This window comes from Giraffa tippelskirchi, chromosome 13 (genome assembly GCF_054371585.1).
Source record: "Giraffa tippelskirchi isolate mGirTip1 chromosome 13, T2T-mGirTip1v1.2.pri, whole genome shotgun sequence".
NCBI lineage: Eukaryota > Metazoa > Chordata > Mammalia > Artiodactyla > Giraffidae > Giraffa > Giraffa tippelskirchi.
In genome coordinates, this window is record NC_137287.1 from 16292848 (window position 1) to 17438563 (window position 1145716).

At 48.4% G+C, this 1145716-nt stretch overlaps 12 protein-coding genes, 4 long non-coding RNA genes and 2 other non-coding genes across 68 annotated transcripts; 12 read left to right on the top strand and 6 right to left on the bottom strand.

Annotated features, from left to right (window-relative positions):
- Positions 1–2014: 2014 nt before the first annotated feature.
- NFATC2IP (nuclear factor of activated T cells 2 interacting protein) lies at positions 2015–13866 on the top strand. Of its 6 annotated transcripts, none has more exons than XM_081553343.1 (8): positions 2015–2403; positions 4286–4367; positions 6988–7102; positions 8006–8086; positions 8194–8380; positions 9456–9600; positions 9721–9830; positions 11555–13866. In XM_081553343.1, exons 1-8 carry the CDS (start codon positions 2020–2022, stop codon positions 11711–11713), a joined length of 1263 nt encoding a protein of 420 aa, XP_081409469.1. In that variant the 5' UTR covers positions 2015–2019; the 3' UTR covers positions 11714–13866. The 6 variants fall into 6 exon arrangements, with proteins under 6 accessions (XP_081409469.1, XP_081409470.1, XP_081409471.1 ...); XM_081553344.1 differs by having other exon boundaries at positions 4286–4358; XM_081553345.1 differs by having other exon boundaries at positions 4286–4358; positions 9736–9830.
- A 4693-nt stretch (positions 13867–18559) lies between these two features.
- Positions 18560–28729, top strand: SPNS1 (SPNS lysolipid transporter 1, lysophospholipid). Of its 9 annotated transcripts, none has more exons than XM_081553351.1 (13): positions 18560–19512; positions 20426–20717; positions 20816–20881; positions 22566–22702; positions 23849–24000; positions 24092–24158; positions 24973–25118; positions 25740–25895; positions 26214–26403; positions 26759–26824; positions 27327–27425; positions 27939–28110; positions 28390–28729. In XM_081553351.1, exons 2-13 carry the CDS (start codon positions 20477–20479, stop codon positions 28482–28484), a joined length of 1587 nt encoding a protein of 528 aa, XP_081409477.1. In that variant the 5' UTR covers positions 18560–19512; positions 20426–20476; the 3' UTR covers positions 28485–28729. The 9 variants fall into 9 exon arrangements, with proteins under 9 accessions (XP_081409477.1, XP_081409479.1, XP_081409478.1 ...); XM_081553353.1 differs by having other exon boundaries at positions 19505–19704; XM_081553352.1 differs by having other exon boundaries at positions 19505–19583.
- A 545-nt stretch (positions 28730–29274) lies between these two features.
- On the top strand, positions 29275–34785 carry LAT (linker for activation of T cells). 7 transcript variants are annotated; one of them, XM_081553363.1, is made up of 12 exons: positions 29275–29693; positions 29811–29916; positions 30043–30077; positions 30333–30402; positions 30536–30600; positions 30692–30721; positions 30806–30869; positions 30944–31044; positions 32793–32855; positions 33087–33149; positions 33290–33364; positions 33548–34785. In XM_081553363.1, exons 1-11 carry the CDS (start codon positions 29591–29593, stop codon positions 33346–33348), a joined length of 759 nt encoding a protein of 252 aa, XP_081409489.1. In that variant the 5' UTR covers positions 29275–29590; the 3' UTR covers positions 33349–33364; positions 33548–34785. The 7 variants fall into 7 exon arrangements, with proteins under 7 accessions (XP_081409489.1, XP_081409490.1, XP_081409492.1 ...); XM_081553364.1 differs by having other exon boundaries at positions 30539–30600; XM_081553366.1 differs by having other exon boundaries at positions 29889–29916.
- A 33198-nt stretch (positions 34786–67983) lies between these two features.
- Positions 67984–122543, bottom strand: SBK1 (SH3 domain binding kinase 1). 3 transcript variants are annotated; one of them, XM_081553368.1, is made up of 4 exons: positions 121497–122543; positions 74198–74430; positions 72218–72420; positions 67984–71617 (listed from the first exon to the last, which is right to left on the bottom strand). In XM_081553368.1, exons 1-4 carry the CDS (start codon positions 121568–121570, stop codon positions 70784–70786), a joined length of 1344 nt encoding a protein of 447 aa, XP_081409494.1. In that variant the 5' UTR covers positions 121571–122543; the 3' UTR covers positions 67984–70783. The 3 variants fall into 3 exon arrangements, 2 of the variants coding, with proteins under 2 accessions (XP_081409494.1, XP_081409495.1); XM_081553369.1 differs by lacking the exon at positions 121497–122543 and adding an exon at positions 93346–94128; XR_014072319.1 differs by lacking the exons at positions 67984–71617; positions 72218–72420; positions 74198–74430; positions 121497–122543 and adding exons at positions 80720–81343; positions 81667–81784; positions 93346–94128.
- Positions 122544–163904: 41361 nt separating this feature from the next.
- XPO6 (exportin 6) lies at positions 163905–274592 on the top strand. 3 transcript variants are annotated; one of them, XM_081553370.1, is made up of 24 exons: positions 163905–164507; positions 200592–200682; positions 203680–203792; positions 204976–205173; positions 208596–208755; positions 210690–210767; positions 220475–220928; positions 224187–224313; positions 229064–229173; positions 237952–238060; positions 239525–239617; positions 240824–240893; positions 246956–247115; positions 250238–250330; positions 255349–255493; positions 257110–257256; positions 258176–258365; positions 264358–264513; positions 265483–265597; positions 265761–265932; positions 267325–267486; positions 270695–270793; positions 270929–271159; positions 273907–274592. In XM_081553370.1, the coding sequence occupies exons 1-24, from the start codon at positions 164505–164507 to the stop codon at positions 274006–274008; spliced, it is 3378 nt and encodes a 1125-aa protein (XP_081409496.1). In that variant the 5' UTR covers positions 163905–164504; the 3' UTR covers positions 274009–274592. The 3 variants fall into 3 exon arrangements, with proteins under 3 accessions (XP_081409496.1, XP_081409497.1, XP_081409498.1); XM_081553371.1 differs by having other exon boundaries at positions 270932–271159; XM_081553372.1 differs by having other exon boundaries at positions 239528–239617.
- A 29008-nt stretch (positions 274593–303600) lies between these two features.
- Positions 303601–550118, top strand: GSG1L (GSG1 like). 4 transcript variants are annotated; one of them, XM_081553373.1, is made up of 7 exons: positions 303601–304272; positions 388285–388332; positions 465738–465890; positions 506363–506474; positions 520990–521157; positions 534502–534572; positions 549544–550118. In XM_081553373.1, the coding sequence occupies exons 1-7, from the start codon at positions 303930–303932 to the stop codon at positions 549639–549641; spliced, it is 993 nt and encodes a 330-aa protein (XP_081409499.1). In that variant the 5' UTR covers positions 303601–303929; the 3' UTR covers positions 549642–550118. The 4 variants fall into 4 exon arrangements, with proteins under 4 accessions (XP_081409499.1, XP_081409501.1, XP_081409500.1 ...); XM_081553374.1 differs by lacking the exon at positions 303601–304272 and adding an exon at positions 331543–331809; XM_081553376.1 differs by lacking the exon at positions 303601–304272 and adding an exon at positions 351575–352365.
- Positions 550119–559412: 9294 nt separating this feature from the next.
- Positions 559413–790650, bottom strand: KATNIP (katanin interacting protein). 8 transcript variants are annotated; one of them, XM_081553379.1, is made up of 30 exons: positions 790568–790648; positions 778203–778287; positions 770316–770371; positions 730029–730105; positions 720356–720525; positions 718054–718151; positions 705595–705726; positions 700520–700648; positions 678634–678901; positions 670588–670719; positions 654874–655046; positions 653832–653891; positions 652263–652369; positions 650140–650242; positions 644899–645114; positions 631065–631202; positions 608182–609049; positions 592229–592954; positions 590994–591199; positions 588302–588380; positions 578381–578558; positions 572371–572536; positions 568915–569072; positions 567382–567446; positions 565748–565858; positions 564809–564948; positions 562843–562944; positions 562130–562290; positions 561899–561987; positions 559413–561346 (listed from the first exon to the last, which is right to left on the bottom strand). In XM_081553379.1, the coding sequence occupies exons 4-30, from the start codon at positions 730088–730090 to the stop codon at positions 561288–561290; spliced, it is 4896 nt and encodes a 1631-aa protein (XP_081409505.1). In that variant the 5' UTR covers positions 730091–730105; positions 770316–770371; positions 778203–778287; positions 790568–790648; the 3' UTR covers positions 559413–561287. The 8 variants fall into 8 exon arrangements, with proteins under 8 accessions (XP_081409505.1, XP_081409504.1, XP_081409503.1 ...); XM_081553378.1 differs by lacking the exon at positions 778203–778287 and having other exon boundaries at positions 790568–790650; XM_081553377.1 differs by lacking the exon at positions 778203–778287 and having other exon boundaries at positions 564809–564960; positions 790568–790650.
- Positions 614074–614146, top strand: TRNAG-UCC (transfer RNA glycine (anticodon UCC)). Its single transcript has one exon. It is a non-coding gene; the product is annotated as a tRNA-Gly (tRNA).
- TRNAG-UCC (transfer RNA glycine (anticodon UCC)) lies at positions 676767–676839 on the top strand. The gene has a single exon. It is a non-coding gene; the product is annotated as a tRNA-Gly (tRNA).
- Positions 741104–745782, top strand: LOC145531287 (uncharacterized). Its single transcript, XR_014072321.1, has 2 exons — positions 741104–741671; positions 744076–745782. It is a non-coding gene; the product is annotated as an uncharacterized LOC145531287 (long non-coding RNA).
- A 149-nt stretch (positions 790651–790799) lies between the features above and the next one.
- GTF3C1 (general transcription factor IIIC subunit 1) lies at positions 790800–867670 on the top strand. Of its 4 annotated transcripts, none has more exons than XR_014072323.1 (37): positions 790800–791076; positions 795382–795591; positions 798251–798427; positions 799153–799296; positions 803881–803977; positions 809691–809814; positions 823064–823216; positions 824787–824902; positions 825984–826299; positions 826864–827078; positions 830031–830167; positions 831265–831418; positions 833907–834010; positions 835058–835242; positions 836858–837103; positions 837346–837491; positions 838879–838976; positions 839460–839556; positions 839670–839847; positions 843192–843333; positions 843761–843896; positions 844618–844699; positions 844814–845002; positions 846719–846873; positions 848828–848970; positions 850564–850645; positions 852348–852460; positions 854316–854378; positions 855672–855765; positions 858130–858302; positions 859159–859446; positions 860094–860348; positions 861691–861971; positions 862732–863266; positions 863937–863988; positions 865474–865666; positions 866627–867670. XR_014072323.1 is itself a non-coding variant. In XM_081553385.1 (37 exons), the coding sequence occupies exons 1-37, from the start codon at positions 790856–790858 to the stop codon at positions 866831–866833; spliced, it is 6306 nt and encodes a 2101-aa protein (XP_081409511.1). In that variant the 5' UTR covers positions 790800–790855; the 3' UTR covers positions 866834–867670. The 4 variants fall into 4 exon arrangements, 3 of the variants coding, with proteins under 3 accessions (XP_081409511.1, XP_081409513.1, XP_081409512.1); XM_081553385.1 differs by having other exon boundaries at positions 860089–860348; XM_081553387.1 differs by having other exon boundaries at positions 860089–860348; positions 866699–867670.
- Positions 867671–877150: 9480 nt separating this feature from the next.
- Positions 877151–912822, bottom strand: IL21R (interleukin 21 receptor). 3 transcript variants are annotated; one of them, XM_081553390.1, is made up of 9 exons: positions 912545–912822; positions 892231–892294; positions 888775–888877; positions 885512–885711; positions 883130–883293; positions 881906–882083; positions 881370–881463; positions 880881–880965; positions 877151–878662 (listed from the first exon to the last, which is right to left on the bottom strand). In XM_081553390.1, exons 2-9 carry the CDS (start codon positions 892277–892279, stop codon positions 877928–877930), a joined length of 1608 nt encoding a protein of 535 aa, XP_081409516.1. In that variant the 5' UTR covers positions 892280–892294; positions 912545–912822; the 3' UTR covers positions 877151–877927. The 3 variants fall into 3 exon arrangements, with proteins under 3 accessions (XP_081409516.1, XP_081409515.1, XP_081409514.1); XM_081553389.1 differs by having other exon boundaries at positions 912347–912822; XM_081553388.1 differs by having other exon boundaries at positions 892231–892417; positions 912347–912822.
- Positions 912656–953849, top strand: LOC145531290 (uncharacterized). Of its 2 annotated transcripts, XR_014072325.1 has the most exons (8): positions 912656–912924; positions 914804–914956; positions 923595–923640; positions 927586–927803; positions 930738–930793; positions 932177–932283; positions 936125–936229; positions 938134–939219. It is a non-coding gene; the product is annotated as an uncharacterized LOC145531290 (long non-coding RNA). The 2 variants fall into 2 exon arrangements; XR_014072324.1 differs by lacking the exons at positions 912656–912924; positions 914804–914956; positions 927586–927803; positions 932177–932283 and adding exons at positions 921694–921907; positions 950552–950685; positions 951368–953849 and having other exon boundaries at positions 938134–938336.
- A 4661-nt stretch (positions 953850–958510) lies between these two features.
- Positions 958511–1008115, bottom strand: IL4R (interleukin 4 receptor). 4 transcript variants are annotated; one of them, XM_081553393.1, is made up of 10 exons: positions 1008081–1008115; positions 981722–981812; positions 979546–979684; positions 977599–977759; positions 975741–975892; positions 968932–969088; positions 965323–965422; positions 963166–963244; positions 962112–962161; positions 958511–961026 (listed from the first exon to the last, which is right to left on the bottom strand). In XM_081553393.1, the coding sequence occupies exons 2-10, from the start codon at positions 981792–981794 to the stop codon at positions 959505–959507; spliced, it is 2433 nt and encodes an 810-aa protein (XP_081409519.1). In that variant the 5' UTR covers positions 981795–981812; positions 1008081–1008115; the 3' UTR covers positions 958511–959504. The 4 variants fall into 4 exon arrangements, with proteins under 4 accessions (XP_081409519.1, XP_081409518.1, XP_081409520.1 ...); XM_081553392.1 differs by having other exon boundaries at positions 979546–979713; XM_081553394.1 differs by having other exon boundaries at positions 981722–981815.
- A 9073-nt stretch (positions 1008116–1017188) lies between these two features.
- On the top strand, positions 1017189–1035206 carry LOC145531295 (uncharacterized). The gene is made up of 3 exons (XR_014072330.1): positions 1017189–1017714; positions 1022334–1022526; positions 1034911–1035206. It is a non-coding gene; the product is annotated as an uncharacterized LOC145531295 (long non-coding RNA).
- Positions 1035207–1039115: 3909 nt separating this feature from the next.
- LOC145531294 (uncharacterized) lies at positions 1039116–1042008 on the bottom strand. The gene is made up of 3 exons (XR_014072329.1): positions 1041821–1042008; positions 1039963–1040167; positions 1039116–1039387 (listed from the first exon to the last, which is right to left on the bottom strand). It is a non-coding gene; the product is annotated as an uncharacterized LOC145531294 (long non-coding RNA).
- A 105-nt stretch (positions 1042009–1042113) lies between these two features.
- Positions 1042114–1079640, top strand: NSMCE1 (NSE1 component of SMC5/6 complex). Of its 8 annotated transcripts, none has more exons than XM_081553398.1 (8): positions 1042114–1042233; positions 1049278–1049424; positions 1070275–1070396; positions 1071416–1071493; positions 1072703–1072849; positions 1077685–1077801; positions 1078841–1078961; positions 1079425–1079640. In XM_081553398.1, the coding sequence occupies exons 2-8, from the start codon at positions 1049289–1049291 to the stop codon at positions 1079502–1079504; spliced, it is 801 nt and encodes a 266-aa protein (XP_081409524.1). In that variant the 5' UTR covers positions 1042114–1042233; positions 1049278–1049288; the 3' UTR covers positions 1079505–1079640. The 8 variants fall into 8 exon arrangements, with proteins under 8 accessions (XP_081409524.1, XP_081409525.1, XP_081409522.1 ...); XM_081553399.1 differs by having other exon boundaries at positions 1042114–1042154; positions 1071416–1071765; XM_081553396.1 differs by having other exon boundaries at positions 1042114–1042154.
- On the bottom strand, positions 1078143–1107147 carry KDM8 (lysine demethylase 8). 2 transcript variants are annotated; one of them, XR_014072327.1, is made up of 9 exons: positions 1107009–1107147; positions 1093146–1093641; positions 1091778–1091944; positions 1090603–1090735; positions 1088603–1088647; positions 1085167–1085316; positions 1084235–1084327; positions 1083403–1084160; positions 1078143–1082132 (listed from the first exon to the last, which is right to left on the bottom strand). XR_014072327.1 is itself a non-coding variant. In XM_081553395.1 (8 exons), the coding sequence occupies exons 2-8, from the start codon at positions 1093611–1093613 to the stop codon at positions 1083996–1083998; spliced, it is 1221 nt and encodes a 406-aa protein (XP_081409521.1). In that variant the 5' UTR covers positions 1093614–1093641; positions 1107009–1107147; the 3' UTR covers positions 1083195–1083995. The 2 variants fall into 2 exon arrangements, 1 of the variants encoding a protein (XP_081409521.1); XM_081553395.1 differs by lacking the exon at positions 1078143–1082132 and having other exon boundaries at positions 1083195–1084160.
- Positions 1107148–1145716: the final 38569 nt, after the last annotated feature.

Sequence of the window (1145716 nt, forward strand, 5' to 3'; positions counted from 1 at the left end):
CAGAAAACCATTTTATCATTAAATAAGCATTAAACAGAATGCGACGCACACCACAGGCAGTCCCCTAAGAGACTGATTGCAAAAGCCGAAAGAAATCTCACACTTTCATATAAGCCAAGCAGGTATAACCCATTATCCTCTTTTCAAGATAAATATTCAAAACCGTATCCTGTTTCCAAGATAAACAATGACTAGGCCTCAAGAAGGGGACTTGACTTCACCTTTAGACATACGTAGTAGGTCACCCCTTCTCGTGGCGACTGGCTTTTATCCAAGGGTGAAACAAGCTTCTAGCATCTTTCAGACGGTAGGTGGTTTTGCATATTGCAGGAGAGCTTCTACAAGTTAGGCTGTTAGTCTCCGGTTGGAGCTGGAGCTATTTCCCCTGACACTTGCCTTTCAAAAAGATGGCTCCAGAACTTATTTAGAGAACAGAAACAGACTCACAGAAGAAGAAAACAATTCATGGTTACCAAAGGGGAAAGGGTGGGGGGTGGGTTGGGATCAGTTAGGAGTTTGGGATTAGCAGATACAATTACTATATATAAAATAGATAAACAACAAAGTCCTATGTGTAGCACAGAGGACTATAGTCAGTATCTTGTAACAAACTATAAAGGAAAAGAATTTGAAAAAGAAAATATATATAAAACTGAATCATGGACTTCCCTGGTGGCACCGTGGATGAGTCTGCCTGCGTTAGCTGGGGACATGGGTTTGATTCCTGGTCTGGGAAGATTCCACATGCCACGGAACAATTAAGCCTGTGCACCACAAATACTGATCCCATGAAGCCCATGCCTAGAGTCTCTTCTCTACAACAAGAGATCACCCCAATGAGAAGCCTGGACACCACAACAAAGAGTAGCCGCCTGCTGCCCGCCACACATGCCCCCCCACTCCCCCACCGCAACTAAAGAAAGCCCACACAAAGGAAGACCCAGTCCAGCCAAAAAACAAATAAAATGTTGATGTAAAAAAAGCTAACCTTCAAAAAAAAAAGAAAAAAACAAAACCAAAACTGAATCACCCTGTTGCACATCAGAAACTAACACAATGTTTTAAATCAACTCTACTTCAATTAAAAAAAATATGGTTCCCAGGTCCTGGAGTTTCTGAGTTAGAACACACACACATACACACACACACACACACACAAACACCGTTAGAGTTCCTGAGTTAGAACATACACACACACACACACAGATTTATATACATTTTGAAAAGTTCCAAGAAAGAATTTTGAAAGAGTGAAGGGGGAGAAGTCATGATCCTTATTTTCAACAGGGAGAATTAAACCTCTTATTTTTCACTTGTGTTTGCCCTTCCAGGTTTTTTGTGAGGCGGGTGTTCTTAGGTGTTTATCGAGGGACAGTGTTGCAAGAGTGCATGTTGTGTTGATATGGCCCGTGTAGTGTCTGTCGGGACGTCCTGTGTGAGGAACGCTGTAGGAGGGAATTCGGAGAGTTGTATGGTGTTAAGTGTGGCTCCGGGTGTGTGTTGTGTGGATTCTGCACATGAGGAGGGGCGTATGCGAGGGGTCGGTCGGCGTGTAGTGTAACTCAGCCCACCACGCAGCTGGGGGAAAGGGGAAAGCGGATACCCATGAGATCCGCGGTGTCCAAGAGCTATTCCCAGCCCGATTTCCTCCACGCTAGCCTGAGGGTTTGCGGACTATAATTCCCAGGATGCCTCGCTCCTCCACCAACCAGGAAAAAGACTCCATTCAGTGGGCGGGTCTTGCAGAAGGCGGGTCAGGCCAATGGGTGAGCCGGACCGAATCGAAACCTACGACGATTGTGCCGAAGTTGATTGGAATCTTTGGCGCCTTGGTTTCAGTGGTGATTGCGTGATGGGCGGGTGCAGCTACCAGTGAAAAGGCTGAGAGGTGGAGCCAGAGGGCGTGGGCGGGGAGAGGTGTTGACTAGCAGGCGGTTCGCCCAATGAAGGGCGGAATCCGCTGGAGGGGGCCGGGCTAGTCGACCAGAAGCTGGCGACAGTGGAGACCCAGTGTGTGCCATGGCGGAGCCCGTGAGGGGACGGGGCCGTCCCAGAGGCAGCGACATCCGCCGAAGGGCTCGGGGATCCCGAGGCGGCCGGAGCCGACGTCCTGGCGCCCAGCGATCCCCAGCTCGACGCACCTTGGACTCGGTGCTCGTGGACTTGGTCAGCGACAGTGAGGAGGATGTCTTGGAGGTCGCAACCGCGCGCGGCGCTGCGGCCGCGGCCGAGGTCCCGCTCCCCGAATCCCCCGTGCTGGCCGCGTCCCGGGACGACAGCGACAGTGACAGCGAAGGAGCGGACGGAGAGCCTGGTGGAGCCCCTCGGGTCTTGGTCCGGCGGCGGCGGCGGCTGCTGCTGGATCCTGGGGAGGCACCGGCGGTTCCAGTGTACTCCGAGAAGGTGCAGCCGGGTTCCCGGGACGGTTAGCGCGGAGGGACTGGGTTTAGGAATGCTGAGGATAGGGTTCTAGGGTTGGTCTTGGGAGACGAAATGGAAGCAGGGGCTAGGGGCCTTGGAGGCAGAAAGATGCAAATTGGGGAGGCTGAAGGGATTTGGAGTGTGCTTGGAGTTTGGAATTCCCAGGAGCTGGAGTGTCGCGGGATATAGGGAGCCTAAGGAGTTGGAATCCCTGATGGTTAAGGGAAGAGCTGGAGGACCTAGGGCTGGGATTTGGGGCATGTTGGGTTTTTAGGCTGGGGCTCGATGCTAAAGATTCAGGAAGATGGGGACTGGGGTCTATGAAAATTCAGAGAGGACTGGGGACTCCAGGAGGCTGGAGTCCCCACGTGGTATGGTGAGCGAGGGGCCTGAAATTGCCAAGGATTCTAAGACAGCAGGATGGCTAGCTCCTTCGTAAGAAAGGGGAATGAAACTTGCATCCTTAGAGGGCATTAGGGAAAGGGTGCTCCTCATCAGAGTACTCCTGTATTTTTAAATTGAAGTGTAGTTGATGTACGATGTTGCATTAATTTCTGCTGTACAGCAAAGTGACTCACATATATGTTCAGTTCAGTTCAGTCACTCAGTCGTGTCTGACCCCATGAACTACAGCTCGCCAAGCCTCCCTGTCCATCACCAACTCCCGGAGTTTACTCAAACTCATGTCCATTGAGTCAGTGATGCCATCCAACCATCTCATCTTCTGTTGTCCCCTTCTCCTCCCTCCTTCAATCTTTCCCAGCATCAGGGTCTTTTCAAATGAGTCAGCTCTTTGCATCAGGTGGCCAAAGTATTGGAGTTTCAGCTTCAGCTTCCATCCTTCCAATGAATATTCAGGACTGATTTTCTTTAGGATGGACTGGTTGATCTCCTTACAGTCCAGGGGGCTCTCAAGAGTCTTCTCCAACACCACAGTTCAAAAGCATCAATTCTTCTGCACTCAGCTTTCTTTATAGTCCAACTCTCACATGCATACATGACTGCTGGAAGAACCATAGCCTTGACTAGATGGACCTTTGTTGGCAAAGTAATGTCTCTGCTTTTTAATATGCTGTGTAGGTTGGTCATAACTTTCCTTCCAAGGAGTAAGCATCTTTTAATTTCATGACTGTAATCACCATCTGCAGTGATTTTGGAGCCCAAAAAAATAAAGTCTGACACTGTTTCCACTGTTTCCCCATCTATTTGCCATGAAGTGATGGGACCAGATGCCATGATCTTAGTTTTCTGAACGTTGAGCTTTAAACCAACTTTTTCACTCTCCTCTTTCACTTTAATCAAGAGGCTCTTTAGTTCTTCTTCGTTTTCTGCCATAAGGGTGGTATTGTCTATATATCTGAGATTATGTATATATTCTTATATATATGTGTGTATATATATATATATAATTATATATAATTATGTATATATTCTTTTCCATTATGGTTTATCCTAGGACATTGACACTGTGCTGTACAGTAGGACCTTGTTGTCCATCCATTCTGTATGTAGTAGTTTGCATCTACTAACTCCAAACTCCCAGTCCATCTCCCACCCTCACCCCACCCCAGCTTCCCCCAACTCCCTGCTTGGCAACCACAAGTCTGTTCTCTAAGTTTCTGCTTCCTAGATGGGTTCATTTATGTCATATTTTAGATTCCACATACAAGTAACATCATATGGTAGAGTACTCCAATTTTGGATCCTGGGGAAGCTGAGCTCCTGAGTCCCTGTGGGAGAGTGGTAACGTCTACATCCTCAGGGCGGACTTGGGAGCTGGAGGAGACTGGGCGTGAGAAAATCGACCCCAGTTTTCTCTTTAGGTGGAGGGAGCATTTGGTACTGATCTACTTTTTCTTTGCAGGTGAAAAGCAGCCTCCACCTTATCCCAGATAACATGTCCCTCCTGAAATTATGTCCCCCAGAGGCCGAGGAAGGTAAGGAGGGCTTCTAGGGAGAGGTGTCCAGCGCTGGCCTCTCTGAGAAGACTTTCTGGAGTTTACATTCCTCCAGTTAGTTGTTTCCTAGGCTCAGGGAGGAGGACATGAGAGAGGTGACTTCTGCATCCTAGCCAGAAAAACCTCCAGTCCTGAAAGGAGCTGGCTTGTTAACCAGAAGGCACAGAAAGTCTTGTCCAGACACCCCTCCCCCAGCTCTAATAAGCATCAGAATGTGATAATTTTTTTTTTTTGCCACGCTGCGTGGCTTGTGGGATCTTAGTTTCCTGACCAGGAATTGAACCTGGACCCTCAGCAGTGAAAGCACTGGAGTCTTAGTCACTGGACCACCAGGGAAGTCTCTAATATACAGGTTTCCAAGTGTCATCCTTAGAGACTCTGATTGTGTGACCTTGGGAGCAGTGGAAGGGAGAAGTGTTGAGAATTTGTAACATCTTTTTACATCTGCAGCAAGTTTCCTGGGAACACTCTGAGCCAACAGGGTATTCTCTGAATCTTATCAGGGCTGTCCAGCCTTTGTCCTCCCGCAGTGACGTGATTTTTTTGCAAACTGCTCAAGGGCAGTGAATAGAAATCAGGTCTAATAGGGAAGAGATCCAGTGGGCAAATGCAGACCTTGGACTAAGGCTTTTGTGCCATGAGGGAGTATGGCAGGGCGATGAAGAGCTGATTTAGGAACCAGCTCTCCCCCTTAGTAGCTATGTGACCTTGGGCAAGTTAATCTTTTAAGGCTTCAATTTCCTCATCAGCCAAATGGGGATAAATAATGGACCTGTGTCAAAGGATTTTGGTGGGAATTAATTAAAGAGAATATATATTAATAGAAAGCCCTCCCCCCTTGGACTACATATATGGTTTACATATATGGTACTTGGAACCATATATGTATGTGAAAGTCGCTCAATCGTGTCCGACTCTTTGCGACCCCATGGACTATACAGTCCATGGAATTCTCTAGGCCAGAATATTGGAGTCGGTAGCTGTTCTCTTTTCCAGGGATCTTCCCAACCCAGGGATCGAACCCAGGTCTCCCGCATTGCAGGTGAATTCTTTACCTTGGGCTACATATATGGTTTACATATATGGTACCTGGAACAGAGAAGTACCAAGGCACCTCTGTCCTTGCCACTCAAAATGCAGGCCCCAAGGACTTTGCTGGCTGTCCAGGGATTTCACCTTCCAATGCTGGGGGTGCAGGCTGAATCCCTGATCTGGGAGCTAAGATCCCATATGCCCTACACAGAAAAACCGAAGCATAAAACAAACGATATTGTATCAAATTCAGTAAAGACTAAAAATGGTCCACATTAAAAACAATCCTTAAAAAAAAAAAATGTGGGCCCAGGAGTGTTGGGTATCTTCCAGGAGCTTGTTAGAAATGCAGAGTCTCAGGCCAATGGCAGCTCCTAGGACAGGGTTTCTCACCCTTGGTGCTACTGGCATTTGGACTGGATCCTTCTCTGTGTGGGGCTGTCCTGTGCCCTGCGGGGCGTGGAGCAGCATCCTGGCCTCCACCCAGTAGACGTCATCATCACCCTGAACCCCTTCCTCCCTTCGTTGTGACAGCCAAAATTGTCTCCAGACACGGCCATATGTCCCCCGGGAGGCAAAATTGCCTCTGGTTGAGAACCAATGATCTAGGACTTATTATCATTGTTTTGTATTCACAGTATTTATTTATAAAAATAAATAACGATGGTTAATGATGATCTGGTGGCAGGCAAATGGAAAAGAGCTTCTGTGGTCTAGAATAATACCTGGTTTGCTTTTCTAAGACATTTAAGTGAAGATGAGTGATTTAAAGAAACATATCAAGTAATACAGAGATATGGCAAAATATGACAATGACACTCACATGGATGACATCTGAGAAGCCTGGACTTAGAGGGCCTGTACTTAACCTCTTTCTAAAGAGAGATGCCCTACCCCCGACGCATCTCTTTGTGCCCACCAAATTGAGTAGGGGCAGAAAACAAGAGACATATTTGGGAAAAAAAAAAAAAATCATCCTTTGATAGCATTTGTTTTAATGTATGTTTCCTAACATATAATGGTTTGTACATGTATAGTAAGTAGTACATGTGTATTAAGTAAATACATGTTTTCCGGGTTGTGTGCTCAGTGTGTTTCACTTATGAGGTGCAGGTGATCAAAATGCGAAGAGCACACTTTCGTTGGGGTGAGCCACTTTCCGTTAGTCCACTCTTGCCACTGTGTCATGCACTAGTGCGAGGTGGGACGCTCACACATTAGGACACTTTCCTAATCCCATCTGTCAGATTCCAGTTCACCCTTCTCTCTAAAGCTCTCCCTTCCTTTTTTTTTTTTCCACATGCATGTGGGATCTTAATTCCCCAACCAGGGATCAAACCCATGTCCCCTGCATTGGAAGGCAGAGTCTTAACTGCACCACTGCAGTGCTGCTGGGAATGCACTCTAGGCTTTTCTCTTGATTCATGCCCCTGAACCCTTCCCCAGTGGTCATGTGTGTCCGGGGCCCCCTTAATCTCCTCCTTTTTCAGAACCTTCTGAAGCCCCTGGCTTGTCTCTCCTCTCCCACTGCCTTTTCTTGTCTAACCCTTTCCACTTTCTCCTCCTCTGTCCCCAGAGGCAGACGTGGAGGAGGCCAGCAGTCCCCACACTGTGGATTTCCCATGTCCCAGTTCTCCCTGGAAGAAGAAGCTGAGGAGTAAGGATGGAGAAGAGAAGAAAAGGATGTTACCGTGAGTGAGGCGAGAGCACTGGGGCCGTAGGAGCAGAACAGGAATCGGAAGGGTGGGCTGAGGCGGGCAGGACCCTTGGGTGCCTCTTGGAGGGGTAAGAAGTTTCCCAGAAGGCATCCTGAGGCTCGGATGAGGAACGAAACTCTTGGGAGAAGAGGTAAATCCCACTGGAGGATGACAGCAGACCCTCCAGACTGGCCAGGAAGTGGAGGGTTTCAGCTTTGTGTCTAAGAAGGTAGTGATGCAGAGCTGAAGGGTGTGGCTCTGGAGACTGCCCTGTGGTTCAGATCCTGTCTCTTGGGCATCCTCTCTCTGTTATTTGGCTGCAAGTGGTCTTCATTGCAGTGTACGGGCTTCTCTAGTTGTGGCATAAGGGCTTAGTTGCCTGTGGCATGTGGGATCGTAGTTCCCCAACCAGGGGTTGAGCTTGCGTCCCCTGTGTTAGAAGGCAGATTTTTAACCACTGGACCACCAGGGATTCCCTGGCCATATTTTTTGTGCTTTAGTTTCTTCTTCTGTAAAATGGAGATAATAGTGGTACTTGGGTCAGAATTTTAGGGTAAATGAAGAGTTAACCCTTAGTATATAGTAAATGTTTGGTGTCATTTGGATTTTATCAGCTATTCACCCGGGAAGCAACTTATCTTAAAAGTTAGGCATTCTCCTCCCTCATATTTGAGCCATAAAAGTATAAAAATCATGACTCAGGTTTTCCCTGTCCTCCTTCCCGCCCCCCGTCCCCTCTCCCTGTCCCGGTCTTCCAATAAGATGGATGTCACCAGAATTGCTCCCTCTTGATTCCCCTGGTCCCCCTCTGGTTCCCAGGGGCCCCCTGGAGGAGAGGTGTGGGTGGGGCTGGGGTCTCATCTCTTTCCCCATCCTGTCCCTCTCTTCTGTCTGCAGGGCTCAGGACACCTTGCCTTTGCCCTCACCTCTGCCACGGACCAAAAGCAAGAAGCATACTCAGGCACTCCGAAAGTTAAGGTACCAAGGGCAGGGGTAGGGGGGTGCTCTGCTCTGGGCTAGATTGGAGAAGGGGCAGTAGGGAGGGGGCCCACCCTGACTGACACACAGTCCTTTCTGCACCCCAGGGAGGTGAACAAGCGTCTCCAAGATCTTCGTTCCTGCCTGAGTCCCAAGCAATCCCAGGGCCAAGACCACCTGAGCCAAGACGATGAGGTGGTCCTAGTGGAGGAGCCCACTCTCCCAGAGCACCCTAGACTCTTTCCGCTCAAAATCCGGTGCCGAGCTGACCTGGTCAAGTTGCACATCAGAATGGTAAATGCTTGAAAGGTCTGGCAGCAGGGTCCCAGGAGCTGCCCATGGAGAGACTAGTGTCTTCCTTTGCCCATCCTGCTGTCTAGAGCTGCCCAGTGCGCTTTCAGCCCTCTGCGCCTTTGCACTCACTGTTCCGTTTGTCCAGATCTTTTCCTCCCTCTGCCCTCTCTTTCTGGCAAACTTCCCACCCATTCTTCAAGGCTCCACTAAAACATCCTAAGAAACTTTGCTTGGTAGGCCCTCCCCAGGGAGCATCCCTCCCTCCTTCCTTCCCTTGGACCCTGTACTTCTCTCCCACGCTTGCTCTTACTGCCTCGGACACCCAGGGGTCATTCGGTCATTCCAAGCTCCCCTAGCTTCCTGGTGAAGACTGCTATTATAGGGATGACCCCTATTCCAAAAGAAGAACAGAAATGACTATTTATTGAGTAGTAACAGTGCATCAGACAAGCAGCTAAGCCAGAACTTGCCAACTAGCAGCCCATGGCCTTATCAACAGTGCATCTTCTTTTTTTTTTTTCTGTCCATGCCATCTGGCATGCAAGATCTTAATTCCCCAACTAGGGACTGAACCTGTGCCCTCTGCATTGGGAGCGGGGAATCTTAATCACTGGACTGCCAGGGAAGTCCCATGCATCTTCTTTCGAGCTGTACGGTGATTTTAAAACCAAATAGTTCATTGCCAACCTTTGCAATGGGTGATTGGGTACTGAGGTCCAGATTTCTGGCTTCTCTTGAATAGGAAGATGCAGTACCTGGCCCATATTTCCACATGGTACCAATTAGCCAGAGCTTTGGAACAGCTGCCTGGGCTTAGATGGGGCATATCCGGTTCTGGTTGGCCACAACCCCCACCACTCCCTTTTTTTCCCTCCTAACTCATGGCTGCTTTGAGTCTTTGTGTCACTTGCCTGAACCCCTTATTGACATGATTTTATTTTGTGCCTTTCCAGGTAAATATGATGGAACTCACTGCTGAAGAATTTAGCGAGTAGTTAAGGCCAGAAATTGGGGGTGGGGGTGGGAAAGCAAGTCAAGGCAGGAAGGCCTCCTTTACTTTCTGTCCCCCTCCTAGTCGGAGCCCCTTCAGAGTGTGGTGGACCACATGGCCACCCACCTCGGGGTGTCCCCAAGCAGGATCCTCTTGCTGTTCGGAGAGACAGAGCTGTCCCCTACCGCCACCCCCAGGACCCTAAAGCTCGGCGTGGCTGACATCATTGGTGAGAGGAAGGAGGCCTGAGGAGGCTTTTGCCACAGGGAGGGGATGTGGGGAGAGGCCCACAGGGGGCCCGGCTTCCAACCCCCGCTTAGGCCTGGCTTCCCGATCCTGCCTGCCACAGACTGTGTGGTTCTAGCAAGTTCTCCGGAGGCCGCAGAAACGTCACAACTGCTCCAACTTCGGGTCCAGGGCAAAGAGAAGCACCAGACACTAGAAGTCTCGCTGCCTCACGTGAGTGGAGGAACCGGCTGTCCACGCCCCTTGCCCTGTGCTCTGCAGTCTCCCATCAGCGGGTGGAGGATGGAGTCCCTGCCCTCTGTGGTCTTGGGTCCCTGCCCATCCTAGAGAGTGTATAAAGTTCATTGTTCGGGTTCCCTCCCCCTTCTTCTGGGAAGCTGGCTCTGGTCTCCTAACTCCTCCTGGTTAAAGTGGAAATCACCCTTGAATAGTAACCAGTAAGACTGATCAAAAGTACCGTAGAAGTGGCAGTCCCTGTGCTAAAGCTAATTACTTCACATTCAGGATATTGTTGAAATTCACAGCAGTCTTGTATGAGAAAGCACTGTTGCTATCCTCATTTCACAGATACAGAAACCGACATCCGTAGAGGTGGAATAACTTGCTGTATTTGTTTCTGAGAGCTGCTGTAACAAACTACTACCAACTGGGTGGCTTAAAACAATAGAAATGTATTCTCTCCCAGTTCTGGAGGCTACAAGTTTGAAATCAAGTTGTTGGCAGGGTGTTGTCAGCAGGGTCATGCTCCCTCGGAGACTCTGGGTCCTTGCTTCCTCCTCCTTTCTGCTGGTGGCCAGCGGTCCTTGGCTTGCAGCTGCATCCTGCCTCTTTTGTCATAGGACGTTCTCCCTGTGTATCTCTGTGTGTGTCTGTTTTCCCTTCTTACAAGAACACTAGTCCTACTGCCTTAGTGCACACCGTAATCAACCATGACCTCATCTTTTTTTAAGAGGATTAAAAAAAAATTTTTTTAATGTGTATTTGTTTATTTAGCTGTACTGGGTCTTAGTTGTTGCAGCATGCAGGATCTTTAGTTGCAGCATGTAGGATCCAGTTCCCTGACCAGGGATTGAACCTGGGCCCCCTGCTTTGGGAGCATGGAGTCTTAGCAGCTGGACCACAGGGAAGTCCCAGCCTCATCTTATCTTGATCATTTCTTCCAATTGAGGTCACATGCACATTTCCCAAGGGTTAGGACCACATGGTATGTTTTTCAGGGGACACAGTCAACCCACTGTTATTGTTGTTCAGTCACTAAGTTGTGTCCCAGTCTTTGGGACCCCATGGACTGCAGCACACCAGACTTCCTTGTCCTTCACTATCTCCCAGAGTTTGCTCAAACTCATGTCCATTGAGTCAGTGATGCCATCCAACCATCTCATCCTCTGTTGCCTCCTTCTCCTCCTGCCCTGAATCTGTCCCAGCTTCAGGGTCTTTTCCAATGAGTTGGCTCTTCTCATCAGGTGGCCAAAGTATTAGAGCTTCAGCATCAGTCCTTCTAATGAATATTCAGGGTTGATTTCCTTTAGGATTGACCTTCTTGCTGTCCAAGGGACTCTCAAACCCATAGCACTTGGCTAAGGTTACACGTCTAGTTTAATAAGGGCGCCTGGCCCCCATCTTGGGTCATGCTCACTCCAGAGCCTGGCTGGCTTCCTCCTTGTGCTTCACGCCTCTGTTTTAGGTGAGGAGACCGGCTTTGGAGAATATATCTGATCCAGAGCCAACATCCCAGCCCTGGGCTCCGTGGCCCATCTCCCTAGAGAAAGGAACCAGCTGGCTGCTGGCTTCTTCGTCCACTTATGTCCCCCTCCGTGGGCTCCGACTTGACATGTTCCCTTGTCCTTCCTGTCCCAAGCTCTCTGTCTGTCTCTACAAGTTCTCCTCAGTCCCTCTTTTCAGATTCTTATATCCATGTTTTTTTCTTCTCTGCCCAGGATTCTCCTCTCAAGACCCTCATGTCCCGCTACGAGGAGGCTATGGGACTCTCCGGCCACAAGCTCTCCTTCTTCTTTGATGGGACGAAGCTTTCAGGCAAGGAGCTGCCAGCTGACCTGGGCATGGAATCTGGGGACCTCATCGAGGTCTGGGGCTGAAACCCCACTCTCTGTTTGGAGGCCCAGCCTGGACTTGGGGAGAACGGGCTGCCCCCTTTTGTCCCCATGAGGGCTTGCTAGCTGCAGCTGAGTTAGAACTCATCTTCAAGCTGAAGCAAAATCCAGAAGTGATCTTTGACTCCCTCTCCTTTGACCCCAGTTTGAAGCTGTTAGCTACCTGGTTAATTGTGTGATGGTCTTTGCTGCCTTAGGTGGACTGTGGCTCCATCCACAGGGTGTGCTGAATTTTACCGCCCTCTGGGACATGGAGAAGGTATCCCTCACCTTCACCCCTCCACCATCACTCTTTCTTTCACTGAAATGTCTCTTATATGAAACTTCTCATACTGAAAGAGTGAGTTGAAATTATTAAGGGTTGGGTAGGGGACTCCAGGCCTCGGATTTCTGCCACATCTAGGACCAGCCGTGGCCTCAGGGTCATCAGGGGATGGAGGTGAAGTTGACTTGAGGCACATACAAGGGTGTAGTTCCTCTGCCAGGCCAGAAACTAGACGATCAACCTCACAAATGCATTAACTTCACCAGAGGCAGACAGTGGGTTATTGTTTTGAAGAATACAGTAGATTCTCAGGCTTGGGTGTCTTCCTCACCCTAGGACCCTTTTGAGCCACGTTCCTGATGCACACATGTTGTTTGAGGCATAATTGAGCACCTTGAACCTTTTGGTTTTGATCTCAGGATCGCAGTCCACACAAGTCTTCTTTGGTTTTATGGCTTTTTCCCTTCACGCCATCCTCTCCTGTAAGCATCCATTCTAATGTGTTGATTCCATGTCTTTGAATATGAATGTTTCCTTGAACATGCTATGCTGTATGTGTGCATATACTTGGCCCACATGTAGTATAATGCTGTTCATCTTGTCCTGTTGCTTTTCTCACTCAACATGGGTTGCTTAGGCTACACACAGCTTTATTTCTTTGAGCTGCTCTAAGATATTCCATGGTGGGTGTTAAGTGCATTTTTTTTTTACACATTTGCCAAGTGGTAGACACCTGGGTTACCTGAAACTCCTCGGCTCATATGCAAGGCCATGTGAACATCTTTTTCTATGTCTCCTTCCATACTTTATGGAAAGTTCTCCAGCAGAGGTACCCAGGATGGGATTATGCATCCGACAGATTAATTTCTCTATTGCTTTTTTAGAATGGTCTTTGTCTCTCCCACTTAAAGCTTTTCCTATTTCTGCTCATCCCCACCAGCATGTAATATTGCCCAACTTTCTGACTTTTGCCAGTCTGTTGGGTGGAAAGTGGTGCCATGTTTTAATGTACATTCATCTAGTCACCAGTAATTTGAGGAATTCCTTCATTTTCCTGTCAGCCTTTCTGGTGCCCCTTTCTGTGAATTGCTAATTTATCTTTGTTCCTTTTCTCATGGGGGCTTCTTCCCTTTTTTTGTTTACTCTCAAAAGTTCCTCGTATATTCCTGGGAAGTTGCAAAAACTCTGAAGATGGCGCTTGTGTTTGTATAACCAGGGGTGTCCTTCACTGAATAGACATTCTTAATTTTAATGTAGGTGAATTAGCTATTTTGTTATATCATTTGTTGCTTTTTGATTTCTTATTTAAAAATAGTTAACAATACTTTGCAGTTTCTTCTGATAGTTTTATTAACTTGTCTTTCACATCTAGGCCACTAAATATTGGTCTGAAGTCCAGCCAGTACATGCTGGTATGTGTACTGGCTGGCATCTGCCCTGCGTGGTCAAATATTTGTTTTCATTGCTTGATGCCAGGCTGAAATGTTGAATATTACTTTTAAACTATTTAAAATTCACCTTTGTCAAAATAAAATAAAATAAAATTCACCTTTGACTATGGGATCCAAGTTTTAGTTTCACTGTATAATGAGCCAGTTTTCTCAGCGCCGTCTACTAATAAAGCCATGAAATTTTCACTGATACGATTTTGGCAAAAGCAAATCACTCTCTTTAAAAAGTTTTTGTTGTTGTTGTTGGAATGTAGCATTCCTTTGAACTTATAATGTGGGAAATAGAGAAAGAAAATTTTTAATATTTAAATAACTCATGATACGGTATAGCTCATTTTTTCAGATATGATATGTTATTAATAAGTCTGAATACCTTAAAATGATATGTTCAGTGTCAACAGAATAAATGGGAATACATTAAACTTGTGCCTATTTGAGGATTTCTGTCTCTGCCCCGCCATGTGACCCACCGCCCCCCATGAATCCCGTGGCTGAGACCATCAGTTGTCCCCTCACATCTGTTCTTCAGAAGACCTGATTTTTAGCAGAGCGCAGAGTGTTCAGAGTGAAGACAGTGCCTGCCAGCCTCCATCGTAGCCTAGTGTGGCCAAATGCCAATACAGGGGAATGGGGTTTGACTTCTAGGATCAGTCCTAAGTGGGCAGCGTGTGCCCTTCTCTTTGGCTTTTTTCAAGCTGCTGACTGGAGGTGGAGCATCCCTACGGACACACGGTGACCCTGGGGAAGGAAGCCACGCAGGGCAAGACAAGGAGAGAAGGCACCTGGGTCTCAACTTCCATACAGCCTCTTACCAGCCCCCCACCGCTGACCTCTGGATTTGGCAGGAAGGGGAACTTGCTGTCTTATTTAAATCACTGCTGTTGGATGGGAATTCTCTGGCAATCCAGTGGTTAGGACTCTGCACTTTCACTCCTGGAACCCGGGTTCGATCCCTGGTTGGGGAACTAAGATCCTGCAAGCCACGTGGCAAGACAAAAAAAATCCCTGCTTTTGGAGGATTTCTGTCATTTGTAACCAAACCCCATCCTAGCCCAAGGATGTTGCTATTGCAAGCAATGTTGTAGTGAGCCTGAGTGGGATTTCCTCAGGTTTATATCCAGGAATAGAATCACGGATCCTCAAATGTGCACCTACCCATTTTCACTTGAGTACAAGTGGCTGGACTTCTCTATGATAAATCCATTAGCAGGCACTAGAAGGTTCTAGTTTCTTCTTTTCTTTCTCGGCACTTCATCTAGGGAGGATTCAGGAAAGATTCCTCACTGTAAAAGGATTTGCAGTTCTTCTCTGATGAGAGTGATTATTCATCCTTCTAATCAAACAGATCGATCACCTGTCAGGACATCTCTCTAACACTCTCCCGATGAGAAACCTTCACAACTTGAAGCAGCCCTGATCTGGTACCACATACCAAGCTTGGCACTTTTCCTAATCACATTCATCCTCAGGGCAATCCTGGGAGGTAGGTGTGATACTTCCCACTTTATAGAACAGAAACAGAAGATTGGATGAAATAACCTGTCCCAGGCCACACAGCCATTGAATGCAGAGCAAGATGGAAAACGAGGTGGGCCTGTTGATGACTCAATTAAGGAGCTGTGTACTTTTCACCCTTCAGTGGGCACACAGATCAGGTGCGGAGCTTGTCATGATGGAGATGGGGGACCCACAGTTCCGGGGCAGGGCCGGAAATGCTGCATTTCTGCTTTTAAATTATTTATTTTTGGCTGTTCTGGATTTCCTTGCTGCATGCCGCCTTCTCTAGTTGTGGTGAGCGGGGGCTACTTTTTGTTTCAGTGCTTGGGCTTCTCATTGTGGTGGCTTCTCTTGTGGAGCCACGGGCTCTAGGCATGTGGGCTTAGTTGCCCTGCGGCATGTGGGATCTTCCTAGATCAGGGATTGAACCCATGTCCCCGGCATTGGCGGGCGTATTCTTAACCACTGGACCACCGGAGAGGTCCGATGCTGCGTGTCTAACGATGCTCCCAGATGCTGCCACACTGCTGAGTGGCAAGATGCCATTTTCCTTTTTTGCTATAGCTTCACATTTTTAAGGTGACCTGGTGGCTCAGACAGTTAAGAATCTTCCTACAATGCAGGAGACTTGGGTTCAATCCCTGAATCAGGAGGAGCCCCTGGAGAAGGGAATGGCAACCCACTCCAGTGTTCTTGCCTGGAAAATCCCATAGACAGAGGAGCCTGGCAGGCTGCAGTCCATGGGGTTGCAGAGAGTCAGACATGACTGAGTGACTAACACTTTACTTTCACAACTTTAAAGCTTCCCATGACCCCACCCTTCCCATTCCCTCCATAAAAACCCCCACAGGACTGGCCATGTTCTCTCCTGTGTGTCCCACCTTAGCCTGGACCAAGGATCTAGCTCAAAACTCCTGAGCTGTCCCTACTAGACTGTAAGTTCCTTCAAAAAGAAATACTGTATCTTGTTCTTCCCCAAAGATTCCCTAGCTCTGTGTCTGACACATAGTTGTTACCTAACAAATGTCTGTTGAATAAATAAATAAATCCTTCGTCTCAAAGAATCCCATTACCATCCATGAGCCCCAAACCTAAGTTTCACTCTTTTTTTTGGCTGTACTACACAGTATGTGGCATTTTAGTTCCTTTGGCTAGGGATTTAACCCAGCCCCCACTGCAGTGGAAGCATGGAGTCCTAGGAATTGTAACCACTGGACTGCCAAGGAATTCCCTAAGTTTTGCTTTTTTTTTTAAGATTTAAAAAAAATATATGGACCATTTAAAAAGTCTTTATATTGAATCTGATACAACATTGCTTCTATTTTATGTTTTGGTTTTTTGGCCACAAGGCATGTGGGATCTTAGCTCCCCGACCAGGGATTGAACCCCAACTCCCTGCATTGTAAAGTCTTAACCACCGGACTGCCAGCAAGTCCCTCTAAGTTTCATTCTTGATACCTCTTTCATGGAGCCACGCTCAGACTGTAAAGAATCTGCCTGCAATACAGGAGACCGGGTTTGATCCCAGGGTCAGGAAGATCCCCTGGAAAAGAGAATGGCTACCCACTGCAGTATTCTTGCCTGGAGAATTCCATGGACAGAGGAGCCTAGTGGGCTATATACAGACCACGGGGTCTCAAAGAGTCGGATACGACTGAGTGACTGACACACACACAAACCTCTTTCATCCCCATATCTTCTCCATCACCAAATCAACTGCCCCAAAGCAGTTCACTTCCCTGCCTCTATCCCATCCTGGTACAGGCCATCACAGCCTGCAGCCTAGTGCCATGGATTGCTGCACCTCTGAACCCTTCCCATCCAGCCAGAGTGATTTTCTCTAATGCAAATCTGACTTAAAATGAAGGAAATCCTTAAACATGGCCCAGGCCCTGCCCAGCCTGCTCCCTGCCTGCTCCGCAGCCAGTCTCCCACTCTCACTGCTCTCTACACTGCCCTTCTCTCAGATCCTTCTGTTCATTGTTCTGTTCTGCTTCCTGACTCCTCCCCAACAACCGAGGTTTTATTCAGGCGCTTACTGAGAAACTGCTTCAAAGAGGTAGGAGGCAAGGTCAATTTACATGTACATATTTTGGTCAGGAAATACAAGCTGTCAGCATACTTTTTGGTAAAAGATTACTGCCTGTCACAAAGAACAGATTTCTCAGGGACTTCCCTGGCGGTCCAGCAGTTGGGACTCCATGCTTCCACTGCAGGGGGCACAGGTTTGACCCCTGGTCAGGGAACTAAGATCCCGCCTGCCCCAAGATGTGGCCCCACACAAACAAAAGCAGAAAACAAGAACAACAAAAAACAAAGAACAGTTTTCTCGAATTAATGATTATAGTACTTTTCTATGTATGGGAAGATGCAACAATCAGGGTTCATTAAAATTCTTCTTGAAATGAGTATTAACTACCTAACAGCCTGTTTATTCAAATCACAGAGCATCCTATTATCCTTAATTTCCTCTGTCTGGAGCACAAAGTGCTTCATCTGATTATCAACTTAATCTCTTTGTCTGAAGCACCAAGTGCGCTGTCGGTCAGCGGCTGCAGCAGGTTAATCTTTGTAGGATGTTGAGCAAAATGCCTTTTTTTTTGTTTACTTTTTCCCGCTGCAGTAGGTCTTCGGAGTGGCCCACAGACTTTTCTCTAGTTGAGGCACACGCGGACTGCTCTAGTTTCGGAGCATGGGCTCTAGGCTTGAGGGCTGAAAAGTGAAATCAAAGTGTTTGTCCTTCAGTGGTATCTGATTCTCTGTAACCCCATGGACTGTAGCCCATCAGGCTCCTCTGTCCATGGGATTTTACAGGCAAAAATACTGGAATGGGTTGCCATTTCTTTCTCTAGGGGATCTTCCTGACTCAGGGATCGAACCTGGCTCTCACACATTACAGCCAGATTTTTTACTGTCTAAGCCACCAGGGAAGCCCAGGCATGAGGGTTAAGTGCTCTTATTTTGTTTGCAGAGCGCAAGGACCACTTCCTCAGAGAGGCTGTCAAACTTCCCTGACCAGGTCAAATGCCCCTGTTATCAGGTCCTTATAACACCATATGCCAGACTTCTTTTTTGTGACACTTGTCATAGATGAACTTTTTTTCCCCCAAAATTCCACATGTACTTATATTTCACAAACCACAATTTTGAGAACAAAAAGTTGGGCTCCAGTTGAAACCAATAGAGCTGTATGGATGTATTTATTTATCTGACCTTAAAGGAATTTTAATCCTGACATCCATAAAATTAAAAGACATCTGGGGGAACTCACTGGCAGTCCAGTGATTAGGACTCCTCGTTTCCACTGCAGGGCATGGGTTCAGCCTCTGGTAGGGGAACTAATACACCCCATGGCCAAAAATAAAATAAAACGTACCTGTACTTGGTGAAGAATCAAATATTTTTCCCATTTGCCAAAACCAATTAGCATCAAAATATTTGTCTTTATAACCAGAAAGTTTTATTTTCATTCATGTCCAATTTAATTTACATGCCTAAGCGTTTACTTATTTTAAATCTACAGTTCAATGAGTGTTAACTTCCTAGGTAGCTGAGTGGTAGAGAATCCACCTGCAATCCAGGAGACTCCAGTTCAATCCCTGGGTCAGGAAGATCCCCTGGAGAAGGAAATGGCAACCCACTCCAGTATTCTTGCCTGGGAAATCCCATGGACAGAGGAGCCTGGCTGGCTACGGTTCACGGGGTCACTAAAGAGTCGGACACAACTTAGCAACTAAACAACAACACTAGTTTTACTTAGAGTGTATGTTTATTAACTGGAGCTTGGCGATCGGGGTGAGCAGATGCTTAAGAACCAAGCTGTTTTGGTGCCAGGGCTCTGTTGTGTTCAAGCCCCCTTGGGGCTAGGAGTCTCCTTGTTCAGTCACTGAGCCGTGTCTGACACTTTTCAACCCCATGGACTGCAGCATGTCAGGCTTCCCTGTCCTTCACTATCTCCCTGAGTTTGCTCAAACTCATATCCATTGAGTTGATGATGCCATCCAACCGTCTCATCCTCTGTTGCCCCCTTTCCTCCTGCCCTCAATCTTTGCCAGGGTCTTTTCCAATGAGTTGGCTCTTTGCATCAGGTGGCCAAAGTATTGGAGCTTCAGCTTCAGCATCAGTCCTTCCAATGATCATTCAAGGTTGATTTCCTTTAGGATTGACTGCTTTTATCTCCTTGCTGTCCAAGGGACTCTCAAGAGTCTTCTCCAACACGAATTGGAAAGGAGTCAATGGTACCCTACTCCAGTCCTCTTGCCTGGAAAATCCCATGGATGGAGGAGCCTGGTAGGCTGCAGTCCATGGGGTCGCTGGGAGTCGGCACGACTGAGCGACTTCACTTTCACTTTTCACTTTCATGCCTTGGAGAAGAAAATGGCAACCCACTCCAGTACTCTTGCCTGGAGAATCCCAGGGACGAGGGAGCCTGGTGGGCGGCCGTCTCTGGGGTCGCACAGAGTCGGTCACGACTGAAGCGACTTAGCAGCAGCAGCAGCAGCAGCTCCTTAGCCCCTGCCTATTTCAAGTGAGACCATCTGAGGGCGCAAGGACCTTGGTCCCGCTGGGAGGTGAGGAAACACTGGCTCCAGAAGCCGCGGGTGGGGTCTGGGGACGCTTTCTTCAACATCCGCTGGTAAAGGTCAGGGGGTTACCGGTAGGGTTGGGGAACTGGAAAAGTAGGGATGGGGTCGCGCTGTTCACCATTCATTCATTCATCCAACACGTATGAAAGCCCCAACCTGGACATCGTGGGGGAGAGAGTAAGAGCTGTTTGTTGGCACGTCTAGAGTCCATGGGGTCGCAAAGAGTCGGACACGACTGAGCGACTGAACTGAAATGAGAGATGTTTACTATTTCCAGAACCTTTTAAGGCTCCATTATCTCGTTTGATCTCTTTCGATAAGAGGTCTGCCCAGTAGCGCTGCAGCTAAGGAAGCCAGAGATTCAGAGGGGGAGGCGCTGCACCAGGTCACCCAGACACCTTCAGGTCGCTGGTCACAGCGTGAACGCAGCCGGCGGAGGACCCCAGCGAGCGGCCAGGGTCACCTGACATGGGAGAGGCTGCGAGGCCGCAGGGGCGCGCGCGGCCTCCGTAGCCGCGTCGGGGGCTGGCCCGTCGGGCGTCTCCCGTCCCAGCCCCTGCTCCAGGGTCACATGACCGGCTCTTAGCCAACATGGCGGTGGCCGTGGTGCAGCACCCGGGCTGAGCGACCGCGACTGCAAGTGGGCTCCTACCTGGGGCGAGGGGTGGCTTCAACCGGGGAGCAGAGGATCACAAACTCTCCTCAACCCGTTCCTGTCTCCGATCTCACCCGAGTTCCACTGGCCCCCTCCGCGCGGTGTGTCCGCCGGCGCGGGGACGCATGATAGAGCCCGGCTGCCATCCCCCGGCTCTGTGCTTCGGGGCAAGCTCCTGTCGTGTGTACAGGCGCATCTCCCTCGCCTGGGTTCCCTCCTTTCTCCAGCCTCCTCCCCTCGCAGGTGGGATCGTCGGTGGGACCGTAGCGCGGGCGGGCGCGTCCCCCCGGGATCATGTCCGGGTCCGACACCGCGCCCTTCCTCAGCCAGGCGGATGACACGGACGACGGGCCGGCGCCCGGGACCCCAGGGTTGCCGGGGTCTATGGGGAACCCGAAGTCCGAGGATCCCGAGGTCCCGGACCAGGAAGGACTGCAGCGCATCACGGGCTTGTCTTCGGGCCGTTCGGCTCTTATAGTGGCTGTGCTGTGTTACATCAACCTCCTCAACTACATGGACCGCTTCACCGTGGCTGGTACTGACTTCTGGGAGAAAGTTAGAAGAGGGGAAGGGAGCGGGGTCCTGAAAGTGGGGCTGCCTCGGACGGCCCATCCTGAGTCTTCTCCTTCCCAGGCGTCCTTCCGGACATTGAGCAGTTCTTCGACATCGGAGACGGTAGCTCCGGCCTCATCCAGACCGGTAAGTGGAGGCTGGGCACACATAGTGGCTCTTCTTTCTGTCCTGCCCTCCTTGAGGCCACATGCTGGCCTGCCTGGGGCCTCATTTTTGGGAGGTACTGTGGCCAGAGCTAGGGGAGATGGCCTCGACTCTACCCTGAAGCTGTCCTGTTTGAATAGGACACCACATTTAAAGACATTTCAAGAGGGAGTCAGTTTAGTGTAATGGTATTCAGACCGACCTGGTTTAAACATCAGCTTTTCACTGAATGTAATGGTAGGTGAGGCCCTCAGTTTCTCTAAGCCTCACTTTCCTTGTGGGTGAGATAGAACTCATAATAACCAGACTCACCTCCTAGGGCTGATGTGAGGATTAAATGAGGTAATGCCGGTGAAGTGGATTGGGCAATGTCGGGAAATGGAAGGCACCCAGTAAATAGTGGCAGAAGAGGGAGGTATCTAGAAGGGGAAGAGGTGAGTGTTACTTGTTCAGAACTTTGGGGTTTATGGGAGAGGCAAAGCTAAGGCCAACTCCTCTTTACCTTCCTTCGCTCCTTCATTCATTTCTGAGCACCTACCTGTGCCAGGCCCTGGAGGGAATGCTGATAACATCCAAAGAGGACCTCTTGCTGTCATTGTCTTCTAATCCTTTTATCAGCCAAAGAATCTGGGTTATTATTTTATAAAGTAAGTAGGTAGTATTTTTATAAAGAAACTGAGGCTGTATTTTTTTAAAGAAAACATATTTTTGAAAGCTATACTTTTATAAAGAAACTGAGGCTTGGAGAAAAGTTAAGACTTGCCTAGGGTCATACAACGAGTTTGAGGCAGAAGAGTTTGAAACAAGTCTTGCAGTGTTCTTTGCTCCACTCCAGGCCACTAAGGAAATGGAGATATTTAAGCCAAAGTTGGATGGAATGAGAGTGGGATCACAGGTCCAGTTCTGCCCAGCTCCAAAGAGTTGTTGAGTTAGAGAAGAAACAGGTCTTTCTTGGCAACCTTGTTCACGTTTTCATTCAACACATGTTTGTTGGGCACCTGTTTTGTGCCAGGCATTGTGTTAAGGGATGGAAACACAGTCATGCCCAATACAGGCAAGGTCTTTTTCTTCCTGGAGCTAATGTTTTGCTGTGCATGAGGGGGCAATAGTCCCTAAACTAATAATGAGATAGTATTCTACAGGAATAACTGTTATGTCAAAGAAGACAGAGTAGATGAGATAGAGATTGGATATGTGGTGGTTGGGAAGGTTTCTGAGCTGAAGGTAAAGGAGCTGAGGTCTGTGAAGCTCAGGGGAGAGGAGAGATTGTTTGAGATGGAGAGGACAGCATCTCCATAGCCTTCAATACCAAAGCCTTAAGTTGGTATTGAACTTGGCAGTTGGGCCATTGGAGTTCAGAGTGGAAACGTGGATAAGCATGAGGTTGGAGAGGTAGGGAGGGGCTGGATCAGATAAGATTTCAGGCCAGGGTATGGAGGATAGGATAAGTCAGCTGGGCCATCCATTTTATAGTGGAAGATTTGAAAGACATTGCAGATGGGGCTGGACGACTACTCTCCCAACTCCAATCCATCCGCACCCCGGGAGGAAGCTGTGATGGTTTCAGGATTGGGAGTTATTCTACCCCTCTTCATACTCCCTGAGCTGGAGTGGAGGGTGGGGTGGGGGTACTGAGGCTGGGCTGTGACTCTCTGCTTCCCCCCAGTGTTCATCTCCAGTTACATGGTATTGGCACCTGTGTTTGGCTACCTGGGTGACAGGTACAATCGGAAGTATCTCATGTGCGGGGGCATTGCCTTCTGGTCTCTGGTGACACTGGGGTCGTCCTTCATCCCCAGAGAGGTGAGGTCCCATGCTGGCTCCTGCTTCCACCCCCCACCCCCACCCCCTGCCCCAGCCCTCCCATCAGTCTTTGCTGCTGCTCTTTGGAGTTACTGCAGACTGGGCCCAGGGAGCTTGTGTGCTTCCCTTTGTCCATACCATCTTTTATCCCTTGCCTGCCTGAGTCATCTGCCCACCCCATCCTCTCCCCTGTTCTTCCAGAACCTTCTTCTGTCCATCATCCCCTCTCTCCCTGGCCATTGACTCCTTCCACTGCATACCAAACACTCCCATTCCTCTGCCATGAGAAAGACCTTACCCAGACTGCCCTCTTTCTAGCCAGACTTCCCCGAAGGCTCCCTTACCCCAGCTCCAGTCTGGGTGATGGGGCAACCGGGCAAAGGCTCTGCTTTGCCTGTACTTCCTCTCCTCCCACTCCTGCCTTGAGCGCTGCTGGCTTACCTTCCCCCACCACTCCATTGCCAAAGTCAACAGGGCCCTCTCAGTTGCTAACTGTAGCTCCCAACTTCCTAGGCCTGTTCTCCCTTAATTTCCTGGGAGCTTCTGGCTCTGTTGACCCACTTCTTCCTTCCGGAAACTCTTCTGACTTCTCTGACTCCCCTCTTTTGGTTTTCGCCCTGCCTCCCTGGCTGTTGCTTCTTCACTGCTTTGAACGCTCCTCTCTCTGTTCTCATTCTCTGCCCTGGGAGTCTGTCTTCTCAGCCCCGGACACTACGTACTCTCCTTGAGTGATTATGCCTTGTCCTTAGCTTCTGGTGTCTTTGGCAGACAAATAAACCCCCACCTAAGATCATTATTCACTATTGGGGTGTCTGGGGTGGGTGGACGAGATAGAAATAAAGATTTATTTTGCACCAGTATAATGAATAGACCTTTTGTGGTCCAGTTCTCACAGTAGTTATGTGAACAAGTTGTTGTTATTATCCCCTTTTGCAGATAAGGAGACTGAGGCTCAGAGAGGTTAAGTTGCTTTTTCAAAGTCAGAGCTAGTAAGTAGTGGAGCCAGGATTCAAGCTCAGGTCTGTTTGCTTCTGAAACCCAGGCCTCTCCTGCCATCCCCGCCACCTCCCCAGAGTGGGCTGGTGAGATTGGCGGGGATGCTGGCCTCAGGGTGGGGTGCCACCTCCCCCATATCTCATTCCCCAGCGATTCTGGCTGCTCCTCCTGACCCGGGGCCTGGTGGGGGTTGGGGAGGCCAGTTACTCCACCATCGCGCCCACCCTCATCGCTGACCTCTTCGTGGCAGACCAGCGGAGTCGGATGCTCAGCATCTTCTACTTTGCCATCCCGGTGGGCAGGTGAGTGGACCTTGGGCCTGATAGGGAAGCAGGACGGCCTCCCCTGGGACGTGACTGACCAGCTGTCTCCTCCCCCACCCTCTTTCCCCAGTGGTTTGGGCTACATTGCAGGCTCCAAAGTGAAGGATGTGGCCGGAGACTGGCACTGGGCTCTGCGGGTGAGTTGGGTCACAGCCTGGGGGAAGGTCAGCAATGTGCTCACTGAATTCACCCTTTTTTACCTTCAGGCACCCCCCTTTTAAGGCATTGTTCACTCTGCTAAGCCTGCAGGAAGCCTAGCTGCCCTCACCATAAAGTCACATGCTAGATAAAACTCTGGGTTATAGAAGCCATTGTAGACTGTAAGCCCCCGAATGGGACTGTATTGGCTCCATAATGGAAAGTCCCAGGGTGAGCTTCAGGTAAAGCCGGATCCAGGACACCCACACTGTTCCAGGAATTTGGTCATCCTTTTCTCAGCTCTACTTTCCCCTGTGTTATCTTCATTCTCAAGCAAATGAAAGCTCCACATGTTTATCTTCCCATTTAGAAACTTTAACAGCCTGGATCCTTGAGCAGTAGTCCTGGATGGTATCTGATTAGATGAACGCAAGTCACATGCCTTCCACTGAATCAACCACCAAGGCCTGGGAGGTTAACGTGACTCTTGTTGGCCAAGTCTGGGTTTTAAGCCCCACCCTGTTTGAACCAAACGAGTTGAGAGAGATGTAAGGAGTGGTTTCCCAAAAGAAAGTTAGGGAAAGTCCGTTGTTGCCAAGGAGGGAACAGTTAGGCTTGCAGAAACGGGGGATCCATTGACAGTAATAGTCATCCCTCCCCTCAGTCACAGGTTCAACTTCCTTGAGCAAGCACTCACTGGTTGGTTGAGGTCTCGGGCCCTGAATTGCCTTTTTACACCCTTTATGTTCTCTCAATCCCCAGGGCTAAGTACCTCCCAGTCTGTTCCCTTCCTGAAGCCCACTCTTTCCCCAGGTGACGCCAGGTCTAGGAGTGTTGGCTGTTGTGCTGCTATTCCTGGTGGTACGGGAGCCACCAAGGGGAGCTGTGGAGCGCCACTCAGACTCACCACCCCTGAACCCTACCTCGTGGTGGGCAGATCTGAGGGCTCTGGCAAGAAAGTGAGTTTCAGTTCAGTCGCTCAGTCGTGTCTGACTCTTTGTGACCCCATGGACTGCAGCACGCCAGGCTTCCCTGTCCATCACCAATCCCTGGAGCTTGCTCAAGCTCATGTCCATCGAGTCGGTGATGCCATCCAATCATCTCATCCTCTGTCATCCCCTTCTCCTCCTGCCTTTAATCTTTCCCAGCATCAGGGTCTTTTCCAAGGAGTCAGTTCTTCGAATCAGGTGGCCAAAGTATTGGAGTTTCAACTTCAGCATCAGTCCTTCCAATGAATATTCAGGACTGATCACCTTTAGGATTGACTGGTTAGCTCTGAGCTTAGTTCCTTCCTAACCCAACATCTGAGGCCCCCAGGGAGGCCCTAGGGTCTGTTTTGAGATTTACATGGGTGTGGTCTTTGTTGTGTCCTGTCAGCTGACCCTACCCCGAGGCAAGGAATGCTGTCACCACGGCCCCTTTGTGGCAGCTGCTTGATTTACAGGCCCAGATCCTCAGAGCAGGGACAACCTTTACACCCAGTGGCCAGACAATTCAAATAAGCCAGAGAGGAAGAACAGAGATCTCTGACCCTGATACCTCAGTGGAGTCTTAACTTCCTCCCTCCTGATTATCTACAGTCCCAGTTTCATCCTGTCTTCCCTTGGTTTCACTGCTGTGGCCTTTGTCACGGGCTCCCTGGCTCTTTGGGCCCCTGCTTTCTTGCTGCGTTCCCGTGTGGTCTTGGGGGAGACCCCACCCTGCCTTCCTGGAGACTCCTGCCCTTCCTCTGACAGGTACTGGGATGGGAACTGGGTTGGGGGGCCCTACAGGTGGCAGGTGATGAAGTGGAAAGGGTCTGTGATTCAGACTCAGGCAAGGAGAGTCTGAATCCTGACTCCACAGCTACTTCCTCTCCCAGAGTCTCAGTTTCCTGGTCTGGGAGTAGGCACCTTCCTCTTGGAGCTTTGTGAACCATGGGGTGCTGTACCTGGATAGCCCTGGGTTGTGACCATGGCTGGGATGGACCATCTTTTTCTCTGGGCCTTGAGGGTGAGGCTAGGGGGCTTCACAGGCAGAAGGACTAGCCCACCCTTTCCCTCTCCCTCCCCTAGTCTCATCTTTGGACTCATCACCTGCCTCACCGGGGTCCTGGGTGTGGGCCTCGGTGTGGAGATCAGCCGCCACCTCCGCCGCTCCAACCCCCGGGCTGACCCGCTGGTTTGTGCTGCTGGCCTCCTGGGCTCTGCACCCTTCCTCTTCCTGTCCCTCGCCTGCGCCCGTGGCAGCATCGTGGCCACCTATGTGAGTAGCTAGCAGGTGTCTAGGGGAGTGGTCTGGGTCCAGGGTGGAGGGATGGTGCACTAGGGGGCAGGATTGGGGCCAGAGCCGACTCGAGTGAGAATGCCTGGGTTTACATCTCAGCTCTGGCCATTCTTAGCTGTGTGACATTGGGCAAGTGACTTAACCTCTCTGTGCTCAGTGTCAACTGCTGTAAAATGGGAATGATAGTAACACCTGTCTCCTGGGGGTTTTGTGAGGGTCAGAGGAATTAATAGAGGGGCCTGGTACCTGGTGAGCCCTCCACCAGGGGTTTGCTCATGTTATGGTGAGACCCACCCCATCGCCCCTCCTTCACCACCTACCTCCCATCCTCCAGATTTTCATTTTTATTGGAGAGACACTGTTGTCCATGAACTGGGCCATCGTGGCTGATATTCTGCTGGTAAGTAGGTGGCTGGCCCAAGGTTACCCCAGTGGCTGATGGGAGCGGGCGGTGGGTAGGAAACCTCAAGTGTGCTAAGTCACTTCAGTCGTGTCCGATTCTTTGCCACCCTATGGACACTGTACCCCTCCAGGCTACTCTGTCCATGGGATTCTCCAGGCAAGAATACTGGAGTGGGTTGCCATGCCCTCCTCCAGGGGATCTTCCTGACTCAGGGATTGAACTCATGTCTCTTATGTCTCCTGCATTGGCAGGCGGGTTCTTTACCACTTGCGCCACCTGGGGAGCCCCATAGGAAACCTCGCTTGTCTTGAATTGTGATGGTCACCCCTTTTTCAGAACCTAGCCCTGGACTGACTTCCAGTCCCAAGTGGGCCTGTAGTCTGGGCCTGCCCTGCCCTTCACCCCAGCCACACCTCTGAGTTGGGGTTCCCCTGACGTCAGCCTAGGCTGTGCCTCAGTCCTGTCCTTACCCTCTGCCTCCTGCTCCTCTCTCCCCCAGTACGTGGTGATCCCCACACGACGCTCCACTGCCGAAGCCTTCCAGATTGTACTGTCTCACCTGCTAGGTGATGCTGGGAGCCCGTACCTCATTGGTTCGGTGAGCAGGACCTCTTGGCCAGGCCTGGGGTGGGCTTTAGGGGACCCTACGTTCCTGGCACCAGCCAGTCGCCAGTGGCCTGAGCACAGGCCGAATTAGAGGGTCCAGTCCAAGTGAGGCATCCGAGTCCCTGTGCCAGGCACCCCTCACCTTGGAGCCTCAGCTCGGCTGGCAGGATTTTGTCTTGGTAGATTTCCACCGGTGAGGTCCTGGCTTAAGTTTTCTTCATTCTTCTGAAGTTTGGGGGCTTCCACTCCATGCCTCTTTCTCCTGACTTTTCTTTTTTTTTTTTTAAGATTTTTTTGATGAAAAAAAATTTCTGCAAAGTCTTTGTTGACTTTGTTACAATATTGCTTCTGTTTTATATTTTTGTTTGTTGGCTGTGAGGCATGCGGGATCTTAGCTCCCCAACCAGGGGTCAAGCCCGCGCCCCTGTGCTGGAAGGCCAAGTCTTAGCTACTGGACCACCAGGGAAGTCCCTCACCTGACTTTTCTTTCCTTGTCTCCCTGCAGATCTCTGACCGCCTCCGCCGGGACTGGCCCCCCTCCTTCTTGTCCGAGTTCCGGGCCCTGCAGTTCTCGCTCATGCTCTGCGCTTTCGTGGGGGCGCTCGGGGGCGCAGCCTTTCTGGGCACCGCCATCTTCATTGAGAGTGACCGCCGGCAGGCCCACCTGCACGTGCAGGGTCAGTTGGGCCTCCCCACTGTCCGTCCACAGCTCCCTGCCTAGCTTCATGATGCTGCCTGCTTGTCCATCTGTCTGCCCACCGAGCCCCGTATACCTGGCCACTCTCAGTCCTCAGCCCTCCCTTTCCTTGGCTTTGGGGCTGCCTGACCCATGAGCTCATGCCCTGCTGTGTGCCCAGCTCTGCTGTCCTGTCCATTTGCCACTGCTTGTTTGTCCCCTCCCTGGGCCTGTGTCTGTCTGTACATCCAGCCCTGGCTCTGATCCTCTTTCCCGGCAGGTCTGTTGCCTGAGACCGGGCCCACCGATGACCGGATCGTGGTGCCCCAGCGAGGACGCTCCACTCGGGTCCCTGTGTCCAGTGTGCTTATCTGAGGGATCACCGCTTGCTATCTGCAGACCTATCACAGCTGGCCCTGGGCCCACCTTGGGAGGTGCCCAGGGCCCACCTCCTCGGCTAGCCCATTTTCTGGGAGGGGCCTTGGGCTGTGTTCTAGCTCCCACACACTACATGGGTGGTCAAGTGGGGACATTGGGGGCTCGGGACGGGGGATCCCCTGCCACTGGAGCAGCCCCGGGGGCTCGGTGCTATTTGTAACTGAATAAAATTTGTAGCCAGACCCCAAGTGCCTGCTGGAGTCTCTCTGGGTTAGGGACCTCTGACCTCTGGATGGTGGGGAATGCCCCCTGTCTAGTCCCAGGGTCCCAGGGGCTGTCGGGTGACCCCGTGGGCCCTGGGGCAAAGCCCTGTCCTTTTGGGCCGGTGAGCATTGGGGTGGAGTGAGCTGGCTCTGTGTGACCGTGAGTCACGCCCGTGTCTCCCCTAGAGCCCGCCCTCCTTGGCAGGCTGGCCAGGGCGAGGTGGGGGTGGGCACACCCCGGGGCCCCTCAGAATTCCCGGTGTCAGAGCCTCCTTGCTGCCTCCGTGAGCCACGGCTGCGGAGGCCACGGTTGCTGGCCGTCCTGTAAGCATCTTTCCCTCCTCCCCCAATATGAGTTGCTCCTTGCCGGGGAGACCAGCTGACCCTTCTGGAGGGCTCAGGGTGGCTCCTGCGGCAGCCTCCTCCCCCTCCTCACTGGCTGGGTGGGGGTGGAAAGGGGGCGGGTGCAGCCGGCTGAGCCCCGATGATTTCCTGCCCTCACCCGGCGCTCACCACAGCTTCCTGCCACAGGCAGGCAGGCGCTGAGGAGAGGCGGGCGCAGAGCGAGGGGCAGGTAGGGCTGGGGCACAGGGTCTGTGTAGGGGTGGCTGGTGCCCCAGACTCCAGCCCAGGCCCTGGCCTGACCACCCTGGGGTCCAGGGCCTTCCAGAGCCAGCGCTGACGCCCGCTCAGCCCAGCGAGGGGAGGGGATCCAGAGACGGCCCCCCCACACACACCAGGCTCTCAGCCGGCCGCTGGTACCCTTCCCGGCCTGGCCCTCGCCCTGCTGCTGCTCTGTGTGGAGGGGTGTGCAGCGAGCGCTGGGCCTGGTCCAAGCAGATGGAGGCGGTCAGCCTGGGTGTCTACGTGCTGGGGCCCCTGCTGCTGCCTCTCTTGGCCGTGTTGCTGATGGCTCTGTGCGTGCGTTGCCGGGAGCTGCCAGGTGAGTGGGTGCCGGTGGGTTGACCAGATGCCCGGACACACTGCCAGGGATCCTTACTCCACTCTCTGATCTTTTCCTCCCTCTTTAACTGTCTGTAACTCTTCCTTGCACGTGGAGACGCTGAGAGCCCCATACTCCATCACCCTCTGCCCTCGTCACCCTCTTTTCCTGCCTCACGGGCCCTCTCTTCCCCAGGCTCATATGACACTGCCATCTCCGATAGGTGAGTCCGCCCTGTTGACCCCTTGTGACTCCCTCAATGCCTCATGTGGGGCTGGGCCCCTGGGGGACTGGGGTGGGGTCCAGGGCCTCTCCCAGCTGCTGACCCGAGCTGTGTCTCTCCTGCCAGTATGACCCCGAGTAGCATCGTGATCAAAGTGCCTCGTGAGTACATGAGTGTCCCCTCCCTTGGGTGCGGGGAGAGGGTCCCCTGGCCTGGGAGAGTGTGTGCCCTGTTCTGTTTCCCCCTGTGGCCGCCCACATGGCCTGAGCTGGTGGTGGGGAGGGAGATGGTGTCCCCCTGCCCAGGCCTCTCCAGGGCCCCAGGGGTGGCAGGGGTCAGTCTGCCCTTGGAGGCCTTGTCCAGGGTAGGGGCGTGAGCTGTGGAGTCATTCCTTCAGCTTGGTCCTGTGTCCTCAGCCACACTCGTCCCACGGCCATCCACCACTCCCTACCCGCTCCAGAGCCAGCCAGACCTGCTCCCCATCCCGTAAGTACCCCTCCTCCTGCCAGATCCCCCCTTTTACCCCCTCACCTCCTGGGATTGGGGACCTCTTTCCCTGTTGCAAGCCCTCTCCCCCTAGAGCCCCACCCCAGCATGACCTCTGACCTTTGATGCCCAGAAGGTCCCCGCAGCCCCTCGGAGGCTCCCACCGTATGGCATCGTCCCGGCAGGACTCAGATAGTGGTAAGCGTGGAGCGGGACCCACAGGGCTGGGGCCGCCGGGCAGAGGCCCCCTCCAAGCTGACTCAGTCTCCCTCTCACGCTCTCTCTGCAGCCAACAGCGTGGCCAGCTATGAGAATGAGGGTGCGACTGGGACCCCTGTGGCCCTGGCTGGGAGGCGGCTGAGGCCCGTCCTGGGCTCTGCTGACCCTGTGTCGTTACCCCCAGAGGCAGCCTGTGAGGACGCGGACGAAGATGACGATGAGGAAGACTATCACAACGAGGGCTACTTGTGAGTGGCCAGGCGGGAGGTGGGGGCCGAGGCCAGGGCTCCTCGCTCACTCACTCGACCCTTGACTCCTGCAGGGTGGTGCTTCCTGACAGGGTCCCGGCCACCAGCACTGGCAACGCCGTCTCACCGGCTCCTGCGTCCAGCAAACCTGGCCTCCGAGACAGCGCCTTCTCCAGTGAGTCGGCCGTCTGACCACTCCCTGCCCCTCCGTGCTGCGGCCCCTCGGGTCTTCCCTCTCCTCCTGGATCCTTGCGCCCCTCCATCTTCTCGCTTCTCTCTTTCTAGCCCTCCTGTCCTTCAGCTAGGGGACTTCCGGCTCCAGTCTTCTTTTCTCTCCTCTTCCCTCTTCGTCGTTTGCCTTTATTGTCTGCAAGATATCCTTGACTTTACTCTTCTTTTGACTCCGAGCTTTTATTTTGTCTTTCTTGTCCAAAAGCTCTTTCTTCATCTCTGAATATTCCTTTCTCATAGTCTCCTCTCTTGTTTCATGAAGGCGGTATCACCTTGCAAATCTCGAAGGATAGTGATGATCGGCTGTCTTTTTTGGGTTTCTTTGGAAAGTTTTCTTCTGCTTCCAGTGTTGTTTCAGTTTCCTTTGGGCTACTTTTCTCTCTTCGTTTTGGTTTCATCCTGCCTCTTGGAGGCTTTTATCAGTGTCTTGTGATCTTCAGTGTCCGTTACTCTTTTCCCTCTATGCTTGCTCTGTGCCATCATGTCCACACCCTGGCTTTATTTGCCATTCAGATCATCCCTAACTCATGGCCTCTCTCTTGAGCCCCAAACCATCTGTCCAAGTGCTTATTTTCATTCATTCATTCACTCACTCATGTTCATCCATCTGCTCACACAGTTCATCCATCATACCTATTGGATGCCCCTGAAATAATCACTGCTAATGAGATAGAGTCATGATTAAAGCAGCTCACATTACTGAGGGCCTAGTACATGCGCTACTAAGAGTTTTATGTGTATTTGTTGTCGTTGTCTAGTCACTAAGTCATGTCCGACTCTTTTGCAACCCTGTGGACTGTAGCCCGGCAGGCTCCTCTGTCCACGGGATTTCCCAGGCAAGAATCCTAGAGCGTGTTGCCATTTCCTTCTCTGGGGGATCTTCCCGACCAACTTATTAATATTAAACCTCACAATTTCCAGGGGCTTTTGAGCTACTCCTTCCCCTCCTGCCCCTCACTTGTCCCATCTGTACAATGATTTGTGTATTTAACAGAAGCTTGGCAGCACTTACTATATGACAGACCTTGTTTTATTTAACTCACCATTTTCACAACACCCCTTTGCGGTGGGTACCGTTCCTCACCCTATTTTATGAAACTGAGGGCTGGAGAGGTTAGGTAGATCATCTGAAGTTAGTTAATGCTGAGGCTGGACTTGAACCTGGGTAGTCTGGCTCTGAAACCTTCCTGTCTACAGCCTCATGGAGAAAATAAATCAACCCCTGAAAGAATAAGATGGCGTCGATGGCGCGAGGCACCAGGAAGGAATGAGGACAGGAGAGGGGGTCAGGGCAGGCCTGGCTGAGGAGGAGGAGCCAGTGGGGCTGATGACGCCCCTGACACGACCCAGCCTTGCGTGCTGTTTCCTTCTCCACACATGTCGCCACCCCCCCCCGCTCCCCCAGCCGCTCCCTGTGTCCCTGCTCCCCAGCCTGGGGGACATCCTGGGGTCTGTTACCTCTCCTCCCACAATTCTGTTTCCTCTGATCAGTTCTGGTGAAGTTGCCCAGCTTCTCTCCATGGCCATGGGCGTCACAGAGCCGGCCTCTCTGTACCACTCCGGGCTGATGGTGGGCGTGATCTCGGGGGGTCTGTGTGCAGGAGTCTCGGGCTGGTTATGTGGGAAGTCTTGGGTGTCTGCAGTTGGGGAGTCTGGATAACAGTGCCCGGGGCGCCCATGCTTTTCCTCTAGTGGAGTCGGGAGAAGATTACGTGAATGTTCCTGAGAGTGAGGAGAGTGCCGACGCGTCTCTGAGTGAGTGTAGGGGGGCCTCCTGGCACCCTCCTGGGGTTTGCCATCCCTCCCTCCCTCCCTCTTGCCCCCTACCCCACCCTTACTCTCTGCCATCCTGGGGTGGGTGTCTACAGCCCCCCGCGCCCCGTGGCTCCCTCGCCCTCCGCCTGGGTGTCCTCTCACTCTCTCATCCTCCGTGTGACCTGTCCCCCTTTGGGTGTGGCTGTCCCTCCTTCTGACCTGTCCCCACAGATGGGAGTCGGGAATACGTGAACGTGTCCCAGGAGCTGCAGCCCGGGGCGAAAACCAAGCCTGGTGCGTGTGTGTGTGTGTGTGTGTGTGTGTGTGTGTGTGTGTAGGGGGTGGGGGAGGTGGGGCAGACCCTGAGGGAGCCGCCTTGGAGATAGGGGTGGTTCGCTTTATGAGCTGAAGAGCAGCCTCCCCTTCGCTCACAGACACCCAGAATTCCCAGGAGGTGGAGGACGAAGAAGCTCCGGATTACGAGAATCTGTAGCTGAACTGAGGGCCTGGTGAGAGGCCTCGCCCGTCCCAGCCCTGCCCTGGGCCTGTGGGCCCTTGACCCTTCCCTCCCCTCCCCTTTCCACCCTCTCAGCCCTCTCTGTCTGACTCTGCGGACCCCCTCTGATCCCCACCGATGACCTCCCTCCTGACTCACTGCCCCTCCCTCTCTCCCTGTCCGCTTGCGTTTTCAGCGTGCGGCCGTGCCTGTTCTGGAACCAGCCTTGCCTGGGAGTGCTGAGCTGGGCGGCTGGCGGTGGCTCTGCGGGGCCCCACTTGGCACCCTGCCCCGGCTGCGGCCTGACAAAAGCCTGAGAATTTTCCCCCTAACTTATTGTCACTTTGGGGTCCCGTTTCTATGGCCCCCGAACTCTGCACCTTCTGACGCAGCCTGAGAATGAACCACCCTGGCCCCAGCCCTTCTCTGTCAGAGAATAAAGGCTGGTGCAGTCTGCAGTACTCTTGGCTTTGGCTGGCCAGTGGGTCGGAGTCAGGGTGAGGGTGGGCTGTGTCTGAAGGCTTGTGTGGTTGTGTGAATGCATGTGTGTTTCTGGATCTCCATTCTCACAGGCCCTTCATGCTCCCAAGGGTCCAGACCAGGTATGTGTGAGTGACTGCATGAAGCCTGGGACATGTCACCTTCTGAGTGAGGCAGTTTCTGACCCTGGCTGGCACTGCTGGGGCTTGGACATGTCTCCCCACGAGATAGTCCTTGGAAGTGGCAGGCGACGGCCGTGATGATGGGAGAAGGGGGTGTGGGGAAGCACTGGGTGGGTGTCTAGAGCAAGACCTTCCCCACTAGCTCCCAGTTTCTCTATCTTTAAAACAAAGGAGTTGACTCACTGACCTCAGAGGACCTTCTTAATTCTTAATTTTTGTGGTTCTTAATAAAACAGAACTTTAAAAAATTGTCTAAGTGACTGAAAATGTTAACAGGCATCACAGTCTTCTTCAGGCTTGGATGTACAAATGACTCTGGGGGTTTTGCTAAAATGCAGATTCAGATTCAGTCGATCTGGGATGGAGCCTGGATGGACTCTGCATTCCTAAGGAGCTCCCAACTGCTGATTCTACAACTGTTGTTCTGAGACCCCATTCTGAGTCACAGGGTCTGTTGTGACTGGCTTCCCTGCACGAGCATGTGACAACCTGGCCAGAGTGAGGCCCAGCGCTGGATGTGGGCGGGAAGCATCAGGAAGGAGAAGCTTTCTTGTTCATGGCAGTTGTGGAGCAGGGAGAACGTGGTCCTGGAGCCCCCCCCAGCTGGAGAGTCTCCCGAGAATGAAGCCAGCATGGAGGGGACAGACGGCCTGGAGGTGGGCAGGGCTGGCTTCCCTGTGGCGTCAGAATGCTTGGACTCAGTCGCAGCTGAAGCAAGACATCCCCTCCGACTGCCAGTTACTTGAGCCAATAAATGACCAGTTTCCTTCAACTGGCTTGATGGGGGGTTTCTGTTTCACACAACCCGAGTAGGCCTGAGTGAGATGCAGAGTCATTGGCGTCTGCAAAGCTGCGGGCTCCAAAGGTGATAGTCACAGCTCCTCTACGGCGCGCCTGTCGCATCTCCAGGCTTATTTTATCATCATCATGCCCCTGTTGTCAGTGAATGTGTCTATCCCGTATCCCCATTTTGCAGGTGAGAAAATGCAGGCTCAGAGAGGAAAAGTTGTTTGCCCAGAGGCACACAGCCAGAATGGCAAATCTAGGGTGAGATGTTTGCCTGTTGTCTCCAGAGTCATTGCTGGCAACACCTTTGCTCTGAGTGTTATACTAGCTGCCGGCTGCCCCAGGCGGGGACGTTGTGAGAGGCCCATTGTAAAAGTGGGGGAAGGAGGTCTGGGGAGGGGCTTGACAAGCTAGATGTCAACAGGTGGCATTAAGTCATTTTGTTTGGAGGTAGTTAAAAGGCAGAGGGAGACTTCCCTGGCGGGCCCCTGGTTAAGACTGGATTTCCACTGCAGGGGGCGTGGGTTTGATCCCTTGGTCTAGGGACTAAGATAACCACAAGCTGTTTGGGAACTAACATCCCACATGCCATGAGGCACAGCCAAATAAATAAATAGATAAAACAACCAAAACCTGAAATAATTCCAAATGCCGTTAAAGGGCAGAGACACCTTTCTCCCTGGGCTGAAGGACAGAAAGAGTTTACCAAAAGGTTATGTTGGTGCAGTCACCCTGAGGGTCATCTAGGAGCATCTGTCCAGCTGAAGACAGCATGTCCCCTTGGCTAGCAAATCCCTGGGTATAAACCTGGACAAACCAGCACATAGGCTAAGGGGGTGGGTCCCAGGGGCTCAGGGCAGATTGTAATGGCCGACAGTGGACACAGCAGATGCCGTCACTGGGGGAGTGGACGGTGGAGGTGCTGTCTAGTAAGATGGTGGAAGCCCACCAGCAGAGAAAACTGGATTGGAACAACATCTGTCAACTCCGATGAATATCACCAACAGGATGTGGAGTGGGCAAAGGAGAACAAGTTGTTTTATTTATATAAATTTAAAATTGAAACATGAAAGATCTGTATATGTTGTCCAGAGATACACGTATATGCAAAGATACCAAGACAGGCAAATGAGGGAATTCTCGGGTGGTCCAGTGGTTAAGGTTCCATACTTTCACTGCTATGGGCCTGGGTTCCATCCCTGGTCAGGGAACTAAGATCCCACAAGTTATTCAGCCCAGCCAAAAAATAAAAAGATAAGCAAAGAAATGAGGAATATCAAACTCAGAAGAGTGGTTACCTCAGGCCAGAGGGGAAGAGTGCCTGGGAAGGGGTTCAGGAAGGCCTCCATGATGTATAACGTCTCGTTTTTAAGCAAGGTTGGATACATAGGTGTACGATATGTGATTCTCTTAAGTGTCTGCATGTCTGAATGATTTTGTAATAAGAAAAGAGACCCAGGCTTAAGGGGGGAATGGATGGGGGCAGGAAAGTAGGGCAGCTTTAGGAGGCAGAGAACAGGAGGCTGAGAGGCGCCAGTCTGTCTGTGCCAAGTAGGTGAGTTGCATATGGTGCTCCAGGCCTTAGGCCCAGTGAAGGCAAGGCCCTGAGGTGGGATCAGTGAGGTGGCTACTGGATTCATCTACATGAGAAACGGCGGGCCAGCTGAAGAAGTGGCAGGGATAGTGGCGAGAGGAGGTAGAATAGGAAATGTTTGAGAGACAGAAACAAGGGACGTGGTGATGGGTTGGCCATGGGCTGTGAGACTCAGGGAAGTCCAAGGTGACTCTGGTCCTTGCCTTGCTGGATTGTGGGGGGCAGGGGGTGGGTGTTCCTGGAGGGACCGAGCAGCTTCCCATTAATGTTTCTTGAATCAGCAAGAGAATGTGGCTTTGCTTCCACCAATGGGTGAGCCAGGAAGAACAGACAGTCAAGGCCATGATGTCTGCAGTGCTGTGGCTAGGGTTCTTACTTCACACTGTGGGGGTGGTCAGGAGGTAGAGTCCTGAAAGCTGGGAAGCATAAATAAATTTTGTTTTTTCCTTTAACTGTTGTTGGAGGAAAGGTAGATTTAGTGATAAGTGAGAGAATGTTTTCTGGAATTGCTGGGGAGACAACTGGGTGCTTTTAAAGGCCTTTGGGGACTTTCCTGATGGTCCAGACTTCCCTGTTGACTAAGACTCCACGTTCCCAATGCAGAGAGCCTGGGTTTGATCCCTGGTCAGGGAACTAGATCCCACATGCCGCAACTAAGATTCCCCATGCGCAACTGGAAGACCCCGAGTGCTGCAACTAGAGATCCTTCATGCCGCAAGGAAGATTAAAGAGCCCACATGCTGCAGCTAAGATCCAGCACAGCCAAATAAATATAAAATAAATAAAATTAAAAGTCTTCAGGGAAGTCTGGACCATCAGGGAAATATATAAGATCCACTGGAGAAGGGAATGGCAACCCACTCCAGTATTCTTGCCTGGAGAATCCCATGAACAGAGGGGCCTGGCAGGCTACAGTCCATGGCGTTGCAGGAGTCGAACATGACTTAGTGACTAAACCACCACATCATAAAATTAAACATTAAAAAATAATAATAATAAATTAAAAGAAAAAAGGCCATCAGGGGGTAACAGCTCTCTTGATTTAGGGTCAGAAGCAGTCCTTGAGACAAGGGTCCCAGTGAAATAGTTTATTTGGGAGGTGGTCCCAAAAACAATGACAGGAAAGTGAGATAGGAAAGAGATGGCAGCCAATGAAGGGTGCATGAAAGAACCAGTTACCCCTGCAGGCAACAGCCCAGCGAGGAGAGGAGCGGGGGCAGGCTGGGAGCCTAGTGGAGTGGGTGGGTGTGAGCCATGCTGCCCGGGGAGGGAGCTGCAGTGTTTGACAACAACTCCCACTAGTTACCACTGAGAGCAGTTCCAGGAGGAGCCCGGGGCTGTTTATTCTCTAGAACTTCTGGCCTCCCACCCATGCAGACACAGTGGGCTCCAGGGGCCCCAGCAAGCCTGGAGCAGAGGAAGGCAGGTTCTGGCAGGCGTGTGGGCCACTGCACCCTGAAATAGTGAGGAGGTGCAGACCGACAAGGCATTGTCAGCGCCGGCTACAGGAACTTGGTCTGAGACTTCCCTGGTGGTCCAGTGGTTAAGAATCCACTTGCCGACACAGGGGACACAGGTTCGATCCCTGGTCCGGGAAGATCCCACATGCAGCAGAGTAACTAAGACCGAGTGCCACAACTATTGACTCTGTGCTCTAGAGTCCTGTGCTCTGCAACAAGAGAAGTCACTGCAATGAGAAGCCTGCTCACCTCAACTAGAGGGTAGCTCGACTCACTGCAACTAGAGAAAGCCTGCATGCAGCAATGAAGACCCAGTGTAGCCGTTAAAAAATAAAGAGTTGGGGCAGTCCCGTTTTTCTCAAAATGCACTGTGTAGCCCATGAATCCTGGGAGAAGCTTCTCAAGAAAGCATTCTGCCTTCAGAAGAGTTTGGGAAAAGCACCTTCTCTGAATCCTCTTGGCAGGGTCGGATGCACTTTGATGAGTTCCTGGCTCTGAGGGCTCCTGTGACTCTTTGTCTAACTTAGTACTCCCCAAATATATTTGACTTCAGAACTTTTAAAAAAATATTATTATTAGCATTTTGCTGGCCACGTTTTTAACGTCTATAGAAGACCTCTTTTGTTTTTCCTTGCCAGTATCCATGCCTTCTTCTTCCAATGATGCCACCTGGATTTGAAATGTCTATGTGGCTCAGGTGGGACTGAAGTGTTAGATGTGCCTATGACCCTGGACTCGCCAATCACTCATTATATCCCACCCCCTGGCCACAGTCATTGGTTTATAGAAAGGCACATGCCCCAATTTAGGCCAATCAGACACATTCCTGAGACTTTGGGTAGAACTAATAGGAAAGAGTTCCTATTAGTTTGTCCACTGGGAGTGTTAAGCCCATAAGACATAGACCTAGAGCATGTGCAGGCCTCCGCTTGGAAGGAGCCTGCCTGAGAATGAAGCCTCCAGAGAGGAAAGCAGAGTCAACAGAAATAAAAATAGAAAAATTGAGTCCTACAGCTATATAAACTCCCAGATCCAATGATCCATTGTGCCTGAAGACATTACTCCTTATGAGTCTATGTTTTTTTTTTTGGTTAGGCCAGTTTGAGACAGGCTTTCTTTCACTTGCCACAAAACGATTCCTAGTGGATAATCATGGCTCCTCTCATTTCCACCAAATCCCAGCCACAATCAGGCCAGCCTGTGCTGGTGATCAATGTGTGAAACTCACCTTTTTCTTTGCCTTCTAACTACCCCTCAGAGACACCTGGGTGCATACTTTATGGCTGGTAACCCATCTGTCCTGTGCCTATCTTCCTCCTCAACCCTGCAGGGAAATACTTCTGGCTTTTCCTTAACTTTTGCTTTACTTACTTGATATTATTAGTCTTAGAGCTGATGAGCAAGAATTCCAGAAAGAGAACCAAGTTTGGTGGCAAGAGCACTGGAATACAAGTGAGGAGATTGAAGTTTGAATCCTAACTCTGCCATGAGATTTTTGGGCTTTGGGAATCTTTGAGGAACTTAAGTTTTTGGGTTTTTTAAAAATTTTATTTATTCATCTGGTTGTGCCAGGTCTCAGTTGTGGCATGCAGGAATCTTTTTAGCTGTGATATGCAGAATTTTTAGTTGCAGCTGCTGCTGCTAAGTCACTTCAGTCGTGTCCGACTCTGTGCGCCCCCATAGACAGCAGCCCACCAGGCTCCGCTGTCCCTGGGATTCTCCAGGCAAGAACACTGGAGTGGGTTGCCATTTCCTTCTCCAATGCATGAAAGTGAAAAGTGAAAGCGAAGTCGCTCAGTTGTGTCTGACTCTTAGCGACACCATGGACTGCAGCCTACGAGGCTCCTCCCTCCATGGGATTTTCCAAGCAAGAGTACTGGAGTGGTTTGCCGTTGCCTTCTCAGTTAGTTGCAGCAGGTGGGATCTATTACCTGACCAGGGATCTAATCCAGGCCCCCTGCGATGGGAGTGAGGAATCTAAGCCACTGGACCACCAGGGAAGTCCTGAACTTAAGTTTTAAAACCTTCTCATTCTTGGGTCCCTAACCCCACAAGGTGTCCCTGAAAGTAAACGAATGGAATCCCTTGTTGCTGAGAAGGTTGGAGCTCAGGTATGGCTGGAGTCAGAGGCCTAAGTATCACCACCAACTTCTAGTTCCTCTTCATCTCTCCTTTCTCCACTGATTCTGTTTTCTCTCCCTTGTGGTCATGTGATGGTTTGAGCAGCTGCAGGAAATATGTCCTTCCAATTTCCAGCCTTGGGGGGCTGGTGGCAGGGTAGGGGAGGAGGGAAGGGATGTCCCAGCACCTCCAGCAAAAGCCGTAAACTTACTCTAATGACCTTAGCTTGGGTCACAAGACTCCCTGGTCTTCCCAGGTGGTGCTAGTGGTAAAGAACGTGCCTGTCAATGCAGGAGATATAAAAGACATGGGTGCAATCCCTGGGTTGGGAAGATTCCCCTAGAGAAGGAAATGGCAACCCACTCCAGTATTCTTGCCTGGAGAATCCCATGGACAGAGGAGCCTGGCAGGCTACAGTCCTTGGGATCTCAAAGAATCAGATATGACTGAAGCAACTTAGCTCACACATACAAGACTGCCTGAACCAATCACTGGCCAGGAGAATGCCATAAGCTGACTGATTTGGGCCTGGCTCCTATGCTCCGCTCTGAGGGAAATGGGGAAGGTGCCCAGAGAAAATTAGGGGCTATTGCTGGTAGAAGAGAAGATGACGGTTGGTACGCCATCTCACATTTGGGGTTCTCACATTTTTTTGAGAACCGCACTCATGATTTCACTGAGTCTCACAACACTTCTGTCTACAAGGTATAAGGAAGCCCCTCTTGTAGAGAAGAGAAATAGACTCAGGAAAGTGAAGTGATTTGCTTCAGGTCACACAGCAATCCCAAAGTTACTTATGGAAGCATGGCCTACTTTGGAAGGGAGGGAGGGAGGCCATTTTAGAAGTTCGTGTCTGAGCCACCAGTGAAGCCCCTAAAAGTTGGTGCAGAAGGTGAAAAGAGAGAGGCAAACCAAAGGAGAAATTCCACAGAGAGTAAATTCTGCTTGGCAGGACTTCCCTGGTGGTCTAGTGGTTAGCGGTGCACCTGCCAATGCAGGGGACATGGGTTCAATCCCTGGTCCAGGAAGATTCCACGTGCTGCAGAGCAACTAAGCCCAGGCCCCACAGCTACTGAGACCAAGTCCTGCAACTACTGAAGCCCATGTGCCTAGAGCCTGTGCTCTGCAACAAGAGAAGCCACCGTTATGAGAAGCCTGCGAACCGCAACAAAGAGTAGCCCCCGCTCGATGCAACTAGAGAAAACCTGCTCACAGCAAGGAATACCAGTGCAAACTAAATACATAAATAAAAGTAATTATAAAAATTATTGGCATAGGGACTTGTGCTAAAACTTTGGGGACTAAGGCTGTCTCTTTCTCTCCTGGGACCCCTCAACAGGGAGTATGTAGGCTAGGAGCTGCCTGGCGCCACCATGTGAAGGACACCTGCGAGGGAGAAGGCAGTACAGAGGTGAGCAGAGGCAGGTAGGGGGAAAAAGGCTTCTGAGACTGTGGGCTGAGGTCCTGGATCCATTCGTTCCTGAAACTGGCACCACCCATGGCTCAGTTACATGAGTTAATAAGCACCCCTCACTTGGCTCAGCTCCAGCTGGGTTTCTGTCATTTGCAAATGAAAGGGCCCTGACTCATCTAGACAGGATGCTGTGGATCATCGACCTTCAACTAGGCCCACCTGCAGGCACTGACATAGGCCACGCAAGATGCCACACATTTCACAAATGTTTGGTGGCTTCTGTGACTCTGAGTAAGTTCTGCTCATTATCACCCTTTTACAAATGAGGAAACTGAGGCTCAGAGAAGGCAAGTGGCCAGACCAAGCAGAGGATTGGCCGAGTGGTCCAAGCAACCCCTGTTCCCGAGTGCCTCTATCTGTACCCACCAAAGCCCCCCTCAGCCTCTCTGTCCACCTCTCCCTCAGCCGGTAGCCGAGGCCACTCAGAACTCACTCCCCTTGCAGGACTTCCAATGGGCTACTAGCTCTGGGGCTGTGAGCAGCTGGACCTGAGCTGAGTCCGTCTTCTCGAGGACACCTGTGCTACGTGAGCCTGAGCAGTGGATGCTTGGAGCATCTGTGGCCCTGTGGGGGCTGGGAGTCCTCTGAGCTCTGCGACAGAGGGGGACTTGGAGCCCTTCCTGCCTCCGGGCTAGGGGTCCCCGTCTGCTTCCTCGGGCGCCCTGGCGGGGGCTCTGAGCACTTCTCACCCTCTCCCACTGGCTCTCAGGCCCGCCTTGTCTTTCTGTTTCCGGGTCCCCCCCAACACCCTGCACCCCAGGCTCTGACTCCGGCCCCCTGTCTCCCTGTGCCACTTGCCACTTTCCACTTTTGCCCTCCCGTCTCCCCTCATCTCGGGTGCCTCTGGGTCCCTGTCGCATGTCTGATTCTCCGTCTCCGTCTCTGCGGGCCTCAATCTGCTTTTCTGTCTTGAAGCTATTCTCTCTCGTCTGTCTCTCTGCCCTGTCTCTCTCTCTCTCTCTGGTTCTCTGTCTCCCTCCTCCTCTCCCTGCCCCTCCCTCCCCACATCCTGAGTTGTCTTTGGGGAACCGGAAATTTGGGGGATCAGAGAGATACCAGGAGGCTCAACTGCTGCCGCCTAGAGATAAAGTGCGTGTGGGGGGCGCGGGCTGGATGGGGGATGGGGGATGGGGGAGCCCAGAATCCACCGCGTCTTCCTCCTGGCCCTGCTGTATGCAGAGACTGACAGGAATTATGTCACCCCTTCGGGGCTCAGCCCTACCCTCTGGGGACTGGGCCTGATGAACCCGCCTCCCTCTCAGGGTTCCTGTGAGAATTCAACCAAGTCTCCTGGCTGGAGCAAGGGCTTGGGGTTGGGGGGCGGGAAAATGGGGCTAATGAGGGGCAGAGGGAGGGTGCAGGGTGGGGTGAGGCTGGCTGGGGCTGGTGAGGGGCTGAGGGAAGGGGAGCTCCCAGATACTCTGAGCTCCTCCGTTCCCCTACCTGCTCCTCAGGGGTCCCACCTATAACGCGGTGGGCTTATCTATTTCACAGGGATTTCTCAGCCCTTCTTCTATAGCAGGTTTCCTATTCACAGCCTTAGTCCTCACAGCACCCGGAGGAAGTAGGTTCTGTTATTTATCCTATTCTAGTGAGGGGGAAACTGAGGCACAGAGAAGTTGAGTGACCTGCCCAAGGTCACTCTGAAGGAACCGTCGACGTGACAGGACTCTGGTTGAATTAGACTGGTCATTGCCAATGTCTAGGTGCACTGTATACGCACCTGTTTTAAACAGTGGCAGCATTGTCCTTGTTTAGTGGCTAAGTCATGTCCGACTCTTTTGCGACCCCATGGACTGTCGCTCGCCAGGCTCCTCTATCCATGGGATTTCCCAGGCAAGAATACTGGAGTGGGCTGCCATGCCCTCCTTCAGTAGAATCATTAACTCACCTTAAATCCTGGGGAAAGAGAGTAATTTTCTTCTCAATTCTAATTATGGTCATGGAGAAAGGCTCTTTGGGTGCTATTAATTACCCTTAGAATCTTGCTTTGTTCAGTCATGTCGTACTCTTTGCTACCCCATGGACTGTATCACGCTGGCTTCCCTGTTCTTTACTATATTCCAGAATTTGCTCAAACCCATGTCCACTGAGTTGATGATGCCATCCAACCTAGACACTTGCTAATCTTCCTTTTTGCAATGAGAGGAAGCCTCAAGCTCCATGCCCTGTGAAGACAGCTGGATAGAATTTAAACATTTTGATTTTGCTGGACTTGTTTTTTAGGGTTTCCTTTTGTTTGAGGAAATTAATACAAGTTTTCCATTTAGGAATATAACAAGTAGTTGCCTTTTAAATGAATTTGAGTTTTTTGTTTTGTTTTGTTTGGGCTGTGCTGTGCAACTTGTGGGACCTTAGTTCCCCAATCAGGGAATGAACCTGTACCCCTTGCAGTGGAGGCACGGAGTCCTAACCACTGGACCACCAGGGAAGTCCCTGAATTTAAATTTTAAAAGGAAGTCATTTTAAAGAAAAATGGGAAGACTGAGTCCAAGCAGTTCTGGATATAGTAAAGATCCTGAATGTGGGTTCAGAACTGAATTTTAGGAAACCCAGAGCCAGTCTGTTACTGAGAGCCCTTTACTTGCTCTGCCAACGTCCCTCCCAGCCTGGCGGCGCCCGAGGTTGCCTCTCCCAGACCACATAGCCAGTCAGTAACAGAGCTGAGATCCAAGCAGCCATCGAAGGGGCTGCAGGACTGATGATGGAAGCCCCGCAGCTTGGGAGATCCTCCAGATCCTGCAGAGTTCCTGACAACAAGCAACAGAAACCAAGGGAGACTCTTGGCTTCAAAGAGATGCACTAGACGGGGAGCCAGGCCCAGAGAATCGTGGGAGAGGGCTGAGCCGGGCTTGGAAAACCAGCAGGAAGTGAGGGGAAGGTCTGAGCACAAGAGGCTGTACTCAGACACTCCCAGCCCTGCCAGCAGGCCACTAGCTTGACCTTCAACTGTCCCTCCCAGGCCCCACACTCATGCCCAGGCTGCGGGGGTAGGTGAGGGAGAGGTTGCTCCCAATCCTGGAATTGGGTTCAGGGCCCTCCGCTGTCCCACCACTCATGGCTCCTACCCCGAAAGAAAGGGTCATGGGCTGTGGACTGCTTCTTCTTCCATGCCCACTGAGCCCGCAGTGGGGAGAGGTGTGCCTCACCTACAGGCCTAACTCCTGCTCTCCCCTGGCCTTACTTGGAGCTCCTTCTCTGCTCTGGGCCTCAGTACACCCAGCGACTGAGTGGGGGCGATGGGACCCATGCAGATCAGTGGTTTTTAAATTATCCCAAGGAACTAGTTCAGAGATTCGGCAGCCAGTGGATGTATTGGGGTAAATAGCAGACTGTGAGGGGTGTCTGTTGACCCAGTCTTTCTCTAAGACAAAATTATTGTTATAATTTACTTATTTTTGCCGGGTATTTTTGTTGTTGTTTTAAATTTATTTTTAACTGAAGGATAATGGTTTTACAATATATATTTTTACCATAAAATCTAATGATATATCTGAATTCCCAAATCAAGTTTATGCTGATTTTAAAAAAAGAGTTTATGCTGATAAAACGCTGCTTTTTCTCTGTTTCGTATACGTGGGCTTGCTGCCAGTACTTTAACCATTCACCTCCCCCTTGCTCTCTGAGTCAGTCACGCAGCCTTCCTGCCTCATCCTCCCCAAACAGGCCAGGCTCATTTCTGCCCCTGGGTCTTGGCACTTGCCCTTCCCTTCTGCCAGGAGCCCTTCTCCCATGTCCTCACATGGCTGCCTCCTTCCGTCATTCGGATCTTCAAGTAATCATGTCCCCCCTCAAAGTCACCCTGGATCCCATCATCCCCCTGGATTGGCTGAAAAGTCAATAACACTGATCTTTTTATGCATTTGGCATTTACCATTTGTCCCCTCTCTAGACTGTGAGCTACTTCATCTCTGTCACTCCAGGGCCTGACATAGATATTGGCACAGAATAAGTGCTCAATTAGTACTGTGCATGAATGGATTAAAAGGGAGCTTAAGGGCTTTCACTGGTGGTCCAGTGGTTAAGACTTCGTCTTCCCACATAGGAGGTGTGGCTTCAATCCTTGGTCAGGGAGCTAAGATCCCACATGCCTTGTGGCCAAAAACCCAAAATATAAAACAGAAGCAATATTATAGCAAATTCAATAAAGACAGACAGAGAGAGCCTCAGACAAGCATATGAGCCCCTAAGAGACAAGCTCCCCATGGCTCTTGCAGTCCTAATACATCCAGCCTCAGGGAAGCACTGTCTAAGGGAAGGATGGCAATCTGGTGACCCACTGCGGTGTTTAATTTTTTTTAAACTTGTGGTTAAAAAAAACAACAACAACACATGTAACAGAAGGTTCACCATCCTAACCATTTCTAGGTGTACAGTTGAGTAGTGTTAAGTAAATTCACATTGTTGTACAACAGGTCCCCTGAACATTTTCACCTTGCAAAACCGAAACTAGGCCCATCAAACAACTCCCCATTCCCATTCCCCCAGCCCCTGGCAACCACCAGTTTACTTTCTGTTTCTACGCATTTGACTTGAGCGAGCTCATATCAGTGGAGTCATACAGTATTTGTCCCTCTGTGATGGTCTTATTTTACTTAGCATAATGTCCTCGAGGTTCATCCATGTTGTAGCATGAGACATGATTTCCTTCCTTTTTTTTTTTTCCCAATAATTGTATTTATTTATTTTTGGCTGTGCTGGGTCTTGGTTGCTGCGAGGTCTTTTCTGTAGTTGTGGTGAGCAGGGTCTGCTCCTCCGTGTGGTGTTCGGGCTTCTCATTGCGGTGGCTCCTCTCGTTGCACAGCACAGGCTCTAGGGCACGTGAACTTCAGTAGTTGCAGCACGGGGGCTCAATAGTTGCAGCTCCCGGGCTCTAGAGCACAGGTTCAATAATTGGGCCTACAGGCTTAGTTGCTTGAGGCATGTGGGATCTTCCCAGACCAGGGATCAAATCCATGTCTCCTGTATTGGCAGGCGGATTCTTTACCCCCGAGCCACCACGGAAGCCCTTCATTTCCTTCCTTTTAAAGGCTGAATCATATTCCATTGTATGTATACACCACATTTTGCTTATCCATTCATCTGTTGATGGACACAGGTTGCTTCCCCCTCTTGGCTATTGTGAATTGATGGATCATATGCTAATTCTATTTTTAATTTTTTAAAGAACTGCCATATTGTTTTCCATAATGGCTGCACCATTTTGCATTCCTACCAACAGTGCACAAGGGTTCCAATTTCTCTACATCCTCCCCAACACTTATTATTATTATTTTTTGTTTGTTTGCTTTCTGGCTGTGCTATGTGGCTGGCAGGAACTTAGTTCCCCAACCAGGAATCGAACTGGGGCCCATGGGCAGTGAAAGTGCCAAGTCCTAACCACTTGGACTGCCAGGGAATTCCCTATTTTCTGATTTTTTAAAAAATCTTCTCTTCAGCAGCCATCTTAATAACTGTGAGCTGATATTTCATTGTGATTTTTCTGCATTCCCCTAATGATTAATGATGCGTATTGGCCATTTGTGTATCATCTTTGGAGAAATGTCTGTTTAAGACTTTGGTCCATTTTTAAAATCTGGCTATTTGTTTTTTTGTTGTGGAGTTGTGGGATTCTTTATATATTTTCTCCCATTCTGTAGGTTGCCTTTTCACTCTGTTGATTATGTCTTTTGAGACGCTGAAGCTTTTAAGTTTGATGTAATCCCTTTTATCTTTTTTTTGCTTTTGTTGCTGTGCTTTTGGTGTCATATTCAAGAATTCATTGCCAAATCTGATTCATGAAGCTTTTCCCCTATATTCTTTTTCCTAGGAGTTTTTACAGTGTTAGGTGTTTAATCCACTTCGAATTTATTTTTTTATACGGTATTATGTAAAGGCCCAACTTTATTCTAATTCTTAAAAGATTTGTATTTATTTATTTTTGGCTAGGCTGGATTTTCGCTGTGGTAGCTTCTCATTGTGGTGGCTTCTCTTGTTGCAGAGCATGCACTCTAGGCACATGGGTTTAGTTGCCCCTCGGCTTGTGGAATCTTCCTGGACCAGGGATCAAACCTGTGTCTCCTGGATTGGCAGGCATATTCTTAACCACTGGACCACCAGGGAAGTCCCCAGTTTTATTCTTTTGGATGTGGATATCCACCTTTCTAAATACCATTTGTCGAAAAGACTATCCATTTCCCATTGAATGGTCTTAACAACTTTGTTGAAAATCATTTGACCATATATGTGAGGACTTATTTTATTTCATTGGTCTATATGTCTGTCTTTATGGCGGTACCACACTGTTTTGATTACTGTAGCTTTGTAATAAATTTTGAAATCAGAAAGTATGAGTCTTCTAAATTCATTTTTTATCAAGATTGTTTTGGCTATTCAGGGTCCCTTGGGATTTCATATGAATTTTAGGGTGGATTTTTTTCTATTTAATTTTAAAAAATTAGTTGCTGGATTAGTTGGATCTACATTTGATTGAGACCTGACTATAGTAGCTTAGGCAAATAATAATCTAATTCTTTGTTCAAATTAGAGAAAGATACCCTATTCTCCAAGACTTTCTTCCGCTTGTTGAAAAAATTGTTGTGATTATGCTGATTTTGTTCAAACAAGACTTTCCACTATTGTAGTCTAGGAAATGGTCACACACACATATAAACCTGCCATGCCTACCATGTGAATGTGCCCTACTAGGTGAGTAGGCCTAGTCCAAGGAGGTGTGCCAGCTCCACAGTATTACCAAGGACCCAGATTCCTTCTGTATTTCTGTGTTACCATCCTCAGCTCTTAGCTCCATCCTCAGAGTCACAAGATGGCTGCCAGTGCTCACATCTGTGCTTCAGCAGGAAGAAGAAGAGCTGGGTGAGGCAAAATGGGCACCTCTCCCACCAGCTCAAAGCCCCCATCCCGGATTTTGTGTATCTCCACTCAGGGAGACCACAGCAGATTCTATTTCACTAGCCAATCCTAATGGCAAAGGAGGCCAGGAAATACTTTTTTTTCTTTTTTAATGTGATCATGTCGTGACTTCAAATCAGAGTTCTGTAACTAAGGAAGAAGCAAGTAATGTGAGTGTCACAGTGGGCTCTGCACTGTTGCCACCGTGAAGAACACAGGTAATTTCCATATGAAATTCAGTTCCAACTTCTAGAAGCATGACAGGTCTAGCAAGACTGGCTTTACGTTCCCGTGTGGCAATCACAGGCCAGAGTTGGGTAGAGCCTGCCCCGTTTTATTTTATTTTCAAAGTTTTAAAATAAAAATGTAATATTTTTTAAAAAATAAGTATTAGATACATATATATGTAGGGCTGAGTCCCTTCACTGTTCACCCGAAACTGTCACAACATTGTTAATCAGGTATACCCTAATACAAAATAAAAAGTTAAAAAAAATAAGTATTAGATTTCTGTGCTTCAAAATCCCAAAGGTACTAAAGGGTATATAGTGGAAAGTCTTCCCCTTTTACCCCCATACCCTGCCACTAAGTTCCTGACACAAGGCATGGTAGGTGTTATGTACCCAGAGATCTTTCACTCATATATAAGCAAATACGTGTATGTGCATATTATCCACCCATCCTTTTTTAAATAAAGGGTATAATTTTGTATGTTCTTTGTATGTTGCTTTTTTCATGCAACAGTGTATTAGAGATTGTTCTGTGCATATCCCCAAATTTTGCTCCTTCTTTGTGTTTTTTTTTAACAGATCCATAGTTTGTCACTATATGGATGTACTTTAGTTCTTTAGCGATAGCCACTTACATTGTTTCCAGTAATTTACTTTACACACATTGAGAGGCAATAATGATTTTATTCGTGGGAGTATCTCTGTATAACAAATCCCTAGAAGTGGAGTCATTTGATCAAAATGAACGAGCAAGTGTGATTTTGATAGATATTGCCAAATTCCCCTTTGGGGGAGGAGGGCAGTTGACACTCCCGCAAGCGGTATCCACAGCGCCTATCTCCCCACATCCTTGCCAACTCAGTGCGATAGAACTCTTTCATCTTCTGCCAGACTGTCAGTTAAAAATTGGCGTCTAACTGTAGTTGTAGTTTGCATTTCTCTTATTATAAGAAAAAGCTGAGCATCTTTTCATGTGTTTTAGAGTCATCTGTATACTCTTTTCTGTGACTTGTCCATTGCCAAATTTTTGAGTAGTCTTTCTTATTTATTTCTCAGAATATTTTACATATTGGGAAAAGACAGTCTTCATCTATGATATGAGGAGCAAACATGTTGTCCCGATTTGTTATTTCCCTTTTTTAAAAATAAAAACGTACAACATGTTGTGCTGTGCTGTGCTTAATCACTCAGTCGTGTCCGACTCTTTGGGACCCCATGGATTGTAGCCCACTAGGCTCATCTGTCCATGGGGATTCTCCAGGCAAGAATACTGGAGTGGGTTGCCATGCCCTTCTCAATGTATAAAATACATGGTGTTAAATCAGAAGTGTGCAGCTTGATGAACCTTCACAAAATGGACCACCTGTGTCCCCAGTTGTTTATGACATTTTATCATCATTTATCCTAGGCTTTGCCATGAGAAGTTTCTTATTGTTACACAGGTGAGTTTATCCACCTCTTATTTTGTGACCTCTAGGTTCTGTGTCATAGTAAGACCTTTCCTACACTGAGATAAAAACATTTTTTCTGACGATGTATTTTAGTATTGTTGCTGTTTTATTGTTTCCACTTAAATCTTGAATGTAATTCATGTTAGTGTAAGGTAGGAAGTATGGAGCAGTCTCAGAATTTTTTTTCCAGGTGGCTAAATCTTGTCCCCATGCCATTTATGAAATAATCTATTTTTTCTGTCTATGGATTATACATATAATCTGAAATTGTGCCATATCTTACACTAAATTCCCTGGATTTTTGGTCCACTTGTTAACATCTTTCTTTTCCTGGGCCATTTCAGTTGGTGATTTCTGATGTGGAGGTTTTTTGAGCACTTTTGTGCTGTGCGGTTTACACACAAGAGCCTTAAGCCCTGAGGATTACTGTGACCTCAGTGACCTCGAGTGAGTAACTTCATCCACCTGCCTCAGTTTGTTTCTTTCTTTTTTTTCCGACCATGCTGCACAGCTTACAGAATCTTAGTTCCTCGACCATGGGTTGAACTCAAACCATAGCAGTGGAAGTGCTGAGTCCTAACCACTGGACCACCAGGAATTCCCTCTGCCTCAGCTTCTTCCCAGACCCTGATGCTGGGAAAGATTGAAGGCAGGAGGAGAAGGGGATAAATCCACATCCCCTGCTTTGGAAGTGTGGGGTCTTAACCACTGGACCGCCAGGAAAGTCTCTATATTTTTTAAGGCCATTTTTAATCCTTCTTTCAGGTCTGTGATGTGGCAAGTATGTTGATCCTGTTGGGGATGAGAAAACTGAGACTTGGAGCCATGAAATGACTTTCGCGGGACCTTGCTGAGTGGCGGCACTGGTTCCGAAAGGGGGCTTGTCGGCTCCTGAGCCCCATGCACAGGGACCTGGCCGCCCCAAGCACTCAGATTTCTCCAAGTTCCCATGGGTGCGAGGGGCCCCTCTTCCTCCCTCTCCCCCAGCCCCAAGGCGGTGGCTGATCCTCAGAGAGGAAATGTCACTCGAGGCCCCAGCTGCAGGGGGTGGGATGAGGCTTCACCAGGCGGCTGCAGCACCAGCTCCTGTGTGAACCGACCTCGTGGGCTGAGGGGCTGGGAGCCTCAGCTGCTCAGCCCCTCCTCGAAGGGCTTGATCACCTCTGCGGGGAACCCAGCTCTCCGAGGAGGCAAGAGCTCGCTCTGGGCAACCCTGAAGTACTTGAAAGAGACCTTGGCTCACCACTCACCAGCTGTGTGACCTGGGGCGAGGCTGTGACTTCTCTGAGCCTCAGTGTCCTCATCTGTCAAATGGGCAGGTTGTAGGGAGACTCAAAGGGGAGGACATGTGCAGAGCAGGATGGTTTGCAGGGGTTGCAGGGGTTGATTTGTGGTGGCCTGCTCATGTGAGAAATCAAACAATGTGTTGTTTTCTACCACCCCCCACAAAGGCAGCTGGGAATGGAGACTGAGAGCCCAAACTGCCAGTTCAAAGGACTGTGCCAGGTGTGACCCAGAAGGGACCAGGGAGGGGAGGCCAAGTGGGAGAAAAGGATTTCTCCTTGCCAGTAAGTGAGGAAATGTATCCAATCCAGAAAGGGGATGGACAGGGAGAGTTTGAGGTGATGGGGAGCCTTGGAGGGGGTTCCTCCCTCCCTCTCCTGAGGGACCCGTCAAGGGGTGAGGATGGGGTGGAAAGAGGGCAGAAGGAAGGGAAGGAAAGGCAGAAAAAGAACCCCCCAAGGAGTTTGGGGTCTTTGAGGAAGAAGGAAACCAACAACCTTCTCAACTGGATTTGCTGGGCTGGGTCCTTCCAGACAAATCCAGTCCCTTCCCTCTGAGTTGTGCTGCCAGGTTTGGCAAATAAAAATATAATATTTTTGCCATACTGACACTAAAACATTATTGATTTTCTGAACTCTGAATTATTCAACTGAGTGTCCTCTATTTTATCCAACAAGTCTACCATGGGCTTGAAAGGAACGGGAGGGCATTTCTGGGGGGAGGGCATATCCCACGGCCTATGCCTAGAGAAAAGGCCTTCCAGAACTTTCTGCGGGGTCCCAGGGGGACCCAGAGGAAGCTGGGATGTCCAGCTGGGGTGCTTGCCAGCAGGGAGGCTCATGCTTCTTGGAGGTGATGTGACCGTGTAGCTGAGGGCTGGTACCAACCAGGCATCGAGCAGAGGGTTGAGAAGCCTCAGCAACAGTGAACCCGAAGAAGAAAGCCTTGAAGCTGTAGGGGAAACCACAGCGTTCCTGCTCATCCTCTCCCCGGGGCAGGTGGGAGGGGGTGGGGCAGAAGCACCAGCCAGGCCCCAGCTCAGTCCGACCAGTCCTCTCCCCCTGCTTCATCCGGCCTCCTACCCACCCCTCACTGGCCCTGTTGCCATGACCAGCCTAGAGGCAGGTGATGGGGGAAGAATCTTGTGACCACTCTCATAAAATGGCTGGGACTCAGTCTTCAGTGTGATTGAAAGTCACTAGTCTAGACTGGATTTCCCTGATCTCGATTGTGGTGTCAGACGTGATGCGGAGGGTGGGGCATGGGAGGGTGGGAAGGGTCCAAGTCAAGAAAATTAGGTCCAGAAAACAAAGTTATACTTTTTCTCCTCTGCTCCGGGAATTCTGTGATTTTTGCTCCTGCAGGGAGCGCCTGGCGTGGAGCAGGACACCCAGCCCCGGATCTGGGGTGGAGGGTCAGCTGGGAGCAGGGCCTTGAGGGTGATGGATCAACCAGGGTGTGGGGTGATGGATCAACCAGGGTGTGGTGTGAAGGAGTAAGGGGCCTGGGAAGTAAGGGCCTTGTGACCTAGACCTTGAGGTGGTGAGGGCAGGGAGTGAGAGGTGGCCAAATGTGGACCCTTGAAGAGGAAATAGCGGCTTATTTTTATTCCAACAACCCTCAAGCAGCATTGCTGTGGCCAGCCCTGCCTTAAGTGCTTTATAAATAGCCATTTGTTAATCCTGGTTGGAGCCCTTGGAGGTAGGACGACTGTTATCCCTACATGGCCGGTGGAGACACTGAGTAACTGAAAGGTTAACTTAAGTGACTTGCCTGAGGCCCAGAAAGAGATAGTCCCCCTCTCCTTGCAACATAAGCCCAGCCTGCCTGTTCAGGCAGCTCTGGGCCCCAGCATCTAACTGCAGTTCACCAACAGGGAGCTGGACCTCGGTCATTCATCCAATAATTCAGTAAGTGTTGAGATGGCCTCCAGGGAGGGCCCTGTGCTGTGTTCTGGAATTTCTGCTTTTCTTTTTTTTTTTTTCTTTTCTTTTTTTTTGAATTTCTGCTTTTCTAGTGCACTCGGCCCAGTGGGAGAGACAGACACAAACACAACCCAATGTCCACAAATCAGTGCCATAAAAATGAGCCCTCTGTAACGAACATTCACCGTGGGCCAGGCCCTGTCATCAAGCCAGTTACCCAGCTTATCTTTTCATCTTTGAACAACCCCTTGAGATGTTGTTGGCCCCATTTTGTAGATGAGTAAACTGAGACTTAGAGAGATTCAGTAATTTGCCTAAGGTCACAGCAATAACGTGACAAATTTGGGACTCACTAGGGGAATTTTAGAGTTCTATAAGGGCATATCCCAGAGGGCTTCCCAGAGGAGGTGCCCTGATCTTGAGATATACCAGAGAGGGAATTGGTCCAGTGGAGAGAAGGAGGCAGGTGATTCAAATAAAGGAAACCCCCTGCAAAGGCCTGGAGCCTGAGCCGCCTGGCATTGAGGGGAAGCTGCAGGCCATTCTCAGGGGCTCTGGCTGGTCTGAGCTTAAAGAACTGGATGAGGCCCCAGGGCAGGGACCCAGCCTTGCTGGGCCCTTGGGCAGTGTTGTTGCTGATACAGATCATGGAGGGGAGGGCCGGGGGAAGCCAGCAGGCCAAAGAGGCAGGATCTTATAGTGAGTCTGTGCCTGGACTCAGGCCACCAGCCGCCGGAGTTGGATTCCCTCCTGTGTCCTTGTCTGGCTCTGTGACCTTGGGCAAGACGCTTCCCCTCTCTGAGCCTCAGTTGCCTCATCTATCAAACAGGGACCATAGTACCTCATGGGCTTTTATGAAGACTAAATGTCTTCATGGATGCAAAGGGCTTGGAACAGAGCCTGGCTGAAGTCAGCACTCCAGAGGTGTCAGCTGTTAGGAACACTGAGGCTCCGTGTGCCTGGCAGGTTCACTGCTTTCACTTAAGTGGAAGGAAGAGAGGAGTGGTTATAGGGCCAGGTGCCCCCTGCCAGCCACCCTGCCCACCTCTCAGGCCCCGGCCTCACCAGCCCCACCACCGAGCCCCCACCACACTTGGGACCAGAACCCACTAGGGGTGGCCCTGGTGGCTCTGGCTGGGGAGGCTCCTGGCTGTCGGGGGAGGGGTGGGAACCAGAGACGTGGTGACTAAGACAGAACCCGAAATGCACTCCTCTCTGGGGGGGGTGGGGGGAGGGGGTGGCTTCTTTCACTCTGGCTCTGGGCGAGTGACTCATGCGGGGGCAGGTATGGGAGGTGCCAGGGCACAAGGGGTGATGCACGTGCCTCCCAAGAAGCTGGGGGTCCAGTGGGCTACGGAGGGCTGGAGTTTCTCCCAGATTCTGGGGTTTGGAGGCTGGATAGACCCTGTGACTGAGAGGCCTGGAGTTGGAAAGACCTAGGTTTGGATTTGGGCCGTTGCTTTGTAGCCGGGTGAACTTGGGTATGGGATTTCCCCTCTCTGTGCCTCAGTTTCCTCACCTGTAACATCACGCTAACTAAATCCACTTCCCAGCATTAAGCCCTTTCTGCCGTGCTTTTATTGGGGACTTCCCACCTAAGAGACCTGCAAAGGCTCCCTGGTCCCCACACAGCAAAGTGCAGACGGGGCACAAGTGCAGCTTTCTGTCAGGGGGAGCTTGGGACAAGGGGAAAAGGAAGAGGCACATTTTGGAACGTCTGCAGACATTCACAGCCTTTGTCTTAGTTAAACCTCACACACATCTATTTACAGCTCAGAAACCCACCGCCAAATGTGTGAATGCTGAACCTTGGAGACACCGATGAGTAACTTACAAATCTACCTGAACTTGGCTCTTGGGTCTTCGTTCTGTCTGCAAACTTAACATTTATGTTACATTCCCTTTTTCGTATGTGTAAAATTGTTTGTAAAGGCACCAGGCCCTGGTGATTTCAAAGATGAGTCATCAGACAGTTTAAATTGATGAAATTAAAGGTAATTTCAATGTTACTTAAACTATTCTAGGTCATAGAAAAAGATGGAAACTCTCCATTTTATTTTATGAAGAGAGCATGACATTAATATGAAAATCTGATAAACATAGTAAACCAGTAAACAGATTACAATAATAAAAACAGACAAAACACAAGCCAATAAATTGTAGACCAATCTCTCCATGATTTGGATGCAAATCTTATAAATAAAATACTAACAAGCAAAATAAAATTGTATATCAAAAGAATAACGTAATTTGAGCAGATAGAACTTTATTTCAGTAATGTAAGACAGGTTTAATATCAATAATTCAGTTGGTAAAGACTCTGCCTTCAGTGCAGGAGACCCCGGTTTGATTCCTGGGTCAGGAAGATCTGATGGAGAAGGAAAAGGCTAGCCACTCCAGTATTCTTGGGCTTCCCTTGTGGCTCAGATGGTAAAGAATCCGCCTGCGATGCGGGAGACCTGGGTTCAATCCCTGGGTTGGGAAGATCCCTGAAGAAGGGAAAGGCTACCCACTCCAGTATTCTGGCGTGGCGAATTTGGACATGACTGAGCCAATTGATCGATGTAATTCTTTACATTACATTAAAGGAAAGTAACAATGTGATCATATTAATTGATGTAGAAAAGTCAGTTGAAGAAATTCAATAGCTTCTTTAAAAAATTACTAAAAAAAAGAAATGAAAAGAAATAAACTACTTAAATATGATAAATTTCCTTTGTCAAACATTGACAGCAAACATCACTCTAAATACTAAAGCCATTCCCTTGAAATCAAAATAAAACAGTATTTTGGAGAGTCTATCAAATACACCAGGATTTTAAAAAGTGAAATGCTTTTTAAAGCATTTCCTCTTCCTGTGGAAGAGGCAATTCATTGTAAAAAATTATTGGTTGAAATAGAAAAAGGAAAATATTTCATTCACATTTATATTATCAGAGAATATATTTAAGAGGGAAAATGTAGGATCTCTATGAAGGAAAAAAAATGTCTTGAAGGCAAAATAAAGAGGCAACGTCAGAAAATAGGATGATTTATTTTTTTAGAGAAAATAGGGTTATTTAAAACATCAGAAAATATGAATGCTCCCACATGCAGCTCCCATTAAAATACAAATGGGGTCTTTTCAAAATTAGATAACATGATAACTTTAATATAGAAGTTCACATGGAACATGTCAAAATCTGCAACCAGAACAACTAAATAGACAACTCAGAAATGGATCCCATTATCTATAATAATCATTACAAAAGTGGAACTTCACATTAGTCAGAGAGGGCAGTTTATTTATTTTTAACTTTTTTTTTTTTGGCCCACACTGGTGGCCTGTGGGATCCTAATTCCCTGACCAGGGATCAGGAATCGAACCTGTGCTCCCTGCAGTAGCACCTCAGAGCCCTAACCACTGGACACCAGGGAAGTACCAGAAGAGGGCAGTTTACATAGTAGTAGGTTCCAGCACACTTGGCTATGTTTGGAAGAAATAAAGAAATAAAATTGAATCAGTATCTCCTCATATCATAGGCAAAAGTAAATTAGAGATGAATTAAAACCTTAATAATAGTCTTAGAAGAGGGACTTCCTTGGTGGTCCACTGGTTGAGAATCCTCCTGCCAATGCAGGGGAGATGAGTTTGAACCCCGGTCCTGGAAGATTCCACATGCTGTGGGGCAGGTAAGCCACAACTACTGGGGCCTGCGTGCCCCAGAGCCAGTGCTCTGAAACAAGAGAAGCCACTGCAATGAGAAAGCCGAGGACTGCAACTAGAGAGTAGCCTCGGCTTACCATAACTAGAGAAAGCCTGCGGGCAGCAACGAAGACTCAGTGTAGCCAGAAAAAAAGTCTTAGAGGAAAATTCAGGAAATTAGATTTACAATCTAGGGCTTGGGGGAAATTTTTTTTAAACCAAGTCAAAAAGCCCAGAGGCTGCCAAAAATCTTTAGATGATTCTATGTTAAAATTAGAGGGAAAGGTATGGGAAGATACCATCAGCAGAGTTAAAAGAATAATTAGGGACTTCCCTGACGGCTCCAGGGTAAAGAATCTGCCTGCCAATGCGGGAGACAGCGGTTTAATCCCTGATGCGGGAAGATTTCACATGCCTCAGAGCATCTAAGCCTGTGCACCCTAACTAGTGAACCCCAAGTGACCTAGAACCTGTGCTCTGCAACAAGAGAAACCACCACAATAAGCTTGCACACCGCAACTAGAGAGTAGGCCCCCACTCATCACAACTAGGGAAAAGCCTGAGCAGCAATGAAGACCCAGCACAGCCAAAAATAAATAAATAAAATTATTATTTTTTAAAAAGGGGCGATTTGTATTTGCAAAGATGGCCCAGGCTTGTTCCTCGCAGACAGTCCTTATAGGTAGACAGCAAATCCAAATGGCAAATCCATAAACTAAAAATGCTCAATCTCATAGGCAGCAGGGAAAGGCAAATTAAAGCTCCAATGAGCTGGCAATTTATACCCAGCAGGTAGGCAAAAATGAAAGAACTGGAGGGGTCTGGGGTTCATATATTGCTAATGGAAATGCAAACTGTTAACAGCTCTTTTAGAAAGCAATTTGGCAACACCCCATAACAATTTTTGCAAGATTTTTTTTTTTATGCACACTTTATTGAGCAACTGCAAAAGAACGTGCTCCACCAAAATAAGAGAGGAAATCAAGGAGGATAAACATAATTTAATATAGAAATAGGAGCTCCAACATAGAAAAGAGGGAAGGGACTCCTCTGGGAAATGCTGAGAGACAGACCCCAGGATGACATGGCAACAGGTTCAGAGAGTGGTCAGTCCACGTTGGAGCAGGGCGATGGGCTCCAGCAGAGATTTTCTTCAAGAAGATCCGATTTGTAAACCAGTTAATCCAACTGAACATCTTGAGAAACAACTTAAACAACTGGTGGAGAGTCTGGGGTTGAATTAACACATGCATATCTTTTTCTAAGCAAATGGGGGAGAAAGAAAGAAAATTACTAACACCAGGAAAACCAGAAGTGCAAAAAGGGAAGGTAATTGTAATTTACTACATGGCTCAGCACTGAGGAGAGTTTACATGTCTTAGCAACGTTGGCTGAGATTCTTGGATGGACAGATTAATCTCTTTCATCGAGTTTAGGAAGTTTGCAGCCACATTTTTTCCCCCTGCCCCAATATGTTTTTCTGTTTTTCAATTACTTGTTGGTTTGTTTTTGACCGCACAGGGTCTTTGCTGCTGCTCGCGGGTTTTCTCTAGTTGTGGTGCTCGGGCTTCTCATCCCAGTGGCTTCTCTTGTTGCGGAGCACAGGCTCCAGAGTGTGCGGGTTTCAGTAGTTTTGGCTCAGGGGCTTGCTTGCTCCACAGCATGTGGAATCTTCCCGCACCAGGGATCGAACCTGTGTCTCCTGCATTGGCAGGCAGGTTCTTTACCACTGGAATCACCAGGGAAGTCCCATTTGTATTTTTTGTCTGCATTTCATGGCATGTTAGTTCCCTGACCACAGATTGAATTGGCACTCTCAGAGGTGGATGCACCAGTCTTAACTGCTGGACCCCCAGGGAAGTCCCTGTGTTGTTATTATTATCTGTAAGTTATTATGAGGTTTTGTTTTCATGCAGCTTTGGGGAACCCAAACCCTAAACCCGATTTAGTTTTATTCATAATGATGAACACATGAGGTGTCTTCTGGTTTATAATTTGATAATTACGCTTTCCTGGTGCAGAATGGCAGCTCTCTGGGGCTGGCCATGAACCATTTTCTAGGTCATCCATTTTGCCAAGCCTCAAAAGGAAAACATCTTTTTTTAAAACTATAAATAAAAAAAAAATTAGATCATGTCACACCTTGCTTAAAACCTTCCAGGGCTTCCTCACGCACTCAGGATAGAATCCAAAGTCCTTAAATGACCCAGAAGGGCTGACAAGAGCATCCTCCACTCAATTAGGCAGCAGCCATCCCTTCTCCCCAGCTTTTTATTTTTCAAATGTTCAAACACAAAGGAACTGAAGGAATGGTATAACAATCACTCATCATCTGATTCAATAATTACCAATAATTGCTTTATTGCTTGGGCCATGTGTGTGTATTTTGCTAAAACATTTTAGTTGCAGGCAGCATGACATGTGTGCATGCTAAGTCGATTCAGTTGTGTCGGATTCTTTGCGACCCTATGGCTTGTAGCTCGCCAGTCTCCTCTGTCCATGGGATTCTTCAGGCAAGAATACTGGAGTGGGTTGCCATGCCCTCCTCCAGGGGATCTTTCCGACCCAGGGATCGAACCCAAGTCTCTTACATCCCCTTCGCTGGCAGGCAGGTTCTTCACCACTAATGTCACCTGGGAAGCCCAGAGCTCATGACATTTTACCCTTAAAGACCTCAGAATGAATCTGCTAAAAATAGGGACATCTTCCTTCACAGTCCCATGCCCTCATCATATCCAAGAAAATTAACAATAATCCTCAAATATCTTCTAATACTGAGTCCACATTCAAATGAACCCAGTTATTCCCCAAATGAGTTTATAGATGTTTATTTCCTAAATCAGGACCCAGCAAGATTTATATGTTGCATTTTTTTCAGTCTCTGGTAGTCTAGAACAGCTACACATGGTGAGGTTTGGGACCACAGCATCAGAGCACCTGGAACCTTCAGCTTCTTTGGCCCTGCTCCTGACCTCCTGTCTCCAAACTCTGGGGGTGGGCCTGGGAATCACCAGCCACGTGATTCTTATTCATGCACAAATTTTCGAATCACTGATAGACCAGCCCAACTTTTCTTCCCCCTGCTTCCTTGTCCTTCACCATCTCCCGGAGATTGCTCAAACTCGTGTCCATCGAGTCAGTGATGCCATCCAACCATCTTGTCCTCTGTTGTCCCCTTCTCCTCCTGCCTTCAATCTTTCCCAGCATCAAGGTCTTTTCAAGAGTCGGCTCTTCACATCAGGTGGCCCAAGTATTGGAGTGTAGGAATTTAGAACCAGAAAATTGGGAAGTACCCAGCCAGTTACCTTCACGATCATTTTTGGCCATTCCTCTCTGCTTTACTCTATCAGTTTCCTCCTTCTTGCTCTCTCTCTCCAGTCCTGAAGCAGAGAAATGTGGCTCCTTTCCTCTTGGGCATCTATTGCCCAGCCTCCCTTATGGTTTGTTGTTGTTTAGTCGTTCAGCCATGTCTGACTCTTTGCGACCCCATGGACTATAGCCCACCAGGCTCCTCTGTCCATGGAATTTTCCAGGCAAGAATACTGGAGTGAGTTGCCATTTCCTTCTCCAGGGGATCTTTAGGTGTGATCATATGACCAGTTCCAGCCAATGGGATGTGAGCGGAAGGCGTGTTCCACTTCCGGGACAAAGAGAGAGAATTTATCTTCTCTTTATATTGTTTGTCATCTCCCAACTGAGGCCCCAGGGGGGAGCAGAACCAGAGACAGAGGTTCTTAAATCACCACGAGGAAGACCAGCCTCAGACTGTTTGGTGAGGCAGTTATAATGTTTGTGATGTTAGCCACAGAGATTTAGAGTTTCATGTGTTACAGCATCAGTTTAACCAACACATTGACTGTTCCTGCTTCTCTAGGCTCAGATTAAACACAGCCGCCCCATGACTTCTACGCACTCATATTTTATTGATATACTGGAGCAGGTATTGATTGGCTTCTCAGTTTCAATTCTACACCTCTGGGAGAAAGACTCAAACTGGCCAAACTTGGGACAGTCTGAGACTACCCATAAAGTTACCAGCTATGGCACAAATATGGCAGTGGACCCCTCCATGCCAGTGGAGGGACAGGGCCATTCTTAAAGAAGATAACTATTTCAATACTTTCTAGTCCTTAAAAACACATATGTATGCAGATAAGGAGTAAAGAAAACTAGAGGGGGAAAGTCCCTGGTGATCCAGCAGTTAGGACTCTGTGCTTTCACTGGGTTTGATCCGTGATAGGGGAATTAGGATCCTGCAAGCCATGTGGCACAGCCTTAAGATAAAACTAAAAAAATATAAAATAAAAGATGGTTTCATTGCAATGGGAGAAGGTAAGAGACATTGAGCACCCGGGAGCAACCTCCCTTTCAAAGCCTCAGGGTCACACCTGGGCTCACAATGGGCTAATATCCCATTGACTGCAAGTCATATGCTTTGACCCCAGATTCAAGAGAATGGGCAGGTCTTCCTGCCTGTGGTTGGAGGGCACTGGGAAATAATCTGGCAAACGACATGGGTGGAGAGAAGGGTGAAGAAATGGAGCCAAAGGATACATTTCCCACACCCCACCTGAGTTCTCCTGGGAGAATACACGCTCTCAGCCAGTTCGTTGAGTGAGGTTTCACCTCCTGCTCAGGGATGGAGTAGCTGACAAGGCGTCAGCCAATCAGAGAACTGCATTGCCCTGGCTACTGGTGATTGGATCATCCATGATACAGGATCCATTCAGGATCAACCAAACACAATGCAAACAGAAGCCGGGACAAGACTGAGAGGAAGGGGACTCGCACTCTTTCCTGCTGAGATGATGCTGGTTGGGGGGACTGGCAGCCATCCTGTTAGGGGAAGCACACTGACTGAAACCGCCCACCCTGGCCAGGCCCTTTAGTAACCATTCGCATGAGTTGTTTTATGACAGGAGATCCTGGTAAGGAATAGGGAACTAATAAGCCACCACCGACCGGAAGAGTTCAGGAAAGGTCAAAAAGAGACACCGCGTGTCCGTCCACTTCCCAGAATCCTTCTCGCTAGCATCCATCTTGGCTGAGTGATGCGTGCGCCACCAGGAAAGACTGAATTAGAGTGATTGGCCAAAGACAACCCAGAAACTAATCCCATCACCAGACTGCGAGCCACGTGGCAGAGCTGTTCCCCTGGGTTCCCGTACCCTACTGCTCTCCACCCAGCTGCCCTTTCCCAATAAAATCGCTTGCTTTGTCAGCACATGTGTCTCCTCGGACAATTCATTTCCGAGTGTTTGACAAGAGCCCCGTTTGGGGCCCTGGAAGGGGTCCCCCTTCCTGCAACAATCCTACACCACCGGCAGAAAGGAAGAAGTCTGGGAATAAGTTGACACAGAGGGGGCCAAGCTGGTGGAGAGGGAAATCCATCGCGGTGTTGAAATTGAAGCCTTTGCATAAGCTGCCCCTGACTTGTGCTTCACTTTTACAAATCAGTTTCAAATCAGCCAGTCTGTGTTGGTTTATCTATTCCTGTTGCTACTACTTAGTAGCTTCAGTCGTGTCCAACTCTGTGGAACTCTATGGACTGTAGGCTGTGCCAGGATCCTCTGTCCGTGGGATTCTCCAGGCAAGCATACTGGAGTGGGTTGCCATGCCCTCCTCTAGGGGATCTTCCCAACCCAGGGATCAAACCCTGGTCTTCTGCACTGCAGGCAGATTCTTTACCACTAAGCCACCAGGGAAGCCCGGTTTATCTGTTATTCGGGATCAAATGGGTCCTGATGAACACTCAGGTAATCTCAGCCTGAGAAGTGAGAATCTAGACCCAGAAGGGCTCAGTGGCTTCTAGAGATCAATGTTACCTTGTTGATCAGCAGCTGCTGTGGGACAGGATCCCATAGATACTGGTGGTTTCAGGGGTCTTACAGATTAGGTTTCTCTACCTACCAGTCAGAGCTCCCTCTCTCTCTTTTTAAACTTATTTGGCTGCATTGGGTCTTAGTTGCAGCATGCCAACTTAGTTGCCCTGTGGCATATGGAATCTTCCCAGACCAAGGATGGAACCTGCGCCCCTTGCATTGCAAGGCGGGTTCTTTACCACTGGGCCCACAGGGAAGTCCAGTCAGAGCTCTTTTATTTGCAAGGGACAGACAATGAACTCAAATAGATTTGTGAGCATATGTTGGCTCATGTAACTGCAAAACTCATTTTGATCTAATTTCAGTCATGGAAGCATGCTAAGTTGCTTCAGTTGTATCCAAGTCTTTGCAACCCTATGGACCGCAGTGTGCCAGGCTCCTCCAATTGACTCTTTGTGAGCCTATGGACCGTAACCCTCCAGGCTTCTCTGTCTATGAGATTCTCTGGACAAGAATACTGGAGTGGGTTGCCATTTCCTCCTCCAGGGGATCTTCCCAACCCAGGATTGAACCTGCGTCTCTTATGTCTCCTGCATTGGCAGGCAGGTTCTTTACCACTAGTGCCACCTTGGAAGCCCATGGATCAGTCATGGATCCTTGTATTCAAATAATGTTATCAGAGTCCATCACCCCTTGTCTCAGCTCTGCTTCATTCACTCTGTGTCGGTTTCATGCTTAACCAGAATCTCCCCAAGTGGTGGCAATGATGGCCACCAGGCTTACATCTCACAGGTTACAGCTCTAATGAAAAGAGCGTACTTTCCCCCCTCATAGGTGTAGAGAAGGGCCAGGAGCTGCCTAAACCTAGTTATACAACCTGGGCTGTATAACCCAGTTCTGTAAACCTGAGCCAATCACCATGGCTGATGGGTAGGAAGATGCTGCTTGACCAGACCTGGGTCATGTGATCACCCCATGGAGCCGAGGGATGGAGATAGTCCCACCGGAACCACATGGATCAAGAACATGCAAAGGAAACTTGGATTACTGTCACCCAGAGAGGGGCGAATGGGTGCTGAACAGGAAATATCAGATGTTCACTAAGTCTCCTGTTATTCTTAGCATCCCATGGTCCTTATCACAGCTGTCATTAATTATAACCCTTAGTCCTCTACTTTCTGCAGTTGCCCCCACTTTCCTTTAACATCAGAATAAAATGCCGTGAGCCCCTCACCACATGCTAAGGATAACCACGCCCCTTCATGATCTTTCTGAGGATTCCCAACTTGGGGCTCACTGTCTCTCTTGTTTTTTTTTTTGGTTGAACCACCTGGGATGTGGGATTTTAGTTGCCTGACCAAGGACTGAACCCACATCCCCTGCAGTGGAAGCCCAAAGTCCTAGCCACTGGACCACCAGGGAAGTCCCAGGGCTCACTATCTCTTGAATTAGGCCATCCTAGCTTACTACTTTTTTTTCCTTAGCTTTATTGAGGTTTAATTGACAAAATAAAATCCTTATATTTAGGGTGTACAATGGGGCTTCCCAGGTGGCGCTAGTGGTGAAGAATCTGCTTGCCAATGCAGGAGATGCAGGAGATGTGGGTTCGATCCCTGAGTCGGGAAGATCCCCTGGAGGAGGAAATGGCAAACCCACTCTAGTATTCTTGCCTGGGAAATCCCATGGACAGAGGAGCCTGGAGATCTGCAGTCCATGGGGTCGCAAAGAGTCAGACACCATTGAGCATGCACACACGCCATGTAGGGTGTATAACTTGATGTTTTGATATTTGTGTATATTACAAAATGATCACCACCATCATTAGCTAATTAATATATCCTTAAACTTCCATAGTTCAAATTTTATGTGGTGAGAACACACGATATACCTTTGTGGCAAATGTCATGTATACAATACAGTATGTTAATTATACAGCCTACTCTGTGGCAGCCCCCAAAAGCTCCCAGCTTCTGAACCCACCATCCTCTTTCTGCCCTTTTGGTTCCACATGAAAACCCCTGAGTTCCTCCATTGCCCCAAAGCTCTGTTAACCCAAGGCTGGGTGATGAATATTCTCCTCCCCTCCACTTCTAGTAAATACCTCAAATTTACTTTTCTTACACCCACATTTCCACCCCAATCCAGGCACTAGATGGCTGGGTCAGGCTTGACATTTTTGAGACAGAGATGCTGTGTGGGGACTGTCTTCCTGAGTGATGTAAGTTGAGTAGGCATCCACTGTCTGGCAGGTAGGGTATACTGGGAGCTTTGAGGTTGCCTCTCCAGTGCTCCTTGTCTTGGCAGCCTTAGCTGTCACTGGCGAGGAGTGGGGAAATTTTGCCTGGGGTTCAAGGAGCACCTTGGGGGCAAAGGAACCAAAGAATAAAATCTCTTCTCTTCTGAAGGTCAGTGTCATAGGAAATCTTTTGAGGGACTAAGTTAGTCTAGACTGAAGACTATGGGCAGGAAAGGACACTAAATGCTCTGGAGAAGAAACTTTCCATGATCAAAAGGAGGTGGCTCGGGCTAAACAGAAGGATCCAAGGGATTCCAGGGGTTGGTTGGGTCCTGAAACAGTGTATGTGTTTATGGAAACCCTTCTTGTCAAGCCGCTTTGACCTGGCAGGATGATAACTTTTATCACCTGGAGGACGCCTGAGTTCAGCAGATACTGAGTGGCAGACAGAAGCAACAGCGCAGAAAACCAAGGCCCCCTAGTGGTAAGTCCTGGCATTCTCTGACACATTGTTCAGTAGCTAAGCTGTGTCCGACTCCTTGCAGCCCCATTAACTGCAGCACGCCAGGCTTGACACGCTGGGAGTTACAAAGCGGGGATCTTTGTACATTTGTAGATTTCCCCTCCATCCCCTTGTTGTTTGGTTGCCAAGTCGTGTCCAACTCTTTTGCAATCCCATGGACTGTAGCCTGCCAGGCTCCTCTGTCCATGGGATTTCCCAGACAAGAATACGGGAGTGGGTTGCCATTTCCTTCAGGGGATCTTCCCGATCCAGGGATAGAACCCATGTCTCCTGTATTAGCAGGCAGATTCTTTACCACTGATTCGCCAAAGTGTTCTGTAACATAGTAACGGGACTATTGCCCCCAGGTATCCACCCTTATCATTGCAGACAAATAGCAGACATTTTCAAAAAATTCTTGGATAGGAATCCTTCCCCATCTGATCTAGTGTGGGTGGATTTTTTTTTTTCCTCGCTCTCTCTCTTTTTTTAAAATTTGTTTTTATTTATTTATTTGGCTGTCAGGTCTTAGTTGTGGCATCTTAGTTGTGGGATCTTCCACCTTTTTTGCATCTTGTGGAATCTTTAGTTGTAGCATGCAAACTCTTTAGTTGTGGCATTTGGGATCTAGTTCTCCAACCAGGGACCGAACCCAGACCCCCTGCGTTGGGAGTGTGGAGTCTTAGCCACTGGACCACTAAAGAAGTCTTTTTTTCCACTTATTTCCCCCCTCTCTCTTTGACCTCCACGCCTCTCAATTTCATAGATAGTTTGGTAACCTATTTAACGCCTGTTTTTAGGAAGTAAGCTTCAGGAGATATGGATTGTATATCTTGTTTATTGCTGTATCCTTGGCCCCTAAAACAGTATTAGGCATTCATTCATTCAGTTGACAAATTCTTATGAAGTGTTGTGCGCCAGGCCCTGTACTAGGCATCAGGTGGGGGTGGGGAGGGGAGTAGCAGTTTGCCAAATACTAACTCTGCTCTTACGGAACTTATGTTCTAGTGGGGAGAGATGGAGAACAAACAATACCTGGTATCGGGAATGGTGGTGAGTGAAGCAGGGTGAGGAGCATCTGCTCCAGGAAGTGGACTCTGATCACTGACATTGGAGCAGGGCCCTGAAGGAGGGGAAAGGGGAGCTGCAGGGAGATTTGGGCGAGTCCAAGGCAAGGATACAAGCCCTGAGGGTAGAGTGTGCTTGGCTGACCTAGAGGCCAACAGGGCCTGAAGGCAGCACAGGAGTGGAGTAGGGAGTGGGACCTTTGAAGGCCACTGTTAAGGACTTCAGCTTTGATTTGGAGTGAATGGGGAGATTTTTCTGGGGCTTCCCAGGTGGCGCTGGTGGTAAAGAATCCCCTGCTAATGCAGGAGATGCAGGAGACACAGGTTGGATTCCTGGGTCAGGAAGATCCCTTGGAGGAGGGCACGGCAACCCACTCTAATATTCTTGCCTGGAGAATCCCATGGACAGAGGAGTCTGGTGGGCTGCCGTTCATGGAGTTGCAAAGAGTTGGACACGACTGAAGCGACTTAGCATGCATGCATGCAGGGAGCTTTTGTAGGCTTTCCAACAGAATGACAGGTGTCACCTATGCGCAGACTCATGCTGGCTGCTGTCCCGATAAGACCCTGAAGAGGCTCAGGAGAGGAATCTGAGAGTGAGTGAGGGGCACCAGGCAGATGAGGGGTGCCAACTTCCTTGCTGGCAGTGCACGCACTTAGATTCTGGGTAGAGCTGTGGCTGAAGGCAGAGCCAACATAACTGTTCTGTTGTCACGAGTAGGTAATTAATAAATATTTGCTGAGTGAATGTTGAATCATGAAACTCCGCACCGCCCGCCCGACTCCCCTGCTTTAGAACGTCCATTTGCCTGCTGCCTTGAGTCTCCAGCCTCAGCCAATCAGCTTTTTTGCACCCGCTGTGCCTGCCACCCAGACAACTCCCGAAGCCTCTGGTCTCTGTCTTCGGGGAGTTCCTGCTGCCTCCGAACTTGACCAGCTTCCCGGTTATGTAATTTCCCGGCCCCCAGCCTTCCACGTGGGTGATGTCTGCTGCATCGTTAGATCACTGGCTGCCCGAGGACGGGGCCCCATCTGTCCTGTTTACTGGCACATCCCCAGGCCCAGCTAGGAAGCCAGGTGCACAGATCGTGCCCGGTAAACATTTGTTGCTGGGCGGCTGGATAAGTCGCCTTACTCTGTTCCTCTGGGCTTTTTGGCCGCTATTTCCTGCCCAGTCTAAAGGGCTCCATGCTGAAGCTGGAGTCCAGTTCAGGGAACGCTCCCTACTTCTCCCCAACAGAACCCGGGTCCTTGTTCCTTTCATGCTCCATCATCCCTGGCTGGGGCCTCCTCTAGGTCACACAAGAGGTCACAGGAGGCCTGGGGTAGCTGCCTTTAGACTCTGCAGACCCCACCTTAAACCATGAGTTGTTTTCAGTTTCCAGAGTAATTCAGTGTACCTCCCTCTCTAGGCCCTATGTGAGACAAGACAAGACACCCAGTTGTAATTTTTCTAAACTTTTGTTTATTTTATAGCAATTGTCATGATTAGAGAAGTAAATAACACATTTAAAAACCTTCTCAGGGCCAAAGGATGCCAGATTATTTACAAACACACGGTGGAGGACGGTGGCAACATGAGGGTCTGGGGCTGAGGGGCTGGGATCCCACCCAGGCCCCAAGTCAGGCTGGAATGCTGACACCAGCCACCAGGAGGGTCCCACCGGCCACAGCGTGGGCCCGGGGAGCATTGGCAGCCTTAGGGCTCTGCTCAGCTGGCCTGGTGGCAGACCGCTCAGCTAACCTGTGGCCCTGCCTCCTGCCCAGGGGCTCACCACACCCCACAGGCCAGCTCCGAGGGGCCTCTGGGAAGCACCGAAGGACAGGGGGCAGTGTAGGGGGCGCGGGGCTGGAACAGAGGTCGGGGATGACCCGGCTGGCCCAGGGTGGGACAGAGACATGCGCGCATGTGCGCACACACAAACACCTGCACAGAGGAATCGCGAGGGTTTTCTTTTTTTTTCCTAAGTCTTCAGGTCTACGATGTGATTCATTTTTTTGCTATTTACTTGTTCTTTGACAGTGACGTAAACTGAGGTAAACATCTGTGACCATCACCTCTCCTAAGGGGCAAAGGGTCCCAGCCCCACCCCCAGCAGAGGTGGTGGTGGTGGTGGCGGCGGCGGCGAGGCCCCGACAGGGAGGGCGGGCGCAGAACCAGTTCCAGTCCTGCTTCCCTGTCGGCTGCCGCTGCCCCCTCTCTGTGCCTCTGAAAACAGGGGCTGGGCTACAGAACTACGGTCCCTTCCCAACTCTAACACTCTAGATACTACGACAAGGGAGACTCTCAAACAGGATCTTAACAGAGAGAGAGAGAGAGAAAGAGGGCGCACGCAAGGGGCGTCTACTTGGAATCTCGCTTCCGTGTTATTGCAGGAGAGACGGGATGTCGAGAGGCCTAAGGCAAAAGGAGAAGTTGCGGCTGGGAGAGGTGCCCAGATGGGCTCCAGGTGGGCTGGGGTGGGGGGCAGTGATGGGGAGGTGGGCCCTGCTCCAAGGCTTGGCTCTTGGTGGGAGGAAGGGGGGGTTTGCTACTTACCTGGCATGTGTTGGGCCCCCATGCCCCCCGGGGAGGTGGGTCTCTAGATGGGCGGGCACACTGAGGAGGGAGGGGGACCAGGCCCTGGGGCAACCGCACTGTAAACTGGACCCGGGCAGGGCGGGGGGACCTATAGCCCTTTTGCGTGGTGGGAATGAGGGTGAATGGAGAAGTGGGGGCTCCCGGCCAGAGGGTCCCCTCTGGTCAGCCTGGCCCACTAGGGAGCCCCCTCAAATGGCCGAGAACCCCAGGAGGGACCCTGGAAGGTGTGGCCCAGGACAGCGTGCGGGGTGCTGCCAGGCAGAGGGAGCAGCCTCTCCCGGGATGAGGTTATTGCGGGGTCCCAGGCCTCCATGGACAGAGCAGGAGTGGTGAGGGTGGGCTTTGTGAGGCTGGGCTCCTCTGGCCTCTTGGGCTGCCTTGGGGCCTGAACGGGCCTGCAGGTGCCTCCTTGCCGGGCTCCCTGAGGGGTGTGCTGAGCCGCAGGCCTGGGCGCCCTCTGGCAGCTGCCCGCTGAGAATCCTGGGGCGGAGTGACTGGGGTGTCTGGATGCAGCCACTGAACACACGAGGCTACACGCACACAGGTGCCTTCTGCGTGTGCTTACACTGCACACGTACCTGTTCACACACTCACCCCCTCCCATTTCCAGGGCCCCTTATTCTCACACCCACACCCCAGTACCAGAAACTTGGGAGACGTGGGGATGGAGTCAGCCCCAGGCTCAGATGTTGGACTCCAGCAGAAACCCGGGAGAAATTCCTGGCACAAAAAAACCTCGCCGCCTGCTCAAAGTCCAGGCCACTCAGTCTGGGCTGGGGCAGCGAGGATTGAGAGGATCTGAGCAAGGTTTCCCTGGCCTGGGGAAGGTGCCTGTGAGCAGAACGAGCTGGGCCACGCCGGGGCTCTGAACTCATTCCCTGGGCCTGGGGATGCAGGGGCATGAGGCCCCTGGCCACGGAGACCTTCAGTTGTCCAGAAATCCCCGTGGGGGGAGGGGGACGGCTGCGGCCTCTCTGGCTGTGTGTGGTCTTGGCCGGCCGCCCTCCTTTTGGGCTCTGTGTCCTCATCGTGGGGACTGGGTGGTGGGAGAGTCACTGGATTCTTGGGGCCTGTGTTTACACACACACACTGCTGCGACATCCAGACGTTTGCTACATTTTTGCATGGGGCATGGTCCCTCCCCTCTAACCCTCCCTGGAAAGGGGCCGGTCTCACATGAGCAACGGCCCTGCCCTCGGCTCACCGCCCTCCTCCCAGCCAGTGCCTAGACGCCCTAAGCCCCTTCTCGGCCCCAACACTTCAGTTCCTTTTCGTTCCCAGGGTGGGGGTGGGGGCAGGAAGGTGGGTAGGGGGGCAGGACCAGGGGTGGGGCTGCGGGATGATCTGCCAGGGGGGTGCAAAGGGCCCGGAGCAACTAGTTCAGGGTCCCAGGGTTCGAGGAGGTGTGGGGGAGTCTGCCGGCCAGCTCCCTTGCTCCTGGTGTCGGGGGTGGGGGGTGGGGGGCCTCTGAATCCTCGGGTCTGTGGGGCTGGGCTCCTTTGGTGGCATCTCACTGGCCCCCCGCAGGGCCGGGCGTCTGCCTCGCCTACCACTACTCCCTCCTGCCGCCGCGGGGGGCTGGCCGCTTCGGCCAGGGAGGCTCCCCGCGCCCCGGCCTGGCTGCTGCTCGGCGCCCGGGCCCCGAGGGCGGCGGGGGCGGCTCAGACGCAGATCTCGATGGCCGTGGCCAGCACCACCTGCCCTTTGCTCTTGTCCGGGCGGCCGTCGGTCCTGCCGGGAGGCCCCGGGGGGGCCAGCCCGGGCTCGGGCACGGGGACCGGCACGGGCACGGGGACCGGTACGGGTCCGGGCCCGACGGCGGGAGGCGCGGGCCGGGAGCCGCTGCCACTCTCGGTCAGCACGGTCCGCTTGAGCGGCCCGGGCGCCTCGAGGCGCAGCGGCCCGGCGGCCGGCGGGCGGTCCCCGGCGGGCTTGCGCGCGCGGTGAGAGGGCCGGCGCCGCAGCTCAGACGTGAGCTCGTGCTTGAGGAAGCGGAAGACCTCCTTGGCCGGCCCGCGGCGCTCGGGCTCCAGCGCCAGGAGCCGCTGGAACATGCGCAGCGCTGGCTCGGTGAAGCGGCGCCACTGCGACGGCAGCCCTGGCAGGCGGCCCCGCTGCCAGCGCACGAACTCCTCGAAGAAGGCGTCGGCGCCCGACGCCGCCTCCCACGGGAAGTTGCCGGTGAGCACGCAGAAGATGAGCACGCCAAAGGCCCACACATCCACGCCCGTGTCCACCGCGAAGCCGTCGGCGCGGCCCGCCTGGCATACCTCGGGCGCTGTGTACGGGATGGTGCCGCTCACCCGCTTCACGCGGCAGCCCACGCGGCGCGTCATGCCGAAGTCGGCCAGCTTTACGCGCCGGCACTCGCGGTCGAACAGCAGCACGTTCTCCGGCTTGATGTCGCGGTGCACCAGCTGCCGACCGTGCATGAAGTCCAGCGCCAGGCCCAGCTGCTGCACGCAGCGCTTCACGGTGTCCTCTGGGAGCCCCACCTGCGGCCGGAGGGGAGGGCTGGAGAGCGGCGCAGGGGCGCGGGCAGGTCCCACCCCGCCCTCTCCTTCCATCCCCGCCCCGCCCCACTCCGCCCCCTCCTTCCCATCCCCGCCCCCACCCCACCCCTCCTTCCCATCCCCGCCCCCCCGAACCGCCCCCTCCTTCCCATCCCCGCCCCCCCCGAACCGCCCCCTCCTTCCCATCCCCGCCCCGCCCTCTTTCCCATCCCTGCCTCCCCCCGCCCCCCACCGCCCCGGCTGGTCCTCCTCGCAGTGCGGTGGCTAAGTCACTTCACTTGTGTCTGACTCTTTGCAACTTTGTCCCTGGGATTCTCCAGGCAAGAATACTGGAGTGGGTTGCCACTCCCTTCTCCATCATCTTAGTGCCTCATCTGGCTAACCGTGGAGTGTCTGTTTCCCTTGCTAGGACCATAGCAGGACCTTTTGTTCACTGTGTATCCACAGCCCTCCAAACAGTGACTGATATACAGTAGGCGCCTAATAAATGATTTAAGCAAGCGAGTGGCCTAACTCCTCCTCAGCTCTCACACTCGGGGATCCAGAAGACCCTCTCCCCTCTCTCGGCCACCACCAAGGTACCTGAGGAGGAATAATGTCGAATAGGTCCCCGGCGGGCGCGTACTCTTGGGCGAAGACATAGCAGTCCTCGGTCTCAAACACGACGTCGAAGACCTTGATGATGAAGGGGCTGGAGGAGAGGCTGTTGGTAATGCTCACCTCCCGCAGGAAGTTCTTCAGCTTGGTTTTGCTCTTGTTCACAAACTTCAGCGCCATCTTCGTGCCTAGCCGGGCGACCGTGAGAGGTGAGGACCCCCCTCCCTGCGCCCCTGCACCTCACACAGCCGAGCCTGTCTGCGCAGCCTGTCCAGGCCACAGGGCACCACTCGACCGGAGCCCCAGTGGGCGGGCTGTCCTCCTCTCACAGGTAGGAAACTGAGGCCCAGAGAGGGGAAGGCCGTGCAGCAAGTCAGGGGTCAGCCTGGGTCCTCTCTGCCCCGCCTGCAGCCCTCCATGAGGCAGGCCTGATGCTTCCTCCACCCTCTCATTTTCCTCCTGACACACTGTGTACTTACCTATCCTGTCTGTCTGCCCCGGGTCAGAAGGCCCTTGAGCCCAGGAAACTGTCTTTTTTATTTTTTTTAAGATTTTTTTGTTGTGGACCATTTTTTCAAGTCTTTCATGAATTTGTTACATTACTGCTTCTGTTCCTTGGCTGTGAGGCATATGCGATCCCAGTTCCCTGACCAGGAATGGAACCCGTACTCCCCTGCACTGGAAGGTGAAGTCCCAACCACTGGACCACCAGGGGAAGTCCCAGGAACCTGTGTCTTGTTTGCTGTTGTATCTCCAGCACTCACAGAAGAGCCTGGTGCATGGCAGGTGCTCCAAAAACGTTTTGTTAAGCAGATGAATAAGTAAGAAGGCACTAGACACAGAAGTGAGGTCCTGCAAGGCACATGTCCCTGACTCTGAGCTTGAGTAGCCATCTGTACCCAGCTGGGTGCAGAGCTGTGTGACACATGTGTGTGTGTTCACAGAGCGCTTACACATTGCGGGTCCTGCCTTCTGCACTTCATGTTCACAACTCACTCTTTATAAAGACCCTATCAACTGGGCATTAATGCTCCTCTATTTTACAAAGGAGGAAACTGAGGCACAGAGAGGTTAAGTCACGTGCCCCAGGTCACACAGCAAGCAAGCAGCAAAGCTCAGGTGACCCCATGTCCAAGGCTCCTCCTGGCCCAGTCCCCTCTGAGTGCAGCTGTGGGCACCTATGCAGCCCTTGCCCCTGACTGGCTGATGGGCACTGCGGTGAGCCTACACCGTGGGGAAGGTGTCATGTTCAATGGTTAAGTGAGAAGGCCCTGGAGCTGATGACTGGGGGCTTATTTTAGTTCACATCTTCTGTAGCTGCGTGACCTGGGCTGAGTGACTGCATCTTTCTGGGTCTCAGTGTCCTCAGGATTCGAGGAATGGAGATGCCACATGGACCACACAGGGCCCTCTCCCACCTGTTGTTAAGCATGGTGCTCTGTTCTCGAGGACCCCAGTTCAGTTTGGTCCACCCTCCCAGGGGCAGCTATCACATACATGCTGGTCATCCCCCAAACACCACCGCCAGCCCTGACCTTTCCCCTGATTCCAGATGTCCCCGGGCACATCCCCTTGGCTGCCTCGAGGGCACTTTTGTTCATTTGCTCAGTGGTGCCTGACTCTTGGTGACCCCACGAACTGCAGCACTTCAGAATTCCCTGTCCTTCACCAACTCCCAAAATTTGCTCAAACTCATGTCCATTGAGTCGGTGATGCCATCCCACCACCTCATCCTCTTTGGCTGTCCTCAGGGTACTGTGGATGGCCCCAGAGCAGCCCACCCTCCAGTGCGGGCACTCTACCCAGAGATTCCTCCTTTGTCCCCTCCTTCCCGGGCCGCTTCACAACACCCTTTCTCCACAGGTACTGCAGACTCTGCTTCCCTGCTGGCCTCCTGGTCCCCACAGAGAGCCCCCGCCGCGTCTCCACTCCTGTCTTACAGCGGGCCACCCTGCGGACACTCACCTGTGCCCTTGTAGGCCACCAGGTCGACTTTCCCATAGGTGCCCTTGCCCAGCTCCCGGACGAGTTCGTAGTGCTTGGTGACGTCGCTCGCGGCCACTGTGCGGAGGGTCAGCGCCTGCATGTCTTCGGTGAGGAGGGGCACGCCAGCCCCCAGGCCGGGGGCGGTCCCTGGCCCGCAGCAGGGCAGGGAGTGGGGTGGCTCGGGCTCTGGGCAGCCCACGCTCATCTTCTCCCTGGTGTAGGGGTGGGGAGAGGGATGGAGTGTGACATCAGGCCCCTCCATCCCCCACCTCCTCCCTGTCCAGGGCCCTGGATCTCTGGGGCTGGGCCCGATACCAGGCCTAAGATGACCACAAGGGGGCGACAAGCATCTTTGCTGTGAATGGTTGGTTGTTTAGTTGCTAAGGTGTGTCCAAACTCAAAAGACCCCACGGACTTGTAGCCCACCAGGCTCCTCTGTCCATGGGATTCTCCAGGCAAGAATACCGGAGGGGGTTGCCATGGCCTCCACCAGGGGATCTTCCTGACTCAGGGTTCAAATCTGCGTCTCTTACGTCTCCAGCATTGGTAGGCGGGTTCTTTACCATTGAGTCACCTGGTTCAGTGGTAAAGAAGAATCACCTGGGAAGTCCCCCATTCTTTCCTCAAAGCTTCAGGGCCAGGCCTGAGCCAGTGTTCCCCGGGGACAAGGCCACTGCCCCACCGCTCTATACTTGGGTATCTTATGCTATCATCCAGATACAGTGTCAGGCAAGGCACATGTGTTTATGTCACACAAAGACACGCCACATACTGAGTTCACATGGGTGCTCCCATTCACAAGTATTGATCAGCACCTGCTGTTTGCCAGGTGCTGTTTGGAGCCCTGGGGACACAGCCCTGAACACACAGGGCTTAAGTTCAAGGTGGACAATGGACCTTGGACAATGGGCAATATACAGTGAGCCCACAAATTATATGTTGTGATAAAAGGTGACATGGGCTATAGAGAAAATAATGGGCAGGTGGGGCATGAGGGGAGGTGGTTCAGTCGCTCAGTCGTTTCGGCTCTTTGTGACCCCATGGACTGCAGCATGCCAGGCTCTGCTGTCCATGGGGTTTCTCAAGCTAGAATACTGGAGTGGGTTGCCATTTCCTTCTCCAGGGGATCTTCCCTACCCAGGGATGAAACCCAGGTGTCCTGCATTGCAGGCGGATTCTTCACCGACTGAGCCACCAGGGAAGCCATAACGGGGGGCAGAAGTCTCAGGCAAAACCCTGGCAGGGCGGCACAGGCTGGCCACATCCCTACCACGGCCTTATAATCCGTCCCCCGACCTCAGACGACCACACATAGCCCAGCTCAAGTACACAGCTGCAGCTGTAGCTCCTGGGTCCCCGCCCAGGCTCCTGGGATGCAAGGACAGAATGCCTCTTCTACCACGACCCATCTCCACATTCACCGCTGGTCCCCTTCTGTGTTCACACGGGCTGGGGGAGGGGGCTTCCTGGACACACCCACCCCTTCAGGAGTACTGAGTTTGCTTCCCGATGGTGTTGGGGGCGCAGAGAGCTGCAGTGGGGAGCGTTCAGGGGTGGGTGACAGCGAATGCTTATCTGGGGTCTGCATTTCTCATCCATCTAATGGGGGGAGGCTTAGACCAGGGAGCCGAGCATCCGGGAGCAAGTGTCCGTGTGTCCATGTCTGCCTGTGCGCCAGTGAGGGAGGCCGATGATGAACCCCCTCTGGGCTGAGCCTCAGCAGCTGTCCCCAGCTCCCTCCAGTCCCAGGTGGACCACCAGTGCTCTCGGTACCTACAGCCCGCCCCTCAGCCCCCACCCCTGCCCTTGCGGTTCAGAGTAAAGGCACAGACTTGGAGCCAGGCTGCCCAGTTGGAAGCCGGGCTCGATGACTTGCTAGCTGGATGTCCTTGCGCAAGTTACTTCCTCTCTTTGTACCTCGGTTTCCCCATCTTATAAAAAGAGTGCAATAGTATCTTTTCCTTGAGGGTTACAGGACGTAAAGTGGTAGGTCCCTGGTGCACAGTAAGTGCCTCCCAAGAGGCAGGTGTGGTTGGGTTCTCTTTCCAATGATGCTTGCTTGCTGAGCTGGGCTGTAGGCTGGGAGCTGGGGTTAGCCCAGCCCAGGAGCCTGGCGTCTCTACCCTGGCCCGGCGGCTCCCCTTCCAGGCCCAAACCTCTTCTCCTTCTCTGCTTTCCCCTTCCCCCTCGGCACGACCCAGCCTCCCACTTCACGCAGAGAAGAGGAACATCAGGAGGGAACTTCCTGCCTCCCACCCAGCCCCAAACGGAGCTCCATCTGCACATCCTCCCGGCTGGCTGCGGGGGGCGGGGGGGGGGCGGGCAGAGGGGGGTGCAGGGAGCCATCCTCCACTCCTCTGCTCTGGCTCCCGCCCCCTGCTCCTTCCTCGGTATCCTGCTCCCCCACACAGGCCCCTCCCTTCCATTCATGAAGTCCCATATGATGCCCTCCCCTCCCCTCGGAGCATATCCAGTGAGAACCTAGGACCCTCAGCCCCACTTCCTCCACCAGCGACAGTGTGTCGAACCCAGCCCTGCCTGGCATGGCCACCGAGTCTATGCAGTGCCTGCTCAGGGCAGGACAGCATTGGGCATCTCCCCGCTGCAGGGCTAAAGTAGAGTGACATCTCCCTATGACAGTCTCGGGGCTGGAAGGGGTCAGCTCTCTCGACCCTGGTCACATGTCCGCCCAATGCCTGGGTGGAGAGGACTCCGAGAGGGAACAGCCAGGTCATGGGCTCTGATGCAGCCTGGGGAGGGGGGTCAGGCTGTTCCTGTGGAGTGTGTGGGGCTCCCCCACCCCCACCCCCACCCCCACCCCGGGTGCTGATAAGTGCGCATCCTCTTCACCTGGAGCTCTTCCCCCCCTGCCCATCAAGAAGAGATCCTGAAAAAAAAAAAAAAAAGAAGAGACCCTGGGCTGCTCTGCTGACCTACTTCTGATGTGTGTGGACTCCCCAAGGCTGCCTCGTGTGTGCAGGTACCTGTGTGCACACGTGTGGCAATGTTCCCACTTTGGGCTTTGGTCCTGTCAGGTCCCTTTGGGGCTGTTTTCTGCATCCCCTGGGAGCTTGACTGGCAGCTGCAAGTTGCTAGAAGCCCTTCTTCCCTCCCCCAGGGACTGTGGGGTGCCTGCTTCTCTCTGCTGCTTTGGCCTCAAGAGTTGCCCTGGGCAGGCTCCGGGCTGGGTAGGGGGCACACCGGCTTCCTCATTCCCAGGCTCTGACCGCTGCCCAGCAATGCCGCTCATCAGCTCGAATGCGCCTCTCCAGCGCCTGCCACCATTCCTGCTGGCCTGCCCTCCCCGCCCCCTGCCCCTTATCTCATTATCCTCAGGTCCCACTCCTCCAGGAAGCCTTCCCTGCTGCCCCAGGTGTCAATTCCTGTCTCTGAGGGGCCCCAGGGTTCCGGCAGGGTCTGTATGCCTCTCTCTTAGGGTCCCTGTTGAATATCTTGGGTGGTCTCAGCTTTATCCTGTCAGTCCCCATCAACGGGCCAAGACTACCCTGGGGTCTAGTGCTACAAATCCAACTCTCCATGGTCCCTTCCCTTGGTTCTGAGGGTCCTGGTTGTGGGTCCTCCATTTCTTCCCCCCACTCACTTCTTCAACCTTCTTCTTCCTCCAGGCCTGTTCTCTGCAAGGTAAGGTGTCAGCAGGAAACAAGGGATTGACCTGCACCTGTCCCTGATTGATGCTGCCACGTCATCCCCCAGGTACGCTGCCTCTGACCCAGTTACTATGCACGTGACTTCAGAGGCGCAGTGGGGAAGCGATGGAAACGGCATGGGCCTTGGGGCTCAGCAGGTTTGGCCTTGATCCTAAGGTGTGCCACTTTTTAGCTGGGTGACCTTGAGTAAGTCACATCCCCTCTCTGGACCTCAGCTTCCTCATCCGTAAGATGAAGAAAACAACAGTAGTAATGGGTGGTGGCTGACACTTAAATGTACTCACTGCATGTCAGGCCCTGTTCAGAGGCTGACCTCATTTCTCATCTCGTTTTCACAATTCCAGGCGTGCATGCATGCTAAGTCCCTTCAGTCATGTCCGACTCTTTGTGACCCTGTGGACTGCAGCCTGCCAGGCTCCTTTGTCCATGGGATTCTCCAGGCAAGAATACCGGAGTGGGTTGCTATTTCCTCCTCCAAGGGATCTTCCTGACACAGGGACTGAACCTGTGTCTCTTACGACTCTTGCACTGGCAGGCAGGTTCTTTACCACTAGCACCACCTAGGAAGCCCACAATTCCATGAGGTAGCTGGAATTATCATTATTATTATTATTACTATATTTTTGGCTGCACTGCGCAGCTTGTGGGATCTTAGTTCCCTGACCAGGGATTGAACCTATGCCTCCTGCAGTGGAAGCATGAAGTCTTAATCTTTAGACCACCAGGGAAGTCTTCAAGGTAGGTATTATTAGTATCCCTATTTTAGGGGTGAAAAGCATGAAACACGGAGACTGTATAACTCACCCAAAGTCATCTCGCTAGTGCTGGCACTGGCTCCAAAGTTGGTCTTTTAACCACCTATATTTTTTTCCCAAGCCAGAATGTAGGAACATCACCTCCAGATTCCTCAGTATCCGAGTGGGGAAACGGAGGCCCAGAAGGGGGCACAGCCTCAGCCACGGATGCACATGCCCTCCTGCAGCGCCTGGGGCAAGTCGACTGAGGCCAGGCACTGGTCCGGGTGTGTTAACTCACTTAATTCTCACAACAGTCCCTGTGGCAGGTGTATGTGCGTGCTCAGTTGCTAAGTCATGTCTGACTCCTTGCGACCCCATGGACTGTAGCCCTCCAGGCTCCTCTGTCCATGGGATTTCCCAGGCAAGAATACTGGACTGGGTTACCGTTCCCTTCTCCAGGGGATCTTCCCGACTCAGGGGCTTGAACCATGCATCTCCTGCATTGGTAGGCGGGTTCGTTACCTCTGAGCCACTTGGGAAGCCAAGATATACCAGCTCCTTTTTTCAGGTGGAGCTGCTGCTGCTAAGTCACTTCAGTCGTGTCTGACTCTGTGCGACCCCATAGACAGCTTGAGCCCAAAGAGTGAAGTCAGACCTTTCCACCTCACTGGGTGGTTGACGGCATAGATGTCTGGTATCATGGGGAACTTGACCTTAAGGTATTTTACCTTCAGCATCATCACTTCCTCCAGTTGGAGGAGCAGCTGAGAACTTGGTGGCCGTGAACTTCCCAGCACCAGGTGTGGAGGCCCTGGCTGACCTCCGTTCACTCTGTGTAATTGGTACTGCATCCGTGCACACTCGAGGGCGTGCTGCCCCCAGGGACCCCCTGTGACCTGCACCTCCAGTATGTGTCCTCACTGACCCCAAGGGAGGCCCTCGATTCCCCATCTGTGGTGAAGGCAGGAGGGCCTCACCCAGTCTTCATGGCAGCGGTTGTGGCCCTGACCACAAAGGCTACGGCCCCGTGGGCTGGGTCTTCCGCCACAGGCTGGGAGGGCCACAGTGGTGGGGGAGTTTCCTAAGCAAGACCGAACTACCTACCACTTCCTGTTGGCAGGCGGCTCGAGCTGAGTCCCACCTTTGTGAAAACAATACCCAATGTGTAACCCAAGTCAGGTCTACATTGGGACAACCTTCCCCACCACACGTGCACACACACACACACACAGTGCCAGACTGGCAAAATTTCACTCACTGAGTCCTCATAAGTGCCCTGAGAAGGGGGCAAGATGCCTCCTACTTTTAAAAATCTGCTTAACTGAGGGGTAACTGGCATATCTAGGCTTCTCTGGTGGCTCAGCAGTAAATAATCCACCTGCCAATGCAGGACACACGGGTTTGATCCCCGGGTTGGGAAGATCCCCTGGAGAAGGAAATGGCAACCCATACCAGTATTCTTGCCTGGGGAATCCCACGGACAGAGAAGCCTGGTAGGCTGTAGTCCCTGGGGTCGCAAAGAGGCAGACATCACTTAGTGACTGAACAACGACAACAGCTGGCGTATCACAAAACTCCCCCATAGCAAGCGTACAATGCAATGATTTCAGTAAATGTACAGATGTGTACAACATTGCCTCCATCAAGTGATGCTGTCTACTTCACAGACGAAAAGTAGAGGCCGAAGAGGTTGATGACTTACTGTGGTTATGACAAAGATGGCCAACTACCCGTCAAAGCTTTGTGTTCCCTCTTCTGTGATACAGAGCTGTTCTGGAAGGTGGCGGTCAACAGGGAACTGCATCCCTCCCCTCCTTTGCATCCAGGTGTGGTCACCTGGTGTGGACACCTGTGGCTGGTTTTCCCCAGTGGCATGTGAACAGAAATGAAGTGTCACTTCTAGGCTGGGGCTTTTAAGAGTGGCTAATGTGTCTCTTTTCTTCTGTGGCGTGATGCAGAGGACCCCAAGACTCTAAAAGGCGGTGGTGGAACTAAAGATGGGAGGAACCTGGGTTCCCAGGTGCTGGAGGCCTCCTGCCGACCAGTATTATCTGCTCTGGTATTTTGTGAGCCAGAAGTAAAATGCTGTTCTGTTAGGCTGCTGACGTATACGAGATTTATTTGTTAGAGTAGCTGACATCACCCTGATTCAAGGGTTATGCTGCAGGTAAGCAAAAGAGCTGAGATACGAACCTCAGTGTTTGGACTCCTAGGATGTGGCCAGAGAAGGGAACCCAGATGGTGGTAACACTGGCAACTGAGCGACAAGAATTCAGTTACTGGATTAGGTGGAGGGTGACCAGCCTGTGACGGTAAGGGAATCTGCTCTTCTCCTGTCTTGTGGGAGAATAATCATCCTGGTAGATATTTACCGAGTGTTGATTGTAAGCTAGGTGGGAGGCAAACAGTGGATTAAATCATTTGATCCCAACAAGTCTGGGAGGTGGGTGCTACTATTCTTATCCCCATTTTACAGAAAGGGATACTGAGGCACAGATGGGTTGAGTAACTTGCCCCAGAGCTAACAAATAGCAGAGTGGGATTTGAACTCAGGCTATGAGGTTTTAGATCCCACGCTCTCAGGCGCTGTGTCCTGCAAGGCTCCTGTAGGCAGACAGCAACTCAAAAATGAGACAGTTCTCACAGTCTCACAGTCTCACAGCAGGGAGGAAGTGCGTTCTTCGTCGCTGGGAGCAGAGAAGCAGATACTGGAAGCCCATCTGTTGGGGGGGAATCGGTGGGGGGTGAGATTGGACCGAGTCAGCCAGCCCTCTCTTACTGTCACTCTGGGATTCTAAGATTCTGAGTCCCCATGCCAGGCCCCTTCCCTCAGGTCACTGGACCTATGCTCTGCCCTTAGCACAGGCAAACCCCAAGGGTGTCCTTACAAAGCCCTGGCCTGGAAGGATGCCATTAAACAGTGATTGTGCCTTGGGTGAGGGGTCCCTTCTCTGCGTCTGCACTATCACTTAAAGTCCCCGTGAAAAAGCAGCCATGATGTGGAATTTCAGGTAATGAATGGGGATGGGAGTTGGCCTCTCACCTGCTTCACTTTGCATCTGTGTCAAATGAGAGGCTGGGCTTCCCTGGTGGCTCAGTGGTGAAGAACCTGCCTGCCAATGCAGGTGACACGGGTTTGATCCCTGGATCAGGAAGGTCCCCTGGAGAAGGAAATGGTAACCCACTCCAGTATTCTTGCCTGGAAGACCCCATGGAAAGAGGAGCCTGGCAGGCTACAGCCCAGGTTTAGCAACTAAACAACAATAACACAAGCAAGAGGCTGTCACTTCATTCCTTCAGCCTGTGTGGCTGAGCCAGGTCTCCGCATCCCGCATTCTTCCCTAGCCTGTCTCCAGGTTTCTCCCCTCTAGTCCTCCCCACCTGTGGGGGCAGATAAATTGTCTCAAGGCCAGAGTTGACCTGATCCTTGCCTTGTTCGCGTTCTTGGTGGTTTCTTGTATCGGCCTATAGTGTTTTCTCCTGTTAAGCATCACTTTCCCTTTCTCTGGGGGATGGTTACCTCCTTCAGTCCACTGGTTCAGTAGGGCTGTCCCCACCCTGACTCTCAGCACAGACCTGATCCAGGACCAGCCAACCAGGGGATCCATCCCATCTGCCAGGTCACTCTGGCTGGTTCAGAGATGAACATGTGATCCAAGGTGACCCACTGAGATCTCACTTGAGGACTCTTGCTGAAGTTACGAGAACAGAGATACCTCTGACCCCTGGCCTACAAAGCTGGAGAACACAGGCCTGGAGCTGCTGTGGGCTGGCTTGGCCAGCATGAGGGTAGCCCGAGAAAGAAGCAACAAAGAGATAAGCAGCGCTGAAAGATGGAGAGATTTCTGATGACTCTGAGCACCTGGCTCCAGATATGCCTCAAGTCAGTCATACTCCTGAATGTTTGTTTCCTGAATCAATACATTTCCTTTTTGGCTTAAGCCAGTTTGAGTTGAATTTATGTAGCTTATAGCCTAAAGCCTCCAGACAAGCATATCTATTCAAGCCCAGGCACTGTGCTGGGTACTGGCACAGGGAGAGTAGGTTAGATAGAGGGTATGAGCCTACAAATCAAGGAGGCAAACCAAAGAAGGACTCAGATAATCATGAGGCCAGGAAGTCCATGATCAGTGTTCCGCCATTTCCAAGAAGGACACTGGCAGTGGGGATTAGGGTGCCTTCCTGGAGGAGGTGACACCTGAATGGGCCTTGAAGAGGATTGACAATCTAGCAAGAAACCTAAGAGCTCCTTGAGAGCAAGCCCCATGCCTTAATCATCTTGCTATTCCTAGCTCTTAGCCAGGGTGTGACAAATGCCGGGTGAATAATTCTTTACGTGTTTGGGAAGCTGTAACTTTTTATATCTGGGCTTTCCTGAATGTGACCCTGCAGGCACATAGCTATTCCCAGGGGTCTGCATGAGATATCATTAGCCCCATTTTTCAGGTGCAGAGACTGATGGCCAGAAGGGAGCAATAATTTGCTCAAAAATCACAGAGAGTCAGTGTCAGGGCTGGACTAGAAGCCAGGGCATCTGCAGGACAAGGTGCTATCTCCCTCTAGCATCCCCCAGCCCCGAACACAGCAGAGATGGGAGTGGCTGTGAGTGACGCTGGTCACTGTGAACAGAGGCTGGGGTGCCATGATCGGAATGCTGAATACAATGGAGAGGAAGTTGACAGCAACAAATAACACTTAAGGAACCCCTGTCCTGTGCTAAGTCCCTCATGTAAATGAACTCATCTAATCTATTATTCACTCCAGTTTACAGACAAGGAAACTGAGGCATAGAGCAAGTTGTCACTTGATCAAGACCATCTATTCAGTAAGTGGCGGGGCCAGGATTCCAATCTAGGCATTATCACTGCAGTGTCCAAATGCTTCACCACTATGCTTTACTGTCTCTAAAATGATACATTAATAATTAAAATGACTATTTTCTCAATTGCCAATGCTTTACATTGCTGCTGCCATTCAATCTTCACAGCAACCCCATTTTACAAATAAGGATCCTGAGGCTCACAAGGGTTAAGCAATTTGCCCAAGGTCACCTAGCTGGTAAGAGGCAGAGCTGGGAATTGAACCTTGAATGCTTCCTGCTCTGTCTCCCTTTTCCTATCCTTGATCTCCAGTTTGCAGCCCAGACCTCCCTCCAGCTCCATTGTCTTCAGCACCACAGGTGTGGACAGCACCCAGGCTGGCTGGCATTAAATGCAAGGCTAGGGGAGGTCCGAGGAGGCTGGGCAGCAGGACAGAGGAACTGCTGACAAACCAACCAAGGCCCCCAGGATATAAAAAGGTATGTCTGGATATAGGCTGTTGTTGTTTAGTTGCTAAGTCATGTTCAACTCTTTTGCAACCCCATGGACTGTAGCCCACCAGGCTCCTCTGTCCACGAGATTTCCTAGGCAAGAATATTGGAGTGGGTAGCCATTTCCTTCTCCAGGGGATCTCCCCGACCCAGGGATCGAACCCACGTCTCCTGCATTGCAGGTGGATTCTTTACCATTGAGTCACCTGGGAAGCCCATGGATATAGACACTGCCATTTATTTAACCAACTGATAGATGTTGATTATGTTCATTCAACCATTTGCTGCCACGAACAATGAGCAGCCTTGTACGTAAGTCCTGTGGCAGTGTGCAGGTGTGTCTGTAGGATCAATTCTAGAAGTGGGTTGCCAGGTTAAAGGATAAGTGCACCTGGGATTTCTATACAGAGCCCGATGTCCCCAACGGGGCTGTGCCACTGGTCCTCCCCAGTCATCAGGAGTGGGCTGTGGGACACAGCAGCTGCCACTAGCTTCCTGGCTCTCTCCCGGCCTCTATGTCACTTTGTTTAGTACATTATTTTGAAGTGAGGGGGGAAAGAAGAGTAAGTTCCTCATTTGCTTGTATTTGCATAAAGTAACTCTGGATGCAACCAGACACTAATGAAGGTGCTTGACCATCCTCAGCACTCACTCCCACTGTTCTGAGCCATCATCAGGGCTCAGCTACTGCTCCCTACCCCCCTCAACCTTTCCTTGACACAGCAGCCAGGGAACCCATCAAACCCCAATCAGACCACATTACTCCCCAGCTCATCACCCTCCAGGGGCTCCCATCTCAGTCCAAGTCCTTACAACAGCCCTTGATTTACCCCTGTGACCTGTCTTGTCCCTCCTGCTGCTCCAGACACACTGGTCTCCCTGCTGTTCCCTGAACATGACAGCTCCCCACCCGGGAGCTGTTCCCTCTGCCCCCAGACATCCACATGGCTCATTTCCTCCAACTTCTGTTCCAACAGCACCTTCTCAACTAGGGCTATCCTACTGCACTCCTCTTGTCCTGTTTTCCTTTCCCCGCCAGCAGAGCACAGCCCTGTCTAACATAACGTCTACTGTGGATGTCTCTCTTCCCCACGAGAATGTAAGCATCAGAAGGGCAGGGACTCTGTCAGGCTGGTCTCATTCACTGCTATATCCCCAGCTAGCACAGTGCTTGGCACATAGTAGGAAACTTAATAAATATTTGGTGAATGAATGAATGAACGTCTGGGGAAAGAAGTGGGAACTCAACGACCAGGGGCAGGGTGAGAATTAAATTTTCACTGGGTACAGTCCTGTTGGATCTGGGGGGTATAAGGAACCAGGCATGGTTAGGGGGCCAGACAATCCCAAGGGAGAGTATGAGGGGAGATTGTGCCCACTCATCCAGGCTCAGCACCCTGGGGTGGGTGTCCCCAGAGAGGGGCCTGGGGGGAAGGAATGGCCCAGCTTGGTTGCCCTGAATTACCACATGGAGCTGGCCCAGGCTCAGGAATGGGGGGGGGGAGCTGGGAACCCCCCTGACACTCACCCCTGAGGGGAGCCCTCCCCCTTCCACCCCCACAGCCAGGGCCCCAGTCTGGTTCTCTTCCACTTTACACCTTCTCAGAAGGGTGTCCCTGACCCTCCGGGTTTTTACCCCAGGGCAGAAATCAGTTCACATGTGGGCTCTCCTATCCACTGCAAGTGAGTCAAGGGGGCCAGTCCAGAGCTGGGTCCTCTCACCCCAAAAAGAGGCGTGTGAATTGCCTGGGAAAGCTCTGGCCTTTCCTTCTCATGCCCAGGGAGCTTTGTGCAGCCCCGCCCCCAAACCCTTCTCTGCACAAGTTTCCAATCTATGAAATGAGCTATTTCATAACCCTTCGTGGGTCACCAAAGTCTCAGTTCTCTTTCCCCTGAAAAATGTCCCCAGCCACCACCTACACATTTCTGCATACAATGTCAGGGCCCCGAGGAGGAGCCCGTAAGAGAGGCCAGGTAAGTCCTCTCCCTCTCCTTGGTCCTTTGACACAAATACAGACTCCACCAAACATTCCATTCTGGCTCAAAAGGATGAGGAGAATGTTCTCAGATCTTTTCATCTTCCCCTTGTGGTGCATGTTCTGGCTGTATCCCCTGCCTAAGCCTGACTAAGCCTCAGTTTGTCCATCAGTAAAATGGGATGAGAATGCCCATTTAACATGATGGGCTTCTGTGAGAATTAAAGGGGCACTTCCTACAGTGCTTGGCACAGAACAGATGCTTGGTAAGAATTTGCTGCACAGAGGGGACTGAGACCTTGGTTCCATCCTGGACCCTGAAGACACTGTACTGTCGAGTGTCTTGGTTTTCTAGGCTGGACTTGGGGGCCATACTGGCTCTACTAAATCTCACCCCTTGGACCTGCCTGAGCCAGGAGGGACCTTGGAGATCACGCAGCCCACCCCCACATTTCCGAGGTGAGGAGACTGAGAGGGAGAGTTGAGACTGACCCGAGATCAAGCAGCAGAAGCTGGAAACAACTTGCTTCCCCCTGCCCTCCCCACTGGGGGCAGCCTGGGGTTCCCTGTGCTGCCGGGTTCTGCTTCTGGCTCCAGCCTCTGCCTCAGCCTCCCGCCCAGCTGGTGCGGTCTGCCCTTTCCCCAGGGCATTGCCTTGGTGGATATTAATAGTCTGTGCTACGCCCGCCTGCAGCTGGTGCCCAGAGCTGGGATAGGCGCTCCAGCCAGGCCCTGGGGGGAGGTGGGAGCCCTGGGCCTCCTTGTTCCCAGCCTACCTGTGGCAGCCCCTATGGGTGCGGGAGGAGGCATGAGCCTTGCCGCTGGGTGTCGCGGGCAGCCTGGCCCTCAAGGCCCTTGGCTAGGTGGCCACCAGTGGAAGGGGGCGGTCACTGGGTGGGTGAGCAAGAGGCTCCCTGAAAAGCTGAGCCCTTCCTCAGCCCTCTCTGCGACCCCCTGCCCTGACCCCTAATGAGGGATGGAAGGGGAGATGCAGCCTAGCTTGGGAGCCTGGAGCCCAAATTCACCCCCCCCACCGGGTGGAACCAGGTCACCACCACGTCTAGCCATGAAGTCACTTGGGTAAGTCACTTGCTTTCTCTGTGCCTCCATTTCCTTGTCAGGAAATAGGGTTAATAGTGGTCTGGGTTAAAGTGTTATTAATAATAGCTGACATTTATGAACCACCTCAAGTACTTTAGACATATTGACTCATCCATACTTCACAACCATTTTAGGAGAAGCTGCTCTTGCTGTTCCCATTATATCCCTCACCGTACAGGAGACTTGAAGGGGCAACTAAGTGACGTGTCCAGTGGCACGCAGTTAGGGTGTGGCTTAGAGCTCTGCCTGGCTCCAGAACATTCGGTAGATGTTTGCTGAGCACCTACTATGTGCTTGAAGTTGGAATACATTCATGAACCAGATGAACAGCCCTGTCCTCAAGGACCTTACGTTCTCATTTGGAGTCAGACAATGATAAAGATAAGTAAGAGATGGAAGTCAGATAGTGGGATGTTCTAAACGAAAAAGCAGGGAGAGGCAAGGAAATGCCAGGGGTGGGGAATGGAACTGTAGAAGGACAGGGGACGAGGGGGTCAGGAAAGGCCCTACTGAGAAGGTTATAAGCATGTGGAGAACTGTGGGTCTGAGTCTTTTTTCTAATATTTATTTATTTGGCTGTGCTGGGTCTTAGTTGTGGCACACGGGATCTTTAGTTGCAGCCTGTGGGATCTAGTTCTCTGACCAGGGATCAAACCCAGGCCCCCTGCATTGGGAGCTTGGAATCTTAGCCACTGGACACCCAGGCAAGTCCTATGAAGACTGTGGATCTTGTAGGGGAAGAGTCCTCCCGGCAGAGGCGTGTGCTGTGCTTGGAGTGCTCAGGGAACTGTGAGGAGGCCGGCATGGCTTGAAGTGAGGGATAAGGGGCAAGGGCCAGGGGGAGGGTAGAGGTAAGGGGTGGGGGGCAGTGGACAGGGCCTCAGAGGCTGCAGTGAGGACCTGCCTTTCACTCCGAGTAAGATGCACGCTAGTCTCTGGACCTGAGCAAACCATTCCTGAAGCCAGCCTGTGTGCCAGGCCCCAAGAGGCCAAGAGACAGCAGGAACCCACCCTGCTGCACTCAGAGACCCCTCCAGGCCAGCAGCATCCCGCCACTGTCCTTGGAGGGGCCGAGAGAGGAAGGAATGGGGAGCCTTCCAGGCTTCCTTCGAAGATTCCTCAGTGCTGCAACTCTCAGCTGCTGTGGCCCCAGATGAGGTGTGAGGGCAGTATGTCCAGAAACACAGCCAGAGCTCAGGTTAGTTTCTCCCAGTTCCTTCTGTCTGGCCATACCCTGTGGGCTGTGTGTGAATGATGGAAGAATGGATAGAATCCTCTCTGAATCCTAGATATGGACGCTTGAGTAAAGACCTTCACCCCAATCCTCTTTTTTTTTCCACCTGTAAAATAGGGCTAACATTCCCTTTCTGCTTAGGGCTTCAGGGGGCTGATATTAACAGCAAAGCATAGAGGGTACTTGGTGCCATTTACAGCACTTTACACACCTTCATCACTGAATCTTCACTATGACGCTACAAGTCAGGGACTAGTCTCATCCCCTTTTTTTGGAGCTGAGGGATCTGAGGCACAGAGAGGCTAAGCACCTTGCCCAAGGTCACACAGCGGGTCGAGAAGTTGTGCTTTTGGCCACTAACCCCTGTTAACTGCGGTTCCACTGCACTTCCTGGAGACACGTAGGATCAGGGCTGGCAGGTACGCGAGCTCTCAGGGTGGGATGATCTGATCTGCCTTAGGACTGTGGGCCCCCAATTCGAGAGAGTAAGACACCTTCTTACTATGCTGCGGGGCCCATCAGATGAGAAGCTATCCTGAGGCAGGGATCAGTACAGCTTCTACAGGGCCTGATCAGGAGGAAGCTCTATCCTGTCCTCTATTCAGTTCCCATCCCTGCCCCTCAGGGTCATCCCAACACGCAGAGGCAGCTGGAACATTCTCTGCCTCTCCCAGGATTGGCTAAAGCCACAAGGAAGGGAGTCACAGTGGCTGGACCCACTCATCGCAGACCCCGCAGCAGGTGGCAGAAGACATAAGCAAATACTTAAGTAGCAGGTGCCACTAAAAGTGCTCGATCACGTAAACCTCCCCACACTCTAGGAAGGAGCTAGTACTATTCCCATTCTTCATCAGAAGAAACAGGATGGAGGAAACTGCCTCGTCCAAGGTCACACAGCTGGAGTGGGGTAGAGGCAGATCTGATGTTAATTTCACACGAACCTCTGGGAGTTCACGGGGCTGGGCTCAAATCCCCACATTGGGTTAACGAGGTGCTGTTCTCCATGCTATGGGAGAGGGGATGTCCAGAGACTGGCGTGGGACACTTGACACTGAAAAATGCTTCCCTGAACCCTGATATTACATGACTCCCTGCATGCGGGCCGAGCTGGGAGTCTGGACCTGTCCCCTCCCAGGCTGTGGCCAGGCTATATGGTGAGGGGAGGGGAGGATGCGGAGAAGAAGGACAGGAGAGGAGAGGTGCTCTGAAGGCCCCACTAGGCTTTATGCCACAGCTTTCTGAGACTGGAAGGGGGACCAAGGGAGTCGGGGAGGGAGGGGGAAGCCTGGAGCAGAACAGATCTGTTGAAGATGCTGGTCTGGCTCTGGCCAGAGGCCCATCTGTCTGGACAGGAAGTCTGGGGACACAAGCCTGGCAGGCACCTCACCTGGAAAGCAGCTCTGGGGAGGAAGAGGACCTCAGCTACAGCTAACATAGATCCCACCCCTCAGGCTTGACTCTCACCCTACCCCCACCCGTAGCAGGGGCACATCCTTAAGCACCACACAGAACTGCTTCTCAAACACCCACCTCCCCTTTCCTGAGGAGAGTACCAAAAGTCCTCTGGCTTCCCCAATAGGAAAAACCTCTGGCTTCCCCAATAGGAAAACCAAGAATAGTTTCTGAGCACGATTGGCTCCTATTGGAAAAGGCATTAGCAAGTGGATGAGTAACCCTTGGCGGTAATGCCACCTGGCAGATCCTGTCCAAGGCCCTTTTCATGCTTTAGCTCACTTAATCCCCCTGCTGACCCTGAGGTAAGTATTATCCTTGTTTTCCACGTAAGTAAAATGAAGCTCAGAGAGGTTAAGGGACTTGCCCAAGGTCACACAGCGGTGATTCAAACTCCAGAAGTCCAGAGCTCAACTACAGAGCTCTGCTGATTTCTTTGGCCTCGGGATGTTGTTGACCTTCATCCAGGAAGACGGCACACCCCCTTCCAGGGACATGCCCTGTGCCTGGGGCCCACTGCTGACTCCTGACCCCTGTGCAGCTACTTAGTATCACCCCTTGGTTTCCTTAATGTTTAGGGTCGGTTAATATTTTTGCATGACTTTGGCATTGAGGCCCCCCCACCTCTCCTGCCTGACCAAAACTTAAGAGCACTTTGGATTCAGTCCTAGAGAGTTAGAACAAGGAGGAAGATTACAGCTGACAGAACCTCTAGTCCAATTCCTCCCTGACACATGGGGAAACTGAGGCCTGGAGGGCTGTCCTCCCCCATGAGGCCTCAGCAAGACCTTGGTCTACAACCTGGGACTTTTGCTCCTGGGGCACGTGGGACAGTTAAAACAGGATTTTGCTGGCTGAATCCTTCTAGAAGAGAGGAAGGGGCATAAGATGGGGCCCAGAGTGTAAAGTGAGACCAGGGTGGAGATGCTTCTGGCTAGTGGAGGAATTCAGGCTCACTTCATGACTTGGCCTTAAAGACCTTGGAGAGCTGCTGTTCGGTGGTTGTTCTAACCTGGCCACGGGGGAGGCAGGGAAGACCTGAGTGCACAGATATACAGAGACAAAGGTCACCAACTGCGCAAACATTTTCTGGCCTCTACCTTAGGCCTGAAAAGCTAGATGCTACATGAGGGACCAGCAGGTCATGTAAATGAGTGAACAGGCCAGGTGGGGCCTGGGGCCAGCTAGAGGATGACGGCTGATCTAAAGGAGGTCATCATTCTTCGGCTCTGGTCTGGGCTTGTCACAGCATTTGATTTTTCAAGAGGACCCCCAAATCAATATTTGTATGTGACACTGCATGCTTGTTTAGCATTGGCAACAAACAGGAGAAAAACAGTTTGGATCAACAAAATGTGTCGAGAAGTTGTGTTTGACAACATGTACTGTACAATATGCTGGGCTCTGGGTTAGGCAAAGCCGATGCTGCGGGGAGTGGGGGACAGACCTGGTCCTGTCCCCTGGAGCTCGGAGTCTCAAGGTGGAGATACACTCTCACAGCCACCAACCATCACCCAGCCTAGCTCTGCTCTCCGTTCTGTGCCAGCCCAGGTCAGAGCAAAAGGGGAGGGTGGAGACAGAGAACTGCCAGTGAGCCATCCTGCAGTGGGGCTTTTCAGGTCGGGGGAACAATACATGGTGGAAGGAAGGAGCTGGGGGACACAGAGATGAGCCAGAAGTAGAGGATGGAGAGTGAGGAACGGGAGGTGATGCCGGGAGGTAGTTTCAGGTCACGCTGCAAAACGGCTCTGATAGCGCTCATTCCAGACTCAATGGGGAGCCATCGCAGGTGAGCCTGGAGGGGAGAGCTTACTCTCTGTCTCCCTCTGGCCTCTTGGTTTTCCCTAGTCACAGTGACTCAAATCTCCACTCATTTAGCCACTGACTCCACTTCTTTGCCGGTGGGCTGTCTGACAAGGCCCTGGGCTCTTGGGAACCCAGTGGGGGGAAAGGAACTCCTTTAGAGATGGAGAGGGCATACCTGGATACTTCTGTGGGCCCAGGTGCGATCCACATCCACCCCGCCGGCTGCAGAGTAAGTGGCTCACTGTCGTTTTCTCTGGGAGATGCCACATGCTTGCCCAAGGTCACCCAGTCTTCAGGGCAGTTGGCTCCCCCACAGCCTGAGCTGAGGCGGGGGGCTGTCTCAATTGCCCTTGAATTTGAAGGCGGAACCCCCAGGGGTCTGACCAGGAGCCCCTAAGCCTCTTTTCCCGATGGCCACATCCCACCCCTTAAGTCAACACCAGCAGTATGTAGGGGTGAGGGCACTTGGTGCTGGGAAGCGGGGAGAAGAGGAATCTGCTACCCAGGTTCAGGTGCTTCCTTCAGGTGTGGGATCAGAACTGACCAGACCCACCTCAACTGGTCCAACCAAGTACCGGCAAATTGAGAACAGCCCAGAGACGTGATGACAGGAAAGATCAGGAAAGGGGATGAAATGGGAAAAAGGACCTTGACTCCAGTACCTGGTATCTCACAGACACTAGCTAAAAGGTTTGTTCAATGAACCAGTGAACAAAGGAACTCCTGGTGGGGCTACCTGTACCCAGAGTCGTACCTTCTTCAGCATCACTGCTCGCCTGCAGAGGGCTGAGAGAGGAGGCTGGCGGAAACCCCAGTGGCTCCGAGTGTTCCCTTGCACCGTCCCGTCCCTTCTCAGGACCTCTGATCCAGAATTCCAGGATAAAACATCCCCTGGGCCTCTCATCCTCCCATGAGCTGCAGGGGCTGGGGTTCAGGACCTCACTGATGGCCGGGCGGGGATACTGCTTTGTACACCACCTGTAAAGCTGAAGCCGGAACCTAGAATGGTTCCTTGGTTGTCCAGGACACACTGACCCCACCTGAGGTTTGGCCCTGGGTGTCCCGGAGGTCAGGAGGACAAGGGAGAGCCTTGGTTTTGCTGCCCCTGGGGCAAATGGGGACAGAAAGGTGCCCTGACCTGAAATGGCTCCTTGATCCAGACTTCCTCCCCTCCCCAGAAACCAGAGCCTCACTTTAGAAAGGGCTTGTCCCCCCCCTTGTCCTGCAGGGAGCACAAAGTATGGCCTGGGTGAAGATCCCCACGCCCCCTGTAGTTGGGGGGGAGGGCAATGGGATCACAGAGAAAAGAAGGGGATCCCACTCATTCTCTCAAACACACCCCTTCCTTGACTTTCACAGACAAAGACACACACCCAAAGCCCCAGCCATCACCCTAGGGCCACCCACTGCAGGCCCCCTCACCTGTGGACACCCCAAATCGTCTCTTCCCAGGGGAGGACTTCACTTGAGAACTCAGCCTGGCCTTGGGGGGAGGGGTGTATATCCTCCAAGGACCAAGGGTCCCAACAGCTCCGGGCTCGCGATTTCGGGGGTGGACTCCCCACCCTCTTCTCCCTTCTTAGCAGCCGAAGGGTCTCTGCCACCACTCCCCCGCGGTCTGGGGAGCTGTGCCCGAACCCCAGGGCTAGAGTGGGGGGTGGGGGAAGGGAGAGGAGGAGGGGGCGGCTCCTCCAAGCGAGACACAAAGAGACGTCCTTCAGCCTCGGCTCCATGGCGACGCTGGGGAGGGGGCCGTGCGCACCCCATACTTCCTTCCCCACCTGCAGGGCTAGGGACCTCGGCGGCCACTCACCTGCTGCCCCTCACCTGGGCCCGGCTTACCTGAGCTGGGGCCGCGGGGACGCCGCGGCAGGGGGCCTGGGCGCCGTCTCGGTTTCCGTCGTCAGCCCGGCCCGGGGGGCTCAGGGCGCCACTATCATGGGCCGGGATGAGAAGGGGGCCGCGAGGGGCTCAATCGCCCCGGTCCTGGAGCTTTCAATGGGGGTCCCCGAAGCCTCTTGCTGGTGAGGGATAGCTCTTGCTGTCCTCGGGTCCCTAGATTTGGGGTTTCTGTGCGCTGGACTCGGGGGATCTAAGACCCCTGATCTAGGGGCGTTCTGAGCTGGATCTTCGTGTCTTGAGGTGTGGAGTTGTAATGGTCAGGATCTTGAGAAGGGGTCCCCACAATCCCGGACAGGGGGTCACTGCGTTCTAGGTCTTGTGGGGGCCCAGACTGAAGAGGGGGAGTCCGCGGAACCGCAGGGAGGTCGCTGTCTTCTGAATACGGAGGTAGTCTCCGCTTTCCCCGGGTGGGGAGTCGATCTCTGTTGGATCTGGGGGGCCACTTGCTTTCCTAAAGGTCTCTGGGTCCTGGGTGGGTGGGGGGATCCCCGCGCTCCCAGGCTGCGGGGGCTTGCTGAGTCCCGGCCACCGGCAGGAGCTGGGAGGAAGCCCCTCAGCCGCTGGGGGGCTCCGTCGCCGCCGCTACGAGCAGCCCGGCCCTGCGGTCCCGGACCCCGGCCTGGTCCGGGCTCCGGCTGCGGCTCTGGCTCGCGCTCCGCCTGGTGCTCGGGCCCCGGCCCCGGCGCCCGCCCGGGCAGCGCTCCATCGCGGCATCGCGGCTCCGCCCTCCGGCCTGCGCGCACCTGCCCGCCTAGCCCGCGGCTCCGCCCTCCGGCTCGCGCGCCACCGCCCGCCCCTTTGTCCGCCCCGCTTGGCGCGCGCCCTCGCGCACGCGCACTAACCCCGGCGCGCGCTCGCCCTCCCGCCGCGCCCTCCTGCCGCGCGCCGCGGGGCGCAGATTTTCCCCGCGCGGAGGGAGTGGCGCGCGGCGCCCCCACCCCGCCTTCCGGCCGCGCTGGGTCCTAGCGCCCGTGGGCTGCTTCTCTCTCCTCCCATCCCCGTCTTTTCTAGGTCAGAGCCCACAGGGGGCGAGAATGAGGTTAGAGAGGACTCGGGGGAGTCTGAGAGGGTCACCTGGACCAGCCTCTAGGCCCCTGCGAGACCAGACTCTCAGACTGTCCCAGTCTGTTCTTGTAGGGCGGAGCCTGTGTCTTTTTCAAGGAGGGAAACATCTAAACTCTGCAATCCGATATAAATTCATCAGTGCGTCCGTCCATCCATCCATCCATCCATCCATCCATCCATCCATCCATCCAAGCAGGACCTCAGAGAACTAACTCAGGAAAGCCTACTTAGGAAAAAGGTCGTAAACTGGGGCTTTCAGGGTCAAGTCAGCTCAGGTTGCGTTTTCAACCCCTATTGTAAACAGGCAGTAGCCAGTCATGAGATGCAGCTGGGATTCACCGAGTTCACCAGATAGAAGGGAGGGAAGGGGATTCCAGGCAGCAGCATGTGCAAAGGCACTACCCAGGTATGAAGGACCGCTGTCTGTTTGGTAACTGGAAGTTGATGACCTGGAAGGAAGTGGGGTGGATGAGGATGGAGAGGAGATGGGAACAGCTCACCCTCCAAGGCTCTATTTTGCTTTCTTTCTCAGCCTCATCCATGCAGCCTTGCCCACACTGTTTCCCTAAGGAGAAAACCCCTAATACCCCCAGCACGCTCTTTCCAACCATACCTCTACACAATTCTAGAGGCTTGAGTTAGTTCGTTTGTTTCTGGCTGTGCCACACAGCTTGTGGGATCTTAGTTCCCTGACCAGGGATTGAACCCTCCTAATCACTAGTCTGCCTGGGAATTCCCCATTTCTAGAAGTTTGAGAGCCATCGATTGCAAACTGACTAGGGTCAGGTGTAACAACATAGGGAATGGTGGAGATGAAGCAAACTGAAGTATCATGGGCCCTGTGTGGACAGATGATTTTTCAAGCAGGGAATCCATATTCTAAAATACAATTTTGGCCGCGCCACGCAACTTGTGGGATTTTAATTTCCCAACCAGGGATTGAACCCAGGCCCTCAGCAGTGGGAGTGTGGAGTCCTAACCACCGGACCACCAGGGAATTCCCCAATTGTCCAACTTTTAAATGTTTGAAACGAATTCCTCAAATTCAGAAATACTGAATGGGCCAAATGAAACATTGGTGTTTTAGTTGCTAAGTCGTGTCTGACTCTTTGCAACCCCATGGACTGTAGCCCACAGGGCTCCTCTGTCCGTGGGATTTCCCAGGCAAGAATACTGGAATGGATTGCCATTTCCATCTCCAGCGAATATTCCCGACCGAGGGATCGAACTCTGGGCTCCTGCATTGACAGGTGGGTTATTTACCACTGAGCCACCAGGGATGCTGGTAAATGAAACATTCTTTGGGACCAAATCTGGCCCAGGGCCATCAAACCTCTGCCGGGAAGAATATTGCCTTACTTCCTACCTTGTCTCCCTCTAGCCTCTATCGAAACTTTTAAAAAAGAATCCAAGTCTATGTGACCATCAGCTCCGTAAATTTCAAAGTAGATTGGGTTCAGTTCAGTTTAGTTCAGTCGCTCAGTCATGTCCGACTCTTTGCAACCCCATGAACTGCAGCACACCAGGCCTCCCTGTCCATCACCAACTCCCGGAGTCCACCCAAACCCATGTCCATTGAGTTGGTGACGCCATCCAACCATCTCATCCTCTGTCTCTCCCCTTTTTCTCCTGCCCTCAATCTTTCCCAGCATCAGGGTCTTTTCAAATGACTGGGTTAGTCCCCTACATAAAATTGCCGGTAACTTCCTGTTACCTCTGAAAATACTTTCGAATTGTGATGCTGAAGAAGACTCTTGAGAGTCCCTTGGACTTCGAGGAGGTCAAACCAGTCAACCCTAAAGGAAATCAACCTCGAATAATCATTGGAAGAACTGACGCTAAAGCTGAAGCTCCAATACTTTGGCAAAGAGACAATTCATTGGAAAAGACCCTGATGCTGGGAAAGATTGAGGGCAAAAGGAGAAGGGGGCAGCAGAGGATGAGATGATTAGAGAGCATCTCAGACTCAATGGACACGAGTTTGAGCAAACTCTGGGAGATAGTGAAGGACAGGGAAGCCTGGTGTTCTGCAATCCATGGGGTTGCAAAGAGTCAGACACGACTTAGCAATTATACAACAACCACCTCCGAAAAAGTCTAACATTATCCTGGCATTCAAAGCCCTTAGCCTTTCAGGTCTCCTACTTTTGCCTCTTCTCCATTCGGCCTTGACCTCAGCTGGTGTTCCTAGAACATCCTAGAACCCCTCTCTTTCTCTCTGTTTCCTCTGTCTGGAACATCTTCTCTTCCTTGTACTCCAAACAGCTTTCCTCCAAGCTACCTGCTCGGTGGGGATTTCCCTGGTGGTCCAGTGGTTAGGACTTCGAGCTCCCACTGCAGGGGCACTGATTCAATCCCTGGTCAGGGAACTAAGATGATCTCACAAGTTGAGTGGTTGGGGGGTGGGGGGATTGAAGATACCTCCTCTATGTCTGTCTGCCTTTCCTCTCTCCTCCCTGTCCTGCCAGCGTTTCAGATTTCATCCTGCTGCTGCTGCTGCTGCTAAGTCACTTCAGTCGTGTCCGACTCTGTGCGACCCCATAGACGACAGCCCACTAGGCTCTGCCATCTTAACTGTGTTCTAATCCTCTCCAAGTGAGGCCTTATTGCCCAAAACAAATGAATGGAGGGGTTTGAGTTACTCGGCAGCTCAGAGAGGGAGACTAGAGAGAGAGAAAGGGAGAAGTGAATATCTTCCTTAGTCTAACACCTGAGTCCCAGAACATTAGCTTTTAGAGAGAGAGTACTTCCTCTTTTTGCAGATGAGGAAACAGGCCTAGAGAGGGGCAGAGGTGGAATTGAAATGCTCCTAGCCATGGTTATCAAGGGTAGTGCTGTTCAAGGCTAAAAGCAGAAGCCTTCCCTGATTCTTCAACTGGGGATTTGATTCCTACCACTGTGATTAGTGGGCTTTCCAGGTGGTGCTAGTGGTAAAGAACCCACCTGCCAATGCAGGAGACGTAAGAGACATGGGTTTGATCCCTGGGTCAGGAAGATCCGCTGGAGTAGGAAATGGCAACCCTCTCCAGTATTCTTGCCTGCAAAATTCTATGGGCAGAGGAGTCTGGTAGGCTACAGTCTTTGGGGTCACAAAGAATTGGATGTGACTGAGTGCATGTGATTAGTAAGTTTGCCAAAATGCACTGTGGGTAATCAGCCTCCCCACCCCCCAGCTCTGCATGGTTGGAAGTCCTGGTCCCCAAAGGGGGCAAACTCTTACCAGGGGACACAGCATGGGTCTCATTAAAATTTAAGCAGCTATTGTTGCTGCCAGGACACTCTGAAAACTCTGTTCTGGGACCAGCAGGTAAGAAGAGGAGTCACTGTTTTGGTGGTAGACACCAACCTTGATTGTTTATTAGAAGTTACTAGAAGTACCCTGGTCAATTATTAAAATTGGCAATTCTAGTACCAATTAGGTAAAAGCAGGGCTGCTTTTACAAAGTGGGAGCAGGAAGATATACACGTGGAACCCAGTGAGCCATCAGAGTGATCTATTGGTTATGATAACCAAGAGTTTGGCTTTTTTAAAATTTTTTTGTAATTTTTATTTTTGGTTGTGCTGGGTTGCGGCACGTGGGCTTTCTCTAGGTGTGGTGCATGGGCTTCTCATTGCGGTGGCTTCTCTTGTTGCTGAACATGGGCTCTAAGGCACACAGGCTCAGTAGATGCAGCTAGCGGACTCCAGAGCATGGGCTCAGTCGTTGTGGCGCACGGACTTAGTTGCCCCGTGGCATGTGGGATCTTCCTGGACCAGGGATCAAACATGTGTCTGCTGCATTGCAGTGTGGATTCTTAACCACTGGACCACCAGAGAAGCCCCTAACCTGCCTGGGCTTCCCAGGTGGCGCTGGTGGTAAAGAACCCACCTGCCAATGCAGGAGATGTAAGAGACCTGGGTTCAATCCCTAGGTTGGGAAGATCCCCTGGAGGAGGGCATGGCAACCCACTCCAACATTCTTGCCTGGAGAATCCCATGGACAGAGGAAGCCTGGCCGGCTACAGTCCGTAGAGTCGGACATGACTGAAACGATTTTGCATGCAACCCAGAGTTGAGACCCTTCAGGACTGAAGGTCACACCACCAGGTAACAAGATCTTCTCAGGTGACAGTTGAGCGTGTGGATAATTGAGAATGGATGGGGGTGGGGGTGGGGGTGGGGGTGGGGGTGGGGGAGATGAGCACTACTTATGTCCTCAGGTCAAGGGCAGCAGAGGGGAGGGGAGCTGTAGTTCGTTCCACTATTTCCATCTTGAAAATTTCTGCTTGGAAAGAGAGGCTCACAGCACCCACGGAAGAGCCATGGGGCACAAGTGGTGGGACGCGGCAGTCCTGAAAACGCACCACCCGGAGCTCTGACTGCAGGGCTGCTGACTCTGGGGGCAGCAGCCGTGGAGTCTGCAGAGTCACACAGGAGGTGCCTTTGATCCCCTCCACCCCATCCCAGCCAATGACTGAGTGCGGCAGGGACTCTAAAACATCTAGTTCCTGGGGGACACCGGGCTTCTCTGATGGGCAACTTGAGATCAAGGACTCTCCATTGGCTTTGTGGGAACTTTCTTAACCTCGCACTGCAATCGAAGACTCTTCTATCCCCCCTTCATTCCTTCTTTCCCTTTGCCAAATATTGGCTCTCTTGCAGTCTGATGGTTCTCCCAGCCTCCTCTGGCTCCTTCTGTATGTTCCTTCTCATGCATTTCCCCCCGTCCCCAATACTGTAAGTCCCTTGCACATCTGACCCCATCTTGGCTCGCTTCTTGGAAGGCTGAACCAATACAGTATATCTGAAGAGAAGAACTAGAGCATCTGTTTGAATGCTGCAAACATTTTTTGACATTCAGAGACAATCCACTCTGGCCCGCTCACAGTTTTGTATCCACAGCAAATGCTGCCTTTGCAAGAGAGGGTCTTGATGGCTGCGGTTTTCATTTATTTATTTTATTTTTGGCTGCACTGGGTCTTTGTTGCGCTCAGGCCTTCTTTAGTTGAGGTGAGCGGGGGCTACTCTTCATTGCTGCATGGGGGCATCTCATTGCAGTAGCTTCTCTTATGGAGCACAGGCTCTAGGGCGTGCAGGTTTAGTGGCTTTGCAGCATCTTCCTGGATCAGGGATCAAACCAGTGTCCCCTGCATTTTGAGATGGATTCTTCACCGCTGGAGCACCAGGAAGTCTGATGGGGTTGATTTGAACACAAAGTAAAGCTTGACTGTGACCTCCATAGCAACATAGAAGAAACACTGGAAAGCAGAGATCTCCGTTTAGATTTCCTTGCCCATACCCTTCTCCAGTGCTGACATGTCCTCATTCTCCCGGGCTGTCACTTGCTGATCTTCTCGCAGGGAGGCAAGTGAAACCAGGAGCTTCAGGACTTCTGATGATTTATGCACTTTCCCATTGGCTGTATTTTATCAATGTGTCAGAAGTTCCTGTTACCATTGCGGGAAACAGAGAAATCGAAATAGAATCCTTGTCTTCTAGAAGGAGGAGGGTCTTTGAGGCTCAGATCATAAAGAATCTGCCTGCAGTGTGGGACACAATATCGTGTTCCAAACTGTATGTGTCTGGGTAACTCTACCAGCTGTACTGAAAGGGCTCTGTTGGGACACTGTCTTGGCCATATCGATCATCTCCATCAGTGGAACAATGATGGCCCTTGGGGATTTCCCCAGTGTAGTCTGTTCTGTGGTGCTCCTTATCACATCTGGCCCCAGTCGTGACAGGGACAGAACATTCCAGGTTTGTTGATCTGCATTACAATCGGCTTGGGCAGAGACAATCTCCTCTCCTGGATGGCCACCATCAAGTCCAGGACCTTGCTGGTGGCAACTGGCTCATGCAACATGATCAGGGACCCTGGTGGCATTGGTGGCTGAGTAGCTCAGAGCTGATCAGGCTTAGGATGCTGAAGACAACGGCATTTTAGGCAAAGGTCCAGAAGCTTCTGGGGCTTCCCTGGTGACTCAGTGGTAAAGCATCGGCTGCCAATGCAGGAGACACAGATTCAATCCCTGGTTCGGGAAGATCCCCTGGAGAAGCAAATGGCAACCAGTGTTCCAGTATTCTTGCCTGGGAAGTCCCACAGAGAGAGGAGCCTGGCGGGCTACAGTCCATGGGGTCTCACGGAGTCAGACACGACTTAGCGACTGAGCATGCGTGCACCAAAGCTGCTCACAGCCAGGAGTGGGAACATTTAGGGCCACTGGGAGACACAAGTCAGTTTGTAGCTGATAAGAAAACCGTGAATCCACCAGAATCCACAATGGATCAGAGAGAGGGCAGCGAGGCAGTCCAGGAAGTAGGGCAAGCTGGAGGCCATGGATCTTTGAATCTCACATTACCTTTTTGGAGAATATATTCTGAAGTGAGAAACACCGTGTTCAGCAACAGTCCTGACGGGCTCCGCACCTCCCTGGTGGAAATACAACTCTGTGATGGCGGTCAGCAGGATGCCAAGGACGATGGGAAGTACAGAGAGGAAGGAACCCGCTTTTTATGACATCGCAGAGCTGCTGAGTTGTACTTGGAGCTGCTTTGAAGGGAATTCTGTCCCTTGCAGCTGAAAGCATGCCAGCTGATTTGAGAAGACATCTGTGGTTGCCCCTTAGGGATGGAATCCAGGAAATGGGACTGGGGCTGAGGCAGATGATGGGAATTCACTTTTATCTGTTATGTTTTATTCTTTTTTTGATGAAAACATCTGACACAAATATGATAAAATGTTACCATTGATTCTAGTTATGGGTAGGCATGGGGTTACCCTTTTCTCTGTTTTCTTTTTTTTCAAAATAAAAATTACTAACTGGGAATGTTTTTAAATGGGATCTGGAAAAAAGAGAGGAAAGGGACTTCCCTGGGAGTCCAGTGGCTGGGACTCCAAGATCCCAATGCCGGGGGCCTGGGTTCAATCCCTGGTCAGGAAACTAGATCCCCCATGCTGCAACTAAAAATCCCACATTCTGCAGCTAAGACCTGGTGCAGCCAAATAAATGTTTTTTAAAAAAGAGAGAGAGAGAGAAAAAAAAAAGAGGAAAAAAATAACTTTTTCACTGGGTGATTCTGTTTTCTAAAGTCAGGTCTAAGAGCTATCTTAAATGATCTCATCTCTTGCTCTCTGAAGGCAGAAGAGAGTGACAGGATGAGATGGTTGGATGGCATCACCGATTCAATAGACATGAATTTGGGCAAACTCTGGGAGATGGTGAGGGACAGGGAAGCCTGGAGTACTATAGTCCATGGGGGTCGCGAAGAGTCAAAAACAACTTGGCAATTGAATAACAACAACTCGATCTCTGAGGATCATGGGAATGGGTAGTATCGAGTTGGCCAAGAAGTTCCTTCGGGTTACAGAAAAGCTCAAATGAACATCTTGGGCAACCCAATACATTCGGCTCCCGGGCCCCCGATACCTGTCCCTACTGCTCATGGGAGATCCGGACACTCAGGCCCCTCAGGGCTGGATGTGGCTGCTTCCCTGGAGGTTGTGACCTGAGGATCTGATAGGTCTTTGCCCCTCCCCTGTCACACTTACTGCAGGGGGACCAGGGAGCATCCTCGGAGCAGAGGCTACTCAGAGCCCATTCAATCTCTGCTCCTGCCTCAGGAACGTAGACATTCTGAAGGAAGCCACTGCGGTCTGGTACGCATCCCTGGGGGGCTGGCTTTGATGATGTCCTAATTTGGGTTTCCTAGAAACAGACCCTGAGCCAGGAATTTGAGATCAGTTGTTTTTTTTTTTTTGGCAGGTGATCCCAGGTAGCTGCTGCTGCTGCTGCTAAGTCGCCTCAGTTGTGTCCGACTCTGTGGGACCCCATAGATGGCAGCCCACCAGACTCCGCCGTCCCTGGGATTCTCCAGGCAAGAATACTGGAGTGGGTTGCCATTTCCTTCTCCAGTGCATGAAAGGGAAAAGTGAAAGTGAAGTTGCTCAGTTGTGCCCGATTCTTAGCGACCCCATGGACTGCAGCCTACCAGGCTCCTCTGGCCATGGGATTTTCCAGGCAAGAGTAGGAGTGGGGTGCCATTGCCTTCTCCGGATCCCAGGTAGAGGGGTAGAGAAAAGAGACAGGAAGGCAGTGACAAGTTACCACTGCGGGCAACTAGAGGTGATCACTGGAGAGCTCTCAGAGATAGTGTAGAACATGTATGGATGTACACTGAACATGTATGATATCCCAGCTCATGTCAGTCACTGGTGAGAGCTTCTGGGTGAGGGGTGCAGACTATGCTGTGGACATGGGCAAAGCAGACTGGAACAGAGAAGGTGCTCAGGAAGAGAGGCAAAGATGTGAGTGAGTAGAAGTTGGGAGGGGGCCCAAGGAGAGATGGGGTTTCCCACGTGGCGTAGTGGTAAAATCTGCCTGCCAATGCAGGAGACCTGGGTTCAATCCCTGGGTCGGGAAGATCCCCTGGAGAAGGAAATGGCAACCCACTCCAATATTCTTGCCTGGAAAATCCCATAGACAGAGAAGTTTGGCAGGCTACGCTCCATGGGGTCACAAAGAGTCAGATGCGACTAAGCATGAGCATGCATGCATTCCAAGGAGATACGGGCAGAGAAGGGACAATGTCTGCCACAAATAACCAGCACTTAGAACAGGGCCCTGAGGCTGGCTTGATGGCCACCTATTCTAACTGGAGTGAAATTCTGGTACCCAGTATCACCTATCCCTCATTTTTAGCAACAGAACCCCAATTTTCCTTTGGGGACTCACATTCCTTGACATACATTTCCCTCCTCACTAGGGGTTCTGAAGGTGGGGCTTACCTCTTCGGCTATTGGGGTGGGCTTGTGACCCCAGCTCCCATTAATTAGCATATGCCTGCCCCCTGGCCACAGTAATTGTTTCTGAGATAGGTCTGTGACCCACGCCAGGCTGATGTGCCAGAACTCACTATTGCACTGAAAGAGGGTGGGATGTCAGCCTGGAGTTGCTTCCACCAGGGAGAACCTCCCAGAGGAAGAAGCCAACATAGCAGAGAGCAGTCAAGAGATGGAGAGTGTCAGAAGCCACATGTGATCATTTGAGCCCCTGGATCCAGCCAAGCCTGAAGTCCCTGGACTTTTCAGTCTTGTAACCTGATAAAGTCCCTTTCATGCTGAAGTCAGTTGGAATTGGGTCTCTGTCACTTACACCCCCAAGCTCTTTACACTATGTATAAATGGGGGTTTCTAAAATGTTTAAGGATGCAGGTGTAAATGAAAGGTTCTCCCCTCTGTCTGCCATAATCACTGTTTGCCCAGCCTCCCAGGATGTCTGAGGAGATTCTCAGAGGGAGCTCAGTGTGTCCACAAGCAGGAGTTTGGAATCCTGGGAATTCCAGCTCCTGCCTCCTTAGGGTATCGTCCTTGGGGTCATGTGAGGAGCTGGGGGGTCAGAGCTGAGCACGCAGGTTGGGAGCCTGGGCTGCTATGTGGCCCCCCTCCCTCTAAGCAGGAACCTCTGGGTTCCTGCATGCATGCATGCATTCATACATTCACACTTATTCATTGGCACCTACTGCATAAAGGGGGCTTCCCTGATGGCTCAGGGGTAAAGAATCCACCTGCAATGTAGGAGACCCGGGTTCAGTCCCTGGGTTTGGAAGATCTCCTGGAGAAGGGAATGGCTACCCACTCCAGTATTCTTGCCTGGGAAATACCATGGACAGAGGAACTTGGTGGGCTACAGTCTCTGGGGTCGAAAAAGAGTCAGACTGAGTGACTAAATAACAGCAACAACTGTAAAAGGGTACCAGGATAAAAAGGTGGGCTAAACAGACAATCCTTGCTTTCAGGAGCTTCCAGTCTAGTGGGGGTTGGGGGTGGGAGTGGGAGTGGGGGGTGGGGATGGGAATCTCTATATTAATTACACCAATAAATGTCAGATTCTGAGCTAAGTAGGTAAAGGGCCACGCCAGTGTTCAGGGCCTCATCTTACTCCCTTCTGATCCTTGATGACTGCCCATCTCTCCCCTGGAGCCTGCTCAGCAGCTCAGACACACTTTTTCTCTTTCACACCTTCTGGATCTTGTACGCTTCAACCCCGGAAGTCCCACCTCAAGTCTAACCTGCATCCTGCCTGCTGCCTGCTCAGCCCACTTTCTTTGCTTTGGTCCCAGGGGGAGGTGAAGGCCATTGAGCATCTTTTCATGTCACCTCACTGCTCAGGGATGAGTCTCTAGACATTTATCAAGCATCGAGGGTGTGCCAGGTGCTTCCAGAAGGCTAGACCTTTCCCAGATGGAGAAACTGGGGCATGACTGTGGCAGTCCTGCGCTAACAAGGCCAGCCTCTCCCACCCCCTGGAGTAGGAATGGGACACCCTGTCCTGTGCCCTCCTTGCTACTTGTCCTCTTAACCTCTCCCAGGCCAAGGGTTTCACTAGATTGAGGACAGGAGGAGAAAGGGGTAACAGAGGACGAGATGGTTGGATGGCATCACCAATTCAATGGACATGAACTTGGGCAAACTCTGGGAGATAGTGAGGGACAGGGAGGCCTGGCATGCTGCAGTCCATGGGGTTGCAAAGAGTCAGACACGACTTGGCAACTGAACAACAACAACAACAACAACAGGCCAAGGGTACTTCCCAGTTGGCAGCCCCTGCTTGCAGTTCCCAGGCCCAGTCTACCACCTGCACCCCAGAGCCTGCCTGGAGGGGTCTCCCTGACCCCTGGGGATGGCCCCTTCTGCCTGTCCCCTCCCCTTCTCCAGCCCCTCCTACTTATTTAACAAACACAGATTTGGCCAGATTTGAAGCATTTTAAACATATGAACTCATTTAAACCTCATAATATACTTACTGTGTGGGTGAGCAATCATTTTGTATCCGAGATGCAGAGAGGGGAGAGGTTGCCGAGGCTGACCCATTAGCTGGGGCTCGAACCCAGGCCGGCTCTGGAGTCCAGGCCCCTAACCACCCGGCTGCCCAGACCCTCCAGCCTCCACCATCCTGGCCTCCTCTCACCTGATCCCGCTGATCTCACCTGCATCCTTCTCTCCACCCACCTCTCACTCCCAATTTCCAATCCTTTGCTCCTGGGCTGCAGCCCAGGGAGAGGCACTGGGCTGGTCCTACCAGAGGGAGGGACACTGGGTGGAGGCCTGAGTGCTGGGGGGGCCCAGCCCGCCCCTACCAGTTCCCGGTCCTGAGTGGATGAGAGGATGGGCTGTGCCAGGGCCCTCGAGGAGGTGGGCAGGGTTGCAGCAGGGAGGGGGAGCTGGGCGGAGCCAGGCCTGCAAGCCCTAATTAAGTCAGTTAATTAGGTGGGGGGGAGAAGCCTGTGGGAATTAGTGAGCTTGGCTAATTAAGTGGATCCGGGAGAATGGCTCCAATCCTAGTGGCTCCGGAGAGATGGGGGTTTAGGCAGGACACGGGGGGGGGGGTGGCAAAGTGCTGGGCACCTCCCCTTTTCACCAGATCTGCAGCCTCCACTGGGCTGAGGCCACTACTAAGGCCCGCAGTGACCATCAGGGTCTGCGGCCACCTCCTGAAATTACAGGCCATGTATGCTACTGATGCTTGGGTTGAAGTCCCCATCGAAAACCTGGTCCCCTGTCACCCATCCCTCAGGGGTTAAAGCGCTATCCCCTTTTTGAATATTTCGGGGATGGAGCCTGAAAATGAGCCCTGACCAGGGTCCTAGCAGAGCAGCCACGACAATCCCTGACCGGGAACGATGACTGCCACCCACATGTCCTCCAGGTTTCAGCTGGTGAAGCACTTGCTGTCACTGCCAGAGGGAAACCTGCCTGGTGCTCTCCCAGCTCACAGATGCGGCAACTGAGCCCGGAGAGGAAGGGGCGTGGCTTGTCCTCCGCCCATTGCTCACAGCGCAGGTGCCGGGGCAGGTGGTGGGCGGGGCGGGGGAAGCTCTCTGCTGGACCTGGGCCGGCCAATTGGGAGGCCAGCAGCTGGCCCGGGTGCCTGGGGGCATTCTCTTGTTGGGCACTATTTCCCTGTGATTGTGGGGCGTTGAGTAACAACAGCAACAGTGCCCATGGCTGGAGTACACACTGTGAGGTGTGTGTCCTTGACACAAGGGCCAGCTACAGAATGTGAGGCTTCTTGTCTAGAAAGCAGGAGAGAAGCTTTTCCTCCCAACCCAAGCCTCTCTCTCTGCCTGCCACAGTGTTCTATATTTGCTATTGAACATGGTGCTGCCTTGGGTATCAAGGATGCCTGGGGCCCCTTGATGCACACCCGACACGGAACCTTCCTGGTATCCAGGCTGCTGCCGGATCAAGCACATCAACCTTGACTGGCACGCAGGACTGTAGTTCTCTGACCAGGGATTGAACCTGTGCCCCCTGCAGTGGAAGCACAGAGTCTTAACCGCTGGACCGCCAGGGAAGTTTTGCATGTGCCACTGTTACTCAGACTTCACTTACAGTTCAAAGATGATATGATGAAGAATGGCAAGCTTCTGGGAATACCCTGGCAGTCCAGTGGTTAGGACTCTGTACTAACCTGAGGGCGTGGGTTTAATCCCTGGTTGGGGAAATAAGATCCCACAAGCTGCATGGCATAGACAGAAAAAGAAAAGAAAAAAATTCTAAGATACCAACCACAGAGCACTAGAGGCCAAGTTTGGGGCCCTGCATGATGCATATTGACTGTCTGCTTACTGGTATTGTTACTGCCCTCGTTTCACATATTTTTTCACTCATCCATTCAATTACCAAATATTATTAAGTGCCTCCTATATACCAGCCAACATTTGCAGTGAACAAAACACAAAAATCACTGCCCTCGTCCATTGTAGTGAGGGGAGAAGACAACAAACAGGATACGTGAATAAAGGATCATACTTCAAAGGATTAATGGAGGGAAGAAATAAAGCAGGGAGGTCCTCACAGAGAAGGTTCCTTTTGAGCAGAAACTTGAAGGAGGTGAGGGAGGAAGGGAGCCATGCAGAAATGGGGGCAGGCAGGCAGGTACAAGTGGGCCAGGCAGCGGGAAGAGCCAGTGCAAAGGCCCTGAGGCCAGAGTGTATGCTTGGGATGCTCAGGAACAACGAGGCTGATGGAGCCTGGGAGGAGATGAGAGGTGATGGGGACAGTTCATCCAGGGCCACTGTAAGCCTTTGCCTTTGACTCTGAGAGCAGTGGGAGTCCTTGGAGGGTGTTGAGCAGAGGAGGGAGGAGGTGGATTACAGATTTTAACAGGCTCCCTCTGGCTGCGCAAGAAGGGAAGTGAGGAGGCTCCGGTACCCAGCCAAGTGAAACAAGAGAACAAGGGACCAGGTAGTAGGAACAGAAGTGATGAGAAGTGACAGGATCTGCTGACAGATTGGACAGTGGGGTGGGGTGTGTGTGTGTGTGTGTGTGTGTGGTTTGCCCTCGGCCTCCGGACCGTGAAATTCCACCAACAGCTGAGGACACCAAGCAGCTTTCTGGCCCCTGGATTCCTTGCCCCTGAAGGTCTGCTCTCATTTCTGGGACCCTAACCCATCTACCTCTGCATTTTTGCCTGCCTGGGACCAGCGGCTGCAACATGGACAAGGTACATCCTGGAACTCTCAGGCACAGTTCTCCTTTCATGGAGTCACAGACTGAGACGCTGAGTCCCCAGGGAGGGACTGTGAATGGGGTGCATGACCTGAGTGGGGGACAGTGGTGAGCTGGAGAGCCTTAGCCCATCTGAGTGGTGGCTTCCCCTCCCCTGTGGCCCATTTCTGTCATATAGGAATGTGAACTCGGGTTTTCAGAGCTTCTAATTTTCCAGGAGAAGTTAGAAACCTGCATCCTAAGGAATACTGCTCTGATTTTTTAAACGTGTGCAAATCATTGATAAAAAAAAAAAGTCAAGCAGGCTAGACCCCCTCTGAGGGACCGAGGATAAGACAAGGGGGGCTGCTTCTGTGGGTCTTCTACACACCACGACCTCCACACCAGGGGCATCAGACAGCCTGGGAATGCAGACACATGAAGACACTGCTCCCCGAGGTGTGGCCTCGTAGGTCAGCTCTTGGCTGGTCTGGGCTGGATCCTGGAAGGACTGGGGTGGTTAGGATGGAACACCCCCTCTGAGCCCTTGAGGGGCACCAGACAGTGGCATTTCTCAAGGATGATATGGTTGCCAGGCAAGGGCAACTGCTGGTCCCCAGGGTGCCTGGAGGAGCAGAGGAAGGTCTGGGATCAGAAGGAGACCATGGCCAGGAATGAGCCACAGGATGAGGTCCGCTCCCAAACAAGAGAACCAGCAAGACTGAGCAGGAAAGGTAGGCGCCTAGGCTTGTCCCTGCCTTACAGGCCACCCTTAACCCTGCCTCTGCTCTGGAACATTCCAGAAGTTGACCTTTATTTCTCCCTCTGGATCTGGGCTGGGCAGGGCTGGGCTGGGCAGGGCTGGGCTGAGGGGCTGCAGGAGAGGCGGTGGCAGAACGTCCTGCACTGTCAGATCGGGTTAGCCATCGCCCAGTACGGCACAGCGCTTCACACGCCTGACCTCATTCATCCTCTGAACCGTCTCAGGTCAGAGTTACAGCTGTACGGAGGAGGAAACTGGGTCACAGAACGGTCGGGTAACTGGCTAAGGTCACACGGCCTAAAAGTAGCGGGACCTGGAGTTAAACCCAGGGGTATGTACCTGCAGAATCTGAACTTGGACATAAAATCGGTCAGAAAAAGACCGAAGCTTCACGGACGGACCGAACGAGCGGGGCCGTCCCGGCATGTGCGGGCGCGGCACTCCCTCTAGTGGCCGATCTGCCGCAGTGCACGACAGACGAGGGGCTCGCCGGCCGCCGGACTCGCTCCATCTCTGGGTCTCTGTCTGTCTCACACGCCTGCGAGCGCGCACGGGCGCGCACACACATTCAGTATCTCGTTCTCCAGGGGGAAGACCCCAACACCTCCATCTTCTCACCTGCCACACGCGGCCCCTAGCCGGCTTCCCCTTTCCCCTGGTCAGGCTCCATCAGTGATGCCAGCCCCAGGGAGCCTTCCGGTTACACCCCTGGGTCTCTTTCTCTCTGTCAGAACTGGGTCTCCTTGTCCACACCCGTAGTTCTCAAACTCTGCTGCACATTCTAGTCTGCCCGGGAGCTTTCGAAAGTCCTGAGCTTTCAAAAGCCACACCCAGAGCAAAGGAATCAGCCTCTTCTCTCACCATCACTAGACCTTCGGCGTTCAAACTTCAGATGGAGTTTGGAGATCTCAGGCAGTCTACAGCCTCTCGGTTCTCTGGCCTTTTCTGTCACCTTTAACCCTCTCTGCTCCCTTCCACCTCTGAGGCTCACATCCCGTACCTTGTAATTACTCCACACCCCACCCGCTCTGAGATCTCTGTTTTGATCACCTCCCTCTGTTTCCCCCTCCATCCTCTTCATCTGGTACCCATAAGCAACAGTTCTTTGACCCCATCGAGGCCACCAGTCCATGGCCCCCATCCCTTTCTCACCGCCCATCAGCCCCCTTCTGCCATGACGGTCCACCGTGCCCTGCTTGGGCTCTGCACACCATCACCATGGCTGCTCCCTGGCACCCGCACCCCCACCCCGCTGTGCCCAGCTTTCAGAACCTGCCTGGCAAAATGCCATCCATCACCTGCTTTCTACCTGCACCGCACAAGCCAGCACTGGTCTGAGGGTCCCCCACCCAGTAGAGAGTTTCCCTTCATGGTCTCCAAGGGGCACTCGCTGCCGCCCCACAACCCCAGTATGCCTGCCAGTGGCCCTTCCCCACTCTCTCCGAGCAGGCCTTCTCAAATTTTAATTTGCTTGTGCATCTCCTAGGGGTCTTGGTGAGGCCTGAGCTTCTGCATGTCTAACCAGCCCCCTGGGGGTGCTGATGCTGTTGGCCCGTGCACCCTTCTCTGAGCAGCAAGGTTCTCCCACCTTCTCCTCTCTTCTCAAACCATGGCTCCCATTTCACTGAGAATGCAGGTAGACCGGATGCAGTTATAGTGACTCCCTTTATCAAAGCACAAACCCACCCAGCCCCTCACTCCTCACTTCTTCCAGCAGCTTCAGTGGGGGTGGGGAGGCCCTTCTAAGGCCAACCCCTCCCTCCCTTGGGCCCTGGATTCTTCAGGACTCCCCTCCCCCACCCCCCTTTTCCAGAATCATCCCCCCAGCACCTGGGCTCTAGTGTTTCCTCCACCACATGTCTCCATCATTTCTATCAAGAAACACGGGCAGCCCCCACGCCCATTTCCCACTGCTTTAGGACAATCGTTTCCATTCTTTTAGCTGATTATTGGTCATTTTCATTCCTCTGTTTCCTGCGTAGCATGTTTTAGGTTATAGTTTTCATCTCCACTTCCCACTGGAAGATGAACACGGAGCTCTCCGATGTCCATTTCCTCCACTTCCTGTCTCCTGCCCTCCGGGTAATAATATCGATCATCATAATATTGATAAGATTGGTAGTGCTGGCGGGACTTCCTTGGTGGTCCAGTGGTTAAGAATCCACCTGCAAATGCAGAGGACACGGGTTTGACTCTTGGTCCAGGAAGACCTCACGTGCCGGAGGGCAATAAAGGCCGTGTGCCACAATGACTAAGCCCATGCCCTAAAGCCTGTGCACCACGGAGAAGCCACCATAATGAGAAGCCTGCACATGGCATCTAGAGAGGAGCCCACATTTGCCACAACTAGAGAAAGCCCTCATGTGGCAACAAAGACCCACTACAGCCAAAAAAAGAAGATTGATAGTGTTGGGGACTTCCCCGGTGGTTCAGTGGTTAGGGCTCCGTGCTTCCACTACAGGGGGCATGGGTTCAATCCCTGGTTGGGGAAATTTGCCACACAGCCGAAGGGGGAAAAAAAAAAGATTGGTAGTATTTACATAGTGTGGAAACACAACTTTCTGTGGAATACTATGATTTCTTTCCCCCTTTTTCCTTTTGATGATAGATTTTCTGTTTTAGTTTTAGATTTACAGAACAAGTGAGCACAAAGTACAGAGAGTTGTCGTGTATACCTCCCCCCTCTGCATTTTCCCCGATCATCAGCGTTTTGCATCAGTGTGGTAAGCGTGTTACAATTGATGAACCAGTGCTGCTAAACTAATATTAGCTAAAATCCATAGTTTACACGAGGGCTCCCTCTGTTGTACAGTCTGTGGGTTTTGACAGATGGATGGGGTCATGGACCCATTGTTACAGTATCGTACAGAATAGTTTCACTGCCCTAAAAATCCTCAGTGCTTCACCTACTCGTTCGCCCGTCCGCACCAGCCCCTGGCAACCGCTGATCTTTTTACTGTCTCTAGTGTTGACTTTTTCAGAATGTCATATAGTTGGAGGCACACAGCTCATAGCCTTTTCAGACTGGCTCCTTTCACCTTGCGGTGGTGGTGGTTTAGTTGCTGTGTCATGTCTGACGCTTTGCAACCCCATGGACTGTAGCTCCTCTGTCCATGGGATTTCCCAGGCAAGAATACTGACTGGATTGCCATTTCCTTCTCCAAGGGACCTTCCTGACCCAGGAATTGAACCCCCGTCTCCTGCATCGGCAGGTGGATTCTTTACCACCAAGCCACCAAGGAGGCCAGTTGGCTTCTTTCACTTAGCCATACACATTTAAGATTCTTGTATGTCTTTTTGTGGCTTCATGGCTCATTTTTATCACTGAATAATATTCCGTTGTGTGGGTATATCATAGTTTGTTCATCCATTCGCCTGTTGAAGGACATTTTAGATGCTCCCAAGTTTTCAGGCAATTATGAAAAAGAGCTGCTATAAACATCCATGTGCAGGGTTTTGTTCAGACATACGTTTTCAGCTCATTTGGGTGAGTACCAAGGAACGCTATTGTTGGATCATATGGGAAGACTATGTTTAGCTTTGTAAGAAACCGCCAGACTTTATCATTTTTGAGTTCCCACAGCAATGAACGAGAGTTCCTGTTGCTCCACATCCTCACCAGCGTTCGTAGCTGTCAATATTTTGGATGAGCATGTAGAGGTATCTCACTGTGGTTTTAATTTGCTATTTCCTGGTGACATCTCATGTTGAGCATCTTTTATAAACTTATTTGCTGTCTGTATATCATCTTTGGTCTAGTGACCATTCAGATCTTTTTTTCCTTCTTAAATGGGGCTGTTCATTCCCTTTCTTTCTTTCTTTCTTTTCTTTTTCTTACTTTATTTATTTCAGCTGCACTGGGTCTTCATTTTGGTGCGTGGGCTTCTCATTGCAGTGGCTTCTCTTGTTGCAGAGCACAGGCTCTAAGCTGCTTGGCCTTCAGTGGTTGCTGCACGTGGGCTGGGTAGTTGCGGTTCCTGGGCTCTAGAGCACAGGCTCAGTAGTTGTGGTGCATGGGCTTAGTTGCTCCCTGGCATGTGGGATCTTCCTGGACCAGGGATCGAACCCGTGTCTCCTTCATTGGCAGGTGGATTCACCACTAAGCCACCAGGGAATCCCTGTCCTAACTCTTTTAAATGTTTTCCATTTCTGCTATGATTTCCTTTAGGATTGACGAAAATAAGTCCATCCTAAAGGAAATCAGTCCTGAATTGGAAGGACTGATGCTGAAGCTGAAACTCCAGTACTCTGGCCACTTGATGGGAAGAACCAACTCATTGGAAAAGACCCTGATGCTGGGAAAGATTGAAGGCAGGAGGAGACAGGGATGACAGAAGGTGAGATGATTGGATGGCATCACCGACATGATGGACATGAGTTTGAGTAGGCCTTGGGAGTTGGTAATGGACAGGGAAGCCTGGCGTGCTGCAGTTCATGGGGTTGCAAAGAGTCGGACACGACTGAGTGACTGAACTGAACTGAACTCTGCTATGATATCCTTTTTTTTTAAATTGAAGTATAGTTGATTTACAATGTTGTGTTAATTTCTGCTGTACAGCAAATTTATTCAGTTATACATACATATATATGTACACATATCGGAGAAGGCAATGGCAACCCATTCCAGTACTCTTGCCTGGAAAATCCCATGGATGGAGGAGCCTGGTAGGCTGCGGTCCATGGGGTTGCGAAGAGGCGGACACGACTGAGCGACTTCACTTTCACTTTTCACTTTCATGCATTGGAGAAGGAAATGGCAACCCACCCCAGTGTTCTTGCCTGGAGAATCCCAGGGATGGGGGAGCCTAGTGGGCTGCCGTCTATGGGGTCGTACAGAATCGGACATGACTGAAACGACTTAGCAGCAGCAGCAGCAGCAACATATGTACATATATACATATATAATGCATATTCTTTTTCATTCTAACTCACCACAGGATATTGAAGATAGTTCCCTGTTCTGTAGAGTAGGACCTGTAGTTTATCCATTCTATGTATACTAGTTTGCATCTGCTAACCCTAAACTCCCATTGCTATAATATTCTTAAATTTTAAGAACTTTTTTGTTTTGTTCATCCTCGAAGGTTCGTTTTCTTTCAAAATAGCATCTAGTTTTCATTTCATAGTTACAATATATATTCCTAAATCTCTGAGTATAGTGGTAGTAGTTTTTTGGGGGGTGGTTCTCCAGGTGTCATTAGGGGTAAAGAACCGTCCTGCCAATGCAGGAGACATAAGAGACACAGGTACGATCCTTGGGTTGGGAGGATCCCTTGGAGGAGGGCGTGGCAACCCACTCCATTCACGACTGGAGAATTCCACCGACAGAGGAGCCTGGTGGGCTACAGTCCATAGGGTCTCACAGAGTCGGACATGACTGAAGCAACTTCGCATTCACGCAGGGAAAGAAGACTAAAACAGGAAATAAGAGACCAGCAAGAACAAAACACCCATCGCCAATATATTCAGAGACTGAAGGAAGTGAACCCTGCTGTGTCCTGCCGGGAGAGTTTGGACCAGATTTCACCGCGCTGGGAGCCGAGGGGGGAAGGACGTGCCAAGTGATGGGGGCAGGGGCAGGACACCCCACATTCAAGATGCAAATATTCAAATAATCCCTCCAGTAGAGCATAGAACTCCTCCTTATCCTCATGGTGCCCTGTTCTCCGGTTCACAGACCCTGTGTTTTATCCTCTCTGGGGAATAAGCCTTCAGTCTTTGTCAGGGTGGGGGAGGGGCAGCTGCCCCGCGGAGCTGAGCAGAGAAAGAAATCTGAGCATTAAAGCCCTTCTTAGACCAATCCTCCTGGTTTTGGCCCTAGCTTTACTCCCTCTTCCAGAGGTACTTAGCCCAATAACACGAGGGCCTTTGGAGGTTTTGTGGTGGAAACTATGGTGCTCCTTGTTGTTTTTTCTCGTGCCCAATGTAGGGTTCACTTGAGGTGCCGCGTCACTGGACTCTATATCCCTCACCATGTTCATCTGTTTTCTAGATTCCAACGTCGTGTTGCTCTTGTCTCCTTTTTCGCTGTATAAGTTCTTGCTGATTCATGCTGTGGGAGGCAGAATAATGCCCCACCTAATTCCATTAATGTCTATGTCGTCATCCCGAGAACCTGGGAGTATGTTACCTTAGGTGACAGAAAGAGGCTTTGCAGGTGTGATTAAGGTTAAGGACCTTGAGATGGGAAGATAATCCTGGCTTGTTCAGGTGAGCCCAAGATAATAGCATGCAGCATTAAAAGCAGAGAACCTTTCCCAGCTGTGGTCCAAGAAAGATGGTGAGAGAACAGGGCCACAGAGACGCTGCCTCGCTGGAAGGAGGGGCCCCTCTGGAAGGCGGCACTTTGGAAAAGATAAAGGGGTGGATTTTCCCTTGGAGCTTCCAGAAAGTTCTTCCAGAAAGAGCTCCCAAGAGCAGCCCTGTCAACATCTTGACTTTAGCCCAGGAAGACCTGTGTTGGACTTCTGACATATAGTCAGTAAGATAATCGATTTGGCTTTAAACAACTAAGTTTGCAGTAGTTTGTATTGGTGGCAACAAAAGACCTTAAAACCCACTTGCATGTGCAGAAAAGGGCCTCTTACACTGTCGGTGGGAATGTAATCGATGCAGCCACTATAGACAACAGTATGGAGGTTCCTTAAAAAGCTAAAAATAGAGTTGCCCTACAACCCTACACTCCCACTTCTGGGCCACATATCCAGAGAAAACCCTAGTTTGAAAAGATACATGAACCCCCAAAGTTCATAGAAGCACTATTTACAATAGGCAAGATGTGGAAACAATCTCGATGTCCACTGACAGACGAATGGATAACTAAGATGTGGTATATATGCACAGTGGGATAGTACTCAGCCGTAAAAATGAAATAATGCTATTTGCAGGAAAATGGCTAGATCTAGAGATTATTATACTAAATGAAGTAAGTCAGGCAAAGACACGTATCAGATGATATCACATGTGTGAAATCTATGATACAAATGAATATATTTCCAAAACAGAAACAGACTCACATAGAAAACAAACTTGTGGTTACCAAAGAGGAAAGGAGGGGGAAGGGATAAATTAGCAGTTTGGGATTAATTGATGCACATTACTATATATTAAATAGATAAGCAACAAGGTCCTGATGTATAGCACAGGGAACTATATTCCATATCTTCTAATACACCATAATGGAAAAGAAAAAAATAAAACCCACTCGTTTCTTTTTCATGGGGTTTCAGGACACAGAGAACTTAAATGTGTGTATTCAATCCACCATTTTTAACCAGAAGTCTCCACTCACCCCTGCTCCTGTCTCCACCCCGCCATGAATTGTAATTATCCAGGTCACTTTCGACTTCTGTGCTGCTAAATCTATTCTCCTTTTCCTTGGCTGTTCAGCATCTTTGAAGCCAGTTGTCCACCTCTCTCTCTGCCTTGAGACACTCGTCTCTTGGTTTCCATGACTACCCACGCTCCTGGTTTTCCTCCTCCTTTATTTCTCTTCCACTCTTGTTAGCGTCTCCTCCACGTGACCTCACATTTGTTGTGTTCCTCCGGGCTGCATCCTGGGGCCTCTCCTCGTCTCTCCACTGTGACCTCACGGCTTTCAAAGCCACCTTCATGCCAAAGTCTCTGATATCTCCTCGGTGGCCCACAGACTCTCACTTTGAGCTCCAGTCTCTTAGTACGAAGTCGTTTTTTGACATCTTCACTCGGGCGTCTCATGTGCTTCTAGGTTGAAAACCTCTGTGGCTGAATTCCTGAATTTCCCACTAAATATACCTCTTCCTGCCCTTGAGCCTTCCCCTCATCCACACATTTATCCAACCTAGAAACCTCAGATTCATCCTTGATTCCCTTCTTTTAACCCATCAGCAAATTCTTTCTCCTAAATATATCTAGAAAATATCTATTTCTCCCGTGTCCTAGGGCCACCTTGGTCCAGGCCAACACCACGGTCCCCCTCCATCACCACCATGACCTCCACACTGGTTTCTGCTGTCCGCTCTGGCCTGGCTGCCATGGATTCTCCCCAGAGGAGCCCAGGTGATCCCTTAAGATGTCAATCAACTTATACCGCTTCCCCCTACTTAAAAACCTCCGAAGCTTTTCCAGTAGCATTTTATACCAGAATAAAATCCATCCTCCTCTTGAAGGCCTGTAAGGCCTGTGTGATCCAGCCCATTCCCATCTCCCCTTGCCCGTGTCTCTCTCCCCATCACTTACCTGCTCTGACCATTCTGACCTGGTATTTTCTCTCATTCCCCAAACTCCAACCTGCCTCTGAGCCTTTGCACTCCCTATTCTCTATGCCAGGAATACTTCTCCCCCAACTCTGCTCGGCTCCTACTCTTTCTTGAGGTCTCAGATGAATTGTCCCTACCTCCCCTCCCCCTATGCCAAGTGGGTGTCTCCCTACCATGCCTCTGGTAATTTCCTTAACGGTGTCTTTCTTTTAAATATATATTTGTTTATTTATTTGACTGCATTGGGTCTTAGTTGAAGAACGCGGGATCTTCGTTGTGTCACGTGGGGTGTTTTTGTTGCAGTGCATGGACTTAGGAGTTGTGACACCCAAGCTTAGTTGCTAGGCGGCATGTGGGATCTAGTTCCCTGACCGGGGATTGAACCCATGTACCCTGCATTGCAAGGCGGATTCTTCATCACTGAACCACCAGGGAAGTCCCAACTGTGGGTTTTGAACGTGGATGATTGTATTTGTTTACTTGTGTTTTGCTGGACTCCCGCTTTGATAAAAGCTCAATGAGAGGGAATTCCCTGGTGGTCTGGTGGTTAAGACACCATGCTCCCATTGCGAGGGGCATGAATTCAATCCCTGATCAGGGAACTAATCCTGTGTGCTGCACTGCAGGGCCAAAGAAAAAAAAAAATTCCAATGAGAGGTGTTTTCTCTGTCCAATTTCTAGGGCTAGTCTACCGAGGGTGCTCAGTGAAGTCTGCAGAATTTCTGCACGAACACGCTGGGCACCTCTTCTGTGCCGAGTGCTTTCATGTATACCAAACATATCATCTTCACAACAGGACTACGTTTCCGAGTTTCTCTTGCAATTAGCTGCCCTGGCCACATAGCGTGGGCAGGAGTGAAGTAGGCCACTTGCAGCTTTGGTTTGGAAAACCCTTCCATGTGATCTCCACCCTTCTTCAGCTGCCCGTGGAAGCAGAGAATCCAGTGGATTCTAAAGCCCTGGGTGATGGCAGCATCACAGGTGGGCGGAGCCTGGGTCCCCAAAAGACTGAGTGGAGCAGAGTCTCCCCCCACCCCTGCCCAGCCCTCTCTGGACCTTGCATGAGCAGCCCAGGAGGTTCTGCCCTTTGAAGCGCATGTGGTTCCAGGGTGTCAGTGGAGCCTCACCTTAATCCCGCATCAGACATCAAATAGAGATGGCTTTTGTTGACAAGTTCTCATTAAATGCAGATGAGTTCTTGGTGGGGGAGGTTTCTCACTTCAGCCCCAAACAGAAACAGAGTTCACACCTCAATGACAGCACGTTGCACTGCAAGCCATTGTTTCAGTGTGTGTTCTCTGGCTCTTCCAGGGAAATGCCTGATTCGTGTTCATCTCTTTGGCCTCAGTTTCTAGTCCCTGGGAGGCCTTGGAGAATCTTTGTTGAATCCACAAATGAGGGAACTGGTCTCCCTACATCCCTTCTTGCTTCTCTGTCCCTAAAGGCACCCCAGCAGTTCTTCAATTTTACAGAGACTCAAAGAGAAGAAAGGACTTCCCCGTGATCCCAGAGAAGCAGGATGCTGCAGAATTAGCACGCCCTGGGGCAGCTAAACACGGCAGCAAATTGGGAGTGAAACCTGGCGCCTTCCAGGGGCTGGAGAAAGGCTGAGAGTGGTGGAGGTGGGGAGCAGGCTCCTCTAAACCCCCAAGGTGACCCCACCAAACCTCACTGCTCACTGCCCCTCCTCCAGTAGGAAAGAAACACTCCAGAACTCCTCCCCCCTCCACCGCCAACACTACCCACTAGCACTGCCTGGCTCCTGCAGCCTGGGCGTCCACATCACTCAGTATTTTTAGCTTCACCACCTGGCACCTGTGGTCACTGTCTTTGCCCAGGCTGGTGGTGTCCCCTCTCCAGATCTTAAAGGGCCAGCACCCACCAGCTGGAAAGGAGACAAGGTTCTGCCAATGCACACCATACTGCCACGATTAGACCTGGCAGGACATAGATTAGACCTGGACCTGATTAGACCATACTGCCAGGACAAGAGGCCGAGGGGCATGCCCTACAGGAGTCCCCAGAGTTGGAGGAGGAAGATGCGGGGAATGAGGGAAGAGGGCAGGATCTCATAGCTACCTGACCCTAGAGCCCATCCCCGTCTCATTCTGGGGTTTCCCAAATGTTGGTTTATTCAAGCTGCCCACCTGGTGGTGCTTATTGTTTAGTCACTCCGTCCTGTCTGACTCTCTGCGACCCCATGGACTGTAGCCCCACCGGGGTCCTCTGTCCAAGGGATTTCCCAGACAAGAAAACTGGAGTCGGTTGCTTTTTCTTTCTCCAGTGGATCTTCCCAACCCAGCGATCAAAACTGGGTCTCAATCAGGTGGCTTCTTTACCACTGAGCCACCAGGGAAGCCCCATCTGGTAGGGGGGGCTGGTTAAAATTACACATTCATCCCCTCTGAGATGTGAGGCTGCAAAGTCTCCAGGGCAGGGCCTGGGAGTGTGTATTTTTTAACAGTCAGTTCAGTGATTCTGATGTTCCATCTCCCCACATCACATCCATCCACCCATCCATCCATCCATCCATTCATTCAATCATTCAACAAGCATTTTGAGTTCTTATCATGAAAACAGTGATGCTCTCAGGAGTCCATTGTTTTGTTCAGGAAACATTTCCACACCTGTGGTCTCACTGAATCACCTAACTTGGTCCCGTTTAGCTTCAACGCCCTCCCCACGGCTTGCTCCATCACCTATAGATCAAGTCCTGGGCTTAGCAGTCAAGACCCCTGCAGACCCTGCCAGTCCCATGCCCGCCACGCCCACACAGCTTCTCTCTCTCTCACCAGGTCTTTGCTCTCTCTCCATCCCTGCTGCCTGGAATGGCCTTTCCTTAACTTCACTGCTAGACTCACAGACAAACGATCTTACTTATGATTGCTGGGGTTGGGGGAAGGATGGGGGGAAGGGATAGTTAGGGAGTTCAGGGAGGTCAGGTTCACACTGCTGTATTTAAAATGGATAATCAACAAGGACCTACTGTGTAGCACAGGGAACTCTGCTTGATGTTGTGTGGCAGCCTGGATGGGAAGGATGTTGGGGGAGAATGCATGCATGTGTATATATGGTTGAGTCCATTTGCTGTCCATCAGAAACTATTACAATTTTGTTAACTGGCTATACTCCAATACAAAATAAAAAATTTAAAAAAAACTTCACTCTGTACCTGGAAGAGGACCTTTCCTTTAAGATAGACCTGCAGGGGCTCCCAGGGTTCCTGTGGGCAGGGGTGTTCAGTCTCTACCTCTCACTCCCTGAGCGCAGTGCACTCATGTCCAACCAGTGCCCATCACTGCCAGACTGATCTGCGTGCTCAAGGTCTCTCCTAGCAGGCTGGACCCCAAGAGCGCTGGGGCCCTGGCGCTCTGAGTACTCAGTCACCGATGAATGATGAACTGACCACCATGCACAGAGTAGCCCACTTTCACAAATGAGAAGGCAGAGGCCCATGGAAGACAAATGACCCACCCAGGTCCACCAGTGAGATTCAGGGAGGAACCTGTCCCAGGCTGCAGGAGCCCATACCCCCGCCCTCCTGCTAGGGGCCCAGAGGCACACCTGGGATGGCACTGAGCTTGCCCTTCCCCCCTCCAGGGCAGTGCTGACTCAGGTGGTGATGGAGGCATGGGCGGGCTGGGCTGGACCATTGGGGACCCCTGTCTCCCCTACAGATGTTCCATCTATTCCTGGAGCCTGTGTCACAGCTTGGGAAATGCACTTGGCTGGAGCCTGGATTTCCCTGAAGGTAGGGGTGGGGAGAGGTGGCCAAAGAGACATGAACCCCCTACCCACCCAGGCCCAGTGCACCCCGCCCACCACCCTGAGTACATAGAACCCACACCCACTGCCACAAACATGTAAACACACACACAATCACACACGCTCACCCCCAAATACCCAGTCACCTAGACACACAAACCTTCCATTCCCACCCCCCTTTCTTTTATACAGACACACACCCACACATGCATGCGTACGCACATAAAGACATTTCCACTTATTAATTCATCAAAAACCTAACACTAAAAAGTGTCAGTGCAGTGTAGGGAGGAAAGGTGACTCTCAGCTCAGGATGGGGCAGGGGCTTCCTGGAGGGCTTCCTGGAGGAGGAGGTATGGCAGCTGTGCTTGGAAGGAGGGGAGGTAGGGGAAGGCAAGTCTGGGCAGGGTTTCACGGAGGGTGAATACAGGAGAGTAGAGCGAAGATGAGGTGGGTGGGGCTGATTTGATCTCACAGGCCTTGAATGTCCAGCTGAGTGTTGATTTCATTGTGTGGGAGCCAGGAGTCAAGGAGGACTCTGAGCAGAGGGGGCATGACCACAAGTGGAAAGGACAGGAGGGTCACAGTGGGGGCAGGATGGGAGAGATAGGGAGGAGGCTGTGGGGATACCCTGGAGAGAGATCTGGGAGTCTGACACAGGGAGGGGGCAGGGGCTGGTTAAGCAGTGGACTGACAGAGGAACTCGGACACAGGACCCCCGGTCCCCAAAGGGCCCCATCCCAAGCCCTGTGCCTTCACCTTGCCCACCCACTGCCCACCTCGGGCACTGACCTCTGCAGTGGGACCTCTTCCAGCAGCTCCTCCTCCTCCTCCCTGTGGAAACAGACGAAGCAGAAGGCTGGCATATCCTCCTTTCCACAGCGCAGGGGCCAGGCCGGAGGCAGCTCCAGGACGGGGCAGGGGTGGCCGGTGGCGGCCTCGACAGCATCGTCCCTTGCCTGGGCAGGGCTCCCCGAGCCAGCGTGCTCCAGGGTCAGTAGCCTGTTGGCCTCAGGACCCCGCGCCTGCGCTTGCCCACCTGCCACCTGTGCCTTTTCGCTCAGGTTACCCGTTGCCTCGGTGAGCGGGAGAGCCTGTGGCTCTGTCTGTTGGAATCGGCTGTCCTGACCCACGGACCTTCCAGCCCCAGGGCCGGGCCCTTGGAAGCAGCTCCCAGCCGCCTGGACTCAGAGGCAGCTGGCTGGTGGACAAAGGTCCAGCAGGGCCCCTCGCCGCCCCTGGTGGCGCCTGAGGCTCCTCGGCTGCCCGCTCTGCTGCAGCTGGTCAGAGGCACGACCCGGAGGACAAGCTCACAGATGCCCTGTCCATCTGTTCATCTGGCTGTCCGGCTGTCTGCTCCTTCCCAGCTGGCCAGCACAGGCAGTGGAGGTGGTTTCTCCAAGAAAGTTTGTTCTCCCCCGTGGGGTGGGTGGCATGGGTGGCCTCTGGGAGGGAGGGTCGGGACCTGAAGCTGGAAGGTGGGCGAGGACCAGATGAGGCTGGCACGGTGCCCACGCTGTCCACGAGAAAAGTTCTGGTCCCTGGACTCCTGGCTCCAGTGCCAGCTCGGACTGGAGCTCCCTGGGCTCAGGGCTCCTCCGGCTCCTCCAGCGGCGGCTGCTCTGGCACACCGGCTTGGCTGTGGGTATTAATAGCTCCACATTCACGCTGAGAAGCCGGGAGGTTAACTCCTTCCCTGCCGGAGCTGGGAGGCCAGTGGGCAGATGGCCACAGGGAACGGAGGGAAGGTGGCGCCTGAGATCTGCCCGTGCAAAAGCCTGGCCTGGCCCCCCCATCCCCCCGCGGGACCCTCCGATGCCACCTCCTGCCCGTGAGTGACTGTGCAGTGCTCGGCATCTGGATTTTGATCAGAATGCCCCGGCCACCTGACCGCACCACGTGCACCTCCAGGAAGCTGGATTAGATTGGGGGCTCAGGGCAGGGTCCCTGGCTTGGGCAGGACACTGAGTTCTAGGGAGCATCCCCAGGACTCCTTCATTTACACATCCCACTCCTGGGGCCCCTTGGCATTCTCTTAACAAGCAATTACCGTCGCCAAGTCTGGGGCCAGTTTTGTCACTGGCTTCCCGTGGGATCCCCCTCTTGATGAACCATACACAGCCCCAGAGATGGACTACATGCATGGTGTATTCTGCTGAAGAGTGTAAGGAGTGGATGGGAATGGAGGAATCTGAGTAGAGTTTGTTTGCTTGAAAAATGTTTATTGCAGGACCTCCCTGGTGGTCCAGTGGCTAGTCCAGAAGACTCCATGTTCCCAATGCTGGGGGCCCAGGTTCAGTTTCAGGTCAGGGAACTGAAACCAGACGCCACAACTAAGAGTTCACATGCTGTAACCCGTTGCAACCAAATAAAGAAATATTTTTAAAAAATGAAAGAAAATGCTTATTGAGCACTGGCTATGTGCCAGGCACTGTGCTGAGCATTGGACATACAGCAATAGAGACAGCAGACACCTCCTGTCCTGGTGGGCTTGCCTGTCACAGCTGGAAGCCACTGGGGCTGAAATTTGTATACCTGGTGGCCTGGCAGTGTGTGAATTAGGAAAGGCGCTTCCGCTGGGTAGGTGGAGCCTCTTCCACACCCCCCAACCCCTCTCCCCAGCACCCAGCTTGTAATGTGGATCACAAGGTAGCCTTTAGCCCCACTCACCTCCTCTGCAACTTACAACATGCACAGCCATTCATTGTGGCCCTGGAATCACCGATAAACAAAGGAAAAATTAATCAGCTTTGAAAAGGGTTATGAAAAAATAAAACAGGGAGAGGTGAGGGAGACTAACTGGGAGGTGGTTGGATAGGATGTTCAGGGCAGACCTCCCACGGGGGTGACACTGGAGCTGCGACCAGCAGGAAGAGGGGACAGCGGAATATCTGGAGGGAGAATAGGTCTGGAAGAGGGGTCAGCAGGTGCAAAGGCTCAGAGGCAAGAACTAGCTGGTATGTTTATGGAAGAAAGTGAGGAGCAGAGAAGGTCTTTAAGCTGAGTTTGAGCGTGAATAGTTTCCCCAGGGGCTCAAGAGGTGGGGCATCACCAGCAGAGAGGGCAGAGTTCCTGCAAAGACTCATGAAAGGATGCATGGGGCTTTCCTGGTGGTCCAGCGGTTGAGAATCGACCTGCCAGTGCCAGGGACATGGATTCGATCCCTGGTCTGGGAAGATCCCACATGCTGTGGAGCGATTAAGCTCCTGTGCCACGACTACCGAGCCTGTGTGCCGTAAGTGCTGAAGCCCACACTCCACAACGAGAGAAGCCACCACAATGAGAAGCCTGCTCGCTGCAACTAGAGAGTAACCTCCATCATCGCAACTAGAGAAAGTCCGTGTGCAGCAACGAAGACCCAGCCCACCCAAAAATAAATAAATAAATCTTTAAGGAAAAAAAAAGGTGGGGGGCAGGGATGCATGGTGCCTTACAAGGCAGGAAGAAGATGCAGGCACGGTCAGAGATGTAGGAGGTATTCATTCCCAAATTGCTTCTCCTGGGGCTCTGAGGAGGAAGGCTGGGTGGGAGGAGGATGGAAGTGGGAACCTGGGCCAGCCAAGGGGCTGAGGAGGTGCATGGGAGATGGAGCAGCTTAGAAGGAAACATCAGTTCAATGAACTGAATTCCGCTGGCTGGGAGGACAGATCTGGGTCTCCCTGGCCCAGAAAAGGTGGAGCTGGGGATACAGCCCCCACATACAGATGTTTAGGCTGCACACTCTGCACAGGGCACCCCTGCAGACGGTGAGGGGGGCCTGACATCCAGCCTTACCTCTTGCTCTGCCAAGCCTTGCACCTTTAAAACTGTGACCTCACTGCGGGAGGGCACCTTTTTCTCATTGGTCCACTCGAAAGGGTTCCTGTTTCTTATTGGTCAGCCTGAAGAGGGTCTTTTAAAAAGTTAGTCCAGGGATCTCCCTGGTGGTTCAATGGCTAAGACTTTGAGCCCCCAATGCAGGGGGCCAGGGTTCAATCCCTAGCCAGGAAACTAGACCCCATGTGCTGCAACTAAGAATTCCCGTGCCACAACTAAAGATCCTGCATTCCACAAAGAAGAATGAAGGTTCCCAGGTACTGCAACTAAGACACCATGGAACCAAATAAATAAATATTAAAAAAAAATAAAGATAAAAAAATCAGTCTACTTAGAGGGATCTCTTTTGAACTGGCCTGTTCAGAGGGCACACTTTCATCTAATTGGTTCACCCAGATGGGTGCCATTTTCCAACTGGTCAATTCAAGGGGAGTGAACTTTTTTTTGGATTTGCATAAAGGTACCCTATAGGCTGAACTGGGGGCGAGGATGACTAGAGTCCCCAGGTCCTAGTGTGGGCTCTGTTTACAGACCTGGGCCAATCACTGTCCCTCTCTATGGGACCATAGATCTATAGACTTAGCCAGAGGAATGAGCCCAGAAAGGGGCAGACTCCACCGAGATCACACAGTGACATACAACAGAGCTGGGCAGACCTGATTCTCCTCTCAGCACTCTGTCTTCCTAGGTCGCTTGCCTTGGAGACTTGATGTTTCTTTGAGACAGGAAATGAGAGGGGACAGGAGGACTAGTAGAGATTCATGGAGGAGGAGGAGAGGAAGGGAGGTCAGGCCAGACGAGGACTCCCGGGGGGTGGGAGTCATAAGGGGTCAGGTGCCCCAGGCCTCTGGGTGCCTCTTCCCCCTCCCCTGGGCCCCCTGGGGTTGTCATTTGTAGATGTTAATTATTCATGATGCTGGTGCTTTGCCTGGTTTTAATGCACTCTGATGGCCTTCTCTAGCTAATGGGGAAAATCAATAGGTTTTAATTCTCAGTGGCTGTGAAGCTCTGTCTGTCTCCTGTTTGGGTGGCTGGGTCTGGCTCTTGGGCTGACGGTGGGGGATGGAGGCTCAGACCCAGTTCTCAGGAGCCTGAGGCTCTGGGTCCCACCCCCTCTGACTCCAACCTAGAGAGAGAAGATTAGTCATCAGGCATCTCCAAACTGCCCCGGGGGTCCTGGGAAGAGTCTGAGCAATACATCCTCAGCCATTCAACCCCCCTCCAAGAGGGACTGCCCCGGCACCAGACTTATGGGCCAAAAATGTATCAGCAGGGCCAGCCCCACCAGCTCTGGGGGACTGGAGTCAGGCCTGCAACCCTTGGCACTTAGGGTCAGCCCCAGCCATCCTCCTGGGCTCAGGCTCCGCTCACAGAATTGTCTCAGGTGTGGGGGGAGTCTGGCCCAGGCCTCTGAAGAGACTTAAATGTAAGCTTCTGCTCTGGTTTCTAGATGCAGTTCTATATTCAGGCATGACAATTTTCTGATGAGGTTGATAACCAAGAACATTTATGGAACATTAAGAGCTTGTCCTATCTCAGATTACACCCTCCCCTGACCTCATGGGTTATCCCTGAGTCAGTGTCCTTTATGAATCCTGTCATTGTCTTGGGAGTGGAATATCTATCTTGCACTCCATTTGCATGTGTGTTAATTAGGCAAGTGGGTTTCCCAGACGGTGCTAGTAGTAAAGAACCCGCCTGCTAAAGCAGGATTCATAAGAGATGCAAGTCGGATCCCTGGGTCAGGAAGATCCGCTGGAGGAGGAAATGGCAACCCATTCCAGTATTCACGCCCCAAAATCCCATGGGCAGAGGAGCACGGCGGACTACAGTCCATGGGGGTCGCAAAGAGTCGGACACGATTGAGTGAGTCCACATACACATAAATATTTATGATACACCATTGTCTTCATTATGCTGTTTTTGGCATTTCTGACTGTTTCCAGGACACAGTGAGCCTCCAAAAAAGAAAGAGTCCTGGAACTTCCCTGGTGTTCCAGTGGTTAAGAATCTGCCTGCCAATGCAGGGGATACAGTTCAAGTCTCTGGTCGGGGAAGATCTCACGTGCTTCCGGGCAACTAAGCCTGTAAGCCGCAACTACTGAAGTCAGTGATCCACAACTAGAGTCTGTACACTGCAACGAAAGATCCCATGTGCTGCAGCTAAGACCTGACAAAGCCAAATAAATAAACATTTAAAAAAAGAAGAAGAAAAAAAAAAGAGGCTTGAGATGTGTCCACCTTGGAGAGGTCCTGCTTTCTTCTTTGAGAACCTAGGCCTTTTCTGATGGACTCTGGACCCACGGCTTGCTGGCTGGAAGCACTCAGACCATCTGCTGGGTTCCCAGCCTAGCACCCTGGCCTTTGGAAACCAGGAACCAGTGTGAACAGTGACTGTCAGGCCCACAACCTGTCCTGCCTACCCAGGCCCCTTGCCCCTTATTTTCCATTTGGACTCAGATATTCAGAAGGCAGAGTTCATTCTTCCCTTCAGTTCATGGCGGGGGCTTCCTTGGAGGCTCAGATGATAAAGTCTGCCTGCACTTCAGGAGACCCGCATCTGATCCGTGGGTGGGGAAGATCCCCTGGAGAAGGGAATGTCAACCCACTGCAGTATTCTTGCCTGCAGAATTCCATGGACACAGGAGCCTCATGGGCTACAGTCCATGGGGTTGCGAAGAGTCGGACACGACTGAGAGACCATCACTTTAATTTTCTATTTCCCTTTTCAGTTCATGCACATTGTTATTCTCAGTCTATGCAGATCCCTTCTCCCTTGTTTTGATTCGATTCTCATTCCTTTTCACCTCCAAGGATGGTAAGCAGGCAAAACCTGCTGGGGTTTATTCCAAACACCCACCTCATGGGATTGTGGGGAGAATGATATGAACCAGTCAAAAAAAGGCCTCCAATGACAGTGGCTCAAAAAAAAAATCTTCTGACAAATTAATTAAGAGCACATGCCAAAGTTTTACTTCATGTTTGCCATGAAGAAAGAGGCTTATGGCCAAGTTGATTCAAGGAGACCTTTCCCTTTCAGAGAAAAGAGACTGCTGAGATATTTGTTGTTTGATTAGAAACAAGGAAAAAGAGTGTCTGATATTAGGTCATCAGGTCCCTGAGTGACTGACAGCTGAGTAGATCAGTTCAGTTCAGTTCAGTCACTCAGTTGTGTCCGACTCTTTGTGATCCCATGAATTGCAGCATGCCAGGCCTCCCTGTCCATCACCAACTCCTGGAGTCTACCGAAACCGATGTCCATCGAGTCGGTGATCCCATCCAGCCATCTCATCCTCTGTCGTCCCCTTCTCCTCCTGCCCCTAATCCTTCCCAGCATCAGGGTCTTTTCCTATGAGTCAACTCTTTGTATGAGGTGGCCAAAGTATTGGAGTTTCAGCTTCAACATCAGTCCTTCCAATGAACACCAAGAACCGATCTCCTTTAGGATGGACTGGTTTTATCTCCTTGCAGTCCAAGGGACTCTCAAGAGTCTTCTCCAACACCACAGTTTAAAAGCATCAATTCTTCCGCTCTCAGCTTTCTTCACCGTCCAACTCTCACATGCATACATGACTACTGGAAAAACCATAGTCTTGACTAGACAGACCTTTGTCGGCAAAGTAATGTCTCTGCTTTTAAATATGCCATCTAGGTTCGTCATAACTTTCCTTCCAAGCAGTAAACGTCTTTTAATTTCATGGCTGCAATCACCATCTGCAGTGATTTTGGAGCCCAAAAAAATAAAGTCTAACACTGTTTCCACTGTTTCCCCATCTATTTCCCATGAAGTGATGGGACCAGATGCCATGATCTTAGTTTTCTGAATGTTGAGCTTTAAGCCAACTTTTTCACTCTCCTCTTTCACTTTCATCAAGAGGCTCTTTAGTTCTTCTTCGCTTTCTGCCATAAGGGTGGTGTCATCTGCACATCTGAGGTTATTGATATTTCTCCTGGCAATCTTGATTCCAGCTTGTGTTTCTTCCAGCCCAGCGTTTCTCATGATACTCTGCATAGAAGTTAAATAAGCAGGGTGACAATATACAGCCTTGACGTACTCCTTTTCCTATTTGGAACCAGTCTGTTGTTCCATGTCCAGTTCTAACTGTTGCTTCCTGACCTGCATACAGGTTTCTCAAGAGACAGGTCAGATGGTCTGGTATTCCCATCTCTTTCAGAACTTTCCACAGTTTATTGTGAACCACACAAAGGCTTTGGCATAGTCGATAAAGCAGAAATAGATGTTTTTCTGAAACTCTCTTGCTTTATCGATGATCCAGCGGATGTTGTCAATCTGATCTCTGGTTCCTCTGCCTGACTGACAGCTGAGTAGATAGGAAGCTCGTTTCCTAGAAGAGTTCTTACTCGAATTAAGGCTTATCTGAATATTGCTTTAGCATTTTGCCATGAATGCCAATGTTTCCTCAGAAGGGTCTTGAGAATTATATCACATGGAGAAAATTATATCTCAAACTCAGGTTTGGTCCAGGTTTTCTTAATTACAAGTGAATTTTGTTTCTCTTTAGCTAATAGTCTAGAGATAGGTGGTCCTCTAGGTTGAAGCTGGCTCATGGGCATCATGCTGAGTTTTTAGTCCTCAAGAAAGAGGAAAGATGGAGTGATGTAGAAGGGGCTTTCCTCACCTTCACTTGTATTTTGTCAGCAAGGAGTTGGTCCCTTAGCTGCAAGGATGACTGGGAAATTTACCCCCGAACCGCACAGCCATATGCATTTTCAAAAACTGGGGCAGGGATTGGATATTACAAAAAGAGAGAAGGGAGAATGGAATCCAGTTTGAAGTCAGGAAGGACTAGTTCATAGCTGAGGCGCTGAACCCTCCTCGCTGCTTTCTCCCATAAACTCTGTTGACCAGTCCACTTTTTGAAACTTTTTAAATGAAAAAATAGAAGGGGTAATCAGTCTATATTGGTCCAAGAGGACAAAGGTGCCAAGATGTAGATTGTGTAATATATGTTTGGATCTACTAAGAAGAGACTTTTAGTTTTGTCAAGAGGGTTTGAGTATGCATTAAAGAAGGTGAAATGGAAAAAATGAAGAAATTATTTACTCCAGGGAAAACAAAAAGTTGCACAAGAAAGGAAATGTAATCAAGGTATATTATGTGACTGAGCTGTGAATATTATCTATGAAAGTGAAAGTGTTAGTCACTTAGTCTTGTCTGACTTTGTGACCCCATGGACTTTAGCCTGCCAGGCTCCTCTGTCCATGGAATTCTCCAGGCGAGAATACTGGTGAGGTAGCCATTCCCTTCTCCAGGGGATCTTCCTGACCCAGGGATTGAACCTGGGTCCCCCAAGTTCCAGACAGACTCATTACCATCTGAACCACCAGGGAAGCCCATCTATAAAGAAATAGTAATGTAAATAACAAAACTATTTTAAACAAAAAGATACCTAACTGGAGGATGGGGATAGGATGCACATGTGTGGGGACAGGGGGAGAAGAGAATGAAATTTTCATTTTCCAAATTAGGAAGTAAGGTCAAAAACAAAATATCAAGAAATAGCTATATTAGCATGTTAGTTAGAAAAATGCTCAAAGAATGATCCATGGACAGGTAGCATCATCTGGGAGAGCTTGTTAGAAATGCAGAATCTTGGAACTCGCCTCAGACCTGCTGAATAAGAACCTGTATTTTAACAAAATCCCAGGTGATTCACATGCTCCTTAAAGTTTGAGAAACCCTGACTTAGAGAATGGAAAAAAAAAAAAAGAAAGAAAGAAAATGGCAACCAGAAGGGACAGCTGAAAGATTTGAATTCATCGTCTTTAGGAATAGACGTGGAATACAAGAAGGGTGGGGTAGGTGACAGCTAATTTTTGATATAAGCCCTGTAGCTCAAACTATGTGGAAGATTTACATTGCTGAACTAAGTACATCATGTGTGTGATTTAAAAGCCCCTAAATATCAAATGGTATACAAAAGTTTTCTCCCACTAGAGACCCCAGGCTGCCCTTTGCCTTGTCAACAGTTTCTAGAATATTCATTCAGGACATTTCTCTGCACATCCAACCTGCGTGTGTCTGGTCATCCTGTTTATTTCGTACAGATAAGAGCCCATGCAATGCATTGGTCTGCATCTTGCTATTTTTACTCAACGATACCTTGGAGGTCATTTCAAATAAGCACATATAGATCTGCTTAATTCATTTATAGGTTGCTTACAGGATACCTAACACTGTAATTTATTTAACTGCTCTCCTACTGATGGGAAATTAGGTTGTTTCCAGCCTTCTTCTGTTACAGACAGTGTTGCAATATAAGCATTTTGTAACTGCAAAAAGGGCACAGGCCCTGGATGTAAAATGCCTGGGACTGGAGACAGGCTGCTGCTAAAGCCAGTTATTTAACCTTTAATTTCTGTAGCTGTGAAATGGTGATAAAAATAAGACTGGGATTCCCTGGCTGTCTGGTTGTTAGAACTTCACCTTCCAGTGCAGAGGGTGCAGGTTTGATCACTGGTCTGGGAGCTAAGATCCTGCACGCCTCGTGGCCAAAAAAACAACAACCATGAAACAGAAGCAATATAGTCACAAATTCAATAAAACTTTTTAAATGGCCTACATAAAAAATATTTTAAAAATCTAAAAATAATACTTCTGAAAGTGGTTGGGAGGAATTCGGTCAACAGATATTTTTTGAGCACTTACTATGTGGCAGGCACTGTCCTAGACATGAAGGACTCAGTCATGATCAAAACAGATAAAGACCCCTGCCCTTGTGGAGCTTGCATTCTAGTGATAATAAACATATGAGATAAAGTAAGAAGCAAGATCAATTAATAAAATAAGCATGTAAAAAATAAGCATATAAGCAAATAATAAAAAGCAAATCAGCAAATGAAAAAATAAGCATATAAGAGATAATAAGCTTGTATTCTAGTGGTAATAAGCATATAAGAAAGATAATAAACAAGATCAATTAATAAAATATATGATAAAATGTCCTAGGGAAGTGGAACAAGGAAGAGGGATGAACAGGGAGGTTTGCAATTTTAGATAAGGTGGTCGGGAATGGCCTCACTAGTAAAGTGACACTTGAGTGACAGACCTGAAGGAAGTGAGCGGTGAGTTATGTTAATACTTGGGAGAAAACCATTCCAGAGAAAGGATCACTGATGAGAAACTCACTGCCTCCCAAGACGGATTCTGGAAATGGGAAGGGCCCCTGTGCCTTCTACCCATTAGTCCCCTGGGGACTCAAGCTAAAGAAATAAAATCCTTCCCCTCCGTACAGCAGCCCTTCCAGCAGATGCCAGCTAGAGAGCAGCTGCCTCATGCTCCTGTGTTGTCATGAGCTGTGCAATGAACTACCTTGGCACCAGCCACAGCTGAAGAAGCCTGGTGGCCTTAAAGATGGGACTGGATTCCTAGCTCTGCACAGTCAGTCCCTGGCAACAGTGGACTCTGCCTTCATGTCTGGGTTCTCCTTCCGGAGTGGTATGTGGTGGGGAGGAGGAACCAGAGAGTGGGAGGCAGGGGATGTTGTCTTTGGGTCAATATACTGGGTGGGCTCAGCTTTGCGGAGAAGTTTCGTGGGCTGGGTGAACTGCCTGCAGGTCTTAGCAAGGTGGGGGCTTCCCAGGTGGTGGTGCTGCTGCTGCTGCTAAGTCGCTTCAGTCGTGTCCGACTCTGTGCGACTCCATAGATGGCAGCCCACCAGGCTCCTCTGTCCCTGGGATTCTCCAGGCAAGAGTACTGGAGCAGGTGGTGCTAGTAGTAAAGAATCCGCCTGCCAATGCAGCTGATGCAAAAGACACAGTCTCAATCCCTGGGTTGGAAAGATCCCCTGGAGTAGGAAAGGGCAACCAGCTCCAGTAGCCTTGCCTGGGCAATCCCACGGACAGAGGATCCTGGCAGGCTACAGTTGCAAAGAATCGGACACACTGAGCGACTGAGCACTCAGCAAGGTGGGTCTTGGACCTGGGAGAGCAGCCCCCTTAGATCTTGATGATCTCTCCTCCTGAACCCAAGTAAGGTCAGTTTCATGATTTCTCCACAGACATCTTTGGGAAAGCAAGCTGATTACAAGAGTAAGAGGAGCTTGTTTAGAGGCAGCGATGGAGAACCAGGCTGCCGCTGAATTTTATGTTTATTTGTGATAACTTTGTAGGGAGGGATTGAGGAAATGGTGGGAGAGTTTAAGCCCCTCATTCACCGCTAATCATCACCATTGCCCCAGGGTCAGTGTGTGTCCTCAGTCCTTCAGTCCCGAAGTGTGCCTCTAGCGCCCCCTATGGGCAGAGTTTACCACAGCGCGCTCTACCCCGCAGAAAGGTGCTTGCAGAGAGAGCCTCAGTTCAGTTCAGTTCAGTTCAGTCCAGTCGTGTCTGACTCTTTGCGACCCCATGGACTGCAGCACGCCAGTCTTCCCTGTCCATCACCAACTCCCAGAGCTTACTCAAACTCATGTCCATCGAGTTAGTGATGCCATCCAACCATCTCATCCTCCGTCGTCCCCTTCTCCTTCCGCCTTCAATCTTTCCCAGCATCAGTGTCTTTTCAAATGAGTCAGTTCTTCACATCAGGTAGCCAAAGTATTGAAGTTTCAGTTGCAGCATCAGTCCTTCCAATGAGCCTCTGCCTCTGCAAATAACTTCCCAAGTAGCTCAGTGGTAAAGAACCCACCTGCCAATGCATGGCATGTAAGAAACACAGATTCGATCCCTGGGTCAGGAAGATCCCCTGGTGGAGTGTATGGCAACCCACTCCAGTATTCTTGCCTGCAGAATCTCATGGACAGAGGAGCCTGGCAGGCTACAGTCCATGGGGTCGCAAAGAGTTGGATACCACTGAAGGGACTTAGCACACACGCATCCTATGCATTACAAAGTCCAGGATAGCAGGGGTAGATTTGAGCTCAATGCCTGGTCCCTGGGACATTTCAAATTAGTGAAGAAAAGATGGTCTATTTAAAAAAACAAAAAAAAAAAGGTGGGCTTTTTGATAGTCTTTGAAAAATAGAAATCTGGGCCCTTACTCATTGGATAGCTCACTCGTTAAAGCATAGGAAACAACAGATGGATCAGAGATCTCAAAGTTAAAAATAAAGCTGTAAACGAATTAGAAAAAAATACGAATGAATTTAAAAAATAATCTCAATGGGAAAGTGTTTTTGGGGGTGAGAAACCAAGTTCAAAAATTATAAACCTGACTACCAAAAAAAAATTAAAATTTCTACATAGCAAAAACTACCACGGAACAAATAAACACAAATGGCCAACTATTTTTAAAGTGTAGTACAAATGACAAATAAAAGCTAGTGCCCTTAATAGAAAATTCGCTCTTGCAAATCAGAAACAAAGGACCATGGACCCAATAAGACCAAGAGCACAGTCTGTGAACTGGCAGTTTGAAAACCAAGAAAAAAGAAGCAGCCAATAAGTACATGGGGGAAGAGACTCAACTTCTCTCATCCCCGAAGGGTCTCTGTATTTCCTGTTCATTTACGTGGAACACTACTCTAGGTAGCAACATCGCTTTGCCACAGGGGCCCTCAGGTTTGTGTCACCATGCCACTGTATTGTCTAAGGACTGCAAATGACCAGCAGCCTGCATTTCACAGTATTTAAGCTGGGGAGGCCCCTGGAAGATCATCTCTGTGAAGTAAGGCCAACAGGGACCAGGCTGTGCCAGCGGGTTAAGGGTTTTGATTTGATCCTAAGAGTAAAGAGAGGCTAATGATAGGGACAAATTTGTGACTTGAAAAATTCCCTCTGGCTACTGGCGGCATGATGGGGGTGGGGAACCCGTGTGGGAGATGCTGTCGTGGTCCAGGCTAAAGGTGACAGTGGCCTGGAGTGGACTGGAAGAAGTGGATGAACGTGAAAGCTATGTTGAGGGTAAATCTCGGAGTGTGGTGAGGTTGGAGGACGAGGGGGACTTCTGGGCTCCTGGCTCATGTATCTAGACTGGCAGTTTTGCCAGTCACTGAAACAGGGAATGTGGAAAGAGAATTGGTAGGAGCGTCAGGTGGGCAAGCTTAGCCCTATAAGGCCCTGCGGGTGTGGGAAATATCCGGGTGGAACTGACGAACAGGAAGTTAGATGTGCAGAACCAAACCTCAAGTGTGGGTTTGACCAGATGGTGATTAAACTCAGGGAGTGAGTGACATCAAAGAGGGTTAGTGTGGAGTGAGAGGAAAAGAGGGGCTAGGACCCCGCCTCGGGGAACGCCCACGTTTAATTGCCACAGAGAAGGGGATGAGCCAGGAACGGGAATGAAGAAAGGGAAAACTGGTCACAGAAGTCAGCTTTTCAAGATGCAGGGAGGGAGGGTGAGTGTGAATGCTGCTGAAAGGCCAAGAGTGACGAAGACTGAGAAAAGGTCTCCTGGATTTAATGTCACTGGCAGAGGCAACCTCAGGGCTGGGATTCTCAGCCTCGGCGCTGTGGATGTTTGGCCTGGATAATTCCATGTTGTGGGGCTGTCCTGTGCCTTGGTGGGTGTTTAGCAGCAGCCCTGGCTAATGAGGTGGCAAATTTTTGAATTTCCTTTGCTACTCCTTTTTTTTGGGGGTGGGGGTGCTGCGCTGGGTCTTACTTGGAGTGTGCTGGATCTTTGATCTTCTCTGCAGCATGTGGGATCTTTAGTTGTGGCACGTGAGATCTAGTTTCCTGCCCGGGGATGGAACCTGGTCCCCTGCACTGGGATCTCGGAGTCTTAGCCACTGGACCACCAGGGAAGTCCCTTTGCCACTATCTGATAGGTGAGAAATAGCCTCTCAGTATGATTTTGCTGTACATTCCTCTTATTATGAGTGAACATGGCATCTTTTCATAGGTTGAGGGGAAATTTCTCTTTAGAGATTTTTTTTTTCACATTTTTACCCATTTTTCCTATTGATTCACTATTCTTTTTCTTACTGACTTTAGGAATTCTACAGATTAGGCAGAAAATCCCTGCATTTGTGATATGAGCTGCAATAATTTCCCTTAGGTATGTCATTTTTCTTTAAACTCTTCTGAGGCAAAAGAGACATAGGCCCCTGTGTATATTTCCTATAGGCTGTGCAAATTGGTACAATTCTTGTGATTGGTAATTTGTCATTGTCTATGAGAATTACAGATGCCTTGGCTGGGGGACAGAAGGATTGAGAGTTTGGGATTAGCAAATGCAAACTATTATATACAGGATGGCTTGCCTGGTGACCCAGGCGGTAAAGAATCTGCCTGCAGTGCAGGAGACCAGGGTTCGATCCCTGGGTTGGGAAGATCCCCTGGAGAAGGAAATGGCAACCCACTCCAGTATTATTGCCTGGAGAGTTCCTTGGACAGAGGAGCCTGGAGGGCTACAGTCCATGGGGTTGCAAGGAGTCAGACATGACTGAGCCGCTAACACTTTCACCTTCACATATATAAGATGGATTAAAAACAAGGTCCTACTGTGTAGTAGGGGCTTCCTTGGTGGCTCAGACAGTAAGAATATGCCTGTAATGCAGGAGACCAGGGTTCAACACCTGGTTTGGGAAGGTCCTCTGGAGAAGGGAAAGGCTACCCAGTCCAGTATTCTTGACTGGAGAATTCCACGGATGGAGGAGCCTGGCAGGCTACAGTCCATGAGGTCACAAAGAGTTGGACACGACTGAGCCACACACACACACACACACACACACACACACACACACACACACACACACACACACACACACACACACACACATTGTATGGCAGAGGCAACCACGTTCATTCTCCTGTGGTAAAGCATAATGGAAAATATTATGAAAGAGAATATACACACATATAACCGAATCATTTTGATGTACAGCAGAAATTAACACAACATTGTACATCAACTATAGTTCAATAAAATTTTAAAAATTACAAGTGCTTTTATCCTTTGGTTAAGAGTCTCACCTCTGAAAATTTATGCTATTGAGCAACTTGGCATGGATGAAAATATGTGTGTCTATGTGTGTGTGTTGGTTACTGTTTCTGTTGACCATTTTTCTTACAAGACTGGAAATAGCCCAAGAAGCCATCAATAAGGGGACTGATTCACTGCATAAGAATTTTTGATAAGAAATAGAAAGACTTATCAACCTTTTAGAAATTACAGCAAAGAAAGAATAAGATCATATGAAATTTGAAAAGATGAATATTATCATAGTTTTAAGCAACTTGAAGGTTGTTGGATTGAAATTATTAGTCCCTCATTCAAATAATAAACATTTTATGAATACTTGCTACAGAATTTTTAAAACGACTGAATCATTGCTATAAAAAAATGAAAGTTTCTATGTACTGTAGTGGAAAGATCGCTGGGATACACTGTTAAATGAAAAAAAAAGCAAGAGAAGAAAGAATATATTTAGAGTGCCATCTTTTGTGTAAGACATGAGGGAAATGAGAAATAAGAAAATATATTTTATTTACATTAAACAAAACACTGAAGGGAAATAGTAAAAAGTGATTACCACAAAAGGTTGGGACACAGGGAGGCTGGGGAATAGAAATGACAGATAGAAATTTATGGTTTTTTTAGCGTTTTTTTTTTTTTTAAAACAGTAAATCATTTACTCAAAACAATTAACGGGATGGATTTCACTTGAGAGAAAGTGTTGAAAATGTAGAAGAGAGGGGTTCTCAAAAAAGTAGAAGGGTTGGGGGACTTCTCTTGTGGTCCAGTGGCTAAGACACTGTACTCCCTATGCAGGGGGCCCTGGGCTTGATTCCTGGTCGGAGAACTAGACCCTGCATTCCGCAACTAAAGTTCCCGCATGCTGGAAGAAAGATGGAAGATCCCACGATCTGGAGCAGCCATATAAATAAATTAATTAAAATAAATTTTTAGAAAACGTCTAAAAAAAAAGAAGGTAGGAGGGTTGGGATTCAAGGCCCAGGTGTAAATGTAGGGGTTTGCCTCAGTTTCACCATCTGTACCATGAGTTAACCATGAAGAGCACTTAGCACTGAGTTTATTGAATGTAACTCTTGCTTCTTCTCTGAGGCCCTGAGTAGGCTGGCTGCAGATGCCAGGTGCGGGAAGAAACCTTGTCCATAACTCCTCCAAGTGCATCCTGGGAGGACAGTCGGCGGTCACTGCGGGGCCTGAGCCAGTCCCAAGCCTCACCGTGGGAGAGGGAGGGAGACCGTGTGTGAGGCCTGCAGCCGTCACTTCTCGAGTCCACCCACACCCTTCTCCAGCTCCACAAGCCCACGGTGGGGACAGATTGGCCCTAAATTTAGCTAAAAAGCAGCCCCATGGGAGCTTGAGAAGCAAAACGCACAACAGCAGACATCAGCAGGTTAAGACCCTTAAGAAAGGAGAAACCGAGGCTTCTCAAACAAAGAAATCGAGGCTCAGAAAGGGCAGGGGGCCCAATTATCCAGAGCTGCACAGCAGGGTAGGTCTGGCCCCTGCTAGCAAGTGTGTGTTCTGGAGTGCTGTCCTCCTTCCCCACTTCATATGTTGAGGTCCTAACCCCAGAACCTTAGAATGTCACTATGTCTCATGCACAGTGAGGCCAAAGTATCGGAGTTTGGAACAGAGAAAGGTTTATTGCAGGGCCGTGCAAGGAAACAAGTGGCTCGTGCTCATCGAGCCCCCAATTTCCTGAAGGTTTTCAGGAAAGCATCTTTATTTTTATTATCATTTTATTCATTTATTTATTTTGGCCTGGCTACTTGGCAGGTGGGATCTTAGTTCCCTGACCAGGGATCAAACCCATGCCCCCTGCAATGGAAGCACGGAGTCTCTTTTTTTTCCCCTTTAAAAAAATTATTTATTCTTAATTGGAGGATAATTACTTTATGATGTTGTGTTTGTTTCTGCCATTCATCAACATGAATCAGCCGTAAGCATACCCATGGCCCCTTCCTCTTGAACTTCCCTCCTACCTCCCATCCCTTTAGGCTGTCACAGAGCACCAGGCTTAGCTCCCTGGGCTCTACAGCAATTTCCCATTAGCTATCTATTGTACACATGGTAATGTATATATTTCAATGCTACTCTCAATTCGTCCCACCCTCTTTTTCCCCTGCTGTGTCCATAAGTCTGTTCTCTATGTCTGAGTCTTTATTCCTGCCCTGCAAATAGGTTCATCAGCATCATTTTTCTAGATTCCATATATATGTGTTAATATATGATATTTGTTTTTCTCTTTCTGACTTACTCCATTCTGTGTAATAAGCTCTAGTTTCATCCACTTCACTAGACCTGACTCAAATTTGCCCCTTTTTATGGTTGAGTAATATTCCACTGTATATATGTACCATAACTTCTTTATCCATTCATCTGTTGATGGACATCTAGGTTGCTTCCATGTCCTGGCTCTTGTACATAGTACTGCAATGAACATTGGGGTACATGTGTCTTTTTCAATTTTGGTTTTCTCAGGATATGTGCCTAGTAGTAGGATTGCTGGTTTTTAAAGAAATCTCTATACTCTTCTCCATAGTGGCTGTATCCATATACATTCCTACCAACTGTGCAAGAAGGTCCCCTTTTCTCCACATTCTATCCAGCGTTTATTGTTCATAGGGAAGCACAGAGTCTTAGTCACCAGACTGCCAGGGAAGTCCCAACAAAGCATTTTTAAAGGCAAGGTGAGGGAGGGATGTGGTTGGTTGTTGCAAACTTCTTGGTATTGGAATCCTTTGTTCTTGCAGTTGTCCACATAAGTCAACTCAAGGTGTTCCTGTAAATCTCTAAGGAGACAAATATTCTCTGTTCTACAACTTTTATGTCTGTATGAGTAGAAAAGTGTTATACTCTTAAAGGTCAGAGTGTTGAGAATGGGCTATTCTCTATATTTCAGGCTATAAGCAACATTCTTAACTGGAAGTAAAGGCAATAGAACACAAAGATTAAAGTAAAAGAAACGGGTCTAATAAGGAGTCAGATTTGTTCTTCCCTGTTACAACTATATTTGGAGGTGGTGTCTTTAGAGAGATAATTTAGGTAAAATGAGGTCATTAGAGTGGGCTAATCCAATGACTGGTGTCCTTACAAGAAGAGGAGATTAGGACAACACAGAGAGGGAAGACCAGGTAAAAACAGGGAGAAGACAGCTATTTATAAGCCAATGAGAGAGGCTTATCGACAATCCTAAATTTCTAGCCTATAGAACTGTGAGCAAATACATTTTGTTGTTTAAGCCACCTAGCCTATAGTACTTTGCTATGGTGCTTAACCAGACTAATATAGTTCATTTTCCATTCATGTCAAATAAGCCTGGAGTAGGGCAGTCCAAGATGGTATGGCCATGTCACAAAGACTCAGACTTCACTTTTACTCCCACCATCTATTTTCAAGGTCACCTCTTGGACCAAGATGGCTGCTGGGGCTGCCTTATTCCAGGCAGCATAAAGGAGGAAGGGATGGGTCCCCCCCTTTTAAGGCAACTTCCTGCAAGTCCCATGGAGCAGTTTTGATTACATCTTATTGGCTGTTGCTTAGTTACAGGATCATACCTTGCTGCAAGGGAGTTTGGGAAGTGTGCTAAAAGCCAGGGTTTTTTCATAAGGAACAAGGGGAAAATGAATGCTGGGGGAAGCAACCGCAGACCGTGAAACCTCAGTCTGTGTACTTACTCACGGGTACCTGAAGAACTTTCTTTGCATTTTCTGTATCTTAGCATAATTTCTATTGCAAGCCAGAATGGCACTTACATGTCACTGTGTGAATATGTCTAATTTCCTGGGTGGTTTTTGAAATGCCCAGCAACGGTGGAAGATATCTGTCCTGAAGTCCTCTGTCTATGTCGTTGTTAAGTCACTAGGTCGTGTCTGAATCTTTTGTGACCCCATGGACTGTAGCCCTCCAGACTCCTCTGTCCAAGGGATGTTCGAGGCAAGAATACTGGAGAGGGTTGCAATTTCCTTCTCCAGGGGACCTTCCTGACCCAGGGGTTGAACCAGTGTCTCCTGCACTGGCAGGTGGGTTCTTTACCATTGAGCCCCCAGGGAAGCCCTCTGTCCATGTCGGTGTGTCCAAACATCAGCTCTCAGGTATCTGCCACTGACTTGTCCAGGTTCTCTTGTTTCTGTCTGTGAGTTCTTCTGGCCTCTTCTGGGCCATCCTCAAGGCTCAGGGATCATTCTGTTGCTCCCATGCCTTCATTCTTTCCACCTGCCCTTGGGCTTCTCAAAATCTCTTTCTGGGGTCCTTTAGGAAGTAGAGTTCAGGGCCTCATCCTCAGAGACTTCCCAAACTCTCTTTTTTTCATTACCTCTCTTCTGCCTCTCTCTCTTTTGTCCCATACCTCAGGGGAATATTTCTGATCTGAGGTTGGCAAGCCTCTATGTTTCTCCAATTAGAACTTAAGCAACTGGGACACAAAAGCCAGATTCATGGCTATTTACTGCTTTTTTACCCGCTCACATTCCTCCGAGGTGACAAGCACAGGTTTTGACTTGATAGCAGGAAAGAAAAAAGAAAATATCAGGAGATAGAAAAAAAAACAAAACAAGTTAATATCCCCAAATATCCTGCCACATGTTCAGTAAACTTTCCTGTGGTTGACACTATTTGTCATTCCTCACTTCCTTCTCTCTTGCTGTTGCCACTGCACAATCTAGAAAAGCTAAATATTTTCTTTCCCAGCCTCTCTTGCAGTTGAAGGAAGTTGTATTTCTCAGTTCTCATCAATAAGATGGGAGCAGAAGGCTGCTTAAGGTTTACAGGAAGGATTTTACTTTATTAAAAAAAAAAAGGTGGGGGGCAGATGTGGCTGCCATTACCATCTCTTTCCCTCTGCTTCTTACTTAGAATGTGAACATAATACCTGGAGCTGCAGCAGCCATCTTACCACCATGAAGGCAAATCTAGGAGAATCAGAGATGCTGTGGAGCCATTGAGCAGCTGAGTCTACACAGCATCACTTATTTACTATTAAGCAAGAAAAATGCCTTTGTATATTGCTGCTGAAAGCACTTCTAATATATGTACTATCCCTTCCTTTAAGTTAGCACAAATGAGTTTCTCTTTGTTGTCACGGCTGGTCCCTAGGCTGTGACAGTGTCTTAAATTCTGGGCCATGCGGATACAAGAGAATTCCTAACCACCTTCCATCATGTTCAGCACAGACCCAGTCAGCAGTTCTGTCCTCTGGTGTTCCGCACACTAGGCTCTGTTTCAAAGTGAGTCACATGGGTAAGTTAATGCTGCTCAGCAGTAATGAGTGGAAAATCTTGGTTCTTCAAGTAGGCTGAAGGGTGGAGATAGTCCACCTACTACTGTCAACCTTGGGACCCACCACCCCTCCTTGGCCTTCTTTCTGGGAAACAGAGGGCCCATTCAGCGAGTATCTGAGGAAAATCCAAACATTTCTAATCGAGTCTTCTATAGGGTGTGTCATATGTCGGGCAGGTTCCTGACTGTTCCAGGGAGAGGTGCCAGCCTGAGGTCTGTCTCCCTTTACGAGAGGGCAAGTCCTTTTTCGAGCCCCTTCCTTCTGCACCCTTCCTCAACTGAAGTGATCAAGGCCTGAAAATAGAGGGATGACAGAGTACAGATATGGTCAGCATGTGAAGCCTGTGTACTATCTAGAACTTAAATCTGACTTCATCCAGCTCAAGAGTGGCCCAAGCCAAGCCAATCTAGAATAAGCCCTTGGACTCTTCCCAGAACAATTCAGGAGGAAAATCTTTCTTTCCTTTAGAATTATTCCTGAGAGGATAATAGTCTGGAGCAATCAGGGTCCACAACTAGAGGAGACCCTGGCCAAGTGCAAAGCAAAAGTGAAGTGATAGAAAGATAGTTGATGCTTTTGAATTGTGGTGCTGGAGAAGACTTTTTGATAGTCCCTTGGACAGCAAGGAGATCAAACCAGTCAATCCTAAAAGAAATCAACCTTGAGTATTCATTGGAAGGACTAATGCTGAAGCTGAAGCTCCAATACTTTGGCCACCTGATGCAAAGAGCTGAGTCATTGGAAGAGACCCTGGTGCTGGGAAAGATTGAGGGCAAGAGGAAAAGGGGGCAACAGAGGATGAGATGATTGGATGGCATCATCAACTCAATGGACATGAGTTTGAGCAAACTCCGGGAGATAGCGAAGGATAGGGAAGTCTGATGTATTGCAGTCCATGGGGTCACAAAGAGTTGGACATGGTTGAGCAATTGAACAACAAGAGAAACCAAGGATGTGGGAGGAGCCCCTGGATCAGGCTATGCCTGAAGGTCACCTACACCTAAACTTTTAAGAATATATGTGAATCAGAATACATCACTGTTTTCTTAAAGCCAGTTTGAATTGCTTTCTCTCATACAAACTAAAACCGTCTTGAGAATTTCAGCTCATGATGAACAGTGTGGCATGTAGGCAGCTAGGCTGAGACTTAAGGCCCACACTGTCTGCTGTCAGATCCATTGCAATGCAGTGATTGACCAGAGCCCGATTCCAAAGAGTCCCTGGGAGAATTTGTGAGCACATAGCTTCTCCTGATGTTTGAGCTCTGCTTTATCCCTGAGGATTCTCTAGACCATTGGTTCTAGCCCAAAGTGCATCCCTCAGCTCTCCACACTTATCTGTGCAGTGCATTTGGGTGCACTAAAGGGTGTACCGTTGCATTTTTTGCTACCTTGAATGAGTCTTTGAAAGTGAAAGTCACTCAGTTGTGTCAGACGTTTTGTGACCCCATGAACTATATAGTCCATGGCATTCTCCAGGCCAGAATACTGGAGTGGGTAGCCCTTCCTTCTCCAGGGAATCTTCCCGACCCACGAATCGAACCGGAGTCTCCTGCATTGCAGGCAGATTCTTTATCAACTGAGCTATCAAGGAAATTTCCAAGGAACTGGTCTTTAAATCTTGGCAAACTTGGGCTGCTCTTAGCTTTTCTCTTTTTATGTGAACTCCTCCAGGCCAGGCACTGGTTTAGACAGCTTAGGGCTCTGCACACAGATGGAACTTTTGGATGACAGAATGGAACAATGGAAGATACACTGGCTTTGAATCCTGGCTTTGCCACTTACTAGCTGGGTGACCTTCAGCCAGTTACTTAGCTATTCTGAGTCTTATCAGGGTTACTGTCAAGACTAAATAATATAAAATGTCATTCATTTGTTTCTTTATTCAATAAATACTTACTGAGTACACACTCTGTGTCAGGCATGGGGCCAGGGGCTAAAAATACAACGAGTGAGTGAATCAGTCAAGATATATTTTGAAAAATCTTTTTAAAAAATATTTATTTGTTGTTGTGTGTGAGCTTTCTCTAGTTGTGGCGAGCGGGGGACTACTCTCTAGTTGCAGTGCACAGGCTTCTCATTGCAGTGGCTTCTCTCGTTGCAGAACATGAGCCCTAGAGCACACAGTCTTCAGTAGTTGTGGCCTACAGGCTTAGTTGCCTTGCAACATGTGGAATCTTCCTGGACCAGGGATTGAACCCGCGTCCCCTGCATTGGCAGGTGGATTCTTAACCACTGGACCACCAGGAAGGTCCCAGTCAAGACATACTTTGTTTGGTAGTAAGCAATGGTGGCAAGCGCAGTTTCTTTGTTCACCCTGGCACACAGCTAGACTACATTTCTTAGTTTCTCTTGCAACTCGGTGAGGCCATATGACTAAGTTCTGGCCAATGGACTCTGGGTCAGAAGTGATACATGACACTTCCAGGTCTTTCTTCTAAAGTACCTCCAGTGGAATCCTCTACTTTCTATTTCTTTTTGCCTGCAGATGCAGAGGATCTGAAGGACTCCAAGTTCCTAAAGGTGGGTTGAATCCGCAAGATGAAAAAAGTCTGGGACCCTGAACGACTGTGTGAAATGGAGTCCTCCTGTCAAAGCACTGACCATGACATGAACATGTGATAAAGCTACGGAGATTTTATTTTATTTTTTGACTGCACTGTATGGCATGTGGGATCTTAGTTCCTTGAACAGGGATTGAATCTGCACCCCCTACAGTGGAAATGCAGAGTCTTAACCATTGGACACACCAAGGAAGTCCTGCTACTGAGATTTTAGATTATCTATTACAGCAGCATAGCCTACCCTCACATCCTCTGTGGCCAACTTAAGGAAAAATGAATTTCTTGGAAGGAAATGGGCTGCTGATGGAGTCAACAGGAAGCTTGGAGATGGGCAGTTCCAGAGGCTAGGAAGGGGAACTTGTTACATGAAGCGGGCACCGTATCTGAAGTCACAGTCCAGTCATTTCAATCTCTTTGTCCCGATATTCAAACTCCCAGGAAGAAGGCTCCTTCTGGCCTGTGTGTGTGTGTTCTTGTGTGTGATGTGTGTTCAGTTGCTAAGTTGTGTCCAGCTCTTTGCAATCCTATGGATTGTAGCTAACCAGGCTCCTCTCTCCATGGGACTTCCCAGGCAAGAATATTGGAGTGAGTTGCCATTTTCTCCTCCAGGGGATCTTTCCAACCCAGGGATCAAATTTGGGTCTCTTGTGGCTCCTTCATTGGCAGGCAGATTTTTTACCACTGAGCCACCTGAGAAGTCCATTTGGCCTACTTTTTACCATATGCCCCTTCCCTTTGCTAGAGGAGAGAAATCTTTTTTTAAACATTTTTAAATTTTTGGCTGTGCTGGGTCTTCACTGCTACGTACGGGCTTTCTCTGGTTGTGGTGAACAGTAGCTACTCTCTAGTTGCGGTGTATAGGCTTCTCATTGCAGAAACCTTTTTTGTTGTAGAGCATGGGCTCTTGGGCCCTTGGACTTCAATAGTTGCTCCTCGTGGGCTCAGTAGTTGTGGTGCATGGGTGGCATATGGAATTTTCCTGGACCAGGGATTGAACCCATGTCCCCTGCATTGGCAGGGGGATTCTTAACCCCTGGACTCACTAGGCCACCAGGGAAGTCCAGAAAATCTTTGATTTCAACCCCTATTAATTGTATTTGTTAACAAGCAAGGGCTCATGTATCCATGACACAGAAAGCCAAACTCTGACAGTGGGTGTTTGCAACAAAGTAAGGGTTTATTTGCAGGGTGTCAAGCAAGAAGAGGTGGCAAGAATACACAGAACTATACAAAAAAGATCTTAATGACCCAGGTAATCACGATGGTGTGATCAGTCACCTAGAGCCAGACATCCTGGAATGTGAAGTCAAGTGGGCCTTAGGAAGCATCACTACGAACAAAGCTAATGGAGGTAATGGAATTCCAGCTGAGCTATTTCAAATCCTAAAAGATGATGCTGTGAAAGTCCTGCACTCAATATGCCAGCAAATTTGGAAAACTCAGCAGTGCCACAGGACTGGAAAAGTTCAGTTTTCATTCCAATCCCAAAGAAAGGCAATGTTAAGGAATGTTCAAACTACACACAATTGTACTCATTTCACACCTTAGCAAAGAAATGCTCAAAATTCTCCAAGCCAGCCTTCAAAAATATGTGAACTGAGAACTTTCAGATGTGCATGCTGGATTTAGAAAAGACAGAGGCAACAGAGATCAAATTTCCAACATCTGTTGGAAAAGCAAGAGAATTCCAGAAAAACATCTACTTCTGCTTCATTGACTACGCTAAAGCCTTTGACTGTGTGGATCACAACAAACTGGAAAATTCTCAAGAGATAGGAATACCAGACCACCTTACCTGCCTTCTGAAAAACTTGTATGCAGGTCAAGAAGTAACAGTTAGAACCAGACATGGAACAACGGACTGGTTCCAAATTGGGAAAGAAGTATGTCAAGGCTGCATGTTATCACACTGCTTATTTAACTTATATGCAGAGTACATCATTTGAAATGCTGGGCTGGATGAAGAACAAGCTGGAATCAAGATTGCCAGGAGAAATATCAATAACCTCAGATATGCAGATGACAACACCCTTATGGAAGAAAATGAAGAAGAACTAAAGAGCCTCTTGATGAAGCTGAAAGAGGAGAGTGAAAATGCTGGCTTAAAACTCAACATTCAAAAAACAAAGGTCATGGCATCCGGTCCCATCACTTCATGGCAAATAGATGGGGAAACAATGGAAACAGTGAGAGACTTTATTTTCTTGGGCTCCAGAGTCACTGCAGATGGTGACTGCAGTCACGAAATTAAAAGATGCTTGCTCCTTGAAGAAAAGCTGTAATAAACCTAGAGAGAGTATTAAAAAGCAGATATGTTAGTTTCCTAACAAAGGTCCGTCTAGTCGAAACTCTGATTTTTCCAGTAGTCATGTATGGATGTGCGAGTTGGACCATAAGGAAAGCTGACTGCCGAAGAATTGATGCTTTTGAACTGTGGTGTTGGAGAAGACTCTTGAGAGTCCCTTGGACAGCAAGAAGATCCAACCAGTCAATCCTAAAGGAAATCAACCTTGAATATTCATTGGAAGGGCTGATGCTGAAGCTGAAGCTCCAATACTTTGGCCACCTGATGTGAAGAGCTGACTCATTAGAAAAGACTCTGATGCTGGGAATGACTGAGGGCAGGAGAAGAAGGGGTCAACAGAGGATGAGATGGTTGAATGGCACCACCAACTCAATGGATCTGAGTTTGAGCAAGCTCTGGGAGTTGGTGATGGACAGGGAAGTCTGGCATGCTGCAGCCCATGAGATCACAAAGAGTTGCACATGGCTGAGCAACTGAACTGAACTGACATTCCACAGAGTATGGGAAATCTTGGAAGGCAAGAGGCCTTAGGAGAAACACATTCCACAGAGTGCGGGCCATCTGAAAAGGCAAGAGAGGCCTAAACTTTTGTGTTTTGAGACAGTGAGATTTTGGGGGTGGTTTGTTACTGCAGCATAACCTGGCCTTTCCTGACTGATACACATAACCATGTGGGCAAAGATGAAGCCCCATTGGATCATATCTATCAGTATTCTGAGCCTTATGTAGTCCCCTGCCCTTGAACCTGGACTGACCGTGTGATTTCACTTCTGACCAATAAAATGAAGTAGAAGGGAGCATGACTTCCAAAGTTAGATCTTAGAAAGCCTACAGCTTTTTCCCAGGAATATTTCTCCAGGGCGAATCAGCCACTGTGTAAGAAGTCCAATTACCAAAGAAGGCCAAGCTGTAAGGAAGTTCTGGCGAGCCACATGGAAAGACAGTGGGAAGAAGGAGACTGTTGGATGACCAGCTCCCATCCATCACAGCTGGCCCAGCTGAGGGACAAGGCCATCTTGAAAGGTTGAGCCCAGTCAGAACTTGGGAAGACTTTAGGCCCAGCACCTCTCTGACTGCCACTCCAAGAAAGGCTCCAAATGATATCCAGCTAGGGCTGGTCAATCCACAGAATTGTGACAGATAATAATAAGTTGTCTTAAGTCATTTACATATTGGAGGACAACAGTACATACCCAGTACCTGCAACAGTCCGGAACCAGGACACTATAGCAAGGGTCTGCCCTTTAAGGGAGCCTGTAAGGAGCCATCACAGCTCCTTTCTTGTCAGACTATAAAAACCAGCTGACCATAACCCCAATCAACCACTGGGCAACACCTTGACAGGAGACCTGGCCCATTGTCTGTTGACTGTGTCCTTAAAAGACAGAGAGTGCCTGAGGCTCACATCTTGGAAGATCAAGACCATCTAACCTGGAGACATCCCAGGTCTCCCTCAGCTTCACTGAGCCCCAGGCAACCTTCAGATCAGAGCCCTCCAGCTCAAACCCAACCCCCGACCTTCACCATCAGCTACTTGCTGACATGGATTTCTCTTGGCCTGGCAAACTTTGAAAGAATGAAGCAGGGCATATATATTATTAATTTAAAAAAAAATTGTGAGGTTGCAATACCTTGATCCTGAGCAGTGTATGGAAGAGATACGTTTTTTTTTGTAAGAGATATTTTTATCTAAATTATTTCCCCGACAACATCTAAATTTAAGAAACCCATAAATAACTTGCTTTTTTAAATGGCAAACGAACATGAGGAGGGTGGTAAAAGACCGCAAATGATTCCAAAAATATGGTACTGACAAAAGAGGATGAGCCCTGGTCTGTAGACAGATGAGGACAAATTGGGTGCAAAACACCTCTATTTTATATGCAGATTAGACCTAATGGGGGAAAAATGTAAAATGCAGAAAACTGAAAGGACAAGTTATGGTAATTCCCTAGTGGTCCAGTGGTTGGGGCTCTGTGCTTTCACTGCCAAGGGAGTAGGTTTGATCCCTGGTTAGGGAACTAAGGGTCCACAAGCTGTATGGTGCTGTAGTCAAAATAATTATTTTTTTAAATAAAAAAGAAAGAAACTTATTATGAAGCAGATGCCAAAGAGGTGATAAATCTAGGGCTGTAATAAAGGAAGATATAACAAGAGAAATTAAGTGATGTAGCTATAATATAATCAAAGTCTTAAATACAAGTGTAACCAAGTGCTAGCTGTGTCTTTGTCCTCTGACTCCTGTGTGCTCTCCTTTTTTCCTTATATCAACCTGGATGCAAAACTCAAGACATCTTCAAATTTCCCCAGACAATTCACTCACACCAAAGCAAACAGGTCATGCAGGAGAAACATCTCACTAGATGGCATGATCCTGGCCACAGAGACAGTAAGGATCGTGCCCTCACTCCCGGCAGTCACTGTAACCAGTAAAACCAGCTCCCAAGTTTTGGTGGCGCTAGTGGTAAAGAACTCGCCTGCCAATACAGGTTGCGTAAGAGACGTGGTTTCGATCCCTGGGGTTGGGAAGAGCCCCTGGAGGAAGGCATGACAACCTAGTCCAGTATTCTTGCCTGGAGAATCCATGGACAGAGGAAGCTGGCAGGCTACAGTCTAGAGGGTTGAAAAAACATGACTGAAGTGACTTAGCACGCACAGGGACAGCACCATCCTCAAAAGAGCAACTGTGCACCAGAGCCACAAGGACCCATCTTTACTAAAGTTTTCATAAGGATTCAGAAGAGGGGACTTCATCACCCATCCCAATGCAAAACAACCTAAGACCTTCATTCATGCTTTCTGCTCTTTTTTTCTACAATCCTGCACCAGCAAAACTGCTACTGGATTATTTTTTCTTTAGCTCACCATCTCTCATAGTGCCTGGCAGTCTAGTTTATTTCTCTCCCACCAGAATTTCATTCCAAATCCCAAGCTTCTCTCCTTAGTATTACACAGATACGAGACATATCGCTGCCCTGGATGCTATCCCATGTTTGCATATCCATGCTCATCATTTGCTCAGCAAAGCAAAGGACCTTCACATCGAGAACCCATTATTCTTAAAAGGTGTTTTTTTTTGGGTGGGGGGGTGTTGTTTTTTGGCCACACCATCCAGCTGGCAGGGTCTAAGTTTCTCAATCAGGGATTAAACTGGGCCCTGGCAGTGAAAACACCCACTCCTAACCACTGGACCAATAGGGAATTCCCTAGAAGGTGGTTGAGCCACCATCACTGGTTATCTGAACACACCCTGAAATCTTACCACAAGTGCCGTGTCAGCTGTGTTTGCTCTGGAGCATTCTGACGAAGGCAGCTGTTTGCACCTTGTTACATAGGAAGAGCATCGAGGGTGCAGGACTGTCATTTTCTTCCTGTCCCTTGTTCTGATAACCTCAATATTGCTCAGAAGGTATCTTTCCTCTCCTCTCAGTGAAGTTTGGCTGGACTGATCCCACTCCTTGGTGTCATGTGACCCAAGGGATAAGCATGTGACCCTGGATAATATATTTTCCATTCTTTTAATAACAAAACCAATGCTGTAAAAAATAATCTTGTGCATCTATGTACGTAAGTGGACTGGAGTGTCTATAGACTAAATTCACCAAAGTAGAACTGCTGGGTCAAAAGCTGTTCTTGGTGGACTGTGTCAACTCACCCTCCAGAGTTGTGGACTCCTACCAGGATGCGTGCATGCTAAGTCACTTCAGTTGTGTCCAACTCTTTGCGACACTTTGGGCTATAACCCTCCAGGCTCCTCTGTCCATGGGATTCTCCAGGTAAGAATATTGGAGTGAGTTGCCATGCCTTCCTCCAGGGGACCTTCCTGACCCCACATCTCTTAAGTCTCTTGTGTTGTCAGGTGGGCTTTTTTACTACCAGCACCACCTGGGAAGCCCCCTACAAGCTACAGCGTATCTATTTCCACACAGATTGGCCAACAGGATATGTTGTCAGACTTCTGAATTTGGAGCCAAACTGGGAGGTGACATCGCAATTTTTTTGTGAACTATCAATTTATGTACTTTGTCCCTCTTTTCCTACTGAATTGTTGGACTCTTGTCTACATTTCTAAGAGCTCTTTTTTAATTAGGAGATGATTACCTATTTGTGACATTGACTTGCAGATATTTTCCCCAGATTGTCATTTGTCTCTTGACTTTGCTTATGGCTTTACTTTGCCAAGAAGTTTTAAATTTATTTTTTACAGTTGAATTAATCAATCTTTCATGGTTTCTAGATTTTGAATCATATTAGGTAGGGATGCTCCCATGCCAATGTTGAAAGGAATTTGCCCAGGCTTTCTTCAAGTACTTTTATAGCTTTAAAAAAAACAAACCAACAACAACAGGTTTGACCAACTTTGATCTACCTAGAGTTTATTTTGGTGTACAGCGTGAGGGTGAGGTATGAATCCATACCTTGCTTGAGAGAGGAGAAATCAAACCCAAACCAGGCACACACTAAGGTGACTTGGTTCCCAAAAAGAGGCCAGGCCAATTGCCAGGACCTGATATACAGAATGAAAAAAGTGCCCAGAACTGACCAAGGTTAGACTCCAGGACAGCTAGAGCCAACAACAGGTCCCAGTAGGAAGATGGCAAGGAGTGGGATCAGATGTCAAGTCCAAGGTCCCAGGCAGCAGAGGAACAAAGAGGCCAGGAGAAGGCCTGGGTAGCTGCCTCTGGCACTCCAGACAAAGACTGCATGTAGCATGATCCCTGGGAAAGCCTGTGACTCCAGGCCTCCCCAGCCTCATGGTCAACATTAGCTTGAACCGTACTAATCTGACACATGAAGAGAGGTGGGAGAGAGTCCTTGCCCTCAGTAAAGTCCTCCTTAGGGGCATCCACAGGGAATTCCCTGGAGGCCCAGCAGATAAGACTACAAGCTTCCACTGAAGGGGACCCAGGTTCGATCCCTGGTTAGGGAACTAAGATGCCAAATGCCTCCAGGTGCAGCAAAAAAATCAAGGGAGAGTCACAGTTGTCTGCCACTAGTTCTAATAAAGATTGGAAGCAGAATAAAGATCAAGGAACACTGATGGGGTCTCCTCTGGTGGTCCAGTGGCTAAGACTCTGTGCTCCCAATGCAGGGGACTGGGTTCAATCCTGGTCAGGGAACTAGATTCCACACACTGCAACTGAAGATTCTGCGTGCTGTACCTAAACATGGCAAAGCCAGATAAATAAATAAATATTGGGAAAAAAAAAAGGAACAGTGAGCAGTACATTTTGCCCAGGGGTGCTTCATGAAGGAAGTGATGGCATTTGAGCTGATAAAGAGTGATAAAGAATCTGCTTGCCAATGCAGGAGATGCAAGTTCGAGTCCTGTGTCAGGAAGATCCCCTGGAGGAGAAAATGGCAACCCACTCCAGTATTCTTGCCTGGAAAATCCGATGTACAGAGGAGCCTGGTGGGCTATAGTCCACGGAGTGGCAAAGAGTCAGACACAACTGAGCACATGCGCAGGCACATTAAAGAATTAGTGAGGTCTGACAGATGGGAGTTTTTTTTTTTTAATTGCAATAGCATTTATTATACAGATCATCTTAGGAAGAAGTGGCATCTTTATGCTGTTGACTTTTCCTTCAAGAAAAAGTTTGTCATTTCATGGCTTCAGTCTTTAGCATCATTCAGCAATATTTTAAAGTTTCCTTCATGGAGATTTTATCCATTTCTTAGTAAGTCTATTCTTAGGTCTACCTTTTGTGTTGCTATTGCAAATGGGGGTCACCACTTCCATTATATCTTTTAAGCAGTTGTGGTTGATATAAATAGGGAAGTTATTGATGTCCCTAGTTTAATTTTGGACCCAGCCAAGTAACATAAGACTTTTATTATTTGTTTTTTTCAACAGATTCACCTGGATTTTCCAGATATACAACTGTATCATCTATAAATCATGTTCATTTTACCTCCCTTTTTCTTTTCTAGAGATGACTGAAAAATCAAAGAGGGCATTCTTCCCGGTTTCAAATCCTACAAGTTTGGTAGTGAGGAAGACAAGAGAAATTCACATCTGTAGTACCGCATGGCCTTTACATACGTTCTTTCCTTTGCCACCACCTCTCCTTTTACATTGGAGAAGGAAATGGTAACCAAGTCCAGTATTCTTGGGCTTCCCAGATGGTGCTAGTGGTAAAGAATCCACCTGCCAATGCAGGAGATATAACAGATGCAGGTTTGATCCCTGGGCTGGGAAAATCCCCTGGAGGAGGGCATAGCAACCCACTCCAGTATTCTTGCCTGGAGAATCTCATGGACAGAGGAGCCTGGTGGACTACAGTCCATGGGGTTGCAAAGAGTCGGACACAACTGAAGCAACTTAGCACGTACACACCAATCCTCTTGTCTGGGAAATCCCATGGACAGAGAAGCCTGGTGGGCTACCGTCTATGGGGTTGGAAAGAGTTGGACACAACTTAGCAACTAAACAACAACCCTTTTACGTAGGAGATTGTGATTCCCATTGAGACAGGAGGGAAGGGGGTAGGGCCCAACTATTAAAAGAATAACATACTATGTTATGTTGAGGATAACACAAAAACTGGTTAGAACCAACTGGCTCCAAGATGGCAGAAGATTTGACTTCTAGTAGACCTTGAGCTTCACTATACACTTATTTTAATGCATTAAATGATATCAGCTTCCCTGGTAGCTCAGCTGGTAAAGAATCTGGCTGCAATGCAGGAGACCCCGGTTCAATTCCTGGGTCAGGAAGATCTGCTGGAGAAGGGAAGGGCTACCCACTCCAGTATTCTGGCCTGGAGAATTCCATGGAGTGTATAGTCTGTGGGGTCACAAAGAGTCGGACATGACTGTCACTTTCACTTTCACTAAATGACACAACCACAGGTGCCATGACAGTTCTGAGGCTAACCATAAAAGGCCAAAAAGTGGGTGGCAACCCAAAAATCTCTCTACATACCCTTGGCTTTCACTTTACTGTGTCTCATTCTTGATTTCTTTCCTGTGTGAAGCTATGGACTGTCATTTGGCAACTGGTCCCAGGGACTCCCCTGAGACCTGGGAAGTGACCATCCTCTCGCACTCCATTTTTTCTTGCAACACCATCACTCTTCAAGCCTGAGATTAAGTGTTGCTTCCTCTGGGAAACTCTCTCTGACCACATGGCCCAAGTCTAGCTGGCTTGTACTTCTCCATCATGGAGGTCACCCCAGTTCATTGTACTGCCCTGTGGAAGTATGTGATTAGCCTGGGCCTCCTCCAGGCTGGGATTCTTCAAGGGAAGAGAGTACTCATTTGAGGAGCCCTTGTTTTCAATTTACTGAACATTCATCTCAGTTTTCTTTTGACATTTTCTTCCTTTTACTGAATACGAAACTGAATTTCCCTAAAACTAAGTTCTGCTGAGTTTATGATTAATCTCTCTATCCAAAACTTTATTCCTTTCTTGTCCCACCCCTGTTCCCTTCAGAATTGAGGAATATCAAAGAAAAGGGGGGATTGAAGCCAAGCAGGACCCTGTGGGCCTTCTCAGGCACAAAAGTCCCTCTGTGACCTCCATTTCTTTCTTTTTCTTTTTTCTTTTTTTAATACTTTTATTCATTTATTTTCGGTTGTTCTGAGTCTTTGTTGCTGCACGGGCTTTTCTCTAGTTGTGGGAATCAGAAGCCACTCTCCAGTTGCAGTGTGCACAGGCCTCTCATTGCAGTGGCTTCTCTCATTGCAGAGCACAGCCTCTTAGGGTTCTCAGGCTTCAGTATCTGCAGTGCGTGGACTCTGTAGTTGCGGCTCCCAGGCTCTAGAGCACAGGTTCAACAGCTGTGGTGCACAGGCTTAGTAGCTCTGCAGCATGGGGGATCTTCCTGGATCAGGGATCGAAACTGTGTCCCCTGCATTTGGCAGGTAGATTCTTTACCACTGAACCACCAGGGAAGTCCCTCCCCCCTTTTTAATATAATTATTTACTTGGCTGCAAGTAAATAATTTGCAGGTCTTCGTTGTGGTTCTTTGCGGGATTTAGTTGCGGCACTTGGGATCTTCGATCTTCCCTGCGGCATGAGCACTCTTAGTTGCAGCTTGTGGGACCTAGTTTCTTGATCAAGGGTTGAACCCAGGTCCCCTGCATTATAAGGTGGATTTTTAACCATTGTACCACCAGGGAAGTCCCTCCATTTCTTGTTTGTAGGGGAAAAAAGGCTTCAGTCTCCAAGGCCTTCCCTGAATTTCAAAGAGCAGACTCAAGCAATCAGTGATTAGGACAAGAATCACAGGACTCCTAGTTCCTCCTAAAAGGAAATAGATAACAATTCGATGCATATCTTTGGGTTGTTCTGCAGAAACTAAGACCCCCCCACCCAGGTGGAGGATGGTGAGTTCAAGCTGCTTTACAACAGACCCCCTGCTGATTGGACCCAGAAGGTTGAGATTCCTGAAACATCACGCTGTTACCTCACCACCAACCAATCAGAAGAATGTCCACAAGCTGATGAGCATACTACGACACTCCCCTCAACACCATCTTTAAAAACTCTTGCCACTGAAACCACTGAAGAGTTTGGGTCTTCTGAGTATGAGCTACTCATTCTCCTTGCTTTGTTGTGCAGTCACTCAGTGCTGTCCGACTCTTTGCAACCCCATGAACTGCAGCACACCAGGCTTTCCTGCCCTTCACCATCTCCCAGAGCTTGCTCAAACTTATGTCCATCAGTCAGTGATGCCATCCAACCATCTCATCCTCTGTTGGGCCCTTCTCCTCCTGCCTTCAATCTTTCCCAGCATCAGGATCTTTTCTAATGAGTCAGTTCTTTGCATCAGGTGGCCAAAGTATTGGAGCTTCAGCTTCAGCATCAGTCCTTCCAATGAACATTCAGGACTGATTTCCTTTAGAATGGACTGGTTGGATCTCCTTGCAGTCCAAGGGACTCTAAAGAGTCTTCTCCAACTCCATAGTTCAAAAGCATCAATTCTTTCGTGTTCAGCTTTCTTTATAGTCCGACTGTCACATCCATACATGGAAAAACTGTAACTTTGACTAGACGGACCTTTGTTGGGAAAGTAATGTCTCTGCTTTTTAATACGCTGTCTGGGTTTATCATAGCTTTTCTTCCAAGGAGCAAGAGTCTTTTAATTTTGTGGCTGCAGTCACCATCTGATTCTGGAGCCCAAGAAAATAAAGCCTCTCACTGTTTCCATTGTTTCCCCATCTATTTGCCATGAAGTGATGGGACTGGATGCCAATGATCTCTGCTTTTTGAATGTTGAGTTTTAAACCAGCTTTTTCACTCTTCTCTTTCACTTTCAAGAGGCTCTTTAGTTCCTCTTCACTTTTCTGCCATAAGGGTGTTGTCATCTGCATATCTGAGGTTATTGATATTTCTTCCGCAATCTTGAGTCCAGCTTTTGCTTCATCCAGCCTGACATTTCACATGTTGTACTCTGCATATAAGTCAAATAAGCAGGGTGACAATATACAGCCTTGACGTACTCCTTTCCCGATTTGGAACCAGTCTGTTTTTCCATGTTCGGTTGTAACTCTTGCTTCTTGACCTGCATATAGATTCCTCAGGAGGCAGGTAAGGTGTCCTGGTATTCCCATCTCTTGAAGAATTTTCCAAAATTTGTTGTGATCCATACAGTCAAAGGCTTTGGTGTAGTCAATGAAGCAGAAGTAGATGTTTTTTTGGAATTCTCTTGCTTTTTCTATGATCCAGCGCATGTAGGCAATTTGATCTCTGGCTCCTCTGTCTTTCCTAAAACCAGCATGAACATCTGGAAGTTCTCAGTTCATGTACTATTAAAGCCTGGCTTGGAGAATTTTGAGCATTACTCTGCTAGCGTGTAGATGAGTACAATTGTGCATAGTTTGAACATTCTTTGCATTGCCCTTCCTTGGGATTGGAATGAAAACTGACCTTTTCCAGTCCTGTGGCCACTGCTGAGTTTTCCAAATTTGCTGGCATATTGAGTGCAGGACTTTCACAGCATCATCTTTCAGGATTTGAAATAGCTCAACTGGAATTCCATCACCTCCACTAGCTTTGTTCATAGTGATGCTTCCTAAGGCCCACTTGACTTCACATTCCAGAATGTCTGGCTCTAGGTGAGTGATCATACCATCGTGATTATCTGGGTCATGAAGATCTTTTTTGTATAGTTCTTCTGTGTATTCTTGCCACCTCTTCTTAATATCTTCTGCTTCTGTTAGGTCCATACCATTTCTGTCCTTTATTGTGCCCATCGTTGCATGAAATGTTCCCTTGGTATCTCTCATTTTCTTGAAGAGATCTCTAGTCTTTCCCATTCTATTGTTTTCCTCTATTTCTTTGTGGAATGTATTTCTCTCTAAATAAATCCATTTATTACCTATCACTTTGTCTGAAAACAAAATCAGCTCATTCTGCTGGTCTGGTGTGGGTCAGGAACGGGTTCTGTCCTGTGCAATCACTCCACTTCATGGTGCCACAATTTCAACATGGTGCCTCAGAGTTCACTATGGCAGGGAGAGCAGAATGGAAGGGAATCGCCCACGCGAGGAAATGCTCTGGCCCAGAAGTGACACGGGTCACTTCCACTCAGTCAACTGCAAGGAGTAGGGAAGTACAATCTGTCCTTGTACTTGGTAGAGAACAGGAGCAGACATGGCTGGACATTAGAGGTCTCTCTCCCATAATGCTGTACCCATGGATGATTCCTGTTGGATATTTTCAGGGGTTGTTACAACGAGGTAAAGCTGCAGACAATATTTCTCCAATATCATATTAATGATGGTTTATTAACTCCTTTTATTCAGGTGGCTCAGATGGTAAAGAATCTGCCTGCAATGCAGGAGACCCAGGTTTGATCCCTGGGTTGGAAAGATCCCCTGGAGAAGGGAAGGACAACACACTCTAGCGTTCTTGCCTGGAGAATTCCATGGACAGAGGAGCCTGGTGGTCTACAGTCCATGGAGTTGCAAAGAGTCAGACAGGACTGAGCAACTAACACTTTCACTTTCACTTTCTTTTACTCCACAGGAAGAGGATGCTCTGTGGGAGACATCTGCGTTTGGTCTTTGGGATGGATAGGAAAATGGAAAGGGGTGAGGAAAAGGTCATCCTAAAGATGGAACAACATGAGCATAGGTACAGAGACATGAAAGAGCCTACTATTTTCCTGGAGGCATGAGGATTTGAGGAAGAGGTGTTTGAAAGGAGGGCTGGAACTAGGATGGGAATAGTAATTGCTAACTAAAATGATTAAAAATCTTTAGGGACTTCCCTAGTGGTGCAGAGGTTAAGAATCTGCCTGCCAATGCAGGGGACATGGGTTCGATCCCTGTTCCGGGAAGGTCCCACATGTTACGGGGCAGCTAAGTCCGTGAGGTACAACTACTGAGTGCATACCCTAGAGCCCATATTCTGCCAACACAAAACAAAACAAAAACCCAACAACACAAAACTTTAAATTTTTAAATGCCAGGTTTTGTTCTAAACACTTCCTGGTACTCTGCTGGTTCTCTTCTATTCCCCTTCTCTGCCTAGCCCTGGGTCTAAGAGGTTGGCCTCTGTGAACAGTATCAGCAGCATCCCTTGGTCCCTAGCTTCTACTTGGATTTATGCAATGGGGAGTCCCAGCAGGAGAGAGGGGGAGGGAAGACAGTGAGGTCAGTGTGTTTATTCCACTGGCTTCTTCCCTGCAGGATCACCTTGGCTGGATGCTTACTTCAGCTGCTTTCACCCGATTCTCCCTCATCAGATTCTGGCAACCGTTCCTCCTCTTGCCCTGTTAGGCCTAGAGGTGCAAGTCGTCCTACTATTGTTAGACCTGGGGTAATGTATTACCCTTTGTAGGGTTTTCTTACCCGCCTTTGAATTACCCCCTTGTCAATTCTTCAAATCTAAATTAGGGTTTCCTGATAGGACCTGACTCATACAGGTACCTAACTGGCCAGGTAGGTACTGGTGTTATTCCCATTTCATGGATGAAGAAACTAAAGTACAGAGATTTTAAGTGACTTGCTCAAGGCCACACAGCTAGTAAAGGGCAGAGTAGAGACTCAGCCCAGAGAGTCTGGTTACAGTTTCAGACTGTCAAAGGCCTTGAGTGACGGGTTAAAGACAGTTTTCCTATAACCTATAGAGGGTGCCACACACTTACCCTTTTTTTCCCCTTCTTTCAAGTCCATACTAGTGTTACTGTTAACACACCTTTTGGGAAACTAACATGTTTCCTCATCTGCAAAATGGGAGAATTCTCCAGGTTCTAAGAGCCTGGCAGACTTGTGGTTGGGCTCAGAGAGAACTTGGCCATTCCCTTGAAAGAGACATTGTGGAGCTCGGGGTGGAGGATGTGACCAATGTCCAGCCAATCACAGCATCCTATTCACTCCTGGTTGGAATGATTGGTTCACAGTGAGCCAACAAAAGCCAATGGGATTATTTTCCTGGAACATTTGTAGGAGAGGCATACTCTCATTTCTACCAGGTTTCCATCTGGGAGAAGATAAAGCCTGGGTATGCAGGGCCCACCACATGGATCTTCAAGCAGAACCAAGAAATGGGGAAAAACAGTTCTCTAATATCATTTCAGACCCAGAATTCAGTTGTGTCTGAAATCCATGCAACCCGTTGGATCTCTCCTAGAAACAATACAGTCCCTTTTTTTTTTCATGTGATAGTTCCAACTCTAAGAGTCCCAATTTTGTCACTTGCAGTGGAAAGAGTCTTGTCACAGCAGAAGACAGCTTGGAGTTGGACAAGGAGCTGGGGATACTGCAGCATTCAGGTGAACTTCTATTCATCCCGGAAGACCCAACTGAAACGTTACCATTTTTGTTTAGCCTCCCAACTTCTTCTCCTGCTATTGCTAGAAGGCTTATGCACGTGTGTGTGCTCAGTCACTCAGTTGCTTAGCTGTGTTCTACTCTTTGCAACCCCGTGGACTGTAGCCTGCCAGACTCCTCTGTTCATGGGATTTTCCGCACAAGAATACTGGACTGGGTGACCATTTCCTACCCCAGGGATCTTCCTGACCCAGGAATCGCACTTGCATCTCCTGCGTTGGCAGGTGGATTCTTTGCCAGTGTGCCACCTGGGAAGCCCAGAAGGTTTGTACCTATCTCTATTATAGCATCTCTCACACTGTGGTGATTGTTTGGTGACTGTTTCCACTGTGAGGCAGTGAACAATTTGTCTGAATATTATTCATTTTGGAAATCTTCGGTTTTGCAAAAGGTCTGGCAGAAAGTTGATACCAACTGAATGTTGAACAAATAACTGAATGAATGAGACCAAGGCAGTAGCAATAGGAATGGGCAGAAGGAGATGGATAGGGGCCATCCCTGCAGTGCCAACAAAAGGTAACAGCAGCCTTAAATCTTTTTTTGGAATAGACACGCTTGAGATTAATATTAATAACAAAATGTTATTTAGTTGACTTGGACAAAATCCCTAGAGTAAAATTAATACTAGCTGTGATGTATTGTCTGCCTTATGTGCTAGATGTTTTGTGTACATTAAATTTAATCTTCACTCTAGCCTGGCAATGGAGGTATGATGGACATGGTGGTGATGCCAATAAATCCACTTTATTCTGGGGAATTGAACTCAGCCCCACGGGAGCCTTCTTTAAGTCAGTCATAGCAATTCCATCTTCCTCTACATGGCTAGTTCAGGGATGGGCAGACCTGGGTCGATTAGGACCAGAAGTATAAAACTTACTGCCATGAGATAAGACATGGGAAAATATGCTCTCTCTCTTTTTAAAATATTCATTTATTTGGCTGTGCTGGGTCTTAGTTGTTGGACGTGGGATCTTTAGTTGTGGCATATGGGATATAGTTCCTTGACCAGGGATTGAATCCTGGTCCCCTGCACTGAGTGCACAGAGTCAGCCCCTGGACCACTAGGGAAGTGCTCTCTCTTGCTGGATGTGAACAGGGAATTTTGTGGCCCTGGCTGGCTCTGGCTGCCATCTTGTGGACAAGGCTGATACACCTAGGATGGCAAAGCCAAGAAAATCCTAGATGAATGGATCCAGGGTGCCCATTACTCCCAGCCTGAAGCTGACTTATTTCTGGTTGTCCAGGTTTGCGAGTTATGTGAGCCAAAGGCATACGTCCGTTTTTTGGCCATGTGGCATGTGGGATCTTGGTTCCTTGACCAGGGATTGAACCCACATCCCCTGCACTGGAAGCACTGAGTCTTGACCACTGGACCTCCAGGGAAGTCCTGGCATACTTCTTATTGAGTGAGTTGACTTCCTGTTGTTTCATCTAATTACACAGTGAGAAAATTAAGACTTTGGTAGTCTCTTGCTCAATATACCTCAGCTAGTGATAAGAGTGATCTTCCCTGGTGGCTCAGACGGTTAAGCATCTGCCTACAATGAGGGTAGACCTGGGTTCAATCCCTGGGTTGGGAAGATCCCCTGGAGAAGGAAATGGCAACCCACTCCAGTACTCTTGCCTGGAAAATCCCATAGAGGGAGGAGCCTGGCAGGCTACAGTCCACGGGGTTGAAAAGAGTTGGACATGACTGAGCGACTTCACTTTCACTTTCAGTGATAAGAGCTGGGTTTCCCACTCCAAATCTCTCATTCTAAAGTCTTGGCTCATTTCACTACACTGAGCCAAGACAGGGCAAGCCACTTGGCATCCATCCTGATTCATCTGTTTATCTTCTGAGATGACTTCTCTTGTACATACAGTTTATACTACCTTGGAGATTCTGTCCCCTCACTTTGCCTAGCCAACTACAACACGTCATTCAGGCCACAGGTAAGTAAATGTCACTTTCTGACTGCCTCCCCATCCAAACCCCCAAGATTAGCTTAGATCCCTTGGCTATTAACCCTCAAATGGTTTGTATTTTTCTTCAATGCTCTTATTGCAATTATAAGTGATGACTCATTTGGTAATACTTTTAAAATAATTCATTTCTGTATTCCATAAGGGCCCAAGTGTGTCTGTTTTGCTCAGCACTGAATCCTCGGAACAGTGGTTGTCACTTAGTGAGCAACAATAAATATTTAATGAAAGAATAAATGAGAGCCGTTGCTTTCTGTGGCCATGAGTTATATCAGCAGTCCCCCAAGGGTGATCCCTGGACCTGGAGCATTAGTATCACCTGGGAACTTTTTAGAAATGTAATTTATGAGCTTCTACTGATTAGAAGCTCTGGGAGTGGGGAAGGGCAATCAGTGTTTTAACAGGCCCTCCAGGTGATTCTGGTTCATGCTGGAGTTTGAAGGCCACTACACAGATTTGGTCCATAATAACAATAATAAGGAAGCAAACAAAAGGAAAAAAAAGACTTCTTAACTTTCACATAGCAACAGGCAAATATCTGTTTCACCATAGTTCCTTACATACTTAGGGCTCAGAAATCCCAAAGAAGAGAGCTTGGGAGTAAACACTGGAGAGAGCTATGCTTCTGAGTATTGTACCGATTTTCCCTCAATATACATTGTACATATCACAACTGTCATCCACACAGGTGCTCCTGCAAATTACAGAGCTGTATGGTTAAAAACAGAAAAACATCTATTTCTGCTTTATTGACTATGCCAAAGCCTTTGACTGTGTGGATCACAATACACTGTGGAAAATTCTGAAAGAGATGGGAATACCAGATCACCTGACCTGTCTCTTGAGAAACCTGTATGCAGGTCAGGAAGCAACAGTTAGAACTGGACATGGAACAACAGACTGGTTCCAAATAGGAAAAGGAGTACGTCAAGGCTGTCTATTGTCACCCTGCTTATTTAACTTCTATGCAGAGTACATCATGAGCAACGCTGGGCTGGAAGAAACACAAGCTGGAATCAAGATTGCCAGGAGAAATATCAATAACCTCAGATATGCAGATGACACCACCCTTATGGCAGAAAGTGAAGAAGAACTAAAGGGCCTCTTGATGAAAGTGGAAGAGGAGAGTGAAAAAGTTGGCTTAAAACTCAACATTCAGAAAACTAAGATCATGGCATCTGGTCCCATCACTTCATGGGAAATAGATGGGGAAACAGTGTCAGACTTTATTTTTTTGGGCTCCAGAATCACTGCTGATGGTGATTGCAGCCATGAAATTACAAGACGCTTACTCCTTGGAAGGAAGGTTATGGCCAATCTATGTAGCATATTTAAAAGCAGAGATATTACTTTGTCAACAAAGGTCCATCTAGTCAAGGCTATGGTTTTTCCAGTGGTCGTGTATGGATGTGAGATTTGGATGGTGAAGAAAGCTGAGCACTGCAGAATCGATGCTTTTGAACTGTGGTGTTGGAGAAGACTCTTGAGAGTCCCTTGGACTGCAAGGAGATCCAACCAGTCCATCCTAAGGGAGATCAATCCTGGGTGTTCATTGGAAGGACTGATGTTGAAGCTGAAACTCCAAAACTTTGGCCACCTCATACGAAGAGGTGACTCATTGGAAAAGACCCTAATGCTGGGAAGGATTGGGGGCAGGAGGAGAAGGGGACGACAGAGGATGAGATGGTTGGATGGCATCACTGACTCGATGAACATGGGTTTGGGTAAACTCCGGGAGCTGGTGATGGACAGGGAGGCCTGGCGTGCTGCAATTCATGGGGTCGCAGAGAGTCGGACACGACTGAGCGACTGAACTGAACTGATGACTAGCAGCACCTCTGCTGCTGGGCATTGTTTTTTGCTTCTATTTCTTAAAGTCAGTACTTTCGCAAGTAACGTTGGCTGGAGGTTAAGAACAGGAACCGGAACCTACCACATCTTTGCCTTGTTAGAATCTCTACAGTTGCTGTTCCTTAACTTTGATCACGCTGCCGGCTATTGACTTTATCCTCAGGCTTGTTTATATTTCCATTCCTCCCTTCCATGTTCTATCTGGGGCCCCTGTGTGTTTGCTCACTCGTAACACTCACAACACTCCTCGTTTCTTACAATTAATTTATTCACTTGCTTGCTACTTGCTGCTTATCTGCCTCCTTGAGGTCAGGGACTATAGCGATCTTGTTTACTGTACTAGTCCTGGCATCCACAGCTGAGCCTGGTCCACAGCAGCTAAAATGTCTGTGGGCTGAATGGATGTAAATTCCACAAGGGCAGAGGCTGCGTGCCACCGACTTCTAGCCGGGTGCTGGGCAAATAGAAGGTGCTCCTTGAAGATGAGTAGAATGAATGAGCTCAGGAAATGAAAGAGAAACTGCCCCTTTACCAAGATGGCAGGGCCAGTTCCCTTTACCAACATGGCCGCTTGCCCGCGTGGACCGGCGGAGGACGGCGGGCGGGGGGCGGGGCCGGGTGGGGGCGGGGCCAGAGGGAGCCGTCAGGTGCGGCCCCGCCCCGCGCCCCCAGCCCCCGCCCGCTCGATTCCGGATTGGTCCGGTTCCAGCGCCGCAGCCCGGCGGCCGCGCCGTGGAGCCGCGCCGAGCGCTCGCCACTTCCGGCGCGTTGGGGCTGTTGGTCGGGGGCGGCCGCGCGGCGCTAGCGGGCAGCTCCGGGGCGGGCGCGCGCAGGGATGCTTCGGGGGGCGGCGGCAGCGGCTGTCTGGGCTGAGGCGGCAAGGATAGCGTGGGCTCCCGGGCCTTTCCCCTGAGTCGGCCGCTTGGACCGCGCCGCACAGGCCCCTTCAGCCTCCGCCCCTTCAGCCTCCGGGCCGGGCCCGCCGCCGCTTCTGAACGCGGGGGCCGGGGAGCCCCTGCCTGGGCCCGGAGCCTCCCCTCGGGGGTCGGGCCCGGGCGGGGGGCCCCGAGCCGCTGCCCTCCTCGTCAGCCCTCCAAGCCGCATTTCCTGCTTTTTTCAGTTTCTTTGGGGAGGGGCGGGTGGGTCTGGATGAATTGTTCCGGGGGTCCCCGATGAGGCGGGCCGGGGGGCCGCGCTCTTTTTAGAGGGTCCCCGCGAGGCCCGGGGGTGGGGAAGCCGTTGTCTGTGCATGGGCGGGGGACTTCCCGAGCCTGCCGGGACCATGACCTGAACTGTGCGAGCCGGACGTGTCCGAAGCCCGAGAGCCAGCTCACCTGAGCCGTCCCCTCCCCCGGCCAGCATGGTAAGTGGGGTCGGAGCCCCTTCCTTCCCGGGTGCCAGGTCTGAGCGGTGGGAGCGGGCCCGGGACTGCTGAGCCATCGCTTCTCCCTGGGGCGGGGAGAGGCGCGTGCCGAGTCCGGCAGTGACACATGCGTGCAGGGTTTGCAGCCGGGCTCCGAGCTCCCATCCCCCCCCATCCCCTCCTCCACTTCGCCTCCCGCCCCAGGGATGGTTCAGGACTGGAAGGGACTTGGACGCGGAGCAGACACAACCCTTGCATCTGTCGTTTGCCTCTCGTACATTGTAGCTCATCACGACAGTAGCTAACAATTCTGTGCCAAGTGATTGACATGTGTTGTTTAGTTAGCACACCAGCCCTGTGTTCTGAAGTAGGGAGATTGAGGCAGAGAGCAACTAAATATCCAGCTCAGGGTCACTCGTAAGTGACAGTGGCAAGGTTTGAACCTAGTTTGATTTAAGAGCTCCTAATAGAGCACACTTGACAGAGCTGGAGTGGATCTTGTTTGAGCCGGCTCAGTCGTGTCCGACTTTTTTGCGACTCCATGGACTGCAGCCCGTCAGGTTCCTCTATCCATGAGATTCTCCAGGCAAGAATACTGGAGTGAATTGCCATTTTGGTATAAGCTTACATACAGGGCAGCTGAGAGGGTTTGTGGTTTGCAGAGGTCACTTACCTAGATCATAGCAAAGTCAGGAACTGGACTCTGTTGACACTCACCCTGCCTGTCTTTCTGCTACATGCTCTGACCTTTGCCCTGGAGTGCCTGGAGATCGCTTCATCTTTCCAGATCTGGTTCAGAAGCCACCTCTTCTGAGGATAACATTCCACATTTTCCAGGCCCAGAGGCATTCTCAATACTCCCTGAGATTTGTGCACATCTGTTTTTAAGCAATTGTCTTGTTGGAGTGATTATTTTTGAGCCCTAGTGGTCCATTGCTGTGGACTCAGTTCCCTCAAAGGTGAAATTGTCAGAACTTTATCTTCACTGGCTCTTAGTAGGCCCACGGAAGGTGGTTGATCATCAAGTCTGTGTTTGAGCACCTCCAGTTATAGGGTGCCCATTTTATCTCTGTCACATTAGGGGTTTAGTAGAGAAAGGAGGCCATGATATTGTCTGTGATAATAGCTCTTCAGGCCAGTGTGGCTTTCTGAACATTGGAGTGTCCTGTGGGTGATGTGTTAGGTCTGGGGCAGAGAAAGGAGACCTTAGCTGTAGCCCTTGTCTTCATGGGGCTTATAACCAGTCAGATAAAACGCACCATTAATGCCAGGCAGCACTGTATAGTGTTGCCTATACCATGTGTAGGTAGGATGGATAGTGGCAGATCAGTTAAGCTTTTTGAGTCCCAGTGTCCTCAGCTGTAGAATGTGGAGACAGGAATTCCGTTAATGAACAAAGGTATGAAGTGTAACATTGAGTGAATGATGAAAGTAGTATTCAGTGGTCCTTCATTGATTCTTTCAATGAATTAAAAAAAAAATGGTGGTAAAATATAGGTAACATGAAATTTACCATTTTAACCTTTTATTTTTTTTCTTTATCTTATATGCATGAGTTTAGTTGCTGCGTAACATGTGGGGTCTTCCCGGACCAGGGATGGAACCAGTGTCTCCTGCATTGGCAGGTGGATTCTTTACCACTGAGCCACCAGGGAAACCCCATTTTAACCATTCTTAAGGATACAGTTCAGTCACGTTAAGTACATTCATCTTGTGTCCATCCCCAGAATTATTTTCATCTTGTAAAACTGAAACTATACCCATTAAACAAAAACTCCCATTCCCTTCTCTGTCCCCTAGTGACCACTCTTCTACTTGTCTCTCTGAATTTAACTGCTGTATAAACCCTCATATAAATGGAATCATACAGTTTTTGTTTTTTTGTGACAGGCTTATTTCACTTAGCATAACGTCTGCAAGGTTCATCTGTGTTGTAGCATCTGTCAGGATTTCCTTCCTTTTTAAGACTGAATAATATTCCATTGTGTGTGTGGCCCACATTTTGTTTATCTGTTCATCTGTTGATGGACACTTGAGTGTCTTCCACCTTTTGGCTGTTACTGTGAAAAATGCTGATGTGAACACGGGTGTACACATCCTTTAATGAATTTAAGTAGCCACTGTATGTGAGGCTCTAGCAAATGTCAGATAAACAAGACAGACAGGTACCTTCTCTCAGGTAGCTGACAACATTGCTTTAGAACATTTGGGCAGAATTTTACTGTTTATCGACTTAGCTGGCCACTGGCCAGGCACCCTTGTATTCAGGTTTCATTTTAATTGGCAGTTAGGAGAGCGTTATGAAAATAACCACCTTTGAGCAATTAATTGTAAAGTAGTTGACTTCATGAACGCCATTTACAATTTTTTTCTGAGATAAGTTTTGAGTCAAGTTTTTTGTAACCTTCCCCTCACTTATTTTAGCACACAGTGGGTGACCACAGCAAGTGTAAGGCCAATAGGACTGTCAAATCATGTCCTCTTTGCAGCACTGACACCAGGGGTTCGTCTCCTTAGGTGTCCCAGGTTCAGGGGTGTGGCTGGGGCAGACCTTGCCCCCGACTGTAAGGTAGCTGTTGCCTGGTTTGTGTCTCACTGGAGGGGAGGGATCACAGTTCTTTATTTGTTCCAGAAACTCTTTTCCATTTCGTACTGACTTAACATTTTTGCTTTAAAGAGCCTTGAAAGAGTTGGCAAATAAGTTAGGGCCTTTGTAATATCTTCTTTTTAAAATTTCAGTTCCCTAATAAGATGAAAATAGTGTAATATGATAGAACTACTCCAATACTTTAGCCACCTGATGCGAAGAGCTGACTCAATTGAAAAGACCCTGATGCTGGGGAAGATTGAGGGTGGGAGGAGAAGGGGACGACAGAAGATAAGATGGTTGGATGGCATCACCAACTCAATGGACATGAGTTTGGGTAAACTCTGGGAGTTGGTGATGGACAGGGAGGCCTGGTGTGCTGCGGTTCATGGGGTCGCAAAGAGTCGGACACGACTGAACGACTGAACTGAACCATTGATTAAGTACGCTAAGCTAGCTGTGTTTCATTTATTTGTTCCCTTTCAGTCATTCAGTATCAGTTACGCACACCAGCCCTGCTGGGTTGGTTACCATACTGCCATTACTACTAGAGGAGGAGGTGAACACACCTGGTGGAGGATACCTGTTTAGCAAGAGGTGGAGCTGGCATTTGGTCCCAAGCTGCCGTTCTCCAAAGCCTCGGCTCCTTGAGATACAGATGCTGCCTCGCATGGAAGATGTGTGGGAATGTCATCCAGCTATATTTTATTTGGTTCTGAGATAGTGATGTGGGCAAGGAACCATGGGGAACTTCCTTTAAAGTCTCCCTCTAGGAAGACGAGTTTTGACCTGCAAATTTAGAACTAGTTAAAGATTTGTAGGTTCAGCACGGAATACCTAGAATAGTGAGACTGTAACTACCTTTGATGAAATCATCATTTGGGGTTGAATTCCCATGAGTTCTCAAGTGATGTAACATCTCAGAGGTTCCCACCACTTCTCTGTAAAGTTCTTACTTAATGTCAAATTTGCTTATTATGGAAATTTTGTGCAAAATTGAACCCTTGCTTAAATCAGTGGGTTTTTTTTTTTTTTTAGTTGCCTGGAAGATTGCTTTGGTTACTAAGCCTTCTCATTTTTGAATGTCCCTCTTTGTGAACAGTCCCTGTAATGGAGGGGAACTCAGACCTTAAATTTGGCTCCTCACTTGGTGTGCCTTCCATTAGTTCAGCAGCTGTATTGCACTGTGCACTGCAGGACTAGAGGCGTGAAGAAGCTGTGGTGGTGGAGGGAGACCACAGGGCAAGATTCCATAGTACTCAGGTTCTCTGTGGCAGTCGTGGCCCAGAGGTTTTCTGGGAGACAGGTTAACTATCCAGAAATGACTTGAACAGCTTTTGAAAAAATGAGGAGATGATACGGTTCAAATGATAAAATGACCTACTAAACAGACCCCCAAAACACTATTAATGTGGTGTTGAGAAGTTATTCTGTACAACAGGCCAGAGCTTTGTAACGCCTCAGTTTATTCATATGTTTATTGACTTCCTGCGTCAAGCTTAAAATCCTAGGATCTGTGGATACATTATCATCATGCTGCTGCTGCTAAATCGCTTCAGTCGTGTCTGACTCGGTGCGACCCCATAGACCACCAGGCTCCTCTGTCCCTGGGATTCTCCAGGCAAGAATACTGGAGTGGATTGCCATTTCCTTCTCCAATGCATGAAAATGAAATGTGAAAGTGAAGTCGCTCAGTCATGTCCAACTCTTTGTGACCTGCATGGACTGCAGCCTGCCAGGCTTCTCTGGAGGTCCATGGAATTCTCCAGGCCAGAATACTGGAGTGGGTAGCTGTTGCCTTCTCCAGGGGATCTTCCCAACCCAGGGATTGAACCTAGGTCTCCTGCATTGCAGGTGGATTCTTTCCCGTCTGAGCCACTAGGGAAGCCCAGAATACTAGAGTAGCTATTCCCTTCTCCAGTGATCTTCCTGACCCAGGGATCAAACCTAGGTCTCCTGCATTGCAGGCAGATACTTGACTATCTGAGCCTTTCAAACAATGCCAGGAGGCATTGAACTATTTTTATTTCCCATTTTATAGATGAGAGCATTCAAGGCCCAGAATGGTTAGGCAGCTTCTCCAGGTCACACTACAACCAAGTGGTAGAACTGGCATTCAGAGCCTGGCAGTCTGGCTCAAGAGTCAGTGTTTTCAATTGCTACACTTTTACCCCAGGAAGGGTTATATTGCCCGTGACCTCTGGGAGTCAGTTTGGTGAGGAAATGGGACATATATTCTGGTAATTACGGAAGCTGTGTGATAAGGGTTAGCATAGTAAAACAATAGGGCTTCCCTGGTGGCTCAGATCGTAGAAAATCTGCCTGTAATGCAGGAGTCCCAGGTTCGATCCCTGGGTTGGGAAGATCCCCTGGAGAAGGGAATGGCAACCCACACCAATATTCTTGCCTACAGTCCATGGGGTTGCAAAGAGTTGGACACGACTGATTGACTAACACAGAGTAGAAGAATTCATTGGTACAGAGGTAGCACACCTGAGGGAGGTTAGCGGAGCAGAGGGGCCAGGGAAGCGTTCCCAGGAGAAATATTTGAGTCTTGAAGGATTCAGAAGAGTTGGACAAGGAAAAAAAGGGCCTTCTAATTGAAAATTTGCAGACAGGTACAAAGATTAGATATAGATCAATAGAGATAGTAGAAAGTAAGTGTGGAAGTAAGGGAAGGAATTAACATTTGTTGAGTGCTCAGGACTTTGTGGGCTCAGTAGTTGTGGTTCACGGGCTTAGTAGGGGCTCTGTGTGCATGTATGGACACGGTACACAAACATGCTATTTTTTCTCATCGTAAATACCTTTACTGCTACCTTCCTGGCCAGCTGCTGCTCCATTTCCTTGTTCCTCTGCAGCAGAACTCCAGGAAAGAGTGGTCTTTAATTCCTCACCTTCCTTCCATTCTCTCTTAAGCTTGCTTGTCAAGGTCCCGCCCCACAGTTGTTGAACATAGAGATTAGTCCTCATCTTACTCAATCTGTCAGTAGCATTGGACACATTGAATACTCCCTTCTCTGTTAAGTCTTTCTTCACCTGGCTTCCAGGACGCTAAAATGTGCTTCTGGTTCCCCCCTCATCTTATTGGATATTTCTTCCTCATCCCATGATCTTTGAACAGGTGGAGTGCTCTAAGCCTCAGGTCCCGTGAGCTCCCAGGCCGGACCTGTCTCCCCAGCTGCCTTTCTCACATACACAGCTGCCTACTTGACATGCAAGCTTGTTTGTCAGGCATGGCAAATGTTACCTGTCTAAAACTCCACTCCTGATCTTTGCCTTAATTCCTTTCCACCCACGGGCTTTCTCTGTCTCAGTTGGGGGCAGCTCCATCCATTTAATTGCTTGTGCCAAAAACTTGGAGTCATCCTTGACCTTTCTTTCTCTTCTGTCCCACATCTGGTCCATATCAGGAAGGCTGATTGTTTTCTACCTTTGAAATGTAGCCAGGATTTTCACTTCTTGTTCCCTCTACTGCTGTCTCTCTAGTTTAGGCCTTCAGCATCTCTTGCCTGCATTACTGCAGTTGTCGCCTAACTGTTCTCTTAGCTTCTGACCTTACACCTTTATAGACTGCTTTAACACAGTAGCCTCAGTGGTCCTTTGAAAAATCTAAGGCACTTGATGTCTTTGTTCTGTTTCCTTGGCTCCTCAGCTCACTTAGAGTGAAGGTCACAGAGGTGCACGTGGGCCACAGTGGCCCACGTGCACCTCCATGACCTACTGTGCCCTCCATATGCTGGCCGTGATTGCTCTCTGAACCCATCTCCTGCTCTTCCCTGCTTGGCTCACTCTGTTCAGCTACCCTGGCCTCCTTGCTGTCCTTGAGAAGCTCCAGATGTGTGCCTGCCCCCATCTGTTGTCTCTCCTTGGGCTGTGTTTTCCCCTAGATGTCTACAGAAGCAGTGTGAACTTCAAGCCTTCTCAAGAGTAATCTTCCCAGTGAGGCCAGTCCTTATTGAAAACTGTGATCTCATCTCAGGACTCCCATTCCTTCACTTCTTTTTTGTAGCATTAAAACATTTTACAAACTTAATGTTATTTATGAGGTCTATTTTTTGTTACCTCTTTCTGCCAAAATATTAACTTCCTGTAGCTTTGCTCTGTTCACTGATGTATCCCAGGAGTCTAGAACAATTCCTGCTGTAGTGGTGGTGGTGGTTTATTCCCTAAGTCATGTCCAACTCTGCGACCCTATGAACTGTAGCCTGCCAGGCTCTTCTGTCCTTGGGATTCTCCAGGCAAGAATACTGAAGTGGGTTGCCATTTCCTTCTCCAGGGGATCTTCCTGACCCAGGATTCGAACCTGGGTCTCTTGCATTGCAGGTGGATTCTTTACCTACTGAGCTACGAGGGAAATCCTAGACAGTTACGTTGTAGTTAGGAATGCTGTGGCAATCTTGTGTGTTCAAGGTTTTTAGAGAAGGAGAGTGAACAGAACTTGCAGAGAGGGGGCACTTCAGAAGAGAAGGGTGTAACTGGATGTGTAGTGTTAAGATAGCATCTATAATAGACTAGTTTGACAGTGGTGGAGATTTTTGTGAAGAAGCAGTTAGAAAGCTTATAAAAGCAGTTAAAGGCTGGGTAATGGAGGGCCTCCAGCCCTACCCTAGGGAGTTTGGCTTTGTTTTTTGGTTAATTTTTTCCTTGAAGGAACCTTGATTCATCTGCTGTGTGTAGGTTAGATTGGTGTAGTAGGAAACCAGGTAGAACACCTGTGTGGATATGACAAAGGCTTGTCCTTGGATTTGGAGTTAGGAGTGGAGAGGAAGAGTTGACCAAGAGAGTCATCACTTATAATGGAGGGGTTCCAGATGCAAGGGACAAAGAAAAGGGAGGAGCTCAAACTGATTTTGGAAGCCTCTAAACTGGCGATTGGGAATGGTGGGAAATTTTAATTAATTGGTGATTGGATTTGGTAGGGATGAAAGAGATGACAGAAAAAGAAACTGATAGGAAGATGACAGGAGATAGGCCACGTGCTGATAAAATAAGGGATTTGGCTCTGTCTGTAGATAGAGTCACTGCTGTGTGAGATGAAGGTAATTGTCTTTGAACAGGACAAGGATTGTAGGTGGTTGGGTTGTCAGTGTAAGTGTCCTGTGCAGTTACAAGGGAGATTAACTGCGCAGGCTGGGGTGCAGAAGGATGGAATTCTTGAATGTGTAGCTGTTACTTATTGCTTCTTTTTCCTCCTCCCTTTTTCTCTCCACCAGTGGTTTGTTCTGCAACCCATTGCAGACTGATTTGTCTTCACTACTTTTCAAGACCACTGTGTGCTGCATCCAGTATACAGTCATCCCTTGGTATCCATGGGGGTTGGTTCCCAGAGCCCCTGTGTATACCAAAACCCACAGATTCTCAATTGGTGTAGTACAGTGAATACATAAATAGCCTCTTTTCAGTTCTTATGCCATCTTTTGGCTGTTGGCAACCACTGGTCCCTTCCGGCCTCCTGCCCGCCCTCCCCCACGGCCCGCCCTGAAACACATTTTCTTGGTTCTCTTGGCTTCCATGATATAACTCTTGGTTCAGTCTCCCTTGATCTTCTTTCTTATGACTTCAGCTATGACCTGTGTACCAGTGAGAACTCAGTCACCCTCTCCTGCCTTGGATATCCACTGGAGTGTCCTGTAGACATCAAATTAAATGTGTTTTAACCAAACCCATCATCTTCCATTTAGGTTAGTGCCTCCTCCCCTATACCCTAATTCTCTTAGTGATCTTATTCAGTGGACACTCCAGTGATAAGGCTGAGTCATCTTTAACTTCCTCTTTGCCTTCAGTCCCCCACTTATAGACCTGTTGATGCTGTAGCTAACTTAGGTCTGACCTCAGCCTTACCCTCTATTCCCTCTGCCTTGGTGAGGCCACCATCATCTCTTGCTTTCATAGTTGGTGTCTTCACAGCTTCCAGATTCTTCCTCCACCAGTCCTTCTTCTTTCCGTGTTCCTGCCAGAGCTACCTCATGGACCTCAGATGTGGTCATGTCACTTGACCCCAAAGTATTCTGAACAGAGGGTACTCAGTGTTGTCAAAGACCAAGTTTTTATCATGACAGAGTAGTGGAAAGCACATGGGCCCTGGATTTTCACAATTTCTCTTACTTTTAGTCCTCTCAGTAAGGACGAAGATGATTTATTAAATGCTTACAGTGGTTCGGAATATCTTTTAAAGACTTCTCTAATATCTTACTACACTCTTTGAATATCTTTTAAACAAGACTTCTCCTGTTCTGTAGCCTCTGCAAGCCAGTTGTCATTCCCAGAACACCGAGTACACTTTCATACGTCTCTGCCTTTGTTCAGTGCTATTCCCTCTGCTTGAACATCCTTTTCTTCTTTTTGAGACCTTACTTAATATGAACATGACCCCCTTGAGGCTTTCCAGTCACTAGGTTAACATTTATCATCTTTGATTATAGTTAGTTTTTTTTTTACTTCTATTATTTTGATTTATTTGTTTTTATTATTTAAGAATTATAAGACTATATTCTTGTAGTAGGTGTCAAATCAGAAATTTGAAGAACAAAATGGGAACTTCCTCCATCCTTTCCCTGGCTTTCTCTCCCTTCCTCCCCGTCCAAGCCTGGGGGTGGGAAGGATTGATTCCTTCTCTTTATGATCCCATAGCAGAATGAGTCTCACTCCTCTTTACATTTCCAGTGCCCAGTAAGCATTTGGCAGATATTTAGGTAATTGAAGAAGTCAGGTGTGATGGGCATTCCCTGGTGGGGAGTTAGAGGAGGCGCTAACTCTGCTTTTGCTGCTGCAGGCTTGGGTTCAACCCTGGCCAGGGAGCTGAGATCCCACAAGCTGTGTGGTGGAGCCACCCCCCACCCCCAAAACAAAAGAAAAAAGGTATAAAAACAAATCCCAGAAGGTCAGTGTAGGCCCTTGAGGTTAGTAGATGATAGTAGCAGCATTCAAAGAGTGTGGTAAGATTGAACTCGAGTATAATTTTTCCAAAAGCCATGTATCCAGCAAGCTCAGGTAATTTTTCGGGCAGGTAAAGGTGAGGAGCAGGTGAGCAAAAGGAGTTGTCAGAACAAATGCTGTGTAGATGGTACACTTCCTATGAGGCCCCCAAAACTGATTGCTCCTGGGAGAACTTCTGGGGGACAAGTGGGAGTGGGGGTGGGGTGAGGTGAGGGCTGTGGATAGTGACTGAGGAAACCCACAAGGCAGAGAGAAATGAGGGAGGTGAGAGAGGCTGATGGGAAGGGAAGGAAGCTGGGGGTTAGAGGGAGAAAAAGGTCTGTGCCTGTTTCATAATTACACTCCGTGCTAGCTTTGTTTAGGGCCCTTGTATACTCAGACAGGACCTCATTTTGTCTCTTACAGGTGCCCTGCAAGGTAAGTGTGATTGTCTGTTTCCATTTTACAGTTGAGGAAGATGAGGACCCTGAGGCTCAGGGAGGGTAATGTAAGTACGCAGCTGGTCCAAAGTTACATAGCAAATTGATAGAGATGGGATGTAGACCCCAAATTCTAAATGCACAGCCCATGTTCTTTCTGGAGCACTAGGTTTCTTCTTAAGCCTGTGCACATTTACATAGGCATATTTACTTGAAATATAGCCCAAGTGGGTATATTGTCCCAGGAAAAACAGTACGTATAGTGATATAACCTTAAAACTTGCATAACTTACCTCTTATAATAGAAAGGGCAATATGGTAAAAGTTTGCTGATAACAAATAAGAGAAAAGATACTTCTGCTTATGCTCTAATGTGATAGAATAGAGAAAATGTGACTCCTGAGGGCAATGTGGTAGCTGGAGCATGTTACAGAACAACGTAAAGGAAGGTTCTTTGACTTCTTTATGTGTTTCAGTTCAGTTAAGCCAGTTAGGCTTAGCAAATGCAGTAGTTCATCTATATCAGAGCAGTCTGCTGCTCTTTTATATGAAGGTTATAATGAAAACGATTTTTGATCTCAGACTCCCTGGAAAGGTAAAGGTATTTTATGAGTTAAATGCAGTTGAGGTAGAGGGGAATCATCGGTTTTTCTTTCTCTCTGCCCTGTCTGGACCTGCAGGCAAGAATACTGGTGTGGGTTGCCATGCTGTCCTCCAGGGGATCTTCTCGATCCAGGGATTAAACCTGTGTTTCTTATGTCTCCTGCATTGGCAGGTGGCTTCTTTACCAGTAGCCCCACCACCTGGGAAGTGGCTAATCAAACTTGGGATAGGTCATTTTTTTTTTTTTTTAGAGTAACAACTGGGTAATTTTTATAAAAATTATGTATGCTCATTCAAAATCAAGCAGTATCAAAAGGTATAAAGAACATGGCAAAAAAAGAAATCTTCTAAGTCCTCCTACCCTGAACTATGATTAATAGTCCATATATCTTTGTTTATATCTATTTGTCTATAAGATAAGGAGGATAGATGCCTAAAATAAATACTTTTATTAAAAAGTATTTTATTTTATTTTTATTTTATTTTTTTATTTTTATTTTTTATTAAAAAAGTGATCATGCTGATTTTTAGGGTTATGCTTGTTTTAAAATAAAAATCATTTTACTATTGTTTGCATTTAAAACACATTTTTTGCAATATGTATATACTGACAGGAAGTTGCAAAATGAGTACAAGGCTTTCCATTGTACCCTTCACCCAGATTCCCCCAATGGTGACATTTTACATAGCTGTGTGCAATATCAAAACCAGGAAATTGACATTAGTACATGTCAATTATTGACTAGACTATAGACTTATTTCCCTTTTCACCATTTTTTAACCTGCATTTACGTGTATGTGTGTGGTTCTGTGCAGTTTATTCCATGTATTGATTCATGTAACTACCACCACAGTCAAGGTACAGAGCTGTTCCATCACCACTGAAGGTCTGACTCATTCCTAATATTTTTTCCCCCCTAATACCCTTTGTAGCATTCCTCCCTGTCTCCTGGCAACTAGTATACTATCTGTTCTCCATCTCTGTAGTTTTGTCATTTTGAGAGTGGTGTGAATGTAATCTGCAGGCTGTAACCTTTTGGTATTGATTTTTTTTTTCACTGAGCACAGTGCTCTTGAGGTCTCTCCATTTCATTTCAGTTTAATAGGAGAAAAAGAAACAAGTGAAACTGAAAAATGATTTGTTAATTTCAAACATATCTTTGCTTCAATAATTACTAGCTCTTGATAAATTTCAGTAGGTTAAGGAAAAAAGGTTATGGAAGTGGAAAACATTTCTGTGTAATGGAAAACATTACAAAGATGGCATTATTTTTAATAAATACGTTCTATGTTTCAGTTCTAGGCAGTGTCAGTGAACTTCATAACAGGAAAAATAAGAAGATGTGTAGTCTTTCCACTTTTTCCTCTTTACTCTTGTTATTTTACTTTGTCAGTGTCTTTGGAACATTTATAGTCTGTTCTATAACCATAATGCCCTCAGTGTTTAGTCTTAGTTTTATATTTTAAAGAATCCAAATGTCCCCCCACTAGTTCTTTTAACTATGGTCTTTCCATGTCTGAAATTTTTGATTCATTTCCCTGTAAGCTAGATTTTATTGTCACTCTTAAGAAATAGTGCCTTATTTGGTGATTTAAGAATGTCTCTCTGCCTTTATATATGAAGGACATCTTTGCTAGGTATAAAATTCTTGGAGTGAACTCTTTCCCTTAGATCTTGTAGACATTGTTCCACCATCTGGGATTGAATGTTTTCTTGAATCTTTTAATCTATTTAACATTGATGAGCTGATATATAATGTGTGTGTATACATATATATATATTTATATATAATTTTCTTTCCAAAAGAGTTTATGGTTGCTCTGTTCCCTGAATTACTCATTTTGAAAGTGTCTGTTGTCCTTATCCATAAATGACAGCTTGGCTGGGTATAATATTCATGGGTCATACATTTTTTTTTAGAATTCATTGGATATTTCTCCATTGTTCTCTTCCATTGAAGGTTCAGTTCAGTCCAGTTCAGTTGCTCAGTCATGTCCGACTCTTTGTGACCCCATGGACTGCAGCACTCCAGGCCTCCCTGTCCATCACCACCTCCCAGAGTTTACTCAAACTCATGTCCATTGAGTCGGTGTTGCCATCCAACTATCTCATCCTCTGTCGTCCCCTTCTCCTCCCGCCTTCAGTCTTTCCCAGCATCAGGGTCTTTTCAAATGAGTCAGCTCTTCGCATCAAGTGGCCAAAGTATTGGAGTTTCAGCTTCAACATCAGTCCTTGCAATGAATATTCAGGACTGATTTCCTTTAGGATGTACTGGTTGGATCTTCTTGCAGTCCAAGGGACTCTCAAGAGTCTTCTCCAACACCACAGTTCAAAAGCATCAATTCTTCAGCGCTCAGCTTTCTTTATAGTCCAACTCTCACATGCATACATGACTACTGGAAAAACCATAGCCTTGACTAGACGGACCTTTGTCGGCAAAGTAATGTCTCTGCTTTTTAATATGCTGTCTAGGTTGGTCATAACTTTCCTTCCATGGAGTAAGCGTCTTTTTATTTCATGGCTGCAATCACCATCTGCAGTGATTTTGGAGCCCCCAAAAATAAAGTCTGCCACTATTTCCACTGTTCCCCCACCTATTTGCCATGAAGTGATGGGACTGGATGCCATTATCTTAGTTTTCTGATTGTTGAGCTTTAAGCCAACTTTTTCACTCTCCTCTTTCACTTTCATCAAGAGACTCTTTAGTTCTTCTTCACTTCCTGCCATAAGGGTGGTGTCATCTGTATATCTGAGGTTATTGATATTTCTCCCGGCAGTCTAGATTCTAGCTTGTGCTTCCTCCAGCCCAGCATTTCTCATGATGTACTCTGCATATAAGTTCAGTAAGCAGGGTGATAATATAGAGCCTTGACGTACTCCTTTTCCTATTTGGAACCAGTCTGTTGTTCCATGTCCAATTCTAACTGTTGCTTCCTGACCTACATACAGATTTCTCAAGGGCAGGTCAGGTGGTCTGGTATTCCCATCTCTTTCAGAATTTTCCACAGTTTATTGTGATCCACACAGTCAGAGGCTTTGGCATTTGCCATTGAAGGTTGTTGTGTGGGAAAGCCTGGGTATCCTAATTCATGTAATGTCCCTCTCCCTTTACCTCAGTGAAAGAGAACTTGCCTTTTTTGCATGGTTGCTGGAAGAAATCTGTATTACTAAAGTTCAGTAACTCAATTAGGATATCTCTAGTGTACATCTGGAGAAGGCAGTGGCAGCCCATTCCAGTACTCTTGCCTGGAGAATCCCATGAACAGAGGAGCCTGGTAGGCTGCAATCCATGGGGCTGCACAGAGTCGAACACGACTGAAGTGACTTAGCAGCAGCAGCAGCAGCAGCAGCAGTGTAGATCATTCTTTTATGATTTTTCCTGGGAACATGGTATACCTACCTTCATGTTTATACCTAGTTTCCTAATGTTGGATACTTTAGATTTCTAGTGTGTTTTGCATAAGAACTACAGTAAACACATTAAATGTATCTTTATCCATTTTGTGAGATTGTTGGATAAGTTTCTAAAAGTGGAATTGTGGGACAAACAGTACATTTAAAAATTTTGGTATTTAGTGCTTTTTCTACAAAACAATTTTATCAGTTTATATTATCACTAGTGGGATTCTGGCTGACACCAATAAAACTTTTTAATGTGAAAGATGACAATGGCACTTCTGGAATTACATGTGTAGTCCTTTGGTTATGAGCGAAGTGGAACATCTTTGGATGTTTTATTTCCATGTGTTTTTTTTTCCTATTTCAGCTGACCATTCCTGACCTCTGTACATTTTTCTGTTGGGTCAGCCAACAGTGTTTTGAAAAATGTAATTTGGCTGACTAGTTTCAGAATGTTGATAAAATTAGGTTTGGAATAGCCTGCAAATTTGGTTAATTAATCTCATGCCACTAATTTTAGTTAGATTAAGAACACTGTAATTTCTTGTATACTGATATTGTGGATTTGAATAAAATGATTGTCTTGGGATAGGACTGTATAATCTGATAGTTTTGGTAATTTTCTGAACCATCATACATTTACCTTTTGTCTGATGATCTGTGTAGTTAAGTTGTGTATTCCTCCCCACTTGGTTTCAGGTTTATTTGTTATAACATAATGTAAGAACAGGTTTAATTGCAGGAAAGTGGTTCTATTGCCAGAAAGTTGCAGAACTCACCCTGGTGAATTATTTTTCTGGTAATCGTTTGTTGCTGGTCCTGTTAGTTTGGTGTATTAATTTAGAATGTTAAAGGATATATGAAGTAACTTCATAGGAGAGTTTATCAGTCACGCTTAGGGTTTCTCTGATTTTCTACTGAAATTCCTCTAATGGCAGAGAGCCTACACTTGCTTAAGAGAAGGCCCTGTCCTGGGGCTTTAGGTCAAAGCAGCTCTCTGCAAACCTGAAATTTCTTGGCAAATCTTGAACTGTACGTTAAATCTTTATTGTTTAGAAGTCAATAATATTGTTTAGATGTCAATATATATTTTTCTTTCTTCCTCTCTCCCTCTCTTTTCTTCTCTTTCCTCCCTCCCTGATCTTTACAAACAAAGATCCAGGCATATATATATATTTTAAAGTCTTTACTGAACTTGTTACAATTTTGCTTCTGTTCTATGTTTTGTTTTTTTGGCCACAAGGCATGTGGGTTCTTAGCTCCCCAACCAGGGATTGAACCTGTGCCTCCTGTATTGGAAGCTAGGAGTCTTAACCACTGGACTGCCAAGAAGTCCCAGGCACATATGTTCTCTTTGAGGAGCACTCTGTGTCCACCTTCACATTTTTCAGTTGGGGGTGACTGATACATGTCTCTAGAGCTCTGTGGTTAGACATACTTATTTGAGGAATGCTGAAAAATCACATCATGGTGTATCTATGAAGGAGACTTCTTATGAAGGGGAAAAACTTGAAGACTTGAAAAGACTCAAAGAAATATAAACCATCCCTCTTTACACCTTAAGAGTGAACAGAATGAAGGAGAACTTTGAGTAGACGGCTTTTATTGGCATACTCAGGAGACTCTTGGTATGTAATACTTGTGTTTTTGGTTATTTGTCAGTAACTTTCAAAGCCTTTGATAAATCATTTGTTATTTTAGAGAAATGTGACTTGCAGTGCCTTCAGGTATCTGGAACAAGTCTCTTGGCTCGCATGTAAGTGGGCATGTCTGATTGCCAAGCTCAGTACAGTCTGGGGGTTCTTTAGTCCTCAGGGTTATGACTTGAGAGTTATGAAAATCTTCATTACTTTATGAAAACTAATCCCCCAAAGAAATTCAACTGGTAGAACTGATGATGCAAATGAAACGATCTGAGGAAGTTAAAGTTCTTAGTTAGGATAGAGGAGTTATGGACAAATTAGAGTACAGTGTTAAAATTTGGTGTCTTGGATCCACTACACTCTAGTTGTGGAGAGAAAGGAAAGCCATTCGTAATACTAGGTGGATGCTGGGCCATGGCAAACATTGCTGATTAGAGAAAGTTGAAAAGACAGTTAACTTGTGATGTTAGTCTGTTCACCAGGATGTGTGTAATTTCTAATTCTTGACTGAAATGCAAAGTCAGGAGTGGGAGGAAGCACTGTTGGTGAATTTGGGGGCTCGCTTGCAACAGAGTTCCAAAATAATTGCAAATCAGCTGGCCTACAGCTATTGAATGTAAACATGGAAAAGGGTGACTAGAAATTATGTCTGTGTGTGTGCTCAGTCGCTCTTTGCGACCCCTTAGACTGTAGCCCGCCAGGCTCCTCTGTCCATGGAATTTTCCAGGCAAGAATATTGGAGTAGTTTGCTATTTCCTTCTCCAGGGGATCTTCCAGATCCAGGGATTGAACCTGTGTCTCTTGCATCTCCTGCATTATTGACGGGTGGATTCTTTACCACTGAGCCACCTGGGAAGCCCTGACTAGAAGTTATAGAAGGTTTTAACTTTTGGAAGAGGAAATGTGCATGGCAGCAAGTGATTACAATGCTGGGGAAAAAGTACAGAAATAGGCGGTGATGGTGATGTCTCCAAAGGCAGCTACTCTTGGAAAGGCTTTATTTAATTACTGTGGAAAAGAGCTTTATTATTGTCTAGGAAATTATTCCTCTATACTCTGCATCCTGTTTTTAGATAAAGAAATTTAATTATTATTATCAGTAGTAGTATTTTTTTGGCCATGTCATGTGGCATGGGACATCTTAGTTCCCCAGCCAGAGACTGAGCCTGTGTCCTTTGCAGTGGAAGCATGAAGTCTTAACCATTGGACTGCAATGAAGTCCCTAATTTTTATTTTTTTATTGAAGTGTAGTTAATTTATAATGTTGTGTTAGCTTCAGATATACAGCAAAGTAATTCAGCTTTATATATATGTATAATACATATGTGTATATAAATTATAGATTCTTTTTCAGATTCTTTTCCATTGTAGGTTACTATAAGATACTGAATATAGTTTCCTGTGCTATACAGTAGGCCCTTGTTGTTTATTTTATATATAGTAGTGTGTATCTGTTAATCCTAAATTTATCCTTCCCCCCTTTTCCTCTTTGATAACCATAAGCTTGTGTTCTATGTCTGTGAGTTTGTTTTATAAATAAATTTATTTGTATCATTTTTTTAGCTACTACATAAATGATACCATGATATTTGTCTTTCTCTGTCTGGCTTATTTGATGTACTGTGGTAATCTCTGGGTCCATCCATGTTGCTGCAAATGGCATTATTTCATTCTTTTTAATGGCTGAGTTGATGAGTATCGTGTGTCACTGGACATGTATGTTGCTTCCATGTCTTGGTTATTTTAAGTAGTGCTGCTTTGAACATTGGGATGCATATATCTTTTCTAATTAGAGGGTTTTTTTTTTTTTTTTTTTTTCTTTTCCGGATATATGCCCCAGAGCAGGATTGCTGGGTCATATGATAGTTCTATTTTTAGTATTTTTAAGGAACCTCCATACTGTTCTCTATAGTGGCTGCACCAATTTACATTTCCCACCAACAGTGTAGGAGGGTTTCCTTTCTCCATATCCTCTCCAGCATTTATTAAATTTAGACTTTTTGATGATGGCCATTCTGACCAGTGTGAGGTGGTACTGCATTATTGTTTTGATTTGCATTTAGAGAAAAAACAAATTAAGTGATCTATCACGGATTTATTTATTCAATGTAAGCATCTTGTTTTGAGATATTTTAGACTTGCAGAGGAGTTGCAAAAATAGTACAGGGAGTTCTTGTAGACTCTTCTTTCATAGGAATTTATTAAAGACAAAAACAGAGTCACAATAGCCCAGTCTTCCACGATTTATGGCCAGTAATTTAGCTCAGTTTCTGCACCTGCTTGCTTCTAGTACTGTTTGGCAGTTAAAGTTGGTGCTGATGTGATCACAAAGTCTTCTCCACCATTTTTTTTGTTTGTTTTTGCTTATTTTTTCCTGATTGTAAAAGTATTTTGAACTCTGTAGACGATTTGATAAGTATAAAATAGACAAGAAATTACCATCTGATTCAGCCTCTAATAACATTTTTCTTTCCTTCAGTGTGTTTTTCTATTTACTTTTTAAATACGGTTGAGATCACACTGTAAATGTACTTTTTTCTTCTGCCTTTTCCACTTAATATAGTATAAATAGTTTTCCAAATCATTAAATACTTCATAAATATTTACAATGGCTCTATAATATCACATTGCATGGATTCTTTGACAGTTAGATTGTCCATTTTTCACCATTATAAACAATATGTGATTAATGTTTTTGCTAAAAGCTTTTTCTGTGTTTCAGAAAATTGCCTTAGAATAGATTCCCAGAAGGGCCCAAAGGGTATAAAGGTTTTTTTTCTTTTTTTAAATAAATCTTTTATTTTAAAGGTATGTCATTAGACTTTTTCCACAAAGCTTATACCACTTTATTCTCCCACAAGCTATAGAAAAATACTCATCAGCATTGCGTAGCCTTCAGAAAAATTGTTATAGAATTAGTAGGTTTAAAAAATGGCTTTTTATTGTTCCTCAGTTTCTTTTTTTTCTTTACAGGAAAAGTTTTTACCAAGTTAGATTTTATTTTTGTTTGTTTATAGAAGACATCCCTTCTGCTTACTTTACTTACTATTTATCCTTTACTGTCATCTATTAGAAATGGTGCCTTAAGCATTTTTTCCTGTTGTCTTAAGTAGATTTTTATTATTACTTTTAATTGTGGTAAAGTACACATAACAGAAGGGCTTCCCCAGTGGCTCAGCAGTAAAGAATCTGCTTATAATGTGGGAGCCTCAGGAGACATGGATTTGATCGTTGGGTCGGGAAGATTCTCTGGAGGAGGGCATGGCAACCCACTCCAGTATTCTTGCCTGGAGAATCCCCATGGACAGAGGAACCTGGTGTGCTATAGTCCATAGGGTGGCAATGAGTTGGACACGACTGAAGTGACTTAGGACGGCATGGTACATATAACAGAAAGTTGACCATTTTGAAGTGTACAGTTTAGTGACATTAAAAGTATATTCACCATGTTATACAACTACCACCACTCTCTAGTTCTAGAGCTTTCTGTCTCTCCATTGGAAACCCTGTACCCAGGAACAGTCACTCCCCATTTCTCCCTCTTCCTAGGCCCTGACAACCACAGAGCTGCTTTCTGTCTCTATAGCTGTGCTTATTCTGTTGTCTCATATATATGGAGTCATATTCGACTTAAAAAATAGTCACAACCTAAAAGTTGAGAGTTATGTTTTATTTGGTGAAAACTTTTAGGACTTAAGCTTGGGAGAGAGCATCTCAAGTAATCCTGAGAGAACTGCTCCAAAGAGCTGAGGGGAGGAGTGAGTCAGGTTATATAGAAGTCTTAACAACAAAGGGCAGGTAGTCTGAACATCAAAGGATTACCGTTAATTAAAGAAAACCAATGGACATGAATTTGAGCAAACTCTGGGAGATAGTGAAGGACAGGGAAGCCTGGTGTGCTGCAATCCATGGGATTGCAAAGAGTCAGACATGACTTAGTGACTGAATAGCAAAGAAAATCTGATATCCCAAGTTAAGAAATTTAGCGATTTTTTTTTTCCTATGTATGGGAAGAGGCAGGAGTCTGGGCTCACTGAAATCATTCCTTTCACATGCATCTCAGCTATCCTGGGGCCAGTATCCTGTGTTTTCACATGCCGAGCTCTTGAGCTCACCAGAGGGAGTGGCTGCAGTCTGATGCCTGTTAGATCACAGGTACTCCTTTCCTTCCTGAGTGCCCTGAAGGGCTAGAATTGCTGATGACTGTGACATCCTTGTTTATTGACATGGCAGGAAATATTCCGGTTCTCACAGTATATGTGGCCTCTCAGTATCTTCTAAAGCAGAAAAAAAGATGAATTAGATTAAGTAAAATTCAAATTGAATCTATGTATTAATATTAGAGTTTGAAAATTGACAGTCCATCTGCTAAACAGTCTTAATCCAGCGTATTTAGTTGGTCAAGATTTTCCATCCCTAGTTTATGATTGTTGTTGGTGACAGAGGGTGACAGGCCTTGCGGGGAGGAGGGAACCTAAAATAAGGACAAAGATAGAGTATGGTGCTTGGAGAGTGAAAGCCAATGAAATGAAAGCACATTCCATGGCTGGGAATACATAGGAAGCCCTTCTTGAAGTTAACCTCTACAGCAGCATGATTTGAAGAACTTTAGGTAAGGTGCTTCCCTCTGTGTCATAAAAAAAAAAAAAGCAACAAAATAGCCTAAAAATAAGTTTGTGACAGTATCTAATACACAAGAACTCAGGAAATGGGTGAATTTTTGCCTAGAAGTAAGATTGGTATTGGGGACAGCAAGGAAAGACAGAGAGGGGCCAGGGGCATCTGTTTTTCATGTTTGAGCTCTTCGCTGGAAGTCCTGGGAAGTGGGGGAAGTTTTGTGTGTTTGGTTTTTCATTTTTCACATAGAAGTTTTTCCAAGGGCCTTCAGAGTTTGATCAGATACTCACTGAGATGGAATGCTTAGTGTAGATAGAGGATTGTATTTATGGACCCATATATAGCTTCCGTGGTAAATTCTTCTGTGGGCAAGTCAGTGTCTTGTTTTCATTAGTCAGCACGTTAATCACTTTCCCAGAGTGGGTGGGGTCAGTGTGAATCAGCAAAGCCAATGATCTGCACTTGGGTTAGAGATACCTCAGTCCCCCAAGTAGGCAGTGACCTCATTTTATTTCAGCATTGCTTATGATTAAGCAGTTAAGGACAGATTTTTGCAGCAAGTATTCAGAAAGGAGTGCATTTAGTGTTTAGTGATTTTAATACATTCCTAGATATCTGAAGACTAGTATAACCTCTTGTTTAACAACATGGGTTTGGGGCCCGAGTTTGAATCCTGGCTCTTGCACTTAACCACGTATATGACCTGGGACAAGTTAATTAATCCTTTTGGGCTTCTGTTTCCTCATCTGTACAGTGGGATTGTTATGAGGATTAAAGGAGTTGATGCCAGTTTATTAGGACACTCTGGGGAAGTGATTAACTTGTTGACGAATGAAAACAAGATACTAACTTGCCCACAGAAGAATTTACCACAGAAGCTACATATGGTTCCATAAATACACCAAGCACCAAGTTAGGACAGGGCTTCCCTGGTGGCTCAGTCGGTAAAGAAACTGCCTGCAATGTAGGAGACCCAGGTTCGATCCCTGGGTTGGGAAGATCTCCTGGAGAAGGGCATGGCAACCCACTCCAGCATTCTTGCCTGGAGAATCCCGTGGACAGAGGAGCCTGGTGGGCTGTAGTCCATGGGATGGCAAAGAGTTGGACACGACTGAGCAACTAACACATGTACAGTGCCTGGTACATACCAAGTGCTAAGTAAATGTTAGCTTTTTAAGTTATCACCATTGAGTAACTAGTTTACAGCTTCACTTAATATAAGATAAAGAATTAAAATAACTCCCGTGACAAGTGTTTATTAAGTGCCTGCTGTGTGCTTAGGTCTGAGAAGGCAATGGCAACCCGCTCCAGTACTCTTGTCTGGAAAATCCCGTGGGTGGAGGGGCCTGGTGGGCTGCAGTCCATGGGGTCGTGAAGAGTCGGACACGACTGAGCAACTTCACTTTCATGCGTTGGAGAAGAAAATGGCAACTCACTCCAGTGTTCTTGCCTGGAGAATCCCGGGGACGGAGGAGCCTGGTGGGCTGCCGTCTGTGGGGTCGCACAGAGTCGGACACGACTGAAGCGACTTAGCTGCAGCAGCAGTGTGCTTAGGTAGACCCTGGGAATAGAGATGAATTGGAAGTAGTCTCTGCCTATGCATTCCAGGCCACTGGAGGGACCTAGCAGGAAATTTCTTTTTTCTTTCGTTCTGTCTCTCTCTTTTTAAACAAGTGAACACGGTACAAAATTTAAATGATGCAATAGAGTGTACAGAGAAAAGTCGGCCTCTTTCTGTTCCCCTGCCCCCAGTACTCCATTCTCTTCTTTAGCAGCATCCATCATTACCAGTGTAAATGAGAGAGAGAGAGAGAGCATGTGCGCGTGTGTGTGTATATGTGTGTATTTTTCTCTTAGCCACTCTACCTCTGCTAGTGGCTAGCATACTCTACTTACTGGTATATTGTTTCACAGTTGCATAGTATTTCCATGATGTGGATGTACCTTATTTAACTAATCTTGCTTTGATGGAAATTTAGGTTGTTTCCAATCTTTTGTTTTATAAAGTGTTGATCTGAAGATCTTTCACACATAAACTTTGAAGTGGGGGGAACTGTTGAAAGTATACTTGCTGGATGAAGCTGTCTATGCATTTAAATTTTTGTAGATGTTGCTAAATCGTCTTCAGTTGTGGCGGTACTGGTTTTCAATCTCACCAGCATTGCATGCAAGTCAAAGAGGTCATTAGGAAGCCCACAAGCAATGACTGGCCCAGCCGGGGGAACTTCAGTAGGTTTCAAGGAGGTGGTGCCGTTTTTCAAGGAGTCTTGAAAAATGCATAGATAGGAGTTCTCTAGATAGAGAAGGTGGGAATGGCATCTGTGAAGACATGGATGTGTTATGTGGAGAAGCTGGGTCTAGCTGGGGCCCAGGATAGGTGAGGAAACTGGAGGAGGGAGTGTGGGCAGGGTGAAGTCCAAGGGGCAGGTCAAGTCCAGGTGATGGGGTGACTTGATCACCCGTGATGGTCAGTTAGCAAAGACCCTGGGTGGTGGTGAGAGGCTTCCAGTTGAAGGATACTTAGAGAATTTGTAAACCAGTCTTTTAGCAACCATTTATTACCTGAAGAAAACTTGCCAGACTTGGTGGAACCTGAATCAAAGCTGGAAGGGCTTTAATGCTAGGAGTTTTAGTGTGGTGGTTTTTTGGAGAGGTCCCGAATGCTGGATAGGCGTTTCAGTTCTCCTGTTCATCCCTGTTAATTCAGCAGTCTCTGATTGAGTCTGTATTATGTATTGGGATTCTGTGTAATATTATTTCCTTAAAAAACAAAAGCAAACCAAACAGCTTTTGCTGCTGCAATCATGGATTTGGTTCCAACCCATGTTGTCCCAAACACAAACAGAAGCCTGGAAGATGATGGCACCATTCTTAGATTCTTTGTTTGTAGCCCTGGTGAAGATGGTGGCATTCTTGGAATTTTTATGAGCATTTAGTTGACTCTTATTTGGAATTTTTGTTTCTTTGGTATCTTCCTTTTTTTTTTAAAGATTACTGACTCATCAATGAAATAAATAGTGAAATAGTTTTGCTCCTATATGGTTAAGGGTGCCGATGGATTTGTATGTTATGTCCTTGACTTCTCGTAACTACCTGGCTTTGGGGGAGACTGGTGTAAATCCATTTTGCAAGTGAAATACCTGAGGCTCAGAGAGATGAAGTCATTTGTTCAAGGTCATGCACCAAGTAAGTGGTGAAGTTAGAGGTCAGACACAGGTTAGAGGTCAGACACAGATCTGGAGAGCCCATACCCCTCGTGGTTATGCTGTGACAAACAACTCACTTTTAAGGCGTTCCCAGGATCGGGAGTATCCAGCCTTCCCAGTAACGGTGAAAGGGCGCACACAGGTGCAGAGGTGTGGAATTTCTACCCCTCGGCTTTGAGCTGTTGCCCATAGTGAGGAGCAGAGCTGAGAGGTGGGAATCAAAAGCAGCGCTTTCTCTTTCCCTCTCTTCCTCTCCTTACCCCAGTTGCGAACCGTGAAAAGGGCCATAATGTGCTCCTGTTTCCAGCTAGTTGTTCCTGTTACATGGGGATTGGAGGCTGGTGGAAAGCTGTTGAGTCATCCCTGCCTTACCCAGGGATGTGAGCAAGGCCAGGGTTCCTGGCAGGTCAGACAACTGGACAGGAGCTAAGTATCCACTTCCTTTCTCCTGTGTACCTCCCACCTCCACTTCCCCCACTCCCCCCAGCCCCCCCAAAAAACACCACTGGAACTGCCACTGTTCTGCCTTTGTAACCCAGTGAATCTTCAAAGGGCTAGAGGCACAGAATCATGTAGAGTTTCGACATTACCGTAGCTTTCCATATTGTAAAAGTTATAGCTTAAAAAAAAAAATCGCAGTATGAGTACCAAGCTGATTCTTGAAAGTAAAACTTACAAGACAGCTGAGTCGACTAGTAGTGCTGTGCGGAACCCAGCACCCAGGAGAGTCCCTGGCCGAGAGAGTTGCTCTTACCAGAGTGCATGGTGTCTTCTTTCCTGGTGGCTCGTGGTCATCTGTGGTGACGGGAGGAGCGTTTAGAGCCCCCAGCCAGGAAGCATCACTTCCTACCAAGCACACATCTCTGCTTGTGCAGCAGCATCACACTTCCTGAAGCATGCAGCACCCTCAGAGCTCCTCCGGCAACTGCTCTCATGGGCATTGTGATTTATGTTGTATGGGATACATCAGCACCCTTGGGTAGTTGGCAATGGTACTTTGAGAGCCTTAGAGTAATGTGACTGATCATAAATTAAGAATTACAGTATTAAGGTGGTGCACGGTGTATTGAGGAGGTCAAGCTGATGACAACTTAGGGGACTTTGTCTCTATAAAAGCAAATCCAAACGTGGAGGGTGGGCTGAGAATAATGTATAGTGAGAGAGGGATGACTGTATTAACTAACATTTACATAGTGCTTTATCATCAACTTCCCTGGTGGCTCAGACAGTAAAGAATCTGCCTGCATTGCAGGAGACCTGGGTTCGATCCGTGGGTTGGGGAGATCCTCTGGCAAAGGGAGGATTTCAGGATTCCAGTATTCCTGCCTGGAGAATTCCATGGACGGAGGAGCCTGGCGGGCAACAGTCCATGGGGTCTCAAAGAGTCGAACACAGCTGAGCAACTAACACTTTGCATTTTCCTTTCATCATCAACTGCATGACACACACCTGATTGCATTTAGTCCAAGGATGCTTGTCCAACAGCTTGCAGGATTTGCCCAAAGTCATGTAGGCTGTACTCTGGAGCGGGGGCTGCCTCTCACCTGGCATTTTCTCTGTGGCCGAGGACCTCTCAGTATCAGCACTGGCTCGCATGAAGCCTGTTCAGTCATTTCCCATGTAAAGAGCTCCTTTTCTGTGTCCCTTCATTCCTGCTTTGGTGCCCATTTGGGGGATTGTCGTCTGTACCCGAGGTGGGAGTTGTATTGGAGCACATTCTTCTGGGCTCTCTCTCTCTCCTCACGTTTTTTCCTTCCTACAGGAGAGATTGATCACTGATTTGTTTATAATGAATGCGTGGGGGGAGGGAGCCTAGCAACATGGCCCACATCTACCAGGTGCAAAGTCATTGCATCAAAACCACCCAGCTTTCAAACCTTTCACCTGCCTCCCCGCAGGAGAAGCTCATGTTGCTCTGTGTCCTGCCTTCCTGTCGTGGCTGGACCTGGGCAGGCTGGAGCAGTTCAGAATAGGAAGGAGGCTGCAGCTTTGCCCATCCTGAGGAGGACGTTAGACTTTGATCTGTACTTCGTCTCTTGAGATTATATATCAATGGATAGAACCAGGGTGAGGGAAAGGAAATGATTATATATCAATGGATAGAACTAGGGCGAGGGAAAGGAAGTGATTATGCTCTCCCAGATTCCAGCACTCTGTAATACAGCCTGGAGATACTTGCCAAAATTTCAAGCAAATGTTATTTTAACTCTTACTTAGAAAGCCAGTTCTGTTTCAGAGTAATTTAGGAGGAACATGGTATGGGTTTTACAGGAGACATGCTCTTAAACAGTTCAGGTGGTAACAACAATGAAATGAAATCGTTTACGTTTGAGCTGTAGTGGTAATTGTGATTCACGTTTGCTACCTGTTTTTACGGTGGTTCATCAACCCCTCACCCATCCACTTCCTGATTTCTTCAGAGGCAGGGTAACACCAGGTCATTCATCATCCCTACAGCCCTTGGAGCAGAACTCCTCTGCACTTCTTTAAGGGGTAGAGGAGCCATGGCTGGGAAGGGACTCTGGTGGCCCTGCCCAGTGACTTGACCAATAGCTGGCCGACTTTGGGCACGATTCTCTCTCTGAGCTTTATTTTCCTGATCTATAAAAGAAGGTTGACTTGCTGTTCTCGGGGGTTTATTTCTCTCTTAAGATTCCATGGTCCTGATTTAGGAATTCTTGGTAGCATGCCTTGTGTTAAAATGTGCTCAGTGAGTATCTTTTGAGTTTAATTGACTCCGCATGCAGATGTAAACATTCGTCCTGGAATATGTACCTGGGAAAGAGAAGCAGATGGGATTGTGAAGAGAGAGCCTAGTCTTGGCTGTATTACTCATTTATTTTAGACAGTTTCTTGCAGAATAACTATTTTTATCATTTGCTTTTTTGGCTGTCTAATTAAAGCCTTCTGACGAGAATATAAGTAAATAAGGATATAAATTGTATGTATTTTAGCTCCTAGTGGGGTGTGATTCTTGTCCAACCAGCAGATGCAAAATTTTTAATGTCTGACCTAGGTATTATCCTTTTTCAGAAACAGTGTGAGATAATAAATCTGGCATCTGAGAAAGTAAAATAATTTGTTCCCTTATTGTATTCTCTTCTCACTTTTTCTTTCCTCTTTGACCAGCTAACTTGGAGCAATGTGAAGCAAGATGGAGGGTACCAATCCAACAGATGAGATTTTAAGAAACTTTATTTGGAAAAATTTCAAACTGACAGAAATCTGGCAGAGAAAGAGTGGTACCAAGAACACGCTTAACACTCTTTCTACAAACTCACCTTTTGTTAACATTTTGCCGTGTTTGCTTTATTATTTGCACTTCCTCTCTATGTGTATCTATTATATATGTGTATATATGCATATGTATACGGAGAAGGCAATGGCACCGCACTCCAGTACTCTTGCTTGGAAAATCCCATGGACGGAGGAGCCTGGTAGGCTACAGTCCGTGGGGTCGCTAAGAGTCGGACACGACTGAAGCGACTTAGCAGCAGCAGCAGCATATGTATACATACACATGATATTTTCTGAATCATTTGAGAGTAAGTTGCCTATGTCATGGTCCATTGCCCCTATATAGTGTATTTCCTAATAGAAATATTCTCTTACATAACCATGGTGCAGCTGTCAACTTTAATTAATATAACATCGATTCAGTAGTTTTATCTGATCTACCATCTGTATTCCAATTTTGTCAGTTTGCCAAATTAAGTTATTTATAGCATTTTCTACCCCCCTCCAGTGCAGTATCTAGTCTAGAATCAGGTATGAGTTACTTGTGATGACTCCATAGTTTTCTTTAGATTTGCTGGACATTTTTGAAACCAGTGCACCTGTCCATTCGTAGCTAATTGGTGCCTCTTGTTTTTATAGCTTGTCCAGTAGTACAGGGATAAAGTTTCCCAACATAAAACACACTGTCTTCTGGGTACGAGATGTTTCCTCTAATTGGTCCCCGTGGGGACAGAATACACTGCTTTGACTTTCTCATGACCGTGGTGGGACCAGTTGGGCTTCCTGGCCCAGACGCTGGGCTGTCATACTGCTCCTCACTCCCAGTCCTCAGCTGTCAGCAGAGCCTTTTGTTCATGGAAGAAACAGAATCTGACTGAGCACTTTCTGCAGACCCAAGAAATACTGGGAGCGGGAGGGGGGATGTCTTGCCGTTGATCAACTTTATTGTAGATTTAGACTAAAGCAGAAAGGTGCCTTTTGATGGTTAGAAATATGTTTAGGTGTAGCTGCAGTATATGTTTTAATCAAATATTAAATATCTGCATGATGATATCATACAAAGTTAGGTCTGTAGTGACTCTCAAAGGGCAAATATCATTCAGATTTAAGCTGTAGGCGAGACAGCCAGGAGCCTTTGTAGGCACATATATAACTTCAGTAGTTAGTTGCAGACACATGTTCATAGAGTTGTGATAAGTACATCTGCCTGGGCTTTGTTTTCCCAGAACATGGTGTGGCTCTCCCTGTATTTCCATCAGTAGAAAATGTGTCCCCCACCCCCCACCCCTGCCCTGCAACTTTTCTATATTACTTAATTACTTCACTATGTATCTCTTGCCTCAGCATTCAACAACCGGAGTGTTAGACTTTGAAGATTCAACTGGTTTCATCAGTTTGCTTTTAGAGAAATAAAATGAGTTTTCTACTTCATCATGGTTTATTTAGTTTGTGTCTCAATCTGCAGACACTGTCCTTTAAAAAACAAAGAGCAGTGATGGGATGGGTGAGAAGTCTTGTTCTGCGCACCCTTCTCCTGCCTGGGTCTTCCCTGGTGTGCTTCCTGGCGTTGTGAACTGCCTGCAGGAAGGGATGGACGGATGGATGTCACGTTGATTTCCATTGTGTGTTATTTTAAGCTTGGTATTTCATCTCATATTTATATGCAAGCCTAAAGGCCAAGGAGATTTTCCCTCATCAGTTTTCTTTGCAGTGGTGAAGGGTGCAGGGAAGAATGTGAATTTTCTTTTGAGAGTTTAGACATCCATGGTAATCCTCTTAGCTTCCAGAGTTTACATGAGGTTGGATTAAATCTCTTATTAACACACCAGGTGTCTTTTGCACTTTGCATTTTTAACCTTGGTCAGCAGTTAGTATAGAATCACTTTTCTCCGAAACCTTTTTTAGATAGAAGCAACTAGAGTAGTAAAATGTTCTAGATCTGTTGTGGGAGTCTTTGAGCTCGGGCTCTGCTATATGCTCGCCCTCATATTTAGGTTTACTATCAAGAAGCATGAACCTGAGTACAGAAGGCTCATGTGATTCACCTCATTGAAGAATAGACAAAATGTAGCTCTTGGCAAAGGTGACAAAAAGCTTGATTAACAACCTTCTTTTAAAAAAAGTCATTTTTTTTTCCATTACCAATTTTATAAAAAGATTATGCTTTACAGAGGGGTATTCTAGAGGCAATTAGGTAAAACATTGCAGATTAATCAGGATTTGAGAAAACTGTCATCTAGATGTCTTGTCTTAGGAGACAAAGCACAATATTATCCATTGTCAGTCTCAGCGTTTTTAAGATAAATTATTAGTCTCCTGGTTTTCAGAACATAATCATTGAGTGCTTTTGAGCAAAAATCATTATGATCAGAGCTCTTCAAAGGGGGAAATTAAAGCACAGTCATATGTATCTTGAATTTGGAGGAATTACCATTATTTCTGAGAAATGAAAACTGATATCAACAGTCTACTTGTTCCTTTTACTCTCCTGAGTTTGGTCTGTAAGATACTTGAGTGCCAGTCCATACTGGCTTCCCTGTGGCTCAGATGGTAAAGAATCTGCCTGCAATGCGGGAAACCCAGATTCTGTCCCTGGGTTGAGAAGATCCCCTGGAGAAGGGAATGGCAACCCACTCCAGTATTCTTGCCTGGTGAATCCCACGGACAAAGGAGCCTGGCGGGCTACAGTCCACGGGTTTGCCAAGAGTCGGACATGACCGAGCGACTGTCACTACTACTCCTACCATACTGGCTGTTAACAGGAAATAGGAACATATTAGGCAGAATCTCTTTCCAGACAGTTTTATGTTCTCATTAGAGAAAGAGGCCTGATATCTATGAATTACTAACAGGTACAGATGTGACTTCACATTCTTACTTTATTCCTGGCATTATGTTTACTGTATGCTTTACACAGATTATTTTATTTAATCCTCACAACAATCCCATGGGTTAGGTTCTCTTATTATTCCCAGTTGTGCGTAAGAGGAGAAAGAGTGACAGGTTGAATAACTAGGCCGAGGTTGAGGTGTGCTCTCATTTGAACCCAAGGAACCCGACACCAGAGCTTGTGCTCTTTAATGGTGCCATTCTGCAGTGAGCAGAGAACAGTGCCATGGGCAAAATTCTGTGATACCGCTTACAAGGAAATACGGAAGATGAAAACAAGGGAGGGATCTGTACTGAAAACTTCGTAAGAAATTTCATGAAGGTTGAACTATGAATTGCAGTGTGTACGTGCTAAATTGCTTCAGTTTTGTCTGACCCTGTGCGACCCTATGGACTGTATCCTGTCATGCTCGTCTGTCCATGGGATTCTCCAGACTGGAGTGGGTTGCCGTACCCCTCTTCAGGGGATCTTCCTGACCCAGAGATCCTACTCGAGTCTTTTACATCTCCTGCATTGGCAGGTGAGTTCTTCACCACTAGCGCCACCTGACCAAGGAGCAAATGCAGGATGGGAATAGCTGTTTGTTCTGGAGACCATGAGTATTCAGACTGGAGTGATGGCTTCCTGTGGTGAGTAACAGTGAATCAGGCATAGGCACGCTTTGCTCCTAGTAAACGTGTCTGCATTCTTCAAATCCCAAAGTATTTTGTCATCTCTATGAAGCTTTCCCTGTGTCTCTCAGAGTTCTGTTTGGGCTCCTAAAGCTATTTATCCATATGTCACTACTGTAGGATATAAACCATCATATTCTGCTTTTTTTTCCCCAGTCTCTACCCTCCGCCACTGACCCCCCAGGCCATCTCCAGTTCTTGGAAGTCAAGGACAGTTTTTTGTATCTCAAGGACCTAATGCAGTATTCATTACTTAGTGAATATTGAGATTATTTGTTTCTTGAAGAGTTAACATCTCAGTTGGGCCAGATATAAAGTCTCTTGAAAGCTAGATTTAGGTTAACTGGGGCAGAAAATGGCTATTTAGAAGCATTTATCTGGTAGTGAAGTACAGATGGAATTGGAATTGGGAAAGCTGACATTAGGATGACTAGGTAAAAAGTTCCAGTAATCTAGGCAGGAGGGGATTAGGGCCTGGTAGAAGTGGTAGTGAGGGAAGAGTCAGAAGATTTCAAATTATGTGGACCTTCCTCGTCTCTCAAATTTTTTTTGGTAAGTTTTAGATGATTGTGAGTCTTGGTTGACTTAATAAATCAGTCAGTCATATAGGATAGCCTCTGAACTGCTAGACCATGAGCAGTGCCATAAATAAGCAGATAAAGTTAAGGCAGGCACAGTTGAAAGCTCCACTTGGCAGATTTTAACTCTTTCTGGGACACAAAAGATTTTTTTTAGATATGTACATAGGTCTCCACGAGTGTATTATGAGCCACATTTAATTCACCATCCTGTCTAAATTTGCTATTGAGGGAAGTCTAAGGGAAATACAGACTTATGGGATTGTAGTACTTTCTGTTGTCATCCTTGCAGCTTTGAGGAGAAATAGGTGATGATTCTTAGGAATCTAGGAGTCTCATGCTCAGACTTCACCTCTGGGTCCCCAAACTGCTCTTAATAATTGTGCTATTAGAGGAAAAAACAGTTTCTAAAATCAGAGTCTGCAGACACCAACCTGAATGTTAAAAATAAGTATTCAAGTTTCAAAACTTCTGTGTATGTACGTACAAAGTGCATAAAGCAGTCATCCTTGTGTAACTTTCAGATCAAGAAAATAGAATATTACCAGCATCCCAGAATCCCTCCTCCCCAAAGGCTAATAATTACTCTTCTGATTATAGGGCTTCCCAGGTGGCTCAGTGGTAAAGAACCCGCCTGCTAATGCAGGAAACACAAGAGACATGGGTTTGATCCCTGGGTCGGGAAGATCCCCTAGAGTAGGAAATGGCAACCCACTCCAGTATTCTTGCCTGGAAAATTCCACAGACAGCGAAGCCTGGCAGGCTGCAGTTGATGGGTCGCAAAGAGTCAGACACAACTGAGCATGCATGCATTCTGTAACACCATGGATTTGTTTTGCTCATTTTTAAAAGTTAGCATAAAACAAATAATGAAGGTTGGATGCTTCTTGGCTTCTTTCATTCAGCTTTGTGAAACTCACCTATGTTGTTGTATGAAGCAATATTCATTCATTCTTACTATTTTAACATCTTCCTGGTGAATAAATCACAACTTATCCATCCCACTGGTGGTGGACATTGGGTTCTTTGGACTCTTTGGATATTATGAATAGTGGTATTGTGAACATTTGTGTACATTTTTTGGGGTACAGATTTCTGTTGGATATATTGTCAAGTAGTAGAATTACAGGGTCATAAAGTATGCATGTGTTCTTTTTCCAAAATGGTTATACTGGTTTATAGTCCCACCAGCAGCATCTTCAGCAATACCTGTTACTGTCTTTTAAACTTTAGCCATTCTAGTAGATTTGTGGCATTATCTTGTTTTTAATTTACATTTCTATGATGACTAATGAGGTTGTTCTATGTATCAGCTTTTGGAGTGTCCTCTTTTATAACTATTAGCCTGTTGAAAAAAATTGAGTCATTTATCTTTTCCTTATTGATTTGTAGAAGTTATTTTACACTAAGTTCTCTGTTACCCATATTGGTGATATCTTTTCCCATTTTGTGGCTTTCTTTTACACTCTTCATGGTGCCATTTGTTGACTATTTCCATTTACCAATCTTTTTGTTTAGTGTTTTCAACAATTTTTTCGCTACCCCAGGGTCATGAGGATGATCTATATTTTCTAGAAGCTTTATTGTTTTACCTCTTACATTTTATATCTGCCATGTAACTGAAATTTTTTGTGTATGGAATGTGCCTCGCTTGGTTTTGAGCTGACTTTGTTTTTTTGTTCTGTAAGATCTGGGTCTTAAATCCTGTCCAGGATGGGAAGCAGTCAGGTGTGTCTGAATTCTGAATGTTCTTCGTCAGTTAATCAGTGCAGCGCTTAAATAGCCTTTGGGAGTTGAAACCTCTCTTCCTACCACATCGGGGCACTTGGTTTTGTTTTATTTCTTTGTCCTTTTATTACTTGAAAGTGTAGTCCCATGTACTTACTTACCACTAATTTCTTAACCCATCACTGTCTGAATTCTGGCTTCACCATCTGCTTAAAACAACTGGCAAGGGGTCCACTGGCCATCTTGCCAATTAGGGATAGTTCTCCAATATCCCTTCAACCATTTGCAGGTCTTGAATGTTATCTTTTATATCTCTGTTCTGATTGTGTGACCCTGGTAAAGTCTCAACCTCCTTTCTTTCCCCTCAAAATAGTTGTGTTTTGAAATCCAGTTAGAAAAGCCCCACTAAATTAAATATATTTGGGACAAAGCCCTTAGGGCATGAATCTCCAGTTTCAGAGGAGGCCTGACCACTTCTGTTGTTTTGCTTTGGTCTGCTTTCATTTGGTATCTGGGACTAAATAAAAATGATAGCAGCCATACTGTGAATTAGATAGCTCCTAGGAGTTTACCCAGCAGCTTAACATGGAGCGTTTCATTTGATCCTCTTAACACCCTGTGGGGTAGGTATTCCTTTTGCAGTTAGAGAAGTGATTGAAAATGCAAACAGCATGTTATTTGTTCTTGTTGAGAAATTCCTGGTGACGGCACTGGGTTATTAGGTTTTGGAGGTTTGATTTTTCATATAGCGACCATCATTTGATAAGAAGCACATCCTATGGTTTTGGTGGATGTTCATCTTTCCCCTTTCTGTGGGAATGTTAACTTCTTGGGTTGGAGCTATGAGGGTGGGTGTGCTGGGACTGGAGTGGAGATAGAGTTGGGTTCTCTGTGGAGGCAGAGACTTGGTTCAGCAGCCTTTGATATATGGCCAGTGATTGTCAAGTTCATGAACTTCTGCCTCAAGAACCCATCTGAAATAAACCTTGACAGTTGATTGCCTGAATGTGGTGAGTTCAAGTTTTTTCTAGTCTACGCTGGTGTGGTTCACTGTAAGAATAAGTTGTGGAGGGACTCCCTGGTGGTCCAGTGGTTAAGACTCCATGCTTCCACTGCAGGGGGCCCAGGTTTTATCCCTGGTAAAGACCCCACAAGCTGCGTGCTTCGGCCAAAAATTAAAGAATCAATCACTTGTGGAGCAGGTGCGACTTGAAGATGTGTCTTTAGTGTTTAGGAGCTTATTTTGGCTCCAGAAAACTATTGATTTATATTTTAGCTAAATAGCTGGCTTTAGTTCAAGAAATATATCTTGATTTATGGTTTTTTTTTTTTTTTTTTTTTTTTTGCCAAAAAGTTACTTTAACATAGCAGATTTTCCTTTGGTTCTTTCAAATCTTCTCACAAACTTGTAAAAACAGAAAATCATTTTTTCAGATAAAATGGTACACCAAGTTGATCTATGAAGCAGACCAATGCATTCTTCTATTTATATAAATTCATTTTGAAATTTGAATTTATAACACTTAGAAAATCTGTTAGTAAGAACAGTGAGGCCATTTTGATCACCACACACACACACACAAAAGGATTGCAGTCTTATTTTTGTCCCACATTCTGGTTATTTCTGCATTAAAAAATTGTGTAGTTTAGAATTAAGCAGCTTAACTTGCAATCCAATAATTTTTCTCGGTTGAGCTGATATATTGGTTTGAAAAAGGAATAGAGGGCATACTTATCGTAAAATTCAGACAAGAAAGTCCTTCAGATTCACAAGTGCTAGAACTGTTGAGCAGTAATTCGTCACTCCTCATGTCAGAGTTCAGCTGTCATTGCGTGGCTGTTACCATGACCACAGCATGGGAGGGACAGCTGTGCCTGGCACTGCTTGAACGTGACCCCCGTGTGCTGTGCGCTGTGCTTACATGTGCTGGTTGATGTCGATGGGCTGACGCAAGCCTGATTCAGCCCTTATAATTAGTACCAGCCCTAAGAAGTGCTGGTTCACCCACAGAAATGGCCCAAGTTCTTCGGTCTTCTCAAAAGCCAGTTACCAAGTGGAGGCTCCTGGTAACATTACAGTTTGATACATGACACATTTGAATGTGGAATCGTTTTAAAATGCAGTTTTTTAGACAAATACCTGTTTGTTTATTTGGCTGTGATGGGTCTTATTTGCGGCAGGCGGGATCTTCCATTGTGGCGCACAGACTATCTAGTTGTGATACAAGGGCTCTAGAGCCCACAGGCTCAGTAGTTGGCGACCCAGGGGCCGGCAGCAGAATCTTAGTTCCCTGACTAGGGATCAAACCTGTGTCCCCTGCATTGCAAGGTGTATTCTTTACCACTGGACCACCAGGGAAATTCCCTTAAAATGCAGTTTCAATGATCAGCTCTCACTCTGGGGGTAGTGGAGAGGATATGGGGAACGTGAGTGGAAAGGAGGAAATTAAGAGATGATTAAGAAATCAGAACTGCTGTAGTCTCCTGATCATCTCATGGTAGATTAATGCCAGTGAAGATTCACAAAAGGCCTGCCTGTGCTCACCTTGTCGTAGACTGGTTATGTGAGGAGCGTTGACTCAAGTTCATTGCTGCGCTTGATGTTCCCACCTTCAATAAGAGAAGAGGAAGTGGGTTTGGGGCTCCTCATGGAAAAGGGAGAGGAGGAGCCCTGGGGGAGCCTCCGGCCCCTCTCTTCTCATTCTCCACCGGGGTGGTTCAGCTGAGAGTATGGCTCTCTGCGGGTCTGTGATTGGGAGGTGCTCTTATTTTGAGTCCTTGCTCTGCTTGGCTCTTAGCTGCACCTTAATCTCTGTTGGCTGCTCATGTGAGATTGAGAGTTGAGGGAATGTTTGGCTGCTGAAATCCCTTCCAAAACCCCCAGAAATCCATGCAGCAGTTTGACTACCGGTTGTTCTGAGTCAGAATATGGCTAGTAGTCTCTGGTGGCTCATATTACGGTAAAGAATCCGCCTCCAATGCAGGAGACCCGGCTTTGAGCCCTGGGTCAGGAACATCCCCTGGAGAAGGGAATGGCTACCTACTCCAGTAGTCTTGCCTGGAGAATTTCATGGACAGAGGAACCTGGTTGGCTACAATCCATGGAGTCTCAAAGAGTTGGACACAACTGAGTGACTACCACTAACTAACGCTCTTCAGACATGGGGCAAATATATTGTTGACGGATAGTCTATAAAGCACCCTAACTTCTCTGAATCTCTTCACTCTACCTATTCAGTCTAAAATAAATCAGGGACTGTTAATTTGCTTTTAGTATGTTTCCAGAATTAAATTTTAAATTATTGCTCCCTTTTTCCGTAGCATAAATAATTGAAAATTAATTGCACAGTAGCATGAATATATACAGTATTCTAAAGCTTTGGGCACTGAGCCAAGTGGGAAATTCCCTGCAGTTTTTCTGGCTTATATCATGCATTTGAAGAATGTTGAACCAAGATGTTTTGAGGAAGTGAATTACTCTGACTGTTGAATGTGACCTGGAAGGAACTGAGGAGCAGTAGAACTGAAAATACAGTTGCTGATTTTTTTTCAAATTCCTTTGTTAGGCATCTGAAGAAGCCTCTCTCAGGGCATTGGAAAGTCTGATGACAGAGTTTTTCCATGACTGTACAACCAATGAAAGGAAACGTGAGATAGGTAAGTGAAGTGTTGAATTGTAAAGAGTCATTTATAATGAACAGACCCCAGCGGGGAGGAGGGATTTCGTACTCTCGACTGGTCAAGCCTGCATGTTTCCCTTTGAGTTCTGGCTTTTTTTTTTGCTCCAGTCCTACTGGTCAGTGACTGGTGGGGTCTACAAACCTAGCTGTAATGGATGTAGTCAGCAGAGCCCACTTTAATCCAGAGTGATGGATGTTCTTTCCTTTGGCCATCTGTGGAAACCCCTCTCCCTGCTTTGCTCTTAATTTCAGCAGTGTTGAACTTTTATAAGAAGTCTGTGACTTAATTAAAAAAAAACTCATAAACATTAAAACAATCATACTTTTGGTGTGTAGAAGTCGAGCTGAAATCTCATCTAGTGCCCAGAGATCCTTTAACAGGTGTTACCTCCAGTTCTTGCTTTTTCCTTATCGCCACTGTTATTTCTCTCCTTATGCAAGTTTTGTTGAACAGAAGCTTCAAACAACAGAGAGATGTAGGTATGATAACTTCAGGTCTTCTGGGAATCTCAGCACCTTCTAGAACCTGTTTCTGAATTTTATATTCATCTACATGTGCTATATTCATTAAAGCATGCTGTACATTAGAAGGGTATTCAAGTGTGAGATCTCTGCTTCAGAGACATGCTGTACTTTGGTCCTAGAGTAGTCTTTCTCTCTCCACGTCTTCACTTAACCCCTGAACTTGAAGATGAAAACTGATTTTCCTGATCCAAACCGGCAGGCTTGCCCCTGCATGTCTGGCTGCTCTGCACTGACCTTCATTGCTTTCACTTCCTTGGAGGCCTTTTTCTGTGTCTGCAGGACTCGGCAGAGCCATTTCTCTGGCGCATGTGGCTTCTCTTTAAGTTATGTTAGCCAGCTAAGTGGTATGGCTGATTTCTGCCTTTGGTCCAAAGCTTGATTAGGGTTTGGATTTTCAGGTGGCCAGTAAGTAAAGCTTTGGCTGCGGCATCCTTTGAGCATCACATCAGCTCCTGGGGGATGCACCTTCTTATCACTTTTAATTATAAACGTGATAGTCTCTTTTGGGCCTCCCCTGTATATGCCTTTCTTTTCTAAGGGAGTGTGCTATAGGGAACCAGAGCATTTATCAGTGGGGGATACTGACAGAAGCTGGGCCCAGTGGATGATCAGGCATCTGGCTCAGAAGACCTCCCTTGCTTGCTTCCCTAGGTTCTCTTATTACTCAGTTGTGTTGATGCAACTCCTGCTCCCAGAGTGAGCCCCTTATTAATTTTATGCTACCAAAGTGCCTTACAGTAAAAACATCGTTGGTGATTTTTACCAAAGGAGGTGAAGGATCTTTCCCTTAAATCAGTCTGTTAGATATTCCAACACAGATTTCTCTGTAGTCCTGTTTTTAGCTTATAATGGACATGCTTTTGTTTTTCTCTTAAATTTCACTTTGCAGTGCAAATGTTATTCATCTTCAGCGTTCATGCATTAAAAGTGGTATCGTTTTAGCATGTTTGTATTCTAATCTGATTTGAAAGTAGTTTTAAATAACCAGATGCTACAAATGTCTAATTTAAATGCTGGCTAAGGGGAATCCGGGGGCTCAGTAGCAGGCGTGCCTTAGTTCAGTTGTCTTTGTACCTAGTCTCTGTAGCTTTATTTGAGTGTGTGGGCTGGAACCACTTCTTGCTTCTTTTTTGATGTCTTAGAATAAATTACAGTCTTTCCACGCTAGGTGGGGGAAAGGAGGGACACCTTTTATTATAGGGGCCCCACCCATCCTCCACCAGAAATGTGTTATTAGTGCTTTAGTGACAGAGCTGATAGCAGGGAGCCTCCGGAGAGAGATTGGTCATTTTTAAAAGTGGAGAAGGCTGAAGCATCAAAGAAGAGCAGGGATTCGCTTGGGCTCAGACTCAGTTGAATTAGTGATAGAGTCTAGAACAGAGCTCAGAGCTCCTCATTTCCCGTCTCTGTTTGGACTTCACCTCTGGGGTACATGGAAGGTTTGCCTGATTATTATAAGAAGGCACCATCAGCTTGCTTCTCTGGGATTTGTAATGAGACTGCCCTGCTGCATTTAGCCTGAGTGGTGGGGCTCTGTCAAGAGCAGTGACTGTAGGATTAGGATGGGCTGCTGTGCTTGCTGCTTTTCCAGGGGCTTTCGAGAATCTCTCAGGGTCATTGCCCTTGTATTATTACCCACTTTGTGTTATATTTTATGACCCGCGCAGCATAAAATATGACTTAAGGGCAGCATGTCTGGAAGCACAGTGATAAGACTCTTAATACTGCTGTCTGTCCAGCAGCCTCAGGAGGAAGAAAACCATTTCCAAGTGATTTGAGGTAGACAGGGTTCCTGGAAACTCCCATGGTTGCTACTCTTAATTTACCGACTTTTTGGGTGGTGTTTTAAAATAAAACTGACTCACATGAAGGGAGTTAGCCATCTTGAATTCTCTTGCATTTTTTCCAATCCTGTATTTATAAGATTAGTCTTAATTTTTCTTTTCCTACTTTTCTAGCTGTCATTGTGTGCGTGTAATTGTATGTAAGAATAGTGTTTGTTGAGTGAGTGGCGTGGATATATCTATCTTATCTGTCTATTTGTATTTCTATCTAGATATATGTGTGTATAGCTATACCCCAGAGGAAGTAAGTTACCAATTAGCCATCATTTATAAGGTAAAAATGATATTCTTACAGCTGTTATCCACTCATTAGGTTAAGCACTTCAACAGTGAAAGTTTCTCTGCCTAAGAAAGTGTCCGTAGCTAGGTTATTTATTGGTATTTTAGACTCAGTGTTCATGGTCACCTTAGGGTCAGAAAAATATTGTATACTTTGTCCTTTCTATCTTGAAGAGTCAGCTGGATATTGTAGTTTTTTTTGTCTGTGTGTGTGTGTTATTGCGTCGTGTGGAGAGAGGCATTTAAAAAAATAATGAGACAACCCAGCCTTGTATTAATTTCATGTATTTTCATAGCTCTTTTTTGTTGCTGTTTAACTTTTCCAGAGGAACTTCTTAATAACTTTGCTCAGCAAATAGGAGCCTGGAGATTCTGCCTGTATTTTCTCTCCAGCACTAGGAATGACTATGTAATGATGTACAGTTTAACAGTTTTTGAGGTAAGTTGTCAGATACTTTTATACTATTCTGAAGAGTATTTTGTAGTCACATTGCCTTGTCCTTGGCACTGGGCTTCACGTTTGATGTGTACGTGGTTGGGAAATGGCAAGAAGCACAGGGGCTTCTTCCCACGTGCTGCCTTTGTCAGGATTCTCTCTCTTTGACACCAAAAGGTAAGATGGGGTAAGGTTGGGAGGTCTTTTGTGGTAACATATAATTTTCTCTTCCTTGTTATTATTCAAAAGAGATAATGAAAGAAAAGCAGTTTGGGAGGAGGGGTGTTACCCATTATACCATCGTTCCAACCACAGAAATCTTCATTTATGTCAACTCTCTTCCAATCATTGTCTTCCAGTGCACACTTAAAAAAAAAAATGTAATAATGAAATCATATTGTTCATGCCATGTTGCATTTGGTCCCTCCTTCCCTACACTTACCTTTATATAACATTCCTGTAAGTGGTTTTACCTTTATTCACCAAGCTGTTCTTCTTCCCCTACATTAAAGTTGTTTCTGTCATTATTTTTTAGTAGAGACAATAGTGTAATAGAAAGTTTTTATACTTTTTTGTTTCCCTTGTGGCTCAGCTGGTAAAGAATCTGCCTGCAATGCGGGAGACCTGGGTTCAGTCCCTGGGTTGGGAAGATCCCCTGGAGAAGGGAAAGACTACCCACTCCAGTACTCTGACCTAGAGAATGCCATGGACTGTGTAGTCCATGGGGTCACAAAGAGTCAGACATGACTGAGCGACTTTCACTTTTTTTTTGTTTCCATTAGACTATGTTGCCAGTTTTCCCAGAAATGAAGTTGTTGTATCACAGAATTTGAATATTTTATTATTCTCGTTGCCAGATTGCTCCAAACCTTAGTTTAAAAGCAGAGTTTCTTGTCTGAGGGAGATAGCTGCTGTTGGATGAAAGCCAGTTTGTTTTGTGTGTGGTTGTTGTTGTTTAGTCGCTAAGTCGTGTCTGACTCTTGCGGCCCCATGGAGTGTAGTCTGTCAGGTTCCTCTTTCCGTGGGATTTCCCAGGCAAGAATACTTGAGTACGTTGCCATTTTTGTCTCCAGGGGATCTTCCCGACCCAGGGATTGAACTTGCGTCTCCTGCATTGGCAGGTGGATTCTTTACCACTTAGCCACCAGTAGATTGTTAACTTAAAAGATGTGTGCTTGTTTTTCAGAATCTGATCAATAAAATGTGGCTTGGGGTCCCATCTCAGGATAAGATGGAAATCCGTAGCTGCCTGCCCAAACTCCTCTTGGCTCACCACAAAACCTTACCTTACTTCATCCGGAACAAGCTCTGTAAAGTGATCGTTGACATTGGCCGTCAAGATTGGCCCATGTTCTACCATGACTTTTTTACTAACATTTTACAGGTAAGGAGATACCTAGGGAAACTTGATCTTGCAAGTAATTTGTTTGTAGGAGTGATTCTTGTCTGTCTGGAAGAGGCATTTTAAGACTTTTTTAGACCTCCAGTGGTGAGGTCTCTGTGGGGTTGATTAGCTCATTCACTTAAGCTTTGCTCTCCAGATGGGTTGTACACTGGTGCGGTGGAGAAGGTGGGGGATGGGGAACCCCAATTGCTGTGCTAACCTCTTGTGAAATTTTGTCCAGCAAATATTGGAAGTCCTGTTAGGTGCCGCTCCAGGTGGTGGGTGCCAGGATGAAGTTACAGTTTAGTGGGAAGATTGCTGTGCAAATAATAATTACCCCACACTATGTTAATGACCGCAGTAGAGTCTAGTGCGGAGTGTGGTGGTGACACGGCATTTAGACTCACGGAACTGAGTGTTGAGTTTTCAGTGTTGCTGGTGATGTGAGTTGGTGAAGTGGTAGAGTGAGAGGCTGGGCTGATGGGCAGGGCCAGGGCAGGAAGGGCCTTGCTCTCGCAGGGGGCATCAGTATTTGAGTCACAGTCCTTTCTTGAGGACTGAGGAAAGTTTGGAAAAGGGAGACAATGTGGTCACAGTTTTATGCTGGAATGACAGCTCTAGCAACAGTGTGAACTCTGGATGGCAGAAGGGCAAGGTAGGAACGGAGGCTAGGAAGGCTGCTGCTGGAGACATGCAGTGAGCTGAGGGGCCTGAGCCAAGCTGGGGCCTGCCTGGTGAACCTTGGTGGGGAACGGAGGAGGCGGAATCAAGAGGCTTTGGGCAGGGACTGGGTTGTGGGGATGGGGTGAGGAGGAAGCTAGACTGCCTTTCAGATTCCTGGCTCAGATGGTAGATTTTCCAGGCCAGGGATGGAGGAGGAGGAAATGGGTTTGGATAGAAGATGGTGTGTTCAGTTTCGCAGAGAATGCATTTAAGATTTGTGTGTTGTTTCTGCGTCCATCAAGTGAGACATTAGGAAATGTGGATCTCGGTTCAGGATTTGGAAATCATCAGGGAATACTGCTGCTGCTGCTGCTGCTGCTAAGTCGCATCAGTCGTGTCCGACTGTGCGATCCCATAGACGGCAGCCCACCAGACTCCCCCATCCCTGGGATTCTCCAGGCAAGAACACTGGAATGAGTTGCCATTTCCTTCTCTAGTGCATGAAAGTGAAAAGTGAAAGTGAAGTTGCTCAGTTGTGTCCGACTATTAGCAGCGACCCCATGGACTGCAGCCTACCAGGCTCCTCTGTCCATGGGATTTTCCAGGCAAGAGTATTGGAGTGGGTCGCCAGTGCCTTCTCCCATCAGGGAATAGGTGGGACCTAAAAGCCAAGAGAGAGATGCTTTTGTTCTTTGACTCCTGTGATGAAGTTGGAAGTATTTTTATATTATTAAGGCAGTCTTGGGTGTGCAGGAAATGGGTATCATGTACAGATTATAGCAATAACAGTCTTTGAAAATTGATTATAGTCTCAGTGACTGCAGGTTCAGAATCTTCCAGAACAGTACCATTTTCTAATGTTTGGCTTCTCCGTATAAACCATTTGAATGATGCAGCAATTATAAAAAACAGCAACAGCATCCATCTTGCTTTTCTTAGATTACCTCTCAAAGTGGCACAGCAATTCTTCATTCAGTACTATTTCGTTTTGTATGGTGATTCATGTAGCTAGAGATTTATTGCATTGATATTGTAAAGGAAATTCATGTATCTATTAAAATTTTTTTCTGAGATCAGCATTTGTTTTATTTTTGGCTGCACTCAGTCTTTGTTGCTGCACGTAGGCTTTATCCGGTTGTGGTGAGTGGGGCCTGCTGTCTGGTTGACGATGTGTGGGCTTCTCATTGCAGTGGCTTCTCTTATTACTGAGCATGGGCTCTAGGGTGTTTGGGCTTCAGTAGTTGTGGCACACGGGCTTAGTTGCCCCACAGCATGTGGGAATCTTCCTGAAACAGGAATCGAACCTGTGTCCCCTGCATTGGCAGGCAGATTTTTAACCACTGGACCACTAGGAACGTCCAGATGCATGCATTTAGTAAACTATTTGTTGAATACCAGCCATGTATCAATACTAGTAACTAAGCACATGGGGGGATATAGTAGTGAACAAATACCCACCTTCGTGGAGTTTATAATCCCAAGGGGGAGATGTCAGTAAGCAATAAGCAAATAACTTCTTTCAGGTAGTTAATAAAAATATTGTGCAAAAACTACATCTTGGGTGAGGAGGAGGAAATACCAGGGGTATTTTAGAGGGGATGATCCTGAAAGCCTTTTCTGTGAAGCAGACATCTGAGCAGAAACCTGAGTGGAGGTGATGGAAGGAGCCATCTAGGCATCCAGGGAACAGGAACAGTGTTGTAGGCAGAGGGAATAATCGTGCAAAGGACCTGAGGAGGGCAGGAGGCAGGAGCCTGGAGTTGGGGGTTAGGAGGCGAGAGGCTTGCTGGCTCTCTGACACACTTGCCTTCTCTCCAAGTTGGAAAGAACTTGTGGTTACTCTCCATGTTCTCTAAGAGGGAGCCAGGAAGTCCGTGGAGATGGAAAGGACCAGGAAGGTGGGGATCTGAGTGGATCCCTTTGTGGGTTGGTCAGTGGTGTGTCTTGGTGTGAAGCAGCAATGGAATGTGAGGCAGACAGAGCTGAGTCCTGTTGGCCGCAGTGAGGATGACCCCTGGCTCGAGGCAGTGCCTGCGGGATCATTGCCTTCGATGAAGAACAGACATTTTTTGTCTGCCTGTGAGATTTAATTAATGATGATAAATGAGAATTTGGAAGAGCACTTTTAGGTCAGGTGCTAATGGAGATTCCAAAAGGGTAGCTGTCTTTCTCTCTTCCCCACCACATCCGTCTTCCCACCCTTCATAAATGACTCCTTTCACCTCTTGCAGTCCTCATGACTTCGAAACACCCCTTTGTGGAAGGGACACTGAACCAGGAGGTGGTGATTTTTGTCCCAAATCACCTTGACTTTAGCAACTCCTGCCACTTCTGTGAGCCTCCATTTCTTTCCTTGTAGGATGTGAGGATTGGACTAAGTGATCTTTAAAATTCTTTCCAGTTGTCTTATTCTCTGCTTATCCTTGCATGACAGCCAGTCAGTGGTATGAAAGCCATGTCAAGAACCATTGGTGCTCCATTGCTGACATTTCTGATAATGATGATAAAGTAAATCTTTTCTTCAGGTATGAGTAAACAAGATCAAACTGGTTCTGAAATCAACTTCACCATTATATGATCTTCTGATTAAACCATCTGAAAGGTTGTTTTTTTTTTTGGCTTAGTATCCACAGGGGTCCTAAAACCAGCCCCCTGTGGATACCGAGGAATGACTGTACTTCGCTGGTTTACCATTAGTCAGCCTTCTTTGTGCCTTAATTAGCCAGACAGTCTGCTCAGAGCTGACTTTTTCCTGGCAGTTGATCCAGTCCCCCGTGACAACTCCCCTCGGGCTGATCATGTTGAAGACAACTTCAGAAGAGTTGGCTTGTCCCCGTGAGGACCTCAGCGTGGCTCGGAAAGAGGAGCTGCGGAAGCTGCTGCTGGACCAGGTGCAGACGGTGCTTGGGCTGCTGACAGGTGAGCGGTCGGGTGGCGCCAGGAGGCAGAGTTCTGCCTGCAGACGCCTGAGCGCGGCCCTGGAGCCAGAGTTCTTGAGCTTTAGCTGTTACCGAGAGGGAGTGTGAAAACAGAAAGGATGTGATGCCGTAGTCCCAGCACCCAGCCCAGTGTCTGGCACGTGGGAGGAACTCAAAAAATGTTTATAATTTATTTTCCCTTTAAAGTCGCCCCGTATTTGAACCTGACTATAGCTGTGATTAATGAGATATAGACTGGGTCAAGGGAAGGTGATTAAAATACTGAAGACTGCATTCTAAGTAAGGCAGTTTAATACGTTATTAAATAAATAAAGTATTTAAGACGATTTGAATTTAAATCATGAGAAGTTGGAGGAGGACGATGTGAACGTTTCAAATACGGAGCAGGGAAGTGAGCCCAGGTGTGGAGTCGCAGCCCACCGCGCCAGGTTGGAGCCGTATATAGCGTTTGTTTTGTCGTTTGGTCTGTTGTACTAGAGCCTCGTGATGATGAGCAAAGAGTAACAACAAACAGAAAGCAAACTGCAGAATGAGAGAGGACGGCAGGAAGAGAGTGGATCCCCTGTGTCTTGAGGTCAGCAGGGCGAAGGCCGTGCCTGCTGAGCTACTGGGGAGCTGCGGGTTCTGAGACACCTGAGGCTCTGGGCCGTGCCAGGCTGTGAGGCCAAGCCACGTTGCTGGAGGAAATAGTGTAGGGAAGGGAAGGTTTTTATCTCCAGCTCTTTGACCCAGGCTGCTGCTTGGATATCTAGGAACTTTTTTTTTTTGGCATGTGTTGCAGAAGTGCTTAGCATGTGGTGGGCACTTAAAATTGGTTGTCAGAGTGCTTGATTAAAAAGTAAACTTGTCACTTGCCCCCCCCACCTCCCCACCCCCTCATCCTTCCCCAAATCTCTAGGAGGAAACCCAGACCTCAGAGCATTTATTCATTGAAAGCATATTTATTGACACCCGCAATTAGATGTTAAATTTCTAAAGTTAGGGACCATGTCTGATATCTGTGTCCTGCTTGTGTGGACATTAACATATTTTGAATCAAGATGTAATTCATGTATCATAAAATCTACCATTTTGAAGTGATTTTTAATAGAGTCACAAGGCTGCACTACTAGCACACTGTCTAGAACATTTTCGTCACCCCTAACCCCATTACCTCTCAATGGATTTTCCTATTTGGACTTTTCATAAAAATGGAATCATAGAATACATGATCTTTTATGTCTGGCTTCTTTTACTTAGCATGATAGGTTCAAAGTTTTCCACGTTGTAATATTAAATATTTTGAGAACAAAATATTTTTGAAAGCTTTTATGATCATGTTATGTACCAGGTTCTGTAAGGACATGCAAAGAGTGCTGAAACATAGTCCCTGCCCTCTTGTAATGTGTACTCTACTAGGGGAGAAAGATAATGCTTTAAGAGTTATGGTAGTCATGTTTTATGTGCAGGCAAAACTGAGCAGGGAAGACTTCCTGGAGGAGGTGACAACTGAGTGAAATTCTGACAGATAGCATTTAGTCTGGTGAAAGGTCAGGTTGGCTTGGAAGGAGGAGAGCAAGTCAGAGATTGAGAAGGAGGTCACATGAGGAAGGAACAACTAACAGTGCAGCGTGATGAAGCCTGTGCGTGGGGTGGAGGTGAAGCCAGATTTGGAGAGCAAAGGCCCATGCCGAGATTGCGTGGGATGGTACTTATGTCTGGTGAGGAACATGAGAACATTAGTGGCAGCTTTGTGGGAGAAAATGCATTGAGTTTGGAATATCCAAGTGGTGGTGTTCAGAAAAAGCAGTTGGAGAGAGAGATTTTTAAATACTGATGTTGCATCAAAGATATCAATACATCGTTTTTCTAAATCTGACTTTTATATGTTGGGTTTTATTTCTCTGTTCAACTCAGTTTCTTCTTTCTTGGTAGGTATCTTGGAGACTGTCTGGGACAAACACAGCGTGACTGCTGCCACCCCACCACCATCCCCGACCTCAGGAGAAAGCGGTATGGTCTGCAGCACACACGTGTTCCTCTTTTTAACTGCATTCGGGGGTCTCAGCAGGGTAACAAATGCTTATCTGTGCCGTATACAGATGCAGATTCTTCCTTAATCTATTTTTGGGCTCTCTGCCCTTGTCTTCTGAGTAACTGTCTTTCTTACTTCTTAGTTCCTTATAAGTACTTTCTAATATAATATTCTGAACAACATAGTTTGTTTTTCCTTGCCCATCAGGGAGATGGGACCTTCAGCTTAAGACTGCTGTCCCTCCTGGCTTTTTTTCCTCCCCTTTTACTTAAATTCCTTGGCTGTATTGTTCCTGCTAAGGTTGGTATGAACCTGTGGGCGTGACAGGTCTGCTTTGCAGGCCTGGAGAGGTCAGGTCATAGGAAGTGGATGGCAGCCTGAAGGAGCTGACATGAGCCTGTGAAGTGTTTTCTTCTCCATGGGCTCAGGGAAAAGTCATGTTGATCTGGATGGATTGGGGACCAGTGTGCACAGATCAGCACACCTTACTTCAGTTCAGATTCATTTGATAAAGCGTTGGACATATTTACAGTGCCCATTAAATAGTTTACTGGTGGCTTAGTATTGTCCCCAGTATTAATATCTGTTTCAAAAGTCAGAGTGCAGTTCACCTAAAAAGGCTCCTTTCAAGGATGGATGGAAAGAGGAAATTGTGTCTGAGCAGGAACTTTTGGTTTCTGAACGGCTTCTGTTTACACCAAGTGATCACAAACGCTTTTCGAGTCGAGTGCATCCTGTGAAGTGGCGCGCGCTTCTTCCTCTGCTGTAAAGGTTGATGTGGCTGGTGAGCAGTGTGTCCTCATCTTTCTCTTCTACCTCAAGGAAATAGGCTGTTGAAATTGGATAGCTCTGAGCTCCAGCGGTTTCATGTAGCCTGTTGTTAATATGTGGAAGTTGAAATTCTTGCAGTTACTGTAGAATTGAAAATATATTGAGGTTGAATTGAAAATGTAATTGAAGCTCTGAGGACTGCTCAGAGTTTACTAATTTATTCCAACTCTATTTATCATACCTGGATTAAAAACTGTTAGAGTCTTTTGTCATACTTCTTAGATAAAAACTGTTAACAGAGTTCTAGAGGATATTAGAAGCCTACAAGAAATTGAATTTTATTTTTATTTGGTGGCAAACCTTCATTTTCAAAGTGGATATCTGAGGTGACTTAGTAGATTTATATTTTGAAATATTAAATGATTAAAGAAATTGCAAAGATGCAGAGATTTGATTTTCTGAATACATACCTTGAAATCTCTTGCAATTTGGCTGATCTTAAAATTTGACCTTTTGGGAATTCCCTGGTAATCCAGTGGTTGGAACTCTGTGCTCTCACTGTGGAGGACCCAGGTTCAACCCCTGCTTGGGGAACTAAGATCCCATAAGCCTCGAGGTGCAGCAAAAAAAAAAAAATTTCATTTCAATAGTAATTTGCTAAAGTCAGTTCTTGAGATGGTTGAATACTAGCTTAGTGTCATGGTTAAGTGAACAGCAGCAGTTTACTTTAGTAAAACTTGTTTTTCTGAGATTGTTTTCCAATACCAAAAGCATGAGTTTTAGTTGACTTCTTTCAGGTACATGTTCTGAGCTAACTCAGTTTGTACTTTGATAGGCTTATTTCCTGGAGGTCAGGTTGGGGAATATTAGATAATACAAATAATAAATGCTTGCCTAGGTTTTGTTTATGAGGTTAGGTGAAATAAAATAAGAACTCGGTTAACATTTCCATATAAATAAAACCTTAAAATATGATGCATATTTTTTGAGAGTTGCCTCTTAGGCACTATTACAATTTTTGAAGTGTTGAATTTTAGTATTTGAGACAAAGTAGAATAATTGAGACTAGTGGGAGGATGGACCAAGGAGTTAAGTAAACTTTTAAGCTGGCACACTTCCTCTTCAAGAAAAAAAAAAGAATTACATGTTCACTTGTTAACTCTTTTTCTCTTTATGACAGTTGCAGGTGAAGTCATCAGGTCTTGCTTCACTGTTTGGGCAATGCTGATGATTTAATCAACTTCTGTTTTGTTCAACTGCCTTTGTGTCCTTAAGACACCCAGTTAAGTGGTAAAGCTTCTAGAAAATTCTTTAGCTCTCTTGACTGTCAGTTCAGTTTTATGGAGGAAATTCCTTCTGAGAAACTGTGGGGCCCAGTAAGTAGACCAGGTAATTCCTAAACACACTCTGTGAGCAGTCCTGCCAGACTCTCACTGCCCTGCCCAACTGCCCGGTCAGACTTGGCCCTGTGAGCTTTTGGTCTCTTTTTTCATATACTTTCTTTTAATATCATTTTCTGTCTGATCATTTTGAAAGAATAAAATCCAGGGGCTAGTCCCTGCAACAACTACTCTAACAGTCTGGAGGTAGAAAAAGTTTTGATGAGTATATGTAGTTAATTTCTCAGAATGCTGCTGCTGCTGCTAAGTCGCTTCAGTTGTGTCCGACTCTGTGTGACCCCATAGACGGCAGCCCACTAGGGTCCTCCGTCCTTGGGATTCTCCAGGCAAGAACACTGGAGTGAGTTGCCATTTCCTTCTCCAATGCATGAAAGTGAAAAGTGAAAGTGAAGTCGCTCAGTCGTGTCCGACTCTTAGCAGCGACCCCATGGACTGAAGCCTGCCAGGCTCCTCCATCCATGGGATTTTCCAGGCAAGAGTACTGGAGTGGGGTGCCATTGCCTTCTCCAAATTTCTCAGAATAGTTCCCCCAAATTGTTGGCTCATCTCCTGAACTCACCTCAGCAGGCCATAATCCTGTGAAGTCGATGGTGGTTTTATATCTCATTTACAGAAAAGGAAGCTGGGGTTCATGGTAGTGGTGGGGGGTAACTTTTAAGAGGTCACATCACCAGTGGAGGGTTGCAATGACGTGAACCATCATTCCAAGTTGAGGCGCACTGTCTCCTGAGTTTGCTGTCTCAGTCACTCTCAGCACTTCTGCCCACCTCCTCCTTCCCCGGTGGAGTCCTGGCTCTGACGCTTACTCAGTTTACCTTCTCTGCTCTTGGATGTCCTCGTAGAAGAGCGACTGTGCTCTGGGGAGTGAGGGAGGGGAGGTGGATGTGCCCCGTCTGCGCTCGTGCAGCCTCAGCCCTCTTCCTTAGTTACTCTCCTCTTGTCCTTGCTTCTTTTTGCTTGGAAAATGGGGGGGTGGGGGTGGGGAGGAAGTGGCCAAAATGGAATTACATAAATACTGTAGTTCTGAACTAGCTTTGATTGTTCTGTGGTAAAAATTAAGGGGCCGTATTGTCCTTGCCCACATAGTGTTTAGTTTTAAATACGTGCGTGCTAAGTTGCTTCAGTCATATCTGACTCTGTGCGACCCTATGGACTGTAGCCCGCCAGGCTCCTCTGTCCATGGGGATTCTCCAGGCAAGAATAATGGAGTGGGTTGCCATGCCCTCCTCCAGGGGATCTTCCTGACCCAGGGATTGAAGCCAGATCTCTCTTGTCTTCTGCATTGGCAGACAAGTTCTTTACCGCTGGAGCCACCTGGGAAGCCCAGTTTTAAATACAGACTTGTACATATACTGTCGATGGAAAGTTTTTAGGTAAAGGTGTCTTAGAGAGCCTGAATTGATTGCGATCGATTTACACCTTCCTGTTTTTTTCCCCCAAACTCTTTACAAGTTGCACGGGTTCATGCACTTGCATATCTTCTCACCTGTAGAAAAAATGGGACTTGGGATCACAACTCGTGTGATCTTGTTTCCTCTTCCCAAGCGTTCCTTGAAAAGAGTTCCTCCCCATTTTACTGGACTGAGGCTACAGTTAGGTCAGAGGTCCTCAGCTGGGGTGGTTTTACCCTGCAGGGAATATTTGGCATTGTGGAGAATTTTTTTTTTTTTTTTTTTTTCAAGAAAAAGAGCATTACTGGCATCTGGTGAGTGGAGGACAGGGATGCTGGTAAATATCCTACAACACATAGAACAACAAAGAATTAGCCAACCTCAGATGTGAGTAGTGCCGAGGCTGAGAAACACCTAGTAAAGGTAGAACAGAACAGAAAACATGTGGAATTTCAGTAAGGAAGTAAATGAAGAAACCAAGGAGATCTTTTCATAAAAGCCCATTTACAAGTGTTCCAACCATGTCTGAGGTACTCCCAAGTTAGTAAATGCCCCAGAGTAGCTCACATACTACTTTGGGCCTGGGTGCCTGTTGCTGCCGGGGCCTGGCCCATTTCAGGGATGATTAGGTCACTGACAAGTTTTTGTATAATGAAGGAGGTAGCTTGTTAAAGCTCTTAGCTTTGCTTTGGAAATGCTGCGGCATGAAGCAGGGTATCTGTTCTGTGGTGACTCCTACAATGGGACGCAAGTAACAGTTTTGTTAAAAACTCTTCTTTGATTTACTAAAATTCCCCTGAAGATTGAGAGTTGAGTAAAGTATTTTTATCGAGAAACAACATTAAAAGATACTTGTTTTGAGGGGGGAGAAAAATCAGAGATCATCCTATATCATTATCAGTAGCTTGTATGTACCTTTGCATAATCCTGTTCAGTCTTTGTCCTTGTGCTGCTATCTTTTCTATAGTGTCATGGTGGACACACACTATTTTACATATGACTTTAGATCTTCTATACTTTTCTATATTTGAACATTAGCTTTCTGACTGTTCATTTTTCCTGGCTGCATGATCTGTCCTGACCTGGCTTCTGGGAAGGAGCTTAGGCTTTGGGTATACTAAGACCCAAAGGCTTAGTTTTAGCTGCTGCTAAGTCGCTTCAGTCGTGTCCGACTCTGTGCGACCCCATAGACGGCAGCCCACCAGGCTCCGCCGTCCCTGGGATTCTCCAGGCAAGAACACTGGAGTGGGTTGCCGTTTCCTTCTCCAATGCATGAAAGTGAAAAGTGAAAGTGAAGTCGCTCAGTCGTGTCCGACCCTTAGCGACCCCATGGACTGAAGCCTGCCAGGCTCCTCCGTCCATGGGATTCTCCAGGCAAAAGAGTACTGGAGTGGGGTGCCATTGCCTTCTCCTAGTTTTAGCTAGACCCGAGTTTTAGTTTCAACTCTGCCTCTGACTAGCTGAGGAACATGGGGGAAATGCCTGATTTATCTGTGTTTTAGTTATTCTAAATTCCCCTGAAATCCCATTCTGGAAAAATTCTGAGCTGAAGAGTAGGGCTGCCTTTTGTGTTTTGAAAGCCAGAATTTATTTCTTTTCCAGAAGATTCAAGAGGCTTTAAAAAAGTCCCAGGGGCCCAAAGATATCTGGGTTTAATTTAAGATCATACTGAGGTGGTGTTGACTGGTTCCTCCATTGCTAAAGCCTCAGTTTGATCCTGGTTGATAAATGCCCTGATAATTTTAAGAGTTGGGTAATGGTGATTTCCTCTGACTTTGGCATCTTTTATAAAGGGCTGTTCCATGATCCATGTTCCATGATGAAAGAAGCAATACCAGAAATAGTCATTGATAGAGAGTAGGTTGTGTGACTCAGGTGGATAGCCACCACAGAAATCAAAATAATTAATCCAGTAACAAACTGAAACGTTTGCAGATTCTTCTTGAACATCCTCTGCATTATTCTCTGAAGCCAAGTCTTCTGATTATCAGCTTGGGTAGCTGAGATCACAGTGAGTCTCATCTGTTATCAGACACAGCTCTTTCAGAACAGAAACCAGCAAATACCTTTCAGGATAGACGCCAGGGGACAACTGTTTAATCTGGTTTTAACAATGGAAATTAAAGTCCTTATTAATAAATCACAAAAGCCTCATTTTAATGGCTGAGGAGATTGAGGCTGAGAAAGGTGAACTACTTTGTTCATATTAATCCAACATTAATATAAGGTGGCAGGTCTCAGTAGGTCTGGGGACCCCCGAAGGTCACCCCCAAACCCTTTCAGGGTCCCAAAGGTCAACCATGTGTTCATAAAAATTGCTAAGACGTGGTTTGTCATTTTTATTCTCACTCTCATGAGTACACTGAAAAACAAGTTCATTCAGATCCTACATTGCAGTTAACCTTTAAGAAATTGGTACTTTTCAAACTTTATTATTAGAATAGCTGCCATTATCTGAAAAGGCCACTAAAATATTTCATTCTCTTTCAGTTTTATTATCTGTAAAGCTGGGTTCTTTTCATGTATGTCAGTAAAACAACACAGTACAACAGATTGAGTACAGAAGCAGATGAGAGAATCTAGCTGTCTTCTTTCAAAAGTGTGTTAGTCACTCAGTTGTGTCTGACTCTTTGCGACCCCATGGACTGTAGCCTGCCAGGTTCCTCTGTCCATGGAATTCTCCAGTCAAGAATACTGGAATGGGTAGCCATTCCCTTCTCCAAGGGATCTTCTCCACTCAGGGTCAAACTCGTATCTCCTTTATTGCAGGCAGACTCTTGACTATCTGAATCACCAGGGAAGTGCCTTGTGTTCTTTTAAGCCATACAGTAAAGAGATTTCCAGAAATGTAAAAACAATGCTATTCTTCACATTAACGTTTTGTGGGGCAAAATACAATCTTTTTCGTTTAAAAATGTTATTTATGATAAAAGGTAAATAGGCTTAATTATTATTAAATGAATTAAATATTTGAAAAATTTCCAGTTTTAATTTCTAATGACAAATATCAATAGAAATAACCAATATAAACATGTTTTTGGTGTCTTCAATGATTTTTAAGAGTGTAAAGACTTCTAAGACTCCAAAATATGAAAACTGCTGCTAAGGTAAAAAAAATAAAGTGTAAAAATTTATCCAGTATTCCACCTTCCAGAAATAGCATCATTCCAGACCTCTCTTTCTACATAGATATAAAAGTAGAGTAAGCTGAATAAAGGGACAAAATGGCATCGTAACACATATTTTTATTTTTTAAAGAAAAGTTATTTATTTTTTGACTGCTGGGTCTTCATTGTTATGCTCGAACTTGGTCTAATTGTGGTGAGCAGGGGCTGCTCTCTAGTTGTGGTGCTCGGGCTTCTCATTCTCATGGCTTCTGTTGTTGTGGAGCACGGGCTCCAGGGTGCACAAGCTTCAGGAGTTGCGGCTCACGTACTTAGTTACTCTGCAGCATGTGGAATCTTCCTGGACCAGGGATGGAACCCTTGTCCCTTGCATTGGCAGGTGGATACTTAACCACTGGACCACCAGGAAAGTCCTATTTTTATTTTTTGATAAAGACTATTAAATTTTAGTTTTACTTGAATTTAACAGAAAGTACTAAATGGAAATAATTGCTGACCGTAAGATACTTTTTCCACAAGGAATATTAGTTTGTAAAAGATATCTCCAAGGATAAGAAAAAAAAGATTATGAAAACAAGTTCCTGACTACATGTTTTAATTTTAGTCCATATATTTTGAGACTTAATGCTTGCGAAAGATGAGAAAGTTAGCTAGCACAGCCTTCTATAATTCTTCCATTTGTTTAGCCTTGATTCTATATTTAATTCAGTACTTGCATTAGTCCCTTTGCCACAGCTTCTCCATTCTGTAATTCTTTATTTTTATTTATCTCTTTATTTACATGGTTTCTTTGTTCATTATCCTCCCTAAGAATTTGTGGGCAATATATTATTTGAATTTTTGCATGTTTGAAAAACTGTCACCTTCCTTTATACTCAAAGGAGACCTTTGGGCTTAAGTCATTCTTTGCCCCAGAACTTGTGACAGTGCACCAGTGTGTTTTGGCTTTGAACGTTGCTGTGAAGTCTAACTCCAGGGTGTTCTTTGTGAATGTGCTTTTGCTGCCTTCATTCCTTCTTTATTCCTAAAGTTTTTGTATTGATTACTCCTTATTTTTTTTCTTGGGGCAAAATAAGCCCTTTCATTTTATATAGTCTCATCTTTATTTCAGGAAAGAGTTCTTCTTGTTATAGTTACTGAATACTTGTCTTTTTTTGTGTCTTCTCTAAAATCATTTTTTAGCCAGCTCCCCACCCCCAATCGGAGAAGGCAATGGCACCCCACTCCAGTACTCTTGCCTGGAAAATCCCATGGACGGAGGAGCCTGGTAGGCTATAGTCCATGGGGTCACTAAGAGTCGGACACGACTGAGCGACTTCACTTGAACTTTTCCCTTTCATGCACTGGAGAAGGAAATGGCAACCCACTCCAGTATTCTTGCCTGGAGAATCCCAGGGACGGCGGAGCCTGGTGGGCTGCCGTCTGTAGGGTTGCACAGAGTCGGACACGACTGAAGCGACTTAGCAGCAGCAGCAGCCACCCCCAATTTCATTTTGTGTTATTTCCTTTAGTGTTTGGTTCAGTGCTCCTCAAAACTAATAAGCGAGCATAAGAATCACCTGGAGAGCTGGTACAGCACAGCTTCCTGACCCCCGCAGGTTCTACTTCAGTGGGAGTGGATGGTACCTGATCGTTGGTATCTTTGGCCAGCTCCCAGGTTATGTTGATGACCTTGACTAGACCAGTAGTTTCAAATTTTTGGTCCTCGGGCCTGTTTATTCTCTCTCTGTTTTTTAAATTGAGATATTTAATATAACTGACATGTAACACTGTTAATGTTAGTTTCAGGTGCATAACAATGGTTTATATATATTTTGCAGAATGATCACCACATTCTGATCTATCAACAGTGAATCTGTTAACACCCATTGCCACACATAGTTACGAATACTTTTCTTGGGGTGAAAACTTATTTTATACTCTCAGCAACATTCAAATATAGAATACAGATTGTAAACTATAGTCACCATACTGTACATCACATCCCTTCCCCAGGGCTTATTTATCTTACAGCTGAAAGTTTGTACCTTTTTATCACTCTCAGCCTATTTGACCCACCCTCAGCTCCTGTACTCTTAAGGATTATTGAGGTCCTCAAAGAGCTTTATGAGTTTTATCTGTTGATATCAAAACTGAGAAAATTTAGAAATATTCATTAATCCTTTTTTGGGAGGTGTCATTTTATTTCTCCTTATATATAAATGTATCTTGGTTTTATAGTGTATTGTTATGATAGTACTACTGTTATATCTGTGCACATTTTAGAACATTATAAGATTTTATGACGGCTCTCCATTGTGGCGCACAGGCTTTCTTTGGTTGCGGTGAGAGGGAGGTCGAGTCTCTGGTTGCCGTGCGTGAGCATTTCTTGTTGTGACACAAGGGCTTCTCTGGTTGTGGAGCATGGGCTCTAGAGTTCACGGGCTCAGCAGTTGTGACCCTCAGGTTCTCTGTTTGTGGTTATGTGGGCTTTCTCGGGGTATTTTAGTTTCCTGACCAGGGCTTGAACCCGTGTCCCCTGCATTCTTTTTTGATTGGAATATAGTCGATTTACATATTAATTCTTTTAAAAGTAACTGTACTGAACTCAGTACATATAAACAAATAATATATCTTAATGAAAAAATAACTTTCCAAAGCAATCAGAAATTTTTACTTAGAGTGGAGTTATTTTATAGTTTGTAAATCTCTAACACGTAGCTTAATGATAGACAGCTTTTGCTTTTTCTTGCTTGTGGAATGTAGCCTCTGGAGAGCTCTGTTTTACACTTGAGAGATAATAAAAGTGAGAGGGGAAAATAGCATTCTTTTAAAAATAGTTTGAATTTGTGAGCCCCCAAAGGGAGTTCCTGGGGACTCTTAGGAGTCCCCGGACCAAACTTTGAGAACTTCTGCTTTGTACTCATGCTTGGTTTTTTTGTTTTTTAAGGAGAATTCTTTCTTAAGTTGGTTTGTTAGAGATTTGATGGTGTGTATCTTAAAGGCTTTTGTGTTTCAGGTGACTTACTGAGTAACCTGTTGCAGAGTCCTAGTTCAGCCAAACTGTTGAATCAGCCAATCCCCATTCTTGATGCGGAGAGTGAGTATATCTGTTCCCTGGCCTTGGAGTGCCTGGCCCATCTCTTCAGTTGGATTCCTCTGTCTGCCAGCATCACTCCGTCCCTCCTTACCACCATCTTCCACTTTGCACGCTTTGGCTGTGACATCCGGGCCAGAAAGATGGCATCAGTTAACGGCAGCAGCCAGAACTGTGTGTTGGGTCAGGAGCGAGGCCGGCTGGGGGTCCTGGCCATGTCCTGCATCAATGAACTCATGTCCAAGAACTGTGTGCCTATGGAATTCGAGGAGTACTTACTGCGTATGTTCCAGCAGACTTTCTACCTCCTGCAGAAAATCACCAAGGATAACAATGCCCACACAGTGAAGAGCAGGCTAGAAGAACTCGATGAGAGGTAATGAAAACAGGTGTGGCTTCGGCTGTGCCCCAAGAACGGGCCTTGACTGTTGATCACGTTGTGCGACATAGTGTCCGTAATCCTCTTTGGTTTCAGAATCTGGGGCTCCTGGTGAGGAACGGAGAGGTAGGTGTGTACCAGTAAGTCTGAGCTTAGCCAGAAGTGCTCGGGTGGTTAAGGGAAATGAGTCGAGGAGGAAAAGCGATTGTGCATTGTACAGGTTGGTTGTCTTCTTTGCCCATCCATCTCCTGTCCTCCCTTTCTCCCTCGTCCGCCCTCTTCCTCACTCTTTGCCTGCAGGTCTGAGGTGGTGCAGGAGCGGGGACCGCTGCTCAGGCAGAGCCAAGCACAGGAGAGGAGGCCCGTGGAGGTACAGGAGTTACACTCGCCCTTCCTCGCTTGGTGTTGCTTGTTGGTTCTCGCTGTTTGACTTTTCCCAAATGAACGTCGTGCAGTGTATAGGCATGTTGTCACTATTGTAAGTTTTACACCGCTGGCAAGGTTTCCTCAGAAGAGAGGGGAGGTGTTCATGTGGGCAGACACCTGTGTTTCTTCGTTACTGTCCTCTTGAAAGCAGCCTCAAGTTACTTCGCCTGTCTTTGTTAAGGACTCAGATGACTCCACAGTGAGCTGAGGCGCAGTCCCATTGTCTATTTCCCTTACAGATGATGTCCTTTATGACTCTTACCGTGTTCATTAATGTGATGCTACTGCTGTGTAAAAACAAGGGAAGATTGGAAGCTTATATATTAAGAACATTATGTTGACTGTTCAGAAAGTTTCAAGCAGATAAATTGTATTGAATTAGTAAATATTTCTAGATTGCCTGGGAGCAAAAGTTGTTAGTATTTTAATCAATTTTCCTTGGCTTGTTTTTGTTAAACTATACAGAGTTAAGCCGTTTCTTTTTCCTTAGAGTAAGCAGTGGGATATAAAGTCAAGTGCTTAAAGTCAAGACGGTTCTAGTCCTTTTTAAATTTAGCAAGTTTGACGAGTTTTTCTAAAGTTGAAAAAAATTGGTATGTAAGATTATTTTGGTTTGATTCATTGTGAACAAGCTCTCTGTGAAATTTTCTTTGTATATTCACAAAGGAACTCATAATCTGATATGGTAATATGTGGGTTTATTTTGCATTATTTGATAATGGCTTTCTATTTGAATTCAAAAGTATCAGCTTTCAAACACAACTGTATATGCTTATATCCTTTCTAGCTTTGGTTAAGAAAGGCTGTATCTTCATATGATTGAAAAAACCCAACAGTTAACCTAGCAGCTTACACCAACCATCAAATAGATATCAGTTGTTTTGACTTTTACTTGTAGTCTGCCGTCTGTTATGGCTTACATTTGGGTGGTATAGAAATGTCATCATGGATGATGTATACTGATTTTGTCACATGTAACTTTTGTGCTCTTGGTTTTATATTTTAATCCTATGCTTCCTCTTGCCATGTGAAAGCTGAGAGGTGCCTGGAAGCAGAAAGGTGACATGAACAATACTGTGTGCTTGCTTCCTGGCTCTTGGGTCCCTTCTCCCTAATTCTAAACAGCTAAGTCCTTTCTCAGTTGTTTAGGAGCTACTTAACCCCAGGTTTCTTGCCTCTCTTCTGCTTTTTTTTCTAACTTTCTACTGCTCATTAGCACCTGTACCAGAAGGTGGGCAAGGGAAAGAAAATGAGGTGAAATAAAATCTGAATGTTAGCTGCCAAACAGTCTTGCCTGTATTCTTTTTAAAAATTGGGTTGGAAATGAAAATAAAATTGAGATTGTGTGTTACATGACCTACGACTTTTCCTTATTCTTTTATGGGTGGTAGGGAATTGAGTACATCTTCCTAAAGAGCGCAAAATGGTTGACAGCTTTGAATAACCATGTCAAAATGTAATAAGCAGAGCAAGGAATGAAGAGTTCCTGCTCTTGAATCTTAGTGATTGAAGGCCTTAGAGAGAAGTTCTTTTGTACTTTCCCATCTCTAAAGTTGATTGGTGCCTTACTGTTTTTTAAGTGTTTGGCCCCATGATTCTTATCAAACAAAGTAATTGTTTTTATTTTTTAAAGCTTCAGATAAACTTACCTGTGTGTGGAGGCCACACAGACAGATTGGTCACCCTTAGGTGCTAGGTCCCAGGAGCAATTTGGGATGTTTATTGATGGGCCAGTTTTGCTCTTCTCAGGACTAGTCTTCTTCCCCTTTATTATCTCATATATCTTTGCTTTAAACAAAAAAGCCATCTTTTTGCAGTTAGGAGTTTCAGAATTGCTTTTAGCCATCATATAATTTTTGACTAAGGCCGAGTTTACCTTTTTTTAATCAGTCTCTGAAATGTGATTTATGGAGGTACACCCATCTCATTTTCTAATCACCTTTTGGTATTGAGGGGCTTATAATGACAGTTTCTGAAATGTGAGAGTGATGATGTGCTGTGTATTTAATAACAGACATCTCTTATCCTTACAGCTGTGACCCACACTCCTCTGTGAAATGATTTTTGAATACAAATGAATTGGGAACTCCCTGTGATGTGAAAAGAAAGAGCACTGGATTGGGAGTGGATGGTGGTCCCATTCTTCCATGAGCTGGCTGAGTGACCTTGGGCCAGTCACTTTGTCTCTCTGGGCCTCATCTGTAAAATGAAGCATCGCTAAATTGTCCCTGAGTCTTGTCCAGCTCAAACAGCCCTCCTCCCTTACCTCTGAAATTTTTTAGAATGAATTGGGACGTGCTGTGTTTAATTAGCACCAGAGCCAGAGGGAGGGGAAAAACATGAACGTTGGGTTGCAAGCTTGACTAGGTCTTACCTAGATGCCGCGCCTTTTGTGTAGCCTTGTTTTGTTTTGGGGTTTTGAGCACATTCGTTTTAATATTTTGGCCTCCTAGCAAAGAAAACCAGCCCTCCAGACGAGCCACATTGAAATGACAGCCAATCCGCCCATCGACCTTTTTAGTACCATTTCCTTTCCCTCTAATTGGGTCATAACACTGAGTTAGCAAATATGAGGATGCTAGCTTATAAGATGCCTTAGTAGATGGTGTCTGAGGATTAAAGTTGCTTTTCTGCTATGTTTCAGGTGGTAATGGAATGAAGGGTTGCCTGACCTGTAGGTAATTGTTGCAGGCCTTTATATTTTTAACTGAAAATATGTTATAAATCTGTATAGTTTTGTACTGAAAGAAATTTGGATTGAATTGAATTCTCCTCAAAGGAGGTGACTGAGTTTCTCACTGTCGCCTTTTGTCTTCTTGTCTTCTCTAGCTACATCGAGAAGTTTACTGACTTTCTGCGGCTCTTTGTGAGCGTTCACCTAAGGAGAATCGAGTCCTACTCCCAGTTCCCTGTGGTGGAGTTTTTGACACTTTTGTTCAAGTACACATTTCATCAGGTAAAGCACTGGAATAGCCCACATCCATCCCTTTCCCACCCAAGAAGCCCACTGTGTTATTTTGGGGAGAAAGAATTTCTTTATTTTATTTTGTGAACATTTACATAGTGCTTACTATATGAAGATGAACACCTTTATCCTTCATAACAACCCTATGAGGTAGGTATTATTATCATCCCCATTTTACAGATAAACTGAGGCACAAAGAATAGCTTGCTGAGGGTCTTAGAGTTAGTAAGCAGTGTAGCCAGAATTTGAACCCATAGGGCCTTTAGCTGTAGTCTGTAGCTGTCACTAAGCCTTCCCACAAGGAGACGGTAGATAGTGCAGCTCTCAAGAGTTCAGTTTTGGTGGATCCAGTTGTTAACCCCATTCAGCAGTTGTTTTTTGAGTTCCTATTGTATTTCCTCTTAAGCCAAGTCCTTTCTTTTCATTAGAATTTACATTCTGGTGACCCAGTATTTTTTATTTCTGTATATATTTTAGCAACTTTATTGAGATAGAATTTACTTGCTGAGAAATTCACCCATTGTAATTGTACAATTCAGTGGTGTTCGGTAGATGTATAAATTTGGGCAGCCATCTTCACAGTGCAGTTTTAGACCTTTCAGTCATGCCCTTTCACTTGTGCTCATTTGCATGTCTTTTTTTTCCTTTTATATAATTGTTTTTATTTTTTTAAACTTTATTTTGTTTTGGGGTATAGACTATTAACAATGTTGTAATAGTTTCAGATGGACAGCATAGAGACTCAGTGATACATATATACGTATCCATTCTCCCCCAAACCGCCCTCCCATCCAGGCTGCCACGTAACATTGAGCAGAGTTACCTGTGCTGTACAGTAGGTCCTTGTTGCGTGTCCTTTTTAAAATAAGCTTTTTGGGGAGTTCCCTGGTGGTTAGGATTCTGGGCTTTCACTACCATGGCCTGGGTTCAATCTCTGGTCAGGGGAATTGAGGTTCTGCAAACCTCAAGGTGCAGACTGCCCCGCTCCCCTCCAAAGCTTTTTGTTGAAGGGTTACACACATAAAGAAAAGTGTGTAAATCATACGTGTACAGCTTCATGAGGTTTCCCAAAATGAACAAAGATTTCCCAGGTAACCACCACCAAGTCAAGAAATAGAACGTTACCAGAATCCCCAGAAATCCCCTCATGTCCTTCCCAAATCCTCCCCAGTACTGACTTCAGCAGCTCAGATTAGTTGTGCCTGTTTTAGAACTCCTCTAAATGGAAGCATACGATGTAGATTTGTTTGACTTTTTTCATTCAACATTATGCTTACGAACGTCATCTTTGTTGTGTGTGGCAGGAGTTTATTCTCACTGTTTTATAGGAAGTCATTAGAAAAGCCACGCCACTGCCGATTTGGGCTACTTCCAGTTTCTGGTGGTCATGAATCATGCAGTAAATGTTTTTGTGCCTGCCTTTGGTGACATGCATAACTCCTTCTGTTGGTGTGTACTAGGAATGGAACTGCTAGGTCAGGGAGGGCCTCTGATTTTATAAGCAGTCATTTTGTAACTTCATGAGGCTAGAGGAGAGGCAAGGGTGGAGGCCTGGAGGCCTGTGTGAATGTAATCGGGGATTTGGAAGGGCATGGGTGGAGGAGGAGGAGGTTAAGGAATTGATGAGATATCTGATAGAGGGGCCAGTGAGCGCAGAGCTAGGAGAAAGCCGGCTGAGCTCACCAGGGCTAAGAGGAGACAGAGAGGTGATGCTATATAGGAGGGTGAGGATATAGGAGAGAAATATCAGAAATGGGACAGCTTTGACGTTGATCTGGAGAAACTGGAAAGAGAATCAAGAGAAAAGGAAGGCTTTGATTGATACTTTAGAATAAGTGCAGTAGATGTGAGAGAGAAGGAACCAGTTCTGGGATCAGAAGGAAGGGGTTTATTTGGGAAAATAGAAGGAAATGTCGTATAGCTTTGCTCTCTATGTAAAATGGGATCTTTTTAAGATATATGTTATAGAAGAAAGCTTAAAAAATATTTTAAGTATGCATGTCTAATGACTACTTCTTCGGGTATTTAAGCTCGGGTTATTTCTAATAGGCCTCTGTCCTTGGACAAGTCTTTTAAATTTCTAAGGAGTTAGACTGCAGGGGGCATCTTTTTTTTTTTTTTAATTTTTGACTGAGCTGGGTCTTCCTTTCCGCACGAGGGCTTTCTCCACTTGCAGTGAGCGAGGGTTACTCTCTAGTTGCGTTGCGAGGGCTTCTCATTGCACAGCACGGGCTCTAGAGCCTGTGGGCTTAGTAGTTGTGGCTCATGGGCTAGTTACCTTGCGTCATGTGGAATCTTCCTGGACCGAGGATTGAACCTGTGTCCCCTGCATTGGCTGGTGGATTCTCAAACATAGAACCACCAGGGAAGTCCTCTAGTTCTCTTTTTGTTCCTTATCTTGTCGCTTTAGCAGGCGACTTTACTTCTGAGCCTTGGTTTCTTTAATCTGTAAAATGGAAAGAAGAAAAATATCTCTCCGTTTTCCAGGACTGTTGTGAAGGTCAAATAGACCAAATGCAAATGGAAACAGATTCCCTGGAGAAAAGAGTAGTGGTATCATTAGTTTCCTAAAGGCGCTTGCCAGGGTCTTTAGTGACTAACTGGCTCTGGAATTTGATGAGTAAATCTGAGTATGGGTACATTTTAGAAAGGAGTCTGTGAGGGCTCTGCAGAGTTGGCACCACAAGTGCGGTCAACCCATCCACCTTTATGACCTTAGCATTCTGTGCTCAGAGCAGTCGTCAAAGGCCAGATGGTGGGCAGCACAGGAGGCCTCACAGTGGGTCCTGTAGATATGGATGTGAACCATGGTGTTTCAGGTCCTGAAGAGGGTGTCCCTGCCCAACTTTTCTTCCAGCCTGAAGCCACATAGTAAATCCTCAATTCAAAGGCATGAGAAAGACGTGTGTACTTGTGAAGCACTTTGACATAGCCATTAGCTGTTGGCTTTTCTCAAAAGCCACATGCGTCTGATCAGTTATGTTTTTTGTTGAGGGAGCTGGTAGGTATTGCTTTTCAAATCAAGGAAGGGCGATTAGGTAAGCTCCTGGCAGGAAGCACAGCACACTACAGCCAGGACAAGACTACATCTCCTGGCTGCCAGTCGAATGCCTGTCCACTGGCTACCCATATTATTTCCACATGGCTTATTGTGTTTTTTTTTCCTGGCTTATTCTTCTGATTTATTTTGTGCTCTGAGGATGGCCCTGCCAGTGGTCCTGATTGAGCTGTTAGCAGTCTAGTTCCAGGGCTGCCCTGTGGGTTATGAGTGGAGTCTGCCACTTTAAAAAACAAAAGTTTACATATTTGGCTGTGTTGCGTCTTAGTTGTGGTGCATAGGCTCTCCATTGCGGCACATGGGCTTCTCTAGTTGTGTTGCACGGGCTCCAGAGTCCCCGGGCTTAGTTACCCCACAGTATCTGGGATCTTAGTTCCCTGCTGCTGCTGCTGCTGCTGCTGCTGCTGCTAAGTTGTTTCAGTCGTGTCCAAACCTTAGCGACCACATGGACTGCAGCCTACCAGGCTCCTCCGTCCATGGGATTTGCCAGGCAAGAATACTGGAATGGGTTGCCATTGCCTTCTCTGCTTAGTTCCCTGACCAGGGATCAAATCCAAGTCCCCTGCATTAGAAGGTGGATTCTTAAACACTGACCACCAGGGAAGTCCCTGCCACATTTTTTAAGTTTATAGCTTTTCTGTCTTAGACTCAGCCTGGGTATAGAACTCTCACTGTACACCACCACCATCGTCATAAGTTACCTCTTGGACAAATGCCATACCTGCCCATGTAAACGTCTGGATTTTCTTGGATCAGAAATGAAAGGAAGCTGATCTAAGAAGATAGTGGTATAATTTCTTGCCATATCTAATCCTGCTACCAATGATGTAGTTGAATGAAGTAATCACAAGTAAAACCAAAGAGTTCTTATAGGTAGCAAGAATTTGAGGGGATACATAAGGGGTTGTGGGGCAGATTTGCCACAGATGAAACTGAATATGTGTGAGGAGGACTAGATACTGGAGAAAAGAGTGCCTGGATTTTGCAAAACTCCTGAGAAAGTGCAGTGGTCCAGTTGCTAGGACCCTACGAAGACTTGTTCTCTTCTCACTTTGTCCTTATCAGAACTTGTGGCGAGAGGTTGCTGTTAGCCTGTTGGACACATCTACTCTGCAGATGAGCCAGAGCCTGTGGGTCAGACTTAACGAGCTCACTTTATCTGTCATGTAGGAAGACTGCAAGTGTTCCTTTCCTAAGGTTCAGATGGGTAAATTTGTCACTTAGAAGCCACTGAAACTTAGTTTTGGTTTTGTAATAGTACATAGTGGAAAGAGCATTGGCTGGGGGAGTAAAGAGACCTGCTCCTATCCCTGACGTTGAACGTATCTCTGGATCTCAGTTTCTTTTTCTCTGAAGCAAATTTGAAATGGAGGATCAGTGATAACTCTCCACATCACAGTCTCAGAGTTCAAGATAGGTGTTCTCTCGGCTTATTTTGTAAATTGGTTTGTTCTGCATAATAGCTCCTTAATGATATGTTCCATGGTACCCTTGTCTTGTTAGTTCAGCAGGGCCCAATCGTGAAGACCAAATAAAAGACACCAATTGTGGTTATTACCAAGAAGTCGAGGGAACCTAGGCTTATGGTTGTAGCGTTCTGGTGGAAGCAAACACTGGTGGGTGTGTTTCTAAGGAGTAGCTGCATTAAGTAATTTCATTGTCTGGATTTCTTTTGCACCATAGCCTACTCATGAAGGTTACTTCTCTTGTTTGGATATCTGGACGCTCTTTTTGGACTATCTGACAAGTAAAATTAAAAGCCGTCTGGGAGACAAGGAAGCAGTTCTCAACAGGTAAACCACAGAAACATTGATAACTAGAAATAGACATTTTGGTCAGTTTCTCTTGTGGCCTAAAGAGTCTGCCACGCAGTCAGACTGCTTTAGTGAAACTGAGTCACATTAGCTGTTTAGGTAGTAATGCCATTGAGCATTCTCTTCTCTTCCCCTTAGATACCTCATTTTTAAAAAACATTTTTCTGATTAAAAAAGTAATATGTATTTTTAGGTATGATAATGCTTTTGTGGCCCCTTCTCCCCCATGACCCTTACTTTAGAGATATAAGTTGAAGTATTTATTGGATGAAATGATACAACACCTGAGATTTGCTTTAAAATAATTCCCTGGGGCTAGTGGGGGAGGTGGGTTGACCATGTGTTGACAATTCATGTTGAACTTAGTTGATAGGAACTTGGAGTTCATTATATCCTCACTTCTTTTGTATGTGCTTGAAAATTTCCTAAATAATGAATACTTGTCAGGGAAAAAAGTATTTATTTTAAAAACTAGTAAAGATAGAAAAATATAAAGAAGATAAGTTTTCTATAATCCCACAATCCAGAGATAATTCGTTTTGTATGTCTTCTTATAGTTTAGAAACAGAAAATGGGGAAATGTTTTTTTCCCACGTTTTTCAAGCCCATTTTTCTTGTTTGCAGGCAGAAAGTATGTTTCCTGTACACTGTGATCCTTATATATCTAACTATATGAAGCTAATATATCTAGAGTGCTCAGCACATTACAAATGCTCAGTAAATAGTATCAGTGGTGGATGGTGGAGATAGTGAACACCCCTCTTCTAGAGAGTGCCAAATGGAGGTGGTGAGGAGAACTCCCATCTAGGGAGAGTTGGACTGAACCTCTTAAAACCTTTCCATTGCTGAGGTTTGAAGAGTTTTTAAAATTGTAAACGGTATTTGCATTCCAAGTTTAAGCATCTGCACTTTCATTCCCCAAACTATTTTTATGATTACAAAATAGCTTCCAGCTTGTTGTGGTGTCAAGTCACATGTGGTTCTGGGTAGTATATTTGTGTATCGGAAACCTTCTTACACAACAGTAGATCCTGTTTTTGGTGAACTTGCCAACTGTGAGTAATTGTGTTGTTGAATGAGATTCTTCAAAGCAAAGGCGCTTCCACCAGATTCTCTTTCTTGTATGCTGAGCAGTCACATCCTTTGCTTCTGGGACTGTGCCTGATTTTGCTATATTTAAGTGGTTAGATGGTCTTTCATATCGCTCAGACTTTTTGGAAGAATAAGCTGAGGAAATGATCAGCACGAAAATGCTTTTGAAAGCACAATACGAATGTGCTTTAGGTGAGGAGAATACGGTATTGTTCCACTGAGAATATAAATACTTGTGCTGATTATTGCACCAATAGAAGGAGCGGTGGTGCAGTTTAAATTCCTTTTCTGCTTCATGGTAGCAGTGTTACTTTTGGTCAAGTCATATGGTAATCACATTTCCTCTTGCAAAATGAGCATACTAATACCTCTCTTGCAGAATGGCTAGGATTTAAGGAAATTGTGTATATAAAATACCTGGCATAGTATCGATCACATGTTAGGCACTCAAGGGATGGTCTCAGTAATGACCACACAGTAATAAGTCAGAGAAGATGTTGCTGTCGTTTGGCTGAGGTGATGACTGTGGAGGTCAGTGACAGGACCCCTGGACAACAGAGACTCCTCAGTCCACTTGCAGATGTTGACCTGCCTGCCTGCCCAGGAGTCTGTCGTCATAGTTGTCAGCGGTCCTGGCTGACCACTTTAAACACCAGGGATTTTTCTCATTGATCATTTGATTATTATCCTAAATAAGGCTTTCTGATATTTCATGACTTAAAAAAAAATACACATATAACACTTTCATACTTTTAAAAAACAACCCAAATGTTCAAAGCTCGTCTGTGGTTTATGCCATTAAATGGTAACCATCGTCTGGGGGAACAGCTTTTCAGTCCGACACTCCCTAGTGGTCAAAGGTAGCAGACTACAAAGAAGGATGTACAAGGTAGTCTACTGCGTACTCAAAGAAAATAGTTGAACTCTGTTTTTCTTGTCACATCTTATGGAGCATAGTTATAGAAGTGCATACTCAAAAAATCTGAAGTGAAAGTTTTGAAAGTTTGGCCACCACGGCTCTAGGTTATTTTGGAGATCCCAATATATGAAGCAGCTCATAAAGAGCACTGGCTGCAGATAATCACTGCGTTGACTTTTAGTGAAGAGCTTGTCAATGCAATCAGATGTTTTTCAACTGATAAAAATATATCTGAAAGAAGTCAGGGGGCTTTTGTGACTTGAACCAGAATTTCAGAAGCAACTGGTCTTGCAGGAAGTAGTCAGATGTTTTCTTGGTGTCTTAAATGGGAGACGTAGGTGTGGTTAAGTCATAGAGACAGCATTCAGTTCCTGTCTCTTGTGGTTTTTAGGTTTTGCATCATTCCTGAGAACAAAGTGGTAGGCTTTGTAGGCTACAAATTTAGAAGCACAAATGTACATAGATTTATTTTTGGTCCTAGGGGTTTGGAAATTGGAGCTCCGCATGTTCCTTGCTCAGTGAGGATGCTCAAGAATTTCTTGTTCAGAGCTGGTGGGGACTTGGAGGACTTGAGTCCCGGTGTTAACAGATAAATGTTCTATAATGCACCCAGCTGAACTAATTGCTAATGGGATTCACTGTCTGGGTTTGCCATTTTGAATCAGTGGTGTCGGAAGACCTGAATTTCAGTCTCCTTTTCCCCTTTGTACTTTGGGAATGGTTGTGCCTACTTTACAAGTTGTTGAGCAAATTAAATGAACCAGTGTGTGTAAAGTACCTTGGCTGATAGTAGATGTTCAGTAAATAAGTATTAGTTCTCATCCTATGTCTCTCTCTAACTTCCTTCTCTGGGTAGAAACTTATTTTTACAGGAGGATGAGGAAACTTGAAGTGTGTTAAGCAACCTAAAGTGACCGAGTCATGTCCTGTGAACCCCTTTGTCATGACAGTACTGTCAAGTGCTGGCCACAGACCTGCCAGGGATTCCGGGTGACATTAGATTGGACTGTAAACAAATGTGGGTAGGCGTGAGAAAACTTGCTGCCCTTTTCTTGTGAGTGGGTTATTCTGCTTAGTAAAGAGGAATTGCCATTGTGACACACAGCATTTTGATACAGTTAGTAAAAGATATTAACTAGGTTTATGTCAGGGCTCCAGTAGTTTTCTAGCTCTTGCTACACGAAATTCATGCTGTTAACTGCCCCAGAGAGCAAGTGAATGGGGTCTTAGTTATTTCACTGAGTTGAAAAAGCTATCCAGGATTGTGCTCGGTGCTTTGTAGTTATCTGACTTGGAGGTTTGTTGATTTATTGCCTGCATGTTGATTCATCATACATTGACTAAGCACCTGCTGTGTAGTTGCCTTAACATAACATTTTATTTAACTCTCAGAAGAAGTTGGGGTGCTTTTGAAATCACATTTGTGGTTTGAGCCACACAGATCTGTAGGTTTATTTCCATTGTATATTTAAGCATTTAATGCTCTAAGTTTCCCTCTGAGCACTGCTTTAGCTTTATCTATCAAATTCTAATATGTTTTAGTTTCCTTTTTATTCAGTTTATTTTGTAATTTCCCTTGAGATTTCCTCTTTGGTGTTTAATTTCTAAATATTTGAGAATTTTCCCTGTGTCTTGCTGTTGTTTTCTAGTTTCTTATGATCTGCAAACATATTTTGTGTGATTTCAGTTCTTTTCAATTTGTCAGGATTTGTTTTATGACCTACTCTTCTTGGGGCTTATTCATTGTGCTTGAAAGAGTGTGTATTCTGCTGTTGTTGGGTGGAGTGTTCTTTATGTCAGATCAGGTTAGTTGATAGTGTTCTACATGTTGTCTTTTTTCAGTTTGTTCTATCAGTTACTGAGAGAGGGGTGAATTCTCCCAAGTAAAATTGTGGATTTGTCTATGTCTCCTTTCAGTTCTATCAGTTTTTGCTTCGTTTATTTTGAGACTCTGTTGTTAGTTTCTAGAGAAGGAAATGGCAACCCACTCCAGTATTTTTGCCTGGGAAATCCCATGGACAGAGGAGCTTGGTGTATTACAGTCCATGGGGTTGCAAAAAGTCAGACATGACTGAGCAGCTAAACAACAACAACTGTTAATTTCACACAAATTTAGTTTTCCCTTTCAGTGTATCTACTGAGTGTTTGACTATACTTAATGAGTTTTTTAAGTGGTTGCTCTGTATATTAAAATGCATATATATTTAACCTTTCGAGTTAACATATTACCACGTCAAGTGTGATCCAGAAGCCTCACCACTTTTTTGCTCTCTCTTCTTGTATTGAGGTTGCCGTGTATTTTACATCTTTGAACAGTGAAAATCCCATCAGACAGTGTTCTGTTTTTGCTTTCATCCAGCATTCATATTTTAAAGACCTTAAGAGAATCAACAGAGAAACAGTTGTTGTATTTACCCCGAGATCTGCCAGTTCTCTTGCTTTCCCTTCATTCTGAAGTTCCACGTTTCCTTCTGGTTTAAAATTAATTAATTGCTGCGCTGGGTCTTCGTTGCTTTCTCTAGTTGTGGTGATTGGGCGCTGCCCTTCGTTGCAGTGGCTTCTCTTGTTGCAGAGCAAAGGCACCAGAGCACGCAGAGTTCAGTAGTCATGGCTCGTGGGCTCAGGAGTTGTGGCTCGTAGGCTTGGTTGCTCCATGGCATGTGGGATCTTCTCAGACCAGGGATTGAACCCGTGTCCTCTGCATTTGCAGGCAGGTTCTTTTTTTAGAAAAACCTCTTAAAAAAAAATAACTTTATTTCTTTAGTTTTGTCTGTGTTGGGTCTTTGTTGCTGCGAGGGCTTTTCTCTAGTTGCGGCAAGCAGGGGCTACTCTCTAGTTGTGGTGCCTGAGCGTCTCCTTGCCGCGGCTTCTCTTGTCACAGAGCCTGGGCTCGGGAGCTTTCGGGCTTCATTAGTTATGGCATGTGGGCTCAGTAGTTGCGGTGCCTTGGGGCAGGCAGGTTCTTAGCCACTGGACTACCAGGGAAGCCCCCAGGTTTCTTTCTGATTATCGTTTACCTTTTAGATTAGCCAGCTCCGGTTGCCGTAATGAAATACCACTGACCGGGGTGGCTTAAACAATAGAAATTAATTTTCTCTTGTGTCTAGAGAATGGAAGTCATAGATGAGGGTGCTGGCAGATTTGCTTTCTGGTGCGGGCTCTCTTCCTGGCTTGCAGACGCTGCCTTCCCTCCACGACCTCACACAGCCTCTCTTCTGTGCTTGCATGGGGAGGAGGGGGAGCGTAAGCACACTCCACTCCCTCATGTCTCTTTCTCTTCATGTAATTAAGGCCTGCCCCACCCTTACGATCTCACTTGACTTTTATTACCTTTCATAGGCTTTATCCCCAAATACAGTCATACTGAGAGTTGGGGGCTTCAACATACGAATTTTGAGTGGACACAGTTCAGTCCAAAACGTCCTCCAGCTGAAGACTCTCATGGAGGATGCTTATAATGCTAAGTCGCTTCAGTCGTGTCCGACTCTGTGCGACCCCATAGACGGCAGCCCACCGGGCTCCCCCGTCCCTGGGATTCTCCAGGCAAGAATACTGGAGTGGGCTGCCATTTCCTTCTCCAATGCATGAAAGTGAAAAGTGTAAGTGAAGCCGCTCAGTCGTGTCCGACCCCTAGCGACCCCATAGACTGCAGCCTACTAGGCTCCTCCGTCCATGGGATTTTCCAGGCAAGAGTACTGGAGTGGGGTGCCATTGCCTTCTCCGTGATAATTCCAGCATCTGTGTCATCTGTGACAGTTTGCTGATTGTCTTTCCCTTGACAAGTGTTCAGTGTCTCCTCATTTTTTGTATGTCAACTACTTTAGAGCCCTGTATGTGTTTGTTCTACCAGCCTTAGGCATGACTTCCATCTCCACAGTCACTGTATGGTCAAAAATGGGTGCTGAATCTGTAGACATCACACCCGTGATTCAGGCAGCAGGAGTAAAGGGGAGAGGTTGGACAAAAGCAGCTTTTCCAGAGGCCCCACCAAATAACTTCTTTTAATATTTTCTTGACCACTCCTGTCTGCAGAGGAAGACTGGGAAATGTAGTCTTTCATTTGGCATCAGGGCCTCGTGTTCTCTTACTGGGGAAGAAGGGTGTTGGGTAGGCAAACGACAGATATAAGCTCTAGGCTTAAGTGTTTGAACTTAGCCTTTCTCTCAAGTCTACTGAAGTGGGATTTTGATTGTTTGCAACTTTTCCCACAGATGTTGCCTATTTTATTAGTGATTTTTCTCTGCCAGCTTTCTCCTCTGGGCTATCATGCTTAATTACTTATCTTGTCTAGCTTGTTAAGTTATTTGCAGATAATGAGGGACTCTCTGAGGGGTTGAGGCGGGGCGGTGTCTCTGTCTCTGATGAAGAAATGAGCTCCTGTGCCCACAGAGCTCTGAAATGTGACATTTCAGGAGGATTTTTAAGTAGTCTTTAGACCATATCTACAGTCTCAGTGCAGGGGTTGTAACTCTTAGACTGAATGAACTGTACTTGGTCTTGGTGTTGGATACCTTTTGGCTTTGGTTGTCTTGTTGTCCTGGCGCTCACCCATATAAGATTAGGTGATTGATAAGTTAGAGTCCTGTCAGGAAAACAGAAATTACACTTATTTATTTCAAGAATTCAATGTAGGAAATTGCTTAAACAAGTTTTAGAGGAGTGGAAAGCAAAAAGGGAACACTGAGACAACAGATGATAACTTCAAGAAGCAGTTTCATCCCTAGGGCGAGGGGTACAACGGAAAGGTGTCGGGGTCATTGACTATCAGAGAGATGGCCTCCGTGCAGCTAGAGGTCAGATTTCTGAGGGGAGGGAATCACCCAGTTGCAACAGCTCAGAAGAGGGGCCCCAGGGAACTGGGACTTATTCCTTTGAGGAGAGGTTGTGACCTGGCTCTTGTTGGCACCTCAGAGGGTGTGATGGGGCTGGCTTGGGGAGTGTGGAAGCTGGAAGCTGAAACCTATTATTACTGCTGTTACTGCCTGGGGACCATTGTTGGTGTGACACTGCCAGGACAGCAAGCCCACAGGAAGAATGGGGTCCCTTTGCCTTTCAGTTTTGCTCCAGTGTTTGATAGAGTCCAGCAAGCAGAGATGAAATATGCTGTGTGCAGTCTCAGTCCCAGCATCACAGAGTGTGGAGAGAGTACTGGCGCTGGGAGCTGAACCACCAGGGTGGGTGCTTTGCTCTGTGAGTGGGTCCAGCCTTGAACTTCCCGTAGAAACATTTCAGGAAATGCTTAAGGCAGACGTTTAGGCCACATGATTTGTTCTTGAAAATTAGTGGTTTGTTGGCTCTTGTGCTAGCAACTATTACATATAACTTTGGTGCTGAGTTAGATTCTTCTCACATGTGGAAAGTATCCAAGCCTCAGGCTCCAAATGTTTCTTTGAGAAATTATTTTTAGACAGATCAAAGGGTCAGGATTTCCCTAGACTTTTTCCATGTCTTCTTTTAGGCTTTAAGTGTTCTTAAAAGTTGACTAAAATTGAGGTTTTGGGGAATGGGTGGAGCAGGCTCAAAGCCTGTTGGTGGTTTATGTGTAGAGAGAAGAACATGAGGTGTTGAGTTAGGGAGCCCTGTGTTCAAACCAGTTAGCTTTGTGACCTTGGGCAGTTGGTTTAACTTCTGTTAACTATAATTTCCTCATCAGAAAAGTATCAGTAATACCACCTACCTCTCACAGTTGTTGACAGGATTGAATCATTGGGTTCCCAGGTGGTCTGGTACTTAGGATTCTGAGCTTTCACTACCATGGCCTGAGTTTAATTCCCGCTCAGGGAACTGAGATCCCACAAGCCATGTGGTGCAGCACCCCCCCACCCCCCAAATCAAATCATTGAGTTAATTGATATTTATATATAGTACTTATAATCCTCAGGGCAACCACTGAGGAAAAAAACTTTAAAATATATGGTAAAAGAAATGGCAAGGGAATTAAAATCAAAAATATCTATTTAACACAAAAGGAGGCAGTCTTAGTGGAAGTGAGGAATAAAAGATAAAACATAGAGAAAGCAAATAGCAAAATGGCAGAAGTAAGTCCTTCCTTATTGGTAATTACTTTAAATGTAAAGGCTTAACTTCTCTAGTTAAAAAGCAAAGATTGGCAGAATGGACTAAAAAAACATGATCTGACTACATGTTGTTTACCAGACTTGAATTTTTAAAGGCACAAATAGGTTTAAAGTAAAAATATAGGAAAAGATATTCCATGCCAACAATAACCAAAATAAAGCTAGGGTAACTACACTGTGTGTGGGGGTATTCTTAGTCACTCATTCGCCTCCAACTCTTTGTGACCCTTTGGGGTATAGTCCACCAGGCTCCTCTGTCTGTGGGATTTTTCAGGCAAGAATACTGGAGTGGGTTGCCATTGCTTCTTCCAGGTGATCCTCCCTACTCAGGGATTGAACCCATGTTCTGTGTCTCCTGCATTGTGGGTAGATTCTTTACCCACTGAGCTATACTAAGATTAGACAGAATAGACTTTTAAGACAAAAATTTCTACCAGAGACAAAGGATATTATACAAGAATATGCCTGGAAACAGTTGAATAAGTCACACCCCTGCTACTGTCTCACTGTCACAAACACTTGGCAAACCATAAACTAAGTTGTTTAGATGCTTCTTGTGTGTGGTAATCCAGCGTAGACACCATTCCCTTCAGAATGCAGGGGGCCTTTTTGAAATCCTAGGCTAAAAGCCTGCTTTCACCTGATGTTGCATTTCTCCCTGCCTCATAGGTACGAAGATGCCCTAGTCCTCTTGCTGACGGAGGTGTTGAATCGAATCCAGTTCAGATATAACCAGGCCCAGCTGGAGGAGTTGGATGATGAGACTCTGGACGACGATGTAAGCAGCACACCCTCGTTGGCCTTAATCCTTGTCATGCTGTGGTATGCATGGAAATGGAGACTTGGAACCCATAGCTCTTTGCTCTGGAGACTGTCTTTAAGCCAGAGCAGTCTTACAGTTTGAGTTACACACTTGAAATTTGTATTCTGCTGGTCGATTTGGGTTTATAAACTGTAAAAAAGTTTTATAGGCATTTACCTATATGGACTAGAGATGTAAGTAAGGAAACCATACGTACAGTGAAAAGGGGTTTAGTAAGAACTCGGCATCCCACCTATTTTTCCCTGCCTTGCATCCACACTCTGGGCAACAAATATAAGCTAGCTGGATACTGGTAGAGATAGTTAGAGATACTTAAATGATAAGGCTAGAATGAAAGGACATCTCTTTTGACTATATTTTATTAATATAAACTTATATCTCTTAAAATCAACCTTAAGTTTATTGACACTGGCGTGCCCCACATTGGTAAGAAAAATGTCTTAAGGATACAATTCCAGTGTTCCTTTTTCTTAACCACCAGGCATTTAAAATTTTTCAAGTCACTGTTATGGCTCTCAGAATAGCAACCACTGTGCTGTGGTTAAGACCTTGAGGGTAGCCATATCTGGGTTAGAAACAGCCTTGTGCTTGGAACCAGATGGCCTAGATTTGACTCTGTGCAGCCTTGAGTACGAAGAAGGTAGCAGTCTGGTCACTGACTATTCTCTGAGGTTTAATTTCCACATCTCCCAGGAGGGGAAGGATATGTCTGGACCGACCTGTGTTGACAGTTACTTAGGGCAGCACACATGGACATAGTGGCCGCGTGCCTGGTGGACAGTAGGTGCTTGGTAGCACTTGATAGACTTTAGCTTCACTTCCTGTTACCTGTTTGATATAAGCCAGTGCATCTCATAGTTTAGCCTGAATAAGAGTGACTGTGAGACAGCTTGTTAAGCAGACTTTGATTCAGGAAGAGGGTGTGGGGGGGGTCGGGGGAGAGCATGGCACAGTATTTGCATTTCTGACAACCCCCCACCCCGGAGATGCCGATGCTGCCTGTTCATCGACCATACTTTGTGTAGCCCTGGTGTGGCCGGTTATATAAGCTCAGGAACAGGCTGTCTCAGAAGGTAATGAATGACAGATTCCCATAGCTGGGATGACGGAAAGGGGACTTGAGTATTTATTTCACCAGTCACTTTTTAAAATCTCTTATTCCTATGACAGGGAGAAAAGTAGGTCATTCTGTGTGAATTGTTTATTTTTTGAGGAACCAGCTTCTTATGACATTAATTCATTGGATCAAAATTTTTTTTTTTTTAGCTTGGCCTTTTTAAAGTACCAAATAACCTGGTTTACTATTTCTTTACATACTTATGTCTGAGAGTGGGCTTGAGGTGGAGGGCAGGCTGGCAGGAAAGCTGATGAGCCTCTGCCGTTCTGGGAAGAGCTTATCCTTCTGTGTTTGCCCCACAGCAGCAGACAGAGTGGCAGCGGTACTTACGCCAGAGCTTGGAGGTAGTGGCCAAAGTGATGGAGCTCCTTCCCACACACGCCTTCTCAACACTGGTAACTCACCATTTGGAGGGGAACGAAGAGCCTAATTATTTCCCTGCATATAGCATGAGTAGTGAGGCTTTTGTGCTCACCAGTCTTATAAAATGTATGTATTTTAAACAGAGAATAATAATTACGATAACTGACCCTCGAATTTAATGTGTTTAACATTTCCTCCTGGTATTTTAAAATCAGCTTTGTAAAGTAATTAGCCTCCAACTAAAGTAAATAAATTTATAAAAAAAAAATAAGTAAAATCAGCTTTTGGAAGCTCTGTTTTCCTCTCCTAAACTCTTGGGTGTAATATAAATTTTACTGATGCCTTCATGCTTTCACCAGTGGCTTACAAGTGGCCAAGCCAAGTGGAAGATTTATTTATAAAAATTATACTGTTGGAAAGTTAGCCTTTGTAAAACCCTTGGCAGATTATTTGCTCAGCACTCTCTGTCTATGTTTATGTGAACACAGAATTCTTAGTCATAAGGACTGATTTCATTCACTAAGTGATGCTTGTTATTTAAAGGAATTTGGTTAAGTCCATTTCTCCTCTAAAGGCAGGATAATTTACTGGGGTCAGGTTTGTGTTGCACCGCCCAGCTGTGTCTTGTGTTCTCTTATGGAGAGTGCCATTTTATTTTGCCGTCTGCATTTCTTGGGGACCTGTCATATTAATGTCTTACTTTTATCTTAGTGGTGAGTTAGCAGCTTTAGGAGGAAAAGGTAGAGCTCTGATTATGAAGGTCCTGTCTGCTAAATGAGTAGGGCAAACTGACTCCAAATAATTTGGCTGTCTCTTCACTCTATCATGCACTTTAATAAGGCATAACTGCACTTTTTTTCAAGGGCAGGGTTTTCCTTGGACTTGAAGGGAGGTGGGTCCTGTCTCAGAGCTCTAGAAAGTATAGATCATTTGGGGTCTTGATATCCTCTTTTAAGGACATAATTGTCATAATAATCATAGTGCTTTGTTTAGAAAAGTATGGAACTAGTGCATTATTTTCTTTCTTATTCCAGATATTAACTGGTGGTTTTAATTGTAGAAGACTTCTCGGGGCTGAGAGGTGCTGAGGGGTGCCACCTCTTCTTAGCTGCGTGTAAAGGCTCCCAGAGAAAAGTTTTTTACCCTGCTCCTCCCACTACAGATACTTCTTTCAATGTTGAAATGCTGTTAAAATTTGCATTTATGTTTTTTTTAATCTTTTGTTTCTTTGTTTTCAGTTCCCAGTTCTTCAGGACAATTTGGAAGTTTATCTGGGGTTACAGCAGTTTATAGTTACTTCAGGGTCAGGTAAACTGTCTTTTATTTTCTAATTTAATATTCTGAAAAAACATCCTGCCCGGAGGACCTGGGAGCAGCTCTGCAGCAGACGACCTGGTGGAGCTGATCATGGGGATTGTCAGCTCTCCTGTGTCAGTGTTGGTGTTGTTTAGTCACTAAGTTGTGCCAGACTCTTTGTGACCCTGTGAACTACAGCTTGCCAGGCTCCCCTGTCCATGCGATTATCCTGGCAAGACTACTAAAGAGAGTTGCTATTTCCTTCTCCAGGGGATCTTCCCAACCCAGGGATCGAACCTGTGTCTTCTTTGTCTTCTGCCCTGGCAGGCAGGTGCTTTACTGCTACGCCAGCTGTAAGCCCTCCTGTGTCAGTGGCTCTGACTAGCCGTTTGGAAAGGCTTTGGCCTGCTGTCGGCAGATTTCACCAGTTGGGGGTTTAGGGTTAGCATTTTGGGATTATTTTGTTAATAATAATAATAGCTGCTGTTTGTACAAGAGGTATTGCATGCCAGGCACCATATTATTTGCTTTTGGTATTTAATTCTCTCAACTCTCCTGTGAGGTGTAAGTACTAATCACAGTTCTCTTGTTTTACAAAAGAGGAAATTCATAATCAGAGATGTTAGTTTACCCAGAGTCACATAGCTTGTTGGTGCTAGTCCCAGGAGGTTATACTAGGAAGTGATAAAAAGTTGAATTAGCCAAAATCTGATATTCATTCTGCCAGCCAAAAGCACCAGAAACATCGTTCTTACAAACACATTTGTGCTTCATACACAGACACACACAGACACACACGAACTTAATAAAGTGCTTGCAAACACACTTGTGCTACACATACCCACACATAGTTCTCCTTACAGGAGTTATCCCTGACCCTGGCCAACTGCCCCTGTCTTGTATAGCTCTGCTGCTTCAGCCTGGCACACAGTTGCCCAGGGTACAGCCCAGTGCCTGGATGAGCTTGTTATTTGTAGCAGAGCCTCCCCAAGAGGCTCTTTCCGAGGCTGCCCTTCTTGGTGGCCTGTGACTACTTGTTTCCATGACTAGATTAGCTTCTACCAATAAACAGTTCACTGGGCCCCAGGAGGCTGACAGACTTGGCATGCCCCAGCTCTAGACCCTGATCTGTGTAGATCAAGTAAGAACAGCTTCTGTAGAACTTTAAAAAGACTAGTTTTCAAAGCAAATGTGCCTGTATGATACGCCGTAAACATGAATGGAAGTCATTGGACTGTGTACAGATGCTGCAGATATTTCCAAAATCTATTCTTGGGAAAAAAAATCATACTGTAATGGTCTCTTCCCTCAGGGCTCTTGTTCAAATTAGAATATACTCAGGACCCTAAGGTGGCACAATGGTAAAGAATCCACCTGCCAGTGCAGGAGACACAAGTTTGATCCCTGGGTCGAGAAGATCCCCTGGAGGAAGAAATGGCAAGCCACTCCAGTATTCTTGCCTGAAAAATTCCGTGGACAGAGGACCCTGGTGGGCTACAGTCCGTAGTGTTGTAGAGAATTGGACTGAGCACACACACAGGATCCTAAAAAAGTTATTCTTGATCTTTAAAATTGAGCATGTGCTCTTTTCCCCCCAGAATAGATACCTAAAGTCAGTGTTAGTAGCTGACTTTTTAACATTATGCTGAGTCTGTCTTCAGGTGGCAATCTGCAGTGATTCCCAAGTACTTTTTCTGAGACTTATCTCATAATTTAGATTTTCTCATCCGAGAAGGATAATCTGATTGATTTTTCCCTAAATGAAGTATTGTAGGCCTGTTCTCATCACAGCCCATTTACTGGCAATTTCACAGTGCCCTTGGCTCTTCCAGGTCATTTCTAAACCTCATCCCAAGCACTGATCCTTGGGGCATATACTCAAGGGGCAGAACCTCTCAGGACAGGAGAAATACTTATTTCCTGTTTTAAAATGAGCTTTCTTATCCATGATGAAGCAAAAGCCAAGTTTCCAATGCAAAGGCTATTAAAAAATGGAAACTTTGAGTACGATTTGTTCTTTGGTTCCCATGGTCATTTACCCCTCACATAACCTTCATGCTATATTAGTCAGCCTTACTGCCTCTTACCAGAAACCACGTTCTTTTCCCCAGTGGGTTAGGGCTCATTCCTTTCATTTGCATTTACCTTCTCCTGGCCTGAATTCTGGAGTGATGGAAGTCTTTTTTTTTTTTTTTTTTCTGGCTACATTGTGAGGCAGGTGCAATCTTAACTCCCTGACCAGGATCGAGCCCAGGCCCCCTGCATTAGGAGCTCGGAGTCTTAGCCACTGGACCCCCAGGGAAGTTCCTGGGAGTCTTACTCTTTACTCAGCTTCTATTGATCCCCCTGCTTCCACTTACTTGGTAAAGTCCAAGGCAAAACATGCCGCCGCTGTGCTCACCAGCTGCTGTGCCTCCTCTACCCCGGCAGTCATCTCTGCCCTGGCGGGCTGTCTTTCCCACTGTTTGTGGTCTGTGTCATCCCCTCATCAGTCGTTGTGCTCCTGGTGCTGCGTTTGTGTCCTTGCACGTCCTGAAGGATCTGTCCCGTAGATGTTTGGCTTCTGCCACTCCTCACCAAGATCCTCCCTCATTGGGGCAATATTTCTGCTCCAAGCAATCCTGCTAACTTTTTTGTTTAGCCGTGCAGACTTCCCTGCCTAAGAGATTGCTTCGTCTATGATACAGACTTTTGGACTTAAATTCTTGGTTCTGCTTAGGTTCATTTATGACCTTGTTTGTTCTCTCAGAGTGAAATACCTTAAGTGCTGATTTTTATATTTTTATTGCCCAGTCCTCCCTGTCCCCCCCAAAAATACTGAATTTATTTTTTTAAGGTTTTTTTTTTTGATATAGACCATTTTTAGTCTTTATTGAATTTGTTACACAGCTGCTTCTGTTTTATGTTTTGGCTTTTTGTTTTTTTGGCCCCGATGCATGTGGGATCCTAGCTCCCTGATCCGGGATCGAACTGACACCCCCTGCTTTGGAAGGCAAAGTCTTAACCACTGACCCCTGAATTACCTTTAACACTAATATGTTTCTTTCCAGGGCAGTGACTTTCCAGTGAGCTGTTCTTTGTTTTTTTAAACTTTTTTTTTTTTGATGTGGACCATTTTAAAGTCGTTATTGAATTTATTACAATATTGCTTCTATTTTATATTTTGTTTTGTTTTGGAGGGGGGCTGTGAGGCATGTGGGATCTTAGTTCCCCAACCAGGGATCGAACCCACATCCCTTGTATTGGAAGGTGAAGTCCCAACCGCTGGACCACCAGGGAAGTCCCATGGGCTATTCTTTGGGTGTGGCTTAGGGGACATCTTATTTAGACAGCTGCAGGGTAACGTGGTTTATGGAAGATTGGACTTTGGTGTGGCCATGATATCTCCTGTCGTAGTGTCCTCACCTGCAGATTCCACTGTGCGGATGTTCTATGTTGTTGATGGGAGCAGGGAGGGAACTAAGTCTCAGCCAAGCAGAATGAAATGTGGATTGATCTGAGCAGCTTTTCACAGCGGGAATTCTGGCCTTCCCTCTCAGGTGACGATGTGGTTACCTTGCATGATTTTGTGGTGATAGTAGTGTGAGGTTTCCAGGCTGGGGGACAGGGCTAGAGACTGACTTGGGGGTACTTACTGCCTGTGCATTTGACTGCATTGCAGACACATCAGGAAAGAACCGACTGCCATTTTGATTGATTTGAACCTTGGATGGCACATATATGTTAAGTTGAACTATTTGAATTACTATGGTTCTGTTAGGTCAGAAATGGTCAAATATAGCAGCAAATTGATACGGTTCAAACCGATAGTTCAGAACACACACAGCAGTTCCAGGCTGTTTTTCATTCTAGGTACTGCTTTTTTATCAGAAAAATTAGGGCAGGTTTAAACGAGAGTGACGAGAATGGCCAGGATTCTGGAGAGGGGGTGGGCACAGAAAACAGAAGAGACCAGGCTGTATTTCAGCCAAGAGGAGATTTGCAAGAATGTGGCTCTCCTCTCCACATCTCCCCAAGACTGTCATATGTCAGCAGGCTTAAATTAAGCTTGTTTTTTGTTCTTCCCTCAAAGGGTGGAAGGGCTTCCTCAGCGACTCAGACAGTAAATTATCTACCTGTCATGCAGGAGACTCGGGTTTGATCCCTGGGTCAGAAAGATCCCCAGGAGAAGGGAATGACAACCCACTCCAGTATTCTTGCCTGGAGAATTTAATGGAGAGAGGTGCGACCAGGGGATGATAGGAGGAATTATCGGGGAGACCCCTGTGTTTCTGACCAAGTTATCCAAAGGTGGAAGACTCCCTCAGGAGGCATCGGGTGCTAGCATCCTATTGAGGGGTCCAGGAAGAGGCTCAGGGGGCAGTGCTGGGGAAAGCCATGTGCCAGATGTGTGCGTGGATGAGGGGAAGAGGGCCGGCCCTGTCAGGATGACTTTTAAGCGGTCTCATGACCATCCATGAGGGAAACCTGATTTAGGCTGGTGTTTTGGCTTGATTTTTAATAGAGAAACACAGGATTTTTCCCTTCATGCTGAAAACTAGTACAGTGAAGAAGTTGAAAACGAGTTACCAGGGTAGAGCTGGGTGGGTGATAAGGATGGTTGTGTACAGGGAGAGGGAGGGGCCACTGATGAGGAATCAGAACCCACCTTCTGACAGGTTTTAGTTTACCCCGGGCTTTGGTTACATAGCAGTGACTCTGAACATCCTTGACACTCAGAAGGTGTGTACTTGTGGTGCTTTTGTTAACTGGGAGAGGAGGGGACAGAGGACTGTTCCCCCTCACGTGACCACACGTGACCAGAACCACTTCTTGGTTCTGAGTGTTCTGTGGGCTCCTCTGGCTGGCAGTGTGGGGTGCTCACCCTCTTGCTCTGACCCTGGATGCTGGCCCACCCTCCTTAGCCACCCATCTAGTGGCTTTGGCAGGGCTGCCTGCAGGCTGAGAATCCTGCCGCTGGATGTTTGTATGCCAAGGCTCTGCTCTCCGTGGGGAGTGTTGCTGGGGGGCAGGTGATCGGGCAGGTCAGGGCCGCTTTGTCACTGGCGCTTTCCTCCACTTGTGTCTTCCTTTCGTCCTCTGGCTCCTTGGGGTGTGACCCACTGTCACAGTGCTCTGGCCACAGTGTCCCCCTTTCCAGGCTCCTGTCCTCCTTTTGGGGCTGTCACGGGCTCTGTTCCAGCCTCATCACTTGGAAATCCATGTAGGAGCTGAGGCGTTGAACTTGTTGACTCATCCCCCTGGCTGTTAGGTGTCAGCCTGCCTTCTTCCTCTCTACTGTGTTTCTGATCCATGTGTGTGTGCATGCTCAGTTGTGTCCGACTCTTTTTGACCCCCATGGACTGTAGCCCACAAGGCTCCTCTGTCCATGGGATTTCCCAGGCAAGAATACTGGAGTGGGTTGCTATTTCCTACTCTGGGGGAATCTTCCTAACCCAGGGATTGAACCCACGTCTCTGCATTGGCAGGTGGATTCTTTACCACTGAGCCATCAGGGAAGCCCCGTTACTTATCCATTGTTGTTGTTCAGTTGCTAAGTTGTGTTCGACTCTTTGCAACCCCATGAACTGCAGCACTCCAGGCTTCCCTTTTCTTTACTATCTCCTGGAGTTTGCTCAAATTCATGTCCACTGAGCCAGTGATGCCATCCAACCATCTTATCCTCTGTCACCTTCTTCTCCTCCTGTCTTCAATGTTTCCCAGCATCAGGATCTTTTCCAGTGAGTTGGCTCTTGGCATCAGGTGACCAAAGTATTGGAGCTTCAGCATCAGTCCTTGCAATGAGTATTCAGGGTTGATGTCCTTTAGAATTGACTGGTTTGCTCTCCTTACTGTCCAAGGGCCTCTCAGGAATCTTCTCCAATACCACAGTTTGAAAGCATCAATTCTTCGGCGCTCAGCCTTCTTTATGATCCAACTCTCACATCGTACATGACTACTGGAAAAACCAAACCTTTGACTAGACAGACCTTTCCCTTGAGAATCCCGTGAACCATATGAAAAGGCAGTTACCTGTAGTGGGAATTAGAGCATGTTCTTCCTGTTGAAAAACTACCTGAGGTGTTCTGTTCCAGGACCCAGGCTGAACATCACAGCGGAGAACGACTGCCGGCGCCTGCACTGTTCCCTGAGAGACCTGAGCTCCCTCCTGCAGGCCGTGGGCCGCCTGGCCGAGTACTTCATTGGGGACATGTTCGCCGCGCGCTTCAGCGACGCCCTCACAGTGGTGGAAAGGTGGGTGGGCAGTCACAGCATGGAACTCAACTTCCCTGCTTGTATGAGGGGCTGCGGTGGCCAGGCAGCTCTGCCCTGCGCGGGTGACTCGAGGCTCTGCTGCACACGGGGGTGTGGAGCAGTCACTGCCTTTCTCTGAACTTCATTCAGGTCCTGGTAAAATGGAGTGGACATAGTATCCTGTGGGGTTTATTGTGAGAATTATATGAGGTAAGGCACTGAGCCTGGGGCCTAGTATGTAGCACACGGTAAAGATAAGCTGTGATTTCATGGAAGAGCTTATATTTAAAGATAGGAGTAACCTCAAGAGAAATCAGGTGTGGTCATAAAGAGGCATTGAGACAGCCCTGTTAATAAAAGGACAAACAAGTAGGCAGTCTGCACTCTTGACTAGGCAGCCAGATGCCAGAGGGGTCTTTTTCTGATCCTGTTCGAGTGGGACTAGTTTTTGCAGTCCTCTTAGGGTCCTGAGGAGTTGAAGCTGGGCAGCCGCCAAGCCTGACTGAGGGGCGGATCCCCACCTTCCCTCTACTGAGCTCCCGTTACTACTTCTTCCTCGAGGGTCCCTCACAGGCTTTACGGCTGCATTTGTTGAGGATCATTTCCTACTACCAGTCCTCCCCCTCCCTTCTCATGAACTCAGGCACCTAAAACGTCATTTGCTGAAAATAAAAGGGACAGAATGTTCAGGTCATTTCATGGTAACCAGCAAGTAGATTAGATCAAAACCAGTTGGGTGTGGATCCAGCCCAAAGTTGAGATCCAGCCCAAAGTGGTGCTTTCACTGGCACAGTGGCTGTGTCATTGGTAACACACTAGGGGGAGCTAGGGCCCAAGCCTACTTAATTACGTGCCAGATTTTTCTTTGTTACTCTTCACTTAAAAGCAGACATGACTGAGAATTTTAAATAAATCTGAAAAGCCAGATTAATGTTAATAAGAAAAACAGTATACAGTAGTAGTAGATTTTAGAAAGTAATTTTGTCCATTTTCTTTCTATATTTTGAGGGACAGGTATTATCACGTTACCTGAGTAAACTGTGGCCCAGAGAGGGCGAGTGCCTTGCCTCAGACCACACAGTTTGTGAGAGGCTGCACATGGACTTTTACCAGTTTCTTGAGCCCAAATGCTGAGCTCTCTCCAACCACAGAGCTTCTACTTCAAGCTCTTTATCCTCTTCTTCCTATACTATGCCTGTTTCCTCTGATAGTAGAAATAGAACATGTCTTTCTGTCTGAAGTCTATATTTTTTGAATTTAAACTTAAGCCATGTATTGTATCCATCAGTCATTTTGGCTTCATAGGGAGGTGACTGTTCAGAGATTCTGGGTTGTTACTTTATAGATCCTTATGTATATACATCTTTCTGCATTGCTTAAGTTTTCAGGCTCAGGAGTTAAACACACTTGGCTCTTCTGTCTTCATTTAGAATAAAGTGTGAAAGAAGCCTCCTCCTTATGGCTACATGATCTTAATAGCCACTGTCATCAGTAGCGGTTTTACTTGTTAGTTACATAATAGTATCAAGACTGCTAAACATGGAAATATTAATAGACACATTTAGAAGTTCATTTTTAGTGTAGAGCAACGTTAAAGAATGCTGTTGAATGTAAGTGAATAGTATCAAGTCACAAGCTGTATGATTTCACTTCTATGAGGTATTTAGAGTTGTCAGAATCATAGAGACAGAAAGTCGGTGGTTGCCAGGGGTGGAGGGGTTGTGGAGAATTACTATTTAATGGATACAGAGTTTCAGTTTTCTAAGATGGAAAGAGTCATGGAGATAGATGATGGGGGTAGTTGCATGTTATGAATATATTTAACACCAATAAAATGTACACATATTGTATGAATGTGAAAAATGTAAAACAGTTTAAAGAATTAAACACCAGGCACTCATTGGTGTATTACTTATTGATGGTGACTTTTTTGATGCCTACTTATCACCACCACCACACCCCGCTTCCTAGAACTGCAGATTGAGAACCCTTGATTCTTTTACTCTTTTACTTAGTTCCTTGGCTTACTGGAAATACCTCTTTCTGACTGCTCCCCAACTCTGCATAACTTGTGACTCAAGCTCGTGGTTTTATAATAAAATCCTGCTTTCTGCCCCTATCAGAGAGGAATATTTTTCAGAATATGGACCCCATGTATCAGAGTCCCATGGATGCTCTTCAGAGGTGCACGTTTCCAGACCCTCTCAGAGCTGCAGTGTCTGTCTGTGGGGCAGCACCAGCAAGTTGTGTTATAACTAATTCCCCAGTTGATTCTTCCACTCAGTGAAGTTTGAGACCCTCTGCGCTGTTGGATTGAGGGAGCAAAACACATACCATCTTCCCTGGCATGCCCTGCAGACCTGAGTCCGGGGTTCCTTACAGAGCAGGCACAGAGAGAACTTAGCCAGGTCTCTAGGGTTTTTTGTTTTATTTTTAATGTTTACTCAGAAAGCAGTGTCTCTAATGGAAGAACAGTCTCCCATTTCCCAGTAGAGCTGGTTGTATTTAATGTTCATTTGTATGTAGTGAGTCCTTGGACAACCAGTGGGCTCAATAACTTGCTTCTTAAAGAATTGTGCTGAAAGTTAAAAATACCTTAATCTATTTTAGAAACTTTTGTGTCCCCCCTTTCCCAACCCCACCCCAGTGTTTTATCATGAACATTTCATATCTTCAGAAAGTTAAAAAATTGTATAGGTAATACCCATGTACCCATCACCTAGATTCTACAGTGAAATTTTGCTATATTTTCTTTATCATATGTCTATTTACCTGAAACATTTGCTTTTTTTCCATTTTTTAAAATTGTGGTAAAATACACATAAAATAACAGTTTCCATTCTAATCATGTTGTTGGATGTATTATGTTCTCTGTTGGATATTTATATTGTTTTCAAAAAGTTTGAGGCTGTTGGTAGTGCTTTAGTCTGTGTCTTAGTATATAAATCTTTATGCATATCTCAGATTACATCTGTGGGATAAAATTGAAAACCTGGTCTTGATTCTTTTTTGATTGGAAAAAAGCGTGTCCTCAAGGCCTTTGTTGATACCTTGTCCATTTTGTCTGCTTTAGTCCACAAACTGAGTGTGGCCTCATTTGTACAATTCTTCTTTGCCAACAGATTGGTCAAAGTCACTTTGTATGGATCTCAGATAAAATTGTACAACATTGAGACTGCTGTGCCATCAGTATTGAAGCCTGATCTCATTGATGTGTAAGTATAGTTAGATGTTTGTGTATTCTCAGAAAGACTTGTTCTCTGCCCCTAAATGGCTTTATAGATAAAAAGGGACTGTAGTGGCTGTCGTGAAAAGATGAAAAACTCCCGTCTCCAAACCTTGAAAGAGAGAAAGCTTGTTATATCTGGGGACTGGGTTGGCTGGAGTGAGTGGAATTCATCAGGCAGATGAGAGCTGGGAGCAGAGGGTAGGTATATGGAGTAGGCATTTCAGGAGGAAAGAACAGCACATGCCAAGACACAGAAGTGGTGCAGAGTCACACAGGTAGAGGTGTGGGGAGCAGCTGGTGTGGTGGGAGGCGAGGCTGGATAGTGAATGCCACGAGTCGTGTCCTGGAGACCAGTGACTGAAACTGTAGGGTACAGAAGAATTGCTTGGGGAACATATGCCCCTAGAGATTCTGACTATAGCGGAATGGTACAAGGCTTGGGTATTTGCATATTAAACAAGAACCCTAAGAGATTTTGAAGCTGGACACCCAGGGACCACACTGAGAAACATTATAGACAGTGGGAGGGCATTAGGAAAGTGGCTTGGGACGGGGTGAAGGAATGGGGACTGGAGATGGGGCCCTCTCCCAGAGATCACTCCCTGGAAGGCTTGCTCTGGGCTGGAGAGGCATTCTTCCAGAATGCCCTGTGCTAGCTTTTAAAAATAGTTTTATTGGAACACAGCCCTGCCCATTCATCTACATATTACCTATGGCTACTTTTGCACTGTAGTGGCAGAGTAGTTGAACACTTCTGAGTGAGAGTGGATGGCCTACAAAAACATAAATATTTATATTCTGACTTTTTTGCAGAAAAAGTCTCTGATCCATGTTCTAGAGCATTCTGGAGCGTCAAATTAGATGCATAGAAAAAGAGTCTCATTTACTATGGTGGTTTAAAAAAATTTTTTTGTTTTAACATTGCTCTCCTTTTTGAGAATTTAGAGAAAGCTTCTTCCAAGAAAGAGGCTAATTTGCTCATAAACACGCCTTGCACACAATTTTGGGAAATTTTGGCATTCCTTCCTTCAGGCTTAAGGAGCTGTATAAATGTAAACTACTGGCTGAAATTCTTAGACACTCCCTTTACAGGACAGACTGATGCCTTTCTCCTTACTTTTCGTACTTTTTGATCAATGGATTCTAAAGATAAAATACAAAATAACTGTTTTGTCCCTATGAATACCAAAACCCCCAAATTTATAGTTTCTTACTCTAAGGTATTTAGTACCTATTCTTACCTAACTTTTTAATTTGGAAAAGCTCAAATTTATAGAAAAGGGGGTAATAGAATGAAAACCTGTATACTGTACTATCAAACTCGATTCATCAGTGATAAATATTTTGCCACATCTGTTGTATTTGTTTGTTCTGTTTTTGCTTCTCTGTATACATATTTGCATGTGCATGCTCAGTGGCTCAGTTGTGTCTGACTCTTTTGCGACCCCATGGACTATAGTGTGCCAGGCTTCTCTGTCCATGGGATTTTTTCAGGCAAGAATACTAGAGTGGGTTGCTATTTCCTCCCCCAAGGGATCTTCCCAACCCAGGGATTGAACGTGCGTCTCCTGCACTGCAGACGGATTCTTTACCACTGAGCCATCAGGGAAGCCCCACACATGTGCACACACATGCATGATTTTTGTGTGAACTATTTGAAAATAAATTGCAGACAACACATCATTTCACCTTTATATCCTTCAGAGTTTATCTCCTAGGAACATTCTTCTGTATAACCATAATACATTATTAACACTCAAAAACTTCATAGATGCAGTAATGTCATCTCCTGTTTTTAAGCATATCTATATGTCTGTATATTCCAGTTTCCCTAATTGTCCCAGGAATGTCCTTTATACGTATATATCTATAGAGGTATATATTTTAGATCCAGGTTCTAACTAATGAATCTCATGATGTGTTTCTCTTATAGTCTAGACAAGTTAGTTGCCCAAATTGTGTGTTTGGGAGGGGTAGGGTGGGGAGAGAGACTTACTTTTTGGAGATTCACATCTAAATTTTTTTTTTTTTTTTAAGAAAAACTTAAAAATCTTGGTTTGTCTAGTTTTTGTCTGTATTAGATCAAGGTTAAACATTTTAGCAAGAATGTTATATATGTGATGGTGTGTCCTTCTTGCATCATGTCTAGAAGCCCTTGGAGGTCGGTTTGCCCTGGAATTATTGATACTAAGTTTGATTTTTAAATAGTGTCTGCCTCTATCCTTGCTTTTCCACTGAAAGGTCCTAGAAGCAGTGATACCACAGAAGCAGCGCTCCCTTTAGTATTCAGGCTCTTGGTTTCTGAGATACATTCTCCACCAAAAGGAATCAGAGCTCCTTGGAGAAATGCTACAGGTCTAGGGCAGGCTGACCCTGGAGAATCTTGCTGAGCCAGTTGGGAACGTTGGGAATGTATGAAAAGGACATGGGGGCCAGCTAGAAAGGATGCTTCCTGGTTAACTTGACAATGTGATCATCAAGAAAGAATAAGAATGACAAGGAGTTATAATATATTGAATATACAGCATCCATATGATTAGAAAAGAAGATCGGGGAGAGAAAGTTCTTTTTACAGAAGAATATAGCTAATGAAAAGAAAAAGTACTAGAAAAATCCCTCGTTTGCAATCACCAAGTTTTAAGAATGATTTAGGCATGGATTCTCCATGGGTATTTGTTGTGGAGGGTGTTACTTATTTATGGAGTCTCAAAGTATCACCCCACCCAAAAAATTACTTACTAATTTTTTCTTAAAAGGGAGAAATTACCCATTTATGTTTATTAGAAGGTCCAGTGTTTTGTAAGCTCTGGGACAACTGCCTCACTTTTTCAAAGATTAACTCTCTTTGGTGAATTGTGAGCTTTTATGATGTAAAAGAATACACAAAAGAACTGTACAGAAAAGATCTTCACTACCCAGATAATCATGGTGATGTGATCACTCACCTAGAGCCAGACATCCTGGAATGTGAAATCAAGTGGGCCTTGGGAAGCATCACTACAAACAAAGCTAGTGGAGGTGATGGAATTCCAGTTGAGGTATTGCAAATCCTAAAAGATGATGCTGTGAAAGTGCTGCACTCAATATGTCAGCAAATTTGGAAAACTCAGCAGTGGCCACAGGACTGGAAAAGGTCAGTTTTCATTCCATCCCTAAGAAGGGCAATGCCAAAGAATGCTTAAACTACCGCACAATTACACTCATCTCACATGCTAGTAAAGTAATGCTCAAAATTCTCCAAGCCAGGTTTCAACAGTCCAAGAACCGTGAACTTCCAGATGTTCAAGCTGGTTTCAGAAAAGGCAGAGGAACCAGATATCAAATTGCCAACATCTGTTGGATCATCAAAAAAGCAAGAGAGTTCCAGAAAAATATCTATTTCTGCTTTATTGACTAGGCCAAAGCCTTTGACTGTGTGGATCACAATAAACTGGAAAATCCTGAAAGAGATGGGAATACCAGACCACCTGACCTGCCTCTTGAGAAATCTGTATGCAGGTCAAAAAGCAACAGTTAGAACTGGACATGGAACAACAGACTGGTTCCAAATAGGAAAAGGAGTACGTCAAGGCTGTATATCGTCACCCTGCTTATTGAAATTCTATGCAGAGTACATCATGAGAAACGCTGGGCTGGATAAAGCACAAGCTGGAATCAAGATTGCTGGGAGAAATATCAATAACCTCAGATATGCAGATGACACCACCCTTATGGCAGAAAGTGAAGAAGAACTAAAGAGCTTCTTGATGAAAGTGAAAGAGGAGAGTGAAAAAGTTGGCTTAAAGCTCAACATTCAGAAAACTAAGATCATGGCATCCAGTCCCATCACTTCACGGCAAATAGATGGGGAAACAGTGGAAACAGTGGCTGACTTTATTCTTCTGGGCTCCAAAATCACTGCAGATGGTGACTGCAGCCATGAGATTAAAAGACGCTTACTTCTTGGCAGGAAAGTTATGACCAACCTAGACAGCATATTAAAAAAGCAGAGACATTACTTTGCCAACAAAGGTCCGTCTAGTTAAGGTTATGGTTTTTCCAGTAGTCACGTATGCGTGGGAGAGTTGGACTGTAAAGAAAGCTGAGCACCAAAGAATTGATGCTTTTGAACTGTGGTGTTGGAGAAGACTCTTGAGAGTCCCTTGGACTGCAAGGAGATCCAACCAGTCCATCCTAAAGGAGATCAGTCCTGAATGTTCATTGGAAGGACTGATGTTGAAGCTGAAACTGCAATACTTTGGCCACCTGATGCAAAGAGCTGACTCATTTGAAAAGACCCTGGTGCTGGGAAAGATTGAAGGCAGGAGAAGAAGAGGACGACAGAGGATGAGATGGCTGGATGGCATCTCATCGATGCCAGTGGACATGAGTTTGGGTAAACTCCAGGAGTTTGTGATAGACAAGGAGGCCTGGCGTGCTGCAGTCCATGGGGTCGCAAAGAGTCGGACACGACTGAATGACTGAACTTAACTGATGATGTATATTTTGTCGTGTGTATGGTGCAGTATAACATCGGCAGAAGCTGTAGTCTTTGCACCTTCAAGTCTCAGCCAGATACCATGTATGGTGTGATGGAAGCTTAAAGCTGAGAGTCTCATATCAAAGCTTATATCTAAAGCTCTAATTCCTGGTAGTTTTCTACGTCCTGGTCTGAAGTTAGGGATATAAAATGTTTACTATTTCCCAGTCTAACACGGTATCACTTGAATTCTTGGATTCTGGTTTAATTATTTACCATTCTCTCAGCTGACCCCGCGTGTGTCACAGAAAGATTGAATGAGATCTGATAGACATTTGCTAACTGCCTTCTGGGTTCCAGGCAGTGGTGGCAATATTTAGATGTTGGGTTTTAACTTTAGGAGCAAGGAGAAGGTTTCCAGCCTGTCATGCGTGTCATAGATTGGTACACGTGATGGGTGGAATTCTTTACTCCTGTGAAAGTAGGTTTAGTGCTGATGTATTCTGACCTTAACCTTTGACATCGCGTCTTCTCTCTGTTCACAGGCACGCTCAGTCCCTGGCTGCCCTGCAGGCGTACTCTCACTGGCTAGCCCAGTACTGCAGCGAGGCTCATCGGCAGAATACCCAGCAGTTCGTTTCGCTCATCTCCACCACCATGGATGCTGTCACACCTCTCATTACCACCAAGGTCTTGAAACAGCGAAGGCTGCATCTCTTCTCTAACTCCCTGTCTGTCCTCCTCTTCATATACCCATTTATAATGCCACGTAACATGAGACCTGGTTCTTACCACTGTGATACAACTATGTGCCCTTTCACGTTCCTTTTCAGTTCTAGTCCATATACATTCAAATATACCTATTTTTTCAGTTCTCTAAGTCTCCCACAAATACTTGCTCATTGTCTAAAAGTAAAATACTATTCAGATGTATAGGCTAAAAAATTATGGTACTCTTTTAATTCCTTCCTCCAAAACAATTTCCTTTCCAGGGTAAGCACTGTCAACCGTTTGTTGTATATCTTTCAGACTTTTTCTGGTTCTCATATACATAAGAAAACGTTTGTAGACAGCTGGAGATATATTAATATCTTCTTTTGTGTAACAGTGTGCCTTGGAGACCTTTACATGTGTCAGACAAATGTAGTGTGTAAAATTGACCAATGCTGTTCTGTAGTGGGGGTGTATGATAACTCTTCTGTTGATGGAAATTAGATCCTTGTATGTACATCCCTGTAGGATAGGTTCCTAGAAGTATAATTGCTGGGTCTAAGGTTCTATCCATGTAAAATTTGATAGAGTCTAAGCTGTCCTCTAAGGAAACCAATTTATATTACTAAAGCATATAGATACTTCTTTTCCTTTTTTCTTCTTCTTTTTCTGGTAGTTTTAATCATACATGGCATTCTGTACCACTATTAACAGAACAATGTGTTGTTTTCTGTAAATTTTTGTTGTGTTTATAATTGTAATTTGTAAATGAGTTATGATAATCCTATGAGGGGGTTGTTTCGGAATTCACCTATCCATTGCTGATCTTTTAAATTGTGTCCATTTGTTAACAATTCATTACAGATAGTTTTGAAATGTGTGTACTCATGACTGTAGCTTTATCCTTTTAGGTAATTTGCTTAGAGTAAGTGGGATTATAGGGTTCAAAGGTTAGGGATATTTTTTGGTTTTAGGAAATTATGTAATTTTTCTAAATTTTTCTACATACCACTGGCTTTTTGGTGTGCTGTTGGACTGCAGTCTTACTAGCATCTGGTCCTGTTTTCAAAGCATCTTAGCTTTTGCTAGATAATTTGAAAGGGAAGGAATGGTACTTAAACCAAGGGTTTGATTGGCCTGTTGAAGTGAAGGAAGTAGGCAAGCCTGGTGTGATTGATGGACTGCAGAATGGGGGGTTAAGGGAGATCTCTGCTTGACTAGAGTAAGAAGAGTCAGATGAACAATCCCCAGTTGTTTGAATGACATGCCAAGGAGTTTGCCATGTGGTTTAAATGCTGATGGGGAGCCACTGTGGATTCATGAGCTAAAAAGTGACTGGGTTCAAAGATTCTGGTGGCTGAGACCTAGAAAATTAGAGACGGTGATCTTGGCTTGAGGGCAGGAGCTATGGATGTGGCAGGGAAGAGGTAACCTTGTTACTGGGCATCATTATAGAAAAACTTCTTTGAGACAGAGTCTAGTTGATTTAATTGGGCATCAAGCCTCGTATTCAGCTCATGGCTACCTCATCAAGTTCTTCTAATACCAGTCTCACAGGAGATGACGTGAGCTGACATGTTTTCTTCCCTCCCCAGGTCCAAGACAAGTTGCTGCTATCTGCGTGCCACTTACTGGTCTCACTGGCCACCACTGTGCGACCTGTCTTTCTGATCAGCATCCCTGCAGTGCAGAAAGTATTCAACAGGATCACTGATTCCTCTGCCCAGCGACTTGTCGATAAGGTGAGGCCTCAGGGCTCCTCTGGGGTCCCCAGAGCCATGTGGCTTAGGCTCAGAGAGGCTGAGGAAGAAGAATCTAGCCTTTCGTCTTGTACTTAGAGCTTACAGGCCCTGCTAGCATACATGGATTTCTTACATGTATGACACTGATGCAGCCTCAGTGCTCTCTGGTTATGAGCTTCCTTCCCAACACGGTCAGCGTGCTGATTCATACATAAAAAGTTCCTCCCGACAGGCCTGGTGATTATGGTGCTTTGAGAGCTGGCAGTTTGGCTGGTGCTGGGAGAGTCCTCTTTGTATTCTTTGTGGTTTAAAACAGTCTGCTTTTATTGTTAAATATTTGTTTTCTTAGGGTTGAGACACTCCAGACAAGTATATTTTCCTAAAATCCTCTGGGAGGCTCAGGCTAGAAGTTGGAAACAATGAAATGGGGGGGGGGGTGTCGTAGGGGAATCAAAGCAGGTACTTAAAAGTACCTGGACTGTGAATGTGTTGCTTCTGACGTGTCCCCAAGGGCGCATTGAGTGTACGAGACTCCTGACAGCAGTGTTCTGAGTAGCTTCTTGACGGAGGATATCGGGAACGGGCAGCTGAGGGACAGGTTAGATTTAGCGTCGGTGATTTCTCCCCCTTTTAATGCTTCAAGTAACAAATTAGAGGGGAACTGCCAGCAGTAAGAGTGATGATTGAGGCTGGCCTTCAGATGTGCTGGGCCTAGATTTGGTGGTGTTTCTTCAGTTTTTCTCTCCTTCCTGGATTGTTCAAGTTGGACCCAAGTCCCAGGCCCAGGTTTTAAGAAAGGAGCCCAAGGCCTGAGCTCAGCGTGTACAGTCGGTGTCAAAGGTCATGTCAGGTGCAGCCGCTCTGCTGTCCACGTTGGTTGTAAACTTCTGCTGAATGGATACCCTCTGGTCTCTTCCAGGCTCAGGTGTTGGTGTGCCGAGCCCTTTCGAACATCCTGCTACTTCCGTGGCCAAACCTCCCAGAGAATGAGCAGCAGTGGCCCGTGCGCTCCATGAACCATGCCAGCCTCATCTCTGCGCTGTCCCGGGATTATCGCAATCTGAAGCCCAATGCTGTCACCCCACAGAGGAAGATGCCCCTGGATGACAGTAAGTGGCCCCAAGGCAGGGGCAGCCTGGGGAGATAGGTAGAGCTGGCATCATTCTTCCTTTGTAGCAGATGGGTTTTGCATCTTGGGCTCATGGGTGAATTCATCTGCCCACCATCACCCAGCTGCTCAGCCACAGAGTTGACTCAGGTAGAACCCTGCTTACCTGTGGAATTCAGTGATCACATCACATGGACCTGTTCTCTGAATGCAGGGTGGCCGTCTCTTATTTAAAATGTCAACAACAAGAAATACATCCATTTGAAGGCCCTATTTGATGATGCTTTCTGTGGGTAAAAACCCTTCAGTGATTATTGATCCATCTCAGGTACTCGTATAAGCAGTCGAAGCAGTAAGTTAAAAGTAATCCTTTTAAGTATTTTGTCATTGTTGTCAGCTTTAGTAATAGTCAATTATTTTACCAGCAAAAGCAAGTTTATTCAGGAATAGCCAGAGGAATTGTAATTCTCAGGTTATGAGGACTATGGCAGACCATAGGTAAATTCAAAGAGCTAGGAAGGGGCACTTGCTTTTATAGGGCAAAGGGAGGGGTTGAGAGGGTCTGTAATAACCAGAGTTCATTGAAAGAAGCTGGGAGTCCAAAATATGAAGGCTTCTCATTGGTTGGGCTGTTACAGTCTCTGATTAGCTGGATTGTCTTCAGGAAGAAGAGTAGTTTTTTTCTTCCTGCTGGATGAAGTGGGAAACTACCTGTTTGGAGTAATTGACAATGCATGGTAGGGCATAATAGCCTCCGACTCTTTGTGACCCCATGGACTGCAGCATGCCAGGCCTCCCTGTCCATCACCAACTCCCAGAGTTTACCTAAGCTTACGTCCATTGAGTCGATGATGCCATCCAACCATCTCAACCTCTGTCGTCCCCTTCTCCTCCTGCCCCTAATCCTTCCCAGCATCAGGGTCTTTTCAAATGAGTCAGCTCTTTGCATCAGGTGGCCAAAGTATTGGAGTTTCAGCTTCAGCATCAGTCCTTCCAGTGAACACTCAGGACTGATCTCCCTTAGGATGGACTGGTTGGATCTCCTTGCAGTCCAAGGGACTCTCAAGAGTCTTCTCCAACACTGTAGTTCAAAAGCATCAATTCTTTGGCGCTCAGCTTTCTTCACAGTCCAACTCCCATGTGCATACATGACTACTGGAAAAACCATAGCCTTGACTAGGTGGACCTCTGTTGGCAAAGTAATGTCTTTGCTTTTTAATATGCTATCTAGGTTGATCATAACTTTCCTGCCAAGGAGCAAGTGTCTTTTAATTTCATGGCTGCAGTCACCATCTGCAGTGATTTTGGAGCCCAGAAGAATAAAATCAGCCACTGTTTCCACTGTTTCCCCATCTATTTGCCGTGAAGTGATGGGGCCAGATGCCATGATCTTAGTTTTCTGAATGTTGAGCTTTAAGCCAACTTTTTCACTCTCCTCTTTCACTTTCATCAAGAAGCTCTTTAGTTCTTCTTCACTTTCTGCCATAAGGGTGGTGTCATCTGCATATCTGAGGTTATTGATATTTCTCCCAGCAATCTTGATTCCAGCTTGTGCTTTATCCAGCCCAGCGTTTCTCATGATGTACTCTACATATAAGTTCAATAAGCAGGGTGACAATATACAGCCTTGATGTACTCGTTTTCCTATTTGGAACCAGTCTGTTGTTCCATGTCCAGTTCTAACTGTTGCTTCCTGACCTGCATACAGGTTTCTCAAGAGGCAGGTCAGGTGGTCTTGGTATTCCCATCTCTTTCAGAATTTTCCACAGTTTATTGTGATCCACACTGTCAAAGGCTTTGGCATAGTCAAAGGCTTTTGGCATACTTTTGGAATGCAAAAGTAGGAAGTCAAGAAACACCTGGAGTAACAGGCAAATTTGGCTTGGGAGTACAGAATGAAGCAGGGTAGAAGGCTAATAGAGTTTTGCCAAGAGAACTCACTGGTCATAGCAAACACTGTCTTCCAACAACATAAGAGAAGACTCTATACATGGTCAACACTGGAATCAGATTGATTATATTCTTTGCAGCCAAAGATGGAGAAGCTCTATACAGTCAGCAAAAACAAGACCGGGAGCTGACTGTGGCTCAGATCATGAACTCCTTATTGCCAAATTCAGACTTAAATTGAAGAAAGTAGGGAAAACCACTAGACCATTCAGGTATGACCTAAATAAAATCCCTTATGATCATACAGTGGAAGTGACAAATAGATTTAAGGGACTAGATCTGATAGACAGAGTGCCTGATGAACTATGGGTGGAGGTTTGTGACATTGTACAGGAGACAGAAATCAAGACCATCTCCGAGAAAAAGAAATGCAAAAAAGCAAAATGGCTGTCTGAGGAGGCCTTACAAATAGCTGTGAAAAGAAGAGAAGTGAAAAGCAAAGGAGAAGAGGAAAGCCTTCTGTTGTAGTTAAGATTTATTATAATTCTGTTGTCTTCCCTTTCCTATTTGTAAATATATTTTATAGTTAAACAGCTGCATAAGAATGGCTGGCTTAATAAGGGCATACTGTGTGCTAGGCTCTTGCTTTGGTGATCTTATATCATCACCTCTCTGGCTATGCCAGCATCAACCTTCAAAGTCTGGTATTTGTCTAATCCTGGTTCTAAGTGTTTTACATTCAGTAATTCATTGAATTCTAATATCAGCTTTATGAGTTAGGTACTGTTAATTATCCTGCTTTTATCCATGAGGATATCAAGGTATGTGAAGATTAAGTAATCTGCGCAGGGATTACATACAGCTACTGTGGAATCATGTTTTAGAAAGTGTATTGGTCTTCTTTCCTCACTTTATCTTACATGTACTTACACCAGGTAGCATAGGCTAAGTTCATGCTGTGTGGTGACAGACAGCTCCCAAAGCTTAGTGGCCTAATGCAGCTCATAGTACATGTCCAGCTTGGTCAGGGGTTTGTGGGGGTCGTACTTGCTCTGCTCGCTCAGGGACCCAGGCTGGTGGTGGCTCTGTTGCGGTCTGTGCTTACCCTGGGAAGCGAGCTAGGTGAATCGTGTGGTGTTCCTGAAGCTTCCGCCTAGCCGCGATGCTTATTGTTTCCTCTCCCGTGTCATTGGCCAGAGCGAACGATTATAGGGTCAGGGCTTAACTCCAGAGGAGGGTGGGACGGCTGATGCCACCCCGTGAGGAAATACATGCTGAGCGTGATGAAAAACCATAGGTAACATTTGTTGAGTGTGTGCTGTGTCCCAGGCAGTGGGCTGAGAACTGTACGTACGTTATCTCATCTAGCTTTCCCCTTATTCTACAAGTGATGAATGAAGGCCTGGAAAGATTTCCAACTTTATACTTTGAGAAGTTTCCAAATCTACAGAATAGTTACAAGATTGAGAAAAGGAGTGACCATCTTATCTTTCACCAGCATTCACCAGTTGTTAGTATTTTGCCACACTTTTGTTCTCCCCAACCTCACACGCACTTTTTCTTTTTAACTGAGCCATTTAAAGGAAGTTGCTGACATCGACAGTTTATCCCTGAATACTCTGTTTTTGAGAACAAGATATCCTCTTATGTCACCAGAGCACTCCAGCTGAGGAACATTGTTGCAGTAATGTCTTTTAACATGTAGATCACATTTAAAGTTTCCCTAGTTGTTATCAAAATGTCCTTTTTGCTTTTTAAAAGGGTTATCTTCAAGAATCATGAGTTATATTTAGTTGTCACATCTCTTTAGTCTCTAGAAAAGAGAAATGTTTCTCATTTTTTTTTTTTTTTAAATGACATGGCATTTTAAAGCATACAGACCTGTTTTCTTGTGGAATGTCCCATACTCTTGTTTCTTCTGATTGTTTCCAGCAGTTTTGGGCAAGAGTACCACCTAGGTAGTGACTTGTATTTCTACTGCATTGCTTCTGTTTGTCTCATTATTGCGATGCTCAGTGTGGTCACCAGCTTCAGGCTGTGTCTGTCAGTCTCTCCACTGTAAAGGTAGCCCTCCCTGCTCTCCACCTCTACCCCGGGCCTGGCAGGCATAAGTTGCTCTGAATCATAGAGAAGGTGGTGGTGTTGGGAATCAGATTTGGGTCTGAATGGCTCCAGATCCATCGCTTATCATCACATGGTCCTTGTCTCCTCGAAAGCACTGTCTTTAATGGTTTTATATCATCGTATCCTGTGGAGTACCAATGTACATATTTCCTACTTTTGCATATTTAGTCCATTTTCCTATTATTGCCCAACTGAATGGAACTTTTAGTCTTCCACTTGCACATTTTTGCTAATAAGTCTTGGTTCTTGTAAGTTTCCTTACACAGCAGATTTTGGTCAGTCTCTTGACTCTGTCTGCTTTTCCCCCTGAGCTGCCTCCCCTGTGCCTGGTGTGTCCCTGGGGTGGTGTCTCCCCAGCACAGTTTTCTGGCTCAGTGAGTGCTGAGCCATGCTGGGAGTGAGCAGCTCCTTCAGGAGCGCTGGTGCCTTTCCTTTGGTTTCTGATGCCCAGGGACCAGCCTTTAGTGGACCAGGCCTGTGGGAGCCATTGTTCTCTTTCATGCCCAGTCCTGTGAGGGAGGTGGTGTCATCTCTACATTTTCAGATGAGGAAACCAAGATTCAGAATAAGCAGAGTCAGGAGCCAAAACTGGTTCCACCCACCTCTAAAGCCCAGATTCTTTCTGTTGTTCCCTTCCCTGAAGCTGCTGTGGTGCCCTGAGGCTGGTGGGCTCTGGGGGTCAGGACCACCCAATGAGCCCTGCCAGGTAGAGGCTGGCGCTCAGCCCAGCTCTGGTTCCTCTACTGGAGCTCCACCAGAGTCAAGTCTGCCAAATTCAGGCTGAGCTTGGGGGCGCTTCTTGAGGCAGCTGATGGGGAGAGAAACCCCACTGGAGTTGGGGAATGGTGACAGCTTCCCTGTGCTGAATCTGCTGATACACCAGGTGCTTTGCTGGAATCACTCTGAAGCTCATCTCTAATCCTCACAGCAGCCTCGCAGAGATGGGGGCTTTTGGCCAACCCTGGCTAGCCGAGGAGGATCCTCCCCCAGTGGAGCCGTGTGGACCATGTGCAGTTTATGTCCAGGCCCCCTCGCTCTGTGCTCTGAGATCCTGCCTGTTTGCTGGCCACACTGCCTCTGTTTCTCCTGTGAGCTGTCTGGAGTCATCAGTGAGCTCTTACCTCAGGGGAGTGTTAGAAGTATGTACTGTCAATAACATATAATAACAGTACAAAACATATATATAATCCAATATGCGTCCATACATGCGTGCTCAGTCGCTTCAGTCATGTCCAACTCTTTGCAACTCTGTGGACTGTAGCCCGCCAGGCTCCTCTGTTCATGGGATTGTCCAGGCAAGAATCCTGGAGTGGGTTGCCATGCCCTCCTCCAGGGGATCTCCTCAACCCAGGAATTGAACCCATGTCTCCTGCATCTCCCACATTGCAGGCAGGTTCTTTGCCACTAGTGCCACCTGGAAAGCCCCATAATGCAATATGATAACAGTAGTTATATATATTTTCAGCCCCAAGAGACCAAAGTTTGATCAGGCAGTTGATTAACACGGCAGCTGTAGGTGTGCTCAGCAGGTGCTTGTGTGGGTTATCAGGCTGGAGTCTTATCGGGAGGTGAAGGGGAGTGTTCGATCTGCATGTGTCCATTCCCGCCTGTGACCTTATGACCCTCACATCCTCACTAGTCTGTTCACCATCTTAAAGTTTCAGGTCCAAGACACCAAACTCAAGGAACATTGCATCTTCTCTGTGGACATGTTTCATGTGATAAGAGGCAGAATAGAGGCAAAAAACTGAACAGGCTGGCTGGCAGGCAGTTGGAGTCCTGACAGTAAAAAGGGAAAAAAAGAGAAAGAAGATACAGAGAGATCCAGAGAGAGATTGAGAACTCAGTCAAGAGAGGCTTCTGGGTGACTGTCCTTCGAAGAAAGACTTTTGCAGATTTCTTCCCCTTCTTGGTGTTCCCTCTTACTCTGCTTTTCTCCTCAGACAAGTCATAACTTGCAGTTCACTCTTGGTTTGCAGCCAAAGTGATCATCCACCAGACACTTGGTGTCTTAGAAGACATCGTGGAGAATATCTCTGGGGAATCCACCAAGTCCCGACAGATCTGCTATCAGTCGCTGCAGGAATCCGTTCAGGTCTCCCTGGCCCTCTTTCCAGCTTTCATCCATCAGTCAGGTAGGAGCTGGCTGCGGGCCCCCCTGCCGGGTGGTGCTGACAGGACCCAGGGTCCTGCCTAGCTCTGTAGGGCAGGCCGAGTCGGTCGGCGGCGCAGACTAGAGGTGCGGGCTGAGGGCGGTGACGTCATGAGATGCTGAGTCACTTGGGAACATATCTGTGGATGGGGTGTTATTCCAGGGCCGACATAGAACTTTTTCTGAGAGTTCCACTTATTTATTACGTGGCAGGGTGGGTTTTGCTGAGATGCTAACCCTCCCCGCACTCTGTCACCGTCGCTCAGAGAAGCTGTCTCTGGCTGTGCTGGCCTGGCTCTCCTGAGCATTGACCCATGGTCCTGTCAGTCTTGTGAGAGAAATATCAGGGCTTCTCAGTCAGCAGATCCACAGTAATTGCCCCCGAGTGTATGTGGTTGAAGCTAGAACATACTGTACAATGATTTTTGAGATCTGAAAGTGGAAGCCACACTAAATGTAACCGATATTTTTGGCAGTTAGTTCATTTAATGGCCCAGGGGCATGCAATCAGAAGTAGACCATTATCCGCTTTCAGCCACTTGACCCTGGACCCAACTGCAGAGAGAAGTGGCTGAAGCCCTCAGGTGCTGACCCAGTTCAGTAGTTGCATCTGCGAGCACAAGATGATCCAACCACAGTGAGCGCTCTGCACAGCGCTGGATGCTGGGCAGTGAGGGTGGCTTTGCAGTGAGGGTGGCTTCAAGATGACCTTCATTTCCTACCATGAACCATTGGGCGGAGTTGTCTGTGCCAGGGCTGTTTTCTCAGCATGTCCTCAATCATTTTCCACTTTCTATCATTGGCTGTGATGGTGCTGGCTAAATTTTTTCCAGCAGGAAGCCTTAGAGCGAGAGAGGATAGTGCAGATTGCAGGAAGAATTGCATCTAGCCAGGGGCTGCTCTTCATGCCTGTGTATGTGCCTCTGATCACTTGCTTTGTCCCTTTATTTAGATGTGACTGATGAAATGCTGAGCTTCTTCCTTACTCTGTTTCGAGGCCTTAGAGTCCAGATGGGCGTGCCTTTCACTGAGCAGATCATACAGACTTTCCTCAATATGTTTACCAGGTAACCGCTAACCCGCTCGCTATCCATGGTTTTCAAGCTCCACATGAGAAGTGGTGGGACCTGGCTGCTAAGCATGGGCCTTTTTGCTCCCTTTCTTCACTTGCCACATGTTGCTCCCAGAGAACCATTTCCTTGGCTATGGTGTGCTTTCTCTTGTCTTCAGAGAACAGTTGGCTGAGAGCATCCTCCACGAAGGCAGTACTGGCTGCCGGGTGGTCGAGAAGTTCCTGAAGATCCTGCAGGTGGTGGTCCAGGAGCCTGGCCAGGTGTTCAAGCCCTTCCTCCCCAGCATCATCGCCCTGTGCATGGAGCAGGTGTATCCCATCATTGCAGAGGTACGAGGGGCTGGATGGTCTCCCATGCTGCCTGTGACTGGGGAGGGAGTGAGATATTGAGGAACAGGTGTTGTGTTTTAAAGCGAATTTATTAGTTATTTTATTTTTCTCATAATATTTCTGAGAATGCTACTAGTTTGGTACACTGGTTGAGTTAATTAGAGCTAATCTAGTATAAGCATAGCAGGTTCATTGTCACGAGGTTGCTTGATTGGTAAGATCAGCCTCCCATGGGAAATAGTTTATAACTTTAGGTGAATATGTGGTTTTCTCCAGCAGATATAACAAACATTATAATAACAAAATTTTATAATACTTTCCTATTAAGAACTTTCATAATCTCAAGCATACAAAACAAGTTCCTAGAACCATTCGAGGTTTTCATCATTAGAAAGCTCTTTGTCCTTCTTAGAAAACAGCCACTGAGCATGACCAAATTCAGAATCAGTATATTTTTAACTGAAGTTTTCTGTGATAGTTTCATAAACAAGGGATAACTTTTCTAACTGCCCAAGCTAAGGCGTAAGTCAGTCCAGTTGCTTTGTGTCATTAAATGCATCTTGGCCCTCTGAAGATCCCTGTCATGGAAGCTGGTGCCCCCGGTCTTGATTTCAGTCAAAGCTGGATTAAATAGATCTGGGCCTTATAATGTTGACTTCTGCCAAGACACGTGGAATATGATCTTCTGGGACTTGGAGATTTTTGGATAAATTAGAAAATTATTGCTGAGCCTGCCTCCCTCTCCTCCCCCTGCCAGTGGAAGAGGAGACAGACTCAGAGAGCAGTTAGCACCAGAAGCTGCCTCCACTGTGAGGTGCCACCTCCACCTGGAGGGCCTCTCACGCTGCTTTTGGTGGTTTCTAAGTGCTTTTTAAACTCCTTTTCTATAGAGGACAGAACCTTTGTTAAGCCTTCTCATCTTTCTCTATCCTCAGAGGTTGCATAAGACCAACAGGTTAGCTGGGACACTTTTTTTTTTTAATTCTGGCAAAGGAACATGACAGATCAGATCAACTGCTTTCTAAACAGGAAATCCATAGTCCTAATTGTTTTTCCACTTAGAAGCCTGTTTTCCTAGCTTGAAAAGCTGTGAGTGCTTCCTTGTGAGGGCCCCTTGGCACTGACCCAGGCATTGTGTGTCTCGGCCTAAGGCCTAAGTGGTCCTCGTTTGAGCTGCAGGCCTATGGGGGGCTCAGTGGGATGAGAGCGAACTCTTTGTTTGAACTACTGGCCCACAGGGCGCTGGACGGGATGAGAGCCACGCAGAAGGGGGCATACTTCTGACTGTCAGCAGGCATCTCTCAGACCTCTCCCCTGTGCTGGGACCCGGGCCATGGGTGGCCCCTGAGCCTTGGGAAGGGAAGGTGCGAGGGTCTGTGTGTGTTTCCGCAGCGCCCCTCCCCTGATGTGAAGGCAGAGCTGTTTGAGCTCCTTTTCCGGACGCTCCATCACAACTGGAGGTACTTCTTCAAGTCCACCGTCCTGGCCAGTGTGCAGAGGGGCATGGCTGAGGAGCAGATGGAGAACCAACCACAGTTCAGTGCCATCATGCAGGTAACCTGGAGAGCTGGTGAGGCTGTGTGGGATCCACAAACAGGCAGGCCCCATTCCGGACGCCAGTGCATCTGTTGGCCGACTGTCCTTCGCTTTGCTTCTCCAGCTCACTGTCCCACTTCCTCTAATGTGGCCACTGCAGCGGGTGCCACAGAGTGGTGCTTTGAAGCCTCGCGGTCTTGGGTCTGAAGCTCAGCTCTCACTCTATTACCTGTGATGTTATTTAACTTCCTGGAGCCTCGGTCTCTCCATCTGTGAAGTAGGGCTAACGCTGCCTGATTCACGGCTTTGTTGTGGGTTACATGAGAGCATCCATGGCATTCTTGGCACCGGGAATGCTGGGTCCATGTCAGTTCCCTCTGCCTTACAGTGCAGTTAACCCACGTGTAAGGCGACTGCCTGCATCAGGTCCCCCTGGGCCTCCTCACCTGCAGCACTGTGGTAATTGATCTGTATTTTTCAAAGATAATTCTGGCTTGTGGCACGTTGGGAGAAGCACTGCCCTGGGAGTCAGTCTCCCTTTTCCATCAAGTGTGATGATTGTGAGCTCTGGGGGCTGAGCTGCTCCCTGACTGCTTTCAGGCACGCTTCTTGTTCTGCACTCAGCTGTATAACTTTTTTATTCTAAGCCTTGGACAAAGTAGAGGGTTATTTTTATTTTTGGGTTTTTTAGTGCTAGTTTTTCCTCACAGGGAAGCCAAAGGGGTTCTCCTGTTCTTTGGTTCAGCTCCCCTCCAACACACACACGCATGAGACACACTCCCTGTGTGGAAGAGCAATTGTTGCACCCATGGTCTCAGCAGTTATTTTGCTGTTCTTCTATCTCCGACACCCCATGGCCAGCCTGGGTTTGGAGTATTTAGATGCCTTCTCCCCTCCCCTCCTAACTCCTTGTTCAACTCCGTCCTTGCTATCAAGATGCTTTTGGTAAACAGATAGCTGGTTCTCCACTCAGGACTGTTAAAAGCCACTTTGGAAAACAGCTTCACAGTTTGGCAGTTTTTTACAAAGTTAAACATGTAGTTACTCCATGATCTAGCAATCTCACCTCTATAAATTTTTTACCTAAGGTAAATGAAGACATGTATTCCCACAGCCTGTACAGAGATGTTATAGCAGCTTTTTTCCTAATTGCCAGAAGCTGGAAACAATCCAAATATCCATCAGGCGGTGACTAGATAGACTGTTGACACCTGACCCTCAGCAGTGAAAAGGCACTGTTCTCATTGACGCAGCAATGCCGTGGCCTCCCAGTACATTCCACCCAGTGCAAAGAAACCAGCTCCAAAGGGTTGCTTTGGAAACACTCCCATCATATGACACATGTTTTGGAAAAAGCAAGTCTAGAGGAACAGAGAGTGAGCAGTGGTTGCCTAGGGGTAGGGGATAGGAAAGCCATGAAATGAAAAGACACTTGCTCCTTGGAAGGAAAGCTATGACAAATCTAGACAACGTATTAAGAGACATCACCCTGCTGACAAAGGTCTGTATAGTCAAAGCCATGATTTTTCCAGTAGTCATGTATGGATGCGAGAGTTAAACCATAAAGAAGGCTGAGCGCCAAAGAATTCATGCTTTTGAATTGTGGTCATGGAGAAGACTCTTGAGAGTCCCTTGGACTGCAGGGAGATCAAACCAGCCAGTCCTAAAGAAAATCAGTCCTGAATATTCATTGGAAGGACTGATGCTGAAGGTGAAGTTCCCAATACTTTGGCCACCTGATGTGAAGAGTCGACATGTTGGAAAAGACCTTGTTGCTGGGAAAGATTGAAGGCAAAAGGAGAAAGGGGGCAGCAGAGGAAAAGATGGTTAGATAGCATCACTGATTCAACGGACATGAATTTGCGCATACTCTGAGAGATTGTGGAGGACAGGGAAGCCTGGCGTGCTGCAGTCCCTGGGGTCGCAAAGAGTCAGACAACTTAGTGACTGAACAACAGCAACAGCAAGGGGGCAAGGACTGACCACAGAGGGGGCTTGAGGGGACTTTCTGAGGAGAGGAAGACTTTGTTATTGATCATCGTGGTGGTTAGATGCCTCTGTGTGTTGCTTAGAACCACATGATGGTGAACATCAAAGGGGTGAGTTTTACTCTGTTACACTTCAGTAAACATGATTTAAAAATAAAACCATTGGATGTCGTGAAGTTTTCATCACGGCACAAGGATTATAAGACCCCTTTCTTAGGAGCCCAGGGATAGAATGATGCAGTTGTTAACCGGCCTGTTGGGTGTGTCCTGCCCACCGATGGGTTTGCGTTTCATTGGCTTACCCTACTCCTCCTCAGTCAGACTTTTTTTTTTATAATTTTTATTTATTTATTGTTATTTTTGGCTGTGCTGGGTCTTCATTGCTGCGTGAGGGCTTTTCTCTAGTTGTGGCGAGCGGGGGCTACTCTCTAGCTGTGGTACCCAGGGTTCGCCTTGCCATGGCTTCTCTAACTGCGGAGCGCAGGCTCCAGGGCGTGCAGGCTTCAGTAGTTGTGATTCCCAGGCTCTCGAGTACAGGCTCAGTAGTTGTGGCCCACGGGCTCAGTCGCTCCGTGGCCTATGATCAGGGATTGAACCTATGTCTTATGCATTGGCCGGCGGATTCATTACCACTGGACCCCCAGGAAAGCCCCCTTCTCAGTCACTTCCTGTTGGAGCAGGGCTCTTTGTACTTGGAGTGGGGAGGGTGAACAAGTAACGGAATTCTACAGCCCAGATCCTGCAAAGCAGTTTAAAGATGAGCTATTGCTTAACCCCAAGGCAGAGGCAGCCGGTTGTGCAGGAGCTTCAAGGATTTGTGGTTTATAAGACCTGGGATGCCAAGGAGAGGGTGGCTTATGGGTGAGTGGTTGGCGTGAGCTGGGGGTGGGCAGCCTCTGGTGTCTGCTGCGATGGCTGAGGTATTTGCCTAGAGGTGTTAGCTTCTTCCTCCAAAGACAGACCCTGTGAAGGGGGTTAGAGGTTTATTACAAAAGGGTCAAAATGCAACCAAATAAGTGAGGCCCACTGGGGAGTTCTTGGGAGCTCAGACTACACAGGAGCATTCCACAGATCTGACCAGACGAGCCAGGAGAGCAAGGCAGTAGGCGCCCTCACCCTGGGTTGGCACGGGGAGCCATCAGTGAGTGTTGGGTCTCTGGGCATAGGGAGGTGCCCTGGAAGGGCTGGATCTAAGGGTGTGTAAAGGTCGCTAATACAACAGTGTTCTTATTTCCTAGGCTTTTGGACAGTCCTTTCTCCAGCCTGACATCCACCTATTTAAACAAAACCTCTTTTACTTGGAGACTCTCAACACCAAGCAGAAGCTATACCACAAGGTGAGTGCCCCACCACCTCTCAGATAAAGGTTTCATCATCAGGGGTCTCATGGGCCCAGGCCTAGTCCCCCCTCCTTGGGTCAGCGGCTGTGGAGGCTGCCAGCCTGTCGCTCACCCCGCTCTGTCTGTCTGTAGAAGATCTTCCGGAGTACCATGCTCTTCCAGTTTGTGAACGTGCTGCTCCAGGTCCTGGTGCACAGGTCCCACGACCTCCTGCAGGAGGACATCGGCATCGCCGTCTACAACATGGCCTCCGTGGACTTCGACGGCTTCTTCACGGCATTCCTCCCGGAGTTCCTCACCAGCTGTGATGGTGTGGATGCCAACCAGAAAAACGTGCTGGGGCGCAATTTCAAGATGGATCGGGTGAGGAGAGGGAGGCCTGGCTGAAGGGAGGAGGGCAGGTGTGGGCTCTCAGGCCTGGCGCCCATTCCGAGAGGCGGGGCAGGCTGCCTCGGGCGTGGTTGGTGTGCTCGGTGGCTCTGCTGTGGCTTGTGCAGCTCGTGGGGGACTTGGTGCTCTGACTGGACTGAGGGGCACGTGCTGTCCCCCAGGGGTGGCCTCTGTGGCGATATATTCTTTGTCTCTGCTGCTCAGCCCCCAACCCCTATTCTGGCCCCAGCCATCCACCTGGTTTGTCTCAGCCTCTTTGTACCCCGTCGAGCCACTTCTGAGTGGGGTCCAGCTCTTGTTTCCTCTGAGTCGTGAGCTAGTACAGCCCGAACTTGTGACAGACCGAGAAGATTGGTGCTTGGGAGGGAGCCCAGGGTTAGAGGTGGGGCCTTGGGCTCTTATCAGACGCCAGGCGCAGCAGGGCTGACCTGCTGCCGGGGCCTGGGAGGAGCCTCCTGGCGTTCACGGTCTTCCCCACGCTGTTCACCCGGAGGCGGTCAGGTGGGCTGGGCAGCCCCTCAGGTGGGAACTGGCGTGGTGAGGTCTCTGGAGTATGGGAAGCCATCCTTGCTGGTGTGTCTGGGTCCCATGGTGCCAGCCTCTTTTGCCCTGGGGCCTCCTTGGTGGGCCCTCACCTGCCCTCCTCCTTCCTGTTTCCCCTGTCAAGTCTTTGCTGCTTGCCTGCCAGGAAGCTCTTCCTGGACTTCTGTGTGTCCAATGATTTTTTGTCTTCTGCCTTCTCACACTTGATGCAATGACACCTGCTCCCTCTCCTACGTCCTCTTGGTATTGCTGACCTGACCCGTGTGCAACAGCCTGTCCACCTTCTTCTTCAGGGTCATGTGTTGCTCTTGCTGGAGGAACCTCCACATCCTTCTTGCTCGTCTCCTGTGTGATACGTGGCAAGATCATTCTTAGACTCAGCTACTGTTTTCTTTGTCTTGGAGTCTTTCTCTCCTTGGGATTGATCTTGTTTTCTTCTGAGCTTCTTGAAATTCACTTCAGCTAATTGGGTATTTCTGTCATCCTTGTCCTGGAGGCCCTAATGTTCAGTGATTGGTTTCTAATGGTGTCATTGTCAATCAACTTCTGGATTTAAAACAGTGGCTTTTAAATCTCAGTATGCATCAAGCACCTGGGGTGCTTTTGCAGCAGTACTCCTGTGTTCCACTCAAGAAATTTGAACTTGGCATACAGGAGCCATTGATTTTAAAAATATCCCTGGGTTTGTTTTCACGAGAATGAAGTAAGTAATCAGTGCCTTCATTCATCCATCCACCGTGTAGTTGAAACTGGCTGCGACTCAGGCCCTGTGCCAGGGCTTCCGGGAGCGCCGCTTGCCCTGCCTCCAAACATCTTGCTGGGAAGACGGGCAACAGCGCCCTCTGTGGACCTCGCTGAGCCAAGCACCTTATGTGCTTGGCTTCTTAAAAATAATTTATTTTTGGCTGGGCTGGGTCTTTGTTGCTGCTCGAGATTTTCTCTAGTTTGACAGAGTGGCAGCTACTCTCGAGTTGTGGTGCACAGGCTTCTCACTGTGGTGGCTCCTCTTGTTTTGGAGCACCAGCTCTACGACGCACAGGCTTCAGTAATCGTGGCTCGCTGGTTCACGAGCACAGGCTCAGTAGTTGTGGGACACGGGCTTAGTTGCTCCACTGCATGTGGGATCTTCCCGGATCAGGGATCCTGCATTGACAGGTGGATTCTTTCCCACTGAGCCACCAGGGAAGCTCTGTTCCTTGGCTTCTTTAAGCCTTCCAACAGCCTACTGTGAAGGGTGGGTAGGTCCTGTTGCCAACCCTGCTTCACAGGGGAGCCCAGGCTCAGAAAGGTAGATTCAAGAAGCAGGATCCAGAGCTGGGGGTTCTGGCTCCAAAACCTGTGCTCTGTCCATGGGCAGGGAGAGCCACGGACCTCCGAGAGCTCGGAGCAGAGGCGCTGACCCCCGCAGCTGAGGCCAGGACATAGGTCGTATCTGAGTTGCCTTTTTGGAAGAGGCAGGCTCTGAGAGGAGGGAGGTTAGCCAGGTGGCCTTGCAGGTGTGCACAGGCACTGTAGATGCCCCTCTGTGTGTGGACCTGCAATCCGGCGTTACTGATCCAATCCCAAAATGAAGAAGACAACCTCTGGTGGTCCCATAGTGGTCCATGGTTGACTTTGGGCTTCCCGTGAGGGGTTCTCTCTGTTTGCACTCTGTGGCTAGCAGGCTAGGTGTTGGGTGGCATGTAGGCCACTTCCGGTGTGTGACTCTTGATTGGCAGGGCCTGCCTGGAGCCCTGGTTGGAGAGGGTTCTGCAGAGGCGCCTGGCCGGCCATGGAGAAGGGGAGCCACGGCAGTGACTCCAGTCTGGATCCCCGCCCTTCCTGACTGTGTCACCCAGGACAGGTTTCCTAAGCTCTCTGTGCTTCACTTTCTTCCTCCTTCCAGTGATGCTGCTAACAATCTGTGTTGCAGGCTGGCCCTGAGGATTAAATGAGTTTGTCTCCGAATTGTTTGGGAACAGGGCCTGGCACATGGTGGGCACTAGGGCTGTGTCAGCCGTCGTTCTGTTTCTCCCGCTGTGCTTTTGCTGACGTGTGGGGCAAGATTGAGGACAGTTTCAAGACTGGTAGAGTGTTCGCAGAGCTCCGGAGCACCCCGTGGGGAAGCAGTGGCTGGGAGGCGTGGGTGGTTTGGGTGTCGGGTGGGTCCAGGCTGCAGCTGTGCCCCTGCCTTCCAGGACCTGCCCTCGTTCACCCAGAATGTGCACAGGCTTGTCAACGACCTGCGCTACTACAGACTCTGCAATGACAGCCTGCCCCCTGGCACCGTGAAGCTCTAGGTGCGGCCTGCTCACCGCCCGAGGGACCCTGACTCCTGCCGCTGCCCCTGCGCCACCTCCACCTGCGGCCCCTGCTGTCTCCTGACCGGCCTCGACGGCTCCTCCGATGCTGACAAGTCCTCCACGTGCCTCTCTTGCTGCCCACCCAGCAGAACCGGCTCTGGGGCATCCTGGCACCGGCTAAAGGGCACGGGGCATTTGGAGCAGGCAAGGGTCATGTGGTCAGGTACCAGGGCAGCACCGGGACACCCTATGGAGTGGTCCGTGCAGATCATGTGTGTCAGTCACCAGGAAGAAGCTCCAAGGACAGCTGTGACAGTGCCACCTTCTCACCATTCCACCTCCCCCTCCCGGCCCAGCCCGCTCTGGAGAGGCATGATGTTGGAACTATGTTGGCACTTCGTCAAGCCTCTCCTCCCTCCCCCTAAATTGCCTTGAAGTCTCTGCTTTTTGTCAGAGATTTGCAGACTCATGGGTTTTTTTTTTTTTTTTTTTAGTTCTTGTTTTCTCATCATTCCATTGTGATACTAAGAAACTAAGAAGCTTAATGAAAAAATAAAATGCTTATGTTGTTGTTATATAAACATTGGTTAGGAAGCTTCTTTTCCACTCAAAACTTTCTCAAAAGATAAAAAAAAGAAACAACACTTCCTCAGGGTCCAGCATCCAGGTGAAGGGTCCGGCCTGGCGGGGAGCAGGGCCATGAGGCGTCGGTGCCCTGAGAGAGCCCTTCCCAGGAGTGACTTCCATTCCACCCTCTTCTCTCTTAACCGTGAGAAGACTCGGGGTCCCCGTTTCTCATGTTCAGGGAGGGCTGGGGACTTGGTCCCACTGACGGTTTCCCTAGTGGTGGAGCTGGGTCTGGTCCGGGTGGTGCCCACCCCCTTGCTCATCGAGCCATGTCCACTCCCCCCCCCCCCAGGAAATGGGCCCCTCAGGGGACCAGGGCCTCACCCGAGAGTGGCAGGGAGGCGAGGGTCTCCTGATGGACTGTCTGAGAGTGGTGGTTGGAGAAGGGAGGGAGGGTAGAGCCATTCATGTGAGGGGCGAGGAGTGGGTGGGACTCAGGGCTCGCTGGTGTGTCAGGGAGCTGACACATGGGCAGAGATGGCACTTGTCCTGGGAGTTTCTGGGCTAATGGATCAGTGGCAACTCCTGCTTTAGGTGTGACGGGGAGTGGACTGACAGGACTGGGTTGCTTCTCATGAGGAACACCACGCCTGGCAGAAAGATGTATGCTCACCTGAAAGTGAGGGTGGGTCAGGGTCAGGGTCGTCGATAGAACTGGAGAGGAAGGGAGCTGGCTGATAGCTTCTACTTCCAGGGCCTTTCTTGATAAGAATCACTTTGGTGGGAGTGGGGCCCTGGGCCGGGTTTGAGCTGTGTGTGTGTGTGTATGTGTATGCACGCACCTGTGCACATGCCCCCTTGCTCTGTGTCAATCACAGCCTCCCAGCTGCAGCTAGCCCCACTTCTGAGTTCATAGAGGAGGGAACTGAACTTCAGTCACTCTCCTGCAGAAGGGAATTAGCATCCAATTATTCTCAGGCTATAAATACTACCTCACCTGCCTGCTCGGCAAGGCTGGGAGCGCTGTCTGTGCCGGCAATTATGAAAGGGCTTTTTGAGTGCCTGGAGATGGAGGGGGTGAGGGGATGGGTTTCGTCCCCTGTGAGCTCCACTCATGGAACACAAGGCAGGACCCGGGATGGTAGAAGAAAGGCCTTGAGCGGTGAGGTGGGCTGGGATGGAGGATTTTTATTCCTACACTGACGGGCACGGCCCCTCCTGTGTGGATTGTAGTGAGCTCCCGGGCCTTGGAGGTGGACAGGAGGCTGGATGACCTGCAGGAAGGCAACCTCCCCTCGGGGGAGGTCAGACAGAGCTCTGATCTGATGCCTCCTGACTGCAGTGTACCGCAAGGAAAGATCTCGCGTGCCACAACAAAGACCCGCTGCCACCAAATAAATATTTAAAAAATTATTTCTGTGAATTTTCTTTTCTATATATGAGCAGAAATGTACGATTTTCTCATTCCTCTCCTCCCCCTTTTTTAAATTGAGGTCCCATTGTTTTTGTAGTTTCCCTTTTAATTACTTAACGTGACCGTTTTCTTATGTTATTAAGTGTTAATCGCCCAGTTGTGTCCAACTCTTTGCAACCCTAGGTACTGTAGCCCACCAGGCTCCTCTATCCATGAAATTCTCAAGGTAAGAATAGTGTAGTGGGTTGCCATGCCCTCCTCCAGGGGGATCTTCCTGACCCAGGGATTGAACCTGGGTCTCATGCTTTGCAGGCAGATTCTTTACCGTCTGAGCCAGCAGGGAAGCCCCGTTATTAACTATTATACTGAGTGTTATTATGTATTATACTAAGTCATGATTTTAAACCTTATATGGTATTGTAATTGGAAAGAACAAATCTGACTCCATGTTTGAGCTGTTTCTTTTGCTTTAACCTTTGTATCCTGTTCCTTTTGCTTGGAGTTAAGAACATTGCCTATAGCCTAAAATATACGGGATAGGCCATTCTCAAGGCTCCAACCTTTGAGTATAACATTTTTCTATTCATATAGAGAGAAAAAGTTGTAGAACAGAGAATGACATTTGTTTTGTTGGAGGTTTACAGGAACATCTTGCCCTAACCTACGTGGACAGAAGATTGCTGCACCAAGAAGTTTGCGACAACCAGCAGCACCCCTCCCTCACCTGACCTTTAAAAATGCTTTTCTGAAATCCTTCAGGGAATTCAGGGTTTGGCGGGCATGAGCCTCCTGTCTCCTTGTGTGGCCCTGAAATAAACCTTTCTCTGGGCAAACTCTGACATGTTGCTATTGTTCGGTCTTACTGTGCGTAGGGCACATGAACCTGAGTTCAGTAATGGTATTCTTTCATATGGTAATAACCATGATTTGCTTACAGGTTTTTTGTTTTTTATTACAAATGATGCTGCAGTGAACATATATGTACATAAATCTTGGTGTGCTTGTGTGATTATTTCCATAGGTTCAGTCCTGAATGTGAAATTGCTGCATCAAATATTTTTGAGGCTTATGATAGGTATCAGTGGGGCCTGATTTCTATTTCAGGAGAAGGATGAAAGTTACAGACTAAAGAGCTGCAAAATGTCTGTGCTGTAAGACTCCAAGTGAGCCCCTGGTTTTGTGGATCTCAGGGCCTCTCAGCCCCCGGGGGTGCCTGACTGGTTAGTGGCAGCCTAAACAGGCCTACCCACTTCTGAGCCACATCATTGTCCCTGAGTGACACCTCTGCAAGGTGGCTGGGCCCCGGGAGAGAAGAATTTACAGTTCTAGTCCACTCCTTGGGCCTTGACAGGTGCTAGGCTGCAAGGGAAGGAAAGATTTGGAGACAGATAAGACACAGCCTGTGTCTGCAAGGAATTCACAGACCATTGAGAAAGGCAAAGAGATTATTGCAGAATGTGTACCAGACTTCCCTGGTGGTACAGTGGATAAGAATCCACCTGCCAGTGCAGGGGACGCGGGTTTGATCTCTGGTCCCGGAAGATTCCACTTGATGCAGAGCAAGTAAGCGAGTGCACTGCAACTCCTGAGCCTGCCAGCTGCAGCTACTGAAGCCTGCTCCCCTAGAGCCCATGCTCCACAAGAGGTGCCAACGTGGTGAGAGGCCTGAGCACCACAACGAAGTGGAGCCCCTGCTCACTGCAACTAGAGAAAGCCCACATGGCAACGAAGATCCAGCACAGCCGAAAAAAAGAACCTTAAGTGTTCAGGACTGTTGGGGGTGATGGGGGTGAGGAGTCTAGGAAATGGACAGAGGGTTGTAGAACTAGGGGATCAGGGGAGGCTTCGTTGCAGGTGGCAATCACCTGAGCAGGCTCTGACTTGGGGCGAGGGGTGGAGGAAAGGTGAAGACCCAGATGCGATAGCATCTTCAGGCTGGTGAGCAGGCTGGAGACATCATGAAGACTGCCACGAAGCTTTGGTGGACAGATGAGTGGGGTGACTAAAATCTTTCTTCCAAACCAGGATGTGTTGAGTAAGAAGAGACATTATCAACTGTAATTCTGGGACGACAGGTGTCAACTGGGGCTTCTGTTCTCCCTGGTCCTGGAAGAGAAAGTGTCTGGCCCTGGGAGGCTTGTTGCGCCATAGCAGAGCTTCCCTGATGGGTCAGATACAAAGAATCTGCCTGCGATGCAGGAGGTCTGGGTTCGATTCCTGGGTTGGGAAGATCCCGCAGAGAAGGGGATGGCAACCCACTCCAGTATTCTTGCCTGGGGAATCCCCACGGATAGAGGAGCCTGGTGGGCTCCAGTCCACGGAGTTGCAATGAGTAGGGCACAACTGAGTGACTGACACAAAGACAGATGACCCCCGACGTCTTTCCATTCAGCTTCAGGTGCAGCCTCCTGGCTCACCGGGAGTGATCGACTTTGAGCTGGTCCCGAGCACTGAGACAGAGGATGCGCAGTAGTGGATTCCACCGCAGCCAGCTGCAGTCTCACCGGTTTGGGTGGTCTCCCCACCAGCTCCGGGGGAAAGCAGGGGTCTTCCCTGACCCTCTGGACCGGAGCCAGCTGCCCGCCCCCAGGCCCTCCCCTCCTCAGGAGCTCTCCTGCCCGCCCCTTGACGCAGGCTTCCTGACTGGCCCCGCGCGCCTGTGTCCCCCACCAGAGTGAGGTCTCCTGGAAGGCTGGGGCGCGCCTGTGTCCCCAGTACTCTCCGTGTAGGGCCTGGCCTGGGGCGGGTGCCCCCAGAACACTGAGTGTGTGGGGATCTTTCCAGATTTATCCAAGTGGGTTTTTCCTCACAGGAGGAAGCTGGAGTCACACTGGGGTCTCTTCTGGCTAATTTTTAACGTTATGAAGCCGCATCCTTGGTGTCTGCTCAGAACTCCTGGCCTTGCTTTCAGACTCCTCAGGGAGAAGCACTCAAGTGAACAGCTCTTCAGTGAAGCATTTCTTCAGTTCAAGGACTCTCTTTTCCGCTCTCCCCTGTCTGCATCATTCGGAGACATCTTTTAAAAGCCACGTTAATTAACTGGCTCAGGCTCTTGAGGGGGGTGGTGGGTTTCCCCGCGGACCTGGGTTATGTGGTCCCCTGGGTCTAAGCCGAGAGCCTTGTGTGGTGCCGGTCTTGGGGGGCAAGGAGAGAAAGACTAATGACTTAAACACTTCCAGTAGCTCCAGTTTTTTATTATTTACTTGTTGGCTGCACCAGGTCTTAGTTGCAGGTTGTGGGATCTAGTTCCCTGACCAGGGATTGAACCCAGGCCTCCTGCATTGGGAATGTTGAGTCTTAGCCACTGGACCACAGGGGAAGTCCTACAGCTCCAGTTTTCCTTCTCTTTATTGTACAAATAATGCATGTTCCTTTCTGATAAAAAGAAGAAAATAAAAATCTCTTAAGGCATTATAATGATTTGGTGAGTGGCCTTCCAGACCTTTCCCTGTGTGTCTGTACATCCACACGTCTCTTTCAGAGTGAACCAGACAATGTTATGTGCATGGCACAGTTCGGGCCCCTTAGGCCTGTCTGCATATACACGCCCTTTGGTGGGTCACAGGCGCCTTAGAGAACCCAGCTGTCTTTGGCTGTTTCTGCCAAGAGATGACTGGGGCCGGTGAGAGAGAAGCAGCCCCTGGAACACTGTGAGAGGTAATCTGGGCCCTCATTTCTCTCGGACCCACATGAGTGTCTGGAGTTAACATGAGGCCTGAAACTGGAGGCTCGTCCAGAGGCGCGGCTCCTTCCGGAGAAGCCGTCAGATGCTGTTCACTCTTGGAGCCCGTGAGGAAGGCTTAACCTCCATTTTGCAGGGGTGGGGCCTGTGTTCCAGAGGCTGCCATCAGCCCACCCAGCCTCTCCCCACCAAGTGGATGACTCCTGAGCTGACGGGAATAGCTGCGACCTTGCTTCCAGCCTCTGAAGGACACTGGAGTAGAAGTGATTCAGGCTCCGGAGAAGGACGTGCACAGCATCTCCAACTTCCTCCTGCTGAGCCTGCCTGGGGAGGGGCTGGAACTCCGAGGAAGCTTTGAAAAAGTGAAAGTGTTAGTCACTCAGTCATGTCCGACTCTGCGACCCCATGGACTGTAGCCTGCCAGGCTCCTCTGTCCATGGGATTCTCCAGGCAAGAATATCAGAGTGAGTTGCCATTTCCTTCTCCAGGGGATCTTCCTGACCCAGGGATCGAACCTGGGTCTCCTGAATTGCAGGTAGATTCCTTACCATCTGAGCCACCAGCGGTTGTTCTGAGGGCTGTTATTACCTTACTGATTTGTGTTGTGCCATTTTCAAAAACGGTTCCCACCTGCCGCTGGAGACAGGCTGGTACTGCCTTCTAGATCCTGTCCAGGGCTTGCCCTCCAGAGGCACCCATCTCAGCCCCTTAGGATTCCTTTGCTTTTAGAGCAAATGGTTACAGAGGAGGGGATTGAGACTCAGAGAGGGGAGGTGACTTGCCCAAGGCCACACAGCAAGTCACTGGCAAAGCTGGGGTCCCATTTTAGGTCTGTGTGCTCCCCTGCCTGCGTTCTTTCTGCTGTGCCAGCGCTCATGGAGGCGCCCCACGCTGGGGAAGTGGCATGCCCAGGGGCCTGGAAGCTTCCATGCTCCTGTCAGTCATTCCTAAGCCCATATTCTTTTTTTTTTCGGCCACACTGCTTGGCATGTGGGATCTTAGTTCCCCGACCAGAGATCGCACCTGTGCCTCTTCTGTGGAAGTGTGGAGCCCTAAACAGTGGATCACCAGGAAATTCCTCCTAAGCTCATATTCCAATGAGCTGGACATTTGTCACTATTCCCCTTAAACCTGAAGGACACTGGGACCCGGAGGGGTTATGTGGCTTCCCCAAGGTCACACAGGCTTCCCAGGTGGCCCAGTGGTAAAGAACCCTCCTGCCTGTGCAGGAGACGCAGGAGACCTGGGTTCGATCCCTGGGTCAGGAAGATCCCCTGAAGGAGATAATGGTAACCCACGGATTCTTGCCTGGAGAATCCCATGGACAGAGGAACCTGGTGGGCCACAGTCCATGGGGTTGCAAAGAGCTGGACACAACTGAAGCGACTGAGCAGGCTTATAAGGTCACACAGCTGGCATGTGGCAGGGTGGGAAATCAGGTCTCCAGGATTCCGAATACTGTTCCCTAGCGGAGCTGCTGGGGCTGCCATGCTCTGTATTCTGCTTGCTGACAGGCCCCGGATGAGAGGCTTTGTGGGTGGGGCTGGGGGGTTTCCAGAGTCTGAGCTGGTCGTGGCAGAGAGCAGGAAGCTGTGAGTCTGGGTCCCTGGGGGCTCAGGTTCACCGTGTCTGCCGGGCCCCATCCCTCTCTGTCTTGTTTTCAGAGCCTGTGCGTGTGAGGAGCAGACCTGCTTCCTGATGCACAGCAGGCTTCACACCTGAGTTTGTTCTGCTTTCTCTGGTGGGTTTGAGAGTTGTTTGCAGAGTTCAGTTTGTATAGGTGACCCAGGTGGGATATACTTCTGGGAGGCCCATCACTGAGCACAAGGCTCCTTGGGGTTTTTCTGTGCATAGGGGTGTGGAGTCAAGCCACAGCTGTGTAGTTTTCCCTTAATAGGATGGCTTAATAGTGTCGCTCACTCACCAGTTCAGTCTGCCAGGCTGTCACCAGGCATTTACTGCAGATCTACACTGTGACCATTACTGGGTCGAGGACCCAGGCATGGAAAACCATGGGTCCTGCCCTCAACAAAGTGTACTGTATCCTTTTTTCTTTTTAAAAAACTTTTAATTTTATATTGGCACGTGTGCTCAGTTGTGTCCGGCTCTTTGCAACCCTAGGGACTGTAGCCCACCCAGCTCCTCTGTCCATGGACCCTAGAGTGGGATGCCATTTCCTCCTCCAGGGGATCTTCCTGACCCAGGGATTGAACCTGAGTCTCCTGTGTCTCCTCCACTGCAAGGAGATTCTTTACTGCTGAGCCATCAGGGAAGCTCTATTTTATATTGAAGTATAGCCAATTAACAATGTTGTGATAGCTTCAGGTACACTGCAGAACAACTGTGGATGTACATGTATCCATTCTCCTCCAAACTTCTCTCCCATCCAGGCTGCTTCATAACATTGAGCAGAGTTCCATGTGCTATACAGTAGGTCCCTGTTGGTTATGCATTTTAAATATAGCAGTGTTTACATGGCAGTCCCAAACTCTCTATCTCTTCCCCCATACTTCCCCTCTGGTAACCATATGTCCAGTTCTTTAAGTCTGTGAGTCTGTTTCTGTTTTGTAGTAAGTTCTTTTGTATCATTTCTTTTTAAATTCCACCTATAAGGGATATCATACATATTTATCTTTCTCTGTAACTTGCTTCACTCAGTATGACAGTCTTTAGGTCCATCCACGTTGCTGCAAATGCAAATTGTTCCATGTCCTTTATATCATCATAATTACTCATGAGAGAGAGAGTGTGTGTGTATGTGTGCATGCACATGTGTGTGTACACATGCGTACATGCACATGTGAGGGATGGTGGACAAAATGAACTCTGATGTGACTCAGGTGTCCACAAAATGTACCTGTTTCTAGAAATGATCTCATTTTATGCTGGAAAACTGGTGGCTGGAGAAAAATGTATTTTTTAAAAAATTGCCTATTAAACAGAAATTATTCTCTCCAGATTTAAAACAGGCTCTTCTGGATAAAATATTCAGTTAAAGTTCAAACTTTAGACAAATTTTGTGAGAGTTTCAAAAGGCACTTCTTCCCCCATGCAGGTGCAACTCCATACCAGGAGAGTGGAGGGTGGGCACAATTTCAACCCACACTTGCTCCCTGAGCCAGGCCTTGTTGGACAGTGAACAACCTGCACAGCTGTCCATGGTGAACTTGTCAAACTCCCCATTGAAACCTGTCTCAAGAGGTCTCCTTTCCCCCTCATCCTTCTTCTTTCTAAGATGGCTTTCAAGGGGAGGTGGCTTATGTGTTTTTATGAGGTTGGAGGAGGGACATCTAGCTCTTATTTTGGATTTTGAATCCTCAGACAAAAAGGGCACGAATATCCATCACTGACTCAATTCCGTGTCTTGGACTAAGTGTGTCTGTGTGCCACTCCCTGGCCTGTGACATCCGGCCTTAACTGTCCCCACCAGGACACAGCAGGTGAAATACTGAAGTTGTCACTGGTGTCTGAAGTCCCCATTTCCCTGTCTCTCCACCCAGGCCCTGTGGGTTGGGGCTTCCCCTCCCACCCTCAGCCACTCCTCCCCCTGACCAGGGTCCAACTCCCAACACTCTTCCAGAAAACTCTGGACAGGCCATGACAGTAGAAAAAGGAGTTGGTGACAAGAAGTGATGCCAGAGGGGGGTGGAGCCACAGCTCAGGCACAGACGGGTGTCAGTCCTGCTGGTCAGTCTTGGGCATCGTGCAGGCCGCTGGCCACATGAAGGCTCGACTCGTGTGGCTCCCGAGGGCTCTGCCGCTCGCTGGCTGGTCTTCAGTCCAGCAGTTTGGATGTGGTGACAGGTGACGGTCCCCTTCCCCAGCTTCATGCTCCATCTTTTCTCTTTCTGGCCCCTCCTGCCTCCAATCCAGCCTCCCGGGGACAGAGTTTGGGGTCAGCCATGGCCTTGCATCCTTGAGGGGGTCAGCAAGGAGAACTAAGAATATTTGATTTCCTAGGGAAGGGGGCGCTTCATGACTACGTCCAGAGAGTCTCACCTCTCAGTGCTGAGCAGCAGGTGAGAACAGGAGGCTTCCCACGGAACCCTAATCAGGCTTGGAGCTCCACCCCGGGGACCTAAACTCCAACCACTGGTCAGTCCTACCCTCTGCCTCTAAAATCTTGGTGTCCCCCACCACGCTCTGCCTCCTACTCCAGGAAGCAACTTGACTCTCTCCTAAACTGGAATCCTAGGAGGGCGCACATGATGGTGGCAAAAGCTGGGACAGGGAGGCTGGGATGCGAGCACTGCCTTCTATGCCAGGACATGGATTCCTAATGTGAGAATGGCCCCCAGACGCAAAGGCCCTTTAAAAGATGGTGGGAAGCTGCGTGTGTGACCTTCGGCCGCTAGATGGCCACACAGGTATTTCTGGATCCCTAGGACTCCTCCAGCTAAGGCTTCCCTGGTGGCTCAGTGGTAAAGAATCTGCCTGCCAATGCGAGAGACGGGGGTTTGATCCCTGGGTTGGGAAGATCCCTTGGAGGAGGAAACGGCAACCCACTCCAGTATTCTTGCCTGGAGAATCCCATGGACACAGGAGCCTGGCGGGCTATACAGTCCATGGGGACGCAAACAGTCTGACATGACTTTGCAACTAACGCAGAGAATCCCAGAGGATTCTTCCCGCTAGACCGACCCCACAGGCCCTCCCTTCAGGTGGGGGTGGGGGCAACAGTGTGTGTGGGGAGCTGGCCTGGACCTTCCTGGGGATCCCGACTTCTGTTTTCCCCTCCTAGTCCCAAGCCCCTCTGAAGGTGAGGACGTAGCCAGGGAGGTGGGTGTCTGGGAGCATGGTGGTGCTCAGAGTCCATCAGTTCTTGCCAAGACTTGAGAATCAGGTTCGGAAAGATCTGGAGTCAAGTTCACACGTTACTACTTCCTAAATGCAAGGCTAGATCTTAAACACTAGAAACAGTGTAAGACCAACTTCTCAGCCCCCAACCCCAAAGTAATTAAAAATAAAAATGTTAAGTCAATTACACCTCAATAAAACTGGGGATAAAAAAAATCTAAGTCGTAGAATTAGATTTAATATTGCAAGGTGATGTTACACCTGTCTGTGGGCTGATTTCTCTCTTGTGCTTCTGAGCACAAGTCAGTCAGCCCAGCTGTGTGACCTCGGGCAAGTCACTTAGGCTCTCTGGTCCTCAATCCTCAGCTGTAAAGGGGAATTAGTATGAGTTCCTCCCAGGGTTGTTGAAGGACCACACGAGATGATGGCTGTATCAGCTTCAAGCCTGGGTTGCAGTAGTTGCGGTAGAACAGTGGCCCTTTGGATTGTTACTGATACAGGCTCCTTTGGGCTGTTGGGGTGTGTAATCCATAGAGCATGAGGCCTGGCTTTGGCCAGTCAGTGTTGGTTGGGGAGATTGGGGGTTCAGCTGACTTGTTGTTGCTGTTCGGTCACTTAATTCATGTCTGATTCCTTGCAGCCCCATGGACTGCAGCATGCCAGGCTCCTCTGTCCTCCACTATCTCCTGGAGTTTGCTCAGGTTCATGTCCATTGAGTTGATGATGCTATCTAACTATCTCATCCTTTGCTGCCCCCTTCTCCTTTTGCCTTCAATCTTTCCCATCATCAAGGTCTTTTCCGGTGAGGTGGTTCTTCACATCAGGTGGCCAAAGTAGTGGAGCTTCAGCTTCAGCATCAGTCCTTTCAATGATTATCCAGGGTTGATGTCCTTTAGGATTCACTGGTTTGATCTCCTTGCAGTCCAAGGGACTGTCAAGAATCTTCTCCAACACCACAGTTTGAAAGCATTAGTTCTTTGGCACTCAGCCTTCTTTACGGTCCAATTCTCACATCCATTCATGGCTATAGGAAAAACCATAGCTTTGACTCTACGGACCTTTGTCGGCAAAGTGATGTCTCAGCTTTTTAAAATGCTGTCTAGGCTCAGCTGTTACTTGATTGTAAAGGATAGAGTCAGCCTGAGAAAAATGTCAGACACATGGGCCAGATGTAGATGTGAGGCAGGTGTCAGGAGAGGAGATAGTCCCGGGCTGGGCATCCCCTCAGGTCCCTCATGCATTCCCCAAACACTGGCCCCTGGGAGAGATGCATGGTTATTCTCACTTTTTTTGCCTTAAAAATTTTTATTTATTCATTTGGCTACACTGAGTCTTAGTTGCAGCATGCAGAATCTTTAGTTGCAGCATTCGAACTCTTAATTTCAGCCCATGGGATCTAGTTCTCTGACCAGGGATTGAACTCGGGCCTCCTGAATTGGGAGCTTGTTCTGCAGAGACTAAAACCCTCACCAGCTGTAAGAAGTTAACTGTACACTGTCTACAAGCATGTGTACTCCAGACCACTTGGAACCAGGAGGGTGATGATGCTGATTCCTGATGACCTCACCACCAACCAATCAGAAGAATGTCCATGAGCTGACCACATCCTGCTCCTCAAACACTCAGACTCCCCATAGCCTCCTCCAGAGCAGGACACAGGATCACAGTTTTGAGGGCGTTAGTCCTCTGCAGCCCCCTTTGTCTGGCAAAGCAATACAGCTATTTTTTTTCTACTTCATCTAAAACTCTGTCTTCCAAAACTCTGCACTTCTATTCAGCACTGGTGAATTGAGGCCGAATTTAGCAACAAAAGTGACGGCATGTCAGTTTTGACCTAGGCCTTCAGAGGCCTCACACTCACTTCCTTGTACCTCTGCCATTTTCATGAAAAGAGTAGGCCTGGACTGCCTTCCTGGCTCCGGGAGGAGGAGGAAGAACACGTAGAGAGGAGCTAAGACAAGCCCAGGTCACCAACACGAGTCAGCTGCTGACACCTGAGTGAGCCCGGCAAGCTCAGCAGAGCTGCCCTGCAGAGCCCAGCCTAGGTTACCCCCAGGCAGGTGGTCAGGCCGGGCTGGGATCAGCAGACCCCTCCCAACTCTCTGACATGACAGTGAGTTCGACTGGATCATGGAGTGGCCCAGATAACCCAGCTGAGACCAGCTGACCCCAGCCACCCCCTGGACATGTGAGTGGGCCCAGCGGAGATCAGCAGAGCTGTCCTGGCCAGCTCATTCTAGATCATCCAGCCACAGATGCCCCAGATGGCAACTGAGATTTTGTGGCTGTTTGTTACACGGTGTTATCTTGGCTCCCGGTTAACTGCTATACCAAACGCTCCTACCTTCGACCCTACAATGGAGGAGAAGGGCTGAAGATGAAGATGTGTTACGCACCTCTGAGGGCCCCCAGGAAGCTCTCTGCCCACGCTTCTCTTCCGTAGGGATGCTTGTCGAGCCTCCAGCTCAGCCAACATCCAGCTGGCAAACAAGATGCCCTTCCTTGCAGGCATCCCCAGTCTGTATATACAAGCCTCACGGAGCCTACGTCTATTTAGAATGTGGGACGCTTGACAGCTTTTGTCCTAGGCTTCGGATCTTAGCTGCTAAGCACGTACAAAACAGGAAAAAAAAAATCCCATGGGGTGGTCTGTTACCGGCATATTATCTGAATGACTGTCTGCAGCATCAGAGAGACTGCCCCCACTTTACAGATGAGGAAAGGGAGAACAGTGAAGGTCAAGGTTGTAAGTGATGGATCCCAGATCCAACACACGTGTCTGACATCAGAGCCCCTCCTCCTAGTCCTGCCACATCCCCAGGAAAAGAATCTCAGCCAGGTGGACGGAGCGAGGAGCCCTCTCCGGCTACCTCATGGAGTCTGGGCTGAGATGGGCCTGGGGCTCCTGGAAGAAGTTCTTCAGGGCTCCTCTCTAACTCCCCACCACTGCTCACCCAGAAGGGCAGCTGTTCTACTTGGGTCAGGTTCGAGGGTGAGGGTTGGGCTCCATTCGCCAGAGGCAGAGTGAGAAAGGACAGGGGTGGGTGCCTGTGGCTGTGTCTGCCTCTCCCCATCCCCCTGATTCTTCTTCATTTCTTTCTTTGACCAACATTCAGTGAGAATCTGCTACAGCCCAGGCTCTGTTCTAGGCCCACCGGACTCACCGGTGAGTCATAGCACCGGTCTTGCCCTCCTGTAGCTGGGATTCCAGTGGGAGACAGAACAGCTCATAAGTGAACAACAGTTGTAAATGACTTAACGTGGCCATTTGGGATCATGCAGAGAAATGGAGATGGCGCTGGGGCAGGGATGCATGCGCAGTCAAAGGGGGAACAGTTGTGGGGTGACTCACGGAGGAGCTGACCTGGAGCTGAGACCCAGAGAGACACTGGAGGGGTCTTCAGGCAGGAGAAGCAGCAATGCAAAGGCCCTGAGGCAGGAATCAGCTGGATGAGCTAGAGAACGGAAGGAAAGCCAATGTGGATGGAGTTTAGAGGGTGAGGGGCTGAAGTATTATGAGATGTTATTTGATTATTTAAGTCTGTACATCTACTATTCTGAAATGAATTTTAAATAGTAATTGAAAATCAACATCAGTACAAACCAGGGTCTTCCTTGGTGGTTAGGAGCCTGCCTGCCAATGTAGGCGACACGGGTTCGATCCCTGGCCTGGGAAGATCCCACATGCTGAGGAACAGCTAAGCCCATGCACCATAGCTGCTGAGCCCACGCGCCTAGAACCTGTGTTCTGCAACAAGAGAAGCCACTGCAGTGAGAAGCCAGTACACCACAACTAGAGAGTAGCCCCCACTCGCTGGAACTAGAGAACAATGAAGCAGCAGCAAAGACCCAGCAGAGCTAAAAATAAAAGTGAAAAAAGAAAACAAATGAACAAAAAACTTCATAATATACAAACCATTACTCCCCAAGCCCCAGCACAGCCCAAGTCAGAGCTGATGTCCTCCCCCAGTATGGTGGGGAGGAGGGTCTCAGTCTATCATTTCAGCAGCCCTTGCTGAGGCTTGTTTTCCCCCTGACCCCAAATTTGGGGCCCTGTAAACTCTCGGGCCCCTTGAACCTATCCCACATGGACAATGGCAGACAGGGTGCATCCTCTGGTGCTGGCCAGCCTGGCAATACTGCACAGGAGACACACACACGCGCACACACATCCGCTTTTGCCCCCTGGGGCTCTGATTGGGAAGGCTGTGTTCTGTGATAATTGCCCTCCTTTAAAGTCAAAGCAGAACACCCGCTGCCCGCTCCCGAGCTCCTCTGGAGCCTCTTGCTGTTGGAGAAAACACGTCTGCTCTGCAATCTGGGCAAGCCTGAACTCTGTGAAACCCAGCGTCCTCCCTTTGGTTCCTTCTGTTTACAGAAAGGCCCTGCAGATGGGCTGTGAGAGAACCGTCACCCTGGATCTCAGCTCTGCTGCCACCGGGCTAAGAGACCTCGCACGAGTCCCCTACCTTGGTTTACTCATGCACATGATCAGGGAGGGATGTCGACCATCAGAGCTCCAAATTAGGGCTGTGGGGGAATTGACTACGAGTGTGCACGTTAAGTGCATAGGTACACAGAATGACATGTGGGAGGACTGAGTCCTTCTTACTAGGTGGTGAGGGACCTACAGCTCACTAGCTTCTTGACAGGCGGTAACCAAGATGATGACCACTCCCCTCTGGCCGCCCAGGCGGTAACCAAGATGATGACCACTCCCCTCTGGCCGCCCGGTGACCCCTTGCTGCTCCTTTCACGCTCTGACATTCTTCATTCTGTCTCTTTCAGCCTCTGCATTGTTGTCTCCCCTCCCCAACCCCGTGTCTACATGGCTCACTTCCTTGGGGTCTCTGCTCAAGGGTATATAAACAGCCTCTTCTCTGTCTGCCTCACCTCCTTTACTCAAAGCTGCTCTTCATAGCTCTCATCAACATCGGACCTGTTACTTTTTTTTTGGTGGGGGCTGCTTATCATCAGTCTCTCTTTAAAAGAATGGAAGATTCTAGAAGGCAAAAAACCCCACTTGTAGTGGTTCAAAGATGATCCCTTCCATGTCTCAGAACTGGCAAATGTAACCTTATTTTATTGTACTTATTTTTTAAGTATTTATTTGTTTGGCTGTGCCGGGTCTTAGTTGCAGCACTTGGGATATTATAGTTTCGGCCTGAGGGATCTTCCATCTTCACTGGGGTGTGTGGGCTCGTTAGTTGCGCCATGCAAACTCTTAGTTGCAACATGTGGGATCTAGTTCCCTGATCAGGCATCCAACCCAGGGCCCTGGCCTTGGGAGCTTGGAATCTTCGCCACTGGCCCACCAGGGAAGCCCCAAGGCAACCTTTTTAAAAAAGAGATCTTTGTAGATATAATTGAGCATCTTGAGATGAGAACCCTGGATTATCCAGTGGGCCCTAAACCCAGTGATGAGTGTCTTTACAAGAGGGGAAGGCAGGAGGCAGGAAGAGACCAGAGGGAGGCAACAGAGGGGAAGGCAGGAGGCAGAAATTGGAGGGAGGCAACCAGGGCTTCCCAGGTGGCTCAGTGGGTAAAGAACCCGCCTGTCAATGCAGGAGACGCAGGAGAGCCTGGTTGTGATCCCTGGCTCAGGGAGATCCCCTGGAGGAGGAAATGGCAACCCACTGCAGTATTCTTGCCCGGAAAAATCCCATCCACAGAGGAGCCTAGTGGGCTATAGTCTGAGGGTCGCAAAGACTCAAACATGACTGGGCAAGCACACACAGACTGTCACAAGGAGTGTGTGGAGCCCCCAGAAGCTGGAACAGGCAAGGAAGGACACTCTCCTGGAGCCCCCAGAGGGAGCATGGCCCCACCGACAGCTTGACTTCAGAGGGAATCCATTTCTGTGGTTTTAAGCACCCCCAGCTTGTGGCTTTTGTTACACAGACCAGTGGGAAGAACGCTGTAGCGCCACTCCCCAGAGCAGGGCCTAGAACGGAGCAGAGCAGGGGCTGCAGGCTCTCCCTGGAAAGGGCTGGAGAGCAAACGTTTGAGGCTCCGTGGGTTACAAGAACCCAGCTCCACCCTGGAGCCTGACGGCAGCCACAGATAATATGGAAATGAATGGCTATGTTCCAGTACAACATTATTTGCGGACACTGAAATTTGCATTTCATGAGTTCCATGTGTCACAAAATAGGATTCTTATTCTGATTTTGTTTTGACCACTGAAAAATGTAAAAACCCTTCTTTGCTCATGGGCAGCAGGTGGAGGGCCGCGTTTGGCCTGTGGGCCACGGGTCTCTGCTCTCTGTGGCAGACGATCCATGGGGATTTGTTGAAGGATTCAGGGAATAGCAGATGCGGCAGCTGGTGCTCCAGTCAAAGAGCCCAGAGACAGAGATGAAACCGTTTGCAGACTGAGTGCCCGGAGGATGAAAATGGACTTGGATTCTGGGACCCTGTGAGCTGCTTAAAGCAGAGGCCTCACCCCAGTATCTTTAGCCACAGGGAAGAGTAAGTACATCTGAGGGCTCGTCAGGGCACTCAGATGCCTGGCTGGGGAGGTAGTTCTCAGGTCCTTATTGCCGGTCAGTGCCCTGGTGGCTGGAGCAATGGAGGATGCAGAGGGAGGCCACGACGGCTCCCTGCAAAGATCAGATGTTGAGCCGTGTGCTTAGTGACACTGAATCCTGGGCTGAAGACCTGCTGGAGCTCTGAGGACACGCTTGCATGCTAAGTCGCTTCAGTTGTATCCGACTCTTTGTGACCATATGGACTGTAGCCTGCCAGGCTCCTCTGTCCGTGGGATTCTCCAGGCAAGAATACTGAAGTGGGTTGCCTCCAGGGAATCTTCCTGACCCAGGGATCAAACCCGCATCTCTTATGTGCCCTGAATTGGCAGGTGGGTTCTTTACCACTAGCCCCACCTGGGAAGCCCAGCTCTGGGGACAGTGGAATTAAAACTAACCCAGTGGTGGCAAACTCTAGGGCCTGCTGGGTTTAGGCCAGGGATAGAAATGAGCACAAAGTAGAGCTGATGTGAGACAATAAGGAGTGGTGGGCACTGTGGCAAAGTGGGGATACTCTTCAGTCTAAAGTAGTTACTTACCTTCTAGCCAATCCTGTCACCTGGGAATATAGGCCCAGTGCTGCCAAGTGCTTTAGACTGTTTCTAAGAAGCTGGAGAATACAATTGTTTGCATGTAACCTCCTGATTTAAAACCTTGGCTCACATTAAAAAAAGAGGGGGGGCTTCCCTGGTGGCTCAGTGGTAAAGAATCCGCCTGCCAATGCAGGAATGCAGGAGACACGGGTTCAATCCCTGGTCTGAGAGGATCCCACATGCCTCGGGCAGCTAAGTCTATGTGCCACAACTACTGAGCCTGTGCTCTAGAGCCTTGGAGCCGCAACTACTGAAGCCCACTTGCCCTGAAGCCTGTGCTCTGCAACAAGAGAGGCCACATCAATGAGAGGCCTGCATATCGCAACTGGAGAGTAGTCCCCTTCCCACTCCCCGCAACTAGAGAAAAGCCTGTGCAGTACTGAACACCCAGCACAGCCAAAATAAATCAATAAGTATTAAAAAAAAAAGTCATGCCAGGAGTTTCCCACAGGTTAAGGGATATTGTTGTACCATCTTCAGGTTCAGAGGGGCTACGTTGCTTGACCAGCAACACAGAGCTTTGCAATGACCAGTCTGGGTGTGCTGCTGCTGCTTAGTCGCTTCAGTCATGTCTGACTCCATGTGACTCCATGGACTGCAGCCTGCCAGGCTCCTCTGTCCATGGGATTCTCTAGGCAAGAGTACAACAGTGGGTTGCCATGCCCTTCTCCAGCAGATCTTTCCAACCCAGGGATCAAACCCGGGTCTCCGGCATTGCAGGCAGAATTTTTTTTTACTGCTGAGCCACCAGGGAAGCTCAAATCTGGGTATGGGTGACCTCATAGTCTTCCACGTGGGGGCCCTGCATGGCCCCACTCCCTGGGTGGACTGGGGAGGGGCCCAGAGGATCTCTCTGGCTAGGAAGGCTGGGTCCCTGATGCCTTCAGTCAGAGGGGGCAGGAGGTGGGTGTTCAGGTTCCTGGATGGACAAAGCCACATGTGACCCTCCTTCCTGGCTGACAGAGAAGTGGCTGGGTACACACTCCCGTGCCCGATGGAAGGGGCTGTCACTCGTGTCTGTGAAAGAGGCAGCCCTTCTGGGAAGGAACTTGGAAAACTGGATGTGGCTGTTGTGCCTGCATTCTCAGGGGCCTGGAAAAGCATTTTGCATGCGATTAGCCGACTCACAGGCCCTGCTGCAAGGAACGCCCCCCTCCTGTCATCACCCTGTCACTTCATAATTCCATCTGGACTGGCGACGGCGAAACTGGAGAAGGATTTGCTCTTAATGAGTCTGCCCAGAATTGCCTTGTTTTCTTGACATTGACGGACTATATCCCTTAATAAAAGTTTCATGACTCAATTTAATGAGGGAGACATGTAATCCCAGCCCCTTCTGTCCTGATCGCAAAGATTATCCCCGGGTGTAGGTCCCAGGGACACGCCTGTGACTGACACAAGCGCTGTCTCTGGGAGCGTCGCCTGCTGCAATCACCAGGGCACCCCTGGGCATAAGAAGCCACCTACTCCCTGCCCTCTTGTGGTGGTCACTGGCCATTTTGATGCCCCGAATCCGTTCTCTTGTATCTGCCCTAATCAATTGTGGGGATTGTTTGTAGACCTACCAGCTCTTTGCAACTCACCCCTCCCATTAAGAGGCGGGGTGCCCTCCCTTTAGATCTGGGCAGAGATTCTTAGACCAATAGAATGCATGGAGGTGACTCCATGTGAGTGCACAGGGCAGAGCTTGGGGGGCCTTGCAGCTTCCATCTGTGCCTTCTAAGACCCCAAGATGCCACGGAAAACAGGAGCCCTGTCTAGCTGACTGGAGGAGAGGGCTCATGCGGAGAACGGGGCACCCTGAGCAGCACAGTACGGATTTCCAGGTGCACCAGTGAGCTCATCACTGGTTTTACAGCCCCAGTCGAGCCATCAGAATGGTGTAGCCCATGAATGCTGCCAGGAGAGAGAAACGTAGCTGTCTAGATTCCAACCCACAGAATCATGAAAAACAGTAATTGCTGCTGAGTGTTGCTAGTTTTTTCTGCAGCAATAGATAATTGTTGTAGCCACTTCTCTCTCTGTCTCAGTCATGATCTTTTGGGCAGGGACTGACCCCAGACACAGCTCCAGGGTTGGGTCCTCTCTTAAGCCACTTGGAGCCTCCCATTTTCCTTGTCTACAGTGAGACATCAGGAACCATTTGCTGGGGCTTCTGAGAAAGAGAAACTCCCTCACCATCTAAGGAAGAGCTGGTGTGGTGTGAGAATGTGAGATCAAAAATCAAGAAAGCAATTTTGTTGCCCAGGGAGGATCTGGAGCTTCTGGGAGACTTCCATGTGGAGCCATAGAATGGAGAGATGAAACTAACACTGTGGAAGGTAAACCAAAAGGGTGGAGAGGACCAAAGTTCTTGACATCTTTCAGCTGCTAGATCAAGCCACACCTGAAGCTAGACTCCCCCTTGGTTTTTCAGTGAGTGCCCTTTGAATGGCTTAAGCCAGCCCTAAATGACACATTTCCCTCCAAGGTGTGGCACAAGTACACCCAGGGGATGAGTCTATAAATTAAAAAAAAAGAAGTCAGGGCCTGTGTCCATCAGAAGTATGTTAACAAATGTGCATTAGAGCATTGCTTCTATTGAAAAACTAGAAATGACATAATTGCCAAACGATTTGTAGCTGTTGAGTCACTAAGTTGTGTCCGAATCTTTATGACCCCATGGACTCTAGCCCTCCAGGCTCTTCTCTCCACTGGATTTCCCAGGCAAGAATACTGGAGTGGGTTGCCATTTCCTTCTCCAGGGGATCTTCCCAACCCAGGGATCAAACCTGCATCTCCTGCACTGGCCAGTGGATTCTTTCCCACTGAGCCACCAGGGATGCCCCTGAGCCTGCTTACATACCACCGACACAGGGTCGGTGTTCTCAATATAGTGTTTATGATTTATGTTATTACTGCTAAGAACAAGACCTTTGCATAGAAGACTTCAGTGATACTTGGTTACGAGATGGGGAGGGATCCTGAGTATGACTTCAAGCAGCTGCTGAGCCTGGAAATGAGGCTCACGTGTTTCTTCTGTGAAAAAAACAAGCGCTCACATTCGCTGACCTCTGCTGGGGTGACACGTGACTGTGGACTATTTGTTTCACCCCGGAAACAAAGCACCTCATCTGCTCCTCCAAGAGGAAGGTAATTTTTAAACAATGTGAGAGAATGTAACTGCTTTTTTTTACATCTTTGGAAAGAGCATTTTGAAAGCAGATGTTCAGAAATGTTTCCATTGTTATGAGCTTTTATTGCCCCAAAGCAAAGTATGTTTCCCTTAGAAACTCTCCAAGTCTGCATACTTTAAGAACTTGCAAACTGAAGATTCCAATCAATTTCAAAAAAAGCTTCCCAAAAGAAAACTTTCAGGGAGTTTTGCATCCCATTTGTTAAAAATACATGAATGCTAATCTTCCGATTTTTCTGCAGGACTTAGTGATGGATATCTAGGAAGATGGAAGTAGATTACCCAGATTTCACCAAAAACGGCTCCCTATTTTGAGACTGCGACTAAATATGAATGTTGATATTTAGAAAGCACAGCCCATAAAGTGCTTCTTTCATTTGAATTTAGAAATCTTTGTATAAATCCAAATTAAAGCCCTGTTTTCAGCTCTAACAGCCAATCAATCAAGTATGGAAATAACCACATAGAACCAGACCTCTGAATCATGACAGCACAGTGTTAACCCATGCTTTTCAAAAAATTTAAAAAAGCATATGCTATTGCATTGCTCGCTATAAAAGTATATTATTAAGAATGTTTCATGAAGGCCAAAAGGTCTGCTATACTGTTAGTAAATAAAAATATTTCAATGCATTGGTTATTTACTCTTTATGTTCCCCCTTTAAAACTTTTTAGTTTTTAAAATATTTATTTTAATTTCATTTGTTTGTGCATTTATTTAACTGGTCTTAGCGGCAGCATGCGGGATCTTCAAACTTCACTGAGGCATGCGAGATCTTTAGTTGCAGCATGCAAACTCTTAGTTGCAACATGTGGGATCTAGTTCCCTGACCAGGAATTGAACTCAGGCTCCCTGTATTGGGAGCATGGAGACTTAGCCACTGGGCCATCAGGGAAGTCCCCTCTAGTTTTTGTGTATGCTTTAATATATTTGTAATGTATAATGTACTGCTTGTAATGTATTTGTGGATTCTTATGTGACTTATAAATATTTACACCCAGTTGGAGACCTCCGCTCTTAGTCACTAAGTCGAATTCCTGGGTGTCCGTCAGGTGTTGTCGGGGCAATTTTAGCTTCTTGGTGTGTGGATGGGGAGAGAGGCGGCTTTCCTCCTGGTTCGGGGAAGAAAAGCTGGCAGTCCCACTAGTATCCTCTAGGGGGCAGCAGAGGGAAGCAAAAAACAACTTGGGTTTAAAAAACAAAAGGACTCAAAAACTACCCAACCAAGCAGGGCTGGTTCCAGGAGACACTTCAAAACGCGTTTTCTCCCCAACCTTCCTTGTTGTCCCTCCTCAATATAGGGGTGAAACAAACCAGCTACAGCTCCTGAAGACTGGGAAAAATCCCACTGAGTGCTAGGAACAAGGAGGGGAGTCAGTGGGCTGTGGGGCTTTTACCCCCGATTCACCTGAAGACAACAGTCAGGCCCTGGACTCCCGCCTCTGTCTTGCTACTTCTTGAGCCTCAATTTCTCCAGCTGAGATCAAGAATTCCATGAGCTCAGGACTCCCCTGGCGGTCCCATGGTTAAGACTCTGAACTTTCACTGCAGGGGGCGCTGGTTCGATCCCTGCTTGGGAAACTAAGATCCCATATGCCATGTGGGCACAGCCAAAAAAAAAAAAAAAAGTGAGAATTCCAAAAGGGTTCAGTGATATCCCTTTGACCAAAGTGCCTGACATGCCCTTGGTCCTAAATAAATGTCCCCAGACTCTTTCTCCTGAGTGATTCATGCTCTGTCCCCTGAGAGATTCATGCTCTGTCCCCTGAGATCTTCCCTGGCTGGTCATCCAGAGGAGGTCACAGCTCATGGTTAGGACCAGTGTGAGGTCCTCCTGCCCTCCTCCCTCTTCTCTCCAGGCCTGACTCACTTCTCTCCTGCTCCAGACGTCAGAGCCGTGGCTGATTTGCTGGTCACCCTCTGGCTGTGGTTTCTGAGCACGCTTTTGAACAGATGCCCCTACCGTGCACGTGTGCCCTGGCCTTGTGCTCTGTGAATTCAGCCAGGGAACAAGTCTGGTCTCCTATCTCATTGCCAGAGCAGGAGTGGAGCACAATATGAGCCTCCTGACGCATCTCCAGGACCCCTCACCTCCCAGCCACTCACCCTGCTAGTCCCCTGGACGACCTTCTAGAAACACAGCCCTGCGTGTGTGGTGCTCCTGGCTCCACGGTCATCAGTGAGTCCTCATTGCTGGTGGGGTAAGATCTAAGCTCCTGGCTGATGTTCCACGCTGTGGCATAGGAGCTCTCTCCCACCCCCTGCACTCCAAGCCTCTTCTCTCTCTTCTGCTCCCTCAGTTTCCCCACCTGTCAAGTGGAGGCAGCTAGCCCCTTGAGTGCTCGGAGCTGGTAGCCTCCTCCCATGATGAGGATGCTCAGCACTGTTGTCCTCTGCCCGATCTTGTTTGCAAATGAGAAAGTTGAGGCTCTGAGAGGCAGGGGTGGCCCAGATGTGGGAGAGTGGGGATTAAAATGTATACCTTCCACTCTCAATCAGGGACATGTGCTAACCCAGCTCAACCGACCCTCCTCAGCGAGGCCCCTGGTTGCTTCCTCTTGCGTCCTGATTCCCCATCTGCAATTATTGAACTGATGAGTGGTTTGCTTGTTCGTGATTACCTTCTTTTCTAGATCATAAGCCCCATGAAGGCACAGACCTGGGTGGTCCAGTTTGCCAAAAGCCTGACACAGAGCCAGGGCCTGACAAATTCTTCTTGAATAGTTGTTGGAAGAGCTGAGACGATTTCAAAGAAACTCCAGTTAGTCACTGGCTAATGAAGTGGGTTCCTTTCTCCTCCAGAGAACCCACCCCCTGGGACTTCTTGGATTGTACTGAGCACCAGGGTCCCTCCTGCCCCTGGAAACACCGGCCCTGAACATCAGGCAGCCTCCTAAACACACTGGCAGTGCCAGGCCGGCTTTCACAGAAGCCCTGGAGAGGCATCTTAAGGAGGGAGTAAAGTGTGTATTAGGCTTAGATACCTCGGGAATCAATGTTTAAAAAAACCTCACCGGTAATTGGAAATTGGCTAATCCCTTGCTATCATGAGGAGGTCCTGGAGGCCAGGGATGCGCTGGTTTCTCAAGTTTTATTTTGAAGGCTTAGAAAACAGGAAGTGACTGAGGAGGTCCAGAAGCTGCTGAGAATCCCTGCAGCAGCTGACTCCAAGTGAAAAGCGAGATGCATTTGGGTCATGTCCCTTCAAAGCATATTCACGTTTCCTGAAAAGTATGAATTTCATTATTAATAGCAACGATTTTTCTGGTAAATTTTGTTGAATATAAAAAAAGGCACAATTCCCAACTGTAGGGCTTTGATGAGTTTGCATAAACCAATCCCCAGCCTCCCTCCCCACTTCCTGCTCCCCCAACCCTCCCCCTCCAACTCTGCCCCGCCCCAGGGCCTCTCCTAGCCACTAGGCCTCCTCCTGACAGTAACCATCACCTGACTTTTAGCACCATAGATGAGTGTTATCCAAAATGTCTGGAGCCTTGATTCCAGGTTCTCAAATTCAAATGCCCCCCAACAGGTATCCCTAAGATGGAAGGGCCTAGTGGGACTGTGGCCCGCGGGGACTTCCACTGTGGGGACATTTGCCAATGGTTTCCAGGCAAAAATGCAGGCCCGGTGTCAGCAGGTAATTTGATCTCACAAAAGAAGCTGGAAGTCTAGATTTTTATGTGAAATCATGATTACTGAATGTTGGCCACTCATGAAAATTTAACACCCTGTGGAGGCCAATTTCATCCAGGCCAAACAAAAGAAGCTCATGGGCCAAACCTGGCCTGCAGGCTGCTGGTGGAGGTGACCTTGAGGGACCTCCTCAGGGCCTGTTGGGGAGAGGAGTGCAAACACGGACATCATACCTCGGAGGAGGGGTGACAAGGGCCGGATGGTGGGCCAGGGAAGGCTCTGCGGTGTGTGGAGCGATGTGTGACCACACTTGGAAGAACACACAGGATAAGCACAGCAAGGGCATCCAGGCCGAGGGAGGGAGGTGGGTGGGGGCCTGGGGGCCTGTCTGAGCCCACGGGGCTCAGAGTGACGTGGGCCGGACGGGCCCAGGGCCTGAGATGCAGGCAGGGCCAGCCGCCTAGGACCTGCAAAGGCAAACTGGGGCATGTAGCCTCTGTCCTGGGGCTGGCAGAGGCACTGGGGAATTGCCTGGGAAATCCCATGGACAGAGGAGCCTGGCGGGCTGCAGTCCGTGGGGTCGCAGAGAGTCGGACATGACTGAGCGACTAAACAACAACGACCAGTGGTTAGGACTTGGTGCTCTCACTGCCGTGGGGCGGGTTCAATGCCTGGTCGGTGGTCCCAGGAGACAAGAGTCCTTGACTTTTGGCAATTTCTAAAGAGGAGAGAACAGGGGACTTCCCTGGTGGTCCAGTGGCTCAGACTCCATGCTCCCAATGCATGGGGCCTGGGTTCCATCCCTGATCAGGGAACTAGATGCTGCAACTAAGAGTTCTCATGCCACAACCAAAAATAATCCTGCATGCCACAACGACGATGGAAGATGCCACGTGCTGCAACTAAGACCTGGTGCAGCCAAACAAAAAAATAAAGAGGAGGGGACAGAGGTATGGGCCCACATTTCTGGCCTCGTAAACAAGCTCCACCCCCACCACGCCCAGACAAAGCCTCTCCTCCGCCAAACCTGAATCAGGCTCCTCTGAGCTCTCTTCTCAGCTAACAGGCCCTGACCTTGGGTCCTGTCCTTGGCCTGCCTAGGCCAGTTTTAGCAAGAATCCTACTGGCTCAGTTTAGCAAGAATCCCTCATCCTCGAAACCCGATCAAGTCCCTCATTCCCCACTCTGGAGCTCTTACTCTTCTTTAGCAGGAATCCTGTCAAGTCACTTTAGCTAGAATCCCTCCAGCCTTCAGGTTTCCTCCATCTGCTGACCCCCGCCCTCCTTGGCTCTAAATCCTCTATTGTTCTTGTATTCAGAGTTGAGCTTCATTTCTCTCTTGGGGCAAAACTCCTTTTGCGGGGGTCCCTGAATAAAGGCTGCTTTACTGCCTTATCAAGTGTCATGAATAATTTTTCTTTAACACCTGTCCACACTCAAGGTAATTCCAACTGCATCCCTATTTGAGGATAAATCCTGTCCAAGGTCCTTGCTCTTGAGTTTGGGTTTCAGGAAGGGTGTGTAGATCCAAGCAGCGGCTCCCTCCAGTGGCATCTTGTTCCATCTTCACTTTGAGTGCAAGTGTGTGTGTGTGTGTGTGTGTGTGTGTGTGTGTGTGTGGTCAGTCACATCTGATTCTTTGCGACCCTAAGGACTATAGCCAGCCAGGGTCCTCTGTCCATGGAATTTTTCAAGCAAGAATACTGGAATAGGTTGCCATTTCCTACTCTAGGGGATCTTCCTGATGCAGGGATCTAACCGGTGTCTCTTGCATCTCCTGCGTTGGCAGGCAGATTCTTTACCACCGTGACACCCGGGAAGCCCCCAGACTACTTTGAGTGCAAGGCCCAGGACAAAATCAGTGAAAACTCTGGAGCTTCCTTAAGCCCTGTGCCCAGCTTTTCCAACTTAGCTGCCCCATCTGCAGAATGCTGTTCTCCCAGGACCTCCTGCCAAATACCTCCCACCTCAGATCCTAGAGGATCTATTTTTTTAAAGTCTTTATTAAATTTGTTACAATATTTGTTCTGTTTTATAGCATTTTTTATTTTGGCTGCAAGGCATGTGGGATCTTATCCCCTCCACCAGGGATTGAACCCGCACCCCTGCACTGGAAAGTGAAGTCTTAACCACTGGCCCGCCAGGGAAGTCCCAGGATCTGCTTCTAAAATTGAAAAGATGCAGAGCCCTATTGTCACTGCCATAGTCTGGGCCACTGGCATTACTTGCCCGGTTTCACTCACTAGCCCCTAGCTGCTCCTTTCTTGACTTCTTTTTTTTTTTTAATTTTTTGCTTGGAAAGATTGAGGGCAGGAGGAGACGGGGACGACAGAGGATGAGATGGTTGGATGGCATCACCAACTCAATGGACATGGGTTTGGGTGGACTCTGGCAGTTGGTGATGGACAGGGAGGCCTGGCGTGCTGTGGTTCATGGGGTCACAAAGAGTCGGACACGACTGAGCGACTGAACTGATATTGATACTGATTTTTTTTTTTTTTGTCACATTGCAGGGCATTTCAGGATCTTAGTTCCTCAACCAAGGATCAGACCCTTGCCCCACTCTGTGTTGGGTGCACAGAGTCATAACCACTAGGCCACCAGGGAATTCTGCCTTCTTAATCGAGCATCCTGAGTGGTCCTGTTATACTCTGAGCAGACATCTCTCCTCTGCTCAGAACCTCCTCCGACACCCTCCCATCTCAGAGTAAATGCTGGAGTTCTTGTAACAGACTCCACACACCATGACCTGTCCCCTCCCCCCATTTCCTCTCTACTCTTCCCCCTGTTGCTCTCCCCCTGCCCACTCAGTTCCGACCATACTACTCTCTCAGTTAGCCCCTACCCCAGGGCCTTTGTACTGGCTGCTCCCTCTTCCTGGAACCTCTTTTCCTGGGATATCTCCATGGCCAGCTTCCACCTTCCTTCAAACTTTTGCTCCCAAGTCACCTCTCTTGAGATCCCCTTGCAGCCCTGATTTAAAGCCACAACCTGCTACCCTCACCTCTCTGCACCTCCCTGCCTGTTCTCCCAAGCTCATGACACCCGCTGACTCTCCAGTGTACTCATTAATGCCGTTCATGCTCTTTTCTCCTTGGTACTGAGCATCCAAATGGAAAAGTATCTTAGACGGAAATATCAACCCCTTCTGTGCTTCCTCTAGGCATATCTTAAGAGAGTGTGGTCTCTGAGACATATGTCACCTGGGCTCTCCTCGCTTTGGACAACCACGACAGGGTTCCCAGCCTCTAGGTCCCTGAGTCCTACACATACGCACACGTGCCACCATCTCAAGCCAACATCTGAGGGATTGGTTTTCAAATGTGTACAGATGCTCCTCTGATGAATATTGTACAGCCGTTTAAAAGTGCTACTAAATTCCTTTTAGCTGCTTGGCCGTGATTTATTTTCTCTGTCGACCAGTACTCTCAATGCCACCATTACTGAATGGAAGTCCTCCTTCTCAAAATAGTTGGGAACGCCTTGCCTAAGGCCAGAAAAGGGATCTAATAGACAAATCTGGGGACCCTTGGCCATCCTTCATACGGGTTCCTGCCAGGAACGTTGCCCACAATTACTCTCACCTACCCCCAGGCAGAGTAGCAGCAGCTGCCAGGGAGCAGGGGCTCACCCACCAGAGTGAGGCAATTCATAATCCGTTAACCTTGAATTCTGCAAGTCCTGCCACTCCACGAGCTGGGGCTTGTGAGAGCCGTTCTCAGCTTGGGAGGAATTCAAATGAGCTCTTGCAAGCAACATGCACCTCATTGTTGCACATTCCAGGCGTCTGGGCACCGTGTGCTGTACAGTGTGCCCGGGGTTCAGGGAACATGGTTATCTTAGAGCAGAGGTGAAGATGGAGTGCTCACAGTCAGACCATCCCACCTTGCACCAGAGATTCTGAGAAGGTCTGTGCAAATTTGATCTGATGATCTTGGTTCAGATGTTAATAATAATGTGTGCTAAGTTGCCCCAGTCATGTCCAACTCTTTGCGACCCCAAGGACTGTAGCCCGCCAGGTTCCTCTGTCCATGGGGATTCTCCAGGCAAGAATACTGGAGTGGGTTGCCAAGCCCTCCTCCAGGGGATCTTCCCCACCTAGGGATTGAACCCGTGTCTGCATTGGCAGGTGGGTTCTTTACCACTAGTGCCACCTGGGAAGTCTGCTAATAATACTGGCCAGCATTTACTGAGCACCTACTATATGCCAAGTGCTTTTTGCAGGCACCATCTCATCACAACAGCCCAATATTCCTCCCAGTTCCTCCCCCTACCAACTTTTTTTTTTATAGATATGGAAATAGAGAGGTTTAAGTAACTGGTTCAAAGCCCACAGGTGGTCAAGCTCCAGGGTTGCCTGACCCCCGAAGTCAGTATTCTTGATCTTTCTGTCCACCCTCAAACTTGAAGATTCTGGGTCGGCAGCCTCTGTGGGGGCACCCCTGTCTGATAACTGCAACAAATTCCTGTCTGGCATGGTATCTTCTTGGGTCATACTGCTAAGGATCTGGGCTGGGTGAGGATGGCCTGCGAGGGGAAGCTCCATTTCTATTTCTAACACTTGGGCACCTTGTGTGGCTCACTCCGGGCGGTTCCATGCCTTGATAGGGAGGCCAGGAGACTGCAGCTTCATTCTGCCAGGGGAGCCTGTCCTGTTGGTGCATACAGCCCAAATCTCCCTGGAAGAGAGACCCTCAGGGGAAGCACAAGCCCTTCAGATTATTGCCCAGCCCATCTGGTGAGGTACCCCTCCCGACAGGTCCTGCAACTCCAGAATCAGTAATGAAGCATCCTTCTCAGTGGGTCCAGCAGCTACCTTGGTGTGCGAAACCCTCAACTCTGCAGCTCAAACTCTTTGGGGCTCCTTCCCGGGGTTCCCTCTAGGGGCGAGGGTGCTGCTGGACCTTGTTCTTCGTGGGGACCCCAGCAGGCTGGCTCTTCTCTCCAGAGGGCGGGACTTCTCCGGTTCCTGCGCGAGATGACCCCTCCCGGCTGGTTCTGTGGCTTCACCTCCCTCTTTCTCCGAGAGCGCCTCTCTGGCACTCTTTTGCTTCTCAGACCCTCCACTCGGGTGCGGGTCTCTTTCCCCGGCGCCCCTGCTCTGCCGGGCAGCCCTCCGCCCGCGCCCGGCGAGGGGCGCCCCCTCTCTCCGTGAGGGCGGGAGCCAGAACAGTGTCTCCGGCCGCCTGCAGGTGTCTCCCCACGGAGGGGCGCGCGTCCCTGCGCCGTGGCCGCTGCCAGGCGCCCGCGGCTCCTCGCCGAGGTGCACTCGCGCTCCGGGCTCCGGGCGCGCCGGAGCTGCTCCGCCGCCGCCCGCCCCCCGCGCTCCCCCGCGCGCCCCCCGCGCGCCGCGCCCCCACCCCCGGGGTAGGGGGGCGGGTCATGGGCCCGCGCCGCGTCCGCCGCCGCCCATCGCAGGCGCCTGAGCCCCGGGGCGCGGCGGGCAGTGGCCGCTGACGCGGGGCGCCGGCTGCCAACTTCGCGCGCGGAGCTCCCCGGCGGCGCGGTCCAGGCGGCGCGGGCGGCATGAAGACGAGCCGCCGCGGCCGAGCGCTCCTGGCCGTGGCCCTGAACCTGCTGGCGTTGCTCTTCGCCACCACCGCCTTCCTCACCACGCACTGGTGCCAGGGCACGCAGCGGGTGCCCAAGCCGGGCTGCGGCCAGGGCGGGAGCGCCAACTGCCCCAACTCGGGCGCCAACGCCACGGCCAACGGCACCGCCGCCCCCGCCGTCCCCGCCGCCCCCGCCGCCGGGAACGGCCCCCCTGGCGGCGCGCTCTACAGCTGGGAGACGGGAGACGACCGCTTCCTCTTCAGGAATTTCCACACCGGCATCTGGTACTCGTGCGAGGAGGAGCTCGGCGGACTCGGTGAGTGAGCGGCGGCGCCCCGGGGCTCGGCTCCCGGCTCCCCCGGGGCTGCGCGCTCCCTCCTCGCGCCCGGGCTGGGGGCCCAGCGCCGCCGCCAGGACGCCGTGCCCCGCGCTCCGCAGGCTCGGCCGGCCCAGCGTTCGGGCGCGGGGAGCGCGGTGGGCAGGTCGCCGGATGGTGGTGGTGGTGGTGTCTATAGGATACTGGGCGTTCGGGACGCTCCGCCGTTTCAAGGTTCAAGCGGAGATCCTGCCCCTTCCGAGCGCCAGGAGCCTTTGGGGGGGTGGGGGATGTCGCCGCGCCTTGGGTAGGCGCGTCTCCGGGCCACCCGCCCCGGCTGCCGGTCGGTGGGGCGCGCGTTCCTTTCCGCGCCAGAACTCCTCTTCACGCTCGCCCCTTCCCCCTTTTCCCTTTGCGGGGCTCTGGCTACTCCCACCACCCCATCCCGTCCGGCCCAAGGTGGTGGTGGTGTTGCTGCAGGGACTGTTGCTATCAGCTGCCCCCTCCCACCGCAGATCCACAGAGCCCGGACCCCATCCCCAACCCGCGCTCATCGGCTCCCAGCCCCGGTTTGGGGAGTGAGGAGTGGCATTCCGGTTGGTGCCCCGCAAGGGGCAAGGAGCGCTCCGCGTCTGGCCCCCGACCCGGGAGAAGATGCAGCTGGAGGCAGAGAAGGCAGGCGGGAAAGCGGGACAGCTCGGCGAGGAGCCCATCAGAATTGAGGCGGGGGCTGGGGGGTTTTGGGGGGGAGGGGGTGACTTTTCAGAAGACAGATTCAACTGCGCCCTTGGCCTCGCACCCTTGCCTGTACCCGCAGGAGGCGGCCAGGGCCGGAATGAGGGTCCCCGAGGCAGGCAGCGAGGCGGGGGCAGGACCCCGGGGACAGCTGCCTGACAGCGGTGGTGCCACATGCTGGGAACGCTGGTCCACACCACCGGGGACCTCCCAGACGGTGGAGAGGATGTTGCTCCAAGTCCGCGTGTGGGGACCCTCTTGAGTGAGTTGACCTCTCTCCCCAAGGTTAAAACTCTCCATCTGTCGCCTAGCTCTCAGATGTCAACATGGGCTATGTGTGTAGTCACATGGAGACAGGAGTGGGCCACAAACCGCCAGTTTGCGCTGAGTTAGGCTTTGGCCTGACTGGTTGAAAGGGCAGAGGGAATAAGGTGTGAAATAAACCCAGGGAGGCTGCAGTCCCTGCAGGGAATGCCCTTCCCCATGTCTTCCCTGGCTGGCTCCTCCTCTGCTCCAGGGGGACTTCCTGGTAGGGTCCCCTGCAGAGAAGACTTCCCTGTCCCCCTTTGGAGGCAGAGTCTTCCCATCTTTGTATTGATATCTCATCGCCACTTTTATCTCCCCCATCACATTTGGCACAACCTGAAGTTTTCTGGGGGCATGCCTTTGGCCACCAGCTTCTTGTCTCCTGTCCCTGTAGGCTGGCACTCTATGAGGGCAGGGCCCTAGCCATCTTGTTCGTTGCCATGCCCAGTCTCTGGGTACTGTCTAGCGCATAGAAGGTCTTCAGTACCTATTTGCAGGAAAAATGTTGCATGAGGCCTCGGGGCCACGGACTGGAGGTTTCCTGGGGTGCTGCCTGTCTCTGGGGGTGGCCCTCTGAACTTTTATGGCACCACCTGCTTGATACTGGCTGTTTGCCAAAGACCATCTGAATAGGGTCCTGCCCTGACCAGTTTCACCCCATCAGACTTACTTCTGGCGTGCACTCAGGACATGAGTATTTTACTTTGGGATGTAATAATAATAATCAATTAACTTTAAAAGACATCTTGGCTAAAATTCCCTGCTTTCCACTCATCCCAGACCTCTCCCACAGAGGCCTCGGAATGCCTTATCCTGGAAAGGATCTGCACCCTTTTGGGGGTAGAGGTCCCCACACTTCACCTCTACCTCTCACCAAGTTTCTCCTCATGGAAACTCTCAGACCACCTGCGCCTTCCTTATGTACACACTTAGATCCAACACTGTGTCTGGCGGTGGAGTGGTCCTGTCTCTGCTCCGTGAAGTGCTAGGGTCTTCACTGGCCAGCTTAGCCTCCCAACTGTTGGAGGTGCCTCCAGGCCTCTTCCTGAAGTCATGCCCCAAACTGTTGCCGTTATTTCCCTGTGGCTCATCCGTCTGGCTCATTCAGGGCTTGACACAAGATGTTAAGGATTTTTTTGATTGGAGTATAGTTGCTTTACAGTGTTGTGTTAGCTTCTGCTGTACAACAAAGTGAATCAGCGATATGAATATACATATCCCCACACAGGATGTTTAAATTCTTTAAGCATTAAAGAATGTTAATTAAAAAAATTGAAAACAATGCTAGCTCACAATTATTGAGCCCTTGATGTGTACCAGGCATTGTGAAAACCTCTCACCTGCAAAATCTTGTTGAATACCCTTGCGCAGCAGGCACTTCTATGGGGCCCATTTTTCAGATGAGGAATTTGAAGTTAAGAGAGGTTCTTGTCTGGCCTCATACTTGATGAGGGGGCCTGAGTTGTCTTCCTGGGACAGAAAGGAATCCAGGTGAAGTGATCAGAGAATAGAACCGTGCAGTTGGGGGTCAGAGAAAGGGGCAGTTTTGGAGAGGGCTCAGCATAAGACCTTCACCTGCAGTTCTCTCTTAGTAAAAACGTGGATGGTTAGTTTGTTGGATAAATAAAACAAACCCACAGTTTTTCTCTTTCCTCTCGATCACTGTTGGTTAGCGATCGCCCCTCCCAGAAAATCACAATTTTCCTCCCTGGGAGCTTGGAAAATAGTTATCAGCCTGTCAGTGTTGGTGAGAAATTTGGGAGGTCTGAGCCAAACTTGGATGATTTTCCCAGCGGATCCTACAGTGCCCAGATCCTACCCCTCCACCGCCGTGGTACTGAAAGGGTGTCAGGAGGTACCTGGCCTCAAACTTTTGTTGCTATGACAACCTTCCTTCTGGGTTCTGCGACCATTTTAAAATTTCTTTCTACTTGGAGAGGGGAGGAAAAAAACACCCCCAACACGCCCCTCCCGCCCACCTCCCCAGGAACAAAATCCTACTCTCCTCGCAGAACGTGGCCAACCAACTTCCTTCCCTCCCACCATGAAACTACAGGAAAGGTTTTCTTCCTTTCTCTGCATTTTATGTTCACTCCAGTGAAAACACCAACCACGAAATCCTAACTTCTCCACGAGAGGCAGCTGTTAAATGTTCCTTCCTCTCAAACGCCTGTTTGGTAATTTCTTTCTGTGCTCGGGGTAAAACCTCTCCCCACTCTGGGCAGCCACAGGGAAATCTAATAAGCCCCTTTTCCCACACTAAAAAAAATCTACAGGGTTCACAAAGAAAACTGCAGCCTGTCCTAAACGGACACAATCTCCCCAGACCCGGCACAAAGGACGCTTTTCTCTTTCCTCTAAGAAGGAGCATCAGCCTCCTTCAACAGGCAGACAGGGAAGCGTGGCCTCGACACAGAATTACCCCAAGCCCTTCACGCAAATTGGATTTCTCTTCTGGCTGAGATGCTCCGAAGGCGCGGGTGGGTGCAGACGCAGGCCTTAGGGTGGGAGGGGCGGCAGAGAAAGGCTCGGAGGAGTGATGAGTGAAGGTCTGGAGGTGGGCGGGAGGGGGTGGCAGGAAGGAGGCTGCGCTGATGGGAGCGCAGGTTATGTTTGACTTCGTCTCGGGGAGTGTGTGTTTGAGCCTCAGGAGAATGGTGACTCCGGAGGATTGATGGGGTGGCCAGGTCTAGGGGGGGCTTGTGAGGATGTCTGGAGGGAAGTGGGACTGGGGTGGCCGGAGAGAGGGGAGAGATGATTCAGGGGAAGGAGGAACTGGACGTTTGGTGTCCTGACTCCAGACCCACTCTGTCCCCTGTCATGGGTGGAACAAGGTCCAGGAAGGATAGGTGCCTCGAGATGCCTCTTTTTATAGCAGTGTGGTTTGGGCAAGGGCTTCAGTTTGCTGGCCTGTAGAATGGGGTTTATGGGGATCAGAGCAACTAGCAGCTGCTCAAGGAGCAAGGATTCGGTGAAACAGTGAAGGGACATGCTGGGCACCTGTTGGGTGTGGGATGCCTGGTCACTTCTGTGCTGCCCCTTGTCTGAGCCACACTGTGTCTCTCCCATGGACTTCTGCACCTGTTCCACCATTGCCTCCATCCCTGTCCGTTCCTGTCCACTCTGCAACTGAGAAATCGTCGGATCCTGTCCCTCCTTTGCACAGGCCCCTCTGACAGTCCCCTTCTCACTTAGAATCAAAGCCACATGGTCCCCGAAGCTTGAAGCCCCGCATGAGGGTGGCTGTCAGCCCTTCCCTGGCTACAGGACTTCTCTGTCTCTGTGGGTCCTCTCCTTCCCACATTGGTTACTGACTTCTGCTGCACTGGCCCCCGACACCGGACACACTCGGCCTCAGGGCCTTTGCACTGGTCCTTCCTTCTGCCTGGAAGGCTCTTCCAGCAGATGGCCACAAAGACTGTTTCAGCAATTTTTTAAAAAAAATTTTATTTATTTGGCTGCACCGTTGCAGCATGTTGGATCTTTCAGTTGTGGTATGTGGGATCTAGGCTTGCCAGGTGGCGCTAGTGGTAAAGAGCCTGCCTGCCAATACAGGAGACATAAGAGACATGGGTTCAATCCCTGGGTCGGGAAGATCCCCTGGAGGAGGGCGGGGCAGCCCACTCCAGTATTCTTGCCTGGAGAATCCCCTGGACAGAGGAGCCGGGCAGGCTACAGTCCATGGGGTTGCAAAAAGTCAGACACGACTGAGTTATTAAGCACACACGCGTGTGGGATCTAGTTCTCTGACCAGGAATTGAACCCGGGTCCCCTGCTTCGGGAGCGTGGAGTCTTAGCCACTGGAGCACCAGGGAAGTTCCTGTTTCCGGAAGCTTCTTGAAATCAGCTCTCTCCCCGCACCTGATTCAACACTGATCTCCCCACACTTTTCCTGCTTGATTTCTAGCGCTTGCCACCGTCGACTTTTGCTTAATGTTCCTTGTTTGTTTCATGTGTGGTCCATGGGCTCCGTGCAGGTGGGGGCTGAGTTTATCTGGGTTCTTCGCACTGGTGTCCAGTGCTCAGGACGCTGGCAGGTAGTGGTGTTCCATCAGCATTTGTGGGATGGATGTCGGTTGTTATAACTGTTGTGTTCTGGGTGCAGTTCTCCACCAGGCTCCAAGTGAAGCAGGGGACTGGCTGGGAACCCCTCCCCTTCTGCTGAGGTTTCTGCTCCACCTGCCCCTCATTATGCACACCAGTGAGCGTGGGGTGGTACCCTTGCTGGGGAGGAGAAGCCCCCTGCTACCCCATGCCTTCTTGCTTCCCCTTCATTTCTGCAGAAACCCCAGCCCTTCTGTCTGCCCCTTACATTATGCTGCTCCATTTTCACACGTATAAGGAGGCCTGTGATGTCCCCAACCTGGAGCTTCCAGTGCTTGGGAATACATCAGTGTAATATTACACGGGCCAGGAGCAGCTGATGGGTGAAGAGCTGGACTTTGAAGGGGGTGGCTTGGGCCCCTGCACAAGTGTTACTTCCTTTGGTTCCCCTAAGAACCCTGTGAAGTGGGTGTCATGGTTATACCCCATTAGGAAACTGAGGCACAGAGAGGTAAAGTGATTGGTTCAAGGTCACACAGTTTCCAGGTGGCAGAGCTGTGATATACAGAAGGCTCCAGAGCCTGGCCCTTGTTTGCTGTGTTGTGCTGCGCCCCGTCCCCCCATCCCAGTTAATACAGGCTCCCCCGGCGCCTCCAAGAGGCCTCGTTGGGAAGAGCCCTGCACCAGGTGTCCTGAGTCCCAGGTTCAAGTCCAGCCTCCAGTGCCAACTTACAGAGGGACTTTAAACAAGTCACATATTCTCTCTGGCCTTGTCTTTCCTTGTGTGTAAAATGAGCGTTTCATTTTGTTTTTTGTCTGCATGGTGGAGGTGGCAGAGCACGCTGTGACCACAGGCCTTGTGCTCGCACTGTCCAGGCTCCAGCCCCTAAGCCACCACTCATGTGCTGTGTGACCTCTGGCACGGGCTTGCCCTCTCGGAACCTCAGTTTCCTTGGCTGGGACAAGAGGATGATGATATCTGCCTCACGATTGTGTCCTTGGAGTTCAGGTGGATAAAACACAGATGCTTGGTTGGTATACAGCAATCACTCAACAATGGAGCTTGTGGTCATCTGACCTTGTGTTAGAGGCTGAAGACACGTGACCCTCGGGTCAGATTTGAACTGTCCATTTTTTTAAAAATAGGTACATTTGGTTTATTTATGTATTTTTGGCTGCATGGCATGCAGGATCCCAACCAGGGATTGAACTCTTGCCCCTTGCAGTAGAAGTGCAGAGCCTTAACCACTGGACCACCAGGGAAAACCCTGTCCATCTGTTTTCTTGGCCCTGCAGTGTTTTCAGCATCTTTGAATAAGTTGCCAATGTTTGAAAATTGAGACACTTCACAGAAACATCCAGATTGATGGCTTTTCTCAAAAACTTGGCAGGTCCGTCAGCACTGGGCCAGGTTCCTATGGGGGTGGCAGTTGCCTCTTCCCGTAGCCCACCATCCCCCCCACCCCCGCCATCCGCCCTCCCCCATCCACCCCGGTCCCAAGCCTTGGGGTCCTCCTTGGTGCCTCATGTTTTCACATCCCATGTCTCATCCATGGGCAAATCCTGCCTGCTCTTCATTTAGAATCCAGCCCCCACCTGACCATGTCCTGACCAGCTCTGCCCTGGCACCTCTCCCTTGGACTAGGGCAGTCACCCCTCCCTGGGCTCCCTGCTCCTGCCCTTGGTCCCCACCCCCGTCTGTTCTCCATCCAGAGAATCCTGTTAAATCCGAGTCCCTTCTCTGTGCAGGGCCCTCCCGTGCATCCTGTCTTACTTGGTTACAGCCAGGCATCCTCCAAGCCCTGTGGACCCTTTGAAATCTCTCCCCACAATTGCTCTGCCCTGGCCACACCAGCCTCCTTGCTGGTCCTCCAACAGGCCAAGGCCCTCCTGCCTCAGGGCCTTTGCACTTGCTGTTCCTTTAATGTGGGAGCTGTTTTCCAGGTACCTGCCATGGTCCCTCCCTTCTTAGGCAGGGCTCTGCTCAGATGTCCTCTTCTCAGTGGACATGGTCCCAGACCATCTTCCCAGACCATGTGGTCTATATCAGTGACCTCACTACCTCCAAACACTTCCCCCCCCTCCTTATTCCCCCATCACTCTAATTATTGTCTTACCCTCTACATATCACTCATTTATCTCCTTCCTTCCTTTCAAAAAATTTTATTGGAGTATAGTTGATTTATAATGTTGTGTTAGTTTCAGGTGTACAGCAAAGTGAATCAGTTATACATGTAATATCTCCCCTCTTTTTTAAGATTCTTTTCCCATATAGGCCCTTACAAAGTATCGAGTAGGCTTGCCTGTGCTGTACAGTAGGTCCTTATTAGTTATCTATTTTATATATAGTAGTGTGCATATGTCCGTCCAGGGCTTCCCAGGTAGTGATAGTGGTAAAGAACCTGCCTGCCAGTGCAGGAGATGTAAGAGATAAGAGACGGGAGTTCAATTCTTGGATTGGGAAGATACCCTGGAGGAGGGCATGGCAACCAGTATTCTTGCCTGGAGAATCCCATGGACAGAGGAGCCTGGTGGGCTGCAGTCCATAGGGTCGCACAGAGTTGGATATGACTGAAGCAACTTAGCACGCACACATGCATATGTCCATCCCAACCTCTAAATTCATCTCTCCCTCTTTCCCCCTCCTTGATAATCATAAGTTTGTTTTCTACATCTGTGACTCTATTTCTGTTTTCATTTATCATGTCTCTCCCTTGCTCGGATGCTGTCTTCATGGGGGCAAGGCTTGGTGCATTTCACGTAATGCTGGCTTTGTGTGAGGGTTCGATGAATATGTGTTGAATGCACGCGGGGTTCTAGGACCTTCTCAGGACTTGTGTGTACAGCAGGAGGCCCCAGGTTCTGTGCCTGTCATTCCCTTGGACCTGTCAGATGTTCTTTCTTCCCTGTTCCCTCCCCTGTTCTGCTCCCGAGAGGAGGTATTTAGTGGGGTGCTGTAATGGGCTGAGGCGGTTCATGTGGTCATCCTCCCTGTTTAAATCCTGGGGCGAGACTTGGAACTGTCTTGTGCGGATACTGTGACCTCAGGCCTCTGTGTTGCCTGTGGGACCATCTGTGGTCCAGACAGAGCAGACTTGAGCCTACTTAAGGATAGGGTATCTTTCTTTCTTTTTTTTTTTTTAAGGAGGATGCTGCTGCCTACAAAATCCAGGCAAAGGCCTTGGAGGTCAGAGCCAGGACTGTCTGGGCTCCTGGAGGCCAGAGCTGATAATCCTCTTGCAGGTCCAGAGTCACCGACTAAAATCCTACTGAGGCCAGACTGGAAATCAAAGAGAGTAACACACAGGGAATGGAAGGGGCCAGTAGGGAACTGGGAGAGGCTGTCCCCCTAAAGGGGCAGCTACTGTTCAGCTCCAGTGCCTATTATTATTGGAGGAAGGGGGACCTTGTGGGACCAAAAGTTGTCCATTTTATCAGCCCTCCAAGAAATCTCTTGATGGTTGAAATTCAGCAATGAATTCAGTTAAAAATAAGAAGCGTGCTCTGCAGGACTGGGACCAACACTTATGAGGGGCGAGCAGACCCTGTCCCACCAGTTTGCAACTTCTAGGCCAGAGCCCTGCTGCTCATGTGATTGGAGTCCCAGCTCCTTGTTTCCATGGCTATCGGTTCACAGTCTCGAGAAAGAATCTGATTGGACGGCGTGGTGCCTGTGGCGGCCTTGATAGCTGGTCCCATCTACTCTGTCTGGGAGTGGGGAGTGTAGGATCTACACAAGCCCGTCCTGTGAATAGAGGAGAGCAGAGCTTCAAGCCAGGGGGATGGGTAGGGGCTTGGATGGACATCCCTAAAGGAGGTGACCCATTAGGCAGGACTCCAGGACTCACCATGTGAGAGACAAAATCACCTGAAATGGGCTTAAGAAAAAAAAAGAGGAATTTATGGTCGTTGTTGATAGAAAGTCTCCTAAGAAAAGTCCAGGTTGTGGCATGGCTGGATCACAGCGTAACTGGGAATTTCTCTTTCCAGCCCTTGGCTCTGCCTTCCTCTGGGTTAGCTTCATTCTCAAGTCCACTCTCCCCCTGTGGACATCCCCTAAAACTTTGGACTTACTTTCTGTACTTTCAGTAACTTCAGAGGCAAAAGAGATCATCCTCTCCATGGTTCCAAACAAAAGTCCCAGAGCTGGTTCTCATTGGATCCGCTTGGGACCGTGTCTCCATGTCCTTGAACTGATGGGCGTGGCCAGAGGGGTAGCTGGTATTGATTGACCACAGGAGATGAGGACAGGTTCCCCTCAACCACTTGAGGCCTGAGAGTGGAAGAGGGCTGTGCCAGTCAGCACTTGCCACAGTGATGCTGTGTAACAGCAGAACCTCGGGAGCAGACAGCTGTAAGCTCAGCTGTAAGCTCTGCAGGTCCACATTAGTTTGGGCCTAAATATTAGGTGACTCACACGTATGCTAGTTGCTGGCTATTTGCTTTGCTGACATCTCATTGGCCAAAGCAAATCATGCAGCTGAGCCTGGAGTCACTGTTGGGGGCACCACAGAGTTATAATGGCCAAGGGCATGGATATAGGTTGTTGCTGTTATTTAGTTGTTAAGTCATGTCCAACTCTTTGCAACCCTATGGACTGTAGCCCTCCAGGCTTCTCTAGCCATGGAATTTTCCAGGTAAGAATACTGGAGTGGGTTGCTATTTCCTTCTTCAGGGGAATCTTCCTGACCCAGAGATCGAATCCGAGTATCCTGCATTGGCAGGTGGGTTCTTTACCATCTGAGCCACCAGGGAAGCCCTCTATGGATACAGGAGAGAGTGAAGAATTGGAGCCATTAAAACAATCATTGGATTGACATATACACCCTGCTCTGTTTAAAATAAGTAACCAACAAGAACCTTGTGTTTTACAAAAAGGGAAAGAGGACAAGAGAATGATATAGATGAGATGACATTGGCCAGGTGTTGATAATTCTTGATGGTAGTCGATAGATTCATGGGGATTTATTACATTAGTCCTTCCACTTTTGTGTACGTTTGAAATTTTCCACAATAAAAAAGTTAAAACAATCACTGTATTGTAGGTGGTTCTTCAGAGTTGGGACTTATCCAACTAAGAGGGACTTCCCAGGTGGCTCAAGAGTAAAGAACCCACCTGCCAATGCAGGAGATGCGGGTTTGATCCCTGGGTCAGGGATCAGACGCGGGTTTGATCCCTCGATGCTGTGTTCTCCCACGATCTCCTCATAGCACGTACCACTCGCTGAAATGATTTTTTTTTTTGTTTTAAATTTCCCAGCACATTTATCACTTGTACCTCTCATCCTAAAGTGAGCAGCTCAGAGCAGACCAGAGACCGTGTTCAACATCTCACCATGGTATCCCCGGGCCAGAACGCAGTGGTTCTTAGGAAGTGGCAGAATCCCTTTGGATGGGAGAGCTGGTACCCAGGGTCTCCATGTCACAAGATGAGGGTCTTTCCATGGGATGTACATGTTACCTTGGAAATGCACAAAACCAAATTAAACCTCGAGGGCTGCCAGGAGGGTCAGTGCGAGCGCACGTGCACGCCTCTGTGTGTGTGTGTGTGTGTGTGTGTGTGTGAAGGGGTAGAAGGTGACAGGCAGGATCAGCCCAAGTGCAGAGGCCCTCTTGGCTGGTGCGGAGCGCCCCACAGCCCCCCAGGACTGTTCCAGGGTGGTGAAACCCAGGCCTCCAGGATTCCCCAGGTCACAGTCGGAGCAAGGGGATGCCCTGAGTGTCCTCATAGTGGAGGCCTGGGCAGATGCACAGGATCCCAAGGAAGATAGATGTGATCCCACACAGAGGATGGGGACACTGCTGGGGACAGAAGTTTAGAGCAGAGCGCGTGAAGTTTTCTTCTCCTGAGTTTTCAGAGGCAATGTGGGTCTCGGTTTCCCCATCTGACAAGTGGGGTAATTGTCCTGAGCTCCTGGTTTGGCTCCTTTCTGTGAATCTTGGTGGTTTAAATCTACTCCAATGGGGAGGCCAGAATCGCTGACAAAAATGAAGACAGCAGCGCTGACCTCTGTCAGTGGATTCCAGCTGGGTGGTGACTTGCCGAGGTGTGAAGGGTGTCCCGGCCCCAAACTGCCCATGCTGAGGCTGCCTCCTCATTGCTTCTGGACACTGGGCTGCAGGGTCCTCTCCCAGGGTCTGCCCCCTTGCTGCTGATGGACACCAGCCAGGGAATGTCCATGTTCCAGCTTCCGGAAGCAGAGCTGGAGCCTGGGGGAGGGGCAGGGGTGGGGAGGGGCCTTGTCCTGCATCCCAGCCTCCTAGGGAGTGGGTCAGAGATGGCAGATACACCCCGAATATGAGAGGGACCCAGGGCAAGGCTGCGATCAGACAGAGAAGCCAGGAAGGGAGGTAATGAAAAGAGACTGACAGAGACAGAGAAAGGGAGATACATACAAAGGGGACGAGGGTGGGAGAGGGGAGCGAGGCAGAGACGGGGAGACAGACAGAGGGATGCGCAGAGTCACAGACCAGGGACACACACACACAGATGGAGAGGCACAGAGAGAGGCAGAGTCAGCAATTAGGAGGGAAACAGAGAAACTGAAAGGGAGACCCCGAGAGAGAGAGAGAGAGAGAGACACACACACACACACACACACACACACACACACACACATACACAGGCAGGCCTGAGGAGCTGGGAGGAGAGGCAAGTAAAGGGAGCCTGAAATAGCCCGGGGGAAGCGGGAAGGTGCACATATGGCCCCTTTTTGCTGCTCTTTTCCAGGAGGGCTGAGTCCATGGGGGGAGGCGGCAGCTCTGCTAGGGGTGGGCTCGTGGGGCCTCAGCCCTTGGTGCCTTGGGCAGGTGAGGAAGGCGCGGCAGCCAGGCCAGACCCTTCCCTTCCCCAGACTCCCACCTCCTCTGCCCTCCATCCTGCCCCTGCTAGGGGGGAGTGGGTGGGCTTGGTGTTGTGCTGCTGGGGGGCTTCTGCCCATCGAGGCTCTCTAACCCCTCTCCAAACTGCCACAGGTTAATAATAATAAGGATGGTGGTGACTCACGTATGAGGAGAGTAATAAACACATCTTAGCAAAACTATGGTCTTTTTATTAGTCATTCGCAGCCCAAGTAAACTCAGTATGTGGGAGGCAGCTTCTCAGCGAGTCAACTGGATCTGTATCCTGGTGGCCGCTGGGACACACTTGTGGAGCCTCCCCTGCCCTCTGTCTTGTCTGTCTGCCCCCTCTTCTCTCTGGGCCTCTCTCCATCCTGCTTTCTCTGTCCCAGGGTCGAGCTCCGGAAGAACTGTCTTTTCCTGCCATCCTTGTCCCATGCGCTCAGCTGCCAGCTTTGTCCCCTGTTGGCCATGGTGGCTCAGATGGTAGAGTCCAACTCCAATGCAGGAGACGTGGGTTTGATCCCTGGGTCGGGAAGATCTCCTGGAGGAGGAAATGGTACCCTTCTCCAGTATTCTTGTCTGGAGAATCCCATGGACAGAGGAGCCTGGTGGGCTGCAGCACATGGGGTTGCAAAGAGTCGGACACGACTGAGCGACTAACACTTGCCTTGCCTAGCCTCAGGAGAAATCTGGGTGGTCCTGGGTGAGGAGCAGAGGGAGGAAGACCCTCCCCAGACACAGTCAGGGTTGGGGGTTGGACACGAGTCTCAGTGACTCCCCTCAGTTGAGACCTCTGCTCAGAGGTCTAACCTGCATCTCTAATGAACAAGTCCCCAACCCACCGTCTGTTCTTCTGCCGTCACTGGCTGGAGGAGGCTGGGTCACTCTGCCTTGACCATCTACAAGCCTGGGAAGGTTCGGACAACCCCAGGGGCTGTGTTCCATGTGTCTCCATCCTGGACTTGGGTAAGAGAGGCTCTTTCTCCGGGTTCTGTGGCTGTAGAAGCAGGAAAGGGGGACGAGTTTCTGCCCAGAAGTGGCTCATGCCATTTGGCTTGAGTTTCATTGGCCAAAGCAAGTCACATGGTCATAGCTAATCTCCTGGGGGCTGGAGCATGGTGGTCCTACCATGTGCCTACAAAGTGGAGCTTGGGAAGACTGGTGACAAGCATGATTGGATACCTCATCCTCACCTGCCCCCTCAGCTCCATCTCAACAAGCAATAAAGGACAGCATCATCTTTCCCAGGTGAAACCTTGAAGTTCTTTTTAACCCCTTCTCCCCCCTCTCTGTCTGCCTCTCACACATACATCACCATTCAGTCCATCAGCAGATACTGTTGGCTCCTTTTCAGAATACATCCAGGGACTTCTCTGGTGATCCAGTGGTTAAGAATCCGCCTTCCAATGCAGATGCAAGTTCTATTCCTGGTTGGGGAACTAAGATCCTACATGCTGTGGGGCAACAAAGCCCATGTGCCACAAGGGAGATTCCCATGTGCTGCAAGGAAAACTCCACATGTGTCAATTAAGACCCGATTCAGCCAAAAATAAATAGATAAATATTAACAAAAATAAAAGTACATCCAGAGTCCAACCATTTCTCCCCCTCTCCTCTGCCTGCCCTGGTCTGAGTGGCTTGAGTAGAGGAATGCATCTAATGTGTAGTAGGGTCTCAGGCCACTCACTGCTTCCACGTGTGTTCTTAACTGCATATGCCAGTCACATCTCTGTGACTTTTCTAGCCTGTCTTTTTTTTTAATTGAAGTATCGTTGATTTACAATGTTGTGTTAGTTTCTGGTGCACAGCAAAATGACTCAGTTATGTATACATATTCTTTTCCATTATAGGTTATTATAAGATATCGAATATCCTTCCCTGTGTTATACAGTAGGTCCTTGTTGCTTATCTATTTTATTTTTAAATCTCTTGTAGATTCAGATACTCACTGTCTTTAATGGAGGTTTTTTAATTGAAGTATAGTTGATTTATGAATACAATATCATGTTAGTTTCAGTTTCAGGTGTACAGCAGAGTTATACACACACACACACACACACACACACACACACACACATATATATCTTTTCCCTTATAGATTGTTACAAAACATTGAGTATGGTTTCCCGTGCTATATAGTAGGTCCTCCTTGTTGGTTATCTATTTTATATATAGTAGTGTGTGTCTGGGGGCTTCCCTGGTGGCTCAGTGGTAGAGAATCCCCCTGCAATGCAGGAGACATGAGTTCCATCCCTGGGTCGGGAAGATCCCCTGGAGAAGGGAAATGGCAACCCACTCCAGTATTCTTGCCTGGAGAATCCCGTGGACAGAGGAGCCTGGCAGGCTACCCTTTTCCATGGGGTTGCAAAAGAGTCGGACATGGCTTAATGACTAAGCAACAACAGTGTGTGTATGTGTTAATTCCAAACTTCTAATTTATCCCTCCCTGACTTTCCCCTTTGGTAAGTTAAGTTTGTTTTCTATGTCTGTGAGTCTGTTTTGTAAATAAGTTTGTTTGTGCCATATTTTAGATTCCACCTATAAGTGATATTACATGGTATTTGTCTTTCTCTCTCTGACTTACTTCACTTAGTATGATAATCTCTAGGTCCATTCATGTTGCTGCAAATGACATTATTTCATTCTTTTTTATGGCTGGTTAGTATTCCATTGTATATATGTACCACATCTTCTTTATCCATTCTTCTGTCAACGGATGTTTAGGTTGCTTGCTTCTCAAGCCCATTCTTCCTTCCCCCTCTGATTGTGCTGGAGTAGGTTTTTGAGACCGGCGGTCAGTCATCTTCCCATATATGACTGCCAACCCAGTTGTTCTGACACTTACTGGATAGTTATTTCCATCTTGAAAGATCTGTCTTCCTTTGCAATAAGAGATCATTTGGAATGATTATTTGGAAGCTATCCTCTTGTCTTCTTTGGTCTTCATTCATTCAGACATGTTTTTTGAGCACCTACTCTGTGCTGGGTCCTCTCCTCTGTACCAGGAATACTTGGTGAACTTGATGAATGAGGTCCCTGCTCACAAGGAGCTCACATTCCGGTGGAGAGAGAAAATAAATAAGCAGACATAAATTGATAATTTCATATGAAAAGCAAGTGAAAAGAAAGGTGAGTTGTGTCTGACTCTTTGCGACCCCATGGACTGTAGCCCACCAGGCTCCTCTGTCCATGGAATTCTCCAGGCAAGAATCCTGGAGTGGGTAAGCCATTCTTTTCTTCAGGGGATCTTCCTAACCCAGGGATTGAACCCAGGTCTCCTGGATCAGAGGCAGAGTCTTTACTGTCTGAGCCACCAGGGAAGCCCATAATTTCATATATTTTCAATCAATATAGACCTAAGTGCTATGAAGCAGAGTCATGAGGTAGCAGGTGAGGGTGGGGTTCTTGATTGGGTGGGGGAAACTTCTTTCAAGGGGTGACATTTGAACTGAGACCTGAATGACCAGCATAAGGTGGCCACACAGAGTTCTGGGTATGGGGGCAGTGTTCTAGGCAGAATAAGTTCATCCATTTCTACTTCTTGAGTCAGTTTTTAGAGAATTGTGTTTTCTCCTAAAATGTTTTATTCATCAAGAGATTCAAACTTACTTGCATAAAATTTAGCAAAGTATTTTCTTGTGATTAAAAGGAAAAGTCTCTCTTTAATTAGTTTCATCTTTACACTCCTAGTCCTATATATTTTTCCTCTTTCTCTTGATTTATCTTGCTGAAATCTGCTGAGGGTGATATGGGTCCTGGTGAAAATTGCTTTTCAGGCCCTCCAGAAAAGAGCAGACTGTCTTGAAATCTTTACATGGGATCTGTACTGAGATGTCACATTCTCAGGTTGAAGGCTCCTGTAATTTGTTCCTGATTCTTCTCTTGTTTTTGGTCCAGGTCTTACCAGCTAGGCTGTTTAATTGTGCCCCCCCCCTTTTTTAATAAAGAAGCCGTACTCTTGTATTTATACATTCAGTTTAAATTTCCTAATGCATCATTAATTTCTTTTGGCTTACTTTTGTGAGGATTGTTTTATTAGTGTTTTCAAGTATTTGAGTTGAAAATTTTGTTCCATAGTTTTAAAAACAAGAATGCATTTAGTGCTATGAGTTTGCCTATCAGCACCACTTTGCTCAAATCTTGTGAGCTTTTAAATGCACTGCTTTTTTCAGAATGGTTTTCTAAAAGTTCTGAAATGACAATTTTGTTTTCAGCAATTCTGAAATTTCAGTTTTGTTTTGTCGTTGAATTATTTGCTTGTTTATTTTGGTTGCACTGGGTCTTTGTTGTGGCTCACGGGCTTCTCTAGCTGTGGAGCATGGGCTCAGTTGCCTGCCCTGTGGCTGGGGGTTCTTAGTTTCCTGACCAGGTATTGAACTCATGTTCCTTACGTTGGAAGGCGGATTCTTTACTACTGGACCACCAGGGAAGTCCCTTTCATTGAATTTATCTTCAAGAATAATTTAGTGGAGCATTACAAATTTCCTGGTGCTTTGCCTTATTCACTTAAATTTTTTGTCATTAATTTTTAGCTTTACTGAATGTTGAAGGAGGTGGCCTGTAAAATTCTGCTTCGTACTTTTTTGGGAAAAATTATTTGATAAATTGAATGTTTTATTTAATTTCCCTGTGTGTAAGGTAAAGCAGCTTTATAGAATTTAGAATTTCAAGGATGATTTTGTTGTTTATTTCTCTTTGCTTTCTTGATCTGTCAAAAGCTAGATGCAGTAGGTCAAAGTCTTTCTCTTCAATAGAATTCTTTCCATTTTTACTTGTGTTTCTAATAGTTTTTGTTTTTATAAAGTTTGGTTCTTTGTTATTCATCACAAAAAGATCTGTGACAGTTATATTTTCATTGTGGAATTGTGGATTTTATCTTTTGTCAAGATAAAATGACTGTTTTCCCCTAGTGAATGCTTTTTGCTCTGGCTTCTACTGTTTCATATTTTAATATCACTATCCCAGCTTTCTTTTGTTTGTGTCCTCTTGATATCTTTCTAGCCTCTTTATTTTAACTTTTTTGTGTCTTTCTATTAGGTGCACATCTGGTAAGAGCAGCATAGTTAGATTCTGTCTTTTGGGACACCTGGGGGTCTTAACCAAATGATGTTTATCTCTGTAATCAGTACATTTGATTTCATGTCTCTCTTTTTGTAGAATGTTTCAATTCTTTATTCCTTTTTCTTTAAGCATTTTCTTTGTTTTTCCTTTTTGGTTTTGTTTCTATTTTCTTTGCTAATGACTTGAAAAGTATACACATTGCTGTTAATTCTGTTTTTAAAACTTAGATTTCTATTTCTCTAATAATTATGAAGAGCTGTTTGTAGTACATCTTCTGTGGTAGGATGAGATTGTATGCTAAATCACTTCCGTTGTGTCTGACTCTTTGTAGCCCTATGGAGTGTAGCCTGCCAGGCTCCTCTGTCTGTGGGATTCTCCAGGCAAGAATACTGGAGTGGGTTGACATGCCCTCCTCCAGGGGATCTTCCTGACCCAGGGATTAAATCTGTTTCTCTTATGTCTCCTGCATTGGAAGGCAGTTCTTTACCATGAGTGCCACCTGGGAAGCCAGTTGTTGTTTTTTTTTTGGCTGCCCCATGAAGCACGAGGGATCTTAGTTCCCTCACCAGGGACTGAACCTATACTCCCTGCAGTGGAAGCCCACTGGACCACTGGAGAAGTCCTAGGATGAGATTAGCGACTCTTGAATTTTGGTTTTTACTCATATTTGTAATAATGATTGCAACTTGATTTCTTGCATAACTGGTTTCAATACTAATTGTAAGTCCTTTTAGTTAATTTCCACCCCTACCCCATTTTATTCATGTCCTGGTTGACTTTGAACACTAGATATGATGGTGTATGTTCTGGCCACCAGCTGTGGGCTGGATCCCATGTTTGATGCTGAGATGCAGTGGAGATGCGGCCAGTGAGGTGGTTCCTGCTCTCCCGGAACTTCTAGTTGTGTGTATATGTGTTCACACATACCTCTGCTCATGTGTGAATGTGTGTGTATTAACAATACATGAAGCAGCAAACCCTTCTCCTTCCGAGGAGGGGCATTTAAGTGAGACTTGAAGAGTGAGAGGGAGCTAGCCCGGGGCAGGCAGAGGAAACAACAGTGCAAAGCCTTTGCAGAGGGACAGAGCTTGGCGAGTGGGAGGGATGGAGAGAAGATGGATGTGGCTGGAAGGTAGTGAGCTAGGGAGAGTGGTGTGGGGTGAAGTGGGGCAGGGAGCAGAGACAAGATCAGAGCTTTGCAGGATGGAGGACTGTGCTTTATCCTCAGTGCACGTTATCTGCTTCTTAGCTCTTGTTTAAGAATGGCTTGCTTTTCTTGCATTCAAAGCCATGACCTTTGGCTATGAATGACTCCACAGCTGGGTATAGAAGACACAGGTTTAAACCTTTCCCCTTAGTATCCTGTGGGCATCATGCCCATTCTGGCATCTGTCACTGAGGAAGAGATGCCTGAAGTCAGTCTAATTTTTTTCTTTTGTAGACAACTTGCTTTGTTTTCCCTTGATTCTTATATGATTTTTCCCATTCATCCTCAAAATAGAATTTCATCATGGAATAAATAAATCTCTTTTTAAATCGGCCAAGTACTTGTTGTTATCAGCTTAGGAAGGCTTGATTGTATTGTATTTTCAACTATTTCTACTATTCCATTTGTTCTGGACTCTTCTTCAGAAACACCCACCTCTTATTTATGGGATGTTTCCTGTCCCCTGACCTCTGTGGCTATTATTTTCTGTCATATAGGCTTAATGTTCCTTTTGGCATTCTCTGAACTTTCTGGATCTGTCTGATGTTAATTTGGGGTGTATCTATATATCCCAAATGAAATAAATATAACATAAATTATATATATATTTCAAATTCTTTGCCATTATGGTTTATTCTAAGATATTGAATATAGTCCCCTGTGCTATACAGTACTACCTTATTGTTTATCTATTTTTTATACATTAGTGCATATCTGCTAATCCCAAACGCCTAATTTATTCCTCCTCCTACTTTCCCCATTGGTAACCGTAAGTTAATTTTCTATGTCTGTGACTCTGTTTCTGTTCTGTAAATAAGTTCATTTGTATCATGTTTTAGATTCCACATATAGTGGTATGAGATGATATTTGTCTTTGTCTGGCTTATTTCCTTAATATGATAATCTCTAGGTCCATCCATGCTCCTGCAAATGGCATTATTTTATTCTTTTTATGGCTGAGTAATATTCCTTTATACGTATTTTAATTCCGTCTTATTTATCCATTCATCTGTCGATGGACATTTAGGTTGCTTCCTTGTCCTGGCTATTATAAATAGTGTTGCTATGAACATTGGGGTGCATGCATCTTTTCAGAGTAGAGTTTTCTCTGGATATATGCCCAGGGGTGCAATTGCTGGATCACATGTTAGCCATACTTAGTAATATTTTTCTTAATAGCTGGACATGATGTGCTGGGTAAAAGGAACTGCTGCCGATAGCCTTCAGTAATGTGATGGTGAGGTGTGGGGCAGGGCAAGTGTCCTGTGGTCTTGTGACTTAGGTCTCAGCCTTTTGGTGAGCCTGTGCCCCTGGGTTGTGAGTTTCCCATGTACTTCTCAGTCCTCTATACTATTAGGTGGCATAGGATCGCTGGAATTGGGTATTTCCCTTCCTCCAGGTTAGTAAGGCTCTGATAACACCCCAGCAGGTTAGACTCTGCTTCCCTGGTGGCTCAGATGGTAAAGAATCTGCCTGAAATGCAGGAGACCCAAGTTCAATTCCTGGGTTGGGAAGATGTCCTGGAAGAGGAAATGGCAACCCACTCTAGTATTCTTGCCTGGAAAATCCCATGGACAGAGGAGCCTGGCAGCTTACAGTCCATGGAGTTGCAAAGACTGAGCAACTAACACACAGGTTGGACTCTGGTTAACTAGTTTGTTCTGAGGGTAAATCTTGTTGAGAAGAATAGAATGCTCTGATGAACTTCATAATAATTCATTACCCCCTTTCCCTCCTGAAGCATGAGGGGGTTTTTCTCTGATATTCACTGTGAGGACCTGGTAGGCCTTTTGCAGGTAAAAATCACCGAAGTGTGAGAGCCCTGGATGACCGAGTCCCCCGCAGGAGTTTTCATTTCTCAGGCTTGTCCACACTGAGCCTCCAGCAGTTCATCGATTACAGTTCAGGATGCCTTCATCCGGCACTGGTTCCCACAGGGGTTTCTGCTGTGGGATGTTGTGTTTCTCTGAATCCACCTGAGCCTCCACCAATTTTGGGGACAGCCGTTTGCCTTGTGACCTCACTTCTACTGGAGCTCTAAAAAGAGCTATTGAGTTTTCAGTTTGTTTAGCTTTTTCTTTTACTTGTTCTTAGGATGAATTGGGGGCTTCCCAGGTGGCATTAGAGGTAAAGAACCCACTGGCCAATGAGGAGACATAAGAGACACGGGTTTGATCCCTGAGTTGGGAAGATTCCCTGGAGAAAGGCATGGCAACACATTCCAGTATTCTTGTTTAGATGATCCCATGGGCTTCCCTCATAGTTCAGTTGTTAAAGAATCCGCCTGCAATGCAGGAGACCCCGCTTCGATTCCTGGGTTGGGAAGATCTGCTGGAGAAGGGATAGGCTACCCGCTCTAGTATTCTGTCCTAGAGAATTACATAGACTGTATAGTCCATGGGGTCGCAAAGAGTCGGACGAGACTGAGTGACTTTCACTCACACACTCATGGACAGAGGAGCCTGGCAGACTACAGTTCTTAGGGTCACACAGAGTTGGACACAACTGAAACGATTTAGCACACACGCATGAAAGGTGAATTGGTGACTTCCAAGCCTCTCACCTGCCAGAAAGAAAACCAGAAATCCCGTCTGTTCTTTTGTATGCCAAAATAGTTTGGAAAGTTTATTTTCCACCTTTTGGTATCTCTGAATGCTCAGAATCATGGATTCTGGCCCTAAATCCTTTATGCCTTTCTACTCCAGTGATTGTGGTTAAATCGTGCTTGGGCAGCTCTGAAGGTGCCTTGGTCTAATCTGAGAGGTCCTCTTTCTTCCTCTTCCCTGTACTCCAGCCTGATTCTGCTGGGAGCTTTAGGATAGGAAATGTGGCGCTTCCATCAAAGCAAGAGATTCTAGGCCCCAGATTTTAAAAAAAATGTTTTTTTGGCCGTGCCGCATGGCACGTGGGATCTTAGTTCCCGGACCAGGGATTGAATTTGCACTCCTTGCATTGGAAGCTCAGAGCCTTAACCACTGGACCACCAGGGAAGTCCCACCAGGCCCTAGTTTTAACTCCAGCTCAGAGGAGCAGAAACACAAGAGGAGATTATCTCTGCTTCTTGAGCTGGGCTCCTGGTGTCCCTGACTCATCAGAGCATCTCCTCTTGGGCAATGGTGTGCGTTTCTGGAGGTAAACTGCCATGGTGCAATGTAGATTCCCTTTTCTGTGGGGTTGAGTCTGCCCTTCACTGCTTCAGATGTGTATTTGGACTCTGCTTTTGCATCTTTTGGGCTCAGACCGTAAAGAATCTGCCCACAGTGTGGGATACCTGCGTTTGACCCCTGGGTTGAGAAGATCCCCTGAAAAAGGGAGTGGCTACCCACTCCAGTATTTTTGCCTAGAGCATGCCATGGACCGACCGAGCGACTAACTCTTTGCATCTTTAGTTCCTTCAAGTCCTTCCTTTCACCTAGACTGCCTTCCTGGCGGCTCTTCTCAACTAAATCTGTTGTCTTATTCTCCAATCTGTTGAGTCTCAGTTATGGAGTTTATATTTTCTCAGGGACAGGAACAAATGCTTCCACGAATTATCTTAGAATAAGTGCATTTCAAAGATGTGCTTCTGTTCCTCTTTTTAGGTTGTAGAATGATCTCCAGTGCCCTATTCATGATTGTTTTCCTCATCTCTGGGTCTGGAAAGGTCTCTTCAGGCCTAATGTTTATTCCAAAATAGGATGTGTGGATTCTCTCTAATCTGCCTCATTTTTCACCCGGTGGCTGTTGTTAGATTCTTCCTCATGTATCTTAAGTGGTACAGAAGTCTGGCACTTATATCACTAAGCTGATTTCTTTTTTTTTTTTTTTCAAGGATTTGTTTACATTGTGTGACTCAGCTTGCTGGAGCTAGGACCTCCCTCTCTCCCTGCTGATGGTTTGATATGGAAAGGAGGAATGACCTTCTTGTTCTGTGTGGTACTTTCTAGTTATTGTTTTTGTTGTTGTTGTTGTTAATATTTATTTACTTGGCTCTGTTGGGTCTTAGCTGCGGCATGCAGGATCTTCGTTGTGGTGCGTGGGCTCAGTAGTTGTGGCTCCTAGGGTTAGTTGCTCTGAGGTGTGTAGAATCTTAGTTCCCTGACCAGGGATGGAACCCACGTCCCCTGCATTGGAAGGTGAATAGGATTCTTAACCACTGGACCACCAGGGAAGTCCCTTTTCTAGTTCTTTTCTTAACAGACATGGCTGATATAAAACTATGGCTCCCCCAGCATTCTTACATTTCTTCTTATCTTTGCCCCATTTTACTTCAACTCAAGATGCAATGCATTATTGCCCATCCTTTCTGACCCTTACCATGTGCCCTCACTGGGCATCATGGATACTGGGTGGATGGAGGCCAGGGACTGAACAGTCCTGGTCGTCTTAGAAAGCGGCTCCTGGGCTACAGAGGATGGGCACTGCCTCTCCCAGATCTAGTGATGTCACTGCACTAGGGCAGTGGAACCCCTTTGGTCTTCCTTCTTGGCTGCAAAGATAAGCCGATGAATGGAAATTCCTTCTTGGTCTGGCAGAGATCATTGACTATAGGCCCAATTGCTAGTCCCCTTGTAATACTCCACTGCTTCATGTGTCTCCCTGAGCATTTTGATTGAAAGATGGGTGTGTGCTGAGTCGCTTCTGTTGGGTCTGACTCTTTGCGACCTTATGGACTATAGCCCGCCAGCCTCCTCTGTCCATGGGATTCTCGAGGCAAAAACACTGGAGTGAGTTGCCATGTCCTCCTCCAGGGGATCTTCCTGACCCAGGGACCGAACCTGCATCTCTTACATCTCTTGCATTGTCAGGCAGGTTCTCTACCACTAACCCCAAGGGCAAGTCATACATCATACATCCCTGGTCTGCCACCAGTCTTTTTTTTTTTTTTAACATTTATGTATTTGGCTGAACTGGGTCTTGGTTGTAGAACACAGGATCTTTAGTTGCAGCATCTGGGATCTAGTTCCCTGACCAGGGATTGAACCCAGGCCCCCTGCATTGGGAGCATGGAGTCTTAGTGACTGGACCACCAGGGAAATCCATCTGCCACCTGTCTTAACCCAGAAGCCCTTCAACCTCTGTTGAGTGTAGGTGTTGATAAAGAGGAGGGGAGACCTCAATATCTTCTGGATTTACAACAAGAAGATATGAGTTGGGATTGTGGCCCCATTATCAATTCATTTACTCACTCATTCATTCCATGACCATTTATTAAGTTCTGGATTGTCGTTCAGTCTCTAAGGTGTGTCTGACTTTTTGTGACTGTACGGAGTGCAGCCTGCCAGGCTCCTCTGTCCTCCACTGTTTGCTCATATTCATGACCATTGAGTCGGTGATGCTATCTAACCATCTCATCCTCTGCTGTTCCCTTCTCCTTTTGCCTTCGGTGTTTCCCAGCATCAGGGTCTTTTCCAATGAGTTGGCTCTTTGCATCACGTGGCCAAAGTATCGGAGCTTCAGCTTCAGCATCTGTCCTCTGGATGTATGCTCATATTGCATCAGGTGCTTACCTAATAGGTACTAGAGGTAAAAGATGACTAGCATTGGGTCTTTGTCCTGTGAGGGATTCTTCCAGTACCAGCTCTGTGTGATCCTGAATAAATGACTCGGCTTAAAGGTCCCTCATTTTACCCATCAATAAAATGGCCACCCCCCAAACATCTGGAGGATTGTTGGAAGGTTGAGAGAACGCAGGCAAGACCTCTCCTATAGCACTCAGCAGAGGGGTATGTGCTCTTTAAAGTCCGAATAAACCACTTGAATAAACCACTTAGAAGGAGGATCTGGGATGGGGATGCTGTTGAGGAAAGAGAGTCTGGTTAGATCTTAACTGATTCCAAGAAATACCTGGGTAGCCAGTTGGCACTGTCCTGGCTGAATAGGGGCGGGGGGAGGTGAGAGGCCCTGGAGCTACCTGCAAACCCCTCACCTGCCTGAGTGCCCAAAGGGGACCCAGCTCAGTGGAGGGAAAGTTCTCAATTCTGGGGCTGTGAGACTATCTTCATCTCCTGGGTCATGCCCCGCTGAAAAGGGTCTCTTTGTAGGGTGCTGGAAGGGCATCTATCCCTGACGTTTTATTCATTCATTTATTAGAAAAAAACTGAAGTGCATGCCCTATGCTGAGTGCTGTGTGTATTTTGTTTTGTGTTTGTTTGGGTTTTTTGGAATCAACAAGGAGGATACAGGGACGAAAAAGACGAGGTCTCTACTCTTATGAACCTGTAGTTGTCTTTTGGGGGAGTGATAAGACAACAAATGAATAAATAAGATGGTTTCAGAGAGTGAAAATTACAATGAAAAGAAAAATATACAGAGTGAAGTAATTCAGAAAGAGAAAGACAAATACTGTATGTTAATGCATATATTTGGAAACTAGAAAGACAGCATTGGCGATCCTATATGCGGGGCAGCAAAGGAGACACAGATGTAAAGAACAGACTTTTGGATTCAGTGGGAGAAGGTGAGTGTGGGATGATTTGAGAGAACAACATTGAAACATGCACATTACCATGTGTAAAACAGATGACCAGTGCAAGTTTGATGCATGAAGCAGAGCTCTGGGACAATCCAGAGGGATGGGGTGGGGAGGGAGGTGGGAGGGGGTTCAGGATGAGGGAACACATGTGTATCTGTGGCTGATTCATGATGATGTATGTCAAAAACCACCACAATATTGTAAAGTAATTATTCTCTAATTAAAATAACTAAATTAATTAAAAAGATTAGTGATTGGATGGATGGTAACCAAGAAGCAGTTTAGTTCGAGTGGTCAGGGCAGGGAGGCCTCTCTGAGGAGGTGATGTTCTTCTTGAGATCTGAATGTCAAAAAGGAGCCTCGCAGTGAAGATCTGGGGAAAACAGAACAGGCAGAGAGAACAGCAAGTGCAAAGGCCCTGAGGTGGGAGCAAGGAACTGAAAAGAGGTGGATGTGGCTGGGGGGCTCCAGTTGAGAGGCAGTTCTGGCGGTCCACACAAGGTGGTAGATGGAGCTGGAGTGGGGGGCCTGGAGGAGGGGGTGTGGGTGTAGGAATTGTTTCACAGGAAGAACCATCAGGACTTGATGATGGGGCTCTAACAAAGGAAGGAGAAGAGTCAAGAATGAACCTTAGGTTTTTGGCCTGATGAACAGGTGGTGCCATTTACTGAGATGGAGGAAAAGGAGGGGGAACAAGTTTAGGGAGAAAATCAGGAATCTGGGGTTTTGGCATATTAAGGTCTAGATATTCCTGTTGGCATCTGACTTGCTGAGAACAAAGGACAGAAGTCCAAACTTCTGTGAGTGTGTGTGTGTGTGCGTGCATATGAGAGTGGATGTGTTCTGTTGAAGGCTTCTCAACCTTGATACTGTTGACATTTTGTTGGTTTGGTTTTTAATTAATGAATTAATTATTCAGCTGCACTGGGTCTTAGTTGGGACACACCCGATCTTCCATCTTTGTTGTGGTGTGTGGGATCTTTAGTTGTGGCATTTGAACTCTTGCTTGTGACATGTAGGACCTAGTTCCCTGACCAGGGATTGAACCCATGTTCCCTAAATTGCAAGGCAGATTCTTAGCCCCTGGACCACAGGGAAGTCCCTGACATTTTGTAGAGTGTTGAGAAACCTCATTGGCCTCTACCAACTAGGTACCAGTAGTACCCACTCCAGTGGGTGACAACCAAAATGTCTCTGGCATTGTCAAATGTCTCTCGGAGGCAAAAGCTTAGAAGATTTTGTTCTCCTGGTTGAGAACAAGTAGGACATCTTCCCAGGGACATTTACCACTGTCATAAGAAGAAATGAAAAATACGCAGCGCAAGTGCCAGCACCACCCCCTCCCTCACCCATGGTCAGCACCCTAATTGATCATATCACTTTGAAAAATAATTGATTTCTTTATTTATGGCTGCCCTGGGTCTTTGTTGCTTTCTCTAGTTGTGGCAAGCAGGGGCTACTCTCTAGCTGTGGTGCGCAGGCTTCTCATTGTGGTGGCTTCTCTTGTTGCAGAGCGCAGGCTCTAGATGTGCAGGCTCAGTAGTTGCAGGCATGTGGGATCTTCCTGGACCAGGAATTAAACCATATCCCCTGCTTTAGCGGGCAGATTATTTTTTTTGTTTGTTTGTTTTTCTGCTTTTTAAAAAATTTATTTATGTATTTTAATTGGAGGACAGTCACTTCACAACACTGTGGTGGTCCCTGCCACACATTGACATGAATCAGCCATGGCTGCACATGTGCTCCCCACCTTCCTGAACCCCCTCCCCCCTCCCTCCCCACCTCATCCCTCTGGGTTGTCCCAGAGCACCAGTTTTGAGTGCAGCAGACAGATTCTTAACCACTGGATCCCCAGGGAAATCCCCAATCACATTACTTTGTCCTACAAATCTCAGATACTACCTCAGAATCCTTAACACAGCAGACCAGTAACTCTTATCAATGACGGAGATTGGTAATGAGATGAAACCCATTTATTCTCCCTTGTTGTTGTTCAGTTGCTCAGTCTTGTCTGACCCTTTGTGACCCCATGGACTGCAGCACACCAGGCTTGTTCTTCACCATCTCCCAGAGTTTGCTCAAACTCTCTCCATTGAGTCGGTGATGCCATCCAACATCTCATCCTCTATTCTAGGGTTAAAAGAAAAAAAAAAAAAACCCAGAATGCTCTTTGAGGCCCTGATTTACAGTAAAATCCTAGACAGCAGCCTTTATCCATCTGTGCCTCAGTGTCCCTCCAGGTCAGATGAAAGCAATTCCACCTGCTTTCTATGGATCTGACAGAGCCTTAAGTGGGAGGATCAATGAGATAATCTTGGTAACTCAATGAGTTTTTGGAGGCGGGCAGAATGTTACAGAAATGTGCAGCAGGATCATTATCTCATGGGGTGCTGTGAAGGTGAACCTGTAAATAATTAGAAAACATTTAACTGTTATAAAGTGCCAGATTTAATAATGGGAATAATGAAAAAGGAAGGCTCTCAGAAGCGGGCAGGCAGGTTGGAAGGCCCTGCGGTTGGCTGTCTCAGGCTATCGCTGGGAGGAGGAGTGGCAACGCTTAAGCCTTCAGTAATCTGTGTGGTGTGTGATGTTTTGTTCAGGTTCCGCGTAACCATGGAGACAGACTCCGCCCCCCCGCCTTCTTTCCATGGAGCTGGTTCCACACTCCTGCACGTATGTACACCACACACACACACACACATGCACGCGCGCACACACACACACAGACACACACACACTCTGTCCTCCCTCTACCCCAGCTCCTTCTGGCTTGGGCAGAAGCGAGGAGTCAGAGGAGACCCTAGAAGGGGACGGCATTGTGGGATGTGGACCCCAGGGTTGTGGGTTCAAGTGCTGCTTCTGCCTGCTCCTGACTGTGTGATTGTGGGTAAGTGGCTCAGCCTCTGGGAGCCTCCGTTTCCTCATTTGTAAAATGAAGATAAAGTACTCCCTGCCTCCCCGCAGGGCTATGGGTGGGGGGCGTCAAACTCCATCTCCAGTGGGGGAGAACCCTGTGAACTCTCAAAAACTCTTAGAGTGTGCCCTCACTGGCTGTATTGTTAATGTGGATCTCAGGAATCCAGAATGACAGGGCTCCTTGATAAAAAAAAAAATCACAAACAAATGAACAAAGTCAACCAAACCGAGCCTGTGGTTCACGTTATCCTCTCACCAAAGATCTGTGCCTGGCCTCGCTGTGTTTTATTTATGTATTTAATAAGAGCCCTTGAGGACGAGATTACCCGAGAACTAGATCGTGACTCTGGCAGCCTGTGCTGGTGCCAGGCTGGGCAGCCTGCCTGGGCTCACATCTCACTTCTTGCCTTACTCGATGTGTAGCCACACGTTATTCAGCTTCTCTGTGCCTCAGCTCCTCGCTGTAAAGTGGGATAATAAGAGGACCTACCATAGCGTTGTTGTGAAGATTAAATGGATTGATATTTGTGAAGCTTTTAGGACCGTGTCTGGCAGCATAAGTGTTTGTTAAGTCAGTGAACTTAACGAGCCTGGTGCTTGATATCCACTTTCTGCAGAGCTTGGCAAAGCCATGGCAGGATGGGGGCGAAGCACATCACGTGTGTGTGTGTGTGTGAGTGTCTGGGCGTCCAGGCCAGAGTACCTGGGCGAGGGTGCGGGGTGTCTAGAGGGCGTGGTGAGGATCTGTCCTTGGTGCTGACACGGACACATTTAATCCACGACCTGCAAGAGGGATTGGGGGCATTCTGATCAAACATGTAGCCATCAGGCAGTAAGCGGGAGTGGGAATATAAAGTGCAGAGATATGGAGAGAGACTGGTGGTGCCTGCATCCCACTAGAAGAAATATTAGATGGAAAAACGTAATGTGGGGCACTCAGGTCCAGAGTGCAAATGACAGGATCTAATGGTCAAGTCCAGCAACACATGAGAGATTCAGCAAGGCACTGGTTAACTGTGTACTTGGTTTAAGAACAGTGCCTGGCTCATCATATATATATATTATTGTTATTGTTGCTGCTGCTATTGTTGTTACTGTTATTTTGTGCCAACAGTGAAAATGGCTTCCAAAACCCAGGGTGTGACTGTGGGCTGTTGTTGTTTAGTTGCCAAGTCGTGTCCAACTCTTTGCCACCCCATGGACTGCAACATGCCGGGCTTGTTTGCCCTTCACTATCTCCCGGAGTTTGCTCAAACTCATGTTCATTGAGTCATTGATGCCATCCAACCATCCTTTGTCGGACCTTGGGTTACATCACTTAAAACATCATATATGTAGCATGAGGGAGGTGTGGTCCCTCTCTGTCATAGTAGAGGCACACCCAAAGCATTTGGCATTTGAGGGACATTAATGAATGATCATGGGCCTTCTGGAGAGGAACCAGGAGGGTGATTTATTTATAGGGAAGTGGAGGCTGTGTTTTATTCATCTCTTAATGCCTTGCAGTTCTAAGAATTCAGGAAGATGCAAAGAGAAATTCTGCCCTCATGGAGTGCACACTCGTCTATGAGTTTAAACCAGACACATGACTCTCATATACAATGGGAAATGCAATTAAATACTGTGTGTGTGCATTTCAGCTCTGGGAAAAAGCATTTTAAGCTAAGGAAAGAGAAGAATGCAAGGAGGAGTGGCCTGGGGGCATCTGGGAGCTTTTCTGAAATGTGTCAAGGGCTTCTGTGATGAAGAGAGTCCTGACTTGTCCCAGGAGACCCCAGAGTCAGAGGGAGACTGTGTTGGCAAGAGCTTATGGAAGGAAGTTTCGCTCAGACCAGCCAGGGCTGCTTGGCTCCTGCCTTATAAGCCAACTCTGAAATGAGGACTTGAGGATTTGTGTGCCTGCAGTTTATTTGGGAGGGGGTTCCAAAAGTCCTGCTAAAGAGGGGGGCCATGAGACGGGGTGGGCAGGAAGCTGGCTCTCTGAATGTTCCAATGTAGAGCCTCGGTGAGAACTCTGGCGGACAATATGAGGCGTGGGGGCATCAAGCATTTTCCCACCAGCTGCCATGGGCCATTGGCTGGGGGCATCACTGACTTCCTCCCCACTCTGAGTGCTGGCTGAGCATGCTCTGGGGCTGGCGGAAGCAGAGGGTGTTGGGTGTTGAGGCACAAGGGTGGTATTTGGGAGCTGGCAGGGAGCCTTCTGTCTGGGGTTGGAAGTATGTCTGGATGACCGTTGGTTAGGAGCTGGGTCTGCCCTGCTCAGTGTGGACTCTTGAAGGTATTTGGTCCGTGTTTCCCACCTGAGAGATGCTGTCATCCCAGCTCATTATCCCACAGGTGACTGGGGGAGTTTGGAGGTGGGTGGAGATGGAGGAAGAATAACTTTCTAAGCTGTTTTTTTTGTTTGTTGTTTTTTCCCCAAACCACCCACTCCAGCTTCACTCTCAGGCTAAATCCAAACATGGGAACCCACTCCGATGCTCAGTTGTTGGTCAGAAGTGCTGGGTTTACTGACCCTAAGGACTCCTATACCAATTAAGGGTGTTTTCCCAAGGGAGTAGGGTCGGGTGGCCGTGAGGTAGCCCAGGGAACCAGGGGACCCGGGCTCTCTTCCCAGCTTTCTTGTTTATGAGCTGTGAGATTTCAGAAGGTCACCTCCCTTTGTATGGAAAGAGCTCAGATTTCCCATCTGAAAAATGAGGGTTGAATGAGGAAATATCTAATTCTAGAGCTGACATTTCCAGTCTCTGGAAAAAGCTTGAATAAGACATTAAAGCAATTTATTATTTGAGCTGCCGTTAAACTACAAAGACCCTGTGTGGAAATCGGGGCTATTATCATGGTGTGGCAAAGTGATTCCTAATATTTTATGAATTAATCGTGGCCCCATTAAAGCCCCCATGTGAGGGAGCACCCGTGTGCTATAAAACCAGACCTGTGTGTGTGCGGGGGGTGAGAGGATGATAAATAATTACTGTCGCTGAGACAGGCTACTGAAAAGCTCTCAATTGGGCTTCCCACGAGAAAAGGATTCCCACCTATTTTATTTAAATTTAAAAAGCACCATAAAAATCCATTTAATATACATCTTCTTTAAAAAATACAGCTGTAATTAGGGACTTCCCTGGTGGTCCAGTGGTTTAGAATCCACCTTCCAATGCAGGGGGCATGAATTCACTCCCTGGTTGGGGGACTATTGATAAGATCCCACGTGCTGCAGGGCAATTAAACCTTCGAGCCACAACTGCTGAGCTCGAGTGGCACAATGAAAGATCCTGCATGCCACACCTGAGACCTGGTGCAGCCAAGTAAATAGATAAATAAAGATTAAAAAATAACATTAAAAATATAGCTGTAATTGGGCCTTCTCCTGTGGCTCAGCGGTAAGGAATCCTCCTGCAATGCAGGAGCCGCAGGAGCCGCAGGTTCGATCCCTGGGTTGGGAAGATCCCCTGGAGGGGGAAATAGCTACCTACTCCAGTATTCTTGCCTGGAGAATCTCATGGACAGAGGAGCCTGGTGGGCTATGGTCCCTAGGGTCAAAAAGAGTCGGACACGACTGAAGCGACTGAGCACACACACACGGCTTCTTGACTCAGGGCGGGGGCGGGGGCTGCTACTGACATCCAGTAGGTTAGGGTCGTGCTGTGTGCTTAGTTGCTCAGTCACGTCTGACTCTTTGTGACTCCATGGACTGTAGCCCTCCAGGCTCCTCTGTCCATGGGATTTTCCAGGCAGAAATACTGGAGTGGGTTTCCATGCCCTCCCCCAGGGGTTGAGGTCAGGGATGCTGCTAAATGTTTTACAGCATGCAGGACCGTCCTAACCACTGAGAGTTTCCTACGCCCAGATGTCAACAGTGTGGAGGCTGGGGAACCCTGGCCTGGTATCACCCTGCTAAGGTCTCCTGGAGCCCGAACTCTGGTCTCTCATGGCCTTTGTTGCCACCCCAGTCCTGCATGGGCCTCCTCAGAGCCTCAGTTTCTGACCTCAAAGATCAGCAGGGAGCCGCATCTCTTGGGGTTTCAAGATGCACAGGGAAGAGAAGAGACAGCTCCGGCTCTGCCGGAAGGTTCCTCTCCAGTGAGCACTCCTACGTTCAAGGTGGAAATGGCTGGAGATGCTTGAACTCAATGGGAAACCTAGAAAGTCTTTTTTTTTCTGTTATTTTTAAATTATTTATTTGACTATGTCAGGTCTTAGTTGTAGTGTCTGTGATCTTCATCGTGTCTGGTGGAATCTTTTGATGGGGGCATGGACTCTCTACCCCTGGAGAAGGAAATGGCAACCCATTCCAGTATTCTTGCCTGGGAAATCCCATTGACAGAGGAGCCTGGCACAGTCCATGGGGTCACAAAAGAGTCGGATACGACTGAATGACTAAACAACAGCAGACTCTCTCGTTGTGGCGCATGGGCGTGGTTGCCCCGCTGCATGGGGGTCTTAGTTCCCTAACCAGAAATCAAACCTACATCATTCCCTGCATTTCAAGGCAGATTCCTAGCCGCTGGACCACCGGGGAGGTCCTAGCTTTTTTTCTTCATTTGGGTACCCAGCTGATTTTGGTTCTCCCCTAGATTAGGTAAAGCAGGAAAGTTCCTAAAATCCAAACTCAGGCTTAGAGCTGAGATCTTACCAGCAGTTTTTCATGTCGCACGCTCCCTGGAGAAAGTGATGAAAGCTGTGGGCCTTCTCTCTTCAGCAGTTTCCCGTTTTTCACGACCCTATTTTCCCTCCTTAGTATACTCCCTTAGAGTCTGCTTTTCCATTAATGATTGTCATAAACATTTCTCCACATTTCTGCAGGCTTAATAATGATCATTATTGAGCGCTTTATACTACTCCAACCTCTTCACAAAGCAGTATTTCCCGAGTCCTTCCTGTGTTGCTGGGCATGTATTTTATTTTTAGTTTTTGGATTGCTTGTAGTTTAACACCACAGTGATTATTTTCTTACATGAAACAGTTTTTGTTTGTGGAGTTATTTCCTTAGGACAATTTCCCAGGAGTATTTCTCCTCCTCTTACTCTTTCTCTCTTTTCTTTACCTTCTTTTCTTCCTTATTTTATTTGATTTAATCACACACTTTGGAATCATAATATATGCACATGATTTAAAATTCAAAGGCATTAAATAATGCACAGTAAAAAATCTCCCTGTTCCCAGCCACCCACTTCCTCTCCTAGGGGTGACCTCTGATATTACTTTTCAAGTATTTGTCTATATCCATTTCTTATAAATGGGGTCCGCACTCAGCACACCATTCTCCCTGTGGATGTGTGTGGGAGCAGATCTCCTCTGGATGGGAGGCGAAGCAGAGAGGGCCTCTCTAAGGAGGTGACATTTGAGTGGAAACCTAGAAGATGGTAAGAATGGAAGGAAGAGTGGTACAGGGTGATGGGGCAGCAGGTGTAAAGGCCTTCGGGTAGGAATGAACTGGTAGATTCGAAGCCCTCAAAGGAGGTCAGTAAGGCTGCTGCAGAAGGCAGATTGCTTGGGAGGGAACAGGTTATGCAGAGCCTTGTTGGCTGTGGTATAAAATTTGGACTTTATGCTAAATACACTGGGATGCCTTTGAGGGCTTTTAAGCAGAGAAGGGATATGATTTCCATTGAACAAAGGAGTGTTTTTGACTGATGAGTGGAGAATATTGGATGGAGGCAGGAATAAAAAGCTTAATAGGTGATGGGCCAGGTGAGAGATGCTGGTGACTTGGCCTCTGGGGAAGATGGAGACAATTGGATGGATTCAGGAGACAGCTTGAAGGTACAGCCAACAGGATCAGCTGACAAACTGAAAGTGGAGTGAGGGAAAGGAGGCACTGAGGACACCTCCTAGATTTTTGTTCTATTGATAAACGCATGGTTGTGTCCATTACTGAGATGGAGAAGACTGAAGTGGGAACAGATTTTTGTTTTCTGTTATTTATTATTAATTTATTTAGCAGGAGGAGAGGGAAGCTTGAGTTCAGACCGGCCAGGTTTAGTTTATTGTGTCTGTGTGACAACCCAGAGGCAATGTCAGTGTCAGGGGGGGCAGGGTAGGGATGATGGGGTAAGGATGGGAGATGTGGGGGAGGATGGGTTGAGGTTACCTAGGGAGCACTGAGTGCACACCTCAGTGTGTGAATCTATTTGTTTCACTCTAATTATACCAGCCTTGGTCTTCCCTGGTGGCTCAATGGTAAAGGATCCATCAGCAATGTAGGAGCTGCAAGAGATGTGGGTTCGATCCCTGGGTCGGGAAGATCGCCTGGAGGAGAGCACAGCAACCCACTCCAGTATTCTTGCCTGGAGAATCCCCATGGACAGAGGAGCCTGGCAGGCTACAGTCCATAGGGTCACAAAGAGTTGGACACAATTGAACTAACTTAACATGTGTGCGTACCAGCTCTGCATGTTGTCATTCATTTTTGTTATTGATTTTGTAACTTTCTAATTTTCCAAAGCAAACGTGGCCTGTAGTGAATTTAAAGACGTTGGTTGGCTGCTAGGATTTGGATTTTCGGAACTTTCCTGCTTGTCTCAGTGGCTTTACCTAATCCAGGTGAGAAACAAAGTCTGCCCAATACCCAAATTAAGAAAAAAAGACTTTCTGGGTTTCCCATTGAGTTCATGCGTCTCCAGCCATTTCCACCCTGAATGTCAGCAGTGCTCGCTGGAGAGGAACCTTCCGGTAAAGAGCTGGAGCTGTTTCTTCTCTTCCCCGTGCATCCTGAAAACCCAAGAGACTCCCTGCTGATCATGGCATCATGCCTTCTAGTCAATTTTTTCATTATAAATCCTAATTTTCTCTACTTCTAGATTATTTTCCTTTTCAGTGGGGTTGTAATTCTTGCCAAGGCTCAAAAAGTCCCAGGATGCATTTTTTTTTTTATCTCCTGTGATGTCAAAGCTCTCCTCAGAGAGGCTGCTCATAGAGACTCGTGTGTAGTTCACCTTCTGTGCTCTGCACATCCAGAAAGTGAGTTTCATATTTATGTTAACATTTACATGAAAGTGCAAGTCGCTCAGTTGTGTCCGACTCTTTGCGACCCCACGGACTGTAGCCCACCAGGCTCCTCTGTCCATGGAAGTCTCCAGGCCAGAATAGTGGAATGGGTAGCTGTTCCCTTCTCCAGGAGATCTTCCCAGTGCAGGGGTCGGACCCAGGTCTCCCGCATTGCAGGCGGATTCTTTACCGTCTGAGCCACCAGGGAATCCCATTTACATAAGGCAGCATTAACCGATTCATTGGACAGTTATTTATGGAGCACCATCCACGTACTGGAGTTAGAACTGTGCTTGTCTCTCAGATCACATCAGGTTGCCACAAAGAATCTGGGGTATAAAGGTAAGCAGGAAATTAAATTCACCCCTCTGGTCAAGCCTCTTATAAATGGACAAATGGACCCATCCATTTGGAACCTAGAGGGGCCTCATGCTCTTGGACACCCTGCTTTGGGAAAGTTAATGGGTAAACTCAAGTAATAATGTTCATATTAGCAAACAGTTACAGTTTGGCCTCTGTTCAGTTACCATAAAAGGCCAGGCTGACTCCCATCCCTCCCACCCCATCTCTTCCCCATGTCCTGAGTTCCTGGTATGGATGTTGGGATACACAGATGAATAAGGCAACTTGTTTGGTCACAAGTGACAGAATCTAACTCAAACTGGCTTAAGCAAAAAGACTTTGGGGAAAAAATCTTAAGCAACAATAACAAAAAGGTACAGCTTCAGGCTCAGGTAGATCCAGGTGCTCATTTGATGTCGACAGGGTAGGATTCAGCGTCTCTCCTTCTCTCCACTTCCTTTAGTCTCTCCTTCTGTTTCTGTTTTTTATTTTCTTCTCCATTTCAGAATTCTTCTTTCTTTTTTGTTGGATTTACTCTATGGTAGAGGCTTCCCAGGTGGCTCAGTGGTAAAGAATCCACCTGCCAATGCAGGAGACTCAGGAGATGCACGTTCAATCCCTGGATTGGGAAGATCCCCTGGAGGAGGGCATGGCAACCCACTCCAGTATTCTTGTCTGGAGAATCCCATGGACAGAGGAGCTTTGTGGGGTACAGTCCGTGGGGTCACAGAGAGTCGGACACAACTGAGAGACTGAGGACAGACTATGGTAGCCCCCAACAGCTCCATGTTTATATCCCCTCCAGTTTAGCACCAGTAAACCTCCAAGGTGGGGCTCATTAGCCAGGTTTGGTTCACGGGCAACCCTTTACCCTGCCATTGTGAAGAATGTAGCCCTGGTAGTCTAGCCTTGGGTCATCTGCTGCCAGAGTCAGCCCCAACACGATGTCACACACTGACGGTGGTGGTCCCCGAGGGAGAGTCAAGATGCTGCTACCAGAGTTGGGGGGCAAGGGTGCTGGGTGGGCAGAACCACCGACAAGCCCCTTGCTGCCTTGATCTCCAAAGAGCTTCTTCATGTCTCTGTGTCTTTTACAAGCACTCCCCTTCTGAAATGGCCCCCACCTGGTCCTCCTGGGAAATTCCTTCCTCCTCTCTCTTCAAGGTCGTGCAAGCCAGGCACCCTCCAACTGTGATCTGGTGTGCCTTGTTGTGCCCTGTTCTCTGTCCCCTTAGCTTGCAGAGATGTGAAAAGTCATTTCTCCATGCACGCTCAGTCATCGGTACCTGTTCACCAGTGGATGTGTGGTGTGCACGAGGAGGTCCCCAGTGGGGTGGACCAGGTGTTCAGCCAGCCGCTGTGAGACATCCACGGGTCTCCTGTGCATCCTTCAAACCTAACTAAATCAGTGCTGCTTTCCTGATGAGGTTTCCTTGGCCTCTGTAGGCCGGGTTAGTTGCTCCCTCTTTGCGCTCCCATCAGTGAGGTACTGAGTTAATGTGTTAGCTGCTTGGTAGTGTCTGATTCTTTGCGATCCCATAGACTGTAGCCCGCCACGCTCCTCTGTCCATGGAATTCTCCAGGCAAGAATACTGGAGCGGGGAACGATTCCCTTCTCTAGGGTATCTTCCCTACCCAGGGATTGAACCTGGGTCTCCTGCTTTGCAGGTAGATTCTTTACCGTCTGAGCCACCAGGGAAGCCAGAGTATTGTGAGGGGCTGGGAATTGGGCCGCGCCAGGTCACTACCTGCCTGTCCTACCTCTGGCTCGAGGAGGGCTTGAGAGACCAGTGGTGAGGCAGACAGACATAGAGACTAACCCATCATAGGCAGGTGGCCTAGAAGATGGGCCACTCCAAGTAACTGAGAATTCTGGTGAGAGGAGGCTGGAGCTCTTGGTCCCAACCACCCTGGAAAATTCGTTTGAGATAAATCAGTGCCCCTTAGTGCTGGACTGTGCTGAACTACATAGTAAATGCCTTTTCGGGGTCTTTCGCCTTGACTGGCCTCACCAGCAGGCTTCTGAACACAAACCTTCCTTTGTGTCGCTGTGGTTGATGTAGCTGGCATAGGAGATTGGGGAGAAGGCAGACTCTCAGAGGGCATATTCCAGAAGTTGTTTGAAGAGTATTATACACTTTAGGTAGCAACCAAGCGGTACCAGGACACTTGTGTGTGTCTGTTGGCCCTTTCGTGCCCATGCTGGAGACCAGTCATAGGGCTGCCTGTCGTGTTTTTAAAAAGTATGTTTTAATTTGAACATTTTTTCCCCACAACCCACATTCTCTGCCAAATTCTCCCTCAGGATAGCACAACACACACACACACACACACACACACACACACACACACACACACACACACACACACACACTCCTGTGGTTTGAGGGTTTTGGGTTTTGGGATCTAGTACCAGAGTAAGATTCTGACCTAGCCAAGAGTTGCATCCTAAAATTTCAATTTCATCACCCATCCATCCTCCACCCATTTATCCATCTGGTATACATCCGTCACCCATAAATATATCACCCACTCATCCACCATCCATCCATTCATCCAACCATCTCTCATCCATCTATTATATATCCATCATCCATCAATCCTTCATCCTTCCATCTATCCATCACCACGCGTGCATTCATCCATCCACAGTCCATCTATCCATCATCCATCCCTTCATTCCATCCATCCATGCCCCTGTACATCCACACATCCAGTTCTCCATTTATCCATCATCCATAATCCATCCATATAAGAAATATTTGTTGCTGCTCTGCTGTGCCAGTATTGCCTTAGGCAGTGGGCTGCGCACATGGGATCCCTGCCCTGAAAGAGAAAGAGACAGATGCAAAAACAAAGGTAATTCAAAAAGTTACAGGTGATTCCATCTCACCCTCGTATCAGCCCTTGACTTGTTGTGGGTGACTCCTACATGGAAATAATACACTTGTACTCCAAGAATAAACATGGCAGCGGTTCATGTTTATTCAGTTCCTTACACAGTGCTTTCTCACGTATGGCCTCATTTGTTTCTTAGGATCATTCTTGAGGGGTAGGTGTTTTTTTTCCTTTTAATTTTTCCTTATTTATTTTTGTGCTGGGTCTTGGCTGCTGTGCGCAGGCTTTTCTCTAGTTGTGGCGAGCAGAGGCTGCTCTTCATTGCAGTGCTCAGGCTTCTCGTTGCAGTGGCTTCTCTTGTTGCAGAGCGCGGGCTCTGGGCGCGCAGGCCCCAGTAGTTGCGTCTCTCAGGTTCAGGAATTGCAGCTTGTGGGCTCTAGAGCACAGGCTCAGTAGTTGTGGCACACAGGCTTAGTTGCCCTGAAACAGGTGGGATCTTGTCTAAGATCAGGCTGGGGTTCAAAGCCATGTCCTCTGCTTTGGGAGGCGGATTCTTATCCACTGTACCACCAGGGAAGTCCAGGGGTAGGCATTGTTATGCCTGTTTCTCAGATGACAAAACTGAGGCTCAGAGAAGGGAGGGACTGCCCACAGACCCTCAGCCCCGTACTCAGATCAGGGCCTTTGGCTCCTGATCACATGCTGTGAAGTGGGGTGCTTTCTGCAACTCCACTCACCGCAGGTCGAGAATCTGTCAACTAGCTGATGCAGGCTGGGTGACATCTGGTGGTCATGGAAGGCTGCTGGCCCCCCAGTGCCCTGCCATCCACCACCCTCTGAAACCTACCTGGGCTGCAAAGGAGAGCCTTGCAGACTGTGGGTCACCTCCGCAGGCTCCGAGAGCTTCTTGAAGCCAAGCCCTCCCCTCTCTAATCACTGCCTTTCTGGCTACCGGGAGCCATAGCAGCTCTAGAGAGAGGGAATTCCTGCCTCTGCCTGAGGCATAAAGCAGAGAGCTTAAGCACAGCGCCTATTAAGTCCCCTCTAGATACTGGGGTCGGCTTTGAGCCTTAGGCTGGCTCTCTCTGCACAAGTACTGGAGAGGCATTAAAGATACATTGGCACTGAGCAGGGGCTTTCTCCTTGGCATTAACAGAAGGACAGCAGGAGCATTGAAAAGGGAATCATTTCCTTTCTCTGAGAGTTAAAAGCTTGGGCTCCGAGGCAAAACTGCCTGGGATTTATAAACTTGGGCATACGATGAGTGCTAATACTTATTCACATTACTTTTCTCATGTCCCTGGACAGAGTTTAAAAGCCACAAACAGAATGATGTGGTGGTAAAGAGTTTATATTCTGGAATCCTATAGGCTGATGTCTCAGTCCTGGTTCTTTGTCACCTGTTACCTTCATCACTTTGCAGAATCAGGATGAGAATAATAAAAAAAAAAAGAGTTAACACCAGGGAGCGTTTGCTACGTGCCTGGCACTGTTGTAGGCAGTCCACATGTAATAACTCACTTGGCCTTCACAGCCTGGCGAGGTAGGGACAACGTCAGCCCCATTGAACACAAAAGTAAGCTGGGGCATCAGGAAGTGCATACCCTGCCTGAAGCCCCTAGCTGGTACTTGGTGAAGGTGGGACTCAAGTCCAGGCTGTCTGGCTCCTAAAGTTCCTCGTGGGCTTATTTGGAAAGATCACTGAGATATATATCAGCTGAATGCTTGGCATGTAATGTGCCAAGTCACTCAATCGTGTCCGACTTTCTGTGACTCCATGGACTGCAGTCTGCCAGGCTCCTCTGTCCATGGGATTTTCTGGGCAAGAATACTGGAGTGGGTTGCCATTTCTTTCTCCAGGGTATCTTCCTGACTCAGGGATTGAACCTGTGTCTCTTGCGTCTCCTGTATTGGCAGGTGGATTCTTTACCTCTGCGCCACCTGGGAAGCCCCCTGGCATATAATAGGGCAAAATAAATGGAGGTGATACTGTTGCTGATGGCACTGCTTAAGACTCTTTCCACTTCTTTTTTTTTTTTTTTAAATATCTTATTTATTTATTTGGCTGCCTTGAGTCTTGGTTGCAGCATGCAGGATCTTTTGTTGTGATGTGTGGGCTTAGTTGCTCTGTGGCATGTGGGATCTTAGTTCCTTAACCAGGGATCACACCAGCATCCCCTGCATTGCAAGGCAGATTTGTAATTGTTGAGCCACCAGGGAAGTTCCTAGACTCTTTCCACTCCTGATGTTGGAAACCTTACTATCTTAAGCAAAGATACTCTCGTTGTTCAGTTGCTAGGTAGTGTCCGATCCTTTGTGATCCCATGGACTGCAGCACACCAGGCTTCCCTGTCCTTCACTGTCTCCTGGAGTTTGCTCAGATTCATGTCTGTTGAGTCAGTGATGCTATCTAACCATCTCATCCTCTGCTGCTCTCTTCTCCTCTGGCCTTCAATCTTTCCTAGCTTCGGAGTCTTTTCCGATGAGTCGACTCTTTGCATCACGTGGCCAAAGTATTGGAGCTTCAGCTTCAGCATCAGTCCTTCCAATGAATATTCAGGGTTGATTTCCTTTAGGATTGACTGGTTTGATCTCCTTGCTGTTCAAGGGACTCAGGAGTCTTCTCTGGCACCACAATTTGAAAGCATCAGTTCATCAGTGCTCACCCCTCTTATGGTCCAACTCTGACATCCATACATGACTACTGGAAAAACTATAGCTTTGACTATACAAACCTTTGTCCACAAAGTGATGCAAAGACACTTACTTGCTCTTATAAGTGACAAAAGGCATCAGGGTCAATGGGACACAGGGACCCAAAAAAAAAAAAATCATAAAAGACTCTATACTGATTACATCCAATATGTTAGCCGCTAGCTATCTTTGACTATTAGATTGAAATGTAAATGAATTAAAATAAAATTTAAATTAAACCCCAAAGGAAGTGTGGACCTCAGTAACTCATTTGCACCAGCCACAGTCACGTGTGGGCAGCAGAGAACCTTTCCCTCATTGCTGTCATACTGGACTGTGCCTTTCTGTGGAGACTGGTGTGGCTACTTAGAAGCCCTGCCCTCACATCCTACCTGCTAAGCAACCCCAGAGAGGAGAACATCTTTCCTGATAGCTCTGGCAGAAAGGTCTCAGGGAAGAGCTCTCATTGGCGTCTTTATATCACATGTCCATTCCTGAGCCAATCATCGTGGCCTGGGAGGTGTCAATACAGTACAGTTGGCTGGCCTAATTCATCTGCCTACTTAGTGGTAAGGATGATTAGATCTGCTCATACCACAGGGAATATGTTTCCAAAATGGAGGAGAGAGGAGGCTGCAGAGTGAAAAATAACATACTCTGCTCAATGGCATTATTTGTTCAGTTTTTCATTTCCTCTCCATCATTCCACCCCAGTTGACTTCATAATGGTCACATGACTCGCATTGACCATCTATTTAGATGTGTTATGCAAGCATGTGCCTCTGCCCTCCTTTAGCTTCTGATCCTTGTCATGAGAACACAGCCCCAGACTGCAGCTCTTTCTTCTGCCTGGTCCTGCAGAGAGGGCCCAGTGCAGCCAAGCCCAGCAGAGCCCAGCTGAACCGACTTGAGCTGTGGCCAACCTGCTGCCCTTGTATAACAAGCACAAGAAAGCAGTGTTTGGTATTGAAAGCGGCTGAGATGTTAGGACTGTTCATCGCTGCAGCAAGAGCTGCCTCATATACACCCTGACCCTCTTCCCCCAGTCCCATCCAGCTTCCAGCTCTCATCCACTTTGGGATCTGAGGTCACACAATCGTGACAGCATCACACTCTGGTGAGGACCAAACTCTGGCCAGGGCAGAAGGGGCTCCTCTCCAGATTTCTCTTGAGCTTGCTGCCCTTCTTTTTTATAATTTTATGTATTTATTTTTGGCTGGGCTGGGTCTTTGTTGCTGCATGGGCTTTTCTCTAGTTGAGGCAAGCAGGGGCTACGCTCTAGTTGCAGTGTGCGAGCTTCTCTTTGCAGTGGCATCTCTTGTTGCAGAGCATAGGCTCTATGGCCGTGGGCTTCAGTCGTTGCGGCCCCGGGGCTCAGTTGTTGAGGCTCCTGGGCTCTAGAGCACAGACTCTGTAGTTGTGGCGTATGGGCTTAGTTGCTCCAAGACAGATGGGATCTTCCCAGGAGACCCCATGTCTCCTGCATTGGCAGGCAGATTCTTTACCACTGACCCACCAGGGAAGCCTGAGGTTGCTGCCTTTCAGTTGGTCAGAACCACTTAATAACCTCCTGCAGGGAGCCGGCGCTGCAAGATCTTAATGAAACTCAGTCCTTGCCCTCCAGGTGCTCATAGCTAGAGGGGGAGTGAAGGGCAAGCAAGTGATGAGGGTGCTCACAGCCAGAGGGAAGAGTGATGGGCAAGCAGTGACGAGGGTGCAGCAGGACCAGGGCTCTGGCAGACCCAGGTCCAGGATGACCTGGGAGCTCAGCTTGGTTGAACACCAGGCTGCCCTTGGGTCCAGAGCACCGTGTTTGTCTGATCAATTTCTTTAAAAAGGACCCTGGAATAGAAGTGCAGTCCTACAAGTGCAGGTGGTCTGGCAAGACTGGAGGCCTCTAGAGATTCTTCTTTCTGTAGCAAGAAGCATCCTTCCCCAGCTCGTTATCCTACACACATAGCCTGCCACGGCATGTCTCTGCCTTGGCTGTGGGTCACATTTTACTCTGTTGCAGCCCCTGGGGCTGTCAGAATGACAGGCCCGTCACACCCGACTGTCAGCCCTCTCCTGTCCTAACACACTGTTCTCTGACTTCAGACCTCGCTGGTCCTAATTATAAAAGGACAGGCCAGGATGGAGGGGGAGGTCCCTGCTCTTTCATAGAGTCCTAGAGGAAGGCTAGGCTCTCTCTCACTCGTTTATTCATTAACTTACCTGACAGAGAGAAAACCAATTATGTCCAGTTGTTGGGGTGGGTGGGTGGGTGGTTACAAGGATGTATAAGATGCAGTTAGTCCTTCTAGCCTGGGATGAGGGGGGTACAGGGATCTGGGGAGGGGAGCCAGGGAGTGGGCATTTGAGCTGGGTCTGAGAAGGGTGAGACTGACAAAGCAGAGAGCATTTTAGGCAGAAAGAAAAACACAGGCAAAGACCTGGAAGTTGTCCATGGGGATGGCCCTTTGGAGATGGGGCTCTGGTCCCCCCATGCCCTCCCCTCCTTGGAGCTCTCGTCTCTACGGAAGTGTGAAGCTGCACAGGGCATGGCAACTCGTTTTTCATTTGCACTTCCTGGAGTCCCAGCCTTTCCTACATGGGCTGCTGGGGGAACACGGCTCATTCCGCTCAGTCCTGCAAGGTTTGCTTTCAGGACCCGCTTGGGGACTTTCTCTTGGTCCTAGGAGAGGAGCTCTTGTCACAGCCACGGTCAGAAAGCCTGCACCCCCAATTGGGGAATCAGGTTGCCGTGATCCTAATGTTCCTATATATCGAGCACCTACTATGTGCCCAGCACTTTCAAGGCTGTTACAGTACATGCTGGGCTCTGGCAAATTTGAGAAAGCCTCCTGCTCGGGCATGGAGGGTGGGTGCAAATGTAACCCCACTCACAGCTTCAGGTAAATGGCCTTGTTTGTGCCCAACCTGAACAACTGTGCTTGGCAACCCCTGGGCCCTGTCTAGTTGATATCTCATTTAGTCCTCATAACAGTGCTGGAAGGTAGTATGTTCTCTTTCCACTCCTATTTTATAGTCAAGGAAGCTGAGTCTTCGAGAGCTTCAGGAACTTGTTTAAGGTCACCTAGCGGGCAAGTGTGGGAGTCGCTTCACACCCAGACATCTCTGACTGCAAGCCCTGTTTTCTCTGCCACACTTCACCGTCTCCTGCTACCAGCTGCTCAGGCCTCCCGTCTGGATGGGCTCTTAGTTGATTTTCCAATAATTCTCCCTTGCTGCTCTGGGGCCTGTTGTCATTCATTATTGCGTTTTGTAGCTTCAGATTGTTTTATTTTTTTACTCCCAGTGGCCTGTTGCTCGGGAGCAGCTGAGAACTGCTGAGAACCTCGCGCTCCCTTGCTCTAAATGCATAGTGTCAGATGCAAGTTTATCTAATTTACTATCAGAGTTGGCGGCAGCACCTTGTCAGTTCCATTTTGAACTCATTTCCTCTCCAGTGATTTCCATGCAGGTGGTGGTCTACCTGCCAGCCCCTGGGCCAGGTTCCACGTGCATCTCAGCTAGTTGTGACCTTGGGGACATTGGGTTGCCTTTAGCCTCTCGCTAGGGGATATCCATGGGCTTCTCGGGTGGCTCATTGGTAAAGAATTCACCTACCAAGCAGGAGATGTGGGTTTGAACCCTAGGTTGGGAAGATCCCCTGGAGGAGGAAATGGCAACCTACTCTAGTATTCTTGCCTGGGAAATCCCATGGACAGAAGAGCATGGTCCATGGGGTCGTAAAAGAGTTGGGCATGACTTAGCAACTAAACAACAATAGGGGGTATCCAATAGGGGGTATCCAAACATCTTGGCAAGAGCTTGGGTTTGGAGACAGAAGATCTGAATCCAAGTCCTTGTGTTGCTGCTTCTTGCTACGTGCATGCATGTGTTGTAAGTCGCTTCAGTCATGTCTGACTCTTTGTGACCCCATGGACTGCAGCCTGCCAGGCTCCTCTGTCCATGGGATTCTCCAGGCAGAATACTGGAGTGGGTTGCCATGCCCTCCTCCAGGGGATCTTCCCAACCCAGGGATCGAAACTTTGCTTCTTGTGTCTCCTGCATTGGCAGGCGGGTTCTTTACCACTAGCGCCACCTGGGAAGCCCTTGTTACGTTGTCTCAGGCAAAGTGCTTCAGTTGCCCGAGGCTCTGTTTCTTCATCTGCGAAATGGACAATTAGGAGGCAGTATTTTCCTTCCCCCAGATGGCTTCCAAATGGCGCACTTTGACAATATCATGAGTTGGTGAGGATGTAGGAATATGAGAATCCTTACCTGATGCTGGGGAGAGAGGAACCAGTATGTCTACAATGAACACTATTTTGGCAACGTTTACTAAAACTATCAGTGTTCAAAAAACAAAAACAAAAACAAAACGATAAAAAGAGGGGCTTCCCTGGCGATCCCGTGGTTAAGACTCTGTACTTTCACTGCTCGGGGCATGGGTTCCATCCCTGACCGGGGAACTAGGATGCCACAGGGTGTGGCCAAAAATAAAAAAACTATCAATGTTCATATCTTTGCCACAGCAATTCCAGCTGCTGGGGTCTTTCCTAAGAAAACACACATGTCCACAAAGATGCTCACTGCAGTCTTGTTCAAATTAGAAACAAACCAAATGTTCAACATTACAGGCTGACTAAGCGAATCTGAAATTCCCACTCTGTAGAATATACTGCTGCTGCTGCTGCTGCTAAGTCGCTTCAGTCGTGTCCAACTCTGTGCGACCCCATAGACGGCAGCCCATCAGGCTCCGCCGTCCCTGGGATTCTCCAGGCAAGAATACCGGAGTGGGTTGCCATTTCCTTCTCCAGTGCATGAAAGGGAAAAGTGAAAGTGAAGTCGCTCAGTCGTGTCCGACTCTTAGCGACCCCATGGACTGTAGCCTACCAGGCTCCTCCGTCCATGGGATTTTCCAGGCAAGAGTACTGGAGTGGGGTGCCATTGCCTTCTCCGGTAGAATATACTGTAGCTGTTAAAAAGAATGAAGTACATTTTCAGGTGACAAATGGATACACTTATAGGTGAGAGAACAGAATCAGTGTTTACCAAGATAGAATGAGAAATCTGCTATAAAACAGAAATACGGAACATGTATTTTCTTAAACTAGGCCTTTTAAAATTGTGAATTATATTTATAGGAAGGTACACAAAATGAAAATGCCCTGTTTAATGATTTATCACAAAGCCAACCTCATGGAACCACCTCAGAGGTAAATATAAAACAGTGCCACCCCCTTGAAACTACTCTGACACCTCTGCAATGACCCCCACCTTTACCCTGAGAAGTACTCATGGTTCTGGCATTTATGGTGGTCACTGCTTTGATTCACTTGACCACTTTGTGGCTTAAATCTACAACCCTAAACACTAGTAAAATTTTGCCCACGTTTTGTATTTACATTAAAGAAGTCACACAGTGTATTCTGTTGAGACTGATGTCCTGCCCAACATTATTTTGTGAGACTTAATCCCATAGTTTTCCTGCTATGCAGTTTTTTTTGGGAGGGGGATATAAGTATGAATGTAAATAAATGACTAGGAAGAAATAACTGGAAAGGTACCCACCAAACTGACGATGTCAGCTTGGGAGAGGGACCTGGGTGTAGGGATGGGAGTGTTCTAAGGAGATTTAGGGATCTTATCTTCTAATTGCATTTTTTTTAAAGGAGGAATGCATTGATGCATTACTTGGCTAATTACATTTTAATATAAAAAATAAAATGCAGAGAATATTACGTGTTTGCCCAAGTTGTTGGGAGAGTGTGAAATGAGTTCATATAGGTAACATTGGGAACACAGAATAGGCACTCAGCAAAAGGAAGATGGATACAGTTAAACACCAGCTGGATCCCTTTTGGAAGTGGCCAGAGGGACAGTACAGTGGAGTGGTTAGATGCATGGGCTCCAGATGGCCTAGTTCAAATTTTGGCTCCATTAGTTGCCAGTTGAGCAAATTATTTAACTTCTGTCTCCCTTTCTGAGTTTTTTGTTTTCGTTGTGCTGGGTCTTCGTTGGGGCATGCAGGCTTTCTCTAGGGGCACACAGCCTCTAGTGCAGGCTCAGTATTTGTGCTGCATGGGCTTAGTTGCTCCAAGGCATGTGGGGTCTTAGTTCCCCGACCTGGGATCAAACCCGAGCTCCCTGTATTGGAAGGTGGTTTCTTAACCACTGGACCACCAGGGGAGTACCACTGCTCCCTGAGTTTTACCACCTGTATTAGTTATCTAACATTGTGCATGTGTGAGTGCTCAGTCATTTCCGACTCTTTGCAACCCCATGGGCTGTAGCCTGTCAGGCTCCTCTGTTCATGGGATTTTTCCAGGCAAGAATACTGGAGTAGGTTGCCATTTCTTCGCCCAGGGGATCTTCCTGACCCCAGGACTGAACCCGCATTTCCTGCGTCTTTTGCATTGCAGGCGGGTTCTTTACCTGCTGAGCCGTCAGGGAAGCCCTAATTGCTGCCTAATAAATCACCTCCAAGACTTAGTGACTGAAAACAGTAATTGTGGGTTATCTCCCTTGGTTTCTCTGGGTCAGGAATCTGGTGGGTGATTCTGAGTTGGGACCTCTCATGAGACTGCAGGAGATGAGGGTTGAGACTGAAGTTATCTGAAGCTTCCCTGGAGCTGGAGGGCTGGCCTGCATTGTGGCTCCCTCTCTCGTTGCCAAGCTGGGACTGGCTAGTGGGTTCCTCTCCACATGCATCTCGCCACGGGGCTGCTTGAGAGTCCTCACAACATGGTGGTTGACTTCCCCCAGCGCACACAGTCCAGAAACCAAGTCAGAACTCACAGTGCCCTTTGTGACCTGGCCTGGAAGCCACACACTGTCACTTCTGAGGTATTCCATTAGTCATATGGCCTATCCCTGACTGATGTACACAGCCATGAAGAACAGGAGGTGAGGATCCCTAGGAGTCATGTAGGGGCTGGTACCACATCCTATTGAAATAGGGATAGGAAATGCAACCCATTCCAGTATTCTAGCCTGGAGAATCTCATTGAAAGAGGAACATGGTGGGCTACAGCCATTAGCATTGCTAAGACTTGGACACAACTTAGCAACTGAACAACAGCAACCAAACAAATATCCACCTCCTAGGGTTTGTGTGAGGACTGAGTGAATTAATCAGTGTAAAAGCACTTAGAACGGCGGTTGACGTGATAAGCTTCACACGAGCACTAGTTTTTATTTCAGAAATGTTGCCAAGTGCACCGTCTTTCATGAATTTTTTTTGCGGGCTTCGTTTTATTTCCTGATTTTGTAGCTGTAAGTTGGCACTCAGGTTTCCTGGAATGACACACCATGTCACAATAGTCAGGAAGAGCCGTGCTTTGGAGTAACCGCGAGAGCAGCGTTTGAGCCACTGCGCAGAGATGGCACCCTACATGGCCGTTTTGCATGTCGGCTTCACCGCGGGGACTGATGCTCAGCAAGATGGTAGGGCTGATTTTCATCTCTTTGGGAACAAGCCTGGAGTCTTTGACTTCAATCACTTACCACATCAATGCCCCAGAGCGAGTGAAGGCATTGATGTGAGAGTAGACTTGTTACTTTCACCGCAGAACAGGAAACTTGACCGTCTTCAGTGCTTTAGTTCAAGGATCCAAAACTCCAGTGTCTATAAGGCCGGATGGGTAACCCAAATTTTGGGAAGAGGACAAGGGTAAGAAGAACCATGGGAGCGTGATGATAAACGGTAGTCAACCCTTGGCTTCAGTGTTGGAGAAACAGTAGGGAGTGGTGGGGACGCGGCAAACAGGACAGCAGATGTCCTCTCTCAGGGTCACTGTCTTTCAAGTGCCAGGCAGTCATTGTTTGCAGGACTGTAGGCCAGCACGGCCTAAATTTCTACTCCCCCATCTCAGTCCTTGGCTGCCATGGCCCCACCACCACAGTGAACTGTTGGGCCCTCGAAGCTCAAGTTTTCAGCTGATTTGCAACCAGCGCATAAAGTGGCTGGTGGTCCGCCCCCCACCGCCCAACTAGCTTCTCCCTTTTCTGTAGGCTTTAGCACTGGGGTTGTCACTGTGACACACCAGAGCCCTAGCTGACCAGATCACGACAGCAGAAGGACTTGCTGACTTCCGTCATCTGATAGCGTCCATTGATTGACAAAGTGAGGTTTATCACTCTGTGTCGGATCATGAGCTGGGGGCTGGAGAGCCTTGGCTTTTCAGAGCATACTCCCTCTCCCTCCACCAGGCATCTCATGGAAGAAACAGACATGTCTCACCCATTCATTCTGGGGCTGTGTGGTACCCACTCCAGTTTCCACTGAGGCATGGGTTACTTGACAGATTTGAAGGCATCGATGGTGGAACAGATGTACTCCATGTGCCTAGAGGTGGAGGTGGATTGGGATAGGCATCATGGTTCCCTGCCCAGTGGGTAGTCCCTCTCCTTCCTTTTCTGTCTGATAGGGAGGATGAAAAGGGCAAACATTTTCCCAGCCTCCCTTGTGGCTTGTTTTTGTTTTCAGTCGTTCAGTCATGTCTGACTCTTTGCAACCCCATGAACTACGGCAGGCCAGATTTCCCTGTCCTTCACTGTCTACTGGAGTTTGCTCAAACTTATGTCCATTGAGTTGATGATGTCATCCAACCATCTCATCCTCTGTCCTGTGCCTGGCAGTGGTTAAATGATCCAGTTCTGGGGCCTCCCTGGTGGTCCAGAGGCTAAGACTCTGCGCTCCAAATGCAGGGCACCTGGGTTCAGACCCCGGTCAGGGAACTAGATCCCACATGCCACAACTAAGAGTTTGCATGCCACAACTAAAGATCCCACAAGCCTCAACTAAGACCCAGCATAGCCAAATAAATAAACAAATAATCAAAAAATAAAGATTAAAAAAAGTGACCCAGTTCTGGCCAGTGAGATATAAATGGAACTCAGCTGCGACTTTTTGGGAAACATTGTCCCCCTTGATGAAAAGCCTGTGAAGAAAGTCTTTCTCACTATCCTGGCGCCTTTCCTACTTCTGGAATTGGTTGGGTGAAGATGTGTTGTCCGGAGCTGTAGCAACCATTTTGTGCCTCTAAGAGAATGTCAAAGAAATGTATCACTGAACTTCTATATTAACCCTTATCCACTAGCCTTCTTGTTATGACAGATCTTTGAATGCCTGTATTATTTAGGCCACTGTTGGGGAGCTTTTGGTTTCTACTACAAGCTGCATTCCTAATACTATAAGGAGTGTTTGAGTATGTTATCTGAGGCTATGGAGAATTGGGTGCCCCTTAAATATCCTCAGGGTCTTGAATTTGCTTTATCCTACCTCTAGACCATTCTCTTCCTTTTCTTTTAACTTCTAAATCTAAAAAATTAACTTGTGAACTATATCACTTATGCAAAAGAGTGTTTGAAACTTAGGTGTATAGTCTAATGAATAATAATGAAATATTCATATACTCACCACCTAAGTATTAGAACATTACCAAATCTTAGACACTCCCAGTGTGTCCCTCTCCATCACACCCTATTTCTTCCCAAAGCCCACTACTATCTGTAAATCGATGCTGATCATTTTCTGTTGTTCTTTACAGTTTTATCACCCGTGTGTCCCCAAACATATGATGTTTAATGATGCCTGTCTTTGAATTCTGTATAATCGGAAGCACTTGGGATGCTTGCTGTTCTGTCGTCATTGCCAACAAGGTTGCTCTGGACATTCCTGTCTGTGTCTCAGGGGGCACATGGGCAAGAGTGACTCTGGGGCATATGCCTTTGAGTGGATTGCTGGGCCGTAGGAATGCACACGCTACCTTGGTTAAGTAATGCCAAGTGCTTTTCCAAAGTGTCTGTACCCATTTATACTCCCCTCGTAGTGACTGAATTCTTGTGTTGCCTACATCCTCATCAACATTTGGACCTAGATATGTTCTCTTCTGAATGACCCTGTGGTGAAGGACAGTGATCTCTGATCTTTAAAGGTGCTTTGCCTCATTTGCCATTAAATATCACCATTCATACTTCTTTTTTTCTGAATATTTGTTTACTTATTTGTCTGTGCTGGGTCTTAGTTGTGGCACAGAAGATCTTTGATCTTTGTTGCAGCATGTGGGATCTAATTCCCTGACCAGGAATCGAACCCAGGCCCCGTGCATTTGGGCCCCGTGCATTGGGAGCGCAGAGTCTTAGCCACTGGACCACCAGGGAAGTCCTGGCATTCATACTTCTTTAAATGATCACCCCAAGTGATTTTGGGGGACTTAAGGCCAATGCCTCACTCATGACTTTATCTCTGGGGCTTACTGATTTTAGAGTTCCCAGTAAGGGGAAAAACTGATTTGACATTCTCAGCCATCAAAACTGCCTCTGATTTGATTTGCCCACACATCAGCGGGAACTTCTCTTCAAGGTCAGCATCCAATTTCCCTCCCTCGGTTCTATGTATTTTGAATAATCAACTCTATAGGTGAAGGCAAATTCCAGGATTCTCAGGTGTGCCCGCTGCAGGGAGATGAGGAAGTGGGGTGGGCAAGAAGACTTGAAAGGATGCGAGGGAGCCCTCCCTGGCTCTAATTCCTGACTTGGACAGGTCCCCTACCTTCTCTGGGCTTCCGTGTTCTCTTCTATTAAAATGGGGATGTTAGGGGCTTCCTTGGTGGTTCAGTGGTTAAGAATCCTCGTTTCCACTGCAGGGAACGTGGGTTGGATCCCTGGTGGGGAGCTAAGATCCCTCAAGCCATTAACAACTGAGGGTGATAACATAGGGTTATTGTGGGGAGAGGAGGGGATATAACTTCTTTAGCACAATGTCAGCCTCTAGCAAGTGCTCAGTAAATGTTAGCAGCCACTATCGGTCATAGTTCTCATCCAGAGTGGTGCAGTGGGGTCGAGAAAAGTTACAGGTGTCCCTGCTCTCTTGCCGTAAAGGTGCTCCTATGAGACCTCATGATTAGACTTGTGCACTAATAAGAACAGGGCCGATGAGAAAAAAAGAGTTGGGATAGATGGTTGAAAAATCTTCCAGAGCACCACAAAATCAATACCAGTTCTAATAAACACTTGAGCACATATAGACTCTTGTCAGGATCTCCGGTCAGAGAACTAAGATCCCTCAAGCTGTGCGGCAAGGCCAAAAAAAAAAAAAGAAAAAAAAACCTCTTGTCTGCACGTGCTTAAGGGTGCCCAGCTACACACCCATCCACAAATTCCAACCTTAAACCCTGAGGCTCCAGCTGCTTCTTGAGAGAGAGGTCCTGGGGGGTGGTGGCTTTTCACCGGGACCATCTTGATTAACAAAGATATAATCGAAAGGATAGCCTTGGGCGTTAATCCACTGTTCCAGGAGAAGAGAGGTAGGCACGAATTTGTAGCTTCTTCATCTCAACTTGCCATGTCCCCAGATGGTTTAATCCTGTGACAGCACAGAAGTCCTTGGAGCCACTGATCCAGCCACTACTTACAGCCAAGGGAGGCAGAATTCCACTCTTTTTCTTCAATTCTTTAAATCCTGCTAAGGATATTTTTAAAACTGTGCTTGTTCCTGACTATTTAAAAATATTAGCGTGCTGAGGAAAACCACGTATGGGCACAATTTCCTTGTTATCCCAACATCCTTTCCCTATTTACCAATCATGGTTGAGGTGTGTTTGTTAAAGAAGTCTGCCTTAGAGCAGAAGAGACTGTCCTCAGAGAGTCTTTCCAACTCCGATGTTCTAGAACAGGGGATTGGCAAACTACAGCCCTGAGGTCAAATTGAACCCTCTGCCTGTTTTTATGTTTTGTCTTTTAATTTAAACGAAAATTTTAATTTTTAAAGATATTTACATATTTATATTTTTGGTTGCACTGGGTCTTTGTTGCTGTGAGTGGACTTTCTCTGGCTTCAGAGAGCAGGGGCTACTCTCTAATTGCGGTGCTTGGGCTTCTCGTTGTGGTGGCTTCTCTCATTTCGGAGCATGGGCTCTAGAGCGTGCAGGCTCAGTAGCTGTGGAGCATGGGCTTAGTTGCTCTGCAGCAGGTGGTATCTTCCTGGACCAGGGATCAAATACTTGTCCCCTGCCTTGGCAGGAGGATTCTTATCTCACTGTACCACCAGGGAAGTCCCAGAAAATTTTAATTTTTAATTACTACAAAAACATAAAATGTACCATATCAGTCATTTGTAATGTACCATTCCATAGTGGTAAGCATATCCACATTTTTGTGCCCACTGCCTGTTTTTGAAAATAAAGTTTTATTGGAACACGATCATGCTCATTTGTTTATGTATCTTATATGGCTGTTTTTTTGCTACATGATGAGAGTTGGGTAATTGTGACAGGGACAGGATGGCCCACAAAGCCTAAAGTATTTGCTCTCTGGCTATGGACAGAAATTGTTTTCTGACCTCTGTTCTAGAACTATGAGAATGGTCATCTTCCTAGGTCTATAGCCTCTTCTGGCTCTGAGGTCCCAGCCCTTTCTCAGAGGCCAGACTTAGTTGTGATAAGGGTCTGCTGCTGTAACAAAGAGGCTCTATATTGCAGTGGGTCCAAGTTCGTCATTGTCAGCTGGGCTGCCTCAGTTTCTCCTTGGTGGCTGAGGACAGATAAGATGTGAGGAGTCACTAGTTGAAGCAACTGGGATTCATCTGGCCACCTTTCATGTGGGTGGGCTTCCCCCACTGAGTCACTGTTCATCCTGTATCCCAGGAGACAGGGGACCCATCCTGCCACTGACAGGATGTTGCCCAGGCCTTCCTGGGTTAGCTGTGGCCAGGCCCTCTGAAGTACATTTCCTCACTCTTGGCCCAGGCAGAGAGGGCAAACTCCCTTCCTCTGAGACTTAAAAAAAATTTTTTTTTCCGCATGTGAGAGCTTAGTTCCATGACCAGGGATCGAACCTGTGCCCCCTGCATGGAAGCGCAGAGTCTTAACCATTGGACCGCCAGCGAAGCCCCCTTCTAAGATTCTTGTCTCTGGGAAACCCCTAAGCTCAGACTTGGCTAACTGGAAAGTTAAAGTGTTAGTTGCTCAGTGGTGTCTGACTCTTTGTGACCCTCATGGACTGTAGCCCACCAGGCTCCTCTGTCCACGGGATTCTCAAGACAAGAATATTGGAGTGGGTGGCCATGCCCTCCTCCAGGGGAATCTTCTGTATAGCAGTGGAATTGTGGATGCGTAACTGTACTTGTCTTCTTCTCGTGACAACAGAACTCAGGCATTGCTTCATGTCTGCACCTGGGGATCAGCCTCATTGTCTTTAATAGCTGTTTAGTAATCCCCCAATGGATATACATTTATTTATTTGGAATACAGACTTAAAACTTAATGCAAATACTGTCTTCCTCCAGGAAGTCTTCCTTGAGTCCTCCAGCCCAAGATGGCCACTTCCTGCTCCAAAGTCCTAGAACTCTGTCCCTTATTCACATGTTGTATCAGGGTAAGGTTATACTGCTGTAATAAAGGGTGTGTGCGTGTTGTGTCATGATCAGTTGCTCAGCTGTGTCTGACTCTTTTGCAACCCCATGGACGTAGCCCACCAGACTCCTCTATCCATGGGATTCTCCAGGCAAGAATACTGGAGTGGGTTGCCATTTCCTCCTCCAGAGGATTTTCCCGACACAGGGATTGAACCCACATCTCCTGCATTGGCAGGCAGATTCTTTACCACTGAGCCACCTGGGAAGCCCCATAACAGACCCCCTGCCCCTCATACTGAGGCTTATGGATCAGAGAGGCTGTTGTCTCTTTTCGGTGATAGTCTTGGTTAGTGGAGCTGCTACCCCTGCCTGTCATCTCAAGACCTTGGTTCCATCCAAGTCATCGCTCTGCCAACCCTTAGGGCAGCCTATTGTCTGCCTGGTTGAAACTGGGCCACCCAGGAAGTTGGGAAAGAGTGTGGGGAAGGTCTGCCTGGTGTCTTCATCCATGACGTGGAGTGCCGACTCACAAGCCATTGGCCAGAGCTTTGCATGGCTGTGCCCACTGCCCAGGGGGTCTAGGAGACTTCAGTACCAGGGAAGAAAGGAGACAGGTTTTGGTGGGCAATGGCTAGTCTTTACTGCAAGCCTTGACAGCTTAACCTCACATCTGGGGAGTCCCCTGTTCGTGCTTCCCGGCTTTGGGAGTGGCCAGGTGGAGGGCAGGATCCCGGACTGGTCCATCTCTGCATCTTTCTTCAGTCCCACGCAGCACCTGGTTTGTGGCTGGTGCTTGGCAAACGCCCAGCCAGTGTGTGGCTAATGTAGTTAGTCACTGAATTGGAGGCAGGTGGACTCTGAACAGAATCCCTCATTCATTTGGCAGATATCTGTGAATGTTTGCTGTGTGCCAAGCACTGATCTGGGCCCTGGAGACCCAAAGACATAAGCGCTCTGCTCGCAAGCATCATTACCGTTATCCTGTCAGGTTCCTGGTAAAGGACATTCTCTCCCTGCCTCAGGGCCTTTGTATACGCTGTTCCTGCTTCCTGAGACGGCCTTCCTTGCAGCTCTCCTCACCATCCCAGCCAGCCCATGCTTTCTGTCTCTTCATAAATATCATCTCCTCAAGGGAGCCTTCTCTGGCCTCCTCTCTCAGACTAGACTGGATTCCCTCTTTATCCACACATGGTACTTTTCCTTTATAAATTTTATCACAACTGCATTGAGGAAACTTTAAAAAATATCTATTTATTATTATTTTTAAAAATATATTTATTTTTTGCAAGTTTGTGAGGAAGACTTTATTATTACACCCATTTAATTTATTTTTCCTATGTTTATTTTTTAATGTTTACAACATTGTGTTGGTTTCTGCCATACAACAATGCATGCGTGCTAAGTCGCTTCAGTCATGGCTGACTCTCTGCAACCCTATGGATTGTAGCCCACCAGGCTCCTCTGTCCATGGGCTTCTCCAGGTGATAATACTGGAATGGGTTACCATGCCCTTCTCCAGGGGATCTTCCCAACCCAGGAATTGAACCCACGTCTCTCATGTCTCCTGCACTGGCAGGTGGGTTCTTTACGACTAGCGCCACCTGGGAAGCCCCAACAACAACTAGAATGAGCCATAATTATACATATATCCCCTCTCTCTTGAGCCTCCCTCCCCCCTTGCCCCCCCCCCATCCCCTCTAGGTCATCACAGAGCACCAGACTGGGCTCCTGGTGTTCTACAGCAACTTCTCACCAGCTATTCATTTTGTTGTATATGATGTTCTTTCAAGCCAATCCTCTCCCTGGGTTTGTAAGCTTCACAATGACAGGTGTGTTTCTGTATGCTCAGCACTTAGCGGGACACCTGGCAGATAGGTATTCTGTCTCTACTTATTACATGTTGCATCGGTTCACAGGCAGGGAAATTAAGGCTCAGAAGGGCTGAGGAACTAACCAGCCTCAGATCACACAGCTTGTGAGTTTGGGCACTGAGATTTCAGTCTGTCTGCCTCCGGAGCCCTGGCTTTCACAGCTTGATGCAATTAGAATGCCACATGATGTGCGCTATAATAGGGTATTAATAGGGTGTGTTTAAGGGGTGGTGGGAGGGCAGAGGAGGGCGTGACTGACTCAGCCTGGGGGAGCGGGTGGCTGCCTGGAGGAGGCGGTGACCTTGGAGACTTAGAAACTGTGGGTAGTTTGGAGTAGCTATAGCGACTGCGTCGGCGTGTCAAAGATGGAGCCAAATGCAAGGCGGGCTGTGGAGGCCCTGCTTGGGGGTCTCAGGGAGTTTGGACTTAGTTGAGTTGATGGGAACTCTCAGAGGTTCTTAAAGGAGCCACGTGAGACCACAGGGTCTGTTTAGAACATCACCTTAGGTCAGGGCGGCAAGCTGGCACTTGCTGGCTGATGGAGTTGGCTGGACTCACTTAGCATCCTACAGTGGAATCTGGGGCCAACTGTATTAGTTAGGATTTATATTAGTCTGACCGTGAAGCCAAACACCCTAAAATAGCAGTGGCTTACGTGTGATAGAAGCTTTTTCCCTCTCTCACATAAGAGTCTGAACTAGTCAGGCATCTCAGCTCCACACTGGGGACCCAGGATTCTTCTAGATAATCGCTGTGCCATCCTCAGCATACTGCCCTCTTCCACATGGTCCTAGATAGTTCACAGCCATGGCCAGGTTCTAGCCGCCAAAGGAGGAGAGGGGTTGGATACTGGGGCTGAATAAGAGTCTCTCTCACTTCAGACTGGGAAGACCAGGAGATTTCAGGGAAGCATCAGGGTTCAGTTCTTGGACAACAGGAAGAATCCAGCAGTGGTGGGTCACACCGGGCCACACAGATGTGAGTTGAGTAGCATCTTCCCTTTTGCATGGGACCAGCCAGCAAGTGGGCTCTCAGTTCTCCACAGTCCTGCCCACTCCCTTGTGTGCCCCTGACTCTGTTTGTTGGCATCAATCATCTTATACCTGCTCTTTCACTCATCTACATCTGAGTGGACCACCTGAGTGCTCCCTGAGGCATCTGAGTTCCTTGTCCTGGGAGTTGGCTCTCACCGGGGGTCCCCACGCAGGGGTGAGCGCTGGCAGCCCAGCCTGCCCTCAGAGGCTCCCAGACCTGCTTTCTCTTCCCAAAAAGGCCCGAGGCTGGCATATGCAGTGTCTTTTGGCCTGGGATACTGTGCAGAGTCCCTGTCAGAGGCAATTGTGGGCCATTAGGCTATGTATAGATTTTGCAGTCAAGGCCCTGTGGAAGCTCTAGATGATATTTTTTCCCCATTCCTGCTGGGGACCAGTTGCCAAGGAGTAATTTCCCGTGTTGGGATATTTGCTGCTATCCGTCCGTATCCATGATTCCTGACACCAGCACCTCCATAGCTGAGACTGTCAGGCAGAAGGGAGATAATGGGTCTCCTTTTAGGGGGCGAACATTGATGGAGACACTCAGCTGGAGCTGGAGGGCAGAGAAGCTTGTCTCTCAGGGGCTGGGGGACTCCTGGAAACCAAAGGCCCCTGTGGGCAGGAAAGGGCATTGCCACCTCAAGGTCAACTAGCAGTCCACAGTGTGGAAAAGGCTCTCCTGTACTAGTAGAGGTCTGGTCTCATTTGTTCTTGCAGAGCGCCAGCTCTCAGCTGGGACCTCTACACCCTTGGAGAACCAAGTCCATCTGGCACAGTTCCCCATAGAGCGTGTGGTTCTCTGGGCCCCCTGCATGTGCTCAGTCTCTTCAGTCGTGTCCAACTCTTTGCAACCCTGGAGCCTGTAGTCCTCCAGGCTCCTCTGTCCATGGGATTCTCCAAGCAAGAATACTAGAGTGGGTTGCCACTTCCTACTCCAGGGGATCTTCCCAACCTAGGAATTGAACCTGCGTCTCCTGCATTGCAGGCAGATTCTTTACCCACTGAGCCACCTGGGAAACCCCTCTGGGCCCCACTGCCTACTATTTCCAAGTTCCCAGAGGCCCCTTGTGCCTTCAGGGTCTGAGTTTCCTACAACTGACTCCCCTAATGAATGGGGTTAGCTTCAAGATGAGATGCTGTCCTTTCTTTGGTTTCCATGGTGACAAACCCCTCTTCATAAAGCCTTGGGGGACTTAGTTGACTTTACTGAAGATCCGTGGGAGGCTACATTGCACGGTGCAGAGCTTCTGGCATCTGATGGGCCCCCTCCTTCTACCCGGGTTTCCCGTGATGTGTCTGATGCCTCTCCTCCGAGGCCTTCCCAGTACAACCAGTGTGAGTATGTGTGACGGGACATCACCGTCTACTCCAGCGCTTGTCCAAACATTTTTCTCAACGAACTCATTTCTGTCCCCCTGAGGAATTCTGGTACTAACAGCCAAGACAAGATATTTTTTCCACCTGGTCATGCTGCTCATAGGTGTGATATGGGCTGAAGTAAGTTGTCACCCTCATATTACAGATGAGGAAACTGAGACTCAGAGAGGGACAGTGAATCTCTCAGGGTGACCCAGCTGGATGAGGTGTGCCCTGGGACTCAATTCTAGGCCCATTGACTCCCAAGTCCAGTGCCCTTTCTGGGGCATCTCTAACTTTTTGAAGCCTCTTTGCTGCACGGTGGTGCTGAGTTCACTTCCATCATGAAACTTGCTGGTATGACCAGAAAGTGAAAATGAAGTCACTCAGTCATGTCTGACTCTGCAACCCCATGGACTATAGCCTTCCAGGCTCCTCTGTACATGGGATTCTTCAGGCAAGAATACTGGAGTCGTTTGCCACTCACTTCTCCAGGGGATCTCCCCTACCCAAGGATCAAACCCAGGTCTCCTGCATTGCAGGCAGACTATTTACCGTCTGAGCCACCAGGGAATTCCTGGTATGACCGGAGATGAGGGTAATAGCAAAGTGTTCATTTATTCATTCAATCGATACATGAGCCCACACTCTGTGTCAGGAACTGTACTAGGGCATCGGTGGTGAATAAGACAGAGGGGACCCCTCTGCCCTCACAGAGCTCACGGTCTGTGAAGACCCATGATGAGTGCACACAGCACAGGAACAAAGGCATCTGTTCCCACAGTCAGGGTTGAGTACGCCAAGGCACATTCAGCAGGGTCAGGGGGCAGAGACGGAGTGCTCTCTTATTATGGGGGTCATGTCTTTGAGAGTGAGAGCCCCATGGATATCTGGAGGAAGAGAGCAAACAGGTTCAAAGGTCTGAGCCTGGATGGTGCTGGGGTGTGTGTGGGTTACAGCATGGAAGCCATGGGGTTTGGAGTACAGTGAGTGAGGGGGTAGGGGGGCAGCTGTGACAAATTGTCACAAGTGTAGAGGCTTAAAACAACATAGATTTTTTAATTTTACAATTGTGGAGTTTAGAAGTCCTGTACAAATTACCCACCTAAAATCAAGGTGTTGGAGGGCTGTTTTCTTTTCTGGAGGCTCTAGTGTAGACTGTATTTCTGCTTAGTTTAGTTGTTAGAAAATTTCAGTTCCTTAAGGTTGTAGGACTGAGGTGCCTGTGTTCTTGCTGGCTGTAAATTGCTAACTCTTGTCAGCCTCTATAGGTCATGATGTTCTTGGCTTGTGGCCCCTTTCTCCATCTTTAGAGACAGCAATGGTGATTGAGTCTTTTCACAGCAAGGAAAGATTCTCTGCCATTAAAGACTTGTGTGATTACATTGGGTCCACATGGATAATCCTGGATAATCTCTGCATCTCAAGATGTGCAGTTAATTACATCTGTAAAGTCCCCTTTGTTGTGGAAAGTAATATCCTTATAGGTTCTGAGGATTAAAGCATGGATATCTTTGGGGGCCATTATCCTGCTTACCAAACCAAATAATGAAAATAAAGATTGTAATGTGACTCACATTTATTAAGCATTTACTGCTTGCCAGGTTTTATGTTTAGAAGCTCACAAATCTTCAGAATGAAGGTAGATGAGAGAATGGAGGCACAGAGAGGTTATGGGTTGAATTGTGTCCTTCCAGAATTCATATGTTGATGTCCTAAACCCTCTAGTACCGCAGAATGTGACCTTAATTGGAGATAGAGTCTTACAGAGGTAATCAAGTTAAAATGAGGCCATTAAGGTGGGCCTTAATCTAACATGTTTGGTGTGCTTATAAAATGGGGAAGTTTGGAGATGCACGTGCTTACATGGAGAATGCCATGTGAACATGAAGATGGCCATCTACGAACCAAGGAGTGAGTCCTGGAACAGATTCTTCTCTCACAGCCTCAGAAGGAACCATTCTTGCCAACTCTTTGGTCCTGAACTTGATATTGATCTTGATCTTGATATTGCTTCCAGACTTGTGAGGCAATAGATTCCTGTTGTTTAAGCTGTCCAGTTATTGGTACCAACAAACTAATACAAGTGACTTGTCATTCGTTGTGGTGCCTGGATTTGAACCCAAGTGGGTCTCCCTCTTTGACTCCAGTGGGTTTTCTCCTTGTTTCTGTATCCATCTCTCTCTCCCTTTTGGTTTCTTTGGCTCTGATTACTCTGTCCTCGTCTTTCTCTCTTCTTTTTGTCACTCCCTGTCCCTCTGTCTCCTCAGTGCTCACCCACTTAATCTATCTCCCTCCTTCCCTCCCTGTCTCTTCCTGGCCCTGCAGACTGAGAGAGGACTGCTTCAGCTCCCCATCCCCCTTCAGCCACCGGTTCCTCCCAGAGCACCCCTCTGTAATTGCACTGCTGACTGATCAAGATCCAGACATGCCCGGGGCTCCAGGGTGCCCACACGGTCTCTGCTTGGGGCCCTGGTGGCAGCAGCACTCAGCTGATAATGGAGACACCTCCCTACGTGGGAGAGGAGGCACTGAGCCGCAGAGGAGCCAGGCTGAGTCCCCCATGTTCTGTGTGCTCCCAGTGGACCCTGTCCTTCCTCCTTGACCTGGCTGTGCACACAGGAGCCTCTGGTAGAGTCGCTGTCAGCCCCACTGGGCCTGGCTGGCACATGATACTGGCTGCGGGCCCCAGCAGCTGTTCTGATAGTCACCCTGACCCTGCTGCACTGACAGTTGTCTGCTCCTGATTTCTGGTTTCACGGTCTGCAGGGTAGCCTTTCTCCCTGCCAGACCCCAGCCTCAATCTTTCGGATTTGGCCTGTCCCCTCTGTTGCCCCTGCATCTGGAGTCCCCTGATGCTCTGAATGGGAAGCTCCCCACTTCCTAAGCCCCAGGGAACTCTGGTGGTCTGGCCAGCCCACAGTCTCCTGGAGAGTTGGGGGTCAGGACTGAGATGGAGACAGGCATGCAGGAAGTCAATGAAGGCTGCCTAGATAGAGTTCTGGGAAACGGCCAAGCAGAGGGCCCTTGGAGGTGTCTGCCCAGCCCCGCCCAGCCCCGCCCAGCCCCGCCCAGCTCTGCTCTCTGGGGGCTTCCCCACCTACAGTCGCAGCCACTGCCGGCAGCCATGTTTTCCTGGGTTGCCCCACCCTCCCAGGGCTGTGCTGATTGGCCACTAGGTTGGACAGGTGATCTGAGCTGGGCCAATCAGCTTAATTCACCTGGAATTTGGAGGACTGGTGAGGCCCTGTTGGGCTGGGTTCTGAGCAGGGGCTGGAGCACTTGAATTGGGCCTGTGGTCTGAGAAGCAGTGAGGGACTGCGATGAGAGACCTTGGAGCCAAGATGGCCAGAGAGAGGCTGCTCTGGTTCCCAATGGCTCTCGGATCCCTGTAGTCTCTGCATTTGGGTTCAGTAAGATACTCTAGTATTCTTCCAAGTTAACAGGCTTCCATGTTTAAGCTTGTGAGCTGGTTCAGTTGTTTGCAACTACGCAGCCTCCAGACAGAGCTTTTCAAAAATGCAAATCAGGTAACAGCACTCTTCTGCTTGGTTTCCTCCAGGACTTGCCAGAGCCCCAGCATAGCTCCTTACACCTGTCCCAGCCTGAAACCTGTAAGACACAGCCCTGCCCATCCTGCAGCTTCCTGTGCTGCTGTTCACTCAGGATCCTGTCGGCCCGGGGCCCTCCAGACTCTTGGTTGCTTCCCCAGCTCACCAACCACATTCCTGCCCCAGGACCTTTGCACTTGACGAGCTTCTCTTTGGGGTGCTTTACTCCTGAATCCTTACGTGGCTGGCTTGTCCTCATCGGGTTGCAGCTAGAATACTCTTTCATCAGAGAGGAGGCCCTGATCACTCTGTCAGAGATGTCTCACCCACCCATCACTCCATCCTGTTTTGTTGTAGTCGGAGTGTATACGAACATCTGTTATTTACTTATTTCTTCACTTATTTACTGTCTTCTCTGCTGGAATGAAAACTTCATGTCTTGTTCACTGTCAGCTCCTCAGTGCTTTGAATAGTGCCTGGCACATAGTAGGTGCTTAATGAAGATTTGTTGATTGAATGCAAAAAAAGGGCTGAGAGGTCACCTGGAACTTGGCTGGGTTTGCAGGGAGAGAGTAAAGGACCCTTCTCATTCTCACATAGGACCCCTCCTCTTGCCCACTGGCTACTCTTCCCAGTAGATGATGGGAAGTTCCCAAGTGGTGGGTGAAGACCAGGCTGCCAGGCTGCATGGAGGTGGTGAGCACAGCAGAGGTGGCCCAGCTGTGTCTGGACTGACCTTGGGTCCCTTACTGGGCTGATGTGCACGCTGTCCACTGAGCGGGTGTCTGTTCCTTCTCTTATGGGCCCTTGAGATGACCTCCTCTGGCAGGTCCCCTGTGTTTCCTAGAGTTCTTCAGTAGGGGACCATGGTTCAGATTTCTCAAGACTTGGGAGGGGGGACAGCTTGGCCTGGGGGAAGGGCCTTGTGTCAGGAAACAAGCTCTGTCTTGGGGCAGCTGGCAGCAGCGATTCTTTCACGTGAGGGTGAGTTGCCTTCCATCTGTCTCTCTCTGCTTTGTTTTTAAAAAATTCATTGTATTTATTAGATAAGCCATCACACAATGATCCCTCAACATATTTCATGCTGTAGAGAGCGAGAGCGCCTGCCATCAAGCTGCGCGCCGTAGCTGACAACAGGCTCACCGCTTACACCAGCACGCTTGCTGTTGTGAAGTGTGCTGATGTCACAGGCCGATGGGAGCAGCCCTGAGCATGGGAGATCCAGCCTGGTACTGGCCATAGCTCCCTTCTCCTTTCTGGAAAAATGGTTGTAAATGTCGAATTATCTGTGTGACTTGGGGAAGAGGCAGCATGAGCAGATGAGGCCAGTGTCTGAGTTGCCTCCTTGCCAAACAGAAATGGCTGATCAGGAACTGGACTTTCTTAAAATAATTAATTAATTTTTGGCTGCACTGGGTCTTCGTTGCCGCTTGAGGGCTTTCTCTAGTTGTGGCGAGCGCGGGCTACTGTTTGTTGCAGTGTGCAGGCTTCTCATTGCGGTGGCTTCTCTTGTTGTGCGGCATGGCTCCAGGTGCACGGGCTTCAGTGGTTGCAGCACGTGGGCTTCAGTAGCTGTGGCGCACAGGCTTAGTTGCCTCAAGGCATGTGGAATCTTCCTGGATCAGGGGTCGAACCTGTGTCCCCTGCGTTGGCAGGCGGATTCTTAACCACTGGACCACCAGGGAAGCCCCAGGAACTGGTCTTGAAGGATGGGAGTTTGGCAAACTCTCTTTTCCTTTCTTCCCTGCTGATGGAGGTGCTAACGAGCAGTGGCAGGTCCACAGAGAGGAGGGAAGCAAGAAGCCTGAGGAATCTACTCCCTGAATAATCAGCGCTGAATAATTGCGAATTGACTTGTAATTGCAGTTGTGTCAGCTGAGTTGCTGATGCTAAAAGACAAGGAACAGGCAGACAAGAATGATAGGGTCTGGAAAGAGGCTGCAGGATCTGGGATTGATGCTGGCAAAGCAACTCAGGCGAGTTAGGGGAAATCTTTTTTGTTGCAATTTTAAACTGCAAGGGCAGAGGGCTAATGCCATGGGGGAAGGTTACCAGAAGGAGGAGAGGAGAAGCATACAGGAAGGAGTGATGTTTCTTTGCAGACAGTAAACAACTGCCAAAGAAATGCCAGAAATGATACTTGGAGAACGTCTGTGGGAAGCTTAGAGAGCTGCTCGCCCTGAAAGAGTTATCGGTTTTGTTCAAGCGTCATCTGATGCTCGCTTAAAAAAATGCATTTTATTTCCCCTCTTGCAACAGTCTGGAGGGGAAAATCAAGCACATAATGTCTGCCTCGTGTCAGTATTCAGATGCTTATGAATAAACTGACACTGTAAGGGTAAGGGAACATGGTGGGTCCGGACCTGGCCAGCTCCTGATGTTCTCTTGTGTGGATTTATCCATTTGGGGGATTGTCCAGAGGAAGTGTCCATTCCAGGGTGGGATCCTTCCTGCCACTCAGCAGGGTCCCAGGCCTTTGTTCTCTGTGGTGGACTGTGAGCAGGCAGTGGCTAAGTGGGTGGTCTTGCAGGCAGATAGACCTGAGCTTGAATTGGTCTCCTGCTCACGCTAGCTGCAAGGCCTTGGGCCATATCTCCATTCCTCTGATCCTCTGTTTCTTCAACTGTAAGATGAGGCAGATAATGACTGTGGCGGTGACCTCTATGCTTATAGTATCCACGAGCTCCTCTGAATTTCCCAGCGTCCTTTGCAGTGGGATTGACCATGTGACTGATGTGGCCAGTGGGATATGAATGGAAGTGCTGCAAGTCCTTTCTGGGCCAAGGTGGGGAAGTGTCCTATGTGTTCTCTCCATACTTTCTCTCTCTTTCTTCCCATAGTGCAGCTGCGCCATGGAAGCAGCCTGGGTCCTTGAGTCACCTCATGGATGGAAGTCATGCAAGAGAGACAGCTGAGAAATAAGCCTTTCAGATTTTGAGATATTTGTAACAGCAGCTAGTATTCATTACCCAGATACAGTAGTGCTCCCCTGAGAGTTGTTGTGGAAAAATTAATGAGGGAGGCAGAGCTTATAAAAAGCTTAGCCAAGTGCCTGGAATATAGAAAAAGTTCAATCAACATTAGGTATGCTTATTAATTGATTTAGTTGGCAAATATTTATTGAGCTCCTGTCATATGCCAGGCACGTGGACTGACAATAATAATAGCATACATTGTAATAACAACAGACACATAAAAACATTTTGGATTGCAAATTATATAAATATAAATAAGTAAATATATGTATGTATATACATATATGCACATACATATATGTACTAAACATATATGTATATATATATACATAATATATGTATTTTATACGTATGTACTTGGGGCTTCCCAGGTGGCTCAGTGGCAAAGAATCTGCCTGCCAAGCAGGAGATATGGGTTCGATTTCTGAGTTGGGAAGATCCCCTGGAGAAGGAAGTGGCAACCCACTCTGGTATTCTTACCTGGGGAATCCCATGGACAGAGGAGCCTGGTGGGCTACAGTCCATGGGGTTGCACAGAGTTGGACATGACTTAGCAACTAAGCAGCAGCAGCGATATATATATATTTTCATGCCACAGTAAAATAGAAAGGATTAAGTCATTCATTTCTTCAATGTTTGCTCACCCTTCTGCGTATTGGACATCATGCTGAATGGTGGGGATGTGTGGTTGAATAACTTTCCACTCTTAAGTTGCTTGCTGGCATATATAGGCAAATAATTCGAATGCCAAGTGACAAGTGTCACATAGAGGGGTCTTTCCAGAGTGCTAGCTGTGTCCCTAATTCTGCTTGGGGGAATCAGGGAGGGCTTCACAGAGAAGGTGGCTATGGAGTTCAGTCTTGAAGGTTTGAGTAGGAGTCTGGCAGGTGAGAAAGAGCATTTCAGGCAGAGGGATGGATATATCATCATGAGGTCTTGAGTTTGATGAAATGTAATGAGTGCCTTGGCTGGAGTCCAAGGTATCCACGGTGGGCAGACAAGGCTGTCTCCCCAAGAGGTCCCCGTGAGAATCTCCATAACCCATGAATATGCTGCCTCAAATGGTGAAAGAGACTTTTTTCAGATGTGATTCAGTTAAGGATTTTGACTGGGGAGATTATCCTGAATGTTTCAGATGGGCCCAATCTAATCACATGAGTCCTTGAAAGAGGAGACCCTTTCCAGTTGTCATCAGAGAGGGAGCTGTGTCTATGGAAGGAGAGAGATTCAACATGGCTGACTTTGCAGATGGAGGAAGGGACCATGAGTCGAGGATTGTGGGCAGCCATGAGAAGCTCGAAAAGGCAAGGTTGGGGAATCGTCCACAGAGTCTCCTCGAAGACACATAGCCCTGCCAACGCCATGATTTTAGCCCAGTGGGACTCTTGTTGGAATTCTGACCTATAGAATTACAAGGTGAAATTTTGTATTGTTTAAAACTTTAAGTCTGTGGTAACTTGTTATAGCAGCATAGGGAACTAATACAGTGTCTGAAGGAGAAGACTGAGACCTCATTGGAGGGAAGAAGGGGCAGAAGGGGCTTCCTTGGTGGTCCAGTGGTTAAGACTGCACTTCCAATGCAGGGGGCAAAAGTTCAATCCCTGGTCAAGGAACTAAGATCCCACATGCCACGTGGCATGGCTAAAAGGAAAAAAAAAAAGGCAGATGAAATGCTTAGGTTTATTCTGTAAGAGGAATGAGGCTCAAACTTCAGTGGGGTAACCACTTTTTCGTGGAATATTGATATCCTGTGTTTCGTACTGATATCAATTAATATTAATATCCTAGTTAATATTCTGAGAGAGAAATAGCTGCTTTATTGGATGAGCATGCATTCATGCTAAGATGCTTCCGTCGTGTCCAACTCTTTGCAACCCTATGGACTGTAACCCACCAGGCTCCTCTCTCCATGGGATTCTCCAGGCAAGAATACTGGAGTGAGTTGCCATGCCCTCCTCCAGGGGATTTTCCCGATCCAGAGATAGAACCCGTGTCTCTTATGTCTCCTGTATTGGCAGGCGGGTTCTTTACCACTAGCACCATATGTGAGCTTTCCATAAATTGAATGTGTATTTCTGATTTACTTCATGGGAATTTAGATTACTTCTAGTCTTTTGTTATTAAAACAATGCTGCAATGAATTATCTTGACCTTCTGTTATTTTGCACACATGTGGGTATGTCTGTAGGAAGAATCCCAAGAAATGAAATTGTTGGGTCACAGAGAATATACATCTTTGGGAGTCTGCATTTTTAATAAGTGTCTGAGGACATGATGATTCTGATGAGAACTGAAATTAAGTGAGGGTTCCTGAATGGAATTTCAGATTGGGGCTCCATAAATATCCCCGTGACTGACAGTGTGGAGGCAGGGAGCCTGGGGGAGAGGCTGGACCTCAAGAGAAATGAATGTGTGTATGTGTGAGAGAGATAGAGACGTTTAGGACTGACCTGGCATGGGTAAGTATAAGTTGATTTTCTTCTTCTTTTGTTTTAAATCAACTTGGGAAATTCCTACAACACGAGAGGCTCTTTCTCAGTGACCCTGGGTCAGAGAGCCATGTTGGCGTTGCAGGGGACATGTGTTCACATGTGAGGACTGAATTCTAATCTCCCTTCTCGTCTGCCCAGGAATTTGACTCTAAGTAGATAGTTGCCCTTGTAATGGGAATGGGGTGAAGGAAGGAAAAAAACGTGTGCTTGTAGCCTTTAAACAAAGTGTTTCCAGTATTAGACTCCTGAGAAACATGAGGGGAACAACATTCCTACTGTTCTGACCTTCTGATTTTTTTTAAAAAAGTTATTTATTTATCTTTGTTTTCGGCTGTCCTGGGCCTTTGTTGCTGTGGGAGGGCTTTTCTCTAGTTGTGGTGCTCAGGCTTCTCATTGTGGTGCCTTCTCTTGTTGCAGAGCGTGGGCTCTAGAGCACTGGCTCAGTAGTTGTGGCTGCATGGACTTAGTTGCTGTGAGACCTGTGGGATCGTCCCAGACCAGGGATTGAACCTGTATTCCTTGCATCAGCAGGCAGATTCTTAATCACTGGACCACCATGGAAGTCCCTGACCTCCTGATTTTTGTATTGGTTTTACGTCCTTCCTTGGTGGCTCAGTACTGAAGAATTTGCCTGCCAATTCAGGAGACACAGGTTTGATCCTTGGGTTGGGGAGATCCTCTGGAGAAGGAATGGCAACCTACTCCAGTGTTCTTGCTGGGAAAAATCCCATGGACAGAGGAGCCTGGCGGGTTCCAGTCCATGGGGTCTCAAAAGAATTGGACACGACTTAGCAACTGAACAATGAGTTTTACAAGGTCAGGATTGCCCTACAACCTTTGGCTTGTGACCCTTAATATCTCCAATAGTTTCATCTTGTTTATGTGTTTTAGTTCAGTTCAGTCGCTCAGTCATGTCTGACTTTTTTTGCGACCCCATGGACTGCACCATGCCAGGCTTCCCTGTCCATCACCAGCTCCTGGAGCTTGCTTCAACTCATGTCCATCGAGTTGGTGATGCCATACAACCATCTCATTCTCTGTCTTTCCCTTCTCCTCCCACCTTCAATCTTTCCCAGCATCAGGGTCTTTTCCAATGAGTCAGTTCTTCCCATCAGGTGGCCAAAGTAGTTGAGCTTCAGCTTCAGCATCAGTCCTTCCAATGAATATTCACGGTTTATTTCTTTTAGGATTGACTGGTTTTATCTCCTTCAGTCCAAGGGACTCTCAAGAGTGTTTTCCAACACCACAGTTCAAAAGCATCATTTCTTCAGTGCTCAGCTTTCTTTGTGGTCCAACTCTCACATCCATACATGACTAATGGAAAAATCATAGCTTTGACTAGATGGACCTTTGTCGGCAAAGTAATGTCTCTGCTTTTTAATATGCTGTCTAGGTTGGCCATGGCTTTTCTTCCAAGGAGCAAGCGTCTTTTAATTTCATGGCTGCCGTCACCATCTGCAGTGATTTCGGCCCCCCCCAAAATAAAGTCTCTCATTGTTTCCATTGTTTCCCCGTCTATTTGCCATGAAGTGATGGGACCAGATGCCATGATCTTAGTTTTTTGAATGTTGAGTTTTAAGCCAACTTTTTCACTCTCCTCTTTCAATTTCATCAAGAGGCTCTTTAGTTCTTCTTCACTTTCTGCCATAAGGGTGTTGTCATCTGTGTATCTGAGGTTATTGGTATTTCTCCCGGCAATCTTGATTCCAGCTTTTGCTTCATCCAGCCCAGCATTTTGCATGATGTACTCTGCATATAAGTTCAATAAGCAGGGTGACAATATGCAGCCTTGATGTACTCCTTTCCCTATTTGGAACTAGTCTGTTGTTCCATGTCCAGTTCTAACTGTTGCTTTTTGACCTGCATACAGGTTTATTAAGAGGCAGGTCAGGTGGTCTGGTATTTCCATCTCTTGAAGAATTTTCCACAGTGCTTTCTTCGCCTTGCTGATTTTACTGTGACTTCTCCATTCTTGAGTTGACTTTGGTTCATCCCCGGGTGAGCTGAATTTCAGTGTCAACTAGCTTTTTCAAGAATGGTTCATGGACACTATATTCTCCAAGTGCCTTCCCATATGAGGACGTCTTTCCACTGCTTTTGTAGTTGAACATGCAGCTCACTTGCCATTTATCTTCCTGCTGCCTCCCCCGAGGAGAATCCCATGCCCCGGGTTCTGGTTCTTCCATTCATCCCTGAGGATGGGGTGGGTGCCAGCAATGCTTGGGCAGCCTGGTGGCCCCTGAGTACGGCAGGGGGGTGGGTACATGGTGGGAAGATCAGAGAGTGCCATAATTTGGAGTGAGGAACTTTGACTGCCAATTTCAGTCTAGCTGAATAGCAGATTAGTTCTCTTTTGTCCTGTGTTTGGGGGTATTTGTTACTCTAAAAATATCTGTGGCTGCTGTGTACAGCCATGCAGGCTGTACACTGCAGGACTCCAGGGAATCTCATCTGTATAAACTATCCTGTGGATGGTCCTCCCAGCATTGTGCAGGATGGGAGCCCTGCAAGCCCTGAGCTTGGAGTGGACCTAGAAGCATAGAATGCTTTTATCCCAGGGTTTTCCAGACTTCAGTTCTTCTTTTAACACCTTTTTGAATTTGTTCTTAGTCACATACTCCTGTTCTACTATGAATTTTTTTTTTATGCTCCATATTGGCTCACATTTTCCTTACATAAATGAATTTAAAAGGAGAGCTTTCAATTCCAATTGGAAATAGAAAGTCAGCATGGTTTGCCAAAAATAGAAGAAATACATACGCGCGTGTGTGTATGTGTATGCATACAAGAAAACAATGCAGTCAGATCTAACTGGGTATTTTTGCTGTTTCTCTCTTTTTAAAACAGAAGATTACAAGTGTTAGAGCCATGTTAAGGACAGGCTAGCACAAAACCAAATTTTTTTTTTTTCTGGAAGTAATCTTAAAGGGTTGGAAGGGAAAATCACTTCTCGTGATGTGACAGTGTAATTTAGCATCACATCTCCCATCATGAACCACCTGTGGGATGTGAGGCAGCATCGCCTGGTCTGATACCCCACTGGCTGCTTGAATCTCCTGGCAACATCTCCATGTGGGAATCCAACCTTTTCTTACATTCTCTCAGCTCTGGGAAGTCTGAGGGCTTTTTGGCTTGTTCGTTTTTGTTTGTTTGTTTTGTTTTGGCCGATCTTAGTTCCTTGACCAGGAATTGAACCATGGCCCCCTACAGCGGAAGTGCAGAGTCCTAACCACTGGACCACCAGGGTAACTTCTCACTACTGGGAAGTTTAATGCCACTGGGAGGGACTTTTCCAGTGGCTGGACTCTTCTTTGGTTGTGTTGGGTAGAGCTGCTCCTTGAGTCCACTGCGTTTAGCTCTGGTCCCTGGAGTCAAGCAGGAAAAAAAAAAAAAAAAATCAACTGCTTCCTACAAGTTCCATCCCTCCAAACATGATTAAAACCGAGGCCTCAGGGACTTCTCTGGCAGTCCAGCAGTTAGGACTCACTGCTCCCACTGCTCAGGGTGAAGGTTCTATCCGTGGTGGGGGAAATAAGATCCCCCAAGCAGTGCGGTGTGGCCAAATTAAAAAGGAAAAAGTGAGGCCTCTGGAATTAGATTCCCTGGGTGGGATCCTGGATCCAACCATTTACTGTCTTTGTGGGTTTGGGTAAGATACTTAACCTCGCTGGGCCTCAGTTTCTTCATCTGGTAAATGGGAACAGTAATAGTGTCTCCTTCTTATGGTTGTTATGAGAATTAGACAAAGTGGTGCTTGTGGAGATTTAGAACAGTGCCTGGCACCTAAGGCTCAGATGGTAAAGAGTCTGCCGGCAGGGCGGGAGACCTGGCTATCTTCCCTGGGTTGGGAAGATCCCCTGGAGAATGAAATAGCAACCCACTCCAGTATTCTTGCCTGGAAAATCCCATGAATGGAACCTGGCAGGCTACAGTCCATGGGGTCGCAGACGACTGAGCAACTTCACTTTTACTTTTGGCACCTAGTATGTGTTGAGGAAGGGTTGGCTACTGTTATTTTCTGTAGCCACAGAGAGTGAGGCCCCTGGCCTCTCATACCTTCTTCTGGGTTAGAAGACATAGGACTCCAGTTCCAGCTTCAGCTCAATATCTGCCTGATGACAAGGTCATAAACAAATCACGAGCCCTCCCTGGGCTTTGGTATCCATGTCTTGAAACTGAGGGTGGTGGGCTCCTTGGTCCCCAAGACCCTCCTCCCATCCCCAGCCAAGGTGGAGACTTCTGGGCTGAGGGAGCAGAGGAGAAAAATGGGGATATTAATACAAATGATTGTGGGCCATAATGTCCCTGTGTCAACCACAGGGCACCACAGGAAAACTATACATACTCTCTCCTTAATTTCCCTCTCAGAACATCGTTTTGAGGAGTGAGATAGAACAGAGAATGAAAGATATTCGATAGTATAAAACAAAAGGGCAGAAATAAGACTGAGGTATTGAGAAAAGCAGCTTTACTTTGCTTTAACCAAACCCAACATATGGGATGACATAAAAACACCACAATATTCTTTGTTTGTCAGGCTCCTTGAAAGAGGACAGTAATAATAATTGTGAACACTTGCTGAGTGCTTGTCATGCACCAGCTGTCTCGAATGTACATTTTCATTGGATCCTCAACTATGTATAAGGCAGTAACAGCTGCTATAACAAATAAGCCCCTGAGATGGCAGGGGCCTGACACAATAGCTCATGGAACACAGGTGATGCTGGTGGGTGGCAGCTCTCCTCCACACAGGGATTTGGGGATCTGGCAACTTCCATATTGTGCTTCCACCATTTCCTAGGGCCTTGGAGCCTTTTGCATCTGGGCTGAAGACGAAAGAAAAGGTATGCCTGTTTCATAAAAACCCACCTCAGGAAGTGCCATGCATCGCTTACACTCACATTTTGTAGGCAAGAACCAGTCACATGACCCCAGCAGGATGTAGGGGTGCTGGGAAATATTGTGCCTGGTGGGGCAGCCACTCTGTAGCAATAACTCCACACTATAGAAGGAGTGGAACATTTTTTGGATGGATAGCTAGCAGATTCTGTCACAGCTTATGTGGTGGAGATGACAATTACACCCATTTTACAGATGAGAAAACTAAGACCCAGAGAGTCTGGGCTGGGTCCCAGAGTTTGTAAGTGGCAGAGGCTCTATGAGTTCAAGTGTTTGTTGCTCAGTTGTGTCTGACTTTTTGCGACCCCAGGGACTGTAGCCCACCAGGCTCCTCTGTCCATGGAATTCTCCAGGCAAGGATACTGGAGTGGGTAGCTATTCCCTTCTCTAAGGGATCTTCCCAATCCAGGGATCGAACCCAGAGCTCCTGCACTGCAGGCAAATTCTTTACCATCTGAGCCACCAGGGAAGTCCTTGAGTTCATAGCTCTTGCATGTAACCACTGTGGTGTTCATCTGAAATAAGCAATTAGGTTCTTCTGGCTGTACAGTTCTTCAGAACAAATTCTTCCCTTCCATTTTTAATGGCCCCAGGTGCCCGAGAAAGGTGTGTCTGGGGGTCAGGGTGACGCACTTGTGATGCCAGGCAGGATTTTAGTTTCCAGTATTTCATCCACTTGGAGAAACGATTATCCCCAGAAAGTTGACCCATATTTTGAACTCCTGCCAGAAATCAAGGCCTGGTACCATCTGTAAGAGATAAATAAATCAAAATATCATCAGCAGATAAGTGTATGCCATCTGCTGCCCTGTCAGTTGAACTGGCAGAGGACTCCAGAGAATTCCAAGGAAGGGCTTGCCAAGGCTTTGCCGCCAGCGTGGAGAGCTAGAGGAGAAGCTTCACTTAGCATCTGCTGGCATGTTTCTTTACTTTCTGCTCCTGGTGCTGAACACCTTGAATCCAGCCCAGCGAAGGTGTGTGAATTTTCGCCCTTGCCAAACAGTTAAAATCGTTTCTCTTTGGCCACGTTTGTTGGGGGTCCAGGACTGTTTTCCTCTGCACTCCCAGCCAGTCAAAGACTCATACTATAGAGACAACTAGTGAGGCGCCCGCCCAGAGGTTGGGCTCCATGGAATCTGGGTCTCAGAACCAGAGGTAAACTCAGAACCAGCCGTGTTTGGGCATCTGGCCGGACTTCTTGAAATGTAACCCCATCTTGATGGATGCTGATTTTTCCTGGAGTCCTTTTGGAGGGCATCTAAGACTTCCCTTAGAAACAATAGATTTTTCTAGAACCTGCTTATTCACCTAGGGGCAGCACAGAGTTAGTGGCTAGATGCAGAGGATCTGTGATGGGCTATCTCCATTTGAATCCTGGCTCCACCTTCTGCTGTGTGACCTTAGACAAGTTACTCAGTCTGTCTGTGCCTCAGTTTCTTCATCTGTACAATAGGGGTGGTAGTTTGTAACACAGATTGGACCTGGCCCCTCACCCATGGGGCTCCCTCTAGATGCCCCCTCCCTACCCTGCAAGTCTCTGAAACCTCACCTTCACCATCAGATGGGACATGGAATTAAGTCACGATCCTCAGACCAGGATCTGGGGACCCAGCCAAGGACTCTGGGACCGCCCTCAGTGCCCCTTCCTCTTGCTGCTCATCTTCCCGCGGCCAAGCAGATCTGGTGCCTGCGTGTTCATACCGTGGGTGACTTGGCTGACCCTCAAGGCTCCTCATGCCTTCTGCCAGCCTTGGGCATCTGCCTCTCACCACTTCCCTGGATTGTGCTCGTGGCCCTGCCAGGCTCCTCCCACCTGCTTGGGCTGAGGCGGCACCATTACAGCCTCCTGCTTCTGGCTTGGGAAGACGTCCAGGCTCTCTCTTCTTCAGAGGAGCGCAGTGTGACTCTAACTTGGGATCCAGGGACTAAATCAAAAATAGCACTTATTTACGGAGCCAAGCATGGGGCAGGCATCTTCACACACTCCCTTCTGTTTTCATCCTTTGTGGCAAGCCTAGAGGGCAGATCGGAAAGGACTTTCATCTGGCAGCTAAGGAAAAGGCTCAGACCGGTGAAGCCACTTCTTGAGGTCACGGGGCCAGGAAGAGGCAGAGGAGGGATATGAACTCACGTCTCATGGCTTTGGAACCCAGACACCTCCGTTCACCTTTGCAGCAGGGCACCCTGGGAGCTGTGATGCATGACGGGGATGTGGGTGTCGATGCATCAAGCGGATCCCTCGCAGGTGTTGCCTGATTTAAATCCTAGCTGAAGACATCTTGTTTTATAGCTGTTACCTCGTTTAGCCCTTTAGCAACACCATGAGGCTGAAATCATCACCCTTTTCCTAGCCAAAAAACCCAACCAAATAAATGAAAACCATCGTTCCCCCAGAGTTCCCACAGCTGGCAGGGGGCAGAGCTGGGTTTTGAACTCCTGTGAAGTCAGAGCGCAGGCTTTTCACTGGGGAGCACAGCCTGCCTGGCCCCCACAGGTGCCTAGGGCACCCGCCTCCCCTGGCCTCCTCCACCATGAGCTTCTTTCTCAAGAAGATCAGACCTGGAGGAGGGACCTCAGGGTAAGATTCCTGGAATCATGCGTGTGTGGTGAGTCAGAGAGGAGGTGGCCCTGACCCACCGATTGTCTCTGGAGTGGATTCTTGGAAGACTCGTTTCTACTGTTTCTGCCGAGAACCTGTGCCAGGCACTCCCCTTGGTGGCAGGATCAGAGCACCAGCTGACAAACTGAAGAGGTTGTGTTGAGGGCAATTTCTGAGCCGCCCTCACCCTTAGCTCAGCCAGGTCCCACACACGGTGGGTCAGAAGGAGTCAGCAGCCAGAGCAGGTCAGGACCTCTTGGGTTGCGTGTTTTATTCCCGTAATGCTAAAAGTCAACAGCCCCAGTAGGATGACGCCACAGGGTTTAAGAAGAAATGACCTTTCATTTGTTTCTCTGAGCAAGGAAGCAAACCTTTCAAAGAGACATTTAGATACAAACCTCTGGGATTTGGTTCAAGATAACCCCACTAGTAGTCAAGTATAGTTGTGAGAGTTGGACCATAAAGAAGGCCAAGTGCCAAAGAGTTGATGCTTTTGAATTGTGGTGCTGGAGAAGACTCTTAAGAGTCCCTTGGACAGCAAGGAGATCAACCCAGTCAATCCTAAAGGAAATCAACCCTGAATATTCATTGGCAGGACTGATGCTGAAGCTGAAGCTCCACTACTTTGGCCACCTGATGTGAAGAGCCAACTCTGGAAAAGACCCTGATGCTGGGAAAGATTGAGGGCAGGAGGAGAAGGGGATGACAGAGGATGTGATGGTTGAATGGCATCATCAACTCAATGGACTTGAGTTTGAGCAAACTCCAGAACATAGTGAAGGACAGGGAGGCCTGGTGTGCTGCAGTCCATGGGGTTGCCCAGAGTTGGACACGACTTACCGATTGAACAACAACAACAACTCCACTAGTAGTGGGGGTGTTGGGTGCAGAGAGAAAAGACTGACCATGGAGTGACAATTTCCAAGCTGATGTGGGGACATGAGACTGCGATACTAGCCTCTCTGCTTTTGCAAAGGATAGGAACTCCCCATATTATGATGGTTAAAAAGTGTATTTCAGAGACAGTGTTGACTTGCTGGAGCCCAAACAAGCTAGTCTGGCTGTGGAATGCCCTGGGTCCCCGCCTCCTCTGTACAAGTCAGTCTCCTTCATGATGGAAAGTGCTTTGGAAAGATACAGACCTGGGTCCAGCTCCCAGTTCTCCTGCTCCCTGGCTGTGTAACCTTGGGTAGGTCACTTTGCCTGTGTGAGCCTCAGTTTCCTCATCTCTAAAGTGGGGATGAATACTGACTTCATACAGTTGTGATGTGTGCCAAGTTCTTAGCATGCTGCTTGCTCTGGACTCTTTTCGGGTCACTGGATCCTGGATCCTGGGCAACATGACAAACTCTAGCTTCTACCTGATGGTGGATAGATCTGCTATTGACAGCCCCACAGGGGCTAAGCTGTGCCGGAAGTAGAAGGGGACAGTGTCTTGGGAGGTGAAACACTGCGAATTCAGGGAGACATCCCTTAAGGGAGGGGCAGGTGGTTAATGGATAATACTTGATTCGTGGTGGGGGAGCCGGTGGACTTGAAGGCTGAGGATGGGTCAGATGTGGGGAAATGGAGGGAGAGAAGATGTTGAGATCGAGAGGTGGGAAAAGGGAGGTTATAAATCTGAACCACCAGGCAACAAGCAGCAGAAAAGGAGGGGAAATGTGGCCATCAAAAATGTCACCTCCAGGTTGATCTCCAGGCTCCAAGCCCTCTGTATCTCGGCAGCTGTGAGGCTGGGCATGCCTCTCAGATTGCCTCTTCCCTCTCAGGTGGGCCCTGGGATGCTCTAGAGCTCAGCTTCCAGTCTTACCTTAACCTGCAGGTATGTGGCCACCCCTGTAGGATTCTGTAGAGCCGCCCCCATATGGTGTAATCCTTGGAAAAGGCAGTTTGTGCAATGCTCTTCATCACTCATTCCATCACCATGTCATGTCTGGAGCACCTGTAACTGTACAGGTTATGAGGATACAGCAGCAAATGAGACACGTGGTCACGGAGCTTCCACTTGTCTCAGAGATGCTATTTGGGCACTGTTTATTTACTAATTTTAATTTTCATAGAGTTGATTTACAATGTTGTATTAATTTCTGCTGTACAGCAAGGTGATTTAGTTATACACACAGACACATATATATATGTACATTCTTTTTATATTCTTTTCCATTATGGTTTATCACAGGATGTTGAATATGGTTGTTTGTGCTGTACAGTGGAACCTTGCTGTTTATCCATTCTACATATAATAGCTCACATCTGCTAACCCCAACCTCCCACTCCATCCCTCCCCCAAACACCTGCCCCTGACACCGACCAGTTTGTTCTTTATGTCCATGAGTCTATTTCTGTTTCATAGATAGGTTCATCTGTGTCATATTTTAGATTCCATGTGTAAGTAATCTATGGTATTCGCCTTTCTTTCTGACTTACTTCACATAGGATGATAATCTCTAGTTGCATCCATGCTGCTGCAAATGGCATTATTTCATTCTTTTTTATGGCTGAGTGGTATCCATTGTATATATGCAAAACATCTTTATCCGTTCATCTGTCAACTGACATTGAGGTTGTTTCCATGCCTTGGCTAGTGCTGCTGTGATCATAGGAGTGTGTGTACCCTTCTGACTTAGTTTTGTTTGAATATATGCATCTGAATACTGTTCAGATGAGCTGGGAAACACCCTCTTTTTGTGCAAGGATTCTGAGCGCTCGATACATACACTTTAACATTAGATCAGCGGCTCCATGAGGGCGGGCACTTGCCTCCTGGTTCACTGCTGTGTCCCCAGCCCCTCGAGTGGTGCCTGACACATAGTAGGTGCTCAATAAATGTTCTCTGAGTATAATTGCATGAATATCAAACACTGGTATTGGGAACCAAAGAGAAGAATATTTTTTAGGGATCAAAATTAAGCCAAACATCCTCAAGTATCACTGCTGGTTGTGATTTGGATTCCTAGGATTGAGAGAGAGAGAGAGAGTGAAGGAGAGAGAGACAGAGAGGGGGAGCGATTTCATCTGCACTGTTGCATTGTTTCCAGAATGTTCCAGAATGTGGTCAAGCCCACAGCCCAGGCATATCTACGTGTATATATAACCCACGTAGAGGAAAAGTCCACATGCATTTCATAGAGAACCCAGACAATAAACACACAACCAAATGCATACACAAGATCATTTTAGATGGGGACTGTGGTAAGACTATGAAAGAGGGAAGCATGCAGGGTGAGGGCATGAAGGTGATGGCTAAGGAGGGGTGAGGGCCACCTTGGGTAGGGTGGCATACTGGTTGTTCGCTGTTCACCCCTCCACGTCTGTCCTCTGCCCCCTGTGCCCGGAGAGACTGCTCTACTCAGGTGCAGTGTCCCGACTCCTGCATCCTCTGGTTTCTCTTCAGTTCCAGCCAGCGGGAGGCATTGGCAGGAAATGAGAGGGCGGAAGGGGGAGAAAGCTGGGGTTGAGGCTTCCCTGGTGGTCCAGAATCTGCCTGCCAGTGCAGGAGACACGAGTTTGATCCCTGGTCCGGAAAGATCCCACATGCCGCAAGGCAACTAGGCCCGTGCACCACAACTACCAAAGCCCACTTGCTCTAGGGCCTGTGTTCTGCAGCAGGAGAAGCCACCGCAAGGAGAAGCCAGTGCACCGTAACCAAGAGTAGCCCCTGTTCGCCACAGCTAGAGAGAGCCTGAGGGCAGCAATGAAGAGCCAGTGCGGCCAAAACAATGAAGATAAATCCATTTTTAAAAAAGTTGGGGTGGTCCTCCTCCCCTGCCTCGTTCTCACCCTGTTGAGGTTTGACAGTGACCACATTCCTCTAAGGACTGTGTGGTCCCCAGATCAGCAGCATCCGCAGCCCCTGGGAATTTGTCAGAAATGCAGATTCTCAGGCCCTACCCCAGAATTTCTGGTCCTGATACTTGCTTCGGCGCGGCTAAGCTCCGAGGGGCGGGTCCTTCTCTGTGGCTTCACCTCTCTCAGACTCCTTTCCCTCCCCAGCCTCTTCAGGCTGGAGCTGAGGGCTCCCCACTGCTGCTGGTCCTTCACCCCTGTCCCCGTGTCTATGAATAGACCCTTCACTCAGCAGTCCGTGGCAAGCCCCTTCCAGGGTGCCATCTGTTTCCTGCTGGGACCCTGACTGGTCCAGATGGCCAGGATGTTAATTAATATTCCTTTAGACAGAGACTATACCCTCTAGGTTACGCAGTCCACCCAGGCTTCCCCAGTCATTGCTGGGTACTGAGATCTCATGAATTGGCTACCCTTGCATTGGGGCTGGGTTCCAAGTCCCATCCGTTGACCACGGACCTTGGAGCAAGAGGCAAGGATGAAGATCCTTGTGCTGGATGTTTCCCTTTGAGGCTATGGTGAGTCTGAGTCACTTCTTACCAGCGAAGTGCTTCCCATGAGTTTATTTCTCTGGTCCTCATGGGACTAAATATCCATTTTCTAGGTTAGTAAGAAATTCAGACTTCACATAATTCAGGTTCCCTCCCAGCCCTGGGGTGATGTGAAGCTTTCAGGACTTTTGGGAGAACCTCGGGTCTTCTTCTAGGAGAAGGAGGTCAGAGGGAATCAGAGGTGGAGGGAGTGATGGGCCAAAAGGCATCTTCAAGGGCGCACAAATGAGGCAGCTAGCAGGCAGTGTCCATGGGTTTGAGGGAAACAAAGGAAGGCGTGGGGCCAGAGGGGAACCCCTTTATCCCTGTAACTACCACTTGGCTGGACTCCTGCCTGCTGGGCGGTCCTTGCCGTGCCACCTGGTGTTGGCACTGACCCCTACGGATCCACCCTGTAATAAGCACTATAGAAACACTAGCATTCGTGATTGTCATTTTTCTAGATAGGGAAACTGAGGCACCAAAATGTTCATGTTGATGTTGCATGTCTAGTAAGTGATGGAGCCAGGCTGGAACCCAGGCGGGTCTGGCTCTATGGCCACATGCCACCAACTCCATGGTGGTGGGCCACAGGTCAGTCTTGTCTTTCCTCTCACGAAGTCCCATGTCTTCTCTGACCCCTGCGTGGAAGGTGACAATGATGACAGTCACCATCACCTAAACTCCTACTCTTTTTTCTTAAAAAAATATTTCATTTATGTATTTGTTTGGCTGTGCCAGGTCTTAGTTAACGTCATGTGGAATCTTTAGTTGCAGCACGTAGGATCTTTTTTAGTTGCAGCATGCAAAGTCTTGGTTATAGCACGTGGGATCTATTTCCCTGACCAGGGATCGAACCCGGGCCCCCTGCATTGGGAGCGTGGAGTCTTAGCCACTGGGCCACCAGGGAAGTCCCTAAGCTCTCACTCTGTTCCAGGCGTCCTAAGTTGTTTGCCCACGTTGAGTCTTTATAACACCCCTACAGGTCTGTGCCTGTTCTACAGATAGAAACTCAAGGTCCAGAAAGACTGGGAACTCATGTGACAGGAAGTGATGGAGTCAGGATTTGGGCCCAGCCCTACTGATTCCAGAGCTCAGGCCTTGGCCACCCTGCTCTCCTGCCCCATAAACACTGCTGCTTGAAGGAGTGTCCAGTGCAATAGCACCGACCGCCACTAAAATGACTTACTATTGCTTTTCTAATGCTGAAAATAGATATTTGTATTTAAAAATATATATTTAAAATAAGATATATTTATTTTTAAAATATATATAAAATAAATATGTATTTATTTTTCGCTGCGCTGGGTCTTCGTTAATGTGTGCTGGCTTTCTCTAGTTGTGGCCAGTGGGGGCTTTTCTTCTGTGTCGTATGCGGGCTTCTCATTGCTGTGGCTTCTCTTGTTTCAGAGCACAGGCTCCAGGACGTATAGGCTTCAGTTGTGGCTTAATTTCCCTGAGGCATGTGGAGTCTTCCTAGACCAGGGATTGAACCAATGTTCACTGCATTAGCAGGCAGATTCTTAACCACTGGACCACCAGGAAAGCTTCAAAAATAGATGTTTTTACAGATTAGAAGGTGAATCTTACCCTGGTTGTCTGACTAGAATCACCTGTGTGCTTTGAAAACCCACTGATGTTTAGGCCTCCTGCTGACAAATTAAATCAAAATCTCTGTGGGTGGGCTTCCCAGGACTGAGAAGCACTTACGCTGGGTAACCTTTAGGATCCTTCCTGGTAGCTCAATTGATAAAGACTCCGTCTGCAATGCAGAGTACATCATGCGAAATGACAGGCTGGATGAAGCACAAGCTGGAATCAAGATTGCCAGGAGAAATATCAATAACCTCAGATATGCAGATGACACCACCCTTATGGCAGAAAGTGAAGAAGAACTAAAGAGCCTCTTGATGAAAGTGAAAGAAGAGACTGAAAAAGTTGGCTTAAAACTCAACATTCAGAAAACTAAGATCATGGCATCCGGTCCCATCACCTCATGGCAAATAGATGGGGAAACAATGGGAACAGTGAGAGACTTCATTTTCTTGGGCTCTAAAATCACTGCAGATGGTGACTGCAGCCATGAAATTAAAAGACACTTGCTCCTTGGAAGAAAAACTATGATCAACCTAGACAGCATATTAAAAAGCAGAGACATTACTTTGCCAACAAAGGTCCGTCTAATCAAAGCTATGGTTTTTCCAGCAGTCATGTTTGGATGTGAGAGTTGGACTATAAAGAAAGCTGAGTGCTGAAGAATGATGCTTTTGAACTGTGGTATTCAAAAAGACTCTTGAGAGTCCCTTGGACTGCAAGGAGATCAAGCCAGTCAATCCTAAAGCAAATTGGTGCTGAATATTCATTGGAAGGACTGATGCTGAAGCTGAAGCTCCAATACTTTGGCCATCTGATGGGAAGAACTGACTCATTGGAAAAGACCCTGATGCTGGGAAAGATTGAAGGAAGGAGGAGAAGGGGACAACAGAGGATGAGATGGTTGGATGGCATCACTGACTCAATGGACATGAGTTTGAGCAAGCTCTGGGAGTTGGTAATGGACAGGGAGGCCTGGTGTACTGCAGTCCATGGGGTTGCAAAGAGTTGGACGCACCTGAGTGACTCAACTGAACCGAACTGAACTGCAATGCAGGAGACCTGATTTCAGTCCCTTGGTTGGGAAGATCCCCTGGAGAGGAAGATGGCAACCCACTCCAGTATTTCTTGCCTGGTTCAATCCCTGGTCTAGGAAGACCCCACATGCCTCGGGGAAATTAAGTCACAGTTGAAGCCTATGCGTCCTGGAGGCTGTGCTCTGAAACAAGATCCCATGGACAGAGGAGTCTGGTGGGCTGCAGTCCGTGGAGCTGCAAGAGTCAAACACAACTGAGAGACTAAACCACCATCATCACCAGCTTTCTGCTTCCGCGGTTCAAGGAAGGTATGCTGCCCTCTGGTGGCGGTAACAGGCCACAGCTCCATGATCTAATTGGCAAGCCTCAATGTGAACAGATAAGTGCGCTTGTCTTCAGTTTTATACCCAAACGAAATCCCTTGTTCCACATATAGACTTAATAATGATTGTAAAAAACATTAACGTTTTAAGAACTACTTCTAAAAGCAATTAGCCAATATGTTAGTTTGGTACCTTTCTCACAAATGGTTAGCTAACTTTTATCATGGAACTAAGGCTGTAGAACAAAAAAAAATCTCTTCTGAGTTTGGATTTTCGTCATTAGACTTGTTGACCATTGCTATATCCAGGCTTTCTTATATCATCACTATTATTTTTCCTTAAACCTCAGCTTTGCCCTGCACAGGCAGTGTGGGCCAATTTTGACCATCTCTGCTCAAATATCTTCTGTTTGGTATAGTCCACGTAGAGGAAATGGAAGCGTGAGAGTCATTTTATTTAGCCCCTAGAGGATTTTCCCCATGTACATGGAGCTATATTCTCGAGAGTTGCTTTCAGGACCCTGAAGCTCTGAAAATGAGAATAGATAGCTGGAAAAACTTTAGGGTGTGGAGTTTGGAGCCTATGGACCTGGGTTGAATGTGTCAGTTACTGTCTATGTGGTCTTGGGCAAGTTACTTCAGAGCCTCAGTTTGCTTGTCTCTAAAATAGGGATTCTCAGAACTACATTGCAGGCTGTTAAGGGGTTAAAGAGAAACCAAACATACTTTTACAATAAAACTACTCAAAAAATTAGGAATAGAAGAGAGTTCCGCCAATTGATAAAGAATATCTATGAAAGGAATATCTATGCGTGCGTGCTCCATCATGTCCGATTCTTTGTGAACTTTGTAGCCCGCCAAACTCCTCTGTCCATGGAATTGTATATAGTATATATACATTTTTGTATACAGTACATTATAAGAATCCACTAAAAACTACCAAAATAAATGAATTCAGCAAGATTTCCAGGTACGTGGTCAGAACAAAAGTCCATAAAATTATTTTAATTTCTTTTAGAATCAAAGAAAAGGAGAAAAATTTCGATACACTGAGTTGGGCGAAAAGTTCATTCCAGTGTTTCTGCAAGGTATTCTGGAAAAACCTGAACGAACTTTTTGGCCAACCCGAAATAATGTTAATGTATTAATCTTTAACCAGTGCATTTGTTAAAATATAATTTCTAATATAATTTTTTATTGAGGAAGAGACCCCAAAGGCAAAAGAGCCTAGGGTCCACAAAGTCTTTATGGGGCCCTTGCTGCTCGTATGAATTTGACGGTAAAAATTTTCCCTCTCTAGTTTTGAGAGGAAAAATATAATATAAAGAAAGTTTAAGGTGATGCATTCAAAATCCATGCATTCTTAGAGTGTTAGATGCTCAGTTGTGTCTGACTCTTTGTGACCCATGGACTGTGGCCTGCCGGGCTCCTCTGTCCATTGAATTCTCCAGGCAAGAATACCGGAGTAGGTTGCCATTCCCTTCTCCAGGGGTTCTTTCCTGACCCTGGGATTGAACCCAGGTCTCCTGCATTGCAAGCAGATTCTTAACCGTCTGAGCCACCAGGGAACCCTGGGAGGGGAGGAGGCAGGGATGCAGTGTGGATAGAGAGGCCAATGGAGGCCAGTCCTGGGTCCACGTGAAGGAATCGGGGCTTAATTTTGGGATGGTGTTTTGAGCAGGAGTGTGTGTTCTTGCGTGTGTGCCTGTGACATAATGTGTGGTGTGAAAATACCCCTCCAGCTGCAGTGTGGAGACTGGATCAGACAGAGGCCCAGGGAGCCCAGTGATGGCTTCTGCCCTCGTCCTGCTGGGTCTGGATGGGGTGGAGGCCGAGGAAAGGGCCACAGGGCTTTGAGGAGGTGAGAGCGACAAGGCTGGATGGATTATGCTGGGAGGTGACAGGAGGTGGCATCACAGCGGGGGCTGTCCGTTGAATTTGCATCTTTGCCATCCACATTCCTCAGGGCATTGGCCATCTGGGAATTAAGGTTAGAGAAAGAGGCTGCTCGGGTTAGACGTGCTTGGGCAGCAGCTCAGTCTGGGGCTCCTGGGATGGGGAGAGGTGAAATCCCGAAGCTCTCACTTCCTCTCATATTCTGAAAACCTTTCTTTTCTTTTTTCCCCCCAAAGGTGAAAAATGCCGCAGCTTCATTGACCTGGCCCCGGCTTCAGAGAAAGGTAGGTGTGGCCCAGCTTAGGTGTACCAGCCTCGTCCTCTGGGACACTTCCTGCAGCCCTGGGAGAGCCTTTCTGTTAGCACCCCTGGGTAGTGGCACCCCAGGAGGCCAGGATCCTGTTGCAAAGCTCTGAGTTCCTTGAGCGGTCAGAGCAGTGGGAGAGGCAGGTGGAGGGTCCTCATCTTGCCCCCTGCCACTCTCCCCACCCACAGTGAGTGTGTGGTCTTGAGAATCCTTCTACTTCTGTTACTTGTAGAGCATGCTGAGACTTTGGAGGAGGTAGGATGGGTGTGTAGAATTTGGGGTCAGGCAAGACAGCGCTGGGGGCATTGCCTCCCCGTGTAGGACTCGTCCTTGGAAGGGAGGGAAGCCAGATGTTCTGTTTCTGTCATCTCACAGGTGTGGGGAGGTCCAGCTTGATTGGACACTGGTTTTCAGAGAGGAACCATTGGTGTTCAGGGCTGGATATCAGAGATTCTGAGCCCAGTGACACTCTGATAGAATGATTGGGAGTGGGCTGCAGCTTATGTAGGGGGCAGAGTAGTCAGGATTACGTTTAGTTGAAAGTAAAGTGTTAAAGGCAATGGCAACCCACTCCAGTACTCTTGCCTGGAAAATCCCATGGACGGAGAAATCTGGTAGGCTGCAGTCCATGGGGTTTTAAGAGTCGGACACGACTGAGTGACTTCACTTTCACTTTTCACTTTCATGCCTTGGAGAAGGAAATGGCAACTCACTCCAGTGTTCTTGCCTGGAGAATCCCAGGGACAGGGGAGCCTGGTGGGCTGCGGTCTCTGGGGTCACACAGAGTCAGACACGACTGAAGTGACTTAGCAGTAGCAGCCTGAGATAAGAGACAGGTGAGGTCCAGCTGAGGAATTTACAATCAGCCCCCTGTTGACTGGTAAATAGCCAGTCTTAGCCTCTTGTAATAAGAGACTTCCCTGTAGCTCAAATGATAAAGAATCTGCCTGCAATGCAGGAGACCAGGGTTTGATCCCTGGGTCGGGAAGATCCTCTGGAGAAGGAAATGGCAACCCACTCCAGTGTTCTTGCCTGGAGAATCCCAGGATGGGGGAGCCTGGTGGGCTGCGGTCTATGGGGTTGCACAGAGTCGGACATGACTGAAGTGACTTGGCAGCAGCAACAGCAAAGTGTTAATAAGTATTAGTCGCTTAGTTGTTTCCAACTCTGTGACCCCATGGACTGAGCCCACCAGGCTCCTCTGTCCATGGGATTCTCCAGGCAAGAATACTGGAGTGGGTAGACATTCCCTTCTCCAGGGGAACTTTCCTGACCCAGGAATTGAACCCGGGTCTCCTGCATTGCAGGCAGATTCTTAACTGTCTAAGCCACCACGTGACCCCAAATAACTGGCTTCCGTGGAGAAATGTGTTTATAGCTTTTATAAAGATTTGAAATCCAGAGTGGATCTGCCCCATACAGTCCTCAGGATCCCAGCACTTGAGGGCCCTCTCCATCATCCTTTGTCCTCGTGGTCTAAGAGGGTGGTTAGAGCTCCAGCTGTCACATCTGTACTCCAGGCAACAGGATAGAGGAAGGGCAAGAAAGAACGGGCAAATCTTGCATGTCAACTGGGTTCCCAGTTGGCCCATGACATGGGCTCATTTCCTCTTTGCCAGAAGTTGATTATAGCTGCAAAGGAGTCAGGGAAATGAGGTTATAATCAGCAACCTTGGGCTCAGCTAAAAGTCAGGGGTTCTATCATTCTGGGGGGGGCAGGAGAATGGATACTGGAGGCTGTGCTGTCACAAGAACATAGGGCATGGCTGCCTCCCCACCTGCCTACCCCCCACCACCAAGGAGAACCCCTGCCAAGAGAGAACAGGTGTGCAGGTCCCTTTAGACAGCCTGGAGATTAGGAGAGGGCTCTGGCCCTGGGAGCTGGGATCGGGAAACAGGCAAGAGTTCGGTCCTATACACTGGAGTCCTATATCTGTATACATCCTATACAAATGTGGAGGGCCTTGGTAGGCACTGTTGTTGTTCAGTCACTAAGTCGTGTCTGACTCTTTTGTGACCCCGTGGACTGGAGCCCACCAGGCTCCTCTGTCCATGGGATTTCCCAGGCAAAAATGTTGGAGTGGGTTGCCATTTTCTCCTCCAGGGGATCTTCCTGACCCAGGGATTCAACCCACGTCTCCTGCATTGCAGGAGGATTCTTTACCACTGAGCCGCCAGGGAAGCCCTTGGCAAGCATGGGTCAGGGAAAATTAAGTCCAGGACATGTGGCCACTCACGCCCCCTGCTGGTGTGGCTGAGTTTGGGGTTTCCTTGCAGTGTCAGGAGGTTTAAGAGCCTGGAGGGCTGGGAGACTAACTCCTCCAAGGTGTTGGCAGAGGCAGGGTAGGCAAGGGGGTGCGTGCCATTGAGGCTGATGACATTCCTGTCTTGCACACACTGTCCCCTTGGAGAGCTCTGGCCAGGTGACAGCTGGTGAGACTGAGGGGCCTGTGACAGGGGGCCCACAGTGCCCTCAGGCCCAAGAAGAGGCTGGACTCCCTTGCTGAGCAAGCTTGTGGCCGTGGGGACTGCCTTCTCTATTTCCTTTGCTTCCCTCCCACACTCCGTACCAGCCCTTGTATTGCATCTTAGAAGTTGACACCTGCATGTGGCCATGCCTGAGGTTTTGGGCTGAGTGACTCAGACTGTGCTTCTCAAACTGAGATATTCAGAAAATACTATGAATACGGCTGCCAATAAATGACTGATATTTGATTGTTTGGATACCATGTGCTGGGCACTGGGCCATGCATGTTGAATGTATTAACTGAGAAGCCTCCCCACAACCTTGTGAAGAAGGGGCTGTCTTTCTCACCCCATGTGACAGATGAGGAAACTGAGGCTTAGAGACATTAAGCCGCTCACATCTCACATCTCATAAGGCAGGGGTCCCCACCCCCTGGGCCATGGATGGGTGCTGGTCTGTGATTAGGGACTGGGTCACAGCAGGAGGTGAGTGGCAGGTGAGTGAGCAAAGCATCATCTGTATTTATCACTGCTCCCCATCGCGCTCATTACTGCCTGAACTCCACCTTCTGTCAGATCAGCATCGGCATCATAAATGTAATGCACTTGAATCATCCAGAAACATCCCTCCCCCTGACCCTTGGTGTGTAGAAAAATTGTCTTCCACAAAATCACTTCCTGGTGCCAAAAAGGTTGGGGATTGTGTCATAAGGGGCCGAGTGCACACTCCACACCCCACCCTTGTACTGCATCTTAGAAGTTGATACCTGTAGGCAACCTCTATGATGCCCATCCCATAATCCCCAAGGCCTCGGCCTTTCTGGGTCATCTCTGCTCCAGATCTGACTTCCAGGAAGCATGACCCATGTGTTGCTGTGCAGTGGTTCAGTCATGTCTGACTCTTGGCGATCCCATGGACTGCAGCACACCAGGCTTCCCTGTCCTTCACCATCTCCTGGAGTTTGCTCAAATGCATGTCCACTGAGTTGGTGATGCCATCCAAGCATCTCATCCTTGGTCTCCCCCTTATCCTCCTGCCTTCAGTCTTTCCAGCATCAGGGTCTTTTCCAATGAATCGGCTCTTCGCATCAGGTGGCCGAAGTATTGGAGCTTCAGCTTCAGCATCAGTCCTTCCAGTGAATATTCAGGGTTGATTTCCTTTATGATTGACTGGTTTGATCTCCTTGCAGTCCGAGGGACTCTCAAGAGTCTACTCCTTGTGTGCACATGTAAATGTGTGTGCATGTTCGGTTGAGGGTGAGGGTGTACATGCATGGGCAGGTGCTTCCGTGAGAGTGTGCACATGGGTCTTGTGTGTGTGCCTGCGTGCACACTTGTGGGTGAGTGTGAGCAGGGAGGCAGGATGTGTGTGTGCACATAGGAGTGTGTGGATGTGTGTACATGGGCATATGTGTCCATGTACAGCAGCAGGTGGGTTTCTCGTGCCTCCTGCTGGGGGCATCAGATCTTTATTCCTGCTTCTTTTATGAGGACCCAGGGCCCTAGAGAAGTTGTTTGTGTTTACTAGCCTTGTGATTTTGCTTTCAGGGCTTGGCGGCCATGCTGAGGACCTTCTGTCTGTATATATGAAAGTGTTTATAAGGAGGCTGAGTGGGATGGTTTTGCAGACCAATTTTCACGGACTCGCTGCCTCTCAAGCACTTAAGGTCTCCCTCGGGGCCGGAGGGGTTTGGTTGTGGCAGCTCGGTGGCCAGTTCCCAAACCTGCTGGCCCCTCCCAGGGGCACCTGTAGGAGCATAGTGCTCCTTGACCCTCCGTGTGCTCACCGAGTCCTCACCATGTTGACTGTCAATTTCACAGATGAGGACCCTGAGCTGCAGAGAGGGAGGGATTGGTTCTGGGTCACAGCGATGTTGGAGCCCATGTGTGTTCTCTCCCTAAGCACACTCTTCTGCCAGACTGTGACTTCATCTGCTTCCCCTGTGACTTCCTGCCTGCTCTGCAAAATCCAATCATAATCATTAGTGTTAGGTGACACTAACAAGGACTGGCTTTCCTGCAGTGCTTGCCACGTGCCAGGCACTGTTCTGAGAACTTTACACCCATTGGCTCACTTAATCCCCATTTTACAGATGGAGAGACTGAGGTCTAGAGAGTTAATTGACTTGCCCAAGGTCACATAGTTAGGATGCTGGGATGTGAACCTGAGCCATCTGGCTCTTAAATGCCTGGTTCTTCTGCTGAAAAGCTAGGCCTTTCGAGCCTGTGTGTGTGTGTGTGTGTGTGTGTGTGTGTGTGTGTGTGTGGTTGAGACCCTTCTCAAACGGCCCTCATCTTTGCCATTTTCTCCAATACTCTCCTGTCTTTTCCTCCCCTACTCTCTCCCCCGGCAAAATATGTGTCTGTCATCAGTGTTTTTCCCATGGCATATTTTTGTTAGTTCTCCTGATCATTCTAGCTTTCTGCTTCACGTAGGAAATCACTTTCCATTTTAAACCAGCCTAAGGCACATCCACTTTTCATCTGGATTCCTGCCACAGTCTCTTAACGGGTTACATCTTCTTATTTTTGCCCCCTGTTTCACTGGTAGCCAGAATGATCTTTTGAAAGCATACATCATCTCATGTGGTTCCCTGTTTAAAACCCTCCTTTGGCTCCCATCTCGCTCAAAGGAAAACTCGGCATCCTCATCGTGGCCTGTGTGGTCTACGGGATCCGGCCCTGGACATACAGGAGCCCTTCTCCTGAGATCTCCCCCTGTTACCACACTTCAGTCTCCAATATCTTCTGTTGTTGCTATCCAGTCGCTAAGTCATGTCCGACTCTTTGTAACCCCATGGACTGCAGCACACCAGGCTTCCCTGTCCTTGACTGTCCATCAGCTTTCCCTCCATCTCCTATTGCTGACGATCCTTCAGCTCCAACATCTCCCACCTCTTCTCTCTCCTCCAGTCAATAGCTCTTCTTGCCTGCTCACTTGATTCCAGCCCGTGTGCCAGCTGTTGAACTGTACTTTTCAAGGTACTGTACTGTGAGATTAAACGTGCTTTATTTTCTGTGTTTGACTTTTTTGTATTATTTATGTGAAGAGTATTATAAACCTATTACAGTATAGTACTACATAGCTGCTTGTGTTAGTTGGGTACCTAGGCAAACTTTGTTGGACTTATGAACAAATTGAACTTAGGAATGTGCTTTCAGAATGAAACTCATTTGTATGTAGGGGACCTACTGTATACTTATATACCTGTATAAAATTGTAGATTGTTTTTTATATCAATACATAGAACTCGTCTTTTGGAACAACTGTGTAACAGCCCATCACATAGAAACAATTTATTTAATCAAGCCTCATAGCTGGACATTCAGATTACATCCCTAGTACTCTTTGAGAATCTTATATCATAGCTGAATAATAGCAACCTGTATACACATCTTTCTCCCTTACAAGAACGGAGCCCTCCAGGGCTCAGCCCAGTGCTGGAGCCCCACTGGCAGAGCAGAGTAATAGGTTCTCTGACAAAGATCTTCCCAGCAGGCCATGGGAGGCACAGGAGGAGAAATGAAAGATGCTTGAGCAGTTTATGAAGATGAAACGTGCAAATGCAGATAAAGCAACGTTTGTGTGTTGTGAACTTGATATTGAAAATGCAGAGGAAAAACTTCTCATGCTTCCTAATCTTCTGCTTCAAGCTTCCCTTATCTCTCCAAATCTCAGTCTCTTATTCCCTGGGGCCAGATTTTCCTACCCAATAATGTGACCAACTGGATAATCGTCATGCCTAGCATATTGGTCAGCAATAGCCACCATAATGCTGTATAACTAACCATCTCCAAACTTGGTGGCACTTGGCATTTATTTTTTTTTTGCTTGCATGTCTGGGATTGACTTAGGTTTAACTGATGTAGACTGTCTGAGTTCCAGGATGTAGACTGGGCTCAAGTCTGTTCCATGTATGTTCATTTTAGGGGCCAGGTTGTTGTTCAGTCGCTCAGTTGTGTCTGACTCTTTGCAACCCCATGGGCTGCAGCATTCCAGGCTTCCCTGTCCTTTACCATCTCCTGGAGCTTGCTCAAACTCATGTCCATTGAGTCAATGATGCCATCCAACCATCTTGTTCTCTGCTGTCCCCTTCTCCTCCCACCTTCAGTCTTCCCCAGCATCAGGATCTTTTCCAATGAGTTAACCCTTTGCATCAGGTGGGCTTCAGTCTCAGCCTAGGGGCCAGGCAGAGGGAACAAAGATGCAAGGCAACTAACTGCACAAGCACATTTAAAACCTTTGCTTGCATCCTATCTGCGAACATCCTATTGGCTAAAGCAAGTCATGTGGTTGCAAACACAACCACAAGAAATGCATGACTCAGGCGGAGGGGAGGATGGAGGGGGAATAAATATTTGCTGAATGATAGTCTAATCACCTGGGTCACCACACCTGGGTCTGACCACAAGCCTTAAGGATGACTGGCAACTGATTGTGCTGAAACTGGCCCAGCTGGATTTCTGGATGTATATGTGTAGGGGTGACTCATTTTTTAAAAATTTTATTTATTTTTATTTTTGGCTGTGCTGGGTCTTTGTTGCTTTGCATGGCCTGTTGCAGTGAGCAGAGGCTCCTCTCTAGTTTCGATGTGCGGGCTTCTCCTTGCGGTGACTTCTCTTGTCGCGGAGCCCAGGCTATAGGTGTGTAGATTCCAGAACTTGTGGCTCGCTGGGCCCGAGAGCTCCGACTCAGTAATTGTGGTGCATGGGCTTAGTTGCTCCACAGCGTGTGTTATCGTCCTGGACCAGGGGTGGATTCCATGTCCCATGCATTGGCAGGCAGAGCCACCAGGGAAATCCTGAGGGTGACTCATTAATTTGCTTATCAAGGTCTCCTCTGTTTATTGTCATCCCAAAGTGACTTATTTGTTTGTCCCAAAGTGCCCTAAATGCTTGGGGGGAGGTAACAGCTGTTCATTCCCCCACCAACCAGTCGAGCCACCCCTGTGTGCCAGTCATGTGCACACAGGGCTTCCAATTCAACACAGATTTTCTGAGCACCTACTATGATCCAGGCTGTGGGCTAGGCTTTGATCAGGGGAGTGTGGGGACGAATGAAGTGAAGGTCCCTGCGCTACAGGAGTGGGAGACAGCTATGTAAATGGCGATCAGGCATTGTGGAAGGGCTCCAGCTGAGGGACAAAGAGGACGCCACCTTCCAGTACAGAAGGCCGAGGACATGATGGTTGCCACCTTTGATCCTGCTGCAGGGGGTTGGGGTCCATGAGGATTCTGTCCTTTTCTTATATTAACGGCTCCCGCCCCTCAGTAGAGATCTATCCTGCCATTTGCCAAGGTGTGGTGTGGGGAAAGTTCCCAGCTCCTAAATCTGAGGTTGGAGCTCCCACTCAAAGGTGGGTGGGTTCTCACTGAGAATGAACGAATGAAGAATGAGTGAAGGAGGGAAGAAAGGAATTGAGCCTGTCGTGATTCATATTTGCCATCAAGGCTGCTCCAGTAACCACCCACTGTGATTCTTCAATGCCCATCCATACACACTGTGGAGTGCTGTGTAATCTATAACTGCTCCCAGCCGCATAGATGCTGGGCAAATGAAGCCAGATTCACAGGAACCCATTGTACATGATTCCATTTGTATAAAACTGGAAAATAGGCAAAACAGATCTCTGCTGTCAGAAGTCAGGACAGAGATCGTCCTTGAAGAGCAGGTGTGACTGAAAGGGAGCCCGTGGAGGGCTCTGGCAGCTGGTGAGGTTCTATTTCTTAATCTGGGTGCTAGTTACACAGATGTGTTCAGTTTATGAAAGTTCATCAAGCTGTACTTTTGTGATCAATGCTCTTTTCTGTATATGCAATACTTCCGTAAGAAGTCAAGCAAAAAATTCCCACACTGAATTCTAAATTATCTTCCTTAAAGTGAAAATCCAGCTCCATCAGCCTCCTGCTTAAAAGCCTTTCCCGGCTCACAGACATCCACCGTGTAACAGGACCTTTGTGTTCTGATGTATGCCTGTTCCTCTCCACCTCCTACAGTCCCTTATGTGGGTCTAGTACATTTCTCCCCAAACCCTCCATCATCTCCCATGCCTCTGTGCCTTTGCATATTCTCTTCCCTCTGCCAACCTGGCAAACTTCTGTGTGTCCTTTAAAACCCAGTTGAGACATGATCTCTTCTGAAGGTACTCAGGCTTCCTAGATGGCTCAGCTGGTAAAGAACCTGCCTGCCAATGCAGGAGACGCAAGAGACACAAGTTCGATCTCTGGGTCAGGAAGATCTCTTGGAGAAGGAAATGGCAACCTGCTCCAGTATTCTTGCCTGGAGAATCCTATGGGCGGAGGAACCTGGTGGGCTACAGTCCATGCGGTCACAAAGGGTCAGACATGACTGAGTGTGCGCACACACTCATGGGGCTCATCTTATTAGAACCCATCACTCTGCCTTGTGCTGATCTCCTCTGCCAGACTAGACACTCCCTGAGGACAGGCACTACATCTTCTCTAGACTTCTAGTGGCTCCTGTGCTGCAGATGGAGTTGGCACACTGCAAGAATTTAATAGAGGTTTGTTGAACGAAGGAAGAAAGGAAGGAAAGAAGGAAGGAAGGCACGAGGGCCATGTTCTAGACACTGGGTGTCCCGTCTGGTTTTGGAAACCTGGATCTCAACTCCGGAAGCCGTGGTCTCCTCCCTCCTGCCTCGGCTAAGTTGTGCTTTAAGGCATCTCTGTCTGCTCCCTACTTGTGTTTCCCAGAGAGCTGGGATTTCTGGCAGCCACCAGCTGGCAATTCCTGTGAAACAATCTCCAAAGCTTGTAAGTTTCATTTGTTTAATATTTCAGGGATGTGTAACCAGGTGGTGGCTCCGCGACCACAGTCCTGAGTCTTGTGTGAGTCATTTCTCACTTGAGTTCCTATAATTGTCTCTTGTTGGTTCCCTCAACCTCTCTGTTCTCCGTCTAAAATCGATTTACAATTCTACTGCTCACTTAATTTATTTAGTGCGTTTTATTGATTTATGCCATAGAACTGAAACGTGCATAGATCAGAACATGCTGAAGGGGAGGGAGAGAACTAGCTTCCACAGCTGCCCGGACTCTGACACTGGAGCTGCAAGCGGGTCACCTGCCGGCTGCAGCCTGAACAGAGTCGCTGGTGCATCCTGGTGCCTGTGCATTAATCCTGGGTGATCTTTTCACCCTGGCTATTTGGGGACCTCCCTGTGACCTTCACCTCTTAAAGATCCTGACTCTGTGAAGCCCTCTCTGGCCCCCAGATTCAGTTAGTTACACCAACTTTGGTCTCCTACCTTGCTTCAGTTGTGTCTGACTCTTTGCAACCTGATGGACCATAGCCCTCCAGGCTCCTCTGTCCATGGAATTTTCCAGGCAAGAATGTTGGAGTGGGTTGCCGTGCCCTCCTCCAGGGGATCTTTTTAACCCAGGGATCGAACCCGCGTCTCTTACGCGCTGGCAGGCAGGTTTTTACCACTAGTACTACCGTGGAGGCTCAGATGGTAGAGTCCTCCGGCAATGCAAGAGACCTGAGTTTGATCCCTGGGTTGGGAAGATCCCCTGGAGAAGGAAATGGCAACCCACTCCGGTATTCTTGCCTGGGAAATCCCATGGACGGAGGAGCCTGGCGGGCTACAGTCCATGGGGTCACATAGAGTTGGACACGACTTAATGATTCAACAACAACTGGGCTCCTCCAGAGCCTGACAAAATGGGAACTCTGGTTCTTTCATCCCAGTGAGTCGCACTTCAGGACACAAAGAGGCAGGAGACCAGCCCAAGTGGTTCACACGTCCGTTTTTCCCTCTCACCTGCCATTCCCAGCCAGCATGGAGCTAATTCTAGGAGCCCTCTGACTGCAAGTGGAAATCATTGTCTGTCTGAGTGGTCCTGCTGCTTCCATGGAGGTAGGAAAGGGATAGAATATTCCTATAGAAGGAGATCGTTGCCTGGCCATTCTCAACAAACTCACGACACAGACCACCTCACCTCGTACAATTTTGTCCTTGGAGGCAGGCTGCACCCTTGCTTTCAGGGAAGGGCTGTGGGGACCTTGTCCTCCTTGCCTCAGGCCAGCGGCAGCATCCCTTGGTGCCAGGCTGTATGCCAGGAGCTGGGACAGCGAGGAGAACCGCTCCCCCAGCTTCTGAACTCTAGGAGCTGTCTAGTGGGGTCGACACATAAAGAGGTAGAGAATAATCTGTGAATCAGGGATCCAGAGTGGGTGGCCAGAGGTCTGTGGAAGGAATGATGGCAGTCTGGGGAGGGTCCCGTGTAGGGAGGGTCCCATGTGGGGAGGGCCCTGGAGGATGAGTGGCATTCCTTCTACTGCATAAGGGGCACTACGGTGGGGGAGGATGTCATTCCTGCCAGAATGAATAGCCTGTGCCAAGATGTGAGACCCAGCATCCTTGTGCCAGGCATGTGGCAGATGTGCAATAGACATTCGCTGAATGACTGAAGAGTGGAAGGAAGGTAGAGCCCAGAGAGGTTAAGTGCCTTGCTCAAAGTCACACAGCAAATTTAGGTTAGAGTCAGACTCATCCTCCAGGCTCCTGAGGCCTTTTCATCAGGATCCTGCCCATCCTGCCGACCCCACCCATCCTTTCTCACCTCCCTTTCCTTCCCAGCCATGCCTCCAGCCTCATTTTCTCTAGCATCACACATGGTCCTCCCACCTCCTTCATTCTGCCACTTTATTTTGAAATTCTGGATTCCTCTAATTATGTGCTCTTATTAAAAGTTATTGAATCCCTGTGCCGGTGGAGGATTTCTCCTGGAGATCACAACATCCAATAATTGCTTTAGTTGCTCTAATTCCAATTATTCAAGATTATCTTTCCAGGTAATTAGGTGTCTGGGTAGTCTCGCCTGTTCACTCTCTCCGAAAGTGTCATATTAACCCCAAACGGTGACCAGCTTTCATGATTCATAATTGGAAACAGTTTCTCCTTGGTGAGAAGACTCTGTTAAGTGTAAACAGTGGTAATTTACATTTTGAAATGACTCCTTGGTCTTATCATACTTTGGTGTGAGAAATTAGCTCAGATGCTTAAATCCAGCCCTTTGCCCTTCTGAGCAGACGTTTCAGTAGCACTGGGGAAATAGGGCTTGCTGAATTGCATAGGGTTGGAGGAATTTGAAGGATGGCTCGCTCCTTTGCGCATCCCAGGAAAGTCTATCCATGAGCTGGTTCCTTCTAGATTTCTGCCTGGATGGGAGGTCTTGGGATGGTATTTGCAATAAGACTCTATTTGGTTCCAGCCTTGCATTCAAACAGGGTCTTCCCTTGATACAAATGATGAGTTCTTCAAATGAAGTTATACGGTCAAGGCTACCATCGACAGTTGTGTAGGTTACCCACTGTGCAACTCGGGGGGTCATGATTTGTCTATGTGAGTGGCATAGGATTGAGCAGTGCAAATCCTGTACAACTGTACACAGGAATCAGGGATACACAGACTATGTTAAAGAAGACAGCATTCAATATACAAGTCTATACCTGTACCTCATTGCCTGTGATAAGCAGGAGATATATAACCCTATTTTATCATGTTTCTTTTTAAATTGATATAATTTTACTGATACGATATACAAACAGTAAAATGCACAGGTTTTAAATGAACATTCAATGAGTTTCAAGAAATGCATGAAAGGCATGAATACATCCATGTAGCCCACATCCTTGCCAAAATATGCAACCAGGGCCAGCTTGGTGGACACATGACCTTATAGTCACATAGGGTTCCATGCATAGAAGGGCCCTCTATTTGGTTTAATGCTGCACAGTCACTGTCTTGAAATTATTAATAACTTTTGCAAGAGGCCCTGAATTCTTATTTTGCACTGCCTTCCCAACTTGGGCTGTATACTGCCCAATATATATATGTTATTATTCACTTATTGTTTTGCTTTGCATTGATTCACTTATAGAGTCAAATTATTTTCACCTCATCCTGAGCAGTGAGATCTGTCATTCATGGTTTTAGTGTGCCAGGGTATGTTTCTCCAAGATGCTTTAAAATAAATAATAATAATAATACCAAGAACTTATTTCTGTTTTGCTAACATGTCAGACCCCACTGATCCCCCAACAACTTGATGAGTTTGTGTTGTCTTTAAACTGGTTGGTGGGCGGGGAAACTGAGGCCCAGAGGGTTATCTCGCCCAAGGCCATATAGGTTGTGATGATGGAACTGGGTTGGAACCCGGACCAGTGGGTGGCAGAGTCCCTGTGCTTTTACAATTCCACTTGCTGCCTTGATGAGTATGTCTATGTGGTTAGTCACTCAGTTGTGTCTGACTCTTTGTGACCCTTTGGACTGTAGCCCATCAGGTTCTTCTGTTCATGGGCTTTATTTCAGGCAAGAATACTGGAGTGGGTCACCATTTCCTCCTTGAGGGGATCTTCCTGACCTAAGGATCAAACCTGTGTCTCCTGCATTGGCAAGTGGGTTCTTTACCCAGTGAGACATCAGGGAAGCTTCATTGATGTGAACTATTAAAATAGGAAAAGAATCCCTGTAACTAGGGAAGGACTAAAAGGTGACTCAGTGGTAAAGAATCTGCCTGCCAAGCAGGAGACGTGGGTTTGATGATGTGGATGGGCATGCTTCTCATCTTCTTTATGGTTCACTTTCTTCATCTGAAAAACGGGGATAAATAGTGTTCACTTTGTGGGGTTCTTCTGAGAACCAAATAGGACGATCCATGCCAGGGTCTGGTTCAATTAACGCCAGCTTGAATGACCGACCATTCCGTTGTATTTCCCCTGTCCGCTCACTTTGGCTCAGCCAGCTAGAAAGCTAACTTGAAATGAAACTCAGTTGGTGTTTCTCAACCAACCTTTGCCGAATCATGCACGGAATTCCACTCACCACTAAATACTTCCACATCTCGGTTCATTTAACTCTTTTGACAGCTCTTTGAGGAGTTGTGGTTATCTCTGATTTACACCCAGGGAAATGGATTCAGAGAAGTTGAGCTACTTGTCTGAGATCACACACCAAGGCGATGTATCCCATTCCTTTGCTGTCTCTGCCACACCTCACGGATCTTTCCACCCTGCTGGGGGCCTCCTGGCCCCTCTTCTGCTCCTCAAGCCCAGGAATTTCTTTGGTTGCCTTTGCTGTGTTTTGACCCAGTGAGGTGGCCCCATTGGCTCAGAGATGTCAGAGGCTGCGTGGAGCAGAGGGAAGTGGCAGCTGAGGGGACCCACAGTTGCTCCTGGCACCCTCTGCTCCTCACGCATCACATCTGCTGGCTCCTGCAGACTCGTCATTTGCAACCATCTGCCGGGCTCCCGGGAGGCGCAAAGTCTGGGATGTGACTTCCCCAAACACACTGCCTTTAGCCTGTGTGAGGAGCAGAGGGCTTTAAGTCCCTGAGAACTTACCTACACCTTGAACCCGCTAGAAGCGATGGGCTTAAGAGAGAAGCCCTTTCAGAAGAAGTGTCCTGAGAAGGCTAAAGCCCCCGCCCCTATTTGCTGCCCAGGAATTTGCTCCCCCAAGCCTGGCGTGGGTTCTAGAACCAGCCTGTCTCCCGTGGGTTCTGCTTCACTTAGGCATTTGCTTAAAATTTCATTTTGAGTTGAAAGAGTCCTGTGTCTCTTGGCAGGAGTGCCCTGGTCACCTCCTTGTCCAGAGGATCTCTGGCCTCGTGGGCTTCTGGCATTTAGCATGGGTTTTGCCAAAGGCAGGGAAAGCCCCGATGTGTGTGTGTGTGTGTGTGTGTGTGTGTTTGTGTGTGTGTGTGTGCGCGCGTGTGCACGCACGTGCACATTACAGAGACACAAGGAAGAAATGTGGTTTCTCCAAATTTGATGTCTCTCTCATTGGTTTCATTACACATGCCCCTTGCCTGGCCCATCTCTGGTGGAAAGGGAAGAGGCTGTTGATTTTATTCTTTAGTTTAAAAATTTTTTGTTTTGGGAGTAACAGCTTTATTGAGATATAATTCACTTACTGTACATTTGTCCCCTTAAAGTTTAATGGTTTTCAGTGTATTGACAAAGTTGTACAGTCATCACCACTATGAGTTATAGAATATTTTTTTTAAACATCTTATTATTATTTCTTGGCTGCACGGGGTCTTCATTGCATCACGTGGACTTCTCTAGTTGCAATGCAAGGGCTCAGTAGTTGTGGTGCATAGGCTTAATTGCCCTGCGGTATGTGGGATCTTAGTTCTCTGACCAGGGATCAAACCCTCATCTCCTGCACTGGAAGACAGAGACCACCAGGGAAGTCCTCGAATTGTAGAATATTTTCATCATCCCGAAAAGAAACACTGTTTCCCTTAGCCATCATCCCTCAATCCTCCAGACCCCACAGACATAGACCACCAATGATCTCCTTTCTGTAATTGTAGATTTGTCAATTCTGGACGTATACGAACAGAATCATATAATACAAGGATTTTCATGCCTGACTTCTTTCACTTAGCATAATGTTTTCAAGTTCATACATTTATTGGAGCACGTGTCATTGGAAATGTTAGTCACTCAGTTGTGTCTGACTCTTTGTGACCCCATGGACTATAGCCCACGAGGCTCCTCTGTCCATGGGATTTCCCAGGCAAGAATACTGGAGTGGGTTGCCATTCCCTTCTCCAGGGGATCTTCCCAATGCAGGGATTGAACCCAGGTCTCCTGCACTGCAGACAGATTCCTTACTGTCTGAGCCACCAGGGAAGCCCATATGTACCAGTACTTCATCTCTTTTTATTGCCAAATAATATTCCATTGTGTAGGTATTTATTTTTGGACCATTTTTAAAATTGGGAAATGTAGTACAATTCAGAAAAATATGTAAAATACAAACACATAGCTTAACAAATTGTTGTAAAGCAAAGACTTGATTACCACTGATGTCAAGAACATTGCCAGCATGCAGTGCGCCCTTCCCCAAGCACTACCAACTCCTGTCCCCAGAAGAGAGTGATCACTGCCTTGCTTAGCTGTACATCAACAGCTGGCAAGACATGGCCCACTAGTTGTTATGTAAATAAAGCAGCCATGCTCATTCCCTTATATATATATATCCTTGACTACTTTCATGTTATAATGGCAGAGTTGAATGGTTGTGACAGAAATGGTATGGCCTGAAAAGCATAAGATACATCCTTTCTGACTCTGTACAGAAAGAGTATCTGCTTCATAGATAACCACCTAGTATGCAAACCTAATCACAATAGAGTTGCTTGTTTTTGAACTTTCTATGTCAATATGATTATATGATGGATTTTTTTGAATGTATGGCTTCTTTTTTTTCTTTATTAAAAAATTAATTTATTTATTTTAATTGGAGGCTGATTACAACATTGTAGTGATTCATTATGCTGATCACTGTCTTAGTCTATTCAGGCTGCTAAAAACAACAGAAATTTATTTCTCATAACCTTGGAAGCTGGAAGTCCAAGGTCAAGGCGCTGGCAGGTTCAGTGTCTGGTGAAAAGCCACTTCCTGGTTCACAGACCCTTGTCTTCTTACTGTGTTCTTACTGGGCAGAAGGGATGGAAGCTCTTTGGGGTCTCTTTTGTAAGGTTACTAACCCCTTTCATGAGGCCGCCACCTTCCAGATCTAATCACCCCCAAATGCCACACCTCCAAGTACCATCACATTTGGAGTTAGAATTTCAACATGTGTATTTGGGGGGCAGCAGAACACATGTATCCAGTCTACAGCAATTGTGTAGCTGTGGTTTGTTCCTTTTTATTACTGTATAATATTCCACTGAATAACTCTATCATCTTCTGTTTGTTCATTTTGCGCTCAGTGGATATTTGGGACATTTTCAGTTTTATTATGAATAATGCTGTTGGTTCTTTTAAAATACTTTTTATTTATTTTATGTATTTTTGGCTGTGCTGGGTCTTGGTTTCTGGATGAGGGAGGGCTTACTCTAGTTTTGGCAAGAGGGAGCTATTCTTTGTTGCAGGACACAGGCCTCTCATTGTGGTGGCTTCTCTGTTGTGGAACACGGGCTCTAGGCATGTGGGCTCAGTAGCTATGGCACATGTGACAACTTTAGTTGCTCCACGGATGTGGGATCTTTCTGGACCAGGAATTGAACCCGTGTCCTCTGTATTGGCAAGTGGATTCTTAACCACTGGACCATGAGGGAAGTCCCTGTGCTGTTGATTCTTCAAATGTGGACCCCAGACCAGCAGCATCAGCATCACCTGGGAGCCTATTAGAACTGTAAATTCTCAAGCCCCACCCCAGACCTCCTGAACAAGAAACTTTGGGTCCAGGGCTGGCAAACTTTGTTTAACAAGCCCTCTAGGTAATTCTGATGCATTCTCCAGTTTGAGAATCTGGTGTAGTGTTTATCTGGACTCAGAATTGTTGGGTCAGCTTTGTGTATCTTTAATTGTACTAAGTAAGGCCATCTTGTTTTCCAGAGTGGGTGTACCAATTTGTACTCCTACTCACGTGGTATGAGAGTTCCCATTGTTCTATTCTCGACAGTACTTATCTTTTGTCATATTTTTAAAATTTGCCAAATGAATGATGAGAAATGGTATATTATTGTGGCTTTCAATTTGCATTTCTGCAGTTATTAACAGGATTGAGCATCTCCTCATGTTTATCGTGATTTGGATTTTCTCTTGCATAAAGTGCCTGTTCACATCATTTACCTATGCTTGTATTAGATGGTTTGTCTTTTACAAACTGCTTTATAAGGTGTTTTTTTTTAAGAAAGCATATTATAACCCTTTGTTACTTATAGGTATTACACATTCCTTTTCTTACTCTGGGGGCTTGCCGTTTCACGGATGTCTTTTGATGAATGGAGTTCTTATTTTGAAAATAGTGGTAAAACATCTATAACATAAAATTTACCATTTTAACCATTTTTAGCTGTACAGTTCAGTGGTATTAAATACATTCATCTTGTTATGCAACAATCACCACCATCCATCTCTATGATGTTTTTTCATCCTCCCAAACTGAAACTTGATGTCCATTAAACACTAATTCCCATTCCCTCTTCTCACCCATCATCATTCTACTTCCTGTTTCTGTGGATAAGACAGCTCTAGGTCCCTCATCTAAATGGACTAAGCAATATTTGTGCTTCTGTGCCTGCCTTAGGGCTTCCCAGGTGGCTCAGTTGTAAAGAACACACCTGCCAATAAAGGAGACTCAGGTTTTATCTCTGGATCAGAAAGATCCCCTAGAGAAGGAAATGGCAACCCACTCCAGTATTCTTGCCAGGGAAATCCCATGAACAGAGGAGCCTCGTAGGCTACAGTCCATGGAGTCTCAAAGAGTTGGACACGACTTAGTGACTGAGCGTGCACGCCTGTCTTATTTCGCTTAGCATAATGTCTTCAAGGCTCATCTGTGTACCTCGCTGTAGATGCATCAGAAACAAAATGTTCTGTCTGGTCTGGTATATATACTATACTTTGTTTATCCACTGGTTGATGGACATTTGAGTTATTTGTAACTTGTGGGCATTGTGAATAATACTGCTATGAATGTTGGTGTAAAAACATCCATTCAAATCTCGGTTTTCACTTCTTCCTCCCAGAAATGGACTTGCTGGATCATATGGTAATTCTGTGTTTAATTTTTTGAGGACCCATTGTACTCTTTTTCCAAAACAGAGGTACCATTTTATGTTCACAATGCACAAGGGTTCTAATTTCTCTGTGTCCTCACCAATGCTTGTTAGTTTCTGTTTTGACAGTAGCCATCTAATGATTGTGAGGTTGTATCTCATTGTGAATTTGATTTGCATTTTCCTAACGACTGATGATGGTGTGCATCTTCTTGTGCTTTTTGGCCCTTTGTACATCTCCGTTGGAAAATGTCTTTTCAGGTCCTTTGCTCCTTTGCTCATTTATGAATTGTGTTGTTTGTTTTTTGCTGTTGAGTTGTAGGAGTTCTGTATATATTCTGAATATCATTCTTTTTCAGGTACATGCTGTGCAAATATTTTCTCCTGTTTCGTGGGTAGGTTTTTCCACTCTGTTGATAATGTCCTCTGATACACAGAAGCTTTCAATTTTTATGAGGTCCAATTTGCTTGTTTTTTTCTTTTTGTTGCCTGTGTTTTTGTCGTTGCACCCAAGAGATTATTGCCAAATATTGGGTTGGCCAGAAAGTGTCTTTGGTTTTAAAGTAAAAATAAAAGACGCATTTTTCATTTTAACCAAGAACTTTATTGAACAATGTATTCACTGTTCTGTTCCACTACCTTCTGCCATTTTTCAGGCACCTTGGTAATTCCATCTTCCCCAAACTTTTTCTCCTTTTGAGCAAAGAACTCTTCCAGGTGCCTTTTACAGTCTTCCAGGGAATTGGAACTTTTTCCTTTAGTAGAATTTTATAAAGACCCAAATAAATGGAAATCTGAAGGTGCAATATCCGGTGGATAGGGGATATGAATCAGAACTTCCCAGCCAAGCTGTAACAGTCTTTGCCTGGTTATCAAAGAATCAAAGAAACACGCAGTCTTGCATTATCCTGCTGGAAGATTGTGGGCTTTCTGTTGACTAATTTTGGACATTTTCTGTCAAGTGCTTCTTTCAGTGGGTCTAATTGGGAGCAGTACTTGGTGGAATTAATCATTTGATTTTCTGGAAGGAGCTCATAATAGAGGACTCCCTTCCAATCCCACCATGTACACATCATCACCTTCTTTGAATGAAGACTGGCCTTTGGTGTAATTGGTGGTGATTCATTTCACTTGCCCTGCGATCTCTTCTGTTTGACGTTATTGTACAGTATCCACTTTTCATCATTGGTCACAATTTGTTTTAAAACTGGAATGTTTTCATTACATTTAAGTAGAGAATCGCATTGGAAATAGGGTCAAGAAGGTTTTCTTTTTTTTTTTTTTTGCTTAACTCATGTGGAACCCAAACATCAAAGTGATGAACATAACCGAGCTAGTGCAAATGATTTTCAGCTCTTGATTTGGATATTTGAGTATGTTAGCTGTCTCCTGTGTGGTATAACATTGAGTGTTCTCAATTAATGTCTCAATTTGATCGCTAACAACTTCAACTGGTCTACCCATCCATGGAGCATTGTCCAGTGAGAAATCTCCAGCATGAAACTTTGCAAACCACTTTTGACACTTTTGATCAGTCACAGCACATTCTTCATACATTGCACGTATCTTTGGTTTTGTACTTCGGTTGCATTTTTACCTTTCTTGAAATAAAGCGTAATAAACCAAAAGTGTTGCTTTTTCCTTTCCAGCTCCAATATTAAAATGGCTATACAAAAAGTCCCCAATTTTGATAAATTTTTTATAAATGTATACTGATATGATAGCTGTCACAATACAATCTAACAACCAATGAAGTTAAAGACCACAAAGTGCTTTTAAAGCCATCTTATGGATAAAACAATGAATGCTTTGGCCAACCCAGTACAATGTTGTGAAGTTTCTCCCTACGTTTCCTTTTAAGAGCACAAGCACATCCAAAACTTATTCATCTATCCACCCCTTCATCTATGCAGCCATCCATCCAGGAATTCTGATTCTCCAGACGCTTGCACATCACTTTTGGCTTCATGGAAAACACTCCAACGCTGTCCCAGGCTCATTTGTCCTTTGCAAACATTCATTTGCTCCTACTCTGTACTGGGTGCAGGAGAACTCTTGAGACTTGCTATTCTCCTTGTCTTCCTTGGGAGGTTGGATGATTCTCTGCTTTAAGATTTCCTAGTCTGTCATTCTCTCCCTGGCAGGATGGTGTATGTGTGTGCGTGTGTGTACACGTGTGTTGGGAGAAGTTGCCGGGGCCTCCTTCAGTGATCTACTCCAGCATCTATGCTTTCTTGCTTCTCTTGAATTAGTAACACTAGCTGCTGTAACAAAGAAATCTCCAAATCTTAGTTGCCTTCCGTGATAAGAGTTAGTTTTCTGCTATGGGAAGCGCTGTGCAGGTGGTCCCATGGCAGACCCCCTTCCTCATTCCCGTCCAGAGCTCCATGCTCCTTCCCCTGCAGGCGTCGGAGTCTTCTCCATCCAGCCAGCAACTGGGGAGAGAGGATGATGTGGGAGGTCCCCGTGGGCTGGGCTAGGCTGGGAGGTAGTTCCTTTCATTTCCACCCACATTCATTCGGCCAGAATTCAGTCTCATGGCTGTATTCAACCACAGAGGCTGTAGGGCAATGTAGTTTATCTGAGTGCCCACGAGGAAGAGGAAATGGGCTTTGGTGACACATGGAAGTCTCTGTCATACCTGTTATCTTTTCCCTTCTCTGTCCCCCAGGTCAAGGGGGACAATATTATTATTATTATTTAAAGCATTTCTTTTGAAAAATTATTTTATTCCTCTTATTGTTATTTATTTTTATTTTTTGGCTCTGCCGCCTGACATGTGGGATCTTAGCTCCCCAACCAGGGATCGGACCCATGCCCCCTGCATTGGAAGTGTGGGGTCTCAACCACTGGACCACCAGGGACGTCCCTGGGGAAGATTTATTAAGTGTGGGTTGTGGGGGAGAAGGGGCAGGAGAGGGGAGGGAGCCCAGACTTTCTTCTTTTCTTCTAAATACAATATTTACAGTTAAAACTGTGGCTTTTGAACTTAAACTGTGGCTTTTGTAGCTCAGAAGCCTTGCTCTTGTGTCCTGAGATCTGGGCCTGATTTCCCCTGGACGCCGTCCCCTGCAGCAGTGAATACAGCTGAAGAAGGAAGGGGGTTCAGGAAGGCTGTGGGAAACCTCAGCTAATGTCTCAAAATATCACTCAACTGTGACTGTCTCAAGAATCTGGCTGTGTGTCCACCACATTTTAGTTTGCAGATACTAGTGTTGCAGGAAGGCGGACCTCTTCCAAGGGCCAATGCTCGGAAATGAATTGTCCAAGGAGACACATGAGCTGACAGAGCAAGAGACTTCATTGGAAAGGGGCACCTGGGCGGAGGGCAGGAGGGTAAGGGGACCCAGGAGGATTGCTCTGCCATGTGGCCCGAAGTCGCAGGTTTTATGGTATTTGGGTTGGTTTCTTGGTTGTCTCTGGCCAATCATTCTGACTCTGGGTCCTTCCTGATGAGTTGCGCCTCACTCAACCAAGATGGATTCCAGTAAAGAGGATTCTGGGACATTGGTAGGACATATGGACTAGAGTCTCCTCTCTGCTTTTGACCTTTCCTGAATTCTTCTGGTTGGTGGTAGCTTCTTAGTTCCACATTTCTTACTAGTAAGAGTGAAAGTGTTAGTTGCTCAGTCATGTCTGACTCTTTGTGACTCCGTGGACTGTAGCTTGCCAGGCTCCTCTGTCCATGGAATTCTCCAGGCAAGAATACTGGAGTGGGTTGCCATTCCCTTCTCCAAGGGATCTTCCCAACCCAGGGACTGAACCCAGGTCTCCCTCATTGCAGGCAAATTCTTTACCATCTGAGCCACCAGCAAAACGGACCTCCTGTTTAAGATAACTCATGCCAGTGGCTACTATGGTGGGCGGTTTCAGTCAGTGGTTCCCCTAACACTAGTTTTTGGAATCAGAACACCCATTACCTGCTTTCAGGTGCCTGATTCCCCCCTGCACACCAACAAAGGGCTGCTGATCCCCAGGGGGGGTCCCTGCACCCTGGACTGTGTTCATTTGCCCTAGAGGCTGGAACAAATTCAGAAAGTACAGAACTTCACTTTCATTTGGGCTTCAGTCCTGCCTTTCCAGGCTCACTCTGCCCTTTTCACTTTAATTGATCCTCTTTCTTGCCACAGAAGTTGGAAACAAAGCAGGATTTGGGGAGTTCTGCTCATTTCCTGTTGTGCTTTGACATCAGACCATAGACTCTGAGCTGCTCATTTGTCTCTGCCTCATTGTTCATATTCCAAACAGAACAGCAGAGCCCTTTTCTGTTCTCATCTTCAGTTTTCACCAGCTCAGCCTCTGATGACAGGCACCTGTTCATTCTAACAGGATCCCGATGTCCTGCCTGCACAGCCTTTGTGACCTCCTTCTCCACTAGGGCATCTGCTCCCATCCTTGCCAGACTCCAGCCCATGTGTTGAGGTACATTTGCTTGATGGAAGTCTTCGGGAAGCATAGAGCTTGGACTCTTGGAAGCTTGGTGGTCATACAATGGCACCATGCCCTCTCGGGAGGCCATCTCCTTTGTTGATGGAGGTCTACCATGGGCAATCATCCATCCCTAGATTATTCTCCTAGTGAGACCTAAGCATTGACTCAGTGCTTCCTAAATCCTTGGCACCATTGTTGTACTGGGGACTGGTGAGAGGTTTTAGAGAAGAAGAAAGATTGGCTGCAAGAAGCAGAAGCCTGCTCTGACCAGCTTAACTACAAAGGAGGTTGTAACAAGACAACCCCACAGGGTCCAGAGAAGAGTTATTTGCAGACCAGTACTTAGAATGTGAGAAGGAAACTGATCACGGGTCTTACCTATATTCTTCTGCACATCTGTTTCTTTCGTTTCTTGTGGCCTCTCCAGCATGATAACCATAGGCCTACAGTAGTCTTCTGGCCTTTCATCAGTTAACTAAATCTCTAGGTCCCATTTTCAGAAACTCAAGGACAGAGAATCTGATTGGTCCAGTTTGAAGATGGGAACAACTCAGGTTGGATGAGCGGAAGCAGGGGGTGGGATCATCCAGGACAGCCCCAGGGTTGTGGTCAGTTTCATTAAGAAGGGGTGTGGTCACGGAGATGATTGACAGGGCTACTATGGCTGGAGGATGAGGAGTGAACCATTGTTTGGATTAGGAGAAAGAGGAGGGCTTTGAACAAGAGGAACCCAAGACCTGGGTTCAAATCCCAGCTCTGATTTGCATGTCAGGTGACCTTACCTCAGGTCCCTTATTTGTAAAGTGGGCAGGATCATCCCCGAGTAAGAGAATTACTTATGAGTATTACTTTCTGCCCTTAAGGCAGAAAGAGAAGAGGAACTGAAGAGCCTCTTGATGAAAGTGAAAGAGGAGAGTGAAAAAGTTGGCTTAAAACTCAACTTTCAAAAAATGAAGATCACGACATCCGGTCCCATCACCTCGTGGCAAATAGATGGAGAAACAATGGAAACAGTGACAGACTTCATTTTCTTGGGCTCCAAAATCACTACAGATGGAGACTGCAGCCATGAAATTAAAAGACGCTTGCTCCTTGGAAGAAAAGCTATGGCCAACCTAGACAGCATATTAAAAAGCAGAGACATTACTTTGCCAACAAAGGTCCATCTAGTCAAAGCTATGGTTTTTCCAGTAGTCATGTATGGATGTGAGAGTTGGACCATAAAGAAAGCTGAGCATCGAAGAATTGATGCTTTTGAACTGTGGTGTTGGAGAAGACTCTTGAGACTCCCTAAGCCTGCAAAGAGATCAAACCAGTCAATCCTAAAGGAAATAAACCCTGAATATTCATTGGAAGGACTGATGTTGAAGCTGAAACTCCAATACTTTGGCCACCTGATGCAAAGAACTTACTCATTGGCAAAGACCGTGATGCTGGGAAAGATTGAAGGCAGGAGGAGAAGGGGATGACGGAGGATGAGATGGTTGGATGGCATCGCCAACTCGATGGACATGAGTTTGAGCAAGCTCCGGGAGTTGGTGATGGACAGGGAAGCCTGGCATGCTGCAGTCCACGGGGTTGAAAAGAGTTGGACATGACAGAGCGATTGAACTGAACTGAAGAGTATTACAAATGTTAGCACCTCCTTTGCCCTTGTCTGGGTTGCAGTGGCACTGACCATGTGAAATGCTTAGTGTCCTCGCAGGCTGGGTGAAGATCTAATGGGGTCCTGAATGGGTGGGGTTAATCCGTGGGTCTTAGAGCTACATATGACGGTGCTAGGGGGAGAGATCAGATGATCAGGTAGGGGTTACTGAGCAGTACTCTCTCGATGAGTCTTGCAGGCTAAATGGTTAGGGCAGCAAAAGACATTTCAGCTGGAAGGATCGGCATGTAGAATTTTTTATTTTTGGCTGCACTGCGAGGCATGCAGAACTTCCCTGACCAGGGATCAACCTGTGCCCCCTGCAGTGGAAGCTTAGAATCTTAACCACTGGACTACCGGGGAAGTCTAGCATGTGCAAATTTCATATTTTAATTCTGAATTATTTGTTTATTTGTTTGCGCTGGGTCTTCACTGACACGCATGGGCTTTCTCTAGTTGCAGGGAGGGGGGCTACTCTCTAGTTTCGGAGCACAGGCTCTGGATGCATGGGCTTCAGTAGTTGTGGCACAGGGGCATAGTTGCCCCAAGGTGTGTGAAATCTTCCCAGACCAGGGATCAAACCCATGCCCCCTGGACTGGCAGATGAATTCTTATCCACTGGAAAGTCCGGCAGCATGTGCAAATTTGCGGAGAACAGATGCCCGTAGCCTGTTCTGTCTGCAGCAGCTAATGGCTCTAGCTGGACACCGATGGTTGGGGAGCAGTGAGGAGCCAGGCTAGAGGGGTCAGCAGGACTAGGTTGCCACAAGCCTCAAATGTCGTATCAAGATGCTTGGTCTTTATCCTGAAAGCCACCAGAGGGACAGCAATGGAACCAGCTGTGGCAGATCTGATCTGAACTCTGGAAACTGATTCACAGCTACTCCTAGGCAGAGGGGTGTCATTGGAAGCAGCAGCTCTCTGAACTCTGGGGGAGCTCGGGGAGGGTCTGAGAGGAGGTCTGTCTCAGCGAGAGCCTGACAAATTCAGGGTAGAAAGAGTTCCAAATCAGAGCCTGTGTCATGGACTCCAGGTGTCATTGGGAATAAAAGCCCAAGTAGAGCCCCGCCCCCGTAGCTGACTCTGAAGCCCTCCTTTCCTCCAATAGGTTGTAAAGAGCTGGGGAGGCGGGGCCAGGTATGCTTTCAGAGGACCTGTGGGCGGGGCCTATCTCAGCAGCCATCCTAGCTGCCCTTCCCAGGGCAGCAGAGCGCTGTTTGTAGATGGGAATGGGAGTCTCTTCCTGAGCCCTGTTTATACCAGCACTTCCCACATGGGCATCTTTCCAGCTTATGGTCTCACCTCAATGAGAGATGTCATCTCCTCGGAGAAGTCTTGTCTTGCCAGCTTGTCTGAAACGGACTCCCCCCATCTCTAATCGCTCTGATTTACCACTTCTGCAGATCCCTAAAATGATCTTGTCAGATGCCTTTACTGTTCTGTCTTCTTTCCAAAACACCTGAAGATCTGTGTGGGCGCAGCCTCGCCCGCCTCATTCGGCACCGAATCCCGGCACAGTGCTTGGCACCTAGCCTGAGCTGAGCCAATATCAGAGCTGCATTTTGGAGGCACTGCTGAGCCAGGCTCTGTGCACAGACCATCTCGCTGAATTCTCCCAACAGCCCCATAACATAGGGGCAATTCTTGTTCCCATTCTTCACATAGGAAAACTGAAGCTCAGAGAGGCTGTTCGCCCTGCTCACACTCACACAGCTGCAAAATGACAGCATCAGTGTTCAACCCTGGGGCTACCTGGACTCCAGAACCGGCTCTGTGGTGGTTGCCAGGTCATTTGTTCTGGGTTTCCTCTACTTGAGGCTCTCTTCCGAATCTAGTTTCCTTGAAAATGAAAGTCACAGCTCACCTAAGCCTTCCTTCCCTCTCTGCACCTCAAGGGCCTTCCTTCCTGAGGTTTATATAGAATTAAATAAGCTGGAGGTGGCTTCCCAGGTGGCTTAATAATAAAGAGTCCACCTGCCAATCCAAGAGATGCAGGAGATGTGGGTTAGATCCCTGGGTCGGGAAGATCTTCTGGAGAAGGGTGTGGCAACCTACTCCAGTCTTCTTGCCTGGAGAATCCCATGGACAGAGGAGCCTGGCAGGCTACAGTCCATGGACTCGCAAAGAGTTGGACACAACTGAGCAACTGAGCACACACACACACAAGCTGGAGGTGGACGGGCCCTTACAAACCACTGGTGACCCACTGGGCATGGAAGACTGCCCTGCCTCCTTGGCTGCCACTTACCTCCCCCTCTGCTGCCTCACTATTTCCTGTGGAGTTCTCATCAACATCCCTTTAGGACTGAAGTTGACAAATAAACTAGCTGCAACAGTGAGGAAGATTTAATTTAGTTCAACCCTGGCCTTTCTCCCTCCCTGCACTCATGCCAGTGGAAGGAGCACCGTGGGTGGGGCTCCAAATAGGGCTTTCACCTCCAGCAGGATCTGGCACCATGCAGGGCCAGCTCCCAGGGGACCTTGAACTTGTTTCTGAACCTCTCTGAGACCTGCCAGGTAAAGGTGGCAAAGACCCTCCCTCCAGGCACTTGAGTTCTGCATTCTGACAAAATTGTGTGAACCTTTCTTCTGGAAGGGAGGTTCTGGGGTTCTGAGAGTCAAAAAGATTTTTATCTTAGTCATTGGTTCAAGGGGTCTTTACTGGGCACCAACTGAGGACTCTCCCAAGGTTATTTTAGGTCCCTGCCCTCCTGGACTTGACTTTGGTGAGGAAGAAACTCAGGGGAAAAAATTAAGCTGATGTTACCACTCTGATCAAGGCCCTGACCATCAGCGGTCCATGCAAGTATCTAACTGATGGTTTGATTTCTCTTTCTCCCCCATTCCCTCCTCCCGTTCCTCTCTCTTCCATACTGGCAACCCTCCATTCTGTTTAAAGCGCTTATGTTTGTATATGTTCTTACAAATGTGTCACTTTCTGCATCCTTACATTTATATAAATAGTATGTGTATTACTATTTCTGCAATAAGGCTGTACTATAACAAATCACCCCCACCTCAATGGTTTATAAAAACCAGCTTTATTTTTCTTGCTCGTGGGTCTGAGGGTTGGGTGGGGTAACTGCTGTGGGTTCTGGGCTAATTGGGCTTGGTTCCTGGCTGTGCATTGGTTTCAGGTCTGTCCTGGGCTTGTCTTGTCGTGCTGGGGCCAGCATCTACCGAGAGGATATTCTCATGGCGATGGCAGAAATATAGGAGGGTTGAGAGGAATCTGTGATGCCAGACACAGAAAACAGACTTGTGGTTGCCAAGAGGAGGGGTGGAGGAGGGATGGATTGGGAGTTTGGGATTAGCATAGACAAACTGGTATATATAGGATGGATAAACAGCAAGGTCCTACTGTATAGCATGTGGAATTATATTCAATACCTTGTGACAAACCATAATAGAAAAGAATATGAAAAATTATATATATATAACTGAATCACTTTGCTGTATAGAAGAAAGTAACATAACATTGTAAATAAACTATACTTCAATAAAATTAAATAAATATCCCATTTGCAGATGCAAAACATCAAGAATAAAAAGAAAATTCCAAAAAAAAAGAAAGAAAAGGAAATCTGTGATGCCTCTTAAGTCTTGGCTGAAGAATGGTCCATGGTCACTTCTGCCTGTATTCTAGTGGACAAAACAAGTCACACAGCCAGGGCCAAAGTTAGCAGGGTGGGGAAGTGTGTTCTGCCCCAAAAGAAAGGGGTGTGAATGTTGGCCGAACAGTAATCCAGTCGATTGCAGTATACATTATAGATCTCACTTTGTTTCTTAAGTTTCCATTGAGTACCACGTGTTTAAGACCCATCCATGTGGCTGTGCGCACACCTATTCTAGTATCTGCCTGATACTCCACCTCGAGCATCTCCTCTGTGTGCTGTTTATTCTCTTAGAGATGGACACTAGGGTTGTTTGATCACAAATGATGCTGCAAAGAACATCCTCAGGTCTGTCTTCGTAAGGACCTAAGCGAGAATGTTCTTGAGGTATACACCCAGGAGCAGGGTTGCGGGGCATCAGGTAAGGTATACTTAATTTGCAAAATTGACACCAGCTGCCGCTGGAGGGTCCTACACTCCCTACGTTGGATCATCCGAACTCACATCCGGGTACCAGCCAGCTCTCTAAATGTTTACCTGTGTAATCAGTAGAAAGCATAAAGTCATGTCTCCGCTGCCTTAATTTGCATTTCTCTGATTAGTAATGTGTCTGAGTGTCTCTTCACGTGCCCCTCGGGTTTGAGTTTCCGCTTTTGGAAGCTGCCTCTTCATATCCTCTGTACTGTGTGGTTTCTACCAGGAGGGAAGGGACTGGGAAGGGGGCTGGGCTGGGCCCAGTGGCCTGCGGGCTACCTGCTTGGACACGTTGGGGAGGGCATCCATGTGGCTGAGTCCTCAGTGGACATGGGCAGGAGATTTCATCTGGAAACAAGTCCAGGCTCATCTGCTTTGTCCCAGTGGCATCCATTATTTTACCTTTATTAGCAGCTCTGAGACAGGAATCCTATTGTCCTTTGTTTGGCCCTGTGAAGAACCTGAATGAAGAAGCAGATGTCATCTTATTTGCTGTTTTAGAGTGACCGAGAGGCACCCCCAAACTTTTCTTTCTCAGGGTGCTGTGGAAATCACAAAAATAGCATTTTGGAACCATATCAACCATATCAGTTGAGGACCTACTGTGTGCAGGGGGGGCTGAAAGACAATGGTATCACCTGGGGATAATAGAAACTTGTAAGGACTGAACTCATTCATTCAATCAACAAACATTGCTTGAGCACCTACTGTGTGCTGGGCATATGCTAAGCTCTGGGAAACAGCAGTGAATAGACGGAAAACAATTCTATCTTCCTGCAGCTCACCTTCTAGTATGGAGTCAAACAAGAAATGGATCCTGTGGTGTGTTTAGGTGGTGTTAAGTGCTGAGATGGGAAATGGGGCAGGGTAGTTGCACTTGTAAATAGAGGAGGTCTGCAAAAGTCCAGTGTGGTGGGAGTAAATGGAGGAAGACATATTTTAATAAAGGCCCAAAGGGGATGAGGGGACCAACTGTGTGGTGTCAGCAAGGCATTACAAATAAGCACTAAGAGCAGCTCCTGACATCTAGGGATCTTGGGTACAAAATATAAGGAGACCCTCACTCTTGGAGGCATGCAAGTCCCAGCCCTGGTCAAGAGGTGCAGTGGGGCTCAAACGCTCATCTCTAACATGAAGCACAGGGCACCCAGTAAGTCACGTACATGTTGGGGTGGCCAGCTTTGCAGGGCTTGGCTACTGCTTCATCACAGAAGATCTTTTTCGGGATGTGATCTAGGCTGTAGGAGACCCACAAGAGCAGCAAAGAAAGAGAGCATGATGGAGGAGAGCAGAGAGATGGGACCCTGCCCACGCAGTCCTCATTCTCTCTGAGTTGGGTACCTTGGGCATGTGAGATGGAGTGTGGTCCACAGCCTCACCTCACCATGCTCACCATGGAACAGACAGACCAGTCCCAACTCCAACCATGAAGACTTAAAAATAGATACACAACAGAAACACAACTCAGGCAGGCTGAAGGGAAAAAGGAGACTTTGTTGCCCAAGTAACTTGAAAATCAACTGTCTAGCATGGCTGGATCCAGGACTCACACTACATCACTGGAATCTATCTTCTTTTCAGCTATTGGTTTTGCAGTTCCTCTGTTATGACTTTATTATAAGACCAGTTCTTTCCAGGAGGTGGCCCAGTGACTGCTGGAGGGTCCATACATAGCAACCCCGGAGGAAAGACAGCTTTTCTTTGTCAGCAGCACCCACAAACCCCCCAGGTTGCTTCTCTGTAGGATGACTTGAGCTTCTTGCCCTTTATGAATAAATCACTGTCACTAGGGAGATGGAAAACTCTGATTGGCCAGGTTTGGGTCATGTGACCACCCCTGGGGCCAGCGATGAGACTGTCCCAAACCACAGGACAAGGGTGGCGGAGGGATAAGGAAAACCAGTCAACTGTTAGCAGAAGAAAGGAGAAGGGACTGGGAGAATCCACTGGGATTTCATCCTCCATCACCTCCTCCAGGGAGCCATTTAACCCCTTGGGTAATGGTTCTCAAGTCTGGCTTCAGGTTAAAAACACCTGATTTTAAGAAATACAGGCCCCTTCCTCTTGAACAGGGTATACCTATGGCTGATTCATGTTGATGTTTGGCAGAAACCAACACAATACTGTAAAATAATTATCCTTCAATGACAAATAAGTAAATTTAATTATATATAAAAAAAGAAATACAGGTATCCGAGCCCCACCTGGACAGATTCAGGTCTGAGGTGGGACGCCAACATTATGATTTTTTAAATGCTTCTCTGTTAGCAAGAACTGAGAACCACTTTCCTGGGTCCCCACACCTTAATTCCCTCCATGTATTATCATTCTATGATTATTAAAGATTTTTCAGTCTCCCAGTTCAAAAGGAAGAAAGTTAAAAGGGACAGAAATCCATAACCAGACTCAAAACCTCTTAGCCAGTCTCTGGCTTGTATTAAATTGAGCATTGAGCTCCGGGCAGGTGTCCGGGTCTTCTAGGATGGTGGTCATCAATTTGAACCTCAGCTGAGTGTGGCTTCTGACGGGCTTCAAAGCCACTGAGGTTAATGTCGCACTGCCCAGGCTGAGGGCCACTCCGAGGACCCTGTGACCCAGGTCTTTATCATGCCCTCCACCACCAGCAGCCAGATGTCAGCAAGAAGCTCCAGGTCGGCTGAACAGAGTCCAATTAGACGCCTCTGCCTGGTGCGCCACGGACCTGACACACAGAACCCTGGCCTCTGTTTTGTTTTCTCTCCACTCACAAGGGCTTCATTTTCCTTAGAACCAGGCTCAGGGGGTGAAGAGGCTGGGAAAGAGCAAGTCAAACACTTAATCAGCTTCCCCTGAGGGGCGACAGCTTCACACTTGTTATTTTTTACCATGTTCTGAGGAGATGGGCAGAGTTGGATAAGAAGAAAGTTCTGGAATCATATGTTTGGGGTTGGAATCCACCCTCTGGGACTTGCTTCTCTCTGTGATTTTTTAAAATAATTTTATCTATTTATTTATTTTTGGCTGTGCTAGATCTTTGTTGCCAAGTAGGTTTTTCTCTAGTTTTGGAGAGCGGGGGCTACTCTCCAGTTGCAGCGCGTGGACCTCTCATTGCCATGGCTTCTCTTGTTGTGGTGCATGGGCTTAGTTGCTCTGAGGCATGTGGGATCTTCCCAAATCAGAGATCGAACCCATGTCTTCTGCCTTGGCAGGTGGATTCTCTACCACTGAGCCACCAGGGAAGCCACTCTTTTTGTGACTTGGATTCTGGCCTCTGAGCCTCAGTTTCCCCATCTGTCAAGTGGGGCTAATAGGGATTATTACCTGATAGCATTTTTTTGAGAATGAAACCGGATGGTGTACGTGAAGTCCTGGCACACACTGACGGCAATGGTGATCCTCACCCACAAAATAAGTATTGTTGAGTGCCTGCTTTCTTAGGAACTGTGAGGGGTGCTTGGGGAAACTTTCTTCCCCCATGGAGCTTATAGTTTAGTGGAGGAGACAAACATGAATAAGATGATGACTTGCCTATTGAGGAAATTATGATAAGGCACCGATTCTCCACTATGGCTGTCCTGGGGAGATTTCCCCTAGACTGGGAAGTCATAGAGGGTATTCTGAGGAGGTGTCTGGTGGGCTGAAGGATAGGTGTAAGCCAACTAAGATAGGAGCTTGGTGAGGGTGAAGGAGGGATAGAGTGTTGAAGGCTGGAGAGGAGCATGTGCAAAGGCCCTGTGGCATGAATGAAGTTGGCATTGGGAGGAGGTCTGCAAAAGGCCAGTGTGGTGGGAGCATGGAGCAGGTCAGTGTGAAGACATGGGAGGGGCAGACTGCACAGGGTCTTGAAGTCAGTCCATGGCGAGGAAACTTTCTTCCATCTGAGCAGTAAGGGAAGCCTTGGAAGGATTCTGGTGGGACAAATTAAAAGATGCTTGTTCCTTGGAAGAAAAGCTATGACAAATCTAGACCGCATATTAAAAAGCAGAGACATCTCTTTGTTGACAAAGGTCCATCTAGTCAAAGCTATGGTTTTTCCAGTAGTCCCTTACGGATGTGAGAGTTGGACCATAAAGAAGGCTGAGTGCTGAAGAACTGATGCTTTTGAACTGTGGTGTTAGAGAAGACTCTTGAGAGTCCTTTGGACAGCAAGGAGATCAAACCAGTCGATCCTAAAGGAAATCAACCCTGAATATTCACTGGAAGGACTGATGCTGAAGCTGAAACTCCAGTACTTTGGCTGCCTGATGTGAAGAACAGACTCCTTGGAAAAGACCGTGATGCTGGGAAAGATTGAGGGCAGGAAGAGAAGGAGGAGACAGAGGATGAGATGGTTGAATGGCATCATTGACTCAATGGACATGAGTTTGAGCAAGCTCTAGGAGTTGGTGATGGACAGGGAAGTCTGGTGTGCTTCAGTCCATGGGGTTGCAAAGAGTCAGACATGACTGAGCAACTGAGAGAGAGAGAGTGAAGGACAGGGAAGCCTGGTGTGCTGCAGTCCATGGGGTCCCAGAGTCAGACACGACTGAGCAAGTAAGTGACAAGGTCAGATTTGCCTTTTCCAAAGATCCCCTGACTGCCGTGTGGAGGGTGGACCGAAGGGAGGACAGAGCCATGGCCCAAGTACTGATGGCCTCTGCCTTAGCTCATAGTTGGCCCAATGGAGGATGCAGATGAATAGAAGATAAACTGATGAAATGCTTTGACAGGGAATCCCAGTGGAGAAGCAATGAGCTGGAAGTTGTGCCATCTGGGGTGATGACTGAGGAGTAAGAGGGTAGCCTAGAAGGTTGGCATCAGTGAAGAGCACACTGTGTACTCAGGTAATTATCTACCATTTGATGATCATGACAGTCCAGTGAGCTGGCTGTTCTTACTATCTTCCCTTTTCAGATGAGGAACTTGAGGCTCAGGAGGATTAAGAAAGATGTCAGAGACTGAGCCCAAACCCAATTGTTGTTGTTCAGTCGCTCAGTCATGTCCAACTCTTTGCGACCTCCTGATCGCAGCATGCCAGGCTTCCCTGTGTTTCCCTATCTCCTGCAGTTTGCTCAAACTCATGTTCATAGAGTCGGTGATGCCATCCAACCATCTCATCCTCTGTCACTCCCTTCTCCTCCTACCATCAATCTTTCCCAGCATCACATTCTTTTCCAATGAGTCAGTTCTTTACATCAGGTGGCCAAAGTATTGGAGCTTCAGCTTCAGCATGAGCCCTTCCAATGAGTATTCAGGGTTGATTTCCTTTAGGATCGACTGGTTTGATCTCCTTGCTGTGCAAGGGACTATGGTAACCTCCTAATACCTCTGTTTTCTAGCCTGGCACATAGCATGCACTTAATAAATGTTTGCGGATTCAGGAAGGAATGCAGGAAGGAACAAATAAATGGATAACTCCTCCCACACGCTATAAAACCAGACTGTGGTCAGGTGGTTGTGGAACCCTTCAGTGCTAGCTCCCCACACTTACAATCTAATGTCTAGGGCCTTTCCTTGGAGAAAATGGAACCGTAACTGTATTAATAGATTAGGTGTTGTCCTTCCTTTTCTCTATTTCCCATTTGTGATGCCCGTTTTATTGAAATCCAATTAGAAGACCCACTTCAATTAATGCAGGAGAACTTTCACGGAGGTTGCCTCTGGGATTTTAACAACACACACACCATTTCATTCAGCTAGTTTTTCCCTTTCCCCTCTGATGTTGGCATAAGTGCATTTTTGTTTGGATTTCCTGGGCTGCTCTGCATGTCACCATCTGAGGTATTGGCACGTAGCCTGGAAACCCAGGACTCTATGCAAGCTGGAGTTGGGGTCATATTCTTTATCTTTGCTTCTTTGCTGGCTTGGTTAATGATGCCATCATTCATTCTCATCACCCGCTGCCCCTTGGCCCCTGTCCTAACATGCAAGCACTGCTGGTTCTGTGGCTTCTACCTCCCTGGATGAGTGGACCCTCTCACCTCCCTCTCATGAGTGCTGCCCTGGGGGAACCTGTAGTATTACCCTTGTATGATTGTAGATTGTTCTCTACTGGTCTGCCTCCAGCCACCCCTCCCCTACTGTGCATTCTATATCTACACCCAGATTTTCCCCCTCAAAGTTCAGCTTTTCTGTGTCTCTTTTCTCAGAAACATTCAGTGACTTCCCATGACCCCCAAACTCTGAGTCCAGCAGGCTTCAGCTAGCATTTAAACATTTACTCCAATTTGGCCTCAATCCAGCCTTACATTCCACCCTTCTCACTTCTACCATCTGACATCCCAGCTTCCCTGGGACATTCATTCTTCCTGGAAAATGTCCCACAATTTATTGCACCTTGACTCTAGTCATGCTGGAATTTCAGCCAGAAATGTTGGCTCCTCCCACACTGTTGATATTTACATATCCTTCAAAGCCCATATCAAATGTCACCTCCTTTAAGCATTTTAATCCCGTTACTCAGACTTAATTGTTCCTTCAAGTTGGATGTAAGTGAAACTTACAAACAAGGAACAAAGCGTATACTGTTAGCTGTCTCCCCCATATCTGTCTGCCCTACTCTCTTCCTTCCGAAGGAATTTGTTCAGCTCTTCACATGTATCCACTCTTGGGGAATGTGACCCTGTATCCCAAGCCTTGGAATGAATCCAGTTGGTCTAAATTGACAAGGTGATCCCATCTATTTGGCAGTGATTGGCTTAGAAGTAGGTGTGTGAACCAGTTCTGCTGGGCGATTGTGGAAAGCTTTTCTTATTCTTAAGAAGGAAAAAAAGTCAGCCCCTTCTTCCATTTCAGCCTGGATCACTGCAGTCATATTATGATCATCAGGGTCAAAATTAGGACAATCCATCATCTGCAGATGGAAGAACACAACTATAGAAAGGATTCTGTGATGAGATTGTTGAGCTGTCAAATTAATCAACCCCAGAGATGCTTTCCTTCCAAGGTTTCTTTTATGTGAGCTAAGAAAAGCCCTTTTTGTTTAAGGCAGTTGAATCAGGGCTTCTTATTACTTGCATCCTAAAGCACCCTATCAGATATAAGGCCAATAGCTAAGTCAATCCAGGTCTCTTTGCTCTTCGGAATATTATACAGCCATTAAAAAGGAACTCTCAGGTTGTGTAGTCACATGAAACAGTGTTTATCACATTCTTTTTAAAATTTTATTTATTTAATTTTTGATTGTACTGGGTCTTCATTGCTGTGTGTGGGCTTTTTTGAGTTGTGGTGAGCGGGGCCTACCCTTAGTTGGGGTGTACAACTTTCTCATTGCAGTGGCTTCTCATTGCAGAGCACAGGCTCTAGCCACAGAGGCTCTGTAGTTGCAGTTCTTGGGCTCTAGAGCTTGGGTTCAGTAGTTGTGGCACATGGGCTTAGTTGCTCCATGGCATGTGTAATCTTCCTGGACCAGGGATTGAACCCATGTTTCTTTCATTGGCAGGCAGATTCTTATTCACTGTACCACCAGGGAAGTCCCTATCACATTCCTTATGCCCAAAACTCAACACAAAACTCTTAAGTCCAGCATGATGTAAAATGTATGCAAATGAAAAAAGATTAGAAGAAAATAATTTAAATGATGATAACTCTTAGGGTAGTAAATTTGTTCATTTCTACCTCCACTTCATGCTACCTTTAGTAATGTGTGTACAGATACACACACATACGTGTGCATGTGCACATGCTAAGTCGCTTCAGTCGTGTCTGACTCTTTGGGACCCTATGGACTTTAGCCTGCCAGACTCCTCTGTCCATTGGATTCTCTAGGCAAGAATACTGAAGTGGATTGCCATACTCTCCTCCAGGGGCTCTTCCAGACCCAGGGATTGAACCTGCATCTCTTATGTCTCCTGTATTGGCAGGTGGATTCTTTCCCACCTGGAAAGCCCCACATATACATATACATTATACTAAATATACTCTATAAAGGATAGTATATAGTGTACTGTAGTGATATATAATATTGTTTACAGAGTTCAATAAGTATATACAGTATATACTAAATACATAATGTACATAATGATATATTTATGTATTTCTGTATATATACATAGGTGTATATTCATATATATGTATAATCTTCCTCTTACAGATTAAATATTTTATAAATATAAATTTAGATTATATATTTTATTTTATATTTATAATAACAGGAAGGTACTGTTATTATTCCTATTTTACTTGGAGGAGATTGAGGCTCAGAGAGGTTAGGTAATTTGCATAAGGTCACAAAGCTGATATGGGGGGTAGCCAAGATCTGAACACAGGTAGCTGGGCTCCAGAATTTGTGCTCTTAGCCACCGTGGCACTCCTTCTGAATGTCCCTGGACAAATGGTTTCCATGATAGTATTTGCTGTTGGTCTTCTGGAACTTTCCTGTAGCATGCCATGTACCATGGATTTTGGAAGTCTTCCCCATTTGCCATAGGGTAGGGCATTGGCGAGTGTATCAGGAATGTGGAAGTGAGATGTAGTACTTATCCTGTGGGGTGTCTGGAGCCTCTTGGGGGCACAGGAACAGAGATGGGAGCTAAGCAAGAGCTGCCCAGATGGCTGTGGTGTGCTGAATGCCACACAGAGCCTGACCCTAGCCAGAGGCAGCATAATAAAGCTTGATGATCATGTCTAGCCCATCCCCCAGCACTAGGCTTCATTCAGGAAGTAAATACTGGTCCAGCTTGTCAAACCTATATATGCAAAGAGTATGCTTAAATGATTATATGTTGAATCAGTTGTGGAGAATGAGGGGGGATGAGGAGATTCAAGAGCATCAATATGGGATATCTCCATCTGTCTGTGTTTGGGGAGAAGGCTGGTGTGTAGGATTGAGTGCCATCCAGCCTTGGATTCTGAATTCTGGGGTAAATGGTGCTGGGGAGCTGTCCAGTGGGCAGTGCTGAAGGCTTGAGTCACAAGAGAAAGCAGAATGCAGAGTGAACAAAGGAAAGGAGCTAGAGAGTCACAGAGACTGGGAATCTAGGCCAGCATCTGCATCAGACAGTCCCATATTCCCCTAGAATTGATGGGTAATGTTAATTGGGTGCCAATATACTCTACATGTTAAGTAGTAAGTATATAAAATGTGTTTGGTTACAGGTATGTGAAGGAAAAAAGTATAGTGTTGGGAAATATTTTATCGGCATGTTTTGTCGGGAGAAATAGAATATATTGGATCAATGGAAATAGACAAATGTCTTGTGCAGCAAAATACTTGGAGACACAGGCATGATAAAGAGGGGAAAACTGCAGTTTTGACACTCTTGTGCCCAAGAGAGATGGGGGAACTAGAGTAATGTAAAGGAGAGAGAAATAAGTCATTTTCAGGGTGGAAAGGATGGTTGATGGATAAAGGAGATATGTACCGGCATGGTCACAGCAAGGGTAAATAAATGTAATGTTGATAAATTTGTTTTATATGTTCTGCTCATCAGCACAGCTGATTAGAGGACGTAGTGGATGGAGGGAAGGCAGAAGAGACTCTTCTGGTGGTCTTTACGGGGTTGGCTTGAGTAATTGGATACCATGACATTCTGATGCTTTGATTTCCCTTCCTGTCTTTTGCTGCTGCCAAAAAAAAAAAAGGGGGGGTGACAGGTATGATCAAGGCAAAGTCTTCATCTTAGGAGAGGGCTACAGTCTAAGACACATCACCAAAGCAGGATTCTGGAAAAGAAATCAAGACAGAAATCTGATTAAACACAGAGAAGAATCCAAGTGATCAAGCCAGTTTCTCAACTGGCAGGTAACTCACTTATATGAAGTGAAAGTCGCTCAATTGTGTCTGACTCTGTGACCTCATGGACTATACAGTCCATGGAATTCTCCAGGCCAGAATACTGGAGTGGGTAGCCTTTCCTTTCTCCAGGGGATCTTCCCGACCTAGGAATCAAACCCAGGTCTCCTGCATTGCAGGCGGATTCTTTACCAACTGAGCTGTCAGGGAAGCCCCCAATTATATGAACTAAGGCACAGTTGAGAAGGCTTGTGAAGGATGAATAGGAGTTTTGAAGGAAAGATGAGGGAGATAGAAATCTAAGTAGGGAGATTTTGCCTTGCTTGGGGAATAATGGGGAATTCATGTTGCTGGGGTTCATGGTGATTGTGTTGTGGGAGAGAAGGCTGGAAAAGTTAGCAGGAGTGAGAGTATAAAATAATATACCAGATGAAAGGCTATGGACTTTGTTTTTTTAAATTTTAATTGGTGTATAGCTGCTTTACAATATGTTAGTTTCTGCTTTATAGCAAAATGAATCAGTTATGTGTATACATATATCCTCTCTTTTTTAGATTTACTTCCCATTTAGGTCACCACAGATCACTGAGTAGAGTTCCCTGTGCTAAATAAACAGGTTCTCTTTAGTTATCTGTTTTCTATATAGTAGTGTATATATGTCAATCCCAATCTCCCAGTTCATTCCCCTTCCCACTTTGGGAACTATAAGCTTGTTCTCTACACCTGTGACTCTATTTCTGCTTTGCCAATAAGTTCATCTGTACCATTTTTCTAGATTCCACATATAAGTGTTATTATACTATATTTGCTTTTCTCTTTCTGACTTACTTCAGTCTGTAAGACAGTCTCTAGGTCCACCCACACCTCCGCAAGTGGCACTATTTAGTTTCTTTTTATGGCTGAATAATATTCCATTGTCTTCTTTATCTATTACTCTGTTAATGGACATTTAGGTTGCTTCCCTGTCCTGGCTATTGTAAATAGTGCTGCTATGAACACTGGGGGACATCATTCTTTTGAGTTATGGTTTTCTCTGGATATATGCCCAGGAGTGGGACTGCTGCATCATATGGTAGCTCTATTTTTAACTTTTTAAGGAATTTCCATTTTGAATTCCATACAAAATTGGAACAAAAATTTCCAATTGTTAAGGTTCTCCATAGTGAGCTAGGACTTCCCTGGTGGCTCAGTTGGTAACGCATCTGCCTGCAGTGTGGGAAACCTGGGTTCGATTCCTGGGTTGAGAAGATCCCTAGGAAGATCCCCTGGAGAAGGAAACGGCAACCCACTCCAGTATTCTGACCTGGAAAATTCCATGGACTATCCATGGGGTTGCAAAGAGTCAGACACGACTGAGCGACTTTAACTTCACTTCACTTCACTTCATAGTGTGCTAAGTCTCTTTAGTTGTGTCCGACTCTTTGCAACGCTTTTGGACTGTAGTCCAACAGACTCCTCTGTCCATGGGACTGTAACCCACCAGACTTCTCTGTTCCATTTCCTCCTCCACTGAATCTTCCCAACCCGGGGGTTGAACCAACATGTTCTGTGTCTCCTGCATCGCAGGGGGATTCTTTGCCTCTGAGCCATGGGCTATAGATTTTAAATAGTGGTGAGTGATATTCAAAGTCTTTTAATAACATTCAGGCACCAACGGAAGAACAGGTCCTAGCCAGGGTGCTGGGGCAAGTCTTGGAAGGGAAAACTAAGGGTCTTGGGGAGGGGCTGGGACAGTGTATATTGTAGGGGGATATATTGAGGGGCGGGGAGGTGGTGCTCCAGATAGCAACTACTTACCTGTATAAACATATTTGATATGAAAGTACTGCAGGACTTCCTTGGCAGTCCAGTGGTTAAGACTCCGCGTTTCCAGTGCAGGCAGCTTGGGTTTGGTCCCTGGTCGGGGAAGTGAGATCCCACCTGCTGCTCGATGCGGCCAAAAAAAAAAAAAAAAAGGATTTTAGTATTTGAGCCATCAGAATAGCTGTATATCAGCTGACCATCAGACCTGAGATGGGAGCAAGGGAATGATACAATTGGATGTATGCTTTGAAAAGTGGCTCTGGTCACAGCCAATGTTTGTTCACCAGGTATTAATAGATTGATGGGTTATAGAATTTTAGAATGGGTAGGGACCTGGGCTGATTTTTTTCCACGCAGTTTCCTTCTCAGACTGGGCCCAGCCAGAAATCACCTGCTTGCATCTGGCCCCTCACTCCCCGTGACTGAACGTATCCCCAGCTCCCCCACATCGTCTGCTCTTCGCCCCTGCAGCCTGAGCTGCCTCTGCCCGAGTTAGCTGTCTGCGCTCAGCCCTGTCTGGACACGCCTGCTGTGCTTTGCTCTTTTCTCCCCTCACCAGCAGGAGAACTGGCAGTCTTCTGGGATTTAATTACAGGTTCCCTGAGGGCTTTTCAGCCCTTCACAAGGCTCCTGCAGGCTGTTGCTGGGAGGGTGACAGGAGCGTGCAGTGGTGAACAGCGGCTCCCCGGCATGGTGGCTGTACCCAGTGGCCGACCCACACTCCTCGGGCTGCTCTGCATTTTCCTGAGCAAAACATGTCTCAGTCCCATTTTCCGAGATCTGTTCAAAAACAGGGAAAACACTTGCAGTGGGAGAGATGATAAAAGGGAGAAAGCCATGCAGCCAGGGCGGAGGACAGGAAGCACAGCCGTTCCCCCGGAGGTGGTACTCGCTTCCAAGGACTTCTGAAAACGCTTTAGATCTGTTAAATAATGACTTGGTAATTTTGCTCACTTTAATTAAGTCAGCCTGGTGTGCTGACAGATCAGGTCCAGGTGGGAATCTTTTTGGCCTTAGGCAGCCACGTGACAGTCCAAGAAAGTTGGTAGACTAGTGTCAGCAAATACACAGCAGGCATACCACTGTTCCCCACTCCTCTGCCCACGGCAGACATTGCTCACTGATCATAGCACCGCTAAGTCTGAATGTTACAGGGGCATGGATGCAAATGTTGGCTATTCAGGGCTTGGTGGGGGGGTATCTTAAAACATGAGAGATCTCTCTTCCCCTCTGTCTCCCTCTTTTTTGTTTTCTTCTGTGTGATCCTTTTCAAGTACAATGATAATGTAAGGCCTCAATAGCTCTCAAAGGAAAACATTCTGATCATGGCTTAAAATGTCCCTTCCCTCCCCCGACCCCCATCAAGATTCCCCGATATTTCCCCAGTGCATCCCTCTCTGAATAAACCATCTGCGTGGGGTAGGATGACCCTCATCTGGAGAGATGGCATAAACCCACTTATTCTGCACCGTTTGTTCTTGGTCCTGGAAAGTAAACATCTAAACATCCTGTCTCTCAGGTTCTTCCTTCCAGGTGAAAACCAAATGACATGGACTCCCCATTATCAACTAGAGTGTCTATGGAGCCTGTCCTCCCTTCCTTTGCTAGCATGCTTTAATTTCCCCATGGGCAACCACCTCTCCATCATTGTCAGTCTTTGTGGTCAGGGTGAGGCTGACTGTGCTCTCCAGGGATTCAGGATCCATGCCTGGCCAGTCAGTTTTCCATCTTCTTGGCTGCCACAGTGGGTTCTGGATGCTAATAGGCTAATGAGACTCAGGCTTGGGGTTTTTGCTGCACTCAGTGAAAAAGTGGTGATCTCCTTCTGTGGGATTTGTGGGCTAAGCTGGTGGGATATTAGTCTGGAGCTGCTGGTGAAGGTCTTTGTCTCCTCTCGGGGAAATCTCTCAAAGGCACTGAGCCGTGGCTGAGCTTGGCATGTTCTGAGGAACAAAAGGACAGGATGGCCAGAGCCTGGAGTGCGAAGGGAGATTTGTAGGAGATGAAATCAGAGAGGAAGGCAGGGACCACCTATGGAAAGCCTTGAACTCTATAGTATAGAATTTGGAGGGACTTCTCTGGTGGTCCAGGGGCTAAGACTCCATTCTCCCAATGTGAGGGGCCCAAGTGTGAGCCCTGGTCAGAGAACTAGATCCCATATACCACAACTAAAATGTCCTGTGCGCTGCAACTAAGACTCAGTGCAGCCAAATAAATAAACATTAAAAAAAAAAAAAAGAATTTGGAATTTATTCTAACAGCAGTGGGAAGCCATCCCCACTTTGAATATCTCCACACCCTCAAACTTTCTTTGCCCCTGACTCATCCCTCCATATGAGTCATCTTGGATATTACCAGGATTAATTAGAAATTGGAAGACTCGAGGTGTCCACAAGCTCGGCTGATGACTTGCTCAGTGAAGTGGGCCAGTCGCACCCTTCTCCGGACCTGTTTCCACTCTAGCTCATGATGGAAGTGGACTAGATGAAGGATAACAAAAAGATTCCATCTTTCATCCCTTCTCTGTTCACTTGGTAGTGTCTGCCTGGACAGCTGTGGGGAGAAGGACTGTGAGCACCTCCCAGGCTCTGCGGGAGAGTGCTGTGATCCATTAGCCATGTCTGCCGTGGGTAAAGAAAAAGGAGTGGTGAATCATTCATCTCAAGACCACACACTCCTGGAGGTGTCTCCTATGGCATTTTATGGGCCTTGAAATCTGACGTGTCAGCAGCTTGGAGCACTAGACCAAGAATAAAAATAGCTAGCAAGTTAGGAAAGTTACACAGAGTTTCCCAGTTTACAAAGAGTTTTCATGGCCATTTTCTCATGTGAGCTCAACCATCTATTATGTTTGGCTCACACCCAGCATCCCTTCTTCTGGTAACCATACTCTGGATTTTTTTCCTTGATACCAACCTCTTCCTGTGTTTCTTGGTACCAATCCCTTCCTGTGTTCAGGCTGTGTGCTTTGAGGCTAAGGATGGAGCATGAAACCCAGGCCTACACCATCATAGGTAGTCTCCTTTCATGGCAGTGGATCAAGAGATGGACCCATGGGACTTCCCTTGTGGTCCAGTGGTTAAGAATCTGCCTTCTAATGCAGGGGACATAGGTTTGATCCTGGTCAGAGAACTAAGATCTCACGTGACTTGGACAACTAAGCCCATATACCACAACTACTAAGCGCGTGCCACAACTGGAAAAGATCCCGGGTGTCACAGCTAAGACCCAATACAGTCAAATAAATAAATAAATATTTTTTAAAAAGACAGAGATAGACCCAGGACCACGCAGAGGTTAATGAGATATACTGAAATATCTGCTTCAACCTCTAGGGAAGGCTCCCATGCCCGTGGATTTGAGGGTGGGAGGATATAGGCCTAAGTGTGCTAGGCCTGTTCAGATGTCTTCAAGAGCTCCTTTTACACATCTTCTCAACTTGACATTCAGTGACACCACACTGGTAGCTCAAAATTAGCCACAGTGGAAGTCGTGGTTGTTGTTCAGTCGTCAAGTTGTGTCCGACTCTGTGACCCCATGGACTGCAGCATGCCAGGCTTCCCTGTCCTTCACTATCTCCTGCAGTTTGCTCAAACTCATGTCCATTGAATCAGTGATGCCATCCAACCATCTCATCTTGTGCCACCCTCTTCTCCTTCTACCTTCAATCTTTCCCAGCATCAGAGTCTTTTCCAATGAGTCAGCTCTTTGCATCAGGTGGCCAAAATATTGGAGCTTCAGCATCAGTCCTTCCAAAGAGTATTTAGGGTTGATTTCCTTTAAGATTGACTGGTTTGATCTCCTTGCTTACCAAAGGACTCTCAAGTGGAAGTATTTGCCACAAATCAGGGACCGTTTTTCCCTGAGAACTAACTTGCCAATACTCCACTGGCCTGACGGCCGCCAGCAGCTTTCTTGCTACTGCCAGGAGTCCAAGACCCAAGCCATAAAGTGGGAAGTGGAAGCATAAGATTGAGGACCAGGTCTGAAATCCAACTGTGCCTGAAGCTAGACCTGCCTTTATACTTTGCAGCTGATAAATGATTCTTCTGTTTAAGTCTATTGGGGTTTTATTTTCTATCTCTTTCAACTAAAAGAAGTTGTTACAAACTTGTATTTCAGTATGCAGAAAACAGATGGTTTAATACTTATCTCTTCAAAACTTTGTGAATAGTTCTGTACTGCCTTGGGTCAAGTTCTTACCCAGCACCCAAGAGTTCCCATAGTCTGGCTCCACTTTCTCTCAATTGGCTTCAGAAGATTAAGGCATCCTGTGTTCTAGGTTAATTGGACTTTTAAACTTCCTCAACCATATCCTCCTTCTCCACCTCTGTGCCTTTGCTCATTCCGTCCCATCTACCTGGAACACCTTCACTTTCTCTTCACATCTGCATTCGTGCCACTGTATAAGGTCCCAGGCTCCTCCAGATTTCACCTTTCCCTCTCTATGAGCACTTTCTAGATTTTAGTGTTCTTTTTAAAAATACATTAAAATTTTTATTTGTTTTTGGCTGTGTTGAGTCTTAGTTGCTGCATGTGGGATCTTCATTGCGGCATCAGTGGTTGTGGCGTGATGACTTAGTTGCCCCATGTGATGTGGAATCTTAGTTCCCTGATCAGGGATCAAACCCACATTGCCTGCATTGCAAGGCAGATTCTTAACCACTGGACCACAGGAAAAGTCCCTAGATTCTAGAGTTCTGATGCCGAGCCTCGATGCCTCTTCTGAACATGAACCCCTTGATGAGAGGTTCATCTTTGACTCCTTCCAAATACTTGTTATACTGCCCTGCACAAAATGAGCCAACAGTAAGTACTTGTTAAGCAGTCAACAAATCCATTCCCAGCTCATCAACCAGAGTGATCTGCAATGTAAATCAGATTAGCCTACAAATGGCAACCCACTCCAGTACCCTTGCTTGGAGAATTCCATGGACAGAGGAGCCTGGCAGGCTACAGTCCTTGGGATTGCAAAGAGTCGGACATGACTGTGCAACTAACTTTTTACTTTGCTTAAAACCCTTTGAGGTTCCAGGCATACCCGCCTTTCAGTTACAAGAACAAAACACTTAGCAAGAATTTTTCTCACCACAGAGCCTTTGCACTTGCTGTGTGTGGATTTCTCTTCATCCAGCTCTTCACTTAGTTGACGCCTTTTCATCACTTAGAACATAGCTCAAATGTCACCTCCTCATAGATATTTTCTCTGGACACTTCTAATGAATGTAACTCCTTAGACACTTATTTTGCTTTGAACAATTTTTTAATTAATAATTATGAATGCTTAAATAGGACTTATAATGTGCTATTCTAAGACCTTGAAAATATACTAACCTTATGGCCAACCTAGACAGCATATTAAAAAGCAGAGACATTACTTTGCCAACAAAGGTCGGTCTAGTCAAGGCTATGGTTTTTCCAGTGGTCATGTATGGATGTGAGAGTTGGACTATAAAGAAAGCTAAGCACCAAAGAATTGATGCTTTTGAACTGTGGTGTTGGAGAAGACTCTTGAGAGTCTCTTGGACTGCAAGGAGATCCAACCAGTCCATCCTAAAGGAGATCAGTCCTGGGTGTTCATTGGAAGGACTGATGTTGAAGCTGAAACTCCAATACTTTGGCCACCTGATGCGAAGAGCTGACTCATTGGAAAAGACCCTGATGCTGGGAAAGATTGAGGGCAGGAGGAGAAGGGGACGACAGAGGATGAGATGGCTGGATGGCATCACTGACTCGATGGACATGGGTTTGGGTGGACTCAGGGAGTTGGTGATGGATAGGGAGGCCTGGCGTGCTGCGGTTCATGGGGTTGCAAAGAGTCAGACATGACTGAGCGACTGAACTGAACTGAACTGAACCTTATTGTGGTAATCATTTCATAATATATGTATATATCAAAGGGCTTCTCAGGTGGCACTAGTGGTAAAGAACCTGCATGCTAATGCAGGAGACATAAGAGATGTGGGTTTGATCCCTGGATCGGGGAGATTCCTCTGGAGGAGGGCACAGCAACCCACTCCAGTATCCTTGCCTGGAGAATCCCATGGACAGAGGAGCCTCACAGGCTACAGTCCATGGGGTTGTAAAGAGTTGGACATGCACAGGTATATCAAATCATCACATTATATATCTTAAACTTACACAATGTTATAATGTCTATTATATCTCAGTAGCTTGAGAGGGAAAAAGAAGTATATTGACTCATTTAGTCTTCAACAGTTCCTAGTTAGAAATGCCATTATGGCCTCCATTTACTGATAAGAATGAGTGTCTTCAGCTAGGTCCCCTAGAAACACAGCCTGAGAAACAGATTCCGGTGCAGGAGGTATTTTCAGGAGAAGGGCAGTGAAGGAAGCATGATGCTGCTGAGAAGGCTTCAATCTGATCCCACGGGAAGCTTCTGTGCATAAATTGCACCATGTAACTGGTCCCATCTTCAGCCAAAGGGGAGGGCCTTTCCCCCTCATTGGCTGCCTTAAGAGTTAGGGAATGAACGTGATCTTCCAGGTGAGGTGGCTGTAATTGGGTCAAGGGCATCTGCAGAAGAGGGCAGTGTGAAGCCACATGAACATTTAGTGGTCCACATTTAGGGCAACCAGTGATATGGGACGAGCACAGGTAGCATTCACTACAAAGAACTTAAACGATTTGCCCAACGTCCTCACCTAGGAAGTGACAGAGTCAGGATTTGAACCCAGGCTGCCTGGCTCCAGAGTCTGTGCCCCCAGCCACTCTGCTCTGGCTGGCACTATCTGAAATGATCTCATTTACTTCTTTCTTTTTTAATTTTAAAATTTTAAAAATTTTATTTATTGGCTCTCCAGGTGGTGCAGTGATAATGAATCCACTTGTCAAGGCAGGAGATGCAGAGACGTGGGTTCAGTGTGCGGGCTGGGAAGATCCCCTGGAGTAGGAAATGGCAACCCACTCCGGCATTCTTGTCTGGAGAATCCCATGGACAGAGGAGCCTGGCAAGCTACAGTCCACAGGGTTGCAAAGAGTCGGACATGACTGAGCACACACACCCATAGTTTATTTACAGTATTGTGTTTGTTTCAGGTGTACAGCTTTAGATTCTTTTCCACTGTAGGTTATTACAAGATTCATTGACTTCTTGTTCAGTTGCTAAGTCGTGTCCGACTCCTTGCCACCCCATGGACTGCAGCAGGCCAGGCTTCCCTGTCCTTCACTGTCTCCTGTAATTTGCTCTAACTCTTGTCCATTGAGGAGACAATGCTAAAGCTTGTTTTTGTCAGTCTTCCCAAGAGAGCAGACTCATTGTTTTGAATGAAACAGCTACATTCCCAGCACCTTGATCAGTGCCTGGCACGTAGCGGGCGCACTCAGTAAATGTTGTTGGTGTGAATGGTGACTGGCGCAGCCCATGAGCCCAGGTAGTTAGTTGACTCTCCGATATGGTTTATTTGCTCATTACCCTGCCCTGTATGACCAATCTTTATTTGTGACCCCACAAGGCCTCCTGCTGTTCATGGATTTCTTTGCTTTCAAATATTTCTTTCCTTAACTGAAATAAGAGTCTGGCAAACACTCCCTGAATCACCAGACCTCCCTGGCAGCAGGCCATGTGTTCAGACCCCACCCCATCCCTCCCTCCCTCCTTCCTGTTTTTGAAACCAACTTGGTGTGTGCCTGTATGCATGTGTGTGTGCACATGTGCACGCACACACATCCTCTGGGGGAGAGAGAGTCGCCCTGTCACTCAGCTCCGTCTGTCTCAGCTTCAATCAATACCTGTGTGGTAGCAGCTCAGTTCTGTCTGTAGTCAAAAGCCATTTGCTTTTTTTTGTTTGCTGGTGGGTTCTCATCAAAGCCCATTTGCAATCATAGTCCTTCAATTATCACACAAATGGTATGCAAACAGTCATCACAGGGCTGCAAAGTTGAGCTGGAAAACTGCCTTCTGCCACTTTGCCCGGGTCCCTGCCAGATGCTGGTTATTTTCACTTAGGTGTGGATGTAGCCAGGGGCAATCTTCAGAAATTTAGTAGCTGGGGGCTTCCCCCATAGCTTAGCAGTAAAGAATCTGCCTGCAATGCAAGAGAAAAAACAGACAGGGGTTGGATCCCTGGGTTGGGAAGAGCCCCTGGAGGAGGATATGGCAACCCTCTCCAGTATTCTTGCCTGGAGAATCCCGTTTACAGAGAAGCCTGGCAGGCTACAGTCCATAGGGTCGCAAAGAGTTGGACTCGATTGAAGCAGCTTAGTAGAGCACATGAGCATGCAGCATGAGAGGCTGACCTATCAGCCTGATTATATCCTTTTACCTGTTTATATACTGTTTTTATTTTAAATGGATGGATTATATTTATTTACTTATCTATTTGTTTTTAATGTGTATTTACTTGGCCACTTCATGAAGCATGTGTGATCTTAGTTCCTTGACCAGAGATTGAGCCTTCACCCCCTGCACTGGAATCACAGAGTCTTAACCACTGGACCCTCAAGGAAGTCCCATATTATTATTTTTGTGCTAGGTGCTTCCAGAGCAGCATGTCCTTTAATCTTCCTAAAACATCTCTGAAAGGTATTAACTCCACTTTGTAGTGGAGGAAACTGAGGCTCTGAAAGATAGCCGTTTTTCCATTCTTTATGTTCATCACTCTTTAATAGCTACAGAATATTCCATCCAACGATGTACCAAGTTCATATAATGATTCTCCCACTGCCATCCCATTCATCTTTTTTCCAGTCTTTTTGCTGATATAAATAATGAAGCTGTGACAGTCTCTATATCATTCAGAATTCCTTGAAGAATCCATTTTGGATGACTATATAATATTTCATATTGACAATATTTCATATTGTCAACAAAAATGTGTGTACAAGGATACTAATCAAATCATTACTTATAATGGCAAAAATTGAATGTAATTAAGCCACACAGAAAAGAAATGCTTCTAAGATGATATTGAGTGAAAGCAGCAGGGTACAAAATTTTATAATCAGCATGCTCCTGGTTATGGAGTGGGGAGATGTACAGACGCATAGAAAAGGAAGGCAATATCTCCCAGTTTTCCTAATGGTTATTGCTGGGTGGTGACCTTATATGGAAAAGTGTTATTTTTTTCCCATGCTTCTATGTTTTTCAAAATCTTCACAATGAGCATATATCACGTTTAAATTTAAAAAAAAAAAAAGGAAAAACATTGAAAATAATTAGTGTGTGAGTTTGGCTCATTGCTCTAGCCTAGGGTTCAGCAAAAATGTTTTGAAAAGGGGCCAGATAGCAAATATGTGGATAGTGAGCATTGGCTTTGTGAGCCTACGGTCTCTGTTGCAGCTACTCACCTTTGTCATTGCAGTGTGAAAGCCACAGACAAGGCATGAACAAATGGACGTGGCTGTGTTCCAATAAAACTTTTTTTGTAAAAACAAGATATGGGCCAGACTTGGCCCACGGACCATAGTTTGCCAACCTCTGCTCTAACTTACCCTAATTATTGTCTTCCTTGTTTTTTAAAAATTAACTCATTAATATATTTATTCGGCACTGTTTTATTTATTTTTAACTGTGCTGGGTCTTTGTGGCTACGCGCGGGTTTTCCCTAGCTGCGATGAGCAGGGGTTACTCTCTAGTTGCAGTGCACATGCTTCTCATTGCCATGGCTTCCCTTGTTGCAGAGCACAGCCTCAAGGTGCAGCCTCTAGGTGCATGGGCTTCAGTAGCTGTGACACATAGATTCAGTAGTTGCGGCTCGCCAGCTCTACAGCATAGGCTCAGTAGTTGTGGCACGTGAGCTTAGCTGCTCCGTGGCCTGTGGGATCTTTCTGGATCAGGAATTGACTGAACCTGCGTCTCCTGCATTGGCAGGTGGATTCTTTAGCACTGAGCCACCAGGGAAGCCCTATTGTTTTCCTTATTAAAAATACCTGACTTTATTAAATGTTGGAATAGATACAAAAGACTATTTATGAAAATAAGTTCAAAGTACTAATAATGAAAATGCAATGAACATCCAATCACCAATTTCTTTTAAAAAATATTTATTTATTTGACTGCACTGGGTCTTAGTTGCAGCTCATGAGATCTTCTTAGTTGCGGCATGTGGGAGCTAGTTCCCTGACCAGGGATTGAAACCGGGTCACTTGAAGTTGGGAATGCGGAGTCTTAGCCACTGCACCACCAGGGAAGTCCTGTCCATCACCTACTTAACCAAAATTGCTGTTAGTGTTGAAGCCCTGGATGCCCTAAACCCAGGTCCCAGCTCCTTCCTTCAAAGAGAACCTATTTCCTGACTTCCCTATTTAACACTCACTTGCTTGTTCCTTTGCTCATAGTTTTACCACAAGTTGCTTTCTCAAGATACATTATATGGTTTTGCTTATTCTTCAGATCAGTTGAAGAGCTTCCCCGATGGCTCTGTGGTAGAGAATCCACCTGCAATTCAGGAGACTTAGGCGACACAAGTTTGACCCCTGAGTCAGGAAGATCCCCTGGAGGAGGAAATGGTATCCCACTCCAGTATTCTTGCCTGAAAAGTCCCATGGACAGAGGAGCCTGGCGGGCTAGGTCACAGCGAGCTGGACATGACTGAGTGACTGAGCACATACATACATAACAGTTCAATTGAATAATGGCATACGTGTTATTCTATCACTTGTTTACACTTTGTTGTTAAGATTCATCCGTGTTGATGTGTGTAGCCTAACCCGTTTTCCTAACCCATGGTGCATTCCATGGTGTAAACATACCATAATTAATTTATCTATTCTACCATTGATGGCCATTTGGTTGTTTCTAGGATTCCCACCCCCTTATTTCAAACTGTTTTGTGTTATGGTACATAAATTTGTCATAGAGGTTTTTTAAAATTAAAACAAATTTTATTTTTAATTGGAGGATAATTGCTTTACAATGTTGTGTTGGTTTCTGCCATACAACAAGGTGAATCAGCCATAAATCAGAGAGGTTTTTGCAAAGATTAAGTATGTTGAAATAAGTCAGCTAATTAGAATAGCACCAGTACTATAACAAATACTTTATAATATTAGCTGTTATTATTATCATCATTATTATTATTTATACCAAAGAAAAGCACTCTCTTGTCTTGGAGACCACAACATTTATCTTTGTCTCAAATATGGACAGGACGGGAGGGGCATGGAAAGGTGTACATCACTTAATTGCTTTGTGATCATGGGGAATTCATGTTGCTTCTCTGGACTTTGGTTTTCCTTTTTTAAAAATATTTATTTATTTACTTGGCTCTGGGTTGGGAAGATCCCCTGGAGGAGGGCATGGCAACCCACTCCAGTATTCTTGCCTGGAGAATCCCATGGACAGAGGAGCCTGATGGGCTACAGTCCATAGGGTTGCAAAGAGTCAGACATGACTGAAGTGACTCAGCACACACGCATGTCAGGTCTTAGTTGTGGCATGCAGGATCTTTAGTTGTGGCATGCAAACTCTTACTTGTGGCATGTGGGATCTAGTTCCCTGACCAGGGATTGAACCCGGGCCCCTTGCATTGGGAGTGTGGTGTCTTAGCCACTGGACCACCAGAGAAGTCCTTGCACCTTGGTTTTCTTGGCAATGAATGGGACTATTAATGTCCTCTTTATAAAATGAGCAGTGCCAGCTTATCTAGAGCTGGGTCATGGTGAGTTTTGGGTCACTTTATGTTTTCTATCTTTCCATTGTCCAGGCCATGGGCAGACAGTGGTGAACAAGGTGTGGGTCTTAACTTTGGGGCCCAAATATGTTCTTGCCTTGATGAGGAAGCCAGATAATTGCATTGTCCTGGCCCTGGGAGGTTGAGACCCCAGCCAGGCTTCCTGGGGGACTGGTTTCTCTCTCTCTCTTTTTTTTTTTTTAAATAATTGCACAGTTCTGCCCCATCGGGGGCCTTTTTTACACTCCTTTTTTACACATGATGTGATAAGCACCATGGTAACAATAACAACAGCTGGATGTACGGTGTACTTAAATTTGTGCTCCAGACACCATGCTCAGCCCTTCCTGTAGATTATCTATTAGGCTGGAGCTATTTTCATCAGCCCAATTTTCAGGTGAGGAAACTGAGGTTTAGAAAGGTGACAGGATGGGTCCAAAGCCCCCAGAGCTAGTGAGTGATGGCTTTAGGACTTGACCCACAGTATCTGACTCCAGTTTTTTTTCTTTTGGCTTTTCTGTGCAGTATTTGACTACTTCCAATTTGCCCTGATTCATGGACCTAACATTCCAAGTTCCTATGCAATATTGCTCTTTACAGCATCAAATCTTGCTTCTATCACCAGTCCCATTCACAACTGGGTGTTGTTTTTGCTTTGGCTTATTTAACTTATATGCAGAGTACATCATGAGAAACGCTGGGCTGGATGAAGCACAAGCTGGAATCAAGATTGCTGGGAGAAATATCAATAACCTCAGATATGCAGATGACACCACTCTTATGGCAGAAAGTGAAGAAGAACTAAAGAGCCTCTTGATGAAGGTGAAAGAGGAGAATGAAAAAGTTGGCTTAAAGCTCAACATTCAGAAAACTAAGATCATGGTATCTGGTCCCATCACTTCATGGCAGATAGATGGGGAAACAGTGGAAACAGTGGCTGACTCGATTTTTCTGGGCTCCAAAATCACTGTCGATGGTGACTGCAGCCATGAAATTAAAATATGCTTACTCCTTGGAAGGAAAGTTATGTCCAACTTAGACAGCATATTAAAAAGCAGAGACATTACTTTGCCAACAAAGGTCCATCTAGTCAAGGCTATGGTTTTTCCAGTGGTCATGTATGGATGTGAGAGTTGGACCATAGAGAAAGCTGAGCACTGAAGAATTGATGCTTTTGAACTGCTGTGCTGGAGAAGACCCTTGAGAGTCCCTTGGACTGCAAGGAGATCCAACCAGTCCATCCTAAAGGAGATCAGTCCTGGGTGTTCATTGGAAGGACTGATGTTGAAGCTGAAACTCCAATACTTTGGCCACCTGATGCAAAGAGCTGACTCATTGGAAAAGACTCTGATGCTGGGAAAGATTGAGGGCAGGAGGAGAAAGGGACAACAGAGGATGAGATGGTTGGATGGCATCACCGACTCGATAGACATGGGTTTGGGTGGACTCTGGGAGTTGGTGATGGACAGGGAGGCCTGGCGTGCTGCAATTCATGGGGTCGCAAAGAGTCGGACACGACTGAGCGACTGAACTGAACTGAACTATGTAGTATATGAGATCTTAGTTCCCTGACCAGGGGTTGAATCCAGCCCCCCTGCTTGGGAGCTTGGAGTCTTAACCACTGGACCATCCTGGAAGCCCTTGACTCCAGCCTGTTTTAACAGAGGAGTGTTGCAAGGGCACAAAGTAGTGAACTATCTTGTGGTGGGGTGGGAGGAGGAAGTTACTGAAGGCCTCCATTGAATGAGACACTTGACCTGAGTATATATATTCCTCCTTGTTCGCTGTGCTCCATGGCACGTGGGATCTTAGTTTCCTGACGAGGTATCAAACCCCTGCCCTCTCCAGAGGAAGCTCCATGTCTTAAGCACTGGACCACCAGGGAAGTCCCTTGAGCTGAGTATTGAAGGTTGTGTAGGAGCTGTAGATCAGAGTAGGGACGGGGAGGTTCGCCAGGCAGATGGAAGAGCCTTTGCAAAGGTTAAAGGTGTTTAGGAGAATTAGAAGATGTGTCAGTGATCTCTTGCTGCAGTAATGATATGTGAGTTATGTGTCATACGTATCAGTTGTCTCCTGTGGGTCATCATGTGGCAGTCATCTCTTGCCGCGGGCCCGACCTTGTGGCAATAATAGAGGTGCAAGCAGAAGGGCACCTATGTGGTTGCGTCTCATCCACTCAAACCCCATTGGTCAACGTGTCACGTGGTGAAGCCCAAAGTCCCCGGGGGTGGGGGGAGTGGGGCGGTAGTGCAGAGAACACAAACACAAGGAGGGGTGAGGAATTGGGGCCATGGCTGCAATCTGTCGCACTGGGAGTTTGGGGGACTGGAGGGCTGGGGTGTGGGGAAGCTGCAGACGAGGCAACAGAGGTCATTGGGAACAAGCTTGTGGAGAAGGACCGAAGGGGCCGACGGGAAATGGTGAGGAGGCTGCTGCAGCCAGAAGAAAAGACTTAGGCTTGGACCACGGCAACAGCAGTGGGGCTGGAGGAGATTGATTATACTACATTTGTCCTATAAAAACCAAGGCAGTCAGGCTGAGGTACTTGGTCTGTTACACAGATGTCACAGATGGCCCCGGGGATGTAATTGGCCTTGGCCTCTGCAGAAAGGTTAATTGCTTAGATCACATAGTCTGAAGCTTCTCGGACTGACGGAATGGCTCCCCAGTTAAAGACTTGGAGCTGCTGAGCGCTCTGTCTTCTCTGGTCACTTGACCAGGGCTGTGGAGGGGCGGAGAGACCAGAGGCTCTGCCCAAGGCTATGAGGAGCTCCTAGCCTGGAGGGACACTAGGCCAATAAGCAGACATTCCGTGGGCTGTGACAGGCATTCTCACTGGGCTGTTTTTGTTCTGGACAACTCAGTGCAACAGGCTTGAGCCAAAGGAGGAAGTTGCTGACTCAGGTAACCCAGTGGTGGAGTAGATCTTAGAAATGCACAGCTGGGTCCACTTCACTCTTAGGAGGTCACTTCTGTCAGCTCGTCGTTCCTGTGTCAGCTTTCTTCTCAGGTGGGTTATGTAATATCAGAGATGCCCCGGACAGTTCCAGGTTTCCATCTTCCTCAGTTTAGTAATCCACAAAACTACCACACAATTGCACTCATCTCACATGCTAGTAAAGTAATGCTCAAAATTCTCCAAGCCAGGCTTCAGCAATACGTGAACCGTGAACTTCCAGATGTTCAAGCTGGTTTTAGAAAAGGCAGAGGAACCAGAGATCAAATTGCCAATATCCGCTGGATCATCGAAAAAGCAAGAGAGTTCCAGAAAAACATCTATTTCTGCTTTATGGACTATGCCAAAGCCTTTGACTGTGTGGATCACAAGAAACTGTGGAAAATTCTGAAAGAGATGGGAATACCAGACCATCTGACCTGTCTCTTGAGAAACCTGTATGCAGGTCAGGAAGCAACAGTTAGAACTGGACATGGAACAACAGACTGGTTCCAAATAGGAAAAGGAGTCCGTCAAGGCTCTATATTGTCACCCTGCTTATTTAACTTATATGCAGAGTACATCATGAGAAACGCTGGGCTGGAAGAAACACAAGCTGGAATCAAGATTGCCGGGAAAAATATCAATAACCTCAGATATGCGGATGACACCTCCCTTCTGGCAGAAAGTGAAGAAGAACTAAAGAGCCTCTTGATGAAGGTGAAAGAGGAGAGTGAAAAAGTTGGCTTAAAGCTCAACGTTCAGAAAACTAAGATCATGGCATCTGGTCCCATCACTTCATGGGAAATAGATGGGGAAACAGTGGAAACAGTGTCAGACTTTATTTTGGGGGGCTCCAAAATCACTGCTGATGGTGACTGCAGCCATGAAATTAAAAGACGCTTACTCCTTGGAAGGAAGGTTATGGCCAACCTAGATAGCATATTTAAAAGCAGAGACATTACTTTGCCAACAAAAGTCCGTCTAGTCAAGGCTATGGTTTTTCCAGTGGTCATGTATGGATGTGAGAGTTGGACGGTGAAGAAAGCTGAGCGCCGAAGAATTGATGCTTTTGAACTGTGGTGTTGGAGAAGACTCTTGAGAGTCCCTTCGACTGCAAGGAGATCCAATCAATCCACCTCATGCGAAGGGTTGACTCATTGGAAAAGACCCTAATGCTGGGTAGGATTGGGGGCGGGAGGAGAAGGGGACGACAGAGAATGAGATGGTTGGATGGCATAACCAACTCGATGGACATGGGTTTGGGTAGACTCCGGGAGTTGGTGATGGACAGAGGCCTGGCGTGCTGCAATTCATGGGGTCGCAAAGAGTCGGACCCGACTGAGTGACTGAACTGAACTGAGTGCTAAAGCGGAACACCTCTTTCCCAAATGTTTCCGCAAAGCTGGGACCTGGTTCTGATTGGCTCAGCTTTGAGTCACGTGCCCATCCCTGAACCAGTCAACGTGGCTTGGGTCTCAGCCCCACCGGAACCGGAAGGGGTGGTCTGCCCCACCCATCACGGGGACTGGAGTCGGGAGCTGTGGTCCCTGGAAGGAAAAGCTGATTCTGTTCCCAAGAGGGATGTGGGAGAGGTGGTGGAAACTTGGGGGGGGGTAGTGTGGGGGATGGGGAAGGGGGGTGGAGTACCTACCAGGGTCCTCAAGTCATGTCTAGAGGAAGGGTCTTTAGGAACTGTTGAGTCCAGCTGCCTATTTCACTAGTGAGGAGATCAAAATGGGAAAGCTGCCAGGAAGATGAACAAGATGTCAGCGTGGGGAGGGTCTGGGTAGCAGAAGGTTGGATTAGTGGAAAGACTGGAACCTTTCTGGATCCTGTCTGAAAAGTTGACATGTGAGCTGAGACCTGAATGGAAAAAGGAGCCAGCCACATGAAGATAAGGGGGAAGAACATTCCAGAAGGAATATCTAGGTGCAGAGGGCCCGAGGCTGAAGCATACGTGGCTACACACCAACATCTCAACGTGTGGTCTCTCACACTCTGGGTTATCGGGAGTGAGGGCTGCAGAGGTCCCACGCTGGCTTTTCTATGCATTTCCTCAAAAGTGATCTATATTTCTGCTCAAAGCATGGTGGCCATAAGTCACCGAGCCCTTTCAGTCTGCAAAGGGGCTGGAACACAGGGGGGCCACATGGTTGTTGAGTTAGAAGTAAGTGTTCCTGCGAGAGAAACCCACTTGCCCTTACCATCTTCCCCCTGCAATTTTCCAGGCAAGAATACTGGAGTGGGTTGCCATTCCCTTCTCCAGGGGGTCTTCCTGACCCAGGGATCAAACCCAGGTCTCTTGCATTTCAGGCAGATTCTTTACCATCTGAGCCACCAGGGAAGCCACTTTCCCCCAGAATCTATTACTTGAAAAACCTTTGCTCAGTAGGCTTGTTAAAGGTGTTATTTCATGGATGTTTTCATTTAAATTTTACTACTAATGAGGTTGAATATATTTTCCCATACAATTTTAGCTACAGTTGTTTCTTCTTTTGTGAATTATCTGGAAACCTAACCTTTTGGGTCTCCTTAAAAAACCCTTAAAAAAAAAAAAAGCCTGAAACATGAGGCATTTGGAAGCTGTGATCTCATAGGCCCTGTCCAGCTTGCATATTCTCTTGGATTCTCTGATCTTTAAAAATACCAAAGGAAATGCCATTTATATTGGCAAAAGCTTTGTGGGTGCCTCCCAGATGAGAGAATAAACCCCTGAAGTTGGTGAGTTTAGGTATTTTTAGAAGCTTCTGCTAGAGTGTTAAAACCTGGGATCCTTTTGACCATGGTGGGTGTTAGGGGGAGGGAAGTTGCCAAAGAAAAGATGCTGTCTGGGTCCAGGGTAATAAAATAGACATTCCAAGTGCACGGGAGACTCAGGCAGAATCATACATTTCACCCCCCACCCCCGGCCAAGATGAATGCCCTACTCAGATAGAAGTGCTAGAATAACCTTTCACGCACCCTTGCAGATAAGCCTTAAAAGATCTCTGCCCACAAATATATGTTTTTTTCAATCTGATTCTGTGCATGCCTTAATGGGGCTGACAGGAACTTGACTAGCATCTTCTCCTTTGTGTGGTCTAGCCTACTGCATTGTAGGTGTTAAAGAAATGTCTGTTAAGGATCAGAAGTCCTGGGACTTCCCTGGTGGTCCAGTGGTTAAGAATCCACCTGCAGGGGACACAGACTCGATCCCTGGTCTGGGAAGATCCCACATGCCTCAGAGCAACTAAGCCCATGCACCGCAACTACTTAGCCTGTGCTCTACAGCCCATGAGCCGAAACTGCTGAAACCCACACGCCTACCCTGTGTGACCTTGTTTAATTCTTCCCTCTCTGGGGTGAATTTTTGCTATTTGAATAATGATGTGGAGAGCACTCAGTTATGATGGGGTTTTGAGTTCTGTGAAGGATTGCGCACTAGTGTCCTTAGGGTCCCACCACCGCTCAGCTGTGTGTGTGTGTGTGTGTGTGTGTGTGTGTGTGTGTGTTTAATTGGAATGTACTGGTTTTACAATGTTGTGTTAATTTCTGCTGTACAATGAAGTGAATCAGCTACATGTATATGTACATCCCCTCCCTTGTGGACCTCCCTCCCCCTGCCCCCGATCCTACCCATTTAGGTAATCACAGAGCACCAAGCTGAGTTCCCTATGCTTTAGAGCAGGTTCCCACTAGCTATCTATTTTACACATTTGTTATTGTTGTTTAGCCACTCAGTCGTGTCCAACTTTTTGCGACTCCATAGACTGCAGCACACCAGGCTTCGCCTGTCCTTCACTGTCTCCCGGAGTTTGCTCAAACTCATGTCCATTGAGTCAGTGATGCCATCCAGCCATCTTGTCCTCTGTCGTCCTTTTCTCCTCCTGCCCTCAATCTTTCCCAGCATCTGAGTCTTTTCCAATGAGTCAGCTCTTCGCATCAGGTGGCCAAAATATTGGAGCTTCAGCTTCAGCGTCAGCCCTTCCAATGAATATTCAGGGTTGATTTTCTTTAGGATTGACTGGTTCAACCTCTTTGCTGTCCAAGGGACTCTCAAGAGTCTTCTCCAGCACCACAGCTCAAAAGCATCAGTTCTTCTTGGTGCTCAGCCTTCTTTATGGTCCAACTCTCACATCCATACATGACTGCTGGAAAAATGGTAGTGTATATATGTCAATCCCAATCTCCCAATTTGTCCTACCCTCCCCTTTCCCCTCACTATGTCCACATGTCTGTTCTCTATGTCTGCATCTCTATCCCTGCCCTGGAAATAGGTTCATCTGTAGCATTTTTCTAGATTATGTATATGCATTGATGTACAGTATTTGTTTTCCTCCTTCTGACTTACTTCACTCTGCCTGACAGCTCGTGTGGTGTTTGGAAATATTAGAACTCGTTGCTGATGTTTTGGAGTGGGGAGATGTCACATTAAAAAAATCAGGATTTCTGGTTTCTTTTAAGAAGTTTGAGGATCTGGCAACCCTGGTCACAACAACCCATGGGTCTGCTGAGCCAGCCTCTCCTTTTACCTGTGGTGGGGCCCTCCAGGTGGTCACAGTTGCCATCCTGTTGCCCTGTTGTCTTCCTGACATGGAAGCAGGGTGTCAGTTCCATTTATTGTTGTGCTTGTGCCATTACTGAAGGAAGAAAGTAAGAGATTTCTTGTTCCCATGTTTTCTGTCAAAAGCGAGGGGGAAACATGTGCAAAGTCCCTGGGGTAGGAATGAGTTTTGTGCATTTGTGGGTGGAAAAGAGACTCAGGGAGGAAGGGAGATCAGGCCAGACAGATGGGCAGGGGCCAGATCATTTAGAATCCTTGAAGGAACTTGTATTTTATTTTGAGTGTGATGGGAAAACATTTGCACATGTGAGGGCTTGAGGAAGCAAGATTCCATTTACATTCTGGACTTTGTTGAATGGTGATAAATGCTAGAGAGAAAAATAAGGGGAATGGGATTGGGAGTATTAGGGAGGGGTGTGGGCAATTTTAAATAGTGGGATCAGGGAAGACACAACTAAAAAATAACATTTGGGAAAAACTTAGGGGAGGGGAAGGGGATCCAGGGGAAGGAAGAGGCAAATGCAAAGGCCCTGAGGCAGGTGTGTGCATGATGTACTTAAGGACCAGCAAGGATACCAGGGAAGCCTGATGTATTTAAGGACCAGCAAGGAAGGAATGACAGGGAAGCCTGGCGCATTGCAGTCCATGGGGTTGCAAAGAGTCGGACATGACTTAGCGACTGAACAACAACAAGGAACCCAGTATCACTAGAAGGAGATGAGGGAGAGAGGGTAGAGGTGAGGTCAGGAGATGTCAAGGAGTTAAAGGCTATTGTACTGCTGATCCTGAACAGGCGAGTGGATGCTGAGCCCACTGCAATGCCCTCTGCCAGTGGCTGGCTTCGTGGAGGACCAGAGAGGGTGTGTGTCTTGGCTTGGACCTCCTGGGGCCACGACTTACCAAATGAGAGCTTGAGGAGAAGGGTGGAGCTGCAGTCTGTCCACCAAGCCCTGGACGCCTGGCCTGCTCTGCAGGGGGCGGTGGCCTGCTCTGCAGGGGCGGTGCCCTGCTGGCTCATTCCAGCTCTGAGGCTCTTCTGTCTGTCCACAGCCCCCAGGATGGAGTCTCAGCAGCTGAAGTCCCCTCCCCATCTGTGCTACTAGTAGGCTCCGTCTGTGACCCTCTGCCAGCCATGGTGTTGGGGGAAATAAGGGTGGACAGAGTTGGGTGGGAGTTGGGTGGCCGCCTCCAGTACTTGTCCTCGTGGGGCACGTGTCAGATTAGCACAACCTGGAGTTGTCAAGGGTGAGCCTTGACAACTGGAGTTGTCAAGGGTGCCTGCCTTGGCCAAAGTTTCCACCCTTACCTTTTGAATCGTCATAATTCAGTGATGATCGTCACAATCGTGCCCCCACAGATCAGTGTAAACTCCAGGCTCACTCCTCCCTGCCCCCTCTGCGTGGTTCCAGCATGAACTTTTGGACATCAGGTCCCTGCTACCCTTGAGATAAAGTGGCCTCCTCTGCCCAACCCCAGCACTTCCCCCCTTGGCCTCTGTGGGCCAGCCACACCTGAGGTCCCCTGTGGTTCTGACTCCTGTTTCCCCAGGTCTGGCTTGCCCTTCCTGGTTCCCTCTCATCCTTGAAGTCCCATCACATGCAGTACTTCCTACAGAGACTCTTAGGACTCCCCAGTCTAGCCACAGCCTCTGCTTATAGGCTCATCGGTGGACCATCCGTGCCTTGCTGCTCTGGCTCTCATCTTTCTGGCATGTCCTGAGCGTGGCCTTTTATCATGACATTCCAGCCCATCACAGTGCCGGCACAGTTAGGAAATAAAAGACGACACTTGTTAGGCACTCAGTGTGTATCAGGCTTTGTTTCCACATAGGTCATTGAATCCCCACTGTAACCCTTGATGTGGGTGTCGGAGGCGTTCCATTTCACAGATGAGGAAACTGAGGCCCAACAGGATTTAAATAACTTGCCCCACATCATACAGCTGGTAAGTGGAGGAGGACTGAATCCACTCTGTCACGGCTCCCAAGAGCCTGTTCTTGTCCCCACCTTGTCCCTCCCCACTGAATGGGATGAATGACTTGGGTACTGACCCAGTTCAGATGAAAACCCCTCAAACTTTCCTTTCTCTCTCCCTCTGCATTGAAGCTTGAGCAAACCTCCCTCCAGGCCAGCCATTCTCATCATCAAAACCCACGGCGTCTGCACCGCCAGCCTCACTGATCTCTGGTGGCCTTGGCCTGCAAAGGCTTGGAGCGGGGCTTGGGTTCCCAGCCAAAGGTGGGCTGGGTCATGGCAGTGACAGCACCAGATCCTAGCCACTAGACCAGTGGTCAGTGACAAGGGCCTTGGTTCTTCAGGTTTGCAGAAAAGAATTTCCACAAAGGTGGAAACTAGTGAAACAAGTAAAGTATTTATTAGGAGGAAAAAGAGTACAGTGCTGTGGATGGACACATGGGTGGGCTCGGAGAGTCCCTGAATTGTGCCCACACAGCAGTTTAAATTACTTCCATAGGACATTTCTTCTGGTTTTCTTTAGGCCAATCATTTTGATTTGCCTGGTTCATGGTCCATATTGGTATAGCTCAGGTTTCTCCCATGTGTGTGCGTGCATCTCTCAGCCAAGATGGGTCCTACCAAAAAGGCGTCTGGGTAGAACATCCTTTGTGATGACTCCCCTTTGGCCTCCAAGGAGCCTTTTCTGTGCATGTGTGGTCAGGGAGGTCTCCTGACTTTGAGAATGAGAAATATGTGGTCTGTGCAGGGTCCAGCCTCCTCCCTTAATTGCCCTGCGATTCTTGTCTTGGAGTTTCAGTCACCAGAGGATGAATCTCCAATTGCTTTACCTTGGGTTGCGGGGTAGGGGGTGCCCAGGGCATCTGCCTCCTGCCTCATCACCGCCCACTAGTTTCCCAGTGCCTCAAGTCACATTCCCCTTGGCATCGGCCCCTCTGAAGAATCTGCTTCTCTCCCTGCAAATGTCACCAGAGGGGCTCAAATCTCCAAAGCCCGTGGCCTTTCCCTCATTTCTTGGTCCTCGTATTTTCCTGACCTTTGGGTGGCATTCACGGCAGTAGCTGCCTCATCCTTGAAGCAGTTTCTTCCCTTGGCTCCTTTGCTGCTGGCTGTCTCCTCTGTTTCCTCTTGGCTTATGTCCTTTCTTAATTATTTGTTTAACAACTTTTTGCTGAGCATCTCCTGGGTCAGGGCCAGATCTTGTTCTAGGAGATAGCACTGAATGGTCTGACAAAACCCTTGTCTGTGTGGAGTTTTCACTGTAGCTGGAGAACTGATCACATGTGTTGGCCAAGAGATAATGTTGCCATTTCAAATAATGAAAAAGAAAATAGGGTGAAGGATAGGAAGTGACTCTGTGTGTGTTGTGGGAGTGGCTCCTTTAGATGGGGTGGTCCAAGGCATCTCAGCCGGAAAGCAACTGAGCAAAGCCAGGGAATGAGCATTCTGGACAGAGATCTCAGCAAGTGAAAAGGCCCTGGGGTGGCTGGAGCATGGTGGGCGAGGAGGTGTCAAAGGATAGGCAGAGGCTTAACAATCTTGGTAGGGGGGAGTGGTCTTCAAAAGACAGGCAGGAAGTTGGGGCCTACTCCAAGTGCAATGAGAAATCTCCAGAAGGTTGCAACAAAGAGGACACTTCATGGTATTTGTATTTTTAAAAGACACTACTCAAAATATGGCCCATGTATCAGAATGACTCAATGGACATGAGTTGGAGCAAACTCTGAGAGATAGTGAAGGACAGGGAAGCCTGGTGTGTTGCAGTCCATGGGGTCACAAAGAGTCCGATTCTTTGACTTAGAGACTAAACAACAAACAAACAGAATGACCTGGGGTGATTTTCACAATGCAGAGCCCAGCCTTTTCCCCCATCTGCAGTATCAGCTTCCCTGGGGCCAGCATGGGAATTGCACTTTAACAAGCACTTACATACTTGAGAACAACTGCTTCAGGCAGACATTGTTAACCTGGAAATTCCCAAGGGGTCACTGGTCAGAATTCAGGGGATCCCAGAACTTGGGTGGCTGAATATCACATCTTTACTCTCCCTGCCCTCTAACTGGGACTTAGCATTTCCCTCCATGATATATGGTGTCCCAGCCCCACCTGGGACTTTGTTGCCGAGTGGAATCCCAGAGTTTTCATAACACATTGCAGGGAGTGCAGAGGTCTTGAAAATATCACTTTCTTCCTGGCTGCTTCAAAGTCGCAGAAGTTATTAGACTTGCACGTGATCTTATTATTTTGTGCATTAATAAAGAAGCTTGTAGGTTGATATTATACATTTGATTTTTTAAAATGTCTTGATAACTCCATTTTAGTATATTGGTTTCCTTTACAATCCTGTATGTTTGTCTTATGCATTTAAAAACATTGTTCAGGGAGAAATGTGAGGCTTCATCAGATGCCGTAGGGGTCCAATGCCCCAGAAAAGAGGCGGATCCCCTGCAGAGAGCCGGAAGGGGGCTCAGACAGAGCTGAGCATCACTCTTGACTACTCCCCTCGCCAATGCTGTGAGACCTTGGGCAAATCACTCTCCTTCTCTGTGCCTCAGTGTGCTCATTGGTAAGATGGAGCCTGTATCAGCTGTTTTGAATGCTTGTTGGAAGGGACCAGCCAGGCCACCCAGAGGTTATCGGGAGGTGCCCTTTCTTCCACTGACCTTGAGGCCAGCTGGGCTTGTCCTTCATGGGAAACTGGGCTGGATGGCCTTTAAATCCCAGATCTGTCATTTATTAGCTGTGATCCTGGGCTGGATAATTAACCTGTCCATGCCCAGTTTTCTCTTATCTGTAACTTGGTGATAATCATAACACCTAAGCCATTATAAGGTTGAAATGAATTTCTGTTTGCTAAGGGCCCAGCACAAGGCTTGACACTCCTTAGGTGATGTATATGCATGCATGTGAAGTCGTTCATTTGTGTCCAACTCTGCGACCCTATGGACCATAGCCCGCCAGGCTCCTCTGTCCATGGGATTCTCCAGGCAAGAATACTGGAGTGGGTTGCCATGCCCTCCTCCAGAGGATCTTCCCGACCCAGGGATAAAACCCATATCTCTTTTGTCTCCTGCATTGGCAGGTGGGTTCTTTACCACTAGTGCCACCTGAATAGGGTTGGCCAAAAATTTTGTTCAAATTTTTCTGTCATGTGGTATTGGCCGACCCAATAAACGTGATTGTCATTACTGGGTGTGTGTCTCACCCCTCAGGTTATTTTTTACTTATTTATTTTTTAAGACGTTAAACAGTTTATTTATTTTTGACTGTGCCGGGTCTTTGTTGCTGCGAGAGGGCTTTCTCTAGTTGCAGAGAACAGGGGCTACTCTCTAGCCACGGTGCATGGGCTTCTCATTGCAGTGGCTTCTCTTGTTGCGGAACACAGGTCGGATCAGTAGTTGTGTCGCATGGGCTTAGTTGCCCCGTGGCATGTAGGATCTTCTTGGACCAGGGACCGAACCTCTGTCTCCTGCATTGGCAGGTGGATCCTTAACCCACTGGGCCACTAGGAAGGTTCCACCCCTCAGGTTAAATTTGGGGTTTCCAGAGGGCTGGATCCAAATCTGTTCCCCTTTGGATTCCTCATAGTGCCTGATGCAGGGTCTGGGTTTGGGAAATTTGGTGCACAGACTGTGAGTTTTTCAGGTGAGTTTCAGGGAAGAGGAACACTGTAGGGGTCAGGATCAGGGAGGGCAAGTCAGAGTGCCCTGGATTCTGCAAGAGGACTACAAAGAGACTATAGGCAGAAGGCTAGAATGTGCTTCATTTTGGGATCCTGAGCAAATGTTGAATCCAGGTCACCCAGTTGTTAGTATCTCCCTAATACTGCTCAGCCTGGCTCTGTCAGGCTTGAGACAGGTGAATTTTTTCTTCTTTCCAAGTCTCAATGTTCTCATTTGTTAAATGGGGATAGTTGGCATGTATTGAGGCTTATCGTGAGCTGAACCTGGATTATGCCTCTTTATGTGTCTTATTGAATTCCCACAACCAACCACCCTCAGAGGCAGATGAGGGAACAGGCTCAGAGAGGTGGAGTAACTTGCCCAAGGTCACACAGCAGGTCAGTAGCAGAGAGGAGGTCTGTCTGCAGGCCATGCCCTTAGAATATAGAATAGAATAGAAAGTCACTCAGTCGTTTCCAACTCTTTGCAAATCCCATGGTTTATACAGTCCATGGAATTCTCCAGGCCAGAATACTGGAGTGGGTAGCCTTTCCCTTCTCCAGGGGATCTTCCCATCCCAGGGATCAAACCCAGGTCTCTTGCATTGCAAGCAGGTTCTTTACCAGCTGAGCCACAAGGGAAGCCCACTGCTAGCATCTCACAGCAGATAAGCCTTTCCTTCCCCCCACCCCTTGCAGGGAGGGACCCCATGGACCATAGCCCACCAGGTTCCTCTGTCCATGAAGTTTTTTCCAGGCAAGAATACTGGAGTGGGTTGCCATGCCTTTCTCCAGGGGATCTTCCCGACCCAGGGATTGAACCCACATCTCCTATGTCTCCTGCCTTGTAAGCCAATTCTTTACTGCTGAGCCATCTGGGAAGCCCTTGTTTTTCAAATGTTGGTATCTAATTCAAAATTTAAAAAAATACCACATGTAACAAGAGAGACAGAAAGACAGAATGACAGAGACAAAGATAAGGAACAACAAAAACAAACAAACCCAGGAAATAGAACAAAAGAATCTCAAAAACTTGTCTTCAGACTAGTTTGTGACTTCTCACCTACCTCATCCTACTTCCTTGGTCTGCAGAGCAACCCCATTTTAGAGATGGGAGAGGGGAGGTTCGCAGGGTGGGAGGACTTACCCAAGTGATGAGAGGCCACGGTGGAGTGGTGGCCAAAATTCAACCTTTGACTTCTAAGCGCTTCCCATCAAACTCTCCCTCCCAGCCTCCTCCCCAGGACCTGGCATGAGTGGGCCAGAGATTATTTTCAAGGCCATCTCCTGGATCCTAAAGAGAGAGGACAATCATCGTAGTCTGATGCTGAAGGCCAAGGTCACCATGACACATCTCAAATGCTCGGTGACTGTCCCCAGGTTCCAACAGAGCCATTTCTAAAGGGCATGTCTACCAGAGTCATTTCTAAATTGATGGGGACTGTAACCTTGCGGAACTCTGGGGACAATGAAACATTGTCAGAATCCATTCTACTGATCAACTGATTTATCCAGTTGTGAGCTCAGAGGAGGACAACTCATTTCTCTGGGCCCAGCTTGTCAGCTTGATACACCAACATTTACTGAGGACCTACAATGTGCCAGGAACTAGACCAGAAGGGTGGAGGTGTGGTTTGCAGACACAATCTTCCTTGCCCAGAATATGTGTGAGATTGGTAGTGTTGACTCCATTTTATGGCCAAAGAGACTGAGGCTCAGAGAGGTTAGGGAAGGGTCCAAGGTCAAATCCAGACCTGCTTAACTCCAAGTCCAGGCTCTCTCCATCTCAGCCAGGCCTTTAGCTACCCGGAAGCGACGGAGAAGCTTCCTTCTTTTCTGAGGTCTCTCTGAGGGCTGCAGTGGGGGCTGGGTAGTCAGGAGAGGCTTCTTGGAGGCGGTGTCTTGAGCTAAGAAAGAAGATATATTAGTTTCTCATTGCTGTTGCAACAAATCAAGCACAAACTCAATGACTTAAAATAACATGGATTTATTATCTTAAAGTTCTGGGGATCAGAATTTTGAAATGAGTCTCATGGGGCTAAAATCGAAGTGTCAGCATTCCTTTCTGGAGGCTCAAGGGAAGAACCTGTTTCCTTGCTTTTTCCAGTTTCTAGAGGCTGCCCACATTCCTTGACCAGTGGTCTCATATCTCTCCAACCTCTACTTCCATTGTCACATTTTGTGTTCCTCAGACCTTCCTGGTTCCCTCTTTTTTTTTTTTAAAAGTTATTTATTTTTGGCTGTACTGGCTCTTTGATGCTGTGCAGGCTTTTTTCTAGTTGTGATGACGGGTGGGGAACCTACTCTCTAGTTGTGGTGTGTAGGTTTCTATCGCGTGGCTTCTCTTGTTGCAGAGCACAGGCTCTAGGGTGTGCGGGCTTCAGGAGCTGTGGCTCACGGGCTTAGTTGCTTTAAGGCATGTGGGATCTTCCCTGACCAGGAGTGGAACCCGCGTCTCCTGCATTGGCAGGCAGACTCTTTACAACCGAGCCACCAGGGAAGCCTTGCCTCCCTCTTAAAAGGACTTTTTTGATTACATTGGGCTCATACAATTAATCCAGGATAATGTCACCATCTCAAGATCATAATCATGTCTACATTCCGAGCTGCCACTGCAGGGGGCACGGGTTCAATCCCTTGTTGGGGAACTAAGAGCCCACATGATGCACGGTGCAGCCCAAGGGTAGGGAGGTATCACGTCTGCAAAGTCCCTTTTGCTCTGTAAGGTAACATCTTCACAAGTTGTGGAGATTAGGATGTGAGTATCTTTGTGGCCATTATTCAGCTGACCCTAGAAGAGGACAGCACTCCAAGGGCCGGGGCCATGCTGGAGGCATGGGGACGATGAAGTGTTCAACAAGTAGCTGGTACTGAGGGTGGAGGTAGACAGGATTGCTTAGGATCTGCTGGTCAAGGATGAGGGTCCCATATGAAGACAGATACAACTTCATCCTCTAGAACAGCGCTCCTCACACTTGAACGTGCATTCAGGTCTGCTGGGGAGCTGGTTGAAATGTAGCTCTTGGTCTGCTTTGTGTAGAGAGGCTCTGTGCGTGCATGCATGTGTGCAAAGTTGGTTCAGTCCTGTCCATCTCTTTGCGACCCTATGGACTGTAGCCTGCCAGGCTCCTGTTCATGGGATTCTCTAGGCAAAAATACTGGAGTGGGTTGCTTTGCTCTCCTCCAGGGGATGGTCCCAACCCAGGGATTGAACCTACATCTCTTACATCTCCTGCATTGGCAGGTGGGTTCTTTACGCTCCAGAGAGGCTCTAGAAAAGGACAGTTCTGGAAAAGATGGTGACTGACATAGGAAACAGCCTCACCCAGGCCCTGTGTTTCCAGAGCAACACTCAGTTCAGTGTTTGAATGGCGTTCTGTTCCCAGGCGCTCTGTTACCCCACGTTTTTGCACATCCACAGGAGCAGCCACCTAGGGTCTCCACCATGCATGTCTGCTTGTGTGTGCGTGTTCAGCTGCTCAGTCGTGTCCGACTCTTTGTGACCCCATGGATGGTAGCCTGCCAGGCTCTTCTGTCCGTGGGATTTTCCAGGTGAGAATACTGGAGTGGGTTGTCATGCCCTCCTCCAGGGGATCTTCCCAACCCAGGGATCAAACCCGCATCTCTTGCAGCTCCTGCCTTGGCAGGCAAGTTCTTTACCACGGAGCCACCTGGGAAGCCCCCGGCCATGACCTCCAGTCAAAGTCTAAAAGGTTCTGTCTGACTCATGAAAAGAAGATTCCCAGTGTCATGCCCTCCAGCAACTCATCGGCCCTCTTTGGCCTTCATGGACAGGATGTGGGGCTGGGATAGACAAGAGGACTGTTGGAAATAGCATTCGGATCCATGTGCTTGGCTCAGATAAATCAATCTGGGCATATTTTTAGAGCTGACTGCCTTTCCTTTGAAACTCAGCACCCTCATGGTGGAGTGTCGTGGTGTTTGCTAGAAACCCCCATCCATGAGGGAGCTGGATAACTGCGAGTTTGATGTATATTTCACTCCTACATGTATTTATCAGGGAGGACCATACAGGGTCTCAAAATGTTGCATGACTGTGGAGTGACAGGGATAGACATGACCTTAGACGTCATTGTATGGGGCTGTAAACACGTCATTGTATGAGTGCTTGGAAGGAGCCATGAAGGGGTGAAGGGGGCTGGCTGGGGTCTGTGCTGACCCAGGAATACATGCCCTGTTGGGGGGAGCCATCCCAGCTCAGCCCCACAGTCATATGGGGGTGTGGGTCCTGCATTCTTGCATCCACCCATTTTGCAAACAAATCCGGAAATCTGGATTTTTTTCTGTGAAGTCTCCTATTTTTAAATGTTGATAATGAATTCAGATATTTTTAAAATACTGTGTGGGCCAAACAAGACAATTTTGTGGGCTGGCTTCGGCCTGTTGTAAGCTTGTTTGAGAAGCCACTTGTTTTACTGAGGAGGGAAACTGAGGCCCCTGGAGACACCAGGACTTCCCAGAGGTCCCATAGCATCGGGGCTGGAACTCGGGGCTGCAGAAGTGTGGTGCAGCCACCATTTCCAAGGAAGCCCATTTCCCCTAAAATCTCAATCCCTGTGCCTCTGATAGCATCCCTTCACTCCCCAAAGGTGCAACCTCACATAGCCTGGCAGGTGGAAGACCTGCCCCTACTCCAGTCTGCCCCCAGCCTGCTTTGTGACACGCACACATCCTGACTCTTTCCTGGGCTAATTTCTCATTTGCAGATGGAGAGCCAGGGGCCTGATGACCCTCAAAGCCCCTCACTACAGTTCTTCGAGGCCTCTGGCTTTCTCCTCCCAGCCCCCCATACATCCCTGCCTCTGAGCTTCCAATATTGACATTTCACAAACAGCAGCTGTCACCGAGCCGTTTCTAGCCTCAGAGGTCCCGAACCATGTCATTTACATGATTTAACTTGCTGGGTTTCAGGGGGTGTGTCACCGAGCCCGCAGCCAGCGGCCACTGCACCACGACTTAGTGATCTGACATCAAACTGATGGATTTGGGGGGGAAAAATGTTTCCTCTTAAAATGCCATTGTGTCTTGGGATTTCTTACGATTTTGCCAGAATCCCTCTCTGCCCTCCCCGCCTTCCCCGTGAGGGTTTTATTTGTCCTGTGGCTGAGATGCACTCGTTCCAGGCTGCCTACTCCTCGGCTCTACCCATATGAATAACAATGATGACAACGATAATAGTAACAGCGAATGCACGTAACTCTTGCTATGTGCCAGGCACTGCCCTTAGAACTTCACTCATCGATTGAATGGCTTTATCTTCACAACCATCCATAAGTGCGTTCTGGATCTATCCCCAATTTAAGCGAGAAAACAGATACCATGGGAGATGACACAGTCTCCCGGCTGATAACTGGCAGAGCAAGTGTCAACCTCGGTGGCCCGGCCCACGTCTGGCTCTTCACCCCTGTGCCTCCCTGCCTCTTGTAATTATTGTAATTGCCAATAATTATACTAATTAGGAAGTAATAGTAACACTTAGCTCTTGTGAACACTTTCCAAGTGTCAGGCTTGTGTGACTTCAAGATATTGTCTCATTGAACGCTGATGACAAGTGTATTATGGCCATTTTTTTCAATGGAGGAAACAGAGGCAAAGGGGTAAGGCCCCCCCCAGCCAAGGTCACCCATCCAAGACATGGTTCCCACCCGTGATTTCCCCTCTGTTAAAGGGCTGGCCCTGGAAACTGTCTTAGCAAGGGAGGGATTCCTGGGCGAAAGGGAAATCGTTCTTCCAAACCCATCAGATTCCATCAGTGGAGGGTCAGAGTTGGCCTCACGAAGATGTTTTTTAAAAAGGCAAAAAGTGCCCCTAAGAGGATTAGCTGTCACCCCGTGGGCCCCACACCTGATGAGAAATCATTTCATTGCTCCTGCCCTGGGAGGTCACCCATTCTCAGCTGTGAATCGAGCCATTAGCCGCAAGTTTCAGAGACTAGAAACAATCATCTCTGTGATTATTGAGCCTTTCCAGGCATCACCAAGGCTCCCTGCTGATCCTGCCCAGAGGCTCCCAGCCCACTGTCCTTCCCGGCTTCCTTTATTCACACGTGTGTACGGTGCGTTCCGTAGCACTAATTATAACAGTGGGCATTGATTTTAGACCAGACACTACGTGATGATTCCCAATTGTTTCATTATTCCCCTTCTACCTTCTCTCTGTTTGCCAGGCACCAACACCTACGGTCTAGCATTGACTCAGTTTTTCCCCCTAAAGTTGACTTGCTTTTTTCTCCACACGTTTGAAAGGGAACTGCAGACCAGTGATGTTCGTATGTGAATATGCATCAGCATCACCTGGAGAGCCCATTAAGACACAGATGGATTCCACTCTCCGAGTTTCCGGATCCAGGAAGGCCCAAGAATTTGCATCGCAGGTTCCCAAGCGTTGCGTTGCCGCTGCTGCTGGTCAGGAGTCCAGTCTGAGATCAGTGGCTTAGATCACTCCTCTAATTGGATCCCTTGCCATAAAAAATGATGTGCCGGGGAGCTCTCTGCAGGAAACAGAATCCCCTACATGGTTCAAATGAAGACTCTTGGATGAAAGAACTCATAGAGGCATGGGAAGGGTTCAGAGAATCTGAGGCACCGAAGGCTGACAACAGAGTGGAGTTGTTACCAGCCTTGGGCAGGAAGGAGAAAAGGGCAGAGCGGTGTTCTGGTGCCTGTAAGAATAGTAGCTGTGACAGCGGAGCTGTAGTCGTGGGCAGAAGAATGAAGTCACTGCCAGAAAAGTGAACAGAGACTGAGAGGGAGCAGGGCAGAAACATGCTGACCTCTCTCCTCCCGTGGTCCAGTTTCCAGCTAGTGCCTCCCATTGCTGACTCACAGGGCCAGGGAGCCTGGGATAATGTTCTAAGGAGTCAGTCCCCTGGGGCACAGAGCAGGGCAGAGAGGGGTGGGGAGCAGTGGCCTGTGGGGGAAGAGAGGATGGGGGAAATGGAGAGTTCCCAGCAGAGAAGGTAACTGTCAAAATGTTCTTCAGGTCTGCCTTGTTATGTTCAGCCACTCAGTCGTGTCTGACTCTTTGCGACCCCATGGACTGCAGCACGCCAGGCTTCCCTGTCCATCACCAACTCCCGGAGCTTGCTCAAATTCATGTCCATCGGGTCGGTGATACCATCCAAACATCTCATCCTCTGTCACTCCCCTTCTCCTCCTGCCTTCAGTCTTTCCCAGCATCAGGGTCTTTTCCAGTGAGTTGACTCTTCGCATCAGGTGGCCAAATTATTAGAGCTTTAGCTTTAGCATCAAGTCTGCCTAGGAACTGCTGAAGATCTGAGCATTGTTTCAAACAAAGTGTTAGGAAGGTATTAAGAACATATTGGCAACAAACAGAGACACTTGGTGGAACTGATAAAATTTTTAAAATAATGGAAAAATGAATAGTGTTTTCACTTAGATGCAGACAGTGTAATGTGCTTCTTCACACTTAACTCCATCTTTCCTCTGGTGGTATTACTGAGTCCAAGCTTGTGCATGCATGGAAGGCCAATAAATTGTGTTGTTGGGGCAAGGAATAACGACTTGATTCAGAAGGCTAGCAGACTGAGAAAATGGTGGGCTAGTGTCCCAAAGAACCATTTTTCCTGAGTTAGAATTCAGGCTTCTTTTATACTAAAAGGGGAGGGGTTGTGGTTAGTGTTGCAAACTTCTTGTGTAGGAATTCTTTGTTCTTGCAACTGTCCACCTAGTTCAGGACATAATATTCGTGTAAACCTCCAATGAGACAAATGTTATTCTCTGTTCTGCCACTTTTTAAAAATCTCTATATGAATGGGAAAGTGTCACACTTTTAAAGGTCAGAACCTTGAGAATGGGCCATCCTGTATATTTCAGGCTACAGGCAACATTCTTAACTTGTTGCAAAAGCAACAGAATACAACTAAGACTTGATGCAGCCAAATAAGTAAGTAAATAAAGTAAGTAAATAAACTGTTGTTGTTCAGTCACTAAGCTCTGATGACCAGGGCAAACCCTGGGGCAGAGGGGTGCTGGCAGGTGGCAGGTGCACTGAAAAGCCATGGGCAGGAATGGGTGGGTCATCCATAGTATGGCTGCACAGCCCCCTCCCCACCCTTCCACTTGAGTCTTGATGTTCTACTTTCCACCATTTTCTCTTTTGCTCTGCATGCTTTCTAGGGGGCATCCATCTCTTTAACAATCATGGCAAACACTGAGTGCCATGTCTTGCCGATGCTCCCACATCCCTGTCTGAGCTCCAGCTGCCTCGTGCACATCCTCACCAGAGGTCCTGCAGCAGCTGAAGATTCTGCACCTGTAGGCCTCAACTCACACCTTCCTGTCTTAGCATCTCCCATTCTCACTGCAGAGCAATGACTGACTGCTCAGATGCCTGAGCTAGAAACATGGCCCAGTTCTGGACTCCTCCCTCTCTTTGGCCATCGCCTCTATGGGTCAGCAGACCCCTGAGCCCACCCCTCCGGAGTTATCAAGCTCCCTACTTGTCCTCACCACCATCGCCCTGTCATTGTCATGGCCTGGACCACCAGCATCTCTTCATGGGTGCGTGTGTGCTAAGTCACTTCAGTCATTGCTGACTCTGCGTGACCCTATGGACTGTAGCCCACCAGGCTCCTCTGTCCATGGGATTCTCCAGGCAAGAATCCTGGAGTGGGTTGCCATGCCCTCCTCCAGGGTATCTTCCCAACCCAGGGAATGAACCCGAGGTCCTATATCTCCTGTATTGGCAGGTGGATTCTTTACCACTAGTGCCACTTTTCATGGAGCATGGCCAAAGCCTCCAGCAGATCTGCTAGTCAGGCCCCCTTCCAGAGTGAGCCTCCTGGCATGTCTTTTCCTTGTTGGGGCCTTTAGGACAACACCTGCCTCTGCGTCATGGATCAGGCCCATCTTTTTCACCCTGGTTCCCAGTGTTACCAACCAGGGTTCTTAACCTCCTTAATCAACAGAAATTGATAAGAGGCCAGACAGATAATTCAGGCCAGGCTTTATTGGGTGTGAGAACAAGCAACAGCTTCTCTTGCTCGCTCCCCCAGCAGGGTGGAGGGGAGAGGACAAGCTGTTTCCTTATAAGGAGTGACGGTAGGGGAGAGTCCAGGAATCTGGCCAGAGGGGTGGCTTGCCCATCCCTTTGATGGTGTTGTGTGTAGGGGTCATGAGCAGTACCTGCTCTTGCTCCCAGCTCTTTAGCGGTGGCAGTTGTTTTCTTAAAGAGTATTTTTTACTCTATATTTTACTTAGATATTTGTTGGCTGTGCTGGGTCTTCCTTGCTGCACACGGGCCTTCTTCAGTTGTGACAAGCAAGGGCTACTCTTTAGTTGTTGGTGCAAAGGCTTCTCATTGCAGTGGCTTCTCTTGTTGCGGACCGTGGGCTCCAGAGAGCCAGCTCAATAGTCGTGGTGCATGCTTGCTCTGAGGCATGTGGGATCTTTCCGGACCAGGGATCGAACCCTTGTCCACTGCATTTACAGGCAGATTCTTTACCACTGAGCCACCAGGGAAGCCCCGGGTTTTTGGTCTTTTTGTATCTTATTGTCCATAATTTGCCCCAACTGTGCAGGCACACAGTTATTTTTAGTCCCTTATAGTTTCTTTGCGTTTTTGTTGCTTGAAGAGAGTTTTGTCCAGGTGCAAGCATTGCAACAAAGGGTCCCAGGTCCCAGCCTGTCTCACCAGGATCCTTAAGACTCATCTACTTTTCCCTGTGACCTCCTTCCCCAGCACACCTCGTGGCTAGCTGGGCTCAGAATCATTGAGAATACCCTCCCCCACCACAATCCCACTCTGTGGCCCTCTTCCTGCAGGAATTCTTAGGGATGCTGGAGTGCATGTAGGTGAGAGCCATTGCCGGGGAACCCAACTTCCCCCATATGACTTCGAAGTGGCCACTCTCTCCTGCTAATGTATAACCTCCCTGCCCATGATGGTTTCTGGAGTCAGAGAGACCTGAGTTTGAACCCAGACTGATTATATCACTCACTACCCAGCTGTGTAGACCAGTGGCTTAATCCTTTGAAACCTCAGTTTGCTCATCTATAAAATGGGTGCTGCCTTGCTAAGCTGTCAGGAAGACTGGAGGAGATCATGCATGTGAATACTGGTGTCTGAAGCCAGAGTCCTGGAAGCAGATCCTGGGATGAGGATCCATGTGCAAGTCATCATTTATAAAGAAATACCCCAGGGGAGGGCTTTCCAGGTGGCACTAGTGGTAAAGAACCTACCTGCCAGTGCAGAAGACCTAAGAGATGTGGGTTCGATCCCTGGGTCAGGAAGATCCCCTGGAGGAGGGTGTGGCAGCCCACTCCAGTATTCTTGCCTGGAGAATCCCCTGGACAGAGGAGCCTGGTGGGCTACAGTCCATGGGGTCGCAAAAAGTAGGACACAACTGAAGCAACTTAGCATGCATGCACACCCCAGAGTGGGTGGTAAGGGAACTGGAGGGAGCAGAACGGGGAAGGGAGGAAGGCAAGCGAGGGGTTGATGTAAGGGCAGCTTCCACTTTGGCCCAGAGGGAATTTTGCAATGTGTGTCAGGTCCCAAAATTGCCTCTGCCAGAGCCACGGGGCGGGACCACCCAGATCAGCCTCTGGCTCATGACATTGCAGAGAGGAAAATGTAAGTTTCCAGGTACTTTCTGAATGAAGATGGGCAAAATGAAGTCCAAAGACTTCTTGAAGACAATCCTCCAAAAACAGAAAGACTGGAAAGAGGTGCAAGGACATTGGGTGGAACATTAACACCATCCTGTATGACTTGGCACCAGAAAGATGCCTAAAAACTCTTGGCCCTTAGTGCGGCATTGCTGCTACTATTAGCGTAACCTCAGCAATGATCCTGCTTCTTACTATAGTTACTAATTTCCTTGCCTTGGGTGGGCTGAAAATTTCAGACAGATGCTCTGAGCCCAGTGGGTAGACAGGAAAATAAATCTGGCAGAAAGAAGCAGCATAACCCCAGCTATGCATCTGAGATTCCAATGCCTGTTTCTCCGTGGTTAACTCACTCCTGGCACATCTCACTGGCCCACACCCATGCCATCTCCCATCCCATCTGAAAGAGCAGAGTTGGGCCTTGCTGGGAGGGGCAGGTGGTGGGGTACAGGCCTGGCCCCAGGCCCACGTGGGGCATCCGCTGGGGGAGCGGGGGCGATGCGGGGGAGTCGGCTGAGTCAGTGAGCCTCACAGTGGTGAGGGGCGGCCTCCACCCACCAGCAGTGCAACAGCAGCTGGAGGTAAAGGCTTCTGGGAGCGAGACCAGGCCTCCCTGTGGGCATTTGCCCCCTAGCAGGGCCCAGCTCGCCCTGCACCTCCTGCCTTCCGCCCCACTGCCTGATGGGCCCTGGGCCAGCAAAGGGCTTTGGAGGCTGCGGGTGTTCGGTGCCAGGGGGTGTTTTAACAATATCCAGGCTGCCAAGAGCACATTATTCTCACAGAAATCCAAGGGATTGCCCAAGAGAGGTGATATTTTTATAGCATAAAAAGAGAGAGAGAAAGAGAAAAGAAAAGTTCTTCAAAGCTCTGAAAGGCCCGTTGCATCAGGAATGATAGTGGATGTTTGAGAATCTGGGTCCTTCATCAGCCAATAGATAGGGGATCTGAAATTGCTGTTTGTTTGCTTCCTTCACTGGATGGTGTGTATCGGGTGTCCCTAGGACATTAACGTGGAGGGAACAGCTTGTGCAAAGGCAGAGAGGTAGGGAAGGACAGGTTTAACAGCTTGTGAGAAAAGAAAAGCTGAAGATCAGGACTGTTGATTGTAAGAGATGGGAATTCTACTTCTAACCAACTTAGGCAAAGGAAAAGAATTCTTGGTTCCTCTGACGGAAAGAACAAATGAATGGCAGCTTCAGACATGTCTGGATCTAGGGGCTCAAACAACGTCACAGGATATGATCTTCCTTTGTGTCTCTGTGCTGCCTTTCTCAGCCTTGGCTCTGCCCTCAGGGAGGCCCCTGTTACTCAATGCAGCCACTTCCATCCGTCCTGATCTCAAACTGAGTAGAAAAAAAGGAATTTTCTTTCCCAGTGGTTCCAGCAAAAGTCCTGTGTCTGACTCACTGAGCTGACTTGGGTCATATATCTGTCTCCTGCTGACCAGGTCTGGTCCATAGTCCTTTCTCAAAACCTATGGTTAGTGTGGCTTGGAAGGTAAATGGTTTCTAGAAAAAAAAATGGAGTGGGGTACAGCATAAATAAAAATGTAAGTGTCCCTTGAGGGCAACCATGATGTGTGTAAGAGCTGGGATGTTTATAGCTGCAGGCAGCAGAGACCACCACACTGGCCTGCTTAGCTATAGGGAAGCCCGGGGGGGTTGGTGGTTGGTGGTCGGGGTATCCCAATGAGCTTCCCTGGTGGCTCAGTGGTAAAGAATCTGCCTACAATGCAGGAGACAGATTCAGTCCCTGGGTTGGGAAGATCCCCTGGAGAAGGAAATGGCAACTCACTCCAGTATTCTTGCCTGGGAAATCCCATGGACAGAGGAGCCTGGCGGGCTACTGTCCATGGGGTCGCAAAGAGTCGGACATGACTTAGCGACTAAACAACAACAATGAGATCATCTTTCCATCTCTCTGCTCAGCAACGAGTATCACCCCTGAGGTGGCTCCCAGTGGCAGTCACTTTACAGATGAGAAGAGAAAGAGAGCCTCTTATCCAGTCACAGGATGGAATTTCTTCCCTCCAATCTGAATGGACCCACTTATGGTCCACATGCCTGCCTGGACCAGTAACCATCACCCCAAGAGTGCCATGATCTGACGGACTTCAGCTAGGGTTCCTGAGCCAGTCCTGGTGAGGAGGAAGGGTGGCCAGGATCTCCTTATCCAATTAGGACCCACCCTAGACCTGATGGTCTTCTCTAAAACAACTTGATCCCCCAACCTAAGAGCACGGGGTGGAGTGAACACAGGGAGAGTCCGCCCTGTGGGTCCTCATCTCACGACCTCCCTCCTCCTCTGCGCAGGGGTCCTGTGGCTGTCAGTGGTCTCCGAGGTACTCTACATCCTCCTGCTGGTGGTTGGCTTCAGCCTCATGTGTCTCGAGCTCTTCCACTCCAGCAATGTCATCGACGGGCTCAAGCTCAATGCCTTCGCGGCTGTCTTCACGGTGCTCTCAGGTAAGGCAGAGGGCCTTGGGCAGTGGGGGAAGAACTCACCAGAACCAACCCTGCACTCAGAGCAGAGGAAAATGCAGGGGGGTGGAGCCACCCTCGGGCTAAGACCTGATTGGCTCCCCCTGCCCCCGGGTGACTGTGGACCAATCACTTCTTTTCTCTGAGCCTCAGTGTTACAATTTGTAGAGTGGGATTTGTCTTCTTCCTTATTCTCTGAATCAGCACGTGTTTACTGATATCTTGTGTGCCAGGCTGGGTGCTGAGAGGTACCTGGGTTAGAGTAATGAATGGAAACAGACAGTTGCAGCTCTCAGTGAAGCTTAACATGTGTGGGACAGAGAGATGGTTAGCTGGAGATGTTTCCAGGAGATGAATGCCACATGACGAGGTGATGGGTGGAATGTGTGCACAAGGGAGAGGGAGGTGGTCATGAGAATGGCCAGATGGTGGTGTCCTGAAGGATGTGAAAGGGGAGCCTGTTGGGGGTGGCGGGCACTTTGATTATCTGCTTTAGCTTATTTGCCCTTGAGACATTCTTGGGGAGATGGCCAGCAGGAAGCCAAATGAACAAACCCTTCTGGAAGCTCAAGGGTGGGGGCGGGGTGAGCAGAGATCGTGGGCAAAGGTCAGGGATTTTGAAGGTTTTAGGAAGAATTGGATGGTTGGCAGTGGCAGCCCGACTCCAGGAACTGGAGACAGAAGACTTCAAGAAAAGGTCATTGGATTAGGTGGCTAGGTGCCCAGAATAGCTTCAGCAGATCCAGGTCATAAGGGGTTAAGCTGGGAGTTGGGCAGAAGGGAGTGAAAGGAGCCTGTAAACCATAACTTCAGGAGGCCTGACAGATAGAGCCGTGGCTTGGCTGTGTACGACAGCTGTTCCTCAAAAGCCAAATGTAAATTGAATTTCTATAAATCTAATCCTATTCTTCATGCACTGGAAGAACTCTCTGTTTAATGAAACCGAAACGATGAACCTTTAGGTAAGGGAAATAATCGGCCCCTAATTGAGGTATGTATGTATAACAGAAGGATCTCTCAAAGAATAGGGAGCAGAATTCAAGAAATTATAGCACGATCCATAGATCAAAACACGCGCATCGTCATTCCCAGGATGTGGGCAATCTAACCGAAATAGTAAAGGGAAGAACAGAAAATCAGAGTGAGCCTCACGGCACCGTGTTGATTTCGGCCCCCTGCTTACTCTGTTTTCAGCTATTCCAGATCGAGAGATAGTTTATTCTTTTTTTGCAGTTGTTAAATGCATTTATTATGCCTAAAATCAGTTTTCATTCATGGTTCTTTTTCTCTTTTAATGTTTTATTCATTTATTCAACTGCCGGCCTGCTGGGCTCCAGGGAAAGTACTAGGTTTGGGGGAATCAAAGAAAAAATGATTCCATTGTTGCCCTCCTGAAGTTTGTGATCTTGGAGAGATACAGACTCATTAAAAGATTATAACTTGGTGAACTGGGTGGGGTGAGTCCTGCGTGGTGGGGTGGGAGGGTAGGGGGTAGGGAAGTGGGGGGAACCTATGTTTGTCTGGGAGTGCAGATGGGTGGGGTGGGGAACGGGCAAGCAATCATTTGAGCTGAGACTTCGGAATAAACTTTAAGAGTTTGCTTGATAGACAGCTTGTGTGCGTGCATGCTGAGTGGTTTCAGTCGTGTCTGACTCTGTGACTCTCCGGACTGTAGCTCGCAAGGCTCCTCTGTCCATGGGATTCTACAGGCCAGAATACTGGAGTAGGTTGCAGTGCCCTCCTCCAGGAGATCTTCCTGACCCAGGGATCAAACCTGTGTCTCTTATGTCTCCTGCATTTTACCATCTGAGAAGCCCAATGGATAGCTTGGGGAGGGCATTCTAGGTGGAGAGAACAGCATAGGAAAAAGCCTAGTGAGTTGTCATATTCTGGCAACTTCATGTAGTTCAAAATGATGGGAGTGTGGAAAGTCAGATGAGGAGGAATGTTGAGAGATAAAGCTGGAGAGCCGGGTGAGGGTCTTGGTGCTTTGCAAAGGTCTGTAGAGTTTATCCTGCAGGCAGTAGGGAGCCATTGAAGAATCCAGAGCAAAGGGTGATACAGTCAGGTTTGCACTGGGGGATGAGGATTCAGGGTGCAGTACGGGCAGAGTGGGGCAAGAATGGAGGTGAGGAGGCCGGAGAGGAGGTGAGAAAGGCTGAGTCCCCAACCCTGTGCAGCCCCAGCGCCCTCCAGTGAGAAGTCAGCAGAGCTTGCACACTGATTAGGAGAGGTAAGCGGGAGTAGGTGACTGTGGAAAAACCGCGCCTCTAGGTCAGGGGTTCCTAGTGTGGAGTCCACAGACTTGAGGGTGTCCATGAACCTGGATGGGGGAGAAGTTGCATCTTTATTTCTCTTAACTTGTAACTGACATTTAGAATGTCTTTTAAATATGAAGGGAGGCAACACATCACAGTCGTGGGCAGCGCCTGTGATGTAGCCACCAATAGGAACCGCAGTTTTCATATCACGCTGTGGCTGTGCAGATATCTTGCAATGCAATCCTTCAAAAGAGCAATGCTTCTTAGAGCTTCCACTGAATCTTATCTAACATGGTAATGAAGGAGCACGTATATTATGATACAACACATGTGTTTGAGTATTTTGCTAATTGTGTTTCAATATAACTAGTTTCTTCTGTAATCTTGTTATTTTATTTTATGCAGCTAAAAACACTATTCTGGGGATGGGAGCCTAGGTTGAGATGACCAGACCCCTGATCTGGGCTGGCATTTGGCTGGGACAGAATAAGTAGTGGTACCACTGAGAAGGAGAAGGCAGGAAAAGAGCAGGTGGAAGAGATGATGGGTCCATTCTGAAGATGCTGGGTGTCAAAAGAAGAGGAGACATCAGCCCACATGTCCTACCAACCTCCCAGAATCCTCCTCGCTGGAATCCATCTTGGCTGAATGATGCCACCAGGAAGAACCTGAGCTAAAATGATTGACCAGAGACAACCCAGAAACTAATCCCGTCATAAGAAAACCTGTGACAGCGAGAGTCACGTGGCAGAGCATTCTCCAGAAGGTTCCTTTACCCTGTTGCTCTCCACCTGGACATCTCTTCCCAATAAAGTCTCTTGCTTTGTCAGCGCATGTGTCTCCTCGGACAATTCACTTCCGAGTGTTAGACACGAACCCACTCTTGGGCCCTGGAAGGGGTCCCCCTTCCTGCAACACTGCAAGATATCCAGCTCCTTTCTTTGTCAGTGGCTTTATCTCTCCTTTTCTTTCTCTCTACCAGGCATCGAAGAATCCCCTCCATTATCCCAAGCATCCAGCCCTCCCCTCAACCTGCTTACTCCAATCACATAACAAAAGCTGGTGGCCAGCCCCAGGCAACCGTCTCCAGTTCTACAAGCAGCCTCCTCATGGGGAAGCAAGTAGGGGGCTCTTGCCTCTAACTTGAAGAGCTTATCAAAGCTTTCACCCCTCAAAAATACCCCAGTTTCCTTTAGCAGGGAGTCCTACTGCGAAAGAAAATAAGATTGTCTTTGTAATTTCAGGCCAGGCTGAAACAGTGCCAGGCTCAGGGAGGTTAATTGATTTGCCCAAGGTCACATGGCTGGTCAGTTGTGGAGCTGGACTTAAACCCCACTCCCGCTGGCTTCAAAGCCCTCTGTTTGTTTCTCAGGATTGCACTGCAGGGGTGAACCCACGGGTGGGGAGGGAGAAGCCTTTTAAATCCTCAGAAAACAGTAACTGAGAAGGATGTAGCAGCCAGATCATGTGATAAGATGATGTGATAAGCAGGTGGCGGAGAGAAAGGAGTCTGTATTCATGTGTTCAGTCACTCAGTCGTGTCTGACTCGTTGCAACCCCATGGACTGCAGCATGCCAGGTTTCCCTGTCCTTCACTGTCCCCGAAGTTTGCTCAAGCTTATATCCACTGAGTCGGTGATGTCATCCAAACATCTCATCCTCTGTCCTCCTCTTCTCCTCCTTCCCTCAGTCTTTCCCAGCATCTGAGTCTTTTCCAATGAGTCAGCTCTTCGCATCAGGTGGCCAAAGTATTGGAGCTTTAACTTCAGCATCAGTCCTTCCAATGAACAGTCAAGGTTGATTTCCTTTAGGATTGACTGGTTTGATCTCCTTGCTGTGCAAGGAACTCTCAAGAGTTTTCTCCAGCACCACAGTTCAAAAGCAACAATTCTTTGGCGCTCAGCCTTCTTTATGGTCTAACTGGGAGAAGATAAACCTAGGAGAAACAGGAGACCAAGAGGGAGCCAAGCCCTGAATTACTTGACCTGGAGGAACCAGAAAGCTGGTTTTTCTGGAGTCCCTTGAGAATAAGTCATCTGGGGAAGGATGGGGAGGTGGGGGTGAGAGGCTTGGAGGAGGTGGGTGGGCTTCTGGTTTGCTTCTCTGGGAGGGAAGAAGTAGGCAAGCAGGATCAGGGAGAGTCCGTCGATTGAGTCCACGTGGGGAGAGGGCTGGGTTCTGATGCTGCCAAACCAGCTCACATTGAGGGGCACTCAGCCCCAAGGTCAGTGCTTCTAGGGCAAAGGAGAAGGAGGAGGTGAGGCGGCCCCTACTGGAACCAATTATTATAAATAATTGTTATAAAGAACCAGCGGGGGACTTCCCTGGTGGTCAAGTAGTTAAGACTTTGCCTTCCAATGCAGGGGACATAGGTTTGCTCCCTGGCCAGGGATCTAAAATCCCACATGCCATGCAGGGAGCTAAGCCCATGCACTTCAACTACTGAGCTCATGCCACAACTAGAGAGAAGCCCCCGAGATGGAACAAAAAGCCAGCGCACGGCAGCTAAGACATGATGCAGCCAAATAAATAAATATTCAAAAAAAAAAATCGGTGGGTTAGGGTTAATTGTAATAACCAATACCAACTGAGATGCCAGATTGCACCAGCACTGGGCTGACCTGCCGCATGTGTTAGCATCTTTATACCTCAGTGTCCTTGTGGGAGGGACTAACATTATGTCCATTCCACAGATGGGAAAACTGACTTGCCGGCAGTCACATAGCTAGTCCTTGGCTGAACCCAGAGCCTGCCACACAGAGTGCTTTGAGCAGGGCTGAGGACTTCAGATTGTCATTGATTCTTATTATTGTTAATATTCTTCCTAGCTGTCCCTGAATAAACTGAGGGGTAGATGGTGGCCCCAGGGGCCAGCCCTGTTGCAGTGAGGCTGGGGTGGAGGGATCTGGACTCTACAGCAAACCGAGAAGGAGTGGTGAGGCTGGGCCAGCAGGGCTGTGTTCCGATCCTCTGTTCCACAGGAGGGTGGTTGTACAGAGCAGGTCAGCCCCCAAGGGCTGGAGGCAGAGGCTGTGATTGTTGGTTCTCTGGTTCAGAGCCCGGAGCGCCCTGAGCTTCTAGGTACCCACAAAGTGCTTAAATTTTGACTGCTTTTAGACTCAGAAGGAAAAAATAGAATAATAATGAAGACATAAGAATGAATCTAGACTGGATTATATTTTTTATACCACTGCCATCATAAAATGTAATTTTTAATATTTATTTTATGGAGGAACAGGCCCTTGAAGGGAAAAGTGCCTGGGGCCCATCAAAGTCGTAATGTGGCCTTGAACTGGGCTATGGCTTTTCTCTGTCTCTCAGGATGGAGCAAGACTGATTCCAGATGGGGCGGGGTGGGGGCGGTACGGCTCCAGCTGCCAGGTCCCGCTGCCCACCCGGTCCTGTGATTTTAGCCAAGGTGCTGGGCAAGATGGAGCTTCCTTGGCTCCTGTCTCTTTTCCCGGTGGCCAGGGTTTTGTATCTTGGAGGGGATGTGAAAGCAGGCTAGAAGATGTCTCTTCTTCCCCAGTTCCTCTGAAAGATGAGAGGAATCTATTTAGGAAGGAAAGAAAGTCATTTGGAGAATTCCTACATGATCAGGCTAACAACGGTGGGCTTTCACTAAAACCTGCACCGGCATGAAGAGAAACATGTCCGTTTCCAGGAAATGATGAGACCTCGTGGAGAAGTCAGCAAGCGTCTATTTTGTTAAATATTGAGAAAAAGAAATTTTGCGACTAAACAAAAAATGACCAAGGATGAGGTAGCTCTTTGAATCCGGGAAACTAGAACCTTATCTTTTGTGTAATTTTGGCGTATTTGGTTTCATCATAAAGCGTATATTTCACTGCACAGTACATCACTATTAAGCGTGTGTTTAATTTCTTAACCTTCAACCATGTTTTAGAAATTATTTTGTGACATTATATACAAAACGTATGATTTGCAAATGGTTGTTTTAATTTTTTAAAACACAGAATATCTTAAATATGAAAGGGAATTGCATGGGGTATGACGGGAATGGGGATGTTTCAGTGCTTTTGTGACCAAAAAAAATACAGAGCTAGTGGACACTGGGGCTTCCCAGGTAGCTTAGCAGTAAAGAATCTGCCTGCAGCACAGGAGCTGCAGGAGATGTGGGTTCCATCCCTGGGTCAGGAAGATCCCCTGGAGGAGGGCTCAGCAACGCACTCTTCTTGCCGGGAGAATCCCAGGGACAGAGGAGTCTGGCGGGCTATAGTTCATGGGGTCGAAGAGTCGGACACAACTGAAGGGACTGAGCACGCACACACTGTAAACCACCGTCGTATCTTAGCATGAGTTTCCTGGGACAATAATTCCACTAACTATCCCACCTCTTAGGACTGTCCTAGAAGAATCCTCTGCCTATAACTCCCTCTGTTCCTTTCTTCTGCCCTGACCAGACTAGATCTCTTGCTCATGGCTGAGAGAGCAAGTACTTTTGTGTATTTTTGTGTCTAAAAATGCAGAGGCTCTAAGAGAAACGAGTGTTTCCATATTATTAAAAGTTTATTTTGCTTGTAAGTGACAAAAACCCAATCATATTAGCCGAAGGAAGAAAGGCAGGTGGGAGAAGGTGATTGAACTAGATTGATTTCATGTAAATTGAAGAGTACAGGGTGAGTAGGCTTCAGGCATGGCAGCATCCAGAAGATCATGTCATCAGGAATCTAGCTGTATCTCCAGACTCTGACTTCTTTTGGCTTCAGTCTCAGTCAAGCCCATCCTTATGGAGACAGGATGGTCACAAGTGGCTCCAAGCTTAGATAAGACTCCAGAAGCAGAGAGAGCTTCTTTCCACTACAAAACTCCAAGGGAGACTGTGATTGGGCTAACAAGGTTCATAGATTTATTCCTGAAACAGTCCTCATGCCGGAGGATGAAATACTCTGGTTAGCCAGATCTGGGTCTTTAGGCACACCTGTGGTGTGGGCTTGGCCAAGGACCAAGCAGGACTATTATGCAGTGGTGGACAAGTGGTTGCCCAAAGGCACTGGTTGATTGCAAATCCTAGTGGTTGGGAGTTGGTTGACTTGTCAAGTTGGGAGATTATCAGCAGTGGAGCTGAAGGACTCAGAGCCCCAGGAATGGTACAGGTCTTCATTTGAGTTCCTCTAGAGGAAACCCTAAGGTGAAGATATGCCTACAAGTAGTTTATTTGGGAGGTGATCCCAGGAAGTATGGTGGGACAGTGGATTTGTAAGACAAGAAGGTAGGAGGGCCAGTAAAGGAAGTATGGGTGGGTGGGTGACCTCTACGGGCAACTGGGATTCCCTCCTGTTGGGGACCCCCTGAGAGACTATGTAGGACAAGGGATGAGAAAGCAGTGGAATTTGTTCACCAGCTCCCATCCACCACTGGCTCTAAGTCACTCCTGAGTCAGTACCCCACCCCTTTCTCCCCTGAATTTCTAACCTTCTCCACCTAAGAAGGAAACTGTTTGAGGAAGGAGGTCACCAACACTCACAGGAGCTGCCAATCAGAGCTGCAGGTGACCTCTGGTGTTGGCCAGGGGAGTGGGGGTGAGGACAAACCAAGGCAAAGGGGAGTATACTGATATTAACTTGTGCCCTGCAGTGCAGTTCTGATGCTATTTGCCATCAGAAACCATGGTCCCCAGCAAGACTGCCCCACTGTGCAGATGCCAGCTGTCAGTTCAGGGAGTCTTTGGGCCACCCTCACCTCTGACCAGCTGACTTCAAATCGGTGTTCCCAAGACCCCTTTAGGTTTGGTTTTCGTTAGGACTACTCACAGAACTCAGCAGAGCACTAAGGGTTATGGCATTGTCATAAAGGATATGAATCTGGGACCTCCCTGGTGGTCCAGTGGTTGAGAATCCACCTGCCAACGCAGGGGACATGGGTTCGATCCCTGGTCCGAGAAGATTCCACGTACCGCAGGGCAACTAAAGCTGTGTGCTGCAGCTACTGAAACCCACTCACCCAAAAGCCCAGACTCTGCAACAAGAGAAGCCATTGAAATGAGAAACTTCATTGCATTGCAATGAGGAGTAGCCCCCATTCACCACAACTAGAGAAATCCTTCATGCAACAATGAAGACCTAGTGCAGCCAAAAATAAAATGAATTCATTAAAAATAAAATTAAAATGCATTAAAAAAAAAAAAAAAAAAAAGGACCAGCCAGGATCAGCCAAAGGAAGAGACACACAACGAAAGGTCCAGGAGGCTCCCTAAACTTTGTCCTCTAAAACTAACCTGGCTTGTGTGGTTCTTACCCCCTGAACCCAGGTGTGTGAGGAACACTGCAGCTCTTTCCTTTCTGGAAAAGAACTTCACTTTGATTCTATGCTCCTATCCTTCTGGGCTGGTAGAGGATTTATTGTCATATTTGAGGGGCTACTCTGTATTGGCTGTGCTACAATTGTCTGGTCTCATGCAGTGTCTGACAAAGTGTCTTTGTCATCATCATTTTCATCAAACAGCACAGACCCTGATCTGAAACCCTTGGGGCTAGAAGTGTCTCAGAATTTAGAACTTTTCAGATTTGAGGAGGTAAGGCAACACATAGACCATTCATTGCATAACACCCCATTAGGGGTTAGGGCCGTACTCTATAAGCAGAGATAGCAAAACCCATGAGTAGTCATGCTGGGGGGATAAATAAAGATGGTCAACAGCCTCATGTCCATTCGGGTCAGGTTTGACTGCTAAATGAGTTCAGGCCATTTCAGATTTTTGTGGCCAAATGAATTATGAAGAAGGTTTTGGATTTCAGAACTTCTGGGAATTTGCAGTTGCAGATGAGAAATTATGGTCTCAATATCTCCCTTGAATTGAGCACCTACTGTATGCTAGGCACCATTCTAAACCCATTTCTTCTGTTGAACTCTGTGATGGTAGGTGCTGTTATTATTCCCATTTCACAGCTGAGAAAACTGAGGTACAGATGTAGTAAGTGGCGGTTTTGGTTTCCAAGCCCATGTGCTTTACTATTATGTGGGTTCATGCAGGTTGCCACTGAGCATCTAGTGCTGTCCACAGGGTCCCTTCTGGCCCCCAGGGCTCTCTGTTGCTTGGGTCAGGAGGGAGATGGGAGAAGGGGGCTGGTGACCTCAGTGCCTGTGGTCTCATCACTCCTGATCGGAGGTCTCAAGTGCAGAGCCCACAGGGACCATGTAGGTGACATAAATGAGTCAAGCTGTCCAGATGTAACACAACAGTGGATGTGGGGACGATGGCAAACCTGGAAGTGCACACCCCCTCAGCACCCCAGTGTTGCCATGGAGGAAGATGCGTGGCATTCAATGAAAGCCAAAATCTGAGTTTTTTATGGAAAAATCGCCTGATTTTTAATTCAAAATGTTTTTTAAAACAGCTTTATTGGGATGGGATTTACATATCATAAAGGTCACCCTTGTAAGGTGTATAAAGCCTTTTAGTAACCACCATAGAATCCAATTTGAAAATCTTTTCATCACCCCCAAAAGAAACCCCACTGACAGTCACCCCTTATTTTCTACCAACCCCCACCCCAGCTCTAGGCAACTACTGATGTCCTTTCTTACTATCTCCATGGATTTGCCTGTTCTGGACATTTTGTATACCTGGGCTCACCCACTATGTGTCTTTTATAACCGACTTCTTTCACTTAGCGTGGTGTTTTCAGGGTTTATCCATGTCATAGGTTGTATCAACCCTGCATTCCTTTCTGCTGACGTTGTTCAGTTGCTCAGTCGTGTCCGACTCTTTGTGACCCCACGGACTGCAGCATGCCAGGCCTCCCTGTGCCTCACTGTTTCCCAGAGTTTGCCCAAGTTCATGTCCATCAGATCGATGATGCTATCCAACCATCTCATCCTCTGCCACCCACTTCTCCTTGTGCCTCAATCTTTCCCAGCATCAGTCTTTTCCAATGAATCGGCTGTTCACATTAGTTGGCTTCCTTTTTATTGCCAAATGATATTCCCTGGCACAGATACACCACATCTTATTTCTCTGTCTGCCAGTTGATAGACATGTATATGGCTTCCACTTTTTGGGTTGTATGAATAATGCTGCTATGAACATTCATGTCCAAGTGTTTGTGTGCACATACATTTTCCTAGAAGAGAAATTGTTGAGTTATCTTATTTAAATTTTTAATTCAAAATGTTTTAAACCATTGTGCCAGCCAACAAAGCATCACTGCAGACCCTCAGCCTCCTCTTCTGCCCTGCCACAGACCATACCACCTTTTTTTCCCCATGAGGGCTAGAAGATTGCTCTGTCCCCCACTCAGAGGTCCCTGTCCTAATCTCCTCGGTAAATTAAGGCTTTTAAGATGAAAGCCAGGAGGGAAGGATTTTGCAAATGGATTTTACTTCCCTCTTTGCCGCAAAACCTCTGGGACCAAGAAGTCCAGAGCCTCTTACCCCTTGAATGAAGCAAAAGGAAAAAGGAGAAAAATGCAGGGGAGAAAAACCATGAATTACCATCTAAAAATATTTCACCATGCCTATTTGCCAAGTCATCATTTTGCATGCTTAATGATTGACCTCAAGTTGATACTCATCAAATGTACAGCTCTCCTTGTGATGAAGTTTCATCTCCTTTAGAATTTTAAACCTAGAAGGATTTTTTTCTCACTTAGCCTGACTGGACCATTTTAGGGGATTTTTTTTAACAAAGTCTGTTTTTGTCATTTCTAGTTGGTATTTATCAAATGTTACTTTTGTAGAATAAGATCTAAACTCCTTCCTAAGACTGCAAAATATGACCTTTGCTGTCCTCTCTAACTTCATCTCCTACAACCCAGCCCCTCCTCACTGGTCCTCACATTCTCCAAGCTTGGTCTTGCCCAGGCCTATGGTCCCCTCCTTGGTGCTGCCTTCCCCACCCGCTCCTGGCTCATTTCCTTCCTCAGCCAGCTCTGCACTCAAATGTCATCTCCTTTAGGAGCTTTCACCGCCCCCGGCCCTGTCATTTCCACCCCCTCCTGCTTGTTTTTCTTAATGGCACATAATGCTTTTTGAGCAGCAACTAAAATGTGGCGGATACTCGATGAATATTCGTTGAGTGGATAAGTGAACTTATACTGTCTGCTAATTCATTTACATGTCTGCTCCCCTATCTCTCCTCCTCAGACCAGGTTTTCTCAACATTCTTTGCTGTATCATTCTTTTTTCTGTGGGTCTTTGTTGCTGTGTGGACTTTTCTCTAGTTGCAGTGATCGGGTACTATTCTCTAGTTGTGGTCTTCAGGCAGTGATCAGGGGCTATTCTCTAGTTTCAATGCTTGGGCTTCTCAGTGCGGTGGCTTCTTTTGTTGCTGAACACAGGCTCTAGAGCACAGGCTCAGGAGCTGTGGTGCACAGGCTTAGTTGCCCTGTGGCATGTGGAATCTTCCCGGACCAGGGATCAAACCCATGTCCTCCACATTGGCAGGCGGATTCTCAACCACTGGGCCACCAGGGAAGTCCACTGGATCATTCTTTATTGTGTGTGGGGGGAGAGGGGCTGTCTTGTGCATTATTGACCAGCAGCATCCCAAGCCTCTACCCTCCAGATGCCAGGAATACCGCCCCCCCGCCCCCCCCCAAAGTCATGACAACCAAAAATGTCTCCAGACATGGCCAAATGTTCCTTGGGAGGCAAAATCACACCTGATTGAGAACCACTGCTCTGGGTAATAGGTTCCCCAAGAGCCGTGAGTGTCTTCTTAAGTGCTGTATCCCCAGGGCCTGGCCCTCAGAGCATTCTCTTTGAATGTAGGCATGCCTTGCAGGAGGCAGCCCCTCACAGTGAAGTTATTGGTATTGGAGCTTTGGGGTCTGCACCTTTTCCCAGTAGGACCATCGAGGACTCTGGAACCACACAGACTGGATCAAACCACAGTCGGATCCTGTTGAAATGGTGTGGTCTGGCAAGTTACTTCCAGCTCTGAGTCCCTGTCTGCACCCGCATAAGATAGGTTTGGGTGATCAAATGAAATCACCCGACCATGCAGAGAGCCAGTGGAGAGGGTGGGCACACAGCCCGTTCTTGGTCTTGTTTGTCGAAAAGTTTGGGTGAGAACAGTGACAGTGGTGGGATCGGAGGGCTCTGCCCTTTCGAGGAGGCAACCATGTGTCCAGATGTGTCCAGGAGAGTCCCAGCATCATTGTTAACAGAGCCCACTTCACTCCCAGAAGCATCCTGGTTCTGTCGAGAAACCGTCTAAACTGTCTGCTCACCCAGTTTGGCTGGGCCGGGGTGTGGGGATGGGGGCTGGATCAGCTCTTGCCTTATTTTGTGAGTTTCTTCTTAAAAGAGTCCATATCATGGACTTCCTTTGTGGTCCAGTGGTTAAGATTCCACCTGGCAATGCAAGGGGAACGAGTTCGATCCCTGGTCGGGGAAACTGAGATCCCACATGCCTCAAAGCAACTGAGCCCACGAGCCACAACTAGAGAGTCCATACGCCACAACAAAAGATCCTGTTTTCTGCAACTGAGACCCGATGCAGCCAAAAAAAAGTCCATATCTTTCTCTCCTCTTTCCTAAGGCAGAAATCACCCACCCCCAAAGCCAGCCTTTCCTGCTGTCACTCCTTTTTTGAATTGTTCTTTTTCTTCTAGTCCAGTGCTTGGTCTATTTCTGCTCAGCTTCTCTCAGCTTGCTAGAACCATGGGACTTCTTTTTTTTTTGACTCTGAGTTGCTGACTTTCATTTGGGCTTTGTTTTTCTTGTGGTTGTCGTGGGCTCTTTTTAAAGAAAAGTTTGGCTGCGCTGGGTCTTCATTGTGGCATGCAAGCTCTTTGTTGCGGCGCCCGGGCTTTCTCTAGTTGAGGGGCTCGGGCTCTAGTGTGCGAGGACTCAGTAGTTGCCCCCCAGCCTGTGGGATCTTAGTTCCCCAATCAGGGATCAAACCCGTGTCTGCTGCATTGCAAGTTGGATTCTTAACCACTGGACCACCAGGGAAGTCCCCTTGTACATTTCTTTGCAACTTCCTGTGAATCTATAATTATATCAGAATAGGAAGTTTAAAAAAAAATTCCAGTAAGTGTTACGAGGTGGCTTAGAGATGATCTGGTTGGAAAGCTCACCTTTTTATGTCCCCTACACTGTGTGGTCTGCCTCACCTGTCGCCTTGTTCTCTCCAGTCTGAGGCAGGTCCCAGGAGATCAGGAGCAGAATTGGGACCATCCTGAGTCAGGAGCCCCATCAGAGCAGCCAGTGCCAAACACAGCAGGACAGGGAGGCCCAGATTGGGCAGTTCCTCTCTTCCCTGCTTTTGCTTGGGCTGTTTACCAGTCCAGGCTGCCTTTCTCCTTCCTCCCCACCTCCCCTTGTTCCCTCTTGGTGAACACATGCTCAACTTTCCTGGCCCAGCTCGAAGCTCACCTCCCCTTCCAAGCCTTTTCCCAAGCCCAGGTAAAACTGACCTCTTCTCTCCCTCTGGCTCCTTCCAAGGGTTGAAAATGTAAATGCTTTCAGTGACACGGAAGGAAATGTGGATGCGTGAGTGGGTGGGACTGTTACAAGACTGACAAAGGCAGCAGACTGGGAGATGATGGGCCCCACGGGTACCACGTAGCCCATGAGGCTTGGCCACCACCGGTCCTCACTGAACAGCACAGCTCTGATCAGCTCCAGCTGAGGGTCACCGAGGGGAAATGTGGACCCAGTCTTGCCAGAGTTTCTGATTTTTACAAGGGAAGCCAAAACTCCCAGATTTTTAATGGAAATCCTCCAGATTTTTAAATGTTGCCCCTCTCCAAAAAAAAATTCATCATTGTTTACAGCTCTAGCCAACTTCTGCTGATTGTGTTCAGTCCACAGCCTGCCAGTTTTTGATTGTGGATGTACGTATTTCTGTTTTCGTATTTGTAATCATGGATTTTCCTTCACTATTTATGTGGTCCTCCTCATTAGCGTTGGGAGAATGGCCATGCCATAGTCACAGCTGTATGCCCGGTGGCCGATCCAATGCTTTGCATATAGAGGATGCTTCATAAGTGTTAGTTGAATGAATGAGTTGGAGTGTTAGACGCAAGTCAGGGGCTCTCAGAGTGGTTGGAAGATTAAAGAAGGGCACTGGGACCTGTCAGCTGTGTTTTCAGTAGGTGAGGCCGAGGGGGCAGCCTGTGCTTGTTCTTGGCCTTGCCGAGACTGGTTGTGGTGATTAAAATTCTGCCACATCCTTTGCATGCTTTTGGAAGCGAGGGTTGGGGGTGTATGCAGGCCACTGGGTCTGTCATACAAATGAGCCTGGCCCCAGGCACAGAGCCAGGCACAAGTGGGCTTTGGCGGGGGGGGGGGGGGCGGATAGGAGGAAGGGAGAATTTTAATAAGTTTAATAAAAATTGGAAGTAAAACCCACGATCCTGGAACTGCCTGGTTCTAGCGGTTTTAACCTACTTATAGCGTGAGTGTAGAGATAGATGCCAGGTGCTCAGGGACCTGGTCTCTGGGGAAACCCAAGGGCGGCCAGGTATTGGCCCAGTGTAAGCTGGACTCTGAGGGGCGTGGTCAGGAAGTGTCACCCGGTCCTGGGGGCGTGGCTTTGGCGGAAATCAAATAGGTGGGCAGCGCAGCAGGAGATCCTCCAGGAAGCCTGTTATTCTACTCTCCCTCTGGTGGCCAGGACTGCAGCCAGCTGGGGCTGGACAGGCACAGGGTCTAGCCCTGGGGGAGAGCATTAGGTAGGGAAACTGAGGCCAAAGTCCTGCTGTAAGGAGAAGGTCACACTCTGGAGTCTCTTAGGCAGGGTGGGTGGGGGCTTAGTGGAGGGACTGGAGTTCTCCATTCACCAGGGGGAAGGGGACTCTGAGGGACTCCAGTCACAGCTCTTTGGTGGGGCCCACTAATCTGCACTGCCCATGACTGATCTACACAGGAGCCAGGCCCCTCTGCTCCCAGGAGTTTCCATTTTGTCACCAACGTGCCAGGCACTCTCTTGCTTAAAGGCAGGATTTGATCTGCCTGGTGGTTCCTGAATCCCTAGTACCTGGTTCAAAGTTGGCCTCCACAAATGCGTGTTGACCAGAGGAGTGTAACAGAAACCTGCCTGACAGTAACTCAAGGGGTTTTCTGTGTGTGGTGAGAGATGCTCTGGCGAGACATGGAAATCTTGGAAGCTGCATACTACAGAGGTGAAGTGATAAGACGTGTGGAGATCTGAAGAAGGAATGGTTCAGGTAGAGGGACAGCAAGGAACTTGATTGGCACATTCAAGGGACAACAAGGAAGCCAGAGTGTTTTGAGAGGAATGAAAGAGGGGAGGAGGGCAGGGGTAAGGTCAGGGAGGGAGATATAGATTTCCATTGTCATTCCTTAATCCATCAGCCCCCTGGATTGATGGTGGACTTTTAGGATGTTTTCCTAAAGGAAAACACTGCACTCCTCTGCAGTGAATAACCTTGTCCATGTATCTTTGCTCCCATGTGCAAATATGTCTGAGGGTAAATTCCTCGAAGTGGAATTACTGGGTCAAAAGGAAGGTGTGTTTTCGGTTTTGACAGCTGACCCTTCAGCTGGCTTCCTCTTAGGTCTTCCACACCCTTGACTTCCCTGGTCCCTGCCTGGGCCTGGTGTCGCATCCTGGCTGTTTCACGCTGAAGGGCTCTGCTGTTTCCCAGGCTCCCATCTTTCTTCCACCCTGCGCCCTTACCGCACAGCTCCAGGTGGCTGGGGAGTCTTAAGAGCCCCTTGGAGGACACTTCCCCTTGATGGAAATTCTCCACGCCTGGAGAACTCTTCTCACAAACGTGCTTTCCCCAGGAATGGGAAAAGAACTGATGGCTATTTTGAGACACGGAATTGAGTTTGTGCTTGCCCATTATCCATCTCTGGGAGGGGGGCCAGATGGAAGAACACCTGGCTGGGAAGGTGGCCCCCCTCGACCCCCATGCTTCCCCTCTGGATGAAGCTGAGTCACCTCTCACGACATCACAAGACCTGGGGGCTCTGAGACCCACCCAGTTGAAGACCAAAGAGTTAGCCAACATTTATCAAACACTTACTATGTGCTCTGTGCTCTTATGTATAATATGACTATAAATGGGAGGAGTGTCACTCCTCCCCTACCTATACCTTTCCTATGACTTCCTGCTGTGTTCTGAATGAAATCCCAACCTCTGCATCTCCCTGCACCCTTCACCAACTTGCTCTCAGGCTCCAGCCACACTGACTCCTTCTCCCTACTCCTGGGCCTTGGCAATTGCTGTTCTCTCTGCCTGGGATTCTTCCAGGCTTTTTCATGACCTTCTTAGCTTGAGGTTCTAGCTTGAAGTCACTTCCCAGAGAGGCTTTCCCTGATGATCTAATCTGAAGTAGCTTCCCCCAGGCACTCTGTCTCCTTCCTCAGTTTCTTTCTTGAAATCACGTGTTTAGTGTCTGTCTCCCCCACGTGCATGTCAGCTCCATGAGGACTGGGACTCTGTCTTGTTTGCCACTGGTTCCCTAAGACTTAGATCAGTATCTGGTGCATAATAGCTGCTCAAGGGATGTTGGTTGTATGAGTAGATGTGACTAGATATTTATCATCTCTGCTTTCCAGATGAAGAAATGGAGCCTCAGAGATGTTCAGTAATTTGCCCTTGGACACACAGCTGGGAAGTTGCAGAACTGAGATTCTGCCTGACTTCCAGCCAGTGGTCTCTCCCCTGCTGGATGGCCAAATGGACATTCTTGGCTGTCTTGAGATGACAGGCAGGTATCTGGCTGGTGTTTGAAACTTGAAGGCCAGCAATGTCCAGGTAGGTATGCCAGGGAGTCTGGGAAGACTGGAATGAGGGACTGCTGTCCCTTCATTCTCTTCTCTTTGAATAGAGCCAAGCCATCCACTGGCCATGTGATATTACAAGTCCTGGAAAGGCCTGGGGGCTCTGAGACCCACTGGGATGGAGCCCGCATAAGAGTCAACCAGCAGGCAAGATCTGGGTCACTACCCAGGGCCACGCCCCTGCCTCACATTTGCCCTGATCCTTCTGATCTAGGGTCTTCTGGAGTTCCATCCCCTGTAGCCTGAGGCTGCTTCTGATGGCTCTCAGTCCTGCCCCCTCCCCTAGCCAGATTTCTGCTTTTCTTGTCATCATGCTTAATCATAGCTCTTCTCTGAGGTTCAGGCTGCATGGGAGGTGCTGATGGTGTTATGTATCTGGAGAACCTGGCTCTTCAAGGGGGTGCATGGACAGTGCCCAGTACAGCCTCAACACGGTAGAACATGACAACATGGACCCACGGCTCATTCTCATAACTAGATGGGGAAACTGAGTCATAGACATTTAACAGAATTGCTCAGGGCACAAGGCCAGGAAGTGTTGGATGCAGGATTTAGACCTAGGCAAATCCTGGATTGTGTGGAGGCAAATTTGGATCCAGTGTGGACTCTAACTCTGGAGTCCACACTGTCCTGTCTCTCAGTATCTGAGGTGGTCTGCTAGTTGGGGAAAGAGCCCCAACCAGCAAAGGGGGAGGGCGGAGGTGGTCTAGTCTGGGATGCAGGGGTGGGGTGATGGGGATGATGTATTCCCAGTGGCCCTAGAGAATAATCAGCAGTTGGGATGGAACTTAGTACTTTGGTTGGGAAGGCCTCTGTTAGCCTGGGGGTAGGATGAGATGTAGGGGACACTCCTGGACTTGACTTGGGAAGGGAACCCATGCAGACCCCACCTCTTGGAGACCACAGGTCAGGAGAAGGGGAGCCAAGAGTGGATGTGGCTGCATGGCTCAGCCTTGCTAGGACAGGCAGGGGTCCTCTACAGTGGGGTACTACCTAGAACCGCCCTTCACTTGCTTGTGCCCTCCACAGCTCGCAGATGCAGATGAGCCCCCGTGGTCTGAGGACCATCCCCTGCCTCCCCAGTCCTAATCTCTGCTCTCAGCACTGGGGAGCCCTGGTGGGGGCACCTGCCTGAGTCCCAGACCTTCCTTGGAACAAAGGCTGGAAAACCTACTCCTGCCTGAGGAAGGAGCAGAAGAGAAAAACTTGGTCTTGAGCAGGGACGCCGGGTGGACGGGAGCAAAGGCAGTGATGCCCGGCCCTGCAGTGATGCTCGTGACACACCCTACCCTCCAGGAGCGCCCCCTGGGCCCAGACAATCCCAGCTGCTCACCTGAGGGAGCTCTCAGCAGCACTTGGAGGGGACCAGGGGGCAGCCCCTCAACGCCCAGCTCCAGGCTCGCTGCACTGCCCTATCCTGCTTTGCCTTCCCATCACCCTGGCCATGCATGGCCAGGTCCCAGTCTTGAAGGCTTCCTTCTTGGCTTCTGTCCCAGGACAGAGGTGGGCTCCATGGGATCTGCAGTCCATTGGCATCTGGGCCCCTCTGAGTCCTTCTGAGCCAAGTCAGGAAAGGGGCCTGAGGAGAGATTCCCTGAGCCAGCATCACTTATGAAGAAGGGGCTGCCAGTGCCCTGCCCCTACCTCCCTATAGCACATAAGCCCACCTCCCTGTAGTCACAGACGAGGCTCCCACCCTCCTGGCCTTCTGAACCAAGGAAAGTGGCTTCCTTCCACCTCAGAGCCTCTATGCTTGCCCTCATCTACCCCTGGGCCTGTCTTCCCCAAATCTTCAAAAATTTCAGGTCTCGATGAATACATGAGTCGCTGTGCTGCACACCTGAAACTATCACAACATTGTTAATTGGCTGTGCGTGCGTGTTCAATCACTCAGTCGTGTCCGACTTTTTGCGACCCCACGGACAGTAGCTGGCCAGACTCCTCTGTCCCTAGAAATTTCCAAGCAAGAATACTGGGGTGGGTTGCCATTTCCCACTGCAGGGGATCTTCCCGACCCAGGGATCTAACCCATGTCTTCTGCATTTCCTGAATTGGCAGGTGAATTCTTTACCACTGTGCCACTTGGGAAGCCCTAAGGTAATTGTCTATACTCGAATATAAAATACAAAATTTTTAAAAATTTCAGGTCTCAGCTTAAATGTCACTTTGTTAGACATGCCCACCCTGACTTCCTTGACTAGACTTACTACCGCATCACCCGTTACCCCTAGCGCCACCGGGGAAGCCCCTCCCAATCACCTTTTTTCTCATGCCCCCTCTTTACCGTCATAACATTTTCTAAACTCTGAATTTTGAATATGCTTCTATGTTTATTTTCTGTCTTCCTTCATGAAGCTATCAGCTCTGTGAGAGCAGGGATCATGCTTGTCTTTTAAAAAAAAAATTTTATTGGGGTATATTTGCTTTACCATGCTGTAGTTTCTACTATGCAGCAAAGTGAATCAGCTGTATGAATACACATATCCTCCCTTTTTTGGAGTTCCTTCCAATTTAGGTCACCACAGAGCACTGAGTAGAGTTCTCTGTGCTACACAGTAGGTTCTCATCAGTTATCTTATATATAGTAGTGTATATATGTCAATTCCAAACTCCCAATTCATTCCACCTCCCTTTTCTTCCCTTGATGTCCATGCCCTTGTTCTCTACTTCTGCGTTTCTATTTCTGCTTTGCAAAAAGATCATCTATATCATTTCTTTTAGATTCCACATATATGTATAATATAGGATATTTGTTTTTCTCTTTCTGACTTCCTTCACTCTGTATGACATACCCCTTTATATCCTGAGCCATGAAGAGAGCCTGGTACACAGTAAATGCTTAATAAATCTTTGTTGACTGAATGAATGAATGGAAGGGGCTGTGATGGAATGGGAAAACATCTAGATGGATTTGGGAAGACCTGGACTCACACTCCTTTCATGCTGTGTTACCCTGGATGAGGTGTCAGCAAGCCTAGCCTTCCTGGGATGAGGCAAGGATTACATGAGGTATGGGACAGCTGAGTGCTTTACACAGTGTAGAGTCCCCAGGGAAGGGAAGGGCTGTGTAGAGGTTTGGTTCTCTAGAGGTTTTGCAGGAAGGCATCTCCCTTTCCTAGCACGAAGGTGGCTTCCTGGGCAATGAGACTAAGTGGATGGTATCACAGCTTTGCTGTGGGGAAGTTGGAAGCTCAGAGCACTTAAGATCTCACTGGCCAGAAGAATCAGATTTGCATTTCATTTAATGCAACAGAGGGATGCAGGGGTAGCCCCGGGAGGAATGTTCTTGAGGCTGCTTATGATGGTCTCTGGTCACTCTGTGCTGAGGGGGAGGTGAAACCCCTGCACAGTGAATATTCCTGCTTGTGACTTGGGCACATGTAACTAGATATTCCTGGGGCAGTGAGAAAGTGAGTGAGAGAGAGAGACAACCAGACATAGAGTGAGAGTCAAGGGCAGAGACAGAAGGAAACAGAAAGAGGGAGATAGAGTCAGGTGCAGAAAGCGGAAAAAAAAAAAACCCTGGGACTTCCTTGGTGGTCCAGTAGTTAAGACTCCTTGCTTCCAGTGTAGGGGTGTGGGTTCAGTTCCTGCTCAGGCAGCTAAGATCCTGCATGCTGTGTGATACGGCCAAAAAAAAAAAAAAAGAAAGAGAAAGAGAAAAAAGCCAAAGGGAGGGGGTCTGCCTGGTGGCCCCTATGAGTTTGTGCCCCAGAAGGACAGTGAGATAGGACTGTCCAGTATGCTGGCCCTGCCCCCATTGCAGGGCCCCTAATGCCTCTCATGGGATTCCCTGGTGGCTCAGACAGTAAAGAATCTGCCTGCAATGCAGGAGACCCAGGTTTGATCCCTGGGTTGGGAAGATCCCCTGGAGGAAGGGCATGGCAACCCACTCCAGTACTCTTGCCTGGAGAATTTCATGGACAAGGGAGCCTGGCGGGCCAGAGTCCATGGGGTTGCAAAGAACTGGACACAACTGAAGCAACTTAACACACACATGTGGAATATTTAGTTGTGGCATGCGAAGTCTTAGTTGCAGCATGTGGGATCTAGTTCCCTGACCAGGGATCGAACCCAGGCCCCTTGCACTGGGAGCGCGGAGTCCTAGCCACAGGACCACCAGGGAAGTCCCTGACTCAGCATTTCTTACCCCTCAGGCCTGTTCATTCTTCCTCCATGACTATAGATAGCCACATCCACGGGCTGTTACTTAGCATTTTTTCTCCTCTAAATCACTCTTTTTGAAATTTAAATTTATTCAGAAAGGAAGCTTCCGATCACTATTGGGACTAAAAGTCAGTATCTTTTGCAATAAATAGAAAGGAACTGTAAAAATAAAAACATTACCAATTGTAAAGATGTTTATGTAGCATCTAAAATAGTGGTCTCATGCCAGGGGTAACTTGGCCCTCTCATACCCTCCCCAGACCCCCAGGGCCACTTGATAACATCCGGGGACATTTGGGATGGTCACGACTAGGGGAGGCGGGAGGTGACTGTTCCTGGCATCTAGTGGATAAACATCCTGCAGTGCACAGGGCTGCTCACCCCTCAGCAAAGGGTTATCTGGCCCTAGATACTAATGGTGCTGAGGCTAAGAACTCCTGATCTAAAATAAGCTTGAGCACCCCAGGGAGGTGTGCCCCATACTCGGGCAGCTCTGACCTGGTTAGTTGCGCCTCATCCTTCAGGCTCAGCTGGAACATCCACCCTGGAGATTCCTGCCCTGACTCCCAGGGCAGAGGACCCCAGCCATCAGCTCCTCTGGCCCCTGCCCTTCCCACCCCCCAACACTCTGATCCTTGGTGGTTGTTTTCTGCGTGTGTCTGTTTCCCCAGCTAGACCTTCAAGCAGGCAGGCTCCATGTCTGTCTCGTTTCTGTCTTTCTCCAGTCCCTAGCACAGTGCTGGTTTGGAGCAGGTGCTCAGTCGTTATGTGTGGAAGGAGGGAGGAGGGAAGGATGGAAGGAAGGACAGAAGGAAGGAAGAGAGAATGGAAGGAAAGAAAGGAAGAAGGGAGGAAACTTGGGCAAAAAAGTGTTGTGGCTTCTACTCCTGGATTCCCCACGGTCTGTCAGGCATGTAACCTCTCCTTGGCCCACATTTTTTCTCACTTGTGAGAGGGACCCCCTAAGAGGACTCTGCACCCATCAGAGAGATAGCAGGTGTAAAAAGTCCCTGGCAGAGGGAAAGTCCTCGGTAAAGGTTAGGGGCATCCACAGGTGGAAGGGGGACCCCTGGAGAGATGGGGGCTCATTCCCTCCTTCATTTATCTGCCATCATTGTCAAGAGTCCGTATCCCTCTTGTCCCAGGGTAATTTTTAATTACATCCGCTTTCATCCCATAGGTATCCTGGCTTGGGCAATCAATGACGTCATCCCTGTCACTGTCAGCCACTGTATCTAGTAGGTGGAGAGGTGAACAGGCTTGAGCAGGCTGTCCACCCTGGCTGTCTCCTCTGCCCTGTAATCTGCTCCTTGCTCCCACCTCTCTGGATCCTGCTCTAAGTGCCCAGGGATCTCTGGTTAGCAGCAGGGCCTGGAGGCTGCAGGAGGGACTGGCTGGGAGCCTCTGAGAAGGTCCCACATAGCAGATAGGGCCGGTAGCATCATGCCCAGGTGAAGCCAAATCCAGCCTCTGTCCCCTGACGCCAAATTAAATCTTGGAGACGGAGTTTTGGGTGAAGTAGTAAAAAACAGCTGCATTGCTTTGCCCGGCAAAGGGAGTCATAGGGGGCTGTGTGCCCTCAGAACTGTGTGTCCTGACCTGGAGGGGGGCTGTGAGGAGTCTGAGAGTGTTCAAGGAGCAGGGCGTGGTCAGCCTGTGGACATTCTTCTGATTGGTCGGTGGTGAGTTAAGTGGGAATCAGCATCATCAATCTTCTGGTTCCAACCTGTCTAGAGTCTATGTGCGTGTGGGCAATGTTCAGTCAATTTCTCCCACTTGGTGAGGGTTTCAGTATCTCCAGAACAATTCGAAGATATTGTCATGTGTATCCCTTGATCGGGGAGCAGGACCCTACCCCAAGGATGCACTGTATTTTTTCTTTAAATAATTAATTCTTTATTTTATTTTTGGTTGTGCTGGGTCTTTGTTGCTGCACGCGGATTTTCTCTAGTTGCCACAAGCAGGGGCTACTTTTTGTTGCAGTACCCGGGCTTCTCATTGCGATGACCTGTTGCAAAGCACAGGCTCTAGGACCACAGACTTCAGTAGTTGTAGCACGAAAACTCAGTAGTTGTGGCTTGTAGGCTCAGTAGTTGCAGCTCATGGGCTCTAGAGTGTTGGCTCAGAAGTTAGGGCGCACAGGCTTAGTTGCTTCACAGCATGTGGAATCTTCCCAGTCCAGGGATCAAACCCCTGTCTCCCACATTGGCAGGCAGACTCTTATCCACTGTACCCCCAGGGAAGTCCCTGCACTATTGTTTCTTGGCTTTTCCTCCCGCGTCTCCGCCTCTGTCCCTTCCCTAATTAGCAACTGTTTGAACCTGCCCCTGGGGACTCAGGAAAAGTATGAAGGGTGAATGAATTCTTTTCCTATAACAAAAAATGGGGGACACAGAAAGGCTTTCATGCTCAGGAGGCCCACAGGGTTCTGCTCTGTTTTGCAGAGTCAAGGCTATTTCCCACAGAGGCAGCCCAAGTCCAAGGCTTAGATGGAATGTCAAGACCACGTGCTGTGGTGTGTGGATTTCCAGGGTGGAGATATAACAAAAAATGGGGGACACAGAAAGGCTTTCTTGCTCAGGAGGCCCACAGGGTTCTGCTCTGTTTTGCAGAGTCAAGGCTATTTCCCACAGAGGCAGCCCAAGTCCAAGGCTTAGATGGAATGTCAAGACCATGAGCTGTGGTGTGTGGATTTCCAGGGTGGAGATGTGGGAGAAGGTGGGGAGGGGGCAGGACCATGACTTGGGCATGTGTACCTGTGAAGGGGGCCTCCCATCTCTGCCTGGATCTCTATGTGAAGTTCCCAGCGGGCTTTACTGAGTCCCCCACAAGCACAGGCCAGGGTACTTTCTCCTCTTCCTCCCACCATTATCCTCTCGGCCAGAGGGCCTGCCTTCCTTCTCGGGGGTCTTAGGAGCATCCAAGGCTGCCACAGTGGGGTTGTCCACGTGAAGAGTCATACGGGAGACAAGAGCTGGTACCCAGGCTGACAGCACTCATTCTGAATAGGATGTACTGGCCCTGTCTATGAGCACGTGGATCAACACCCAGGATGTCCCCTGTCCACTTAGATGGGCACAAGACCCTTTGCGGAGGCCAATTCACTCCCGTGTGCTCCTGGGGATGAAGTGGAGGCTGGGACCCTTGGGGCTGCCCTGCTCATGTCTGCATCATTGAATCCATTCTCTCCTGGTGAAGCTGTGGACCTCAGTGTGGTACTTGAACCCACATGTCCGGGACTCAAACCTGGCCAAAACCCATGGTCTTCTAACTGGGATGACAAACCTGCTTTCAGGACTTAACGAAGCTCAGGTTCTTGGTGTCTCATCGCAGAAAGAATTCAGCGAGAGACAAAGTGGTGCGTAAGAAGTGGGTTTATTTAGAGAGAAACACACTTTACAAACAGAGTGTGGGTCATCTTAGAAGGTGAGGATGGCCTTGAAATCTGGGGGGGTTAGTTTTTGGGCTGGGTAATTTCATAGGCTAATGAGTGGGAGGATTACTCCAACTATTTCAGGTAAGAGGTGGGGATTTCCAGGAGTTGCGCTACCACCCACTTTTTGACCTTTGTGGTCAGCCTTGGAACTATCATGGCACCTGTGGGTGTGTCCTTTAGCTTGCTGATGTGTTACAGTGAACATATACTGAGACTCAAGGTCTTGTGGAAGGTGACTTGTCTGCCGTCTTGGACCTATTTGGTTCTAATTGGTTTATGTCGTGTCCTTTAGCTCAGGGTTTCTCTGATAGCTCAGCTGGTAAAGAATCCACCTGCAATGCAGGAGACCCCAGTTTGATTCCTGGGTTGGAAAGATCTGCTGGAGAAGGGATAGGCTACCCACTCCAGTATTCTTGGGCTTCTGTGGTGGCTCAGCTGGTAAAGAATCTGCCTACAATGCAGGGAGACCTGGGTTCGAACCCTGGGTTGGGAAGATCCCCTGAAAAGGGAATGGTCTACCCACTCCAGTATTCTGGCCTGGAGAATTCCATGGACTCATAGTCCATAAGGTCACAAAGAGGCAGATATGACTGAGCAACTTTCACTTTCACTTTTCAGTTCAGTTCAGTAGCTCATTTGTGTGCTACTCTTTGCGACCCCATGGACTGCAGCACACTGGGCTTCCTGGTCCATCACCAGCTCTCGGAGCTTGTCATCCAATCATCTCATCCTCAGTCATCCCCTTCTCCTCCTGCCTTCAATCTTTCCCAGCATCAGGGTCTTTTCTAATGAGTCAATTCTTTGCATCAGGTGGCCAAAGTATTGGAGCTTTAGCTTCAACATCAGTCCTTCCAATGAATAGTCAGGGTTGATTTTCTTCAGGATGGACTGGTTTGATTTCCTTGCAGTCCAAGGGGCTCTCAAGAGTCTTCTCCAACACCACAGTTCAAAAGCATCAGTTCTTTGGCATTCTGCTTCCTTTATGGTCCAACTCTCACATCCATACATGGCTATTGGAAAAACCATAACTTTGACTAGGCAGACCTTTATTGGCAAAGTAATGTCTCTGCTTTTTAACATGCTGTCTAGGTTGGCTATAGCTTTTCTTCCAAGGAGCAAGCGTCTTTTAATTTCATGGCTGCAGTCACTATCTGCAGTGATTTTGGAGCCCAAGAAAATAAAGTCTGTCACTGTTTCTATTGTTTCCCCATCTATTTGCCATGAAGTGATGGGCCCAGTTGCCATGATCTTCGTTTTTTGAATGTTGAGTTTTAAGCCAGCTTTTTCACTCTCCTCTTTCAATTTCATCCAGAGGTTCTTTAGCTCTTCTTCGCTTTCTGCCATAAGGGTGGTGTCATTTGGGTATCTGAGGTTACTGATATTTCTCCTGGCAATCGTGATTCCAGCTTGTGCTTCATCCAGCCCAGGATTTTGTATGATGTACTCTGCATATAAGTTAAATAAACCGGGTGACAATATACAGCCTTTATGTACTCCTTTCCCCATTTGGAACCAGTCTGTTCCAAGACGTGTCCTTGGGCTGTATCATTCTTTCAAAGGTTGTGTCCTGCCAGTTTGTTTCCCTCCTGTTTCACTGGGATCCACTATCCTCTCTTCTTCCTCCTCCTCTTCTTCCCTCTTCCCCCAGGCAGACAACTTTACCTGGTCTCCAGGTGGAGGGGGGAGAAACTGGCTCTGCTTGGTCATATATGCTTCTAAACTTTTTCATGGAACACCTGCATGTAGGCTTTAGAAATCCCCAAAGCCAGGGGTTTGAGTCTTGTTTTCTCAGTGCTCTGTGACAGCCAAGGCCAAGGCGGTCTAATGTCTAGTTACCCAAATAAAGGAGGGTGTGGGGACATGTCCACTAATATAAAAAATAATCATCCACCACCAAATTGCCCTGGGTCACCAGGTGGGAAGAGCCAGCTCATTGGAAAAGACCCTGATGCTGGGAAAGATTGAGAGCAGGAGGAGAAGGGGACAACAGAGGATGAGATGGTTGGATGGCATCACCGATTCAATGGACATGAATCTCTGAGAGTAGCAAACTCTAGGAGATAGTGAAGGACAGGGAAGCCTGGCGTGCTGCAGTCCATGGGGTTGCAAAGAGTTGGACATGACTGAGCGCCTCAGCAACAGTAACAACAACCCCAAGATCCACCGGGGGCATGGCCGCGGGACTCATTCTAGACTCTCACCTGGGGGACAGGGGTGTCTGGGCCTACTGCAGGAAAGGCAACCCCTTCCAGGGCCCAAGAGTGGGCTCTTTTCTAACACTCAGAAATAGATTGTCCAAGGAGACAAGCATGCTGATTAAGCAAGAGACTGTATTGGGAAGAAGTGCTGGTGGAGAGCAGGAGGGTAAGGGAGTCCAGGAGAACTGCTCGGCCACGTGGCTCACCATCTTGGGTTTTATGGTGATGAGATTAGTTTCCGGGTTGTCTGTGGCCAGTCATTCTGACTCAAGGTCCTTCCTGGTGGTATGCACATCGCTTAGCCAAGGTGAATTCTGGTGAGGAGGATTCAGGGGTGACATGTGGACTGATATCTCCTCTCTCCTTTTGATCTTTCCCGGATTCTTTCAGTTGGTGGTGATTTGTTAGTTCTGTGTTCCTTGCCAGGATTTTCTGTCATAAAATAACTCAGGCAAATGGTTACTATAGTGCCTGGCTACCCTGGCCACAGGGTGGGTGGTTTCAGCCAGTGTTTTCCCTAACACCGTGACTCACCAAGAACTGGGGCGTGGCCTCTGAACTCATTCTAGACCTCCACCTCGGGGCTGGGCTGTCTGAGCCCATTCGTTCTCTTGGGGTTGGATGGGGGTAGCCAGGTGACAGAGGCTGGTGGGGATTCAGTAAACCTTACGTGTGTGCGTGCTAAGTTGCTTCAGTCATGTCCGACTCTGTGTGACCCTATGGACTGTAGCCTGCCAGGCTCCTCTGTCCATGGGATTCTGCAGGCAAGAAGACTGGAATGGGTTGCCATGCCCTCCTCCAGGTCATCTCCCCGACCAAGGGATTGAACCCACATCTCTTATGTCTCCTGCATTGGCAGGAGGGTTCTTTACCTTGATCCCTAGCGCCACCTTGATCCCTCCTTAAATGCCAGCTCTGATTTGGGCCACTTCACTTTAAAGGGCAAATAGAGAAATGGGCAGAATCCAAACAGGAGTGATGCTAATGACTCAGGGGGCCTAGAAGGAGACCACTGGAGCAAGGGCAAAATAATTGGAATGATCTAGTGCCAGATGACAGAGTTGAGGGGTGGCTAGGTAATTGCCAAGCTCTGGGAAGGTTCTTCTCAGGAAGATGCCAACCGGCTCACCCCCATCCCCCTTGTCCTTAGAGGGCAGAGCACGAAATTAGCTTAAATTGGCGCTGGAAAGATTTAGGTTATGTGTAAGGAGGAACTTTTTAAACCCTGAAATATGCTATCAAGAGAGGCTGCGGGTTCTCGGGAGAGTATCTAAAAATAGCCTGTTCTTTAAAAATAGAGCTGGGCAAGCTTTAAACATAGCATCAGCTTGGCTTCTCAGGGATGGTTTTAAGTGCAGGCATGCCCGGTATGAGGTCCTCCCGGGGCCAAAGGGCAGGAGAGAGAGTCAGTCTTTAGCCCCCGTCGGGGCAAATATCTGGATGTTTTAGATGTGCACAGTTAAGGGGTTTCTTTTTCTGTCTGCCTCACGGGTTGATTGATGTCAGAAATACCAACCCTTGGCCTCTCCAAGTTTTCTTTCCGTGGGAGTATGTTATAGGGCTGATGTTAATCGGGTCAGTCCCACCAGCTTCTCCCAGTCCGTTCCGTTTCCTGAGTCGGGGCTCTCCAGGGCCCGAGGCTTTGCTGGGACTCCGTCCATCTCCGCAGTGCCAGATGTGGCTCCTCCAGACACCTGCCCACCCCGCTCCCCTCTCAGTACCCTCCTCCTGGCCTCATCCTCTCACTGCAGCTGCCCCTCCAGGACCTCCCTGCCTGCCACCTTCTTGCCAATCTGTCCTCCATCGGTGGCAAGAGAGGGCTAGAGGGACAGGGTGGGCAGGGAGGTGGGAGGGGGCTTCAGGATAGGGGTGGAACACATGCATACCTATGGCCAATTCATGTTGATGTTTGGCAAAAACCATCACGATGTTGTAATTATCCTCCAATTAAATAAATTAACCTAAAAAAAAAAAGAAACAGAGAGAGAAAAAAAAAAGGCTGCCTGGTTCTCACCCTCAAACTTACAATTATGGAATTCTTGCCCATTGCTCTCAGGAGAAAGCCTGAACTCCCAGCATGGCTTCAAAACTTTCCACGCAGTGTCTTGTTTACCCCTGCAGCAACACTTTCTCCGCCCACACGCCCTGCCTAATGGCTCATTACGGCCCCACCGAGCCACGATGCCTGTGGGCTTGGCCAGAGCTGCTCCTACTGGTCTGGTCCACCCTCCCGCTTCTTCTCTGCTTGGATGTTACCCCCTGTAGAAGCCTTTCCTGACCCTCCAAACTTGGTCTCAGAGCCCCAGCTCAGGTTCCTGTAGGCCCCCAGCCTTCCCCCATTGACTGCCCTGCCGCACAATCATCCCATTTTCTCTCTCCTCCCTGCAAGCCTTGAAAGCCAGGTCACTGATTCCCCATCATATTTCCCCAGCTAGAAGGTGGCCTGGAACACGGCAGGTGCTCAATACATGCCCAGTGACTAATGAATCAAAATCAGGCTGCCCTTGCAGGGGTTTCCCTTTGCTACCTTCCTGCCCCACCTCATCTGATTTCAGCTTCCTCCAGGTCCCCAGCAGCCCCTCTGTCTTACATCTCTGACTTGATACGCCCAAGACATTGGCAAGTCCAGATCAGGGCCCACGTACACAGAATATTTGTTTAGACATGAACATTCCCCGAGTGTTCTGAGTAATAACTTGGACAGTGCCTTTAATGGTAAGTTCTATTAAAAATTAATTCATCAGCGGATCCCTCTGATAGCTCAATTAAATGGAGCATGCCACTAGCATCATACATCCAAACCCTATGAAAGAGAGGGAGGCTGGAGGCAAGAGGAGGTCTGGAAGTCAGCTGGACATCATTGCTCTGTATTCTTCCCCAGAGGAGGCATCATGGCTTGGCCCTCCTGTGTGTCCTCCAGACCCAGGAGGCACAACTCCATGTGGTCAGGCTGACTCCTATCCCTATCTGCTAACCATGGCCACATTGCGTAGCCTCACTTTAAATTCCTGAGCATAAGTGTCACACACAGGCAGCACTGCCCCGCTGGCCGCACTCACTGCCATGGTTTGTCTGCATTTCCCATGCTCCAGAAGGACCGTTTCACACCGTCTCCTGGTTCCTCAAACCTCCCCCCATCTGCTCTCTCGCTCTCGGCTGGTGGCCTGGCCTCCTGGGAGAGAGGGAGAAGCAGAGCCACCCCTGTCCTGGGACCTGCACCCACCTGCCGGCCTTCTCCTTCCCTCGTGCCAGGAGTCCCAGCTTCCTTCAAAAGCCAGCTCCAGGACTTCTTGGTGGAGCAATGGATAAGAATCCGCCTTGCAATGCAGGGGACACGGGTTCGATCCCTGGTCTGGGAAGAACCCACATGCCATGGAGCTAACCACTGGAGCCCACGAGCTCTAGGGCCCATGCTCTACAACAAGGGAAGCCACCACAATGAGAAGCCCGCACACCACACTCAACTAGGGAGTAGCCCCTGCTTGCTGCAACTAGAGAAAGCCTGCACGCAGCAAGGAAGACTCAGTGCCGTCAAAAATAAATAAATAAAATTGATTTTTAAAAGGCCAGCTTCTTTGTCTTCTAGAACCTTCTCTCTCCCTGGTTTCTATTGCTGTCTGGCTCATCTGTGCTCTCAGGCTCCCCCTGTCTACTTGGCGCACTCTGGGTAAAGGTGGGAACATCCTGTATCTCCCCTCTTCAGGAACGCTCCCTGAACTCCAGGCCCCCTCTGCTATCACCCCATCTTTTTGCTTCTCCATGCAGCGAGTTTGGACATCTTCTGTCTGGCTGTTTTCTTTCCTCTTCTCAGCCTGTTCCATGGAGCGTCTGCCTCTATGGCCTCCATGTTGGCAAATCCAGCAATCACTTCCGGGTCTTCATCTCTGACCTAACAAACTGCTTCCTCCTCCTCAGTGTGCATCCTTCTCCTGGCCTTGGCAGTGCTGCCTCTGGTTTTCAATGGCAACCCACTCCAGTACTCTTGCCTAGAAAATCCCATGGACAGACGGAAGAGCCTGGTTGGCTACAGTCCGTGGGGTTGCAAAGAGTCAGACACGACTGAGCAACTTCACTTTCTTTTCTTTCTTTCCCAGCCTCTGGTCCTCACTCTCCTCTGCTGGCCCTGCCTACCCTGCTCAGCACTGGACATTGGCCCCATTCTTAACATTTCTCTGCTCTCCCTACCATCTGCGCCCAGGTGGTCTCTTGTATGCCCATGTCCACATACCAGTGACACATGCATTTAAATCTCCAGCTGCTTCCCAGGCCTCAAACTTGTACACCCAACTGCTGGTATGATGTCTGAGCTTGGGTATAATACAGGCATTTCAAATTAACGTGGCCCAAGTGAGGTTTGACTCACCCAGGCATCTTCCTCCTGCCATCTTCTTCATTTTCATGATTGGCACCGTCATCCATCCAATCGCCCAAATCCAACCCCCATGGTCCTCCCAATCTCTGAGTAGCTCTGGCCCTCCACACCCAGCTCATCAGCAGGTCCTGAGTAATCCACCCTCAAAACCCACCCAGGAGCTGGCAGCAACTTTAGTTCAAGCAGCAAGAGCTGGGCCTGGGCTCCCTTCTCTACCCCCACTTCCTTCATCTGTCTTCACACTGCAACCAGAATGATCTAAAATGTAAATTAGGCCCCTGCTTCAACCCTCTACAATGATATCCCGGTGTACTTAGAAGAAAGCCAGACTCCCCACCGTGATCTACAATGTCCTAGTTCTTGCCTGCCTTCCTAACCCTCTTTAATTCCCCAAACCCCCTGTCCCTTTCCCACTCTGCTGCCGAAGGTCAGGCTCTGCTGCCTTCAAGCCTTTGCCCCAGCCAGTCACTCCCTGTGTCTGGAATGCTCTTCCCCAGATCTCTGTGTGGCTGCCTCCAGTTCCCCGCTCAAATCTCTGCTGATTTGAGTCACCTCCTGGGAGAGGCCCTCCCTGACCACCCACTTTGGAACGCCCTTGGCATTTGCCCTATTTTATTTCTCACTCTTCACTGTCTGACATTTTCTTGTTAATCAATGTGCTTGTTGTGTGGATCTCTCCACTAGAACCTGAGACCCTGAGAGCAGGGTTCCCCTCACCGCGTCCCCGGGAACCAAGCTTGGCATATGAAAAGCATGGATAAATATTCGATGACTGATTGAATGAATGAATAATAAATAAACAAACGATGAGTCTGACATTTGTTCATGTCTGTAGACAATGTGCTCTCCAGAGTTTTCAAATCTGGCCCTGTCCTAGCTTATCCCCGTATCCCAGACCCTAAACCTTTACACCAGCCAGCCCAGTTCCCCAAAGCACCTTGCACTCAGCATTGAACTGAATGACAATCTATTCATTTAGTAAACACATGTGGCACACTTACACTGTGCTGGGCCCTGGCTCGGTGCTGGGGAGTCCCTGGAGAGCAAAACAGACCTGGACCCTGGACTAGGGTACAGTCAAGGAGCCCACACAGCGAGTTCCAAGCACTTATTTGTTCATTCATGAAACACGCATATAGGGCTTATTATGAGCCAAGCACTATTCTAAGTGCTTGCTTTACTGTATAAACCACTTAATCCTCATACCAATCTGTGCAGGCATGCTCGGTCGCTCACTCGTGTCCGACTCTGCAACCCCACGGACTGTAGCCCACCAGGCTTCTCTGTCCCTGGGATTCTCCAGGCAAGAATACCGGAGTGGGTTGCCATTTCCTGTTCCAGAGGACTTCCCAACTCAGGGAAGTCTGAGTCTCCTGCATTGGCAGGCAGATTCTTTACCTCTGAGCCACTGAGGTAGTTGTTATTATCCCCTTATTACAGCTGAGGAAACTGAGGCACAGACAGGTGAGGTAATCAAGGTCACACAGCTGGCAAGAGACAGAGCTGGAAACCAGGCCCTCCCTCTCCCTTTGTTTTACTCCTGCTTTACTCTGGGTTCACTTCCTGACCTTCCGTGCGTGCTAAGTCCCCTCAGTCGTGTCCAACTCTTTGGGACCCTATGGACTGTAGCCCGCCAGGCTCCTCTGTCCATGGGGATTCTCCAGGCAAGAATACTGGAGTGGGTTGCCGTGCCCTCCTGCAGGGGATCTTCGCCACCCAGGGATCTGACTCTCCTGACCTGTCTCTTTATTCTGACTCCACACCAGCCCCTCTTGCCTTGACAACAGATTTCGGCTTCCTCGGTCTGACCAGCGGAGGGTGGGCTGGGTCACTGCATCTCTTTTTGTCTTGGGTTCCAGATGGCACAACACTCAGCCCAACTCTGAGCCCTCGGCCAGTGTTCCCCACTCCGTTGCTCTCCCAGGTCTCCCCGGGGACAGGGAGAAGCCATCCCTGCTTCACCAGCCTTGCTGTAAATCCCATTTATGGTGTCAGGAGTTGGGAGAAACCACAGGATGAGAGATTTACAGCTGTGAGTTTCCTGGTGTGGGCCCACGCCAGGAAGCAGCAGTTGCAGCACAGAAAGCCACGTTCATTTAGTTGCCGCTAATTTGTAGGAGGTGCCGTAACTCGACAGAAAGTCACTTTTTAACTCAGAATGAATTAGAAACAATTCCTTCTGCTGAAGATTCTTACAGCATATGTTGGTGGATTGCACTTCACAGAACAAACATGCTTCCTGAAACTTGATCGAGGGCCCAGTTTTTTAAGCAGGGTCTTTAGAATGCAATCAGAAAATCTCACCAACCTATCTTTGAATGATTTGTACGCTTCATTTATTGAATTTTCTTAAAGCATGGCCTTTCATATTTGGGAATAAATGGGATTCAATTGAGAAATCAATGCATTTCTAAAGTAACAATTTGGAAAATTGATTATTCTGTCAACAGGCTGGGTTCAGCTTCTGGATCTAGTTGGTAGTTTTTGTATTAAAATACTCTTGTGTCCCCACTGTCTTAGTGTATGGAGTAGTTGTTCTCATGAATATTTTCCTTCTTTAGTGGATGCTTTCTGACCTTGCCTATGTCTGCTACTATCCCCACTTTATAGATGAGAAAACCAAAGCATTGACAGGTCAGATAACTCAGAGAGCATCTGGACTGGCATGGTGAGGAAGAAACTGAAGAAATTACAACAGCTGAGGGTTTGGAGAGCAAGGTCCAGCCCTCAGAAAGAGACTGGGGCAGGGGGCAGGGTTGGGAAGGGGCTAAGGAATGAGCCCCACAGAGGGAGCAAGAATGTGTGTGTGTGTGCGCTATGTTGCTTCAGTCCTGCGTGACTCTTTGCGACCCTATGGACTGGAGTCTGCCAGGTTCCTCTGTGCATGGGATTCTCCAGGCAAGAATACTGGAGTGGGTTGCCATTTCCTACTCCAGGGAATCTTCCTGGCCCAGGGATCTAACCCATGTCTCCTGCCTTGGCAGGTGGATTCTTTACCATTAGCACCATCTGGGAAGCAAGGTTCTGGATAGGGTAGCACTTTTGGAGGGAGTGAGCAATGGGCCAGAAGGAACAGAGACCTGTCCTTCTAGCCAAAAGATTCCACCGGAAGTTATAGTGACTAAAACAGGGTGGCATTGACACAGGAACAAAGAAATTCATGGAACAGAATAATGAGTTAGGAGTAGACATGTCATGTGAGACTTGGAATATGGTACAAAATCATGATTTAAAATCAGTGGGGATATATGTCTATGCGCAGTTGACTCACTTTGCTGTACAGGAGAAACTAACACAATATTGTAAAGCAACTATACTCCAATGAAAGTTAATTTTTTTTTACAACTCAGAAATAAAATTATAAAATAAAATCAGTGGGGAAAGAACAGTTTGTTCTATAAGGGTTCAAAGCAATTCACTACTCATTAAAAAAAATAAAGTTATATCCTTATCTCACACCACTTACCAAGATAAAGTCCAGTTGAATCAACATAAAAATATAGAAGTATGTTAGAAAAATATAGGAGAGTGTTGATTTTCTTAAAGTAGAGACAGGAAGCAAAAACTGAACATCAAAAGACTGCTGACTTTGACTATAATAAATAATCAAAATAGATGACAAAAACAGCTTTATTCATAATTGTCAAAACTTGGAAGCAACTAAGAAGTCCTTCAATAAGTGAATGAGTAAATAGCCTGTGATACATCCATACAATGCAATATTATTCAGGAATAAAAGGAAAAGCGTAATCAAGCCAGGAAAGACATGAAGGAACCTTAAATCCATATTGATAAGTGAGAGAAGCCAATCAGAAAAGGATACATACTGTGTGATTCCAACTCTGTGATATTCTGAAAGCACCCAAGCTATGGAGACAGCGAAAAGATCACTGGTTGCCAGGGTTTAAGGAGGGAGGGATGACCAGGTGGAGCATAGGGGATTTTTAGGGTCATAACTATTGGACACAATAGTGAATACATGTCACTTTGCCTTTGTCAAAATCCATAGACTGTACAACACGGAGAGTGAACCCTAATGTAAACGATGGATTTAGTTAGTAATAATGTATCACCGGGGCTCTCCTGGTAGCTCAGCTGGTAAAGAATCTGCCTGCCATGCAGGAGACCCTGGTTCAGTTCCTGGGTCAGGAAGATATCCTGGAGAAGGGATAGGCTATCCACTCCAGCATTCTTGGGCTTCCCTGGTGGCTCAATCAGGAAAGAATCCACCGGCAATGCAGAAGACCTTGGTTCGATCCCTGGGTTGGGAAGTTCCCCTGGAGGAGGGCATGGCAACCCACTCCAGTATTCTTGCCTGGAGAATCCCCATGGACAGAGGAGCCTGGTAGGCTGCAGCCCATGGGGTCACAAAGAGTTGGACATGACTGAGCAACTAAGCACAACACAGCAATGTATCACTACTGTCTCACCAGTTGTAACAAACGTACACACTACAGAAAGGTGTTAATCATAGGAGAAACTGGCGGAAGAGAGGGGGGGATTTGGAACTCTGGAACTCTCTATTTTCTGATCCTTTTTCTGTAAACTTAAAACTGCTCTAAAAAGTAAAACCTATTAATTAAAAAAAGATGTGCTATACATGAGAAAAAAATGGTAAACTGTTTGGAGTCGATGTAACAAATAGAATTAGTATCCAGAAGACATAAAGAACTGCTGCTGCTGCTGCTGCTAAGTCGCTTCAGTCGTGTCCGACTCTGTGCGACCCCATAGATGGCAGCACACCAGGCTCCCCTGTCCCTGGGATTCTCCAGGCAAGAATACTGGAGTGAGTTGCCATTTCCTTCTCCAATGCATGAAAGTGAAAAGTGAAAGTGAAGATGCTCAGTCGTGTCCAACTCTTAGCGATCCCATGGACCGCAGCCTACCAGACTCCTCCATCCATGGGATTTTTCAGGAAAGAGTACTGGAGTGGGTTGCCATTGCCTTCTCCAAAGAACTTCTATCAATTGATAAAGAGAAAGATTTTTTTAAAAAAGGAAATTGACAAAGGATACAATCATAGAATAAGAATAAATGGTTAATAAATACATGAAAAATGCGCAAGCTTACTAGTAATGAGGGAAATGTAAAATTTAAAACAACGTTGAGGTGTCTTTTTTCACCTTGCCATGGATATGATTTGTAATGTTTTATAATATGAAGTATTGGTGAGGATTTGGGTGAGGACTCTCACAGCTGGCAGAAGTTCCACAAGGTTCTGCTTCTCAAGTGAGCAGTTCACTCACATTGATCAAAATTTAAAACATACACAGCATTTATGACCCGGCAATTCCTCTTGTTATTCACGCTGGAGAAATACTTGCTTGTCTGCACAAAGAGACTTGTAGAAGCATGTTCATTGCAGCATTGCTTAGAGAGCAAAAAAGCTGGAAATAAATAGTCTCAACTGATTGGATAAATAAAACATGATATATCATTATCAAGGAATCTTATGCATCGGTTCCAAAGAATAAGGGTATGTCTTATGTACTTTTTGGAAGTTCACCAAGAATTGTGTCAAGTAAAGAAAAATAAGAGGGAAGTCCCTGGTGGCCCAGTGGTTAGGAATACTGCCTGCCAGTGCAGAGAGCTCAGATTTCCATCGTGAACTGAGGTCTCACGTGCTTTGGGGCAGCTGAGCCCCTGCACCCCAGCTACTGAGCCCATGCTCTAGAGCCTGCAGACCTAAAACAACTGAGCCCATACACCGCAACTACTGAAGCCCGCGTACTCTAGAGCCTGTGCTCCTCAGCAGGAGGAACCACTGCAGAGAGAAGCCCGCACACCACAACTAAAGAGTAGCCCCCGCTTGCTGCAACTGGAGAAAGCCTGTACACAGCAACAAAGACCCAGCACAGCCAAAAATAAATAAGCAAACAAGCAAACAAAAAGAAAATATCCATATGGCTCAATCCTTGTTTCCTCCCAACAGACTGAGCCAAGGTAGAGGGGACCAGAGAGGTTTCTAGCCTACCTTTGCTGGGGCATGACTAAGTATGAGGTCTAAGCCTGGCAGAGACAGCCTGTGGCAGGCTGAGCCTTTAGGAGTCTTTGGGGGCCTCAGCACCTGTCACGATCACCCCCTCCCTAGATTTCCTGGCTCAAGTGAGCCTCACCAGCCCTGGAGAGTACCCCTTATCTGAGGCCAGAGGTCCATGAGAGGCTGGCCTCAGCCCAGAGATACGGGCAGCCAGCTCTGAGTCCTCTGTCTCCAGGGGGTCTGGGGTGAGGTGACTGGAAGGAGACAGGTGTGCTGGATCCTGCTGGCTCAGCCCCCAAGCCCCAGCCATGCACATCTTTTCTCTGCTCTGCTTTCAGTGGCATCACCTTGGTAGCTTGAAACTGACCACAGTGGGATTATTCACACCATGGAAACTGGCAAACACTACAAATCATAGCTTCTTTATTTTTCTGTCTTTAGAGAACCTATTGTTAAACCTTTACCTTCAGGGGACTTCCCTGGTGATCCAGTGGTTAAGACTCCATGCTTCCACTGCAGAGGGCACAGGTTTGATCCCTGATCAGGGAATTAAGACCCTGCATGCCAGGTGGCAAAAAAATATGTTTACCTTCACACAGTGGGAACACAGGATGTCCACCTTCACCCTCACTCCTGCCCTTAAGTCTGGTTTCAGGTCTCAGAGCCTCACTTCCTCTTTACTTCTGTCTTTTCTTATCTCTATTCCTCTCCTTATCTCCGTCTCTTCTCTTGTATCAGAGGGGAAAGGGTGACTGGGACAACAAGGGGAGGAGAGATACCTTCTCGGCAGCTTGGGAAGAGCCCTGGCTTTAAGGGCATTTGGATCTGGGCCCCAGTCACAAGTAAGCCATTTACTCTCTTTGTGACCTGGGACAGACTTGACCACACTGAGCTTCTGTTTTCTCATCTGTGAAATGGGAATAATCACATTCAGGGCTACTATATTAGAGGTGTGGTTTTGCTTTGACTTCAGGGAGTGACATGCACCTAGACTTTGATGTGAATGGAGCCCTATGGAATTGTGCAGTGGACAACCTGAACAATGGTACGTGGCCCACATCATCTTACTTAACTTCAGAGGGTTGTGAAAGATTATAATGGAGGTGAAAGATTCTAAAAAGCCTCTTGATGAAAGTGAAAGAGGAGCGCGAAAAAGTTGGCTTAAAGCTCAACATTCAGAAAACTAAGATCATGGCATCTGGTCCCATCACTTCATGGGAAATAGATGGGGAAACAGTGGAAACAGTGTCAGACTTTATTTTGGGGGGGGCTCCAAAATCACTGCAGATGGTGATTGCAGCCATGAAATTAAAAGATGCTTACTCCTTGGAAGGAAAGTTATGACCAACCTAGATAGCATATTAAAAAGCAGAGACATTACTTTGCCAACAAAGGTCCATCTAGTCAAGGCTATGGTTTTTCCAGTGGTCATGTATGGATGTGAGAGTTGAATTGTGAAGAGAGCTGAGCACCGAAGAATTGATGCTTTTGAAGTGTGGTGTTGGAGAAGACTCTTGAGAGTCCCTTGGACTGCAAGGAGATCCAACCAGTCCATCCTAAAGGAGATCAGTCCTGGGTGTTCATTGGAAGGACTGATGTTGAAGCTGAAACTCCAATACTTTGGCCACCTCATGCGAAGGGTTGACTCATTGAAAAAGACCCTGATGCTGGGAAGGATTAGGGGCAGGAGGAGAAGGGGATGACAGAGGATGAGATGGCTGGATGGCATCACCGACTCGATGGACATGAGTTTGGGTAAACTCCAGGAGTTGGTGATGGACAGGGAGGCCTGGCATGCTGCGATTCATGGGGTTGCGAAGAGTCGGACACGACTGAGCAACTGAACTGAATTGAACTGAACTGAAAGATTCTGACAAGTGCCTAGCACATAGTAGGTACACATGCATTATTGGTTTCCTTCCTTCCTCTTGTCATCTACCCCTTCCCTTCTCATCAATACTGTATCACTCCATCTTAAAATTAGGTCTGTGCCAGTTAGCCACACGCTGTGGCACCCACATGGCTCCGGATGCCATGGTCTACACAGTACAATGTCCCCTGGATTATAATAATCCTAGTAACTGTATCAATTGCATGCCTGCTAGGTAGCAGGCATGGAGGCTGCCTTGCTTCATTTCAGTCATTTTTCACCTAATCTGTCATAATCTTCATCTTAGGGTTGAAAGACTTGAGGCTCAGAGGAGTGAGGTACCTCACCCAGGGCCACATGGTAGCAAAAGATTCCCACTCAGATCCTTTGGAATCAAAATTCTCCCAGCCAGTGGGTTCTGAAATTTTTAACATGAGCCACAGAAAAACATTTCATAATTACAATCACTACACACACAGACACATGTGTATAGAACTGAAAGTTTCACAAAGCAATATTTACTCCTGCTACGTTTGATGGTATCAGATATTTCTATTCTATTCCAATAATTTTTTGAAATGCTGGTTGCAATCCATGAAGTTGATTTCAAAATCCACTTGTCTAGTGAATCAAGACCTGCAGTTTGATAAACATTGGTTAAGCAGTTTCTCCCAAATGACTTTCTAACATAGGTATCAGCAAACTCTGGCCCATGGGCTAAACCTGGCCCAACACTTGCTTTTGTAAATAAAGTTTTTTTGGCACACAGTCATGTTCATCCCTGGAGAAGGCAATGGCATCCCACTCCAGTACGCTCGCCTGGAAAATCCCATGGACGGAGGAGCCTGGTAGGCTGCAGCCCATGGGGTCGCTAAGAGTCGGATACGACTGAGCAACTTCACTTTCACTTTTCCCTTTCATGCACTGGAGAAGGAAATGGCAACCCACTCCAGTATTCTTGCCTGGAGAATCCTGGGGACGGTGGAGCCTGGTGGGCCACCATCTATGGGGTCGCACAGAGTCGGACACGACTGAAGCGACTTAGCAGCAGCAGCAGCAGCAGCATGTTCATCCCTTTGTGTACTGTTTGTGGCTCTGTTGTGCTGATACAGTAGAGTTGAATAGTTGCAATAGAGACCACATGGCCCCACCCACAGAGCCTAAAATATTGACTTATCTGGCCCCTAACAGAAAAACTGCCCATCTGGAAACAGACCTGACTCCGTGTCTCTCTTGCTTCAGTTTCTCCAGTGCTGCCCTTTGCCCTCTTGTTGAACTCAAATTTCTTGGTGGGCTTAGAAAACCACTTCCCTCTGATCTTCTGTGCTCTGGTCCCACTGGCTACCCGTCCCTGGGGGGTTCATGCTCTCCCCAGCACTAACAGGCCCATGGTGGGTAGACAAAGCCCCACCTTGCTTCCTGACACCTTGTCCTGTTCCCCCTAACAGGCCTCCTGGGAATGGTAGCCCACATGATGTACACACAGGTGTTCCAGGTCACCGTGAGCCTCGGCCCTGAAGACTGGAGACCCCATTCCTGGGACTACGGGTGGTCCTTCTGGTAAGTGGCTTTTGACTTTCAGACACCAGAGCCCTGAGGCGTGCTGGGACTTTAGTAGCTCAATTCAGTTAGGAAACAGAGGAAGGTGGGAGTGGGAGAGGGGAAGGGGGGGAAACTCAGAGTCCAAAGATGCTTTGTGATCCTAGAACTGAGGTTGGCAAACTCTAGTCTCTGGGCCAAATCCAGCCCATCACCTGTTTTTCTGCAACTAAGGATGATTTTTACATTTTTAAATGCTTGAACATGAATCAAGAGAAGAAGATTTTGTGAATTGTGAAAATTCTGGAACATTCAGATTTCAGTGTCCATAAATAAAGTTTTATTGGGACGTAGGCAGGCTCATCGTTTACATATTGTCTACAGCTGCTTGCAATCTAGAGTAGCAGAACTGAGCAGTTATGACAGAGGCTGAATGGCCCACTGAGCCTAAAATATTTACTATCTGGCCCTCTACGGAGACAGTTGGGCAGCCTCTGCCTTAGAGGCTGCTCCAGAAGTAGAGACAGCAGCTGTCAAGAGCCTAGTGAAGGGCGCTGGATGCAGGGAGCAGGGACCAGCACCTTAGAGCAGTGTAAGAAATAAAGGCAGACTCTGTCAGGATCGTTTGGCTTGGGAGTGATGGAATCCCAGGCTTAAGTAAACAAGAGGAGTGTATTAGTTCATGGAACTGAAAAGTCCAAGTGGGTCAGCTGTGGGGGGTGGGGGGAATGGATTGTAACAGAAAAACCCACCCACCTCAGTCTAGTCAATTAGGGGACACACTGGTTCCTGTAAATGGAAAGTGGAGCTTGGCATGGACTTCAGGGAACATTTGATCCAGAGTTGCTGATGTCATCAGAGCTGAGTTTTCTTCCTCTGTGGTCACCTGAGCATTGCTCACTCCCCATGTTGACTCTGTCCCTGGGTGGGCTTCGCTCCTGGTGCTGAGAAAGCTCCTCTGAGGCTGGTGCTCCTTCCTTCACATACAGGAGGAGAAAGGGCTCTTTCCCTAACATTCACTGATGTCCCCCCAACCCTCCCTCTGATGAGCTCAACTTAGGTCGTTTTCTCTCTTCTGAATCATCACCATGGCTGGGGGAATGTCATGAGGCTGATTGGCTCAGCTGGGTCATTCTTCCAGAACAAGGAATGAGTCCAACACTCCTAAATGGTGAGTGAGTGGAATAGATGTTAAGTGAGCTACCACAGTGTCTGCTTCAGGCACAGCTGGATCCAGGCGGTCAAGAGATTGATCAGGAACCCAGTCATTCTCTCCCCACTTCTGACCCCATTCTCTTTGTGTCAGCTTTATTCATAAGCAACTCTTTCCCAGGTGGTAGCAAATTTGGTCACCAAGCCCAGTTCTAGGCTTATGTGCTGTACTAAGTGACTTCAGTCGTGTACGACTCTTTGCGACACCATGGGGTGTAGCTTGCCAGGCTTCTCTGTCCATGGGATTCTCCAGGCAAAAATACTGGAGTGGGTTGCCTTGCCATCCTCCAGGGTATCTTCCCAACCCAGGGATCTCTTACCTTTCCTGCATGGACAGGCAGGCAGGCTAGTTCTTTACAACTAGCACCACCTGGGGAAAACTAGTTCTAGGCTTACATGTTACAAATGTAGCAATACCAGAAGAGAGACTGGGCCTCTTTCCAATATTGCCAGCCAAAATCCTGGATATAACTTTCATTGGATTAACTTAAGTCACCAGACCATACTGCAACCAATGATTTAGACGCTGAGGGGACTCAACTGTTCTAACTGGTCTGGCGTGAGTCACGTGGTGCAGTGAGTGGGGTTGCCCCATCCACACTGTTGGACAGATGGAGGAGAGATCCTCTAACGGGAAACTGGGGGTGGGGCATGAGTGGAGTGAGCTGTTATCAAAAGGAGGACTGTGCCCTGGAAAGACCAGTAACCATAGTCTGTTCCACAGGGTATCCGTGGTCCGGTTCTGGAGCTTAGGGGCCATTCATCCACTCAGGCATTTAACACATTAGCTAAGTGAGCACTTTTTCAGGGGCAGCTGGTGCTGGGGCTCCTAGCTACCGAGGGTACAGCAGTGGCTGAGACAGTGTTGTAACAGGAGTTCTAGACAAGTAGACACAGTATCCACTGAACCATCCTATGATGTGGGTGTTTGGGGGGAATCACAGGAAGCCATGGAAGAAGGGGTCCCTGACCCAGCTTCCCCTGGGGAGGGTCCTTGGGGAGAATCTGGTCAGACAAGCTGGTAGAGGAGGGAATAAGGTAGGTGCTGGACAGGGGGATGGCAGGTGCAAAGACTCGGCAGTGAGAGGGCATCTCTAGTAGAGATGGTCAGAATAGAGCAGAAAGAGCTATGATTAGGACCAGTGGGGACTCCTGCTGTATTTCTGCCCTTTCCCACTCTCTGCTTGGCCCGCCCCCTTAAAGCTAAAGGCCTGTGCCTTAAAGCCGAAGTCCCCAACCCCTGGGATCTAATGCCTGATGATCTGAGGTGGGGCTGATGTAATAATATTGGAAATAAAGTGCACAATAAATGTAATACACTTGAATCATCCCCAAACAATCCCCCTAATTCCCAGGTCCATGGAAAAATTGTCTTCCACAAAACCAGTCCCCGGTGCCAAGAAGGTTGGGGACTGCTGCCTTAAAGGGACCTTGACCGGCCAACACAGACCCCAGTACCTTTAAGTAGAACAGTCATAGGGAATCAGCAGTAAGGAACCTCACAACAGTGTGTGAGGCAGGTGGTTCATGGAGGGGAAACTGAGGCACAGGGAACTTAAGTAGCCTGTCCAAGGTAACCCAGCTTGTGAGCGGCAAAGCTGGGATTTGAACCCAGACAGTCTGGCTCTGCAGTCTACGGTCTCAACCTCTATATTCTGGAGTGTGTGTGTGTGTGTGTGTGTGTGTGTGTGTGTGTGTGTGTGTGAGCTCAGTCATGTCCAGCTGTTTGTGACCCCACAGACCTTAGCCCACCAGGTTTCTCGGTCCATGAGATTTATCAGGGAAGAATACTGGCGTGGGTTGCCATTCCCTTCTCCAGGGGATCTTCCCGACCCAGGGATGGGACCTGCAACTCTTGCATCTCCTGCATTGGCAAGCGGATTCTTTACCACTAGCGCCACCTGGAATATCAACAACCTCAGATACGCAGATGATACCACCCTAATGGAAGAAGGTGAAGAGGAGCTAAAGAGCCTTTTGAGGAAGGTGAAAGAGGAGAGTGAAAAAGCTGACTTAAATCACAACATTCAAAAAACTAAGATCATGGCATCCGGTTCCATCACTTCATGGCAAATAGATGGAGAAAAAAAAATGGAAACAGTGGCAGATTTTATTTTCTTGGGCTCCAAAATCATTATGGGTGGTGACTGCAGCCCTGAAATTAAAAGATGCTTGCTCTGGGGATGGGGTAATAGAGAGATCATGTGTGTTTAGCACATGACACACTTAAGTGCTCTGGAAACACTAGTTTTCCTAATATTACTGATACTGACATGAAATTTAACACTCACAATAACCCCCTGTTATATATGTAGACACTGAGACTCAGAAAAGTTGAGTCACTTGCCCAAGATTCAGAATCTCCTCCCCCCACGGGCCTCTCTTTTCAGCATCCGCTGGCCCTCCAACCTGGCGGGGAGCCCAGCCTGCTGTGTCGGCCACAGGAACCCTTCTTCCTCTGGAAGCCAGACCTCCTGCCCTGTTCCTCAGCTCCCCCTGGGCTGGCCTCCTGGGGGGCACCCAATTCCCATTTAACTTATTTAAGGCTGGGCCCCAGTGTGCGGCCCCTATTAGGGCTGATCCATTTCTCCTTGTCACTGAGGCCCACAAGATGGATCAGCCCCATTTTTCATCCCCTGCATCTGGGGCCTTGCCAGGGCCGTGCAGTGTCATCTCGCTTGTTTAATATGTGTGAGGCCATTTGTCAAAATTCTGCCCCTACCCCCCACCAGGGAGGAGGCCAGCTCCATGGGGAGACAGCGCCAGCCTCTGTCTCCTGGCCCAGCTGGGGTGGAATAACCCCTGGGCTTGTGGTCCGGCACTTCTGAGGAGCTCAACTGATCTTGGAGACCAGCTTTCGAGAGCCACACCTGCCCAGGAAGGTGAAGTTTCTGTGGCTGGGCGTCCACCAGCCTGGGTTCAGTCCTCACTTCGCTGGCTGGCGCTGGGAGCTTTAGCTCAGGCCGTCAGCGGGACTGGCTTCTTAGGCATGGTGGCGGGGTCCCTAGAGAGTGTCCCAAGAACAAATGTTCCCAGAGATTCAAATGGAAGCTGCAAGTGTATTTTCTGAGCCTGCCTCAGAAATCACTCAGTGTCACTTCTGCTGTGTTCTGGTCAAGAGCAAGGGATCAGGGCCAGAGGCAAGGAGAAAGGGCTGCACAAGGCATGAACCCCAGGAGGTGTGGCTTGGGGCAGGGGAGGGAGCATCTTTGGAGACTGCGTGAAATAACGCCCGTGAGGCATTAACACAGAGAAGGTGCTCAGTGCTGTTTTGTTATGAAAGGCAAGCGCCCCACCTTCCCCGAGTCTCAGCTTCTTCCTCTCTAGAGCAGGGATCATAGTACCGCGGGTCTAATGGCATCCTTGTAAGCACCAGGTGGCACCCCGCTCTCAGAGTGCTTATACACCAGAAGTGCTCTGTAAGTGGCAGTGATTATAAATGGTGATAATGACATGGGGGCCTTTGATAATGCCATGGTGGCTTTTTGAGAGGCATGTGATTCAGATGTCCAAGAGGATGGCATCTGGTGGGCACACGGGCAGCCTCTTGCACTCTGTTCTCCCCAGTCTCTCCAGACTTGGTTCCCAGGACTTTAGTGTTTCCTCGAGATCCAGCCCTGACTACACTCTCTCCTTACTCCCTGACTCCCCGACGCCCCCCACACACACACACTATGCAGAAGAATCCCATCCCTGCCCTGTGCCCCAGGCCCTCCAACTCTCCTGCCTGCTACTTTTTTTCAGCTCTTTGTCTTAACTCTCCGCAGGTTGTCCTGTGACAGTGCCAAGGCAAACCCCTGGGGACTGGGGTCGTGGGGACACAGGCAGCTGCTTGGCTTGGGGAGGGGGTGGATGAGGCCAAGGTCAGTCAGCACCTCCTTTGTACCCGGCATGGCGGGAGGCACTTTACAAACCCTGAGCTGTTCATTCCTGCCATTGACCCCCACTTGGAGGGGTTGCCATGCCCACCTGCGGGGTGAGGACACAAACTCAGGCAGGGCAAAGTCCAGGTCACATAGCTTCTGTGTGCTGTGTACATGCAGCCCAGAGCTGAACCCAGCCTGTAGATATTTTGTTTGACCTGCCACAGTGTTTTTTTTCTTTTAATTGCATTTATTTCTAACATTCAAATTCATAAGAATTTGACATAAAAATCCAGGTTTCTGGCTTCTCTTGACTATTGGAAGATATGTCCATGCCTAAGCTACATTGCCTCATGGCAGCAGGCAGCTTCAGCTGAGTAGAGGCTGCCCCTTTAGATGAATCACCTGCTGTCCACTTTACCCCAGTCCCCACTGCTCCCTATTGCCTTACCTTACCCACACCTTCCTTGTTCTGTCATCTGCCCGACCCTGCAGGAATTGGAGTGTGTGACCCTTACTTGGAATGTCAACATTTTCTGATGATGATGGGAGAATGGAAAGCTAGGATCACTTTCTACTTCTGTTTTGCGTTTGGTCAAAGTGGAGAGAGATGGGAAAAGGGCCCCTCCTACCCCAGCACACATAGTGAGACCTCAGCCCTGAAGCACTGACAGAATTCTTGACAGAATGAGAGTTGTGGAACCTACCATCATGGAGTTGTAGGTTACAAATGCTGGGTGCCCAAAGAGGTTAAGCAGTTTGTCCTGGGTCACACAGCGAAAGAGTGGCAGATTAGGCTAGGTCCCAGGAGGGTGGTGCCTCTCTGTCTGCTTCTGGGGTCCATCTGTGTGCCATGTGGCGGCCTCACTACTGTCTTCCTCTCTTCCTCTCCCCTCCTCTTCAATCTCCCTGATCCTGTGGAAATAGCAGTCTAGCCCTTTCCCTGTCTGGGGACCCCAGGCTGCCCTGCCTTCTCTGCATTTCAGCAGGTTGATCCCTTGCAGTGGGAGAGAGGGTTTCTGGAAGAGCCTTGGCTACAAAGAACCACTGCACTGGGTGCTTGCTGGTGTTACTGAGAGGCTGTGTTGGTCAGCAGAAAGCTCTCACTCTTACTTATATCCCCGAAGCAGGTGGCACTGGCCTTGTTTTCTGCAAGACCAGAGTGGGGAGAGAGCAGTGTGCTGCCCAAGGGTGCCCTGCTGCCATGGTGTGAACCGGCTGGGCCCCCAGAACCTGCCTTCATCATCTCTTGGTGTCTTCATTCACGGGCACCAAGGGTGGCCTAAATTAGGAGCACTTGTGCCTTGTCCTGCCCCACATGGTGACTCTGTGCCCATCTGGCCTGAAGGTGGGCAAGGACTGCCTTCCTCAGTGACCAGGTACAGTCTTTCCACTGAGCAGGGCCTGGGGGAGATTTCAAGGTGGCATCCAAGTGTCTCTGAATCCGCTCCCCTAGCATCCCTCCCATGACCCACCCATGTAGCTCCCAGAGGACAGAGAGTTCACTGACAGCCACCCACACCGCCCACCCCCATCAGTGTCACAGTGTCCACTCTGTCCTTGTCTCCAAAAACCAGGTCAACCACCCACGTACCTCACTGTACCAGTCCAGCCATGTAAGCTGCAAACCCCAGCAGGCGTTCCACTCTCGAGGTTTTCAGCTTGTGCCTAGTGTGTGGGCCTGGGAGCCTGGGGGTTTGGGCAATGGGGAAGTTGAAGACTCACAGATGCAGCCCTGAGCCTGTCACCCACATCAAAACCAGAACACAGACTTCTATGGTGGTCTAGTGGTTAAAAGTCAGACACGACTGAGTGACTTCCCTTTCACTTTTCTCTTTCATGCACTGGAGGAGGAAATGGCAACCCACTCCAGTACTCTTGCCTGGAGAATCCCAAGGACGGGGGAGCCTGGTGGGCTGCCATCTATGGGGTTGCACAGAGTCGGACACAACTGAAGCGACTTAGCAGCAGCAGTGGTTAAAAATCTGCCTGCCAATGCAGGGGACACAGATTTAACCCCTGGCTCGGGAAGATTGCACATGCCATGAAGCAACTATTGCCTGTGCTCCACATGCTACAACTACTGAAGCCCATGTGCCTAGAGCCTGTGCTCTGCAGCAAGAGAAACCACCGCAATGAGAAGTCCATGCACCACAATGAACAGTAACCCTGCTCACTGCAACTAGAGAAAGCCCATGCACAGCAACAAAGACCCAGTGCAGCCAAAAATAAATAAAATCAAAAGAAACAAAAAATCATCCTGTGGCTCTACCCTACCTGTGCCAAGTTTAGGTTTTGCCTTACTGGACTGTAATAAGGCACTTAACTGCATCCTCACATCCAGCTGGGCTGGTACCAGAGTAGAGAGCTGTGGCTTTCACCCTGCTTGACACTAATAAGCCCCATGCACTTCTGAGTGTCGATAGAGGTCACAGGGGGAGCCCGGACTCCCTCCCAATAGGCAATAATGAGGTGCCCCTCCCCATCCCTGCTGAGGTGGTGTCAGAGGAGAAGTAGTGGAGAGTCAGGGTTGTCACCACTGCTGGGGAGGGGGGGTGGGGTGATGAAGTCATTCCCTCCCCTGTGGTATCAAGTGGAGGCAAATTGGGGAGCCATAATGAGTCACTCCTGCCCTTCCCAACCAGAGTGGTATCTGCAGAGGCTTCAGGGGGTCAGAACTAATCACCCCTGCCCAGCAGTAACCAGGAAACTTTCCGCCTTGAATGTCAGTGGTGGCCCAGTGGGAAACCTGGACTTCTACTCCTACCTGGCAGTTACAAGGCAGTATTCCCTTTTCCTTTGTCAGAATGGTGTCAGAGGAAGTCAGCTAAAGCAGAAGGCTTAAACAAGATCCAGAGTTTCATAAAAAATACCCCAAAGCTCACGGTTACCACTAAAAATCACTGACCATATGAAAGCCTGGGAAAATCTCAACCTGAAAGTAAAAATATACTCCATAGATCCCAACACTGAGATAACAGAGGTGTTACAATTATCTGAGAAAGATTCTAAGATAATCATTATTAAAATGCTTCAGTAGGCACCCTTGAAACAAATGAAAAAAAAAAAATAGAAAGTCTTAGGAAAGATCTAGAAGATATAAAAAAGAAATGAGTGGAATTTTTGAACTCAAAAACACAATAACTGAAATAAAAAACTTAGTGGGTGGGCACAACGGTAGACTGGAGAAGACAGAGGAAAGAATCAGTGAACTTGAAGATAGAAGTTACCCAATGTGAACAACAGGGAAAACAGACTTTTTAAAAATGAGCAGAGCCTCAAGGATCTCTGGACTACAGCAGAAGATCTAACGTTGAACTGCCGAAAGGGAAGAGGCAAGAGTGTGCTGAAAAAGTATTCAGAGAAATAATGGCTGGAAAATTCTCCTATTTTGTAAAAGGTATAAACCTAAGAGTCAAACTGAGTGGATAGCCAAACAGGATAAACTCAAGATAAGTTTGTCTATGAACATCATAGATAAAATGTTTTTAAAAAAACTAAAGTCAAAGAAAAAAATATTGAAAGCAGCAAGAGTGACACAGTACCTTAACTGCGCTCTGATGTGTTCGACTCTTTGTGACCCCATGGACCACCAGGCTCCTCTGCCCATGGAATTTTCCAGGCAAGAACACTGGAGTGGAATGCCATTGTCTACTACAGGGGATCTTCCCAACCCAGGAATTGAACCTGTGCCTCTTATGTCTCCTGCATTGGCAGGTGGATTCTTTACCACTAGTGCTACCTGGGAAGCCCTCCTTAACTGTGTGTGCTCAGTTGCTTAAGTTGTGTCTGACTCTTTGTGATGCTATGGACTATAGCCTGCCAGGCTCCTCTGTCCGTGGGGATTCTCCAGGCAAGAGTACTGGAGTGGTTTGCCATGCCCTTCTCCAGGGGATCTTCCCAACCCAGGATTTGGATCCATGTCTTTTTACACCCCCTGAATTGGCAGGCAAGTTCTTTACCACTAGCATCACCTGGGAAGCCCTTAACTGTAGGGAAAACCAATTAAACAGGGGGTTTTGCATCAGAAACAATGGAGCTAGAAGGAAGTGATAGGATGTTTCAAGTGCTGAAAGAAAAAACCATCAATTTAGATTTCCGTTTCTAGCAAAAATATCCTTTAGGAAAGGCAAGGAGGAATCAAAACATTCTCGGAGGAAAACTAAGAAAAGTTGTTGGCAGACCTATCCTGAAAGAATGGCCAAAAAAAGTTCTCTAAATAGAAAAAAAAAAAATTTAAGAAGAAATCTTGGAACATTAGGAATAAAAGAACATTTTTACTTTTCCTCTTGAGTTTTCTGTCATGCATGATGATTGAAGCAAAAATTATAACATGGCCTGATATGGTTCTAAGTTACTCGGAGGAAATATTTAAGGCAATTATATTATTAATGGGAGAAGATTAAGGGGCATAAAGGGAAAACGACATGATCATATCAATCAATGCAGAAAATTTTTTGACAAAATTCAACATCCATTCATGATTTTTAAAAACTTGCAGAAAGCTAGGAATAGAGAGAAACTACTTCAACTTGATAAAGAGCATCTACAAACACCTACAGCTAGCATTATACTTAATGTTGAAAGATTGAATGCTTTCTCCCTAAGACTGTAAACACCACTGTTGCTCAGCATAGTGCTAGAAGTTCTTGCTAGTGCAGTAAGTCATGAAAAGTAAACAAAAGGCATAGAGAGTGAAAAGGAAGAAATAAACTACACCTATTTGCAGATGACATGATTGTCTATGCAGAAAAATCTAAGAAATATATGCCTCCCCAAAATGTCTAGACCTAATAAATGAGTTCAGTTTGGTGTCAGGATACAATATAAAAATAGAAAAAAATTATATTTCTGTAAGCTAGCAAAAACAGTTGGACAACAAAAGTGAAAAATGCAATACCATGTACGCTTCAAAAAGTGAAAGAGTCATAAAACATCTACAAGATTTGCATGCCAAAACCCACAAAATGCTAATGAAAGAAATCAAAGAAGATCTAAATAAATGGAGAGATATACCATGTTCGTGGTAAAGATGTTGATTCTCAAGTTGGCATAGAGGTTTGATGCAATTCCCATGAAAATCTCAGCAATATTTCATGTAGGTTTAGACAAGATTATTCTAAAATTTGTTAGGAAAGGCAAAAGAACTAGGAGGGCTAAAACAATTTTGAGAGAGAAGAATAAAGTGGGAGGAATCAGTCTACCCAATTTCAAGACTTACTATTTAGCTACAGTAACCAGACTGTGTAGTATTGGTGGTAGGATAGGCATACAGATCAATGGAACAAAATAAGGAACCCAGAAATAGACCCACACAAATATGGCCAACTGATATTTGACAAAGGTGTAAATCCATTCAGTGGAACAGGGAATAACTTTTTCAACAAATGGTACTGGAGCTATTTGATAGTCATAGGCCAAAAATAAATAAATAAATAAATAAATCTTTATCTAAACTCCTTACCTTATATAAAAAGTAACTCAAAATAGATCACGGCCCTCAATATAAAATGTAAAACTATAAAATTTTTAGAAAAAAACATGAGAAAAATCTTTGGGATTTAGACCTGGCAAAGAGTTTTTAGACTTGACATCAAAAGCATCAAAGGAAAAATTGATAAAATGGATTTCATCAAAATTAAACACTTTTCCTCTGTGAAAAATCTTGTTAAGAGGTTGAGAAGATAAGCTACATACTGAAAGAAACTTTTGGAAACCACGTATTTGACAAAGAACCAGCATCTAGGATATAGAAAAACACTCAAAACTCAACAGTAAATAACAACAACAAAACAATCCAATTAGAAAGTGGGCAAAAAAAAACGTGAACAGCCATTTTACCAAAGAGGACACACAGATGGGAAATAAGCAAATGAAAAGATGTTCAACACCATTAGCCATTAGGGAAATGCAAATGAAAGCCACAATGAGATATTTCTACATGTCTCTCAGAATAGCTAACATTAATAAATAGTGACAACACTGAAAGCTGGTAAGGGTGTGGAACAACTCATACATTGCTCTAGGAATTCTGTTCAGCAATATAAAAAAACAAATGCTTGATACACACAACTTGGATGAATCTCCAGAGAATTATGCTGAGCAAAAAAAGGCAATCCCAAACATACATATTGTATGGTTCCATGAATATAACATTCTTGAGTGGTTGCTGGAGGTTGGGAAGCATGTGGGTGTGGCTGTAAAAATGGCAACAGGAGGGATCACTGTGGTGATGGATGAAAACTTTTTGTATCTTGATTGTATCAATGTCAGTATCCTGCCTGATACTATATTTGTAAGGTATTACCATGGGTGGCTCAGATGGTAAAGAATCTGCCTGCAATGCAGGAGATGCAAGTTTGATCCCTGGGTTAGGACGATTCCCCTGGAGGAGGAAATGACAGCCCACTCCAATACTCTTGCCTGGAGAATCCCGTGGTCAGAGGAGCCTGGCAGGCTACAGGCCATGGAGCTGCAAAGAATTGGACATGACTGAGCAACTAACACTTTCACCTTTTTACTTTTGCCATTGGGGGAAACTGGGTAGAGTACACAGGGCTCTCTCTGAATTACTTCTTACAATTGCATGTGAATTTATAATGATCTCAAAATAAAACATTTAATTAAAAAGCAAGGAATAAAAAATAATAGATAAAAAGACACAAGAGAAGTACAGGGTGTTTTGAGGACCGTGGTGAGATTAAATAGGCATTATGTGATAGAACAGGGCTTCACTGATGGCTCAGTGGTAAAGAATTGCCTGCCATTTCAGGAGGCTGTGATTTGATCCCTGGGTCGGGAAGATTCCCTGGAGAAGGAAATGGCAACCCACTCCAGTATTCTTGCCTGAGAAATTCCACAGACAGAGGAATTGGGCAGGCTACAGTCCATGGGATCGCAAAAGAGTCGGACATGACTTAGTGACCAAATGACAACATGTGATATTAATAGAATTCAATGCTCCTCCTTGGTCAGGTCATCACAGTTGAGAGTTAGACCTGTTCAGTTAAGATCCTTGGTTGTAAAGACTAGAAAATTACTTCAAAAGGAACTTATGCAAAAGAAGGGAATTTATAGAAAGTAATTGTATAAGAACTTTTGTTGCCAATGACAGAAGCTCAATTCAAACTGGCTTGAGGGGGAAAAAAAAATCCAAAAAAGGAATTTGGGCTCCTACAATATAATTGCAAGTCCAGGAATAATGGCTTCAAAGATCTAGCTCCTTTTTGTGGCTCTGCTTCCTTCTGAGTCAGCTTCATCCTCAACCTGCGGGCTGGGGCCTTATGGGCTCCAGCAGCTCCTGACTCAAATCTCACCAGCATGATAGCACAGGAAAAAAGATGAACCCTGTTTTCCAATAGCATAAGCAAAAGTCCTGGGGTTGAGTCTCAATAGGTTGACTTGAGTATCCCAGGCTTGTCCCTGAATTACTGTGGCCAGAGGGAAGTGACACTCATTGGCCAAGCCTGGGTCATGCGGGCACCCCTGAAGGTTGGGGGTGAGCCCAGCCCCACACAAATTACATCGCCCCACCACAATCACATCGTGGTCCCTTTACAGAATGGGTGCTGGTCAGGCCAAACAGACATATACTCATGGAATCCCAGATATAGCCTGCTTCTTCATTCTCCATCCTCAAGCTCTGGGTGTCCATCACTCTAGTTGAAACAGACATCCCAGATCAGGCTGGAACTTTCAGATTCATTGCTCAGAAGAGAGAGTATCTGATCGGACCAATGTTGACCAGATGTTCAGCTCTCCTCCAATCATCTATGAACAGTAGGGTGCAGTTACTTACTGGGTCCTTTGATGGACAGGGTAGTTCTTAAAGGGGCCAGATGGATACTCCAAAGCTGCCTATTATAGATGCTCAGAGTTTCTGGAGGATCTAAATTAGTTCCTGATGAAAGAATAGGGCAATCTACTAAAGCAGGGGTCCCCAACTTCCCGGATCTAATGCTCGATGATCTGAGGTAGAGCTCATGTAATAATACAAATAAAGTGTACAATAAATGTAATGTTCTTGAATCATCTGCAGGTCATCCCCCCACCCCCAGTTGGTGGAAAAATTGTCTTCCACGAAACTTGTCCCTGGTGCCAAAAAGGTTGGGGACCGCTGTTAACTAAACAGTTTGGCGATAAGGGGTATATGATGATTGTGGGGGGTGGTCCCTGAGGAAAAAGACTGAATCCTCAGGTTCCCCCTTGTTTTCCTTCTGGGCACTCCAAGGCTGACAAGGAGAAGAGTGGTGGGTATGCGAGGTATGCAGTTCCCTAATCTGGGAACTGCACTGACCTTGAGGAAGGCAGGGGTAGTCATGTTGAGACACCCAGTGGGTGGCAGGCAAAAGGGGAGGCTGGAGGCCCTGAGACAGTGCAGGCTTGGAAGCAATAAAACTGAGCCCTTGATGTGGAGGAAATCAGTTATTAGGGAAGAGACTGGGAACTCGGGACTGGGAGACACACCAGGTGTACCTGGAGCAAGGAGGGTACCCCACTCCTTGTTCTGTATGTTACTGCATGGTCTTGATCAGAGGAATTGGGCAGGAAGCCATGTCTAGAATGGGCAGGGGGGCAGAGAAGACCAGCACCCTCGCCAGCTGACTCTCCTAGCTCCAGACTCCACCTCCTTTCTTTCCAGATGTAGATAGGACAGGTTCTCCGGCTCTGGTTGGCTCGACATCCACATCCGATGAACGCAGCCAAGAATCCCCAGCTGTGCACAGAGGGAAGTGTGAGCCGAAAGCCTTAATCTAACAGAGAAAGAACTTGGAAACCAAGACAGCTAGAATGGGTAGTCAGGATGTTGATAATAGTGATGTCAGTGATGGGGACAAACCTTTCTTGAGGGCCTACTATTTCCAGACCCTATTCTAAGATACTTTCAATGGATCCTCTCCTTTAATCCTTGCAACAACCCTGTGACCTGGTACTCTATGGGGTAGACAGGTGAAGCACCTTGGCCAAGGTCACTCATAAACAATGAGTAATTTAACTCTCTTGGGTAACCAGGTACCAGGAAACTGGCCCCCATCCACTTCCTCATCATTAGCTCCAACTAACCTCCTGATACCCCTCACTCTGGCACCCTACACTTTGTGGAATGCTTCCTACTGCCTCTTGTCTCCATGCCTTAGCACACGCTCTTCCATCTTCCTGGAATGCTGTTTCCCCAGCAAACTCTCACTCATCCTCCAAGACCCAGTGCAAGCGTGATTGTGTTCTGGTCACTTTCCCTGATGCCAACCTGTGGATGGAATGACTCTTGCCTCCCAAAACAACTCTGTTGTGTCTGTATCATAATATCCAGACAGTGCTGCCTCCCAAGCCAGACCAGGAGTGGGGACCAAGGCGTACTTCTCTCTGCGGCAGTCCCAATTCAGGTCTGGATGTCTGGTGGGTGTGGTTCTCTGTCCCCTGCCCACCCTGACTGTGGCATCTCTCTGCTCGTCTCTTGGCAGCCTGGCGTGGGGCTCCTTTACCTGCTGCATGGCAGCCTCTGTCACCACACTCAACTCCTACACCAAGACGGTCATTGAGTTCCGGCACAAGCGCAAGGTCTTTGAGCAGGGCTACCGGGAGGAGCCGACCTTCATAGACCCTGAGGCCATCAAGTACTTCCGGGAGAGGTCAGTGCACATGGGGTCACCTCTGGCCACCACCAGGAATCGGAAGCCCAAGACCCAGCCTCAGTGGCGACAGGGCTCCAGTTGAAACACTAGAGTGGTTGGACAGAAGTGTTCCAGTGGGTCATGGGGTGGAAGGGGCAGGCTGGGGGAGGCAGAGTTTGGACTCCACTGTGTTGAAATTTCTGGGGTATTTTAATGTTTTATGGGGCATGAGGTTGCCTTGGTCTGATGTGATCAGAGCCTGAGAAACTTCTTAAGAAGGGAATCAAGTTTGAGTGTTTGCCCTTTGGCTCCATGATTTTTGAAACCAAGGTAGGGTCACAGAGAGGCTGAACTAAGGTTTCCTTCTTGGGCTCTGTCACAGCACCGAGTGAAAAAAGGACTCAGCATTAGATTGGTGATGACTGCCAGAGGAGGAGGGCTCCTCAAAGTCACAGACCACATCTGATCACCTGAGTCCTTATAGACCAGCTGGGAACAGAGGAGGTGACAGTGAATGGTGGGTGGATGTATGGCTGGCTGGATGATTGGGTGGATGGATGATGGAAGGATATACAGATGTATGTATGTATGGATGGATGATTGGGTGGATATACAGATGTATGTATGTATGGGTGGATGGATGGATGTTGGATCAATGGTGGATGCTGGATGGTTGGATGGATGATGGATGAATGGATGCTGGATGGATGGATAATGGATGGATGGTTGATGGATGAGTTGAAGGACAGGCAAGTTGTTATCATATTTCCTTGGACCATCCTTTTAATAAACTGCCTGTACCCAAATCTTTATCATAGTCTGCTTCGGGGGTGCTGATTGGACATGCGCTAATGACTTTCAGTGGCAGGGAACAGAACATGTCTCAGGACCAATGACAGAGTCTGAGGAGGAACAGAGGGAGGGAGACTATGGAGCTGGGCAGCACTGAGGAGTCGGACTCTCCGTGGGGCACATGGAAGGGTTTCAAGCCAAGAAGTCTCATCCCCCATCTCATGGGGGATGGTGGGAGCCCCACAGGGACCACTCTCTGACTGCTACAGACCTCTTCATTTCTCCTTTGCCACCTGAGCCTCCTTTCTGTCTCTGAACACTGCAAGTTCATCCCCACCTCAGGGCCTTTGCACTTGCGGTGTCCCTGCCTGGACTCCTCACTGGCTGGCTCACTAAGGTCTCAGCTCAGATGTTACCTGCTCAGAGTGGCCTTCCTTAATCACTTAGTCTAAACTGCACACACACACCCACACACCCTGTCCTAGTCCTTCTTTATCCCATTGCTGTTTTTTCATAGCACCTACATAACCTGACATTATTCTATTTGTTTATTGGGAAGATCCCCTGGAGAAGGGAATGGCAACCCACTCCAGTATTCTTGCCTGGAGAATTCCATGGACAGAGGAGCCTGGCGGGGCTACAGTTCATGGGGTTGCAAAGAGTCAGACACAACTGAGTGACTCACACGTGCACATCGGTTTAATAGTTTGTAGACCATGAGGTCTGGAGGGTTTTGCTGTCTTCTTTCCCACTATATTCTGAGCACCAAGTAATGGACCAGGTACCTAACAGGTGCTCATTTAACATCTGGGGGTTAGTTTGATGTGTGTGTGTGTAATTGACTGACTTCTCTTTGGAGACCTCAGCCTGCCTGCCTGGTACTCTTTCAGCCCAAGCCCCACCATCATCAGGCAGATATAGCATCTTGTTCCTATATCAAAGTCCCAGGTCACGTGTCCAGGTGCAGGCCAATCGGTTGTGCCCAGGGAGCTCAGGACAGCTTGGCACACAGGCCCACCTTACACCTGGCTGTGGACAGAGTGCGTCCACTAGGAAGGTGGCGATGACTGGCAGAGCACGGGACTCATAGTAGATACTCAGGAAATGTTTACAGCAGCCACATAAGCAGCCTGGTGTTGAAAGTGGCCCCATTATCACTGCCTCTGCTGTCACCTCGGCTGTGGGAGAGCCCAGGGCATCCGTAGGTGCCCTCGTTTTGCTGAGGCGGAAGACAGGACCTCTATGCACCTCATCAACAAGAAGCTGCTGTTTGCTGGTCCCTCACAGCTCAGGCCCCAACGACGTGGGAGAAGATAAATGCTTCCCAGCATATGTGCAGAATATCACTTTACACGTTCATAACTTGAACATTATGCAGAGGTTCATCAAATTTTATTTCCCTTCCTCTCCAAGGAGAACATTTCAGCTTAGCTGGGCTGTTCACTTTTTTTTTTTTTGGTGTCTTCCCTACAAAGAGCTCAGAGCACACAGACAGATGTCTGCTCAGATCTGCAAGGGGCCCAGCTGCAGGGCTGAACTCCTGCATGGGCCAGAGTCCCTGAGACCAAAGCCAGGGACACGAGAGTAGAGATCCTTGACCCCACCTGCCCATGTTTCTGAATCCCTGGGCCACAAGGGGTGGCTGTGGGAAGAACAGGGGTTTGGGAGTCCCCTGACCTGAATTTTCCAGTTCTGTTGCCTGACTGCTGTGTGACTTGGGGTAAGTCACTGAGCCTCTCTGGGCTGGTTTCCTCTCACCCACGGTAGGAGAGCCCAGAGCTCTCAGCATCTCGGGAAGCTTCAAATTGGATGACTCAGGAAAGGTGGCTAGCACAGTGTGTGGCATAGGAGGGCATTTCATCTGTGGCTTCCTGTCCCTTCTGCTACTGACACAAAGTATAAAACTCGGTAATGATGAGCTTAGGACAGAGCCCAAGACAGTACAGTAGACGCTGGGCATCTAATAATCACGTAAATAACCACAGCAAACGGGTGGGTGAGGTGTCAGGTGGGCTGTGAATACAGAAGAGGGGCATGGGGTCAGACATGTCTGGGAGAGGGTGCAGGTTTTCTCAGATGATGCCCCCCACCCCTGCCATTGCTGCCATTGGGAGAGGAGCCCCTGACAGAGGACAAGATGGGACCCTGTGGGGGTTGTTGGGGCAGGAGGGCCTGGACCACTGCCCCCCACCACCATCACACCCCACCCCTGTCCTGTTGGAATTTTCTTTGCAGGAGCAGAGGTGTGATTGGGCAGATTCTGAACTGTTTTTCATAGTTTCTCAATATAGTGGTGTGTGGAAGAAAAGTATGGGTGTGTGTGCACGCGTGTGTGGAGGGGCCAGTGTGTCCCTGTGTGTTGGGCGTGTCAGGGAGGCTGAACCTGCATGCCCTGACTCTGAGCAGCCTATGCCAACTCTGAGAAACATCTGGGATTAAACCCTCCCAGCCTCACCCTGCCTGTCGTCCCCAAGGAGGGCGGCTTAATGGGGCCTCCCAGGGGAGGGGCGGAAGCTGCAGGGTGAAAAGTTAAATATTTGTAGATCGGAGCTTTCCTGAATGCTTGATGTTCAGATCTGGTTTAACAACATGGGAAGGAAATGAGACCCTGTTGGATTGGACTCCAGAGGAAATTCAACTGAGCAAATACTGCGCCTTCCTTGGGGAAGCTGCAGTGGGTGGGTTCAGTTCAGTTCAGTCGCTCAGTCGTGTCTGACCCCATGGACTGCAGCAGGCCAGGCTTCCCTGTCCATCACCAACTCCCGGAGCTTACTCTCACTCATGTCCATTGAGTCGGTGATGCCATCCAACCATCTCATCCTCTGTCATCCCCTTCTCCTCCCACCTTCAATCTTTCCCAGCATCAGGGTTTTTTCAAATGAGTCAGTTTTTCGCATCGGGTGGCCAAAATATTGGAATTTCAGTTTCAGCATCAGTCCTTCCGATGAATATTCAGGACTGATTTCCTTTAGGATGGACTGGTTGGATTTCCTTGTAGTCCAAGGGACTCAAGAGTGGATGGGTGGGAGCGAACAAAAGCCTGGAGCTTCAGGGAAGGCAGCTCCTCCCCACTGTCTCCACGCCGCCCCGCCCCGCCCCAGGATCAGATCTCCCAGTCATCCCCTTGCCCCTTGCTCTGAGACACGAGGCACCCATCCCAGTCTCTGATCTCACAAGTTCATCAGCTTTGTTTAACCGGTCTCCTCCCGCGCATGCGCAAACCGCAGGCGCAGGGCGCTTTCTTGGCTCTGGCTCTGTCCCTGACACCTGGAACCACAGGGGCTCAACAAGTTATTAACTCTCCGTAATAATTATATTGTTAATTATAGTGGTGCAGTTCCCCGTTCCCGCCCCCCCCCCCCCCGCCTCCCCGTTCGAGGGCCTTACCCGTATGCTCTCACTCGACCCTGTGGAAGACAGGAGGAAATAAACCCAGGCGGGAATAAACCCTGCAGTTTATTAGCTGAATCACTTCACTTCGGAGACCTCCAGCCTCTTCCGTCACCTGCCCGGCCGCCTGGCTCTGGTCTACGGAGCTCTAGCCAAACACCCTGGGTGCCGTGATGGGTTCTCCTGGAGGTGACTCCAGGTGGGGAGGTTGGCACCACCCTGGGGGAGGCAGAGGATAGAAAAGCCTTCACAGGTGGGGTCTCAAACCAAGTTTCTGTTTATTTTTATTACTTATTATTATTATTTAGCCTACTTGTGGGATCTTAGTTTCCGGACCAGGGGCTGAACCCAAGCCGCCTGCGTTGGAAGCACAGAGTCCCAACCGCTGGGTCACCAGGAAAGTCCCAAGCCAAGCGTTTAAAGTCACGGCCAGCACTCCTGGCCAGGCAGGTGGGGGGATGTGCTCCCAGGCAGAGGCAACAGTGTGAACAAGGGCCAGACGGGCAACAAACAAGGGTATTTAGGAAAATCTAAGCAATGTGGTGTGATTTGAGAGGGGGGAACTGCTGGGAGTCGGGCCTGGGTGACTCGTCTCTCTCACCCTCCTACAGTGTTTGGGGTGGGGCGCTGGCCCAGGGGCAGATTAGATGTTACTGGGGTGAGAAGGTGGCATGGGGACCCTTCCCAAACCTCCTTTCTGGGTGCCAGTCCTCATGGGACTCCCTCTTACTACCTGGGGAAGCAGGTGGACATAAATCATTTTTTACAGCAGAGAGCCACCCCCTCTTTACCCATCCCCGGGACCAGTGCAGAAAGGGCCACAAAGACCCCATTCCTCGCTGGCTCTGCTCTGGCTCCTGCACGCAGGGAAACTTTTTGAAGGGCTGGCTCCACCTCCTCACCTGCCACTCATAGCTCGACCCACTGCAAGCTGCTGCCCACCTCCGTCTCTGCAGAAACAGCTTCCAGCTGCCTGGAGAATGGGCGTACCCCCTTCCTCCCAAGCTCCCACCAGCCACTCTTCCAGGAGCTGGGTGCCCTCTCCCATCCCCTCCTCCCTGTTCCGTTAAATGATGATGCTCCCAAGGTCAGTTCTAGGCCCTCTTTTGACATTGGCCTTTGCGGTCACACATGCACCAGGACTTCTGAGTTCTTGGGCCCCTGCAGACCCCCGGCCCCATATCCAGCTGCCTCCTTGGTATTTCCACTCTGGATTCCCAAAGGCATCAAAAATCAACATGGTGGGACTTCCCTGGTGGTCCAGTGGTTAAGACTCCGCACTCCTGATACAGGGTGCACGGGTTCAGTCCCTGGTCGGGGAACTAAGATCCCACATGCTGCATGGCATTGCCAAAAAATGATAAACATGACCAGGTCCCATTTCAGATGGTCTCCCCCAAATTGGGTCCTGTTTCATGACCCTCTCCTTTCCTTCTCTATGTCCTGCCTGAGTAAGCGGACATCTGTGCACCTTAACCCTTTGTATCAGGACACCCCAAATCCAGTGCTTTCTCGTGTGGGTGGGTCACTTCTCTCCATCTCACTCCCGTCATCCTTGTTCACGGAGGCAGCTCTCACCTACTGGAGGGGGCTTTGCCCCTGGCATCTGTCTTCCCTCAGCAACCAAAGTCTCTTCTCTCTGCTGATGCGATCAGGGTGCCCCCACCCTCATCTGTCTGCTGAAACACCCCAGTGCCTCCCCACAGCCCCAGGAGAAAGGCCCAGCCCCTTGTGGTAACTTATAAGCCTCACCATGGACCAGCCCCCACCCCTCCCTGCTTAAAACTCCCCTCCCCTGGAAGTTCCCCAGACAGGTCATTCTTCTGCTTCTGTTGTAGCCTCAGGACAGCTGTCCTCTTCACTTGGGGTGCCCCCCTTCTTTGCCTTGTCGATTCTGGGCCTGCAGATCTTACTTCAAGTATCGACCTTTTTTTTCCCTATCTTTTGGCCATGCTAAAAGTGGTATTTTAGTTCCCTGACCAGGGATTGAACCTGCATCACCTGCATTGGAAGTATGGAATCCTAACCACTGGACCACCAGGGAAGTCCTTAAGCCTCCATTCTGAACTGGATGGAATCCCCCATCCATTTTCTTTCAGCACTGGCCACGTGTGCAAGCCCCGCAGGGTGGGGATGCAAGTCCACTCCCTTTTAGATTCCGGAATACGGGTTGGATGGAGAGGGTGACAGAGAGCAGAAAGGCAGGAGCCTCTGGGGCAGGTCACTAGCCAGTCTGTTGGCCAAGGTGACCTTCGCCCTCTGGGAGCTGCCACTGGATTTGCTTGCCCAACCTTTTCCCCCATTGCTGCTGCCATGCTGAACGGCACCCCACTCTGGTGCGCCCACCTCTGTGAATGCTCACCTGGTCTCTCTCGTTGTCCCCAAGGCTAAGCTGAGGAAGGGACTTTGGAGATAAGTCAGGTCTAGAGGTTTCCATGTTGTCAGGGGCCCTTGAAGCTCTTGAAGGCGGGGCTGGGGGTGGCAGGGGTGGGAGCTCCATTAATGTTAGTGATTGTTTTTCTGAGTAATAATTTGTAGCCCATGCAGTTCTGAAAATAATCTCAAGGTAGTAATATCTTAAGGTCTCTTTTTAAAACCCAGTTGCAGAGAAACGGGAGGTAAAACTGTCAACCGCACACAAAGATCAGGGGAGGGTGCTGGCACTGTGGATATTTATCTTCCCTGTATTTTCCGAATGTTCTGTATCATGAGCTTGCTTACAAAATGGCAAGAGAAAAAGAAAAAACGAGAGAGAGGCTCTTTATAAAAAATTCATTTATTTCCCCCTGTCTTGGAGTGGCACTTCTGATGGGATGTTATAGAATATTAATCTCCTATGCGTGGTCATTTATTTGCCAAATTTTCTTTTAATTTCATCCTTCATTCCATCATCAGTGCATCATTTAAAAATCATTGTGTTCTTTGTCCCTTGTGACTGTTTCTTAGCCATTTAACCTCTGAGACGTGTCCAATCACAGCTCCCTCTTCCCTGTCTTCTTCCACTCTCGCTGCTTGAATATTACTTCTCAGTAATGCCTCAGACTTTATTTTTTGGGGCTCCAGAATCACTGCTGATGGTGACTGCAGCCATGAAATTAAAAGACGCTTACTCCTTGGAAGGAAGGTTATGGCCAACCTAGATAGCATATTTAAAAGCAGAGACATTACTTTGCCAACAAAAGTCCGTATAGTCAAGGCTATGGTTTTTCCAGTGGTCATGTATGGATGTGAGAGTTGGATGGTGAAGAAAGCTGAGCACCGCAGAATTGATGCTTTTGAACTGTGGTGTTGGAGAAGACTCTTGAGAGTCCCTTGGACTGCAAGGAGATCCAATCAATCCATCCTAAAAGAGATCAATCTTGGATGTTCATTGGAAGGTCTGATGTTGAAGCTGAAACTCCAATACTTTGGCCACCTCATGCGAAGGGTTGACTCATTGGAAAAGACCCTAATTCTGGGTAGGATTGGGGGCGGGAGGAGAAGGGGATGACAGAGGATGAGATGGTTGGATGGCATCACCGACTCAATGTACATGGGTTTGGGTAGACTCCGGGAGTTGGTGATGGACAGAGAGGCCTGGCGTGCTGCAATTCATGGGGTCGCAAAGAGTCGGACACGACTGAGCGACTGAACTGAACTGAACTGAACTGAATGCCTCACACCTTATTTGTCTTTGTTGGGGTCCTTTGATGCCACTGTTTAGTCTCAAGAGGATCGAGATGCTCAGAAATTGGAGATGGTGCTATGGGAATTTCTGGGCTCTCCCAAGATTCACTTGATAACCAACCCTTCATGAAAGGAAAGTAAAAGGCACAGAGTGGTCCTTGAGATGGGAACAGTCTTGCAGAACAACTGCTTCCTGACCTCCACATTTTCTCCAAGTATCAGCCCAGTGGAGAGAAATGAGAGGTGGGAAGGCTCCGGGCACCCTCCTGCCCAACCATCACTACTGCCAGTTCTTTTGGTGATTCTCATTTGTATCTGGGACTCTGGGGAGGGCACGAGAGACCCGCACCCAGGCAACAACCTAGGACATGGAAGGAGGTTGAGCTGATGCTTCCAGGAGGCTCACAAGTTCCCAGAGCCCATGGTCTAATGCCTGGTTCCTCAGATGAGATCTGGAGCCCAACAGCATCATCCCCACCTGAGAACCTGTTAGAATTCAGACAGTTCCCACCCCAGACCTATGGAACCAGAATCTGCATTTTAAAAAGCTCCTCAAGTGATCTGTGGTTACTGACACATTTGGGGAATGTTGGGCTGGAGGACAGAGAGGATGCAACCCCGGTTATAGGTCAGAAGAGGCCCGTGGATAAAGAAGGGGTCTGCACCTCTGTGCTGCTCAAAGTATGGTCCCCAGACCCAGGCCCATTTGCAAACACATCCATGATAAAGCGAGAGAAACTGAGACATGTGTTTGGAAACTTTCATAGTGAGTTGACGTCGCTGGTGCACCCAAGCTTGCCTTTTCTCTGTGTGTGTGTGTTTTCATCTCATTCTCCAACAATTCATTTTTATTGTATTTTATTAAAAATTTGGTCCAAGGTAGGTTGAAAATTAAATTGTGGTGGGCGGGGGAGGGGGGAAACCTAGCCCTTTATCAGATGATTTGAGAAGCACAGCGCACAGACTGCCACCTTATACCAGGAGGTGACTGGAGATTTGGGAAATAAGCCAACCTGGGGCAGTGAGGAAGAGGCTGGCTTTGAGGATGACACAGAGAAGGCATGGCAGGTGGAGAGCGGGCTGGGAACTCTGTGCTAGGGAGGCTTGGGACTCTTGCCGCAGCAGAGGTAAGGCCTGGTGGACCCCTTGCCAGGATCCCAGCTGCTGTGGCCACACTTGTCCTTGGAATAAGATGTGTAGGTACCGGGAGTCTCCCTGCAGGACAAGACGTGGGTTCAAACTCTCAGATCCTTGAAGCCGCCCTGCTCCATCACTCGCCTGCATCCTTCTCTCCAAAGAGCAAATGCCCAGATTGCAGATCTTGTGGGTCATCAGAGCAGTGACCATGTAACAGGGTGGTCACACCCCTCACCACCCTTTTACACACCTACTGGCAGTCCTGGGAGGGCCCAAACTGGATGGTGCCTAGCCTTACTTTCCATGGGACCTCACAGCGCAGGTGTAGTCAGGGTGGGTCTGGTGGAGCTTCTCCTGCCAGCCAGGAATCTGCAGGGCACAACGGAAACACACTTGAGCTCCAGGGACCAATAAACCTGAGTTCAAATCCCTGCCCTGCCGTCAGCCCGCTGCCCCTTCTGAGCACTGCTTCACCCCCAGTGCACCCTACTGACCCTTCAAAGTGCTTATATAGATTCATGGGTCACCTCTCTCACTACCATCAAAAAACAAAACAAAACAAAACCTACCTTCAAAAAGCATGTACTATTTTCTGCAGAAAGTTGTACTTCAAATTAAAGAAGATAGTCATCTAGGGACATTTGAGTAGTTCCTTTTCTTTTAACGCAAAGCTCAGCCTTCCTGGATGAACCCAGTGGGCTGCTTGTAGCTGCAGCTTGCTCATGCTCACGCTTAGTTGCTAAGTTGTGTCCAACTCTTTTGGGACCCCGTGGACCCCCCAGGCTCCTCTGCCCATAGGATTCTCCAGGCAAGACTACTGGAGTGGGTAGCCACGCCCTCCTCCAGGGGATCTTCCAGACCCAGGGAAAAATCGAACCTGTGTCTCCTGCATTGTGCTTCTCCTCAATTCCTTGCCTCCCTACTTCCCCCTCCTTCCCTCCTCTTTAACGTTCCTTGGGATGCTTTTTGCCATCGCTGTGCTTGACCCCAACTACAAGTGGAAGAGAGAAACTCCATCCTTTTTCTGAGTTTAAAGTGTTTGCTGGGGGGGCCAATGATGAAACTGATTGAAAGTATGGCTACTCTGTTGTGACCCTCCCTCTATGTCGGGTCCTGGGCCCCATCCTCACAGCAGCCAGTGGGGCCGGGGTGGCTGTCCTTGTGGTCATTCCCACCACCACTGTTCTGCCCATGACCATGTAGAATAATCCAGAACACAGAGATTCAGAGCTTCCGGTGAACTGCCCGTTCATAGCAGAGCTGGACTCAGCCACGACCCCGCCTCCCTGCAGGGCCCAAGGCTCAGTCGTACCCAGAGCATCTCTTGTCCTCAGGGATTTCCTGCCAGGAAGCATGGGGTGTGGGCGGTGAAGGATCAGAGCTCTCGCCGTAACTGACATTGCTGGTACACCCAAGCTTGCCTTTTGTGTGTGTGCGAGTGTTTTCATTTCAATCTCCAGCAATTCATTTTTGTTGTGTTTTATTAAAACTTTAGTCCAAGGTAGATTGAAAATTAAGGGGGGAAAAGCCCAGCCCTTTATCAGATAGTTTGGTTGAGACCTCTCCGAGCTGTCCCTGTGGTTCCCAGCCCAGCAGGTGCATTCTGACTGGCAAGTTTTTTTCATGTTAACTACTGAACTCTGGACCTCTTAGCAGCAGGTTTGGGTGTCCAGGAAGTGGGGTACCATGCCAGGCACAGTGGTTCTCTCCTTAAACATCAGCTCCAAGACAGCTGCTGGGACCCTGCAGACCCGTTATTTTCATTGGCGAACCTGGTGGAGAGGGCCACATTTGTGCAAGGAACTAGCTCTTTCCAGAATAGCCTCACAACACGGAAGAAATCAGGCAGACCCGGGCTGGATCCCAGCTGCCTCTCTGAGAGGCCAGCATGTCCTGTGTCTTCCGGATGCAGCCCCAGCATCACTTCCTCCCATGAAGCCTCCGCTGGTCCCCACGCAAGTGGATCTCAACCCTGGTTGCACACTGCAATCACCGGGCAATTGAAAACTCCCCTGGTGATGTCAGGAGACCTCCACGTGGAGAACCACTGGCTAGACCAGAGGTTAACACACTACCTTCAAGAAGCTAGTACATAAGAACGTGAAAATGTAGTCACTCAGTTGTGTCTGCTTCTTTGCGATCCCATGGGCTGTAGCCTGCCAGACTCCTCTGTCCTTGGGATTTCCCAGGCAAGATTACTGAAGTGAATTGCCATTCCCTTCTCTAGGGTATCTTCCCGATCCAGGGATCGAACCCAGATCTCTTGCATTGCAACAGATTCTTTACTGTCTGAGCCACCAGGGAAGCCAGTAATTATCTGCTGAACAAAACAGCCCTTCATTTACATATTGTCTGCGGCTGCTTCCACCTACAAGGGTGTTTGAGTAGTTGTGACAGAAATCATCTGGCCTATGAAAGCTCATATATTTACCATCTAGACCTTTACAGAAGTTTGTCAGCCACTGAACTAGACAGTCAACCCATTCAACCTTTATAATGTCCTTCTCCCTTAAAACTTAGCATGTGAAGTTGTGATCATTGGTTCATATGTACAGCAGATGGGAGCATCTCAAGGGCTGGGATCTCTCCGAGTTGTCCCTGTGGTCCCCAGCACAACAGGTGCTTGCTAACTGGCACGTGTTCTCGTATGTTGACTATTGAACTCTGGGCTTCTTAGCAGCAAGATTTGGGTGTCCAGGAAGTAGGGTACCTGCTGGGCATGGTGGTTCTCTCCTGAAACATCAGCTCCAAGGTAACTAAAAGCAAAGTGAAGAACAGAGGGATGATGTCAAGACGCAGGGCCACAGACAAGGGCTTGGAGGTGACTGCAGTGTGCTCTAGGACATGCAGTAGTGGTTGGAATTGTTGCTACTTCAGGGAACTAGATTATATTTGTCTAAAGGTACTGCTCAGCGGTAAAGAATCTGCCTGCAATGCAGGAGACCTAGGAGATGTGGGTTCGATCCCTGGGTCAGAAGGCTCCCCTGGAGAAGGAAATGGCAAGCCACTCCAGTGTTCTTGCCTGAAAAATGCCGTGGACAGAGGAGCACGGTGGGCAACAGTCCAAGGGGTTGCAAAGAGTTGAACACAGTGCATGTGTGCATGCGCAGGTACACACGTGTGCACGCACACACACAGATAAAGGTACAGCGCATGTGGACTGGACCTTGTGGAGCTCTGGAATGTATTTGGGTTACACATGGGTGAGTGCCATGTGGCCATATGGACCTGCCCATTCTCTGGCTCTGTCTTCAGTGGGGTGGGGGTGAGGGTCTAGATCTGGAACCATGTTGGAGAGTCTGCAGTTGCCTCCAATCTGACCCTTGTCAGCCTCTGCTCTGTGCTTGTTGCCCCATCCCCTGCCGTGCCAGTCCCTCTGGAACTGCAGTGAACTTGGGATGCCAGAGGAGAAATTCTCACAGCTGTTGGTGGGAAAGAGAATTGTGGCAGACATCGGAAGACGAGGGCTTTGTTTCTATGTAGAAATATCTATGGGAGTTGTTTTAATTTAGTTGCGAAAAGGAACACAGCTAGTCAAAGTCTTTTGCCCACAAATCAGAAAATAGAGGTAAATTCAAAAAGAAGGTTTTCCAGGAGTGGGGAAAGATTAAAAAAATAAAAGGCTTCAGATTAATCCCCTTTATTCTCATTATCTGGGGTTAATCACCATTAACCTTTTGGTATATGTTCTGCCAAATAATGCTTTGTGCATTAGTATGTAATTAAAAATTTTTAATTAATTAATTTATTTATTTTTTACTGCACTAGGGCTTCATTGCTGCCTGAGGGCTTTCACTAGTTGCGGCAAGCAGGGGCTACTCTCTAGCTGCGGTGCACAGCTTCTCATTGTGGTGGATTCTCTTGTAGCGGAGCGTGGGCTCCAGAGCGCGGACTCCGTAGTCATGGTGCACAGACTTAGTTGCCCTGTGGCATATGGAATCTTTCTGGACCAGGAGTCCACCCTGTGTCTGCTGCATTGGCAGGCAGATTCTTAACCCCTGGGCCACCAAGGGAAGGCCTAGTGTGTAATTTTTCAAGCACGCTGCACACTTTCTTTTGTCATATACCATTTGAGTGTGATCGAACATCTTTTTTGGAGAGTGAGTAGGTTTGCATCCCTGTTCTGCCTCCAGTTTATCAGCTGGATGGCACCCGATCGGTCACGTCAACTTTCGATACCTCAGTTTCTTCATCAGTCAAACGGAAGAATGATGTCCATCTCACAGGACTGCGGGAAGGATCCCACGGGGCAATGGTGCCAAGTTGCTTTGCCACGTGTTCTCCATGGGGGGAGGGGCTACACTTTTCCAGGTCCTGGGTCTCTGCCAGCTCAGCCTGATCTTTCTGATGCCAGCTTTTGGCTTCTTTTCTTTCCAGGATGGAGAAGGGGGACAGGCACGAGGAGGAGGACTTTCGCTTGGATTGCCGCCACGAGAGATACCCCACCCGTAAGTGGCCTCGGCTGTAGGAGCCGGCACTGCGCATTCGTAGGCTGTCTGAGAAGAGAGGACCCTGGAGACGGGCCGGGCTGACCTCTCCCTGCACCCCTGCATTCTCCCCTAGACACACTCTGTAGAGGGCAAAACTGAGGCTGGGGGCAAGAAGAGCAAGTCTGCGTGCAGCAGCCACAGCCCCTGCAATGGGATCAGAATGCTAAGGAAGCAAGAGGGACACTTGGTGCCTTAAAGACAGGCAGGGAAGCCACAGCTCCATGCAGGCCAGGTTCGCCATGGGCCTGAAGGTACAGGAGCTCTGGGGTGGGACTAGCTCCCAAGATCTCTTTGAGCGGTGGATGCTCCCAGAAGCTCAGAAGGCTTCACTGTACAGGACAGAATCTAGAGCTCCTGTGCAGAAAACAAATGTCAGAAAGCAAAAGAGAGGCCAAAGGAGAGGAAGGCCTTGCTCCGGACAGAAGAGAAAGGAGCTGATACAAGATTAAAGGGGCAGAGTCTCATCTGAGCCTGCTGCTTGCCCACCGTGTGCTCCCTGCCCACCCCACTCTGTACTAAGGACTTTTTATGCCTGATCTCCTGTTCTTGCTGACCACCAACCCCGACAGCCGGGATTACTATCCACACTTTGCAGAAAGGAGGGCTCAGAGAGGCGGAGCCACTTGCCAAAGGTCACACAGCTTAGCTAGTCAGTGGCAGGGCTGTTAAAGCAGATGCTGTCAGTGTCCTGCTCATATGTCTCAGACCTGTTAGGAGACTACAGTGCCTCCCAGCTGCTCGTATCTGCATCTCTGTGCCTAGGGGCTTGCTCCACCTCCACCCACAGAAGGCAGGAAGTGCACAAGGAAGCTGGCACATAGGTACCCTGGCTCCCTCGCCCCTTGAGTAGGATCGCCTGGAGGTGTGTGATTTGCAGGATTACCCAAGTGTTACCAGTCTAGTGGGCTTCCAGGTGGCTCAGTGGTAAAGAATCCACCTACCAGTGCATGAAATGAAGGAGACACAAGTTCTGTGCCTGGCTTGGAAAGATCCCCTGAAGGGAGAAATGGCAACCTGCTCTTGCCTAGGAAATTGCATGGACAGAGGATCCTGGCCGGCTACAGTCCATGGGGGTCCCAAAGAGTCAGACACAACTGAGTGACTAACACACAGCACCATGTCTAGCAGCCACCTGGGTTGGCCGCCTTCCCTCCCTGGGCCATGCTCCCCCTCTGCCAAGTTTTGCTGCACCTCTGTAGTGTCTCCCCTTTGCTCTAATTCCTATCTCAGGGTCTGCTTCTGGGGAACCTGAACAAGATGGCAGAAATTTAAACTCAGGTCTGTCTGACCCCACTCTCTGCGATCCTAGTAACTGAGTGAGGAATGGCTCTGATGGGAGAAAGAAGACGGAGGCGGGTGAAGGGGCCTGGGAGGAGACCTAGTTGGGGAGGAGGAGAGGGTCTGGTCTCCATGCTGAAGGAAGAGGCTCCTGGGGGAGGCACCAGTCCAGGAAGATGATCAGAATGCTAACTGTTTGCCTGAGGAACTGGGGTGCATGGTGGGCACATATACTGTGGTTTCATGTCAGTTGTCAGGATGGGGGGCTTTCTGGAGGAAGAGGTCAGGAACCAGGGCATGGAGGTGGCTGGGAAGTATTATCTCCTCTGATAACAGAGGAGAGCAGGAAGCACATGCTAGGGATGGGCTGAGAGCCCTGGCATGTTCAGAGCCCCACCCCAGAGCACCACCAAGTCCCTGCTTGGACCTAGCATAGCCGCCCGCCCCCCCCCCCGCCCCCCGCCGCCAGGGGTGCCCTGAAGAGTTGGCAGGAAGCCCTGGGTGGAAAGAGGTCATGGGGCTTGTCTTGGGGGCAGCTGCGGAGACAGGAGGAGGAAAGGCCAGATTCCTGAGGCCTGAGGATGGAAGAAAGAGCTGAAGGAGTGTCTGGCCCTGAATGCGAGCCCTTGGATAGAGAGTAGGAATAGCCAGGTTCGGGGGAGCTGCAGAAGCCCTGCACCCCCAGCCCAGCCCTGGCACCCACTTCACCTCCCAAGCATCAGATGCATTCCCCGGGTCAACAGCCCATGGAGAATTCCATCTTTTGTGCCCCCAACAAATACTGAGCTGCTCAGGCCTTCCATATTGGTGCTAGAGATTCAACGAGGAGCCAAATCAGACAAAGCCCCTGCCTGTGAGGTCGGGAGTCTAGAGGAGAGAGAATCAAGTGAGATGTGAACTCAGAAACAAGCAAGACGGTCTCAAGTGCTAAGGAACATGATGATAAAGCGGGATCCAGGAGACCCCTTTAGAGCCACCTCTTTGAGGAGCGGCTGGAATGGGGACTTAAGGAGTGAGAAGGAGTCAGCCAAAGAGCCTTCCGGGCAGAGGGGCGGCAGGTGCCGAGTCCCCGGGGTAGGGACAGCCAGCCCTGGAGGCCTCGTGGCTGAGGTGGGGAGAGCGATGGGGAGGTGGGGATGGATGGTGGGCTGGGGAATGGGGCTGGGGGACCCAGGAGGTGGGACCACACAAAGGAGTTGGCTCTGCAGTGGGGAGCCCAGGGGCATTTTGAGCAAGGAAGAGACTTACCCAAGTTATTTATTTATTTAGTATTTATTTATTTATTTGTCTGCACTGTGTCTTATTGTGGCACATGGGATCTTAAGTTGTGGCATGCAGACTCTTAGTTGTGTCATGAGGGCTGTTAGTTGCAGCATGTAGAGTCTAGTTCCCTGACCAGGGATTGAACCCAGTCCCCATCCATTGGGAAACGAGGAGTCTGAGCTAGTGGGCCACCTGGGAAGTCCCTTACCCATGTTATTTATCTGTATCTACATTATCTTTATCTATACACATTTCTACCCATCCTCCTTCTATTCATCTGCACTGTGGGAAAAACGATGGGAGGGGAGGAAGAGAGAGACCAGGAGAACAGCTTAGATGCCTCGCCATCATCCCAGGAGTGATGGTGGCCTGACCTGCGGCAGCAGAGATAAAAGTGGGCGAATTCAAAAACATTTTGCTGGAAGAGTTGTCAGAGTGCTTGTTTGTGTTCCTCCAGAGCAGATGCAGAGATGAAGATTCAACAGCAAGTGGCTTACGTGGGGCATCCCAGAAAATGCAAATAGGCACCGGGCAGGCAGGCTCAGCAGGGAAAGGCAGATGGCAGGTGAAAGTCACCTTCCAAGTGGTCATCAGCGGAGCCTCCACTGGGGGACTCGGGGAGCCAGGGCACAGCACATGGTCTGAGTTATCCCCCCAGCCATGACAGTAACTCTCCGTGGGCATTGTGTGAGGGCTGCTGGAGTAGGGTGGGGTGGGTGCATGAATCTCCTGGGGTAGACTGGAGGAAGTCTGCACAGGAGGTGAGCAACATGCTTCACTTGGGGGGAGGGGGCGCCCACAACATCAGCTTGTCTGATTGGAGGTGAGGGATGGGCCAGGAATCTAGGATATGCTCAGAAGTTTCAAGTCAGCCATCAAGGGTCAGATGTCACCCACTGATGGAAATGGAGAGGACGAGTTTGAGGGGGATGCAATGCTTTGGCATCTGTGTCGAGTTTTAGAGGTGTGTAGGGTTGAGAACAGAGACGGTTGAAGCTGGGGGACTGCTGAGATGGTCTAGAATCGTGTAGGGTGGGGAGAGATGGAGAAGCCACGAGGTCCTAACACCCTGGGGCTCAAAGAGAACCATGGAAGGGCTTCTCTGGTGGTCCAGTGGTTAAAACTCTTCTGTTTCCTATGCAGAGGGCGTGGGTTTGATCCCTGGTCGGGGAACACCCAAGTGCTGCGTGATATGGCCGATTAATAAATAAATAAAATAAAATTACTGTAAAAAATTAAGGAACTTTTAAAAAGAGAAAGAGAAGCAGGGAAGCTGGTGGAGAAGGGACTGCAGCTCCCAGAGGTTTTCCAAACCCCAGCTTCTCGGGGAAGAAAGGAACCTTTGACCCCACAGTGCCTCTGCCAGGCATGCCTTTCATCAGGTAGCCAAGCTAGTGGGTTGGCTGTCTTTCCCCCAGGACCAGTGGAGGTACTGGGGACTCAGAGTTCAAACAGTGATGTAGAGAAAGACCCAGTCTGCTGTTGGAGCCGAGGGCAGGGGCAACAGAGCGCGGGCAGGATGCTGGCTGGAGGGCCCTGGTCAGTTTCATTGTCCTGAAGTGGGCTGTGTGTGGCCACGTGAAAGCCACTGATTCACTCACTAATTCAACAAATCTTTGCTAAAGATGCTTCTCTGGGCTGGGCGTCGCATGCTGGGCTCTGGAACATGGAGATGAAGAAGGCGAGTCTGGGCCCGGGAGCTCCCAAAGCACTGCTGTATTGTTGGCCAGAGCTACCATGGGGTCAGTGCAGCCACCAACAGAGGCCAGGCACCTCATCCTGCTGAGTGAGGGAGGGGTGGAGAAGAGGAAAGAGAGGGGTACTTAGTCTCTGGGTGGTCCAGCTTGGTTGAATTCTACAGCTATAATGATTATACCTGGACTTAATGAGGAAACAGCCAACCGGAAGAGCTCTGTCAGCCCCACCAGGTCTGATGACAACATCTCACCCTTGTGGATGCTCTGAGGACTTTACGTTGATCCTCTCCCTCTCATTTAACCCCAAACATATGTGAAAGTTGGACCATAAAGAAAGCTGAGCACTGAAGAATTGATGCTTTTGAACTGTAGTGTTGGAGAAGACTCTTGAGAGTCCCTTGGACTGCAAGGAGATCAAACCAGTCAATCCTAAAGATCCATTGGAAGGACTGATGCTGAAGCTGAAGCTCCAATACCTGGGCCACCTGATGCAAAGAACTGACTCATTGGAAAAGACCCTGATTCTGGGAAAGATTGAAGGCAGAAGGAGAAGGGGATGACAGGATGAGATGGTTGGATGGCATCACTGACTCAATGGACGTGAGTTTGGGCAAGTTCCGGGAGTTGGTGATAAATGCGGAAGCTGGGCGTGCTGCAGTCCATGGGGTTGCAAAGAGTCAGACACGCTGAGCGACTGAACTGAACTGAATTGATAGACCCATTTTACAAACGGGGAAAATGAGGCCCAGGGAGGTTATGGTTGTGCCGGGAAGTGGATGTGTGCCCAACCTGTCTGGTTCCAGAGCCCATACCCCAAGTCATCAGGGATGAGCTGCCACATGTCAGTCAGTGGCTCCACGTGTTGGGCATACTCCCTCTGTCGGACCCGGGCAGCCTTTGGGGGTTCGGGGCCCAGCCACAATGGACTGGGTCCTTACATGGGTCATGGGTTAGAGAGCGTCCTGCAACCATCATCCAGGGAAATGACACCATCTGCAGAATGTGGCCTCTTAGCTGCTGGTGGAGTTTGGGCCAAGAAAATGTTTTGGAAAAGTCTGGATGCGTTTTGCAATATTTCTGTGCTGAGCAACTGTTCAGATCTGGTGGTGGACTGACTCCCCGGCAGGAGGCATGGGGGAGAAGGAGTGCCAGGGAGCCCGCGTTTTTAAACACTTACTGAGTGCAGGTTTTGCTGAGCACTTCATAGCCGCTGGCACAGCCCTGGGAAGGAGGGGTGGTTGTTCTTATTGTGTAGGCAGCGAGACTGAGGCTCTGAGATGCGGATTGACTTTGTCGAGATCTCTGGTGAGATCTCTGGGCAGGATGGCTCGGCTTGGCGTGTAACTCTTTCCCTTTATCCTGGGAACCAGGCTATTCCTGCTCTGGTCCCCAAACTCCTCACATCATCTCTTCCCTCTCTCACCTCCCTCATTTGGCTCCAACCACCCTGGTCTTTCTCTTTCTTGAACAAGCAAAACTCATTCCCCACCACCACCCCAGGACCTTTGCACATGCTCTTCTCACCACCTGGAATGCTCTTCCTCTAAATCTTTACTTGGCTGGCTGTGTCTCCTCTTTAATCTCAGCTGGAAGACCACTTCCTCAGAGAAGCTCCCCTAACCTTTACTATCTTCCCCTGTCAACATCGTATCACTGTGTTTTCTTCACTGTGTCTGTACCTCTCTGAAATTATATTTACACACCTGATTTTGGTTTTGTTGCCTTTCTCTGCTGGGTTCCATGAGATTAGGCACCCTGTCTCTTCTTAATTAACAATTTATCACTAATTAATTAATATGACATTATATTAATTAATAATACAATAATGTGTGTGTGCTCAGCCGCTTCAGTTTTGTCCGACTCATTGTGGACACACAATGGACTGTAGCCCACCAGGCTCCTCTGTCCATGGTATCCTCAAGGCAAGAATACTGGAGTGGGTTGCCATGCTCTTCTCCAGGGTATCTTCCCAACCCAGGGATCAAACCTGTGTCTCTTGTGTCTCCTGCATTGCAGGAAGATTCTTTACCCACTGAGCCACCTGGGAAGCCCAATATATAATAATTTAATTAATTAATTTATCATTTATTTTTGGCTGCGCTGGGTCTTCGTTGCTGCGTGCAAGCTTTCTCTAGTTGTGGTGAGCAAGGGCTTCTCTCTAATTGCAGTGTGCAGGCTTCTCTTTGCGGTGGCTTCTCTTGTTGCAGAGCACAAACTCTAGCAGCATGGGCTTCGGTATTTGCAGCTTGAAGGCTCTAGAGCACAGGCTCAGTAGTTGTGCCACTTGGGCTTATTTGCCCCGAGGCATGTGGGATCTTCCCAGACCAGGGATCGAACCCATGTCCTCTGCATTGGCAGGTAGATTCTTAATCACTGGACCACCAGGGAAATCCTAGGCACCTTATCTTCTGTTTTATTCACACCTGTATCCTGAGAGCCTAGAATAGTGCATGGCACACAGTAGTTGCTCAATTACTGCTTTAAACTTCTCATTTTCTCACACTGTATCCCACTCGAGAACTCACTTTTATATAAACAGTTATGTGAACTTTTGCTTTTCTCAACTGTTCTAAAAGTTGCTATTTTTTTCTGGGGCTACTGTGATATAGATTCTGCCACTTTTTTTTTTTTCTTTCCTGAGCAAAGCGTTTGCCTTTGAAACCTACCTTTGGGGCTCTGCAGTGCCACCAGCTAGCTCAGGAGCTCCTCAGATGTGACATTTCATGGAGGCGATGCTGCCATATGGTCCAGGTGTTTGCATCTTCCTTTTAGGGGCAACTGAGGTTTGCAGCTGATTGCAGCTGTCAAGTTCAATGCCCAAGACAAGCTTCTGACTTTGCCAGGTGTGTCTGCGAGGCTGGGCTGGCTGAGAGGCTGTCACTTGCCAGGTACAGAGGTGGCTTCTGAGAGCTCTGTCTAGACGTGTCTCTGCTGCTGCTGCCCTCAGAATAGCAGAGGGAATTTCAAGGAAGACTTTTCTGGGCTCAGAGCAACTTGGCATTTTTATTAGACAAAATCAGATCCAATATAGTACTGCCTGAGTTGGCTTCCTTTATTAAAATGCAAACAGACAATATTTCTGAAACAAATATCAACGCCAGCTTGCTGGGCACACAGCTTGCAGATTTCTGAGACCCTGGCACTGGGGTAGAGAGAGCCAAGCCAACGTCAGCATCAGAATACCCTGGAAGTCTCCTTGAAACACGGATTTCCCGGTCCCACCCCAGAGTTTCCGGCTTCTTGGAACGCAGATTCCCGGGCCCCACTGGAGTTTCCAGCTGAGGAGGGTGGAGCCTGGAATCCTGCATTTCCAGGGCTGCTGCTTCTGCTGCTCCATGGACCAGATTCTGAGCAACACTTGGCCCCGGGCTGCTGCCAGGAGGGAGTCTTCATTTTGTTACCTGCTAGGCTTCCCTGGTGGCTCAGATGGTAAAGAATCTCTGCAGTACAGGAGACCCGTGTTCAATCCCTGGGTTGGGAAGATTCCCTGGAGCAGGAAATGGGAACCCACTCCAGTGTTCTTGCCTGGAGAATCCCATGGACAGAGGAGCCTGGCGGGCCACAGTTCACAGCATTGCAGAGTCAAACGTGACTGAAACGACTATCACTCATTCACTGGGCTATTCAGCAGCTTCTGGGTGGAAATTGCTGCTTCTAGGGTCACGTCTCTTCCCATCCATCCCCCAAAGACACAACTTGAATTATATCTTCTTCACCCCCTCCCAGCCCAAACCCTCCAATGAGAGCATCCTTGGTGGGGTGGGTGTCAGGTCTGTGCCGACTCCTTCTGGACATTCCCCCAGAAGCCTTCTCCCGCCACCCCATCCCTGCTTTAGCTTTCTTTCAGTCACTCATCACTCTCAGAATCCTTCTCTGCTAACTCTCTCCCTATTGGAATGGAAAGGTCAGGAGGACTGGGCCCTTGTCACCACATTCATGCCTGGCACAGACTTGGTCCTCAGGACCTTTCCAGTGAAGGGTCCAGCTCACTTCATCCTCCTAAGTTCCTTGGATTTCGAGCAACAATGTTATTTTTCTTGGCTCACAAGTCTGGGTGATTCCAAGCTCAAGTTGGGTCATTGTTCTTCTTTATGTCCATTTTTGCCCCCCTTAGCTTGGGGCAGGCCAGGAATCCACATCAGGTAAATCTGATGATGCGGAAGAAGCCCCAAGTACAGGAGGAACCCTGTACTCCCTGGGGGGGCTGCCGGGTCGCTTAGACCTGGCACCCAGCATCTTTGCAGTTGCAGCCCTCTGCTCCTCATCCCTCCAGCCCTGTGTGACGGGCTTTTCAGCCTTACAGACCATCTTGCCTTCCTCCGACCACCATTGCTATGTTTTTCACACCTCCAGAAAACCTCATTTACCTGCCAAGAACCTATTTCACACTCTGTTCCTTCTGCCTGAAATGACCTGCTCCCCGCCTCTGTTTGGCAAAAAACAAAACAAAACAAAACCTACCAGTGGAATTTTGAGCTTCATGGAACTTTCCAAGTCTAGCTTAGATGTCCAGGAGTAGCTAACAATCAACCCCCTCTCCAGTCCTGACAGAGGATGTGGTGTTCACCTCTGCATTTCCCTGTCCTGACATTTGAATAGATGAGGGAGAGGTTTACAGTGGTTACAAGCCCAGCCTCTAGAGTGAAGCTGCTTAGGTTCATATTCCAGGGGTCAAACCTCAAGGATATAACCTGTCTGGACCTGGGTTTCTTCATCTGTGTAATGGGCATAGTGATGGCACCTAACTTCCATTTCTGAGGATTACATGAGTCAATGAACAAAGGGCACAGTGAGTGGCTCCCTGGCACAGTGAGAACTGGAGGAATGTTTTCTCCTGTCATCTCTCTCTCTTTTTAAATTTATTTCTGGCTGCACTGGGTCTTCGTTGCTTCACTCGGGTTTTTCTCTATTTGTGGTGAGCAGGAGCTGCTTTCTAGTTGCGGTGTACAGGCTTCTCACTGCAGTGGCTTCTCTTGTTGCGAAGCACGGGCTCAGTAGCTGTGTGACATGGACGTAATTGCTCCTCAGCATGTGGGATCTTCCCAGACCAGGGATCAAACCTGTGTCCCCTGCCTTAGCAGGCAGATTCTTATCCACTGCACCACCAGGGCAGTCCTACTCTTGATATCTCTTCCCCCTCACTAGGCTGTGAACATTCAGAGGACAGATCTGCATCTCACTCCTGTCTGCAGATCCAGCACCCAGTGGGGAGGCTGAGACAGAGTAGGTGCTCAACAAATGAGGAAACGAAGGAATCAGTGGCTCTGGGGAGAGGTGGCAGGTCCCGTGGACTCAGCCTGATCCCAAGTGTGGAAAAGAGGTGAAGAGAATGTTCTGACCAGAAATGGTCAGTCTCCAGAAGCTAGACTCGAATGAAGAGAGGGATGGAATTCCATTTGATCTCCTAGGACAAGCCACCCCCAAAGCAGACCAGAAAACCCAGCCTTCCCCCCAGCAGGAATCCCACACAAACCTGCTCTTCTTCCCCAGTCCACCATCATTTATTCTTTCAACAGATCTATGCTCTCAGCACTGTGTGTGAAATTGTGCTAGGGACACGGTGATGAATAAAAGCAGAGCTAGTCTGTGTCCTCCTGTTGTATACAGCCTAGAAAAGGAAAATGGAAGGAAACAAGTGAACAGGTATTACCAAATAAGATAGAGTCTCAGAAGCGTCCTCGGGGTAGAGATTGACAGAGCAGGGTTGACTTGGAGAGGCAGTCAGGGTGGCTGGAAGGGTAGCCAAAGCCAGACAGCTCAGTGCCAACCTTGATTCACCTCCCCATCTCTCTCCCACATCCTATATCTGTCTGGAGGTAAGAGTTCCAGATTGAGCAGCCAGATAGGCTCTGGATATGACCCATGAGTCCTGGGGAGAGTAATTCAGCACCTTGGACAGCGGGTGGCACAGTCCATTTGACTCTTCTGTGTCAGGTGCGGCTCCTAGGGGTCAAGAATGCCAATACCAGACACCTCCCCACCCTCACTGATTCCTCTACCAGCTTCAGAGCACCTTGGACAAGTCACTTCCCCTCTGATTGTCCCCATTTCCCTATCTGCACATTGGTGATGCCATTCTTGGTCTCGAAGAGCCCTTCCAACCCAATGAATTTGTTTTGGAACAGTGATTGCAATTTCATACATTTCAACAGAGCTAAGAACTGATCTCTTGGGATCTCAGTGCCTTGGGGAATTTCGAGACAGTGATTCCCCACTGAGGGATTGAGATGTTAGGACTAGAAGAGACCAAATGTTAAAAAGTTCGTTTGATATCTCGACTAAAAAGACAAGATAAATCACAACTTCTGAGAACCTGCTATGGGTTGACTACTCTGCTATGCTGGGAGGTTCCAAGGGGATTTAAATCACAGTACTTGCTGCCAACCCTCTGGGTGAGGCCTTGGACAAATCTCTTCCCACCTATGGACCTTGGCCTGCTCATCTGTGAAGAAAGGTGGCTGAACCTCAACCCCCTCTATCCTGAGCATTTTGTTATTTTCACATCTCTCTGAGGTTGCATAATGGAGGGCTTCTAGCAGGGGGGCTTGCTGGGTCTGCTGATGCCTTTACAACTAATATCCATTTGCAGGCCCAGAGAGGTGAAGCCACTTGTCAAAAGTCACACAGCTTTAAAAAAAAAAAGTCGCTCAGCTTGTTACTGGCGGAGCCTGGATTTGAACCTTTGACGATTGGACTCCAAGTACAGTTCACCCCTGCCCCACAAGCCTGTACCCAAAGGAGGAGAGGCTTAGCGAAGAGCCTCTCAAATGTACCTAGAAAATGTCCATTTTCTCTGGGAAGATGGGAGGAGCCTAGGCCTCCAGTGCAGGGATCACGCCATCCTCCTCCTGAGTGGTTTCGTCATTTGTCAGCTCAGGACTTGCTCTGCAGGGTCCAGCCAGCTGCTGGGGGCTGCAGGCTCCAGGATGGAGCAGACTCAGTCCCCACCAGCACTGAGTCTCCCCAGGTTAGTGGCAGAGACCTTGACAACAGAAAGTGACAATCACGGGGAGAGAACAATGTGCAGCATGGTGTGTGGGTGCAGAGGTCCATGGAATGCTTTGCAGAGGAGGGAGCATTCGGGTGAGGAGCTGGAATCTCAACAGCTAGAGGACAGCAGGGAAGAGCACATGGCCCAGGGATCAGAATGTGCAAAGCCATGGAACAGGGTCAGGGGACAAAGACACAGGCCAGGAAGCAGTCAGAGGTTGGAAATGGCTCCTGCAGGCTGAGTCCAGCCTGAGAGATGCTGCTTGGCCCACAGGTAGTTTTACATGCTTTAAAAGCCTTGTGTGGGTGCATGCTAAGTCGCTTCAGTCGTGTTCGACTCTTTGCAACCCTGTGGACTGCAGCCAGCCAGGGTCCTCTGTCCGTGGAATTCTCCAGGCAAGAGTACTAGAGTGGGTTGCCATGCCCTCCTCCAGGGGATCTTCCCAACCCAGCGATTGAAACTATGACTCCTGTTGCAGGCAGATTCTTTACTACTGAGCCACCAGGGAAGCCCTTGAAAAGCCCTTTAAAATCATTTAGAAGCCAGGAGATTTGATTTCAAAATCCAGATTGTCAGTTTCTCTGAGCATTTTGGAAGATCAGAGCCCACATTCCTCAGGGCAACAGTTGGCCAGAGCTAAGGAAAGGCTGCTTCTGACCACTTCACCCAGTTATGTCATTGGCTTCAGCCCAGTAGACATTTGAAGGTAGGATTCCCTGATCTGTAGCATAAGGATTTTTTTCCCCCTGGCTGGTGACTGGCCCTAACGTAAAGGGACCCAGAGAAGGGAAGTGAGTGGGGAGTCGTGGTAGGCCGGTGGGGTACGTGGTGAGGACAGGGCTCCTCCCATTGTAAATGACTCTGGGCCCCAAACCTCTCCTGGGATCCAGGGAACAGGAAGCTTGATTTTTGTTTTGGCCTCACCGTGTGGCTTGCGGCCTGGGCAGTGAGGGTGCAGAGCCCTAACCATTGGACAGCCAGAGAATCCCCTGTATTTGATTTTTTATAAAATATTTATTTATTTACTTTTGGGTGCATCAGGTCTTAGTCGCAGCATGTGGGATCTTTTGGTTGCAGCTCTCAGGTTTCTCTTCAGTTGTGGCTCAGGCTCCAGGCTGCACGAGCTCTGTTGTTTACTTGCTCAGCTGTGTCCGACTCTTTGTGGCCCCATGGACTGTAGCCCGCCAGACTCCTCCAGGCAAGAATACTGGAGTCGGTTTCCATGCCTTCCTCCTAGGGATCTTCCCAACCCAGGGATCGAACCCTGGTCTCCTGCTTGCGGTGAGCGGGCTTAGTTGTCCTGCGGCAGATGGGATCTCAGTTCCTCGGGCAAGGAGAGAACCCACGTCCCCTGCACTGGAAGGCAAATTCTTTAAGACCACCAGGGAAGTCCTAGGAAGCCTGATTTTGACTCAAAGAAGGATAAGGATCATGGCCCCTCCTTTCCCTTAAAAACACATGATCACTTTCTCTCTGTTCCATCAAACTCTCCAAGGTTCTGCTAGTTGGCAACGGTAAGAGCAACTACAATCATTTCTAAATACTCATTTAGAAAAACAATCAAGCCTTTCTGTGCACCAAATATTTGCTTTTTGATTAAAAAAAAAATCCCAACACCTATATCTTGGCAGCAAGTACTTTCAAAGAATGCAACTGTTTCAGTGACTGGGGCCAAAACAAATGTTTTTCCTAAGGCCAAACGATTCCAGAGTGTTTGCCGAATGTTTGCCAAATGTTTCCCACCCCTTTTAAAAAATCTAGTAAAATTAACAAAGCACCAACATTAAAGAATATTAAAAACAGAAGAAAAGCCAAAGGGGGAAAAGATGACATGTGCATACTCCCCAGCATTGGCACAATCTTCCTCATCTTTACCTGTTCCCTTCCTGCCTTTGTTATAAGAAAGAATCTCCCAATAGTCAGATGGGGATGGAGGAAGAATAATGAGCTGCCCATCCTTGGAGGTGTGCAAGCAAGAATTCTTGGCTTCAGCAGGAATTCACACCTCAAGGGGCTTGCCCTGAGGGACGTCTGACCCTAAAAGATGAGAAGTTATCTGAGCAGAACACATTTAAAAAAAAAATGAAGTTTGGAATCGGGAAGAAATTAATTCAACCCAGCAGCACTGTAGCTGTGAATCCTAAGGCAGCTGCTTATGCTGGCTGAGCCTCAGTTTTCTCATCTGTAAAATGGGCTCAGGCTTTTGAGGACAGAACCTACCATGGTGTGTGGACTATAAGTGCTCTGTTGCTGTTAGTTTTCTTCCTCGTCCTTCACACCCATCCCACTCACCATTCCAGGCAGTCTCTCCTCCCCATGTTCCCCTTTGTTCTCATCTTTCTGGCTCCAAGGAGTCACCATGGGATGTTCTCCAGGAGTTGAGCCATCTCTTTCCTGGGCTAATGGTCTAATAGTGACAGGGCTGGTGGAGCACCATTCAGGGTGGGTGCCTTAAGAGAGGGAGACCCCTGAGGCCAGAGAGAGGATGTCTGGAGGGCTTCCTGTAGGAGGAGAGACTTGAGCTGGGCTTTGAGGGTTCAGTTTGATAGTAGGTACAAGGACATTTTAAGCAGGTCCCAATTTGGAGATGGAAATGGTCTGGCATGTTAGGAAGACAGAAAGGCGGTGCTTGGGTGAAGGCAGGGGAGCGAGCTTCCGAGAATCAAGAGAAACAGAAGAGTGAGCATGCACGTTGGATCAGATGAGCCTCCCAGCCCCTCCGCTTGCCCAGGCCATCAAAAGCAGAGGGCTGTGGTCATAGAGGCTGCCCCTGCCTTGGCCCAGGGAGCTGCTCAGTGCCGGCTTTGGGATGTCCACACACTTGCTTGCTGACCTGGGATCAAGTAAGGTCGGGGCTCTGGAGTCATCTACACTATTCTCCTTCTAACCCTCCCATAGCGCCTTGAGTACATTGGGAGCACACAGTGGACCCCAGGGAAGCCTGATGGGCTCGGCGGGGGGAGTGGTGGGAGACAGGGGAAGCCTTTGGGTGGGTGAAGGGTGAAAAGAGGGTGGGTGGATGGCTTGCATGGGGTGGGTGAAGAGAGGGCAGGTGGGTGTGCAGGGTTGGTGGTGGGGCAGTGGGCAATTGTTGGATGAGAATGTCTGTGAGTTAAGAGCTGGAGACTTGACGTGTGGGTGCGGATGTGTTGGCAGGTTGGGAAGCAGACAAGTAGATGGGTGAGGTGAAAAGTGGCTGGGTGGGTGGATGGGTGGGTGTTTTGGGTAATGGGTAGATGTGTGTGTGGGAAGCAGGGCTGGTGGGAGTGTTCTGGGCTGCTGTGAGGATGGATGGGATGTTGGTGGGTGTGTGCTGTGTTGACAAGTGGGAGATGCTTGACTGGGTTTTAAGGCTCGGGGAGTCATGGTGGGGATAGTGTGTGAGTGGAGTATGGTGGGGATAGTGTGTGAGTGGAGTGGTGGGTATATTGGTGGGTTGGTGAGTGGATGGCAGCGGGTGTTGGCAGGCGGATGGCTAGGTGTTGGTGGCCTGGTGGGCAGAGAGTGGGTGATGAGGGCATGGCAGAGACGGAGAGCTGGGTAAGAGGATGGAGAGATGGTGAATGTAACAGTGAGTGGGTGGAGAGTTGCGTGTGGGTGGACAGATGGCTGGATGGGGGGGTGGGAAGGGGCGGTGGGTAGATGGGGCACGGGTGGAGGAAGGCAGCCATCAGCACTGACCACCCTGTCCCCTTGGCAGGACACCAGCCACACGTGGGAGATTCCTGGCCCCGGAGCTCTGCACACGAGGCACCAGAGCTAAACCGCCAGTGCTGGGTCCTGGGGCACTGGGTGTGACCGTGAATAGCCTGGTTCCAGACCTCAGGCCATCATCAGCACCAGCCTCCTGCCGCAGGATCACTGGTCTGGCGCCTTTGGAACCTGGCCTGTGTACTGTGAACTCAGCCAGCCTGCGTGGGAGACACGTGGGCTGCCCTGCCCATGGCTGCCTGGGTCTCAGCGTCCTGGAAGTGGGGCCAGGGCGTCTGTGGGACTGCACAGGGCTGCACAGTACTACTTGGGGACAGCCACTCCTGACTCCTGCCGCCGTCATGTGCAGAGCCCTGCTGGGTGCAGCTGGGATGCTGAGAAGGACACGGACCTTGGCCACTAAAAGCCTGGGACCCACGAGCCAGCCAGGAGGTCTCAGAGGTCATCTGCGGGGGACAGGGAATGAGTGGGGCTTCCTGAACGAGGGGCTGCGGCCTTGGCCCCGCAGGAGGGGTCGCGCTGCAGGCACACAGCAGGGACTCAATAAATGCTTGTTGGATCTGTTTTCTTGCTGTGTGTGGAGGCCAGTTGCTCTCTGGGCTGTGGCTGCCCCCGCGTGGCCCCACCCTATCAGGTCTCTAAGGAGCCTGAAGATGAGACAGCCCTGAGTGTGCTGGTCAGGGTTAGATGCTGAAGTGTGGGTGGGTGGGAGGAAAGGGGGGTGGTCCTGTAGCTGAGGCTGGGTCTGGGGGGTGGGGTCAGGATGGAGCCAGGCTGGCAGGCTCTCTTGGATTGCAGAGGGTGGGGAGGTGGGGGCCAGGCAGGTAGGACACTGGAGAGGGTAGTAGACAGGCCCTCAAACTCAGGCCCTCAGCCACCCTGACCCCCATGGGGACCCTTTACCTTGTGTCTAGAGTCACATTTATATCAAATCTTAGGGCTTAGATGCCTGGAGAAACAGATTCCTATTATGAAGATGAGGGAACTTAGGGCCACAGAGATGAAGCATCTTGCCCAAGATCACAGAGCTAGCAAAAGCAGAGTTAAGGGTTTGAATTAGGACTCCTGACTCCAAGAGGCCTTGTCCCTTCCCAAAGGATTTCTAGAGATTTCCCTCAAGGAGAGAATGTTGTTCTTCATTCTTCCATAAACACATCATCCAACCAACCATTCATCCACCCACCCTTCATCCACCCATCTATCCATTCATCATCCATCCATCCATCCATAACCCATCCCTCCATCCATTCATCCATCTATCCATTTACCTATCCATTTGTCCATCCATTATCCACCCATCAGTGGTCATTCTTCCTTTTACCAGACATCTATCCATTATCCTTTCACATATCACCCATCCTCATTATTCAGCCATCCATCTGTGTATCCATCTACTCAATGATACAATTCCTTGTGCTCCTACTATGTGCCAAACGCTGTGGCAGGCACTTGAGATCGGATGCTAATCCAGAGATGGTGTCTGTCCTCGGAGAGCTCACAGGTGGGCAGGACATATAACTAGACAGGTGATGATAGAACAGTGTGCAGTGCTCTGGGACCAGGCAGCCTGGGTGCAGATTCCAGCTCCTCCACTTGAGATCGGGGGCAAGTTACCTGACCTCTCTGTGCCTCGCCCCCATGGGCACGTGGGGATCATCAGTACACCTACTTCTTAAAGTTCTTCTGAGGGTTAAAGGAGCTAATGTACATGAAGCCTTTAGAACAGAGCCTGGCACATAAATGCTCTGTCAGTGTTTGCTGTTTTCTCAATGAGGGGAAGTTGCGGGGGGTGGGGGGGAGGGGGATGCTGCGAAAGCCCGTAGGCAGCTCCTGCTTGTAGGAGGGAGTGGGGATCGTGGGAGGCTCCTTTGGGAAAATGACATTTAAGCTGAGATGTGATGTTGTCTAGATGTCAGGCAGGCAAGAGTGTAGAGGGAAGGAAAGTTGGGAACATCATAGGAACTTTGGGATAGTCTAGATGGCAGGTATGTGGAGAGAAATCAGGCAACAGAGATTAGTGGAGCCGGAGGGACTGAAGCCTCTTTAGGAAGGAGCCACAGGAGATGCCTTCAGGCAGAGCGGGAAGCACCCAGCTGAGCATCCCAGGAAGGTCTCCACAGCTCCGGGCAAAGAACAGAGGTGGGAGGACGGCTCCCCCACTTCCTCGTCCTCACCACACGTGAAGGGAGGGAAAAGGGTGAGCTGGTTCAGAATGGAGTTCCTGGGACAGCTCAGTGAGGGCAGATTCAGGAGGCAGGCAGGAGGGAAAATGAGCTAATGTGGGAGGATGGGAGGGGAAAATCAGTGATGACGCTCAGGTTAGGGGCTGGGGGGAGGTGGGGGCAGGTTCAGATGTCTTGAGTCTCAGGTGCCTGGGAGACACCTAGGTGGAGGTGTGTGCTTATTCATCCATTCATTCATGCATTTGTTAATCAAGTTAGTGATTCATTCATCTAGTAACTATTGCGGACCTACTGTGTGGGGCAGGACTTGGGTCTGGGAGAGAGACTGGGACCCAAATAAAAAGGCTTTGAGTATCAGGATGAGGAGGTCAGCTGGACAAGAAGAAACCACTGTAGCAGCTCCAGCTTCAGACTGGGCAGGGGCGTATCTGATGGGAATCTGGCCCTGAGTACCTTGGAGCTCTTTATTCTCTTCTAGGATCCTTTTGAAGTTGCCAAGTGGATCACAGAGGTCCGGGAGATGATTTTTTGTTGAAACATGGACAAAATTTTTATCTATTTTAATAGTTGTGTTTATGTAAATTGTGTATTAGGAAAAAAATGTATAACGGGCACACGAGTGCCGTGATTTCACAGACGTTATTGCTTAGGTTGAAGCCAAAATAGGCATTTAAGTTAAAAGGCAAAAAAGTTGGCTTAAAGAAAAATATTAAATAAATAATCGTGCAAGTGGTATGTGATGATGGAATGCGGACGCTTCAAGCAAGGGCCATTTTTACCCTCTGCTCAGGCCAGAGAGGGAAGGGGAGGACGGAGGAGGCTCATGGGACCACTCACTCAGGCTTCAAGTCCTTTGGGGTGCCTGCTGGGCAGGGGGAGAGAAGTAACTGTCACTCAGTCCCATGGAGGCTGCAGCAAGAAGGCTGCAGGTTAGACAAAAGGAAGCACTTCCAGGCAGGTCAGGTGAGCGATCCCAAGGGGTCCCTACTGGGAGTTACGGGAAGGGTTGTCTTCATGCCACGTTGCCTGCCTGCACCTGGGAGGGGGGAGGACCACCTGGTTTGAAAGCAGGGGTCCTGGGTGAGCACACAGAGGCCTGGATGGGGAGGCAAAGCCCCCTCCTCCCACTCCTGCAAACAGCTTTCTCTGCCCATCCCCTGCATTGAGCAGACCATCCCTCTGTCCACAGATAGAATGGCTGTTGGCCTTGGATGCTGACCTTGACTCCCATAGGCTGGCTTGACCCACAGCCCAGAGTAGCTCTTACACAGCCTGTTCTGCCCTGGACACCTGCCCTGGATACGCACCAGCCCTGGACCTGGGTCTGCACGTGCCCACCACCCTGAAATGGGGCCCTGTCCTATGTTTGCTCAGCTGCGTGTGTGCGTGCTAATTTGCTTCAGTCGTGTCCGACTCTGCGACTCTATGGACTGTGGCCCACCAGGTTCCTCTGTCCATGGAATTCCTCAGGCAAGAATACTGAAGTGGGTTGCCATGCCCTCCTCCAGGGGATCTTCCTGACCCAGGGATTGAACCCACATCTCATTGTGTCTCCTGCATTGGCAGGCAGATTCTTTACCACTAGTGCCACCTGAGAAGTCACCCTGGGCTATGTTCAGTCTCTCAGTGGCCAACTCATCACCCCCTTTCTCTTCAGGTGCCCTTGGGGCCCTGGTCCTTCCCCTGCCTGGGGGCTAACTGGCAGGTCCAGGCCGCTGGAGGTCACTGGGCTGACTGCCCTTTGGGGCTGGTGGCTGTGATGAGCCATCTTCCGTGCAGCCTCCACCAAAGCCCACCCATCCAGCCACACGCTCCCTCGGGTAATGGTAGCGTTGACTTGATTCATAGCCATTCATCCACCGGCAGCCAGGCCTGAGGACACATGTGCTGGGAAGCTCATCCCTGAGTGAAGCTGCTGCCACCAGGGTGCCAACTCCTCATTTGGGAGGAAGTGGGGACAGAGGAAAGCCCCCAGGGCTGAGGAGTTAGTTAGAATCATGAGACTATTGCTGACCTGTGTGGGTCTTCATTCGTCGAGAACTATTTGCCAAGGGGCTTCTGTGTGGCAAGTACTGAGTGGGCACTGGAGCTGCCATGGTAAGTCAGAAAGGCACCGATTCCATCCTTGTGGAGGGTATATTCCAGGGAGGAAACAGAGATGACTCCGATAATTCCAACAGCAAAAGTTATCAGTTCAGATTGTAAGTGCTGTGTAGGTGAACCACAGAAAGTCCGGATTTAAACTGCAGGGTTGAGGGTGGGCCTCTCAGAGGAAGGGCAGTGGCAGCAGGGACTGAGGGATGAGGAGGTGGTGAGATGTGGGGGCAGAAGTCAGAGCATGTGCAAAGGCCCTGGGGCTGACAGGAAGGCTGTGTGCCTGGGTGCAGCACTGGGGCAGGACACTGTGCCTGGAGCCCCAGGTGAGGGCATGAGGGTTGCTGTTGAGTGGGCATGTGGGGTCAGCTGGTGTGGGGCCTCATGGGTGATGGGAAGTTTGACCTTCACCTGAAGCCTGCAGAGAACCGCTGACAGGAGGGTTTTAAGAGGTGGACACATGGGCTTTTCATTTTGGGAAGTGCACCCAGGTCTGGGAGATGGGGTGAAGGGCTGAGGCAAGGTGACCAGAGAGGGGCTGCTGTGGGTCCTGGTGGGAGATGGGGAGGGAGTGACGGGGTGGGGAGCACCTGGACTGGACCGGCCTTTCTCTGAGCCTCCCTCCTGGGCTTTGATGCTATGCAGGCAGGGATGGTGTAGGCCACGCGGGACCTTGGTGAAAACCAGGGAAGACTGTTCTCCAAGCAGATGACTTAGAAAAGCCTCTGCCCCCAAGTCATGAGAGACGGGGCCCTGGAGCACACAGCCTGGGGGGCCTGGAGTTTCGCCCCCCTTGCCCCTCACCTGGGGGCTGTGGGCAATGAGCACATTACACCGCCCCGCCGGGGGACTGAAGACAACGACCATCAGTCACGAGGAAAAACCAATCTCTTCTGCGTGGAGATTTACTGCGTAGACAGACAGGAAATCACAACGCAAGACCTCTGCCCTGTGCCCACGTGGCCCAGCCCCCCCGTACCCTGGTAATTGCTTCTTGGGCCATAATTCATCTTGGACGGATGCTGTCTGAGCCTCGGCCTGCAGGGAGGCCGGAGGCTGGGGAATGGCCAGAGGCCTGGCAGGGGAGTGGGCAGTGGGAAGCAGCCAGGACTGCCCAGGACGTGGGGGAGGGAGGGGGCCCAGGGCTCTGGGGGAGCAGGAAGGGTCCTCTGCTTGGGATGAATTCCATGCCAGGAGGTCAAGACGGTGAGTCAGGGCACCAAGCCCCCTTCTATGAATGCTCCTGACCTTCCCTCCCCTGGAACTTCCAGGGTGGGTGGATGGGTGTCAGGTGGAGGGGTTCAGGCAGGGTGGATTAGAGAGAGGAGGTGAGAGAGGGGCTCCACAGGGCAAGAGCTGGCATGGGAGGGGAGACAGCATTCACTCTCTAAGGCCGGTGCCGTTCGTGGACCAACCAGCCCCGGCTGGGAGGTATCCGGGAAAATCAGGGGGGACACGCTGCCCTTTTGAGCAGCCTCCCATCTTAGCCCCCAGGCCACTCTTGCTGTGAAAGCCTCAGTTTGCACACCTGTAAGATGAAGGCCTTTTATACAGTTCTTGAGGTTCTCACGGCAAGTACACTGGGGTGGTTTGCCATTCCCTCCACCCATGTTGAAAAGCAGAGACATCACTCTGCCAACAAAGGTCTGTATGGTCAAGGCTATGGTCTTTCCAGTGGTCACGTATGGTTGTGAGAGCTGGACTGTAAAGAAGGCAGAGCGCCGAAGAATTGATGCCTTCACACTATGGTGCTGAGAAGACTCTTGAGAGTCCCTTGGACAGCAAAGAGATCAAGCCAGTCAATCTTAAGGGAGATCAACCCTGAATATTCACTGGAAGGACTGATGCTGAAGCTGAAGCTCCAGTATTTTGGTTATCTGACGCAAACAGATGGCTCATTGGAAAAGTCCCTGATGCTGGGAAAGATTGAGGGCAGAAGGAGAAGAGGGCGTGAGAGGATGACATGGCTGGACAGCATCACTGATGCAATGAACAAGAACCTGGGCAAACTCTGGGGGTTGGTGAGGAATAGGGAGGCCTGCCCTGCTGCTGTCCATGGGGTCGCAAAGAGTCAGACACGACTGGGCGACTGAACAAGAAGATGCGGGCCGTTGTGGAACTTGGCCAGTGTGCCCTGCCTCCCAGGAGATGCTCCTAAGGATGCCCAGAGTGACTCTGAGGAGCAGGCGCAGCGGGCACCCTGAGGCCTGGGTAAGGAAGCTGAGGAGGCACGGGCATAAGGTTGCTCACACAACTAGGAGGTGGTGGAGTCTGGACTTGAACCCTGGCTAGGCGGCCCCAGGTCGCTCTCCATCACCAACACGCTGGGAAATGGGTACCTGCAGCATGAGGTCTCAGTGTCTAACCGTGATACGCAGCTTCAGTGACGAACCCATAGAGCAGCCAGGTCAGGTGAGAGCTTGGTCTGTACTGACTGACATTTATTTGGCTTCACTGGGTCTTAGTCACCGCATTCTGGATCTTTAGCTGCAAAGTGTGGGCTCTTAGTTGCAACATGTGGAATCTAGTTCCTGACCAGGGATCGAACCCAGGCCCCTTGGATTGGGAGCGCAGTCTTAGCCACTGGGCCACCAGGGAAGTCCCTGTACTGACAGTTACGACTTTGGTTGTTATTATCACAGAAGATGACTTCTAAAGCCTGCCCCATTGTCAGGAGTGTGTGTGAGTGGAACCGTGTCCCAGAGGCTGGGAGCCAGGAAGTGGGGTCATGACTGCCACGTAGAGGTCCAGGGACATGCCTGATCGCCAGCCCCAAGCACCTAGGGACACACAGCCCGTTGGCAGAGGCCCCACTACCTCCCCCCGGCACCTGTCCTGGTCCTGTTGCCTGAGTGGACACCAGAAGCTCAAGTCCTTGGGCCCCACGAGAGCCCTCTGCGTGTGCAGGAGGGTGGGGCCCCATCCCTGCTGGGCCCTGCAGCACTGTCACCCCGTCCCCTCCTGCTCCTCCACGTAAGTGACCTGCCTCTGTCTCGAGGTGCCAACTCGGACGCCTGTAGGGCTGTGAAGCGCGAAGCGATGTGGGGAGGGCAGCAGGCGGAGCGCGAGACGACAGGGGCGGGCGGCGAGTGTGGTGACTGGGGAGCCACTGCCCGGGCTCGGGGCCAGCTCCGGCTTTTGGGACCATCTGGTAACGCAGGACCAGAGCTGCCACGGCTTCCAGTTTTTCCAGAGAAGCAAGGAATTGGCAGAGGCTGAGGGTGAGGCTGAGTGATGGTGGTGGTGGGGAAGGGGAGGTGCTGGAGCCTCGAGAAAGGGCCATGCTGCTCCAGGCGGGGTGGAGGGACTCTGGACATCTCAGCACATGTGCCTGAGTGTGGGGGCAGCGGCCACTGGTCTGGCTACAGAAACGGCCTTGGCAGGCTCTGGGGGACCCTCTGAGGTTGTGGTGCCAGTGCCGGAGCCAAAGGAATAGACAGACAGAAGCGGGTCCTTCCCACCGCGGGGCAGAGAAGGCGGGTCCCCAGGGGACGGAGGCCCGAGGGGGGGCTCCCCTGGGAGACTCTGCCCGCTCTTCCTTAACCCTCTTTGTCAGCTGTGGCCAAGATTCATTCCCTGCAGCCATGCCTGGGTGCCAACCAGCCCCCGCGCCCCTGACAGCTGCAGCTCGGGGCTGATTTACAGCCCTGTAACTTACAGGGCGGGGGTGGGACCCAGGGAATGGAAAGGGAAGCGGGATGTGAAGGGAGAGGAAGGCCTCTGCTCTCCAGGAAGACTGGGGGTGTGGGCTGCAGCTCCAGTCCGCTGAGGTCACTCCACCGACACCCCTGGGCAAGAGGGGCAGGGCCAGGAATAGTCCCCTCCCTCTCTTTACCTCCCTGGAACGGAAAGGATGACTCGGGGTGGGGAACCAGCCCTGGGCATTCATGGAGCCTTGCATCAGGGACTGCAGGCTTCCCTGGTGGCTCAGAAGGTAAAGAATCTGCCTGCAATGCAGGAGACCCAGGTTCAATCCCTGGGTTGGAAAGATCCCCTGGAGAAGGGGAGGGCAACCCACTCCAATCTTCTTGCCTGGAGAATCCCATGGACAGAGGAGCCTGGCGGGCTATACAGTCCTCAGGGTCTAAAAGAGTGGGACCCGACTGAGTGACTAACACTTTCACTGTCAGGTCAGGGACTTCAGGCTCCGGGGGGCCAGGAAGGAAGCGGGGGCCGATGTTCATGCTGAGCTGGGGTGGGAGCTGCGGTGGAGGACCTGCTACATAGGACCTGTAACTGCATTTACTTGGCTCACTCGATGTTAACTTAGAGCCAACATTTAAAAGTTAGATTTCACATTAAAAATAAATACAACACCTGGATTCCTGGCTTCTTTCAACCCCCCTGAAGATCTGGCATGGCAGGACCCTGGGCTCTGAGCTGCAGAAGGTGCCTGGGCTGTTCTGTTGACCAGGTCCTGCAAGGCCAGCTTTGCTCCCTGGTGTTGCTTGCCTGGGCCTTGAACAACAAGGACCCAGGCCCAGGGCTCTGGCTGGTGGTTGGAGAGGCTTAGAAGCTGGGATGCTCGGCCGGCCTCCCAGCCCACGGCTGGAATGCGGGGAAGGGTAGCTTGCATTCACAGTCTCCAGGGCTGGCCCAGAGACACAAGCCCCGGTAATACCAGGGTGCCTGGCAGGGCAGGGCCCCTCTGTCTTCACAGGAACTCACAGGGGAGCAGGGAGTGGGGTGGGCCCAGTAGAGGCCCAGCCATTACCCCTTCATGCCGGTGGGACAGAAGCTCTCTCCTCTCTGGCCGGTTTAATAGACAGAGGGAGGGTCTCCAGAGGGCCCCCTTACCCAGCCCACAATACAACTGCTGGCAACTGAGCTGCAGTCTAGACTCCTAGCCCTTCAACTGAACCTTTTTCCCACTTGAGGGCTGCTTTATCCAGACGCTGATACTCACCCCTAAAGGAAGCGGGGGTGTGGGGAACCGCAGGAGGAGCCAGCAATCAAGCATTTGGGGGCTGTGCTTTCAGGATCCACTCATGCTGAAGGGAAACCCCAAGGTCCAGGAAATTTCACCCCACCTCTCCCATGGATATCTTGGGATTTGTATATTGGCTAATAGCTCCCCAAGCTGTGTGTCTCAGGCAAGTTACTCAACCTCTCTGTGCCTTAGTTCCTGTATCTGTAAAAGGAGGATCATAATCATACCTACCCTCCAAGGTTGAACACGGGTGAAATGAGTCAGTTCTAGGCATATGAGCTAAGTCGCTTCAGTTGTGTCCGACTCTGTGACCCTATGGGCTGTAGCCCACCAGGCTCCTCAGTCCATGGGATTCTCCAGGCAAGAATGCTGGAGTGGGTTGCCGGGCCCTCCTCCAGGGGATCTTCCTGACCCAGGGATCGAACCTGAGTTCCTTACATCTCTTGCTTTGGCAGGCATGTTCTTTACCACTAGCGCCACCTGGGAATAATAGCCGCTGTAAACGGTATGGGTTTCTATTATCTGGCCAGGACCACGACCCCATTTGCAGGTGGGAAGAGGGAGCAGCCGGCCTCCAGTGGACTCAGTCCGTTCTTGGAGGCAGCACAGTCTCCCTCTTGTCTGACCCCAAATCTAGCGCATCAGACCATATTCTTAATAACATCTTTTATTGATCTTGCAAGAGAAAAAAATAGAAATTTATTTTAGACTTAATGCCTGTACAGCTTTTTTTCCCCTCCCCTCCTAACTTGCATGGTACATACAATTATTATAAATATCAACTGAGATCCTGGGAACAAGTGAGTATGATGCTCGTGTAATCTCCTAAACATATCTGACCTGTTACACATGCCTTGGGCAGGGATGGAAGGCTGGGCTCCCTTTAAAGCCAAGGTACTGGTTTTGGTCACTAAAAGTTGATCAATGCCCCACCCCCAGCCCCCGATTCCCCGTCAGCTCTCCTGGGAGTCCGGAGGCCCGAAGGTGGAGGCGCTTGCCACATCTGGGAGGGTGAGGTGAGCCTAGAAACTAGGGGCTTGGAAGCTACCGAAATTATGGATCTTCTCTGGGAGAAACATTTTCTTATCTTCACGTCGGGCCCCACGCTCCTAATGAAAAGCGCATTTGCATAGCTGTTCGGCTGAAGCTGCAAAGCTCATAAAGTATTTGCTGGGCTTTTGGTTGCATAGGAACCTACTTGGAGTACAGTACCGCGGTGGCAGCGGGGCCGGGCCGGGAGCCAGGAAAACAATGGATTAATATTTGGAACGAGAAATTACCCACCACTGGGAAACCAATGAGGTCCCTGATCCGAGCTTGTTACACAGATGAAAACAGATGTGATCTGGGCTTCACACGGCTGGTGGGGGCAAGGCACATGTCCAAATTGTCCAGAAGCTGCTGGGAGAGGGCAAAGGTGTGGGGGTCCCTGGGCAATAAGAACCTCACCACCTGGGGCCCAGGACGCAGGGGGACAAGAACGGATGGAAAGGGAGACGGCAAGCGAGACAAGACTGGATCAGACAGAGGGAGTCCGCCCCCCTCTAGGCTAGTTCAAGTGGCAGGGGGCGTGGCCTCTGGGGCCGAGGGTGGGGCTGTGGCACTGGTCTTCTGTCTCCCGGCCTGGCATCTAGAGGGCATCTGGATGGGCCCTCCTGGCCCTCTGGGGTAGGACGCTGCCTGCCTGTCCTGTCTGGGCCTGGCGGCACTGCAGGGACCGGGGCCTGCATGCTGGGTGCGGGTGGGGGGCTGACTCAGGGCGGCGGGTGCATTCAGCTCCCTCAGTTCCTCAGTTCCTGATCCCTTCTTGGGCTTGGCCAGAGGACAGAGACCCTGCATGACCAGGGACCCTCACAGGATCCCTCCTTCTCCACCGGGCCTGGGTGGGAACCCCCCGCTCTGGGATGAGTGAAGGGGTGGTAGCGGTCCAGGAAGGGTCCAGGGGAGAACCCCACCCTCTCGGCCAGCTCCTCCAGCCCCCAGATGAGGCAGGGACGTGGTGGGGGTGGGGGCCTCCGAAGGCAGGGCCCCACGCCTGTTGGTGTTGGTGTCTGAGGCCCGGTCTCCTCCACCCGGCTCAGCCATGCTCCGGGCCCGGGGGCGGCTGGCTGGGAGGCCTCCTCAGGCCACCTCACTGTGTCACCTCGAGTCAGGCAGAGCCCAGGGATCCCATGACAGGCCTGAGTGAACTTGGGCCCTGCTTTGCAGGATCTAATCCGAAAGTCACGGAGCCAGGAGCCCCTGGGCTCCCCGTGCTGACCCCAGGACTGCAGGCACCAGTGGAAGACCACACCACACCCCTTCTTCCTCCTGAACTCCTGTGTTTCCCAGGGCCATTCACCCCTTGAGTCCCTTCTCCCCAGCAGGTCTCTCTACACTGCAGCTCCCTTCCGTCCTCTGGGGTCTGGGGTCTGGGGTCTGGGCAGGCCCACACGAATGCCTCAGGGCTGGGGACGCAGGTGCTGCGTGGGGGCTGGTGACAGAGCCCCGTCCTGGCTGAGAGGACCAGCCCAGCTCCTTTGCCGGTCAGCACCGCCACCGTCTCGCTGTCTCCTTCTCGCTGATGCAGGTTTTGGGGCGTAAGGCTGTGGAGGGGGAGCACAAGAGGGAGCAGTGTTATCCAGCCTCCATCCCCAAGGGCTGCCCCCTGCCGTTGGGGTGAAACCCACACAGCCCGGGGTCTCAGCATTCAAGGCCCCTGAAGACCTGGCCTCCGTCCCCAGCAGCCTCCAGCTCGGAGCAGGCTCTGCCACACTGTTCCCTCTGCCTGCCCAGCCCTGTGCATCTTTTAGGATCCAGTTCAAGCATCCCCTCTCCAGGAAGCCTCGCCCTTCGCATCCTCTCCAGGTTTCCCACGGTCCAAGGCCACCCTCTTGATACAGCGCTTCTGCCCTTAATGGCCCTTTCCCCTCTGTACCCGCAAGACCTGGCTTCCAGGAAGCATACCACGTTACTCCCAGGGTTCTGACCCCATCACCCCTTCCACAGCTCCCTGGGCAGACTCCCGGGTGAAGAAGAGGGGGCTGAGGGCTGGCAGGGATGACAGACAGTGTCTGATTCTGCCAGCTCCTTTTCTGTTCCAACCAGACCCTGGAAGCAGGGTGGGAGGGGCTCTCTGAGCAGAGAGGGAAACTGACCCGGGTCAACCGCATTCTGCTTCCTCTTCGAGTTGGTAACGATTTGGTTTTCATTCATCATCTGCACGTCCTGGTCCTCTACCTGATTACTGCGGAGAGGGAGAAGTCAGAAGGTGCCTTCTGGCTCCAGAAGGCATGTCCCTGTCATCCTCTACCATTAAGGCTGGAGGGGGGAGATCGTAGGGGAGGGGAGGTCACAGGGCTGGCTCGGTGGTGGTGGTAGGGGCACACCTGATGGCGGTGTGCTTCTCCTGGTGACAGATGTCCGTGTCCTCGGTGAAGAGGATGGTGTGGTAGGGCACCATGGGCTCGCATGTGGGCAAGATGCCCCCAACCAGGTGGCCCACCATGGCCAGGATCCCGTTGTACACGAGCAAGTCATCCACCAGGAGCTGGACAGACAGAAGAGGGGCTGCAGTTCAGCATTGCCCTCCTCCTTCCCACGTGTGACCTCGAGTGAAGGGCATCACTGCCCAGAGGCTCGCCTACTGCATACCCAGCCTGTGTTGTGATTCAAATCTTCACAATGACCAGGAGAGGCACCTGGATCAGCCCCACGTTGCTGATGAGGATACTGAGGCTCCAAGGGCTCAAATCTTAAACCCGAGCTTGGAGGCAAACTCGGGTCTCTGGCCCCCAGGACCCCCCAGTCTCCCCACCTGAGTCACCTCCTGGGAGGAAGAATTCCCTGCACCACTATGACTCGAGAAGAAAAGATGAAAGAAAAGCCATGTTCTGTTTTTTCGGGGTGATGACTCAAATCACTCGGAGAAGGCTTTGAATTCACCGACGGATGGCATAGATCCCTGCCTCTGAGGACCCAGCATTTGTGTCTAAGGTTGCAGCTGACAGAAGTAAATCAAACTGTGACAAATGATAATTGCCAGCGGCCTAATTACCAACGAGCATAATTATCTCCCAAAACCCAGCTAATAAGTACTTACGCCAAACTCCTTCACCCCTCGATGCGGTGTTTTTGCGTAATTCCACAGTTTGATCATTGACACCGTGGTGGGCAGATCAAAAATCACATAAACCCGGTTCACCTGTCAGAGGGAAGAACTAATTCAAACAGGCATGTTTGGGAACAGAGGCACAGGGCTGGGCCGGGGGGTGCCAGGCGCGGGCCGGTGTCAGCCGGCTGGGCTGCTCCGGGGCCGCTGGGCGTGGGGTTCTCGCCGCCTCTCATCTCCCTGAAGCCCATCTTGAGTCAGGTCACGTGTGGCTGCGTTTGCAACAAACCGCTGAGCTGGCTGTTGAAGGGCCTGTTTTCTGGGCCTGGCGTGGCCCTCATTTAAATGCCCATGGAGAACTGGGGACACCCTTCCTTTTCCTGCAAGCCAGTCCCAGAAACACAGTCTGGGGCTCCTGGGGCCAAGCAGGATGGCCCCCAACTCCAGAGTCAAGAGGCATGCCCCCGCCCCCCCTCCAGCAATCAGCACAGCCTTGACCCCTGTTTGTCCTTTCCCTGAATCACAAATGAAAAGCGAGAAGCGTTGCCGACTGGCTGGGAAGGCGCTGCTGGTTAATTTCAGCAGAGATCTTTGAACCTCTGGTGATGGGTAGTGGGGAGCAGGGGGTGTCCCAATCAGTGGCAAAAATCAGCTTGTAAAGTGGGACCCAAGAGCCTCCCACCAGCTCCCCGCTTCCAACACAGACTCTCAAATATTGGGGGGGGGGCTTGCAAAATAGGATAAAGCGAATAGAATTCAGTGTTGGCCACAGGCTGCAGGCTTAGCTTTGACCCAGACCCTAGGTTTCAGCCCCAAGAGGACATAGGGGGATACGGGAAAGGTCAGCCTTCTCTGCTTGGACCATGGAAACAATCTAGATGAGGGGCCTCCAAGTGAGTGTCCACGGGACTCAACTGGATACAAATATTTGAGTCCAACTGAGAGAGGGACAGACGGGGAGACTGCCCCACACCCAAAGGTCTTTGTGTGAAAGAATGGCAAATGCCTGCTGGTCAAGGTCAAGATGGCCAAAGGCTGGACTGGCTAGGGGCCACCAGTTTGTAGACCCAGGTGTGAAGGCTGATAGATCTACTCATTTCCCGTCTGCAGCTGTGGGGCTGGGGCTGAGGGGTCGGCCTCTGCTCAAGGGAATCTGATGGAACATTGAAGGGGTGCTGCCCCTTCCTGTGAGGGTTTTGAGAGGAAAATGTACCCCTTGTCTTCCCTCCAGGGGTCACAGAGGTGGCCGCCCCAGCCCCTGCTGCACATCTACCCAGGCATCTGCGCCCGTGGCTGAGACGCTGGGGGATTGCGATCCGCCCCATCCCATCCCACATGGCCCCTTGCTTCCCTCGCTACCACCATCGACCAGGCCCAGATGAGCAAAGGCCCACCCCCAGGTTTGCCGGCAGGCCTTGGAACAAAAAGATGGGTGGGACCACTTGTAGAGTCTGTGATCTGGGAGACTGAGTCGTTGGGTTGGAAGAGCTTACCAGGCAGGTCTGAGGACAGAGAGAGGGCAAGGTGGGGGGTCAAGTACCCGGTGACATAAAAAAAGAGCAGAAATCAGGAATGTGGAGAGGCTGGGGCTGCAGGGAAAAGGAGAGTGAAGCAGAGACAGAAAAGAGAACTGGAGAGGGAGGCTCATAGGGTCCGAGGGTTGCCCATGCCCCCAGGCCTGCTGCTCTGAGCACCTGGCCTCAGAGGCCCACATGGCCCTTTATCTCCCTGGTGTCTGCTTACAATCAGCACCCCCAGAGCAAAGGGAAAGACCTCTGGCTGGGAAGATGTGTTAGCAAAGACACGAGCTTTCCTGGCAGCCCGCAGGCATTCTGACTTGTTTCGAGGTTAACTTGGCCTGGAAGGAAGATGTGTCGCTGAGACTGGGGACAGAAAGCGCCACACACACACCCCCGGCCCCCCATCCACCCCAGGGTGGGGAGCCTCCGGAACCCACCAGGCCGGGCAGGATGGGGGCCAGCCACATGTGTCTGCCGTCGCTGGTGTTGTTCACTTGGTCGATGAGCTTGTCAGGGGTCCGGACATCCCCACACACGCCCTCCAGGGAGTTGACGCTGTCGGGGAAGGCGGCGATATCTGAGGACGCCTCTAAGCTGTCATAACCCAAAGCAGAGTGTTTGGACCTGCGTACTGTGGGCCCCTCTTGCGGCCGCCAGCCCCTATCATGCCGACGGTGCGGCCTCGGGGGGACGCTGGGGTGGGCTGAGTCTCTGTCTGCTGCTCGGGACAGCTGGAGGAGTGTCAGCCAAATTAGACATGTTCTGGGGGTAGAGGAAGGCGAGGAGGCTGAGGGGAGTGGGGGTGAGAGTGGAGGGGTGGCTGGTTTCAAGGAAAGGAGAGGAAAGTATGCAGAGAGCAGGCTGGAAAACGTGGGTTACATGGAGCTGCTAGAGGCCCGAATAAAAGGGGTTGCTTCCCTAGTGACTCAGCTGGTAAAGAATCTGCCTGCAATGCAGGAGACCTGGGTTCAATCCCTAGGTTGGGAAGATCCCCTGGAGAAGGGAGAGGCTACCCACTGATATTCATAGGCTTCCCTGGTGGCTCAGCTGGTAAAGAATCCGCCTGCAAAGTGGGACACCTGGGTTTGATCCCTGAGTTGGGAAGATGCCCTGGAGGAGGGCATGGCAACCCACTCCAGTATTCTGGACTGGAGAATTCCATGGACAGAGGAGCTGTGCAGGCTACAGTCCATGGGGTCGCAAAGAGGCAGACACGCCTGAAGTGACTGAGCAGCAGCAGCCGTGGCATTTTTAATTTCCAGGTCTGGTCCCTACAGGGACATTTCCCTCTACATTCGAGGATTCTGCTCCTTCCCCAGGCCCTCCCGTGCTCCCTGCAGTCTGGCTGGAGCCCCCCTTCTGCCTAGAAAGGATACTGTTCTCTGACAGAGGGATTTTCTCTCCCCTTTCATCATATAGCTCCAGGCCGGTAAGACCGATGTAATAGGGGTCACCCCAGCTGGTCAGGAGCTGAAACTGGAAAATGACTGGAACATGTTATTAAGGAAAAAACAGGCTTAATTTTCTGGAGTACAGAGGGAAACAATTACAAAGATAACAGGGATATATATATGTGTACATTTTGGTTTATAGAGATGAATGAGAGAAAAAAATGATTTTTTTTCCTCTGAGACTGAAGTCAATCAAAATGTATGTGGCATGAAATTTTCTTTCATTTAAATGGCATATGAATGTGTGTATGTGTGTTTGAAGAATTTAGGAGCTTTCTCCAGGCCCTGGGAGACAGGACGATGGGCAGGGAGGGTGTCCTTCAGGGAGCTGGCAGGATGGAGAAGCATCTGTCACAAACTCAGTGTATAGGACTGAACAGTTGCCAGACCTCAAAAACCACTGCCTGCCTCAGTTTCCCTGGTTGTAAAATGACAAGAACAGAGTGCCTGTTCCCTCCTCCACCCATTTCAAGGGTGGAGGGCGTGAACGGCAAGGCGGGTTGTGGGAGTGTCACAGCTTTGGGGGGATGGGCTCTGCCAGGGTGATCCCCTCCTGTTGCCGACTGCATCCCATGTGGCAGCCCTCCTGCAGCCCTGCCCTCCACTGGCTCCCAGCATTCCCAGGAGCTGGTGGGCCAAGGAGCCTGAGAAGTGAGAGGGTGATCCCTGGGGTGGTTAAGTCAGAGGTGGTCCCCCTGGGAGAACAGGCAAGTGAGAATGTCAGGCTGTCTGTGCTCACTAACCTGACTCTGCCTCTTCCCAGCCATGTGAGCTGGCAAGTTACTTAACTGTTTTGTGCCTCAGTTTCCTCTGCTGTGAAATGGGGATGCTAGCAGTACCCACCTCACGGGGCTAACACAGCGGGTTCATACAGGCGACCCACTGCCAGCAGTGCTAGGCAGCAGAAAGATTCCAGCACATTTGAGCTATGACTCCTTCCCTTTACACCTCCTCCCTGTCTGGTTCCAAGGAGATCCCCCAGCCCCATCCCCCAGGTGGGTTCCCACTTCTCTGGCCCCTCCCAGCTACAGTCCTTGGTGCTGCCTTCTGAACCTCAGTCCAGCAGCGGGGTGGGGTCTGGAACTCATGTTGCCCCCCCAGCTCCAGAAGCATCAGTGTCCCTGAGGACCTGGGAGCCCTCCCATCCTCTCCGCAGTTTCCCCGCATGGGCTCCGCTGCTTTGGCTGCGGCCTGGCTGAGACCCAGTGCAGCAGCTAAAGCCCAGATCCTGCCCCAGGGCCAGCAAGGAGCTCCAAGGGCCTGGCCCTCTCCCTGGGTTCTGGGCGTGGCCCTGAGGGCCTGCGATGTATGATGTGTGGTGGCAGGAGGAGGAGTCCCTGGATGACTCAGCGGTAAAGAATCCTCCTGCCATGCAGGTGACCAGGAGACTTGGGTTCAGTCCCTGGGTGGGGAGGATGCCCTGGAGGAGGAAATGGCAACCGACTCCAGTATTCTTGCCTGGGAAATCCCATGGACAGAGGAGCCTGGTGGGCTACAGTCCATGGGGTCTCAAGAGTCAGACACGAGTGCGTAACTAAGCACCAACAGGAGGAGGATACAGCCGCAGGGCATCGGGGGCGCCTCGTAGTCCATGCTCGCCCGCTCCAGGCTCTTCGTGTCCAGCCTGCAAACACAGAAGCAGTGGATTGTAGTGGCCCGAGTCGCTGGTCAGTTACTCCCCGCAGGAGGCGGTGGGGGAGGGACAGACAAGCTTCTGCTCACAGGGAGTTCCCATCCACCGGGGGAGGCTCGTCTCCTTGGGTTTGACTCATAATCCTCACAACAGCCCTGGGAGCGGGGTACTCTCACGTCCCTGGAGCACAGGGAAGTGAAGTCACCTGCTCAAGGTCACACAGCTGGGAGGTGGCAGGAGTGGGATGTGACCCGAGGTCGTTTGGTTCCAGGGTCCACGCTCCGAACCACCCCACTCGACCTCAGTCCCTTCACGAACCAGGTTAAGTTCATGCTATGCTAAGAGATGAGACCCATGATGGACCGATGGATTGCGGTGCTGGGAGGGGGCAGGCTACCCCAGGCGGTGGTCAGGGACATGATGTCTGAGCTAAGGAGAAAGCAGACATGGGAAGAGTCAGAGCTGAGCCTTCCAAGAAGAATAGTACCCAGAGCAAAGGCTGGTGGGAAGGAGCTGGGCAGTTGGTGTTTGCCCCAAAAAGCAGCCAGTCTGGTATGGAGTGGGATAGGAGACAGGCAGGGAGAGGAGGCTGGGAGGTGCGGAGAGCCCTGAAGGCTTTGGCTTCGTGGATCCTGAGCAAGTGGCCTCACTAGCCTGGGTCTCAGTTCCCACATCTGTGAAATGGGCATAACAACCCCTGCTTCAAAGATGGTTGGAAGGATTATCTGAAGGATGAATACAAAGCATCTGGCTCAGAGCAGGCACACAGGAGGGAGCCTCTCTCCTCCCCCAGATTCCTCCCCGCGGGGCTTCTCTCCCTGGTCCACCGCCAGTGACTTCCTGCTCTGGCCTGCTTTCTTTAGTTTCAAGGGCAATGTTGTAATTAAGTGACTATTCCCAGTATCTGGCTCCAGGAGTGATGCCAGCTACAGTAGAGGGAAACTCATTTTGTTTCGAGAGCTTGGCCTCTGGTATTTGGACATCAGGGGGTTTAAATGAGTAAACTTAACGTGGCATTTACAAATTGTTAGGAACTTAAAGCAGCTGAGACTGGGGCCAAGCAATCCCCGTGAATCCATGAAACGTTAGGCTCCGTTTTCCACTCTGAATCTTTCTAAATCAGGAACACAGAAACAAGACAAGGAAGGCGCTCGATGAATCGGCCAGCAGGCGTTTCTGGAATCTAGGCAGCCTGGAGCCTCTTTTCCCAGCAGGAAGCCCAACAAAGCATTTAAAATCTCAAACACTCATGACTGTGAGAAACCCAAACATCCCCAGACAAGGTGGGTACATCCCCAGGCTTCCGGAGAGGCTTGGCTAAGCTTTAGAAAACTGGCTAAGTTGAAAAGCAATGTGTTTGATCATCACTTCAAAGCCCTTTAGGTACAGGCTTCAGAGCCTGATGCAAAGCCAGGGCCCATAGGCTGGGAAGGACCATTTGGGGAGCTGCTCCACTCACCTCTGGGCCGGCGGGGGCAACGGTCGGGCCTGCAGGTAGTCCACAAAGAGGATTTCTTGAGCAAAGTCAAAGTGGCAGTTGCCTGGTCCCTTCCGGATGAGGAAGCCCTCGGGAGGGGAGACGCACAGGCCATCCAGGGAGACGTGGACGATCTTGGCCTAGCAAATGAAAGAAACAACAAGGCTGAAGAGAAGGAGCCGGTATGAGGAGGGTGGTGAGCGCTGACGCAGCTGGAGGTCCTGGTAGCTGCCATTTACAACCGAGGGCCCTCACGGAGCCCCCCAGGCCTTCCTTCCAGACCAGACCCCATCTGGTCAGGGGGCTTCTTTCCAGTTGCCATCCCTACTCTGTGCCAGGCACTGGGCAGACAGTAGAGGAGCAGGTGGGTGAGGCCTCCACCACGGAGGACACATATAGACCTACTCTAGTCTACTCTGCTGCAGAGGCCAGGGGTAGTCAAGGGCATGGACTCAGCTGCTCTGGGATCCACCATGAGTAGCTGTGCAAGTTATTTGACCCCTCTGCCTCAATTTTCCTTATCTGTTAAATGGGCTCAATGAGGAGCTAACTTACATAAAGTCTCCAGAACAGAACAGTGCCTGGCACACAGTGGGCCAGTGTTTGCCTAGATCAATCGTTCTCCACTCCCCATTCATACCTCCTCTCCTTTCCTAGCCCTTTCTCTTGGGACAGAAGTGGGCCCCTTCCTGATTTTCCTTCTTGAGCCCTTGGCCCATCCTGTTAAGGGCATATACCCCATAGCTATGTCCTGGGTGGTTTCTGGGTCTCTCTTGATGGCAGACTCTGGCTGGATTATCTCTACATCCACCTTAGGGTCTGGCACACAGTAGGTGCTTACTGAGAGTTTGCTGAATTGATTGGATCTGGGCCAACATGTCCACCTAGTCTAGGCCAGATTTTGCCAGCCGAATGGCTGGGACCCACCATTCAATGTCAGAGCCTAACGGCAGGGTCTAAGATGGCTCACCTCTGTTCCCCTGGGCAGGGGTGATGATGGGTGAGCAGCGAAGGGGAATCGGGGCTCCTTTCATGGATAGCAGAACGGCCAGCTGCTGACCAAACTGATGGCATTTCATCCCTGGGAGACACAGAGAGGCTTCTCTGTGCAGAAAGAAAGGGGCCCTGTCCTGGGTCTCATGATTACAATGTACCCTGGGGCCCTTCATTCCTTTAGCATTTAGGGGGTCCCCCTAGTCAGTCAGGGCTTCCCTGGTAGCTCAGCTGGTAAGAATCTGCCTACAATGCAGGAGACCCCTGTTTGATTGCTGGGTTGGGAAGAGCCCCTGGAGAAGGGAAAGGCTACCCACTCCAGTATTCTGGCCTGGAGAATTCCATGCTGCATAGTCCATGAGGTCGCAAAGAGTCGGACACAACTGAGCGACTTTCACTGTCACTTCCTAGTCAGTCACAGGGTGCATACACCTAGAAGGTGTGGAGGGGCTAGCTCCAGGCACGGCTGGATGTGGCAACCCCAAAGCTGTCACTATACCTACACTCTGCTTTCCTCAAGGTTCCTGCCCAGGCCCCAGGGCTGGACCTGTGACCCAGGCCTGGCCAGATGGAGAATTGTCACCCCCTAGCCATGTGATTGGTTCAGAGAGATGAAACCTTGACTAGAACAATCGGCATGGCTCCTGGGGTTTTCCTGGCTTGCCTGGAAAGAGGAGTTCTCTCTTCTGCTGCACTTGGAGCGGGCAGGATGTAAGTCTAGCACTGCCAGGGTTTGCCCGGTGGAGAAAGTCACCTGAAGTGAAGCAGAGGCCTTTGTCCCTCTTCTAGAACCACCACCTCCTCCAGGAAGCATCCCTGACTTCTCCAGCCGCCCATTCATTCCCTCAGGGGGAGCTTTAATTATCACTTCCATCTTACAGTGAAGGAAGCTAGAGTTGAGAGAGGCCAAGCAATTTGCCCAAGGACACCCTGGAGGGGTGTGGAGCCCACCTCCCGGAGTGCCAGGCTTGGCTCTAACCTCATGCCAGGGGCCCGGAGCCAGGGTGCCCAGGAGCACCTTGTGGGGTAGGCATCTGAGACACACTTCCCCAGGAGGGGAGGGAGGGGGGCAGAGTTTCCATCACACTGTGGCCCGGATGCACCCTCTCAGATGGTGCCCACCCTCCCACAGTGGCCACTCGTCACTGGTACTGCAGCTGGTGGGGGCCACACCTGGGAAGAGGGGCCCCAGGCCCAGGGTTTCCAGGCAGTAAATCTAGCATCGTGGAAGCTCAACTGGATAGACAGATTCACTCCAGGGAAGGGCAAGGCCCAGAGGCACAAGTTGAGGCAGAAGAATGTTTTTTAACGCCAATATAGCTGACATTTTATACGCGCTTGACCTGAGAGCGTGCTTACAAAGACACCAGGGCAGCCAGCCTCCGGCGGGGGGTTTGTAAATTGCACGGTCAGGGGAGCCGATGCTCCTGAAGGAGGTGGGGGGGGCGGTGGAAGGGGGACTGCTCACTCCACTGTGATAAATCACCAGCCTCTTAAGGCCTTGGACATGGTGAGGAGCCCAGACCTGGGCTCAGAGCAGCCTCACAGGCCAGGTCCTGGCCTTGCCAACCTCTGTGGGGTAGAGGCGGCTGTCCCTCTCCTCTTCCTTTTACAGACAAGGAGACTGAGGTCCAGAGAAGGCAGGCCACGTGCCAAAGGTCACACAGCTGTTAAGGGTTGAGGGGCGGGGGAGGGACTCAGATGCAGAGCCTGGTGACTTTAGGGTCCTAACTGCATTGCCATGCTTTAGGTGACCTGGTCATCATCACGTCTATGTAGTGGGAGGGGACAAATGTCTCACAGCTCACGGGCACACCAGTCAGAAAAGCCCATGAAAGGGGGCACCTCCTGATAACTCTTTTCCACAAACCAACAGAGGCCCCTGCTTTTGCACACCCAGCGGGAGGAGAACACAGGGTGGAAATCAGAGTGTGGGCAACCAAGCCCGGCGCATGGAGATTGGGCCTCTAGCTGTGTGACCTTGGGTGAGTGCCTGGGCCTTTCTGAACCTCGGTTTTCAATATCCTGAAAGATGGGGGTAATAACATCTGCTTCCCAGAGGCGGGGATGTGGGTCCAGTGAAATGACAAAGGTGTGAGAAGCCCTCAGCCCAGGCCTGGTTCCCAAAGCTCTCAGGGAACAACAGGGCTGTGCAACCAGGCACTGTGCATGGGGCGGGGCTGGGCCCGCTGAGGACCCCTGAGTCCCCAGAGGACACGAGGCGCTGCAGTTCCCTGAGTCTGCCCTGGGCTCTTTGGCCTGCATTTGCTGTTTGCAGAAGAAGGAAACGGCAGCAGCTCTCTCGCTGCCCGGCGGTAACCTCCCCCAGCTCCATTTGGAAAGATCTGGAGGATTTATGCTCCTCTCCGGCAGCCACACCAGCCATTCATCAAGGCGCTGTTTCCCTGACAGTGGACCGCGCGCGGCCGCTGTTCCCCGGCTTACCCCTCGATAGGTGTCCTCGGGAGATTTATTGTAGTTCCAGAAGCGAAGGCCTGCGATGCTTTCGGCTCTGTCGAAGCGGATCGTGACCACGTGGTCCAGCCCCGGCGAGAAGGGGATCAGCCACATATGCTCATCCTCCATCGTGATGTTGGCTCCGTCAATTAACCTGCGCTCAGTGGGGAAGGCGGGGAGAGCTGAGGGCAGCCCGGTCGGCTGGGAGAACTCACAGCGTGGGGTCGGCACCCACTCCTCTCCCCACGACGATGGCCGCCCCTGCCTGGCTCGAGCCAGGCTGGATCAGGCTCATGAAGGGGAGGTGAAACTAATCAAAGCAACCATGAGGAGTCATCACTTATCTGTGAAGTTAGACAAAACAAGAAACTGGGGGAGACAACAGCCTGTGCTGTTAAAGGAATTCTCTGGTGGCTCAGACAGTAATGAATCTGCCTGCAATGTGGGAGACCCGGGTTGTATCCCTGGGTGGGGAAGATCCCCTGGAGAAGGAAATGGCAACCCACTCCAGTATTCTTGCCTGGGGAATCCCATGGACCAAGGAGCCTGGTGGGCAACAGGCCATGGGGTTGCAAAGAGTCAGAAACGACCAAGCGATTAACACTTAGATGCTGTTAAAGGTACAGTGAAGCGATCATCGAGGTTTTCAAAAAGGATGAGGGTGGGGAATGTATTATTTTTCAGCACTCTTTAACCCAGTAATCCCACTTCTAGAATTTTTCCCCCTAAGAAGTTTATTCAACATGTCAGAAAGCCATCTGTACCCAGATATTACTTACATTAGCAACAAACAAACCAACACTGAAAGATCTCAAAAGAGGGAAAGGTTCAGTAAATCTATACAATAGTTAAGATGATCATCATGAGGATAATGCAGTAAAGCAAAAAGGCAGGTTATGGGATGGCAGGAGCACTGGTTTAAATGTTGTAAAATGAGGACAAGGACCAAGAGAGATTACCAAAAATGAAAAATATATTTCTGTCAGAAGGGATGGGAAGTGACAATTTCTATTTCTCCAACTTTCTGTAAAATGCTGCATTGACTCTATGGTACATTTGGAAAGAACTCTATTCCTTCTTCCTTATGCTGGAAGAGAAAGATACTAAAGCACTAGGGAGAACTAGGCAGCTCCTGGCATGGGACAAGCACGAGAAGGGGCAGGTGCCTCTGGAGGGAGGTGGTCTGGCCTGTAGTCACATGGCCTGGGTAGCCCAGGGCAGCCTGCCCACCACTGGGCGGGAGCCCCCAGCACCCTCGTGTTCTTTTTTTAAAAGATAATTTTATTTTCGGCTGTGCTGAGTCTCCGTTCCTATGTGGGCTTTTCTCTCAGTTCGGAGAGCCGGGGCTCCTCTCTGGTTGCAGTGAGTGGGCTTCTCATTGCGGTGTCTTCTCTGGTTGCAGAGCACAGGCTCTAAGGGGTGCAGGCTTCAGTGGTTGTGGCCCCCGGGCTCTAGAGCACAGGCTTAGTAGCGGTGGCACACCAACTTTGTTGCTCCTCGGTATGTGGCATCTTCCCAGACCAGGGATCTAATCCGTGTACCCTGCATTGGCAGGTGGATTCTTTACCACTGAGCCACTGGGGAAGCCCCATCATGTTCCAAAAGAGCTCACCAGCTGCTCCATACTGCACTCCCACCCCAGCCAGTTTCTGGTTCTCCTGCCTCATCCTTCCTAATTCTGTCCAGCACGCCTCAGCCCTGACCCCAGCCCTGGTCTCACTTCCACTGAGAGGCCTGACCCTGGAGATAGGAGCCCACCTCTCAGCCTCTTGGGTGACCCCCTCCCCTCACTCTCCCATTTTCCAGGTGACTTTGAGGCTGCTGCCCCGGGAGGGGCTCAGGCTCCTGCCATGTTTCCTAGATCTAATTTATTATTATTAATTGTTTTAAGTCTTCACTGAATTTGTTACAATATTGCTTGTTTTATGTTTTGGTTTTTTGGTTGAGAGGCATGTGGGCTCTTAGATCCCCGACCAGGGATCGAATCCGTACCTCCTTCACTGAAGGTGAAGTCTTAACCACTGGACTGCCAGGGAAGTCCCTCCTAGATTTTAAAATAAACTGTGCTTTTTACATTTTAAAGTTTTGGACTTGGAATAAATCTTACAAGCAAAGTGTTCATCCAAGAAGGTAATGTTTCTTTTTTTTCTCTAAAAGGTTGTTATTAAATTGATGGATGGTGTGTCTTACAACTGCTGGCATCTTAGAACTGAGGAAATTCAGCAGTTTAACCCTGGGGTGTTTGTGGAATTAAGCTGGCTGAGGTCTACCACTAGAGAACCTTCTGTTTCCTTCCAAAAGCAATTACCTCCCTGTCCTAGAAATGGGGCCACCTCCAAAGAACTACTCCCCAATTCTGAGAGTGGAGAGAACTGTTGAAGCGTTTAGAGCTGACAGTGAAGGGAAGTCCCTAATAGACACCCTCAAGAATATCTAAATGGTACTTCCTAGCTCTGTCCACAAAAAAAGCCTAGAAACAAGGACTGACCCAGTAGCAATGAGCATCCCTAGTGGCTAGACTATGGTCTCTAAATACCATTTCCCGCTAGAAGGAGCCTGGGCTTCTAGGAGAAATGGCTGATCCCATACTGGGGGTAATACATGTACAGGAGGAACCTGGGATACCTTGTCATATCAGAAAGGAAGGCAGCTATGAGAGACTATTTTACAGAAGGATTCGGGAGCCCCCAGTGTCCAAAGACGGATCAATTTGAGCATCTACAGGATAAAAACTGCAGTCGACTGAAACCCTTCAGACACAGTAGATTTAAATCCAGAAGTTTATGGTAGTCAAAAGCAAACAAATGTCTTCAAGGATTCTAGAGAAACAATTTGCTCTTTTGAAAGCTGAAGAAATAAAGGGAAAGAATCATGCATCAAACTGTCTTTCCTGCTTGAATTGTACCTCAAAGTAACCAAGTAATTGAGGCAAATTTTCCCTTACTGACAAAAACAAAAAGAGTGATAGGATCTGTCTATCACCGTTTCACAACCCCTAAAAGAGCAATAGATCTAACCACTAAGTGTTGGCCAACAACACCACACAAAGCCTGACAACCAGATGTTCCATGAGTCTGAAGGAAATATGCAGTGACATACATGACCTGATAGTTATGTCTTGCCCTAATGGCCAAATCTCAATATGATCAGGCCTCTAGATCTAGTGAACAGAAATACAGGAGCTTGAGGAACAAGTTAAACAATACCATAGTGACACGGCCAGTAAAATCCAGACTCAACAGTGCAAAAACCCTGGTTTCTTCTACAGGTAATCTACTCAATATTTTGTAATAGCCTCTAACAGAAAAGAATTTAAAACAGAATATGAATACACATATATATATATATTTTATACACATATACATGCATATGTGTGTGTTAGTTGCTCTGTTGTGTCCGACCCTTTGCAACCCCATGGACTATAGCCCACCAGACTCCTCTGTCCATGGAATTCTCTAGGCAAGAATATTGGAGTGGGTAGCCATTCCTTTCTCCAGGGGATTTACCCAACCCAGGGATTAAACTCGGGTCTCCCGCATTGCAGGTGGACTTTTTATCATGTGAGCCACCAGGGAAGCCCACATATGCATAAATTTATATACATATATGTGTGTATATATGCATATATGTATATGCTTATACAGACGTCCCAGGTAGTGCTAGTGGTAAACAGTCCGCCTGCCAATGCAGGCTGGGTCAGGAAGATACCCTAGAGGAGGGCCTGGCAACCCACTCCAGTATTCTTGCCTGGAGAATCCCATGGACAGAGGAGCCAGGAGGGCTACAGTCCATAGAGTCATGCAAACTCGGACACAAGTGAAGTCACTTAGCACAACCCAGCACATATCCAAATATACACATATATATGCATATATTTACATATATATGTATATATATCTGGATCACTTTGCCATATACCACAAACTAACACAATATTGTAAATCAACTGTGTTTCAATAAAAATTTTAAAATATATTAAAAAAATAAATTTTAAAAATTAAAAATTTGTTTTTTACCTACGGCACTCAGCTTGCAGGATTTTAGTTCCCTAGCAACTAGGGATCAAACCCAGGCCCCCAGCAGTGGAAACATGGACTCCTAACCACTGGACCACTAGGGAATTCCCCAAAAAAGTTTTAAAGAGACACAGTAACCAATCACAATGTAGATACCATATCTGGATGTCAATTCAAGGAACAAACTGTTATAAAAGGGGGAAAAAAGATGGTCAGGGAAATAGAAAGATGCTGGATATTTAGTAATGTAAAGGAGTGCTCAGTAACTCAGTCATGTCCGACTCCTTGTGACCCCAAAGAGTCGCCCACCAGCCTCCTCTGTCCATGCGATTCTCTAGACAAGAATGCTGGAGTGGGTTGCCATTTTCTTCTCCAAATTTAAAGGAAGCACTGTTGATCATTTAGGTGGAATAATGATACTTGGATCAGGTTTAAGTCCTTATTGTTTAGAGATACATACTGAAATACCCAGAGATGAAATACTTTCAGACCTGGGATTTGCTGCAACACATAGTCTGGGCAGAGGGGAAGGAACTCGGTGGGTGTAGATGAACAAGCAAGGCCAGGCCAGCTATGAGCAGATCACTTTTACAGCTGGCAGCGGGGACCACAGGCTCCCAGTCTAAGTTTGCAAGAGTGTGACACACCAAAATGGCCCCTGATTAGGCAATGCAGCAGCCACGGTTAAGGAGCACCCTGGAGGAAAGCAGGTAGGAGGCTACCACTGATCCCACACACACTCTGGGCCAGGCAGTGGGTGCAGCTGTGACGTGGCAACACTCTTTCTGCCCAATAGCCAGATTACTGTCCCCATTCTACTGATAAGGAAACTGAGGCAGGAGAAGACAGTATAACTTTGTGGTTAAATGCATGGGTGTTGGTCTTCCACACACCTGTGTTCAAATCATGACTCTGCCACTCAGCTAATGTGGGTGACCTGTGAGGTAACTCTCTGTACCTCAGTTTCTCCATCTGTAGAGTGGGGGCCTCTTACGGCTGTTTGAGATTTAAATGAATGAATATCTATAACCTGCTTAGCATAGCCCAGTGTCTGACATTTAATAAATGCTCAAAAAATGGCAATTATAATTTCAGTTATTATTATGATGATGATGATTATTATTACTGGAGAAGTTAAGAAACTAGCTGGCAAGGGGCAGAGACAGGATTTGAATTCTCATCCCTCTGGCTTCCCTAGACTCTTCTTGTTCACACCTGCGGGCAGGGCCCAAGCCTGACAGCTGTCCTGACTCAGGGGTGCCTGAGCGCTGTGGATCAATGCTGTGTCCAGGCTTGTCCTCTTACTGACTTCACTCAACCTGGGCTTATGAAATTGGACAAATGTAGAGCAAAGTGCAGCTTCAGCCATCATCTCCAACCTCAGGGAGGGTAAAGTTTTCAGCCCCCGAGAGGTTGGGTCCCTCATGCCTAAACACAGAGCCAAAGGCTCACCAAGCAATTACTGTGTTCAAGGCCCCATGCTAAGCACCATGAAAGTGTAAAGTGAAAGTCACAAACACTCTTTGTGACTCCATGGACTGTAGCCCACCAGGTGCCTCTGCCCACGGGATTTTCCAGGCAAGTATACTGGAGTGGGTAGCCATTCCCTTCTCCAGGGGATCTTCCCACCTGAGGGATTGAACCCACATCTCCTGCACCTCCTGCATTGCGGGCAGATTCTTTACTGTCGGAGCCACCAGGGGCTTCAAGCACCATGAAGGAAACACAAAGCACAGCTGGGTCTGGAAGCAGGAGAGCCTGGCTTCCAATCCTGTCTACCTCTTCCAACTCTGTGGCCCTTTCCTGGGCCTCAGTTTCCCTTGACTATAAAATGGGCAGACTTCAGATCTTGGGGTGGCTGGAAGAAGGTTAATAGGGGACCCCAGGGGATGCCAGTTGATGGTTAAGTCTGAAATTTACGATGCACATCAGGTCCCCCAGCCCCTGCTGTCATGAGCCTTGTGCTTCTTACAGACACTCACTTGTCCAGGGTCCGGGAGTCATCCGTGTACTCAGGGAGGTCATTTAAGTCTCTGGGGGAGGCAGAGATCTGGTGCGGGTTGACGGGCAGTGCCTGGCCATCCTGGCCCACCACCTCCAGGCCGGTGAGCCCCAGGTAGTGCAGGTCACCCCAGGAGGCAGTGAAATTCAGCTGGAGGCCTGCAGCAGGAAGAGAAGTGTCCAGTGAGCACCAGAGATTCTGCAGGAGGTACCCAATCCTAAAGGAAATCAACTCTGAATATTCGCTGAAAGGACTGGTGCTGATGCTAAAGCTCCAATACTTTGGCCACCTGATGTGAAGAGCTGACTCATTGGAGAAGACCCTGATGCTTGGAAAGATTGAAGGTGAGAGGAGAAGGGAACGACAGAGGATGAGATGGCTAGATGGCATCACTGACTCATGGACATGAGTTTGAGTCAACTCCGGGAGATAGTGAAGGACAGGGAAGCCTGGTGTGCTGCTGTCCATGGAGTCGCAAAGCACTGGACACGACTGAGCGACTGAACAGACAACCCAAGATGGAGGTGGCAAGAGGACTGATTTCAGACTCCGTATTCTACCAGCTGGAAAACTCAGACTTGAATGAAAGGGCCTTCAGGGTAGGCTCTGCCTTTCTTCTGGGTAGCCCTTGGGCCTGGGTCACAGTTGATACTCAAGAAATGTCTGCAGGATGAATGGACCTGTGTGGTTTAACCCTGCACAAGCCTTAGGTCCTTTCTCCACTCATCAGTCACGTTGCCCACCCCATGATTAGCACTCTAGCATGGCTTCCCATGCTGCTCAACCAGCATCCTTGCCATCTAGATTCTGTCTACTTCTTTAATCTCATCTTGTACCCAGGATCCCTGGGGCCACCCAGATGGTCTTTCCATCCCTCATGTTCACAATGGTCTCTCTCACCACAGGGCCTTTGCACATGCTGTTTCCTCACTCCTGAACTCACAAGGCCTAGGCTAACTTGTGCCCATCCCTCAGATTCCAGCTTACTTTCTCAAAGAAGCCCTCCCAATTTCTCTGACCACATCAAGCCTCCATTCTCAGCCTGCCATGCCATTGTGAATGTCCCCTTCCATGCCCTGGTCACCATGGTGATCTTGGGACTGTTTGGTAAATTTCCATATGCCCTGTCAGATGGTGAGCTCCTTGAGGGTAGAAATCCCATCAGTTTTGTTAGATCATAGTGCCCCCAGAGCTGGGCACAGTACCTGCCATATAGTAGGAGCCCAGTACAGATGGAAAGATAAAACAAGTAAGTACATGGAGGTGGCTGCACCAGTAAGCCACAAGGTTGGAAATGGACACTTTATGCCACTATCACAAGGATTCACATGGATTCAAGGGAAAGGAAGTGATCCAAGGTGACACCCCCATTCTTTTGCCCTTGTTGTACCCCTGCTCCATTGGGGAGCATTTCTTAAAAAAATAATTATTTATCTGGCTGCGTCAGGTCTTGGTTGGAGCATGCAGGATCTTCATTGCATCATGTGGGGTCTTTCACTGCAGTACACAGACTCTAGCTGTGCCATGTGGGCTTAGCTGTTCCATGGCATGTGGGATCAAAACCAAGTCTCCTGCATTGCAGGGCACATTCTTAACCATTGGATCATCAGGGAGCATTTAGGAGTGAATTTCTGTGGTCCCAAGGCAAAACTTCCCAGGTGAGTCATTCATTTGCCCAGAAAGCTCAAAGCAAATGAATCTCTGTCTGATATCTGGCTGGAATTTCTCTTCCCTTAATGGTCTCCTATCAGCAGGACCAAGTCCAGTGACCAGTGACCTCTTCTTCTTTTTTTTTTTTTCTGCATCACAGTCTAATAAGTGTTCTCTTGGTGTTGTACACCTCATGGGTTTGGACAAGCATATAATGACATGCATCCAACATTACTGTATCATACAAAATAGTTTTGCTGCCCTAAAAGTCCCTCCCTTCCCATTAACCCCTAGCAATCACATTAATCTTACCACAGTTTATTTATCCCCTCATCTACAGAAAGTTAATTGGTTGCTTCCAAATTTTGACAGTTATAGAACAGAGCTGCTATAAACAACCAAGTGAAGATTACTGTGTGGTCGCAGTTTTCAACTCCTTTGGGTAAATACCAAGGACTGTGACTGCTAGACTGTATGGTTAAGAACATGCTGACTTTTGTAAGAAACTGCCAAACAGTCTTCCTAAGTGGCTATACCACTTTGCATTGCTACCAGCAACAAATGAGAGTTCCTGTTGCTCCACGTCTTTGCCAGCACTCGATATTGTCAATGTCCTTGATTTTGGTCATTCTAATAGATGTGTAGTTGTGATGTTGTTCTTCAGTCGCTAAGAAGTGTCTGATCGTTTGCGACCCCTGGGACTATAGCACACCAGGTTCCTCTGTCCCCTACTATCTCCTGGAGCTTCCTCAAATTCATGTCCATTGCATCAGCAATGCTTTCTAATCATCTCATCCTCTGCCACCCAGTCTCTTTTTGCCTTCAATCTTTCCCAGGGTCTGTCCCAGTGAGTCGGCTCTTAGCATCGGGTGGCCAAAGTATTGGAGCTTCAGCTCCAGCAACGGTCCTTCCAATGAATATACAGGGTTTGATTTCTTTAGAATTGACTGGTTTGATCTCCTTGCAGTCAAGGGACTCTCCAGCACAATTTGAAAGCATCAGTTCTTTGGTGCTCACCCTTCTTTATGGTTCAACTCTCACATCTGTATCGGACTATGGAAAAACCAGAGCTTTGACTATATGCACCTATGTTGGCAAAGCGAAGTCTCTGCTTTTTATTAATAATACTCTTTCTAGATTTGACATAGCTTTCCTTACAAGGAGCAGGCGCCTTTTACTTTCATGGTTGCAGTCACTGTCTGCAATGATTCTGGAGCCCAATAAAATAAAATCTGTCACTGCTCCACTTTTTCCCCTCCTATTTGCCATGAAGTGATGGGACCAGATACTATGATCTTCAAGCCAGTTTTTTCACTCTCCTCTTTCACCTTCATCAAGAGGCTCTTTAGTTCTTCACTTTCTGTCATTTAGAGTGGTATCATCTGCATATCTGAGATTGTTGATATTTCTCATGGCAATCTTGATTTCAGCTTGTGATTCATTCATTCTGGCTTTTCCTATGATATACTCTGCTGCTGCTGCTGCTAAGTCGCTTCAGTCGTGTCCGACTCTGTGAGACCCCATAGACGGCAGCCTACCAGGCTCCCCCATCCCTGGGATTCTCCAGGCAAGAACACTGGAGTGGGTTGCCATTTCCTTCTCCACAGTGACCTCTTCTACCCTTGGAGAATTGGGGGCCTACTTTAGAGCTCTTCTGGGTGGCTGTGTTCCAAAGAGTCACACTTGTTGCAACTGTTACAGAATGCCAGCACAGTAGCACTGGAAGAAGGAAGCCTGGATTCATGGCATTTCATGCACTTCAGCTCAGATGAGAAGGCAGAAGCTCAGGGAGGTTGAAGATATCTGTGTGGCCAGGAAGTGAGGCCAAAGCAGAAAACTTCCCTGGAGTGTGGCTTACTCTCTTGTCATTTCCAACATGTTTCATAACTCAGCCTTAGATCCCTCTGCTCTTCATGACGCCAAGGTAGCTCTGAGCATCTTGGGGGCCGATGAAACAGACGGGTGACAAGAGTCATTCTGGATGAATCATAGCCTCTAATAGCATCAGTAGCCTGCAATACAGCCACAAATTCCTCCCTCTGAGTCCTTGCCTCTATGTCACGTGATCTTGCTGCTTCTCTCATACAGAAGTGGAGTCTATTTCTCCGCTCTCTGAATCTGGGCCATGTGACTTGCTTTGGCCAATGGAACAGAAGCAAAAGAGAAACCAGCAGAAGCTGTAAAGTGTGTGTGCAGGGGGCTCTGGCCCATCTTTCTATATTTGGGAGTCTTGCCACGGGAAAGAGCCAGGGAGCCTCCCAATTGCCAGCTGTATAGTTGAAGCCATCCTAGGTTGTTCAGCTGCCAGTCCATCTGCCAGCTGACCAGACACAAGAGCAGGCCCCACAGAGGCCAGCTACGCTCAGATGTGAAGAAATGCCCAACGAAGCTATTGAATTATGATGAATCACGATTAATGGTGATTATGTTAGGCCACTAAATTGGGGGCTGGTTTGTTTAGCAGCAGAAGCTAACTGATACATTCCTTTTCATGGTGAGTCTATGTTCAATTATCCCCTCAGAGAAAGAGAAAGTGTTAGTTGCATCCAACTCTTTGTGACATCACAGGACTGTAGCCTGCTAGTTTCCTCTTTTCATGGAATTCTCCAGGCAAGAATACTAGAGTGGATAGCCATTACCTTCTCCAGGGGGTCTTCCCGACCCAGGGATGGAGTCTGGGTCTCCTGCAGGGGAGGCAGATTCTCTACCATCTGAGCCACCAGGGAAGCCCAGAGGCCTTGCCTAACCACCTCAACTCAAATAGCACCCTCCCCCATCACTCTTAAAACCCTTAGTTGTTGTTGTTCAGTTGCTAAGTCATATCCGACTCTTTGTGACCCCATGAACTGCAGCAAGCAAGGTTTCCCTGTCTTTCACTATCTCCTGGAGTTTGCTCAAACTCATGTCCATTGAGTCGGTGATGCCATCCAACCATTTCATCCTCTGTCACCTCCTTCTCCTCCTGCCCTCCATCTTTCCCATCATCGGAGTCTTTTTCCATTGGTGGCCAAAGTATTGGAGCTTCAGCTTCAGCATCAGTCCTTCCAATGAATATTCACTGTTCAATTGTCATCTCCTTAGAGAGACCCTGCCTAACCATGTGAGCTCAAATAGCACCCTCCCCCATCGCTCTCAAAACTCTTATTCTGCTTTATTGTCTGTCATCCAATGAGATGTTCTACATTGATTTGCTTATTTATTTTCATTGATTTGCTTATTATTTTGCTTATTTATTTTCATCAGTCTTTCCCACTTAGATGGAAGCTCCCTGAGGGCAGGAATTCTGTTGACAGTGTTCACTGTTTTATTCCCAGATCCTAGAACAGTACCTGAAAACAGATGGTCAGTTAAGGCTTTAAAAAAAAAAAAAGATTGATCGATTGAAGAATACATGTTTAGTAGATACCTGTAGGTAAATGAATCAAAATACAATCATTTGAGTTTCACCAAAATCACAGCCAATGGTAAACAAATACTTATTGCTACTAATGTAACAAGTGCTTTGCATACTGTTCATGGGGTTCCCATGAATATTCATTGGAAGGACGGATGCTGAATCTGAAGCTCCAATACTCTGGCCACCTGATGTGAAAAAACTGACTCCTTGGAAAAGACCCCGATGCTGGGAAGGATTGAAGGCAGGAGGAGAAGGGGACAATGGAGGATGAGATGATTGGATAGCATCACTGACTCGATGGACATAAGTTTGAGCAAGCTCCTGGAGTTGGTGACGGACAGGAAGCCTGGTGTGCTGCAGTCCGTGGGGTCTGAACAGCAACAGAACCAAGCCCTGTTCTTGGCACTGGAGATTCAGGGGTAAATATCAACACACAGCAAAATCTCTCTAGGAGCTTCCATTGCAGTGAAGACAGACAATGAACACATAATAACAACAGCAAAAATAAATCGGACAGTTCCACAGAGTGATGAATACCATGAAAAAAAAGTGAAAGGGATGGGATAGGGAGTGATTAGGCAGGGGTGGGGGGTAGTCACGGAGGACCTCTTGGTGGAGGTGACATTTAAGCTGAGACCTGGGTGATTAGAAGGAGGCCACCATCCTGTAGTATTTCTGGAAGAATGTTCTAGGCTGAGAGGACAGAAACAGTAAAGGCCCTGGAATGGGAACACATTTGATTTGTGGTTGGAACTAACTGACCGAGGGAGAAGGTGGAGGAAAATGAGATCAGAAGGGTAGGTGGGGGGCTAGATCACGTCAGGAGGTCTGGATTTTCTTCTCTTCAATGGGGAGCTAGGGAAGCTTAGATCCGGGAGCAGAGAGGTGACACAATCTGACCAGTGTCTTGGAAAGTGCACTGGGGTTGGACTCCATAAGGAGGCCAGGGAGGACGCTGTTGTGATCCCTGTGGCCAGGACAAGGTGGGCAGTGGTGAAAACGGGGCAAAGTGGACAGATTCAGGGTCTGTACTGGAGACAGCAATACCAGGACTCTCAATGGCCTGGATGGAATTGAGGGAAAGAGAAGATGTTCCTGACCCAAGGGACAGAGCGGCTGTAGGTACATTTCCTGAGATGGAGAAGGCCTGGAGGAGGAGGAGGAGGAAGCCAATTTAGATTAGGGGATCCCCGTGAGGGAGAAATGCCACCTCCCTCCCAAAACAAGCGGCAGTATCCCAGATTCTCCCAAGCCGCCCCTACTTTGTTTGCCTGGCAAGATGCACTGTTGTTCCATTGCTAAGTCATGCCCGACTCTGCGACTCCATGGACTGCAGCACACCGGGCTCCCCTGTCCTTCACTATTTCCCAGAGTTTGCTCAGATTCATGCCCATTGAGTTGGTGATGCTCTCTAACCATCTCATCCTCAGCCGCCCCCTTCTCCTCCTGAATCAGGGTATTTTCCGATGAGTCGGCTCTGAGATGCGCTGAGATACTATCTAATCTAGGGTTGCTGTGAAAGTGATTACTCTCCTCTTTGAGCTAATATCCATGTTCCATATTCATTTTCCTCTGGTGTATCAATTAGTATTTATATAAATGGAAATTAATTTTGTTATTTCTCTCCCATGTTTCAACTCTCTCCGCTCCTTTCCTATTCATCACTGCTGATATTTGCAAAACTTCTAAAATTAGTGTCATCTGCAAATTAGCAAGTCATATATCTCCTTTCAAAACATTAATAGGATTGGCCGTATTTACCAACCCCAACGCAACCTCCCTGGGTCACTTTATCAAAGCGTTCTTCATTTACACAGGCTGGGAGAGCACATTTAGGATTTGGGATACAGGGAGGAAAAAGGTAAAGGTTCAGAGAGGGCATCTTTGGAAATCACATGTCTCAAAGTGGGCAGAGGGTCCTTGGTTAGCAGGTTCTTCTGCCATCCTGCTGGGTAGAGACACAGAGAAATTACACTTTTCTTGCAGCAAAATGGTCTGGGAGCTCTACTCCAGGGCAAAACTCCCCAGGGCATTGAAATAACATTTCTGAGAAAGGTCAGAAGCCAGTTCAACAGGAAAAACATTTGCAGACAGCATCTTTGGGGGAAATCATCGGACGGAGGGGACACTGGATGCTTCCGGCCTTCCTTCCTTCCTCCTTCTTCTGGTTACGGCGCTCTAGCCTCCTCTGAAGCACCATCAGGCTCTAAAGATGGGCCTCTGACCCAGGCCAGGCCAATCCATGTTTTCCATCCCATTCATTCCCTTCCCACCAAGGTGAGCCACAGTGATTAGTTAAGCATGGGCATGTGAGCCAGGTGAGCGGACATTCCAGAAAGACTGTTGGACTTACTGGGAAACAAAATTTCTTTTACAGGGATTACAGGGTAGAGCTTCAGGGAGCTCCCATGTGGACAGAGTCTGAAAGGGAGACAGATAAGAGACCGAGAAATGGGGCAGAAAGACGGAGGGAAACACCAAGACTTGATGACATCATTTGCATACCTGGATCCAGCAGTGTGGGAAACTAGCAACCCCTGACCTTTTTAGTTACATGCACACGTGTGTGCTCAGTTATGTCCGATTCTTTGCGACCCCATGGACTGTAGCCTGCCAGGCTCCTCTGTCCATGCGATTCTTCAGGCAAGAATACTAGAGTGGGTTGTCATTTCCTTCTCCAGTGGATCTTCCTGACCCACAGATCGTCTCCTGCGCCTCCTGTACTCCAGGCAAATTCTTTATCACTGAGCCTCCGGGAAGCCCTTTTAGCTACATAAGCTAAGAAATTTCCTTTTTTGTTTAACTCAGTTTGAATTCAATTTCCCTTATCCCCAGCTCCCCACCCCGAATTCTGACCAACCTAGGGGAGTCCAGACTAAACCAGAAACGACTGCTGTCTCCCAATTTTGTGAGATGCTGACTCTTCCCAAAGATCTCTCTGGAGTGTATTGAGTGGTGAGGACCTGGATTGTGAATTCAGACAGACTCGGTCCAGTCCTTGACCTCATACTAGCTGTGTGACCCCGGGTGGCTTTCTCCATCTCTTGGAGCCTCAGTTTCCTAACCTCATCTGGAAAATGGGGAGAATAAGAGCCGAGAGTGAGATAAGGCAGGGAAAGCTTCAGCACAGGGCCTGGATGGGGGACGAAATCAAGCCTCAAACCGGGTCCTGGCCTACATTGGATTGGCTTTCAAATTGCTTGGTTGTCCCTAAGTCCCAAAGTAATTGAGAGAGAGTTCTGGGAAGTACGGGGCTGAGGATTCTTCCTCTTTTCTCAGAGGTGATTTGTGCTTGTGGAATGAGGGAGGGGAGCTGAATTCTCACTGGGCAACACGGGGATGGGAGGGGATCATAGCAAGGCCTTAAGAAGGGGGTGTGGAGGGCACTGTAGGACTCCCCCCAGATCCCACCTCCCACCCCCAGGGGTGACGCTCATCCCTCCAGGGGCTGAGAGTGTTGATGGCTCACACTCCTGACCCAGTCCCCACACTGTGACTACACTTGGCGTTACCCCTCCCCAGCCCGTAGCAGGTGACCTATTAACACAGGCTTGTAAAGGCCCAGCCCCCTTACTCAAGACAACTTCAAGGGGCCTTTGAGCTCCCTGCGGGGCTGGCAGAGGCCTTGGTGTGACTGCCCCGAGCAGCCCAGTTCTCTGTGCCCAGCCCTGCTTCCTGCCCTCCCCCAAGAGCACGCCCCAGTAAACTCCATCTCAGAGGCTGCTTCTTGGGAACCCAGACAGTGACAGTCGACGTCCTTTTAAAGGGCAGAGACGGAGAGCAAGGGCACACCAGGCGGGCATGGCCTGCACAGAAGCTTGGGGAGGCGGGGGCTCAGGAGATGGGGATGGGGAGGAGCAGAGCAAAGAGGCGGCTAAACTCTGACACCTTAAGGCTCCGTTCTGGAGATGATGGTGGGGAGGTGGGGAGGTGGGTGTGACGATGCCATGGCGCATCTCTTCCTCTCAGAAGATAACTGGAGGTGCATGGCGGGCACAGAGGGCAAGAAAGAGCAGGAGGGGAGGTGGCAGTAAGCAAGCTGGCAGGGCCTTGTGAACAGGGAACGGGAGGCAGAGACCACAGCCAGTGTGACCAGGGTCTGAGGGTCCCCTAGGACTCAGGCAGAGGTGGGGGACGTGTGCCGAGTCAGAGAGGACCTGGCCCGGGGGGCACATGGGCAGAGGGCAGAGAACAGACACAGTGAAACCCATTCGGGATCTGCCCGGAGACCACCAACCAGCAGCCGGCTGGGCAAACACATGTGTGTTATGTTTGGCTCATAGAGTATTTTTACAATATTGTAAAATTAGTCACCAACATTTAAAAATCTGGAGATTTCACGTAAAAATCCAGATTTTTGACTTTTTAGAAGAGTGGGCACCTGGGCCGGTACTCCTGATGCCCCGTCCCACCTGGAGCTGGAAGGATGCAGGCTTCCTCTGCTCCAGCATGTGCTCTGCAGCCCAGTCTGAAGGGGCAACTTGAACCCTGGACCGACAGATGCCCAGGTCTCTCCGGCTCTTACATCTTCTTGTTCTATAACTCTGGGGCTCCCACTGCAGCCTCCGGGGTCAGGGCTGCAGCTAAGACATCAGACGTCTGTGTGTGGCCCTCTGGGAGGGCACACTGCCAGGAGGACCGCTACTCTGAAGGGCTGCAGCCCTGCCAGGGCCAACGAGCCCAGTGCCAGCTGGTTTCAGCCCTGACTTGTCCCAGGGCCTGGTGTCTCTGAGCATGGTACAATCTCCTCCACTGTCCCGGGAAACCCTGTCCCAAGCAGCCATGACTCCCTCCCCACCCGCGACCCCCGAAGGTCCTCCTTCCTGCGACACTGCCCCAGGGGAGGGTACTCACAGATGCCATGGTAGACGCCTGGCTCTGGTGTGGTGACGTCAGGGACAGGGGGACTGGGGGGCAGCTCTGGCTCCAGGCCCTGCACACAGGGTGGGGGAGAAGCAGAGGGAAGGGGTGATTCTAGTGATACCCACGCAGCTGGCTGGCCATTCTTCCAGCTACTGCTGCCCACCTCGTGCCCCAGGTAAGTCCCAGTGTCTTTTCCGGTGTTTTGTTTTCTGCCTTGGTGGGAGCCCCGTAACTGGTAATACGGGTGGGCCCAGAAACCCTCTTGCATCTGATATCTTTGCCGGAACCTCTTACTCTTAGGGGAGGTGTTGGACACTAATCAGCTCAGGTGATCAGATTTTCTGGACCAAGGAAGGACTCTATCTAGTTTATCCAGCGGGCTGGAGGAAGGAGGGAGAGAGAGAGAGATCGGGAGGGAGGGACGGAGGGAAGAAGGAGAAAGAATTCAAACGTAGAGAATGGTTCTCAACTCTGGGGCCTGTGCATCTGCATTAAAAAAAAAATCTTTTGGCCGCTCCGCATGGCATGCGGGACCCTAGTTCCCCAACTAGGGATCAAACTCTTGCCTCCTGCATTGGCAGCATGGAGTCTTAACCACAGGGCCACCAGGGAAGTCCCCCTGTATCTGCATTTTTTAAACCTTCCCATGATTCCCATGGGCAGGCAGATAAAGAATCCCTGGTCTATAGACAGAATGGGCCACCACACCCTGCTGCTTGATCTCTGTGTAACTGTAAACTTTTCTCATTAGATCTCTGCACTGTAAATCAGGGTAGAAGTGCCTGTCCTTCACAGATGGGAAAGTGTTAGTTGCTCAGTCATTTCTGACTCTTTGCAACCCCATGGACTGTAGGCCACCAGGTTCCTCTGTCCATGGGATTCTCCAGGCAAGAATACTGGAGTGGGTAGCCATTCCCTTCTCCAGGAGATCTTCCTGACCCAGACAGGAAAGCTGAGATGCAAAGAGAGGTGAAGCCACTTGTTCGGATCTTAAGAGTTTTAGTGGGGATAGTGTTTGGGTACCTGATGACACCCTAATGACCCCTCAGTCCAGCCCCCTCAGGCCCCTGCCTGGCTCTGGGGAGGAACAGGAGGAAGGCTGTCTGCCAGAGGTTGTCCTCTAACGTTGAGCAGCCTCGGGCCACCAGGAACACTGCCGCCCTAAAGCCCACGTTCCTTCTCTTGCGTTCCCCAGCCCCCTGACCTCCCTGAGCCTTCTAGGACGCCCCCTGGTGGATGGACAGACCTGGACACCTAGCCGAGCCCCTGCTAGAGGTGTGACCCTGACGTGGCCTCCCAGAGCTTGCTGTCCTTATTGCCTAGGCAGAGAGAGTGATTCCGGACTTCACCATGTGGAAAATGGTGGGTGAGTGAAAGGCTTCGAGGCCATCTCTCAGCTGGAGGCCCAGGCAGCGAAGCCAGACCGCAGACATGTTCTGCGGCCCGCAGAAGGTTTGAAAATACTATGAATTGGTGGCCAACATTTTTTTTTACTGGGGAGGCTTTACATAATAATCCAGATTTCTGGCTTTCTTTGAAAGAATCAGGACAATCACTGGCAATGGGCTAGCTTGTCTGGTGAGGGGAGGACAGGAGTCTTTCCCCATCTTACGTGGTGCTCTGTGGGCCTCTGCAGGTTGCCACCTGTGAACACTGTGGGATCCACAAGCCGTATCACTGCTCCGTCTTGGTCGTGACCTTCCTGTAGCTGAAACCTTTTGTCCTTGGTTCCTGGTTGGTTGTTTCCACTCTTCTCCCCACCCTCTTTAACTATGTCCTCTTTCTCCTATGGCCTTGAGATCATCCCCGGAGACCCTGGCATCTCTTCACCCTGACCACTGGTCTTTGACTTGGGCTGACCCTTGTCCTGAAGGTCATCTTTCATTTTCGATAATTAGTCCATTAAAAGCACAGACTTGGGACTTCTCTGGTGGCCTAGTGTCTAGGACTCCGCACTCCCAATGCAGGGGGCCCGGGTTCGATCCCTGGTTGGGGAACTAGATCCCGCATGCAGCAACTAAGACCCAGTGTGGCCAAATAAACAAAATAAATAAATATTTGAAAAAAGAAAAGCACAGACTTGGTAGAGTCTTGCATTCAAGTTCTAGCCTTGTTACTCCCCCGCGGTGTGTCCTTGGATAGGTCCCTTAGCCTGTCTGAGCCTTGGTTTTCTCAATAGGATATTATTAATCATCTCTACTCCAAGGGCTGTGAGGAGGGTTGAACACCAAGCCAATGTCCACGACTGATCACGATATGTTCCCAAGAAGCGACTGCCAGGATCATCATTATTTTAATTCTCAAGTCCGCCTATTAAAAGCATTTGCAGCCCTTCCATCAAAAACAACAGTGAGTGATCAAAACGCAACCCAAAGCAAAAACTCCCCCAAGACTGCCAACCTCTAAATTACAGAGATGACACAGAACTGATTTCCCCAGCTTTGATTAAAATTTGAATACTTTCTTCACTTTGGTTTAAAAAAATAATAATAATTAGAGAATGAAATACGACACACAGCACAAAAAATGAAGCAGGAAAATGGGAAATGTCAAAACAGGGGCGCCAGCAGCTTACGGGACATCCATCTTCATTCCTCCTGCTCTACCCTGAGTCAGGAGCAGAAATCTATCTGGGGTGCCGTCCCTTCACCCCCCACGCTGCTCCCCTCGCCACCAGTCCTACCCGGTCGTCAGCCCACGAGCCGGCCTGGGTGTACGGCCTCTCTTCCCCCTGGCCGTCGGCAGTGCTGGGCCTCCTCAGCGCCTCCTCACTCTGCACGCTGCACAGGCTCTCCACGTCCAGGTCAAATGTCTCATCGGAGCAGAAGATGGCCTCGAGAATATCATCGTCGGTCGTGAACAAGATCGTGTCGCCAAAGTGCTCTGGAGCTGACCGGGGGACCGGGAAGATAGAAGAGTCAGCTCATCCCACATCGCAACGATGAGCAGATCGGGAACCTAAACCCATCAATCTTCGGGCTAGGAAAATCCCAACCCACTAACAGGTCTTGATTTGAATAACTGAGCCTTATTCCTTACATCTTTGCAAATGGAATTCACGGATTCCAAGAACCACATAGATCTAATGAAGGCACCTAATCTAAAGAGGGCGGCTTCCCTGGGGGCTCAGACAGTAAAGAATCTGCCTGCTATGCGGGAGACCCGGGTTCCATCCCTGGGTTGGGAAGATTCCCTGGAGAAGGGCATGGCAACCCACTCGAGTATTCTTGCCTGGAGAATCCCATGGACAGAGAAGCCTGGCGGGCTATGGTCCAGGGGGTCCTAAAGAGTCGGACACAGCTGAGCGCCTTAGCACAGACAATCTAATGAGGATCACTGTGATCTGTCATGAAATAAGGCACCAGTGAGGCACTGAAGCTGATCCTGCTGGTGCCCTACACGGATACTTTGCTGGTCCTTGTAGGGGGCTTTGCCTGGAAGGGTGTGGAAGCTACGTCCCCCAACCAGGGGAGCCTGGGGGTTCCAAAGCCCTGCTACTTTGCCATAAGGCAGGACAGATCCTGAAATGTACACTCCCGAGCGCCCCTTGGGATCAGGCTGAGGCTGGGCTTCCCCTGAAAAAGCTTCCTTCCTAGCTTCTCCCCTGACACTTCCACATCGTACACCCCTCCCTGCCCTACAGGTTCTCCTGAGAACACTCTCTCCATCAATCACCTAAGGAAGGATTCCCCTCATCAGACTCAGGCCCTAGGAAGCTGAGCAAGGCTGGTACCCAGAGGAGGCATCTCAGTAAGGCCAGCTCTTGCACACCCAGCTGCAAAAGGCAAGGAGAGGGCCAGGTCTAGGAAAGCAGAGGGATCTATCTGTCACTGGCTAGCCACTAAGTTTAGTTTCTCCTCAGACCCTCAGCGAGTAGAGGGTAGGGGCTTTGAGAACATTCTTACAGCCATACCGTACCTCCCGCCAGGGTTCCAGAGGCCTTGGCGATTTCTCCCTTAAAGATGTACTGCGCGTCTAACAGTATCGTGATGTCCTTCACGCCCCGGAAGGAATGGATCCGTGATTTATTGTAATTCCATATCCTGATCAGGGCGACCTGGCAAGGCTGTGCGAAGTCCATGGAGATGGAGTGGGACTTGCCCGGCGTGAAGGGGGCCAGCCAGACGTGCATGTCGTCCTGGGTCCTGTTCACCCCATCGATGAGGTTACTGACCACGCGGGGGTCTCTCCCGTAGGCTGGTAAGATATTGATGTCCGGGGGGTCGGCTTGAATGTTCTCGATTCTCACCGGCTCTCCCTTGGAACTGAATATTTCTATCCCGTTGAGGCCAACGTAGTGCCTGTCCCCCCACGTGGACTTGATGTCGATGACCAGGTGCTGTCCATAGGGCAGGACGGGGATTTTGAAGTCACCCCCGTCGTCTGTCTCCGGGGAGCCATGGTCCTGCCCTTTCATGGGCTCCGCCTTCTCCTCCTTCCAAGGGGGCGGCTGGTCACTCTGCCGGCTGCTTTTCTGCTGCTGTAGGAACTCGTCCAGGATGTCGCCCTGGAATTCCATGCTGGAGATGCGTCCCCGGTGGGAGCGGTCAAAGGCCGTGAGGGAGTCCCACGATTCCTGCGAGGTGTGTTCCTGCTCGCTGTGCCACCGGGGTCGTAGTGGCGTCCGGGTGGACCAGGCGTCTTCTGGAAGGAAGGACACAGGAGGGGTGAAACTCCATTAGTGGTGCATAAGGCAGTGGGGATCCTTAAACAGTGTCTCATCCGGTGGCTCTCAGCTAGGTGGGGGTCACCCTCAGGGGGATATTCTAGAAACCGTGAGTGTTTTTTTAAAAACCTTTCTATTTTTTTATTGGAGTATAGCCAATTTCCAGGTGGCACTAGTGGTAAAGAACCCGCTCATCCTTGCAGGAGACGTAAGAGATGAGGGTTCGATCTCTGGGTCAGGAAGATCCTCTGCAGGAGGGCATGGCAACCCACTCTAGCATTCTTGCCTAGAGAATCCCCATGGACAGAGGAGCCTGTACAGTCCATAAGAGTCGGACATGACTGAATTAACTTAGCATGGATGCATAGTCAATTAATATAGGCCCAGTGGTAAAGAATCCACCTGCAATGCAGGAGACACAAGTTTGGTCCCTGGGTCGGGAAGATCCCTTGGAGAAGGAAATGGCAAACCACTCCAGGATGCTTGCCTGGAAAATCCCATGGACAGAGGAACCTGGTAAGCTACTGTCCATGGGGTCACAAAGAGCTGGACACAACTTAGCAATTAAACAACAACACAGCCGATTAACACTGTTGTGATAGTTCCAAATGAACCCCAAAGGGACTCAGTCATACATATACACATATCCATTCTCCCCCAAACTCCCCTCCCATCCACATAACATTGAGGAGAGTTCATCGTTCTATACAGTAGGTCCTTGTTGGTGATCCATTTTAAATATAGCAGTGTGTACCTATTGACCCCAAATTCCCTATCTCTTCCCCCGATTCTTCACCAGTGGGTGGTGTGATGCTCTTGGCTGTCTCAGTGCCCACTGGCCCTGTTGATACTTGAAGGGCGGGGCCAGGGATGTGACCAGGAATGGTCCAGGCACAGAGTCTGGTCTCCTGTCTCAGGCACCATTCAGGCTGGCAAAAAAAACCCCAAAAACCTGTTTGTGGCCACCCGAGTCTGGAATCTTGTTGTTTTACAAAGAGACAAGTATTTTTCGATATACTTTGTATTTTCTAAAAATGCGACGACCATGCAAATCAAGGGAACACTCCTTGGTTGTCGGAGGACCTTTGCCGGAAGTCATCTCCACTTCAGAAACTCACCCGACCCAAAGTGATGCGGCTGCCTGCAGCGTCTGAGTTAGCAACCCCAGGGTCTGCTCTGCAGGCTGCCACAGCCATGTGACTCTAACGGGGTTTTTCAAAGACTGCCGAATGGCAGGTAGAAGGTTTGTGAAAGAATGTTACGTGGGGGGTCGGGGGGGGAGCCAGAGATGCCATTTCAGATGTGGCCTCTTGTGTGGGCAGCATGTCCCAACGTGTTCATATCATTTCTGGGTGGGGAGTAGGAAAGATTTGAACTTTCTTCTTTGACATCTTATCTTCTAAGTTCCCTATGTGTATTATTTTTATAATCAAAGACAAAATTCTATTAAAAAAGCCAGATGACTTAGGTATACTACAAGGTGGGGAATTTACTTCTACTTGTGATGAAATTGATTCCAAGAGCTGAATTTATGTCTGGAGCATGTGGAGAAGAGGGGCCTGGCCCTCAGGGGTGGCTCCGAAGGCCCTGCCCTCCTCCTTGTAGGATATTAAAGCCTGGGGTTGTGCATCCAGCAGTGGCCGGTCCCCCCAGCCAAGCCACGGCTAACTGACATCTAAGGGTGTCATTCTGGAAAAACAGCAGCTGACGACACCGGCATTCTGTTTTCTCTCCTTTCATCTCATCCTGTGCCCTGTACTCCATTTTCTGCCTGTCTCCTACGGGGCCTGACTCCATCAATTATCTCCTCTCTCCGGAATCTTCAATCACTCCTTCCCCACAGGCATCTCCCCTCTCTCTGCCTGCAGACATGCATAAATCTCTCCCACCTGAAAGAAAAAGGAAGCTGACCTGATCTTGTGGCTACCTCCAACTGCCGTCCTATTTTCTCCTTCCTTTCACTGCAGACACTGCATCCTCATGACCACCACCCTCTCTTTACCCCCTATAACCCAGCTCCTCTGCGCAGAGCTGTCGCTTTTTGCCAGCCCAAGCTTCACTTTTCCTTCTCGTTAGAACGAAAATCCCGATTTTTCTTTGGGTACCCCTTACTTTTAGGCCATGCAGCTTAGGTAAATGCTGACAGCATCTTTCCAAGCTGGGTTCATGAAACGAACTATGGGGAAGGAGAAGGCTCTCCTTAAATTGGTGTTGCTTCCTAGGAGGTACTAGTGGTAAAGAATGGGCCTGCCGATGCAGGAGACGTAAGAGACCCAGGTTCCATTCCTGGGTCGGGAAGGTCCCCTGGAGGAGTGCATGGCGACCCACTCCAGTATTCTTGCTCGGAGAATCCCATGGACAGAGGAGCCTGGTGGACTATAGTCAGGGGGGTCGCAAAGAGTCGGACGTGAATGAAGCGACTTAGCACGTGTGCACCCTGAGCTGGTAGGATGGTGAGATGGAGTGGTCAGTGGCCATTGGCTACATTGTGGGGATGGGAGAGCATGGCTGAGAATGAAGTGGGCGGATGTGAACTGAGAGCTGGAGAGTCCTGATGACAATTATATGATCCCCTGGATCCAGCCATGCCTGAAGTCAAACCCCTGGTGGTTTTCTGTCCCTTGCATCCATAAGAGTCTTATAATTCCCACCACCCCTCCACTGAAGCAACTTTATCCAAGTACAAAAGACTTCAAGCACACAATCTTTCTCCATCCTCTGTCCCTCCTTGACATCCCAGGCAAGGTGGGTCCCCCCTCCACCAGCTCAGGAGACATCTCTTCCTGGTTCTCCACTCTCCCCTGCCGAGAGCGCCTCTCTCTGTGTCACAGTGCCCTCCACTCCTCCCGGTACTCGAACTCCGGCTGCACCAGAAACCCTCAGCCCCATCCCGTCCTCCCCCAACACTCCCTTCATCCAGCTTCTGGCTCCCGTGCAGGCCCCGCTCACTGTCATAAGCCAAGTTCTGGCCCCTCTCCCTGGGGTACCAAGTTCCCATTCCCATGATCCCTTGGAACATTCAGACATGTCCATTCTGTCACTTCCAACTCCAGATATCTAAAGTGGAGTTGATCAAACCCTCTAACTGGCATTATCTCTACTATACTGGTGATTCAGATGGTAAAGAATCTGCCTGCAAAGTGGGAGACCTGGGTTCAATCCCTGGGTCTGGAAGATTCCCTGGAGAAGGAAAAGGCAACCCACTTGACTATTCTTGCCTGGAGAATTCCATGGACAGAGGAACCTGGCAGGCTACAGTCCATGGAGTCTCAAAGAGTTGGACATGAGTGGGCGACTAATGCTTCTCACTATGATACTGAGAATAAAGAAAATCTAACTCCTCACTGTGCCCCCAGGGCCTTGAGTGTGACTGCCCCCCACCTCAGCTGACTTCTCCAGCCTCACCTCCCACCCTTCTCTCCATGAGCATCCCACTCCAGCCGTGCCAGCCTTCCATTCCACACACACAAGTCTCTCCTGGCCTCAGAGCCTTTGCCCGCATGATGCCCTCTGCCAGGAATGCTCTTGCCCCAGAGGCCCACTACACCAACTCTTCTTGACACCCTCCTTCTGGAAGAGGCCTTCTCTGCCCTCTCCCCTGCTGCATCCCAGGGCCTGGCACAGAACCGGTGCCTGGATGTGCTCCTAAGTGTATGTCAGTAAAGGGATGGGGGATTGGCACCACTATCACGTCCCCCCCGCCCCCTGTGCTCAGGGCTGGAGGCCGAGGGACTTCCCCCTCCACCTGTCAGTCCTCCTGCACCTCCTCACCACCCTCCACTTCTCATCTGTCATTAACAAGACCCTAGGAGTCCCTCCCATCCTTGCCTCCAGGCGTGAGGCTTAACATCTGGCACAAGGAACTTCCCATATGGATCGCCACCACCTCAGTTTATTGTGATTTGATTTCCACTGACTGAAATGAATGGGCCGGGCTGGTCTTCAAGGGCACCGAAGGAGAAAGCACCAAAAGTCATGTGCGTCAGGGACTCAGCGTGCCTTTCTCTGCTGGGGTGTGCGAGAAAGGCAGGACTTGGCTTTCATCCTGTGTCTGCTTTCTGACCCACTCTCCCCTAGAGAGGTATGCTCTGGGTTTTAAAAGCGGAGAGGTGTAGGCTTCGCCCTGCACCTCTCAGATGTGACAGCAGGCTGGGGCCAAGTTTCCCTCTGTTTGCAGTAGGACAGGCGACTCGTTAGTCCTTGGGAGTCAGGCAACTGCTGGGATCAGTGCTTTGTCCTGTCCATCAACATTCCTCCCCACAGATCTGAATGGACAACAGAAAGCTACTGCTTTCATCTGCAGTCAACACGGTTTGGGAGGGACCAATATGAGATGACGGGACTGAAGGCTCAAAACCACTTGGTGGAGATTAATATGAACGGCAAAATGCTGAACTTCACTTTATAAAAACCACTGGCACCACCATGAAAGTGTTAGTTGCTCAGTCATGTCCGACTCTTTGCGACTGCAGGCAGCACAGCCCTCCAGTGTCCTTTGTCCAAGGGATTTTCCAGGCAAGAATATTGGAGTGGGTAGCCTTTCCCTTCTCCAGGGGATCTTCCCAACCCAGGGATCGAACCCAGGTCTCCCACATTGCACGTGGATTCTTTACCATCTCAGCCACTAGGGAAACCCTGAGGTAGGCACTAATTGCTACTAAAATGGGAAGTGAAAAAGCACATAGTGAGATGCAACAGAGCCACGTTTATTCTAGGTGAATAGCCATAGCTGATAGGACAAGAGGTGGGCACCTGACCCAAGCCAACCAATCAGCTTCTGCTGTGAGTCTTTGGAATTGAGGTTTCCCTTGTGGCTCAGCTGGTAAAGAAGCCACCTGCAATGCGGGAGACCTGGGTTCGATCCCTGGGTTGGGAAGATCCCCTGGAGAAAGGAAAGGCTACCCACTCCTGTATTCTGGCCTGGAGAATTCCATGGACTCTATAGTCCATAGGGTTGCAAATTGGACATGACTGAGCAAATTTCACTTCACTTCACTCATGTCAGAGAGAGAGACTGCAAGGCCACTTCCTGCTATTTTGCACAGAGCTGAGAAAACTGATCTCAGGAGGAACAGTGAGGGAAAATGGACCTGCAGAGAAGCAGAAGGAGGGCCCAGCAGCCCTGGAGAGTTGAGGAGAAGCATCCTTGGGGCCTGCTGGCTTTCTGGCTCCTCCTTTCAATCCCATGCGATGCTTCCTGTCTTTGCAGGGCCAGAGGCTTCTCAAATAACACCCCCTTACTGTTCAAACTGGACTGATGAGATTTCATTCACTGTAGCTAACTGAGCCCTGATAAAGACATTTCCAAAATGCAGATGTCGTTACAATGAGATACTTTGTTGGACAAAAGGATTTCCAGGCTCTGTCTTATGATGACCGCAGGATTCCAGCCCCAGAGAGGAACTTGGGCAGTCATTCACTCTGCAAGCACTGTTGGAGGGCTCGGCCCGCACCTTTCCTGGGGGCATGGCTGGGGGATTTGGCTTTATGTAATGAATAATTTAACATTTCTAAGCAACGCTCCTTTTTAGCATGACCAGCTTAATAAGCATGAAATCTCAAGAGCTCAGTTCTTAATGTGTGTTGAGCCACGCAGTGAAATGCCTGGAAGGAAATTAAAATGAGACAAAGTCTTCTGATTGTGGACAAGTTAGAAAAATGCCCATCACCTCATAACTCCCAGCAGTTCTCTCGGTCTGTTTACCAGGAAGGCTTGGAATCACCTAAGCCTTCTGGGTGCAGGTGGCTGATGACAGCAGGGCAAGCAGGGCCCTGTAGGGCAGTAGCATGAAGCATGGATGTTGGAGCCGGGCTGTGTGTGATGTTCAGTCGCTTCAGTCATGTCTGACTCTGTGCCTCATGGACCGTAGCCCGCCAGGCTCCTCTGTCCGTGGAATTTTTCCACCAAGAATACTGGAGTGGGTTGCCAGGCCCTCCTCCAGAGGATCTTCCTGACCCAGGGATTGAACCTGAGTCTCCTGAGTCTCCTGCATTGCAGGCAGGTTCTTGACCGCCAAGCCACTGCAAAACCCAGCAGGGCTGTCTGGGCTTAAATCCTGCTCCAACCCTTATTGGTTGTGTGACCTGGGGAAAATTACTTAAATCTCACTTTTTCTTTTCTTTTTACAATCATATGATTTGCAGGTGTAGTTCAATATCTGTATACACTAAAAAGTGATCACCACCATAAATCTAGCTCCCATCTGTTACCATAAAATTGACCTCCTTCATCCATTTCACTCACACTCCAATCACCTTCCACTCTGATAACCACTAGTCTGCTTTCCATGTCTGTGAATTTGTTTTTATTTTATTCTGTTTATTAGAGTCTACATATGAGTGAAGTCATCAGTATTTGTCTTTCTCTGTCTGACTTATTTCACTTAGCATAATACCCTCAAGGTCCACTCATGTACATTACATTGTACATGTATTATCCATGTATATCCATGTATATATGTACCATATCGTATCTTTCGTATTCATTCATCAACAGACACTTAGGTTTTTTTTCCCATATCTTGTCTCTTGTAAATAATGTTGCAATGAACATGGGAGTGCATATAGCTTTTCAAATTAGTGTTTTCATGTTCTTCAGACAAGTACCCAGAAGTGTCATAGCTGGGTCACATAGCAGTCTATTCTTAATATTTTAAGGACTCTCCATATTGTTTGCCATAGCGGCTATACCAATTTACATTCTCACCAACAGTGTACAAGAATTCCCTTTTCTCCACATCCTCTCCAACATTAGTTATCTCTTGTCTTGTTGATAGTAGCCATCCTAACAGGTATGAGGAGGTATCTCCTTGTGGTTTTGATTTGCAGTTCCCTGATAATTAGTGATACTGAACGTCTTTTCATGTACTTGTTGGTTATCTGTATGTCTTCTTTGGAAAAATGTCTATTTATGCCCTCTTCCCACTTTTAAATCTGTTTTTTGTTACTTTTGTTGTTGAGTTGTATGAGTCCTTTATATATTCTGGATATTAACCCCTTAAAACATTAGTTATAGCAATTTTTTTATAGAGTCTTTAGGGTTTTCTATTTCAATATGTAGTATCATGTCATCTGCAAATAGTGACAGTTTTTATTTCTTCTGTTCTGATTTGGATGATTTTTTTCTTTCTCTTGCCTAATTGCTATGGCTAGGACTTCCAATGTTGAATGAAAGCAGTGAGAATGTGCATCCTTGTCTTGTTCCTGATCTCTTAGAGAAAATGCTTTCAGCTTTTCACCATTGAGTATAATGTTAGCTGTGAGCTTTTCATATATGGTCTTTATTATGTTGAGGTATGTTCCCTCTCTAACAAACTTGTTGAGAATTTTTATCATAAGTAAATGCTGAATTTTGTCAAAAGCAATTTTTTTTACATCAACTGAGATAATCATATGATTTTTATCCTTCATTCTGTTGTATCACATTGATTGATTTGTGGACACTGAATCATCTTTGCATCCCTGGAATTCAGTTCAGTTCAGTTCAGTCACTCAGTAGTGTCTTACTTTTTGCAACCTCATGAACTGAGGCACACCAGGCTTCCCTGTCCATCTCCAACTCCCAGAGCTCACTCAAACTCATGTCCATCGAGTCGGTGATGCCATCCAACCGTCTCATCGTCTGTCACCCCCTTCTCCTCCTGCCTTCAATCTTGCCCAGAATCAGGGTCTTTTCTAATGAATCAGTTCTTCGAATCAAGTGGCCAAAGTATTGGAGTTTCAGCTTCACCATCAGTCCTTCCAATCAATACTCAGGACTGATTTCCTTTAGGATAATGGTTGGATCTCCTTGAGAGTCCAAGGGACTGTCAAGAGTCTTCTCCAACACCACAGTTCAAAAGCATCGATTCTTCAGCACTCAGCTTTCTGTATCTTTATCTCTCACATCCATACATGACTACTGGAAAAACTTTGATTAGACAGACCTTTGTTGGCAAAGTAATGTCTCTGCTTTTTAATATGTTGTCTAGGTTGGTTATAGCTTTTCTTCCAAGCAGCAAGTGTCTTTTAATTTCATGGCTGCAGTCACCATCTGCAGTGATTTTGGAGCCCCCCAAAATAAAGTCTGTCACTGTTTCCATTGTTTCCCCATCTATTTGCCATGAAGTGATGGGACCAGATGCCATGATCTTCATTTTCTGAATTTGGAGTTTTAAGCCAACTTTTTCACTCTCCTCTTTCACTTTCATCAAGAGGCTCTTTAGTTCTTCTTCACTTTCTGCCATAAGGGTGGTGTCATCTACATATCTGAGGTTATTGATATTTCTCCTGGCAATCTTGATTCCACCTTGTGTTTCATCCAGCCTGGCATTTTGCATGATATACTCTGCATATAAGTTAAATAAGCAGGGTGACAATATACAACCTTGACATACTCCTTTCCCTATTTGAAACCAGTCTGTTGTTCTATGTCCAGTTCTAACTGTTTCCTCTTGACTTGCACACAGATTTCTCAGGAGGCAGGTAAGGTGGTCTGGTATTCCCATCTCTTTAAGAATTTTCCACAGTTTGTTGTGATCCACAAAATCCCACTTAGTAATGGTGTGTGAGCCTTTTAATGTACTGTCAGATTAGGTTTGCTAATATTTTGTTGAGAATTTCTGCATGTATATTCATCAGTGATATTGGCCTGTAATTTTCTTCCTTTCTTCCTTCCTTTCTTTCTTTTGTGTTGTACTTGTCTAGTTTTGCTTTCAGGATAATACTGACTTCATAAAATATTTGGAAGTTTTCCCTCCTCTTCAATTTTTGAAAGTGTTTGAGAAGACTAGATATTAAATCTTCTTTGAATGTTTTATAGACTTCACCAGTGATGTTATCTGGTCCTGGGATTTTGTTTGTTGGAAGATTTTTGATTACTGTTTCAATCTCTTTACTAGTAATTGGTCTATTTACCTCTTCTATCTCTTCATGATTCAGTCTTAGAAGATTGTTTGTTTCTAGGAATTTGTTCATTTCTTCCAGGTTGTCCAATTTATGTGTATAATTGTTCACAGTAGTCTCTTATGATCTTTTGTATCTCTGTGGTATTAGTTGTAACATCTCTTTCATTTCTGATTTTATTTATTTGAGCGCTTTCTCTTTTTTTTTTTCTTGGTTAGTCTAGCTAAAGGTTTCCCAACTTCATTTATCTTTTCAAAGAATCAGCTCTTAGTTTCACTAATTTCTTTCTATTTTATTTTAGTCTCTACTCCATTTGTTTCTGTTCTGATCTTTCTTATTTCCTTCATCTACTAATTTTGGGCTTCATTTGTTCTCCTTTAGGTGTAACGTTAGGTTGTTTACTGGGGGTTTTTCTTATTTCTTGAGGCAAACCTGTGTTGCCATGAACTTCCCTCCTGGAACCACTTTTGCTATATCTCACAGATTTTGGTATGTCATATTTCTTTCTTCCTTTTTAAAATTCTATTTATTTATGTTGCTGTGCAAGGGTTTTCTCTAGTTGCAGTGTGCAGACTTCTCATTGCAGCAGCTTCTCTTGTTGCCAAGCATAGGCTCTAGGGAACATGCGCTCAGTAGCTGTGGCTTGAGGGCAGAGAGTGCAGGCTCAGTAGTTGCGGTGCACAGGCTAGTATGGGTCTGTTTGGGCTCATCTTATTCAGAGTTCTCTGGGCTTCCTGGATCTGGATGTCTGTTTCCTTCCCCGGGGAAGTTTTCAGCCACTTTTCCTTCAAATAATTTTTCATGCCCTTTCTCTTCCTCTGGGAGCCTATAATATGAATGTTATTCTTCTTGATGTTCCAAAGCTCCTTTAAAATATCTTTATTTTTTTAACATTCTTTTTTTCTTATGCTGCTCTGTCCCTGGGTGAGTTCTATTGCTTTGTCTTCCAGCCTGCTGATTTGTTCTTCTACCTCATCCAATATGCTATTGAACCCCTCTAGTGTATTTCATATATTTCTGCTTTATTGACTATGCTAAAGCCTTTGACTGTGTGGATCACAATAAACTGTGGAAAATTCTGAAAGAGATGGGAATACCAGACCATCTGACCTGTCTCTTGAGAAACCTGTATGCAGGTCAGGAAGCAACAGTTAGAACTGGACATGGAACAACAGACTGGTTCCAAATAGGAAAAGGAGTACGTCAAGGCTGTATATTGTCACCCTGCTTATTTAACTTATATGCAGAGTACATCATGAGAAACGCTGGGCTGGAAGAAACACAAGCTGGAATCAAGATTGCCGGGAGAAATATCAATAACCTCAGATATGCGGATGACACCACCCTTATGGCAGAAAGTGAAGAAGAACTAAAGAGCCTCTTGATGAAGGTGAAAGAGGAGAGTGAAAAAGTTGGCTTAATAAAGCTCAGCGTTCAGAAAACTAAGATCATGGCATCTGGTCCCATCACTTCATGGCAAATAGATGGGGAAACAGTGGAAACAGTGTCAGACTTTATTTTTTTGGGCTCCAGAATCACTGCTAATGGTGACTGCAGCCATGAAATTAAAAGATGCTTACTCCTTGGAAGGAAGGTTATGGCCAACCTAGATAGCATATTTAAAAGCAGAGACATTACTTTGCCAACAAAAGTCCGTATAGTCAAGGCTATGGTTTTTCCAGTGGTCATGTATGGATGTGAGAGTTGGATGGTGAAGAAAGCTGAGCGCCGAAGAATTGATGCTTTTGAGCTGTGGTGTTGGAGAAGACTCTTGAGAGTCCCTTGGACTGCAAGGAGATCCAATCAATCCATCCTAAAAGAGATCAATCCTGGGTGTTCATTGGAAGGTCTGATGTTGAAGCTGAAACTCCAATACTTTGGCCACCTCATGCGAAGGGTTGACTCATTGGAAAAGACCCTGATGCTGGGTAGGACTGGGGGCGGGAGGAGAAGGGGACGACAGAGGATGAGATGGTTGGATGGCATCACTGACTCGATGGACATGGGTTTGGGTGGACTCCGGGAGTTGGTGATGGACAGGGAGGCCTGGCGTGCTGCAATTCATGGGGTCGCAAAGAGTCGGACACGACTGAGTGACTGAACTGAACTGAGTGTATTTCACAGTTCAGCTATGATTTCTGTTTGATCATTTCTTACATTTTCTATCTCTTTGTTGAAGTTCTCACTGGGTTTGTCCATTCTGCTTCCAATTTCTGTGAGCATTGTCTGACCATTATTTTCAACTTTTTAGCAGGTAGATTACTATCTTTGTTTTGTTTAGTTCTTTTTTGGTAGCTTTGTCTTGTTCTTCGATAGGAATATATTCCTGTTTCCTAATTTTGACTAATTCTCAGTGTTTGTTTCTATATATTAGGTAAATCAGCTACCTCTCTTGGTCTTGAAGGAGTGGCCTTATGTAAGAGATACCCTGCAGGGCTCAGAAGTGCAGTTCTGCCTGGCAACCAGAGCCAGGTGCTCAAGGGGTGTCCCCTTGTGGGTTGCATGCACGCTGTTGTTGTGGCGGGGTCATGGGTACTGCTATGCACTGGGGGCAGGGCTAACCCCTGGAAAGACAGCAATGCTGGCCCGATGGCTGCTGGGTTCTAGTGGGCAGGGTTTATCACCTAGTCAGCTGTGAGGTGTGGGGGTGGGTAGGGTTCTAAGTGGGGTGTGCCTACTGGTGCTCAGACTAGAGGGGGAATTCCAAAATGACACCCACAGGCACTGGGATCGGCAGAGTAGCCTGAAATTGCAAAAATGGCTCCCTCCGGTTTCTCAGTTCCCAGGGAGCATCCAAAATCATTCCAGCAGATGCTTTGAGATTAGTACGTGGGTCCCCTTCACCTGTGGTCCATGCACTTTTTAACTTAGCGTTTTTGTGCTGGTTTTCAGGTTGAATGACTCTGTGAGTGAGCCCTTTAAAAGCTAGCTTTCCATTCTCTGCAGTTCTGTAGTTTGGGGTGTATTCTTCATTGGTTTTCAAAGCCAGATGTTTTGGAGGCTCATCTCTCATGTGCAGGATCCAAGAATTGGGGTGCCTAATGCTCAAATTCCTTAATCCCCAGAGAAAGTAACAGTACCTGTGTAATCCTCCCATCTGCAGACTGTCATGGTTGGGGTATGGTTTTTTCCTTAATGAGATCATCTCTCTGCCTCCCTTACCCACCTTGATGCTGTCCTTTTACCCTTTCCTGTGGAGACTTTGTTCATCCAGCTTTCAGGTCCTTTTCAGGGGGAATTATTTCACATGCAATTGTAGTTTTGTTGTGTCCATGGGAGGAAGTGCGTGGGATCTTCTTATGCCACCATTTTGAACCTTCCATCTTACCCTGCTTTCTTACCTCACATTTTCTTTTTTAAATTAATTAATTTATTTTTGGCTGCACTGGGTCTTCATTGTTGTGCATGGGCTTTCTCTAGTTAACAGCGAATGAGGGATGCTTGCTGGTTTCAGTGCACAGGCTTCTCGTTGCAGTGACTTCTCTTGTTGCGACTCGCAGGCTCTAGTAGTTTTGGTGCACAGGCTTAGCTTCCCTGCAACATGTGGAATCTTCCCAGAGCAGGGATCGAACCCATGTCCTCTGCATTGGCGGGTGGATTCTTAACCACTGGACCGCCAGGGAAATCCCCACATTTTCTTTATCTGTAAAATGCGGCTGGTATGAGAATTAAATGAGCCCGTTTGAGTAACATGCCCAGATGACAGCCTTGTTTACTGCAAACATGCCATGCACCTAGCCATTGTAATTCTTTCTTTTCATCATTCCTCCCATACACTGCAGGAGACCCACCATGAGTCAGGCACCCGGTCCCGGGATGTGCACATGCTAAGTCGTTTCAGTAGTGTCCAACTCTTTGTGACACCCTGGAGTAGAGCCCACCGAGCTCCTCTGTCCGTGTGATTCTCCAGGCAAGAATACCAGAGTGGATTGCCATGCCCTCCTCCAGGGGATCTTCTCGACCCAGGGATTTAACCCGGGTCTCATTATGCCTCCTGCATTGGCAGGTGGGTTCTTTACCATTAGTGCTACCTAGGAAGCCTGAGGTCCTGGGGATCCCAGCACAAATAAGACACGGCCCCTGCCCCCAAAGAGCTTCTTGGTCCTTTTCTTCCACTCTGCTCTCCTCCCTGATACACAGTCTCAGGGTTAAGTCTTGGCGGAGTGGGCAGCACAATCTGTAAGGCTGGGGAGTCAGAAACAGAAGCTCTGCCTGGGAGAAGGGAGCCATCTCTCACCATGGAAAGGCACTCAAGAGTCTGAGGGAACTGCTATGCCCTAAGTGACATCAAGGGTCTGAAAGAGACCACAAACTCTCCACATTTCTAAGTATAACTCAGGCTAAATGCAGACCTTTGGGGTCTGTCCACTAGACAAGAATAGTTCAGGTGCTAATGTAATTCACTAAAAATATATACATGGGCTTTGCATATCAATGGCACCCCACTCCAGTACTCTTGCCTGGAAACTCCCATGGACGGAGGAGCCTGGTAGGCTGCAGGCCATGGGGTCGCTAAGAGTCGGACACGACTGAGCGACTTCACTTTCACTTTTCACTTTCATGCACTGGAGAAGGAAATGGCAACCCACTCCAGTGTTCTTGCCTGGAGAATCCCAGGGACGGGGGAGCCTGTTGGGCTGCCGTCTATGGGGTCGCACAGAGTCGGACACGACTGAAGCGACTTAGCAGCATACCATCATCCCATGCTGCTGCTGCTGCATCACAGAGTGGGGATGCTGCTGCTGCTGCTGACAACAATAATAATAAACAGCAGCAGTGAACATCTGTTGGGTGTTCTTATGTGCCAGACTCAGTGCCAAATGCTGCCCATGTATGATCTCATTTGATCCTCCCAGCTTCTATCCCACCATGAGATGGGTATTATCTGCATCCTTCCAAATGAGGAAATGGAGGCTCAGAGGGATTTCAGAACTGGCCCACAGTTTGGGTTGGCAGTGGGGAACCAGGATAAACATTTGATTTCAGGGCTTGTGCTTCTGTGTGGTACAGAGTGGGTATAAATCCAGAGGATCTCGAGATGAACCCTGTCTCGGTAGGTCCAGGAGCTTTGTGGACAATAAAGGACGTAGAAGCTAGTGTTGAAATAATGGCCCCCACTTCTGGAGCACACTCCACATGCCAGGCTCTGATCACTATTTTGAAGCCACCATCTCATTCATTCCTTACAACACTGTCGGGGGAGGGCCAGTCATGTGGGTTCATTCCCATTTCACAAATGAAGATGCTGAGGCTCAGAAAGTGGAAGTGTTCAGCTCTACAGGACCCAGGCTAGAAGTCTCAGGTCTACAAGTAGCAGAGTCTGAATTCAAGTGGTTTGACTCGTGTTGCTCTGCTACATTCTGCCCTGGTAGCCAAATCTGAGTGCAAATACTCAGAAACCCAGACATTGCCATCTCCTTTCAGATCTTTTAGAGATAATCTACTGCAAAGTTCACAAAGCAGGTGAATCCTGCTAGCAGATGTGTATTTTTTTTTTTTTTTTGACCCACACGGTGGTTTAAAAATAATCTCCATCAGTGGTCAATGTTGAAAAATAAGAATATTCTACAATTTTGATTTCTCCCGATAAAAGGAAAAGGGAGATCTGGCCCAAGGGCCTTGTATTTCTTTTTCTTTTAATATTTATTTATTTGTCTGCCTTCAGTCTTAGTTGCATTATGTGGGATTGTTTGTTGCAGCACATGGGTTTAGTTGCTCTGTGTCATGTGGGATCTTAGTTCCCTGACCAGGAATCGAACCCATGTCCTTGCATGGCAAGGCGGATTCTCAACCACTGGACCACCAGGGAAGCCCCAAGCTTGTATTTCTGAATGCCAAAAAGCCCCCTTTAGATGGGTTTGTGCTCTCCAGTTTGCCACAGTCCTCACCACTCCCTATAGTACTTCCAACTCCCAGGCAAGAATCAATTGCTATTTATCATCACACTTGCATTATTTTCCTAACAGTACAGTTAGGAATAAAGTGAGGTAATTAGAGACCAAAAGTCTCTATCAGAGGTTAGACAACAGACTAGATTGGAAAAGCCATGGTCAGCAAGAAAAGTGGACAAAGGAAAGTATCTTGGAGCCAGTGACAAATATGCCTGTGAGTTTCACAGGCAAAGTATGCCTTGCCCACTTCACTCACTGCTACTACCCCTGTGGCCCCTGAGACAGGGAATCTGGGACCCTTGGTTGAGAAGAACCTTCTCGTTTTGCAGGTGGGGAAACTGAGGTCCAGGGAGCAATACAGCTTCATGCCAGTTAGTGGCCCTGGCTCCAGTGAGATAGACCCAGTGAGTCAGACGGATTCTGGAACTTACCTCTGCTGGCTGGCTGGCCGTCACCACGACTGAGGCTGAGGGCATCCTTCCTCAGGCCCCTCCTCCCGCTAGCACGCTGCTCCCTGTGGGGGAGCTGGTTAAAGATGTCAAAGTCATCGCCGTGTACTTTGGGGGTCGTCCTCTGAGCTCTCTCAGCGGTAATGACATTCCAGCTGCTCACCCGCCCTTGCTCACGTCGGGGGCCTTTATCCCTTGCCTCGGACCCTCCAGGCCCCTCACCGATGACGTCGTCTGATGGAAACTCATCTCTCCAGTCCAGCGGCTTCTCTGGACTCAGCCAGAGGGGTTTCAACTTCGGGCCTCCCGGCTTCCTGCCTTTCCCCGCGGGAGAAGGTTGTAACCAGGACGGGGTTTTCCCTGGTGGCTCAGAGACTTTTCTGCCCGTGAGGTTTTCCAGCTGTTGGAGCAGCGAGAGCTCCTGGTCAGAAGGAGGAGGGCACTCCACAGGGGGGGAGTGGGGAGGACCACTGGGCACGCAAACCGTCGAGGACGGGGCGGCTAAAATGCTGAGCTCCTCCTCTAACTGGGACAAACTGTCTTTCATGCCGTCGGGAGAATTCATCCTTCCACCAAATAAAGTTCCTTGTGAAGAAACCTTCACATCCTCTGCTGCTCCAGTTGGCTGCGAGTGACTGGCGTGGAGCTCCTCATCCCCCTCAGTGCTGGGCGTCTTGCGGACACCTCTGCTTTCTTCCGAGAGGGCAGCATCGCTCTTTTCCATCCTCTCATCTTGCAGCCCCACCAGGATGCTCTGCGGGGCCTCGCCACCTCCTTTGTCTAACTTGCCATCAAAGATGAGTTTTTTGTTGACATAAAGCTTCACGTTCTTAGCCCCGACGTCAAAGTCCTAAAAACACAAAATTTCACAAAATGAAGGTGCGTGGCATTGCACTGATGTATCGAGTTTTGAAAGCAGCCGATGAGGGACTTCCCTGGTGGTCCACTGTTTAAGAAGCTTCCTGCTAGGGCCGAGGTCATGGGTTTGATCCCCGATCTGGGAAGATTCCACGTATGGTGGGGCAACTAAGCCCATGTGCACAACGACTGAAGCCTGCCTGCCTAGAGCCTGTGCTCTGCATCAGGGGAAGCCACTGCAATGAGAAGCCCATGCACCACAACTAGAGAGTCACCCCCACTTGCCACAACTAGAGAAAGTCCACTGTGCATCAGTGAAAACCCAGTGAAGCCAAAAAAAGAAGTAGCAGATGAAAAAGAGAAATGTGGGATGCTAAAAATGTAAGCTGTCTGAGACCACAGCGCTAGGACTGTTAAATCAGGCTCTGTCTCATTTCAGCGCAAAGGGTTCCATACGCTATAAATCAAAGGCCTTTCACAAAGAGGCGCCTCCGTTGCCATCTTCGTCATCATTACCTCCTGCTGGGACACAGGTAATAGCCTGTTAATTGGTCTGCCTGCTTCCTGTCTCTTGCTCCTTCATCCTCAGCTTCACATTGCCACCAGAGTTAATTTCCTACAAGAGCAGATCTGGTTCCATCACATCCCTTTGTGAAATCCTTCATGTGTTTTTGCTGCCTATAGTCCCTTAAAGTATGGGTCCTGGGCCTCCTGTGCCAGAAAAGCTGGGCAGGCACATAAAATGCAGATGTCCTAGGTCCCAGGAGGGCTATATTTTGGGGGCTCTGAAAGCAGAGCCTGAGACAAGGATTTGAGAGCAGGTAGCTTATGGGCAGGTGCTCCTTTGAGGGAGAGTCAGGTAGGGAAGGTGAGAATGCAAAAAGGTTTTTGGGCTGGTCACTGCTGTGGGCAACTGGGGCTCCCTCCAGCTAGGACACTGTGAGGGACCTGCAGAAAAAATCTCAGAAATGTTCCTCCAAAGGTGGGGGGTTGGACATTTATCCACTGACCCCCTTCCCTGCGGTTGACTGCTGCTCCAGGCAGCATTGATGCCCCGCCATGTTCACAGGCTGAGCCCTCGGGTGGCTTTGGGAAAAGTACCCAAGCAGCAAGGCTGAGGACCTGGAGGCACTGGAGGTGGTGCCCAGTTGGCATTCCCAGGAACTGTCTCAACTCACTGTGGCCGCAATCAGAGGGGAGCCCAGAGGATGCAGTGTGGGCACTTCACTTGTGACGGATAATCCAGACGGTTTCTTTGCACACAGAAACTGAAGGATGCCAGGCACGTGAGATGAATTTAATCCCTGGTAAAGAACCCGCCTGCAGCACGGGAGACCTGGGTTTGATCCTGGGTTGGGAAGATCTCCTGGAGAAGGGAAAGGCTACCCACTCCAGTATTCTGGCCTGGAGAATTCCGTGGACTATAGTCCATGGGTCACAAATAGTCAGACACGACTGAGCAACTTTCACTTTCACTTTTAGCATGACACAAAGTGACCTTCACAACAGGGTCCCTGCCTGGTCTTCTCTCTCCCCCTCTCCTAGCACGTGTGCCCCATATCAAGCAACAACGCTTCACACTTAAAATCGAATCACACCTTCTACTATTGCCCTATTTGGTCATTCTTCTTTACACAAAAACAGTTTTAATAAACTGCTTTCTCGAGGAATGTAATACCTACCTCATACAGTAAACTGGACATATTTAAAGTGTACAACTTAATGGATAAAGAAGATGTGCTAGAAGTATATATATAATGGAATATTAGTCATAAAAAAGAATGCTGCTGCTGCTGCTAAGTCGCTTCAGTTGTGTTCGACTCTGTGCAACCCCATAAACGGCAGCCCACCAGGCTCCGCCATCCCTGGGATTCTCCAGGCAAGAACACTGGAGTGGGTTGCCATTTCCTTCTCCAATGCATGAAAGGGAAAAGTGAAAGTGAAGTCGCTCAGTCGTGTCTGACTCTTAGCGACCCCATAGACTGTAGCCTACCAGGCTCCTCCGTCCATGGGATTTTCCAGGCAAGAGTACTAGAGTGGGGTGCCATTGCAGTAATGCTATTTGTAGCAACATGGATGAACCTAGAGAATATTATACTAAGTGAAGCAAGACAGAGAAAGACAAATATCATATGATATCACTTACATCTAGAATCTAAAAAATAGACACACATGAACTTATTTGCAAAACAGAAACAGACCTACAGACATAGAAAACAAACTTACATTTACCAAATGGGAAAGGAGCGAAGGAAAGATAAATTAGGAGTTTGAGATAAGCAGATACATACAACTATATATAAGATAGATAACCAACAAGGATCTACTTAAAGCACAGAGGACTACATTCAATATTTTGTAATAACCTATAAGTGAAAAGAATCTGAAAAAGGGTATAAACATATAAAATCTTTTATGTATATATATGTATGAACCACTGTGATTTACACCTGAAACTAAAACAACACTGTAAATCAACCATACTTCAATTAAAAATAAATAGTAAAGCATACAACTTAGATAGCAAGGAGATCAAACCAGTCAATCCTAAAGGAAACCAACCCTGAATATTCATTGGAAGGACTGATGCTGAAGCTGACGCTCCAATACTTTAGCCACTTGATGTGAAGAGCTGACTCATTGGAAAAGCCCTGGATGCCGGGAAAGACTAAGGGCAGGAGGAGAAGGGGACGACAGAGGATGAGATGGTTGGATGGCTTCATCGACTCAATGGACATGAGTTTGGGCAAGATCCGGGGGATAATGAAGGACAGGGAAGCCTGAAGTGCTACAGTCCATGGGGTCACAAAGAGTCAGACACAACTGAGCAACTGAACAACAAATACAAAACTTGTTAAGTTTTAACGCATATACACCCATGAGCATTACCCGAAGTCTTCCTCATACCCCTTCGTAATCCCTCCTACCCCACCCCTAGGCAACCACCCACCAGCCTTCTGTCACTACAGATTAGTTTGCATTTTCTAGAATATTTATACAAAAGGAGTCAGCACTATGAACTCTATGGGGCCTGGGGGCCTGGCTTCTTTCCCCCAGCATAATATCTCTGAGATGATTCATCCATGTTGCCGACATGAAGAGTTTTATGCCTTCTTATTGCTGAGGAGCAGCCCATTCTGGGGTGCCCCACAGTCTGTCTGTCCATCCACCTTCACAACACACTCTGGGAGGCTGCACCTCCCTCTAGCTGGCCTTTGCCTCCTCTCCTTTATATGAACCCACCCTGCCAAGGGTGCCAGTAACTGGGATGATTCCTTGCTATCTGGATGATTCTGATTGATTCTTGTCCTGGTCTATCACTCATAGGGCCCTCCTTGCACTCTCTAGGGTGCCCTGGTTTGGACAACCAGTTTTAGGGTCCAGCAGGTGACCAGACGACTGGGAAGTTCTCAGTCCTTAGGCAGGTTATCCCCCTGCTTCCTGTTCTCACAGCAGCCCAGGCTCCCTGCTGCTCCTTGACTGTCAGGGTGGGTCCGGGCCCCCTGATTTTCCTGTGTTCTCTCACTAGGTGGTCCCACTCAGGCCCAAGGCCCTAAATTTCATCCTCGTGTTGGTGCCTCCCAACTATTTAATTTATTTTACTGGAGTAGAGTTGATTTACAATGTTGTATTAGTTTCAGGTGTACGGCAAAGTGATTCAGTTATATATATACATATATCTTTTCCAGATTCTTTTGCATTATGTTTTATTGCAAAATATTAAATATAGTTCTCTGTGTTATACAGTGGGTCCTTGTTATTTATCTATTTTATATATAGCAGTTTGTACCCGTTAATCCCAAACTCCTATTTCATCCTTTCCCACTCCCTTTCCCCTTTGGTAACTACAAGTTTGTTTTCTATGTTCAGGAGTCTGCTTCTGTTTGGTGAATAAATGCATTTGTATTACTTTTTAGATTCCACATAAGTGATACTGTATGATATTTGTCTTTCTCTTGACTTTACTTTGGGCTTCCCCAGTGACTCAGCAATAAAGAATCCGCCTGCACTACAGGAGACGTGGAGACACGGGTTCGATCCCTGAGTTGGGAAGATCCCTTGGAGGAGGAAATGGCAATCCACTCCAGTATTCTTGCCTGGAAAATCCCATGGACAGAGGAGCCTGGGGGCTACAGCCATGCGATTGCAAAAGAGTCAGACATGACTGAGTGAGTAAATCACAACAAAGGTTTCATTCACTTAGTATGATAATCTCTCAGTCCATCCATATTGTTGAAAATAGCATCATTCCATTCTTTTTTATGGCTGAGTAGTATTCCCTTGTGAGTGTGGTGGTTTAGTTGCTAAGTCGTGTCAGACTCCTGCGACCCCATGGACTGTAGCCTGTCAGGCTCCTCTGTCTATGGAATTCTTCAGGCAAGAACACTGGAGTGGGTTGCCATTGTGTGTGTGTGTTTGTATATATATGATATATATATATATATATTTTTCTTTTTTATCCAGTCCTCTGTCAATGGACATTTAGATTGCTTCCATGTCTTGGCTAATGTAAATAGTGCTGGTTGGACACTGGACTCCTGACTGTTCTAATCTCCAATCCTGGCCTCTCCATCTGGCCCCAGTGACCATGTGACTACTCCTCTTGCATATCTAACAAGCATCTCAACCTTAATGTGCCCCGAACAGAATGATCAGTCCACTTTTTCCAAACCTCATCTTTATCCATCTAAAAAATGGTTCCTTCATTCAACCAGCTGCCCCAAACCTAGGAGTCCTTGAGCCCTCTTGCTCTTTCACACACATATCCAATCTGTCAGAGGCCCCTATGGCTCCACCTCCCAAACCCCTCCCTAATCTGACCTCTTCTTCCCGAATGGCCACCGCCTCCTAGCCCAGAGATGGGGCCACCACCATCTCTCCCAGAGACAACAGCTGTAGCCTCCTAAGTGGTCTCTCTACTCTGCACTGTCACGCACCCGCCCCCAACCCACCCCAGCACACACATTTCATTTTCAGCAGCCAGTCCTTAAAAAGCAACTTAAATCACTAGGGAATTCCCTAGTGGTCCAGTGGTTAGGACTCTGCACTTCCACTGCAGGAGTCCCGGGTTCAATTCCTGGTCAGGGATCTAGGATTCCACACGCTGTGTGGTGTGTCCGGAAAACAGAACAAAACAGCAACGACAAAAACAAATCAGATGATGGCAGCCGCTGGTTAAAACCACCCCACACTTTCCTATCACTCTGAGAATAAATGCCAGCTCCCTTCAGGAGTCAACATAGCCTGTGTGATCTGGTCCCGTGATGACCTCTCTCTCCCTGTCCTTTCTCACTCCCAACACACCACTCCAATTGCTGTTCTGTGATTCTGCGGAGCTCAAGGCCACCTCAGGACCTGGGCAACTGCCTGGCACATTCTGCCCCAGAGACCTGCAAGGCTGGCTCCTCCTTGCCTTCAAACAGATGTCGCTGCTCTCCCTAAAGTAGCCTCCATCCCATCCAGTCCCCTTTCTAGCCCATGGTCCTGTTTTATTTCCTTCCTGTCTCTGACACGGTCTTGTTCATCAGCTTTCTAATTTATTTATTGTCTCCCCCACTCAAAGTTAGGGCTGCTCTGATGGCTCAAGTAGTAAAAAATCTGCCTGCAAGCCAGGAGACCCGGGTTTGATCCCTAGGTCAGGAAGATCCTTGCAGGAGGAAATGGCAACTCACTCCAGTATTCTTGCCTGGGAAATCCCATGGACAGAGGAGCCTGGTGGGAAACAGCCCATGGGGTTGCAAAGAGTTGGCCATGACTGAGCATGCCCACACACACACACTCAAACTTAAGCTCCAGGGGCTCCTCTGGTGGCTCAGTGGTAAAGAATCTGCCTGCCAATGCAGGAGACATGGGTTCAATCCCTGACCCAGAAGACCCCACATATCGTGGAGCAACTAAGCCCATACACCACAACTACTGGGTCTGTGCTTTAGAGCCCAAGAGCTGCAACTACTGAAGCCCAAGCACCCTAGAGCCCACTGACCACAACGACACAGGCCACCACAACTAGAAAGGAGCCCCTGCTTGCCACAACTGGAGAAAAGCCCTCGCCGCAATGAAGACCCACTGCAGCCACAATTAAAAAATAAATAAACAAGCTCTGAGACAGCAGAGGCGCTACCAATCTCATCTAAGGGCCCAGCAAGTACCTGGCACACAGTTTTTGCCCAGCGATCTTTTTGGAATTACAAATGAATCAACACAGCCACTTTTCTCTCCGGGTAGCATGCTCTCTAACAATCCTCAGAGAACAAACCTGATCAGAAAAATGGCAGCCCGTTGGTTTCAACCCCAGACCACGTTCCGTCTTGCTTTGGCTTCTGATCTACTCTTGGGATGCGAGATCGGAGACCCTCAGATGTGTCCATGTAGACTCATTTACCCCCTTTCGCCTTCCTGAAAGCTAGGCGGGGAAGCTCTAACTAAATTCCTAGCTCACTGAGCTATTGCTCCGAGGGTTTCCGGATGGGAACCGTCAAGCTCGTGTTAGACGACAGGAACCCAGCGGCTTCAATCGTCCAATTGCGGGATGGCAGGCTGCTATTTGCTGCCTGTCAGAAAAGTCGATTCTCAGAGCACCCTTTTACATGTTTATATGGATGTGTTCTCTGTTTAGCGGAGGCGCAGTGCAAGCACGTGCTGTGAATTAATCAGGAAATAGCTATTGGAGAAGGACAGCCCGGGCAGCTTCCAGTGACTAGTTCCGCAAAATTACCGCCGTGGAAACATCCGGAGAAGACACGCTCTCACTGAAAGAGGTGGGGGGAGGGGGTGGGGAGCATGCTTTTCAGTCCCACAGTCACAAGGTGGGGATCCTGAATCCCATCGGGAGGTGCTGGGTCTCCACAATGGGCTCGCTGACCATCTGCAAACTGTCTAGAGCCCCTTCTGATCTCAGCTCTCGCCAAGAAGCCTGGCTGAGGGACTTCCTTCGTGGTCCAAGGGTTAGGAATCCGCCTTGCAATGCATGGGACGTGGGTTCAATCCCTGGTTGGGGAGCTAAGCTCTCGCAGACCAAAACTAAGCCTGTGTGCTGCAGCTACTGAGCCTGACGGCCGCAACTAGGGAGCCTGTGGGCCACAATGAAAGATCCCATGTGAGGCAGTGAAGATCCTGCGTGTCACAGCTAAGACCCAAGGCAGCCAAATAAATAAATAAAATAAGCAGCCTGGCAGAGTGGGGATAGAGAGGGGGAAGCAGGCTGGGGCAGGGTTTGACCACCAGTGCTCACAAGACCGGACGGGTAGGAGAGAGAAGAAGGTTAGGTTTGAAACCAGAGGGGGTGGCGGGAATCCTGGGGAACTGAGAGGTTCATGCCCCCTGCCTGATGGTGTTTAAATCTGCCAAAGTTCCAACAGTCTCCAGACCAAACAAGTCATATCTGTAGGTGGATCTAGCCCAAGCAACACCAGGATCTAGTTCCAGATCCCACCAGGGTGGGATCCTGGGTGGGGAACAGCATCCGGGGATGCCAAGTGTGAAACGTGAAGGGCCACATGCACTGTCCCATGCTGTCCTTCAAACAACTCCCCAGGGTGGGCCTTAGGGCCCATCTGACAGATGAAGAAACTGAGGCTCACACAGCTGGTGGACAGAGAGCCACTCTTGCTGGCACCCCAATCTCCTACTGCCATTTCTCTCTGGGTCAGGGCAGACCTGGAGAAGGCCTCCGTGTCAGCTGTGCCTGCCTGGCCACTGGCAGAATCACCCGCTTTGGGTGGAACTCTGAGCTCCTATTTCTATTTTTCAATTAGCCCTCATGGACCAAGTGTCTCACACCCCCAACATGACTCCTTCTCACTCCCCAGAGGCAATCGATGTGGGTGCTGGATGGGGGAGGGGGACGGGGGGGCATGCCTACGCTCCTGTCCTTGCAGACCTTTCCTACGTATTTACATACATATCTATGCAACTGTCACAGCTTAAGCATGTGGTCAGAAGCCATCTGAGATACACTTCTGAGTTGTGGGGGAGACGGGGTTGAGATTTTGCAGGTCTGTACTCAGCATTCCCTCAGTGAAGTTCTGGATGAAGGGTGCCTTTGGGAATAAATCCAGGGGAAAATTCTCTTGCTGCTAAAGAACGAGTCTGCTTCCTCCTTCCAACCAGAAGGCTCTAGTCCTATTTCCTCCTTTGCCCTGGCTTCCAAGAACTCCAGGTGAAATTCCATCCTGCAGATGACCTTACCCTCAAGAATCACTTGTGTGTGTGTGTGTGTGTGTGTACTTGTTCCCTTGGTGCTCATATTTTCTTCCTCGTTTAACTAGAGTTATTGCTATGCCCTTTGTTGACGCCGCCTCACACCCCTTTTGCAATGCATTTTCAAACGGACACTGAAACTCTGTGGCTGGCACATGGTGGAGGAGAGCACTGCTGCTTGTCCAAAAAAGGGCTTTATCCTTCTCTCCAGCTGCCCAGAACCAATCACGTTGGGACTGTAATGCATTTGAACCCAACAATATCAATATCATTTTGATCTAAGTGATTGAATTGACCTGGTAAGGCCACGTTCCTCCTTGGCCCTGGGGTCGAATGACATGTCTCTTCCAATGAGCACACGAATTGCTCAGGGAAGATTGATGGCGGATCGGTTTCATCACGACAACAACCCTAGCAGAGGCGGGGGCTCTTGGGCTTACACACTCTATTTGCCTAGAGACTAATACCTGGCTCTAAGCACAGGCAACAAAGCCTGAAGGAAATCATTGCCAGGGAGGGTCCACTGCAGGGGTCCCCAGCCTCTGGGATCTAACGCCTGATGATCTGTGGTGGAGCTGATGTTAATAGAAATAAAGTGCACAATAAATGTAATGTATTTGAATCATCCTGAAACCTACCCCCATCCCCCGACCCCCTGTCCATGGAGAAATTGTCTTCCAGGAAACTGGTCCCTGATGCCAAAAAGGTTGGAGACTACGGTTTTAAGGCAAAGCCTTCATTGGTATGGGTGCACAACTGGAGTCAAACCAGCTGTGTGCCACTGAACCTCACTCGTGCACAGCCCGGGCAGCCCCCCAGCCTAGCTGTTCTGTCTCCTGCTTGGCGCCCACACTGGCCCCGATGCACAGGGAGAAGACGAGCTTCCATCCTTTACTGCTCTCTTTGCCCAGGAGTGCTGTGTCCTGAACAGGATGGGCCAAGGGGCTACGGGCTGATTGGGAGGCTTACTGGGGATGGAGGACTTTGGAGCGTGAGCTGCTGCTGCCCAGAGAGCCGTCATGCAAGCTTCAGGACCCGGCTCAGGAGCTGATCCCTCTAGGAAGCCCCCGGCCCTCCCCATCTGCCCCACCCACCTCCTCAGGTTGAGTCGAGGGTCCTCCTCTGGGCTCTCAGAGCTGAGTGTGCGCCGGGACCCCCGTGCCAACTACCTTGTGGCCCCATGTGCACACCTGTCCTCGCCCGGATGGAGGCCTTCAAGGATGGGGAAATGGGCCTATTCCTATCTATCTTAAGATCAGGCTCTGAGAACTAAATCTGCTCCCTCCTGGAGCACCTGAACTTGAATGCTTTATTGGAGATGAGATCTCAATGACCTTTCGTATATCCCTTGGGAGGAAGACTGATGAAAACCCTTCTTTGTGACACAGTAACTTGATGAAGATGGTGGGGCATGTGACATTTTACAAGCTACATATAACCTACTACATGCCAGGCTGGGAGCCAATGACTGATCCCCCCAACGTCACAGAGGAGGAAGGACGGGGATGAGATGTGACAGACAGGGTCACTAACTGGAGCCCCTACAGCTGATCCTGGGCTGGTTCGGCCCATAGAGCAGTTAAATGTTCGGTACCAGCTGATGATGTCTAAAAACTGAGAGCTTTCACATAACAATGTGCATTTTTGGCTTCCCTTAAAAATTTAAGGGCATCTGGCAGGACGGGGCCAGGGCAAGGATGGCTGCCCTAGGCAGGGCCTGGCTCACTGGGGACCACAGTGCCCCTGTATTGAAAGGCAGGGCCAGGTGGTGGGCACCAGACTGCCTAGGAGTCATGTGACCACCAACAAGTTGTTCTGCGCCTCAGTTTCCCCATCTGTAGGATAGAGCTGACCACCATAGTACCCATCTCACCACAGTGTGGAATAAATGAGCTGATATATGTAAAGTCCTTTGAATGCCACCTGGCACATAATACATGCTCAAGAAGCTGCCGTCATTGTCTCGTACCCAATCTACTGCCTGGACGGCTATACCTACTGACATTGGCTGCTCAGGGCTAGGGTGGCCAGAGACCCCCTGCTCCCCTAAGGCCGGATGCAGTGACCACCTGTTCCTGGCCCAGGTTGGCAGCAGGCATAGGAGAACCCCATTCACTCTTGGATGGGACCTAGAATTACTCTCGCTAACTTAGGTCAATACTTTTCGAGCTGGGATTAATAGATACATACTACTATATAAGGGCTTCCCTGATAGCTCCGTTGGTAAAGAATCCACCTGCAATGCAGGAGACCCTGGTTCGATTCCTGGGTTGGGAAGATCTGCTGGAGAAGGGATAGGCTATCCACTCCAATATTCTGGCCTGGAGAATTCCATGGACTGTATAGTCCAGGGGATCCCAAAGAGTCAAGACACGTCTTTCACTTTCACATAAAATAGATAACCAACAAGGACCTTCTGTTGGTTATGGGGAATGATACACAATATTTTGTAATAACCTTTAAGGGGGAAGAATGTGAAAAGGAATCTTTCTATCTATCTATCTATACGTGTGTGTGTGTGCATATATGTATGTATGTATCCATAAACATGTGTGTGTATTCAGTCACTCAGTCGTGTCCGACTCTTTGCAAACCCATGGACTCTAGCCCAACAGGCTCCTCTGTCCATGAAATTTTCCAGGCAAGAATACTGGAACGGGTTGCCATTTCCTACTCCAGAGGATCTTTAGGAGCCGGTGATCAAACCCGCGTCTCTTGTGTCTCCTGCATTGGCAGGCAGATTCTTTACCACTAGCGCCACTTGGGAAGCCCATCTATGTATACACACACATAACACACACACACACACACACACACACACATTAATATATTACTGAATCACTTTGCTGTACACCTGAAACAAACACAATATTGTGAATCAACTATATTTTAATTAAAAAAAAAAAGATTCCCCTTGATCTAGGCTCAGGCCCCAGCTGGCAATTCTTGCAATTTCATCCAACACAGCATGTACCACACAGGGGCCTTTCAGGATCCTGGCCTGTGTGACACACAAGAGATGAAAGCAGGGCTCCTCTCCTCGAGGAGTTCACAGAAGCCTGAATAATTAGGGGTCACAGACTCAAATGCTTACAGCACCACCAACATGGGAGGCACAGGAACTGGGGAACGCCCGCCTACAAGTCTAGCGGCTGCAGGAGTCACGGGCTCTGGCCGGTGGACACTACAGAGGGAATACCAGCAGCTCATCAGAAGCCAACTTTCCAACGTTGTCAAAAGTTTCACAAGCTGTGCAACGTGAGGGCCAAATGGGACACGCCCGCAGGATAGATTTGGCCTGGAGCACCTGTTTGTTTGGGGCACGGAAGGCTCAGGAAACTGACAGATACCCTAGAGAAGCAAGAAATCTGGTGCCCAGAAGGGGTGGCTGAGACCACCAGCAGGGGCCTGGGGCAGGCTAGGGGTGTGTGGGAGGCTGGTGGGTGAAGAGAGACTTAAGCAGAACCTTGAGGTTTCCAAAGACAGGGTTTGTAATAAAACTGGCTATGCATTCCAGGTGCTGGGCAGGGCAGGAGCAAAGTCACAGAGGAGACAAGAGTTCCCTGGGGACCAGAGGGGATGGACGTTCCATAAGTTTGGAAGCACCAGAGAGCCCGTTTGGGGGTCTGAGAAATCAATCCTGAAGATTCATTGGAAGGACTGATGCTGAAGCTGAAGCTCCAATCCTTTGGCCACCTGATGCGAAGAACTGACTCATTGGAAAAGACCCTGATAATGGGAAAGATTGAAGGCAGGAGGAGAAGGGGATGACAGAGGATGAGATGGTTGGATGGCATCACCAACTCAATGGACATGAGTTTGAAGCAAGCGCTGGGAGTTGATGATGGACAGGGAAGCCTGACATGCTGCAGTCCATAGGGTTGCAAAGAGTCAGAGACGACTGAGTGACTGAACTGAACTGAATTGATTCAAAGAACTTTGGGGACTTCCCTGGTGGTCCTGTGGGCTTCCCTGATAGCTCAGTTGGTAAAGAATTAGCCGGCAATGCAAGAGACCCCAGTTTGATTCCTGGGTCGGGAAGATCCCCTGGAAAAGGGATAGGCTACTCACTCCAGTATTCTTGGGGTTCCCTTGTGGCTCAACTGGTAAAGAATCCGCCTGCAATGTGGGAGACCTGGGTTCGATCCCTGAGTTTGAGAGGGAGAAGGGAAAGGCTACCCACTCCAGTACTGTGGTCTGGAGAATTCTGTGGACTGTATAGTCCATGGGGTTGCAAAGAATCGGATATGACTGAGGGACTTTCACTTTCACTGGTGGTCCTGTGGTTGACAGTCTGTCTTCCAAAGCAGGGGACGTGGGATCGATCCCTGGTCGGGGAACTAAGATCCCACATGCTGCAGGGCAACTAAGACTGCACACTACAACTGGAGAGTAGCCCAAGCGCCTCAACTCAGACCCAATGCAGCCAAATAAATAAATAATTTTTAACAAACACACAAAACCAAAGAATTTTGAAAACATAGTGTGAGCCAGCTGCAATCTGTGAGCTTTCTTTGGTCCAATGGGGCACAGCCTCTTCCCAGGATGTCCAGGGCAGCACGTGCTGGCCGGGGACTGTGGTCACTCCCCTGAGGCATTCTGCAGCAGCAAGGCCCTCAGCTCATACCCCGCCACTGTCCTGGCCCCACTGAACTATGGTTTGCAGGGGTCCCTCTGGGCCCACCTGCCTGGGCAAGAGCTCACGGGGGCAGACAGCATGTCTGATTCCTGGCCCCAGCACGTCTGAGTGTGGGGCAATTGATATGGCTCTGCCAATGAGACAGAGGGACCGAGCAGATGAGTGAGCCAAGTGGGAGATGGAGGAGATGGCAGGCAGCAGGGGAAGGAGGAGCTGGACTTGGAAGGAGGCAGGTTCAGGCAGTGGAAATGGCAGGACCTAGAGATGACTGGTAGGGAGAAGCATGGGGGATGTGGAGGATTCAAAGGTGGGAGTCAAGCACTGCTGCAGACAGCAAAAGGAAGCAGAGCCTGGAGCGGGGCTGAGGGGTCTGGGGTTGGGGATGCCAAGCTAGGGCTTCGCTGGGCAGAAATGCCAAAGAAAAGCATCTGGCAGCCAGGAGAGAAACTTGTTTCAGAAATTAAGCCTTGGGGTAGGTTTAGATTTGGGAGCTGATGAATATGTTCACCAGCAGGTGATTTCCATGTTCTTAGTGGAAAAGAAAAGGACCTAGTCTGGGTCTCATTTTCTACTTTCCCTAGTGATTTTTCCCTCCTTAGACAGCACCTCAATTTTTCACTGGGAATCCACCCTTCCCTTGACCTTACTTCATGTGGATAATGTGGGCCTTGCTCCAAGTCACAACCCAGGCCTGGCCGGTGGGCTGTAGACCTGGGGCTTTCTGCAAGGACTGCTGAAATCAGGAGCAATGTCAGTGGGGACCACCACTTGGAACCTGAGAATGATGCCAACATAGAGGAAGGAGATTCCTGATGGCATCATGTGAACTCCTGGATCCTGCCATGCCTGAAGGCAGCCAACTCATACTTTCCTGTAACATGGGCCAAAGAATGCTTTTTTATCCTTAAGCTGGATTTAATTGGGTTTTCTTGTCCTTTGTTACCAAAAGAATCCTGGCTGATAATACTAGTGTTGGGACTGAGAATTTTAATCAACAGATGCAGCTACTAACTCAGTCCTGGCCAAGGCAGGCAGGAGGGGGGAGAGGAGAGCTCTACCCACTAGGGGGTTTGGGGTTTGTCTTGCTGTCCTAGGCTGGCCCCTGCACGTGGGTGAGCAGCCCTCTCTGCTTAGACATCTGTCTGGTCCCAGATGCAGCTCATCCCCTGGTCTGTGCAGTACAGAGATACAAGCCTCAGCTTCTACCCCTGTTCTGCATCTGTGTTCTCATTCCTGCTGGGAGTACAGTGTGCCTCTGAATGCCAACCTTCTGGATGGAGCCTGAACACCTCGTGGGGCCCCTCTCTCAAGGTGGAATTCTCTGCTCACCTCTCCGTCCTCTGCTGGCTGGAGGCCTGCTTCAAACCTGAGCCTCCTGGACCTCTCAAGGTGACCATGCCTTACCTTCCCAAGCATGGACTCTGCACACAGACTTTAGAGACTGCAGCCCACCCACTGGACAGTACCCTCTAGCAATTGACAGTGGCCCAAATGAAGCCTGAGGTCAACACCTAAGGAAGGCTCTGGTGCATCTGGGTCAGTGCCCTTCTTCCCAGCCACCCTATTAAGATACCATCATGGTCCCCAAGGGCTTCCTAGGTGGCACTAGTGGCAAAGAACCCACCTGCCAATGCAGGAGACTTAAGAGACACAGGTTCAATCCCCGGGTCAGGAAGATTCTCTGGAGAAGGGCATGGCAACCTGCTCTCATATTCTTGTCTGAAGAATCTCACAGGCAGAGGAGTCTGGTGGGCTACAGTCCATGGGGTTGTAAAGAGTCAGACATGATGAAGTGACTTAGCATGCACACACACACATGCTCGCCAGGCTCGAGGGTGCACCTCTTGCCCAGACCCTAGCATGTGGTGGAGCTATCAGGCTACATTGACTCAGCTGCCCAAATGAAGTCACATCTTTGACTTCAAAGCCATTGTCATGTTTGGCCTTGGTTTGTATCCTGATCCAAACAAATCAACTGTTGGGATTTCCTTGATGTCCAGTGGTTAAGACTCCACTCTTCTACTGCCCTGGCGGCTCAGATGGTAAAGAATCCGCCTGCAATGCAGGAGACCTGGGTTCGATACTTGGGTCAGGAAGAATCCCCTAGAGAAGAGAACAGCTACCAACTCCAGTATTCTTGCCTGGAGAATTCCACAGACAGAGGAACCTGACAGGGTATAGTCCTTGGGGTTGCAAAGAGTCAGACACACCGGAGTGACTAAGACTCTTCCACTGCAGGGGCCGTGGGTTCGATCCCTTGTCAGGGAACTAAGATCATGCATGCCACATGGTGTGGCCAAACAAATTAACTATTAAAAATTAGGCAATTAGGGATATTTGAATGTGGACTGGGTACTGAAGCATAATAATGAATGATTGTCAGGTATGATAGCAGCATCGGGATGATATAAAAACAAACTTCTTATCTGTTAGAGATGCACGCAAAAAACTTATGAGTGAAATGATATGATACCTACAATTTCTTTTTAAATGTTAGGGGAAGAGATGAAACAAAAATGGCAGAATGTAGATAACTATTGAAGCTGGAGAAGGGTACATAGGTCGTTACTGAACTAATCTCTTCACTTGCATTCATTTGAAAATCCATCCCTATCCCACCATGAAAGGCCTTTCTGAAAATACAAATACTGCCCTGGGATGAATTGAGTCTACCCATGGGGCATTCCAGAAGCACTGGGACCCTCATCCAAGCCACCAAGCTAGACTGTGGAGGCCCCAAAGAGCCTCTTCTTGGGGCTCCCCCTTACCTCTGACCCCTTCTCCAAAAAGCAGCCAGAGTGATCTTTTAAATTCCTCAATCAGATTGTGTCCCCCTTTGCCCAAAACCCTCCCATAATGATACCAAGAGCTGATCTTTGGAGAGTTCACAAAGGCCAGGAATCATTATGAGCACTTCATATGTATTAACTGAACAATAATCATCCCCATTTTACAGATGAGGAAACTGAGTTAAAGAGGCACAGAGTAACACTCCCAAGGTCATACAGCTAGAAAGAGGAGGAGCCAGGGTTTGCCCCAGCTGAGCTGGCTCTGACCATCTCCCTATTCTGCCTTCAAACCAGTGAGGTCCACTGACCTGGTTCCCACCCATTCCTGGGACCTCCCCTTACACTCTCCTTTGTTCACCAGCTCAGCCTCTGCCTAAACTGGATATTCCTGCCTCAGAGCCTTTATTCTTGCTATGCCCCCTGCCAAGAATTCTCTTCTCACTTATGCTCCCATGGCTACGCCTTCTCAGCATTCAGGTCAGGGATGCCTTTGACCACCTGTCCAGTGCAGCCCTGCTTCATTCTCCCCTTGTCCCTCTTCGGTTGCCAGATGTTATCATCTTCAGAACACTTAGCATTACTGGAAATGACACTAGTCATTTATGCCCTTGTGTTTTGCTCCCTTCCTCATGAGAAGGGAGAGGACTGTATGAACAGGGTCTCGTCTACTTGTTCAACACGGCTTCCTGAGCACCAAGACTTGTGTGGTCCAACACATGGTCACCAACCACATGTGGACAATTACTTAATATTAAAATGAAATACATTGTAAAATGTTGGTCTGTCAGTTATAGGAGCCACAATTCAAGGTCTCAGTGGCCACCTGGGACTGAGAACTTGAATTCTTCTCACTGGGCAGGGCAGAGAGAACATGTTAATATCATCACAGAAAGTTCTATAGGGCAGTACTGGCCTGGTTGACCATGACAAGTCACAGAAACATACCACTGGGTAAATCTAACATTCACTCACTCATTCATTCATTCAAAAGCTACTTCATTAGCACCATTTCCATGTATAACATACACCACTGGGTCCTGCTTCACTTGCTGATGTGACCAGGCTGGAGGCAGAACCTGTGTAGTGATGCTGTTGGCAAAAATGGTGATGACCTGCCTGTTTTTACTCAAGGGTGGTGCCATGTAGCAGATTAATATGCTTGCTATTAATATAAAGGAAAACAGATGGACTGTGGGGAACAGCTGAAAGTCCACTTTTTGGATGAGTTATAACACCCTAGGAGAGACTATTGATTCTTTTCTCCTAGTAGATGTTGCTCTGCAGGGGAAGCCGTGCCGAGAAAAACCACAGGAAAACCCACAGATCCGATCTTCCTGTCCCACCTTGGCCCCTTACTCCTCACTAGTGGGGCCAGTCACTTAATCTGGGGAAGCATCACAAAATGTGACAAACCTATTATCACGTCCTCTTCCTGAGCCCAAGACAAACATTGATGATCAGTCACACACACTAATCAATCCTGGATGCACAGGAGGAAAGTTCCAGATCCTTCTTAACAGCATTCCAGGCAGCCATTCCCAAGTAGAGCTGGCAAAAGAAACGCCAGTCTATTTGCTCCCTGGGGTCTCTTTATTCTAAGTCCCAGCTTCACCTACAAGGTGGGGCCTGACTATGTCCACTTGTAGGATGGGTAGGAGGTTAATTGAGATGATGCATTTCATCATCAGGCATCAAATGTTTACGGAGTAGGCTTCCCTGGTGGCTCAGTGATAAAGAATCTGCATGTCAATGCAGGAGACACGGGTTCGATCCCTGATCCAGGAAGATCCCACATGCTGCAGAGTAACTAAGCCCCGTGCGCCACAACTACTGAGCCTGTGCTCTAAGAGCCCGGGAGCCGCAACTACTGAAACCCACGAGCCCCAGAGCCCGTGTTCCACATCAAGAGAAGCCACTGCGATGAGAAGCCTGTGCATCCCAACTAGAGAGTAGCCCCTGCTCACTGCAACTAGAGAAAACCTGCGCAGCAATGAGGATCCAGCAGAATCAAAAATAAATAAATAAAATAATTTAAGAAAAGATGTTTATGGATGCCAACTGGGGGCCTCACGCCTGCCTGATACACGCTGTGCTGGGTAAATGGCAGCCGTGATGAGTACCCACATCTGTGGGCTGCCCTGTGCGGCCGCGTGAACCAATGCTGGCTTCCGAGTCCTTACCCTGCCCGGAAGTCCTCTCCTCCGGGCCGGCTCCGAATCCCCGCATTACCTAACGAGGGTGAAGGAGCCCATCCAAGTTAGCAAGAGGATTAAATAGGCAGCAGACCTTCCAATAAGAGACTCCCATTCTTCCAGCACCTTCTTTTCTTATGCTCTAAATAAGGCTTGGTTGTATTAGTGCCTCGCATTGAACTTTGCTTCTTCGGATTCCCAGACACAAAACACCCGTCTTAACAAGCCGTGTCTACCGGGCTGAGCTGTATTTCCTATAAACTCTCATTTTATCTCCTCTAAAACACACAGTAATAGCATTCTCTGGAGAATATTAAATCAAACCAACCTGCAGCTGCATTTGTTTGCGCTTTCTGCCCCTGGAAAATGCTGGCAACAGATGGGTGTGCGTTACGTAAGTGGTGGCCCTGCAGGGGCCTGTGGTCCTGCACGCACTCCTCTGTGTCGGAACACCCTGCGTTTCTGATCCCCGCAGCCGGCCGTCCCCCAGAGCGCCCGCCACGGCACCCTGACGTCCTGGCCCTCTTTTCTATTCTCGGCACACAGGGAAGACCGAGTGCAGGTTAAAGAAGAAAGGCAGGCTGCGGCCAAAAGAGATGAAGCTTATCTCCTTTGTAATCCGGCACATAGAAATCCGCTTTTCTTGGCCTGAGCTGTATAGTCAATGACAGGGCCGAGCTACAGGGCACGGGCTTGGGCAGTTAGTGCTCTTTCATTACCCATTCCAGAAGATGCTGATGACCGCCTGCCAGGAAGTGCTGGATGGACTGGAGGACCCGGCCTGAGATGCTGGGAGCCTACTACTCGGGGCTGGAGCGCCATCCAGGGCCTGGAGGACAGCCCCCTACACACCCTGGGTCAAAGCTGGCCATGGGGGTGGGGAGGGGAGCCTGATATGCCCCCAGGAACCTCCTCACTTATTCTAGGGGTTTGGACTGTTTCTCAAATTTAAACTTTAGGCATTAAAACAAAAAAAACTCAAAAACCAGAAATCAGACATAGCTTTTTGTTACTTCACCGAGGAGTGTCGTGTGTCAACAGAGCTGGCTGGGACTGCGTCTGCTATGTTAGCATCTAGATCCCCAGAGCCTAGCAGATGTTTATCTGGGAGCTGGAGGGATGGCTCAGTGGTACAGAATCCACCTGGAGATGCGGGTTCCATCCCTGGATCGAGACGATCCCCTGGAGGAGGAAATGGCAACCCACTCCAATATTCTTGCCTGGAAAATCCCATAGACAGAGGAGCCTGCTGGGGCTAGTCCATGGGGTCACAAAGAGTCAGACACAACTGAAGCGACTGAGCACATGTGGAGGGATGGCTGGGTGAGCGGGTGGGTGGAGAATCAGCAGGAAGAGGTACGGGGGTGGGGGGAGAGGACGGGAAGGAGGGATGAGGCACAGGGTCTGCTGGTTGGCCTCTAACCTGCAGTATGACCTGGGGAAGGCATCCTAACCTCTTCTGCTCTAGGTCACTTGTCTGGATCTCAAGGAGGATGAGACAACTGCTTATGGGCTCTTAGGGGAATGAACTCATTCATTCATTAGATAGCCATGTTTTTCTACTTGGAATAGAACAGTGGTGAAGACTCAGGCCCTGCTCCCATGAGGCCCCCGGGGTGATGGGGGAGGCAGGTGTGTATCCTGATCTAGGGGTGATGGAACTAGTTCATGCGGTACAGAAGTGTACAAGGGTCGGGGGTCAGGTGAGCACCCTGGAGAAAGTGATGCCTGGGTCTTCCAGGAATATGAGGCATAGACAAGCATCTGGAGTTGAGTGAGACAGGAGGGGCCAGGGACTAAATTTGTACCTACAAGGGAGGAGGGTGGAGAGCCCTGAGAGCAGCTGGCACTCTGGAGGGAGGCATGAGCAAGGGGCGGGTGCTGAGAGAGAGGCAGGCCTGACCCACAGGGATTAGGGGGCCCTGATGTCACACTCAGAGGTCTGACCTGGATTCTCTGGATCAAGGGAAGCCTTTGAAGTTTGAGCATTGGAAGGACTGATGCTGAAGCTGAAGGTCCAATCCTTTGGCTACCTGATGCAAAGAACTGACTCCGTGGAAAAGACCCTGATGCTGGGAAAGAATGAAGGCAGGAGGAGAAGGGGACGACAGAGGATGAGATGGTTGGATGGCATTACCGACTAGATGGACATGAGTTTGAGTAGGCTCCAGGAGTTGGTGATGGACAGGGAAGCCTGGTGTGCTGCAGTCCATGGGGTCACAAAGAGTTGGACACAACTGAGTGACTGAACTGATTGAACTTGAGGGTTTGAAACCATAGTCATGATCAGACCTCCCAGAGGCTACTGGAGACAAACCAGAGGCCTAGGCCTGGGATCAGGGAGAGAGGATAGTACTTTTCCACACCTCTTTTTGCCCAAGCATCTCCCTCCACCTGGAGGTGCTTTCCCTTTTCTGCCTGGCTCAGGGCTTCTCTTCCCACTAGAGCTCAGGTGTGCTCTTCCCTGACCTCTTCCAGCTCGAGGTGGACACCCTCCTCCAGGCTCCAGAGGGTGCAATCTGGGAACAGCCAACTCTGGCACAAAGATGAATTTGGTTTGAACTACATGGTGGTTTCGTCTTCCCAGGTAGCACAGTGGTAAAGAATCTGCCTGCCAATGCAGGAGACTCAGATTTGATCCCTGGGTCGGGAAGATCCCCTGGAGAAGGAAATGCAACCCACTCCAGTATTCTTGCCTGGAAAATCCCATGGACAGAGGAGCCCGGTGGTCGCAAATAGTCGGACACGACTGAGCATGCATGGATATGGTAGTTTCAGAAGAATTTAAGTTAGCTACTGACATTTGCAAACAAAATAGCTCAACTCAGATTTCCAGCTCCCTGGGAATGTTCAGAAGATCTAGCAGCACTGGCTGGCATTGCTCCATAGCAAACATTAGTTAAGGCTGACAAATGGCCTGCCCTTTACCTGGGCCATGTGTTGGCCAGTCTGCTGCACTCCCTACCAGGCCCCAGTGTCTCCCTAACAAGACTGAGGCTGAGAATTGGTTCGCATTTAACATCTCGCTTGTACTATCGATTCTCTTATAGCCAATTATAAAGGAAAGTGGAATAGTTCATGCCCCCTTTTCTATCAAAAGAAGGGAAACCAAGTCCTGTCTCTCCTCACCGACTGAGTTCCCTGCAGAGTCCCTGAGGTTTCTACTTGAAACCCATGGCGCTCTGGGTTCAGCTTGATCAAGGCCTTCATCACACTGTCTCATCTGTCTACATCACTTGTCTGCCATCTCTTAGACAAGGGATACCCCAAGGCATAGACTGTGTCTTTACATCAGTGTCTGCAGAACTGATCATGAAACCTGATGGTACCTAGGATGTGCTCAAGAACCAGTATTGAATGAAGGAATGCAAATGAATACGTGGAAAATAGCTTAGAGAAAGCAAGAATAAGGACCTGGGTGTGGGTACTGGTATGAGGGTAGGAGGAAGGGGGGGGTTCTGAAATCAGAGAGGCCAAAGAGCATAGACATTAAGAGCCTGGCTGTTTGGAGTGGGGTCCACACACCAGGAGCACAGGTGCACCTTGGAACTGGCTGCATACGCAGAATCTTGGGCCCACCCTAGACTTGCTGGATTGCTGTTTTTTAGTCACTAAGTCATGTCCGACTCTTTGTGACCCCACGGACTGTAGCACGCCAGGCCTCCCTTTCCCTCACCATCTCTCGGACTTCGCCCAAGTTCATGTCCATTGAATCAGTGATGCCATCCAACCATCTCATTAGGACCTGTATTTAATCAAGATCCCAAGCGAGTCATTGTGGATTATGGTTTAAGAAGTGCTGGTGAAGCAAATGGGCCTGGAGTCCAATTGCAGGGGTTCAAATTCTCACTATGACACTCACTGGCTGTGTGACTTGGGCCACGTGACATAATCTCTCTATACGCCTGTTTCCTTATCTGTTAAAACGGAGCGTCAGTTCATGTTTCTCCAGTTCCCCCAGAGGGTGACCTGGTTCCACTTCCCCAACCTTCAGCAGAGGCTCTGCTCCTGGGGGCCTCTGACAGCGTGAAGTGAAAGTCCCCAGCAGATGCTTGCTACACCCAGGAGGAAGGGCAGTGGGGCCACTTGGTCCTCATTCTGCAGCTTGGGGAATGAATCCGGTTATGGAAAACGCTACCTGCTGCCATCAGTCAAATGCTCGGTGAGGAACTGGAGCCTGTTACTTACGCCGTCAGCCGTCCAGTAATTCCAAACCTTGATCTTGGTTAGACCAAAGTCACGCAGCTGTCCCGTGTTGCGGATAACAAAAAAGAGCTGGAGCGGCGGGTGGAAGGGGCACATCCACAGGGAAGGGTCTTTCTTGCCCTGAAATGGCAGCAAGAGAAGGACGTTGTTATGGTTAGCACTTTTCTGCCTTACCCCACAGTAATCTTCCCAGTTTTGGCTCAGTCTGTAAAGAATCTGCCTGCAATGCAGGAGACGTGGATTCAATCAGGAAGATCCCCTGGAGAAGGAAATGGCAACCCACTCCAATATTCTTGCCTGGGAAATCCCCTGGACAGAGGCACCTGGTGGGCTATAGTCCATGGGGTCACAAAAGAGTCTGGGACACTCTGAGCAACTAAACCACCACCACCACCCACAGTAAATGAGCAGTGACTACAGAAACCAGGGAAGGATAAGGGTGGGAAGCCAGCCGCCTCCTGTACATCATCCCGGGTGGGGTTTTAGATCTCACCCCATCTGGATCGCTCTTGGGAGCAGGTTACTGACCCTTGACCCCGGCAAAAAGCTGCCACAGGGGCCCCTCGGCCCTGCAAACCAGACTGAATTTAAATTGCAGCGGGCTTTATTTTAATCAACCTAATCGGCTTTGCGGGGAGAGAGACGGAGTGGGAAGGACGGGAAAAGAGCCACGACTTGCGCTTATTTGATTAACCTGGCAAACAGAGCCTTTGATTTTCTTTTGTAAAACCCTGTAGAATTTTAAAAATGTAAAAACAGAAAAGAAAGAACCTGGCTCATGCATCTGTTGGGACGGGGCCATGGCACTGAGCCTTGGGATATATTCTGTTCCCTTCAGGGTTTCCAAGCCTCGGGACCCCCCGTGTGCAGTTTCCGCCTGCCGGAGAAGCTGCCAAGGCCACTCTCAAGGCCAAAGAGGCAGAGGAGCAGGGCAGTCTTGCTGGCATTTTCATTTGCACCAACAAGATTTTGTATCATGAGCGCTTGGGACAGAGATGGAAAGGAGAAACGGATGGGGAGGGGACTTCTCTGCCTCCCCTTGTCTCTTTGGGCACCTCTTCTGCTCTCTGTCTGGACAAAACTCACAGCTGCTCCCCAACATCTCCACGCTGGCTCAGCCTCTGTGCCTTTGCACAGGCTGGGCTTCCGTGTGCAATACTCTCCTGCCCTGGGACTTCCCTGGTGGTCCAGTGGTTGATCTGCCTGCAGGGGACACGGGTTCTGTTCCTGGTCCGGGAAGATCCCATGTGCTGCGGAGCAACTAAGCCCATGTGCCACAACTAGAGAGTTGCATCTGCTCATTGCAACTAGAGAAAGCCTGTGCACAGCAACATTAAGACTCAGGGCAGCCAAAAATAAACAAATAGATTAAACACACACACACTCTTCTGTCCTTCTCACCCTGGGAAATTCAGCTCAAGTGTGTTGTCGCCCCCACGGTCACCTTTTCCCTTGACACAATCACTCCCCCATCTAGGTGTCCACGGTTCCTCAACACTCCTGTGGGTATCATTTACTCAGTGCCCCACGATTCCCTGTCTTCATGTCTATGTCACAACCCCGCTAACACACACACACACATACACACACTCATACTCAGCTTCAAGCTCTTCTCATTTGTTCCAGAACCTTTAGCTTTCAGCAAAGTTCCTTGGCACCTGGGAAATGACAACAAAAATCTCTGAATCAAATTTTTGGAACAACAGTCGAATAAAGAAATGACTGAATACATGAAATCCCGCTGCTAATATCTGTCCTCTCACGGAAACTTTATTTTTCTTTCTTTGGCTGTGCCGCAGGGCCTGTGGGATCTTAGTTCCCCAACCAAGGATTGAACCCACACCTCCTGCATTAGAAGTTCAGAGTCCTAACCACTGGACCACCAGGGAAATCCCTCACTGAAACTTTCGAGAAGAGACTGAAATGATCTGGCCAGCAGAGCTTTTTGTTTAGCTCACTAAGTGCTGTTATTGTTGTTGCTTTCTGAAAAAGGCAATTTGTTGCCAAAACTTACAGATGGAGAATATCTCCTGCTCCTCAGAGATAGATGTCTGGCTTGTCTATAGACTTAGAAGACATGGCAACACGGGGTTCCTGACAGCTGGAGCTGAGTACACTGTCCTGGTGACCAGGCCCCCAGTCCCCAGCACTTACTACTGTTCTACACTCACTTCACTTCCCTGGTTATGATTTTGCCCAGCCCCTTAAATGCAGACATTCAAGTTTAGGGTCCCTGTTTAGGGGCTAAACAACCAGAAATCCAAATAAGCAATGTGCATCTCTGACACTGGCTGAAGTTGCCCCTTTTATCTAGAATGAGCATCACCCTGTATTTGAGGACATCTCCATGGGCTCCCATCCTTAGGACCATGCTTGCTACTTGACAGAGCAGAGAAGGGGGGGACACTGGCCGCCTCGGGGGGTCTGCTGGCCCCCAGGAGACACGAGGCGCAGCCTCCAGCTGCACGGAGGACAGAGGTGGCTTGTCCCAGCGACAATGGTGCCTTTCAGGAGGGGGGACGCTGCTGAGATGAGTTCAAGGGCTTCTGACTTATTCTGGCAAGTTTCTCGAGCTCTGCGGGAACTTCTAGTGCTCTGGGCAGCTGCGAGGGGTCAGGACATCTCCAAACGCAGTGGGGATGTCTCATCCCTTCTCTGAGCCGGAGCCTAGAGTGGGTCGCTGAGGCTGCCTGACAATGGCAGAGACTAAAGGCTGACCCTTAGACGCCAGCGCGGGGACTGTAATTGATTTCCCATCACATTTCTGTCAGTGGGAGGGCTAAGCGGGAATTGTGCTGTTCAGAGTCAGAGAACATTAATCTGCAGGTAACTCTGAACCTCATTAGCCACCAGGCCTTCTGACTCTTCCTTTCCACTGACAGAGTCCCTGGAAGGAAGGCTGCTGGAAGCCCCTGACCCAAGGCTTGCTGGGCAAACCTCCAAGTGCCAGCCCAGCAGGCAGGGTGTCGGCTGCACCTGCCCATCGCAGGTTGTAATCAAGAGGGTCAAACAAGAATCAGGGCACCTGGGCACTGCTGCTGTTATTCCATTGGGTTCCCTCCAAGCCCTGGGAGGTGGGTAAGTCACTGAAGGAAGACCAGAGTCCATCAAAGATGTGGTTTGTCCAAGTGATGGAGGGAGAATTTTTTAATGTATTTATTTGTCTGTGTCAGGTCTTAGTTGAGGCAATCAGAATCTTTAGTTGTGGCGTGTGGGATCTAGTTCCCTGACCAGGGATTGAACCTGGGCCCCCTGCACTGGCAGTGTGGAGTCTTACCCAGTGAACCACCAGGGAAGTCCCTGGCGTGAGGATTCAAACTTAGGTTTTTCATTCATCCATTCAATCATTCTGTCTTGGTTTGGGTTCCCCCAGGGGCAGACCCTGAGGCAAGGATTCCAGTATAAGGAGTTGATTTAGACAGGGAAGGAAGAAGAAGCCGGTGTGTATCCATACTCCAGTTCCCATCATTGTATCCATACTCCAATTCCCAGCAGCGCAGGTTCAGGGCTGCTCCTGGGGGCTCCATTCCCCACTAGTTTGGACCTGCTGCAGGGGAAGCAAAGAGGGTCCTGGAGGCCAGAAAACACACCTTCCATAGGAGAGAGGTGTTTGCTGGCAGGTGGAAGAGCAGCCAGCAGGGACCACAGTAGGAGGGGTGAAGGACCAGGGGAGGTACCAGCAGCATCTGCTACCCACTTGCTCAACAAATCTTGAGTGCGGGGGATCCTGGCCCAGACGGTCCCAGCTCTGGGCGAGCAGAGGAGGCAAACAAGTCACATTGCCAAGGAAAAAAAAAATCAAGCAGGGCGGATACATTTGTTGAAGCAAATATGAGAGAATTAATGGCCACCGGAAGGACAGTTTTAGAATCGATGGTCAGAGAAGGCCTCTCTCAGGAGGTCACTTTCTAACTCCTAAGGAAGGTGCTGCTGTCTCCAACATTAACCTGACACAGATCCACACACCCTCAGAGTGATGCTGGAAGGCCCTCAGAAGTAGCCTCGCTTTAATAAGTTAGCATCTTAAAAGGAAACAAACTGGACTTCCCTGGTGGGGAACGTAGAGCCTATTATACAGAGTGAAGTAAGTCAGAAAGAGAAAGAGAAATTCTGTATATGAATGCACATAAACAGAATCTAAAAAGATGGTACCGAGGAATTTATTTGCAGGGCAGCAAAGGACAAAGAGACATAGAGAACAGACTTAACGGACACAGGGAGCGGGGAGGCGAGGGTGAGATGTATGGAGAGAGTACCATGGAAACTTACATTACCATGTGTAAAATAGACAGCTAACAGGAATTTGCTGTATGTCTCAGGAAACTCAAACAGGGGCTCTGTATCAACCTAGAGGGGTGGGATGGGGAAGGAGATGGGAGGGATGTTCAAGAGGGAGGGGATATATGTCTACCTATGGCTGATTCATGTTGAGGTTTGACAGAAAACAAAATTCTGTAAAGCAATTATCCTTCAATTAAAAAATAAATAAAATTTAAAAATACTACCCAGAAGACTCCAAATAAAATAAACAGGTTATTTGAAGGAAAAAAAAAAAGAATCCGCCTGCCAATGCAGGGGACACAGGTTCGATCCCTGGTCCGAGAAGAGCCCCCATGTGCGGGGCAACTAAGCCCACATGTCCTACAGCCCAAGCTCTGCCACAAGAGACACCACTGCAAGGAGGAGCCTGAGGGCCACAATTAGAGTGACCCCCGCCTGCCACAACTAGAGTGAGCCTGTGCAGCAACAAAGACCTAGCACAGCCAAAAATGAATAAATTTTTTAAAGAAAGGAATGAACTATTGATGCAACAATTTGGATGGGTGTCAATGGCATTATGTTGTTGTTGTTAGTTGCTCAGTCGTATCCGACTCTTTGCGACCCCATGGACTGCAGCCTGCCAGGCTCCTCTGTCCATGGGATTCTCCAGGCAAGAATACTGGAGTGGGCAGCCATTCCCTTCTCCAGGGGATCTTCCTGACCCAGGGATCGAACCCAGGTCTCCTGAATTGCAGGCAGATTCTTTATCGTCTGAGCCATCAGGGGAGCCCCAAGGGCATTATCCTGAGTGGGAAAAAGTCAGTCTCAGAAAGGTTACATACAGTATGATCCCATGTATATGGCATTTGCAGGGGGGCGGGGTTGCTGTGAAGCATGGCATGTGTGATCTTAGTTCCCCAACCAGGGACTGAACCCACATCCCCTGCACTGGAAGCACAGAATCTTAACCACGGGACTGCCAGGGAGGTCCCTATGACATTCTTGAAATGACAAAAGTTATAGAGAACAGATTGACGGCTGCCCGTGTTAGGGACAGGCAGGGGGTGGGATGGCTAGCAAGGGTCCCGTGAGGGAATTCCTTTGAGGTGATGGAACTCTTCTGTATCTTGCTGTGGTGGTGGTTACACGAATCTACACGTGACAAAATTGAAAAGAACATATACACACACACATGCACAAACAAGCGTATGAAGTTCTGGTCGTTATACTAATGTCAGTGTCCTAGTTTTGATGATGTACTGTGGTCACATAGGATGTTATCATTGGGGAAGCAAGACAAAGGCACGTGGGACCTCTCTACACTTTATTAAAAATTGAGGGATTGCTCTGGTGGTCCAGTGGCTAAGACTCCACGCTTCCACTGCAGGGGGTGCATGCTGCAGAGTGTGGCCAAAAGAAAAGGAGATAAAATTCACATATATAAAACCACCACTTTGAAGTGTACAAGTCAGTGGTTTTCTAGTATATTCATGACATTGTCCATCCATCACCATTATCTTTTCCAGCATACTTTTATTGCCCCTCAAAGAAACCCCGTACCCTTTAGCAGTCACTCCCCATTCCTACATTTCCCCTGTCCCTGGTACCCACTAGTCTACCTTTTGTCTCTATGGATTTGCCTAGTCTGGACATTTCATATAAATGCTGTCATACAATATATATGGTCTTTTATGTCCGACTTTTATCTTTCAGCATGATGCTGTCTAGTGATTCAGCATGATACTTTCTAGTTTATCCAAGTTTATTCAGGACTTTGCTCCTTTTTACGACCGAATAATATCCCATTGTATGGACAGACCACATCTTGTTTATCCGTGCATCATTTGATGGCCATCTGGGTTGTTTCCACCTTTTGGTCATTATGAATAACATTGCTATGAACATTTGTGTACAAGTTTTTGTGTGATATATGTTTTTAATTTTCTTGGGTATATACCTAGAAGTGGAAATGCTCGGTCACATGGTAACTGTACATTTAATTTTTTAAAAAGTATTTATTTATTTATTTGGCTGTGTTGGATCTTAGTTACAGCATGTGGGATCTAGTTCTCCTGACTAGGGATGGAACCCTAACCCCTGCACTGGGAGTGCAGAGTCTCAGCCACTGGACCACCAGGAAAGTCCCTACATTTAATGTTTTGAGGAACTGCAAAACTGTTTTGCACAATGGCTGTGCCATTTTCCTTTTACATTCCCAACAGCAAGGTATGATGATTCCAATTTTTCCATATGTTTACAACACTTGTCATTTCTGTTTTCTTTTTTTTTTTTAGGTATAGCATCCTAATGGGTATGAAGTATGTCTTTTTTTTTTAATTTTATTTATTTATTTATTAAATAAATTTATTTATTTTAGTTGGGGGCTAATTACTTTACAATATTGTAGTAGTTTTTGCCATACATTGACATGAATCAGCCATGGGTTTACATGTGTTCCCCTTCCTGGACCCCCCTCCCACCTCCCTCCCCATCCCATCCCTCTGGGTCAAGTATGTCTTTGTGGTTTTGCTTTGCATTTCCCAGAAGGCAATGGCACCCCACTCCAGTCCTCTTGCCTGGAAAATCCCATGGACGGAGGAGCCTGGTGGGCTGCAGTCCATGGGGTCACTAGGAGTCGGACACGACTGAGTGACTTCCCTTTCACTTTTCACTTTCATGCATTGGAGAAGGAAATGGCAACCCACTCCAGTGTTCTTGCCTGGAGAATCCCAGGGACGGGGGAGCCTGGTGGGCTGTTGTCTATGGGGTCACACAGAGTCGGACACGACTGAAGTGACTTAGCAGCAGCAGCAGCAGAAGCAATAACTAATGAGGGAAAGATTGAACGTAGGAGGAGAAGGGGACGGCAGAGGATGAGATGGTTGGATGGCATCACTGACTCGACGGACATGAGTTTGAACAAACTCCAGGAGTTGGTGATGGACAGGAAAGCCTGGCATGCTGAGTCCATGGGGTCGCAAAGAGTCGGACATGACTGAGTGACAGAACTGAACTGAATGACTAATGATGTTGAGCATCTTTTCATGTGCTTGTTGGCCATTTGTAAATCTTTTGAGAAATATCTATTCAAAGTACTTTGGCCTTTTTTCATTGGGCTGTTTGTCTTTTTGCTGTTGAGTCTGAGTTCTTTATATATTCTGGATACAAGGCTCTTCTCAGATACATGATCTGCGTACAGTTTCTCCCTTTTCTGTAGGTTGTCTTACTTTCTTGATAATGTTCTTCAAAGCAAAAATGCTTTAAAATTTTGATGAGGTCTAATCTGTTTTTTTCCTTTGTTGTTTATGCTTTGAGTGTCGACCCTAAAACTCCATTGAAAAATTCCAAGCTACGAAGATTTGTACCTATGTTTTCGTCAAAGAGTTTTATAGCCTTAAAACTATAAAAGTTTCAAGGTCTTTGATCCATTGAGTTAGCTTTTGTAGATGGTGCGAGGGAAGAGTCCAACTTATTTCTTTTGCATATGGAAGTCCAGTTGTCCTGATGCCATTTGTTGAAACAAAACTGTTTTTTCCTCATCGAATGGGATTGGCATCCTTGTTAAAGAACAATTGACAATAGATGTATGTATCTATTTCTGCAGTCTCAGTTGCATTCCATTGATCTGTATGTCTATACTTAAGCCAGAACCACAAAGTCTTAATTACTGTGACTTGGCAGTAAGTTTTGAAATTGGGAAGTATGAGTCTTCCAACTTTGTTTTTTCCCAACACTTTTGAGGTCTATTCTATATCCTTCAAACTTCCATAAACATTTTACCAGCTTGCCAATTTCCACCAAAAAAAAGAAGGCAGTTGGAATTTTGATAGGATTACACTGAATCTATAGATTATTTGGGAGCATTGCCAGATCAATAGTATTAAGTCTTCCAATCCGTGAACACAGATATATTTTCATCTTTCATTATTTGGGTCGTCTTTAAATTCTGTCATCAATATTTGATACTTTCCAATGTACAAGTCTTTCATTTCTTAGATGAAATTTATCCTTAAGTATTTTTTTCTTTTTGATGCTATTATACATAGAATTTTCTTAACTCCCTTTTTGGATAGTTCATCCCTAGTGTACAGAAATACAACTGATTTTTGTATATTGACCTTTTATCCTTTAAACTTGCTGAACTTGATTTTAGTTTTATCAGTAATTTTTGCAGATTCTTTAAGATTTTCTGGATCCTTTACGATTTTTAATAAGGTCATATCACCTGCATATATGGTTTATTTCCTTGTTTCCAACCTTTTCTAGCTTAACTTTCTTGAGTAGAATCTCCAGTACAGTGTTGAGTAGAAGTGGTGAAAGTAGGCATCCTTGACCCATTCCTGATCTTAGGGGTAAGCTTTTAGTCTTTCACTATTCAGTATGATGTTAGCCATGGATTTTCACAGATACTCTTTATCAGATTAAGGATCTTTCCTTCTGTTCTTGGTTTGTTGATGTGTTTATCATGAAAGAATGTTGAATTTTATAAAATGCCTCTTCTGTGTCTATTAAGACGCCACGTGATTATTTCCCCCTTTATTGTATTAATATGTCACAGTCAACCAACTGATTTTCATTTGTTGAAAGATTTGCATTCTTGGAATAAATTCCATTAGGTCTTGATACATAAATCTTTTTATACACTACTAGATTTGATTTGGTAATGTTTTATTGAGGATTTTTACATCTATATTCATAAGGGCTAAGACAGGTCTGTAGCTTTCTTCTGATGGCTTTGTCTGGTTCTGGTTTCAGGGTAATACTGGCCTTGGAAAATGAGTTGGGAAGTGGTCCCTCCTCTTTCATATTTTAGGACAGTGTGTGAAGGACTGGTGTTAATTCTTTAAATATTTGGTAAGATTCACTCGTGAAGCCATCTGGTCCTGGGCTTTTCTTCTTTCTTTTTTTATCGATTACTAATTCAGTCTCTTTTCTTGCTATAGGTCTAATCAGACTTTTTCTTCCTTCTTGAGTCAGTTTTGGTAATTCATGTCTTTTAGGAATCTGTCCATTTCATCTGGAATATCTAACTTGTTGGCATAAAATTGTTCATAACATTCCCACAATAAAAGGGAATAAAAAATTCCCTTCTATTTCTGTAAGTTTGGTAGTAATGGCCCCCTTTTCATTTCTGATTTTAGTGGTTTGAATATTCCCCCCTTTCTTCGCTCAATCGAGGTTTATTCATTTTATTGATTCTTTCAAAAAAAACAACTTTTGGCTTTGTCGTTCTCTTTTCTGCACTTTTTTTTTACAATTTTCTGTGAGACTATAATTATTTTTAAAAAACTTCAAAAATGTATTGCTTTATGTGCTGGGAATATAGTGTGAATAGGACAGACAAGAACTTACAGGTTGATGGGAGGAGTCAGATCACAAACAAATGAACAGGATTATTTTTTAGAGCTAGAAGTGCTCTGAAGAAAATGAGAAAGGCTGATTTTATAGAGACTGCAGTGGGGAGGGAACAGAACTCCAGTTTGTAGGGTCAGGGACGGTCTTACTGAGAAAGTGTTAGCTGGGCTGAAATCTGAGTGAGGAGAAATGAAGGAGCCACGTGAACATCTGGAGGAGGCATGCTCTGGGCAGAGGAGGCAGCAAGGGCTGAACCCAGAGGTGAGAATGAGCTTGGCAGATCAGAGGAGCAGAAGGGAGCCCTGTGGCTTCTGGAGCCTGGTGGGTGCAGCAGGCAGAGAGGAGCTGGAGGCGTGTTTACAGACAGCCTCCCAGGACACAGGGAGGCATCCCATTTCTCCCAGAAAGTCACAGCAGAGGTTTTAATCAGGGGAGGTGACATTTGTAAAAGCTCCCTTTGGGTACAGAGTGGAAAATGGAGTGGATGGAGCAAGGATGGAAGAAAGGAATGAGAGAGGCGGCCATTTAATGTTCCAATGAGAGGACTTGGGAGGAATCAATGGAAATGGAGAGAAGGGGCCAAGTCCAGACTCCGTGTTGGAGGCAGAATCAACAGGACGGGTTGATGTGCTTGAAGGGGAGGGGGGCGTGGGGCAATTAAGGAAGTGGTGAGCTTGGCAGCTGAGCAGACGAGAATGCCATTTTCTGAGCAAAGGGCTGCTGGAGGAGGAAGAGATGTGGCCCTGGGCAGGGGAATTGAAACTTAGGTTTTAGATTTCTGAGGTCCGAGACATGGAGTGGAAACAGACGTTCGAGTCAGGAACTCAGAGAAGCGGGCAGGGCTGGGTGTGTAAATTTGGAGTCATCTTGAAGCCGTGAGCCTGGGGGAGGCCGATGAGAGAGATGGGGCGGGCAGGGCAGGGAGGAGGGTTTGCACCAAACACGGGGCACTCACACCCACCACGTGTCACCCAATCACATCCATTGAAGTAACTTCTCTTTCAAACCCAGACTCGGCTTTTAGGCACCATCTGTTCAGCTTCCAGCTGAGCCCAGCCACTCCACAGCAGTGTGGCCTGGGGGAGTCACTCGTCTTCCCGGAGACTTGGTTTTCACGTTTACCAAATGGAGAGAGCCGTCCCAGAGTTCACGTGAAATTCAGTAAGGAACGTCCGAGGCCCAGTGAAATGGGATGGTTCTGAGAGGTGGTGTGCTCTGGTGGCCCCGAACCTGGCACACAGGATGACTATCAGAGAGACCCCAGACCGGAATGGCAGGAGGAATCCAGCCCACCCACAGCTGGGCCTGGAGATCCAGCAGCTTAGGGTGAGACAGCTGTCTCATGTCCCAGCCTCACGGCCCAAAATTAAAAAAACAAAAACAAACAAAAAAACTCCACCAAAATCGTGGGCTAAAGTCCTCATTGCTATGACAAGGCAAAGCTCGTCAGCCTCTGCTAAGCAGAGGAAAGGGGAGAGTAATCATCAGAATTGGTCCCCATCAAATCCAATGATGCTTTTTATCACCCCTGGTATGCTCTGTTCTGTACAGCAAACTTCCAAAATGCTGGTCACTGCCTTGTGCGCAAGGGGAACCAGAGAGGTTTGGCGAGGGCCAGTCCAAGCCCCAGCAGCACACACGGGAGTCCACAGACTTGAAGCAGGAAGAGCAGGGAATGCAAGGCCAGAGCATCCAAGTGGCTGTGACCCACGGGGTGAACCTGTTTCCTTCAAGGTCACATAGCTGCTGATCTTTAAGAGGGCTCAGACACCGCTCGGTCCAGCCCTGGGGACAGGCGGTGTTTCCTGGCTATCTCACATCTACACTGCCTTTCTTTCAGTAACAGCCATGAATTTCTTCAGGGAGGATATCCTCCCTGCCCCACTGGGGCATCTTAGTGGAACTGGCACCAAGGTCCCTGGGCCTCCTAGCCAGGTTGGTCCATCAGCTTTCGTCTCCTGGGACTGGATATCCCCAGCAGAAAGACAAACCGACAAACCATTTAAGGAACCAATCAACCAACAAACACGGCAGCCTCCCACCAAAAAAATGACCAAACTTCCTGTGTTCAGGCATCCCCGGCTGTTACCCAGAATCCCCAAGTTTCCCACGGGGCCTGTCTGATTCTGGCCTGAGTCTCAGTGAATACGCCAGCTACTCAAAAGGCTTGCAACACACTTCTTTTCAAAAATTTGCTAAAGCGAGCCAGACTCAGTTTCTCTTGCTGGCAAAATAAGAATCACACGGATTATCCAGGCGTCCCACTCCCATTCTACAGGAGGAGGAAAAAAACTGACTCTCAGAGAAGGCAGGTAAGATGCCCAAGGCCACAGAGTCAAGACCAGAACCTGGATATCTAGAACTGGGGATTTCAAAGCCCTCCTTTCTGGCTTCTTTTTCTTTAAATGGGAATAATCTTTGCTTCACAGAGGCGGCATTAGTGGTAAAGAACTCGCCTGCCAATGCAGGAGAAAAAAAGAGACATGGGTTCTCTTCTCTTCCCATGGGTCAGGAAGATCCTCTGGAGGAGGGCATGGCGACCCACTCCAGTATTCTTGCCTGGAGAATCCCATGGACAGAGGAGCCTGGCAGGTTACAGTCCATGGCATTGCAAAGAGTCAGACAAAACTGAAGCGACTTAGCACTCACTGTATTACTACTACTACGACTGGTAACAATGAAAACAGCAATAGCTGGTGTTTCAGAGCTCTTTCAGAGGCGTGGTGCCAAGTTCTTTATATTTACATTTGATCCTTACAATATTGTATCAAGGTAAGTGCCACTATGATCCCCATTTCACAGATGAGAAAACCAAAGTAGATGTTAGATGAGCTGCTGGTGGTCATGAAGCAGTAAGTGATTAAGCTTAGGGCCAGGCCTTTCTGCTTCTTGGGTCTGTGCACTGTTATGTTTAAATAAGATTATACATACGACATACTCAGTACTGTGCCTGGCACAAGGCAAGAACTACAACTGTGGCAACTGTTTTCATTTTCAATTCTTTTTAAAAAATTAATAATTTGGACCTCCCTGGTGGCACAGTGGATAAGAATTTGCCTGCTGATGCAGTGGGCACGGGTTTAATTCCTGGTCTGGGAGGATCGCACATCCCATGGGGCTAAGTAACCCCATGTACCACAACTACTGAGGCCGCGCTCTGGAGCCCATGCGCCGCAACTACTGAAGCCCAAGTGCCTAGAGCCTGCAGTCTGCAACAAGGGAAGCCACCGCAGAGAGAAGTCCATGTCCAGCAACCAAGAGTGGCCTCACTGGCCACAACTAGAGAAAGCCTGAGCGCAGCAACGAAGACTCAGCACAGCCCAAAATAAATAAATACATAAAATGTTTGAAAATAACTAATCATTTGTTCTTTGGAATAGAAAATATGTGTACAGGGCAGGAAATTTAAAAGGTACAAAAAAGCATCCAAGAGAAAGCCTTCCTATCACCCCTGTCCCTTGTTTGGCCCGTTCCATGACCCAGAGGCAACCTCTGGTCCTGTGTCCCAGGCCCCCCCAGAGGTCAAGGTGATGGACGCTGAAGCACAGAGTACAGTACGGACGTCGGTGTTGGGCAGTCTGCTCAGCTTAGCTCAGTCTCCTGTGTCCAGCTTGCAAGTGGCAGGAAGGGAAAATGTCAGAACTTTTCTGTCTTTAACTTTCCAATGTTTGAAAGAAAGCAACGTTCCGTGTTTCCTAGGTGCGTTCTCTGTGCCCGGAGTGGGTATGTGGGCCCTGGGCCAGGCTGCAGGGTGTGCATTTGCCCTCCTGCGCCTTCCAGCTCTGTGACCTTGACCAAGACAATGCCCTTGTCCAAGTCTCAGTTTTTTTGTCTACAGAACAAGGGCCTCAGTGACACTCCCCCTCCCCAGGTCCCATGTTTGGTGGTGATGACTGTGGTAAAACACAAAGGTAGATAAAGGGGGTGAATTGGCTCCTCTTTGTCCCCCAAACCCCCAAAGAAACCCCCACTGAGCAGGAATCTGGAAAAGTGCTCAGGGCGTGGGGGGGGTGGGTACCGTTTGGAGGCTCTGCCTGTACCTTATTCCCAGGCTCCTCCCCACTCTGCCCAAATGAATGGCTGAGACAATCACAACATCCTTCCCCCGCCCGCACCACACCCTCACCATGGACTTATCCTGGACAGAAAAAAATGCATTAAAGCACGAGGCCAAGGCTCACTCAGGATCGCGTCCACTTACAGCTAAGTTCCTGTTGACCAAGTGGCCCAGGTCCCCCGGCATGTCTGCGTTCCGGATATCCACGTCATGGGGTGACATGTAGAGCTTTGTGTTATTCAGGTCGAAGAACTCAACTTCCGTGAGGCCCACCCACGACGCGTTGCCCCAGTTGGACAGGATTTCCATGGTTACGTAGATGGCATCTTTGATCTCTTCTGCTTTCGGTCCGGATTTGTCCTTAACAAGAAGAAAGGTAATGACACAGGATGAAAACAGGACAGGTGGACTCCAGCTCGACCGCGAAATGACAAGGTATTTAGGCTCTCAGTGCCTCAGTTTCCCCATCTGTACAATGAGGATAAGAGAAGCACCCATTACAGATGGTTACCATGGAGATTTAATGAGTTCATATTTGTAAGGCATTTAAAACATAGTTACCGTGGGGATTCCCTGGCAGTCCAGTGGTTAGGACTCTGTTCTTTCCCTGCTGGGGCCCGCATTCCATCCTTAGTTCCTTAGTCAAGGAACTAAGATCCCACAAGCCATTCAGTATGGCCAAAAAAAAAAAAAAGTTATCAGTGAACCCTGGCACGTAGTATTTTCTGTACGAATCCACAAATAACAAAAAATGTTTAAAGGGACATCCCTCGTGGTCCAGTGGTTAAGAATCCACCTGCCAATGCAGGGGACACAGGTTTGATCACTGGTCTAGGAGGATCCCACATACGTTGCAACTAAACCTGTGCACCCCAACTACTGAGCCCGTGCTCTGCAACAAGAGAAATCACCACACACCGCAACTGGAGAATAGCCCCCACTCACCGCAGTTAGAGAAAGCCTGGGCGCAGCAAGGAAGACTCAGCACAGCCAAAAATAAATAAAATAAATAATAATAAAATAAAATTTAAAAAATGTTTAAAGGCATCAGATTCTTCCTGAATATGCACTTTTCTCACCAAGGGTTCATGTCCTGTTGGCATGTCACAACTTCTGCTGAACTGGGCAGATATCTGGCCTGGAGAATTGCATGGACTATATAGTCCATGGGGTTGAAAAAAGTCAGACACGACTGAGCAACTTTCACTTCACTAGGGACTAAATTGTGTCGCCCCCACCCCCCTGCAAATTCAGATACTGAAGCCCAAACCCTAATTGCTCAGAAGGGGATAGAGCCTAGAAAGAGGCAATTAAGACACAGTGAAGCTGTTAGGGTGGGACTAATCCATTTTGACTGACGTCCTTCCAAGAAGAGGACATTTGGACACCAAGAGAGACACCAGGGATGGGCAGGCACAGAGAAAAGGCCATGTGGGGACACAATGAGAAGGTGGCCATGTGCAAGCCAAGGACAGGCCTCAGAAGAAACCCTGCCTGCCAATACCTTGCTCTTGGATTGGTGAGAAAAGAAGTCTCAATTGTTTAAGCCCCCCAGACTATGGCATGTGGTTGCGGCAGCCTAGCAGACAGCCTAGGTAATACAGTAGATCAGGGGTCCCCAACTTCTGGGGCGAGGACTGGTACCACCTGTCAGATCAGCAGCAGCATTATAGATTAGAAAAAAAAAAAAAAAGCACACAATAAATGTAATATGCTTGAATCATCCCGAAACCATCCCCTCACCCCTGGTCCGTGGAAAAATTGTCTTTCACGAAGTCGATCCCTGGTGCCAAAAAGGCTGGGGACCACTGCAGGAGATAACACAGGATGCTGGACAGGTCAGTTGACATCCCTCTGCCTGGATGGGGGGAACCAGGAGATGACACCATCAATCTGACAATCCTATCCCGGAGATTAAGCGGGATACACGCGTGGCTCAGTGGGTAAAGAATCAGCCTGCAATGCAGGAGACACAGGAGATCCGGGTTCGACCCCTGGGTTGGGAAGATCCCCTGGAGGAGGGCATGGCATCCCACTCCAGGATTCTTGCCTGAAAAATCCCATGGACAGAGGAGCCTGGTGGGCTACAGTCCAAAGAGTCGCAAAGAGATGGACATGACTGAGTGACTAAGCACGTGTGTACAGTCCGAGAAGGCCCGGTCAGCAGTCCCAGCCTGTGTGCACTCTGTAAGTGGCCATTTCCGCCCATCTCTCTCCTCCATTGATTTTAATGCCCACCTCCTTCGCGGGCAAGCTGTCTGGTCTGGGAGGGCGTGAACACCATCAATCAATGGCCACACCGCGGAATGGCTTCCTGAAGCCCCTTGTTGCCCCGACCGCAGGGCTGGTCGCCACGGATCAGCCGCTCAGAAAATGGTGCCTTTCCCGCACGCACATGCCCTCTCTTAATTAGCACTGTAATCTGCGACGGTCCTGTGAGCAGGAAGCTGAGCAAATGAACAGCAACTGTTCCCTACTTATTTTTTTAATTAATAGCCAGCGAGACGTGCTAGTGCTCTCAGCGTGCGTTTGGATAAGCCTTGATTGCCAGGCAATGGGCTGGGGATGTGGAGGGAGGGAGGTCAGCTCCCCGCTCCCGGAGGGAACGTAGGGCCTGTTTTTATTAGCAGACCCCACGGCTTCCTCCTTCTCTGCCACGGGCCCATGTGGAGCCAGGGCCAAGCCCTCTGTTGCCTTGGGCCTGAGTCCCAGGCTGGCAGGAAGGTGATAAAACTCCACTGGCTTAGCTCAAGGCGTGAGGATCGGGAGGTTAATGAACTTGTGCTTGGGAGGCGTGTTCCGCTGCCAGGCGAGCCCCGTGGGAGGTGTGAAGAAGTGGCGCTGGTCACTGTGGCTGCTGGCTGTCAGGAGGAGGCCAGATGGGAGGCGAGTTGCCACTGGGAGGGGCTGCTGGATCTCACACCCAGCGCAATCTAAAATGTGTGAATTCCCTCAGCAGCCTTTCTAAATGAAGAAGCTGAAGGGTCTGTTAACTAAGGAAGTGTCACAAGTTGTCAGTGCTGCAACATGATGGCTAGTCCTGCTCGATTTAGGAGGGAGGGGTATGAGGCAAACACTGGCCGGGAAGCTTCTGGACCCTAGTATCACTGTCCCCCCTTCACCAAGACCGCCTGCTTTTCTTTTGTCAAAGTTGCCCCTTCTCTTTTCTGAGCCGTGAGATACAAGGAGATGGATGCTTTCCTACCCTGAGGAGGAGCTGAACTGGTCCAGTCGATCAGTGTGTTCTGACGCCTGGGCCACCTGGAGGGAGTGGCTCAGTGATGGGCATGTGACCTAGTCTCAGATCTGTGTGTAGAGAAACTGCTCAGTTCTCCTGACTGTGGTGTCTCAGGGTATAATGGGGAGAAGTGGGAATCACTGGCCATTGAGAGATCACAGGGAGGGAGCAGAGCTGGGACTGGGCCCTAAGGTGGGGATGGGGCTCAGAGAGATTCAGCTGACATGGTGGAGACACAGTGTAAGCTTCTGGATCAAGCCCTACCTGATCCCAACTATGGCATTCACTACAAAGAAATCTCTCATTTTTCTTCTCTTTGTTGTGTAAGTCAGTTTGCCCTGGGTTTCTTGTCTCCTATAATATAAGGAGACTTGATCCATCTAGGCTCCTTTTTTTAATCAATTAATTTTTGGTTGTCCTAGGCCTTCGTTGCTGGGTGCAGGCTTTCTCTAGTTGCAATGAGCAGGAGCTACTCTTTATTGCATTGCACGGGCTTCTCACTGAGGTGGCTTCTCTTATTTGGGAGCACAGGCTTTGGGCACGAGGGCTTCAGTAGTTGCAGTACTCGGATTCAGTAGTTGTGGCTCTCAGGCTCTAGGCCACTGGCTCAGTATTTTCGGCACTTGGGCTTTGTTGCTCCTCAGATGCAGAATCTTCCCCGACTGGGGATCAAACCCATGTCCCCTGCATTGGCAGGTGGATTCTTACCCAATGTATCAGCAGGGAAGTCCCATCTAGGTTCTTTTTAATGTGACTGAGGTTTCACCACACTTAGGATCTTCATTGCTAAGAAAGCAACTACGCCATACAGGGAGAATAAAGCTTTGCTTTCTGTAGATTTTTCTAGAAGGCATATTTCCTGGTTCCCCCTTGCCTTGGTGCCAGGCACCAAGCCACTTGCCCTCAGAGACCTTTCCTGTTGCAGCCACACAGTGGTCCCTCAGGCTGTGGATTATTTACCCAGTTTGACAGCCATCAACTCCCAGGACTAGACAGCTTAAGAGGCTTGTCTAGGGTCACACGACCTCTAAATGATGGTAAAGACTCCAAGCCAGAACTCCAGTCTAGGTTGAAGTAGGGCTCCTTCTGATGTCATATGAGCTTTACGTGTGCCTTTGGGAGGACTTTCTGTTAAGTCTCCATAGGCCAATCACAAGGTGAGTGACTGCTGTACCAAACAGTTATAAGAAAGGCTTGGGTATAGGAAGTGGGGAGAAGATGTGTTAGACACAAAACCATTTGACCAAAAAGAGAAAAGCATCACCCGTTATTCCTTCATCCTGGTGCCATCTTGCCCTTTCACTCTTCATGTCTCGGCTCCATCGAACCACTCAGACAGCCATATCTTTGCCCACTTGCTATAATAATATTGGACTCCATGAAGATGAACATTACCTTTTGCGGTTAATTTTATGTCCTTAACATTTTCTATCTGCATAACCTCCATAATGAAATGTCCATCCTTTTACATAACTGCATTGTGCCCATATATCATGCTTTGCTGATTAACTGTATTATTGTGAGACATATATGTTATTTCTGTGTTTTTTTCCTCTCACTTTCTCCTACTGTCAATACTTTTGGAATAGACATTATGGGGCCTATATATTTTTTAATTTCTGTTGAGTGGTTTCTTTAGGGTAAAGAAGTAGGATTGTCAGGCTGGAAGACATAAATATTTCTAGGGCTCTTCCTAAGTCTGTCCTTTCTGCTTTTCAAAAGCTTTCCACTCATATTTCTATTGCTGCCAGCAGAGTAAGATGGTCAGTTTTACTGTAACCTTGCCAGTGCTAGAGGTTATCATCAAAAATAATTTAACTCAGATATCAATGGAATGTTAACGTTGCCCTAATTTTTATTTCTTGATTATCAGTGATGTTGGATATTTTTCTATAGACAGGCTACTTATAGTTCCTCCTGGGTGGACAGACTTCTGTCCGCTGAAACTCTGTGCTTCGTTACATGGATGTCTGAGTGCTGGGGGAGACAGGAGGGGGGATGGAGACCTGGGCAGGAAGATGCTAAGTTTACTGCTGTCAGAGCAGTTCCCACCAAATAGAAATGATCGTCCTGAGGGGCCCTTCTTCCCTCAGCCTTCAGGCAAGTTGAGAATGCCCTGGGAAAGCGTTGTAAGTCAAGGTTCTCACCTCTGGGTCCAGAACTTGCTCCTCTGTGGGTGAAACAACCTGGCTGAGATGGGCAGAGTCACTTTCAATGGCCTGGAGGACTTTCAGAAGCTTCTGCTGTTGTCTGAAATGTGATTTTTGTTTTAGCAAACAAGTAGTAATAAATGATACACAATAGTCAGCATTCCCATTAAGGGTACCATGCTTAATTTTCCATTTCAGAGAGAAGTAACAATTTGAGAAGAAAATACTCACACCCAGCAGACAGATCAAAGGTGCACATGGGCTGGTTTTCTCCTTTTATAAACAACTGTACAATTAGCCCCGAAAGAAGGGCCAAGTAAGACAAACTGCCTGGGGCCAGAGCCAGCTGATCTCCTTAAACAAACTTTTAACCTGTACAAGTCTAGGTGGGGAGATGTCCCTGGTCATCCAGTGGTTAAGCATCCACCTTCCAATACAGGGGACTCCGGTTCGATCCCTGGTCAGGGAAACAAGATCTCACTAAGATGCCCTTAGCAGGGCAACTAAGCCCATGTTCTGTAACTAGAGAAACACTGTGTGCCACAACAAAGATGCAGTACAGCCCCAAGAGTCTAGAGCAGGGGTCCACACAGTACAGCCTGCAGATCAAATGCAGCCCACAGCCTGTTTCTATGTGGCCTGAAAGCTAAGAATGGTTTTATGGTATTAAACGGTTATTAAGACAAAACAAAAAGTGGAAAGCCTAAAGCATTTGCTATCTAGCCCTTTAATGAAAGGGGCTTCCCTGGTAGCTCAGATGGTAAAGAATCTGCCTGCAATGCAGGAGATCTGGGTTCAACTCCTGGGTCGAGAAGATCCCCTGGAGAAGGGAATGGCTACCCACTGCAGTATTCTTGTCTGGAGAATTCCATGGACAGAGGAGCCTGTTGGGCTACAGCCCATGGGGTCGCCAAGAGTTGGACACGACTGAGAGACTAACACTTTCATGACTTCTTGTCTAGGCAACTTTGGTTCCCTTAGCCCAACCTGCCCTCCCCTCCTTTACTGAAAAAGTTGGCCAATTCCTGACCTGCTCAGCACCTCTAGTTTCTGAGGACACAGCATTTCAAACCCAGAAGAGGGTCGTCTGCAAACACACCCCACTTGTGCTGTTAAAGGCTGAGAATCCCCAAGACTCTGAAGCACAAAGGATCTTGAGGACAAAGAAAGAAGCATTTGGAAAGAAGCGCTTGTAAACAAAACTGTATCTGATGTGATACATCCTCATGGCTCAGCCCTTTCGCTCCTGGAGGAAACCTCAAGTTCTGATTTATGGTCACAGGGGTACACAGCGTGGTTTCTAATCTGGGGTCTGCAGACTCCTGGAGGAATGGCTAGAAGTGCCTTTAAGCTATCCAGAATTTTTCTAGAAATTATCAAAGATAAACTCCCTCTGGGCGGACACAGATCTGGAGAGTACACAGCTTGGCCAGGAAACTCCTCCTTCGTGCAAAGAAAAAGCACCCATCTTTCAGGGCTGATGCAGCACCAGGCCAGAGCCTCAGCTTAGCGACCACCATGCAGGCTGGATTCCAGGGGCTCTCGCCCCTCAGCACCAGCACTGCACAGCCTACCATGCGCCCACTCTCCACGGCGGCCCGGGGAGTGTGGCGGGGTACGAGTGCGTGCTTGAAACTGTTGGCTTGGGCTGGTGCATCTTTCTGAAGATCGATGTTGCCTGAAGACTAGAGGAAAACCTTTATTTTGATAATAAAACCTGACAGTGCCAATCACTGAAGCTACGTGTGAAGGGAATAGAAAGCGGAGTTTGAACAAACTCTGAATAGAGAAAAGAAGGTTCAAAGGGCACTGCTTCGGGTCACTGCCTGCCGTGTGGGCTGCTTCCCTGGAAACCTCTGAGAAGATTGAAGTTTTACACTGGCTGAACCAAACCGAACAAGCCAAGAGACCGGTCTAAAAGCAATCAAGTCAATTTCATGCTTCTGGGCTGAAGGGAGGGGGAGGGGGAGGGGGGATGCAGTCTGAGCAACCAACTTTAAGTGGTCTGGAATCATATAGGAAATGCAAAAAAAAAAAAAAAAAACCTCCATTAATAAGATTCTCATGGCTGCATGACAATGGGCTGCTTGTTTTCGTTTTGAAGCCGCTTAGATAAGTACCTGCTCCCCAAAAGGCTGATTCTGTCGATGGCTTCACTGACGGCTCTGGCTCCCCCTGCTGCCCTGGCTGGCTCCTGCGTGCCGGTCGCTGTGGTGATGGGAGGCAGCTGAGGGAGGATGCAAAAGCTCATGAGATAGATGTCTGAGGCGACCCTCCTGGCCCAAGCCACAGCAGAGCCATGGTCAAAAGGACACGCTTCGCAGATCAGCAGCCCCGTTGCAGGTAACTGGGAGCTGGAATGAGGGTGACAGCAACTGCCCGGGGCTGATTAGATTTCTAGAAAACCCTCACACGATCTTTGGCAAAAGACGGGGTCTCCATTTCTTATGATCTGGGAAGTCCCAGGGAACGATCAGCTTCAATGAGCTATTGAAAAATTTCTCTCTCATCAAAACCTTTGCCCACCTCCAGTGAACCTCTGTGCTGTTTGCTACAAAGTAATGGGACTCTGTGGAGAATTCCAGTAACATTAGACCCTTTGATTTTCAATCCTTCAAGCCTTTTCCCCTTCTTTTTCATTTATCATCTGAACTAAAAATGTGCTTTGGTCTCTATCTGCAAGTAATTGTAGTCATTGGAAGCTCTGTGAATCAGGGGTCAGGTCATCCAGAAATCCTGGACCACAGGGTAGGCAGTGTGGCAAACCTGTCAGAAATATTGACTGGCAACGGTTTCAGAGGACCAGGAAATAATAGAAAAAGCAGGAGGGTTGCAAAAAGAAAACCATAGTGTTGCTCTGGGGTGCTGCCCTGCCTAGCACTCTATTTCATGAGCTCTCTCTCCAATTCCCCACTGCCCACCCGCACTTCCCCTGCCTTCTTCTCCTCCACGAGTTCCTCCCCTCCTGGATTAGGCTAGGCTCATTCCCACTTCAAAGCTTTCCCCCTGTTCCTTCCACATGGAATGCTATTCCCTTGCCAGCTGACTCCTTAATAGACAGGGCTCAGCCTAGACGGGATGCCCTCCAAGGAGCCTCCTCGGACCACCCTGTGGGAGGCAGCCACCATCCCATAGTCTGTCACTCTCACCATTAGCACCTTTTATTGTCATCTCTCTCTGAAGTCACCAGGTTATGGATGGCTTAATTGGAATGTTGTCTGCAAGCTCCCTGAGGCCAGGGGCTAATCTGGTCTGATTCGGCCACCTCTGTATTCTGAGGACATGGCATAGCCTTGGGCATATTCTAGCAAAGACATTCCCAGCTGTTTTATTAACTCACATCCATATTTCCTGGGGCCACCTTTGCTGAGATTGGCCTAATCCAACTAGGTAGATATAGATATATATTTATCTAGGATACTAAGATCTGCTTTTGTATTATCTTGTGAAAAAAATAGAAACCTAACAAGGGACTGGGAGTCAGCAGGCCTGGGTGGGTTCTGGCTTCCACTCATAATCATGGGCAACGCGCTCCAGCCTGGGTCTCCCGAGCTGGGAGATGGGCAGAATGCCGGCGTGCTGAGGAAGCACAGTGAGGGCATGCTGGGGCCATGGCGGGGAGGCCCTCTCGAGACTGTCGGGTGCTGTTGGGCATGGCGCTCTGTTGTTCCTCTGAGGACTTCACTGACCTCAGGGGTCTCCTCCTTGAGTAGACTGGTCCATGACTTTGCTCGTGATCCCTCTGTGTCCTGGAATGATGGAATCACATGATCTGAGGTCAGAATAAAGCCACCCACTGTACCCCCTTCACCGACAGAGACAAAGACTGTCTTGCAATCACAGACATGAATGTCAGGGGCATAGGGTTGAGCACCAGGAAAACAGACAACAGATGATGCTTGATGATCGCCCCAAAGAGTAGGCGGAGACAGGGCCTGGGGAGCAACTGATGGTGTGGACGGGGCTCTAGGCTTGTAGGCAGACAGACCTCAGCCACTTCCATAGATAGACATGCCACAAGAAAGCCCCTCTTATTCCTGGGTGCCGTCAGCCATATCTAGAAAACAGGGTCATGAAACCAGTCCTGCCTGTCTCAGGACTACGGTGAGCATTAAGCAGGACAAGTTAAAGCAAAGGGTTTCAACAGGTGAGTCGGGGAACATGATTCTGAGGAAGGATGTGGACACCAAGGGATTCCCGAGCCCCCCCCCCCAACTCCACCCCATCATCCATCTTCCTGTTTGCTGCTCAAATGCCAAGGCTGCAGGCACCAACTTAAACTCCTGTAGGGCCGGGGGTGGGGGGGTTTCCTGAGCAGGTGAAGCAGACCAGGGGCAGGGCTTCAGGGAGTGGTGAGGACTGCTGAGGCCAGAAGAGCTCATGCTCTGGGGAAGGGGGTCTTTCCAGAGAAGCCAGAGATGGCTGTTGTCTCCATTCTTGCTCTGACCCACCAGTCTACAACCCTGGCTTAAGGTGTTCAGGGTTTGCAGGGAAACCAGCAAGGATTGGAGGCATATTAGCATCCAACTTAGGCTTAGGATACAAAAGATGGAAAGGAGGGGGAGGAAATGGGGAGCAACAGGCAGTGGATGCGCTGATTGGTCTGAGGTCAGGGGTGCCCCCAGGGCTCTCTCTCCTCACCACGTGCTCTTGGCAAGCACAGCTCAGACACCACCTGGTCCCTGAGTAGCCAGAGTCCTCCTCCATCCTTTCCTGCTGCAGGGAACACACCTGCGGTGGGCTGGCGGGAGGCTCGGCCTTTCTGCTGAGGATCGCCCTCTGCAGGGCCTCGTTCTCCACCTGGATGGCTCTGAGCACGGCCGAGGCATCTTCCTCTCGGTCCTCTGCCTCGTGCACGGGTTTCCGGGTTGCGGATAGGGGTCTCTCTCGGCGGCTTCCAGGTCCTGGGGGCGGAAAGCCGGGGGTTCTGCTTTAAGACTGCATTCTGGGAGGGCTGTTCCAAATCGATTAGACTCAATTGAAGAACATTCTATAAAACAACTGGCCTGTACTCTCCAAAAATGTCAAGGTCAAGAAAGACAAAGATAGCCTGGAGAGATGCTCCGGATGAAAGGGGATGGGGCAGACATGGCAGCTGAATGCAATAGCGATCCTGGGGGTGGATCCTGGGTGGGCAGACATCGCACTAAAGAACATAATTGTAGTGAGTGGAGAAATCCAAGTAGAGTCTGTGGCTTGGATAAAAGTATTGTATTAATGCTAAATATTCTGAATGTCACATGTAAGTGCACTGTAGCAATGGAAGATGAATGCCCCTGTTCTTAGGAGATACATACTGCAGTGTTCAGGGTAAAGGGGGACGCTGTCTACAATTTAATCTCAAATCATTTAAAAATACACACAGAGAAAGCAAATATAAAGCAACCACAGCAAAATGTTAGCAAGTGGTGAACCTGGAGGAATGGGGGTGTTGGTTGTACTGTCCTTGCCGTTTGCCTTTACATTTACATCTAAAATCAAAATAAAAAGTTAAAAAATTAGCTTTCTAGCAAAGTGCCTATAAAGAATAATCCCTAATATTGTGGAGAAGAATGGGTGGTTGGGAATCGTTGTGCTTTATTTTATTTTGTTTTTGCATGGGTAACAAGAATTACAAAGAAATTACTCTTCAGTTGAAGAAAAAAAAGTATTGCAAAACTGAAGTTGATGGGAGAAGTTCTAATGAGTGGAACATTGACTTTATAAAGTGATATGCAAAAAGTACCCAATAAGACTGGTTGAAAAAAAAAACATTATGGTATGTTCTGTTGTTCTTGTTTAGTCACTAAGTTGTGAATGACTCTTTTGCGACCCCATGGACTGTAGCCTTCCAGGCTCCTCTGTCCATGGGATTTCCCAGGCAGGAATACTGGAATGGGTTGCCATTTCCTCCTCAAGGGGGTCTTCCTGACCCAGGGATCAAACCCAAGTCTCCCGCCAAGCGGGTTCTTTACCACTGAGCCACCAGGGAAGCCCTGACACGTAGATACTATCCCTGGGTGGTTTATTCACCCAGTGGAATACTATGCAGCTGTTAAAAAGCCAAAAAGCATTCTAAAATATCTACAGATAAACATGATGACTTGAATTTGCTTAATAATCAGGTGGAGAATGGGTGGGGTCACAGATGAAATTGGCCATTAACTGACTATTGCCTAGGTCAGGCAATGAACATGGGGGGTGTCTTATGATAACATCTCAATCAATATTTGGATTCTTTCTCTGTTTTTTTAAAAAAAATCTCTATTTAAAAACAGAACTGCTCAAAATGTTGCCATTGGGATGTTTAAAGAGGCTTTAACCTACTGAATTTCATCCTCTAGGCAAATATATATTGAGTACCACTCTACCAGGCTCTGTTGTTAGTACTGGGGACACAGCAGTGACCAGACAGACCAAGATTCTCACCCTTGAGGAGAGAGGCAATCGCTGGAGAAACAATAAATAGTCTAGGGTGTTCCATGTCAGGAGATGATATGGAAAAACAATAAAAGCAGAGCAGGGTAACAGAGATGGAAAGTACAGGATGGGAAGACGGGCCTCGCTGAGCACTGGGGAAGTGTGGTCCACACACCAGTGCGAAGTGAGAGACCTGAGAAGGGGTGGGAAGGACAGGTCACACAGGGCCTTGGAGGACACTGTAAGGTCATAACTCCGAGAGAACTGAGGAGTCACAGAAGGCTCTAGAGCAGGGGACCTGATCTGACTTAGGTGCTGAGTGGAGACCAGAATGAAGGGAGATGAAGGGAAAGCGGAGAGGCCAGGCTCCCGCAGCTGTGCAGTGGAGGTGGGACACAGAGTGTGGTCGGTTTCTGCATGTATGTTACAGATGTAGCCAACAGGATTTCCGGCCAGAGTAGATGTGGTAGGTACAGAAAGAGAAGGGTCAAGGATGACTCCAAGACTTTGGTCTGAGGAAGTGGATGATGGAGTTGCTCTTGGTTGAGCTGGGGAGGGCTGTGGGAGGAGCAGGTTTGGAAGAGAAGAGCAAGGGCAGCTTGGAACCAAGAGATGTGATTGGCATCAGGGTGGAGCTGTCCAGTCGTCCTGTACACGCACATGAGTGTGAAGTTTGGGAGGGTGGTCTGGGCTGGAGATGTGAATTCAACATAGGCAACTGGATGGCACCACTTAACAATAGTCTCCAGACCTCCCTGGTGGCCTGGTGGTTAAGATTCCACCTGCCAATGCAGGGAACACGGGTTGGACCCCCTGATCTGGGAAGATCCCACACACCAAGGAGTAACTAAGCCCGTGTACCACAACTACTGAGCCTGCGTGCCCTAGAGCCCATGCTCTGCAACAGGGGAAGCCACCGCACTAAGTGAAGCTCGTGCACTGCAATGAAGAGTAGCTCCTGCTTCCCGAGACTAGTGGGCAGAAACGAAGACTCAGTGCAGCCCCCCCCCCAAAAAAAAATCCACAAAGAAACAAACAATAGTATCAAGGATTGACATTAACGTTGGCCTATAAGCAAATAACTGGGAATTAACATGTATGAATTCTCTGGGGTTTTGTTGTTGTTCTGTCGCTAAGTTGTGTCTGATTCTTTGCGACCCCATGAACTGCAGCACACCAGGCTTCCTGGTCCTTCAACATCTCGCAGAGTTTGCTCAAACTCAGGTGCATTGAGTCGGTGATGCCATCCAACCATCTCATCCCTCTGTCGTCCCCTTCTCCTTCTGCCTTCAATCTTCCCCAGCCTCAGGGTCTTTTCCAATGAGTTGGCTCTTTGTATCAGGTGGCCAAAGGATTGGAGCTTCAGCTTCAGCATCAGTCCTTCCAATGGATCTTCAGGATTGATTTCCCTTAGGATTGACTGGTTTGATCTCCTTGCTGTCGAAGGGACTCTCAAGAGTCTTCTCCAGCACCACAGTTCAAAAGCATCAATTCTTTGGTGCTCAGTCTTCTTTATGGGCCAACTCTCACATCAGTACATGACTACTGGAAAAACCATATTTTGACTATATGAACTATATATATACATATATCTGGCCTGGTGCAAAGACTTGTTAAAAACCAGCAGCCTTCAATCCCCATGACCTCAGTAAATAGGCACCCATGATTATCAAAGATTCAGCTGGAGCCCTTTACCCTCCTGCTATGTTCTGTTAGATTTTGCATCTAAATGAAAGTTCAAGTAGCAACATCAAGAACGGCTTTGGCTGGAGAGGGAAAGATACACACAGCAGCTCTACTGGGGTGGCTTCCAGGATAGCCAGATACTGGGATGATGGAAAGGGTGTGGCACGTGCATGCTTGTCCAGTCATGCCTGACTCTTTTGTGACCCCATGGACTGTAGCCCACCAGGCTCCTCTGTCCATGGGATTCTCCAGGCAAGAATACTGGAGTGGGTTGCCATTGGGCTGATGGAAAAGCTAAGCTAAAAGGAAGGGACACCAATTTCTACCAGGCATCCAGTAGAGGGGCTTTGAAGGTGCATGTCCGGGGACTGAGGCAGGCACTCTGAGTGACTGAGACTGAATTTGGGGGGGTGGGGGAAGAAGGAGGGAATGGGGGAAATGGGAGAGGAACAGCTGAGCCACTGCCCAGCTCCAGCCAACACCTACCAGATAGACAGTGCTGTGCTTCTAGTGTTGCCAATTTTTTTTTTTCCAAAGAAAAGCTAGAATCTGAAATTTATATGAAATGAGATGGTTGGATGGTATCACCAACTCGATGGACATGAGTTTGAGCAAGCTCCGGGAGTTAGTGATGGACAGGGAAGCCTGGTGTGCTGCAGTCCGTGGGGTCGCAGAGTTGGACACGACTGAGCAACTGAACTGAACCCTAAACTGTATTTGTTCATAAAGTACTCCAGTTTTTAGGAAACATGAAAGCCAACAGAACTCAAGGGCTGGTCTGATACAGGCCGTGGCAAGTCCAAGCTACTCCCCCAGGAAAGTCAAGGGCACCCAAAGGAACCTGTGTGGGCCTTTGGGTGGCAGGCTGGCCTGGGTGATAACGGCGGTGGGTCATTCTCTGACTCTTACGGACTCTTGCCGTGGCTCCAGTGCCGCTCCTGGGGACAGACGGTAAGCACTGCTGGCAACGTGACCTGGGGATTCCGGTCTCCCTCGTCAAGGCTGCTTTAACTGTTTTCCTTTCTTATCAGCTACTCGGCCTGCTCTGCCCCTTGAGGGATGAGCATGTGAGAGCTGGAAGGAGCTGGTTTAACAAGCTGATGAAGGTGGGGACTCTCATTGCTATGGAAACACGGTGGGCCCAGGGGTGTGGTGAGGCCACTGGGCTCTTCCTCACGCAAGTCCCTGAAGCAGCTGGGGGATGGAAAAGAGGGTGAAAGGAAGGCATGGCCGTGGGCTCCTCTGGAGCTGGAACTGAGGAATCCTGAAGCATCAGTGCACCCTCACCCCAAGGGGAGCTGAAGCAGAAATGGGTTCCCCGCAAGACACAGGCATTAATGCCACAGGCTCTCGACTGTCACTACACAGTGAGATGAGACGCTGGTCTGGGTTGGGAGGGGGCGGGTACAGACGTGGGTGAACAGGCACATCCCATCCTCACAGACCTCCTAGTCACGGGGCAGAGACAGACATGGATCAGTACACAGGACACTCTGACAGTAGGTGACGCGTTCTGGGAATTAAATCAAGCAGGGTCACAGCCGGAGATGACAGGAAGGGAAGGAAACTATTTCAGACCCTCAGTCAGGAAAGGTGACATCTGAGCGGAGACCTGAAAGTGGTGAGCCTTGTGAATACCCAGATGGGGAGGCTCTTCCAGGTCAAGGGGGCAGCAGGTGCCAAGGCCCTCTGGTGGGCGGGGTTTGGCACACTGAGGAATGGCACAGGGGCTGGACTGGGGGAGCGAGGGGAAGTCTGGTGGGCAGCAGGGGTGGAGAGATCTCAGCTGGGCTCTCAAGGGACCCCGAGGCCACCTAAGCCTTAGAGGTCTTCTGCTACTCCAAGAGGCCACGCCTACCTGTTTAATGCTACCCCCTGGTTCCCAGCGCTATGAATGGATGGAAAATAATTTCAACTCTGAACCTTGTCAATCTCAGTATCTGAGAATGTCATTAAAACATATTATTCCCTCCACCCTCTGCAATAAAGCAGAGCTGAGAAATTCAAGGTCCCTTCAGATCCTAGAGAAGACCCCATAAATAAGGGCTGAAGAGCTTGTGTACAGTTAAATAAACACATCAAGACTCTGATCTAGCGGTACAAAGCCCAGTGTCAGTGTGAGATTCTGGCAGCACAAGGATAAGGAGAACCTGGGAGATTCATAAGTTCCTTCTTTTTTTTTTTGGATGTTTGTGACTTTTTCTTATTAAACTTTTTATTTTGTATTGAAGTATAGCCAATGATGGAATAGGAAATGGCAGCCTACTCCAGTATGCTTGCCTGGAAAATTCCATGGGCAGAAGAACCTGCCAGGCTACCGTCCATGGGTCTGCAAAGAGTCAGACATGACTGAGCAACTGAACACACACACATGCAGCCAATGAACAGTGCTGTGATAATTTCGGGTGGACATCAAAGGGACTGAGCCATACATAACACATGTATCCATTCTCCCGTAAGTTCCTTCTGCACTTCCTGCTTAGAACACTTACAAACTCAGTCAAAAAAAGAGCCACTACGTGATGGCCCATGCCTTTTTACTATCACTACATGGGACTTCCCAGGTGGTTCAGAAGGTAAAGAATCTGTCTGCAATGTGGGAGACCCGGGTTCGATCCCTGGATTGGGAAGATACCCTGGAGTAGGAAATGGCAACCCTCTCCAGTGTCCTTGCCTGGAAAATTCCTTGGACAGAGGAGCCTGGTGGGCTGCAGTGTAAGAGGTTGCAAGAGTTGGGTACAACTGAGCAAGTCAACCACCACCACCACATGGGCAAAAGCCTCCTCCTCTTACATCTCAGTGACCTGGGGCTGGGGTGGAGCGGGGCATCTAAGATAATTATCTGTAACCTTACACTTGTCTCTTCTTGGGAAAGGATAATCAGGAAGACTTTTTCTTCATGCAGGGTCCAGTTTTATCTGCACAAACCCTTCTGCCCTGAGTGTCTTTCATTTGGAAGGGAATGCTCCTGCGGCAACATGGTTGTTGGGTCCTGCCTGTGCCCTTTGAGTCATATTATGCTAAAAAGATGCTTTTAAAAATTAAATCAGCCTTTCTTCCGGTGAAGGTCAATGCCACAGCGCCAGAGTTCTCCCCACCCATGGCTGCCCAGAAACGTGTACACAGTGCCCGCGTCCTCCTGATTCACACCCCCGCTCCTGGGCTGTGTAGACTGCATTTCCTCACTGCACACAAGGGTGCCGCCTTTTGACTCCATTGGAAGTTCCCCTTGCTCGCTTGGGTGAGCTGTTTCTGCACCGGCCTGAGCCCCACGTGAGGGTGGATTTATTCTCATCACAGCTGTGGAGAACAGTGGATTTATTCACACAATAGATCAGTGCCACCAGCGAAAGCCAAATGGTACATTTAAATTTATCCCAATGCTGCTCTTTTCTGGGTGAAAACTACCCCTCTTCTGTGAACTGCACTTTCTCCTCGCTTCGCTAGAACTTGGCTTTCATCTCTGGAAACAAAAGAGCGTTATCAACTCAGGAGATTTACCGTGAATGCAGCACATGTCACAAAGAAGATGTGAGGACACGGGCTGTCCGGTCGGCTCTCCAGCCAGGCGGCTTCTCCCCACCCGCTGGCTGTGACTCAACGATTCAGAGTCGTAGCAAAATGACCTCTTCCCACAGGCAAGGGGTCTTTGAGGTCAGCTGGGAATCCAATGAAATGGCAAACATTACATTTGAGAATAACAGAGGTCTAGTGTAGAGCTCATAGACCCAAAGCCCAATGGCTGAGGCAAGCCTGTAGATTGTGTTGAGTGACTTTTGTAATTGGAAACAGATGTTAAGTTAAAATAAATTTTAAAAAAAGAGGAAATCCACCTGAAAATCGGGATTCCTGGCCTCTCTTGAAAAGTCATGTGATCTGACAGCCCTCACTGGCATGCCTACATGGCAGCTATGAGGTGGGGAGCGGCGACCCCTGTAGGCAGGGCATCGGCCCTCCAGTTTCCACAGCGGTGGTCACGTGCCTGTCAGCCTGGCAACTGTGTGATGTGAATGGTGAAAGGTCTAGGGAAATGGCTGACTTAGTCCCTTTCTATCTTGAGCTGCCCACACTCCCTCTGAAATCCAACCAGGAGGGGGATGGAGGCTGCCTGCTGGGAGGATCGCAGACATCTGAGTGCTCCAGAGCCTCTGTGCATTTTAACCTGACTCACTGAGCATGCACACACAGCCTCATCCGGTTACCTGCTTCCTATGGTGCAGGAGACCGCGACAAATGACCACAAATGACTCCCACATGCAACATGTCATGTCATGCTGTGACACTGCCACACCCTCCATAAAGAGGTGAGTGCTTGCTCAGTTGCTTCAGTCATGTCTGACTCTACAACCCTACGGACTGTAGCTTGCCAGGCTCCTCTGTCCATGGGGATTCTCCAGGCAAGAATACTGGAGTGGTTTGCCATGTCCTCCTCCAGGGGATCTTCCAGACCCAGGGATCAAACCTGGGTCTCTTAGGTCTCCTGCGTTGGCAGGCGGGTTCTTTACCACTAGCACCACTTGGGAAGCCCCCATCAAGAGGTAGCTGGAGCCTATTTCTCTAGCTAGGCTTGGCCTGGTGACTTCCTTTGGCCAACAGGTCCTTCGCAGTCATGACTGAGCAGAGCCTTTAAAAAGCACTTACACGCTGAGGTGTGTCCTCTCTGGCTGCCTAGAGACCCCCAGGTGCTGGATAATGAGACCACACGGAGCAGAGACAAATTGTCCCAGCTGAGGTCCTCGGGCCAGGGGGCCTGCCAGACGCGGTGAGTGAGGCCACGTGAGACCACCCAGCCCACTAGCTCACTATGGAACCAGCCAGTCCACCCACAGCAATAATAAAAAGCATTGTTGCTTGCAGCCACTACAGCATGGAGGGGATTGTGAGGCAGCAAGAGAGAGCTGATACACCTGGCTTGTCAAAGCCTGTGCTTGTCTCCTCTCTAAAGCTTGTTTGGGGGCCTCTAGGGGCAGATGCTCTCTGCAGCCCTTAACACTCATCTTTCCGCTGCTGTCTCTCCATGAGCTCAGGAATGCACATGATTTTTAATGATGTTCAAGGAACGTGTCAGCCCCCATCTCCTCATCACTGACTAAGCAACTTCTACTCTTTCCTCTTGCATATTACAGTCCTTTGCTTCATACCTGGCCTCTGAAGAATTTGTAGCAAAATGTCCTGTGTGGTTAATTTTTATATGAAATGAGCAGCAGTTGCTTTCAGGCTCCAGAGACAGTGACCTTCATGGCATCCACGTTTTCCTTCAGGGAACTACCTCTTCCCCAGCTTCTCAGTCCACATGGTTTGGAGGCAACTGCATCTACCCCCACTCCTGGCCCTGCCTGGGCCCACAAGAAAATAAGTGCCTCTCCCTGACTGTGGAGTTTAGAGATCAGTTCAGGGAAGAGCTGGTTTTTGGACTCTGCTGGGACTATTAGGAAGAGGAGCCACGAGGGACCATCTCTGGGCCATGCCTGAGACTATAGATGTGGTTCCCAAAGTGTGGTCCCTGGAGCAGTAAAATCAGTATCACCTGGAACTTACTAAGAATTAAAACACTTATGTTCCATCCTAGATGCACTGAATTAGAAACTGGGGCAGGGTCCCAAAATGGGGTGTTAATTGGCTTATTTAGCAAATAATTCTGATGCATGTTCAAGTCTGAGATGCACTGGATTAGAGAAGGGTAGAGCTAAGTGATGAAGAAACACCTTCCTGGTGATAGCATCATCTGAACACCTGGATCCCACCATGCCTGAAGCCAAACTATAGTCCCAGACTTTTCAGATCTGTGAGCAATACATTTTCCTTTGTTGCTTCAGCTGGTTTGGATTTCTGACCCTTGCTGTTAATAGTGAACACTGACATGTGTTATGAGATGCTGGACTTTGGCAGAATGGTCTTTCTGCGGCAGGTCTTCTTGACAGCAATGCTAACTGCAGGGCTGTCAGGGTCTTCTAATTCACTCGTGCTGAGGGGTGTTACTTTATTTCTATGTTGGCAGCTTGTCTGGGAAAAGTGGTTCAGATATATCACTTCCCTAAAGCACTCTGACACCTTGGACAGTAAACTTTCTACATTAAAGACTAATGTTCTTTCACCTGCAACAAGACAACAGGTCCTTTCCTGGAAGGCTATTTGATCGAGACCAAAGTAATCCAAGACATGAGGCCTTTTCATTAGAACCAGGGATAATTATAGTGATAGAGAGGAATTAAACTCTCGTGGAGTTGCCTCATATGTACATTTAATTGACACAAATTCAATTTTATGACTTTGGCCAAAGATAAAGGGGCAAGGAGAGAAATAACTCCTTTAAGAGTGCAGTGCAGGCCATAGGTTACTCTTATGGTAATGGTTAGCCAGCTAGCTAATCCAGACCAACCCATGCCTGGAGCACAACCAGAAAACCTGGACCAAATAGTATTATGAAAATCTGTTTATAAAGAGAAATCTGTTTGAAGGCATGGAGAGTGAATAAGACTATGAAGGGTTACAGGCAGGAGATGAGAAACCCAGAGAGGTGAACTCAGCACCTGGGCAGTGCTTCCCCTCAAGGTGCTGCTGATTCTAAGAGCTGCTGCAAAGCTGAGAAACTGAACAGATCTGGTGACAGACTTGGGGCTACAGTCTGAGAGTCAGGGTGACCCAGAAATAGCCAAGAGTGAATGGCACAGAAAGGTTAACAATAGAAGCAAACCCAAATTATGATTGACTATTGCAACAACAACAGTAATAATAATGATGATGTCTGGTGAGGTTTAATATTTACAGAGAGTTAAAATGCATGACAATAATAGCATTTAATTTTGGAGAGGGGTAAATGGAGTTAGACTTGTAAGATCTCCACTGAATGAGAAGCAGTAAACTTGCTAATTTAAAGGAGACGCTAATAAGTCAAGAATGCATGTTGCAATCTCTGGTAATGACTAAAGAATAATAAAAGAATGTATAACTAACAAGCTAATAGAGAAGAAAAAAGAGGGATAATATAAAGTAATCAGTTCAGAATGGGGCAAGAAAGGAGAGGAAAGAGGAACATAAAACAGGCGGAACAAATAAAAACAAACAATAAGATGGTAGATTTAAAATCAAATCTATCAGCAATTACATTAAATGTAAATGGACTAAATGTGCCCATTAAAACACATAGATTGTTAGAGGATAAAAATAAAAACCAATTACATGTTGTTTACAAGAGATAAACCCCAGTGTAAGGATGCAGAAAATTTGAAAATAAGAGGATGAAAAAAGATGCACCACATAGAAGATTAAAAAAAAAAGATGCACCACATAAACACTAACCAAAAGAAAGCCGGTTGACTTAAAGACAAAAGCATTTTTAGAGTGAAAAAGAGACAATACATGGTGATAAAAGGTTCAGTTCACCAGAAGACATAAAAAGGCTGATTTTGTATGCCCCTCACAAAAGACATCCCCCCACAAACAGAAAGTAAAGCATCTAAGCAGTACAGATTTTTCCTGGAAGAGGGTAAATGGGTTTGATTCTTCTGTCCTTACAGCGAGTCAAGGTCCTGTGCCTCTGGAGGCATGGACATCCCAGGGACCTCAGCATAATGCCAGTGCTTAAAAATACATTTTTTCTACAACTCAGGCTCTAAACATATCCAACTGCTTCATCTGGGGCTCAGCCAAGAAGCTGTGGTTGTCCCCACCCTGGAGGAGCAACGACTCTCTTGGGCTTAAGGAAAGATAGTATGTCTGTATGGGGTTTTCTAGATAGAGCTGCATATATGCTACACTTGATTATCTGTTGGCGGGATCTCAAGGGTAGATTTGGCACCTGTACTGCTTTGACCTTTAGAACCTCATCCCTGTGTGACATGTGGCTCCAATGTCATCCCATTCCAGTGTGAGGGTGGTGCAACACTATGGTTTTCAACTTTCTTTTCTTCAAGTTTGGCTGATGTAGGAGCATGCACATTTATCAGATAAAGACTGAGCTCCAAATCTGTTAAAAAGGAGGATTGCACCACCTCAGTGTCCTCTTTAAAGGAATCAATGGGACAAGCTAAAAACCAAGTACCAGGGACAGCTGGTAATCTGATATTTACTGTTTATGCGAATACATGCTTCTTTGCCCTGGTGGCCAGGAAGCTCACAGTCACAATTGTGATCCCCTCCTCAGGCATTCATTAGTTTACCCCCTGGCATCATCTTATTGTTCCTACTCTTGTGTTCCCTCTACCTTCATTTCCTTACATATTTGTTAAAGTCTTCTTGCACTACCCAATTTGTCATGTCAGAACTTCCTGGAAAAAGGCAGATTATAAATAATTAATGAAGCTCGACTTCTCAAAATGCTATACATCAAGGTATGTGTTACCTGTTGACTTGTTGAAGACAAACCCCGAGGACCTGTGGATGTCACTTTATTTGGAAATAGGGTCTTTGGGGATGACCAAGTTAAGCTGAGGTCATTAGGGTGGGCCTCAATCGAACAGGACTGGTGTCCTTATAAAAACAGTAAACTTGAACCCAGAGACAGATGTGTACACAGGAAAGCAGCAGGTAAACGTTGGAGCTTGTTGTCACAAAGCAAGGAACTATCAGAAGGTAGAGAGAAGCCTGGAGCAGATTCATCCCTAGTGCTTTCAGAGGGAACATGGTCCTGCTAACACCTTGCTTTTGGACTTCCCAACCTCCAGAAATGCGATAATAACTTTCTGTTGTTTAATTAGATCTTGGTACTTTGTCACAACAGCCTAGGAAACTAATATGGTATTCGAAATGACTTTACTTGATACGTGCTTTAACTTTAAAAATAATAACAGTTAGGGGACTTCCCTGGTGGTCCAGTGGTTGAGGATCTGCCTTCCAATGCAGGGGACACAGAGTCAAGCCCTGGTTAGGGAACTAAGATCCCACATGCAGCGGGGAATTAAGCCTGCATGCCACAACTAAGAAATAATGCAGCCAAATAAATAACAAATATTTTTAAAATACTGTTATATATTTATATTACTGAATATTAGAAAAAATAGACCAAATGACTCCAACCAGTGGACTTTAGGTATGTCATTGTTTAGGACTCGGCGGATGTAGGTGTGTTACAAGCCAACAGCAGTTTAGTTGGCACATGAAGGGCCATGTGATAGAGTGATTAGGGACAGATACTCTGCAGCCAGGTTTTTAAGATTCCTTAACCTCTCTGTGCCTGGGTTTTCTCTGTATAATAGTGTTGATTATAGCAGTACCTATTACACAGGGTTGTTTGGGTGATTAAATGTAAGATTAACACGCGTGGTACAAAACACAGCCTGGGAGCTGATTCAGGGGTTTATAAGTGCTGGCTCTTCATTGTATTACCCAGAAATGTAAATATCTAGCGATCGCAGCCCACATGTGAAGGAGGGAGTTCCCAGTGAGCCCAGTAGGCAACCAGGAAGGGTGCTTGACCACCACCATGCTGCTCCCACTCTACCAGGGCCTCTGGAAGGTTCCTAAACAATGACGCATTACCTTTGGTTTCATTTAACACCTTGTTCTGGAGAAATTTAAAAGCCGTTATTAATTTTTCATATGGAGTGAACACCAGCAGTACAGACTGGAGTCCTGTTGAGTTAAGCAGTGGTCAGTGGAGCCAGTCTGGGTGTAGAAAGAACAATGGCCCAGGAATTGCTACAGTCTCCACCAGCTGACCTTGAACAGGGCTTGCTTTGAGCCGGGTGCTTCTCTAAACTGGACTATCCATCCAGTCTGTTAATCCTTACTGTGACCCTCAGGGCAGAGTGCTCTTCTTTAAAAAAAAAAAAAAAAAAATTATTTATTTATTTAGGCTGAGCTGGGTCTTTATTGCTGCATGGGCTTTTCTCTAGTTGCCGTGAGTGTGGGCCACTCTCTAGCTGTGGTGCCCAGGCTTCTCATTGCGGTGGCTTCTCTTGTTGTGGAGCTCAGTTGCTCCGAGGCATGTGGAATCTTCCCAGATTAAGGGTTCAACCCATATCTCCTGCATTGGCAGGCAGATTCTTTACCACTGAGCCACCAGGGAAGCCCCAGAGTGCTATTCTTATCTCCAATTGAGAGTTGGGTGAAGGAGGCCCAGAGGGGTTAAGTAACCTGCCCAAGGTCACAGAGCTGGTAGGCGGAAGGGCAGGATTTGTACCAGGTGGTCAGCCTGCAGAGTCTGCCAGGTCTGTTTTCTGCCAGGGTTGCTGGGCTGGTGGGCTGTCGGCCCAGAGCTGCTGGTGGTCCTCTCATCACCTCTAAGAGCTTTTCTGAGAATGAAGGGCAAAAAGGAGAAAGCTGAGCCGGTAGGTGGGGAGAGGCAGACTGCTGACACATTTTAATCACTGGGTCCCGCTGCGCCCAGTGATCACACCACCTTCAAAAGTTCATTTACATGGACTGATGTAGACGCTTTCCCTTCAGTTCACTCTTTTTATCACTTGCTATCTAAAACACCTTGTCTTGGACTTCCCTGGTGGTCCAGTGGTTAAGAATCTGCCAGCCAATGCAGGGGACACGGGTTTAATTCCTGGTCTGGGAAGATTCCACATGCTGCAGGGCAACTAAGTCCCAGAGCCACAACTACTGCAGCCCTTGAGCCCTAGAGCCCTAGAGCCTGTGCTTAGTTAGCAAGCAGAAAAACCACCGCAGTGAGAAGCCTGCGCCCCGCAACTAGCCTGCGCAGCAATGAAGACCCAGTGCTGCCAAAAATAAAAGTAAGAAAATTAAAAAAAACAAAGATAAAACATCTTGTCTTGTGTTAGTATAGTGCTTTCTCCCAGTTGGGTGGGGTTTGATAAGGGTTAATCAGCGAATGCCTGGGTGCCCCCTGCTCACAGTCCCTTGGCCAGACTTCCAACCATGACCCCCAGAGCCAGAGCTCTTGACGGTCAACACAGCTCACAACCAGGACTGAAAGGAGGGTCCCTCATCCTCCCCGGGATGGGGAGTAGGCTTCTGCTTAGCGCACCGCCTCCCCGCCCCCAGAGCTCCCCAGCCAAGTGGTGCTCCACTTGCCCAGCGACCTTGCTTGGTGATGAAAGCCAGTTTTGGCTCCTTCCCTTTCCAGCCCTCTTCCAGGAACCACCTTCCAATTCGATGACTTGTTCTGGAATCCTTATCTCAGAATCTGGTTCTGGGGACTCTAAACCAAGACAATATTTACATAGCAGGGAGCAAACGCTCAGCAAGTGGAAGGATTACGGCTGCTTCCTCTGCCTCCTACCATCTGCCTGAGCTGCTTGGAAAAGAGCTTCAAGCTTGGAGTGCACTGGTCCAGACCTGGGTGGGGCTAGTGGTAAAGAAGCTGCCTGCCAATGCTGGAGATGCCGGAGACAAGGGTTTGATCCCTGGGTCAGGAAGAGCCCCTGGAGGAGGGCATGGCAACCCACTCCAGTATTCTTGCCTGGAGAATTCCATGGACAGAGGAGCCTGGTGGGCTACAGTCCAGGGAGTCGCAAAGAGTTGGACACGACTGAAGCGACTTAGCATGCACACATGTGTATATAAACTATATAATGTATATAAGTACATTATAAATAAACATACAGTAAATATAATAATTGCTTACAGTGGTGGCTGGCTCATGGTAAGTGCTCAATCATTAGACACCCTCATTTCATTATAAGGGTATCAGATGAATCTTTCATCATAAACTCCTTTGTACCTTTAGAATGTAGTATCATTTGCACGCATTGTTACCCATATAAAGTAAGAAAATTCACTTAAAAGTAAAAAGAAAAATAAAACAAATTTTCAATCATAACCACATCTTAGCTACAGACCCAGAAAGTAGCTATGGCCATTAATTTTATGTGTCCACTCAACTGAGCCATGCAGAGTCCAGCTATTCAGTCAAAGCCAGAAGTCCTGGCTTGCCACAACTAGACAAAGCCCGCGCACAGCAACAAAGACCCAGCACAACCAAAAATAATAAAATAAATTAACTAATTCTAAAAAAGTAAAAAAATAAATTTCTCCCTCTATATGTGTGTATATACACACACACACACACACATCCTATTGGTTCGGTTTCTCTGGAGACATTTTCTTTTTCAAAGATTTTTTTTTTTTAATGGGACCATTTTTAAAGTATGTATTGAATTTGCTACAATATTGCTTCTATGTTTTGATTTTTGGGGGGCCACGAGGCATGTGGGATCTTAGTTCCCAGACCAGGAATAGAACTTGCACTCCCTGCCTTGGAAGGCAAAGTCTTAACCACTGGACCACCAGGGAAGTCTTTCTCTGGAGACCTTGACTAATAATACATTTGCTAAAAATCAGCTCAGGCCTGGGGAAGGAGGGTGATGAAGCAAGGACTCCTCTTTCATGGCACCCCACTGACAGTGATGCAAGCCCAGTGCCAAGCCCGACCATAGACCCCAGAAATCTTACTTGAGCACGCCCTTTCTTGATCCAGGAACATGGTCGGGGGCTGGGGACTCAGGTGTGGCTCAGGTTTGCTGGGAATGAAGACCTCAGCGTTGTCCTTCCGCTTAGCAGACAAATTCCTCTCCTTTTTATTACCTGTAAAAACACAATTATTTATATGTCAAACACTGAGTGCAAGCAGAGATGGCACACTCGGCTCAGGCATCTGTTTATTTGTCTGTTCACTTATTCATTCAACAAATATTAATGGAACCCCTGCTCTGGCACCATGCTAGTTTGGAATTAGAGGTGTGAATAATGCAGACAACAAAATAAGTTTGCTGGTTTAAATAACAACTAAAAAAATAAATAGTACTAGTGGGTACCCTGTGAATTTGGCAAAAGAACTATGAAGGTTTCAACATGACTCAGGTTTGGGGAGGGGGGTTCCCAGGTGGTGAAGTGTAAAGAACCCGCCTGCCAATGCACAGGATGCAAGAGACACGGGTTCAATCCCTGGGTGGGGAAGATCCTCTGGAGAAGGAAATGGCAACCCACTCCAGTATCTTTGTCTGGAGAACTCCATGGACGGAGGAGCCTGTGGGCTAGAGCCCCTGGGGTTGCAAAGAGTTGGACAGGACTGAGTGACTGAGCATGTAACACGCACACAAGTTTGGGAACAGTGGTTCCAGAGTTTTAGAACCAGCAAAGGTTTAAGAACATGAGAAGACAGGGACTTTCCTGGTGGCCTGGTGCCTAAGAGTCCACGCTGTCAATGCAGGGGACCTGGGTTCCATCCGCAGTCAGGAAACTAGATTCCACATGCCTCAACTAAGAGTTCACGTGCCATAACAAAGAGCAAAGATCCTGAGTGCTGCAACTAAGACCCAGCACAGCCAAATAAATAAATATTAAACAAAAAAGAACATGAGAGGACATGCTTGGGAAAGCAGGGAAGCAGTCCAGTGGCTAAATGGATTAAAGAGAAAAATCAGGGAGAAGAGTGTAGTCCCTGGACTTGGGAACCCCCAGCCTGGGAAGGCAGAAAACCCTGGGAAGTTTCTGCTGAAATTCAGAGGAAATCCTGGGGTCTGTGATGGCCCAAAGGAGGGAAGCCCCAGAATCAAGGGCCCCATGGGATTCTTGGCAGCTGAGCGTAGATAATGGGGATGTGGGTGAGGTCTGTCTGATTTGCACTAACCTCTCTGCCATTCCTGCCTTGACTCTGTGAAGGGCATATGTTTCTCTACACTTTCTGAAGTGCCTGCTCCCTGGTTGTCCTGACACCCAGGGCCCAAGGGCAGACCTGTGTGTGAGCCAGAACCCACCATGTCCAATGAGACAAGACAAAGAAAGGAGAAGGGCCAATGCTCAAATGGAGACTGACTGCCCAAGTGCTGAAAATATGCTGCTGATGGTAAGAATGACAGCTAGCATATATTGAGTTCAGCCTCCAGAGGACCTGGGCACTGGGTCAGGCCCTTGGCACACGCTTTCTCATGTATTTCCCCAGCCAGCCATCCTAGTGAGTGGAGGGTAGGCAGAATAATGGACCTCAAAATTGGTCACATCCTAATTCCCGAAAGCTGTGAATGTGTTAGACGACAAAGCAAAGGGGAATTAACTGTGCTAATCAGCTGACCTTAAATTAGGGAGGTTATCTTGGATTATCCTACTGGACCCAATGTAATTACATGGGTCCTTAAAAGTGGGCTTCCCTTGTGGCTCAGCTGGTAAAGAATCCGCCTGCAATGTAGGAGAGCTGGGTTCAATCCCTGGATTGGGAAGATCCCCTGGAGAAGGGAAAGGCTACCCACTCCAATATTCTGGCTTGGAGAATTCCATGGACTACATAGTCCATGGAGTCACAAAGAGTCAGACACGACTGAGTGACTTTCACTTACATCACTCAAAAGTGGAAGAGGGACAGAGTTTCAGTTTGTGATGATGAAAAACTTCTGGTGAAAGACAGTGGTGATGGTTACATATAATGTGAGTCTATTTCATGACACCAAATTGTGCTCTAAAAAATAATGAAGAAGGGACTTCCCTGATTGTCCATTGGTTAAGAATCCACTTGCCAATGCAGGGGACATGGGTTCGATCCCTGGTCTGGGAAGATTCCACATGCCACAGGGCAACTAAGCCCGTGGGCCACAACAAGAGAAACCACTGCAATGAGAAGCCACCGCAACTAGAGAGTAGCCTTCGAATGCGGCAGTGAAGATTCAGTGCAGCCAAAAACAAATAAATAATTTTTTTTAAATGGTGAAGAAGGTAAAAGAATGGAAATGTTATGTACAGAATGTTACAATATTATATACAGAATGTTATAACAATGTATCCTACATGTTATGTATATTTTACCACAATAAAACACACACAAGTGGAAAACGGCTGCTGATGAGGAGGGACAAAGGAAGATGTGATTATAGAAGAAAACCACAGAGAGGCAATGGTGCCAGCTTTGAAGGTGGAGGAAGGAGCCAGGAGCCAAGGTACGCAGCTTCTAGAAGCTGGAAAAGGCAAGGAAACAGATTCTCCCCTGGAGCCTCTAAAAGGAACACAGCCCTGTTGACACTGTGATTTTAGCCCATCACACTTATGACCCACAGAACTATAAGATAATAAATTTGCATTGTTTTGCTCATTTGCTACAGCAGGTGTAGAAAACTGATACATACTACTGCAGACTAAGGCTCTGGGGTTCAAGTCATTTTTCCAAGGTCACAGAGCTAGGAAGTGATGGAATCAGGGTTTGAGCCCTCCTCTTAACCACTTTTGGCTTCCCTGGTGGCTCAGATGGTAGACAATCTGCCTGCAATGAAGGAGACTCTGGTTTGATCCCTAGGTCGGGAAGATCCCCTGGGGAAGGAAATGGCTACACACTCCAGTATTCTTGCCTTGGAAATCCCATGGAAAGAGGAGCCTGGTGGGCTACAGTCCATGAGGTCGCAAAGAGTCAAACACGACTGAGCAACTAAGCATGCACGCTTGCTTAACCACTTTATTGCCTTTCTACCGGCTCCCTCTTCTCCATAACACAGCCCTCTAGCAGTTGCGGAGGTCTACCTTGGCCATCAGAAGGCTATATAAGGCTATTTCCTAGGGCACCAAAGGACCCGGACTCCTGGTGCAACCCTAGAACCCTCATGTCTTCATGGAAAGTAGGCTGGGACACTCATTTTGTACCATGTTCCCCGCCTGCCCCTCCCTCCTTTCCCAGGCTCACTCAGCTCCAGCCACACTGGCCCCTTCTCTGTCCTCGGGTACACCAAGCTCTTTCCCTGTTCAAACTCTTTATGCTTGCTGTTCTCTGGACCTGGAATGCTGTTCCTATGGCTGCCCCCTCCTCCTCATTCCTGTCTCAATTTAAACATCACCTCCTCTGAGAAGGCTGTTCTCACCATTCTAGCTACCAGCATCCTTCTCTGACCCTGATTCCCCAGCCAGTGTCCTGTTTTATAACATTCACAAATTTCAAGACCATCGGGGTACCATTCTTTCTTCCTCCCTGAATTCCTAACCTGACCCTGACCCAACTCTCCCCTTTCCAGTTACTGGAAAAATAACTTCTGCCTTTCTCTATGCCACTCACTCACTGCCCCTTGCTCACATGGCTATCTCTCATTTGTTTCACAACTTAGAAGGGGAAACAGAGGGGCCTGGGATTACTTACTGGCTTCTCAAAGCCCAATCATCACTTTGTAATCTCATCTGGTTTATTTATTTAGCCTTAGGCAGGAGGAGAAGGGGACGACAGAGGATGAGATGGTTGGATGGCATCATCAACTCAATGGACATGAGTTTGAGTAAACTCTGGGAGTTGGTGATGGACAGGGAAGCCTGGCATGCTGCAGTCCATGGGGTCGCAGAGTCAGACACAACTGAGCAACTGAACTGAACTGAACTGAAAGGTTAAGAGCACAGGCTCTGGGCTCAAACTGCTGCAGATTCACTCTGCTCTGCTCCTTCCTGGCTGTGTGACCTTGGATGAGTTATTTGACATCTCTGTGCTTCATTCTCCCCATCGGCAAGACAAGTGCAATGACAAGACTTTCCTTAGGGTTGTGGTGAGGATTGAATGAGGGATTATATGTAAGCCTTTAGAACAGTGGTTGGCTTATATCAGTAACAACTCAGTGTTGGCAATTGCTATTATTTATCTGGTCATGTGCTTACTGTCAGGGTTTCCATGTGGTGCTAGTGGTAAAGAACCCACCTGCCAATGCAGGAGATGTAAGAGATGATGGTTTGATCCCTAGGTTGGGAAGATCCCCTGGAGGAGGGCATGGCAACCCACTCCAATATTCTTGCCTGGAGAATCCCCATGGACAGAGGAGCCTGGTGAGCTCCAGTCCATGGGGTCCTAAGAGTCAGACACGACTAAGCAACCAAGCATGCATGCATGCTTATTGTCTGTTTCCTCTGCTAGGATTACATGATGTAGGAGAACGACTGGGCTTGTCCTGTCCTGGCAGAGTACCTGGGCCATGATACATGCCCAGTAGATGAATGAAGGAATAGCCCAGAACCAGGCACATCTTTTCAGGTTACTGCTGACTGCTCTTGAGTAAATGCTCAGGAGTGGCTCAGAACTCCAATTCCATGCTAGAGTCTGGGGGAACCTTGTAACAGGCCTCCTGCCTGCTCACCTCTGTGGGAGCCTGTCTCCTGCTGAAGCTAAGAAGCTGCAGATGAAAGCAGTGACTGAGGGTGGTGGTAGGGGTCATGTGCACTGCCCTCCACCCCCAGCACACATCACCTCAGTCAATGCTGGGCCTGCCAAGCAATCTGCTAAAAAGTGTAAAATGGCAAAAAAGTGAAGTTCTCTCTTTCCGCTTATGGGAAAGTATCACTCTTAAGGGCTTCCCCAGTGGCTCAGCAGTAAAAGAATTGACCTGCAATGCAGGAAACCCAGGTTTGATCCCTGGGTTGGGAAGATCCTCTGGAGAAGGGAATGGCTACCCACTCCAGTATTCTTGCTGGGAAATCCCATGGACAGAGGAGCCTGGGGGGGTTACAATCTATGGGGTAGCAGAGTCAGGCATGATTTAGGGACTAAACAACAATGATTCTTAAACTGCCTGTGGTCCAACTGCTCTCCTTCAGTGGCCTGGTCTTTCACACCTGGAAGTAAATGTCATGTCCACACCCATCCCTGCCACACCCCCCACTTCCAGGGCAGGGGCCCAGTCAATCTCTTCACAGCCTTTCCCTCCTTCTGTCCCCTTGGAGGAGACACAAGCCACAGCAAGGATGCAGCCCCCATGGGTCTCACTCAGAAGCTCATCAATACTACCCCGATCACCAGACGTTTTAGCAGGGCAGCATCAAAGTGAAAGTGAAAGTGAAAGGGTTAGTTGCTCAGTACTGTCTGACTCTTTGCGACCCCATGGACTGTAGCCCACCAAGCTCCTCTGTCCATGGATTTCTCCAGGCAAGAAGTGGAGTGGGTTGCCATTTCCTCCTCCAAGGGAACTTCCTGACCCAGGGATTGAACCCAGGTCTCCTGCAGTGCAGGTAGATTCTTTACTGTCTGAGCCACCCAGCACATGGGGTGGGGGTGAGGGTGGGCGGAGGGGGCATAAGTCCTTGCTTTATTTGACAAAGATTCCCTGAATGACTTGAATGTGCCAGGTGAGGGCTGCACGATGGAGATGCAATGGAGGGGAAGAGCTGGACTGTGCCCTGGTGGTGGAGCTCACAGGCCACCAGAGGGGAAGAAAGGCAGCTGGGGGCAGGGAGACCAGGGCCAGATGATTCCACAGGAGCAGAGGAGGCACCAACCTAGCTGGCTGGGCTGGGAGTGTTAAGAAGGCTTCCTGGAGGAAGCAGCCTCTGGGAAAAGCAGGGAGCCAGGTTTCATGGGTCAGAGTGGAGAGAAAAGGAAAGGTAGTGACCTCAGGGGAGGGAACAGCCCAGCAAGGAGGAGAGAGCGCGTCCAAGGGACAAATGTTCTTCTGTCTGGAAACTGCAACCATGGGGTGTAGATTTTCCAGATCTGCCTGTTATTATGTCCCCCTCAAGACTCATATGGTCAAGTCCTAATCCCCAGCAACTCAGAATGTGACTGTGTTTGGAGCTAGCATCTCTAGAGAGCTGGTTAAGATATGAATAAAATGAGGCCTTTAGAGCAGGCGCTAATCCAACATGACTGGTGTCCTTATAGGAAGAGGAGATAGGACCCAAGAATAGGGACTTCCCTGGTGATCCAGTGGTTAGGATCCTGTGCTTCCAATGCAGGGGGCCTGGGTTCGATCCCTGGTCAGGGAACTAGAGCCCACATGTAGCAACTAAGGGTTTGCATGCTGCAACTAAAGATTCTAAATGCTCCAATGAAGAGCCAGCGTAACCAAATAAAAACAAATAAATAAGATAAAGTGATAGGAAAAAACAAAAAAAAGACACAGGAACACACAGAGGGAAGACAAGCAAGGACACAGGGAGAAAGTGGCCATCTGCAACCCAGGACAGAGGCCACAGAAGACACCAAGCTTGCCAACCCCCTAATCTTGGACTCCAAGCCTCCATAACTGTGAAAAAACACATAACTGTGACTGCTGAAGCCACCTCTGGTCTGTGTACTTTGTTATGGCATCCTGGGCAGACCAGTGCACTCACTGCCTGACTTCAAACACTCCCTCATTTCTTTCCTCTGTTCACCCAGTTTTGGGAAAAAATGAGCTCAGAATGGAGAGGGAGGAGGAAGCAGAGGCCATGCCAGCTGCGGATCAGAGACGAGGACGACTGTAGATGGGCCCCTCCCTGCCAACCACCAACTGTTTTGCTGACTTTACCTTCTAGGGTTTGTTTTTTTCTCTTTTAAGATTTTTTTTTTCATGTGGACCATTTTTAAAGTCTTTATTGAATTTGTTACAATATTGCTTCTGTGTTAGGTTTGTTTGTTTGTGTTTTGTTGCAAGGCATGTCGATCTTAGCTCCCTGACCAAGGATCAAACTCACAACCCCGGCACTGGAAGGCGAAGTCTTAATCACTAGGCTGCCAGGTAAGTCCCTTCTAGGGTCTTTCCTGAAAAGCCTTCTCTAGTGGACCACTGCCATGGGTGCCAATCTGCTTTCCTTCTCCTTCAGATGCTCTTTGATTTTTTCTTTGGAAACTCCTATCTCTGTCCACATGGTTTGGGTGGTGATAATCATACCCCCAGTCCTGTTGGCTGGACCTGGCCAATCAGAGCCACAGTGACTAGTTCAGAGATGCCACCCCATATGGGTTCAAGAGCCAAGCCGGGGGATTTTCTGGAGCTTTTAGGAAGAGAAAATCCACTTTGTGATCGAGTTGCAAAGCCAGTGTCTCAATTCTGTGTCTATATGTGGAGAACCCATGTAAGAATGGTAAGATGAAAGAAGGCAGAGATAAGAGGAAGAAGGGGAGGGAAGGAGGGGAGAGAAGAAGAGATATGAGTCTTGCTATAGTCCTGACCCAGAACACGCATTGGAAGGACTGATGCCGAGGTTGAAGCGCCAATACTTTGACCACCTGATGCGAAGAACCGACTCACTGGAAAAGACCCTGATGCTGGGAAAGATTGAGGGCAGGAGGAGAAGGGAGCAGCAGAGGATGAGATGGTTGGATCACATCACCGACTCAATGGACATAAATTTGAGCAAACTTTGGGAGATAGCAGAGGATAGAGGTGCCTGGCATGCTACCGTTCATGGGGTGGCAAAAAGTCAGACACAGCTTAGTGACTGAATAACAACAACACAGTCCTGGTCTCCTCAGTTATCCAAGTCAATAAATAGTCCCTTTCACTTAAGTCAGTTTCATCAGCCAGTTGGTCTGTAGATGCTGATAAATATCCTACAATGCACAGGACAGCCCCCTACAACTATCTGCCAGACTTTACCATCTGGAATTTCAGGGTCATTTGTAAGCTTTTGGGAGCCTTCACCTTTGGTAATCAGCAGAGACCTGAACTGATATACACCCCGGCCTATGAGACAGTCTACACAAAGCTGAAATCAAAGTACCGCTGGAAATTTAAGCCCTACTATTAGATCCAGAGACATCAAAGGCAAAGAAATGCCACATAAGACAGAGCTTACTTTTGGAAGCCGGGTTAAATTCCAGCACTACGAGGGTGTCTGGGCCCTGGGGAGGGTGTCCTTCTGTCTCCTGGTCCTCGGGAACATCCTTCTGCACTGAGCCCCTTCGGGAAAGAGGGAGGTCATCTCTGGGACAGCCCCCCAGCCCCTGGTCCTCGGGCTCCGGCTCAGAGAGTACATCTTCTTCGATAGAGTCATACTCATCACTGGAACCACCCTCTTCTTTCCTTTGTAGATTGACACTAAGTTCCAGGCTTTTTCTTAGCTCCTGCCAAAAGTCAAGAAGAGAAGGAAAAAATGAAATATGTTCCTTTGAGGAAAAACGCCTTTGAAAATAGATCACAGGAATCAAAGAACTGTTTCCATCAAACTAACATTTACTAAAACCGTTTCAACCCATGTGTCATCCTCACTTTGAAGATGAGAAAATAAAGGAGCAACAAGCAACTCCCTTCTGGACAGAGCAACATTTATAGTACTAATTGTGGTTTCACAGGCTGGGGATGCCACTAAACGTGTGAGTGTGTAACAATTTTGACTTGGGCGCTTGTTAAAACTGATTGTGGAGTCCCATCCCCTGAGTTTCTGATTCAGTGGGCCTGGATGGGGCCTGAGGACTTGCATTTCTAACAAGGTGATGCTGATGCTGCTGGTCCAGGGACCACACCTTGACTATGAAATCCCAAAGGTCTCCAAATGATCCTGATATTCCAGGTGGTAAAACGTCTGGCAGATGGTTGTGGGGGGCTGCCCTGTACACTGAAGGATGTTTAGACACACCTATAAACATCATAACATTTAGTTCTCAACTATAGTTGCTTGATTTTTTCGTATGTGTTTCATCTCTATGAGACTGGATTTACAATCTTGAGACCAAGCATTAAGATCTACACTTAAGGTGATCAGAAAATTGATCTCTGAAGCCAGGATAATTTGGAAACAGAATAAGGGCACTACTGCCTTTACACTGGGACAAAAGTATACCCTGGACCATCTGGGGAAACCAGAATGTTTTGTCAGTCTAGCTGTGCTATCCCTGTAGCCTTTGTAATGATTAACATAGATGTGAGACCATGAGAAACAATCAAGTTTATGGTTGACCATAAACTTAAGAGTTGTGTGGTAGGCTGAATAATGGGGCTTCCCTGGCAGCTCAGCTGGTAAAGAATCCACCTGCAGTGCAGGAGACCCCAGTTTGATTCCTGGGTTGGGAAGATCCCCTGGAGAAGAGATAGGCTACCCACTCCAGCATTCCTGCCTGGAGAATCCCCTGGACAGAGGAGCCTGGCGGACTACAGTCCATGGGGAGGCAAAAAGTTAGGCAAGACTGCGTGACTATGCACAGCAGAGCACAGGCTGAATAATGGCTCTCCAAAGACATTTAAGTCCTTATCCCTGGACCCAGTGAATTTGTGAGGGCTCATGAAATAAGACCATATAGAAAACTTTGATCATCTTAGAGAAATCATCCTAAAAAGCCCGATGATAGAAATATGGACATCAAAGATGCTGCTGGTGAGGGTTCAGGAAATAAGGAACATGTTATTGGGAACCAAAGGGCAGAAAATCCTGTTATGTGGCAGCAGAATCTTAGCCAAACTGTGTCCTATAGTTATGTGGTATGTGGAACTTTAAGTGATATTCTTGAATATTTAGCTGAAGAGAGTTCCAAGCAAAGAGTTAAAGATACAGTCTGGTCTCTTCTTGCTGCTTATAGTAAAATGCTAGAGGAAAGGGACAGACTGAGAGAAGAACTGTTAAGTAAAAAGGAACTGGGATTTGATGATTTGGGAAGCTCTCAGCCTATCCAGGTCACAAAAGATGCTAAATTAGGAAATTCACTGTTAGAAAGTCCTGGGTAGAAGTGGCTGTGGCTCAGATGGTAAAGAACCCACCTACAGTGTGGGAGGCCTGGGTTCAATCCCTGGGTTGGAAAGATGCCCTGGAGGAGGGCATGGCAACCCACTCCAGTATTTTTGCCTGGAAAACCCCCATAGGCAGAGGAGCCTGGTGGGCTACAGTCAACAGGGTTGCAAACAGCTAGACATGACTGTGGAGAAGGCAATGGCACCCCACTCCAGTACTCTTGCCTGGAAAATCCCATGGACAGAGGAGCCTGGTAGGCTGCAGTCCGTGGGGTCGCTAAGAGTCGGACACGACTGAGCGACTTCACTTTTTTCACTTTTCACTTTCATGCATTGGAGAAGGAAATGGCAACCCACTCCAGTGTTCTTGCCTGGAGAATCCCAGGGACAGCGGAGTCTGGTGGGCTGCCGTCTATGGGGTCGCACAGAGTCGGACACGACTGAAGCAACTCAGCAGCAGCAGCAGACATGACTGAGCAACTGAACACAGCACTGTTAGAAAAGCATGCTCTGGAGAAAAAATGAAGGGTGTGGCTGGACAACTTTTGGCTAAAACCTCAGAAGGATCCACAGTTTAGAGTATTCAGTAAAACTGAGGGTTCCTTGAAGAGATGAGACATGTGACTCACGAATCCCCTTAGACAGCTCAGTGGAAGCCAGGAATAGAGAGAGGATTATCCAGGAAAGATCTGTGGCGGAGTCTCTTGTTCACTCTCTAGGAGTGAATCCTAGAGACATACATAGGAAATTCACGTGGTTTTTGAGAATGTCCTACCAGCAGAAACACTGCCAGCTTGGACTGAATGAGAGGGAAAAAGGACAAAATAAAAGAAAGCTGTCAGACTCCCAAAATTCTACAGGCAGGAAACAGGTTGATAAAACTGTGTAGCTGCAAACACATGCTACCCTTCATGGAAGAAGAAGAATGACTCTCAGGGTAGAGCCATGGGCCCAGAGGGTGGAAACCTGAGCCACAGAGAACTATTCCCATGCCTTGAAACCTAATCGAATTTGCTCAGTTGGATTTCAAAACAGCTTGGGTTTGGTGACCTTTTTTTTCTTTTAATTTTCTGTCTATTGTAATGAGAATATCTGTAATTGTAATACTGTGCCTGACCCACCACTGTATTTTGGAGCAGATAATTTGTTTTATAGTTTACAAGTTCACAAAGGGAGAGAAATTTTGTCCTAAGAAAAGTAACACTCATAGTCTCACTTCTACACAATTTTGATGAAAATGATGAGATTTGAGAGTTTTGAGAAGATGAGACTTAGAGGATATTTTAGACTTAAGCTGGCACTATAATGGGTTGAGACTTTGGGGACCCTTCAGATGGATGGATGTATTTTGCATGTGAAATGAACATGAACATGAATCTTTCAGGGCCAGAGGGCAGACTGCTGTGGGTCCCAAAGATGTCCATGTTCTCATTCTCTGGATGGTGAATGTTACCTTACGTGGCAAACAGACTTTGCAGATGTGATTAAGTTAATGTTCTTGAGATGGGGAAGATTATCTTGGATATCCAGGGAGGATCTACGTAATCCCAAGGGTCCTACTAAGAGGAGGCAGGAAGATCAGCATCAGAAGGAGAAGATATAAAGATGGAAGCAAAGGTTAGGAAGGAGAGAAGATGCTACACTGCTGGCCCAGAAGGAAGAAAGGGCACCAGCTAAGGAATGTAGGTGGCCTCTAGAAGCTGGAAATGGCAAGGGAATGGATTCTCCCCTAGAGCTTCTAGAAGGAACATAGGTCTGAGGACATCTTGACTTTAGACCAGTGAAGCTGAATTTGGACTTCTGAGCACCATAACTTAAGGTAAACCACTAAGTTTGTGGTAAGTTGTTAACAACAGCAATAGGAAACTTTTTTTTTTTTGGCCATGCCGAGAGGCTTTTGGGATCTTAGTTTCCCAATCACTTGGCCAGACGGTGGCCTGGTGGCCAGACAGTAAAGAATCCACCCTCAATGCAGGAGATCCAGGTTCCATCCCTGGGTCGGGAAGTTCCCCTGGAGAAAGGAATCGCTATCCGCTTTAGTATTCTTGCCTGGAGAATTTCGTGGACAGAGGAGCCTGGCAGGCTTCAGTCCATGGGGTCGGGTTGCAAAGAGTCAGACACGACTGAGTGACAAACACTTTCACTTTTTCACAGTTTCCCAATCAGGGATCAAACCCAACCCCCGGGCAGTGACAGCACCAAGTCCTAACCATTGGACCACCAGGGAATTTCCTAGGATGCTGATACAGCTATCTACCTATTATACCTCTCTTTCTCCCACCTTGCCCAATGTCAAGTATCAGTGATATTTATTGAACAAATAGAACACTGCCTGGCACATAGTAGATGCTTGACAAATATTTGCTGAATGACTAATTTATGTCAGTGACTGGGTAGGAGATGCAAGCAGGGGTGGGGAGCACCCGCCTGCTTCGGAGGTGGCATTAGTGATGTGACGCACGGCAAGTAACTTAACTTCCCTGATCTGCAATTTGATATCCTAAAAATGAGCTAAAAAAAAATCCTCACCTCGCTGAACTGTTTTATTAAAGTAGTGATGTGAACTGTGGATGATTCTGCCCCCCAGGGGATATTTGGCAATGACTGGAGATGTTTTTGGTTGGAACTAGGGGAAGGGAGTGCTAGAGGCAACTGGTAGGTAAAGCTGCTAAACAGGGATGCCTCTAAACACCCTGGAATGTACAGGACAGTGCCCACAACAAAGAATGATCTAGTCAAACTTCAGTGGTGGTGTGACTGAAAAAGCCTATGTGAAAGGGAGCATGTATTTACCAGAGGTATTTAAAAAGATAATAACAAGGTCTTCTAATTGAGTGTATTGACATGATCCATGGAAGCCAGACTGAGGTCGTGGCTCATGTCTTCAAAGTCTGATCGTGGTGGGCAGTTGGAAGACAAACAGATTTACTTCTCCTCCACAGGGAAACATGAGTTCCTGGGTGGCCTGCTGTTTAACAGCAAAGGCACTGACTGCAAAGCAGTAATCCTTTACAGCGGAATAATGCTCTGTACTTTACAAAACATTTTCAACTCCTTCTCTCATTTGATCCTCACAATAACCCTGCAAGATAGGTGGGTGGGGTGAAAGTTACTCTAATGATAACATGAACTCCTGTTACAATGGGATGATCAATTGGCTCCTGTTCTTAGCCCACTCCCACCAGTCTCAGATGGGGTCATCTTCAGTTTTATGTTCTGCAGAAGTGAAGGCAAGGCTGAGTGAGAAAACAGAGGACAAACTCCTTGGGACTTCCCTGGTGGTCCAGCGGCAAAGACTTCCTGCTCCCAAATGCAGGGGCCTGGGTTCGATCCCTGGCCAGGGAACTAGATCCCACATGTTGCAACCAAAAGTCTGCATGATACAGCTAAAAACTGCACATGCCACAATGAAGATTGAAGATCCCCTATACCACAACTAATACCCATGTACCACAACTAAGACTCAGCACAGCCAAACAAACAAATAAGTATTTAAAACAAACAAATAAACAGTGGGTAATCCCTCTTTCTGCCTCCCTAGTATTCTCGTCCAGTTATGTGGGTCAAAATGATTAAATGGATGCCAGCAAACTGGGAGATTCCTAGCTGGGAGACTGCTATGTCTTCCAGGAAATCTTGATCAGTCCCAGGGCCCAGAATCCTGCCTACTGATGTCTAAGGTTGAGGAGAGTCATCCATCATCCACTCCCAGTTCCAGGAAATATTTGGATGGGACATTAGGATTGAGCTTCCCTGGTGGCTCCAACGATAAAGAATCCGCCTGCAATGCAGGACACTGGGGTTCAATCCCTGGGTTGGGAAGATCCCCTGGAGAAGGAAATTGCAACCCACTCCAGTCTTCTTGCCTCGAGAATCCCATGGACAGAGGAGCCTGGCACAGAGTTGGACACAATTGAGCAACTCACCCTTAGGATTCTAGAACCCATGGTCAGCTGAGCAGGTTCCCTCCAGCCTCTTCATTACCTTCACTAGGTGGCAGCCTCATAGTTTAAGTGACTGAATTTCTGGAGTCCCCCCAAGTTGGTGAACTGAGGTCTATAACCTTCAAGCAGGTCCAACTTGTCACAATGATTAGATGGCAGAGTCATGACATGTGCCCTCAAGCCCTGCTCCCTGCTCCTTCTGGATTATCCAACTATAAAATAGATGTGGTCCAACCAAGGGTGAAGAAGATGCGGCCGCTATTATCATCTTTCTATTTCCGCACACAGGAGTGCTACACTAGGGCTGAGGTAACTGTGGGGAGTAAGCAAAGTGAAAGTGTTAGTCGTTCAGTCATGTCCTACTCTTTGCAACCCCATGGACTGTGGCCTGCTAGGCTCCTTTGTCCATGGGATTTCCCAGGCAAGAATACTGGAGTGGGTTGCCATTCCCTTCTCCAGGGGATCTTCCTGACCCAGGGATCAAACCTGGGTCTCTTGCATTGCAGGCAGATTTGTAACTGTCTGAGCCACCAGAGAAGCAAGATGGCAAAAGCTCAGACAATCAACGCATAAAGCAAAAGAAACAGGGGACTTCCCTGGTGCTCCCAATGCAGGGGGCCTGGGTTCAGTCTCTGGTTAGGGAGCTAGATTCTGCATGTCCCAACTAAAGTTCATTCATGCCACCATGAAAACTGAAGATCCCGTGTGCCATAACTAAGACCTGGCATAGATAGATAAATGTTTTTTTTATCATATGTGAAACAGAACACCATTCCAGGTTCGATGCATGAGACAAATAATAAATAATCAGGGCTGGGGCAATGGGATGACCCAGAGGGATGGGATGGGGAGGGAGGTGGGAGGGAGGTTCAAGATGGGGAACACATGTAAACCCATAGCCGATTCATGTCAATGTATGGCAAAAACCACTACAATATTGTAAACTAATTAGCCCCCAACTAAAATAAATAAATAAGTAAATAAAATAAAAATGAAAAAATAAAAAAACCCACTATGGCTCTTGGATGCCAAGTGGATTCTGAGAGGTGGGTCAGGATGGGTGCAGGGCAGACAGTTGCAGCTAAAGAGGAAGGTGGTGGCAGAAGTGGGGATGGGAGATGCATTTTTGAGATGTATTTTGGAGGCCGAGACACAAAAATGCTAACTAGAAATAAACCACGTGCATACCCTTCGTTGCCGTCCATCTAGAAATTTATCCTTCAGCCTTCAGCAGCAAAGACTGTTGAGGCGTCATTTATAATAGAGAATGATCTTCATATTCATCCGTCAGAGATGGGTTACATTACTAATAGAGCAAGTGTCTATGGAGCCCCAGGCAGCCCTTACAGAGAATAAGGCAGATCTTGTGTGCTTATTCAGAAAAAAACAGGTTTAAGTAAAAGAAGCACGTTGACAAATGTACCTATAAACCTGATTTTTAAAATAATTATCGTATTAGTATGTATGAAAGTGAAAGTGTTAGTCTTTCAGTCGTGTTCAATTCTTTGCGACTCCATAGACTGTAGCCTGCCAGGCTCCTCTGTCCATGGGATTCTCTAGGCAAGAAAATACTGGAGTGGGTTGCCATTCCCTTCTCTGGGGGATCTTCCCGACCCAGGGATTGAACCCTGGTCTCCTGCATTGCAGGCGGATTCTTTACCATCTGAGCCACATACACATAGGCATACAAAAAGCCTGGGAAAATAAACATCAAATTATTAACAACACTCTTCATTGGGGGTGGCATTATGGGAGCTTTGTTTCACTTAAATGTTTTACCTTAAATGGCAATTAATTTTTATTTATTTATTTTTGGCTGCGCTGGGTCTTCGTTGCTGTGCTCAGGTTTTCACTGCGGCGGCCTTGCTTATTGCAGAGCACGGGCTCTAGGTGTGTGGGCTCAGTAGTTGGGGCTCTCGGGCTAGTTGCCCTGCAGCATGAGGAATCTTCTCGGATCAGGGATCAAACCCCTGTCCCCTGCAATGGCAGGTGGATTCTAATTCACTGTACCACCAGGGAAGCCCAGTTTTATTTAATTTTTCATTGTAAGCATTGTTCTCAATTTTATAAATAGAAAAAAAAATAGGTATTTACATTTATGTTTAAATCCTGCTCCTTCCTCCTGAAACTAAATTACCTATAGGAGTTGTAGGAACAGTGGTGTGGAGGACCGTCAACAGTCAGTTGTCTGAAAAGTCCCTGATCTCTAGCCCTGGAACTTCTTCTCTCTGAAAGAGTGATTCAGAAATGGGTGAGCAGTAGCACTTGACACCATCAGATGATGGAACAGTCTGACTTCCTGTATCCAATCAACAGTGGTCCAGATTCGAGAGGAACAGCATCATCAATATTAACAGGAAGAAACTGCGGGCATGTGGAGTTGGTGATGGACAGGGAGGCCTGGCATGCTGCAGTTCATGGAGTTGCAAAGAGTCGGACATGACTTAGCGACTCAACTGAACTGAAATATACCACTCATAAGTCCTTCTCAGGAAGAACCTCCAGAGGACAAGATCCAAACAAAGAAAATAAAGTCAAAATAAAGAACATGGGGGCTTCCCTGGTGGCCCGGTGGTCAAGAGTCCATCTTGCAATGCAAAGGACACAGGTTCGATCCCTGGTCAGGGAAGATCCCATATGACTCAGGGCAACTGAGCCTGGGTGCCCAGGCTCTAGAGTCTGTGCTCTGCAATAAGAGAAGCCACCACAATGAGAAGCCCTCTCACCGCAACTAGAGAGTAGTCCCCGTTTGCTGCAACTAGAAAAAGCCCTTGAGTAGCAATGAAAACCCAGTGCAGCCAAAAATAAATATATAAATATTTATAAAAAACAACACAGACCAGTAGACGCTGTGATGAAAGGTCTAATAGTGAACACTGACGCTGCTTAGTGATTAAAGAAATACAGGGGACCCTTGAACAACACAAGGGGTTAGGGGTGCTGACCCCCCAAGGGGTTGAAAATCCATGTACTGTTCTCTCTGCCTCAAAGGCAAAGGAATTGATCAATGGCTTGCCCAAGAGCAGGAAGCTGAAGCAGTTTGGATAGATAAGGACTGAAATCCTAGTTCTTTTAAGTCCACATATTGTGATCTATAATGGAGCATAAACTCTTCCCTATACTTACAGATCTATAAAACAAAAATATAAGAACTGTATTTATTAAAAAAAAAAAAATCTGTGTACAAGTGGACCCAGGCAGTTCAAACCCATGTTGTTTTAAAGGTCAACTGTATTAAACAATCATGCGTATGCAGGTCACGAAATGGAATACTCTAAGCCTAAGCTCTTAGCTAAGCTCACAAAACCAGAAGAGGGCAGGCAGTGTGGGTGTACCCTGGCCTCATTTTCCATAGCAGATGAGTCAGTTCAAATCCATCTTCAGTGGAAACAACAGAGTTTCTTTTAAAAATGGCAACTCTGGCCTCTTAATATTTTGTTCATAATTTATTAAACTGATGGGATATTTTAAGAAATCTTTCCTGTGATAAGAAGTCTGAATTTCAATCAACCCTTCTGTTTCAATTTGGTTTTGCTCCTTTTAAATTAACTCAAATTTAAATGCCATAATTGTATTCACTACGCATATACACACGTATAGTAAATATATGTATGTATAATATATAAAAGGAGCCTAGATTCTGCATGGTTTCTATCTTCTTCACAAAGGAAAATAATACATTTGCTCACATTGAATGAGCAAACTTTAGGAACCTAGGCCCTTATAATGCCCACGTGATCTAAAACCATCTGTTCCGGGGCAAAGGGGAGCTGAACTAAGTAGCCACATCCCCTCGAGAAAGTTATTCAAACCCTTTCCATCTGGAAAGATGAGGACCTTGGGCTGGTTGCTTTGAAAGCCAACCTGCCGACACTTCAAAGGGATACCACGCTGGGCCATCTACCAGTGGCTTTGAAGCTGTCATCCCGAAATGCTTCTGTGAAAACTTACTTTACAGCTTTGCTTCAAAACCTTGTTATATGCAATTTCAATGCTCAGCCCTTAAAATGTTCAGTTCAAGCCCTTTCAACAGAAAGCCTTCTGCATGGAGGCCAGCCACAAACAGCACAGGTGGCAAGCAGATGACGGGGCGGTATACAAATTGGCCTCCTTGCTGGAGAGCCAGGGAGGAGTCGGAGGGAAGGAAGGATGCTGGACCAGTGGCTAAAATGCAGCTGAGGTTTGATGGTCAGTGGATTAGTGCCTTACATTCCTGGTCTTCCCTCTTTTCTGTTGGGCTAGGAAAAGAGCAAAACCAGACAGATCACCATAACACACGGAATGTCTGCAGTAGTAGTGTGTGCGTGCCTGCATGTGTGCTAGTAGTGCATGCGTGCATGTGTGCTAGGCTGCTTCAGTCATGTCTCATTAAGATCCCATGGACTGTAGCCCGCCAGGCTCCTCTGTCCATGGGATTTTTCAGGCAAGAATACTGTGGGTTACCATTTCCTCTTCTGGGGGATCTTCCCCACCCAGGTGATCTCTTACATCGCCTACACTGGCAGGTGGGTTCTTTACCACTAACGCCACCTGGGAAGCCCCTGCAATAGTAGCAACAGCAACTATAACATCAACAACATCAACCTGCCAATTACAAAGCTTTTGCCACATATCAGGCACCAAGCTAACCCCTCTATGAGCCTCATCTCCCTGCAGTCTCCCACCACCTCTGTGTGAGGGTGTCCTTATCTTTTTTTTTTTTCAATTTTTGGCCACACTGGGGGGCATGCGGGATCTGAGTTCCCCTAAGCAGAGATCAAATTCGTGCCCCCTGCAGTGGAAGCACAGAGTCTTAACCACTGGACTGCCAGGGAAGTCCTAGATATCCTTATCTTACAGGCTCAGTTCTCTTAAGTAGCAGCCCAAGGTCATGAGGCTAGAAAGGGCAGAGCCAGAGGTTTGGATGATGAAAGACTGTCTGTCTCAAAAGTCCAGGTTTTTCATCCCGTGCACACATTTATTCCCTGCCTGACACCAGTGCCTTGGAAGCCAGTGGTCTCAAGAGTGAGATGAAAGTCAGGTTCTCTGTGATCATCCGTTGGTTTACATGAAATTTATCACATCTGCCTGTAAGAGCTTTCGATACAAAGCTGCCGTGAGGCCACTACACGTGTTAAAGCGTGTGTTTGGTGTTAGAGGATGAAGCATGAAATCTGTAATCACAGTTAGAAAGGGGAACAGCTCAGTCTAAGTTCTGGGCGTGGGTTCTGGGCCTGACTCCAGTCGCCCTATGTCCCCAAGCACATCTCAAGCCCCCAGCTCTCATGTGAGAAAAACTGCCCTGACAATCTGACAAGGTTGTGGAAGTGATGCAATGAGATAATAGCTATGAATTAAATGTTTCATGATTGCTGTAACAGAGGTCTATATTTTACAGAAAATTTAACATTGAGATGACAGCATATTCTTTTTTCTTTCTCAGACCCTATTGACACTGCCAACAAGAAGATCAGATGTTTAGACCATGAAGCCACACTAGATACTTTAAGAGAGTCCTCAAGAGGAAACAGCAGTCTCTGGGAAAGAGGTCACAGATGCACACTGAACCCCTCATCTCTCGTTTGATCGGCAACTTTATAAAAATGGAATTCACATGTACTGTTAGTTGCAATAGTTTCCAGTAACTCCTACTGTTTGATATGAACCATTTTACAGATATTAACCTGCCCGGAAATGATTTTTCACCCTGCAGGAAGGGGTTAATTAACTAATTTGTCCTTCTTTTCATTCATTTCTTGTTGAATATATGTGTCCCCGTAAGCAGGTCTGATTGCTAAGTGCTAGGGACAGAGTGATGAATAAGACAGCATCCCTGCTTGCATGAAATTTATAATCTGGCAGCAAAGACAGCTATTCCATAAGAAATTACAAGCAGAAACCCACGTCTGAGGCTTACCAATCTACACCTCAAGCCTGGTGGCATCTAGACCACAAACTTCCGAGAATCAAGTGACGAGCTCTAATTTCAGGGTCTCTACTGTGTATTTTTAAAACTCATTTCCTTAAATCAATTTTCACAGAACTATGGCTAGAAAAATTGGAGTTATACCTGAGCGTCAATTATCTGTGCAATGTTTTTGCTCTTCTGCTACTTTCTTACACCCCCCCCATTCAACCTTGGATTTACTTTCACTGATTTTCATTCAAAGATAAATTGATGTTTGAAGCCTTTCCCCAGAGTTCCAGTCTCAAATGTCCACTATTATGAAGGGAAAAGCCAGCCTTGTTTGAAGGCGTGGAGTTATGTAAGAGAAAGAGCACAGACTCAGGAAGCAGATGGGTACCATTTCCTGGCTGTGAGGCCTTGGGCAAACCCTGTGGCATCAGTGCGCTGTGGACGACTCACCTGAGCCTGCCCAGAGCCTGGGTGAGGGGGTGGCTGAAAGATCATGAGAAGGACATTGTATAGGGATGGCGGGATAGAGACCAAATAAGCCAGAATGCTGCTAGAAATTTTGAGGAATTCCTGAAAGGCAAGAAAGCAGAGATTACACTTAGGAAGCAGTAAAAGCAGAGGAGGCAACAGACCAAAACAAGGGCAGTAAAATTTTCCATAGAAGGGATTGTGTGTGTGTGTGTGTGTGTGTGTGTGTGTGTGTGTGTGCGCGCGCGAGCACACAAAGCAAGTCCAGAGTCAAGGTGGAGTGAGAGGAAGCCCTGGGGCATTCACGGGGGCCTGTTTTTAGGGCTGGTGGCCCCTCCCCAGCTGTATTAAGTAGAGAGACGTTCACCTGCAGGCTGATGCCTGGATGCCGGCACTGGGGCAGGAAGGCAGGGCAATGCCCCAGGAGGTCATTGTCCACAAGGTAGACTAGGAGCTCCCATTCCTGGAAGGGGAGCTAAGGCACACAGCATCCAGGAGTGTGTTGTGCCCCAGCCAACATCAGGGTCAGGTTACACCGAATAGAACAGGCAGAAGAAGAAGGATTCTCTTACACAAAGATGAACAGACAACCAAGAATGACCAAATATCTATCCAAATCCTGAAGATTGGCACAAGATAAAACTTACCAAAAGAACAAATATACAATGAAAGGAAGTTAATAGAATAAGTAGAGGAAGAGGTTTTCCTAGTGGTGCAGTGGATAAGAACCCCCCTGCACTGGGGGACATGGGTTCCATCCCAGGTCTGGGAAGATTTCACGGGCTGCATAGCAGCTACGCCCTAGAGCCCATGCTCTGCAACAAGAGAAGCCACTGCAATGAGAAGTCTGAACACCACAGCAGAAAGTAGCCCCCACCTGCTGAAACTAGAGAAAGCAATAAAGACTCAGTGCAGCAAAAATAAATTAATTTTTTAAAAAAGAATAGAGGAAGACTTTAGAATACTGAAAATTATTGTCCCTGGAGAGATTTAAGAGGACATTTTGTCCACGGAAAAGAAACAACTAGAGATCTTGGGCTTCCTAGGTGGCGCTAGTGGTAAAGAACTTGCCTGCCAATGCAGGAGACGGAAGAGATGCGGGTTTGATTCCTGGGTGGGAAAGATCTCCTGGAGGAGGGCAACCCACTCCAGTATTCTTGCCTGGAGAATCCCATGGACAGAGGAGCCTGGCGGGCTACATAGGGTTGCAAAGAGTTGGACACGACTGACGTGACTTAGCATGCACACAGAGATTTTAAGTTTTAATTTTATCATTAACATTTTTAAAAAGATAACTAGCAGGAAGAGCTAAATGATGATAAATTTAGTGTGCTACAAATTCAAGCCAAACCATTTCATAAGAACACAGTATAAAAAGACAAAAATATGAAAGAAAACTTAAGAGACTTGAAGATCTGGGCCAACATTTGTTCAAGAGACGCTCCAGAGGATAGAACAGAAACAAGGACAATAGTAACAATAACAATAACAATAAGCGGGCATTTTCCAATGCTAAAGAAAAACACAAGCCTTTAGACTGAGAAGACCCACCTAGTCCAGACAAGGACGCAGGATGGCTTTTTCCTTCATAATAGTGGACATTTGAGGTTGAACTCTGGGGGAAGGGATTCATACATCAATTTATCTTTGAATGAAAATCAGCGAAAGTAAATTCAAGGTTGAATGGGGGTGTGAGACAGTAGCAGAAAACCAAAAACATTGCACAGGTAATTGATGCTTGGGTCCGATTTTTCCAGCCATAGTTCTGTGAAAATTGATTTAAGGAAATGTGATTTAAAAATACACAGTATGGACCCTGAAATTAGAGCTCATCACTTTATTCTGGGACAAAGATAACGATACTAATGTATCCATATGGTAAAAGGAACAACCTATTAGAAAACACCTTGACTCTATAAGCACATGATGACAGAGATTTGAAATATATAAAGCAAAACAGAAAAATATAAGGGAAAATTGACAAGTTCACAGAAATTACCCAGATTAAATAGACAAAAATTGAGTAACATTCAATTGCAGTGGTTTGCTAATGAGCGTAAGAATTTTCTGGGAGTTCTATTAAAAATACAGATACTGAGCACCCTGCCCCACCTTCTAAACTCAGTTCTATATCTTTTAATGGAATATGAGAATTTATTTTCATTTTAGATTAAAAATCTTTTATTTTAAATTTATTTTTAATAAGAAGCTAGTGATTCTGATAAAGGTGGTCTGGGACTATACTGGGACCTGCATAATCGCCTGGTTAAATAGCACAATTAATAGCTCGCTTTAATCATGAAAACTTTATACCAGAAAGAGGATGATTATTCTTTTAAAATACCATAGAACATTCATAAAAAATGATCTGGTAAACTACAAAGTCTCCAAAACTTCCGAAACAACAGAAATCAAACAGACCAATCTCTAATCATGATGCAACAAAATTAGACACCAACACAGAAAGACAAAAATTCTCTACTTAGAACGTTTGTAAAACTCCTCTAAATAAACAGGAAAAAACCCTAAAATCACAAGCCAACTGGAGTAAATGACAATGAAAACACTTACATATATAAAAAATTTATGAGATAAGGGAAAAGCAGTATTCAGAGGAAAACATGTAGCCTTAAAAATCACTGTATTAGAAAATAAGACGGAAAATAGGTGAATTAAGCATTTAAAGTAAGAAGCCAGGTATGGGATGGGGATGGTGGAGAACCAAAGCAATAAATTAAAAAGTTTAGGGAAGGAATCAAGATAAAAGTTGAAATGAACTGAAATAGAAAGCAATAAATGAATGAATGACAAAATAAAGAAAGAATGCCTGCTCAATAGAACTGAAAGCTGGGTCTGGTTTGCTGAGTAGAGAGAGCTTTTCCTATTTCATTCAGTTGACTTTTTAACTGTTTGAATCTTTTCTAATGGGAAATCACTCATGTATTAGATGTTATATAAAATGACACAAAATAATATGGAAATACCTAAGAAATTCTAAGTAGGCTATAAATGCAAGACATAAAAAAGATTATTTATTCCAGTATTGATTCAGAGATCATTTTACATTTTTATGAAGATTGAAAAGGATGCTTTAGGAAGTCAAATATCATTCAGTATCTTCACTTACAGGAATGCTCTACTGGGTGAAAGGATTACTATGTCTCTCAGATCTGGACCTGCATTTCATGGATATTTGTGCTTGTTCAGCATCACTCCACATGAATCATTCATGCTCATCACTGAATTATATCTGCTCAGCTGGCTTTGTGCTGTCTGACCTACCTTCTCAGGAACCAGCTTAATGCCATCAGCCAGGTGGTCCTTTGGTCTGAGCTATCCAGCGAGGCATCTCTGGGTACATTCAGGACACCATGCCCTTGACAGTTCTGGGTACCAGAGGGGCTAACTCAAGTACCACTGGAAAGGACAAAAAAGCTCCTCCCCTTCTTCTGTCAGGAGGTAACAAAACTTTCATTGTCTAAATCAAAAGCTACAAGCCAGTGGTCTGCAAACCAAATCTGACTGGCAGGCACATTTGCTTGGTCCACAGAAAATCGTGAATCAGTTTTGCTATTGTTGTTTAGTAGTTAAATCGTGTCTAACTCTTTTGTGACCCCATGGACTATAGCCCACCAGACTCCTCTGTCCATGAGACTTCCCAGGCAAGAATATTGGAGTGGGTAGCCATTCCTTTCTCCAGGGGATCTTCCCAACCCAGGGATTGAACCCGTGTCTCCTGTATTGCAGGTGGACTCTTTACCACTGAGCCATCAGGCTTCATCACTGAAGCCCTTGTGAATTAGTTACCAACATAAAAATATGGGAGAAAATCAAAACACAAACAAACCCAGACACTTGGCTTCTCTTATAACTAGAAAGGCTGGTGTCACTAAGACCCTATTTCCACATGATGACAAGTCAGCTGAGCTAGGTAGAGACCATTCCCTATGTCCCCACTATGCCCTGCCATGCCCTGACACCCAAGCCAAGTGCTGTCCTTCTTCCCCCCAACCCCTGCCAACGAGTCACTCATGTCACTTAAAATATTCATTTTAATTAGCACCATCTGCCAGAAATCCCAGTATTTCAGAATCCAAGCTACATCTCCCAGAATGACTCTTCTACCCCAAGCAGCACAAAAATTCTTTTGTCAGATTATGTGTCCTGATTCATAGTTTGGAAAATACTGTCACCATAATTACAACTTAGTGGTGTGATGACTGAACTCAGCTATGTGTGGGCTGGCCAGGGGGCCTAATCAACATCTCTGCCACGCTTGCTCATTGATTCAATCAATCAATTACTCAATTCACTTGCTTTACAAAGATTTGCAAACTAACTCTAGGCCAGGCACTCTTCTAGGGACCAGAGACACAGCAGGCAACAAGACAGCACAGGTCTCTGCCAAATTGCAACTTAGATCTGGGGTGGGGGAAGGGTGTTGCAAGCCCTAAATATGTAACTTGCAAACAGCCTCCAGAAATAGTCCTGAGATGAGAGGGGGGGGCTCCATGAACTATTATGTATCCTCTGCAAAATCCTCTGGATTTTGGCATATGGGAACATCTATAAACTCCCCCTGGGATTTATGATTTCAGAGCTGACAGGCCCAGGAAATAACTAATCTACTCTTTTTTGTCACAGGGGAGGAAATGGGGCTCCAAAAGAGTGTGACTTGGCCAAGACCCTCCAGAGTTTATAGAAAAGCCCAAACGACCCTCTCCAGACTTGCTGAGTCTAGTCTTGCTCTTTTTCCTTCCTAAAACAGGAGCCACAAAATCCCACATCTTCAGAAAATGTACTGTTGTGTGAAATAATAACTGGAGCCTTGGTATTATACAATATGGAGTGGTGAGGACCTGGGCAAACTGAAGGGTTCAGGCTCAGAATAAAAGCTTTCTAATTCAAAATAAAACAAACAATGATGATGACAGCACCAGGCCAGCCAATGAAACACACTTGCGTGTTGAAGCTGACTCTTGAGGTCACGTGTCCAAGCCCTTCACTTTGGATACATTTTCCATTTATTGATATCTATCTACCCTTCCTGGGTTTCCCTAGTGGCTCAGTAGTAAAGAACGCTCATGCCAATGCAGGAGATGCTGTTTGATCCTTGGGCCAGGAAGATCTCCCTCAGAGAAGGAAAGGGCAACCCATTCCAGTATTCTTGCCTAAAAGATTTCATGGACAGAGGAGACTGGCAGGCTACAGGGGTCACAAAGAGTCCAACACAATCTAGTGGCTGAGCACGCATGCATCTACCCTTATCTTGAATCTGAGCACAGTTTTTTTCCAAGTCATAACTAATTAAAATATCAATAACCTTAGATATGCAGATGACACCACCCTTATGCAGAAAGCGAAGAGGAACTGAAGAGCCTCTTGATGAAAGTGAAAGAAGAGACTGAAAAACCTGGCTTAAAACTCAACATTCAGAAAACTAAAATCATGGCATCCGGTCCCATCACTTCATGGCAAATAGACGGGGAAACAATGGAAACAGTGACAGACTTTATTTACTTGGGCTCCAAAATCACTGCAGATGGTAACTGCAGCCATGAAATTAAAAGATGCTTGCTCCTTGGAAGAAAAGCTATAACAAACCTAGACAGCATATTAAAAAGCAGAGCTATTACTTTGCCAACAAAGGTCCATCTAGTCAAAGTTATGGCTTTTCCAGTAGTAATGTATGGATATGAGAGTTGGGCCATAAAGAAAGCTGAGAGCCGAAGGATTGATGCTTTTGAACTGTGGTGTTGGAGAATATTCTTGAGAGTCCCTTGAACTGCAAGGAGATCCAACCAGTCCATCATGAAGGAAATCAGTCCTGAAGACTCATTGGAAGGACTGATGCTGAAGCTGAAACTCCAGTACATTGGCAACCTGATGTGAAGAGCTGACTCATTGGAAAAGACCCTAATGCTGGGAAAGATGGAAGGCAGGAGGAGAAATGGATGACAGAGGATGAGGTGGTTGAATGGCATCACCAACTCAATGGACATGAGCTTGAGCAAGCTCTGGGAGTTGGTGATGGACAGGGAAGCCTGGTGTGCTGCAGTCCGTGGAGTCACAAAGAGTCGGAGACTACTGAGTGACTGAACTAAACCGAACAACAACAACAACAACAACAACAAATCCTCTCTTACACGCTCCTATTTTTTATGAATTGTTTTTTCTCACACTTGAGACATATTTTGAACATGTGACATGTTTTGAATGTGACCAAAGTGAGACAACCAAATACGAAGAGTGCATATTCATTGTCTTAATATAATAATGCCTTAATAACACAAAACAAATTTTCTGGTCTCTCTAAAATTCACCTCTTTAAGCAACCTAAATAAAATAATTTAGTCAAAAACCTAAATAAAATAATTTTATATTAAAATACTTCTAAAATAGATTGACTTCCTTGTCTTCTTAAAAAGAGTATGTATAGTAAACATAATTTAGTCTTTTCATAATATGTATGGTCGATAGTCTGGATAGAAATTGATCTGTAACACAGGAGATATTGCCAGGAGCTATTATGCTTTTGCATCTTTCATTTATTTTTATTTATTTTTTTTTATAAATTTATTTATTTTAGTTGGGGGCTAATTACTTTACAATATTGTAATAGTTTTTGCCATACATTGACAAGAATCAGCCATGGGTTTACATGTGTTCCCCTTCCCGAACCCCCCACCCACCTCCCTCCCCCTCTCATCCTTCTGGATCATCCCATTGCATCTTTCATTTATTAAGTGACATCCTCTCCTGACTGAGTTCGCAGAAGTGGTTTGAAGGATGTGGTTTGAAGACAAGGGCAGAGCCCTTCTCATCCTTTTCTGGCTTTTGTGAACCTATGGAATTTTGTGGTTGTTGTTTTAATTTTTTTCTTTACAGTTATTTTAATTTTATATGATGTAGAGGAGATTTGAACTTCCAATTTTAACATTTCCTTCTTTTAGAGTCCCCAAATCCAAGCCACAAACTTCAAATGATCTCAAAAACTTTCCTTCCATTTGAAGTTGACTCTAATCTTCGGTCCTGAATATTGTGAAATCAGTCTTGAATATTCACTGGAAGGACTGATGCTGAAGCTCCAATACTTTGGCCACCTGATGCGAAGAACTGACTCATTTTAAAAGACCCTGATGCTGGGAAAGATTGAAGGCAGGAGGAGAAGGGGGTGACAGAGGATGAGATAGTTGGATGGTATCACCGACTCAATGGACAGGAGTTTGAGTAAACTCCGGGAATTGGTGATGGACAGGGAGGCCTGGCGTGCTGCAGTCCATGGGGTCTCAAAGAGTCGGACACGACTGAGCGACTGAACTGAACTGAACTGAACTAATCTTCAGACCTTCTGATTCAGAATCCCCAGGAGTTTGTCTGTTAAAAACTATGTAGCCACCCATAAACAAGTCTCCTGGCTTAAAAAATAGATCTAATACATGCATCTTAAACAAATATGCTTAGTGATTCCTGTGCCTATCAAATTTTAGGGTCCATGGCTCTCTCTCTTTTCCTTATAATGGTGGTTCTCAAAGTAAAGTGAAAGTGAAAGTCGCTCAGTCATGTCCGACTCTTTGTGACCCCACGGACTGTAGTCCATGGAATTCTCCAGGCCAGAATACTGGAGTGGGTAGCCTTTCCCTTCTCCAGGGGATCTTCCCAACCCAGGGATAGAACCCAGATCTCCTGCATTGCAGGCGGATTCCTTACCAGCTGAGCCACAAGGGAAGCTGGGTTCTCAAATGTTGCTGCAAATTATAATCACGGGGGGAGGCTAAAAAAAGGAGTCTTGTTTGAGCCTAAATAGGATCAGAATCTAAACCTTTGGATGATGGAACCTGGGCATTTGTGCTTATTTTATTTAGCTAGCTTTTTACTTTTTATTTTGAACTAATTGCAGACAATACCAAGCCATCTCGTGTACCCTTCATCCAGTTTTCCCATGGTAACATCTCATATAATGATAGCACAATCTAGAAACTGACATCAATACAATCCTAAGTTTTTTTTTAAAAAAACTAGGTCTCAATTTTTCACTTTTTTTCTATTTCTTTCTTTGCTGATGCTTAGCTCTATTGAAGCAGCTTACCTCCTCCTTAATGAGCTAGCTTCTTAAAAACTTAGTTTGAAAAAATGTGAAACCCACAGAAAATTTATCAGCATAGTGTAATAGAATGGTGCAATGAACACCCAAATACCCAGCACCTACATTCATCAATTCTTCACCAGTTCTCTGAGACCTGAGAACAAGGACCTTCTCTTACATTACCACAATACAATTATCGAATTCAGGAAATTTAACATCAACACAATATTATTTTCTATTATGGTTACAGTATTATATAATATGGTTAATTTTTAAATTTCATTAATTTCCCCAAACTATCCTTAAACCACCTGCCCCTCCCTCCAAGATCTCACATTAAAGAACTGTGATATCTCTTGAGCCCCCTTTAACCTGGAAAAGCCTTTCTCTGTCTGTTAATGCAACTGACATTTCTGAAGACTCCAGGACAGTTGTCTTATAGACTGTCCCTCAATTTGGCTTTGTCTGATTGTATCCCCATTGGATTTCACTTTTGAAAAACATTTTTCATCAATGTTCCCAGCCTTGGGTTCAGTGGGGAAATGTTTGGCAGAGGAGAAGTCTTCTCCATCATTGTTTAAAACAGTTAAGAATTACTGATGAATGGCCACCTCTCAACACCTTCCTCCCAGGGAGAACATCAATAATATTCATAATAGACCCTGCCCCTGTGGAGATCTGGGCCCTTTCAGAAGCAAAAACAATGTAATGCGATTCCTGGCCTGTGATTGCTAATTTCATGGAACAAGGAGTCCTGGGGTCAGGGTTTCTAGTCTGGGCTTTTCTGAGACTTGGACAAGCGACATCATTTCTCATGCCTGTTTCCTCAAACTATAAAAGGAGAATGAAAATACCTAGCACTTAACTTGCAGCATTAATGAAAGCAGTGATGGATGATTTATTCTCCATTCAGTCCTGGTCACTGAGTAAGTGCTCATTTAATGTGAGCTTTTACTATCATTCAAGAAAACGACAAAAGTGATGCGGATGAACCTAGAGTCTGTCACACAGCGTGAAGTAAGTCAGAAAGAGAAAAGCAAAATAGCATATATTAATGCATATATATATGGAGTCTAGAAAAAATGGTAGAGATGAATCTGTCTGCAGGGCAGGAATAGAGGCACAGATGTAAAGAACGGACTTGTGGACACAGCGGGGGAAGGAGAAGGGGGATGAATTGAGAGAGTAGCACTGATACATATACACAACCATGTGTAAGATGGATAGGTAGCTGCTGTATAGCACAGGGACCTCAGCTCTGTGCTGTGATGACTTAGAGGGGTGGGGTGGGGGGTAGGAGGGAGGCTCCAGAGGGAGGGGATATATGTATACATATGGCTGATTCATTATGTTGTACAGCACAGGCTAACACAACATCGTGAAGCAATTACAGTCCAATTAAAAAAAAGAAAAGCATGGTATCAAGTCAAGTCTCTTATGTGTTGTTTGAAACCTTCTGGTAGGTGGGCCAGAGGTTTTTTTTTTTTACATCCAATCCTGTTGTGATCGTATTGTGTTCCCAGGTATAAATGGAGACTCTCCCATGGGAGTCTATCCTGTGGCCCAGCTATTTTAGTACAGAGAAGACCCTGACCCCTGACAGTTAGCATCTGAAAGTCCATCTTACCATTACATCCTGAATAGTTAAGAGGATCCTTTCTCTGTCCGTACTGCTTGGAGGGTCGGGGCGTCCTTTTGCGTTCGGAAGGGACAAATTAAAATCACAGGGCATGGTGCTGGTGGGAGATTTGGTATCCTAAGGACAAGCAGAAAGAACTGGCCGTGGTAAAAGCAACTTACATCCCTGGAGATGAATGGGGTCCTCTTTCCCCTCTGTTGGTCTCCATGCCTCCCCTCATTCATTCTCACTCTTCAAGTACATCTGTTCGAATTCACCCCTGCTTTACCAACATCACTTCAACACACAGCTGCTAAGTTGACCGGGATTCACACTCGGGGCCACCAACAACCAGAGCCACTGGGTTCTCACGGGTATGGTGAGATGGCCCCAGTACATTGTTGCCTAAAAACGGTGGGGCTATCAAAGAGCCTGGATGGTATAATCCCATTTATGTGAAAAGAACGATAAAAAAGAAAGTAAGGGAAAAAAAAGGCACTGGCTTAAAGGTTATTTATATGGTAATCTGAAACTGCAGAAGTTCCCAAACTAGAAAACTGCCCTTAAACAAAAAAAAAGTCCCTCCTTAAGTCTCATCGTTGAAATTAACGGAGGGTGACTGAAGGGACTTACTGAAGAGCCCTGCTGGGGACAGAGTGGGACAGGTGGGTCACTGGGGGATGCTCCACCAGTGGGGGAACCACCACCTAATCTACACAGCACCAACAGGTGGGTGAGATGTCATGGGCCACAGCAGAGTCCATGTGTGGCAGCCCTACTGGTGGCACACAGGTTGGCACGGGTCTTTAGGTGTTAGCAAGTAACAGTGACTTCAAAGCCCTGAATTGTAATTGTGGGCAAATACGTAATTCACGCCACTCCAGGATCTACATGATGGAAAGAAAAACTCAAGAAGGCTTTCTGGAAGTTGCCAGGGTGAGCAAACCTTCTTCCCATTACCTGTCAATGCTCTCAAGGACTGACAAGATAACTAACTTCAGAAAATACCACTCTTTGGGAACAGGCCAGGACCAGAACATTCCTGTTCAAGTATCTCATGTTGGATATAATTGATACATACTTTCAAGGAATATAATGTATATATGCAATTTTCAGTCTGGATAGTCATGTACCTACCTATTCACAGTAATAGTCTCCAGGGCAGTGAGAGTATGAAAGGATTTTTATTTTTCTTCGCATCATTTTGAATTTTTAATATTGATCATACATTATCAGGGGGAAAAGGATAACTTAATCATAGAAAACAATATGTACGTTCATTCCTGGTCCTTACATGGAGCCAAAGGCATTTCGATGGAGACTTATTAACCGTTGCAACACATACCCCAAAGAGAGCCAATGTGACAAAGATCGGGCACTTGAGCAGAACTCTCTGGAAAGAAAAAGAGGTGCCCTCCTTCCCCTGGCGTAGTTAAGCTGCTCAAAATCCTACAATGGCTCCTCCTCTGACTCACAGAAGAATCCTTCAATCGAGCACAGCTCTCAAAGCCCAGCTCATCTGAGCCTTGGCTCTGTCTCTGGCCTCAACCCCTCTGCCTCGCCCCCTTGCCGGCTCAGCTCCGGCCACACCAGCCTATGTGCTGTCTTCCCTCCCTGGGGCCTCTGTGCCTGCTGCCCGCTGCGTGCCGAAGCTCTGCTCCACCTGCTTACTCGCTGGCTTCCTCGAGGCCCCTGGTCACACAGAACCTCATCAAGGGCAAGCCCCCTCCTCCCACGTAACATGGCAACCTCTGCCCACTTCCTCCAGCTCCTCACTCTGCCCTAGTGTTAAAAAATGTTAGTCGCTAAGCCGTGTCTGACTCTTTGTGACCCCCATGGACTAGCCCGCCAAACTCCTCTGTCCTTGGAATTTTCCAGGCAAAAATACTGGAGTGGGTTGCCATTTCCTTCTCCAGGGGACCTTCCCAACCCAGTGATCGAACCCAGGTCTCTTGAATTGCAGGCAGAGGAATATTCTTTACTGTCTGAGCCACTAGGGAAGCCCTACTCTGCCCAGTGGCATACGATATACCTGTCTGCTTTATCTCCAGCATCTAGATGGTGCCTCAGATGTGGTGGGGACCATGGTACATACAACACACTCTTGTCTAAGGGGAGAGCTACCCGCCAGCTGCACACATTGTAATTGTGGGCAATTGTGGGCTGTCATTAAAGAAAGTGATTCCCAAATCTTTCAATTTTTCAAGAAAAACTCCCAGTGCAGATTGACACAGAATCTCCAGATTCTTAAATGTCAGCTAGTAATTCACATCTTTTTAAAAAGCACAGTCAACAGAGGTGGGGGGAGGAGGGGGAGGCCAACAGAACATGCTTGCACATGCCCGATCTGTGAACTCAGAGCTCCAAGAAATTGAAGTTCACTAAGGATCTGATGGAAGGTGAAAAGGCTGGTGTGTTTCAACAGTGAAGGTCAGATGAAAAGTACACAGGCGGACAGCAATTCCTTTTGCTCCACTTCAGGCTGCACTTGCAAACAGTGTGAGGGGGACTGAGTATATTTAGCCAAGCGTTTTTTGTTTTTTTCTCTCCCTTTCCCTGTTCAGATCACATCTCTTAAGGCTTCTGCCTTTGCTGAAAACTGGCGTGGCCATTTTACTCTTTCACTTAGGAAGAAAATAACTCCAAGGGGAAATTGACTGTGAAACTTCACGGAGTGCCCCTCAAGATGGGGAGAAAAAGGGAAAGAGGAAATACAATCAAGCACTCACGGGGGAAAGAATTAAGTGCGGGCGAGTGGGGAGATGCTGCTCCAGAGCAGGCGCACCCAGGAATGCTAATGGAGCTTAATAGCTTGTGAGGGACAGGCTGCCTGGTGTTGCAGGGAGCTTGGGAGCTAGCAAAGGAAGGAATATATGTTCATTTAACGGGGTGGGGGTGGGGGGTACCAAATGTCCAAAGGAAGATCGAGGATTAACATGCTTGAAGGGCATGCAGGCGTTCTAAGATGGGGCGGGGCTGGGGCTGTGACAGACTGAGCTTGGCTTCAAACCAGCCTCCCCAACGAGGGGAAGCTGAAGGCTATTAGCACAGACTCCTCCTGAGCAGGGAACCTTTTGGTTGATTCAAAAGCAAGTGTGTGTGTGTGTGTGTGTGTGTGTGTGTGGTGTGTGTTGTGTGGGAGGTGGGTGTTGAAGGCAATAAAGTCCACGGTTTTGCTCGCTGCAAAATCCCATTTCTATGGACTGTTTACGGAGACAAGGTCATTGGGTCCTTCCATAGAAAAGAACATTTTTTTTTTTAATCCAAGAAGAACAAAAATTTGCAATTAACGTTCAGATTTTCTGCAGCCGGAATGTGAAACAAAGTGATCCCTTGCTCCTTAATTGTCCTTCCTTGACGAGCAAAGAAGGGAAGACCAACATGCAACGGTGATCAGAGGAATGTTTCCAGGGTGACATTCCTGTCTCCTTTGTGCGTCATTTTCATTCCAGAGAAGCAGGTTTCAGGTACAGAAACGGCGGGCGGAAGAAAGTCTGTCCTGGGGAGGCTGTGGAATCTGCAGCTTGGGTCCACGGCTGAACAATCTCATTCTCAGCAAATGGGCCAGGACTGGCTCAGCAGCTTGACTTTGCCTCCTCCCTAAAATTCAGCTTGTACATAACCGTGGCGATAGTCTACACACTTGTCCTAATTACAAAATCGATGCCCTTGAAATAAAACCCGTCCTCCATCCCCACCCCCACCCTGCTCACTGTGCACACTGTCCGGCTGGCCCCCCTGCTCCTCCGACCTCATCACCTCCTAACTCTCCTTTGCTCACATCATGCCTGCATCGTGCGCCTTGAACATACCCAGCCTCAGGTCCCCTGTGCCTGCTGTCCCCTCTGCCTGGAATGCTTTCCCCAGCCGGCTCTGTCTTATCCATCAAGTTTCAGCTGAAATGTCACACCTGAGAGAAGTGTTCCTTCCCTTTCTATCACTAATGTTCCCTCTTGCCCACACTGTCCCATCTCCCCTTTCTGGTGTTTTTTTTTTCCTAGAACACATTATTTATTTCTTGATTTTCTTCATTTTTTAAATTTTGTATTTCAATTTTTACTTTGCATGTCTTGAAAGGTTTCTGAGTTTTTTATTTTATTCTTTGTTGTCTGTCTCTCCCTCTGGAACATAAGTTGCTTAAGAATAGGAGCCTTGTCAGTTTTGTTCTTTCCTGTGTCTCTGATGCCCAGGATTGAGCCTGATGCTCATAAGTGGGTACCCAACAAATGTATGGTGAAAGGGAAAGGGGGATTTACTGTTGCAATTCCAAGGATTTCAGAAATGAAATGACAGTTGGAGGAAGGGAAGGGAAACACCCCAGGGGTCAAATTTGTCAGCTACTGCATGACAGGGACTCTGAGCTACAGCTACACATGGGCCTCTGGGTGTTTCCATGTGTGTGGTTCTGCTGGCCTGGGCGGTGGGGGTGGTGGGGGGTTGGATATTCAAAATATTTAACAGCAGGTGCATGCATACAGGGTTTCTCAGGTGGCTCTAGGAGTAAAGAAACTGCCTGCCAATGCAGGAGATGCAAGAGACATGGGTTTGATCCCTAGGTCGGGAAGATCCCCCGAGAAGAGTATAGAAACTCACTTCAGTATTCATGCCTGGAGAATCCCATGGACAGAGGAGCCTGCTGGGCTACAGTGCATAGGATTGCAAAGAGTCGGACACAACTGAAGCGACTTAGCACGCATGCATACAGGTGCACACAGGCTATCAGCTCGGCTTACCTCCCCTCCCCTCCAGCTTTTAGGAACAGGTAAATGCCACTCCCTCCAGGAAGCCTTCCCAGGTCTTCTCCCTCTTGGTCCCAATATGCCCTGCCCCACCTCTCAGCTCCCTCTTTTGGTAGAGGGATTATATGTCTATGTCGGTGCCTCCTGTAGGTCAGACGCCAGCCTTGCTGACCTCTGGACATGGGTTCCCAGCAGAGCGTCTAGCACAAGGTTTGTATGCTCATTAAAGTACAGAAAATAAGTGCAAGAGGGAAGGAAGGCAGGCTCTTGGGAAGGAAGGAAGGAAATAAGGAACTGTTAGCACCCCCGAGAGCTGCTCTAGCCCCGAACAGAAGCCAGTCCTACCTGTGGACGGTCCCCAGAAGCATCCTTCACCTTGACAGTCACACCCCCACATGGCTCAGAATCTTCAGCATAGTCTGGAGGAGGCTGGATGTGGAGCCGCGGGCCAGCTTCCGTTCTGATCTGCACAGATTTCTAGGAACAAAAAGCCAGGCCATTTCAGATATGGTGAAACGAACTCCTTGATTCCTCTGAGGGGCGAGCGCGGTAGGGACTCGCTGCAGGTTGTCAGGGTCAGGGTGCACCAGGCTGGGCGCCTCCCCAGACAGGCCACCCAGATGGGTTGAACCACCCCTATTCAAGTCTTTACTGGTTCTTACCGCCTGAAGTGTGTACAGTAGAATTTTTTAGTAATTTTTTGCTTGGACATACCAGTAGAATTTTAGTAGGTGTTCAACTTCCCCAAATGGGCTTTGTGATCTAAATGAGCTTGGGAAAGCCCGGGTTTGGGACCAGGACTTCCCAGGGCCTTTAATAGGCCCCCTCGTCCCCTCCTCTGCACACACTGGGGACATCCTAAAAATACTGGGTTGGCCAAAAAGTTTATTCGGGTCTTTCCATCACATCTTACAGAAAAACGTGAATGAATTGTTTGGCCAATCCAGTAAAATACAGATGAAACAGATTCCAAACTTTTGAGGCCATGGAAGCTGTGTGGTGAGACCCTGTCCTCCTAGCATTCCTTGAGTCATTCTTTGGGAAACCCACCCCTTGGCCCCGTGTTCCCTGAACGCCCATTTCCCCTCCCTTTCTCGTATTGCATTTCCAGATGTGCACGTGGTGCTCCCAGCATTCCCTGTGACTGGGGGTGGGGAACAGGTGAGCGCATTCTGGCCTGAGTGGTGTGGGGGTGAGGAGGAATGTGTGTATCTTTGAGGTTGTGCCCACCCTTGCCCTGACCCCCCTTTCCTGCCAGCTGGAATGAGGAGGTGATGGCAAGCTGCTGAGCACGGCTGGGGAAGGGGAGGCCTGTGGAGGAGGCTAAAGTGACAAAAGAGGTTGTGCCTGGCCTCCTCTGCCACCTCTTGGAGCAAAGTGACGGCCCACCACCTACCTGTGCTGGAGACATCAACTTTCATGTTGTTGAAGCCAGAGTTACTTGGATCCTCTTGCTTTTGCAGCCAGACCTGTACCCCAAATGGTACACCTGGCATGTGAAGGTCTCTACGACCCAGCCCCAACCTCTTGCTCCTACACTGATTCCCACACAAACACTCACACACCTGACACCTGGGCCAAGCATAACTGTTTCCCGGACTCTGAGTATCTGCAGCTTTGTCAGCCTAGTAATCCATCCAGTGTATAGTGGGGCTGCATTACTCGCCCTACATGGCACCAAGTAAGGGAGCCAGACCTCCCCTTCAAGGGTATATTTCATCCACTGTGAACCCAGGAGCAAGCTGCCCGGCTGGGCAAGGAAAGAAGCTGTCACTAGATCAGTGCTCTGACTCCCAGCATTGGCTGTGCTGGACTTGGTGGACAAGACTGGGGCCAGGGGAGGGCGAGGGGCGAGTCAGGTGCCCAGGGAGCAAAATCTAAGGGGATGCCTCCTAACGGTGAGGCTGTGCATGTGCACAAATCTGAGAGCCAGGGCCTCTTTAAATGTCACTCTGAGATTCTGATGGACGTATGGGTTTCCCTGGTGGCTCAGTAGTAAAGAATCACCTGCCAATGCAGGAGACCCGGGTTCAATCCTTGGGTTGGGAAGATCCCCTGGAGAAGGAAATTGGCAACCCATTCCAGTATTCTTGCTTGGGAAATCCCATGGACAGAGGAGCCTGGTGGACTACAGTCCATGGGGCCACAAAAGAGTCAGACACGACTGAGTGACTAAACCACCAAGCCACCACCTGAGAGTCAGGAGAGGTCCACCAAGCCCCGTGTACTGGATCTACTTCCCAGCAGAGGGACAGTCAACAGTGATTCAGAGCTTGAATTTCCCAATGCCCTAGCTTTAGAAACCTCCACTCCCAGAGATAAGATGCAGCTTCCCCTCAAGCATAGTAAATTGTGTCATTATCTTGATAATGAAGATCGTGAGCCTTGTTGCCCTGCAGGACTCGCAGCGGTCAGGATGGAAGTCCTTTCTGAGCCGCATCCACACTGCCCATGCCCACCACCCTGCACCATCACATTGGACACCAAGTCACTTAATGCAGAGCGGGTGCCACTCCAACAGCTTCAGGGGCCTGTGTTTCTTTAGTCCTCACAGCCACTCCAGGGGGAAACCGAGGCACAAGGCTGTAAGCCATGTGGCCAGTGTCCCACAGCTAGGAGGCCCTGGAGCCTAGATCTGAATCCCAGCAGGGTGGCTCCAGGGGCCTTACTGGAAACCAGGGATGGGCCAGTTTCCTGTAAAGAGTAAATATTTAAAGTCTTGGCCAGCCCTGTGGTCACTGCTACAATATTCCACTGCTTCATTGTAGCTCAAAGCAGCCTTGCCTAAATAAATGCGTGCATGCATGCTAAGTTGCTTCAGTTGTGTCTCTTTGCGACTCCACGGACTGTAGCCTGCCAGGCTTCTCTGTCCATGAGATTCTCCAGGCAAGAATACTAAAGTGGGTTGCCGTGCCCTCCTTCAGGGGATCTTCCCGACCCAGGGATTGAACCCGAGTCTCTTATGTCTCCTGCATTGGCAGGTGAGTTCTTTACCACTAACACCACAAGATAAACAATAATGGGTAATAATGGGCATGACTGTGTCCCCCAAAACACTTGATTTACAGAAACAGGCTGTGGCTGAATTCAGCCCCAAGGCTGTAGTTTGCTGCCTGACCCCAGTTCTGAACCTCCACACTGTATTGCCCCCAACAGGTACGTGAAGAAGAAATGTGTCCAGGCTGGGTTAGAGTAGCCTTTGGGGAGATCAGAGAGGGATTCAAGACTTTCCTGAGACTATTTAACACTAAAGACACAGGAGCTGGGCTGTAGATCATTTCAGGAAAAGGCCTCGGAGAGACAGTGTAAGAGGCAGAAAAGGCAGGTAGGGAGCTCCCCAACAGAGAAGAGGCAGGAGGCAGAAACGCAGAAGGAAGGGGCCCTGGGACACGTCTTCTTTCACAGGCCAACCTGTCATGTGGTGACGCTCCCCAGACTCCAAGTGCACCTGGCTGTTTCCAGAATGGCAACTTCCACCCATCTTCTGTTTGACCATCAATCTTGCTGCCCTGGGCTCTGGCTCCCCGCGGGGTATCACTGCCTCCCAGGCTTCATCAACGTGCTTTCAGAGCATTTGCGGGCACCAGCAATGGGGTCCGTGGAGGGTGGGTGCCACGGAATCCACAGAACTGGGGCTTCCAGGCCAGGAGGCTGCTGGGGGCTTCCCTGCCCCGGGTCGGGGGAAGCTGTGAAGGCTTTGAAGTTCATGGCTGGGATGGGTTTTCTACCACGTGCCCCTCCGTCTTTCCCAGGAATCATTCAATAATGTTCAAATGCTGGGAAGAAACAGTACAAGAGAGGAGAAGGCAGGGAGGACCACTGGGCACAGGGACCTGCCTGGGGTGCAGCCTGGCCCCTCCATGCATTTCTATTCCTTTATCTGGAAAGGGAGGCCTGGGACAAGAGCCTTGCTACTCCACGTGTGATCCAGGGCCCAGTAGCATTGGCTTCTCCAGGGAATTGGTGAGAAATACAGTTTCAAGCCTCGTCTCAGATGCAGGAATCAGAACCTGCATTTTAACAAGACCCCAGGCGGTTTAAACACACATTAAGCGGAAGTAGTATAAGATCAGAAGGTCTCTGAGGTTTGGTGGTGGGCACTGTTGCTTCTGCCTGTCCAGTATGCAGTCCCCTGTCTACTGGTAAAAGTACCCTGGTTTTCTTTTGGGAAATCCTCCCCCTCCCCACCCCTAATCCAAGCATTCATGTGGAACTGCAACCAGGGGTGGAGGGAGTGCATGACCCCGGCCTGGCCAGTCTGAGCATTAGATCCTGGTGGCCTATGCTGTTTGAGTGATAAGTTTAGGGGAGCCGAAGAGACGCAACAGCAGGTGACGGAATGTAAGTTGGGGGCTGCTTGCTGGTGGCCATTGTGGTTCTCCCAGGACAACATGGAAGAAAGCAGAGTTGGGTGATGGTGAACGAACCCTGCTACGCGTCTGAGCACCCGTCTGAGCACCTGGATCCAGCCATGTCTGAAGTGGGAATTTCTCACTGGCAAGTGAGAGAGCTGGGCTCGATGTAGCTCTACTGGCTTGATCTTAATTATAAACATAAGAAAGCACTTCAGTTCATGGGGAAGAGTCCATGTGTGTCTGTCTGTCCTACAGTTTTCCCTCCTCCCTCCAAGGAGCTTAGCACAAATACTTGCCTCACTAAGGTAAGACAGGTTTGCAATAGGGCATTAAGGAACTTAATCAGTAAGTCCTTACCAAGTGCTAACTGCATAATAAGGTTCTGAAAACATGCGGATAGGAAAAAAAAAATATGTAAACCAATGCCCTGGCCTCAAGGGACCCACTCAGCACATATAACGGAAAAATGTGTTTATGAAGCAACATGTGACAAAATTAATGTGGTCCAGAAAGAGCTTCTAAATGCTGAGTGGGTGCTGGAGAGGGAAATAAATAGTCCTTCCATCTGGTCGGCTCTCCCGCCCTAGCCCAGGAGGTGCCTCTGCCACCACGGAGAGGAGGTGGTGAGCAGCCCCACCCACACGAGGACACCCACCTGCTGCTGCCGAGGAGCCAGCCCCTGGGCACGCCAGCCCGCTCCCTGCCTCCCACCTTCACATCCTTGCAAAGATGATGCCCGAGGTTCTGGCTGGCTCCCCGCTTTACCCAGGGTGGGCGTTTCTAAGCAGCTGCTCTCTCCTGCCTACTTACAAGCACCCAGATCTGGTAGTCCCTTGCACTATTAACCATATACTGGAACAGAGTTCAGAAGCCCTAAACATCCTGAAGTGAAAGTGAAAGTGTTAGTCGCTGAGTCAGGTCTGACTCTTTGCGACCCCATGGTCTGTAGACCGCCAGGTTCCTCCGTCCATGCACTTCTCCAATCAAAAATATTGGAGTGGAGAGCCGTTCCCTTCTCCGAGAGATCTTGACCCAGGAATTGAAGCCAGGTCTCCTACATTGCAGGTGGATTCTTTTCTGTCTGAGCCACCAGGGAAGCCCCTAAACATGCTTAAACACCCACAAACCAGTTTGCCAGCCCAAGGCCAGCTTGTTTTGTACTCAGCCACACTCAGCCCAGTGTCATGCCCAGAGTTTTTGTGTATCGCCACCCTTCTTAGTACAGTATTCTAAGAGGTGTGCATTAACACTTATCATCAATGGAAAAAAAAAAAAAAGAGCAAAGCCAAGAGGTGACCTGGACGGTTGCATAGGTTGTGCACTATGTAAATTGCTCCCTCTAGGGGCGGGAGAGCTCCAAAGATACTGACAGAGATAGCTTTGTATTGGGGTGGCAAATCGATCTTATTTGATACGGTTTTCCCAGATCTGTCTGATCTCTTACAACTAACAACTAACAGTGCTTGCGCTCTGACAGTCTGAGCAAGGTCACTGTAAAGCTGATGCTTTATGGGTTGTTTCATTTACTGTCCTCACTGCAGGATTTTTCAAAATTCAGGGGAAAAAAAAAAAAGAAAACAAAGGGAAGGGTCTCCCACGCTTCACATTTTCACTTGTGAGTTTTCCTGGAGGTGCTTAAGCTGCCTGATCCCCAACAGGAAACCAGATATGGAGTGAGAGCAAAACCTGTGCTTTAATAATTGCAATGAACTTGCTTTTCAGGCCTTTAAGGACAGCCCACCCCACAGTAAATTGCTGGAAGGCCAATCCCTTCACTACCAATTTAATGCTAAGAGTCGATGACGTTCATCAAATCTGACAGCATTTTGGTAAACGACGGCTCTGTTGATTAGGCCGCTGTCCACCCCAGTATTACAAGGCTGGGGAAGCCATAAATCTTAATCCACTGATAGCAGCGGAAAGATCTAAGGCCGAGAAGTGGTGGGGGAAGAAAGGACAGCGCCAACTAGAGCCATTTATCACCACCAGCCCGATCCACTGCGTGGGCAGCCGCTCGGAAGCCCAGCCCAGCATAGCCATCTGGGTCCCTGGTCCCTCCAGCACTGGAGAGTCGGGAAGGCATTTACAGGTGGAGTGGTCAGCATCTTGGCCGGCGTATGGATGACTCTCTCACCTTCTGGCCTAGGGATCCTGGAGTCCGTGCACCTGCAGCCCCTTCCATCAGGGGGCCTTCCTGGCCCCTCCCTAGTTGCCAGGCAAGACCCTAAGGAGGGAACTCTATTCTATCAGAAGTGGCATTGCGCTTGGTCAAAGGAAAGGTTACATGTGCCTCAAGAGAGTTTAAGGGGCCGCTCAGAGAAACCAGGGCTTCCCAGGTGGCTCAGTGGTAAAAGAATCCATCTGCAGAGCAGAAAATGCGGGTTTGATTCCTGAATCAGGAAGATCCCCCGGAAGAGGAAATGACAACCCACTCCGATATTCTTGCCTGGGAAATCCCATAGACAGAGGAGCCTGGTGGGCTACCGTCCATGGGGTCACAAAGAGTCAGACACGACTGAAGCGACTTAGCACACACCCACGCAGAGAAACCAGCAAGATGACAAGTTGGAGGGTGCGGGGCTGTGACAGGGCAGAAGTGGTGCTGGCTCGGAGGCAGCCTGCACCTGTGGGGTCCACTGTGCACTGTGACCACTGTGTCTCCCCTGCTGACCCAGCCAGGGCCAGTGTGACTATAGCGAGGGACTGTGTGGCCCCACCTGTCCATCCTGCTGGGCACAGCGTATAAGAGAAACGTTGGGACTGGGACAGGGCTGTGGTCCTGCTCCTAATGGGGTAGCTTTTGAGAACTGGCCACCGGGGGCCACCGGAAACTGTGCAGCCCTGATCACCACTCTGCCAGATCTCTGGATGGTGGAACCCATCCAAAAGGGTGAATGTATCCTCCTTCCTCTGTATCCTCCACACCCCAAAATCTGTCCCCGTGTACTTTCCACCATGGAGAAACTTTCTACTTAACTCCACTTCTTGGGGCCAAAGGAAGCCAATCCATTCCCTCCCACTCCTGACAATAATAGAGCAGTTGGCAAGTTGGGTCTATTTACTGTCCTGCCAACAGCCCCCTCGACAAGAAGGTGGGGACCGAGTCCCTGCTCCGGGGACATCTCTAGGGCAGGCAGGCTTTGAATCATCTGACCTGGCTCCCACCTTCCATCCCAGCTGACTGAGGCCTGAGCGGGTCTCAGGTCTCATCAGGCTGAAGCAAGCCAGGCCGTGACCCGAGGAACAAAAATGAACTTAGAGGGCTTCCCTGGTGGCTCAGTGGTAAAGAATTTGCCTGGCAATGCAGGAGACATGGGTTCGATCCTTGGTCTGAGAAGATCTCACACGCTGCGGAGCAACTCAGCTCCTGCACCACAGCTATTGAGCCTGTGCTCTAGAGCCCGGGAGCCACAACTACTGAAGCCCATGTGCCCTAGAGCCCAGGCTCCACAACAAGAGAAGCCACTAAGATGAGAAGCCTGAGCACCACAACTAGAGAGTAACCCTCCTCTCACTGCAACTAGAGAAAAGCCAGCACAGCAACAAAACCCAGCTCAGGCAAAAATAAAAATAAATAAAATTATTAAAAAAAATAATAATTAAAAAAAAATGAACAGAGAGATTCAGATGGTCTCTCTCTTGGAAAATTTCAACAAATGAATATGGAGGGAAGGAAAAACTGTGACCCAGAGAAGGCTGCAATGAGAAGATGAAGCTGCGGGGAGGGAACAGGTGCAAGAGTGGGGGCTGGGGAAGGTTGGGGGAGAGAAAAGGCCCATTAGGCTTATAGGGAGCCCTGCTTCAAAGCCCCTTCTCCCCTCACCACGCCTGGTCCTTTAGGGCAACCTCTGGGAATGTTTCCTGAACAGGAACCCAGCATGTAATTTTCCTGCTGAAAACCCTCCAGGAGAGTCCTCGCATTTAAAATGAAATCCAAACTCCTTCCTGGGGTCTTCTAGGTCCTCTGACCTATGAGGGTAACTGACCCTGACACTCACTCTCTCCACCATCGTGAGCACCAGGAGAGTGGGCCTGGCCTGCCTCACTCATGCTCTGACTCCAGAACCTACAAGTATCCAGTAAAAGGTCCCAAAGTGAATGAAGGAACTGAATGAATGAAACAACATGCTGGAGGGAAAAGCTGCCCTCAGCATCTCCCTGGTGGCTGATGACGCCAGTCAGTGCCGTTCACTGCCAGCTTCCTCTGTGCCAGGCACCACTGGGCGAGCTCAGTCATTCAATCCTCATTAAAAACCCGATGGAGAGGGTACCATCACCAACCCTGCTTATAGAGGAGAAGACAGGCACCGAGAGGTTAAGCTACTTCTCCAGGACCGTTCAGCTAGTAAGTGGTGCAGCTGAGGCTTGGAACCCAGGCTGCCGGTCCGAGTCTGTGCTCTTAACCATTTGGACTTGCCTGTCACCTGCCGCCAGGTGCTCTTACCAAAGAAGTGGGCAGCTGATGGCTGCCTTATGGGCAAGCAACCCAGCCTGGGGGCTAGATCTTTCCATTTTCCCAGGGAATTAGGAATCAAGCTTTTTAAAAAAAATACATAAAAATTTTTGAATTTAAGTGTTACCAAGTGACTACGTCTTTTTTATAAATTGTGTGAGTCCCAAAACCGTTATCTGGGGGGCAAGTTGAGCCCACAGGCTTCAAGTGGTTAATTTTCAGAGTCTATCGGACTGGCCTTTCAGATGCTGGAGCACAGCTGTGTCATCTTCCTCCCAGGATGATCTGTGCCCATGTCTTCACAGTCGGATCTTCCAGGGCAGGAACTGAGCCTGATTTGGGCGTTTTGGGCATGCTTGCAGAGTGCCCGGCCCATGGTAATACATGTTCATTAACTTAATGGATGACTTCCTTCATGACGGGCTCCCAGTCCAATCACCACTTCTGAAGGCTCCTGTATTTGTCTCCAACTCTGAGGGGTGGTCCCCAAAGGACTGTGTGTGGGTGGAGCAGAGTTGATGGGATGATGCCCCCCAGCACCCATTTCACCCTCTTCTGGGGGTGCCTCTCGGCTCAGTAGAGGCCAGAAAGCCAGACGCTGCGCTTCCCAGCCTCCCTCTTAGCCAGGGTCTGGATATGACACGGGTGTGGCTGATCCGATGGCCTCGTGGAAGGCAGGCACAGCCGAAGTGAGGTGGAGACGAAGGGGACACACGCCAGCTGCTTCTGTGCCAAGCACGCGGTAGAGGCCAGGAGTGTTTTCATCCATGTCCCACCCTGGCTGGGTGAGCTGTGGGAGAGGTCTTTCTTCCAAGTGTCTCACTAGCAGACACAGGGTTGCTCGGAAGCCAACGGCTATGGCACTGGCTTCCTGATTCCTTGATCACAGTTCAGGTGACACATTCTTTTACTTATTTTTGGCTGTGCTGGGTCTTCGTTGCTGTGCACGGGCTTTCTCTAGTTGTGGTGAGCGGAGGCTACTGCCTTAGATGCGGCGTGTGTGGGCTTCTCGTGGTGGTGGCTCCTCTTGCTGCAGAGCAGGGGCTCTAGGACACGTGGGCGTCAGTAGTTGTGGTTCCCTGGCTCTTAGAGCACAGGCTCAATGGTTGTGGCACCGGGCATAGTTGCTCCGCAGCATGTGAGATCTTCCGGGACCAGGAATAGAACCCCTGTCCCCCGCACTGGCAGGCGGATCCTTGTCCATTGTCCCACCAGGAAGGTCCCAGGTGACACATTCTTGAGGCTGATCCCCCACCTTCCCTCCTGTGTCCTAGGTAGCAGCTTTCCAGGCCGGCCCATTTGAGGATACTGGGTATACCACTCCTGGAGGCCCAGCTCAAGCTCATCCTCTTACCAGCCCAAAGATTTTGTAAGCACTCCCCCCATTTCCAGTCTTCCATTCATTTATGATTCCAATAGCCTGGAAGTCTCCACTGTTAGGCACTGACTGACCCCTGACAGATTGGGTACAGAAGGACAATTACAGCCTTCGTGGCATCAGGAAGCCAGGGAATTAGCCATGATTAGGCCCTGTGAAGTGTGGGACCACAGGGAGAGACCAGGGAGGGATGCTAATTAATCTTAGGCCAAGTCTTTAAATTGCACAGACTCCAGGGCCAGCCATTAAGTCACCGTCTAAGACGCAAATATCGGCTCCTGATAATAGAAGGCACTCAAGACAGCTTGGAGAACTGTCTGAAGTGAGAAGTGGAGAAAGGCCTCATTAATGGGAAATTAATATTCATTGCTGGGGACAAAAGGAAGCCTCCGGGCTGTGTGATCTGAGGGCCTTGCTCATCAGCAGCGAGATGAGGCTTGGGAGTTAGGCTGGCAGGAACACCCCTGCCCATTTCATCCTAGATGTACAAAAGTACCTGCAGAGAAGTAGAACCACCGGGTTTGGAGTCACAGGCCGAGGGTCCAAACCTCAGCCTAGTGTCCTCCTAGAATCTGTGGGAGAAGGTCACCTTATTGCCTCTCTGGGCCTCAATTTCTTTTGTGGTACAATGTGGATACTCACGTACCTCTGGGGTTAGAGCAAAGATGAGCCGATAAAAAGTATTTACCATTCATGTTCTCTTATTGTTTGTGTGTGCATGCTCAGTCGTGTCCGACTCTTTGCGACCCCATGGACTGCAGCCCACCAGGCTCTTCTGTCCATGGGATTTCCCAGGCGAGAAGACTGAAGCAGTTGCCACTTTCTTCTCCAGGGGATCTTCCCAACCCAGGGATCTAATTCATGTCTCCTGCGCTACAGGCAGATTCTTTACTGCTGAGACATCAGGGAAGCCATAGTATTTAACAATAGATCCGAACATATGGTATATGTGGAGCCCTGGGTTACAGTTCATGGGGTTGCAAACAGTCGGACACGAGTGAGCGAGTAAGCACAGCAGGGCACATACCAAGGTCACAGGTGAGGAGCAGGATAGCACTGAAACATGTATATTACCATATGTAAAATAGATGACCAGTGCAAGTATGATGCATGAAGCAGGGCACTCAAACTCAAAGCTGGTGCTCTGGGACAACCCAGAGGGATGGGGTGGGGAGAGAGGTAGGAGGGGGGTTCAGGATGGTGGGACACATGTGCACCCATGGCTGATTCATGTCGATGTACAGCAAAAACCACCACAACATTGTAAAGTAATTAGTCTCCAATTAAAATAATTAATTAATTAAAAAAAAAATCTCTGGACCTGACCAAGCCCCATAGCAATCAACTGTTGCCATGAGCCTCCAGATCTAAACTGGCCAGTTCCCTGACCCCATATTAGGTAAAATACCCATCCTATTACCCACCCTATAGCATCCTAACCAGTCACCTAAGGCCACCATTCCAGTAGGAACTTTCTCTGTCTTCAGGCTATAAAAATTGGCTACAAGCCTGTGAAAGGGTTTGGCTCTGCCTTGAGCCAGCCTGCTGTTCTAACAGCATCTACCTATCCAATAAACTTGATTCTCCTCTCATTCTACCTCATGTCTGGAAATTCTTTTCCAACTCGCATACGGACCATGACTGTATATATATATATATATGTATGTATGTATGTTGCTTAAACCTCATCTCAAACCAAGTGAGCCAGAATCTCTGAGGGTGGGGCCTGAGCATCCCAGGTGATTCAAATGCACAGTGGGGGTCCTCCTGGTCCCAGGTAAGGCTGAGTAACCACAGGGAAGGTGTAAGGACTATACGAGCAAGAACGCCAAGCTTAGAGCAACAGATTCGGATCTGAATCTTAATTTCACCCTTTCTTAGTGATTGACCTTGGAAAGCTCACTTAACATTTCTGAGCTTTTGTGCCCTCAGCATCCTTAAAAGAGGAAGGACATGGGACTTCCCTGGTGGTCCAGTGGTTAAGACCTGTGCTTCCAATTCAAGAGGCATGGGGGTGGTTGCAGGACTAAGATTCCATGTGCCACAAGGCATGTGCCAAAAAAAGGAGGAAGGACTTTGGAATATATCCTGTAGGTCTGCTGTGAGGGCAAAGGAGAGAAGTCATGTGGCAGCTTAGCCCACGCCTGATACCAGCAGGTACTCAAAAAAGCAAGCTGTCAGACCAGCAGCATTGGTAGCAACCTGATGTGGCATCTCAGTTCTGTGGGTTGGGAGTGTTGTCTTATACACCCACTGTATCCCCAGCATCTGAGACCATGCCTGGCATATCACGGATGCTTAATAAAAAGCAGCTGTATGAATGTATCATTACACGGGACCGTGAGTCTGACCTGTGATGCTGACAAGTGGGGCTGGGATGGCCCCACCTGGAAGGGGAGATCATGTCACAGAGAGGGCTAGCGAGTCCCTAGGGCTTCTCCGCTCTCCAGAGGCCAGTGCCACAGGCAGAGAGGGCACCATGGCAGTGCCTAGCCAGACCCAACCCCTACCCCTGGGGATTCTGAACACTCTACATTTCTGCTCTCACAAGAAGCCTGATCCTTATTCTAAAGTGTGAGCTGGGGCCACCATCTTGACTCTGCCCAAGGTTTCCAGACCTGATGCCATCCTCGGCGCTGGACTTTGCTGGGAGCTGTCCGTGCACTGCGTCTCAAAGCTTCTTCAGCTTCTCGAAACAGCATTCTTCGTCCACAATCTGCACATAGATGAGGGGAAGAAACTTGGTGAGCTCACGAAGATGAGCTCACACTGATGGTGGTTTTGTAACTTATAGATACAATGCCCATCAGGGTGCCCAGAGTCATATCTGCGAAGCTGTTCACTTTTATAGCACCCTTTGTAGCCACAAATGCATCAGAAAACAAGCTAAATGGGGACTTCCCTGGTGGTCTAGCAGTTAAGATTCCATACTTCCAATGCAGAGGACATGGGTTTGATCCCTGGTTGGGGAACTAAGATCCTGCATGCTGAGCGGTGGGGCCAAAAAAAAAAAGAAGAGAGAGAGAAAGAGAAAGAAAACAAGCTAAATGCCCAGCCACAAGGGATGGGGAGTCAGTCACAGCCCTTCATGCTGTGGAACAGTAGGTATAACAGTGAGCAGCTGAACTGGGCAGGTCTACATACAAAAGGAGCATCTCTAAGATACAGAAGCAGGTCAGGATGGCACGCACAACAGGCCAGCACTAGTACAAAGGAGGGGCGAGCAGAGAGAACTGTTGAATGACTGAACATACTACTAGGGACCCAAATTCAGAAACTTCCATTATCTGCTCTTCCCTGGACCTTAGAAAGGCCTGCTTCTCCTAACCAGTAGGTCAGCCCAACTCTCCCCCCATGAAAGCTAGGAGAGTCCACCCCATTTCCCTCGTTGTCCTGGGGATTAGGAAACTCATGCTAAACTCCAAGTTGAAATGCAGTGGCTCTCCTTGGGGAAGGTTTGAAGACACTACTTTCTCCTTTTAGCCCTTGTATTAATTTTTATTGCTTGTTAATGGCTTGGGATCTTACCATACCTATGAGCCAATGAGTTAGAACACAAATCAAGATTAGTGTGCTACAGGGAACTCTGCTTAATGTTATGTGGCAGCCTGGATGGGAGTGGAGTCTGAGGGAGAATGAATACATGGATATGTATGGCTGAGTTCCTTTTGCTGTCCACCTGAGACTATCACACATTGTGAATCAGCTATACTTCAATATAAAATAAAAAGTTTTTTAAAAGATTATTGTGTCCTGGACACTTTATACTTCTTATCATTCAGTCTTCCTGGGAAATCTGCAAGGTGGGCATAATCACTCCCATTTTACTGAGAATCAGAGAGGACCCAATTGTCAGAGGTCTCAAAGCTAGAAAGGGGCAGAATACGGTTTGAACCCAATCCAGCCTTGTTCCAAATTCTCTTCTAGTAAGTCAGTAGCACACTGGCCTCTCAGACAAAATGACAAGTCTTGAAAGGCACTCTGGCACTCATTCGTCCCATGTAAAGATGAGAAAAACAAAGGTGCAGTGAGACAAACTGGCTTCCCCAAAGCAACACAGCCAAACTGTATCTGACTCGTGTGTGTGTGTGTGTGTGTGTGTGTGTGTGTGTGTGTGTGTGTGCTCAGTCGCTCAGTCATGTCTGACTCTTTGTGACCCCATGGACTGTAGCCCACTAGCCTCCTCTGTCCACGGGACTTTGCCATTTCCTACTCCAGGGGATCTTCCCTACCCAGGGGTCGAACCTGTGTCTCCTTCATTGGCAGGCACTTCGCCACCTGGGAAGCCCCAGTCTGACTCCTACATGCTGCCATTTCATTCATTCGTGCTAAGTCGCTTCAGTCGTGTCCAACTCTCTATGACCTCTTTATGGACTGTGGCCCACCAGCCTCCTCTGTCCATGGGATTCTCCAATCACCACCAAAATCATTTTGGGGGCCTATATGGGGCCAACCACTGGATTGGGTGTCTTCTATTTCACTTCCAGATTTTATTTCATGTGTCCTTTTATTCTAGGATACATGAAATCCAGCTAAAGTCTGCAGAGTATAGATTAACTAAATTCAGACCTGAACAGTGGAATCAATTATCACAGGGGTTAGGTACTGAAGTTAAGACACAGTGAGTGAAAATCAGGTCTCGCCAAAAGTATCCTAGATCTTTCCTTAAACAACTGGTACGAGAGACCCAGGAAATGTAAAAGCCAGGAATTGACTTCTCTGGTCACCTTTGCCCTGCAGGAATGGACGCCAAGACTAGTTTAAAAAGAAGTTAAAAAAAAAGGAATCTCTCTCTCTCTGTCTCTCATTTTCATGCGTCTCTTTCTTGTCCGGGCTCACTAGTTTCTGTGCATGGGATGTGGCTCCATCGTCCCTCATTTGTCAGCAGAGCTGGTGCTGACCTGGCAGTCCTGTGCTCACCATGAGTCCCCTCGGTGTGGGAGGCGCTTCTGGAAAAGTCGGAGTGGACAGCTTTCCGAGAGGACGTCTTCAGTTCAGAGTTGGCCCCGTTGACATAGACCGAGAACCCCTGTTCCAGGTGCTCCAGCCTCAACTGCACAGGGTCCTTGGTTTTCAGCTGCTTTAATATCCTGGAAGAGAAAGCATCACCAGCGTCTCATCCGAGGAGCCTGAGCCACCGCCCACCCCCATGTGGGGAGGGACCTGCTGCTCTGACGGGCAAGCATTTCTAATCAGAGGCCGGGTGGCGGGCTCCCAGCTGTTCATCTATAAACAGCCCTAAGAGGCCCATTACACACATGGAGGAGCAGGGAGGGGGAGGCTCCGTGGGCCCTGCTTTCATTCTGAGGCTCAAAGGTACATCAGCAAAAACCTGAGTACCATCCTTGCCCCATGGTGGCATAGGGACAAAAGCAGGTGTGTGTGCACGCTGCTACACACAGCCTGGATTTCCTGGGATGATCCCAATTTCACGCACCTCCCCTTGGCGTGGACAACAGCGCTTTGTTCCACGTGGAACAAAATGTGGTCTAAGCCTCTGTGAGACTTCACAAAACACATTCTTACGTTAGAAAACAGCTGCCATCACGCCGGGCGGACTGATTTTTGGCTTCAGGAAATAAATGTGTTCTCCAACACCCCTGATATCCCAAATGTCATCATTTTACATTCAGATGCAGTTTAAAAATACACCAGTGCAGGCTTTGTTCAAGATTAATGACGTGATGATCAAACCCTTTGCCTGAAAGGGGCTTGGTGTGAGCATGGCCAGGTTCCTTGTTCAGCTTTCTCTTGAGTCCAACCTCACACTTTGGCTTTGTCCTTTCCCCACTCCTGATGGCCCCTGCCATAGACAGTGCCCAATGTCCATTTCAGAAATGCTCCCATCTGACGCCAAACTCTTCAGAGCCTTTACAGATGCCTGCACACACTCCCACACCAACTAGGTTTCTTTTCGCAGAAGAAGAAGCACAAACAACCACGGTGGCAAAGAAAAAAAAGTGGATCCTCTTCGGTGATTAAATGAGCTCCTACCAAAGCAGCAAAATGTCAATTTTTAAAAATAATAGTGGGATTTCCCCGGTAGTCCATTGGATAAGAATCCGACTTCCAACGCAGGGAACACACAGGTTTGATCCCTGGTCGGGGAACTAAGATCTCACATGCCATGGGACAATTAAGCCCGCCTGCCACAGCGACTGAGCCCGTGAGCTCTAGAGGCTGCACACCACCACTAGAGAGGCCTGTCTGTTGCAACTAAGACCCGATGCAACCCAGTAAATAAATATTTTTAAATATAATAGTGATGGTAAAACCATAAAAGGCAGAAAGCCAAACTCTGCTCTAAATGCTTTGTGTGCGGTATGTGCTTAGTCACGTCCGTCATGTCTGACTCTTTGCGACCCCAGGGACTGTTGTCTGCCAGGCGCCTCTGTCCATGGGGTTCTCCAGGCATAAATACTGGAGTGGGTTGCCGTGCCCTTCTCCAAGGGATCTTCCTGACACAGTGATGGAACGAACCAGCGTCCTTCACATCTCCTGCATTGGCAGGTGGGTTCTTTACCACTAGCGGCACCTGGAAAGCCCCTCTAAACGCTTTACATAGAGCCAATTCCCATTGTTTGTGGTAAGTTCTATAAAGTTGAGGCTAACACTGAATTCGTCAACACTGAACCACTGTTTCTAGGGGAAAATACAGGATTTGGTTCCTGTGAGCCTCTGGTCACAACACGTTCATCAACTGATCAATATAAAACCTTGCTTTATGTGTGTTTCTGTTTAAAGGCACCTTATTTAACACATTGGGGTTCTCTTGTGGCTCAGCTGGTATAGAATCTGTCGGCAATGCAGGAGACCTGGGTTTGATCCCTGGGTTGGAAAGATCCCCTGGCGAAGGGAAAGGCTACCCACTCCAGTATTTAATATATACTGATACTTAATACAGTACCACTGAACTCATGCTGGCAGCACTCCAACTCATGACTGAATGAAGCTTATCTAACAGGTGTATTTTCTCCACAAGGGACATCATAGCCTTCTTGGGCTTAGGAATGTGGGACAGCACTTCAACCTTACGCCAGGAACCAGTTTAAACAGGGAAGTCACCAGTGAAAAACACAAAAATGTAAAAAACAGAGGACACTAAGTAAAACACAAAAAGGACACAGTAATGTTACTGTATATGGTAAGGGCTTCCCAGGTGGCACAGTAATAAAGAATCCACCTGTCAACGCAGGAGATGTGAAAGATGAGGGTTTGATCCCTGGGTCAGGAAAATCCCCTGGAGGAAGAAATGACAACCCACTTCAGTATTCTTGCCTGGGAAATCCCATGGACAGAGGAGTCTGGTGGGCTACAGTCCATGGGGTCGCAAAGAGTTGGACACAACTGAGTATGCACGCACACACAGTATAAGATTTTTAAAAAGCACTGTAAGTATTGATTCAGGGGTTACAAATAAATTGTAGTGGGTGGATAAATTTGCAAATATGGAATAAGGATTGACTGTATTAAGACTTTAATCTTCACAAGAACCCTATGGGTAATTTATTTTCTTAACCTCATTTAATAGATAAGGAAACTGGAGCACAGAGAGGTTATGTAACTTGCCCAAGGTCACACAGCTAGTATGGCAGCAGGGCTAGGATGCAAATTGAAGCAATGTGGCTCCAGAGTCTTCACCACAACAAAGACAACTTCAAGAGCTAGCAAGTTGAAACTGACAAGCTTAGACATGGCTGGAAACAAGAAAATGTCATGCACTCGGTCTTTGTTCAGTCAGCACATAGTTTCTGATCAGGAACAATGGTCGGCATTCAGTCCTAACAAAACCACGAGAGCAACTGGAATGTCCCACACTAGGGTAGTGGAAGCAGAGATCTCCTGTAGCTGTTGTAATTATGAAGATTCTGGCGAAACGTGGGGGATGTTTGTGATCTGTTCAGAGAGGGGTGGAGAAGGCAGGATAAAAACAGTACCTATATGATAAGCACAAAGTTGGAAGAAAGTGTGTTTGTGGGACCCAGAGTGGAAGGTGATAAATGTGAAAATTAAATCAGTGGTTGAGGGAGGGTGGTGGCATTATGGGTGATATCTTTGTTTGCTTTTTTAAATGTTTCTTTAGCAGTTGATACATCCATCTTTTCGGCAATCATGGCAGGAACATTCATTACAGACTGCTTATCTCTTGCCAGCCTCTGAAGCCTGGGAGATGCCTGATTGTTGGGCAACAGCATAAAACAGAAGGAAAACACAAGTAACTAAGAGACAGTTTCCAAACGTGGCAGTAGCTGCGTTCTCTGGTGCAAACAATCAAAGGATGCAGTGGATACCAGTGGTCCCCGGGGAGGGACAGCAGGGAGCCCAAGCCCTGCAAGACCCTGAGATGGTCAGCAGGTGGAAAAATCTGACCACCTGGCCAGGCAGCGCCTGCCTCGACTTCCTTCCAGAGACTACCTTTTCTCCTGATGCTTCCTGAATGGTCGCCGTGGCATCCCGCTACCCAAGCTCTGTGGCTGGTGCTCCACGTGGGTCTCTCTTTAAGCAGACTGATTTATGAAAATGTGGATTTATGAAACTGATAAACGAGGAGATAATTAGTCAGACTGTGAAAGGACTCACTAGAGGAACTCCTCTACTGCAGCTGAGCGCATCGGGAATACACACGTGGCAAAGAAAAGTGGGTGGTTTTTTTTAATGGATAGCCTACTTCGCATAAAAAACTGCCCTTGGTGTCTGAGATTCAGGAAAATCAGATTCAGTCCCCTGCCCTGGCGGAGATGGAGCCCCCAGCCACTTACTGCCCTATTGCACTCTGTTCCCTTCCAGCAGGGGTCCCCAGCCTCTGGGACCTAATGCCTGATGATCTGAGGATAGAGCTGATGGAATGATAATAGAAATAAAGAGCACGATATGTGTAACGTGTTTGAACCATCCTGAGACCATCCCCCCCACCCGGCCCACAGAAAAATCGTCTTCCACGGAACCAGTCCCTGGTGCCAAAATGGGTTGGGGACCACTGCCTTATAGATTCTGTATGTTTCATATCACGAGTCTCCCTGCCTCACACTACAGTATAGTATCTGTGTGCCTGTTAATTCTCCCTTCATGCCCCGCCCCCACCCCAGGTGTGGGGTCTGTGCTGAGTGCAAGGAAAGGTGAGGAATACTCTCAGAACCTATTTCTAGAACTCAAGGTCTAGCAGGAGAGAGAAGGCATGGACGTGCATCCTAATACAGCCCCTGGGTATCTAACCACGTCACAGGCATCATTTCTGCTTATCTCGTGATGACCTTCGGGGGCACTTGTACAGAGAGCTCTTTTGTACAGAAGATGAAGTGGAAACACTGAGTTAGAGCACAGGGTGGCACGAGGGACTGTGACCCGGGACATGAGATGCTTGACAAGGGTGGTCGGGGCACAAGCAGGGGTCCAGGTGAGGAGAGGACTTGGCTGAGCTCCAAGGGCAGGGGGCGCGTTGCTCACAGGTCTGCTTGTGACCAGGCTTATAACAACTATCTTGGTCTCTAGGTGCCTCGGCTGCTGTGTGACTGTGGGCTGGCCACATGCCACCTTTGGACCTCAGGTAACCCCAGGGTCAACCGAGGGGCTGTCGAAGTGTCAGGCATTCGAGGATTATCTGGATGTCCGCTCACTTTTTTTTTTTTTTTAATTTGGCTGTGCCAGATCTTAGCTGCAGCATGCGGAATCCAGTTCCCAAACCAGGGATGGGACTCAGGCCCCCTGCATTGGGAGTGCGGAGTCCTAGCCACTGGAACATCCAGAGAAGTTCCTCAGCTCACTTTCAAGAAGACATATTTATCATGATAAAAATTTATCATATTTATTTATCAAAAAGATGATGATGATGATGATGGAGAAAGCATACTTGGATGGGTGGGCTTACTGTGGACCCTCAAACACCTTGTCCTGCTCAATCCTTCACTGGCCCAGGAATTAAGATCCTGGCATTGGCCTGTTTTATAGATGTATTTGCCCAAGGTCAGAGAGTCGAGGAAGCAGTTGGGATTTAAATTCTGGTCCATGAGGCTCCAGAGCTCATCTCCCTGCTACGTCATCCTGCTGTTTCTTGTCTCCTCACCAGGCATCACGCCACAGAGCTCCACACAAGGAGAGTTCAGAGGAAAAACAGTGGCTCCCAGGTAGGGTTTTTTGGAGGCAGTGGCGTTTGAATGAAACCTTGAAGGATGGAAAGGCAGGGGACAGTGGTTTAAGGAGCCTGCCACTCCTCCTGGAACCTGGTGGCTCACAAGCTCCAGTATTTGTCCTCTAGGAGGTCACCAGCATCCATGTGGGCAGAGGTGGCATGGTGCGGAGGACTGAGCTCCGTGCTGGAGGCTCTGCCATTTCCCAGCTTTCGTGACCGTGGGCAAGTCCCTACACCTCTGGGGCCTGTCTCCTCTTCTGTAAAATGAGACCCAGGATGCCTAAGCTCATGATGATGGAAGGGGATGCCAGATGAAGCTCCAGCTCAGAGATCGGTCTGTGCAAGACCCCCTCAGAGCTGGTTCTCCCCTTTCTTCCTTCTGCTTAAATCTTCTCGTGGGGCAGTGAGTTCGCCTTTCAATTGGGTACACTTTCCTGTAAGTTTCCCTCAAACAATCTTTTTTTTCAAAAAAACAATATCATTGCTGGATTCTTAGATCAGACCTGCCGCCCTCTAGCGTGTATATTACAGCCCCGATTGGCCGTTAGCTCTTAACTGTCCCTCCTGTCTCAGCCCTTTGATGATCCGGGTTGCTTTTTCGTGGGTCCTGTTAAGCATGATTACATCTTTCATGAGGCAGAGTGAGCAGAATCACTAAGCATCCTCCGGGCGAGGGTTGTGCACAGGTCACCAAGAGCTGCCGCATCTCCGCCACTCTCCCTGGTCCTCCCCTGGAGCCCATGATCACTTTCTGCCCCTTCTGGCCCAGTCCCGGGTAGCCTTGTGCTCACCCGCCACTGCCGGGGGCAGTACCTTGAAGGCCAGGGCTGTGTGGCAGACACCTGTCCTTTTTGTTTGTCCAGTAACTCGCCCCCGTCTTCCAAACACAGCTCAGATTCCCCTTGAGGACTACCCCCTTCCTCCTCTTACTCCACGTGGTTTGAGTGAGACTCACACCCTTGCCCAGCTTCATGGGGTGGCCCAGGAGGGGCCAGGCAGACTCGGCCGCCCCGCCAGGCTCAGGGCGGTGGTTGGCTCATGGATGGAAACTCATGACTTTTGAGTGAGGATGGGCCTCAGCACTTCTGCTGGAACTATTAAGAAAGATGTGTTTTCTTCCTCTAGAGGTAGGATGTCAGTGGGTTTCAAGGGACTGCCTTGGCCTCTGTGAGGGAGGTACCTTTGTGAGATGATTCCAAGGTGAGAAAACAGAACTGAGAGATGGAGAGTGACTGATTTCAGTGACCCACTCTGAGTACCTGGATCCAACTATGCCTGCAGCCCGCTTATCACCCTGGATTTGTTTATTTCACAAAGCAATAAGTTTCAGTTTAAAGTCATTTACTTTGGGTTCCTGTCCCTTTGAGCAGAGGAGCACTAACTAAGGCTGCCGGTGTCTCCCTCATTGCAATGTTCTCCTTAGTACCAGTGGTAATGCCAGGCACTGAGAAGGTACTCAGTGGAATCCTGCTGAAGGAATAAAAGAATAACCTGATCAGCATTTTGTGGGTAGCTGTGTTCCGGACAGGTCTCTGAGAACTCAGGCCAGTGATTACACACCCACTTCTTGCGTCACAGGCAACCCAGTATGCAGACTGGGTTTTCACCTCCCTCTGTGCCCAATATGAAGTTCAGAGCCTGGGATTTCCCTGGTGGTCCAGTGGTCATGACTTCACCTTCCAATGCAGGCGGTGAGGGTTTGATCGCTGGTCAAGGAGTTAAGATCCCACATGCCTTGTGGCCCAAAAACCAAAACAAAAAACAGAAACAGTGTTGTAACAAATTTAGTAAAGACTTTAAAAATGCTCCATATAGAGAAAAAATTTTTAAAAAGTCTCAGAGGCTGGTTTCCAACCCAGCTATTATTTTAATTGGTATATAATTGCTTTACAATGTTGTATTAGTTTCCGCTGTACAGCAAAGTGAATCAGCTATATGTGTATATATCTCTCTATATAGATCTATATACATGTGTATATATACCCTCCCTCTTGAACCTCCTTCCCACTCTACCCAGTCTTATAAGTAGATTTCCAACTCAATTTCAGTTTATCCCTACAAAACCCCTCCATAGTGAACTTAGAGCCACTGGCAACCCTGGCAGATTTCTCTCCTCTGGATTACTGATGACAGTGTCAAACAAAACATAAATAAGAAAGTACGGAGGCTTTGCTGGCGGTCCAGTGGTCAGGACTCTGTATTTCCACCACAGGAGGTACAGGTTCAACCCCTGGTCTGGGAACTAAGATCCCACATGCTGTGTGGCACGGCAGAAAAAAAACAATGTAGGGCCCAGCTCCACCACTTCCTGGCTGCATGACCCTGGGCAAATGCTTGCTGTCGTGGTCTCCACATCCTCATCTGTAAAATGGGTGAAATAACTGTCTTATCGGGCAGTGTATGGATAAAACGAGATGATGGAGGCGAGCTGCCTGCCACACAGCTGGCACTTCAGCAAAGGTGCCTTTTCAGGCTCGATCTGATGACAGCTCAGGGGCACTCCCACTCTGCATATGACTCCATTTGGAGGCGTTTCTAGCTTTATCTTCTAATTCCCTATCATCAAGCAGCTCCCTCTCGGTGACAAACACATCTCCCAAATTTTATGGCAGCTCCATTTTGACATATTTTTTAATTGGCTTTGTGCTGCGACCTCCTCTCTGGCTCTTTTCAGCTATGCTATTGGCCGGTGCCTCTTTGATCACGAACGTATTGATCCCTCGATTAATGAGAAGCAATTTGCTCATGAGGAACTATGACATGCTCCTCCCAGACAAGTCACGTGTATATGATTCAGTGATCGCCCAGGTGTTCGGTGGCACCATCCGGCCTGCCAGAAACTGAATAAAAACATTCTGTTCCCTGGCATTAATGATGATAAAAACCCACATTGGTCTAATCAGCGCAAGCCTGGGTTTGAGGTTGCCCCTGGGACAGAGGGAGATGAGCGCAGAGCAGCTGGGCACATGGGATGTTGCCTGGCATTTCTGGCTGGTCTTGGAGAGTTTATCTATTCACAGGTTCTCTACTGGGGGCAGGAGTGCCTTGTTTGCAGGCATCTGGAGTGAGGGCAGGTCTCGTTGTCATAGGTACTGGAGGTCTTAGTGAAATTTAGTAAGAGGGCAGGTAGGCAGGGATGCTAAACTCCTACAACACATGGGGCAATCCTGTACCACAAAAGCTTTCCCTGTGCAACACGCCTCCAGGGCCCCAGCTGACAAGCACCGGGAATCCAGCCCATCAGACAAGGGCTGAATTCATATTTAGAATAACAACCCCCAGACTCTCTTGCCTACAAGACCCCAAGCACAGGCCCAAAGCACAAAGTCCCAAATAAGTTCCCCTGTCCTTCCCACTCCTGCAAATCTGGTGGTGGGGGGGGCTGTAGTATCCTTCTGTCTGTTTTGGGCTTTGATTTGAATTCATTACCAACATCTTGGGGGGGCTTTCCAGGTGGTGCCAGGGGTAAAGAACCTGCCTGCCAATGCAAGAGACCCAAGAGATGTAGGTTCGATCCCTGGGTCAGGAAGATCCCCTGGAGGGGGGCATGGCAACCCACTCCAGTATTTTTGCCCAGAGAATCCCATGGACAGAGGAGTCTGGCAGGCTACAGTCCATATGGTCGCAAAGAGTTAGACACAACTGAAGCGACTTAGCATGTACACACCAACATTTTAAAACTCAGGATATTTCACCACACAAATCCAGATTTCCAGTGTCTCCTGCTACCTTGGAGGATATGAACCCCTGGGTGCATAAGAGTTCCAGGCGCCCACTTTCACATCAAGCTAGCTTCACTCACTGCCTGGCCCCTCCTAGCATCTAAGTTTGCAAACCCAGCTTTCCCCAAGGTTCCAGGGCCTGAAGACAAACTACAGTCAACTGCAAGTGAACTTGCACAGCCTTGCAAAGGCCTGGAGAACATAATACTTCTCTCCAACCAGACCACAAGCTTTGACCTCAGTCAGTACACATGGCATCGGGCTGCAGGCTTTTTATGAGAACCGGCACTCCAGAGTCAAATCAGGACTGACAGCTTTAAATGACATTGACCAACTTCAAACACAAGTGTAAAAGGACTCCCCCCTTTACATAACAAGGCATGATTACAGGCTCAGATTTCCAGGGACCTTCAAAGCCTGTGAGATCACAGGCTAGGTTATTCACCCACGGGCCCTGCCAAATTCTAGCTTTCTTAACAAACCCAGCTTCTCCCAGAACGGAGGCACGGAGAAGAGAGGCGGGCCCCACACGTCCGACGGTTTGTTACAGTTCAATCGAGAGATGCGATTAAATCAGTGAATGGAGAAATAGGAACTGGGATGGCAGATATTATTCCAAGCCTCTGCGTGGAGGGCAACTTCAGCCCGTTCAGATGTGAAACCGAGCCTGCACGCTGTTAATAACTCTAAATAGGCTTTTGATTTGGTTAATATCAAGGGCTGCTGTCGGGCGGCTGCATCTTACCGGTTCCTCTGCTGGAGCAATATTAAATACTCATCGTGCTTCTCATCAAAGTCTGTCACCATGTCCTTAGTGTAACCCTGAAATGAAGAAACAGAGCGGTGTGATGTCGGAATGCAGGGGAGCGTTTACTGAGGCCCAGGTACAGCACACGCCCCACAGGAGGCCGAGAGGCAGAGGCTGACCTTGACGAAGGCCCGGCTCCCTGGGCGCATCACCCGGGCGACCCAGAGCCCCAGAGACTCTTTGATGGCCCAGTGGGTCTCACACATACGCAACTAACAATCTACGAAAAGGAGAAGGGTGATTTGATCCCCCAGCCTCACTGTTCATTCCTCCCATGCCCTAATAAAATCAAGGACTCTGAGAAGATTTGGGTTTTACTGTTTTCTCCATGCTCATGATTTTGTGATCTCTATTGCCCTAACCAGATGGAACCCAGATCAGTTGTTTGAGAGAGAAATCTCTCTTTTTTTTTCTTGCCACTGTGAAAGAAATGCATGCTTATTATAAACAACTCGGTCATTACAAAAATATAGGATGCAGAGAGTGAAGGTCCCTTTGAAGCAGATGTTTCTGGTTTTCTGCTTCCTTTTCTGGTCACAGAACTCTGGATTTCTTTGGGGGAACCGTTCAGTCCCTTTTCCCAGCTCGCTGGCTTCCTTAGATGCCCTTGAAAGTTCCTTTGGTCTCCTCTCGGGCCACATGATCTTGACCTTGGTCTCGCCCATCAACACAATACTTCCCCTGGCTGCAAGGATCCACTGGTCTGGGGATGAGCCTCGGCCTAAGCCTGGCCCTTGAAAGTCAGCCCAAGGACTTTATTGATACTCCTGGGGAAAAGCTGCTCTCTTTCCACTCGGGTCCTAAGGTGATGAGATGCAGGCTTGGAAACGCCTGAGAATGAAATCAAGAAAAAAGACAGCAGATCCCAGCAATGCAAAGAGGGAGAGTCCTAATGACATAATTTGAGCCCTTGGATCCACCCATGCCTGAAGAAGTGTCTGGACAACTTAGTTATGACCCTCATGTTATTTTGTTTCAACTGAGTTTCTGTCATTTGTAGCCAATAGAATTATAAGTCGTATACCATGGCCTGATTATTAGCAATAACCCCTATTAAAGATTTTTACAGCTCTATGGGGGATAGTAAATGTATAATAAACTATAAATATTAAAAGTGACATACGGACCTCCCTAGTGGCAAGGTGGATGAGAATCTGCCTGGCAATATAGGGGACACGGGTTCAATCCTTGGTCTGGGAAGAGTCCACACATCCAGGAGTAACTAAGCCCGTGTCCCACAAATACTGAAGCCCACACACCTAGAGCCTGTGCTCCGCAACAAGAGAAGCCACTGCAGGGAGAAGCCCATGCACCCCAGCCAAGAGTAGCCCCCATTCGAGGCAACTAGAGAAATCCCACAAGCAGCGACAAAGGCCCAGTGTAGCCAAAAACAAGTGAATGAAGTGACATCTGTAACACCAGTAAAACCTCCATCGTGATCTGATACATATTCCACTAGATGTTTTTCTTTGCTTATAAAATACATATATTCATACTTACAAATACAAATATTTTAAACGAAAGTAGGATCGTACTATAAACAACGCTTTGCCATCTTCTACGCTTCTTAACTAACTTTTTGCCAAGGAACCGATTAAAGAGACAGTGTCAGCTTCATTCCAGTCACAAGTCAGGGGGATTAAGTGTTAAATGGCAAGTAAGACGCTTGTAATAGAAACACAATTTGTGTGAAAATCCCAGCGATTATCATGGGGAGAAGAAAAAAAAAGAATGCCCATCATTCTCTTCTTAGCGTCTCAAAATCCGCCTTGCACCCCATTAATCTACCAGAACTCTTCCCAAGGGTGACCCATAACCTCCTTAAGCAAATATAATAGCTCTTTCCGACTTCATCCTTTTCCATTGACCCGGGGCCACGGGGAGCTGTTCCCACCCATCTGTTCCCCAAATTCTCCCCCTCTAGCTTCCGCGGTTCTGAATGAGGCTCCTCCCCTCCCGCACCTTCTCTGCCTGCCCATCCTCCTTGGCCTTGGACGTGGATGGTCACTGTCTCTGTCCATCTCAGCTCTCTATGCCTTTCTCCCTCTGCCTTCCCTTCTCCTTCCAATTACAAGGAAACGGGTCCCCTGGGTGGGGAAGCCAGAGAGTCCCTGCTAGCCCAGGGTTGACACTCCAGCTCCCCTCTCGCCGCTTTTCCTGCAGGAAGGACTCTAGGTTGTGGCCATCTGCTTCCTTCTTTCCCTGTCGCCCCCCACGTTTCCCCCCAGGCTCCCCTCTCTCTGAGCCACCTGGGGACAGGATGCTGGATTCCCGTCTTCTCTCTCACCCTGAGTCTCTGAAGCCTCCGAGTTTTCCTGGGGTTTTTCTGGCTAGCTAGTCTGGCCAATCAGGAAGTGAGGAATAAAAAGAAAGGACGATACTATGAAATCATAAGAAATTTAAACAAACTAGCAATAGGTGTTCCTATTCCTATTTCCCTGGCTTCCTGAGAAGCCCAGAGACATTCCTTAGTCCTCCCTGGACTGAGTCCTGCCTCATCTTGACTGTGAGGAAAGCACTGTGGCCTCAGGAGAGCTGGTAGGTTGTGGGATATGGGGTCTGGAGAGGATTCTCGGTTCCTTTTTCAGAACAACGTGTGTACGAGGCGGACAGTTGACGCAGCATTTCCATATACATGATTCTCCTTTGATCTTCGTGGCAACCCTTGAAGTGGTTATTACTACCCCATTTAAGATACAAGGAAACCCATCCCATGCGCCTTCCAGAAACACGGATCCTACTCCATGGTAATTTACATAACTATTTTGAGATGTTAAAATGGCCAGTGATATATTACGGTACGGGATGAAATATTCAATGACATTTTTAGATGAAATATGAAACTTCAAAGAGATCTCAGCTTGGGGTGGGCTGCCCTGGGTTTTTACCTCCGGGAATACATTTATTTGCTTCTGCCAGGAGGGAGATGTCATTGGAAAGATTTGACGAGCTCAGGCACAGAGCCAGCAAAACTTCTCATCAACCCCATGTTTCTCAAATGCTGATGCATGCACCAATAACCTGGGACTGTGTCGAAAGCGAGGTTCTGATTCAGGGGCCCAAGCTGACACCTGTAACAAGCTCCCAGGCAATGCCCATGGGCCACACTTTGCCAGTGAGGCACTAGACCAGCCCTGTTTACTCCTCATTATTCACAATATGCCCACCTCTAATCAGGTCAGCATTGAACCTAAGCTCTGAAGAATGTGAGCTTTTGAGTCCAGTGCGTGTTGCATGCTCAGTCACTAACTTGAGTCCAACTCTTTGCGACTTTATGGACTGTAGCCTGCCAGTCTCCTCTGTCCATGGGATTTCCTAGGCAAGAATACCACTAGCGCCACCTAGGAGACCTGGCTTCAAGTCACAACAGTGCTATTTGTTTGTGTCAGTTCAGTTCAGTTCAGTCACTCAGTCGTGTCCGACTCTTTGCGACCCCATGAATTGCAGCACGCCAGGCCTCCCTGTCCATCACCAACTCCCGGAGTCTATCCAAACCCATGTCCATCGAGTCAGTGATGCCATCCAACCATCTCATCCTCTGTCGTCCCCTTCTCCTCCCGCCCCCAATCCTACCCAGCATTAGGGTCTTTTCCAATGAGTCAACTCTTCACATGAGGTGGCCAAAGTATTGGAGTTTCAGCTTCAACATCAGTCCTTCCAATGAACACCCAGGATTGATCTCCTTTAGGATGGATTGATTGGATCTCCTTGCAGTCCAAGGGACTCTCAAGAGTCTTCTCCAACACCACAGTTCAAAAGCATCAATTCTGCGGCACTCAGCTTTCTTCACTGTCCAACTCTCACATCCATACATGACCACTGGAAAAACCATAGCCTTGACTAGATGGACTTTTGTTGGCAAAGTAATGTCTCTGCTTTTAAATATGCTATCTAGGTTGGCCATAACCTTCCTTCCAAGGAGTAAGCGTCTTTTAATTTCATGGCTGCAATCACCATCAGCAGTGATTTTGGAGCCCAAAAAATGGAGGTAAAAATAGTACCTGTCTGGATGGATCTGTCTTTCCCTCATAGGCTTCCCTGGTGACTCAGTGGTTAAAAAAAAAAAATCCACCTGCCAATGCAGGAGACACAGGTTCAATCCCTGATCTGGGAAGATCCACTGGAGAAGGGAATGGCTACCTACTGCAATATACTTGCCTGGGAAATCCCATGGACAGAGGAACCTGGCGGGCTATAGTCCACGGGGTCATAGACACGAATTAGTGACTAAACAATAGCAACAACATACAGTCAAAGGTGAGTTGGATGCAATAACAATAAAAAGGCCACAGCATGGAATCTAGCACTTGGGTAATTCTCCAATGAATGTTAGTTAGTATTCCATTTACGGAGTTCCATTATTTAAATAGTACTATCTTAGCCCCGCCCCACCCCACCCAGCTCACTGCTGTCCTGATGCCCTAATTATTCGACACTTTTCCTCTCCTGGCTCCCCCCAGATCCTCTCCAAGGCCCAGCTCAGCTCCCCAAGTCTCCATGAAGGCTTCGCCTGCCATTCTCACCCCCTCTCACTTCAGCTCAGTTTGAAACCCCGCAATTAATATGAAGTTACATACAATACTGGGTGAAATCGTATATAGTTAAGTGCCACGTTGTAAGCCTTTAACTATATCTGTTGCTCACTCATTATCTGGGGATTTGGAGACCTGGAGGGGAGCCCTGAACTCTGCTACTTACCTTCTCTGAGCCTCTGTTTCCTTGTCTGTAAAAAGGGGATGTTAATAAGGTCTACCTTGCAGGTCTACTGTAAGAATTAACCAGGGGAAAAGTGGAAGTCATTAAGGACCCTTTCCTTTCTTCTTATTACTGATTCCCCAGCTAGATTATAAATTTCTGGAATGTAGAAATGTGGGGAAGGAGAGGACCAACCATCATGTGGGAAGCCTGGAGCCCTGAGCCCCAGTCTCAGCTTCCACATCATCCAGCTCCGTGATGGTAACCACTGAGGATGACCAAGTGCCCACCCAGTTAACTCTCACCCTGGTCAGATGCCAGACACTTCTCTCCCTGGCACGGCATATTTCACTTTGCTGAGGCTTTATTTCTCAGGCTATAAAACGTGGAGTGTGAGAGTGAGTGAGTATTAATTAATATTTAAGACTTCCCTCTGGAGTAGGAAATGGCAACCGACTTCAGTATTCTTGCTTGGAAAATCCCATGGACAGAGGAGCCTGGCTGGCTGTAGTCCATGAAGTCACAAAGAATTAGACATGACTGAGCATGCACACACATCAGAAATCCTGCAATCACGGGAGAACCTTGTAAAGTACCAAGTTTATCATCATTGTCTTTCAGCAAACGTTGACCAAGTGTTTACTGTGTGGCTGTTACCTATGCAATGAGGATTTAACAAAAACTTCAACCCAGTGGGTAGCCAGATCCCAGCTTGTCTGTAGACTGTACCCAATCCTCAGTCAGGGGCTGATCCTCACAACTCTGCCCCCCATTCCAGTTCTGAGTGATGTGAATGGCACCCCCTGCTGTCATGCGTTCAGTCAAGCAACACACTGGCCAGGGGTCTATAATTTAGGGAATGGCCTTCAGGGGGGTCTGGGGACACCCATTCAATTGAAAGCATAAGGGTATTTTTCTGGGAAGAGAGTCCATCACTTTCATCAGATTCCCAAGGGCATCTGAGACCAAAGAAAGGAGACAATTGATTATGCTGTGCTGTGCATAGTGGCTCAGTCATGTCTGACTCTTTGCAACCTTGTGGACTGTAACCTGCCAGGCTCCTCTGTCCATGGAATTCTCCAGACAATAACACTGGAGTTGCCATGCCCTCCTCCAGGGTTTCTTCCCGACCCAGGAATCAAACTGCAGTCTCCTGCATTGCAGGCAGACTCTTTACCAGCTGAGTTACCAGGGAAGCCCCAAGGGATTATAACAAAAATGTATAAAATGTGATGCCAGGGATCTGAAGGAAGGGACTGGGGAGGCTCCTGAGGGCACAGCCAGGCTCAAATCCTTGGGAGTCATCCTGAAAGCCTCACTCACTCACTCACTTTCCCACTCCAGCTCCAATCCATCAGCGTCATGTGAAAAACACCACGAATTCCCAAATCTGACCACTTCTCCCCACCTCCCTGCTACCACGCCAGTTCAGGACTCCTCACTGTCCTCCTGCTCCTGCCCTCCCCGCTGCCGTCCATTCTCCCTGCAACAGCCTGGGAGTCCTGATGAAAGGGAAGCCAAATCATTTCACTTCTCTGCTCTGGACTCTACAGGAGTTCCCAGCGGCAACCGGGCCCCGCCCACTGGGCCTCCACCCACATCTCTGACCGCCTCCCTCTCTGCAACTCCTCCTCATCATCCGGTACCCGAAACACCCAGCCTGTGCCCACCCACCCACGGGCCTTTGACTCACCATCCTTCCCCAAGGTAAATACCCAGATTCCTCATCTCCTTCAAAGCTCGTCTCAGATCTTATCTTCTTGGCAACGTCCTCCCCAGGCATCCTATTTACAATTCCAGGGACTTTCCTGGTGGTCCAGTGATTAAAAAGCCGAGCTTCCAATCCAGGGAATGTGGGTTCAGTCTCTGGTTGGGGAACTGAGATTCCACACACCACAAGGACTGAGCCCAGGTGTCACAACTAAAGAGTCTGTGTGCCACAATAAAGATCAACCAAACCCCGATGCAGGCAAAAATAAATATTTTTAAAAATTGCAAGCCACGTACACACACACACACACACTCCCAAGCCCTCACTAAAATAACCTCTCCTTGATCTTATTCATCATGCCTCTTATTACTGGGCCATCCCCCTGCACTAGAATGTAAATTCCATGAAGGCAGGGACTGTGTCTGTTTTGATCGCTTTGTGTATTCTAAGCCCCTAGGACAGGGCCCAGCACACAATGGGCCCTCATTAAATGAATAAATAAGGATATGTTTGAGCTGAGATTTGAAAACAAAATGGTCTGGGGACTTCCCGGCTGGTCCAGTGGCTAAGACTCTGTGCTCTCAATGCAGGGGGCCTGAATTTGACCCCTGGTCGGGAAACTAGATCCCACATGTCGCAACTAAAGAGTTCACATGCCTCGATGAAGATGGAAGATCCTGCGTGCCACAGCCAAGACCTGGCGCACCAAATAAATATTAATAAATAAAAATAAATATTAAATATCTTCCCTCGTGGCTCAGTTGGTAAAGAATCTGCCTGCAGTGCAGGAGACCTGGGTTCGATCCCTGGGTCGGGAAGATGCCCTGGAGAAGGAAACGGCAACCCACTCCAGTACCCTTGTCTGGAAAATCCCATGGACAGAAGAGCCTGGGGGGTGCAGTCCATGGGGTCACAAAGAGTCGGGCACAACTGAGCAACTAACACACACAACACACACACAAATATTAAAAAAAGAAAGTCAAAAGGCTCGCTGGACAACAAGAGAAAGGCATTTCACACAGCAGGAGCAGCAGAAGCTAAGGTTTGGGAGCCTGAAAAAGCCTGAAAGGCTCATGGATCAGTCAGAACTTGGGTTTTCCTAGAGTGACAGGTGCTGAGGAGGCTCACGTTAAGTATGGCAAGTGGTATAAGGAATTCGGACGTGACGTGAAAGCCAAGTCCCACCGCCATCATTGTTATCCTTATCATCTTTACCCCTAATGCTGGCCCCAGAGAAATTTGTAGAATTTTATCAATGGCCATATTATTAATTCTCTCTGGGGGAAAAAAAATGGAATTGGAAAGAAATGCCTAGAATCAGTTATGCTTAAAGGAGCTCGACAGAGTCTATATTTCAGGGATCACGTACTCCTCTGAGGCCAGAAGATTGGAATTCTCCTAAAGAGGGTTGATTTAGCGAGTGCCAGAGCCTGAGCTGCATTCATGAGCAGCTGAGAGTGTTGGGTTGGTTTCCAGGGCCGGCAGATGTCGGGGACCTGACTTTGCAGGTGTCAAGTCCCATCGGAAAAGAACAATAACTTGGAATGGCTTAATGATGAGGCTGTGAACATGCTGTGTCGGGGGCACCATGCGGAGTTCACAGAGCACTTCCGCACATCTGACTTACTCCATCTGTTCTGCCCCTCCCCCGGCCAAGTGCCACATCTTAACGCAGGGACGATTTATGAGCAACAAGCTAATGTTACAGGTTACTGGAGCCCAGGTTTGGGGCCACTTCAATGACCCTTTAAGGTGCTTTTTGTGGGTATCTACAAGAATGCTATGCCCTGGGATCATTATCCTCATTTTACAGAGGAGGAAACTGAGGCTTTGAAAGCTGAAACAAATTGCCCCAAGGCCATGTCCAGGGGAAGATAGTGGACATCTGTTGTTTTTGTCATTTTTTCTTTTTTCTTTCTTTCTTTTTGACTGCACCACAGGGCATGCAGGATCTTAGCTCCCTGACCAGGTATCAAACCTATGCCCCCTGCAGTGGAAGCTTGTGGTCTTAACCACTGGACCACCAGGGAAGCCCCTATTCATTTTCTTCTAGTTACATCTCCTCGGATTTCCTTTGGGAAACCATCTCTCCTCACTCTCAGCACACATGGTGTGGGTGGAAATCACACTGGTGACCCCTCAAGGGCGAGCACATGGCTGAGGCTTAGACAGCCAAGGCCAGGCTACTCCGGCTGGTCTCTCTCCCTGGTCATGTGACTGGCTTAGGGCTGTGCCCAAAGCCAGGTCAACAGCCTCAAACCAGGGATTGGTTTAATCTGCTGGAAAAGTCCCTCTCTCTTTTCCCCTGGAATTATTAGCTAATATGAGCTGTGAAGGGGGCTTCCCAGGTGGCACTAGTGGTAAAGAACCCGCTTGCCAATGCAGGAGATGTAAGAGATGTGGGTTCGATCCCTGGGTCAGGATGATTCCCTGGAGGAAGGCACGGCAGTCCACTCCAGTATTCTTGCCTAGAGAATCCCATAGAGAGAGGAGCTTGGCGGACTACAGTCCATAGGGTTGCACAGAGTCAGACACAACTGAAGCGACTCAGCATGCATGCATGAGCTGTGAGCTATAAGGGCCACCAAAATGAAGAAGCTATTTTTATCAACTGATTAGGTTCACAGCTATAAACGTCCTTCTATATTCCATGAAGAGATCTGTCCAAGAGTAACACCAACATAGAGGCAGCAGAACTAAGGACATAGATAGACGACCAGATAGAAACTGGAACTTCTCAACAATGTTTAATCCCTGTATCCAGCCAGCCCCACCCGAGGCCAGCACTACCTTGGACTTTTAAGTCACAAGAGTTAACACATGATTTTCTTTACTCAAGCCACTTTGTGTGTGTGTGTGTGTGTGTGATTCACACAGAGTGAGTTCTCAGTGATGCAGTGGTAGAATTAACACTAAGAGGTATCTGAATCTGAAGTCACTACCAGGTCCTAGCACCAGTAGAGCATTTAGTAGAGGTTTAAAATAATACCTGAGGGACTTCCCTGGTGGTCCAGTGCTCAAGAATCTGCCTTGTAATGCAGGGGACACGGGTTCGATCCCTGGTTGGGGAACTAAGATCCCACAAGCTGCAGGGCAACTAAGCCCTTGCCACAGCTACTGAGCCCATGTGCTCTGGAGCCTGAGCCACAACTGGAGAATCCATGGGCCCCAGTGAAAAATCCCCCATGACAAAATGAAGATCCTGGGTCCCACAACTAACAGCCAATGCAGCCAAATAAAAAATGAATAAATAAATATTTTTTTAAAAAACCTTAATGAATGTTCTCAATGATGGCCCTATGCTCCCAGAAATGGTCGATCCAAATGTATCTTACAGTACAAAACTCCTACTCTGCCTTCAAAACCCATCCTAGTGTTCTCCCAGTGATTCAGTTTTCCCAGCATGGCACAGTGAGTCCTGAATGCATATTACTTGAATGAAAAAGTATAGTTCTGAGCTTGCACGTTGAGGCTTTTGCTGACATATCAGATGCACTCCCATCCTTAAAACAAGAACAACAAATATTCCACATTCTGTACGCTTAGGTGGCAAGATCTAAACCAACGGTTGAGACTGCCCCCTAGAGGTGTATCAAAACAACACAAACTGAAGCAAACTTTCTCACGGCCATGGGTAGACAGAAGGACAAAATCACATGCTTACGCGCAAGCCAGATGGATCATTAAAGGAAGACTTGGGGTTATTTCTCAAATACCTATGCACGATTATTTTCTGCAACCAATGTACACCTTGAGATTTTATACTTCATTTCAGGTTAGTAGAATATTCATGCAGATCCAGAATCTAGGGTTTCCTCCTGGACTCCAGGACACAGGATGCTGTATCTTTATGAAACCATTTTTTCTTCCACAGCTATCTATAAAATCTTTTTCAATAGCTGCTCGAAAAGAATTAACATTTCTTTTTATTCTCAGAAAACTTTTTTTGTAAGACGGCAATGTGCATTATAAACTATCTTTTAGGCAGGCAAACAGAGATTTTCTCTTTTTTTAATCTTGAATGAGCGTGCTTCAAAAAGGAAACTTTATATTAATGCCATAAATGGAAAATCATTATCGCCTGCCATAAACAGAAGGCAAAGAGAAATACGGACCTTCTGAAATAGCGTGTGTTTACTTGCCACCTGCAGGGAAACGCAAGTGTGCAAACCACACATGGGGAAGCACAAGGCCCGAAATTCCACATTCACATGACCCCGAGTGGCAGGTGGCGCTGACCTCATTTCCCCAATTCATTCATTCACTCAGTATTTACTGAACAACTCCTCTGGGCACACAGTGAGCACATCAAAGACTCCGCTCTCAAGAAACTTACGTTCTACTGAGAGGAGACAGGTGATTTAAAAAAAGGGGGGGGGGAGTGTATAGTATATCAAATGAAGCTCAGTGCTGTGGAAAATAAGAGGTAGAAAAAAACAGAGGGAATAGAGGGTGGAGGTACTGTGTTAGTCAAGGGGTCAGAGAAGGCCTCTGGTGAAATGACTTTCAAATGGAGACTGAAGGAAGTGGAGGAGCGGACCCCTATGGGAATCTGGACGAAGCAGATTGCAGGTGGCAGGAACAGCACGTGCAAACGCCCTGAGGTGGGGGGTGGGGGGTGGAAGCCGTGGTGAGGACTCGGGGCTTACTGTGAAGTGGCCAGGAGGCTAGTGGAGGATGTGGAGCAGAACTATCAGGGGCTGAGGCTGTTCCCACCCTGAGGAGAGCTTGGGAGGGGACGCAGGCCGGCAGGGCCCCCAGGGAAGCCCAGTTGTACAGACAGCCTCCGAGTGTTAAGGAAGGAATGAGGCAGGTCTGCTCTCGAGCTGCCAGGCTGGTACTAAACTGACTCAGGGCGGCTGTTGCCTGTCAGAGCCTCCAAGCCCACAGCACCATCGCTCAGCCTGAAGGGAGGAGAGATGTCACCTGGGTGAAATTTTCCCTCCAGTCTCTGCCTCCACCACCTGGTTTGCATCCAATAACTTTTTTTTTTTTTACGTATATATAAAGAGGAGCTTCTTTTTTAAAATTTTGTATTAGTTATTTTTGACTGCACTGGGTCTTTGTTGCTGCGGGCGGGCTTTCCTCTAGCTGCGGTGAGCAGGGCTACTCTCTACTTGTGGTACGAGGGATTCTCGTGGTGGTGGCTTCTCTCGTGGAGCACAGGCTCTAGCGTGCGGGGGCTCAGCAGTTGTGGGTCACAGGCTTAGCTGCTCCACGGCCTGTGTGAGCTTCCTGCACCAGGGATCAGACCCACGTCCCCTGCATTGGCAGGTGGATTCTTAACCACTAGACCACCAGGGAAGGCCACTGAAAATTTCCTTCTAAAGGAATGGACCTCCCGCTGAGCACACCTATCACTGGGACCTTCCCTAACTCTTCCTGCCCAGCAAGCGGGGCTGCCTGAATGGATGCTCTCCTCCCAGGGCCGTCCCCTCCCCACCCCCCTGAAGATGGGGGAGGCCTCAGGGCCCCTCCTCAAGGATTCAACAGAGATTCCTTGAGCTTCTCCTACGGGGTGGGTGCTGTGCTAAGGGCCGGAGACAACGATAAATACTCTGGCTCCACCACCCTCCTGACCTCATTCCCACCCTGCACAACCCTTCAGCCCAACAGCCCTTGTGGCTGTTTCTCCAAGAGGCTGTGCCCTCTTTCCTCTCAAGGCCGGGGCACTTGCAGTCTCCCCGGCCGGGAATGCTTCCTCTGGCTTGTGGGCACGTGGGGCCCTTCCCGGGGCCGCTTCTGACTGTCCCCAGCCTTCTCGGCCTCCTCGACGTGGCAGCGGCACTTCCCCGCTCTGGAATTACCTTCGTTTGTTTGTTTGTGGTTCCCCTACTGGGATGGCAGGCCCGTGGGGGCAGAGGCGGTGAATTTGTGGAAAGGTAGGGATGAGGAGGGAAAGAAGGAGACGGAGGCAGAAGATCAGCTCCTTGTCCTCAAGGAACTGGAGGAGCGGCCACTGACAGACACTGCTCTGAGGCGGTGGGGTGGGGGTGGGGGGTGCTGGCCCAGGAGCAGTGGGTGGAGAGGACGGGTGCCCGGTGTGGCTCGGGGCCGAGCGAGAGGTCAGGACGCCAGCTGCAGGGAGCTCAGAGGTGGGTGGGGGCAGGCAGAGGAGGGACAGGGTGGGCATCCATGCAGGAGCAGTGTGTGCAAAGGCCCAGCACCAGGAGACCTGGGAGCCGTCTTCAGGCTGGGATGGAGAGGAGTGGTCAGGGCATGCTGGTGATCCCCTGGCTTCTGACATTTCCAGGCCAGCTTAAAGTCTGATGGGGGCAAAGCCTGTTTGTGCCGATGATGGGTGCTAAGCGGTGGGGAAGCCAGGTGGGGAGTGAAATGTCTGCTCAAGTCTAGGGTGGTGCAGTGGGGCTCAGAGTCCCCAGATAGATGTTGTCTCACACACTAGTCAAGATTTCTGCCGTGTGAGGTCCTGGAGATCCAGGCACGTAAAGGAGATGGTTCGGCCCTATCTCGTCCCCAGCCACGTGGGACTGGGATCTTTTCCTCCCCGCCTAGTCCCCCTCTTCTCCCTCCTCCCCTTCCCCCTCTTTAGGCTGACTGAGCACTTCCTCTTCAACATGGGGACCAGTTCCTTTGCCTCTTGGAGCAGATGGTCTAGGGAGAAAGAGCAACTTTAAGCAAAGGGCCCCACCACCAAATGTACATCATCAAACATTTCTGGAGGTGGGTGAGTGACGCCTAGTTGTTGTTCAGTCGCTAAGTCGTGTCTGACCCTTTGCGAACCCAAGGACTATAGCACACCAGGCTTCTCTGTCCTTCACTGTCTCCCAGAGTTTGCTCAAACTCACGTCATCGAGTGAGTGATGCTATCCAACCGTCTCATCCTCTGCTGCCCCCTTCTCCTCCTGCCTCTAATCTTTCCCAGTATCAGGGTCTTTTACGATGAGTTGGCTCTTCACATCAGGTGGCCAAAGTATTGGAGCTTCAGCTTCAGTGTCAGTCCTTCCAGCAAATATTCAGGATTGATTGGTTTTCAAAGGGAAACATGACTGTGGCTGGGAGGTTAGCTGATGCTCCATGGAGGGGTGACAACAGAACTGCAGCGTGAAGGATGAGCTAGTTAATTTAGGGGCGCAGAGGTGTGTGTGCTCTAATAAAGTGGGTGCACATGTGAAGACCACGTGGTGAGGGCGAACAGAGAGTAAGAGGGACACAGAGTAACAGAGGGGCTGGAGCTGGGGGGCAAGGGAGCCAGGCGGATGACTCGGGACCGGCTGGGCAAGACCACCAAAGCCACGTGGGCCACAGGTGGGAGTTTTGCTCTTAACCCCAGATCAATGGGAAGCTGTGTAGGGTTACTGGGACAGAGGGGCGAAGTTGGGATGAGAGGCTGGAATGAAAGTCAGCCGGAAGTGGGTGCTGGGGGGGCTGAGAGGACGATCCTGTGGGTGATCAGACAAGAGGTGTCGGCAACAAGGAAAAGGCAGGGAGGACATATTTTCAACGTGAGGACGGAGGACTGGGTGATGGTCTGGGAAAAGGCGGCAAGGAAGGACAAGGTATTAAGGGTGACCGCCGCATCTCTGTTGGTTCAGTGGTCAAGAATCCACCTGCCAGTGCAGGGGACAAGGGTTTGATCCCTGGGTCAGGAAGATCCTCTGGAGAAGAAAAAGGCAACCCACTCCAGTGGGTTTCCATTTCTTGCCTGGAAAACTGTAGCCTGGCAGGCTACAGTCCATGGGGTTGCAAAGAGTCGTACAAAACTTAGTGACTGAGCAACCAATCTCAACTGCAGCTTCCGGCCTGTGTAACTAGAGGGATGGCGGTGCCCTTCTCAGGGAGGTCAAGGCTGGAGGAGGAGCAGAGCTGAGCTGGGCTTGGGGCAGTGGGGTGGAGACACTGAGGCACCCAAGAGGAGCAGTTTATGGGCTGGGAGTGGACATCAGGTCTGGGGTCTACTTCACGGCACAGTTAAGATGACCCTTCCTCTCTGCTCACCTCCACCCCAGGCTGGGCACACCCTCCATTCAGCTGTGTTCCGGCAGCATCTTCACAGAGCCTTCTCTGTCGGAGCATTGATCTGAGCCATCATGGACATGCGGCTAGATGTGTATAGTGGACGTGAGCCCAGGTCACCCACTCACACTCTAGCTGCTGGGAGCTGTGGCCCTTCCCAGGGAGAAGCCTCTCTCACCTCGGGTTATATCTGATCTCTGATACTGACTGACTCATGACAAAGGAACAAAGACCCAGGCTCCTTGCCTTGACTGGGAGCATCTCTGCAGGGCCACCCATCCCCGCAGTTCTCTGTGGGATCGGCACAGCTGGCATCACAGTTCCGCTCCTCCCTGTGCCCAGGCCTACTTCCCTCATCCACACAGGTATTGCTCCTGAGCGTGTGTGCTCAGGTGCTCAAGTGTGTCCAACTCTTTGTGACCCTTTGGACTGTAGCCCACCAGGCTCCTCTGCCCATGGGATTCTCCAGGCGAGAATACTGGAGTGGGCTGCCATTTCCTCTTCCAGTTGCTCCTGAGAGCTCACCCTCACCCCCCAATCAGCCTCTTGCACACAAAATTCCATCCCAGAGTCTGCATCCTAGGAACCTACATCAGTTACTTGACCATGAACTCCCAGAGCAGGGCTGAGTCAATTACATCAAAGACCATTGGTAAACACATTTTGAATTGAATGAACAATCCTGGCTTAGCCAGGATGTCCCACAGTGGTGATGAGTTCAAACAGGACAGACCCAAGTCCCCAGAAATGATCTCTTCAGACCACAGGGCTCAATATTTAATTTGGAAACACGATTGCCGTGAAGGTATGCAGCATAGGTCCAGAATTCCCAGACCTTCATTCGTCAGCTAAACAGCCAAGTTGGGTGGTCAGGACTCGGCTGTGAAGCCAGGCACCTGGGTAAGAATCCCATCCGGCTTGTTTGACTGACAAATGACACTGGTGCCTGAGTTTCCTCAGCTGTCAGAGATGTGGTCCTAGGGACATGCATCATAATAGCCCCAAAGCAGAAGCAGCCCAACTGTCCATCAACGGATGAATGGAAAAACAGGCTGTGGCATATCCATACAATGGGAAATCGCTTGGCAGGCAGATTCTTTACCACCGAACCATCTGGGAAGCCTAATGCAAGGCATGCGGGGTCTTAATTCCCTGACAAGGATCGAACCTGTGCCACCTGCAGTGTAAGCTGGGAGGCTTAATCATTGGACCACCAGGGAAGTCCAGGAACTGCACACTTTAAAATGGTGAATTTTGTGTTAGGTAAATTAAGTATCTCAATTTAAAAATGCAAAAAAAAGAAAGAAAGTGGGATGGTGATTAAAAGCATCCACTTTATAAATACAAAACATTTAAAATATTGCCAGCTGTGTAATACACTCTTGATAAAGGTTAGCAATGAAGATTATGCTGATGAGAAACATTTCAAAGTTTCTAATTATGAGTGCACAAAATCTAAACTTGAAGTTTAGACCCTAGACCCAGTTCCCTGAGCTAACCGGGAAGGCAATTTATACAAAGTTAACACCCACATGAAATTCAGGCAAAGAAAAGATGACGTAACTTTTCAGAGGCTACAACTTTCCTTTTCCCATGCAGGAACAGGAGAGTGTAGGAGCAGGAGAGCAGCTGGTTGTAGGATTCCGTCTGTCTCCGGAGCGGGGCTGTGATCACACTCTCCCAACAGGCACCAGGCTAGTGACAAACACAACCTTGGTCATGCACCAGCCCTTGAACGCGCTGTCAAGCGTGTCAGGCAAGGATGCTACCAGGCTGGTGGCAGGACAAGGGTCTCGATGATGGAGGAGCTGGTCTGCTCTAATAAAAACAGCAATTTTATAATGTCTCGACTGGTGTCTTTGTCAGAAGAGGATGACTTCTAGCTGGTGAGGAGGGCTGGGAATAGAAACCGGCTGACAGGGAAGGAGCCAGGCGTGCAGGCTGCGGGAGAGGGGCATTTCATATGTGCTAATCTATTTCCAGGAGGAAAGGAAGGCAAGGGGACCATCTCTCTCAGCCCCTAAAGTAGCCCGTGTCTCCCTCAAAATGTGGGTTCTTAAGAGCAGAATGTGAGTGTGTGCTAAGTTGCTTCAGCCGTGCCTGACTCTTTGCAACCCTATGGACTGTAGCCCGCCAGGCTCCTCTGTCCATGGGATTCTCCAGGCAAGAATCCTGGAGTGGGTTGCCATGCCCTCCTCCAGGGGATCTTCCTGACCCAGGGATCGAACCTGCATCTCCTGTGTCTCCTGCATTGCAGGTGGGTTCTTTCCTGCTGAACCACCGGGGAAACCCAAGAGTGGAACAGCAGCCCACAAACCCCCTGGTCTCTTGGCTTCCTGCTCGCTCCTTCCAACCCACAGCCTGCCACAGATCCCTGTGGCCTCCCTCATTAAAAACCTGCCACGGCTGGTGAGGAAGCTGACAGAGGCACTTCAGGGAGCAGCGTGGCAGTCGCCACTAAAACAAGACAAAACAAAACCCCGCCTAGCTTCAATCTACTTGGACCAGGTCAGTTCAATCCCTGGAATCTACCAGAGAGACCCACACCAGTGCTGGAGGAGGAATGTGCAAAATGCTAATACCCTCCATCTGGAAAATGGCTGAATAACCCACAGTCTGTCCATAACATACGGTGACAAGTTTTTAAAAAGCTAGGTTTGTTTGTAACACCGAGGATGGATCTCTAAGACACAGTTCAGAGAAGAGGGGCAAATGACAAGTGACAAAAGCACATGTGACACATTCATTACGTTACCATTTTATTAAAATACATACACTCCCAAGATACTACATGTAGTTTATGGATTCACTGGGGTATGTGGATGCACAGAGAAAGGTCTGGAAGGAGACATGCCCTGCCTGGGACAACAGTTACTCCAGGAGGGGAAGACTGGGATTAGGAAGGGGTGGCAATTGGCAAAAGGGATTGTCGGCTGATCCAACAGGTTAAAAATATTTTCTTAGGGATGTTGTTTTCTTACATAACCTGCATAACTAATGACCTCCATCCACCCTACTTCTCTTCTCAAAAAAGAATCAATGGTTCTACATTCCAGATAGATACAGCTTCACAGGATTTTCCTCTGAATTCCAGAATCCCATATTCAGCTGCTGCTGCTGCTAAGTCACTTCAGTTGTGTCCGACTCTGTGCAACCCCATAGACGGCAGCCCACCAGGCTCCCCCGTCCCTAGGATTCTTCAGGCAAGAACACTGGAGTGTGTTGCCATGTCCTTCTCCAATGCATGAAAGTGAAAAGTCAAAGTGAAGTCGCTCAGTTGTGTCCCACTCCTAGTGACCCCATGGACTGCAGCCTACCAGGCTCCTCCGTCCATGGGATTTTCCAGGCAAGAGTACTGGAGTGGGTTGCCATTGCCATCTCTGCATATTCAGCTACCTTCATTATTATTATTATTATTATTATTATTATTATTATTATTGGCTGTCCCTCTTAGTTCCCAAAAGAGGGGCTGGACCCATGCCTGTGGCCTTGAGACTTCAAAGTCTTAACCACTGGACCGCCAGGTAAGTCCCCTCTGGCTGTTTGACTGAGGTCTTCCTAGCATTGAAGCTGAATCCCTGATCTTCCTCCTAAAACCTGTCTGCACTCTCTTTCCCATCGCAGGAGAAGACCAGCCTCTCTGCTTTTCAGACCAAAACTTAAAGTCCTCCTTGATTCCTCTCTTTCCGCCACCCATATCCGGGTCCGACCACAGATCCAAGTGACTCCATCTTCACAATGCTTGCACCCAGCGCCTTCTCTTCGGCTTCACTGCTGCCCCCAGCCCGACTCGCTGTCACCTCCACAGACTTTCTGCAGCAGCCCCGATGGGTCTCCCTGCCTGCCCTTCCCCACTGTCTACTCTTCAGACATAGCCAGGGAGCGTATCCTGCTAAAATCTGTCCGGTCCTGGCCCTCTGTCAGTGAAAATGTTCCCATGAGTCCCCTCCCACTCATTCAAAAGCCTGTGTACTCAGTCACTCAGTCATGTCCCACTCTTTGCAACCCCATGGACTGTAGCCCGCCAGGCTCCTCTGTCCAGGGGATTCTTCAGGCGAGAATACTGGAGTGAGTTGCCATGCCCTCCTGCAGGGGATCTTCCCGACCCAGGAATCAAACCAGCGTCTCACGTCTCCTGCACTGGCAGGTGGGTTCTTTACCACTAGCACCACCTGGGAAGCCCAAAGGTTCTTACAAATGGCCACAAGGCTCTACACAATTGGCTTTTACCCCTCTGTCCTCGCCTCCCACCACCCTGCCCCTCATCCCCCTTAATTCAGCCACACATGCGCCAACCTCAGGCCTTTCATTTTCACTGTCTTCTCTGCCCAAAGCTCTCCCCTTGTCCCTCCTTTAGTCTCTGCCCAAGGGCCTATGTGACATAACAACCCTTCTAGCAGCCCCCGCCCTGCTTCCCTGCCTTGTTTTTTTTCCCCCCTCTGACTCTCTTCATATTTTACCAATTTGCTTAGTGCCTACCTCTAACCACTAGGAGTAAGTGCCACAAACGTGTGGATTTGTGCCTGTTCTGTTCACTGCAGAACCAACAGGACCCAGGGCAGTGGCTGGCACACAGCAAGTCATCAACAAATATTTGCCAAATGGACACACAAACAAGCAACGCTTTCTCGATCAGACCCCAGCTTCATAACCCCGTTTGCTCCCAATATTTCACTTCTATCACAATGAACTTCCTGCTGGTCCCTCACATGCCTGGATGTGCTCATTTGCCTGTACCTGTTCTTACCTGCCTGGCCCTTCCCTCAATCCTCTTCTCCACTCTTCAAGTTTCAACGTCATTTTACCCTTGGAACCCTGGCCAATCTACCTTCCGCTCCCTACCCTGTGGATGAGTAAAAGGCTATCTCCTCTGGGGGTCTTCCCTGGCAGTCCGATGGTTAAGGCTTTGCCTTCCAATGCAAGGGGTGCAGATTCGAACCCTGGTCAGGGAGCTAAGATTCCCACATGCCTTGCGGTCAGAAGACCAAAACATACACCAGAAATAATATTGTAACGAATTCAATAAAGACTTTACAAAATGGTCCACAACAACAACAAAAAATCTTCTCTAAGAAAAGGCTTTCTCCTCTGGATTCCTGTGCTTTTCCCATCGTTTCTGAGTTAATCAACTGGTAACATCAATAGAACTGATTGGTCTATACTGGCCACGTGTGGTTTACCTGTATGATCTCATTGAATCATCACACCAACAGATAAAGTAGGTAGCATCACCTCTATTTTACAGTAATAGTTATGGAAACTGAGGCAGAGAGTCGGCAGTGAAAAAGTGGCAGAACTGGAATCTGAACCCAGTTTTACTGGACTCCAAAGTCTGTGCTTAACTTCTGAAGCATCAGGTCCCTCATCAAAGTTCTGAATTCTGTGATGACTAGAGCTGAAGCATCTGCCAAATCACCAAAAAAAATAAAACAAGCAAACCAACTAACCAAGAACCTCAGAGTCCCGATCTGGGACTGAACTATGGAGAGGCAAAAGGTGGGTACTCAAGTTCCCCAGGCTGGGACATGGGCCAGCCCTAACCAATACCACCATAACGGCTACCCTGGGACCACATGGTCCGATATAAGGAACACAGCATCAACACTACCAGCTTTGGCATCAGACAAACCAGGATTAAGTCTTGATTCCTCTACTTACTTGCCATGTGACTCTGGGTCTCACTTTCACTTGTAAAATGTACAAATGACATGGGGCAGGACTCTGGACATCGCTGGCCCCACGGCTACCAGGTCATAGCCCCGAGACTCCCGAAGGTCATGTCCAGACAGTGTTGACCCCAGTGCTGCCTGGCAGCAGGCATCTGATCCAAGCAAGGCCAGAAGTAGTGTCAGTCGTTCAGCCATGTCTGACTTTTTGCAACCCCAGAGACTGTAGCCAGCCAGGCTCCTCTGTCCATGGGATTCTCCAGGCAAGAATACTGGAGCGGGTTGCCATTCCTTTCTCCAGAGGATCTTCCCAACCCAGGGATCAAACCCGGGTCTCCTCATTGCAGGCAGATTCTTTACTGTTGGAGCTACAGGGAAGTCCCCATGCAAGGCCAGTAATCCTGGGGAATTGGGATGAACAGGCTCAAGGAAGATCTGACTGCTTTCTTGAAAAGGAGAATATGAACTCAGAGTTGCTAGTGGGACTATTGTCTACTAGGTGAACCAAGAAACAGAAAGTTGGTTTGCACCAGGTGAGAAGAAGGACACAGAGACTTCCTTGGTGGTCCAGTGGCTAAGACTCCAAGTTCCCAATGTAGGGGTTTGGGTTCCATCCCTGGTCAGGGAACTAGATCCCACATGCTGCAACTAAGGCCTGGTATAGCCAAATAAATAAATATTAAAAAATAAAAAAAGGATAGATACTGACAGATATAAAGATAAGAGCCATAGAGGACTTTCTGGAACCCAGAGGGCCCCAGGCACTGATTCACCATTCTTGACACAATTTTTGTCATCATGCCACCCAGGAATACCACTGCCCTTGGCTTCTGGGGAGCATCTCCCCTTTACAGCCTTGTAATGAAGTCACATGTGCTTCCCTGGTGGCTCAGTGGTAAAGAATGTACTTGCAATGCAGGAGATGTGGGTTCGATCCCTTGGTCAGGAAGATCCCCTGGAGAAGGAAATGGCAACCTACTCCAGAATTCTTGCTGGAAAATTCCATGGACAGAGGAGCCTGGTGGGCTACAGTCCATGGGGCTGAAAAAGAGTAGGACGTGACTTAGTGGCTAAACAACAACAACAATGAAGTAATATAGTCCTTGTTCTGCAAAAGCTAGATGGAGTTTATTTTTTAAAACCAAGTCTTAAGTAAGACAAATGCTTACCTTATAGACTTGTTATAAGAAAAATAAAAATAATATATAAAAAATGCTTACCTCAGTGCCTGGCCTGTAAATAACACCCAATACATGGTTGCTAATATTATTATTATAATCAAGTCACAAGGACAGACTATTACAGGAACTAGACATATTAATCATCCCGCTCAGTCACTTAAATTACTCTCCCCTGAAGGGTGGCATGCCATGGGGTTCTGTCCTTGGTCCTATCGCAGGCCATAATTTTATCAATGGCCAGATCTGGCTGTTGAAGGCTGTTTATTCAGTCTGCAGATGACATTCAGATGGGTGGCACATGGAATAAACTGGATGACGGAATCTGGGTTTAGGTCAGTTTCTACAGGCTAGAGATTGGATCAAGAACAGCTTGATAAAACGCATCATGGCCAGGGTAAAAGTCCTATACAAGGAGAGGTGTTGGAAAAGTCTGCTTGAGAAAAGTTTATGAGACAAAGGCAGGGCTTTTCGTTAATGTGTTCAGTATGAGCTAACAAGGTGATATGGCTGCCAAAAGCATGCCACAACCACAGCACACACGATGTGTGTTAGAAATTTTGTCAGGATCAGAGGGAAGAAGGGAACTAACATGTTTTGGCACCTACTGTGTGCCAGGCCCCACGTTAAGCACTTGACACATTATTGCAATTGACACTTTCATTAACCTATGAGGGGGTGTTATTCCCATTTGACAGGTGAGAAAACTGAGGCTTAGGTGAGTGAAGGGACTTGACCAATGCAGTGGAGAGCAGAGTTAGTATGGGAACCCAATTCTTACTAGAAAGTATACTCCATCTCCATGGTCTATACAGAGCTGTTCATAGTCGAAATACTCAGTTTGGTTCTGACAGTGTATTTTTAGAGAAAAATGAACTTGTCCAGATGAAGGTGAGTCACCTTGAGACTGAATCAAGTTGGGAAGACCAAGAGCAAGTACACACAGCAGCCTCTCCTACCCAAGTCCATAGAAATGATACCACTTAAAATTCATAAGGAACTTCCCTGGTGATCCAGTGCTTAAGAATCTGCCTTCCAATACAGGGGACTCAGTTCATTTGATCCCTGGTCTGGGAACTAAGATGCCACAAGCCATGGAGCAACTAAGCCCATGTGCTGCAACTACTGAGCCGCTAGGCTCTGGAGATTGGGCACCACAACTAGAGAGAAGCCCGCACACCTCAGCAAAAGACCCTACCTGCTGCAACTAAGACCTGATGCAACCTTCCCTGGTAGCTCAGACAGTAAAGAATCCACCTGCAATGCAGGAGCCCCAGGTTCCATCACTGGGTTGGGAAGATCCCCTGGATAAGGAAATGGCAATCCACTCCAAAACTCTTGCCTGGAGAATCCCATGGAGAGAGGAGCCTTGCGGGCTACAGTCCCTCGGGTCGCAAAGAGGCGGACACGACTGAGCAGCTAACACTTTGAACCAAAAAAAGAAACATTTTCAAAAAACAAAATAAAATTCATAAGAGCACAGGATGATAAGGAGGGGTGATACTGCTGGATTTAAAATGTTGAGAAATTCTTGAGAAATGCTGGCAGACAGAACTGGATGAATGAAAAGAAGCACAGGCCAAATCGAAAGCTCGGAAGGAGGATCATGATATGGAAAGGGGGTCTTGGGCTGCTCCAAGCCTAAAGGCGACACATTCTCCAGGGAGAGGAGGGGACCTGAGGTCAAAGGTGAAAGAGGCGGGTTGAGAATGCCTATGAGGATGCCAAGAAATGGCTCTTCAATCCATCCAGATTGTAGGAGCTGTGACCATGTTCTGGGACAGAACAGCAGAATATATCCAGAAGAAAAAGGAAGAATTCTGTGCTCAGAAGACAAACTCAGAAGACAAGCATCACATTTTTTGTGGTAATTTCCACCCCTCTGCCCATAGTCACTGGTAGCAAACTCTCATAAAAAGAAAAGGCATTCACAGAGAACAAAACAGGAGATCACATTACATGCTGCTGCTGCTAAGTCGCTTCAGTCGTGTCCGAAAGTCGTGTCCGACTCTGTGCGACCCCATAGACAGCAGCCCACTAGGCTCCCCCATCCCTGGGACTCTCCTAGAAGAGCACATATTCACAAATTCCCAAACATTTCAAGAAAACTCACACCATGGAAGGGAGGGTCCAACTCAACAAACAAACAATGAAAGAAACAGAGATAACAATGCAAGCAGAGGCGTTACAAACATTTTTAATATTATCAGGAGAATCAGAGAAGGCACTGACTCCTTGAACAACCTACTATGGAAGAGAATAAGAAATCATGAAAAAAATATTTAGTCATCAAAACTAAAAAAAAAATCAAAAGACAATAAAGAGGACTTCCCTGGTGGTACAGTGGATAAGAGTCTGCCTGCCAATGAAGGGGACATGGGTTCGATCCCTGGTCTGAGAAGATTCCACATACTGCAAAGCAACTAAACCCGTGTGCCACAACTACTGAAGACCATGTGCCTAGAGCCCAAGCTCCACAATAAGAGAAGTCACTGCAATGAGAAGCCCATGCACCATAGCGAAGAGTGGCCCCTGCTTGCTGCAACTAGAGAAAGTCCGTGCACAGCAGTGAAGATTCAGTGCAACAAAAAATAAAATTAAAACAAAATAAATAAATCAATAACTTTTAAAAAAGATAATGGAGAACAGAATAGATACAGATATAGAGAAAATTACTGAGCTGGAAGACCAGGCAAAGGTGTTTCCCCAAACACAGGAATAAGGACAAAAAAGTACTGGCAAAAACAGGATAGGCTGTTAATATCCACTATTAGCAAGGTTTTAGAGAGTCTGGCATTCTCAAATGTTTTTAATAGGAGTATAAATCATTAGGCTTTTTTTATAAGGCTATTTCTAGATTTCTTGCCAAATGAGCCAAATAAATCCCTATTGTTAACCCAAGGGTCAAAAAACTACACCCCATAGGCCAAATCTGTCCCACCACCTATTTTTTTTGTCACGGAAGTTTTATTGAAACACAGCCTGACTCACTAATTAACATACTGATATTGCTGTTTCCACACTACAATGACAGAGTTGAGTAGTTGTGACGTAAAGAGTTTGCTGATCCCTGGTTTAGGCCATTGTTAGTTGGGTTTCCTGTTCTTTGCAGCCAAATGCACTCCCAACTGAAACAAGGACTAGAACTGTAACAAACAGAAAAAAGTCTAGAAAGATGAACATCCTACCAATAACAGGTTATTTCTAGACAGGGTTATTAGGTAGGGGTATGTTTGCAGAGCATTTTTTAATTTAGTGAACAAACATGAAATTTTAAACTTGAAATTTTTAATGACAGGTAAATTATTTGTAAAATTCACAATTTAAGTATTCTAATGAAAGGATAACTGAAGGTTTAATACCATCGTGGTAAAGAGTGAACTATTAATACATTTAAAAACACAGATGAGGACTTCCTTGGTGGTCCAGTGGATAAGAATCCGCCTGCCAGCGCAGGGGACACAGGTTGGATCCCTGGTGAGGGAAGATTCCTCAGCTGTGGGGCAGCCGAGCCCCTGAGCCACAACTGAGCCTGTGTGTCACAACTACTGAAGCCAGGAGCTCTAGAGCCCGTGCTTCCCGACGAGAGAAGCCACTGCCGTGAGAAGCCTGCGCACCGCAACTGGAGGGTAACCCCTGCTCACTGCAACTACAGAAAGCCCGCGTGCAGCAACAAAGACCCAGCGCACCCCAAAATAAGTAAATAAGATAAAAACATGGACGAATCTCCCAGATATGTTTAACAAAAACAAAACAAAGAAGGAAAAAAAAGTGGTTACTCTGTGAATCTACTTATATGAAGTTCAAACACGGGCAAAACTAGTCTATACCATTAGAGCCAACACAGTGGTCACCCTCCTGGAGAGCTGCAGTACCAGGAAGGGAGCATGAGGATGCCTCCTCCATTGCTAGGAATGGTCCATATTTTGATGTGGGTAGTGGTAACACAGGAGTACTCATATACAAAAATTCATAAAACTGTACACCAAAGATTGTCCCCTTTATTGTATGTAAGTTATACCTCAATAAAAAAAAAAAGCTAAAAAAGAAATGGAAGGTAGGCATTTATAATTGTCCCTTAGTATGATCCTAAGCCTGAAATATATATAGTTGCATATTAAGAAGAGGTGGTAAGAACACACAGAAGAACTATACAAAAAAGATCTTCATGACCCAGATAACCATGATGGTGTGATCACTCACCTAGAGCCAGACATCATGGAATGTGAAGTCACATGGGTGTTAGGAAGCGTCATTACGAACAAAGTTAGTGGAGGTGATGGAATTCCAGTTCAGCTATTTCAAATCCTAAAAGATGATGCTATGAAAGTGCTGCAGTCAATATGCCAGCAAATCTGGAAAACTCAGCAGTGGCCACAGGACTGGAAAAGGTCAGTTTTCATTCCAATCCCAAAGAAAGGCAATGCCAAAGAATGCTCAAACTACCACACAATTGCACTCATCTCAACACACTACCAAAGTAATGCTCAAAACCCTTCAAGTTAGGCTTCAACAGTACGTGAACCATGAACTTCCAGATGTTCAAGCTGGATTTAGAAAAGGCAGAGGAACCAGAGATCAAATTGCCAACATCCACTGCAACATTGAAAAAGCAAGAGAGTTCCAGAAAAATATCTACTTCTGCTTTATTGACTACGCCAAAGCCTTTGACTGTGTGGATCACAACAAACTGTGGACAATTCTTAAAAAGATGGGAATACCAGACCACGAATACCAGACTGCCTGACCTGCCTCCTGAGAAATGTGTATGCAGGTCAAGAAGCAACAGTTAGAACTGGACATGGAACCACAGACTGGTTCCAAATTGGGAAAGGAGTATGTCAAGGCTGTATGTTGTCACCCTGCTTATTTAACTTATATGCAGAGTACATCATGGGAAATGCTGGGCTAGATGAAGCACAAGCTGGAATCAAGATTGCCAGGAGAAACATCAATAACCTCAGATATGCAGATGATACCACCCTTACGGCAGAAAGTGAAGAAGAACTAAAGAGTCTCTTGATGAAAGTGAAAGAGGAGAGTGAAAAAGTTGGCTTAAAACTCAACATTCAGAAAACTAAGATCATGGCATCCAGTCCCATCACTTCATGCCAAACAAGGAAACAATGGAAACAGTGACAGACTTTATTTTCTTGGGCTCCAAAATCACTGCAGATAGTGACTGCAGCCATGAAATTAAAAGATGCTTGTTCCTTGGAAGAAAAGCTATGACCAACCTAGACAACATATTAAAAAGCAGAGACGTTACTTTGCCAACAAAGGTCCATCTAGTCAAAGCTATGGTTTTTCCAGTGGTCATGTATGGATGTGAGAGTTGGACTATAAGGAAAGCTGAGCACCAAAGAATTGATGCTTTTGAACTGTGGTGTTGGAGAAGACTCTTGAGAGTCCCTTGGACTGCAAGGAGATCCAACCAGTCCATCCTAAATGAAGTCAGTCCTGAATATTCATTCAGGACAGAACTGATGTTGAAGCTAAAACTCCAATACTTTGGCCACCTGATGCATAGAACTGACTCACTGGAAAAGACCCTGATGCTGGGAAAGATTGAAGGCGGGAGGAGAAGGGGATGACAGAGGGTGAGATGGGTAGATGGCATCACCGACTCAGTGGACATGAGTTTGAGTAAACTCCGGGAGTTGCTGATGGACAGGGAGGCCTAGCGTGCTGCAGTCCATAGGGTTGCAAAGAGTTGGACATGATTGAGTGACTGACCTGAACTGAACTGAGAAGTGAATAAAAAAATAAATAAAAATAGTGACTTTATAGGTGGTAGGATAAGGACTAATGTTTGTAGCATTAAGCCTCTTCTATTTTTCTACAATCGGAATGCATTAGTTCTGGAATCAAAAAGACATTAAAAATGTCTAATGCCAGCCCCACTGAGGTCAATGCCTGCAGATATGAACTACACTGACACTGTCTCCCCTAGCTACCCCAGCTGAAGAAACATTCTGGAACGCGACCCAGCAGTGGGACTGGACAAATAACAATAACATACTTTTAAACAGGACTTACAGGTATAGTTCTAAGTACTTCGTGTGTATTATTTAATTCTGTCAATAGCCCCATGAGATGGCACTATGCTTTCAGCTCCATTCAGCAGATGGAAACTGAAGCATAGAGAGGTTATGTTAAGTGCCAAGAAAGCTCAGTTGGTAAAGAATCCACCTGCAATGCAGGAGACCTGGGTTTGACCCCTGGATTGGGAAGATCCCCTGGAGAAGTGAAAGGCTACCCACTCCAGTATTCTGGCTTGGAGAATTCCATGGACTGTATAGTCCATGGAGTCACAAAGAGCTGGACATGACGGAGCGACTTTTACTTTCACTTTCAAAGACCACACAGCAAATTAAGAGTTAGAACCAGGATGCAAACCCAAGTAGTCGGATCTGGACAGTTTCCCTGCCCTTGATCACTCTTGCCATTCCATTTCTCATGTGCCAAGCCATCTCCCAGGGCATCAACAGAGCATGGGAAGTTCAAAGAGATTTTTGCAAAAGTTTAGGCTTCTATATTGAAAAAGCAAAAGGCCATCAAAGTAGTCATCCTGGGAAAAGAAACTGAGAACTTTCTTGGACTTTCCTACACATAGCGGAGGGTGAGGTGGGGCATATAATCTCTTCAGCAGCTTCCAAGGGGAACACAGGATTTTCCAGGTGGCTCAGTGGCAAAAGCATCCACCTGCCAATGCAGGAGGCTCAGGTTCAATCCCTTAGTCAGGAAGGTCCCCTGGAGAAGGAAATTGGCACCCATTCCGGTATTCTTGCCTGGAAAATCCCATGGGCAGAGGAGCCTGGTGGACTATAGTCCAAGGGGTTGCAAAAGCATTAGATACAACTTAGTGACTAAAACAACAACAAATGGGAATGTAGCCCCATCATTAACAGTGCTTAGCTGGGGAAGGTCGGTGTCAGACTATCTCGGCTTGTCAGGCAAGGAAACTGAGGCTTTCATTTATCTGGCAGTCACTGCCACAGCTTCTCATTCACCTGCCCAGCCCTGTGGTCCCAGGAGTCTGGGACCCTGTCTAGTTCTGAACCAGCAGCAGGATCCGTGGGGAGAAGAGAGAAAGTGCCCGGTGTGAGAGGCAGGGGCACCCTCTGAGCGGGGCTGGGCATCCCATGTTTATCTTCCTCATCCTCACTGAGCCCTTGGACATCTGCGAAGGAAGGATGAATGCCACCCCCTTTACAGCTAAGGAAACTGAGAAGGGTTAAGGAAGGTGCCTAACAGATGTTAGAGCGTGTTGTATTTGTTTAGGTAAACCTATAAAAGGGGAAAATTAACTCATAGCATCTGGATTGAGAAAGGAAGGCTTCTTACTGCGGGGAGGCACAGGCCCTAGGCATGCAGGTGTCAACAACTGGTGCACTCCGACTCACTAGTTGCAGCTCACAGACTTAGCGGCTCCGCAGCATATGGGATCTTCCCCAACCAGGGATCGAACTGGTGTCCCCTGTATGGCAAGGAAGATTCTTAACCACTGGACCATCAGAGAAGCCCTGAAGCTGGGTTGAGGAGGATTTCTATCACTTGAACAGAGCCTCAGAGACACGGCTTGTGGGCCCTGATGACGTTGATGTCAGCTCTTATCAGACCTGGGGTAGTCGCAGGGGAAACGGAGGCCCAGAGCAGGGACCGAGAGTGTGCCTACAGTCAGCCACGGTGACTCGGGACTGGAGCCCTGGGGGCCTGGCACTGTTACAGCCCTGGCCCTGCTCCTCCAGAGGTGTTCCCAGACTGGGCAACAGCTCTGCGGGCTCCTATTCACCATGACGTGTACCTTTCATCAGTAATTTTCAGTAACCTCCTTCACTTGGATAGTATCATTTTCTTTTCTCATCACATTCTGCATTCTATAAAGTGATTGGGGAGGGGAGGTGGAGAGGTAAAGGGACACTCAGGGCAATTTAATGCCTAGGGTTTGAGGATATAGAAAATTTTGATGCTCTGGTGAAGGGCACACTGCTTATCCAAACTTGACTTGGGAAGAAGCTGTCAACATTATCTCCTTCTGGTCACAAATTGCAGCTCTCTGATGGGTTTTTTTCTTCAAGTTTAATCTTGTGTTGGAAGCTCAGCTGATACCAGGAAGGTTTTAGACGTGTCAATCTCCTTCCTGGCACTTTATCAGAAATTGATTCTCTTTGCTTCTTGAATCTCGAGTCTTGGCCTTGCCGTTTGTTCAGCTTGGGTTACGGGCTCGGCGGCTGCGTACACGTTTCCTACAGCTCCCAGCCTGATGCCAGGGGCCTGGGAGTAGGTTAGTGATTTCAAGGGCAAGGTAATTCTCACAGGAGGGATGATGTGCTGTTCCATCACACTGAAGCGGTGAGGAACAATGACCAATCTGGGTCCTGCTTTTTCTTAGCAAGAGTTCTCATCCACCTCTGACTCGGAAGGGATTAGCTTTTTAAACAGGTCATTTTGCCCTCAGTATAATACTAATTACAATACCAGTCCTAAATTATAATACTCAACACGTATCCAGCTCCTAGTAAGTACCAGGCACCATTCTAAGCACTTTACATGCATTAGCTCACTGGATCCTTACCTCACCCCTAGACTGTAGGTTCTATACTATCCCTACTCTTTTTAAAAAAAAAAAAGAAAAGAAAAATGATTTTATTTACTTATTTTTGGCTGTACTTGGTCTTTGTTGCTGCACGGGATTTTTTCTAGCTGTGGAGAGCGAGAAAGCACAAGTCACTCAGTCGTGTCCAACTCTTTGCTACCCCATGGACTATACAGTCCATGGCACTCTCCAGGCCAGAATACTGGAGTGGGTAGCCTTTCCCTTCTCCAGGGGATCTTCCCAACCCAGGGATCGAACCCAGGTCTCCCGCATTGCAGGCAGATTCTTTACCAGCTGAGTCTCAAGGGAAGACTCTAATCATGGTGCATAGTCTTCTCATTGCGGTGTTTTCTCTTGTGGCTGAGCCAGGGCTCTGGGGGCAAAGGCTTCAGTAGTTGCAACACGTGGGCTCAGCAGTTGTGGTTCCCGGACTCTAGAGCACAGGTTCAGTAGTTGTGGTATGTAGACTCAGTTGCTCCAAGGCACGTGGGATCCCTCCAGGATCAGGGATCGAAACTGTACCTTCTGCATTGGCAGGCAAAGACCACATTCTTAGTCTTTAGAAGAGCAAGTCAAACCACAGACAGGATAGGTATGTTACCTGAGTGACGGCAGGAGGCTAGGAATCCGGGCTGTTTGGGTCCAAGGTTCACAGGCTCAACTACTTGGCTACGCTGTTCTTAAACCCACCATGTGACTGACCTGCCCCTACAGAAATCAGAAGCTGTTCATATCACCGGAGCCCCCACTGTCCAAGTTCTCAAAGCTGCAGAGACCAAGACCACAAGAAGCAGAAAGACTAACTTCACCGCAGGGAATACAACTGGCAGTTGGATGTAAAATGAATTTCACTCTTCTCTGCCCAGAAATGTGAACTAAAAGGCTTCATTCTGGGAAAAGCGTAGATTTGGAATGTCAGCTGTCATACTGGACAGGCTTTTGTAATGCAGCACCATTAGCTTCCATTGTCTTTTTTTCTCTCCCTTCCTTTTTTAAAATTATTTTTTTCTAACATTTTCAACAAAGCAGTGGAGATCTGTAAGTATGCAAGAGGAAGCTCCTGATCCCCACAGAAGACTGAAGCTGCAAGAACACTGAGAACTGAAATGAGCAAAGGGAAGGGTCTGCTGTTTACAGGCTGGTGGGGTCTGAAACTTACAAGAAGAACCACTGGCCTCCTGCAATTGGCCATGACAGGTGCTTGGGGCCAAGGGCCCAGGAGATCTGGCACTCAGAAATTGAGGTGCTGGACATGCTCCCATGTTTTCAGGACAATACCCTGCTCCCATTCCCTGCTAAGAAAAGTGATCAGGGAACCATAGCCAAGGCTACTGAGTGTGGGTGCCTCAGCCAAGGGCCGCCACACTTGAATCTGGCCAGAATTCCACAAGGTGTCCTGAACAAAACACTCTGCCCTGCTCACGCACCATTACAAGACAAATTAGGAACACTGATTTTAAAAAATCACATCCTCTTTGATCCATTAATTCTACTTGTAAGAGTTAACCTTTGGCTATTCCTGCACAACTGCACTGAGATGCCTGCTCTAGAATACTCTTTCCAGTACTCTTATAGTAGCAGAAGACTCCTGATAGCCTGCTGCTGCTGCTGCTGCTAAGTCGCTTCAGTCGTGTCTGGCTCTGTGTGACCCCATAGACGGCAGCCCACCAGGCTCCCCCGTCCCTGGGATTCTCCAGGCAAAAACACTGGAGTGGGCTGCCATTTCCTTCTCCAATGCATAAAAGTGAAAAGTGAAAGTGAAGTCGCTCAGTTGTGTCCGACTCTTAGCAACACCATGGACTGCAGCCTACCAGGCTCCTCCATCCATGGGATTTTCCAGCCAAGAGTATTGGAGTGGGTTGCCATTGCCTTCTCCCCTATAGCCTGCTGCTGCTGCTGCTAAGCTGCTTCAGTCGTGTCTGACTCTGTGCGACCCCATAGACGGCAGCCCACCAGGCCCCCCATCCCTGGGATTCTCCAGGCAAGAACACTGGAGTGGGTTGTCATTTCCTTCTCCAACCCCTATAGCCTAGATGAGTCATTAATTGGGAAGTGTTAGGCAGTCGCTCAGTCATGTCCAACTCTTTGCAACCCCACAGACTGTAGCCCACCAGGCTCCTTTGTCCATAGAATTCTCCAGGCAAGAATACTGGAGTGGGTTGCCATTTCCTTCTCCAGGGCATTAACTGGTAATTAGTTATATATCTAGGCTTTCCTGGTGGTTCAGTGGTAAAGAATCCTTCTGCAATGAAGGAGATGTAAGACACCAGCTCAATCCCTGGGTCAGGAAGATCCCCTGGAGCTTGGGAGCTTGGCGGGCTACAGTCCATGGGGTCGCAAAGAGTCGGACACAGCTGAGCGACTAACACACACACTGGTGGCTCAAGCGGTAAAGAATCCGCCTGCAATGCAGGAATTGCAGGAAATGCAGGTTCGATCCCTGCAGGAAAATCTCCTGGAGGAGGAAATGGCAACCCACTCCAGTATTCTTGTCTGGAGAATCCCATGGACAGGGGAGCTTTGGCAGGCTACAGTCCATGGGGTTGTAAAAGACTCAGACACAGCTTAGAGCCTAAATAACAAGTCATATATTTATGGACAAGTTCACAATTCTCTATATGTCATTTATTAGTAGCAAAACCAGATCTGAACTGACATGAAATTTAAAGTCTTATTCCACTTAGTATTTTCCTGCAGATATATTAATATATTTGACTACAGAGTGCTGACTCAGGGCCATACTTTGATAATATTACTTTCTAAATTCTAAAAAAAATAGAAACACATTTGGCCCCAAAGATGTCAGATAAAGGACTGGGTTTTTGTTCATTCACAGTGAAGTACTAGGCAGCCATAAGAAAGAATGAATGAGATTTGTATACATGTGCTGCTATAGGACATTCTCTAAGACACGTTGTTAACTAAAAAGAAAAATCCAGAACAATGTATTGCACGCTATCATTGTGTTAAAAGAGAGGGGGTGGAGGTAAGGGCAGAGAGGATAGATAGAATACTTCTGGAAGGACACAAATTAATTACAATGGTTGTCTCTTGGGAGAGCAACTGGGGGGCTAATGTCAAGAGCATTGTACCCCTCAATGTATTTAGTGTTTTTTTTTTTAATTTCACTTATTTATTTTATTTCTGCCTGTGCTAGGTCTTCATTGCTATGCTATGGTTTTCTCTAGTTGTGGCGATCGGGGTGCTACACCCTAATTGAGGTGCTTGGGCTTTGGATTGTAGTGGCTAATCCTGCTGTGAAGCTTGGGCACTAGGGCACACAGGCGTCAGTAGTTGGGGCACGTGGGGGCTCAGTTGCCCTGTGGCATGTGGGATCTTCCCAAACCAGGGATTGAACCCTGGTCCGCTGCATTGGCGGGCAGATTCTTAACCACCGGACCACCAGGGGAGTTCCTGCCGCTTAGTATTGATTAGGCAGGTTGATCAGACTCTCTCTGGCCTCTGAGCCAGGAGAAGAAACAGCTGGGAGAGAGGAGTATGAAGACAACACGAGGTCCAGGGACCAGAGGGGAGTGAAGGCGTGTCCTTCACTCTCAGAGAGGCTGTCCAGAGAGCCTGGTCCCTGGAGGCACCCTGAATCCTCACCTCCCTCCTTTGCTGGGTCCCCCTGAGATCCCAGTCTCCTCCTCTGCTTGGTGAACATGAAAGGCGTCTCTTATCTTTGTACCACAAGGCTCTGTTAACAGCAGGAAGTGCTCGTGTGTGCGCATGCGTGCATGTGCACGCTTACATGTGCGTGCAAAGGGAAGGCTTAACATTTGCTAGGCGGTTGAGTTGAATGACTTCTGAGGTCCTTTATAAAGTGAGCTCAGCAGAGGAGCGAGCCGTCAGAGGCATTTTGCAGAATCTCCCATCAGCTGCACGCAGAGGCAGTCCATTATCACAGAAGGCTCTCAGAGTGGTTTACAGTGGGGGCCCCAGAGCTGCCTGCCTGGGGCACACAGCCAGGAACCTGGAAGCCTGGAATCAGCTTACAGTCCGGCTGGAGCAAGGAAGACCCCTTCAGCCCTGAGTGCAATTGTGCTGTCTTTTCCATCCAAGGCCATGACTCTCTCTGTCCAATTCTAGACACGCTAAGGAATGATCACAATTATGCAGCAACTAACATTTATGGAATATTTACTATGCACAGGCTAGGCACCTTATCACTGCCTTGATTCTGTATACCAAGTCTCCAAGGTGGGAATTATCAAATGAGGTGAGAGGGGTCAAGAGACTAGGCTAAAGGTCACATGACAAGCATTTGAGCAGAAGCACAGTGTGGGCTCCATTCACAGAGTGGCCTGGGGCCTCCGTGGCTCTGTGTAAAAGCAGGACGTGTCCTCAACACCATGCTCACGAGCCCCACGGTGTTTTTGTAGCCATTAGTGTGGGCCCTGGTCAGCAGGGGGTTTATGAATAAATATTCCTTCCTCCTCTATTCTTTCCTGTTTGTTTGTTTTTTAATTTTTAACACTGTATGAAAAATTTACTTTCTAATGATTTTTCAGTAAACCACAATGGCCACGATTTCAGAAATCATTAACAATTCATGACCAAAGGCCAGAAACACTACATAAACTCCACAGGCAGGAGCCGTGAATCCTTGCTAGAGAAGAGGTGGAGGATATTTTTACCAGCTACTTCAAAAGTAGCTACTGACTTCAGGCCAGCCATCCAAGCTATATTCTTTCAGAAATGACTGTCACTCTTCCTAAGCCTCTGTTAAAGCCGCCTCTTCCAGGAAGTCTGCCCTCTCTCCTCCAACACCCGCTGGGGCTTTGATCTGGATCTCCTCTATGCTAGCTGTCATTTTCTGCTATGATGTGTGCTTGTCTGTCTGGTGGGGTAGCACAGGCATGCAGCGCATGGGGAAGCACCCAGGCTGAGAACTCAATACATATGAAACGCTGGTTCTCAATATCTGTGGACACAGTGGGAAAGGGGAGGGTGGGGTGAATTGGGAGATTAGGATTGACATATACACACTGCATGTGTGCTCAGCCGCTTCACTCATGTCCAACGCTTGGCAACCCATTGGACTGTAGCCCACCAGGCTCCTCTGTCCATGGGATTCTCCAGGCAAGAATACCGGAGTGGGTTGCCATGCCCTCTTCCAAGGGATCTTCCCGACCCAGGGATCAAACACATGTCTCCTGCATCGAAGGTGGATTCTTTACTGCTGAACCACTGGGGAAGCCCCCATATATACAGTATCGTGTGTAAAATAGATCCCTAGAGGGAAGCTGCTGAATAAGACAGGGAGCTCAGCCTGGCACTCTGTAACAACCTAGAGGGCTGGGGTTGGGCAAGGTGGGGGAGAGGCTCAAGAGGGAAGGGACATAAGTATACTTATGGCTGATTCATGTTGTTTTATGGCAAAAACCAACACAACATTGTAAAGCAATTATTCTCCAATTAAAAATAAATAATAACGCACACACACACATACACACACACACACACACACACACAAAATGCTGGTTCTCACCCATGGCTGCATGTCAGAATCACTTGGTGGGAATTACAAAATTCTGATGGCTCATTCACACCCCCAGAGATTCTGATTTAACTGATCTGGAAAGAGACCTGGACAGTTGTTATTGTTGTTCAGTTGCTAAGTCATGTCCGACTCTTTGCATCCCCATGGACTGTAGCACATCAGGCTTCCCTGTCCTTCACTGTCTCCTGGAGTTTACCCAAATTCATGTTCACTGAGTTGGTGATGTTATCTAACCGTCTCATCCTCTGCTTCCCTCTTCTCCTTCTGCCTTCAATCCTTCCCAGCATCAGGTTATTTAAAAGCTCCCAAGTGATACAAACATGCTGTGACATTTGTGAACCACTGACATCAAGCATCCAGCCCAAGGCCTGGCATCACTCAGGTTCTGATACCTGCTTGCAGTCATGCAGGGGGGGGGGGGCGGCAGGGAGGGTCCCATTAAAAAAGGACACATCTTCATCAAAAGCCATTACCCAGGGACTTCCCTGGTGGTCCAGTGGCTAAGACTCCAAGTTCCCAACGCAGGAGGTCTGGGTTTGATCCCTGGTTAGGGAACTAGAACCCACATGCTGTAACTAAGACCAGGCATACCAAATATATATATATATGTGTGTGTATGTATATATATATATATATACATACACACACATTCATATACATTTAAATTTTATTTATTTTTATTTTTTGGCTGTGCTGGGTCTTCCTTGCTGTGCAGGCTTTTCTCTTGTTGCAGCGAGCAAGGGCTTCTCTGTAGATGCGGTTTGAGGGCTTCTCATTGCAGTGGCTTCTATTGTTGCAAAGCACAGTCTCTAGGCCACAAGGACTTCAGTAGTTGCAGTTCCTAGGCACTAGAGCACAGTCGCAATAGTTATAGTACATGAGCTTAGTTGTTTCAGGGTATGTGGGATCTTCCTGGATTGGAAATTGAACCCATATCTCCTGCACTGGCAGGCAAATTATTTACCACCAAGCCACCAGGAAAGCCCTAAATTTTTTTTTTTAAATGCCCATTGTTGCTTTATAGGAATAAGGAAGAACTCAATGTTGCCACTCTCCATTTTGCAGAGAAGCCAGAAGTCTGCATTTTTTTTGTGAAATCTCTCAATTTTTTTATGTAATCACCTGATTTTGGGCTTCCCAGGTGGCATCTGCCTGCCAAAGCAGGAGACACAGGTTCGATCACTGGATTGGGAAAATCCCTTGGAGAAGGACATGGCTAACCACTCTAGTATTCTGGTCTGGGAAATCCCACGGACAGAGGAGCCTGGCAGGCTACAGTCCATAGGGCTGCAAAAGAGTCAGACATGACTTAGAGACTAAAGAACAACAACGCTTAATTTTAAAAGATTGTCATAGGGTATGGGCCAAATAACTTTTCACTTTCCTGCATCAGAGAAGGAAATGGCAACCCACTCCAGTGTTCTTGCCTGGAGAATCCCAGGGACGGAGGAGCCCGGTGGGCTGCCGTCCATGGGGTCGCACAGAGTCGGACACGACTGAAGCGACTTAGCAGCAGGAGCATGGGCCAAATAAAACACAACTTTGGAGCTGAAAGTGGCCTGGCAAGCTCACTGAGAACAGCTTCCCGTCCTCCCTTTGCGGTGCTGGCCCACCACCGTGCAGGATGGTAACCAATCCCCACTCAGGATACAAACTGCCCACCCACCTGCCAAGGTGGATGCTGTCCTGTATACCCTACCCCCGAAGGAACATGACACAGGACCCTGTCTGCTTGTTCTCACCAGCTTGTCTTTCCCTTGCCTTTCATGGGGACGAAGCTTCCTCTATACCTGGCATCCTGTGTGAGGCACAGAGAGTCAGGAAGTGTGGACTTCACAGACAACGTGGGCAGGAATGCGGAAAGAGGAGGTGGGTGGAAAGGCATGTTATAATGTACAGGATGAGCGTCCTGGCAGCTTGCTATTAGTTTCTTTCTCTTGTTTTTCTAACCAAACAAAAGTCGTGTTAAGAAAGTCAGCGCTCTCTTTTTCAGAGGGCCGGAAACCGTTTTAAACATCTTTCAGGATTGAACTTGGATGTTGTGATAAACAACCCTGTTCTCTGTTTTCCCTCACTTCAAGCATTTTTCAGAGGAGCGATGTGAAACGCTCTCCGCGGCTGGCATGATGGGAGTAGCCAGGAAAGCGGCAATTAGGGGAGTCCTGTTGCCAAGGAGAGAGAGGAGGGGAGGGGGAAAGTGTCTCTGCTAGTTACCGGCTGCCTTGCTCCATCATTTTCCAGTGAATTTTGTAATGCGGATAAATAAGATGCTGTCATTATGCAACCAAAGGCCTCAGGTTTAAACAATTCATTCCTGGCCTTAGAGAACTGGTACTTGCTCTTGGTCATTTAATCAGAGGAGACCAGCTGCCTGTAGGCCAGTGCTCAGCCCCATTCTGGCTTCTCCACCTTGAGGTTTCTGGAAGGATCTTCATGGAGACAGGCACATCTGCTTTTTTCTTTTTTGATTTTTAGGTTTTGCTTTATTCCTCATGATAAAAATCAGTACATAAAACACAAGGGGAAAAAAAACAAACAAAAACCACTTCCATAATCTTATTGCCCAGATGAAACAACTGCAAATATTTTCTTTCAATGAATCAATCATGAATTTTAAGAGCAGCACGAAAAAAACCACCTAAAGCAGCAGTCGTCCCCAACCCTTTTGGCACCAGGGGCTGATTTTGTGGACTGTAAAGAATCTGCCTGCAATACAGGAGACTCCGGGTTGGAACCCTGGGTTGGGAAGATCCCCTGGTGGAGGAAACGGCAACCCACTGCCTGGGAAATCCCATGGATAGAGGAGCCAGACGGGCTAATGTCCATAGGGTTGCAAAGAGTCAGACATGACAGAGGGATTAACACTTTTGCTTTCAATTTTTCCGCAGATCAGGGTTGCATGGGGGAGCGGGGATGGGGGGAGGGATGGCTTCGGGATGATTTTCACAAGGTCCCTAGATCCCTCGCTTGGGTATTTCACAGTAGGGTTCAAACTCCCATGAGAATCTAATGCCGCTGCTGATTGACAGCGGGTGGAGCTCAGGTGGTAATGAGAGTGATGGGGAGCAGCTGTAAATAAAGACGAAGCTTCACTTGTTTCCCTGCTGCCCTCTTGCTGTGCAGCCTGGTTCCTAACGGGCCACGGACTGGTACTAGTCTATGGCCTGGGGGTTGGAGACCCCTGACCTAAAGTACTTCTACTCTGTATATTCAAAAGGACTCTCACATTTGATACGTCTTCAGAAAAATGCCCCCACCAGAAAGGAGTGGGAAGACCCACCCTCGTGCGGCTGCTGGGGTGCCCACTGGGGGCTCACATGGCAGTCTTCTTAGCATCCAAGTTCCTCAGTTATCTCCCAGCCCTCATCCCAGGCAGGTCAATTATATAGGAAGGAAAGCCAGGCTGGCTGTTCTGACTACAGCTGAGAGAGGAGGTGATAGGAGGGAGGATGAGAGTCATAGTCACGAACACAGGGCCCTGTGCAGGGCCATCCCAACCGGCCTCCTCAGAGCTGGCTGGGGTGAAGCCATCACAGAAACAGCAGCACCACTAGATACAGAGAGAAGAATCAGGTCCTGTGGCCGTTTAAGCCCTTGGATGCATCTGAGCCTGAGAAGTTTCCTTCTGTCTTTGGAATCAGGTCTGACTCACAATCATCAGTCAAGAGGGTGAGTACTGAAGTGTTGATGAATTTCAGGATTGGTCGATATAGGTGACGAGCACCCAAGACTTCAGACCCCAGCTCCCATCAGCCACTAAATAAGACTCAAATGTAAACTCCCACAGGCTTGGGACTTGATCGAAGGGCCCTTCAGTCATTCATGGGTCCTACCTGCCACTTCCCCCCTCAGGCTCAATGACCTTGCAACTTTCCTTATTCGTATCTTTCTGCCTTTGACCATGCTGTTTATCTGGCCTGGAAAACTACTCACTCTCAAGAGTTAACCTTTACATCAGCTTTTCTGCCAAACCTTTCTTGCTACCACTGGCAGAGGTAGGTGATCCCTTTTCTGTATTGAAATGCCACCCTTTGCCCTTCTCTCCCGGGACAGGTACTTTCACACTGTACAGTGATGATCTCATGGCACATCCCTTCCAACGGTGCTGTGAGCACCCTAAATCAAGGACTGTCTTTCATCCTTCCCTTAGTCTTACCCCTGGTGCCTAGCACAGTGCCAGTGGGCTTGGCGTAGTGAATTTCAAAAATTTCAAGAATGGTTAGTTTCAAGTATGTGGTATATTTCAATATTTTGTAGCTCTTCCCATGAAGAACTGGGGCCTATTTCCCCATCCCCCTTGAATCTGTGTTGACCTTGTGATCTGCTTTAAAGAACAGAAAGTAGCAGAAGTGATACCGTTCAAGTGCTGAGCCTAGGGCTCAGGAGTTTCTGAGTCTTCCACTCTGATACTCTTGAACCTCTGAACCCCTATGTGAACAAACCTGTCTAGTTTGCTGGAGGAGGGGAAGACATTGGAGGAGAATTAAAATACCATAGCTGATGCTCAGGCAGCCCCAGGGTGACACAGCTGTTAATGGCCAATGCATAAACAAAGCCCAGCTGTGGTCACCAAGGCCTGGCCCATCAGCAGAACCTTCAGGGGAAGCTGAGCCCAAATGGCTGACCCTCAGAATGGTGAACTAAATCCATAGTTGTTTCAAGTCACTAAAATCTGGGTGACTTGTTACACAGCCATAACTGACTGATACATTCAGTAAGAGATTATTATTAGTGACACTGGATTGATAACTCCAGTTGCCAACTATCATTGGGTCAGGGACTCAAGCTCGAGATTCAGAAAAGGAGATCCAGGGATCCTTAAATCACCAGCCTATTCCCTCAGATCCTTTTAAATTCAGTTGCCTCCCACCAGCCCTCATCAGTGGCTCATTTACCTCCTTTTTCTCCCGAGAGCAGGACCGGCTTCTCTCAGCCTTCCGCAGAGTCTGACCTGTAGCAGTTCAAAAGCAGAACAAGAGATTGAGGCTGTTTTAAAACAGCTAGTTTATCACCAAAAAAGCTTTTTATTTGCAAAACTGAATAGACGGGACCAATCATAATCAAATGATTTTAAGAAAATGTAGCCTATTATGATAATGGGAAAATGGCATACTCTTGAAATAGACCAACGGCAATGAAATGGTAATTCACACACTCACATTATTTGACTATAATGAACAAAGCCTCCGCTCTTTAATCTAGAACATTATCTGCACTTTGCAAGGGCCGACAGACTGTAGTTTTTCCCAGTCGAATTACATTTTTATTAAATTGTTTGGAATTATATAAAATGCCTTCCACAGTGCGCATACACATAACCTTTGATGAGTGTGTGCCAATAAGCAGCGCCAAACCTCTGATCTCGCCACATAGGTGCTGGTGCAAATGTGAATTAGCAGTAATCACCCCCATTTCACATAATGGGGCAATTTCAGAGAGAATTGTTGCTTTTCCCAGAAAACTAGAAGACTAACATTGAAGGTATGCATACATTTCACAGATCAACATCAGGATGTTTAAATATGCTACTCCAAATGCAGTTTTTACAACTCTGATGGAAGTGGCCACTACGAAAGGAGTCCCTGATGGAAAATTAATGAATCGCTTTGGTTTTAGAACATAAGATGGGAGTCTCACTGCACGTTGTCAGTGTGTCTTGCAAATTGTCCAGCTTCACTCTTGGGTGGCTATCTGTGAGAACGTCACAACCACAAGTTCCATTAACATGGAGCACTCTGAAGGTGGGAACAAAAAGGCCGAGTGATGACTTATTGAGAGGCAAGAGATGTGGACAGAGTCAGGGAGGAAAGACTTTCTTTTTTTAATTAATTTGGCTGCACCGGGTCTCAGTTGTGGCACATGGGATCTCGTTCCCTGGCAGGGGATTGAACCCGGGCTCCTTGAATTGGAAGGACGAAGTCTTAGCCACGGACTGCCAGGTAAGTCCCAGATGTTTGTCTTTGCATGTGGTCACTTCCGATGGGTCCACATGTGAGAAAGACGCAGAGAGCCACTCATAGCTGGTAAAAAAGTTCAGGTCAAGGGAGGAGGCTCTTCCCAAAAAAGGATAAGGGAAAAAGCAACGGTGCAAAGATGCACCTCTGGCACTGGCCAAACTTTGGGGCCAATATATAAGAGGATGTAGAAAAGAGGCAGCTATTTGTAGGAGACCCTGGGTAATACAGTATCATGGTATAGCAGACACCTTTGGAGGTATCTGCTCAGCTCATGATGACACCCTAGATTGCTCCCTTCTCTCTTTTCTTCCTCTCTACCCCCAGGGTGGTCCTGTGGCAACGATGATTGCATATGACCCCATACCCTGAATTTGGTATGCTCCCCTGGGAAATAGATGGGGAAACAGTGGAAACAGTGTCAGACTTGATTTTGGGGGGCTCCAAAATCACTGCTGATGGTGACTGCAGCCATGAAATTAAAAGACACTTACTCCTTGGAAGGAGGGTTATGGCCAACCTAGATAGCATATTTAAAAGCAGAGACATTACTTTGCCAACAAAAGTCTGTCTAGTCAAGGCTATGGTTTTTCCAGTGGTCATGTATGGATGTGAGAGTTGGACAGTGAAGAAAGCTGAGCACTGAAGAATTGATGCTTTTGAACTGTGGTGTTGGAGAAGACTCTTGAGGGTCCCTTGGACAGCAAGGAGATTCAACCAGTCCATCCTAAAGGAGATCAGTCCTGGGTGTTCATTGGAAGGACTGATGTTGAAGCTGAAACTTCAATATTTTGGCCACCTCATGCGAAGAGTTGACTCATTGGAAAAGACCCTAATGCTGGGTAGGATTGGGGGCAAGAGGAGAAGGGGACGACAGAGGATGAGATGGTTGGATGGCATCACTGACTCGATGGACATGGGTTTGGATAGACTCCGGGAGTTGGTGATGGACAGGGAGGCCTGGCGTGCTGCGATTCATGGGGTCTCAAAGAGTTGGACACGACTGAGCAACTGAACTGAACTGAACTGAACTGGGTATGGGCCCTTGACACAATCACAGCCGATGAGAATCCCAGCCCCTAACATTTGAAATTGATTCTGAGACAGAGGAAGAGAGGGCCGGAGCAAGGCTACCTCCACGTGTGAATAGCCACCAGCCACTGGCTTTAGGGACAGATTAACAGAGAATGACAAGACAGAGTGAATGGATCTGAAACCAACAGCATGCATGCCTTTGTGTTTCACAGATACCTACTTTGATTAGGTTCTTCATGTGTGTGTTTGCTTTTTTTTTGGCCTTAAGACAAAGAACCTAGGGTTTTAAAGATGAAAAAGAGCCCAGAAAAGGACTTCCCTGGTGGTCCAGTGATTGAGAATCCAACTGCTAATGCAGGGGACATGGGTTCGATCCCCAGTCTGGTAAAATTTACATGCCTTGGGGCAACTAAGCCCTTGAGCCAAAACTCTGAAGCCTGCGAGCTCTAGAGCCCATGTTCCGCAACAAAAGAAGCCACTGCAAGGAGAAACCCATGCACTGCAACTAAAGAAAGCCCAGCCCAGCCAAAAATAAAGTTAATTACTTTTTTTTAAAAAAGCCCAGAAAAAGATACCACTGTGATGCAGGATGCCCATAGCGGGGGAGGTTTTACATGTGTGGACAGGGGGTAGACGAAAACACTGTGTACTTTGCACTCAATTTCCCTATGAACCTAAATCTGCTCCATAAAATAAAGTTTATTGATTTAAAAAAAATAGCCCGGGATCTAGGGATCAGGTGATCCAGGTTGTCATGTCGATTTTAACCTGACTTCTGATCCCTAATGCTCTGGGGCAGGAGCTAGGGTGGACAGCTCCCCTAGACCCTTGTGCACACCTGCTCTGGCTGTTGGTTAAGGGCCTCTGGGTCAGCCCTAAAGTGGACCAGAGAGGAGGACATACCAGGTAGTAGGCCATGCAATGAGGAGCCGGGAGCTGGAAGGGGACAGAGCAGACTGGAGACTGGGGCTGCTGGGCTGACAGATCAGAGAGTTCTAGCAGTTGGTAAGATGCCTGCAGAGCCAAGCAAAGCCTAGGGCAAGGGCAGGGAGCAGGAGGGAAACAAAGCTGGTTCAGGTGAACACAGCAGACCCCAGAGTCTGGCGGAGGCCCTTGACGTGCTGGTCACACACATGCATGAGGATCCAGTCCAGTGGATTGCTGACATGTTATGAGATCTTAGATAACTCACAGGATCCAACAGGTTCTCTCTGGGCCATATTTTCTTTCAATTTTTTTTTTTTTTTAAAATGAGAAGTAGGCTGAATCACCTAATGAGTTTGCTTTCCACCTCTAAAATTCTGTGATACCAATAAAGAACAATAAAGAAAATTAGGGTGGGCCATAAAAAGAAAATATTAATGCAAAGAACAGAGAGCTTAACCACTGAAATTTGCAAGCGAATTTCTCTATTGGAGTTAATTAGAAGCTTCTTTATTCATTAAATTGGAAAATAATTTGCTTATTTTCCAGTGAATATAATTCACTCTAATTATGCACGTTTGTTATCAAATGCCTCTGTCCTCACATCACTGAGCCCCTCTCCTCTCCAGGTAGCTCAGTGTGGAGACGGCTCCTTCTCCCCATGGACAGAAGGAACCAGATTATATGGCGCCTGTCTACTGCACTTAGCTTCTCTGAGTAGCTTCCTACCAAGATCTCATTTTATCCTCATGACGACTCAGGGAGGGGGGAAGAAGGTGACATTAACATCAATATATGCTGCTTGCGAAATGAAGGGGCTGTTCCTCTGCATTTTGCAAGGTGATCTGCCAGCTGCAGCCAGAAAACAATAAATAAGGCCAAATGTAAATACTAAATGTGCACCTCACTTTAGAAAACAGATGTGGGCCTGGGGAAAAGAAAAAAAAAATGACTGGATTGAATTGTTGTAAATATTACACCATTCTCCCATGTACAGTTTCAGAGAGATTGTATCTGCACTTAGGATTAATTTTCAATGGTTGGAAGATTCTGACACTTCAGTTTTACTTTGCTCTAGATGCAGATAATAATATTTATCGCTGCCATTTAGAGGGAAGTCGCATTTTCCTTGGATGTTAGATTCTGAAGTCGGCAGGCATGGGAAAATCAGTGTCAAAATTTCCCTTGAAAAAGAGCCTTAAATGTCTCGTAAAGAACAGTCTCCAGGACACAAGATTTTATACCCACTGATGTAGACCTATGCACATGTGTAATATTTGGTGCATTTGGAAATGCATGGTATGTGATAAAAGACATATGCAAAATATAACTTTATGATATTTCTAATTAAACTATTTTTAATTTTTTATGATCTATGCTTTTTTTTTTTTTACCTATTCATTTTTATTTATTTATTTGGCTGTGGCACATCTTAGTTGTGACACGTGGGATTTCTGATCTTAAGTTATGGCACGTGGGATCTCTAGTTGCAGCAGGCAGAATCTATTTCCCCAACCAGGGATGGAATGCAGCTCCCCCTGCTTTGGGAGGTGTGGAGTCTTAGCCACTGGACCAACAGGGAAGTCCATAAGTTATAACTATTGTAATTATTTCCCTCTATTTTTTGTCTTAGGGTAGGAGGAACAAACCCTAAGGTTTGTCAGAGGTCGGGGCACAAACCGGGCACCAATATGATGAAGGTTAAATGTTCTGGACAGGACACCTACTAAGGGCCAGGTTCTATGCACCAGCTTCATCTCCTGTATTCTCCCATCCACTCCTCCAGGTCAGGAGTCAATAGACTTTCTCTATAAAGGGCCAGAGAATAAATTTTTAAAAAAATTTTATAGGTCATAAAGTCATGCAGTTTTAAGGTCTCTGGTGCAACTACTCAAGTCTGCCACTGGAGGGTGAAAATAGCCATTGATGATATGGAAACAAACCAGCATAGGAAGGCTCTCCAGGTAGCTCAGTGGTAAAACATCTGCCTGCCAAGCAGGAGACCTGGGTTCAATCCCTGAAAAAGTTTATTTCTTCTGCTGTCCAAATATGAGGGCTCATCCTGTTCTCATTTTATGTATCTATGTCATTTCATTTAAATGGCAAATATCCCACTGAGATGCCACTTCATCTCAATCATTGGGCTGGCAAAAATCCCGAGATGTGACAATACACTGCTGACAAGAGCTGGGAAGTAGGCCTTTTAGAGTACTGTTGGGAGAAGTATAAAATGATATAGGCTCTGTGGCGGGGATTTTGGCAACATCTTCAGAAAGGCTTTTGGCAGTATCCCTTTAAGCTAGCAATATCATTTCTAGGAATCAACTGGGAAGAATTACCTCCACAAACAGGAAACAAATGCATGCACAAGGTATTCACTGCATCGTAATTTGCAATGGAAAATATGAGAAGTGACCTATAAGTCTATCACAGCGAGGGACTGGCTGAATAAATACCGTGGATCCACAAAAGGGAATGGAATACTGGGTGAGAGAATGGCAAGCGGATAAGATGGCCATATGTTTAGTGAAAAACTCAAGGGGCAGAAACTTGACATTATACGATTCTTTTCTCTGTGAAAGAGGGAAAATAAGACTGTACTGGTTCTATTTATACCAAGAACCACCTGGAAAGCATATGCACGAGAGCGACTGCTCGATGTAAACTTTTTATATTGTTTTTATTTTTGAAGGATTTAGATGGATATATTTCCTATTCAGGAAACTAAAATACTTTGCTGTACAGCAGAAACTAACACAACCATGTAAAGCAACTAAACTCCAAAAAAAAAAAAAAATTAAAAAGCAAGAAACAAAGGAAACCATACTATGATTGGAATTGGCATAAGTAATTTAACAAGTATGTCAGAAAACATAATATATGTGAAAGTCACTCAGTTGTGTTCGACTCTGTGACCCCATGGACTATAGCCTGCCAGGCTCCTCTGACTGTGGAATTCTCCCGGCCGGAATACTGCAGTGGGTAGCAATTCCCTTCTTCAGGGGATATTCCCAACCCAGGGATCGAACCCAGGTCTCCCTCATTACAGGTGTATTCTTTACCATCTGAACCACCAGGGAAGCCCAGAAAATATGATACATGGAATGCAACAACAAAAAATGTATTTTGGACTCTAAAAAAAAAAAGAAACTAAAATAGACGTAAAATATTAAATGTCCAAAAGGTCTGGTTCAGATTTTTAAAAAATATAGTGAAAAGTGCTGTTGCACCCATCCAAGGTGCAAGGGAGGGAAAAAAAGCCTCCATGGACCTTGAGATCCTGTAACTTGCTTGAAAGAAAACAGAATCGGAGGACAAACTGCTCTTTTTTTTGGCTGCACCATGGGATCTTAGTTCCCCAACCAGAGATCAAGCCCGCCCCCACCTTCTACTCCCCTCTGCAGTGGAAGCTCAAAGTCTTAAACCACTGGACCAGGGAAGTCACTAAACTGCCTCTTTCAAGACATCAGTCTGTAATGTGTAAGAGATAAGAATAAAATAAGGACGAAACACGGTTTCTGGACATTGAAACAATTTCTAAACTAAGCCAGTAGGCTGGTGGTGATCTGCTTGTTTATTTGAGGATAAAGTTTTGTTGTTGTTGTTGTTTTAAATAAAATGGCTAGACAAGGTGAGAAAGGAAAAAGAAAAAAGGAAAGGAAGATTACAACCTGTCCAGGTGGGTTGTCTGGGACTCATGATTTCCATGTATTTACTGGGTACCTGCCACTGCCGGGTTCCTCCCCAGGTGACAGTTCTTGGAATTCCCTATCATCTACAACAGGCTTCCCTGGTGGCTCAATCTGGTAAGAATTCGCCTGCAATGCAGAAGGCCTGGGTTTGACCCCTGGGTCAAGAAGATCCCCTGGAGAAGGGAATGGCAACCCCCTCCAGGATTCTTGCCTGGGAAATCCCACGGACAGAGGAGCCTGGTGGGCTACAGTCCATGGGGTTGCCAAAGAATCAAATGTGACTTTAGCAACTAATCCACCATCACTGTCATATGCAACAGCAAAGCCACGAAGCTCAGAGAAGCAAGGTAACTTGCCCAAGGTCACAGAGCAACAAAGAGAAGGAACTTCAGTTAGCAACTCGTCAGCCTAGCTGCTAATCCAGTGCTCACTACACCTGGCAGTCTGCCTGCTTGTCCTTCTTCAACTCCAGGAATGGGAGTGCCCCAGCCCCACTGGCCTTCAGCCCCATCCCAGCTTCCTGAACCTTGATCCTGGCTTCTACCTACAGCCTCTGCAGAGACACGTGTGACAGAGGAAAATGGCAGGGTGGGGACAGGGCTGAGCCTCTGCCCAGCCTAATGAGGAATCACGATTTGTCTCCAGCTGCTGGTTTCAGGCAGGAATGTGGGCTCAGTTTTGTCAGGTGCGATTCTTCCAGAGGAGCACAGTTTTGTGAGAAAGCTTCTAATTTTTAAATGTTGACAAGCAATTAAAAAAATGTCAGTGCTTTCGACAGGCCCAGCAAAAGAGGCCTCTTGGGACTTCCCGGGTGGTCCAGTGGTTAAAACTTCGCCTGCCAGTGCAAGGGGTGTGGGTTTGATCCCTGTTGGTTGGGGAACTAAGATCCCACATGTCTCATGGCCAAAGAACACAAAACCTAATAAAGAAACAATATTGTAACAAATTCAATAAAGACTTAAAAAAAAAAAAAAAGAAGAAGCCTCTAGTTTCCAACTTAATAGACAGCTAGGCCAGAAGATGGGAAAATCACTCCTCCCATTATTTCCTCATCTCTGTGTCATGGACCCTTTCTTGTGCATGTGGGTGGGGAGAGACCTCTTTAAGGAAATCTCATCATAATAACTAAAATCTATTAGACAAAGAGCATGACTGTTTGGGAGCTAAGGAAACAAACATTGGCTCCGAGACACACGTTCCTCTTCAAATTCTCCTTGTGCGCCTCCAGGCTGGTTCTGGTCCTTTGAGTTCCATCCTGTTTTCTGAAAACCCAAAACAATATCCCTGTCACTCTTCCTTTGCATTTTCTGTAGAACTGAAATTCCCAGGGCCCAGTTTACTGCCAAATTACCTGAGATAAACAAGTCATGCTAAGATCCTCTTTTCCTTTCCAAACCTAAACAGCAGCTGGCAGCTAGAAATGGTTATTTATAACCTGCACACCGTTCCACTCATTTGCTTGGTTTAGAAATGCTTAGCCGTGTATTCTTCGGCTGGGCTTCGTAATCAGATGAGAGCCTGGGGAGGATGCTGTGCAGTGGCTAAGAGGCTGGGCTCTGGGTCAGCCACTTATTACCTGTTTGGGAGTCCTAATTCCGACTCCATTTCCATCCATTTTAAGGTTAAGGTAGTACATGTGAGGGACTTCCCCGAGGCTCCAGTGGCTAAGCGTCCGCCTTGCAATGCAGGGGCTCAGGTTTGATCCCTGGTTGGGGAGCTAAGGATCCCATGTGCTGCAGAGTAACTAACCCAAGAGCCGCAACTTAGCCCATGTGCCACAACTGGGACCCGAGGCAGCCAAATAAAAAATAAATAAATAAACACAGAAAAGAAGTGTCCTGCACATGGTAGGTACTTAGCAGTTTCCTCTCCCAGAAACAGCCATTTGTGGGTCTCAGGGAGTTCTGGTGATCTCTGGTACCCAAACATAGTCTCAATTTGCCCCTTCCTCTCCATCATCCCTTTGTGAGCTCCATTATCTCATCAATAGCCACCTGGTAGATCTCCAGTCTCTGCTATTCCTGGCTTCCCCCCCACCCTGCCCCTGACAGCCATCTAAAAATAAGACCTCATCAAGCAGGCGCTTGGGAGAAGGCAAGGGCACCCCACTCCAGCACTCTTGCCTGGGAAACCCCATGGACAGAGGAGCCTGGTAGGCTGCAGCCCATGGGGTTGAGAAGAGTTGGACACGACTGAGCGACTTCACTTTCACTTTTCACTTTCATGCCCTGGAGGAGGAAATGGCAACCCACTCCAGTATTCTTGCCTGGAGAATCCCAGGGATGGTGGGCTGCCGTCTATGGGGTCGCACAGAGTCGGACACGACTGACGTGACTTAGCAGCAGCAGTAGCAGCAAGCAGGCGCTTGACCATCCTCTGGTGTGTTTCACTTTGTACATTTCCCTCTTCTCTCCCTTATGTTCACACCTCTGCAGCCCCCAGCCTTCTCCTCCCTGGATTCAGGATCCCTTCCTGCCTCGGGGCCTTTGTCCTAACCCCCTAGGTCTTCTTGTCAATCAGATCTCAGCCTAAAGGGACACCCTTGCTCAGAGGACTAGTGCCCGGTTCTCCTGACTTCAATCTTCTGCATAGCACTTATCTGATCTCCTTTTTGATGGTTGGTCTGCCTGCCTTACTAGATATCAGCTCTGTGAGATCAGAGGCTGCTGTCTGGCTTTTTTTTTTTTTTAATTACTGTATTACCCACACCTGGAACAGTGCCTAGAATGGAGTAGGCTTGGGGAGACATTTCTGAAATCGATGAATGAGTGAATGACCAAATATCTGAATGGACAATGCTGGAAAGGCAGGAAGCATGATTACAAACTGCTATAAAGACTTCATCTTCTCTTACAATGTGTTTTCTTGACCCTTTCCCCTTGCTCTTTCCAGGACGGCGAAATGAAATATGACAAAGTAAGTTTAATACACCATTGGAGATAATTGAAAAATATTGATTTTTTTTTCATTTGAAATAGTGAAGATAAGTAAATGCCACACATCTGTAATCTAATCGGTGGTCTTTGTGAGACACGTTTCCTAGGCTAAAATGGACTTTGGTCTACTTCTGTATCCATCATACAAGCTTCCAAACTCACTCCCACACCACACTCCACCCAGCCCCCTCCTTCCATTCCAGTTCCCCAGGGAATACAAGTGAGGCCCCTGCATTTGTGAAAATACATGTATGGGTGTGTGCATCCAAATTAAAGTGTCCTTTGGGTATTTTCACCCTCTCTCCAAACGAATAGTATCTTGGAAGACATGAGACTGTGCAGAAGATCCCCAAACTCCTAAGGAAAAAGATGCAATCCTTTCCCTGACAGCTAATTTTACTGAGAGCTCATTAAGTACTGGAAACCATTCTAAGGGCTTTAGAAATGAATTCACTTGGTTCTCGCAGCAGCCCTATGGGAAGATCCTACTATTAATCTCCATTTTACAATTTAAGAGCCTAGGTACTGAGATGAAGTAACTAGCCCCCACTATCTACCCCCGATCCCTGGCTGAGATCACATGGCTGGGAAGAGGAGTTCCAGAATTCAAACACCTTTTAGGTCAACTCCAGGATGAGTTTGAGCAAACTCTGGGAGATAGTGAAGGACAGGGAAGCCTGGCATGCTGCAGTCCATGGGATCACAAAGAGTCGGACACAACAAGTGAGCATCGACAAGAAGAGAAGGAGTTGTTTGTCACTGCTGCTGCTGCTGCTAAGTCGCTTCAGTTGTGTCCGACTCTGTGCGACCCCACAGACGGCAGCCCATCAGGCTCCTCTGTCCCTGGGATTCTCCAGGCAAGAATACTGGAGTGGGTTGCCATTTCCTTCTCCAGTTGTTTGTCACTAAGTTGTATCTGACTCTTTTGCAACCCCATGGACTGTAGCCCGCTATGGGATTTGGGATTTCCCAGTCAAGAACACTGGAGTGGGTGGCCATTTCCTTCTCCAGGGCACCTTCCTGACCTAGGGATTGAGCCCACATCTCCTGCAAGTCTCCTGCACTGGTAGGCAGATTCTTTACCACTGAGCCACCAGGGAAACCCTTGACGAGAAGGAGAGGAGAGTCCAAATTCTCAGCCCTGGTTTTTACCAAATTCTCAGCCCTGGTTTTTACGGTTCCCCTCTGCATGGTTAAAATGAAATCTCCATCCCAATGGAAGAAGGAGGCAGAACTCCCACTGTGCAGGCTCACTGGCAAAAAGGCTTTGTCGTGGGGGTAGAAGCAATGGACTGAAAGAGATCTGGGCCTTGTTCTCCTACTCCTGGGCTGCCCATCAGGGGTTCTTAACTACACCTGCCCCACCCCACCCCCCCATGCCATGGCCTCCACATCTGATAAATGACAGTGATCAGACTACACTCAAAGTCACTTACCGGCTGAAACCAGCCCATATACATTTGTCTGGTCTCCAAAAAACAATTTTTTTTTTCAGCTAACATTTAAAACTGGGCAGATTTCACATGCGTAAATCCTGAGTTCTCGATTCTTTTGAAAAAACTGAAAAATCCGTTGACATGGGGTCTGTGTTCCTGCCTGGCAACAGTTGTTGGGAGCTGAGGGCATGGCCCGCCAGATGGCGCGGTACCCGCTGGTTCCTTACCCCCGCCCACCCCCCCAGTTGTCTCTCTGCCACTGAGGTCAAGTCCAAGTTGCCATTTATCAGCACGTCTCAGAGATTTTTCCCTACAGTAAAGATGCAAGTGAAGGTTCATGGGTTCACATTTCCGGGAGGATGAATCATTGTCATCATAAGTACTTACACGTGTACTTTTCATGTGCTAGCCCTTGATCTAAGGGCTTGGCAGCTATTAATGTATTTAATTCTCACAACAACCCTAGGAGGTAAACACATTTATTATCTCTATTGTATAGATGACAGAGGGCTTCCCTGGTGGCTCAATGATAAAGAATCTGCCTGCCAATGCAGGAGACTCAGGTTCAATCCCTGGGTCAGGAAGATCCCCTGGAGAAGGGAAGAGCAACCCACTCTAGGGGCTTCCCTGACAGCTCAGTTGGTAAGGAATCCGCCTGCAGTGCAGGAGACCCCGGTTGGATTCCTGGGTCAGGAAGATCCCCCGGAGAAGGGATAGGCTATCCACTCCAGTATTCTTGGGCTTCCCTTGTGACTCAGCTGGTAAAGAATCCACCTGCAATGCGGGAGACCTGGGTTTGATCCCTGGGTTGGGAAGATCCCCTGAAGAAGAGAAAGGCCACCCATTCCAGTATTCTGGCCTGGAGAATTCCATGGACTACAGTCCATGGGGTCACAAAGAGTCGGACATGACTGAGCTACTTTCACTTTCTAGTATTTTTGCCTGGAAAATCCCATGGACAGAGGAAGAGCCTGGGGGACTACAGTCCACGGGGTCACAAAAGAGTTGGACACAACTTAGCAACTAAACAGCAACAACATAGATGACCGAGATGGAGGAAGCCACAAGCTTTAAGAAATTAGTAGACAACAGATTTCTTTAGGAAATTCCCAGATATGCAAAATATATTCAGGTGTTGAAAGAACCTGACGCAAAGCAGCATAATGAAATAAACCCTGGCTGCTGCTGCGTTATATTACCTGCCTGGTCCCTGCAGGCTTCTAAATTTATGACATCTCTACAGGATCTCCAGAGCTCTGAGACATATCAGCATCCCCAAATGGGATCCTGGACTAGATCTGTCAGGTCCTTTCTAGCTCTAACCTTCTGTGATTTTATGTGGGTTTATACAATGTATCTAATTACTTTGGGGCTCTTTGGAGAGGACACACACACACACTCACACTTATCATGAAGTTCAAGTTCACTAGAGTTTAGAAAAGTGTCATGGTCTCTGCAGGGGTCCAGTGGTTGGTGACTAGACATATGTGATGCTGCATTCACCTGTAGTTTTACTATCCCTGAGGGACGTAAGTCAGGGGCCGTGTCTGAAGAATACATCAGCTCAGGGTGGTCAAGGTAGCATCAGGCTCCACGATGAGATAGGAGATAGTAGTGACAGGGAATTCAGTGGGATAGAGAAGGGGGGAGCATAGGAACACTAAATGAAAAGTAAAGGAAGAAGAGAATACAACTAGAGGCTCTGGGGTGTAGTAAAGGTAGCTAGGCTAGAATATATTGTTAAGACGGGTTGAATGATTGCAAAGGACAAAGTCTAGATGAACCATCCTTGTCCACTAGAGAAAGAGGAACCAGCCGAGGTCTCTGGAACTTGGCCTGGAGGCTTGGCTACAAGGGCTCTTTCTCTGCTTTATGGAGACCAGTCAGAAATTCACTAAGGATCAAGTATATGGGTTCATCTCTTTCCTGGTTACAACGTCAACCCAGCAAACACTCATGGGCATCTCCCTGTGCCAGTCCTTGGGCCAAATGCTGGGCATGCAAAGAAACAAGAGTGGGTCTCCATGCACAGAGAGGGAGAAAGGCACAGAGCCCAGTACCTGTGATCTAGCACCACTTCTGGGAGGTCATGGGATCCTGAACCACATGGGAGGAGCTAATACCCCAGGTGACACCAGTCACTGTTAATCTATGGCATGGAAGTGACTTGAGAGAAGGGCATGGCTGGCAGGGAGCAGAGAAAAGGCAAGGCAGGGAGGCAGGAAAGGATACTGGAATGATTGAGGCCAGCTTCCCAAGGTGGCTTGGCTAGGGGAAATCACAGATGCCTGGAGGTCAGCCTAGTGTACTCAATGCAAGAAGTAAACTGGCACCACCAGCCAGAAGACTGAGTCAAACTGTCATTCCAAGTCCATGGTCAAGAGGGTGGCCACTGTTCAGTGCTGGAGGACTGGGGCTGTGTAGGAAGGCAGGCTCTGTGGGGCTAAAGCTCCCTTTTACTGGAAGACATTAAAAGTCCAGATTTTATGGGAAATTAACCCTGAATATACATTGGAAGGACTGATGCTGAAGCTGAAGCTACAATACTTTGGCCATCTGATGCGAAGAACTGATTCACTGGAAAAGCCCCTGACGCTGGGAAAGATTTAAGGCAGGAGGAGAAGGGAGCGACAGAGGATGAGATGGTTGGATGGCATCACTGACTCAATGGGCATGAGTTTGAGCAAACTCCAGGAGATAGTGATGGACAGGGAAGCCTGCTGGGCTGCAGCCCACGGGGTTGCAAAGAGTCGGACACAGCTTAGCAGCAGAACATTATTTTTAAATGTGGGAAAACACATCTACAGACCCAGTTCAGCCCAGTATAAAGCCTCTGAGCATGGGAATGGGTGGGTGAGTATCTGAAAATGATGGGGGTGGGGAGGGGACACCAGCAGGCCAACTGAGGGATAGGGAAAGGGAGGGAACAGATTCCCCAGGGAAATTCTCTGGTTAAAGGTACTAGGGCAAGACTCGCTTGCAGACTTGCTCCCCAGGTGTGAGAACCGGGTCAGCACTGGCAGGGACAGGTCTTTGATGACACACTAGAATGCAGACTTTATTCAAATGAGTCCTGGTTCTGCCACCGACAAGCTGTGTAGTATAAAATGAGCATAATTACAGCAGCATATTGAACCATCGGAAGGACCAAACTGAGTCCTCTTGCGGCTGATGTTGGCAAACTCCTCCTGTGAAGGGCCAGACAGCAAATATTTTTGGCTTTGTGGGCCATATGGTCGCTGTCTCAGTGAGTCAACTCTGCCACTGAAGCATGAAAACAGCCATAGACTGTGGGTGTACATTTGTACACAAATGGGTGTGGCTGTGTTCCAATAAAACTTTATTTACAAAAGCCAGCAGTGGACCAGAGTGCTTTGGGCGTGGGGAACACCTTTACAAATGTTATCTTCTGGGGACCACCTAGTTGGACTAAAGTTATCTGTTTCTGTCTGGCTTTCTCACCAACTCTGAAGTTCTTAAGGGAAGAGAATACAAGTCCTCCTCTTTCTTTTCTCCCAGATTAAAGCTAAAACAACAAGTAAAGCAAAGTGTGGCACACAACAAAGTGTACAGGGATTTTCAAAATGGTCCCAGTTAATACTAGAGCAGGATTGTAACTTCAAATGCCTACAGGGGCCCAGGTAGCTATCAGAGGCAATGAGGGAAGCCAGCCAGGTGGGGGCTGTGATGGATTGGAAAGAGATCTTCTCTTCTAAGGGGGTGGTCTCCGCATAGCTCCCGCAGAGGGGACTCTTGCCATGCTGAAATTCACTTTGATATTAACTTTATTGGTATTTATTGGGATTCATACATTGACTTTTCCAGTATTTTTAAGAAAACATCATAATCGGAGATTTATGAGAAATCTTCCCATTTTTCATTGGTGACAACAAATTCAAAAAAATAAAAAGAAGAAAGTCATGGGCCAAATAAATACGCTCGTGGGCTGACTCAGCCAGAGGCTCTCAGTTTGCAACCTCTGATATAAAGACTTCATTTTCAAATTTGCTCCGTCTCTGTTTTTTAAGGAGAAGAAAATTGTAACTCATGTCTTTAAAAATCGACTTTACAGAGAACTTGGAGAAGACTACACTGAGCTCCCATCCCCTCTTCACCTGCATTCAATCTTGATGTCTCTGGATCCCAGTGCACAGGAGGCGCTGAAATGTGGAGTCACTGAAAGAATGCCCCAAAGAAAAATAAACAAAACAGAGTGTGCCAAGTTCCTGTGAGCTAAAACGACAGGATGGAATGAATGCCGAGGAACAGCAAGGGAAAAGACATCAATCAGAGAGAAGGATTGAAGCCAAGGAGGAAGGAAAACAGAACCAACACAGAGACTACATGGACCACACATTTATTTCGCCTGCTGAATGCTTTCTTTGTTTTATTTTATTGCTATTATTATATTTTGCCTTGATTGATTTTCCCTAGGAAGAGAAACAGACAAATCACCAGGAGCCCAGGTAAACACCACCCAAGGACAGAAAAGATGAGACACACAGACAGTGTACTTTCGGCAAAACCATACTAAGTCAACTGTCACCCGTTTTGCAGTTTGGGGTTATTTAGACAAGCGAGGCTAAATTTCATGTTGGCATTATTAATTCTTGGAGATAGTTTGCTAAGCAAATGAACAGTATAAATAGGGGGGATGTTGAATATTTGCTCTGGGGGGAACTAAAGCAAATGCGTAGCTTTAAAATCCTTTCTAATTATCTCGATGCGCTGAACTTTTGTCTAATTATCATGTTCCTGCAAGACTGAGGAGAATTTTTTTTTCTCAGCTATCTCATATTTTAAAAGCACTGGGGGAAATTCAGCTTTGACATAAAGGTGAACATTTTCAGAGGCAGAAGACTCCTATACTGCCAATTTACTTTTGTGTAAATAAACCATGTCAAACATTGAGATTTCTTTTAAACAAAGAGTGAGCTAATTACTAAGATTATTATTTGTTAGTGAGCATCGCCAGGTTCCCTCCTCCCTCTTCTGTCAGCAGTACAGAAGAAATCTGCACAATGGCAGGTAATAACAGCGTAACCTCCATGTAGGAGTGCTTTTCATACACCAGACTTGGCATTAAGTGTGTTTGCACACAGTCTCCTTGAATCCACAATAAGAGATTCACCAACGAATTGGCACACAAAACAAGGTAAGCTTCAGTATCATCTCCACTTTATTGACAGGAAAACTAAGGCTCAGAGAGGTCAGAGTATACCACTGAGATTCAAGTTCAGAGTTATTTGGCCCAGAAAACCTACGAGCATTACAATACCTTCATCGCAGAGCCAGACAGAATCTGCCGAAAGCAAAACCCAGTGAGCCAGGGAAAAATGTTGTGAAAAGCTATAGTGATTAGCACAGGTGGAATACACCGAACTACAATCCAGTCTGGGGATACTTAGCAGATATTTAAACTTCTGTGAGATTAGGAAGTAAACATCTTTCTAACAAGGCTGGGCTTGGCTTATCTATTTAGTTGGCTAGAATCATAATTCATCAAGGTATGCTTCACTTTACCCAACAGATATGTGCCTGGAAAATTGTGTAGATATCAAAGTTTATAAAATTGCAAAGGAAAAAGGGATCCTTTGAATGCTAAATCTAATCTTAGGGCAAATACTTTCTTAAAGACAGCAAATTTTTTCTTTTTGTAACCAGTCTGAAAGGGATTCCTTGGTCGCTCAGCTGGTAAAGAATCCGCCTGCAATGCAGGAGACCTCGGTTCGATTCCTGGGTGGGGAAGATCCCCTGGAGAAGGGATAGGCTACCCACTTGAATATTCTTGGGCTTCCCTGGTGGCTGAGCTGGTAAAGAATCCACCTGCAATGCGGGAGACCTGGGTTTGATCCCTGGATTGGGAAGATCCCCTGGAGAAGGGAACGGCTACTGACTCCAGTATTCTGGCGGGTAGCGAAGAGTCAGACATGACTGAGAGACTTTCGCTTTCACTTTTCAATCAGCCTGAAAAATGGACAGGTTCCCCCGCTGGGCCATAACAGAGCTCTACAAGTGCTCAGAAGACAATTAGAAGTGACTGAACAGACCGCTTGCCAATGGGCCTCAGCAACGTTTCTCAAAGTGTGTTCCACAGATCCTGGGAGGAAGAGGGGTTCCCACGAACAATTATTATCTTTACCATAATTCTCAGACTTTTTCTACTGTATCGATATTTGCACTGATGATGCAAAAACAACAGTAGGTATTAACAAAACTGCTTATAGCTTGAGTGGCTACAAGGCACTGGCACCATACTGTCCCAGTTGTCATCATATTCTTTAGTGCCGTGACTGACGACAAAACAAACAACAAAACATTTTCACTTAAGAAGGTCCTGATGAAACAGGAAAAATTACTTTTGTTAAACCTGAACCCATGAGAACACATTTTCTTTTTAATATTCTGTGTGAAAAAATGCAAGGTACACATCAAACACTTCTGCTATAAGCCAAAGTACAACAGTTGATCTAGAAAACACTTGTGTGATTATTTAATTTGCCAGCTGAAACTAGCCAAATATTTCATCAAATGTCATCTTTACTTGAATGAACAATGAAAAGACAAACTACAGTTATTCAGACATGAGTGTGTGGCAGACATTTTCTTAAATACAAAAAAAGTAAGCCTGTCACTTTATGGAAACACCTGACGGTGTTTGTTGCCAATGAACAATCTTAGCTTTCCAGTGGAAGTAAGTAGGAAACTTGCCTACTCTACTTTGAGTTTAATAGTTTCCCAATACTTCAGCTTCTTTAAAAAAAAATGATAGGAATATTAAAGGAATGTAATTTTTTGACATTTTATAATGACATGCCATTTAATACTACATAAATGGCATGTCATTTCCAATGTCAACATTTGAAGATTTGCATAAATCAGTGAAACAACATTTTCCAAATGACCAATGCTTAATATTATGAAACTATACATGGGTAAAATATGCAATCAAAGGGCAAGATAGACCAATGGGTTTTAATGTAACAGAGTACAAAAGTTCACCGATATGGTTTCAGATGCCACACTGTGGCTAACCTTTGAGAAGAATGTCTACAGTTATCTAAAATGGCAATTAAAATATTCCCTGCTCCAAATATATGTCTGTGTGAGGCCCCATTTTCTTCAAATACATCAGCCAAAATAACAACACCACAGTTTGGCTGATGAATTAGAAATGAGTCTAGCTATTTCCTATTAACCCAGGTATTAAAGAGATTTAAGAAAATGTAAAACAATACCGTTGTATGGCATCCCACTCCAGTACTCTTGCCTGGAAAATCCCATGGACGGAGGAGTCTGGTAGGCTACAGTCCATGGGGTCGCTAAGAGTCGGACACGACAGAGCGACTTCACTTTCACTTTTCCTTTTCATGCACTGGAGAAGGAAATGGCAACCCACTCCAGTATTCTTGCCTGGAGAATCCCAGGGACAGTGGAGCCTGGTGGGCTGCCGTCTATGGGGTCGCAAAGAGTCTGACACGACTGAAGCGATTTAGCAGCAGCAGCAGCAAAACAATACCACATTTTCTGCTGATCTTTTTGGTGGGAAATATAGCTTCTTTTCATTAAAAGTATTATATTCAGAAGTAATTCACTTATTATTACTTTTAAATGAATTGATACATGATAAATGTAGGATTTTCTCAACTTTCAGTTCTGATATGGTCAATATCACAGACATAATACACACAAAGGTCTTTTGAGGTAAGAGCATAAAGGCATCCTAAGTAAAAAGAAGATCTGAGTTTTGATGTTGTGTAGCAATATTAACATGGACCTTTCCACTGGGCAAACTGGTGAATGACATTTTACAGTACCTCTAAAGTCCAAAGGGCAAAGATGTCTTTGAAGTGTAAAACAGATTGTTCAATTAAAATTTTTTTCCACACTGTATTAGGGAGATATCACAAAGGAACAAACTCCCAGAAGTGAGGGACAGTGGTGTAGTGGGAAAAATTACTGGATTCTAGTAGACCCTACCAGTCTCTCTAAACTTTAGTCTTCCCATTGATAAGATGAGATATCAGGGTAGCCTATTTTTAGAATCATAGAATTCTATGATTCTTATTGAAAGTGAAAGTGTTAGTTGCTCAGTCCTGTCCGACTCTTTGTGACCCAATGGACTGTAGCTCACCAGGCTCCTCTATGTGATTTCCCAGGCAAGAATACTGGAGTGGGTTGCCATTTCCTACTCCAGGGGATCTTCCTGATCTAGGGATAGAACTCCGGTCTCCTGCATTGCAGGCAGATTCTTTACCATCTGAGCCACCAGGGAAGCCATGATTCTTATTGAGGATCCCCAAATGATGGCCCACAGGCTGCATCTGGCCTTCAGAATGATTGGCCATCGCAGCATTTTGAGAAGCACCCCCAGGAAAATAATTGCTTTGAGATGAGTGAGAAGCTTCTCCTTCAGAAAATAAATTGACTTTTAATCACAGCCCAAACCAGCCCATTAGACTTGCCCCTGCAAGTACCTGTATTTGCAACTTCTGGAATGAAGGGCTTCTAAAATTCCTTCCATATCTCTAACTCCCTAATTCAGCTCCAGAGCCAGCGCCTGGGTCCCTTTCTCACTCTGCCACTTGATGACTTTGATTTGGGGCAAGATACTTCAACTTCTCTGAGCCTGTGTCCTCATTTGTAAAATGGGATAACACTCAAAAGATTTATGAAGCTTATCGAGCTACTTGACAACATTTACAGAGTTCTTGGCACGGAACAGTATCATTAACATCAAAGCACAGAGAGTATTCCCTAGTCTCCCCCGACTCCCATCCCGAATAGCTGATGATGGCACTACCCTTGTAAACGCTTACCCCCATTAACGCCTATATTCCATAGTTCCACACCCATGACACACAAGACCCACCCCCTCAGACCTCTATTTGGGTTTTTTTTTTCCCACCCTAAACCCCTTCTCTGATGCCCCGGCCAGTACCGGGTCCCAACACAACCACAGGCAGTACACTGACCAAATCACTGACCACTCCCCCCAGCCTCCTCTTCCCATCCCGGACCACTTAGGTTCCCTTTCCCTCTGACGGCGACTCCCTTGGGTCAGGCAGTGATGATCCAGGGGTCTGTGGCCTAGGATTCTGCCCGGAGGGCCCTCAGGAGGAATGGGAGAGTAACTGCCCGACCTCCCGGAGGGGCCCACGGACACTCACCGTCCATCCCTAGAGGCGGCGGTTCCGGGAGCTCGAACCGGAAGCGGCCTCTACACTGTTTGCAGTTCCCCTGGTTACTGCGGAGTTCCGGACCAATAGCGGTGGAGCTCCACGGAATGAACCCGCCCCCAAAGGGAGTGACGTTAAGATCTCGATCTGGAACTCCTCCTCCGGCTCCCGGGTCCGCCCCGCCTCCCTGGCTGCCAGTCGTTGTGCGCAGGCGCTCTGGACCGGGGCCCTTGGCGGCGTGGTACGCAGACGCCCCGGGTGCAGCTAACTGAAGTAGCAATGGACGCGCTGGAGTCGTTGTTGGACGAGGTGGCCCTGGAGGGGCTTGATGGCCTGTGCCTTCCCGCGCTTTGGAGCCGTCTGGAAACGCGAGTGCCGCCCTTCCCGCTTCCCTTGGAGCCCTACACGCAGGAGTTTTTGTGGCGGGCCCTTGCCACGAACCCGGGCATCAGCTTCTACGAGGAGCCTCGGGAACGACCAGACCTCCAGCTCCAAGACCGGTCAGCGGCCTGGCCCTGCGGGCGGGAGAGGGCAGAGCTCGGGGTCTGGTGGAGCTGGGAGGCGGCCAGGTTCTTACGAGAGGGGAGAGAAAGGAGTGGAGCGGAAGGAAGACCCGGAGCCTGATGGGGGGCGCAGAGTAAGGCTGATTAGGGGTCTTCGGCCTGGCAGGGCCCAGGCGTCTGATGGAGTTGGGGGGTCGCCTTGTGATGTTACATTATGTTCGTGTGCGTTTGGGGTGATGGTGAGCAGGACTGGGAGGATATGCTTTGGGTTTTAAAGAGTATTTTCTTTGAAGTGGAGCTTAGGATTGAAGCAGTAAGGCTGTTCAGATCAAGGCTGGAGACCAGTTGAAACCAACAGACCTTTATGGAGCATTCATTCAGTGCTGTTAGAGAGCAAGTTTAGCAACACCAGCAACAACAATAATGATACCTAACATTTATTTGTTGCTCCTTATGACTTGGTGCTGTGGGCTTCCCAGGTGATGCAGTGGTGAAGAATCCCCCTGCCAAGCAGGCAACGCAGGTTTGATCCCTGGGTCAGGAAGATCCCCTGGAGTAGGAAATGGCACCCCACTCCAGTCTTCTTGCCTGGAAAATTCCATGGACAGAGGAGCTTGGCGGCCTACGGTCCATGGGGTCACAAAAGAGTCAGACACGACTGAGCGACTGAGCACAAACACATAACTTGGTGTAGGCAATATCTTGTTCCTGTTGTTTCAGGAGATTGAACCCACTTTATTCTTGCAGTGACCCTATGAGGAAGGTGCACTTTTCTTCCCCATTTTTTTATTTTTTTTATTTTTTGGCTCCAGCGTGTGGCTTGCGGGATCTTAGTTCCCCATCCAGCACTGAGTCCTAACCACTGGACTGCTAGGGAATTCCCAGCTATCTTCCCCATTTTGCAGCAGAGGAAGCTGAGTGATGGAGAGAAATTAAGTCACCCATCTAAAGTTATGGACACTGTAACTGACTGGGTGTTGATTAGTTTCCCAAAGCTGTGGGGTTTTTTTCTTTTTGTTTTGATGGTTAGGAGAGGTTTCCAGAGGGAATACTGTGTAAGACAAGATTAAAGGTTGGATTTAGGTAGCCAGTTGGCAGAATTTTTCTAAAGGAAGAGAAATAAGTTTGGTTGAAGTATAGAACTGGAAGTAGTGAATGAGGAATAATAGTTGACATTTATGTATATGGTTATTGTAAGCAGGGACTGTTCTAAGATCCTTAAATATACTGCTGCTGCTGCTGCTAAGTCACATCAGTCGTGTCTGACTCTGTGCGACCCCATAGACAGCAGCCGACCAGGCTTCCCCGTCCCCGGGATTCTCCAGGCAAGAACACTGGAGTGGGTTGCCATTTCCTTCTCCAATGCATGAAAGTGAAAAGTGAAAGTGAAGTCCTTCAGTCATGTCCGACTCCCAGAGCCCCCTTGGACTGCAGCCTACCAGGCTCCTCCGTCCATGGGATTTTCCAGGCAAGAGTACTGGAGTGGGGTGCCATTGCCTTCTCCGTTAAATATACTAAGTTATTTAATTTTAAAACAAAGTTGGATATTCATATCCCCATCTCCTTCAAGAGAAAGAAGACTGAGACACAGAGAGAGTCATCTCCTAGCAGGGGCAGAACCCAGAAGCTGAATCCAGGAAGTCTTGGTTCAGAATCCAGCCTGCCCTTACCAATTGGACTGGACTAATCCATTTAAAGCCTAAAGCACCAAAGGGAGGGTCAGACTAGGGGCAAAGAGTGAAGTTGAGAAATCTGTAGTAATCCACTCATGAACCAGCAGTCAAGGTTTGGCTTTCCATGGGGATGTGAGAATGAAGAGGAGAAGCTGATGGAATCAGACATGAGGCAGAAGAATCTGGAGGAGTTGGTGACTGGTTGGGTATGGGGTATAAAGAAAAGTATGTCTGGAGGATGATGCCATCCGGTTCCTGACTTTTGGGCATCTGAGTGTGTTATTCGTTGTTCAGTTGCTCAGTCATATCCGACTCTTCGTGACCCCATGGACTGCAGCACACCAGGCTTCCCTGTCCTTCACTATCTCCTGCACTTTGCTCAAACTCATGTCTATTGTGTTGGTAATGCCATCCAACCATCTCATCCTCTGTTGTCCCCTTCTCCTTGTACCCTCAATCTTTCCCAGCATCAGGGTCTTTTCCATTGAGTCAGCTCTTCACATCAGGTGGCCAAAGTATTGGAGCTTCAGCTTCGTCATCAGTCCTTCCAATGAATATTCAGGACTGATCTCCTTTAGGATTTACTGGTTTGATCTCCTTCCTGTCCAAGGGACTCTCAAGAGTCTTCAGCACCACAGTGTACGACAGGTCAATAATCTGGAGAAAAGATATTGAGGCAAGAAATAGCAATTTTATTCGGAAGACTGAGCATCCATGAAGATGGCAGGCTAGCGCTCTTGAGTACTGTCTTATGGGAGTCTGAATGCCAGTTTCTGTTGAGGGTGGAGGAGGTGAGGCAAAAAAGTTAAAAGGCCATTGTTGTTGCTGTCCACTAAGTCATGTGCAACTCTTTTGCGACTCCATGGACTGTAGCCCACCAGGCCTCTCAGTCCATGGGATTCCCAGGTAGGAGTGGGTTGCCATTTCCTCCTCCAGGGCATCTTTCCAACCCAGAGATTGAACCTGTGTTTCCTACTTGGCTGTTGGATTCTTTACCTCTGAGCCACCTGGGAATCCCCTGAAAGGCCATTAGTCTTGCAGAATACCTCTTGGTTGAGCCAGCATGAAAAGTAGTTGTTTAGTTGCTAAGTCGTGTCCGACTCTTGTGACCCCATGGACTGTAACCTGCCAGGCCCCTCTATCCCTGGGATTTTCCAGGCAAGAATACTGGAATCTTGCAAAATATCTCTTGGCTGGGCCAGCAGAGGAAAAAGCTGTGCTAATATCTTTTCTGCAGCCATTGACAGGTGAGCAGAGTCCGAATGTGTGTCCCTGTGAGCTGAATAGAGGCAAGTCAGTTTACCATTAGTGCAGCCGGGGCCAGGTTCCCCTGAGGCAGGCCATTATGTTTGCTTACAGCTATTGACAGCATCCTTTTAGTGATTATATTAACAAAAGCAAAGAATGGCAAAGGTTAAATAAAAGAAACAGATCCAGGTTTTGCTCTTCCCTGTTGAAATTGATGACTGCTACCCTTTGCTGTAATGGAGACCACAGAAGTGGAGCAAGGAGGCTGAACCTGGGGGGAGGTGGGGAATGTGCTGAACGTACCTTGGAACACACTGGGTTCGAGGTTCCTGTGGGTTATCAAGTGGAGATTCTGGATGGTCAACATCTAGCTTTGTGGGAGGGTCAGCAGGTCAGAGAGAGGGACTGAGCTGGGCATGTGGAGTCACCCCTGTTGGTAATGGAAGCTCTTGGCCAGGACCCTCCCTGGGAGAGAGTGTAGTGTGGTTGGAAGCCTTAAGACATGGCTCTGGGGTGGAAGAAGGCCCAGGAGCCTTCAAAAGAAGCCTGGGAAGATGTGACTGGAGAGCCAGAGGACAGCGGGCCAGAATGGTCTGAATTAAGAAGGTGCGATTTGAGAATGGAGGGTTAAGTAGTGCAGAGGTTACAGAGAGGGCAAGAAGGAAAAGCGCTGACAAACATAGATGGGATTTGACAGGTGCAGGATGTGAGCAGGATTCCGAAGGAAAACTTGACAAACTAGCTGACTGGATAAAAGAAGCATGACTCAAAATGTCTCCATGGCATTGATGAGAGGCCACTGGGAGAAAATGGTACCAAGGAGGGGCTTTGTTGGAGGTGGGAAGTGGCAGTTATAAATTCGGTTTTGATCTCATCAAACATGACAGTTGAAAACAGGATTAGTGTTTGAGGGCAAGAAACAGGGCTGAGGATTTGATGGTGAGAATTGTTAACATGCCAAGTGATAACTGAAAACCATAAAAACGGGTGAAAGTAAAAGAGGGGTAAAGAGATGGAAAGGTGACATCTCCAAGTAGTGAAGCCTTGAGTCATTAAGTCCAAACTTGATGGTTTGGAAACCCGACACAGGATTTGCAGGGAAAAGGAAAGGCAAGGAAGGTGGTGGGGCCAGGAAGGTGGTTCCGATTTCAGCATTCATCCTCAGGGGTGAACGTGGAGGCTCCTGGGAAGATCTGTGTTGTCTGGGATGGAGGCTCAGGGACGGTGCTTGTCAAGACGTCCTGCGTTAGGGAGGCAGGGAGACCCGCGGCTCTTACTCCCTCTCCCCAGCCTCGGCCGGAGATTATCAGAACACACGCAGCACGTGTTACTTCTTCTGAGGCTGAGCTGCGGTTCGATGTTTGTGCACTCCCCGCCTTAGGTATGAAGAAATTGATTTGGAAACGGGCATTGTGGAGTCCAGGAGGGACCCGGTCCCTCTGGAGGATGTCTACCCCATTCACATGATCTTAGAGAACAAAGATGGCATCCAGGGCTCATGCCGGTACTTCAAGGAGAGGAAGAACATTACCAACGACATCAGGACCAAGATGTTACAGCCCCGCTGCACGATGGTGGAAGCCTTTGGCAGGTAACTCGTTTGCACTGTGGGAGACTGGTGGGCATCTTCCTGCTTTAAGTCGGGGTGTGTGGTCAGTGTGCCAGGACAGGGTGCAGCCCTGGTATTCTCAGAGTGCATCCACCCTGCCCTGACTAAGTCCACCCTGCCCTGACTAAGCCGGCCCTCTGCCTTCATCATTCCGCTTCTTTTGGGGCTTTTATCTTGCTCGGGCTGGGGTGGGGGTGGGGAAGGCTGCCTTTCTCTTCCCTTTGTGTCCAGGTTGCGTCCTTTGTTGCCTAGTGAGCAGTCCTTTTCTGAGTCTTCAGTCAGGGTCCCAATTTCCCAAGCCCCTCGCCCCATCCCCACCTCCCTTCCTACTTGATGGAACAGGGAGAAGCTTCCAGTGTGAACTCACCTTGCTGCCACCTTCTTCCTCAGCTTGCAGACTTGCCCCCCTATTTCCCTCCTCCCTCACCTCAGAGGAGACGGAAACCGGACCCGGTCTCAGCCGGTGATGTCTCTTCCTCCCTTTCTCCTCAGAACCTCATGCTCTTTCCCGCCTCCGTCAGCTGGCTCATCTTTCTCCTTTATTTTCAGCTTTTCCCTATTGACACACTGCTTTCTCCCCAGCCTGACACTGTGATTTGTTCATCTTAAAACAAGACCCTCTCCCCACCTCGGATCCCCTGTAACTATGACTCTGTCTCTGGAGCCAAGCTTCTAAGAAACAGCCACCCTTGCTCTCTGTCCCTCTGGATCCCCCCTCCCCTCCTGCAGCTTTGCAGTGCCTGCTTCCTGACCCTGCCCCACCGGGCTTCCTGGCTCCTCAGGAACCCCCCCCCCCCTTTGAGAGCTCTCCCTGGTGACGGCCCACAAGCTCTCTTCACACACGTAGGCCCTAACTGGGGGCTCCCTGTACATGTCATTTCATAATCTCAATCTCAGTTACCGCATCCCCTTGTAAGTGATTCTTTTCTTGTCTTTCTCTTCAGTAGACTGTGAGCTCCACAAAGGCAGATGCCATTTTTTATTTATCTTGGCATTGCTGGTTCTTTGCATGGCATTTAATCAGTGTTGGATAATTTGATGACCACAGTCAGCAAATCAGGCCTCGGGCAGGAGTCCTAGAGTCAGCTACTGGGAAAGGTTGGCGTTCCCACAGGACAGGGATAAACCACCCTGAATACATTTTTAAAGCAGCGAGTCAGCGTCCCTGTTTTCAAACTTTTCTCAGCTGAGCTCTTCCAGTTTAACTTAATGAACCTGTTTCGAGAACACAGGTCGTAAGTTTATGATGTGCAGTCCCAGAAAGAAGACTGTATTGTCCATCATGTGTATTCACTGCCTAACACTCTTTAGAGATGGACCGTACGGAAGACTAACTGGGTCACAAGCAAGGCGAAGGAAACTGCAGTTAAATGAAAACATCAACAACCTCAGCTTTTTACTTTTTGCCTGCTCAGTAGGAGCAGTGGAATCATCTGTTTTTTGGCGGTGGGAGGAGAGCAGAAGGAGGAACTGTCAGGCTGAGTGATGTGAGTGAAGACAGGCCTTAGGATCAGGCATCTGTAAACCACAGGCTGGGAGGGGTAGATGCTGCCTGTAGATGGGAGGGCTTGGGAGCCCATGGGCTCTCATGCAGACCCTTAGTGACTTACTCCCCTGGGAGAAGGAGCTCCTCCAGCTGGTGTGTCTCGATGCCAAGGAGTGAAAAGGATGGCTTCTCTGCCAGCACACCCTCGTGGGATCTCTGCGGCAGGGCTGGGACCCAAGACAGTCTGCCCAAGACAGCCATTTATTAATAAGTCAGCAGGTGAGGCCCCAGGGCGGAGTCTCTTTGTCTTCAGCGTCGGGGACTGTTCGGCTTCAGCAGAGAAGTCTGTATCCCAAGCCATTCTCGAAGCGCCTTGCTAGGACAGGGGCTCAACCTCTTCTGCAGGCATTATTTTTCACACACCCAGACAGTAGGAGGAGCTAATGGTTTGTCCCAGGTCTGCTCTCCAGAATGGCAGGTCCACCCGTCACACGGGGCACTGTTCTTGACTCTTGTTTTCTCCGCCCAGTTCAGGAGGTGAGTTCGTTCACTTAATAGATGGTTACAGAGGCCCTCCTGTAACCATCAAGACACTGAGGATGTCCTGGGGACCCAGATGACACCCTCCCCCCCCAACTTAGGGTGCTTATGACAGGAACATGTGCCCCCAAAATGTGGCCATTTCTGAGAGTGCCAGGTGTGTGATGAGTCCAGAGAAGGTCAGAGGTTGGGATGGCCTCTGGTTAGCATTTTTATGGAGAATTGAGGTGTCTGAGCAGTGATCTAAAGGATGAGAGTCAGTGGCCTAAGGATGAGGTGGGCAGAGGAGCTGGGCAGAGGACCAGTGGGGCCATTGTGGGTGTGGAGCCAGGCAGTAGGGGTGTGTAGGAGGTTCCAGGCTCTGGTGGGGAGTCTGGGTTTGGGCCCCAGGGCCCTGGCAGGACTGGGAGGGGCCCGAGCAAGGAAATGGTGAGACTGGCTCTGTTCCCCCTGAACACTCTTGTGGTTCTAAGGATGGAAACCTGCTTAACTGGGGATTGTGAACCTCTGAGCAGAAGCAGGAAACCATGTTCACTAAGGTTCTGCTTTTACACATTTTGATTTTCTTAAAAAAATTAAAGTGATTTTTTTCCCTCGATGGCTTCTGGTTTGCAGGTGGGGGAAGAAACTGATCATCGTTGCCTCCCAGGACATGCGGTACCGGGCCTTGATCGGCTTTGAGGGTGACCCCGACTTGAAGCTCCCGGACTTCTCCTACTGCATCTTGGAGCGGTTAGGCCGGTCCCGGTGGCAGGGGGAGCTCCAGCGAGACCTCCACAGCACTGCTTTCAAGTAAGAGGATGCCTTGCTTCTCTGCCCTAAATGTCAGGGCTCCCTGACCATCAGGCCCTGCCACCTGGGCAGTCCCAGCATGTGTGGTGGTTGGAGGCATGGTGCCTTCTCATTGAAGAGACCCTGGGAAAAAAAAAAGAAAAGAGGGGACTTCCATGGTGGTCCAGTGGTTAAGACCCTGCCCTTCCATTGCAAGGGCCACCGGTTCAATCCCTGGTCAGGGGACTCAGATTCAGCATACTGCATGGCACAGCCAAAAATAGGAAAAGAGAGACCCTAGGGTGACCAAAGAATTTATTGTTCAAACTAGATATTTTGAGAGTGGAAGGTGGAGCTGACCAGAAGGAATGCCGAGGCAGTGGGCATAATTTGAGCCCATCTGGCAAACCAGAATGCGTGGTCACCCTAGTTATTGGCTGCTACATGATTAGATATCCATGTCTTGTCTGATCAGCTCCTTGCTAACCCAGCCATCCCTTCCCACTCCATTCCTCAGTCCTCTGCACACAGTACTCCCACCCTGTCTCCCCATCCACCTCTCCTGGGCGTCTGAAGTGTGCCTTCGGTTGGGTCGCTTTCCATGGCCATTGTCACATAGCAACCGTTCTCTTAGGTTGACTGGATGGGGGAGGATGTGGGGATGTGTCTCTGGTATTCACGTCCTCTGCATTGTGGGGTGAAAGCAACCAGCAAAGCAAAATGACTGCTCTCTTCCTCTCCTCCAGGGTTGACGCTGGGAAGCTCCACTATCACAGGAAAATTTTGAACAAAAACGGGCTGATTACGATGCAGTCCCATGTGATCCGATTACCCACTGGGGCCCAGCAGCACTCCATCCTCCTCCTCCTGAACCGGTTTCACATGGACAGGTACAGTGTAAACTCCAGACTGCTTCCTTACCTCTGTGTTTCAGCCTGGTGTCTTGTGCCTTTAAAAATCCTAGAGGCAGGACTTCCCTGGTGGTCCACTGGTAAAGAATCTGGCTTCCCCTGCAGGGGGTGCGGGTTCAATGCCTGGTCTGGAAGTTCTGTGCCTTGAAGTGCAGCCAACGAAGAAAAGAAGAAAAAAAAATCCTAGAGGCGAAATCAAATATGACTAGCTTTTAGGAAAAAGATATTTTCCATCTGTTTCTGATTATGCAAATAAGCCATGCTTATTTAGAAAATCTGGAAATTATATAGAAAAGAAGGGGGAAGAAATACCTCTCCCCCAACAGCCCAGCAGTAGGGACTGTTAACGTTTTGGTGAAATTTAGGGGGAGGGTAAAACTAAAAGCCGATAAGTCAAATTTGATTTGTTATGGCGACAGAATTCTGTGGGTAGAAGAGAGAACAAGGGGCTTAAGTCAAGATCTGTATTTAAATCTTTGCTCCTGACTTGGGCGCAGTCACTTGACCTCATGGAACCTGTTTTTCTCTTCTGTAGAGAGGCCCTGGCACAGCTTGGTGCTCGTTCCTAAGCAGTGAATATCTGTGCCTTTGTATTCTTTCATTCATGGAAAGGCAGGACAAATAAACAAGTCTCCCGATCCCATACATTTGCTCTCCCTGCTGCTAGACCTGTGGGTAGTGAAAGCCAAGTTCACCTTCCCCAGTGGCATGACAGCATCTTTCTCTCCGCCCCTCTCCCAGCACGCCCCCCTCCCCCCAAACCCCTCATTCTCTCCCTGTTCCCCACAGCTGAGGAGCCCTGGGCTCCTTTAATAGCTTTCTGTGGTGGCCATTAGCTTGTGAGCATTTATTATGACCTCCACTTCACATTAAAAATGCAAAGGAAGGGAAGGTCCTTCACACCAGTGAAGTGAGAGCAGAATCAGAGATAGGTCCTGGTTAATACACAGAGCACTGTATTTCAGTGAAGGACACCTGGGTTCATATTTTGTGCCTGAATTTTAAAAAAGCTGAACTTCTTTATGAAATCATCCCTATCCTCTCTTACCATCTGATTTATAAGGAAATGTATAAATAGATGCTTCCTAAAACTTTACGGCATTGTTGACTCAAAAAATACAACCTCAAAGCTGAGGATTATATTTTATTCTGTGGGAATTTGTAGGACTTTCAGCCCCAAAGGCAGCATCTCAAGCAACCCTGAGAGAACTGCTCTGAGGAGATGAGGTGAGGGGAACCGGGTTATATAGAAGTTTTGCAACAAAGGGCGTGAAAAATGGAATTATTTCCTGCTGTATCAGTAAGCAAGGATGTCACAGTCATCAACAGTTACATCCATCCTGCATGAGCTGGTGAGCTCTGAGGAAACTCAGGATGTGAGAACACAGGACTCAGGCCCAGATAGCTGAGGTGCTCATCAAAAGAATGATTTCAGTAAGCCCTGGCTCTCGCGTCTTCCCACACAAAGAAAAGCGCTTAATTCCTTAACTTGGCATATCTGGTTTTCCCTGGTTGAGAGCTAGGACCTCAAATGCCAGCATACCCCTCCCCCCCTGAAAAGGAACAACCCACAAACAAATGAAAAAGACATGATTAGATCAACAAACTTAAACTTGAATACCAACTAGCAACTTAATATTGAATATTTCCCAGTTCACGTGAAACCTGAAAGTCATTTTGGCCAGTTTCTTTTCTTTAATTTGTAAGCTCTTGCTTTTAAATTGAATAGAGCTCTTTATTAATTCAGTTTTTTTCCAATGGAAGTATAGTTATTTACAGTGTTGTGCCAGTCTCTACTGTACAGCCAAGTTACTCAGTTATGCACATATAGACATTGTTTTTTTATATTCTTTTCCATTATGGTTTATCACAGGGTGTTGAGTATAGTTCCCTGTGCTATGCATTAGGAGCTTATTGTTTATCTGCCCTGTATACAGTAGTTTACATCTGCTTATCCCAAATTCTTGGTGCCTTCTCTTCTCCCGTCCCCTCCCCCTCAGTAACCACAAGTCTGTTCTCTGTCTGTGTGTTTCTGTTCTGTAGATAGGTTTGTTTGTGCCATATTTTAGATTCCACATGTAAGTGATATCATATGGTGTGTAAATTCAGTGTTGATAATACTTTCCAGAGGTAGGAATATCTCATGTATAATGTGTACACAGACATATGGTATAAAACAGGCAAAACTGGAGATCTCATGACTTCACTTAAAAAAAACACTCCTTTATGAGTCAGGTATTGCAGTGTAAACTTGTGTGTGTGTGTGCGCGCAGTTGCTCAGTCAGATCCGACTCTTTGTGATACCATGGACTGTAGCCCGCCAGGTTCCTCTGTCGGTGGAATTTTCCAGGCAAGAATACTAGAGCTGGTTGCCTGTTCCTACTCAAGGGATCTTCCCAACCCAGGGGACAATATAAACTTACTGGTTTACAAAGAACAGTCGGAATACATTAAAGTGGCTTGCTCAGATGACTAAGGCTTTACTATTTGTAAAATTTGGCTGAGGGAGCATTCCCTGCGGTTTGAATTTTAAAACAGCCACTTTCTGTCTTTTTTTTTTTTCTCTTGGATTTAAAACTGCCACTTTCTTTTTTTTTTTTTTTTCTTGGTTTCAGGTCTTGCCTGATTGACCTAATTAATTAGGCTAAGTCTCAGGTCCTTATGACCCATACTTAACATTTCTGGTTTGTAGAGATTTGCAAGAGAAAGACAGTTACTTTTCATCCCCTAAAGAGCAGGTCTGTCACCTAAATGATTCTGGAAGATTGATTTGTCTGACTTTATGTTTCAGTGAGACAATAAGTAAACTGAAGTTTAGGAGTTCTATGTTCTAAAACTTAGAATTTATCATGCCTCCAAAGGTTTGTATCAGGCATTTAGCAAAGATCTTCTGAGTTTACAAGTTAAACCCAGAGCAAAATCACCATTTTTATTTTTATTAGCCCTTGAATGTTAGTTTCCAGTTTTTACTTATTTGTATGGCTCAGGTAACCCTATTGGTTTCCTTTAACGGTTCAGTTAATATTTCCTGAGGGGTACATTTATTGATATATACCTGGTCTTATAATACAACACAGGGAACACATTCCCCAATGAAACACGTCTACCCCTCAATATAACTAAAAGAGATGTAACCATCTTAAATAAAGCCCAGTTAAATATACCAATTTTATACACTTTCATCTCAATTCTGTCTACTTTGATACCTTTTAACTTTGGTCTTCATTAGCATTTAATCAATAAGGTTTGATCTTACAGGAGGAGTTTCAGAAGTTTTTCTTACCTTCTTTTATTCCCTGTCCATTTTATCAATTTATATAAAGGGCTCTGGAATCCCTAGAGTGAGGTTGGGCCAAGGAACTCGGGCCCTTTGGCCCAAATAGTTGCTGGTTGGCTATCTCAGTGTAAATTTTTTTGTTCCCTTTATATGTGAAAGGGAAGGCTGCTCAGTCGTGTCCAACTCTTTGTGACCCCATGGACTAAATAGTCCATGGAATTTTCCAAGCCAGAATACTGGAGTTGGTAGCCATTCCTTTCTCCAGGGGATCTTCCCAACACAGGGATCGAACCCAGGTCTCCCACATTGCAGGCGGATTCTTTACCAGCTGAGCCACAAGGAAAGCCCTCGCTTTATATAATTTATATTTATTTGTTGTTGTTGTTTAGTCACTAAGTCGTGTCCGACTCTTTTGCAACCCCATGGACTGTAGCCCACCAGGCTCCTCTGTCCGTGGGATTTCCCAGGCAAGAATACTGGAGTGCGTTCCCATTTCCTTCTTCAGGGGATCTTCCCAACCCAGGGATCAAACCTACATCTGCTGCATTGGCAGGCAGATTCTTTACCACTGGGCCACCAGGGAAGCCCAAATTTATATTTATATTTATACTTATATAATTTTGTACATATTTAAACTGGGGTAAATAGAATGACTTATTTGACTTTTAATGTTGAGGACCAGTGGGGACATCCTTTTTTGATGTTGCATTTAACCTTAGGAAGTGTAATATCAAAACCCTGTGTTTTAATCACATAAATGTCCATCTTATTTATCCCATTTTTAATAACCATCTAAAGATTTCTTTATTCATTTGACATAAGTCCTGGTTTAAAAGATTTCTACCTTCTTGGAAAAAGTATCTTTCCTTATAAGTTTATTTACTGTTAACCATGATTATTCTAATCTTTTTCTTAGCATCTGTAAGACCCATTGAGGGAAAGCACAGACCACAGATAAAACTTCCCAAACCAGTTTTTCTCTGTTTTAAATTAAAGAAATTCTTCAGTATGATCAAAAGATGTAAGCATTTTAAACAATCATTTCCTGAAAGTTTTAGCCACAGAGTGCAGTCTGTATGCTGCTGCTAGTTAGGTGACCTTGGCCATGTGACCGAACCACTCAGACCCCCCAGTCTTCCTGCTGTAAAGGACAGGAGTTGTTCCCTGAGACTGAAGACCAAGGGTTTGTAGTTTGATAGGTTGTCATGTAAACCTAGACATCTTTTAAAAAATAGGCAGTCATTACTAATAGGTCTAAAAAAATGAAGTGTTTGTGTTTCTCACAGGAGGAGCAAATACGACATCCTCATGGAGAAGCTTTCAACTCTACTAAGTGCACGGAATAACCGGACTGAGACCCTGGGAAAGCTGAGGGAGGAACTGGTGAGTTGCCGGGCCGCCCTCGTGCAGGGCTGAATGTGTCCGTATCCCAGGTGGCATCTTTGTCAAATGAAGGCTCCGTGCATTGCAATCAAGAGCTCTATTACGGACTTGACCACCCCCAGGCCCTCGTGAAACAAGCAGGGTTTTCCTTTGGTTTATACAAAATGGAAAAGGGCTCAGTCTTTCATTTAAACCCCTCCCACTCTTGGGTGGCCTTGGTTTTCCGCTGGGGTTTGTGCCAAGTCCAGCTATAAAAGTTCCTGTGGAGCGGTGAATCTGGGCACTAAGATTTACTTTCATAATCAGTTCATTTCATAATCAGGCTTGTAAGTTTCTTCCCATTGGTTTTATAACCGTGTAACTCAGATTGGGACTTGAACCCACGGTCCTTTAGCTGAGCTCACAAAGCTGATCTCAGGACTTGAAGCTCAGCTTCTTGATGTCTCATCGTAGAAATAATTCAGTGAGAGACAAAGTGATAGGTAAGAAGTGGATTTACTTAAAGAGGAACACACTCCACAGATAGAGTGTGGGCCATCCCCAAAGTCAGAGCAGCCCAGGAATGTGGTGTCGTTGGTTTTTATGGGCTGGGTAGTTTCATAGGCTAATGAGTAGGAGGATTATTCCAACTATTTCAGGGGAAGGGATGGGGATTTCCAGGAATTGGGCCACCGCCCACTTTTTGGCCTTTGCTGTTGGGCCTCAGAACTGTCATAGCACCCTTGGGTGTGTCATTTAGCTTGGTGATGTGTGATGATGGGCACACGCTGAGGCTCAAGGTCTAGTGGAAGTCCACTTGTCCACCATCTTGGACTTAATTTGGTTCTAATCAGTCTGTGTCATGTCCCTGGGCTGTGTCATTCTTTTAAAGTTTGTGCCCTGCTCCCTTTCCTCCTGTTTCAGGTTTTGTTTTTTTTGTTTTTTTCTAAGATTTGTTTGTTTGTTTGTTTGTTTGCTCTGTTTCTTGGCCGAGCTGGATCTCAGTTTCAGCTTGAGGGACCTTTAGTTGTGGCTTGCAATTTCTTAGCTGCACCACATTGACTCTAGTTCCTGACCAGGGCCCCCTGCATCGGGAGCTCAGTCTTAGTGGCTGGACCACCAGGGAAGTCCCCTGTTTCCAGTTTTATACTGAAATAGCGGAGTGACTGTACTGAGAAGAGGTGATATGACACAGGGAAAAAAGCAGTTATGGGCGGACCTGCTTCATCTCTGGGCCCAGGAACCGAGGCAGTGATGAAGAGAGAGTGAGGGGAGAAAGCACCAGGGTTGGGGGCTACTGCTTCCTGTCTGAAGTGAGTGCTCTTTGGTAGAAGTTAGGAAAGAGCTGACACTGGAAAAGGGAGGAAAATAAGATTGCCCTGCAGGTGGAACGGTAGGACCTAAAATTGAGGTTTGCAGGGTCATAGTAATTAGTCCCCAGAAGAGCATGCAGTCTGATAATAGCCTCCAGGAAGATCCTAACTCCTCACCTGTGCTGCCCTGGGGAGGCTCTGCTTTCTGATCTCACTGTGCAGAGAGAGGGGAGACCTGTCTCCTCTACGGCTCAATGCATCACATGCCCAAGTCTCTTTGAAGCAGAAGTTATGGGGCTTCCCTGATGGGTCAGTGGTTAGGACACCGTGCTCTCACTGCCGAGGGTCTGGGTTCAATCCCTGGTTGCGGAACTAACATCCTATAAGCCACACAATGAAGCCAAAAAATAAAAAGGCAAAGATTATGAACCAAGGCTCGTAGGTCAGATCTGGCCTACACATTGTTAAGAAGAACTTTGGCGTAGCAGTAGGGTCTTTTAAGAAATGAGATTTGCATCAAAATCTAAGTTACCAGCTTCTCTTGAAATATCAGAGGCTCTGGCCAGCCTGGGCCTGCGGTCTCTCGTAACAGCAGTTGTATGGAGCTGGCTGTTAGCTGGCCAGTGCCCTGCTGCCGGCCCCTCCACCCCGACCCCAGGCCCCTTACCTCCTGTCAGCCCTCAGGCACCTAGGCAGTGCCATTTGTCTCTCTGTGAGCACTGCTGTTGAGGAGGAGGAAGTATTTCTCAGTATCTGAGTATCTGTGCAAATTGAGGAATAAAAGGTAAACTGACAAGGCCTCTTCCTGAGAGACCCTAGTCAAGAATAAGGAAACTCCTACACGTTCAGCGAAGAAATATCTGCCCACTTTATTCTTTCTATTGCCTGTCCAGCCCATATGGACACTGGAGATTGATACCCTCTGCCCTATGGAGTCACTTGAGGGTGGAGAGAGGGGGTGGGTCTGGTCTCAGGTCGGCACTGGGGAAGAGCTAAGTGACAGAATTTGATTGACATAGGACATTATTTATTCATGTATTTATTCATTCATTCAACAAATACTCTTTTTAATTTATTTATTTTTGGCTGTGCTGGGTCTTTGTTGCTGAGCTTTCTTTGCTCTAGTTATGGCAAGCAGGGGCTCCTCTAGCTGCTTCTCTTGTTTCAGCCAGCAGGCCCTAGAGAGTGGGCTCAGTCGTTGTGGCTCAGGGGCTTAGTTGCTCCGCAGCACGTGGGATCTTTGCAGAGCAGGGATCAAACCTGCATTGGCAGGCGGATTCTTCACCACTGACGCACCAGGGAAACCCTCAACAAATACTTCATTGAGTGTCCACTTGGAGTCAGAACTGCATTCCGCAGCACAGTGACAAAAATTAACGAGGGTGACAGTCTCAGGCTGTCGTGGAGCCATCTAATTGGAGAGACTGACGTGACCACACACTCAGGCCAGACTGTTCCTTGGAAGGATGTGTCTGAGCTCCATGAAAGGAGAGCTGGGAGATGCTTTGTAGAGCGAGTTCCAGTTACGCTGGGCTTTGTAGATGAAGAGGGCAGGAGGACAGGGAGACCAGCTGGAGCAGAGGTGTGGGGCTGTGGGAGACGCTGGGGGTTTCCGAGGTTGGCAGTGACCCAGGGGCAGCCAGGCAGCAGTGTGCCCCTCGGGAGTAGTAAGAGAGGCGGCTGGAAAGGAAAGTAGGGGCCAGATAAGGAAGGTCTCGAGTGGCAGGCTGAGGAGTTGGGTTTCAGCCTTAAGCCTGAGGAATTGCTGGTGGCAGTTTCTAAGTAGAGATGACACAGAAGTACGTGCGTGCTCAGTCATGTCTGACTCTCCGGGATTCAATGGACTAGAGCCAACCAGGCTCCTCTACCCATGGGATTTTCCAAGCAAGAATACTGGAATGGGTTGCCATTTCCTACTCCAGGGAATCTTCCTGACTCAGGGATCGAACCCAGGTCTCCTGCATTGCAGGTGGACTCGTCACCACCTGAGCCGCCAAGAAGTCCAGAAGAAGAATGTTTAGGAAATAAGCTGGTGGGCAGAGGGGAGGTTGGAGGCAGGGTGCAGAGGTGGGTGTTGTGGCCTCAGGGTGGGTGGGTGACTTGGTGAGGGACTGAAGCTAGAGTGTGAGTGCTGGGGGAGGGGGACAAAGGAGAAGGAATCTGTTGTCTGGCTTGAGTGACAGCCCCTCCCTAGGATGGACCAGAGTTTGAGGGACCCTGTGGGCCAACCACCCACCATGAGGACGGCCCTGCACATGTGAACGCTCAGCCCATGTTTGTTGAATGAGTGTATGACTGAGGTAAACGGTTCAGAAAGAGGAGTGAGTTTGCTCAAGGACGAGGCATAGAACAGTGGTTTTCTGTCCCCCCACCCCCACCCCGCCACACACACTGTAAGGCTGGTGGGATCTTAGTTCTCTGACCTGGGATCAGACCCTCACCCCCTGCCTACAACGGAAGCACGGAGTCTTAGCCATTGGATCACCAGCAAAGTCTCACGACAAATTTGATTGTAGGATTTATAGAGTGTGGAGATCTTCTGGGACTTTGACTTGGTAATAATGTCTAGTCAACAGCTGGAAATAGGGGTCAGAGAAGGCTGAGCAGGATTTAGTAAATAATTAGCCTCCAGACGAGGTGGATGCCGTGAATATGGATGCTGTCTTTCGGGGGGAGTGGGAGGGAGGCTAACTTCTCTCTTTAGCTGGGCAGATTGTGCAAGTCCTCCACGGCAACCCCCTGTAAGGGAAGGACTCCACCACCCTCCATCCTGTGGGCAGGTCATGGGAGTCCTCCTTGGCAGCTCTCCTGTAGGGTGGTCCAGGGCTCAGGGCCATATGTAGAGGGCTAGGGTTTGATGGATAGGTGTCTGCAGGGTCTATCCACGGTGCTGGGGGCACAGCTAGATTTACGGTAGGTGCCATTTACGTGCCAGGGGGCTGAATGCACTGTCTGTGAGTCGTCTGTATTTCTTTGATGACCATATGTTCTGCTGCTGAGCAGCCAGGCTCATCTGAGAGTTGATCACATGTACGCGGCTGCAGCAGCCCTGGGCCACGCGCTCTCTCTCTCCCCCCAGAGTGTAAAAGGAAACCTGGGAGACGCCGCAGACCACTCTTAGCAGCGCCTCCTTTGGTTCAGGTGATCACCTGCCTCGCTGGTCCAGAGGAGGCAAAATCAAATGGTAGTAGAGGCCTGGAGGGTGGGTATGAATTATTTGAGGGAGTTCCCTGGTGGCCTGGAGGTTAGGAGTCAGCGCTTTCGCTGCTGTGGCCCATGTTCCGTTCCTGGCCAGGGGAACCTGAATTCCTGGAAGCCATGCAGTGCAGCCAAAAACAACAAAAAATTTTTCTTGACATCAGTACGGATTCAAGAAATCTTTCACTTTCCTCTTAGCTATCATGAGAGAAAAGTAGCACAAAAAGGGTGATAAACAGGAACTGACCTTCAGCCTCACCATGTAAAGGGTCTGATGGCTGGAGAAGGCTGGGGCGTCCGGGCCAAGCGTGCCTGTCTTGAAGGAGCAGCTGGTCCTTACCTCCCGCCGGCTACTGTTGTGATGAACCACAAGCTAGGACTTGTTGCCACATCCTGTTTTCTGAGAGAAGCCAGAATCTTTTGTGGGTTTTTTTTTTCCATTTTTTTTTAACATAAAATTTCTCACTTTTCAATGTTGGCAAGTAAATTACTTTCTTCAAAAAAAAAAGCATGTAGATGGAAACACATGGCCTGCACTGGTGGCAGCTGTTTGGTAACCCTGACAGCTTTAGGAGTAGATATGGTTATTTTGGTTTTTCCACTGGACCACAAGGGAAGTCCCTAAAGGTTTTATCTTTTTTTAATCTAAAAGTTTTTTAATTTAATTTTTTTTCCTCTTCCACTGCCTGTGGGAGTTGTGTGTATATCTGTATATATCTATTAATAATTTAATAGTAGGGGCTTCCCTGGTGGTCCAGTGGTTAAGACTCCACACTTCCACTGCAGGGGCCATGGGTTTGATCCCTGGTCAGGGAACTAAGATCCTACGTGCTACATGGCATGGCCCCCCCATCCCCAGAAATTAATAGTACACTTACTTGGTTAAAAAACCAAAACACTTACAAAAAAGTATACGGTGGAAATCTTCTAGTGCTTCCCCCAACTGCCTCGTTCTCACCCCTTTCAGGTATATCCTTTCAGGATCTTTTCAGGCAAATCTCTTTCCCCCTTCCATCATCAAAAAGTAGCACGGTCTCTGTGCTGCTCCAGACCCATTCTGTTCCCGGGACAAGGTGGCTGAGCCGTATGTCCTCATTAGTGCCCCCAGTGTTTCTTCACTCAAGATCATCAGTTAACTTGGGTCTCCACTTGCTCATTTACATGACCCTCTGGTAGGTTCACATAGCTTGCTCGTACCTAACCACCGCATTTAAATGTTGCAGGGACTGTGCGAAAGGACATTCAAGCGTCTGTACCAGTACATGCTGAACGCGGGGCTGGCCAAGGTGGTGCCTCTTCCCTTAAAAGAGATCCACCCTGAACGTGGACCTTGCAAGACAAAGAAAGGTAAAGGCAGTCTCAGCTGTTCATTGCGCTGCTGGGCCGGCTTTCACTTCTCGCCTCTAAGCACCAGCCTGTCTTCTTACCCCATTCTGCCCTGCAGTGGAATGACATCATGTTATTTTTTCAACTCTTTTATTCCTCAGTGCCTGTCTTAGGACCTTCTGTATATAAAGCACTCAGGAAATGTTTGCTGAATGAAACCTGTGCTCATTCTCAGCAAACATGTCTATATGGATGTCCCTCCAACATCTCCCATTCCTGGTGTCCAGAAACCAAATTCCTCTTTTTCTTCTTATCTAAACCCTCTTATTCATTCTTCAGCTGGTATTTTTTAAGTACCTGCTCTGTGTTGCGTGATCGTATTTTCTAGCCCTGCAAGGTAGGTGTCATCACCATTTTAAAGGTAAGAAAATTAAATTTAAGAGGTGATAAGTAACATACATGAAGTTAAGCAATCAGAAAGTGGCACAGGTGAGATTTGAACCTTCTAAGAAAGTTAAACTGAGGACAATGGACTATGAAACTTTAAAAACCTTCTTTAGTCCTTTACTTTTTCTCTGTTCTTGATTTTTATCCCATGCTATTTTAATATTTAACCCTCTGGATTAACGAAAGTCATTTGAAAAGTTGAGGGGCATATCTCTCAGTAAAAGATGACAGAAGGAATAGATGTGTTTATTTGCATTCATCCCAGCTCCCCCCTAGCGATCATAGGAATATAAAAGGAATAAACCCAAGTACAAAGAGGATAAGACAGGACGTGATAGCAAGGAGATTGTCAGCTTTTTTGTGCTCAGAGGCAGATGGATAAATGATAACTGGCCAAGCAGACTGGAAAGCTGAATGCCTGTGCAGGACAGTAGCCAAGAATGGAAACCTCAAACCTGAAATAAACCAGGGCCCTCTGAAAGCTGCAGTTTGGATGGGGCTAAGTGTGTATGAAGAGCCATTGCACCCCCTAGGTCCCCTCCCCTACTTGGTATAGCAGGTAGCAAGCTGGTTCCCACAAAGAGAGATCTGGACTTTGTGGCTTAGCAGTCTTTCCTCATTAGCACCTCCAGTGAATCCTCATTCCTTGGACGTACCTCCAGAGAGGATGCACTGGGGACTTCCTGATGGTCCAGTGGTTAAGCATCCACCTGCCAACCCAGGTGACACATTGGGAAGATCCCACATGCTGAGGAGCAACTAAGCCCCCGAACCCTGGTGCCTGTGTACCTCCGCAAGAGAAGTCACCGCAGCGAAGCCTGTGCACCACAACAAGGAGGAACTCCTGCTTGCCGCAACTAGAGAAAGCCCACAGGAAGCACTGAAGACCCAGTGCAGCCATAAGTAAATAAGTTTTTTAAAAGAGAAGATGCACTGGAGGCTTTCGAGACTCTCAGACATGAGACGCAGCCGGAGACAGGGTACAGAGCTGATAACAGGCGATGTGTAGTCTCCACACACTGTGAGGTAGGAGTTCTCACTGCATTCCCCCGTGACTCCTAGAACACTGGCAGCCAGGCTTACACAGTCCCCGAGGCCAGCAGCTGGAGGATTCTTTTCTGTAGAAACTGACCAGTCCAAGGGAAAAGTTTTCTAGATCCTGAAATTTAGGGGTTTTCTAGTACAGTAGCCAGCTCATGCCTGCTCACCCTTCATGGAAATCCACACATTGGCTTTCTCTTCCCTTTCCTCCTCCCCAGCCTGCAAAACACAGGTCTTTTAATATATTTTAATGCAGCATTTTAATGTTTCATCAAGCATCTGAGAACTCTTAACATGAATGTAAGAGTCACAAATTAACCTAGGAAATAGAAGCAAAGTGAGGAGCAGAGGAAAACGAAGGGAGAAGAGAAGATACTGCATCCAAGAAACCAGAGCAGGAGGCTATAAATAAAGGAGGAACATGCAGAAAATAAAAAAGAGTTCTTGGAAATAAATATGACTACTGCAATACGGGAGGCCTGGGTTCGGTCCTTGGGTCAGGAAGATCCCCTGGAGGAGGACATGGCAACCCACTCCAGTATTCTTGCCTGGAAAATCCCCATGAAGAGAGAAGCATGATGGGCTACAGGCAATGGGATTGCAAAGAGTTGGACATGACTGAACGACTAAGCACAGCACACTGCAATGAAAGATTTAGTGGAAGGAAAGATAGGGAGAGAAAGTTGAGAAAATCTCCCCAGGAAGAACAGAAACTCAAAAGGGATAGAAATAGAAGAGTTCAGTTGAAAATAATGAAACTGAGCCTAAAAGACTCAACCTTCACACAGTCGGGGCTTGAGTTGGGGGCAGAGGAAGAGAGTGTGTTCAGGAGAGTAGAAAGGAGGAGATGACAGACAGGAAATGATAGACATGGAATTTTTCCCAGATCTGAAGGAGTCAAGTTCTAGATCAAAAGACCCCGCAGACGTCTAGCATGGTGAACATGAACAAACCCACACCAAGTTCTGACAGACTGAGACTTCAGAAGTCTGGGGCTGAAGAGCCTCCAGAGAGGAGATATCTGACTTCCCCAGCAGTAACAGAAGCTGGAGACCTTGGAGCAGCACCATCAACTTTCTGAAAGGGATAGACTTTCACTTTGGACATCTTTATTCACCTTTACCATAAACGAGGTGTGAGAGCATTTTCATATAAGCGGATTGGAAACAATTCATCTCTCATCTTCCAAGTTCCCTTTTAGGAAGCTACAAGAGGATGTATGCCATCAAATGACAGACCAAGCCAGGAGACAGGAAAGCATGGGGTCCAGAAAGAGCGGGGACAAGGGGAGCCCTGGGGAGATGATGAAGGGAAATCATTATGACAGACACCAGGAGATCAGGAGTCCGTACAAAGCATCAGGTGCCTAGTTCCCGTGGACATGTGTAGGGAAAATTGTGTGCTGGCAGTGATTGTGAGTGTGTTTTAGTGATCTGTACAAAGAAAACCAAGCAAATGGGAAAAAAAGATACGAACACCAGTTAAAACTAAAAGGTGTATAGTTTTAAAAACTTAGGGCACAGCAAGTAACCTAAGGAGACTGCTAACAGCTCTGGAGAATGTGTGCTGAATGAGGACCGACCAGAGCTCGGTGCCTGCAGGAGGGAGGTGGGGTGCCTTTTGAGTGACTAAACTGCCAGTCTGAGGGAGCTGTGTCTCTTCCTTTACTTCCTCTTTCAGTTACTGGAATCACTGCCCACCCTGTCTGACTTCCCCGTGTCTGAAAGTCTTGTGAAGGAGATCATAACACGCAGATATGACCACACAACAGGTGTATAAAAATCAGGAGCCCCCGGAGATAGGGAAGCCCCCCTCGAGCAGACTTCATCTTTTAAGTGTCTTCAGTGCTGAATAGATGTGTGACTGGTTGAATGACTGACTGGATTCCCTCAAGGGAAGGAGTGGGGAGCATCAGCCTTTGGTAGACAGGAAAGCAGGAGGTTCCACTGGCTCCTGAGCAGGCAAGAAAAGGCTCTGGGAGCTGAGAGGTGTGCTAGGGATTTCCACCTAGCATTTGACTTGGAAATAGGATTATCTGAATGCTGAAAATAGCATGACCTGTGGCTTTAATAAGCATTTTTATTTCCTGACCTTTTGAAAGAAAGTCACTTTGGTAGCTCAAATGGTAAAGAATCTGCCTGCAGTGCAGGAGACCTGAGTTCTATCCCTGGGTTGGGAAGATCCTCTGGAGTAGGCATGGCAACCCACACACTCAGTGAGCCCATTCTGACCATTCAGGAGGCTCATCTCATCCCCATGTGTGATGCCAATACCTTGGCTCTCTGTACACTGATGTTGAACAGAAATATGGGGAAACAGAGTTATGGAGGAGAAGGAAAGAGTGGCTTTATTTCTTTGCCAGGCAAAGAAGGAACACAGCAGGCTGGCTCCTCAAGAACTGTACCCCCTTCCCTGGGGATCAGGGAGAGGTCTTGTGGGCAAGGCTTGTGGTCAGGGGTTGGTGATATGGATCAAGGCAGTGAAGGGCTTGCAATCTTCTGGTGGACTGATGGTGAGGTAAGTGGCACAATGGTAAAGAATCTACCTGCCAACGCAGGAGACACAAGAGCTGCAGGTTCAGTCACTGGGTCAGGAAGATCCCCTGGAGAAAGAAATGGCAAACCACTCCAGTATTCTTGCCTGGAAACTTGCATGGGCAGAGGAGCCTGGTGGGTGACAGTCCATGAGGTTGCAGAGTTGGACGTGACTGAGCACATAAGTAGGAGTCATCATCAGCATCCTTCAGGTCCAACAGGTCTGGGGCTCCAGGCTTATGGGCAGCATGCCATAAGTGTTACCCACTCCCACCTGCGTGTATCTGTTGATGAGGAAACAGAACCTTGCCCCAAGGCTGCTCTTAACTCTTTGTTTCTTCCTAGTCTTTGTTTCATCCCCTGCTTGGATAAGCCCATTGGAACTCAAGGAATGTCTTAGAGGCTGGATGAAGGATGTTTCCTGTAATCAGAGAAACGGGGGACACAGAGAGGCTTTGTGTCCAGGAGCCCCACAGGGCCCTGCCTGGTATCTTGTTACCACCTCTCAGCTGTGCAAGTTCTCGGACAGACTTCCCCTCCCTTCCCCTGCCCCGTTATTTATCTGTGTGACTTTTTTCCCAACTAAGTCATAAGCTCCTTGAGGGTGGTGGCCCCACCCCTCCCAAAATTCTGTGCTTAATATCTGTGCTGTGCTTAGTTGCTCAGTCGTGTCTTGAATCTTTGCCCACCAGGCTCCTCCGTCCATGGGGATTCTCCAGGCAAGAATACTGGAGTGGGTTGCCATGCCCTCCTCCAGGGAATCTTCCCAACCCCAGGATCGAACCCAGGTCTCCCACATTGCAGGCAGAATCTTTACTGTCTGGGCCACTAGAGAAGCCAATGCCTATGCATTGTCTGCTGGGAACAGGGTAGAAAGTGAAAGTGTTAGTCCGATAGCCCTGGCTGACTCTTTGCCACCCCATGGACCTCATCCTGCCAGACTCCTCTGTCCATAAAATTCTCCAGGCAAGAATACTGGAGTGGGTAGTCATCTTCTTCTCCAGGGGATCTTCCCGACTTAGGGATCGAACTCATGTCTCCTGCCTTGCAGGCAGATTCTTTACCATCTGAGCCACCAGGGAAGCAGAGCAGGTACTAAGGAAATGTTTAGGGAATTTAATTTAATTAGGTATCCCTTCAGTGACTTTCCTAATGCAAGAGATAAGGGATAACTGCACAGTTTTAGTCTTTTCCTGCCTTGAACTATGTCGTCCCAGTTTGCAAAATTAACAGAAAACCTTTCCTCCCAGCTGTTATGGAGTAAGCAAGACTTAAATAATAAATAAAGATGATGTATTGCTTCATGTAAATTTACAGGTATGCCTGGATATATACGAGTTGTTTCTAAAAGCCCATAAACAAAGAGTTTGGATTTCGGCATATTTCAAATGCATTACAGAAAGCCACTGTGACCTGTTTTGCAAAAGCAGGAAAACCCTCGGTAATGGAAACATTCACCCTGAACTGATCTGTTTTGCAAATTTGGATTATTCTCTCCAAGTGTTTAGCAGTCATTCTGTGTTTATTAAATAGTGCTGAGAACAGAAGGGAGGAGAAATAGAAGTTAACTTTGTAATCCCTTGGAAAAGGGTCACAGTTGGAAGCAGTTAACAGAAGTTGGGTTCCCTGGGGCTGAATGACTGAGGCAGGCATTTATCGGGTTTCCAGGTTCAGTGGCAAGGCGAGTCCAACTGTGAAGAAGTGTTTTAGCATCTTTACCTGCCTGTTTAGGATGTGGGCTCTTCCCTAAGCTGTCGCCCAACACCTCTTCAAAAATAGAAAAACAAGTTCAGCATGATCGCAGAAGAAGATCGATATAGAAAAATCAACGCTATTTGTAGTGAACAATCCAAAAGTTAAATTAAGAAAACAATTCTGTTTGCAATAGCATCAAAAAGAATAAGACAGGAATAATTAAATAAATACAAAACATACACTTGACAACTATAAACAACGGTTGACAGAAATCTTAAGATGTAAGTAAATGGGAAAATATCCCCTATTCCTAAGTCAGAAGACTTAACCTTGTGAAGATGCCCGTTTCCCAAACTGATCTTCAGATTCCACACAATTCCTATCAGAATCCCAGCTGACTTCTTTGTGGAAACTGATGTGTATGTGCATGCTCAGTTATGTCCAACTTTTTGCAACCCCGTGGACTGTAGCCCGCCAGGCTCCTCTGTCCATGGGATTCTCCAGGCAAGAATACTGGAGTGGGTTGCCATGCCCTCCTCCAGGGGTTCTTTGGGACCCAGGGATCAAACCTGCATCTCCTGCATAGGCAGGCGGGTTCTTTACCACCCTCTCCACCTGGGAAGTGTCACCTAGAAACTGGTAAGCTAATTCTAACATTCATATGGAATTGAAGAGTACCCAGAAAGCTAAAACAATCCTGGAAAAGAAGAATCCAATAGGAGATCTCACACTTTCTAACTTCAAAACTTACTACAGAGCAGCAGTAATCCAGACAGCATGGTACTTATCGACACAAAGATAGACCTAGAGATCGATGGGATAGAACTGAGAGTGAGAAATAAGCCTACATGGGGAATTCCATGGCTGTCCAGTGGTTAGTACTCCGTGCTTCCACTGCAGGGAGCACAGGTTCGATCCCTGATGGGGCATCTAAGATCCCACATGTCATGCAGTGCAGCCAAAAAAATAAACCCACACTTCTGTGGTCAACTGACTTTCAGCCCGAGTGCCAAGACCATTCAGTAGAGGAAGAAGCCAATCACAAAAGGCCATTACTATGTGATTCCTTTTAGGGGAGAATCCAGAATAGGGAATCTAGAAGTAGATAATGAGTGCCGAAGGCTGCAGTGGGGGCGCAGGGGGGTGATAGCTAAAGGATTGGATGAAAATGTTCTAGAATTGACTTGTGACGGGTGCATATACCTGTGAAATACACTAAAAAAAATGGACATGAACCTATTTTCTGGACATGAATAGAAAACAGAGAACAGACCTTTGGACATAGCTGGGGCAGGAGAAGGTGGGACAAAATGAGAGAGTAACATTGAGGTATATACATTACCATATGTAAAATTGGAGAAGGAGATGGCAACCCACTCCAGTATTCTTGCCTAGAGAACCCTGTGGACAGAGGAGCCCGGTGGGCTGCTATCCATAGGGTCGCACAGAGTCAGACACGACTGAAGTGACTTAGCATGCATGCGTGCATATATAAAATAGATAGCTAGTGGGAAGTTGCTGTATAACACAGGGAGCTCAACCTGGTGCTCTGTGACAACCCAGAGGGGTGGGATGGGGTGGGAGGTGGGAGGAGGGTTCAAGAGGGAGGAGACATATGTATACCAGGGACTGATTCATGTTGATGTACAGCAGAAACCAGCAGGACATTGTAAAGCAATCATCCTCCAATTAAAAATAAATAAATTTTTTAAAGCCCCCCCCCAAAAAAACCATTGACTTGCATAGTTTGAACAGGTGTATTGTGTAGCATATGAATTATGTCTCAAGAAAGCTGTTAAAATTACGATAAAAAATAAAAGCTGAATCCAACAAACACTTTTAACAAGGTATAGCAAACTAAATTATGGTCATTAAAATGGCAAAAGAGGACACTTTAAAAGTTACAGTAGGATTAAAGTATACAAGCTAAGAAAAAAGAGAAATGAGCCGTACCAAGAAGGATTAAAATGCAATAAAATAAATGTAAAGGTTTTAAAGAGCTTTGAAACCGGAAAACTAGAATTAAAAAGAATGGAGATCAGAAACAGAGAGGATAAAGGGCGAGCATAAACATGAAAAGAATAGAAGATTGTCAGGAAAATTTAAAGCCTAGACAATGAATAGTACTAGAGGGAAAAACAGTTTAGTTAAAAATAGTGATTTCTTTAAGTTAAAAGTGACAAGATTGATTAAAGGGCACTAGCTAAACTATGAAGAGTAATTACCATCATTAATAATTAAGACAAAAGAAACAGACCTTCTAATATGGCAAAAAAAAAAAACTGTTAAAGGCAGGACTTAAAAGAGTAGAGAAAGAAGTAGAATCTTGTGACTTAAATTCTGGGCCTTGGGTGACTTCACCCAGGGGTGGAGGTAGTTCTCCCAAGGGGGCACCCATAGGGGGAACCGGTCCTTTCCTCCATCTCCTATGTCCCCCCAGGAGGGAACAGGGGCTCAAACCTGCTGGCCTCTCCACTGACCCCCCATGAGCAGAAAGATGGGCCTGCCTGGGCCATGCTGTGGAAGGAGCAGGCTAGCGGCAGTTGGGGGCCAGTGGGAGGCTGGGGCAGGATCCCGGAGAATCAGACAGGGGCAGACAACAGTAGACTTGCCGAGGAGGTCGACATGGTCCTTCCAGAACTTTCTATGGTGTAGCCCACTGATGGCTTTGAGGTTTGGGGGTTGAGAAGGGAAGGCTCCTGTGCTTGGGAGAGCCCCGAAGCAAGTGCTGGGGCTTGTGAGCATGGGGGCCGGCCTACAGGTGAGCAGCCTGGCCACGGAGGGGTGCAAGGGGGCTGAGAAGTGACCGAGTGGCTTCGCCGCACGGTGAGGTTTCATTCTTGAACTGTGCCTGGTTCGGAGCCCTCAAAAAAGGCCCACTGTGGCCTTCCTGCTCAGCACTGCAGTTTTCACCCAAGCCTTTCTGTCTGTCGGTCACACTCAAAGAGCTTTGGGGACCTAAGCCATCCATCCAGAGGCTGAGGAGGTGGTCCTCGCACCAGGCGTTGAGGGATGACTGGACCTCCAGACCGAGGCCATGTCCACAGGTTCCCAAGCCGGTGTGAGCCCCCTGTGTGCTGTTGTCAGGACCCCACAGCGACCCAGAGAGACCTTCGACTCTGATGACTTGTCTTAGGACATGAAAAAGGGCGAGGAGAGGGCTGGGGGAGAGTTGCACTTTGTTAGCCGTTTCGTGGTCAGTTGTGAGGTGGGGTAGGGTGGAAGACCCATGGAGAGAATGTGCTGGGCTCGGAGCCAAGCCTCAAGGAGCCAAGTGTCAATTCTTCGACTCTGATCCTTTTATCGCCCCATCTTCTCAGTGCTGCTCATTCTTCTCATTTCACTGATAAGAAGCTGAAGCACAGATTGCCTGCCTGGGGTCATAGAGCTGGGATGTGCTGGGGCGGGGAGCGCGGTGGGGTGGGCGGTGACCACAGCAAGTGTGGCTCTTGAGCCCTTAGCCATCAGGTCCCTCTGCCCGCCTCCCCCTCCCTGAGAGGCTGGGCCCAACAGGCAGTGGAAGGGGGCTAGGGAGGGGCCGGGCTGCAGGTGAAGCCCCCAGGGCAGGAGACTCATCCCTCAGGCCTTCTTCCCTCCAGGCCACCCTGCACATCCAGGGTAACCTTGATTCCTGCAGTGTGAAAAAGTGAAAGTGTTAGGTACTCAGTCTTATCTGCCTCTTTGCGACCCCATGGACTGTAGCCCACCAGGCTCCTCTGTGCATGGAATTCTCCAGACAAGAATACTGGAGAGGGTAGCCATGCCCTCCTCCAGGGGATCTTCCCGCAGAGTGAAACATAGATCTCTGTTTGGCTTAGCAACCTTTGGAATCTCGGCATTCTCACCCTCATTCCCACCTCCCCCCACCTCAGCCCCTTCCCAGAGGGTCCTCTCCCACCTCCACGCCTTTGTTGGTGCCCCTCCTCCTGCCTGGAAAGCCGGTCCTGTTCTGCAGAGATCATTCTTCCGTGTCCTTTACTATCCCCCCCACATGCCCGCTCCTCCGTCTGTCCCCCGTGTAGCCCCGTCCTGTGTCTTTTCTCCTCTGCCGGTTCTGTGTTCTGGAAACAGAGCCCTGAGCATTTCGTAGCCAGTTCCTCTGTAGTCATCCAGGCAGATAGCGTGCCCTGAGCACTTATGCGCATTCCCCCCTGAGTCCTCACCCCAGGGTAGTATAGACACGCTGTAGAATTACCCCGTCTTGTAGACGAGGAGCCTGGGGCCCAGAGAGGTTCACTGCTGGTCTGCAGTAGAGGCAGGGTACACACCCAGGCCTGCGAGAAGCTGCAGCACCGTGTGCTGGGCTCCCTGGCCTCGGTGTCTCTCAGACACGCCCTTTGCAGGGGCAGGAACCCTGTCCCGTCCCTCTTTGCGTGTCGTGAGCCCATCACAGAATAAATGCTGTAAAATCAAATTGAAAGGCCCCAAGCAGCCTCCTGACATTTTCTGCCTGGGTGATTGACACTTGAGCCCCCAAGCTGTGCTTTTCAGAGGTTGTCATGAGTATTGATAAAGTAGTAGCAAGCACTACTCACGGAGCACTCTGTGAGAAAGGTACTATTCTTGTCCCCATTTCGTAGCTGAGCAGCCTGAGGCCCAGGGCTTTGCGCTGATCCAGCCTGTAAGTGCCAGAGGCAGGTTCTTACCCAACACACTGACTCCAGAGCTCATGCTTCTCACCTGTTCCATCGCCCTGGGGTGTGGGCTGCAGCCCCCTCCTCCGTCCTTCTGGGTCCTGCCCCCAATGCTGTCCTTCCATCTCTGGTCAGGCTTCTCTGCTGGTCTTCCCTGGTGGCTCAGATGGTAAAGAATCTTCCATTTAGTGCAGGAGACCTGAGTTCGATCCCTGGGTTGGGAAGATCCCCTGGAGAAGGGAATGGCAACCCACTGCAGTATTCTTGCCTGGAGAATTCCATGGACAGAGGAGTCTGGTGGGCTATAGTCCATGGGGTCACAGAGAGTCAGACACAACTGAGCAATTAATACTTTCACTCTGCAGGTACCCCTGCAGAGGGCACACCCTCTCCTCAGAATGCTCCATGGGCTTGCAGTGATTTCAGTTTCCCAGGCTATCTGAATGACTCCCCATCACTGACCAGCCCAACTCCATTCGGGGAAGGGTGTTCGTGGGGTGACGAGGGTAGCACTCTGAATTTACATAACGTCCGCCTGACTTACCAGGAGGATGTTGCTTCGTCGTGACCCCGTAAGAGGAAGTCTGTCCTGGGCTCCTCTGTTGCTTTTGTTCCTTACCGAGTTGATCACAGTCAAGGATACCGCTCTGCTAAGGGGCCGGATGAGAATGTGAGACATGTGAGAATGTGGTTCCACGCCACAGCCATTCTGGGTTTTCCTTTCCAAGGAACAGTGCTTTCTGATAGAAATGTGAAATTTGCACCCTACCAGGTGGCCAGCTGTGTAAGGAAGGCCACTTGCTGGGTCCAAGTCCCCTTAGATCCCTTGAGCCCTTTGAGCTTCAGTTTCCTTTTTTCCTTCAGACGGCGACAATAACTTGCAGAAGCCAGGAGATGATTAAGTAAAATAGTCTCCGAAAGGACCTAGCGCAGTGCCCGGCTCGTCCGGGGTGCTCAGTAGAGATTCTGTCCTCCCTTCTGCCTTTCCTGGTCTTCAGAATGTGTAAACTAAGGCTCTTTTCCTGCCAAGTTGCCGCCCATCCTGAGTCGTGGACAGACCTGTGTGTGAGTGCTGACTTTCGTACACACCACGAAAGTTTTTGTGTGTCTGAAATGCCCAGAACCTTGTGTATTTGAAAGCTTGTGCAGTGCGCTGGCCAGTTCTCTTTCTCTTGCCTTTTGTTCCTGGAAAGAACACCTTGCACCCAGGGGTCAGGGGTTATCATCAACAGGCTCGTGCCTCCAGGGTGGTTGCAGGAAACCTTCGTGGCAGCTTACATGGAATGAGAGGCCACGTTCATCAGCACAGATGTGCTGACCGGTCTCACTTGGGTCCCTGCGGCTTTGCGGTTAGCTGACTTGTGCTCTAGAACAGTCTCCCTAAAAAATGGCAAGCAGGATTTGAAGGGATTTTAATAATCAAAATCAAGATTCTCTGAGTCGTGAAAAACTCTAGAACCTCGGGAAATGGGTTAATTTATGTAACACTCAGCACACAGTGCCTGGCCCACGACAAGAGCTGGGCATTAGTGTTAAGTGATGGCTCCGTGCCAGCTCCATGCCAATTCAACATCGTGCCAACGTACAGACGTTATCTCAGGTCAAGCTAACGCCAATGTGTGAGGCAGAGAGCGTGGTCACCTCATTTTACGAAGTGGGGAACAGAGAGCTACAGCAGGTCATCTGCCCAGAGTTGCAGAGCTGAGGTTGAAACCACGTGTGCCCGACCCGGGAGTGCGTTCATCCACACCCTCCCTCTGAGCATCCTTCCTTCCTGGCTGTCAGCAGAGGAGACAGCTATGCTGGCGGGAGAAGGCTCTGGTGGCGGATGCCCGTGAGCCCAGTTACCGCCTTGGCGTGAGGAGCAGAAGGCTGATGGTGAAGAGCGTTGTCTTTTGGTGCCTCAGAGTCCTCTTCCACTTCAGCTTACTTTGAGGGCTGTTCTGTGTATCTTTTCTTGACTAATTAAGCCCTTAAGGAAGTTATAAAAGTGTGGAAGAAATAACGCTGGGCTCTTGCCTGAGAACATGTCCATCTGCCTGCCCTAGGCGCTGCATCAAGCCCCCTCTCACGGGGGCGGCTCTGGCTCCCGGTCACACAGATATCTGAACTGCCCAATAAATCCCAGTTCCTCACTTGCTGAGGGCGGGGATTTGGGCCAGTCGCTTAGCTCCTCATGTTCTCAAGTAGAAATGGGAATGGTAGCCCATCTCCTAAGGCCATGATGAGGAATGGCTCACAGGAGGGCTTAGACCAGCCTCGGGCCTGGCAGGTGTCTGAGGAGTGGTTTATTGGTTAGTCTTTCAGTTGTGCCCGACTCCTTATGACCTGGACTGTAGCCCACCAGGCTCCTGTGTCCATGGGATTTCCCAGGCAAGAATACTGGAGTGGGTTGTCATTTCCTTTTCCAGGGGATCTTCCTGACCCAGGGATCAAACCCGCGTCTCCTGCATTGGCAGGCGGATTCTTTACTGCCCAGCCACCAGGGAAGCCGTGGTGGTGTGGGTATTGGCTTAAAAGGGAGACGATGTGTTTCATCCGTGCAGCGATACCATGCATACGTGCCTGCTTCGTTCGGGACAGTATTCCGGAGTGGGGTGGTAGGTGGTGGGGTGGACCGATGGGCAGACCCAGGCACGTTTCCTGTAGTCATTGGCGCTTGTCTGAAGCAGCGGCTGCTGTTTATTTCATAGGCCATAACACGGCATCTCATTGTTCCTTTCATTTGCATTTCTTTGTTTTCTCGTTATGTATTTATTTAAAAACCAGCTTTGTGGAGTCAGTTTTCAGGTCTCGTGCTCCCAGGTGTGCAGTTCTCCATGTGCGGTACTTGACGCCTCGTGTGGCCTTTCCTCGGGGGCTCTGGCTCTGCCGAAGCCACGCCGGTTTGTCACGGCGGAACCGTGTGTCTGTCCCCAGGGACTGATGTCATGGTGCGCTGCCTCAGACTGCTGAAGGAGTTCAAGCGGAAGGTGGACGATGACGATGACGACGAGGACGTCATCTCCAAGGGCGTGCCTCCGGTGGACATCGTGTTCGAGCGGGACATGCTCACGCAGACCTACGAGCTCAGTAGGTCCCGCTCTCACACCTGCTCTGGGTCCCGAGCTTTGGTCTTAGGTTGAATGAGGGCCCTGCCGTGAAGAATGTCTTCCGTCAGGGAGCCGCCCTGTTCCCCTGAAGGGTTTAGACTTTGGGGTCAGATTTGAGTCTGAACCCTAGCTCCACCCCTTGTCTTCCATCTAGAGACTTTAGCAAGGTCTCTGAGCCTCAGTTCCTTCATCTGTAAAATGGGGCCATTATCCCCCCTGGGACATAGGACGACTGAATGAGTAGGATTAAAACATCTGGTGTACATAGGGACCACAGAAACAATTAGCTATTGCTATTATTATTCAAAGATTTGAGAGTCACCTTCCAGCTTTTAAAATTGGCCTGGGATGGGAATTATAGTGATGAACGGGGGGCGGGAACAACCATGTCTCCACCCTGCCCCTCCTTCCCCTAACTTCCCTAACATCTGTGTAAGGCAGCCGTGACCCAGTGCCATAGATGCTGTGCCTGCAGGTCCTCTGTAGGGGAGCGTGTCTAGAGTAGCAGGTGAGGGGCTGCAGGAGGTCTGGTTCCATAGACAGGTATGAAGCCACTGGGTGAATCAGCACAGCCTATAGGGAGGGCTTCTTCAACACCTCCCAGACACAGTTTGGGGATAAAACTGTCCTAACCCTTTCATCCCTGGTTGTAGCAAGTTGCTGGTTCAACATAGGAGCACATGCTAGTCACCTCTTTGCATTCTGCTGTTTAAATTTTTATGCATGGACAATAAATATGGCAAAACTGCCTTCATTCAGATTGGTTTTGCCTAGTGGCCTCAAATGTGTGACCCATCAGGAAATGAAAGGGAAATTCTTTCTGAATAGTCACTGAATTTTACCCAGAAGTCCGCCCTGTAGTTGCTATATTTTACTGGAGGGACTCCTGCCCACCCCTACTTCACCAGGTGCCTCCCAATCTCTGAGTATATTTGAAACAGCTCTTTAGAGGCAGATTCAGTAATAGCCCAGCATGTAGCAGGGCAGGGGCTGACATACTAGACAGAGCAAATAATTGCGCAGTTGTCTACTGGTCATTTATTACAGGGCCAAATAGGGTTATTTTGTTCCCTAGCCCCTGCTGGCCGGCAGCTGTTACAGAGTAATACAGTAATCTGTGTCCATGGTGCCTCTGAGTCTACCGAGAAAGACAAGAAAATGAAAAAGTTCATCCTTAAAATTACTTCCATGCTTTTTTAAAAAAGGCTCAGTTTAACTTAGCTGAGAAAGTTCATTCATGTGAAAGCACTTACTTCCCACTGCAAGAGAAAAACAGCGTCCCTGGAACTCGGTGGATCAGGCCTCGATCACTTGACATTTACAGCTTTGACATGGAGGAGTCAGATAGTGAGCACTTGGAAATGAGCCATGAGTCAGAATGTTCCGAGTCTCAGGAGCGGAGGGAGAAGGGAGGCGGGGTGTCTTATTCCATTTGTCTGTTTCCCTGCATTGAGATGTCCATGTCTAAGAAAGGTGGGTGGGCGCTGACCCAACTTGTGCAGAGGGGCTCCATGGCGGAGGCTGGGGGTCAAGTGTATTGTTTCTCGCAGTCGAGCGCCGAGGCACGAAAGGCATTTCCCAGGCTGAAATCCGAGTGGCTATGAACGTCGGAAAGCTGGAAGCCAGAATGCTGTGCCGTCTCCTTCAGAGATTCAAAGTTGTCAAGGTAACAGCATGAGTCATCCCGCATGGTTCATTGTCTTCGGATGCGTGCGGCGTGGTTCTAAAAGGCTATCTCAGACGGTCAGAAGCCCAGGTCTCCATCAAGGGGGCAAATGGCTGCCAGGGGAGGGGGCCAAATGCAGCCCACCAGTGTGGAGCCCCCTCCCCGCTGTGGATTTTGTTGGTTTTCAACTTTTGAAGATTGAGTCATCAGCATTGAAAAGTTAGCAGGAGATGCTGCAGTCTGGGGAGCAGGCACCCTCCCTCCCTATTCCCCTGTGGGGAGTCAGCTGAGGCCAGCGCCTCCGAGTGCCCCCTGAGATAAAGCAGGTGCCCCCAGACCTCAGTCCCCATCCCACCCTCCCTCTTGTTTGTGTCCCTGGCCTGGGTCCTGGGGGCACCGAGTTGGCTAACTGGGTCTGGGATCCCCTTTCGGGACCAGACCTGCTGTCTCAGCCCTTTACGCCATGCTCCCTTGATGCTAACTTTTCCACCATTTGCTGGGCAGCAGTGTTAACACTTGAACTAATGATTGCAGAGTGCTTAGCCCTGTCCTTGGCGTGTGGTTGGTATGTGGAAGGTGTTACTCTTTCTACCATTACGGGCAGAAAGCCCCTTCCCCCTATTCTAGAAGACAAAAGGGAGTAGGTCAGCTTCACCCCCAGTCCCCTTGGCAGTGGCTGAACAGAGCTGGAGACCCCCAGGCTCTGACTCTGCATCTTGACTACAGTTAGAAACTGTGGAATTCTGTTTACTGTTTCCCACGAGCCTAGTCCCATCCTGGGCTCGGGAGTTTGTGGAAGGCCAGGTGAGGGCACTGCCCGGCGAGGGGCTCAGGGTCTCCTAGAGCAGACAGTCAGGATTGCTTCCTGTGGAGCAGGACCTGAGGGTTGGTAGACGGGAGGGAGCATCTTGAGGAGCTGAGCTGGGGTGCAGGCACGAGATGGAGGAGACGTGGGGAAAGGCAGGAATGATAAGCAAACAGACACTGCAGGGCCCCCCAACCCCCCAACCTCGGTCACCTGAAGGTCTGGGTGTCCCCCTGTCCTCTGCGGTGTCTTAGACACATCGTGTCCCCCGCCCAGGGCTTCATGGAGGACGAAGGGCGGCAGCGGACTACCAAGTACATCTCCTGCGTGTTTGCGGAAGAGAGCGACCTGAGCCGGCAGTACGAGAGGGAGAAGGCACGCAATGAGCTGCTGACCACCGTGAGCCTGGCCTCGGTGCAGGAGGAGTCCCTGCTGCCCGAGGGGGAGGACGCTTTCCTCTCCGAGTTGGACAGTGATGAGGAGGGTGGCAGTGGCAGCAGAAAGAGAAAAGGCAGGAGAGCTCCGCGGGATGCAAGGTCCTTCTCGAACGGCAGTCTCAGGACCCAGCCTCACCACTCCACCCCGAACAAGGGTAGGGGCGCTCGGGGCGGGGCCGGGCAGGGGTGCACGCTCTCAGTCTGGCTCTGGGGCCGTTCAGTCCAGCAGACACCCGAGGATGGCCTGGGTGCTCTGCCAACAAGGGACCTGTTGGTGTCACGTGCATCACTTAATCTTATGCTAAGGAGAGCCTCGTGTGGTCTGTCTCCAGGCCACTGTCACGTCTCTTCTTCGCCCATGTTTTGTTATATTTTAACTATTAAGGGGAAAAAAAGCCAAACCATTAAGGGGAAGGAATTCCCTAAACTTCCTCTATCCGTTTCCCTCCAACAAGCTATGTAATCCGTCAGGATTTTAGTTAAATTATGGAAGACTTACCACACGTGGATGCTGGTGCTGATGACAGATTTGCAAATCAGGGGTGGGGGGGTTACAGTGGGAGGGGTAGCTTGCTGGCCCACCACCTTCGTCTTAAACTGACCACGTGGGCTCCTTTGGCCTGGGCAGCTCTGGCCTGGCAGCTGAGCAGGGGTGGCCCCTCTCATGTTCCCCCTGTTGTGGCCACAGTCATCCCACCTATACCTGTCCTCCGCCGCAGGGGGCTGGAAGGTCATCAACCTCCACCCGTTGAAGAAGCAGCCGTCCTTCTCCCAGGGAGCCGCCGAGGAGCGAGCCTGTCGGGGCGCCTTCGGCGGGGACAACCTGGACACCAGCGGGTCCTCAGAGCTTGGCGTGTCCTTGGGCCCCCACTGCGTGGACAGTCACAGTGGCGACATTGCCGTGATCGAAGAGGTCAGGCTTGAAAACTCCAAGGTGAGTCCCACGGGGAGGCTGTTTCCTCCAGGAAGGAGTCTATAGCAGGTGGGCGTCAGCCTTTTCTTTTCTGTGCTTACGAATCACAACAACAACAAAATCAGTAATAGTAGAAGGGCCACGTGCTCAGGCCTGGGGATAGGCAGGGGCAGGGCTCCACGGGAAGGAATGTAGTGCTCGTTTACCTACCACCGTCACGCAGCCTGCCTTGACTGGAAATCACCTGTTACATGCAGAACTTTGACATTTGCCACAACATACTCTTTTTATTTAAGTTTATTTTGGAGGGAAAATGTGTATGGCTGCTTTTTTTTTTCTCTTAAATTTACTAGGCTGCATCGGGTCTTAGTTGCGTCCTGCAGGATCTTTGGATGTGGCACGCAGGCTCCAGAGTGACCTCAGAGTGACCTTACAGTGCACTGGCTTAGTTGCTCCACAGCACATGGGATCTTGGTTCCCCAACAAGAGTTTGAACCTGAGTTCCCCTCCATCGCGAGGCAGATTCTTAACCTCTGGACCACGGGGGAAGTCCCTGTGTGGCTACTCTAAATCAATGGTTCTCACTCTGGGCTGATTTTGCTACCCACGGAGTATTTGGCAGTGTCTTAATGCAGGAGATGCAAGAGACACAGATTCAATGCCTGGGCCAGGAAGATCCTGTGGAGAAGGAAGTGGCAGCTGGCTCCAGTATTCTTGCCTGGGAAATCCCATGGACAGAGAAGCCTGGTGGGCTACAGTGCATGGGGTCGCAAAGCATTGGAAACGAGCGAGCACGTACACAAGAGACGTTGTCAGTTGTCACAGTGGGGAGAGGGTGCTGCTGGCATCTTGTGGGCAGAGGCCAGGGAGGCTGCTAAATGTCCTAGACTGTGCGGGACAGCCCACAGCGGAGTTATCCATCTCAGAGTATCAGCAGTGCTGGGGTTGAAAAACCCCACTTTAGATGAGAAGCCAATATCATTTGCTGTAAAAAGGTGATCATAAAATAGGTCTGATAAAAACCAAACTTCTTTAGTTCTTTCTGGTCAGATCGTGTTGTATCCACGGTGTTAAAGAATCAAACCACTACTTTTTCCTCTGTGTTACTAGAGGGATAAAGGCAGTTGACACAGGAACAGCTCTGTCTCTGTGTGACTCAGTTCCCCCAGTGCCGTCCCCGATCTCCTGGAAGCACGTCAGATCACAGCCAGCGGAGCCTCAGTTGTCCGGCACAGGACAGACTTAGGACCGGCATGGCCTCGGTGTTGCTGCTGCTGTTTGGTTCAGTCTTCACAGCAGCCCTGACAACGAAAGCCAGGTCTAGTCCTAGAGGAGGCGAGCAAAGCCCCTGGGGATGGAGGAACTTGCCTGCTCAGCTGATGACAGAATGGAGGAGATTAGAACCCGTGGGTTTGGAGCTCCCACCCTGTCCTGCTTCTCTGTCTCTGGTGTGGAATCCTGAGCTGGGGTCCTATCCCTACAGCAGGAGGGGTGAGGTGGGGTGTAAGGTAGAGAGTGAGGGGTTTCTGTGGAATTTTCTAGAACCTTCTAGCCATACCTTATCATCAGATACCATGACTCTTTATCAGGTTATGATTGCTGTTGTCTCCACCTGAAGCGCCTGGGCGTGCCGGCAGGTGGACCCCAGCAGGTTCCTGAGGGTCTTCCCTGCGGTCCTCACCCCTGCCACCCTCGTTGCACCTCCTCTTCAGGTCTTGGTGTCCCTAGCAGCACGCTCCATCCAGGCCCTGCAGGTCCTCGCTCAGCTCTGTGCTTTCCTCTTACAAGTCTGTCCCCAGAGTCCTCGTCCTTTTTTGTCTACTTGCTGAGAAAAGGGGCAGGAACTGTACTGTCTGGAGATCCCTTGGTAAAGCGTGTGTTCACTTTGCTCCCTGGCAGCCCTACGGAAAGCAGGCGGGTCTCCTTAACATGGTTTTTCTCCAGAATGTTTGCTCTGAAATAGAGGAGAGAACCAGTCTTTCTGCCACTCTTGGGCCCCTTCTTGGATCTGTGATTCACTCTCCCTTCGGGCCCCACCTGCTTGAGGAAATCAATGAGCCCCTCCCGGAGCATCAGTGGCAGCGGGGAGGTGATGGGACCCCTGCCTGAGCGTGTTCTCATCATATTCTCGTTCCCCTGGAAGCGCTGCTCCAAGTGAGAAAGGCGTCCAACAGAACAGGCCCTGAGTTGTGCTGAGGGATCTTCCAGGAATGTGTTGGGGTTGGGATTTCCCTTCACTGCAGGGTGCAGATTTGGGCTTTAGAGTAAGTGATCTGAGGGCGTATGGAACAAGGTTAGGGTCTGAGCTCCTGAAGCCAGAAAGGAGGCAGGAAGAGAGGTGTGGGCATGGCAGCAGGGTGGGGAGGGCACCCATCTGCCCTCCTCTCTGCATCGTTCACTCCTGCTCATCCTGATTCACTCAGAAGCTGCCTCTCTGTCTACTTTATGTCCCTGGAGAGGCTGCCCATGGCTTCCTTGACGTGGATGCAGAAGCCCATCCTGGTGCGCATTCACGCCCTTGGACCTTGTCCTGTCGTTTCACCTCCGGAAGCCCTGGATTCCTCTTCTGTAAAATGGAAACCTTAATAATAAGGCTTGAATGAAGAAAGCCCCACGGAGTGACCGTAGGGAGTCCGCATTCAGTCTGTCCATTTCCTTCCTTCTACTGTGGAAGAAGCAAGTCAAAACTGAGCGAAGGCGGTCCCCTTCTCCAGGAAGGGCTGGAGTAGATGTGTCTGATTTCTGTTTTGAAACCAGCTGACCTTCATAAAGTTCTGGCATGTCTGTGCTTTTTCAAAGCATTGAGATAGTGGGGTAGTGGGATCCTGTGGGAGCAGTGATCCTCCTGACTTTTTTTCTTGAAACGTGGTGTAGAATTCCATAAAGAGGGAAAGCATACCAGCAGGCGTGGTGTCTGGCCTCCAAGCCTTGCTGAGTCCATTGTTTTTAATTCTCTTACGGTCTCTGTTCTAGGAGAGCGGCGGTTCCCAGAAGACAGGGAAGCACGGCCCAGGCCAAGACAAGCCCCACGAGACCTACCGACTGCTGAAGCGCAGGAATCTGATCATAGAGGCCGTCACCAACCTCCGCTTAATCGAGAGCTTATTCACGTAAGGAGTAGTCTGTCTGTCTGTCTGTCTGTCTTACATTAATAATAAAGCCCGCGGGAGTCATCACCATCCACAGAAAGGCATTTGCATCTCTCTTCTGCTGTATAGATTCTCACAGGAGCCCTTTGTGGTAGAAAGGATTTAGAGTCTTCTTGTATGATCTGAAAAATATAGATACTGAAGAATACCTACCCATACACTTGACAGGGAAAGCACGGTGGAGCAGGAAACAGAAGTTACGGGGAAGTGCGTTTGCCCTGCTTCTTCCTTAGAAATTTGTGCTCAGGACAGGGTGAGCAGAAACTTAGGCAGGTAATAGCATCAGCCTCCACGGAGCCTTTTGTTCAGACAAAATGTTGTATGAAAGCAAGAGCAAATGGGACACGTGGAGCTTCCGTGTCCCAGGTTCAGTGGAGGCTCTGCTCTCTGATTTGGTCCTTCTAACCCACTGTTAACACCACGTCCTGGGTGGCATATTTGCCCTTTTGGGCAGCCAAGATCAAAGCCTCTTGATTGGTAGGAGCCTTACCCTTGAGTCAAAGATGGGAGTCCCCTCACTAGGGGATGAGGGGACCACCTGCAGATACTGCTGGCTGTGTCTCCTCTCCTGGGCACAGAGACACGGAGCTGGTTGTTCCTGAGGCCCCTTCTGACCCTGTCGTTCTGTGCCTGGTGATCTAGAAACATTGCCGTAGTGGCTCTGTAAGAGCTAGAGATGTAGGAGGAGAAGAATCAAAAGAGCTTCAGAGCTGAGGGTGTCAATGGTGATAAACTGGGCTGTTCCTTAGCTGGACGTTGAATTAACAAGGAGACTCAGTGCCAGTGTTGTCATGAATCATATAATCTCTTCAATTCCTGGTGAAAGTTTCAGAACATGAAGCTGCTGTGAATGGTGGCTTGTCCTTAGCTAACCCATTCATCTCAAAGAGAGATGATCTTTGCCATCTTAAGAAGTCATCCTTGCAGCGGCAAAGCACCCTATAATTCTCCCCCGCTTTAGGCTGGATCCCATCAGGCAGGTGTCAGTTGCCGGGGTTGAGACTGGCCTTCCGTGTTGAGACTGTGACTATTAAATGGCTTCTTTTGTGGTGTGGCAGAATTCAGAAGATGATCATGGATCAAGAGAAGCAAGAAGGCGTGTCCACCAAGTGCTGTAAGAAGTCCATCATCCGCCTGGTGCAGAACCTGTCCGAGGAAGGTCTGCTGAGGCTGTATCGGACGACAGTCATTCAGGATGGCATCAAGAAGAAGGTATCACACAGCCACCGTGCAAGCTGGGCTTTTTCTTGCCAGCTTCTCACATCCTTGTTGGTGCCCGGGCTGTTGCTTTCTTGCCGATGACTTGGAATTTCCCATCATGCCTCCTCACTGGGGCAGCAGGGATTTATCCCAACTTCCTGTGGAAGCTAGAAACAGAAAAGAGGAATAACTTGCCTGGCGCAGCCTGTGTAAGCCCGAGGCAGGGGCCCAGCCCCACAGCGGGCCTCAAAGGGGAGGAAAAAGTGAGGCATATCCAAGTTCAGCTGAGTAGCACTGGGAGAAATTAAGCAACACTTAGAAGGTGGAAAATGCAGGCTAAGCAGCAAGCACATTATCCACAGAAATCTGCAAAAAACACATCCCAGAGGAAACGGTGGCAACGAGTCAGTGAGCATGCCCTGCTGGGGCGTCCAATGAGAACAACAGATCTCTTCTGTCCCAATCTATCTATTTCTGTAAGATTTAAAGTTTGGAGCCCTACCCGTAGTAGCTGCAGCTCAGCAGCTTTGCACGTATTCGAAGGCATAAATTTTGCAGGGTCAGAATCATTCGAGACGCCTGGCTAGGCATGGGGTCCAGAGGGAATGGTGCTTCCGGGACGGGCATTTGCAACTCCCTGACCTTTTTTCTGACGATGTTTTAAATCTCTTGCCTTACGAAAGCTCTGCTTTGATGGTTTGTTTTCTGACTAAGCTGGCAAGGTCATTTAGGGTCTCTTTTACTTATCTTATTTTTTGAGACCTTTGAAATTTGAGAAACAGAGCAGTCCCAAAAAGTAGCTTCGGAAACTCCGTCTCTACCATTCCAGGTTGGCAGCTCTCATCAGTTTTTGTACTTGCTCTGAGCCCCCTTGACCTTGCCCCGTGCCCATCCCCAGCCAGCCTGCCTCTCGTCCCCCTGAGCATGGCCGGAAGTCCTGGGCTGTGACCTCTCTCACTAGGGGACAGTCGCCCAGCCGGTCAGCAGCACCACATCTGGTTTCTGTTGATCTTCCTGGAGCAGGTCTTTCGAATGTGCAGCCTTCCCAGGGCAGTCACTGGAGGCAGGAACATCTACCCTGTCTAGGAGTCAAGAGAGTCTGTCTAGAGAGATATATAGGCATCCACCTTGTCCCAGGCGCCCATTTGGTGCCACGTCCACCAGGTGGTACCCAAGGGAATGGGCGAGGAGCTGGGGATGGGGAGTGCATGTCCCAGGTAAATGCTGATGATCTGTGCCCAGTACTGTGGGCCTCGTGCCGCAGGTACCACCGTAGTAGCCCGTTTGCTAGCTGGAAAGGGCCACCGTGTTGTACATCTGCCTCTAGAATCAGCTTGAGTTTCTCAGTAGCACTTTGGAACCCAGAGCGTGGGCTGCTGGCAGGCAGCCCTCTGCTCTGCTGGAGCCTCGCTGGCTGGGGTCGCTGTGCCCGGTGCCCACCTTTTACCATTGCTCCTGCATCTCCTCTGTCCGTTGGGGGCCTTTGGGAGGTTGGCTGGGCCATTTGGCTGTGAAGAGTGGGGAACCAGGAGTGCTGTGTGTTGGCCCCAGGCTTTCAGATTCTCTGAGGTGTTGCTTAACTTTTTTTAATCTCACCTGAAGCTCACAAAACCACAAAAAAGAGCTGGCAGGCAGCGCGGGGGTCCCCTTTTCCCAAGTGAGGAGCAGAAAAGATGGAGCCAAGTGTGGCTTTTTGGAGTCCCTGCCCAGATGTGGCCACTGGTTCCCTGTGACCCACCCTCTTTCAGACCATTTTGGGCAGGAAGCCTGCTGGCCACAGTTCCCTGTTTAGCAGACCTTACCTTGCCATCTTCTATCAGAGGATGCCGACCCTCCCGGGTCCAGGTCACCATTCTGCCACCTCCTGTATGGCTGTCACACCCCCACTCTGCTGCGCAGCCCCACCAAGTCATGTCCATTCGCCAGCCTAGTTAGGGCTCGAGAAATAATCACCACCTTCCTGTTGAACCTCAGTACCTTGGAGACATGAAACCAACACAGGCAGCCCTAAATCCTCTGCCAGTGTGTGTGAGGCACAGCTGGCAGGAATCCCCCAACCGCGTGCTCAGCGAGGGGAGACTAATGAAAGCCGCTTTCCTCTTCCAGATGGAAGCCCTTAGGATTCCCGGGCACCTGTGGGAGACGCTCTGCTCGCAGGAGCGGCGCGTCGGGAGCTGGCCCCCAGGTAGCAGCAGGGCCCAGTGGGCCATGACAGCCCAGCTGGGGGGCCACAGAGCAGACCGCTCCATTTCCAGGCCAGAATTCCTCAGCCATCAGAGCAGCAAGTTAGCAACAGCAGAGCTTTGTGGCTGGGTGCTTGAGGGATTTGGGTGCCGGGAACTGTAAGGGTAAACTGATCAACATCTCACTTGGTTCCATCAGTGCCACTTGGAAATGTTAATATCAGCAGGGATCCACCAGGGAACCGAGGTGTGGGACTGAGTCTACCCTGGCTCCTCCCCTCCCCTTCAGGAACCTCCCCCCGCATCTCTCTCCACAGGTGGACCTGGTGGTGCACCCATCCATGGACCAGAATGACCCTCTTGTGAGAAGTGCCATCGAGCAGGTTCGTTTCCGGATGTCCAATTCAAGCACAGCCAACAGGCAAGTGGCAGCTCCCTCGGGAATTCACTGTAAGGCTGCCCCGGTCAGTGTTCCAACCTGACGCAGTTTCCACAAAAGCCCTTTATTCATGCTTGTGTGCGATCAGTGAATTCACTGGTCTTGAGTTTATGATTCATGATCCCCTGGTCTCAAAAAGGATCCATTTCAGGATTCTTTTTTCATTATCATTTATTTATTTTTGGCTGCGCTGGGTCTTCATTGTGACACATAGGCTTTCTCTAGTTGCAGCAAGCAGGGGCTACTCTCTAATTGCTGAGTATGGACTTCTCATTGCGGTGGCTTCTCTTGTTGCAGAGCACGGGCTCTAGGGCTTTGTTGCCCCAAGGCGTGTGGGATCTTAGTTCCCAGACCAGGGATCAGACCTGTGTCCTTTGCACTGGCAGGCAGATTCTTAACCTCTGAACCACCAGGGAAATCCCTGGATTCTTTAAGGCAAAAAAAAAAAAAAAAAATTCCTAACATCCTTCATTCTTCTCTAATAGAGTGTGGACAGAGTGCTTCAAATCATAGGCCCCGTGACGTATGAAACTTGCCTGGTTTCATACTAGCTCAGAAGGATTCCAGTTGCTTTTCTGAGGTCTTCTCTCTTTCTAATGGACTGAGAGAAAGCTTGGTGGGAGAATGTTCTTGGTTGAGTTTAAATTAGAGGTGGGGCCTGGGCAGCCACAGGGCTGGATGTGATGCTGGCTTGTGTGGCACGGCCGGCCACACAGGCTGTGAATCAGTTGCTGATTAATTTCGCGTCCCATTCCTGTTTTCTGGCATGGATGAAAGTGTCAGAGGACCCAGCCCAGTAGGCCGCGTTGCTCACAAGGTAGCAGCTGCCCCGGAGGTGGGGGTACACACTCCAGGTCATCACCACATGTCCAGTGCCATGACACAATTTATCCATTTATGATCACCTGTCCGGCCCCTACGGGCGGTTGATTTGACTCCGCGGGGCCAAATTCTTGAGGACAGACCCTGTCATTTCTCAGCCCTTGGTTTTCTCATGTACTGTTGTTGCATCGTACCTGTGACCTTCAGGATGAAAGCGCCCCAGCCTCCAGTGCCTCAAGAGGAAGCCGAGGAGGAAAGTCAAGGAGAAGAGGGCCCGAGTGGAGCAGGAGACGCTCAACCAAGTGCCTCCTCGAAACCAGAAGGTGGACGGGTGAAAAAGACTCATGAGAAAATGGGTGTAACCCAGCTGAAAAACTACCACCCTGTCGTAGGTAAAAAGCCGCTTCTTGTCAGGGTCCAGTTGTGTTTCATTTAATGGGGCTTCCCTGGTGGCTCAGATGGTGAAGAATCCGCCTGCAATGTGGGAGACATTCCTGGGTCAGAAAAAACCCCCGGGGAAGCAAATGGCTGCCCACTCCAGTGTTCTTGCCTAGAGAATCCCATGGACAGAGGAGCCTGCCAGGCTACAGTCCATGGGGTCATAAAAGAGTTGGACACGACTTAGTGACTAACATATACACACACACACAAAGCTCCTTCTGCTGAATATCCTTGGGCTGGATCATTCTATAAACCACTGAAAATCTCTGCCTCTCCCGACCCCACAGCCTCTGGGAGTTACAGCCACTGATGAGTATGAGTGTTCATCCAGTTTTCCAGGATGCAGGTCTCCGACAGGGCTGCCTCCCATCAGCAAGGATGAGATGGTTGGATGTCGTCACCAACTCAGTGGACAGGAGTCGGAGCAAACTCCAGGAGATGGTGAAGGGCAGGGAAGCCTAGTGGGCTCCAGTCCATGGGGTCACAAAGAGTGGGACACGACTGAGCGACTGAACAACTCCCCTCACCCCTCCACTGAGCCACTCTGACATCAGCTTGTGCTGGGCGGTGCACACAGCCAGGCCTTCGTAGTCGGAGCTTAGTTGCAGTTGCCGGTCACAGCGGGCACGTTGGTGGAGGGGAGCAGCGGTGACAGGGCACAGACCTCAGGCGGAGACGTCCTCACGGGGGCCCCAGCGGCTGCGGATGCCGAGCAGGAGGGGTCATTGGTGGGACCTCGCTTGCTGAGTTCTCCAGACACATGGGCTCGGCCTTTCTTCTCGAGGCTGTCTCTCCTCTCTGGGGCAAGTCAGGGAGCACTTGGTGTCAGAGAAATAAGCTCTTTAGAAGAACCTGATTTTGGAGTATTTGCAGTCCCCATCAGCCTTGAGCCTGTCCTAGAGCTCCCCCCTTCCCAATTCCTCCCAGTTCACCTCCTCGCTCCCCTCCTTCCTTGCTCTGCCCCATCCCTCGGGCCTCCTGGCCCTTCCCCCAGTACGCTGAGTGTGGGTGTGCGCTCAGTCGTATCCGACTGCGAACCCATGGGTTGTAGCTCGCCAGGCTCCTCTGTCCATGAGATTTCCCAGGCAAGAATACTGGAGTGGGTTGCCATTTCCTCCAGGGGATTTGACCCAGGGATCGAACCTGCGTCCCTTGAGCCTCCTGCATTGGCAAGTGGGTTCTTTACCAGTAGAGCCACCAGGAAAGAAAGCTGGGCACATTACATTCACCCTGGGGTGCGTGTCCCCAGATGTCTGCATGGCCCACTCCTTCACAACTCCAGGCCACCCCCTAAGGTCTCTCCCCTGGAGACCTTCCAGGCCTCTGCAGAAGTATCGCCCTCCTCTCCCTTCCTTGCTTTATTTTTTGCATCAGCTGTGTCCATCCAGTGTACTGTCTTAGGTAGTTTGTCATTGTCTGTCATCTAGAAAGGAAGTCCCATGAGGATGGAAGCATTTCCTGTCTCCCTGGGCCCTGGAACCCAATGGCCCTCGGTCGTTTTTGAATGAAGTGAACTGAAGGGAACCTGGGGTTTTCACGCACCACCCTCCTTCCTTCTTGCCCCAGTTCCTGGACTGGGGCGCTCTCTAGGGTTTCTGCCCAAAATGCCTCGCCTGCGGGTGATCCACATGTTTCTGTGGTACCTGATCTACGGGCACCCTACCACGGTGGAGGAGCTGAGCTTCTCGGAAAGGAAGGCAGGAGTCCCGTCCTCCTCCGGGAGCGATCTGGAGGCCTCCTTCGATGCCGCACCCAAGGACACCCAGGACGCAGCCCCCTGGGAGGGCGAAGTGGAACTCGCCACAGAGACCGGTGAGATGCCCTGGGCCAGGATGCCACAGCAGGGTCCAGCAGGGAGTCACGGCGGCTCCTCGTCCTTATGATCTGAACTGCCCCAATCGCTATACAAACATCACACAGCCTTCCTGAGCTTCTGGGCCTCCTGCCCGATGGGGGAGGGTTTTGCCCAAGTTTGGTGAGAGGGAACCAGGACCAGGGAGGAGAGAGCAGCATCGTGACCGCGAGTCTGGGGAGTGACCCCCGTTTTCTCCTAGTGTTTGTGGATGAAGCCTCGTGGAGGCGCTATGTCCCTCCCATCCCAATCCACAAGGACTTCGGCTTCGGCTGGGCCCTGGTCAGCGACCTGCTTCTGTGCCTGCCCCTCTCCATCTTCACCCAGATCGTGCAAGTCAGCTACAAGGTACGGCGACTCCCAGGCCGCTGCAGGGGGCTGGTTCCTCAGGTCCACACTGGGGGGCCTGCGCTCAGCTGGTCAAGCGAAAATGCCCACAGTTGGCTGGGTGACTGGGTGGCTGGCCAGATAGATAGATAGATGGATTAAATAGGCACGCAGGCAGGCAGAGTAGATTATGGGGGTTAAATGGATGGTGGGTCAAGGGAAGTATTTCAAAGACTTGTTCCTTCTAGATCAATCACTAGACAGTTATGGTAGAGCAATAAAATATGTTTTTACAAATTTGGTAAATACAGAAAGGAGAGAATAGGAATTACCATAGAAATGCCATAACTGTATCACTCAGAGGCATCACTGCTCGTGTTATCTGTGAGTTTTCATCTGGTCTTTTTTTCCTGTGCCATGTTTGTATGTACATGCATGTGTGTATACATGAGAGCTTCCTTTTTTAAAAAAATACTGAATTGAGATCATACTGTGTTTACTCTTTTATTATCTGTTCTTACCACTGAACATTATATTGTATTTTCCACACCATTGTTTTAACTTGATATTAAGTATATTCATAGTATTCCTTTTTTAAAAAATTAATTTATTTTAATTGAAGGCTAATGACTTTACAATATTGTAGTGGTTTTTGCCGTACATTGACATGAATCAGCCACGGGTATACATGTGTCCTCCCGTCCCAAACCCTGCTCCCACTCCCTCCATAGTATTCCTTTTATGCACATACCCCAATTTATTTAGCCAGTACTGTATTTTTGGACGTTTAAGTTCCAGTTTCTTAGTATTGTAAATGACGCGATGATGAATACCTTTTAGTAGCTGTATTTGTGGGTAGCTCAAAAATGTTTTCTCTAAGGGTAAGGATAGAAGCAGAATCAATGGCTTGAAAGGCAATAAGCATCCTTTATCTTTAAAAAAAAAAAAAAGAATTTATTTATTTGGCTGCTCAGGGTCTTAGTTGTGACACGTGGGATCTAATTCCCTGACCAGGAATCGAACCTGGGCCCCCTGCATTGGGAGCACTGAATCTTAGTCACTGGACCACCAGGGTAGTCCCATCTTTCTTTTTTTTTTAATATAAATAAACATATTCCCCTGTGCTCCCCCAGGAATGTTTTAGCACTTCGTATGCCTACCAGCAGTGAGTGAGGCTGTGTGTTCGCTCCCCCCCATCGTGGCAGGAGGGTGGGAAGGGAGGGGTGTCAGGGCTGAGAGAGCGACGTGGGAGGTGGAGGGGACAAGGCGGAGGGTCCGTGTCCCCGTGGGGCAGATGGCCCGGCTCAGCGAGACCACCGCCCAGAGCGTAGCACTGAGTGTTTTTTCACGATTCTTGGGACTCTCCCTGGCCTCGAGGGTGAGCTGAGCACTGAAAATCCCCTCTCAGGTGGACCACCTCGAGGAGTTTCTGAGCGACCCCCTGAAGAAGCACACGCTGATCCGCTTTCTCCCCAGGTCCATCCGGCAGCAGCTTCTGTACAAGAGGTGAGGTCCCTGCAGTGACTCGGGGCAGCTGAGGGTCCCGGCAGGCCCCTCCGAATTAGGCTTCTGAGTAACAGTTGACCTAGAAGAGGAAAGGTTTCTGCTTTTTCCAGGTTGTAGAGACCCAAGGTCATTAATTCAGCCACTCTGTGACCTACATAAAGCACAGAGGCAAATGCAGTATGGGCCGGGACTTTTTAGCCCTTGATTGCAAGGTTCTTTTAAAAGTAAAATCCTCTGATAAAGACTGCAGGTCATTAAGTGGGTTTTCCTTTTGTTACTTTTGATCTCAAGCCCCCCCGTGTAGAAGCAGTGCCCCACTGCCCTGGGTGGTGATGGGCAGGGGGTCCTGGGTCTCAGTTCAGTGCAGGCCTGAGGCCCACCCTCAAGGTCCCACAGGTAGAAGAGGGGAAAAGCAGCGAGTCCCATCCCTCACTCCTGACCCCCCGATAATGACTGAGCGCCTGCTGCCCCCTCTGCCTACAGACGTTTCATTTTCTCGGTGGTGGAGAACCTTCAGAGGCTCTGCTTCATGGGGCTGCTTCAGTTCGGCCCCACAGAGAAGTTTCAGGATAAAGATCAGGTAAACAATGGCCTTCACACCCAGTCGAAGGTGGTTGGTCCTGACCGTTTCCAGACACTAACCCGACTCGGAGGTTGAGGCTACCCCCTCACCATCCACTGTCTCCCTCGTAGGTCTTTGTCTACTTGAAGAAGAACGTGGGCATCGTGGACACCACCACCTGTGACCCCCATTACAATGTGGCCCGCAGCAGCCGGCCCTTTGAGAGGCGTTCATACGTCCTGAACTCAATGCAGGACGTGGAGAACTACTGGTTCGATCTGCAGTGCGTCTGCCTCAACACCCCACTAGGTATGAGCCGTCTTTACGGGACTCACTGTGTTCCCTCCTTTCTATGGGGTTAGAGCTGGGAGGAGCTAGAAAACGCCTGCTGGTTTTCAGACTGTCCCCCGGAGGCCTGGAGCATCCTGGAAGCTCCCTTAGAGAGGAATGTGGTGGATCTTACTTGGGAGGGCCCCCAGCCCCCACCCCACTGAGCCCACGCAGCTCCATTTCTGTCTTCATTCACTGGCTCATTGAGTAGCTACTTATTGAACACCCTGTATGTGCTTTCCCCTACGCACATCACACAGCAGCGGGACGTGTGCTCTCTTGGGGAAGACACGCAGCACAGAGATCAGAGTGGGTTAAGTGCTGGGGAGGAAACGCACTGGGTGTCGGATCGAGGGTGTTTTCCTAGGCTGGTGAGGAAGCAGCCTTTCTGAGCAGGAGGGTTTGAGCTGAGTTGTAAAGGACGAGGCCGAGCCAGCATGACCAGAGCTGAGAAGCAGAATCGGCCAGTGTGTGTGGAGGGAGAGTGGCCGCTGGGATGGAGAAGCAGCCAGGAGTCAGACTCTGGGGCCTTGCAGGACACTTGCAGGAGAGCTTGCAAACTTCCAAACTTGCAGGAGACTTTGGCTTTATTCTCGGAGCAGCAAGAATCTATTGGTGGTTGTAAGTCAAGATCTCGTGTCTTTCAAAGCTGCCCTGGCTGCCGTGTGGACCATAGACTGAGAGGCACCAGAGCAGGGGCAGGGAGGCCAGCTGGGGACTGTGACTCGGGTCCTCTGGTGACAGTGAAGGACAGAGGACAGGTGGGGAGGTCTGGAGGAGGAAGAACTGACCAGACTTCCCAGTGGGTTGAGTGACTTGGGCTTTGTGTTGCTTGGCTTGTGTCGTCTTCTCTGTCTGGCACGTCCTGACCTATGTTCACCTTGCAGACAGCCACCCCCTACTTCAAGCATTCTCTCTCTGAGAAAGCCTTTCCAGCATCTTTGCTGTCATCTGGTGTCATTCTGGGAATCCCTTGAGCATGGGAGATTTGGCTTTTGTCCCCAGCATGTCTCAAAGTGCCTGATAACACAGGCGACATCCCGAACATGTTTATAAGAATGAATGGAGGGTTTGTAGATGGAGATAGAACTGCCAGACTGGTGCTCTTTCCCCTAAGCCAGTTTTTCTTTGGCCCTGTCTTGCCACTTCTCCCAAGAGAAGAAGGATACTGCATTCCATTTGCACCTGGGAGAGGACTTCTGTCTTCCTCCTGTCACGGTGCCTGAAGATCAAGGCTATGGTTTGATTTTTGCAAAGCAGTAGCCACATGTGTATTGTGTCAGTGTGTGCTCAGTCATGTCCGACTCTTTTGCAACTCCATGTACTGTAGCCCGCCAGGCTTCTCTGTCCATGGAATTTGACAGGCAAGAATACTGGAGTAGGTTACCATTTCCTTCTCCAGGGGATCTTTCCTGACTAAGGGATTGAACCCGAGCCTCCTGCATTGGCAGGCGGATTCTTTTCTGCTGAGCCTCCAGGAAAGCCTGTGATTTGGGTAGAACTGTTTAATGCTAAGAGGCTAACGAGCACTTGTATAGATCATTTAATGGGTCCAGACAAATGTTAGAAGCAGTGTGTTTTGTAGACTCCTCTGGCAGCAGCAATGAGCGAGGCTTTTAGCATTGCAGATTTTAAAATGCCCTAATTCCCCTGCATTTTATACTAGATAAAAATTTGCGAACCAGTATGTTATTTGCACCAGAGTCTTTCAGGCTTGACAACGGGTGAATTTCCATCCCTTTTCGTGTTCTTGAGCTGAAATATGGGAGGCTTATTGAGTTTGTTAATCAGACATTGACCATCCCGTCAATCAACAAACATCTGCGGGAGTTGAGGGGGTTCTGCCCCACAGACCGAGGGGAAGCATCATATAATAAGATGTGGGCATCCTACAGGGTGGGGCTCGCACAGCGTGAGTGCACCGGCAGCTCTGGGGAAGTGTGTTGAAATGCAGGTTACTGGGTGCTGTCCAGGGACTTGGACTCAGCAGTCCTGGGGATGGCCTAAGTCTGCGTCTCCAATAGGCCGCTTGGCGGTGCCAGGCAAGGCATCGCCTGAGGTCCTCTTAGGTTCGCGGTCCATTCAGATGAATGACCCTGGGCAAGCTCTTTGGAGCCTTCTGAGCCTCAGTTTCTTCATTTCTAATCCGGGAACATCACCACCACCACCGCCTCGTGGAGTTGAGGGGAAGCTTGAACCAGACGTTTGGCATGAAGCTCTGGCTGAGAGGTGCCCGGCATGGGCTCTGCCCATCGCCCCTCGCCACCAGCCAGGCTGAAGCCTCCAGCTGACTGTGTTGCAGGAGGCTCTTTGATAGTCTGCAGATTATCATAACCTTCCTGGCCTGACTCAAGCAATTCTTTTAATTAATTAATTAATTAGCTATTTATGGCTGTGCTGGATCTTCATTGCTATGCACAGGCTTTCTCTAGTTGCGGAGAGTGGACTTCTCATTGCAGTGGCTTCTCTTATTGCGGAGCCCAGGCTCTAGAGCACAGGCTCAGTAGTTGTGACACACGGGCTTAGTTGCCCCGTGGCACGTGGGATCTTCCTGGACCAGGGATCAAACCCAGGTCCCCTGCATTGGCAGGCGAATTCTTAACCACTGGACCACCAGGGAAGTCCCTCAGGCAAAGGTTTTAATCATGTTTCACATTCCTTTGCAAGAAGTGCAGTTTGCTTAATTTCTCCTCTAAGCAAATGCCCCTCTGCAGAGGGCACTCAGGGATCCTGGTGAAGAGACATCGAGCGTGCCTCAGAGCTGTGTGGTCTTGTTTATTGTTGTTTAGTTGCTCAGTCATGTCTGACACTTTGCGACCCCAGGGACTGTAGCCCGCCAGGCTCCTCTGTCCCTGGGATTCTTCAGGCAAAAATACTTTACACAAAGAGTGGGTTACCATTTCCTCCTCCAGGGTATCTTCCCAACCCAGAGATCAAACTCATGTTTCCTGCATTGGCAGGCGGATTCTTTACCCCTGAGCCCCTGGGTAAGCCTGGGCCTGTGGCATGCGACTCCCCAGGGCCTCCACCTGGAAGAAAGAAGGCCTGGGGTTTCTCTGGTTGCCTGCTTGCCTTCCCGCCTTAGTAGAATCCAGGCTGTGTGTGCAGTCTCTTTTCTCAGGTTCACCCACCAGCCTTAACTCGTCCTTCTTCTCCCCCGCAACATGATAATGTAAGACGTTTTGTGCAGAGAGGTCCACCGGTTTCAGCCTCTCTTCCCTGGTGGGGATCCTAGTCCCAGAAAGGAAATTCACTCCTCTTGCCGTCCAGCGGCAGACCTTGGCAGAAAGCTGTCATCAGCGGGGCTTGTGTCTCTTTCCTAGGCGTGGTGCGCTGCCCGCGCGCCCGGAAGAGCAGCGGCCCGGACCAGGGCAGTGATGAGGAGGGCAGAATGCAGAAGGAGCAGGAGAACGCCATGGACAAGCACACGCTGGAGCGCAAGTGTGCCATGATGGAGTATACCATGTGCGTCCCGCCCCGTCCCCGCCGTGCCGTCCCTGCGTGCAGAGCCACGGGGGCCTCGTCCTGCAGGCTGTGGGCTCCCCCCACCCCCCCAGTCAGGCTCCCTGTTAGGCCTGGAGGCCTGAGTCCCTGGTGTGGGGGCTGCGAGTCGGTGGCCGTGGCTCACTCTGGCCCCAGCCATGAGGCAGTTAGCCCCCCTATTGTCAAAAACTAAAAAAGAGCCAGTTGTCGAAGTTCAAAAAGAACCAGTTGCTGCAGTTCAAAAACTGGGATTTTTACATAAAAATCTGGATTTTTGACAAGTTCTTTACTGCTACCTGTCAGGGGTCTGTGGGAAGGTAGCAGTTGCAGTACATGCCCCCGCCGACTCCACGGGTGCTCTTCTCAGTTCCCAAGGAGGCTCTGTGTCTGTTTATTTCCCGACTCCCAGGGGCAGCCGCGAGGTCGTGGATGAAGGCATCATCCCCGGAGACGGGCTGGGAGCCGCGGGGCTCGACTCCAGCTTCTACGCACACCTGAAGCGCAATTGGATCTGGACCAGCTACATAATGGACAAGGCCAAAAAGGTGGGCGTCCGTCCTGGGACCATCCCACCCCCTCCCTGGCCATCGCTACTCACCCACCTCTCCCTTCCCTGGCTCGCAGTTTTTATTTTTGTTTTTAAGATTTACTTCCTCTGTTTCTGTCTTTGGCTGCCCTGGGTCTAGGTTGCTGTGTGGGACTTTCTCTAGTTGTGGCGAGAGGGGGCTGATCTTTGTTTTGGTGCTCAGGCTTCTCGTTATGGTGGCTTCTCTCCGTTGTGGAGCACAGGCTCCAGGGCGCTCGGGCTTCAGCATTTGGGGTGCACAGGCTTAGTTGACCCGCGGCATATGGGATCTTCCCGGACCAGGGGTAGAACCCGTGTCCCCTGCATTGGCCGGTAGATTGTTAACCGCTAGACCACCAGGAAGGTCCCAGCTGCCAGTTTTTGAATTGGCCAAACGAAAGTTAGCCAGAGACACAAGTAATTGCATCCGTAAGTACTGAAGGTACAGCAGGACTTTGTAAATATCTGCCTGACTTTATTTTTTCTCTCCCCTCATGGATGCTAATTTATTCTTTGCTGAGGACAAGTATTCCTTTTAAAAAGAAAGGAAAGTCTAAGATGGGGGTGTGTGTGTGATAGGAAGGTGGCAGTCCCTGCCCCACCTCTTCATCAAGGGCTCAACACTCAGCACTGCGGCTGCACTGGGTTCCTGGGGGCCCAGGGAAGCTCACAGTTCATCCTCTGCCATCCTTATCTTTCAGGAGACCACCGCATCAGAGAACGGGCTCACGATGAGGCTGCAGACGTTTCTGTCCAAGCGCCCGATGCCTCTTGGGGCCGGAGGTACGTGGGCCGGGAGCTTGGCAGAAATGGACTCAGGGCCAGTGGGACTGCTGCGCCTCGTCCCAGCCTTTGCGGGGGCCTTCTGCAACGCCGGGCTCCTCTGCTTGTTTCCAGGCAACGGCAGGTTGACGGTCTGGGGAGACGCTCGAGCCGGATCGGGGCTTTGTGCCGACAGAGACGAGCACGTTGAGGTGGAGCCAGAACCCACGCTGGAGCGGAACCAGAAAGTGAAGGGTGGGAAAAGCCAGAAGCGCAAACGACTGAAGAAGGACTCAGGGAAGAAGATCAAGAGGAAGAAGAAAGGTTTGGTGATGATCATTTGTGTTTGTGAGGCTCGCCTTTGCCTGGTCCGGCTGGGGACGGACAGCAGCCTCCCCGTAGCCCGGCCTGAGAGCTGCCCTCAGACTCCGGTTCACTCCCTCCACTTGGAGCGGTAACTCTGTGTGGTCGTGTTTTGTTTTCCAAGTACAGACTGCTTACCAAGAGGGCCTTGAACTTTCTATACACTCCCCCCTGCTTTTTTCCATCACGGTAGTGTATAGAGCCATTGCAGTTAGTGACTCCCTCTGTTCACATTTCTGATTTCATCTCGACTGGGAGAAAAACCTTGGCAAAAATCCTTAGCCAAGTCCTCATCACGCCGGTTCAAACCCTATTATTCTCTTGGTTCACCTTTTAACATAAGCATTTGTGCTCAGGGCAAAGTTTCAAGTTGTATTTTTAAATCAGAGGGAACATGGGAGTCGTTTAAGGCTGCAGGATCTCTCTGGATCGTGTGAACCCCTTGTGCATGGTGCCTGTTCGATTGTCATTTTGAATTCTTCATTCGGACGTTATTTACAGTGAAGGAGGGCAGTGAGGAGACCAGTGTCCAGGTTTTCAGCCACTTTTATATCATTTCAGTGGACTGTGCATTTTAACAACTATCTGACAGCTTTAGCTATTTCAGCTGAGAGCAGAATGTTTTAATAGGAACCCATTTTTAGTGATTTACTCGGCTGGTGCTCATAACAAATAGCCTCACATTAGCTGAAATGTCCCCCTCCGATTAGCCTGTCCATATATGTATAAGATCAAATTGGCTCAAAAAGACCTGAATTCACTGCAAAGCAAAATCCAATGGTGGTGTTGCTTTGAATGCAAATGATCTTGCCCACTTTTCTCCTGCTCTCATTTGAAATACGCTCACTAAGCAAACAGTCTTTTAGAATTGGCAGTAGCATATGGCATCTGTCTTTGGAACTCCTGCCAGTGTTTCCCAGCAGGGAGGGGAGCAGAGGGTAGAGTCTGGGGAAACCCAGTGGTTGAGAGCTCAGGGTTCTCATCCTAACTGCCGCTTCCTAGGATTTGTGACTTAAGGCAAGGTGCTAGGTCTCTGTGCATTTCAGATTCCTCACCTGCCAAATGGGGATAATAATTGTATCCTTCTTCTAGCATTGTTGCCAAGTTTACTTTAATTGTAAGTGAATATATGAAAAATCTTAAGCCAGTGTTTGGCACTCAGTAAATATTCCATAATGTTTGTGATTGTTATTATTTAGATAGTAGCTCCTTTGCACCAGGCACTCTGCTAGGTGTTTTTTAGCCATCTGGGTCAGTCCTGAAGTTATTTAGCCCTGGACAGTGGGCCTTGTTGTCCCTCTGCTGCACCAAAGTGTACACAGCATCTCTGAGGTCACAGAGCAGGGAATGGTGGGGCCCCACTTATCTGGAGAGCACGCCCCAAGCAGGCTCCTTCAGAGGGCTCAACGCCTCCGAGGGAAAGATTGGAGACGGGCAGATAACTGCCCAGCCTGTCACCATGAAATCTGACCAAAGAGAAATGATGAAAGGGGTTAAAAAAAATCTGTCCCGTTGGGCTGAGTCTTTTGTGGCTAGTTGACATGACTCCCCACTCGATGAGATGCTGATAACTGACACCTTGATCCAGGCCTACCCACTGGGTAGGGACCCTTCTCCTCTCTGGAACGACAGCTCTAAACCAGCTGTTCAAAGCCCCCTCTGCTATCTTCGCCTTAGAAGAGCTCCCAGAAGACAAGAACAAAAGGCGTTACCATGACGAGGCAGACCAGAGCGCCCTGCAGAGGATGACGCGGCTGCGGGTCACCTGGTCGCTGCAGGAGGACGGGCTGCTCATGCTCTGCCGGATCGCCAGCAACGTCCTCAACACCAAGGTGCGCCTCCCCCCTCCCCCCTCCCACTCACCTCTCCCCACCCCACCCCAGCCCCGGCTCCACCCCAGCTTCCTGCCCACTGATTGTGAGTCCCTCTCATCCGGGAGGCTCTTTCTCTTCTGACCCACACAGGGAGGAGTGTGGCCCTGGGACCACTCATCCCATCTACTCCACTTGGCCCATGGGAGAAGCGTCTCCCAGAATCCTCCCAGTGAACCCAGTGCTCACCTTGGCACCTCTCCTTCCAGCCTTCGGCTCGCACATCTGTGTCTTTGCCTGGCTGCACGCCACCCAGCTCAGGCTTCCCTGGTGGCTCAGATGATAGACAACCTGCCTGTCAGTGCAGGAGGCGCGGGTTTGATCTCTGGGTCAGGAAGATCCCCTGGAGAAGGAAACGCCAACCGACTCCAGTATTCTTGCCTGGGAAATCCCATGGACGGAGGAGCCTGGTGGGCTACAGTCCATGGGTTCGCAGAGTCGGACGTGACTTAGTGAACAGCAACAACAAACAACGCCACACAGCTGAGAGCTGCACTCGCTGTCTCTTCACTGGGATTCTATCCCTCCCCTGCTCCCCGCCTCCGACCCTCATCTGCCTGGAATAGTCCTGTTTATCTTTCATTTACTGCTTATCATCTCTGGAAAGGCACCATTGATCCTGCTGAAAGGAAGTGGTTACCGCGCTCTCGCTCTGCCCCTTGGACACATACATGTCACACTGCTCCTCTGGCTTCTGGCCCCTCTTGGCCCACCGGAGGGGCTGCTTCTAGAGGCAGAGAGACTTCTTACTCATTTGTGTAGCTATGGCCCCTCACATGGCGGCTCCCGCATAGTAATCACTCAGACCATGTGGACCGAGTCAGTGTGGGGTGGTGGCCATGCCTGGGTTCACGCCCCACCTTCCAGCCACACCAAGGCCAGTGTCCCATCAGGCTGGTCCATAGAAGCCCCCAGGAGCATGGGCTCTGCCAGCATCCCGTCCGGGGCCCCTGCAGCTAGTAACACCACCAGGCAGAGCGGATGAGGCAGCGTCACAGCACAGTCAGTGTTTGCTGTCCTGCCGTACCGGCCAAGTGGAACCCACCCAGAGGCTGTGTGTCCTGGTTGCTCTCTGCCTTTACTTTAAGCTCATTAAATCCCTTTGCTCGATCATTTCCCCAGATTTTCTTACCCCTCTGTGCCTTCCTAAATTCCAACCCAGCCCCTTCTGCCAGGAGGAACCTGAAGGCGCGTTGCTGTCCCTTGTACCTGACTCTTGTCACGGTGATGATGGGAGAGGCCTGTATGGACCCTCCAACTCACTCACTTCAGCTCACACCAGACTCCCTGGCGCCCCCATGCTTTGGCACTAAGAAAAAACCTTGTCATCACTCCCCTTCCTCACCCAGGCTCTGCCTTCCTGCGTGTGTGCACTGAGAGGGGCCCTGATCCTGGGAACCGGCGCATTCTTTTTCCATCAGTGTGACTACAGGCGCCACACACTGCGTTTCTGAGCACTGCTGCTGCTGCTAAGTCGCTTCAGTCGTGTCCGACTCTGTGCGACCCCACAGACGGCAGCCCACCAGGCTCCTCCGTCCGTGGGATTTTCCAGGCAAGAGTCCTGGAGTGGGGTGCCATTAACCTCCACAAACCATGTCACAAACCTCCTGACCTCGCCTAACACATTGCCTTCCAGTCAGTATCACCCAGCACCCTCCAGGCACCTCTGTTAGTCGCCAAGAGACACTTCCCACTGGACGTTAAGGGTATGTCTTACTCTTCTCTTCCCAGCCCCCACTTGGGGCCAGGCCCGTGATCAGTGCCCAGTAATTGTGGCCGAGTAAACACGTGAGGTGACAGTTTTGAGTCCGCTGAGGGAACAGGCTGCACAGGCCGACCCCCCACCTCACAGCAGTGACCCGTGCCGTGGGCTCCAAGGATACTGACCTTCCGTCTCGGCTTGTGTCTGATCCAGGTGAAGGGCCCGTTCGTCCCCTGGCAGGTCGTGCGGGACATCCTGCACTCGACCTTGGAAGAGTCTCTGGATAAAACCTCCCTGTCGGTCGGACGAAGAGCTCGCTACATAATCAAAAACCCACAAGCCTATCTGAACTACAAGTAAGCCACCTTTGAACTTCCAGAATGCCACGTCGAGGGTGTCACTGGGCTTCTTACTTGTTCTTTCCTCTTTTTCATCCCATCTGTTTACGAGTCGGCTGTAGAATCCAGGTGGATAAAGTCTGAGTCTTCCAGGAGCACATCAGATGTGTTTTGGAGGCTATTAGTGAGGTGGTCCTTGATCCGGGGGGCTGGGTGTGACTCTGGGCACTTGCATGCGTGAGGTGTAATTTAGACTTCAGGATGCCTCGTGAAGCTGGTACTATTCTCCGTAGTTGCGGCCAGCAGGAGGGTGGGGCCAGGAGCAGACCTGAGCAGGATTGGATGGAACCACTTCCACCAGCTGATGCTGTTGCCGTGGGTCAGTGGGAGAGCTTGGTTCCAGGTTGATCCCAAGCGCTGGGCCATGTGCAGTCAGCCAGCTTGGAGGGAAGGCACCCAGCCCTGATCATGGAGGAGACCCAGCTCCTCCGGGCTTCTGGGTCTCAGCACTGCTGACACCGGGGCCGGGTCATTTGTTGTGGGGCATCCTGGGCTCTGTGGGATGTTTAACAGCATCCATGTCCCCACCCACTAGATGCCAGTAGCAACGCCCCCCCAACTGTGACAACGAAAAGTGTCTTCACATGTCTGCCACGGGGGCCAGATCGCCCCTGACGAGAACCACTGGGCTAGACACACCAGGGGGCCTTCCTGTGTGAAGCCACTTGCCCGGCACATGGAATGCTCTCGATCCCCTAGTCCAAAGTCCTCTTTTTTCCCCAAAGTGGAAACAGGCCCATAGAGAGGATGGGAGCTTACTGGGTGACGGAGAGCTGCAATGAGTGAGGTCTGGGACTTGGGCTTCCCGAACCCTGCGTGACTCTTTTCTTGTCCTGCAGCGGCCGGGGCCGGGGGACAAGAGGGCTTGCAGGGCTTGGAGGCCTGAGTCTCCGTCCTCACCACAGTTCAGAGCCGTGGGGCCTGGGATGGGGTGCTTATCCCCTCAGGGGCTGTTTCCCCACCTGTGAGCAGGGCGATACTAACAGTGACCACACCTGTTCCACCTGGCCCTTGGCCTCTGTGTGCCCTTGGGGGCAGGGGGTCCCTACGGCTCACCAAGCCGTGAAATGGAATGACAGCCTCTTCCTTACAGCCCCTTAGGAAAGGCAGAAGTGCCCAGCTGCCAGGAACTCAGCAAACACCGCTTGTCTTTCCCTCTGTTTCCTGGTGGGCAGGTCAGACTGTCCTGTCGCCATGGAGACGTGAAGATGTGTGTGGTGGACACACGGTGATGGAGGAGCCTGGAGCTCTTAATACCAACCCCTGGGGCCTGTTTTTAAGTTTATGATACGCTTCCACATAGATCTCTCCCAGGGTCCTGGCCATACCCTGTGAGGGGCAGGAGGGTGGGAGCTTGGAGAAGCCGAGGTAAGAAGTGTAAGCAGTAACAGGCTGACCCCAGATCCTTCATTTTCAAAAGCTGTGGTCACCCAGCAGGCACACAGGCCAGTCACACTTCATGATTAGCCAGCAGTGTTAGAAATCTTCGGTGGTTCTGAACGTGGGCATGGTTGCAGTGCCTAGACTTCCCTGTGGTCCGTTCTCCTGCAGGGTCTGCCTCGCCGAGGTGTACCAGGATAAGGCGCTCGTTGGGGAGTTCCTAAGTCGGAAAGGTGACTACGGAGACCCAAAGGTGTGTGCCGTGAGGTGGTTGGGTGCAGCCTGCCCTGAGGCAGGGGTTTCTAGGTTTCCAGACCCAGAGGTCTGGTCCTCTGGGTCCCATGGTGCCTCTGCCAGCCTTGCAGACCTGGGCTTTTCCTGTGCTCGTTTGGGAAATTGACTTGTCAGGTTTTTGGCTGTGAACCTCTCTTGATCTGGCTCCAGCATCACTTTTTTAAAGACGATTAGAATTTGGCTTGCCTTTTGGCAACGCTGCTGTGCCTTGGGTCTATTTTGTTAAGAAAACAGGGCAGCTCTTCAGAAATTACAAATAGCTAGACTTGCGGAAAGCTCACGGATAGGTGATGAGTTTTCTTTCTGAGTTTTCTGTGGGGAAGGCTGGGACAGGGACTGACCAGGAAGGAAGCTGTGTTTCCAGACCCAGACTCCTCTGCCACGTGGCTCACAGTCTGCTTACCCCTCATTCAAGGAGCCGGCACTGGACTCCGCTGTGTGTGTCCAGCCTTGGTGCCAGGCGAGGCCAGTGAGTCAGGCAGAGGAGTGAGTGGACACCGCAGAACAGTGCAGCCACCCCAAAAGAGGAAAGCACAGGGGGAGAGTTAGGAGTGCTTCTGATGCACGTGACAGCAGAAAACCTAACACTGACTTAAGGCTTTTTTACCCCCGTGTGCTAAGCAGCCCGGAAGTAGGCTGTCCCACACCGGTGCAGCAGAGCAGAAGCGTCTCAGGGTCCCTGGTTCATCTTGTCCCTCACTCTCCATCCCTGGGGGTCAGCTTTCCGTCTTCATGCTGGTCACCTCAAGGCTGCCAGGTAGCTGCTGAAGCTGACATCTCACAACAGAGTCCCAAGGCAGGAAGAAGCGGGGAGAGGGCCATTGTGTCAAGGGAGGCGGGGACAGCCGTTTCCAGAAGCTCCGTCCTGACTCACCCCCGAGGCTGGGCCGGCTGCCTGCCCACACCACGTTGGGGCTGGCCCCACTGCTAGGAAAGAACGGGGTGAAGGAAGTAGGCGACCGTCTATTATCACACTGGGCTTTTCAGGCGTGTCGCCACTGAGCCCAGACCGTAGAGATGCGGGACCAGCCGAGGAAAGGCAGAGAAGGAAGAGGAGTGAGGTGCCCCGTAGGAGGGCCGCAGCGAGAGGCATCAGGAAAGAGCATGAACCTGTCCTGTAGCCCTGGACGCCGGCTGGCAGGGTGACAGGGTGGGTTTGCTGGCCACACCGTGGAGGACTTGGAGGCACGAGCCTAGGGTGGCGAGGCAGTGAGGGACCACGGTGTGATCCGGGTCTGGTCTCGGATGGACGTGGGGTGGTTACAGGGGAAGAGGGGCTGGCTTGGGGTTCACGGTTGAGTGTGGGGGTGGAGGCCGACGTGCACAGGTGAGTCACAGAGGCGGGGAGGGAGGTGATGAGGGGGCGCAGGCCTGCTGATTGGAGGGACTCCTTGGGATGTGTTTGGGGCTTGGGGGCAGGCGCTGGCGGTGCAGGTGAAAGGCTCGCCATCTCCGAGCAGAGTGGTGAGCACCTGGCACCTTCCCGGTGGTCTCGGGTGCCTGGGGAGACAGGAGGGCACAGGAGAGCACAGCGTTTCTGTCTGGGTTTCTGGGGGCGCTCTGCCCCGGGCGTCTGCTCCAGGATTTTCCTCAGTGTGTCTTAGTGAAACCTCCCTTCAAGGAGAGAAAGGGCTTAACGTCTCATTCTCTCACTTCGACAGGTTTGTGCCAGCGAGTTTAAAGAATTTGTGGCGAAGCTTAGAGAGAAGTTCAGTTCAGCCCTGAAGAATCCAAACCTTGAAATCCCAGACACGCTCGAGGAGCTGTTTGCCAAGTAAGGTTCCTCCAGGAAGGTTCTGTGTGATCTTGGGGCAAGAGGGTGCATCGCCGGTGACAGGTGTATCCCCCACCAGCCATTCACCTGACCCTGCAGCCAACCCTGTGCTCCTCTGACTCTGCGCCCCCTCGTCTCCTCTCCGGGGGACTTGCAAATGGGGAGACACTGCCATCCCCTACACCCCACGGGGCGCTCCCTTCTGTTCCGGGGCGGCCCTGCTCTGACTCACTTCAGGCTTGCTTGGGTATTGGAGTGCTTCTGTTAAGACTGCTTATTTTATGCACAAGGAAACCCTGAGATGTATGAAGCTTCCCAAGGTCATGGTGCTAGTGTGCCCCAGGCCAGGATTTGAACTTAGGTGGGTCTGACCCTAGAGCACTGCTCTTTCCAGCTCCACCCCTGGGTACCTGGAGAGGAACACACTTGAGCTTCACAGAAACGGTGCAATTTTAAAATCTTGAGTGCTGTTGAACCAGGCCTGTTTCTGCTGCCTCATCCAGACGTGAATCCCTTCTCTTCACCATCCTCATCAGCATAGTCCCTGTGGCCACTGTATTTCCAAGTTCCTTGCTCTAGAGACGATGTCCATCTGTCAGGTCCCGCTGTGAGCCCTGTGGTACCTCTGCAGCCAGCCCTCTGTGTTTCAGTTGGGGGTCTCATCCTTTCATCCCAGCAAGTAGTTCATGTCATGCCCACTGTGTGCCAGGGCCAAGGAGTGCTCTGTAGTCGCTTATAGATTTTGCTTTTGCTGCAGACTCTTACCCAGAACTCCTAAGTGGTGTGGTTTCTCTTCAGTCATAAAGGTGTTTCAGGCAGCCTGTTTACCCGCCTGTTTACTTACCTGTAATTTCTATCCCCACATGTTTTTAATAAATGCATGGGCCAACTTTTAATTATTAAAGAAGACAAAGATTTGTAAAGGCGAGTTATGACCCATCTAGAGGAAAGAAAAAAAGTTCCAGCTGTAACAGCTGACCACTAGATTTGATCTTGAGCATTCTGGCAGGCAAAATAAAAGAGAAAAATGGTTCCAAATATTTTCTCATTTGACTAAAACCAGTTCACATTCTTCTGAAAAGGTACTTTGTCTTATTGCTAAATTTTAGGAAGAATTTACTATTGCAAAGATGAATTTTGACTTTAGTGTTGTAGAAACCAACAACATGACTTACAAATAAATGGCCGTGGGTTTTTTCGTAGAGTTCTGTGATTTATTTTTATATTTATTTGCTTGGTCCAAACACAGTAAAACAGTATTACATGGATCTCGGGGGGATTTCCTTAGCAGCCCAGTAGTTGAGGCTCCACGCTTCCAATGCAGGGGGCGCGGGTTCAATCCCCGGTTGGGGAATTAAGATGCCATGTGCCACATGGTGTAGCCCAAAAAAATTTTTTTTAATTTAAAAATTACATGGAGCTCAGAAAAATAGATGGGGGGATAACGTGTAACACGGTCACCTCATACAGCTCCTCCCCTGTGGGGTTATTTATTCCTAGTCTCCTTTCTATGCTTGTTGTTCATCTTGATGAGTCCACAGCTGTCTGTCCTCCTCCAGTAACAGTTAGCAGTCACTGTCTGCAAGTTAACACATCTCCTTATTGCCTCAAGATGGTCAGTGATCGAACATTCCTCATTTCCCCAACCCTCATTCTTGCAACACGCTCATTCATTGGGCAGCACGCAGTGTTTTCTCATTTTAATTTACAGGTATGAGTTTGAATTCTAGGGAGTTTTAACAGTTATTTTTTTCCAATGTTTAGCCGATCAGTAGCCATCTCACTCGGGCATCACCTTGGCTCAGGAAGGTCGGCTGGGTTCCCTCGACAAGTGCTTGTTCTGTTTCTTACGCAGATACCGAGTTTTGGTGATTGGAGACAAAAAAGATCAAGTCATGAAAGAGGATGAACTTAAGAGGCAAGTACTGGCAGGCCCAAAGCTTTCCAGGTGGCTCAGTGGTAAAGAAGCTGCCTGCTAACGCAGGAGACTCCGGTTTGATCCCTGGGTCGGAAAGATCCCCTGGAGAAGGAAATGGCAACCCACTCCAGTATTCTTGCCTGAAGAATCCCATGGACAGAGGAGCCTGGTGGAGCTGCACTCCGTGGGTTGGACATGACTAGTCACTAAAGAACAAGAACTGACAGGCCCAGTGCCTTTTCCTCGGCCGCCTCATTGGGGTGCCTGCAACCTGGCTCAGGGATCAGCTAAGGCTGAATCTAGCCTGGTGCCTATTTCTGGAAATACAGTGTTATTGGAACACAGCCTCGCCCGTTCCATGTGTGGTCTGCGCTGCTTTCATGATGGAACATCAGAGCTGAGTGACTGCAGCAGAAACGATGGGGCCCATGAAGACTAAATTATTTGACCCTTCATGGGAAAAGCATGCTGACCGCTCACCTCGCCTGTCACCAGCCCAGCCTGAGGACGGGTTGGAGCACCGGTGTGAACTCCTAGCCCATGAACTTCCCAAGGAAAGTTCGGGTTAGAAAACTCAGCCTTTTCTTTCCATCTTGGATAATCAATATTTGATTTTTAGCTCTGTATTCAGTGAAAAGCCTATTCTCATTGGAGAAACAGTTGTTTAAAATTGGATGAAAAATATATATGACTGAATCCCTTCACTGTTCACCTATCACAGCATTGCTAATTGACTATGTTGTTCTTGTTCAGTTGCTAAACCATGTCCAACTCTTACCAACCCCATGGACTACAGCACGCCAGGCTTCTCTGTCCTTCACCATCTCCCCGAGTTTGCTCAAACTCATGTCCATTGAGTTGATGATGCCATCCAACCATCTCCAATAAAAAGTAAAAAGTTTAAAAAATAATATAAATAAACTTGGGGGGAAAAAAAATGGAAGCACTAACCACACATGTTCGTTGTCATGAAAACCTGTTTCTAGGTTATGTCACCCCTCACCCACTAGAATAAAACTTTCCCCCTTTGCAAATGGACCAGTCAGTAAGGGGTAAAAATCACCATTCATTCCTTTTGTTTGGGTTTGTGACTAGCTGGAACATTTGTATCACTGTCGGGAGGTTGGAAAGATTTTTTGAGGTGGAATCTACCACCAGGATGAGCGGTGGCTCGTGGCCAATGGACTCACGTGGCCCTGTCCGCCCGCCTCATCTCAGGTGGTCTGTGGGCTCACATGGCCCTGTCTGACCCCCCACCATCTCACATGGCCATGTCGCCCCCATCTCTTGCAGCGTGGATGACATCCACTTCCTGGTGCTCCAGAACCTTATCCAGAGCACACTGGCCCTCTCAGACAGACAGATGGAGATCTGCCAGTCGTTCCAGGTGGGCGCGGGGGACACAACGTCAGCTTTGCAGCAGCACTCCAGAACTTGAGGCACTTCCCAGGCTGGGGCCCCATGAGGTTTCTCCTCTTTCTCTTCTTACCTATGAGGTCTCAGGGGGCCTGATTGCCACCCGAGACTCCAGCCAAATCTTCATTCATCTTTCTTTCTTTGTTTGGTGTTGCCACATGGCTAGCGGGATTTAGTAGTTCCCTGACCAAGAATTGAACCTGGGCCACTGCAGTGAAAGGGCTGAGTCCTCATCACTGGACTGCCAGGGAAGACCTCCCGTTCACTGAAGTATGGGCACAGGATCTGGTGACCTCCAAAATCCCTCCCAGGGCTGAGGTTTTGAATCTAATGTTGAAGGCAGACAATTAGGCAGAAGGAGAAATGAGCCATGACAAAAGAGCTGAGAAACTAATTGGGCTACACAGTATATCTTTTCCAATTATAATGGACAAGTGTCAACATATTTCGATTGTTAGGTAATGTCACCCGGTGGGAAAGCGGCCTTTCTGCAGGCATTGAGTCTTACACATCTCCTGAGAACATACTAGAACTGGGATGCTGCTTGGATCGTAGCTGAATGAGGATGAAAGAGAAGGCAGATCTCCTTAACCCTGTGCTGAGCCTGGGAAAGTGATGGGATTAGTGCTTTATAGGTGTGAAAACTTGGCTCAGAGAAGTTAAAAAGCCCATGCCCAAGATCCCAGAGCTCATTCATCAAACCTGAGTCTGTGTGGCTCCAAGGCCCCAGCAGAAAGGAGTCTGCTCCCCGAACCCATGCTCCCCTTTTTTTTTTGGCTGTTCTGGGTCTTCATTGCTGTGTGGGCTTTTCTCTAGTTGCAGTAAGCATGCTTCTCGTTGCAGAGCACAGGCTCTAGGATGCGTGGGCTTCAGTAGTTGCAGCATGTGGGCTCAGCACTTATGGCTCCTAGGCTCTGGAGCACAGGCTCAACAGTTGGGGCTCAAGGGCTTAGTTGCCCTGAAGCATGTGGAATTTTCCCGGACCAGGGATCAAACCCGTATCTCCTGCATTACCACTGAGCCACCAGAGAAGCCCTTCACTTGTTTTTAATGATCACAAAAGTGTGTTCCAAGTAGAGCTTATCTACATTTGTATTTAATTTCTAAACCTAAAACTCAGCTTCTATAGCTTACGTGACCAAATCAAGCCAGTTTGGAACCTGAAGGAAGAAATTAGAGAACAAAGGGCTGGTGTTGTTTCTTATCCTGCTGATATGCTTAGATGGATGCTGTCCCAAACCTTAGGGTGTCTCAGAGTCAACTGGAGAGCTCTTATAGCACATGGAACCCAGGTCCCACCCCCGGAGACCAGAGACCAGAGTGGAGGGGTTAGGACCCCAAAAAGCTCTCCTGCCCAGTAGGAGTTAGTGCTGGCACAACCTCAGGGGTGGGTCCAACCACCTGTTACACAAGAAAGTCTACCCCCAGGGTACAGCAGGAGCCTGGTCCCTGCGTCCCAGTGGGGCCTTGTCCCAGCCTCACCTTTCCTTCCTCCAACTCCATTTCCAGGTAGGGCCTGGACTTTCCTGGTGCCAAAGGGCTGTCACTCGCCCTGACTTCCCCAGGGCATGGAAGGACACGAGAGAGGGCGCCTGACCCCAGGCAGGACGCAGAACCTTTCTCCAGGGAGCCCCACCCCTGGCAGCAAGGAGTGGGAGGCCACAGGGATGAGGGAAGGGAATTCTTTGAGGGTCCAGTCTTAGGACTGGGTGGCCCCCCTGCAGAGGGAAGCCATCAGGGCTTTCGAGGCAGGGAAGGACATGTGGTCCAGTGTAGGCATAAAAGGGCTACATTGCCTGCCGTGCAGAGCAGTCAGAGGTGGGGGCGGGGGGGCCCAGGTAGAAGCCGGAAGAGCAAGCAGTCACAGGAAGAAGCGACGTGGCATGACCCAGACAGATGGTGGCTGTAGGTGGCACAGCCTGGATGCCTCTGGAATGTACTCAGAGTAGATCGGCTCCAGCAGATCTGCCAATGGCTCAGGTGGGAGCTGAAGGATACCCGCTATCAGAGATGATTCTGCATCGGCTCCCAGCGTCCATACATTAAGAGAAGTAGGCGCGGGGTGCAGCCTGCCTTTCCTGCCTGCCTGTCCTCTGTGCTCTCTGAGGGGACGTGCTGGTGGGTCAAGGCTGACCACGGGGCTGCGGGCTTCTTCCGATCTCTCCCCCACCACACCCCAAGTGTCCGTTCCGGCCTCCAAGCTGCTCCTGCCCCCGCTTCCCCATCAGCAGCCTTCCTCTGTGGGTGATCAGCCATGGCGTCTGTGTATCCACTTCCCACCCCCGCGCCCTGCTGGCTGGAGAGCCCCACTCACGCCTGGCCTGCTGTGTTGCAGACCTTCCGCCTGTACCGGGACTACAAGGAGCAGGTCCTGGTGAAGGCTTTCGTGGACTACCAGCGGAGGAGCCTGGTCAACCGGCGCCGGGTCAACCACACGCTGGGCCCCAAGAAAAACCGCGCTCTGCCCTTTGCGCCCATGTCCTACCAGTTGTCCCAGGCCTACCACAGGTGAGCAGGGGAAGGCGGGGCCTGGGCCCTTGGTGGCCTCCTGTGCAAGACCCAGCCTCCGGGACCAGGTTTCTCGTCCGGACTCGTCCTTCCTTGTCTGGGATTGAGGTTCAGGCTGGCAGTCTCTCGGGGGGCGTTTACCAGTCAGGTTTCTCATCAGCACCCATCCTTACTTGTCTGGGAACGGGGCTCAGGCCGGCGGTCTCTCGGGGGGCATTTACCAGTTTTGCTGGTAGTTTGTTTCCTTTTTTTGCATCAGGTTGGGTGAAATGAGTGTCCACAATTAGACCGGCTAAAAGTGCACCCTCCTGGTTGGGTGCAATCTCAGTCCCTAGTCCCCACGGCTCAGAGCTGTACCAGGCCACCTGCCCTGTGGGCTGACACACTTCCTTCGGAAGCCGTCGTGTTTAGACCCAGTCTGTGGCTCATCGGCAAGAGGGCGTTGTTACAGAAAATGAAAGTCACCCCTCTGAACAGAGACGAGGGCTTGCGTGCAGGCGCCAAGTGGAGACAGACTGAACACGCACGCCTGTCCCCTCCCCTCCAGAGGGGTTCAGGGCTCGCCTTGTGTAAAGATGATGACAGGACGCACATTCATCTTCCCCAGTTCAGCAACGAGGGGCCTAGAGTGTTGGCTCAGGTGAAAAGTCACAGCCCCTCCTTGAAGCCGCTCAGGTAAACGGCGAGACTCAGAGACTGGGGTGCAGCACCCTCCTCTGAGATAGAAAGAGGGCTTCCGGGAGAAGCCGACCTGCTTAGTGTCGGCGGCAGGGTTGGAAGCACCCGCGGCCCGTCCACCCCCAGGCCTCCGGCACCCCGAGCTCAGAAAGGCCCTCCCCTTCTCTTCCTGTCTTAGGATTTTCACGTGGCGGTTTCCGAGCACCGTCTGCACAGAATCGTTCCAGTTCTTCAACAGACTCCTGGCTGCGGGCAAGCGGGACCAGGCCGATCACTTCTCCTTCAAAGACCAGAACTGTAGCGAGCCCGCGAGCGACCTGGTGGCGTTCTCTTTGGACGGCCCCGGAGGAAACTGCGTGACCGCCCTGATCCTTTTCTCCCTGGGCCTTGTTTCCGTGGACGTCAGGATCCCAGAACAGATTGTCGTGGTGGACAGCTCCATGGTGGAGAACGAGGTCATTAAGAGGTGAGGGCCACAGGCACTGTCACTTACTCTCAGTCTTGGGCACCTGCTGTTTGCTTTTCTCACTCATTCTGGTTTTTATTCACTCAACAAACACCTGCTGCGTTTCTCTGCCTTATTATGCTTGTCATCATGTGGACCGAGACAGCAGGGTCTCGGTAGTAGTTCCCAGGAGCTCACGGGTCTGTGAACTGGGAATTCCAGTACAGTGTCCAGTGCAGCGCCTCCTGCTGGTGCCTCTAGGCACGGGGGAGCCAGAGGAGGGGTTGGCTGGGCTGGGCCAAAGGGAAGGACCTAGAACAGTGTGGCCAGGAGGGATGGGGAGGCAGAGAAGGGGGACCATCCCTTGAGGGCTTGAGAGCTGAAATGGGATTTACTGGACAAGTGGGTGTCTTTTGGACAGAGACCAGGAAGGGTTTCCAGGCAGAAGGACCAGCCCTTGCAAACATGCAGGTGTAGGGAGTGGGGAGGGGAGTGTGGGAAGGTGGACGAGGCGGGTAATCCGGACACCAGTCCAGGCGGACCTGACCTCAGCCAGATGCCAGGGGGCATCCAGGGTCAGAGCACTGCTCCCTGAGGGGGCGGCCGAACCAGCAGAGAAGGCTCAGCCGGGCTCCACCACCCAGGTGCGTTGTCTGCTCCTAGCCTAGGCAAGGACAGCACCCTGGAAGAGGACGAGGACGAAGAGGAAGACCTGGACGAGGGCTCGGGGGCCAAGCGCCGGAGCATCGAGGTGAAAGCCCACCAGGCCTCCCACACCAACTACCTGCTGATGAAGGGCTACTGCGTCCCCGGCATCGTCAGCAACCGCAACCTCAACCCCAACGACAACATCGTGGTGAACTCCTGCCTGGTCAAGTTCCGCCTGCGCTGCACCCCCAAGCCCACCAGGCTCATGCTCGCAGGTGAGCGCCGCCCCTGCCCACCCCAAGGCCCAGACCCCCAGCTCGTGGGCAGGCTATCAGGGCTGCCTGGGGAAGCTGCCACTGACCAAGCCAAAGGGAAAAGCAAAGAAAAACCCCTCCTGTCCTTAGCAGCTGACCGGGGGCGAGGGGGGCAGTGGAGGGTGGGCCCGCGGCCCGAGTTGCCTGCTTGCTTGGCGAGCCCTGGGCTGTGCCTACTATGGTTAGCACTCAGCGTGGTCTTTTTTACTTAAGTCTTTTGACCCCTTGCTATGAAAGCTGAGTATGCCACTTATATTCATTACCTCTTATCTCCTTTTTTTCCAATTTTTACATTTTTGAGTTCTCGTAGTGATTGCCTCTGAAACGTTAATGACTTACTTTCACCTCTGTTTCCTGCACCCTCGGTATCAGGCAGTCTCTCCTCGCTGCACATATAATGAGAATGCTCGGGCCTCGTCCCTGCATTTCTCACCCTTCCCTTTCCTAGCCCGTCTGATCGCCTTCATTTTCACGTGTTGAGGAGTTTACTTTTTTGTAGCTAGTTTATTTTTGGCTGCACTGTGTCTGCATTGCTTTGTGCGGGCTTTCTCTAGTTGTGGTCCTGAGGCTTCTGATTGCGGTGGCGTCTCTTGTTGCAGAGCACAGGCTCAGTAGTTGAGGTACATGGGCTTAGTTGCTCCACGGCATGTGGAATTTTCCCGGACCAGGGATTGAACCCGTGTCCCCTGCATTGGCAGGCAGATTCTTATCCATGGACCACCAGGGAAGTCTGAGGTGTCTAGTTTCATAACCATGATCAGTATCCCACGCTGTGTTGGGAGCTTGGCCTGCGCAAAAATGTGGCCACCTGTAGCCTGTGGTCTTAGCAGAGATACCTTGTCCAGGAAGTACCAGAAACCAGCACTGGCAGGTGTGAGCAAAAGTGGGGATTTATGGAGAAGTCCCGGGGTATCTCATAGGGTCTCAGAAGCCATGAACATGTGAGCGTCAGGAAGGGTGAGCCTGAGGGCAGCCAGAGTGGAGGACTGCCCCCTGCTCCTTCCAGAGCTCCAGGGCTCTGTTCTGAAGCCGCAGCCCACCCCTTTCTTCCCTTCACTGTGAGTTGTCAGCAGGAGAACCTTGTAGCCCCGGGGATCCAGTTGGCTGCAGTCAAAGGCCTAGAGGCATGTATCAGGAACCTGACTGCCAGGGGCCCAGCCATGTCCACCCAGTAAACGACCCCTTGACTTTTGGAAAGCAGCGAGTCCGTATTGGAGCAGACCTGCCTCGGTGTCGCTTGTGCACTGGTCTGGGGAGGGGAGGGGCTTCTCTGGGCTGATGCTAGTCCTCCTGGTCTCCACAGACCCTTCTCTGGAGGAGCTGACGGTGGGGCCCTCCTGCCTCCCTGACACCTTCACGAGGCTGATAAGCAGCCAGGAGGACACCTGCAGCTTGGAGGAGTTCGTGCACCAGGTGGCGCTGTCTGGGTACCAGCCTGGAGACGTGTTCGCCGCCCTGGAGATCCAGGAGGCCATTGCAGCGGCCGGTTGCTTTGGGGTGGACCGGCTGGAGCTGAGCAAACAGTTCTCCGCCTTTGCCAGGACAGACAGTGAGCGCACCAGGAACTTCACAGACTATGTCCAGGTGAGCTGTGCTCTCAGGTAACCCGCAGAAGCGAAAGCAGGAGGAGCAACCCCCAGGCCAGAGGCACGCTGTGGGTGCGCTTGGTTTGGGGCATGTGGAATTTTTTTTCAAAAGTTGAATTGGCTGTCAACATTAAAGAAGGGGAGATTTTGCCTAAAACCCTAGCTTCTCCTGAAAGTTAGAAGGTCTGTCCACTCTGGGCCCTGTTTCTTCAGCAGAGCTGGCTGGAGCCTCCCCCTTCCTGAGCCTTGGGCCTCGTCCTCCCCCAGCTCTCTGCCGTCTCCAGACTTCCTGCCGCTGGTCCACAGTCTCACTGCTTTGTTAGCGCAAGTCCGTGTGCCCAACGCACAGTGAGGCCAGACAGACTGAATCAACAGGGTTTGGGGCAGAGAACGGTTAATTGCAGGGCCACACAAGGAGACAACAGCTCATGCCTTAACAACCCTGAGCTCCTTGAAGGGTTTCAGCAAAGCATTTTTAAAGGGCAGGTGAGGGAAGGGTGTCACGGGGTGTATGTTTGCAGAAGCACTTGGCCCTCGGGGTGTTGAGTCTGGGAGGAGCTGGCTGGGCAGAAGGAGACTGGTAAGGTCGCATCAGCTTTGAGGGTGCAGCTGTGGCTCTGAGAAGTTGAGCCAGAGTCACCTGCCCTAAGGAGGTGGACTGGCCACTGGCTCAGGACCCTTAAAACACTCAGGCAGGGGAAGCGAGCCCCAATGACCCTGGGGTTCCCTGCAGACCCCTTTGTCTCCCCTTTTCCTAGGACCTCTTAGAGCACCAGCAGGTGCTGGAAGTCGGCGGGAACACCGCTCGCCTGGTGACCGTAGCCAATGCACAGCCCTGGCTCCTGCACTCAGTGCGGCTGAAAGACAAAGAGGAGGGCGCTGACCTTCAAAGAGAAGACCCCCGGGCTGGACCCCCTGGGGGGCCTTCCAGCGAGGACAACCCCCCAGAGAGGCAGGCACCGCCCTCTCAGAGCCCCCAGAGCGCCAAGAGGTGTGGCAGCTGGGCCGGCGCTGACGCAAACAGCCAGGGTGAGGGTGCTGACCCCAGGAGTGCCCTGGAGCCCCCCGCAAAGAGGCCCGCACTCCAGGACATACGCTTGGCCCCCAGCCCAGGGCCCAGAGCAGAAGAGGAGCTGGGAACTCTGGCGCCTTCCCTGCTCGCGGCTCCTGAGGACGGATGCGCATCGGAAGCCGGGCCGGGGGACCAAGAGGGTGGCAGGGTGCCCAGCTTCCCAGGCCAGGAGCAGCTGAGCTGTCAGGCCCAGCTTCCGGAGGCCCCTGAAGACCCCAGAGGTACCAAACCCTGTCTGCCACCCCGCCTTCCCCTACCTGCCCCTTCTCTATCACGGGGCCTAAAGGGCCCACAGCTTCTTCAAGACCAGAACCTGCTGCTGCCACAAGAGGGGCCTTTCCATCAGCTTTCCTCGGCCTCGACTTTGAGGGGGAGGCTCTTGCCTGCTGACACTCGTCTTCCCCCTAGAGGGCAGGGGCCTCGTGCTCCTTAGCCGACCTGTGAGTTAATTACAAGGACCGGGCTCTCTTGTGGTTCTGGAAAGAGGCATTTCCTGAGGCGTCCTTACCAGGAAGCCAGAAGGGGAAGGGTCTCGCCTCCCAGGGGACTTGGCAGGTGCCCCCCACCTTTCCTCTCCTCTGCTGGAATTCTCCCAGGGGTTTACACACCCAGCTCTGTGGCCAGGGCTTCTGGAGAAAGGTAGGCACTCGCTTGCTCCCCTGGGGCGGGGGCGTCCCCGGGCACAGCCCCCAGACTGGCACCCGGCCATCTGTCCATCTGATACTGTCCTGGGGGTGCAGCTCCCACACTCCACCGCCCCAAGGAGGGAGGTGCTGTGTCTGTGCTCACGGCCTTACCGCCAGACCCAGAAGGACCTGTGGGATGAACGGGGTGGGGAGAGATGGGTGGGCCCCACCTCTGCAGTCTCCCACGCCTCTCCCCTCTTGTCAGGTCTGGCAGACGGTTCTGCGGCTGGCAACCTCTCCCAGGTGGCATGGGAAAGGTGAGTGTGGTTCAGGCTCCAGCTGCCTGGGCTGGGAGGAAGCGGTGAGAGCCTCGGAGGGTGGCGCCCAAGGTCTGGGGTTGATTATTACCTGGAGGTCTTTCACAAAGGTCTGTCAGGCACAGCGCTTCTCAGCCAGGGTCTCAGACACCCGAGGGACTGTGGGTCCCCCTCACCAGGGACCAGGCAGGCACTCCTTGCCCGAGGTGGGCGAGGGCAGCAGTGCTGACGGCTGTAGCGCCCCGTCCGCTGGGAACAGTGGGTGTCCCGGAAGTCTGAGGGGGCGCCTCCCACAGCGTGTGCTTCACCCTTGGCTTGAAGGGGCCGTGTTCTCCTGGCTTAGGTTGGGCAGGCCCATTCACAGGGTCAGAGCCAGGTGTCCAGCTAGCCTGGGGTGTCCCACATTGGGACCCTGTGGGGCAGACCTGTCACTGCTTTAGTTTTTAGTAAAAACCTTCTAAACCAGTCAGGCTTTCCCGGTAGCTCAGACGGTAAAGAATCTGCCTACAACGCAGGAGACGTGGGTTCAATCCCTGAGGCGGGAAGATCCCCTGGAGAAGGGCAGCCCCCTCCAGTCTTCTTGCCTGGAGCATCCCATGGACAGAGGAGCTTGGCGGGCTACAGTCCATGGGGTCGAAAAGAGTTGGACATGACTGAGCAACTAACACTTCTAAACCAGTCACTGCTTTAGTTTTTAGTAGAAACCTTCTGAGGAAAGTGTGCCTGGAACCCCCGAATACAACACAGAAGCAGAGCTTCTGCATACAGACCTGTGAGCTTGGTCAGAAGGGGATGCACCCATTTTTGTTGTTGTTGTTAATGAAAATAAGCTTTATGATACCAAGTAATAAATACAAAGATGCAGACAGTTCTATTTTCTTCCAGATGTTTGGGGTCAACTTATAGCAAAGGCAGAACCGAAATCTACTTTCAGTCTTGGGAAAAAGTTCAGGGGTCCTTATTAGGTTTGGTTTGGGAAGTTGACTCTTTTCTTCTGCAGTTATAACTTGCGCATTTTAGAATTGACTTCAAAGCGCCAGTAATTATGCAAATGCTTAAGCAGAAAAGAAGTTACATTAAGCAGAATTTACACTGTAAATTTACACTGTATGGTAAACGAGGGGACCAGCTACTAGCTTAAGAGTGCTGTCAGGTCCTCCCTACAAAAGAAAAAAAAACCCTGCGGGTTGTATCAGGTCCCAGAGGGAGCTGGTAAATCTAGATGTCCTGGCTCTTCCCCTCTCCACCACTGTGGGGTGATGTGGGGGCTGGTGCCTAGGTGCAGTGAGGGGGCTGGGGCCCGTCCCTCCAGGCGGCAGGAGAGCGGGAGGCAGAAGAACAGGAGGGAGGTGGTCCCCAGCCCCGCCAGTGGGCCGAGCGCCCAAGCCTCGGTGTCCCGTCTGCCGACACAGGGGCCACGTACATGGAATCAGCTGTCTCCCCTCCGTCACTAAGCCTGATGCCCATTTCCGCCACCCCCCGCAGGGACTGTGAGAGCGTGCGCTTCATCGGGCGCCCATGGCGCATTGTGGACGGCCGCCTGAACACGCCGGTGGTCAAGGGCATGATGGAGGCGGTGCTGTACCACATCATGACCAGGCCCGGCGTGCCCGAGAGCTGCCTGCTGCAGCACTACAAGGGCGTCCTGCAGCCACTGGCGGTGCTCGAGCTGCTCCAGGTGAGCCTCTGGGCGGGGAGGGGCCTCGCTGGGTCCCCGTCCCCCAGCGCACCTTTCCCCTTCTGGGGTCTCAGAGGGCCGGGGGCAGTGGGCGCGTTGGCTGAGCTCTGTGGTTGGCCGCTGCATACTGGCTCAGCCCACGAGGGTGCACTGGCCTCCTTGCAGAGAGCCAGCTCCTCAGAAGAGTCTTGGGCCCCTGGTGTCCACCCCGCACACCCCCCAAAGCTTACTCCCGCCCCCCTGCCCAGAGAGGTCGGCCCCACTGCCCTCCGAGGCCACTGCGCCAGCCGAGCCCCACGCTGATTTCCTTCCTCCTGCATCTGCTCTTTAGAGCTGCCAGTGCCCAGCCCTGGTTCTCAGCACTCAGCCTCCCACAGCCCTCACTCCTGCCCTGGGTTCCCACCCCAGGCCGTCCCTCCCAGGTCCTCCTTCAGCCCCGAGCTGCTGCCTAGGTTTACCCAGAAACATCCCCGGGGTCTTAACTCTGACCCTTTCTCAAGACCAGGGCTCAAGGGCTTGCGTGCCCACAGGGACTGGCAGGTAGGTGAGTGACCAGCCCCCACGGGTGGCAGAGAGAGCTGGTGAGGTGCCCACGGTCTCCTAAGGGCAGCTCGGCTTGACGGCCGCCCTGCGCTCTGGCTGTGTGTGCACAGGAGTTCCAACTCCTCGACAGAAGCAGGAGCAGGAAGTTCAGTGTGTAGTTCCCTGCATTTCACAGCAGGTCTGGGCCAAACAACCCCGTCTGGAAGCCAGTCTGCAGACCCTGCTCAACACGAGGCTGCTGTATAAATGCTGGCCACGCCCTTCTCTCTCACCCTGGGCTCTTGCTTAAACCCGCCTGGTCAACCCCTGCTCGTCTCTCAAGGCCACCCTCGTGTGTCTGTTCTGGGAGGCCACTCTGGGTACAGAGGACGTGGTCCTTAAATGCCCGTGGAAACCGGTCTGTCTGTGCCATTGCAGGGCCTGGAGACCCTGGGCTGCATTAAAAAGTGCGTGCTGAGAAAGCCCGCGCCCGTCTCGCTCTTCTCTAAGCCGCCAGTTGGAGAGGCTCCCCTGAGCCTGGACGAGAGCCCCGTGGTGTTCTACGAGCCCACGCTGGACTGCACCATCCGCCTAGGCCGCGTCTTCCCCAACGAGGTCAACTGGAACAAGTGGGTCCACCTCTGAGGCCCGTGTGGTCCTGGCGAGCCTCCCGAGTGTTCTCTCCTGGGGGGCCTCTGCCCACTTATGAGGTGCGGCTTGGCAAGGTCGGGACCCAGGGGTTCCTGCATCCCGCCCACGGGAACGCTGTATGCCCGGCCTGCGGCCCTGGCTGTGGTTTCTGGCCTGGAACTCTGGATGGAGGACCACCTGGCCGCCTGCACCCAGCCCGTCCGCGGCTGGCCTTGAGGACTGTGCTTTGTCCCCCCTGGAGCTGGGTGGGGGAGCTTAGAGATGCCGCTCCCCGCCTGCTCTCCTCCTGTTTCCAATCTTTCTGGATCCTGGTTGTGGTAAGTGAGAGGCCCCAGTGGGCTGGTCCTCCAAGGGCTTCCAAGACGATCCTGCCCTTTGGGAGCAAAGCCGCCTGCCCAGGCCCCGAGCCTTCTCTGTGGACATCTGCCCACCAGCCAGTGAGGGGTCAGGAGCTGTGGGCCTCGGGGGTCTGCCCCATCCACGCAGACTCACGTTCCAGCTTCCAGCCACCCTGTCTTGGAGGACTCTGCGCTCCCCAGAAACCCCCCGTGCCTGAGGGACAGGGCCTCGTGGCGACATGTCACAGAGCGCAGGCTGGGTGACCCCCTGCCAAGGCCGCCACTGAGACTTGTTCCTCTGGAGGCAGGACCCCTGACCTCTGTGCCAGGGCTGAGCCTGCAAGCCACCCGCAGGCCTCCTGCCACCTGGAAACGGGGAGTCCTTGTAGGTTTGGGGTTTGTCTTTTTTTTTTTTTTTCAGCCTCTTTCCTTACTGAAAAAAAAACCCTGGCATGTATTTATATGTTTTTTTAATTAAAGTGAAGTAAATGCATATTGTTTTGTATTTCCTAAAGAATCTTTGATCCCCCAGTGGCTCCTTGTTTTCCGCCGCAGAACAGTTGGGAATAGACGCTGTCGGTAAAACCCGAGGAAGAGGCTGGTGCTGGCGGTGAGCTCAGCTCGGCCCGTTCTGGGCGCTGCCTCACCGCACGCTGCTGCCTCGAAACCCTTCCTCCCGCTCAGCCGGGCCCTGGCCTGTCCCTTAACAGGCGTCCGGCCATGCCCAGGCCAGGCCTGTGGCCGAGCCCACGACCTGCGATGCTGGCAGGCTGCTGGGGTCAAAGCCTGGGGCGTGGATTCAGCCCCCAGCTGGTCTCTTTCACTCACAGTGTTTCTTTGTTGTTTTTTAGTTAGTTACCAACATTTCTTTAAAATTGGAGGTTTCACATTTTTAAAAAAATCTAAATCTTTATCTTCTCTGGAAAGAGATACTGCATGTGACAGTCACAAGTATGGGACATGCCCCCCCAATCATGGCTGGCCCACCCCCAGGCCAGGTCTCAGGCCCATCAAAGCTCCTCTCACTTAACCTGCAGCTCATGGCCTGGCCCACCTGGCAGCCTTGGGTTTCCATCTTCTCTCTGCTGGGGACCTGGTCCCCAGGCCAGACTCCAGGATGACAGGGGGCAGAGGACAGGAAACATGGGGTCCAGCGTCTTGAGAGTGAACCCCCCCACAACCCAGCACTGCCAAGACCTAGCCAAGTCTTGGCATCATTTTCTTTTTTCCTTCTTTGTTTTTACTCCAGAGTGAAAAAATAGCATTTGAGGTGATTTGGGGTAATCAAGTAGAATAATGGATATGATTTGCTCTATAAACAGAAAATACAGATGCTGATTATGTGGGAATGCATTTCGTGGCAGGAGGAAGGTAGGGTTGGGATCCAGTCTTGATGTTTCCGTCCCAGAGCCTTGGTTTTCTCATCTGAGAAATGGGGATAGACTCTCCCCCTCACAGGAGGGCCAGATGAGCTGAAGAACACCAAGGACAAGCACGTGGTAGGACTCGGTCAAGTCTGTTTCCTTCCCTATGTCCCCAGATTGAGGGACAGTTTGGACATGTGTCTAGGAGATGGACACCAGGGCAAGGGTTCAGCTCTCCAGTGGAGAGAGGGGGTTCCTGTGACCCACATTTCCACATCTAGGCATCCTGTACCAGGACGACCTCCTCCTTCGCTCCCTCCCCCTACCCATCCATCAATCTGTCCATGTGTCCATCTACCCCCTCAGCTAGCCCCCATCCAAGGTAGCTCTCTGCCCTTCCAAACTCTGCACCCAAGCTTTGCAAAGTAAGTGTAGACCAGAAGCTATGAGATCAGGTGGCTTCAGGGCCTGGCAGATAATATAAAGTGGCCTGGTTAATACTAGGCAGGGTAGGAACTATGGAAAATTAAAATCTGCATGCCCAGGGTGGGAAGGAATTCATGTTTAGAAGAAAAAAGATTTTAAACACGGCTGCCAAGTCGCTTCAGTCGTGTCCAACTCTGTGCGACCCCATAGACGGAAGCCCACCAGGCTCCGCCCTCCCTGGGATTCTCCAGGCAAGAACACTGGAGTGGGTTGCCATTTCCTTCTCCAATGCATGAAAGTGAAAAATGAAAGTGAAGTCACTCAGTCGTGTCCCGACTCCTAGCGACCCCATGGACTGCAGCCTACCAGGCTCCTCCGTCCATGGGATTTTCCAGGCAAGGGAGTGGGGTGCCATTGCCTTCTCCAAACTACCTAGTAAAACACTGCCTGCAATGTGGGAGACCTGCGTTCAATCCCTGGGTTGGGAAGATCCTCTGGAGAAGGGCGTAGCTACCCACTCCAGTATTCTGGGCTGGAGAATTCCGTGGACTACAGTTCATGGGGTCGCAACTAAGTCAGACACAACTGAGCGACTTTCGCTTACCTAGTAAAACACAGGATGAGAGTGGGGGAGCACCAAGCCCAGAGGGGTCATATCCTGTTCACCCCGAGTGACAGCATGCCCCGGACGCCCGAAGGTCTGTCCTCTGGGTTCCTTGTCCCTCCACACTCATCATTCTTACTCCGTTTTACTTACATAAGGTGTTAGTCGTTCATGTCCAACTCTTTGCAGCCCCATGGACTGTAGCCCGCTAGGCTCCTCTGTCCATGGAATTCTCCAGGCAAGCATACTGGAGTGGCGTGCCATTCCCTTCATCAGGGAATCTTCTCCACACAGGGATCCAACCCGGGTCTCCTACATCACAGGTGGGTTCTTTACCAACTGAGCCACCAGGGTAGCCCACACTCTTCATTCTTACTCTTTTTTGCTTACATAAGCCATAGTTAATCCATTCTCTTTAAACACCTGAACCTGCAGGCTTCTTTCTTCTCCAGGCCTTTTTCTCTGCATTTACGTACCTTTTATGCTCCCCACCCCCGAGAAAACACAGACCTGTGATGGCGTTTTGCATGCTGACCCAGCTCCAGTAGTGGTTTACCCTGGAGTGCCCCTGCACATCGGTGTCTGCGCATAGAGAGCCATGTGTTAGGAGGTGAGTCTCGAGGCGGGAGTCCTGGCACTGAGGTCCTGATGTTATTCCCTCTTTAGTGAAATTGCTTCTTGGTTTTCCCCACTGAGCATCTTCTCTGCCTTCCCAGGCCTGCCTCCCTTCCTTCTGAAGCCCAGTCAGATCTCGCTCAGTGTCTGGCAGCTGCCAGCCTCCCACATCCCCTTCCTCCCCTTCCAGCCTCGCTTTGCCCAAGGCCACCCAGAACCCCGGGCTGGGTGATCTGTGTCCTCTGGCTTCACCTGACTACCCACCCTTCCCCTGGGCCCTTGACCCACTTATGCCAGGGAATTTTCCACACGTGCGTGTGCATATGTGTGTTGTGTGTGTGAAGTGTATGTGTATTTTTTATATGCGTGTGGGTGTGTGTGATCTCCCTGCTTAGTGTGGTCTCGCCACCCACGCCACCTGGTGCCCAATGCAGGCCCACCCACCCAAGGAGTAGAATTCAGCCCTTGTTGAATTTAAAAAAGAACCTACTAAAAAAGTAAAATGTAAATAAGAATGTTTAAAACAAATTTTATATTAAAAAATTGAAAAGAACCTACTGTAAATAAATAATTTAAAAAAACCTACTACGGTTACCAAAGGGGAGAGGGAGAAGGGGAAGGACAAATTGGAAGGTTAGGAATAACAGATACAAGCTACTATACGTAAAACAGAGAGGGAATAAAGAATTACCTTGTAGCACAGGGAATTATACCCATATCTTGTAATAACCTATATGGAATATAATCTGCAAAAAAAAAAACCACAGAAAAATCAAATCATCATGCTGTACATCTGAAACTAACACAATATTGTAACCAAAAGAACCTACCGGCTCACCTTGTGACCATTCCCACCGCACCGAGTTGCCGTGACAATTGTGTAGCCCCCTGACAGTGCCCGGCAAATGCAAGCGGAGCCCCTGAACCTCGGTGTAGGGAGGACACCCCACTTCAGCTTGCTCCTCAGCCAAGTTCCAGTGGTCACCAGCAGGTGGCAGCAGCAACCCAATATCTCCTTTTGCGGCCGGTTGGTCCGGTCTCCAGATGTCTGTATTAATAGCTCGTTTGTTTGGGCTTCCCAGGTAGCCCAGAATCCTCCTGCCAATGTAGGAGACCCAAGAGATACAGGTTCAGTCCCTGGTTCAAGAAGATCCCCTCGAGGAGGAAATGGCAACCCACTCTGGTGATCTTGCCTGGAAAATTCCATGGACAGAGGAGCCCAGGCTACAATACCAGACACGACTGAACACCCGTGCACGCACATACAGCTCATTGTCCAGCCACGTTGAGATCAACAAAAGTATACGGGAGTGGGGGTCAGGGTGGGGGTGACTTGTCCACAAAAATGATAAACTAACAACATTTTCTAAGCACTTCCAATGTGCCAGACACCGCTCTCCATACTTCACACGTATTGATTCCTGGTCCTGGTCCTAGTCAGTATACCCATTCCATGTAGGAGAAAAACTGAGGCACAAGGAAGTGAAATGATATCTGCAGGTTGAAAGCTAGTAATTGGATCTTCTGGTTTCCCAACTCAGGCCGTCCAGCCTCAAAGCCCTCCCCCCTTAAGCCCCTTTCCAGGGATGGGGTTTGCTTTGGGGTGGGTGGCCAGCATGATGCTGAGAGACCCCCAAAATTGCAGAATGTAAAATTTATTTTCTGGGGCCATCAGTTTATAAAAAGAAAACGCGCACGTCTGTTGCCCCCAGAGATGGAGTAAGACCCCTAACCGCCTCAGTGTGAGCAGTGGAGTGTGACGGGCGGGGTGGAGGAGGGAGTTGTCTCTTGTTGCATTCACAAACTTCCAAGGAAGCCTCTGTCTTCACTTTCATGTCCCATTCCGGGGCATTTCCAAGTCCAAGGGCAGATGAGTCCCTCCTGGGCTCAGTTCACCTCCTGATCTCTGCCCGCTGCTTTGTCAGTCACAACTCTGCCTTTGATTGATTGACTCATTCATTCATTCAGTATTTAATTGAGCACATGCTATGTGCCAGGAACTATTCTAGGCTCTGAGACCTAGCAGTGGATGAAAGAGAAAAAAATCCCTGTGCAAGCAGAGCACGTATTAAATATGATAAGCAAGAAAGAGACATATATTAACATAATAAATGTTACAGAAAATGATAAAATGCGGCACTGCAGTTTTGAGTAAGGGACCCTGGGTAGGTCCCTTTGCAAAGGTTATCTTTGAGCAAAGACTTGACTCCACTTGTTTCCCATTTCTGTGTTGATGTTTCTTGATTGCAGATGATCCCCATCACACCCCCCTTCATTGTGGAGAGTTTTTATGTTCTTCTCCTTTGCTCCTTTGCTCATGGTGAGCTCCTGGAGGGGAAGTACGTCTGTTCACTCTGCCGTCATCCATGGAAGGTGTGTTCTGGGCTCTGACGGTGCATCTGAGGGACTGTAGTTCAGGTGGGCTGTGAAGGGCTATTCTGCATGCGATGCTGGCTGCAGGTCAGGTAAACTGAGTCCCCAGATAGGCAGGGGAGGGGAGAAGAAGCTCTCCCTCCAACAAGAAGCCAAAAAAGGAGCCGAGGATGCTGGGATGGGGGAGCATGAACTCCAGGTGACTGAGTCACTGCCCCTCTGGTCTCCACTTCTCAAGTGGTACAACAAAGGGCTGGGTCCGGTTTGCACCCTCTCCTTCCTTCCCAAAGTAGATCATCCCAGATACCCAGACAGCATCCAAGGCTGAGACCTTGCAGTAACCGATGGGGAAGGGTCGGGAAGCTGGAGTGCTCAGGTTCTTCAAATCCTAGCACAGGGCGATGTCAGTTTCAGGATATTTCTCTGGGAAGGAGACTGGAGAAGGGCTGGGACCACAGCTCATCCCTCACCTGAACCAGAGGCCAGCTGAAGGTGATGGCAGGGAAGCACATGCATATTTAGTGTCCCTGTCCCCATCCTCCCTTTTCATCCCCAGAGCCAAGAGGCTGATTCCTGCCCCCACACTACAAAAGAGGAAACTGAGACTCAGAGACAGCAAGTGACTTGCCCAAGGTCCTTCCTGAGACATGATGGAGCCTGGTCCTCAGGCCCCTTTGAATGCAGTCCTTCCTTGGGATGGAAGGACAATCCTCACTGCAAGGCTAAGATGAGAATACTGTCTACTGCAAGGGACAGAAACCTTTCCCAAACCTGCTTAAACACAAAAAAGGAAACTTACAACTCATTGATATGCGGATTACACCACCCTTATGGCAGAAGGCGAAGAGGAACTGAAAAGCCTCTTGATGAAGGTCAAAGAAGAGAGTGAAAAAGCTGGCTTAAAACTCAACATTCAAAGAACTAAGATCATGGCATCCGGTCCCATCACTTCATGGCAAACAAATGGGGAAACAATGGAAACAGTGACAGACTTTATTTTCTTGGGCTCCAAAATCACTGCGGATGGTGACTGCAGCCATGAAATTAAAAGACATTTGCTCCTTGGAAGAAAAGCTATGACCAACCTAAACAGTGTATTAAAAAGCAGAGTCATTACTTTGCTGACAAAAGGTCCATATAGTCAAAGCTATGGTTTTTCCAGTAGTCATATATGGATGTGAGAATTGGACCATAAAGAAGACTGAATGCTGAAGAATTTATGCTTTTGAACTGTGGTGTTGGAGAAGACTCTTGAGAGTCCCTGGGACTGCAAGGAGATCAAATCAGTCGTTCCTAAAGGAAATCAATTCTGAATATTCATTGGAAGGACTGATGCTGAAGCTGAAGTTCCAATACTTTGGCCACCTGCTGCGAAGAGGCAACTCATTGGAAAAGACCCTGATGCTAGGAAAGATTGAAGGCAGGATGAGAAAGGAACGACAGAGGATGAGATGGTTGGATGACGTCACTGACTCAATGGACATGAGTTTGAGCAAGGTCCAGGAGATGGTAAAGGACAGGGAAGCCTGCCATGCTGCAGTCCATGGGGTCGCTGCAATTATGGACACAACAACAACTCATTAATTCAGTCAGGATAGGCTGGGTTACACTGTGGTAACAATCAGCCCGCAAATTGTAGCAGATTACCACAAAGGATTTATTTCTTGCTCACAATCCATGTCCATCACAGGTGAAGCAGACATTCTGCTCCACATCTCCCCACTCAAGGCCTGGATCTGATGGAGCAACCACTATCTCAAACACCATTGGTCACTGAGCCAGAGAGGAACACTCTGAAGGGCATCACGGCTGTCAGGTCAATGCTCTGGTCCAGAAGTGAGCCTTACCACTTCTGCTCACAACCCATTGGCCAGTCCTGGTCATGTGGCACCATCTGACCACAAGGGGGACAGGAGACCAAGAGCTGGAAGTACTCGGTGAACAGTATGACATCTATACTCACGTAACACAAAAGCCCAAGCGGAGTGTAGTTTCAGGCATGGCTGGATCCAAGAGCTTAACAGGTATTATCAGGAATATGGGTCCACTTCCCAGCTTTGCCTTCCAGTGTGTTGGCCTCATCTCAGATGAGCTGTTGCCTCCTGGTTCTCCCCTCTAACCCACCTCCATCCCCAGCAGCTCCAGGCTTAGTCCACCCCTACAGCGACTAGGAAAAGCATACGGACCAGCTTGGGTCACATGTCTGACCCTGAACCCTCACTGAGGCCAGGAGAATGGCATGCTCTGGGTGGGGCCCGGGTCACGCAGCCATTCCCAGAGCTGAGGTCAGCCCCCCAAAGATGCTGACACAAGCTCAGGTACCCATGGGTGTTTCTTCCCTCCTGACTCAGGTGCCTTCCAGCAGAGCAAGGTGAGGAGAGTCTAGACTTGGGGTCAGGAGCCCAGAGTTCAGGCTCTGACTCTGACCTTTCATTCAGGGTGTGATCGCAGACAAGTCATCGGTCCTTTCTGCACCTTCACTTCATTTGTTGAATGGATAGCCCGCCCCTGGGAGCCTGCAGATGGAAAAGGGCTGGGCCAGGAGCAGCAGGTGGCATCCTCCTGCCTCTAAAGACAGGTTTGTTAGTAACTGTGTGGCCTGGACTCTGGGTGACAGGGGACCTCTGCCCTCCCGACCCCATGTTTAAGGCTCGGTCACACCTCCATGCCTTAGCTCAAGCTCTTCCCTCTGCCTGAGTAGCTGGTGTCCCTTACAGCTCCTATTCATTTTTCAGAGCCCAACAAATACCACCTCCTTCCTGAAGACCCCCCAGGGCCCTCCTACTGCCTGCTCTGATCTCCCATCCAAGTGCTGGTTGCCTCATACCAGCTAGGAGTGTCAGTTATAAACATCTCTTCCCATCCCGTGCTTAAAGCCATCGAGTTGGGAGCTTGAAATTGACCGTGGTGAAATGTTTATACCGTGGAAATAAGCCAACGCTGCAAATCAGACTTTACTGAGGGCTTCCCGTGTGCCTGATCGGGGTGAAGCAGCGAACACAAGAGGCGAAGTTGCCACCTTCCTGGAGCTTGTATTTGGTATTTCATCCTTGTCTCTAGCAACTGTTTATCTCCATCCATCCATCCAACTGTTCTTCCTTCCAGCCTTGACCATCCTTCTATGCCTCCGTCCACCCAGTAATGCACCCACTCGTCCATCGGTCATCCATCCACTCCCTCCTCCTGGTACTCCAGCCCCCCAGGTGGGCCAGCTCCTGTCTCCCTTCTGCACCGACTTTAATGAGCTGGGTCCCCTTCAAAGACCCAAAGTGTCGGTGGGGAGCCCTGTCTGGCCCAGTCCAGAGACCCGTGCCCCTCCCCCACCCTGGCCTGCCATCAGCCGGGGTCGCAAGTGTCCCCTCCCGCCCCACACCTGGGCCCAGGGCTCTAGGTGCTGGAGAGCTGAGCTGCTTCCCCGGAGAGCCTGGGGCTTGTGGGGTGCCTGGAGCCCATGGTCTCCCTGAAGGTGTGAAAACCACAGCACACCTTGGCTCAAGCGTCTCCGGGGTGACAGTGGCGGGTGGGGAGGGCTGCTCACACCTGCAGGAGCTGTGGTTTCACACTTGTGCTCCCATCTGCACCTCGCACATCCTGATCCCAGTCCCACTATTAAGACCATCAATGTTCTAGAACTTTCAGAACCAAGGAATCCCGTGTTCTCTCAGCAACTTCTCCCAACCACCCCGCCCCCCCCTTTTTACAGAGAAGTCAGAGGAGCCATCGGCAGGTCAGCCTCGTCCAAACGCAGAGACAGGCCAGAGCTTCAGGCGCTGCCCTGCAGCCTGAATTTTGGGGAGGACCAGAAGGGCCAGGTTGGGGTGGAGAGTCCCTTAGGGCTCTGAGAGCCAGTGACTGAAACAGACTCCACTGTTTTAACCCTGCTCGATGGCCTCGAGAAGGCTGCCTCTAAAGGTGAGCACCCTTAGGAGAAAAATGATCTCTTTTCTTTTCTTTTTGTTTTGATTTTTATCGGGCTCTAGAGAAGGGGATGGGGAATACCTCTGCATGTTATGCCCTACTACGGGGATGTCCGTTGTGATTTTCCTGGAATCTTTTTTTCTTTTTTAAAGTAAGAAGTGTTTGCAATGTGCAGCACCAATTTCTAGCTCCTGTGAAAAGCTGATGTTCAGTAAGGTGCCTTCAAAATGTCGCAAAGAAGTATTTTCTTAGCATCTTAATTTCACATTTCAGCAGGCTCTCTGACAAACCGTCAAGAACTTGACTTCCTCTAATTCCCCAGGATGAACAAATAAGATGCCAGGGACCAGAACCACTGTGTTCTTACAGCCTAGTCCAGTGTCCTTCCCCCACCGTGAGTGCCAAGAGGAGGGTCCTCTTCCAGCATCCCAGCACCTGTGTGTACTCAATCAATATCTCTTGGGCACATAATGGGAACAACAAATGGGCAGCAGGAGCCCGAAAACAAAATCTTGGTTGCTGAGGGGCTGATTCTAAGTAATAAAGCTGGTTTTCAGCCCAGAATCCCCCAGGTGCCCCTCTGCAGGGCGGGACAGCTCGCAGGTACCTGGGTCCTGTCTGGTTTCTCAGCCCCACCCACCTCTAGCACAGACCGTGGTCCTGGCCGCAGAAGGAAGGAAACTGATGTTTATTGAGGGTCTAGGCTGCACACCCTATGTGGGCGACCTCTCTGATTTCTCCACGGGGTAGGTTAGGCCACCCACATGGTCCAGACAGGAAACTCCGGTCCAGACAGGAAACTCCAGCCCAGAGAGGAGAAGTGACTCGTGGAAGATGGCACAGCCAGGAGGTGTCAGAGTCAGGATACAGAGCCACATTCATCGCCCACGCCCCCAATCTTCCCACCCCTCCAATCTTCCCACCCCCCCAGTCTTCCCACCCCCAGGGTCACGGTGGGCTCGCTTGGTCCCCTTTCCTGCCCCCTGAGAGGTGATGAGGAAGAGTGTGGACCTTGCGTGGCTCCCAGAGGCAGGACCTGGGGGGTTGGGGGGGTGCTGGGCTTGTGGTCTGTCCCAGGCAGGGCCCGGGTTCCAGCGCACGACTGGCCTCTTGGCACATGTCCCGGGGGCCACCCCCACGTGCCTGGGAGGGAGGGAGGCTGTCCTCATGTTGCACACAGCACATGCCACTCACATTCATGCACATGAGGAACTCACATCGGCACAGACACACACGTGGCATCACCATGGGCGTACTCCATGTCCACCCAGGCACGCAGGTCACACACACACACACACACACACAGCCACACCAGTGGGCCCCTGAACCCCAGATGAACACCAGGCTCAGGGGGCCCGTTGGGGAGACCAGGGCTGCAGGCCTCTTCACTCCACAGCCCCCGGGGACCCCGTCTGCGGCTCATGGCTCAGGAGCATCGCCAGCTGGCTCGCTAGCTGGCCTGGGACCCCGGGGGTGTCGGCGGAGGGGCCATGACCACCCACTGTCGGAGGTAGCTCCTGGGGGGCTCCTCGTCCCTGGGGCTGCTGAAGTCACTCTCCACTGGGCTGCCGCAGTCAGAGTCCGCGAAGCCGCTGTCAAACGTGTTCATGTCCAGGCCGACCGGGGGCGAGCCCGCCTCGCTGTCGGACGGCCCGGGTGTCCAATCCGCCTCATCCTCACGGGACAGCCTTAGCCGGTCAAGGAGGCTGCCCGGCCTTACGGGGCCACCAGCCGAGACACAGCCACAAGACAGGATCGTGGCCCCCGTGCTCAGGAGCGGGTCCCCGGTGCCCGGGCCAGGCTCCAGGCCGATGTCCAGGTTCAGGGCTGGGTAGCCATCGTCCCCACAGGTGCAGGGCCAGGCACACAGCCCCTCCGCGTCCACCACGGTCACCGTGTCGATGGACACAGACACCGACACCAGGCCGTACAGCCGGTCCTTCTCCTGGCTGTAAACCGAGCTGCCCAAGCTGCCGGCGGTGGAGGGCACCGGGCCCCAGGAGCCCGGCTCAGGCACCCCGTCGGCTTCCACCAGGTCTGCGGGCTCCGGCAGCTCTGTGGGCACCAGCCCCTTGGCTGCACCCTGCGGTGGGCACAGGCTGCACATCTCCAGGGCCAAGGGCACCCCTGGGCTCCAGGGTCTCAGCTCCAGGCTGGAGGCAGTGAAGGGTGTGCCCACCCATTTCTGCAAGAGAGGCAAGGAGGGAGAGTCATGGATGGAAGCAGGGATAAGGGTGCTCAGTCGCTGGATCGTGTGAGACTCTGCGACCCCACAGACTGTAGCCCACCAGGCTCCTCTGTCCATGGGATTCTCCAGGCAAGAATACTGGAATGCGTTGCTATTTCCTCTTCCAGGGGATCTTCCCAACCCGGGGATTGAACCTGCAACTCTTGCATCCCCTGCATTGGCAGATAGATTCTTTACCACTAAGGCCATCTGGGAAGCCCAGGGACAGGAGTAAGGGGGTGGGCTGTTTACATATAAACAGACACAGAGACAAGACATACAGGAAGAGAGATGAGAAAGGAAGACTTCAGAATATAGAGAGATAGGGGTGGTGGAGATTAGCACCCTGCTGCGTCCCTGTCCAGAGATGGTCCCCCCCACTGTCCCTGAGTCCCTGGGCCTCAGTTTCCCCACCTGTAGCAAGGAGCCATGGCTCTTGGCAGCCTACAGGCACAGATGATCCACTGCTCAGTGGCCTGGGGTCTGTGTGGGTGTGGGGTCAAGACTCCCGAGTAATGGGGACCAAAGGTCAGGAGGGCCTGAGGACTGAGTGACAGCACCCCCACCAGGCCTCCTGTTTTATTTTCCTTGGGGAGATTTCTCGAAACCTTGCTTCTCCTGATTATGTCCTTACTAGGGTGGACATGTGGCCAGGCAGAAGCCCCTCGCTTCTCAGGTCACGGCTGTGTCCCCCAGAGGCTCACACAGTGCCTAGCAGACAGTAGGCGCCCAAAAAATGTATATTAATAAATGAATGAGCGGAATGAATAAGGACCAGTCACTCAGAAAGGATAAGGTGGTGGCGGGGGTTCAGTTTCTCAGTTGTGTCCGACTCTTTGCAACCCCATGGACTGTAGCCCACCAGGCTCCTCTGTCTATGGGATTTCCCAGGCAAGAATCCTGGAGTGGGTTGCCATTTCCTTCTCCGGCGGATCTCCCTGACCCAGGGATCAAAACTGCATCTCCTGATAAGGGCTGCGGGGCAAAGATGGACTGAGGCAGCCAACCTTAAGCTTTAAGGGTCTCCCTGCCCTTGCCTGCCAGGGGTTCCCCTCATGACACAGGGTCTCCATCCAGTCGGCAGAGAACATCCCTGAGAACTGAAATCTCCCAGTTTTGAGCTCTTTGGTCAGAAAGCTCATCTCAGAAGCCTGCTGAGGCCCGTCACCCCTGATCCAAAGTCACTTCTCAGCTGTGTGGCCTTAAGCCAGTTACTTGCCCTCTCTGTGCTTCAGCTTCCTCATCTGCAAAACGGGCCCACTAACAGTCCCCACTCCACAGAGTGGTTGTGGGGATTAAATGATAAATTGAATAACATCTGTGGAGCTCCTAGCGGAGCACCCGGTGCACCAGCGAGGGCTATATGAGTCTTGGTAAAACAAACATAGCAGAGACGTAATAGTTGAGCTTCAGGGAAATGCAGAGGAAAGAGGAAAGGTTGGTTGGACGTGGGCTGGAACCTAGGCCCCACCCCCGCCTGTCTCTGAGCCTCAGTCTCTGGTCTCCTCGTATCTCCCCTGGGACAATGGAATACCCAGCCACCCACTCACAGGGGCTACTACGGGGGTGAAAGGGCAGAGGCGAGACGGGCGCTCCGTGATGGCCAGGCAGCCGGCAGGTTACACCTCCTGACTTTCAGGCTTGGCTGGAGCAGGTTGTCTGCCCCGCCCGCCACCACCACATCCTCTCTGTGGTGGCTGCCGCCTCCGGGTGGGTAGGTGGCGGTAAATGGGCACAGAGAACCCATGGGTGCTGGCAGCGGGGGTGGGGGCCCCATGTATTTTGCAGGTGGGGCCATTTCCTTCCCAGAAGCTGCTCCCTCCCCACCTCCAGAGCCAGGGTTTCTACGAAAGGACTGGGAGGCCAGTCTGGGGCTCAAGGGACCCCCTGGCTCACCCTCTGCCCCAGTTTGACTCCTTGGCCTGAGTAACGTTGCAGGATCTTGTTTAATTCTCATGCCAACCCTGCTCCACGGGAATTCCTTCCTGCACTTTGTAGATGGAGAGACTGAAGCCACTTTGTGGATGGAGAGAATGAAGTCTGGCTCCGGGCTGGGTGGGGACCTGGGTGCCCCCGACCTGCAGGGTGGGGCTGGGGGGTCCAGGTGTGAGGGGAGACGCTAGCTCCCAGAAGGAGAGAGGCTCCAAGGGGCTCATCACAGGGTGGGGATGCTCACCTTGAAGTCTCCGCTGTGGCCCACATACAGGGGCTGGAAGAAGGGCTTTGGGCTGGACACCTGCAGCCACACCTTTTCCCATGGCCTGGGAAGGTAGAGACCAGGTGAGTCCCCCTGCATCTCCCAGAGGGCAGCCAGGCCTCCTGCTCAGCTGCACCCCAAATGTGTCCTGCGGGAGACTCAGCGTCTCCAAGACACAACTTGGGCCCCTCCCTTCCGCCCCTCTGCCCCAGGCCTCAATTTTCACATCTGTAAAATGGGGCAGCAAGTCTCCTGAAGGTGCACAGTGTTAAAGGGCTGGGCTGCCTACTCTGTGCTGAGCCAGTGCTGCCCCGCTCTGAGCCCTGACTTCCTCTTCCACCCTCAATTACATGGGGCTGTGGGGAGGAGTCAGGAAGTGGAGGCCCTGGGCACTCCAGCTCCTAGAGGTGTCCCCCAAATCCTGGCCCAGGCTGAAACCCTCCCTACCTCCCTGTGCCCTGGCCTCACCTCCAAGGAACCTTCAGGCCCAAGAAAACAAAGATGAGGCAGACCAGGATGAGCAGGATGGGAACCAGGTGAAGATACAGGTCTCCCTTTCTCTCTGGGAAGGAAGCAAACACAGGGTGACATTGACTGACCTTTACAAGAAGCCACACGAGTGTGTGTGGGGGGCACTGGGTCCAGGCTGGAGGGGAAGAGGGTGGGAAGGCTGCTGGTACCTCACAGTGGGATGGACCTGGGTTCAACCCCTACCCTAGGCAAGTGATTTTAATCCCTTGGAGCCTCCCTTCTCTCATCTGCAAAATGGGCATAATAATTCCCACTTCACAGATGTATTAGGGGGATCAAATGCCCTGCCGGGAGATGTGCCTGGCACCCAGTGGGGGGCCTGGCAAGCAGGGGCCCTAGAAATGCTGTGGAGTGGCAACAAGCAGACGCAGGACTCAGTGGGTACCCTCCAGCCAGGCTCGGGGTGGCTGCACTAGGACAAGGTCTAGTACAAGGAGTGGGTGTCCATCCATCCATCCCTGTTTCACATCTACCTTCCGGCTGGGTGTGAAAGACGACTGGGTCACTCCACTCGCTCCAGGTCCCCTGGAAGGAGGAGCCGGGCTGGGGCCCTGCCCGCACCTGCAGCTCGTAGCTTGAGCCACTGTGGAAATCCAAGGGGAGGAGAAGGATGCTTCTGGAATCCTCTGAGATCAGCTTTCTCCCTGGACTCTGTTGGCACAGGGAAAGGATGCACCGAGTCATGAACCCCCAGTCCAGCCCCCGCTCCAGCAGAACCATCCTTCACCAGCCCCCATGAAAGGGGCAGAGTCTCTCCCACAAAGTCTCTGCCCCCTCCGAAAGAATCAAGCCCCAGTCTGAGTTCTGGCCACTCCAGCCTGGGCAGCATAGAGCCGTGGCCTCCCTGAGATATAGTTCTCTGTTCTGTTTCTCTCTGATCCAAGCTCATCCACTCACAGTCTTGGCAGGGGACCCTTACTGGCTGGGCTTGGAAATGTCCCAGGAGCAGCAGTGACCATCCTGGGAATATTTAACTGGCAGCGTTCCAGACCTTGGACACTTCTGTAATTCTTCAACAGTGGGTATTTTCCATAGTGGGCATTTCTGGGCATCTGTAACTACAGGCATCTTAGCAACTGATGCCTCCAGAAGTCTTCCATTGGGGACAGTCTTAACAATGGCATTTATGAAAGTCTTCAACTGGGACCGTTCTAAAGGATGGATAATTCTAGAACTCTTCAGCTGTGACTGTTCTAAACATCAGGCCTTTCTGGAACTCTTCAACACCCTAAACAAAGAACACCTTCAGAAGCCTTCACATTTGAAACAACGGTCTCTCTGAACTTCCTTTGTTATCGATGCTTCTGGAAGTCTCCAACGGTGGCCATTCTAAGTATAGTGGGACGGTTCTAGGCTGCCCCATTTCTGAAACGTCTCCTACTGTGACAGAACTAGACTTGAGATAGAACCAGGGATGGTGCTGATCCCTTCCTCTTTGGCACGCTGATAGAGGAGGACACAGGGACAGGAAGGAAGGGATTTTAAGGGGTCTCCTACGGGGGGGAAAAATGAGACGAGGACAGCATGGAGTGAGAGAGCGCCAGGGAGAGCGTCCATCACTGGTGAGTCCTTGGTTTCCACTCTGGACCTTGAATTACAGGCTCACCTGTGGCTGCCCCTCCTCCCACCTGGATGCTCTGCACAGCCCTTCCCCCCCGTCCCCGACCCCCTCCACCCCAGTCCTCTGAGGGCCTCACCCGAGCCCAGGGTTCTCCAACCTTCCTGTACCGCAGCTCATACTGAAGTTTGTCCTTCAGCGCGTAGACACGGTCACTGGGACTGGAACTGGAACTGGAACTCCAAGAGATGTTATAATATCCGGAGATGTTCACGGTCACGTTGAAAGGGGGAGATGGCTTGACTTACAGGAAAAAGCCAGAAAGAGAAAAATGGGATGAGATTTTGCAGCAACTGAGAAGGATGTGGTGATGGGAATAAATTCCCTTATGCCTGATCCATTCTCGATGAGATGAAGACTAGTGACCCTGAATGACTTGGGGTGAAGCACCCCATCACCGGGCCTTAACTCATCTGAGAAATGGGAGATTTAGATGAGATTGGGTTGCCAACTTAACCCAATTGGGCAGGGGACAGAGATGGATGACACAGATTCAGAGACCAAGCCCTCCCAGTCTCAAGGGGGATGCTACCCTTCAAGGGGGGCAAGAATGCAGACCGGCGGCAGCCAGGGGGTAAAAAACCAACGAGACCCACATGTTCTCCATGTCTGTTCTAAATGACGGCATCGCGCGTTCTTTTAACTCTGGCTTCCTTGAGAAGTCAAGAGACTGTAATTAGCACCATGCTAATTAATTAGCACGAATTATGCTAATGATGGAAGTTACCACTTCTGAGTGCCTGCCGGGCTCCTCTGCAGGAGCAGTTTGATGCTCGAAGGGGCCCTAGGAATGTGATGTGAATGCTGTCATCTCCTGGACATTTTCTGGAAAGTGCAGGAACGGAGATCTGAGTCACTACACCACACCCTCTATGGCTCTGTGATCCTGCTTGCCACCCGCCCCGGTCTCGGGGAATCTTAGCTCCTGGGGACAGAGGTTTTCTTCTCCTGTCAATGCCGCGTCCACAGCTCCTAGGACAGAGCTGGTGCACAGTAGGCCCTCAAAAGATGCTTGTGAAACCAACGCGCATCCCCACCAGGGATTTCAAACAGCAACTCTGAAGCTGCGGACAACTCAGCACCACTAACTGTGATGGGGGAAGGCGTGTGCTCAGGAGGTGGTGGGCGGTGGGGGGAGTTTCATTGTCTCCTGGGACTGGAAATGCTTCTAGGCCCTCTCCTCTTTTCCCCAGGCCAATGGAGGCCTGGTTTTCCACTTTCTGGTGTGTCCTGGGCTGGTTGGTGTGGACCAGAACCAGGAATCAGGAATGGGGTCAAGGATAGGGGTCCAGAGCCCAGGAGGAGAAAAGGGCCTGGGGGTGAGGGAGAACACTGCCCCCTGCCAAATCTGGGCACAGGCCAGGCTTCAGACCCTGGCAGGAAGGGGGAGGCAGGGCCAGAGAGAAAAGTGACTTGGAGCCCCTCTGTGAGGCGGGGGGCAGTAGAGCAGTCCCTTCTCCTCTGCAGGGGCAGGGGGAGGCTTGCTGTCTGCCCAGCTCTCTCAGAGGGGCAGGAGGGCACCCCGGCTCTGTGAACTAGCCACGCTTCGATCTGCGTGGCTGAGAGAGCATGCAGGCACATGTGCCCGTGTAGGAGCGAGCATGCAGGCAGGTGTCCAGGCCGGACAGGCCAAGGGTGGATGGGACACCCATGCACGTGTTCAAGGGTGTATTTATGAATGTGTGTATGTGAGAGAGACTCTGGGTGTGTCTAGGTGTCTGTGAAGCTTCGTTCACACCTTGTGTGGTGTGACACCCACAGTGAAATAATCCAAACCTGGACCCCCAGGGTGTGAATGACAGACACCTTCTCACCCCCGGCCCCACCGCTGGGGATCTAGGGCCAGAAACTCCCAAACTGCAGAGGCTGGGCCTTCCCAAGGAAGACAGGACTCCCTTAGCAGTCTGTGTTTGCATGCCTCTGGGCACGGGACTCTCACCCGCCTCCCTGGAAATCCCACTTTGGACACACCTGGACCCAACCTGGTTCTGGACCCAGAGAGACAACTGCTTCCACCATTTGGGCCCCTTCTGCCATGGACTCCCTGCTACCCCCAGCCTGGAGGGAGATGCTGGGCCTCACAGAGCCAATGAATGGGAGAAAACTCAGGGAGGTTTTTCTCTTGGGACCCAGTGTCCCCCATAATGGGAAGAGAATCCCTAAGAGTCAGGGTTCAAAGGACCCTCACTCTATAAATAGGGGAGCAGTCCAAGGTCACAGACAGGCAGGGCTGAACCAGAACTGAAGGCCAAGGTCCTAGGTCCCAGTCCAGCTTGTTTCCATAACCCTGCTGCCTCTCTTTGGTTAAGACTCAAACCTACTGATCGACCCATCACACTATAGCAAAAAGAACTCTAGGGAGAGGGAACAACATAAGACAGGTCAGCCTTGAGGGTGGGCCTGAGGGACCAGCTCAGCAACCATGCATTCTCCTAAGCTCTGGGGTCTGAGGGATACTCACTGCTCGCAGCCAGCATAAAGCTGCCACACTCCTGGGAGTAGTTGCTGGATGGGTCTGTCATGCTTACATTGAAGAAGTCGTCAGCCATGAAGGGGAACACATTCATGTGGCACGTGTACTCTGCATGGGTGGCATTGTGGGTGGACTGGAGGAGGCTGCAGGAGGTGATCTCGTCCTCCAGTTCTTCAAATGTGTCGTGCCTTCAAAGACAGACAGCCAGTCACGGCTGGAGGCCAGCAGGGCTCAGGGCTCAGGGCCAGGGCCCAAGCCCAGAATCTTGGGGCTGGGAGGGATTTGAGGTGGGGCTGGGGGGTTACTTGGTCCAACTATTCCTTTCCCAGGGAAGATATTCCTTCCCTGAAGCAGCCCTGATGGACTGTGTCCAGGCTTGACTTGTATGCCTCCAGGGGACCAGGAACTCACTACCTCACTTAAGAGCATGCATGCATACATGCTCAGTCACTTCTGTTGTGTCTGACTCTTTGCGACCCTATGGACTGCAGCCCGCCAGGCTCTCCTGTCCATGGGATTCTCCAGGCCAGAATACTGGAATGAGTTGCCATGCCCTCCTCCAAGGGATCTTCCCCACCCAGGGAACAAACCTGTGTCTCCTGCATTGGCATGTAGATTCTTTACCGCTGAGCCACTGGGGAAGCCCCATTGGAGAGCAGTAGCTTTTAACTTTGGAAATTTGGGTCATTCTTTCCTGGACTGAGCCTAAATATATCCCTGTCAGTTCCATCAACTGGATCTGAGGAAGGAAGCTAAGCATTTCAAGTCTCCCTTTTGCCCTCTTTTTGTCCAGCATCCGATGCATACCTAATAAGCGCTTGTGCTCAGGGCCAAGATAAGAGCCAAATGAACTTTACCCCCTGCTTTGGGTGGTTTCCAGGAAGGCTGTTGGTATAAAGCTGGGGGAAAATGCTCTGGCTTTTTAACTGCCAGTGAGCAGAAACAGTGGGTTTTGAAGTATATATAGGAGTTCACAAGATATTTATTCCCCTACCTACCTCTTCAGGCTATGCACATGACCACCCTCCAGGGCTAATATGGAGGCATGGACTCAGTTCTCTGCCAAGTATTTGCTGGAATAGAAACTTTTGCTGGAAAAAAGGGGGTCTCCAAGACTCTTAGACTGTATCCAGGGGGACCTTTAAAAATTCCCTGTCGCCTCCATGCCTAAAATCCTCAGGTGGCTTCTCACCACCCCCACAATAAAAGCTGGCCCCCACCTCCCTCTCCCCTCCTTCCCTGGTGGTTCTCCCTCACCCTGGCTCACTCTGCTCCAGCCACACTGACCTCCTCCCTATTCCTCAAACTCACCAGCCTGTCCCCACCTCAGGACCTTTGCATGTGCGCTACCCTCTGCCTGGAATGCCCTCTCCTCAGCTCCCTGACTGCCTCCTTCTCACCCAGAGAGGCCTGGCCAGACCACCCTGGCTAAAGCCGCTCTCCCCCCACGCTGCTGACTCTCCACTCCAGGGTCAAGGCTCCTGGACTTTAAAGCACCCAGTCTCAGAACATATCATGTTGACTGTTTACATGTTTATTGTCTGTCTTCCCTGCAGTGTGTCAGCTACAGGACAGCTGGGACTTTGTCAGTCTTGGGCTCTACTGAGCCCCCAGTGCCTGCAAATGTCTGGCAAGAGCTTAATAAATATGTTCTGAAGAAGTAAGTGAATGAACGAATGAATTGGTGACGACAGAATGAAAGCCACCTGTTTTCTGTCCTGAGCAGTATATTGACAAAAACCCTCCTTGACCAGGCTTAGCTCAGGCTCCTTGGAACTCTCTCCTCAACTAGGTGCTGACTTTCGGGCATTGGCTAATTTCAGCAAGAATCCTGCTAAGTCAGCTTAGCCAGAATTGTCCATCCGTGATAACTGGTCAATCTCCTCATCCTCTGCCATTGCCTAGGTGATGTCTGATCACACTGGGCTGCCATCAGTTTAGGTCAGTTTATCTGGAACTCCCCTGACCCCTGATGTTTCCTCTCAGTGTTTTTCCATCCACTGCCCTTCTCCTTGGCTATAAATTCCCAGTTTTCCTTGTTGAATTCTATTTGAGCCCAATCTCTCCTCCCCACGCCAAAATCCCCGCTTCCTACACCTATCATGATGGTCTTGAATAAAATCTGCCTTGGGACTTCCTTGGTAGTCCAGTGGTTAAGAATCTTCCTTCCAGGGCAGGGGGTGTGCTTCGATCCCTGCTCTGGGAACTAAGTTGCCATGAGGCAACTGAGCCCGTGTACTGCAACTAGAGAGAAGCCCATGTATCACAACAAAGAACCAGCACAGCTAAATTTTTTTAAAAATTTAAAAATAAATAAGCAAAATAAAAGCATGAACCCTTCATCCTGTTTTAAAAAATAAAGTGAAAAAAATACACATTACCATTCTTTAACGAGTGCAATGAACAATGTTTTTTTTAGCATTATGCACTAATAGGGACCCGCGGATCCTGGAGTCAGACTGCCTGTGTTTGAATATCAGCTCCACCATTCACTGGCTGTGTGACCTTGGACAAATTGCATAACCTCTCTGAATCCCAATGTCCTTATTTGTAAAATGGGAGTAATAATTGTGAGAATCAGAAGTGATCATTCATGTGAAGCATAGCTGGATGTGGGGCATGTATTCAGTGTTCATGACAGTCGTGGGAGTCTGGTCATCCTGAAGTCTCAAAATCACAGTCAGGCTTGTGTGGGCAAGAGAGTATGGTCTCTGTAGCTCTGCTTACTGGATGAGTCTCAGGAGCCTTGTGTGAACATCTGTAAGGTGGGCAGACTGATTCCCAGACCACAGTCAGTGATTCTCAGCTCACGGTCCCAGATCATGGTTCTCAGCCCACAGTGAAACCAAGTGATATTGGTGAAATGGCTGAGTGAACCCTCATAAAGTGGTAGATATTTTTTAATGGCTTAACTACCTGCTAGGAGGGCTTCCCTGGTGATTAAGTGGTAAAGAATCTGCCTGCCAATGCAGGAGATGTGAATTCAATCCCTGGGTTGGGAAGATCCCCTGGAGAAGGAAATGGCAACCCACTCCAGTATTCTTGCCTGGGAAATCCTATGGACAGAGACTGGTGGGCTACGGTCCATGGGAGAGCAAAAAAGTCAGACACAAAGACTATACAACAACAAAACCTGCCAGACACCAAGTCGGTCCAATTCAATCTGAGGTCTCTGGTGGTCCTGCCTCATCCCAGCCCTCCAGGGCTACCCTGAATAGCATCCCCAGGGCTGGCGAGGCCCAGCCACTTACCAGGTGAGGGTGAGTGTGTCGGGGTGCTCGGCCCATGTCTCCAGGATGCAGGTGATAGTCTCGATGTAATCGGTATAGCAGACGAGGTTGGAGCAGCCCCAGGCTGGAGAGTCAGGGGAGACAGAGGCCTTGGTGGGGGGGTTGGGTGGGGGCTGCAGGGCTCCCCACCCCCTAACCCCTTTGAGGGGTGGATGGTGAGGGGAAGCAGGGGTCCCTGGGACATGATGAATATGATGATTCAAGGGCCACTGAGGTGAAGGACTGGGGCAAGGGGGGTTCTTGCCACCTGAGAATTCTGTTTCTGAGCCCCCCAAAATTTTGAGGCTGGCTGTGAGGATGAGATTCCTAAATTAAGCAGGTCCCCACTGTGGGCTCTCCCCACAAGCCCCGTGTCCAGACACCAGCTCATCATCCCTTCTGGCCAGGCTTCCTCTCAAGGTGGCGCATCCTGAATGCCCCAGATGCCAGGTGAATCTGCACGTCCCGGGAGAGGGATTCATGCAGCCAATGAGAGACAAGGAGGAGCTTTCTATTCCCCTGCAGTTGGTCTCAGACAAGACAAAGACCTCAGTGACCGGAAGTGCTCTGAGGGAGCAAGAAGGCTTCAGAAACCTGAGACGCCCTTGAATATATTTGCCAAAATGCATGTATTCTACTACCCAAAGTACCACCAAGTGGCACAGGCAATTCTGGCCCTCTCAGGCAATTTTGTTGGAAGATTTCATACTCTTGCAGCTCCAATGTCAATTGCTTCATTTGGTTCTCAAATTATAGGTCCAACCACAATTTAAATTTTGGTAAATGTTTGACAAAATCCACTGAAGTTTTAGTTCGGTTTTGTTTTGTAAGATCAAGCGCCAACACTGCTATTCCCCCACCCCCACATCCCTACTATTTACCAGAAATCTGTTCCGCTTTTAACTGGATTCATTCTTAGTGGCTTTTTCCTATTTTTCCTGGACTAATGAAGATCCAGAGGGTGGGAGTACTTTCCTCCCAGGGTTCTGTCTAGCTCAGAAGCTGGATTTGGAGCCAAGAACATTGTTGCTGGAAAGAGCTTTTATTTCTAATCCCACCACTATTTTATGTATGGTCTTCCCTGGTGGCTCAGCTGGTAAAGAATCTGCCTGCAATGAGGGAGACCTGGGTTCGATCCCTGGGTTGGGAAGATCCCCTGGAGAAGGGAAAGGCTACCCACTCCAGTATTCTGGCCTGGAGAATTCCAGGGACTGTATAGTACATGGGGTGGCAAAGAGTCGGACACAACTGAGTGACTTTCACTTTCCTTTCCACCATTTTACAGATGAGAATACTGAGGCTCTGAGACTGGGCTATGCCTCTTGTCTCTCTCTTTGGTCTGGGCTGATGAAACCCAGGAAAGGCAGAAGCTAATCTCTGCTGGTTCTTTACAACCGCACACATGGCAGACATTGCTAATCAATCATGGCACTCTCTCCAGAGGGTGTGGCCTCAGAATCCTCCGCACAGTTGAGAAGGCTTCCAGCAGCCATTAGCAAGGGATCTGAGATGTGGAAACCAATCTTATTCTAGGAGGAGGCTTCCTTTGGGGAGGAACACAGGGCCCGTTGGTGGGCACAGAAGGGCTAGTTCAGATAATTTGTGGAGAAAAGAGGACAGATTTGAGCAGGACCCAAATCCATGTGGCTGTGTCCTCTCTGGGTTCGTATCCTGGTTATTCTCTCTCAGGGCTCCAGGGCTTGGAGAGGAGCTGCCGTTCCTCGGTAAGCTCGAGGCCACCAAGGGACAGCTACTGTTGTTCAGCCGCTAAATCATGTCCAACTCTTTCGTGATCCCATGGACTGATAGCCGCCAGGTTCCTCTGTCCATGGGATTTCCCAGGCAAGAATACTGGAGTGGGTTGCCATTTCCTCCTCCAGGGGATCTTCCCAACCCAGAGACCGAACCCGTGTCTCCTGCACTGGCAGGAGGGTTCTTTACCACTGAACCACCTGGGAAGCCCTTACCAAGGGACAGTGAGTAAAGTTGCTCAGTTGTGTCCGACTCTTTGCGACCCCATGGCCTGTAGCCTACCACACTCCTCCGTCCATGGGATTTTCCAGGCAAGGGTACTGGAGTGGGGTGCCACTTCCTTCTCCAGACCAAGGGTTTGTCTCAAACTTGGAATGAAACACTGAGGAGAGGACAGCAGTCCCAGAAACCAGCATGGAGGTGGCATCAGCGACCAGAAGGAGTAAAAACCCAATCATCTGGTCAGTACCCTGAGCCCTGGGCAGAGAGCCACAGGGTCACCCTCTCTCTACCACCACCCCCACCCCACAGGGTTATCACAGCATGTGGGAGGCAGTGGGAACCACGGAAAGTGGACACGTGACGTGGACACGTGACTGACGACAGCTCCGAGTCCCTGTTAGTAATCTGGGGACACTGGCTCCTTGAGGGAGGGTGTGTGTGTGGAGGTATTTAGGTGCTATCATGCTGGGGCAGCCCACACTGCCGGCACGAGGCACTCACCCAGTAAAAGCAGTTAAGACCATGGGAATCAGGCAGATTTGGGAACTGATCCCAGCTCCGCAACTGCCTGGCTGTGTGACCATGGGCCCGCCCTTCACCCTCTCTGAACCTTAGCTTCCTTAACTGAGAGCTGGGCGTCAGGGCCGCACGAACTTCACAGGCTGCTTGGCAGCACCCGGGACACAGCAGGGGCTTGGAATTTATGCCCGGGGGGTGGGGAGCAGCAGCGGGTGGCCTAAAGGCCCTTTAGAGCCAGAACGGGCTGCTGACCACTCAGAAAGGAAAAACAAAGGAGCCTGACATCTGTTTCCTGATGGACCTATTTGAAGCTCTGGGTCTTTTGGTAAAAACCGGAGAGAAATGCCCATGTGTCAGCAGAGCTGTGGCAGAGGGCCCCCCCCTCCTGCCCCCAGTCCAGCCCCTATTTGAGCCTGTGTGCTGTGTCCTGCCTCCTCCGGGCAGGCTTCCTGGATCTCTCAGCCCCAACTCCACCCCCAAGTCTAACTCCTGGCCTCTCCCAGCTCAGGGCTTAACATCTCTGGGGAATATCAGTGCCAGCAGTGGACCCAGGGATTGTTGAAAACCATCTCCTAGGAAATGAGGAGAAACTGAGGTTAGACCACAGGCAGGACTTCCTCCCTCCAAGAACTGGGAGCTGGCCAAAGCAGAGAGCCATGGAGATGAAGGATGAAGTCTCTCATCCTCCCTCCGACCCAGCCTCCCCAGCCAGTGAGACCTGGAGACCCAGGACGGTGGGCTGGACCACGTGGGACTCGCGTGAACCCCTCCTAGATGGTAGAGCTTTCTGGTTAGATGGGTTCTGGTTAATGCAGAGAGGGCTACTGCACCCGTATCAGCTGTAAGTGGACAGATGCTACGGGCTCCAACCCTCTAGCCCTGCCCTGCAGCCCACAAGGCCAGCGCGGCCGCTCCCCACCTGCAGACCTCAGGGCATCTACTTACCTCCCTGGAGCATTAGCAGGAGCAAAGTCGCAGCCCAGGCACACAGCATGCTGCCTCCCGGAGCCTGGAAGAGACACATAGCGAGAGGGTAAGCCTGGGGTCCAGAGACCAAGGGGCCCTGAACTGCCCCACTCTGGTCTGCATCCCTCCTTTGGAAGACTTGCTTCTCGGTTGCTTGGATTTGTTTCTGAAAAAAAAAAAAAAGTGTTTGAGGAGCCTGTAGCTGCTCCCAAGGGTTCCTGTCCCTTAGACGTGGTGAATTCGCACCCCCAGGGTCCCTCCCCACTTCTCCCCCGCCTTTTTCCTGGGCACCCAGCACAGTCACAAGTGAGAGGGGAAGGAGCTCGCTATTCAGAGATTCCGATAAATCTGTTGCTGTAGCATGATGTGTGTGTGTTTATCCATCGATAAGAAAGGGGAAAGTGGCTTGGAAAGTTGTGTTTGATAAGCAGTGATATTTCCTTCCCATGAAATCCCCATATTGATGTTAGCCCAATTAATCGGCTTCTTGCTGTCGTTGTTCAGTCGTGTCTGACTCTTTGCGACCCCATGGACTGCAGCACGCCAGGTTTCCCTGAATTGGCTTCTCATTGAATAACAAATCCAAGATTAGACCACAAAGGAGATCACTACTAAGGTAAGCTTAGCCCGATAACTCAACCACAGCTCCTGCCTGGGTGAGCCCTCCAGGAAGCACCAGGGAACCCAGGCTGAACACATGAAGGCACCCTGGACTCCCTCATCTGTGTGAGACGGAGAAGAGACCTCTTTGGAGACCCGAGTCAGCCTGTCTAGGAGAAGCAGACTTTGGTATCCTGGGCAGAGGAATAACTCACCAAGCTGGCACTTTGCCAGCTGCACCCTCAGTTCTGTGTCTGCATGGGAAGGCACCAGCCAGAGACCAGTGGGTCCAGGAACCCTATCCAGACTGACCCCACAGACAGGGGTGTAGCTGGAATTGAAGCCCACAGGACTGACCCACACAGGGACCAAGACATATGTGTGGCTTCTTCCGGATACCATCCTGAGCCCGGGTTCCCTATATGCTGCTTTGGCCCCCAGGAGAGCTTCCTTTGAACTCCCTAACAAGTCACCAGATAGGCAGTGGTGCAGGGCACAAAGAGGTTCAGCTGTGTGACTCTGGGATGGACACTTCCCCTCTCTGAGCCTTGTAAGTAAAGATGGTAAAGCCTGCTTCCAGGATGCCTACAAGAATTCAAAGACTCCATTTATAGAATTGCTGGGTCCCTGGCAGAGCCCCTGACATGTAAACGCTCAAGAAATAGTGATGGATATAGGCTTTTAGAGCACTGGATACAGACGGACTCCCTGAGTGACCCAGCCAAGAGATTCTTAAATGTCTCATTTTCAAAAAGTTGGCCTTATTTGTAGATCATGTGTACTACTGTTTATTTTCTATAAACGAACTCTTAAAAATTTAATTCCAACCTCAACCTAAGCAATAATGTTCATAGTTAAGCATTTTTTCCACAATACACTTTTTTGGGGGCCTCCTTACATGGCTTGCAGGATCTTATTTCCCTGACCAGGGAATGAACCAGGGCTCATAGCAGGGCAGGGAAAGCATCAAGTCCTAACCACTGGACCACCAGGGATTCTCTCCCCAACACACTTTAAAATGAATAACATCACTGTTAAAATAAAATAATGTTGGCACAGATAGTATGTAAATCTGCTTTAAGGAGCTCTGCTCATGCCTGGCTCCATGCCCTGGAGGAGTCTGATCATCACGCGTTAGGGATCTGGCTTCCCGTTAGAGAAGATGGAGTGTGTGTCTGTGGTGTGTCCACATCTCTGACTCCAGACTCAGCACAGGGCCTGGCATGGCTCTGTCCACATAGCTCCCAGCGGCTCCATCTGGGGCCACAGGAAAAAGCACAAGATCCTTTGCCAGTTTCAAGATTCCTCATTCCTCAGCTTTGCACCAATGACAAACAAGCCCCTGGGGAAGGAGAGGATGTTTCTGCTGCTTCTGTCTTCTGGGTATCTCTTCCCCTTTTACAAACAGCCCCTCAACTGAAGCTGACTTGAACCAGGGTGTGCACCTAATCCAGCCCTGACCAGGAAAGCACTCCACTCACCTGGTCAAGTGAAAGGATCAGACACAGAAACCAACCCAGGCAAGGCCAATGAGAGCGATCTTGGAATTTCTTCTAGAACTCTATTAAGAGATAATCTTTTGGGTGCCTGCTAGAAGCTGGTAGCTATCTTTGTCATCTCTTGGTGGTGGTAGTTTAGTTGCTAAGTCATGTCCGACTCTTGCGACCCCATGGGCTGTAGCCTGCCAGGCTCCTCTGTCCATGGAATTCCCCAGGCAAGAATACTGGAGTGGGTTGCCATTTCCTTCTTCATTGTCATCTCTTAGAGAAATGTCAATCCTGAGAAATATAGATCCAGAGTCCCCATGGCAGCACTTGAGGGCCTGGATCCAGCTGTAACTGATGTCCACACCTGGATTTAACATACACCAAAACCCCCCATCTATTTGGTAGAATTATTTTTCTGTGGCTTGCCATCTAAGATACCTGAAACAGTGGAACAGAACAAAGAGCCCCAAATTTGTGGCCAGAGCATCTTGGAGCAAATAAAAGCTCTTCTCTGGCTTTTCTAACCCTCTGACCTCAGTTGTCATCTCTAGACTGGGGACAGGAATGCACACGGCACCTGGCAGTTAAGAAGAGTCAGTGGGAAAGCAGATGTGGCAGTGCTCTGTGAATCGTAAAGTGCTGTCCAAGGAGGCTGGATTCTTGCTCTTACTGGCCAGTTGCTCTGAATTACTCACCAGTCCCCAGCACCCCAGGCCCCCTCGTGCCTCCCTGCCTTTGCATGAGACAAGTTCCTGTGCTGAGTCTGCTTTTTAGACACCTTTCCCCCACCCCCACTCAGTCTTTATGGCCCACCTGCTCTATCCCTGCGTCCATGAAGCTATGCTGGAATGTTCTAGAACTCCTGCCACTTACTGCCTTCAAGGTTCTCACCAATGCTGTGAGCTACTTGCTGTTTCTCTTTACCTGGCCTCACAGTGTTTGCTCCAATAAACATCTCAAAACGGAAAATCAGACCATCAATAGGTACGTGCACGCGTGTTCATTCACTTCAGTCGTGTCCGACTCTTTGTGATCCTATGGACTATAGCCTGCCAGGCTCCTCTGTCAGTGGGATTCTCCAGGCAAGCATACTAGAGTGGGTTGTCGTGCCCTCCTCCGGGAGATCTTCCCAACCCAGGGATAGAACCCATGTCTTCTGCATTGCAGGTGGATTCTTTACCACTGAGCCACCAGGGAAGCCCTCCTACAACAGGTGATTAGTATGAAATGGAGAGGCAGTATGCACCACAGTGGTTAAAACACAGACTTGGGGCCAGCCTGCCTCAGTTAAAATCTCAGCACTGCCATTTATATACTGTGTGACCTCAGGAAGTTTACTTAACCTTTCTGGGCCTCTGACTCCTCATTTGTTAAACAGAGATATTAATAACCTACCTCATAGAGTTCTTAGGAGAATTAGTCAGTGTTTTTAAAGCATTTGGAACAGTGCCTGGCATATTAGTAGGTATTCTATAAGTGTTTCTTAAACTAACCAACTCACCATGAAACAAAATGCAATGAAATGTAAAACCTGAATTCAAGGAAAACAAAAGACAGAAATTGAGTTTTAGCAAGATACTATTCCTTGCTTAAGACTGATGAGTTGGAGATCTAGTTTGCCTTTGTTTAAAAAGGGAAATTAAAGGAAATCAGAGAGAGGTGTTGAAGACATACTAGCATCAAACTGAGATTCTCGCCCCCCACCCCCGCCTCCTCGCCAACATCAGAGGAGCCAAAGAAATTTGAAAAGGGTCTCACTCTCTCACTAGGGGGTCCAGGGATATTTAAAACCATCTAAAACAAGCCGCTCAAGTTCTGGGAAACATCAGCCTTGAACAATGAAGTCTTCTTCTCTGATTTCCACGGCACTGAGTACGAATGCCTCCTAGTCCCATGGCCCTTCCTGCCCTGAATCCATCCCTTTATGGGGCTTCCTGCTCAGCTGACTCCTGAGGGGAACAGCTACTTACTCCCCAGGTGCACCCAGACCAGCAGGTGTGCTTCCTGAGTGAAGGACAGAGGGTACCCTGCAGCCTCCCACAGAGGAGTGAAGAGCTCCTGGCCTAGATCTGCCAGGTGCCAGCTGTGTGACACTGGGCAAGTTCCTGGCCTCTCTGGTTCTGTTTGCTCATCTTTGTTGCAGGCACCAAATGCATGAGTACATATGAAGCCCTCCAGCACAGTCCTGGATGGGATGGAGCCCTAAAGAAGTGCTTATCCACAAGGCTCCATTGCCTGGAAATGATTTCTGAGGGTGTGGTCATTCAGACTAAAAGTTGGCCATATTTCAAGAGAGTCTGGGGATGTGGAGCAGACTCGGGGGAGGAAGTCAGATGGAAGCAGGTGCTATGGAGAATACAAAGTGCTTAACTTCACAGTCAACAGGGAAATGCAAATGAAAACCACAATAACATGCCATTTAAATTTTATCAGATTAGTAAAAACTGAAAGTCTGACATGCTGCTGAGGACGTGGTGTAATGGGAACTCTCATTTATGGCTAGTGGAAACGTAAATTAATACAACTGGTCTGGAAAACAGTTTGGCGTGGTCTAACAAACTTGAACAAGTATTTGCCCTAAGATCCAGCCATTTCACTGTGAAGTATACTACTGATGAAACACTGGCAAGTGTGTACAAGAAGCCGAGGCAGAAATGTTTGTAACAACATTGACAAAATATTGAAAAACTGGAAACAACCTAAATCTGCGTCAACAAGAGAATGGAAAGATAAACTATGGTGTAATCACCCAATGTGAAAATGAATCATAGCTTCACACAACAAAGCAAATGACTCTTACAGAAAAACAAAAACAAAAAACCAACCAACCAAAAAAAAAAAAGCAAACGACTCTTTCTGAAGAAATAGAAAAGTAAGTTAGAAAAGAACACAGGCATAATAACACTATCTATGTCACACTTTTGAGACACTTCAGTCATGTCCGACTCTTTTTGACTCCACGGACTGTAGCCCTCCAGGCTCCTCTGTCCATGGGACTGTCCAGGCAAGAATACTGGGGTGGGCTGCCACGCCCTCCTCCAGGGGATCTTCCCAACCCAGGGATCAAACCCCAGTCTCCTGCGGCTCCTGCATTGCAGCTGGGTTCTTTACTGCTGAGCCACCGGGAAAGCCCATGTGTCACACAACACCATGTAAAGCAGCTCTATATATTGTTTGGGTGAATATCCATGTGTCCTGAATATATAGAAAAAACCCAAGGGGATGAGAAACATCAAACTTTGAAGAGTGTAAACTAGGAGGGGATGTGATGAGGTGGGGATCTTCAGGGGTCTCAACAGTTTGGTAAAACTGAGTGAATGGTGTTGATTATATTTTCCTTTATACCTTTTTGTATGTCCAAACTATTTCATAACATTTTAAATGTAAGTGAATTATAAAATAAAATGTGAAAGGACACTTTAGCTTCTGGCTAGGATGAAGTAGTTGGTAACAGATTAACCCTTTTACTAAGAACAACTGCCAAGCAGGAGGGAAAAAAAACCAAAAACTATTAGAAAGCATGAGAAAGCAACCAAGTGAGATAGTACTTGAGAGGCCAAGGTGCCAGAGAGAAGGAGAATTCTCTGCACGCAATGCCCCCTTAAATAATTTGCCAAATCATTGCATTCCAAGAAACCTAGCAGAAAGCATCTGGTAACAGGCTAAAAAAACTAAGAAGAGATTTTGTCAGTTTCACAATGCTAAGGAGAGAAAGTTTAAGAAAAATGGGCCTTGATAAATACCCAGTTATTCAGAAAAGAAAAAAAAAAAAGATGACTTGGGAATCAGAAAAAAATCAGAAATAGTTCAGCCTTCACTGCATCAAGATGATCTGCCTATATGCTATATGTCAGCTAGGAAAAAAAAAATCAAAACCTATCCGGAAAAACTTAGCTTCACCTAAAGCCTCCATACTTTTCATACACAATGTCCAGCATTTAATTAAATTGACAGGACAAACCAGAGAACAGTTCCAATGACCTAAATGACCAAATGACCAAATGACCAAAAGCCAAGAGGAAGAAACAAAACCGGAAACAGACACATAAGTGATTATTAGACAGAATTTAACATAACTATGATTGGGCTTCCCTGGTGGCTCAGTGGTAGAGAATCTGCCTGCCAATGTAGGAGACGCGGGTTTGATCCCCAGGTAGGGAAGATCCCTTGGAGAAGGAAATGGTACCCACTCCAGTACTCTTGCCTGGGAAACCCCAAGAACAAAGGAGGCTGGCAGGCAACAGTCCGTGGGGTCGAAAAACAGCTGGACATGACTTAGCGACTAAACAACAACAACAACAATGGTCAATGTGTTCAATAATTCCACCAGAAATATGGAATCCATTTAACAGCAGAAACTCTAGAGCTGAAAGACACAGTAATTGAGATTTATAAGAACTTAACAGATGGATTTAACAACAGATTAAAAAATCAGAAGAGGGGGTTGGTGAACTGAAAGATTGGTAGAAGATAATCAGATTGAAGCATGCAGAGAAAAAATGTTTAAAATACAGTAGAGATCAAAAGAGACATATGAGACATTGTGAAAAGGTCTAACATAAATGTATTTGGAGTCAAGAAAAAGAGGAGAGAGAATAATTCAGAAGCAATGATAGAGAAACTGGTTAAGAATTTTTCAAAGCTAACAAGAAACTTTAAGCTACAGATTCAAGGAGTTCTATAACCACCCCTCCCCCCAAACAAATACAAAGAAAACCACATCTAGGCACATCATAGAAAAACGATTTTAAAAATTTAAGACAATGATATATTTAAAATCCAACTTAGAATGCTATATCCAGCAAAAAATACCCTTCAGAAAAAGAAGGCAAGCTCAATATGATAAAGGAATCTACTAAAATCCCATCATACTTAATGAAAAACTGAAAGCTTTCCCTCTAAGATCAGAAACAAGACAAGGATGTCCACTCTCAGGACTTTTATTAAACAAGGATGTCCTGGGCTTCCCTGGTAGCTCAGTGGTAAAGAATCTGCCTGCCAGGACAGGAGACATGGGTGTGATCCCTGATTTGGGAAGATCCCACCTGCTGTGGAGCAATTAAGCCCATGCACCACACCTACTGAGCTTGTGTTCTAGAGTCTAGGAGCCACAACTACTGAGCCCACGTCCCACGAGTACTGAAGCCCTCATGTCCTACAGCCCGTGCTATGCTGCAAGAGAAGAAGCTCACACACCACACGAGAGAAGAGTACACACTCGCTGCACCTAGAGAGAAGCCCATGCAGCAACAAGGACCCAGCACAGCCAAAAATAAATAGATAAATTTAAAAAACAAAAACCAAAGATATCCACTCTCGCTGTACTGAACTCTTTGGTTCTAGCCAAGGCAATTAGGCAAGAAAAAGAAACAAAAGGCATCCATATTTGAAAGAAAGAAGTATTTTTTTTTAATGGCTGAGTAATATTCCATTGTGTATATGTACCACAGCTTCCTTATCCATTCGTCTGCTGATGGACATCTAGGTTGCTTCCATGTCCTGGCTATTGTAAACAGTGCTGCGATACATTTGAATTGGTTCTACTGAGATGGATGAAACTGGAGCCCATTATACAGAGTGAAGTAAGCCAGAAAGAAAAACAACAATACAGTATACTAATGCATATATACGGAATTTGAAAGATGGTAACGATAACCCTATATGCGAGACAGAATAAGAGACACAGATGCATAGAACAATTTTATGGACTCTGAGGGAGAAGGTGAGGGTGGGACGTTCTGGGACAATAGCACTGAAACATGTATATTATCATAGGTGAAACAGAACACCATTCCATGTTCGATGCATGAGACAAGGGCTCAGGGCCGGGGCAATGGGATGACCCAGAGGGATGGGATGGGGAGGGAGGTGGGTGGAGGGTCCAGGAAGGGGAACACATGTAAACCCATGGCTGATTCATGTCAATGTATGGCAAAAACTATTACAATATTGTAAAGTAATTAGCCCCCAACTAAAATAAATAAATTTATAAAAAATAAATAAATAAAAAAAATAAAAATAAAAAATATAAAAATAAAAAAAAAGAGAAAGAAGTAAAGCATTTCTGTTTGCAGATGGTATTATCTTGTACATACAGCATCTTAAAGAATCCACACCAAGAAAATAAAATGAAACAAGGTAAACAACCAAACAAAAAGGATTCTTGCTAAATTTACTAGGACTACAGAGCAGTCTTTAAAATATATGATGTTCATCAACCGGATAGCCACATGAAAGAGAATGAAATTGGACTCCTATCTCACACCACATATGAAAATCAACTCAAAATGGATCAAAGACCTAGTATGAAGTGGTAGAATTAAATCTTAAGATAAAATATAGGAGTAAATCTTCAGAACCTTGAATTCATCGATACTTTCTTAGACTTGCCACCGAAAGCACAAGCAACTAAAGGCAAATATATTGAAGGATTTCGAATTTTAAAACTGTTGTGCTTCAAAATACACTATCAAGGAAGTGAAAAGATAGAGACTTCCCTGGTGGTCCAGTGGTTAAGAATCTGCCTTGCAATGCAGAGGATGCGGGTTCAATCACTGTTCAGGGAACCAAGATCCCACATGCTAAGGGGCAACTAAGCCCGCACACCACAACTAGAGAGTCCGTGCGCCCCAGCGGAAGAGCCCACGGGACACAGGAAGATCCCGCGTGCGGCAGCTAAGATCCAACACAGCTAAATAAATAAATAGTGAAAGGAAAATATGTGAAAGTGAAGTCACTGACTTCACTGACTCTTTACAACCCCATGGACTGTAGTCCTCCAGGCTCCAACGTCCATGGGATTTCCCAGGCAAGAATACTGGAGTGGGTTGCCATTTCCTCCTCCAGGGGGATCTTCCCCATACAGGGATGGAACCCAGGTCTCCCACATTGCAGGCAGACTCTTTACTATCTGAGCCACCAGGGAATCCCTAGTGAGTGAAAGTCGGTCAAATCTGTCCGACTCTTTGCGACCCCACAGACTGTACAGTCCGTGGAATTCTTCAGGCCAGAGTACTGGAGTGGGTAGCTGTTCCCTTCTCCAGGGGATCTTCCCAACCCAGGGATCGAACCCAGGTCTTCCGCATCGAATCCGTCTTTTGCAGGCGGATTCTTTACCAGCTGAGCCACTAGGCAGTATGGGAAAAATACCATATATTTGTTAGTGTTCATAATATATAAGGAACTCTGAAGGTCTAAAAGCCAACCCAGTTTTAAACTGTGTGAAAGATTTGAATAGATGTTTCTCCAAGGAGATATGCTAATGACCATTAAACACATGAAAAAATGCTCATCATTATTAGTCATTTGGGAAATGCAAATAAGGACCACAGTGCGGTACCACTTCACACCCACTAGATGGCTATTTTTAAAAATGGAAAATAAAAAACGTGGGTGAAGATGTAAGGGTGGAACGCTCACACATTGCTAATGGGAATGTACAATGGTGCAACCACTATGCAAAACCGTTTGACAGTTTCTCCAATAGTTAATATAGTGTCACCACATGACCAAGCAAATTTGACTCCTAGGCATATAGGGAAGAAGGCAATGGTACCCCACTCCAGTACTCTTGCCTGGAAAATCCCATGGACAGAGGAGCCTGGTAGGCTGCAGTCCATGGGGTCGCTAAGAGCCGGACACCACTGAGCGACTTCACTTTCACTTTCATATAGGGAAAAGAACTTAAAACATATATTCACAAGAAAGCCCTTCTACACAAGTGTTCATAGCAGCATTATTTATAATAGCCCTAAACTGAAAGCAACTCTAATGTTCATCAGTTGATGAATGGACAAACAAAATATAGACTGCACAGACAATGGAATATTATTCTGCCATAAAAATGAATCAAGTACTGATACATGTTAAAGCATGGGTGAACATTTGAAATTTAAAGTAAAGAATTCAGACACAAGAAGCCACATATTGTATGATTCTACTTATATGAAATGTCCAGTGTAGGCAAATCCATAGATAGGTAGTATATTCGTGGTTGTCAGGGGGCTAGAACTTTGGAGGAAGGAGGAATAGTGAGTGACTGTTACTGGGCATAGCACTTTTCTGGAGAAATAAAAATGTTCTGCAGTTAGATAGTGGTGATGATCAAATGACTTTATAAATATACTAAAAACTACTTAATTGTGCACTTCAAAAGAGTGCATTTTATGGTATGTGAATCAGATCTTAATTACAAATATTTTTAGATAAAGGTAAAATAAAGCTTTACTTTTCATAAAAAAAAAAAGCTGAGAGAATTTTTCACCTGTAGACCAGCATCAAATGACATACTAAGGTGAATTTTGGGGGCAAAATAAAAATAATCTCAAATGGGGAGTAATTTACTGTAGGAAGGAATGAAGAGCAATAGAACATTAAAAATATAAATGAATATTACTTAATGAAAATAATAATGTTAATGTCTTATGAAGTTTAAACTATATGCAGAATGAGAACATTGAGTTGGCCAAAAAGATCATTCAGATGTTATGGAAAAACTCGAACAACCTTTTTGGCTAACTCAATACATTACCATGATTACTAAATATAAGAAGAGGTGAACAAAGATAAAGGTCACTGTATTAAAAAAAAAAGTCACTTGTATTGTCTGAAAAGTGATAAATGTACTAATATAAGGTGTCCATGGAATTCTCCAGGCAAGAATACTGGAGTGGGTTGCCATTTCCTTCTCCAGGGGATCTTTCCAATCTAGGGATCAAACCCCGGTCTCCTGCATTGCAGGTAGATTCTTGACCATCTGAGCCCCCAGGGAAACCCTTAGTATAAGGTCAGCTTCAAAAAATTCAAGTATGCATGCTATAATCTCTAAGAAAAACATTGACAGAGTTACAAAAGAAAGTACAACAAACTAATAGTTAAGAAACACAGAACAATAATTTTAAAAACTTTATTCATTTAGAAAATGGGGCGAAGAAGAAGAAAAAGGAACAAAGAATAGATAAGACAAAAGGAAAACAAGTAGTAAGAAGGTACACTTAATCCCAAACACATCTGTATTTTTAATAAAATGTAAATAAAGTAATCACAAATTAAAGACCTAACCTTGAAACCAATACTTTAGATTAAAATAAAGTAAAAATTATAGTTTAATCTCTCTCAAAAATATACATACAAAAATTGCAAACAAAATATTAAATCAGATCTGATGATATGAATATATACAAATGTATTATACATCATTATTACATGAGGTTTATTTCAAGACTACAAAGGCTGTTTGACATTTGAAAATCAGTAATCTGTTTTACCACATTAACAGAATAAAGAAATTCTATAGGACAATTTAATAATTTTAATGTGACATTTAATAATTTGAAACACTGATTCATGATTTTAAAAACACTCTCAGGAAACTGGGAATAGAAAGAATTTTTTGATCTGATAAGGAGCACGCGTGCACGCGTGCACACACACACACACACACACACACACAGAATAGACACAGCTAACATCCCGAAAGGTCAAATACTGAACACTTTATCCTCCAGGGCAGGGAAAAGACAAGGATGTCTTGTACTGAAGGTCCTGTTCAATGCAATAAGGCCAGAAAAATAAATAAATTTATAAATATTAGAACATTATAAGGATTGGAGTGGTAAAAGACTGTCTTAAAAGTCCAGATCCTTAGTAAATAAACTATTGGATAATAACTGTGTAAGCAAGGGCAATGAATTTGAGACCAATATAAAAAATATATTGGATTTCTAAAGATCAACAAAGTTGACAAACCTTTGGCTAGACTAAGAAAAAGGGAAGATTCAAATAACTAAAATCAGGAAGAAAGATGAGACATTACAACAGATGCCACAGAAGCAAAATGGATGATAAGATACAACTATGAATAACCCTATACCTACAAACTTGATAATGTAGAAGAAATGGATAATTCCTAGAAACATACAACCTACCAAGACTGACTTATGAAGAAATAAAAAGTCTGAACAGACCTCTATGTAGGTTGCAAAAGCAACAAAAGCAGAGAGAGAGAAGTGGGGCTACATCATAACAAAAAGCTTCTGTATTCCAAAGAAAACCATCAATGAAGTGAAAAGGCAACTTACTGAATGGGAGAAAATATTTGAAAATCATATATCTGATAAGAGAATAATATGCAAAATAAAGACCTCATACAATCTGATTTTAAAATAAGCAGAAGATCTGAATAGATATTTTCAAGCAGAACATACAGATGGACAATAGGTACATAAAAAATGTTCAACATCATTCATTACCAGGGAAATGCAAATCAAAATCACAATGAGATTTCACCTGACACCTGCTAAAAACTGGCTATTATCAAAAATACTTTAACAAATGTTGCTGAGGATATGAAGAAAAGGGCGCACTTGTGCACTGCTGGTGAGAATGTATTAGGTCCAGCCACTATGGAAAACAGTTGGAGGTTCCTAAAAAAATTAAAAATAGAACTACCACATGATTCAGCAATTCTACTTCTGGTTATATGCCCAAAGGAAATGAAATCACTATCTCAAAAAGATACACTGCACCCTTATGTTCATTACAGTTTTATTGACAATAAACAAGATTAGAAACAACTCGTGTCCTTCAACAGGTGAATGGATGAAGAAGATGTGATATGCACATACAATGGAATATTATTCAACCATGAAAAATAATGAAATCTTGCCATTTGTGGCAACATGGATGAACCTCGAGGGTATTATGCTGAGTGAAATATGGAGTGAAATATGAAAGTTGGAGAACGGTAAATACAGTATGATCTCTCATATGTAGAATCTAAAAATAATAAGTTTACAGATACAGAGAGAACTGGTTGATGTTTGCCAGAAGAAAGGTGTGGGGGTGGGAAGAATTGGTGAATAGAGTTGAAAGGTAAAAAGAAAAAAATATATGGTGCATTATTGAGCAAAAGCCACAATAAAAAAGAAGCAAAAAATTTTTTTTAACATATGTACTTGCAATGTATAAGTCCAAAGCATCTTGTTCAGTGTGGTTAAATTTCATGAACGGACTACTACATAAATTATATTGTTACACCAACATTGAGTATTGCATTTTATTCTAGCTTTACCTATGTCTTTTTGTTCAAAACGTATGTCAAAAATACTAAACACATGCTTTCAGCAATTTTATAAAGACTGAGTAATGCTGCAGAAATTAAAATATGCTGACACTTTAATACAATTCATTTTCTCTAATAACAATGACACATCTTTTAAAAATAGTTATCTTTAGGGACTTCCCTGGTGGTTCAGTGGCTAAGACTCCAAGCTCCCCATGCAGGGGGCCTAGGTTTGATCCCTGGTCAGGGAACTAGATCCCACATGCTGCAACTAAGAGTTCACATGCTGTAACTCAAGATCCTGCCTGCTCCAACTAAGACCAAGTATAGCCAAATACATAAAGAAATATTTTATTGAAAAATACTTAACTTTATATCACCATCACTGAAACTAGAGAGAATTTAAAATTATGAAATAAACTATCAATTATATAGAGGATATAAATTTGAGATAGCAATACATGATTCTGATAAATTTATCTTTAAAAAATTGCATGTGGACTTCCCTGGCAGTCCAGTGGTTAAGACTTTGGGCTTCCACTGCAAGGAACACAGATTCAGTCCCTGACTGGGAAACTAAGATATCTCATGCACAGTGTGGCCCAAAAGAAGTTACATTAAGTAATTTTGCAGAAATTAACTGATATGTGATTAAGTATCAACATTCAAAGGCTAATTTTGACCTCTATTTTGAGCGAACTGTTTCATCTTAAGTAGTTATAAGTCACACTGCAAAAAAAATTTGCTATTTTTTTATTAAAAAACTTTTAAGTATGGAGAAATAGTGAACGTAGTAAACAAATCATGCCTCTTGTGTCCTAGTATCTTTGCAGATTGCTTTTCAAAAGGAAAATAAGTACTTGCACAATTATCTTATGCATAAGTCTAGAATCTATAAAGACATGTACCAGGCAATGACAGATTAATATACTGAGGTGTCAGATAAATTGCCACATGTTGATGAAGATAGCTGGGTTGATGGAGAAAGCTACTTTCATTAAATTGGAATCTTTTTATTGTTCTCTAAAAAAGGGACAATAATAAGTCACACTATAATTCCATTTTTTTCTCCTATGGAAATATCTTTTGAATTTAGAAAAGTTTTCACTTATAAAAGACACAAACAAAAAGAGAAATTGAAAAAAAGAGAGAATAGAAGAGAAACTGAAATAGGAGATTGTATGTACATCTGTATATAGTTTCTTTCATATATTCATATATATGAATATATAATATATAAAATTATGTCTATAATTCTACATAACATATAGAGAGAACTCCTACAAAGCAATTATAAATAAATAACTCAGGACTCATTTTTTTTTAAATGGACAAAAAGCTTAAGCAGACACTTCATAGAAGAGGACATCCAAACAGCCCAAAGCATGTTAAAAAGTGCTTAAAATCATTACTCATCAAAGAAATGCAAATGCATATCCCAATATGATAGCACTACACATCAACCCAGGATGACTAAAATGAAAACAAAAAAAACAAAACAATTCCAAGTGCTAAAAAAGGATAGGAAGTAATCAAAACTCTTCATCTCTACTCAGTTTTCTCTAAAGAATGTGAATTAGTACAATCACTTTGGAAAACTGCTAAACAGGAGACCCAAGAAGTCCTTTTCTAGATTAGGCACCAAAGGGCAAAATACACATGTACACAAGCAGACATATATCAGGGTGCTCACAGCAGCATTATTTACAATCTTCCCAAACTGAAAAGAACCTAAGGTCTTGATTTCCCTGTTTCTTCTTTCGCTCACTGATAATTCAGGAATGGGACTCCTTCAGATCCTCAAACCGATCATAATTTCCAGTGTGACCCAGGTGGGGACTGGGGCTTGAAAATAAAAGGTGAGGGGGAAAGTAAAACAGTCTGTTTCCCATAGGGACCAAGATGACACGAGATGGGTGTAGAGGGACTCCCCAGCCATGCCAGAAACAAGAGCCAACAGGTCGCCAGAAGGGGAAGTGTCAAGACTGAGGGACTTCCCAAGAAGGAACACAGAAAACAGGGCTTCCAGCCCATCACTGGTCTCCAAGGACTTCTGCCCACCTGCCCTTCTCCTGGCCTCCTCCCCAACCTTGTTCCTCCAGCTGCGGCTCTTCCCATCCAGTCCTCACCATGTCTCTCTGTGGCTCCCCATTGCAGAGAGAAAACCCTAAATTCTTTCGCTCAGCATTCAAAACATGTCAGCATGTGTCCCCAGCATTCCCTCTGCCCCTAGTCTTCATCCCGCACTCCGGGTACTCCAGGTTTCAGACACCTGGACCTCTTCACAACACCCCCGTGCATCTGGCTTCCTTCCACGCCTTTGCACCTGCTGTTTCAGCCACCAGAACTCTCTGATCTCTCTGTCAGCTTCCTATTCAGCTTCAAAAGCCAGTTCGAATGTCATCCCCTTCAAAATTCTTTGCCCTCTCCAAGGCATATGAGTCATTCCTTCCTCTAGGGTCCATCCTTCCCCCAGAGCACACCGCTCATGGTGTTTTTAGCAACATTCTGAGCAGTTTCTAGGCAAGAACCACGTGTTTCTTGGTGACTGCCAAATGTCAATAGCTAACCAGTGTCTGACACATAGTAGGTGCTCAAAGCACTCGTTTCATGAGTGACTAAATGCAAGAAAATGCTTTCTGGGCTTCCCTGGTTGTCCAATGGTTAAGAATCTGCCTGCCAATGCAGGGGACATGGGTTCGATCCCTGGTCCGGGAAGATCCCACAACGCCACAGGGTGGCTGGGCCCGGGAGCTGCAATTACTGAGGCCATGTGCCACAGCTACTGAAGCCGGAAAGCCCTAGAGCCCATACTCCGCAGTAAGAGAAGCCACCATAGAAGCCTATGCACCACAACTTGAGAGTAGCCACCGCTCACTGCAACTACAGAAAAGCCCGTGCAGCAGTGAAGACCCAATCTAGACAAAAATAAAAAAAATTATGAAAGAAAGAAATCGTCATAGAGGGACAGTGGGTTGCACAGGGTCACACAGTGAGTTTTTACTTAAAGCAGAGCTCTCAGGCTGGGGAAGAACCAGCCTGGTGGCCCTGGATCAGGAAGGAGGCTCGGCCCCTAACTCACAGTGGGACCCTGGGCTCTTCTTTCCTCTGGGCCTCAGTTTCCTCATCTGTAGAATGGGGGCACACACTCTGGCCTAGATGAGGGAGCGTGAGGCTGGTGCTGGGCACACTGGAGTGTGTGAGTAATGGGAATTGCTTTTTATATATCTGGGGGAGGGAGATGGTAGCAAAGGGCAGGTTGGTGTCTGAGGACAGGTGTGCCGAGACCCTGGAACTGCAGCTTAGTCAGTAGCTGCTGAACACGAGGGGAAAGGCCTTCCCAGCTGGGGCCACCTCTCAGCCTGTAGACCCTTTTTGTCTGTCCCTCCCAAGTGGACCATGAACCCATGTCCATGCAGGTTCTCCAAGCCCGACCGGCCTTTCCCTACTGGAACTTCTCTAGCCTGTGCAACCTCTCCCAGCAGAGGTACATGCCCTGCTCCCAGCAAGCTCTTCCTGCCTGTGCCATCTTGATTTGCCCTCCACCATGCTGGGTGACCCTACCCAGACTGTGCCACCTGCCTCAGCTCCTGTAGCCCCACCTCATCCCAGCCCCATTCACCCCGCCATGCCCCACCAGGAGAGGTTGGTTGTAAGGCAAAGAAAAAAAAAGGATGCTTTGCTCCATGGCTGTTTGAGGTCATGAGGTGGGGGGGTGGGTGCGGGGCTGGCAACCTGCCCTTTATCCTCGTCCTTGCCCAGCAAGCCCCCACCAGCCTGCCTGGCCCTGGCCAAAGTAGACTGGGGGTTACTGATTCATACTGGAGAAAGTCTGCAGGCCCTCATCCCAGGCTACGTCATCAAGCCCTTGGCAGAAGAGGAAATAGAGGCCCAGAGAGGCCCAGATGCTTGCCCAGAGTCACACAGCAAGGAGGGCCAGGGCCTGAGCAGGGAGCCAAGCTAGTGTGTTTGCCCCACATCCTTTGGGACAACTAGAGTGGCCGGATCCTTCCTTGGGGCTGGGAGGACCAGCAGGCTGGGGGCCGGGTCTGGGGGGCGCTTTGGCAGGTGTCCTGGCTACCCGAGGGCCCTCAGAGGGGCCTCTGCCCACAGCCCGGGGAATATTTTCAGGTTGTTTCAGAAGTTCCAAGTTTACTCAGAGCTCTCATTTGAGCAGTGGTAAAAAGTCCCTTTGGCGGGGCGCCAGGCAAGGAGTGGAGGCGGGGGGACCTGTGAGCCATGAAATGGGGGTGGGGATCCTCTCTGCTCCCCTGCTTCCCCTGCCCCTCTGGGTTGGTGTGCAGTGAAGGGCAGGGAAAGAAGCAGGTGAGGAAGGGACTGTGATGAGGGGAAGACCCCTACTCCTTGAGGAAGTGTTCCTTCCCATGTCTTCACAGTTTTCTTCCCTCTGCTTGTACTCCCTGGGTGACCCTAGAAAACCTCCACCCCTCTCAGAGCCTCAGTTTTCCCATCTGAGAAAGGGGGGAGTAGAGTCATGATAAGAATTATCATTCATTGAGGGCTGGGTATACCAAGTGTTAATAATGAGTAATAATGAGAAAATTATTACCAATGATATTTAAAGTAAAACATAATAGCTACTATTTCTCCTGAGCCACTGAAGGGCTCTTTCCCCTCATAACTGCACTGGCTCTGTCTGAGCATCACTGAATCCCCAGGACCTAGGACAGTGTTCCAGAAACACATGTTGAGTAAAACCTCACAGCAAACCAAGATAGGCGTTCTTATCTCTATATAACAGATAAGGACACTAAAGGTTCAGAGAGGTTAAGTGACTAATTCCAGGTCACAAAGGTACTAAGTAATGGAGCTGGGACTTGAACCTAGGTCTGACCATTTCCAAAGCCCCAGATCACAATTGGCAGTGTTAGTGAGCCAGATCCAAGGCCCCCGACTGGACTGCAGAGACCTCCCAGCTGTGTGGAGAAGCCAGGCCATCATTCTGGCGATTCTGTAGGCACTGGCTTCTCTCTCTGGGAGGAAGGATGCTCTTCCTTTCCTTTGATTCATTTATTTATGAGGCCCCAGGGCAGTGCTGACACTGCAGAGAAGCTGGTTCCACTCAAAGCTTCCAGTGGCCTGCTTTAACTGTTCTGTCTTCTCTTAAACTGGCCCCCTCCTCCTGCAAGCCCCCTCCCTCTCCCCATTTAGCCTCCAATCCCCACCTCCAACCCCCTTCTCTTCTTTGCTGGCAGGTGGGAGGCTGAAGCACCTGGGGTGCATCCTTCATCCTGCTCACCTATCTCTCCTGGCCCAGGGTCTCAGCCACCTCCTAAAATAAGGGCTCTTAGTTTCCTCCTCTACGAGGCTGTAAGGTTCTAGACTTCCTGCCAGGTGTGGGGCGGGCAGGACCAGGGTTTCTGCTGAACCCACCAGGGGAACAGGTGATCGAGGCTCCCCCTCTGGGGTCTGCCTAGCCCCCTTGATTCAATACCCCACTCTCAGATGGTGCCCCAGGCTACGGCTCTTGCTTTTTTGCTATCCTGTCTAGCAGGTTGTCACCTTGGGGTTCCAAACCGAGCTCTGCATCTTACAGTCACAGCTATCTGGGGCAAGCTTCTCCCCACTGAGCGTCAGTCTCCTCATCTGTGAAATGGGCTGAAAGAGGTCGGCAGCCTCACCTGGTGTTGTGAGGATGATGGGAGAGTTTCACATGTCTGTCACATGCTGAGCGCCAGCCTGGGAGGACCACAACCCAGGGGGCTGAAGGAGGCAAGACTGCAGGTTCCTGAGTGTGTCGCTGTACCTTCCATGACTCTGGGAAACTGGCCTTTCTCTTCCATGGGCTCTAGGCTTCTCATGATGCAAATTCTCTCCCCTGGTAGACCCCCAGCCAACAGCCTTTCTATTTCATGCCCTCGAATCCTCACAACCAGATCTATGAAGATAGAGCTGCCATTCTGCCCATTTCGCAGATGAGAACAGCGAGCTCCATGAAGTTAGAAAAAAGCAGAGAAACTCATCAAAGTTCACCCAGCCAGAAAGCCACATGGCTGGATGTTGAACCCTCCAGGTTTTCCCCCACTCTACCATGTGCTTCTAAAAGCCCCACGCTTTCCCCCTGGGGAAAGCATATGTCCTCCCAGGAGGAACCTCTGACATTTTAATGCCCCCTCCCCTGCCCTGGGTCCTCTGCATCCTAAGTTTCCCTCCAGGCGTCAACTCCCCCTCTGCCAAGAGCGTGTCTGCCTGTTCCTTCCTTCCCCCCCCTTTTTCTCAAGTCAAAATCCAACCCATCCTTCAAGGCTCAGCCTCCCCAAGCCTCCTCACCCCAATCTCCTCCACACACACAGAACCAGTTTGCCTCTCACCAGCCACACATCCCTTGTGTTTTCTTGAGAAAGAAGAGGAGACAGCGTGGAGGGTAGGACCAGCCTCCGAGTCACCTGCCCACCCAACTACGCAATGGTTGAGTCACCTTGGGAAAACCACTCTATTTCTCAGAGCCTCAGTTTTCATCTTCGAAATGGGGACACCAACCCATCTTAAAGGATTTAGACAAAATAAAGGAGATAAAACACAGAACCTGGCACAAAGGCAATGACTCCTCCCTTCCTCACACTGACCTGATCACAGTCATGCCCACCTCTGCCCAGCTCAGCTGCCCAGAACCACGGTGACTATCACAACATGTTCAGTCTGGAAACAGCATGCCCTCCCCAGCCCCTGCCTTTTGGAGGCTTGTTTCCACCAGCTCAGGGGGTCATCTCCACCATGCCTCTGCCTCTGTGTCCTGGGGCCTCCTGCGGATCTACAGAAAGGCACTCCAGTCACCCTGAGCTGGGCGGAACAAGAGACTCCAGCTTAACTTTGCTGGTCTCACCGTCTCCAGGTGTGATGAGGGCACATGACTCCTGTGCGTCCTCCCGGGCAGAGGAGGTCCCCTCCCCGCCTGCCCCCAGAGCCGTGGCTGGAGGTGAGTTACCTGCTGTTCTACTTCTTTCTCAGAAATCCATTCTCTCTGGGCGCCGGGCAGTCGGTGGGCTCCCAGGGGTGGCAGCTAGACTTGGTGTTGGTGGGATGGGGAGGGGAATGGGGGTCTGGGAGACCAGGCAGGGGTCTGGGGTGGGAAGCTGCAACCTGCCCCGAGCCACCGATCAGACAGCACCCGACCAGTTGTCACCTCCGCGGATGGCAGGTGGGCTCCGGGCAGCGGGGCCAGGCAGAGGCAAAGGCGACCATCAGTTACATCCCAAAGAGGTCACACAGGGACAGAAGGCGGAGGCTGCGGGACAGGGGCCGATCCGCTGCACCAGGGATGGACAGAGAGCAGACCAGGGCTACGGCCACGCGGACAGACAGAAGTCAAGCGAAACAGGCGGCTGGCCAGCCAGACAGACAGACAGGCAGGCGCAGGCAGACAGACAGCTGCGCGGCTGTCAGTCACACTCAGGAAGAAGCGGGCAGACCGTCAGACCCCGAGCCCTTCAGTCACTCGGCAGCGACGCTGGCGGGTCCGCCAGAGGCGGCGCCTGCAGTCGGAGCCCCAGCCGCGTGCGCAGGGTGGGGAGGAAGGGGAGGATGTGGTGAGCTCCCGCAGGCCCCGCCCACGGAGCGGCCGGCTCCTCCCCCCGGGAGGGAGAAAGAGGTGGGAGGGAGCCGGGCCCCCGGGGGCAAGGTCCATTGCTCCCCAAAGGTCGCCTGCTAGCAAGACATTTAGGGCCACCGGGGTGACGTCTGCCTCCTTTGGACGGTGACATCACCCCCGCAGGCCTCACGGTCTTGACCTTTAAGGCAGGCGGGGAGATGGTGAGCCGCCGTTTCTCACAGATATAGAAACTGAGGCTCCGAGGGTGCGGAGGTGGCAAGGCGAGATCCGGGAGGTCCCCGGGGGTCTCAGCTCAGCGAGAAGCCTGAGAGCCCAGAGACCTGCCCAAGGTCCCGTGGAGAGGCGGTGTTTGCCCACTGGCTGGCTTCACTCGTGCACGCTGCCTGCCTGGCCCAGCAGGGGTCTGAGTTCGGACCTTTCCCTCCCAAGTTCTCTGCCCCTGTTTGCTTTGAATCCAGCTTCCTGCTGCAGGGAGCAGGATGCTATCTGCATGCCTTTGAGAAGACAAGCCGTTGGGCAGGTCACAGCACCCCTCTGAAGGCCTCACTTTGCCCATCTGTCCAATGGGGAGACCTAGACTTAAATACATGGGAACTCAGGAAGGAAATAGTGAAAAGAAATTTTCAAGAGAGTTTTCATCTTGTCGACAAGCCAGGAGCCCTCCAGAGGGTCAGATGTCTCTGGCTAATGTTTAAGAGACCTGAGGACAAAATGCAACAAGTTCACACCCAACAGCCTCAAAAGAGAGCTGGTGCTACCACAGCTACTACTGTCAGTATCCTGCACTTTTTTTGGCACTAGGTCATCTCATTTATTCCACAAACCCTGTGAGGCAAATAAGATTATTCCTATTCTACAGCGGGAGACACCAAGGCTCAGAGGGGGGACGTGTCACACTGGCAAAGAAGTGTCCTAGCTGGAATGTGATCCTGGGTGGTTGGGATTCCTAAGTCTGCACCAGGTTGTGGAAACAGGACCCAAACATTTCATCCTTGAATTACCAGGGTGGATGGGGGCTGCTTTGTGCTATGTTGATGACACAGGTGGGCTCAAACACACATGCCATCTCCCCCCAAGGTGACTCATTTTTGGGAAAGAATTTGCAGCTAAGCCACATGGTCACTCCAGAGAAAAAGAGAAAGCATTTTGTTATTTATTCTCTTTTTTCTTTTTCTAACTGTTTTTGAGGAAGTTGGTACAAATTCCCCTGTGGCTGATTTGAAGGATGTTGACCCTACAGAGATTCTCTTCCTCACGACCGAAATATCTTGTTTTCTCTGGAGCATATATTTTGTGAGGAAGCCAACTTTTCTTTTTCTCTTGATCTTCAGAGTGAGTTTTCTGATACTGTAGATGTAAAATCAAGAGAAGTAATAATAATTTTTTTTTTAAAAAAGCAGGAAAAACAGCTAATACTTACTGAAAGCTGATTCTATGCCAACGTTATCAGGACTTGAAAGATGTATCATCTCAGACTTCCCTAGTGGCCTAGTGGTTAAGAATCTGCCTTGCAATGCAGGGGACACAGATTCGATCCCTGGTTCGGGAAGATCCCACATGCAGTGGAACAACTAAGCCCCTGTGCCACAACTATTGACCACGTGCACCTCAAACCTGTGCTCCACAACAAGAGAAGTTACAGAAATGAGAAGCCTACACATCTAGAGTATAGCCCTCTCTCATCACAACTACAGAAAGCCTGGGGGCAGCAAGGAAGACCCAGTGCAAACAAAAATAATGAATATGTTAATTTTTAAAAAATGTATCATCTCACTTAAATCTCAGAAGAAGGTAGTTACTATTGCCATCATTGACATTATCCTACTTTTACAGACAAGGAAACCAAGGCTCAGAGAGGTTAAGTGACTTGTCCAAGGTCACGCAGCTCGTGCTGGCAGAGTTGGGATTTGAACTGAGTCTTTCAGGCTCCTGAGTTTACATTCCTGGTCATTCACCAAGTTGCTTTGGGATGTTTGTTAACCCAAGGTTGGTTGAGACCTCCTCCTACCTTCCCTTCCAACTGCCTGCCTTCCTCTCTCCCCTTCTCTCCACTCACACACTCACCCACTACCCACTCATCCATTCTTCTATGCACACACCCAAGCAACCATCCATTCTCTCCTTCCAGCCTTCTCTCCACCAACACTGAACATGCCCTTGGCTATGGATGTGATGTATTCTCCAGAAATACATACGAGTGATGGCCCTCATGGAGCATTGTATTCTGGTGGGGAAAGACAGACAAAAAGAAGTAATGGAAGGACTTTCCTGGTGGTCCAGTGGTTAAGAATCCTCCTTGCAGGGGATGCAGGTTCCATTCTTGGTCTGGAAACTAAGATCCCACATGCCACGTGGCCACTAGGCCTGTGCTTTGCAACTACTGCACAGCAAAGAGCCCTCGTGCAACAATGAAAGGAGATCCTGAGTGTGAAGGAAGGTCCAGTGTGTGGCAACTAAGACCCAACACAGCCAAATAGATAAATTAATGAATTTTAAAAAAGAAGTAATGGATAAACTAAATGCAAACTGTTGTTGTTGTTCAGTTGCTAAGTCATGTCTGACTCTGCGACACCATGGACTGCAGCATGCCAGGCTTCCCTGTCCTTCACCATCTTCCGCAGTTTGCTCAAATTCACGTCTATTGAGTCAGTGATGCCATCCGACCATCTTGTCCTCTGTCGTCCCCTTCTCTTCCGGCCCTCAGTCTTTCCCAGCATCAGAGTCTTTTCCATTGAGTCGGCTCTTTACATCAGGTGGCCAAAGTATTGGAGCTTCAGCTTCAGCATCGGTCCTTCCAATGAATATTCAGGATTGATTTCCTTTAGGACTGACTGGTTTGATCTCCTTGCAGTCCAAGGGACTCTCAAGAGTCTTCTCCAACACCACAGTTCAAAAGCACCAATTCTTTGGTACTCAGCCTTCTTTATGGTCCAATTCTCACATCCGTACATGACTACTGGAAAAACCATCGCTTTGACTCTATGGACCTTTGTTGGCAAAGTGATGTCTCTGCTTTTTAATACACTTTCTAGATTTGTCATAGTTTTTCTTCCAAGGAATAAGTGGATGAGAGGTCTAGAGAGTGACATAGAAGGGGCACTGTGGATGGTAAGAAATACCCTAGCTGTAGGGGAAGCATTTTAGGCAGAAGGACCTGTAGGGGCAAAGGTACTGAGAAGGAAGGAGTGTGGCTCACTCCAGGAATTTGGGATCAGTGTGAGGAACAGAGTGAGCAAACAAAGGAATGCTAGGAGGCAGAGTCATGAGAGTCCTACTGGCTGCACACCACCTGGGGTGAAGAAGGTAGATTTGCTTCCAAGGGCAATTGGATGTCATCTGAGGATTCAACATAAGAGTGGTTTAATCTGATTTACATTTTCAAAAGAGTGCTCCAGCCATGACTTAGGGAGTGGGTGAGATGTAGCAGGGGCCACTTAATCCCTGGTGTTTAAAAAGTAGGTGCTTGAGAGAGTACTTGAGAAGCTGTGGCCATCATCTTTCAGTCAAATGCATATGTGTGGGACCCTTCAAGTTGTACTGGCAGTAACCAATGCAGATACAAGAATGGGGCAGTAGATGATAAGAACTATCTATATTGTTGTGGGGATTATTAAAGAACTGAGAGAGCAATTTAATACAATTAATAGTTCGCATGCCTTCTTGGTCTTCAAACTGTGACTGCCTGCATAAAATGCCAACTTCTGCTATCATTATTCTGCTAATCAACAATCTTCTTTCAATATGAACACTGTTTTCCTTATTTCAATATAATCTTTTTTTTTCCCAAAGAAAATGTTTCTGTTATTATTTTTCTTTTAAAGTAGATGCTTTTAGGGACTTCCCTGGAAGTCCAGTGGTTAAGACTGTGTGCTTCCATTTCAGAGGGTGTGGGTTCGATCCCTGGTCAGGGAAGTAAGATCCCACATACCATGAGGCATGGCCAGAAACTTTTAATAATAATAATAATACATTTTTAAACTTTAAGAAGTAGATGCTTTTGGAGGTGGAAAGTTAACAGATGCATGTCTTTTGGGGTGAAGCTGAGTCCCCTCAGAAATAGATCTATGTTGAGGCCCTTAAGGGGCCTCTTTGGGTCTGTGCCCGTCTGGTGAGTGTGGCCTCAGAGGTCTCAGAAGAGGGTGAAGTAAGATCTCTCAACACCCCCAAGCATTTAAAGCTGGTCATAGGGAGGAAGTGGTTAAATTTGCATTTCAGCCAAGGGGCCCACTGGGAAAAAAATAATTGAGACAACTCCTCCTTCAACCCATTTCCTCTTTTTTATTTTTATTTTAACAGTTTTATTGAAGTATGATTTACATAGCATCAAACTCAGCCATTAGAAGTGTATAGTTCACTGAGTTTTAGTAAGTTTGCTGAGTTTTGGAGCCATCTAATCTTTTGCACATTTCCAAAAAGGCCCCTTGTTCCTGTTTGCAATCTCATTCCTACTCGCAGCCCCAGTAATCTCTTTTCTGTCTCTACTGACCTTCCTTTTTCTTTTTTGATTCACATTGAATCATGCATGTGGTCTTTTATGTCTGGTTTCTTTTATTTTGCATAGTGTGTGTGAGTTACATCTGCCTGGTAGCATGTACTTCATTTTTATCACCGAATAATATTGTGTCACACGGGTATGCCGTGTGGTTTACCTATTCATTAGCTGTTGGAAGTTGAACTGTGAAATTAAAAATCATATATTTATTATGAATAATACCACTATGAACGTTTCCATGCAAATCTATGTGCAGACATGCATTTCAAATCTTTCAGGTCTATACCCAGGAGTGGATGACTGGGCCATATGTTCATTCTACGTTTAACTTACTGAAGAGCTGACAAACCGTTTTCCACAGCAGCTGCACCATTTGACATTACCACCAGCAATGTATGAGCATGCCAGTTGCTCCACATCCTTGCCAACACTTATTATTTTCCTTTCTTTTTACAGCCATCTTAGTGGGTATAAAGTGGTATCTCATTGCGGTTTTGCTTTGCATTTCCTTGATGGTTAATGATGCTGAACACCTTTTCATGTGCTTGGTAGTCATTCATAGATCTTTTTTTGGAGAAATGTCTGTTCAAGTCCTTTGCCTGTTTCTATTTTTGTTCATTTACTTTTAAAAGATGTATTTATTGATTTTATTTTTTGGCCATGGAGGGTCTTCGATACTGCACGCGGGCTTTCTCTAGTCGCGGCGAGCGGGGGTTACTGTTTGTCATGCGCCGGCTTCTCACGGCGGCCGTGGCGTCTCTCCTTGCAAAGCACAGGCGCTCTAGGCGCACGCACTTCAGCAGTTGCAGCGTGCAGACTCAGTAGTTGTGGCGCTTGGGCTCAGTGGTTGTAGCTCAAGGGCTCTCTAGAGTGCTGGCTCAGTACTTACGGCGCACAGGCTTACTTGCTCCCAGGCATGTGGGATCTTCCCAGACCAGGGATCCAACTGGCGTCCCTTGCATTGCAAGGCAGATTCTTAACCACGCAACACCAGGAAAGCCCCTCCTTTGCCTGCTTTTAAATTGGGCTGTGCTATATACAGACTGTCTGTCCCGCCGACCAAAACAATCGTATGTGGAAATCCTAACCCCCAAATGTAAGGGTATTAGAAGGTGGGGCCTCTGAGAGATGATTAGTTCACAAGGGCAGAGCCTTCATGAATGGGAAAAGTGCCTTTATAAATGAGACACTGGAAAGATAGGTTGCTCCTTCTATCGTGTGAGGACAGGACATGGAAGTGGGCTCTGTCTGGCACCTACGGGCATCTACTGGCACCTTGATGTTTGGACTTCCCAGTCTCTAGAACTGTGAGAAGTAACTTCTGCTGTTTATAAGCCACCCATTCTACTGGGTTTTGTTATAGTCGCCCAAATAGACTAAGATAGATTTTCATTTTAAAAAAAAATTTGGCTCTGTCGGGTCTTAGTCTTGGCACACGTGATCTTCATTGCAGCACACGGGCTCTTCCTTGTGGTACACAGGCTTCTCTAGCTGTGGTTCAAGGACTCAGTAGTTGAAGCACATGGTTTAATTGCCCCTTGGCATGTGGTACCTTAGTTCCCCAATCAGGGATCAAACCTTCCTTTTCCTCATTGCCAGGTGGATTCTTAACCACTGGACTGCTAAGGAAGTCCCTCATTTTGTTATTGAGTTATAAGGGTTCATTATATTTTCTGGATTCCAGAATATATATACCAGATCCATTATAAGTATATCTGGTGTATATATAAGGGTCTTTATGTATACCAGACCCTTATCAGATATATGATTTGCAAATATTTTCTCTTATTCTGTGAGCAGTTTTTCATTTATAGTGTCCTTTGAGGCACAAAAGTTTTTAATGTCTATGAAGTACAGTTTATCTCTTTTTTCTTTTGTTGCCGATTCTTTTGGTGTCATGTCTAAGAATCCATCACCAAATCTAAGGACCTGAAGATTTACTTCGTATCTTCCTCTAACAGTTTTATTTGTGATTAATTTCTCTATATGATGTGAGATAAGGGGCCAGCTTCCTTTTTTGTATGTAGATATCCAGTTGCCCCACCCGCTGATTCTTGAGAGACTATTCTTTCACCCGTTAAATTGTCCTGGCATCCTTGTCCTTACATGCACGGATTTATTTCTAGACTCTTGATTCAATTCCATTGATCTCTATCTCTATCCTTATGCCAGTATCACACTCTTTTTATTTTTTTAACTAGTTTTTATTGGAGTATAGTTGCTTTACAATGTTGTATTAGTTTCTCCTGTGCAGCAAAATGAATCCGCCATACACATGTGATTACTGTAGCTTCATAGTAAGTTCTGAAATTGGGAGTTTGAGCCCTCCAGCTGTGTTGTTTTTGTTCGGTTTTGTTTCATTTTTAAAATTTTTATTAGAATATAGTTGATTTACAATGTTGGGTTAGTTTCAGGTGTACAGCAAAATGAATCAGTTATATATACACATATCCGCTTTTTTTGGATTCTCTTCCCATATAGATCATTACAGAGTATTGAGTAGAGTTCCCTGTGCTATACAGTAGGTCCTCATTTTATATATAGTAGTATGGATATGTCAATCCCATTCTCCCAAGTTATCACTTCCTCCTCCCTCCCCCTCTACCCACCCCCGCCTGCTGCCAGTAACTGTAAGTTTACGTTTTGGCTCTTCTGGGTCCTGTGCAATTTCCTATGAATTTTAGGATCAGCTTCTCCATTTCTGAAAGAACAAAAGGCTATTGGGATTTTCATAGGGACTGCATTAAGTTTATCGGTTGTCTTGAGGAATAGTGCCATCTTAACAATGTTAATTCTTGCATTACATGAGCATGGGATGGTTTTTCATTTACTTAGACCTTTACTTTCTTTGAGCAATGTTTTGTAGTTTCCAGTGTGTAAATCTTTCATCTATTTGGTTAAATCTATTCTTAAGTATATTATTATTTCTGATACTGTTATATATGAAATGGTCTTCTTGATTGTCCTTTTTGCATTGTTCATTGGTGGTATTTAGAAACACAACTAACTTCTGCATGTTAATCTTGTACCCTTCCATTTTGCTTAATTTCTTCAGTAGCTCTAACAATTTCTTTGTGGACTCTTATGGGTTTTCTAGATATAGTATTATATCATCTGCAAATAGAGGTATTTCACCTCTTCCTTTCCAGTTGCTTCTATTTCTTTTTCTTGCTTAATTGCTCTGGCAAAAACTTTTAGTACAATGTTGAGCATCAGTGGTGACAGCAGGCATCCTTGTTTCTGATCTTAGGGGAAAAAGCTTTTGGTCTGTCATTTATCTTGTGTGATGTTAACTGTGGGTTTTTCACATATGGCCTTTATGACGTTGAGGGATTTCCATTCTATTCCTAGCTTGCTAAGTGTTTTTATCGTGAAAGGCTGTTGAATTTTATCAAATGCTTTTTTTTTTTTTTTGCATCAGTTGAGATGATTGTACGGGTATTTCCTTCATCTTATTATTGTGGTGTACTACATTGATTAATTTTCTTATGTTGAACCACCCTTGAATTCCTGGAAAAATCCTACTTGGTCATGATGTATAATCCTCTTAACATGTGATAGGAGTCAGTTTGCTGTTATTTTGTTGAGGATTTTGTATTTATATTCCTAAGGGTATTGGCACATAATGCAGTTTTCTTTTCTTCTGCTATCTTCATCTGGCTTTGATATCATGGAATGACTTATGAAGTGTTCCCTCCTATTCTATTTTGTGGAAGAGTTTGAAAAGGATAGATATTAATTCTTCCTTAAATATTTGGTAAAATTTATCAGTGAAGCATTTCTGCCTCTGGAATTTTCTTTGTGAGGAGGCTTTTGATTACTGATTCAATGCTTTCTTATATATCTGTTTAGCTTTTCTATTTCATTTTGAGACAGTTTTGGCAATTTATGTCTTTTAAGAAATCTTTCCATTCCTAAATGGATAATTAGGTTATCCAATTTTTGACATACAATTGTTTATTCTCTTATAATCTTCTATAGTTCTGTAAGGTTGGTAGTAACAACCTCATTTCCATTTCTAATTTTAGTTGGTTGCATTGTCTCTTTTTTTGCTTAATCCAGCTAAAGTATTATCAGCTGCGTTGATCTTTTCAAATAAACAGTTCTTGGTTTTGTTGATCTTCTCCATTGTTTTTCTATGCTTTGTTTCATTTGTCTCCACTTTAATCTTTATTATTTCCTTCCTCTGTCAGCTCTGGGGTTTAATTTGCTCTTATTTTTCTAGTTCCTTGAGGTCTCGTAGTAGTAGTGTTAGTGGTTCAGTCATGTCTGACTCTTTGTGATCCCATGGACTATAGCCCACCAGGCTCCTCTGTCCATGGGGATTCTCCAGGCAAGAATACTGGAGTGAGTTGCCACTCTCTTCTCCAGAGGATCTTCCTGACCCAGGGATCGAACCCAGGTCTCCTGCATTGCATGCAGATTCTTTACCATCTGAGTTACAGGTAAGTCCTTCCTTAAGGTGTATAGTTAAGTTACTGATTTGTAGTAACAAATGGTGGAGGCCATTCAAATATTCTTTCTGCCCCTTTCTCTCCCCTCCTCTGGGGCTCTTATAATGCATATGTTGACATGGGGTCCCACAGGTCAGTTAGGCTCTGTTCATTTTTCTTCACTCTTTTTTTTCTTTATGCACTTCAAACTGGATAATTTCAATTTGCCTATCTTCAAGTCACTGATTCTTTGTTTTGACTGCTTTAGATCTGATGTTGAATCCCTCTGGCAAATTTCTCATTTCAGTATTTACTTTTCAGCTCCAGAATTTTTATTTGGTTCCTTTTAATAATTTCTATCTTTTAATTAATATTCTGTATTAGTTCATACATCATTCTGGTTTTAGCTCTTCATCCATGATTTCTTTTAGCATTTTGAGCATATTTAAGACACCAGATTTATTTATTTATTTATTTATTTTTGACACCAGATTTAAAATCTTTGTCTGGTAAGTCCAATGTCTGGACTTCTTCAGGGACAGTTTCTGTCAAATTCTTTTTTTGTTTGTTTGTTTGTTCCTTGTGAATGGGCCATGATTTCCTATGCCTTTTTGTTATTGTTGAAAACTGGATGTTGAATATTATAAGGAGATAACTCTGGAAATCAGATTCTCCTCTGCCCCAGTAGGGTTAGCTTTTGTTGTTTGTTTTGGCTACATCCATCCATTTGTTTAATGACTTTTCCAATCTCTTTTTGCAAAAACTATATTTTTTTGTTGTAGGTTCACTGAAGTCTCTGTTCCATTATCTTGGCAGCCAGCCAATGATCTGATAGAGATTTCCTTAAACACCTGGTGCCCAGATGAATAAGGCACGACAGAACAAAAAATATTTTCTCAGTCTTTAGAGACCAGCTCTGAGCTGGGACTCTTCTTCAGTGCTTAGCCAGGCTGACTACAACTACATTTTAGCTTTCATCTTAGCTTTTCACCTGTTTGTGAAGAGTCTAAAGATCAGCCCAAGGTGCAGACCTAGAGTCCTATTGTTTCCTTTCTGTGCATGCATTCAGTCCTCGGCATCCGCACTGCACTCCAGATCCTGTGGTACAGATGGAAGCCTTTCAAAGCCTTTGTGTTTTCCTCTTCAGCCTCCTCTTCCCAGGCCTTTTAGTCTGTCTGTTGTTTGTTCCTTCCATCCCTCCTTGCCCCAGTTGGGCAGTATATGTCTTTAAATTATTTCAACACACTGCCTAGGAAGCAGCTCCAGTCTTGAAAGAGTTTCAAGGGGTGAAAAACAAAGGCAAATGCCTAAGCCAATCCCTCCAGAAGCTACCAGCCAGATCAAAAGGCACAACCACAGTTCTTTGAGAACAAAGGCTCTGTTGCTCTTTCTTCCTCCAGCAAAACACACTAAAAATGCAGGCTACTGTTCCTGCACCCACCACTGAGCTGGGGAGAAAGAAATGGTAAGCAGGTAAGCAAAAATGCCACAACACATTCTGAGCAAAGATTAAGAGTCTCTTTCTCGGGTAAGCAGTCCCCTGGTTGCTTTACAGTTTTGATTAGATTCCAGGAAAAAAGTCGATTTTGACAGTTTTTGCCAGCTTCATGCTTGCTTCAGTGGAAAGACTGATCCTTGAAATTCTGTATATTTTAAAGCTTATTAAAGTGCAGTTTCACTAATTTTTTTTCTTTTGTAGATTGCAATTTTTGTGCCATATCTAAGCACACTGCACCTAACCCAAGGTAACAAAATTTTTCTTTATGTTTTCTTCTAGGTGTTTCATTATTTTAATTCTTAGGTTTAGCACTATGGATCATTTTGAGTTAATGCTTGTGTATAGTGTGAGATAATGATCTAAATTTATCTTTTTGCATGTCAATATTCCATTGTCCAAGCATAATAAGTTTAAGAAAAAGTATCTTTTCTCCATGGAATTACCTCAGCACCTATTTTGAAAATTAATTAGCTATAAATGTATAGGTTTACTTCAGGACTTTCTACCTATTGCTTTTCAGTTCAGTTCAGTTGCTCAGTCGTGTCCGACTCTTTGCGACCCCATGAATTGCAGCACGCCAGGCCTCCCTGTCCATCACCAACTCCCGGAGTCCACCCAAACCCATGTCCATCGAGTCAGTGATGCCATCCAACCATCTCATCCTCTGTCATCCCCTTCTCCTCTTGCCCCCAATCCTTCCCAGCATCAGAGTCTTTTCAAATGAGTCAACCCTTCTCATGAGGTGGCCAAAATATTGGAGTTTCAGCTTCAACATCAGACCTTCCAATGAACACCCAGGATTGATCTCTTTTAGGATGGATTGATTGGATCTCCTTGCAGTCCAAGGGACTCTCAAGAGTCTTCTCCAACACCACAGTTCAAAAGCATCAATTCTGCGGCGCTCAGCTTTCTTCACTGTCCAACTCTCACATCCATACATGACCACTGGAAAAACCATAGCCTTGACTAGACGGACTTTTGTTGGCAAAGTAATGTCTCTGCTTTTAAATATGCTTTCTAGGTTGGTCACAACCTTCCTTCCAAGGAGTAAGCGTCTTTTAATTTCATGGCTGCAGTCACCATCAGCAGTGATTCTGGAGCCCCAAAAAATAAAGTCTGACACTGTTTCCACTGTTTCCCCATCTATTTCCCATGGAGTGATGGGACCAGATGCCATGATCTTAGTTTTCTGAACGTTGAGCTTTATGCCAACTTTTTCACTCTCCTCTTTCACCTTCATCAAGAGGCTCTTTAGTTCTTCTTCACTCTCTGCCATAAGGGTGGTGTCATCCACATATCTGAGGTTATTGATATTTCTCCCAGCAATCTTGATTCCAGCTTGTGTTTCTTCCAGCCCAGCGTTTCTCATGATGTACTCTGCATATAAGTTAAATAAGCAGGGTGACAATATACAGCCTTGACGTACTCCTTTTCCTATTTGGAACCAGTCTGTTGTTCCATGTCCAGTTCTAACTGTTGCTTCCTGTCCTGCATACAGGTTTCTCAAGAGACAGGTCAGATGGTCTGGTATTCCCATCTCTTTCAGAATTTTCCATAGTTTATTGTGATCCACACAGTCAAAGGCTTTGGCATAGTCAATAAAGCAGAAATAGATGTTTTTCTGGAACTCTCTTGCTTTTTCGATGATCCAGCGGATATTGGCAATTTGATCTCTGGTTCCTCTGCCTTTTCTAAAACCAGCTTGAACATCTGGAAGTTCACGGTTCACGTATTGCTGAAGCCTGGCTTGGAGAATTTTGAGCATTACTTTACTAGCATGTGAGATGAGTGCAATTGTTTCCATTGCTTTTATCGTCTATCTATGTGCCAGTATCACACTGTCTTGATTATAGTAACTTTGTAGCAAGTTTTAAAATTTGGAAGTGGAAGTCATCCAACTTTATTGGGCTTATTCAGAATCATTTTGTCTATTCTGGCTCGGTTGGATTTCCACATAAATTTTAGGATTAGCTTGTTAATTTCTGCAAAAATATCTCCTGGGATTTTGACAAGGATTGTGTCGAACCTATAGATCAATTGGGAAAAATGTACCATCTTAGGAGAAGGCAATGGCAACCCACTCCACTACTCTTGCCTGGAAAATCCCATAGACAGAGGAGCCTGGTAGGCTGCAGTCCATGGGGTTGTGAAGAATCGGACATGACTGGGCAACTTCACTTTCACTTTTCACTTTCATGTATTGGAGAAGGAAATGGCAACCCACTCCAGTGTTCTTGCCTGGAGAATCCCAGGTATGGAGGAGCTTGGTAGGCTGCCGTCTCTGGGGTCGTACAGAGTCGGACACGAGTGAAGTGACTTAGCAGCAGCAGCAGCAGCAGTACCATCTTAAAAATATTGTCTTCTGCTCCATACCCATGAACTAGCTCTCTGTTTATATGGATCTTTTAAAATTTCTCTCAGGCACCTCTTTCCTCATCCATTTGCTTTTGATCCCCAACATCCCCACCACTCCAGGGCTCCTTTGATGGGCCACATAGTCTGCTGAGAACCCTAGCCAAGGAAGGGCAGGAGAGGTTTCACTGAGAACTCATCAGAGACAAAAGTAACATCTAGAGGGTCTTGTCAGGAGGGCTGGGTTTTACACACATGTGGCTGAGACTTGGAGCTCTCTTTTCACTGTTACCCTCACACAGCAGATTTATTTCAAGAACAATGGCTGAATATAAAGGAAAAACAAATAAACAGCGTCTGTCCTCAGTTAAAGTAACACAGAAGGGGTAGGATTATCCTGCTTTAAATACTCACCTTGGTTTATTTCAGGCACTGGACCAATAAGGCTCTCATTCAAGCAGATGATAATGATGTCATAGAATTTTGTAAATCTCTTCCTCAAATTAGTCTCCCTGGTGGGCTAATCAGATTCCCCCAGCCATCGATCACATTATGGCTGTTTGAGGCAGGCGGGGTGCCTGGGGTTTCCCTAGCCACAATTTCCAAGACAAGGATTCAAGCACATGTGATGGATTTGGGGAATGATCCCAGGAAACAATTGCATGGAAGTGGGGAAGTAAGGCAGGGCAGGAAGCCACTAGAGAGCTCTAATGAACACATTACTACTGTGGCAACTGGAACTTTATTTTTTTAAATGGAATATAGCTGCTTTGGGCTTCCCTGGTGGCTCAGCAGTAAAGAATCCACCTGCAACGCAGGAGATGTAAGAAACGCGAGTTTGATCCCTGGGTCAGAAAGATACCCTGGAGAAGGGAATGACAACCCACTCCAGTATTCTTGCCTGGAGAATCTCATGGACAGAGGAGCCTGGCGGGCTATAGTCCATGGGGTCGCAAAGAATCAGATACGACTGAAGGGACTTAGCACACATGCGTGGTTGCTTCACAATATTGTGTTAGTTTCTGCTGCACAATGGAATGAATCAGCTATACGTATACATATATTCCCTCCCTCTTGGAACCTCCCTCCCACCCCACCCCCATTCCACCCCTCTAGGCCCCCCAACAAGGTCACTACGGAGCACCGAGCTGAGCTTCCTGTATACAGTGGCTTCCCACTAGCTTTCTATTTAATATGTAGCGGTGTATATACGCCAATCCCAATCTCTCAGTTCATTCCACCTTCCCTCCCCCTGCCCCATGTCTACGTCCATTCTCTACATCTGTGTCTCTATTCCTGCCCTGCATATAGGTTCATCTGCTTATAGGTCCATTTTTCTAGATTCCACATGTATGCGTTAATACATGATATTTGTTTTTCTTTTCCTGACTTACTTCATTCTGTCTGACAGTCTCTGTGTCCATCCACGTCTCTACAAATGACCCAATTTCGTTCCTTTTTATGGCGACTGGAACATAATCCAGTTAATTTCTCCAAACCTTACCAGATAAGGAACAAGGAAGTCGGGGTGTTTCTTGACTAGGACTCCATGTGTCATTAGCAGGGGGCTGCTTCCAGGACACTTCAGTTGCCCAACGGTGTGTACCTGCAGCCAAAAATAAGCCTGCAGGCTGCTGGCTGCAAGTATTTGCAATGAGAACGTCTCAGTGTATAGAACTGAGTGTTTGAGGGCAAAGCTCCAACATCTGCTACAAAGCAAATGGCAGCAACCGCTGTCTTCCAGCTTCCACGCTATGCTTCTTCCTCATATCAGAACCACAATGTAATTCTGGTCAGCAACATGCCCAGCTAACAGACCACTTCCCAATCTTGCTTGCAGCTAATGATGAGAAGTTTCAAATGGGGCTTCTGAGAGCACCCTTTGGCCCTCCTACTCTTCCAGTTCCTCTTTTCTCCTGCCTGAAGTGTAGCTGTGATGGCTGGAGCTCTAGCAGCCATTTGGAACCAAAGGGAAAGATCACAGAGAACTTGATGCTGATATCACATGTTATGAACCATTATCAGCAGCTACCTGCCTTCAGGCTTCACATTACACAGGTGAATAGGCTCATAAGTAATTCAGCCACAGTGGTTGGTCTCATACCATCTGACTGTAACCTCTACACAGGGTTTTAAAGGACTATCAAAAAGAAAAAGGGTCTTACTGTATATCCAGATTGGTGGAACAAGTTATGCCAGATACATGTAAAAATACTGACAAAGTCTAAATGAACCAGAATGAGAGTTTTGTGTTAATAATTTATAAAACATTGATATCATGGAATACTCCACAAATATTAAAATGGGATAGTTTATTTGTATATAAAAGAGATGATATAAAAATAGATTCCTATATCATTTAAAATCAAAAAGTGTAATAGATCAAGTGAGAAAATCTAGCTTTGTGAGTATAAGTACCATGTGCAATTTCAGAGTCATAATTTATAGGGATGTGCCTCACACTTTTTAAATCTTTTACGTTTATAAAAGCAAAACAAGATTTGAACACTTATGTTGGGAGTCCTGAGCTGCTGGGCAAGAACTCTTAGCACCCTGAGGCAGCCATGCTGTCGGGAAGCCCAGCTGCATGGAGAAATCGCGTGTAGGTTTTCTGGTCAGCTGTCCTGTTTTTGAGTCACTCTGACCCAGGTGCCCATACTTTGGCCATCTCATGCAAAGAGCTGACTCATTGGAAAAGACTGTGATGCTGGGAAAGATTGGGGGCAGGAGGAAAAGGGGTAACAGAAGATGAGATGGTTAGATGGCATCAGCTACTCAATGAATATGAGTTTGAGCAAACTGCAGGAGATAGTGAAGGACAGGGAAGCCTGGCACGCTGCAGTCCATGGGATGGCAAAGAGTCGGATAACAACTGAGCAACTGAACAATAACAATGACCCAGTTGCCAGACCTGCAGGTGACCCAGCCATCAAATATTCCAGCCCTCAGCTGTTAAGTCACCCAAAGCTTTCAAATCTCTCCAGCTCTGGGAGTTCCCTGATAGTCTAGTGGTTAGGATTCAACACTTTCACTGTCATAGCCTGGGTTCAATCCCTGGTCAGGGACCTGAGATCCCTCAAGTCACATAGTGCAGTCGAAAAAAAAAAAAAAAACTCCCCAGTTCAAGTTTCAGACACTACGGAGAAGAACGAATCTATCCCTGTTGTGTCCTGTCCAAATGTCTGACTCACAGAATCCATGATCATGACAAAATATTTCAAATCACTAAAGAATGATAACAATAAAATAAACAAAGGGAGGGAATGTAACCTTCCATTCTGCCCCCTTCCTTTCTCCTGCTCCCTGGAATGTGGGCATTGTGGTGGCCATCTCGGGCAAGGCAGACCAGGGTAATATCCTAAAGATGGGACAGAAGCAGGACAGAAGGAGCCTGGGTGCCTGAATGCCCTTGTGGAGTACCACTCAACCCTGGACACCTCGGTCGGTCTACACTGTGACATGTGAGGAAAAAAAACCCAACTCTTATTTAAGCCACCATGAACTTAAGTTCCTGTTACATGCAACTGAACCTGTATTTGAACTAAGATAGATACAGATTTGCATATGGAGGTAGATATAGACATAGAGATAGGGCTTCCCAGGTGGCGCAGTGATAAAGAATCCATCCACCTGCCAAAGCAGGAGAAGCAAGAGATGCAGGTTCGATCTCTGGGTTGGGAAGATCCTCTGGAGTTGGAAAAGGCAACCTGCTCCAGTATTCTTGCTTGGAGAATTCCATGGAAAGAGGAGCTTGGCGGACTTACAGTCCACGGAATCTCAAAGAACTGGATATGACTGAGCACACACACAAGATACAGGTGCAGAAACAATCCTGACTGATGGATAAATGTCCTTCCGAGACTTGTTATGGAAGAAAAAGGTTAAAACTGACACAGGCAACTAGCAATCTCTGTCGAGTGCTAGAAAATAAACTAAACAAATTGTATTACTCAGGGCCTGTTACTAACAATATTATTCCAGTTGCAGTAGTAGGAAACCAAACCAAGCAAGTTTAGTAAAGCTGGGAATGCATTGTAGCAGGTCAAAGCTCGGAAAGAAATTCCCTCCCACTGCAGTGGGGTGCTCTCTCTGCAGCATCTGTAGACTGCAAACTCCCAGTTCACGAGTTCTGCAGTCAGAATGGAAAGGAAGAGTTCCCATGGACTCCAGCCAGAAAATTCCCAGGGAATTATCTGCATTGGCTTGGACTGAATCACAGACCAATCTATGTGCCAGTCTGGGGTTAAGGAAGGCTCAGCTTAAGTCACCTGGCAATCCCTATGCCAGTTACTGTGGCCAGAGGGAGGGAGGCTCTGATGGGGTAATTGGCAACCCATCTCTGTGGTTATCATCAAAAGAAGGAGGGTTGGGTATAGAGTTATGCTGTTAAGGGAGTAGTCATCACATATACCAATATTATTGCTAAGGACTGAATTGCATACACCTCCCCTGCCCATTCATAGCTTGAAGTCCAAATTCCCCATCTGATACTATCTGGAGATAGAGCCATTAGCAGGTAATTAAAGTTAAACCGAGGTCATAAGGTGTGAAACCCGAATCTTATAAGACTGTGGCTTTATAAGAAGAGGAAGAGACACCAGAGTTCTCGCCCCACTCTCTCTCTCTCTACCACTCCCCCGCCCCCTTGTGAAGGCTCAGCAAGAAGGTGGCTGTCTGCAAGCCAGGGAAAGAGCCCTCACTCAAATCCAACCATGCTGACTTCCTGGCTCAGACTTGATCTCAGACTTCCAGCCTCCAGAACAGTGAGAAAGTAAATTTCTGTCCTTTAAGCCTGACCCACCCCCCATGTGTGATATTTCGTTATGGCAGCCTGAACAGACTAAGACATATTTCTCTGTATTAGTCAAGATTCTCTCCAGAGAAACAGAACCCTAACACAATTATTAATAACAAGATTGTTTACATTTTTAAGGAATTCACCATCTAACAGGCATTGTGCTAAGGTCTAACTTTTAATTTCCCCCATTTTAGACTCAAGGAAATGAAGGTGCAGGAGATTGAGCAACTTGCCCAGGATCATTGGGTTGGTAAGTGGTCAAGTCAGGGTTCGAACCTGAGCAATCTAGCTCCAAGTGTTAATAGGACTATATCTAGTTGGTAGGAATTTTCAATTAAAAAATTTTTTCTGTATTAATTTTTTTTTTTTTGGCCCCATGATGCATGGCACATATCTAAGCTGTCTGACCAGGGACTGAACCTGGGCCCCCTGCAGTGGAATCAGATGCCTAACTGCTGGACCGTCAGGGAATTCCCTGTATTGATTTTTTTTTTAATTTATTTATTTATTTTAAATTTTCATTCATTTGTGTATTTTTGGCCGGACTGGGTCTTCATTGCTTTGTGTGATCTTTCTCTAGTTTCACTGGGTGGGCCCTACTCTCTAGTTGCAGTGTGAGGGCTTCTCGTTGTGGTGACTTCTCGTGGCAGAGCACGGCTCTAGGTGAGAGGGCTTCAGTAGGTATGGCACACGGGCTTAGTTGCCCTGTGGCACGTGAGATCCTCCCAGAGCAGGGACTGAACCTGTGCCCGCTGAATTGCCAGGCAGATTCCTAACCACTGGACCACCAGGGAAGTCCATTTTAAAAAATGTATTTGGCTGTGCTGGGTCTTAGTTGCAGCACATGAGATCTTCAATCTTCTTTGTGGAATGTGGGATCTATAGCTGAGGCATGCAAGATTTAGTTCCCTGGCCAGGGATCGAACCCAGGCCCCCTGAATTGGGAGCACAGTCTTAGCCACTGAACTACCAGGGAAGTCCCCTGGATTGATTTTTATTAATTTTCATTTATTTATTTACTTTTGACAGTGCTGGGTCTTGCTGCCTGGGCTTTTCTCTAGTTGTGGCGAGCAGGGGACACTCTCTTGTTGCAGTGAGGGCCCTAGGGTGAGTGGGCTTCAGTAGTTAGCTCCCAGACTCTACAGCACAGGCTTAATAGTTGTGGCACACGGTCTTAGTTGCTCCGATGCATGTGGGATCTTCCCAGATCAGAGATCAAACCCATGTTTCCTGCATTGGCAGGCAGATTCATTACGCCTGAGCCACCAGGGAAGCCCTCCTGTATTAATTTTTAAAGTGATACATAGCTTCTGGAATCTGAGGAAAATAATAAAGCTATCTTCATTTTTGAAGTTAAAAAAGGAAGGTCACCAAGCATCTGCATGCTGGGGAGAGGGCACAGCAGGAGGGAAGGCATTAAAAATATAAAGAGATGTGAGTAGTGGTCCTTCCAAAGATGCTGATCAAGAATGATGGTGATACTTCCCAGCAGTCCAGGGATTAAGATTCAGCGCTTTCATAACAAGGAGCACAGTTTGGATCCCTGATCAGGGAATTAAAATCCCACATGCTCAGAGCAGGCAAAAAAAAAACAACAAAAAACCAAGGATGAGTGCAATGTCATTTCTTTCAGGTCAACTAGTCAATTTCACAGGCGTGAAGGTTAGAACCACTGAAGTAACATGTGCTCAGGGGTTTTTCCCAACACCAAGAGTGTGTCACATGACCTACAGGGGTGAGGTGAGGGGTGGGACGGAGGCTCGCGAGGGGAAGGGGTGTATGTATACTCATAGCTGATTCACGTTGTTGTATGGCAGAAACCAACGACACTGCAAAGCAATTATCCTCCATTTAAAAATCAAAATTAAAAAATTCCCTGGTGGTGCAGTGGTTAAGAATCTTCCTTGCCATGAAGGGGACACGGGTTCTACCCCTCATTGGAGACCTAGGATCCCACATGCCCCAGAGCAAATAAGCTGACATACCACCATTACTGAGCCTGCAGGCCACAACAAAAGATCCCGCATGCCACAACTAGGACCTGACACAGCTAAATAAATATATATATATATATATATACACATACATATATAGATATATAAAGAATATGTCACAGCCAAAAGAAACTTGAGGCTCCCTGAGGCTGCGTTAATAGAGGTATGGTGCCCAGAGCAAGGGAGGTGAGTCTCACTGCAAAGGCCATACCTGCAGTCCAAGTCCAGTTCATTTTAAGAACACTGGTGAACTGGAGTATATTCAAAGAAGCAAGCAAGATGTTGGGGGGCAGGGGTGTGAAGAGGCTCTGAAAACCACGGGAAAGCAGAGGTATTTAGCTTGAAAAAGGGAAGATTCAGGGTGGAGGATGTGAGAGCTGACCTTTAGTTCCAGACCACGGCAATCACAGTTACCTAATTACAGTAGATGGTGAGCTTCCGGTCGCTGGTGGTATGCAAACCAAGGCTTGGCCACCTGTTGATGTGGGCGCATTGTCGGATTGATTGAACGTGTGGTTGGACCACAGGGCCATGGAGGCTCCTTTCATGTTGAGTGTCGGTGTGGCTCCGATTTTTGGCAAGACATGGGAAGGCTTACGCTGGAAGAAGAGTGTCCTGAATTGAATGTTTGTATCTCTCTGAAATTCACATGTGGTGGCCCTAACCCGTGCGGTGGTATGGAAGTCATTAAGGACTAGACTGGTGTCCTTCCAAGAAGAGACGCCAGGGACCTCCTCCTCTCTCCCTCTCTCCATGGGCACCAAGCAAAGGCCATGAGAGGACCCAGCGAGAAGGCAGCTCTCTGCAAGCGAGGAAGTGGGTTCTCAGCAGGAGCTGAATGGGTTGGCACCTTGAGCTTGGACTTTCCAGCCTCCAGAATTGTGAGAAGTAAATTTCAGTTGCTTAAGCCCCTGGGTCTGTGGTATTTGTCGTAGCAGCCAGAGCTAAGACAGAGAGTTCCCGAAGCAGCTATGCTAACAGGGTTGAGGGGGATCCTACTGGTGTCGCTAATAGGGTTGACCACCTCCTCCCTCCCCTGCAGCCTCCGATCTTTCTCAGTTAATAGAACAGAACTTCCTCACTGTCGACGGGCTCACGTCCACTGGGAAATGGACATGCAGGAGTAAAAGTAAAGCACTTGGGACCATGGTAGGTGTTGAGTATATGAGTGACTTAAAGAGTTGTTGTTAGTAGTGTTGATAATAGAATTTAGGAGTAGTGCCTTTTCACTTTTTCTTTTTCGGCTTCCTAGCACTAACTTACTCCTCTCCTGGAATTGTGTCCTGATCTTTTCTGCCTCTCTTCCCAGAGGAGCACATGACTCTGTCCTAAGTCAATGTACTTTATTCCCATTAATTGATCCAGTCAGAATATGTGACCCGAGCATGCGTGCTAAGTCACTTCAGTCGTGTCCCACTCCTTGCAGTCTTATGGACCGTAGCCTGCCAGGCTCCTCTGTCCATGAGATTCTCTAGGCAAGAATACTGGAGTGGGTTGCCATTCCCTTCTCCAGGGATCTTCCCAACCCAGGGATTGAATCCGCGTCTCTTACGTCTCCTGCATTGGCAGATGGATTCTTCACTAGAGTCAGTAAGGCTCCATGAAACTTTTAATGAGACAATCAGAGCAAAGACTCCAGGCTTGGAGCAGAGAGGATGGGCTACTGCAGAGAGCTCTTGGCCACAAAGAGAGAACTTGCCGCAGAATGGAGTCAACATACAGGAAATGAGCAAGAGATTAACTGAGTCATCAGGAGTCAGAACTCCTGGATCCAGCTGTGCCTGAAAGCCAGACATTTTTGTGAAATGAGACAGTAAGTTCCCTTTTGGTTTTAGCCAAAAGAAGCAGTTTTCTTTCACTTGAAACTGAAAGAGTCTTGACTGTGTGCCTTAAAAATACATAACTGTGTGCCTTCAAGTGCGGCAATGATTGTACAAAGTGCCATGGGAACAGAAAAGAGGCAAGTACTAATTACATGCCTGGAGTCAGGTGTAGAAAATGTCCAGGGAAGGCTTCACAGAGGAGGTGGTCACTTAAACTGGACTTGGAAGGATGAAGAGCAGTTCACTGTGTTGAAAATAAGAGAGGCCATTCCAAAGGTTTTCACAAATGTCACAGGGGAAACCAAGAAGTGCAATTCTAAATCACCTAACAGACAACGAGAAAAATCACAGTGAAAAAAATACAAAACATTTTGAACTTAAAGGAACTGAAACTTGTCGGTTGCAGCTAAAACCATACTTAGAGGTAAATGTGTAGCCTTAAAAATTCATAAATTAAAAAAGAACAAAAGCTATAAAGGAATGTCTCAAACACTCCTCTCAAGAATTGGGGGGAAAGAGCAGCAAGATAAAAGCAGAAGAAAATAAAAGAAGGGAAATAATCAAGATAAGAGGAGACTGAAAGAGGAAGGAAGCATGCCCCCAGCAGAGACACAGGGTATTTGGGGAATAAGGGCCCTGGTGTGGGTGGACAAGAGGGAAGTGGTCAAGCCATCGACTGGAGAGGAAGGTGGTACCGGAGCCATGGAAGGCTCTAAGCAGGATGAAGGGCTGGGGCCACACAGGGCCCTTGGAGACCATCTGCACACGAAGGGCTGAGATGCCTGGGCCAATTGAAAAGGAGAGGAAAAGCCACAAGGATGCCAAGTTCAGTTCCATAGAAGAGCCAGCCTCTGTAGCCACAGCTGCCCAATGACCACTCACCCTGGCACAGGCTCACTTCCCATTTAGGGAGGGACTCCCAGATTCCTCTGGCAGTCTCTTAGGAGCCCTGGAAGGATGGCGGAGCTGGGGCTCTCCTCCTCAGTGTTTAGACATTTAGGCTGGATAACTTTTGCTGCGGGACTGTCCTCTGTCTGGTAGGACATTGAGCGGCCACCTAGGCTTCTTGATGCCAGCAGTGAAAACCAGAAGTGGCACCAGACATTGCCAGATGTCCCCCAGAGGGGACCCCTGATACGGTGTTATAGTGGGAGGTGAACTGGACCCACAGTCCTACTAGTGATATCTTGGTGTGAACCCCAAACCTTAGGGTCGAGTGACACTTTTCTATTTTTTTTTGGCTGTGCTGGTTGTTCGTTGTGGCATGCGGGCTTTCTCTAGTTGCAGTGAATGGAGGCTACTCTCTAGTTGCAGTGCTCTGGCTTCTTATTGCAGTGACTTCTCTTGTTGCAGAGCACAGGCTCTAGGACGCAAGGGCTTCGGTGGCTGTGGCTTGCGGACTCTAGAGTGCAGGTTCAGTTGTTGTGGTGCACGGGCTTAGTTGCTCTGAGGCATGTGGGATCTTCCTGGACCAGGGATTGAACCCGTGTCCCCTGCACCAGCAGGCAGATTCTTAACCACTGGACCACCAGGGGAGTCCCCACCTCCACTTTGGACTCATCTCAGGAAACAGGCATTCCTGGCAGCCCCGAGTCAGGCTGACCTACAGATAACAAGTCCCTTTCGGCCTCAGACCCCACATGTGACTCCTAGCACTCTGCTTTTCCCTCTGGCGTCACCTTCCACCTCACTCACCTCATACTGTGTGCCCGGCTAGGTCAGGCTGTTCTCCCAGGACCTCACCCATGCTGTGCCCTCCACCAGGTGCCCTCTTGTCCCACCATCTCCTGGGAAACTGGTTCTCATCCTTCAGCTTTTGATGGAGATGTCACCTCCTACAGGAAGCTTTCCTTGATGTCCCAGGACCAGGTGAGTTGTCCCACCTCTGGGCCCATGCCTCCCTCACTGTGCAGTGGACCACACTGCATTACTGGGGCTTGTCTACTTGACCGCAAGTTCCACATGGGTAGGAATGGGTCTCCGATCCCCCAGGGGCTAGAACCTTCTTGGACTCAAGAAAATGTGATTCGAAGGAATCAGTGGGTGAATGAACACTCTGGATTAGCCTCAGAGGTCATTTCCTGTCCTCTAGCCCCTCCCAGAGCCTGGGCAGGAGTGACAGGAAGTCCCCATCCTCCTGAATCACTCTCATGAGTGCCAGGCTCCTCTGATGCCTTCCAAAGTACACAGCTCCCCATCTGAGCATGGTAGCTCTTTTTAAACCCCTCAAAGGTACCTGACTCTTTCTGTTTTATGGCATTCATGGAAGATTCCAGACCAATGACCCTCTAAAGGGTACACCCAGAGCCACTCCTAATGGGATCACTGTGTACGCATCCTGGGACTATCTCTTCTCAGAGTGATCTCCCCTCCCATCATTTCATATCTGCCTCCCCTGAGCCCAGTGAGGTGGCCTGGCAAAGACAACCTCTCCAGGCTGTAAGGATGGAGTCAGGTGACCAAGGAAAGGCCAAGTTCTCCTCTGTGAATTGGGAGGAAGGATGGCTGAGGAGAAGGAGCTGTGATGTTCAGGGTCCAGACAGTCTCCCCCACCTCCACCTCACTCCAACCATCTTAGACCTGAGCCTGGTTACTTCCCTGAAACCCACTTGCAAATCTTGGCGTCCGGCTGAGAGGGTCCTTATCTCTCTGGGGCTGAGACGGGAGCAGGCTGGGGACACAGGTGTGCTCATACAGCTGTACACAACACACAAAACAGCAGTAGGACTTCCCTGGTGGTCCAGTGGCTAAGACTCTGAGCTCCCGATGCAGGGGGTCTGGGTTTGATCTCTGGTCAGGGAACTAGATCCCATATGCTGCAACTAAGAGTTTGCATGCTGCAACTAAATATCCCTGATGCAGAAAAGAAGATCAAAGATCATGCACGCCACAACTAAGACCTGGCACAGCAGTCAAATAAATAAATATTTAAAACAAACCAACAAAAAAAAGCAGCATCAGATGGCATGATTGGGACTCGCTGTGTGCCAAGTGCTAGTATCTTATTTAGTCTCCCAAATGGGTCCAAGAGGCAGCTGCTTTTATCACCCCATCTCACAGATGAATAAACTGAGGCACAAAGAGGTTAAGTAACTTGTCCATGGTTGCTCAGATGAATGAGTTACAAAATGAAACAGGAATTTGAGCCTGGACAATTGGCTAACCACCATTCCATAATCTTTCTCACAAATGTCTATGCATGCCCCTGTGTGTACATCTGAACAGATCTCACACACAAGTGCACATGGAATCACACCCCAGCTCATGCACCCATGTGCAGAGCAACCTGAGCTCACAGAGGTAGATTCCCAGGTATCCAGAGACACATCACGTGTGGTCACATGAGCCAGTGAGGATTCAGCCTGCTTGCTGACACTCCCTCCTCAAGCACAGTCACCCACAATCATGCACATCCCTGTTCACATGGCTGAACAGAAAGCATGCAACATTCCCATCCACCCAACGTTCACCAGTGTGCCAGCACACACACATTGTCACGTGAGCACAGGCACATACATGTGTACACGTGCACACTTGCGTATGAGCAAATATTTATTGAACATCTACTATGTCCCAGACACTGTGCTGGGGATATAACACTTATGAAAACAGAGTTCCCACCTTCCCAACGTGTGTAAAATGGAGAGGGGATGCGCATGCGTAGACATGCACACACTGTCATCACATCAGAGGTGTCCTGGTTATTGAGTCTTTACTCTGCAGAGGGGCTTCTTAGGTGGCTCAGATGGTAACGAGTCCACCTGCCAATGCAGGAGATGCAGGTTTGATCTCTGGTGGGAGAGAGCCCCTGGAGGAGGAAATGGCAACCCACTCAGTATTCTTGCCTGGAGAACTTCATGGACAGAGGAGCCTCGAGGGGCTACAGTCCATGGAGTCCCAAAGAGTCAGACCTGACTGAAAGCGACTGAGGATGCACACACTCTGCAGAGTTGAGCCCTCCCGTGCTTCAGAGACTGTGAGTAGCATTCCCGGCATGTGCACACAGGAACAGAGCCTTTCCTCTCTGCTGGAGCCACAGGGCACAACCTGAGTCTTGGCAAGAGGTGGCGGTGCTGGGGGCAGAGAGCAGCATTATTTTCAGCACTTTCTGTGGTCTGTGGATCCAAAGCCTCTGTCAATCCGGCTGAAACTAGACCATTATCCAAGTGACAGATTCACATACATTTGCAGATATACACATACTCCCACATGTGTGTGTCTATGCACACGTGTGCCAGCGCCCCCTGCCCCCCGCCAGCTCCCCCAGGGCCTCCCTTCCCACCAAAAGCCTCTGCCCCAGAGCCCCCAACCTCCTCTTCCCCCTTCTGGCACCTGAGGGAGCCGTGGCCCCAAGACACCTGGGGCTTCCAAGAGGCTGCACACGCAGGGAGGAAGGGCTGCAATGACTCGACTTCCAGGCAGCTGTGGTGAGTTTCTGCAAAGACTCCCTTCCTCAAAGCGGCTCCTATTTACTGAAAGTTCAGGCTGCCGTGGTTTCCCCACATTCACATGGGGAAAAGGTCAAACTTGCAAAAAATATTTACCAAGAATCGTCCGTCAGTCAATCAACAAGCATTTACTGACAGCAGCAGCCTGCATGCTGGGCTGGGAGCAGCAGGGAAAGAGGGTGAGGAAGAAGCACAGGGCTTGTCCTTCAAAGGTCGGGCACCATGAGGGAGCTGTGGTTAGCCGTGGGGGCGAGGGGGAGAGGGGTCCAGGCAGGGGAGATGTGAGCACAAACTCCGGTGGTGGGAAAGCATGGCCCAGTGAGACCAACACAAAGGCTCTGTGGTCCCCCCCTTCACCCAAATCACAACTGGCGGTGTGCTGGTCAGCCATCAAAAAGCAAAAAACAAAAACTTGGTATGTGGTGTTTGACGCTTTCTGTGGTGTAAATACTCCCACCTGGCCACTTTCCAGCTACCAATGTGATGTCATGGTTCGCTGGGCTGAGTAAAGATGACACAGTCGCTCTTGGGAGCTGGAGGGAACTGGCCTCAGACGCCCACTGGTCCACTGCCTTCTCTTCCCAGGGACACACGGAGGATGCAGCCAGGGCCTTGATGCCCAGGGCAGGGCAGGAGTCCCAGTTAGAAGGGCTCAGGGATGAGAACAAAATCCCTTGTTCATCCTTTGATGCATATTCTGTTATGTCCTTTCATTGAACTCAGCACCCATCTTGTACTGGACACCGGGCACCCCAAGGTGTCTCAGATCCCCCCTACCCGTGCTGATGGAGACGCACAGGTGTGAGGCACCCAGAGGAGAGGCACCTAACCAAAGCCTGGGGAGCCAGAGGACTTCCTGGAGAAGGGGGCATCTAAGCAGAAAGGCAATGGAGTGAAGCAGTGAGTAAGGGGTAGAAAAGAGTATTTCCAAGCAGGGGAAACAGCATGCACAATGACTTAGCAATCTCATGCACTTCTTGATTAACCCAGAAAAAGCATCTTGTTTAGCAGACTTCTTAAATGAACCAGTGCTCTTTCAAGTGCTACACAAGTCTTCATCCATGTCATCCTCTGATGACCTTACGAGGTACTTACTACTTTTAGCCCCATCGTACAGATGGGACAACTGAGATGAAAGACATTCAGTCAACATGCCTATAACGGTTTGCTCTGCCTCCCCACTATGCTACCACTAAGCATCTGAAGTGGGTGTGGCTTGGGGAAATTTTAGGGAGTACCCAGACATGGCAACCAACTGTAAATTTACTTTGGGGTTTAATTAAATGTCAGAGTGTGAGAAGTGATCAGTTCAGCTAAAGCATGCTGCCCCACCCCCCTTCACACACAAGCCAGATGAGAGTGGCGTCCATTGTGGAATTGTTTACCAAGGATGTCCAACAGTCAGTCAACAAACCTCTGCTGGCATCTTCATGTCTTGGCCCAGCCCAGCACTGGGATGTTTGGACTGAGCCCTTGTTCACTTTTTGTTTTTATTCTTATTTGTTTATTTCACTGAGCACTTCATCTGAACCTGGCCCCAGGCTGGGGGCTAGGAGACACAGAAGAAATAGACTATAGTTCCTGCCCTCAAGGGAGTCTAGTAAGAGAAACAGTCTAGTAAGAGAAACATTTTCTGTATGTTCAAAATATTCCATTATTAAAAACAAAACATAAAACTGACAATCATAAGTGATAAGAAAGAAATGTTCATGATAGAGAGAACCATTCTGCCAGGTGTTTAGTGAAAGGATATGGGGACATGCCCAGTATAACTGATCTTAAAAGAGGATGTTTCATCACCAGTGACTAGGGAATGGGAGGGGATGAAGTTGGGAATGACTGCTAGTGGGTTAGGGTTTTTTTCCAAGGAGGGGTGTGGTGGGCGATAATGGAATTAGATAGTAGTGATGGATTTAACATTGTGAACTCAAATAAAACTCAGTAACTTGTATATTTTGAAGTGTTTAAAATGGAGTATTTTATCTTAAAAAAAAACAAACCAAAAGCTGTTTCAACCAGGAATCTTGCAGTTGCAAGTGACAGAACTAGCTTTTTAAAATGGATTTACTGGCTCATAAAAAGAATTTTTTTTTTTTTTAAGTTCAACTATATAGTTTCAGGCATGGATGGATCAAGGTGCTCAAGTAATTTCTTCAGATTGGAGGGCTCTCCCTCTGGGATCTGGTTTCTTTTGTATTGGCTTCATTCTTAAGCAGGCTGAGTGAAACTCAATAGTTCCCTCCCTCCTCCTCCCCAAAAAATAAGTTCTCAGAAGTCCAGGCTTATAACCGTTTAACAAGCACAGAGGAAAGAATAGATCCTTTTTCTAATGGTCTCAGTGAGCATATCAAGAAAGGCTCTCATTGGTCAGTTTGAATCACATGCCTATCCCTGAACCAATCACTATTCAGAGAGGGGAAGGAACGCTCTGATTGGCCAAGTCTGAGTCATGTACCCTATTAGAAAGCGCAGTGGTAGATCCTTCCTTGGAAAGGACATGAACTAAGAGTAGGGAAAGAATGGCCCCAAGGAAGAACAGGTCCTATTAATAGAAGGAGTAGATGCTGGGCAGACAAAAGCAGAATCCCTCTGCATGAGAATGGAGGTGGTGCCTGATGGAGACATGTGGGAGCGGTAGATGGAAGGACATGAGCAGAGGCTTGGGGGTTTGCAAATACATAGTGTGGTGTGCATACAGTGGCCACGTCATGATGTCTAGGAGTTCCATGGTATGATTCTGACTCCAATTCTCGTGTGTGTGTTTCTACATCACCAGTTAACTCCATTCTGTCACTGTCAACCCAGAGATAGCATCAGATCCCACAAGTTGAGGGCTGGGTCCTACAAAACTGCTCCTCCCCCTACTTCAGACACCAATTGCAAGTCCAGACTGTCCCCTGTCTTCTGATCAACTTGCAGTAGAGCGGAGGTTCTGACGACTCCCTAGTCAGGTTTGATTTATTTGCTAGTGCAGCTCACGTTGCTGAGAGATACATGTTATTTACTGGATTCCCATTTATTAGGAAAAGATTTAACTCAGAAACAGCCAGATAGAAGAGATGCATAGGGCGAGATATGGGGCAAGGGCACGGAGCTTCCAGGTCATCTCCAGAGCTAGCTAATCTCCCAGCACCCCCAGATACTCACCAAACCGGAAACCCTCGAATCCTGTCCCATTGCGTTTCTATAGCGGCTTGATTGATTATATCATTGGCCTTTTGTGATTGAATTCAGTCTCCAGCCCCCCTCCCTCCCCAGGAGACTGAAGGGATGGGTTGTCACTTCGCCTCGAATCACAAGGTTGGTTTCCCTGGCAACCAGCCTCCATCATTAGGTGACTTAGGGGCTTCCCAAAGGTCACCTCATTTACATAACAAAAGACACTGAATGCTCTTTTCACTTAGGAAATTCTGAGGGTTTTAGGAGCTCTGTGCCAGGAACCGGGAGGAAGACCAAATGCGTATTTCTTATTATAAGTCACAATATCAGACCAGGTCATATGTCTGGGGAGCAATATGGGCTGAAGGGGGGCTTCCCTAGTGGCTCAGAAGGTAAAGAATGCCTGCAATGCAGGAGACCTGGGTTTGATCCCCAGGCTAGGAAGGTCCCCTGGAGAAGGGAATGGCAACCCACTCCAGTATTCTTGCCTGGGAAATCCCATGGACAGAGGAGACTGGCGGGCTACAGTCCATGGGATCGCAAAGAGTCAGACACAACTGAGCGAGTAAGCACGAGCACAAGCACCACGGCCCGAAGGGGTGAGAGGGAGGAACCGAGAGCCAGGCTGCAGAGGGTTTGGGATCTGGTCTGTAGACCAGCATCTTCCAAACTTGTCCCTCATCCACACTGCCACAGCTTATTTCTTCCAGACTTACATGTTTCTCCATCACTTTTTTTTCTGATGTGGACCGCTGTTCAAGTTTTTACTGAATTTGTTACAGTAGTGCTGCTGCTTCATGTTTCGGTCTTTTGGCCACGAGGCACGTGGGATCCGGACCAGGGATCAAACCCACACCCCCTGCATTGGGAGGCGAAGTCTTAACCACTCACTGTATTGCCAGGGAAGTCCCTCTCCATCGCTTTTTACTTAAACTTTTTCTTCATACTGATTTACTTTTTTTTAAAAAGAACTTTTAGTTTTTAATATTTATGTATTCATTCATCTTAGTTTCAGCATGTGGGGTCTAGTTCCATGATCAGGGATCAAACCCGGGCCTCCTGCCTTGGGGTCATGGAGTCTTAGCCACTGGACCACCAGGCGAGTCCCAAGAACTTTATTTTTACAAGAAACACTGCCGTCATCACAAATGAAGAGCCTGCCTTCCTTATCGTAATAGAAATGAACCATAAAAACGGGGACAATGGTACCAAAAATGAGCTGGGAAATTCTGGCTGGGTACTGTAGCCTTTAGAGGGCTAGTTGGACCAAGAGAAAGAGAACTGAAAAAGGAATCACTTTCTCGGTTTGATGTCCTTTTACTCCACACCCATGTGCCACTTAAAATCATCTCAGGGACCCCAGGGGTTGTGTCCTCTACCTGGCTAACCCCTGGGGTATGTGTCCCACAATTCTGGCTAATGGAAGCCAGGAGGCACTTGTGAACAGGAAAAGGACACAGAAAAATAGCCCAGGTCATGGTGGGGAGAGTGTTTGAGAAGATGCTGTATGCATAATTCCAGGTGATAAAAATGAGGAGACTGACTTGGCAAAACAGCTGTTGGAGAGATGAGGTGCTAGGCATAGGCTGCCAGTGCCTAGATCTCAGCAGGGAGGGAGGAGGGAGTAATGCTTGGAGTGATACTCACTCTTTAGATTTAGCAGTTGAGACTGGGACCCGCAAGGAGGAGGTGTGGGGAGGATGATGAAGAATTCAGCTGGGGATACACTGAGTCTGAGATATGGATGCATCCATGGAGAGATCATTCACTTGTTCAGGAAGTATTTATTGAGCACCTAGTATGTACCACGCTCTGTTCTAAGACCCTGGGATAGAGCAGTGAACCAACCAACCCCAAATCTCTGTCCCCATGAAGTCTACCTTCTGGTGGAGGACATGAGAGACTTGATAAGAAATCAAGGACTTACTTACATAGAGTATATCATCTGGAGAAGGAAATGGCAACCCACTCCAGTACTCTTGCCTGAAAAATGCTGTGGATGGAGGAGCTCGCTAGGCTACATGGGATCGCAAAGAATCGCACACGACTGAGCAACTTCACTTCACAGTATATCATGGGCATCCCAGGCAGCTCAGTGGGAAGAAGAATCCACCTGCCATGCAGGAGATGTAGGAGACGAGTTTCGATCCCTGAGTCAGGAAGATCCCCTGGAGGAGGGCATAGGAACCCACTACAGGATTCTTGCCTGAAGAATCCATGGACAGAGGAGCCTGGCAGGCTACAATCCATGGGGTTGCAGAGAATCGGACACGACTGAAGCAAATGAGCACGCACGCACGGTATATCATAACAGATGTCACATTAGATAGTGCTGTGCACTAAAGGGGACATATCTAGGAGGGAGATGTGGAAATTGAGATACACCCACTAGCAATTGGGTCTGGAGTTCAGGAGGCATATTTAGAAGACATCTTTCATTCATTCATTGAGCAAATGTTTCTTAAACACAGTCTGTGTGCCAGGCACTGTGCTGGGTGCTGGGCAACACAGTCCCTATCTCATGAAACTTGTTTGGATTTAGGGAAGGCTGTGATTGGCTATAATCTGTATGGACACAGATAAGATTACCCACGGTGTGTGTGTGTGTGTGTGCGTGTGTGTAGGTCCAGAACAGGCCCTAAGGACCCCTCAACATTTCAAGGAGGGCAGAGAAGACCTGGGAAAGGAGCCTGACCAGAAGCAAACAGCCTGTAGCAAAAACACCCAGAAGGGCAGAGCTTCAAGAACAAGAGGGAAGCTGGTACCACAGGAAGCTAGGGATTGAAACAGGCCTGGGCCTGGCATCCAGTGCCCATGAAAGCAAGCTCCTGGCAGAAGTGCAGGCAGCTCCCGCACAGACAGGAGAGTGGAGGAGGGGGTGTGCTGGGAGGAAGTGGAGACAGGAGACAGAAAACAGTTTTCGAGAACTGTGGCTGAAAGGGAAGGAAAGAGAAAGAGAGAGGGAGGCAGAAGTCGGAGGTCGGTGGAGGGAAGCTTTAGTCATCTGCAGATGGAAGGGACCAGAACGCGTTGATAGGAAGAAGTCCGCTCAGGGATGAAAGCGAAAACGTAGGGGAGTGATGGGGTCTCGGGGACCAGAGGGAGTGGAGGGAGCCTTAGAGAGAAAGAATGACTCCATGTCAGGAAAGGCTACAGAATTTGAGGGGCTCAGGGCAAAATGAAAATGCAGGCCTTCTTGTTCAAAAAGTACTAAGAATTCAAGATGGTGACTCTTGGTACCTGGATGGGGAAGGGGCAAGAGGCTCGTTTCGGCTAAGCTAAGACCTCAGGCCACCTGATAGATACACGTAGTTGGGGGTGGAAGGGATGGTCACTGTCACGCTCTTCACCAAGATCCCATGAGGTGAGCACCTGACCTCCACCTTTCCTTATGCCTGCGTCCAGAAGGGCGAGGCCGAGTGGTCCCCAGAGGGCCGGGAGTACAGGAGCAGGTGGCTAAGACCCTCTCTCAGGGCAGCAGACAGATGGTGGGAGGTATGAGCAGAGTCTCCAAGCCTTGGCACATGCTCCACCATCCAATGGGACTTCCTTTACACAGCTCAAGTTCAAAGATAAAATGATTAGGAATTTCAGCAAGAGGACCTCAGAGCATCAAGGACCCTGGTGGCCTGTCCCTGAGGTTCAGCCCTGCCCCACATCCACTTTAGCAAGAGATGATGGATGCTGATGGAGGTAAGGAGCGGGCAGAGATACAGCAGAACCTTCTGGAAGCAGGAATTGGGTGGGAAAATTGAGGGCGGCGATGGCAATGGAGGAAGGGCTTGAGGAAAAGAAGGCTGGGATGTGTCCAGATGCATGAGAAGTATCTGTGGATTCGTTTCCTACCGCTGCAGTAATCAACGCTACAAATCGGGTGGCCTGAAATACAAAAATGTGTTATCTTCTAGTTCTGGAGGTCAGAGGTCTGAAATTGGTCTCACTGAGCAGAAAATCAAGATGTCAGCAGGGCTGTATGCCTTCTGGAGACACAAAAGGAGAGTCTGCTCCTAGACTTTTCTAACCTCTAGTGGAGTCCTGCCTTCCTTAGCTCCTGGCTCCTTCCACCTTCAAAGCTGGCAGGGTAGCATCTTCAAATCTCTGTCTGACTGTAACTCTCCTACATCCCTCTTTGACTTATAGATCTTGTGATTCTATCAGCCCATCCACATAATCAGGATAATCTCCCATCTCAAGGTCAGTTAATTAGCAATCGTCATTCCATCTGCAGCTTTGATTCTCCCTTGCAGTGCAATATGTCCACAGTTTCCAGAGACTAGGATGTGAACATTTTTAGGGGTCTGTTACTCTACCGACTACAGTCTTTAAAGCTGCTTTGTGATGACAAAAGAAAATCTACATGGTTTAAACGAAAGCATGTTTATGGTTTACTTCAGAATCCAGAAGTAAATTTGATCACTTGGTGATATCAGCAAGGATCCAGGCCCCTTTTTTCTCTCACTCTGCCACATTCAGAATACTATCTTTCTTCTCCATGGTTTTCCCCTCATGATCACAAGATGGCTGCCAAACCACCAGACATCACATCCAAAGCAGAAGAGAAGGTGGCAAAGGGGCCTTTCTTAACTCTGTCCTCTTGGATTAGAAAGGAGAACTATGAGCTTTCTCCTCACTTCCATGGCAGAGAGGAAGGATAGAGATCAGATATGTTGACCAACTCAAGCTGAATTTACCAGCTGAAATCAGAAAATGCCAATTCCCAGATAAGGTGGGGTGTCAGTGTATAAGAGTGAGGGGTCTGGGTGGCCAGAGTCAGAGATTGGTCTCTGGGCTGGGGTCAAAGATTATTCTGTGGCCAGAGGTAGGGATCAGCATGTGGCTGGGGTCAATGTGCAGCCAGAATCATGAATAGGTCCACAGCTGGGTCAGGAATCAGTCTACAGCTTGAGTCAGAAGTCATTTTGTGGTTGGAGTCAAGTTTCAAACTAGAAGTTCGTTTTGTGTTTTTCTCTCTCTCTGCATCTTGGTCTCTCTTGTTTTGCTCTCCTTCTCTGGAAAGACCTGTCATATAATATATGTGAATATATGATGAGAAATGCATGATATAAACCTGTGCAAATATACAAACTCTGGCTCTGCATGTGGATGGCTTGTAGAAGTGATGTGGACACATACAAATACAGTTGGTGGGATGATTCCTTCAGGACAATTTTTGTCTCGGATTTCTATTGGTCCAGTCGGTCCATTAAATTTAGAATGTTATTATTTCCTTTAATTATGTTTTATGCCCTCACTTGGGCTTCCCTTGTGGCTCAGTGGGTAAAGAATCTGCTTGCAATACGGTAGGCATGGATTCAATCCCTGAGTTGGGAAAATTCCCTAGAGAAGGGAATGGCTACCCACTCCAGTATTCTGGCCTGGAGAATTCCGTGGACTGTATAGTCCATGGGGTCACAAAGAGTCGGACACAACTGAATGACTTTCACTTTCACTCCATGACACCCACAGACCCATTCAGTATAGTAACAATAATGCTAGGAGACATTCCGAAAGCATTAACTATGTGCAGGCACCTCTTTAAGCCCTATGTGTATCAACACATTTAACTCTAACATCCATGAGGTCAGTACTATTATTATTCCCATTTTACAGAGGAGGAAGGAAGCATAGATGGCACGACTGGCTCTGAGCCACACCTCTGATCCTTGGAGCACCCTGAGTTCCTAACGGAAGTTAAGTCCTTTACCAGGTGCTGGAGGAATGGAGGAGAAAGGCAGGGATGAAAGAGAGATGAGGTCGGGAGAGTGGAGATACCCCAGGTCTAGTTTTCTGGGTGTGGCACCTCCCTGGGCACTGATGCAGGCGCAGGGCAATAATTGGCCACTAGGGGGCAGCAAGAGCCAAGGAGCTGGTCTCCAGCCCATCTGCTCCCCACTGGCCTCATGTCCTCAGGTCCTTAATAAAGCTGCAAAAGTGTGGGATTTTAAGGAAGATCTGGCACTGTCCTGCTGCTGTCAGGGAGCTTAGGCAAGTTAATCACAAGAGCAGCTGGGCATCACCTGGCCTTCACCCATCAAGACATCCACTCCTCACCCCACCACCGTGGGCTGCCAGGGGGACTTCTCTTATCCATCTTTGATGGGGAGGAAACTGAGGCCCAGAGGGGTCAATACTTTGTCCACAGTCACACAGCTCTGAATTGGCAAAGGTAGGTTCAAAACTGAGGCAGGATGAGTGCAGAGCCCTTGCTTCTCTGAGTCTCAGTGTTCTCACCTGTCAAACGGGTAGAAGAATCGAGACAAACGGCAGACAAGAGTGGTTAGCAGTCGGGGTACATCATGGAAATGTCTCGCACAGAGGAGGTCTCTGGCTGCTGTGAGGATCCAGTGAGATCATGCCTCTCTTGCACAGGGACTCAGAAACTTCTAGCTGTTTGTGTGGGTGTGTGCGTGTTTAATTAATAACTTTCGTGGGAAAGTAATGTCAGAAAGGTTATTCAACAGGATGTTAACAGAGATACACCTTTAAAAACAAACATAAATTTGGGGACCGCCCACGTGGTGCCAGGTGCCTGGGCGGGGTATGGGATTTCCGGTGGTTTTCACTTTCCTATTTATACCTTAAGGTTTTCTCTGAATCGGAGAAGGCCAGCACGTGCCAATTTAGTAATCAGAAAAAAAGTGGCAAGTAGGGGTTTTGTTTTTAAAAAAAAAAAAAAATACTGAAGTGGAAACAGCCCCCACCTTGCCATCCCCACCCACCCCCCCTGGAAAAATCTGCAAAATCGAGGCTGGGGATATGTGGAGTTGGGTTGGAGAGACCCTGAATTCAGTGTCTCTGGAGGTCTCTCCAGGTTTTGAGAACTTCCTAAGGGGCGCGCCCAGCCCTCTTTGGTGCTGCTGCTCTGGGACCTCTCTCCTGCTCTCCACACCTCTGGTCCAGACTTGAGGGAAATGATGGGAAACTCACGCGGCAAGCATCTCGCTCTGCCCACACCGGCTTCCTACTTCTCACTTGGCCGGGCCATCTCGTGCTGGTCCCACCAGATCCATTAGACCTCGCCCCTCCATAGCTCTGGGGCAAACATTTGAGACAGTCTGACCCATTTCTCTCCTTTCATCTCTCCAGACCAATACCGTTTCTCCTCCACGCAGAGGCAATTGATAAAGTTGTACATTGGGCTCTAATAATCTAGCCCTGCACTGTCCCTACTGTAATCACTAGCCACCTGTGACTATTTAAATATTAATTCAATAAAATTAAAAAATCAGTTCTTCAGCTGCATTAACCATATGTCAAGTGTGTAATAGCCACAGGTGGCTAGTGCCACAGTATTGGACAAAGTGAAAGTTTTCCATCATAGCAAAAATTTCTGTTGGATAAGCCCTATTCTAGACACTCATTTGTCTTGCTATAAATCCCTTCCTGATGTTACACGGAGTAGGACTCTATGGGGCCATCCAGGGACAGACCCGTCCCCCATATCCTCTGCTGTAGCTCCTCTCTGAAGTCCCTAAATAACACTTCCTCTGCTGATTTATGGATGCTAAAACCACTACCAAATGGAAGAAATTAACTGCTTAACGCAAATGAGCCCCAGACTTACGAGAACTGATAACTCACCATCAACCAATCAGAGAATAGTGCATGAGCTGATCACACACCCTGTGACTCCCCACTCCCTTATCTGCTCTTTAAAAATGCTTTGCTGAAACCCCTTTGGAGTTTGGAGAGTTCAGGGTTTTCTGAGCATGAGCCACCCGCTCTCCTTGCACGGCCCAGCAGTAAACGTTTCTCTGCTCCAAACTCCAGTGTTTTGGTTTGTCTGGTTTCACTGTGCATTGGGCGCATGAACTTGAGTTTGGTAACACTCTAAGATTGTTCCTTGAACCAATATCCTCTCTTTTCTGATTCTCTCTCTAAAAAACATAATGTAAAACTTTGATCCACGATCATAATCTGAGAGATTTATTTTTGCTTTAACAATCACTCTTCCGGAGTAATTGCTCAGTGGATATTTCAGCAAAGGAGTGAATCACCGGGTCTGGTGTGAGGAAGTCCTGACCACAAAGTAAATTTGGAGAGACAGCATTGAGCAACAGCTGGAAGCGAGACCGAGACAGAATGAGGGTTGCGGTGGTGAGAGTGCTGAATCCTAACCACTAGACCACCAGGGTCTAGCTCTTATCTGCCTTGAAAAAAATTTTTGACAAGGAGACAGAAAGTAGAGAGCGAAGTAAGGTGTTTATTAGAAAAGCCGAGTAACATGCCGACACACGAGCTTAGAGAAAGTCATGCTTTGGGGACTGTCGGAGTGAGACTGGAGCAAACCACTCCAGTGTTCTTGCCTGGAGAATCCCCACGGGCAGAGGGGCCTGGTGGGCTACAGGCCATGGGGTCGCAAAGAGTTGGACAGGACTGAGCGTCTAAGCGTAGCGCGGAATGGCAGGTACCATTTTGTGCATGCGCAGTTGAGGTCTCCCTGACCCCAAGGATGAGGAATTTGTGACTTCTTCATCTTTCACCCAAGCAGGGCTTGATTCCTCACTACTGTTACCTTCAAGTGTTCCTAGAAGGCAAAGTGCAAAGGTATTTACCCTGTTCCTGTTGTTATTTCTGTCTGAAGTGTGAACAGGAGGCTGGCTGTAAATGTCTAACCCAGAACCCATTGATTCCTGGCTTCAAGAAATACGAACAGGAGGCTAGTTGTAAGTGTCTGGCTTGGAGTCCATCTGCCTCCTCCCTCCAAAGGAGTGTCAGGTGAGTGTATGCTCCTCGGTTCTGTCTCGTCACTACGAAGATTTGGAGTGACGGACATTAAAGCCCTCGGCGCGTCACAGCTCTCGGGTCTTGGACAGACCATGTTATAGCTCTCAGGTCTCGAACAGACTATGTTATAGCTCTCAGGTCTCGAACAGACCGTGTTATAGCTCTTCGACAAATCAGTGTTATAGCTCCATGTTACAGCTCTATGTTATTTAGAAAATAGCAGGAAAATCCATCCTCGAGGCGTGAGGGCATGCCAACCCAAAGACGTGAAGAGAAGAGAGTGGGGGAGAGGACCAGCTAGAGGGAGAGAGAGAGAGACCCCCGGCCCTTTGGCTCCTCTTTTTATACGTCTTTTCCTCCCCCCCTGGGCCTGCCCTATGTAAATTGGGCTAGCCAGCAGTGCTGTTTGTTCTACCTGAGGTCCTCACTCCGGTCCTCGGACCTCCCTTTGTTCTATTTTCACAGGCTTTTCCCTTCCTTGTCTTTTCAGTTCAGTTCAGTCACTCAGTCGTGTCTGACTCTTTGCAACCCCATGAACCGCAGCACGCCAGGCCTCCCTGTCCATCACCAACTCCCAGAGATTACCCAAACTCATGCCCATCAAGTCAGTGATGCCATCTAACCATCTCATCCTCTGTCGTCCCCTTCTCTTCCCGCCCCCAATCCTTCCCAGCATTAGGGTCTTTTCCAATGAGTCAACTCTTCACATGAGGTGGCCAAAGTATTGGAGTTTCAGCTTCAACATCAGTCCTTCCAATGAACACCCAGGACTGATCTCCTTTAGGATGGACTGGTTGGATCTCCTTGCAGTCCAAGGGACTCTCAAGAGTCTTCTCCAACACCACAGTTCAAAAGCATCAATTTTTCGGCGCTCAGCTTTCTTCACCGTCCAACTCTCATATCCGTACATGACCACTGGAAAAACCATAGCCTTGACTATCTGGACCTTTGTTGGCAAAGTAATGTCTCTGCTTTTTAATATGCTATCTAGTTTGGTCATAACTTTCTTTCCAAGGAGTAAGCATCTTTTAATTTCATGGCTACAATCACCATCTGCAGTGATTTTGGAGCCCCCCAAAATAAAGTCTGACACTGTTTCCACTGTTTCCCATCTATTTCCCATGAAGAGATCAAATTGCCAACATCTGCTGGATCATTGAAAAAGCAAGAGCGTACCAGAAAAACATCTATTTCTGCTTTATTGACTATGCCAAAGCCTTTGACTGTGTGGATCACAATAAACTGTGGAAAATTCTGAAAGAGATGGGAATTCCAGACCATCTGACCTGCCTCTTGAGAAACCTGTATGCAGGTCAGGAAGCAACAGTTAGAACTCGACATGGAACAACAGACTGGTTCCAAATAGGAAAAGGAGTACGTCAAAGCTGTATATTGTCTCCCTGCTTATCTAACTTACATGCAGAGTACATCATGAGAAACGCTGGGCTGGAAGAAGCACAAGCTGGAATCAAGATTGCCGGGAGAAATATCAATAACCTCAGATATGCAGATGACACCACCCTTATGGCAGAAAGTGAAGAAGAACTAAAAAGCCTCTTGATGAAAGTGAAAGAGGAGACTGAAAAAGTTGGCTTAAAGCTCAACGTTCAGAAAACTAAGATCATGGCATCTGATCCTTGTCTTTTAGCCACCGCCCTTCTGGACTCCTGTTTCCTGTTCTAACTACTTAACAGGAATAGGCAGAAGCTAGAGCCTGAGGGTGGAGGGCGGGGATGCTGTGTCAGGATCAGCCAATGGCAGCGGGGGCTATTGGAGGCTTCCCATGGAGGTCTGGAGTGTCTACTGAAAAAAAAAAGGCATAACCTAAAAGTTGAGAATTATTTTTCATTTGGGGACATTACCGAGAACTCTGCAACCACAGATAGCTCTATGCAGCCTCTCAGATAGCTCTGAGGCTCTGTTGCAAAGAGGTAAGGGGGGAGCCAGCATACACAGGCGTTTTTGCTGAGGGGGAAAAAGTGTAGTCGAACATCAAAAGATTACTTCTAATTACAAAAACAGACATCTCAAACTAATGATTTTAGTGTTTGTGTATGGGAAGAAGCAAGAGTCTGGGCTTACTGAAATTACTCCTTTGATGTACATCTTAACTATTTAGGGCCAATATCCTGTTTTTCTTCATCCTGAAAACCTGAAAGTGGAGAATTATGTTTTATTTGGGGACATTACTGAGAACTATGTCGCCAGAGACACAGCCTCTCAGATAGCTCTGAGGCTCTGTTCCAAAGAGGTAAAGGAGGAGCCAGAATATACAGGAGTTTTTGCTAAGGGAAAAAAAAGAGTGCAGTGGAACATCAAAAGATTACTTCTAATTACAAAAACAGACATCTCAAACTAATGATTTTAGTGTTTTTCTCTGTATGGGAGGAAGCAGGAGTCTGGACTTACTGAAATTACTCCTTTGATATACATCTTAACTACCTAGGGCCAATATCCTGTTTTTCCGCCACCCTGAATTCCCTCGGGGCTCCCTGGGGTGGGGGAGGGGGCAGCTGTGAGAGGGTAACAGGCAGGAAGGCCAGGGGTCTCCAAACGGAGGAAATAGGCTGCAAGTGTCTCTTAAAATTCTGTGTTGCTATGACGGACACCTGGTTCCACCTGAACTTAACTTTTCTCAAACCTCGAGCTAACCAATGCGTTTTTCTTATGGAAATGTTTTTCTTCAGCTATGCTAATGAAACTGTGTATTTGCTTGGGAATTTGCCTTTCTTCAGAATGGTTCCGCCTAAGACCAACTTTTGGCTGATAATAGCTCAACAAACCAGTATTCATACAAATTGTTTTATGGCTGGGGGATGTCATACCTCGTGCCATCCTATCTCAAAACTGCATATTGTGGTAGAGGGGCCTGGTGAAACTCCGTCAGCATTGAGGTGTCTCTCTTACCTGATTAATAACTTTCTAACAGACATAAACTCCAGGAGTTGGCTGATGGTCAGGGAGGCCTGGTGTGCTGCAGTCTATGGGGTCTCAAAGAGTCAGACACGACTGAGCGACTGAACTGATGAAACAGACATAAAACAGCTTCCTAAAACTATCGGGGCGGTGGGGCACTCTCTGTTCCCCTTCTGATGTCTATGTCAGAAGCTTTCTCTGTCCTTTTTTATATTGTAATAAAACTCTGCCGTATAAAAGCTCTTGAGTGATCAAGCCTGGTCCCTGGTCCCAAAGTTAAATCTTCAGAGATCACGAATCCGACACTGTTCACCATAAGCTATCAGCTGCAGTCGCTGATGGCTTGATAGTGGACAGCATTTGTTATTTACTAGACTGGCAGATGGGCTTCCCCGGTGGCTCTGACCGTAAAGAATCTGCCTGCAATTCGGGAGACCTGGGTTCGATCCCTGGGTTGGGAAGACTCCCCTGGAGGAGGGCATGGCAACCTACTCCTGTACTCTTGCCTGGAGAATCCCCATGGACGGAGGAGCCTGGTGGGCTACAGTCTATGAGGCTGCAAAGAGTTAGACACGACTGAGCAACTAAGCACAGCACAGAATGGCAGGTACCATTTTGTGTTGACTGAAATGGCAACATTTTTTTTTTTAAGCCCAGAGCAGTGGCTGTGGCTGAGAATTCCAGATTTCTTAAGCCAGGTTGTATCTTTTTTCTCTTGTCATCTGTGCCTCCCACCAGGCTGGAGTAAACCCAGGAGATGATGAAGATGGTGATAATGTAGATTATCTTTAGGGTAACCTTCCAATGCAGATTTTGTTATCCTTCCTATTTTACAAATGAAAAAAAAAAAAACAACGAAGACACAGGCAGATAAAGGAGACAGGGCAGTCAGAGTTTGGGCCTTAACAAGACCTTAGGGATCCCTGCCTAATTTGAAGACTAGTGCCTGGGAGGTCAAGACCACATTTTAAGGGGATTTTAAAAAATCTTTTGCAAAGAAATTCACAAAAAAGACCCTGGCGGCCAGCCATTCCCCTGTGCTATAATTTTCTTTCTTTCTTTCTTTCTGGCTGCGCTGGGTCTTCGTTGCTTTTTGGGTTTTTCTCTCGTTGTGGCGAGCGAGGGCCACTCTCTAGTTGTGGCGTGCAGGCTTCTCATTGCAGTGGCTTTTCTTTGCAGAGCTTGGGTTCTAGGCATGCAGGCTTCAGCATTTGTGACTCCCGGACTGTAGAGCTTGTGCTCAATAGTCGTGGCACACAGGCTTCGTTACTCTCTGGCATGTGGGATCTTCCCGAATCAGACACGAACTTGTGTCTCCTGCATTGGCAGGGGGATTTTTTACCACTGAGCCACCAGGGAAGGTCCCCACCCCTGTGCTAATCAACACATTTCTGGTGGGAATCACTTTACTCCTGAGTGAGAGTTGTCAGCAACGAGGATTTTAACCATTCCAGCTGCTGTTGTTAGGAGGAACCTTCATGCTCCTCTTGCGAAAGGTGAGAGGGAGTCCTATTGGAGGAACACCTCCAGTGCCTCCACTTCCTCTCCTGGACTCCTGCTTATGGATGAATTTCATTTTGGGACTGGGTAGACTGAAGAGAGATGTGTCTACTGGACCATGTTTCTCAGTGGGTGGGGCTAATGTGCATTTAAGCCAAATATAAATTCCTTACTCCAGTCCTGGCTGACCTTATGTCTCACCACTGTTGCTGGCTCACTGTGCTGCAGCTGATCTTTCTATATGTGAACATGCCAAACTCCCTGTGCCTTGGGGCCTTTGCACTTTGGTCTCTTCTCTGCCTAGAATACTTGCTCCAGACCATCCTGGTTCTCCTAATCATGGAGGGCTCAGTTCAAATGTCACCTCCCTAAAGACCTCTGCTAACCCCCTTCCCCCATCTCAGACTCCTATTTTCTTCGTAGCACCTTTCGGGGTTTGTGGTTTTTTCCTTTTGTGTATTTATATTAATGTTGGTTGCTCAGTCGTGTCTTTTTGCGCCTCTGTCCATGGAATTCTCCAGGGCTTCCCTGGTGGCTCAGACAGTAAAAAATCTACCCGCATAGCAGGATACCTGGGTTTGATCCCTGAAATTAAAAGACGCTTACTCCTTGGAAGGAAAGTTATGACCAACCTAGACAGCATATTAAAAAGCAGAGACATTACTTTGCCAACAAAGGTCTGTCTAGTCAAGGCTATGGTTTTTCCAGTGGTCATGTATGGATGTGAGAGTTGGACTATAAAGAAAGCTGAGTGCTGAAGAATTGATGCTTTTGAACTGTGGTGTTGGAGAAAACTCTTGAGAGTCCCTTGGACTGCAAGGAGATCCAAACAGTCCATCCTAAAGATCAACCCTGGGTGTTTGTTGGAAGGACTGATGTTGAAGCTGAAACTCCAATACTTTGGCCGCCTGATGCGAAGAGCCGACTCATTGGAAAAGACCCTGATGCTGGGAAAGACTGAGGGCAGGAGAAGAGAATGACGGAGGATGAGATGGTTGGATGGCATCACCGACTCAATGGACATGGGTTTGGGTGGACTCCGGGAGTTGGTGATGGACAGGGAGGCCTGGCGTGCTGCGGTTCTCGGGGTCGCAAAGAGTCGGACACGATTGAGCGACTGGACTGAACTGAACTGGGAAGATCCCCTGGAGAAGCGTATGGCAACGCACTCCAGTATTCTTGTCTGGGGAATCCCATGGACAGAGGAGCCTGGCCGGCTACAGTCCATAGGATTGCAAAGAGTCAGACACAACTGAGTGAATAACACTTTTACTTTCCATGGAATTCTCCAGGCAAGAATACTGGAGTGGGTAGCCATTCCCTTCTCCAGGGGATCTTCCTGGCTATTTTTAAAATTTGGCTGCCCTGGGTCTTAGTTGCTGTATGTGGGATCTTTGATCTTTGTTGAGGCAGGCAGAATCTTTAATTGTGGTAAATGGCATCTAGTTCCCCGAGCAGGAATTGAACCTGCATTGGGAGCCCGGAGTCTTAAACACTGGACCACCAGGGAAGTCCCTCCTTTTGTCTTTTTAATATCTGTCTCTCCCGCTGAACTGTAAGATCCAGAAGGGAAGGGACTTTGTTTCCTCACACTCAGCATGGTGCCTAGCACATAGCAGGTTCTCAGTAAATATTGGTGGGATGTGTGGCTTTCCTGCTCTCTCTGCTTCTTCCTTCCCTGTGTTAAGATGGAGAAGGGAGGTGGGGAAGCCAGAACTGTGGCCTCCCACCAGCTTCCCTAAACCCAGGAGGGTGGATTTAAATCCGGATAAGAGATTAGACCTCTCTGGTGGTCCAGTGGTTAAGCCTCCACACTTCCAATGCTGGGGGCGTGGGTTTGATCCCTGGTCGGGAAACTAAGATCCCATCATGTGCTCAAGGTAAGAAAAAATAGATGTGTCTATAAAAGTGTCTCTGTGTAGTTCTCCATTCTAGTTTCCCGAAGCCCAGAGGATTCTGTACTATGAGCCTCAGCTGACAAGTTGGGTCTCACAACATCCTGGGGAGAGAACCAGTCAGTCTCAGTTCTGTTGGCTTTACAACGCAACCAACTCTCTGGCACTCACCAGAGTGTTTTTTCTCTGTTGGATGCTTAGTTTTAAAATTCAGTTTTCTAAGATGACTCACAGGCTAAGTGGATCAGAGCTGACATTCGAGTTGGTGCCATGCTGTTCATGAGACGGTACATCATGGTGGTTGGGAACCCAGCAGTCAGACCTGAATTCAAATCCTAGTTCCCAGACTTTCCAGCTGTGTGACCCTAAGCTAAACCTCAACCTCTCTGGGCCAGACGCCTTATCTGTAAAATTGGGATAATAACCTGCTTGCTAGAGCTGTGACATAGTCAGTGGATGGCACTTAGCATATTGCTTGGTCCTAAATAGTTTTATTTTGTTACATTTTATTACAAAGCTCTCTTGAAGACAACAGATGCGGAGGACTAGTTTGGGTTCTGTTGCTTGCTGCAGCTCGCTGCATGACCTTGGGCAAGTCTCTTTTCTCTTCTAGAGCCGTTTCTCCATCAGCAAACTGTGTGGAGGGTGGTGATTCAGGCAGCTAAAGGCATAGATTCGGGTTCAGCATAAAGGAGACAGTTCTCACAAACATCAGGCTGCATGTGAGGTAATGAGCTCCCCATCACCTCCATAGTGTATTATGGATAATGCCAGAGCGGAAGGAACATGGAACAGCCTCTCATTTCGCAAGCATGGCAGTCAGGGCGGTGACTCAGAAATATAGAATGATTGCAGACAAAGGAGCTTAATTAAGATCCCCTGCCTGCATGTCTGAGACCCACACCATACACTGACCACCCAGATGTCAAACACGGATCACCTACAAAGGGCCTGGACAATAGAGACCCTGCCTGGGTTCAGCTTCGGTCTGCCACTGGCTAAGTGACCCTGGCAAAGCAGCAGCTGCCAGCACAGCCCTGCCCACATCTCCTCCCTGTGCCAGAGGCTGCTCAAACAGCCCCGTACTCTCAACCTGAGGACTTTTTTCCTGTAGCAGCTGGAAGTGCGGGGGAGTTAATGCCCCTGGACACAGCCCTCAACCAAGGACAGATGGGAGTGTGTGGATAAACAGCCCAGCTCCCCACCTCTAGGCATAAGCTGTGCCTGACTTTCTGAAGCTCCCAGCAGCTGAAGCAGCTGTTGCCTGCGCTGGGCCTCTTTGTGATGATAACACCTCTATTGCTTCCTGCCCTTCCCTGCTCCCTTCCCCATTCTCCAAGCAGGGCTTCCTGGGATCACCTCCTATTTCAATGAACTTCACTTGAATCCCGGTCTCGGGGAAACCCAAGCAGAGACAGCAAGTTGCTTAACCTCTTGGGCTGGTTTCAGTTCCTCCGGATGGGAAGATTCTGTGAGTTAATAGAGATAAAACACTTGCAAGGATGTTTGTTTAATAAATGGGGGGGGAGAGATAAAGAACCTTTATTTATACAAATCTCCATCTCTTCCCATTCCACCCTCCTCAGCAAACACAAACACCGAGTGATGAAATAATTTTTGAGATGCACACAGACAAGTATTCCTCAGTCTGAGGCGGGTGTTGATGATGTGTGGGTGATGTGCCTGGTGTCAGAGTCTTGGTCGACCCAGCTCGCTGGATCAGGGGACCTGAGCCACCCCTTCTGAATCAGTGATGCCAGCAATGGCATCTGTGGGGGCACACACCTGCCCCAAGGTCGCCAGGCATGCTTCTTCTGGGGATCCAATGCTTCACAGGAATCCCAGCCTTGCGTGGGAAGCTGGCCACAAGCTGTCACGTCGCAGGAATCACAATTTATCACGTCCTTGGTTAACTCCGCTTAATTAAGCGCCCCTCTGCAGCTCAGACCTTGCCCCCAGCGTCAACTTCTGTTGAATGAATAGACATCTCTGGGCAGATGACCACCCTTCCTGCACCTCAATTTCCCAAGGCCTCCCAAGTAAATTCCCCTGTTGGTTTGGTGAGTTTCTAGGCTCAGCATCCAATCTAGAGAGATGGTGGTACCTGCTCCGGAGTCTGGGCAAGAACTGGCTAACAGAGTGACAGAATACGCCTTGAGTGTGACAGGGACAGTCTGCTGGCGCAGCTGTGCACCGATGAAGTGGCCAACAGCTCGTGCACAAGCCAAGGTGCCCAGGGAATCTCCAGATGACTGCAGGTGCCTCTGTGGGCACAGCTGCCTGGAGCCCCCCACTCCCAGGGGAGGTGGCGAGCCCGGGCCAGTGAGGGGAGCTGGGGACATCCAGTCCCTGTAGACCCAGCATCTGACAACTTCATTCCAGAGTTCTCAGAGTCTTTCGGAACTCTGCCAACCTGGCGGCCTTCCAGGGGGAGGCATTTCGCAGGCCCGATTAAGGCCCCCTCTCCCCTGTAGACTTCAGCAAGGAGCAGGCACGCACCTAGGAAGCGTCCATGCACGTGGGCCCTGAGGAGAACATGGCCGCCACTACAGGCGCCTGGCCTGAGCTCTGAGCATGGCTGGGGGCATTGAACAGAGGGCACTTCCCCTCCTCTGAGACACCCAAGGGTGCCAGGGAGGCCGCGGAGAGGCTGGCCTCCAGTGGAGCCCCCTGGGGCGGGGAGTCCGGGGCCTTCAGCGGACTCAGCAGGGGCGAGGACCTGTCCCCACAGCAGCAGCCGCAGCAGGGGCTGGCCACAATTTGCGCCTTGCCAGCTTCCTCCTGGCCATGGCACTGCTTCAGGTGGCCACACAGGTGGCAGGTGAGGGCTGAGTAGACGATGCCGTTGCCCGCGTCGTCCCTCAGAGGGTCTGTGGCCGGCACCAGGGTGAAGAGGGGTTTCTGTCCATCGTCTCCTTTGACTGCTGGCTCCAACTCAGGCCACTGTGAGTCCTGAGGGCTGTGAGGGGGGTCCATGTCCAGGCCGAAGGTGAACAGGGGGACGGGAATGGGGGCAAGGGTCCCGGGGCAGCTAGGAGCGAGGCTCTGGAAGGGTTTGTAGCCCCCCTCCCCGCCGCTGGGCTCAATTTCAGAAGTCGCAGGGCAGCTGTCACCGCTGGCAAGCAAGCTGGAGAAGGCCTTGTAGCCTGCCTCCTCAGAGGGGCCAAAGCCGGCCAGCCCGCTGTCCTGGGCGCCGCCCTCCTTCACTGCCTGCACAAATTCCCGGTAGCCACTGCTAGGAGCCGAGGCAGGGCTGGGGGCCGCCCTGTGCTGGAGGACCCTCTGACGCAGGATCTGCTCCCAGGTCTCTGGTTCCGGCTGGGGAGCAGCGGGGATGTCGGGGTCCACTTCCCCCAAGTGTTCGGCCAGCTGTGGGTCCGAGTCAAGCTCTCCAGGGCCCGAGGACTGGCTCAGGAAAGTGCTGAAGCTGCGGTAAGCGGGGTTGTCTGAGATGACAGCGGGCATCTCTGGAAGAGCCAGGCCAGCTGGGTTCTGGGTCAGAGTGGCCAGAGGACTTGACTCTGGGTTTGGAGGCTGTTCCTTGTCCTCAGACGATGCCTCCTGGGGCCCCACCCTCGGGAACTCGGCCCCGGGCCTCGGAGCACTTGCATTTTCTAAAGGGGTTAGAAGGCAGGACTCCTCCACACCTTGTGGACTAAAGCCCCCAATCTCATCTCTGAGAAGGTGCAGGAACAGGCTCTCTGTCAGCCGGGCCGCGATGTCCTCTCTGCCCTCCTGGAAGAGGCCCCCGCTGTTCTCAGGTGATGGGCAGAAGCTCCCTTTATCTTCCTCCACTTCCTCTTCTTCCTTCTCCACTTGGGCCTCAAACAGCTCCACGCACCGCACCACGCTGATGCTCTCTGGCCGGAGGATCGTCTGGCTGACCTCCACAGGGCGCCATGCTCCTTTCCCAGGACCCTGGGAAGGCCCATTTCTAGCAGCCTTAGAGAAGTCTTCATCCCTCTCCATGCCATGCTCCAGTAAACAGGGCAGGAGCTTGGCAAGACAAGTCTTCCAGTGTCTACAAAAACAAAGTTTAATCGGAGTTCACTTTCTCCTCTTGAAAAACTCCTATTCACCCTTCAAAGCCCAGCTCAAAATCACCCTGAACTGATGTGGAGACGGGCCGGGGCCTGGGACCCTTTGCTGCAGTGCTGCAATGCTTGCACTGGAACAAACCTCTCCTCGAGCAACAAAACATTAAGAAACTATATGGAAGTAAAAATAACTATGTGCATGCTGCAGTGGGGCAAATGACAGACAAAAGATTCAAAAAGACCCAAAACCTCAACTGCCACTTTTCAAGAGCTGGGAACAAAACGGTGTCGGGAACAAAAGCAGGGTACTGTGCATGCCCCCTGAACACCACACCACCAGAGAGTCAGGCAAAACACCTATGCCACCTCTCCAGCTCAAGCCCTGGACACACCCCCACCCTCACCCTCTATGACGAACCAATTCGCCCCTCCCTGGGTAGTGAGCCAGGGAACCTGTTACTTGCTCCACCCCCGCTCCCCACTGCAGCAGGAGCTCTAATAAAGCCTTGCCAGGATTTCTTGTCTGACCTCTAATCAACTCCCCAGGTGGCAATAGTGGTAAAGAACCTGCCTTCCAGTACAGGAGACATCAGAGATGTGGGTTCGATCCCTGTGTCAGGAAGATCCCCTGGAGGAGGGCAAGGCAACCCACTCCAGTATTCTTGCATGGAGAGTCCCTTGGACAGAGGAGCCTGGTGGGCTACAGTCCAGTCCACAGGGTCGCAAAGAGTCGGACACAACTGAAGTGACTTAGCAAGCATGCATGCACAGCTGCCTTGCTTGTTACCGCCATCAGCCTTGCTCAAGACAGACTGGGCATCCCAAAGGGGTTCACTGAGCACCCCGCCCCCAATGAAACTCAGGGGGCTCAGCTGGCAGTCGACCCACTCAGACCATCCCTCCCCCTGCCACCCCTCAAAACCCAGTGTCACAGGGCAAGTGCTGAACACCCAGGACGGAAAGGCAGACATCAAGGGCGGTGTGACTCCAGTTTCAAGATGGGGCCCCCCACCCTAATTCCAGCCCCTTCCAAATCCACGTAGGCTATAATCTAAGTTCATATACATACGGGCACTTGGCTGGTTCCTGGCCTCGGGACCGCTTCCCCCACAGTGACACCTAAAACACGGAGACAGCCAGTGACACAGAGCAGAGAGGCCTTCCCACCCAGCCTGGCATCCAGCGATGCTCAGAACCTGTTTGCCTTGAGGAGACTTGACATCATCAAAATTTCTAAATTTGGGGATGATTTGTTATACAGCAAAAGCTAACTGATACATAAATGACACTGTGTGCTGTAATAGTCACTTCCTTCGAATTGTCTCAGTGAATTCCAACATCAGCCCTGTTATAACCATTAGTGTAACCCCCATGAAGAAACTGAGGCTCAGAGAAGTTAAGCAACTTGTTAAGTCTACCCTGCAGATAAGTGACAGTGAGGGTTCAAAGCCAGCACCACTGGACTCCAGAGCCTGCCTCAGGGTCCCTGGAGAATTGAGGACTCACAGACCTTCTGTTCTAGACAGGACTTGTATCCCCCCCATTCCCCTTCCTAGAGAACCCTGATGGTGCTCAGGCAAATTCCATGTGGCCATCTCAGTGGGGAAGCTGGCCCCACTCCTAGCTCAGGAGTGTCCATCTGGATGGCCTCAAGTATTCCCACTCCTTATAGGTGAGTGGTTTATGAAAGAGGCTGTGATGTAATTCAAGTCAATGAGAACGGAGGGATTTGCTGGTGCTTCGGGGGCAGTTTCCTGCTCTTAAGAGGAAGAAACAGAAAACTTGTTCCCTCTTCAACTCCTTGTGACCTCCTGCCCTACGTGGTACAGGTACCTCCCTAGGAGACGATATGCAGAGGACCTCAGAGACCTCAGAACAACAACAACAAAAAAGCAAGAAATCCGATTCCAGAGGACCCCCCCCCCCAAGCTGAAAGAACAGTCCTAGAAGCCAAAGGAAGGGGAGTGAAAGCCTCTAGCTGTTGACTCAACCTACCCTGAAATCTTCCTGACCTCCCACGTGCAACCCCCAAAGTCATGAGATAGCCTTAACAGCCCATGTGTCTTGAATTGTATTTCCCGATACACACGACCCAAAGCGTCCTCACCCGCCCCTTCTCCTACCTGAGAATCCTGGATGACAACAGCCACGAGGGGGCTGTGGGCTGGGTTGGGAATTTGGTCCCACCATTCTTTCTTAATCCTAAAAAAGAAAGGACAAGTTGTTGGTCCCTGAATCACTAACAGGTTGGTGTTCTTCCCATAAAAATGATTCATAGTCACCCAGACTTATTAGGGCTCAGAGATCACGCTGATAGATTTTTGGCTCTCTCACCCTCACCCCGTGAAACACGTTCTACCGCTAATCCCACTACACAGATGAGGAGACTGAGGCCTGGGGAGGTGAAGTGACAGCTGGGGGGCATTAGAGCTGGGTTTGGGTCCAGCACTTTGCTACCCAGAGTGGAGCTCCGGATGCGGCCGCCTCCGCCCCAGGGGGAACAAGTCCCTGGGAATTAGGGGAGACCCAAGCGGCAGAGGGACTTCCCAGGTGGCGTGAGTAGTAAAGAATCCGCCTGCCAATGTAGGAGCCACAGGAGACGTGGGTTCGATCCGTGGGTCGGGAAGATGCCCTACGGGAGGAAATGGCTACCCACTCCAGTATTCTTGCCTGGAGAATCCCATGGACAGAGGAGCCTGGTGGGCTACCGTCCACGGGGTCACAAAGAGTCAGACACAACTGAGCAGCTGAGCGCAACACACACACAGGATGCAGAGAGAGAATCCTGGGTTTCCCCTTCAACAGCCTTTACTCCGGAGCAGCGGAGGACAGAGTGCCGAGGAGAAGTCTGGCATGGCCTGAGAGGCCGAGGGATTCCTCCTCCCTTCCTGGGTCAGGGCTGGCCAGGAATCTTCTCAGATTGCCTCTGGATTAGCCTCCACCCAGAGTGGAGGCTAACCCACTCCACTCAGTCAGTTACCACCTATTTACTGAGCACCCACTAGGTATCACTCACTGTGCCAGGCTTCAGGGAACAAGACAGGCAGAAACACCTGCCCTCACAGAACTGACCTTCTAGAAGACGGAGACAGACAAACAGATGCGGAAATGATTGTATGACATCATTCATTCCTGACAAGAAGTGCCAGGAATAAAAATAAAGGCGATAAGGGACTAGGGAGGAATAAAGAGTGTGATCCAGGAAGGCCTCTCTGAGGAGGTGGCTTCCGAGAGGCGACTGAAGATGGAGGAGGTGCGGGTCTCAGCCATGCCTGGGGAAAGGTCTTTCCTGGCAGAGAGTACAGCGGGTGCAAAGGGGCGGGGGCAAGAACTTGCTTGGGTTGGAGTCCAAAGAACAGCAAGGAGGTTGGAATACTAGAACACAGTGAGTGGGGGTGGAGAGGACAGACGATGGGGAAACTGAGGCTCAGAGAAGGGGAAAGACCAGCCCAGAGGGCTCAGAGGTATCAGCGACAGACATAGAGAAGGGACCTTGCATTCCCTGCACACCTACTGTGTGCCTGGCAGACTGCATATACTCACTCACCATCAGCCCTCTGCCATCACCCTTCCTTACGTGGTCAGCTTGGGTCCATTAGTCCCATTTCAGAGGTGGAAGGACTGAGGCTCTGAGACTCCATATTCCGAGGACTCATGCTCATTGGAAACAAGGCTCCTTCTGCCCCCTTGCACCCAGTGCTTCAGTACTCCCTTAGGACCCTTGGGACTGATGAAATAAGGACCCACGGCTGAACAGAGGTTCAGAAACTTGGTCACACAGTTACCAAATGCCAAGGCCAGGATCCGAACCCAGGTTTCCTGATTCTGCAAGGCAGCCGTCTAGAATTCCTGTCTATTACCACCTGCCTTCAAATGTCTGGGTCGTACCCTGGGTATGATCCATCTCCCTTCTGCCAAAGGAAGGCCCTGTCCCCAGCTCCTGCCCTGGCCAGCTCCTTCCCGCTATCAGGTCATCACCCCTCAGAGGGACCCACCCTGGCACCCATGGAATATCCCCCAGCTCATCTTGGCTTAATTCCTTCAGTGCAAGGGTCACTATGGAAAACAGCCATGGTTACTTGTTGGCCTGGCATCTTCTGCCTTCCCAAGGACACAAGGTCCCTGTCCATTCAGTGCCTTGCACACAGTAGCTGCTCAGTAAATATCTATCATTGAATGAAAGGGCTACAAGCTGTCAGATGAGAGGGGAAATTCCCGCCCACTCCACATTCCAGGGCGGCTGGCTTGGCAGCACCCCCGCGCAGAAGCCCAGGACTCACTTGATGATGCTGATATAGCAGGACACACACACCGCCAGGATGATGACGCAGGAGATGCCGACGCCCAGTTGGAGGCGCTGCTCCAAGGTCTCCTCGTAGTCTGGAAGTGGAGGGAAGCCGTGAGCTGTGTGCCACATCCAGCCTGGTCTCCATCTCCCAGAGAAGACCGAGGCCTCAGGACCCTCTAAGACTCTGTGTGAGCTGGCTGCCGCCTCAGCTCCTACTGCCCGCTCTGAGCCCTCGCCACCCTGGCCTCCTCGCTGTCCCCTACTCTTCCAAAGCTCAGGGCCACCTCAGGATCCTGAACTTGCCGCTCTTTCCTGAAGCACTGAAGTCAAGTGCAGAGACTTGGAGTTGGATGCCCTTGGTTCAAAGCCTGACTCTGTCAGAGACTTGCTGGCAACCCAGGACAAAAGGCTCACCCACTCTGTGCCTCAGTTTACTCATCTGTACAATGGGGTTAATAACTACTTAACTCATTGTTGTGAGGCTTGTATGATTTAATATACACGTGAAGCAGGACCTGCATATCCATTCACAGAGCTGGCCCCCCCTCTTGTTCACTGACAGGTCCAGAAAGTTCTCCCCCACCCCTTCTCTAATGTTGCCTTCTCCCATCCCTTTTCCCTGCTTTATTTCCTTCTCGGACTTACTAGATCTAGATCTCATTTATATTTTTGTTTACTCGCTTATTTTCTGTCTCCCCCTCCAAAATGTCAGTTCCACAAAAACAGGGATTCTTGTCTATTTTGTTCACTACTGATCCCTCCGTGTCTAGCACTGGGCCAGTGTCTAGTATGCAGTAGGAGCTCAAGAAATATTTGTGGAAATAATGAATGAGTGTCCAGCACATGGTGTCTGTCCCACACAATCTATTTCCCTTCCCTTCTCCAGGTCAAAGGGGAAAATCAATTTGATAAAACTTTCCCAAGCACTTACTATGTGCCTGGTGCTATGCTGGACGATGGAGACATAGACATGGAGCAGGCACCACTCACAGGGCTTACAGCCCAGAGCTGGAGACAGATGGTCAAGAGGCATCGATGGAACAGGATGAGTGATGCTGAGAGGGGCGTGTGGTGGGTTGGGGTACCTGCCACTCACCATTATGCCTAGCACTTTGAAGAACTCTTCCTTCAGTGAGTGTTGACAACAGCCCTTCCTTCTCCCCATTGTTCAGATGATGCCTCGGGCAGCCTCTCCCACCCTACAGCTGTCTCCCCTTCTTCTTTTCCAGGCTGTGATGTGCCCACCCTGAGGTTTGGGCCAATTATGGGCCAAAACTACTTCCCTTTTCAGGCATTTGAGTTCCCTGCCTCTCTTGCAGTTGGGAGAGGACATGTGACAGTCCTGACTGATGAGATGCAAGGGGAAGTCCACTAGGACTGGAAAGGTTTTTGCTTCCTGATAAAAGGTGCGTGGGACGTACTCCTTGTGGCAGCCTTCCATTTCCTTTGGGCCTGGGACATGAGGGTGTTTGCAGTAGACAGCCTGGGGCCATGAGGTGACAGTAGGTAAGGATAAAATGCTACCATGCTAGGGATGGCAGAGGGAAAGACACGACTCTGGAGTGATGTCACTGAGTAGCAATATTCATTGATTAAACCTCATTTTTTTTCTTTTTTTGGCCATGTAGTACAGCTTGTAAGATCTTAGTTCCCTGATCAGGGATTGAACTGGGGCCCTCAGCAGTGGAAGCACAGAATCCTAAAGAGAGGATGGCTGGGGAATTCCCCTGTAAGGCTTCATTTTATGTGAGATAATTCAATATCTTTACTGAAAAAGTCGCAAAGTATTGCTTAGGGGAACAGAGTACCAGATGAGTGACTACATTTCCCAGAACCCCTTGCAGCTATGTGTGGCCATGTGACCAGTTCCACCAATAGAACTTGAAAGGAAATGATGTGTGTCACTTCTTGCTGAGGCTTTTAAGAAGCAGCTGTGGTCTCCCCACTCTCATTCTGTTTCTGCTGGCTGGATTCAGATGATGCCAGGGCCCTAGAGCAGGGATTCTTCACTTGGGGGCTTCCAACATGGTTGCCATTGGAATTTAGGGGTCTGGGAGCTTTGATGGGAAAGAAATGATAGCTTTATTTTCACTAACTTCTTTTTTTAATATAATTTTATTTATTGATTTATTTATGGCTGTATTGGGTCTTCATTGCTGCACAGGCTTTTCTCTAGTTGCAGGGAGTGGGAGCTACTGTCTAGTTGCAGTGCACAGGCTTCTCATTGCGGTGGCTTCTCTCGTTGTGGAGCACGGGCTCTAGGGTACGCAGACTTCAGTAGTTGCGGCTCCTAGACTCTAGAGCTCAGGCTCAATAGTTGTGGCGGAGGGGCTTAACCGCTCCATGGTATGTGGGATCTTTCCAGATCAGGGACTGAGCCTGTGTCTCCTGCATTGGTAGGCAGATTCTTTACCACTGAACCACCAGGGAAGCCTTCACTAACTTCTGAAACCTGGCGTTTCCTCCCATTAGGAATGGAGAGAGCAAGCTACAGTGATAGCAGCAGCATCAGTCACTCAGGCTCCAGGAGAAATCACAGGTATTCTCTTATCACCCGATGGCAGGAGTACCATGAAATATGCTTTAGGTTCATCTACTTTGAAATGACAGTATTTATGAGAACTACCACTAGATCCTATTTTTAATGTGTTATGAAAGAAGCCTATATTCTTAGATAGGAAATATATTTTAAAATCTTTTTATAACCACATTTCAATACAATTAGGTTTCCATTGAAATCCTCTGTACTTTATTTCATACATTTAAAAATATTATTCTGGCTTGGGGTTGTCAAGGGGAAAGGGGTGTGGGGTGGGGGATGAACTGAGAGATTGGGACTGGCCATATGCACACTACTCTAAGTAAAAGAGACAATCAACAAGGACCTACTATATAGCACAGGGAACTATAGTCAGAACTCATTAATAACCTATATGGGAAAAAAAACCCTGAAAAAGAATAGATATTAATCACTTTGCTGTGCACCTGAAACTAACACAACACTGTGAATCAACTATACTCTAAAAAACACTGAGATGAGGTCCACAGGCTTTCTTTGCTGGACTGTCCATGATACAGAAAGGCTAAGAAACTTTGTCCTAGAAAATGATGGAGCCACAGGGAGGAAAACCAGCTACCGATCAGCAAAGTTCATCTTGAACTGTTACCTGAGCAAGAAATACATTCCTATAGTGTTAAGCTGTGGAATTTGTGGGTTTGTTACTGTAACCTACCCTACACCCTGACTGGTATACCACATCAGTTGGAAATTCTGTTACTGCAGTTAGAGGCATCTTATGATATGGAAACCAGATATTGGGTTGGGGTAAGTGTCTGGCCACAGAATGAAAGTGGGGAGCAGAGATGCTAACTGCTGAGAGTTCCCTGGTTGCCTAGTGGTTAGGGTTCCAGGCTTTCAATAGAGTGACCCGGGTTCAATCACTGGGCCCTGGTGGGGAAACTGAGATCCTGCAAGCCGCGAGGCAAGGCCAAAAAAAAAAAAAAAAAAAAACCCCTACACACACACACTCACAAAACCCCCCAAAAAACAGAGAGACAGAGAGAGATGCTAACTGCTCAGGACTCCCGGTAGGATACTCACAGTTAAGCCACTTGACGGTGGGGCTCCACTCACTCCAGGTGCTGTTGTAGCTCTGCGCCCAGGCCTTCACCCGTGCGCTGTAGGAAGCTCCAGACTTCAGGGAGCTGGCCGCGACACGGAGGGTGGGCCCCATGTAGGTCACGTTATAGATTCTGAACTGGTGGAAGAAAGGGAGCTGTCAGTGCATCTGCTTGCGGGGAGGGCAGAACCAGCTGTTGTGCTCCGCTGACCCCACAGTGCTGAAGAGCCACCAGCCTGGGTATTGGGTTATTCCTCCAACTCTAGGCCTCTGCCAGCTTCACGACAGTGACCAGAGTCAAGCAAGATGGGTCATGGAACCGGCCCTTTCCCTACCCCCGCACCCCCTCACTGATTAGCCATTTGCTGTTACTGAGGCAGGCTGATGAACCCTTCTGAGTTTTAGTTTCCTCATCTGTAAAATGCAGGTAAGAGTTCCTACTGACACTTTCTGGCTGTGTGACCTTGGAAAAGTGACATAACCTCTCTGGGCCTTGATGTCTTCTTCTGCAAAATGGCGATAATAAAAGTGCCGACCTCCCAGGGCTGTTGTGAGGATTAAGTGGGTTAATACAGGTCAGTACTTCAGACAGGGCCAGGCATGCAGGGAGCACAAGAGTGATCTTTCTGAGCACAGACAGGGTCGCCGCGTGCCTCTCTTTCAAGGGCCACTCTAGAGCCTCCCCAGTCAAGCCCAGGACCAATGGCCCATCATCTCAGCCCCGCCCAACCAAGCCCCTCAATGAGAAGGAACTTCCAAGATCTGCTCTTAAGCGAAAAGGGCAGGATGAAGACTAGCACGTGTTGTCTGTTGGCTTTGATGTTAAAAACAGAAAGGGAGAAGGCTTAGTGATGGTGGCAGACAGACTCTGAGATGGCCCCGTGAGCCTCACCTCATGTCACATCCTTGGGTCATCCCCCCCCTTCTCCTTGCCTGGGGCGGGGGATGGGGAGCACGTAACTGATTCTGGACCCACAGAATATGGCAAAGGTGATGAATCTGTAGGAACTGCACGGATGTGATTCCATTATGGAAGACTGTAACTCCAACCTGCCAGGAGACTCTGGCTTTGAAAGGTCGCCAGGGAAGGAGCTGAGGGCGGCCTCCTGCTAAAGGCCAGCAAGAACCCGGGGCTCTCAGTTCAAAGCCCATAAGAAACTGAATGCTGCCAACATCACAGGAGCTCAGAAGGAATCCCCAGCCAGCTCATGTGTGTACACCCTTCAGAGAACCTGAGAAGACAACCCAGCTAAGCCATGCCCAGACTCCTGACCCCCAGAAACTCTGGGGCAATACGTATGTGCTGTTCAAAGCAGTCATGTTTGCAGTAATATTATAATGTTTGCTTGCTCAGTTGTGTCCAACTCTCTGAGCTCCTATGGACTGGAGCCCGCCAGGCTCCTCTGTCCATGGGATTCTCCAGGCAAGAACACTGGAGTGGGTTGCCATGCCCTCCTCCAGGGGATCCTCCCGACCCAAGGATAGGACCTGCGTCTCTTACATCTCCTGCATTGGCAGGCGAGTTCTTTACCAGGTGCACCACACGGTCTGGTGTAAAGTTAGCTAAGGGGAGGTTGTACACAAAACGGAAGCAAAGTCCTAACAGCCTGCTGGAGAAACGGGGGGTGGGGGCAGCTGGAACTTTGCAGGGAGGCTGGGGATGGGGAGGAGGTGGCAGGAGGAGACCCAGGGCAGGGAGAGAAGGGCACTCTCACTGTCAGTGTCCCTTTCTTTCTAAATTGCAGTAAACCGGAAGCAGCAGCTGGAGCTGGTTCACAGAAGGAATCATACACTCTGGAGAGGATTAGGGAATTGAGAAATGTTTTACTAAGAAACAAGAAATCGAGCTTCCAAGGAACTACTTGTTGTACATTTGTGTGTTTTGTTTTTTTTTTTTTTTTAACAAAAGGGCCAGGTGTTTGGGAGACTGTTTTGAGTGAAGGATCCCATGGGAGGGGAAAATAGCACAGGCTCTGGAGTCCAAATCCTAGCTTCGAATGCCAGCTTGGCCATTGCCAATGTTGGGACTCTGGGTGAGTCATCCCACCTCTCCAAGCCTCGATGCCCTCGTCACTAAATGGAGAGACAAACACCTCTCCACCTGCAGGGCTTTCCCAGCCATTAGTCACAATATAATATACTTCATGCCTGGCATATAGTAGGCACTCAAGAAATAATCATGAACATGGCATTCATGGCCCTCGGTAGGCTTGAGGCCTCATTTTCTGCCTTTTCACTGTACACACTCCCACAGCCCCATAATCCTCAGATATGCCATGAATTTTCATACCTCCAAGCCTTCTCCCTGGCCTATCTTCTAGCTAAAGAACTCCTATACATCCTTCAATGCCCAAGCCAAAAAACTCCATTACAGAATCTTTTCCAGAAATCATCCAGGATAAGGAGTAGCTCCATCTCCTGAATTCCACAGTGAGTTTCTAATATTTTTAGAATTGATCCCACCAGTCTGAGCCACAGCTGGTGTCTGCAGTACTGTAGCAAACACAGCTGGACACCCACCCAGCATCTATACCACTGGGGTCAGGTAGTCAAAGCTCAGGGTAGGTAAGCCTCTGTCTCCAATTCCAGGGTTAATTCTCATTGGTCTAAACCAATCATGGCTATTTCATTCCCTAGCCTGTGAGTGGTCAGAGAGGAACATGTGACCATCTCTGGCCAATGACTAATGAGGGGAATTTTTGCCGGCCCAGTTCTGTCCTTGGGAAGAGAAAGAAGGGGGAAGATGTCTCACTAGCTTCTGCCCCACCAACAAAAGAAGCTGGAAATGGAATTCTGAGGCCTGGGGCAACCCCGGGCACCTACACGACCACTAAGCCACAGCCCAGGCACATTGACCGATTCTGTCCGCTGGTTGGAGTCTGGTGCCAGGTCCCAAACCCAGCTGCATTTCAGCCAGCCCAGTCTCTATTCCCTGTTCCCCAGAACTTCCTTTGGGGAACCACCCCTCCCTCATTCTCGGCCCATCTGGTCTGGGTGGGGTTGACATGACCCGCTCCAGAGGGGGGAATGTCATCCTTCCCTGGCCAGTGTGAACACTGCATCAGCATCCCCTCTCCTGCCTACAGCCTGTGACAGGTTCAGAGATTGGCATGTAGGCAGGTAGCTGATCACTGGCCTCAGGACTTTTACTGGGGCTATCTGGAGAGAACTTTTCCCACTGTGGCTTTAAGGCTGGAGCTTCTATTGGGCATACTGGCCTCTATGTGAGCAAAGAGCCTGCTTAAAAATGAGGCCAAGGGCTTCCCTGGTGGCTCAGTGGTAAAGAATTAGCCTGTCAGTGCAGAGGACATGGATTCAATCTCTGGGTCTGGGAAGATCCTACATGCCTGTGGAGCAACTAAGCCTGGGCACCACAGCTACTGAGCCTGTTCTCTAGAGCCTGCAAGCCACAGCTACGGAGCCCAGACGCTGCAACTACTGGAGCCCGCACGCCTGGAGCCTGTGCTCTGCAACAAGAGAAACTATTGCAGTGAGAAGCTTGAGCACAGCAACTACAGAGTAGCCCCCACTCGCTGCAACTAGAGGAGGCCCGCCTGCAGCGACAAAGACCCAGCACAGCCATAAATAAATAAATCTAAAAAAAAAAAGAATGAAGCCAAGACAGAATAAGGCAGGACCAAAGGATGAAGACTCCAGGAACCTGGATCCAACTGTGATGAGCAAACACATGACTTTCCTTTGGATCCCATAGGTGGTACCCTTTTCTCCCCTCCAGCTCATCCCCTGAGCTAAGCCCACACCGGTCCAGGAATTGGAAGGGGATTTAGTGACCAAACTGCCTCTTTCTTTGGCATCTGTGCCAACCCCCTCTTCCTGACTGCTCTGAGCCTCTGCTGTATGAGCCCGTCTACCCTTCCTGTTCCTGTGCCACATCCTGGCCCAGTGCCAAGGAGGAAAACCACACCTGAGAGATGTAAATCAACACCCACCACCTCCCCGGCTTGGCCAGAAAGAGAGGAAGCAGGAAAAGAGCTGATGTGGCAGCTTAAGACATCTGGGGCCTCTCCCTGGCAGCCAAGGTCAGGCAGGCCTGGCTTCCGGGACACGAGGCGTGGTCCCCAGCAGACTCTCAATAGTTACAGACCAGGGTCCGGGAGGACGAGATGGATGGGATTCTGAGGCCTGAGGCTCCCAGGAGAAAAGGAGGACGACGTTTATGACGTTGTTGTGCCAGGCAGGGGCGCCTGTCTGTGTCATCCACTTTGTGCTCTCCATAGCCCTACAGGCTTGGGCACTCTCGTTAGCGCCAAGTTACAGATGGGGAAATCGAGGCAAGAGGAGGGTGAGCAAGACACTCAAGATCATGCAGCAAGTGGCAGGGCAGGTATTGGAACCCGTCGTTCTTCCAGTGGGAATATCTGAGGCAAAAACGTGAGTGGCTGACAATGGCCTCCAACCCGACCTGCACCTAAAATAGAGGGGGGCTCGACCTTCCATTGTGTAGCCCTGAGATTATTTGATGGTTTCTGACAAATCAACTCTCCCTGTTCTCAAAATGTCAATGTGTGCTGTGCGTGCTAAGTCGCTTCAGTCTTGCCCAACTCTTTGCAACCCTGTGGACTGTAGCCCACCTGGCTTCTCTGTCCATGGGATTCTCCAGACAAGAATGCTGGAGTGGGTTGCCATGCCCTCCTCCAGGGGATGTTTGCCACCTAGGGATTGAACCCACGTCTCTTATGTCTCCTGCATTGGCAGGCAAGTTCTTTATCACTAGTGCCACCTGGGAAGCCCCAGAATGTCAAACAGTTGAGTTCAGTTCAGTCACTCAGTTGTGTCTGACTCTTTGCAACCCCATGGACTGTAGCACGCCAGGCTTCCCTGTCCATCACCAACTCTGGGAGCTTACTCAAACTCATGTACATCGAGTCGGTGATGCCATCCAACTATCTCATCCTCTGTCATCCCCTTCTCTTCCCACCTTCAATCTTTCCCAGCATCAGGGTCTTTTCAAATGAGTCAGCTCTTCGCATCAGGTGGCCAAAGTATTGGAGTTTCAGCTTCAGCATCAGTCCTTCCAATGAATATTCAGGACTGATTTCCTTTAGGATGGACTGGTTGGATCTCCTTGCAGTCCAAGGGACTCTCAAGAGTCTTCTCCAACACCACAGTTCAAAAGCATCAATTCTTTGGCACTCAGCTTTCTTTATAGTCCTACTCTCACATCCATACATGATTACTGGAAAAACCATAGCTTTGACTAGACAGAGCTTTGTTGGCAAAGTAATGCCTCTGCTTTTTAATATGCTGTCTAGGTTGGTCATAGCTTTTCTTCCAAGGAGCAAGCGTCTTTTAATTTCATGACTGCAGTCACCATCTGCAGTGATTTTGGAGCCCAAGAAAATAAAGTCTCTCACTATTTCCATTGTTTCTCCATCTGTTTGCCATGAAGTGATGGGACCGGATGCCATGATCTTAGTTTTCTGAACATTGAGTTTTAAGCCAACTTTTTCACTCTCCTCTTTCACTTTCATCAAGAGGCTCTTTAGTTCTTTGCTTTCTGCCAAAGGGTGGTGACATCTGCATATCTGAGGTTATTGATATTTCTCCCAGAGATCTTAATTCCATTTTGTGCTTCATTCAGCCTGGCATTTCGTATGGGGTACTCTGCATATAAGTTAAATAAGTAGGGTGACAATATACAGCCTTGACGTACTCCTTTCTTGATTTGGAACCAGTCTGTTGTTCCATGTCCAGTTCTAACTGTTGCTTCCTGACCTGCATACAGATTTCTCAGGAGGCAGGTCAGGTGGTCTGGTATTCCCATCTCTTCAGTTTTCCACAGTTTGTTGTGATCCACACAGTCAAAGGCTTTGGTGTAGTCAATATAGCAGAAGTAGATGTTTTTCTGGAGCTCTCTTGCTTTTTCGATGACCCAACATATGTTGGCCATTTGATCTCTGGTTCCAAATACATTCGTTTAAAAAGGACCATCACGAATAAAAAAAGAAAAATTAAATAAAACAGAACCCCTCTGCCACTGCTGTGACTGGGGGCAAGTATCAGATGCTGTGAACATCTCATAAGTAAATGCAATCAGGACCATGCAACGGCATTAGATTATAGCTGTATGTGTTTTCTGAGGGAAGGCTCTGAGTCTGCAGGCCCTCATCTCTGTTACAAAGACGCTCAGCTGACAGATTTCTAATTTATATTCATTCAAAACTTTGATAATAGTTCCATGTATTTTGGTATCTAGTATTACTGTTAAAAATCTAGAAAGTTTATTATTCATAGTGCTTTAAAAAAGTATTTGAATGAGGCTTGAAACTTCTAATCCAATTCTGAGGATTTAAATACTATGTTGTTAAAAAAAAAAGCAGGAAACTAACATGTGATACAGCATTATTAACTAAAGTACAGATTTAGTTCAAATGTCAAATAAATAAATACAAAATCTTCTTAAAAAAAAAGCTCAGGTGAGAAGTTACTCTTGACAGTGTCAGGAGGGAGCGACCATCTCTCCTTGAGATTCAGTCATTCAAGTGTGTTTAGAGGTATTGCCTAAAATCTCAAGTGCCCCACCCCTGGGAAACAGATGTGGTCCACAGCTCTTCCTCTATAGATGAGGAGTCATGTCTGAAAATAAATTCCCTGTCTTCACACTGGGAATCAGGGGCCTGGAGAGGTGGAAAGACTGGTCCCCGAACAGAGCCATGACCAACCACATCCAGAGGGGGGTCGCTCTCCCCATCTCACACCCCAGAGTCTGAGTCTCCACCCACCCGAGTCCCAAGCGGTCACAGAGAAACCCCGGAGGGCGCCCACTCACATCCGTGGGGTCGTTCTCATTCGAGATGTTGACCAGGTAGGTGAGCTCGGAGTACAGGGAGTTCACAGGAGGGTACGGGTTGTTCCACGTCAGCAGCCACGTGTGGGAGATGTTGGCGTGAACCGTGAGGTTTCTGGGGGCCAGCGGTTTCACTGTGGAGAAGCAGTGGCTGGTGAGGGGCTGGGTGGGGCGATGGGAGGAGGTGGGCCTATGCAGGCACGTAGACAGTTTAGATTCTCAGTCACCACCACCTCCGCAGTACATCAGTGAGAAACCACATAGATTTAGTCATAACAGAGAATTACAACCATATACCTGATTCTCAGGTTGCTAAAATCCTACTGAGCACTTATTGTTCTTGTTTAGTTGTGAGTCGTGTCAGACTCTTTTGCCACCCTATGGACTGTAGCCCACCAGGCTCCACTGTTTCATGGGATTTCCCAGACAAGAATACTAAAGTGCGTTGCCATTTCCTTCTCCAGAGTATCTTCCCTACCCAGGGATCAAACCTGCATCTCCTGTATTGGCAGGCGGGTTCTTTACCAGTGAGCCACCAGGGAAACCCACTGAGCACTTCAGTGGTTATTAACTACCTTTCCACAGTGAATGCAAAATGGGTAAGCCAAGTAACCCGGACTCTGGCTTTTCCACTTTGATTCTTCATACTTCTGGCCACATCTGTGTACTGTATTATTATTTACTAAGTATTTTTCTTTATTTTGATTCATGTGTTTTAAAACTTCATCTCTTTTAAAATGTTCATACCCATGAGATCACAGGTACATAATGAGCATTAAAAGTCGCTCAGTCGTGTCCAACTCTTTGCGACCCCATGGAGTATACGGTCCATGGAATTCTCCAGGCCAGGATACTGGAGTGGGTAGTCTTTCCCGTCTCCAGGGGATCTTCCCAAACCAGGGATCGAACCCAGGTCTCTCACATTGGAGGTGGATTCTTCACCAGCTGAGCCCCAAGGGAAGCCCAAGAATACTGGAGTGGGTAGCCTATCCCTTCTCCAGCGGATCCTCCTGACCCAGAAATCGAACTGGGGTCTCCTGCATTGCAGGCGGATTCTTTAGCAGCTGAGCTATCAGGGAAGCCCCTAAAATCAATATACACGTGTAAAAATTATTTTAATTGATAGATTCATTCATGGGTCAATTTAAATCACCCCCACTTCACCCTGGATATGAGAAAGCCCTTCAGGAATTGCTGATGTAGTGGTGAAGACTGTGTGCTCTGTGAGAATACTGCCTCTACCACTTAGTAGCTGTGTGACCTTAGGCAGGTTACTTGCCTTCTCTGAACTATGTACTTTTTTTTTAATTGCAAAAGAGGGGTAATAACTGTCTTTGACAAACCAAGGCTCAGAGAGGTAACACGGCTTGCCCAAGGTCACACAGCAATAAATGGTGTTTTAAACTCCTGTCACTACACCCCAGCATGGTCTCCGGGGATTCCTGTGGGAACTCTGGGTATCAGGATGAGGTCAGCTTCCCATGGTCTACACTGTCTAAAGAAGCAGCAGCTGAACAGTCAACAGAGGGTGGAAGGATGATTCCCAATTCAGTTTCTGACCTGCATCAAGCATGCCTTCCACTAAACACACCTCATTCAACACGTCGATCTGGGCACATAAATTCTGGAGGTTGAAATATCTGAACTGAACGGGGCCTGATGTACTCTTGAGCCCAACTCCATTTCAAAGATGGGAGGACTGAGGCCCAGAAAGGGGCAAGAACCCCATCAGGTTTGGGAAAAGGTAGGAGGCTGCTTGGATGGCCCCCCTCCCAGGAATGAAGCCTGCCCAGCACACTGTGCAAACACCTGTATCCCTGCCCTGCCCCTCCCCACTCACCGTGCTTGCTGGGCGTGAAGGAGCTGCTCCACAGCAAATGGTCCCCAGCCCACAGGTCCATTTGGTAGGTGTCTACACTGACCACGGTATCCATCAGCATACGGCATATGCACACCGCGCCCCCAGCACCTGCTCTGTTCTCCGGGAGACATGTGTGGTTTCTGGAAACACAGATATTGCATTAGGCTGGGCATGTGACTCACGGGCGTCCCGGGACACGCCCCAAGGAACCACAGGCCCTTCCAGCTTCCTGGTCACCCTGCCTCAAGGACCAGATCTGGGGACTTGGGGACCAGAGCGGCTGGGGTGTGGTGGGGACAATGGCCTGGGACCACCTCCCTGCTGCCCACAGCTCCTCATCACATCCACCATGGCCTTTTATCCACCCCTGTCCCCAGGCTTGGACCCTGAAAGCCAGTGAAAGGGAAGAACCCATGGCATGAAAGAATTTGTAACGACATATGTGTGTGTCCTAGCGCCTCTCCGGTCGCACAGTCTAGCCTGGGCACATGCCCTGTGCCCCACAGCCTAATCCTAACGTGTCACCCAAAATAGCCAACCCCACATCTCATGGGCTAGGCCAGCGGCTGGCAAATGGTTTCTGTAATGCACCAGATACTAAATATTTGTGGCTTTGCGGGACATACCCTTTCTGTCCCAACTATACAACGCTGCTGATACAGCACAAAAAAGCCCCAGCCATAGACAATATGTAAACAAATGGGTGTGGATGTGTGTCAGTAAAACTTTATTTAAAAAACATGGGTGGTGGGCCAGATGTGACCCATGGGGCAGTTTGCAGATTCCCGGTCTAAGCCAGTGTGCATACAGAAGCACAGTCGGTAGCCCAAACTGGGTAGCCACATTGGGTGTACTCAGTAGCCCACATAGGGTATGCTGTATATCCCATTGTGCTCCATAACTGTATGTCTTGCATACTAGGTCATATCCTGGGTACCACGTGCAACAGCAGTTAGCCCTGTGTACCATGGGATATCCCAGTGAACCACCTGGAAAAACATTCCAAGTTCCATGGTCCACCAATCATCGCAGTGAACTCTATCACTAACACTGCACCCCTAAACAATGGTCTAGCCCGGAAGTTCTCAAAGTGTGGTCTGGGGTTCCACGGGTCTAACGGTTTTCATAGTAATACTCTGACATCAGCCCTCGTTCCCACTGTTTTTCTCTCACAAGCTTAGCGTGGATTTTTCCAGAGGCTACATGATCTGTGGCCATGTTGTTGCTCTGACAGCCTGTTGAATGTGAACTTGTTGGCTCTTGTGATTTAAATTTTCTGTTTTAAATTCTAATACAGAAAATATCAATAGATATAAGTTACCCAGGCTACATCTATTGGAAGGACTGATGACGAAGCTGAAGCTCCAATACTCTGGCCACATGATACAAAGAGCCAACTCAGTGGAAAAGACCCTGATGCTGGGAAAGACTGAGGGCAGGAAGAGAAGGGGGTGACAGGATGAGATGGTTGGATGGCATCACTGACTCAATGGACATGAGTTTGAGCAAACTCTGGGAGATAGTGAAGGACAGGGAAGCCTGACATGCTGCAGTCCATGGGGGTTGCAAAGTGTCGGATATGACTTAGTGACTGAACAGCAAAAACAGCTGATGTCAGACTAAAGCTTTTGGGGTCCTTGCTACTTCTTAAGCATGCAAGAGAACCTTGAGACAAAAATGTTTGATAACCTCTGGTCTAGTTCAGAATTCTACCACATCCACCTGCCAGGTGCCTTGGTGACACTGAGCCTGGAGCACCACAATGCACTCATTGCCTCTTACCCTGCACCCCATGGGGCCTCATCTCTACGGTGCCCAGTCAAGCTCCCAAGAGCTGAATTTAGCACATGCATTCCAGGGCCCCACCTAGGCCAGGTGAACTCCAAGGCAAACCCTCCCCAACTCCCAGCTCCAGCCCAGGCTTACTCAGAGTCGTAAAAATTCAGCTGGTAGGACAGGCGGAGCTCGGCTCTGCAGTTGGTGGGCCTGGCCATCTCCCACTCACAGGTGGAGAGGCTGATGTAGTCGGAGAAGCAGGTGGGATCCTGAAGGACCCTCATGCTCCCTGGGGAGACACAGGAGACCTCTGAGCAGCTGGAGCCCGACGACCAAGAGGGATGAGTCAGAAACCAGCCCACACACGACCAAGGGGCCCATCACACAACAATGAAACCACTGTCCCAGACACAGTCCCTACAGAGCGGGGGCCAGGACCGGGCTCTGGGCGTTTCCCAGCTAGCACTGGGATGATGCCTGCAGCTGAAGAAATACTCTCTGGGACAGGGTCCATCAGTGGGGACAGACAAAATGCACTTTTATCATATGCAAACTCAATGACCTGCCCGTGGCTGAATTAAAGGAAAAACATGTCAGTCTGGAGATTGCTACCCCACCACCATAGGCATCTGTCCCACGGTGTGGGTTGGGGGAGGCACTATTTTCCACTGACTTGCTCCCTGTCCCCCATCTATCCCCCAGCCCTCTCTGTGCTCAGGAGGCTGACCCCATGGCCTTGTCATCCAGACGCCTTGTCCTCTGGTTTGGGCCAATGCTGAAGGACCGGATGAGAGGCTTGGGGGACTTCTTCCAGCGAGTTTGTTGGCAGAGCTGGAATCTGAACCCAGCCAGATGAGTGCTGGGTTTGTCAAATCATCCGGGAACTACTGCCCTGCTCTGGGCGGCCAGTACCTGGCCACCAGGTGCCTTCTGGCTTCCCCGCTCAGTACCAGGCCCCTCCCAGCTCACATCAACTTGCATTTGTTCGCTGGATAAAGGAGTTACCACATTAAGGAGAATCTTGCTGTTGTTTAGTCGCTAAGTCATGTCAGACTCTCTTGCGACCCCACAGACTAGCCCACCAGGCTTCTCTGTCCTTGGGATTTCCCAGGCAAGAATACTGGAGTGGGTTGCCATTTCCTCCTCCAGGGGATCTTTCCAACCCAGGGATCAAACCCATATCTCCTGCACTGGCAGGCGGATTCTTTGACACTGAGCCCCCAGGGAAGCCCAAGGAGAGTCTTAGATGTCTAATAAATACCCCCAAACTCACCTCATGTCCAAAACTAACTCCTGATTCCCCGCCCGATCCAAATATCCTCTGCATCTCATCAATAACAACTGTGTCCCTCCCAGTCACTCAGGTTAGAAATACTGCAGTCATTCTTGCTACCTCTGTCTCTCTCACCTCAACTCCAATCTGTCTTCAAATCTACCTTCCAGATGGATCCAAACGCCAATGCCCACCCCCTCTGCTCTGCTGGCCCCGGCCCCACCTGTCTCACGGTGCCTCCTCCCTGCCGCCCAGCTTCCACCCTGCTTGGTCCCCTGCTTACTTAGCTGTCTCCATCTCTTCCCTCCTGCTCACTGACTCCCCTACGTCTGCCTCGTTTGGTCTCTCCAACACTCCAGGCAGGCTCTGGGCTCAGGGCCGCCACTGAGAACACTCCTAACCTGGACATGCGCCCGGCTCCCCATTTCCTTCAAATTTTTGCTCCACTGCGACTCCAGGCACTTTATTTTATTTTTTTTAATTTTTAAATTGAGGGACAATTGCTTTACAGAATTTTGCGGTTTTCTGTCATACATCAAAAAGAATCAGCCATGGGTATACCCATGTCCCCTGCCTTCCTGAACCTCCCTTCCATCTTCAAATCACAGTCCTCCCCCTCCAGCCAGCATTTCCAGTCCTCCCTCATCCGTCCTATTTTGTCTTTTGCCATCACCTTCTGGATGAATTTGAGCAAAACTCTGGGAGATAGTGGAGCCTGGCATGCTGCAGTCCCTTGGGTTGCAAAGTTGGACACAACTTAGCGACTGAACAACATCACCTTCTAAGGTAGCCTTTCCCTTCTCCAGGGGATCTTCCCAACCCAGGGATCGACCCTGGGTATTGCAGGCGACTGAGCTATCAGGGAAGCCCCTAAGGATCTTTAGAATCTCCTTAATATTAGAACCATTTGTCATCAGCTGCCCCCTCCCGCTATCATGCAGTCTCCTCAAATCTTTGTGTTGTTCTCTGATTATCCTGGGGGCCTGGCGCGGAAACAATCTAAAGGTTTGCTGAATGAAGGAAGGAACAGATGAATGCTGGGGAGTGACTTACCAGAGCCAGCCACCCACAACAGGATCAGGCAGCTCACCGGGAACATGAAAACGGAGAGAAGAAGCCGCCCCATCGGGAGATCTTACGGCGCCTGCTGGATACAAGTAATCGGGTTAGCGGTTTAGCACTGACTCGTGATCTCCCAGCCCCATCAACCCGAGGGCAGCTTTCAGAGCTCACCTCCCTCCAGACACGACCCTCCCCCAGCCAGCAACAAGCCTTCCATATCCCCAGAGTTCTGCTTACACACACTAAACACAACACACCCGCACAAAGCTCAGAGTCAGAGCCACAGAACACCTGTCCCAAGAGATGCTTCTTGAAAAAAACCCCATGGCCTGTTAAGTTTGAGCAACCCCCTTAGACTTCTGCAAATTCATAATGCACATTAACATGTGAAGGTTCTGATAAGTCTCACAGTAAAGGAATCTATCTTTCTTCATTTAACCCAAGGCTTACAAAATTTATTTCCAGACCTAGCCTTCATTTATGTGTGTGTGTGTGTGTGTGTGTGTGTGTGTGAAAACCCCAATTAATCTCCGGAGCAGTTTACAGTTCCTTAAAATATACTTTGGAAATGCCAATCTTTAATTGTCCAGCCTTACAGAGCTGGTTAAATAAATGATGGTACCCATGCCAGGAAGTACTGTGTGCTGTGCTTAGTCACTCAGTCATGTCCGACTCATTTGCGACCCCAGGACTGTAGCCCACCAGGCTCCTCTGTCCATGGGATTTCCCAGGCAAGAATACTGGAGTGGGTTGCCATTTTCTTTTTCAGGGGATCTTCCTGACCCAGGGATTGAACTTACTTTTCCTGTGTCTCCTGCATTGTAGGTGGATTCTTTACCCATTGAGCAATCAGGGAAGCCCCCATGAAGTATTAGGCAGCCACTAAAAATAATGCTGCTGAGTGTGTTAGATTTACTACATCCATGGCTTAGTTCTTCACTCCTCTTGTACCCATGTAACTCTGCAGTCCCTTGGACAGCAAAGAGATCAAACCAGTCGATCCTAAAGGAAATCAACCCTGAATATTCACTGGAAGGATTGTTGCTGAAGGTGGAGCTCCAATATTTTGGCCACCTGATGCAAAGTGCTGACTCACTGGAAAAGACCCTGATGCTGGGCAAGATTGAGGGCAAGAGGAGGAGGAGACAGCAGAGGATGGGATGATTGGATAGCATCACAGACTCAGCGGACATGAATTTGAGCAAACTCCAGCAGATAGTGGAGAACAGGGAAGCCTGGCATGACTTAGCAACTGAACAACAACCTTGCGGTGCTCCCACCCCCATCATCACTCAGGGTAGGGTGTTCTCCCCGACCCTTGAACCCTGGCCTCAACTATGTGACTAGCTCCAGCCAGTAGGACATTAGCAAAAGTGATGCTCAGGGAAACCTGCTATTGCAGGACCACTGCCTGGACAACATGCCTGGGCTAGACTCTGGGAGGATGCTGACATGCAATAGTCCCAACAGTTTCATGCTGTGTTAGGCAACAGGCGGCCGCCCCATTTGGGAGAGTGAGGTCACTTGAGTCAGGTCAAGATCAGCAGGGCTGCCTGGCCAACTGGAGGCTGACAGTTGGATGCACGAGTGACATCAGCCCAGCAAAATCAGCCAAGCCCAGGTAAGCTGTCCCCACGAACTTGAGCTAAAAAAAGTCTCCTGTTACATGCCTCTCGAGGTTTTGTGGTTAGTTGTTACACAACACTATTACCATTCCCCTCCCGCCATTACGCCACCACCCTGACTTCTAAACCCTGGATCACTTTTTGGTGTTAACACAAATGGAATCGTGCATCACCCCTAGTGTGTTAATGACATCCCATAATCCATGATCTGTTGTTGTTCAGTCACTCAGTCATGTCTGCCTCTTTGCAACTCCATGGACTGTAGCACGCCAGGCTTCCCTGTCCTTCACCATCTCCTGGAGTTTGCTCAGACTCATGTCCATTGAGTCGATGATTCCATCCATCTCATCCTCCGTTGGTCTCTTCTCCTCCTGCCCTCAGTCTTTCCTAGCATCAGCACCCAATCCGTGATTGGGGAATAAAAATTAGAAAATGCGTTTACCCCAAAGAAAACCTAATTCAAATCCCCCCAAATCACAAGGCCCAGCAAGAACCCCTTACGTACTGAAATCTATTCTTCCAGATCTGTTCTATAAAACCTCGGAGATAAATATAAATTTTATTTACCAAAATAGCAGCACCCAATATATGCTAAAGCTTAAAATTTAAACTTACTACATCCTTTAACATCATTCCAGGCCACTAGATCCCCAGCAGTTAATTAGTAGTATTCCACTGTGTGGCCACTGTCAGATTTTAGCCCTTATTTATTATGTTTATTACTTTGTTACTATAAACAGCAGGGGTTTATGAGCCCTTCCTTGGAGAGCCATCACCACACATTTCTCTGATTATTTCCTTAACTTTAAATACTTGCTCTGTCGCTTGGGACAGAGCAAATTGCTTAACACCCCTGTTCCTTGGTTTCCTACTGTATCAAGTGGGGCCAATAGACCCCATTTCACTGGGATGTTATGAGGATTTTTTACAAATTAATTAATTAATTAGGCTGTGTAGAGTCTTAGTTGTGGGCATACTGGAGCTTCTCTCTAGTTAAGGCTTGTGGCATATAGGATCTTATGCCGTCCAAGGATTGAACCTGAGTCCCCTATATTGGAAGGTGGATTCTTAACCACTGGACCACCAGGGAAGTCCCTGTTGTGAGGGATTCAATAAACCTACACACGTGGAGTCCTCAAACGGTGACCTGAACAAAGTAATGGGTCAAGTGATGTCAGCAATTATCATCACTAAGAAAAGCGCTCAGGGGTCAAGGAGTTTGCAATTTCCTCCCACCAATCTTGGCGCTTAATGCCAAAGGGATGGCTCCCCTGGCTCGGCTGAGAGCACCCATCCCCCACCCGCTAGCCCCGCAGCGGTCTCTATGTGGGGGTCTCCTCCGGAAAAGCAGCTGCCAGGCCTCGGGCTGCTTCAAAGTTCATGCACCATTAAGAGAGTTACCCTATCTTTCAGAGGTTTGGCTCCTTTTACTGTTCCGTGGAAAAGATACCAAGATCAACCTCACAGGTATGTTGCAAAGAGGAAGTGAGCTGTGTACCTACAGCACCTGGCACAAAGTCGGGAGCACGAGATGGGCCTAATACCACGCCAGGAGCCCCAGGCGCCGGCAGCTTTCCTGTGACTTTGTCCCACTTGAAATCCCTCCCCAGCGGGGCCGTCTCCCTCTCCACCTGGCTCCGCCTCCCTCTGTACTTGGCCCCGCCCCCTCTGTACTTGGCCCCGCCTCCTCTCCACCTGACCTCCACCTGCACAGGCACTCCCGCCCCACTGGACACCTTCACTTCCTGCCACTCTTCAAACACACCAGGAGCTCACTCTCACCCCCATGCCTTTCCTCTCCCTCTCCTTCTCATTCATTCTTGCTCACTCTCTTGTCTCCCTCTCATGTATTCATTTATTGATACATTTATTCATGATGAATAAACGACCCCTTAATACTCGAGTAGTTTGTCAAGAAAAGCAAGGACAGTCACCAACATAACTACAATAGAACCATCAAAAGCAGGAAGTTAACACGGATGCCAGCTAACCCACAGATCCTATTTCCATTTTGCTAATTGCCCCAACGATGCCCTTTTATGCATCTGAGGACTATGCCATCCCAGCCCCCAGGGCTTGGCTTCTAAATATTATTCTGCACTGACAGAAACCAGAGCTCCTCGGAGAAACAGCTGACTCTAGGAGCAGGGAAGGTACACGAAAAGCTTAGAATTCTTGTGCCAGTAAGGGCAGGCTCCAAGAATGATGAAGACCTCTCGAAAAGACAGAGCCAGCTAGAATGGGTGCCCACTGGCCAAAACAGGCAAAACTGGAACCTCATAATGAATGTTTTAGTAACCAACTGTAACCCTTAAGAGGTAAAATGGGGGTGCAGAAGTCGAAGGTGATACAGATGAATAAGTGGGGGGAACGGACAGCTCTATTTCACCACAGCAGCCTCCAAGTATCTCCCCACAAACTCATATTAATTATTATGAATTAATGAGTCAAATACTTATTAATTAACTATGCATGCATGCTAAGTCGCTTCAGTCATGTCTGACTCTTTGGGACCCCATGGACTATAGCCCACCAGGATCCCCTGTCCATAGGATTCTCCAGGCAAGAATACTGGAGTGGGTTGCCATGCCCTCCTCCAGGGAATCTTCCTGACCCAGGGATCGAAGCACGTCTCTTAGGTCTCCTGCGTTGACAGCCGGGTTCTTGACCACTAACACCACCTGGGAAGCTCCATTAATTAACTTTATAACTTTAGATATTTTGCATACAGTACTTTATATATATGTGTGTGTATACATACATACATACGTACATATATATATATATATATATATATAATTGTATAGAACCTTATACACAAAAACCTGGCAGATGCCACCTTAACCAAATGGATGGTCTCTGTTGACATGGCCAGGGACAAATCAAGGTCATGAGCTTTCGGAAAACAACGCTCTTGGAGGAACACAGCATCCCTTCCCCAGGGTCCTGTCCCCAGTGCACGAGTCACATGGAAACGTGGAAATGTCAGACAAGCCTACCTGAAGGGTGGTCTGTATAGCAAATGGCCTGTACTCTTCAAAAAGTGCCATGGGGCAAAAGGCAAGGAGATTGGGAGACATTCTCGTTTCAACTGTGTGTCTATCATCCCTAGAGCCCAGACAAGAGTGTCGTGTACGATCAAGCTCCTAGTACCTAGGACAACGCCTGTGCTAGGAAAGCATGTACAAAGCATGTGCTCAGGAAAGTCTGTCGAATGAATTCACTTTGGACATGATCTGGCGCCTCCGATGGGCTCAGCACGGGGCTGGAAAACTTTCCCTAGGGGAGACTTGGTATCCATCTGAAGTCCCAACTGGCCTTCCTGGCAGAGCTGCCGCGAAGACCAAGGAAGGAGGGATGGGAGTGGGGCAGTTGGGCTGTGATGCTGGTTTCCTCTGCCTAGTCCACATAATCTTCCCTCTCGCAAGATCACAGAGATCCACAGCATCCTGTGGCAGAGACGGCAAAGGGGTCACTCCAGCCCAAATTTTGAATAAAGAGAAACAGAGTGGTCAAGACGCATGTCCAAGGTCACACAGCAGAAGGCTAACATGATGAAGTCCTCTAACATGGTGTGGGAGAGCAAAGCAAGCCCCTCTCAGGGTAGACTGAACTATAACATGTACAGCTGGCAGGGTGTTACCTTTGGTCTGTTTTGGAGGGCACATCCAGACGTATGTATGTTCGCACACACACCCACATACACACACCCACTGGTTTCACAGGGACAGCGGGTGCTGCATCTCAGGGGAAAATGCAAGATGTAATGTGCACATCTTCACACGGCACAGTTGTAGTGGCAACAAGTGCTCTCTGAACATCACAGGGAATGAAAGGCAAAGGTGCAGAGAAGAAAAGGAATGAAAAGGAATAATTAGCAAGCGATCAAGGTAAGGCACATGGCAAGAGGAAATAATTTCAAGTTCCCACCCTCCATTGTGGTATTCCTGATATTGGGGTTGGGAGGGGTATCCCGGAGGCCTGCCCAGTCTAAATGCCGACCCGAACAGGGGTGCCTGCCAATATTCCATTTCTCACACGCTGCCGTCCAGCTTCTGCTTGTACTCCTCCATGGACACGGTGCTCACTCCCAGGTCATTTCTGAGCAGAGCCTGACTGCTGGAAACAGCTTCTTTATCCTAATCCAGCATTTGTGTAAACAGAACCCTGCTTGTCAAGTATTCACTCGACCCTTTGCCAAGTGCACTAGAGTTATTACTTTACTGACTCAGCCTGAGAGCACTGCAAGATTGGTTGTTATTCCCACTTTCTTCCTAAGGGAATTGAGGCCAGAGAGGTCAAATAACTTGCCCATTAGCTACTACAGCTAGAGAGAGGGCAGGGCAAGGGTCAGAATCCAGGTCTGCTGGCTTCTGAGCCCAGGTACCTTCCAATATACCAACTCCTTCAACTTTTCCTAGAACCACAGACTGAATCCAACAAAATGGAAAGAAATGAGCCAGGAAGAGTTGGTTATTCTGCTTCCTTCTAAACATTTTACATAGATTAATTCAATAATCAAAACAGTCCTTCTAGCTAAAGCCATATTAACAGAGATATGAGAGCCATGACCAGGGAGGTTATAGTACCCAAATGTAACCTTGCATCCCTTTGGAAGGAATCCTGCTGATTTGAAGCTTGTCGAGAGGATGACAACTGACACAGAGAGGGCCCGAAAACCCCAGAGGATCTAGCAGGCCCTTCCCTAGAGGACTCTGTGCTCCCATCTCCTGCAGCCTTGTCATGCAGTCAACAAACATACAATATTTACCCCAATATTTAAACACGTCAAGTTTCCTGGAGTGGGTGGCTATTCCCTTCTCTAAGGGATCTTCCTGACCCAGGGATTGAACCCGGGTCTCCTGCAATGCAGGTAGATTCTTAACTGAGTCACCAGGGAAGCCCTAAACATTATATGTGTGTGTGTGTGTGTGTGTGTGTGTGTGTGTGTGTGTGTGTGTGTGTGTATGTATTCAGTTCAGTTCAGTTGCTCAGTAGTGTCCGATTCTTTGTGACCCCATGGACTGCAGCACGCCAGACCTCCCTGTCCATCATCAACTCCCGGAGTTTACTCAAACTCATGTCCATTGAGTCGGTGATGCCATCCAACCATCTCATCCTCTGTCATCCCCTTCTCCTCCCACCCTCAATTTCCCAGCATCAGGGTCTTTTCCAATGAGTCAGCTCTTTGCATCAGGTGGCCAAAGTATTGGAGTTTCAGCTTCAGCATCAGTCCTTCCAATGAATATTCAGGACTGATTTCCTTTAGGATGGACTGGTTGGATCTCCTTGCTGTCCAAGGGACTCTTAAGAGTCTTCTCCAACACCATACTTCAAAAGCATCAATTCGTCAGCACTCAGCTTTCTTTATAGTCCAACTCTCACATCCATACATGACTACTGGAAAAACCATAGCCTTGACTAGGCGGACCTTGGTTGGCAAAGTAATGTCTCTGCTTTTTAATATGCTGTCTAGGTTGGTCATAGCTTTTCTTCCAAGGAGCAAGCATCTTTTAATTTCATGACTGCAGTCACCATCTGCAGTGATTTTGGAGCCGCCCAAAATAAAGTCTGTCACTGTTTCCACTGTTTCCCCATCTATTTGCCATGAAGTGATGGGACCAGATCCCATGACCTTAGTTTTCTGAATGTTGAGCTTTAAGCCAACTTTTTTACTCTCTACTCTCACTTTCATCAAGAGGCTCTTTAGTTCTTCACTTTCTGCCATAAGGGTGGTGTCATCTGCATATCTGAGGTTATTGATATTTCTCCCAGCAAACTTGATTCCAGCTTTTGCTTCATCCAGCCCAGCGTTTCTCATGATGTACTTTGCATATAAGTTAAATAAGCAGGGAGACAATATACAGTCTTGACGTACTCCTTTTCCTATTTGGAACCAGTATGTTGTTCCTTGTCCAGTTCTAACTGTTCCTTCCTGACCTGCATACAGGTTTCTCAAGAGGCAGGTCAGGTGGTCTGGTATTCCCATCTCTTTAAGAATCCACAGTTTGTGGTGATCCACACAGTCAAAGGCTTTGGCATAGTCAATAAAGCAGAAATAGATGGTTTTCTGGAACTCTCTTGCTTTTTCGATAATCCAACAGATGTTGGCAATATGATCTCTGGTTCCTCTGTCTTTTCTAAAAATCTGGAAGTTCTTGGTTCAGGTAGTATTGAAGCCTGGCTTGGAGAATTTTGAGCATTACTTTACTAGCATGTGAGATGAGTGCAACTGTGCGGTAGTTTGAACATTCAATATTTAAAGCAGCCCTATGAAGTATGTACTATTATTTTTTCCCATTTTCATATAAGGAAACCAAGGCTCAGAAAAGTTCAGTGACTTGTCTGAGGTTACAGAGAGGTGAGAGTCCTGGGATCTGAACAGGGGTAGTCAGGATCCAGAGCCTCTTAACCACTATCTGTTTAGACGCCAGAGTCTTCAAAGCTTTGGAGGTCACTGACCCATCTAAACATCCGTTGCAAACTCCAAGATCTTTTCCTAGAAAAGTGCACACATTTAATTTTGCATTCCATCTTAGTGGTTCACACAGAGGTTACTTGAGCTTGCCTGTGTGGGTGCTAAGTCACTTCAGTCGTGTCCAACTGTGTGTGACCCTATGGACCATAGCCCGTCAGGCTCCTCGGTCCATGGGATTCTCCGAGCAAGAATACTGGAGTGGGTTGCCATGCCTTCCTCCAGGGGATCTTCCCAACCCAGGGATCCAACTCGCGTCTCCTGTGTCTCCTGTACTGACAGGTGGGTTCTTTACCACTGAACCACCAGGGAAGCCCACTTGAGCTTACTGAAGCCCAAGTAAGGACTCCAGGTCAAAGGCCCTCCTCTAGGCATTAAGCAGTGTTTAAGAATCTTTGAAGAGGGTCATGTCAAGATTTTTTCCAAAACCCAGTTTGGAAGTAGGGAGAACAATGGAATAAGGGGAAGCCAGGGGTGGGGGTGGGGGCAGTGAGCAGTTACTACAAACATGAGTCACCCCATCTTGCACCCCATGTTGCCATCTTGCACCCCATGTTGCAGCCAGAGTCATTTTAAAATCGGAAACCAGGCCATGATCTGCTCACTTCACTGGCCTCTGGCTCCTGAAAGATGTCTTCACTCATGGTGGGGAGTGCCACAGAGCCCCAGAGATTCACAACCCATCCAAGAACAGCATCTATGACTCAGCATCAGATCCAAGCCCCGGAATGCAAACAGCCAATCCAAAAGGGAACACGCTGTGTGATTCCATGTTTGTAACATTCTTGAAATGATCAAATTATGGAAATGGTGAATAGATGAGTGGCTGCCGGTGGCGGGAGGGGGTGGCAGGGAGGGAGGGAGGGGAGGAGGGAGGTGTGGCTATAAAAGGACAACACAGGGATCCTCAAGAGGATAGGACTGCTCTGTGTCTCACTGTGGTGGTGGAGACAAAAAACTGTGCACGTGATAAGGCTAAATTAATAAGAATCAGGCTAACAAAATGAATAAAAATAACATGTGCGTGCATGCTTGCCTGTAAACCCATGCAGACAAGTACAAACACAACAGGGGCTGTCTGAGGACGACCAGGGGATTCTATCAATGTCAATATCTTGGTTGTGATATTGAACTACAGTTTTGTAAGACATTATTACCCTTCCTGGAAAGAGTATAAGGGACCTCTTACAACTGTGTGGATGAATTCTTACAGTTTTGTCATATTGTTGCTTAGTCGCTCAGTCACGTCTGACTCTTTGCAACCCCATGGACGGTAGCCCGCCAGGCTCCTCTGTCCATGGGGACATCCCAGGCAAGAGTACTGGAGTGGGTTGCCATGCCCTTCTCCAGGGGATCTTCCCAAGCCAGGATCGAGCCCAGATCCCCCGCATTGTAGGCAGATTCTTTACCTTCTGAGTCACCAGGGAAGCCCTCAGTCTTACAATAATTACCATAAAATTAAAAGTTTAAGAAAATGCACACACCAAAAAACCCCAAACCACCCAAATCCCCCTAATAATCTGGGTCCTGAAACCCCAATACCATTCCCTCCTATTCCTGCCCCTTTTCCCCAAGAGCCTTTCATCCCAGTGGCCTTCTGAACACTCTGATATACTCCTGTCTCTTTCCTCCCTCGCAGTCTATACACCAGGAAACACCGTCCAACGAGGGCTCCTTCTGTTACTTCTTATCTCGGCACCTTGTTTATTTCTGTCATACACTTATCACCATCTCTAATCATATCACTGAGGTTATGTGTGAATGTTTATTTTATTTCAGGATGTGGATGGCAAAGATACAAAGCTTTGGTGACAAAAATGTTTTCAACTTTCCCAGATCAAAACACACCATGAAGAAAAAAAGCAAGCAAGCAAAAGATTAGCATAAAAAGTAGCAATCTGCATTCTAGAAAGTGAAGGGCCTTCATATATAAAGTGGTCTTACAAATCAATAAAACAAACATCTCTTCGAGAAAAACAGCTGTGGTTATTGCTTTGTCCCCTGTGTCTAAACAATGCCTGACATGTACACAGTGTGTGCTCATGAAACATCTATGAAATGTTGGTTAAAATTCAACCACAGTGAAGACAATAATTTGTTTTTAAACATGGAGTGTGTATCAAGCCTTTGCTCATTCCAATTGCTATGCATATATAATGCTTATTATGTGCTTGCAGGGCTTGGTTCTAAGTGCCTATAACATATTGAGCAATTTAGTTCTCACAAATACCATTAAAATCCCCAGTTTAAAAAAAATCTTTTTATGTTATTTCTTATTTGAATGACATTTATTTTGCTCATTTTCTACTAAATTCAGCTATTTTCTTTTTTCTTATGCTTCATTTTAATTTTTAAAATTTATTTTACTTTTTAATTTATTTTTTAATTGAAGAATAATTGCTTTACAGAATTTTGTTGTTTTCTGTCAAACCTCAGCATGAATCAGCCATAGGTATATATATGTCCTCTCCCTCTTGAACCTCCCTCCCATCTCTCTCCCCATCCCACCAATCCCCATGTTAATGATGAGGCCACAGAGGCACAGAGAGGTTAGAGCACTTGCTTGTGTGCACAGAGCTAGGATCTGAACCCAGGCAATCTCACTCCAGAACCCACGCACCTAACCACTGCCTCTCGAAACAGTCCCTGAAGCCCTGGCATGCAGCGTTACCAGTCCTGCTGGCCAGAGAGGAAGCCTGAAGCCGCGAGAGGGCAAGTGACAAAGCCAAGGTCATGGAGTTAGGAAGCCAACAGAGCCGGGGGAAGCCTGAGCCAAGAAGAGAGCAGAAGCACCCAGAGTGTGCTGGCGAGAGACACGCTTAACTCACTCTTTTGATCTAGGGGGAAATGAGCGATGAGTCCTGAAATGTCAGAAGCCAGCAGGGGTGTGGAAGCAACCCATCGGGCTCGTCCTGAGCCCAGCGGGGTGCAAAGGCCTCCTACTCCTTTTCCCTCTCTTGGCTGCAGACAGAGTGGAGGGAGGGGGGTGGCGGTGGAGGGGGTGGAACAGCGGACAGGATGCAGCCAGCCCCGTGACAAGAGGCACATGGAGAGGGAGCCCAGGACAGCAGGGCCGCCGGGAGACCTCCCCCGGGAGCTGCTGACCCCTGAGACTCCACAATCTGAAGCAGCTTCCCTTGCTCTCCGGGGCAGCTGTGCCGGTCTGGCAGGGGGCCAGGAGGGAAGGGAAGACACAGCCTTCCCAGAACTGCTGCCCAGCGAGGGTTCCCGGAACCAGTGGCCACATCAGCTGCCCCACCCAAAACAGAGGCTGGCCAGGCCAGGGCCCCGAGATGGCCTGGGCTCTGCCTGCCTGCCCCACTCCCACCCCGAGAGGGGAGGGGAGGGGGTGCTGGTGGAGGGCTGCTTCTGCTGCTACCAGGAGCAAGAACCGGATACCTCACCCAAGAGCCTATCAGGCTCCCTGTGTACCTACTGTGTGCTCCGGGCCTCACCAGGTTCTCCGTGTACCTACTGTGTCCTCCCATCCTCACCGGGCTCCCCATGTACCTACTGTGTGCTTCAGTCCTCACTGGGCTCCCCGTGTACCTACTGTGTGCTCCCATCCTCACCAGGCTCCCCGTGTACCTACTGTGTGCCCCAGGCCTCACCGGGCTCCCCGTGTACCTACTGTGTCCTCCCATCCTCACTGGGCTCCCCGTGTACCTACTGTGTGCTGCTGTCCTCACCAGGCTCCCTGTGTACCTACTGTGTGCTGCTGTCCTCACCAGGCTCCCTGTGTACCTACTGTGTGCTCCCATCCTCACCCACTCACACGTGCCCCATGTATTCTTTTTTTTTTTTTTTTTTTGGTTGCCCTGGGTCTTCGTGGCTGCTTGGGGGCTTTCTCTAGTTGCAGCAAGCAGGGGCTACTCTTTATTGTGGTGTGTGGGCTTCTCACTGTAGTGGTTTCTCTTTGTTGGAGCACAGGCTCTACGTGTGCGGGCTTCAGTACCTGTGGCACACACGCTTAGTTGCTCCGCAGCATGTGGAATCTTCCTGGTCCAGGGACTGAACCCTCATCCCCTGCACTGGTGGGCAGATTCTTATCCAGTGTGCTACCAAGTGAGTCCTGCCCCATTTATTCTTGTTGCAGCTGCTTTCTTAGCACTTACTATGTGCCAGCTACCACAGATGTGGGAAAGGACATTCATTCACTCACTCATTTCTTCCTTCTTGCCTTTAACAAATATTTGAGCCAGAAGAAAAGTTACTGGAGGATCTGGGGCACAGAGGTGAGACTATCAAAGGCTCCCTTTGGCCTGGGGGGGTCAAGGGCAGAAGCAAGGGCCCCATGAGGAGGCCACTGGACTAGCCCAGGTACTAGGTGCCAGGTGCGCCAGGGTTGTAGGGGAGAAGAGGTAAGAATGGGTTAAATTCTAGATCTGTTTTGAAGGTAGAGTCAACAGGCTTTGCTGACAGAATGAAGTTTGAGGGCTGGGGCAGAGAAAGGGAGTAAAAAAAAAAAAAGATTCTGAGGGACTTCCCTGGTGGTCACAGTGCTTAAGAATCCGTCTGCCAACGCAAGGGACGTGAGTTTGATCCCTGGTCCAGGAAGATCCCACAATGTCGCAGGGCAGCTAAGCCTGTGTGCCACTACTACTGAGGCCCACGCGGTGCAACAAGCCAAACCACCACAGTGAGGAGCCTCACTGTGCACCACGGTGAAGAGTAGCCTCTGAGCACAGCAATAAAGACCCAGCACAGTCAATACATAAATAAGTAAATAAACAATTTTTATAAAATGACCCTGAGGGCTTTGGCCTGAGCCATTGGAAGGATGGAGGTGCCATCCACCAAGATGGAGTGGACTGAGGTCAGGCACCATCAGATCCGTGGGAGGCTGTGAGGACGGAGCTGTCAGTGCTGAGGGGCCAGGAAAGTCCCTCTGGTCCCACAGGGTCAGTGGGGGCGGGCGGGGTGGGAAAATGAACAAGAATCCCCCAGGGGAGGGGCGGCGGTGTGTGGAGAGGAAGGAAGAACGTGTCCCAGGAGGCACGTGGCCCCGCCAGGCCAGGGAAACTGCTTCACCCTCTGTAAGGAGACGCCTAGCCCAGCGCCCAGCACTGAGCAGGAACTCCATAAATGAGCGTGTGTACTTGACTTTATTCCCGTTTTTACACTGTAAGGTGCTTCCTTAGTGCCAGGTGCTGATCTAGGATGCTTAAGGACCCCTGTGAGATGAATACAATGATGAAACCCATTTTACAGTTTCTGAAGGAGCCTAAGAGAAGGAGGGTGTGGTCCATTTCCCATCCCACAAGACAGGCTCTGGGCTGCAGCAATGGGTAAGGGTCACAGAGGATGAGAGCAGTGAAATCAACAGGGCTGGAGGACAACACTGTCTACCAGGGACGGTAAGCGAATGAGACCCCGTCCCCAGGGCAGCAGGGAGCCACTGAAGGCTGTTAAGCAGGAGGGGAGCTGCTTTCCAGAAAGCTCACTCTGACCTATGTGTGAATGACCGCAAGAGCAGCTGACAGAGGAGTGGGAACTGCCGGAGTTGCAGAAGAACAGGCAGCACCAGCTCTGTCTGGGAGGTGGATGTGGCAGAACCTGGTGATGCCTAGTGGCTGGGAGCTGGGAGTGGGAGGTGGCCTTGGGCTGGGGCATGGGCGGATGGATGGATGGTGGGGGGATACCAGGAAGAGGCGTGGTCTTGCTGGGGAAGACCCTATGCTTGGAGGCACTGTGGACTTGGTGAGTCCAAATGGGTGATGGACTCAGGAGGCATCCAGGAGGCAGTATGTCCTAGCAGCCCAGAGCTCAGAGAGAAGGCTCACGCTGGAGGAGACAGGTTTGTGGGTCATCAGCTGCGGCTCAAGCCCAGGGTTTGCTGTGCAGAGTGAGACACAGCCGCGTCTGAGGGGCAGGAGAGGGCTGGGGACTGTGGACCTCCTTCATGGGACTTGCTTGGGCCAGACTCCCAGAGGGAGGGGCACCATCTCAGGGACGGGCTGGCATCCTAATGCAACAGCCACTTTATGGCAATGTGGACACTCAGGTTGGCTGTGGATACGTTGAGTCCAAGTGTCCACAGGAGAGGCATCTGGGTGACTCCACCTAGCATCCTGGAAGCCATGCCCATCCTCAGAAGGTAACAGTGCCCCCAGGAAGGAAGCTGAGACTGAGGGACCTGCATGCAGACATTGCTTGCTCAGGCCCAAAGGCCAGCCTCCATCACTCTACAGGCCCTTCTCCTGCTTCATGTCTCTGCCTGCACGTACTCCTCATAGTTTACCACTCATGCACGTGTGCTGTGCACTGCCCAACCCCCCCAGAGAAATCCAGCTCCTACAAGGCCAGACACTATGCCCACCCTGTTTGCTGCTATAGTCCTACAGCCTAGTGCAGGGCCTGGCACACAGCAGGGGGGGTTCCATAGACATTTGCTGAATGGAAGAATGAATGAACGAATGCCCCCTGGCTGTGTGCAGTGAGGTCTGGCCAGCCAACCCTGATGGAGGCAGGGATACAACTCCCAGAACTGGCGTTTTCTGCCTCTCACTGCTGGATAAACATGGACCAATCCGGGCTCAGAGTCTCCTTGAATACCCTGAGGCAGGCACCACATGGATCTTGGCCACCCCAGAAGGGAGGGGGGGAGCTGGCCTCCCAAGAGCTGGTAATTGGGGCATTATCATGATTAGTGCTCACTGCCCTGAGACACAGATACAAGATGTCTGGAGCCCCGGATGCTGATTAGATTTTGGCTGTCTTAGTGATAGTCACGGCTCCTGGTGCACTTCCTTCCTAAGGTCACCAGAAGTCACCATGATTTCCCCCAGCTCCTTGAGTCTTTAGAGACCAGGCCCTGGGCCCCTCTGCCCATAGGGCCCACTCCTCTTCCCCAGCTGAGGAACATGGAAGGTGCAATTATTATCATTCCCTTTGTAGACAGGGGGAAACTGAGGCCCAGAGAGGTTCAGAAACCTGCCTGAGGATGCACAGCTAGTCAGCGGTGGGCCTGGGAAGTGAACCCAGATCTTCTGAGTCACAGTACAACACCTGGCCTAGAGGAAGCAGCCATAAACTCACTCTTTTTATGTGCCACTCTGCTTGGTTCTCCCAGCAAGCCCCGTGTGGAAGATGTGGTCAAACCTCCCTTGTATACGAGAGGAAACCGAGGCTCGGAGGGGTTCAGTAATAGTCCCAAGGAAGTGATGAACTAGAACTTGGCTTCCACCACTGTTTGCCCAGGATTCCCAGGTGGCGTAGTGTTGAAGAATTTGCCAGTCAATGCAGGAGACGCAAGGGACGTGGGTTTGATCCTGGGTCAGGAAGATCCCCTGGGGTAGGAAATTGCAACCCGCTCCAGTATTCTTGCCTGCAAAATTCCATAGACAGAGGAGCCTGGCAGGCTACAGTCCATGGGATCACAAAGAATTGGATATGACTCAGTGCACACACACATGCACACACTCTGTTTGCCCAGCCCTTGCAAGGAGTATGTCTCAACAGTGACCAGGACTTTGCCCCCTAGGCAAACCTGACACAGCAGCACAGATAAATGCTCCCTGCTCACAGTCTCGGTCTGCAGACAGGCGGGGTTGGGGGTGGGGCTCTCCTTGGAGTTCTTTCTCTTGCCTCATCCCTTATCATTCTTGGCCCGGTCAGGGACACATATCAGTCATGTGGGGCGACCCATGTGGGCAGGGACCCCAGGGCTCCTAAGACACAGAAGCTTAACTCTGAGTGTGGGCTCAGCACTGACTGGCTGGGAGACCTTGGCAAGCTGGGGTCCTTGGAGACCACAGAGCCTCAGTCTCCTTATCTGTGAAATGAGAGCAGGGCCACTTTGCCTCCTGGGGTGGTTGAGGAGAGGCAAAGGGACCATGGCTGGCATGGCTGGGCAGACAGGCCTGGGCAGAGCTGACGGAACAGGTGACAGAGGCCATCTCCAAGCGCCAAGTGACCGCTCTGCAACCTGGAGTACACGGCAAATGCCATGACACGCAGATGGGGTCTCAGAGGACAAGCTGAGTGAAGGAAGCTGGGCTTGGAAGGGCAATATGTGCTCCCTTTAGATAAAGTCCAAAAGGAGACAAACCAGTCTTAGGGTTAGTGACTGGGAGAGTGTCCTGGGAGAGGGTGGGGTGGGAGAGAAACTTCTGGGAGAGGTGCTGGTCATGCTTCGTTTTTTGACCTGGTAATACGTGTTCGTGTTTACTTTGTGAAGCTGGGCCCTTGCCTGCATGTACATTGCAATAAAAAGGAGAAGAAAAAAAAAAAGATGATGAGACAGAAAGGAAGAGAGCAGAGGAGAGAGCATGTGGTGATCAGGGTGTGTCAGCGAAGGTCCCAGAACAGCCAGCTCTCAGGGCTGGTGGATCCCCAAAGACCCTGCAGTCCACAGCTGGTAAGACTGCAGGTCCCTCTAGGCCTTTGCACAGCGCCATCAACACTCTAGCTACTTGCCCCCGGCAACGGGGCACTCACTCCCTCTGGGGGCAGCTTCCAGCCACCTCTCGTGGCCACGGAGAGTCACCTCCCTCAGCGTCAACTCAAACATCTAAGAGACTTCAGACGCATGACCTCAGAGTAGAGCGGGGACAGTGGTGAGCGCATGTCCAGCCCTAACAGGCAGCCGCCCACCACTATGCTTTGCACCACGTACATGAAGGCCTAGGCATCACTAGGACTCTTGATTTTCCACAAGAAGCTAGAAATCCAGATTTTTATGCATATGACTTTGATTTTTAAAAACCACACGCCAAATTTGTGATCCCCTTTGGCTTACAACCACCTGCTGATGTCCTCTTGCAGGGGCGGAGGAGGGGGCGGGGCGGTGAGTGTCCTGAGATGCCAGGACCCCCAACAAGAGGAAAGGAGCAACAGGTGAGAACCCCTGCACCTTCCCTAAGCTCTCTAAGCTCTGGCACCCTCAAACGTTCCCTTCCTTCTGTCCCTCTGAGATGCAGTTGTTATGGTGATGAGAGGAAGCAGGGCTAGAGGCATGCCATCACCATCACCGCCTGCTCTTGTGTGGTTGAGCCGCAACATTTTGTCAGTAGGAATTCCAAAATTTTGCAAGCCCCACTGCCTTCCTCCTCAGCGGGGGCGGACAAGGGGAGGTCAAAGAACAGTCCTTACAGCCTCACTGCCCCGCCCCACCCTCCCCCAATATGCCATCGACTCCCCACTTCCTTTGCGCCATTTCCTCTGCCTCTCGGTGCCCTCCATCTACGCACCATCAGGATGTTCCTGGTCAAATCCTACTCTTTCCTCTGCCCACTTCACAGCTCTGCCAGTCTCTCTGTCCCAGTATCCTCTCTATTCTCCTAAAGGGTGAGACATGCCTGTCATTTCTCTGTCTTTCCAGTCTAAAAGTCCTCCAGGGCAAGGATTGTGTCTTACTCATCATGTCTCTTTGCAAACACGGGACACAGCCAACCAATGCCTGCAAAACTGAGGCTGCCCGCTGCCCCATTGTGGGTGAGTTCCTCCCTCCAGGCCTTTGTACATGCCATTCTCACTGCCTGGAATGTCGCCCAATATTTACACCCAGTGACTAATATGAGTACAGGTATGTTGACAAAGTCTTTCATATTCACTATGTTATTATTTTCACAAAAACCCTAGACAAGGGCAAAGCAAGTCATATCCCCATTTTATGGTTTAGGAAATTGAGGCCCGAAGAGGGAAAATGACTTGCCCAAGATTACTGAGCATGTGAGTTGCAGAGCTGAGACTAAGATGCAAGTTTTGTTTTGCTTTTTTTTTTTAAAACTCATCTGGGTACTAGAGCAATGTCAAAGAAAAGTCCTACAACTTTAGAGGAGAAGAAAAGGAAATAATTGGAAAATTAGTCAAGGAAAATGCAAATAAAGATAACAGGTATAGAAATATTATTGTCGTTGCTGTTTGTTGTTCAGTCACCAAGTCGTACGGACTGTAGCCCGCCAGGCTCCTCTGTCCATGGGATTTCCCAGGCAAGAATACTGGAGTGGGTTGCCATTTCCTTCTTCAGGGGATCTTCCCAACCCAAGGATCAAACCCGAGTCTCTTGCATCAGCAGGTGGATTCTTCACCATTGAGTCCTATTAATACTGAATAAAATGGAATTCAAGGCATCAAAGTATTATTAAAAGAGAGAAAAGTAGCTGTTTTATTTTGATAAAAGGAGCAACTCACCAAGAAGGTATAAAAGTCATGCTGCTGCTGCTAAGTCGCTTCAGTCGTGTCTGACTCTGTGCGACCCCATAGACGGCAGCCCACCAGGCTCCCCCATCCCTGGGATTCTCCAGGCAAGAACACTGGAGTGGGTTGCCATTTCCTTCTCCAATGCATGAAAGTGGAAAGTGAAAGTGAAATCACTCAGTCGTGTCCGACTCGTAGCGACCCCATGGACTGCAGCCTACCAGGCTCCTCCATCCATGGGATTTTCCAGGCAAGAGTACTGGAGTGGGGTGCCATTGCCTTCTCCGAAAAGTCATAAACCCTCTTCTATTCATACATTCTATTTACATGCACCAGACAACATAGCTTCCAAAAATGAAACAAAAAACTAAGGACTACCCTGGTGGTGCAGTGGTTAAGCATCCACCTCGCAGTTCAGGGGATGTCGGCTGAATCCCGGTCAGGGAACTAAGATCCCACATGTCTTGGAGCAACTAAGCCTATGTGCCGCAATCCCTGAGCCTGCAAGCCACAACTAGAGAGCCTGTGTGCTGGTGCTGCGATGAAAAATCTAAAACTTGATATAGCTAAATAAATAAATATCTTTTAAATGACACAAAAAACTGAGAGCAGGTCAAGGAAAAATGAACAGAGCTTCCATTATAGTTGGAGAAGAAGCAGGTAGAGAAAGCTACATAAAAAACATGAAAAATACAAATAATATAATTAGTAAATATGATCTAAGTAGATATATTTTTAGAACTTTACACCCAGCCAGAAATACACATCTTTTCAGCTACAAGAGGAACAGACAGAAAGACTGATCAGAAAATCCTACAAAGAAGATCTTGACACGCTCTCCATCACTGGTATCATAGAAGCTACAAATATTGACCACTATGCCATAGAAATCAACAATCAAAATATAACTTAAAAATTCCATCCACCTTAAAAAACTATAAAGCAGATAACAATTTTAATCAAAAAAGAAATTATAAACTATTTTAGCAGTGAATTACTTTGTGTAACAAGAATTGTGGAATAAAGTCATAGCAGTACTTAGAAAAAATTATAGCCTGAAGTAGATTTATTAGGCAACAAGAAAGACTGAGAACAATTGTTAGCCACAAACAAGGAGTCTCAGAATGGAAGAAACTCTTACTGACAGCAGCTCATGTAGAAGAGGAGCTTCCTGGGTGGCTCAGAGGTAAAGAATCTGCCTATAATGCAGGAGACCCAGGTTCGATCCCTGAGTTGGGAAGATCCCCTGGAGAAGGAAATGGCAACCCATTCCAGTATCCTTGCCTGAAAAATCTGATGGACAGAGGAGCCTGGTGGGCTACAGTCCATAGGGTCTCAAAAGAGTCGGTCGCTACTCAGTGACTAAACAGTAGAAGGGAAATCTGGAGGATTTAGCTGACAAGTCCAATACCAGCCCCAAGTGGGATGTGGCCACTACAAAGTAGCACTGCAGGTGGTATCAGCAGAGATATGGGTTCCAGACCAAGGAGGTGATAGTCTCCCTCCTTTCTGACTGGGGCAGGCTTTGGGAGAGGCAATGGTTTTTATGTGGGCTCCAACCAACTGGATCATGTACAAAGCCAAACTGAACAGGAAAAATGACAATGAATTATGGCTGTGTTGTCTGAATGAGAGAACCATTAGGGGGACTGCCCTGGTGGTCCAGTGGCTAAGACTCCATGCTCCCAATGCAGGGGGCCCAGGTTCGTTCCCTGATCAGGGAACTAGATCCCACATGCCACAGTTAAGACCCGGTGCAACCAAATAAATAAATACATAAGTATTTTTAAAAAAGAAAAAAAGAGAACCATTGGGCTGGATTGGAGGGCAATGCCTACAACCTTCAAGGAGCAGAACAAAGCTAGAAAGTGAAAGCTCCTGGAAAGCTGAACTGGCTAACTCCCAAGAAACATCTTCTAGTTAGAGCTGTCCAACAGCAGGAATCTGGCTTCTAGAAGGCCTACTGCCCAGAAGCAAGACTGTTGGTAGGCCGGGGGTGGGGGTTGGTCTGTGGGCTTGGAGGGCTGCCCCTGCAGAGGACTGGCATCCCTCCTCTCCCTCCGGAGAAGTTCCATTTCCTCTTTTAAAAAGACAAAACACTTTTCTGGCTGTTTCAGGAAACCCTCAGGCCTTCCACAGTTCTCCAAAACAGTCCTTGGTGACTACACTCCCTTATTTCTAACCAAGAAAACTAGTTCTTTTAAGCTCTGCTCCGTGGGCTGGACGGCTGAGAATAGTGGTTAAACTTTGCATACTTTCCCAGCCCCGGATTTGAAACCAGATTCTGCCACTTCCGAGTTGTGTCACCACGTTAAGTCTTTTCCCTGAGCCTCAGTTTCCTCCCCAGGGAAATGGGGAGACAACCACGTTTCTACCTGCCTCCACCTACCACGATGCTTGATGGGGGCGTCAGTCTCCCACTGCCCGCACCCCCACCGCGCCACCTCTGCTTTAGGATGCCCTCCCTGTCTGCCATGCTGGGGAAGATGCTTGCTGGCAAAATAATCTGTAAAATGATCTGCACAATGATCTTGAGCCTGGCCTGACCCCGTGCACAAAGGTTGCTGAGCAGATCCACGGCAGGTGAGCACTAACAGTGGATGGTGACAGGTGGGCCTTTAGCACTTGAACAGTTTCCATGATGTGCTTAAACACGGTGGTAAAAGCTGGGGACCCTGGAGCTGTTGGGTTCACAGCTGTGTGACCCCCGGACAAGTTACTAAATCTGCTGCCCTGTCTTTTTTTTATATATCTGTAAAATCTGGATAAGAGCAGTTACCACCTTGTACGGTTTCGGCACAAGATGAATGAGGCAATGCAGGTGTCTGGCTCCCGCTGGCCTTCCTGACCTCTCTCTCCTCTTCTCTTTGCCTTGTATCAATTCCGTCCAACCACATCATCTTCCCTGTGCTGAGTCAGACACACCTCAGGGCCTTTGCACTTGCTGTTCCCTTGGCTGGGATTGCTTTTTCCCCAGATATCTGCTTGTCTTACTATTTCAGGTCTTAGCTCAAAATCACCTCATCCACTAGACAGCCAGCCCCACGAGGATCCTCGCTTCTGTGTCAGTTGCTGCTGTGTCCACAGCCTCCACACGCTTGCTGAGTTGAATGCAAGCAGTGAGCCCCACGCAGTTACTCGAGACATGCGTGCCTGTCACTTTTAGTTTTGCAAACGGGATCTGCAGGCGGGAGGCTGTTAGTCCCTTCACAGTCCTGTTGCTCAGAATACCTCCTCCTTTTCAGGAAATCTGTTCCACCAAACCCTGGAGGGCCAGGCTTCTCCCTTCACCAGGATCCGCCTCCTCCCTCTCTCCTGGAGGGAGAAGGAGGGGGACTCAGACACCAGCTCAGAGGGTGAGCCTGCCCAGTGAGTCACAGCTCCCACGCCTGCTTTGGTGAGGATCTGGATTTCTTAAGTGCCCACGAGGAGGTGAGGAGGCTTGAGGGGGCCCCAAGAATGAGAATGAGTCAGTCGGAGGCAAACCTGAAACCTCAGAGGCATCACCACTTCTTGGAAAGGCACAGATGTATGTACGTACAACAGTGCACCCCGAGCAGGGGCAAGCGGCAGGCCCGGAAGTAGGGTCGGTGGGCTGGACAAGACCTTTTCTAGCTTCCTCTGTGGTTTCCTCTATCTGGCCCGCTCCTCCAAGGCCCCTTGTCCTTCTAAATGTCCCTTCTCAGAGAGGCACCCCCAACTCTGCCCGCATCCTGCTCTACTTTCTTCCGAGCACTGTTGCTAGGGGACATGACGCGACACTGCAGAAGGCATGTCCTCCCGCAGCCCAGGCATGTTTCCAAATTCAGAATTACTCAGATTAGAGAAAGGTCATCTTGTATAAAATACCACCCGTCATAATGATCCCTGCCCCACCATGGGACCCGAGGAGCATCCCGTGATCAATCACATGTGCAACTCTGCAGCAAGACACATGGGCCTTCACACCACGGAGAAGAAATGAAGACTCCAAACAGCCTCACGTTTAGTTCATGTCAGGTCTTGCTTCCAACTGAGTGATGAGAACACTTCCGGTTTTCAGAGCTTGTGGATTTCGAATACTAGATAAGGAGTGTAGCTCTGTGCGTGTTTGTTTGTGTACTGCTTGTTTTCACAACTCGAAGTCAAATTCCTGGAGGACGAGAACTCTGTGCCAGTGCTCTGGCACCTTGCCTGGCATGTGCGTGTGTATGACTAAGTCGCTTCAGTCGTGTCCGACTCTTTGTGACCCTATGGACTGTGTAGACCACCAGGCTCCTCTGTCCAGGGGATTCTCCAGGCAAGAATACCTGGGAAGCCCTGACTGGCACACAGGTGCCCAATAAATATCCAAAGGAAAAATGAATGAGGAAGTCGGGAGCTGGATGTGAAGAAGTGACTCTGTCCTCACTGGGGAGAGAAACAGCAATCACCGAGCAGTGGGCAAGGTCTCTCCAAAAATCATCTCACGAATGCTGCCCCTCCCTGCTCCACATACCCATTTTACTGACAAGCAAACTGAGGCTGAGAGGTTAAGCAACTTCCTCCAGATCCCACAGACAGGAAGAGCAAGTTCACAATTGAATCTGGGGCCCCTGACTTGAAACTTGTGCCCTTCTCTCTGCCTCAGGCTCAGAGAAGCAAGGCAACAGGGAATACGACCCATCAGATGCAGGGTCCCCTGGTCTCTCCAGGACCCCCCACCTCCACTGGGGTCCTCCCATCCCCATTCTTAACAGGGCAAGTTTGGACAACGTCTTGGCAAGCCATCAGCCTCTCTTCTAGCTAAGCCAAGGGAAATCTGGTCAAACAACTCTGGGCATGTCTCTGGCCCTAAGGAATGCTCCCAAAGATGTCCCTTTCAGCCACCCCAGCAGATTGGCACGATGGGAAAGGGCACAGGTTGGGAAGGAAAGCAGGTTCAAATCCCTCCATCTATCACTCCTAGATATACAACCTTAGGCAAGGCTACTGTGCACATCTCTGAGTCTTGGTTTTCTTACCTGTAAAATGGGTGGGTAGACTCAATGCCATCCAATGGGATTCATTTATTTGCTTAACAAATACAAAGTGCTTACTGCACACCAGGCACTGTTCTGTTTGCCTGATGCTTATGGATTCAGTTCATCGCTACAAAAGGTGTAAAGTAGATATAATAATTTCACAAATGGGGAAGCTAAGGTCCTGAGACAGTGGCTTTATAAGAAGTAGCAAACGGACATCCCTGGTGGTTCAGTGGTTAAGAATCTGCCTGTCAATGCAGAAGACACGGGTTCGATCCCTGGTCCGGGAAGATCTCACACGCTGCAGGGCAACTAAGCCTGCACACCACAACTATTGAGCCTGTGCTCTAGAGCCGGAAAGTTAAACTGAAAGTGAAGTTAGTCGGTCCTGTCCGACTCTTTGCAACCTCATGGACTGTAGCCTACCAGACTCCTCTGCCCATGGGATTTTCCAGGCAAGAGTACTGGAGTGGGTTGCTAGTAGCCGCAATTACTGAGCCCATGCTCCACAACCACTGAAGCCCGTGTGCCTAGAGCCCGTGCTCCGCTATCAGAGAAGCCACCACAATGAGAAGCCCTCACACTGCAACGAAAAGTAGCCCCTGCTCTCGCAAGTAGAGAAAGCCCTCGCAGCAACAAAGACCCAGCTCAGCCATAAATAACAAATAAGTATAAGAAGAAGCAGAGCCAGCATTTGAACCTGGGCGACCTGGCTCCAGAGTCCATGCTCCTAACCTCCAAGCTATATGTCTTGACAGGTGACAACAGACATGAACACTGACTGTGGATGTATTGTGTGTTGGAAATTGCGCTAGGGAGGTTATAAAACATGATGTCATGAACAACTCACAGAAGCTCAGTTTTACAAATGTGAGGAAATGAAGCACCCAGGGGGCTTGTGTCTCTGCTCCACTCCCAGGCGGCATCGAGGGCAGTGGGCATTTGATCCCGAACTCTCGCCTCCCTCCATCCGGGGGTAGGCATCGGGAGTGGGGGACGGAGAAAAGGAGGTCCAGGAAAGGGTCTTTCTTCTCACATCCCTAATACCTCATCTCAGCTCTTTTTTCTGGATCTGAGCACCAGGAAATTGTGAATGCCTTCAGGGGACAACTTCCCTGTCTCTGCCTGGGCTTTCTGCAACCGTGGGCTTTGGCTGTACAGCTTTTTGTACAGTAAAACGCATCAGTCACTGAGTCACTGCCCAGAATTTGGAAATGCTCAGGTCATCTCAGACCTGCTGGGAACTGAGTGTGTTGTAATCAGGGCTACAGGCTAGTGCTTCTCCTTCCCTGCAAACTTCGCACAGCCTCCCCCAAGATTTGACTCTAGAAATCCAGGGTGGGGGCCCAGGAATCTGCATTGTGATTCTTATGGTTCAGGCAAAAGTAAAACACATTGGCCTATACTCCTCGCATGGCATGCAAGGCCTTTCACGGCATGTCCCAACTTTCCATCCATCACTGGCTTTTTTCCCCTTCCTCCCCATCCCTGGACGACCTCTTAGCCTTTATTTATGCTGTTCCCACTGCTCAGCATGCTGTTCCCTCTCATTCTGCATCTACCAAGCTCCCCTACTCCTCTTCCAGGGCTGGCTCACAGGTCTCTGCTCCACAAAGTCCGTTCCATTGCCTTATGAAGGTTGATCACCCTCACCTTATGCTTCCTCTCCTTCTCATAGCTCTCCCCTGCCCCCACAAGCCCTTCACCCAGAGGGAGCTCATTGAAGGCACACACCAGTGCCCTGAACAGCACTCAAGCAGTGCCCAGTGGGAGCCCAGTGGGTACTAATGAGTGAATGAATGCCTGGGGTAGGTCATCCCCTTTCCACATATCATCAGGCTCACCTGTACTCATGGTGGGTCTAGCTGAGTTCAAGTGGCCTTTGCAGGACTCTGCAATGGCCTGACTGTGGGGGAAACCCAGACTAACATAAAACCCAAGCCTCAGTTTCCCCACTGAACCTGAAGATTTTCATAAAAGCTCTGATGTCCCAGCTAATGCCTGGTGGTCCTTAAAGGCCACTCATAGGGGAAGAGCTGGGGGGAGGGGTCACACCTCACAGAGGGCAAATGCCAGGGTTCCAACAGGGTAAGTGCTGGCCTGGGGGGTGATCTGTGAATCTTAGCAGCAGGCATCAAGTTTGCTGGTCCCCAGTGTCTCCTGATTATAAGAAATACAGATTGTGTTCAAGGAAAAGAAGAAGAAGAATCATCTAGATTCTGGGGTTTATTGAATCTGAACCTCACCAAAAGGAGCCTGGGCATGTACATCTTAATAGAATCCCCTGGAGAATTTGTTCATAAAATAGTTTGACAAATTTTGTTGTTTTGTGGACGGCTCTGGCTCTGGTGCCAGAATGACTGGGTCTGAATCCTGCTCCACACTTGCCTTGTGGGCATCAGCTTGGGCAAGTCATTAAAGCTGTCTCTGCCTCAGCAGTCCTCATCTGCAAAATGGCCACAATACACACAGCGCACCAACCAGAAAGGCTATTTTGAGATTTAACTCAGAATACTTTCAATGCTCAGGACAGACCCATACAACATAAGTTCCAGCAAATCTTCGCTATTATTGGGCCCATCTAGTATTCAAATAAGGAGAGCAAAGGTCGAAAGGCCTAGTTTCACTTGATTCTTTGATCCAGTCTCCAACTTCATAGTTTTCAGAACTTTCCCCACCCATTCTCTCCCCGGAATCCTCATCAACTTCCTGTGCGCAGGCTGGGAGTGAGTGCCCAGAGAAGAACCGGGAGGGGAGTCGGGTGGCGGGGGGGGAGGGGGGGGAGGGGTGATGACCCAAGATCTGTCTCACCGCCACGCTCAAGACGCTCCCAAACACCCCAAGAGGCCGCCCCTCTGACTCGTTAGGGACGGGTGCGTTTGTGGGCGCGCCGGGTGTTCGAGCACCCAGGACTAGCCTTCCCAGCCCCGCTTCAGCTGCGCTGGGTCGAACGGACGGAGTCGCCTCAGCCCCACTCGCCGAGAAGAGCCGGCAGGTGGGCGATCTCCGCTGGGGATCGGGTGATCACGGGGTCCCCGCCGCCGGCAGCCCAGCGCTCTCCCGGCCGCCGCGACATGCCCGGGCCGATCCCCCCCACCTCCCACCCGTACGCGGGCGCCGGGTCCTACCTGCGCGCTCCGGGTCCATTCGCCGCGCCAGCCCCAGAGCGGGAAGTAGGGGACCCCCCCGAGAGGCCGTCCTTGCCTCGGCCGCGCCGCGCGGGGCTTTCCTGGGCGCCTGGCGAGCCCGCCCCGCTGCCTGGGCCCCGCCCCGTGCCCGCCCATTGGCCTGCGCCGCCCCGCCCCGCGCACCCCGAGCTCCCCGGGGCGCCCTCCCGGTGGGGCCGCCGCGGGTCCCGGCAGCGTCCCTGTTCCATCAGTCCCCGCAGTCCGAGGGGCTTCCGATCTCTCCAGGAGGCGACCCCAGCGCCTGGGCCCCGCCGCCACCAGAGGTCACACCCCAGCCAGGAGAACTCCGCAGGGCTTCCCCTCGCTTTCAGAATAAAATCCCAGCTCCCGGATTTGGCATCAGCCCGTGCGTCGCCGCGGCCCCTGCCATTCCCGCTGAGGCCCCCAGCTGCCTGTCTCCGCACCGAGGGCAGGTGTATTCAGGATTGTGGGGCTGGGCATCTTGAAGCCTCCTCCCTTTTCCGACAAGCCCAACTTCTCCTGAATGCGGATGTGTGTTCTTGCCTTCAAATGTTTTCGGAGCGCCTACCATATGCTGGATTCCAGAAAATTTTAGATAGTAAAACAATTCTTCAATCAATAGTTAGTACCGTCTGGCAGCCTCCTTTCTAAGGCCCTGCATATGTTAATATTAACCGCCAGCTACCCTGTGAGGGAGCTATAGTACTGTCCCCCAGTTTTTTAGATGGGGAAACTGAGGCACAGAGCCTTTGTGGGGAAACTTGTTCAGAATCATGCAGCCGGTGCGGGGTTCGAACCCAGGCACCATGGATCACTAATCCCTTAAAAGCAACATCGTAAAAGTTGTTATGGAGCCCAGAAAGTAGGGGAAAAACAGTAAATGAATAAAATATTTCAGGTAACGAGAGATACCAAGAAGAGAGTAAAACAGAGAGAGAGAGAGAGAGAGACCTGTCTCCTCCCCAGGGATGAGAGATTTGAGCTTCGAGCCTAAGGAGGACACGGGCTAGACTAGTTTAGAAGGGGGAACAGCCAGTGCAAAGGTCCTGGAATAGGAACCAGCTTAGCATGTTGAAAGAATTGCCTGGACGTCAGGTTGACTGGAGAGCCCTCAGGAGGGGAGAAGGGAAGAAGGTAAGGACGGAGGTGTGCAGACCCTGGACAGTGCCAGGGTCCCTTTGTAAATCTGAAACCTTCTTTTGCTCCGTCTTGGTGTCTCTGAGTTTGTGCGTGGCTCAGGCAGTAAAAGAATCTGTGCATCTGCCTGCAGTGAGGGAATCTCAGGTTCGATCCCTGGGTGGGGAAGATCCCTTGGAGAAGGGAATGGCAACCCAACTCAGTATTCTTGCCTGGAGAATTCCATGGACAGAGGAGCCTGGCGGGCTACAGCCCGTGGGGTTGCAAAGAGTCGGACATGACTGAGCGGCTAGCATTTATCCAGAGATGGCAGAAGTCTCACTTTAGAAATGTATGGCCTGAGCTGTCTGCCCTCGTCTCCTCCCAAACTAGGCTCCCACCCTGTTTTCTGCATCTTTAAGCCATCTTCTCTTTTCCCCAGCTTCTACCAGATGGACTGTGTCTGCGCACTAGCCCCTCTGCTTACTATAGGACTCCAGGCAAAGTGGATCAGGCACTGTACCTAAGCTCCCACGTCTGCAAAGTGGGGATGACCACAGGCCCCACTTCCTATGGTCTGAAATACATGAAAAGTGCTTGGAGCAATGCCAGGCACATATAAGGTGCTCAGTAAATGTACATTGTTGTTCTGATCAGAAGGAAGATGAGAAAGAAGCCAATTTAGAGCCTGTTCCTTCTGCCTGTTTGCTTGGTTGTGAAATGGGGTAAAAATAGCACTGAAGGGAATTTCCTGATGGTCCAGTGGCTAAGACTACACACTCCAAATGCAGGCGGGTAGAGGTTTGATCCCTGGATGGGGAACTCAATCTCATATGCTGCAACTAAGAGTTTGCGTGCTGCATCTAAGTCCCGGGACAGTCAAATAAATAAATAGCAATAAAAATTAAAATTAAAAAAATAGCACTGAACAGATAGGGGTAGACGTGATCCGATGTGAAGACATTGGGAAATCTAGAGAAAGGGAATGGGCTTCCCATATGGCGCTAGTGGTAAAGAACCCACCTGCTAATGCAGGAGATGTAAGAGACACAGGTGCAATCCCTGGGTTGGGAAGATCTCCTGGAGGAGGGCATGGCAACTCACTCCAGTATTCTTGCAGGGAGAATCCCACGGACAGAGGAGCCTGGTGGGCTACGTAGCATCCATCGGGTTGCAAAGAGTCGGATACGACTGAAGTGACTTAGCACGCAGCACAGAGGAAGGGAATATGGGAATTCTTCATACTTGCCATTTTTCTGTAAGTCCGAAATTATGTCAAAATAAAGCTCTTTATGAAAACAGGGCACTGTTTTCATAAAGTCCTAGAGAGATGATAAATGTAAAGTTTGCCATCTCGCATCCAGTTGCACTATTCGGGTTTCTGCTGAGCTGCCTGAATTTTATTAGTGGCTGCTCTGTGTCAAGCCTTGGCGGGGGCCTGGAGGCCCCAAAGTAATAAAAACTCCAGTCGTCAACCCAGGCAGTTGCCAGGTTTGGTCTCAATATGAGCTCAGCTCACACTGCATCATATTACCTGTTTTTAATCCTGTCTTTCAGGTTTAAAAACATTTAAAATTTGTTTAGAATTTTTCTGTAGATTTCACAAAAAAGTAATGCATAGAGAGCTCCCATATACCCTCTCCTCTGTGCATAATTTCTCCTATTAGTAACATAACTTGCTTTAATGCAGTACGTTGGTAACAATTAGTGACCTGGTATTTTTACGTTATTATTAACTAAAGTGTTCTATTTACATTAAGGTTCACACTTGCTTTCCTTTTTCTTTCATTTAAAAACATTTTCAATTGGAGGATAAATGCTTTACAATGTTGTATTGGCTGCTACTATACAACAAGGTGAATCAGTCATATGTATACATATATCCCCTCCTTCTTGAGCCTCCCTCCCACCACCCCCACCCCACCCCTCTAAGTCATCACAGAGCACCAGGCTGAGCTCCCTGTGTTATACAGCAACTTCCCACTGGTTATCTATTTTATACATGGTAGTGTATATATTTCAATGCTACTCTCTCAATTTGTCTCACCTTCTTCTCCCCTCACTGTGTCCACAAGTCTATTTTCTATGTTTGCATCTCTATTCCTGCCCTGCAAATAGGTTCAATAGTACCATTTTTCTCGATTCCGTATATATGCGTTAATATATGATACTAGCTTTTCTCTTTCTGACTTACTTCACCCTGTATAAAAGGCTCTAGGTTCATCCCTTTCAGTTCAAATGACTCAAATTCATTTTCTTTTAAAGGCTGAGTATTATACCACTGTGTATATGCACAATATATACAATTTTTTCTATCGATTAACATCTAGGTTGGCTGTTGTAAATTGTAAATATTTACAATATTTGTAAATATTGTAAATAGAGCTGCAGTGAACATTGAGGTACATGTGTCTTTTCTAATTATGGTTTTGTCAGGGTATATGCCCAGTAGTAGGATTGCTCCTGAGCAGTTCTATGGGTTTTGACAAATGCGTAATGACTTCTATCCACTCATGTGCATGTGTGCGTGTGTGTGTGAAGTTGTTTCAGTTGTGTCCGACTTTTTGCAACCCCTCGGACTATAGCCCGCCAGGCTTCTCTGTCCAGGGGATTCTCCAGGCAAGAATACTGGAATGGGTTGCCATTTCCTCCTCCAGGGATCGAACCCACATCTCTTACATCTCCTGCATTGGCAAGTGGGTTCTTTACCGCTAGCACTACCTGGGGAGCCTTCTATCCACTCATGTGAAAGTGAAAGTGTTAATTGCTCAATCGAGTCAGACTCTTTGCGACCCCATGGACTGTAGCCTATGAGGTTCCTCCATCCATGGAATTTTCCAAGCAAGAGTACTGGAGTGGGTTGCCATTTCCTTCTCCAGGGGATCTTCCCGACCCAGGAATCGAACCCGGGTCTCCCACATTGCAAGCAAATGCCAACTTTGGAAGCCATTGATCTTTTTACTGTCCCTATAGTTTTGCTTTTTTCAGAATGTTATATAGTTGGAATCTGACAGTATATAGCCTCTTTAAGACTGGCTTCTTTCCTTTAGTAAAATGCATTTAAGGCTCCCTCAGGTCTTTTCATGGCTTGATACCTCAATCCTTTTTAGCACTGAATAATAATATTCCATTGTCTGGATGTACCACTGTTTATTTAGCTATTCACCTATGGAAAGACTCCTTGATTGCTTTCAGTTTTTGACAAGTATGAATAAAGCTGCTACAAACACTTGTGTGCAGGTTTTTGTGTGGACTTGTTTTCAACTCCTTTGGGTAACTATGGAGTGTGATTGCTAAGATTATATGGTAAGAATATTTATTTTTGTAAGAACCTGCCAAGCTCTCTTCCAAAGTGGCTCAGCCATTTTGCATTTCCCTCAGCAACGCATTCGAGTTCCTGTTGCTCTGCATTCCCACCAGCATTTTGTGTTATTGGTGTTTTGGATCTTAGCCAGTCTGCTGCTGCTGCTAAGTCACTTCAGTCGTGTCCGACTCTGTGCGACCCCATAGACGACAGCCCACCAGGCTCCCCTGTCCCTGGGATTATCTAGGCAAGAACACTGGAGTGGGTTGCCATTTCCTTCTCCATTAGCCAGTCTAGTAGATGTGTAATGATATCTCATTTTAATTTGTAAGTTCCATCAAGATACATCATGTTGAGCACATTTTCATATGCTTATTTGACATCTGTGTATCTTCTTTTTCATCTGTTAAGAACTTTTGCCCATTTTTAAATTGGGTGGTTTCTTTTTTTTTTAGTTGAGTTTTAAAAAATTCTCTGTATATTTTGCATACAAGTCCTTAATTGGACACGTGCTTTGCAAAGATATTTCTCCAAGCCTGTGACTTTTTATTCTCTTAATGATTTTTTTTTTTTGTAAAGTGGAAGTTTTGCCTCTTAATGACATCCAAGTTATTAAGTTTTCTCTTTTGGGCATCACGCTATTGGTGTTGTATCTAAAAAAATCATTGCCAAATCTAGATCCTAGATTTTCTCCTATGTCATCTAGAAGTTTTATAGTTTTGTATTATCAGTTCAGTTCAGTCGCTCAGTCGTCTCTGACTCTTTGCGACCCCATGAATTGCAGCACGCCAGGCCTCTCTGTCCATCACCAACTCCCGGAGTCTACCCAAACCCATGTCCATTGAGTCAGTGATGCCATCCAACCATCTCATCCTCTGTCGTCCCCTTCTCCTCCTGCCCCCAATCCTACCCAGCATTAGGGTTTTTTCCAATGAGTCAACTTTTCGCATGAGGTGGCCAAAGTATTGGAGTTTCAGCTTCAACATCAGTCCTTCCAATGAACACCCAGGACTGATCTCTTTTAGGATGGATTGATTGGATCTCCTTGCAGTCCAAGGGACTCTCAAGAGTCTTCTCCAACACCACAGTTCAAAAGCATCAATTCTTAGGCACTCAGCTTTCTTCACCGACCAACTCTCACATCCATACATGACCACTGGAAAAACCATAGCCTTGACTAGACAGACTTTTGTTGGCAAAGTAATGTCTCTGCTTTTAAATATGCTATCTAGGTTGGCCATAACCTTCCTTCAAAGGAGTAAGCGTCTTTTAATTTCATGGCTGCAGTCACCATCAGCAGTGATTCTGGAGCCCCAAAAAATAAAGTCTGACACTGTTTCCACTGTTTCCCCATCTATTTCCCATGAAGTGATGGGACCAGATGCCATGATCTTAGTTTTCTGAACGTTGAGCTTTAAGCCAACTTTTTCAGTCTCCTCTTTCACTTTCATCAAGAGGCTCTTTAGTTCTTCTTCACTTTCTGCCATAAGGGTGGTGTCATCCGCATATCTGAGGTTATTGATATTTCTCCCAGTGATCTTGATTCCAGCTTGTGTTTCTTCCAGCCCAGCGTTTCTCACGATGTACTCTGCATATAAGTTAAATAAGCAGGGTGACAATATACAGCCTTGACGTACTCCTTTTCTTATTTGGAACCAGTCTGTTGTTCCATGTCCAGTTCTAACTGTTGCTTCCTGACCTGCATACAGGTTTCTCAAGAGACAGGTCAGATGGTCTGGTATTCCCATCTCTTTCAGAATTTTCCATAGTTTATTGTGATCCACACAGTCAAAGGTTTTGGCATAGTCAATAAAGCAGAAATAGATGTTTTTCTGGAACTCTCTTGCTTTTTCGATGATCCAGAAGATATTGGCAATTTGATCTCTGGTTCCTCTGCCTTTTCTAAAACCAGCTTGAACATCTGGAAGTTCACGGTTCACATATTGCTGAAGCCTGGCTTGGAGAATTTTGAGCATTACTTTACTAGCATGTGAGATGAATGCAATTGTGCGGTAGTTTGAGCATTCTTTGGCATTGCCTTTCTTTGGGATTGGAATGAAAACTGACCTTTTCCAGTCCTGTGGCCACTGCTGAGTTTTCCAAATTTTCTGGCATATCGAGTGCAGCACTTTCACAGCATCACCTTTGAGGATTTGAAATAGCTCAACTGGAATTCCATCACCTCCACTAGCTTTGTTCGTAGTGATGCTTTCTAAGGCCCACTTGACTTCACATTCCAGGATGTCTGGCTCCAGGTGAGTGATCACACCATCATGATTATCTGGGTCGTGAAGATCTTTTTTGTACAGGTCTTCTGTGTATTTTTGCCACCTCTTCTTAATATCTTCTGCTTCTGTTAGGTCCATACCATTTCTGTCCTTTATCGAGCCTATCTTTGCATGAAATCTTCCCTTGGTATCTCTAATTTTCTTGAAGAGATCTCTAGTCTTTCCCAATCTGTTGTTTCCCTCTATTTCTTTGCACTGATCACTGAGGAAGGCTTTCTTATCTCTCCTTGCTATTCTTTGGAGCTCTGCATTGAGATGGGAATATCTTTCCTTTTCTCCTTTGCTTTTTGCTTCTCTTCTCTTCCCAGCTATCTGTAAGGCCTCCTCCGACAGCCATTTTGCTTTTTTGCATTTCTTTTCCATGGGGATTTTCTTGATCCCTGTCTCCTGTACAATGTCACGAACCTCTGTCCATAGTTCATCAGGCACTCTGTCTATCAGGTCTAGTCCCTTAAATCTATTTGTCACTTCCACTGTATACTCATAAGGGATTTGATCTAGGTCATACCTGAATGGTCTAGTGGTTTTCCCTACTTTCTTCAATTTAAGTCTGAATTTGGCAATAAGCAGTTCATGATCTGAGCCACAGTCTGCTCCTTGTCTTGTTTTTGCTGACTGTATAGAGCTTCTCCATCTTTGGCTGCAAAGAATATAATCAATCTGATTTCGGTGTTGACCATCTGGTGATGTCCACGTGTAGAGTCTTCTCTTGTGTTGTTGGAATAGGGTGTTTGCTATGACCAGTGCGTTCTCTTGGCAAAACTCTATTAGCCTTTGCCCTGCTTCATTCTGTACTCCAAGGCCAAATTTGCCTGTTACGCCAAGTGTTTCTTGACTTCCTACTTTTGCATTCCAGTCCCCTATAATGAAAAGGACATCTTTTTTGGGTGTTAGTTCTAGAAGGTCTTGTAGGTCTTCATAGAACCGTTCAACTTCAGCTTCTTCGGCGTTACTGGTCGGAGCATAGACTTGGATTACTGTGCTTTTGAATGGTTTGCCTTGGAAACGAACAGAGATCATTCTATCATTTTTGAGATTGCATACAAGTATTGCCTTTCGGACTCTTTTGTTGACCATGACAGCTACTCCATTTCTTCTAAGGGATTCTTGGCCACAGTAGTAGATATAATGGTCATCTGAGTTACATTCACCCATTCCAGTCCATCTTAGTTCGCTGATTCCTGGAATATCGACGTTCACTTTTGCCATCTCCTATTTGACCACTTCCAATTCGCCTTGATTCATGGACCTAACATTCCAGGTTCCTATGCAATATTGCTCTTTACAGCATCGGACTCTGCGTCTATCACCAGTCACATCCACAGCTGTGTATCGTTTTTGCTTTGGCTCCATCCCATCATTCTTTCTGGAGTTATTTCTCCACTGATCTCCAGTAGCATATTGGGCACCTACTGACCTGGGAAGTTCATCTTTCAGTGTCCTATCTTTTTGCCTTTTCATACTGTTCATGGGGTTCTCGAGGCAAGAATACTGAAGTGGTTTGCCATGCCCTTCTCCAGTGGACCACATTCTGTCAGTTTTGTATTATACATTTAGGTTTATGATCCATTTGGGTTACTTTTGGTGATGGGTAGAAGGTCTGTGTATAGAATCTTTCTCTTTCTTCCTTTCTTCCTTACTTGATTTTTCTTTGTTTCTTTCTCTCCCTCCCTCCTTTTCTCCTTCTCTCCCTTCATTTCTCTCTCTCTCTCTCAGCCCACACCTTGGGATCCTTGAGCCGGCATGTGTGAGAAGTCCAGCTACCCTGAAGCCACCACTCGTCCTAGACAGAACACATGGAAAGAGTACAGAGAGACAGAAAGACCCGAGGAGACCCAGCTCTTGGGGACTTGCCAGCCCAGGCCCAGATGTGAGTGAGGGAGACTTCTGATGTTTTCAGCTCCCACTCCTGACACCAAGGGAAACAGAGACGAGCGGAGTCCACTGAGCGCTGACCAGATTGCAAAGCCACGAGCCAAATGAATGCTGTGATTGTTTCAACCTGACGCCAAGTAGCACAGAGACAAACTGTCTCCACTGAGCCCGACCAGGTTGCAGATTCAGGAGCAAAAGAAATGTGCTAAGTTTGGGGATAGTTTTTTTCGCAGCCATTGTACTGATCTGCTACTGACCCACAATACCAATCTTCCTTTTTTTTCTTGCCAACTGTACCCAGACTTCATCAAGGCAGCCATGTGTCCTCCCTGAGGTAATGAAGCATGATTTGTTTCAGCCAATCACGACAATCCCATTCCAACTTTCCCAGCCTCCCTTGTCTGAGGGGGTCACTGGGTGACTCAGCTCTGCCAACAAACTGTCCGAGGAAGTCCGTGTATTATGAGGGAAGTGCTTCCGGGGCAACCATTAGCATTACGTGACAGAAGGGGTCTTACTGCTGTGAACACAGACCATCTTGCTGCCATGAGACGAGACTAAGACAACCGCAGCATGGATGTTCTAGAGTCTGCGAACTACAGAAGCAACTCCAGCAACCACTGATATCTGAAATTCTGGAAGGAGAGAAGAATTTTCCCGACATGGGGGCCCTGACATCTCTGAACCGCAGCTAAATCACACCAGCTGCGGTCAACTTCCAGACACCATTTCTCCACGGGAGAAATTTTGACTGTTTATGCTTCTATGACTCGGCTTTTTGTCATTTTGAAGTTTAACAGAACAGATCCAGGGAGTTTATTGTAAGAACTGGAGCTGACTAGGGCCTCCAGGCTGGCCTGGCTCACCTGGTTTTGGGGACTGAGGACATGAGGAATTGCTAACAACCTTGAACCAAGCTCTGCAGACATAGCCGAGAGACTACCGGTCCGAGGGGTCAGTGCGGCTGAGGGTGGATCCCTTTTGCTACCACCCTTGGGGCTGACTGACATCCAATCAAACCACAAATAAGGTGGGGCCAAGAAATTAGGTTTCTTCCAAAAGAAAGCAATGATGATCATGATGGTGATAATGATGATGTTGACAACAATGGTGGTGCTGATGGGGATAATCTTGGTGGTGGTGGCCGGGATGATGACGTTTGTGATGATGGTGGTGATGATAGTGATGGGGATGATGAAGTTGAGGGTGATGATGGTGATAAGAATGGAGGTGGTGATGGTGGAGGTGATGAGAGGATGATGTTAAGAGCTAACATTTATGTAGCAGTGTGGCACTGTGTACCACACTGTGTAGACTCTGTTGAAGGCTCTTGTTGTATACTAATTAATCCTCACAAAAACTCTAGGAACTAGGTACTATTGTTAGGTCCATTTACAGAGGAGGAGAAGGCACAGAGAGGGTATGAAACTTGCTTAAGATCGCATAGCTGATGAGTGCTGAGTGAGCACGCTTCCTCAGGAGAAAGAAACTCTTCTCAGAAACTTAATTGATGTTGCAACACCGTGCTTGTTGCAACATGCACCATTTTGCCATCTGGGAGCAATGTTTACCGAGCTTAGTGTTTCTGGCTCAAGGCCTGCTTACTTCACTGATTTCCTGGGAGAAAGGGGAAAAAGTCCTGAATTATACTGTCTCCAAGGGCTGCCTTCCTCTAAGTCATCATGGGCTCAGCTATCAGAGTTCACAGAGTTAAATCTCTCTCTTGTAGGTGAACTTCTCCCTGTGGCTCTCCACTGCTTAAAGGTTAAACCAGAGTTTCTCAACTCTGGTACTACTGACATTTTGATCTGAGTAATTCTTTGCCATAAGAGTGTGTCCCGTGAATTGTGAAATATTTAGCTGCATCCTTGACCTCTACCCACTAGATTCCAGATGCATCTGCCCATTGTAGCAACCAAAATGTCTCCAAACTTTGCCAAATGCCCACTGGAGTGGCAGTTGGGGGTAGTCCCTGGTTTAGAACCACTGGGTCAAAGGAAACAGGTTTCCAATCTTTAAAAGGTAATTTGACCACAGGGCTCTCAGGAGACCCTCCCATGAGACAGTGGGCTTCCCAAGGGCAAAGACCCAGCCTTACTTGTCTTCTTTCTCTTCCCCTGATGGTGACCTGTAGTTCAGAGCAAGGAGGACTCAAGAGATAGTCAGACTGAATACAACCAGATTGTGATCAGGGATAAGACTATGCAAACAGAAAGCACGGGGACTTCCAAGGAGGGAGGCCTCCGAAATGGGTCCTGAAGGCATCTCTGAAAAGGAGAGAGCTTTCGTGGAAGCATTCTGAGTTCTGTTCAGTTCAGTCGCTCAGTCGTGTGTGACTCTTTGCGACCCCATGAATTGCAGCACGCCAGGCCTCTCTGTTTATCAATAACTCCTGGGATCTACCCAAACCCATGTCTGTAGAGTCAGTGATGCCATCCAACCATCTCATCCTCTGTCATCCCCTTCTCCTCCTGCCGCCAATCCTACCCAGCATTAGGGTCTTTTCCAATGAGTCAACCCTTCGCATGAGGTGGCCAAAGTATTGGAGTTTCAGCTTCAACATCAGTCTTTCCAATGAACAGCCAGGATTGATCTCCTTTAGGATGGATTGATTGGATCTCCTTGCAGTCCAAGGGACTCTCAAGAGTCTTCTCCAACACCACAGTTCAAAAGCATCAATTCTTAGGCACTCAGCTTTCTTCACCGTCCAACTCTCACATCCATACATGAAGCATTCTGAAGGAGGCTAGAAAAAAGATGGGCATCCGGGCTGAAAAAGCAGCATGAGCGAGGGGTGGGGATGTGCACATATATCTCAGGGAGTGCCTGGCTGGGGCAAGCAATCCAGCTTAGGGCCATGTTACAAAGGTCTTGATCACTAGCCTCGGGTGATGTGCAGCATCAAAAGATTCCAAATAGGATATTTGGCAGAAAACAACAAAATTCTGTAAAAGCAATTATCCTCAATTAAAAAATAAATAAAGTTAAAAAAAGATTCCAAATTGGGACTTCCCTGGTGGTCCAGTAGTTAAGAATCCGTCTTCCAATGCAGGGGACACGGGTTTGATCCACAGGACAGCTAAACCTGTGCACTGCAACTAGAGAAGCCTGTGTGCTGCAACAGCCAAAAAATAAAATAAGTATTTAAAAAAAGGTTTTCAAACCAAGGCAAGAGAGGTTCAACTGTGGGTTTTAGAACAATCCCTCTGGCAGTTGCATGGATGGTGAACCCGAAGGAGACACAGCTGGTTAGCAGCTGGGGTGTTGCAATCATCCATGTGTGAGCTGAGGCCCAGCAGACAGGAGAGCAAGAGACGGAAGGACTCTAGGAGTGCCAAGAGGCAGCGCCCTCCTATGTCATCATGGATAGATTCTAATCCTTTCCAAGATGGTAAGTTCAGTTGCTCAGTCGTGTCCGACTCTTTGCGACACCATGGACTGCATGCAGCAAGCCAGGCCTCCCTGTCCGTCACCAATTCCTTGAGTTTACTCAGACTCATGTCCATGGAGACGGTAATGCCATCCAACCATCTCATCCTCTGTCATCCCCTTCTCTTCCCACCTTCAATCTTTCTCAGCATCAGGGTCTTTTCAAATGAGTCAGTTCTTTGCATCAGGTGGCCAGAGTATTGGAGTTTTAGCTTCAACATCAGTCCTTCCAATGAATATTCAGGACTGATTTCCTTTAGGATGGACTGGTTGGATCTCCTTGCAGTCCAAGGGACTCTCAAGAGTCTTCTCCAACGCCATAGTTCAAAAGCATCAATTCTTTGGCAAGTATAAAATTTCCAGCCCATAGTAAGTGGTTAATGATATGAGCTTTCCCTTCTCCATCACTGTTCCTGGCTGTGCTCTTCCTCCATTCTTCATTCTTCAGAAACCACCTTCTCTTTTGAAAGCCTGACACCTCCTCAGAGGAGAAGTCTTGAGCTTCCCAGATGGGGTTCCTCTTCTGTATGCCTATGAGCACTTACCCAGTGACCTTGTGTAGGCGTTTGGGGCACCCTGTGATTTTGTGTTTTGCTTCCTCTATTAGACAGTGAGCTCTTTGTGGACTGTGACTCTGTCTTGTTCATTTCCTCCTTGAAGCAATATTTATTGAGCACCTACTATGTGCCAGGCATTGTGCTAGGTACAGGCATACAGCTGCAAACAATGGTCTTGTGTCCCCAGCACCCACAGATGGCCTGGAGAGTGAATGAATGAATGAAGGTGCGGCCAATGGGATGGTTGAGGCGGCTGAGACCTAGAAAGGTCAGTGAGTCACCCTCAACTGTCCAGGGGGAAGTGACCAAGGAGGAACTGAAGCCCGGACAGTTAAAGAACGAGGAAACCAGCTCTCGACACATGGGGCCTCCATATCTCATGCTTTCCTGTGATGTTTCTGTGTTCCCAGAATGGCCTCACCTGCCAGCAGCACTACCACCTGTCAGCTGGCATGGCTCTGTTCTCTTCACCTAGTTGGCCGAAGCTGCAGGAACTGTGGCTTTATTTGTTGTGGATATCGGTGGTTTGTCACCCGCACATACTTGTCCCCTTGTTGCCAGGTGACAAGCCCTGTTTTTACCTGTTATCTTTCCAGTCTTAACATTTGCAGTCCTAAACTGGGTGCTCAGCCTGTGCAAGGAAATACTTGTAGTGGTTAATCTCCAGTGGAAGGAAGGAAGAATGTGCCACTGCAAAGCTGTCAACAGGATGGCACCCACTCCTGCCCTCCAGCTGTTCAGCAAGGAGGCACTAGAGTACCGGATTCTTCCAACATGGGAAAAGCCAACACGTGCCCTGCCTTCCTAGAGTACATTTCCTAAATGGAGTGGCCTCCTGGTTCCAGACTTTATTCCTGGGTGTTCTTTCATCCTCTGCACGATCAACGCTGTTTGTCCTTGGTGACGTCCTTTAGTGCTGTCTGTGTCTTCAGACTTTTTTATTTTTGGCTGTGCTGGGTCTTCATTTTGCTGTATGCAGGCTTCAGCAGTTGTGACACACGCGCTTACTTGTCCCATGGCATGTGGGATCTTCCCGGACCAGGGATCGAACCCATGTCCCTGCATTGGGACACCCATCTCTCTGTGCACATGTGCTTTTACATCTTACATACCTGTGCCCATATCCACAGTCATAGAATTAACATCTCCTTGGAAGATGGGGGCCGTTCTGGGGCAAAGGCCCCAAAGATAAGGATACAATGTCATCCTCATAATGACAGTTGTTTGCCTCAGCATGTCTGGGAGGAAGTTACAAGGATGAAAGGACTAGCATGGGGCATGGAGAGAAGAGAGTTGAAAGACTAAGGTCTCAGGGTGATTGAAGGAGGTCATAAAAAATGATGGTTAAGAAATCAGAGACATACAGGACAATAAAATATGCAGGAGTGGGCCCTTGGGGAAAAAAATCAGGCTGGTTTATATAAAACCCAGTGATGACTAAAGAAGTAGGATGGGGGGGCAGTTGCAGGGAGGCTCAAGAGGGAGAGGATATATGTATACATATAGCTGATTCATGTCATTGAACAACAGAAACTAATGTAACATTATAGAGCAATTATATTCCAATTATAAAAAAAACAAACCCTGCCACCCAGAACCCTGGGGTTTATTCATTCATTCAGTGAACATTTATTGATGCCTATTGTATGTCCTCACATTCTAGGAGCTAGAGACTGTAAAGGTAAAAAAGACACAGTTCCTGTCCCCAAGGAGCTTGTGGTCTGCTGGAGGAAAGCGTGGCCAAGTAATTAGGGCACAATGTTATACCAGTTCTGAGAGGGAAGCATGAAAACTGAAGTTTTCTGGAAGAAGAGCCAACCCTGGAGCAACCTACGGATGAGCAGGAGTTCTCCAATGTGAGTGTGAGTGAAATGAGGTGGGAACAGTAACCTGAGGGAAGAAACAGATTTTGCAAAGGTGTTAAGAGGAGACCAATTACTGGGGTAATTGATAGGAGATCAAGGAAGGTGACGGGCAAGGAGAGTGACAAGACAGGTAGAAAAAAAACACGGGAGTTTTGGTTCAGGAGTACAGTTGCTTTTAAATCATTTTGACTATAACCCACAGTGAGAAATGCATTTTCTATTTTGGCTCAGTACGATCACGCGTGCACACACACACACGCGCACACACACGTGCATGTGTGTATGTGTGAAACAAAGATCAACAGAGCAATATTTCACAAAGCAACTTGCCAATCGTTCTGCTGTGTTCTGTTCTATTTTGTTTTTCCGATGTTGGTCAGGGATGAAGTAAGCTTATCACAAAATAGTGCACATGATATGATTTCATTTATATGCAATTCTGTAACAGACAAAACTAATCTACAGTGGTACAGATGAGATCAGTGGCTGTCTGGGCTGCGGATGGGGTGGGGCGAGATTAAAAGCAAAGAAGTGAAAGAGAGCTTCCTTAGGAGATGGAAATGTTCTGTATCTTGATTAAGGTGGTGGTTACATGGCCACATGCATTTGTCAAAAATAAATACATAAAAATAAATGCATGGGAGGGAACTTTCTGGGGTTGGTGTTGACGTTCTATATCTTGATAAGGAATTTGCATACACAGGCGAGTGCATCTGTCAAAACTCATCAAGTGGTACACTTAAGCTTTGTATATTTCATTGTATGTAAATTTTACAGAAAAAGAAAAAATCGTGGACAAATAGTGAACTATAGTTGATGATATGCATGCTAAAATGTTAGGAGAAAGTATGCTGGTGTCTGCAATGCACTTTCTGAAATGCATCAGAAAATAAAATAGATTGGTGGGTGGATAGAGGAATGAAAATGTTTACAGGTAAGTGATAAAGTAAATATAAATTGTCAAAGCATGACAGGACAATTCAATGAGGAAAGAGCCACCTTTTCATAAATGGTGCTGGAAGAACTGGGTATTCACATACAAAAGAATGAAGTTGGATCCTTACCTCACATCAGATACAAAAATTATCTTAAAACAGATTTAGGACCTTAATGTGAGAGTTAAACCATAAGACTCTTAGAAGAATTGTTATTGTTGTTGAGTTGCTAAGTTACGTCCAACTCTTTGTGATCCCAGGGACTGTAGCCCACCAGGCTCCTCTGTCCATGGGATTCTCCAGGAAAAAATGCTGGAGTGGGTTGCCATTTCCGCCTCCAGGGGATCTTCCCCACCCAGGATCTAACTTGCGTCTCCTGCATTGGCTGGTAGATTCTTTACCACTGAGCCACCAGAATACATAGATGTAAACCTTCCTGGCCTTAAATTGGGCAACGGTTTCTAAGTTATGACACAAAAAAGCATAATCAACAAGAGGAAAAAAAAGTAAATTTTACAACATCAAATTTAAAAGGTTTGGGGCTTTAAAGGACACCATTAAGAAACCAAAAAGACAATCCCCAGAATCAAAGAAGATTTTTGCAAATCATAGATCTGATAAGAGACTTGTACCTAGAATATGTAAACAACAACAAAAACTTGCACACAACAGGAAGTTTGTTCATAATTGCCCAAAGGTGGAAACAACACAAAGGTTCATTGACTGATAGCGGATAAACACAATGTAGCCTATTCATTCAGGAGAATATTATTTGGGAATAGAAAGAAATGAAGTACTGATACATGAGTCAACATGGATAAACCTTGAAAACATGCCAAGTGAAAGAAGCCACCTGTGCAGGACCATATATAGGGGATTCTGTATATACAGAATGTCCAAAAAAGGCAAATCGAAAGAGGCAGGATATGGATCCTGCTGCCCAGAGATTGGCATGGGGATGAGAGGGCAGGATCCTGATGGTTAAAGAATACAGGGTTTCTTCTTGGGCTAATGAAAAGGTAATGAACTTGATTGTGGTGAAGGTTGCACAAATCTGTGAATACGCTAAAGTGATTGAATTATATACTTTAAATGGCTGAATTGTATGGTTTTTACCTCAATAAAGCTGTTTGAACATGTTAATGTAGATATAAGTGAAACAACTGATAAATTGACAAATTGCACTTCACCAAAATGAAACATTTCTCTTCTTCAAAAGATACTACTAAGGAAGTAAAGAGGCAAGCCACACACAGTGAGAAAATATCTGCAAACTGTATATCTAGTAAAGGACTGTGTCTGTAATATAAAGAGCTCTAAAACTCAGTAGAAAAACAACTCAGGTTCTTAAATGGGCAAAAGACTCGAACAGACCAATACATGTACACATATAGCAAATAAACATATGAAAAGATGCTCAGCATCATGTCATTAGGGAACTACAAATTAAAATCACAATGAGATACCTCAACACACATTAGAATGGCTCGTGTTTTCACATTAAATTTAAAAAAATATATCATAATTGCACGTGCTGGTGAAACAACTGGAATTCTCACAACTTCTGGTGGAAATGCAAAATGTTACCGTCATTTGGAAAACAGTTGGCCAGTTTCTCATAAAATAAAACATGCTTTACTATACAACCCACTTTTCCTCTCTGAGATATTTATCCTAGAGAGATGAAAACTCAGCTTCACACAGCAATCTGTCTGCAAATGTTTACAGTGATTTTATTTATAACTGCTAGAAACCAGATGTTCCCCAGCTGGTGAATGACTACAGGAACCTCAGTTCATCCACACAATGGAGTGCTATTCAACAGTCAAAAGGAAGAATCTTCGGGTACATGAAACACTATGGAAAAATCTCCAAAACATGATGTATTATGAAAGAAGCCAGACTCAAAAATGCCACCAACCGTATAGTTCTGTTTATATGACAGACTCTAGGGAGAGACGCTAGACCAGTGGTTGCCAGGAACCAGATCAGTGGTTGCCAGGGACCATGTGGGAAGCAGGATCACTGCAAAAGGGCAGGGGGAATTTTCTTGCGGTGAAGGCACTGCCCTGAGACATGATTGTGGTGGTGGCTGTTTGACTATATTTGTCAAAATTCACTGAACTGTACGCTAAGTAGGTGAATCTTATGGTAGGTAAACTATAATGTAAAAAATTAATCTAAAAATAATCTAAAAATGAATCTAAAACTTAATCTTCATCCAAAAAATTTTAATATATTTAGATAGTGGAATCTGATGGTGGAAATACGTCTTTTTACATCTTTTTTGTATGTTTGAATAAGTTCATAATCAGATGTTTGGCAAAGTCATCAAAAAGATATAGGTGACTGATAAAAATGTATGCATGACCAAAACAGACAATTCATTAAATAAAAAATAGTTAAGAATCCGCCTACCATGCCAGGGGATCTGGGTTCTATCCTGGGTCTGAGAGGATTCCACATGCCTCAGGGCGCCTAAGCCCCTGTGCCACAAATACTGATGCCTGCACACCCATGCTCCACAAGAGAAACCACTGAAATGAGAAGCCCAGGCACCACAATGAAGAGTAGCCCCCGCTCGCCACAACTAAAGGAAGCCCTCGCAGCAATGAAGACCCAGCTCAGCCAAAAATCAATCAATAACGTTTTAAAAAGTGAGTCATTCCACCCTTCAAATCTTACATAATAATAGTGAAAGTGAAAGTGAAGTCGTGACCGACTCTTTGCGACCCCATGGACTATAGCCTATCCAGCTTCTCCGTCCATGGGATTTTCCAGGCAAGAGTACTGGAGTGGGTTGCCATTTCAATAAATATAATGGTGAAAGCATTAGAAGTCATGACCCAGAAAATTGACTTGATAAGCTACTGATGGGTCATGACCTTCAGTTTGAAAAAACACCGCTTTAGATCCAGTTAAGGCACTTAATGGCAATCTGCTCCAGTATTCTTGCCTGGAAAATTCCATGTTCAGAGGAGCCTGATGGGCTACAGTCCATGGGGTCGCAGAATCAGACACGACTGAGGGACTAACAGACACAAGGCATTTAAATGTTTTTTATTTTTGGTATTTATTTATTTATTTGGCTGGGTCTTAGTTGTGACACATGGGCTCTGCAGCGCTTGGGCTCAGTTGCCCTAAGGCATATGGGATCTTAGTTCCCCAACCAGGGATCAAACCCACACGCCCTGTATTGGAAGGCAGACTCCCAACCACAGGACCACCAGGGAAGTCGCAAGGTACTTCAGGTTTTAGTTGGAGACAGCCTGCCTGGGGAGGAGGTCGGAGCCTCAAGAAGTGGGCTGAACTGGGCTGATTCTCCACCCTGGGAACAGGGCTGGTGGGAGGTCCTGGGGGGGAATAGATGGAACCTGTGCTCAGCTCAGTGGGAAACAGCTGCTTAGTGTCCCCAGGGATTCTGGGCCACATGAAGAATCCTGTCTCCTCCATCAGGGAGTCAGCTTGGGGGTGACAGCAGAAGGCAGCCAACATTCTGGAAGTCATCTGTGTGGATGAAAACCACAAGGCTCTCATCCGCCATATGGGCCGGATTAGACTTTGGATTTTCACTCGACTCCGGATGTGATAGAGTTCTCCCATTCTGACGGAGGTTAGGTTTCCCAGCAGCCTTGCCGCTGGGCATACAGGGTCGGGCTTAATTTAATTTTTTAGTGAAATCATGTTCAAGACAGTTGTGGTCAAGGAAAAATGTGTCCCTATTACATCTGATTTTTATATTGGAGTTACAGTTAATATCAGCTTATGGAGGGTTTCCTGAATAAGAAAATGTTCTCCTATGTAAAAGTGCAGGTTTGGAAAATTCTCATTCAAACTCGCTTCTGCAGTTTTAAGAGGTGGGCTTACCTACTCATGGTCTTGGAGATTAAGATAAAACTTCAGGGGATCAACATGTACACACCGTTATATTTACAATGGATAATCAGGACTTCCCTGGTGGTACAGTGGGGAAGAATTCACCTGCCAATGCAAGGAACATGGGTTTGATCCCTGGTCCAGGAATATTCCACATACCAAGGAGCAATTAAGCCTGTGCACCACACCTGCTGAGCCCGCATGCTACAACTACTGAAGCCCATGTCCCTAGAGAGCCCAAGTTCTGCAAAAAGAGAAGTCACTTCAATGAGCAATCCATGCACGGCAACTAGAGAGTAGCCCCTGATCACAGCAACTAGAGAAAGCCCATGAGCACCAAGGAAGACCCAGGACAACCAAAAATAAAATAAGTAAAATGGATAACTAACAAGGACCTACTGTATAGCACAGGGAACTTTGCTCAATGTTATGTGGCAGCCTGGATAGAAGGGGAGTTTGGGGGAGAATGGATACATGTATACGTATGGCTGAGTTCCTTTGCTGTCCACCTGAAACTACCACAACATTGTTAATTGGCTATACTCCAATACAAAATAAAAAGTTAAAAAAAAAAGGTAAAACCCCGATGTCTTCTTCACCAGAGTCATCACCTGACTTCAATGCCATTTGCCCGATGCTCAGAATATTGACAGTTCTGAGGAGGAGCAAAGTCTTTCATACCTCTTTGACTTTGCCTAGATCTTTTTCCTCTCTTGTCCCTTGCTCAGTCGTGTACGACTCTTTGCAATCCCATGGACTATAGCCTACCAGGCTCCTCCGTCCATGGAATCTTCCAGGCAAGAATACTAGGGTGGGTTGCCATTTCCTTCTCCAGAGGATCTTCCCGACCCAGGGATCGAATCTGGGTCTCCTGCATTGCAGGCAGATGCTTTACCATCTGAGCCACCAGGGAAGCCCTCTTGTCCCTGCCTAGTGAACTCCTGTTCGTCCTTCAGTACCCTGCTTCACCTGTGCTTCATCTGTGAAGATATTCCTGGATCCCTCCTCCCATGGCAGAGACAGCGATTCTTTTTTTTAGCATTTCCATCTATCTGTGCATGCAGTTGTAAAGTCAGGCTGGCTCTCTCTTTGGAGGTACGACACAAGGCAGGAATTTGTTGTTCCACAATAAAATTAAGTCTGGTGCTAAGAGCTCATGCCCCAGAGCATAATAAATCCCTCTAAGTAGTTGCTGTAGACTCTTTCAGCTTCCAGGGTGAGACAGAGGGTGGAGGCATGTTTGCAGTGCAGACAATTATGCAGAGCCCTCCGGGCACCACCAAGAGGCTATTGTCCAATCCTGCCAGACCCTGGAAGGTGGGTGTCCTCCGGGGTCCCTCCCAGCAGGAGGGCACGAGTGTCTGGCAGTGGCTGAGTGAAGCATCCCCTCATAGCATCACATCATCATGCCATCTGGGATCATGCCATCTGGGATCCTGTCACCTCCCAGTGCTTTCACAGCACTGTCAGATGATCCCCAAATGCCCTCATCTCCCTCTTCCCAGTTGGAGAACTGGCTGCTTCTGCTCATCTCCTCTAAGCTCTTCTCTCTGATCCTTTCCTCCCTGGGAGCTTTCACTGGAAACACAGGGTGGTCTTGCTTGCCCAGGGGAGGGGGCAAGGGATGCTGAGGCCAGATGGTTTCTTACTAACTCACACCCTATTATGCATCTATCAGCACCTACCTCACCACATTGCAATGATTTACTTTCTGGCTTGGATCTTCCTCTGAATTATGAGTCTTCTGAGATCAAGAAATGTCTCGCTGACCTTGGTCTCCAAAAGCCTGAGAGGGGACTTTCTAATGGTGTAACCAAGGCAAATTTTTGAAACCTCTCCCAGCCTCTCTAAAATGAGACCCGTCTCATAGTAGTTTGGTTTGGATGAACAAAGGTAAAACATTAATTTCTTAGAAGAGTGCCTGTCTCATACCAGTAACTTAAGTAATATTAGTTACTATTACTTGTTAGTAGCATTATTGTTACTTGTTGTGGATGTTTGGCTGCCTACCCAAAAGTCATTTTCAGCTCCTTTTTTTTCTGCTCTAGAAACTGAAAACGCAAAGTACTCACCTTCCCAGCCTTGCTTGCAGCTAGGATATGAAAATGTGCCCCAGTTTTGAACAACAGGACCTGAATAAAAGTATGCAAGAGGCTTCTGGGAAAGATTTTCCTCACTGATAAAAAGACAGAAAGATAGAGACCTTGGACACTATTAAAGAGAGAGAGGTGATGCTTGGAGCTGTGGCAGCCATACTGTGACAACGAGGGCAGAGCTAAAATCAAAAGTCAACATGCTGAAAATGTCAGAGCAGAAAGATGCAAGGGTCAGGGAGCTTTATGACACTGTTGAATTGCTGCCCCAATCTAGGAATTCCCTATCTTAGAACACTGTTAAGGTGGATTTGAAATGTCCTTATTATGAGGGTTACTTTGAGTTGCGGATTCTGGTATTAGCAGCTGAAAGTATTCCATTGAATGTGTGCGTGCTAAGCTGTTTCAGTCGTATCCAACTCTTTGCAACCGTATGGACTGTAGTCTGCAAGGCTCCTCTGTCCACGGGATTCTCCAGGCAAGAATCCAGGAGTGGATTGCCGTGCCCTCCTCTGGGGGATCTTCCCAACCCAGGGATTGAGCCCGCATCTCTTGTGTCTCCTGCATTGGCAGGCGGGTTTTTCACCTCTTGTGCCACCTGGAAAGCCATTCCATTGAATACGTTATTGTAGAAATTTATGCTCAGTAACTATTGAAAGAAGGTCATAGATAGGTAATGTTTCTTGTTCCACTAATACATGTGTTGGCCTCATGGGCAGTTCTGCAGTGTACCCATCAGAGAGCAGGCGAACGCACAGCCAAAGAAAACACACAAGGGAGGGAGGAATCACTCACGAGTGAACAATCCAAACCCCTTGGGCTTAGTTTGCCCTCCATCTGATCACACAGTCCTGTTCGTTCAATCCGAGGCCTTCCTTAATTGAAATTGCAACACGGGGGTCAGCCTGCCGTGGGCTGGCGAAGAAACCCATACCTATCCTCACCTTGTTTCGATAGTATTTCTAACTTAGCTTTGGCATGTTATTCATCCTCTTGTATCAGAGACTTCGTCTCTCTGTTGCTGAGAAAAGGGGGAGGGGGAGGCAGGGGTTATGCCTCTCTTTGTTTCTGGTTAATTTTGTGGCTAGAAAAAATTTCGTGGGAAAGACAAATGCACAACGTACTTTTACCACAACAACTACCGGTCCCATGGTGTTGCAGGATGTTACAGGAATAACTGGTGTGTGCCTCGTTCAGGTTCATCTAGCACTTATACATGGTGCGGGGGGGGGGGGGTGTCCCACAGGTCAAAAACTGGCGACAATGTGAAGAGGGATGGGATGATACATTTTAAGGATGTGATTGACCTCCTGTAGCTAAGAAATATCATTTCTCAGCCCCTAGTGCTTTCTTGAGCCACCGTGTTCTCTCCTTATGTCACCACAGTGCTGTGTATGTGACCGTATTTCATCTCCACACTTGTAGAACTTTCTAGAGTCAACAGCAGCAGCTTCAACACAAAGGCCTTTCCCCCCCACCAGGCCCCACCCAGTCTCCTCCACCTCTGCAATCTCCCATTCTTCCTCAAATGTTCTCCTGCATGGATTTACCAGATTCCATGTTATTGTTGTTTACTTGCTAAGTTGTGTCTGACTCTTTGCGACCCCACAGACTGTAGACCTGCCAGGCTTCTCTGTCCAGGGGATTTCCTAGGCAAGAATACTGAAGTGGGGTTGCCATTTCCTCCTCCAGGAGATCTCCCCGACCCAGGGATCGAACCCAGGTCTCCAGCATTGGCAAGTGGATTCTTTACCACTGAGTCACCTGGGAAGCCCACAAGATTCTATACAGACACTCTGATCATCTTTTCCTCTTTCTTTTCATCCTGCCCTCGAAATGGGATCATTCACCACATCCTCTTCTTTTCCTTCCAGCGCTTTCCTTCTTGTTCAGCTCATTTACAAACTTACATTTCCGTTATTGGATCGATGTCTGTTATCAAAACTTCAATGACACAAAAGGATGTAAGGTCAGCGAATGTTTTTTCCTTGGATCTACTCCCCCGCACGCCACCCGCCCAATCCCTCTTACCAGAAGACACCTCTGTAAGTGCTCAGATGGGCCTTCTTTTGGAGTTTGTACGGACATAATTTGATAGTGTGGTTTTGACTACAATTTCAGTCTCTACATCTAGCCCTGCCCGTCCTCCCAAGCTGCAGCGTTTCACTACCCACTCTTTGCATACATTTCCCCCTCATTATCTCTCAAACTCCAACTGCCGAAGGCCAAGCTCAACATCTTTCTCGAACCTGACTTCTCCTTCTGTATTCTCAGCCTCAGTTCATGGTGTCGCCATCCAGTGAAGCAAGCTGGAAACCATGTCTCCATTTTTGACTTCCCCTTGTCTGTCTCTCTCTTTTCCCTGCTCTCTCATGAAAGACAGCCATGAGCCACCATGGTCTTCCCACTCTACTCCTCTATTCTTTTTCACATTTGCCGTATTTCCTTCTCCCTGCTGCTTCTGCCCTAGTCCAAGCCCTACCTCCCTATCAGCAGAACTCAAGCAACACACTGCTTTTTGTTGCTATTGACAGCTCCTGTATTTAGCCTGCTCACCACCATTGTACCCTTTCTCCCCTCCCACTTCATTCCACGGCTCATGCCCAGAGAATGAATCATGGTTCTGAAGCCAGAAACAGCAGTGCTAATCCTCTTTGATAGATTTCACCATCTTAGGCTCCTGTGCACCAAGAGGGTAGTGATGTGATTCAGTTTGGGAGAATAAAACATACAGGGGAAATCTGGAAGGAGGCTCATGAAAAAGCAAACCTCTGTTCCCCCATCCCCACCAGTACTATCATTTTCATTTACATTTTATAATTTTATTTATTTATTAATTTTCGGCCATACCACATAGCTTGTGGGATCTTAGTTCCTCGATCAGAGACTGAACTCAGACACACAGCAGTGAAAGCGTGGAGTCCTAACCGCTGGACCACCAGGGAATTCCCTCATTCATGTTTTAGAAGTTTAGACTCTGGGGACTTCCCTGGAGGTCAAGTGGTTAAGATACTGCACTTCCACTGCGGGGGGCCCAGGTTTGACCCCTGGTTGGGGAACTAAGATCTTGCATGCTGCGCGATCAAAAAAAATAGGAGGAAAAAAATGAAAAGCAGAAGTGTCAAATCTTTTGGCTGACATTTGGTGCCTAGACAACCTAGCTCTCTAATTACCTCTCTTGCAACATTATCCACTTCTCACTTCTCACCACATACCTCCTGCTGGAGGCTGGGAGTTAGAGGCCCAAGAGTAGGTATGTCCTCCATGGTACCTGGTCTCCAAAGATGGCCCCCAGTGGAGCCCATCTCCATGATCCACAATCCACAATCTTGTGCAGCTCCTTCCTACTCTGAATCTGCACAGGTCTTGTCAAATACTTTAACTCTTCGATTGCAGAGGGCCTGATGCTATGTCCCTCTGGGTCAGGACAATGCAGCAGATTCCACTTAGGGCCTCCTCGGGAGCCCTAAGCCATCAGATAAGCGATCTAATCACCTGGAGATTAGGAAGGGTAAGTGATCCCCAGCAGAGGCCACGAGGAGGAGAACTGACAATCTTGGTCAGCACAGAAGACCAAGGCCCCCAACTCATGATGGAGGTTGAGCCATTACCACCAGCGCCCACTTCCTTGTGTCCCCTGAGCAGATACCCAGCGGAGCAAAGACAAACCGGGAGAGCTGGGGTGAAAAGCTGCCTGAAAACCATTGCTTCTGGTCAAACTCAACTAGTCTCCTCTTTCTTACAGGTGGTGTTCTTCTTCTGCATCATACACTTTGCCTAGATTAGGTTTCCTCCTCATCACACTTATCCCATCCTCAGGGCTCAGCTTGAATGTCACCTCTTCTATAAAATCCTTCTCGATAATGTCAATCCTGAACACGTGGGTATTTGGATCAGCTCTGGAGCAGGTGTGTGTTTTTGTCCACCTGCCTTTACCCTCCCTTTCCATTGTAACAGCGGACCAATTTTGTTTGGATGGATGATTTCTCCTTCTTTTTGGTGGAACTGTCAATCACGTCGTCCGCTTACCTCTGTCTTGGGTGTGACATAAAACCTGACTGGGCCAATCAGCTGCTCTCTCCCTCTGGTACAAATCCTGAGATGGGTGACATGAAACCGCAAAGGAATGGCAGCTTGACCGCATCCTCACAACTCCTGCCAGGCGGGTCCCTCAAGCTGTTCTCATGCCCGTTCAGTGCAAGCGGTGATTCTTCGGCTCTTTCTTTGAATCTCTGAACCCACCTATAGCAGAGACAATAAGATCACCAATGATTCCATTTTCCCCCTTACAATTTCCAGTCCCCTGCAGTTAGGGCAGACCATGTGACTAGTTCTTACCAATGACAATGGAGTAGAAATGACACGTGTCACTTTCAGGCTGAGGCAGTGAAAAAAAACCCCTGTGCAAATCTCCAGTCTCTAGAGATCCCTGCGTGGTCCCCAAGGAGGCTACACGTTTCAGGTGATGTGGCTACAAGATTGTGGAGCCTCCGTTCATCTGGGTCCCCAGTCGGTGAAAAGCAGAACTTCTGCTGACCCACAAGGACTATGTAGCATGACCTAGAAATAATGATTAGGGGGATGTTTGTTACAGCACCATAGCCTAGCCTAGCCTGAATAATATACACCCAATATCCTTTCAATATTTTTTTTGCTTAAATTCCCAGAGTCAGTTTATTACACCTAAAATATCTTAACTGATAAACTCTACGGTACTTGGCACTTTCTTCTCTGATTACACTTACTAATGTGCATCTGGGCTTCCCAGGTGGCTAAGCAGTCAAGATTCCTCCTGCCAATGCAGGAGATGCAAGAGATGAGGGTTCGATGCCTGGGTTGGGAAGATCCTGTGGAGGAGGAAATGGCAACCCACTCCAGTATTCTTGCCTGGAAAATTCCATGGACAGAAGAGCCTGGCGAGCTGCAGTCCATGAGGTCGGAAAGAGTCAGACATGACTGAGCACACATGCGTGAATGTGGATCTATCTTATTTATTGAATCAGCTACATTTATATATAAGCAGCTGGGCTAAGGACTACTAAGGTTTAATTTTTGCATCCTACCACATTGCTGTACATTTATAAGACTCTCAATAATTATTTCTTAGGATGAAGTCAAAAGTTGAATGAAAATGAAAAGTTTGATGAGTCAACTAGATATATTCTTTTCAATCTTGGTTTCCATATCTATTTTCACATGAGTTTTAATTAAGAGATTTAAAAATATGATTATATCTCTTTTTATAATAATGGTGGCAATATATACATATGTATGTTTTCAATCATGATTGTCATAATTTCAAAAAATTTGTTAAATGCCAAAGAATAAAATACTTTTGAAACACCAGAACAAAGTTTATATTCACTAAGCTCTTAATTCATGACAGATGCTATATGTTGATTACTTTGTTTTTCATCTCCCCATCCCACCCCACTCCAACTCTGATGTTTAATATTATATTGTGGACCAAGAGAGAAGCCGCAATTTGGAACTCTGTGTCTATCGTTCCCAAAGGAATTGATAATTTTCAAATCAGAGGGAAAAAAGTGCCCTCGGAAGCTGCCGAACCCATGAGTAAGAAACATGGAGAAGAAGGAATTCTCCACTTTTCTTCATTTTAAAAGAAATATATGTAAAGTGAAAATGATTTACAACTTGCTCCCAATGAGAAAAAGAAAGAAGAGAGAGAGAAACTGCTTTTATTCAAATAGGCTTTAAGAGCATGGGCCATGGGACAGATGAATAAATTTAAGTGTGTTCTAACTCAGTCCTGCTCAAACTTTGATCTGCTTGTGATTCACTTGGGGATCTTGTTAATATGCAGATTCTGCTCCCATAGGTCAGGGGAGGGCTTCAGAGGCATCCTGAGATGTCCCACAAGCTCCCAAGTGATACTGATGCTAATCCATGGACCACCCTTGGGAGAGTGAATGCAGAATGCTTCTGATGCGATGAGAACAGTCATTGCAATTCAAGAGCTCTTAAAAGGCCTGCTTGAGATCACACTGAGTTTGGAGTTTTCGTCAGCTTGCCCTGAATTCAACCTTTAATAAGCTTTCTTTTTAAGTCAGTTAGGAAATCACTATGACCTTGTATCTTATCTGAAATTCACTCCTCTGGTAATTTCACTCTTTAGAAAAGAGGAGCACAGAGGCAGGCGAAACAGAGGTCTGAGAAGTGAAAATAGGTGTAGCAAATTCTAAATGTGGCTACTTTACTAATATTTAGCTTTATTATTACTTTGTTGCCATTTTTCCAACAAAACTGACCGTTGATTTGCTCAGATGAGGAGACATGAAAGAAGGCAATTACAAGAAGAAATTAGGACTGCTGGTAGCTTGACAGAGGGAAGGAGATAGAAATACTGTAAAAAGGTGATGCTACAATGAAAAACTTGGGGTATTTTATGCAAAAGCAAAAAGGCCTAGAAGTAGTAATTGTCCTCGAAGCCTTCCTTGTACTCATCCAGAAAAATCATTGTTAGATTAAGACAGCAGATAAGTATTTTAGAATTATTAATATAGAATGCAGAATATAGAAATTAATTAGTATTAATACAGAATATGGAAAAACCTTAAAAAATATCAGTGCTTAAAGGGATAATCCAGTCATATGGAAAATTCCCTTCTACATAATAATTCTCAGATGATGCTGGATAAACATGGCTGTAACTATATCCCAATTTTTCTAGTGTCTGTTCCATTATATCCAAAATTTTTATGATCACATAGAATCAATTTATTTTCAAAAATAATATTTCTCATGAATAGAAAACAAGATAGGCTTTTGGAAAAAAGTTGGAAAATATAAAGTGACAAGAAAAAGTTTACCTGTAATCCCTCTATGCTTAGTCGCTCAGTCCTATCCGACTCTTTGCAACCCCATGGACTGCAGCCTGCCAGGTTCCTCTGTCCATGGGAATTCTCCAGATAAGAATCCTGGAGTGGGTTGCCATGCCCTCCTCATAATCCCTCTAATGAGGGGTACCCATTGATAATATTTTAGTATATCTTCTTGTTTTCCAGCTTTCTCTCTCTCACTCTCTTGAAATATTCTTCTTTATGGTTTTAGACCTGACCTCAAGTATTCTTTGAAAGCATGATTTTTAGGCTATAAATGTTCTGCAGAATTTTAACTGATGCCAGTCATTCTCCTTTTGAACTTTATGGAGACATTTAACTTGTTGCCATTTTCCTCTGATGAAATTAAGGCTATGATGCACTTTGTACATTAACTTTTGTGTGCGTCACTGATTGTGTTCTCAGATAGATTCCCAGAAGTGGACTTATGAGGTCAAAGAGTGTGGTATGTCTAGACTGGTGATGAGTACAGCCAAGATGCCCTTTACAAAGACTGAACAGCTTATACTGCCTCCAGCAATGTGCATCTTTCCCAATCCATTGTCTGAGTCCTCCTCAGACTCTAAATAGGGATTGTTTTAAAAGTTGATCCTTGAGGGGGAAAAAAACGGAATTCCCTGGTGATCTGGCGATTTGGAAGGACTTTGGGCTTCCACTGCAGGGGGCAAGTGTTCAATCCCTGGTCGGGGAACTAAGATCTCGCATGCTGCAGCACAGACAAAAATAAAATAAAGTAAAAGTTGGCCTTTGGGGCCTGTCTCCATCCTTATAGGATAAGGTATGAGTAGAGGGGACTTTGCCTTTCTGCTCCACCAACTCATACCCATGACCTCCACTGCATCAGACTTCAAATGTAATGAATCCCCAAATTATGTGAATAATAGATGATAAGAGGACTGTCAAGAAAAAACGAAACGGATTTGAAAAGAGTTTCTAGTCTCCATTGATTGTATATATTTTTAAAAATTAAAAATACAGTTTTCGTCTTTTTATTTTCACTCTTCCTATGAGAAATTAAAAGAAAGTACAGAAAAGTGAAAGAGGAGAAAAAACAACAGTCATCCATTTTCCCACAATCCAGCGTTAACCACTGTTAACATTTTGGCACATTTATCTTCTTTTTTAAAGTTAATGTTTGGAATATTGTACAAACACTATATGCAAAAATGATTTCATTATTTTAAGGTTAGCATATTATAGATACACTTCAAGATTTATTTTCTACCCCATCCTAAACCCCCTTCCACCTTCCTAAAGGCCCTCTAGTTTCAGGTTTGTGACAATATTTCCAATTCTTCAAAAGAAAATATTTTTACATGCACATATATATCTCTTGGAAATATAAACTATTCCCATCATGCATTTTGCCAATTTTGCATAACTGGTAATTCTGCTGCATTATTTTTGTATCTTGCTTTTTTTTTTTACCCCACTCTATTCTATGCTTCTGAGATTCATCCATGGAAATACTTGTGAGTTGATCCATCCCTTTTAATGTTACACGATTGCCTATTGTACATGAATATTTTGCATTTTCATTTCCCTATTAGAGATATTTCCATTTTTTCCTCTGTTGCCAACACTGTGGCCGCAACCCTCTTCAAGAGCACAAGGGAGTTTTTCTCCACTTAATTTCCTGGAAGTGGAGTTGCTAGATGAGCTTTTTCAATTTCAGTAACACCAAATTGCCCTCCAGAGCAGCTGTAATGTTTACAACTTCACCATATACGTACTGAAATACCAGTCTCCTCTCACCCTTGGCAACATTTTGTCATTCTTATGGTGGAAAATCGGTATCTCTTTGCTTTTATTTCCAAGTAATAGTAAGGTTGAATATCTTTTTACACACTCTGCAGCCATTTGAATTTCCTCTTCTGGAAGATACACTGCAAGACTCAGTTTGTAATATACATGGAACTGACATTTTCTTTAATTCTGCTGTTCTCCTTCTGGTATCAAGATTAGACTAGCCTCATAGAATGTGTTGGATAAACTACTTGATCCTGTTTACATTCCACTGCAGTTTGCATTGTACAGTTCTGTTTTGTTTTTTGCTTTTCGCAATTTTTTTTGTGTGTACATATCATTCCAGTAAAATTACCTCAGTCTAGGCATTTTGGCAGTTGGAGTCAATCTTCTATCCTACTTTTTCAGTTGCATTGATGATTTTTGGTCTACTTTCATTCTTTTTGGACCAAGTTTTGTAATTTGTATTTTTGTCAAAAATTACCCCTTTTATCTAGGTTTTCAAATGTATTGACACAAAGCTGTTCATTGTATACTCTGATGTTTTCTAACATTTTTACTCTACCTGGTGCGTCCCCTTTGCCATTTATAATACTGCCTATGTGTGTGATTTTCTTGATCAGTCTTACAAGGAGATTGTCTATTTCGTCTTTAACAGAACACGAGTTTTTGGTTTCCGTAGTCAACTTCATTTCCTTTTTTCATTTTTACTCTTCTTTCCTTGCTTTTTAAAAATTTCTTTCCTTTTATTGTCTCTTCAGTTTTTATTTCTCTACCTCTTAAACGGAACACTTAAATTTTGTTTTCTTGCTTTGTAATAAGTACCCTTAAGGCTATAAATACCCCCTCTAATTGTTCTAGTTAGATCTCACAAGTTTTATGTCAGGCTTTTATTGTCATTTATTTATAAATATTTTTTAATTTCTGTATTGGTTTTCTTTTCAAGTCATATGTATTTTTCCATTTCCAAATGTATGTTCTTTTTCTTTTAAAGATGTATTATAAAATCTTTTAAAGTAAAAAAGATATATAATAAGAAATAAAACAAATAAGCTTGAGAAATAAAGCTCGAATGTACGCTGATGATTTTCAATTTTATTTTACGTAAGTAATAGATGCACATGATAAAAACCAAATCATTTTGTCTTCCTGGCTCCCTCCTCAGAAGTAACTGCAGTTACTAATTTAAGGTATATTCTGTGAATCAAATGGGTTTCTTTTGGGCTCTCTTTTTGTTGTTGATTTTTAATTTTACTTCGTTGTGGTTTGTGAATACAGCCTGTAGATTCTTTGGAATTTATTGAGGCTTCCTTTGTGGCCACTGCATAGTCAAACGTTTCACCTGTGCTTGAAAAGAACAGATGTGTCAACGTTCTTTGTCTAAAATACAAACCTGACCTCATCACTTCCTCTCCGATAGCTTCTATGGTCCTCGGATTAAAGACCTACTGCCCCAGCTTCCTTGTTAGCCAAACCTTGAGTCATGTCCCTTTGGTACAACACATTTATGGACATGGGACTCGTACCTTTGAAGGTCAACTTTCAAAAGAAACGCTTGTCTTGTAGCGGACAGTCCAAAATCTGGCACTGCAAAGGTCCTAACAGATATTCATTGAGCCGAGTAGATAATGGACTGTCTTCTGAGGGTGGAGTCACACTGAGACAGGAAGGTCACCCAGTGGGCAGGTCGTCACTCCCTTATCAATTCTAATCCTTACTTACTACTTGCTCCTCCTGAACCCAGCCTGCCTCACGAGACCTCTGGTTAGGGCACCCTCCATGTCAATTTCTCAGCCCTTTCCCTCTTCCCTACCTCTGCCTGCCCACCACCGTGGATCACTTCACAGGCCCTCCCACCAAGGCCCTCCAGTTCCTTTGCCTTCTACAGTCAGTTGTGTAGGCCCAACCAAGACCCACCCTAGGATGAATCCATGCTGAGCTTCTGTTCTGAGGCTCCTGACGTGGGGATGGGAGATGGCGGGAAGGACCAGTCCTCTCTGCATATTTATCATTTCAACCTTAGCTGAAACCTCACTTCTGCGTTCCCTTCAGCAAACCTTTTGACTCCATTCAAGTCCCCTCGCATTTCCCCAGCTCCTTTATTCAGCAGAATGACAGTTTGCTAATTTATGGAGAAAATAGAAAATATCAGGGGTGAGTCTTTATCAAGTCATTTCACCTCCTTTCTTCCTGTTTCAGAGTGTCTCTCTTCCTGTTTAGGGTAAAAGTAATCCTCTCTATGTCCTTGACCCCATCCTCTCCTGTCTCCCCTGTTTTTGTTCTATTTTATTCCCTCTGCTCCTGCATCTCCTCTTCCTAAACCATCTTTCCTAAAAGTAGTCAGCAACCCCCACTTTAGCTTCCATGCATCCACTTCTCTTGGAGGCCAACTAGCTTCCTCCCCTCCCTATGGGCTTTTATTGGCCCTCTGATTCTAAATCAGTGTCACTTCTTTCTTGATCTCTCCAGAATGCTGACAATACTGACCATGCCCTACTTCTCAAAACTCTCTCCTACCTATTTGCCCCGACACCATTGTCTTGAATCTCTTCCTTCTCTTTCTACCTCCTTTCTTGGCCCTTTGATCTTGAAATGTCCCCAGCATTTTCTACTCCTGGTCCTCAGTTTTTATTTCTCTACACACCAGGAAAGCACACAACTCATTACAAAGGGGTGTAGTCTCTTCCAAGCTCTGAACAAACACTGCTATGGGAAATTGCAGGCTGATTGTCACTACATTGCCCCACTTTTCAAGAGCTGTCAGATACCCCAGAGTTTTAACTGAAATGCTTCCACTTTAAATATGGATGATGAGCTGAAACTTTGCCAAAAACTTTGCAGAGTAAATAAAGCATGGATGGTCTCATTAGGGTTGTTCTTTTCTTATTCGACTGCCCCTAAGGCAATTTATAAGGTATGCTTTATTAGTAATGGAAGTTCACATTTACTGAGGGTTTACTCTGTGCCAGACACTCTGGTAAGTGGTTTGCCTGTATTAACTCATTTAGTCTTCACAACAACCCTATCAACCAAGTGCTATTATTATCCTGCTTTATAGAAGGAGCAAACTGAGGTGGAGAGCTTCAGTGCTTTGCCCTGGGTCTCAGAGATTTTAAGCAGGTTTCAAATCCAGATGGCCCCGCTCTGGAGCTCAAGCTTTTAACCACTATACTCTACTGCTTTCCTCCCCCTGTAGATGGGGGAACTGAAGTCCAGAGAAACTGAGAAGTTGTCCAAGATCACAGGAGTGGAAACCCCTCAAGTAGGGACTTGAAGCTATCATCACAGGGATAGACACTTGTACTTTCTACTGGTCTGTAATTAGTTACCTGTTGCCCCTGCTAGACTGCACGACCAGCACCCAGACCAGGGACAGGAATACAAATATTTGTAAATCTGAGTGCCCAGGAGATGGAAAACAGTCCTTTCACCTCTGTTAATAACGTCATTTACTTCTCACAACAATCCCCAGGTAAGACAGTAGTTAACATTTAATCACTTCCATGCGCCATTATCGCTTTTGAACCTCACAAACACACTGTTTCATTGATACTATTATTATCCCCATTTGACAGAATAAGAAACTGAGGCTCAGTGCAGCTCAGTAACCTGCCCAAGATTTAGCAATCAGTACGCGGCAAAGCCAGGATTCTAGTTTAGGCTATTTGACAACAGAGGCCACGTTCTTGACCATGAGGCAAACACTATCAGTTCTACAGATGGGGAAACTGCCCCAGGACAGAGCATTAAGTTGTGCCCATGATATCGAACCCACTGAGTAGGGCACACAGCACTCTTGTTCTTCCTCTTCTTGGGCCGCGGGGTGCCACTGCGAGGTGGGAGGCGGAGGACCAGAAGAGGAAGCCCTTTCCCATAAGGTACAGAGAGTCGCGTAGGATGCGCTAACTCCGGACTTAATTGACAGATCCCGCGGCACCATGGCAACGGCGCGGGCAGCAGAACGGAAGTGCGTCACCCTATGGGAGGGATACATCTGCGATGGCAACCAATGGGAGCGCCACATCCGCGTTCGCCCCGCCTAGAAGGAGGGGCCGAACCCTCCTTTCTGCCTTCCTCGTCGTCTGTGTGGACTGCGTTTGGGCGCTGTGGTGGGTAATCCGGGCGTCGGGGCGGGAGGCTGAAAAGAAAAGAAAACGGCCGCCTCGAAAGGCGAGGGGCGGGCAGCAGGTGCGGGTCAGGCCCCGGGGTCGGTCCCGCGCTGTGCCACAGTGTGTCGCCGGGGTCCGGGGGCCTGGGGCTTCTCAGTTCCTGGTGGGGAAACTGAGGCCCCGAGAGGCGCAGCAGAGCTAGGCAAGATGGAAGCTAGTCCCTTACACGCAGACACACATTTTAAAGTCGTAATATTAAGTGAAGAAATACTTGAAATCAGAATATCAGTTGTAAAAGCGAAATACAAAACTGACTAATCTGAATAAGTAAAATACTGCCTTCCACTGACCACGCTTTCAGTCTTGATAGCCTCTGTGTTTCCCCACTATTTTGGGTACAGAACTTCTTACTTTGTACAAGTGCGCAGCTCCTTATTTCAAAGCCCTGAGGCTAGACGTGTTCAGAATCCCGAATTTCTCGAATTTTCCAAAGGTCATGTGCATACATTATATGTCCTGTCATATCTTCAGCAAGATCTTGAGCAGTGTCGTGTAATCAGATACTTTGTTCACAGCTAAATATATGCATATTTACACCAAGGGGGTAAACAACAACCCTAAATAATCTCACCTTAGGTTAGATCAGGTTTTCAAACTTAAAAAGATTTGGTTTTGAGAATGTGTTCTATTTGAGAATTGCAGAGAAGGGACCTGGATGATAATTTTATTGTTCACTCATATTTCTTGAATATTTGAACCGACGGTGTCACAGTTCCTAACCCTGCTTTTGTACGGTCACTCCCTGTCTCCATTACTAATTTGGTTGCCTTCTTCCCTCTCAGCCTCAGGTTCCTCATCTGTAAAATAGGATCAGTCATGCTTTCTTCATAAGGTTCTGACAGGGATGAAATGAAACTGCACATGAAGCATTTACACTGTGTCTGGCACTTGGCACAGATGGTTATGTTGAGATTTTCTTATTCCACAAACTTTTCTATATAAATTATTTGGGTAGGTAATACATATCCATGGTTAACTCCTGCCCCCTTCATAGAGGCAGCTGACTTCTATACACAAACAAACCTATAGGTATTTCTCACCCTCACTTCCCCACTGCTTTTTCCTCAGATTATAGCACTGTATACCGTTCTGTACCTCTTCCTTCTTAGCATTAATTTTGGCTGTTCCTTAACATACTTATATCATTTTCTTTTTTTTAAGATAGTAACACACAACTATAAAATATGTGATATAAGTTTGAAGAACAAAAGTACAATGACCATCCACCACCAAGTTAAGAAATAGAACATTATCATTTTCTCAAAGCCTACATTGAATTCTTTTCTTCCCTTCCCAAAGATAACCACTGCCTTGAATATTGTGTTATCATTCCCTTGTTCTTCTTTGTAGTTTTTAGTATTCTCTCTCATGAATGCAATGTACGGTTTTGCTAGTTTTTGGATTTTATATAAATGGGATCCAAATATATATTTTTTTGTGACTTGATTTTTGCACATAATGTTACGTTTAAGAGATGCATCCATATTGCCATGAGTAGCTCTACTTCATTGCTGCTTTGAATCCATGGTATGTTTATAAATGCCTTTATGTAGATATTCTTGAGTTGATTTGGCACTTAAACTGTTGCCAGATTTTTGCTGTTACAGCATGCTACTTTTACCTTAGGAAGTTTATAAACGTACTTCCTGAGGTAAATGTGAAAGTTTCTGTAAGGCATATACCTAAGAGTGGATTTGTGGGGATATCAGATTTGCTAGTGTTATCAAATAAACGTCTGAAGTAATTATAAGGGCTTATACTCTACCAGCAGTTGATGCAAGTTTCAGCCTCAGCCATTTTTAAGAATGTATGCCTATCTGGTGATGGATAAGACATTAATCACTATGGTTTTTACATTCATTTGCCTGTTGAGAGATTGAGCATTGCTTATCTTAATTTATTAATCACTTGTGCATTCTCTTCATAAAATTTTCCATGTTCATTTTTCTCTTCCAGTTATCTTCCTTTTACTGATTTGTAAGAGTTTTTTTTTTTTTTTTTAATCTCATTGTGGATCTTTTGTGGTTTAAATGTGTTTCAGATATCTTCTAGTTTGAGCTTGTCTTCTGTTTCTGTCTGTCTCCCCTGCTTTCTGTTTTTGGTGAGCAAAGTTCTTAATTTTAACGAAGTCGATTTATCAGTGTATTGTATGGTTTGCTTTTTTCATATCTTTTAAAGAAGTCCTTCCCTACTTTTGGGTCCTAAAGATAAACTCCTGTGTTGTTGTCTAAAAGTTTTATAGTGTTCCTTTCTTATGACCTTAACCCTCAAGAATTGATTTTTGTGGATATTGTGAAATAAGGGTCTAATTTTATTTTTATTTTGTTTATGTATGTATAATGGGCTGTCCTGGCACCTTTCATTGAAAAGTGCTTTGCTCTGGAGTTCCATTTCTGCAGCATGCCAAGTATCCATGTATATACCCTTTTCTGTTCCTTAGTTGTCTGTTCTGTTCCATTGGCCTTGTTTGTTCATTTCTGTACTATTATCACAACTTTATTATTATTATCACACTTTATTCATTACTCTAGCTGTATATTAAGTCTTGGTACCTGGTATGACAAGTCCTCCAGGAATGTCTTTGCTGTTTTGTGTTTACATTTTCCATGTACATTTTAGAACCATCTTGTCAAATCACACAACAGTCATGCACACCAAGCCTGTTAGGATTTTGATTGGAATTGTTGATTCAGTTACATTGGATCAATTTGGATTTTAAAGTGACTGCTTTTAACTTTTCATCCTTAAGTGTTCTGTGTGCTGTGGTTTTTGTAGATGTCATTTAGTAAGGGAAGTTTCCTTTTATGCCAAGTCTGTTAAAGAGTATTTATATGAACGAATGTTAAATTGTATCAGCTATTGTTTTCTGCATCTATTAGGATGATTGTGTGCTTTTTCTCCTTTATTCTATTAATGTGATAATGTTGATGTTGTTGTTTAGTTGCTGGGTCATGTCCAGCTCTTTCGTGACCCCATGAACTGTAGCCTGCCAGGCTCCTCTCTCTATGGGATTTCCCAGGCAAGAGTACTGGAGTGGGTTGCCATTTCCTTCTCTGGGGGATCTTCCCAACCCAGGTTGCTCACATTGATTTTGTCCCCTGACCCCTCCAGCTTTATTGAGATATTATTGACAGATGCCATTTGATTGACTTTCAGTGTTAAACCCTTGCTTGATCACAACATATCATTCTTTTTGCGTTGCTGGATTCGGTTTGTTAATGTTTTTGCTTAGCCCTACTGCATCTGTGTTCATGAAAGATATTGCACTTTTCATTTTACTTTCTTTTGACGTCTTTGGTAGGTTTCCGTGCCCAGCTTATCAGCCTTATCAGATGCTTTGGGGACAGCTTGCTCTTTTTCTGGCTCTGCAATAGTTTGTGTAACATTTGAAATTATTTGTTTCTAGAATACTTGGTAGACCTTCTTGATAAATCCATTGGGACCTGAAGTTTTCTTTGTGGGAAGATAAATTTCCCATAACATGTCTATAATGGTTATAAAATTGTTTACGTTTTAAAATAATCTTTAGTTTTGAATGAATTCCAGTGACTTTATACGTATTTAAAATTCAGATTATTTTAATTTGTCTATAATATCTTTTTAAAATGTTTGTGTCTGCATTTAAGTTCCCTTTTTCATTCCAAATGTTGTATTTTCTCTCTCTTCTTGAAAAATCTTGTCAGAGGTTTGTCACTTAATTGTTTTTTATCAAAGAATTATTTTAGTTCTGTTGACCTTTTCAGATATGTACTTATTTTCTATTTCATTAATTTCTGGTCTTTGTTTTTTTCATCCTTTAACTTTCTTTGTGTTTGTTGTTATTATTTTTATAGCTTCTTGATACGGATGTCTCACTCACTAATTTTCATGCCCTCCTCCCTCAAATATATATAAAAATTTTAAGGCTATTAATTTCTTCCTTCTGTTTTAGTTTCCTTCCCCTGGTTTCTGTGTGTAATATTTTGTTATTTTCAGTTCCAAATATTTTCTAATTTCCATTAATAATTCCTCTGTAATAATGGCTTATTTAGGAGCATGTTTCTTAAATTCTAAAAAACTTTTCTACTTTTCATTCCTGGTTTCTACCTGTATTGCATTGCTGTCAGAGAACATATTCTGGATGAGACTAGTCCTTTACAGTTTGCTGAGACTTGCTTTCTGGCCCATATGTGGCAGTTTGCAGAATTATTCTGAGGATGCTTCAAGATTCTGTATTCTGTTGCTGTTGGGTCAGTGTTTTATGCATATCCATCGGATTAAGCTTTTTGCTGCATTTTACAAGTCTTCTCTATGATCTTACAGGTTCTTTTTATTCATTTTATCAGTGATTGAGAGGGCTATGTTAAAATCTTCCACTATAGTTATGGATTTATGTGTTTATTTTTGTAGGTCTGATTATTTTTGCCTTAACTGTTTGGAGGCTCTGTTATTAGGTGCTTAAACATTTAAAATTGTTAGAGCTTCTTTGGAACCGAACCTTTGTATCATTTTATGGGGACCATCTTTATCTCTAGTAATAATTTCTGCCCTAAAGTCTATTTTGTGTCATATTAATATTTGGTTGGTTCGCAGAGTGTGTATTTATTTTCCTATCCTTTTACTGTAAATTTTTTGGCATTCTTATGTTTTATAAGTAACTTCTATGTCATATAGCTAGATTTTATTCATTATTCAATTTGGCAAGTTTTTGATCTGATTTAACAGCCTGGCTGTATCATCTATTTAAAGACCCTTAATTTGGAGAACCTGAGTTTCCACAGTTTCTAGGAGGAAAGTCCACAGAATATTCTGTTCTTGTCCCTGGAGCAACCACTGACAATTAAGGGTGTACTCAGTACTAAAATGGACTTCCCAGGTGGCTCAGTGGTGAAGAATCCACCTGTCAATGCAGGAGACGTGGGTTCGATCCGTGGTTGGAAAGATTTCCTGGAGTAGGAAATGGTAACCCACTCCAGTATCTTGCCTGGGAGATCCCATGGACAGAGGAACCTGACGTGCTCCTGTCCGTGGGGTCACAAAGAGTCAGACATAGCTGAGCAACTGAGCATGCACGCATAGTACCTAAAAATAGAAAGAATGACTGAAGATATCCTATCCTAATGATAGGAAATACACTTGGCAGGACTTGAGCACTAGCTGGAGCTGAGTCAGCCCCAGAGGAGAGGAGGATCAGAGTTTGATGATCAGGTCTGTGGTATCTGTATGTCTGTGTAGACTGTAACACCTGAACCAGTGATTCCGGAAGGAGGATGACTGCAGAGAGGAAAGAGTTTAGGAAGGAGAAGGTGGGTCCAGTTTAGGACTGGTTGAGATTGAGATGCTGGTGAGATATACTCGAGGAGAGCTAGCAGGCAGGCAGACGGGCTGGTCATGAGATAGTGTGTCTTCCTAGTTCTGAGGCTCAGCCAACGATGCCTTTAGAAGGAACAGTAACCTTTTTGCGTATCTCCTGGTGCTAGTTCTTGGCAAACCCTTGGTAGTCATATTTCATTTAAACTGCATCGTATATGTTAAAGATAGTATTATCCCCATTTTATAGATGAAAAGACTGAGGTTAAGCATATTAGCTAAACCTGTGTTTATTCTGCGTTATATTTCCCTAAGGTAATAGCGACTTTCTGATAAGATCATGGTGTCACAGGAAGTGGATGTTAAAACCTCAGGATTCCAAGCCCCTCTGCAGTCAGAACTTCCAGAAAAGACCTGGAGATCTGCATTTGTAATACGCTAGTTGGGTGACTGTTAATATCAGGGGAGTCTGGCAAGCACTGGTCTCAGAGCCCTCCATCTAGTTCTAAACCCCAGGTCTTACCCCTGCACTGCGCCATCTGTCTGTGGTAGGAGCAGGCTTTTAGATCAGACTTGAGTGTTTTTTTTTTTTTTTTTTTTATCAAGGCTCCTTTTATCAGCTCTGATCTTTGTGGTTTGTGGAAAGATAGCTTTAGTAGAGAGCAAGGAGATTTTCAAAACACCCTGCAGTCCTAGCCAGACAGCTGTTTTATCAGTGGTTTGGGAGAGGAGAGGGAAACCAGCAGTTTCCTTGCAGCTCTCTAAGCAGTGAACGTTTTTTGTAATTTTTTTTTTTTTTTTATTTTAGTTGGGGGCTAATTACTTTACAATATTGTAATAGTTTTTGCCATACATTGACATGAATCAGCCATGGGTTTACATGTGTTCCCCTTCCTGGACCCCCCACCCACCTCCCTCCCCGTTTTTGTAATTTTATAGTGAGAAATGGGACCTCAGTTACATTTATCCCAGGCCATAGACTTGGTGGGATGTTGAGCCAACTTTCAGACCTGGAATTGTCTACTAGTAAAAATAGCTAATTTTTTTTTTTTTAATAGCATTTAGACTGTTACTACCGGGCTCCTATATGTATTTTTTTAAATTGAGGTATAGTTGTGACACAATATTTTCAGTTTCAGGGATACAACAGAGTGATTCACAAATTTTTAAAGGTTATACTCCCATTTATGGTTGTCACAGGCTGTTATGTTCTTTGTTCGTTTAATCCTCATAGTAATTCTAAGGAGGATGTTTCTGTCACTCTCCCTTAACAGATCAGAAACTAAAGCGCATCCCATTTCACACACCTCCGTGGTGGAGCAACCTGTGAACCCCTGCGTTCTGGCTGATTCCACAGTCCATTCTTTTCACCAGTTGTTGTTGTCGTTTAGTTGCTAAGTTGTGTCCGACTCTCTTGTGACCCTATGGACCGTAGCCTGCGAGGCTCCTCTGCCTATGGGATTTCCCAGGCAAAAACACTAGATGTGGGTTGCATTTCCTCCTCCAGGGGATCTTCCCAACCCAGGGATTGAACCCATGTCTCCTGCATTGCCAGGCAGGTTCTTTACCACCATGGAAGCTCAAGCTTCTTACCACTGCATAGTACTAATGTGCCTTGTCCCTGACTTGTGTCCTTTTCATCTTTGTACTAATCAGTGTGATGAACTTGATTCTAGAAACTATCACAAACTTGTACTTGTAAATTGGAACGAAGCATGGAGCATTGCTTCTGGTGTGCTCGGACATGACTGGAGTTCCTTTGCTTCCTTTTTAGTTCCTGCATCCATGCAGGGCAGCACGAGGAGAATGGGCGTCATGACTGATGTCCACCGGCGGTTCCTCCAGCTGCTGATGACTCACGGTGTGCTGGAAGAGTGCGATGTCAGGCGCTTGCAGAAGCACTGCTATAAGGTCCATGACTGTGAGTATCCTGCTCTCTCCCAGGCTACTCTGCCGCCGTGTGATCAGGGACTAGTGACGTTGGACCGACACCGTGTACCCAGTCTACCGATACTCCTGACCTGGGCGTTCAGGTCTCTCACTGTCTCACATCAGCCCATCTTTCTCATCTTCAACGCTTGATTTTTTTTTTTTTTTTTAAAGTAAATCTGACGTTTAGCCCAGTGGCTAAGAACCTGGACTCTGATGGCTGGATAGTCGTGGTTCACACTAAAGCTCTAGCGCCTTCTCCAGTCCGAGTTTCTTCACTTCTGAAACGAGGATGTTTATTTGTACTTGGCACCTGGGGTGGCTCAAAGGCTTACGAGACATGATAGGAACTAAACACCTGGCATGGAAGGTGCTCAGTTGGCTATTGATGTAAGAGGGCAGCTTCACATGGTGGTGGAGGGCACAGCCTTAGACTTGGCCCAGCTGGTGAAGTTCGTCCCTGCCTTGTGCCAGCTGCGGGCATTGGGAGCGTCTTCTCAGTGGATTGTTGGGAGAAGCGAAGGTAACACACGTGGAGCACTTAGAGACGCGACCTGGTTTCAGTAACTGGAGGTCTCAGTAGAAGCAAGAGGATCCATTTGGACAGATCAGTGAAATCCCTATTGGTAGATCTTACTGAGCTGAATATCAGTATGGGTAGATCTCACTGAATGAAAAAGTTGGTAAATTATACCTATTGTACAATATCATTGTGCTAAGGTTTTTGTAAAACGTAACGATCTTTATTGTTCGTGAATATGCACATCTGCATGTAAAAATCTGAAAGTGGACTCTCAGATGATGTGGAGTGTACTGTAAGGCGCTTGTCTTTGGGGAGAGGAGGAGGGGGATCATTTTGTCATTAGAAATCAATGGGCACCTCATTGTCCTATTTTGTTCTTTTATTGAAAAAAAAAAAGACTTGACGTAAACGTGGCATTACTAGGATAGTCTAGTGGTTGTCCTGATTAACAGGAATAAGTGTTTTTTATTGTGTGTTTTTGTCTTTCTGTAGTTTTGTGGAGTTTTTTTGGCTGTATCAGACCTTAGTTGCGGCATGAAGGCGGTTCCTTGTGTCACGCAAGATCTTTCATTGCGATGCGCGGACTCTCTAGTTATGGTGTGTGAACTCAGTAGTTGCAACATTCAGTCGTAGTTCCTCTGCGGCTTGTGGGATCTTAGTTCCACGAACGGGGATCGAACCCACGCCCCCCTTCCCCACCCCTGCATTGCAAGGCGGATTGTTAACCACTGGACCACCAGGGAAGGCCTTCTTTCGATATTTTTAATTTTCAAAAGAAATAGTGAGCTAAGCCAAGAGAGCTGTGGTAAGGTGTGAGCGGGGCGCTGGGGACACTGGTCAAGGGACCTGAGACCAGGCGCCTCGTTAGAGACCTGCGGTCTGTGGTGTGACGGATGCAGAAGCCAGGTCCCTGGGAGCTGAGGGGGGAAGAGCAGTAAGAGGGAAGACGGTGAGTACAGAGCAGTGTCCTTCCCGACGTGCAGGAGGAGGAGGACAGAAGCGGGTGGTGTTTAGAGAGGAGGCAGGGTTTGAAGTGGCTGGTCCACTGATGTGTTCATGGGAAATTCTGGGAGCTGAATGGTGCACGGCAACAAGTGAAAAGCTTGGAGGGGCCCTCAGTAAGGAATCCCTTTAGACTCCACTTGATCCTTTGTGTCCAAACTTAACTGACGTATGAACCTTGGGAGACTCTGGACAAGAACATATGCTGTGTGGGAAGAGAAAACGTTCTTGTGGTGTGTAGGTTTACAGGTTATGAAGAGCCCATAATTGTACTCCATAGTCATGGGCTTTTTGTTTGTTTGTTTTTGTTTTTTAATTCTGTGGACATTGCAGACCTTCTGGAGGGATCTAAAGCAAGACAGTGACATAGTTATTGCTGCGCTTGAGACTTTCCTCCTGGTGAAAATATATCTGCTCTGATTGCCTGTACTGTGGTGGATCGGGGTCTTTGGTGAGAGCCTGAACCCTCTCCAGTATTCTTGCCTGGAAAATCCCATGGACAGAGGAACCTGGCCAGCTACAGTCCACGAGGTTGCAAGGAGACACGACTGAGTGACTCACACTTTCACTTTTCACTTTTCCTTTATAGAAATGGAATATTACACCCGTCAAGCTACCTTCTCTTGCTCTTTAAAAAAATACAGCAGGACTTTAACCCTGGACATCAGTGTCCACCAGCGATAGGCAGAGTCCTGTTTTTCTTAATTTTACCTACATGACAGTTCCTCCTCCCTTTTAGTCTCTTATCTAAGTCCTGACCTTGAGCTTTGTTGTTGATGGGGAACTTTCAGAGCTGACTGTAAGGAGCTGTATGATGCCTCAGTACTAAGAATGAAAGTGTTTTTGCCTTTATTTGACCTTTAAAGTTGTCATGACCTAATTTAGGAAAGTCCTGTAAAATGTGTCTAGGAATTGATTTACTCCTCACATTGCATGTACCGTTTCTGTGCATCAAGATCTGGTTATGGCTAGGGTAGTCAGGATAGAACTGTAGATGTTTTCTCCCATCCCTCGTTAAAAAAAAAAAAGGAGATAGAGAGAAAAGCTTGATTTTAAGTGTCAGTGTTATTTGAGAGATTAATATCCCCAAGGGATGATGAAAAGAAATCATCTGAAATTAAGTAAAAGCTTAGAAGACCAGTATTATTAATCTCCTATCGTTTGAAGAGATTCCTAGGAAATTCCCCATTTACCAACTAGAAAAATGTTTAGGTTCTCAGAGAAGGACGAAGCAAAGAAGTCATTGAAACTGCAAGTTATTCTCCTTGCAGTTTCCCTCAGTGTTCGTCCCTTTTATCAAAACACTTCCTAATTTGGGCTGCCCTGTTACTGTCATTAGGGGAAGACCAATTCCCCACGTCTCTTGGCTAGTAAAGAATTTTTTTTTTTTTGACATCCTGGTACGAAGCCTTGGCCTTTCTTACTGGCACTGGAGCACCTTAGATTTTGGCCCAGGTCTTATGTGCAAGCATGTGGCCATCCAGCAACACTTCCTGAGGCTCCCTGGTGGGCCGGGCCTCTGGGCAAGGGCTGATAACACAGAGATAAACTTTGCTCTGGGTTTTGTGAGTCATGTACACAGAATCAGACAAGTCCAGTGTAAGCCCCCTTGATGGGCGTACAGGAGGCCTGTGGAGTGCTGGTGAAGACTTGTACTGGAGGATTTCCCCTTTTGACCAGTTAGAGCCACAGGGACTCTTTTCCTTTCCTGTCTGAAACAATCGAAAAATGGACAAAATACTTGCAACCCTGAATGTTAGTCAGTGAAGGACAGTGATCTCTTGAGAGGTGAGCAATGAGGGTCTTTTTCATCTTGACACCAAATATTTGTTTTTTGTTTTTTTTTCCAACACTACCTCCCCAGTTCTCTGCATACCAACTGGGTGTCCAAGAACTCAATTCAGTTCTGAGACTATGTACCTGGAGTTAGGTATCAGATCCCACCAGTGAGGGAGGGGCTTATTAGTCCCATGAGGCTGCACCTACTTCCTGTGCCAGTTGCAAGTCCTGGGCTACCCATTCTTCTGACTGACCGACTGTAAATCAAGGGTTCTCATGACGCCCTCCTCAGGTTCAGTACTTTGGTAGAATGGGTCTTAAAACTTAAGAAAACATGTTACTTGCCTTTGCTGGTTTATTATTTGTCTGACTGTTTGTGTCCCCAGGGACTGTAGCCCACCAGGCTCCTCTGTCCATGGGATTCTCCAGACAAGAATACTGGAGTGGGTTGCCATTTCCTCCTCCAGAGGATCTTCCCAACCTAGAGATTGAACCCACATCTCCTATGTCTCCTGCACTGCAGGTGGATTCTTTACCCACTGCGCCATTGGGGAAGCTTTTAAGTTTATTGTAAAGGATACAACTCAAGGGCAGTTGTACAGATAAGATGCAAAGCCAGGTCTGGCAGGCAGGGGTGGTTTGGAACCTCCATGCCCTCTCTGGGTGCTCCACCCTCCTAGGGCCTTGATGTGTTCACGGTCACAGAAACTCTCCAGATCTCAACGTTGAGGGATTTTTTAGTGCAGGTTTTATCACATAGGTGTGATTGATGAAATCATTGGCTGGTGGTGATTAGCTCAATCTCCACTCCCCAGATTTGTGGGATGAGGGTGAAAGTTCCAAGCATCAAATCAAGGCTTGGTCTTTCTACAAGCGGCCCTTATCCTGAAGTTAGTTTGGGACCTGCCAAGAGTCATCTCGTTAGAACAAAAGACCTGCCTGTCACCTTGTCACTGAGGAAATTCCAAGTGTTTTAGGAACTGTGTACCAGTAACCAGGGACAACGACCAAGGATCTTTCTTACACCACAGGGAAAATGGGGGTAAGCACTACAGTTGCCTCCACTCACTGCCGTGAGAGCGTCTTCAGGCCATGGCACAGGGGGAATCAGGCAGAGCCAGACAGACTCTCGGAGTTGAGGAGATGGAGCTGAGAGTTCAGGACACAAAAGCAGCTAGCGTTTGCAGGACAGGGTACCGCAGAGGAGAGGTGCACGGAGAGACGAGCAGAGATCTGTGGAGTACCCCCCACCCCTGTCAAGGGTCGAGCTGGGAACTGATTAGCAAGGGAACTACTTGAGGCTAAGGAAAGAAACACTTGAGAAAAAGCATTAGGGAAGCAGTGTGGGATGTTCACATGGGGCTGGGAATAGTGCCTGTTCCAGGCCCAGATGGCTTCCCTGGTGAACTCTACCAGACGTTCAGGGAAGAATTGATACCAGTTCTACCTTAGCTCCTCCAGAAAATTGAAGAGAACACTCCCCAACTCATTCCGTAAGAGCTGCATTATCCTGATACTAAAACCAGATAGATATTGCAAGGAGAGAAAACTAAAGACCCAAGATCCTTCATGAATGTAGATGCTAAAATTCTTTTTATCTATTTATTTTTGGCCATACTGGGTCTTTGTTGCTGTGTGGGGGCTTTTGCTACTTGTGGTCTGCGGGTTTCTCGTTGCCGTGGCTTCTTTTGTTGCAGAGCATGGGCTCTAGGGCAGGTGGGCTTCAGTAGTTGTGGTGCGTGGGCTTGGTAGTTGTGGCACATGGACTTAGTTGCCCTGAGGCTTGTGGGATCTTCCAGTTCCCAGACCAGGGACTGAACCCAAGTCCTCTGACTTGGCAGGTGGATTCTTAACTACTAGACCACCAGGGAAATCCCTGTAGGTGCTAAAGTTCTAAACACAATTTTTGCCAGTTTCATTCAGCAGTATGTAAAAAGGATGATATAAAATGACCAAGTAGGGTTTGCCCCAAGAATGCAAGGGGTAAGCATTTGAAAATCAGTCCGTGTAGTAATTCACCATATTAGCAGACTAGAAAAGCAAAACCTTAAGGTCATCTCAGTAGGTGCAGAAGAAGCATTTGACAAAATTCAGTTATCTACACTGGCATGATGAAGCAGAAGTCTCTTACAGAAAACCAATGAGATCCTCCTGAGCAGGGTGTAAGCAAGATAAACAGGACCTCAGGGCTTAGAGCAGGAGGGAGGAATCAACAGCTGTCTGCACAGAGTTGAAAAATCTAACATCTATTCTGATTAAAAAAAAAAACCCTCAACAAATAAATAGGAAAGGAAGGGAACTTCCTTAACCCAATAAAAGGGATCTATGTAAAACTATAGCTAATATACTTAATTGTGAGAGACTGACTACTTTCCCCCTGATTTCAGGAGCGAGACAGGAATGTCTATTCTCATCATTTCTGTTCATTATTGTGCTAGAGGTTCTAGTCAGTGCACTCAGGCAAGGAAAAATAAAATAAAGGCATCCACATTGGAAAGAAAGAAGTAAAATTGTCTCTTCACAGACATACTCATCTGTGTATTACAAAATCTGATGGAATCTTTGAAAAAGCTACCGGAACTGGTAAGTGGGGCTAGTAAAGTTGCAGGTTGGTAGATCAGTGTACAAAAAATCATTTGCATTTTTTATGTGTTAGTGGTGAATCATCAGAAGTTGAAAAAGTTTTTAAAAGCACCCAAATTTATATAGCATCAAAATTTTATAATAGCAACAAAATATGAAATACTTAGGAATAAATCTGACAAAAATTTGTAAGGAGCCCTGTAAACTGGAAATCCCAAAATACTGCCGAGAAAAATTAAAGAAGAGCTAAATAGATGGAGAGACACACTGTGTCCGTGGGCTGGAAGACTCAATATTGCTAAGATACCAGTTTTCCTCAAAATGATATGTACTAATAAATTCAACTCAGTATTACTCAGATTGAAATGACTTGGTGGCATTTCAGGGGGCCTCAGGGAACTCCGATCCTTGATGTCTCAGCACAGAAAGAATCCAGCGAGAGGCAGAGTGATAGGTAAGAAGTGATTTATGAGAATAGTATGCTTGTGAGGCTTACAGATAGGCCAGCAAGAGGGTGTCACGTGCCAAGAACTTAGTGGGCTACAGTTTTATAATCACAGGAGAAGTGGGAAGGGGTTGAAAGACCACCTTCTTCCTCATTCTTGAGTAGATATCATGCTTCCCTCATCAGCTCCTCCTCCAGGCTGGTCAGGGGAGTTTTTCTGGTCGCTATATGGTCAAGCTGGGACCTGTCATGGCACAGTGGAAACGAGTGAAAAGGTAGTAACATATGCTAAAAATTGTAAATCATTATAGGTTTTGGTATAATGTCACTTTTTTCTTAGGTTTTTATTTTCGATGCAAGCAGAGGAGTGTGTCCTAGGAATCATTAACTTACTGGGCAGGATGTGGGTCTCATGCCACCACTGTCCTAGTTTTATTGTTTAGGGTGTGTCCCATGCTCCTGCTGCATGGTTTTCTTGCTAAGCAAGCCTTCTTGGTTTTGTGGTTAAGCAGACCTACTTTCTTTAGTGATTGTTAACTTATGGGGGTCTCCCATACTTTTTGCTTTATTTACAGTCCACTGAAAAGTGAAAGTCGCTCAGTCATAGACTGTAGACTGCCAAGCTCCTTTGTCCACAGAATTCTCTAAGCAAGAATACTGGAGTGGGTGGGTAGCTGTTCCCTTCTCCAGGAGATCTTACCAGCCCAGGGATGGAACTCAGGTCTTCCGCATTGCAGGCGGATTCTTTACTGTCTGAGCCACCAGGGAAGCCCTACAGTCCCCTAGAGGGATTAACTGTTTAATTACCTACGTTTCCCCTTTACTCTGTCCCTGTCAAAATTCCAGCAGGGTTTTTTTGTTTTTTTTTTTAGAAATTGAAAAGCTGATTCCAAAATTCGCATGGGAATCCAAAGAACCAAGAAGAGCAAAAACTGTTTTGAAGAAGACAAACTTAGAGGATTAACACTGATTAATTAGGTTAATTAAGATGACCTGATTTTAAGACATTATATAACTACTATATCAAGACAGTGTGGTATTGGCGTAAAGAAAGATCTACAGGTCACTGCAATAGAATAGAGACAGCTGATTTTTGACAGACATGCAAAGGCAACTCAGGGAAAATAGCCTTTTCAAAAAACAATGCTGAAATAATTAGATATCCATATTCAAAAAAGTGAACCTGAGCCAACTTTGCACCATAGATAAATGTTAAGATGAATCATATACCTAAACATAAAACCTAAAACTATCACACTTCTAGAAGAAAATATAGGAAGAAACCTCCATGACCTTGTATTAGGCAAAGATTTCTTGGATATGATCCATAAGAGAACAAATTATTAATTGTACTTCAAAATTTTTAAATTCTGCTCTTTGAAATATACTTACTACTTAGAGAATGAAAAGACAAGCCAAATACTGAGAGAAAATATTTGCATATCACATATCTGATAAAGAGTTTGTATCCAGAATATATAGAGGACTCTCAAAACTCAACGATTAGAAAACATACAACCCAATTAAAAAAGGGACAAAAGACTTGAACAGACACTTCACCAAAGAAGTTCTGTGAATGGCAGACAAGCACATGAAAAGATGCTTGTCCTTTCATTAGACCTTAGGGAAATGCAAACTGAAGTCACAATGAGAGACCACTAAATGCCTATCAGAATATCTGTGGTGTAAAAGACTATGTATCACGTGTTGGCAGGACAGCGGAAGAACTGAAGCACTCACCTCCTGTTGGGTATAAGATGCTATCAGTTCAGTTCAGTCGCTCAGTCGTGTCCGACCGACTCTTTGCGACCCCATGAATTGCAGCACGCCAGGCCTCCCTGTCCATCACCAACTCCTGGAGTCTACCCAAACCCATGTCCATCGAGTTGGTGATGCCATCCAGCCATCTCATCCTCTGTTGTCCCCTTCTCCTCCCGCCCCCAATCCTTCCCAGCATTAGGGTCTTTTCCAGTGAGTCAACTCTTCGCATGAGGTGGCCAAAGTATTGGAATTTCAGCTTCAGCATCAGTCCTTCCAGTGAACACCCAGGACTGATCTCCTTTAGGATGGACTGGTTGGATCTTCTTGCAGTCCAGGGGACTTTCAAGAGTCTTTTCCAACACCACAGTTCAAAAGCATCAATTCTTCGGCACTCAGCTTTCTTCACTGTCCAACTTTCACATCCATACATGACCACTGGAAAAACCATAGCCTTGACTAGATGGACATTTGTTGGCAGAGTAATGTCTCTGCTTTTAAATATGCTCTCTAGGTTGGTCATAACCTTCTTCCAAGAAGTAAGTGTCTTTTAATTTCATGGCTGCAGTCACCATCAGCAGTGATTTTGGAGCCCAAAAAAATAAAGTCTGACACTGTTTCCACTGTTTCCCCATCTATTTCCCATGAAATGATAGGACCAGATGCCATGATCTTAGTTTTCTGAACATTGAGCTTTAAGCCAACTTTTTCACTCTCCTCTTTCACTTTCGTCAAGAGGCTCTTTAGTTCTTCTTCACTTTCTGCCATAAGGGTGGTGTCATCTGCATATCTGAGGTTATTGATATTTCTCCCGGCGATCTTGATTCCAGCTTGTGTTTCTTCCAGCCCAGCATTTCTCATGATGTACTCTGCATATAAGTTAAATAAGCAGGGTGACGATATACAGCCTTGACGTACTCCTTTTCCTATTTGGAACCAGTCTGTTGTTCCATGTCCAGTTCTAACTGTTGCTTCCTGACCTGCATACAGGTTTCTCAAGAGACAGGTCAGATGGTCTGGTATTCCCATCTCTTTCAGAATTTTCCACAGTTTATTGTGATCCACACAGTCAAAGGCTTTGGCATAGTCAATAAAGCAGAAATAGATGTTCTTCTGGAACTCGCTTGCTTTTTCGATGATCCAGCAGATATTGGCAATTTGATCTCTGGTTCCTCTGCCTTTTCTAAAACCAGTGTGATCTGGAAGTTCACAGTTCATGAATTGTTGAAGCCTGGCTTGGAGAATTTTGAGCATTACTTTACTAGCGTGTGAGATGAGTGCAATTGTGCGGTAGTTTGAGCATTCTTTGGCATTGCCTTTCTTTGGGATTGGAACGAAAACTGACCTTTTCCAGTCCTGTGGCCACTGCTGAGTTTTCCAGATTTGCTGGCATATTGAGTGCAACACTTTCACAGCATCATCTTTGAGGATTTGAAATAGCTCAACTGGAATTCCATCACCTCCACTAGCTTTGTTTGTAATGATGCTTTCTAAGGCCCGCTTGACTTCACATTCCAGGATGTCTGGCTCTAGGTGAGTGATCACACCATCATGATTATCTGGGTTGTGAAGATCTTTTTGTACAGGTCTTCTGTGTATTCTTGCCACCTCTTCTTAATATCTTCTGCTTCTGTTAGGTCCATACCATTGCTGTCCTTTATCGAGCCCATCTTTGCATGAAGTGTTCCCTTGGTATCTCTAATTTTCTTGAAGAGATCTCTAGTCTTTCCCATTCTGTTGTTTTCCTCTATTTCTTTGCATTGATCGCTGAGATATGCTATAGCCATCTTGAAAAACACTGTGGCAGTTTCACGACAGCTATTTGTCTTTCATGTATTTGTTTTTAGACTCAAGAGAAATGAAGATATCTGTCCACACAAAGGCTCACGCCTAAGTCTTCAGAGTAGTTTTACTTGTAATGGCCCAAACTGAAAAAAAAAAAAAACTGATTGTCCCATCAACGGGTGAACTGATACATGGACTGTGGTGTGATCCATCTGATGTCAGTGCTACTTAGCAATAAAAAGGAACGAACCATTGCTATGTGCTACATTATAGATGAATCTCAACGTGGTCATGCCCAGTGGGGAAGCCAAGCAAAGGAGAGTATATACTATATGAATCCATATATACGCAGTTCTGGACCGCGCATTCTTAGCTGTAGTGAGAGAAAGGAGTTCAGTGGTCTCCTGGGGATATGGCACAGGGGCGGGTAGTGAGGGGTAGGAGAGGGCTTGCACGCAGACGAGAGGAGACTTTTAAGTGGTGATGGATATGCTTAGTATCTTGATTGCTGTGGTGGTTTCAAGGGTGTAACATGTATCATAACTTACTAAATTGTGCCCTTTAAAATTGTAGGTGAATTATATCTGAACAAAGCTGTTTAAGAAAAAGCTGCATTTAAACCGGCTTTGCTACTTGGTAGCTGTGTAACCTTGATCAAGTTACTCAACCCCAGAGCTTTATGAATGGAACATATGGCACGTGTTCTGTGGCCTGTCAGTGCGACGTAGGGAAGTCAACAGGTTTCCAAAATGTAGCTCATTCTCTTGGTTTCATAAAGCCCTGTGTCATCAGTGTGGGACTCAATGAAAATAGATGCAGCATTCAGGAAAAGTATTCTTTCTGTCCTGTATCCAGGGCTTACGTGGAGAGGCCCCCTCCTCAAAGTGAGGAGGCCCCCTCCTCCAAATGACTCTCAAGACCATTGGCGTTCAGTTTCCTAAAAACAAAACAAACATGGAAACCTGAATTTTGAAGCCTTTGTAAGAGGCCCAGGAACCCTTGGGAAGTAGGTATTTCCTCCTGATGATGTTGTCAGGGAATGGTGTTACCCACTTGGGGGGCTTGAGGGGACCCCGAACCTGAACCTGACTCTTGGTTGGAATGTGTGTCATTGATCATGTGGCTTGAAGGGCAGAAGCAAAATGTCGCCACGGTCCACAGTTTCATGGCAATGAGTCTCAAAGTTACTTGCCTTGTTAAACTCTCTGGGGGCTGGTCTTGCTGGTTTTGTGTGGTTGAACACGTTGGGTTTTAGGGAGTCATTGGGTGCAACCTCCTCATGTTAGAGAGCAGGAAGCAGAAACCCCTGAGTGTGGATTGCTGTGCGGCGCCTTCTCACACAGTGGCTCTGGGCTCCTCCCTCCACTGCCTGGTGCGGCCTTCCACATCAGCGCCAGATTCACTGAGGGCCTGCCTTGCTTGCAGCTCCTAGCATTGCTTTTTAAATTTATTTTTTATTTTGAAGTAGTTCCAAACTCACAGGAGAGTTGTAAGAATAATATAAAGAACTTCCCTTACCCTGAAGCATCTGAGAGTAGGTTACCAGTTTGAAATTCCGTTACCCCTGCATTCTTTAGCATATGTTTCCTTCTAGCAAAGACATTCTCCTGCGTAACCACAGGACGACCATTAAAACCCAAACATTAACATCGATCCATCACTCACTATCATTTGGTCCACAGATCCCATTGGAGTTTCTCCAGTTGTCCCAATATTGTCTTTTTTAGCAAAGAAGCCACCCCAGTGTCACGTGTTACATTTAGTTGTCATATACAGTTTGTCGAAAGGACAGATTAGGTAGAATGTCTAAAATCTTAGATTGAAAAATTGACTCAACATTATTTCAGTAAGTAGAATAAGCAATGTGATGTTCAGGCAAAAAGCTAGTGAACTCAAATGCATGTACCAAAAATAGGTTAGGGAACACCATGTCAGAGGAACGTTGGGGGTGATGGATATTTTCTGTGTTTGTGAAACCTCTCCTCCTAGCTTTGTTTTTCTCATGTGGATTTACACGACCATTTCGGCGCTCAGGGCTCTGGCTCATGGTGGGTGGCCTGTGTTAGTGGTGAGGCAGTGATGCTGTCCACCTTTCCGCTTAGTATTCCATCCTGTGTCTGCAGTCACATTTAAACGCACCTTCTCTTTCCAAGGAGGGCACAGCGATGATCAGATGCTGGCTCCAAATAAGTTTTCCTCCTACTTTTAATGATGTCATTGCACATTCCTCTCCTTTCTCTGTGATGAACAGTTAATAACCTTACTGCTGTCAGCCGGCTTGCCTTTCCAGTTAATCAGGGGGGATTATGCGTGTGCCCATAACTGAAAAGTGGCATAAAATTAGCATGAAAAGTAACATCTCCAACGGGACTTGATGAATTTTTGAACATATGTAATTTCACAACAGGCAGCTGTGATGTGTGCTCAGGCTGGAGCATTTGGGCTCTGAAAGTTCTGCAACCCAGAGGAAACGAATGCTGTTGCTTTCACATCTCTGGCTCCTGAAAGAGTCACTCCGTCAGAGTCCCTGGGGGGAGGTGGGGGCAGGATGGGGACGGTCCCTCCCAGGCCAGCGCGGATCTGCTGAGCTGGGACCTCCCTGTGCTCCACACTCTCCCAAGCGTGGGCCTCATTAGGTCCGGAGTGTGTTTTGCACTGCATCCCCCGCGAGGGGCAGAGCTGTGGGCGTGTGGGAGGACTGGGAGTGGGTTCCTCAGCAGGATCACCACACACGCCACTGGCAGGAACAGAGAAGCCTTTTCTTGAAGATGCGAGTGCAAATCAGGGACTCAGGGAAGTTTTTAGTTTTTCTTTTTTTTTCACTTTCTGTCTCTGCTTTCTGTTTTATAAAGGAAATCTGATCTACCTCATGGAAAAGTTGTGAGGGTCACACAGGGAACTTAGGTGACGCGCCTGGCTCAGAGTACTTCCTGCTCCTTGCAGCCCTTTCCTTCCTGCACGTCTCTCCCCACAGCGTCCAGTCTCAGATGCCGGGGCTGGGGGTGGGGAGGTGAGCCTCAGAAGGTCCGTGACGTTGGTCCTTAGCGCGATGGGAATTGCGATATGAATTCCTAAGCTCAATCTCTTTTTTTTTCCTGAAATTAATTTATTTTTGGCTGTGCTGGGTCCTCATTGCTGCACGGGCTTTGCTAGTTGTGGAGGGCGGGGCTGCTCTGGGTCGCGGTGCACAGGCTTCTCATTGCGTGAGTCTCTCTAGTTGCAGAGCACTGACTCTAGGGCACGCAGCCTTCAGTGGTGGTGACATGTGGGCTCAGTAGTTTTCGCTTCCTGGGCTCTAGAGCACAGGCTGAGTAGTTGCGGTGCATGGGCTTAGCTGGTCTGTGGCATGTGGGATCTTCCTGGACTAGGGATTGAACTTGTGTCTCCTGCATTGGCAGGTGGATTCTTTACCACTGAGCCACCAGGGAAGTCCTCTATAAGCTGATTTTCTGATACTGGGGTTTTCTTAGGAAATCCAGAAAGTGTGGTCATCATTTCCTCCTAGAAGGAGATTACGAGTGCAGGTGCCAAGGGGGTGTGAGTGCCAGGGAAAGCCTAGCACGACCGAGTGTAGAGCGAGCAGGCACACGGGAGCATGGCCGGGAGTGGTGGGAGCCATGGGTGGCTTCTAGGTGGGGGGGGGGTGGTGGTGGTGCCGGGATCTGGTCTCACCCCGGCTGCACGTGGAGGACAGGTCTACGTGGTGGGGACTCAGAGGAGGGCTGCAGTGAGCAGGACGGAAGTGGTCAGAGTCCTCTTCTGATAGCATCGTAGGCTTGCACACCTTTCAGCCCCTTCCTAAGCCCTGCTGGGAATGGGCCACTGGGCCAGTTCCCACATGTATGAGGTGTGGGCGTAGGTGAAGACCACCCAGATGAGAACAGGCGAGGGCTATTTACTCAGAGCTTGCTCTCTCAAGGCACTTGTGTTTTGGAGACCTGATGGCAGGCAGAGGAGTGGGGAAGCTCCATGGTGGGGGAGAGGGAAGGCCTTGGCGGTATCCCAATTGGAGGCTGCGGCTCGGGAAGCTGGAGGTGGGCTAACTAGAGGCAGGACAGCCTGTGATGGGCTGGGGGAGCATTCCTGACTTTCTCTGGTTGGGCCTAAGACAAAAATCAGGGAAGCTGTCAGTTATTAATCAAGACTTGGTCATTCTACAGAGGTTATTGTTGGCTTCCTGTAGGTGATAAGTTGGTTTCCTGGGCTGGTTGGTGCCCATTGTGGATCAGAGCCCTGTTTTTATACATGGTTATTGTCCGTTTGTACATTCACTTTGTCAGAAGGATGTGTGTGACACAGTCTGTCCCTTTGAGTTGTTTGTAGTCCAGCCTCTGAGAAACCACAGTTGCTTCTCTGGTGGACCTGGGGACAGCGTGGCCTCTGTAGTCTCCCTGTATCTTTATGGCAGAGGTCCAGCCCACACCACATTTTGAAAACTGGTGGTGTCATTGGGGTCTAGTTTGCAAGTGTAGTTTTTACCCTACAGTATTTCTAATTTTAAAAAACTTTTTTTTTTTTAAACTTTTCTCACATGAGAAAAAACAATTTTTCTCATAAAAATCTAAAAATTGGGCACATGCCTGGAGCAGAAGAGCCCTGCCTCTTTTGACAGGATGCTCGCTGTCCACTTCACCCTCTGTGCCCTCTGCTGTCCACATCTGTGCTTCCCGCCCGGCCTCCGTGGACAGCTGGTTTGTTAGTCTCCACAGCTGTGCTCAGATGGGCCTGAGGGAGCAGCTCAGGGACAAAACTTAGCTGCTCAGTTCAGCAGGGGTGGCAGCCCTGCCCTGCAGAGACTTCATTAGCTCCTCGATTGTCTGGATGGTTGCGGTTGGGGGCTGCCACGCATCTCAGTGATGGCTGGACCGCTTGTTTTCAGAGAGCGAGATGAAAATGAGATGTGCATGAACAGCATCAGCAGTAAAGTTCTGCTGAAAGTGGTTGGGTTTTCTGGGATGACTCACAGTGTAATTTGGACTTTGCCCCACCTCAGTACCATCATGATGAGAGTCCTGCTGCTCTGTTGCCGGAAGTACTGACCAGTAGGCCTCTGGCCGTGGGAATTGCTAACGGGTAGGCTTCCTGCACTTACATGGACAGTTGGCGTCTGTCCCTGTCGCCACTCCAGCAATGTTATGGGTTTTAGGGCACTTAATGCATGTGGCCGAGATGCTGGAACTGTGCCAAGGGCTGTAAAGTAAGTTTTATGCCCTGTCATATGAAGTAAGGTTCAAGAGTAGATTTCCTAACTGAAATAACCCCTTTATTTTGGGGAAAAAAAAAATGATGTCTATACCTGGAGACAGATCTCTCACCAATAGATTTTTTAAAAGAGCCCATTATTAAAAGCCTGTTCCCTCTGCACCATCAGAGCCCTGAGCTGATCTCTGTTGTCACAGGACACTGTCATTTTTCCCTTTTTTGTTTCAGACTCCTGAGGGTTAATGGCACCAGGGTATATTGTTGAGTGTTGAAATATTTTTTTTAACCTTTTATTACAGAAAAAGAGATAAGGAGAGAGAATAATACAATGCAGCCTCATGTACTCATCACCCGGTTAAAACAACTCATGACTAATCTTATTTTATCTGTGCTCCTAACCGCGTACCCCCATATCATTTTGATGTAGTTCTCAGACCTCATTGCATATTTGAGTAAGAATTTTTTCTTTTTTTTAAAAAAATGAATGCTCAAGTCCTTTGGTTGCTGTGCCAGACTGAAGGGCACACGTTGGATTTCTGGTCCAGACTTTGTCACCTGCCCTATGATCTTGGTTAAGTCCTTAACCTCTCTGACCCTTGGTGTTCTCTTTTGGAAAACAGACTCTACTGTATCCCCTTGGCAGTCGTTCGTGAGGGCCTTTTATGAGATCCTGAGGGAATGAAACTATAGCAGGTGCTTTACGGTGGAGAGAACTCTTGTCTAGTCTGTCTGCCCCATGAAAGGCTGCTCTCCTTTTGTGCTGGCTCTTCCCAGCACTGTTCGCTGGCTACACCACGGAAGTGCCATTATTCAGCTCCCGTCTTCCCACTCGTGTATCGCACTGTCGGTCGAGAGGACCGTCTTCCCCAGGCAGTTGATGCGAAAGCCCCGGGCTGGGACGCAACCCCTTGCATATCTCTGTGGCCCCGTGTGCCTGCCTGCTGGCCTCCCCCAGCCCCGGGGTCTGCTCCCCAGCCCGCTGTGCCCTAGCGCCTGTGTCTGGCCCAGGGCCCAGGCTGCCCCGTCCTCAGAGTGGCTCTCAGGAGGACCACCCAGCTCGCTCCATCAGATGAGACGGTTCTCATGGGGCAAGTTGGCCCTTGAGTGGTTCAGTCCCCTGGGGTCTTATTTTTTACTGTTATTTCCTCTGCCTAAAATAGTATTTCCTCTGCCTAAAAATTTCCTATCTGTGGTACCTAGTTTGGAACAAAACTACGTGTTGCTCAGAAGTTAGGGCAGCAGACTTCCTGCTGCCCAAGCATGCAGTGAACCCTGGGTTCCCATAGGCTTCTGGGAAGCAGAGACTGATTAATAAGAAGTCTGTTGGTTAAATTAAAATTTGTTTTTAACTAAAAGAGAGAATGTATACAGTGATGGCCAGAAAAAAGTCTCTCAAAATGAACTGAACCAGCCCCTACCCCTCAGAGAAGCATCCCGTTGGTTCTCTGCTGCCCCAGCCTGTCCATTGCCCTGAGTCCCATTTTTTAATTGCCCCTACGGGAAGGCACTTCCTGCTGCAGAAAGAGCAATTCTGTTCTGTTTTGAGTCCTTTAGTTCAGTTCCTCCTGTAGCTGTGACCTGGCTGAACGGTCAGGGCTGGACCTCCTTTCTTGCTGATGGATGAGATGTTGGCTGGGCCCAGCTCTGTGCATGTCCTTTGGGCCTGGCCCTCTGATGTCCTTCCCAGGCCCTGCCTGCATACTCACTGTCCTTCTGTATTGGCCGAGTCTCTCTTTGTGACTCTAAGGGCAAGTTCTAGAGGAATCAGATGTGACCTTGGTGGGGCCTGGGGTAGGGAATGTCCCCAGGGGACACTTGCTCTGTTCCCCAGAGGTCCTGAGGGCTCTTCTTCAATCCTATGCTTGACCTGGGCTTCATTTCCGCTTGAGGGAGCTCAGGGCAAGTGCTTTAACTCTGGTGTGTAAAGATGATGATAGCAACTCACCTTATGGACTTAGTGTTCTTGCAGTGATGAAGTGAGCCCTGCATTTACAGGCCCGTTGTTCTCAGCCCAACAGTAGAACTTCACCACGGCCCACAGGAAAGGCATGGGTACACACACTGCATTCAGGGATAGAGAACACCGGGGCGCCGAGGATCTACAGACCCTTGCTTGGTCCAGCCGTGGTGCTGAGCATGGTTATCCCACCTGGCTGACTACCGGTCATTGGTGTGGAGGGACCGAGCCTCTGATCCAGCGCTACCCACAAAACCCTGGTACATTGATACCTAAGCTAAAGCCTATCATCTTTCCTTGGTTGATTCGGAATCTGAAAGGAAGAGCTATGTTATTTGTTAGTTTGCTAAAGTCCCTGGAAGTGGTAGAACCAAGACTGGAAATAGTTGCTTCAGAATCACGTGATATGCTCGGTGTCTCACACCCAGTATCATGACCCTGGACTCACGGGATACTGGGGCCAAATGGATCATTAGACACTCATGTAGCCCAGACTTGCCAGCTGTAGCTTCTCTACTATGGGCTCCAGGGAGAGGGGGCAGAGCAGTGAAAAGTAGCCGCTTTGAAGGCTTGATTTTGGGAAGCACAGATCTGTGTTACCTTGACCCTTAATGGGCACATCAGGGATCTTGGTAGCAAGCAAGAGTTCCCAGTTCTGGCTACCTTAGAAAGAAGCGTGTGGGAGGCTGTTGGGAAGGGAACACACAGGACTGGTAGAGGGCTCGTGGCCGGGCAGGGGGAGCCCACAGTCACCAGGCTCAGGAAGCACAGAAGCCACCTCACGGTCACAGCCCCTCTCCCTCTGCAGCGGCCGTGCTGGTACTGCCCCCAGCCTGCCCTCAGTCGCTTGCTCAGACTGAGTGGGTGTCTGATAGGCTGAGCATGGGTCCTGGGCCCACTGTTGGCTGACCTGGGACCCGACCCCCCCAGCTTCCTGGCCTCTGGTTCTCTGGTTGTGGGGTCTCTTCTCCCCCCAAAGTCACACACACAGCAGAAAAACTCCAGGAGTAGGGCAGCCAGCTCTGGTAAGTGGAACAAAGGGTGAGAGGGGAAGATGTGCCTGAGGACTCTGGGAGGACAGAGACAGACCCCAGGACCCTGTCTAGTGTGCAGGGCAGGGAGGGATGCGTCTGGGACCCCTGAGAGTCAGAGCTTGGCATGTTGGAGTGGGGGTGGCAGAGGAGAGAGAGGGTTGGAGGGGAGTTTCCTAGATACGTGTGAGGCTGGATGTGAGGCACCAGGTGGCCTTCAGGGATCGGAGGAAGGGAGAGGCGGGCCTCAGGGGCCCCAGAAAGGGCAGGGCGGGCCTGGGCTGGCCCTCCTGCTGCCTCGGTTGCTCCCAAGAAGTCCAGCAGGGGAGGAGGTGCTGCTGAACAGGAGGAAAGCTTATTCCCAGGTAATGGCGCGGTACAGCATGTCTATGGGAACCATGTGCAAGTCAGCCGAGGTAAGGACTGTGGCCGATCCCTGACGGACGCTCACACTCACGGAGGGTGGGGTGGGGGTATGCAGGGGTGAGTGGAGCGGACAGGAGCCCCTGAGCAGGGGGTGGACTGCTGCAAGAAGGACGGCAATAGGAAATGGGTTTGTTTTTTTTTTTCCTTAGATGAAAATGTTTTGAAAACATTCACGTTTCTGAAAAGCGAGGCTGGACAACGAACCAGAAGCGGTGGGCGAGGGGAAGCGCAGGTTGGCTATTAGCTCATCTATGCAGATGGGCTTTCTGGAAAGTCCGAGGCAGCAGAAGGCTTTTGATCCGCCCCCAGAGTACATTTGTCTGAATGGCACCCAGGAGAGGCCTTTTCAGTGGAAAAAGTGAATTCTCACTTTCAGAGGAGGTGGGACTTGCCCCTGTGTGTCACTTGGGGTAGATGGGGTAGCTCCTGTCCGTCAGCAGAAGGTGGGTCTTGGTGCCTGGCCACCCCCCCACGGCCGAGTTTGCCTGGGTCGAGGAGTCCACGGTGGAGGTGCTCTGCGTGGCATGGGAGAGGAGGAGAGCGCCAGAGCTGCTCTTGCGAGTTGGCTTTCGTAACTAGTGAGAAGGAGGGCTCTTGCTCAGAGGCACAGAGGCAGGAAATGTGAGCATGTCTCACTCCTCTGATCACAGTTTTACAGCATCTGTGGCCACATCATCACACTACTGTTACAATTTTTGCCACGTCCATGTACCATCTGTTTATTAATATGAATTTTTTCTTTCAGTTACTTTTTTCTTTTAACTTAAGCAACTTAAATCAAGGCAGGTTAGACCCCCGCTATGATGCACATCTTAGTATTTCTGTCCGTCTCCATCAGCTTTTCTGGGCCTCCTTAGCTGTGCCTATGACACAGCTGTTGCCCTTACATTGGCCATGACCTCCACTGCCACCAGAATGACCTTTTATTTTTCTAGACTTTCACAATATTTAGCAATTCAAAGAGCTTACACATAGCTCTCTCTGTAAGAAGCCAAACAGATATCAAGTGCCCTGGGATGACCCCCGGCTCACCTTAGTTCCCTTCCTAGCAGTGGCCTTGGTCATCAGTGTGATAGATAATCTTCCTGCCCTTTTTTCTGCAGCATTTTGTTTTGTGGGTTTTATTATTGTTTTATTCATAAATGTTATGTTGTCTGTTTTCCTGCTTTTCTTTTTTTCTTAGAGTGATTTTTTTCCTAAGGCACAAATCTTTTGAAATTTATTATTTTAGTAAGTGAAAACAGTAATACATGCTCTGGGTTTAAAAGTCTCATAGGGACTTCCCTGGTGGTGCAGTGATTAAAACCCTGCGCTTCTGTTACCGGGGCACAGGTTTGATCCCTGGTTGGGGAACTGAGATCCTGCATGCTGTGAGATGTGACCAAAAAAAAAAAAAAGAAATGTCTCTCAGTTCAGCAGGGTGATTCCAGGACACAAGGCTGCCATGTCCCTCCTCTGCTCCCAGCTCTGAAAGGCTCCCATGGCCCCCAGGAGGACGGGCACACACTTTGTACCCCCCAGCCCACGGGGCCCTGGGCCATCTGGCTCCCACTTTCCACTGCAGCCTCCGTAGCCCTCCCGGCTGCCCCTCCTTCCCCCGCCAGTCCGTCCTCCCTGCCCCTGCAGTGCTGCCCAGGCTCTATCCCGGGCTGATGGGCTGATGGCCCTGGAGAAGGGTGCTGGCTTCCTTGTACATCTCTGGGCAGCACCTCCTGCCATCAGGGGCAGCAGGAGGTGGCTGGCACTCAGGTCAGGGGCTCCTGGTGAACCCTGGGCAAGTCTGTCCCCCTCTGCAGGCAGGATGGGTTCATAACTGTGTGGAAAGTGCTCAAATCAGGGCCTTCCCCGGGATGGGTGCTCAGTGTGAGCGACTATTCCTACCATGGGGTTGTTATTCTTCACTGTTGCAGCCCCGGGCCATGACACAGGGCCTGCGTGTCAGTGTTCAATACGTGCTTGCATGTCGAATGAAAGGAGGAAGGACAGAGGTGGACGTGATACCTGCGTGAGGTGGGCAGGGAGGGACAGATGCTCTGCAGAGGAGTCGGGTTGTGATGCCCACTGCTCCGAGGTGCCCGGGCAGCAGGGAACTAGGTGGGGGTCGGGGTGGGGAGGCCAAGGGCTGCCAGCCAAGACAGGAAGACCTCGGCAGGCTTTCTGCCTCACGGCGCGGTCTGTTTGAGTGCTCCAGGAAGGAAGAAGCCACAGGCATCGGCACTCACCCGACAGGGCCGCGGCCTTCGCCCAGTTGTGGCTTTGCTGCTTCGTGTTCAGGTTGATGGCAGATTGAAACAAGCTACACTTTTGATGCAGCACCTTCCGCCTTTTTTCTTTTGCCTGTTTATTTCCAGGTAATGCTGCCGTGGAGAAGTTGGAGGACTTCATCAACAACATTAACAGTGTCTTGGAGTCCTTGTACATAGAGATAAAGAAGGGTGTCACGGAAGATGACGGGAGGCCCATTTACGCGCTGGTGAGTGCAGACAGAGCCCCCTGGTGGATGTGTGGGGAACTGCAGTGGAGACAGCCTCTCCCCTCCTTCCTGGGGTGCAGATGAAAGTGCACCCGCCTCATCAGAGGCTTGGAGGGCGAAAAACACTGAGCCCAGCCACCTCCCTGACCCAGTCCCATCTCTCCATGCTCGCTGCCGGCCCCCTGGTCTGTAGTGTCCTCTGCAGCCATCAGGGTTGGGGGTAACAGAACCTGGGGCTGGCTCTCAACCAACACTCGCTTTATTGTCCCACATGGAATGCCCCCTCCATCCCGAGACTGAGCAGCATGCATTAGGTTTTATTTTGGTTGTTGCCAGGTCTCTGCAAGAAGTCACCCTAGATGAATGGAATATTAGGGGTAAAGGGATAAAAGTGCCTTTTCATTTAGAACAAGACATAGAAGCTCTGGAAAGGAAGAAACGTGAGGTCACTAAGGATTGAGATCTCATTGAGGCCTCCTGCTGTGTTCCGATTTTTTTTTTCCCCCTCCTGGGTAGGGAAGGATGTGAAATACAAGCCCCCATCTTTGGGTAGGGAACTGCTTTAGGCCATCAGACACCAGGCTCCTACCAGCTAGGCCCACACAGAACGGGGCTGTAGCCCAGGGTTTCCCAAACCCTGGTCCATGGAAGAAAGGGTCATGGAAATGTTGGGTTAAGTCGGTAAATCAGTTTTGTTTACTGCCAGAGTTCTCAGTGCCTTGTGCGTTTGAAGCTCCGCTAGCATGCAGACAAGTTACCCAAATTTATCTGAGTTTGGAAGCTATCGCACAACCTTGGGAGTTCTGAAATCTCTGAAAATTAGACGTACTGACTGAGCTAAAGATTTAAGCCTGTAAGACTGGTTACAGATTTATCCCCGTGGCCCACAGTGCCTGGACACAAAGTGCTCCAGGACTGGTGAGGTGGGGACGGGGAGGGGAGGGAGGAAGAGCCGGCAAGTGAATTAACTGTGACAAATGAAGGGTACAGCCTGACCCTCACGCTAACTTATTTTTTAGGTGAATCTCGCAACGACTTCAATTTCCAAAATGGCCTCAGATTTTGCAGAGAATGAACTGGATCTCTTTAGAAAGGCTGTAAGTACAGCAACTCCCGTTGCCCATCAGCCAGGCTTCTTACGGAAAACCGTCTTTCATCAGAAATGGAAACTTCAATCTTACTGGGTCCCCCCCTGCTGCCTGAGAAAGCTCTTTGCAGGGGCATGTCACTGAGTGCCCCACTCAGAATTCATAGCTGCCAGGTGATTGCTGGGAAGGTCACCACTGCCACCTGGGAAAGAAGAGCTAGCTGGTCTGGGTTTGACTCCAACTGGTTGAAGAACAGTGGACCTCCTGGGTGCGGGATGCAGGTGAGCAGGTGTTGCTGCTCGATTCCCAGGGTTCAACAGCATCCCCCGGGAGCTTGCCAGAAAGGCTGAACCCCAGTCTCCACCCAGACTGCTGAATCCAAGCCTGAATTCTGAGAAGGTGCCCAGTGATCCATCTATCCAGTCACTTGAGGGGTGCTGCTCTGCCTACCTGGTTTCAGAGCCGTTCACTCAGCCACCTTGCCACTCCCCTGGGTGAGCACCTGGTTAGGACAGTGGTTCTCAGCCGTGGATGTCCTGTAGTAACTGAGGAGGTAAAAGTAATGAGGACATTCTGGCCTCCCTCCAGGTCTGTCGAGTCCAAGTCTCTGAGGTCTGAGTCCTAGAATCATTCCTTCTTAAGCTGCCTCTGGGGCTGATCAGCAGCCAGGGTTGAGAATTGGATTCTAAGATGCTAAAGACACGGCTGTGTGTGTGTGTGCACGTGCGCGCACACAAGCAGCCTATCTTCCCGGTTCCTCTGCTCTGCTGTGGGCAGAAGTTTGAAGGCAGCCTCCAGCCAGCTTCTCCCAGCCCCAGTCCACGGCAGCTCTGTGGCTCCCAAGTGTGCTCTCTAGCTGGGCCACCCTGGCTCCTTCCCTTCCAGGTTCCAGCCTGCCCACCTCTGCGTAGGAGGGGCGCTGCCTGCCCCATTTCCTTATTCATTCGTTCCTCATCTTCTCCATCTTCAGGGAGGTGAAGTGACCCTTCTTGATTTGGGGCGCATTAAGGTCCTTCATTTGGAATGGTGTTACAGGAGCGACTTGGGTCAAAACATATCTGTGGCTTTTGATGCATATTGTTAAGTTGTTTTCCTGAAGAGTCGTACAGTTCTGCCTGTGATATGAGTAGTTTCACTGCACCCCACAAGAATTGGCATTATTGCCTAAAAGTTGTTTTCCCCAGTCTAGTAGATGAACATGTTACCTGTTTCTTCCAGTTGGAACTGATTATTGACTCAGACACTGGCTTTGCGTCTTCCACAAATATTTTGAACCTGGTTGATCAGCTTAAAGGCAAGAAGATGAAGAAGAAGGAAGCCGAGCACGTGCTGCAGAAGTTCGTACAGAACAAGTGGCTGATTGAGGTATCTCTCGCTGTGGGTTTTCCAGCTTGGCTTAATTTTTACCATGAATCACACTGTTGCCTCCAAAATTGTATCGTATTTAATGGGTGTCTGTGGAGCTGAGCCCGTTCAGGTCCCTTATTTCAGCCGTCCCCAACCTGTTTGGCACCAAGGACTGATTTTGTGGAAGACAATTTTTCCACAGACTGGGGAGGGGGGATGGTTTGGGGATGATTCAAGTGCATTGCATTGCGTTACATTCCCTTCTCCAGGGGATCTTCCCAACCCAGGGATCGAACCCGGGTCTCCTGCACTGCAGGTGGATTATTTACCGTCTGAGCCCTGGGGAAGCCCACCGTGCATTTTTTTGGTATTATTATTATGTCAGCTCCACATTCAGATTGTCAGGCATTAGATCCTGGAGGTCAGGAACCCCTGCTGTCTGCATTGGGCCCACAGTGACCCTGCGAGGAGGACCCTGTTGACTCACATGACCTGGGTGGGAGGCCCAACTAGAAGTGGCAGAGCCAGGGTCTCACGCAGATGTGCGGGTCCCGGACTCTGGAACCCAAGCAGGCGGTGTAGTGCGGTTGGTAGGAGCACGGTGCTAGTATCAGATTCCGCCGCAGGTGCCCCCGTGTTCCTCGACTGTAAGAGGGCAGTAGTAGCTCCATCTCCAAGTGAGTGAGGAGCAGGAAGAGGGGGTGGGAGTGAGACCCCGGTGCTGGGCGCCCACAGGAGTCACTGTCACCACCATGGCCATCACTGTCATGCTCTCCAAGACCAGTACTGTTGGGATTCTTCCACTTAGATGGTGGCCCTCAAAGAGCAACGAGGACGTGTCGACAAGCTTTTGGAGAGGAGCTGTAGCAATCTGTGAAAGGTTCGAGTTTCTAGATGCCCTGTGTCTATTTCTGTTGGCTGGAACAGTCAGACGTTTCAGTTCTTTTACCGCAAATGCACCAGTTTCCAAGAAACCCGAGCCGGACAGGCTCCGTGCCGCCTCGCGCGCCCCGCTCCTGCCCCTCTGGGCCTGTGTCTGGGCAGGACTGCTCAGATGGGCCCTCAACTTCCTCACTTGGTGGTCAAACCTGTGGCTGGAGGCTGCTGCTGTGGTGACACGATGCTCACTTCCTTTCCGGGGAGAGCTCAGCTCTGGAGTCGCGGCAGCCGTGTTCTGAGTTGTTGATCTCAGGGTGGGCCGCCCTGGCAGTCTGACCAGAAACATCCAGTTCCTGCGGTGCTTTCTTGACGGGAGGAAGTGTCTGGAGAGGCCACGGCGGTGAGGGCAGGGGTAGCGGGAGCCGCTAGTGGGGGCCAGCACCTCTGGGCATGTCTGCATATCATGTGCTCGGGTGCTCAGCCCCTGTGACCGTGGGGAGCCCTTCGCTCTGTCTGTAGCTGAACCCACTGCAGCTCCCTGATCTGGGTGCAGTCCCCCACCCGGCAAGTGGCCAAGCTGTGTCCAGGCCCCAGCAAGGGTGACTGCAGGCCCCCATGAGTTGCTTCAGAGTTTTTCTTCCTCTCTTGGGTGGATTTGGCAATACAGAATGTTTTCGGGCAGCTCAGGGGTCATAACCGACCGCAGTCTGTCCTCGGGCCAAGCTTTCTCAGGGCAGGGACTGTGACCTCATCTTTGTACTTCGTCACTCCTGGAGGCACTGCTTACTGAACCATGGCCGGGCAGCTAGTTGAAGTTCCAGAGGAACAGAATGTATCTCACACTTACCCCCCAGATGATACAAGAACTCCTCGTAGATTAGAAGGTACTGGCACTCATACGGTCCATGTTGGTACGAACACCTGTTGTCTCCCCAGGGCTCACCCTCTGCCGCCTGGTTATAGCCTCTGTGCCCGGCTTTGGGCCCGCGGGTGGCTGTGCGGGTCCAGTGCACTGAGATGCTGTCACTTCACGTGCAGGGCTGGGTGCCCGACTCTATCAGGACTGACGCTTTGCTGCCCAGAGCAGGGACGACTGGAGGAAAGAACGCCTCTGGGGTCTGCTGGACTTGGCTCGGGCCCCGGCTCCCGTCCTCTCTGCTTCCTCCTTGGGGAAGTGGAGGTGCTGGTGCTGCCTTCCTGAGGCCTGGGGGTTCTCTGAGCACTGGCCTTCGAAGCCCCGCAGGTCTTGAAGGAGCCCCCCTTGCTGACTGATCCCTTGGGCCTCACGTGGACAAAGGAACAGAGCGGGGAAGGGGAGGGCGTGGTGGTGAGACACCCCAGGGTCCTCCTCTGGCCTGGCCGCTCCCGCTGGTGATGGCTTCTCGCCTCAGCCCGTTTCCCATCTGAAAGATGGGAAGGATGGTGTTTCTGTCCTGAGGGTGGGGTGCTCTTAAGCTGATCAGCACGGGCGTGGCCATGTGTTCAGTGTCACTTTGAAGGGCCAGCTGAGGGGCCGCGGGGTGAGTGCTGGCAGCTGCTCTCACCGGTCTCCCTGGAGCAGCACCTTGACCACAGGGACCATGTCTGAGTTTCCCCCTCGGCCTCTCGGAAATGGGGCTTTCCTCAGAAGCCATGAGGGGGCACCTGTCCCCCAGTGGCACTGTATTTGTTATGATGGGACCCCCCCCACACAAGTACCAGGAGAGCCCTGCCCAGTGCCCGGTGTGAGGCTCCGCCTCGGCACGGAGCTGCTGAGGCAGCTGTGCAGCCCCTTGGGGGCCCTGGGGTGGGGGGTGGTCGGGGTCAGTGGGCGAGGCTCTGAGACGGAGGAGGCCTCAGAGAAGTGTGGATCCTCGGAACTTGGGCATCTGCTGGCAGCTGCACGTCCGCACACCCTAGGGACCAGTCCCCACCACAGGGTCCCAGCTCAGAGGATGGTTGTGAGGCCTCGGAGGTCACTTGGGGTTGGATCTTCCTTGGAGACTGAGGGCAGCCCGCCCCTCCTGGTGACAGGACTGAGCGCTGTCATGAGCGATGAGCACGGGGCCCTTTCAGGCAGCTAGTAGGCGTTTAGTAAATGTGACTCAAGCCTGACTCTGAACTTGAACTTGCTCACTCCAGCCTTGGCGTTCCTCCTTGGGATCGATGCGAGGGCTGTTATATACTCTTCCCTTAGACGTTTATCATGCCATGGCCGAGTGCTGGGCCACGCATCAGGTGCTGGGGACACAGGGTGAGCAAAACCAGGCCTGGCTCACGGTCTGGGGAGAGAGCTGGAGGTCAGCCCCACTTTCGCTGAAGTAGAGTCGCAGACCGAGAGGAAGCAGCGCTAACAGGGGAGCTGTCCTCAGCGGAGGAAGTGGCACCCTGCTGCGGGCTGGGGAGGAGGCAGCTGGTTGGGGTGGGGACGATGGTCCGGGGCAGAGGCAGCAGCCTGCACCTGAGCGGGCGGGGTGGGCTCAAGGAGCTGAGTGAGGCCGGGTGCTCTGGGGACGGGGGACAGGGCAAGCCTGGAGGTGGGCAGAAAGGGGTTCGGTTCTTTAGCCTAAGAATGGCGGCACCTCGGGGGCTGGGCCTAACGGAGGTCAGGTCTCTGCAGAGGGTCACAGAGGGGCAAGCCGGGGGAGGGTAGATGAGGATGGTGGCCATGGAGACAGCCTTGTTGTGGACTTCGAGCTTTTGAGAAGGTAGCGGCCACCGGCCCCAGGACGGCCTTGGGGCCCCGCCCTCTCATGCCCAGCACCACGGGGCACAGAGCTCTTGTCCCCTTCCTGGCTGGCCCGACTCTGCGGTGCAGGATACCAGTGCCTTGTGCTGGGCCTCCCTCCACTTGCGGGAGTCCTTGGGCTCTGTCCTGCCTGCCTGCCCTGCTCCCCACGGTCGAAGCTCTGGCTCCCTCACTCTCTCCATCTCCTCCTGGGTGGTCACCTGCCCGACGCTGGAGGCCCAGGATGAGTGCACTTCCCTGGCCGGGTGGCACAGCACACACTGGTTGGAGGCAGGAGTCGTGGGGACGGGGTGTGAGGTGGGAGCAGCAGCCCCTCGTGTGACATGAGGCAGAGAAGCGGGCGCAGGGGGCTAAGCTAACCCAGCAGCTGCAGGCTCCTGTGGCGGCTCCTGCAAGGCTTGCCCCGTCAGCCTCCCCCTCCTGCCCCACCGCCCTTCTGTGTGCCTTTGCCCAGGACCCCCCTGGCACCCCCTCCTCCCCCAGGTGTACAACACGTGGTCAAGAAGTTCCCATCCCAGTTCCTTAGTTGACTTGGATGCGTAAACTTCCATGAGCTTCTGTAACACTTGTCTGCAGGCAGATCTCCCTCATCCTGCCTCTTCCTTGTGAGTTGGTGGTAGGGTCAGCCAAGTTTTTCCATATTTCTGGCTTTCCCATGGTTTGGGGTTACGTGGCATATGGATTGTCTGTATATGGGAATCAGGAGGCCTCACCATGCCCCACGCCACTTGGTTTGGTGCCTCCCTGGACCACCTCCAGCATCATCTGTAAAGTGGTGTGGGTGGAAGTGATCTTGGATGGTCCAGGCGGAGGCTCCAGGCAGTGGTGCTGGGAGGCACTACTGTGCTGCTCCCTGGGGGCGGGGGTGGGAGGCACTGGGGGAGGGAGAGGAAGGAGCAGGGGCTTGGCTCGGGGCTGTGGGGTTCACTCCGTGGTCACGGCTCCCTTTCCCGGCCTCTGTCCTCATCTGGGGGTGCCGGGGCAGCTCCTGGATTCCCGTCTGTGAAGGCACGAGGAAGGTGCTAAGGAAATGTGGGGCGGGGGTCCTCGCCTCGCTTTTCTTTCAGGTCTCACCTGAGTTTTCCCCACTTTAGGCTGTACAAGGGGTCAGTGTGAATGCCTGCGGGGCGAGGGGTGTGCGGACCTCTGCCCCTTTCCTGGCCGTGGGAACAGAGGTACCTCCCAGGCGGGAAGCGGGCCAGGTGTGCCAGTTCATAAAAGACGCCCCCGCCTTGCGTCCCCACAGAAGGAAGGGGAGTTCACCCTGCACGGCCGGGCGATCCTGGAGATGGAGCAGTACATCCGGGAGACATATCCCGACGCCGTGAAGGTCTGCAACATCTGCCGCGGCCTGCTCATCCAGGTACCCGGGGCCGGGCCGGGGGCACTCTCCAGGGCTCACTCAGGGCCCAGGCCTCTGACACACCTGGAACCTCTGCCAACATGAGCAGACGACAGGTGTCTGCTCAGAAGCATCCGATGACAAGTGCCCGAAGGCCCGCCTCTCCTCCCTGGTTCTTCCCCAGAATGGCTCTCAGAAGTCTTCTGTGGGGCCCATATTATCTTGGCAGCAGCGTGCCAAGCATCTTTCTGTCTCAGCCACAGATTCCTGTTGTCTGTTTGCATCTGAGTACGTTGTACAGCTTCAGAGCAGAGCAGCTGGACCAGTGCTGGATGATGCTGTTTTTGTCTTTTTGCTTAAGATTTTTTTTTTTTGACGTGAACCGTTTTTATTGAATTTGTTACAATGTTGCTTCTGTTTTTTTATGGTTTGGTTTTTCGGCAGTGAGGCACTTAGGACATCAGCTTCCTGACTAGGTATCACACCCGCACCCCCTGCGCTGGAAGGTGAAGTCTCAACCACAGGAGCGCCAGGGAAGCCCCTGTGTTTCCTCCTTTTTCATTCTATCTTTTTGCAGTTGTCATTTGCACCAGGCTGGGCTTCTTGGCACATCCATCCTTGGGCACCTGGTGGTTATTTTTCTTGGGTTGGAATCCCAAGAGTGGAATTTCGGAACAGAGCGCACAGACGGATGTTTAAAGCTCTGCCCCACGTGGCTGAAGTGCCTTCTGGAAAGTCGTGGTCGTCTTCATGCCCACTCCAGGGCCCACTCGTGCTGAGTCCAGGCTTGGGGGCGGACTTGCTGTTCCAAGGGCCTGGCCGCCACCCGCTCCACCCTGCTCTGGCCTCTGGAGCCTTGTGCTTCTTCCCTTTGCACTCACTTGTCAGCTTCTTTACTAAAACCCACTGTGCTGAAGACTCAGGGGTTGTTCTTATTGTGAGTTTGGGGCCTGGAAGACAAAATTACCGAGCCGGTGGGACGCCTTCCTTGCAGTCTCCTGAAGGGTTATGAACATGGAGGTGTGTAGCGGGCTCTCAGGCCATCACCTTCTCATTTCAGGGTCAAAGCTGCGAGACGTGTGGAATCAGGATGCACTTACCTTGTGTGGCCAAGTACTTCCAGTCTAGCTCGGAGCCGCACTGCCCCCACTGTAACGACTACTGGCCCCACGAGGTGCCAGGTTTGTGTCCCTGAGCTGCTCGCCTTCCTCCTGGCCTGTGGCGGAGCTGGGCTAGCAGGGCTGTGTGTATGCCGGAGTGTTTGTGCCCGGCCCTGAGGGGGCACCAGGGTGGGAGCTGGACAGGGCACCCCAACAAGGGCTCCACGTGTGTGCGGGCCCCGGGCCCCGCGTACTGAAGTACCTTCTGCAGTCAGTGGAGGCCGGCTTGCTTGCCAGCCTTGGTTCCACAAGGCTCTCTGGAACCCAGTAGAAACCCCGAGGTGTGAGAGGGTCTGGTATAGTAGAGGCTCTCCCCCGCAGCTGTCTCTGGAGGGGAGGTGAAAGCGCATCCCCAGACTGGGGCTCCTTCTGCCTCCCTGGAGGGTAAGATGTTCCGTGGGAAGGAGTCCTTGGCACAAGCTTGTGACTGGGGACGTCCGCCAGCCCCGCCACTCACGGCACCTTCTGGCTTTTCTGTGTGCAGAAGTCTTCGACCCCGAGAAGGAGAGGGAGACTGGTGTGTCCAGATCGAACAAAAGGTCCTTGCGGTCCCGGCAGCACTAGCCAGGCTACTGCCTTCAGGGGAGTGACTGTGCGCCCCGCTGGGAAGAGAGGCATCAGTTTCACAGTTCACGTGGATCATCTTTTTATCTTTTACATTCGCTTGTTAACAGGTTTGGAATAAACTTACTCAGCAGCCTCTGCAGCCTTGTCTGGTGGCGCGCCCCTCTCCTGGTGCTCACTGAGAGCTGGGGGCCTGGGCTTGGGTCCGGGCCGAGGCTGGCCGAGCGCCTCCTACCCAGCAGGCCCGAGGCTACTTGCTCCGGTTGGCTTTGCCTTCAGTCCCCAGCTCTGGTCACTGGTCCTATCCACACTGGCCGGCCTGACTTGACATGTGGGAGCCTTGGCCTTGGGCCTGCCCCATGCCCTGCACCCTCCCTGGCCCGAGATGCACTGGCCTGAACAGCACGAGGCTGCGGGAGGGGCTGTGGTTGTGTGTCGTCACTGGGCTCTGCCCTGCCTGCAGCTGCCCCAGTCTGGAGCCAGGAAGTTGGCCTGGATGCCTCCTTCCCATGGGCCTCCTGCATCAAGCCTGACACCAAATCCCATGCAGCCCAGCTGCCAGATGGCCCTCAGCCCCACGGCCACCACCCAGGCTGGCCCAGCTCTCCTCCCTCCGCACTGCTCCTGGCTTCTCCCCCAGGGTCACCCTCCCATGGTGCCTGGCAGCCTGGTGCACCCCTGCTGAAGCTCCTGATGGCCCCCGTTGCCCGGCCACGCAATGGGGCCGTGTGTTTCACCGTCTCTCCCCTCCCACGTTCTGGGGTGTGGCATTTCTCTGTTCCTGAATGAACTTTCCTGTTCCTCACCCCCTGGCCTGCACACATGGTCCCTCCGCCGGCCTGCTCTCCCCTCGCATGTCCTGCTCTAACCGACAACACCCGTTGACCCTTTAGATCTTGGCGAGGCAGTCACCACCTCTGTGCCCGGTCCCCGACCTGCCTGCACGTCCTCGACCATCACTTGCCACACTACTTCCCTGACTCACCTCCCTTCCACCCCAGTATCAATCAGGATCCCTTCAGTCATGATAGAAAACCTAACTCAGACTGGCTTCAACATGGAAGGCCAGAGTGGGGGGTCCTTCAAGAGGCTTGATATAGTGGTTCCAGTGATGTCACCACGCGTCTGCACTTCTGTCTCCACCCTGTTGTCACGTGTTGGCCTCATGCTGGGGCTAAAACATGGTCTTGCAGAAAATACAGCCTCTTTCTTCATGGTAGCAAAATTGCTGCCATACTTCCCGGACCTGCTCACCCAGTCCCCACCGTCAGGAGGAAGAGGGCAGGTCTCATTCAGTGGCTCCCTCATCCCAGCAAACATCCAGCCTGCATACTTGTGGAAGTGGGGTGGGAGAGTTCAGGGGGCACTGGCGACCTGGGTCTCCCCTCAGCCACAGGAAGGAGCCCCTCCTGAGCCACATGGCTGAGTGAGGAAGAAGTTTTAGCACATTGAATATGATGTTATGGGCAGAGAGGGAATGAGCTGTGGGCGCTGAAAGAGTGGAGTGTCCTCCACCCATGCAGGGAGGGACATTCTGCCCGATTTACCTCTGTTGACGGGTGTGGAGTGTGACCCAGGTCCAGCCTGGGCCCTGAGGCCCACCTCCCAGGTGGTGAAAGGTGTTCAGCTGGAGCCCGTGTGAGCCAGGCTGGACCTTGGCCCAGCCTTCTGAGGGCAAATGCAAGCCTTCATGAAGCCCTAAAGGAGCCTGAACTAGTGGGGGCAGGGGGTAGGTTGGGGTGTGTGCCAGGCACACCACAGAAAGCACCCCCATCAGCTTACCCAGAAAAGGGGTTTCTCACAAGGCTCTGAGGAAGCTCGTTGAGAGCACAGCCAGTCAGGAGAGCCGCTCCGGAAAAGACACTCCTGGACTTGGGCGTTCTGGCAGGTGAGACCCCTTCCCTAGCCACAGTGGGCACCAAACAGCAGCTCCCGCTGTTCCGCCCATCCTCCACCGCGCCCTCAAGATGCAGGTAGCCCCAGCTGCTGCACCCTCTAGGGCTGCACCCCTGGGGAGAGGGGGTCCTCCACAGTGCGTTCTAGGCAAGGGGGCAGGAGGCCGGGGGCCCAGAGCAGAGCAGCAGCCCGCGGCCTGCTGCCTGTCCGAGCAGGGGGCTGGGTGGTTGAGGAGGCAGGGTCGCACCAGGCAGGTACAGAGGAAGCTCTGAGCACCTCCTGCTGGGATGCTGCCCTGCTGCCATCTCCCCTGCATGGATACCACCGTGAACTTCCTGGGGACCTCTAACCCCCAATTCGCAGGCACTCAGGGCCCGTGTGATCCGCTCTGCCCAGCACCCCCAGCACAGCCTGTCCTCCACTGCCCGGCACTCCCACTGGTGCCCTGACCGTGTCACCCCAGGGATCACTGGACCAGGGACATGCACTGCTCGTCCGCTCTGGAGCCTCCCCCTTCTGGTCCTCCTCACAGCACAGCTCCAGCAGACCTTGTCCCTCCTGCCCTGGGACAGTCCAGGCCCTGCTGACCCCACACGCCCTCTCTAGCGCTGCGCGGGCCCCTTCCTCGCTCCCGAGGCCAAGGTGTTCCTGCCTCAGGGCCCCTGCACCTGCTGCTGGGAGCATCTTCCTCAAGTCTCACTGTCAGTTCCGGATTCCATGTTGGTCAGGCTTCTACTCAGATGTCTACTGTGACAGCCCCACCTGACAAGGGACATCTGCTCAGGTGGCCAGGCCTTGATATGTTCTAATGACCATCTCCTCTAGTCCCTAACTTCAGAACCAGAACACGACAGATGACACGCTTCTTGTCATCCGCGGCTCAGAGCAGGACTGGGCCACCGTGAGAGCTGGAGCCGGGGAGGGGTGAGGGCTACACGGGCAGCTCCGGAGCAACAGCTGTCTGCGGCCCGGTGGCCACGCTCCTCACTGGTGGTGAGCCTGCGGACACAGTGGCTTTCCTATTTTATGCCTCACTACCTTCAGCAGTGTTATTTACTATAAATTCTTCATATGAAAAATTAGGTAAATAACTTGATATTGCCAGGTTGGGGGATAAACGACCTCATGAGCACCTGCTTAGAGCCCTCGGTTCCTTTCTAAATGGCTCTCTTATTTCCCCGTCCATCAGGCCAGGCCCTGGCCCGGGCTCACTCACAGAATCAGCCCCTCGGCCTCCCGGCCAAGAGGCAGCTTCCTCTAGGGCCTATTCTTAAGGTCTCTCTGCTCAAAACTCTGAAGCCCCAAGACCCACAGGGTGAGGTTCAAATTCCTTGGCCCGATTACAGAGTACATTAGGAGCTAGTTTTGGCTGCCCATCAATGCTTTCTATCCCTGCTTCTCCCAGTAACTGGAGGGGAGTTGCGGGGGGGAGGCTTGCGAGACAGGCCTCACCAATCGAAGCGGCCACCCCGGCATCCTGGCGTTGCCCCTGGGTGGGCCCAGGTCCCAGGTCTGCCGGTCATAACCCTCCCTGAGGTTTCTGAGCTGTGGGTCGAGGTGCAGGGATCTGGAGTTGACCTGCTGGGGCCGTCTCCCCTAGGGGAGAAAACTACCTACCTGCAAGAGAAGAGAGACGGAAACCAAGGCCAGACCAGCAGACGTGCTTGGCGGGGGAGGGAAGGAGGCCTGGTGGGTGGAGGCTTGGCCCTGGGCTTCCTCCGCAGCTCTTCTTGCAGATCTGTGATACCCCCGCCCCCGGCATCTTCACCTGGTCAAAACTCAGAACCAACCATGTTTTATACAAACGAAACAAACGTGTTTATGCGAAGTCGGAAGCCTAGGTCTCTCCTGACCTAAAACCCCCTTCAGAGAGTAGTGACCTCTGGGTGATGGAGACAGCAAGGGGCAGGAAGGGGGCCTACCAGATGTTCTGTTTCTTGACTGGAAACGTCGGTGGGAGGGTGCAGAGTGGAAAATCCTCCAAGCGAGCGGGGGTGAGCACTTCTCCGAAGGCAGGTTACACTTTGGTAACAAAAAAACCACCCCAGATGCCCCACCGCCCAGCAGACACCTGAGCTGAGCAAGCCCCTGAGGGTCCCTGCCGCGGTGACCAGGCCACGGCCACCGCGCTCCAGAGCCCGCAGGCTGCGGCCGTTCTGACGGACTGGTCAGCACAGAACGGTGTTAACAACCGAACTAATGACGAAGCCTGGTGGCAGCAGCTGAGGTCTGCAGCACAGATCCACCTGCGCCCCATCCCTGGAGCCCTCTGTGGTGAGGACCAGTGCTGCCCTGTTGGCCAGATGGAGACATGCACAGTGGAGTTGCCTGCCCCAAACCACACAGCACTTCAGCGATGGGGCCGGGCTTGAATCCAGGCAGCCCACCTCGGAGCCCAGGAGCTTCCGTGTGGGTTGTGGACCTGGACTGTCCTGCTGGGGTCCCGCCTGCCTGCCTCCACCACCCACAGCGGCCTGGCCACCCCTGGGCCTGCGTATCTCTGGCGAAGGTGTCCTCAGGCAGCTGGTCCCTGGGCCGGGCACGGTGTGAAGGATGTGTGTGACCATCCCCCTGCTCTCGGCCCCCTGCTCTCGGCTACGACCACCAGAAGCTGACGGAGAAGCTCAGGTCCAGGGCCCGCACGTAATGCCAGTGCTTCACCGGGATGAAGAGGACCTCTCCTGGGGACAGGATGCAGGACAGGAAGGGGGCCTCGGCAAACCAGGGGAACTTCTCCAGGTCGGGATTCTCCACGTCAACCTGAGAAAGCGAAGGGAGTCACCCGTCTGGTCTAAGAGACAGGGTGGGGGTCCCACCGGGTGCCCCAGGCCCACCTGGCTCGTGTTGTGAAGAAGGTGTGTGTCGTGGGGGTACAGCGCCTCGGACTCCTGCGGGGAGTACAGCCGGATGTACTTCCTGCCCATCACCTGCAGGGAAGAGACCCCCTCCATGAGCACCCCGCTGTCCCCCACATGCCCTCTTCACCTCCCCACCCAGCCTGCCCCACACCCAGCACGCGTGTTAGGTCAGGAGTGCCTTCGCTACTGTCCCGAACAATCAATAGGCACTTGGCTGTGGCCACCGCTGTCTGAATGCTTTATGTGTGTTAGCTAATCCTCGCCACGACACTCCGAGGTGGTTTATCATCCTCGCACCCTCCCACCTATTTTACAGGTGAGGAAATGGAGGCACAGAGAGGCCAAGGTGCCCATATTCACAAAGCTGAGAGGTGACAGCTGTGTTCACACCAGGTGGTCTGGCTCCTAGCCTCTCCTCCGCGTCCCGGGGAATGGGCCCTGAGCTGGAAGAACACTCTGGCTTGTCAAACCTCTCTGCCTATGACCGAAGGTTTTATAACAGATGTCCCCCAACCCCCACACCCCTTATAACACACCAGGCTCCTCTGTCTGCATCCCAGGAAAACCACCCACTGGCTGAGCAGCTTCTCTGTATTTGGAGAGAGGGTTCTGGCAGGAGAAGCCAGTCTGGCTCTGATGGACGGATAGGGGGCGGCAGCCATGGGGGCACTTGCTCCATGCTGAGATGGCACCCCGGCCCCGCTCGGCCTGCGTGAGGCGTCCAATGGGATCCCGGATGATCCAGGAGTCTGGAAGCAGCCGCTCCCTGTCCTGAGGCCCGGTACCGCGTCTCTGTTTTCACTTTGGTCCATGCCCCTGTCTGCGGTTCATCTCCTTGGTGTTTAAACATGGAAAATGTTTGGTTGGGCCAGGAGGAGGGCAAGGCCGAGGTTCTGAGCGGCTCTAACCTGGACTAAGAAGTTCTGCTGGGGATCCTGGTGGAGCGGGGAGACGGTGCCTTGTGGACCGAACCAGGCGTTGATAGTGATCTCCTCTTCCTCCCCGTCGCCCAGGCAGCAGTAATCAGGGATGCTGATGTCCTGCTTCAGCTCCGGGATCTGACAGAGCAGATGAGGCGGGTTAAGGCCAGGCCTGTGCGACTCAGCAGCCTAGATGTCAACTGACTCTTAACCAGAAGGCCAATACTGTCTTCTTGTGTAATATGACACTAGCCACATTTTACTGCATAGGAATTTAAAAATCAGTTTTAAAAAGTAAATATATAATTACCAGGGAATGGTTATAATTTTATTTTCAGATTTCTTTCCATGTCACATGCATTTTATCTTTATTTCCTTTTTTAAAAAACCTGACACCACTACTTTGTCTTAAAAATAAACCAGCTTGCCATTTTCTAAAGCTATCACAACATTTTAGAAAGTCAAAGAAAAAAAGATGGGACTGAGTATTTATTTATCAAATCTCTGGAGAGGAAGGTTTTTCTAAAATTTACTGATGGTAAAGCAATCACAATCAGTACATTGAATATAAGTATATTAATATAAAATAAGTGAATTCCAATAAAATGGAAAACATGTGAACTGTGGTAAATGAAGGTTAATGTAGAGTATTCATATAAAATAATAAGGATCCCAATATGTAAAGTTACATAAATAAGCAAAGGACAAAAATCAGATCATACATAAAAAGGCTTTCAGTCCCATCAGCAAAGAAATCCAAATTAAATACTGTCATCATTTCCTACTAATTAGCAAAGATTGAAAAAGTGATAACACCCAGTGGTGGTGAAGATGTGGTAAAGTGGGCAGCCCCATGCCAGGCTGCTGGTGGCATCAAGTGATCATGTGTGGAAGTCTTAAAGCCATGCAGACCTTGACCCAGTTGGAAGTGAGCTTGTGCTGTGCCTTTGTGTGGAGGTGTCCTGGGGTGGGGGTATCCTCCAGGAGGAGTGAAGTTGGGACTCAGGGGGGTAGGGGGCGGCGGGCAGACAAGGTTGCATGAGGAGGTGGGTGGGCTCACCTGCCCCGGCATCATCAGTGAACATCTCTAATGAGATAGATTCTTCCTCGGCTTATGGTGGGGTTGCATCCCAATAAGCCCATGGTAGTTTGAAAATATCAGAAGCTGAAAACGCAACCTATAGAACATCATAGCTGAGCCTAGCCTGGCTTAAACGTGCTCAGAACACTTTCATTAGCCTACAGCTGGGCAAAATCATCAAACACTAAGTCTATTTTATAATGGAGTGTTGACCGGTATCACCCAATTTATTGGATACTGTACTGAAAGTGAAAACCAGAATGTTATCTGGGTCCAGAGTGGTTGGAAGTGTATCCATTGCTTACCCGTGTGACCATGTGATGGACTGCGTGAGGGACCAGGAGACCCAGACCAGCATCACATAGTATGGTAAACATACCACTAAGTCCAGGAAAAGAGCACGATTCAAAATCCAAAGTACAGTTTCTACTGAATGCCTATTGCTTTGGTACGACCATGAAGTTGAATAATCATAATTTCGGGACTGTCTGTACTTTAAAACAGCAAGTACCCTCATGTAGCTCCCTCATGTCTTCCTATCCCCCACACCCACCCTACTTTCCAACCAGACAGAATGCAGCTGGGGCTCCATGCCCAGGGCTGGTGAGGAATCCAGCGCCCAGAGGGAGGGGCCGGAGCTGCCTTCTGCAGGTCTGCTCAGGAAGTGGTTTCAGCCAGTGTGAGTGGTTTCCTCTGAGACTCTGGTTCTTTCCAAACAAGGCCAGTCCACCGTAGCCCTGCCGAACCCCATCCCCCAAGAACTGCCTGCCAGGCTGGCAAGTGCTCAGGGACTCTGGGAAATTAAACACAGAATCAAGTTTGGTCTCCAAAGTGTTGCAAAGGGGACCCGCTCTGGTAGTTTAATCAGGGATCTTCAGAGTGAGCTCTCCAGGTCTGAAGGGACACCTGCAGGTGGACTGGCCATTCCTTCAGTGCATGTATCACTAGGGGCGGCTGGAATGCTTTCCCTGCAAGGAGCTTGGGCTGTTTTGCATGTAAAAAAGCTGCCCTGTCCACTGCTTTGGGCTGATGGAGAAGTTCACGACCTGAGGTGTCTTGTTCTTTGCGGGAGGGTTGGGGGGGGGTGGTCCTCAAGCTACATGCAGGATCCCCAAGGCCTCTGGGAACCACCTGCTTCTCCTCTGCAAGGCTCACTGTCACACCACACAGTTTCTGGCTGGGATAACACCAGACCCCAGCCCTGTGGGATGCTGGGAAGCTGACTGGTCCCTGATGACATCATCAGGATTCCTGAGAGGTGATTGGTTGGCCAGATGATATACCTGGAGGCAGGGGCCAAGGATTCAGAGACCCTAAGAGGAGAAACTGTCCCAGGTGGGGCTGAGACTTGAAGGCAGGCCTAGCACAAAATATTCTGAAACACGGGGTCACTAGGAAGAACGTCAGTAAGAGGTTTTGGGGCACAAGGTTTTAGGTGGGCGACCTTGAGCTTGGTGCAGAAGGCCGCAGAAGCCGTGCAGAAGCCAGCCAGGCGTCCCTCCTGTGCTGCATGACGGCGCCAGGGCTCTGATTGCTCAGACTGTCCCCATGGTAGTTGGAACAGCAGAGGAGAAGACACACCTCTGGGGGCCTGAGACAAAAACGGCTTCAAAGTCTTTGTCCACCTTAAAAAGAATCGTGTCCTTTGCCTTCTTCTCCTCAGTGTGCTTCCTCGTATTCTAGTCAAATGGCAATTAGCTGCTCCAGGGAACCAAGCTGACTGTGGCTTCCAGGGGCCCTGAAGGCTGAGCCCTGGTACGACTGAGGCCAGGCGATGGGACAGGCCACTCTCTTGAGATCACACAGCAGAGGCCTGATCAACTCAAATCCCCCTTTTTCTCACTTAGCAAGAGAGGATGGGGAAAGGACCCATGAGTCCTCACATGGGGAGGCCTGGGCAAGAGACCATAGCTCACCTGGCCCCATCACTGCCTCCCCCCTGTAACTTTAGACCTGCAGCTCCCAGAGGCTGGCAGAGTCCCAACTAGGGCTAGGGGTCAAGGTCAGCAGGAACTCACTTGTTCTGGGTCAGGTTGGAGCCTGCCACCCTCACCTGGCTCCCAGAACCAGTTCTGACCACACTCGGGCTTCTGACTCCATCCCCTGGGGGCCACCCGAAGGTGGCCTCCTCATCCCTCAGCCCAGTCCCGGGGCCTGGCCTGCCCCCTGCTGCCTGCTGGTGAGAAGGGCACCAGGTGAGTATGCCTCCCTGCGCAGAGCAGGGGGCAGTACCAGGAGGAAGCAGCTGAGGTTACTGCCCCTTTCCTGTCCCCTGGGGCCAGTGCCCCAGAAGGGACGTGGAAGGTGAGAGGGTGAAGGATGGAGGAGCGTGGTCTGACTTACCTGGTCAAAGAGCTGGTGCTGAGCAAGGTACCCGACGTCCTTCGGCTGCTCCATGGGAGAAAAACCAGAGGCGACACAGAAAGCCCCGTTAGTTGTGACAGAGAGGTCGTTGGAGCTGCCAGTTCGGCTGGCTCTCAGCATCTTGCCCATGGCAACCACCCAAGGGCCCTCCTCTCCATCCCGCTTGGTCCCCCGCCTCCGACCCCGGGGCCAATGTCATCCCTTGCCAGCCAGCAGGAATGGGCTGATGGGGGCACTCAGGATCTGTACTGCCTGTGCTACTGAGGTGGACCTGAGTAAGTCACCCGGAGCCCCAGGGCTCATGTTCTATGAAATGTGAAGGAGTTGCGCACACATGAGGATTTTTTTTTAATAAAAAGGGAATCATATACAATATGCATTACTTTGAAGTCTGCTTTTCAATTTAATGATACATCGTGACTATCTCTTCAAGTGGATACATCCATATGTGACTGATTCTTTTGATGGATGCATGTTTTATGGACAGGATGCATCATTATCCATTCAGCCATCCCCCAGCTGGTAGACATTCACGTGGTTCTGCCATGGTGTTTCAGTAAACAGTTGAATGCATGCGTGCGTGCATGGTAAGTCGCTTCAGTTGTGTCCGACTCTTTGCGACCCCATGGGCTGTAGCCTGCCAGGCTCCTCTGTCCACGGGATTCTCGAGGCAAGAATACTGGAGTGGGGTGCCATGCCCTTCTCCAGGGGATCTTCCCAATCCACGTCTCTTATGTCTCCTGCGTTGGCAGGTGGTTCTTTACTACAAGTGCCACCTGGGAAGCCCAAACAGCCAAATGCTCTGGTTCTTCTGTTTACATGCCTCCAAAAGTAGAGCAGTGCGGTCAAGGAGTACACACATTTTAAATCTTAATAGCTCCTACCAAGTTGTTTTCCCAAACACTACATCATTTATACCCTCGCCAGCCGTTAATGGGAGCGCCCACTTTCCCACATCTCTGACCGCACAGGAGATGATCATTTTGTGAAAAATTCTGCCAAGCAGATGAAAGAAAAGATCAGTGCTTTTCAAACTGGGCTCCTGGATGCTCAGGGATTCTCTGAAGATGCCTGAGGGCATATGGGGGCGGGGTAGATGCAACGCAGGGCACCACTGACCCCAGCAGCGGCCAGAGCGGCCAACAGGTATCAGGAGGAGGAAGACACCCGAGGTCCTCACAGTTAAGAAATGACAAAATCGTGCAGCTGGGCTTTGGAAGACAATCTGGCAGTTCCTCAAAAGGTTACCCACAGTGTGGCCACCTGATCCAGCAATTACACTCCTCATACAGACCCAGGAGAAGTGGGATCACATGTCCACACAAAAACATGCACGTGAATGTTCATAGCATTTTTCATACTAGCCGAAAAGTGGACACAATCCAAATGGCCATCCACTGAGGAATGGATAAACAAGATGTGGTCTAGCCATCAAAGGGATAGTATCTGGCCATAAAAAAGTACGCGCTACGGCAGAGATGATCCTTGAAAACATTATGCTAAATGGAGGAAGTCAGACACAGAAGGTCACATATTGTATGCTTACAACTATGTGAAACATCCAGAATTGGCAAATCCACAGAAACAGAAAGCAGATTCACGGTTGCCTGGGGATAGGTAGGGAGGAGATATGGGAAGTGACTACTCATGAATATGGGGTTTCTTTAGGGTGATGAGAATGTTCTGGAATTACAAATTGGTGATGGTTGCACCATCTTGTAAATATACCAGAAAGCACTGAATTGTAACCCAAAAACAAATAAATAAATAAAACCCTCCAAAAAACAAAAGGACCTGAAATGGGGACCCACACATCCTGCCTTCCTTGCACTGGCCAGCCTACTGACCACAGGCCCTTCAAGTATGATTTCTTAACTCCTCCAAAACCTCCCCTGGTGACACATGGAAGTTATTCTGCCCACACATGTAACACGTTCCCTCCCTCCTGAGTATTAGGGGGCCGGAGTCAAACGACACACCTCATTCCTGATGTACTTGCTGATGAACTCGTTGACTGTCATGAGCGTCTGGGACCACTCCTCATCCGTGTACCTGGACCCGACCTCCACGGGGACGGTGCGGCAGCCAGCGACTTCCTGGATGTACTCCAGACTATTCAGAAGACAGAGGTCAGCACTGCCACTGTTATGCTAAGACCTGCTGGGCGCCCTGCTAAACGGGCTTCACACTGGGCTCCTTTCATCGGCACAAAAGCTCACGAGGTGGAGGGAGACCCCACTTTACTGCAGAGGAGATGCAGGTGCAAAGAGGTGAGGTCACCTGCCCACCTGGCACTGGGCAGCTGTTTGCAGATAAAACCGATGAATCTGGTTCTTGCTGGGCAGCTCTCTTTTCCAGCTGGCCTAGAGCCTCCCAACTTCTCTCTCACATGCCTTGTCACGAGCAGAGAGACCTTATTTGGGCCAGTGGTGGACAGTACAGGGTGGTGAGGTGCCTGGTGAGTCCTCAGCTCCGGTGGCCGGGTGCCACGTCCAGCCCTGCCTATCACCCACCAGGGGACCCATGGCAAGTTTCTTTGCCTCTCTGAGCCCTTGTTCATCGTCTGTAGAATGCAGGTGACGACAGTGCCCATCCCATGTCAGGGAAAATGATTACCCCCCACAAAGCCACCGTCAAGACTCAGGCTGGCTCTGTCACCTGCCTTAGACACGCCTCCTTGTTTCAAGGCCACCATCCAGCTGCCCGATCTGATGCCTCCACCATGAACCTGGGGAGGGACTCAAAGCAGCCATGAGGAGAGAGCAAACCCAGAAGCCCGTGGAGAGGGGGTGGGGCTGTTTTGGGTTCTTATTTCTACTCTCCAGCCTCAGGGACCCCTGAGAAAGCCCACAGAACTCCTGAGATCCTGAAAAATGGCATAATAGAATTAACATTGGACTGCCATCATGCACTCATGAAAAACTGCTTAGCGCAAGCAGACTGTAGCAGGTAAGGACCTTATAACCTCTGGCACTGCTTCAGAGGACTGTGCCTTTAATGTATGTTTAACCCCTCAGCAGTCCATCCCACTTAACTGGCAGTTAAGTGTCTATGAGGCTGCATTCTCTTGGGGGGTCATGGGAGGAGGAGTTTGGGCATCTTTGGGGATGCTAAATTGGGAAGAGGAACCCTATGGCCCTCAGCAGACACCCACCTCCACTTCTTCATGCACGGCCAGTGGTTGGCCACGCCTTCCAAAATCACAGGCCTCCCTGGAACCAAAAAATGCTTCTTGAAATACTGGAGGGATGGACAGTGAAGCCGGGGCACTGTTCTTTCTGTCGTCACATCTGGAATCAGCACGTGGTCATTCCTCATTTTCTGTTCAGAAAAGCAAGATGACGACAACCACAGAAAGGTCAGAATTTGAGGCATTTCACCAGGAATTTGCATCAATGCTCGGAGAGTGGAGGTGTGCTTAGTAACAATAGTAACAGTTAACCTTTATTATCAGTGTTACTGTGGAGCTGGAGAAGACTCCTAAGAGTTCTCTTGGACCACAAGGAGATCAAACCAGTCAATCCTAAAGGATATCAACCCTGAATATTCATTGGAAGGACTGATGCTGAAGCTGAAGCTCCAATACTCTGGCCACTGAATGGGAAGAGCTGACTCAATGGAAAAGATCCTGATGCTGGGAAAGATTGAAGGCAGGAGGAAAAGGGGGCAACAGAGGATGAGATGGTTTGATGGCATCACCGACTCAATGGACATGAGTTTGGGCAAACTCCGGGAGATGGTGAAGGACAGAGAAGCCTGGCGTGCTGCAGTCCATGGGGTCGCAAAGAGTTGGACACGACTGAGCGATTGGCCGCCACCCTGAGGATCTGTGGGGTATTCTCTGGCACGTGCCCTTAAACACCAGTGAGGACACAAGTGTCAGTCACTCAGTCGTGTCCAACTCTTTGCAACCCCATGCACTAAAGCCCACCAGACTCCTCTGTCCATGAAATTCTCCAGGCAAGAATACTGGAATGGGTTGCCATTCCCTTCTCCAGGGGATCTTCCCAACCCAGGGATCGAACGTGGGTCTCCCACATTGCAGGCAGATTCTTTACCACTGAGTCACCAGGGAAGCTGACGAGGACATAGGCAAGGATCTAAAGGGCAGGACCAATCAGTCACGTAAGTTGTAGCATCTCATCCAAACTCAGCCACACAGAGACAGAGGCAGCCAGAAAAGTGGTGACACTTCCACCTAGGGGCCAGGAAGAAGTTGAAAGAGACAGGCTCCTGTTGGATACAGGGCTCAGCCACACCAACCCTGAGTCCTTTTTCTCAGGAACCACAATGCTGCCACCCTCCCACTCTCCCCAAGGGGCATGGCTTTTGCACAAGCTGAAAAGAAAAAAATTGAGGAAAGAGGTCACTCTATTTCCAAATTGATGCAGATGCCATTTTTCAACAGGGGTCAGCATGCCAGGGGGCTTCACCCCAGGGGAGAGCTGACTTGTGACTTCTCGGAAAACGGGGCTGATAGATTTTGTTGGGTGTGGTCATTGGCTGCCCCGCACCCCCATACCTTTATGCTAGACGGCTCCTGGCTCGGGCCGGGGGCAGGCCTCTTTCCGGACAGAAGGTGCTTCTGGAGGACGGCGGCGACTTTGAGGAGGATGTCCCCGAGGATGGCCGCCCCCATCAGCAGGCCCATGTCACAGGCTTTCAGGGCGGCGGCCACGGAGGCGGCATCCCCAGGCGGCTCGCACAGACACACAGCTTTCAGGAGGCAGCCAAAGGCATACACCCGCCGCCAGTCCTTGTCCACATGCTGCCAGGGCCCCGTGTTGAGCTTCTCCCAGGAGTAGTCCAGGAGCACCTCGCAGGTCTGCAGACACTCGTGCCTCTGGCCCCCATAGAAGAGCTCGGCGGCTTCCTGCAGCAGCATCACCACGCTGCCCTCTACCTTCTCTCCCAGCTCCAGCTTCAGCTCCTCTTTTGTGTGGGGTAGGAGGGCCTGGAGGACCTCCCAGAGCGTGCCGGGCCCTGCCATCGGGCCAGGCAGCTCAGTCTGATGGATGCTAGAGGGAAAAAAAAAAAAAATATATATATATATATATATATAAAACAATAGAGATATATTTGGGTTTCCCAGGTGGCACTAGTGGTAAAGAACCCACCTGCCAATGCAGGAGATGTCAGAGACATGAGTTTGATCCCTGGGTTGGGAAGATCCCCTGGAGGAGGGCACAGCAACCCACTCCAGTATTCTTCCCTGGAGAACCCCATGGACAGAGGAACCTGGCAGGGTTGCAGGGTCGCAAAGAGCCAGACACGACCGAAGTGACTTAACACGCACACACGGGGAAAAATAAGTTACAGCAAAACATCATGTTCTATGCCTATATACCTGAGGTTCTATATTTACATAAAATAAGGCTGGAGGGAAGGAAGCCAGATCTGTGAGGACAGCCAGTGGCCAGAATGTCAACCACTGAGATTTTTCAAAAACCCAAATGAACTTTTTGGCCAACCCAATATATATAAAGAATTTTCCTAGATAAAGAGATCTAGAGACCATGCACAGACCTGGTCCCCTACAGGTTCCCAAGGCTTCCCTACTTGTCCCAAATAATGTACATCTTATCTGCACTGATTCTTCGGCAGTGGTCTCTTCCTGTGAGGGCAGGGTCCCCATCTGTCTGGGGTCACCACTGTATCTTCAGGGCTTGGCATAACAGTAGGCACACAGTGGTCACTGGACCCATGTTTGTTCAGAGAGGAACATGTACTGTCCTTGTCTGGAATGCCTCCAACACCCCTCCTCTCTGGGAAACTCCTATCCAACCTTTAAGGCCCATCTTAAATGATCCCCTATGTGAAGCCAGACAAGATTCATTGACAGTGTTTTGGGTTTGAATGGCCCTTGAGTTTCTTGCAGTCTGGCTCATAGTAGACACTCAATTCAGACTACTGAAGGAGTGATACCTTAACCATCTCAGGAGGAAACATGGAAATACATAAATCCTATACAAAAAGGTTTATCACAGTTGATGCCTTTAGTAATTTTAGCCTGGACATTATATACGATGGCAGGCCAGTCTCTAGGAATAATTACTAATAAGTGAATAGTCTACTGCTCACAACTTATGGTTACTTATTTGCACTACTGGTGGCTCAGAAGGTAAAGCATCTGCCTGCCATGCAGGAGACCCGAGTCTGATTCCTGGGTTGGGAAGATCCCCTGGAGAAGGAAATGGCAACCCACTCCAGTACTCATGCCTGAAAAATGCCATGGACTGAGGAGCCTAGTAGGCTACAGTCCATGGGGTCACAAAGAGTCGGGCACGACTGAGCGACTTCACTTTCACTTTCACTATGTTGTAGGTGATGGCTTCCCAGGTGGCTCAGTGGTAAAGAATCTGCCTGCCAATGCAGGAGACACAGGGATGCCAGTTCGACCCCTGGGCTGAGAAGATCTCCTGGAGAAGGAAATAGCAACCCACTCCACTATTATTGTCTGGGAAATCCCATGGACAGAAAAGCCTGGTGGGCTACAGTCCATGGGGTTGCAAAGAGTTGGACCCGACTGAACATTTCAAATCCTCAAAGGTGATGCTGTGAAAGTGCTGCACTCGATATGCCAGAAAATTTGGAAAACTCAGCAGTGGCCACAGGACTGGAAAAGGTCAGTTTTTGTTCCAATCCCAAAGAAAGGCAATGCCAAAGAATGCTCAAACTACTGCACAATTGCACTCATCTCACATGCTAGTAAAGTAATGCTCAAAATTCTCCAAGCCAGGCTTCAGCAATACGTGAACCGTGAACTTCCAGATGTTCAAGCTGGTTTTAGAAAAGGCAGAGGAACCAGAGATCAAATTGCCAATATCCGCTGGATCATAGAAAAAGCAAGAGAGTTCCAGAAGAACATCTATTTCTGCTTTATTGACTATGCCAAAGCCTTTGACTGTGTGGATCACAATAAACTGTGGAAAATTCTGAAAGAGATGGGAATACCAGACCATCTGACCTGTCTCTTGAGAAACCTGTATGCAGGTCAGGAAGCAACAGTTAGAACTGGACATGGAACAACAGACTGGTTCCAAATAGGAAAAGGAGTACGTCAAGGCTGTATATTGTCACCCTGCTTATTTAACTTATATGCAGAGTACATCATGAGAAATGCTGGGCTGGAAGAAACACAAGCTGGAATCAAGATTGCCGGGAGAAATATCAATAACCTCAGATATGCGGGTGACACCACCCTTATGGCAGAAAGTGAAGAAGAACTAAAGAGCCTCTTGATGAAGGTGAAAAAGGAGAGTGAAAAAGTTGGCTTAAAGCTCAACGTTCAGAAAACTAAGATCATGGCATCTGGTCCCATCACTTCATGGGAAATAGATGGGGAAACAGTGGAAACAGTGTCAGACTTTATTTTTGGGGGCTCCAGAATCACTGCTGATGGTGATTGCAGCCATGAAATTAAAAGACGCTTACTCCTTAGAAGGAAGGTTATGGCCAACCTAGATAGCATATTTAAAAGCAGAGACATTACTTTGCCAACAAAAGTCCATCTAGTTAAGGCTATGGTTTTTCCAGTGGTCATGTATGGATGTGAGAGTTGGACGGTGAAGAAAGCTGAGTGCCAAAGAATTGATGCTTTTGAACTGTGGTGTTGGAGAAGACTCTTGAGAGTCCCTTGGACTGCAAGGAGATCCAATCAATCCATCCTAAAAGAGATCAATCCTGGGTGTTCATTGGAAGGTCTGATGTTGAAGCTGAAACTCCAATACTTTGGCCACCTCATGCGAAGGGCTGACTCATTGGAAAAGACCCTGATGCTGGGTAGGATTGGGGGTGGGAGGAGAAGGGGACGACAGAGGATGAGATGGTTGGATGGCATAACCGACTCGATGGACATGGGTTTGGGTAGACTCCGGGAGTTGGTGATGGACAGAGAGGCCTGGCGTGCTGCAATTCATGGGGTCGCAAAGAGTCAGACACGACTGAGCGACTGAACTGAACTGAACTGAACATGCACACAGGTTGTAGGTGTTATACTAACAGCTGTCATATCTCCTATCTCATTTGATACTAAGAAATAGGGACCATCATGCTTTTGCAGAGACTGTTGTATGCTGGGGGTCAACAAACTTTATCTGTGATGGGCCAGATATCAAATATTTCAGGCTTTGCAGGCCATACAGTCACTGTTGCTACTGCTCTGTCACTGTAGCATGAAAGCAGCTTTATACAGCATGTAAGCAAATGGGTATGGTGTGTCCCAATGAAACTCTATTTACAAAAATAAACTTTGGCTTGAAGTTCACCGAAGTTCATTCCATCTTCTTCCTGGGCACACAGTTAGACCCCATTTCTCTGTCTCACTTGCAGTGAGATGTGACCATGACACCATGTTCCAGCTAATGCATGGAACGGGGCATGGAAGGGTCCCGGCCTGGTCCATAAACACTTCCTATGTGATCCTCCACACTACCCCTACCCACTGACTGGAAGGGAAGGACTCTGAGGCCCCAGGGGATGGCAGAGCCATAAGACAGCCCCTAAGCAGGATATCCATGTTGGAATGCTTCGTGAGCAAAAAATAAACTTGTGTTTAGCCACTACAGTGTTGATGATGCTTGCTGTAACAGCTATCCTGCCGTGACTGATCAGTCACTTCCTTCTGGTGTTGAGGAAAGAGATGCAGACAACGCAGGGGGCAATTGTTGAGTTTTGGTGGCTTGAAATCTTTTCTCTTTCTTAACAGCACATCTCCATTTCCTTTTGAGAGATTCCATTGTGCCCCCTAAGGTCAGTGTGGTGGGATGTTGCCAAGGCAGGGGTATGTGACCCAAGCTAGTCAATGAGTTGCCTCTTTTGAATGTAAACTTTAAGTAGATCAACTAGACCAGAGACAGCTGACATTTCATTCTTCCTAGTGGCAGCTTCTGGACCAGATTGTTCTTGCTAGGGTCTCACAATCATGGTCTACAAGTCCTAGGATGCAGAACCATTTTAGTTCTTGTCTTTTCCAAGTCCAGTTCTCCAGCTTTTTGTTGATTCCATGGGCTCCAACAGCCTCCCAAGAAATTTCCTCTTGCTATGTCAGCCAGGGTTGGTTTCTGTGGTTCATAATGAAAGAACTCTTCACACTCAGGAGCCACTGGTGGATGGTGAAGGCAAGAATGAAGACTTGCCTGTGATAAAGCCCCATCAGATGCTTCTCTTCTTGTGAAGGAAGAAAGCCAGTCACCCTCTGGCAGAAGAGAGCCCAGTGATCCTTGCTTGCTATTATGAACACTTTCATCTAATCCCCCTTCTCTTGAGTATGGGCAGGACCTGTAATTTGAGTGGTAGGCAGAATAATGTCCCCCAAAGATGTCCACATCCTAAACCCCAGAACCTGTGAGGATGTTACCTAACATGGCAAAAGGGACTTTGCAGATGTGACTAAGAATAAGGGATTATCCTGGGTTATCTGGCTGGGCCCAACCTAACACTCAAGTCCTTGACACGATCGTTCCTGGCTAAAGTAAGGGTCAGAGGGAAATGTGATTACAGAATTGTCAGAGAGATGCAGTGTTGCTTTGAAGATGGAGGAAGGGAGCCCCAAGCCAGGGAACGTGGGCAGTCTCCAGAAGGTGGAAAAGGCAAGGAAACAGATTCTCCCCTAGAGCCTTCAGAAGAGGATGAAGCCCTCCTGAGACCTTGATTTTGATTCCATGTTTCACTTTTGGCCTACAGAACTGTAAGCTAATAAATTCTTCTTGTTTTAAGTCACCAAGTTTGTGGTAACTAGTTACATCAGCAATAGAAAAGTATTAATACATGCCTCCAACCAACAGCTGTGTAGGTTTGGTGTGTGTTAAGTGTGTTGGTCTCTCAGTCTTGCCTGACTCTTTGCGATCCCATGGTCTGTGGCCTGCCAGGCTCCTCTATCCATAGAATTCTCCAAGAAGAATACTGGAGTGGATAGCTGTTCCCTTCTCCAGGGGATCTTCCCAACCAAGGGATGGAACCCAGGTCTCCTGCATTGCAGGCAGATTCTTTACCATCTGAGCCATGTGTAGCTATTTACTTTTTTGGCCTAAGAGATGAGATGTCACTTCTGGGATCAGGTTCCATAGGACTGGAACGTCCATTTTGCTGGCAGACTCCCTCTACTGCCTTCTTGGTTTGCATGCACAGATAAGCAAGTGGCCCCTACAACATGACAGAGAACTGAGGGTGGCTTAGAACCAAGAGCAAACTAGGAGCTGAGGGCCCTCCTGGGTCCAACAGCCCTCCAGGAACTGAATTTTCCCAACAACCACAGGTGCTTAGTGGCGTAGGAAACGGCAACCCACTCCAGTATTCTTGACTGGAGAATTCCATGGACAGAGGAGCTTGGCAGGCTATAGTCACAAAGAGTCGGACACGACTGAGTGACTGAGCGTGCATGCATACAGGTGCTTTGATCTTTGCTGAGTTGAACCTTCAGATAAGAGCTCAGCCCTGACACCATAATTGGAGCCTTGTGAGAGATCCTGATGCAGAAAAAACCAGCTAGCCCATGCCCAGACTCCCAACCTGCAGAAACTGAGATAAGAAACGTGTGTTGTTTGAAGCCACTAAATTTATGGTGATTTGTTACACAGTAATAGATAATAAGGCAAAAGGAGAAGACAGCGGGAGAGGATGAGATGGTTGGATGGCATCACCAACTCAATGGACATGAACTTGGGGCCAACTCTGGGAGACAGTGAGGGACGGGGAGGCCTGGCGTGCTGCAGTCCATGAGGTCGTCACAAAGAGTCGGACACGACTTAGTGACCGAACAACAGAAGATAATAAACACTTCTCCCAGATTTCCTGGGCGCCTTGGGGCTCTATCTATAACTCAGAGAGAACAGGAAGACAAACATGGCTCCCTTTGGCCCTAACGTGTGTGAAGCGGTCAGCAGTGGATAGAGAAGCAAAGTTATGTGAAGGAGGCTAGAGATATGGCCCCTGAAGGTGCGCCAGGCAAGCCATTCCTATTCCCGGGCCCCATTCCAGCTCACTCCCCACCAGCTCAGGAATATTTGGCATTCAGCAGGCAGAATCCACAAGAGTATTACACGAATTGCCTCATTCCCTCCCCCAAATGATGACCCTACAAAGCTGATAACGTACATGAAGTACTGTAAGCCAGGAATGCTCCAAGTACTTTATATATACTCAGTTCTTACAGAAACTCTGAGAAAAGTATTATCACCTCCATCTTATAGATAAGGAATCTTAAGCAGAGAAGTTAAACGACTTCCCAAAGCAATTCAGCTAGTTTAAGAGGTGGAGCAGAAATTTCAAACTCAGGCAGGACTTCCCTGGTGGTCCAGTGGTTAAGAATCCACACCTGCCAGTGCAGGGGACACCAGTTCGATCCCTGGTCCATGAAGATCCCCCATGCCTTGGGGCAACTAAGCCTGTGCATCACAACTATGAACCTGTGCTCTAGAAACCACACTCTGCAACAAGAGATGCCACCTGAATGAGAATCCCAAGCACTGCAGCTAGAGAGTAACCCCTGCTCTCTGCAACTAGGGAAAGCCCGCACGCAGCAACGACAACCTAGCACAGCCAACGTAAATAAATTAAATATTTACAAAGAAACCCCCAAACCTAAGTCTAGTCCTCCAATCCGTGACCTTATGGATGAGGGAACAGAACCACAAGACCACGAGCCAACACATGGGGAAGCCAGACATCTGGGTTAATTCCATTTTTCTTTTTGGCCGCCCCATGCAGCATGTGGGATCTTAGTTCCCAGACTAGGAATGGAACCCATGCCCCCTGCAATGGAAGCATGGAGTCCTAACCACTGGGCCGCCAGGGAATTCCCTAGGTTAACTCTGAAGAAACTCTGAGGAATTATTATTAACCTCATTCTACAGATGAGAAAATCCTACCGATTCCTGTAAGAGAAGGGCAAACCTTTCCTGCTTGTTACTGTTTTTGAGGGACCTCATCCCAGTCCTGTCCAAAAGTAAGAGCAGTAATGAGTTTTCCTCTGTGCTGCAGCCTATCATGGTTTCCCTAGCATCCCTGTCTAATTTTGTTCCTCACAATATTGAGAAGTGAACAGGGATGCACGTAGTCATTTCCCCTGAAACCTCACCCTCCTGTTTTGTTGATGAGGAAACTAAAGTCCAGGAGAAAAAATGAAGTGACTTTACCAAAACACCACAGTCAATCAAAGGCACAGAGACAGGACTTAAAACTTCTGGTCAACCTCCATGCCCTTTTCCCTCTGTGCCACATCAATGCTCCAAGGTTTGTCTGTCTTTTGGGCCTCATCACGCGGCTTGAAAATCTTAGCTCCCCAGCTAAGACTGAACCCGAGGACCACCAGGGTATTGCCAATGCTGCCTGTTTTGTATACATTATTTAACATACCCCTCACAACTCTACAATGTGAGTTTTTACAGGTGAGTGAAGTGAGATTTGAGAAAATAAGCAGTTTGTCCAAAACTTTATAGTTAGTGGCAGTGTGCACCCAGAAGACTTTTTGTGTTCGGGCAAGAGGACGGTGTCAGCTTTTGGAGTTCCGGGTCCCAGCTCAGGCCTTGGTTCACAGTGGCTATCTTTCCCAGCTGGCCTACTGCGTGACAGGACTTGGAGAGCCTGAGTGGCCTGGCCCAAGCCTGCCAGGATGACTCCTATCTCCAGCTCCTAGAAGATTCTTAAACACCTTGCGTTGGCCTTGTTAATAGCAATCTTAGAAGAGTTTCACAGTGTAGCCTTCCAGCGCTGGTGGTCTTATCCACCAGCCACATGCAGAAGAGCATGTGGACCCACCAACTGGCCTCCCTGGGTGGCCTCAGGGCTCATCTCCATGAGTGTCTCACATGAGTCTTAGAAAGCAACTTTTTTTCAAGTGGTAAAACCATGAGTAATTTTAATTTTCTTCTTTCTTTTCTGCTTTCCATATTTAAAAAAAGAATTATTTGCTTTTGATTGAAGGATAATTACTTTACAATATTGTGTTAGTTTCTGCCATACAGCAGGGCTTCCCTGATAGCTCAGTTGGTAAAGAATCCGGCTGCTATGCAGGAGACCCTGGTTCGATTCCTGGCTCAGGAAGATCCCCTGAAGAAGGGATAGGCTACCCACTCCATTATTCTGGCCTGGAGAATTCCATGGACTGTATAGTCCATGGGGTTGCAAAGAGTCGGACAGGACTGAGCGCCTTTCACTGCTATATAGCAACATGAATCAGCCACAGGTATGCATACGCCCCCTCCCTCTTGAACGCCCCTCCCAACTCCCACCCCATCCCAGCCCTCTAGGTTGTCACAGAGCACTGGTTTGAGCTCCCTGAGTCGTATTTGAAAAATCTCATCTTGGGTGTGGAAAGACCTCAGAGGCCTCATATTCTGGCTTCTCACAAAGGTCTATAAAAAGGTCTCCCAGAAGACCACTTATTTGCCTTAATGGAAAAACGGCTTCTACTGGGGACTATGTACCAGCTCTGTAAATTGGTCTCTTGTAGCCTTATTAAATCCCTCCCAGAGGGTTTCAAATGACCTATAAACTAGTTCCCCGGGATGCAGAATTTTAACCTTTGTAAACCAGCCTCCCTGGGTGACCTCGCAGAGCTCACAAAAGCCTGATAAAACCAGCCTTCAAGGTGGTCTCGTGCGCTGCTTTGTGAAATGGCTTCCCAAGGTGGTCTTGTATTTGGTTTTCATAAACATAAATGAAAGGTGGCTCAATGGCTGCTTTGCCAACTGGTGGCGGGAGAGCCTCAGGTGGATGGCCGTGAGGACCAGCCTTCTGAGAGGGAGGGCCTCAGGATGGCTGTACAAAACAGCCTCCTCTTGGCCACATTAAATAGCCGGAGTAATTTACTTTGAATCCAGAGTTCCTCAGAAAATGTCTTACAACAAGGCCTTCAGAATCTTATGCTGACACTGCACAGCACAGCCTTTCAGAGGTGGGAGCTTCAGGATAGCTGAGTTTGTTTTCAAAATGGCTTTACAGGTTGTCTCTGTATGAGTCACCTGAAATGGCCCTGCAGCTCTCATGACTGACCTTAAACACTAGCCTCCCAGAGAGCCTTATGAGGGCACCATGTGGCAGCCAAAGTGAGGCACCATGCTGGCCACCATCTGTGTGCGTGCGTACATGTGTGTTAAGTCACTTCAATCCTGTCCGACTCTTTGCGACCCCACGGACCATAGCCCGTCAGGCTCCTCTGTCCATGGGATTCTCCCGGCAAGAATACTGGAGTGGGTTGCCATGCCCTCCTCCAGGTGATCTTCCCAACCCAGGGAGTGAACTCCCGTCTCTTCCATCTCCTGCATTGGCAGGCATGTTCTTTACCACTAGCACCTTCTGGGTGTAGTTTTATACATGACTTGGTTCCACAGGCCTCCCAGAACCTTTCCTGATTTGGCTTTTTAAATAGTTGCCACTTCACACAGCCTTCAGGGGAGGAGTCACATCCTATTATATAAAAGTTTTCCAAAGTGGTCTCATGATCTGTTTTAAAAACTGGCTTCTTTATATACGGGGCTCTTGTGTGAGGGCCAGCGGAGGCCTGGACTTTGTCTTAGCTTTACAAACCTATCTTCTGTGATTCCTGTTGGCCATCTGAAATGGCCTTAGAGGAGAAAGGCCCCTCCCTGGCTGTACGAAACAGCCATCCAGAGGAGCTGGCCTTATGAGGCTGTAAGCAGCAGCTTTCACACGACCAGTTGGTACAGCCTTTCAGTGCAGGTCAGGAATAGGTTACATGACACTGCTTTTCTCAGTGGCCTCACACTGGTGCGTGTGTGCAAAGTCGCTTCAGTCGTGTCCGACTCTTTGCAACTCTATGGACTGTCGCCCACCAGGCTCCTCTGTCCATGGGATTCTCCAGGCAAGAATACTGGAGTGGGTTGCCATGCCCTCCTCCAGGGAAATCTTCCCAACCCAGGGATCAAACATGCATCTCTTACATCTCCTGAACTGCCAGGCAAGTTCTTTACCAGTAGCACCACTGAGAAGCCCCCATCCAGGCCTCACATCCAGGCTTTACACATCAGGCTTCCAGCATTCCCCACTGGTCTGACAGAAAGGTTTCTTGACAATCGTTATCAAGCAATTTTCTGGAGAAAGGTATCAGCCTGAATAGCTTCATGGCCAGGCTTTGCTGATTTGCTTCCCAGAGTTCCTCACTGAATTTCCTTTGTAATAACAGGTTGTAGTAAATGAAGGGGCCTTCCAGAGGAGGGAATCAGGGTAAATTGTATGAACAATCTTTCAGAGTGGGACTGCGGACTGGCCTTTACACTGGCCAGCCGCCCACCTTCCACACCTGACCAAGAGCTTCACATAAAAGGGATAAGCAAGTTGCACAAACAGCCTTCTGGTAATCAGCTATATAGGTCGGTTAACCACAGAATTTACCATACAAACCAGGATGCTAGGCAGTGCTGAGTTGCTCAGTCATGTTCAACTCTTTTGTGACCTCATGGATTGTAGCCTACCAGGCTCCTCTGTCTGTAGAATTTCCCAGGCAAGAATACTGGAGTGGGTTGCCATTTCCTACTCCAGGGGATCTTTCTGACCCAGGGATCGAACCCAAGGTGCCCATGTCTCCTGCACTGGCAGGTGGATTCTTCACCTGGGAAGCAGGATGCTATATATATAAGCCTATTATTTATAAGCCTAAGCTTGGTAAAATATACATTTATTTTTCTCTTTCTAAATTGTTTATTCTCATCATCTTCTTTGTTCTTCACTGCTTGGGACTGTCATTTCTACATGTAGGAATTTCACCTTACACAAGTCGAATACTGGAAGTGCTGAATATTGGAAGCAGCTTTCATAAAGTCATAAACTGGCATTATTGCAGGCAAATTGAGACCCACAGTCCCCCAAATCATCTGTTCAGTTCAGTCGCTCAGTCGTGTCCGACTCTTTGCAACCCCATGGACTGCAGCACGCCAGGCCTCCCTGTTCATCACCAACTCCCAGAGTTTACCCAAACTAATGTCCACTAACCATCTCATTCTCTGTTGTCCCCTTCTCCTCCCACCTTCAATCTTTCCCAGCATCAGGGTCTTTTCAAATGAGTCAGTTCTTCGCATCAGGTGGCCAACATATTGGAGTTTCAGCTTCAGCATCAGTCCTTCCAATGAATATTCAGGACTGATTTCCTTTAAGATGGACTGGTTGGATCTCCTTGCTGTCCAAGAGACTTTCAAGAGTCTTCTCCAACACCACAGTTCAAAAGCATCAATTCTTCAGTGCTCAGCTTTCTTTATAGTCCAACTCTCACATCCATTCATGACTACTGGAAACACCATAGCTTTGACTAGATGGACCTTTGTTGGCAAAGTAAAGTCTCTGCTTTTTAATAAGCTGTCTAGGTTGGTCATAACTTTTCTTCCAAGGAGCAAGCGTCTTTAAACTTCACGGCTGGAGTCACCATCGGCAGTGATTTTGGAGCCCAAGAAAATAGAGTCTGTCACTGTTTCCACTGTTTCCCCACCTATTTGCCATGAAGTGATGGCACCAGATGCCATGATCTTAGTTTTCTGAATGTTGCCATATGAAAAAGCCCGAGCGGCCTTGTAAACTCACTTTAAAGTCAGTCTTCCTGGCATTAACTGGTATTGGACTTAAAAGATGTCTTGTTGGTTACAGATGGCTGTTTTTTGAAAGGGGTGAGGGTAGAGGTGAATTGTCTTTTATAAAAGGTTGTATTAAATGAACGAACCTTCCAGAGAATGTTCCTGTGTCCTAGCTTTGTAAACTGACCTCCCAGAGCACCACCTGTCTGTATTGGCCTCTCCATGTAAGACCACTTTCATGGGAAGGTCATGTATGGGCTGCATAGAACTGCTCTTCTCAGTGGACTGTCTTGGCTTCTTACATAAAGGTCTGTTTGCTGGCATATGAAATAATCTTGAAAAGGCGGGGGTGGTGCTGGCAGGGTTTTCAGAAAAAGACTGTATGAACTAGCCTCTCAGAGTGACTTTTGTCTTGGCTGTATAGACCACTCTAATGTCAACTTCAAAACAGCTTCTTGCTGATCACGTAAAACACCAAGGAGCCAAGTACAGGCTGTACACAAGGAACGGCCTAACTCGGGTCCTGAACTTCATGAATTCACATCCAGATGGAGTACATCATTGGAAGATGGAGTCTGGTTGGCTGTTAGATAACAGCCCAAGTGGATTCCTGACAGCTCTAAAATAAAGCCTTCTAGAAAGCCACTGCAGTCATCCCAGAATTCTCTTAAATTATCTTTAAGGCTCTGAAGTGCTTCTCGGAATATATCAGCTTCAATCTAGCTTTCTGGGAACAGGCTGCCCAGTTCTGTAAAGTGCAGAAAGGCTTGGGTTGGAGCCCGCAGGTGTGATCCCAACACCTGCCCTGACTTGCTCTAACCCTGCTAAGCACCGCGACTTATCTTTGCTGGATTCTGAGGGCGCATAACGCGACAATTATGCTCAGAGTTAACCCCTATGGAGTTAGACACCCCCTTCCTCCAGGCGCCCACATGCACAGGCCCCATCGGGTCCTCCAGGGTGGGCGGGCTGGACGGGTTCTATGTATCGCTCCATGCCTCCACTGGGAGGTTTAACACCTTTTCCCTGAGCCTCTCCCTGGACTTTATTTCCCTCTGTCTACCTTAGGGGCCCGATGGTTCAAGCCTGCTCAGTCTTCCTACTTCCAGACCGGTAACAAAGGGTAACTGGTCAGGCAGAGAAGGGCGGCAAGCACCTGCCGGTACAAACACTGCGAAGCGCAGGGGCCTCAGAATCGCATCAGTGAAAGTTGCTCAGTCGTGTCCGACTCTTTGTGACCCCATGAACTCTATAGTCCATGGAATTCTCCAGGTCAGAATACTGGAGTGGGTAGCCTTTCCCTTTGCCTCCAACGGATCTTCCCAACCCAGGGATCGAACCCAGGTCTCCTGCATTGCTGGCAGATTCTTTACCAGCTGAAGCACCAGGGAAGCCCAAGAATACTGGAGTGGGTAGCCTATCCCTTCTCCAGGGGATCTTCCCTACCTAGGACTCGAACCGGGGTCTCTCCTGCATTGCAGGGGGATTCTTTACCCGCTGAGCTACCAGGCAAGCCCTGAGCTACGAACCAACGAGACACCAAAAACCGCGCAAGCGCAAAAAGCAATACCTGTCAAAAGGAAAGCAATACGCACGCGCGGGACCTAGGCGGCGGCTCTGGAGAGTCGACCGGCTAAACTGCGTTCTCAGAGCGCATGCGCCGCCTCGGTTTTCCCCTCCCCAAGGCCCCTCTGAGATTCGCTACTTTGAAGGGCTGCCCTGGGCTTTCCAAGGCGCACGCGCGAGACGGTCCCTACCCGCTTTGCCTCTACATGCGACGCCTGCGCAGTCCTCCCCCTTAGTCCGGCGCCCCGCGCTTCTAAGGGGCCAGAGCTGCTCATGCTCACTCCTCTCGAGTCGCTCACCTATCTGGCTCAGATTTGGACGGTATCGACTCGCCGGAGGCCGGCGACGACTTGTCCTTTGAAAACCGAACGCTCCAGCCCTCTCCGAGTAGTCAGAGGCTTGCCGGAATATCGATCACTCGCAGCTCGATTGCCCACCAAGGCATGCCTAGCGAAGCGCCGAGTGATCGATGCCGTGGCCCCGCCCCGCCCGATTTTAAAGGCGGGAGGGTGGAGCTATGGCCTAGGGTTGTTGGGCTTTTCCCTTGGTTTCTCCTCTGTGGCATGGGGACACCCGCGATTACTTCTGTAAGGGTAACTTCGTATACAAAGAAGTTTCTCACCCACCATTTTATCAGTCAGTCCTCTTTTTACAGAGAGGTGAATCGAGATAAACCAGTCCATCCTAAAGGAAATCAATCCTCAATATTCATTAGAAGGACTGATGCTGAACCTGAAGCTCCAGTACTTTGGCCACCTGATGCGAAGAGCCGAATCATTAGAAAAGACCGTGATGCTGGGAAAGATTGAAGGCGGGAGGAAAAGGGAATGACAAGAGGACGAGATGGTTGGATGGCATCGCCGACTGGATGGACATGAATTTGAGCAAGCTCTGGGTGGACAGGGAAGCCTGGTGTGCTGCAGTTCATGGGCTTGCAAAGAGTCAGACACTACTGAGCGACTGAACAACAACAGCAGAATCAAGGCTCAGTGAAATAAGGTGGCCAAATATTTGTACTTTAGGAAAGTCGCAAATGCTGACTTTTCAAAGTTCACCCCCAAGTGCTACATCCACAGCCTGTGGAAGTGAGGAGGACCAGGGTGTCAGTACTGAGTGGCAGGCAGGGGATCAGAGCCTTCACTTATGCCACTGCTGCCTTGATGTTGAGTGGTGTGAGCATCACCCCAGGGCATCTGGTTTTGATCATTTGCCCTATGGCCTTCAAGGACCAGGCCCTTTGAAGCGCTGAGCACAGGCGTTTGAAGCGCTGAGCAGAGCACTGAGAGTTTGGCTCATACTGGTTTTTGAGGCTGGCTAGAAATGGAAAGGAAACTCATTTACTGGTGTTAAAGAAAACTTTGTGACATTTGTTAAAGAAGATATTGTTGTTTAGTCGCTAAGTCCTGTCCAGCCCTTTGCAACCCCATGGAATGGAGCCTGCGAAGCTCTTCTGTCCATGGGATCTTCCAGGCAAGAATATTGGAGTGGGCTGTCATTTCTTTCTCCAGGGGATCTTCCTGACCCAGGGTTCAAATCCGGGTCTTCTGCATTGGCAGGTGAGTTTTTTAGCACTGAGCCACCTGGGAAACCCTGAAGGCAGACTTTATCCATGGAAGACTGGTGCAGTGAAGCGTGAGGTGGGGGTGCGGGTATGTTGTGATAGGGTAGAGATGAAGTACACCTCTGAACACAGGAAGGACGAGTGGAGATTGATAGCCAAGGAGCAAGGTCTGGCTCAGTGGACAGAAACTTACTAAGAGGAAGCATCATGGGTAAGGGGAATTCTGACTGAACCAAGTTCACAGAATTTTTGCTGATGGCAGGCCAGGGTGATCAGATATCAAGGGTGGAGGATAAGGATTGTGATCAGATATGAAGGGTTGGGGATTTTTGCTAAACTGACCCATCAGAATTCTTGGTGAAACTAGACTAAACAGATTAAAAGCAGAGCCCAAGGGCACGGTCTAGTTACAAAGAGGACTCTTCAGAAGACTCTGACTAGAGTTAAGGTGAGGAGAGAGCCTGTGTCACTGGTTACCAGGGATGTGACAGGCATTGTCTGGGCCCCTTAGATTTCCCAAAATTACATAATTGTCTCCACAACCCTGTGTTGTTCAGCCACTCAGTCATGTCCAACTCTTTGCGACCCCATGGACTGCAGCACTCCAGGCTTCCCTGTCCTTCACCATCTCCCAGAGCTTACTCAAACTCATGTCCATCGAGTGATGCCATTCAGCCATCTCATCCTCTGCTGTCCCCTTCTCCTCCTGCCTCCAATCTTTCCCAGCATCAGAGTCTTTTCCAGTGAGTCGGCTCTTCGCATCAGGTGGCCAAAGTATTGAAGCTTCAGCCTCAGCATCAGTCATTGCAATGAATATTCAGGATTGACTTCTTTTGGCATTGGTGGTGGTTTAGTTGCTAAGTCGTGTTCGACTCTTGGGACTCCATGGACTGTAGCCTGCCAGGCTCCTCTGTCCATGGGATTCTCCAGGCAAGAATACTGGAGTGGGTTGCCATTTCCTTCTCCAGGGGATCTTTCTGACCCAGGAATCAAACCCAGGTCTCCTGTATTGCAGGAAGATTCTTTACCAACTGAGCTACAAGGGAAGTCCTCCTTCAGGATTGACTGGTTTGATCTCCTTGCAGTCCCAGGGATTCTCGAGAGTCTTCACCAACACCACCGTTCGAAAGCATCAATTTTTTGGAGCTCAGCCTTCTTTATGATCCAGCTCTCACATCTATATATGACTACTGGAAAAACCATAGCTTTGATTAAACAGACCTTTGTCAGCAAAGTAATGTCTCTGCTTTTTAATACACTGTCTAGGTTTGTCATAGCTTTTCTTCCAAGGACAAATGTCTTTTAATTTCATGTGTGCAGTCACCATCTGTAGTCATTTTGGAGACCAAGAAAATAAAGTCTGTCACTGTTTCCATTGTTTCCCCATCTATTTGCCATGAAGTGATGGCACCAGATGCCATGATCTTCATTTTTTTTTTGAATGTTAAGTTTTAAACCAGCTTTTTCCACAACCCTGTACAGTCAAGATTATCATGTTGATCCTGGTGACCTTGACCTGGCAGTGGCTTTAAGCAAAATTTCAGTTCCCTGGCAAGAGACTGAAATCAGGCCTTGACAGTGAGAGTGCTAAATCTAGCCCCTAGACCACCAGGGCAGAGGCCAGTGACAAAGCCCTGGCTCGTAAGCTCTGCAGAAATGCTTTTCCACATGGAGAGTAGTGAAGCAAGTAAGGTGTTTATTAGGAGGGAAGAGAGTGCTTGAGGATAGACACATGAGTGGACTCAGAGAAAGTCACGCCCTCATAGTAGTTTGAGTCACTCATATGGGGCATTTCTTCTGGATTCCCTTTGACCAATCATCTTGCTTTGCCTGGCTCTGAGTCCCTACTTGGTTACTCTCACGGTCCTTCCCTGCATGCACATGTGTTTCTTAGCCAAGATGGATTCCAGTAGAGGCTTATGGGTTGAATGACAGCACTCTCTTTTTGACCTCCAAGGGAACTTTCTGTGCATATTACAGTTGGGATGATCTCCTTGACTTTGAGAATGAGAAATACATGATCTCTGTCTTTTGTCTGGGCAGGGCTCATCTCCTCTAACTCTTCACCTTGGAATATCTGTCCACTGGGACAGACTCCAGCTGCTCAGTCTGGGGCCCATCTATCTCCTATAGCGATGGTCCTATAGTCCTATAGACTATAAATGTCTCATTTATAGTCCAGGATACTGAAGTTTGCTCAAGGCCACTTCAGCTGATCAGTGGATTTTGGCAACTGTGCTAGCACCTGAGAAAACACACTGAATCAACTTACCCGGCCCTTATGGACCTCACAGTGAGAGTCATGGATATTTATTGAGCATTTACTGTGCCCTCAGTGCTTCCAAGTTACTTTAAAAATATTAAAATGGTCGCTAGCTATTTTAATTATCATCCCCAGTTGAGTGAGGAAAGGGTTCAATTGTACCCTATGCTCCTGGGAAACAGGATGAAAGGAAGTCCCCTTACCTTTTTTTTTTGTTCTGGAAAACCACTTGCTGCAAAGAACCACTCTTCCCCCTATGACTTGGGGAAAACTCATGGATGCCTACTTTGTTTACCTATGACAAGGCCAGTCACAGACCCTCTGAATCCCTGTTCTTTGCCTCATAAGTGACTAGCTGAACTGCTTGTCTCCAGCAGTCAGTCTGAGCCAAATTTCCTTGTGAAAATGAAAAAGTTTCATTCCAAATGAAAATGTTGCCCACCATCTCAGTAAACAACGAAATGTTGCCCACCATCAAGCCATGGGCCACTAGAGCCACCCCTGTCAGTGAGCCCTGAGAATTCAGGACATAGAAAAACAGGATACTAGCCCTCCATAGTTAAGATACATACCCCAAGAATAATTTTAACAAGCCCACACTCTTGCATCTTCCCAAACATAGAAAAGCACTAAGATTGTTAACTTGTGGTGTCAGGTATTGTGATTAGCAAGAATCTTTTGATGTTCCACTTCATGGGTTTTTTGTTGTTGCTTGTTTGTGTTCAGCAAAAACTCCTCTATATCTTGGCTTCTCCCTCACTTCTTTGGAATGGCTCCTATCTGGGAGGCTGTATCCTGAGCTATGCATGCATGCTCAGTCTTGTCCGAATCTTTGAGGCCCACATGAACTGCAACCCACCAGGCTCCTCCGTTCGCGGAATTTTTCAGGCAAGAATACTAGAGTGGGTTGTTATTTCCTTCTCCAGGGGATCTTCCCAATCCGGGAACTGAACCCACGTCTTCTATGGCTCCTGCATTGGCAGGCAAAACCCTGACCACTAAGCCACCTGGGAAGTCCCATCCTGGGCTCTAGGCCTCAGTAATGTCTCTGAACAAAGCATAACTCTCAACGTTTAGGTTGTGAGGTTTTTTTTGGTTGACCCTTGTTAACTAAACTGATTAAATTCTCTGCTTCCTCCAAATCCCTTAATTTTGCCCCACTCTCAGCCTAACCCCTCCTGAGAGGAGACTGGCCTCAGGACAAAATATTCCCTGACTTCCCTGGTGGCTCAGATGATAAAGAATCTGCCTGCATTGCAGGAGAACCAGGCTCAATCCCTGGGTCAAGAAGATCCTCTGGAGTGGGAAATGGCAACCCACTCCAGTATTTCTGCCTGGAGAATTCCATGGACAGAGGAGCCTGGCAGGCTACAGTCCATGGGGTCACAAAGAGTCGAACATGACTGAGCGAGTAACACTTTCACTTTACTGTCCCATCATGCCTCCCTTTCATCCCCCTCTCAGTTCTTTCTTGCCTTTGTTTTCTCTTCCTTATAAAAGAAAAATTCTTTTTGCCTAACCCTTGAGGTGCTTGCAGAAATATAGTCACAGCACTGTCTCTGATACAATAGCCCCCTTTCCCCCTTGCAATCCTCTTTTCAAATCAAAGCCTCCCCTTACTAACTCTGATTTTGCTTTTATTTGACAGTGGATGGGCAGAGACTACAGTAGTGGGGGCACTCATTCTCTAGGAGCCCAGACAGGCCCCACTGCAGGGGCCAAAAGAGATTCGAAACCAGGACCCCCTGAGTCTAGAAGGATACCCTGATTTTATTCCACAATCAGGAAATAGATTCTGGTCTTTAACATTGAATGGGTAGTGCTGCCGGCCAGACAATGATAAATACCCCTTTTGCCAGCTTGTTTGTGTTTTTAAAACTGGCTGAGGTGAACTATGGCACAGATGAAATGTTTTTAGAAAAGAAAAGAACCACAGTCTTTCACCATGGGGTTCCACTTCCTGCAGCCTCACCAATTCACCCCCACCCCACCTCCCCTCATTTCCCGCAGCCTTGGAATTGGCCATCAAGCTGACAGACCCATTTGAATGCTTCAAGAGGCACTGAGCAAATAAAAGGCATCATTTATGTCCCTGTTTGTGATTTTTCTCCATTTGATCAGCAGCCTGTAATTTTAATATACCCCAGTGTGCTGGGGATGTTTGTGGCTTAATTATCACATTTATTTAAAATATACACATGCAAACAAAACTCAAACTGAAAAACAACACTTAGCTTGGCAACGGAAGAGACGTTTAATTTATTCCCATTGTTTAAAGATGGTGTGAAAACCTCCCATATACTGGCTCTTCCAGTGGTTTGCTGTGTGACCTAGGGCTGGTCACTTACCTGTTCTGTGCCTTCATTCCACTTTGGCATGTGATCTTCACTACCTCAGCAAGGCGTTAGTAAGTTGAAGATGATCTTAGAAGTCTGGGCAGGAAAAAACACGGTATGTTGTTAGCTGGACTCCACCGGGATGGAGGCAAGAAGTCTCTGATGTCAAGTCAGACAGACCGGAACACTTACTGCTTTTATGATCCCTAGTGTTTCTCCTCCAGGAAATGGGTATGAGAACCTCCATACCCGTGACTACTACATGGTGAGTATTAATAAGACAGTTATATGTCTCAAGCCATATCTGCTATTCTCTTGTTTGTCCCAGAATCCGTATGTCCCAACTTCACCTACTGGTCCAGGTTCCCCTTCCCCTTCCTATTCCTTGTCTCTGGCAGGGTTGTGACTACCTTGACCAGTGGAATATGGCAGGAGTGATGCTATGGGAGTTCTGGGGCTGAGTCTTAGAAACTGATGAAGCTTCTGCTTTGTTCCCTGGAAGTCTCAGAGCCAGGAGTGGCCATATAAGACATCTGATCACCCTGAAGCCCAGGTACTGGGCGCTGGAGTGAATGAGCCTTCCGAAGATTCTAGCCCTAGGCATGCAAGTCTTCCCAGCCGAACCCTGGTTATGATGGAGTAGAGACAGGCTGCCTCTGCCATGCCATTTCCCACCCCATCAAATCTGCAAGCATGGTATAATGGTTGTATGAATGAGCTTGAGATAGTTCAGAGTTAAATAAAGGGAAGGGGAGTAATTCAGATACGTTCCATGGGGAGGGGGGCTGTTCCAGGCGGAGTAAACAGCCTGTCTGGAGGGGAAGGGGGCAGAAGAAACTGTAGGGGTGATTTAGAGCAAAGACCCCCAAAGTGTGGGTGCTCCCACTGGTGATCTAAGGACTGCCTGGGGAGACATTTTCTCCTGAGCTGGGGAACGCTGAAGCATCACAGTCGCATTCATTCCATGAGGAATAGCCGCCCAGTCTGCACAGGTACAGGCAATAACATTTTGGTCACAACTGCCACCTGCTCTGCAGCAATTACACAATGACATTGTCTGCAAGAGGCATCTTGGCTTCAGGTGCTAAATGTGAAACTGCACGTGCATCTTAGAATAGATCAAAAGGGGTAAGAAAATAGTACCAACACTAGGGGTTGGCAGAATATGGGAAAACTGGCAAAGGGAGTCAGAGACTGGGAGCTGCTTGGGAAGGACTCTCGATATGTGGCTTGCAAGAGGGCATCGGAAAGGGGCCAGGGAGACGGCGGGATGGTGGCCCTTTCTGGCCTGGTTCGGCCAAGACCGAACCAGGTCTTGCTGGCTCCGGGCTCAGCGCTCTTGCTCTGTTTTTCTTACATCTCCAATGCCCACCTGCGATCTCGCTGTTCTGTCTTCCTTCCTCCAGGAATTTCAGTGCAGACTGAAAGAGGGGAGGGAAGAAGTGTGAGACTCTGGGCTGTTCTGAGAGAGGACAGCTTGGGCTCTGCTCCTCACAGAACATTTTAGTCCCTGCTGCTGAGGCATCTCTCTCAGCCTGGCTGCCTGTTTGGCCTGCTGTCCCCCAGCTGCAGGAGGATTCTGGGAGCTGCGTTCAGCCTGGTGTGATGATGCCTCTGAGGATGAAGCAGAAGCAAGGGTCAGACAGGACACCCTGTCCTCTCCTGTGTTCATCCCCGTGTCCATTGGGAGAGGCTGTCATCAGTGAATAATGAGGGGGCAAATAAGGACAAAGAGCTTAATTGATTTTTCCAGGGGGGACTGGAAAAGCCATTTAACATCATCATCATCATCATCATCATCATCATAATGACTGTGATTACCTTTGTTTTCAACGGTGGAAATAGTTACCATTTCTAGAGTGTTTAGGAGCTGGGTGCTTTGTATACACATTGTCACCTTTTCTCTTTGCTTGTAGTTCTGGAGACGTTGATGCTAAAACTCTTTCATTTCATTTTGTTTATTTGTCACACCACACAGCTTGTGGGATGTTAGTTCCCTGACCAAGGATCAAACCCACATATTCTGCAGTGAAATTGTGGAGCCCTAACCACTGGACCATCAGGGAAGTCCTTAGAAGTCCATTATAAAGCAGAGAAAAAGGAAACTTGAAGCAGTTACCTACCCAAGGTCATACAATTACTGGGGCACAGCTGTTCCCCAGTCCTCTAGTCCTGGTTGATTGCAGAATATGTGGGAAGGCACTTTAATTGCCCAGAGCCCCATGTTCCTTAAGGGATCAGACCAAATCTCGAGTACCCCAGACCTTCAGAGGGCTTGCCTCTAGTGAAGGAGCTGGAGAAGCTTGGGGTGAAATTGATCAGTGATTTCCCATCAGGGCAGTTCCACAAATAACTTCCTGAATCCTCTGATAAGCCAGGCACTGTTAGACTCTCGTGGGGGTGGCGAGGATGAAGCTACGAAGATGGAAAGGCATATTTTATGTCCTTGGAAACTGAACATTAGTAATAGGGAGAGTAAGAATAAGGACAAACTAGCACATATCATCCTCTTTGATTTATAGTAGACATATTTTGATTATAAATTATAGAAATCTAGCTGAAATGGTCACATTTACTGAATCACATCACAGAGAATCTTAAGGATTTCTGGCTTCAGGCAAGCCTGGATCTAGGTGCTCAGATGGTGTTGCAGCATCTCTTGGTCTCTCTTCTTTCTGCTGAATTGATTGGCTTTATTTCTAGGTAGACTCTCTTCCTATGGTGGCCCCTGGCAGCTACAAGTTTACAACCTGGGCTTAGGAACTCTAGGGGAAATAGAGTGCCTCTTTCCAAAGAGTTGTAACAAAAGTCCTGAAGAAAACTCCCATTGGGTGGCCTGGGTCCCCATGTATATGCCTGAACCAATCACTGTGTAAGCTGGCTGTGATTCTGTGATTGGCTGAGACTGGGTATGCGTTCTCCCTTAATTGAGAGCCGGGATTGGGCAGTTCTGCTGTCGAAAATTGGGATGCTGTTACTGGAAGAAAGGAAGCAGATGCTGAGCAGGCAAAACCCATATATAACACCACCTCAGAGGCAGAAATGGCCTTGGTGTGCCTTATCTGATACCCTCATTTTATAGATGGCAGAAACTTCAAATTCCATTTCTGCCATCTGACTGGCCCTAAGCAATCTCTTCACTTCCCCATGCCTCAGTTTCTTCATCTTTAAACCAACTAGAATAATGACATCATAGGATTAACTGGTGGGACTTCACTGGCATTGGTTGTGGTTCCCCACCATTGTCAGTGGTTAAGAATCTGCCTGCCAATGCAGGGGACGTGGGTTCGATCCCTGGTCCAGGAACTAAGATCTCCCATGCCTTGGGGCAAATGAGCCCATGTGCCACAGCTACTGAGCCCAAGTGCTGCAACTACTGAAGCTCTAGAGCCCATGTTCCACAATAAGAGAAGCCACCACAGTGAGAAGCCTAAGCATGCAACTAGAGAGTAGCCCCCTCTTGCAGCAGCCAGAGAAAGCTTGCAAGCAACAACAAAGACTCAGCACAGCCATAAATAAATAAACAAATTAATTAATTAAATAAAAAGACTTTGAACTCCCACTGTGGGAGGCACAGGTTCGATCGCTGGTCCGGTGACTAACATTCTGCATGCTCGGTGGGGTAGCAATATATATATATATACATATATATATATATACATATATATATATGCATACATTTTTTAATATAGAGTTAATTGGAACGATTACATATATATGTATATCTGTGTGTGTGTTAGTCGCTCAGTCGTGTCCGACTCTGCGACCCCATGGACTGTAGCCTTCCAGGCTCCTCTGCCCATAGGATTCTCAAGGCAAGAATACTGGAGGGGGTTGCCATTTCCTTCTCCAGGGCATCTTCCCAACCCAGGGATGAGCCTGGATATTCTGCATTGCAGGCAGATTCTTTACCCTCTGAACCACCAGGGAAGTCTCTTAAATATATCTATATAGCCTTCCAATTAACCCTATATATACATGTGTGTCGGACCACAGCCTTGTCTATCTCAGTGAAACTAAGCCATGCCATGTGGGGCCACCCAAGACGGATGGGTCATGGTGGAGAGGTCTGACAGATTGTGGTCCACTGGAGAAGGGCATGGCAAACCACTTCAGTATTCTTACCTTGAGAACCCCATGAACAGTATGAAAAGGCAAAAGGATAGGACACTGAAAGATGAACTCCCCAGGTCAGTAGGTGCCCACTATGCTACTGGAGATCAGTGGAGAAATAACTCCAGAAAGAATGATGGGATGGAGCCAGAGCAAAAACGATACCCAACTGTGGATGTGACTGGTGATAGACACAGAGTCCGATGCTGTAAAGAGCAATATTGCATAGGAACCTGGAATGTTAGGTCCATGAATCAAGGCAAACTGGAAGTGGTCAAACAGGAGATGGCAAGAGTGAACGTCGACATTCTAGGAATCAGCGAACTAAGATGGACTGGAATGGGTGAATTTAACTCAGATGACCATTATATCTACCACTGTGGGCAAGAATCCCTTAGAAGAAATGGAGTGGCCATCATGGTCAACAAAAGAGTCCAAAATGCAGTACTTGGATGCAATCTCAAAAACGACAGAATGATCTCTGTTCGTTTCCAAGGCAAACCATTCAATATCATGGTAATCCAAGTCTATGTCCCAACCAGTAACGCCAAAGAAGCTGAAGTTGAACGGTTCTATGAAGACCTACAAGACCTTCTAGAACTAACACCCAAAAAAGATGTCCTTTTCATTATAGGGGACTGGAATGCAAAAGTAGAAAGTCAAGAAACACCTGGCATAACAGGCAAGTTTGGCCTTGGAGTACAGAATGAAGCAGGGCAAAGGCTAATAGAGTTTTGCCACGAGGACGCACTGGTAATAGCAAACACCCTATTCCAACAACACAAGAGAAGACTCTACACGTGGACATCACCAGATGGTCAACACCAAAATCAGATTGATTATATTCTTTGCAGCCAAAGATGGAGAAGCTCTATACAGTCAGCAAAAACAAGACCGGGAGCAGACTGTGGCTCAGATCAGGAACTGCTTATTGCCAAATTCAGTCTTAAATTGAAGAAAGTAGGGAAAACCACTAGACCATTCAGGTATGACCTACATCAAATCCCTTATGAGTATACAGTAGAAGTGACAAATAGATTTAAGGGACTAGACCTGATAGACAGAGTGCCTGATGAACTATGGACAGAGGTTCGTGACATTGTACAGGAGACAGGGATCAAGAAAATCCCCATGGAAAAGAAATGCAAAAAAGCAAAATGGCTGTCTGAGGAGGCCTTACAGATAGCTGGGAAGAGAAGAGAAGCGAAAAGCAAAGGAGAAAAGGAAAGATATTCCCATCTGAATGCAGAGTTCCAAAGAATAGCAAGGAGAGATAAGAAAGCCTTCCTCAGCGATCAGTGCAAAGAAATAGAGGAAAACAACAGATTGGGAAAGATTAGAGATCTCTTCAAGAAAATTAGAGATATCAAAGGAACATTTCATGCAAAGATAGGCTCGATAAAGGATAGAAATGGTATGGACCTAACAGAAGCAGAAGATATTAAGAAGAGGTGGCAAGAATACACAGAAGACCTGTACAAAAAAGATCTTCACGACCCAGATAATCACGATGGTGTGATCACTCACCTAGAGCCAGACATCCTGAAATGTGAAGCCAAGTGGGCCTTAGAAAGCATCACTACGAACAAAGCTAGTGGAAGTGATGGAATTCCAGTTGAGCTATTTCAAATCCTCAAAGGTGATGCTGTGAAAGTGCTGCACTCGATATGCCAGCAAATTTGGAAAACTCAGCAGTGGCCACAGGACTGGAAAAGGTCAGTTTTCATTCCAATCCCAAAGAAAGGCAATGCCAAAGAATGCTCAAACTACTGCACAATTGCACTCATATCACATGCTAGTAAGGTAATGCTCAAAATTCTCCAAGCCAGGCTTCAGCAATACGTGAACCGGGAACTTCCAGATGTTCAAGCTGGTTTTAGAGAAGGCAGAGGAACCAGAGATCAAATTGCCAATATCCACTGGATCATAGAAAAAGAAAGAGAGTTCCAGAAAAACATCTATTTCTGCTTTATTGACTATGCCAAAGCCTTTGACTGTGTGGATCACAATAAACTGTGGAAAATTCTGAAAGAGATGGGAATACCAGACCATCTGACCTGTCTCTTGAGAAACCTGTATGCAGGTCAGGAAGCAACAGTTAGAACTGGACATGGAACAACAGACTGGTTCCAAATAGGAAAAGGAGTACGTCAAGGCTGTATATTGTCACCCTGCTTATTTAACTTCTATGCAGAGTACATCATGAGAAACACTGGGCTGGACAAAGCACAAGCTGGAATCAAGATTGCCGGGAGAAATATCAATAACCTCAGATATGTGGATGACACCACCCTTATGGCAGAAAGTGAAGAAGAACTAAAGAGCCTCTTGATGAAGGTGAAAAAGGAGAGTGAAAAAGTTGGCTTAAAGCTCAACGTTCAGAAAACTAAGATCATGGCATCTGGTCCCATCACTCCATGGGAAATAGATGGGGAAACAGTGGAAACAGTGTCAGACTTTATTTTTGGGGGCTCCAGAATCACTGCTGATGGTGATTGCAGCCATGAAATTAAAAGACGCTTACTCCTTGGAAGGAAGGTTATGGCCAACCTAGATAGCATATTTAAAAGCAGAGACATTACTTTGCCAACAAAAGTCCGTCTAGTTAAGGCTATGGTTTTTCCAGTGGTCGTGTATGGATGTGAGAGTTGGACGGTGAAGAAAGCTGAGTGCCAAAGAATTGATGCTTTTGAACTGTGGTGTTGGAGAAGACTCTTGAGAGTCCCTTGGACTGCAAGGAGATCCAATCAATCCATCCTAAAAGAGATCAATCCTGGATGTTCATTGGAAGGTCTGATGTTGAAGCGGAAACTCCAATACTTTGGCCACCTCATGCGAAGGGTTGACTCATTGGAAAAGACCCTGATGCTGGGTAGGATTGGGAGCGGGAGGAGAAGGGGACGACAGAGGATGAGATGGTTGGATGGCATCACTGACTCGATGAACATGGGTTTGGGTAGACTCTGGGAGTTGGTGATGGACAAAGAGGCCTGGCGTGCTGCAATTCATGGGGTCGCAAAGATTCGGACACGACTGAGCGACTGAACTGAACTGATACATGTGTGTGTGGGTATATGTGTGTGTATATATATATATATATATATACACACAGTTATATATGTGTGTATATATATATGTATACAGTTAATTGGAAGGATTAATTCATATGACTCTTGTAACACATTTAGAATAGCATAACATTGTGTGCTCAGTAAATGCTTGTTCTTTCTCCTCCTTGCTCACATCCCAGGATCTCTCAGAGTCATTTACTATGTTCTCTCTGTGTCTGAAATGCTGCATCCATCTCTTCAGTCAAATCTGCTATTGTTCTCATTTGTCCTTACTCTCCGAGAGCTCAGCTTGTTTCTCTGCAATGTGAGTTCTTCAAGAGCAAGGACCAGGTCTTGTGAATTGCTGTTTCCACTGCCTTGCACCTTTCAAAGGTCAATACATATGTGTAAAGAAATCAATCAGTCAGTCATCAAAGTCGATTTTGCAGGCCCGTGGTTCCATTTATCTAATGCTGCCTAACAAACCACCACAATATGTAGTGACTTAGAACTTCTAACACTAATTTTGTGCCCAAATGTACAATTTGAACTGGATACAGGTGGGGACAGCTTGCCTATGTTTCTATTTAGTGTCACCTGAGGCAGACAGAAGGCCAGGGGCTGGAGACAGCTGAAAGGCTGCTCACCCACGTATCTGGTCCCTGGGCTGGGAGAATTCAGGCAGCTGCTACACAGGCTCTGCACCAGGATGGTGTCAGGGTGCTGGACTTCTACATGTCAATGCAGGGCACCCAAGTTGTATGCCCCAAGTAAGAGTACAAGAAGGAGGCTATGTCACTTTAAAAAAATCAAAGCAATTTTCAAATAGCTCTAGATTTAACAGAAAAATTGCCAAGATAACATAGAGAGTTTCTAAATACTTGATGCCCAGTTTCTCCTATTCTCTTGGGATAGTGTTGTTCATGTATCACAATTAATGAACCGATATCGATACAATTGTGTACTAAAGCTCATACTTTGCTCAGATCTCCTTTGTTGTTCAGTCAGTCAGTTGTGTCCGACTCTTTGCAACCCCATGGACTGCAGCACACCAGGCTTCTCTGTCCTTCACTATCTCTCAGAGTTTGCTCAGTCTTATGTCCATTGAGTCGGTGATGCTATCCAACTATTTCATCCTCTGTCTCCCCCTTCTCCTGCCCTCAGTCTTTTTCAGCATCAGGGTCTTTTCCAGTGAGTCGGCTCCAAAGTACTGGAGCTTCAGCTTCAGCATCAGTCCTTCCAATGAATATTCAGGGTTGATTTCCTTTAAGATTGACTGGTTTGATCTCTTTGCAGTCCAAGGGACTCCCAAGAGTCTTCTGCAACACCACAGTTTGAAGGCAACAGTTATTCAGCGCTCAGCCCTCTTTATGGTCCAGCTCTCACATCCCTACATGACTACTAGAAAAACCATATCTTTGACTATATGGACCTTTGTTGGCAATGTCTCTGCTTTTTAGTCTCTGTCTAGTTTTATCATAGTTTTTCTTCCGAGGAGCAAGTCTCTTTTAATGCTGCAGTTCACTGTCCGCAGTGATTTTGAAGCCCAAGAAAATAGTCTGTCACTGTTTCCATTGTTTTCTCATCTATTTGCCATGAAAGCTTTTACCAAACATCCCCTTTCTGTCCTAGGTTTCCATCTAGGGTACCACAGTACATTTAGTCTCCTTGCTGCCCTGGGGCTGTGACAGTGTCTCATACTTCCCTAGTTTTTGATGACTTTGACAATTTTGAGTCTCTCAGTCGGGATCTCTTGGATGTTTTTACCATGATTAGGCTGGGGTTATGGGTTGGGGGGGGCAGAAAACCACACTGGCGAATGTGGTTTCTATCACATCATACCAAGGGCACATGCCATCAGCATGACTGTTCACTATTGATGTTAATCTTGATCAGGTGGCTGAGGTGGTGACTGTGAGTTTCTTTCCACTGTAAAATCACTCTTCCCCCACCCCCCTGCTTTTGTACTGTATTTTGAGGAAGGAAGTTACTCAATATTCACAGCCCACGCTTAAGGAGTGGGGAGTCGGGCTTCTTAAGGGTAGAGTATCTAGCATACATTATGTGAAATTCTTCTGCCTGGGAGATTTGTCTAGTCTCCCTCATTTATTTATGTGTGCAACCATTGATTGACGTCAGCATTGGCTCATGCTCGGTACTGTGCTCAGGGCATGTTCTTTTTTTGTTGCTGGAATTATTCTAACTTTGGCCATTGGGAGCTCTTTCAGGCTGACCCCTGTGTCCCTCTCCCTCCTCCCACACACTCCTGTGTGTGTTCACTTCCTTACATTTTGGTTCTACAAGATGTTCCAGGCTCATTGTGTTTATTTCTTGATCTTGTCTAGAATCAGCCATTTCTCAAAGGAGCCCTGCTTCCTTTTCATTGAAGGATGGTATTAAAAACCAAGATTCGGGTGTTAGGTGTGCTCACTGCCACTGGGGTGTATCGCTTTTTTAAATATAGCTTCAGAAGTCACGGATTTCCCTTCTGTTGTAATCAGAATTAAGGGGAGAGACCGCAGATTCTCTGCCTGTTGATTGGAGGTCTGTTATTGTCACCTGGTAAGAGCTTATGAGTTGGGATATACTGGTGCCATCATTTTTGGAAAATATCTGTCACATTAGCAATGCTGCTACACAACCAAGGATTCTTATTTTATTCAAAATGTCTTTCACGCCTGTCTGGTTTCTATTTTACCTCAAAGAAATTCGTTCCATGATGTGGTTTTTCTTGATGATGGTTTTAGTTGATAGAGGGACATACATTAAGTAACATTAAGCCACATTATGAGATGATCATTGCCTTCTCCATGCTCTCTCAGTCCTTCTGCTGGGGTCAAGGAGGAGGTCTCAGTTTGGTGCTACAAATGTCTTTAACACATTTCTAACACATGTTCATTTCTTTTCTTTTTTAATGTTCTGGTTCAGAGCATTCTTACAGCACAACCTTCTAGGCAGAATTTAATCGTTTCTATTTATTCTACTTTGGCAGTTACTCTTTGGAATGGAGACATTCACTGCTTATCAGTATGCATGCTCATTCCCGCCCCCCCACACCCCTATACCCCAGTCCCCTGCGCTTTGACAGGGCCATGTGACTATCCGTGGCCAATGGGCTGTGCGTACAAGATTTAAAAGCTTGTGAGCAACGCTCCTGTTCTCTCTGGCTGTTTTAAGATGATATTGTTTTTCTCTGCCCAAGACTCATTGACTGAGTGAAGTGGGTCTTCTGCCAACCCACTCTGAAAATGAAACAAGTGTTATGTGAAACCTTTGCACTCTTGGGATCAAATGTTACTGCTGTATCACCTAATATACCTTAAATAGAGTGTTACTGGGTTTTCATTTATGTAATGATGCAAAATTTACCAAAATAAAAAGTGAATTAATTCAAAGAAAAATAAGTGACTCACTTACTACATGATACTTAGATATGGTGGAAATCCTCAGGGCAAGGACTTAAATGAGTAGCATTTGGGAAAATACTGCTGTTTTGTTCTCACCTTGATCTCTGCGTGGAAACTCTGGCCTTTATCAGGATTGGCCAGAAAAATAAATCTCTGTTAATTCCCATTTGTTCCCTGTATGTCCAATGGCTTAAACAACAATCAACTAGAATCTCTTCATTAAAGCTGATTAGTCAGAGATTACATGAAAAGATTTGAATTTTCTATTTGGTTTTAGAGCCAAATAGCTTGCCAATAGTGTTCCCCAGACACTAATCAAAGGTATAAACCTGGTGAGAGGGAGCTTTTCAACTCTTTCTGTTCCTGGGGTGCTCTTTAAAGGCAGGAACAAATGCAAGCTGACTCAGAATGAGAGACCACCCAAACACCACGTCCCCAGAGGGAAGGATGGAGCCCGTTCCAACTCAACACCACCAGCAGCCGGCCATGTGCCTATTAGAGAGTAATTGGGTCTTGGCACGGTGATTTGCATGTTGCAAACTGCTAAAATATTCATGTATTTGACTGCGTCTCTTCCAATTAGGTGTAATAAATGCAGATTTGGGTGGCCATATGTTTTATTTTGATGTAACTGTTTTAACCTTTATGGAGTGAGTGTGTGTGTGTGTGTTTCTCTAGGGCTGACTTGATTTGAGATAAGCTGGTATTTTAAGATGCAGAGTGATTCATTTATTAGAGACTCCTTCTTGGGATTGCAAGAACAGGCAGTGTTAGCTAGCCTGTTCAAACTAGAAAGCTTGAATCCTTCTGCTTTTATTTATTCCCCCACCCCTCCCTCCATCCCTCCCTTCTTCCCTTCTTTTTTCCCTTCCTCCCTTTGATTAATCTCTCTAAGCCTCAGTTTCCTCATCTGTAAAATAGGGATAATAAAAATATCTATGAGAATTTTTCCATTGAGTCAGTCCTTCCAATGAATATTCAGGGTTGATTTTCTTTAGGATTGATGGTTTGATCTCCTTACTGACTCACTGGAAAAGACCCTGATGCTGGGAAAGATTGAGGGCAGGAGGAGAAGGGGAAGCCAGGATGAGATGGTTGGATGGCATCACTAACTCAATGGACATGAGTTTGAGCAAACTCTGGGAGACAGTGAGGGACAAGGAAGCCTGGTATGCTGCAGTCCATGGGGCTACAGAGTCTGACACAACTGAGCAACTGAACAACAATGAGAATTTTTATGAGGAATAAAAAAGTGTCTTTTCTGCAGATAAGGCATTTAGTCCAGTGTTTGGCACATCTAAAGTGTTCATTAACGAGAGCCATTGTTATTATTATTATTGGCTCTGTGTCTTTTAGCAGATTACTTAATCTTTCCGAACCTCAGTTTCTCCATCTGAAAACTGGGCTCGTGACATTCATTACACCAGATTGTTGTGATGTCTGAAGGAAACAATTTGATATTATTTTTATTATGTGCTCAGTGAGTGAATGAATAAATGATTTCTGTATTTGTTGGGGTAGGATCCCTACAGGAAGAAACTAACCCAACATTTTGGCCAGACACGTTAAGTTTATTTCTCCCTCTCACCTCATCCCGGTGTCAACACACAAGGAGGCTCTGCTCCATACAGTCATTCAAGGACCTGCACTCTTTCCAGCTGAAGCTCCACCCTCTGCAGGGCTCTCAAAGTCTTCTTCCTTCTGTCCAAGGATGGGAAAGATGGTGGTGGATCTCACGTGGGAGATTTTTATGGGCCATGTCTGACAGCAGTCATTTCTGTTCTGGGTTCCAGTGACCTCTCAGGGCAAAGTTGGCCACAAGGAAGGGTGGGCGATAGTCTAACTGTGCGTTCAGGACAGCAAAGGGGGTGACACTTCATCATGGACTGAGATTCCTAGAAACCACAAGTGAGGACCACCAGTTGCATCTGAGACTCACAGAGCAGTAACAAATGATCTGATTTGATGTCACAACAGGTTGAAGAGGCGGGAGAAGGCTGGGAGGAGGGGAAAACAGAGAAGCTCATTCAGAACAGTGCTGGAGTCCTGTGTCTCTGCTATGGCTCTGAGTCCCGTGTGTCGGAGCTGCAAAGTGGGTCCATACCCCCTCGTCCCTCCTTTCGTCCTTGGTCTTTTCCTCCTTGGGAATCCATTAGCGCCATTGTTTTTCTGATTTCATTAAAAATGTCACCAAGACACATGCTCTGCAGTCTGCCACTTCAATCCTAAGTGGGGCATTTTTGCTAGATGGATCGATTTTTTAAATGACAGCATCTGTTTGCTTGTACACATTTATTTATAATTCTTCCCTTGGCAATTAGAATGGGGGAATCGGTGAGCGGTAACCAGCTGTTTGAATTAGCGGGAAGGCAGGCAGTGATTTGATCTGTGAAGGAGTACCAAAGCCCCGTCCAGAAGCAATAAAAATGGACCAGATGCCCCCAAATCCAGCATCCCAGGGAGGGACTTGTAAATCACATACACGGCTGGTCCCAGAGATGACAGCTGGGCTAGAAAAGCCCGTGAGAAGCGGGGGCTGTGTCCGGCCTTCCCTAGGACTCAAGGGGGTTGATGGGTATGTGGGAGAGAGCAGCAGAGTAGCTGAGGGGAGGGGACCTCAGTGAGTTGGACCTTCTGCTTATTCCCCATTTCACTGGGGAGGGGGGCACCCAGAGTCCTTACCATGGTCCACAGGGCCCTGCTAATGTGGTCCTCCTGCTTGCCTCACTCTGTCTGTTCCAGCCGCCCCAGCTCCTTCCTGCTTCTAGAGCATTCCAGATGCTCTCCGTCCTCAGGGCCTCTGAGGCTCTGGCTTCCTCTGCCTGGAGTGCTCCTCCTCCACCTCCAGTCTCCAGGGGTCACTGTTCTCACAGCCGTGCTCGACGTCCCTTCTCAGAACCTAATGGTTAACATGGCAGCTCTGGCCTTCCTCGCCTCTCTCTGCTGGTTTGCCTTTCTCCCTAACACTCACAGCCTTCTTAACATGACATGTGTTTTTTAAAAAATTTATTTTATTTGGCTGCATCAGGTCTTAATAGTTGCCACACGTGGGCTCTTCATTGTGCCATGCAGGTTTAGTTGACCTGTGGCATGTGGGATCTTAATTCCCCGACCAGGGATTGAACCTGTGTCCCCTGCATTGGAAAGCTGATTCTTAACCATCAGACCACCAGGCAAGTCCCCATGACGTGCCTTTTAAATAAACATTTTTTTTTGGCTGCACTGACGCAGCTCAGGATCCTCCCTGACCAGGGATTGAACTTGTGCCCCCTGCAGTGGAAGCACAGATTCTGTCACTGGACTGCTAGGGAAGTCCTAAACGATTATTTCCCGCCTGCTCTGTAGACTGCAGCTCCTGATTGCAGGAACTGGCCTGCCTTGTTCCCTGCTGAGCTGTGCTTGGCCTATAGTAGGTGCTCAGGAAACATTTTCGGCTCACTTAAAAGATTTTCATTTTGGGGGGACCCATTGCCCTTTTTGGGCTTCCCCGGTGGCTCAGCAGTAAAGAATCTGCCTGCAATGCGGGAGACGCAGGTTCAGGTTCGATCCCTGGGTCTGAATGGAGTTCTATGAAGACAGCTGAGGAGGAAACAAAGGGAAGGAGAGGGTTCTAGGTTGAGAGAAAATTTGTAAAAAGACCCAGAAGAGAGGCTTTCCTGGTAGCTCAGTCAGTAAAGAATCTGCCGGGAATGCAGGAAGCCGGGGTTCGATCCATGGTTTCAGGAAGATCCCCTGGAGAAGGAAATGGCAACCCGCTCCAGTATTCTCGCCTGGAGAATCCCTTGGACGGAGGAGCCCAGCGGGCAACAGTCCATGGGGTCGCAGAGAGTCCGACGCTACTTAGCACGCGGCACTCATGGAGCCTCTGTACTTGCTGGAACGCCTTCTCTCTGGTTGGTTCCATACCGAGGCTCCTTTATCCTTCAGGTTTCACCTCAGACGTCACCTCTCAGAAGGAGAGGCCTTCCCTGACTACCTCATCTCAAACAGTAACCCAGTCCATCCCCCTTGCCCCACGGGGACGAATGGCCTGAATCCCAGTCTGGTCGCAGGGACTTCAGTCCTCTCCGCTCCGACCCCTCCCCCACTTCCTCCCAGTTGCTTTTGTACGCAGAGCGGCATCCTATCTTGATATACGACTTTATCTTTTCTGTTGTTTCTCCTGCTTCCAGATCCCCCCTCTTCCTTCTCATCAGGGCAGGCAGCTGTTGCCTCAGGGGAAAGATACAGCAGAAGGGGAGGAAGAAAATAATCCATAAATCTTTCTCGGCTTTTTTTTTTTCTCTTTCAAGAGAATACAGAGCGTTCTCCACCGAAGAGGCTGCAGAGGATTTGAGGCACCGCGGAACTGTCTTGGATAACGATCCCCTCCCCGGGCTGCAGAGAGACTTCCTGTGACTGGGGCAGGGGAGGGGTGATGAAGGGAGCTGTGGCCCCAGCTGAACTCTACTTCCGGGCATCTCCCGCACCAGGTCTCAGCGAGGAGGCCGCCTCTAAGGCGGGGAGACCCCAGCTCAGCCTCCCCGCTGGTCCAATCCTGCCCCCAGAGATGCTAGGTTTGGCCCAAGAGTTGTCTTAACTTTTTTCCATTTTTTTGGGTCAACATTTAAGAGATTGGATATTTCACAATTCTCAGTGGCTCAGACGGTGAATCTGCCTGCAATGCAGCAGACTTGGGTTCGATCCCATGGTGGGAAAGATCCCCTGAAGAAGGGAATGGCAACCCCATCCAGTATGCTTGCCTGGAGAATCCCATGGACAGAGGAGCCTGGTGGGCTACAGTCCATGGGGTGGCAGAGTCAGACACTATTGAGCAATCACTAACGCTTGAAAATTCCACTTCAGATTTGCAGTTTCACATGAAAAAGAGATTGTGAAACCCTGGGCCTGTGCTCACCCCTCCGCAACCTTCGGGCCTGACTTGAACTTGCTACTCCTGGAGAACCCTCACCTGCATCACAGCCAGTCCAGCTGGCTTCTGTCTCTGACTAGCCTGGCACCTGTGGGCATCTCTCGTCTTGAGCTCAGGATGATGGTGCCAGGCACAGCTTCAGTGAAGTGTCTTGGGTCCCAAGGTTGTTCTGAAAGTGACAGAGAGCTTCTGCTTCTGAAGGGCTCATGTGGATGGAAGGCTGGAAGTCTCAGTGGTAACTATGTGGATGGTGACCCACACCCTGCTGAAACTGATAGAGACATCTGAACCCTGTGTGGAAGCCAAGAGCCGAGCCCCAGCCCCAGGAAGGAAAGGGAAAGTCAAGTAGACTGACGTTGACTCTTATGCTGGCACAGCAAAACGAAGGACAAGAGTCGGAGATTCAGTGAGTTACTGAAAAATTTAAAAAATGGATATATTTCTTGAGAAACCCCATCTGTACTGAGCTGCAGGGCTACTGTCACCCTCCTTCAGAGTCCAGTTTGGTGCCCCTTCTGTGATACTGACTTTCAATCAGAATGGACCGATTCTTTTATTTATTTGTGGCTGCTCTGGGTCTTCATCGCTGCATGCGGGCCTTCTCTAGTTGTGGTGAGAGGGGGCTTCTGTCTCTTGCAGTGTGCGGTGGCTTTTCTTGTTGAGGAGCTCAGGTGCTAGGGGCGTGGGCTTCAGTAGATGCAGCCCCCAGGCTCAGTAGTTGCCGTGCGTGAGCTCTAGGTTTTAGGCTCAGCAGTCAATGGTGCACAGGCTTCCTTGCTCCATAGCATGTGGGATCTTCCCAGACCAGGGATCAAACTCATGTCCCTGTATCAGCAAGCAGATTCTTAACCACTGGCCCACTAGGGGAGTCCCTGGACCAATTCTTATCTCCTCCTTACTTAAGGAGTGAAGGGGTCCAGGGTCTCTTAAGTGGGAGAAAGCATTTAGGGCTGGGCTGGAGTTGACCTTGAGACCCTTTAAGGGAGTTATCAGGCTAGCTGGGCTGGAGGGTTCAGAGCAGGAGAGACCTGACCCATTTCATGCATCTCAGCGGAGGAGCCCCACGGAAAAGCTACGGGGGCTCTTCATCGGCCTGCTCCTAGCCTTGGATTTTTCTCTCCCCATCAGCTCTGCTGAGACTGGCAGGTGCCGAAGTTTACAAATAGCCCCAGCCTGTACTTCCATGCAGAACAGCAAAGCGTCATAATTTCTGGGCTGTGACCAAGTGGAACAACTTTCCGCCAGCTAAGGTGACATGTGGCAGCTGGCATTTGAACAAGCCGCTTCGCAGGAGCAGCGAGAGACAAGTAAGTGCCACCTCGGGGCTATTACTCTCAGAGAGAGAGGAATAGCTACAAGCTCATGACTTCGGTTATTCAGTTGGTGTTTCCCTTGAGGTGAAGGGAGAGATAGGTTATTTATTTAACAGGGCACTTACTGTGTGTCGGGCACAGCACCCTTTATGTACTGTTTCACATAGTGCTTTGCAAATGTCAAGTCAATTAAATCCGCACTGCAACCCTATGAGGTTGGAACTACTACTATCCTCGTTTTACAAATAGGGAAACAGAGGCACAAAACACAGTATTGTGCTGGTTTTTGCCAAACATCAGCATGAATCAGCCATAGTCAGGATTTGTTTTGCAGTAAGCTCTTAAACAGGCTTCCCAGGTGGCGCTAGTTGTAAAGGACCCACCTGCCAATGCAGGAGACCTCCCTGGGTTGGGACGATCCCCTGGAGGAGGGCACAGCAACCCACTCGAGTATTCTTGCCTGGAGAATCCTATGGACAGAGGAGCCTGGCAGGGTATGGTCCGTGGGGGTCTCAAAGAGACTGAATCGACTTAGCACTCACGCAAGCTGTTAAACACAGGTGTGGGGCACCCTCAGCTGTGAGTGGCCCCGCCAAGCTCCTTCCCTGGGAACCACACTCAGCATCTTAGCATCAAGCCACCATTGCTTTGAACTGTGTCTGTGAGCATCTGTGCTTTATCTCGTTTTATTTTGTGCATCCATGAACAAGATGTGTCCTGAGGTAATTGCTTCTTTGCTTTGTGCCATTTCGGCTTACGAAAGGTTTCATAGAACACTCTATTTTTGGATCGTGAGGGAATCCTGTACAAGATGTGGCTCTCCAGAGGAAGAATGGTCCAGCCAGAGGACACAGCAAGTGCAAAGGGCCTGAGGTAGGGACAGGCTTGCCTTGCTGAAGGAGTGGCAAATGCTTGAGCAATAGCAGGCAACGAGCAAGAGATGAACCTGAGACGTGGCTCTCGTGATGGGAATCTGGATAACGTATTAAGAGCAACAGGCAGAAACCGGGGGATGTTGAGTAGAGACGTAATGGGATTTGAACTGCATTTAACAAAAGAGGTTCTGGCTGCTGTACAGAGAAAGGACAGAGATGGGTCCGAGGGAAGCAGGGAAGCCTGTAGGAGGCCATTCATCACCCTAGCCCAGGCAGAGGTGAAGGTGGCATGGACTAGGGTGGAAGCAATGGAGTTGGAGTGAAGTGGGTGAATTCAGGAAATATTTTAGGCACAGAGAGATGGTACTTGCCATGGTTAAGAAGTGGATTTGCAGGGTAAGGATGGTCCCCCCGCCCCTACTGTTGACAGGACCAGGGCAAGAGCACCAATGGGGATCCCCCTACATGTCTAATATTTAGAAGTCGAGCCAACACCATTATGAAACGAAACACACTCTGCTCTCTAGGCCTGGGAAACAGCTTTTTTGTAGGCATGTAGAAGCTGGATTTACATTAGGAGTTCTGTGACTTCTTGGGGTTCTGTGCCAGGATGTGGTGGCCACGCAAAACTGGGGCAGTGTTCTCCAAAGTGTGGGGTCCTCTCTCGCCTGGATTGAGGAGCTGTACCAGGTGAGGGAAAGGGAGGCATCAGGGAATGATGCCTAGTGTATTTATAAAAAAATTTTTTGGCTGTACTGGGTCTTCATTGCTGTGCATGAGTTTTCTCTAGTTGCAGCGAATGGGGGCTACTCTCTAGTTGCGGTGCGCAGGCTTCTCACTGCAGTGGCTTCTCCTGTTGCAGAGCTCGGGCTCCAGGGCATGGACTCTAGTTATGGTGCCTGGGCTTCGTTGCCCTGTGGCATGTGGGATCTTCCCAGACCAGGGATTAAATCTGTGTCTGCTGCATTGGCAGGTAGATTCTTAACCACTGGCCCATCAGGGAAGTCCATGCCTGGGTTTTTGGCTCGAGCAAATTTCAGTCCAAATTCATCCTCCATTGCGGAGGATTTTTACTTATACTCTCCTCCCTGAGGGCTGACTTCCTTACTTTTTCCTTTTCTCCCTCGAGACTGGTTTTGAAAGTGTCAGGCCTTTGCCACTGACTGTGTGACCTCAGCCAGTTTCTAGCCCTCTTTGAGTCTCACTATACTCAGCTGTATATTGGGACCACTGATACCTTCTTGCTACCTACCTGGCACTTAGTGAGAAGATGCATGTAAAGTGTGTGTGGCAGAGACAGCTGTATATCCACCAAAATCCCTTTCCTTTTTCCTCTGGGCACATAGCTTACGTTTCCCAGTCTCACTTGCTGTTGAATGTGGCCATGTGACTATGTTCTGGCCAGTGGAATGTGGGCCTAAGTGATGCTGTTAATTCCAAGCCAGACCCATTATACTACCCGCCCCCACCCCCCCCAACCCCCCACCCCTGGCCCCGACGCTAAGATCCTTCTTACTCTCCCTGTCTCCTGGCTGAATGTGAAGCTCCAGTGGAAGGCTCTGATAACTTAGAATGGGGTTGGCAGAACCTACCTGGTGGTTCAGTGGCTAAGACTGCACTCCCAATGCAGGGGGCACGGGTTTGATCCCTGGTCAGGGAATTGACCCCTCATGCTGCAGCTAGAGAACCCACATGCCACAACAAAGACCCAACATGGCCAAATAAATAAAAATAAATATTAAAAAAAAAAAAAAAAAAGAATGCCTGTGTGCTAAGTCACTTCAATCATGTCTCTTTGTGACCATACGGACTGTATCCCGGCAGGCTTCTCTGTCCATGGGATTGTCTAGGCGAGAATATTGGAGTGGATTGCCATGCCCTCCTCTAGGGGATCTTCCTGATCCAGGGATCCAACGCAGGTATCTTATGTCTCCTACATTGGAGGGCAGGTTCTTTACCACTAGCGCCACCTGGGGGTTGGCAAATAATGACCCGTGGTTAGATCTCACGTGCTGCCTGTTTTTGTAAAATTTTATTTGGTCACAGCCATGTCCATTCATTTATAGATCATCTGTTACTGTATATTTGTGCTCTAATGGCAGAGTTAAGTAATTGTGACAGAGTCTCTATGACCCACAAGACCAAAGCTATTTACTGTCTGGGCCTTGATAGAAATGTTTGCCAACCCTGGCCCTAGAAGATAGCAAAGCTACAAGATAGGAGGAGCTTGGACCCTTGAGTAACCGCAGAGAAGGCCACATGCCTGCCAGGAGTCACCATGTGGGACTGATTGACCATGAGCAAGAAGTTACTTTTTACTGGGGGTTGTTTGTTACAGCATCTGGAATTACTTATCCTGACCAATGCAATGCCTGGCACACAGAAAGCAAACAACAAATGATTATCTTCTTCCTATTTGCTATTGTTTTACAACTTTCCACGTACTATTGCATTTGGAATAGATCAGAGGCATGCACTGGGCTTCCTTTCACCTCTGAGCCTTTGAACAAGTAGTTCCTAACCCTTCTGCCAAGAACATTCTTTCCCCATCTCTTCACCACATTGTTGCCTACAAATCTTTCAGGCCCTGAGGTAGCACCACTGCTTCTAGGCTACCTTCCCTTCCTCCTGTGCACCTCCTCCCCCCAAAACAAAACAAAACAAAACAATACTCGGTCTGGTGCTTCTGTTATGTGCTCCTAAATAACCTTAGAGAAACAGGATAGCAGAGTGGTTATGAGCTGAACTCGGGTTCAATTGTTGGGCTTCAGATGCTGACTTTCTACTTAAAGCCATTAAGAATCTGGGCAAGTGGTTCAGTCTGTCTGTGTCTCGATTTCCTTATCTACAAAGTGGGAATATTATGATCGATCTCATCACATTGCTGTGGGAATTAAGTGAATTACAGGGCTTCGAAAAACATTTGCTGTCTGCCCAGGGCTGAGTGCATTTTAAATCATGTTATTACACTATTCTTGTTGCTGTTCCCGCCCTGGCAAGGATACCACACTCTTCTTGTGATAACGGTTTTCCATGGGACTGTGAGATCCTTAGCAGATTCTTCTTCTTTTTTTTTTTCTTTGAGTTTTTGCCTTTTATTTTTCAGACATGTACAAACTACTTTTTATTTATTTATTTTTGGCTGTGTTGGGTTTTTGTTGCTGTGTGTGGGCTTGTGGAGAGTGGGGGCCACTCTGTGTTGCAGGGCACCAGCCTCTCTCATTGCAGTGGCTTCTCTTGCTGCGTGCAGAGCACAGGCTCTAGGTGCACCGGCTTCAGTAGTTGCAGCACTTGGGCTCAGTAGTTGCAACTTGCTGCCTCTAGGGCATGTGGGCTTCAGTAGTTGCAGCACAGGTGCTCATTAGTTCTGTTGCGGGCCCTGGAATGTACAGGCTTCAGTAGCTGTGGTGCATGGGCTCAGTTGCTCTGTGGCATGTGGAATCTTCCAAGACCAGAGATCAAACCCATGTTCCCTGCATTGGCAGGTGGATTCTTACCCATCGTGCCACTAGGGAAGTCCACTTAGCTGACTCCTGATCCATTAAGACTGGATGAAGGAGGGAAATATTGGTTGGTGCCCAGTCCTCTGAGATTTGGGGTGTAGGCTCTTTAGGCAAAACTGCTCTAGGCAGTGCCTGGGAGAGGGTGAGGGACCAAGGTAAAGCTGTGTGGCTGAGCACGGACAGCATCTGATCAAAGGAGTTGGGCCATAAACAAGGGAACACAGCTGTTTCCGTTCTCTTTGTTGCAGACCACAGAAGCCACTCCAGCAATCTTAAGTTGAAGGGGAATAACAAATGAATGAATCGATCACAGCATTTCCAGAGGGCTACTGTCAGATTTGGAGGCTATGCAGACAGGAGGACCAGCTAAATTACACCACCAGGCTGCTCTGATGGAGACTCGATCCCTGCCATCCCCAGCCAGAGGCGACCCAGTCTTAGAGGGTTCCCACTCTAACCTCTGCATTGCTGCTCTGAAAGCAGGATGCCTCTCCTGTGTGTTCCCATGGATGGATGGCACCAGACAGCCTGCAGAGCCCGAGAGAGAGAACCTCTTGATGCCAGTCCCCCTGCTCCATAGAATCCAGGGGACCTGACCCTTTGTTGAAGTCCCTTCTATTTGTCTAACAGCAGTGGTGGACAACAATACTAATAACTAACATTATTGAATCCCTACACTGAATCATGTTTTAAGGCATTGTCTCCCATTGTCTTCACAACAATCGTGGGAGATAGATGCTGTTATGAACTTCATTTTACATATGAAGGGACCAAGGCTCAGAGAGGTTCAGTAACTTATTTAAGGTCACATAACACAATCAGGGCTTCCCTCGTGGCTCAGCTGGTAAAGAATCTGCCTGCAATGCGGGAGACCTGGGTTTGATCCCCGGGTTGGGAAGATCCCCTGGAGAAGGGAAAGGCTACCCACTCCAGTATTCTGGCCTGGAGAATTCCATGGACTGTATAGTCCGTGGGGTCACAAAGAGTTGGACACAACTGATGATGAAGCTGAAACTCCAATACTTTAGCCACCTGATGTGAAGAACTGACACATTTAAAAAGACCCAGATGCTGGGAATGATTGAAGGCGGGAGGAGAAGGGGATGACAGAGGATGAGATGGTTGGATGGCATCACTGACTCAATGGACATGAGTTTGAGTAAGCTCTGGGAGTTGATGATGGACAGGGAAGTCTGGCATGCTGCAGTCCATGGAGTCGCAAAGAGTCGGACATGATTGACCGACTGAACTGAACTGAACTGAACTGAACTGAAAACACAAGCAAGGATTCAAATCTGGGAGAACTCCAGAGCCCAGATTCTTGACTGCCACATCATCTTGCCATATTTACTCTCCTGGAACCTACTTTATGATTTAGACAATGGAGGGAGGGAGGACATCTATGTATTTATGAAACCTGGTCCAGGCCAGTTTTCCCTCTAGGAAGGGATTTCCTTCCAGGTGGCTCAGGGGTAAAGAACCTGCCTGCCAGTTCAGGAGATATAAAAGACACAGGTTCTGTCCCTGGGTTGGGAAGATCTCCTGGAGAAGGGCATGGCAACCCACTCCAGTATTCTTGCCTGGAGAATGCCATGGACAGAGGATCCTGGCGGGCCACAGTCCATGGGGTCACAAAGAGTCAGACACGACTGAAGCGACTTAGCACGCACGCACATGTTGAGGTTGTGCATTCCGGCTGAAGTGGTGGTAGTGGGAGGGGTCCCTCGCCTGGAGGACAATGAGCTTTTTGACCTCCAGTGACCGAAAGGGATGAAACAAAGCCCCTGTCAACAGGGCTGATGACATCAGTGCCCCAAGATTCTTTCCCCTTCTTCTCCATCCTCCTTTATCTTCCTTCACTTACCACGGACACAGCCTTCATCACTGCCATCATCATCCTATTATAAATATCCCTGTTCACCATGCTCCACCCCTTTCACCACCAGCCCCCTGTCCTTGTTCCGTTAGGATCGTGTTACATCATGACCATCACCCATGGCATTGCCACCATCACCAACCACTGCCACTATCACCAAACCATCAGTGGTGCCACGTCTGCCATCAGCATGACACCCTGGTCACCATTGCCGTCATTGTTATCAACCCCAGCAGCACTGCCCCATCACCATCCTTACGCTGTGAGCCTGTTCACCATTATCATCCCCACAAGCCGCCACTGTCACTACTGCTTGACTTTCCCTGTCACCACCACCACTGCTTTCATGGCTACCGTCACTCCTGTTTTCATCACCACCGATACAATTCAGGACAAGTCACAGATAACTTTCTGAGTCTCCCCTGTATTTGAAGCACCTTGTGTTAAATGCCAAGGTGTAAACATGACTAAGAAGGAGACAGTGATTCATGTGCAGATCATTATCAGCATCAGTTATTAGTGCGACCTCATAAATGCCATATTAATCACCATCTCTGACTAAACAGTTACTTTGAAAAGAATGTGCTGTGTGCGCTAAATCAGTTCTGTCGTGTCCAACTCTTTGCAACCCTATGAGCTGTAGCCCTCCAGGCTCCTCGGTCCATGGGGATTCTCCAAGCGAGTATACTAGAGTGGGTTGCCATGCCCTGCTCCAGGAGATCTTCCCAACCCAGGGATGGAACCCGGGTCTCCCGCATGGCACACAGATTCTTTATCGTCGGAGCCACCAGGGAAGCCCCACTTTGAACAGAATTGCATCTTATAAAATTTGTGTGCTCACCCAATACCAGAGCACATCCCAGAACCCAGCTCCCACTTCCCCTCCTGATGTCCCCAAGCCCAGTCCAACCCACGGATTTCTTGTTGGCTTTGCTTGGGGGTCACTAGAAAGGACCCTTGCCCCCTCCACCCTTTTCCAGGCTTCTTCATGCTCATCTGACTGACTTAATGCTGAACTTTAATGCTTCTCACCCTCAGTATGGTGATATAATTATTACCACATGTTATATTGGTTTCATAAGCCTGAATTAAATGTCACTTGGCTGACAGCAGAAGACGGGAGAGATCTGGTTACCGTCACCAGGGTTATGCGAGGCCTCTGGAAGGCTGTGGTCTTTTGGAGACTGAGTGGTGATTCCGAGGAAAATGATCCTTCCGCCGAAAAGGCTGTGGGAAGGGAAGGGGTACCTTGGTGCCTTAATTTGGCCCCAAAAGAGCAGTCGGGAGGAGGCAGATTTCAGTCCATTTCAAGAATCTGTGGTTGATGGGTTGGATATGTTTCATGGGCTCTTCTTGGCCCTCTGCACCCACACCTACCCCGTCACTCCGCCTGCACAGAGTTCTGATGTTACTTCTTAGCTGTGTGATTGTGGGCAATTCACTTGACTTTTTTTGTGCTTCAGTTTCCCCAACTGTAAAATTGGGATAATGACATCTCTTCTACTTGTAGTGAAGGTTACATGGATCACCCACCTAAATCCAACACAAAGAATTGCTCCAGGACGTCCCTGGTGGTCCAGTGGTTAAGAATCCACCTTGCAATGCAGGGGATGCAGGTTTGATCCCTAGTCAGGGAACTAAGATCCCACATGCCTTGGAGCTACTAAGCCTGCAGTGCAACTATGAAGCCTTCATGCCCTGGAGCCTGCAAGCAGCAGCTAAGACCCGACACAGCAAACAAATAAATAAATAAAAAGAGAAACAGTGATAGGATGAGACAATGGTAAATAATGGGAATGTAATTCTAAAGCAACAAAAAAGAAAAACTGAAGTTTGAAAAATGCTCCCTTAAATAAAGACAAGGCAAAAGCTAACCATCTTTTATTAAAAAGAAAAAAGAATTGGTCCATAGTCATGGCTGTGGCACTGACAGTTATGCTACTAATTTGAACAATAGCTAGTAGATTTAGGTGATGACTCAGTTACCTTGTGGCCATTCTAAACACCTTTGGTGAAATCAAAATGTTTATTTCCACTGTTTCTGTGACTCTCATAGCCAGGCATCTGGTATCCTTGAAGAGGGCTTGGAAGAGGCAGTGTGGAGATTTGGGGCCGATTCCTGGTTCTGCTGTTTACTAGCTGTGTGACCTTGGATGAGTCCTTTAACTTCTCTGTGACTTAGAAGTTGTAAAATGGGGATAATCCAAGTATATCAGTCTCAAAGAGCTGTGGGGTTGATGAAATACTCAAGCATTTGGCACAAGATCAGTGTGTGATTAGTGGGGTTTTTTTGTTCGTTTTTTCTATCATTGTTCGTTAATCAGTCAACCAAACAAATGTGTCAGTGGTTCCTATGGATTTTAAGTGGATTCGGGCATGTTGAAATGTGCCGGGAATGGCGGGGGGATGTAGGTTCCCCCATCTGTGTTTACGTGAAGACTGAGATACCTGAAGAGCGAAGCTCTGGGGAGCAGCAAGGGGCAGGGCCTGGACTAGGGCAAGGCAAAGATACCTCATTTAAGGAGATACTCACTCCCAGGTGCCAGCCCTGCACGCCTGAGAGTAGGCGCCTCCCTAAGCTTTGCCTCCTGAGCACTACACTTGTCTCACCCCTCCTGACCCTGGTAAGAAGCCAGACTGCTCCAGCGGTCAGAGCGAGGTCAGCATGCTGAGCCCAGAGTTTCATCATCAGACCTTGTAGCAGCCAGTGACAGAGCAGAGAGAGAGAGGCTACTACAGTGATGTAGTGGACATCTGTGATTTCTTTTGAACACCTTTGGGAAATTGTCTTTCTCTGTAGCCCTTCCTCAATATAGAAGCCAGGGGGTGCTGTCTGGCAGCCCCCCCTTGCCACTTGGTTGTGGACCATGCTTTCGACAGCAGGAGGTCCTGGCAGGAGTGCCGCGGGTCCAGCCCCCACAGTGTGAGTGGTCACTGCAGGGTCTCAGCTGTGATTATCTTTGTGGGCTTTGTGGGCCTCAAGCTTGATTCTCTAATCCTTCTGGAGACTCAGCGAACATTGTCTGGTGAATGCCTTTATTTCCTCAGCTGACTAGAGTGGAGCTGGTTGCAGGTACCCAAGAGCCCTGACCAGCCTGGGCAATACGGAGGCCTCGTGGAAGTCACGGGCAGGAAAGGCCTGGACCTGGGAAGAGGACAAACATCCGTGTGCTTTTCTCTTGTGCCTGTCATCTCTGTTTCTGTCTGGCCCTGAGCATGGATGAGGTTTCTCAGATTTTTGCCTCTTGAAGGGCCATGATTGCGAATTCTGGTCCTCACAGACAGAGACCCCGTGGCTCTTGGTCTCAGCATCCAGTCCTCATGAGAAGTTCATTTGGCTCAGCGTGGGTCAGCTGCCCTGGCGTGGTCCCCTCGCTCTGTCCAGGGAGCTGGGCGATGCTCTTGTTGCACTTCCTCCCTTTGGCAGCCTTCGGGAAGGAGAATTTGTTGGGAGCTGTACACATATCCCCAAGGATCTAAACGAAGCCTAGAAAGTTTCTGCGGCTGGAGCCAAAGAGGCCACTCAGACTTCTTGGCGGCCCCTACCCTGGGGGGTTGGCTGTCACTCAAAACAGAAAGAGCTCTTTCATTCTGGAACACACTGGCCCCAAGGGACTCTGACATCAGGCTGCTGTAACAGTGAATTAAAAAAAAGAAGCCCTGTTCCTCCCCTGCTTCTCCCCCAGCCCACAGGGTACACAGCAGTGATACCTGGAGGACCGGGGTGATGGGAACGTTGATGCCTGGCGAGGAAGCACCTACTCCTGGTGGGCTCAGATCTGTTGGGTTGGCCAAAAAGTTCATTCAAGTTTTCCATCACATCTACAGAAAAACCCAAATGAGCTTTTTGGCCAACCCAATATTTGTGAGTATTATGTGGGTACCTTTTCAGGGCTTCCCAGGCGGTAAAGTGGTAAAGAATCCGCCTGCCAGTGCAGGAGATGAAATAGACACAGGTTCAATCCCTGGGTCGGGAAGATCCCCTGGAGGAGGGAATGGCAACCCACTCCAGTAGTCTTTTTTTTTTTTTTTTTTTACTCCAGTATTCTTGCCTAGAGAATCCCATGGACAGAGGAGCCTGGTGGGCTACAGTCCATGGGGTTGCAAAGAGTCGGACATGACCTTTGAGCAACTGAGCTGAGAAGCGACTGAGCATGCATGCACGTGATTACTTTTGAGTCATCCCATAAATACTGCTGATGGGAAAACAGGACTCTGGAGGCCAGAAATCCTTGTCAAAGCAGGTAAATCTGAGTCACTGTCATTAATCAGGCAAGTGGGCCTCGGGGCCCCCAAGTTAGATGGTCATTAACTCAGCACCTGCCACATGCCAGGCACAGAAGGGAGATGCCCACCCTCCCAGACATCAGAGCCCCCCATGTGGCCATTTCTCTTTATATGCAGAAATATATGCAGAATTCAGAGCAAGAGGAGCGAGGGCCTTTGGGTTGGTTTTACAGAAACAAAGGGAGATGTAACGTTTCATAGAATCTAGACTTGCCGAGGGAGAAAGTACCACAGTCTTATGAAGAAGAGGCTTAACTCGCAGGAGCTCAGAACACACCCAAGTGGAGGTGGGTCGTCCTTCTGTGAATCCATACAGGTGTGACGAGAGGCTCCCACCCCTCTTCCTTCCCCCTGGGGTCCTACCTATTGGAACGTGGGAGTCTGGTGATACCTCCTCACAGCAGCTTGGAGCCTTGTCTTCCATCCTGTTCTCTGCCCCCAGGCCCTCTCTTCCGTCTCTGGGTCTCCAAGTCAACAGCCTCCTTCTCTCGCCTCTGAATGTTAAAGTATGCAGAGTCTTTTCCCTTGCCTTTGTTCGACTGGAACGTTCCCATCATTCTCCCAGACTCCTCCTCAGGCTTCCTTTCTGCACGAGACACTCTGATTGCCTTCTCAATATCCACCCCGCCTTCTAATAACAGAACTCATATATATATTTATATTTATAGGAAGGGTCAACAGGGTGCTCACCAAATGCCTTCCCGACCTCCCTGCGGTAGGAGGTTCCTGTGACATAGGCATTGCCCACCTCTCCAGGGTTGACCACAGAAGCATGATCTCAGTGACCTCCGCACACAGACCTGTAGTTGAGATGCAGCAGTATCTGGCCAGGATCTGGGACTCCACCTCACCCCGCCCCGCCCCTCAATATCCTGCCCCTCAACCAACAGATGGAATCAGACAATCTGCTTTCAGCTGTGACTTCTGCACAATGTAGTTGTTGGGTGACCTTGACCTGAGCCTCAGTTTCCTCATCTTGAGCTGGAGACGGTCATAATACTGGTTTCTCAGCCTGTTGGGAAGACTGGTCCAGTGTGTAGACTCTGTGAAGATGATACACTGGCATTACAGGATGGGGACACAGTAGGCGCTTAACAGATTAGGACTGAGTGGATGAGAGGGCAGGTCTCAGCAGGGTGACTGGTCAGGAAATCTTAGCTAAAAAGCTGAATGTACAGCCAAGCTGACCACAGGCTACAGGCTCCCGTGGGAGACATCGGGAGGGTGAGAGAGGGGAAGAAAGGGTTAAGTGTGGGGTTCCCCTCCCCACATCAGAGCAGATTGGTTCTCATCAGATTTATGCGAGGGACTCATTCCCGAAGCCATGCATTATTCAAGACTAAATTTCCCAGAGGGATAAACGTAAAGCAAGATCTGCATGATTTCCAAATTGGAGCATACGGTGAGTCTGTATTAATATTTTTAAATTGCCCGATTTCCAAGTCACATGATGCAAATTTGCATAAAATGGGATACTCGGCTTTGGAGTTCCGGACAAGATTTGGTGGGCAAAGTTTTCTGAGTGTTAAAACAGTTGAGACCCTATTACTGGGCTTCCAAATGTGTGGTGGGGGGCTGTGGAGGTGAGGCTGATCACAGTCATTTGATATGAAAAGCTGTTAAAGTACTGACGTCAAGGAATGATTAACTTCAACAGAATTAGAGCTGATTCAAAGTTATTCCCAGGGAGCAAGCAGTGTGAATTATCGAAAAATTAATTGGTCTTTTTTCCCCCTTTTTCCTCTACTGCTCTAGGCTCATCAGAAAGCAATGAAAGGGATCTTTCTTCCCTTTTCCCCAGGACCTGCTGCAAAATCGGAGGCTCCACACCCCCAAGAACAGCTGTGCAGGATGAAGAGGGCTAGCTGCAAACACAGATTCCCAAGCCCTCCCCCCCCAGTTCTGGGGTGGGCCTGGGACTCTGCATTTTAAACAGACACTTAGGAGACTCTGATGTCGTTGGTTAGAATGCTGGGTGTTTGAGGCTCCCTGGAGGGGAATTTAGCTGGCTCCTCTGGGAGGCAGAGGGTTTCCCAGGTGGCTCAGTGATAAAGAATCCGCCTGCCAATACAGGAAAGGTGGGTTTGATCCTGGGTCAGGAAGATCCCCTGGAGAAAGAAATGGCAACCCACTCCACTATTCTTGCCTGAAGAATTCCATGGACAGAAGAGCCTGGTGGGCTACAGTCCATGGGATCACAAGGAGTTGGACACAACTGAGCTACTGAGCATGCATGTCTGGGCGGCAGAGGTGCAAGGGGCTGGTGCTTGGAGGGGAAAGAGGTATCTTTTGGCCTCTGGGACTGGGTGAGGAGATACTGAAGTTCTGGAGGTAATGGTGAGATGGGTGAGGCTCCCTTGCAAAGGACCCTCAAGTGGTATGTCCCTGGTGGTGTGGGTCCTCTAGGGCTTTGGGAGCTGGACTCTCCATCCTACAGTCTTGGGAATATGATCCATGGGGCCCCAAACAGCCGTGCATCTGTGAAAAGGACCCTTGAAGAGCATCTGTCACCCATCCCAAAGGGCAGTTGTTGACAGGGGCATTGTGCATGACGGTGGCAATGTCAGTAGCAAACATTTATCAATCGTTCACTAGGGCCAGGCATTGGATTGGTCTCCTATTAAATACACTAAGTCATAGGTCTTGTTTATTACTCCCATTTACAGACGAGGCCACTGAGGCACAGAGAGGTTTAGCAACTTGCTCAAGGTCACACAGCCAGTGAAAAGGAGAGCTGGGGCTTAAATACAGGCAGTAAGCTGTAGAGTCTGTGCTTGGTCCCTGTGATCTACACCCACAGGCAGTAACAGTGAGGGTGATGATCGCATGAGCTGAAAACAGGATCATTCCTAATTAGTTTGGACCAAACCCTAGAATCATCCTATGATCCACAGAAAGGAGGAGTCTCCAGAAATTGACTGCAATTGAATTTATTAATGGGGATATGACTTGATTTAGAAATCTAAAGAAACGGGACATATCTTTACTTCAGGAGTTACAGAACAACTCATAGTTGTGGCCCTAATAAGAATGTCACATTCACTCGCTTGCCTTTTTGATATGCTTTCTTTCATAAGTTTTTGAATTGCTGCTGTATTGTGTTTACATCATTCAAAAAGCAAAGTAATATAAGGAAATATTTACAAAACAACATCCCTCTTTTTCTTGTCTCTGCCCATTGTATTTTCTCTCTCTCTCCTTAGATGGCCACATTTATTACTTTTGTGCAACTTTTCCTGACAGTTCTTTATGCAAATACAATCAAGTGTTTGTGTGTGTGTATTTCCCTCCTTTATTACACCAAGGGTATCAAACTGTATGTACTGTTTTATATCTTGCTTTTTTTTCCCACTTACCAGTATATTCTGGACCTCTGTTGACGGAGCGAGCTTTCTTACTATTTTACTACTATTATTATATATATTTTTATAGCTGCATAGTGGGCTGTGCTGGAATCAGTAGAACTGCTTTTTTTTTTTCTTTTTTAAAAATTAATTTGTTTATTTTAGTTGAAGGCTAATTACTTTACAATATTGTAGTGGTTTCTGCATACATTGACATGAATCAGCCATGGGTTTACATGTGGTCCCCATCCTGAACCCCCTTCCCACCTCCCTCCCCACCCCATCCCTCTGCGTCATCCCATTGCCCCAGCCCTGGGGCAATTTGTCTCATGCATCGAACCTGGACTGGTGATCTGTTTCACATATGATAATATACATGTTTCAATGCTATTCTCTCAGATTGTCCCACCCTCACCTTCTCCCACAGAGTCCAAAAGACTGTTCTATGCATCTGTGTCTCTTTTTCTGTCTCGCATATAGGGTTATCGTTACCATCTTTCTAAATTCCATATATATGCGTTAGTATACTGTATTGGTGGAGAAGGAAATGGCAACCCACTCCAGTACTCTTGCCTGGAAAATCCCATGGATAGAGGAGCCTGGTAGGCTATAATCCATGGGGTCGCTAAGAGTCGGACACGACTGAGCGACTTCACTTTCACTTTTCACTTTCATGCATTGGAGAAGGAAATGGCAACCCACTCCAGTGTTCTTGCCTGGAGAATTCCAGGGATGGAGGAGCCTGGTGGGCTGCCGTCTATGGGCTCGCACAGAGTCGGACACGACTGAAGCGACGCAGCAGCAACAGCAGCAGCAGCATACTGTATTGGTGTTTTTTTTTTTTTTCTGGCTTACTTCACTCTGTATAATGGGCTCCAGTTTCATCCACCTCATTAGAACTGATTCAAGTGTATTCTTTTTAATGGCTGAGTAATCTTCCATTGTGTATATGTACCACAGCTTCCTTATCCATTCATCTGTTGATGGACATCTAGGTCGCTTCCATGTCCTGGCTATTATAAAACAGTGCTGTGATGAACATTGGCGTACATGTGTCTCTTTCAATTCTGGTTTCCTCGGTGTGTGTGCCCAGCAGTGGGATTGCTGGGTCGTATGGCAGTTCTATTTCTAGTTTTTTAAGGAATCTCCACACTGTTCTCTGTAGTGGCTGTACTAGTTTGCATTCCCACCAACAGTGTAAGAGGGTTCCCTTTTCTCCACACCCTCTCCAGCATTTATTGCTTGTAGACTTTTGGATAGCAGCCATTCTGACTGGCGTGAAATGGTACCTCATTGTGGTTTTGATTTGCATTTCTCTAATAATGAGTGATGTTGAGCATCTTTTCATGTGTTTGTTAGCCATCTGTATGTCTTCTTTGGAGAAATGTCTGTTTAGTTCTTTGGCCCATTTTTTGATTGGGTCATTTATTTTTCTGGAATTGAGCGGCAGGAGTTGCTTGTATATTTTTGAGATTAATTCTTTGCCAGTTGTTTCGTTTGCTATTATTTTCTCCCATTCTGAAGGCTGTCTTTTCACCTTGCTTATAATTTCCTTTGTTGTGCAAAAGCTTTTAAGTTTAATTAGGTCCCATTTGTTTATTTTTGCTTTTATTTCCAATATTCTGGGAGGTGGGTCATAGAGGATCCTGCTGTGATTTATGTCGGAGAGTGTTTTGCCTATGTTTTCCTCTAGGAGTTTTATAGTTTCTGGTCTTACGTTTAGATCTTTACTCCATTTTGAGTTTATTTTTGTGTATGGTGTTAGAAAGTGTTCTAGTTTCATTCTTTTACAAGTGGTTGACCAGTTTTCCCAGCACCACTTGTTACAGAGTTTGTCTTTTCTGCATTGTATATTCTTGCTTCCTTTGTCGAAGATAAGGTGTCCATAGGTGTGTGGATTTATCTCTGGGCTTTCTATTTTGTCCCATTGATCCATATTTTTGTCTTTGTGCCAGTACCATATTGTCTTGATGACTGTGGCTTTGTAGTAGAGCCTGAAGTCAGGCAGGTTGATTCCTCCAGTTCCATTCTTCTTTCTCAAGATTGCTTTGGCTATTCGAGGTTTTTGGTATTTCCATTCAAATTGTGAAATGATTTGTTCTAGTTCTCTGAAAAATACCATTGGTAGCTTAATAGGGATTGCTTTGAATCTATAGATTGCTTTGGG

What these genes read in the sequence shown, in the direction of transcription:
- NFATC2IP (XM_081553343.1), top strand. Translation starts at nt 2,020, where the DNA reads ATGGCGGAGCCCGTGAGGGGACGGGGCCGTCCCAGAGGCAGCGACATC. An exon ending in GGCCGAGGAAGGTAAGGAGG is followed by an intron (nt 4,368 to 6,987) that starts GCTTCTAGGGAG and finishes CTCTGTCCCCAG; the next exon opens with AGGCAGACGTGGAGGAGGCC. An exon ending in CGGCGTGGCTGACATCATTG is followed by an intron (nt 9,601 to 9,720) that starts GTGAGAGGAAGG and finishes TGCCTGCCACAG; the next exon opens with ACTGTGTGGTTCTAGCAAGT.
- SPNS1 (XM_081553351.1), top strand. Translation starts at nt 20,477, where the DNA reads ATGTCCGGGTCCGACACCGCGCCCTTCCTCAGCCAGGCGGATGACACG. An exon ending in TCCTGCCCTTCCTCTGACAG is followed by an intron (nt 25,896 to 26,213) that starts GTACTGGGATGG and finishes TCCCTCCCCTAG; the next exon opens with TCTCATCTTTGGACTCATCA. An exon ending in TCGTGGCTGATATTCTGCTG is followed by an intron (nt 26,825 to 27,326) that starts GTAAGTAGGTGG and finishes TCTCTCCCCCAG; the next exon opens with TACGTGGTGATCCCCACACG.
- LAT (XM_081553360.1), top strand. Translation starts at nt 29,591, where the DNA reads ATGGAGGCGGTCAGCCTGGGTGTCTACGTGCTGGGGCCCCTGCTGCTG. An exon ending in TATCACAACGAGGGCTACTT is followed by an intron (nt 30,870 to 30,943) that starts GTGAGTGGCCAG and finishes TGACTCCTGCAG; the next exon opens with GGTGGTGCTTCCTGACAGGG. An exon ending in CGGGGCGAAAACCAAGCCTG is followed by an intron (nt 33,150 to 33,289) that starts GTGCGTGTGTGT and finishes CTTCGCTCACAG; the next exon opens with ACACCCAGAATTCCCAGGAG.
- SBK1 (XM_081553368.1), bottom strand. Translation starts at nt 121,570, where the DNA reads ATGCCAGCCTTCTGCTTCGTCTGTTTCCACAGGGAGGAGGAGGAGGAG. An exon ending in GAAGAGGTCCCACTGCAGAG is followed by an intron (nt 74,431 to 121,496) that starts GTCAGTGCCCGA and finishes CCCCTACACCAG; the next exon opens with GGAGAAGATGAGCGTGGGCT. An exon ending in GGTGGCCTACAAGGGCACAG is followed by an intron (nt 72,421 to 74,197) that starts GTGAGTGTCCGC and finishes TCGCCCGGCTAG; the next exon opens with GCACGAAGATGGCGCTGAAG.
- XPO6 (XM_081553370.1), top strand. An exon ending in ACAGTTTAACAGTTTTTGAG is followed by an intron (nt 203,793 to 204,975) that starts GTAAGTTGTCAG and finishes CTTGTTTTTCAG; the next exon opens with AATCTGATCAATAAAATGTG. An exon ending in CTAGAAGAACTCGATGAGAG is followed by an intron (nt 220,929 to 224,186) that starts GTAATGAAAACA and finishes TGTCTTCTCTAG; the next exon opens with CTACATCGAGAAGTTTACTG.
- GSG1L (XM_081553373.1), top strand. Translation starts at nt 303,930, where the DNA reads ATGAAGACGAGCCGCCGCGGCCGAGCGCTCCTGGCCGTGGCCCTGAAC. An exon ending in GACTACGGGTGGTCCTTCTG is followed by an intron (nt 506,475 to 520,989) that starts GTAAGTGGCTTT and finishes GTCTCTTGGCAG; the next exon opens with CCTGGCGTGGGGCTCCTTTA. An exon ending in CCACGAGAGATACCCCACCC is followed by an intron (nt 534,573 to 549,543) that starts GTAAGTGGCCTC and finishes TCCCCTTGGCAG; the next exon opens with GACACCAGCCACACGTGGGA.
- KATNIP (XM_081553377.1), bottom strand. An exon ending in GCTCTCGGGAGAAAAAGGAG is followed by an intron (nt 730,106 to 770,315) that starts GTAAATGAGCCA and finishes TCTTCATTTCAG; the next exon opens with GGTTACACTAAGGACATGGT. An exon ending in TCAAGAAAGGGCGTGCTCAA is followed by an intron (nt 655,047 to 670,587) that starts GTAAGATTTCTG and finishes TTCCGCCCCCAG; the next exon opens with GACCTGGAAGCCGCCGAGAG.
- GTF3C1 (XM_081553385.1), top strand. Translation starts at nt 790,856, where the DNA reads ATGGACGCGCTGGAGTCGTTGTTGGACGAGGTGGCCCTGGAGGGGCTT. An exon ending in CTCCACAGCACTGCTTTCAA is followed by an intron (nt 798,428 to 799,152) that starts GTAAGAGGATGC and finishes CCTCTCCTCCAG; the next exon opens with GGTTGACGCTGGGAAGCTCC. An exon ending in CTCGAGGAGCTGTTTGCCAA is followed by an intron (nt 852,461 to 854,315) that starts GTAAGGTTCCTC and finishes TTTCTTACGCAG; the next exon opens with ATACCGAGTTTTGGTGATTG.
- IL21R (XM_081553388.1), bottom strand. Translation starts at nt 892,309, where the DNA reads ATGTGTCTCTTCCAGGCTCCGGGAGGCAGCATGCTGTGTGCCTGGGCT. An exon ending in TTGGAGAACCCTGGGCTCGG is followed by an intron (nt 882,084 to 883,129) that starts GTGAGGCCCTCA and finishes CTGTGCCAACAG; the next exon opens with AGTCCAGGGAGAAAGCTGAT. An exon ending in GCCACAGCGGAGACTTCAAG is followed by an intron (nt 878,663 to 880,880) that starts GTGAGCATCCCC and finishes CCTCTCTTGCAG; the next exon opens with AAATGGGTGGGCACACCCTT.
- IL4R (XM_081553391.1), bottom strand. An exon ending in CTTCACGCCCAGCAAGCACG is followed by an intron (nt 975,893 to 977,598) that starts GTGAGTGGGGAG and finishes GCTTCTCCACAG; the next exon opens with TGAAACCGCTGGCCCCCAGA. An exon ending in TTGTCATCCAGGATTCTCAG is followed by an intron (nt 962,162 to 963,165) that starts GTAGGAGAAGGG and finishes TCCGTGTTTTAG; the next exon opens with GTGTCACTGTGGGGGAAGCG.
- NSMCE1 (XM_081553397.1), top strand. Translation starts at nt 1,046,411, where the DNA reads ATGCTTCAAGATTCTGTATTCTGTTGCTGTTGGGTCAGTGTTTTATGC. An exon ending in GGAGGCCCATTTACGCGCTG is followed by an intron (nt 1,070,397 to 1,071,415) that starts GTGAGTGCAGAC and finishes CTTATTTTTTAG; the next exon opens with GTGAATCTCGCAACGACTTC. An exon ending in TGGATCTCTTTAGAAAGGCT is followed by an intron (nt 1,071,494 to 1,072,702) that starts GTAAGTACAGCA and finishes TGTTTCTTCCAG; the next exon opens with TTGGAACTGATTATTGACTC.
- KDM8 (XM_081553395.1), bottom strand. Translation starts at nt 1,093,613, where the DNA reads ATGGCAGGGCCCGGCACGCTCTGGGAGGTCCTCCAGGCCCTCCTACCC. An exon ending in AGGAGCCGTCTAGCATAAAG is followed by an intron (nt 1,091,945 to 1,093,145) that starts GTATGGGGGTGC and finishes TTTTCTGAACAG; the next exon opens with AAAATGAGGAATGACCACGT. An exon ending in TTCTTCACAACACGAGCCAG is followed by an intron (nt 1,084,161 to 1,084,234) that starts GTGGGCCTGGGG and finishes TCGCTTTCTCAG; the next exon opens with GTTGACGTGGAGAATCCCGA.